An 816,590-nucleotide genomic window follows, 5' to 3' on the forward strand; every position below is an offset into this window, starting at 1 on the left:
ATACGTTGATGACACCTTTGTAATCATTAAAAACACGGAAATAGAGAATACACACCGGATCATCAACTCCACACTCACAGGAATCCGATTCACGAGAGAAGAAGAAAAGGATAACCAACTCCCATTCCTAGACGTGAGGGTACAGAGAACACCAAACGGAGAATTCACCACTAAGGTACACAGGAAAGCCACACACACAGACCAAGTCCTGAACTATGAAAGCAACCACCCCAATACACACAAACGAAGTTGCATCAAGACACTATTCAAAAGGGCCACAACACATTGCAGCACACCAGAACTGCAAAAAAGATGAAGAGGAACACCTATACAAGGTATTCGCAAAAAACGGATATCCTCGCAATTTCATCAACAGATGCCTAAGGGAGAGGCAATAGAACGAGGACATGCCGCAACCCAAAGGACTAGCCACACTACCATACATCAAGAACATCTCTGAAATGACAGCCAGACTACTGCGACCACTAGGACTTATAACAGCACACAAACCAACAGCCACTCTCAGACAACAACTCACCAAAACGAAGGACCCGATACCCAGTATGAGCAAAACTAACGTAGTGTACAAAATCCCATGCAAGGACTGTGCAAAACACTATATATGACAAACAGGAAGACAGCTAACGATCCACATCCACGAACATCAACTAACCACGAAACGACACGACCAACTATCCCTAGTAGCCACACACGCAGACGACAAGCAACATGAATTTGACTGGGACAACACTACCATTATAGGGCAAGCGAAACAAAGAACAGCCAGAGAATTCCTAGAAGCTTGGCACTCATCCACAAACTCCATCAACAAACACATACACCTGGACCCAATATACCGGCCACTACAGCGGACAGCTGAAACTGACAACCGGAAGCGGCAGGGACAGGCCACTATAAATGCCAGAGGAAACACCACAGAAGCGCTTCACAGGAGGCTCCCAAGCACTGAGGATGTCACCTAGACAGGGGACGAAACGTTTGCAACAAAAACTTCCAGCTCAGCGAACAGAACCACAGCAACGAGCACCCGAGCTACAAATCTTCTCACAAACTTTGGTTGACCCTTTATCCTGAGTCTGGTCGAGAGTCTCCAGACGGGAGAAATAACTTTTCAGAATTTTGTAAGTTTGAAAGAGATCATGTATCAATCTTTTAAATTGCTGAGATCATCTATCATTCTTTTAAACTTCAAATTACTCAGTCTCATACCTTCTAATCCCAGGAACCAATCTAACGAACCTTCACTGTGCCACTTTCAAGGCAATATATCCTTCCTTATATATGAAGGATAGCCACCCAAGATGCAATGGGAGTATTGTACAACTGTAGAAGGACTTTCTTATTCTTTAACTCCAATCCCCTGGCAATAATGTCAACTTCATTTGCGTTCTTAAGTATTTGCTGAATCTACGTATAAACATGCTTATTAACTTTTTTTGTGTTCCTTGTATGACTGAAGTCATGACACATGTGATAGCCACTCATATGCTTACCTGCAGAAGATAGAAATCTGGATGGGAACACTTCCAAACACCATAGTGCAGATTCAGTAAATGCCCAATCACTCCTTACAAAACTGGAACAACCCTGGGCCCCCTCAGCCCATTTCCTCCATCCTCCAACCAGGATGAATAATTAATTGTTGACTCAAACAATGAGACTCTTCAGGTGTCAGGTTGTGATTCACTAATAATTTTGCTTATTCTCCTAGTTTTCAATCAACCCTTCCCCTAAGATACTTAGGATGGAGAAGCACCTAAGAATAAGGTGGTTAACGTTTTCAAATATTAGATTAGATTCCAGTCTGCATCTTACTTATGACCAAAGCTATGAAAGCTAGCTGAAGGTTTCAGATAATGACATGTGAAATAATTCATTCTTTCATGATTACATCTTATGATCTACGGTGTAAGACACCCAACAGCTGTCCACAGAACTCAACAGACATTTTCGCCAACGGCATTCAGAATCCAGATTGATAACATAATTCTACATTGTCCACCCTTGGGTTTCTGTGACTGAACAGGAAGGCTGTGTGCTGTCTCCACTAGAGGTAAGGTGTATTGTTTGTCGACCAGAAAGCTGCGAGGCTTCCTGTAGCACTAAGGTTGATGAAGCACTGGACTCAGAGTAGAAAGCCCGCTCAGAGAGTGGATCATCAGTTTGTTGTTGCTGTGCTGTTGTAACAACCATGGGAAGACTCTGTATAATCACTCCTGAAGTGCTGATGCCAATGCCAGATACCAAAAGACTGTTTGTTTCCTCAGGCTGTGGAGGGAATCCTGTAGCTGATGAATTATGAGATGGAATTTGTAATACTGAGCATGTAACACTGGATGGAGCTGCTGCTGGAACAATAGGATAGGTATGTTTAGGTCCCGGCAACTGAGGAGATGGTGAAGAGAAGATGGGTGATGCTGAGGATGAGGAGGTGGTTGCAACAGTCTGGCTTGGGTCACTAACTACAGTGACATCCCTGCTCTCCTCTTGAATGAGTGCATTTAGGCCATCCAGATCTGAACAGTTGATTGTAGAAGCAGTGATGAATGATTGGCTGTTTGAAGATGCTTGATTATCAACTGCTGTAGTTTGCATTAGCGCCTGATGGAGACTGTCAGTGGCATTGGAATCAATAGGACTAAGTAAAGTGGCTTCCTGCTCTAAAGAGGAGTTAGTTTCAACTTCATTCTGTGATAATGCTTGTTGAGTTGGAGCAATCAAATTGACCTGCTGTAACAGTTGCAATTGGTCACTGGAGGTCACATCATCTCTGTTCTGATGACTTGGATCAGACACCACAGTATCTCTTACAGTGTGATGTTCATTTACTGCTGTTTGAACAATGCTGTTAGTTGGATTCAGCTGCTGGCTAACTATAATCTTCACCTCTCCTTTGCTAAAGGATGTGACTGATCTTGGTTGAAGATGATTAGACACAGAAGGAACACTGGTTTGGTTTTCATGTTGTATCTGCAACTGTAAAATGGCTAGTGCACTGTTATCACTGCTGTGAGATAAATCACGGTGTTGATTCTTATGGCTGCGAAGTGAATCTTCTCTGACAAAACTTGCGTCACACATATCACATTTGAAAGGCTTTTTGGCATCTAGTTTGACTACTAGCCGCGAACTGCCTTGCTTTTGTCCATCAACATCTTTCTTCCCTGCACTCAGTTTATCTTTGCCTATATGATGTTTTTTAAGATGCATAAGGAGATTGCTACGTTGCTTCGAATCAAAGGAGCAAAACTTGCACCTGAAAGGTCGATCTTCAGAATGAATTCTTTCGTGTACCTTCAATGATCCTTTACTAGCACAGGAGTAGCTGCACTGCAAGCATTTTATTGGCTTATCCGGTTGATGGGTCCTTGTGTGCTGCCGCAATGTGGACTTGTTCCCACACTGGAAGTCACACTGTGAGCACTTGAAAGTGTTCTCCATGCTGTGCTTTACACGGACGTGAGATCGGAGGTTGCCCTTCATGGCGCAGCGGTAATCACAGAAGCTACATTGATAGGGCTTTTCACCAGAGTGGATGCGCATGTGTCTTTTTAGGTCCGAGTTGATTTTAAATTTAGCATCACACAACTGACATTGGAAAGGTGCGTCCCCTGAGGAGAACAAAATTATAAATACAAGATTAAAATTGGTAATTTTCAATTGAAATTCTCAGCATTGTTTTCAAATTCTTCCCTGGCCTCATCCCACCACCTTTAGCTCCAAAATCTTCCAAAGGTACTTGCACTTCAGTTCTGGTATCTGTAGCAGCTAGTCTGCTGATTGCTCCACCATTGATAACCATTTAACAGGCAAGCCTTTAAGCTCTGGAATTCTTTCCTTACAATTCTTCACCTATTTTTCTTTCTTGAGACATTCTTTCGAACCCAATTCTTTGATCAAACTTCTGTTATTTATCCTAATATCTTAAATGATTTGATGTCATATATTTTTAAAGATCTGTGGAATGTTCTGTTAAAAGAATGATGTACCTGCAAATGATTTTTTAAACAATTAATTGTAATACTGAATAGTCATTCTAAAGATGTTTACATTTGTTACTTTTAAGTGAATTACTCAGCACTGGCAGAATAAATAACTCCATTGCACACAGACTGTCCAAGTCTTTTTGGGAAACATGCTTTGATTTGATCTATTTGCCATTGTCCAAATTTTAGTTTATACTAAGAATTCATTGTGAAATGAAAAGTTTTATTTCTTTCTACCTCAATTGTATCACTATTAAGGTTGGATACAGCCAAGGCAACCACTTGATTACTTTGGGCTGATAATGTCTTTCAAAACCAAGGAAGGTGCTTTTCTTCTTTCTTTTTCATGCTTGTATCTCAAGTGCTTACAGTCCTTATGACATTACATTGTATTTTGTATGAGCAAAGTCCAAATACTCCACAGCAGTATAGGCCTCTGTCAGAGTCAGCAAATGATGAACATGATATTTCAAGCCTTGAAAAAAAAATGGATGGATTGGCAGTTAGAATGGAACAGACATACATGGTACTTCGAGTACTATTTTTGGTCAAGGGAACAAGGTAGAATCTCTCAGTACATAAACAAGGAAACCACATAGGAATTTGAAATCAATGATAAGAAACGCAAGAGTATACAGTGACATGCGCAGGAAAAGTTGACCAAGAACAACACAATTTTAATGCAAATGAGAAGATTCTAGATTTGATTCTTTTAGAATTAAACAATAGAAATTTTAGAGAACAGCGACTGTATGTAGCTGGACATGTAAAGGCCTGGTGTAAAGGCAAATGTTCAATGTCAACCAGGGCAGGACTTATTCAGTTAATGGTAGGGCACTGGGGAGTGTTGGTGAACAAAGAGATCTGGGGGTGTAGATGCATGGCTCCTTGAAAGTGGAGTCACAAGTGGACAAGTTGGTGACGAAAGCATTTGGTATGCTTGTCTTCATTGGTCAATGCTTTGATATAGGAGTTGGAATGACATTTTTCAGCTATCAAGCACATTGGTGAGGCCACCTTTTGAATACTGTGCACAATTCTGGTCACTATTCTATAGGAAGTATGTTGTTAAAGTTGAGAGGGTGCATAAAAGATTTACAAGAATGTTGCCAGAAATGGAGGTTTGAGCTCTAGGGAGAGACTGAATAGACTGCGGCTATTTTCCCTTTAGCTTCAGAGACTGAGGGATGACTAAGGTCTTTTTCCTAAAGTGGAGGAGTCCAAATCTAAAGGACATAGATTTATGAGAGGAGAGTAAAGATTTAATAAGGATCGGAGGGGTAACATTTTCACACAGAGGGTGATGTGTGTACAGAACGAGCTACCAGAGGAGGCGGGGGAGGCTGGTACAATTACAACGTTTTAAAGGCATCTGGATGGGTATGTGAATAGGAAGGATTCAGAGGAATATGGGCCAAATACTGGCAAATGGGACTAGGTCAGACTGGGATGTACGGGCAGCACAGATGGTTTGGACTGAAGGGTCTGTTTCCATGCTGTACGACTCTACGTATTCACATTTCCATTAAAAATGAGAACATATGAAAATATGGAAAACCTGGTTACTGGAATATTGGGTTTTCTCAGCTCTTGCTTGTCATTGTTCTACACAAAAAAGTCCTCACCATTTTGCAGGATATATTTTCTTTTCTCCTTTTAGAGTACAGCTATAGAGATTTGCCAATCTTTAATTGGCAGGTGAATTCTTGCTAGTTCTTCAAGAACACAATAGAAACTGCTGATGATATTAATATATATATATATATATATATATATATATGTGGAGACAGTTCATGGATTCCATTATGATTTTGATGGCAACTAAATTAATTATCTCATTTCTTGGATATTTGGAATATAAATTTGCAAGTGTGCTTGAGCTTGAGTCCTTGTTATGATACAGTGGCAGCCTTCACATTCCACAGCAGCTGAGGAACTCCTGCTGTGGCTATGCATACAAACAAACTGAGGCCCTGCCTAAAACATTTTACACAATATTAGTAACTGGAGCATACGCCCTGACATTTTACTTAAAGTGCCTACAGCTTGTGTTATTGCCGCGAAATGACAATTATTTGCAAAAACAGAATGTGCTGCTTTGTCACAACATAACAATAATCTCTTACAGTACAATTATTTACTTCCTGTGTGGCTTTTTAGAATCGATAGTGAGTAATTTCAAAGCAATTAATGTCATTTCCGAGTTCTTCATATACCACAGCAGCAGACTTTATAATTAGTGGGTACCAGCACCTTCCTGGGTGAATGCACTACCCAGAGGAAATGAGCTACAAAAATTAAGAGGTCCAGATTCAAAATGGGATCACTACCAAGACAGAGAATCTCTGCTGAACAGCAGATTGGCTGCTCCAGCTAATGGACACGTCAAATCATGTAAAATCATCACAGGACTGTGCTTGGCTGGATACCCACCAGTATCAAATACTTTGTCCATGGTGAGACATAAAGGATGTTTGCTTGGGCAAGATCAGCAAAGAGAAGGGGTAAATATTAAGGGCTACAGTTGAGGGGAGGGGCATGGTTGCAGGAGTGGGCAAGGACTTGCAAGTGTAGCTAGATGTGCTCATTCTAAGTAGCTCACCTTCAGTGTATTTAGAAGTAGAATATATGCTCTGAATGAAATTCCTGTCAGTAGGGCGGCTGATGAGCCACGTAAAGCTGAGCTGAATTGTAAAATGCTGATCAGCAAAAGACCAGTGCATTGCTCACCTCTTTTCCTCTTCAATCTAACTAAGACCAGCATGGAAGCATGCTTTAATCATTCATCAATGATCAGCAATAATCTATGCATAGTTAGACCAGGAGATTGAAATTTGACCAGGCCTACAGTGGAAGCAGGAGCACAATACAATCGCAAGTCACAGCAGGAACTAGATAAGGCTACTCTTGGCATAGAGACAGGTTGACACCATGTAGAGGAGGAAGGGCCAAATGCACCAACATTATTGTCAGGTCCTCAGGACAAGAAATGTTTCACAGGTACTCCTTTCAGTAAGTCATAACATGGAGTGCATTAAAGTAATAATCAGTAAGTCACAAAATACAAGAGGCACTGAAATACAGTGAGATGAGATACATAGGCTGCATTTGACCAACTGTGGCATCAAGGAGCTCTATCTGTGACCAGTGGTGTGTTACAAGGATCGGTGCTGGGTCTACTGCTTTTCACCATTTATATAAATGATTTGGTAGTGAACATAAGAGGTATAGTTAGTAAGTTTGCAGATTACACCAAAATTGGAGGTGTAGTGGACAGCGAAGGTTACCTCAGTGTACAATCGGATATTGATCAGATGGGCCAATGGGCTGAGGAGTGGCAGATGGAGGTTAATTCAGATAAATGTGAGGTGCTGCATTTTGGGAGTGCAAATCAGAGCAGGACATATACACTTAATGGTAAGGTCCTAGGGAGTGTTGCTGAACAAAGAGACCTTGGAGTGCAGGTTCATAGCTCCTTGAAAGTGGAGTCGCAGATAGATAGGATAGTGAAGAAGGTGTTTGGTATGCTTTCCTTTATTGGTCAGTGGATAGAGTAAAGGAGTTAGGAGGTCATGTTGCAGCTGTACTGGATGTTGGTTCGGCCACTTTTGGAATATTGTGTGCAATTCTGGTCTCCTTCCTTTCAGAAGAACGTTGTGAAACTTGAAAGAGTTCAGAAAAGATGTGCAAGGATGTTGCCAGGGTTTGAGGATTTGAGCGAAGGGAGCAGCTGAATAGCTGGGACTGGTTTCCCTGGAGCGTCAGAGGCTGAGGGGTGACTTTACAGAGGTTTATAAAATCATGATGGACATGGATAGGATAAATAGAGAAAGACTCTTCCCTGGGGTAGAGGAGTCCAGATCTAAAGGGCAAAGGTTAAGGGTGAGAGGGTAAAGATTTCAAAGGGAAATAAGGGGCAACATTTTCACACAGATGGTGGTGCGTGTATTGAGGAAGTGGTGGAGGCTGGTACAATTACAGCAGATGAAAGAGATCTGGATGGGTATATGAATAGGAAGGGTTTAAAGGGATATGGGCCAAGTGCTGTTAAACGGGACAAGATTTGGTTAGAATATCTGGTCGGCATGGACAAGTTGGACCAAAGGATCTGTTTCTGGGAGGACATCTCTATGGCTCTGCGAAAATCAATGGGAATCAGGGAAAATGCTCCTCTGGTTGCAGTCATACCTGGCCTATAGGAAGATGGCTGTGGTTGTTTAAGGTCTATCACCCCAGCTCTAGGACATCTCTTGCAGGCATTCCTCAGGGTAGTGTGCTATGCCCAACCATTTTCAGCTGCTTCATCAGTGACCTTCCCTCTATCCAGAAGTCAGAAGTGGGTATGTTCACAGATGATTACATAATATTCAGCACTCTTTGCAGATCCTGAGATACTGAAGCAGTCCATGAACAATATCTGGGCTGAAAAGTGGCAAGTAACAATCAGGCCACATAATTGCCAGCAATTAACAGCCCCAACAGGAGAAAATCACATCCCTTGGCTCTCAATGGCATTACCATTGCTAAATTCCACATTATCAACATCCTTGAGGTGACTATTGAACAGAAACTGAACTATATGAGGCATATAAATATAATGGCTAATAGAATAGGTCAGAGGCTAGGAAGCCTGCAGTGAGGACCTCAACTCCTGACCCCATAAAGGCTGTCCACCATTTATGAGGCACAAATCAGAAAAGTGATAGAATATTCCTCACTTTCTTAGATGAGTGAAGCTCCAATGATACTTAAGAAGCTTTGCACCATCTAGGACAAAGCAGCCCACTTGATTGGCACCACATTCACTCCCTCCACCACTGCACATAGTAGCACATCAGAATTTCACAAAATCTCCTGAGGTAGCATTTTTCAAACCATGACCAATACCATTTTAAAAGGGCAAAGGCAGATCTATGAGAACACCATCATCTGCAAGATCTGCTCCAAGCCACAAACCATCCTGACTTGGAAAGATATCGTTGTTCCTTCAGCGACATAAGGCCAAAATCCCAAAATGTCCTCTCTAATGACATTATGGGTGTATTTGCACAAAATGGACTTTAGCAGTTCAAGATGGCAGTTCACCATCACTTTCTCAGGGCAATAAAGGACAGGCAATACATGCTTGTCTGATCAGTGACATCCACATTCCTTGATGAGGAAGTGATGGCCTAGTGGTATTATCACTGGACTGTTAATCCAGAGACCCAGATAGTGTTCTGGAGACCTGGGTTCAAATCCTACCAAGGCAGATAGTGGAACTTGAATTCAATTTTTAAAATCTGGAATTAAGAGTCTATTGATGACCATGAATTGATTGTTGGAAAATCCCATCTGGTTCATAATACCTTTCAGTGAAGGAAACTACCATCCTCACCTTGTCTGTCCTACATGTGACCCCAGGGCTACAGCAATGTGGTTGGCTCTTAACTGTCCTCTGACCAATTAGTGATGAGCAAACATTGCTGGCTTAGCCAGCCATGTCCTCATTTCATGAATGAAGAAAAAAAAAATTAAAAATTGCATTAAAAATGCAATTCACAAATTGACTTTTGTAAATAGGCTCACAGATATTAAACATTAAATTTTGCAGAAAAAATATTCAGTGCGCAATAATCATTAAAAATTCTAAGTCTTAAACATAAAACAAAGCACGGGGACATCTAGAGTCTGAAAAAAACAAAAATGAGCGATTAGTTGCTAGGTTCACTGCCTGGCATGAAGAGAGTCATGTCGGTTCAAGCAATGGAGTACTTTGCCGTAGCTTGTCTCCATCAGTTATGTGTCTGTTCTTCAATGATGAGGTCCAATATTTTCAACTAGGTCTCTCCAGCTGTTCCCTCAAGGCACCATCAGAATGGTCCAAACACTGGGAATATTTTAGGTAAAGTTCTGCTATTACTTTCGCCCATCTAAATGTGCTTTACTTCACACCCTTTCTTTTGAAGTGTGAAGGTTCAGCAAAAGTACCATCAGCCACACTGATCAGAAAGCAGTCATCTCCCAGGAACCATATTTACATTCAGAGGAAAACAACTCCTCCTGTTGAGAAGAAAAGCAGGTTCCATATCTCCACAAACAACACCTTGCATGACTAAATTTGGTCTTTTGTGTGACACCTTACTATTGAATTTCTTTTGAGACAGTAAAGGAATTCTGTTCCTTCTGTGGTGCACTGGGAAACTTAAAGTGGCCTCATTTACCCACAAATGACCAGAAGTTGTAGGCACAAGTGCAGCCTTTCAGATGACATTTAAATGACATTATCCTCTGGTTATTCCTAGGCTGTAGTGTAATGTCAAGGTGCTGATACATATCTGACAGAACAGTTTCTTTACATATTGCTTTTTAGTCAGGCCCAGGTAAGAGAAACATTGGAAATACTTGTGCTGCAGAGGCACAGGGATGCTTACAAGTCCAAGTCAATGAGTATGTCAGATCATCATCTCACTCGGTTATTTACTCTTCAGTTTCTCTTACGTTTTGAGCATTGACAGACTTACATTATGCTCTTGTTGCAAGATCACAAAAAGAAACTCCTCCTTCAGGCAAAACTGTCCTCCAGGCTCAATACAAACATCCTAGCAACACTCAAATGAAGCTACCAATTTTAACGTGAGAAATTGAAATGATATAGGAAGCAAATCCTTGGGTAGATTTACAAGTTTCTCATTAATTGTTTAACTAACACAAATTGTTTTTTGTCTTAAGTGCGTTATTGAGTTCATTAATCAGCTCAAGTCAAAAGCAGAAGTTAAGATCCACTCAGTTAAGGCAAAACCCAACATTTCAATCTTACACATGCTGAAGGTGTAATTACTAATGTAAAGGGAAAAACTTAATCCTCAGGAGGTTCTTATACTTTTTCCTTCTTTCTGTCTCGTGGAGAGACTAACACCTTGCTATAACACAGCAAACATGCTAGATACTCTTCAATCCCAATAACTAAGCAGCTATTTATTCACACCATCTTTGACAATTATGGTGGTAGATCATATTGCTGTGAAGGAAGCCAAGTCCTATTGCACACTCATCAAAAGACATTGGGCACTTCCTGCTGTTGTCGTTCATTAGAATTCAGGAACTGAAATTCTTGGCCAGCTTTCCACCCTGGAGTCCTGAATTCTACCCCTTTCACTACTCTGACTGCAAATAGTTTACATGATGCAGACCAGGGGAGCAAGTATTGGATGTCATTTATCTTTCCCAACCTAAGTCACAGAGTCATACAGTGTGAAACAAGTCCTGAGGGCAGGTTTGCTAAGTGAATAGATGTCATATTAGACTGGTTTTCCAACATTTATATGTCACAGAATTTGCAATTTGCTTTTTTATGGAATTTTCCACTATTCCAAACTCAAGGTTGTGATGCAGATAGAAGCATAAAGAAAGATCAAGTGTAAAAAATTATATAAAAAGTGGTAATCCATTTTTTGAACACTGAAGCCAGAATTTACAAGCACTTCCTAATCTATAAACTTCCCTCATCAAACCAACAAACTCTGAGTGACCTTATGCCGTTAACATAAATTTAAATGTAGTCTCAGAGAATGTTCATAAAGCATAACTCAATTTCAGCAAGAGAATGAGGAGAAAGATTTCATAGCAGAGAATTATCTCACAGCATCTGCCATGTCAGACCTTCCCTTGCACTCCAGCTCAATACATTTTTTTTTGCACTAAGTCACTCAACATGCTGATACAGGGCAATGAGGAATAAAGGATGTCAGAGACCAAGTAAACAGGCAACCAATGGTATATCTTCTTTACTGATCAGATCAAAGGATTGTGAAATTAACAGGGTAAGAACTGAGAAACAGGTGTAATTGGAGTAGGTGAATTCAATGTCAGATCAAGTGCAGAAAAGAAAAACAGAAAGAAAAATTAAGAGACAGAACTGATGTGACAAAGAAAAACTGAAAACATAGTTAAATGGTAAATTCAATACATTTAAAGTATTCAATAATTAATCCTGGAGTAAGACTCCACTCTTGTAACAGTTTATTTTCAGACAGGTTGATTGGCAGTAATGAATAGTTATCAAGCTGCACAAAGGGGACTTAGTGTGTAATGAAAGGTCTTAGCTTTCAAAGACACCATGCCAAAAGTAGCATCTTCATTGCATTCAATGCATTTCAATGATGAGGCAGTCAGTGACATCGCAGTTTAGCAAATTTAATGACAAAAGGGATGCAACATCGACAACAATATTTGCATATTAACATTTAACTGCACATGTCCCTCACCAGAAGTTGCTGAATAATTTATGCACAGACATATAGTCATTTGATGATACAGAACTTGACTCTTTCTGAAAACAAAGACTCATTTTGCCAAAGCTTTTCATCGTGCACTCATCAGTACAATTCGCAAGAAATGCCAAGGTAAAGAGAAAACAACATTTATACTGTATGAAGAAAAGTTCTGATTGGTTGACAATTTGACTCTGATTGATAGAGGTCTTGCTGTGGAGAATGTACAGTTAGATGGTGACTGACAATTAACTGTGAAACTTATTTTAAATTTTATACCTGGCAAGTTACCTGCCAGAAGTTTACTTGCTAACCAATCAGCACTTGCCTCTCCTCTGCACAATGCTGCACATACTTCCTTTTCAGCTAACTAATTCCCCTTTGAAGGCCTCGATTGAACTTACCTCCACCACACTATTTGGCAATGCATTTCAGATCACAACTACTTGCTGTGTGAAAATAAAGGTTTCCTTGTATCCCTTCTGCTTTTTTTAATTACATAATTAAAATCTGTGGCCTGTCCCTTTGAATACTTTTATGAATGTGAATATTTTCTCACTATCCATCTGCCAGTCTCCTCATGATTTTAAATGCCTCTATCAAATCTCCTTTCAGCATTCTTTTCCCTCAGGAAAACAGACTTAACTCCTTGGATCTATCTTCATAACTGACATTCCTCATCCCTGGAACTATGTCAACAGCAAAAGTTGTCCTAATGTATTGTGTCTTACACAATAGAACATTCCTAACATTGCATTAGTTTACCAGTTTTTAGATTTTGAGTCAGAAATAGCATAAATGAATAATAATATTAATAAAAGTTAACAACGATTAACTGCATTTATACAGTGTTTTTAACATAATAAAACATTCCAAGATATTACGCACAATATCAAACAAAATTTAATATTAAGCCACAACTGGATATTAAGATAGATGGTAGAATCATGCAGCATTCAGAGTGCAGAGGGAGACCATTTGGGCCTTTGAATCGACACCAACTCTCTGAAGAGCATATCCTCCAGACCCATCCCATTCCTGTAACCTAGCATTCTCTATGGCTAATCTACCAACCCTGTACATCCCTGGATTCCCATAGGCCATTTAGCCTGGCCAATCCATCCAGCCTGCACATCTTGGACTGTGGGAGGAAACCGGAGCACCCGGAGGAAACCCACGCAGACACTGGGAGGATGCGCAAGCTCTACACAATCAGACAGTCACCCGAGGGTGGAATCAAACCCTGGCGCTGTGAGGCAGCAGTGCTAACTCCTGAGCCACTATGTCACTCTGTTCTGTTACTACCGAAGAAAGAAAGACTTGCTGTTATGTAGCAATGTTGACAACTGCCAGATATCTCAAAGCACTTTACAGCCAATGAAGTATTTTTTTGAAACATAGTCACTGTTGAAATGATGCAATTATGGTAACTCATTTTGTTCAGCAAACTCTCACAAATAGCAAAGCCATAATGACCAGATAATGTTTGTTGAGATGTTGACTGATGGATAAATATTAGCCAGGACACTGGGGCTAACCTCATGCTCATTTTCAAAACAGTGCCATTGGATCTACTCCATTCATCTAAGCCAGCAGGTGACATCTTATTTTAAGTTGTCATCTGAAAGTGCAATGCCCCCTCAGTATGACACTGGTGTGACAACCTTGAACTTGTGTACAAATCCTAAAGTAGTACATGACCCAGAATCTTGTGATTAACAGTCAGTATGCTACCAATTAAAGCAAGGAACCACCCGAGATTGGGTACTGATGAAAAACTTAGTCCAAGACACAAATTTTAAGCAGGGTCTGAAAGGTGAAGGAGTGAGGTGTAGGGACTTAGATGGGAATTCCAGAATGTGGAATCTAGGCAGTAGAGGCCAAGCCATTAAAGGTGGACAATGAAATCACGGATGCACAGGATACCAGAATTGGAAGAGAACATAGATTTGTTTTTAGGCTTTGAGGAGGTCACAGAGGTAGAAAGAAGTAAGGCTATGCAGGGATTTGAACACGAGGATGAGTATTTTAAATATGGCATTGCAAGACTTGGAGCCAATGTAGCAATCGATAAATCTAGAGAAATGATTGAAAAGGAGAAAGATTAGCAATGAAGTGGAGAGTAACTAATATCATCCAGCTGTTGAAAATATACCAAATGAATGATTTTTATTGATTCCAGAATAATGGTTTTCCATTGGGGTCAGCTACAGTGAACTCCATGGTGGTCTGAATCAACATTATATCAGAATCTGAACAACAAAAACACAACTTGCACCGAATCATGAGGATTTTACCTGTCACTGATGGAAGTGTTGATTGTTTAAACTGAGAACCACAAAAAGTATTGAGAGTAACCACTAGTTTAAACAGTGGAAATTATATTTTATTTTAAAGCAGTAATTCAGAGTTGGAGGAACTAAAATGTCCTGAGACTCAATACCTGGATTGCTATGATGATTCATCTTCAATTCCCCTGACTTGTACTCCACTATTTAGGCTACATGGCCCATTATCCTATTCACTTTTTATGTTTGTTTGGGAGGCAGTGGTCGAGTGGTATTATCAGTAGACTATTAATCCAGAGACCTCAGCAATGATCTGGGGACCCCAATTCAAATCCCACCATGAGAGATGGTTGAATTTAGAATCAATTAAAAATTTTGAATTAAAAGTCTTATGATGCATGAAACCAATGTCAATTGTTGGAAAAACCTATCTGTTTCACTAACGTGCCTGATGGAAAGAAACTTCCATTCCTACCTGGTCTGGCCTACATGTGATGCCACAGCAATGTGGTTGACTCTCAACTGTCCTCTGGGCAATAAATGCTGGCCTCGCCAGCGATATCCTCATCCCGTGAATAAATTCAAACAAAAGTACTGTCAGCAGTATTGGGTTTATAGACAACAGCAACTACAAGAACGAAGCAAAGATATCAATAGTGCATAAAATATAATGCACACAAACGCAAAGTACCACACATTAAGGAAAGAACATGCAACCTAACATACTGCAAATGGGGATATAATATTTAATAAGGCTAGATAAACTTAATGATGAGCATGGTCAACTAATGCAGAGAAACAATCAAAAAAAGTGAATCAAAAATATGGCCTAATTGGTGGTGTGCAAGCTAGGGGAATTACAGGTGAAACCTCATAGCAATCCAGACTGATCCTTGAGCATTACACTTAATATTGGCTCCAGTGGAATTTTGGAGGTGGTGCAGAGTAGAAGCCAATCTTCACTATAAAGTGTATAAGAAAAACACTGGAGAAACGTCAGCGTTGCAGTATGGAAAGGTACTTATCATGGTCATCCCTAGACATTTACAGGTTAAGGTGTGGACAAGGATAGAGTCTCAAAGTAGCCACAGTCCAGTCCATTTCTTCAAATATCTATATTTACGGTTCATATTAAGAGGTGTCAACAAAGACAGTTTATAAAAATCTAACTATAAACCAGTAGCAACATGATTCATTGTTATCTATTTCTATTTTAATATATTATGCTGAATGTGGCCAACGCTGAGTGTCAGGAAATTGCATCAGACCCAGTATGAGTTTTGCACCACGGGGCTGAACCATCTTAAGCAGACTCATCTGAATTTCTTGAAGAATTAGATTGTATCTAAAGTAACAATCAGCATACAGATTAAACCAGCAAAATAAAAATCACTCAGCTAGATTATTAGGACATTATTTTGGTGGGGTTGCCATTTCCAAAATTGAGGTAGAAATGAATAGAGCCATTTGCATGTATTTGAGGAATATTCTGGAGAGTTACAATGTGAGCAGACTAAACACTGTGAAATTAGGTTTTTGCAACAAGTTGTTTTACTATTTCTCCATTCAATGCATAACAAACTACTTATGCATAAATTTTCAATCTAACTTGTATCTGGAGAGTAACGGTCTTACCAGTGTGAGAGCGGAGATGAATAATGAGCTGGCTAGAGCTGTGGCTAGCATAAGGACATATCTGGCATTTAAATGGACGCTCATCAGAATGGATCCTGAGGTGCTTCTTCAGGCTGCTGCTGTCTGCTGCTGCATAGTCACAATGCTGGCATTTATGAGGCTTCTCTCCAGTGTGTGAACGATTGTGCATCTTCAGCTTATCCAGACGACTGAATCGCTTGTTGCAAGTGTCACATTTGAAAGGCTTTTCACCTACAAAACAGCATGGTTTAAACAAAAATAATCCCAAAAAGATACAGACTTTTCCAGATTGACTGCACTATTGATTTTCATTTTCTTAAATAAATTCACGCGACTTGAAATACAGCAATGAGGTAAACATTTAAATAATCCAGTAGTGCTAATATTTATGATATCTAATTAACTACTCAGGCTGAGGGCACAATTCGAGACGATTAATCAATACACAATGGGAGCGTGAGGGCACTGGTTGAAAAGGATGGAATATTCCTCAAGAACATTTCACCTTGGTTATGTATTGTGATTTCTGCACAGTAAGAACTCAATGGCAGTCATCCTGCAAATTAAGAAAATAAGCCCAAAGCAACAGTCCAATGACTTTTTGAGAAGAAGAACTAAGCAAAGTCAAAGGATAATGATTACATGAGTGGATCACCCAATCTCTTCTGCCATGCATTGAAGGGTTAAATGGCCAAGTAGAGTTGAAACTAGTATAAACAAACCATAACAAGTACAAACTCCTCACTCCCCCCAGATTGTTGCAAATTCACACAGATATAGATCTACCACCCTAGAGGTTATATACAAACACCTTCCTGGGAAATGTCAGCAGCTGAATCAGCAGTTCATGTGGAACATCAGGAATGCACACTGCATTACTACCTCAATTGTAGCAACCACTCCCACTCTCAGATGGACAACAAAAACACGATATAAATGGATGATGGCAATAATGTTATTTACAAAATCCCTACTCAGAAAAAAAAGCCTTTGAATTAAAACCATAAATTTTGCAATGGATAAAGTTACAGAGTTATTCAGCATGGAAACTGACCTTTCAGTCCAATGTGTCCATGCCGACCAAATATCCTAAATTAATCTTGTTCCATTTGCTAACATTTGGCCCATATCCCTCTAAACCCATCCTATTCATATACCCATTTAGATGCCTTTTAAATGTTATAATTGTGTCAGCCTCCATCACTTCCTCTGACAGCTCATTCCATATAAGCACCACCCTCTGTGTGAAAAATTTGCCCCTTAAATTTCTTGTATATCTTTCCCTAACACCCTGAACCTATGCCTCTACTTTGGACTCCTCTGCCATGGGAAAAAGATCTTGGCTATTCAACCTATCTATGCCCCTCCTGATTTTATAAACCTCTATAAGATCACTCCTCACTCTCTGAGTCTCCAGGGAAAGCAGCCCCAGCCTTTTTAGCCTCCCCCGATAGCTCAAATCGCACTCCCCAACCCCACCAACATTCTTATAAATCTTTTCTGCACCCTTTCAAGTTTATCAACATCTTTCCTATAGCAAAGAGACCAGAATTGAACTTAGTATTCTAAAAGTGGCCTAACCCTAACCAATGTCCCGTACAGCAGCAACATGACATCTCAACTCTTGTTCTCAATGCACTGACCAATGAAGGCAAGTGTATCAAAACCTTCTTCACTGCTCTGTTCACTTGTAAGTCCACTTTCAAGGAACTATGAACCTGTACCCCAAGGGCTTTTTGTTCAGCAACACTCCCCAGGATTCTACCACCAAGTGCATAAGTCCTCCCCTGATTTTGCCCTACCAAAATATAACACATTTATCAAAATTAAACTCCATCTGCCACTCCTCAGCTCATCAGTCCATCTGATTAAGGTTTTGCTGTACTCTGAGATAATCGTCTTCACTGTCCACTGCACCTCCAATTTTGGTGTCACCTGCAAACTTACTAACCATTCCCCCTATATTTATATCCAAATCATTTATATACATGACAAAAAGCAGTGGATCCAGCACTGACCCTTGCAGCACACCATTGGTCACAGGCCACCAGTCCAAAATACAACCCTCTACCTTCACCCTCTGTCTCCTACCTTCAAGGCAATTTTGTATTCAAATGGCTAGCTCTCCCTGGATTCCATGTGATCTCACATTGCTAATGGTTTACTCTGAGGAACCTTGTTCCACACCTTGCTGAAGTCCATTTAGACAATGTTTACCACTTTGCCTTTGCCAATCTTCTTTGGTGACAGGTTTCTGAGTTATTTACTGAGGATCCCCAGTTCCAATTTTTTAGTTTAGTTAGCTGGTTCTCTCTGATATGGTAGTAAGAGTCCTACAATTGGTCTAAGTTCTCCTGATTTAGGGACAGGGTAATCACCATGCATACTATAATTGCAGCTCAGTGATTCCTTCTGCAAAATTATAACAGATGGATACTAAGTGAGCACAACACAGGATTCAGTTCATGATCCGCTCCAGCAGTTAAATAACCTCCCAACAACATTGTTAACACTTGACTTTAGATAATGAATCAACAAAGGTTTGTAGAGCAAAGGTGGAGCCAGGTACACTGCCCGTCTGTGTGAAAATGCAAGCACTGTAGCTGACAAAGAGAGCTTTATAAGTTTGATTTGAAAAGGTAAATAAGTATTGACAGAAACTGTTGGATAAAGGCTGTAAGGGTCTGAAAGGTTTAAGCTTTAAGCAGCACTGATTGTGATAGGTCATATATCACTTGAGAGGGCAGGTTAGGATCTCAAAAGAGTTAGACCTAATATCCAGGTCCTCATCATAAACTTTGTAACAATGTCTATTCCATCACCATAAGCTGTTGCTGACGTGAAATAAACTACACCTTGTTTAAAGACAAGTCCAGTCTCTTTAATCTAAAATGTAGTTTCTTCTATCACATCCCAGACCGAGCAGACCAGTTGTCAGCAAACCATCTTGGATAGTACTAGGTCTCGACACTAAAAGAAGATGGTGGCAGCAAATCTAATCCATGGCTTGCAATAGTACAGACAGCCTCATGTAACACAGTGGTCAGCAATGAGGATAATGTTTCCGGTAAGTTGCAGAGTTGCTCAGCTGTTTGGAAGTTCCCTGCATGCTAACTCATGTGCCTTCACATTGACAGAAATAATAATTAATGGGAATGCAGAGTTGGGATTACACATACAACAGACTCAACAAAGCACTATGAAATGTTTGTCCCGTTATTTCCCAATATAGACAGCCTCAAGTTAAAGCTTGAATGTAAAATTGCTGGTTTTGTTTACACATCAATTGCATTTGGTCTGAAAAGACAAAGGCAAAACTTATCTAAATTTGAGGGGATCTGGGCAGCATTATGACCTAAAATTGGTCTTACCTGTGTGTGTTCTTAAATGTCGATCTAAATCTTTATTTCCATGGGATGTTTTAAATGCACAACCTAGTGACCAAAAAAAAAATAACTTTTACATCTTTTCTACATTTGATGATTCAGTGGCTATGTCTTGTCCACCATGATACAAAACTATACTATTTCATTCATAAGGGTGAGTCAACCAATCTCAGTCCAGGCAGCACAAGGAGGGCAGCAATTGGTCATAGTGTCCCGGGGTAGTGGAGAGTAGATTAAAAAGGTTAGCTGTTGCTCATGTTTAATTGCTGCCCAGAGTCAGCGCCCTACATTGCCCCAAGAAAGGACAATAATTAAGGGCAGACATCAAACTGGTCAAACTGGTACTGATGCCTCTTGCAGTAGAGTCTCCCACTTGCATAAAATGAATGATGATATGTTGGCTACTGATGCCTGTACAAAATGCATTTCAACAACAAACTGTGCTTTCAGAAGGAAAAGTGCAAAAAAGAATTTTTTTTATTAATAAAGCTTAAAGTATTGAAAGTCACACCAGACATGCGACACAAAAACCATGCAGGCGTTTGTTTAGTGATGGAGGCTGTCTGGTGAAAAGAAAATGGAATATGTTAAACAGCTAGAAGGGTGCAAGGAGGTTGCAGATACAGACAGTTTGGGTGAGTGAGCAAGTAACAGATGAAACTCAATGTGGTTAAGTGTGAAGTTATCAACTTTTGTAAAAACAAAACAGAATATTTTCGTATGGGAAGGGAGTGGGAAATGTTTGCATTCAGAGAAACCTGGATGTCCTTGCACATTAAGCACAAATAACTTACATTCAGGTATGAGAAATAAGTAGGAAGTCGGGTGGTATGTTAGCTTTTGTTACAAACAGATTAATATAAAGATTAAATAAGTTTTGCTATAATTATACAGGGCATTGATGTAGTCACACCTGAGCAGTGTGTACGGTTTTGGTCTCCCTATCCAAGGAAAGATATATGTGTCCTGAAGAAAAATGCAACAAAGCTTTGTTAAACTGTTGTCTTATGAGCTGAAGGTCTACAATTCCTGGAGTTCAGAAGAATAAGTGGACGTCTTATGAAAAGATATTATTCTTAAAGAGTTTGACTGAGGTCAATAACTGAGAAAATGTTTCTTTTGATTGTGAAATTTAGAGTGAGGAGAGTAAGCGCTCAGCCATTTACAGCTGAAATAGGAGAAGTTTCTTCACTATTTCACTCACTGAATTATTAATCTTTGAATTTTTTTTAAAACTCAGAAAGCTGTGGATTTGCAGTCATGGGAATCTTCAAGACAGAGGTTGATGGCTCTTTCGGTGTTCAGGAAATTCAGAAGTAAGGGATAGTGCAGAACCCGGAAAGTGAGTGTAAAACATTAGCCGTAATTATATTGAATGGCAGAGCGGGACTGAGCAACCAACTGGTTGACTCGATCTTTTATTTCTTTTCTCCTTAAGGTCTCTCAAGCAGAGGGGCAATAAATGCTCGAGAGTCTGAATTACTTTTTCACTAACATGCAAAGCTTGCCAAGATCTATACAGTGCTCGTTTGCATAGTCTCTCTATGTTTGCAAACTAATCTTAGATGGAAAAATAATTAATTTTAAAAAGATAGTTCACCTGCAATTCATTCATTATTGTATACAAAGCAAATATATTCACACAGAATTACTTTCCATCAACTATGTCCTGTAGTTTCCATTTCTTAACTCTATGACTGATAAAGAAGTTAAAAGCACATGCGAACCAGGTAACTTGATGTCCAACATTGGCTTCAGGATTGGTGATAGAAGATGGAGGCAAAAGGCTGTTCATGTGACTGGAAGGCGATGCACAGTGAAGTACCACAGGAATCAATGCTGAGTCCCTTATTGTTTGTGATAAATATAAATGATATAGGATACTAGGAAGCTAAAAGGATCAGAGGTTCTTGCAGTGGTTGTCCTCTGATCCCTGAAGGTGGCAGTACAGGTTATTGGACACTTACTTGACATCTAAAGGCTATAGGCCAAGTACTAAACAGTACTAGGACGGCATGGTGGCTCAGTAGTTGGCACTGCTGCCTCACAACACCAGGGACTTGGATTTGATTCCAATCTCGGGTGACTGTGTGGAGTTTGCATGTTCTTCCCGTGTCTGCTTGGGTTTCCTCCGGGTGCTCCAGTTTCCTCCCACAATCGAAAGATGTGCAGGTCAGGTGAATTGGCCATGCTAAATTGTCCATAGTGTTAGGTGTGTTAGTCAGGGGAAAATATAGGGGAATGTGTCTGGGTAGGTTACTCTTCAGAGGGTCGGTGTGGACTTAGAGCCATAGAGTCACAGAGATATACAGCATGGAAACAGACCCTTCGGTCCAACCCGTCCAGGCTGACCAGATATCCCAACCCAATCCAGTCCCACCTGCCAGCACCTGGCCCAAACCCTTCCTATTCATATACCCATCCAAATGCCTCTTAAATGTTGCAATTGTACCAGCCTCCACCACATCCCCCAGCAGCGGTCTCTTTTATATCTTTCCCCTCTCACCCTAAACCTATGCCCTCTAGTTCTGGACTCCCCGACCCCGGGGAAAAGACTTTGTCTATTTATTCTATCCATGCCCCTCATAATTTTGTAAATTATAAGGTCACCCCTCTATAAGGTCACCCCTCAGCCTCCGACGCTCCGGGAAAAACAGCCCCAGCCTGTTCAGCCTCTCCCTGTAGCTCAGATCCTCTAACCCTGGCAACATCCTTGTAAATCTTTTCTGAACCCTTTCAAGTTTCTCAACATCTTTCCGATAGGAAGGAGACCAGAATTGCATGCAATATCTCAACAGTGGCCTAACAAATGTCCTGTACAGCCGCAACATGATCTCCCAACTCCTGTACTCAATACTCTGACCAATAAAGGAAAGCATACCAAATGCCTTCTTCACTATTCTATCTTCCCGCGACTCCACTTTCAAGTAGCTATGAATCTGCATTCCAAGGTCTCTTTGTTCAGCAACACTCCCTAGGACCTTACCATTAAGTGTATAAGTCCTGCTAAGATTTGCTTTCCCAAAATGCAGCACCTCGCATTTATCTGAATTAAACTCCATCTGCCACTTCTCAGCCCATTGGCCCATCTGGTCCAGATCCTGTTGTAATCTGAAGTAACCCTCTTCGCTGTCCACTACACCTCCAATTTTGGTGTCATCTGCAAACTTACTAACTGTACCTTTTATGCTCGCATCCAAATCATTTATGTAAATGACAAAAAGTAAAGGGCCCAGCACCGATCCTTGTGGCACTCCACTGGTCACAGGCTTCCAGTCTGAAAAACAAACCCTCCACCACCACCCTCTGTCTTCTACCTTTGAGCTACTTCTGTATCCAAATGGCTACTTCTCCCTGTATTCCACGAGATCTAACCTTGCTAATCAGTCTCCCATGGGAACCTTGTCGAATGCCTTACTGAAGTCCATATAGATCACATCTACCGCTCTGCGCTCATCAATCTTCTTTGTTACTTCTTCAAAAAACTCAATCAAGTTTGTGAGACATGACTTCCCACGCACAAAGCCATGTTGACTATCCTGCATCAGTCCTTGCCTTTCCAAATACATGTACATCCTGTCCCTCAGGATTCCCTCCAACAACTTGCCCACCACTGAGGTCAGGCTCACCGGTCTATAGTTCCTTGGCTTGTCTTTACCGCCTTTCTTAAACAGTGGCACTACGTTTGCCAACCTCCAGTCTACCAGCACCTCACCTGCAACTATCGATGATACAAATATCTCAGCAAGAGGCCCAGCAATCACTTCTGTACTTTCCCACAGAGTTCTCGGGTACACCTGATCAGGTCCTGGGGATTTATCCACCTTTAAACATTTCAATCCAGCACTTCCTCCTCTGTAATCTGGACATTTTGCAAGATGTCACCATCTACTTCCCTACATTCTATATCTTCCATGTCCTTCTCTACAGTAAACATTGATGTAAAATACTCATTTAGTATCTCCCCCATCTCCTGCAGCTCCACACAAAGATCACCTTGCTGATCTTTGAGGGGTGGAAATGTGTTGCTGGAAAAGCGCAGCAGGTCAGGCAGCATCCAGGGAACAGGAGAATCGACGTTTCGGGCATAAGCCCTTCTTCAGAAATGAGGAAAGTTTGTCCAGCAGGCTAAGATAAAAGGTAGGGAGGAGGGACTTGGGGGAGGGGCGTCGGAAATGTGATAGGTGGAAAGAGGTCAAGGTGAGGGTGATAGGTCAGACTGGGGTGGGGGCGGAGAGGTCGGGAAGAAGATTGCAGGTTAGGAAGGCGGTGCTGAATTTGATGGATTTGACTGAGACAGGGTGGGGGGAGGGGAAATGAGGAAACTGGTGAAATCCGAGTTCATCCCTTGTGGTTGGAGGGTTCCTAGCCGGAAGATGAGGCGTTCTTCCTCCAACCGTCGTTTCGCTGTGGTCTGACGATGGAGGAGTCCAAAGACCTGCATATCCTTGGTGGAGTGGGAGGGGGAATTGAAATGTTGATCCTTGGTGGAGTGGGAGGAGAGGGGCCCTATTCTCTCCCTAGTTACCCTTTGTCCTTAATATATTTGTAAAAACCCTTTGGATTCTCCTTAATTCTATTTGCCAAAGCTATCTCATGTCCCCGTTTTGCCCTCCTGATTTCCCTCTTAAGTATATTCCTACTTTCTTTATACTCTTCTAAGGATTTACTCGATCTATCCTGTCAATACCGGACAGATGCTTCCTTCTTTTTCTTAACCAAACCCTCAATTTCTTTAGTCATCTAGCACTCCCTATACCTACCAGCCTTCCCTTTCACCCTGACAGGAATATACTTTCTCTGGACTCTTGTTATCTCATTTATGAAGGCTTCCCATTTTCCAGCTGTCCCTTTCCTGCGAACATCTGCCTCTAATCAGCTTTCGACAGTTCTTGCCTAATACTGTCAAAATTGGCCTTTCTCCAATTTCGAACTTCAACTTTTAGATCTGGTCTATTCTTTTCCATCACTATTTTACAACGAATAGAATTATGGTCGATGGCCCCAAAGTGCTCTCCCACTGACACCTCAGTCACCTGCCCTGCCTTATTTCCCAAGAGTAGGTCAAGTTTTGCTCCTTCTCTAGTAGGTACATCCACATACTGAATCAGAAAATTGTCTTGTACACACTTAACAAATTCCTCTCCATCTAAACCTTTAACACTATGGCAGTGTTGGGCCAAATGGCCTGTTTCCACACTGTAGTGAATCTAATCTAATCTGAAAAGAAAGTTGGTTTAGTGTAGATAGTTGGTGCAAACGATGGGCCAAAAGACTTCTTCTGTGCTTTATGGCTCTAGGACTCTGACTTATACCATGCAAACCAAGTGGAACATTGTATTGGGATGTGTGGAGACTTCGGAGTTCACAGAATGCATATGTTTTAACCACACAACAAACATCAAAGTTGCATTTTCTGTTAACTCCTATTATTTTCTCTGCATATAATCATCAGAACAGGAATTCTCCAAGACAAAAATCTCATGCCAAGCCATTATAGGAACTCTTAAAGCTAATTGTTTCAGGAGTCTGTACTGTACATACCTGGATAGCAACACGTCAGCTTTTTTTGTGATGTTGAATTTGATTTTGATTTTTTTGGAGTTGGCCTGGTGGGTCCTAAGGATAGACTGGAAACTTCGCCTGCATTGCTGGTACTGGGTAGATACGTCTGGTATCCTTGTTCAAAACCAAATTCTGACAACTGACTGGAAACTGTTCAATAGAAGTAACATTAATTTGTTATACATTCTTTGAAAATTTTTATTTGTAAAAGCAGACTTTTAATTTACAATTTGGATGAATGTTAACAATCAAGTTATCAGCACAAAACATGAATCCTCTTTTTCTGGACTTTCTGTTCTTGTTGTTACAAGTCCTCCTATGCACACCTTCTCCAAGGTTTGCAAAAGATTTTTAGGAGACTCCCCAAAGCAGCAGCAGCTTATTATTGCCCAAAATGTTTCTCTAACCTTTCATAACTGAACAGATCGTTATCTCCAATAGACATACCTCTTCCTGATCACCCAAAGATCTGAGTTTTCAGTGCATGTAGAATCACAGATGCATGCACACACTTCAGTGTTCTACAGGGCCCAGGATTTCTCTCCCTTGATGTACTCACTCCACTCATATGGAAACATTCAAGCAGATCACCAAGGATTTTTAGTCATCAAAGCATTATTTTAAGATGCTCCACTGCAGATTCTTTTCAGAAACCCCAAGCACCAGATATGGGTACTAATGGTACTCCAGAAGCCAGATTATCTCAGCATCTTGAGTCACACTTGCCTTTCATAAACAGAGCATCAGTGCTGAACCAATTGAGACTGGAGCCTTATAAGAATTCTACAGTCAGTTCTTCCACAGTGCGATGATTGCATTCTTCTGCAACCCCATGTTATCGAAAAATCGCTTTAGAAATAGCATTTAAAGCGTTCGCACTGCAATCGCGTTACACCCAACACACATTTTAAACGTTTGTGTTTTAGAAACAGCGTCCCCAGTTTGTCAAATGCATCACAGCAAATTCATGTTGAGGAAACACGTATTATAGTAGAAAGACCTGTAGGTTGTTTTGCTTTTTAGGGGGACTGGTGACAGGATGATGAGAAGCGTATCAATTTGAGGAGGGTTCTGTGAACAACACACAAAGCATAAATAGCAGGTGATGGTGCCATGAGAGCATCGGAGAGCCAGACAAACATATAGAATATGTCTTTCAGACTGGAGGACAATGTCCAGTGAAGTACCACAGGAATCAATACTGAGTCCCTTATTGTTTGTGATATATATATAAATGATACAGAACACTAGGAAGATCAGAGGAAGAGTGGTTCTTGCAGTGTTTGTCCTCTGATCCCTGAAGTGGCAGTACAGGTTATTGGATAGTTACAAAAGCACACTTGACACTTACTTACAAGTCATAGAATAGATTATCAGATTAGGGAGGTTATGTTGGAGCTGTACAGCACTTTGATTAGCTCATAGCTGGAGGACTGTGCAAAGTTCTGGTCACCACACTATAGGAAGGATATGATGTACTGTGGCTGCCCCTCAGTACAGTCTAAGTGCTGGTTGCCTTTTTACTGAAATATCATGTCAAAAAGAACACAGATCCAGCCTCCCATCAGACTTTCTGCATCATGTGAGTTGAAAAAAATGTAATTATTTGCCTTTCCTTTCTCTGAAAGCATCTTCTAGTGTTGGAATTGTCACTGTTAATGGCTTGGATTTTGAGAGAGAGAAAAGTACAACTTTTGGCGTTCACCTCAAGTGCACTTGCCCACAGCCTTTGGGCTTAGCAACCAAAATAGCTACTCCTCCAGTGTCTGCTGGACCCTTAAAGAATCCTCACTGACATATGCAGGCAGCAAAGCAGGAAGAAAGAAACAGGAAAGGTACATTATGTTTAAGTCATTGTACAAAAAGCAAAATAAAAATTGGACATGGACATAGGATTAAGGCAAATGCAAACAAGAACAAAACAGAAGCTAGTAGGCAACATAAATTATTTTCTGAAGACACAAGAATCCATACCTATTAAATTAGGATATTCAGAGCTACATGTTCTTCAACAGTAATTATTACTTTGTATAGTATTTAAAATAAAGTCATTCCTGATTGAAGCTCTATCTTCTTCAGCCCTTTTTAAAGTGAGAATAGCAGGTAATTAGCTCATGTCTCAACCATGACTATCTGGGTGGATTCCATCAGCAAAGACTGCAACAAGGCAACCTGAGGAAGATTTTCTGATTTCCATGTTTATTGTATATGGGAAGGTATGAACAAAAACGCTGCTGTCAGTTTTCCCCACAAATAATGTTACATGTCAATATTAGTACAGTAAAATCTGGACCATGATTTTGTTAAATACAAAATTTGTACACCAAGGTTTACACAAATAACAAATGATTAATGAATTAAATTTGTGGCATTTGTGAATGAAGGGATGTTGACTGGTACACAAGAAACAAAAATCATGTCCTCTTGATATTCAATGCATTGATAAAATCAAATCTTCCTTACACTCCTCATTAACTTCCTGGGAGCCACCTTTAACTCAACCAGCAAAATAAATGCTTTGGCTACAAAGGCAGGTCAGAGGATGGGTAGTCTGCAGATGATTCTCTCAGGTCACACACCATCTTGGCCTGACCTGAAAATATATTGCCCTTCCGTCAACATGGCTGGGTAAAAAGAATTCTGGAACTCCCTCCCCGATAAATGCCCTAAAACCTCACCAACTGCAGTGATACAAGAAAGCAATAAAGTACTAGCACCTTCAAAGGAGATTCAGAAGGGCAGTGAATTCTAACCTTGTTCTAAAATCAGCAACAACCTAATCCAACAACTGAATAATAAAACCCTCCCTCTTCTTCTTTGGGTGATCCTATATAATCTCCGATGTCAAGCAGAACCTGTAAATGAAACCCTGGCTCAATATCAGATCTATGGACAGCATCTCCAGCAATGTAACTTTTCCTCTCAATAGTCTAAGTACTGGCAGCTTACATTTTCTACATTAATAAGGGTCAGACATATATTCAAAGGATAAAATAAACCTATTGTAGATTGAAAAGATCAGACTCAATTATACAATAAGAAAGACAATCTCAAAGCAGGGAAAAATCCTTTTGTATTAATGATCATGGTTAAAAAAAAAGAAAAATGTGGCAGCTAATTTGGCATTTAATTTAGTTTTGTGGGACTACTTAAATTTCAAGTTTCTCTTTCTTGTTAGTAGTTGGATTTCTAAGAGGATTTTCTTTAAAAAGAGTTATATTTGCAATAGTATATCGAGAAAAAGAAAGTATGCCAGTTATGGCTGGTTTAGTTTAGTGTCTGGCCAGTGGTAACCCTCAGAATGTTAATATGGGGGAATAAAGTGATGGTAATGCCATCGAATGTTGTTGTGATTAGTCTCAGAGTAAGAATCAGCAACTAGTTCCAATGCTGGATGGGATATCCCTAAATGCTTATGCTGCTGGGTAAGGAGGAATGAGTTGGTTCCCCTTCTTAGTTCAACCCCCTCTTGGTTGGTCATAGGAAGATTAATTTAAAAAAGGATGCTTTCCCACAAAGGATACCTTTACCTAATTCAAATACTTTACCATTTTAAAAGGACCAAATTAGCCAGGCTTTCTTAAATAAACAGATTTAAAAAATGAATTCAGTGAAAATGCATGTATTAATCACTGGGTTCTGTGAGGATTGCACAATGGAATTTTGTAGCTATTATGTTGGAATGATATCACTAACAATGATAGGGAAGAGGTTGATTTTGAGATTCTCGGCTCGGTGAGCTAACAGACAGTTTTTATTTTGTTGCCTTTTTTATAGTAACTTCGCTAGTTTTCCTGGTTCCAGCACTCAGTTCAAGAGCCTGTCTGTCGCTAGCATGTAGGGGTGTACATGGAGACTAGGACTATAGGGATTTTTAGCCCCTGTTCTTGCATTTCTCAGAGAGGGTAAATTATGATCATGTCTTTTGACTCAAATAAAAATGACATAATTCACAGGAAATGACTTTCCTGCTAAGAGAGGTAATCAAATTTTGCCTTGCATCTCTTCTTTTTAAGTTTCTCTGTTTGAAGTTTCCCTGGAACTCTACAGATGTGACATTCCATAGGTTCATAAAAGGAGTCTCAGCAATCAGGCAATTCCATTCTCATGACTTACTTTTATCAGCCAATCTTAGCTTGTAGGTGTTTTATTTATAAGAAACCAAAAGGGCCTGCTTAAAAGTTTGGGGTTGTTATTCATGGTAATGACAATATTATGGGGTGAAGGTTGGATTCTCTCTTGTTGTAGATGGTCATTGCCTGGCATTGTGTGGTGCAAATATTATTTGTAACACATCAGTCCAAGCCTGAATATCAACCGGTTCTTGCTGTATTTGGACACAGACTGTTTAATTATGCAAAGAGTCACAAATGGAACTGATCATTACACAATCAGCAAAAGTCCCACCTCTGGTGTTATGACGGAAGATAGTCATTGATAAAGCAGCTGAAGATGGCTGAGCATAGGACACTACCTTGAGGAATTCATGCAGTGAGGTCCTGTAGTCAAATTTACTCAGATTCAAACAGAATCCAGTTTTGTGGGGAGTCCAGGTGCAATACTAGGTCAAATGCTGTCTTGATGTCAAAGGCAGTCACCCCCTCTTGAGTTCACCTCTTTTGTCCATGTTTGGACCAAGGCCTGTAATAAGGTCAAGAGTTCAGTTGAGGAGAAAGTGAGGTCTGCAGATGCTGGAGATCAAAGTTGAAACTTTATTGCTGGAACAGCACAGCAGGTCAGGCAGCATCCAGGGAACAGGAGATTCGACGTTTCGGGCACAGGCCCTTCTGAAGAAGGGCCTGTGCCCGAAACGTCGAATCTCCTGTTCCCTGGATGCTGCAAGAGTTCAGTTGGTCTGTCAGAACCCAAACTTAACATCAATAAGCAGGTTATTGTTGACTACATACCACTTGGAAACACCATCAATGACATGTTCCATCAATTTGCTCAAGATTGAGAATAAAATGACATGAATAATGAATGTCAGTTAAATCACTGACCTCTTTGAAGAAAAGGCTAAGAGGAAGTTTGAGAGAAGAACACAAAATCATGAAGAATCTGGACAGAGTTAGTGGTTAACCTTTTCCAGATGTGGAAAGATTAAGAAAACGAAGACACAGTTTTAAGGTAATTGGCAAAAAGAAATTGGAGAACATGAACAGAAAAAAATTTCTCATCGTGAGAAGTTAGATTCAGGAATGGGCTGTCTGTAAGTCTAGTGGAGACAAGCTCAATTAAGGCATTGTAGAGAGTTAGATAATTATGAAAAAAAAAGACCTGCAATGAGAAAATGTGGTAGTGACATATAGTGAATTATGCCTTTGGAGAGTCAGTATAGAGATGGTAGGCTGAATGGTCTCCAGTACTATAACAATTTTGTGATTACACAGTGACTTATATGGTTATAAAGTACTTTGAGAACCCCTGGGATTATAAAAGGCACTATATATGTGCAAGATGTTTTTCTTCTGCCTTTAACTGTCTCCAAAAATGAGTCTAAGATTTTGATTTCAATATCGGTGGCTCAGTACTGCTGCTTCAAAGCACCAGGGACCAGGGTTCAATTCCACCCTCATGCGACTGTCTGTGTGGAGTTTGCATGTTCTCCCTGTGTCTGTGTAGGTTTCACAGGTGCTCCGGTCTCCTCCCACAGTTCAAAAATGTGCAGGTTAGCTTGATTGGTCATGCTAAGTTACCTATAGTGTCCAGGCATGTGCCGTTAGGTGCATTTGCCATGGGAAATGCAGGGATTCAGGGATAGGATCGGGGGTGAGTCTGGGTGGCATGCCGTTCGGAGTATCAGTGTGGACTTGTTGGGCCAAATGGCCTGTTTCCACACTGTAGGGATTCTGTGGATCCGTACTTTTCACTTTATGCATTAATAATCTAGATGAAGGAACTGAGGGCATTCTGGTTAAGTTTCCAGATGATACAAAGACAGGTAGAGGGACAGGTAGCATTGAGGAGGCAGGGATTTGACAGGGTAGGATAGTGGGCAAAGAAGTGGCAGATAGAGTACGATGTGGGAAAGGGTGAAGTAATGCACCTCGGAAGAATAGAGACATGGACTATTTACTAGATAGAGAGACAATTTAGAAGTCTGAAGTGCAAAGAGCTTGGGAATTCTAGTCCAGGATATTCTCAAGATAAACTTACAGGTTGAGTCAGTAGTTAGGAAGGCGAATGCAATGTTGGCATTTATCTTGAAAGGATCTGAATATAAAAGCAGGGGTGTACTTTTGAGGCTCTGTAAGGCTCTAGTCAAACCACATTTGGAGTATTGTGTGCAGTTTAGGCCCCATATCTCAGGAAGGATGTACTGGCCCTGGAGGGTGTTCAGAGAAGGTTAATGAGAATTGTCCCAGGAATGAAAAGCTTCATATCTGAGGAACGTTTGAGGACTCTGGATCTATGCTTGATGGAGTTTAGAAGGATGAGAGGGGGATCTAATTGAAACTTACAGAATACTGAATGATCTGGACAGAGTCGATGCTGGGAAGATGTTTCCATTGGTAGGAGAGATTAGGACCTGAGGACCCAGCCTTAGAGTAAAGGGGAGACCCTTTAGAACAGAGATAAGGAGAGACTTCTTCAGCCAGAGAGTGGTGAATCTATGGAATTCACTGCCACAGAAGGTTGGGGAGCCAGGTAATTGAGTATATTTAAGATGGAGATAGATAGGTTCTTGTTTGTTCAGGGGATCAAGGGTTACAGGGAGAAAGCAGGAGAATGGAGTGAGAAACTTACAGCCATGACTGAATGGCAGAGCAGACTCAATGGGCTGAATGGCCTAATTTCTGCTCCTATGTCTTATGGATCCTTTCAAAGGACTGTTCATGCTTTTTGTAAAGTTCTTGCCAACATCCATCTTAAAAATGTTCCTTTTACAACCAGGGTTCATTATCATTATGGGAAATAAAATTTTGGATTAATTTTATCTGCACTTATTCGTAACTTCTTCCTCCGGTAAGACTGCCTCTAATATGTTTCTTTCCAAGATGAAATAAGATTCAGCTACTCCAGACTTTCCATAGCTCAATCTTTTGTTACCAGTTGTCAGCCAGGTGGCTCCCATCCACCTCCCCTTAATGAATTGATTGTTTCCTTTATATCTTAATGACTAAACTGAAAACAGTGATCAGGCTGAAACCTGACCAGGTCCCTTTACACTCTTAGTCTGGTATTTCCAGACTTATACTCAAATGACCTGGCAACAATGCTTAAGCATTGCATTCACCTTGTTTCTTACTGCTGCACATTCAGTTGACACAGTGGTGGTGATAATGCAATAGAAGATATTTAAAGTTCACTGTGACATGGCCCTACATTTACAGGGTTGGAACCCTGAAGCCTAATCTGCACTAGTATAAGTGGACTGTACAATATTACCAATGCAGCCTGAAAAATCCTAATGTACTAGCTGCCTGCACACTAACGGTGCACAAGACATGCTCAGTATACATTTGTTTAATTTGGGTGTCAATTTCATAAACTTTACAAGAGTACTTGAAAAACAAAACATTTCCTCAGTGCCAATTTGCAATGATGGGAAGGAATCACACACCTTTTTTTTGCAGTTGGACCACTTACTATTTATGCCTTTGGTTTCCAGTGACTCAATCATTTTTTAAAAAGGGTCTTCATTCAGGCACTCTTTCAGGGGAAAAAGACAGCACATTTTTGGAGGTACCACTCAACATGTTGATTTCCAAATCCTCTGCCCTTTCAATGCATCAAACGATAAGTCGGCTTATACCTGTAAGTCAGGACCCCATTACACATTTTATAAAGCATCACTACACCACGAGGAGGTTGAACAGTTCATCCACTTCACCAACACCTTCCACCCCGACCTCAAACTCACCTGGACAGTCTCAGATTCCTCCCTCCCCTTCCTCGTCCTTTCTATTTCTATCTCAGGCGACCGAATCAACACGGACATCTACTACAAACCGACCGACTCCCACAGCTACCTGGACTACACCTCCTCCCACCCTGCCCCCTGTAAAAACGCCATCCCATTCTCCCAATTCCTTCGTCTCCACCGCATCTGCTCCCAGGAGGACCAGTTCCAAAAACGTACAACCCAGATGGCCTCCTTCTTCAAGGACTGCAATTTCCCCCCCGACGTGGTCGACGATGCCCTCCAACGCATCTCTTCCACTTCCCGCTCCTCCGCCCTTGAGCCCCGCCCCTCCAACCGCCACCAGGACAGAACCCCACTGGTCCTCACCTACCACCCCACCAATCTCCATGTACAGCGCATCATCGCCGTCATTTCCGCCACCTCCAAACGGACCCCACCACCAAGGATATATTTCCCTCCCCTCCCCTATCAGCATTCCATAAAGACCACTCCCTCCGTGACTCCCTTGTCAGATCCACACCCCCCACCAACCCAACCTCCACTCCCGGCACCTTCCCCTGCAACCGCAGGAGGTGCAAGACCTGCGCCCACACCTCCCCCCTCACGTCCCTCCAAGGCCCCAAAGGAAACTTCCATATCCGCCACAGATTCACCTGCACCTCCACACACATCATCTATTGCATCCTCTGCACCCAATGTGGCCTCCTCTATATTGGGGAGACGGGCCGCCTACTTGCGGAGCGTTTCAGAGAACACCTCTGGGACACCCGGACCAACCAACCCAACCACCCTGTGGCTCAACGCTTCAACTCCCCCTCCCACTCCGCCAAGGATATGCAGGTCTTTGGACTCCTCCATCGCCAGACCACAACAACACGACGGTTGGAGGAAGAGCGCCTCATCTTCCACCTAGGAACCCTCCAACCACAAGGGATGAACTCGGATTTCACCAGTTTCCTCATTTCCCCTCCCCCCACCTTGTCTCAGTCAAATCCATCGAACTCAGCACCGCCTTCCTAACCTGCAATCTTCTTCCTGACCTCTCCGCCCCCACCCCAGTCTGACCTATCACCCTCACCTTGACCTCTTTCCACCTATCGCAATTCCAACGCCCCTCCCCCAAGTCCCTCCTCCCTACCTTTTATCTTAGCCTGCTGGACAAACTTTCCTCATTCCTGAAGAAGGGCTTATGCCCGAAACGTCGATTCTCCTGTTCCCTGGATGCTGCCTGACCTGCTGCGCTTTTCCAGCAACACATTTTCATCACTACACATACAAAATGCACAGAGAACTGTGTATTCAATATATATAATGCACACCATAGTTTAGAACAAATTTAGCAAGTGGTTATGGCCAGACCCCGATTCAATCTTGTTGCTAGTTAGAGCAGCTCTTAAATTCTGCTGATAAGGAAAAATATCTCTGCTAAGATCTCTCAAGATCATTTGAATATGCTGCAAAACAAAAGTGGTCTTATCAGAATGTAACTAATTAGAATAATGCTTCATACAATGGGACAGTTTCCAAACCTCAGATCTATTTTCATTGACACAGAGTGTAGTACATTATTAAATGCTAAGCTACATTTACACAGTCTCTCCTAAATGAAATCAGACTGAATGAGAACAAGAGGCACATTTTGTGCTTTATATTTAATGAAACAAATTCCAGCCTTAACAAGCACTCTCCTGTTTTCTCATTAACCAAAGATATGTTGATTTTTCATATAATAAGCCTTGATTTAAAAAAAAATCAAGTGATCTTTCCTCACCATCTTTTTCTTCAGCCCTCCCTCCCTATTTGATGGTAATAAAACATTCCCAGCTGAGGATCCATAAACAATGACAGTCAAATGCAAATTGCTATTAGACTAATTTTACAACCAGACCCTTGGCATGGTTCGCCAGGTATTGCAGTTCCAGAGAGAATACCCTAAACTGTCAAGCTTCAGGGTGAGGAAAGGTGAATTGGTATCCCTTCTTTATTCGCCCACCCCCTCACTTAGTCAAAACAAAATTAATTTAGAAATAAAGGAAAAATATGTTCAGACAACAGGATTATAAAAGGTGAAGGAGAACTGACAGAATGATCTACTTACTCATGAAGAATGAGGTAATCCTTGATGCAAATTCATTACAGTGTTTTCTTTTGAGTGCCAAATAAAGGTGCAAATGCCAATAGCTAAGAAAAACATTTTGAATTTCTATTATCATCAGATAGATGACCATACTTTATTCTAGTTTTTTTTTTATTTAAAACAACAACAATGTATCTGGAATTGTATTTAGCGGAATCTTGGCTTCATGATCTAATTAGTGAATCTGATACCACAGATTGAAAATTTATCAAGACTTTCCTGGACACCCAAGCACGTTCAGGCTTTCTTTACGGATCTTCTCAAACTAATCAACCTTGACCATCCTGTTTCTCTTGTATGCATGACATGAGACCCAAGGATTCCAAGTATCAAGTGTATGTTCAGTCAGATTAATGGAAAACAACACCTTGGCACTAAAATCCATTTCCAAAACAGATCGCCAGAGACAACATTAACTTGTGATTAATGTGAACTGCTTTTGTAAACATTAAAACCAGGAACCAAGCAATAAATTTACCAGCCAAAAAGAAGAAACTGTCTTGTCAGGGATCAGTGACAATAAAAACAAACGTCGATTCAAGGATGAGCCATGTACTGCAACTAGTAAATAATTTACCCAACATCAAACAAAAGTGAAACTCAAAACCAAAATCAGTCGTCTTTTTTGATAAAGTTGTGGAAACCAACTTGTTTATTCAACATCATTGTCATCCGCTCCACTACCCAGTCACTCTTTCAGCTCTATGACCTTCTGCTCTGGCTTCTGCTCTCCTTGCCCATTCAATCCCTACCTTGACGACTCTTCACCTTGAGCTTCTTCAAATGAGCCAGACCTTTTCCAACTGGTTGGTCTTCTCCAAATTACCTCTTGGCTGCAATCCAATCTGAGCTATCTCACTAAACAAGGGCTGCTACAGGGACACAAGACGTCATCTATGTTTAGAATCACTTTATTTTGTACTCAGGTGATGATATCACAACAGTAAATCTGGGCCTTTCTCCACCTCTTTATTCTGAGCTCTTTTGAAGACAATAATTCCAGCATTGCTGTAGTTCCACAGATAACTCAATAGGAGCCATTCTTCATGATAAGAACAGATGATAATCTAATCATAGCCAAAAAGAACAAGTTATTTTTGAGGGTTTTTGGCGTTTTTGATTCAAGTTCTTACCCAACGTCCACATAGACGAACTTCCCAGGATTCATGGGTAACTATTTCCTCCTGTAAAGCCTGATGGAGTTCAGGCTACATATAACTCCAAAACTACTGATGCCCATAAGTCTGGCTGAAATAGCACAGACTGAAAATCAGACTTAAGGTCCTTACTCAACATAACGGAGCCAAACCTTGAATCATTCATAACACAACAGATAACAAGTTCAATAGAATGGATCCAAGATATTTTTCTAGAACGATATGCTTAAAGAATCAACAAATGACCAGACTATTTTAGATCTAGCATTGTGTCATGTGACAGGGTTAATTAGTAGTATTGTTGTATATTAACTCTGCAAAAGAGTTCTGGGTAACCCAAATGCATTTATGTTTCAAAAAGCACTGCATCAAACGTAGACATTTCTACACTTTAGTCGTACAAATTCAAAAAAAGTCTTTCTGAAATTCAAAAATTGGTTTAAAAAGGAACAATTCACTTTTGCCATTTTATATTTATTTGTCTTGTCTGTGGGTAATAAAGTGGACATGAGCCCCCAGTTTGTTACAATTGCTCCCTGGGTGAGCGTCACCAATTTATTAAGATTTGGACCAGACATCCCCAAACGGGTATGCTCCTGGGTGAGGAGTAACCCCTCTCTTGTTTGGTTTTAAGCAGATTAATTCCCTTCCCATGTGGATGCCTTTTCCCGATCCAAATGTATTTATATTTCAACAGGAGCCAAGTTAACCAGGGTTTATTTTTATTAGGAAAGGGTAAGTTTTCAAAGTTTGTGAGATGATTTGTAGCTCGGGTGCTCGTTTTAGATTAGATTACATTAGATTAGATTACATCACAGTGTGGAAACAGGCCCTTCGGCCCAACAAGTCCACACCGACCCGCCGAAGCGAAACCCACCCCATACCCCTACATTTACCCCTTACCTAACACTACGGGCAATTTAGCATGGCCAATTCACCTGACCCTGCACATCTTTTGGACTGTGGGAGGAAACCGGAGCACCTGGAGGAAACCCACGCAGACACGGGGAGAACGTGCAAACTCCACACAGTCAGTCGCCTGAGGCGGGAATTGAACCCGGGTCTCAGGCGCTGTGAGGCAGCAGTGCTAACCACTGTGCCACTGTGCCGCCCACACCGTTGTTGTGGTTCTGTTCGCCAAGCTGGGAATTTGTGTTGCAGACGTTTCGTCCTTGTCTAGGTGACATCCTCAGTGCTTGGGAGCCTCCTGTGAAGCGCTTCTGTGATATTTCCTCCGGCATTTATAGTGGTTTGTCTCTGCTGCTTCCGGTTGTCAGTTCCAGCTGTCCGCTGCAGTGGTCGGTATATTGGGTCCAGGTCGATGTGCTTATTGATTGAATCTGTGAATGAGTGCCATGCCTCTAGGAATTCCCTGGCTGTTCTCTGTTTGGCTTGTCCTATAATAGTAGTGTTGTCCCAGTCGAACTCATGTTGCTTGTCATCTGCGTGTGTGGCTACTAAGGATAGCTGGTCATGTCATTTCGTGGCTAGTTGGAGTTCATGGATGCGGATCGTTAGCTGTCTTCCTGTTTGTCCTATGTAGTGTTTTGTGCAGTCCTTGCATGGGATTTTGTACACTACATTGGTTTTGCTCATGCTGGGTATCGGGTCCTTCGTTCTGGTGAGTTGTTGTCTGAGAGTGGCTGTTGGTTTGTGTGCTGTTATGAGTCCTAGTGGTCGCAGTAATCTGGCTGTCAGTTCAGAAATGCTCTTGATGTATGGTAGTGTGGCTAGTCCTTTGGGTTATGGCATGTCCTCGTTCCATTGTCTTTCCCTTAAGCATCTGTTGGTGAAATTGCAGGGGTATCAGTTTTTGGCGAATACATTGTATAGGTGTTCTTCTTTCTATTTTTGCAGTTCTGGTGTACTGCAGTGTGTTGTGGCCCTTTTGAACAGTGTCTTGATGCAACTTCTTTTGTGTGTGTTGGGGTGGTTGCTTTTGTAGTTCAGGACTTGGTCTGTGTGTGTGGCTTTCCTGTATACCTTTGTGGTGAATTCTCCGTTCGGTGTCCTCTGTACCATCACGTCTAGGAAGGGGAGTTGGTTGTCCTTTTCTTCCTCTCTAGTGAATCGGATTCCTGTGAGTGTGGCGTTGATGATCCGGTGTGTGTTCTCTATTTCTGTGTTTTTAATGATTACAAAGGTGTCATCCACATATCTGACCCAGAGTTTGGGTAATTTGCGGTAAGACTGTTTGTTCTAATCTTTGCATTACCGCTTCTGCTATGAGTCCAGAGATGGGTGAGCCCATGAGTGTGCCGTTGATTTGTTCATATATTTGGTTGTTGAATGTGAAGTGTGTTGTGAGGCACAGGTCCAGTAGTTTGAGTATGCCGTCTTTGTTGATAGGTTCACCGTCCTGTTGTCTGTTCTTTATGTCCAGCAGGTTGGCTATTGTTTCTCTGGCTAGGGTTTTGTCGATAGAGGTGAACAGTGCCATTACATCGAATGAGACCATAGTTTCTTCCTGGTCTATGTGTATATTTCTGATGATGTCCAAGAATTCCTGTGTTGACTGTATAGAGTGTCTGGATCCGCTGATCAGGTGTTTCAGTTTCTGCTGTAGATCTTTAGCCAGTTTGTGTGATGGTGTCCCTGGTAGTGATACTATGGGTCTGAGTGGGATGTCTGGTTTGTGCACTTTAGGTAGTCCATAGAATCTGGGGGTGTTGTTGCTTTCAGGTTACATTCTCTGTAGGTCAAACCTGGTTATCTGTCCGTTTTTTTGTAGGTTCCTCAGTGTGTTGTTTATCCTATTGGTGAGCTGTGGGGTGGGGTCAAACTCCCTCTTTTGGTAGGTGTTGGTATCTGCAAGTAGTTGTTGCGCTTTTTGGATGTACTCTGCTTTATCCAGGATGCCCGTCATTCTGCCTTTGTCTGCTGGTAGTATGAATTACGTTCTTATTGTTTCTTAGTGATTTTAGTGCTCCCCTCTCCTTGTTGTTGAGGTTATGTGTTTGTCTTTTCCTTGTTATCAGAGGTACGATACTTTGTCTCACTGTTTGTTGTGTCTCTTCTGTCAGTCCATTGTTCCCGAGTGTGCATTTTGTAGCTGCAACCAGAATGCCCTGCATTGCACAATGTACAGTCAAGTTCCCCAGTCACTGCCACCAAACTGATTCCATCTTTTTCTCTATCGTTTCAGGGTCTGATTTGGTTTGTGACATTAGCTCGCTGAATGCAGTCGGTAAATTCAAGGCATGTTGTCCTAAAAGAGGTGAAATAGTTCCACTGGGCCAGTGAAGTGGCTTGTGGAGATCCTTCCTCCTGCAACATAGTTTAGTGCCTCCGCCTTCGCCTTCTCCTAAACCACCTCACCTCACCTCACTTCAGAGTTTATCATTTTATTCAAATTAATGTGAATAGCCGTTCACTGATGGAGATTCTTAATGTAGAAAGCAAGGTGGTGGAAGCTGCAAATACATATCCCAAATCGATCATTGCTAGGACCACTACAGAAACATCTAATCTTAGTGAGTCTTTTGAGATGTTGATTTTAGCCCAAGGAATTTTACATTTGGCTGTCCAAAAACCTGTAATTCACAAACTTGGTGCCACAAACACAGCATAAAAAAAATCTTTACTTTGGTTGTACCTCTGGCAATTCATTAATCTATCCCCAGCATGAGTACAGGGGAAGGGATGCAGAGCAAATGACTTTCACATTACTACACAGTATTATTAATGTGGACTGTATCATTAATGCTAATTGTACCATTAATCAACTGTTCTGTTTGACCATATATTTACATATTGAGTGTGGCAATTTACCAGCCTACAAAATTAAATCAATCATTTATAAGTGAAAAAAAAATTGGCTGATTAAATGAAGTATCATTCTATAAGCAAATTGCACAATGTGGTACATTACTGCCTCTCATAGGAATACACTGTTTTGCAATGTCAAACAAGCATTGCATAATATTAACATAAATGTTTAGACACATGAGCAACATTTTGTTAGTGGTGGGAACAATTATGTTTTGAGTCAGTTAACATGGGAGAAATTTCAACCGAGAAAGATGACTGCATATGAATAAGTTCTTTGTTTTTCTAGATTTGAAATCACAGGTAGGGACACTACAGCAAAGCGTAGATCAAATGTGCAATAACAGAAACAGTGTTATACATCCAAAAGATATAGGAGCAAAAGTAGACCATTTCGCTCATCGAGTCTGTTCTGTCATTAAATGGCGGAGATCATGGCTGATTTGATAATTCTCAACTTTATTTTCCTGCCTTTCCCTATAACCTTTGATACCCTTACAAACAAAACATCTGCCTGTCTCAGCCTTGAATATAGTTAATGGCCCAACCAGGGACCCAGGTTCAGTTCCAGTCTCGGGCGACCGCCTGTGTGGAGTTTGCACATTCTCCCAGTGTCAGCATGGGTTTCCTCCAGGTGCTTCAATTTTCCCCCACATAGTCTAAAGATGAGCAGGTCAGGTGAATTAATTGCTCATAGTGTTAGGTGCATTAGTCAGAGGGAAATGGGTCTGGGTGGGTTACTCTTCGGAGGGTTGGGGTGGACTTGGTGGACCGAAGGGCCTGTTTCCACACTGTAGGGGAATCTAATCTAATCTAAAAAATTCTATTATCCCTAACATGTTTTTTATAACGATAGTTGTTGTATTTATTTCCTCTCCTCCTTTTGTAGCTTGAATATGTAGCAATTTTAGAATGCTATTAGTGTCTTCTACATATAGACTGATGTAAAGTATTTATTCCACTCCTCTGCCATTTCCTGTTACCCCATTATTATTTCCCCAACTTCATTCTCCTAGGCCTATGTTCATTTTGTTTTCCTTCTTTCCTTTCATACAGTTAAAGAAGCTCTTGCTGTCCATCGTGATGTTAATATTCTAATGCCAAAAACACAAAGGACATGAAAGTTACAGTGTCTGATCTTTTAAAATAATTTGGTGAACACTGAGTTCAGTGATTATTCAAATTGAATGTCATCCAGAATGGTGGTACTTTCAGTAACAGAGAAAATTAATGAGGTTGATGAGGTTGATGAGGCCTATATGAACTTCCAAATGGCATTTGCGAACATGACACAGTTGAAACCCACTGCGTAAAAGGGACATTGACTGTTTGGATACAAAATTGGCAAAAGCAACAGGAAACAGAGCAGTTCAGAGATTCAGAGAATCCCTATTGTGTGGAAACAAGCTCTTTGGGCCAACACGCCCACACCGACCTTCTGAAGAGTAACCCATCCAGACCCATTCCCCCTACCCTATGTTTACCCCTGTTGAGAACAGTGTTTCTCAGGCAGGAAGAAAGTGTACAATGGGGTTTCCTAGGGGTCATTACAAGGACCACTGGTTTTCCTGACAATATATTAATGATATATATAATGGCACAGGGTGCCATTTCAAAATCTGTGACTAATACAAAACTGTGTTGAGAGTTGTGAGGAGATCAGTGGTACAATTCAAGATAATATAAACAGGCGAGTAGAATGAGCAGACATCTGGCAGGTAAAATGTAACACAAAGAAGTGTAAAAGGGCAGTGGATGTTGTCAACATGGACTTAAGGAAGACATATGATAAAGTACCTCATGGCAGGTTGGTACAAAAGGTACTGTCTCAAGGCATCCAAAATGTACAGGCTAGATGGATATAGAACTGACTTGGCCAGAGATGGCATACATTACCTGTGGAAGGGTGCTTTTCGGAATGGAGACTAGTAGCTAGTCGTGTTCCACAGGGACATTTGTTGTTTGTAATATATATAAATGAACTGAAGGAAAATGTAGGTGGTCTGATAAATAAGTTTGCAGATGACACCAAAATTGGTGGAGTTGCGGATAGTGAGGATGATTGTCAAAGGCTACAGCAGGCTACAGATAGGTTGCAGATTTGGGCACAGAAATGACAGGTGGAGTTTAATCTGGGCAAATGCGAGGTGATGCATTTTGAAAGATCAAATTCAAGTGTACATTATACAATAAATGGCATTAACATACTGAGGGATTTGGGCATACAGGTCCGCAGATCCTTGAAAGTGGTAACGTAATTTGATAAAGTGGTCAAGAAGGCATACAACACACTGCCTTCATCAGTCATGGTATCAAAAATAAAAGCTGGCAAGTCATGTTACAACTGTATAAAATTTTAGTTAGGCCAGATTTGGAAAGGCTGCAGAGAAAGCTTATGAGGATGTTACCTGAGCTGGAGAGTTTTAGTTATGAGGAGAGGTTGGATAACGTCGGATTGTTTTCATGGGAAAGACAGAAGCTGAGGGGTGGCCTAATAGAGATCAACAAAAGTATCACAAGCATAGATAGGGTGAATAGTCAGAGGCTTTTTCCCAGGGTGGAAAGGGCAACTACAGATTCAAGGTGAGAGGGGGAAAGTTTAGGGCAGAAGTTTTTCACACAGAGGGTGATGGGTGCCTGAACGCTCTGCCAGTGGAGGTGATGGAACCAAGCATGTCAGCAACATTTAAGGTATATCTTGATAGACACATGAACAGGAAGTGAAGAGGGATAGAAACTGTGTTTGGGCAATAAGTAGTGGGTCAAAATAAGGATTAGGAATCAACACAGGCTTGGGGGGCCGAACAGTTTGTTCCTGTGCTGTATTGTATTGTATCGTATGTTGTTTAATATTACAGTTTGGTAGGAATGTTAAGGAGAGGCAACATAATCCATGCAGTGCAATTCGAAAAAGGGTGCAGGAACCGAATGCACTAGGATATCTGTGGACAAATCACAAAGGGGTGATTTGTCTACAGATATCCTAGTGAAGACATATTCTGGGTTTTATAGCTACAGACAGAGTACAATAAATAGGAAATTATAACTCATACACTTAATGGTAAGGTACTGGGGAGTGTTTCTGAACAAAGAGACCTTGGAACGCAGGTTCATATTTCTTGAAAGTGGAGTCTCAGGAGGTTTGGATAGTGAAGAAGGCGTTTAGTATGTTTTCCTTTATTGGTCAGATCATTGAGTATAAGAGTTGGGAGGTCATATTGAGGCTGTACAGGGCATTGGTTAGGCCACTTTTGGAATATTATGTGCAATTCTGGTCTCCCTCCTAAAGAAAGGATGTTGTGAAATTTGAAAGGGTTCAGAAAAGATTTACAAGGACGTTGCCAGGGTTGGAGGATTTGAGCTATAGGGAGAGGCTGAATAGGCTAGGGCTGTTTTCCCTGGAGCCTCAGAGGCTGAGGGGTCACCTTACAGAGGTTGATAAAATCATGAGGGGCATGGATAGGATAAATAGATAAACTCCAGAACTAGAGGGCATAGGTTTAGGGTGAGAGGGGCACGATTTAAAAGGGACCTAAGGGGCAGCTTTTTCACGCAAAGGGTGGTGCGTGTATGGAATGAGCTGCCAGAGGAAGTGGTTGAGTCTGGTACAATTAGAACATTTAAAAGGCATCTGGATGGGTACATGAATAGGAAGGGTTTTAGAGGTATACGGGCCAAGTGCTGACAATTAGCAGCAAGTGGGCAGCATGGTGGTTCAGCAGTTAGCACTGCTGCTTCACAGCACCAGGGAGCCAGGTTTGATTCCAGCCTTGGGTGACTGTCAGTGTGGAGTTTGCACATTCTCCCCATGTCTGCATGGGTTTCCTCCAGGTGCTCCAGTTTCCTCCCACAACCCAGAGTTGTGCAGATTAGGTGAATTGGCTACACTAAATTGCCCATAGTGTTCAGGGATGTGTAAGTTAGGTGAATTATTCAGAGGAAATGTAAAGTAATAGGGTAGGGGAATGGGTCTGGGTAGATGCTCTTTGGAGGGTCAGCGTGGACTTGTTGGGCCAAATGGCCTGTTTTCACATTGTAGGGATTCTATGTCTAAATGGGACTAGATTAATTTAGGATACGTGGTCAGCATAGACAAGTTGGACCGAAGGGTCTGTTTCCATGCTGTCCATCTCTATGACCCTAGGATAAATCATCATAAAATACAGCTTCAGTCTCAACTGGAGTACTGTTTTGATGCTGGGCACAACACCTTCAGAAGCATGTGAAGCATGTAGGCAGTGTGCAGAAAGATTTTACAAGAGTGGTTCCAAGAATGAGGAACCTCAGTTACTAAACAAATTAGATCTGGTGGCACTGTTCTGTTTGGAGGAGAAAGGTTTGAGAGAGGTTTTCAAAACCATGAGGAGTTGTGGACCAAAAAAGCCAGGGAGAAACTGTTTACATTGGTGGAATAGTCACAAACCAGGAGACACTAACTGAAGATGTTTGACAAAGAAGCAAAAACAAAAACATGAAAAATATTTTAACGTGAATGGTTAGGATCTGTTATGCATTACTGCAGAATGTGTGGAGGTGGGTTCAGTTGTGACATTCAAAACGGAACTTGATAAACACCAAGAGAGAGAAAAAACATTGCTAGGGCTATAGTGAAAGGACAGGTGTGTGTGCCAAGCAGAGATGTTCTTGCAGAGAGCTGGCACGGACATAATGTGCTAATATGTTGTCACTATTTTATCATTCTAAGCTCATATCTTGGCTCCAGATCACTCTTCTCCCTGATGTTATGGGTACAGCAACCACATTCCAATCTTCTTTTTTAAGGTACACTTATCAACAGCAATCCTCTCTGAACAAAAAAAAAATGAAATCCCTGATGAATGCTATCCTCACAAAGCATAGCATTTATGTTGCATTTGCTCTTAAAGTGCTTAAAAAAAAAGGCAAAACTTCTTTTCACATTGAACTTTCTTCCATTGCTTTCTTAATAGCTGGTTAGACAAATAAGATACCCAGTGAGTTGCTGTGCTTGTCCTGCCTTTATCAACATTTACCTATATACACATTCCATTAGAACTGTTCACCAGGAAATGGGGATCCTGGCCGAATGTTCAGTCTCACCAATCCAGGTAGACTAAAAGCCAATGTCAGTTACCCCACAGTTGTGTCAGCCAAAATTAGTGAACTCAGATACTAAACCTCCTTGGCTCTATGCTTCACATTCGTTGTACACTGAACCATTATATTATCAGGCAACGTTCTTTACAGTTAAAAAAAAATAAAGAACTGTAGGCACTGGAAATCTGAAACAAAAACAGAAATTGCTGGAGAAATTCAGCAGGTCTGTGGAGAGAAAGTAGAGTTAACGTCTCTTTCTCCCTATAATACTTTTGTCCATCCTTTTGTCTACCTATCATTCTCCATCTCTCTCTCTGGGCTCCATCTCCTCCAATCTGCTCACTCCTTCAACTCCGTCTCCAGCTTATATATTACTTTTTCCTAGCTACTATCAATTCTGAAGAAAAGCCACTAAACTTGAAACGTTTGCCCTGCTTTCTATCCACGGATGCTGCCAGGCCTGCTGAGTTCCTTCAGCAACTTATGTTCTTGTTTTTTAACTTTTTATTCTGCATTGCATCACTATAAAGATAACCATATTTTCTTTCACAGTCAGGGTAGTATAAGTAAAATGCAGAGAATAGCATATTGTTTCCAGTGAGTTTACTGTCAGAATTTAATCGCAGGGTGTTGCCTTGCCTTTGTGGTAATAGAACCTCAAACCATTTTAATTAATTATTGTTTTGAAACTCACAGCCTATCATCTACTGTTCTATTTCTGTTGTTTATCAAGAATTTGCACAATTGACTTAAGGTGCATCTCACATAGCTTTTTCCTGTCGACTCATTCCAAGTAACAAGAGCCACATCAAAATATGTGTAGGCCGCACTCAACATTTATCATTGTTGCTAAAGCCTGAAACTGTGCTGGCCATCTTCCTGTCACTTTGTGACACACTAACTTAAAGCAACAAATATTCACTGCTTTTTAAAAAAGTCAGAATTTTAAATAAACTGACAGCCCACGGTTGAGATACTTTTGATGTGATTCCGAATGTTCTGTGGAAAATCTTGGATTTCAGATATATTTTCCTTTCCAAAACGTTCCCTGTCAGAAGTCAATTTCATCCCTCAAGCATGCCAGATCAAGTAACTAAGCAATTTTTCTAGTTGATTAAGCAATTAAAAACATCTATATACTCTATTAACTTTGTACCTTTACTTTACATGGAAAGCTGACCTTTATTAGCTTAAATAATTTCCTTCTCAAATTCACACAGCTATGTAATTACAGTTCAACCTACAGCAGTGACCGTACTTCAAACAAGTGTTGCTAATATTGTTTCAGAAAAGAAATCACCACCACTTTTCTCCTAGTAAATCAAATCAATGCACTAAAAAGGTTCTGCCAGTCTCTCACATACCTGAGATGGTCTGTGTCTGTGCAGTAATCATACTTGTAGCAGTCTGAGTCTGGGTGGTTGGTGTTGCTGCCTCTGCCACAAACTGTATGGAACTGGTGCCTGCAGTTGTCCCAAGGTGACAGCCATTTTGCTTGTGAGCCACAAAGTTATCCAGAGTGTTGTACTGCTGTTTGCAGATTCCGCAGATGTGTATATCTGCGTTTACTTCTACCAGCACTGTGGCCCCTGGAGAAACTACAGAAAAAGCAGAATTAGAGCACAGCACAACAAATTTTTATTTATCTTTTCTAAAGTTAGTCATGTTCTGATGACGGATTTCAGGCCAGTTGCCCCACAGTTCCGCTTTTTCTTTCCCTCCTTTCTTAAATAGGATTACTATATTTACTGAGAACAAAGAAAAAATGCTGGAGATCACAGCAGGCCAGGCAGCATCCATGGAGAGAAAACAAGCTAGTGTTTCGAGTCGAGGGGAGTCCCCTCCCACCCCCGGCCAACTATTGTGTGTACACCACCTCCTCCATATTTCACTTCAGCTGGGATTTTCTCTCCACAGATGCTGCCTGACTCACTGTGATCTCTAGCATTGTTGTTTTCAGTACAGATTCCAGTATCTGCAGTAATTTACTTCTTATTACATTTACTGTCTGCCAATTTGCTGGGACTGTTCTTGAATCCAGCATATTTTAGAAAATCATAACCAGTGCATCAACAATTACAGAATCAGAATTGTTAAGGCGCAGAAGCAGACCATTCTGCCCATCATATCTACACAAATTCTCTGAATAAGTCATTCACTTTATTCTATTCTAAGTCTTCTCCCCATCATCCTGTCCATCTTCCTTTCAGATCATCATCAAAATTCCTTTTGGATATTTGAATTGAATCTGCCTCTACCATAGTCCCAGGCAATGTATTCCAGAGGAGAAAGTGAGGGCTGTAGATCAGAGTCAAAAAGTGTGGTGCTGGAAAAGCACAGCCAGTCAGGCAGCATCTGAAGAGCAGGAGAGTCGACATTCCGCAAGTTGACATCCCAGGGACGTTCTTTGAATTGTTCCACAGGATGGCAAGGACAGAACCCCCTAGACCTCACCATCCACCCACCAACCTTCGGATACAACACATCATCCTCCACCATTTCTGCCACCTATAAATAGACCCCCACCACCAGAAATAGATTTTCCTCCTCACCTCTATCTGTGTTCCAAAGAGACCATTCCCTCCACGACTCCCTTGTTAGGTCCATGCCCCCCACCGACCTACCCTCCACTCCCGGCACCTTCCCTTGCCGTCGCAGGAAGTGTAAAACCTGCACACACACCTCCCCCCTCACCTCCATCCAAGGCCCCAAAGGATCCTTCCACATCCGGCAGAGATTTTCCTGCACCTCCACATGTGTCATCTACTGTGTCCGTTGCTCTCGATGTGGTCTCCTCTACACTGGGGAGATGGGACGCCAACTTATGGAACGTTTCAGAGAACATCTCTGGGACACACACACTAAACAAACCCACAACCCTTTAGCCAAACACTTCAACTCCCCCTCCCACTCTGACAAGGATATGCAACTCCTGGGCCTCCTCTACCACCAGATTCTAGCCACCAGATACTGGGAGAAGAATGCCTCATCGTCTGCTTTGGGACCCTCCAACCACATGGGATCAATGTTGATTTCATCAGTTTCTTCATCTCCCCTCACCCCACCTTATCCCAGCTCCAACCCACCAACTCAGCACCGCCATCTTGATCTGTCCTACCTGTCCATCTCCTTTCCCACTTATCCGCTCCACCTCCGCTCTGACCTATCACCATCTATACTTCCATCTACCTATCGCATTCCCAGCTACCTTCCACCCAGCCCCACACTCCTCCCATTTTTCTCTCAGCCCCTTTGGGCCTCCCCCACATTCCTGATGAAGAGCTTATGCTCGAAACGCCAACTCTCCTGCTCCTCAGATGCTGTCTGACCGGCTCTGCTTTTCCAGCACTACACGTTTTGACAATGCTTTTCTTTCTCATATTATTTTTCCTTCTTTTGCTAAATATTTGAAATTTGTTTCCTCTCACATTCTCAATCCATTCACAAGTGGAAACTGTTCCCCATGATCAACTCTGTGCAGATCTCTTATGATCTTGAATGCCTCTATCAAATATCCTCAGTCTACCTCTTTCATAAGAAAACAGTTCAAACATCTCCAATTAATCTACAAAACTAAAAGCTCCCCACTTCTGAAAGCATTCTGATGAATCATTTCTGTACTCTCTCAAATGCCTTCACATCTTTCTTAAAGTGTAATGCAAAACTCCAGATGAGGCCAAATTGGTGATTTGCACACGTTCAAAATAATTTCCTTACTCGTTTACACTATGCCCTAATTATTAAGGTTTATGCTACTGGAAGGTTTCATAACTATGCTCTCTCAACATGGCCTGCCACCTTCAAATAACAAATGCACATAGCCATCCAAGTCTCTCTGTTCCTGAACTTCCTTTAGAATTTATCTTTACTTATATCATTGCTTACATTTCAACCAAAATGTAAGAATGCACAGTTTTCATGCTGAATTTCATCTGCCACCTTTGCATCTATTTGAAAAGCTTTCTCTGTCCCTTTGAAGTTCTATACTGTCCTCCTCAAACTTGACAATGCTTCCATGTTTTGCACTGTCCACAAACTTCGAAAAGGTGTCCAATCTGTTAAGTCATTAATATCAGGAACAGTAAGGATCCCAATGCTAACCACTGGGGAACTCCACTGCACAAATTTCCCCCAGCTCTAACAACATCAATTGACCAGTACTCTTTGTTTACTGTTACTTAGCCATTTCCATATCCATGTTGTCACTGCCCCTTTAATTCCATGAGCTATAATTTAGTTCACAAATCTACTGTGTGACTATGGATCAAACATCTTCAGAAAATCCAAGTACACCATACCAACTGCATTGCCCTCATCAACTCTGTAAGCTGTGTAGAACACCTCCGGTAAATTAGTCAAATATAATCGTTCTTCAAGAAATCCATGCTATCCTTCTTTAATTAACTAACATATGCCCCAATGACAACTAACTTTGCCTCTATGATTGTTATTTCCTGTCCTCTGGCACCACACTTGATTCTGAGTAATTCTACAAGATTATTTTCAAAGATTGTGCCACTTCCACTTTCGCCTCCCTCAAGGTCCTTAGATGTATCTCATTCATTCATGGTGCCTCATTTACTCTAGTACTGGCAGCCTATCTAATAACTCTTCCTTCTTTATTTTTATGCCCATTTAGTGTCTCAATTACCTCTTCTATTTCCATGGCCTGGATAGCATCTTGTTCCTTGGTAAATGCAGGTGCAGTGTTTTTGAAACCTAAGCTATGCCCGCTGCCGCCTTGGGTAATTTTTTTTTGGTTCCAAAATGGCCCTAATCCTCTTTTAAAGTTCTTTCCCTATTTATGTGACCAGAGAAACTTTGTGATTCCATTTTACATCGGCTGCCAGCCTCACTACATACTCCCTCTTTGCTTTTCTTTGTCGCTTCTTCACCTCTCATCTGAAACTCCTTTATTTAGCCTGATTTTTCAATTGAATATTCTACTTGATATCTTTTATTTGCACACTTTTTCTTCCTTTCTATCCCTTTCATTATTCAAGAAATTCAGGAGGTGTTAATCCTACTTTTCCATTTTGAAAGAAAATACAGTGCCTGAAATAACTCTTCTTTCATTCCAATTTACCTTGGTTCAGATGTGCTGTTATGCCATTGGAGTTGGCATTCTCCCAGTTAATCATTGGTAAATCTGGCTAATTATTTGCCCTTTTCCCATAGTCAGCTTAAATCTTAAAATCCAATGATCACTGTCCACTAAATGTTCTCCTGATACCTGACTCACTTCACTAACTTCATTCTAACTATCAGTCTAACATTGCCTCCTTTCTTATTGAACTCGAAACATATTATAGAAAATTTCCTGAACACACTCTGGGAACTCTTACCCCTCACTACCCTTTACGCTACTACATTCCCAGTTTACATTCAGAAAATTAATGTTCTCCACTATAGATATGTTTTTTTTTACACCTCCATAATTTTCTTGTAAATGTGTTGCTCTACATCCTTCTTACTTGTTGATGATCTGCAGACAACACTAATCAATGTTTTGTTTCTTAGCTCTACCCAAGTAGATTCTATCTTCGACCCCACTGAGACATCTTCTTTCACCAGCATTGCAATGTCCTCTTTAATCAACACTATCGCTTCCCCACCTTTTCCTGAATACTTTGCATACAGGAATATTTAACATCCAGTCCTGCCCTTCTTTGAGCAAGGTCTGATATAAATATACCATTATATTTCCATATGGGTAATTCATGCCTATAACCCACCAATCTTACTTATAACAATCTAGATATTCACATATATGTACAATAACTCTGATTTAGACATCACCTTCTCCTACGCTGGCCCCATCAATTAAATTTTTATTCCTTTTTGAGAGCTAGATATTTTTCCCAATATTCTATACCATGGCACTCCTCTCACATATGATCGCTTGGTTTCAACCCTCTCAATAATACTCTCACAAAATGCTCCATAAGGAATTCAGTTCCAGTTCTATTTAGATGTAACATATCCAGTCTATACCGGCCTTATCTCTCACAGAGCCATTCCCAATGTCCCAAGAATCCAAAGCCCTTCCTACTTTACCACATTTCCAACATGTATTTATCTGCTTTACCCGCCTGTTGCTATACTCATTTTTGAATGATAGTGGGAGTGAAGCAGGGATTTCTTCTTTTGAGGTTCTTCTAATTTCCTGCTTGGTTTCCTAAATTCACATTAGAAGACCGTATCCCTCTTTTTGCCCATGAACTTTATACCAATATGGACTATGATTGCTAACTGTTCAGCTTCCTCCTCTCAAACAGTGCTCTGCGGCTGCTCAATGACATCCTTGATATTGCCACCAAATGGATACCACACCATGCCAGATGCAGGCCTTTCTGTGGTTACAAAACACCCATCCAATGCCCAAATTTATATCTGCAGTTACTCAAGAAAATAGACTATCAGGCCCTGAGGACTTGCCAAATGTTAATTCCTTAAGGTCTCCATTAATGATTCTCAAATAATATTAATTACCTCAAGTCATCTCAATGTTATTAGCACCTATTTTACTCTCTGTATCTGGTATGTGACTTGTGTATTCGACTGTGAAGGTGGACTTTTTCCTGCACCTTTTCTAGTGCTTCTGTATCCCTTTACAGCAGATTGTCAAGAATTAGTTATTCAAGTAACTGATTCGCTTCAATTAAAATGAGAGCTGTAATTAGTTTCAACATTTTAACTCAACAAATTTAAATCAACAATGAACTTCGAAAATCTTTCCAATCCATTTGTAGAAATTAAATTGAATCCTTCAGATTTATAATTCATTAATACTCTTAATCCTATGCATGAGGTATGCTTCTTTGAGTACACAATTACTTTTTGTAACACCTTTCTCATAATAATTTTTGTAACAACTTTATTGTGATGAACATTATAACCGGTTACTCAATGTAACAACACTTTGAGAGATACTGGTGAAATTCTTACAGGCAGTGACATACTCCACATTGAAATAAACTGCTCTAGTTTTAATTCCATATTTTACAGGAAACCCTCATGCTTATGTATGCATATCACATTCAGACTCTAGTTTCCAAGTTCAAATATAACAGTATTCAGTACTTTCCATTTCCCACATCATCATGTCTGGCATACTCAAGAGACACAGAAAAGCTCTAACCCCTGAATCTTGCTCCAATCAAATAACCCTCTGAACCCCAAGAAAGTAGCGTTCAATTGTTTTCTCTTTTTGTGAATCACACTTATGTACCACACAAATGGGACCATGTAAAAAAGCCAAATCAATAATCCCATTAATTTATGAATATATCGACTTACACAGAAATATGGAAAGCACAGGAACAGAATAAACTGCAATGCAACTGGCTGCTGCAAAGAACAAATGTTGTCAGCTAAGGCTTCTAAGTTGCCCCTTCAATGCTTGAATTCTGGCTATGTGACATTTCTGGGTCTGCTGTTTCATTTTAAATTGCTTTTGTAACCCTTTGTCTCTAGTGGAAAGTATAAATTGCAAAAAAAACTGCAAAATTTGCAAGGAAACACAAATAATGGCACAGCGAATGAGCAGCATAACCCACTTAAATCTAATGTCAGATGCTTAATTGAAGTAGAATATTTATTTCGACATTTCTCCAAGAGAATCCTCAGTATCAGTGACTGAGTTCATGTCCAGCAAGAAACAACCCACAAAAAGCAGAGTTAAAAAATCACACAACACCAGGTTATAGTCCAACAGGTTTAATTGGAAGCACACTAGCTTTCAGAGCGACGCTCCTTCATCTATCACCTGATGAAGGAGCATCGCTCCGAAAGCTAGTGTGCTTCCAATTACACCTATTGGACTATAACTTGGCGTTGTGTGATTTTTAACTTTGTACACCCCAGTCCAACACCGGCATCTCCAAATCACAAAAAGCAGGACTGAGGAAGTGAGCATTTTAGTTTCGCCAAAGTGAATGAAAGCATCCAAGCTAAGCAACAACTTAAAGAGTTAGACACTTCAGCATAGATTTACCAACAGACCAGGAATAAAAATCTGATCCATCATTGGTAATGTTATAGAGTCATAGAGGTGTCCAGCCGGGAAATAGGACCCTCGGCCCAACTCGTCCACGCTGACCGGGTTTCCCAAACCGAATTACTCCTGTTTGCTTGCGTTTGGCCCATATCTCACTAAACCTTTCCTATCCATGTAACTGTCCAAATGTCTTTTAATTGTTGGAGAGAAAATGAGGTCTGCAGATGCTGGAGATCAGAGATGGAAATGTGTTGCTGGAGAAGCGCAGCAGGTCAGGCAGCATCTAGGGAACAGGAGAATCGACGTTTCGGGCATTAGCCCTTCCTGAAGAAGGGCTAATGCCCGAAACGTCGATTCTCCTGTTCCCTAGATGCTGCCTGACCTGCTGCGCTTCTCCAGCAACACATTTCCGTCTTTTAATTGTTGTCATGCTAACCACCTCGACCACTTCCTCTGCAACTCATTCCGTATATACACACCAGCTTCTGTGAAAATATTGCTCCTCGGGTTCCTTTCCCCTCTCACCTTAAATGTATGCTCTCTAGTTTAGACTCCCTTACCCAAGGAAAAGACCTTGGCTTTATTCACCTCATCTATGCCGCTCATGATTTTATAAATCTCCATGAGGTCAGCCTGTTACACTCCAGGGAAAATGTCCCAGCCTATCCATCCTCTTGTCATAACCCAAAACTTACAATCTAAGTAACATTCTTGTAAACCTTATTTGCACCCTTTCCAGCTTAATAATATCCTTCATGTGGGTGGCCAGAATTGTACGCAGTCCTCCAAATATGGCCTAACCAATGTTGTGTACAACTGCACCATGATGTCCCAACTTCCGTACTCAATGCTGTCTATCACCCTGTCTATCTGTGACACTAATTTCAAGCAACGCTGTATCTGCACCCCTAGTTCTCGCTGTTCAACAACACTCCCCAGGGCCCTAACCTCCCCAGGACTGTATAAATCCTGCCCTGGTCTGTCTTACCAAAATGCAACACTTCACATTTGTCTGAATTAAATGCCATAGATAGGGGAAATGGCACAGGGTAAATAATGTTGAGCTTGCTAGTAAATCGAAACATAGGAACCTATAATATAGGAATACTCAGCATTTTGGGTCCGAACTTAGCCATTCAGCATGACCATGGCAGATCATCCAACTCTTACACCCTGTTAACACTGAATCATAGAAAATCAGAACAGGAGTAGACCATTCAGCTTTTCCATTTCCATGGCTGATCATCCAATTCCCCACTTTCTCCCTTTAGCCCCTAAGACCTTGCTCCAATTCCCTCCTGAACAACATTCAATGTTCTGGTCTCGAGTGCTTTCTGTGGCAGAGAATTCCACAGGCTCCACACTCTCTGAATAAAGACATTACTCCTTATCTCAGCCCTACCCCATTGCTTTTAGACTGTGACCTTCCCCTCCCCCCCCCCCCAGGTTCTGGACTTCTCCCTCCATCCCCTGGTCATTGGGAACATCCTTCCTGCGCTTGTCTAGAATTTTAGAGGTTTCTGTAAGATTTGAACCTCCAACATTCTTCTAAACTCCAGCTGATATAATCTTCACTCCACCAAAGGTGGATTCTATACAATCTGATCGTAGATCACTCTTATTGCTGTCATACATATTCCATCTTGTACAGAGCTTGATCACCCACACTGCGTCCACGCCTGTCATTTTGAAAAGTCACACACCTCTGCAGATCTTGTTGGATATTCTGCTGGATAACCAACTCCTGCCCCAGTCTCTTCTTATCTACTGATCAAAATAGCACAGAGTGTAACAATAATGAACAACATTGATTGTAAACAGAATGCCAGGCATTTAGACAGTGAAATGAGGGAATGACTTGAGCAGCCTCTTACAGTCATGGAGTCATAGAGATGTACAGCATGGAAACAGACCCTTTGGTCCATGACGAACTGATATCCTAAATTAATCTAGTCCCAGTTGCCAGCATGTTGCCATATCTCTCTAAGCCCTTCCTATTCATGCACCCATCCAGATGCCTTTTAAATGTTTTAATTGAGGGCAGTTAGAAATAATTTCCTTTGCTGCAGGTTTGCAGTCATGTGGACTTCCAGACCAGGTAAGAATGGCTGATTTCCTTCTCCCAATGACACTATTCATCAGGATTTCATGAGTGGCCCCATTTCACCATTGCTGGAGTTGGGTTTTACTTCCTGCTTCTGAGAACAAACTGAATTTAAACTATATGCAACAAACAGGGTGCAATGTTTGGTGAACGATGACAGTCATGCCTACACCACAGAGAGTTATATATTCACTTGTGGGACATGGGTGTCGCTTGCTCCGTCCCTAGTTGCCCTCTATGAGAAGGTGGTGGTGAGATGGTTTCAAGAACCGCTGCAGTCCACATGCTGTAGGTATGCACAGAACGCTCTTAGGGAGTGAATTCCAGGATTTTGACCCAGCCACACTGAAGGAACGGCCGCTCTTTTTCCAAGTCGGAATGGTGAGTGGCTCAGAGGGGAACTTGCAGGGGGTGATGTTCCCAGGTATCTGTTGCCCTTGACCTTCCAGATGGAAGTCACCGTGGGTTTTGAAGATGCTGCCTAAGGATCGTTGGTGCATTTCTGCAGTGTTTTGTATACGGTACACATTGCTGCTGAGCATTGGCAGTGGAGGAAGTAGATGTTTGTAGATGTGGTGCCAATCAAGCAGGGGTTACTTTGTCCCTGGATGGTCCTGAGCTTCTCAACTTTGTTGCAACTGCACCATCCATTCAAGTGGGGAGTATTCCATCACACTCCTGAAGCGTGCCTTATTGATGGTGGATAGGCTTTGGGGAGTCAGGAAGTAAGTTACTCAGTGCAGGATTCCTAGCTTCTGACCTGCTCTTGAGCAACAGTATTCAGTTGGCCAGTCCATTTTCATTTGTGATAAATGATTAACCCCAGGACACTGGAGGGGTTTCAGTCAAGGGGTTGATAGTTAGATTTTCTCTCAATGATAATTTCCAGAATGTTGATAGTAGGATGGATTCAGTAATGGTAACACCATTGAACATCAAGTGCATGGTGAGATTCTCTTTCAATGGTAACCTGCAGAATTTTGTCACTGGAGGTGATTCAGTGATGGTAGCACCATTGATCACCGAGGGACAGATTGATTCTCTCTCAATGATAACCCCCAGGATGTTGATAGCTGGGGTGGAATTAAACTCTGCATTAGCATTTAAACCAATTGAATTGCTTAACTCTCTTTTCCATTCACTGTGCCAAACCGGTCCTCCCAGTAGTCTCAATCAATGGGTGAACCCCAGGAATTTTTAACTCTATGTGTTTTCTCCTCAGTTCCTGTCGCAGATGCTGTGCTGACTTCCTGTATCAATGGACTGAGACAGGGACTGGGGACACCTTGTTCTCCCATATCTGGTTAGGCAAGGCATTGAGCCCGGCTCGTTTGATACCATGACAACGTGCCGCTAAGAAATGGAACTGCAAACTACCAAGTGACTGCCGACGGTGGTGAGCTGATTATTCATTCATTCCGGAGAGATGACATTGGGAGGAATCATTGTGTGGCAATCAACAAAGGAACCAATAACACTATTTTTATGTGACCAGCGACTATAGTGAATTCATGTGGCAAGGTAAAGTGACAGTCAGAACAAACATATACAGAGCATAGAGAGAGGCCATTTGCTCCATCCAGTTTGCGCCAGTCAGAAACAATTAACCATCTCAACTGGGGACGTGATGGTCTGGTGGTATTATCGCCAGGTTATTAATCCAGCAACCTCGGTCATGTTCCTGGGATCCCAGTTCAAATCCTGCTCATACTAGACGGTGGAATTTGAACACAATAAAAATCTGGAATAGTAAGTCTAACGGGTGGGCACAGTTGCAGAGGAGATTCACCAGATATTGCCAGGCATGGAGCATTTTAGCGATGGAGGGAGGCTGGATAACCTTGTTTGCTTCAGAGCAGAGGAGGCTGAAGGGGAACGTGATAGAGGGGTGTAGGATTATGAAGGACATGGACAGGGAGGGCTAGGAAGCAGCTGTTCCCTTTAGTCGAAGGGTCAATAACAAGGGGGGGGGGGGGTGGGTAGGCATCATTTCAAAGTGAAAGGCAGGAGGTCAAGAGAGGGATTGGAGGACTGCCTGGGAGTGTAGTCGAGATGGAAAATCCTCTAATATCCACATAGAGCTTGAATGTTTTGACACTTCAAGTGTTCTTCCAAGGCCATGGGCCCAGTGCAGGTAGTAGTGGATTTTTAGTGGTACAGTCTGAATGGGCTGAAGGTCCCCCGCTCCACTGTATAATTCTGATTCTGACTTGCTCCATACAATTTCACATCAGTGTCGTTTTTACAAAAAAAAATTGTTCTGTTTATTTAATACAGATCGCCCATAGCCCCAAGGGTCTCAATGGGGGTGGCATGGTGGCTCAGCAGTTAGCACTACTGCCTCACAGAACCAGGGACTCGGGTTCAATTCTGGCCTTGAGTGACTGTCTGTGTGGAGTCTGCATATTTCCCATGTGTCTGAGTGGGTTTTCTCCCATGGTCCAAAGGTGTGCAGGTTAAGTGGATTGATCAAGCTAAATTGCCCATAGTGTCCACCGATGTGCAGACTAGGTGGATTAGCAATGGGAAATGCAGGATAGGATAAGGGTGTGGATCTGGACAGGATGCTGTTTGGAGAGTTGGTGTGAATTCGATGAGCTGAATGACCTGTTTTCACACTGTAGAGATTCTATGATCCATCCAATGGTGTGGTTTCTAAAATAAACTGCTAAGCAGAGATTCATGCCAGAAGGGGAATGTTTTACTTGCACAGAAACAACACAGAAGCACAATACTTTCCTGTAACATTTCAGGCACTGAGCAAACTGTGATTTTCAGCATCAACATCCAAAACGGTCAAGCTGATGGCAATTACACATGTCACTATCAAACTGAAATTGAAGGAAAGAAGGCATTTTCATCATTTAGCAATGAAACAAAGATTGTCTTGAGAGGTGACTAGAAAGAAGAATTCGTATGAGGTGCACCCTTTAAATATGCCAGTCCCTGCTGCATTCTAAGCAATTGTGTTATAGAGCGATACAGCAGGAAATAGGCTGTTTGGCCCAACGCATTCATGCGGACCAGTATTCCTAAACTGAACTGGTCCCATTTGCTTTCATTTGGTCCATATCCCTCTAAATCTTTCCTATCCATGTACTTTTCCAAATATCTTTTAAATTTTGTAATTGTACTCTACAACGTCCTCTGGCAGATTGTTCCATTGTATGCACCACTGTCTGCTTGAAAAAGTTGCCCCTCAGGTCCCTTTTAAACATTTCCCCCCTCTCACTTTAAACCTATGCCTTCCAGTTTTGAACTCTCCTTCCCTGGGGAAAAGACCTTCGCTATTCACCTTAACTGAGCCTCTCACGATTTTGTACATCCCTATAAAGCCACCTCTCAGCCTCTTAAACTCCAAGGAAAAAAGTCCAAGCTTATCCAGCCTCTCCTTATTACTCAAACCCCCCAGTCTTGATACACGCTTGTAAATCTTTTCTGCACCCTTTCCAGTTGAATCACACACATATGCGCTTCATACAACCTGATGGCAACTTCCACTCAGGCGATGACCAAGGGTAAAGACAAGGACACAGTCAAGAAGAAATTTCCTGACAAAATACTGTCAAAATAGAAAAGTGCCTTGTCCAGATCCTGGATATTGCACAAAAGAAAGTTCCTGTTTCCACAGGGCACTATCCTCCATGTGGAAATTCATCACATTAACAGCCCTCCAGATATAACAATGGAGCAGTTGCCTGCTTCAGCAGAAAAGATTTCCTCAGTGAAGGAAATGCAAAAGATAAGAAGGCCCTTCAGCTTCAAGGGACTTTCAAACCTCAACATTTTCAACCCAGAGATCCACCAATCTACCAAGGGAGAAGAGATCACATTCTGGGAGAATAATGAAATCTCCAAACCAGCTGGATTTGCGAAATTTAATGTGTAGATTTGGCAGGAGATGGAATAGTGTACGTGATAAATATAATTATATGGAAAAATGTAAAAATATTTCTCATTAAAAAAATCTTGGGATAGATAAAGTTTAAGGGTTTGAAAGATTCAATGCTTAAGATAATCAGAGGGTTAGATAGGGTGGACAGTGACAGCCTTTTTTCTCGGATGGTGAAGGTTAACATGAGGGGACCTAGCTTTAAATTGAGGGGTGATAGATTTAGGAAAGATATCAGGGGTAGTTTCTTCACTCAGAGTAGTAAGGGCGTGGAACAACCTGCCTGCAACAGTAGTGGACTCGCCAACATTAAAGGCATTTAAATGAGCATTGGATATACATATGGATAATAATGGAATGGTGTAGGTTAGATGGGCGTCGGATTATTTTCACAGATCGGCGCAATTTTGAGGGTCAAAGGGCCTGTACTGCACTGTAATATTCTATGATCTAAGAGCACCTTAAGGACTACCCACTATTATGATGTCGCATAGATTTGGTGAGAGACGGAGTAAGACCCATTATCTCAGTCTTCCTCATAGACTCTGTAGCAATGTCTATCAAACTAATGTATCTAGTTGCTGACATGAAATAAACCATATTCTGTTTAAGACAAGAGCGTCTTCTTGCTGGAATACAAAGCAGGTTTTTCTCTATAGCGCTAGACCAGCAAACAGGATAGCGAAATCTAATTAGATAGCTCATGCAACCTGCTGAGGCATCACCTTACACCAATGCTAATGCCGTGATCTTATATCTCAGGAAGCATCATGCTGGGTCTCAATTTATATATTCCATTGAGGATCTTGAATAGTTGAATACAATAAAATGACATGCCTCTTTTTCACAATAAATCTAGATCCTGAGTACTCAATCTCTCTTCATAGCTCAGGTTTACCCCACCTAGCAAAAAAAAAAAGCTAGGTCTCAGATTTGTTGCTTTGCCTGGGTTGCCATCTAAATAAAAACTGAAACTGTCATGATAATAACAACTGTATATACTCGAGTAAAAGTCAATCTCATGTAAAAATCAACCCCCTATTTTTGGCCAGAAAGTCTGGAAATGTCCATATTTCTCATGTAAAAGTCAACCTCAGTTCTTCACAGATAACAGGTCAACATTTGTGTGTGAAGGTATCATCATGTACATAAACATTATGATGAGGAATCTTTTTTAGTTAGCTTGTTAGTTTGAAAAACTAAAACAACAGTAGATGAGAGAAAATGGAAATAAATGGAAGAATTTGGTGTGAAAGGTTAAGATGCATAAGGTCAGAGTCAGGTGTCAAATCTCATGTTGTGTTATTTTTCTTTGTTCCTTAAGAGATCATTTGGCCTTCCGCTAATGATGCAGTATTTTGGACTGTAGCATAAATTTCAGCCCCTCAAAAGTAGTATCCATGTAAAAGTCAACCCCATAAATTTAACCTTAAAAGAAGTCTAAAAATTTTGACTTTTACATGAGTATATATGGCAGTTGATTTTATTGCATTAAAAATGAAAACAATACAAGACAGACCTTAGCAGGTACTTCCTGCAATGTAGTTACTACAATACAAAAGTATGAATAAGGAACAAGAATAGGCCACTTGGCCCTTTGAGCTTGCTCCGCCATTCAATAAAATCATAGCTGACCTGATTTTAACCTCAACTCTACATTCCTGCATAGTCTGAATAATCTTTCATCCACCAACTAGCATTCAGTTAATAATGTACAAGTACTAAACATATTCTGTATCACCTCCAAATCTGAAAATCATTTAAAATCATTCAGAAATATACACAGTACTCCACGTGACGGCCGGTCATGTCTTATATGTGTGTTTTTTTATTACTTGAATTGCAATCTACTCCTTTGGTTATACATCCAAAGTTAATATTAACTTTTTTTGCTTCTGCTACACACTGGGCATATAATTTCAAAGAATTACCTACCACTACTCCTGATCGCCCTCCTGTCTTACAAGTGGAGATACCATTGGTTCAGTGTAAAAGAAAAGGAATATCACAGATAAAAAAACAACTTCAGTCAAGAGAACAGATCTAGAGACCTGTGCCCAGTCAACCAGTGTCATGAATGGCATTGACTAAAAAACTACTTTGATTAAGTTTGTTTTTGTACTAGTTACGATAAACTTAATAAATTCTGGAAAAAAAAAGTGAAAACATTTTTGTACCTGAAATGGGACTTGTAAACCATTAGATTGAATTTTCAGACAGCCAGTCTATAACTGTAATTGACTTAGATTAGAACAATTACTGTTAAAGTTCAACCCAAAATCTTGCACTTTTCTTGAATCCTAAAGCAGAAATTTAGGAACTAATGTTCTGTTCACCATTTGAAATAAAAGAACTTATGTTTGTATACTACCTTTCACATGCTCAAAATATCCCAAAGCAATTTACAGCCAGTTAAACACTTTTTGGAGTGCTGTTACTGTTGTAGTGTAGGAAATGCTGACGTCACCTTAAGCAACAACCACTGAAGCCCAAGGCATTCTGCTGCAGTCACCTCGTCATACCAATGTAGCTTCACCAATGGCATAAAGTTTGCTGTCTCTCATTTGGCAATCAAACTATCTCAAAGGACTGCCTTCTGTTCAAACCTTTCTAACTGTGGATTAATTGCTTGGGTGTTCCAATGTCAGTATTCTTGTTGAATTCCAAATACATCACATACACAGACTTTCATTTGCCATCAGTACCTATTATCTCCTTAAATGGATTCAAATAAACTTGCTAGAAGGGTACACTGATAGGTTCAAGGTGACACAAATACACTTCAGTGTTGTATCCATCAGCGAAGCACTGGCTCCAAATAAAAATCTTTCCAAACCTTCGCAAATAAAATAAGGAATCACAATGAGATGAAATTGTCTGAGCTTTAAGGCTTAGGGTAATAAGGTTCAGGGTACATTTTAAACCTTGTGCCAGAGTTTAGACCCCAATATTGTTCATGTAAGATTATGTTTAAAAATAAGGAGAGTTGCAACATTCTCACTAAAAATTCTCAAAAACATGGCAGTGAATTTGGATTGTGATTCTTCAGTGTTACGTGTCATTTGTTGTCCAGCCTAGGTAAGAATAGTACAGAAAAAATATATACATATTTTATTCATTCTCAGGATTAGCACATCACTGGCCAGGCCATTCGTTGCCTGTCCCTAATTGCCCAGAGGGTAGTTAGGAGTTAACCACATTGCTGTGGGTCCAGAGTCACACGTGGGCCAGTCTAGATAAGGATGGTAGATTCCTTCCCTAAAGGACATCAGTGACTTAGATGGGTTTTTCAGACAATTGACAATGGATTCATCATAGACAAACGATCATAGAATCATACTGCACGGTCCCACCAGTCCATCATCATTAGACTCTTAATGCTGGATATTTAGAGGCATGATTCAAACCCAGGCCTGCAGAACATTACCTAGGTCGTTGGATTAACAGTCCAGCAATAATACCATCAGGTCATTGCCTCCTCCTAAAATACATCAAATGTTTTGCAGAAAGTATGCACGAAAAATTAACACTACTGGGCAGAGCACTAAGCCAAACAGACAAGAGGTCAATGTTCAGGCATGAAGGCTTGATTAAGGTACTGAAAAGGCTGATAGCCAAGGTGAAGCCAACTCCAAAAAATCACTGTTTTCAGGCATGAAGGGAAGGACTGTTAAAAACAAAACTAGTACACTTTGCAGATATTTTTACTTTCATAAACAATTTCACTGTGACCATGTTACTAATGACAATATAATTTTTTTTAAATGTTAACAAATTGTTACTTGCTTTCATAGTAAATGTGAAATTGAGTGAACTAAATATGACATGTTGCATTTAAATTCTTTTAATGCTTTTCACTCAATCCATAGTATTATGCAAGTACCTTTTAGGACAGCAGAGGGAGCTATTAATCTTCCTTACAGACATTGCCATGCAAATTTGAATGAGGTAAGAGATAGAGCTGGGATCCTTCTCTGCTTTGAAACATCAGTCGCACAGTATTTTCTATATATCATAGGAATGCATTCAAAAATTACTTTTCTTAAACACAATTTAAATTAACACCATGTCAAAAGTTCTATAAATGCTTACGACTAAAGTGAAAGAAAGCTAAGAACTGCTGATGCTGGAGATCTGAAACAAACAGAAGCAGAAATGGTGGGAGAAACGCTGTATGTCTGGCAGCATCTCTGAAGAAGGGTCAATGCTCATCAGTTCTGAAGAAGGGTCACTGGATTCAAAACGTTAACAGTGCTTTCTGTTCCCAAATGCTGTCACAACTCCTGAGTTTCTCCAGAAATTTCCATTTGTGTTTAAATAAGGGTTTTTTGTTTCGGTGATATTCGTTCAAGGAGGAATTTAGGGAAAGTGCATTAAGAGAAATTATTATTTTGCTTTACAATATGTCATAGGGTCTTTAAAACTCAGTAAATCATGCCCAACTTGATAGCTCCTCTCTTTACATTTTAGGCTAAGCAAACAGCAAAAGTGGAGAAAGTGAGGGCTGCAGATGCTGGAGATGAGAGCTGAAAATGTGTTGCTGGAAAAGCGCAGCAGGTCAGGCAGCATCCAAGGAACAGGAGAATCGATGTTTCGGGCATAAGCCCTTCTTCAGGAATGAGGAAAGTGTGTCCAGCAGGCTAAGATAAAAGGTAGGGAGGAGGGACTTGGGGGAGGGGCTTTGGAAATGCGATAGGTGGAGGGAGGTCAAGGTGAAGGTGATAGGCCGGAGTGGGATGGGGGCGGAGAAGTCAGGAAGATGATTGCAGGTTAGGAAGGCGGTGCCGAGTTCGAGCAAAAGTGGGTGTGTTTCTTTTTAAAAGCTTGACCACTGAAACGTTGCATTAAATATAGATATCATGAGCCACATAAGATGCATGCGGTGGGACACAGGACTAGCATGAATTTAGTTTCAAACATATAATTACTTCTATCTCAGGATCAAAGACCAGAAGTGCACAAATGTGCAATTGTAGCAGAAGTAGATTTACAATTGACTTATGGATACCGTGAATGCTAAATGTATGAGTTTTATTTTATAATCGGACTTTTATCCATCCTTTTCTGCTTTAGATATTGATAAAACTATGTACTTCAAATACCATTCTAGAAAACTCCCCTGTATAAAAAAAAAGTAAAATCTGCAATTTGACAAATCTTTAAATAATATAAAATTACTCACCTATAAAATAATTTGCAAAGGGAACAGTATATACCCTGAGGCTATAGGAGTCTTTGGAGAAAATATTCCAGTTTCTGTCCAAACACAGAAATGGAAATGAGAATCAAGTAGGATCTGGAATGAACCATTAATCTGCAGTGGCCATTTAATGCACCAGACTATAGTCTGGTGTATTCATTGTTCCTTGTAAAGTTGATTAGTAAATTTTGTTCTATTGATCATGAAGTTACCTGCTGGTTTGTGTCCTATACAGATAGATTTAACTGCTTCACAAGACAATATATAAAGAACAGGGCCTATTCATCCAATTTATACACCATCTTTAGGAAGACAAAGGCCTGACCACACATTTGGTTTTAATGTTTGTGCATAAAGCATTATCCGTATGTTCAGTACAAGTAAGAGTGGCCACTTGATCCAGGTCATTCACCCTTCCAGTTGTTTACTTCATATCAATCAAAACGTGTCTCTTAAAAGATTTCAGACATTTTAATTTCACAATCTAATACAATCAACCATTCAAAGCAGAAATAGCTTATTTTTCTGAAGTGACTTCCTGATTTGTATTTGTTCATTATCATTTTATACCCATGTCCTCTCTTTCTATTGTGAACTTAAAACAATTCTTAAGTCCACCTTTTCTGTTTCACCGAAAATTCTCTTTATATTGCAAAACTTTCTCTCTCGTTTGCCTCCGTTCAAAGCTATAGGCCCAGAGTGTCACCTTTGAGGTAGAATTGCTTTCTTTTAAGTGGCTCTTCAATGTCTTGTTTATTTTAATGGTTTTATGAACATTTAACAGAAATAATCCCTTTTCAGATGTATGTTTGTTTATTTTAAATTATTTTTATGAGCACTTCAAAAGATTTTGCAGCATTAGTATAAGAGCCCTTGGTGGATACTGGAAGAGTGCTTTGAAGACTAAACAGATCTCTGGATTTTAAATCAACAGCAGTCTGATGACATTTTAATGTCTACTTCTTAATAATTCTGAATGCAGAAGTGGACTTTATCTATTAGATAAGGCATACTAGTGCATATTAATAACATAGGTCAAATTAATGAAGATTTACCTTATAAAGGATAATGCTTTATGAGCACACTACACTAAGACATATCTAATTTATCATACAGAAAATGATTATGACAGTAAAATTAGAAAGACCTTTTAAAAATGCTTGTCAAAAGAACTCCACAACTGGCTTCACCTATAGTTCACAATTTCTCTGAGGTCTCATTAGTCTTCTTATTAAAAGGGACCAACTCAATGGAAATAGCGGGTATCTAAACTGCCTCTCTCCACAATGACAGAATTGCTTCTTATGGACTTGCTTATCCTGGAGCCATAAAATGCCACTGGATGGAAATGGGAGCAAGAATCCTGGAACCATGGCCCACCTGCCATATTTAAGCCCCCCACCCTGTTGAAAAATACTTTTGGACTGATCATGAATACAATGGCTAATAACCAACTTCCATTGCAGAACAAGCAAAATTCATCCACTGGCCCAGTGCTGTAATGATGCTCAGAAGGGATTCCTGCATGTTCAGCTTACCATCAAGTATGCTCAGACAGCTGCCATCAGTTAGTATTTGCATCTCCTCAGATAGTGAAATAGTCCAAATGCTGCACGGTGTGGACAATGTCCAGGTTTGGGCTGGCAAGTAGCAAGTAATGTTAACAACACATAAGTGCCAGGCAATGACCATCTCCTCTAGAGACAACCTAACCATCACTCCTTGACATTCAATGGCATTACCATCACTGCACCCCCAACGCAACCTCCCCTCCACTACTATCAACATCCTTGGGAATTACCATTGACCAGAAACTCAACTGGTCTCGCCATGTAAATCTAAATCAACAGGTTAGAGTCTAGGAACCATGCAGTGAGTAATTTACCTCCTAACTCCCCAAGGTCTCCTAACTCCCCAATGCCTATCCATCTACAGAGCACAAATTAGAACTGTGATATAATCCTCCCCACTGGATGATTAAAGTTCCAATGACACTCAAGTAGCTTGACACCATCCAGGACACACCAAACCAGCTCCATCAAGTGGCACACATCCACAAGCATTCACTCCCTCCACCGTTGATGCACTGTAGCAACATTATGTACCATCTACAAGCTGTACTGCAGAAATTCACCAAGGCCCCTTGAGAAGCAACTTCTAACCTATCACCAATACCATTTAGAAGGACAAAGGCAGTAGTTACATGGGAATATCACCTACTGCAGGTTCTCCTCCAAGACTGTTCTAGAAGGCAGCACACCACCACCACCTTCTCAAGGGCAGCTTGGGATGGGCAATAACTGATGGCCCAGTCAGCAAAGCATGAATGGTGGAGCTGTGTGCTTAGGAAAGAGACAGTGGAATCTATTCCACTTCCTTGAATCATCTGATGGAGGTGTTGCTTGCTTTAGCTTCTAAGAAACTTGTCACAAATTATTCCAAGGCCGTCATGACCTCTACAGCCACTGGCAATGGCATTCTCACTTTGCACGGGGGAACGCAGATCTGCTCACACAAGATACCATACCTTAATGAGCATCTCCTTAGCAAATTAATAATCTGGAATTAAGATTCTAATGATGACCATGAAACTATTGTTGATTGTTTGAAAAACCTACCTGGTTTACTATCACCTTCAGGGAAGGAAATCTGCCACCCTCACCTGATCTGGCCTACATGTGACTCCAGACCCAAGTAATATGGTTGATTCTTAACAGCTCTCTGGATAATTAGGGATGGCAATAAACGCTGACTGAACTAGTGATTCCCACAGCCTGCAAACAAATTTTAAAAAAGGAAAGGTCACGCATACTTCTTTGCTGTACTCAGCAGAGGAAAGCTGCTTCCCAAAAAATCCAGGGTGGCTACAGCCCCTTTGATACACTGTCATCCTTCCTCCCTATTCATGCAGCACACTAAGCATATTAAAAATAGCAGCACCAAAAACTGGTAGCAAGTATTCTATGCAGAATTCTTGAAGTGAGAACCAAGGTGTTCACCATGTACCATCCACATTCTATAGGTGTCACCAAAATTAAGTGACAGACTAAACCTCCAAGCATATGTACTAACTCAGCATGAGACAGCAGAAATCCATCAGCCACTAGTCTTAAAATAGTGATGATCCTTCAAGACTGATGGAGGTAACCTTCCTGCTTCTGTAGATACCTTCAGCTCTTGTAGGTCATGAGAAGGCATTGACTGAAGGTCATCAGGTGAGAATCAAACTAGTGTTACACAATACTCTCAATCTGCTTAGCCTGCACACTTCTGGTACCTATTCAGTATGCACCAAAAATGGTGCACCAGGAGCGCGAGCACCAAAATTAGGGGGGGGGGGGGGGGGTTACACAATTGAACTTTGTAACCTGAACCATACATTGAGAAACAAGTCAGTGGGAAAGCAGCTGAAATTATTGAGAGTCCAACAGTGCACTTTTAAATCTGAAACCTTTGAAATCCCTTGCATTTTAAGTGCAACTCTCTAAGTGCAAGGCCGTGACTTCTGAGGGTTTGGATTTGGAAGGGTGCCCTTGAATCGAGCGGGTGAGTGGAGTTGGGGAGCCCCCTGACCTTGTCCATTTGACAGACACTGGATATGCCAGCCCTGGAACCTGAGTATGCTGCCTCCAGAGAGCCAGGCTCCCGGGGTGTTCACTACCCAGGTTCCGGGGCTGGCCTTGGCAGCAAGCGCTGCTGTGGGCCTGCACGCGGGGCCCTGCCTCCGCCGCCCCAGCCCCTGCATACACACTGCGGGCATACTCACACGGCACCGGGGCGAAGCCATCGCTCTGTCCGCCCGCGTTCATAGCGCAGCGCCCGGCGGCTCGACTGCTCTCCCCAGCACCACCCCCACACAACCACAGAAATAAATAAATGTTAATTGCAAACAAACAAGTGAGATGAAAGGCTGGGACTGAGCTATCCAGCGCGACGGAAGCGGCTGTGGGAGACTTCCGCCTGTCCTGGGGTAGACAGAGAGAGAGAATCCAGCTGGAGGCTACAAGGGTCTACATTGTGGCATCTCCTTCATCCTGGATGTACACTTGCACCCTGATGTCTTTCATCTGTTTCCCCTGCTGCCACAGCTGTGTTTGTGGTTGGATTTAGCCCAGCCTCCTGTGTAACATTCATCCATTTTCATAATAATCACATTTCCTGCATAATTTTGCACAGGTGTAAATGTCTCATTACAGCCACCCTTCAGGGTCTCACCAGCAAATCTTCTAAAGGTCTAAACGGGAAATAAAGTGATCTCTCAATTCTTTAGAAATCTAGACTGCCTTAGTTTTCAGCCTCTCCTCCCCAGCCCCTTCTCTTTATCTGTAGTCCCCCCCAACCCCAACCCCACATCCAGTCCTGAAGATGGGTTTTACCCAAAATGTTGGCTTTTCCATCTCCTGACACTCCGTGGCTTGCTGTGTTCTTCCAGCCTCCTGTTTGTCTATGCTGCCTTATACTTGAAGCCATTCATTAGATTTTTAAGAGCCATAGAATCCCCACAATGTGGAAGCAGGCCATTCAGTCCACAGCATCCCTCCAAATAGGGACTCCCCACCAATAATCCTCCCATGGTTAATCCACCTGGCCTGCACATCTTTGGACTGTGGGAGGAAACTGCAGCACCCAGAGGAAACCAACACAGACACAGGGAGAAAGTGTAAACTCCACACTGACAGTCACTCGAGGGTAGAATCAAACCCATTCCATTGGCACTGTGAGGCAGCGGTGCTAAATACTGAGCCGCCGTGTCAGCCATGTTTTGACCAAGAATACTGTATATGTGAGAATGTTGTTAAAAAAATAAAAGTTTGCACCTACCACTTCTTTAAATCTGGATTAGTGGTGCTGGAAAAGCACAGCAGTTCAGGCAACATCCGAGGAGCAGTAAAATCGAAGTTTCGGGCAAAAGCCCTTCATCAGGAATCTGCACTCATTGTTTTTACTTCTTTAAATTTGTATGTCTGTCTGTGTGCGTCTGTGTCATGATTAGTGATCTTAATTCCAGACTGCTTTTTGTTTATTTAAATATAGAAAAAGCAAAGGAAAAGAACAGGTTAGGAGATTTTTGAACTCCAAATGTGACCATGTGGACCATTATGGGCAGCTAAGTGCTGGAGAGCTGGATGAATTGGGATAGGCAGCATGCAACTAGACAAGAGTTGTCCCCCAGTGTTAGGTCACAGAGGATTAAATGATCATTATCAGCAGCTGACTTCAGTTATGGATAATGTCCAAGATTGCTGTCTCAGGTGCTATCTTTTTCCGGGAAAATCTCCATGCATTGCAGAGGACAGAAACCAGTCTGGAATTATTCAAACAGGGAATTGTAGGAGGATTTCCAGAAGAAAAGTGGAATTTACCAGGTATGCCCTTTCCACAAAAAGTAGGACAAACCCAATCCTCCTAACTACTATTCTACCAGTCTAGTTTTGACCATGAAACTTGTGAAAGACTTTGTTAACAATGCTATCGATAGCATCTAACCAATAATAACATATTCACCGGTTGTGAGTATTTTTAATCAGAATCATTCAGGTTCAGACCTCATTACAGTCTTAATCCAAATATGAAAAGGTGAGTTGAATTTCAACATTGAGGTGAGAGTCATTCCCCTTGACAGTAAGGCAGCATTGATTAAGCATGGTATCAAGGAGGCCTTGTAAAATTAAGGACAATGGGAATCTGAAGAAAAGCTCTGCAAAGGGTAAAATCAGCCTTGGAAAAAAAGATGGCTATGATTATTGGAAGCCACTCATCTTAACCCTAGGACATTGCTTCAGAGGTTCTTCTGGACTGTCCATCATATTCAGCTCCTTCATCAGTGAACTCCCTTCAAACATAGGTTCAGAATGGGGATTTTAATTCAAGGATTGAACAATGTTCAGCACCATTTGCTATTCCTCAGATACTGAAGCAATCCAGGTTCAAATACAACAAGATCTGGACAGTATTCAGGCTTGGACTGAAAAGTAGCAGGTATCATTCATGCCAGGCAATGATCATTCCAATAAGAGGTAACTATGCCCAGCAGCATTCAATGACATAACATAAATAGATCTACCACTGCCAACATCCTGGGGTTACCACCAGCCAGAAACTGAACCTGACTCACCACATAAATACATTGACTATAAAAGCAGATCAGAGGCTAGGAATCCTGTAGTGAGTAACTCACCTTTTGACTGCCCAAAGCTTATCCACCATATACAAGGTACAAGAATGTGATGGAATACTCTCTACTTGCCTGGATGGGTGCAGCTGCAAAAACAATCAAGAAGCTTGACACCATCTAGGACAAAGCACCCCACTTAATTGGCATCACATCCACAAACATTTAGTCCCTTCTCCACTGATGCTCTGTCACAGCAGTATCATCTATTAGATGCACTGCATAAATTTATATTTCAAATCCATGAGGGCTGTTTTCCCTGGAGCATCAGAGGCTGAGGGGTGACCTTATCTCGGTTTATAAAAATCATGAGGGGCATGGATAGAGTAAATAGACAAGGTCTTTTCCCTGGGTGGGGGAGTCCAGAACCAGAGGGCATAGGTTTAAGGCAAGAGGGGAAAGATATAAAAGAGACCTAAGGGGCAACTTTTTCCACACAGAGAGTGGTACCTGTGTGGAATGGGCTGCCAGAGGAAGTGGTGGAGGCTAGTACATTTGCAACATTTAAAAGGCATCTGGATGGGTATATGAATAGGAAGGGTTTAAAGAGATATGGGCCAGGTGCTGGCAGGTGGGACTAGATTGGGTTGGGATATCTGGTCAGCATGGACGAGTTGGACTGAAGGGTCTATTTCTATGCTGTACATCTCTATGACCACTTCCATCAGAAATACAAAGGCAGTGGATACATGGCAATACCGCCAAGTGCATGTTCCTCTCTAATCACTGTGTCTTGGAAATATATTGCGGTTTCTTTGGTGTCACTGGGTCAAAATTCTGAAACTCCTTCCTAAACAATATTGTGGATCTAACTACAGCACATGGACTGCAGCGGTTCAAGAGGGCAGTTGACCACCAAATTTTCAAGGTTATCTAGGGATGGACAATAAATGCTGGCCCAGTCAGTGGTGCCCATGTCACATGAGTGAATATTTTAAAAAGTTGATTGACGATTCAGTTCATCCATAATTCCTGAGAAACAAAGCTTTCTATGGCTGCATACAGTGAAACCTGAATGACATTCAGGCTTTGGTGACAAATGGAAAGTAGCATTCACATACAAGTACCAAGTGATGATCATTTCCAACAAGAAAGAATAGAACTACCTCTCCTTCACATTCAGCCACATTACCATCACTGAATTTCCCATAATCTTATGGTAACCATCGACAGGAACCTTAACTGGCCAGCCATATAGATGCAGTGGCTACAAGAGCTGGTCAAATGCTGTGTGTTCTCTGGCAATTGATTCATCTCCTGACGCCCTAATACTTTTCAAGGTGTTCAAGACACAATTCAGGAGTGTAATAGAATGCCATATGCCTGCCTAGAAAAGTCTAGTTCCAAATATCCAAGAATTGACACCATCCAGGATAAAGTACCTCAAGGGATTGGCATGCAATCAACAAACTTAATCATTAATTTCCTCCACCACTGGCTCACTGAAGCTACAGCCCATAACCAACTACAACATGCATTGCAAAAATTCACTGTGGCTTCTTCAACAGCACATTCCAAAGCTGTAATCTCTACTGACTGCAAGGACAAGGGCAAGAGATATATAAAAACTCTATGATCTGCACTAAACCTAAACTGAGTAAGATAACTCATAGGCCGGTATCCAGGAGAGTGCACAGCAGAAAAATCCACCTATATCTGGTTTGAAACAGTTGAATTGATTAGCAACAACCAAATCAGAACCAGTCAAAATAAAGGTTGGGTTAAATGGTCACCTGGTTCTAATTGAGGTCAATATTGCCCTGGCTGTTTCAATGATTGTAGACCAAGTCTTAATGAAATCCACTTTGGACTCCAACCCTTAATTTGTGTCTAGATAGAGAACCTATACTGGGGGTCCTTTATAGATTGAGGGTACAACTTTGGTTTCAGTCTCTTATGAGAAGCAGCTGGGTTCAGTCAGCACCGATTATAGTAAAAGACCTGGGCCAGCTGGGGAAAAAAATAAGCACTACCGCACTTAGGTGGTAGTGTGGGGGTTAAATTTAAAAAAAAAATTAAAAAATAAATAAATAGGGCATTGCATGGGAAAAAATAAGCACTACCGCACTTAGGTGGTAGTGTAGGGGTTAATAAATATATAAAAAAAGACTTGGGCCAAAGCTTCATGGTGCGAAACTGGTAGAGAAAGATTCGCCTAGATTGGCTCAACATTTTTGAATAGAAAGTGGCTGTCTGAGTAAAGTCCTAATTAAATACCTGGATGTTTTTCAGGAAGGTCTAGGGACTAACAAAGAAGCCAAGGCCACCTTGCATTTTGACCAGGATGCAATTCCACGATTCTGCAAGGCCTTCCCAGTGCCATTTTCCTTACAGGCAAAAGTAAAGGCAGGCATCAGGAGGCTGGAAAGCAAAGGATTCATCAAACCAGTACAGTTTGTAGAGTGGGCAGGTCACACTGATTATGGAGCCTGACAGGTCCGTTCTCCTTTGTGGGGATTTTAAACAAATGGTAAACCTCGATTGGAAACTGGGTAAAAGGCATAGGCTTAAGGCTAGATGGGAAAGATTTAAAAGGGACCTGAGTGGAAAGGGTAGTGTGCCTATTGAATGAGCTGCCAGAAGACGTGGTCAAGGCTGGTACAATTACAACATTTTAAAAGCATCTGGACGGGTCTATGAATAGGAAGAGTTTAGATGGATATGGGCCAAATGCTGGCAAATGGGACGAGATTAATTTAGAATATCTAGTCGGTATGGACATGTTGGACCAAATGGTCTGCTTCTGTGCTGTACATCTCTTAATATAAATTCTCCAATTGGGGCTGTTAGACACGTCCAATCAGGGAGCCCTGCCTGACAGGTATAAACAGGAATGTTAAGGGCAGTGCTTGTCACTGGCCACCCGGGTGTTTTCCTATCTTCCTGGTGGTGGAAATTGAATAAAGATTGGTGCACTTTCTGTCTTTCACTGTGTCTCACACCTGCACACACACACCTTAAAAAAAGGGAAGTGTCACTGCCCTTTGATGTGAAGGGCAGTGCTTGTCACTGGCCACCCGGGTGTTTTCCTATCTTCCTGGTGGTGGAATTTGAATAAAGATTCGTGCACCTTGTGTCTTTCACTGTGTCTCACACCTGCACACACACACCATGGGTGCTGGGGACAAAATAAGCACTACCGCAAAAAAAAAATAAACAGGAATGTTCATACAGCACTGCCCTTTGATGTGAAGGGCAGTGTTTGTCACTGGCCACCCGGGTGTTTTCCTATCTTCCTGGTGGTGGAAATTGAATAAAGATTGGTGCACTTTCTGTCTTTCACTGTGTCTCACACCTGCACACACACACCTTAAAAAAAGGGAAGTGTCACTGCCCTTTGATGTGAAGGGCAGTGCTTGTCACTGGCCACCCGGGTGTTTTCCTATCTTCCTGGTGGTGGAATTTGAATAAAGATTCGTGCACCTTGTGTCTTTCACTGTGTCTCACACCTGCACACACACACCATGGGTGCTGGGGACAAAATAAGCACTACCGCAAAAAAAAAATAAACAGGAATGTTCATACAGCACTGCCCTTTGATGTGAAGGGCAGTGTTTGTCACTGGCCACCCGGGTGTTTTCCTATCTTCCTGGTGGTGGAAATTAAATAAAGATTCGTGCACTTTGTGTCTTTCACTGTGTCTCACACCTGCACACACACACACCATGGGTGCTGGGGATAAAATAAGCACTACCGCACTTAGGTGGTAGTGTGGGGGTTAAAATAAAAAGAAAAAAAAAGAAAAAAAAACAAACAGGACTGCGCACACACACCATGGGTGCTGGGGATAAAATAAGCACTACCGCATTAGGTGGTAGTGTGGGGGTTAAATTATAAAAAAAAAGAAGAGAAAGAAAAAAAAAATAAAGGAATGCCAGTTAATCTGCTCCTGGGCCTGGCCAAACTGGCCATCAACAGGTCGAGGCACCGGCCCTTGGAGGGGAGGGACTCTCCTGCTGCTATTGCCTCACACAGGAAGGGAGAAGGAAAAAAAAAAATAAAAATAAACAGGAATGTTCATACAGCACTGCCCTTTGATGTAAAGGGCAGTGTTTGTCACTGGCCACCCGGGTGTTTTCCTATCTTCCTGGTGGTGGAAATTGAATAAAGATTGGTGCACTTTGTGTCTTCCACTGTGTCTCACACCTGCACACACACACCATGGGTGCTGGGGGAAAAAATAAGCACTACCGCACTTAGGTGGTAGTGTGGGGGTTAAAATAAAAAAAAAAAGAACAGGAGATTTCCCTTAAAAAAAAATAAATAAATAAACAGGAGATTACCGCAGTTAGGCAGTAGAAAAAAAAACAGGAGTTTAAGGGCAGTGTTTGTCACTGGCCACTCGGGTGTTTTCCTATCTTCCTGGTGGTGGAATTTGAATAAAGATTTGTGCACTTTGTGTCTTTCACTGTCTCAAAAAAAAATAAAAATAAACAGGAATGTTCATACAGCACTGCCCTTTGATGTGAAGGGCAGTGCTTGTCACTGGCCACCCGGGTGTTTTCCTATCTTCCTGGTAGTGGAAATTGAATAAAGATTGGTGCACTTTGTGTCTTTCACTGTGTCTCACACCTGCACACACACACACCATGGGTGCTGGGGATAAAATAAGCACTACCGCACTTAGGCGGTAGTGTGGGGGTTTAAAAAAAAAGGGTAAAAGACAAAGGAGCACGCGGTGTCGACCAACACCCTGGAGTTGTTCAGGGAGAGGTGGGCGCCGCAGGGAGTGGAGTGCATCATTTCTCCCTCCAAAAAAAAAAGAACAGGAGTGTGCGGGAGTCCTCCCTCTTTCTCTCGGGGATCTGGGGTGGAGGGTGCTGCACGCAAAAAAAAAAAGGAATGTTCATACAGCACTGCCCTTTGATGTGAAGGGCAGTGCTTGTCACTGGCCACCCGGGTGTTTTCCTATCTTCCTGGTGGTGGAAATTGAATAAAGATTGGTGCACTTTGTGTCTTTCACTGTGTCTCACACCTGCACACACACACCATGGGTGCTGGGGATAAAATAAGCACTACCGCACTTAGGTGGTAGTGTGGGGGTTAAAAAAAAAGAAAAAATAAATAAAAAAAATAAATAAATAGGGATTCACACAGCACTGACCTTTGATGTAAAGGGCAGTGTTTGTCACTGGCCACTCGGGTGTTTGCCTAATTTGAGTGTATGTGCAAGGACTCTCCTTAAAAAAAAAGTATAAACAGGAATGTGGTTAAATTTAAAAGAAAAATAATCAGGGGACTCGACAAAAAAAATCAGGTGATTGTCAGGTGGTAGTGTGGGAAGAAAAAAAAGAAAAAACACAAAAGAAAACATAATCAGAGCATTGCCCTTTGATGTGGAGGGCAGTGCTTGTCACTGGCCACCCGGGTGTTTTCCTATCTTCCTGGTGGTGGAAATTGAATAAAGATTGGTGCACTTTGTGTCTTCCACTGTGTCTCACACCTGCACACACACACACCATGGTGCTGGGGATAAAATAAGCACTACCATTTAGGTGGTAGTGTGGGGGTTAAATAAAGAGAAAAAAAAATAAATAAACAGGAATGTGGTTAAATTTAAAAGAAAAATAATCAGGGGATTCGACAAAAAAATCAGGTGATTATCAGGTGGTAGTGTGGGAAGAAAAAAAAGAAAAAACACAAAAGAAAACATAATCAGAGCATTGCCCTTTGATGTGGAGGGCAGTGCTTGTCACTGGCCACCCGGGTGTTTTCCTATCTTCCTGGTGGTGGAATTTGAATAAAGATTGGTGCACTTTGTGTCTTTCACTGTGTCTCACACCTGCACAAACACACCATGGGTGCTGGGGAAAAAAATAATAATAAGCACTACCGCACTTAGGCGGTAGTGTGGGGGTTAATAAAAAAAATGAGAAAAAAAAAGATAAACAGGAATGTGGTTAAATTTAAAAGAAAAATAATCATGGGATTCGACAAAAAAATTCAGGTTATTGTCAGGTGGTAGTGTGGGAAGAAAAAAAAGAAAAAACACAAAAGAAAACATAATCAGAGCATTGCCCTTTGATGTGAAGGGCAGTGCTTGTCACTGGCCACCCGGGTGTTTTCCTATCTTCCTGGTGGTGGAATTTGAATAAAGATTCGTGCACTTTGTGTCTTTCACTGTGTCTCAGACCTGCACACACACACCATGGGTGCTGGGGAAAAAAAAAGCACTACCGCACTTAGGTGAAAAAAAGAAAAAAAAAGTAAACAGGAATGTTAGGGTTTGGGGCCTGGCTTTACTGCTCCTCTCCCTTGTAAAATTGCTGTTGTATACAGCTATAAATGTTAACTGTTTTTTGTAACCTATTTTGTAATTTTTTAATAAAATAAAAAAAAACAGGAATGTTGAACAGGAGTGTCAGACATCGTGTTCAGCCTGAGAGCTGGCTCTGAGAGAGCTGAATCATTGTCAAGAACTCTCATGTGTAAATAAAGGGTGACTTGATGACAGAATACCAGCCTCTGTGGAGTTATTTAAAAAAAATAAACAGGAATGTAGGGCAGCGATAGACGTCCGGTACGTGGCCACTGCCATCCGACGCCTTCAAATGGCGGTGCTCAGACCCGACGTAGTGCACCAGTTGGAGGATGCTCAGGTATGTGGTGGAATTCCGTCCGGGCTCACCCCTGCCCGGATGGAATTTCACATTGCTCCCAAGGTCCCGTACTTCCCGCGGGAGCCTGTGCCCCACAACATGAGTCGCCTGCGGAATTTTAATTTAGTCCCTTTTAAGGACGTAAAAAGGCGGGCCCTGTATCGACTGCTGCTGCACACCGTCCACCTCTTCTCCCTTATCTCACCGTCTGCACACGCCTTGGCGTGACCATTTGCCACCGGGCAGTGGGGATCCTCAGTGGAGGGCTCTCTACACGGGAGTCCTCCCCCTTTCTCTTGGGGATCTGGGGTGGAGGGTGCTGCACGCAGCAGTCCCCTGCAACCGCAGATTGCGGTGGTTCACGGACTCCCAGCCCAACTGCTTGTTCTGTGGCGCTGTGGAGTCCGTGGACCACGTGTATATTGGGTGTGGACGTTTGCACTCCCTTTTTGATTTTCTTAAAAACCTCCTCCTCTGCTTTTGGTTGCACTTCAGTCCCACGCTCCTGATCTTCGGGCACCCGGTACGGAGGAGGGAGGGCAGGTCTGAAGACCTCCTCGTGGGTCTGTTCCTGGCCCTGGCCAAACTGGCCATTAACAGGTCCAGGCAGCGGGCCGTGGAGGGGGTCGTTAGGGCTGACTGCCTGCCCCTCTTCCGCGGTTACATTAGAGCCCGGGTGTCCTTGGAGAAGGAGCACGTGGTGTCCACCAACACCCTGGAGTTGTTCAGGGAGAGGTGGGCGCCGCAGGGAGTGGAGTGCATTATTTCTCCCTCCAACTCTATTTTGATTTAATCCCTGCCCTCCCCTTCACTGTTTGATCAAACAGCATTGCCCTTTGATGTGAAGGACACTGCTTGTCACAAGCCACTCGGGTGTTTCCTTTCTTCCTGGTGGTGGAAACTGAATAAAGATTCGTGCACCTTGTGTCTTTCACTGTGTCTCGCACCTGCACACACACAACATGGGTGCTGGGGAAAACATAAGCACTACTGCAGTCAGGCGGTAGTATGGAGGCAATAAAAAAAGCAAAAAAAAGTGAAAAAAGACAAAACAAAAAAAAATTTAAAAACCAGGAATGTCTCCTTCAGTCCCACGCTCCTGACGCTCCTGACGTTTGGGTACTCAGCCACGAGGATAGGTCTGAAGACCTCCTTATGGGTCTGCTCCTGGGCCTGGCCAAACTGGCCATAAACAGGTCCAGGCAGCGGGCAGTGGAAGGGGTCGTTAGGGCCGACTGCCTGCCCCTTTTCCGCCATAATGTTCAAGCCCAGGTGTCCTTGGAGAAGGAGCATGCGGTATCCACCAACACCCTGGAGTTGTTCAGGGAGAGGTGGGTGCCACAGGGAGTGGAGTGTATTATTTCCCCCTCCAACTCAGGTGTTTCCTTTCTTCCTGGTGGTGGAATATAAATAAAGATTTACGCACTTGTTGTTTTTCACTGTGTCCAACACCTGTACAAACACAGAAAAGAATTTTGTTCATTCTGAAAGCTGGCTCTAAGGAAGCTGGATCAGTGTCAAGAATTCTCCATTTGTAAATAAAGGGTGACTTGGTGATAGGATACTGGCCCCTGTGGAGTTATTTCATCATCAACACTCTCAAATCTTCTTCTCAAACTTCTGTAACCTCTCTCTCAACTTTCAGAAACCTTCTTAAAATTTACCCTTTTGCATACAATATTTTCTGATACATCCTCTAGCTTGCTGTTCAGTGTCAAATACCCCTTCTGTAAAGTTCTTTGGGAAATTCCATTATGAAAACATATTATATAAATGTATGTTGCTGTAGCATAAGTTTTCTAGGTAATTATGTGTCATTTCTGTATCTCAGAATTACCTAGTAAATCTTGTGTACGGTGTAAAAGTTTCCTGGAAATGTTTACAGAAACTGAACAAAGTGAATGAACCATCTTTTTACTGGGTGTATCTTATGCATAGGCAAATCCCAATGGCTGAATTTTCATTCTGAGGCCAGGATCCCAATGGTTGGAACATATCCATGTCCTAACAGTAGGTCACTTCAGCATTAGCAATCCATCACAAACTTCTAAATGTTCATAGCAATGTGTAATAAAATAGGCTGCAACCCTAAATTATTCCAGACAATGTTAGTTCTTAATTCGAAAATGTGTTTTTTTCAAAAGAGGACTGCTACAGAGTCAAAATAACCAATGTGCAATGTCATTGGTTTGCTGGCAAGACTCCAGTGCAGCAGTGATGGAATGTAATACATTAAGATGTCAAATAAACTTCAAGCAGCAAGACAGCAACTAGAGATAATAAGGTGGCTGACTATCCGAAACCAACACACCCTACCCTTCTGTCCCAACTGTCGGTAGACAGCAATTTCTTGCAAATATTTTTGGTGGTTTGCCCTTCCAGGAATATACAACCACAGATTAAAAGCAAGAATCAACATTAGAGTGTGTTTTTATTATGCTGCTGTGGACTACGATGCATCTAGATGTGGTAGAACAGCCAGTAAGCATCTCTGCACCACAGCAAACAAGGAAGAATAACTGTCACTCCAAAACAGTTTTTAAAAAATCAGGTAAAAAGAAACTTCAACCAGCCTACAAGCCTAAGAACTCAAAATTTACCGGTTGACCATCAAGATCAATGCTACTAGTGCCACCCAATCACAGAGACATTATTGTTGTATCTGCTCTTCATGACTAATTCAAAGACAGGTCCATATGATTTTTTTTAAAAACTATCATATTTTTTAGCCTCACCTCTTATTTTTAACCTGTGTGCATGTGTTGGCCATTTAGTTCATAAGTTTGAGGAGGCAAAGGGTGGCCTCAGGAAAGTACCACTAATTATGAGGCAGTATAAAAGCCTATCTTAAGAGTTTACCATTAGAAATTCTACACTCTCAAGGAATGGTTCATCCACAAGTACTTGTAATTCGAAGGGTTTAAGCACTTGCTTTTGCAAAGTGGGTATGGACACGTAAGATATAGGTCACTTTTTAAAGTTTTTGTTCAATAATTCTGATTAAGGAGTTTAAAATCTCCATTGCCTTCCAATACGAATTCACATCAAAGAAACAGAGAATGATCAGGTCAAGACAGAGAACCACACTGGCTGATGGTAATGACTGATCAATAGACCCCTCTTCCAGAAGAAACCCTTCCCCATCCACCCCCAATCAACAAGGCACAGCAGTGGGGAGAATGAATTTATTGAACGTAACTGTACTCAGCAGGTGGCAAGTAAAGACAACCATAGGAGCCAGGCACCAGTTCTATTTGATATGATCTCACTATAATAGTCTTTCACACATGCTCAGTACCTAATATTAGAGTAAAGAACAATTTCCTTTATTCCACAGGGTCAACCTTTAATTGGCATTGAGCTGAGTTCAGGCCTTGGGCAGGAACCAGACATGAGTGGATACATTAAGTGGTAAATGACAGCCAATGCATTTAACAATGGATGAATGGGAAGGGCAGAGGAGTAGTAGTCCTCCTATCCAGTCAAAAGAAGAGCTCCAATGAGCCAGGCCAAGCAGATTGGGCTGGAGATGCTCTTGGCTGCTCCTTGCTCCTGTCAAAATTTCATTCTCCCCATGAAGGCCAAGCCTCTCAGCTCTAGTGATGACCACTCTGTAACACTCCAAGAGCAACTACATTTCACTCTCCCCTTTAATACAACCTAGCTAGGAGCACTATCCAATCCCAACAGCTATGCTGAAACATCAAATAGAACACATAGAACTCCTACTGTGTAGAACCAGGCCATTTGGCCCAACAAGTCCACATTAACCCTCTGAAGAGCAACCCACCCAGACCCACTCCTCTACTCTATGTTCCTCCTGCTTGCCATTTGAAAATTGTTCATTGTTACTCCCTGTAGTCTTAAACAGTTACCAAGATGGCGGTGGAGTAGCAGAGCTGCATTCAAGTTCCTGAACTTGTTCACTCCCATCTGCTTTTCTTGATTTTTTTTCTTTCTTCCCTATTCCTCAAAGTCTTTCGCTTCAGTGAGCCATTGGTGATGGGCTCTATACAAGCATGTTCCAGGACCTAGCGACCAGAGGTTGTGAGCAGGTTGTGCTTGAGTATGATCCAGGATCTGGCGAGGAATCAAGCAAGTGCAGGCTGCGAGCAGACCGTTTCCAAGCATATTCCAAGATCTTACAATTGGATGCAGAGAGTAGGCCCTCACTGAGCATGTTCCAGGATCCAATGAGGGATCCAGCAATTGGAGCCGGAGAGCAAGCCCTGCCTGACCATGAACTGGGATCCAGCGAGGGATCCAGCGATTGGAGGCGGAGAGCATGCCATGCCTGAGCATGATCCAGGATCTGGCGAGGGATCCAGTGATTGGAGGAGGAGAGCAAGCCATGCCTGAGTGTGAACTGGGATCCAGCGAGGGATCCAGTGATTGGAGGAGAAGAGCAGGCCCCACCTGAGCGTGAACTGGGATCCAGTGAGGGATCCAGCGATTGGAGGAGGAGAGCAGGCCCCACCTGAGCATGAACCTGGATCTGGCAAGGGATCCAGCAGTCGGGGGCAGAGCGCAGGCCCCACCTGACCATGAACTAGGATCCAGCGAGGGATCCAGCAATTGGGGGCGGAGAGCAGGCCCCGCCTGAGCATGAACTGGGATCTGGCGAGGGATCCAGTGATTGGAGGCGGAGGGCAGGTCGTGCCTAAGCGTGAACCAGGATCCAGCGAATCCCTATTTCTGAGCAAGAAGGTCCACATTCAAGTCCGACCTGCTCAGTAGTATGTCATAACATGCCAGAGCAGGTTGTTTAGAGTAACTAAAATTAAAAAGGAAGTTGAAATCCAGTTCACTGGCTCTAATCCCCAGAGCACCAGAAACACATGTGTATCTAGGAGACTGGGGTCAGGAATTTATAGCTCACTGGCAACAGTCAAATCTAAAGATCAGATTTTGTTGATTGCATTTGATGAGTAAATAAAACAAGCCTACTCTGTGCACGGCAGTCTAGTTCATTACGCCTTTGGTAATGACGCTGGCAATAATTTCACAAACTTCTCTTGGCAAAGAGATTTGCTGATAATAGAATTTACTGGAAAGAACTCAGTGACTCTATTTTGACCTGACTGAACGTCTCCTAAACCTGTAAATCCACTTTATCTTCCCATAGAAAACCAATCAAAGCACACGGGGACTTCTGTTGCCATTTATTAAATAGCATATGTCGTTGAATTAATACCTTTACAACTCATCAAATTCTACACATTCTTTATGATTAAATCTAAATAAAGCATTATGGGCTTTAAATCAGGGAACTTCAAAATTGATTGTGGGGATTGCAAACACGCAATTCAACTAAGTTCATTCATCATGCTGCATGTTAAATTTGTACTACTGTCAGTTCGAAATGATTGCTTTGTGCTGCCACATTATATACATCATTCATTTGCTGCATACATCAGAAGCTGGACCACCAATGTGATTGGTTAGCCCTGCTTCCAGACAGCCTGCAGTTCTTCAGTGGGATCTGCATGTGGCTGCAAGGAGGAATGTTAGCAGTACCATACTTTGAAGAATATGATGACAGACTGTTCACCTCAGCTTTCTGAGATTGCACCAGAGGCCTTGGTGCATAACATGGAGGAGACAAATGCAACTGATGCAGGTAGGTAGGAGGATCTCCACATATGCTCAGGGAGCAGTAGGTAGAAGTAGAGATGAAGATCAATGTCAAGACTGTAGCTTCAGAAAAATTGCTAATACAGAAAGAAACTGAACAGCCTGACAAGTTATCAAGGTGGTAGATCTCAATCTTTAAACAACATGTTTACTAACACCAATGCTCTGATGATGATTGCCAACTGTGCATATTCATTGGTGATTATTTCAGATTGCACATGCAAGTGCACAACATTAATTTGATTTTTAAAAACTAAAGTAACTTTTATTTTAAGACTTTATTTCTCTTAGGGATATACTCTTGCATTAAATGATTTTCCTTACTGGGCATTTGTCACTATTTGACCACATGTGTAAAACAATTGCTGTAACTGTGCATGCTCTTGGGTATCAGCAAGCATAAATGATTTATCCTACCAATGGAGCATGAAATCAATCCCCTGTTAATTCACCATGTTCCTATCATCAATCTTTCAAAAATCTCTAACCATCGAACTCAACCCTTCAATTCAATAACTCACTGTCACACACTTAGCATCGCTACAAACTTCACCTCACAACACACAGCTCTCTCACACAGGCAATTGTGCAACCACAATAGCTACATCATCCAACCATATTTCAAAATATTTACTTATATGCATCTGTTTCTTACGGGAGATGTTGGTGTATAACAGAAGACAACAGGAATGAACTGAAGGACAATACATTTTAATTCTCATGAAGGAGACAGTGCTGACATTTTTTTAGGTTATTCAGATGTCTCTCAGTCATTTAGCAGAATGTTTCATGAGTATAATGTGATCTTACTCTTAGTTACAGCTTGCTATCTTCAAGATTTATATATCTCAGATGTTCCACACTAGCTATTAAATACTATCCAATAAACCTATTCCACTTATAAAGATTGATCCTATCTTCTGCTGAAGATCTCACATGAGCAATCTTCCACTTGGTATCAGTAATTTAGACTAATACCAAAAAGGATTGTTGGCAGTGAAGCTACCCAGGTGATCCCAGATAGGTGGGCATGACTACAAAATATAGTAATTATGGGAAGAGGCACTTGTAAGTTATTAAAGATATCCAAATAGCAAATTTTCCTTCTTGCTTCCACTTTTCCCTCACCCTTCAATCTCTTCTGACTGTCAAGTTACAAATAGTGTGAGCATGCATTTATGCTTTCTAGTCTCTCTCAAAATAAACAAACCCGTGTTCCTTTTCATTACAGGTACACAAGAACTGGAATATTCACAAACAAAGGAGAAAGAGGAAGAAGATATTGAATACAAAGGAACAGCATCACGTGATATTAGTCTCTCAGCTGCCAGCTCAATGAAAGACACTGCATGTATTTTAGACATTAAAAGAAAGCAAGGATATGTTAGAAACACTGTTATCAGTGTCTTGTTGCTGGAAATGGAAGAAAGGATAGCAGAGGGCAAGGTCGCACAGTTCTGCTCCAGACGACTTAAATAAAGATTTTGATGGGCGAAATTTAGGAAATTGGTAGGTACACATGATAAAATGCTTGTTGCACCGGAAAGCCTGCCAGTAAAGGAGACTGAGGCATTTAACACTAACCTAATATGGAACTTGGTGCACAGCTTGGGGCTCATTCTGTCCAAGTCGAATTGGTGCCCACTTACGTCAGTATATCTATGGAACCAATCATGATACACCATCTAATAGCCAAGATAATACCTTCACTTGCGATGCAAAAGTTTCCCTTGTGGGTCACTGAGTGTTTCAAAAGAAACTCAAAGATTTCTAATGTGGCTCAGAATGCCATTGTATTAAGCAACATCTAGGATGTCTCAATATTCCATCAAAATCTTTTCTAACAGGCCATGAGGACTGCTTAGCCACCACCTCAAAGATTGGCTGTGGCTCCATGAAACAGAAATCTAAATGCTCCATCAGGATGAGATCATTGCCATTCCTATTCAATGACATTGCTGTTGCCTGTTGCCCAGTCAGCCCATTGGCTGTTCCCGAGAAATTCAAATGAAAGAATTGTTTGTGCAAGACTCAATGGTTATGACCACACATTAGAGCCTCTCTCCTTCTTTCTCAATTCTGAAAGCTCTGTCGAACTCTGAAAAATCTCTAACTCTAAAATCACTACAGCAAGGAAGATTATTTAAGTATAATTCTAAAAGAATAAAAGCCATGTTGCCTTCAAAACATTCTCAGTCTGCATTTCTGCTGGCCTCACCAATATCTCAGGACACTCATTCTCATGGATAAGCATCTAATAGAAGATGCTGAATTAAATAAACAGGCAAAACATCTTGTGGTGATGAGCCATAATGACTTCATCTTCAGCAACTCCTTTCTTCTCCACATCATGGTAATGACCAGAATGTCTGTTTTTTTATTTTGGCAGGCTGTTGATTGAGGGATAAGTATTGACCAGGCCATGGAGAGCACATCCCTGTTTTTCTTCAAAATAGTGCCATTGGATTTATACAACCACCTAAACAAGTACAGGGGTGTTGGTTTAACATTTCATCTAAATAATGGCACTCCTGATGAGCATTGAAAATGTTGCAAACTTGGAAGAGAAAGAATTGAAATCCCTGTTCCTTTCCCTAACTTCCTTTAATAATTGTTAAAAGTGACACAACACAGGTTGTAGTCCAACAGGTTTAACTGGGAGCATTAGCTTTCAGAACACTGCTCCTTCATCAGGTGGTTGTGGAGTACACAACTGTAAGATACAGAATTTATAGCAAAAGTTTACAGTGTGATGTAACTGAAATTATACAGTGAAAAATATCTTGATCATACGAAACTTAAACAATCAAGGTACTTTTCAATGTATAATTTCAGTTACATCACACTGTAAACTTTTACTATAAATTCTGTGTCTTACACTTTTGTACTCCACAACCACCTGATGAAGGAGCAGTGCTCCAAAAGCTAGTGCTTCCAATTAAACCTGTTGAATATAACCTGGTGTTATTTGATTTTTAACTTTGTACACCTCAGTCCAACACCGGCATCTCCAAATCTTTAATAATTGTGTTTTTGAAAAGGAGGATATGTGTGCTTTTCGCTCCTGAGTGTTGAGATAATTTGAAGACCAGTGGCAAGCCTTTCATGGGTTTAAATAAAGAGTATTGTTTAATCATCTATTCATCCCAGAAAATCTCATGGTATATTGATCACTCATACAGAGAAATGCACTTGAGGAAATTGCAGTTAAAGAAAATAATGCATTTTTACAAGTTATAAACAAAAGAATGATTCACAATAGTGATTTGTTTATCTTGGAAATCAGACCATACAGGCCTGATGATTTTTTTTATTTTCTTAAGTGTAGTCAAGTTGACATCAGTAACCACAGTCATATTGTTGGAATTATTGAATGATATATTTGAAGTGATGGATTTTTAACATGTCACAAACTTTAGTCACCTGCAGCTTTGGTACAGGAGGTTGGTTTTCTGTATTTGTGGAATTGAGAACAAACAGGCTTGGAACTCTTATGATATTGCAGCCTCTAGATTTTAAAAGTGTCGCTGTTGCTGTCTCTGCATTTGTTACATATCTCTTAGACAGCAAAGCCTTCACAAAACAGAGTCCAATTTGTGCACCTTTTGTTTTTTAAAATATATTCATTAATGGGATGTGGGTGTCTCTGACTAGGCCAGCATTCATTACCCATCCTTAATTTCCTGGAGAGCAGTTGAGAGTCAACCACATTGTGGGTCTGGAGTCACATGTAGATCAGCGGTTTCCTTCCATAAAGGACATTTGTGAACCAGATGGGATTTTCCCTGGCAAACAACAATGGTTATCATTAGACGCTTAATTCCAGACTTTTATTGCATTCAAATTGCATCACCTGCTATGAAGGGATATGAATGCGGGTCACCAGAGCATTCCCTGCATTTCTGGATTAATAGTCTAGTGATAATACCATCATCCCACTACAAATGTGTGCGCTCATTCACCTTGGGAACCTGAGAAAATCACTTTTGCTTTTGGAAAATAAAACATTTGGGTCAGGAATTATTTTCTGGTTGGTCTCAAGACAGGATTTTAACTCTTTTTAGTCAGGTACATCATTTTGTCTTTTCAATACAGTTAGAAGTCTGAACTCACCAATCAATTAAGTAACTCCAAGTGACCATTTTTTGTATCTTTAATGTTCATTTTCAAAAGAGAAGTCAGTTCCAGAAAGTTCCATTTTGATTACAATTCATGCTTTAAAAGCTATGCTATGACATGGCTTTAATGGCATGATGGGAAGTCTTCCCTAAGCAATTGAATCAACAGTGTAAAGAAATGATTCTGCCAGAAATGTTTTATATTTATTTATAATGTTCTTCTTTGTTACTTACACATACAGCTGGGTCACAGACCTTGATGGCGACAGGAACTTGTTTGAAATTAAATTGAACAATGTGATTGATTCATTGTTTATGTTTAGCTTCTGCTACCAGATTGTTAAATTTAGAAAAGTCAGGTGATTACTTTTTATATGCATTCTTTATTTTTAAGCGGTAATTTTGCATATCTATCCATATTTGTGCTAATCAGTACCAATAACTTCATTCATAATGGATGTCCAGACTAAGTAAAAAAAAGTGACATGATTTTCTCACACGGCAAATAAATTTAAGCTGTTACAGAAAAGAATGAATGCTTTGGAAAAGTTCAATGTATGGATATATTTACAACCTTGCGCAAAATATGGTGCATTTTATTTATATCTATCGAAATCAATTGAACATAATTATTCTTACAGATAAAGTCATCATAGTCACATTGTCTCATTAGAGAGAGACAACTGGTGGTGGTTTAATGCCTCATGTGAGGGGAGAGGTTGAGAAGGTGAGTCTTTCTTGGTAACCCCAGCCAGTGTGGGAATTGAACTCATGCTGCTGGTGTCACTCTACATTGTGGTCAACTGATCCCTAAAGTTAGTTGTTTGCAATTACTCGCTAACCTCCCCCATACCTCATCCCAGTTCCAACCGCCAACATGGCACTGCCTTCTTGAACTGTTCTATCTGTCCATCTTCCTTCCTTTCTGCTTCACCTACCCCTCTGGCCTATTACCATCACTCCCACCTGCATTTACCTACCGCCTTCCCAGCTACTTTCCCCCAGCCCTACCCCCACCATCCTATTTATCTCTCAGTCCCTTTCTCCACCGCCCCCACCTCGCCCCCTTCCCCCCCACCAAACACACACACACACATACACACATTCCTGATGAAGGGTAAAACATCTATTCTCCTGCTTCTCGGATGCTGCCTGACCTGCTGTGCTTTTCCAGTGCCACACTTTTCAACTCTGATCTCCAGCATCTGCAGTCCTCACTTTTGCCTAGTCACTAAGTGTAATAATTTCCTTTGAATCCTTCTTCTTCCTCTCCCGGCGTCCCCACCAGTACCCTTCCACTGACACTCTTATTCATTTGGCTGAACTGGTACTCACCCTCAACAATTTCTCCTTTGCTTCCTCTCACTTCCTCCACTCCAGTTCTAACATTCCAGCTCAGTGCCATCCTCATGGCCTGTCCCATCTGTCTACCTTCCTTCCTATCTATCTGCACCACCCTCTCCCCCGACCTATCACCTTTACTCCCACCTCCGTCCACCCATCGCACTCTCAGTTACCTTCCCCCCAGCTCATTTATCTCTCCACCCCCGTGGATCCCAGCCTCATTACTGATGAAGGGATTTTGCCCGAAACATTGATTTTCCTGCTCCTCAGATGCTGCCTTACCTGATGTACTTTTCCAGCACCACAGTCTTGACGCTAAGTATAATCATGCCATCATAATCTACAAAATAATTTGAGAAACAAATCAAAGTATGAAACAGCCAAAGAAGTAGGTAAAGTGACAGCAGTTGTTCGACTGGAGATGAAAGTGGTATTAATGGGTGATTCAGTGGTTAGCACTGGTGCCTCACAGTACCAGGAATCTGGGTTCAATTCCAGCCTCGGGCGGCTGTCTGTGTGGAGTTTGCACATTCTCCCCATGTCTATGTGGGTTTCCTCTGGGTGCTCCAGTTTCCTCCCACAGTCCAAAGATGTGCAATTTAGGTGAATTGGCCATGCTAAATTGCCCATAGAGTTAGGTGCATTAGTCAGGGATAAATATGGGGAATGGGTTTGGAGGTTACACTTAGGGGGGTCAGTGTGGACTAGTTGGGCCGAAGGGCCTGTTTCCACACTGTAGGGAATCTAATCCAAGAGAAAAGAACAGGGAATCCCTACAATGCAGATAGAGAATGTTCAGCCCATCGAGTATGCACCAACCGATCAAAAAGCATCTTACTTAGACCCACGCTATCCCTATAACCCTGCATTTCCCACACCTAATCCACCTAGCCTGCACATCCTGAAACATCACAGGACAATTTAGCATAGCCAATCCACCTAATCTGTGCATCTTTGGACTGTGAGAGGAAGTCCACAAGACATTAGGAGAATGTGCAAAATTCATATAGACAGTCACTCAAGGCTGGAATCAAGCACGGGTCCCTAGCAGCAGTGCTAACCACTGAGCCACCATGTCACCCCATAACATCATGCTCATGTATAAGAGTGCTTTGGTTGATGAAGGGTCAGTGGGATTAGATGACAGTTTTTGGTAACTGACTCTAATGGAGTAAAAGTAATCTTCAAATTGTTTAAAGAAGGAAGAACATGTTTCTGTTATAATGAGAAACTGATAGTCATGAAAAAAGCATGGTATGGTGTGGTGGGGAATGCAGAAATGGTGGGAGAAATAGCAGAGAAATCAACAGAAAAAGAAAGGAAAGCAGACAAGAATAAGATATTCAAATCTGTTTTTTAAAAAAAATTGGAAATCTGATCATTTTGGAGAAGGAAAGAAATTAACTTAGAAAACATTGCTGCCAGGGACACACAGGTTTGATTCCAGCCTCAGGTGACTGCCTGTGTGGAGTTTGCACATTCTCCCACAGTCCAAAAAAGCGCAGGTTAGTTGGATTGGCCACAGTGCTAAATTATCTTGTGGTGTTTAGGGATGTGCAGGTTTATTGGGTTAGCTGTGGGAAATAGGGATTGGGTGGGTCTGGATGAGATGCTCTTAGGAGGGTTGATGCATATTCGATAGGCTGAATGGTCTCTATCTACATTGTAAGGATTCTACGTTCATTTCTATTAGATTGATACCACTTTCATCTCCAGTGAAAGTCAACTAGTTGTTAGTTTAAGCAAACCCCACTGTTTCTTCCACACAACCATCCAAAACAACAGAGACATGAACAAATATTAGAAATCGCTGGAGAAACCCAGCAGGTCTGGTAGTATCTGCGCAGAGAAAGCAGTGTTAAAGTTCTGAAGAAGGGTCACTGGACCTGAAAGGTTAACCATGCCTTCTCCCCACAGATGTTGCCAAACCTGCTCAGTTTCTCCAGCAATTTCAGTTTGCGATTCAGATTCCCAGCATCCATTGTTCTTAGTTTTGGTGATAAGCAGTTCTTTGTCTTCTGAAGGAACTAGGTAAAAGGAAGAGAGCTCCAACTCCGTTCACCTTTCGGAACTGTGCCATGCGTTGTAGCCTTTGCAGTTGTATAATGGGGCGGGGTTTTTGTTTAATATGTGTCATCCTGAAAGCCAGCACCTTCAACAGGGCGGCATTCCCACGAACGTGCCAGCCTCAATTATGGGCGCTTGCGTTTAACCGACAAGTTATCATGGACGGTCTGTGCCCAGGTGACACCATATTATTTAGACGGAAACAAATACACATAGAGACAACTCAGATTGGCGATGTTAAATAACATTCGCTCCTTTAATATTTCCACGAAACTGCTACCCGGACGAATATTTCGTTAAGGCAAGACAAACGAACAGGGAAGATGACAAAAAAAAAGACATTGCTGGAGAATTTCAGCAGGTCTGGCGGCATCTGTGGAGAGAGAAAGCAGAGTAAAGCTTTGAGTCCAGAGGCCGCTCAGAACAGGAGAGAGAAACATTTCAGCTTCATAATGGGAACGTGTCAGGCGGTGGAATACAGGAATGTAAGATTTCTGCGGATAGTGTGCATGTTAGCTTTCGTGTTAAAACAGAAGTTATCGGATGCAAGGTTCTATCACTCCCAAATTCAGTTTTGGTTTTAAAAAAGAGAAAACTGAAGTTGTTGATAGAGGTTGTTTCTTTCTCGTCCTGACTTTTGTTTACAGATGGGATTCCTAATTGAAGTTGCTGTGCAAACGAAGCCGGACCGCAGTGCCCCTGGCCTGAAACGATTGACGCGATTGAATGAGGTGCACTCACAGTCAGTCAGTCAGGTGCGAGCCAACTTTGCAGCGGCTACAGTCCACGCCACAGTTTGTTCTGGCACTCCGTGTGTTTGCAGAGAGAGAGAGAGAGAGCAAAAACATCATGGGCTTGTCAGCCACACCAAGCAGGTGGGGTTCCTGATTGGCCAGGAACCTGGGAGCCACACAAGCCGCTGTCTCTATAAATTTGGTAAGGAAATTGCAGCCCCAACCAGAAGCTGCTAATTTCTTGCTGCCTAGTTTAACACTTGAGATTCAAGAAAAAAAAATGAGATTTCAGAACCGAAACGTCGGAATGTTTCTGCAGTTTTTGAGACAAGGGGGCAAATGGCGGGGCAGTGTTCCGGTTTCTACTGCTGGCAGTGTCTCAGAAAGACTCTTGGTACCGTCTGGGCACAACACTCTCCCTGGCCCCACTAACTGGCCGGTGCTGGGGAGTCTGCTGGAGATCATTAGGAGGGGAGGACTCCAAAAGCAGCACAAAACACTGGTAAATCAAGGGATGCAACAGTATTAGACTCAGCTACGGGAGGGCCGTGAGCGACTGCAGGGAATAAGTTACAGGGAATAGTAGCTCAACCGATCTATATGTATTTCGTTTAAAAGGAGACAGATATCGATAAGGTTAGAGAGGGATGCATTGCACCCATGAACGAAGTGAACCACCCCCTAACAGTCTAACTAAGCGCGTGTTGTATTCCTTCCCGTAGGTGGAATTTCACAAGAAGTTTGGGAAGATTTTTAAGATGAAGTTGGGTCCGTTCGAATCCGTTCACATCGGGGCCCCGTGTCTCCTGGAAGCTCTTTACCGTAAGGAAAGCAATTACCCTCAGCGCCTGGAGATCAAACCGTGGAAAGCCTATCGAGATTACAGGGATGAGGCGTATGGCCTCCTCATACTGTGAGTTCACGGGTGGGACGGAAGACGGGCTAGCCCGACCATATCATTAGCAGAAACGCCGACATCTATTTATACAGACAAATCACCCATTGAGCGCATTGTGTTAGAAATTACAAGTTAGTATTATTTTAAATATTTGCAAAAAAAACCCCCCCGAAATACCAGACTGAGAACCTGCATTATTGCCAACGTGGGCCGCTTGCTCCAAAACAATTAGTAAATGGTAAAAAATAAGATCGCGCGGACAAACCCTTGTCTTCCAGACATAGCCGAGGCAATCACTGATGGGTTTTTTTTTTAAAACCCGAAACGTTAACTCTGATTTCTTTCTCCAGATGCTGCTGAGCTTTTCAGTTTTTGTTTCTGATTTCCGGCATCCGCAGATCGCTCGGTTTTTTAAATATATATATATATATATATTCTTTTTCGTTGTCTTGTCTTTAGGGAAGGAAAAGATTGGCAAAGGGTGAGGAGCATCTTTCAGCGAAAGCTAATGAAGCCAACGGAAGTGTTAAAACTGGACGGAAGGATCAATGGGGTAAGGATATTGGCGTTCAGTGCGGGTCCCATGGCGTTTACACCCATCTGAAGGGGAGACCGAGGGGTTCATATTAAATCCTCCCTGTCGCGGCGCTGACTTTAGTGAACAGGCAAGACTGAGGCTCCACGCCGACTGGTTTAACAGAGGAATCCGAGAGCTGTCCATCTCACAGGGTTCTGTAAGACTGTCAAGAGCCACACATTTTGAAAAAAAGATGACTTTTTTTTCCACAGCGCAGTTCAAAAGATTGACACGGGGGATTACATAAAGTGTACGCCAAAGCTGAGCTCTGCAACCAATGCAAACAGGTATCGGTGTAAGCAAAGGGACCGCCTTGATCTCCCTGAAACGACCGAGTTCGCTGTTCGCTGAAAAAATAAACCGCGTTTGCCTCACTGCACGCACTTCGATCCAGCACCTGGTCAGTGCTCGGCATCGTTGGAAAGCACCGTTACGTGCTTGGAAATACAGCTAGGGTTTGCCACATGAATAGGGTGGGGGGTTAGGGTTGCAAGTTGGTGATTGGAGTTGGTACGAGGAAACATTGCAAAGGAATCAGTCAACATGAGGCAAGTCAGTAATAAGGTGCGCAGGTCAGGTGGGCCCGCTGAGAAAAGTTCCTCGTTACACAGTGAGATTTTCAAAATTATTTCCGTGTGAGATCCCTTCCAAATGTTGACATCGTGGGGACGGTATTCACCAAACGACAAAAGGCTGGACTGACTTCCCACCACAAAACTGGGCGATCGTTACAGAAAAAGTGTGTTCTGCAGGGAAATCAATATTGTGTTGTAAATAGGGAAAGAGAGCAAGTTGAAAATGTAACGATCAGATTCTCAAGTAGGAGGTCCTGTGATTTCCCCCCCCCCCCCCCTTTGCAAACCGTGCGTTCCAGGAACTCCTGCTTTGGATATTTGTTCACTCCGTTTTTGTTGTCAAATGTTTGTCAGGTTCTGAAAGATTTCGTCGACAGAGTGGAGAAGGTTCGCGATGAGACCGGAAAGATCAATGATTTGTACCAGGAACTCAACAAATGGTCCTTCGAAAGTAAGCTCTTGTTTCGACGCCAAACACATTGAAAACAACTGTATGGCCAATAGAGCTGCAAATTCCACCTTGCGGTCTTATTCACCAGTTTTAGAATAAAATCCATTTTAAATATTAGGGTAATTGGATTAAGATTATTTAAGCATTTGAACTCTTTTTTTGTGGGAATAAATTTGATAAATTGCATTTCAGTAAATTAAACACCAACCATATTTAAATTGAAATGGACACAAAAGTTATTTGATCTTTGTTTACACACAATGCTGTTTTTAAACATGTCAGTATGGGGTTAATAAGTTTTATAAGGTCAAGGTTTTCTTACTAGTAATGAAAGTGAAGTTGGTGAAAGAGATAGGCACTCAGATTGTAGACCTCTGATCTTCAGTTCTAACCGATCATACCATAAAAACCAAGCGATCAGTGGGGGAGGCACACACAACCTATTTGTGAACATTTGAATATATTTCTAGCTAGAAGAAACCAAGAAGAAAATACTTTAAGTAGCGATCCCGCTCTTTATTTTATAATTCCATCCCTCCCTCCCCAAATATTAAGCTGCCTGTTTCATTCTAAATTCCCCAGAAGACAAGATCTCCCAAACGTTACATGTACCATTCTGTATCAAAATAATACAAATTTTGTGAGATGAATGATGCAAGAGAAAGATCATATAAACAAATTTTCAGACTTGCCCTCTCTCGGGTTGCTAAAATTCTCTTGGGGAAACGTTTGACCTCTGCCCTGCATTCCATCCCAGAAATCTCAGAAAGTACATTTAAAAAAGACAAGTACACGTGTGGCATTATTTTTTTCCATCCTTCAGATACAGTGTTCTTAATTGCTCTGTCATAGATTGGGATTAATATATATTTGAATTAAATATTTTTGTTTGCAAATTACTATTTTTTGTTCTTTAATAAAGTGTACAGATACAGAAGGTGTAAAAGGACATTTAATATATCATATATATTTTTGTATTTTGGCAATTGCATTATGTACTTATCAATAACTTTCTAATTCCAGCAATTTGTTTGGTGTTGTATGATAGAAGATTTGGTCTTCTGGAACAAAATGTTGTTGAAGAATCTTTGAACTTCATTCAGGCAATTAAAATTGTAAGTACACAGTGATAAATGAATTTACAATAAATGATTAATAAGTGCTATAGGATATCAATTTTTCTGCAGCATTTTAACTAATTACATAACTCAATAAAATACTCCGATTACTGAATTAATATCTAATTAAAATTACATTTAAAACAAGTATAATTTTCTGCAACATCCTGCATATTTATTGGATAAAAGCTTGCTATCAATTACAATGATAAAATGGAAAGAAAATGATAAAATGGAAAGAAAGCAAAGCAAACACAAGGTTCAGGGTTCTAGTGAAGGCCCACATGTGAAACACTTACTTTTGATTCTTCTTATGGAACCTTATAGAATGTTACGAGTTGCTTGTGCTCTCTATTTTATTCTGAATGTTAAGATGCAATGAAGCAATCGAGATTTAGGTACATCCCTAAAATAAGTGGGATCCCAAAATGATTTTATGTAGATCAACACTGTTGGCTGTGACATCTGACTTAATATAGCAAGTAACTAAACAGTTTACTTGCATCTTTCATGTTGGAAGAAGCATCTTTTGCAGATAAACTGTACATAAACTATATATATAAACTCAATGAAGAGAAGCTAATTTCATTCTTCAGAATACATTTATCGTCTCCCTGTATATAAGTTGCAAATGACCATCTTACTTGTATATCCTAGATGATGAATACATTTGGTAAAATGATGGTGACTCCAGTTGGGCTCCATAAACGTTTAAACACTAAGACTTGGAAGGACCACACTGAAGCTTGGGACAATATATTCAAAACAGGTACATGTCTGATGAAAGTGCATTTTAGTAATATAAATTATAACAAAAATAATTTCAACAAAATATACCAAAAAGCTAATGTTTTAATCATAGGGACCATAGAAATCTTTGAACAGCTATGAATACCTAAAACTCAAACTTCAGTACATTCTTGTGGGAAGTCTTGACTTTCAGGCAGTTTCAAATTTGATATATTGATATTCTAAAAAAAAAGAGATTATGATAATACTTCTACTGTCAAATTGTAGTCCTGATTGATGGGAGGGAAATAACTTTTGCTATTTTTTTTGGGCATTGTCCTGCAGGCAACTTTTTTTTTAACTGATGATTTTACTAAGTATGGAAGTGGTGAGTTAATATCTTGCAAATAGGAAACATTTTTCTACCTGAAAATAGACTTTTTTTTTCCTTCACTGATTCATATTTAACAAAATGGTTACAAAGCAATAGTTTTTTTGAACTTGTGGTTCTGTATTTCTTGCAGTTTGACATGCTAGTAGTTTAATGTCTGTTTCTGCATGTATAAAACTGTCAAAATAATTGTTATTTGAAAGTGGTAGATTTACGCTCCACTTTTTATTTACCCATTATTCCATTCTGATTGGACTGGCTGAAGCTCCACCCAAAATAAACTAGAAACCTAAAAGAAATGATTCTGTAGAATATGCAATGAAAAGGATTGCATAGTTTTAGAAGCATATTACCCCATAACATCATCATCCTTTGTTTCCCAATTTTCTATGCATAAAAAGCTACACCAGTTGCAAGGTGATAAACCAAAAAATGACTTCTGCAGCTTTTCATTCAGTTCTTTTTGTGTATAATCTGCAGCACAAAATTAGCTCACAGGTGGTGTTTAAAATGCTCATTCAAAAATACATCAGATGGTTGATGCCAGAAGTGGAAATAAGTGTAACTTTTCTGAGGTTGGGCTGAAAAGATATCATGGTCATTAAAGAAAGTCCACCGTGATTGGGAATTCCATTTAGATTACACAAGTTAATTTCACATGTGGAATCTGTCCTGCTCATAGAAGGGACCTCCGTTCAATCAACAGAGTTGGATTTGAAGTTTTCAAACACTGAACAATCATGTGAAAATTACTATGCAACTGATTCCTAAAGAACATAAAGCTTAAACAAAAATTACAAAGAATATTATAACACTGAACTGAGTTTTTTTGGCATACCTAGACATCAAAAATTCTACTGAGTTGGCCAAGTATAACCTACATTTTCAAATTTTCTGCCAACCAGCTACAATTAGTTCAAGTATCACTATGTGCATCATAATGCTTTTCTGTAATGTAGATGCTATTTTGTTTTTAGCAGCTGAAAAGTAAGACTCACTAACCTACAATTTTCTGTTTTTAGTTTTGTCTCTCTTCATTAAAGCAAAAGTTTTGTCACTATCAAATAGTTAAATGATATTTAGAAGTCATTACAGTTGGAAAACATCAAATGTTGCTAAAGAATCAATTAGTGTCTAATTTGACAACTATTTTACCCAATCATTTTTTAACAATATGGGTATTCATTTATCAAATCTGAAAAGAACAGAATTAAAGTCACTTCTTTTTGGATCATGTGATTGATTGCTGAACCTAATGCCATTTCACTGGAATGACATGCTCTAGGATCGTCATCTAACTGGTAAACTGAATGACCTGGGTAGGTATTGGAGCCAAGTGTTTATAACAGTCTAAGGTTAACATGAGACATTGACTAAGGTCGCTGAACTGACAGCGATATGTAACTCTAGTTGCGCACATAGCTTATTCATTCGAGGCACTATTGACAGATACACCTACTTTCCTATTGCGTGAGTGAAAATAGCTGAAGTAGTTTAGCAAAGATAAAGCACTTTCAGCATGATTTATGGGCATTGTATCGGATATTAACACATCAGAGAATATTTGTTCTGCTTTCTAACTGATTAACCTGTAGTCATCATGTTCTTTGCCTATATTTCTTTTGCTTATGTTCTGTCAAAGTAATATGACAATCATTTTAGCTTTAACCTTATTTACTGAAAAAGACAATTTGTTATGGCTAGTAGTACTTATTTCAAACTAGAAAACAAATAAAATCCAAACAGCAGTTTCAAAGAATCTAAAATAGCACCTGAAAAAGCTGATACCTCAAGAATGATGCTCATTGTAAGCCTATTGTCTGTTAAACTATTAATTTCACCAGCTTTGAAACAAAGCACTGGAATACACAACATTTGTTCACTTGTGTTAGAAGAATCAAACATTATGACGAAACTACAGGAAATGTTATGATGAAATCAGAACGTTAAAAGCACTGAATAATTAATGAATTTTGGAATTTAAAAGGAAGCATGGGCAGAAATGTTTGAACGGAGAAGAGTTCTGTACTGGATGCTGCCAGGACTGTTCGTAGGCTCATAAAATGATCCAGTGGATCCTGGATTGATATAAGTTCAGGGACATTGTGGAAATTAGATCTAATGTGGCTATGTATAATTAGATGGAAGTTACAGCACAGAAACATGCCTTTTGACTCAACACATCTATGACATCTACATGGTCCACATAAGCCTTCTCATAATGTAATTCATTTAACACCATCAACCCAACCTTTGCTTCCTTTTCCCCCTCATTAGTTTGACTAGTTTCACTCCAAAATGCATGTATCCTCTTCATAGCAACTACTTCACAATTTATCAGGTTCCATTTTCTAACCACCTTTCCAAGAGGAATTTCTTGATTGTCTCATTTGATTTACTGGTGACTATCCTACTTTTATGGTCCTTAGTTTTGAACTCAACCACAGCTATATCAAACAAAACTTATTTTTTTAAGGTAATTATTTCTTGTTCAGATAATTGTTTACCAAACAGTACTGTTTGAGCCTGATGATTTAGATAATCTCCTGTTTGTCATCTTGAGTAGATGTTAAACATTTAGCAGGTCAGGAGGGCAAAAAGCAATAAACAGAACAAATAAAAACAGTTTGTATGTCACTCACACAAATTGTCTGAATCCAAACAGATTGTTCAAGAATTCAGATTCTTGTAACTCAGTTCTGGATAATAATGTATTTAAGAAAATTAATAGTCTACTTTTTAAAGACCATTAATCAATGCCATTCAGTGCAATTTTATGAGTTATTTATTCAACATACCTTATGGAAATTATTAAATGCCATCACCTGTTTTTTATCTTTGTCAACTAGTGATCTGGCAGAGATAAATGTATTTGAATACGTCAATTTTTAAAATTGACCTTACCAAGAAAATATCTGAACTGAAAAGGAAAGAGTTTAGGTTGTCTAAATGATAATTCCATGAAAAATTTGATACTGTCAAGAAGTAGTTTGTCCTCATAACTGAAGCTAACTGCAAAAACCACTTTAATGCCTGGAGATTGGTACAGTGATTTGAATTTGTATATTTTGCTCATTTGTTTATTTTTGCTTGTGTATTTGTCATTTTAATTTTTCTTGTGTGCAATTTTTTTTAGCAAAGTGCCATATTGATGGAAGATTGAATCGACACTCAGCTTGCCCAGCCAATGACTTCCTCTCAGAAATCTACAATGGTAGTGAACTATCGAGAAAAGAGTTGTATGCAGCAATCACTGAGCTCCAGATTGGAGGAGTAGAAACGGTAATATTTTGACAGAAATCCACATGCAGCTGTTGAAAAGATGTAGCTCCGACCTACACTAAGAGAAAACACTTGGTTACAATCTTAATTACTATTATCTCACGTGATATCAATCTCACCTTGGAGTCAGAATGTTCTAGTTCTGACAAAAGGTCATACTAGACTCAAAATACTGAAATTTGTTTGTACATTGATGCTGCCAGATCTTCTGAGTTTCTCTTTTCATTTTTATTGCCATGATTTCATGCTCTTTCCCAAGACTTGAGGCTGAAAATTTGATGCTAACTGAAGGATACCTTGGTAAGGCCAATACAAGTAGAATCTTATAAGATTTTTCAGGCAAATGATAGATTCTTGATGACAGGTTATTCATGTCAGTGGGAATGTGGAGTTTAAGTTACAGCCAGATAACAGGAGCAAGTCCAAGGGGCTAAATGATCTACTCTTGCTAAAGGCGATGGGCAGTTATTGTGCACATTGGGCCGACAGTGGGAATAGGTCAGTTGCACATTATCTGTCCAATATAACCAAATATACCACAGTCAGGTATCAGTAGAAAAAATATCTTAGTTAGATGGCAATGCTAGATAAGAATTGTAGCCCTCTGTGTGGGCGTGGGGAGTCAGGCAAAGGAAAATCCAACAACTCCTCTAGGAAGCTGACTAGTTCTTCTGAGTGGAGAATGGGCAATCTCTGGGAGGAGCAGATTGCGCAGAAGGACCAGCAATGTATTCCTGTGCCACAGGAATTGCTTAGGAAAACTGTTCCAGAGTGACCTCTAATTGTCCCTTAATGTCTAGTGGTTAGAACTCTGAAAGCTGAATTCCATTCAGCTGAGGTACAGAGCCCAGTCCACAAAAAGACAAGCATAAGCACATATTAAAACTCAGATTTAAATATTTTGTTGAGGTTCCATCCTATTTTGGACAAGACTACTGGCCACCTATGAACACACAAATGAGTTTGGAGAAACAGTAGATCATTTAGCCCCTTGGGCTTGCTCCTGTTATCTGGCTGTAACTTAAACTCCACATTCCCACCAATACCAATAGCCTGTCACCTTCTTGGTAATCAAGAATTTATCCTTTGCCTTAAAAATCTTTTAAGATTCTACTTGCAATAGCTTTTGAAGAAGAGAGTTCCAAAGGAATTCTCAATTTCTTTGCCTCATCTTTTTTCCATGGTCAACACCCTACTCTTAAACTGACATCCCTAGTTCTAGATGTTCCCTTAAGAGGAAACAACCTCTCCTGATCCCACCTGTCATGAACCCTCAGGATTTTGTATGTTTGAATCAAGCCAACTCTTGACTAAAAATCTAGCTTGTCCAAACCTCCCTCTTAAGACAATTTGTTTATTCCAGATATTAGGAGGAGAAAGTGAGGTCTGCAGATGCTGGAGATCAAAGTTGAAACTTTATTGCTGGAACAGCACAGCAGGTCAGGCAGCATCCAGGGAACAGGAGATTCGACGTTTCGGGCACAGGCCCTTCTTCAGGAATGAAGAAGGGCCTGTGCCCGAAACGTCGAATCTCCTGTTCCCTGGATGCTGCCTGACCTATTCCAGATATTAGTCTGGTAAATCTTCTCTGAACATTTCAAAAGCATTCACAACCTTCTTTAAATGAGGTAACAATACTGACACAGTATTCCAGATGGCCTTGCACCAGCCCCCTGTACAACTGAAGAAAACCTCCCTCTTTTCATATTGAATTTCCCTCACAATAAACAATGGAATTCTATTAGCTTTCCTAATTACTCACTGAACAGATATTGTAGCCATTTGCAATAACTGTAGGACACCTGGATTCCTCTGGAGCTCTGTAATTACTCATCATTTAAAGAGTATGCATCATTGTTATCCATCCTTCTGAAATGGCCACTTTTCCTACATTTTATCCAACTTGTCAAATCTTTGGCCACACACTTAACCTATCTATATCATTTATAGCTTTCTTATGTCCTCTTCACAGCCTTCTTTCCTATCTATATTTCATTTATCAGCAAATTTAATAACTGTGCCTTTGTTACCTTCATCATTTAGAAACATTGTTGAGCTATGGCCCCAACGCTGACCTCTGTGGTACACAACTGTGTATCACAGTCTTCCAATAAGAAAATGATCCATATATGTCTACTCTATTGCCTGTTAGCTAGCCAATCTTCTATCCTAGCCAAAATATTAATCCTTCACATGCAGAGAAATAATGCTTTAGTGGTGATGGCATTGCATTAATAGTCCAATGGCAAGGCATTAGGATATGGGTCCAAACCTCACCCATAACAGCTGGTGAAATTGAAATTTGATTTCAGGATGTGATGATTGGGAGCCTGCAGGGGTACGTACTTGGCTTTTAACATTTAGTGTTTATATTCAGCATTTACCTGAGTGGATTAAAGGCTTAATTACTAAATGACACAAAGTATGGTGTGTTGTTCATGAGATGACATCACAGGATGGAGACAGGTATAGATAGGTTAAGAGAGTGGGCAAAACACTGACAGATCGAGTATGAAATACTAAATATTCACCTTGGCAGGAATAATAGGGCGGCACAGTGTCTCACAGCACCAGGGACATGGGTTCGATTCCAGCCTCGGGCAAGTATGGAGTTTACATATTCACCCTGTGTCTGCATGGATTTCCTCTGGGTGCTCCGGTTTCCTCGCACAATCCAAAGATGTGCAGGTTAGGTGAATTAGGCCATGCTAAATTGCCCATAGTATTCAGGGATGTGTAGGTTAGGTGCATTATTCAGGGGTTAAATATAGGATAAGAGAGTAAGGGAATGGGTCTGGGTGGGTTACACTTTGGAGGGTCGGTGTGGACTTGTTGGGCTGAAGGGCTTGTTTCCACACTGTAGGGATTCTATGATTCTAATGAAAACAGTATTATTCAAGTGGAGACCAGTTGTATAATTTTGAGGTGCAGCAGGATCTAACTGTTCAAGTGCATGAGACATGAAAAGTTAATATGCAGGTGCAGCAAGTGAATAAGAATACTAATAGAAAGCTATAAGTTCTTACTAGATAAATTGAACATAAATGAAATGCCTCAGTTGCAAATGGCATTGATGAGACAACACCTCAAATATTTTGTGCAGTTTTGGTCTCCTTATTTAACAAGGATGTAATTGTGTTGAAGGGAATTCAGAGGAGCTTTATTATACTGATATCCAGAATGAATAGGCAGTCAAATGAGGGCAGATTAGATAAGTTGGCTATTTTTCACAGAAGTTTAAAAAAGTGATTTGATTAAAGTTTACCTGGTCTCGAGTGGTCTCGACAAGGTGGAGGTGGATATTCACCCTTGTAGGTGAATCCAGAGCTAGGGGACACTGTTGTGAAGTTAGGGTGTTACCCTTTTAGGACAAAGATGAATAAAAATAAAATCTTTCAGGTGGGACTCTCTGAAGCAGAATGGTGGAAACAGAAGTATTAAATATTTTTAAGATGGAGGTAGGTAGACTCTTGTTAGGAAAGGGAACCAAAGATTACTGGGGACAGATGAAATGTGGAATCTGGACCAAAAACAGATCAGCCATGATCTTATTGAATGAAAAGGTTTGAAGAGATAAATGATATACTTGTGCTCCTAATTCATATCTTCATATGTTTGTGTTTCCGACAGTAATCTTTGATGTCTCACATTAATAAATGCCTTCTAGAAATCTAAGTACAGTATTTCCACCTGTTCCCTTTTATCCACACCATGTGTTATTTCTTCAAGGAGTGCCAATAAATGGTTAAAAATGATTTCCCTTTCACAAAGCCATAATAATATTTTAAAAAGTAGCTTCTAACATTTTCCCTATAACAGATGTCTAACCAACTGCTTGTAGATCTCTGCTTTCTATTTCCCTACCTTTTAGAATGAAGGAATTATATTTGCTGTCTTCCCATTTGGTGAAATGTTTCCTGCAGATAGAGAATGTTGGTAAATTAAAACCATTGCAATAACTATCTCACTAATCACTTCTTTTAAGGCATCAGGATGAATTTCATCAGTACTCAGGGACTTGTCAGCTCCTACAATTTGCGCAATGCCACTTCCATGATATTGCAACTTTTCTGAGTTCCTTCCTACATTCCATTTCCTGATTGACTGCTGCATCTGGGGTGTTTCTTCCATTACAAAGTGCTGATACAACATACCTGTTCAATTCATCTGCCATCTCCTTATATTTCATTATGAATTGACAGAACCAGTTTTCCATCTGGGTTGAGATTTACTCAAAAATTGAATTGAGTAAGCCTGGGATGTAATTGAAGATTTCTTCTGGAAATATTGCCTTGCAACTACCTCATTTACCCTGAAAATTAGAAGTCTTCAGTCTTGCCTATTGCATCCAGATGCTGATCACTGCAAGCATTTAGAATGGGAGATCCATTGAGCTTTCTCCTTGTTAGTTGTGAAATTGTCCTATTATTAATTACTACATGACAGGACTGTAAAACTTTGATCCAAACCCATAATTGTTTAAGCTGTAACTATAAATTTTGAATTAACCGCCACGATATTGAAGATTTGCAAGATTTCCCACAAGTCTTAATTCAATCAATTTAATATGATTAAATTTTGTGAAGAGCTAAATTACAAAGTTTGATCCTCCTATTATTATGCATGCATGACATCATTGTGTCTTTAATTCAAGGTGAAGGAAAAGCTTTGTACAAATACTGTAAATAGTAACAGTTTAGTTAATTGACAGGAATTAAATGAAAATTCTGCACTAAGTCCACTAATGTTTTACGTTATCTTATATTACAGACAGCCAATAGTTTGCTTTGGGCTATCTTCAATCTGTCTCGCAATCCCAAGGCACAAGATGAACTTCACAAAGAAATATTGTCTGTGCTGTCTAAAGACCAGATCCCAACTGCAAAAGATATTAAGAAAATGCCTTACCTGAAGGCTTGTCTAAAGGAATCTATGAGGTTTGTTTGACCAGCTGGCTGTGCGTTATACCACAAAACAGATTGTAGTGGTTCAAAATAAGAGGGAAACATCACCCTGCTCAATTAGGGGTGGGTGATAAATGCTGGCTCAGCCACTGACATCCACACTGCATGAGTAAATTAAAAATAAATCTACATTTGTATTTAATAGTTCTGTGCTTTATATTGTGATTTCCAATCCTGCATTTTTTTTGTTTTGCTTATATTATGCATATAATCCCAGTCGAAAATAAGCAACTAATCACAGCTAGAATGATACTTACTGTACAGCTTTCTTCTATTGAACAAGCACTCAATTCTCTCATTATATGGTTTGGCCAAGATTGTGAAATATACAAAATTCTGAAAGCAAACAATTCTATAATCATCCAATCATTCTTTAGCATGCACTGTAAATCACACTAGTGAATTACAGTGGAACTAGCAAACTTTCAGTTTATTACTTCAGTATCATTTTAAGAATGAGACATGAATTGTTAGTTTTTTTACTGAGAAAGAGTCCAGACTCTATTCTGTCAAGCATTCTTTTGTCAGAACAGGACTAAAATGCTGATGTATTGCAATTGTATCTGCCCCATTTAGATTTATTTTCTTCAGAACTATTTAGTGTGTAATATTTGATCACACTTCACTATTGCACGTATCTTTCCATTCTATACAACTATAATGATCATTCCAATTAATTTTTAAAATGAACAAAGATGTTTACAAAGAAGATTGTAATCCTGTTAAAATGCAGTAACAAAATGCCTCAATAAAGTAATCACTAATATCAAATACCTGTTTAGGATTACACCTTCTGTGCCCTTCACGAGTCGTACACTGGACGAAGAAACTATTCTTGGTGACTATTTACTACCGAAGGGAGTAAGTATCACATGACATTTCAGATACAAATAACAATGCTCCATTTTGCTGTTACTTGATCAACATCTTAAATTATTCATCATCCCATAGTTTGTAGGACTTTTCATATGATGGTGCTAGGCAAAACTCAGCATTTATTGCATCCTAAAATCATTCAGGTAACAAATTACACTTGAAGCTAAATGACTGTTATTTAAATATAATAAAGTATCTATTTTAGTCAGACTAGTTTTTCACAAAGAACAATATAATTAATTACCAGTGAATTGTTATTAACATTGTTGGGTTAAGGCATATGTTGGTCGAGGACACCAGAAGATCACTTTGCTCTTCTTTGAACATCAATAAGGGATCTTTAACATTCACTTGAACCAGAACAAGCTGAGAGGTTCTCGTTTTATTATCTTATCCAACCATCATCCAAAATGCTTTGGAAAATGGAAAGTCACCTCATAAGTGGGACTGTTAAAAATCTCTCACCTGCCATTCCTATAGTGACAGACACCTATCAGCAGTAAATGTGAGAGGGAACCAGTTTGTGGTTAGTGCAACATGGAGAAGTTGAGTGGCAGCAGTGAAAGAGGGTGTAGAGATCTAAGAAAGTCAGCTTGGAGGCCACAGAAGATGGTCAGGTTGCTAGGCTCGAGGAGGAGGAGACCTCTGGGTTGAGAGGGCAAGGGGCTGAGACGGTGGCTCGTAGGGCAGGGGATGGGGAAAGGAGAGTGGGTGGCAAGTGAGGCTAAAAAGAGAAGCTGCAAACACCAGGGGGAAGGACTTCAAAGGGGAATAAAGGGCTGCAATACAAAGTGACTCTAATCAGGAGAGAGCACATTTACATCTTCCAACATTAGAAAACATAGCTATCTGGGAACCAGGAAAACTTGAGGTCACTGAGGCAATGAATTCCTTCCAAGTGAATATGGAAACTATAGGTTGAAGTTGCAGAAATTCATGAAGTATTTTGTAGGAGGATGTATAATGGATGCTATCATAATGAACTTTATGACCTTTATAATTTAATATTGAATGGTTTTATTTCTTAAAGATTAGTGTTTCTATATGATCACATAGAGTCATAAAGCTGTACAGCATAGAAACAGACCCTTTGGTCCAAGATATTTAGTCCCATTTGCCAGCTTTTGGCCCATATCTCTCTAAACCCTTTCTATTCATATACAGATCCAGATGACTTTAATAATATTGTAATTGTACCAGCCTCCACCACTCCCTCTGGCAGCTCATGCCGTACACACATTAATACATCTCAAAGCATTTCATGTATTGTGAAATACTTGAGGTGTAATGACAGCGTCAAAGACAAGCATGCAACCATTTATTTCTGACCTGACCACTCTATAGGATAAACTTTGAGGATGATGGTTATTAGGGCATAGAAGAATGTTTCAGTTATTTTCTAAAAAAAAACATATTTTGCTAACATGCTTGTTATATTATGCTAATTTAAATACTTTGGTGCCTAGAAAATTAATGCTTTCCTTGTGTGCTGTTGCTTTATGTCCAATGGAGATAATGCCAGATCTGGACAACATCCAGGCTTAGGCTGTTAACTGGCAAGCTATTGTGCCATACAAGTACCAGGCAATGACCGTCTCCAACAAGAGAGAAATTTAACTGCCATCCCATGAGCTTTAAGGTGTTTCTATCACAGAATATCCTGGGGGTATTGTTAACATCCTGGGGGTTACCATTGATCACAACCTGAACTGGACAGGCTATATAAGTATAGTAATTTGAAGAAGCCAGAGGTGAGCAATTATGCACCTTCTATTTCCCCAGTGCATGTATGCTATCTACAAAGCAACAGTCAAGAATGTGATGGAATACTGACTAAACTTGCTTGGATGAGTGTGGTTGCAACAATACTCATAAGCTCAACACCATCCAATTGCACACTTGATTGGCAGCCCATCCACCACCTTTAACATTCACTCCCTCCATCACTGACACACTGTGGCAGCAGTATGTGTCATTTGCAGATGCACTGAACTAAATCACTTCTGCTCCTACATCAACAACAGGTGACTTCTGCCATCTGCATGGGAACATTGCCACATACAAGGACCACCCCCCAAGCCACGTGTCAGTCGGAGCTGGAATTATATTACTGTTCATTCATTGGGTAAAAGTCATGGGGCTCCTTCCCAACAGTGCCATACAGGTTCCTACACCCCAAACATGGGAGAGTTTCAAGAAGACAGCTCACCACAGCCTCCTCTAGGCCAATAAATGCTAACCTAGCCAGCGACACCCACAATCCATGAGTGAAGAAAAATACAAGCTTGACTATTGAGAATACAGATTAATTCTTCTAAATCTGCTTCTGTGTGAGTCAAATACCCCATATGTCAGCACAAATATAGAACATATCATTACTACATGACTCCATCATTTAAAAAAGGCTTTAATGACAATGAGAAAGGAGCCCTAAAAATCAGAAAGAATGGCTCTAAACCAAAAAGAACTCCTCTGAAAATCTCAAGAGGAACCCTCAAGAAAGAATATGTATTTTGACCCCTGCATCAACAGCTGAGTATCTCAAACAGATTTTAGTAATACACTGAGATATCATCCCAGATTATTCATTCAAATAAACTTCCTACAACTGGTTTTTGAGTGGTGCCAAGTGAGCTGGGTTGTCACTTGACAATTATTTGAAGTACTATTTCAAGAGACTACCTACGTCAATCGTGATTTCTGCAGCTGGGCAGTAGCTTCTGTTAAATCATCAAACTGTTGCCAAATTGTTGTCACGCTTTTATTTATAGCGCTTTAAGATCAAAATCATGTTTAATATGTAACTGTGTCTAAAGCAGACAAATAGAAGTAAACTGAAAGAATTAGATAGTGAAAGATAAGACACATCAACACAAACTAATAGAATTAGATAGTGAAAGATAAACAGAGAAACAATTGCACATAGGGAAAGAGGCCACATTCTTTCTTTTTATTTGCTAATGCTGCTGGAGAGTAGCTCGCTATTTATAAAATCTAAGAGCAATTAATTGTTCATATCATGGAAATGTGAGTCTTGGGTTTGAGTGGGTTAAACAAATGCATTTCCAGAATGATCTCACTTCCATTCTAAATATAAGGATATGTGGTTTTCTTTCTTTTTCTGTAGACTATTTTAATGATAAACAGTCATGCATTGGGGTGGAATGAAGAATATTTCAATGATGGAATGCAGTTTAAACCAGAACGATGGCTACAGGATAGGCATACAATCAATCCTTTTGCACATGTGCCATTTGGGGTTGGGAAGAGGATGTGTATAGGCCGGCGGCTGGCTGAGCTACAGTTGCAGTTAGCCCTCTGTTGGGTAAGTCTTGTGTGCTGGGCATCACCATTGTTTTGCTAACTATATATAAATACAGCAATCAACCAGTCACAGATTTTACTAATCAGGGTTTTGTTATCTCCACTGCAGCTGGTGCCAAGGTACAAAATAGTGGCAACTGATGAAGATCCTGTGGAAACACTGCATTCTGGGACACTGGTGCCTAATCGGGAAATCCCAGTAGCATTCCACAGACGTTAAGGTACATTTACAATTGTCTTCAAATCATTACTTTGAAATTTTGCATAGGTGACCCTGTTGCTTTGATTTTCCCCTTTTCCTGTCCTTGTGTGCTGCTGATACTTCTGAAAACTTGCAGTTGGCTTACATTCAAATGATACATATTGGTTTATTCTTAATATTTTCCATCATTCTCTGCCCAGTCCGGTCAAATGATACCACAAGATCACTGCAATTCATTTGAAATTCAGTATTTCTTTGGCAAAGGAAGCCAGTTACTCACCTCCCTTTTAAGGCTTGATCAAAGAAGTAGGATTTATGTTACATCTCATAATATTCTTTTCTGTGACTGCAAGCTATGTCATAGCTTGTCTGATAACACTCTTAAGTGGAACTTTGGGATGCTTTATCTTCATTTAAAATGTTATATGAATTGCTGTTGTTAAGGAAACTGCCAGATCCTCATCTCTGTTGTGATGAGCTATGCTTCCATTCAATAAAGGAACAGGTTTAAGGTGCAAATGCTTTGTTGTGATCCCTATGATGTATGGGCTTTGGGCCCCAGATGTCAGGATCTATTCAGGGTAGAGGTGTGTGTGGGGTTCGAAGCCTGCACTTTGTAGCATTAAGACTAGCTCAGCAATTTTCCTACAAGTGGCCATTGCAGCTGGTTGCCTCTGAACTTGTCATCTGATTAAGGACAATGGATAGGATGTTGAATCTGCTGGCTCTATCAATGAACTGATTGCTCTGCAGCTTTGTTGATACAGTCGTTCAACTGAGATGGATGGGCAGTGCAGAGTTGGTTGTGATTGAGAGAGCTTTTTAAGGAGCCATTCAGACAGGTTGTCTCCAGATGTCCATTTAAGGTTATGTGTGTGGCCTCCCCCCACCCTCTCTTTAGTGGATGAAGGATCCTGTTCCTATCGCCCTTGGGGCATTCACAGAAAGCCCATGTCCAGAAGGCTTGCACTTTCCCAGACTGACAGGGGTTTATGGGGGTCTTCATTGCTGGCAAGCTGGGGAAGTCACCCTTAATCGAACCTTCAATTATTTAAATTGGCTGCATTCCTCTGTATGGGGTCACACAGCTGGAAACTTCTTTGACAGTGAAACTGTATCAGGGAGCCTTCACCATACAGCCAGGAAAATCCTCATGTTCTCTTGTGCCTTCTGCAATGAGCAAGTGGCCTCCTGTGCCATGTTACTGTCCAGGTGGCAGAATAGAAATTGACTTCTACAGTGTGAAACAGAGTAAAGCTAACATGTTAGTATTCCAAGGAATATTGTGGCCTGGCAAATAAACACAATGCAGCTCTCCCTGTAACACCTTAATACTTACTATTAAGAGCTGTAAATGTCTATTGTTAAATACCTTATGTTAGTCATACTATTTACTAATAGAAAAAACAGTGATGAGTTCCAAGGGTTGTGTAATTTTGGTTATAATCCAAAATTGGAAGCTGTCATTACAAAACAGCTTTGATGCAACAGGTTTTACATCCTGCCGATTTAAATGTAGAGCTGGTTGAGACAAGACGAATGGAGCAAAAGGTAAATGGGTTGTAAAAAAGAACATTGTGTCTTGAATCTAACAAACAAGCGTAGCTAGAAAGTGAAAAATATTTCTGTTTGGAAAACTGGTTTTACATTCATTTCTTTATTTGTTACATATAGCTGTTGCATCAGGCAATATTTTTTTCTTTTCAGGAGTACTGTGATTCTTCGAGAGCACAGCACAGCCTAGACTCTTGTTAAGCTCAGCGTTTTATAATCAGTGAAAAAAGGCACTGCAAGGCCAGAAGAATGTTATGGGAATGGAAAGATTACAACACATTCACTGACCCACAAAGGTTTACATTTTGAATCCTAAGGCTGCTCTGATAAGAAATTGAGTAATGCAGTAAGTTATACTGTTGGACCTTTTTGCTTGGCAATAGCCTTTGCTGGTGAAGTAAAAACTGTATTATCCAACATTTGATGCTTAATACATCATGACAAGTTAAGATATAAATTATGGCTGGTCATAATGCTACCTTCCCAAAAGATGTAAGTAACCAGAAAGAACTCAGATAATCTGAAAGTGCCTGACTGTTTCAATGTTAACTCTGATACGGAACTTCAGTGAAAGAAACTAGGCGTTTGTTTGGACACTACTGACAGCGAGAGGCAGACAACTCCCCACTATGAACATTGTCAAAGTTGTCAACAGAAGCTGAGATTCTGAACATGGAGGAAATTCTAAGTACTGCAAACTAGTACTGCAAATGCTGGAAATCTGAATCAAAAACAGAAATTGCTGGAGAAACTCAGCAAGTTGGGCAGCATCTGTGGAGAGAAAGCATAGTCAACGTTTCGGGTCCAATGACCCTTCTTCAGAACTGGACCTGAAACAATGACTCGGCATTTTATCCACAGATGCTGCTAGACCTGCTGAGTTTTTCCAATGTTTACTGTTTTTGCATCAGAAATTCTCAGGAACCTTTCTGGATTGACTGGCAGAGAGTCACAGAATATATATATAATCACAAAACATAGAACTGGTGTAGAAATTAGTTTTTGGTAGTGTAAAATGGGATGTATCATATTGGCTGCCTGCTATACACTCTGTCTGATATACAGTTGCATCACAATCAATGGACAAAACACTTATGACGCAGCAGTGGGGTCCTCCATTTGCAACAACCTCACACAAGCATTATGGGAAAACCATTATGATTAAATTCTCCATTGGCTCTACTGGCTCCAATGAGGGCAAATTAAATCAGATTTCTAATGAGGTGTGAAAGTCTGACTTCAGCCAATAGCTCTCCAGTCCTGGCAGTAACAATGGGATGTGTGGCTATTGCCAGTACCGCCATGGGAACTACTACGCGAATCATTGCTGGGACCTTTCTGACCAGTGTGAGTGGGTCATATTGTATGAGGATGGCCTGGTGAGGGGAGATACAGAATGCTCCTTGTCAAGGACATCTCAGTGACTTTCCAAGGTTTCTGGCATTTCTGCCAGCAGGCCCATCTGTTGGGTTCAGGATGCCTAAGAAAGAAGGATTTCCCGTAAGAATACCCAGTAAGGTTTACTTCTATATTTTGTCCACATGGCCAGGGGCTGGACCAGAGGCAGTACGCTACGGCCCTTAACCAGGTCTCAGGTGTTGTCTTTGAATCTCAACTGGTTTCTGGGAGGAAGGCTATCCTTGAATTTAATCAAGGGGAATTAAAAAGGTGGAGCCTTCACCCTATATCTTACTGCCACATGGTATAGCCACCCATTGCTTTACATCTGTTCACCAGGGAGCATTAAATCCCACTCATTTGAATTGAAAGTCATGTGAGACATACAAAGGTAGCTGACACAATACCCCATAATCTCTGTTGCAATAAATTAAGCAATATTTTTAAGGTCAAATACTTATTAGAAAATGGTGTAATTGAAAATACTATTACTCAATCAATTACTCCACATAGAAATGCAACAAATCAAAGTTTATAATAATGCTTTAGTCTCCCTAGTAATTAAAAATTTCAGTTACAGAACTACGAGCCTGTTATGGGACAAATTTACAATGCACTTTTCAATGACAATTAGAAACTCAGGGTCTTTGCTATTATTGAGCAATTTTGTACTACTGAAAAGATTTCTATGTGTTGATTTGTAAACGTTTTTCAATTTTCTATTAAAATGAACAGGAGACATTTAATAAATGTTTTCTTTTGTATTCCACTGCTTTTTGCCAAACTTTTCAAATAATTCCAGTGTTAAAACAATATTATAATGCAATGACCTATTATTTGAGACAGTTGAAATCACTGGTTGAATTTTATAAGACTGAGCAGTAGCTCTTTTTAAAAATGACCTTGGCTATCCGAGAAAGTGGTTTGTAGCATTTTCACAATTGTATTTTACAAATTTCTAAGCCAATAAAACGTAGCCAGGTTCTCCAGAGGAACCCATCAGAGACAATCACCATCAAGGAATGTGAAAGGCATTCTCCTGACCCTTCAGGAATCATCCAGACAACGGGGAGGGGAACAAACCATTGGGTACAATTACATTGGACAATAGACCCTGTTGAAAATTCACTAGCCATAATAAAATCATGTCCACCCTGTGGAATCAAGTTGCAATGGCAATGTTTGTGTAACTGGTCAATGTGTGAAGGGAGATCATGAAATGAGCCAGTTAACCCTCCGGTCGTGTAAGAAACCTTTTCTCCAGGATAGCCAAACTGGAGAAGATTTGCGACAAATGAAGGCCCCTGATTGGGCCCATCACCTTTCTCCATTAATCCTGTAAATTCAGCTGACTATTACACCATGAGTGAGGCACTTTGTTGTTTCTATATATTAGCCCTTGTAACACATACTGTAAAGAGTTTGGTTCTTATTGAGGTACCTGCCTTGACGTTTACTAACAACACTAATTATTTCCATGGCTACCATATCAAACACTTACGCACACAAACTGTATATTGTGCTTACTAATGTTAGTGTACATTATATACACATAGCTAATTGTGTGAATACACTATACTGACTCCATTACACAAAGAGAATGAAGGTGAGGCGCACTCCTTTATAACAGAACATCATGAGTTATGATGTAATGTAACTGTCATAAAGATTGAGGCCTGTCTGGTCTGGAATTTCTAGCACATAAAACACTGCACCAAACCTGCCTTTATCCCAACCATTTAAAGAATGGGATCTCTTTTAAGATATGCAAGATGCTTAACAAGATTAGAGTCAGTCCTTATACAGCAATCATTACTTGGTGATGTAGATTCTCACTGAAATGCGTTGTAGTTGCAGATGTAGGTGCACCATATATTGTCGATGTGTAATTGTTGTCCGGTATTATGACTTCATATTATCCTGTGCGATGAATGGTTGATAATATGTTGTTCAAATATGTCATCTATTACTTTGCTGACACTTGACCATTTCTTATTGCAATGTCATGTGACCTAGGCTGGACACACCTATGCAATATTTTCTCACACACCCATATGTTCATGCAAAAATCTCAAAATCTTATGCTTCGTCCTGTTTCAAGCTAGGATAATTGTCTGCATGTTCATTGATCATTCTCTAATAAGAATTTCTCCCTTCTTCCTCATAATGTGCCACATACATACGGTTGGGTGGTGAGAGAGTGGAAGGGAGAGACTGTATAGATCAGTTTTGCAAATGAGTACTATCAGTGAGCCTACTGTTGCCTAGAGGAGTGCTATATAAATTTAATATAGCTATCCAAGAATCTTGGCAAGTCGCTTTACATTTACTGATTCTGGATTTCACAATAGAGACAACGAGTTGTACGAGACTGTTCAACTGAAGTTAGTGAGGAGAAGAACGAACATGATGAACACTGAAGATCTTCCAAAGATGCACTGGTGCACCATGGACCATTGTCAGACATACCTAATTTTTTGAGATGTTACACTTACTAAACTCACTGAATGTGGTGGACAATGTCATATTTTGATTTGTCACACAAAAGGGAATTGGTCAAATAGTCACCAGAATGTAAATATTTCCATGGAATATTTACAACCCTGATGGGAGGAGTGTGCTCATAATCAAGCTCCACCATTACATGAGTTGTTACATATGTATAAATGTCCAACTTAATCAGGAAGAAGGTTCATTTGCCTGAATTTGACTAATATGCAAGATAAAAGAGACTAACATTAGGTTTCATCAATAAACAAGAATATAAAATCTATTCATTATAAACAAACCTATCAAACTTAAACCTCACTCTCTTTAGATCCAAACATACACACATTAATTCATAAATTAATTGGATAGACAAGACAATTCTGTAAAAACATCATGAATAGAAAACAAAAGCAACATATTCTATGGATCAAGAATGCAAACCACAATAATAAGGTAGTTTTTTCACCATTTTTTAAACAATTTTGATGATGATATTACATCATTATTGATCACAGAAGATCTTCAATCTGATACCCAGTCAGTTGAATCTAAGACTTTGCTTGAATTAGAAGTTCATCTTTCCAGACATTTTCTGGACATTTGAGTGAAACTACCCTCTTCTTTTCTGTAACAAGTGGCAACCTAACTATCCAAAAGCTAGGCATCTTTTCAACTCAAAGACACCTGGTGCCAGCTTATGTCATAAAGGTAGCGAATCCAACTTCTCCAAGGTCTACATTACCTTGTGTAACCAATAAGTGAACACCACAGGATTCCATTTTTGACCATTGAGTTGTAAGTGAAACAGATGGTTGCCTGCAACTTAGCAGGGTTCAAGCCTCAACTTTTCCCAGTTTGTATTCCAAAGGAATATATCAGTGGTCCTTACACATTTCTACTGTTGAAAGAGATGAAATGACATTTCTGTTTGTTTCATCCAAAGGTAAACATGACAAGTATATAGTAAAACCCAAGAATGTTACTCAGTCATTTTTAGGCAGGTTTTATACAACTTCTTGTCAAATTTTCTTCTCAAATTTTCAGACAGTTCTAGCATCACTACAAGGTTGTGTATGTATCAGCAATTACATAATTTTTTCCAGCAATATGATGATGGTTCTATTATTGAACAAACAAACTCTGTCAGAATAATCTTCCCTTTCATGTTTAAAATTTATCAGCAAAGACCAAGTGATTATGGTCTGTGTATATTATCCAAAGATGTGCAGGTCAGGTGAATTGGCCATGTTAAATTGCTAACACATAGTCAGAGATAAATATAGGGTAGGGGAATGGGTCTGGGCGGGTTACTCTTTGGAGAGTCAGTGTGGACTTGTTGGGCCCAAGGGCCTGTTTCCATACTGTAGGGAATCTAATCTATATTAGTGTTTCTGGGCTCTTGTGTTGCAGTGATAGCGGCCCTGTTTCTGGACCAGAAAATCTAGATCCCACATGTTCCAGAGGTGTATCACACCATGACTGAACAAGTTGATGGGAAAGATTTATACCTGTGCTTCTTCATAGTTGTGTCAGACTTAAACATTTAAGAGTCAGTAACAATCTCCTTTTCCAACAACAACAGCTCCTCCAGTGCATTCACATAACTCAAGTCTCAAATCCCTGGAATCAAACTCACAAATCACGTCAGCACCATCCCTAAAACCTTTATATTCTTGCCAAATATGTCCTGCCTAATTCAACACAATACTTCAGTTGAGGCTGAACTAATGTTTTGTTAAAAAAAAGGGCATAGCTTGCTTCATTTTGTGCCCTACTACTCTACTTATAAAGCCCTGCATCATGAATGGCCTTTTAACCATTTTCTCAAACTGGCCTGCTACCTTCAACAATTTCTCAGAAATATCCTCAATCCCTGTGTTCCTGTACCACCTTCAGAATTGCATGTGTTGCTTTATTTTTGGTTTCCTCTTTTTTGCCAGTCACAGCTGATGAATGATCAACCTTGATGTCGCTACCATCAAGAGTGGTTGGAGTATATGATTCTCTGACCAGCAAGGTGTTGACACCTGCAAAACCCAGATTTTGCAACCAGACTTATTTTAATGGAAGAGTCAAAGTCTGCACCAGCCATCACCCTCACCATGAAATCCCAACAAAATGGTGGGAGTATGCAGTCTGGTTGTATTTCTGTGATAATGTCAAAAGAGTCCATGACATCCTTGCTTGTCTTGTAAATCAGCTGAAGTCATGTATAAGGCTTTGAAGATGTTAATATAGCATACTTCACTTTACAACAACAGCATTGCAAAGGTGGGTAAATGTGCCCTGACTAATGTTGATCAGTTTACAGTAACATTTTTTAACTTAGGTGCGTATTGGTGAGACAGACAAAGGGACAAGAGTACAGAGAAGCTTTAACTCAACTGTAGTGAACACTTTATCAAGGAAAAACAACACTTATCAAAATCTACTATGTATTTCAATTATTAAAATCTATCAAACTCTATCAATCTCTTCAGATGACTCTTCAATAAAACGTCTTAAATCTCTAAGTAACCAGTTTCAAATTTATGCTAACTATCTAACTCTGAAATGCACTTTTGAGGATTTGCTACACCCTATCTATAGCTTTCCACTGTTGTATTTGTACTGTTGCCTGGTGATCTCCTTTCAGTAAGGCTGGGACAGGTTTTTCCTTCATCTTTGAAGTTTGGCTGATGTTTCAGGAAGTGTAGTCATCAATTCGAGCTTTCCCCTCTCATTTAGGGCTGGTTCTGGTCTTTGGGTCACCTCACTGAGGTGGTCTCTCTGAGTCTGGTGAGTCTGATGATGCTCATCATGAAGTACCAGGAGCTGGAGATACTGTGCAGCTCAGCTACCAGTCTAAGGTGCTCTCTGGCCACTCGGTTGAAGAAGGTGTAAAAAACAAAGAGAGCTGGGGGTCCAGGTTGCCCCTTTCAAACCTGTCTTTGTGTTCCTCTCAAAGATCCTGTGGCCTGTGTCCAATACTAGCATTGCGTCAGGACAGCAGGATCTAATGAAGTGACAACTTTCCATATTTTGAGGTTTGCAGAACATGGTTTTGAATCTTGTCAGATGCTGTCCTTGTCACTCTGTGCCTCTGGCCTCCTACTGAGCTGGGTGCCACCAAGTCTGCATAGCATTCTTCCAACATAGCAGGTTCACTGGAGGAGCAAGCAATGGTTCATTCTGAAACAATGTGGCTGTTAGCAGCTGTCAGGCAGTTTCAGGCCTGTCTGGTTTCGACAGGAAGTTGACTGTCCAAGGCCTGGCAGTTTGTTCCAGCTCCACAGTTTGCAAATTTGCAGAGTCTTGCTAGATTTAAACTTGACTTCTATATTTCAAGTTTTATCCATGTTCATGAAAAAAAATGTCAATATTTCTGTAACAATCCTGGAATGCATGGGTCACCTGACAACATTCCCCACTGTTGATTTATTGAGTGTCAACAGATTGGGATCACAGCACTGCTCACACTATTGCACAGGTAACTAGCAAGCTTCCAGGTGAAGGGTCTAAATACCTAACATTAATCTACTCGATTTTGCAATAATACTTCTAATACAATAGAGAATAGAGAAAAAGAATAAAAACTTTCATTAGCCAATTATTAAATTTTAAACAAATATCCATATACATGGTAGAGTCTGTACAGCAGCGGTGAGCAAAGTATTTACAAATTGTCCAGGATATTATGTGTCATAAATTATAGTACTCAATTTTTGCTGAGTAGGGCTGTCTGATCAATGCTGTTTCTACATTCAAACTCTTTGAGTTTCCATTTTGACTTAAAAGAATTTATCTGCTAGGATGGTGATATATGTTAAAGCAAATAGAATGAACAATACAGTGATGTATGATAGGAGGCAAAACCAAGAGTGGATTTGTACATTTGAGCCTTGATTCCAAAACTCATCTCACCAACTGGTGATTCAATTTCTTTACTTTTTATTGTTCTTGCTCTGTCTGTCAGCCTACCATGGTGAAAATGCTGTGTGCATTAGCCAATTGTGTCTGGACCTGTTGACAATTTTTCTGTAGGAGATCAACACCAGAGTCATACTTTTCCAAGTAATCTCCTAAGATCCATCGGAGATTTTCAATGACATTGCCAAAGATCTCACTTCTTATGTGTTTGTCTATAAGCTCAGTTAGGTCTACCCTGGTTGATAAGTGAGACCTAATGCAGAAAGTGGTGGTGTGTGTTCCGTATTGAGGGGAGTTGTGATGCACTATTCTCCCCCCACCCTGTACGCTACTTGAGTGATGTGAGTATTCAAGCTCCAGATATCAATGGTGTAGTTTAAACTGGTGCTTGGCCGAAACAACACAAAGCATGTCTGTTTGAATACACAGGATTGGGGCAAAAAACTTGTTTGGGTTGCTGACATTTTTCCAGAGTGGTACCCACATGGCTTCCCCCTTCTCCAACAGCATGCAATAGAGTGCCATTATATTCTAATCACATTCCATCTTGGATATTGCTGATATTTTCACCATCACAGACTTTTAATCTGCTTTTGTTCAGCATTATATCTCTGATATCTAGTACCATGCCGAAGGTCTTTCTTGCGGTTCCCTTGCTGCCATTGTCAAACCAGACCTTAGTTGGTTGCCATTACTGATAAATCAAAATATTGGGGTCACTCTTCCCATGGAACAAGTGCTCTATTTGCTCATCCCTGATTCAAGATGAGACTTGTCCTTGGCTCCAGTTCTCCCACAACTGTTCTATCACCCACTGCCAACAGATACTACACCCGGTTCAATTCTTCTACCTTCTTTATTTATCAGTTTTGATCTGATTGGATTTATTGTTGTCACATATACTAAGATATAATGAAAAGTATTGCTTTGTATGATTTCCAGACAAATCATACCTTCTATAAGTATGTCAGGTAATAGAACAAAATGCAGAATATAGTGTTACAGCTACAGAGAAGGTGCAGAGAAAGATCAACTCTAATATTTTAGAGGTCCATTCAAAAGTCTGATAAGAGCTGGAAAGAAGCTGTTCTTGGATCTGTTGGTGTGTGTTTTCAAACTTTTGTGTCTTCTGATGACAGAAGAGAGTAGAAACATGTATAACCAGGGTCTTTGGTTATATTGGCTGCTTTTCCGAGGCAACAGGCTGGTTTGCATGATGGACTGGGCAGCGTTCATAACTCCCTGTAGTTTGTTTGATTAGATTACTTACAGTGTGGAAACAGGCCCTTCGGCCCAACAAGTCCACACTGACCCACCGAAGCGTAACCCAACCAAACCCATTCTCCTACCACTAAGAGCAATTTAGTATGACCAATTCACCTGACCTGCACAGTGCTAACTGCTGTGCCACTGTGCCACTTGGGCAGAGCAGTTTCCATACCAAGCTGTGATGCATCTGGATAGGATGCTTTCTATGGCACTTCTATAAAAATGGGTAAGCGTTCTTGTGGACATGCCAGGTTTCTTTAGCTGTCTGAGGAAGTAGAGGCCACTGTCATGTTTATGGCTGGCGAATGCTTTTGTGTGTTATTCCAGAATTTGCTGCTGGGTCATCTGCATCTCAGTGAGTTTCATCCCTAACTCCCTCATGGTAAAAACTCTTTCTAAATGCTCAGTTGCTCGACAAATGACACCTCCATGTAAGGTCCCAACCCAGGGTGCGTCCTGCCTTTGGATGGAGACTCAGTAACACTGCCACATGCTGACAAATCACATTCCCCATGTAAATTTGAAAGAGTCTGTCTCTACTCCCTTCTGTAGATGCTCTGTGAGACTGCTAAGGATGATCTTTCTATTGGAGCACCATGTATTATCTAAATCGCAGGATGTTTTAAGGATCTGGATTCTCCTGTGTCCAATAGGAACTCAATAGGGTGGCCTCCTACCTCATTCCCTACCGGGGTCAATGTACACTATTTTACGTTGGGCCCCATGCCCACTATGGAGAGTCTGGGCACCAACACGTTCTGGGATGTGTAACACATAGCGTGTGTCATTTCCCTCAGTACATTCACTGTGGTTTGCCTCGGCTGTCCCTCTAGTGGCAAGGAACGAAGTCTCTGTTCTTGTTCTTGCTGTGGTGCTTACTGGTGGAGTCCCCAACCATTTCGAATAAAGTGGCCTGTGGCTCACAATTATAGCATTCTCCCTGTGGTAGCTACTGCCTAAGATCTTCCTACAATTGTTCCCTACTTCTCGTTGTGGGAGGGGGGGCACAACATCTGGAGTAGCATCCCCTATTTCTGTCACTCCTTTCATTCCGCCACACGGGACCAGTGCGCTGGCCTAGGGGGTTGGAGTATGTAGGGTTCGGTGCTACATTTCCTACATTCACCTGATTGATCTTGCCTCCCTTGCTCTGTTTAATGTGCTGTAGTTCCTGGGTCTCTTTCCCTGAGATCCAGGTCATCCTTTTAATACCCGAAACTCAGAGTGGACATCATTGTCTGCAATGAAATTCTCACACAATGTCCTTTCTTGCCAATCACAGTGGTGTGTGAACCAAGAGTTTGCAGTGGTGTTAGTTTGGCCCTAACTTTGTCGATAAAGTCTCCTATAAAAGTCTCCAGTGGCACCTGGCAAATGCAGCTGGGTAGTCTGCTTTCCTCTTTCCTGTATTTATTCAATCCTTCCACAAGGTCCCATCTGCTGTAACGTACTGCGATCAGGATTGCCTCCTTCATACCCACTGAAGTACCTCCCCCTAGATGACCTGGGGATTGGATAGAGTGGAATGGACATCTGTACTCAGACATCGTGAAATGAATTTCCCTTGTTCAGTATCATTCAATCCTGGCAGGACCCAAGAGTGATGCATGTGATCAAAGAATGCCTGGGCTCGATCAATGGTCTGAACATAGGGATTTTCCTAACAATCTCAGAAAGCTGGGTGATGCAGAAAGGGCTGGTGTACATGATGGGGCTGTTATTCTGACCATTCTAGCAACTGGTGCTCAAAGGGTTCACTGGGCAGGTGCAGGGGCAGAAGAGGAGGCAGCTGAACTGCAGGTGGGGTAGGGGTTCAGGTTGCTTCAGTGGGAGGTTCTATTAGCTCAGCAGGCTGTCCTGGGACACCAGTGGTTTGTGGAGGTGCAGTGAGTAGTTGGATTCTACGGGACGTGAGCGGGTTCACATTTTTCAACAAAGGGAGGTGTGAGCCTTATTCACTACTCAGGGCAGCACAATTGTGTGCCTCCTCCTCTGAATCCTCCCCGTTTATGATCTGCACACTAACCCCGGGGGGTCCCACAGTGTCAAAGGTGCACAACATGCCCTTCTGCACCAACAATAACAATTTCGGTCACAGAGTCAGAGAGATGTACAGCACGGAAACAGACCCTTTGGTCCAACTCCGTCCATGCCGACCAGATATCCTAAATTAATCTCGTTCCACTTGCGAGCACTTGGCCCATATCCCTCTAAACCCTTCTTATTCATCTATCCATCCTGATTCCTTTTAAATGTTGTAATTGTATCAGCCTCTACCACTTCCTCTGGCAGCTCATTCCATGCATGCAACACCCTTGGCGTGAAAACGTTGCCCCTCATTCTGACAATTCGAGTGTTTGGCAGAACGAACTCTGTTTTCTGTATTTTTGGTACAGGATCCTGATTGCCCCTTGTAGACTTTTACTCTGTTCTGCAAGCTCAGCCGTGTTTCTCTGGACAGCATTGCAATCCCTAATCTCCCACTGATCTTGCTGTCAGTTTACTATACTGTGATTCTCCTGCTCCAGGAGCTTTAAATATATTTATCCTAGGGTGTAGGTTTGCTCGCTGAGCTGTAGGTTTGATATCCAGACGTTTCATTACCTGGCTAGGTAACATCATCAGTGGCGACCTCCAAGTGAAGAGAAGCTGTTGTCTCCTGCTTTCTATTTATATCTTTCTCCGGGATGGGGTTCCTGGGGTTTGTGTTGATGTCATTTCCTGTTCGTTTTCTGAGGGGTTGATAGATGGCATCTAGATCTATGTATTTGTTTATGGCATTGTGGTTGGAGTGCCAGGCCTCTAGGAATTCTCTGGCATGTCTTTGCTTAGCCTGTCCCAGGATAGATGTGTTGTCCCAGTCAAAATGGTGTTTTTTTTCATCCGTGTGTAGGGCTACGAGGGAGAGACGGTCGTGTCTTTTTGTGGCTAGCTGGTGTTCGTGTATCCTAATTTTAACTTCGTGCCCTCGAACTTCTCATTAAGTCTGAGGGTCTCTATCCCTCTCTGTCTCTTGACCAGCCTCTCCTCAATTTCTCAATTGTCGCTAATTAGTTCTTCTCTCTTGCTCTCTGTATGCTTCTTAAATTTAAGATCTCCATTTCTTTACTGCGGAGCTGTTCCATATGACTAGCTACGACAATGGCCTTAATATCTTTGAAAGCATACTTCCATAAACAATGATGCATTTCCTCCCAGTAATTCTGGCTCACAGGTCCCAGACCAGATGCCAGTTAATCGCAAATTTTTACTTTATCAATTCTTATTTCAATATTTCATTACGGTTTCCTCCCAATTTGTATAACAGAGGAACCTCAATTATACGAACGACACGGGCAGAGAGTACTTCATTCGGTTATCAAATACTGGATAATTGAATGCCGGTTAACATAGTTTAGCCAAGCATTGGGATCTTGCGATCTTGTTTGCATAATCTGAAATTCGTATAATCCAATGCCGATAATCAAGGTTCCTCTGTACTGATCATAACATATATTTTATCTTTCACTCTTGGGCTTGTGTCTTGGAAATCTACAGTTTGTATAACTCATAATGTAAGCACCTGGTTTTGCCCAACATCTGGTCAGTTTTCTTTCCTTTTTGGTGGCATCTGATTTACTGGAGTATCCTTTCGGGTACTTCTCATCTCATCCAATGACATTACTGTTGTAAAGTGAAAGGGTGCGTAAGTGTACCCTGACTAACCTGGACCAGTCTGCAGTAATATTTTTTAAATCAGGCATCAGATAAAGAAAGGGGACAAGGTGCAGCACAACTTTATTGAACACTTTGTTAAAGAAAAACAAAATTTATGAAAGTCTACGATCATACTTTAATTAAACTCTCTTAAACTCTTCACAGAACTCTAAAATGCACAGTCTTAAATCTACATTAGTACAAAAATCTACTTTGGATGCACACTTCTAAGGATTGACTACACCCTATCCACAGATCTACCATTGTATTTGAAAAGTTGCTGGAAAAGGTCGGTAATGCACAATCAATAAGGCTAGGACAGAGGTTGTTCCTCAGTCTTTGAAGATTGGCTGATGTATCAGGATCTGCAGTCATCAATTTGACCTTCCTCTCTCATCTAAGGCTGGTTCTGGTCTTCGGGTAACCTCACCGAGGAGATCTTCTGGATCTGGTCAGTCTGATCATTCTTACCACAAGGTACAAGGAGCTGGAGATGCTGTGCAGCTCAGCTGCCAGATGAAGGTGCTGCCTGGGGATACCATTGAAGAGGATGCAAAAGCAAATCCTTAAGGAGCAAGAGGGTAGCTAGGGAAAGGGTAGGTCCAATGGAGGACAAAGGAAGAAATTTCAGCATGTGGCTGGAGTAAGTGAGTAAGGTCCTTAACAAATATTTCATGTCAGTATTGACAAAGGTGAAAGACAGGCTGGATAGTGCATCTAGAGATGGGTATGGTGACATTCTAGGGCATTTCAAACAAAAAAGGAGGTACTGTTAGCTGTTTAAAATGCATTAAGGTAGACAAGTCCCAAGACCTGATGAGATCAATTGCAAAATACTGAGGCAGGCAAGGGAGGAAAGTGATGGGGCCTTGTTTGAAATCTTTGTATCCGTTTTAGTCACAGGCAAAGTTCCAGAGAACTGGAGACTTCCTAATGTTGTTCCATTAAGGAAGGCAACAGAGATTACTGCTGGTGGTTTAACCTGAGGGGCACCATGTCTCAGGTGAGAGGAGAGGTTGAGAAGGAGAGTCCTTCGTGATAACCTCAGCTGGTGTAGGAATTGAACCAATGCTGTTGGCATCACTCTGCATCACAAACCTGCTGTCCAGCCAACTGAACCCCTCTCTATCTCTAATGCCCACATAAAACGTCAAAATGATTTTGCTTTATTTCAATTTCTGTATAAATCTGTCTGTTTCTGAATATTCTGAATTTTTTGCCTGTAAGCCTTGCATTAGCTCTTCACTGTTGCATTTCAGAGTGCATCAGAATCTCCCATTGCAATGCTGCTGCAACACTGTCTGCCTCAGCTAGAGCTAACAGGCTCAAGGTACTTCTGTCTTGCCTTACTGTTTAGTGCAGACAGAAAGCCAAACACTTACTGTGGTCATCATTCAAGGCGGGGCCGTGTTTATACATAGCACCATGTTATGTCAATGTCACGTCTGCACAATGTGCCAGCCACCTAAACAGCAAATTCACTGTATGCATCAGCTAAGTGGCCATGTCTCACAGACTAAGGGGTGTAACCAAGTTGAAGGAGACAGGGCCGATTGTCCTGGCAGTGTAAGTCAATGATGGCATCCATTATCAGGACAGGGCATAGTCAGGATTTGCTTCTCCCAGGGACCGAGGGGCTGACTGTTAGGGATTGCACCACCCAGCTTGGCTCTTTCTGTTGGCGGGCAGCCTATTGTGGGTGGCAGAGCTGTTAGTGCAAGTGTAGGTGAGGGAAAGATGGTGAGGGGTCCCTTGTGAGTAAGAGATGCAGGGGAGTACAGGTTTGCTGGTGTGGGGGAACTGGGTGGATGACAGACGGTGAGGGAAGATGCTGCATGTGACAGTGAGAGTGGAATGGCATGATCATTGGTGGGAGGTGGGGGCAACAGCAGAGAGAGAATGAGTGTGAGGACGCAGAGAGAAGATGGTAACCCTTACCTATTGGAATGCAGAAAACCATTGACTTTCTTTCTGCAATGCTGGGTGTCCCTCTGCAGACCACACTGGCCTGGGTGGCAACCTGGAATCAGGCTGGCAGGGTCTACTATTGGGGCATCCTCTGGTGGTCTTGGGGGAAGAAAATGGCCCTCTCTGCATCATCCCATCCATCTGGACCTCCAGGTCCCTGGCTGCAAAATGGGGAATCGATTTCCCCTTGTTTGCTATACCCAGGAAAAAAAGACCTTGCAGAACAGCTATAGGCTGCAAGGGTACATTGGCCTCAAGTAAAGTGCTGATGCTAGGTACTCCAGGATGTCCAGGCAGTGATGAGTACTTCTGCCTCCAGTCAGTGAAAGGATGGGGCTAGTGTCAGACAAGTGATGTGTAAAAAGGGTTTGACACATAGTTAATGAGACGAGAACACTCTCTGGGCCCCATGAGAAAACCATTCCATGAAAGGTGAAAAAATGGCACAATTAATATTTGGTATAGTTTAGCCTGAAAGGTCATTGCTTCACTGAGCATAAAGTTCTACTCAGATTGTAAACCAGCCCAGCCCCAATTCAACATATAAATTTGATGATTACACCACACCTCTACATCTGAACTTCAGCCTGGGAGAAATTGCCAGATCAGAGGTTCAAAAAGCCTAAAGATCAATAAAGGCACCTGGGATCAACAAGATCCAGTAGATCTGTTGAAATGTGGCACAAACAGCATTTTAATAGAGCGCACAGACCTCTTCAATACAGTTTGAATTGCAGAGGATATCCCAGAGGATTGGAGATAAGAAATACTCATCGAGCTGCCAAAGAAAGGGAAACTCAGCAGCTGTGGTGAATGGATGGATCATAACACTGCTGTCAGTACCTATCAAATACCTTTAACACAATGTTCCTTAACAGATTGAATGAAGGTGGGAAGAACAGGACAGATTTCTGGTTTGGCAGATCAGGCATGAACAGTTTTTGGAATGAGTACGCTGCAATTCCCCAAAGTAAGGTTGGGCCTTAGCTGTTTGAGCTATGAGGACAGATGGATTAAGTTGGAATGTATTCTTATGGGCTGAGAAGAATGATGAATAATCTCACCTTGGTGTTTAAAATGCTACTCAATGATGTATATACAGCAAAACAGTCTACTCTAGTGGAAAAATCAAGAACATAGTCTTAATATTTGAGTCAGGTATTCAGGAGGGACAGTAGGAAACATTATTTGTCGACAAAACAGCACCAGTCAGCAAAAATCAGTGGCAGCCTGGGACAATTAGAGCATTCAAGACTGAGAGAAACCTTTGTTAGGCCAGTTAATTAGAGTTCAGGACCAGCATGTTCCTGTGAAAGTTCAGGGAATCTTGGAGAACAAGAGAAATTGTGAGATTAGTCAGTAAAATAAAGGAAGCATAAGTAAGGTTTGGGAAATGGAAGACAGTCAACACGTTTGAGGAATATAAAGAAAGCAGGAATGAACTTAAACAATGAATTAGAAGGGCTGAAAAACACCATGAAATGACATTGGCAAACAGGTATTTTAGGGCAAGTCAATATATAAAAGAAGGAGGTGTTCAGTGTTTTGAAAAGCATGAAGGTCCCCAGGACCTGATGGAAACTATGCCAGAATACTGAGGGAGGTGAGAGAGGAAATCGCTGGGGCATTGTCCAAAATATTTGTGTTCTCTTTAGTCAAAGGTGAGGCCCCAGAGGATTGAAGAATAGCAAAGTTGCTCCTTTGTTTAAGAATGGCAATAGAGATAATTCGGGAAGTTACAGGCCAGTGAACTTTACATCAGCAGTAGGGAAATTATTGGAGAAGACTCCTAAGGATAGGATTTGTTCACGTTTGGAAAAATATGGACTTAATAGTGACAGGCAGTATGACTTTGTTTGGGGGAGTTCATATCTCACAAACTTGACTGAGTTGTTTGAGAAAATGACAAAGTTGGTTGATGAGGAAGGGTATTTTTCTAACTGTAAATCTGTGACCAGTGGTGTTCCACAGGAATCAGTTCTAAGATTCCTATCGATTGTAATATATATATATATATATATATACACCTGTAAATGATTTGAAGCAGAACATAGATGGTTGGATTAGTAAATTTGTGAGGTAAAAACAATGACTGCAGATGCTGGAAACCAGATTCTGGATCAGTGGTGCTGGAAGAGCACAGCAAATTTGTGGATGACACAGAGATTAGAGGAGTTGCAGATAGTGAGGAGGATTGCCAAATGATATAGCAGCACACAGACAGGCTGGAAATTTTGTCAGAGAAATGGCAGATAGAACTTAATCTGGATAAATGTGTGATGATGTATTTTGGAAAGAAGGAAGTATACACTAAATAGCAGAACCCTTAGAAGCATTAACATGTAGAAGGATCTAGACATACAGTTCCACAGTTCCCTCAAAGAGGCAAGGCAAGTGGATAAGGTGGTCAAGAAGGCATATGGGATACTTGCCTTTATCGGTTGGGGCATAGAGTTATGTTGCATCTGGAAAGAACTTTAGTAAGGCTTCATTTGGAATATTGTGCACAATTCTGGTCACCACATTACCAGAAGGTTTGTGGAAGCTTTAGAGAATACACAGAAATAGTTTACCAGGATGTTGCCTGGTTTGGAGGTTATTAGCTAGGAGAAGACCTGGACAAACTCAGTTTGGTTTTTAGTTGAAATTAGAGGATGAGAGTGGCCTGATAGAGATTTTTAAATTTTTGAGAGGCATGAATAGAATGGAAAGTCAGAGTCTTTTTCCCAGGGTTGAATGTCAATTACTAGAGGACATTGGTTTAACCTAAAATGAGGAAAGTTTAAAGGAGATGTGAGTGGCAAGCGTTTTACACAGATGGTAGTGAGTGTCTGGAATGTGCTGCCAGATGAGATGGTAGAAGCAGATACAATAGGAATGTTAAAGAGGCATCTCGGCAGATACAGGAATAGGCAGGGAATAGAGGAATATGGACCGCACAGAGGTAAAAGGGTATTAATTTAGAAAAGCCATATGTGTCAATGCAGAATTGGTGGGTTGATGGGCCTGTTCCTTATTGCATTGTTCTTTGTTCTTCTTTGTAATGGTAAAAAAAACTATACAATTACTATATAGTGGGCAAGTAGAATTGGCATGCTGAAAGGAGCTGTCTCAACGAAAGGAATGATTAACTTTTGATTTTTTATTATCATATACAGTTTACAGCAGCAAGTTTCTCCCAGTTTATTGATCAACAACACTGTCAGGTTTTTTTAAAAAAACTTTTGCTCATCAAATACTTCAGTATGATGGGATTTTCCAAAGAGAAATATTTGAGAGAGAACAACTTTATGCCTGTCCCATGATCTGTGAGGTTGTTATAGTACTCGTATTCATGTGTGAACAGTACAGCATGTGAAATTTTAAAGTAGTTAAATAGAGAACTCCTACAGACAGCAATAGCCTGAACAATTAAGTAAGAATTCTTCAAGATGCATTATATGGTAAAAATAGATAAAAAAAATATCAAAAATGTCTGAAGACAGCTTCAGTCAAGCCAAGTTACCTTAAGTAAGCTGGATAATCTTTACATTGTTTGAAGTTGTCTGCACAGCTTTGACTTTTTAACTGGCAAATACATTGTCCAGTCATTAATTAAACTTTATAGATTAGAAATTTCCCTGTGTGGTCTGCCCTTGTATTAAAGGGTAGCAGGCATTATAGTTGGGCATGAGAGGTAATGATTGTCATTACTTCTGATGACTATCTAATTATCCTTGATGAAAAGCATGTCCATTTGGAGACTGAGCAATTAGATGTAGCCTTGACTTTTAAATTGTCCATTGACACTCATCAGCTGGTGTCCTACCTTCCTAAATTTTTGTCATCAGCAAATCAAGCTACTGTACCTTACGTCCTTTCATTCAAATCATTTATGTAGATTACAAAGAGTTGAGGGCCCAGCACTGATCCCTGTGGCACATCACTCGTGACATCTTGCCAGCCTGAAAATTGTATTCCTACTCTTTGCTTCCTGTTAGCCAGCCAATTGACTTTCCATGCCAACCTATTACCCCAACATTATGAACTTTTATTTTTTGCAGTATCTTTTGACATGGCACCTGGAAATGTATATACAACACATCACTGATTCCTCTTTATCTAAAACACAAATTGCTTCCTCAAAGAACTCCAATATGTTTGTTAAACATGATTATCCTTTAACAAAACTATGTGACTGTCAGATTACCTTGAACTTATTCAAGTGCCTTGTTATAACATCTTTAATAACAACATCTCACATTTTGCTGAAGACAGATGTTAAGACATCTGGCATGTAATTTCATGCTTTCTGCCTCCCTCACTTTTTAAATAAAGGAATTAAATTAGATATTTTCCAATCTAAAAGAACCTTCCCCAAATCTAATGAATTCTGGACAGTTAAAAAATGCATCAACTATTTCATAAGCTATTCTGTAAGAGCCTAGGATGAATCCATTGGAACCCGGGGACTTGTCTACTTGCCATCCCAACAATTTACTCAGTATTAGTTCCCTAGTAATTATAATTTTCTTGAGTTCCTCCATTCCTTTCAATTCCTAATTTACAGCAATTTCCAGGATATTACTTGGAGCCCATCTAGTGATGACCAACACAAAATATCTGTTCAATTCATCTACCCTCTCTCAATCTTTATTTGTGCAAGGTGCTGGAGGATGGCTGCAACTGCAATATCCAACCCAACAAGACTTGGTGCATTCATTCAAGGAGTGGAGGACAATAAGTGGAAGATTTCCTTTGAATCTGTTTCCACACTGAAATTGTGAACATGGCAGTTTTCCTACCACAGGTGAGAGTTTGCTATACATTGTAACTTGAGAAAATCATCTGACAGAATGTTTGTGTCTGTTCTCTGGCCACTTTAATTTTTCTTCATTAGAAATGTATGCGCTAGTAACTTAGGTATGAATTACCGTTATCGCTAATCCAGCAGTGGTTTAATGTTTGGATCAGACTGGGTAATTTGGTCATTTTGATTTCAAATTCCTCCTTGGAAAAATCCTAGTTTCAGGTGTGTCACTCTAGCAATGAAGTGAGAGCACTTGTTACTAAGGGGAAGTCTTAGGAGCCCGGCATTTATTTTCACCCACCTCCGACTGCATTAAGAACGGCCATATCAAAAGCTGAAAACAGTAATCCTCTTTGCTGATGGAATGATAAAAGCTGAAAGAAGACCTGAATAAAGGTGATGCAAATATTGCACTTTAAAAAAAATTAAAAAGTAAAATGTTTGCATGTTTGAAAAAATGCTGTTGTATGATTGTGCTTTTATGTTTTCCTAGACACTACTACAGTAGAGTGTCAAGCTTTGCAAAGATGTTATTGGGAAACCCAAATAAATGTCATGGGGTTCAAACAATGGTAAAAGTTCAATGTTCCCATGGTTATAACGTAAGACAGCAGTGGGCATTTAAGTTCCTTGAATGTCCTTGTCCTCGTTGAACTATAAAATTAACAGAATAAACTGAAACTGGTTTGGGTTATCTAAGAGCTCAAACTCCATGACGTGCTCATTACTCCTGCGTTATGAATAACCTGCAAATAGAGATAAAATTATATCATAGCGCTGCAGCTTATCAATAATTTTCTTTGTAGGCACACCTTACTCTCAGGTAGCAGATAGGATAGAATTTACTACAGTGATTAATTCATAAAGAGGTGCATGACTTTGCAAAGTTTTATGTATGGAATGTAAATAATCATGACATATTAGTTTGACAATTACAGTGAAATGATTTCCCTTTCAAACCCATAACCTTGTCAAATAATCTAGAATCCCTCTGACTGACATGTTAGTTTAGATCAGCGGTAGAACTGATAAATCTAGACCTATTTCAGGTCCTGAGCACATAATCCTAGGTGTCACTTAAGTACAAAACCAAAGGAGCAATATATTGTTGGAGATAGTTTTTTTGCAGGATGTGTTAAATTAATTTATCAGCTTGCTTTGCTGACTCTAAAAAATCCCATGTCACAATTGGAGTGATTGGAATCTACTGATTCTGGGACTGGATTAGTAACTCTTTACAATGCAATTGACATGGCCCTCAAATTGGTTTCACCAACAGATGTATTCCACCCAAAGTCTTCAGATATGATTAACATATACTACATGTCAACCAACCCTCTCTTAGTCAATGAGGTAGTACCTTTCCAGCATTCCTGTTCAATCAACCAACCCATAACACCCAGTTTATAATTTGGTCCTCCCAATACAGGTTCAGAGCTCTTTCTTGGCCTAAAATGTGCATGCCACCTTTTTATGATTCAGTCCTTTAACTCACTCATTCATTACTCCCCCAAAATTCCTGAAATTCAACTTCTCACTCCCAAAATGAAAAGTGACCCTGTCACAGAGCTTTGCTGGCGTCTCTCCGCAGGAATTCTGGGTAATTCTTTTTGTGTCTTGCCTGCTTTTTTCTCTGGGTTTGCAACTATGTACTGATCAGCTTTGCCCTACAGTTTTCTTGTTTGTGGCCTTCCCTTTGTGTCTAGCCACATGGCATCTGTCTGTTATCTTATTTTCTGTTGGTGCTGCTTTCACATCAAGAGCTTCAGGTCATGATATGGTAGGTCTTAATCTAGCCATTGGTAGGTGAAAATAAATGACACTCTCCTAAGACTTTCCTTCAGTAATAAGTGCTTTTCACTCATTTCATTGCCGGGATGACACAGCTGGGAGTAGGATTTTTCCAAGTAGGAACGTGAAACCATAAATGAATTCTCTTGGCATCAGATTAAACAAAGACAAAATAAACTCCCCCACACCCCCTTCCCTTCCCCATCCTTCAAGTGATGAATCAATACCATGATTATCAATGGGAAGCAAGACCAATAAAGCTGGATGTGAGATTTCAATGGACACTGTTCAATTTTGCTAAGTAGCACTGTTGCTACTGAAACATGAGGAGACGCCAGACATTTTCTGCACAAGTGCATGAAGGTACTAATAAAAAGAAACCAACTCCTTGAGCACCAACATTCCTATACCAGACATATCTGCCCAAAAGAAAACTGATTGGAAACGTCCATCATATAATCTTTGGAATACAAAGTCACATCTTCACAACAAGAAACTATCACACTATTCCAGTTCTAAGTCAGATAGATGAAGGACAAATGCAGCAGTGCAAACCCAATTATCCTTGAAGCACAACAACAGAAAGCCACCAGAATCTGTAACACCATGATCAATCTTTCTCTTGAGTCTCCATGAACATAGAACCTGGAAATCAATCCAGTTTTACTAAGGAATATAGAAATGCAAGTCAGTAATCAGAATAATGCACAACCCAGTGAAACTGCCACACATGGCTGCCTGTATGCTTAATATAAAACATAGTAGATTATGACAGGTGTGAATGCCTCACCTCATAACTGAAGGGATGAAATAATTTAATTCAGCAAAAATAACAAGGGAAGCCCAAAATGTCCTGGATAGATAGGCCTAAGTGATATTACATTAGAAATTTATTACAAAATATTGTGTCGTGTCAGTAGTGGAATGAGTTCTCCAGATGTTACAGAGTGCAGACAGAAGAGATTGATTACAGATTTCAAGGACAGGAGAACGCTTCCAAAAACGCATGATGTTCTCAAATAGCCACAATCCGGTCAACAACCTTATCACTTTAGGAGTGAGCTGGTAATTGGTTATCTCCAGTCACTCCTCTTCCTTTGAGCTTTTGCCATATTTTTTCTACTCAGTAGCATTTTGTATGCATCAGCTAAGTAACTAACGTGCTCAAAATTACTGATGTGCTCTTGACACAATTATTAATATGTAATAGTTCTGTAATTATTAATCAACATTTTACAGAATGTGGTTGCAGTGTTTTTCATCATAGACTTGGCTTTTACCTTGTAGATAGTGAACAGATTGTGGAGAGTCAGAAAGCAATCCAAAATTCTCAGTTATTGTCCTAGTTTGGTAACCAGAAGAATTATATATGAGTCTAGTTAAGTTTCTAGTTATCCAAGATGTTGATATCATGAGATTAAGTGATGGTATTTTCACAGAGCGTTTGGGGAGATGGTTAAATTCTGTCTTTTTAGAGGCAGTAATTTCCTAGCTATCATGAGGTGTGAATGTTCCTTTCAATTAAAGCCTGAATGTTGTCCAGGTCTTGCTGCAGGTGGAGACAGATTGCTTCAGTATGTGAGGAGTTGTGATTGACACTGTACATTGTGCAATCATCCTTAAACAGCCCTACTTCTGACATTATGCTGGAGTGAAGGCCATTGATGAAACAATTGAAATGATTAGTCCCAGACTCCAGCAATAATATACTGATGCTGAGATAATTGACCTCCAACACCACAACTATCTTCCTTTATGCCCAACATGACTTCATCCGGTGGAAACTTTCCCCTTTATTTCCAACGAATTAATTTTGCTTGGTGCCACACTCAGTCAAAAGGTACCTTGATGTCAAGGGAAATCAATCAGTTCTCATCTTTGGAAGTCAGTTCTTTTGTCCATTTTTGGGGCAATGCTTCATTGATGTCCAGAGCTGAGTATCCCTCGCTGGATCCAACTATGCATTGATGAGCAGGCTGTTCCTCAGTATGTGCTACATGATAGCAATACCGGCAACCTTCAACACATTTTCTGGTGATTTAAATGAGACTCGTTAGATGTTAATTGGGTTTTTCATTTTTTTTATAGACAGAACTTAACTACATTATCCACCTTTGTCACAATTGTATTAAAAAAGCTTATGTGAGGGTGGATAGGATTATTGGTGCAGAAGGCAGGGGAATTGGGGGCAGGTGGGAGCAAGGAAGGTGTTTTCTGGACCAAATGTCTTCAATATTACAGCTGGAATATTATCGGTGTCCATATCCTTTTCTGAATTCAGAGTTTTCACTGTAGTCTTAACATCAGATACAATAAATGAAATTGGCTCAAGTTTGGCCTCAGGACCCACTGATGGATGCCAAGATGGATCTTCTGTTTACAGATAATTGAACATACTGCAGCTTTGTCTTTTGCATTTGTTATGGGGAAAATCACCAGTCTCGGAGTCAGAGTCGGGGTTCAATGACAGAATTTATTGCACAAGGAAATACGGGAGCTCTGGGGAGAGAAAGTCACCAACAGCACAGTGGTCAGCTGCGGTTCTTCTCTCGACCCGGAACACACGTCAAGATACTTTTATACATCTTGTAATACAATAGGTCAGTGATGAGATTATTGTCTTTGCAACATGGTTTGTTTGTGGTAATCATTGCAGAATCATTGATAGTTTCGATACAGTCATTGTAAGTTCCAGTGCAGCCTTTGTTAATTTCAGTGCGGTTGTTGTCAGTTTCAGCACAGACATTGTCAGTGCAGCCCTGGCTATTAACACTCTGTATTGAGTTTGTATCAAGCTGTTAGCATTTCTATAAAAGGTGTTGGCTGGACCCAGACACTTCAGCGGGCAGTGTACGTTACTCATGTGCATTCTCTCCCCGACCCGTCTTAAAATAATCAACTAGATTGTGAGTGCATTGTGCTGGCATTCTGGTAGCCCCAGCTGCGCTCTTCAAGTGTCTGTATTTGCTCTGCTGTCTCTCTCCATATTGTGGTCCAGTGACCATCTTATGTGTCAAGTGGCCAACTGATGGCTCAGCAGCCATCTTGTGTGCCTAGTGTTACCCTGCCCCGTGCCATCTCCTACTTCACTCCCCCCCTTTGTGGTGAAGCAAGTGACTTCGGAGATCTCCCACAGACCACCCAATTCACATGTAGGGATAGGTCATCTCTAGGAGTGCCTCTTCCCGAGGCATATCATGGAGTGGCAATTTCGTTGGGAGCTCTTCCATGGTGACACTCGCTGCTGGCATAGTTCTCATCAGTAGTGCCTTACAGCAGAGCTTTAAATACCCGAGGCCCACACAGAATACCAGCATGAGTGCAATGAGGAGAACTGTGTGCCAAATAGGGTCCCCAAGATTTACCCAGCAACCAATTTAGCCAGCTGTCTGTAATTGTGGCTCCGTCGAAAACTGTTTGTCTGGTCTTGGATATTCTTGATGCTTCTGTAATGTTATAAGAGTCATCAATAACATGGGTAATACAATTGCCACCAATAATTGTAAAAACTCCCCCGTGCTATACTAATTGATAATCTACCTTGTAACGTGTCTGCTGTGCGTAGAGTTTGAGTTCAGCCAGCTCTATGTTAATTGCTTCCAGAGCTTTCGAGGTACTATTGCCTAGGATAGTCAGGCCACATACAAGGTAATTTTGGTTTTTAGTGCTGACAACCCCAGCAGCGCCCTTCAAAGATAGAGATCCCAGGAATCCATACCCCAATGATGATCCCAAAGTGGTGGGAGCCTGCCAGTCAACACAGAACTCCTGACTGATGAAGCGGGTCACTATCCTTCTCCAAATATGTCCCCTGCTGGGGCACGGTACAATAAGGGGTGCAATTGTCCCTACATCTGTGCTATCTGTTGCCGAAGTCCTTAAATAGGAAAACAAATCCCGTCACCGTTCAGTAACAGACATTGCCCTGTCCTTCTGTTTGTCCATCCATGTCATCCCTGATCCCCCTTGCTGGTAAGTATCGAACAGGTACATCCATGTGGCAGAGCTGACATGGGTGCCATTGCACTGACCACACATGACACCCATGGTCATGTTCAAGCAGATGCAGATAAACTGTCCCCTATTGCCCTTACAGCGCTGATAAGTGTTCTGTGTCTGGATGCATGAGTCATTTTTGGGAACCAGAGCATAAACGCATCCCCATCCCTGTCCTGTGAAACAGAGTGGATAATACCAGGTTTTAAATGGGTCTTCCCTTCCCTAGGCTGGGGGGCCCAGCCCCATGGACCAGTGGTCCTGCCCAGCTGCACGCATCAACCCTGGAGTCCCCATTTGTATTTCCCGATCTGCCCTGTTCATGGCGCTCCCGAAGTGTCCACTGTATACAGATCATGAGGGGTCCACACCTGGGTGGCCACAAATAGGGTTATCCTCAAATCCTGATATGCTCCCAACAGTTGTGACACTTAAACACAGTGAAATACATACTGGTATATACATGTTGCAGTTAAAATAAAGTTATCAGTCAAAGTCTTTGTTTGTGTCAGGAGGCGCAGTCATGCTTCTGTGTGGTTTGTTCTGTTGGGTTTTCGGTACTCTCCCCGGGGTGACGTCTTGTTTGTCATTCCTGTTTGCACCTGGGGAATGGTCAATGACATTAGTTTGGTCACAGGAGTCTTTAAAAGGTTTTAGTTGGGTCCAGTGCTTCCATGTGCCTTTCCATAGGATGTATGGCCCATTCCATTTTGGGGCAAAGCCTGGTTTGTCAGACAATGCTCGCACTAGGATGTGGCTTCCTGCTGCTGGGACCTCAGAGAAGGCTTCGAGTTCCCCTGCCCTTGTCTTTTTTGTCCTGTTTGTCAATTACAGATTTCCGCATCCTTTTCAGTTGAGGGCTTAATTCTATTACATACCACTGAATTTTGTCTTTTAGTGGACCCATATCGGTGCCACCTTTGATTATTGTCTCTGGCAATTGCATTGCTCGCACAGTCATTAATTCATATGGTGCTAGCCCGGTTGCCTGATTCGTGATGGCTCTTAATTTTATTAGTATGGCTGGCAGCACTTCGGCCCATATTCTGCCTGAGGTTTGCATAGCCTTAGCTAAAGTATTTTTGAGCATTCTATTCATTCTCTCTATCATCCCTGAGCTCTGGGGGTGATAGGGAATGTGAAATTTTTGTCTAATGCCAATTGGCAGATAGTCTTCATGACTTTGTCTGCAAAATGTGTCCCTTGGTCGGAGTCATCTGGGAGGGCCCTCCCACCTTGTGATTACCTCCTCTGCTAATATTCTGGCTACAGTTGTCGCAGTGCAGCCTTTGGTCAGGAATGCTTCTACCCACCGGGTGAATTGCTCTATGATGACCACGGGAAGGTGGTAGTGGCCCTGTAAAATCCACCTGAAGGTGTTCCCAGGGTCCCCTAGGTCTGGGCTGGTGTCCCATCCTAACTGTTATGGGTCTCCCTGGGTTATGATGTGGACAAACCATGCATCTGTGGCAGTACTTGGCCACGTCTCTTCCCATTCCCTTCCACCACCACTCTCTCCCTAGGCTTGCTATAATGGCCTCTCTACCTGTATAGGAGAGCCTGTGTGCAGTTCAAGTAACGTGTTCTGTATACATGCTGGTGCTACCACCTTGCCTGCTTGCCTCCAGACACCAACCTCCCCTTTGAATGCCCTCTGCAGTTTCCAATGCTCCCTCTCTTCCTGTGGGGTGTCCTCCTGTAGCTGCTGAATTTGGATAGCATCTTTCACTAATTCAATAGTAGCTATTGCAGTCACGTTAATGGCTTCTTGCTCTCGGGCTTTCTGAGCTGCTCGGTCTGCTGCCTGATTTCCTTTGAATTTTAGCCAACCTGGACTCTCTTTGTTGGCTCCTTTTGATCAGCTTTTATCTTTATTACTGCAGCCTCTTTTGACTGTTCATTGGCACGCAATAGTGCCTGAGTTCTTAATTAGTATCTGATAGGGGTTCCTCTTCTACCCCATGCCACCATGTAGTCATGGACTACCTTGAAGGCATATTGACTGTCCGTATATATATTCACGATTTTTCCTTTTGCTAGTTCCAGTGCTTTGGTGAGTGCTGCCAGTTCTGCTACCTGTGCAGACTGACTTCCATCAATCCTTCCGGACATAACTGTTTCTCAGTTATCATTTACCACAGCCCGTCCTGTTGGGGGCGACCCTGCTACGTATTTTCATGACCCGTCCATGAAGAGGGTTTCATTGGCTGTCTGGGGGGGATCTTTTACTCACCCCCTATCGTCATCCCCATCTATATCCCCACAGTTGTGTGGTTCCCCTGTGTCTAGAATTCCCTCAGCTGGGTTTTCTCCTGTATCCCTAATTATTACCACAGACCGACTTGGGGGTAAAAGAACTGCCTCCCACTTTGCTCCCACATATTGGGGATGGCACTGAGTTTCCCTGTGTTTAGCATCTTTACTAGGATGTGTTTAGTGTGGAGGATGACATTCCCTGTCATTACTATGGGCTTGCTAACCCTAACGGCTCAAGCATCACAGTCTAAGGCTGCTATGCGCCTGGGCAACCCAGTGACTACTGGCCCTTCTGTAGTCGAGTAGTACTGAAAGGCCTTCTCCTGCTATCGTGCTATTGGGTGACCACTGCGGAGTAAAATCCTCCCTCATTATTACAGTGGATGTGAAAATCCTTGCTGGGATCTGGCAGCCCTATCCTGAGGGCCGATATGAGTGGAGTTTTAAGCTTACTGTATGCCTCCTCCTGCTCTGGCCCCCAGGTTACAGATTCCAAGGCAGACTTGCCTCCTTTAGTTAGTCTCTGGATTCGTTCAGCCAATTTTGCGAACTTGGGTATAAAGCTCTGACTATAGTTGAATAACCCCATGACCTTTCTGACTCCTCTGACAGTGGCAGGTTGCGCCATCTGTTGGATTACCTTCTTGTAGTTGTTGGGCATTCCTTTGAGTTCCTGGGATATAAGGTGTCCCTGTTATAAGAATTGCGTTTTGCCAATATGTGCCCTCTGCTGACTTTTAACCCTACAGTTGCCAATTCCTGCAATACTAGACATAAATCTTCCTGGTGTCCTGACCTGGACTCTGAGGCAATTATGATATCATTTACATATCTGAGGGCAGTGCTACCCTCTGGTAAATCTATTCTCTTCAGAATGTTACTCATCACCCTGTGAAAAATAATGGGGCTGTTGTGGAACCCTTGTGGCAGGCGAGTCCACGTGTACTGCCCGTTCCTTACCATAAAGCAAATTTATTCTGGGACTCAGGGTGTAACGGGATAGACCAGAAACCGTTGGCTATGTCTAAAACAGTAAACATCTTGTGCTCAGGGGCCAAGCCATTTAAGATGGTGGAGGGGTCTGCTACAATGGGGTGCAATCTCAGGGTGACCTTATTTAGTCCTGTATAATCAATGGTAAGCCGGTAGCTCCCATCAGGCTTTATTAATGGCCATGTTGGGGAATTAGTTGTAGTTGTGGTTGCTTTCAGGATTCCCTGTTTCACTCGTCCTTGCATTATCTCTGCAACTGCTTTTTCTGCTTTGGGTTTTATTGGGTATTGCCGGTGGGGCTTATGCTCAGGTCTGGGGTACCCTCATGGGGTCTGTGTTAAGAAGACTTTGTTTCTGCAATGCTCTGGGGATGGAGGTGCAGATGGCTCTGAATTCCCCCTTTTCAAGGCTCTTGTCCCTGCTGGTGGCTGTAGCCACTTTACTCGTCTCAAGATGACTTGTAAGTTTCCCAATCTCAGTCTTCCGACCGTCCTGTCTGGGCCAAATCAATTCCTGTTTGCACAATTGATTAGAACATTATATTCTCTCATGAGGTCATTGCCCATTATGGTGCCCTCGTTATTTTGGCATACATAGAATCTCATGGGGATATATATATACATATATATATTGTTTATTTCTACAAGGGTTATTTCCCTTAGGTAAGATGGTGTTTTATTCCCACCTACTCCAGTTAAGTGAATCATGTGATTGGTATGGGGTAAGGGTAAGTTTGTAATAGATATGGCCGTGCCTGTGTCTACTAGCATTTCACATTTCCTCCCTCCTATTTCTGCAGGTACGTAAGTTCTCCCCTCTCCCTTACTCTCATGAATGGGGCAACTGGTTGTCAGCTCTGCTGACCTGGCACTCCCGTAGTTCCATAGTGTTCCTGGTGGTGCTTGGGGGTGCTCCATGCTTTTCACAGCACACTGCTTCTATGTGTCCTGTTCGTTTGCAGTGGCTGCAGTACTTTACAGTGTTCCCTGGTCTATCTCCTGCTTGTGGGACCTTACACTCTCTAGCAAATTGTCCCTGCTGGCCACAGTTGTGGCAGGATAGTTTTATTCTATGCTTGTCTCCATTCCGGTAGGCGCTTGTCAGGTCTTGCCTTTGTTGCAGGAGCTCTGCATCCTGCACCCCGCTAGCCTACACAACTAGATCATAATCCTGGGACATTATTACTCCCATTTTCAGGGTGGCTTGGTGGGCACTAGGGAGCCCATCTTTAAAAGCTTGGATGAATGCCCAGTCCCCCCGATCTGGGTTTGCTTGCCGTGAGCATTCCTGATAGACCCTAAATGTTCATTCCCCACACTCAGAGGCTCCTTCCCCTTTAAATTGCTTAGTGGTTGTGATCTTGCACAGAGGGCGAGAGAGAGAGGGGGAGAGAGAGAGAGAGAGAGAGACGGGGACAGACAGAGACAAAGAGGGCGAGAGAAAGGGATAGAGACGGCGAGAGAGACAGATAGAATGAAGGCGGGAGAGAGAGACGGCGAGAGAGAGACGGCGAGAGAGAGACAAGGCAAGAAAGAACGAAAGAGTGAGAGAGAGACGGCGAGAGAGACAGAGAGGGAGAGAAAGTGAAAGAGAGAGAGAGAGAGAGACGGACACAGAGGGCGAGAGAGAGGGCAAGAGAGAAAGCGAGAGAGAGAGAGAGATGCAGAGGTGAAGAGAGAGAAAGAGAGACACACACAGGGCGAAAGAGAGAGGGCGAGAGAGAGAGGGCGAGAGAGAGAGGGCGAGAGAGAGAGGGCGAGAGAGAGAGGGCAAGAGAGAGGGTGAGAGAGAGAGAGAGAGAGAGAGAGATGACGAGAGAGAGGGGGAGAGAGAGCCAGAGAGAGAGACGGCGAGAGAGAGACAGGGCAAGAGAGAATGAAAGAGTGAGAGAGAGACGGCGAGAGAGACAGAGAGAGAGAGAGAGAGAAAGAACGAAAGAGAGAGAGAGAGACGGACACAGAGGGCGAGAGAGAGGGCGAGAGAGAGAGAGAGAGAGAGAACGAGAGAGAGAAAACGAGAGAGACAGACAGACACAGAGAGCGAGAGAGAGAGACAGAGACAGACACAGAGAGCGAGAGAGAGAGAAGACGAGAGAGATAGAGATAGAGATACGGCGAGAGAGAGACAGGGCAAGAGAGAACGAAAGAGTGAGAAAGAGATGGCGAGAGAGACAGAGAGAGAGAGAATGAAAGAGAGAGAGAGAGACGGACACAGAGGGCGAAAGAGAGGGCGAGAGAGAGAGAGAGAGAGAGAGACACAGAGGGCGAGAGAGAGAGGGCGAGAGAGAGAGATGGCGAAAGAGAGAGAGGGCGAGAGAGAGAGAGGGCGAGAGAGAGAACGAGAGAGAGAGAGAGACAGATAGACACAGAGGGCGAGAGAGAGAGAGACGGCGAGAGAGAGAGAGACAGAGACAGACACAGAGGGCGAGAGAGAGAGAGAAGGCGAGAGAGATAGACAGCGAGAGAGACGGCAAGAGAGAGGGCGAGAGAGAACGAAAGAGAGAGAGAGAGATAGAGAGACGGCGAGAGAGAGAGAGAGAGAAACACACAGAGGGCGAGAGAGAGAGGGAGAGAGAGAGAGTGAGTGAGTGAGAGAGAGAGAGAGAGACGGGAAGAGAGACGGGGAGAGAGAGAGAGAGAGAGAGAGAGAGAGAAGAAGAGAGAGGAAGAAAAGAGAAGAGAGAGAGAGGAGAGAGAAAGGAGAGAGAGAGGAGAGAGAGAGGAGAGAGAGAGGAGAGAGAGAGGAGAGAGAGAGAGGAGAGAGAGGAGAGAAAGGAGAGAGAGGGGTGAGGGAAGAGGGGAGGGGAAGAGGGGAGAGGGGGGAGGGGAGAGGGGGAGGGGTTGGGGATGAGAGGGGGAGAGAGAGAGAGAGTGAGAGAGAGAGGACGAGAGAGAGAGGGCGAGAGAGAGAGGGCTAGAGAGAGAGAGATGGCGAGAGAGAGAGTGCAAGAGAGAGAGGGCGAGAGAGATGGCGAGAGGGAGATGGCGAGAGGGAGATGGTGAGAGGGAGATGGCGAGAGAGAGGGGAGAGAGAGAGAGAGCGAGAGAGAGAGACGGCGAGAGAGACAGAGATAGAATGAAGGTGGGAGAGAGACGGCGAGAGAGACAGAAAGAGAGAGAACAAATGAGAGAGAGAGAGACGGACACAGAGGGCGAGAGAGAGAGCAAGAGAGAAGGCGGGAGAGAGAGAGAGAACAAGAGAGAATGAGAGAGAGAACGAGAGAGAGAGAGACAGACAGACAGATACAGAGGGCGAGAGAGAGAGATAGTGAGAGAGAGAGAGAGACGGCGAGAGAGAGAGACACACACAGAGACAGACACAGAGGGCGAGAGAGAGCAGACGAGAGAGATAGAGATAGAGAGACGGCGAGAGAGAGACAGAGCAAGAGAGAACGAAAGACTGAGAGAGAGATGGTGAGAGAGACAGAGAGAGAGAGAGAGAACAAAAGAGAGAGAGAGAGAGAGACGGACACAGAGGGTGAGAGAGAGGGCAAGAGAGAAGGCAAGAGAGAGAGAGACGCAGAAGGCAAGAGAGAGAGAGACGCAGAGGGCAAGAGAGAGAGAGAGAGAGAGAGGGTGAGAGAGAGAGGGCGAGAGAGAGAGACGGCAAGAGAGAGAGAGAGAGACATGGGGAGACAGAGAGAGATGGGGAGCGAGAGGAAGACGGAGAGAGAAGGAGAGCGAGAGAGACCGGGAGAGAGAGAGAGAGTGGGACGGGGAGAGAGAGAGAAGAGAGAGAGTGAGAGAGTGAGAGAGTGAGAAAGAGAGTGAGAAAGAGAGTGAGAAAGAGAGAGAAAGAGAGAGAAAGAGAGAGAAAAAGAGGGTGAGAGAGAGAGAGCGATAGGGCGAGAGAGAGAGAGAAAGAGAGAGTGAGTGAGACAGGCACAGAGGGTGAGAGAGAGGGTGAGAGAGAGGGTGAGAGACAGAGGGTGAGAGGGTGAGAGAGATGGCGAGAGAGAGAGAGAGAGAGAGAGAGGCACAGAGGGTGAGAGAGAGAGGGCGAGAGAGAGAGAGAGAAAGAGGGTGAGAGAGAGAGAGAGAGATGACGAGAGAGAGAGAGAGAGTGAGACAGACACAGAGGGTGAGAGAGAGGGTGAGAGACAGAGGGCGAGAGAGGGAGAGAGAAAGAGGGTGAGAGACGGCGAGAGAGAGAGAGAGAGAGAGAGACAGACGAACGGTGTGAGAGAGAGAGAGAGAGAGGGTGAGAGAGAGAGAGAGATGGCGAGAGAGAGACGGCGAGAGAGAGAGAGGGCGAGAGAGAGAGGGCGAGAGAGAGCGAGGGTGAGAGAGAGAGAGAGATGGCGAGAGGGAGATGGCGAGAGAGGGGGGGAGAGAGAGAGAGAGAGAGAGAGAGACGGCGAGAGAGACAGAGATAGAATGAATGCGGGAGAGAGAGATGATGAGAGAGAGACAGGGCAAGAGAGAACGAAAGAGTGAGAGAGAGACGGCGAGAGAGAGAGAACGAACGAGAGAGAGAGAGACGGACACAGAGGGCGAGAGAGAGGGCAAGAGAGAGAGAGAGAGAGAAAGAAAACGAGAGAGAGAACGAGAGAGAGACAGACAGACAGACACAGAGGGCGAGAGAGAGAGAGAGAGAGATAGCGAGAGAGAGAGAGAGAGAGACGGCGAGAGAGAGACGGCAAGAGAGAGAGAGACAGCGAGAGAGAGAGAGGGTGAGAGAGAGAGGGCGAGAGAGAGAGGGCGAGAGAGAGGGGGTGAGAGAGAGAGAGAGAGATGGCGAGAGGGAGATGGCGAGAGAGAGGGGGAGAGAGAGAGAGAGAGAGAGCGAGAGAGAGACGGTGAGAGAGACAGAGATAGAATGAATGCGGGAGAGAGAGTGGGGAGTATTCCACCATACTACTCACCTGAGCCTGACAGATGGTGGACATGTGTTGGGGAGTCAGAAGGTGAGTCACTTGCTGCAGTATTCCTAGCCTCTGACCTGCTCTTGTAGCCATTGTATTTGTATGACTATTCCAGTTCACTTTCTAGCCGATGGTTACCCTTAGGATGTTGTTGGTGGGGAAGTCAGTGATGATAATGCCATTCATTTTTAAGGGGTTAAATTGTTGATTATTGAAGATAGCTATTGACTGGCATTAGAGTGGCACAGATATTACTTGACACTTATCAGCCCAAGCCTGGACATTGTCCATGTCTTGCTGTATGTCAACATAGCCTGCTTCATTGAGGACACTACTCTGAGGAACTCCTCCAGACTTCTGGAGCTGAGATGACTGACCACCAACAACCACGATCATCTTTCTATGTGACAGGTATGACTTCAACCAGCAGAGAGGTTTTTTTCACGGATTTTCATTGACTAACATTTTGCTAGGGCTCCTTGATGCCACTCTCGGTCAAATGCTGTCTCAGTGTCACAAGCATTCTCATCTCACCTCTGGAATTCAGCATTTTTGTCCATGTTTGAACCAAGGCTGTATTGAGGTCAGGAGTTGAGTGGCCCTGGCAGAACTCAATCTGAGCATCAGTGTACAGGTTATTGTTGAGCAGATGCTGCTTGATTTTCCATTACTTTACTATTGGTCAGGGGTAGAGTGATAGGTGGTGATTAGCTGAGTTGGATATGCCCTGTTTTTGGTGTACAGGACACATCTGAGCAATTTTCCACATTGTTGGATAGGTACCTGTTATGTACCAGACCAAATCCCCTTAAATTACTTAAACTACAAGTAAAAATATCAGAATTGGCAGAGCTTTAACTTTTTTGATGTACTTGTTAGGCCAGAACCCCTCAAAACATTTCAAGAAAGTAGCCCATCCCTAACTTTGACAATTGTTTCAAACAGGTGGAGAGTGGATATTCCAGGAGAGATGCAGCTTGTCCCAACCACTTAGTTTTAAGCAAAAACTGAATTTATTTGCAAGATTACCGAATGAAACACAAACAAAAGAGAACAGAATAGAGAATAACTAACCGATCTGAAAACCCAACAGACTATCTCAAATTAATGATGCTGTTCCAAATTCCTGCAACAATCCCCATAAACACTCTTCGGCAAAAAGAAATCAAATCAAATGCAAGGTCTTACAGGAGAGAGATAGAGAGACAGAGAGAGAGAGAGAGAGAGAGCTGGCAGAGAGATTCAGCGTGGAACACCTTATTCCATGTAGCTGTTTCTTGGATCAGCAGCCTGTTTTCAGTGAACAGCCAGACAGCTAAAACCAAACCAAACCAAACTAGAGAAAAGCTGAACTCCCCTTTCAATGTAAAAGTGTTTTTTTTAAAACTTGAAAGCTTTTTGCCTAAGGCAGTATCTGTTAGCAACTATCAAACGGCCCCAATTCCCTTCAAACCGAGACTTTTCAGAATTGCTGCTTTTCTAACCTCTCTGAAAACAAACCTAGGACAGCATAACCTTGTTAAAGGAGCAGCTTCATCACATCTCCCCCCCTTAAAAAAAAATCAAAATCCATAGATGGCTTCATTTTAAGACCCCCTTAATCTAAAATTATTAGTACACCACAACACAAATATACAATATATTGCTTCTAATCATGCAAACATGCACTACTACATTTCTGTTTCAGTCTGTTTTACTCCTGCTACCAAATGCCTCTGTTTCTCATTCAAGTCTAGACAAGGCTTCGCCAATCAAGTTTTCTCATCCTGCCACATGCAGAGTTTTCAAATTGAATGGCTGTAACAACAAGCTCCATCTAAGCAGTCTGGTATTTTTGTCCCTAAATTTCTCCACAAACTTTAATGGTTTATGATCAGTGTATATGATTACATTGAAATGTTGTAATGTCACGCCAAGCTCAAAGTCTCCTTCTCAACTGTCCAATATCTCTGCTCAAGAATATTCAGTTTCCTGGACAAATACCTGATAAGTTTTTCTATCTTATCATCATCTTCTTGTAAGAGCACAGCATTGACACCCACACCACTCACATCGATAGCCACCTTGAATGGCTTTGCATAATTAGGTTTGGCTATCACTGGGCAGTGGTTAACACAGCTTTGAAATGCCTCCTGACAGTCCGCTCTCCACTGAAACTTCTTGCCTTTCTTTAGTAATTCAGTGAATGGAGCAGTCACACTGCTACCATTTGGTACGAATTTTCAATAAAATCCACTCAATTCCAGGAATCATAGTACTGATATTTTTGTCAACGGTATGGAAAACTCCCCAATTACTTTTGTTTTTGCATCCTGTGGGGCCACGTCTCAATAACATAGCCCAGGAAGGTGATTTGGGTTTTGGCAAATTCACTTTTAGTCAGATTAATCACCAAGTCTGCATCCGAAGTCGATCAAACAAGTCTGATAAATGTTACAAATGTTCCTTCCGTGTGTGACTAAAAATCACCAGGTCATCTATATATACAACGCAATTTGATAATCCAGAGAATGACCTTATTGGTTAGTCTCCGAAATGTGGCTGACACATTTTTCGTACCAAATGACACAACTTTAAACTGACACAATCCATTCAATGTTATGAAAGCTGAAATAGTCTTTGCTCTTTCAGATAAAGGTATCTATCAGTATCCTCTGAGAAAGTCCAACTTTGAAACATAAGTTGCTTGTCCCACCTTTTCAATACAGTCTTCCAAATGGGGAATTTGTTGTACATCATCTTTGTAACAGCATTGACTTTACAAAATCCAGACATAACCATTGAGTATCATTAGATTTTGACTCCAGTCACTGTAACTCACTTCGATTATGTCATCTTGGAGCATGCGTTCAATCTCCTTTTGAACCTGTGCCAACTTTAGTGGGTTATGCCTAGAAGCATGTTGCATCTCCTACACCTACATCATACATAATTAAGTTCGTACTTCCCAGCTTATTTCTACATATCTCCCCATGTGATAGTAATCACTCTTTCAAGTCATTTTGATTTTCCTCTGGAAGTTAACTCAATAATTTATCCCAATTTTTGAAACTTCCTCATTGTCCAATTTAATTTGCGGCATGTCCAATTCAGAATTCTCTGAACTAGGTTCTTCACTCTGTGTTGTAACCAATAACCCAGTTTCCTTTGACTTTCCTTCCCTGTAAAAATATCTTTTGAGCATATTCACATGATGCATTCTGTGAGATTTGTTTCTGTCTGGAGTCCTTATCAAATAATTCACCTCACTCAATTTCCCTTTGACTTGATAAGGTCCATTAAACCTTGCTTTTAAAGGTTCACCTATTACTGGGAGTAACACTAATACCTTATCTCCAATAACAAAATTGTGAGCTTTTGACTTCTTGTCTGCTTCCTGTTGCATTGTATGCTGTGATACTTCTAAATGCTGTCTAGCCAACTCCGCCACTCTATTTAATCGTTCCCTAAAATATGACACATAGTCCAAATCTGTGGTCGCTGAATTCTGATTTACTAATTTCTCTTTAATCAATTTTAGCTGTCCTTTTATTTCATACCCAAAAACTAATTCAAGTGGACTGGATTTGGTCAATTCATTTGGTGCATTTCTGATCGCAAAAAAATACAAACGGAACTCCCTTACCCCAATCATCTGGATAGTCTTGACTATAAGCCCTCAACATGGTTTTTAATGCCTGAAGCTACTTTTCTAATGCTCCCTGCAACTCTGGATGGTACGCAGCAGATTTGAATTGTTTTATTCCTAAGCTATCCATAACGTCCTTGAATAAATTCGATGTGAAGTTTGACCCTTGATCTGATTGTATCACTGTGGGTAGTCCATATCCAATGAAAGATTTGAGTAACTCCCCTACAATTCTTTTAGCCACATAATGGAATGGTCTTTGGAAATCTAGTGGACACATCCATTATTGTTAACCAATACTAATTCCGACTTTCTGTTTTAGGTAGGGGACCTACGCATTCAATTAAGACTCTTGTAAACGGTTCCTCAAATGCAGGAATAGGCGTTAAAGGTGTGGGTCTTATTACTGCCTGTAGTTTTCCAATTACCTGCTATGTATGACATGTCTGGCAAAATTCAAATACATCCTTGTGTAGCCCAGGCCAGTAAAATGTTTTTGTTTTGTAGCTTGAGGTTTTCCTCACCCCTAAATGGTCATTCATGTGCCACTCACAACACCTCCATTCTATAACCCACTGGCAATACAACTTGATGAACTTCTGCCCATTTCTCATCTGCCTGAATATGTGATGGCATCCATTTCATCATTAAGACATCATTTCTAAGATAATAGCATTCAGGGATGCATTTGGATTCTTTTTCTGTGCATGCCTTTTGAAACAATTGCTTTAAATTTTCAACTTTCTGCTATAACTCAATTAATTTATCTGAGCTAAAGATGTCTGCTGTGTCATCCATCTGCTCCTGGATTGTGTCAACCATCTGATCAAACAGGGCCTCTGCTAATTCCACTTCAGCCTTCTTATCTGTACTCTTTGATCTCTCCTGTTTCAACTGCTGACTTTGTGACCTCATTATTACACAGTCCAGAAAAATCCCAGGATATGTGTCCTACATTAGTTTACTTGCCTGAGTTTCCATTGGCTTTTCAACCACAGTAGGCAGCACTCCTATCTGTGAGCCAGCAAGGACAAAATGCATTCTTGGAGCTGAGAGTTTGTCCAGTACTCCAACTCACTGGATACTCTAACCTCACTCTGCGTAAGTGAGAGCTTCTTGCCTCACTGTGAATTTCTGGCAACAGTCCTTCAGAGGTACATATCTCCTCATCTTTCAACATCATACATTGAGAGGATCCTGCATTTCTCAATATTGTAACCTCTTTACCTGAGGTTCCTGGCCTAGGCAAGTAAACTTTACCTTTGCAGATATACAGTTTAAGAAGATCTGGCAGTTCCTCCTTAAGTGACCAGGTTGTATATTCTGGGGCAGCTTTCTAGCCTCAACTGTGCTTGAGACTTCATGGGATCCTAAGTCAATGTTGAAAACTTCAAGGGCCTTTCCCTCCTAATTGTGTGCCTTTGTATTACTACCTACATTTGGTCAGTCCTAGAGTGGGGATAGAAAATACCCAGGAATGTTGATGGAGGCTATTAACTGTAAAGTCATCATTCAGTGAGAATGATGATTGTTTGACCGGTCTGTAGGACAGCTCTCTGAATTTTGGCAATGAAGACTTGTCATGGCAGGGTGAGCCATTGTTGTTTCTGATGTCTACATCAATGATGGGTATGCCATTCAGTTTTGTTCTTCTTTGACATTTTTTTGTAGTTTGATACAACCAAATGCATGTTAGGCTGCGTTAAAGACAGCTGAGAGTCTACTATATTGCTGTTGCCCAGAGTCACAAGTAGACTAGCTCAGGTAAGTGTAACAGATTCCCTTCCCTAAGGGAATTAGACAGTAGATAGTTTTAGTTTCCAACATTGTGGTAGTTTCATGATAATCATTAATGAAATTTACTTTTTAATCCAGATTTATTCATCAATTGAATTTAAATTCCATGAGTTGCTACAATGGAATTTGAATTCTTGTTTCTGAAATTGTAGGCTGGGTCAGTGAATGCTAACATGACCAATGTGCAACTATTTAGAGAATATTATTGTACCATTTCTATGACAATGTTTTAAATGAAAATTTGAATGGAAAATCTACCCACATTTGAGAAAGGTAACAGACGAGATATGAATCAGCAACGATGTAAAGGACTGTGATATATAGATAGAGATTTTGTGTCATTTGACTAAAAATACTTCAGTCATCAAGGAATGAGAATTCTTTCTTGTTTAATTCTGATGTCCAGAAGAAATATCTGCACAGACTGCAACAAATTGCTTAGAACTGGTTTCATTACTTATTACACACTTGCAAGTAAAGTTGTGAAAATCTTTCCTTCTGAAAAACTTATACATAACAGTTTAGTTCCTACCTCTAATAATGTATACAATATAAAACAGAATGTAAAGAGAAAACAATGGTTTTGAGTGCAAAGCCAACATCAGAACATATAAAATGTTGTAACTTGCCTTTTCTCTTTACATATGAGACTTTTCCTATGTTTCCATTAATTTTCTAGATTTCCAACTTTTGCAATCTACCCTTTTTAGTTTTATTGAGATAAAGCTGCTAAAATTGTTAGTAGCTGCTTACTTAGATGAACGTGCAAGCTTGAGACATTTTTGGATAACCTCACTTCCTGGGATAGCAAGAAATCAAATATTTCAGAAAGCTAACTCCATGACATCAAAGAAACTGATTTGTTGCACATAATTTCTTCACTTCAAATGGAACGTTACTAATCACATTTCAGAAGTCATTAAAAATGTTTTACAGGCCTCTTTCCAATTACTAAAATGTACTTTTGAATTAATCTCTGAAAGTTAAAATGAATTTGATAGACTATAAACTTTAAAAGCATGAGTTCAACTCAAGTGAAATAAGGACACAAAATAATGAAATTATAGAAGAAAATGCTGTCTTGTGTAGTTAATTCTTTTTCTGTGGTGACCTTCAAAAAAGAATTTGACAAGGTTCCAATAGTACACATTGCAGAAAAGCAGAGCATTAAAGTGCAGAATATAAAGTGGGGCTGTTAGGTTTATTCAAGGGAGGAGCAAACTCAAAGTGATGGGTGATGCAAAAATGCATTTCCAAACAGACAAAATGAACTCAATGAACTGCGTGTCTTTCTTTCACACCATAAGGTTTTAATTTATGTTTACTTTTAAAAGTTGAACAGAAAGTGTGTATAATAAGAGAAAGAATTGATTATTGTAATATTGACACTGTTCCACATTGCTTTACTTTATGTAGTTGTATGTAATGAAACTATACAGTACAATTAGGTGAACGTGAAAACCTCATTACCATTTTTATTGAGAAACCAAGGTGAAGGGCCAAGGCCCAGAGTGCAGGACAACACGAAAGTTGGAGACAGCTAAAGAAAAGACAACATATATCAGACAGTAGGGATTAGGCAATACCAACCTCGGCTTTTAAAACCTGAGGTTAGAGAAGCAAGGAGAGACATAGGGAACAGTGGAGATTTTGTTTTGATGCCCTGAAAAACAATGATTTATCATAGAAGATTTGTGACCTGTCTCCCATTTCAACACTATGATATTATAGGGAGGGCTGGGGGATACAGAATTTGCTGTTTGTTAACAACAACTTGCATTTATATAACGGCTTATTATAGAAAAGTATCTTAAGTACTTCGCTGAAAAATAAAATGACTACTGGGTTATTCTTGTTTTCTCATCAAGAGAAAACAAAAATTTTGTCAGAGTATCTTCCCTCCATCATAAGGTCAGAAAGGGGGATGGTCTCACAATGTTTAGCAACTCTTCACATATAAGGCAGCTCATGTCCATACGTATAAGACATGGATAACATCTAGACTTGGATGATAAGCAACATTTGAGCCATACAACTGGCAGGCAAGAATGACCTTCAACAAGGGAGAGTCTAACCATGGACCTTTCATATTCAGAGGCATTACCACCGCTGAATCCGTCACTATCAACATCTTGGGGATTACCATTGATTAGAAACTGAACTGGGGCCATCCATATAAACACTGCAGGCCATCCATATAAACCAAGAGCAGGTGAGATGCTGGGAATTCTGCAGCAAATAAGTCACCTTTTCCTGCAGAGCCTGTCCACCATCTACAACGTACAAGTTAGGATTGTGAAGGCATACTCTCCTTTTGCCTCTCCACTCAAGAAGCTCAATACCAGCTATGACAAATCAATTTATAGATTGGCACTCCAACCACTACTTCACTTGTTGACCACCAATGTACCGTGAAAGTAGTGCACTGTGGCAACTCAATACGATTTCTTGAATTTGTGGTACTCCCATAAATTGGCTGCCCTTATCCTTCTTGGTGGTAGAGGTCAATGGTTTGGGAAGTGTTGTCTAAGGAGCCACAGCAAGTGGCTGCATTGCACTGTAGTATTATGCATTGCTTGCACTGTGCATCAGTGGTGGAGGGAATGAATGTTTAAGGTAATTGATGTGGCATCAGTCAAGTGCTTTGTTTTGAACGGTTATGAGGTTGGAATTGCACACATCCAGGCAACTGGCTTTAGAGAATATGCCAAAAAGACTCACTGAATAGTTCTGGAGACGAGGAACTTCAGTTGTGGAAAAAGATTGGAGAAGTTGTGACTGCTCCTCTTGGAGAAGAAGAAGCTGAGAGGAGATTTGGGTACTCAAATTTATGGCAATCAGAACACAGTAGATAAAGAAAATCTGTGCTTTAGAAAATGCTAATAGGATTACACCAAGTCAGGACGGATTTATAAAGTGGACATCATGCTTGACAAACCTACTGGAGTGTTTTTGAGGAGGTAATCAGTAGAATAGATGAGGGAGAACAAGTGGATGTAGTTCGTTTGGATTTTCCAAATATTTTTGACAAAGTTTCATAGATTAGGTTATTGTACAAAATGAAAATACATGGGATCTGGGGTATTGAAAAGGCTTACTTTTCTTTGTGAATCAAACATTTATAGTAACCAAATTACTTCTTAGAAGGGCAGCACTCCCAGAATGGGTTAAATGACATTCGGTGCTGAAATGGTCGTATGAAAGATTAGGATCAGCCTAAAATAGAGTGATTCAGGCATTCAGTTGGAGTTTGTGGTCACGGAGAACACTGACAAAGGCCAATGAATGTAAAATGAAATTATCTGCCATACCAATTGATTTAGATGATAGATGGAGCATAACTAATGTTTAATGTAATTAGAATTAGGGCGAAAGTGATGGCCTTTGTACTTTAAACAAACTGTAAAGTCTGGAAAGATTAGGCTATTTGCTTAGGTTACAGTAGAGATAATATGAAGAAAAGATAAGTTAAGTGTAGTAAGTTGTAGAAAACAGTCACAATCTATACAGAAAGTTACCAGGCTTATTTTCTAAGAAATACTGACAGCAGCCAAATTGCTCAAGGCTCACATGTTTTAAAACGTCAAGATCAAAGATGGTTCCTGAACACATCCTGGACTTGCCAATGTTTCCCTCAGTCAAATAGCCGACTGACAATCACCGTGAAGACTCAGTATGGCTAATGGCTAATTGGATAAATAAAGAGAAAACTGGTGCTAACAGAATTATAGTTCAACAGCCTTGTTGTTTCTGAGGTTCCTTATAGCATCTTGTACTTCAGTATCACTGGGAGATTCTCCCATTTTATCTTGCATGGATTTCTGAGGGAGTGAGTTGATAATTTCCAAGTTAACATTGGTATTACCATTGATATGCTCTTGGAGATGCTCTCTCCAGTGGGTGCTTCTTGCCCCGTTGTCCTTGAGCAGTTTTTGTCTGTCTTTAGAGTGCAAGGGGCTTCAACCACAGTAGTTTGGACTGTATACTGCCTTGGGGGCACTGAAGAAGCCTCCTGTGTCACTGTCATGCCAGCTATTGGATTTCCAATGCCTTATCAGTTCACCATCTGTTTTTGAGTTCCCTTACCTTCTTCAGGACATCAGCCTTAGCTTTGGCATAGGACCTTTATTTGACCTTTCATTCTGCCAGTCACAGTAGACTATCCTTGGCGTGGAGATGAGCTGTTCAATTTCTGCATCATTCTCATCACCCTAGTCCTGATGGTTTCTGGACTTGTACCTGGGGGTTTATTGCAGGTACCGACAATGGTTGATTTAAGCAAACTCCAGTGTTCTCCCATGTCCTCTGGGTATTCCTGAGGTAGGTTTTTAACAAGTGAGACCTGCAAATGTTGCATAGTGACTGTGTCATTCAGGCTCGCAATGTTGAATCTTGGCCGGGTCTGTTTCTTCTGAACCCTCGTCTTTCTGTGTAGTCTGATCGATGTTGTGGAATGGCTAAGGTGGTGATCAGTCCAGCAGTCAGCGGAGCCAATCATAGCCCTGGTGACATTCATATCCTAATGTGATGGTCCTGATGGGATTCCTGCAGAGATCCTAAAGGAGAATGGCCCTCAGTTTCAAGAACACAAACATGCTTTGCTCTTGAAGATTTGACTCAAAGAAAAGCTTCCCTCAGAGCTCAGGGATGTTCTGATTGTGACCATATTCAAAAAGGGTGACAAGGCTGACTATAGGAATTAGAGAGATATCTCCCTTCCATCAGCAACTGGCAAAGTTATTGCACATGCTCTTGCCAATGGATTTCTGCCATTATCTGAGGTAATATTCCTTGAATCTCAGTGTGGCTTCCACCTGTCCAGGGGAACAACAGACAAGATCTTCACAACTTGTTAATTACAAGAAAAATATCAAGAACAGAAGTAACTACTTTACATGGCTTTCATCGACCTAATTAAAGCCTTTGATACAGTTAACCACTCAGCACTCTGGCTGATACTGTCGCAATGCGGCTGCAATGATAAGGTCATCAGAATGATGTGGCTGCTGCATTACGATATGTCTGTGTCGGTGCTTAGCAACTGTGCACTGGACTTGGAGCCTTTCACAATGCAGACAGTGGTCAGGCAGGGCGGCATCATCACACCCACTCTGTTCGCTATCTTTATTGCCGCCATCCTCCATCGCACTGGCCAAAACCTGCCCAAAGGAATTTAAATCATTTACCACACAGACAGTAGGCTGTTCAAACTTAATAGGTACAAGGGCAAGGGCAAGGTCTCCACCACCTCCATCTTGGGGCTTCAATATGCTGACAACACAGCACACTCTGTAGAAGATCTGCAATGCATCTTGGATGGCTTTGCCAAGCCATACAAGCTCCTGTCGGTAAAAACAATTTTACCTAGTTGATTTTAACCCTACTACGAATCCTCTTGCAAAGATGCCTGCCTTGATGACGTTTTCCTCAGGGAGAGTCCCTCTCCCACTGCAATCCCCAGGTCATTTCCTCTGCCCTGAAGCTCTTCAATCATGTCCTGCCTCATTTCCCTTTCTCCCACCACACCCCAGTTTCAAACTTCCAGCTCAGCACTGTCCTCATGACTTGTCCTACCTGCCTATCTTCCTTTCCACCTATCCACTCCACCCTCCTCCCTGAATTATCATCTTCATCCCCATCCCTATTCATCTATTGTACTCTATGCTACTTTCTCCCCAACCACACCCTCCTCTCATTTATCTCTCCACCCTTCAGGCAATCTGCCTCTATTCCTGATGAAGGGCTTTTGCCCAAAACGTTGATTTTCCTGCTCCTCGGATGCTGCCTGAACTGCTGTGCTTTTCCAGCACCACTCTAATCCATACAAGCTTATGTGTCTTTTCCTTAACATAAAAAAGACACCAGTACTCCACCAACCTCCATCCAACAGTCCCTCCACTCGTTCTACAATAAGGCTCAAGAACCATCCCCTTGGAAATATGGGTCACTTCCCATACCTCTCTCCTCTAAGGCCAAATTCGATGCAGAAATACAATACCATCTGAGCTGTGCTAGTGGAGTCAATGCCCAACTCAGAATAAGACTGTAAGACCATGACCTACAGACCCAGATTAAACCTCTGGTCTACAAAGCCATTGTCCTTGCCAAACTTCTATATGGATCCTAAATGTGGACTGCCTACAGTCGGCATGGTAAAGCACTAGAACAACTCACCAGAGATCCCTACAGAAAGTCCTATGGTTTACCCTGGGAAGACAAGTACGCCACATTCAAAAAAGGTGCAATTTTTTTTGTTTTTTTAGGTTGTCAAGTGGAATTTTGCCAGTGAGACAAACAGTGTAAGAACAAATGTTCTCACTAATTCATTGCAGTCTGGAGGATTGTCTACAGTGATTTTTCTGCAAATGAGTGGAGATACTGACAACTTCTGAATTTTCAAGTCTCACGCTGCATGTTCACTCTCCTGACTTCGTTGTCAGTTTCAGAGAAGTAGTGATGGTGAGCATGACAATTTCATTTTTAGTATTACTGTAAAATCTGAGCTACTGACTCAACCATTTCATTATGAGGGTGTGTGCATCAAGATATTCAATCTGAAGTAAGCTGCTTTCATAGAGTTAAATGATGAGTGGAACATATTTTTGTCATTCAAATTAAAGGAAACGTGATAATATTTTGATTTTAAACTGCCTGTATAATGTGGAAGGATTTCTTCATCTGCCTGGGTTAACATCAGGATAGTGCTGAATACAAAGAAAGGATAAACATAGATGATTTTAAATAGAGTCATGCAGTGCAGAAAAGTGTACATACTCTGAGTAACAACTTGAGTTTGATAATAGAATGTTATAACTGCCCATAATCCATAGGTGGAGAAGACAAGAGGCTTCCGACACCTGATTGCAATGATTGACTCTAGACAGAATTAGACTTGCGCATGATTTTCTTCAGAATTAATACTGAACATCAGCTGTTTCTTCTTTGCTTGTCTGTGGGAAGTCTTTGATCCATGGTGCCATTACATCCATCATGGGTGGAGCAAGAAGGCAAGTCCTAAATCCATTCCAGCCAGAATAGGGTCCATGTTGCTGACTCTAATCTGATCTACACTGGTTATCCAACTATTTGAGCCAATTGGCTGCCCAGAAATAGGCATCCATGCAATGCCCTCTGTAATCTAATGGCCTACTAATAAACAATTCGATTATCAGTCAATTAGTTCAGGAGCTATCTTTCACCTGTGAAATGTAGGGTAACGAGATTTAAATGCTTTAAGAATATGAAGACAAGTAAAGACAACATCATTTTAAATAAATGTATTTGTAGTAACTAATGTGACTAGTAATATTTCATGTCACTTATTGTACTATTATGTATTTATCTAAAGAAAGTGAATATCTATTTTTATGTCATTAACCATAATGTTAGAGATTGTTAGGATAATATAGAGATACTCCGATGCATTGATACAATTTTAACTAACATCGTAAAACAATGCCAAATAAATCCTAAACTTAACTACTTAGCATTTCTGTGTGCATATTTGAAAATAATACAGTAGGATGTGTTGCAAATTTTAAATTATTAAAGTGATCTGTTGTGAAAGAATGTAAATGTGCATATGCAGAACAGAATGCTTTTCTGAATAAGTTTTAAGAATGTGACAAAATGCTGATCATGGGAACTATGGAAAAACCGAGCATTGATGTTAACGATAAAGCCAGAGGCTGTTGGGTTTATTCTGGGGAGAGGTGAACTGGAAAAGATGATGTGTAATACAAAAATGTATTTCCAAATGACGAGATGAACTCAATGAACTCAATGACCTCTTATCACTTCGAAAAATGTTTCCATATATTCTGTAAGTATGTGTGGAAGGTTCACTTATATTAAGGGAAATGTATTTAAAAGTTTATTTGTAAAACCAATACTTTTCATCCTTGGTTAATTTGATAGTTTTTTTGCTTAGTAAATGTATTTAATCAAATTAGTTTCATAAAAGAATTGCTAAACTTTTCTTTGAGTAACCAAAGTGAACAACCAAGACAGCAGGGCTGATGAGGGTAAAGAGAATTCAAAGTAAACTTGAAAATCATATTTATAAGATAAACATCATTAAGGTATCACATGGAAGAAAAGATAAAATAAAAAGAGTTACAGAAGGTTCACCTTTTTGACATCCTGGGAAATAATGAATAAACAGTCGAGAGATGAGCTTTATCTCATCACAACTGGAATCTGAGGAGGAGGAAGGGATGACCATGTATTTTGAAGTCAACAGGAAAAAAGTTGCTCATATGAACAATAACATAAACACACATAAAACAAAATAAAATAAAAGAGAGTGTAATGAAAGGATGGAGAGTGACCTTGATGTGTTGGTTGTACAGATGTAAACAAAGCACAAAAGGAACAATTTGGGATACAACATATTGTGTCTAAAGGATACCTGAAAATGTTTGACCTGATATTGAATATGGCTATTTTTCAAGTGATTGGGAAACTACCCAAAACAATGATTAGGAGCCTTGCAATATTTTAATGAGTGGACTAATAGAGAATCTTTTCAAAAAATAAGGTTGTTCTGTTGACACAATTTGGAAAATGTGATTATAAGGTTCGTGTTTTGGCTGGCTTGTCACAGTCATGTGACCTCTTCCTCTGCTGTAAGTGCATTCGACTGCAATCGGTGGCAGCCATTAAACTACCATCATTTGTAATATGGAGTCAGAGTAATGCAGCTGAAGATGTGTGGATTTTCAAATGATTAAGAGAGCTGATCATTGAAACAAACGTTATGAAAGAAGTAAAGAGATATCCCCAGTCTGTGACTTTGAATTGCTGGGTAGGTGAAAGTGGTTATATTTCCTCCATTCCCTACTCAACATAAATAAGAGGAGATATGATACAGAATTAGATTTTATTTCACTCTCAGTGGCAAAACTATGAATTAGCAACAGAATTAATTTAAAAGTCTGAGCAGACAAGAGTTGTAACCCGTCTAGCAGTACTGGGAAAGAGTGCATCAACATTAGAGCTCAAGAGGAGAGGGAGACTATTGATCAAAATGTAACCAAGTTGATGTATCTAATTGGATCTGTGAGTTTGGACAACAGAAAAGATTATCTCAGAGATAGGCTTTCTTTGCTATGAGAAATCATGTGGTAACAGACTATGTACAGAGAGAGGAGAAATGTACTTTCAAGAGTACCATTAACGTGCAGAAGTTCTGAGACTGTCATTTATTTGCTAGAGTTGCTAGACCCTACACATTAGCAGCACAGAAGTGGAACGAGTGGAGAGTGTCAAGCTCCTGGGAGTGTTCATACACAACAAGCTTTCTTGGACTCTTCATATGGATGCACTGGGCACAAAGGCCCAAAAACGTCTCTTCTTCCTCAGGCAGCTGAAGAAATTTGGCATGACGGCAAATATCCTTGCCAACTTTTATAGATACGCCATCGAAAGCATTCTGTCTGGATGTATCACTACCTGGTTTGGCAAATGTACCATTCAAGATTGGAGATGGTTACAGAGTGGTGAACTTGGCCCGGACAATCACAAAGGCCAAACTCCCATCTATAGAATCCATCTACCAGGCCTGCTGTCAAGGAAAGGCCGCTAGCATTCTTAAAGATCCATCCCACCCTGGCAATACTTTTCTACAACCTCTACCATCAGGGAGAAGGTACAGAAGCATGAACACATGCACCAGCCAGTTTCGCAACAGTTTCTACCCCCCTGTTGTTAGAATATTGAATGGACTCACAAACTCTTAACACTCGCCTGTAAATGTGTTTTTGTTTTGCCGCTGTTCACCTATAATTTACTAACTGTGCTACTTAAGTTAAAAATCTCACAACACCAGGTTATAGTCCAACAGGTTTAATTGGAAGCACACTCCTTCATCAGGTGATTCATCAGGAGTGGTGCTCTGATAGCTAGTGTGCTTCCAATTAAACCTGTTGGACTATAACCTGGTGTTATGTGATTTTTTTAACTTTGTACACCCCAGTCCAACACCGGCACCTCCAAATTATGCTACTTAACTCTGTGACCTGTCTGTATTGCTCGCAAGACAAAGCTTTTCACTGTACCTCGGTACACTTGACAATAAATTCATTTCAATTCAATTCAATTCAATTCAATTCAGAGTGTAGTTATTGGAGAACAGATCAGGATTTGCGTTACACTGAGGAACAGTACAGACTGAAAGAAAACAACAGAAATATTTGCAGAAAAGGCAGTAAAAAGACTAAGGCTAGAGGGCAGGATACAAATATTGTGGGGGGCATCACATAAAAGAAAATGAAGCATGTCCAGCATGGGGAAAGCAGTACTCTAACAGCAAGAAGATGAATTACTTTTCACGCAAGTATTTGCTAAGAAGAAGCAAAAAAGTCTACAAAGATGGCTGCTAGAGAGATGTCAGTTGATTCTAATGAATCACTATTATTACAACAGGTTAGTGTCATCAAATTTAAAGGCTTAACCAATAGTGTGTGACCATGGGAATGAAGATTGTAGAAGGAGAACATTAAGTGAACATGGACAGACAGTTAGGCACCATTATTTTCTGCAGGCAGAGCTATGCAAAATGGTTCAAGATGGTGACAAAAATAAAGCCTTAAAAACTGTAATTGAAGCTAATTGGTGGAAACATCTTCATGCCAACTGGACAAATGAAACTGAGAGCCCAACTACAATGGAAAGCATGAAGATTCAGAATTCTTGATATTAGACATTAATCAATACTGACCCCTGAGTTTTTTAGACCACATAGTCATTGATTGTTGATTAGATTCATGAAGATTTCATAGATGGTTTTACAGGTTTTGTATGTCTTCCTGGTGAACATCATCTTAAAGTAGATGAGAGTGTGAGGACAATGTAGCATCTGCTGAGGAGCTCCAGCTGCCCGCAAATCCAATCTGAAGGCAAGATAGAAGAGCTGGGAAAGAAGGGAATAATCAAGTATGAAACAACTCATGCAGACTGGATACTATTGGTTAAAAAGGCCTGGGAAATTTAGATTCTGGATTAGTGGTGCGAAGAGCACAGCAGTTCAGGCAGCATCCAAGGAGCTTCGAAATCAACATTTCGGGCAAAAGCCCTTCATCAGGAATAAAGGCAGAGAGCCTGAAGCGTGGAGAGATAATCTAGAGGAGGGTGGGGGTGGGGAGAAAGTAGCATAAAGTACAATGGGTGAGTGGGGGAGGGGATGAAGGTGATAGGTCAGGGAGGAGAGGGTGGAGTGGATAGGTGGAAAAGGAGATAGGCAGGTAGGACAAGTCTGGACAATCCTGGGGACATTGCTGAGCTGGAAATTTGGAACTAGGGTGAGGTGGGGGAAGGAGAAATGAGGAAACTGTTGAAGTCCACATTGATGCCCTGGGCTTGAAGTATTCCGAGGCGGAAGATGAGGCATTCTTCCTCCAGGCGCCTGGTGGTGAGGGAGCGGTGGTGAAGGAGGCCCAGGACCTCCATGTCCTCGGCAGAGTGGGAGGGGGATTTGAAATGTTGGGCTACGGGGCGGTGTGTTTGATTGGTGCGGGTGTCCCGGAGATGTTCCCTAAAGCACTCTGCTAGGAGGCGCCCAGTCTCCCCAATGTAGAGGAGACCGCATCGGGAGCAACGGATACAATAAATGATATTAGTGGTTGTGCAAGTAAAACTTTGATGGATGTGGAAGGCTCCTTTAGGGCCTTGGATAGAGGTGAGGAAGGAAGTGTGGGCGCAGGTTTTACAGTTCCTGCGGTGGCAGGGGAAAGTGCCAGGATGGGAGGATGGGTTGTAGGGGGGCGTGGACCTGACCAGGTAGTCACAGAGGGAACGGTCTTTGCGGAAGGCGGAAACGGGTGGGGAGAGAAATATATTCCTGGTGGTGGGGTCTGTTTGGAGGTGGCGGAAATGTCAGCGGATGATTTGGTTTATGCAAAGGTTTGTAGGGTGGAAGGTGAGCACCAGGGGCTTTCTGTCCTTGTTACGGTTGGAGGGGTGGGGTCTGAGGGCAGAGGTGAGGGACGTGGACGAGATGCGTTGGAGGGCATCTTTAACCACGTGGGAAGGGAAATTGCAGTCTCTAAAGAAGGAGGCCATCTGGTGTGTTCTGTGGTGGAACTGGTCCTCCTGGGAGCAGATACGGCGGAGGCGGAGGAATTGGGAATACAGGATGGCATTTTTGCAAGAGGTAGGGTGGGAAGAGGTGTAATCCAGGTAGCTGTGGGAATCGGTGGGTTTGTAAAAAATGTCAGTGTCAAGTCGGTCGTCATTAATGGAGATGAAGAGGTCCAGGAAGGGGAGGGAGGTATCAGAGATGGTCCAGGTAACTTTAGGGTCAGGGTGGAATGTGTTGGTGAAGTTGATGAATTGCTCAACCTCCTCGCGGGAGCACGAGGTGGCGCCAATGCAGTCATCAATGTAGTGGAGGAAGAGGTGGGGAGTGGTGCCGGTGTAATTACGGAAGATCAACTGCTCTATGCAGCCAACAAAGAGACAGGCATAGCTGGGGTCCATACGTGTGGCCAACAAAGAGACAGGCACAGCTGGGGCCCATATGTGTGGCCAACAAAGAGACAGGAGTATGTCGCAGATTCAAATACTCTCAATAAAGTAATAAAGATATCTTATTATTTCATGCCATCAGTGCAAAGGATCATTACTGGCAAGTGAAGATTTTTTTATTTACTCATGGGACGTGGGTATCACTAGCTGGTCAGCATTTACTGTCCATCCCTAATTGCCCTTGAGAAGGTGGCGGTGAGTTGCTTTCTTGAAGCCCTGCTGTCCACGTGCTGTAGGTCCACTTGCAATTCCATTAAGGAAGGAATTCCAGGATTTTTACCCAGCAAGTGTGAAGGAATGGTGATATATTTCCAAGTCAGGATGGTGAGTGGCTTGGAGGGGAACTTTCGGTGGTGGTGTTCCTATGTAATGGTTGCCCTTGTCCTTCGAGATGGAAGTGGTCAAGGCTGTCAAAGGATCTTTGGTAGATTTTTGGCAGTGCACCTTGTAGATTATATTCAGTTGCTACACAGTGTCAGGGGTGGAAGGAATGGATGCTTGTGGATGTAGTGCCAATCAAATGAGATACTTTGTCCTGGATGGTGTCAAACTAGCTGCACTCATACAGACAAGTGAGAAGTTTTCCATCACACTCCTGAATTATGCCTTGTAGATGATGGACAGGCTTTGGGGAATCAGAAGGTACGTTACTCGTTGCAGTAGTCCTCGCCTCTGAACTGCTCTTGTAGCCACTGTTTTTATGTGGTGAGTCCAGTTGAATTTCTGGTCAATGGTAACCTCCAATGTCAAGGAGCAGTGGTTAGATTGTATCTTACTGGAGATGAACATTGCCTGACATTTGTGTGGCATGAATGCTAATTGCCACTTGCCAGAACAAGCCAGAATATTGTCCAGAATTTGTTGCATTTGAACATTGAATGCTTCAGTATCTGAGGAATCATAAGTCACTGGATAAAAGCAGTTTTCTAACTACATTCTGGATGCAATTTGGGAAACAGAGATGGTTTTGCAAATTATTTGGCATTTCCACTGCTCCAAGAATAACAATGTAGACAGCACAAGATCGTCTCTGATCTTCCCAGAATGGGAACTATTTTAGATGTCACAGAATACAATTCTATGTGAAGAAACAATACAAGGAACCATCACATATTGTGATCAGAATCTAATATGATTCATAGTGAGAGCTCACCAAACGAACTTGTATCTGAACAAAACAAAATAAAAATGCCTGAAGCCAAGTATATAACTCATGCACTGACAGCAAAAAGACTTCGCCCAGATTCTGAGAAGGCGAGCGAGGCAGCAACCAACTGATGTGGAAGCAGTTCCAAGATCGATTGTGTTCATGAGCTATTTAACAAAGTTCGTGCCTAATTTGTCATTAGAAACACAGAAAACACAGATAAAAACTGGGAGCAGGAGTTGGCCATTTGGCCCTTTTAGCCTGCTGGCCCTTTTAATATTATCAAGGCTGATCCTCTGTCTCAATGCCATAATGCATTTTCTTCCTATATTCCTTGAAGCTTTTAAAATCTAAAATAAATACTACCACTTTCTTGAATATATTCAGTGACTTGGGATCCACAGTCTCATGTTGTAGATAATTCCTCAGTTTCACTACCCTTTCAGTGAAGGAATATTTCCTCATCTCTGCCCTCAATGATTTATCCCCTGAGACTGTGATGCTGGGTTCTAGTTTTCCCAAACAGGAAAATATCCACCTACATCTAGTCTGTCTAGCCCTGTTAGAATTTTATATGTTCAATCAAATCCCCTCTCTTCCTTCTAAACTCTGGTGAATACAGGTGCAGTCAAGTCAATTTCTCCTCATAGAACAGTCCCGCTATGCCCAGTATCAGGCTAATGAACTTTTGCTGCATTACCTCTATGACAAGTATATTGTTTCTTTTAGATAGGGAGACCAAAACTGCACACTGTACTCCTGTTGAGGTCTCACTAAGGGCCTGTATAACTGCAGTAAGACATCCCTACTTCTAAACTCAAATCCTTTTGCAATGAAGGCCAATATATCATTTACCTTCCAAATTTCTTGCTGCACCTTTCATCAATTCAATGACTGATGTATAAGGACCTCCAGATCCATTGGTGCATCAACATTTCCCAACACTGTATATCACCATTTAAATAATAGCCTGCTTTTCTGCTTTTCATACTAAAGTGTATAACTTCACCTCAAACCATATTGTTTTCCATCTGCCATGTATTTACCCATACGATGGCTTCCACTACAAAACAAAATACTGTTTTTTATTTCTACAGAGCCAGTAGAATAAACCAAAACATGTCCAGACTTGAATTGGCAGAGATTCTGTGGATTGTATACCTTCAAAATTTACTGCTCTATTTTGTCCCATAAGTAAATGCATGTGTGCAAATGGGCGAGGAATCTCTCATTTTGATAGATTTAAATGAGGTCAGAGCAATTCAGAGGGAAGATCATGGGTGGGTGCAAAAGTAACAGCCTTAAACTCATGTAACGTTTTTTGTATCTCAATATGTTTTATATCAATACCCTTTATTCTGTTGTAGGATGCACAGCAGCCATATATGAAAACCAGGAACCACAAATGGCAATGTAGTAATGATGAAACAATTTGCTTTGTTTGTGATAATGTTAAATTGATGATTAAATCAAAAGAAATAACCCTTACATTTTCATTCACAATTTTAAACAACTCAGTTGAACCTGATCTCAGAACCATCCCAGCTTAAAAGAAAATAATTCCAATATTTTAGGCCTCTCCTCTTGATTTTAGTAACACAATTCCACCATCATTCTGGGAATAGTTCCACCAGGCACTGGCTTTCTGAATAAGTGGCACCTCCTTACCCCACAGCCACAACACCAGGTTTACCGGAGCCTTGCCATCTGGTGTGGGCACTCCCTCTCTTGGTAAAATGATAGCAGATTTGGAAGGAGACCTCCAGGATTTTGCATCATTAAGAACCCCCAGAGCTGCCAAATTTCTCTTGCAAGATTCCATTCCATGGCTTTAATATTTCCTCTGTAATGGATTGATCAAAATCACACACATAATTTCCATTAAGCCTTCCCAATGGTTTGGGGTAATTCATAACAACTACAAAACAATACTCTTTGTCATACTTCCTGCTTTATAGAACTAAACTGACATTAGCCAACTTATATTTACACCCCAACACTGTTTCCAATGAGTGTATGGCTGCAATGTACTATTTATGGTGGAAGGCATTTTCGATGGTGTCACATTTGCATGCCCTCAGCAAAGTTTTCTGAAAGTGTTCATCTGCTCTTCAGTGCATTTCATATGTAAATAAGCTCAATGGCAAGTTAAATGGTAAAATGGTGAATCAAATGCAGATTTGGGTAGACACTCATACCATCACAGGAACTTTCTTGGATTGAAAGATCTGACATCATATTTAAAAGAACCCTTCCACTCACTGAAAGCCAGGAAATCTAAAACAGGCCGTAGTTCTTTCTTCCACTCCCACAAAATAGTTGTCATGTGTCATAAAATACTCTCTCACCTTTAAAGGGTGTCTTACCAGATTGTCTGTTTGAAGTCATCCTGGCCACAGTGGAGTTCTTCCTTCCCTGGTTAGTGGGAAGAGGCCTTCCTATCAGACCTGAAAGGCCTGAGGCCAGTTGTAAAGGGGGTCAAGAAAGAATCAACATAGGAGGACCCAGTGCAAGAAGTGAATGAATGATCACCTGTGCTCTTCAAGGGAAACTGCCATGATCTTCTCAATGCAACCTTATACTTATGAACACTTTACTCGCTCTAACCCTGCCATTGTACAGCATGTCACAATTGCATGCCCACTTCAATATCAGACACAAGGGTGTGCACTGAAGGGCTCACACACACATTATGCTACCAATCTTCTAATGCTTCCCTTTAGTTATTGCTCACTTAGAGTCATAGAGATGTACAGCATGGAAACAGACCCTTCGGTCCAACTTGTCCATGCCGACCAGGAATCCCACCTGCCAGCACTCGGCCCATATCCCTCCAAACCCTTCCTATTCATATATTCATCCAGATGCCTTTTAAATGTTGCAATTGTACTAGCCTCCACCACATCCTCTGGCAGCTTATTCCATACACGTACCACCCTCTGCGTGAAAAAGTTGCCCCATTGGTCTCTTTTATATCTTTCTCCTCTCAACCTAAACCTATGCCCTCTAGTTCTGGACTCCCCGACCCCAGGGAAGAGACTTTGTCTATTTATCCTACCCATGCCCCTCATGATTTTATAAACCTCTCTAAGGTCACCCCTCAGCCTCCGATGCTGCAGGGAAAACAGCCCTAGCTTATTCAACCTCACCCTGGAGCTCAAATCCTCCAATCATGGCAACATCCTTGTAAATCACTTCTGAACCCTTTCAAGTTTCACAACATCTTTCCGATAGTAAGGAGACCAGAATTGCACACAATAGTCCAAAAGTGACCTAACCAATGTCATGTACAGCCACAACATGACCTCCCAACTCCTGTACTCAATACTCTGACCAATAAGGAAAAGAATACCAAACGCCTTCTTTACTATCCTATCTACATGCGACTCCACTTTCAAGCAACTATGAACCTGCACACCAAGGTCTCTTTGTTCAGCAACACTCCCTAGGACCTCACCATTAAGTGTATAAGTCCTGCTAAGGTTTGCTTTCTCAAAATGCAGCACCTTGCATTTATCTAAATTAAACTTCATCTGCCACTTCTCAGCCCATTGGCCCATCCAATCAAGATCTCATTGTAATCTGAGGTAACCTTCTTCATTGTGCACTACACCTCCAATTTTGGTGTCATCTGCAAACTTATTAACTATACCTCTTATGCTCATATCCAAAACATTTATATAAATGACAAAAAGTAGTAGACCCAACACCAATCCTTGTGGCACTCCTCTGGTCATAGGGCTCCAGTCTGAAAAATAAACCTCCACCATTACCTCCTGTCTTTTCACTGTATTCCATGAGATCTAACATTTCTAACCAGACTCCCATAGGGAACCATGTCGAACGCCTTACTGAAGTCCACATAGATCATGTCCAATGCTCTCCCCTCATCAATCCTCTTTGTTACTTCTTCAAAAAACTCAATCAAGTTTGTGAGACATGACTTCCCACGCACAAAGCCATGTTGACTATCCCTAATCAGTTCTTGCCTTTCCAAATACATGTACATCCTGTCCCTCAGGATTCCCTCCAACAACGTGCCCACCACCGATGTCAGGCTCACTGGTCTATGGTTCCCTGGCTCAACCTTACCACCCTCCTTAAACAATGCCACTGAATTAGCCAACCTCTAGTCTTCCAGCATCTCAAATGTGACTATCAATGCTACAAATATCTCAGCAAGAGGCCCAGCAATCACGTCCCAGTTTCCCACAGAGTTTTGGAGTACACCTTATTAGGTCCTGGGGATTTATTCATTTTTATTTATTTCAAGACTTCCAGCACTTCCTCCTCTGTAATATGGACATTTTCATGATGTCACCAGCTATTTCCCTACATTCTATATCTTCCATTTCCTTTTCCATGGTAAGCACTGATGCAAAATACTTGTTTAGTATCTCCCCCCCTCTCCACACAAAAGCCGCCTTGCTGATCTTTGAGGGGCCCTATTCTCTCCCTAGTTATCCTTTTGTCCTTAATGTATTGGTAAAAACTCTTTGGATTCTCCTTAAGTCTATTTGCCAAAGCTATCTCATGTCCCCATTTTGCCCTCCTGATTTCCCTCTTAAGTATACTCCTACTGCCTTTACACTCTTCTAAAGATTCATTCGATCTGTCTTGTCTATACCTGAAATATGCTTCCTTCTTTTTCTTAACCAAACCCTCAATTTGTTTTCCAGCATTCCCTACACCTACCAGTCTTTCCTCTCACCCAAACAGGAATATACTGTCTCTGGATTCTTGTTATCTCATTTCTGAAGGCTTCCCATTTTCCAGTCGTCCCTTTACCTGCGAACATCTGCCCCCAATCATCTTTTGAAAGTTCTTGCCTAATACCATCAAAATGAGCTTTTCTCTAATTTATAACTTTAACTTTTAGATCTGATCTATCCTTTTCCATCACTATTTTTCAATGAATAGAATTATGGTCGCTGGCCCCAAAGTGCTCCCCCACTGGCATCTCAGTCACCTGACCTGAGTAGGATCAAGTTTTGCACTTTCTCCAGTAGGTACATCTATATATTGAATCAGAAAAATTTCTTGTACACACTTAACAAATTCCTCTCCATCTAAACCCTTAACACTGGCAGAACCAGTCTAGTTTGGAATGTTAAAATCCTTTACCATAACCACCCTATTATTCTTATAGATAACTGATATCTCCTCACAAGTTTGTTTCTCAATTTCCACTGACTGTTAGGAGGTCTATAATAGAATCCCAATTAAGGGATCATCCCTTTCTTATTTCTCAGTTCAACCCAAATAACTTTCCTGGATGTATTTCTGGGAATATCCTCCCTCATTACAGCTGCTATGCTAATCCTTGTCAAAAACGTCACTCCCCCTCATCTGTTGCCTCCCTTTCTATCCTTCCTGTAGCATTTGTATCCTAGAACATTAAGCTGCCCTTCCTGTCCATCCCTGAGCCACGATTCTGTAATTGTAATGATATCCCAGTCCCATGTTCCTAACCGTGCCCTGGGTTCATCTGCCTTCCCAGTTAGGCCTCTTGCATTGAAATAAATGCAGTTTAATTTATCAATCCTACCTTGTTCTCTGGTTTGTTCCTGCCAGCCCTGATTGTTTGCCTAGCTTCTTTTATCAACTGTACCAATCTCAGATTGATCTCTTTCCTTCCTATCTCCCTGCGTCCCATCTCCCCTCCACTCCTGCTCATCCCTCCCTCCCCGCAGTAGTTTAATTCCTCCCGAGCAGCTCTAGCAAATCTCCCTGCCAGTATGTTAGTTCTCTTCCAATTCAGGTGCAATCAGTCCTTCTTGTACTGGTCACTTCTACCTCAGAAGATATCAAATGACTTGCTTTTATCAAATTCAACTGGTTGCCCTAGATTTATTCCTTTCTTCCTAAATGCTCACTGATTTTTTTTTCTCAAATTATGGATTCAAGGCATTAACCTGCAAACAATAAAAATAAACTTCCTAGCCTTCACTCCCTTTTTTAGATGAGGTTTTTACATTGGCCACCATCCAGTCGCACATATCAGTGTGTATATTTGAAAGGGAATGAAAAATTGTGGGCTGTGATCTCTGCCATCCCATAACTTCCTTCAAGAAAATAGAGCACATGTTATAAGGCCCTAGTGATTTACCTGCCTCAAGTTTACTTATTTTTCAGAACCAGTGTGATTTATCTTATAGCTCTTGGTGTATTGGAACGTGGATGGGGATGTAAAATAAAACAGGTAGCCATCCCAAAGCTGACCCCGTAGATAGGTAACATGTCAGCTAGTCAGACCAATATGCCCCCTTCTCCTCTCCATGTAAAACTCATTCCATATGTTTCAATAATTGGTTATATTCATTGTTCCACAGTTGCCTGTCATACAACAACTGTTAGCTGGCAATGCATTATCAATGAAGTTAGTTTTATTGATGCATGTTATTTATTATAAAAACACATTCTTTTAACAAATTCATTATTGATTACTTTTTTTTGCATTCTGAAGACATAAAAAATGTATGATTATCTACGGACATGGTGCAGAAATATTTTGTACTGGAAAAAGAAAATGTAATGTGCTGTTTACTGAACAACTGTTTGAAGTGGAAAGTTATGTACACGGAGTGCTTTTGTCTAAGGTCAATATTCCTAACTCAATATACATCATCAACCAAGTTTCATATTTCTTTCTCTTGTGAAACACCAACCTTAATAACATTGCTAATTTTGTTAACTTTCACTTATCAACACTCACTGGTTATAAAACAACTTGAATGAGTGAGGAAGTTCAATATTACGGAACTAATGTCATTCTATTGTTTATTACTACTGCTCTTGCATGTGTTTTGTCTTTAATTGATTCTGCCCTGCAGAACAAATGTTCCCACCTCTGACCTGTTCATTCCAGATTTGGGGAAAACAAAAACATTCAAGGCCAATTAAGTTAATTTTCTGGGGAATCACACAACGCCATGACTTTTTAAAAAAAACATATTGTATAGACAAGCAAGTTCACTGTACTGAATGAGCTGTGTCTCAAGATGAAGCTTGCTGTCACAACCTAAGTAGAAGAGTTTCTAAGAGCTAACATTTGTTGTGTGTGAGCCTCTAGTTCCATGACACAATATTATTACAGAGACTGTAGAGGACCAGACGATATTTCACACTCCTTCAGGGTCCGAAGGTGTTCTGTCCACAAGTCCACATATCATCATTGTGTTTAGTGCTTGGGGCACTTCTCAGCACTAACCCTTTAAGACCTTTACAACAGATGTGTCTTGCCTTTTTTTTTTATCTTGAATTAAAATTAGAGCACCAGAACAAAACAGTAAAATTTTCACCTTCTTGTTTAGTTTTGGCTAGATTTTTTTTGTTGCCAGTACTTTTATTATTTAACTTCTCAGTAGGTTTATTTCCATATAATTGTATCAACTCTGGTACAGCCATTTTCTGCAATGGTTATCGCACTGACAGTGATAAATGAAATGCAAATGATGCTATTTCCTTATTTTGGAAACAGCCCACAGCATCAGGAGCAGCAACTCCAGTAGCAGCTGCCCCCCCCCCCCCCCCCTCTCCCAGCCACATGAAACTGCATGGAACAGAATGAAGTACCATAAAGGAGGTGATATCCTCAACGTAACCCATAAGCCAAGGGTCAACTTACTCAATCCCTCTAAACAGCAGTGCCTATGATCACAGCAGCCTTTTGGAAGAATACCTCCAGCCAAGCAAACATTGTGACCCCTCACTGCTCCTAATCATCATGTGACCACAGCCCTCAATATCTTTGCATCAGGCCTCCATCAGCTGACATGTGTAAAATACCACAATATGATTGCACTAAAGTAACACTGATGATTTTTTTTTCTTTTCAGCTACATCAACTTGGGATGCCAAAGTCAAATTGTTGTTGTTTCTTTTTTATCTCAGGATTTTCATAAATTCAGACAGTGATAGATGGCAACATGTAGCGATCAAGACATCATCAGAATGAGCCAGACATTTTGATCATTCATTACCTCAATGCATAGCTGATAACTTGACCACCCCAAGTGGATAATGCAAGCCTGGGCCAAATCTCCAGGGAACAGCTCTGACTCATTCACCCTTTTGGCAGCCTCATGTTTTGCAGTTCAACACTTGCAGACAGCTTCATTGGTTGGGACATGGGGCACAATGGATACACATACAAGATCTTGGCTAGTTGGCTGCTCAAAATGAGGCTGTGACTGATCTGAAGGTTTTCTTCACTCTGCCCTAGCAAGCATGTCCAAGGTAACAATTGTTTACTGTCTCCTGTGCAACAACATGCAGAAGAGAGGACTACAGCGGACATCAGAAGAAGGTGGAAAGAACCTGGCATAGGGATGCACAGAGGTATCTTCCTGCCGATCCTCCCCAAATAGGCAAGGGCTTGGATGCAGGAGTTCAATGACTTTGTTCTAAGAAAGAGGAATGACCAAGTGCATAAATCAGAGAGTCAGTTTTTCACCTTGAAAATTGTCCATCATTCCAGCAGAGGAATGAGGTCATTGTACCTTGTAATTGTTGGAACCCACATTGTGATTCCAGGAGGAGCTCTTCAGCCACTTGACAGAGGTAATTGAAGAGAATTTTTACAAAGCTTTTTTTGAGAAAATAAGACAAGAAAATTCCACCCACAGTGTCTGAAATTTGCTGTAAGGTCTACTAGCTAATGATAGTTGTGTGATCAGCAGCAACGTTAATACATCCTGTTAAAACACAATCCATATGCCAATTGAAGGTAGTCTGTCTATTTTGTTGTTGGGGATGCCTTGGATGGCCTGTGCTGCCTGAAGAGTCACTACAATTCCACAGAATAATTATGCGGGAGAGGATTGCTATTTTGGATCATTAACTAAAATAACTTGGGGAACCTTACCTGGGATCAGGTGTAACACTGCTGTACATTGTCCATATCTTTGACGTATACAAATGCATAAGTGTCCTGTACACCATGAGCTTGGTGCTGGGTTTGAGGTCTTCGTCATGAAAGAATTTGTTCCTCAGACAGCCAGTGGCTGCACTGGCACACGGGATGCAATACTGAATTTCATTGTGGATGTCTGCTTTCACTGAAATGAGGCTCCCAAGGTATGAGTACTGATGCATGTTGTCTGATGATGTGTTCTGAATCTGGATAGTCGGTGTGCAGTGGATAGTGGGAACAGAGGATCTTTGTCTTTCAGATGTTTAACAAAAGGTACATTTTCTAATACAACTCTGTGAATGCATCAACAATGGTTTAGAGTTTGTGCTACGAGTCTGCTCACACACAAGTGTCATCTACAAACTGCAGCTCAATGCTAAAACTGGGATGGTCTCAGTTCGCGACGAGATATGATTCAGGTCAAACAGTTCCCTGCTCATTCTGTAGAGAAGATCCACTACAGCAGGAAGCTTCATCAGTATTTGGTAAAGAGTTGTGGAAAGGAAGATGAAGAAAAGCATTGGTGTGATGATGCAGCCCTGCTTGCACATAGCCCAGTTTGCACATACACTGGATCTTTAGTGGATGCATTGGTAAAGATCAGGGCTTCCATTATATCATGTGGCAGACGGAGAGTGGTGAACTTCTACACAGTTAAATTTGAGGAAGAGTCAAAACCTGTTGTGGGTTGAAGAAGGCCATGGATAAAGATTGTTGGTGCTCTCTTCATCCTTCTTGAATTTGTCATGCTTTGAAGGCCATGGTCATTGTATCTCATAATTGGTGGAATCCACGTTAGGTGACTTCAGGAGGAGCTCTTCAGCCACTTGAAGGGGGTGATTGAGGAGAATTTTTGCAATGCATTTTTTTTCTCCCTGCAGTGGACAATTAATATTACTATTACCTCCTGTCTTGAAGATGATCACAGTTATCTTATTTCAGAGTTCTGCTGGCATGCTCCCCTTCATCCAAATGACAGAGGTGAGATCATGCATTCATGCCAATAGTGCTTCACTGCCTGAGGCCAGAATTCCATTTACACCAACAGTCTTTTTGATTTTCAGGGAGTTACAACCAGCTGAGGAATGGCTCCTTTTTTTAAACCACTTTCCAGTTGCTCACAACCATCTTTTTACTAGAATGCAGCTATCCTGTAACTAACTAAATCTAAACAAAGAAGCCAATGAATTACCAGGTTTTCTTGAGTGAAAGAGGGGTTTTATTACATATTCCCCAAAAGAATAATAAAAAGTCATGAACAAATATGATTAAAAGCTTAAAGGTGGGGAATGTCTGTCATTACAAATAAGAAAGTAAAGACAGTTGCAGTTTAAAGTTCATGAAGCCGCTGAGATGTTAGATTTCGAAGCTGGGTCCCAACTGATTCACTGCTGTCTTGTTTCTTCAGTAGTGGTGAAGTTTGTAGATTTTGAGTTACCAGTAAACAGTGGTTGCTCCAAGCTCTTTTTTCATTAGACATGGGTTTTTAAGGTTAGAGACACAGAGTCATGGAGTCATACATCATAGAAACAGACCCTTCAGTCCAACTAGTCCATGTCAACCTTGTTCCCAACTAAACTCGTCCCACTTGCCTGCATTGGGCCCATATCCCTCCAAACGTTTCCTATTCATGTATTTATCCTAATGTGTTTTAAATGTTGTAACTGTACCTACAGCCACCACTCTTCTGGCAGTTCATTCCACAACTGAGCTACTCTCTGTTTAAAAATGTTGCCCCTTAAGTCCTTTTTAAATCTTTCTCCTCTCACTTTAAAATTATATGGGCCCCTAATTTTGAACTTCCCCCACCCTGGAGAAAAGACCTTTGCTATTCGCCATATCTATGCCCTTCATGATTGCGTGTACTTCTATAAGGTCACTCCTCAACCTCCTACGTTCCAGTGAAAAAAATCCCAGTCTATCCTTAATGTTTTTTACTTTGAAATTTTTTTTCGACTATAAAAGTTCCAAAATCAATTTTAAATGAAAATTTTCTGCTTCTGCTGTATTAAAAACCCATGGCAATTCACAAGAAATGACTGTGACTCAGAAGCAGCTGCAACAACCACATTACTCTAAAGGGAGGGATAGAAGATGTTAGTATTCATTTTGTTTTCAGTCCATGTTGTTTGTTGTCTCCATTGTTGCACAAAGGTTGCTGTGGATATACAAGTCAATCGCAGATTCTGTTGTTTATGCCATGCTTTCATTCCAAGCAGGAGAGTTGTCGATAACTTTAAATTCTCTCAATAGGTGAAGGTATCATGTACATCTGAGTAAAACAAGAGATGTGACTTTCTTGAGGCCTCATTGAGTTTCAGTGCCTCTTAATTAAAACAGTAATTTTGATGTAATTGATTTTGCTTGACCTTATCACATTTATCAAAGCAGCCATTTTTAGTCAGAAGTGTTCTTTAAAAAAAAAACATTTTTAGTCCATGAAAATCTCAGTTATAAAATTCAAATGGTGAAAGCAAAATATTGGTATACATTTTCACTACTTTTGTAACAAGGTTTATTGGGAGCAGGTAGGACTGTGCACGAGGTGAATTGTTCATTTGGAGACCAGTATAGCTCTCTTTCCAGGCTATGTAATGTCAGTGATTCTACTTTCACTGTTTAGGTGATGCAGTAGGTTGATACCTGATTTTTAGGTGTTCTTCATGCTGCTCCATTCTAGACACTTCATTGAGCCGGGTTTGATTCCCCGCCTTGATGGCAAAGGTCAAATGATGGATTTGCCACGACTTTAGGTTACACACTGTGGTTGAATACAGTTCTACTTCTGCTAATGATTGACAGCACTTCCTGAATGTCCAATTTTTGCTGCTGCACGTCTTCTGAATTTATCCCATTGTGTACAGTGATTGTGCCACATATGATGCTCAGTGTAAAGTTGGGACTTCATCTTCACAAGGCGATATGGTGCTTATTCTTGCCTATACAGTCATGCATAATTGTATCTGCAACAGAGTGATTGGTAAGGACAAGATCCTGTAGGTTTTTTCCTTCTTGTGGGTTCCTTTACGATCTGCTGTTGACTTAGCCTATCAGATTTGTCCTTTAAGCTTGGTCAGTAATAGTGCTACTGAGCTACTCCCGGTGACAGACATTGAATTCCCCTACCCAGAATACATTTCATGTCATTGTGACCCTCAGTAATTCTTCTGAATGGTGTTCAGCGTCAAGGAACACTGCTTTATTAGCTAAGGGATAGCAGTATATGTTAATCAGTAAGAGATTTCCTTACCCATGTTTAACCTGATGCCATGAGACATCATGTGTTCTGGAGTGAATGTTGAGGATTCCGACTGCAAACCCCTCATCACTGTGCCATCCCCTCTAGTCTTTCTGTCCAGCTGGTTGGAGAGTTCGTGATGGTGGTACCTGGGGCAATTCTGTAAGTGGAAATATGCCTGGCTGTTGCTTAACTAGTGTGCAAGACAATTCACTCAATTTTTGGCACAAGCCTCTAAATGATATTAAGGAGGATGTATTAGGGTCAACAGAGCTGTTTACCATTGTTGCTTCCAGTGACTAAGTAGATGTCAGGTGGTCCTTTTTTATTCCTTTTTGAAAATTTAGTACAATGAAATAGCTTGCTAGGCCACTTCAGAATGTAGTTAGAAGTCATATGGACCTTATCAACTGCCTTCTGTAAATCCAAGTACATGACATTTACTGGTTACCCTTTGTTACTTCCTCAAAGGACTCTAGCAAATTTATTAAACATGATTTCCCTTTCATAAAACCATGTTGATTGAGTTTAAGCTTTTCTAAATGTCCTGTTATTGCTTCCTAAATTTTGGACTCCAGCAGTTTTCCAAAGGCTGTAAATCTGGAGGTACAAGTAAGACTGATAGTTAAAGGTGGCAGATTTCCTTCCTAAAAAGACATTGGCGAATGAGATTTCTTTTACAATTATGCTCAAAGTTTCACGTAACTATTACTGAGACTAACTTTCAATTCTGTTAGGTTCCATTGATTAAAATTAATTGAATTTAAGTTTATTTGCTGCTGTATTCCAAGTGTATTAGTCTGGACCATTGGTATACCAAACCAATATTACCACTATGCTCACATGCAACTGAGAATTAGAAGAAATTTTTACCTCCCAAACCAGTTACCCTTTTTTCCTTGCTTACACAAGTGCTGCTACAACAAACCCACCTCTTCATTTCACAAGTTCCTTTCTGCAGCTTGCTTGCTTCCAGGCTTTACATCAACACCGTGGCACAGTGGTTAACACTGCTGCCTCACAGCACCGGAGATTTGGGTTTGATTCCAACCTCGGGTAACTATCTGTATGGAGTTTGTTTTTATTTTTCACCAGGTGCTCCAATTGCCTCCTGCAGTCCAAAGATGCACAAGTTAGGTGGATTGGCCCTGCTAAATTGCCCCATAGTGTCCAGAGTTATGCAGGCTAGGTAGGTTAGCCATGGGAAATGCATTATGAGAGGATGGAGCTGGGTGAGATTGAGGGACAGTGCAGATTCAATGGGCTGAATGACCTCAATCCGTACTGTGTGGATTCTGTGATTCTATGAAATGAGGTGCGAGATCCAACATCAAGGAAGCTACAGACTTTATTCATCAGGCACAAGATTGTAGACTTCATCAGTTCCATGTCCAGAAATACATGCATCCAAACCTCACGATCATATTCTTTACCTCAATATTCATAATGAATTTGGCAATAAATCTTCCCATCAACAGCAAAATTTCAACTATTGCGATTAAATTCATTAAGGATGGTAAAGACTAGTTTTTCTTTCTGGCATTACTCTGTTCAACTAAGAAAATGTAAACCCTGAGGTCAGAGAGTTTGTAGGGAAACTGAAAACTAAATTTGTATCATAATATAATTTGAAAACATTCTTCAACATAAGCATTATCAAAGTGTTGATACATTGGAAATATTGAAGTGTCACGTAAAAACAAGTAGCAAGAGTTTATGCATAGCTTGAATTCTTACTTTTTGTTTTCAAAAATAGAATATCACAGAGGAAAAGTCTTTGGTAGGAAGAAAAATCCATACCTAATGCTAAAAGGATGTTACTTATTAATAGTACTGAACAGAATGCTGCCTGAATAAACGTAGCAAATCTTTTGGACTAGCACCAAATTGTATTTTGTTGCTTCCAAATGATCAGAGTTGCCATCTAAATAACAGCTATGATTATAAGTAAGATTTAAGCAGACACTATTGGCCAATGTTAGTGTTAAAGAGTTTACTTGCCCCATCTTGCAGCAACAAACTCATGTTTACATTTTCATTTACTGAATCACTCCACATGTCAGGGAGTGCAAAAAGGTTATCTCGTTACAAAATGAACAGTTATTACACCAACTGAGCATTCCAAGCTGCAGATATACCTCTTGTGACCTTACTACTAATGAAGATTTTAATACACACTCAAACAAAAAAGACAGCGGTACTGGGTTTCTTCATGCTTCAGCTTCAGAAGTCTTAAAAGTTCAGCTGTCTCGAGCTAACCACTACACAAGCTGCCTTTGGCTCAGCTAACAATTACTTCTTTCATAACTGTGAACATGAAAATGATCAGTGAACATACTGAAATCGATTTGAACACCTGGAATTTCTGTAGCAGTTTGGAATTTGGGTATTTGTGGAGCAGGCTTTTACTGTAGTTTTTCAATTGAACCATGACATTAGAGATCCACTTCTGGGTGGAAAAATCAGAGCACAGGAGCATGATTACAAATTGCACACAACGGTTGAAGCCTTGTATATTATGCTGCAGACTGTAAGGACCCTCAGAAAAATATCATCAAGTTATTCTTCACAGACATGGAGAAGAAGCCTGCCTCGGATGCCCGGAGGGCATGGTTGGAAGTGATTAAGGTGATGAACCAAGAGTGCATTCCTTCCCTGTGATACAGGGCTGGAAAAGAGAATAACATGCATATATAAAGGGTGCGAAAAGAGAGAAACATGCATATTCAAGTGCCAATTCTCTCATGATTACTTCTCAGCCTTCTCCTGCACAACACTCCTCAGGCTGTGATGCTTTGTATGTTCACCCATTCCATACATCCTATCTGAAGGGCAATCAGTGACATGCCCATTTTAATGCCACCTCACATCCCTCCCTACACAATTGTTGTGATTCCAACCTTTCTTTGCACTCCATTTCTCATACATATAACTCTCTTTTTTCATGCATAGGGTCTTGTGCTCTGCAAACTGAAAGAATATGTCCAGGGATCATGCCTTTTTCAGTTAAACAAGATAATAGCTCCCTGGTGCATTTGCCATGCCAACACACTGACCAATCAGCGTCCGCTTCCAATGAATCAATACCTGTTTTTGTATGCATTGTAAATTGTTGAACCTTGTCAATGCTAATTCATGTCATTCATTTACCAAGAATTCTTCAAATATAATACAGGAGCTGGTGCTGGCATGTTCCTTGCCTGAGGTCTCAAACTGTGAGGAAGCACCATTACTGACTCATGTGCCTCTTCGCTAGCTTATTTAACCACACCTTGGTGGGGTTTCTGAAACAGACAATTGGGATTTCACATGGAAAGTCATACAAGTGAGCAAGAACAGTTATGGGAGACAGGGACAGCAATGAAGAGATCCCATCATGGAGGCACATGCAGAGTGATCAACAAAGAGGATTTGTAAGGTTCTGTCCACTTTCCCAGAGGCACACCGCTGACCATTAAAGAGATATTAGAATCCAACTCCTAATTTACTGTCTCAAGTTCATAGGAAAACGAAGGTCACCTGTTCAGACCAATAGACTCAGTCACAAACTTAGAGAATCTATTTCATTCTGGCGCTGATCAGTGGTCTGCAGCTTAAAAAGAATAAAGGAAAGTCTCATCTAAGCTAAGAGCTCTTGGATAGAAGTGAAAGGTGAGAGGACCATGAGAGGAATATGTAGAAGGCACATGTCAAATTTAAAACATTCTTGCTCCATCGCCCCGCCATCATAATTCCTGCACCATCCCACCCCCTCCAACATCTCATCCAGAACCCTACAAGTTGTTGAGTCTGCTCCTGCAGAGGTGCAGCTGGAGGAATATTTTATCGGCACCTTATGGGCTCCACAACCCAGAGAACATTGCCCACAAGCTTCTTAACAATGCAGCAAATGAGTTTTGCTGTAGCTACATGGGCAGCATGATCTAGGAATAATAGGAAAAGAAAATGAGAAACTTTTTAGTTTCTCGAAAAGAGTCATTTGAGTGTTTAAAAGTGTTGTCACTTTTACTGTCAATGTTATTTCATCATAAATCTTATTTCACATCTCTATTGTTGATTTCATCTCAATTATACAACATCCATCCTGGCACTTAATTTTCAGCCATGCTCCCTGTATCTACAACAGCGGAGAGTGGATCTAGGTAAACTAATTCATCTCTGTTCCCAGACTGATTCCCTTGTTGACAGCTGCACAGAAAGTGGATACTCATGTCAAAATTTCATGTCATTTTGTTCCATCATTTGGAATATGATTCATACTCATGCCAGTTATTAGTATACAACCTGGAATATAATGAATGCTGGCAATCCAATGTGCTAAATTGCAGGGGTTTCTAGCTCCAATGGCAGTGGAAAGTTATAAGTACAGGACTATTATTAATTAGTTCTAATTTCTGTGGCTTGGATCATTCGTTTCAGTATTTGTAATAGAAAATACCTTCATCATATGTTGTCAGCATGTGAAAGTTGCTAATATTTGAAATTAGATTAGATTCCCTACAGTGTGGAAACAGGCCCTACGGCCCAACCAGTCCACACCGACCCTCCGAAGAGTAAACCACCCAGTCCCATTTCCCTCTCATCAATGCACCTAACACTGTGGGCAATTTAGCTTGGCCAATTCGCCTGACCTGCACATCTTTGGACTATGGGAGGAAACCGGAGCACCCGGAGGAAACCCACGCAGACACGGGGAGAATGTGCAAACTCCACACAGTCACCCAAGGCTGGAATCAAACCTGGGACCCTGGTGCTGTGAGGCAGCAGTGCTCACCACTGAGCCACCATGCTGCCCTTGTGGACCACAATCTTGCATCATTAGGTGATATAATGATAGAATCTTAACAGCTGTCATTGGTTGAAGCATTGAGAACCAGAAAAGCACAGATTTAAGATAGTTGGCAAAAATCAATGGGGACAATGTTTTTTTTCCCACAGCAAGTGGTAAAAGTCTGAGTGGTGCTGACCGAGAGTGTTGACCAGGCAGGTACAATTGAGGCACTCGAGAAAATTGGATTATTTCTGGAAAGGAAGAATGGGCGGGATTTTAGGCAGATGGAAGAGGCTTGGCACAAGGTACATACTTCTTTAAAGAGCCAGAGCAAAGATAGGCCAAGCAAATACAGACCAGTCACTTTCACCTCAACGGTGGGGAACATTCTAGAAAGGATAATTCAGGACAAAATTAATAGTCATTTGGGCAAATTCAGGAAAGCCAGCACAGGTTTGATAAGGGCAATTCATGTTAAACAAACTTACTTGAGTTAAACAACAGGGAAAAGTAATTAGGGTTACGTCGTTGATGTGGGACATGAACTTCCAAAAAGATTTGATGCAACTTTAAATATTGTGGAATAAAAGAGACAATAGCAACATGGAGCTGAGTGACAGGAAACAGAGGATAATAAGCTTTTCTTCTATTCATTCATTGGATGTGAGCATCTATTGCCATTCGCTAATTGTCCTCAGGGCAGTTAAGAGACAACCACATTGCTGTGGGCCTGGGGTCACATGTAGGCCAGACCAGGTAAGGATGGCAGACTTCTATCCCTAAAGGACACTAGTAAATCTGATGGGTCTTCATCATGACAATTGACACATTTGCCATTAAGCTAGCTTTTAATTGAATTCAAATTTCACCATCTGCTATGGTGGGATATGAACCCATTTCCCAAGAGCATTACCAAGGTTTCTTGATTATTTTTCCAGCAACATTATCATTATGCCACCGGCTCCCCAACACAAGTGTCAACAAATGGTATGCAATGGGATGGATATCAGTGGCTCTTCCTGCTGAGGTCTGTGATTAGTGCATGTTCCACAATCAACAACATGATCCTCAATCTCCTTTGAGATCCCTGACCACTGTCCTGAATGCCAAGCCCTAGCTCTGTATTTGGTGATTTTTAATGGTTGTTTTCAGACTGCAAGAAGATTGTAATGGATTTCTCCATGATTGGTGTTAGATATCCTATTTTTCCTGATATATATTAATTAGCTCAACTTTAGTATACAGGGCACAGTTTTAACATTTGTGAATGGTACTTAATATGGAATAATTGTGAATTATGATAAATATCATATTTGGTTTTAGAATACCAACTATTGCTTGTAGTTGGGGTAATTAGTTGCCACTAACTGTGCTACCAACCAGTGATGAGAATGAAGCAATGGTCAGAAAGACAAAGTTATTTATTGCATCTCACCAATCATGTACAAATTACATTAGCAAGGTAAATGCTGCTACTAAGTTATTTGGAGACCTGATTTATAAGTCTCATTTGATGAGATCCTTAGCTATTCTGCCTTTATTGCCACCTAAGGGAGTGCTACATTCATCAGATTAGATGGAGCCTAGTGCAGTCTCCAACATTGACCTTTTCAGCACCAATATTTTAGCTAACAAGATGGAAAGTGTAGAACCTCAGAAGAACATAGGCAGGCTAGTGGGAGTACAAACAGAAGTGATTCATTTTGATAAGAAGAATGCTGAGAGACAATACAGAATAAAGAATACAATTTTAAAGAGAGTATAGGAACAGAGGAACCTAGGTGTGTAAGTGCATAAATCAATGAAGGTGTCAGGATAGGTTGAGAGACCGGTTTAATTACATGTTACCTCAGATTATACCAATAGGGCATAGAGTTCAAAAGCAAGGAAGTTATGTTGAGTTTGCATAAAATCATGGCATGATGTGGCGAGGTAATAATAATCTGGTAGTATCATGCTGTGATACTCATATTATCTTTCGTAACATAACAATGAAACGTGGGTCACATAGTACTGAATAATTAAATGGACTTTTCTTCCAACACCTGGCATTGATATATGTACATTACAACCACAGGCACTTGTGTGTCTCTGCTCAAACTAAACAGTTCAGATTTCCTGGACCACATTTCTCTGCATCCTGCTTTACATCAGTCAGTCACATGCAAGCCATATGGAAGTGACATCATGACTATGTCCTTTAAAGGTAGATCGCACATTTGCTGTGAGACATCAATCAACATCAAACATTGTTTCTTTTAACCTCAACTGAAATATTGTGTTCAGTCCCAGACTGTTCTGGACTGTGTAAATTGGATCCAGCAGGGTTAAGGCCTCTATTGTTCTGTAGCCATTCTAATGCAAATTATCTTCATAGACTCAGATTTTCTTCACAGGTTATGCTCCTTTTCTGGTCAATGTTAAAAATCTCACAACACCAGGTTATAGTCTAATAGGTTTATTTGGAGGTGATAGCTTTCGAAATGTTTATGCTTCATCAGGTGGTTCTTCATCGGGTGCACCATAACTACCTAGTGCTTCCAAATAAACCTGTTGGACTATAACCTGGTGTTGTGTGATTTTTAACATTGTCCATCCCAGTCCAACACCGGTTTCTGGTGTTAGTTGTACAGGTATGATAGTAAACTGGGTTTGGTACTTGATTATAATTTGGTGGATTAAATTGAAATCAAGAGACAGAAAGCACCATCTTTCCAGCTCCTGAACAATGTGGGCATTGGCAAGAAAGTTGGGAAAATCATTGGAAATGGCCAGTGAGAACATTATCTTTGTCGAGAGTATGATATCTACATTTCCAACCAAGAGTTGAATGGGAATGGCAAGAAAAGATTCTTGTTACTGAGCAGTGAGAGGCCTCCTTGTATGCATTAACATCTCAATATTCCCCAATCTTGCCTCATTAATGTGCAGTTTATAATTCTCCCAACAAGTGGATGGAAACTGGATGTACAAATTCTGGACATTAATGTTTGAGCTAGGTACCTGGTGACTTCAGCTGTTATGTGGTGTTCTGGACCTCCCTTTGTACATGAGGCACCAACATTGCAAGGCACACACCATGGGCAGAGACTACACACAAACCCCATCCACAGACCTTGGCAGCCAACACCAACCAGCCTCACTGCATCTTCGTGGTTCATCCCCAGTTCACTTATAGTACACTTGAATACTGCCTTTTAGATTAGATTCCCTACAGTGTGGAAACAGGCCCTTCAGCCCAAAAGGTCCACACCGACCCTCCGAAGAGCAACCTACCCCAACCCATTTCCCTACGTTTACCCCTGACTAATGCACCTAACACTACGGGTAATTTAGCATGCAATTCACCTGACCTGTACATCTTTGGACTGTGGGAGGAAACCAGAGCACCTGGAGGAAACCCACGCAGACATGGGGAGAATGTGCAAACTCCACACAGACAGTTGCCTGAGGTGGGAATTGAACCTGTGTCCCTAGCTGTGAGGCAGCAGTGCTAACCACTGAGCCACCGTGCCACCCCACTGTAGTTTATTGGTATCCTTCATTGGGCTGCTCCTGCTAGGACACTTTGCATGCAAGATATCATGGGTTTGACCAGGGTGCATCTTGGGATCCTCACTCTCTACCTCAGAATTCCTTCACTTTGCACCCGTTTAGACACTCACACCACCTCGACCGTGTACTGTCTTACATTTTATATTTACTCTTCACCAGAGCTTGCAGGCTTACAGTGTTTCTGCATCGCCTTGTCTCTTCATGCAAACAGTAAGCCAGGCAGCTTATCATGTTGATGGCAGTGATTAATCAAGGGGATGGACATGTTGCCAAATTCAGTCACCCAAATTCAGTGGGCACCAGTGGTCTACTATATCTGGCTTGTTGATTCAATATACCTCGGATTGTTGAGTAAAGTGGGGAAATGAAGATTTAGATAGATGGGTTGGGTGTGGACGTGGGCAGGTCCAGAGCTGATAGGGTTGATGGGGAGGTCTGCAAACTATGGAAAGTGTAATATTTGGGGTTCACCGAGAGTGAGTTACTGAGCCTATGACTCACTGTATAAAGCACAACCATTGTTTCCTTCTATGATGTTTCAAATTGCACAATAGATCTGAAAATGGCTGTCAATGCACCCAATGTGTGTGGGGTAAGTGTTTCATTCTGTGAGGGATAGAGTTTCACCTTTGAAAGGGCACCAGCATTAAACATACACCCATACAGTAGAGCTGAAATCGACTTGAAATTGCAGAATGCTGTACGTGAACCTTTGGCATTACCTATTGGAAATTCTGACCTCAATCAATCTCATGAATGACCAGAATGCACAAGCAATGTGGAAGAGTTTCACCTAAGTTACCAAAGCAGCAATCACCTTCCTGCACAACTTGGACCACAAAATATTATGTAGCAATAGAACGGCTTTCTAAATTGAAGCTGCTGCTAGCCAGACGTTCACTGATAAAGATAGTGATGAAAGATGAACACCATTACCTGCAAATTCCTCTCCAAGCCACTCACCATCCTGACATGGAAATATATTACTGTTCCTTCAATATTGCTGGGTCAAAATCCTGGAATTCCCTCCCTAACGGCATTGTGGGTGTACCTACAGCATGTGGACTAGAGCAGTTCAAGAAGGCAACTACCACTATCTTCTCAAGAATAACTAGGGATGGGCAATAAATGCCAGTCCTGCCAGTGATACCCACATCCCATGAGTGAATAAAACAATGTGAGATGCTATTCATAGTGAATTGTTACCCCTACTGCCTCTGTTTCGCTCTATCTTGAGGTGCTCCCCTCTCTGAAGACATTGAGGTGCCTCAGCAACACCCACCTGTTATAATGCTGGCCCAAGCTGCCTGCCCTCGTATTCACCTCGCCTTAACATCAGGAGTCTTGCTGCTATCTCAAAAAGGGCAACAAGCCTTCTGCAATTAGGAGGCTGCAAAATCAAAATTGCTGAACATGCTCCACTGTCAGCGAATGCAAGATTAGGACTCATTCTTCAGCCTAGCATCAGAGCCCTGCAGCCTGTTAAAAATAGAGCCCATCATGTCCCACATAAACTTATGCTGATGTACGTGATCCTGGTATTTCAGAAAGTTCTACCTAAAACCATGGTTATATATCCAAGACCCAAAGCAGCAATAGTCTGAAGACTATGGTTGCAATAGTTTACTTTTTTCCTGAGACAAAAGGTGGTTTTAAAATACAAATATTTTAATCCATTTCGAATATGTTATTGATTAAGTACAACCTTCCCCCGTTACACTCCCTGGCTATGTCTGTCATTGGGAACGTTATGTGAGCACGCAAATGATTAGTTTTTAAAAATTCACTCATGAGATGAGGGCATCGTGGCTAGAGCAGCATTTGTTGCTCGTCCCTCCTTGCCCAGAGGGCAGTTAAGAGTGTACCACATTGCTGTCACATGTAGGCCAGACCAGGTAAGGATGATTGACTTCCTTCCCTAAAGGACATGAGTGAACAAAATGGGTTTTCCAACAATCAACAATGGCTTCATGGTTATCATTTGACCATTAATTCTAGGTTTGTTATTGAATTCAAATTCCACCACATGTCATGGCAAGATATGGACCTCGATCCACAGAACATTAGCAGAGTTTCTGGATGAATAGTCTAGTGATAATACCATAAGGTCATTGCCTCCCCAATAATCTCAAATTGATCTCAACCAATGTTGTTTAATATTACAGGATTATCCTGCAGTAAATGATGACAAATGACTCTTGTCCCCATGATCTTGTGCTATCTTGATTCCTGAAGAAGGGCTTATGCCCGAAACGTCAATCCTCCTGCTCCTTGGATGCTGCCTGACCTGTTGCGCTTTTCCAGCAACACATTTTTCAGCTCTGATCTCCAGCATCTGCAGTCCTCACTTTCTCCTGCTATCTTGATTACCCTGCTAACTGTAAAGCTTTCCCACCTGGAGTTCTCAGGTGTTCTGAGTTCGGTTACTGCACTGGGGGCTTCTGGGTGGCGGAGGACAATTATGTGATCTGCAACCTCAAAGGCTGAGAAGTCATCAAAACAGAAGCGAGTGCAGTTACTATCACAGGGATTGCCATTTATATTCTTAGCCATGTTGTTCAGTCTCTGTGAGAAGGCCAAAATTGGACTAACAATATTAGAGCAAGGGGTTTTGAGGGGAAAATATCATCAGCATTAATAGTTTGTAAATTCACAGGATTAGAAGCGATATAATTTGTTTTTATTTACTGTGCTATTTGACCAAAATATAATCTGATCAACTGAACAATCATCACACATGAATAATAAAGTCATCATTGGGCCTTCTCACATAATGTTCCCAAAGAGATATATAGCCAGGGAATGGAACAGAGAGAGTATTGTGCTTGATCAACAACATATTCAAAATGGATGAAAATATTTGCATTTTAAAAGCACATTTAGTCTGAGGAAAAAGTGAAGTATTGTAGCTGAAATCTTCAGACTATTCCTTTTTTGGGCCTTGCATATGCAACCATGGTTTTAGGTTGAACTTTCTGAAATACCAGGATCATTTAATCAGCATATTAATCAAGGCCTCTAGCTCGGTTGTTGCAGTATTTATAGAAATGAAAACAGAAGGCAATGCTGAAAATTGTTGCCATTGTTGCTCAGTCTATACACATCTCCAATATGTCCCATTCTCTGATTTAACATGCTTGCTCTTGGAGAGGGGACCAATATTAAAAAATATTTATCAATAGTCAAATGGATGAATTTGGAGATTGGTTTCTCATTTCAAAATAAATGGAAGAAAAGTTGTATGAAAACATTGGCTGTCTCGCTTCTGCCCAGGAGACTTTTAGGAGATTATCATTTTAGCAAACAGGGTGGAAAGTGCAATTAGCAGCATTATAGGAATAACCAAGAAACTTAGACCATTTCACTTTTGATCTACTTAAAATGACTCAACATCAACTCCAGATTAAAATTAGCTTGGTAACTAGTCAGTTAGGTCTGCAAACAGAAACTTGTAACAACAAGCCTAAGTGTCACTAAGAGGAATGATATTAATGGATGATGGTGAACTGGAACCCTTTTTGTTTATATTATCGACATAAATAAAAATCAGAACAGGTGAAGAACACACTACTGATTTGCTGTCACCCCATTTTGTAAAATTGTGCAATGTTACAATCAAAACCATTTAGTTTCTATCAAGCAATTTCATTTACTGACATTAGAAAGCTCTGCTTACTCATTATTTTTGCAATCCTCGACAAAGAGAAATTGTACTCTTGAAAATTTCTTTTAAGTTCACTTACAGTGAAATAAAGTAGGTCAGCGATTCATATTTGACTTTACATTTTTAAGTCTGCTATCAGGAAGATTGGAGAGGCATGTGCAAAAGTTCAAATCATAGAGAAAAATCCTTGTTAGATTTCTAGATTTTGCTTATATACAGTTAGTTAATAAACATTGTGGGTAAACCTCCAAAAATATTGCTCTTGTGCACACAAGAGAATCTAAGCCTGAAAATTCTTATAAAAATATTCCTGGAAACAGTTATCATGTTAGTACAAAAATGCTTTAAAAGGCAAAATATTGAATTATTGAAAAGAATCATCTTATGTAAACCACCTAATCTGCACCATTCTATTAATTTGTTTGTTTAATCTCAGGGCAATGGTACATGTTAAATTCTAGGAACTCCTTCCTAGATTCACAATACATCTGTAAGGTTTGAACCTGCACACAAACATTTTAAAAAGGTAGTTGTTTAATAGTCACATATTTTTCAATGGACAAAATGAAAATGATTGTCTAACTCAGAATATCAAAACAAACTTAAGAGACCCAATTGAACCCCAGAACGTTTTGGCATTCAAGGTTTAATTTGTCTTGTTGATAAGTTTAACTACCAAGTTGGCAGAAATCCAACATGAGATTTCACCATTTTGTATTTGCCAACTATTTATTAACAAGCCTAAGAGTTGAACCTCCAGGCTTCCTTCACAAGGCAAATTGACATTCCTGGTGGGGTCATCAGGTTCAGTAATAAGCATAGACAGAAAGCTTGTTGACAGGAGGAAGACAAGTAAGCACTCCACCCATTTATGCCATCCATTTCCTGATCACGTATGAAGAATGCTTTAACACCTGTTCATGGAGCTTCAAAAGGGAAAAGTGAAGAACATATACTGAATATAGAGATTTTTAAAGGGAGATAGATTCGTAATAACAGGATGTATTGATGTTTTGGGGGACAAAATAACTAAAGGATTTGGAAGGGATACTTATCAGTCTTTGCAAAGCAAAGTCATAATTAGTAAAGCAGACAGATTATTATATTTCCAGAAACTTGATAGCCAAACTCAACAATTAGCATCAATGTGATCACAATTAAAATACCATATTTAACTTGATGTAAAACTGATACAAAAAGTTTATCTTTGTGATTTCAAATTCTAGATTATTTCTTAATTGAGCATATTTCAAAAAAATGTGACTGCCTTTGGATAAATATGATATTGGTAGCAATATGTATTTTAACATAACAATTCAATTTCACAGAAACAATTCTAAAAATGTTAATTATGGCATCCTGGTGCTGTGATGATTGCAGGGTTTTTAATTCCATATTGTACTTTATACCACAGCCAGGCTACTAAAGAGACCGCTATAGAATGTGAGGGAGAAAATCAAATGAAGTCTTCCCTGTCTTCTGAACATCTTTCTCAAAATTTCTTCTCAAAATCTCCGCTGTACCCTTCTTAAATTGCAGAATCACTCAGGCCAAGACATTAAGGTCATGTTATCCCTCTTCCTCTTCCTTCTGATGCGGCTAAAAACAGGTTAACAATTCTAACACTTTCCATCACTTGCTTTTTTTGTTGGACTCTTTCTAAATATTCTATTGCAAGGTTCCCAACTTCTTCAACTGCTCAGTCAAGCTGATTCAGCTGGTGACATGTCTCCATCTTGACTCAATGTATATGCTGCTGAAATTCTCATCCTTGTCTTTGTTACCTGCAGGCTTGACTATTTGCAACAGCCTTTTGGCTGACTTTTCACTTGCTCATTCTGTTAATTAAGGCCATCCAATGATTTGTTGCTCAGATCCCAAATTGCACCAAATCTCATTCACCCTTTTCTTTCTGACCTAGATTCACTTCTGTTCTGGAAGGGCATTTTTAATGTTTAACTCTGTCCATAATCACCTACATCCAAAGTTTTGTCAACTCCTCCAGCCCTACAACACTCAAAGATTTTGATACTAATCCAATTCTGGCCTCTTGAAAATTACCAATTGCCATCATTCTATCATCGATCTCGATCTCTCTCTCTCTCGCTCTCTCTCTCTCTCTCTCGCTCTCTCTCCCTCCCCCCTTTCACCGTCAGCCTTCTTGGTTGTGGTCACCTACGTTACTAGATCTTATGTATCACATTGTGTTTGGTAATTGTTTGTGTCTTTCTCAGTCAAAGTCAATGCAACTGTTTCATATACAGCCTGTAGTTGAACGTTAACTTTCATATTTTAAATTGGAACAGAGTAAAAAATGGATTCTATGCAAAATGAATGTTTTGGAGCATTCTCTATCTGTCACAGTCGTTCAGCTTTAAGGAATTGCATATCAGAATGACCAACACAAGGCTGTATGGCTTTAAGAAATCACTGACCTTAATTGCTTTCAATCAGGAATGATTCCCAGCTTGCAAGAATAAAGACAGAGAAATTGTTAACTCCTGGAATTCTTCCTATGTAAATTATATATGAGTCCACTACAGCAACTCATTAACTTGTTAGCCAGTAGATTACCATTGGTTCCCTGCCTCTTATTTGCAAATCCCATTTCTTTTTGCTATTTCCTCCTCCACGAAATACTTTTCAGCCCATATCTTCTGGGCTCCAGTGCATCTCTGCATTTGAGATAAATGTATGAGGCAGCCAACTACAAGAGACAACCCTTGCTTAAATTAAATATTTTGTTAGATTTGTATTCTCTAAGTTCTTTACTGATAATCTCGGAAAACAATCAAACCAATCTAAAACTTTAAACCAATTCAAGGGGGGAAATGTTTTAATCAGATGTTTCCCCAGATGTTTAACTGATGAGTTCACAAACAGTAAACAAGTATCTGCAGAGTCATCCTATTTACTTTGAGATAAATATCTCTAATAGGCGGGATGCAATCTTGGGCTCTGGAGGTTAATGGGTGCATTTGTTAATTTAGTTACCAATGTAACCCAGTTCAGGAAACAGTTGAACTCAGAAAAACTCATTTTCAAAGTATGTTTAGGTTAGTAAAATTAATTTTAAGAGTTCAGCTTACCATTTTAAAAAAAGCATAGTTCTTCATTTTATTATTAAGAAGGGATGGATACATTATTCAAATTGAAATGTGAGAGGACAGCACAAATAGTTTTCTGAGACCCAGCCTGCAGTATAGAATTATTACTTTTACAAGGCAAACTAAATAATAGCTGCAAATCTAACTTGACGTATCTTTACCACATTTAGCCTTCTATAATATTCTCTCTAATTTGTCAGAAAACTTTTTGATGTAATCTCAATCAGCATTTTTTTAAAAAAATTAAGCTCTTTTCAAAATCAAATCCTGTTACTTAGGTAGTGGGCATGATCTCCCACAACACTCAAAGCTACTGGGGTGTATCTAAGAGTTGAAACTAAAATGGAACACAAATGCACTATCAAATCTAGAAATCAATCGAAGTACAAACTGTGGGTGATACAAAGTGTATTCATTATCATTTTATTCTGTGGTGGGTGTAAGAGCAGATCGTTCAACCTTTTGAGATCTTTAACTAACTTCTACCCCCTTTTATTCCTGTCCATGAGGTATAAAGGTCAGCATTAGCCTTTTTGTTTTTCTCCCTATGAACAGGAGTAGGCTATTCAGCCCTTCAAGCCTGGTCTTCTATTCAATAAGAGCATGGCTGGTCTGATTTTAACTTCAGTTATACATTCCTGCAAAACCTGATAAATCTTTCATCTCTATGGTAATCAAGAGTCTATCTAACTCTGCCTTTAAAATACTTGTGTATTGATATGGGGATTCAGTGATAGTATTGCTGTAAATATCCAGGAGAGATGACAAGGTTCTCTCATTGGAGACTGTAATGTCCTGGTGCATGTCTGGTAAGAATGTCATTTACACCAATTTAATACTTAAATAGACATATTTTTCCTGGGTTGAAGTGTGTGGTGCTGGAAAAGCACAGCCAGTCAGGCAGCATCCAAGGAGCAGGAGAATCAACCTGATGAAGGGCTTATTTTCGAAACATCGATTCTCCTGCTCCTTGGATGCTGCCTGACTGACTGTGCTTTTCCAGCACCACACACTTCAACCCAGGAAAAATATGTCTATTTAAGTATTAAATTGGTGTAAATGACATTCTTACCAGACATGCACCAGGACATTACTGTCTCCAATGAGAGAACCCTGCCTGACCTGCTGTGCTTTTCCAGCACCACACTCTTCGACTCTGATCTCCAGCATCTGCAATCCTCATTTTCTCCTATACTTTTCCTGATCCAATCATAACGTTCCTCGCATTGTGAGGTGAAAATAACAATCCTTGACAATAAGGCAGCATCTGATCAAATGTCATTTCATTAAGTTCAAGCAAAATTGAAGTCAATAAGATTTGTGGGTGGGGGGAATACTCTCCATTAGTTGAGATCATAAATCTTTATTTAGTCAATCTGCTAAGGCACATCTTTCGAACAGGTGAGACTTGAAACTTGGCCTTCTGGCCAAGAGGGAGGGATACTACCATGGACCACAAATGTCATGGTTGGAGTCATATCTCACAAAAAGGAGAATAATTGTGGCTGTTGGAGAGTAATCACCTCTATCCTAAAACATCTCTGCACAAATTCCTCAGGATCGTGTCTTAGGCCCAACTACCTTCAGCTGCTTCGTCAATGGCCTTCCCTCCATAATTCGGTCAGAATTGGGGATGTTCATTGATGATCACATAATGTCCAGTACCATTGACAACTCTTCAGGTACAGAAACAGGACCTATCCATCCATAGCCAGGCTTGGACAACATTCAAGCTTGGACTAATAAGGGGCAAATTACATTCACATCAAACACGCACCAGGTAATCACTATCTCCAACGAGAGAGGACTTAGTCATCTCACCTTGACATCCAACAGCATACTTATCACTAAAACCCGACAGTATCAGCTTAGTTAGCAATGACTGAAAATTGATTTAGACTAGGCAGAAAAATACAGTGATTCCAAGAGCGGGTCAGAAGCTCAGGAATTTTGTGAAAAGTAACAGATTTAGGAGATATAGTTAGTAAGTTTGCAAATGACACCAAAATTGCAGGAGTAATGGACAGTGAAGAAAGTTACCTCAGGATACAACAGGATCTTGATCAGATGGGCCAGTGGGCAGAGAAGTTGCTGATGGTGTTTAATTTAGGTAAATGTGAAGTGCTGCATTTCGGAAAGACAAATCAGGGCAGGACTTTCTCCACTTCATGGTAAAGTCATGGGGCGTGTTGCTGAACTAAGAGACCTTGGAGTGAAGGTTCATAGTTCCTTGAAAGTGTAGTCAGAGGTAGATAGGATAGTGAAGAAGGCATTTAGCATGCGTTCCTTTATTAGTCAGAGAATTGAGTTTCAGAGATGAGAGGTCATGTTGTGGCTGTACAGGATATTGGTGGGCTATTTTTGGAATATTATCTGCAAGTCTGGTCTCCCTCCTATAGGAACGATGTTGTGAAAGTTGAAAGGGTTCAGAAAAGATTCACAAAATGTTGCCAGGATTGGAGGATTTGAGCTATAGGGAGAGGTTGTGTAGGCTGGACCTGTTTTCCCTGGTGCGTTGGAGACTGAGGGGTGACCTTATAGAGGTTTATAAAATCATGAGGGGCGTGGATAGGGTAAATAGACAAGGTCTTTTCCCTGGAGTGGGGGAGTCCAGGATTAGAGGGCATAGGTTAGGGTGAGAGGGGAAAGATTTAAAAGGGACCAAGGGGCAACCTTTTCACACAAAGGGTGGTGTGTATATGGAATGAGCTGCCAGAGGAAGTGGTGGAGTCTGGTACAATTAGAACATTTAAAAGGCATCTGGATGGGTACATGCTGTACATCATGGAAACAGACCCTTCAGTCCAATGCGTTCATGTCCACCAGATATTCTGAATATATCTAGTGCCATTTTCCAACATTTGGCCCATATCCTTCTAAATCTTTCCTATTCATCCAGATGCCTTTTAAATACTATAATTGTACCAGCCTCCATCACTTCCTCTGGCAGCTCATTGCATAAACTCACCAGTTTTGGCAAGAAAAAGTTGCCGGTTAGGTCCCTTTTATATCTTTCCCCTCTCACCTTAAACCTATGCCCTCTAGTTCTGGACTCCCCCATCCTGAGGTAAAGACCTTGTCTATTTACTCCACCCACATCCCGCATTTTATAAACCTGTATAAAGTCAACCCTCAGCCATTGACGCTCCAGCCTATTCAGCCTCTCCCGAAAGCTCAAAACCTCTCACCCTGCCAACACATTTGCAAAACTTTTCAGAACCCTTTCAAGTTTCACAACATACTTCCTGTAGTAGAGAGACCAGAATTCCATGCAAAATTCTAAAAGTGGCCTAACTAATGTCCAGTACAGCCACAACTTGACCTCCCAATGCCTATACTCAATGCACTGACCAATGAAGGCAAGCATATCAAATGCTTTCTTCACTAGCCTGACTACCTGGGAGGTAAAAACAATGACTGCAGATGCTGGAAACCAGATTCTGGATTGGTGGTGCTGGAAGAACACAGCAGTTCAGGCAGCATCCAATGAGCAGCGAAATCGACGTTTCGGGCAAAAGCCCTTTATCAGGAATAAAAGCAGTGAGCCTGAAGCGTGGAGAGATAAGCTAGAGGAGGGTGGGGGTGGGGAGAAAGTAGCATAGAGTACAATGGGTGAGTGGGGGAGGAGATGAAGGAGATAGGTCAGGGAGGAGAGAGTGGAGTGGATAGGTGGAAAAGGAGATAGGCAGGTTGGACAAGTCCAGACAAGTCATGGAGACAGTGCTGAGCTGGAAGTTTGAAACTAGGATGAGGTGAGGGAAGGGGAAATGAGGAAGCTGTTGAAGTCCACATTGATGCCCTGGGGTTGAAGTGTTCCAAGGCGGAAGATGAGGCGTTCTTCCTCCAGGCGTCTGGTGGTGAGGGAGCGGCGGTGAAGGAGGCCCAGGACCTCCATGTCCTCGGCAGAGTGGGAGGGGGAGTTGAAATGTTGGGCCACGGGGCGGTGTGGTTGATTGGTGCGGGTGTCTCGGAGATGTTCCCTAAAGCGCTCTGCTAGGAGGCGTCCAGTTTCCCCAATGTAGAGGAGACCGCATCGGGAGTAACGGATACAATAAATGATTTTAGTGGATGTGCAGGTAAAACTTTGATGGATGTGGAAGGCTCCTTTAGGGCCTTGGATAGAGGTGAGGGAGGAGGTGTGGGCACAGGTTTTACAGTTCCTGCGGTGGCAGGGGAAAGTGCCAGGATGGGAGGGTGGGTCGTAGGGGGGCGTGGACCTGGCCAGGTAGTCACAGAGGGAACGGTCTTTGCGGAAGGTGGAAATGGCTAGGGAGGGAAATATATCCCTGGTGGTGGGGTCTTTTTGGAGGTGGCGGAAATGTCGACGGATGATTTGGTTTATGCGAAGGTTGGTAGGGTGGAAGGTGAGCACCAGGGGCGTTCTGTCCTTGTTACGGTTGGAGGGGTGGGGTGTGAGGGCAGAGGTGTGGGATGTGGACGAGATGCATTGGAGGGCATCTTTAACCACGTGGGAAGGGAAATTGCAGTCTCTAAAGAAGGAGGCCATCTGGTGTGTTCTGTGATGGAACTGGTCCTCCTGGGAGCAGATACGGCGGAGGCGGAGGAATTGGGAATACGGGATGGCATTTTTGCAAGAGATAGGGTGGGAAGAGGTGTAATCCAGGTAGCTGTGGGAGTCGGTGGGTTTGTAAAAAATGTCGGTTTCAAGTCGGTCATCACTAATGGAGATGGAGAGGTCCAGGAAGGGGAGGGAGGTGTCAGAGATGGTCCAGGTAAATTTAGGGTCAGGGTGGAATGTGTTGGTGAAGTTGGTGAATTGCTCAACCTCCTCGCGGGAGCACGAGGTGGCGCCAATGCAGTCATCAATGTAGCGGAGGAAGAGGTGGGGAGTGGTGCCGGTATAATTACGAAAGATCAATTGTTCTACATAGCCAACAAAGAGACAGGCATAGCTGGGCCCCATACATGTGCCCATGGCTACCCCTTTGGTCTGGAGGAAGTGGGAGGATTCAAAGGAGAAATTGTTAAGGGTGAGGACCAGTTCGGCCAAACGAATGAGAGTATCGGTGGAAGGGTACTGTTGGGGACGTCTGGAGATGAAAAAGCGGAGGACTTGGAGGTTTAGAGGGATTGGATATCCATGGTGAAGATGAGGCGTTGGGGGCCGGGGAAACGGAAGTCTTGGAGGAGGTGGAGGGCGTGGGTGGTGTCTCGAACATATGTGGGGAGTTTCTGGACTAGGGGGGATAGGACAGTGTCGAGGTAGGTAGAGATGAGTTCAGTGGGGCAGGAGCATGCTGAGACAATGGGTCGGCCAGGGTGGTCAGGCTTGTGGATCTTGGGAAGGAGGTAGAACCGGGCAGTGCGGGGTTCCCGGACAATGAGGTTGGAAGCTGTGGGTGGGAGATCTCCTGAGGTTCTGTATGGTCTGGGAGATGATGGTTTGGTGATGGGGGGTGGGGTCACATTTCAACGAACTATGAACCTGCACTCCAATGACTTGGAATCTCTTTTAGCTGATTTGCAATATTCTTCACACTCATTCATCTCTATCCGTTTGTTTCTATTTTATTGGTAGAGTTGCAATCAGTAATCCTTTGCAATATTCCCTTTGATCTAACATGGGAATTCACCATCCAGTACTCTTCATCCTTCCGACATCTTCACTGCGTGCAAAATAGTATGGTATCCTACTCATCAGGACCTTAAACCTATTGACCTCCTTATCACTCTCAGTCTTTTCTGCCTCCAACAAAAACCCAAGCTTGGTGTCACCTCATAGCTACTTTTTGAGTTCCCTTATCTCTTTTAATCCTTTGAACCTTAGTGCTGTCCTGCGCCACAAGCCTTGGCCCTTCACCTTGGTTTCTCAATAAAAGATAGTCAAAACCTCAAAGGGTCTACAGTTCTTTGGCAATCACATTGCATTTTTTCTACAAATTCCAGTCGAAAGAGCTGACTAACTGATGCCACCAAGTGGTCACACAATTGAAAGTAACACAGTTGTGCATTACAGTTTTCTATCAGAGGCTGACCCTTAATAGCAAAGATAAAGTCAATCTTGCAGGAGAGTATGGGAGACAGCAGAGTTGAACTGGATGCAGGCGTTTCATCATGCGCTCCTCCAGCAAGAAGAAATCAATTCAGTTCCAAGTGTCATAAAGATTGTGTGATTGAGCCATCTCTGTGACTTAACCAATTTACTTCAGTGTAAAATCTGGATCAAACAAAAAGAAATAAAAGCATCACCAAATTAAAAATAAATAGTATAATTATCTATGAACCTAGCACTTGTAAAATTAAAATACTTAATTTTTGTTTCCCTTTCTAGCCCAAAGGTCAAATATGTGCACACTAATTAATCTGTTAAATATGCACCAAATAAAACTTTGCTTTTAAGGTAAACTTTCACTTACAACAATTTATTTTATTCTTTGTATTCACAAAAATATTTCTTGGCAATTTCCATGTATAAAACCATACAATTTCCAGAACATCTACAGATAAGTAATACCTAAAGAGATTTCCACAACTACATTATATTTCATAAATTATCAAAGAATATTAAATCACAAACGAGATCCCAGGTGATATTGATCATGAAGTATTTAGCAACATCTGATGATTGATTTTGAACCCATGGCCACCTGATTGAACCCTCTTGAATTATAAGCTTGAATGGCCATTAGGGTTTTATTTCAACTCTGGAAATAGGTTTTGAATGAGTTAAAGTTGGACCTAGATTACACATTACTGATCTTTCAAAATGTCAAAAATTTTAATTGTTTTCAATTCCAAACCCTCCTTTTTTCACAAGGATATCATTCCTGAGAGTGTTTTGCTCTCAGGGAAATTGTCAAAGTAATAATTTTTATATCCGAACACTGATGGCAATTGTAAATAAACTTTCAGATTAATGAACAACAATATTAGAATTAATATCCAACCTTAAGGTGGCACAGTGGCTCAGTGGTTAGCACTGCTGCTACACAGCACCAGTGACCAGGTTTAATTTGCACGTTCTCCCCATGTCTGTGTTGGTTTCCTCCGCGTGCTCTGGTTTCTTCTCACAATCCAAACATGTGCAGGTTAGGTGAAATGACCATGCTAAATTGCCCAATATTGTTGAGGGATGTACAGGCTAGGTAGATTAGCCACAGGAAATATGGACTTACAGGGATAGAGTAGGGGGCTGAGTCTGGGTGGAGTGCTCTTCAGAGGGGCTGTGCAGGCTTGATGGGATGAATAGCCTCTTTCTACACTATAGGGATTCTATGATTCCTGTTCTCATCCAAAGGATGAGCACTGTTTGTTTCACTAATTAAAATGGTATTGGCCAGGTTACAGCTCTGCAGAACACTTGGCCCCTAGACTTCACTGGCAGAGGCTGTTAAGTTAAATGCTGAATGGTGCTCTGAAACACATCACTAAGGATGTGGAATTAGGAAGTTCCTAATACCTAACCAGTCATGATCCACCCCTGAGATGGATGTGGTTGGAAGAGAAGCCAGAAGACAGCCTGGGGAGGTGATTATAGAATCATAGAATTTTACAGAACTGAAGGAGGCCATTTGACCCATCGTGTCTGTACCAGCTCCAAAAGGACTATCCAGCTAGTCCCCTTCCCTAACCCTATCTTCGTAGCCCTCTAAATTAATCATTTTCAAATATATATCCAACTTTCTTTTGAAACCTCCTTTGGAATCTGCGTCTACCACTCTCCCAGGCAGCACATTCCAAATCCCAACAACTCTCTGAGTAAATAAGTTTTTCCTTATTTCACTCTTAGCTCTCTTGCTGACAGTCTTGAAATTGTGACCCCTAGTTACTGCCATACCAACTAGAGCAAGTTGTATATCCTTCTTTACTATGTCAAAATTGTTCAATATTTTGACCTCAGTAAGGTCACCTTTTAATTTTCTCTGCTCCAAAGAAAATAAGTCTAATTTCTTTAATTTTTCCTTGTATCTACTTTGCACTCTCTTCAGGGCCTCAACATCCTTCCTTAAATAAGATGTCTAGAACTAAGCACAGTACTCCAAACATGGTCTGGCTAATTGATTTGTAGAGATGTAGCATCACTTCCTTTCATTTATGCTCTGCCTCTATTTATAAACCCGAAATAAGGTTTCTTAACAACTGTTTCAACTTGCCTAGCCACCTTCAGAGAATCATGCATGGGAACCCCAAGATTCCTCTGCTCCTGTACTCCCCTTAAGGTTATCTCATTGGACCTATGGATCATTGTCATATCTCCGTATTTCGACAACCAAATTGCATTACCTCATATTTCTCTGTATTGAAATTTATCTGCCAGGTGTCTGCACATTTGGTCAACTTGTCAATGTCCCTCATTACAGCATCATACTCACATTCCTCACAGATTACCTGGCTTTTATCACATTTTGGTTTGTGAACACTGTGCAAACTTCTAATGCATTTCTTACATTACAACAGTGACTACACTTCAAGAAATACTTAATTGGCTGCAAAAGTACCACACGACGTATATTTTTTGACTGACTTTTGACACAAAAAGTAGTCAATTCATTGCTTGAGTTAAACTTCTCCCCAATAGTTATAGAATAGATTAGTAAGTCACACCATTTATTTTGGTATTTTTATGTTTGACCATCCAAATTTCATTACGAAAGAAGTTGACTTACCCAAGGAGAATTTAAAAAAAGGCAGAGGTTGAGTCTACCTCAGGGTGGAATAGCACTATTGCAATTCAAGATTTTTTAAAATCTCACAATATGGATGGCACTGGCAATGTTCATTTCCAACCTATCCCAAATTGCCCTGAGAAATAGATGTGCGAATCCTTCGTAAAAATCCTCTTGTTACATTACTTTTTCTACTGAGCAAGCCTGCAATCTGACTGGTAAACTTCAAAGCAATTCCACAAGTTGGCAACATTTAATTCTGCCCAGCAAGAGGACAGTGACTTATTGCAAGCTTTTCAATAGATCTTTCAGGGCAGCTCAGGAGTCACTGATGTACAGGTCAAAGGAGACAGGCATAATGAAGAAAGGTTAGTGGTGTGTGAAGAAGACAGGTAATAGACTCCACATTAAAGTGCTGATTTACTCCTGTCTTGCAGAGCAGACAAGTGAACGACACAGGTTCAGTGTGGGGACACATTGGGCTAACTGTCAAGAGCAGTTAGATGTCTCTGTGCTGTTAGAACTGAGGTCGAGTTCTAAGAATAGTTGGGTGGCTACATATTGCAGTCTGGGCTTAGAAACATCCTGGAAATTGTATGGCTCACAAGAAGTTGAGTACCACTAATAAGTCAGTACTGTGGAGAGTAGCAGTTGGAAAAAACCACCAGCCACATTTGCTTCATACAATTGAGCAACATTAGAGCTCAGGAAAGACTCAGGGGCAGAGTTGGTGGAGGTAGCTGCTGGATTTAATGCTGTGAATAAGTACTGGAGTGCAGTAGGATGATTGACTAGGTCAGCAGCAGTCATTGAGGCAGCTCATGACATTCCTGTTCTCGAGAATGAATTTCAAGGCCAGATGGGCAAAAGTGATGCATTGTAATCCCTTGTGAATTTTAGTGAGATTCGATGACCCACTGTGTCATTGACAGTTGGGGAAGAATAGCTGAGAAAATTCCTCATATATATTCCTTGATCATATTTGCTTCCTTAATGTCCAGTCTAGAGCGTTCATTACAGAGTATTACCAATGTTTACCACATGCTAACTGTGGGTATTAGGAATAAGTTATACACATATTGTTGATTGTATTACTGTTCTAACTTCCATTGTAAAGTCTTTGTGTTTGTTCAAAACTATGGAACCTTGTGATTTTATTCTCTGTAAACCAGCTGAAATTGCCTTTCTGAGGAAGGATCACTGGACCTGAAATGTTAACTCTGATTTCTCTCCACAGTCGCCACCAGATCTGCTGAGCTTTTTCAGCCTTTTCTGCTTTTGAAATTGTCTTTTGTCTGCTTTAGAAATAAAGGACATCGATTCCAAATTAGATCATAATATCAAGTTGACAATCTGATCCTGGATCACAAGAATTTTTCAGTCTCCTTCAAGCTCGTAATAATTCTGACAACTGAGTGGCATGCTACCCCACTCAGAGGATATGTTACACGTCAATAATATAGCATGGGACTGGGGATTTTTGCAGACCAGACCGATGAGGGTGTCAGGTTCCCTTCCCTGTTGGACAATATTGAAGGAGTTGTGTTTTTAAAATAATCAGGCAGTTTTCCAATTCTTGATCTGACTGGAATTTTCTTGATTCCACTTCACAAAAATGCCATTGTGGGAGTTAACTTTCTGATCAGTTGGACAGTAGACTAGCACCACAATCATTATCACACCTTTAATGCGAATGCACATTTCCATGATGTTTTTACTGTTTTATTTTCCAATCTTTCATTTAATGTTAGTATTCACCAAGCAGACCTCATGCTGTGGTTGACATAAGTGAATAGACAGAGCACATATGGGAAACCTGTCTCAAACCGAAGTTGAAGATAGCAGTCTGAACAGTGTTGTAGGAAGTGGCATCTATTTTGTGTGGGAAATGTGCTAAAGCTGGTTATCTGTTTCATACTCAGAATTTATCAGGTCTGATCACAGCTTGGTCTGAGGTAGATGTGGCCCCGTTTGGACTCCTGGAAGAGTTTGGATATGTCACTGGATTCTTCAACATTTCAGTTTTGAAAAATTATCATTGCAGTTGGTTGCTCTTTTAAACTGTTAGCTTTGATATCCTTAAAACAACCATTAAAATACTTGAAAGAATAATGTCAACTAACATTCCTGTGTTGCGCAGAAACGATGACATGTAACTTGTAAGAAACTCAGCTGAGATCAAAAACGCTTGAGGCAGTGCAATCTGTGTGTGTGGTTCAAGAGTATCAGTTTAACAAGTGATTGTAAAATACAATATAGAACAAACAATCATGGCACCATATAACAAAATGATATGAGTTTTGTTTAAAGTCTTCAAATAACATGATCATTTGAAGTCACCAATTTCTTCAGTAATTTGCACAGCACTGTTTTTTTCCAGATAATCAGAGGATTTTTTTTATGAGCTGCGAGATGCTACGTTATTCAAGAAATTATTTACACAGCTGTACTGAAGGCTTCCATCTGGCACATAAATGAGCTTCCAAACTATCCAGCTTTGACTATACTTTGGATGTAAAAAAATTGTCAGTGAAAAGACAGTTATTATATTGACCAACATAATATTTATTCATCCAAATTTAGTATTTGTAAATTCGAACCAATTGCCTTTTACTGGGCCTCTACTTGTATGTATGTGTGTGCAATAATAGTTGATACTGGGGCCCATTTGCAGAAACAGAAAACAATGTATTACAATTAGTGTTTTGGGGAGTAGTTATCAATGCACAATGTTGTAGACATGAATGTTACTGTTTGTCTAGTGTTATGATAGCACACTAGCAGATTATTTGCAAAATTAGTATTGAATGCTCGGTACCTCGAAGTGTTCTTTCTGTATGCAGATAAGATCAGGTCAAACTGTACCATTGAAATGTTTTATTTATAAAAGTTTGCCACAGTTATTTTCTCTTTTTAAATCAATGGCAAATATAGGACATTTAAAGGGACAGGGATGAATTTGAAGCAGGAAACAGCTGCTACGTTTTCAGGGCAGGATCTGATGAAAGTCACAACATTCACAGCTCTCACAAGCATTTAATTGTTATGGAGATGGGTTTCGTGCCCAATTAAAGCCAGTGGGAACGGGAAGAGAGGTGCATCAAATGAAGATTGGGATCGATTTAGATTCCCTGTGGCAGCCAACACTGATGTTGCTACTTGGCCTCGGGGACGGATTTGTGTTTTGGGCCAGAGCCTTTCACAGCACAGACAGGCAGGAGAGGTCACCAGCCAAAAGCAAAGAAGCCTGCATGTAGCTCACTGTCACCATCAGAGGCACAAGGAAAACTAAAAAATCCTGTATTCAGGACCTTAAATGTTTCAAGGGTCTTGTATGAACTGGCAAGATAAATTCAGTTCTCAAGAGCTTGTACCCTTCTTGAAACATAGCATCTGAGGACCACCAGGGTGCACGACATTCCTTTGCATGGGAAGAGTGTGTCCAGACCATTTGCAGCACCCAGCCACTATGCTATTGAGGATCTTCACAGTTGACCTACACAACACCTAACGGTTTGAGGAGGAGGACACTGGACATAGAGGACCACAGTTCTTATTGGTTTTGTCAGAGTAATGTCAGAGATAGGGCCCAGAAAAGAGGAGGCATGTATTCCTCCTTCATAAGACCCTAATGGCAAGAGCCAGGAAAAGGAGGTGGTTAAGTTTTGAGAAAAACAACAGTTCTTGGTAATGACAAAAGACTTGGAATTAGAGGGTAAAGTGGTCATCAAATGATTGCATGAAAGACCAAGTAGCATGGACCAGTCAGAAACACTGGCAGTACAGAAATCTTTCATGGCAATGTAATTTCTCTGGTGTCCTCCAACAAGCATCTGGAGTCCCAACAGGAGCACCCTTGCAGGATGTCCCAATCTTCCTCAGCTTTCTTGGCCTCTCTGTGTGCGGAACCCACTACATAGCAGGGCCTACTAAAGGTGATTTCCTCTCTGATGATTGGGTTGCCCCAGAAGTTACCCCCATGAACATCTCCATGATGAGGGAGACTGTTATGTGCATGTCAGCCGCGAGCCAACGTGAGTGAGCAAGCTGCTATCACCTCCTTTCACCTCTTGCTCTAAAAGTGTTATGTGGTGAGGAAGGGGAAAATGGGACCCTCCATGGCAAGGATGCAATCTCAAGGCAAATGTATTTCCTTTATTGCTGATAGAAATGATTGCTTACTCAGAAAATAATTGTTGACAAGATATCAGTAGAAGCAGACTTGGCAGTGGTAATAAATGAGGTGAAAATTGATAGACAGATTTGTACTGGAAGCATTAGACATGGTTAGTTGTCTAGCCTGAATAGTTTGTGCTCAAGGTTGGAGGAGAAATCAGGGTTGAGCTTTTGACATAATTTTCCAATGTTCCAACCATGGGGGGGTACCAGAGGTTTAGGAAACGGCAAATGTTGATATCCTTGTTTCCAAAAAGTGAGTAAGGACATTTCTTTTCACCACAGTTTCACATCAATCGTGAGGAATGTTATAAAACCCAAAAATCAGAGGGAAAAAAAAATCAACAGATGCTTGCAGAGCTTTGAGTTAATTAAGGGTATGGATTTGTGAAATGTGGATTATGCTTGACTAATCAAATTAAATTTTTTGATTTGCTGGGAATCATCTTTGAAGGTGGCATAATATGTTGAGAGAATATTTTGCAAAGTATATACAAATCTTGGGCCTTAATAGAACTAACGAGTACAAAAAGCAGGAAAGAGAACTTGGGCCTAAATAAAGCTCTGTGTACACAATATCAAGTGTATTGTGTTCAGTTCAAGTCATTGTATTTTAGGAAGAGAGTGAATATTCTTGAAAGGGTGTGGGGGAGATTTATCAGGATGATCGAGGAGAAAGTGAGGACTGCAGATGCTGAAGAAGGGCTCATGCCCGAAACGTCGATTCTCCTGCTCCTTGGATGCTGTCTGACCTGCTGCGCTTTTCCAGCAACACATTTTCAGCATTCATCAGAATGGTTCCAACAATGGGGAGCTTTAGTTACAATGTTAGGCTGGAGAAGCTGAAATTGTTATTGGATTAAAGGGGATTGAAGAAAAAATTGAAAGAAGATTATACAAGATTGTGGAAGATTTAGGTAAGGTAGCAAAGACAGGTTATTCCCATTCACTGATGGTGTAAGAACTATGGACACAGTTTGGGCAAGAGATGCAGGGGGATATGAGCAAGAATTATTTTATACAGTGATCGTCAAGACCAGGAACTCATTCCCTAACAGGGTGATGAAAGTGGAATCACCAACTTCAAAAAGAAATTGGATTGACATTTGAGAGAAATAAACTTGCAAAGCCTGGGAATAGAGCAGGAAAACGGGACTGACTCGAATGCTTTCCAGAAAGCCTGCAGTGATTTTGTGGGCCAAACGGTCTCTTTCAGTGTCATCATGACTCAATGACTAGTTAAGCTGCTGATTTATTTTTAGGATTTTACATCATATTAAAAAACACTATAACATAGATTGCGTAAATTGTACTAATTTTGATGCCAAAGAATTGATTTAATGATGTTTTGAGCCTAAGGTTAAGGCAGTGCTCATACTAACGTCCTTACACTTGCGTGAAATGACCATTCTTAATTTAATAGCATTTCCTCTGATACTTTTGCGGCTATCCAAGTAAAAGTATAACAAAGCTGCAAATTAAATGGTTACGTTGTAATTTCCCAGGATAGCTACCAATGTAAAATGTGATTTCTCAGGACAACACCATGATGATTATGAAGAAATAGTGCTTAGGCTTGGGATAAATCTTGAACTCACAGGTTTGTGACTCAGGGAAGGAACTGCTACTAATTTGGTCAAGCTGATACTGGAAAATTGGTAGTACAATATATATGTAAGAGTATAAGGCTAATGCTATTGATGTCCACTGACTAAAGCCTCCCTATGTTATGGGTCAGAGATAATTTCTGAATGCATGATAATTTCTGAATGCCTGGTTTGTCCAATAAGGTAAAAACAATGACTGCAGATGCTACATGCACTCTCGGATCACAGGCAGCCTTTTATAACACTTTGAATTGTTATGGGATTAACACCTATGTGAGTTAGGTGGTTTCTTCATAATAGCATATTGATTGTACCTATGACACAAGGATTGCTGCAGCTCAAGAGGTCACTCACCCTCTTAAGGGTAATTCAGCGTGTGTAATAAATGCTGACATTGTTAGCAAAGTCCAAATTCCATGAATGAATAAAAACAATTATGTGTCCAACACGGAATTGCAGATTAGCATGATTAGCACCATTTCCATTAGGCATTTGAGGGATGTTCCACAAAAAAAAATTGGAAACTTTTTGCTGGGTGGTTTCTTCATTGTTTGAGTCTATCATCTTTTATTGCCCTGTTTTATATAGCAACAACAGTTAACTTACAAAAACAAACCTTTTTCCCCGTTTATTTAAAAATTTGAGAAACCAAAAGGGCAGCTATCACTTCTGGCAAGGTGTGGTTATCTCATATTTGAGCCCCAAGCACATTGTATTTTATGTGTCTCACTCATCACAAAAACTATTTAAATATGTTGAAGTCATATTATCGAGGAAGGTTGCTCATTATTATGCACTCTAATAAAAGATGCCATTTTAATTCTGAACAACTGAAATTCAGTTAATTATTAATTCTTATATCTATGAAATCTGTGTTTCAAACAATTGTTCATTTACTTTCTAATTGACGTTAGTTCCCTGACATTTAGAAGCAGTTTTCCTCTTTAGTGCTATGCTGACAATATTTGAAACATTATATTTTCACTATATTTAGACTGGCACTGGAAGAGACTGAAAAAAGAGGAAAATGCAAAGGAATGTATAATGTGAGTGCTGAAGGGTATGAGAGGGCATCAGTAACCGACAAAGCTTGCAGATGTAGCTTTCAGTTAAGTGAAACATAAATAGTAGGAGCAGAACGAGGATTATAATTTAACACATTAGTAGACTGCATGACATTGAACCTTCGAGATTGGAGCCAATGAGTTAGAATGATCTTTTTTTATACATGATATGGGCAATTGTGATTTAGATCAGTTAGAGTTTATGGACAATGAGCAAATAATGAGAAGATATTCAACAGCTTAAAAAGTATGGGTAAGGATTTCAGTCATGGATTAGAAATGCAGGTTAGCAAATCTTTGAAGGTGGAAGCTACCAGCATTGGTAATTATGATTTGGAGATGCTGGTGTTGGAGTGGGGTGTACAAACTTAAAAATCACACAACACTAGGTTATAATCCAACAGGTTTAATTGGAAGCACTAGCTTTCGGAGCACTGCTCCTTCAACAGGTGGTTGTGAACATTATGAACCACCTGATGAAGGAGCGGCGCTCTGAAAGCTAGTGCTTCCAATTAAACCTGTTGGATTATAACCTGGTGTTGTGTGATTTTTAGCATTGGTAATGGATCGGCTATAGAATATCATGGCATATCAAGACTTAACATGGTTTAGCTCAATCTGACCGTTGTAACAGAGAAAAACAATAGAGTCAGTGGAAAGACAGTGGAGTATGTAGCAGCTACAAAAATTATGGTGTTGGATTCCAAATATTCTTTTGGATTTGTGTCTCATTAATAATGTCATTTAAGAAAATCTGAAAGACTGGAAACAATTGATGGTTTGGTGGTGGAGTTTTATTGTTGGGTACCAGACATTTACATATGGAAGGGCTTCAAGCATTCAGTTGCATAGGAGTCATCAAGTGGCCATATACAAGTTTAGACAATAAAAGTTACAATGAAATTGACAATGCAGTACAGTACAATTAAGGCTGATAACTTATTCTCTGCCAATAGGAATTACAAAACATATCAAATTGGATGCTTTGATCTGAACTGACTGAATGCACAAATAGAACATTAAATCTTGTAATCTATAAGACCTAGGGTTATAATGGATTGCTGCTCCTGCATTTGATCTGCAGTACAACTGATATATATGCTATACAAAAGCCATTTGTCAGATGTGGCTCACTTGGCAGTACTCTTGCTTTCACATTTGAAGGTAGAGAGTTCCAGTACCAGTTCATGACTTAAACACAAAAGTCTGAAGGAGCAGAACAGTTTTTTGGAAATACTGCATCATCAGAGGGGTGTCCTTGAAAAGAGACAACAAACTAAAGCTCATCAAGTGAGCACTCTTGAAGAAGGGCAGACAAGTTATTCCTGATAATTTTGCAGTATTTCGTAGAGGGAACAACCGTTAAAAGAAACAGTAAGACTTGGAAATGGTCATGCTGTAGCACTGTTCTGAATAAAAGTCAAAACAAGTCATTCTCAATTATTTTTCTTCTGGGTTATCTCAATCAACATCATGAAATAGATTATTTGGTCAGCATCACGTTGTTTGTGAGACTTTGTTGTATGCAAATTAACGGTCACATTTCTTACATTCGGCTATACTTCAAAAGTATTTCAATAGCTTTAAAGCAGTTTGAGCCATATTACATAAAACTTTGGGTGAAGATTTGTAGCTCGGGTGCTCGTTGTTGTGGTTCTGTTCGCCGAGCTGGAAATTTTTGTTGCAAACGTTTCGTCCCCTGTCTAGGTGACATCCTCAGTGCTTGGGAGCCTCCTGTGAAGCGCTTCTGTGGTGTTTCCTCCGGCATTTATAGTGGCCTGTCCCTGCCGCTTCCGGTTGTCAGTTTCAGCTGTCCGCTGTAGTGGCCGGTATATTGGGTCCAGGTCGATGTGTTTGTTGATGGAGTTTGTGGATGAGTGTCATGCCTCTAGGAATTCCCTGGCTGTTCTTTGTTTGGCTTGCCCTATAATGGTAGTGTTGTCCCAGTCAAATTCATGTTGCTTGTCGTCTGCGTGTGTGGCTACTAAGGATAGCTGGTCGTGGCGTTTCGTGGCTAGTTGATGTTCATGGATGCGGAGCGTTAGCTGTCTTCCTGTTTGTCCTATATAGTGATTTGTGCAGTCCTTGCATGGGATTTTGTACACTACATTAGTTTTGCTCATGCTGGGTATCGGGTCCTTCATTCTGGTGAGTTGTTGTCTGAGGGTGGCTGTTGGTTTGTGTGCTGTTATAAGTCGTAGTGGTCGCAGTAGTCTGGCTGTCAGTTCTGAAATGCTCCTGATGTATGGTAGTGTGGCTAGTCCTTTGGGTTGCGTCATGTCCTCGTTCCGTTGTCTTTCTCTTAGGCATCTGTTGATGAAATTGCGCGGGTATCCGTTTTTGGCGAATACCTTGTACAGGTGTTCCTCTTCCTCTTTTTGCAGTTCTGGTTTAGATTAGATTAGATTAGATTACTTACAGTGTGGAAACAGGCCCTTCGGCCTGTTGGGGAGATTTCACTGGGGTGTTTAATGTAGGGCTAGGGAGGGTGACACTAGTTCTGCAACAGACACTTCTAGTTCCAGCCCTGAAATGGTTAACAACAGCCAAGCGAGCTGCTGCTGGCGACTGCATGACTACCTGGCTGGAGCTTGTAAGGGATATGCATAATGTTAATTAAATCTTGGAGCCTGTAAATACCAGCCAGTATCAATTGCCCCATCGAAACTCGGGATTAATAAAGAAACCGATCGGAATCTGTAACTGTTAGACAAGTGTGAATTGCTCTATCGGAACCTGTAACTGTTAAGTGTGAATGGCTCTATTTAAGTCTAAAGTTGATAAGTGTAATTGTCAATTTAGTTAAACTGAAACTATTGAAAATGGCTAGCCTGTCAGACGCATAGTAATTCCTTGAAACAATGAACTATTGAATACGGGATCGGAACCGCTCCCGGGGATGGCTGAGCCATTGTCAAGCACAGCAGGAGCTGGACAGGCACTTCGATGCGGCCAATAGGAGGACGGATCCCCAGCGCGCGCAGATGAATGGACCAATGGGGAAGGTGAACTGACCGGGGACTCCAGGCAGCGCGAAGTATAATTGTGTCAAGTTTGAACGAGAAGGGAGAACGCCTTCTCCAACGAATGCATGCTTGTAGATTCGTTGTACCAGTTAAGTTATTCTGTGAATAAACGGCTGTCTGCATCTAACCATAGTTGCCAGTGTGAGTCTCTCCTTCCGAAAGAACACGCAAAGACGGGACCCCGCGGGTCCGTCTTAACATTTGATGAGCCTGACGCGGGAAGGAAAAGAGACAACGGCAAGTTGGCAACGTTGGCGGATCAGGGAGCAGACAACCTTCGGCCGAAGTTTTCTAAAGATGAGGAAGCGCCTGTTAAATCTAAGGCTTCCAGTAGTTAGATTTTCTCTCAGTTAGTTTCTTGTCTGCTCTCCGACCCTCACCAACCCAAAAAACCTGATCAATTTGATAGCAGCATCGCACAGTCCTGACTGGTAAGCTTTTACTAACCTTTTAACTTACCTAGAGTGTTTATTTCACTAACGCCTAACTGTTTTTGCCTGAGTCCCTTGCGCGGCTTTCGGAGCCGGAGCACATATCTGTTTTTGCCTGAGTCCCTTGCGCAGCTTTCGGAGCCGGAGCGCATACCTGTTTTTGCCTGAGTCCCTTGCGCAGCTTTCGGAGCCGGAGCGCATATCTGTTTTTGCCTGAGTTCCTTGCGCAGCTTTCGGAGCCGGAGCGCCTAACTGTGTTTGCCTGAGTCCCTTGCGCGGCTTTCGGAGCCGGAGCGCATATCTGTTTTGCCCGATTTTGCAGATTGTTCTGCCTGACGATTACCTGACGTTACCTACCTGAGCGCTGACCATATTTGACTTCCTGGATCCATGTTACTGAGCACTTAAAACTGACAAATTTTTTGTTTGCATATTCGTTGTGACCACCGAACATACCCGGGGTGACAGAGGTCGGAACTCTTCTCCTAAAGAGGGTTTAACCGTACAGACGTCTGCCTTAGACCGGTTGTTAAGAGCAGAGATCTGCCACGCGAAGGTCAGGCTTTGAAAGACGTACTGTTCTTGAAGCGGTTCCCTTCAGGGGAGACCCGACATGGGGGACCTGAATTTCGGACCACCTAAGTTGACTCACCTCAGGACAGCACGTCCCGGAGTGCCCTGGTGGCACTGCAGGGACGGTGGGGACATGCCTATTCACAGTCAGTTACTGCTGGATAGTGTAGCCCTGCATAAGGAAAAGTTGGACCTGGTGATTGCCCAAGCACCAGAACAAAAGGGAATTATCCTGACAAGATTGAGGGAAACATTTAAAAATCCCACATTAATGATCAAGATTCTGGACGGTCTCTACAGGTCACCACATTATTCGGCTCTCCAAACAATTGCGCTAGGCAAGCCCCCCGCTGGGTGGGCACCCCCGAGCACTGATAGCTCCCGGGAATGGAAAACAAAAATGGTTGTGACCTTTACCCCGCAGTGGCGATAGAGACCGGTTTGTTCCCCTAATGGCCCAACTGTTTTGGACGGTCTTACCCGGGAGCTAGACTATTTAGCCGCGACAATTACTTTACCCACTGATGCATACACTAACGAGTCCACCCCAGTCCCGAAAACCCCCGACTCGCGGCCACCAACAGGGGAGATATTGGGGGAGATCAGGGCCCAGTTAAGGGAGAATAATACTGCTATGGAAGCTAAAAGAAAGGTCCATAACCTAGAGAATAGTCTCAAGCTGTGGCGGGTTAAGAACTGGTTCCCTAAGGATGACCAACCCTTCTTTACGACAAGCGAATTTGTTGCCTTCCAAGCTAAAATCCTAACCTACCTGCAGGAGAGGAAAGGGGATACCAAGAAAGGGTTTTTTAATTTAGCCAAATCTTCCACTAAAAAGGAGGATGAAGACGTTTACTTGCGGGAGCTTCTGATACGCCTCCAAAGCCACTTACCGATTTCACCTATTCACACACCAGTATTGGATGAGCAGGGTCCTGTCCCGGAATGTGAGCCTGAGTGGTCTCTGAGCCAAACTCCAATTTACCCCCCTACCCCCTACATTTCCCCTGTCGACGTGCCCACCCCCTACACTTCTCCTGTGGCCATGCCGACCCAAGGTGCCAACCACGAGGGAAGTCCGCCACCCCCTTACACCAGCCCACAGTCAGGATCACCCTCTCCCGGTGCATCGCCCACGGCCCCGCTTGCGGACACCAGGGCACCACTGTGTCCGCTCCAACCGCGTTGCGAGGGGCCAACCATACAGGCGCCTGTTGTCAAAGTTCTAGGGGGAAATATCGCGTACGAGGACCCGGTCCGAGACCGTGTAACAGAGCGACTGGAGAGTGTGCTCAATAATCATGAGCAGAAACTAAACGCCCTCACTGACATGGTCGCAGCCGGGACGGGGATGGTAAAGGCAGGGGGCAGTTTGTGTCGGATCGGCCAGCCGGACGGCATCCCACAGAGATGGGAAGTACAGGACGTAGAGGTACAAGGGGAGGGTTGCTGCCCCGTGCTGGGACAGGATGGCTCCCATGCCCCAAAGTTTCCTTCCCTGGGAAGACATGACAAATTGGCTTCAATGAATGGCCAGTCCGCCAAGTCTGAACGGGCACCCTGGGGAATTCAAAAAATCCCGGCGGGACAGTAGGTCCTTTGCTGCAGAAGGGGACACTTTAATTGTTATGGGAGCTCGCCTCCAGAACAAGCTTGTGAAGGGGGGGAGCAAGTATGACTCCCAGCTAGATACCACCTCCTCGGAGGACGAGGGGGAGATTATTGGGGATTTTGATAAGGGGTCCTACACATCACTCCCACGGCCCCACGGCAGCCCAATGCAGGGGACTTTCGCCACTATGCCGCCCGTTCAAGCGCCTCTTCTCGCCACTAGTATGGGGGTAGAGAAGTACGTCCCCTGGTCACGGACAGACCTAGACGCCCTGGTCAGGAGGCTTCCTCCGATTGCCAACGGGGCGTCTGCCTGGATAGCGACTTTTGAGAGGGAGACCTGTCATGAGAAACTAGCGCTGGCGGATTTTAGAACCATAATGGTACGCATCCGAGCAGAAGAGGCGCTAATCAGGGCAGAAAGACTGGCTAGGTGTTCCAGGTCAGATGAAACTGTCACGTTTGACCTCTACCGAAATTTAATCTGGCGGTCCCTGCGGGACAGGTTCCCCACTACTTTCTCGTTGGACGCGTTGGGGACCCTCAGACTAAAGGACGGGGAGGACGTACATGAATACCTGGGGAGGGCCTGGGACCTATTGGAGGCTGGGACAGGTGAAAGGCCAGATAGCTCTCCCTTGGCAATAGCACATTTTCGGAGGGGGGTGACCGAGGGACTCCCTGCACCAGTGCAGAGCAAATTGAAAGACCTGGTGGGGGTGGATTCAATGAAGGAGGACATATGGAGGAAACAGGTACATCACTATCTGAACAGGCACCGTACATCGGAAAAGATGAAAGCCGAAGGGCAGGCCTCCAAGATGACTATACAGATCTTAGAGCAGTTTGGGAAGATTTTGGAGCAGGTGGGGGCAAAGAGCGCCGCGCGGGAGCTCGTGCCTCCAGCCGCTCAGATGTACAGTTCCCCACAGCCCAATGCACGCAAGGCCCTGCCACGTCCCAGCCCTGACAGGGCAGAATATGACGGCCATGATGTGTCAGCCCACGACAGCCAACAGCAGCTATCTTCAGACGCACAGAGGCGGTTCCGGGGGGGGAAGGCAGCGCGATCACTGCTGGACATGTAAGGGAACTGACCATTACTTTCAAAACTGTGACCAGAGGGTGAGGTGTTGGTCCTGCAATGGGATTGGACATTTCGCCCGCGAGTGTGACAAGGGAAGGGAAGATCGATTCATGACTAAACACTCGGGACTGCGTCCCGGGGAACGGGATAGACGGGACAGTAATGAGAGACCCCGGGATACGAATAAACGGAGAGGTTGGGTTCAGACCCGGGGCAGGGGAACACAAGGGGTGGTACAGGGTGCACTGATGGGGCCCGACGAGGAGTACAGCTACTCCCGGTGGTCTGAGGAAGAGTGCTGACGGTGCCCACGAGAATCTTGCAGTTCCCTGGCCCTCAAAGCGACACCCCCCAATAGACCCCCTATGATTCGAGGGAAGGTGTGTGGGGAGAACTTCCTATTTCTGATTGACACAGGGGCATCTGCCTCCACAATTACTAAGTTACCAAGGGGCCTGACCCTCTCGGGCAGGATACTGGAGACTGTGGGATTCTCGGGGATGGTCGAGGAACAGCCTTACACCGTGCCAGCAACAATAACCATCGGGGAACAAAAGATCTCTCTGCCCCTACTCCTGGCCCCAAAGTGTCCAGCTAACCTGCTGGCAAAGGATGGTCTTACCAAGTTAGGGGTCTGCACCCACTGTTCAACTGAGGGGTTGCGACTCCTCTGGCCTGGGGATCCCTCCCTGGACCTAAGGGGAATGGGACAATTCTTGCTTGCCCCCACTTCAGGGGACTCGCGAGTTACATCTGTAGACATTTACTGGATTCGGCTGTTGTACGTGTTGGAGGGAAGGGGATTGATGGGGGAATTTGAAAGCTGGCTCCCATCTATTCCAGGCTCCCAGACATACCTCCCCCCAAAAAACCCCTACCACATAACGCTAAATTATGTCACCCATTATGACCCTGAGTACGACGACCGCTTCAACGCCCACCTGGGGGATAGAAGGGGTATGGTTAAACTCACGTATCTCGTCGCCGGGAAGGAAGGGATTGCCGCTGCAGTCAGCCTGCATCTGGACCAGGCAGAGCTAGGGGATCAGCTAGGGGAACAGGCTGCCCCGCATGTCACACTCGCAATAGCACCCGGATCAAAGGCCCGTAACCTGGGACCCATGGTCCTTGCCGCACTACGATGCGAGTACCAAAAAATAGGAGAAGGCCTCGATGAGGTGTCACTGGATGCTGCTTCCAGAGATGCCCCATCGATGTGCTAGAAGAAGGGATTTACGAAAAAATGGCGGTGGACAGGTCCCTCCTTTTGGACAATGTCGACCACTGGAAAGCAGCACAACTGCTGCGTGATATAGACCCCGTCCTCTGGACGGTACACCCACAGGACACTGGCCAACTGGACGGGGCAGTCCACCTGCAGCTGAAACCTTCCGTTAAACGCTGCATCTGGGTGAAACAATATCCTCTCACCTTAGAACAGAGGGAAGGGATTCGCCCAACAATCAGGGGACTGCTAGAAGTGGGGGTCCTCAGGAAAATGAAGGGGGGACACTGGAATACGCCAATCCTTCCCGTCTCCAAGGGGATGGGCAAGGGGTGGCGCATGGTCCATGACCTCCGAAGGATAAATGAAGCCACGGAGACTTTAAACCTGAAGGTCCCTGACCCCTACGTTGCACTGCCGGCGCTCACGCCTGCCAGCCGCTTTTTCTCTGTCATAGACCTGGCTAACGCTTTCTTCTGCCTTCCACTGCACCTAGAGTGTCAGGAGTGGTTTGCCTTCACCTTCGAGGTAGAGCGGTACACATACAATCGCCTCCCACAGGGGTACAAAGACTCCCCAGGCCTGTTTAGTGCAGCTTTGACCCCTATACTTAAACAGATATCGCTTCCCACCAGCACCACAATCATACAGTTTGTCGATGATTTGTTGATTGCCAGTGAAACTGACACCCAAAATTTGGAGGCGGTCCACACCTTGCTAGACACTCTTGTGGCAGCCGGTTTTAAAGTAAAACGGGAAAAGTGCCAGATAGCCCGGAAATCAGTATCCTTTATGGGACGGATAGTAGGAAAAGGGGGCACCACACTTTCAAGAGCGCACAGGGAAGCGATCCTCTCCTATGGCACCCCTATAACAGTACAGGACATGATGGCCTTCCTGGGGTTATGTGGGTATTCTCGCACCTACGTCCCTAACTTTGTGACTATGACATCCCCACTCAGGGAAATGATCACGGAGGTTGGGGCAAAGAGGCTCAAGAGTCAGTTGCGATGGAACGCGGAGAGAGAGAAATCATTCAAGGAGGGGAAGCAAGCTTTGGGAGCAGCGGCCACGCTAGCGCACCCAGACTATAAGAAAGGTTTCCACCTGGACGTGGCAGAGACTGAGGGGATAGTAAACGCCGTCCTGTACCAAAAGGACCGAGGCTGCAGGAGAGTGCTGGGGTATTACAGCTGCCGTTTAGAGCCCATTGACAAAGGGCAGCCAGGCTGTGCCAGATTTGTGGCAGCAGTAACGAAAGCGGTCAACAACACTGACCATCTAGTACTCTGCCATCCCTTGACTATTCACACAGATCACAGCATAGGAGCCTTTCTGGCCTCCAACTCATTCAGCTTTTCAGCTGGGCGGCAGGTTAGAATTGAGAATGCCCTTCTATCACCGCACATTACGTTTGCATCCGATAGGGGGAGTACTAGGAATATGATGGTGGGAGTGAATGTGGGTTCCTTGAAGCCCCACGACTGTGTGGCCAGAGTGGCTGAGGAGAGGAGGATACGTAAGGGGTTGCACACAGAACCCCTGGCCGAGGCAGACTGGGACCTGTACACCGATGGCAGCAGCCGTCGGGAAGCAGGCGGCGTACGAGCCTCGTATGCCGTGGTCAGAGATTCAGGGGGGGTATACGACACCATCGAGTCTGGGGAAATCCCACAGCCTGCATCTGCACAGCTAGCAGAGATTACAGCCCTGACAAGGGCATTAGAACTGAGTGAGGGACACCGAGTTAACATCTTCACTGACTCCACTTATGCATGGACCGCAGTCCGCGTAGAGGGCACAGCATGGGTTAGACGTGGTTTTAAAACCAGCACGGGGAGGCCGGTAAAACACGACCAGAGTTTGCGACGGTTGCTCCAGACAGTGCATCGTCCAAGGGAAGTGGCAGTAGTGAAAGTGCAAGGACACTCTGCCTTACGTACCAGGGAAGCGCTGGGAAATGATGCAGCTGACAGGGCAGCCAAGCTCGCAGTGCAGATGGTCACCCTGAGGTCAGGGACAGACACCCAACAGAGTCCGGGGCCGGGGGAGGGTAGCAGTGATTCCCCTGGGGAGGCGGCTAGGGTTGATGCCATTAGGCATCTGTGTGAGCTGCAGGGACGGCGAGCAGTGCTGAGGTCAGGGAATGGGAGAATAAAGGCGCAGTCCGACAGTATGTGGAGGTCGAAGGGTCTCAACAGCCCCTTTGGCGATCCCTGGGAGGAGAGGTAGTGGCCCCGAGGGCTCTCCTGCCAACACTTTTCTCTGAAATACATGGGCCAACACACGTGGGAGTTGCCCAAGTTGTAAGAACCGTCCAGAACCACTGGTGGGCACCCCGGCTGCGGGAACATATAGAGAACCTGAGGGCTGAGTGCAGGGTGTGTAATGAGTACAACACCAGGAGAGTTCTCCCACACCCGATGTTAAAGTTCCCAACCCCGACAGGGCCGTGGCAGGAGATCTGCATGGGCTTTACGGACATGGGAGTCAAATGGAGGACCCCAGATAAATACAGATACATGCTAGTCGTAGTGGACAGATTCTCCCGGTGGGTAGAGGCGACTCCTACAAAGACGGAGGATGGGCAAGTTGTTGTGAAGTGGCTCACAAAGGAACTGATTCCCCGCTATGGTGTCCCCCGAAAAATCTGCACAGACAATGGGACACATTTTAAAAACGAACATCTTGCCCGGGTGGAGGCTACTCTAGGGATACTTCACCGCTACGGCAGTGTCTACCACCCTGAGAGTCAGGGGTTAGTAGAGAGGGCCAATCGCACGCTTAAAGACAAGATTGCCAAGGTCATGGCAGGGACTGCATTGACGTGGGTGCAGGCACTCCCCCTAGCCTTGCTGTCAATGAGGCAGGAAAGGAGTGGCGATACCTTCCTGACACCCCATGAAATCCTGACAGGTCGCTCCATGCCTGGCCCCCTGTGGGAAACAGATTGGGATACAATGAATCAGGACATGACACAGTACATGCAAGTACTGGGGGAAATGGTCCGGCTAATATCCAACCAGGTTACGGCTGCACGGCCGGACACCCCCGACAGGTCCTGACCCCTTCGAGAGGGGGACAAGGTCTACCTCCGGCAGATGGGCCGTACGACCAGGGACGAGGGGCGGTGGCATGGCCCCTACCCAGTGACGGGGGTCGCTGCCAACGCCTTGAGGGTGAACCGGGTGGGGGATAATAACTGGCACCATTTCTCTCATTGCTCCAAGTCAGGAAAGCCTAACACTACTCTGACTCCGGTTGCGGAGGTCGCGCCCGACAAGGAGCTGGAAAATGAGGGAAAGTAACAGACTCCTGAACTGGCTGGGTTTCTGCCTAGTGATACAGATGCTGCAGTTTGCGTGCATGTCCGTTCCCGGTAGACGGGGGACTATCATTAATGTACGGCAATTCACACTGCTCACGGTGACAGGTCTATTTCAGGTTTGTCTATTTCCGTAGGGTACGGGGTTCCAATAGGTGTGTGCTTATGCTTCTTTTTTCCCCTACTACTACCCAATACTATCCCTTCTCCCTCAGTGTAACATCTGCTGTTCAAAAAAAAATAAACCCCTTCCATGTTAGTTTTGCCCACCTACATTGGCAGCACTTTGACTTATACTGTACGCTGCAGTCAGGGGCCGAGAGGTACTGTATGCCCCGGGATTCAACTGCTGATCACACCAGTGACTACTACACTGCAATCGGAGGTTCTACGTGGGTTTTGATCGGATTGCCACTGCCCGGCTCTGTCCTCAGTGGCAACTAGATGGAGGTTGCTGTCCGTTACTGACTGGAGGTTATCCAGTGGCAGAAGAGTCTCCTCGGGCACGAGTCAGCCTGGCACAGGTGCAATTGCGCTGTGCACTCGGAGGAGATTGCCTCCGACCACATGGCCTGCAGTACATACATCAGACGCCTGGACGGGCCTGCAGGCCTGTGAACCATTCTGGCCGGCGGGAAGGCCGGGGCACAGTACACTGTTCCAATGGTTTTCCGATCGCTGGCATGTACCTGACTGCGGGCAGTATGCCCTTACATTTTCTCGTTTGTTTTAAAAAAAAAACACAAGACAAAACACACACCACCGTAGCGAATGGGCATTTACACTTGGGACTTTTTTTGGACAGCAGACGTGGCACCCGATGTAGTTTACTTTCCCCCCTTCCAGACCTCTTACTTTCGTTAATGTTTACATGGGTTGGTGTGGCCTCAGTAGAGGCCAAGGGAGGGAATGTTGGGGAGATTTCACTGGGGTGTTTAATGTAGGGCTAGGGAGGGTGACACTAGTTCTGCAACAGACACTTCTAGTTCCAGCCCTGAAATGGTTAACAACAGCCAAGCGAGCTGCTGCTGGCGACTGCATGACTACCTGGCTGGAGCTTGTAAGGGATATGCATAATGTTAATTAAATCTTGGAGCCTGTAAATACCAGCCCGTATCAATTGCCCCATCGAAACTCGGGATTAATAAAGAAACCGATCGGAATCTGTAACTGTTAGACAAGTGTGAATTGCTCTATCGGAACCTGTAACTGTTAAGTGTGAATGGCTCTATTTAAGTCTAAAGTTGATAAGTGTAATTGTCAATTTAGTTAAACTGAAACTATTGAAAATGGCTAGCCTGTCAGACACATAGTAATTCCTTGAAACAATGAACTATAGAATACGGGATCGGAACCGCTTCCGGGGATGGCTGAGCCATTGTCAAACACAGCAGGAGCTGGACAGGCACTTTGATGCGGCCAATAGGAGGACGGATCCCCAGCGCGCGCAGATGAATGGACCAATGGGGAAGGCGAACTGACCGGGGACTCCAGGGGCAGCGCGAAGTATAATTGTGTCAAGTTTGAATGAGAAGGGAGAACACCTTCTCCAACGAATGCATGCTTGTAGATTCGTTGTACCAGTTAAGATTCTGTGAATAAACGGCTGTCTACGTCTAACCATAGTTGCCAGTGTGAGTCTCTCCTTCCGAAAGAACAAGCAAAGACGAGACCCCGCGGGTCCGTCTTAACAGGCCCAACAAGTCCACACCACCCCGCCGAAGCACAACCCACCCATACATTTACCCCTTACCTAACACTGCAGGCAATTTAGCATGGCCAATTCACCTGACCTGCACATCTTTGGACTGTGGGAGGAAACCGGAGCACCCGGAGGAAACCCATGCAGACACGGGGAGAACATGCAAACTCCATACAGTCAGTTGTCTGAGGCGGGAATTGAACCCTGGTCTCTAGCGCTGTGAGGCAGCAGTGCTAACCACTGTGCCACCGTGTGTGGCAGTGTGTTCTGGCCCTTTTGAATATTGTCTTGATGCAACTTCGTTTGTGTGTGTTGGGGTGGTTGCTTTCATAGTTCAGGACTTGGTCTGTGTGTGTGGCTTTCCGGTATACCTTTGTGGTGAATTCTCCGTTCGGTGTTCTCTGTACCATCACGTCTAGGAATGGGAGTTGGTTATCCTTTTCTCCTTCTCTCGTGAATCGGATTCCTGTGAGTGTGGTGTTGATAATCCGGTGTGTTTTCTCTATTTCTGTGTTTTTAATGATTACAAAGGTGTCATCAACGTATCTGACCCAGAGTTTGGGTTGAATTTGTGGTAAGACTGTTTGTTCTAACCTTTGCATTACTGCTTCTGCTATGAGTCCAGAGATCGGTGAGCCCATGGGTGTTCCGTTGATTTGTTCATATATCTGGTTGTTGAATGTGAAGTGTGTTGTGAGGCACAAGTCCAGTAGTTTAAGTATGCCGTCTTTGTTGATGGGTTCAACGTCCTGTGTCTGTTCTGTATGTCCAGCAGGTTGGCTATTGTTTCTCTGGCTAGGGTTTTGTCAAGAGAGGTGAACAGTGCCGTTACGTCGAATGAGACCATAGTTTCTTCCTTGTCTATGTGTATATTTCTGATGATGTCCAAGAATTCCTGTGTTGATTGTATAGATTGTCTGGATCCGCTGATCAGTTGTTTCAGTTTCTGCTGTAGTTCTTTAGCTAGTTTGTGTGATGGTGTCCCTGGTAGTGATACTATGGGTCTGAGTCGGATGTCTGGTTTGTGCACTTTAGGTAGACCATAGAATCTGGGGGTGTTGTTGCTTTCAGGTTTCATTCTTCGTAGGTCCGACCTGGTTATCTGTCCATTTTTTGTAGATTCCTCAGTGTGTTATTTATCCTATTGGTGAGCTGTGGGGTGGGGCAAGCTATAGGGCAAGCCAAACAAAGAACCGCCAGGGAATTCCTAGAAGTATGGCACTCATCCACAAACTCCATCAACAAACACATCGACCTGGACCCAATATACCGGCCACTACAGCGGACAGCTGAAACTGACAACCGGAAGCGGCAGGGACAGACCACTATAAATACCGGAGGAAACACCACAGAAGCGCTTCACAGGAGGCTCCCAAGCACTGGGGATGTCACCTAGACAGGGGACGAAACGTTTGCAACAAAAATTTCCAGCTCGGCAAACAGAAACACAACATATTACATAAAAGTTTTGCTTTATATTGTTATATTTATCATAACAGGTGCTTGGAATGATTATAAGACAGTGATATAAGAAAGATGGCATAAGTATATTTGAGTGAGATATTAACTTGTAAATCTACAGAGATTAAATCCCGATTGCGAGCTCATTCTCCAGCACTTGATCTCTGAACTTCCAGTAAGTTTGACAAAATGCTTTGGCCCCAATTTGTTTATTTTTCAGTTCATGCAGTATAATGAGAAAATACAGACATTAAACATTCCAGAAATTAACTATTCAAGCATTAGGAATATCCTTATTTCAATAATGATGCTGAAATTTTAAAGTGCACTTCCCAAATAAATATTCCTGAAATATATGCACACAAATCCTTAACCTAAATATATTCTTCTCCCTTTATTTTTCCAGCAAAGTCACGAAATGCTGCTGAGTCAAGGTTAGAGTGGTGCTGGAAAAGCACAGCAGGTCAGACAGCATCCGAAGAGCAGGAAAATCGACATTTCGGGCAAAAGCTCTTAATCAGTTTCCTCAGATGCTGCCTGACCTGCTGCTCTTTTCCAACATCACTCTAATCTTGGCTCTGATCTCCAGCATCTGCAGTACCCACCTCCACCAAGAAATGCTGCTGTCAACAAATGCCCAACAGCCTGACACTACCTGTATTAGCAAACCCAGCCTTGGTTCTTGAAGTACACAGTGGTGTCCACAGAATGCTGTTCTAATTTAGATTGCTGACAGCACCTTAATCCACAGGGTTAATTTTACCCATTAGCAGTGGTATTTCATGTGTGATAATGGATTAAACAATCATTGTGCTTGATTATCTTTTCCATAGAGTTTAATGGAAAGACAAATTAGGTGGGTACATAATGAGCAGTTGCTCTCATATTGTTCACTCTACACTGTCATACTATTGCTCAATGACTTTTTTTTGTAATCTTATTATCTTGTATTGTCTTTCCTATAGGTCACTTGAGAAATAACATATCCAGTTCTTACTACACAGTTTTAGATTAATACACATAATTATTAAGTATATTAGTAACATTGAAATAATCTTTAAAATAAATATAGTACTACCAGTCCTATTAGAAAATTGACATAGACAATGGGATAGAATGACCTCACAGAACACAAAACGGACTCACTGTAACAAAACTTGTATTGGTCCCAGTGATAATGTTACAAAAAGTGCCTTGAAGGCATGCCTGCCGAAATGCACTAAATATAACTGCAATGGCAGGAAGAAAGAGTAAAAAATTAACACTGTACCAAGCTGTGTGATTATTTTAAATTGAAGAAAATTATGGACCACAGGTCAGTAACATTCGTGAGAGCTTGTGTGTATTTATTTAAAGTTAAAAGACTAAACTAATATCTTCAGTGAAATTTCGCTCATATTTTGCATTTCTCCAAATCAGCTGGAATTGTAGATGAGGATTGTTAATTTTGTTCCTGTATCACAGCCAGTGTGTGGAATAGTCCAACAGGTGTGTTTGAAATCACAAGTTTTCGGAGCACTGCTCCTTCATCTGATGAAGTGGAGGGAAGCCTTAACTAAACCTGTTAGACTTTAACCTGGTGCTGTGTGACTGCTCACTTTGTCCACTACAGTCCAACACAGGTACCTCCACATCATGTGTGGAATGGAAGTGGTGAATAGGGGTTGAACTTTGGTGATGGTGAAGTCTGACCAATAGGCTCAAAAACAGGAGTCAACCCTGCTTCAGCTGACAGTTGGACTCTGGAATGAAATTTTGCTGGAAGCAGCCAACTAAGAGTCCTTGGTTGATGTTGCTATCCAGGATGACAGACACCTCCAAGAGTTGCTGGCCGTAAGGGAGGGTTGAAAGCGCAGCAACGCTAACATTAGCAGTGACCACTGCTGAGGCTACCACATCCATGAAAGGGTGTCTGAATGGTCGGGCACTCTTGAAGACGGTTTATGTAGTTTCTGGAAATTTGGGCTTGAAAGCATTAATGGTACTGGTGATCATTGTTACCAGAGTGCCCTGCATGGTGAGCCTACCCCACTGCAAAAATACCTGGGAAGCTGCTATGTTTTCATTGGTACTCTGGCAATATGGTAGCATGTCCTGCCAACAGAAGTAAAATGGAGGCAGAAAGTGGTCCTTCATTGGCCAGTTATTCAGGTGGGAGCTGGGTTGAGTTGCCAATTCTCATACACTGGCAATTTGGTATCACAGCAGTAAGAAGTGGGGCTTGCCTCCCAAATATTCATCTGTTATTTTACCTTCCAACCTCCTGCCAATTTGCCTCTCTTGTTTTGTGAAAATTCAGTTCATCACCTACATTTTCATTCAGGAGGAAACTAGAGATCCTTATAATAGAGAGAAGGTTAGTGGCCTTCTGCACATGGTAAAGGTGAGTGCCACCATCTTTTCTCTACCACCTCACAATCACTCTAACCCTATTATGCCACACCCCAGCTACCAAGGTTTGTGGTCTACCACTCCCATTGTTACTTGCAGCATCTTGCCCCACTCACTCTCACCTACCTCAATCCTCCCAGTTTATTCGTCCTGTATGGCCTCTGTGAATCCTATTCAATCACTTGTGATATCTCAACAACTTTCCTCCACCTGTGCCAACACTAACAACTGTGCTAACCTTGCTTTCACCTTGCTCAATTCCTGCCCTTGTCTCATTCCAGGGGAAGACGATCCATAATAGGGTAGGATGGCTAAGGACAGGTGGTGGGCCCCTAACATTCATCTGCTCATGCGCTATGAGGAGAGACGCTTTGTCTTAACAGCAGAGGACAATATCCTCTTATATCGTGAAGCCAAGACCAAGAGACCTCCACACGCTGGTAACCAAGTAAGATCCATTCTCAAGTCATGCACTATTCTCCCAGTGGCAGCACTGTGAAAGTATTCTTAATATGCTCAAGCTTCTGCCCCGTTCTGCAACTCGTTCTTTCTCATACCCTGCAGGCATGAGCAGCATCCACACAACCTTCAACACAAAAATAACAGCTCCTCCAGCCACCACCTCCTCCGCTCTGAGCAGTGAGCCACAAATCTTCCAGAGGATGCACCAGCAAGCCATTGTCCTGCACCCTCCACACAGCTTAGGCACTGACACTGTGTTGTTTCTTCAGCTAGCTTAAAATCATGAGCACATTTTAGTGAGTAAATCACTGGCATGTCTCCACAAATGGCTGAGAAAGCAATGTCTCAGGTAGCTGAAGCTCAGAAGATTGCCAGTCCCCAGGTCCTGCTCAGTCCCATCCAGGAGAGGACCACTTTAGGAATAGGCACAGGCACCTGCCGAAGGAGCAGCACTCTGAAAGCTTGTGATTTCAAGTAAACCTGTTGGACTATAACCTGGTGTTGTATAACTTCTGACTTAGGCACTGCAGAAGCAGACAGTTTCTTTTAGAATCACTTGGGAAACTCAGTCAAAGGCTAAAGAAGTTCACCAATGCTATCTGACCCATGCTGACCATGGCATGCCATCATCTGGCTGTCCCCATGGAAAGTCTGGCAGCTGCTTTGAAGACTCAGGCCCAGTAGGCTGTTCATTGGCTCATGGGGATGCATGAAGGAATGCACTCCATCACTGTAACCACTGACTATCAGCACTTATGACATGGGAACAAGGGGATACTTCATTCCAGGGGCTCCTTCTTCTCAAGGAGACAGGGTTCTGCCAGTAGCTATGCAGATAAAGGATGAATGACATCCAGCCATCTACAGAATCTCCCGTCAGGATAATCCAGATGTGTCCACTCTTTCAATCTTCATTCTGCCTACAACCCTGAATCCTGTGAGTGTTAAAGCAAAAAGAATGATCTTTTATCTGGTCAGGATATTCTCAGAATGTCTGGGCCTTCTAATCACAAATACCCTCAGACTCATCAATTCAAATCTCCAACATCAATTAGCTCCACAAGAGGAGAGCTACAGCTTTACTCCAGCTGTAGAGCCCAGGATTGAACCTTTACATAGTGGAAGGGAGCGCCAAGAGGAAACCTTTGGAGGCACATAGGTAACATGCTGATCATTTGTTGTACATGGAATCTTATATTTGTGAAACGATGTTCACTTTACTTCCTCATCCGTGTGATCAACTACTGTAGCGATTGGTAAACAAATGAAGCTGGAGAGGACGCTCATCCTTAATGCCAATGATGTTAGAACTTGGACTGAAGGATTGTTAATCTTTCCCCAGCACACACTCGCATAAAACGTTGTCATGTTTGAATGAGGAAGCATCAGATCTAGTGAAGCCTTCTGTCGGTTTGCAACGTTTGCTTTTTCTGTTGTTTAACAAAAGTTAAGAAAGAATAAATTGATAAGCTGCATTTACAGTGGGAATAAACAAGGGCTGCTTGCCTCCCCAGCATCAATACATTTACAGTTAATGATTGAGACTTCATCCACCTCAGCTCTACTGGAGGTATTTACCAAAGAAGTCCATCTGGGTGATTGCTGCTGACATTGTTGCACTGTAGCCTGATTAAGATGATGCTCCTTCTGATCAACCAGTTCTCTGAAACAGCACATTTTTGCGTTTCTCATGTGTAGGTTCATTATCCTCAATCTGGATAACGGCAGGCAATCTTACATCTCCAACCAGTGAAACTTATCATAAATGTAAATCAAACAAAATCTATAGATTTCTTCAAACCTGATTGGTTTCAGTCCTTTTTGATAAAATTGATCATTTCAGTCATGACTTGTTATTATTTATTGATGATTTCACAAGGCTTTGTTTGACCACAGTCAGATGATTCCTGTAGCCATTTTTAATTACGTTTTTTTTTTCTTTTTGAAACCATTTCAGGCCATGAAAATCCTAGATATTTAATTCAGCTGATGGAAGTCAAAAATTGGTAGTTCATTTTTTAACACTATCAAGACAGGGGATACATATTAGTCATAAAACCTGGGGTAACTCCATATTGTTCTGCAAGTAAATAGTACCATAACATCCTTTACACCTATCTGAGAGGGCAGATGCGATTCCCATTTAATGACTTATTGACAGATGGCACTCTCTTAATAGTACACTAAGATGTTAACTAGCTTCCAGTCAAATTCAAAGGCAAGCACTGTATCACATCTGACAATAATTAGTAGGTTGGTAGCAATATATTTCTACTGACAATGTTAATAGTTAAGAAATAACTCACTTTTGTGTTTGCTTTTCTTTTGTGTGTGCATGTTATGTTTTTGAACATATGTGGCAGAGAGCTGGAAGCAGTTTGGCTATAAGTCATTTTATCACAGTTGAATGTAGAATAAAGTTCCCTTTTGCTTTAACATGATAGTTTTTTATTTGTCACATTAGTGATCACAATGTTATGGACAGCTTGATAAATGAGAAGAACTATGAGCCATAATTAGTTTATTGATCGAGATAGACCTCTTGGTTATCCATTGGTTTCCACATGATGCTTGGGTACTTGCCTACTCATATTAATTTGGAAGTATATTCAATATTTTGTTCAATCTTTGGAGTTGATTTTATCCTTATGCTTTCCGCTTGCTAATGGTCAAAGCAAAAATATGTCACCCTGTACAGCTCTCCAGATTGGGATTTTTATTAAAATGGGTGGTGATGCACTCCTTTGAAAACATGCATTTGCTTGTTTTCCAAATTGTGAAATTAGGAGGTCATTTAACACCCAAGATCCAGGTACTGCTGAGTTAAATTTCTGAATTCCTGAAGAAGGGTGAGATCCACAACATCAATTTCTCCACTTCCTGATGTTGCCCGGCTTGCTGTGTTCCTGTAGCTGCCTGCTTGTCTACTTTGGATTCCACCATCTGCAGTGTTTTCTGTCTATAACTAGTTGAATTTCTTAGCCTTTTGTTAGTGCTTAGGTCCTTAGCTTTGATTATGAAACTAAAGCATTTGCTTTTCTTTGAATTGAATTTTATTATAACTAAGATAATAGCTGAAAATGTGTTGCTGGAAAAGCGCAGCAGGTCTGGCAGCATCCAAGGAGCAGGAGAATCGACGTTTCAGGCATGAGCCCTTCTTCAGGAGCTTCTTCGGGCTCATACCTGAAACGTCGATTCTCCTGCCTGACCTGCTGCGCTTTTCCAGCAACACATTTTCAGCTCTGATCTCCAGCATCTGCAGTCCTCACTTTCTCCTAACTAAGATAATACCCAACAGAGTCCTTTATGTCTGTTGTTTGTCAGTTTGTGATAGATATTATTTTTGGGCAAAACTAAATAGCAAAGAAATATAGTTCCCTAAACATTGTAAATACTATTAGTCAGGACATAATTCATATTAATTGAGGAGATTTATCAATCATTTGAAATTATGTAGACATCGTGCTTTGCACATTGTATAGCTTTCTTTGTGCTTGTAATTTTAACATGTTCCCATAAGTTGACATTTGCTTGTTTGCTTGAAAGACACTTTGTACCAACCAATGTTTGAACATCTGTGCAACACTTCTAAAGACATATACGTTCAGGCCAAAATAAAGTTGGATTCCATCCAACCAATCAGGTTGGACAACTGAACATTCTCGGCAGTATTCATAAAATGTGATGCTAACAACAAAGGCTGGAGTAATCAGTACATTCTACAAAACAGCCACAAGCAAGCACAAACACTTAAGAAAGATAATGGATTCTCTGGTGGTGTTTCACTTTTGTTGAGAGAATGCTTAGCAGGTCTGTATAGATTTTCTTTTGCACAATGTCAATTTCTGAACGCACAGCAATGGAATAAAAATGAATAATCTTATTTGGAACTTTTTTAATAGTAACAGGAGTAGAGAAATATTTGATTATTTTACATGAAATTCAATTATCATTTTGAGCTCAACTGAGTTATTAAATAATGTACTGAAATTCTTGAAAACTAGATAAATATTGAATAGGGGTCAATGTCTACTTGAGAAAATGTAAAATTAAATAATTGCCTAAAGAAGATCACACAGGCATATTCTAATGATAAACAATGTTTAGTTGCAGTGAGTGTCAATGTCTGTGCAAGTAACAAAAAAAATCACAGCTTCAGTAAAGTTAGGGCAGAATACATTTGGGAGGTTATGATGATTAAAGAAAATTGAAGGAGATTATTGGTAAGAAACCTATACAAATACACTATATGTAACTACACACATCTACACTAGGAATTATTTTATCATTTGTATTGTCCTTGTCTCAGTGAAGATAATGAAGACATTTTTGTTTTAACAGTTTGATGGTTTCAAAAGGCAATTCTAAATGGAACTGACCGTTAAACATCTTTCGGTTGATTTGAAGCAAAGTAAATAACAACTTCAATGTGTTGATGAAGAATGATATTTTATATATGGATAATTGACTGATGAAAATTTATTTCTGCATCATTACAGATAAAAGAAGTGAGTACCTTGAATTTAATTTATGTCTTGAATAAAGTAATATAATCATGAACCAATGCTTTAGTAATTAATTACTGAAATGTTGACCTCAACCTTGCCTTTGTTTAAATACAAACATAAACTAATTGGGCCAAATGGTCTGATTTGTGATATAAATACTAAAACCAAGTTGTGCTGCGGCAGAACATCTAATGGTATCTTCCATTCTGGACTCCTTGCACAACTTTTGTTTTATTTTATGGAGGAGAAAGTGAGGACTGCAGATACTGGAGATCAGAGCTGAAAATGTGTTGCTGGAAAAGCGCAGCAGGTCAGGCAGCATCCAAGGAACAGGAGAATCGACGTTTCGGGCATAAGCCCATCTTCAGGAATGAGGAAAGTGTGCCCAGCAGGCTAAGAAAAAAGGTAGGGAGGAGGGACTTGGGGAGGGGAGTTGGAAATGCGATAGGTGGAAGGAGGTCAAGGTGAGGGTGATAGGCCGGAGTGGGGTGGGGGCGGAGAGGTCAGGAAGAAGATTGCAGGTTAGGAAGGCAGTGCTGAGTTCGAGGGATTTGACTGAGACAAGGTGGGGGGAGGGGAAATGAGGAAACTGGAGAAATCTGAGTTCATCCCTTGTGGTTGGAGGGTTCCTAGGCGGAAGATGAGGTGCTCTTCCTCCAACCGTCGTGTTGCTATGGTCTGGCGATGGAGGAGTCCAAGGACCTGCATGTCCTTGGTGGAGTGGGAGGGGGAGTTGAAGTGTTGAGCCACGGGGTGATTGGGTTGGTTGGTCCGGGTGTCCCAGAGGTGTTCTCTGAACCGTTCCGCAAGTAGGCGGCCTGTCTCTCCAATATAGAGGAGGCCACATCGGGTGCAGCGGATGCAATAGATGATGTGTGTGGAGGTGCAGGTGAATTTGTGGCGGATATGGAAGTATCCCTTGGGGCCTTGGAGGGAAGTAAGGGGGGAGGTGTGGGCGCAAGTTCACCTGTGGCCTCCTCTATATTGGAGAGACAGGCCGCCTACTTGCGGAACGGTTCAGAGAACACCTCTGGGACACCCGGACCAACCAACCCAACCACCCCGTGGCTCAACACTTCAACTCCCCCTCCCACTCCACCAAGGACATGCAGGTCCTTGGACTCCTCCATCGCCAGACCATAGCAACACGACGGTTGGAGGAAGAGCGCCTCATCTTCCACCTAGGAACCCTCCAACCACAAGGGATGAACTCAGATTTCTCCAGTTTCCTCATTTTCCCTCCCCCCACCTTGTCTCAGTCCCAACCCTCTAACTCAGCACCGCCTTCCTAACCTGCAATCTTCTTCCTGACCACTCCGGCCTATCACCCTCACCTTGACCTCCTTCCACCTATCGCATTTCCAACGCCCCTCCCCCAAGTCCCTCCTCCCTACCTTTTATATAGCCTGCTGGGCACACTTTCCTCATTCCTGAAGAAGGGCTTATGCCCGAAATGTCGATTCTCCTGTTCCTTGGATGCTGCCTGACCTGCTGCGCTTTTCCAGCAACACATTTTCAGTTTTGTTTTATTTTACTCAATAATTAAGCAAATAAAGTCCGATAGCTGGAACCTAAATGAATGGGGCAAGTTATTATGTAGGTAAAAACAGGGTAAAAACAAGGACTGCAGATGCTGGAAACCAGAGTGTAGATTAGAGTGGTGCTGGAAAAGCACAGCAGGTCAGGCAGCATCTGAGGAGCAGGAAAATCAATGCTTCGGGCAAAAGCCCTTCATCAGGAATTGAGGCAGGGTGCTTGCAGTGGAGAGATAAATGAGAGGGGGGTGGGGGTGGGGAGAAAATAGCATAGAGTACAATAATTGAATGGGGGTGGGGATGGAGGTGATAGGTCAGAGAGGAAGGTGGAGTGGATAGGTGGAAAAGAAGATCGGCAGGTAGGACAGGTCATGAGGGCGGTGCTGAGCTGGTAGGCTGGAGCTGGGGTGAGGTAGGGGATGGGGAAATGAAGAAATGAAGAAACTGGTGAAATCCACATTGATGCCATGCGGTTGAAGTGGAAGATCACCAAACAATCCATGACCCCAACCCCCATCACCAAACAGTCCATGACCCCACACCCCATCATCAAACCATCATCTCCCAGACCATACAGAACCTCATCACCTCAGGAGACCTCCCACCCACAGCTTCCAACTTCATAGTCCGGGAACCCCGCTCTGCCCAATTCTACTTCCTTCCCAAGATCCATAAGCCTGACCACCCTGGCCGACCCATTGTCTCAGCATGCTCCTGCCCCACTGAACCCATTTCCACCTACCTTGACACTGTCCTTTCCCCCTAGTTCAAGAACTCCCCACATATGTTCGTGACACCACCCACGCCCTCCCCCTCCTCCAAGACTTCTGTTTCCCTGGCCCCCAAACCCTCATCTTCACCATGGATATCCAATCCCTCTACACCTCCATCCGCCATGACCAGGGCCTCCAAACCCTCCGTTTCTTCCTCTCCCGAAGTCCCCAACTGTACCCTTCCATCGACACTCATTTGTTTGGCTGAACTGGTCCTCACCCTTAACAATTTTTCCTTCAAATCCTCCCACTTCCACCAGCCCAAAGGGGTAGCCATGGGCACCCATATGGGGCCCAGCTATGCCTGTCTCTTTGTTGGCTATGTAGAACAGTCTATCTTCCATAATTACACCGGCACCACTCCCCACCTCTTCCTCCGCTACATTGATGACTGCATTGGCGCCACCTCGTGCTCCCGCGAGGAAGTTGAGCAATTCAGCAACTTCACCAACACATTCCACCCCGACCTTAAATTCACCTGGACCATCTCTGACACCTCCCTCCCCTTCCTGGACCTCTCCATCTCCATTAGTGACGACCGACTTGACACTGACATTTTTTACAAACCCACCAACTCCCACAGCTACCTGGATTATAACTCTTCCCACCCTACCTCCTGCAAAAATGCCATCCCATATTCCCAATTCCTCCACCTCCGCCATATCTGCTCCCAGGAGGACCAGTTCCACCACAGAACACACCAGATGGCCTCCTTCTTTAGAGAATGCAATTGCCCTTCCCACGTGGTTAAAGATGCTCTCCAACGCATCTCATCCACATCCCACCCCTCCGCCTTCAAAATCCACCCCTCCAACCGTAACAAGGACAGAATGCCCCTGGTGCTCACCTTCCACCCTACCAATCTTCGCAAAAACCAAATCATCCGACGACATTTCCGCCACCTCCAAACAGACCCCAACACGAGGGATATATTTCCCTCCCCACCCATTTCCGCTTTCTGCTAAGACTGTTCCCTCCGTGACTACCTGGTCAGGTCCACGCCGCCCTACAACCCACCCTCCTTTCTTGGCACCCTCCCCTGCCACCACAGAAATTGCAAAACCTGTGCCCACACCTCCTCCCTCACCTCCATCCAAGGCCTTAAAGGAGCCTTCCACATCCATCAAAGTATCACCTGCACATCCACCAATATCATTTATTTTATCTGTTGCTCACGATGCGGTCTCCTCTACATTGGGGAGACTGGACGCCTCCTAGCAGAGCGCTTTAGGGAACATCTCCGGGACACCCACACCAATCAACCACACCGCCCTGCAGCCCAACATTTCAACTCCTCCTCCCACTCTGCCGAGGACATGCAGGTCCTGGGCCTCCTCCATCACCGCTCCCTCACCACTCGACGCCTGGAGGAAGAACGCCTCATCTTCCGCCTCGGAACACTTCAACCCCAGGGAATCAATGTGGACTTCACCAGTTTCCTCATTTCCCCTTCCTCCACCTCACCTCAGCTCCAGCCTACCAGCTCAGAACCGCCCTCATGACCTGTCCTACCTGCCTATCTTCCTTTACACCTATCCACTCCACCCTCCTCTCTGACCTATCACCTTCATCTCCACCCCCATTCACCCATTGTACTCTTTGCTACCTTCCCCCACCCTTCTCTCTGACCTATCACCTCCACCACCACCCCCACCCCCATTCACCTGTTATACTCTATGCTACTTTCTCCCCACCCCCACTTCCCTCTCACTTATCTCTCCACTCTGTAGGCATTCTGCCTCTATTCCTGATGAAGGTTTTTGCCCAAAATGTCAATTTTCAAGCTATTATGTAACTCCTTACTAAATTGACAGGCAGGATGCTGGAAGAACATAGCAAGCCAGGCAGCATCAGGAGGTAGACAAGTCGAAATTTTGGGTGTAACCCTTCTTCAGGATGGGGGGTGGGTGTGGGGGGAAGCTGCAGATAAAGGGGGTGGCAGGGTGGTGAAGTGGGGATAGGTGAAGACAGGTAGAGGATATGACCTGGTTGGTCAATGGGAGGAATGAATCCGGTTGGTGGCAGGGAGCAGTCGAATGGATGGAGAGGGGCTGGGAAGGGAATCAGGGGATGGGGAGGGAGGTTATTTGAAATTGGAGAACTCAATGTTGAGTCCTCTGGGCTAATGGAAGATGTGGTGTTATTCCTCCAATTTGGGCTGTGGTTCATTTTGGCAATGGAGGAGGCCAAGGATGGTCATGTCAGAAAGGGAGTGGGAAGAGGAATTGAAATGAGCGATGGGAGGTCCAATCGGCCCCTGCAGACCCAGCTGTGCTGCTCAGTGAACCGTTCCCTAAGATTATGTTCAGTCAACAGTGTAGAGAAGACCACATCGGGAGCACCTGATGCAGTAAACTAGGTTGGAAGAGAGTCAGGTGACCCTCTGTCTCACCTGGATGAACAGTTTGGAACCCTGGATGGAGATGAAGGGGGTGGTGTACTGGTAGGTTTCACATCTTTTCCAGTTGCAGACGAAGGTACTTGGGGGTTCAGTGGGGTCGGTGGGGAGAGTGGCACAAACCAAGCATTGAAGGAAATGGTCCTTGTGGAAAGCAGAAGGGATGATGTTCTTGGTGGTGGGGACCAATTGGAGTTGGTGGGAGTGTTTAAGGATGATGCATTGGATGTGGAGACTGGTGGGGTGGTAGGTGAGACTTTGTCTTTATTGCGTTGGTGGGGGTTTTAGAGCAGTGGAACATGGAATGAATGTGGTGTGGCCAAGGGCTGTCTGGATGATAAAGGGAGGAAAAGGACATTGTTCAAAATAGGTGGACATCTGGGATGCTCATGAGTGGAATGTCTCCTTGTCCGAGCAGGTGCAGCGGATGCATTCAACACATCATCCTTAACCACTTCTGTCAATTCCAACTAGACCCCACCACGAAGAACATCTTCCCCTCCCCACCCCTTCCGCAAGGAATAGGATGTACATGTATTTGGAAAGACAAGGACTGATTAGGGATAGTCAACATGGCTTTGTGCATGGGAAATCATGTCTCACAAAGTTGATTTAGCTTTTTGAAAAAAATTTAAAAAGAAGATTGATGAGGGCAGAGTGATGGACGTGATCTATATGGACTTCAGTAAGGCATTCAACAAGGTTCCTCATGGTCGACTGATTAGCAATGCTACGTCTCATGGAATATAGGGAGATTGACCCATTTGGATAGAGAACTAGCTTGAAGATAAAAGACAGAGGGTGGTGGTGAAGGATTGCCTTTCAGACTGGAGGCCTGTGACCAATGGTGTGCCACAAGGATTGGTGCTGCTTTTCATCATTTATATAAATGATTTGGATGTGAACATAGGAGGTATGGTTAGTAAGTTTGTAGATGATACCAAAATTGGAGGTGTTGTGAACAGCAAAGAAGCTTACCTTACAAAACAACAGAATCTTGATCAGATGGGCCAATGGGCTAAGGAATGGCAGATGCAGTGTAATTTAAATAAATGTGAGGTGCCGCATTTTGGAAAGGCAAATCAGAGCAGGACCTGTACACTTAATGGTGAGGTCCTGTGGAGTGTTGCTGAACAAAGAGACCTTGAAGTGCAGGTCCATAGTTTCTTGCAAGTGGAGTCCCAGTTGATAGGATAGAGTAGAACATGTTGGTATGCTTTCATTTATTGATAAGAGTATTGATTATTGGAGGTCATGTTGCGGCTGTGCAGAACATTGGTTAGGCCACTTTTGGAATATTGTGTACAATTTTGGTCTCCCTCCTATCGGAAGGATGTTGTGTAACTTGAAAGAGTTCAGTCAAGATTTACAAGGATTTTGCCAGGGTTGGAGGATTCGAGTTATAGAGAGAGGCTGAATAGGCTGAGGCGTTTTCCCTGGAGCGCCGGAGGCTGAGGGGTGACCTTATAGAGGTTTATAAAATCATGAGGAGAAGGATAGGATAAATAGACAGTCTTTCTCCTGGGGTGGGGGAGTCCAGAACCAGAGGGCATAGGTTTAGGGTGAGAGGCGAAAAATTTAAAAGGGACCTAAGGGGCAACTTTTTCATGCAGAGGATGGTACGTGTATGGAATGAACTGCCAAAGGAAGTTGTGGAGGCTGGTACAATAACAACATTTAAAAGGTATTTGGATTGGTATGTGAATAGGAAGGGTTTGGTGGGATATGGACCAAGTGCTGGCAAATGGGACTAGATTAAGTTAGGATACCTGGTCAGCATGGACGAGTTCCATGCTGTACATCTCTTTGACTCTATGACTCTATGGAGTTGGTGCATTCAATGACAAACAGATATAAAAGGAGAAATAAAGAAATGGAAAGTAGGATTGGATTAAAAAAGCAGAACGAGGCAGAAGGAATAAGTGGTTTAAAAAAAACTTTGCATTTTTATGGTATCCAACAAGGACTAAAACTTGCAGGTATGAGACCCCACACTTGTATTATTTCTTTTTTGGTACTAAAGAAATTGATTCTTTGTCATCAACACTTATCACATTGTTAAAATAATAATTAGCCTTGAAACATCTTAATTGAAAGAGTTTTCACAACATTCAAAGCATTTGAAGCATGAGTCAGACAGCTATTTTCTTCAAGTTATTTTTTTGAAGCAGTGCAGCTCAGACAACAGCTTTTCAACATTTGAGTTTAACAACACTTTTGGCCTTCTCTAAAGTTATTATTGGCATTTGTGGTAAGTATCATAAAATGTAGCACTGGAAAAACACAGCAGGTCAGGCAGCATCCGAGGAACAGGAGAAATGACAGTTCGGGCATAAGCCCTTCATCAGGAATGTCCGATGACATGTTGGCTTATGCCTGAAACGTTGACTCTCCTGCTCCTCGGCTGCTGCCTGATTTGCTATGTTTTTTCTAGTGCCACACTTTTTGACTCTGATGTCTAGCCTCTGCAGTCCTCACTTTCTCCCAAATGTGGTAAGTATGATGACTGTAAAGTTGGGCACATTGCAACTCTTGGAAAAGGTTGTAGTTGATAACATTATACACTAAAACTGTTGTTCATGGAGGATGGAAATTAGAAAAACAAGTGTACTGGAATGGATAAATCCAGTTGACAGTAGATAAGGGTTTCAGCAGGAATGGCACAAGGTACAGGATATTTTAGAACAATAGAACATGGTGACAACACACAGTGATTCAATCTGCATGAACAAAGTCAGAGGATGTAACTGAGGGCTAAGTTGTTGAGATTTGGCAAGAACTAAACACTCAATATTCTTTCTGATGTTATTTTTAAAAGAGAATTACAATTTCCTACTGGACAAGCAGGTAACTACAGATGATGGTTGATTAAAAAAGCAGCATGTTATCAGAATGGAAACATGCACGAGATCAGGGGGAAAACAGGGGGTGCAGGGGGAATCCAGGTTGAATCTTGAGTGAACCACAACCTTGACATATAGGGATGAGAGGAGAAGTCATTGCAGTAACTGGGCTGGTAGGATGTAGCAGTTTCACATCATTCAATGAACAAACTTACTGTAGTTTTCAAATGTAATTATATTAAAAGGTTAATTTCAGATTTATTTATCAGATGAATGAGATGTAGCAGTAATGTGCTGTTGGTGCTCTTTTGTCTATACCTTTGCTGTGTCAAATTTTATTCTTAAATCAACAATACTAACACAATTAACTTACTTTTTCTATATTTTCCAATACCACTGAATACCATTTCACTGCTAAGAGGTTATATCCATTTCTATGTTTCACTGAAATGTTTGAAAATTGATATAACAAAATCATTACTTAATGCTAAGAAACCCAACAACTTCACACTACAATTTGAACTAGAACTGCGGGATATTATAATGTATTACAATAATCGATATGCCATCTATTTTTGCTTAAATAGGAATATCATATCTTACAAATTACTGCAGTGAACTATTTACTAGAGTGTGCCATCTGATGGTGGGAAGCTGTATTGGAATAAAACTGGTAGTAATTAAATATAGCTGAAAATGTGTTGCTGGAAAAGCGCAGCAGGTCAAGCAGCATCCAAGGAACAGGAGAATCGACGTTTCGGGCATAAGCCCTTCTTCAGGAAGGGCTTATGCCCGAAACGTCGATTCTCCTGTTGCTTGGATGCTGCCTGATCTGCTGCGCTTTTCCAGCAACACATTTTCAGCTCTGATCTCCAGCATCTGCAGCCCTCACTTTCTCCTCGAAGTAATTAAATATATCCATACATGGCGATAGTAGCGCATTTTTTTATTCACTTGTGGGACAAGGGCATTGCTAACTGGCAGCATTTATTGCCTATCCCTATTTTCAAGTCAGGATGGTGACCGGCTTGAAAGGGAACTCACAGATGGTGCTGTTCCAATATATCTGCTGCCCTTGTCTTCTAGATGGAAGTGGTCGTGAGTTTGGAAGGTGCTATTTAATGACCTTTGGTGGATTTCTGCAGTCCACCTTGTAGGCAATACATGACAATTGAATGGAAATAATTTAGTGCATGTTCTTTTACTGTATAGTACTTCAGAATAAATCATTTAACATTAAAAGCTCAACTCTTAAAACCTTTGGAAGAAATCCCTAGGTGGTACAGTTGAATTTTTAGCTACGCAGCACCAAGACATTGAACAATGGACCCATTCAGCTCAGAGCCTTGAGATTTGAGTTTCGTAGGGCAGTCCATAAACTGCAGTACAGGCTGGAGGGCCTTGTTGAAGCCTCACCTTGAGCATTGTGTGCAGTTTTGGTCTTCTAGTCTGAAGAAAGATATTCTTGCTATTGAGGGAGTCTAGCGAAGGTTCACCAGACTAATTCCCGGGATGGCAGGACTGACATATGAGGAAAGACTGGATTGACTGTGATTGTACTCGCTGGACTTTAGAAGAATGAAGGGGGATCTCATAGAAACATATAAAATCCTGACAGGATTGGACAGGCAAGATGCGGGAAAAATGTTTCCAATGTTGAGGAAGTCCAGAACCAGGGGTCACTGCCTAAGAATAAGAAGTAAGCCATTCAGGACTGCGATGAAGAAGGATTTCTTCACTCAGAGAGTCGTGAACCTGTGGAATTCTCTCCCACAGTTCATTAGGCATACTCAAGAGGGAGCTGGACATGGTCTTTGCAGGTAAATGGATCAAGGTGTATGGAGAGAAAGTGGGGATGGGATGTTGAAATTGCCCGATCAGTCATAATAGTAATGAATGGTGGTTCAGGCTCAAAGGGACAAATGACATACCCCTGCCCACATTTTCTATGTTTCTAGGTTTCTATCTACTAGATCTTCCTAAATTAAGATTCTCATGTAACTGTGGCTCAAACAAGGCAGTAGGTGACCTGAATTAAGGAAAACATTGGAAGAGTGTCTTGCGATCACATGGAATAAAGGAGAACTAGCCATTTGGATGCATAACTGGCACAAAAACAGAAGACAGAGGGTAGTGGTGGTGGGTTGCTCTTCAGACTCTAGGTCTGTGACCAGTGGTGTGCCAAACAGATTGGTGCTGGGTCCACTGCCCTTTGTAATTTATATAAATGATTTGGATGAGAATATAGGAGGTATAGTCAATATGTTTGCAGATGACACCAAAATTGGAGGCGTAGTGGACAGCAAACAGTACAAAAGAATCTTGATCAGATGGGCCAATGGGCCGAGGAGTGGCAGACAGTGTTTAATTTAGATAAATGTGAGGTGCTGCATTTTGGAAAGGCAAATCACGGCCGGACATATACACTGAATGGTAAGGACATGGGAGTATTGCTAAACAAAGAGACCTTGGAGTGCAGGTTCATTGTTTCTTAAAAATGGAGTCACAGGTAGAAGGGATAATGAAGAAGGCATTTGGTATGCTTGCCTTTATTGGACAGTGCATTGAATATTGGAGTTGGGTGGTCATGTTAGGCAATTTTTGGAAATACTGCATGCAATTCTGGACTCCCTGCTATAGGAAGAATGTTGTGAAACTTCAAAGGGCTCAGAAAAGATTTACAAGGATGTTGCCAGGGTTGGAGGATTTGAGCTATCGGGAGAGGCTGAATAGGCTGGGGCTATTTTCCCTGGAGAATCGGAGGCTGAGGGGTAACTTTATACATGTTCACAAAATCATGAGGGACATGGATAGCATAAATAGACAAGGTCTTTTCCCTGGGGTGGGGGAGTTCAAAACTAGAGGGCATAGGTTTAAGGTGAAAGGGAAAAGATATAAAAGACACTTAAGAGACAACTTTTTCATGCAGAGAGTGGTGCGTGTATGGAATGGACTACTAGAGGAAGTGGTGGAAGCTGGTACAATTGCAACATTTAAAAGGCATCTGGATGGATATATGAATAGGTAGGGTTTAGAGCAATATGGGCCAAGTGTTGGCAAATGGGGCTAGATTAATTTAGGATATCTGGTCAGCATGGATGAGTTGGAATGAAGGTTCTGTTTCCATGATGTACATCTCTATAACTTTATGAGACTCAAAAATATGGGTGATATATTGGTCATAGTTAACTGATGAAAGAAACATGGTGATGGTGAAAAAAGTCATACAGTTGTGTTTAAGAGCACTTCTGGATATAAAAAAAATAAAAAAGAAAGATGTTGTCAACTGTGATAGAGTGTCAAGGTTCTGCCTGGGAAAGAGCACAGCATAACAGGTGTCCTCAGGAAGCATCAAGTAGCGGTGTCCTAGGTACAGGCATTGGCCCTTATAATCACTCTTAGTTTAATTTTAAAAATACTCGCGGACCTCCTTCTCTCTTCCTCAAACTGAATATAAAATTTAATTTTATTGTAATTGCTCCTGTCTGGAGGCATCCTCACTATGAGATAACTAATTAATTATATTTTGTTGTGCAATACTTTGCCATTTTGTAATAATGCATTTAATTCTGGTCTCCTGCTATAGCAAGGATGTTGTGAAACTTGAAAGGGTTCAGAAAGGATTTACAAGGATGTTGAGGATAGCCAGCTCACGGGTCAGCTCCAGAACATGCTGTTCTAAGAAATCATTGCAAAACATTCGATGAAGTCCTCACCTAGGCAATTGTTGTCCATCTGACTTTTTCAGTTGATATGTAGATCTCCTATGATTGTTGCCATACCTTTCTGAAAAGCTCTCATTATTTCTTCCTTTATGTTTGGCTGGCAGAAGGCCTTTTTACATCACTGTGACATGTGAGTTCTTTCCTATATCATTTCTTATCTCCAGAAAAGTTGTTCCAACATCTTAGTTTCCTAAGTTTAAGTCTTCCTTCTCTATTGTGCTAATATTATTATTAGCTAACAGAACCACCCCCTCCACGTTTTCCTCGGTTCCTATCTTTCTCAAATGTTTTGTACCGTTCGAAATTCAGGACACAAGCCATTTCACCATAAAATCATGTCTCCATAATGGCTACAAGATAGTACTTACATGTTTACATTTTCATTCCTAACTAGAATCATAGAAAAGAATCGCATGGAAATAGACTTTTTGGTCCAACTCATCCATGCCGACCAGAAATTGTAAATTAATCCCACTTGCCTGCATTTGGCTCATATCCCTCTAAATCCTTCCTATTCATGTACCCATCCAGATGCCTTTTAAATTTGGTAATTGTATCAGCCTCCACCACTTCCTTTGGCAGCTCATTCCAGACACACACATCTGCATGAAAAAAGTTGTCCCTTAAATCCCTTTTTAATCTTATCTCTCTCCCCTTAAACCTATGCCCTCTAGTTTTGGACTACCTATACCCTAGGGAAAAAACCCATGGTTATTCACCCTATCCATGCCCCTCATTATTCTTTAAACTTCCATTAGATCACTCCTCAACCTCCAAAGCTCCAAGGAAAATATCCCAGCTAAGTCATGAGTTCTTTCTAACCTACTTTCTCTTTGTGCTAGAAATTGTAAAGGAAGGGTAGCACAGTAGCTCAGTGGTTAGCACTACTGCATTATTGCTCCAGGGATGTAGGTTCGGGGCCATTGTCTGTGTGGAGTTTCTGTGTGGACTTCCACTGGGTGGTCCGGTTTCCTACCACAGACCAAAGATGTGCAGGTTAGGTGAATTGGCCATGCTATAAATTGACCAGAATGTTCAGGCTAGATGGGTTAGCCATGGGGAATGCAGGGTTACAGGGGTAGTGAGTGGGTCTGGGTGGGGTGCTCTTTGAAGGGTCAGTGTGGATGAAATGGGATTCTATGAATTTGAAAAGCCAGCAAAAGCTGACAGCCTCTGGGAATATTCAAGTTTCCAAAGAATTGAGTGGTTCCAGTTAAAACTGTAAAAGTTTATTAGGGCGGCACGGTGGCTCAGTGGTTAGCACTACTGCCTCACAGCACCAGGGACCCAGGTTCAATTCCAGGCTCAGGTGACTGTCTGTGTGGAGTTTGCACATTCTCGCTGTGCCTGCGTGGGTTTCCAAAGGTGTGCAGGTTAGGTGAATTGGCCATGCTAAATTGTCTGTAGTGTTAGGTGCATTAGTCAGAAGGGAAATGGGTTTCTCTTCGGAGGGGTGATGTGTACTAGTTGAGCTGAAGGGCCTGTTTCCACACTGTAGGGAATCTAATCTAATCTATGTGTTTTTCTTAAAGTACCTATTTTATCGTGCCTTGAACATCTATCCACATAACTTCCTTAGTAAAAGCAACATTGCAAACTGACTAACATTTCAAGTTAACTAAAATTTTCTTAGAATCTCACCTGAATCTTCCATCTTTGAGTTTATTCACATTCTCTTTCTACTCTCCTGCACAAAATCACACGTCCCTAGCTTCCTTTCCAACCTCTTAGTTTTACCATTTTGAACTCTTCCATAATTTCTCACTCAGTCTTTTGTTTCAATATAAAGACTGAAATAAGAAGTTGAAATAAGAAGTTTGGTTCAGTGCCACATCACAATGATCACAGTGCCACATCACAATGACACACCCATTGCTCTTGGAGGGGAAGGTGTACACTCAGGAAATGTCACTCATTAGTATCAAAACCATTAATTGAATTTTGTGATTCTGTTCTCAAATATTGTTCCTTAGTTTGAACATTCTGGTAGCCTTTCCCTGAACTTACTATTGTTTAACTGCATCCTACACCCCTGATTAGGATTCCAGACTATGTATAGCACTCCGGGTGTGATCTGACTATCATTCTAAAGGAAAAAGCCATTCTTTTGATCATATTTATACTCACACAATATAACATCCCACTTATGTTTTGTTGGGAAGCTTCCCTTTGGTTTGACATCTTGGGAGATTGATCTATTAAGACTCTCAAACTCATTTTCTGATTCCCTTTTTTCAAATTAATCTTTTAATCCATCATCTCATTTTATTTTTATAAATTGATGGTTTCATTTATCTATATTGAATTCCATTTGTTAACTGTTAGCCTTGCAGTCTAATTTTTGTCACCTATCCGTTTGTCTTCATTTTGCCACTATTGGAATATTGCATTTAATTCTGGTCTCCTTCCTATCGAAAGGATGTTGTGAAACTTGAAAGGGTTCAGAAAAGAGTTACAAGGATGTTGCCAATGTTGGAGGGTTTGAGCCATACAGAGAGGCTGAATAGGCAGGAGCTGTTTTCCCTGGAGCGTCGGAGGCTGCGGGGTGACCTTATACAAGTTTATAAAATCACAAGGGGCATGAATATGGTGAATATCCAAGATCTTTTGCCCAGGGTAGGGGAGTTCAAAACTAGGGGGCATAGATTTAAGGTGAGAGAGGAAAGATTTAAAAGTGACCTAAGGAGTAAATTTTTCATGCAGAGGATGGTGTGTGCATTGAATGAGCTGCCAGATGAAGTGGTGGAAGCTGGTACAATTGCAACATTTAAGCAGCATCTGGATGGGTATATGAATAGGAAGGGTTTAGAGGGATATGGGTCAAATGCTGGCAAATGGGACTCGATTAATTAGGATGGTCAGCATGGATAAGTTGGACCAGAGGGTCTGTTTCCATGCTGTATTTCTCTATGACCTCTACTACTTTATAAAATTCTAAACTTTCAGATCGAGAATCACAAAATTACAAAACTGCAAGAATAAAAAGGCAATGGTCCTGCAATCCAATCCTCAGTATTCGTTCAGTGTCGCATCACGGTTATTATTTTTCTAGGTGATACAGATGCAACTCTTGGGTGAATGGGTGTGGTATTTACATTTAGTAAATCTCATAAAAATGTTGTACTTTGTACACTGAATGCATCATAAAAACAGAGAACACTGGAAGTACTTAGCAAGTCTGGCAGCATTTAGACAGAGAGAGAAACAACATTTCAGATCATTACATTTAGAAATGGAAAAGTTTCCAGCCTGTAGAAAGAAAGAGATGGCCTGTGATAGAAGGAAAGATAAGACAATAAAGGAGCAGAGCCAAACAAAGTCACAATGGGATAAATAAAGAGGCAAAAAATAGTTCCAGAGGAGAGGTGAATGAACAACTGATTGTCCAGTAAGAAAAACCTGAAAAACAAAATTGAGATTGACACATCCAAAGAAAAGGAAACAGAAAGGAGCAGCCAAGATTACAGTCTAAAGCTGTTGAATTTAATATGGTGTCCAGAAAGTAATAAAGTGCCTGAATAAAGAATAAAGTGCTGTTCATCTGCATGTGATGACTATCATCTTGCTTTTCTTGTTTTTGCTTTTCACTGCAGCTGATTATTATTCAGATATTCAGTCAACTACATCTACTAATTCTTATTATTTCACAGTTTTTCCCTTGTGTTCTTGTTCCAATTTCCCCCATTTTACCCCCATTATATCAATTACATTTCTAACATTTGCCAGTCCTGATGAATGCTGTGACCTGAAAATTGAACTTTGATTCTTTCGCCATAAAGGCTGCCAGCTGAGCATTTCTTGCTGCTTCTATTTCAAATTTCTATCATGCCAACTATTTTGCTTTTGTGTTTTGCAATAATCTGTGTGGTTCCAGAGGATGTTCCATACTTCCAATATATGGAGTTACATCATGTTTTCATATCTGTTGCTCTGTATTCAAAATAATATGTGTGAATAAAACACTATTATGCATTTTTGTTTTCTCAAGTTTAAATCTGGATAACAAAATGGTGATTTACCTTTCACTTATAATTAGAGATTTCCAAATCAAGCTTAATTACTTTTTTTTAATGTATTCCATGGCTGCAAGCCAGCACTACTCTGTCTCATTTTAATAGTCAGAGCAATCCTCTCCCAAAGTGGAAAAACCTGTATAACTTTGGGAGCCGCACCTTTTTGAATGCTTCACATTACAGTGCAAAATTTTCTTTATTGATTCAGGGACCTTTTCTTTACAAAAGAACTGGCCAACAGGGAATTTCTTGATGGTTTGGGGATTTGAAAACAATTGGGTTTAACACTATAAACGTGTGGACTGCTCACTACCCGGAAGGAAAGTTTTCCACAAGGCAACAGACCAGAAAAATGCCCTCCCACAACTTGTAACACACTGCAGGTGGGATATATTGCCATTGTGGGTCTTCCATCTCCAACTTGGTCGGCTACTCCTGTAGTATATGATGTGGAGATGCCGGTGTTGGACTCGGGTGGACAAAGTTAAAAATCCTGATGTGGTCTCCTCTACACTGGGGAGACAGGATGCCTAGTTGCGGAACGCTTTAGAGAATATCTCCGGGACACACGCAAGAAGCAACCCCAGGCCCCGTGGCCAAAACTTTAATGCCTCCTCCCATTCCGCCAAGGGTATGCAGGTGCTCAGCCTCCTCCATCGCAAAACTCTAACCAACCGATGCCTGGAGGAAGAGTACCTCATCTTCCGCCTTGGGACCCTCCAACCACATGGGATTAATGTACATTTCACCAGTTTCCTCATCTCGCCTCCCCCTCCACCTTATTCCATATCCAACCTTCCAACTCGGCACCGCCCTCATGACTTGTCCTACCTGTCCATCTTCCTTCCTACCTATCTACTCCATCCTCCTCTCCAATCTATTACCATTATTCCCACCTCCATCTACTTCTCAGCTACCTTCCCCCCAGTTCCACCCTCCTCTCTTTTATCTCTTTATTCCTTTGGCTCATAAGCCTCATTCCAGATGAAGGGCTTATGCCCAAAACATTGATTTTCCTGCTCCTTGGATGATGCCTGACTTGCCGCGCTTTTCCAGTACCACACTCTTGACTCTGACTCCAGCATCTGCAGTCCTCACCTTCTCAAAATTAAATATCACACAACGTCAGGTTATAGTCCAATAGGTTTATTTGGAAGTACAAGCTTTCAGAGTGCTGCTACTTTGTCAGGTAACTAAGGGGCAGGATCATAGGACCTGAAATTCACAGTAAAACTCCTGTCGTATTGCCAGCATCATTAGCACCCTAGTGGGCACTGAAAGTACTGCAGAGTCAAAACGTGTGGTGCTGGAAAAGCGCAGCCAATCGGCAGCATCTGAGGAGCAGGAGAGTTGAATCGTCGACTCTCCTGCTCCTCGGATGCTGCCTGACCGGCTGTGCTTTTTCTGCAGCACCACACTTTTTGACTTTGATCTCCAGCATTTGCAGTCCTCACTTTCTCCCACTGATGGTAGTGCAGGCAGGCTGATGAAGAAGACAGCATAGATTCCATAGTGAAGCAAGTGCAGGGTATTGGGTTGGGAAGGTTTTGGAAAGCCCAGGGAGAAGACTGGGTTCTTCAGAGCAGGAAGAAAGAAGTGAAGAAATAGGGAGGCGCCATTGTCACTTGAAGTTGGTAAGGTGTGCTTCCTAAACAAAGAACACTCCCTGAAGGTCGGATCTCTCCTGATTCCTACCATCTTATAAAATTCTGTAAACATCCTGCCTACACCAACCATATTTTGGCATGCTAACAACACTCAAGAAGCTTGACACCATCCAAGATAAAGCAGCCTGTTTGATTGGCACCAAATCCACAAGCATTCAGTCCTTCCATCACCGACACTCAGTAGCCGCAGTGAGTACTATCTACGAGATGTGCTGCAGAGATTCACCAATGATTCTTAGACAGCACCTTCCAAGCCGATGACCACTTCCATCTAGAATGACAAGGGCAGCAGATACATGGAACACCACAATCTTCAAGTTCCCCTCACCATCCTGCCTTGGAAATATATCACTGTTCCTTTACTGTCACTAGGTCAAAATCCTGGAATTCCCTCCCTCATGGCATTGTGGATCAACCCACGGCAGGTGGACTGCAGCTGTTCAAGAAGGCAGTTCACTACCACCTTCTCAAGGGAAACTAGGGACGGGCAATAATCACGAATGAATTTCTTTTTAAAAATTCAGGATAATTGAGTTTTTATTAAGCCTGATTGACTTAATTATTTATTTGCATTTTGTGTGGGCAGGTTGCTGATTTTGGTGCCCACCTATCCCATAAGTCTTATGGGAGTGACTTTGGGGTGGATGAGATGTTGGTGAGCTGGTCACCTCACCAGTAGTACTTGCCCATCAGTCAAAAACACACCCAGTGGGGCATATGTAATCTTCAGCCCTTAGACACTGGAGCCAGGAAGTTTATCACTGAGACATAAGTGACATGGATGTCAACAGAATGCGGTCTGACCTGCCATTACACACTTTGAACAGGTTGCTGTGATAGTATAGATATTATGAGAAATCAGCTCAAGTGTCTTATGCTGATTTGATGCCTGACTTAACTTCTTTGACTCTGTGGCTCCAATTCATATGCCATCTTACACTCTCACAAAACAAAGAACTGCAGACGCTGGAGATCTGAAACAAAAACAGAACCTCAGCAGGTCTGACAGCATCTATGGAAAGAAAGCAGGGTTAACCTTTCGAGTTCAGTGACTCTTCATCAGAACTGATAGCAGCGAGAAAAAAGTGGTATTTATGCTGAAGGTGAAGTTGAGAGGGTTAGGGGCAGAAGAGAAATGAGCAGATCGGTGGAGAGAGAGATATGAAAGGGGTAAGTGAATAAGGAGATTATGGATAGCAGACCAGAACAGAAGGAAAGCTGAATAAGTGATAATTAAAGCAAAGAATAAGAGAAAATAGATGATCTGAACTGGAAGCATCCATGTAATGTGATAATAGGCCTAAGAGTGAGTAAGAAAATCGACACTTTGAGCAAAAGCCCTTCATCCTGATGAAGGGCTTTGGTCCAAACTGTCGATTTTCCTGCTCCTCAGATGCTGCCTGACCTGCTGTGCTTTTCCAGAAACACTCTAATCTTGACTCTAATCTCCAGCATCTGCAGTACCCACTTTCACCTAAGATTGAGTAACATTGGGTGACTGTGCTAAAAGCAATCCATGTCATAACAGGACTGGGTACAGGGCTGGGTAAAAAGCATGGAAGGATAAAATCAGGCTCTAAACTTATTGAACTCCATGTTGAGTCCCAGAAGCTACATGGTCCCCAAGTATAAAATAAGATGTTAAATTTATTCAAGAGATGGCCAGATATAGCATTGGAGCAAATGGGATCAAAAGTAATGGGGGGAAAGCAGGATTAGGCTATTGAGTTGAACAATCAGCCAGTTGAGGGACTGAATGGCAGAGCAGGTTTGGAGGGCCGAATGGCCTCTTTCTGCTCCCATCTTCTATGTTTCTATGTTCTTCGAGCTTGCATTAGACGACTGCAGCAGGCTTGTGACAGAGATGTTGGCATGGGAACATAGTAGTGTGTTGAAGTGGCAGGAGATTGGAAGCTGGAGGTGATTTTTGCAGACAGAACAAAAGTGTTCCACAAAGTCATCACCTAGTCCCTGTTTTGACTCCCCAATGTAGCTGAAAGCACTTTGTGAGTACTGAACACAATATTGAGTGAAGTGCAGGTAAATTGTTGCTCCGCCTAGAAGGTGTGTCTCGGGCCTTGGATAGTGAGGAGGGATGAGGTAAATGGGCAGGTGTTACACCTTCTGCATTTGCAAGAGGAGGTACCACAGGGTTGTGGGCAAGCATTGGAAATAGAGAAGGAGTGGACCAGAGTGTCCTGGAGGGAATGGTCTCTGCAGAATGCTGACAAGAGAAGAGTGAGGAATACGTGTTTGGTTGTGGCATCTCACTGTAGGGGATGAAATTGGCAGTTTGCAATCCTTTGGATGAGGAGGCTGACAGAGTGCTAAGTGAGGTCCAGAAGGACCCTATCATTGTTCTGGGAGGAAAGGGAAGGGGTGAGGGCAGAAGTATGGGACAAATGTCAAATATAGCTAAGGACCCTGTCAACCATGATGGTGGGGAATCCTTGGATGAGAAACAAGATGGACACTTCTGAAGCTGCATGCAGGAGGTATCATCAGAACTGACGTGATGGAGGTGGAGAAATTGGGAGAATGGAATTGAGTCTTTACAGGAAGCAGAGTGTGAGGATGTGTAGCCTAATAACTGTGGGAGTTGGCGGGTTTGTATTGGATGTTGGTGGCCAGTCTAACCCTAGAAATGGAATCAGAGATGTTGAGGAATGCAAGGAAGGATTCGGAGATGGACCAGGTGAAGGTGAGAATGGAGTGAAAGTTGGAAGGGAAGTTGATAAATTGTTACAGTTCAGAACGAGAGAGAGAAGCAGCATTGATAATGTTATTGATGTGTCGGAGAAAAAGTTGTGAGTGGGGACAGGAGTAGGTCTCAAACAAGGTATGTTCCACATATTCTACAAGGAGACAGGAATAACTGGGGTCCATGGCTACACTTTTAATCTGAAGAAAATGAGAGAAGTTAAAGGAGAAGTTGTTCAGAGTGAGGGTGCGCTCGGCCAGGCAGAGGACGGTGGTGGGTCAGGCCTTCTATGCAGGAAGAAGCAGACAGCCCTGAGACCAACCTTCCTGGGAGGTTAACGTGTAAAGGGATTGCACACCACGGTGAGGAGAAGGCATTTGGAGCTCGCGAACTGGAAATTCTGAAACCAACATAAAGCATTAGTAGAATCGTGGATGTAAGTGGGAAGGAACTGGACAAGGGGGAAAAAAAATGAAGCCATGTAGGAATAAGTAAGTTCTATGAGGCAGAAACAATGGGCCTGCCTGGACTGCCCCGTTTGAGGATTCTGGGGAGAATGTAGAAATGGGCTATTTGGGGTTGAGGGACTATGAGGTGGGAGGCAGTCAGGGGGAGATCCCCAGATGAGGCGAATTTGAAGACAGTCATGGACCCAATGGCCCAATGGCCAGGGGAGATAGGAGGAGATATCAGAGATGGCACTCAAACTCTGCAATGTAGAGCTCAGTACACCAGATTACATCAGCACCACCCTTGTTGGCAGGCTTGGTGACAAAATCAGGGTTGGATCTGACTGCACAGAATGTAGTCAGTTCAGAAGGAGAAAGGTTTGAATGGGCGAGGAGGGAAAGGGTAGAGAAATTAAGGCAATCAATGTGGTGTTGACAGTTCTCAATGAACAAGTCCAGGTAAAAGGCAAGCAGGAGTGTTTCGGGTGGATGGAGAGTGATGGAGATGGGTGAAGGCATCTATGCGATGGGGAATGGACACCTGTCCAAAAAAATGGGCACAAAGGCAGACGCAACGGGAGAGCAGGTCATGCCAAAAATTCATATGTTTACCAATACAAAGGATACACCCATTCCCGCTGTTTAAAGATGCCATTCAACTTGCAAGTTAGTTGTTTATTACTATCCTTGGTTCTTGAAGATTTTATTAGAAGTTACAGTTTGCTGAAAGTATTCAGTAAAGTTGATTAAAAACTGCAGGTAATGGTGGTATGCTCAGGGAAGACAGTGACTATTGCTGATTATTCCATTTGCAACCACTCATAGATACTGCAGTTGCTATCTGCTTTGAAGTGCACAAAGATATGGAGCAGGCCCACCAAAGAACACACACTGCATGCAAACAGAGGATGGACAGCAGGCAGTCAGAATTCATTCAGCAGGGGCCGGCTGGTTGTGCTCGAGCTTATCCAGTGAGGGTCTGTAGGCAACATTTCTCTTATCTATACCTAAGGCAGGAGCAGTATGCTTCACTTTTCCAAGGTACTGATCACAGATGTGCGAAATCCTTTGCAACCACACTTCAGTCACAGCAGGACAAGAGTGGCACACTCAGTGGCAGTTATGGTGACCATTGCTCTGAACATTTTTATAATTGGGTTCTTCCAGGCTGGAATGGGAAACATATAAAATGTTTTGCTATTCATTTCTGTATTTGAAAGGTCACAGGGGAAGAGACTTAATTATGTTCTCTTGGAACAGAGACAAATAGGACCACGCATGTGGTTGTGCCAGGACAACAGGGATTCCTATGGTGCACAACATCATCAATCACACACACATGGCTTTGTGGGTGCTGCATCTCAATGCTGAGATAAACCAAAACCACTTGTTGAACATTGGGTTTGTGTACAGCAACATCCAACTTATCATTCTGTTAAAGACGGAAGAGAGGAGGCAGCCTGCACATTCTGAACAGGCTGTGAACTGCCTTGTTATATTATTGATGCTAGATAAACAAACGGCTGTAATCACAAGGAGATTCCTTACCAGGTTTTCAACTTTTCCCCTTACAAGTCTGAAATAAACAGAATATGCACAAATTTTAATGAAGGTTATACTCAACACATACTCATGACACTTTTTATCCAGCATCATTTATATTAAACTCAATGAGGCATTTGCAACAGCATTTTCCAAAATGGGTTTCCTGTGGCCAAACGCTTTCCCAATAGAAGGCTAATGGGACTATAGTCCACTTATGAAAGTGGCTTTTGAATGTGCTGACCTTCATGGATCTGTCCAGTTTATGTTAAGGTTACCATTTGCATAAGACATGAATGACAGTAATTAAGTGACTGTACCAATACTCCATTTACACTCATATAAAGATGACTTCTTCCAGGTCCTAGTTGTTATGTATCTTTTTCTAGTAATTTCAGACTTCTAGTTGATTGGGTTTTCAGGCTGTGCAAACTTTAAAAATTTGAAGTCAAAAATTTCTTGCCCATGAATCGCTAACATGAATGAACATTTTTTCATTTTACCAACATCATTAGAAACCACAGTTCAATCATCAGAACTGGCTGCATATACAATACTGGATGAAGTTGTCTTTAAAATGGTAAGAAAGGATCGAAGAGTTATGTATGAGGTACTTTTGGAGGTTTGTGTTAACAAACATGGTGGTGCAATACAAATTCCAGGTATTTTTCTTTCAGAAGTGTCACACACCAGAATCAGATCCAACCCACTAGAAACGATAAAGCAGGACTTAAACTCCATTGCCTATTCTGTGCACTGACCACCATTTTCTACAGCAACAAAGCATGACCAAGCAGTGTAGCTAGGAACAATTCCATTAAAAATTGTGTATATTATAATAATTCATTAAATTCAAAACACATAATAAAGTACCATGCCCTTAATTGTAAAATGCTTGTTTCTAAATGGGAGACAAAACTGTTCAAATAATGTTCAGTAATCTTTTTTTTTTCCAGCTTGTAGCATTTGGGAACAATAGGTATAGCCAGAATAAAAATACTGTTTCAACATTCTTGTTCCACCCCTGTGTTCATATTCACATTCTGTGGTTTGTTGTGTTGCAACGTACAGGAACATAGCTATTGCATTTAACCCCAAACACCAATCTGTTAATTACACTGTGCTGAAATAAGATGTTTGGTCATGATATTTAAACAAAGCTGAAAATGTGTTGCTGGAAAAGCGCAGCAGGTCAGCCAGCATCCAAGGAGCAGGAGAATCGACATTTCAGGCATGAGCCCTTCTTCAGGAAGGAGGAAAGTGTGTCCAGCAGGCTAAGATAAAAGGTAGGGAGGAGGGACTTGGGGGAAGGGCATTGGAAATGCGATAGGTGGAAGGAGGTTAAGGTGAGGGTGATAGGTCAGAGTCAGGGTGGGGGCGGAGAGGTCAGGAAGAAGATTGCAGGTTAGGAGGGTGGTGCTGAGTTCGAGGGTTGGGACTGAGACAAGGTAGGGGAAGGGGAAATGAGGAAACTGGAGAAATCTGAGTTCATCCCTTGTTGTTGGAGGGTTTCTAGGCAGAAGATGAGGCGCTCTTCCTTCAGTCGTTGTGTTGCTATGGTCTGGTGATGGAGGAGTCCAAGGACCTGCATGTCCTTGGTGGAGTGGGAGAGTGAGTTGAAGTGTTGAGCCACGGGGTGGTTGGGTTGGTTGGTCCGGGTGTCCCAGAGATGTTCTCTGAGATGTTCCGCAAGTAGGCGGCCTGTCTCCCCAATATAGAGGAGGCCACATCGGGTGCAGCGGATGCAGTAAATGATGTGTGTGGAGGTGCAGGTGAATTTGTGGCGGATATGAAAGGATCCCTTGGGGCCTTGGAGGGAAGTAAGTGGGGAGGTGTGGGCGCAAGTTTTGCATTTCTTGCGGTTGCAGGGGAAGGTGCCAGGAGTGGAGGTTGGGTTGGTGGAGGGTGTAGACCTGACGAGGGAGTCACGGAGGGAGTGGTCTTTTCGGAACGCTGATAGGGGAGGGGAGGGAAATATATCCCTGGTGGTGGGGTATTTAAACAAAGTCAGGATGACCTCCACTAAACAATAGATGCAAATCAGACTAGATTATGCCACTTTTTAGCTCACTTAAAGAGGAAAAAAAATCAGTATTTTCCAATTTCAGTTATTTTCTTCCAAAACCAAGTATACTGTAAAAATGTTTAATCATGCAAACTCTTATCAGATCAAATCTAGACTAGAAAAGTTGACAATTCTCTCAACCCAAGTACAAAAAGAATCATAAGAGACAATTTCAAATCCCATCTTAAATGACAGTTAGTAGTGATTGAAAATCAGAGGGAAACCTCTCAGCTAGGATCTACCGTACATCATTTTTAAGCGGCCCACATAATTCCTTCCTAAAAGGAGAAATCAAGCCTCACTACTCCACTAATGACACTATCAGCGTAAATGAGTGTTACCAAATCGGCCAATTGGTTCTCTTTAGTGCCACTACCAAAAGCAAAAGAAAAGTCCACCAAGTTTTTTTTCTAATGATCAAAATGATCAGAAAATGAAACCTGAAAGCAACAACACCCACAGATTCTATGGATTACCTAAAGTGCACAAACCAGACATCCCACTCAGACCCATAGTATCACTACAAGGGACACCATCACACAAACTGGTTCACCTCTATCGACAAAACCCTTGCCGGAGAAACAATAGCCAACCTGCTGGACATACAGAACAGACAACAAGACGGGGAACCTATCAACAAAGACTGCATACTCAAACTACTGGACCTGTGCCTCACAACACACTTCACATTCAATAACTAAATATATGAACAAATCAACGGCACACCTATGGGCTCACCCATCTCTGGACTCATAGCAGAAGCGATAATGCAAAGGTTAGAACAAACAGTCTTACCGCAAATTCAACACAAACTCTGGGTCAGATATGTAGATGATACCTTTGTAATCATCAAAAACACAGAAATAGAGAACACACACCGGATCATCAACGCCACACTCACAGAAATCTGATTCACTAGAGAGGAAGAGAAGGACAACCAACTCTCATTCCTAGACGCGATGGTACAGAGAACACCAAACGGAGAATTCACCACAAAGGTATACAGGAAAGCCACACACACAGACCAAGTCCTAAACTATGAAAGCAACCACCCCAACACACACAAAAGAAGTTGCATCAAGACACTGTTCAAAAGGGCCACAACACACTGCAGTACACCAGAACTGCAAAAATAGGAAGAAGAACACCTATACAATGTATTCGCCAAAAACGGATACCCCCCGCAATTTCACCAACAGATGCTTAAGGGAAAGACAACGGAATGAGGACATGCCACAACCCAAAAGACTAGCCACACTACCATACATCAAAAGCATTTCTGAACTGACAGCCAGATTACTGCGACCATTAGGACTCATAACAGCACACAAACCAACAACCACTCTCAGACAACAACTCACCAGGACGAAGGACCAGATACCCAGCATGAGCAAAACCAATGTAGTGTACAAAATCCCATGCAAGGACTGCATAAAACACTACATAGGACAAACAGGAAGACAGCTAACGATCCGCATCCATGAACACCAACTAGCCATGAAACGACATGACCAGCTATCCTTAGTAGCCACACATGAAGATGACAAGCAACATGAGTTCGACTGGGACAACACTCCTATCATAGGACAAGCCAAACAGAGAACAGCCAGGGAATTCCTAGAGGCATGGCACTCATCCACAGATTCAATCAATAAGCACATCGACCAGGACCCAATATACCGGCCACTGCAGCAGACAGCTGGAACTGACAACCGGAAGCGGCAGAGACAAACCACTATAAATGCCAGAGGAAACATCACAGAAGCGCTTCACAGGAGGCTTCCAAGCACTGAGGATGTCACCTAGACAGGGGACGAAACGTCTGCAACACAAATTCCCAGCTTGGTGAACAGAACCACAACAATGATCCATTTATTATGAACAAACCTATTCTTAAAGCAAGTGGCAAACTCTGATTAGCACCAAATCCAAGATCCAGATTTTTTTTTTAAAGTCCCCCTTTATACCAAACACAAACAAGCCTCTGGAGAAATAAAAAGGCAAAAGGGATTTTTCTGTTTAAAAAATCCCTGTCAATCAGGGGTCTAAAAAGAAAGGATAAAATCTGATGATCTCACATCCGCTGAATTTCTTGTTGATGAAGATGCATTGTTGACAGCCATAGATTGAAGCTAAGTGCCTCATTCTAATTCCATCCAAGTTAAATCTGAGTCCCTGAGAATTGATCACTGTCTACTACTCCAAGTTTTCCAAGAGGAGCAGATTTAATTAGTAATTGAAAACCATACTGGTTTCCCAAAAATCTCTGTTCAGGAGAGAGGAAAAGACCATTGGTAATTGCTTCATAACCATGAGGATAGAGTCCCCTGGTCTCTGGAAGCGATTTTCCATGATTAAGCTTGTAAACCCTATCTCTTACCTCCTTAAAAGGTTTCTTTAGCTGTTTCGCTAAAGTCATTTGACTTTCTGTAAAAAATACATGCATGTATTAAAGTTTTAATGTCAGTTTCCAAAAAATCAAATGGTAAAACCCTTCTGAATCTGGAAAACATCCATGTAGTTCAAAAAACTATTTGTGTGTCCTAGGTAGTTTCTTAAGCATAAATGTACATACCTAACAAAGAGCACAAGCCTTTATTCAATTGTCTGCCCATTAAATTTGTCACCGGAGATATAGTTGGGAGCATTTCTATAGCGTTCTTATATGTTGTTGATGCACAGTCCTGGTCACGATGCAGTACAGGAGTGTGGTTATAGAACATAGAACATAGAACATAGAACATAGAAAAATACAGCACAGTACAGGCCCTTTGGCCTTCGATGTTGCGCCGATCCAAGCCCACCTAACCTACACTAGCCCACTATCCTCCATATGCCTATCCAATGCCCGTTTAAATGCCCATAAAGAGGGAGAGTCCACCACTGCTACTGGCAGGGCATTCTATGAACTCACGACTTGCTGAGTAAAGAATCTACCCCTAACATCTGTCCTATACCTACCACCCCTTAATTTAAAGCTATGCCCCCTCGTAATAGTTGACTCCATGAAAAATGTTCTGGACATGAAGATTCTTGTTGGCTTAAGGATGTCTATATTGTCAAGCATTTGTTGTCATAGTTCTCTACAAAGGGCTGAGCTTGTACAGTTGATCTAGTGTTGGAACCCATCAATGGTGGGCTTTTGTTTGCATTGGCTATTAAACTATGGAAAGTGCTCAACATATTCCAGAGACTCTCCTTCAACTTATATAATAAGTGGACTATATGGCTGACCTGATGAGAGTTGGTATACGAGTTTTGTTCTTGATAACATTTAAGAACAGGCCAAGACTCTCATAAAGGATTGTAGAGAGCATGACTGACTCACTAATCTCACACAGAGTGGGCAATGCTACGACAGGCATCCACAAACTGCATGCCATATGGCAGTCAGTTTAGATTTGGCATGGAAGTCTATGGGGTAGATGGATAGATGGCATTTAGTACTGACAAGCACGGAACAGTTTACCTTTGATGAGGAGAACACCTACTGTCAGATTGTAGACAATATTGGAGGGGGGGGGGGAAACTAACAACCTTGCTTGATTCTGACATGGGCTTTTGAAGGCATCTCTTTCACATCTCCTCCACAAGATTGTTGCAATTATATCATCATGAAGTAACTGCAGGATTGCGATAAAGTAGCATGTCAGTTTTTTGTAGTTCATTGCAGATGTAATACAATGGCTTAACTAAAGTAAATCACAGGGAGGAATCAAACAGAAAAGATTAAACATTTAATTACCACTGATATGCATTTAGGTTCTCAATGATCACCTTAACACAAAATTCTATAAAATGTTTTAGAAAAAAAAAAGATTTTATTTGTGTGCAAAATATTGTGAAAAATATGTGGTTTAGTATATGGTGCTACAGCACCTAGCACGACAGGGCAGTAGGACAAAGGAATTTGAACAGGTCACATCTTCTCTTTTTTTAGCTTGGAATACTAAGTAGTCTGAAAAATCTAAAGAGACAAGGAGAACCACATATTTAAATATCTTTAAAATAATGAAAAAACACTTTTAAATCCTTGAACTGACCTACAAGAAATGAAAGAAACACATTGATGAGTGTTATCATGATATTTCAAGTACGTTGGTTGAATGAAGCCATTAAGGATTATCAGACAACAAGCAATGAATGACCCAATCATCATGGAATTTTTGACACATTATTGAAATCCTGATTCAAGAGGAAAAATGCATTAAGTCCTCCTACTCTGCTTGTAGTGTGTCGTGAAACTATAAACAAATACTACAACATTTTATTAACTAACTTACAAATGTATAAAGTGAACTCAGGGCAAAACTTTTAGCACTAAAATTATAATATGTCAAGGCACGTGCAGGAAAATAACAAGTTAACTCATACTATAAAAATACTATATCAGCAGTTGATAATTGAAATTAACAACAAAAAAATATTGGTTTAGAATGGATGAAAATGTGCCACAGAATTTTAGCCACAGCAGGAACTGTTCATTTCTGCTTGTTTTATTGTAATTTTTGAGCAGTCTTTTATTACATCCTCACTATGACATGTGCTGTAATTTCTGTTTGCTTTGAATGCATTTTGAGGCCATAACCTGTCATATAAAAATTGAAAAGCTTCTGAGCTTGCAAGATCTTAAAAATACTGTGTGACTGATGATTAAATTGCTTGAACCATTAATTTGCAAAAGTTGAAAGAAGAATAACTCCTAAGAATTTGCTGCTTTCCAGCAGTTAAGACTGTTTGTACTGAATTCGACTTTGTTACATCAGTCTTTATATTCCAGCATTCATGAGTGAGATTGACAGAAAATTTAAGAAACATTTGCAAACTGACATCTGAAATGAAATGTACTATTGCTAAATTTCTGTGTGACTCAGATATAGGTGGGAAGGCATAATGTAATCAAACAGAGTCAGCACTGGCTTCACAAAGGGGAATTTATACCTGACAAATCTGTTAGAATTCTTTGAAGAGGTAACAAGCAGGATGAATAAAGAGGAACCAGAAGGGGCAATGTATTTGGAATTACAAAGGACATTCAATAAGATACCACACAGGTTACTCAATAAAATAGAGCCCGTGGTGTTAGGAGTAGGATATTACCAAGGGTAGTGAATTGGCTAAAGAATAGACGATAGAGAATTGGAATAAAGGTGACTTTTCCTGGATGATAAGGTGTAGTTACTGGAGTGCCATAGGGATCAGTGGCGAGTTCATAATTTATTTACAATGCATATTAATGACTTGGATGTTGGAAGTGAATTCACTATTTGCAAACTTGCAGGTGACACAAAAATAGGTTGGAAGGCAAGTGGTGAGGATGATGCAACAGATCTACAGAGGAATGCAAACACATTAAGAGAACTGGTGAAAGCTTGGCAGTAGAATACAATCGAGTGTCTGGTGCAGGTCAGGCAGCATCCGAAGAGCAGGAAAATCAACGTTTTGGGCAAAAGCCCTTGTTGTAATATATGCAAATCTGCACTTGGCTGGCGAATATGCATTCTGCTGGCAGATTAGAGGAGGAATGAAAATTATTACAATAGGAAAAACTGTTGACAGCTCCAATACAGAGAGAATGAATCAATCACAATTAACTAGATTCAAATTCTGTGGGTAATAGGGAAGGCAAATGGAATGTTAACAATTATTTCAAATGGATTGGAGTATAAAAATAGTGTAGTTGTGCCAAAACTAAACAAAGCAATAGTCAGACCACACTGGTAATACTGTGAACAGTTTTGATCCCCTTAACTAAGGAAGGACACACTGACATTGGAGGAAGTCTAAAAATGGTTCATTAGATTGATTCCAGTAGGGCGGGTTTTTCGTATGAACAGAGGTTGGATAGGTTGAGCCTATACTCATTACAGTTTAGGTGAATGATGGGAGACCTTATTGAAATGTATAAGGATGAATGTAGAAAAGTAGTTTCCTCTTGTGGACATGTCTAAGACCAGAGGGCATAATCTCAGAATAAAGGGTTGCACATTTAAAACAGAGATGAAGGGAGTTGTGAATCTGTGGAACTCCTCACGACAGGTGGCCATTGAGGTTGAGTCATTACTATATTCAAGACTGAGATAGACAGATGTTCAATTGGTAAGAGAAGAGGGGGTAAGGTTATGGGGTAAGGCAGGAAATTTAAGTGAGGAGTATCAAATCAGTGATAATCCCATTGAATAGCAGAAGAGAATTGATGGGCTGAATGATGTACTTCTGCTCCTATGTCTTATGGTGTTATGGAGCATGAATAATCTTGGCAGTAACTTGCATCTGCTTGGCCTCATAGATCCTTTTGGCTGTGACAGTTAGCTTTTTCTGTATCATTTAAGGGGCATGTGTTGTATATTTTTCCTTCCAAGCACTGCACATTATACTGTACAAAAGAATTGTGACAAGGAACTTACAGCTGCCATATATACCAATTGATCCATCAAAAGTACTGAGAACAAATACTTAAGGCACATATCATTCTGAAAGCAACTCCAAACATCTTTTATCATCATAGATTGTTCTAAATGGTTAATGCCTGTGACTTTTCATCTTCTAATGGTCACACAATTTAGTGTAGGCACAGAGGCAAAAATCACAGGTCTCTGTATTGCTTCTGGCCCAGATCCCTGAAACAATCACATTGGTCTTGCCGATAAACCCCACCTGAGCACAGCAGGTCCCTTTGAGTCCTCACCGCAATTACTGACCCTGGATACAACCACTGTCCTCCTCACCCCCAGCCTGGGCCATGTCCTGGTGACTGATAGAAAATAAGAAATGGATCAACAAATCAAATCTATCTGTCAAGAGGTGGCTAGATATAGCATTTGGGGCAAATTGGATCAAAGGTTATGGGGAGAAAGCAGGATTAGGCTATTCAGTTGGATGATCTGCCGTCATCGTGATGAACGGCGGGGCAGATTTGAAGTGTCGAATGGCCTGCTCCTATCTTATATGTTTCTATGTTTACCCTTGAACCCTGCATAAACTGGAAATTCATCAAAACTTTGTTGCAAAAATCCTAACTAAATAAATTCCATTTCTCCCACTACCCTTATGCTCATCGACATACATTGGCTCTTATCCAGCAACACTGCAATTTCAAACTGCTCATACTTGTTTACAAATCCATCAACACAGCTTTGCCTGTTTCTGAACTCCTCCTACCTGAAGGTTTCTGGGCCGCTCCAATTTTGGCCACTTGCACATTCACAATTTTAGTCACTGGCATCCATGCTTTCAACAATCTAGGCCCTAAGTACCAGAGTTCTCTCTATAACTGTCTCGATCTCCTTTACAAATGCTGTTCAATCCTTCCTTTTTCAACAGTCTATTATTTATGGGTGTCATATTCTACTTGTTAATACTCCTGTGCCTTGGAGCAACTTACTATTTTAAATCTACAATGTAAATGAGATTGATTGTTAAGTCAGAATGGTTTTTATTTTTCATCAATTCCCTTTCTCTGCAATGATCTCTGTTTTGCAGTGGCTCTGGAATGTCACAAACTAATTATTTTTAACTAAAAATCTAACACTATAATTTGCAATGATGATATACTGAGGTGTTTTCAGAAAACAACAGTTGTATGAATGTATAGAATGGACTATCCATTTAAACAAAACAGAAATTCATAAGTATGCGTGGTCCTTTACAGCATCCGGACTTGTCCGTATCATATACCAAACAATAATCATTCCAATGTCACTCACTTACACATTCACCCTGAACATCAATTATTCTGTACAAATTTACCAAGTATATCAGTGGGAAATTATAGCTCTTCTGAGCTCTGCTTTCAAAGCATTCACATGCCAAAGATTTATTTGTTGCAAAAAATGTAAGGCAAAAGTTTAATCGAAGGTCATTCAACCGAAACAGAATTTTAAGTTCAGTGCTGCATTCAGATTGGCAAAAACAGTGGTTGTATTGTATGTCTTTAGCCTTCTTATCTGAAGCACTCTCACACGCCTACAAAGAATTTATGTTCCAAGCTTTTGTGTCATATTTTCATGTTACAATCAGCACAGTATCACTTCAGTTCATTACTGACAAAAAAAAAGTTACTTCAACATTTGAAACATGTACAATGCTTTTTTTTAAATTTTGATACTGTGGCGTTGCTAATTAGGTTAGATATTCTTCATACCTTTAGCTTAGATTTTTGTCATTTTTGCCCTGTTATTACTTAGCTATTGTTCTGGAAATAGTGAAAAGATAAACATTTGTTCAGTTTATGAGAAATGTTATCACAAATTAACGAAAGTCTACTACACACCATAGACTGGAGGAAACTCACTTCAAAAATTGCAATGTCTTATTGTGGGGTTTCACTATTTTATGCAGTGGATCCCTCACAGTAATTTCCATTAAGATAAAATTGAGCTGTTTATATTAGCAGCTCCAGTAGTTGAGATCGTCCACTTGAGTTGCCATGACTTGACCTCATGTGGGTTGGGTAGATGCTTTTCATTGTTGCTAAATTTTCTGTTGAGAAATTGTTTGCGCGTTGAAAGTGCTACACTCTGACAAGGAGCTGCGGTCGGCAGTGACAGCTCCACCCTTTAAGTAATTGTGTTAAACTTAATTGAGTACAGCAGGTAGCAATTTATAGCCGGTGAAACTGGCCACTAGTAACAAAAAATCTTGCCAGTGGAAGGAAACAATAGTAGTTTGACACTTGAGTTACCTATTTTTTGCTGGGTTTGGCTGCAATTGGATCGATGCTGTGAAGACGCCGAGCTGCAGACAGGCAAGTTTTACCTCTTTTCACCGCAGAGTAAATCATACAGTGTTCATCTGGAGAAAAAAAACGTCCGGCCTTGCCGAACACGATTACGGCTTTTTTTTTAATAAAGTGAGAACGTTGCTGAAGTCATGGAATTTTCAACAAAAATGTCGGGTTCATAAATAAGAGGGCAGATTGATTTTAATGTATGTTATTTTGGCAAACTGAAGAAAAATTGCTTTCGTTTTCAGAAATGATTTTTCCTTTTATTGGGAACAGAATTATTATTCGGAAGACTTTTTTGAGTGTCCGACAAGTTTGAAAAGCGTGACGTGTTCACATTCATAATTATCCAAGCAGCTTACTCTGTGAATACTGGACCAATCTCTTTCAAATGGCAGAAGGACTATGTTGTTACACAGTTCTGTCTTCCTCTGACGGTCATTGTTATTTTAAAGCAGTTTTCTAATTGTCAATGACTCTTGATAATGATTGTGGTTGGAATGACAACAAAAGCATGTGAGCTGGGTGCTTTTGGTTTTAAGAATGACAATAGGCATCCTGAATGAAACGTAGGAAACAAGGAATCAGGAGAGTCTTCAAACCCTGTTACTTATTACTGTAATAGACTGTTTGCACCAACTGAGTTAGCATTAAAGGAAAATGCAGAAAAATCAACAAGCTAAGTTATGATAATTTATACTAACATTCTCCTAACTGAGTAGCATCAATTAATGATAGTAAAGGACTCGACATTGACACAGCACCAGTAGGTAATGTCTTCTGTACAGTCCAATATGTGATCTTCACTACCACACATGTTCTAAACCTGACTTAATGTTATTGCTTCATTGAGATGGGTAAGTACGTTAGCTACAATATAAAAGGTTGTTATGGTGTATTGGTAGTGACCTTACCACTGTGCTATGAGGCCCAGGTTCAAGGTCCAGAAGTGCATCATAACAGCTCTAGACCTGCTGAATTTTTGCAATCACTTCTGTTTTTGTTTCTGATGTACAGCATCAGCAATTCTTTAGGTTTTTGTTAAAAATACTCAATTTGTAGCTATTATGTTAGCCAAGCCCAACCTGCTCCTGAGGTGTGTAATGACATCTTTGAACAATTTGATTAGAAATATCTACTTAAAATATTAGGGCTTCTTATAGTGCAGTGGAATGTTGTAGTGGTTCCTTTGGACTAGGAGGCCTGGGTTCAACTTCTTCCAAGGATGGATTAGAAAATATCTAAAACTGCAATATTTGTTGTCATATTGTATTGAAGGAGCCACAGGAGTACTTACTGTAACCAAGTGAAAACTAGACCATTTGGCTGGCCGCAGCTAAGGTTCTCCAGGAAGATGGCTCCTGATCCCTGTCATTTACTGAAACTAAAGGCAGCAACTTTGATTGGCAATAGCCTCCTTGTGGTTGCCAAGGTAGCAACATATCTCAGTTGCTATGTTATGTGTCGCTTTCAAGTCCAAGTATCATTCTTTTCTATATAAATGGTATGATGCAAATAGCTTATTTTGTGTTATTTTGTATGTCTGCTTCCCACGTCAGACCCATAATTCATGCATTCTCCACAATTCCTACTTTACTGAAGTCATCAAAGCTTGGAGAAAAGTCTTGTTGATTAATTGGTAATGCTGATGTCTTGCTCCAGAGTTTCATGATGTGTTTGCATTCTTGACAAGCCAAATTATAAATTTTAATGTTGCCTGTAACTAGACCAGAGTATCAAGTGCTGAAGTAGCTCTTCATTCTCAAACTACTTTGACCCTGACTCCATTCATTTAGCTCAAGCTGAACCAGGCTGTTTGTACTATAGGGTATTCTAAGTTGTACTGAGCTCAGGTTCTGCCATCAGAACACCTTTATTCTAACTTTGCAAATTCTGCCTCTGCTTCTATCTCATGTCATTTACTGCAGCAAATTTCATCCTTGTCTTTTTTTTCTCTCCAGGTTTAGTTCTCCTGCTGTCAAGCTGGACATTTTACCCTTCACCTAAACTTCAGCTAATCCAAACTATTGCAGCCTCTGTATCACCACATTCAAGTCCTGTTCATCCATAAATGAGTTAGATGAGGAGGCTGAGGGGTGAGTTACTAAATTTGCAGATGACACAAAGGTTGGAGGTGTCATCGCTAGTATAGAGGGCTGCTGCAGCGTGACATAGACAGGATGCAGAGCTGGGCTGAGAAATGGCAGATGGAGTTCAACCTGGATAAATGCGAAGTGATGCATTTTGGAAGGTCGAACTTGAATGCTGAATATAGGATTAAAGACAGGATTCTCGACAGTGTGGAGGAACAAAGGGATCTGGGTGTGCAAGTACATAGATCCCTCAAAGTTGCCACCCAAGTGGATAGGGTTGTTAAGAAAGCATATGGTGTTTTGGCTTTCATTAACAGGGTGATCGAGTTTAAGAGCTGCGAAGTTTAGCTGCAGCTCTACAAGTCCCTGGTGAGACCACACTTGGAATATTGTGTCCAGTTCTGGTCGCCCTACTCAGGAAAGGTGCAAAGAAGGTTTACCAGGATGCTGCCTGGACTGGAGGGCTTGCCTTATGAGGAAAGGTTGAATAAGCTTGGATTTTTCTCTCTGGAGAGGAGGAAGGGAGACCTGATAGAGGTGTACAAAGTAATGAGAAGAATAGATAGAGTCAATAGCCAGAGACTTTTCCCCAGGCCAGGATTGACTGGTACGAGGAGTCATAGTTTGAAGATATTAGGAGGAAGGTATAAAGGAGACGTTAGAGGTAGGTTCTTTATGCAGAGAGTTGTGAATGCATGGAATGCGTTGCCAGCGGTGGTGGTGGAAGCAGAGTCATTAGGGACATTTAAGTGATTGCTTGACATGTACATGGATAGCAATGGGTTGAGGGGTCCATAGGTTAAGTTACTATATTTTACATTAGGATTAAATCTCTGCACAACATCGTGAGCAAAAGGGCTTGTTCTGTGCTGTACTTTTCTATAACAAAAAGAATCAAGGAACTGGAAATCAGAAACAAAAACAGAAACTGCTGGGAAAACACAGCAGACAGATCTGGCAGCATCTGTGGAGAGAAAGCAGAGTTAACGTTGTGGGTCTATTGATCCTTTTTCAGAACTGATTGTAGCTAGGAAAAGGATAGTATATATGCTAAAGATAGGATGGGGTGGGACATGGAGGTAGGGAAAGTGGGAGGAGTAAACAATGGGTGGAGCTGGAGCCCAGAGAGGGAGAAATACAACTGGGCAGACAAAGGAATAGGTAATGGTCAGCCTGGGATAATGAGTAGCTTCTAATTAGCAGCTGCCAGTGGGTTGTTTGTTGTAGCCCATGTGATGACATGGGGGTTGGGGTAAGCAAATGGGAAATGGTGTTCATGCCCTAAAATTATTGAACACTTTGTTGTGTCCAGAAGGCTGCAGGGTATCCAAGCAGAAAATGAGGTGTCGTTCTTCCAGTGTGTGCACAGCTTCACTGGAGCACTGCAGCAAGCCTGAGACAGTGATGTTGGCCAGGGAACATGATGGTGTGTTGAGGTGGCAGGCAACCAGAAGCTCAGGGTCTTTTTTGCGACAGAATATAGGCATTCTGAAAAACGGTCACCCAGTCTATGCTTCATTTTCTCAATGCAGAAGAGACCACATTATGAGAGGGAAAACAGAACCTCATTTTCCATTTGGACTCAACATTGAGTTAGCAATCTTAGGGCTTGAGCACCTTTTTCCAAGTCCTTAGCTCAACCTCCACCATCCTAGCTACAGTCAGTTTGAAAAGAGGATCACTGGACCTGAAACATTAAGTCTACTTTCTCTCCACAGATACTACCAGCCCAGTAATTTCTGTTTCTGTTCATTCATACTCTCACTGACATACACTAGCTCCTGACCAATCAGCATTTCAATTTTTATGCATTCCGATTTATGAAATCCATCACGGTTTCTCCATATTTTATCTCTGTGACACTCATCAAATCTTCCACTTCTAGACTATGGCCTTAGCCTTCATTAGCAACATGCCATCTGCAACCTCACACTATTCTCTGGAATCGCTTCTGCCTCTCTTTATTCCTATCTTCTCTTGAAGATTCTATTTAAAATTTTAGACCAAGTATTTGTGCTCTGGCTAGTATCTTCTCCATTGACTCCACATTCATTTCGATTATGCCTCTGGAGAATTCCTTGGTGTTTTATTTTACATTCATAGTGTTATGTAAACACTTTATTATTTGTTTGTTTGTTTGTTTGGGACAGAATAAATATCATCTGTTGCAATTCCATTACATAAGTTACAATACTTGAGCAGCTAAGAATGGAAAAGCTTGCATTTATACCATACCTTTCCTGATTTTGAGGTGCCCCAAATCATCTCAAAGCAAATTAAGCACTTTTCTAGTCATTAGAGAAATATAGCAACCAAAGCAGCAAATAGATCAATGATCAGATAATTCATTTCTTCTGGCATTGAGGGAAAAAGTGTTGGTCAAAGCATCAGGAGATCTCTCCTGTTTCTGTTCAAGTACAACTGGATCTTTTTCATCCAAGAGAGCAGGCAAGGTCTCAGTTTAACATCCCAATTAAAAGATGTATTCTACACTGAACTTACAAGCTAAATTATGTGCTGATGGTTTTTGGTGTTGGTCTTGAAACCATGACCACTTTCATAGAATTTTATACTAAGCCACGGGAAGTTTGAAGGATATGAAAAATGGACTTTCAGCCTTTTTAGCTCTGTACTAGTTTTAGCATCTGCAAATGATAGCACCTCTGGGTTTTTAAAATAAGTCACATGCCCGAGCATCAACCATCCAAACATCTGTTTCAGCTATTTAGCATGGTCAATTTAAGGAATTACTTGTTGAATTCTGTCCTAAATTTACCTTTTACAGTGTCTGAATTTCTTGCTTAACAGTTAAAGTTATCTGAATGCTCATTTGGTTTACTTTTTGCACTTTATTAAGAATGATGTTTCTTTAGGATTCCCTCTGAAATATCTCTTCATAAGGCTGAAGCACTGTAACTAGTTAATCAGTTCACAAACCTCTTCTGTCTAATAGTGGGACCAGTCTCAATGGTCTCTTCTTGACTGCCCTAGAACTTGGAATGTGATCTGATATGTGTCAGAATTGTATATAATACTTCCAGTGCTCTCTGATGAGCACACTAGATCGTTTCAGCTTGACTTCTAGGAATTTAAGCTGTAGTGTTACTTTAATTTGTAGTATAACACCAAATCCTACTAACTATGCCATTGCACTTCACCTTGTTTTCTAATGATGAATAACAAGTCAACTAACATTTCTATATCTCCCTCAACTCCCACTCAAGAATATCCATTCTCTCAATATCTCTTATTTAAGGCTGGTTATTACCTGACCCCGTGGTGTGTGTCTTCAGTGGTGGTGGAGTGTATATGACAAATCATGTGGCTAGCCCATTTCTGGCCCCTCACACCATTTTACAGAGGATGGGCTGGCATCGTAATCAGCAGCTTATCTACCTTATGTAAATAAATAATGAAGGTGCAATTGAATTTGTTAAAATCTCAGTTGACCCCAATATCACCTGCCTGTTCCATAAAAACAGTTTGCATGGACAGACAGATGGGACTGGGCATTCCACTTTATTTAAAGAGTTGAAAACAGCAGGAAGGAGTGAGTGTACTATCTTACTAGGATGCCCTTTGTTTATCTGGGAAACCCCATCCCCCAAGAAAAGATAATAACCTACTTCCTACCTCCGGCCTATATTACTAAACCTATACTCTCCTTGATTCCCTACCAAAGATGTAAATATTGCTAGACCAAAGCCCCTGACTTAACTCACTCCTCAATGCATTCAGCCTCCCATGTGGGCTGTCAGCAATCTTGGCAGTGCCCATTCTGGAACACTGGCAATGCTGAGACTACCCACCAAAAGCACATGATAAATGCCTGCAGATATATTGAGTCTGTTGGCTCATCACTGATTTTTCTTCTGGGGCCAGGCCATCCAGCCCTGCATAGTTTTCTGGCCATAATTGTATACAGTTGTATACACTAAGCATCACTAAATATTACATTGTAATATGATGCTGCAATAGCCTTCAGTCAGCCAACTTGAGGCAAATCAAGCAAAGCCTGGACAGTGCTTGCAGAATCTTAGAATCTCTACAGCGTGTGGAAGCAAGCCATACGACCCATTGAGTCCACACGAACCCTCCGAAGGGCATCCCACCCAGAACCCCCACAGCATTTCCCATGGCTAATCTATGTACCCTGCACATCCTTGGACACTATATGGTAAATTGGCATGACAATCCACCTAATCTGCATATCTATGCACCATGGGAGGAAACTGGAGTACCTAGAAGAAATCTACCCAGACACCGGGAGAATGTGCAAACTCCACACAGTCGCCCAAGGGTGGAATCCAACCCAGGTCTCTGGTGTTCTGAGGCAACAGTGCTCAACACTCAGCCACTGTACTGCCCTTATGATCTCGCCAATTAAATTCCAGGAAACTGTAATATCAACAGAGGACTAGGTTTTTTTCCAGAAAGAGAAAATGGATTGGGAATTTTTTCCAAAGAATAGAAGAGTTTTAGTCATGTGATAGGCACTTCAAGGAATCAGTTTCAATTGGACAATTGTTTTCTACCCCTCTGGCTAATGTCCAGTATTTACCTTAGAAGATGAATTGAACTATTAACGCCCCCATAAGGTCAATGACATTCTGTTTCTATGCTCCTGGTCAATCCATTGTTCATTGTCTGAGATAGTTGTATCATCGATAGTCACAGGTGAGGTGCCAGAAGACTGGAGGTTGGCAAACATGGTACCACTGTTTAAGAAGGGCGGTAAAGACAAGCCAGGGAACTATAGACCGGTGAACCTGACCTTGTTGGTGGACAAGTTGTTGGAGGGAATCCTGAGGGACAGGATGTACATGTATTTGGAAAGGCAAGGACAGATTAGGGATAGTCAACATGGCTTTGTGCGTGGGAAATCATGTCTCTCAAACTTGATTGAGTTTTTTGAAGAAGTAACAAAGAAGATTGAGGACAGGGCAGTAGATGTGATCTATATGGACTTCAGTAAGGCGTTCAACAAGGTTCCCCATGAGAGACTGATTAGCAAGGTTAGATCTCATGGAATACAGGGAGAACTAGCCATTTGGACACAGAACTGGCTCAAAGGTAGAAGACAGAGGGTGGTGGTGGAGGGTTGTTTTTCAGACTGGAAGCCTGTGACCAGTGGAGCGCCACAAGGATCGGTGCTGGTTCCTCTACATTTTGTCATTTACATAAATGATTTGGATGTGAGCGTAAGAGGTACAGTTAGTAAGTTTGCAGATGACACCAAAATTGGAGGTGTAGTGGACAGTGAAGAGGGTTACCTCCAATTACAACAGGATCTGGATCAGATGGACCAATGGGCTGAGAAGTGGCAGATGGAGTTTAATTCAGATAAATGAGAGGTGCTGCATTTTGGGAAAGCAAATCTTAGCAGGACTTATATGCTTTATGGTAAGATCCTAGGGAGTGTTGCTGACCAAAGAGACCTTGGAGTGCAGGTTCATAGCTCCTTGAAAGTGGAGTCACAGATAGATAGGATAGTGAAGAAGGTGTTTGGTATGCTTTCCTTTATTGGTCAGAGTATTGAGTACAGGAGTTGGGAGGTCATGTTGCGGCTGTACAGGACATTGGTTAGGCCACTGTTGGAATATTGCATGCAATTCTGGTCTTCTTCCTATTGGAAAGATGTTGTGAAACTTGAAAGGGTTCAGAAATGATTTACAAGGATGTTGCCAGAGTTGGAGGATTTGAGCTGTAGGGAGAGGCTAAACAGGCTGGGGCTGTTTTCCCTAGAGCGCCGGAAGCTGTGGGCTGACCTTATAGATGTTTACAAAATCATGAGGGGCATGATTAGGATAAATAGGCAAAGTTTTTTCCCTGGGGTTGGGGAGTCCAGAACTAGAGGGAATAGGTTTAGGGTGAAGGAGAAAGATATAAGAGACCTAAGGGGCAACGTTTTCACGTAGAGGGTGGTGCGTGTATGGAATGAGCTGCCAGAGGAAGTGGTGGAGGCTGGTATAATTGCAACATTTAAGAGGCATTTGGAAGGGTATATGAATAGGAAGGGTTTTGAGGGATAGGGGCCGGGTGCTGGCAGGTGGGACTAGATTGGGTTGGGAAATCTGGTTGGCATGGATGGGTTGGACTGAAGGGTCTGTTTCCATGCTGTACTTCTCTGACTGTATGACTCTGTGATAGATGCTGTACTGTTGGCATCACTTCAGGCTTAGGGTTTGGATTTGGACATTCGTTCTCAGACCATGCTGTGGAGATGCATTATCTGCTCTGCCTTTATGTTGGGTTAATGGCAATACCCACACAGTACAAGGTTATGAGGTTCCAGGAGGATCTAAATTCTGATCTGGTTGGAAACTTCCAGAATTGTGGTCCATTTGTCTCAAGCGATTGGTGACAGCCAAACTGTAGACCAGCAAAACCCATTTAAAAAAATTTAACAAGGAAGTGTAGCTTTTAAGGCGACTTATGATCTCTTTCAGGTATTGTGGACCTGACAAAATCTCGAGAGCTAAGCATAATGAGGATAATCAATCTTAGAACATGCCAGCATTGACTCTGTTCTTGTGCCCTACTGTTCCTGTTCCAATTTATGTATCATTGTGTTTCCCTACCTGGTCTACTTTTGAAGCTTTGAGGCCACATGTAGAAATAGTTTGCTATCATAAGGATGCATTGATGGGGAAAGATATTTTTGACGAGTCATCAAAATAGTTTTATAAAGTTCACAAGTGTGATGACTGTTATTGTGGGTACTGACATGAGCTTATGGCTTGAATGCTACTTTAGTCCTCACTTACATGGATTTGTAATTTGTAAGAAAGTACCTGGGGTTTGTGGCTGCTCTATAGATGGTCTGCTGGTAATGATCAGTTCAAGGCGGTCTCTGAAATGTCGCTGCAACACCCTGGAGCTTTGGTTGCATTGATGTCTGTGCTGGGTTTGATGTTGGTGCAGTTCTGCCACTAACATGAGACCCAACCACCAAACCCTGACCTCTCTCTTCAGTCAGGTGATAGAAGATTATGATCTTATAATGTGCATTCATTTGCTTCAGCTCAATTTGATATATCTGTCATTTATCCTACCTGTCAGCTCCGTGATTTGTGTTAAACAATTCACCTGGTATAAGTAAATCATAACTCTGCAAAATGATCAAGAAAGGAATTGAGGGAGGCAGGAAAATGATGATGCTGTTGATAAGTGAGGAGGAGGAGGAGTAAGTGGAACAGATAGTGAGGTTGCTGAGAGCAAAGCACAAAAAGGAGTACTAATGGGAGGAGAGGAGATATCTGAATGCTGAGTAGGTGTTAATGGTAAGTAGGCAAAAGTGAGGACTGCAGATGCTGGAAACCAGAGTCTAGATTAGAGTGGTGCTGAAACAGCACAACAGGTCAGGCAGTATCCGAGGAGTTAATGGTAAGTGGATATAGGTCAGGCCCACTTAGAGTCAATCCATGCAAATAAGACATGGGGATGGGGGTAATCAAAATGGAGGAAAGTGTTCAGTATCTGAAGTTGCTGAACATAATATTGAGTCCTGAGGAATGTAAAGGTGCCGAAGTAGAAAATGAGGTACTGTTCCTTCAGCTTGCTCAGAACTTTGCTGAAGCACTGAAGTAGTCCTAGGACAGAAATGTTAGCATGACAGTTTATTGAAAAGGAAAGCAACTGAAAGTTCAGAATCATTATTACAGAATGAGTGGAGGTGTTCAGCAAAACGATTGTCTAATCTGCATTTGGTGTTGCAAATGTAGTGAAGTCTACATTATGAGCAGAGATATTGTCAACTGGATTGAAATAAATTCAAATTAACAACTGCTTTACCTGATGGTGTGTTTGAGCTTTTGCTAGAGAGGACATAAAAAGGCTTTTGTTGTACTCTGTGATTTCATGGGAAGGTACTATGGACAGTGTTGAAGAAGTGTTAAGAGAGACAGAGGAGTGGGCAAGATGTTACAAAGGGAATAGTCCCTGTGGAATTCTGAAAAGGAAGGGGAGGAAAGATATATTCCTTCTGCTGGTGGTGGAAAGACAGAGGATAATCCTTTGAATGTGGAGCCTTGTGGGATTGAAAGTGAGGACAAAGGGGTCCCAAGCATTGTTCTGGGAGGGCGGGGAAAGGGTGAGGACAGAAGTGTGGGAAATAGGTCAGACATAGCTGAGACATTCTGTCAACCATGGTGACCAGGAATCCTTGAGGAGAAGGGAAAATATAGTGGAAGCTGTGGAACAGATGCAACAGAAATGCAGAAACTTGGAAAATAGAATGGCATCCTTACAAGAAGTAGGATGAAAGGAAGTATAGTCAAGTTAAATGCGTGAGTCAATGGGTTTGTATGGGGTTGGATAGCTCAGTTGGTTGGACTGCTGGTCTGTAATGCAGAGTGAAGCCAACAGTGTGGATTTATTTTGACATTGATTGAGGTCACCATGAAGGTCCTATCTTCTCAACCTTGCTTCACACCTTTGGCATGGTTGCCATCAGGTTAAAACACCACCTCTGGGACAATAATGACTTTACCTTTTATTGATAGATATTGCTGGACAGCTTATCCCCAGAAAAGTAAATCCTAGACATACTTGTAACTCCAGGTTAAAAGTCCATTTTGGGATGTCGTGTAGTTGCAACAATGGCCATCAACAGGACTTCCAAGGCTCTCAAGCTGTCAGCATGGAGATGGTCAATTAAAAGGTTATCTCCTGCAATTTAGCTCCTGCTTATTTGGCACACAGAGCGTGCAGGTTCAGGATCCATTATTGAATCTGATTTTGGACTTCCAAAGGCCACATGAAATCTTGACCCGCCTCTCAGTTAGTTGGAGCAGGGGAGGGGGGCACTATCTGGTATAATGACAGAAGACATGTTCACATCATGTCCTGTCAGAATGTTAGTTGGTCTGAATCTTTCCACTTCTCCACCTTTTTCACTGAGAGATGAATGTGAAGGAGACATTCTCTTAGTGTAACAGGAGCACTTCATGGAGCAAAATCGATGTGTACAGTGTAAAAATGAATAAAGATATACTACAGATTATTGATCTACATCTCACATGGGAATGCTAAATGCTGTTAGTACATTTGCCTCATTTCAATCAACATTATGTCAAATGTGAGTTTTATTTAGAAGTTGTTATTTTACAGGTCTGGTTTTAGCCTTTCAGTGCTTACACTCAAATCTTTAAAGTTGTAATTTATCATAATATATTGATGTACCTTTGGATAAATTCTGAACTTTTGCCTTGGTGACTGACAGTTTCTATTTTGTAGTGGTCTGGATATTACCTATTCATTGAAGTTTACTCTGAATCCTTCTACTTCCTTGCTTCATTTTCTTTTCACTTGCTTTTCTGTTTTCTCATTCCCTCTGTCTCTGCCAGTTTCATTTCCCTTTCACCCTCTCATTCTTCCTTTCTTGATTGCATACTTTCATTACTTTTATTGCCTAGTCTAATTACCTGTGCATTCAATGGCTGACTCATCCTTCCTGCTTTTTCTCATAAACCCATCTTTAATTCACGTTTTCAATTCCTGTCTCCTTCCAGATAAAGTTCAGTTTTAGAGAAAACAATATATCAGTGATCTTCAAAGTTTGTGAGAAGATTTGTAGCTCGGGTGCTCGTTGCTGTGGTTCTGTTCGCTGAGCTGGAAGTTTTTGTTGCAAACGTTTCGTCCCCTGTCTAGGTGACATCCTCAGTGCTTGGGAGCCTCCTGTGAAGCGCTTCTGTGGTGTTTCCTCCGGCATTTATAGTAGCCTGTCCCTGCCGCTTCCGGTTGTCAGTTTCAACTATCCGCTGTAGTGGCCGGTATATTGGGTCCAGGTCGGTGTGTTTGTTGATGGAATTTGTGGACCAAGTCCTGAACTATGTAAGCAACCACCCCAATACACACAAACGAAGTTGCATCAAGACACTATTCAAAGGGGCCACAACACACTGCAGCACACCAGAACTGCAAAAAGAGGAAGAGGAACACCTATACAAGGTGTTCGCCAAAAACGGATATCCTCGCAATTTCATCAACAGATGCTTAAGGGAAAGACAACAGAATGAGGACATGCCGCAACCCAAAGGACTAGTCGCACTACCATACATCAAGAGCATCTCTGAAATGACAGCCAGACTACTGCGACCACTAGGACTTATAACAGCACACAAACCAACAGCCACTCTCAGACAACAACTCATCAGAACGAAGGACCCGATACCCAGCATGAGCAAAACTAATGTAGTGTACAAAATCCCATGCAAGGACTGCACAAAACACTATATAGGACAAACAGGAAGACAGCTAACGATCCGCATCCACGAACATCAACTAGCCACGAAGCGACACGACCAGCTATCCCTAGTAGCCACACACGCAGACGACAAGCAACATGAATTTGACTGGGACAACACTACCATTATAGGGCAAGCGAAACAAAGAACAGCCAGGGAATTCCTAGAAGCATGGCACTCATCCACAAACTCCATCAACAAACACATAGATCTGGACCCAATATACTGGCCACTACAGCGGACAGTTGAAACTGACAACCGGAAGCGGCAGGGACAGGCCACTATAAATGCCGGAGCAAACACCACAGAAGCGCTTTACAGGAGGCTCCCAAGCACTGAGGATGTCACCTAGACAGGGGACGAAACGTTTGCAACAAAAACTTCCAGCTCAGCAAACAGAACCACAGCATATTAGTGATCATTAAAACATAAGCTTTGGAAGATACAACAATATCAGTTTAAATTAACAGAAAATAGTTATGACAAGTCCAGACTCCATTTTGAGAGCCGAAACAGGATTGGGGGCTGTGTAGGTCCCAACCTGTCCCTGGGGGAGAAGCAGTCTACTCTTTAGGATTTTGATTATGGAATCCCTGAGGCTGGAATTGTGTTGGCATGATGGGGCCCTTTGATGACAATTCCAGAGTCAGCCCAGCCTCCGCTATTTGTGAGACACCCATGGTCACAATTTCTGGTAGCTCAACAATGAATTAGTTTCTGTTCAATGAGAGGTAACTATGTCCAAGAATTACGAGCCATCCTGAATGCTCTGCAGCTTCAAAAGTGTTACTGAGGAGACCATCCATGCTATAAGGCAATGGAGTAGCAGAAAGATGACATTCATTCTACCCTTTCCAGTCAGGAGGGAATCAGTAAGGGTGGGATTGGTGAGGTCCGGGTTTGTTGGTGGTCATTGCTGCTGCTGCTGCTGCTGCTGCTGCTGGGTCCCACTGTTGACTGTGAACTGATTGCGCCACAGAGTCATTGAGATGTACAGCACTGAAACAGACCCTTCGATCCAACTCGTCCATGCTGACCACATATCCTAAATTAATATCCATTTGCCAGCATTTGGCCCATATCCCTTTAAACCGTTCCTATTCATGTACCCATCTAGATGCCTTTTAAATGTTGTAATTGTACCAGCCTCTGCCACTTCCTTTGGCAGTTCATTCCATACACCTACCACCCTCTGCATGAAAAAGTTGCCCCTTAGAACCTTTTAAAATCTTTCCTCTATGGCTCTATGAACAGCAGATCAGGGTCTGGGAAGCCTGAGGTGAGTACCACACCTCCTGTTTCTCAAAGCCTGTCCATCATCAACAAGGTACAAGTCAGGAGTGTGATGGAGTACTCTCCACTGGTCCCCTAAACCTGCAGGGAGGCCAACAAGATTTACCTGATGGTGTCTTCATAGAGCAGAGGGCCCACGCATTGCTAGTAAGTTGTCAGCAGGGCAGGATGAGACTCTTAATTGATTTCTGGGCAGGAGAGAGTCCTTCTCCATCCCTATCACAGGTAATGTTCTATGCCAGAAGCAAAATAATGGTCACTCCACCATAAGCGACCCCTCCTTCCTGGCCCTTGCCAGTTTCTAGCTGGTTCTAGTGGATATGGAGATTGATGGAATTATACAATTTACCCTGTATTTTACTCAGTGGCTGATGATAAATCAATAAATAACATGTTAAGTTTTGATATGAAGAGATTATGGTGGATCAGCTCAGATTAATGACATCCGATTGTACAGTGTAGTATAATGACAGACACAGAACTATACATCCTTTTAAGCTGCATTCTGTATCACTCAGGTATATATGCACTCTACAATATTTGGGTGAAGTACGCTAGACTTGCATGCAGCCCAGTTCCCAAACAATATTAAAATACCAGAGCCCAAAGCAATGAAAAGCACTGTGCCAAATAAGCCCTGAACTTGAAGAGTTTGGACAATCCCAAACATTTTGTGCAATAATAGATCTTACACTCAAAGGAATCAATGGTTAAGGTTTTGGGTGGGTCTCTTTGGAATATAAGTGGTCAAAGGTAAATATGCAAGTGCTAATATTAACTTTGTGTTCTAAAATTTTGCTAGATTGTGTTAGGAAGGGCTAGAAAGAAGTTTCACAATTTAATCTCCTAAATTAACCTACATTATTTGCCACCTTCTCTGTTGAGAAGAACTCATGGTATAGTTTATTCTTAAAAATAGATCCAAGCAATCTTTATTATTTTTAATCTTTTTTAGTAATGTACAGATTTGTCCTATTTGAATCTTATTGTTACTACTGTTCCTCATCCATGTATACAGAGCAAAATTAAACTGTGTGTGACTTGGAAATTGATGAAGCTTCATTTTGATTTTGTATTTAAGCAGTATATTCACCATGGGTAATACAACATCACATGAACCTCTGGATGAATCTGGAGCAGAATTCTCCGTTTCGGAACAAACCATGGTAATGCTAATACTAATGAATTTTCTTTGATTTATATTTGTCTGAGTGTTTATTCTAATTTTGCAGAGTTGAATTCGAGGCTTGATATGCTAATGCATGTCCACAGTAAATGTTTTACATGATTCATGTTGACCTTATGTAACATTATAAAGTAACTCCGATACTTCAACCCGACCTATTTAATAGAGTCACACAGTCATACAGCATGGAAACCGACCCTTCAGTACAACTTGTCCATGCTTATCAAGTTTCCCAAACAAAACCAATCCCACCTGCACGCATTTGGCCCACATCCCTCTAAACCTTTCCTATTCCTACACCTATCCAAGTGTCTTTTAAATGTTGTATCTGTACTTGCATCTTCTGCTTCGTGTGGCAACTCATTTTTCATACGGACCTTCCTCGGTGTGAAAAAGTTGCCCCTAAGATATCTTTTACATCTTTCTCCCCTCACCTTTTAAAAATGGGTTTTGAAATCACCTATCCTAGGGAAAAGACCTTTGCTATTCGCTTTATCTATGCCCCTCCTGATTTTATTTTCTCCTCTATAAAATCCTCAACCTCCCTATGTTGCAGTGAAAAAGGTCCCAGCCTATCCACAGCCTTTCCCAATAACTCAAATCTTCCTGTCCTGGTAAAACCCTGTTAAATCTTTTCTGAACACTCGCAAATTTAATAATATCCTTCCTATAGCAGGGTGACCATTTTTTGGCAGATATTATAAAAAATGGTTTGCTATTGTTCACTACTCTGACGGTGTCAGATCCCAATTCCACCTCAGCCAGAATGGGAATCAAATGCATAGTGTTACATTATTCTGAGCATAAAGCTAGCCATACAATCAATTGAGCTAACCAACTGTCAATATTTCCATTACATTGTTAGAAACACTGATTGGAAGAAATGTCTTTGAAATGACTACCTTAAGAAATTTATGCTTTGTAAAATAAAGTTCAATGTGGGGATGCAAAATAAAAAAGTAAATGCATTGACAGTACAGAAAAGATTACAGGAATCTTTGTGAGCTTCTGATAGCTTTAAACTAAACATAATCACTGAGTGAATTTTATTACATGATTCATAAGTGATGAGAATATAAGGAGTTCATCATCAAATAAAAATACATAGATCAAAAGCTGTGCAGTTTCCTCAGGAAACCATGGGAAATTGGGTTAGCAGAGCCTTTCGCTTTACCATTTTCTGCTTAGACTGATCGTTTGGCCTACCTGTTATATATAAATGCCTGCAGGGAGGTGGGATCTGCACTCTGAAGGCATTTCCTATTTACCTGCTCTAGTTTTTGCCATTTCCCAGGATAATGGATCGGAAAGTGACAGAAAACATGGATAACTGTGAGGATGATCAACTAAAAGAAAGTGAGCACTGCAGATGCTGGAGATCAGAGTCGAAGAGTGTCTTGCTGGAAAAGCACAGCCGGTCAGGCAGCATCCGAGGAGCAAGAGAGTCGACGTTTCGAACATAAGCCCTCCATCAGGAATCAGGCTTGTGGGCCAAGGGGGCTGACAGATAAATGGGAAGGGGGCGTGGCTGGGAGAAGGGCACCTGAGAAGGTGGGGGTGAAAGTGATAAATCCTCACCTGGTCCTCACCTTCCATCCCACCAACCTCTGCATACACTGCATCGTTCTCCACCATTTCAGCCACCTACAAACAGACTCTACCCCCTCAGATATATTTTCCTCCCCACCCCTATCTGCATTCTGTAGAGACCATTGCCTCCACTATTCCTTTGTCAAGTCCACGCTCCCCCACCAACCCACCCTCCCCTCCCAGCATCTTCCCCTGCCATTGCAAGAAGTGCAAAACCTGCGCCCACACTTCCCCTCTCACTTCTGTCCAAAGCCCCAAAGGAATCCTCCACATCCAACACAAGTTTACCTCTACTTCCACACACATCATCTTCTGCATCTGTTGCACCCAATGTGGTCTCCCCTACATTGGGGACACAGGATGCCAACTTGCAGATCGATTCAGAGAACAACTCTTGGGACACCCGCAGTAACCAACCCCACCATCCTGGGGCTGAACACTTTAACTTCCCCTCCGATTCCGCCAAGGATATGCAGGTCCTGGGCCTCCTCCACCTGAGACCTGGAGGAAGAATGCCTTATCTTCCGCCTTGGGACCCTGCAACCACATGGGATCAATGTGGATTTCACCAGTTTCCCCATTTCCCTGCCTCCTCATCCACCTTATCCCCATCTCAACCTTCCAACTCGGCACTGTCCACTTGAAAAATCCTACCTGTTCATCTTCCTTCCCACCTATCTGCTCCACCTCCTCTGTGACCTATCACTTTCACCACACCCCACCTTCATCTACCTATCGCATTCCTAGGAACCTTACCCCCCCCACCCCCCCCCGTCTGCCACACCCTCCTCCCAGTTATCTTTCAGCCCCCGTGACTCTCAAGCCTCATTCCTGTTGAAGAACTTATGTCGGAAACACCGATTCTCCTGCTCCTTAGATGCTGCCTGACCCACTTTGCTTTTCCAGAAAGACACTCTTCGACTTTTAACTGTGGTGATGGCTCCAAATGAGGCCCCAGCTAAATACCAGCTTAACTTTGGATGAAATTTGCAAAGACTAGCTGGCCTAATTATGTCCCCAGATCTGGGGCACACGTTTGAGAGAAATTCCGACTCCACAAGTCTGACCTTTGAAAATGGCCACACATGTTCAAATTTGAGGTCAGAAGGTGGGTGAACTGGATTGGGAGCCACACCATGTGATACTGGAAGAAAGACTAAGACGTTGCCAGTTCCTAATGCAGTCTGGGTAGAAAGCCTGCCTGGGAAGTCAACACTATATTCAAAGCTTAAAAATAAAGATTAAACAAGGAGTTTAGGGAGAGTTTATGGTTTACTGAGGATTGCAACTGCAATAAATGCCGTTGGTTGCAAATCCCATCAGATTGAATGAATGGATCGGTTGGAGAGACAGTTGGAGGCAATGAGGAATTTACAAGAGCAAGGGGATGTGATGAATGGCAGTTATAGGAAGGGGGAAAAGTTGCAGATACAGTCACATAGATGGGTTAACTACTGGAAAGAGAAGAGCGGTAGGCAGGTAGTGCAGGAGTCTTCTGTGGCTATCTTCATTTCAAACCGGTATGCTGTTTTGGAAAATGTAGGGGGTGATGGATTCTCAGGGGAACGTAGCACGAACAGCCAAGTTTCTGGTATTGAGACTGGCTCTAATGCAACGAGGGGTACATCGGGTTCCAAGAGATCGATTTATGTTAGGTGACTGTCAAGTCTGAGGTACAGACAGATGTTTCTATGGCCAGCAGCGAAAAATCAGAATGGTGTGTTGCTTCCCGAGTGCCAGGATGAAGGATGTCTCAGAGACAGTGCAGAAGGTTCTCACGGGGGAAAGGGGCCAGCATGAAGTCATTTTACACATTGGAACTAATGAAATAGCAAGAGAAAAGGTTGAGACTCTGAAGGGAGATTACAGAGAAGTAGGCAGGAACTTAAAAAGGTCTTCAAGAATAGCGACATCTGGATTAACCCCACTGCTACGAGCTAGTTAGGGTAAGAATTGGAGGATCGAGCAGATGAATGCATGGCTGAGGAGCTGGTGTATGGGAGAAGGATTCACATTTTTGGATCATTGGAAGCTGTTTTGGGATAGAAGTGACCTGTACAAGAAGGACGGATTGCACCTAAATTGGAAGGGGACTAATATACTGGCAGGGAGATTTGCTGGAGGTTTCGGGACAGTTTAAACTAGTAAAGTGGTGGGCCCAGGGAGATAGTGAGGAAAGAGATCTTTCTGACTGGTATAGTTGAGAACAAAGATGAGTAAAACAGTCAGGACAGGCAGGGACAAAGCAGAGGGCAAGGTAGGACTGATTTTATTTATGAATTTATTTCAATGCAAGAGGGAAGGCAGATGAACTTAGGGCATAGTTAGGAACTGGGATATCATAGCAATTACAAAAAATGGTTCAGGGATGGACAGGACTTGCAGCTTAATGTTCCAGGACACACATGCTACAGGAAGAACAGAAAGGGAGGCAAGATAGGAGGGGGAGTAGCGTTTTTGATAAGGGATTTCATTACAGCTGTGCTGAGGGAGGATATTCCCAGAAACACACCCAGGGAAGTTATTTGGGTTGAACTGAGAAATAAGAAAGGGATGATCACCTTCTTGGGATTGTATTATAGACCCCTAATAGTCAGAGAGAAATTGAGAAACAAACTTGTAAGGAGATCTCAGTTATCTGTAAGAAAATAAGGTGGTTATGGTAGGGGATTTTAACTTTCCAAACATCAACTGGGACTGCCGTAGTGTTAAGGATTTAGATGGAGAGGAATTTAAGTGCATACAAGAAAATTTTCTGATTTAGTATGTGGATGTACCAACTAGAAAAGGTATAACACTTGACCTACTCTTGGGACATAAGGCAGGGCAGGTGACTGAAGGTGTCAGTTGGGGAGCACTTTGGGGCCAGCGACCATAATTTTATTAGTTTTAAAATGGTGATTGAAAAGGATAGACCAGATCTAAATGTTGAAGTTCTAAATTGGAGAAAGGCCAATTTTGATGGTATTAGACAAGAAAATCCAAAAGCTGACTGGGGGCAGATGTTCACAGGTAAAAGGATTACTGGAAAATGGGAAGTCTTCAGAAATTAGATATCGAGAGCCCAGAAAAAGTATATTGTTGCTAAGGTGAAAGGAAAGGCTGGTAGATACAAAGAATGCTGGATGACTAAAGAAATTGAGGGTTTGGTTAAGAAAAAGGAGGAAGCATATGTCAGGTATAGACAGGATAGATAGAGTGAAGGGTATAAAGGAAGTAGGAGTAAATTTAAGAGGGAAATCAGGAAGGCAAAAAGCGGACATGAGATAGCTTTGGCAAATAGAGTTAAGGAGAATCCAAGGGGTTTTTACATATACATTAAGGACAAAAGGGTAACTAGGGAGAGAATAAGGCCCCTCAAAGATCAGCAAGGCAGCCTTTGGGTGGAGCTGCAGAAAGTGGGGGAGATACTAAATAAGTATTTTGCATTAGTATTTACTGTGGAAAAGGATATGGAAGGTATAGAATGTCGGAAATAGATGGTGACATTTTGAAAAATATCCATATTACAGAGGAGGATGTTCTGGATGTCTTGAAATGCATAAAAGTGGATATATCCCCCAGCCTTAATCAGGTGTGCCCTAGAGCTCTGTGGGAAGTTAGGGAAGTGATTGCTGGGCCTCTTACTGAGATATTTGTATCATCAATAGTCACAGGTGAGGTGCCAGAAGACTGGAGGTTGGCTAATGTGATGCCACTGTTTAAGAAGGGTGGTAAGGACAAGCCAGGGAACTATAGACCAGTGAGCCTGACGTCGGTGGTAACATGTTGTTTAAGGGAATCCTGAGGGACAGGATGTCCATGTATTGGGAAAGGCAAGGACTGATTGGGGATAGTCAACATGGCTTTGTGCCTGGGAAATCATACCTCACAGATTTGATTGAATTTTTTGAAGAAATAACAGAGTTTTGATGAGCAGTAGATGTGATCTACATAGACTTCAGTAAAGCGTTTGACAAGGTTCCCTATGAGAGACTGGTTAGCAAGGTTAGATCTCATGGAGTACAGGGAGAACTAGTCAATTGGACACACAACTTGCTCAAAGGAAAAAGACAGCGGGTGGTGGTGGAAAGTTGTTTTTCAGACTGGAGGCCTGTGACCAGTGAAGTGCCACAAGGATTGGTGCTAGGTCCACTACCTTTCATCACTTATGTGAATGATTTGGATTAGTAAGTTTGCAGATGACACCAAAATTGGAGGTGTAGTGGACAGTGAAGAAGGTTACCTCAGATTACAATGGGATCTTGATCAGATGGGCCAATAGGCTGAGAAGTGGCAGATCGACTTTATTTAAGATGCATGTGAGGTGCTGCATTTTGGGAAAACAAATCTTTGCAGGACTTCTACACTTAATGGTAAGGTCCTAGGGAGTGTTGTTGAACAAAGATATCTTGGAGTGCAGGTTCATAGTCCTTGAAAGTGGAGTCGCAAGTAGATAGGATGGCATAGAAGGCGTTTGGTATTCTTTCCTTTATTGGTCAGATTATTGAGTACAGGAGTTGGGAGGTCATGTTGCAGCTGTACAGAACATTGGTTAGGCCACTGTTGGAATTTTGTGTGCAATTCTGGTCATCTTCCTATCAGAAAGATGTTGTGAAACTTGAAAGGGTTCAGAAAAGATTTACAAGGATGTTGCCAGGGTTGGAGGATTTGAGCTATAGGAAGAGGCTGAATAGGCTGGGGCTGTTTTCCCTGGAGCGTAAAAGGCTGAGGGTTGACCTTTTATAGATGTTTATAAAATCATGAGGGGCATGGATAGGATAAATAGACAAAGTGTCTTCCCTGGGATGGGGGAGCATAGGTTTAGGGTGAGAAGAGAAATAAATAAAAGAGACCTATGGGGCAACTCTTTGAAGCAGAGGGTGGTACGTGTATGGAATGAGCTGCCAGAGGAAGTGGTAGAGGCTAATACAATTGCAACATTTAAAAGGCATTTGGATGGGTGTATGAACAGGAAGGGCTTGGAGGGATATGGGCCTGGTGCTGACCGGGTTGGGTTGGGATATCAGGTCAGCATGGAGAAAATGAGGACTGCAGATGCTGGAGATCAGAGCTGAAAATGTGTTGCTGGAAAAGCGCAGCAGGTCAGGCAGCATCCAAGGAGCAGGAGAATCGACGTTTCGGGCATGAGCCTGAAGAAGGGCTCATGCCCGAAACATCGATTCTCCTGCTCCTTGGATGCTGCCTGACCTGCTGCGCTTTTCTAGCAACACATTTTCAGCTATCAGGTCAGCATGGACAAGTTGGATCGAGGGGTCTGTTTCCGTGCGGTACATTTCTATGACTCTATGACTCTTCTGCTCTCACCGCTTCACTCTGCATGCTCCATCCATGCCAACCCATGCATCTATGTCCAGTCCTATGCATAATATTCTATTTCCATAGCCCTTATTCCTTGTCTCCTTCCAATCGCCCTGTATAGCATCTATAACTGCTAATCCAACTCCGTGTCAACTCACCACCCTCTGCCCTTTCCTCTGAACAGATGCTAACTGACCTATTATCTGACATGGGTATGAATCGGTAGGATCCTAACAGGAAATAATGTTATTGATTTGTTGACCCTGTCAGCTTTAACAAGAAAAACAATTTCGTTGGTGCAAAGCCCACACAATACATTGTGTGCTTCAACTATTCCTTCATAATAGCAAATACCTCACTCAAATGCTTAATATATTATGTGAAAAACATTTCCATTCAATAACTGGTTTGAACTGACCGTCAGTTAGCACCCCATTGTGATTGTGATAGTTAGTGGAATCCATCATGTGCAGTAAATGCTATCAAGCTTTTAAATGACCAGTCACACTGAAAAGCCTTGCATTTTTTTCTTAACTCCACATTTCTTTTGACAATTTTGTGGACAACTTTGCAAGCCCCACTGAGTTTGTGTAGTTTTTACACACAGGCATGCCTTTTGACAACCGAAAGGACACATTATCTCTGCCAAAGGTTCTCCTAGATCCAGATCTATCAGGATACCTAACCTGTCCAAAAGAAGAGAAATGTAAAGTGTTCATACAGCCTCACACATCTCATCCCTTCACCCCATGCAGTCTCCATGCCCCACTTACAGCATTCCATGCAACCTTTGTCCATCCCCAAGATGCCTCATATATCCTTCTGACAACTTGGTGCCTGCTTCCACCCACTACCTTTTCCGCTTTAACCTATCCTACCAACTCATTATGAATCATGGATGAGTAGCTCCAACAACTCAGAAGGCTTGGGATCACACAGGACAAAACAGCCCCCATTTGATTGGCACCCTATCTAACACCTTGATTATTAAATCCTTTCACAGTTGCAGCAGTGTGGACTATCTTCAGGGCATACTGCAACACTTCACCAAAGTTCACCTTCCAAACTCATGACCTCTATCATTTAGAGGGAGAATGGCAATAGGTACATGAAAGCATCATCAACTTCTTACAACATTATTCCAAGACACACATGTGTTCTGTCCTAGCAAATCCCATCGAGTTTCTTTGTAGGAATGTTGCTGCATCTTTAACAGATGCTGTTTCATTCTATGTGCTGTGATGATATTTTTGGTGATCAGGCATTGACCTGTAAAGCAGGAAAGGGAAAAAAAACAAAAATTGCTGGAAAATCTCAGTAAGACTGGCAGCATCTGTGGTGAGAAAGCAGAGTTAATATTTTGGGTCCAGTGACCCTTCTTCAGAATAGATGTGTCATGTCATTCAACTTTAGTACATGGTGAAAAAGCTTTATTAGAATCTCAAAAGAAATTACCTGCTCAGGAGGTTTTCTGACCTGGATCCCATTTATTGTCCTCCAGGAATTGAGTAGCCAAAGAACTTTGTCTTTATCTGTGCTATGGTTTTGGCATTATCCTACATTTTATATTGAACTCAAACATTCAAGGATTCTTATTTCATCATTGCATTTCCAAAAGTTAAAACAGAGTTAAACAGAGAAGCTTGGCAGAGAATATTATGATTTGAGATCAAGTGCTTTTTGTTCCTCCAGAACATGATTAGAAAGTTCATGTGAGAATAATCATGCAAAGCCAAACACTGTCACATTGTTGGTAACTCAGTGCCACGGACTTGTTCAAAGTCTTGTTGTTATGAGAAAATTTGTGTAGTATTCAATAGATTCATTTCAAAATTCTAAAACTTTGAATTTATTTATTTCAATTGCTGAGGATTGGGAGTTGAATGTAGTTACAGATATAATAGTGAATCTCCTGGCCTCCCCATTCACTGTAGCAGTAATGAGTTAGGCAGGAATTAAAGTACAACCAAAACACTGTGGATGTTGGATATCTAAAATAAAAGAATAAAATGCAGAATAACATGACTCAACTCTTTTTTTTTCTCTCCCGTACTAATGGTTCAGGTCAATGATCTTTCAGGTCATCAGCCTGAAACATTTAACTTTGTTTCTCTCCCCAAAAATATTGCCTGATTTACTGATTATTTCCAGCATTTCCTGCTGCAATTAACTGAAAGTTTGTATTGTTGTATGACTAGATCACAATGTAACTGATTTTCTTTGGCCTCCCTTTTGAGATACTGTTCTTTTCCAAATCTCATCAAAAAGGGAGACATTGAACTTTTGTTTTGTGATATCACACAATCCTTAGCTTTGTCCTTGGCACATTGCATTTAACAATTTGTACTTTATAATCTCAATTCTGTAAAATTTGAGAGTGAGACCTACTACACCACCACAGCATAGACTATATTGTATCAATAAGGTCAATTCTTTATTCTTGATAAAAGGTTTCAGGATAGTTCACTTGCCTTCTGGTGGGAAGACATGTGCGCTGAAGAGTGTGCAGTTCCCAATATACTTGAAGGTCACAAGAACTCCTTTTTTTTTCAAAAGGAATATACGATTGATGTGTAGTAGATGTCAAACCCTCACTGGGGAGTTGGTGATTACAGAATTTGTTACATTGGTGAAGAAAACCTTAATACTTCACATGTGACTTTGTGAGTCATAAATTGTAATAATTTCTTCATTCCTACATTTTCAAAATTGTAGATATTGCTCTTAAATTGCCTTTTTTTTCCATTTCATAATGAGATAACGTAACTTTCCTTGCGTTTAATCGGCTTAACGCATGATATCATTATATACATTTTCATTTTTCAGACTGAAACTCCTACTGAGATTGTTCAGAATGGTCCTACACTCGGAAAACCAAATTCAGTTGAGAATAAGAGTGATACTGGTATGTATTACTTTATTCAAGAAGTAAATTTTGAGTTAAACTAAAAAGCATCCTTTTTACCATTAGTCTTTACATTGTCAAGTTTTTGACATTGAAGCTAATCGCATGGAATCGAATTTAGAACACCTGTATGCAGGCCACTGGCACTAAATTAACACTTGGCAAAGTTTCACTTATTTGCAGTTTTAGAACAGATCTTTCTTATTAGAGAGTTCATGTGGCTTGAAATCCGGAAACCAATTATATGAGACTGGTGATATCGTGTGTACACTTCAACCCATTCAAGTAAGAATATAGTTTCAATTCTGACATACAGTCTGCTAAGATATTGAAGAAACTGTTAATCTACAGGTTAGTTAGTGAGGAGATGAATAATGGTTCTTTTAAATGCATGAATAGAGATCTGCATTAAAATAAAATCAACTTTTGCTCTAGACATGATTCTAATATTGTAATTTCTGAGGTTCAGCTAAGTGTCACAGGCCAATCCATTCCAAGTGGGAAGCAATTGAAAATCACATAATCTGGCTGTCACCAGATAGGGTTAGGCTGGTATCAATTAATAAGGTTGACTTGTAAAGATCTCAAAGTAGAAAAAAAGGTGAGTCACCATCAGGGAGGGTCTCAGGTTTTCCTGGTAGGGTCTGGAGGAGGACATTTCCTTCTCCTGTGTTTCAAACAGTTCTTGAATAAGTTTCCCCAGTTTGTTACAACTCCAAATAAGATACCCCAAATTGTTAAGATCCTGGTTAAGGAGGGGTGAACTGGCTGTCCTTTTTTATTAACCATTCGCCGGGCTTGATCATAGCAAGGTGGATTTATCCTTTCGTTGTGGATAACTTTCTCCCAGAACAAATGAATTTACATTTTACAAGGAGCTAATTTAACCAGACATTCTTGGGAGAACAAAAGCATGTGGTTATGCCAACTAACAGCAAGAGAAGAAAATAATGCAATTCACCTACACCTAGATTAGGAATAAAGGTGAGCCCAATAAAAGGTAAATGTTGAAAAAGAGATTTACTAGTTAGTACCTGAGTCATTCATGACAAGCAGATATTTGAATGCTGCGCACATTCAGTGGATAGTACAATACTGGTAACATTGATGTTAGTAATTTAACAGTTAATTTTGGGATCCTTGGTTTTGCAGGTTAATTTTATTTCATTTGTCCCAGTTCTTTCAATGGTAACTGGCTGGCTTTTTCATTTATCTTTACCTGTAGTGCATGTGTATTTAACAGCTGTGCCAAACTGAGGCCTTATTACCACCCTAGTTCACATACCAGGGTGTCAATAACAGTAGCATGTAAATAAGGGTTGAAACTCACATTTAACTCAATATTTTTGTGAGGTTTTGAAAGGTAAAATGCAACTGTTGTCTGAAGGAGTTTTCCTGCTATTGAGAGAGGTTTGGGTAGTCAGCCTTCAGACTCTCATTAACTCTTCTTTAATGTTTCCACGTGAGGTTTCCCTGACTCCGTATAGGTGTGACATTCTGGAACTCCTCTCCAGTCAGCTTCTGAATTTACCTCATTTTGACTGTACCTCCTTTATCGAAAACAAAAATTGTGATTACAAGTTTAGTATTTCCATAGGTGCGATCATGACATCTGTCTCTACTGAAAATTAACAAAAAATATGTTCCGTCCCAACTCTTTGAAAAAGCTGCAATGGCTTCCAACTGAAGCCACCAAGTTAATTTTCAGTCAGATGTCAGTGATGTAATTAGCATCTTCTAAAAATAAAATACCTACTGCTCTTGAGCAGGTGTCCTTGTTGCTTGCTAAGTTGAAATTAGAAATGGTTAGTTGTGGTTAGCTAGGTGATTTTATTTAGTTGCTACTAGACAGATAATGTTTAAAAACTATTCCACCCAGAAAACACATACCTGAACTGATTCATTTTGATTTTTTTTTTGATAAGCTGTTAACTGAAGCCTGATCTTTCTCTCAGGTGGATATAACAGATTCCATTTTGCAGGGGAGTTACCTCCAGTTTCCTCAGTCAACACCAGAAAATCAGATTATTTGATCATTGTCACATCTGTGAGGGTTTGCTGTGTGTAAATTGGCTACCACATTTCTACATTACAACAATACAGTCCAAAAGGACTCCACTGCCTCTGAAGCACTTTTAGAGATGCTGTGCTAATGAAAGGTGCAATGTAAATCAAGATTACTTTTATGTGGAAAAAGATTACAGCTTTTCCAATATTGTTACTCGCAATATTACAATATTATGATATTCTTTAGTATGTGTACAATATTCCTTTGTAGTTACATGTGAGGGGAGGTGAGCATTGTTGGGAGGCAAGGGAGATGGGTGAAAATTATTGACCAGCAGGTTGTGCAACATTGGGGCTGGCAGCTCCATTTTAAAAACAGTTTGTGAATGACCTGAAGACTGAGTTTAAGATGATGGAGTCAGAATAGGGCTTCAATGGAATTATATTTGCCGCTGGATCCTTGTTGGAACCAAGACCAGGAGGCACAAAGGTGTCAGTATAAGATGACAAGTGGGTAATTTAAATCATAGTCAGCAGTGGGTGAACTTTCTCCGATGCTGATCTGACAGTAATGACTCATGATTTCAATATAAAATATATCTTGAGTACAATATAATGAGATATTGATGAGTGGGAGGACAGAAAGGTAGAATATTGCCATGCCGTCAGCAATATTCCCACTCCCACTTTTATGGGTGGGCTGTGAAGGAGACGTTGTTTGGGTCAACCAACCGTACTTCAGTTGAGGCCCTTAGTGTGTTATTAACGTCCAACTATGGAGCTCATCTGACCACCTCTATGATCTAAAGAGCAATGCCCACTCTCTAGCTTGGCAGGTTTAACCTGTGGGCTGCTACTCAGCAAAACTGCAATGCCTCCATTCTGTACCCCATGTAAATTGGAAGTCCCCTTCCCACATTCTGGCTACCTCTACAATCCATCTTGTTCAGTATGCTTCCACAGCACCAGCTATACCAGAGGCCTTGCACTTTCTGGGGCCAGTCAGCCTAGCTCCAGCTTACTTGGACTTGCTTCAATTCTGATTTCATTGCTGAATGCCAACTCTTTAACCTACCTGCACCTACCAGCAGGGCCATTTCCCTGCTTGGTGATGCTGGAGTGTATAGCTACTGACCCATGAATTCAATGAAGCAGGCCCTCCTCCTGGGAGTTAACAAAAGTTTTGCGTCATGCTCATTAAAGCGGGTCATTGGAACCATTAAAACAGGGCCTGCCCTGTAAGTGGAGGTGGGCTTGCCCTCAAAATTTACCCTGGAGTGCAGACATTCTACATTCGGTGTAACTGCTCCCTTATTGCCCTTTAGTGCTGACTTGTTTAGGCATAACCACAGTGCTGTTGGGAGGTGGGGAGTTCTAGTTTTTTGACCCAGTGACAATAAAGTTCCAAGTCAGAATGGTGTGTGGTTTGGAAAAGAATTTGCAAGTGATGGTGTTCTGATGTATTTGTTGACAGACACTAAGAGTTTAGAAGGTGCTGTCTGAGGAGTTTTTGTGAAATTCTGCGGTGCATCTTTTAGTCTGCTGCTACAGAACATCAATGGTGGAGAGAGTGATTGTTGAAGGGAGTGATTGTTGAAGGGAGTGATTGTTGAAGGGAGTGATTGTTGAAGGGAGTGAATGTTGAGGGTGTTCGGTGGAGTGCCAATCAAATAGGCTGTTTTGTCTTGGAAGGTGTTGACTTCTTGAATGTTGTGGCAGCAGCTGACTCATCTCAGCAAGTAGAAAGTATTCAATCACACTCCTGTCTTTTGCTTTATAAATGGTGTACACGCCTTGAGGTGTCAGGAAATGAGTTACTTGCTGCAGGAATCCTAACCTCTGACAATGCTCTTGTGGCCATGCTATTTCTCTGGTTAGTCCAGTTCAGTTTTGGTCAATACATAGTTCCCAGGATGTTGATAATGGGGGATTCATTCAGGGTAATACCATTGAATGTCAAGGTACAAAGGTTTAATTCTGTCTTGTTGCACATGGGAATTGCCTGTGACTTGTGTTTCACAAATGTACCATGCCACTTATCAACTCGAATCCGAATGTTATTCAGGTCTTGCTGCATATGGACAAGGACTGCTTCCGTATCTGAGGATCTGCCAAAGGTACTGAACGTTGTGTAATTGTCAGCAAACGTTCCCACCGCTGATTCATTGTGTGTGCTTACATATGAGCAAATTATACCAATATTTGTAATCCATTTTTCATAAAGAATCTGTTTCCTTAATCAAAAATGCAGGTCTCTTCCACTCCATCACAAAATAACAATAATTTCAATTTTGCAATTCCCCATGAATTGTTTAATGGCGTATGTAGCAAAGAAGAACTGGTTATTAATCTTCCTGAGACATGATATACCTACTCCTGAGATCTTTGTCATAATTCAAGGATAGCACCAGGGCAGAAGTAATTAAACACAAACAATACAAGTTAATTTAATATCATGAAATTGTTTTTCAAACAGACCAGTCAACCTGCACAAGAACAATGGTCCCGATTTATATACAAGTATTAAAATATTATTAATGAACAGGAAATAGATTTCATTTTGAGAGAGTGTGTCTAAATGGAGGAATTGAATCTAGTCCTGACTTGCAGTACTTTATCTCTGCCAATAAATGGCTCTAGTGCACTTTGTAAACAGTTTTGCACTGTTTACAAAGGAACCAACACACAGTGAACTGATCGTGCTTGTGTTGCCAACAGCCCTTTAGACTTGTGTTGAAAGGAGGTAATTAAATAATCAGAATTACTTCCAGTTGAATCAGCTCAGTAGGCAAAATTAATTCTCATTAATTAGAACACCAACTTTTTATAACCAATAAAATCAAAGAGCAGGTTTTTCTACAAGCTTTTTCAGTCTACCATGAACATAGAGTAAAAACTAAATTTAAATATGAATCTTTACAGACTTTGGACCCAAAGAATGCCATAATGCTATCTCAATATTACTGACTTCAAATTTAGAACTAACATGATCTCTGATAACTTCAAGTTATGTTTTCTTATGGATTAGTAATGTAAACAAAGGAGAAATACACCCAGCTTTTGTTAATTGCCAGGATATTGCTATTTAAGGATTATTCTGTGAAGTAATTGGCACGTTGTCACAAGCTGACACCCAAAGTTCAAGAAAGTGTATTAAGATAATTTTGTGTACAGTGAAAAGAGGTTTAAACTGATGTTGAATGCATTGTTCGTGTGTAGGAATACTTCTAGCAATTCAAAAAAAATTCAATCATTGTAAAAAAAAAAAGACGAGTTCGTGAATTGAAAATTTTAATTTCATGTTGATAATTGTTAGCCTTGAATTTCGAAGTAGGCACATCAAAGTACTAACTCTGAATGCAAGATTAGTGCAAGCATGTTACACCATGGTAAACAAATTACGCTATTTAACAGATGTTATTGATCAGTGCTGCTGAACCGTTCAAGTGTCCAGGATAGAGCACAACATCTGTAAAATCTCTTTCTCTTTCTATCAATATTAAAGAGAAAAAGAAACAAATATAGGTTATAACCCAGTAATGCTTTCATCAGTCAATGAGGAAATTTATGTAGAATTTAAAATTATCATTCTTAGCTTTAAATTCCACCCCCCCCCCCCCGATGTTGCCCTGTCCAATCCACAAACCTTATAACTTACTCTTCTATTTCACTGTTCTATTAGAGGATTCAACCTTCTAAGCCCTGTAGATTGGAACACTCTCCCCAACTCCTCTGATTGCCGACAACTCCCTCTCCTTTTAATGCCTTCCTAAATGCCACCACTGAGCCAGCATCCAGTCCTTTTTAATGTGACTTAGCATTCACTTGTGTCTGTCTATGACTGTTAGAAGCTCTTTAAGGTCCATTTTGTTGAAAGACAGTTGTCAGGAGAGACCACTGTGAAGCTGGTACATTTTGATTTGATCCCAAAAACTGAGCCCAGCAAGGTCCAATCTTGAGGTCAGGTTTTGCATTCAAGTCTGAATTTTCTGTCGATCTGAGTGGGTTTCATTCAATTCAAGTAACCGACTGCTTGCTGTAGTCCCATGTGCTATCAATTAACTGTGATTTGCAGGCATCAGAACTGTCACCCACTGGTGCTCTATTTCACAGATCACATTTAAACTTGTCTAAACAATTCAGTAATTGTTCATTGGTGGAAAGTACATAGTTTTTTTTTTAAGAAGTCACAGCTAATGGTGAGGCCTAAACATATTTTAACTTAGATACAATCACAGCTATTTCACATTGTGACCAATCATAACTAACCAGTGATGAATTACAGTACACAGAACACATTGCAACGGTTTACTCTATTTTACCACCACATTCTCAGTAAAAAGTGAGAAGAGTTGTTAAATCTCAGTAACATTTTAAAACTGAGGGCATGAATGGATTGAGGTGCCATTCTCCTGTTTTATTTTTTTAATATCAATGCACAGCATCACTCAATTTTGAAACCATTTGTGACCGGTTTTCTAATGAAATCATTGAAGAAAAAGAAGTGAACAAGAAGTCCCTGTAATCACAAATGGGTGGTGGACTGGCCCACTACTTGAGTTCTTAAACAAACCTTATTGAGTTCTTTGAGAAGGTGACCACACAGGTGGATGAAGGTAAAGTGATTGTTATGGTGCCTATGGATTTCAGTAAGGCTTTTGATAAGGTTCCCCACCATAGGGCTATTGCACAAAATATGGAGTTATGGGATTGAGGTGATTTAGTGGTTTGGGTCAGAAATTAGATGAAACAAGAGGGAGGTGGTTGATGGGAGATGTTGATCCTGGAGTTCAGTTACAAGTGGTGTGCCACAAAGATCTGTTTTGGGGCCACTGCTGTTTGTCATTTTTATCAATGACCTAGATGAGGGAGTAGAAGGATGGATCGTAAATTTGTGGATGACACTAAGGTCAGTGGAGTTGTGGACAGTGCTGTTGGATGTTTCAGGTTACAAAGGGACACAGATAAGCTGCAGAGCTGGGTTGAGGTGTGGCAAATGGATTTTAATGCAAAAAAGTATGAGGTGATTTGCTTTGGAAGGAGCAACAGAAATAGAGTACCGGGCTAATGGTAAGAGTCTTGGTAGTGCAGATGAGCAGAGAGATCTCGGTGTCCATGTACATAGATCCTTGAAAGTTCCACCCAGATTGATTGGGTTGTTAAGAAGGCATACAATGTGTTGGCTGTTATTGGTAGAGGGATTGAGTTTCCAAGCCACGAGGTCATGCTGCAGCTATACAAAACTCTGGTGCGGCTGCACTTGGAGTATTGCATACAGTTCTGGTCACCGCAGAAGGATGTGGAAGCTTTGAAAAGGGTTCAGAGGTGATTTACTAGGATGTTGCCTGGTATGGAAGGAATGTCTTATGAGGAAAGGCTGAGGGACTGGAGGCTGTTTCATTGGAGAGAAGGTTGAGAGATGACTAATTGAGACATATAAGATAATCAGAGGGTTAGATAGGGTGAATAGTGAGAACCTTTTTCATTGGATGGTGATGGCTAGAATGAGATGATGTAGCTTTAAATTGAGGGTGATGGGTTAAAGGACAGATGTCAGAGGTAGTTTCTTTACTCCGAGGAAGAGGGGCATGGAATGCCACTGTCTGCAATATAGTAGACTTCGAGGAGAAAGTGAGGACTGCAGATGCAGAGATCAGAGCTGAAAATGTGTTGCTGGAAAAGCGCAGCAGGTCAGGCAGCATCCAAGGAACAGGAGAATCGACATTTCGGGCATAAGCCCTTCTTCAGGAATGAGGAAAGTGTGTCCAGCAGGCTAAGATAAAAGGTAGGGAGGAGGGACTTGGGGGAGGGGCGTTGGAAATGCGATAGGTGGAAGGAGGTCAAGGTGAGGGTAATAGGCCGGAGTGGGGTGGGGGCGGAGAGGTCAGGAAGATGATTGCAGGTTAGGAAGGCGGTGCTGAGTTCGAGGGATTTGACTGAGACAAGGTGGGGGGAGGGGAAATGAGGAAACTGGAGAAATCTGAGTTCATCCCTTGTGGTTGGAGGGTTCCTAGGCAGAAGATGAGGCGCTCTTCCTCCAGCCGTCGTGTTGCTATGGTCTGGCGATGGAGGAGTCCAAGGACCTGCATGTCCTTGGTGGAGTGGGAGAGGGAGTTGAAGTGTTGAGCCACGGGTGGTTGGGTTGGTTGGTCCGGGTGTCCCAGAGGTGTTCTCTGAAACATTCTGCAAGTAGGCGGCCTGCCTCCCCAATATAGAGGAGGCCACATCGGGTGCAGCGGATGCAATAGATGATGTTTGTGGAGGTGCAGGTGAATTTGTGGCGGATATGGAAATATCCCTTGGGGCCTTCGAGGGAAGTAAGGGGGGGAGGTGTGGGCGCACGTTTTGCATTTCTTACGGTTGCAGGGGAAGGTGCCGGGAGTGGAGGTTGGGTTGGTGGGGGGTGTGGACCTGACGAGGGAGTCACGGAGGGAGTGGTCTTTTTGGAACGCTGATAGGGGAGGGGAGGGAAATATATCCCTGGTGGTGGAGTCCGTTTGGAGGTGGTGGAAATGACAGCGGATGATACACTGTACATGGAGGTTGGTGGGGTGGTAGGTGAGGACCAGTGGGGTTCTGTCTTGGTGGCAGTTGGAGGGGCGGGGCTCAAGGGCGGAGGAGCGGGAAGTGGAGGAGATGTGGTGGAGGGCATCGTCGACCACGTCTGTGGGGAAATTGCGGTCTTTGAAGAAGGAGGCCATCTGGGTTGTACGGTTTTGGAACTGGTCCTCCTGGGAGCAGATGTGGCAGAGACAAAGGAATTGGGAATATGGGATGGCGTTTTTACAGGGGGCAGGGTGGGGCGAGGTGTAGTCCAGGTAGCTGTGGGAGTCAGTCGGTTTATAGTAAATGTCCGTGTTGATTCGGTCGTCCGAGATAGAAATGGAAAGGTCTAGGAAGGGGAGGGAGGAGTCTGATGCGGTCCAGGTGAATTTGAGGTCGGGATGGATGGTGTTGGTAAAGTGGATGAACTGTTCAACCTCCTTGTGGGAGCATGAGGCAGCACCAATACAGTCATCGATGTAGCGGAGGAAAAGGTGGGGCATGGTGCCAGTGTAGCTGCGGAAAATGGACTGTTCCACATATCCTACGAAGAGGCAGGCATAGCTGGGGCTCATGCGGGTGCCCATGGCTACTCCTTTGGTTTGGAGGAAGTGGGAGGATTGGAAAGAGAAGTTGTTCAGGGTGAGGACCAGTTCAGTCAGTCGAAGGAGGGTGTCAGTGGAAGGGTACTGGTTGGTACGGCGGGAAAGGAAGAAGCGGAGGGCCTTGAGTGCTTCATGATGGGGGATGGAGGTGTACAGGGACTGGATGTCCATGGTGAAGATAAGGCGTTGGGGACCAGGGAAGTGAAAATCATGGAGGAGGTAGAGGGCGTGGGTGGTATCCCCGAACGTCGGTGGGGGGGTTCTTGGATTAAGGAGGACAGGACCGTGTCGAGGTATGCAGAGATGAGTTCAGTGGGGCAGGAGCAGGCTGAGACAATGGGTCGGCAGGGGCAGTCAGGTTGGTGGATTTTGGGCAGGAGGTAGAAACGGGCAGTGCGGGGTTGTGGGACTGAGGTTGGAGGCGGTGGATGGGAGATCCCCTGAGGTGATGAGGTTATGGATGGTCTGGGAGATGATGGTTTGGTGGTGGGAGGTGGGGTCATGGTTGAGGGGGCAGTAGGAGGAGATGTCCGCGAGCTGGCGTTTAGCCTCAGCGGTGTCAAGGTCAGTGCGCCAAACTACTACCGCGCCTCTCTTGTCTGCCGGTTTGATAGTGAGGTTGGGGTTGGAATGGAGGGAGTGGAGGGCTGCACGTTCTGAGGGTGAGAGTTGGAATGGGTGAGAGGGGTGGAGAAGTTGAGGCAGTTAATGTCGCGGTGGCAGTTGGCTATGAAGAGATAGAGGGTGGGTAAGAGGCCAGCACGGGGTATCCAGGTGGATGGGGTGTGTTGGAGGCGGGAGAAGGTGTCGTCAGAGGGTGGGCAAGAGTCTTGGTTGAAGAAGTAGGCGCGGAGGCGAAGGCGGCGGAAGAATTGTTCGATGTCCCGCCATGTGTAGAACTCGTTAATCTGAGAGCGTAGGGGAATGAAGGCGAGGGCTCTGCTGAGGACTGATCTTTGATGGTAGGTGACTGGTCCTCACCTACCACCACACCAACCTCCATGTACAGCGTGTCATTTCCGACACCTTCAAACGGACCCCACCACCAGGGATATATTTCCCTCCCCTCCCCTATCAGCGTTCCAAAAAGACCACTCCCTCCGTGACTCCCTTGTCAGGTCCACACCCCCCACCAACCCAACCTCCACTCCCGGCACCTTCCCCTGCAACCGTAAGAAATGCAAAACTTGTGCCCACACCTCCCCCCCCCTTACTTCCCTCGAAGGCCCCAAGGGATATTTCCATATCCACCACAAATTCACCTGCACCTCCACACACATCATCTATTGTGTTCGCTGTACCCGATGTGGCCTCCTCTATATTGGGGAGACAGGCCGCCTACTTGCGGAACTTTTCAGAGAACACCTCTGGGACACCCGGACCAACCAACCCAACCACCCCGTGGCTCAACACTTCAACTCCCCCTGCCACTCCACCAAGGACATGCAGGTCCTTGGTCTCCTCCATTGCCAGACCATAGCAACACGACAGTTGGAGGAAGAGCACCTCATCTTCCACCTCGGAACCCTCCAACCACAAGGGATGAACTCAGATTTCTCCAGTTTCCTCATTTCCCCTCCCCCCACGTTATCTTAGTCAAATCCCTCGAACTCAGCACCGCCTTCCTAACCTGCAATCTTCTTCCTGACCTCTCTGCCCCCACCCCACTCCGGCCTATCACCCTCACCTTGACCTCTTTCCACCTATCGCATTTCCAATGCCCCTCCCCCAAGTCCCTCCTCCCTACCTTTTATCTTAGCCTGCTGGACACACTTTCCTCATTCCTGAAGAAGGGCTTATGCCCGAAACGTCGATTCTCCTGTTCCTTGGATGCTGCCTGACCTGCTGCGCTTTTCCAGCAACACATTTTCAGCAATATAGTAGACTTGCCAACGTTAAGGACATTGGATAAGCATATGGATGAAAATGGAATAGTGTAGTTTAGATGGGCTTCTCATTTGTTCCACAGGTCAGCGCAACATCGAGGACCGAATGACCTGTACTGCGCTGTAATGTTCTATATTCTATATTCTATGTTCTTCCTTATCCCTAACAAAGAATGGGGAAGAGTTGAGAGCACTGCATACGTAACACAGACTGCATCTACGTCTCTTATTTCAATTTCTTTTTATTCTTCAGTATTTTCTTTTTCATTATCCTGTCTCTTTGCATCCTTCACTTGTTCCATCTGAAGATATCCGCAGAATTGATTACCTGATGAAGAAATTGCATTTGAAGTCTGGAAAAGCAAAAGGTATGTCGAATGATAGACTAAACCTCTTGTATTTTCACTTCCCTAACTACACTAGCCCCTTTTATTGTCTTAATTTCATTAGTCTTCATTGTGTTTTAAACTATTATTTTCCCTGGTTTACAACAGTTTCATTATTTTAAATAAAATGTGCGGAATGCCTTGATGTCTTTTGTATCCATTTGAGTTTCATTCGTTTAAAACCGCTATTCTGAGTTTACGCTTAATTCTGCTTTTTTTCTTGTTCCTGTAATCAAACTGACTTGCCTCTAATCCAGTAGTACACTAACTATACTTCATCAACTACAGGACCCAATATTATTCTGTCATGGTTTGGTGGATGGAAAAAAAATAGCAAAGTGAAGTTTGGTTTCAGTGATATGATATCAGCTGGCAAAAAGAGAAATAGTAATAGCATTTTGTGAAATTTAGAGCAAGTACATAATTTGTAAATCAAAACGTCCTGTGCGATGTTAATCTGATTCTCAATGAGGGATATATGACATCACACAATAATAAAATCATAGTCTTCTCCATCTTTGTACTCTGCTGCATCACTGAAATTAAACAAAAATATCCAATTATAAAGAATATATGGAGTCTGATTGTTCACTCTCAAGGTGTTTACTTCAGTTGCTAAACCACCTGAGGCACTGAAAATATTCGGTAATGTACCTTTCTCATTTTGGGATATATGAACAAGTCGAAATCCATCCTGCTAACTCCAGAAGCAGAGGGTAGATGGCCATAGGGACACACAAGTAATAAGATAGGCAGCTTAGAAGGCTTGTTTCAGTTCTGTGGGACTTGGGTCCAGTCAGTTCAGAAACTTAGGTCATCATATCTCACCCTACTAACCTAACAATCATCTTCCAACCCATGCCAACTCCATGGCCACTCTCCCAGTATCAGTATGGAAGGAACTCAGAAACTATGTGGGGCTGAAAAACAAAAACAAAGTACCTCTAACAATCCAATACAGCTTTCAAACATTCACTGTTGTTTGTAAAGAGATCTGCTCCCCATTGAACCCATTCAAAGCTTCTATATCAATTCAAGTAGTTAAAAATGAACTTAAATTCAGATCCCACATCAAAACAGCTAATCCTTTAATAGCCTCTTAAATTGTCAGTTAAACTGTGCCCTCTGTAGCCCTGATGCGATTGTAACTTTTGAAAATTGGATAACCATAGACAAAAACATTGTACTCAACTCTTGGGAAAATGTCAACAAAGAGATTGGTTTAACTTGTTCAAATAGATGCTAATTTTCTTTCTAATCTCAGAGTACTCCAGCAGAGGTTATGTTTTAATCTTTGTAATAGCTTTTCTTTTCAACTTTAAAGAGTAGGGGATTTGAGAACCTTCAGGCACGTCAAGGCACCTTCAAGAGTATTAACATCTACTCCATGAATATTTGACTCTCACACTTTGGATTAAGGACCTAGCAACAGCTAAAGTGGGGTCTGTTTGAAGCCAGCTCTTGGTTCATACAGCCTGCTGAGTTTGGGATCCCTCCCGTGTGAAACGTGCCCTGTCCCCTTTCTCCAGCCAGGAAAATCTGTCAAAAATGGACACAAGACATCCCCTTGTGGTTCCCAATTGCCATTAAAAATCTTACTGTATGGTTTTATTAAACACTCTCAGTTCTAGCAATGCTAGAATTTGAAATCCATCACCATGGTGTGAAATCAACCATTTGGCATAAAGACAAATGTTTCCATATAAACTGTTTATTTTCCAAATATAACACAACAGAACCACCTTAAGTTCAAATATTAGCTATGAATCATTAGAAAATATTTGGTACGTCTCTTTAGAAATGAAGAGAAACATTCAGCTTTTACTGTTTGCATTTTGTAAAATTATTTGGTGGCCTTCTTTTATTTCATTAAACATTAAAGTGCGTAACTGAAAAGAATGAGAAACTGGACACTCCTGAACAACTTATAGCACTTATTGCATTTATCATAAAAGTCTAAATTGGAACATGGCACAAATTTCATGAAATAAGTTAACACACAATTGAATAAGCATCTCATGAGCCTTGTTTACAGAAAGGGTGTGGGGTTCTGCTTCATCATGATTGTTAAGTTTAATGTAGGACACTGTTAACACAACAAATGCTTGCCAATTGAACATTGCAGTCAAACAACTTGATAGGATGAACAAATACCATATGTATCATTTCAGGAATTTTTGAGAAAAAGCTGGCTTATACAAATATACTTTTTAAAAACTAATTACATTTACTGAATTGTAAGGAAAAAGATCAAATACTTTATTAATAAATAGATGCTATGTATTTCAGTAAAAAGAGATTTCAGCCCAGATTTTCCCGAATGTGGCAGGCAGCTTGAGTTAAATTTCTCCTCTTGCTGCATTTCCCTCAACAGAAAGGTTCCTGAATGACATGCTGTTCACTTCAGGCTGGGAAGTGCAGGAGTGAGTCAAGTTCGCTAACCCTGGAAGCAGATGGATGTGGAGATGGGCTGTGTGCGCTGATATGTCTTGAGTACAGTATGAAGAGTACCCTAGCATGCAGTGCCTTCTGTCAAACATTCAAGTGGTCGCTAAATGAAATTATTGTCAAACCACTGGTTACTGAAATGGTCCATCTTGGGCCTTCTATAAAAAAATACACCAATTAATGCTGCACTGTTAACCATGTGTAATGAAGCTGCTAAGTAATAGTAGCAATTTAAGGCTGGCAAAGCTTAACAAGATTCAGACATGGAGATGGCAGCATCTTGACAGCATCAGTTGGTCTTGAAATTCTGCAGTTTACTCAGATTGGCCATATGCTTCTGGGTCTGATAGTTAGATGCTGTACTTTTGCCCTTCCACCTTCTCTTTCAGCACTCATCTATCTGGACGTGGGTTTCCCTTTACCATCAAACCACACACTGACATCACAAACTGTCACTCAAAGGGAGCAGGCCAGCAGTGAATTGTGCATTCAGCAGCAAAACATGCCTTGTTGCCTTGTCAGGAACTTAGGTTCGATCATCCTGCATTCAAAGAGGCTCCCCTCCTCATCTCACTGCCACCACCATCAGCAATCAGTGCTGAATTAGAGAATCAGGCTCCCGCATTAGAGGTCACGTGTGGTGGCAAATAAAGCTAGAAACCTTGCGTGCCCATGTGCTGTCTTCATTGTTGTGGCAGAATCTGTGGCCCAGAGGAGGCTAGCTACTCAAGCACATTTAAAATAGCTGAAAATATAAAAAGCCACAGCTGCCTGTCCATGCCACACCAGAGCATGGTCAGTGACCTGCAGTCATGGTCAGACTAGTGGAGGAAGCTTCAGGTTGATCATGGAATGCTGCACATTGGCTTTCTGCTAGAAATTAAACCTGCAGCAATCAACTGTCCATGGAACACCAGCAGGAGTCCATAGACCTCTTGGGAAATTACATGTAGCCGTTCCGTGCTTGGTTTGGCCTTCCTCAATTTGCTTGGGTCGGAGTGGAAGTCCTGGGAATAGTGCTAGGAAATTCAAACATAGACCAGCAGCACCAAATTATTGACCTGTCCGTGTCACATGTCACCCCCAATACTTTCTGAAAGTACTGATCTTGACGATGAAATCTGGACTGATGCTGCAATGTCAGAGGTGCTGAATTTTCAATAAGATATCATTCTGAAATCATGTTCTTCCCTCAAAGGATCACATGGTGGCATTTGCAGAGGGCGATGGTGTTCCAACAATGTTTATCAGTTAACCAACTGCAGGATTTTTTTCACAAAATAAAAATCTGGTCAGTATCACATTGGCTAATTCACTGCCAAACCAGAATGTACAGGCACTTCTGAGACCACAGTCTGTCCCTCATGACAAGTGGCTGAGCTGCAAGATAAGTTGTTCAGCTTTGCTGGGGTCAGTCACAGTCACAGTTGAAGTTTTGATGGGCAGCAATCAGGAGACTCAGCCAAGAGTACAAATGGCACTAGCAATCATAGGTGCAAGGGTGTGCGGAGAATCTCCCTTTGGTCAAGGACTACCTGAATAAATGACCAAAGTTTGCTTGATGCCTTAGTCATGTGTTATTGGGATTCCCCAGAGGGAGGAGGTACGTAAATAAAAATTAATTGACAATTTAAGTACCTTGATGGTTTTAATGGCAGTTGAACCTGCCACCATCTACCCTGTTCCTGGTAATATACCAGTGGAGGTAGCAAGTACAGCACTGGATGCTAAAGTCAATAGATGTGAAGCTGGAAAAGCACAGCATCTGAGGAGCAGGAAAGTCAACATTTCAGACTGAAACCCTTCGTCAGGACTGGGGAGGGGGAGGGAGCCCAGCTGTAAATAGAGGGGGAGGGGTAAGGCTGGGGAAAGGGTAGATAGGATGGTGATAGGTGGTTGCAGGTAGGGGGTTATAGTGATGTTGCCCAGTTTTACCTGGCCCTGCCTGCCCATTTGCTCAGGAGCTGGGCAGACTGGGTCCCAGCCATGGTTGAAGGAGTATGCCATTTTTCTTGAAATCATTAAGAGGATTTAGTCAGTGAATTGGTGAACAAAGCTCATAAGGTCAAGAAAAGTTGTTAAAATTTGCTGCATTTTAAAGAAATCATGTGTTTATTTACAATTTTATTCTGTATTCAAAATGCTGCTTGTTTCCTTAATGAAACTTTAGCAGTGAGCTGCTCCACCCAAGTACTGTCAGCTAAAGGCTGGAACTGTACACAAGTTTAAATATTTTCTGGAGGTAATTAATTTTGAATGTAGCTTGTTACAGATGTTGCTTCACGAACCAATGTTATATGGCACTTAACCCTTGAAAAAGGTCCCTCTCAATGTCACCTACATTGTAACGGAATATTGTGAAATTTTGAACTGGAATATTATGACCCACTCAGCAACTTTAATACTTTATGGTGGTCTTACATCCAGTTTGCTGAAACCTTTATTCATTCACAGACAACCCACAGCACAGGATTTAAGATCCAAATGTGGACTGAAACATTGGAAATGAATACATCTTGCCCTTACAATATGTTGGAAACTCACTATAATTATTGAATTTTACATTACAGAGGCCATTCAACTCATGGTGTTTATACTGACTGCTGAAAGAGCTAACCAAGTAATCCCATTCTCCAGTACCCTAAAAATTCATCGATTTCAAATATATATCCAGCTTTGTTTTGAAACCTCCTATGGAATTTGCCTCCACCACTCTCCCAGGCAGCACATTCCAAATCCCAACAACTCTCTGAGTAAAAACGTTTCTCCTCACCTTACTTCCAGCTCTCTTGTTGATAATCTTAAAATTGTGACTCCAATTACTGACATACCAGCTAGTGGAAACAGAATATCCTGCTTTATTCTGTCAAAATTCTTCATAAGTTTGAACACCTCAATAAATTCACCTCTTAATCTTCAGTGTTCCATGGAGAATAAGCCTAATTTCTCTAAACTTCCTTTGTATCTAAAATCCCCCATTCCTGATATCGTTCCAGTAAACAGCAGTTAGTCTGGCCTGGCTAGCTCAGTCAGCAGGGCATGATGCTCCTCATCTCAAGGCCATGGGTTCGAGTCCCATGCTAGGTGCTTTCAGTTTTAGGTGCGGCACGGTGCTCAGTGGTTAGCACGGCTGCCTCACAGCACCAGGGACTTAGGTTTGATTCCTGCCTTGGGCTGTGTGAAGTTTGCACATTCTCCTCTTGTCTACGTGGGTTTCCTCCCACAATCCAAAGATGTGCAGATCAGGTGAATTGGCCATGCTAAATTGCCCATAGTGTTAAGTGCATTCATTAGCGGTAAATATAGGGTAGGGGAATGGGTCTGGGTGGGTTACTCTTCAGTGGGTCGATGTGGACTTGTTGGGCCAAATGGCCTGTTTCCATATTATGGGGAATCTAATCTAAACTTCCTTTGAACTCTCTCCAGGGCTTTAACATCCTTTCTTAAGTAAGTTACCCAGAACTGAACACCATACTCCAAAAGTGATCTGACCATGATTTGGTCCTTGTTTTCATCACTTCCTTGTTTTTATACACTATGCTTCTATTTATTAAACAAGGGATCGTTTAAACCTTCTGAACTCAACTTGTCAGGCCACATTCAGAGAATCATACACATGAACCCGAGGTCCCTCTGCTCCTGCAATCCCCTCAACGTTGTAGCATTGAGCTTGTTTTGTCTCTCCATGTTTCTTCAACCAAAATACATTACCTTCCCTTTTTCTGCATTGAAATTCATTTGCCAATTCATCTGCCCATTCAGCCAACTTGTCAATGTCTCTCTGAAGTCACTCAGCATCATTCCCACAATTCACTATTCCTCCTATCTTGGTATCATTTGCTAATTTAGAGATTATAAATTAGAAGAAGCAGATGTCCCAACACTGATCCCTGAGGATTGCCAATTTCAACTTTTCTCCAATCTGAGAAATTTCCATTTATACCTACCTCCTGTCTCTTTCTTAAATGATGGTGTCACATTTGCAAACCTCCAGCCCCCCCAGGACTATCCTGTGTTCAGAGGGATCTGGAAAATGTCTTTCAAAGACAGAATAAAAAATTCTAATCCAGCCTTATGTGTTGTTCATCACATTACTTTGTTGTGTTTTCAATAATTTTTTTTCTCTGAATATACATTACTTTAAAAAAAAATCTAATTAAAATGTAATTAAGATCTACTGTTTAGGTTTTAAACAAATGATGCCATCCTCCAATTTGAAATTACTTCAAACTAGTTTTTTTCTCCTTTGTAACAGTGTTCAGGAATTACAGTCCAAGAGGTACATTTCTTTGTTAATTTATGTCATTTCACATAATGAGTTCTGCATCTATTATACAACAAGTTTATTGTAATCACAACATGCTGACAGTCACAAGTTCTGCAAGCTTGTGTCATAGAGCTTGCATTGTGCATTGTGTGATATGTCACTTGTATGGGTCCACTTTCATGCCTTTCCTGAGGCACGTCCTCTAAGCCACATGGTGTCAGCTGCAGTTGGTTGTCATTTGTACTTCCTTTCAGTTAATTATCACATTACAGGGCACTAATGTGTGACTAGCATTTCATGAAATAACAGTGTTTTATTTATTTGTGCACTTGCAATTATGATGGCTCTTTGACTAAAACAAGAGCAATATAAACTTGGTCAAGATACAGTTTTCAAATTGTTTAAGACTGACTCATTCAGAACATGACTGAAAATAATACCAAATCTCATGTCTTACACTGAGTGTTGAGTTGTAGCTAAGAAATGAGCTTTACTGTAGCAGTATGAGTAAGGGAGATTGGTTAAGAATAGGTGAAGGCTTCTGATGGGCAATCTGACATTGCAAAGAGTACAAATGGTGAGACACATTTCAAGCTGATGGTTCAGTTTTAATAATGTTTTAACACCCTTTAGACCACATCCTCAACATGGAGAAAGTCTTGTGCTCAGTGTTTATGGAGTTTATTATATTGACACTTCATGTGGTATATAGCCCCAAAGAACATAATGCTCAAAGCATGTTTGCAAACAATTATATTGGTTTAATGACACAGTATGTAACAGGCTCTTTTGAAATACCTTTCAATTATCCTGCAAAAACATTCTGGACTATTTACAAACGAAGTCAATTGCTAAAAGTTGGATTTTACCCTCCTTCTAGGTGACATGGAAGGTAAATAATTAAGCAAAGTTGCTCTGGAAAGATACTTTCTCCTCTTTTTGGCACCTCACTAATTGAGTTCTGGGTGAGAAGGTTCAGTAGCATCAATTAATGACCATTTAAGGGCCTCAACATACCACCTCACTGATCATCACCTTTCCTCTGATTGGCCAGCAGCTTCTGGTGCTCCAGTATGCTGGTGTTGAAGCATGTTATTTGCCAATAAATTTACTTAAACTCTGCCAATTAATTCTTCATGAGCAGATTGTCTTGCAACTGAACCAGCTTTCTTGGGCGTGGGCATTAGTGATGAGTTCATGGACATCCCCAACATGTATAAACCAAAAACGAGAAAATCCCAACCCTCGAGATCTTCAGACCATCATACAGAATGGCGTGGAATTTCTCAGATCTATTGGAAGGAATATATAAGTGAGTGCATGTGGATACTTATGCCAGCTCTTCAGGTTTACTGCTGAAATGATGGCAGCAAGTTGGGAGAAGTTCTGTGGAATTCATTCCCCATACCTGAAAGCTGTTCTGGTTATGTTGTGAATGCAGTGACCAACTGGTCTCTGCTGGCATTTATACTGCATAGGAGCCTTCTCCCACTCCAACTCACTCAACAGGTTTCTTCTATTCCTTTCTCATTCATATACTTGCCTTGTGTGGACACACACACACACACACACGGGGAATGCATTCCATTTGATTCAAGGTGTCATCGTTTCCCATTGGACTTGGAATTGAGAGGTGGGACAAATCCTCACTGATCTGACCTCCTGTTGCCAGCCTGCTGGGAAGAGGGATTTTCACTGGGTCACAAGCAGGTTTGCTGTTCAACTAATCACCGGGAGAAAGGAAGGAAGTTACAAGGCACTACCTGCCCTGACATTGCTGTCTGTTATTGTTAGCTATTTACTTAGTTACGGCTTTTTCCCCCCACTCAGTACTCTTAATTTCATGAATTAATTTGTTTTTTTGATTGTAAGTTATTGATTTATTGAAACAGTAAATTCTTCCAGCTTTCAATCAAAACTACTGCTTGAATTTAATGCATAGTAAAACAGTGATATTCATTGACCAATACCAGCTGTCCTGTAACACCTCTCTCTCATCCCTCTCTCTCGCATGTCAAAACCTACAGCCAAATCTAGGTATCCTTTTTGATAGGCAAGCACTCCCCCTGCTGAATACCTATAGCCCCACAACCTCCTGTCTCCAAACTCATATCTGTGTGGAGGAAGGGGAATTAAATTGCAGTCTTGGGTTTCTTTGTCTCAGTAGTTATATGGACATCCATAATTATTAGCTCAAACATCTCATCCAATACTGACTTTTATAAATTAAAAATAACTTTATTCATAAAGATATGAAACTTAGAGCACTGAGTGGGAAAAATAAGCCTTAACTAAGTAAATAGCTAAATAAAAATAGACAGAGATGTCAGGGCAGATAGTGCCCTGTAACTTCCTTCCCTTCTCCTGGTCACTAACCAGAGGCTTTTCCTACCTGTACAATACTATATTTATATATATTTGAGGCACCAGGAGGGTCCAATAACCAAACAACTCCCATTTAACTTTGGGTTAGACAGTGGTCTTTCCCCATTGTGCCTTGGCTGCAGCTGCTCCAAGCTTTACCGCATCCCTGGACCTAGGAATGGGCCAGTCTGTGACACATAGTCGAGGTCAACTGCTTGTTCTGGAAGACCAACAAGTTTCAGGCAGACCAAAGAGTGTCTTTCACCAAGTTGATAGTTGTCTAGGCGCAGTTGATGAATGTCTCGGTGTTTGTCCCAGGGAACAAACAATAGACCACAAAATCCTTTGTCATGGAGCTGCTCCGGATAAACCTCGGGAAAAAAAACACTACATCACTCTCCAGACGTCCTTTGCAAAGGCATATTCCAGAAGGAGGTGTGTGACAGCTGCATCGAAGGGAGTGTGCAGTGTGGCAGAAGGATCTCACCACCAGCCAAGCTGTGTCCTGGTGTCTATTGGAAAATTCTGGTCATGATATATTCTGCCAAATCCAATACTGACATCAAGCTAATGTGGTCTGTAGTTAATTAGGTTCGCCCTGTTTCCTTTGTAAACAGACTAGAACGGTGTTAGCCATTCTTTGGTGTAAGGGAACAATTTTCATACTCCAATGTGCTGTTAAATATACAGCCACAGACTCACATTGAACCTACCCCTTATACCTACTTTCCAACTTTTTCTGTGCTTTACCTTACAACAATAAGCATTAACATTTTGTCATGCTTTTAAAGTAATATGCTTATATTCAGCATGCTTCCAGTGTTCAAACTGAAATTTTACATATTGTTTCATAACCTTGTATTGTTGTCGTTCTTTTGAGTAACCACAGTTAAATTTCAGAAAAAGCAGCTTACTTTATATGCAGGAAATCTGAACGGGAAAACAGAAAATGTGGGGACATACAAGTGAGACAGCAGATTCAGACTGCAGTAGGTTAAATCTGAGGCTTTTTTTTTTGCCAGGTAAATGTGGACATATTCAAATGAAAAAGACTTGTGATATGTCAAGCCCGGATATATCTACGACATTTGACAGATTATTAACAGGATCTTTGTTCATATTTTTATTTGCAGTCGACTCAGGAGCAGATATTAAGCAGGACACTGGGACATACACATCAGAAGCAACAATGGAGAAACATGCCAATACAAATGCAGAGGAAAAAGAAATTGAAAAGTCTGCCAAGACAGTTTCTAAATCCAGATTTTCCATGGCTTTTTCTCGCTCTGTACCAGGGCGTACTAATGACCCTTCTCCAGGGCCATTATCAGGAACGGCAATACTCCAAACCAATCAAGAGAGTGTCTCAGTGAACACAGCATCAGTTGATAAAGTGAATCTTCAAGAATCCTCCACACAAAGGCAACAGCAGCAGCCTGCGACTGAATCATCAGATGCACCAGAACACGCTGTGAATGAAACCAAGCAAAAAGAAGTAAGCTTTTTTGAAAAACTGTTCAAACAAGGTGATAAGGGCAAACAGCAAAATGAGAATCAGGGCAATCTGAAGACTGCTGGAAGTCAGGACCCAGTTGCTGCCGATTGTGAAGCTACTGAACTTATCCATAGACTGGATAACGTGGAACATTACTTGGTGAGTACTACCTACTTTCATTCAGTTAAATCAACACTGGGATTGCTGAGTCTAAAATTTTTGAAATACTGTTTTGTTTGCAGACTTTATTTTTAAAAGTTATGGAATTAAAGCATATGGAAATGAAAGGGTATGTGGTCGGGCAGACACTCATTAAAATTTCTGGTCCTCAGTGAATAAACCAGAGGACCCCCAATATCAGGTGTCAATATCGAGTCAATGTGATACAAGCAATTACCTAGTGTGGGGAAACAAAGATTAAAGGATTGATAGCATGACAGAGAGCTGAGTGGAGATTATGGGAGAAGAGGCTGAGGAAGGGGAGGGAAGGATCAGCGCTAGGAAGTAGGAGGATGTAGACCAGGATCCAGAGGGCAAAAGGACATTGGAGGAAAGCAGTGATTTAGTGGTGTACAAGCAGCAGTCCATTTTCTTTTTGTGTGGAGTTCACCAAAGAAGCATATTTGCTAACCAAACTATAGCAGGACAAAAAATCTCCCCACAAGAGGGATCAGTTAGGTATTAGGTCCTTCATTTAATTATGAGAGGAGCTTTTATGTGTCAGTGATGTGCGACAATTGTATTTCCTTTTCCAATATGGCAGTAGTTGCAATTCTGCCCAAATTGTGCACAAGCTTCCTGATGTCATATTGTGGACAGACCAGAGGAGTTAGTAACTGAATAACTGGCACAACATGGCAGCATTTACAGAGCATTATTTTTGTCAGCTATGAGATTCAGTAAAGTCCCAGTCTCCTTTATATTTGTCAAATGATTTTCTCATGGTAAAGATAGAGTTACCCTAATCATACCCTTGGATCACTGGACAAGTAGTTCAGGGTCCCAGGAGAATATTCTGTGGAGTTGAATTCAAACATACCACTGCAGCTGTTGGAATTTAAATTCAGTTAACAAGTCGGAATTTAGAAAACAAGGGTGGAATCTATAGGGGTCTGAGATAGGTGGTCAATAGCAAGACATATGGCAGAATTGACCAAGAAGTCCAGTGAGACTCATCTTGACACCTTGATCATCTTGTTACATCTTTTAATATTTTTAATAAACCTGCTCAGAAATGCTAGGACATACCTCTGGTGCAGATGGGGATCGAACCTAGACCTTCTGTCTCAGAGGTAGGGACACTCCCACTGAACCTCATAAGATCCCTTTGCTGCATCTTTCATGCTTGTCCCAAGCAGCATGGCGAGATTGTCACTAGGCAACACAAGTTACCAGTTGGTGAGGGTTAGACACTTTGTGATGTGTAACGCACTTCATTAACATTGAGCCTCCCATCTTACCAAACTTGCCAAACAAATTGGATGTCAAGAAATCTTGGAGAAAGTGAGGACTGCAGATGCTGGAATACCAGAGTTGAAAAATGCGGTGCTGGAAAAACACAGCAAACCAGGCAGCATCCGAGGAGCAGGAGAATCGACGTTTCGGGCATAAGCCCTTCTTCAGGAATGAGGCTGGTGTGCCAAGCGGGCTGAGATAAAAGGTGAGGGGAGGGAATTTGTGGGAGGGGCACTGGGAATAGATAGGTGGAAGAAGGTGAGGGTGAGGGTGATAGGCCGGAGAGGGGGTGGGGGTGGAGAGGTCGGGAAGAAGATTGCAGGTCAAGAGGGCAGTGCTGAATGTGAGGGTTGGGACTTAGATAAGATGGGGTGAGGGGAAATGAGGAAGCTGGAGAAATCTACATTCATCCCGTGTGGTTGGAGGGTGCCAAGGCGGAAGATGAGGCGTTCTTTCTCCAGGCGTCGTGTAGCCATGGTCTGGCGATGGAGGAGGCCAAGGACCTGCATGTCATTGGCGGAGTGGGAAGGGGAGTTAAAGTGTTCAGCCACAGGGTAGTTGGGTCGGTTGGTGCGGGTGTCCCAGAGGTATTCCCTGAAACGTTCCGCAAGTAGGCGGCCTGTCTCCCCAATGTAGAGGAGACCACATCGGGTGCAGCGGATACAGTAAATGATGTGTGTGAATTTGCGACAGATATAGAAGGATCCATTGGGGCCTTGGAGGGAGGTGAGGGGGGAGGTGTGGGCACAAGTTTTGCACTTCTTGCGGTTGCAGGGGAAGGTGCCGGGAGTGGACGTTGGTAGGGGGTGCGGACCTGACAAGGGAGTTGCGGAGGAAGTGGTCTCTCCTGAATGCTGATAGGGGTGGAGAGGGAAATATATCCCTGGTGGTGGGGTCTGTCTGGAGGTGGTGGAAATGACAGAGGATGATACGATGTATCTGGAGGTTGGTGGGGTGGAAGGTGAGGACCAGTGGGGTTCTGTCCTGGTGGCGATTGGAGGGGCGGGGTTCAAGGGCAGAAGTGCCGGAAGTGGAGGAGATACGGTGGAGAGCATCGTCGACCACGTCGGAGGGGAAATTGCGGTCTTTGAAGAAGGAGGCCATTTGAGTTGTTCGGTGGTGGAAATGGTCCTCCTGGGAGCAGATGTGGCGGAGGCAGAGGAATCGGGAATATGGGATGGCGTTTTTACAGGGGGCAGGGTGGGAGGAGGTGTAATCCAGTTAGCTGTAGGAGTCGGTCGGTTTGTAGTAAATGTCTGTGTTGAATCGGTCGCCCGAGATAGAAATGGAGAGGTCTAGGAAGAGGAGGGAGGAGTCTGAGATGGTCCAGGTAAATTTGAGGTCGGGGTGGAAGATGTTAGTAAAATGGATGAACTGTTCAACCTCCTCGTGAGAGCACGAGGTAGCGCCAATACAATCATCGATGTAGTGGAGGAAAAGGTGGGGGGTGGTGCCAGTGTAGCTGCGGAAGATGGACTGTTCCACATATCCGACGAAAAGGCGGGTATAGCTGGGGCCCATGTCGGTGCCCATGGCTACTCCTTCGGTTTGGAGGAAGTGGGAGGATTGGAAGGAGCAGTTGTTAAGAGTGAGGACCAGTTCAGTCAGTCAAAGGAGGGTGAGAGAGGAAGACGCGGAGGGCTTGGAGGCCTTCGTGATGGGGAATGGAAGTGTATAGGGACTGGATGTCCATCGTGAAGATAAGGCGTTGGGGGCTGGGGAAGCAAAAATCGTGGAAGAGGTGGAGGGCGTGGGTGGTATCCCCAAACGTCGGTGGGGGGTTCTTGGATTAAGGGGGACAGGACAGTGTTGAGGTATGCAGAGATGAGTTCGGTGGGGCAGGAGCAGGCTGAGACAATGGTTCAGCCGGGGCAGTCGGGTTTGTGGATTTTGGGCAGGAGGTAGAAATAGGCGGTGCGGGGTTGTGGGACTATGAGTTGGAGGCGGTGGATGGGAGATCCCCTGAGGTGATGAGGTTATGGATGGTCTGGGAGATGATGGTTTGGTGGTGTGAGGTGGGTTCATGGTCAGGGGGGGAGGTGTCCGCGAGTTGGCATCTAGCTTCAGCGGTGTAAAGATCGGTTTGCCAAACTACCACTGCGCCTCCCTTGTCTGCTGGTTTGATGGTGAGGTTGGGATTGGAGTTGTGGAGCCTATTGTGAGGGTGAGAGGTTGGAGTGGGTGAGAGGGGTGGACAGGTTGAGGCGTTCAATGTCGCTGTGGCAGTTGGATATGAAGAGATCGAGGGCGGGTAAGAGGCCAGCACGGGGTGTCCAGGTGGATGGGGTGTGTTGGAGGTGGGAGAAGGGGTCGTCAGAGGGTGGGTGAGAGTCCTTGTTGAAGAAGTAAGTGTGAAGGCGAAGGGGCAGCAGAAGAAATGCTCGATATCTAGCCACGTGTCAAACTCATTGATCCGGGAGCGTAGGCGGATGAAGGTGAGGCCTCTGCTGAGGACTGGTCGTTCAGCCTCAGAGAGGGGGAGGCCTGGAGAGATAGTGAAAATACGGCAGGGCTGGGAGCTAGGACCTGGTGTGGGGCTGGAGCTGGGAGTGCGGGCGGAGTTAGTCGTGGGGGCGGAGTTAGTCATGGGAGCGGAGTTGGTCGTGGGGGCGGAGATCGACGTGGGGGCGGAGATAAACGTGGGGGCAGAGATTGACGTGGAGGCGGAGATCGACACGGGGGCAGTGTGATCCTTGAGCAGATGAGGGACGTCACTGGGGGCGGAAGTTGCTGCGGCGACGGTCTTCCTGGCGATCATGGAGGCTGTTGTCTAGGCGGTGATTGCGGAGGCTGCATGGTCGGTGGTGGTTGTTGTCCGTGCGGCGGTGGGGGCGGAAGTGATGTCACCATTGGCCGCGGCGGTGGTGGCTGCAGCAGCCGTGTGGGTAATGGCCCCCGAGCGGTTCCGGAGGTCGCAAGAAGGTTCTGGAACAGTCAAGGAATCCGGAGTGTGGGGGCGAGTACATGAAAGTTTTTTGTATTTACTTTCTTTGATGAAAGAGCCACATCTGCTCCCAGGAGGACCAATTCCACTACCGAACAACTCAAATATCCTCCTTCTTCAAAGACAGTAATTTCCCCTCCAATGTGGTCGACGATGCTCTCCACCGCATCTCCTCCACTTCCCGCACCTCCGCCCTTGAACCCCGCCCCTCCAATCGCCACCAGGACAGAACCCCACTGATCCTCACCTTCCACCCCACCAACCTCCGGATACATCGTATCATCCTCCGTCATTTCCGCCACCTCCAGACAGACATCACTACCAGGGATATATTTCCCTCTCCACACTATCAGCATTCAGGAGAGACCACTCCCTCCATGACTCCCTCGTCAGGTCCACACCCCCCACCAGCCCAACCTCCACTCCCGGCACCTTCCCCTGCAACCGCAAGAAGTGCAAAACTTGCACCCACACTTCCCCCCTCACCTCCCTCCAAGGCCCCAATGGATCCTTCTATATCTGTCGCAAATTCACACACATCATTACTGTATCCGCTGCACCCAATGTGGCCTCCTCTACATTGGGGAGACAGGCCGTCTACTTGCGGAACATTTCAGGGAACACCTCTGGGACACCTACACCAACCGCCCCGTGGCTGAACTCTTTAGCTCCCCCTCCCACTCCGCCAAGGACATGCAGGTCCTTGGCCTCCTCCATTGCCAGATCCTGGCCACTCGACGCCTGGAGGAAGAGCGCCTCATCTTCCGCCTAGGAACCCTCCAACTACGCGGGATGAATGTAGATTTCTCCAGCTTCCTCATTTCCCCTCCCCACCCCACCTTATCTCAGTCCCAACCCCCGGATTCAGCACCGCCCTTTTGTCCTGCAATCTTCTTCCCGACCTCCCCGTCCTCACCCCCTCTCCGGCCTATCACCCTCACCCTCACCTCCTTTCACCTATCGTATTCCCAGCGCCCCTCCCCCAAATTCCCTCCCCCCTACCTTTTATCTCAGCCCGCTTGGCACACCAGCCTCATTCCTGAAGAAGGGCTTACGCCCGAAACATCGATTCTCCTGCTCCTCGGATGCTGCCTGGTTTGCTGTGTTTTTCCAGCACCACATTTTTCAACTCTGTCAAGAAATCTTGACAAGGAAATCAGAACAAGCACCTGGTGAATTCAGCTTGCGGCTTGCTCCGATTGACTTCCATGTTGAGAACCAACATCTCAGAGCAAGCTGCATGTGCAATAGCCCACGTGAACTCCCTATCCATTGGCATGTCACATGTATCAAACACTAACAATCCTCTTGACTTATCTCCAATTCACTTACAGGATGGGTCACTACTGCACCTCAGGCTGCACCGGCACATCTCATTATAAAGTTTCATTTCTACGCTCAGGAAAACACAACAAGCTCAGGGACTGGACAAGGCTGCTACTCTCAGCTCTTTGCTTGTCTCTTGGTGTTCACTCTGTGTAACTACTGGGATGCTAACAGCATCCCTCCTTGCACTGATTTGCCTTGCCTTTTTACCCCCTCAGACAGAGATACCTGTTGTCTTGCTGTGCCCCTTAGTGCAGACCCAAAACCATAAGATGGAGGAATAGAAGTAGGTCATTCAGCCAATCAATGAGATTATGGCTGTTCTGATAACTCTGAAATGCAGGCGTTCTTTCTCTCTACTTTGAGTTTTTCTGACTTTCTGCAATTGCTTCTCTAATGACAGTAAGTTTTGCAATACTGAGGCTGTAAAAACTTCCAACTCAGTTATCAACTCCAAATCTTCAACCACTCCCTAACTTCCTGCATCCTCATGAAGCCAATCCTGCATCCTCACTATCCCCTTTCTGCATCCTCATTACTCCCTTCCCGTAATCTCACTATTCCCTATCCGCGTTCTCACTCCTCCCCAAACCATGTTCTCACTCCCCCATCCCACGTCCTCACTCCCACCACCCAATGTCCTCTCTCCAACCCTGACATATCATTATTCCCTTGTTCTCTCATCCCCACTCCCCTCTTCCCTGGTCTTCCTTCTCCTTTCCATGATCTCACACCCCTTCAACATCCTTAGTCCTGCGTCATCACTCCCCTCCCTCATTGTCCCTGCTGAATCCTGTTTCAATGCTCTGCTTCTCCTCTGTACATGCACAGGGCAGTCATTGAACTCTTGCAAGATGATGGAAGCTCTGGAATTGTGTGTGTCTGCAGTTCTGGATGTCAACAGGCTCTGCCATTTTCAGAACATGCCTAACTCGACAATTATATTCCTGCTTTGTTGAACCATCAAGCCGTAGAGTCATAGAGATCTATAGAATGGAAACAAACCCTTTGGTCTAACTCGTCCATGCCGACCAGATATCCTAAATTAATCTAGTCCCATTTGCCAGCATTTAGTTATGTAAGGCTGCAGAAATTTATCAAAAATGATGTTTTATGTGTGAGGATTTCATCTATGTGGCATTTTACTCCCTCCTTTTCTTGGAGTAGATTGGATATGAGCCTCTGGAATATTTCTGATGCTCATATTATTCCAAATTAAATTATTCCAGATTAAAACAGTATCAACCAAAATGCATTATAAAAGCAATTAATAATCTAGATTTCTGGTCTAATGGTATTCATCTGTTTGCATCTATTTTATTAAATATTATACACTTTGCTAATTTTGCTAAATAATCATTAATTTATGACATTCGATGAATTTCTCTCCGTGCAGCCTGGTCAATATGTGTCACGCATTTGGTAACAACAATGACTGCAGATGCTGGAAACCAGATTCTGGATTCGAGTGGTGCTGAAAAAGCACAGCAGTTCAGGCAGCAGTAAAATCGATGTTTCGGGCAAAAGCCCTTCATCAGGAATACAGGCAGAGTGCCTGAAGGATGGAGAGATAAATGAGAGGAGGGTGGGGGTGGGGAGAAAGTAGCATAGAGTACAATAGGTGCAGTGGGAGTGGGACTCCCTGAGATTCTTGTAGAGAGAGGAGGAAAACTTCTTCAAGGTAGGCATCCTTGCAAGAGGATTCGCAGTAGGGTTAAAATCAACGAGGTAAAAACAATGACTGCAGATGCTGGAAACCAGATTCTGGATTAGAGTGGTGCTGGAAAAGCACAGCAGTTCAGACAGCATCCCTCCACACATTTGACCTTCTCATTTGGTTTAGGAACAGTGACTGTACCTGAGCAAATTTTAATACTGCACTTCTTGCTACATTTTTTCACTTTATCCATTGTAATACCTTTCTTGGTGTAAAGAAGTGAAATTGGTCTTGCATTTAGCTGCAATGTTATGTAGTACTCAACTTTCAACTTACTCAGGTGTGAAAATAATTTAGGAATTTCTTTTCTAAGTCATATATTGCTATCTTTCTCAGCAACTTTGAATAATTTCATGATTAGCTGTAACTTAGAGAATTCTGACCTGCTGAGAAATTAAGTTTATTAATTCTGAAAGATATAGAGTGTTCTATCTATGCCTTTTTATTTTACTCTTGCCATGATCAGAGCTTTGACCTTGAAATCTGTTCCTCTTAGATCTTCTAGATGAGAGCTGTGTCATTCAGCTTCCTCTGGCTACACAACCATCTCACTCATCTGTCTTGTTCCCGCTGCATCTGAAGCAGTTGGAAATAGCAGTTGATGCACATTTAGTACTTTTAGCACACTTTTGCTTTGCCAAACTTTCTGATTTCAGACCCACACGCTACTGATCCGTTTGACTTCTTCCAAAGAGCCATGACGTCACCTCTTAAAATTCCCCCATTCAGCTCCCAGACCTCAGACTGCCTTAGGAACTGTACCATCTCCATGAATGCTAGCTTCTCGTTCAACTTTAAAAGATCTGACCATGCCTCATCATCACACTGACTCCTTTGGAGGTTGTTAATGAAACAATCAATATTCACCCTAGGGCTTTACTTCCATTTGATATATCTAGCTGTTCAATGATTATACTTTCTTCAAATGCTGAAATATGTATCAAAGTCTTTCAGGAATTTGTTATAAGAAGCTGAAACCTCATCCATCATTTATCTGGTCAACGCATCATCTGTGATGGTTCTAACTTTTAACTCACCTGTTTGCAGTGGTCTTTTCTATGTAGCTTTGATTGTCCCTCCTCCTGCTGCAGGTGTTATACTATTGCAAAAGTGTCTGGAAGTGGTATAAGGCTTCCATCCTTGTGCCTAGTCAGAGCTCTGCTGCTAATCTTGGTCTTTTACTGTGCTTCCATCATCACTTTCCCCAGCTATCTCTCTCCCTCTCTCTCTCTCTCTCTCTCTCTCTCTCTCTCTCTGCCTCTCTCATAGAATCCCTGTGAAAACAGGCCCTTAAGCCCAACAAGTCCATACCGACCCTCCATAGAGAATCCCACCCAAACCCATTTCTCTACCCTATTATTCTACATTTACCCCTGACCAGTGCACCTAACTTACACGTCCCTGAACTCTATGGGCTATTTCGCATGGCCAGTTCACCTAACCTGTACATCTTTGGACTGTGGGAGGAAACTGGAGCACCCGGAGGAAACCCACACAGACACGTAGAGAATGTGCAAACTCCACACAGACAGTTGACCAAGGCTGGAATCAAACCCGGGACCCTAGTGCTGTGAGGCAGCAGTGCTAACAACTGTGTTACTGTGCCGCCCCATTACTTCAATATTGCATCATGATCTCAGAGAGCCACAATGGTAAATCATTATTCCACAGAGAATCATAGAATCCCTACTCTAGTGTCGAAGCAGGCCATTTGACCTATCGAGTCCACACTGATCCTCCAAAGAGCTTCCTACTCAAACCTACCTCCCTACCCTATCCCTGTATCATTTCCTATGGCTAACCCACCTAGCCTGCACATCCCTGGACACAATGGGCAATTTAGCATGACAATTCCACCTAACCTGCACATCTTTGGATATAATCTCTGTGAAAAATGTATATCTCAAACAAATTTTACAACAGGCTCAACTGTGATGAGTCTTATAGGTATTTGGCTGTAACACTATAGGCTTACACATTGTTCAGTGCTTACTATGATATCCCAGTACCATTGGCATCTTATGAAACATAAACCAGCACAATGTATCATTAAAAGTCAATTTGGTATGCCACATATTTAGATGTGCTATATTACACAGCCATCGACTTTAATCTCAAACTCTTGCTTTCTATTTGTTAATATTCTTTTTCATTTAATTCTTCTATAAAATAACTTACTCTGCTTCAATAACTGTTGGTGATTAGAAGTTCTAGTTTCTATAAACAATTTTCTTATAAAGAAATGTTCTTTTTTTTAAAATTCTTTGGTAATTAATTGTAAACACTTAATGTTGAAAACCAAAAGTATTAGCTAAAGATATTCTTGAAGCATTAACAAGACCTCATTCTCAAAATAGATCATTCTTATAAACCAACAAAGATTATATGCAATAGTATCATAAGATCATAAGACCATAAGACATAGGAGCAGAAATTAGACATTCAGCCCATCAAGTCTGCTCCACCATTCAACCATGGCTCATAGGTTTCTCAACCCCATTCTCCTGCTTTCTCCCCATTAACCTTGATCCCCTTGATACTCAAGAATCTATCTATCTCAGTCTTAAATATACTCTGACCTGGTCTCCACAGCCTTCTTTGGCAATTAATTCTATAGATTCACCACTGTCTGGCTGAAGACGTTTCTCCTTATCTTTGTTCTAAAAAAGTCTTCCCTTTAGTCTAAGGCTGTGCCTTCGGGTCCTAGTGTCTCCTACCAATGGAAACATCTTCCCAACGTCCACTCTGTCCAGGTCATTCAGTATACTGTAGGTTTCAGTTAGATTCCCCCTCATCCTTCTAAACTCCATCAAGTATAAATCCAGAGTCCTCAAACATGAGTCATATGTATCAGTTCCAATGGAGGAGCAGAATTAAAATAAGAACAAAGTGCAGAATATGCTGGAGGTCTGAAATAAAAACCTAAAATTCTGGTGAAACTCTGGAGGTCTGACATCACCTGTGGAGAGTTAATGATTCGAGACTAATATGACATGTTTAAAAACTTTCTTTGTATTTGAGAAATAAGGATACAGTCCTTTGCCATTTATTTTACAGCTCTGTACAGTCTTTGTGCCAACATGTTTTGAATGACGTGTAATTTTAAACCTGATTTGGACACGTTTTATCATGTTTTGTGATTAAAACCAACATAATATTCTTGTTATTTTGAAATACTGAGCCCAATCAGGGTGGCAATCAAAGATAGATCAATGGTACTGCAAACTGCAACTGAATGACTAATACATCATTCCTGCAGACCTGTAAAAGTAATCCAACTCTAGATTCTGTGCTGAGTCTCTGCAGGAGGGTAGGAGGATTATTTGTGAAACAAGTTTGATGTGCTGGTTGAGGAAAATGTCAGCAATGACCACAGAATTTGCAATAGCAGCCACCCAATCCAGGAAAGGCAAACTCAACACTGTAGTCATTTCTGTCCAATGAGAGAGCAGCATATGTTCCTCTGGGACACTGGCTACTTCCACTTTTCACTTCTGTTTGCTATCTTATCTGAAGGAGCATCTCTGAGAATGCAGCATTGTGAGGGACTCTTGTGGTGCAGTGATTGTGACCCCAATGTCCCTAGTGTTCACCTGCCCGAGAAGTGTGTATTAATGTGCATGAACAGGTAGAGGAGGAATTATTTACAGCACTCTGCCAGTACTACAGTAGAACGTGAGCTGGTCATGACAAATACAGCAACTATAATTAATAAGTTTTCCTTTCTGAAGTGGTATTTGCTTCCCGTTTTCATTAAAATGTAACATCTGTAAGCTCAAACTGTCAGATTTTAGTTTTAGCTCTAGTTTTTACCAACTTGAGTCTTTAAGTTGCTGCACTTCTGTTTGCAATGAGCAATATTCTTCAGTCAGTGACATTGCCTTTTGGTTAATTAAAGTCAGTACAAGCAATTCTACGAAAGCATAATCTGCAGTTTGAATTAAACAGCTGAAGAGATAAACATTTTATGAAAAAGATCAAATTTAACATTGACAAGATTGACAGTTGTAAATAGTTCCTCTCCAGTGTATACACCCCGCATTTAAAAAAAATGGAAAAATGCTGAAAGTTCCCACTTCATTGATGAAATAGTTGATCATTGTCAGGGCTATATAGTTTGGAACACCATGGAGAGCTGTATGGAAACTGGTTACCAGTGGAAATGGGACTGAGCTCAACAGTGAAGCACTCACTGTTTAGGCTCTTGCAGAAGAGCAGCCATTTGGAAAACTACCAAGGGCTGGTAGCAAGAGTCTCTACCTTTGAGAGAAATGGGAACTATCAGCAAAACTACTCTGATATATAGTTTCTATTGAAGCCTAATGCCACCACGTGACATGTCAGTATCTGAGCTGGTGGGGATTAAAGGAGGGCAGCCTTGCCAATGCTTTCTCTGAGACTTCTGTACTCTTGTCTCAGAGGACCAAGAGGTGACTTCTGGAGAAGTCAAGCATTTGCACAGAGGTACGGTCAAGATGCTGACAGAACCTGCAAGACACAAGAGAGAAGAAGTCTTGCAGCAAGTGGTTGTAAGTAGTGTGCAATGAATGAAAGTAAGAGTGGAGTTTGTGTGAGAGCTGCAGTGGAATTACGAAGGGTCACTGAACTCGAAACATTTCTCTCCACAGATGCTAACAAATCTGCTGGATTTCTTCAGCAATTTTTATTTGTGTGGGTGTAGGATAATACATACTCGGTTAGTGGGACATGGATGTTTGGCTTCCCCACAAGAGAGATCCTGGTTGAAGGTGGTCAAACAGAGGTGAGATGTTCAGAGAGAATGAGGAGACAGCTCAGAAGCCATGCCTGGTTGATGGTGAGGAAGATTGATGGAGTCAGAGCAAGTGAGGGAAGATGTTGCAGGCAACAGTGAGAGAGGCAGAGCATGGGCTTTGGTGGGAGGTGGGAACAGCTGATGTGGAGTGCATATGAAATAGCAGAGAGAAGAGTGATGGCATTGACCTTCTGACTTCAGTATTCCTCTGCCCTGTGGACCCAGGTGGCAGCTTCGATCCGCTGTCAGGGTCTAGTGGTACGTCCTCCTCTGCCGGCCCTCCTTTAACCACCCCTCGACCAGGACCTTCAGGTCAATGTCGGAGAGTCATAGCAGTTTCCTTTCCTTTTCCAATATTTCCCAATAATGTCCTTGAGCTCGCAGAGCAGCTGCAGAATGCCAGAGCTTGTCTGGACGCATAGCAGCCTTTTCGAAGATAGACTGGCAGACAGGATGCCAGTCTTTTGACAGACATTTACTGAGTGGTGAATTGTTCTGGGGATGGCACATTGAATGATCGGGTGGAGATTTGACTGAGAGAGACTACATAGGGAGGCGTTAATGCAACGGGTTCGATAAGATCCGGGAGGAAATCTTGCTAGGCCTCATGACAAAAGCTCCTCTAAAAATATTTGACTCAACTCAGGCATGAACAAAAAAAGTAAGGTTCAGCCCTGTGGCTCCACATGAAAGACACCTGAATATTTTGAAAACACTTAGTCACTAGCCAGTTAGCACATTTTAAGGCCTGACTATTTTTTATTTAAATAAGCAAGCAACCTTCATTGCAGACAACCAGTTTCTGCAGATATAAAGAATTTGAAATATAATTAGGGGAATAGAAGAAATAACTTGCATGGGTTTGTATATCTATTGCACCTTTCACATTTGATGTAGCCTTAGGGTGTTCGGAAGAACCCCACATTCAATTATCTGTGTTTAAAGTGTTATTTCCCTGATAGATGTACTGTCATAGCCAATCTTTATAGCATGATCCCACAGAATTAGTTAGACTGCTTTTGGAAGCGTTGATTGCAGGGTGAGTGTTGATTGAAAGAACTGACTTGCACTTGTTTAAATGGCTGAGTCCACTTGAATGGACAAACTGTTTAACAACATTTACCAAATACCAGATTCCAGTGGGTCAGGCAGCATCTGTGGAGAGAGAGTTTAGATGACCCTTCATCAGTGTGGAGGATGCAGCACTTAAGCTATAGTTGGGGCAGGGGGTTGGGGTGGTGAAGAGTGTTACAGGAAAAAAATGTTGATAGCTCAGATTAAATGACCGGAATGTGAGAATGGCAGAGCAATGGTGTGTCTAACTACCAGACATGACAGAACAGACAGTTCCACTGGGGTGGCAGGAGGGGACAGAGGACATGGTAACAGAAAATGTAGCAATTAATGATAAAAGAAAGTAATGGGAGTACCTGAATGTTCCAGTGAAGCTCAACGCAAACTGGAGGAACAGCATCTCATCTTCCGACTAGGCACGTTACAGCCTGCCGGTCTCAACACTGAATTCAACAACTTCAGATGATTATCCCATCTCGACCCCTCTGTTTTCATTCTGCTCTGTAATTTTATTTTATTTATTTTATTTCTCTTTTCTTTTTTTACACTGTTCTGTACCTCTTATTTCTTGATTGTCTCTCTTTCTCTCGCTCCCCACTCTCTCATCACCTTTTTCCTCTCCTCTTCCCCCTTTGCTACCCTTCTCCCCTGTTTTCCATTTTGCCTCTGCTTCACCCATCCCCCCATCCCCCACATATTTTGTCACATGGCACTGGCTTCAGCCTTGGTCATTCACAGCTCTTAATCTCCCTATAATCTCTCTATGCACTGTCATTATCACCTCTTTATTGTTACCTTTGCTTCTGGAACCTTCTCTCAGCCGAGTATAAATACCTCCCTATTTCTCCCTTTTTTGTAAGCTTTGACAAAGGGTCAGACAGCATCCAGGGAACAGGAGAATCGATGTTTCGGGCATAAGCCCTTCTTCAGGAAACCAGTTTCTGCAGATATAAAGAATTTGAAATATAATTAGGGGAATAGAAGAAATAACTTGCATGGATTTGTATATCTATTGCACCTTTCACATTTGATGTAGCCTTAGGGAGTTCGGAAGAACCCCACATTAAATTATCTGAAGAAGATATCTGAAGAATTCATTCCTGAAGAAGGGCTTATGCCCGAAACATCGATTCTCCTGTTCCCTGGATGCTGCCTGACCTGCTGCGCTTTTCCAGCAACACATTTTCAGCTCTGATCTCCAGCATCTGCAGACCTCACTTTCTCCTCTTGACAAAGGGTCAGTTAGACTCAAAATGTCAGCTCTTTTCTCTCTTTACAGATGCTGCCAGACCTGCTGAAATTTTCCAGCACTTTCTCTTTTGGAAAGGAATGGGAGTTGGTTCCCTCAACATTCAGTCCAGAAAGCTGTAAAGTGCCTAGTTTGATGATGAGATATTGTTCCTCCAGTTTGTGCTGTGATTAAATGAAGCACTGCAACATGCCGAGGACAGATAAGGGGGCATGCGAGCAAGACACAGCTCGGAGCTGGCTCGGGGAAGGTCAGAGTCATGCTTGTGCACAGATTGGAGGTGTTCTGCAAAGTGGTCACCCAGTCCACATTGGCTTTCTCCAATGTAGAGCAAGCCACGTTGAGTGCAACGAGTACAATACACAAGATTGGAGGAGGGACAAATGAAATGCTGCTTCATCTGGAAAGACTGTATAGGTCTTTGGATGGTGAGCATGGAGAAGGTGAAGATACAGATGTTGCACCTTCTGCAGTTACATGGGAATGTGCTGTGGGAACGGGGACTAGTGTTCGTGGTCGATAAATGGACTAAGGTTGTCCTGGAGGGAATGATCCCAAAGAAATGCAGATGAGGGAATGAGAGGAAGATATGTTTGGTGGTGTCGTTCTGCTGGAGTTGTCTGGAATGGTTGAGAATGATCCTTTAAATGCGAAGGCTGGTGGGATGAAAAGTGAGGACAAGGGGAACCCGATCATGCTGTTGTGAGTGATGGGAAAGGGGCAAGGGCGGACACACAGGTGATAGTCGAACGCAGCTGAGGGCTCTCTCAGCAACAGTGGGTCGGAAACCACGGTGCTAGAAGAAGCAAACCATGTCTGTAACGCTGTTCTGGAAGGTGGCATCATCCGAAGGAATTGGGAGAATGGGATGTGGGGTGTGAGCAGCTGTAGTGAAGGTAGCTATGGGAGTCTGTGGCTTTATAGGGGATGGCAGTAGACAGTTTATTTCCCAAATACCGACATCTATCTGTTGAAACAGAAAATTGCCCAGTTTTTCCTATAATCAAAAGCAAGCCAAATCTAACTGAGCCAGCTACTGCTCCATCAGTCTATTCTCAATGAACTTTTAAGTGATGAAACGGGTCGTGAACAGTACTATTAGGCAGCACTTGCTTAGCAATGAGTCACGAATATGGTGCTGGAAAAGCACAGCAGGTCAGGCAGCATCCGAGGAGCAGGAAAACTGACACTTCGGGCAAAAGCCGTTCATCAGGAATGTCCTCGCTTTTGCCTTGCTTAGCAATAACCTACCCACTGATGCTCAGTTTGGGTTCCACTCAAGATCACTCAGCTCCATATTATATACTGCCTTGACTCAAAGATGGACAAAAGAGCTAATTCCCAGGGGTGAGGTAAGCGTGGCTGGCATCGACATGAAGGCTGCATTTCACTCAGAGTAGCATTAAGAAGCCCTGGTAAAACTTGCGTTAATGGGAATCAGGGGGAAAACTTTCAGTTGGTTTGTACAAAGGAAGATAATTGCCATTGCTCAGCTCTAGAACATCACTGCAAGAGACCCTGAGGGTAGATATTTTTGGATCAACCTGTTCAGACATTATTGACACAACTCTATAACAAGTGGGCCTTGAATTCAGGCTTCCTGGCTTAGAGATAGTGGTGCTACTACTGCATCTTAAGGAAAGGCCCTCCTCCAACAAGATGCAATCTACACATCGCCCCTTGACATTCAGTGGCATTTCTATCACTGAATGTCCTACCGTCAACATCCTGGGGGCCACCATTGAACAGAAACACAAAGGGACTGGCTATATAAATACTGTTGCTACAACAAAAGGTCAAAGGCAAGGAATCCTGCAGTGAGTAACTCACCTCCTGACCCCCTAAAGCCTGTCCACCATCTCCAAAATGCATGTCAGAGATGTGATGGAATACTCCCCATTTGCCTGATGGGTGCAGCTCCAACAACGCAGAAGAAGCTTGACACCATCCAGGTCAAATCAGCCCATTTGAATGGCACCACATCCACAAACAATCTCTTCCTCCCCCACTGACACATATTAACAGCACTGTGCACCATGTACATGATGAACTTCAGAAATTTACCAAGGCTCCTGAGGCAGCGCTTTTCAACCCATAACCAATGTCTGAAGGAGGCAGGCAGCACATACAAGGGTACACCACCAACAGCAAATTCCTTTCCAAGCTACTCACTATCCTGACTTGGAAATATATTGCTGTTCCTTCAGTGTCACGGTGTCAAAAACCTGGAACTCCCTCCGGAACAGCATTATGGATGTCCCTACATCAAATGGATCACAACAGATCAATAAAACAGCTCACTGCAAAATCCTGTAAGGCAATTAGGAATGGACAATTATATACTGAACTAACCAGAGAAGCCCATATCCCCTGAGTGAATCATAAAATCCTCCTTGACTGCCCTGTCCAACACCACCAGCAAATGTACACACATGACCAAGTCATAAGAGTGTCTGCTGCATGAACTGTTGGCACAAGGTGAAGGTCTGACACTGATGTAGCATGGTGCCGTTCTGCAATATATTTAACTGCATAGTGCTCTGAACTGTGAAAAGCTGCTTTCCTCTCGCTACAAACTAAAACAAAATGTAACTCACTGAGACTTGCAATCTCCAATTGAGTGCAAAGTCAATGAGAGCGAAGAAATAAACCTATGAGTGATCAGAAACATAGATGTTTGTGATCTGGCAGAAGTGTGTAAGTTGTCAGCTGTAAATTAAAGGGCTGAAGTGGCTTGAGAGTCAGCCCAACAGTAGGCATGACGATGTATTGAGGCTCGTGGTTAGCTGATGCTGACTTGCTTGGCTGAAGGGTGGAGGAGGATGGAGTCCATGGGACATTCAAGGATATTGTGGTGAAGGTAGATTTGGATGAAGGCCTGAAGAAACAAGCTGCTGCCACCAGTAATCATTCTGAATTTCACGCCAGAAATCAGCACTGTCTAGTGTCTCAGGCAATGAGAGGAGAATAAGCAGCTTAATAGAAATAAGGGGAGTTAGGCTATTAATGAGAAACAAATGTATGGAAATATGCTAGTCACCGCTTCTTAGTGAGATTCTGAACTCATCGTTTAAATCTTAAATGATAAATCTGAAATTTTTTCTCAATTTTGAGATCTCAATTTTTAATTCTCTGTATGTTTCCACATACAGCGACATTGTCCGTGTCACTCAAGACTTGAATGATATAAACCAAAATCAGTAATACTTGTCAAGTGGTCCCAAAATTGGACAATAACTCAAAATATTTCTGTAATCAAACTTACAACCTACTTTTTCATTTCAATACAAAGGTTATAGTGGGAAAAACAGAGCAGGAAGTTTAATATTGGATTTCTGGAATAAATGTATGCTCAATGAGCTGAACAAACAAATATTTATAGATTTATTTGTAGTACTGTTAAGATTACATTTGTACTTTTGAGATGATCAGTTCCTGATCAGCTATTCCAGAGCTCAGTTTTAAGCTGCAGCCGACTGTCATAGATTTGCAGCAAAATAGACTTAGGGATGATATTTTAGACCATAAAACCATAAGACCATAAGACATAGGAGTGGAAGTAAAGCCATTTGGCCCATCGAGTCCACTCTGCCATTTAATCATGGCTGATGGGCATTTTAACTCCACTTACCCGCACTCTCCCTGTAGCCCTTAACTCCTTGCGAGATCAATAATTTATCAATCTCTGCCTTGAAGACATTTAACATCCCAGCCTCCACTGCGCTCTGTGGCAATGAATTCCACAGTCCCATCACTCTCTGGCTGAAGAAGTGTCTCCTCATTTCATTTCTAAATTGACCCCCTCTAATTCTAAGGCTGTGTCCACGGGTCCTAGTCTTCCCGTCTAACAGAAACAGCTTCCCAGCATCCACTCTTTCTAAGCCATGCATTATCTTGTCATTTTGTGAATTTTGTCATCTAGATCTTATTGGAAGCAAGCCCAGAGTAGTAAACAGAGAGAAAAAAAAGTACAAACCAGCAAAACTGTGAAGTGAGCATACAGGGCATACTGTAATTCCATTTCCAGATATACAAGGCAAGTCAGAGTACTGTGTGACATTTCCCAAGTTTTACTTTTTTTCTCTTAAATCTATAGCTTTGCTTTGAGATGCTGAATAGCAATGCATAATGCTGCCTTGTATTAAAAAGTACTAGTTGGTCTTCATAAACTGCTGTACAAATAGTGGAAGAAAATATATTACACCAGAACAGCTTAAATACACCACACATCGTAAAAATAGTCACAGTTTAGGTATCCTTGGAGACAATTTCAAATCATATGATCTATAATTCAAATTGCAGTTGGGTTAAGTTAAACACTGTGTAACAGTGCAATAACACATTTGAACTATTTGTCCTTGTTCAGAGAATTATTTAATATCATGGAGGTAAAAGTCCTTTTTACAAATAAAGGATCAGCTGTATCATATTTATTAATTTTAACAGACACAAATAATGTGGGACTGTACAGTTTTGTTGAAGGTGATGCACTAAGTTTATTAATGGGAGTGGATTAAATGGTGAATCACAATACTCCACCCACACTCCACAAAAACAAGCTTCTACCTAATATTTATAACTGATATAATATTTTGTGACATATTTTGCTTTGATATTTTAAGAAATAAAATTAGATTGAGAACTTATTCTCTTGGATTTATGATTTTCTTTGGAATAAGCCACACCATATTTAAAATATTTTGATTATTGGATGGCGTATTTGGATAATTAAGCAATACAGTTAATACAAATGGATTTAGAAGTAATATAAATGTTTAAATGAACATCTATTTACACATGTGTACATGGTTACTACAAGGAACCGCAGCCATCTGGTTTCTTATCCAACTAGTTATTCTCTATGCATGAAGCTCAATCCCAAGCCCCTGACCATGTAAGCAATCTCAGCCGAACCAATCCTGTCCTCAACCTATGACTATACTTGCAGATTTTTTATTTTGAGCAACTGGATAATGATCAGGAGTAGGAACCTTGTGAATCTTTTATCTTTCTTTTGTTTGTGTGTGCAGTAGCCAATTATAGCAATCCAGCAATTGAAGTTAGCTAGCAGGGAGTTGAAGAGAAATTAAATTCAGGTTTTTTGATCTGTGTGGTTTTGTACTACACCATGTGGTACAGTCTCAGAGTTAAGGGGCCCTAATTTGAGGCTGAGATGAGGAGAAATGTCTTCGCTGAAAGGGTTGTGAGTCTTTGGAACTTCGTGTCGTTAAGAGCTTTTGGGAGCAGACTTATTATGTATGTTTAAGGCTGTGATAGACAGATTCTTGATCAAGGATTATGGAGAAAGGGCAGCTAGATGGATGTGAGGAATGTCAGATCAGCCATGAGCCTAATGAATGGCAGAGCAGGTTCGAGGCTGCCTTAACCCTAACCATAACCCTTGTCCTGTTCCTATTTCTTAGCTTATTCAGATCTTACAGCACTTTCCATTTTGGAAGCAATTGTTGTGTCATCAGCGTCTTACCCGACAGGGGCTGCTCTCATTAGAGAGAGAAGCGACTGGTGGTGATTTAACCTGAGGGCCACAGACCTCAGACGGAAGAGGTTGAGAAGAAGAGTTCTTCACGGTAATCTCAAACCGGTGATGGGAATTGAACCCACACTGTTGGCATCACACTGCTCTGTAAACCAACAATCCAGCCAACTGACCTAAACTGATTGCCTGGAATCAATTATTAATTAATTTAAAATATTCTAATATTAGAAACTGATCATCATGAAAGCGATATTACTGATAGGTACTAGTAAGAGTAGAAAAATGTGTTGCTGGAAAAGCGCAGCAGGTCAGGCAGCATCCAAGGAGCAGGAGAATCGACGTTTCCGGCATAAGCCCTTCTTCAGGAATGAGGAAGGTGTGCCAAGCAGGCTAAGATAAAAGGTAGGGAGGAGGGACTTGGGGGAGGGGCGTTGGGAATGCGATAGGTGGAAAGAGGGTAAGGTGAGGGTGATAGGCCAGAGAGGGGGTGGGGGCGGAGAGGTCGGGAAGAAGATTGCAGGTCAAGAAGGCGTTGCTGAGTCCGAGGGTTGGGACTGAGATAAGGGAGGGGGAGGGGAAATGAGGAAGCTGGAGAAATCTGCATTCATCGCTTGTAGTTGGAGGGTTTCTAGGCGGAAGATGAGGCATTCTTCCTCCAGGCGTCGTGTTGCCATGATCTGGCGATGGAGGAGGCCAAGGACATGCAAGTCATTGGCGGAGTGGGAGGGGGAGTTAAAGTGTTCAGCCACGGGGTGATTGGGTTGGTTGGTGTGGGTGTCCCAGAGGTGTTCTCTGAAACGTTCCGCAAGTAGGCGGCCTGTCTCCCCAATGTAGAGGAGGCCACATTGGATGCAGCGGATGCAGTAAATGATGTGCGTGGAGGTGCAGGTGAATTTTTGACGGATATAGAAGGATCCCTTGGGGCCTTGGAGGGAGTTGAGGGAGGAGGTGGGAGTGCAAGTTTTGCATTTTTAGTGGTTGCAGGGGAAGGTGCCGGGAGTGGAGGTTGGGTTGGTGGGAGGTGTGGACCTGAAGACGGAGTCGCGGAGGGAATGGTCTTTCCGGAACGCTGATAGGGGAGGGGAGGGAAATATATCCTTGGTGGTAGGGTCTATTTGGAGGTGGCGGAAATGACGAAGGATGATACGATGTATCTGGAGGTTGGTGGGGTGGTAGGTGAGGACCAGTGGGGTTCTGTCCTGATGGCGATTGGAGGGGCGGGGTTCAAGGGTGGAGGAGATGCGGTGGAGAGCATTGTCAACTAGTAAGAGTAGGTAACAATGATTTCCATGGAGGGTACAAGTGTCCCTTGATTTTGTATAGATTCATTGTGAAAACTCTGTATGGACTCAGGTTGTTGTGTTTGTGTTTTATTACAATCCCAATAACAAGGCTCATAATGTTTTTCTAAAAAGAAATTAAAATTTCCAATTTGCTAAAAAGATGACATGGCAAGATTTGAAGCTTTGACTGTAATGATCAACACTGGCTATACACTATTCATGTCGGCACCTTATACTTTAGCGTTTCAAACAGAGCTTTGCCCTTTCACTGAAAGCACTGTTGGAAATCTTCCTTGGGTAGCTCTGAGGATTTTCTTCCATTTTCCTTTCACCTTATAACTGTCATTCATGGTGAGGGCTTTCCTCGGAGTTTCTCCCTCGAGCTCAAGGTAGGCAAGTGCTCTAGTCTCATCTTAAATTGTCATTGAATTTAGTCATTTCAATCTGAGCATGAATTCTCACTAGCATTCCCACACGGCGAATCAAAGAGACCTCTGTCCACAGCTGCACTTTTCCCAGATCCTGGCAGATTAACTTGCCTGTGACATTCACTAATATTTTAGGAAGGTGTGTAATTCGATTCTTCATGTTTACTCATGTCTCTCCCCCATCTCCTGACAACATAAATAACACAGTCATCATATCCTAGTAGAAATGCTGATTACCTGATCTTTAAATCCTAACTATATTGTAGCTTGTAAATGAATGAATGGTTTAAACTATCACAATTTGTAACCTAGCTTTCTAAACACTTTCCTGGGACTATGGAATTTCCCAACCTAACCATATAAACATATATATTGCTGCCTTAAGTCTTCAAGCATGAATACCTTAGACTTTCTTTTGAGCAAAACAATTAAGCATTGCTCAGCCTATAATACATTTCCTTTCATCTTCCTATAATACATTAACAATTGTATAAGCCTCCCATTTAGAACAGCTTATGCATTCAGGTGTACATTATTATTCATTTCAAAAAAAATCTTATCACATATTACCACACTTACTACAACTCATGGGGCCTCAGCGAAGAGCCAGTAATAGATTTGGCAAGTCCTTGTTGAGGCCACAAACAAAGCCAAAGTTCTGAATTTAACTGAGTCCTAAATCAAAGGGTATGGTTTTCCTCAGGCTGAAGGGGGCTTAACACTAGGCTTGGAGTGGGACTTGGGGTTGGGGAGAAACTGCAGAACCTGGGACTGCACTTATGGATGGCACCCATCGTATGAAGAATGGTGGGCCATCTGTGAGTGCTACCAGTACAATCAGAGGGGGTGTGATGGTTGTTGCTGAGGTGGATGAGAGACCTAGGGCCTAAAGCAAGTAGGTGAAGACAAACTCTTAAATATCAAAAGGCTGGTGGCTGGAAGAGAAACCCCACCACCATAAGAAACAATTCACCATTTCCTCCCTTTATTAGTTTCATAACCCTTTCCCCCGCAACATCTGGGGCAACATCTATATACAGCAGAAATTCATCCACAGTCACTAAAATGTTGTGTGCACTGTTAAATGCCCCATAATAGGGCCTTGGAGAAATTTGGTTGCCTACCTCCTTTTAAGAGTGTTCACTCATCCCCACTTCCCAAGCTCCTCTACTTATGGCCAGTAAAACTTAGCTTAGAGCCTGTGGGCTCTAGGACAGTGGGTCTAGGCTGAGACTGAATAATGAGTCTGATCGGAAAAGAGAAAAAGAGGAGTTCAGGTGCAGCGTCTGCTGGATTGGAAGGATGGGGAGAATGGCGTCTGTGATTCCAAAATGAAGATGTTTGTTCTATGTCCTTCAAGAAGACAATGAATGGAAGCTCTCATTAGCGACATATTAGGTGTCATTTTAAATATCTACAATCATAGATGATGGTAACTGCTGTTCGCTTTTGTATTCCTATAAAAATCCCAGGTCTGCCTTAGATATTCCTGCATAGATGAATGAAACCCTTTGCTTGGCATACTTGGCAAGGATCTAAAACTATGGTGTCTCTATTAGATGAAACAGTAAACAGATTAATATTGCAGCCATTACAGACACACACGCTATTATATGAAGATGTTTGAAATCCTCATATCAGGATTTGAGCAGATATGAGGAGAGTCCAGAATCATATCTTGGTTTCAGCTGAAGTTCACAAGAAACACTTCCACTAACTGTTAACTTGTCAATTGCAACAGGAAGCTCTGGCAGGAGATAGGGAAATTGTCTGTGGGCTTCCCCTAGTGTTGCACTGTAGATCTCTCACTATTTGTGTAGGAGATGGAAAGGATAGTTCCAAGCGCATTTTGTGAGCCATTTTGGGAGTTGCAGGGCAGGAAAGGCATAGGAGAAAGTGAGGACTGCAGATGCTGGAGTCGATTCTCCTGCTCCTCGGATGCTGCCTGGCCAGGAAAGGCATAGGAGCAAGGCATGGGAACAAAGTGGGGGGACTGCGGTGGGGCGGGGGAGGGTGTGTGTGGCAGGTGGGGAGCAGGACAGGGAAGCATGGAGCTCGCCTGCTGCCATTGAAAGACCGAGATCAGTTTGGCAGGATTCTCATTTTGTGATGTGTGAAGATAAACTTTCAGATAATTTCTTCAAAACCAAGACATAGGGGAGTTTTCAAGGGGTAAGATATTGGGGACAAGCTAATCTTGAAAAAGGTCAGTAAAGGAGGGATAGCAGCAAGAGGTGAATCCAAAGAGGGACCGGATTTTGATCAAGCATCGATTTTGATAACTCACGTGCAGAGAGCCCAGGAGACTGATATGTGCTGGCAACTGAGGTTCAGGCCTATAGCCAGTGCTGACACTGATTGGAACTCTTGAAAAAGGGCAGGTAACATTCTGGCACAAAGTAGGACCTTTCACTGGGAAGATCCCATATCCCAGGTATTTGGTGAAAGAGATGGAATTGTGATGGCAGAATTAGACCCACTTCCACGTTCCCACCTCTGACATGAAAATCCCATACACACTGTTAACAGATAAACTGAGCTCAAAACCCATAAGACTGTCAGTAAAAAATGCCAAAAATTATACTGTGTTCATAATTGGTAGCCACTATTGTTCAGAATGCTGGTATCCCTTATGTATCAATGTTTTTCATTCAAGTCTTCATTGAATGAGACTTGATGAGATATAGTCATGAAAGCTTTCCCTAAGGTGGTCAATTTTAACACAACAATGGGTTTACATTTGCCAAGTTACTGTCAAAACATTTGGAAATATTGGATTTGTAGTCATAACTTGCCAACACAAGTAGTATACAGTCCTTTATCGGGAATGGTTTTGGGCGATTTATTTCTGACCTTCAATTTAACAACACAATTTTAATATCTGCATGTGTTTTAAGCAAGAATAAGTACATGTCGATGTTTGCATCAATTGTTACTCAAACCTTTATTCAGAAGCATCAGTGAGATAGACCCAATAAACCATAACTTTTTGAAACAATATAAGTATTTTGAAGTATCACATCAGTTTAGGGAGAAACCACAAAAACGGAGAAGGGAGGTGTAGTATAAATTGTGATCATTTTTAGAATGCTTTGTATAATAAAGTATCTGTTGGTTCAGTAAGAAAAGCTTTGTGTTAATCCTAGCACTGGCATTCTCCATTATACTGCAAGTTCTTTTCAAAACATCTGCTAGTGCCGACACAAGCACCTCATTATCCTGCGTGAGAAGCTAGTATTTCAGTAACAATAAATGATTCATTTTCATACGACATTGCTGTTCACTCAAAGTTCAACACTGCATCAATTTACAGTTTATTTTCCAAAGGCCATAAAACAATAATAGTATTTTTCAGCTTTCTCCTTCGTAATTTGTTTTTCTTCTTTCAGCAGAACTGAAAGTATTATGTTTCAAATTCCTCATGGAGTGTGAACACTAAGATCATTGAAATGTAAACGTTGCTTCTTTATAACCAAGTGAAAAATATGTTTGTTTATCTATGTTATAACAGGAGGGCACCTGAGAGTGCTGTCTATATTGAAACTCATTGCAAAACATTTGAATTTGCTTTTGTACATATTTCCAAACAGTCCAGCATGAATGCATATTTTTCTAAGGTTTATATTTTATACATATAAAATATATTTATAAACCATCCCATCAACATTTATTGTTGTTCTTTCAAGCCTGTTCTGTGTTTGGCTCACAGCAGACCCCACTCTAAAAAGTGTTTGTGGCATTTCTTATTTTGAGAGACTTTGGGTTAAGTTATTTGGCTAATTAATATGTTTGTTGTTAGTTTCCAGTTTAAAGAGTCATCATTCAGTGCCCAAGTAAGGGCAGTCATTTACAAGAAAAGTAGTTGCTTTTATCAGCAGTTTCCCAGAATGAGATCAATAATGTGAGTGGTGGGTGTCATACAAATCATATGTTTTGGAGATAGGACAGACACAAGAGAAATCTGAGAGTCCAGGGCAAGAGAGAGACAACCCTTTGAGATGTTCAACTTGGTGAGCAAAGAGAAGTAAGGAATGAAGCAGCCAAGGTGGTCTTACTCTGAGTGACAATGGTTTCCAGGAGTAATTCTTGCAAGTAAGGAAGGATGGTACAAAGAAAACCAGTTTAAGAAGGTAGTGGAGAAGGATGACAAGAATTATCTTTGCACCTTCTAGGATATTTCTGAAGTGTGGACATATGGGGACAATAGTATTTTCCAATTAAACTTGATTGTGTTACAAAATACACTGAAATCCAATTGAAGATTGTGTTTAGAATATGATGCAGTTGCACATGCAAGAAGCTACATTTATTCACACATAAAGCGCCATTCTTTATTGCTGAAGCAAGGCAATGGAGAAAGACCATTCTCATGGCAATATCCTGACAATCAGTATTGACTTGCCTGGTTTGAATTTTATCAGTTAATTATAACAGTTACCAGTTCCAACCATAGGCGAAAGTGAATACTGCAGATGCTGGAGATTAGAGTCAAGAGTGTGGTGCTGGAAAAGTACAGCAGGTCAGGCAGCATTCGAGGAGCAGGAAAATTGACATTTTGGGAAAAGGTCCTTCATCAGGAATGAGGCTGGGAGCCTGGTGGGTGGAGAGATAAATGGGAGGGGGTGGGGCTGGGGGAAAGGTAGCTGAGAGTGCAATAAGTCGATGGAGGTGGGGGTAAAGGTGATAGGTAAGAGGGGAGGGAGATGGACAGACGGGGGTAAAGGTGATAGGTAAGATAGGTGGGAAGGGAGATGGACAGACGGGATGGGTCATGAGGGCGGTGCTGAGCTGAAAGGTTGGATCTGGGGTAAGGTGGGGGGAGGGGAAATGAGGAAACTGGTGAAATCCACATTGTTACCATGGGGTTAGAGGGTCCCGAGGCGGAAGGTGAAGTGTTCTTCCTCACGGCGTCAGGTATCCAACCAATCAGCAGCCCCTTCTCTCACCATCTATTGTCACATCCTTTTTAAATTAGGTTTCTTGTGTTTCAGTCCTGATTTCCAGGATGAACTGCTGCAAGTGTCGAGGTTCTCTTCTTTGTTGGAGTTCTGTGCTACCAAGATATTATTATACAATTTTAATTTCAATACTTTGACTGGAGGATGCTGTGATGATATATGGGAGATGGATTGAACAGTGGAAAATTGTGGAACAGCTGGGAGAATGAGATTTTGATGGAAACCAGAGTCTGAGTGTCTGTTCATGGACAGCCCACATGAGTGATGGGGGTCTAGAACTCTCCTCCCTAATTCTCTTCCTTTTTGCTACCCTTGTTCTCTCAGGGTAGCCTCTGATGAGAGCGAGGAAAAGATGTGCTCTCATGATAGCAAAATTGTAGAGGGATCAACAGGCTGCCATGACATTGGACAGATGTGGATGTCACTGGCCAAGCCAGTATTTATTGCCTATCTCCAGTTTGCTCAGAGGGCAGCTGAGAGCCAGCCATATTGCTGAGGGCTTGGACTCACATGTAGGTCAGACCAAGTAAGGATGGCAGATTTCCTTCTCTAAAGGATATTAGTGAATCAGATAAGCTTTTCTGACAAGTGACAATGGTTCCATGATGGTCCTTAGACTCTTAATCCCAGATTTTTAATTGAATCCAAATTCCATCATCTGCCATGGTTCTCAGAGTATTACCTGGGTCTTTGGATTAATTACCTGCCTGTCTTCGGATGCTGCCTGAATTGCTGTGCTCTTCCAGCACCACTGATCCAGAATCTTTGGATTAATAGTCTAGTGATAACACCACGAGACCATCACCTTCCTGATGTGATATTGATGTATGAACAGCTAAAGAATCTCTGGTTCAATTTCCAGTCTCTGCTACGTTAATGATCAGAATAGCAGGCGGAGTGCCACTGAGCATGCAAAGGGATTCACTGTATTTTCCCCAGGTTCTGGGTGAAGGGCTGGAGTTTAAAAGCCCACCCTAAAAGGAAACCTAAATAAAACAATTAAAAACCTACTTCCTGGGTGAGGTTTGGCCCTCGATCCATCTCCCAATAGGTTTGGCCATCACTATGTACATGCTAATGTAGTGCAGATCCTGATAACATCTCAGTCTACAAAGTCCCTAACTACTAGGGTCCAGTGTCCTGCTCATCTGCTCAAAACAGTAGGTTCTATTTAAAAGTGGGTGGAAAAGTAGTGTAAGAAAGAGTGAATTCTTCCCCTCATTTGAACTGCACCCTGCAGTCTGATAGGGGGTACTTTAAATTAGGGCAGCAGACACTAAAGTATAGTAAAAAACAGAGGGTGGTGGAGGGTTGCATTTCAGACTGGAGACCTGTGACCAGTGGTGTGCCGCATGAATCAGTGCTGGGTCCACTACTTTTCATCCTTTATATAAATGGTTTGGATGTGAACATAGGAGATATTGTTAGTAAGTTTGCAGATAGCGAAGAAGGTTACCTCAGATTAAAACAGGACCTTGATCAGATGGGCCAATGGGCTGAGGAGTGGCAGATGAAGTTTAATTTAGGTAAATGCGAAGTGCTGCATTTTGAGAAAGCAAATCAGAGCAGGACTTATATACTTAATGCTAAGGTCCTGGGGAGTGTTGCTGAACAAAGAGCCCTTGGAGTGTAGGTTCATACTTCCTTGAAAGTGGAGTCGCAGGTAGATAGGATAGTGAAGTTGGTATTTAGTATGCTTTCTTTTATTGGACAGAGCATTGAGTACAGGAGTTGGGAGGCCATGTTGCAGCTGTACAGGGTGCTGGTTAGGCCAGTCTTGGAATATTGTGTGCAGTTCTGGTGTCCCTCCTATTGGAAGGATGTTGTGAAACTTGAAAGGGTTCAGAAAAGATTTACAAGAATGTTGCCAAGGTTGGAGAATTTGACCTATAGGGAGAGGTTGAATAAGCTGGGGCTGTTTTCCCCGGAGCGTCGGAGGCTGAGGGGTGACTTTATAGAGGTTTATAAAATCATGAGGGGCACAGATAGGGTAAATAGACAAGGTATTTTCCCTAGATTGGGGGAGTCCAGAACTAGAGGGCATAGGTCTAGGGTGAGAGGGGAAAGATGTAAAAGAGACTTAAGAGCAACTTTTTCACGCAGAGGGTGGTACGTGTATGGAATGAGCTGCCAGAGGAAGTGGTGGAGGCTAGTACAATTGCAACATTTAAAGTCATTTGGATGGGTATATGAATAGGAAGGGTTTAGAGAGATATGGGCCAAGTGTTGGCAAATGGGACTACATTATGTTAGGATATCAGGTCAGCATGGACGAGTTGGACCGAAGGGTGTGTTTCCATGCTGTACATCTCTATGACTCTATGACTCTAACTGAAGTTATTGTTTCCATCAGTGAGATTGGCAAAGCAGGTGGAGGGCCCCAGCTGTTCTTCTGGCTGAGCCTTTTTTGGATTTTGTAAATGAACTGTTCACACACCCAAAATAGCCTCTTGGTTTGGGAAGGCAGGAATATTCAAGTCTCCTCTGCATTACTCATCTGGTCTGGAGTAGTTGAAGGGACTGTCATACGCTGTGATAGATTGAGTTTTGTAGGGCTACAAATGCTGCTCCTGATGCAAACATGATCGCAAAATTTGGCCTTATCTTTCAATGGGTTGTTAAGTTTCGACAAGATGGAGCTTAATTTAGGTAAACATGAGGAGCTGCATTTTGCTGGGGCAAATCAGAGCAGGACTTATACACTTAATGGTATGGTCCCGGGGAATGTTGCCGAACCTTAGAGTGGAGGTTCATAACTCCTTGAAAGTGGAGTCACAGGTAGATGGATAGCGAAGAGGCATTTGGTATGCTTGCCTTTATTGGTCAGTGCATTGAATATAGGAGTTGGGAGGTCATGTTGTGGCTGTACATGACATTGGTTAGGCCACTTTTGGTATGCTGCATTCAATTCTGGTCTCCCTGCCATAGGAATGGTGTTAAACTTGAAAGGGAGGAGAAATGATTTACAAGGATGTTGCCAGGGTTCGAGCTACAGGGAGAGGCTGAATAGGCTGGGGCTGTTTTCCTTGGAGTGTCAGAAGCTGAGGCATGACCTTAGAAGTTTATAAAATCTTGAGGGGTATGGATAGGGTGAATAGTGAAGGTCTTTTCCCCCAGGGTAGGGGATTCCAAAACTAGAGGGCATAGATTTAAGGTGAGAGGGGAAAGATTTAAAAAGCACCTAAGGGGCAACTTTTCCATGCAGAGGGTGGTTCCTGTATGAAATGAGCTGCCAGAGGAAGTGGTGGAGGCTTATACAATGACAATATTTAAAAGGCATCTGGATGGGTATATGAATAGGAAAGGTTTAGAGGGATATGGAGCAAATGCTAGTAAATGGTCTAGAATAATTTAGGATATCTGATCAGCATGGACGAGTTGGATCGAAGAGTGTTGTTTCCGTGCTACACACCCCGAGGACTCTATGAGTCTAGAAAGAGTTCAGAAAAGATTTACAAGGATGTTGCCGGGGTTGGAGAGTTTGAGCTGTAGGGACAGGAGGAATAGCCTGGGGCTATTTTCTCTGGAGCGTCAGAAGTTGAGCAGTGATCTTATAGAAGTTAATAAAGTCAAGGGTAGGTTGAATAGCCAAGATCTTTTCCCCAAGGTAGGGGAGTCCAAAACTAGAGGGCATACCTTTAAGGTGAGTACGGAAAGATTTAAAAGGGACCTAAGGGGCAACTTTTTCATGCAGTGTGTGGTGCTTGTGTGGAAGGAACTGTCAGAGGAAGTGGTGGAGGGTGGTACAATTACAGCATTTAAAAGGCATCTGGATGGGATATAAATAGGAATTGTTTAGAAAGACATGGGCTAAATGCTGACAATTGGGACTACATTAATTTAGATTATCTGGTTGGCATGGACGAGTTGGACCGAAGGGTCTGTTTCAGTGCTATACATCCCTCTGACTCTATGATATAAGATGGTACCAATCCATAGAACATAGCGTACACCTTGCATCTTGATATGCTTTAAAACTCTCAGTTACACAGGTTAATAAGATCCTTCCTATTCCTGGAGTAATTCTCGCTATCCAGAATTCAAGCTACTCATTAAACTTGTGACACAGCTGTTGATTGAGTATTGTAATTCCATTTTGCACAAGGTATAATCTTCCTGCTCAACAGAGAGGTACATTGGAAACCTGCCTTAAAATTTCTTTCTTCAGTTAACTTCTTCACATCAGCTTAAAAAACATTTGATTTTGAAACTCTTTAATTGTTGCTTAGGTTTTGACTGTTGGCAGTAAGATTGATTTTCTTTCAGCTGTATTTGTATGTGAGGCAGAGAAAAATGTCCAAGGAACAATCATAAAATACTGTTTGAATGTTTTTACAGAGCTTTAAAATATAGGAAACCATTCCTCAGATGCATGCAATTACCCTCAGTCTATGTGGTCAGAGCTATGCACTCACCCTCCTTTAACTGCCGAAACCAGGAATTGCTGGGAAGCTAAACATGCCTCCCACCTCCTGTTTTGTCAAAGCACAGCTCCTCCCTCCACAGCAATCCCAAATTAATATTGCCAGGTTTCAGAAGTCCTCCCATAGTTCTAGGACAAATCCAAATCTGTATGTCCCATTCCACCATCTCCCCATCCTGCCCCCTGTCCCCCAATGCTATAGGAGGGAAAAAAACATGTTTGAAGAATGTTGTTGCCTATCAATTCTTTGGGAGCAGACAGTTCTGCAGACCCCTACCTAAACAGCCAATGCAGACTTCCTCAATGATATCAATTAAAAAGCCATAGGATTCCACATCCACCAATGACGATGTTTGCTCCTGGCCAATCTATGCAGACTACAAAGCAGTGGTATATGATGTGCTACAAATTCTTCGTACATCAAATCTGAGTCTGTCTGTCTCAGTACCAGAGTGCCAGATTACTCCCCAATACAACTAAACTCTGGCTAGCATTATTAATTATCAGATGTCTCTGTCCAGTTACTACATTTTACCAGCTATCTTGCTTCATATTCTCAGCTTTGATATCCATACAAGGTAAATATATGTCTTGAGGTATCAAGGTAGCTCTGTTATAATTTTCACACTAAAGAGATTTGTGAAATTTAGTCTCATAAATACCAGCATACAAATCGAATTCTAATTTTAAACTATAACAATAAGTCAGCAGCCTGATTTATCCCTTAGGTGGTATAAATGTATAACAGCAGACATCTTCGGACTCATTGCAAACTACACAATTCAACTTTATTCTCAATTGTGTATTTCAGGAAACAGGTGACAGCAATAAGGACTATACAACACCGTCACACGGTAACAAAGAATCTCAAAATTCAACTTCAAAATCATCTGAGAACCTCCAGGAACCTGAGAAGGATAATAAAGTAGACACACCTGCAGACGATAAGTCGGTCATGAATTTCTTCAAAACGCTTGTAAGCGATGACAGGTTATTGTGTTGGGTTCCGTGGTCAGGAATATGTTGCTGATGCAGAAGGAACTTAAGATCTTTTTAGGAATCCCAGGACAATCTGCACAAGTTTTAATGCAAGATCAATTCTATTCTATCACTTTTTTTAAAAGTAGACTTTCAAATTTATGTTAGAAATCTTGAGAGGATACAGAGGAGATTTAGGAGGATGTTGCCAAGAATGGAGAACATTAACTCTGAGAAAAGATTGATTCAGTTTGGTTTACTCTCTTTGGAAAAGACAAGGCTGAGGTTGTGTAGCTCGATCTCCGATTTAAAGTTCCACTTGAGGACTTGATGGTAACACTAGTTGATCCTGCAGATCCTTTCAAAATAGCTGTCTGTAAGAGCAGGACACTTTCATGTTTAGTCATTCTTGAAGTACAGTCTTCCTCTCTCCCCACTCCTGAGAGCACCTGGTGTCACACTAATGTTGTTCTAAACAAATCTGACCTTGGGAACAAATATAAGAATGTGCTGGTCAGCCTCATGAGTAACTAGACGCAGGACAGCCTCTAAGTAGAAGATGAAATGGAAAGCTTGAAAATATCAGTTTTTGTTTCCCATTACAAACTCTGTATTGCCATTATTAATTGTGTCTCTCTTAATCATGAAGACCACATATTATCATCCCTGTAACTGACTTCAGTCCATGCCACAGTCCATCTGTGTTGAAGCCTCCATCCTTGTCTTTATCATTGTTTTACTCGACTATTTTGGAGTATCAACTAACTGTAATTTTCATTATAGGTGACACCAACAAAGTCTTCTTCCAAGGCAGAACTTGACTCACAGCAGACATCAGATGACAAGGTGAGCCTCTTGTTTATTTTCCCTTCCCTTTTTGTTTCTTTATATCACATATCATCTTGCCACCAGCTATCAAGTGAGCAACTCATGAGCAGGAGCATGAACAGGAAGAAGACAAAGAAGAAAATGAGAAGCAGCAGACAACAACAGAGCCCCTTTCAGTCCACGCTGTCTGTGGAGAGCTAACTTCAGTGCATTATAAATCACTACAAACCCATCCTTTACTTCCTAACAGTCTTAAACTCGACCTTCCTTGTGTCACTGACCATCAAAGTGTCCGTTTGTCCGCCATGCAGAAATAAAGCCACCAATGAAATAGGCAATTCAAGCAAAATTTATGAATGAAATCATGTGGTATTACATAGAAAATAAGTCAATTACTCTTTCACATTTTCTTGGTTTCTGTCTTCTGTGTGCTAGTACCAGTTAGTTAGTGCTGTTCCAGAAGCTACAATGTGGCTGGTGGAAGGCTGCTGACATTCAATAGAGGAGATTGCTGATTGCTTTCAAGCTGATCTTGAGTAGCCACAGCTCCAGATAACATGGTGGCATACACCGTATTGCACTATCTCAGCACGGGTGGCAGAAGTCTGGGTGGCTGACTAATGGACAGGCAATAACCACAACAATGACCTTGGATCAGAAGACCAAGATATAGGGTCAGTTTGGGTAGAGATAAAAAAATAAAAAAGATAAGAGATCACTTGTGATCTGGTGTATAGAGCCAGTTACACTGTGTAGGACAAGGTATAGAGGAAGAAATAAATAGGGCATGTAAGAAAGATGCCACAATAATCATGGGTGACTTTAATCTACATGTAGATTGGGTGAATCAGATTGGCAAAAATAGCCTCAAAAATTAATTCATACTGTATTCTACTCAATGTTTACAGCAGTATATTCTAGATAAAACCAGGGAATAGTCTATTTTAGATACAGGAATGACAAATGTGACAGGATTACTCAACAAACTCATGCTAAAGGAGCATTCAGGCGACAGTGAAATAATGTGATAGAATTTCATATTTAGTTTGAAGGGAAAACATTAAGGTCTATGATGAGTGTTCTAAACCTGAATGAAGGTCATTGTAAAATGAAGGCAGAGCCAGCTAGTATGAACTGGGAAACTGGTTTCAAAGGTCGGATATTGGAAATGTAGTGGCAGACCTTTAAGGAGATATTTAATAATTTTCAGGAAAATGTTTACGCCAGCCAGAAAAAAAACCTCTTGGAGAAGGACACATCATCTGTGGCTCAGTAAGGAAGTTAAGGACACTATAAAATTTAAAGAAATGCTGTATAACTCTGCAGACATTAAACGTAGTCATAACGTTGGCCAGAAGCAGTAAGGAATGAATTTTTAAAAGTGCAGGCTGATAGAAAACTAGGTAGAAATACAAAAATAATCAGGAAGTCTTTCTACAAAAATTAAAATAAGAAAAGAGTAACCAAAGCTAGCATTTGTTCTGTAGTGAGTGAGACTGAGACAATGATGTAGAAAAGAAGGAAAGCTTTGGGGGATGGGGAATTGACTAAGTATTTAAGTATAAGTATCGCAAGTCAACCTTCACTGTAGAAGATGTGGAAATTTTCTCAAAATTGCTTAAAGACCCAGATGTGGAAGAAAAGGAGCAGGAACTTATAACATTCACTATGATCAGGGAAAAATTTTGACCAAAAGATTGACAAGTTAATTAAGCCTTACTTTGTAATGGCTATGGTCTGACTGCTGGAAATTGGGATTAGATTAGTTAGGTGCTTGTTTTTGACCGGTGCAGACGCAATGGTCTGACTCTATAAATGGGAACAGAGTTTTTAATTAAAAGTACGTTAAGGGATATTTGATTTTATCAGTCAGCTCGGTTTAGTGATTAATCACATACAAATGTGACAATATTGAATGCAGCTTTCTTTATTGCAGAAAAAAGTAAGTGTTGAACAGAAAGAAGCAGCAGCCAAATCTCACAAATCAGAACAAAAAGCAGCAGATCAGGAGATACCCAAGACAAATGATGCAGAATTTCTTGATAAAGCAAAACTAGAAAAGACACCAACACAAAGTCCATTTGGAAAACTGTTTAAGCAAAAGGTCAGTATCAATGCAGAAATTTGATGATTTTGAATAACAATGCTTATCAGGAATTATTATGTTTTCCCCATTTTTGCATTGCTCTCCTGAAATGTAGAATGAAATAATTCTTCATACCATAGTCAAACATACTTATACACTTAATTACAATTTTAATTTGGACTAATTCTCATGGATGTATAGCAGTCTGCATAATCAAATCCAAATTTCCATTACAAACAGCTTTAACAAATGGCAGACCAAAAGTCAAATCCATTTACTGACTAAAATGCAATCAAACAGATTAACTAAACAGGTAGAACAATTGGCCAACCGGAAATTAATAAATTGCTACCAGTACAACTTAACACTTAAGAAGGAAGAAAATAATTGTAGTAATAATGAACGCATTTTTAAAAAGAACATAGGTTTACTTCGAAAACACGAGTGTTGCAGGCATATCTTTGACTTTCAAGTATAGCATACTGGCAGGGGCTGCATAAATTATCCCTTTATGTAATAATTCACATTAAGATTAGATGGCAATTCGGCCCAACAAGTCTACACCAACTCTCCCAAGAATAACTCACCTAGACCAATTCCCCTACCTTACATTTACCCCTGACTAATGCACCTAACACTACGGGCAATTTAGCATGGCCAATTCACCTAACCTGCACATCTTTTGGACTATGGGAGGAAACCAGAGCACCCAGAGGAAACCCACGCAGACACGGGGGGAATGTGTAAACTCCACACAGGCAGTCTCCTGAGACTTGAATTGAACCCGGGTCCCTGGTGCTGTGAGGCAGCAGTGCTAACCACTGAGCCAAAATGTCAAAATTTTGCAAATATCTCAAGTATAAAGACATAAATAAATCTGATAAATGCTAGGATCTTATTAAATTTAAATTAATATGATCAAAATTCATTTCATTTCACATAGAGATGAAGAGAAGTGTAAAATACAGCTGTTGATGAACAAAATTATATTTAGTAATGTATATATTGAATGTTCAGTTATGCACGAAATTGTTCTATTTCTATTGATATTTAAAAAGATTTCTGTTCTTTGGGAGTGGTGATTGCACATTGCTGCAGGCAATTGCACTACGGAGGTATAACATTTCTTAAACCAGTTATACATTTTACGACATAAAGTCCGAGTAAATGATTAATTCATTTTAATTTATTTTTCTTCCCTCAGACCAGCAAAGAAGTACCACAGGTCAGTGCAATTCGCAAGGTAGGTTAATTGTATAATATATAGACTGTGATCCTATGAACCCAGCAGAGAGCTTCAGTCAAAAGAAACTAGGGTAAAAGTTGACTGCAACTCTGAAGACATGAATTGTACTCCATTCAAATGAGTCCCTTCTTGGTGGTGCTGCATTTAATATTTTACAGGCTGTACTACAATTATATTAAACTTTCAACATACTCTTGTTCATACAATAGCTGAACTTATATCACATTAAGTACTACTTTCATTCTAAATTTCTTTTGGAGAGGCCATTTATCATCTTGCATCATTTTGCAGTGAAAGGACACAACGTTGTTGTTGACTTCCTTTACCTCTGCCATTGAGATTATCTAATGAAGGTGTGATTTAGAAAGAACATCACAAAAATGTCATTTTTCTTTTCCCTGAGATAAATTATCTTGCTTCTTCAACCATTAGCTCCCCTCAAGCTACGGAACATCTCTCAACTGAATTATAGGGACTTAATTACAGACAGACCTAGATTTAAACCCATGCTTTCTGACTGGGAGGCAAGCACACTACTACTTAGAGTATTTGGCCACTCATAGTATCTATAATTTTTATGAATGAAAATATATTTTCAAAACTGCTTCATCCCATGTATCATGTACACTATTTAACTTCATCAGAACAACTTGGAAACTACAAAGATTCATGAGCCAGAATTCATGATAAGAATAGCAAAAACCTGAGCTGATTTATTCCTTCCTTCACTGTCTCAGAGTCAACTTAATTGCTGCATAAATTGATGCTACTTGAATCAACACAGGGAATCTAGGGCTCCTGCTTTATATGGCTCAACACAATCCAGGCACTTTATTTACATAGTGCTCATCAAGCTTAATTTGATAAATCCATTAAGTTGTTTTAATCATTAAATCAAGTTTATTGTATTATTTTTATGCTGTATTTCAATGACAGATATAAGCAATGTCTAACCTGATGGGGATGGAATACATGTGGCCACACTCCAATGCTTCAGCAGCCATCTGAATAGCTGAATTTCAGAGTGCTTTGAAGTTTTCTTGGATAAGACTAGAAAACAGTTGTCATTATAATTCCAATAAGATGGTGACACAGATTGCAAACATATTTATTCATAACAAATATCGCATGGATATAAATTTCTGTTTGTAATTGCTTCCTTGAAACCATTTGATAATTTGATCACCCATTGTACTTGTAATTCAGAAGTTTGAATATCAGAAATGAAAATGAATGATAAGGTCCCTGTCTCCAATTCATATTCTGTGAATTAATGCTTTGTTATATTCCCAGCTCCAATTGATATTTTTAACAAGAGAGAAACAACTTAATAGTATCTTTCAGTGGTGGTTTCTCTCATGAGGAATGCAGGAGGATATGCCAGAATATGCACAAGGCATACCGAAAAGTAAGCTGTCAACTTGGTGAAGCTACAAAACAGGACTAGTGTACCAAACAGAGTAAACAGCAAGTGAGAGACACAGCTAAATGATTCTACAGCCAGTGGATCAGATCTAAGCCTCTGCAGCCCTGCCACAAGCAGTTGTGATTGGTTGTGAACAATTTAACAACCTACTGGAGGAGGAGGCTCCACAGATAGCCCCATTCATTAGTACTGGGGAAGCCCAGCATATTTGTGCAACAGGTAAGGCTGAAGCACTTGCAACAATCTTTCGCTGAAAGTGCAATGATCAATTTCAGCCTCCTCAGGGGATTCCCAGCATCACAGATGCCAGTCTTCAGACAATTCATTTTGGTTCACATGATATCAAGACAATACTGGCTGTATCCTCTAAATAAAAAACAGGAAAAGTCCAATCTGGCCAATTACTGCCCCATTAGACTACTCTCAATCTTCAGTAAAATGATGGAAGATATCAGCACCAGTGCTGTCAGACAGCACCTGCTCACAATAACCTGCTCACTGATGCCCAATTTGGGTTCTACCAGAGGCTCCCCAGCTCCTGACCTCATTACAGCCTTGATTCACAGGTGGACAAAAGAGCTAAGTTCCAGAGGTAAGGTGAGAGTAACTGCCGTTGACATCATGGCTACGTTTAACTGCGTGTGGAGCCTCAGCAAAACTGCGGTCAATGAGAATTGGGAGGAAAGACCTCCACTGACTAGAGTCATACCTAGCACGAAGGAAGATGGTTGTAGTTGTTGGAGGTCAGTCAACTCAGCTACGGGACCTTTCTGCCAGGGAAGTGTCCCATGCTGAAACATCTTCAGCTGCTTCATCAATCATTTTCTATCCATCATAAGGTCCAGAATGAGAAACCTCTAACTTCCCTCTAATTTTCTTACTGGTCACACAGGCCTCTGCGGCCCATACATGGCAGAGATTTCTGAAACTGGAAACCAAAATGTGAATAGTGTGCCAACACCAATTGTGGTGCGGGGAACATTGAACTGGCTGGAAGTGCACATAGCTACACAGCTTGGAGGGATCCATCTGTATCCAACAAGAGAGATTCTAAACATCGCCTTGATGTTCAACGGCATTACCATCATCAAATCCTGCACTATCATCATCCTGGGAGTTACCATTGACCAGAAATTGAACTGGAGTAGCCATATAAATACAGTGGCTACAGGAGTAGGCCAGATGCTTGGTATTCCTACAATGAGTAGCTTAGCCCCTGATTCAACAAAGCCTATCCACCATCTACAGGACAAAAATCAGGGGTGTCATGGAATATTCTTCATATGCCTGCTGTGCAATACCAACAGCAGAATAAATTTGACACCATCCAGGACAAAGCAACCCATTTAATAGACACCTCAGCTTCAAGCATTTATCCCTTCCACCACCGATACTCAGTAACAGCAATGTGTGCAATCTACAAGACACAATGCAGAAATTTACCAAGACTTCTTTGACAGCATCTTTCTAATCCATAATCATTACCATCTAGAAAACAACAGTTACTTGGAAACATCATCATCAACAAGTTTCACTCCAAGCTCTTGCCATCTTGACTCCAAAATATATCCCTATTCCTTCACTGTCACTGGGTCCATATCCTGGAATTCCATCCTTAACATTTTTGTGGGTGTACCTACAATAAATAGTTTGCAGCAGTTCGAGAAAGCAGCTCACTACCACATTCTTAAGGGCAACTAAGGATTGGCAATAACTGCTGGCCCAACCAGTGATATCCATGATCCATGAGTGAACAAAATATCCTTTGATTATTCTGGGGAGATGATGGTGTAGTCATACCATCACTAGAGAAGGAATCCAGAACTCCAGTCTAATATTCTGAGAATATATGGCAATGTGGTTGACTCTTAACTGCCCTGTGTATTATAAATGGTGGCCTAATGAGAGATACCCACAACCTTGGAATAAATTAAGAAAAAACTATTTATGTAATGCAGTTATGAATGTGAAGTTTTATAAGATTATTATGTTTTATATTTAGTGCAAAGTCCAATGGGGTATTGATGGGTCAAATGAGGCAACGGTTTAGTGATATTATCATTGGCTGTTAATCCTGAGATCCAAGTAATGTTCTGGGGACCCAGGGTCAAGTTCTGCCATGGCTGGTGGTGGAATTTGAATTCAATGAAAACTCTGAAGTTAAGTCTCTAATGATGACCATGAGCCCATTGTTGATTGTTGGAAAACCCTATTTGGTTCACTAATGCCCTTCAGGAAGGAGAACTGCCATCCTTACCTGGTCTAGCCTACATGTGACTCTTAACTGCCCTTTGGGCAACAAGGGATTGGCAGTAAATGCTGGCCTAATCAGCGATGTCCTCATCGTGTGAATGAATAAAAAGAAATTACCTAAGGAACAACAGAACAAAGATCAGACCTACCAAGAGCAAAGTTCAAAAGGTTCATAAATGGAGCAAAGGCAAGAACAACTGGGGCAGCATGTGGAAAAACATTGTCTCACCAAGACTTTTGGGCGGAGAGAAAGAAGGAGACATCTCACAGAGAAACTAAGGGCTGTAACTGCTGTGGTCAGCAGATGATGTGAGTGCATCTTTTTAAGGACCATCAGGCAGAGTGCATGGGTAGGGAAGGGAGATGGTATGAATCTAATGGTAATCTAGTGAATCTCCAAGTTTCTTCCTCATGTGGCCAGTGGGGTAGCAATTGCCAGAGTAGACATTATTGCTCATACGGTATTCTTTTCAGGACTTTCCAGAAACTGAGAGAACCACCTTTTGATACTTGTTTCATATGAAAATTTGGCAAATTAGGGTAAAGTAAACATGTTAAAAGCTGAGAGCCATGTTAGACTGATATGGGCAATTCTTCAGAGACCAGGCTTGTGACATGCAACTTTTGGTTATGTTAGAAAGCTAAAGGCAGGGTATCTTTTCTCTTGCATATTAGACTATTAGCTATCTTAAGTAATGTTTAGGCTTTGTTATTTCTCATTCTTTTGTTGCAGTGGAAGCTGTATGACCTGAAATGTTGCCATGTGATCCTTGTTACTCGATCAATAAGAATTCAAATATCTAAGAGGTCATCCTCCATTTGTGAACATACCGCAATGTATAAGTAAGCCATATTGTCCAGCTTTGGTCCCTATGGTTTGCCAAGTTACTAGATCACTAATGAGCAGCAGTAGAAATGGCCTCAGCACTCCTGTACCAGGAAGAAAACTAAACTTTTCTTCATTGCTGGAATAGCGGATATTTAGAAGTGGATAAGGATGAGCTTGAGTTCCATTGAAAAGTTTCCTGTGCTGAATATCTTATTATCAATCCTTATCAAGGTGGAGGTATGAATAATGGCTGGTTAGGAAAAGGAAAACCAGCAGGTGAGAAACCAGCAAGCAAGAAATCAATGGTTTTATGGACAAGAGAAAGGGGAAAGGTTTTGGAAACTACTGGTGAAAGGCAATAAGAAATAAATGCTAATGGGATATTTGGAAGAGTGTTTAATCATTGAAAGCCTGCCCTTGCATATCTATGTTTTAATAGAAACTGTCGTGATTGTAATAAAGTCAGCCAAGGGGGCCTCATAGAACATGAGTTCCCTAACTGGGGCTGTTAACCTGGTCCAATTGGGGAGCCCTGGCTGACATATGTAAACAGGAATGTCAGAATTCCCGTTCACCCTGAGAGCTGGTTCCGAGGAAGCTGAGCCAGTGTGAAATATTATGCATGTGTAAATAAAGGGTTACTTGGTGATGGGATGTTGGCCTCTGTAGAGTTATTTCAGGAAGTGCACTCACCCTTCTCATCTCTTGTCCAGATTATGAGAGCAGTTATTGTAGTTCATATTTGTCTGACTCAGTTAAGTACTTCAATACAATCCAGGGAAGAATAGCTGAATAGCAATTCTTGTACATTATTGCTTGGTCTATCAGCATCGCACCAACAAATACAATGGCAAATTGAAGTGACATTTCTGAATATTGCTTATTGCCTTTTAATCAAAGCAGCTGTGTGGTTTGCAAAATGTTGGCGTCAATGATGTGCAGTCACTGTGGGAACTCAGATCTAAAGTAATTCATCATGGATCTAGGACTCAGAAGCACAACTGGTTTTGTCCTGTTTGTGCGTATAGTGTGGGTTGATATTGTTCTTTTTGTTCACATCTGTATGTTATTGTAATTTCACCAATTACTATTATTATTTATCATCTAGGATGAACAAGAAACTCTACCTGCTGAAAAATCTGATAAAATCACATCCCAATCACAAAAACGACTGTCAAAACAGGAAGATGCATGTCCTGAATCTGCACAGAAACTAAAAACTGAAGAAGAGGAGGTTAAACCAACTAAAAAGGGCTTCTTGAATTTCTTCAAGCAGACGGTAAATGCATCCTTTGTGCACCTTTTTAAATAGATTGCCTCCAGTACTGAGATATTGGGCTGAATTTTAACGGAAACAACAGACTTCTTGCGTGATGCACAGGATTGCTGGTGTCTGAAAAGCCTATCTCTTAATCCAAACTGACCTTCAAATCTCCCCATTTCCAACTTAACTCCAGAAATGAGATGCAACAGACAGTGTAATCTAACTCATTCAAGTCCATTGTCATGGACTGCAACTTAGTTCATGACAGTGATGCTACGAGCTTTAACTGCTGCCAGCTGGGTATTCCAAATGTCTGGCCAGCCAGCAGCTTTGCCAAGAAGAGGAGAATGCTTACCTACCACTGAGTCCCAGTGCCTTCCAGAGTAACCTCTGTCATCATGTAGTCCCTAAATATTTTCACCTTGAGGTCTCCCTCCCACAATGGGGCGCCGAGACTCAAACCATTGACAGCAGGTGCTTAGCTCTCTCACTCACTCATCAGGATCCTCTGATCCATCCCTGCCGCTCAAACTCTAATTTCCTTCCACCCTCAAACTTTCTCACTGTGGCATCCAATAAGGCTTTAAGTTTCCCCACCACCAGGGTTCTCCAGTCTGTCCTTCTATCTCTAAGCCTGTATCAGGTCTCTCCAACTTTACTCCAGCCTGCTCTGCATCCCACTCGGTGGTACCCTGCCCCAGTAAACTTCCATCGCCCTGCCCCTTGATGTTCTACCCTTCTCATAGTAAGCCATCATGCAACCCTCTGCTTCTTCATGGCCCTTGGATTAAAAGTCTCATATTCTACTGATTTAATTGTCATTGACCAGAAACTGAACTGGACTAGCCATATACATACAATGGCTATAAGAGCAGAACACAGGCTAGGAACTCACCCAGGCTCCAATCTTATCTTCTTTAGTTCCCTGCCCAAATACAGGTCATTCCAGGACCACCGTGACCTCTATTTTATTTATTCACTTGCAGGATGTGATTGTTGCTGGCTGACCATCATTTATTGCCCATCCCTAATTGCCCTTGAGAAGGTGGTTGTGTCACGCAGCAGAAAAGGAGTTAGATCCCAAATCTACCCTAGCCGTAAAAGGGATCAAACCCCATGTTGTTGACACCAATCTGATCAACACTGGCTTTCCTGCCAACTGCACTCCAAGAAATCTGAGTTGTTGTGGTAACACATACTTTTACCTGTGTCTGTGAGTCTGTGCATGTTGTAATGTGGAGTTGTAGATTGTGATGGTAGAAGCATTGCTTAGGCTTCCCAATTATTTTGTTCAATCACATTGCACTGCTTTCATTACCTGTATTCTGCCCACATGTGTATGGAGTTATTTTCCATGTGATCAGCAGATAGAGCTGAATGTTGTAACTACCTTTTGGTTTGTCATGTTAGCTCAGAGACTGACAGGATATCATTAGTTGACTTTTTTATTTGTTGCATTTGGTCGTGCGTCTGCTGACCATTGAAGGAGTGGAATCCTTTCAGTTATCAGTACCTATTAGATAAATGGACATTATTCCAACAAAATTCTAATTCATGCCTGACGGATGGTTCCACAGTGAGCCAGGAGGTGAGTTCCTAGCCTGTGTTCTGCTCTTGTAGCCATTGTATGTATACGGCTAGTCCAGTTCAGTTTCTGGTCAATGACAACCCCTAGATGTTGATCGCAGGGGATTCAATGATGGTATACAAACAAACATCGAAGGTTGATGGTTAGCTTAATTCTTGTTGGAGATTATCGTTGCCTGGCACTCTTGTGACAGGAATGTTGCCGTCAAAGTTAAATCTGATGCACTGTCATTTTAGAGGCAGAAACGCACCAAGGCAGCAAAAGGAAAGCTGCTATGCCTCTGAATTTTGCAGTGCCTCTCTTTAACTGTCACTGCCAGATCACATTGGCAGTGAAAACTGGGCTTCCTTTCAAACTGAGCAACAACACTCAGAGGCACATGCTCATTGACAATACTGACAATGTTAATAATGGGACCACAGAAGTTTACAGTATATAAGGAGCACATTCAACCCATTATGTAGACTCTTAGTTAGAGCAATCTGAAACTAATCCCACTGCCCTGCTCTGTCTTCATAGCCATATATCTTTCATGCTTTTGAATGTTCATTCATTCTTTCCAAAAATGATGCAGTGTTGTCTGCATCAGCTACTCAGTATTGGAATTGTTAAGTTTCTTTGTTCTTTCCTTAATTCACTATCTTTGCATAATGTCTTTTTCCCCTAAAGTGAATTACCTCACACTTATTCACATTTCATTGTACCTCCCATCTGTCTTTCTAATCTACCCTCCTATTTATGTTCTGGAGTCATTTATGCTTCTCCACAATGTTTGCTAAAATTCCCACTGTTGTGTCAGCAGTAAATTTAAAATTTGTACTGTCGAGAGCAAATCATTTATAATGACCAAAAACAGAAGCGTACTCAACTCTGAACCTCGGAATTTACTTCTGTTTGTCAGAGACTTCTTTTCTGCTCAAAGCATGTTTAAAGTTTCTGAATGCTTTTGATTGTATTCAGCAAACTTTTGAGGGATTTTGGAGACCGTCTAAATGACGAATTGCTGAAAATGCATTTGTGAAAAATTTATATTGGATTTACAAACAAAGATCTTTACAACAACTTTTATAGTTTTCAACAATTTATTTCGTCCTGCGAGTCATTAAAGAATATTCTTCATTTACAAATGGTGCTTGTTAGACGCAATATTGATTGAAAACGTGATGGCTGTAAGCAGTAATCAATTACAGATATTCAGTGTTATTTCATTAGAAACACTCATAAGTCATGACCTTAGCAGAATGTAGTTAGTGTTGTTTAAGGCCACATCAAATACCATGTGGCACAAATTAAGTCATGTTTCAATTTAGACCAGGAATTTGTATCATTGATGTTGACATACTTGTTACTAATCTAGTGTGTAGCAGGCACAATCTTATTAGGTAGTGCAAATTACCAAGCCAATAATGGACTATATAACAAGAACGGCAAATGAGACTATGAAACATTAAAATTAGACTAATTTGAGTTGGAACCTTGCCTCTGGCATTTTCCCAAAGCATTTATGAAATTCTCAATAGAAAATAAAAGACACTGTCCACCAACACCAGACCATGATTCTGGAAGACACAAGAGTGTACATCAGATGAGCTAAGGATAAGTTAACAGATTCAGATATGTCACCATCCTTGTCAGAATATCTGAACAGCCTTCATCATTGAGACTGACAAATGATACATTAAATAATATATCCACCAGTAAATAACTCCAAATCATATCCCAGAAGGGAGAAAATTTAATAAGTTTTCACACAGAAGGGAAATCTCTTGAAAATGTTAAAAACTTTAAAGTTAGTAATTAAGTAAAATACACAGAAATGTTATTATGAGAAGAATTTAATAAAGTATTAACCTGTATTGTGAGTTTCCTTTCTGAAAATATACATAAACAAATTTTAACTGTCTCCATAACATTGGAGGATATCGTAACATAACAAGGAGTTACCAGCTCTGATGCTTGCTATTCTGTGATTGCTGTCCTTGAAAGTGAATTGGGAATTGGCAATCACACAGCAAAGCAAACACACACAATAAATTCAAAAGATAAAACACAACACATATTAAAAATCTGAAAGGAGAACATGTAATTTTGATGGCAAGCTTGCAAACAAAACGACATAGCTTATCTTTTCCAATCTTAGATGCACACTGAGAGTCTGCAATTTTGGTTTAATTTTCAAAAAGCATGTGAATCATTTTAATTGTCTTCCTTTTGTTTGTTGTTTTTGATAAATACCAGCTCTTCATGCTGTTTCCAGAAGCCCTTTCAGTTCAACATATTACAACAAACATCCTTAATGGAAGGAAAAGTTGATTAATGCTGAAAGCAACTGTTCTAAAAGAAACAGAGCAGGTCAGAGCTGATAAGAAAAGCCAGGATCAAGTTATCTATTCTGCGGTGATATGATGCTTATTGGTGCTGCTGACCTTGCACTCAGTGGCATCATTAAGACATCTATAGAATGGATAGTCAGCAACTGACTGTACATTTCAATATGTCTTAATAAACTAATAGTAGTTTGTTTCTATGATTACAGCCAGTCAAAGAGGATGAAAAACATGCCGATTCTATGGACTCAACTGTAAAAGGTTCTGAAGCAAAGGTAAATGTGTTTATGATTTGTCATAATGTTCAGGGCACAGATTTATTAAAGTATTAATGTCCCATGAATTTTAGAGAAAACTAGTTGTGCTCAATTATTTTTATTCATTCATGTGATGTGAACGTTAATGGTTGGGCCAGCATTCTGGGCTCCTCCCTAGTTGCCCTGAAGGTGGTGGTGATGAGATGTCCTCTTGAACCACCACAGTTAATTTGGTGTAGAAACACACAAAATGTCACTAGGGAGGGAGGGAGGGAGTGCCATGATTTTGACCCAGCAACACTGAAGGAATGGTGATATATTTCCAAGTCAGAATGGTGAGTGGCTTGGAGGGGAACTTGAAAGAATGGTACTCCCATATATCTGCTGCACTTGTCCTCCTTAATGGTAGTGGTCATGGGTTTGATAGGTTCTATCTAAGGAGCCTTGCTGAATTTCTGCAGTGCATCTTGTGGATGGTACACAGTGCTGCTACTGGGTGTCAGTGGCGGAGGGAGTGGAGTTTTAGGTATGTTGTGCCAGTCAAGCAGGCTGCTTTGTCCTGGATAGTGTCAAACGTTTCACTGTTGTTGAAGCTATACTCATCCAGGCAAGTGGGGAGCATTCCATCACACTCTTGACTTTGGGGAGCCAGGAGATGAGATACTCACCACAGTATTTCCAGCCTCCAATCTACTCTTGTAGCCACTACTTACATGGCTAGTCCTGTAGGGTTCTGGTCAAAGGTAACCCCCAAGATGTTGATAGTGGACAATTCAGTGATGGCGATTTCATTGAAATCAAGGTATGCTAATTAGGTTCTACCTACAGGATGTGGTCATTGTTTGGCATTTGTGCACCATGAATGTTACTTGCCATTTTTCAACCCAAACCTTGATGTTGTCCAGGTCTTCTACATTTGGATGTGGACTGCTTCAGTATCTGAGGAGTCATGAACAGTGCTGAAAATTGTGCTATTGTCAGCAAACTCATTACTTCTGACCTTATAACACATTGATGATATTGTAGGTACAGAAATGGAGATCTGCAGCTTCCTTGTGAAGCTCCATCAAGTGGTAGAAATGTGAAGGGCATCAAAAGAAACAGCCAGCAGTCATTCTTCAAAGCAAGAACAATGTTCAGTGGCAAATTGCCAATGGTAGGCCAGAAAGATTAAAAAAAAAGCTATGGCACAAAAACCATTTTCGAAAGCTTTAGCAGGAAATAGGAAACCTCAGCGGGTGGAGAATAGGTCCCGTGAGGTGGGAGTGGTGGCAGAACAGTTCAGAGAATTCATCTCTCAGAGAAAATGCTCAGAAAACTTTCATGAGTCATAAGTTTTATTTATTTGAGCACTAGTTGAATTTCTTTGATGTTACATATGCAGGTTAAGACCAAATAGAGTCATCAATGTCAGCAGAATTATGGTGAATGAATAGGACTAAGACTCTCAAACATAATTCAGTCCTTCTTTCAAAGTAATGCATCCTGTCCATTTTGAATTCCTACATCCACACTTAAATACAACCTTTCAGCTGCAAAAGGATATAATTACACTTTGTCAATTTTATATTCACAGCTCCTCTAATATAGATTGATTAGATGATTATATAAAAATGCCAGTGAGTTTTTATTTATTCTTGGACTGTGTGTAACATGGGAAGGACCACACTTTTTTTCTAGAACTAGCTTTTATAATGCTCAATACATTGTGGCAGAATACCATTCAGACAACATGAGTTTATTATCACTTCTTACTTTACAGGGTATTGTCACTCCTCACATCACTGTTACTGTCACTCCTTACTGCCCTGTGCACTGTCATTCCTTACTGCATTCTGCACTGTGACTCCTTACAACACTGTGCACTGTGACTCCTTACGGCACTGTGCACTGTCACTCCTTACTGCATTGTGCACTGTCACTCCTTACTGCGCTGTGTACTGTCACTCCTTACCGCACTGTGTACTGTCACTCCTTATTGCCCTGTCACTCCTTACTGCCCTGTGTACTGTCACTCCTTACTGCACTGTGCACTGTCACTCCTTACTGCCCAGAGTACTGTCACTCCTTTCTGCACTGTGCACTGTCACTCCTTACTGCACTGTGAACTGTCACTCCTAACTGCACTGTGCACTGTCACTCCTTACTGCACTGTCACTCCTTACTGCCTGTGTACTGTCACTCCTTACTGCATTGTGCACTGTCACTCCTTACTGCCCTGAGTACTGTCACACTTTACTGCCCTGTGGACTGTCACTCCTTACTGTACTGTGTACTGTCACTCCTGACTGCACTGTGCACTGTCACTCCTTACTTCACTGTGTACTGTCACTCATTACTGCACTGTGTACTGTCACTCTTTACTGCACTGTGTGCTGTGACTCCTTACTGCACTATGCACTGTCACTCCTTACAGCACTGTGCACTGTCACTCCTTACTGCCTGTGTACTGTCACTCCTTACTGCATTGTGCACTGTCACTCCTCACTGCCCTGAGTACTGTCACTCCTTACTGCACTGTGTACTGTCACACTTTACTGCCCTGTGTACTGTCACTTCTTACTGCACTGTGTACTGTCACTCCTGACTGCACTATGCATTGTCACTCCTAACTGCTCTGTGTACCATCACTCCTTACTGCCCTGTGGACTGTCACTCCTCACTGCCCTGTGTACTGTGACTCCTTACTGCACTGTGCACTGTCACTCCTTACATTCACTGTGTACTGTCACTCATTACTGCACTGTGCACTGCCACTCCTTAATGCACTGTGCACTATCACTCCTTACTGCACTGTGTACTGTCACTCCTTACTACCCTGTGCACTCAGTCCGTACTGCACTGTGCACTGCCACTCCTTAATGCACTGTGCACTATCACTCCTTACTGCACTGTGTACTGTCACTCCTTACTACCCTGTGCACTGTCAGTCCGTACTGCACTGTGTACTGGCACACCATATTGCACTGTGTACTATCACTCCTTACGGCACTGTGCACTGTCACTCCTTATTGCACTGTGTACTGTCACTCCTTACTGCACTGTGCAATGTCACTCCTTACTGCACTGTGCACTGTCACACCTTACTGCCCTGTTTACAGTCACTCCTGACTGCACTGTGCACTGTCACACCTTACTGCCCTGTGCACTGTCACTCCTTACTGCACTGTGCACTGTCACTCCTTCCTGCCCTGTTTACTGTCACTCCTTACTGCACTGTGTACTATCACTCATAGAGTCATAGAGATGTACAGCATGGTAACAGACCCTTCGGTCCAACCCGTCCATGCCTACCAGATTTGCCAACCCAATCTAGTCCCATCTGCCAGCGCCTGGCCCATATCCCGCTAAACCCTTTCTATTTATACACCCACCTATATTCCTCTTAAATGTTGCAATTGTACCAGCCTCCACCACATCCTCCGGCAGCTCATTCCATACACATACCACACTCTGCGTGAAAAAGTCTTAGGTCTCTTTTATATCTTTCCCCACTCACCCTAAACCAATGCCCTCTAGTTCTGGACTCCCCGACCCCAGGGAAAAGACTTTGTTTATTTATCATATCCATGCCCCTCATAATTTTGTAAACCTCTATAAGGTCACCCCTCAGCACTCCTTACTGCACTGTGTACTGTCACTCCTCACTTCCCTGTGCATTGTCACTCCTCACTGCCCTGTGCACTGTCATTCCTTACTGCACTGTGTACTGTCACTCCTTACTGCACTGTGCACTGTCATTCCTTAATGCCCTGTGTACTGTTACTCCTTACTGCACTGTGCACTGTCACTCCTTCCTGCCATGTGTACTGTCACTCCTTACGGCACTGTGCACTGTCACTCCTTACGGCACTGTGCACTGTCACTCCTTACGGCACTGTGCACTGTCACTCCTTACGGCACTGTGCACTGTCACTCCATATTGCACTGTGTACTGTCACTCCTTACTGCACTGTGCACTGTCACTCCTTACTGCCCTGTGTACTGTCACTCCTCACGACCCTGTGCAATGTCATTCCTTACTGCACTGTACTGTCACTCCTTACTGCATTGTGCACTGTCACTTCTTACTGCATTGTGTATTGGCACTCCTAACTGCACTGTGTACCATCGCTCCTTACTGCATTGTGTAATGTCAATCCTTACTGCACTGTGCACTGTCACTCCTCACTGCCCTGTGCACTGACACTTCTCATTGCCCTGTGTACTGTCACTCCTCACTGCCCTGTGCACTGTCACTCCTTACTGCACTGTGTACTGTCACTCCTTACTGCACTGTGTACTGTCACTCCTTACTGCACTGTGAACTATCACTCCTTACTGCATTGTGTACTGTCATTCCTTACGGCACTGTGCACTGTCACTCCATATTGCACTGTGTACTGTCACTCCTTACTGCACTGTGCAATGTCACTCCTTACTGCACTGTGCACTGTCACTCCATATTGCACTGTGTACTGTCACTCCTTACTGCACTGTGCACTGCCATTACTTACTGCCCTGTGCACTGTTACTCCTTACTGCCCTGTGTACTGTCATTCCTCACTGCCCTGTGCACTGTCACTCCTTACTGCACTGTACTGTCAATCCTCACTGCACTGTGCACTGTGTACTGTCACTCCTTACTGCATTGTGCACTGTCACTCCTTACTTCACTGTGTACTGTCACTCCTTACTGCACTGTGTACCGTCATTCCTTACTGCCCTGTGCACTGTCACTCCATATTGCACTGTGTATTGTCACTCCTTACTGCACTGTGCACTGCCACTCCTTACTGCACTGTGCACTGTCACTCCTTACTGCCCTGTGCACTGTCACTCCATATTGCACTGTGTACTGTCACTCCTTATTGCACTGTGCATTGCCACTCCTTCCTGCACTGTCACTCCTTACTTCCCTGTATACTGTCACTCCTTACTGCCCTGTGCACTGTCACTCCTTACTGCACTGTATTGTCAATCCTTACTACTTCTGGATTAGTGGTGCTGGAAGAGCACAGCAGTTCAGCCAGCATCCAAGGAGCTTCGAAATCGACGTTTCGGCAAAAGCCCTTCATCAGGAATAAAACGTCGATTTCGAAGCTCCTTGGATGCTGCCTGAACTGCTGTGCTCTTCCAGCACCACTAATCCAGAATCTGGTTTCCAGCATCTGCAATCATTGTTTTTACCTTGTCAATCCTTACTGCACTGTGCACTGTCATTCCTTACTGCCCTGTGCACTGTCACTCCATATTGCACTGTGTATTGTCACTCCTTACTGCACTGTGCACTGCCACTCCTTACTGCACTGTGTAGTGTCACTCCTTACTGCCCTGTGTACCATCACTCCTTACTGCACTGTGTACCATCACTCCTTACTGCCCTGTGTACTGTCACTCCTTACTGCATTGTGCACTGTCACTCCTTACTTCACTGTGTACTGTCACTCCTTACAGCATTGTGCACTGTCACTCCTTACTGCACTGTGCACTGCCACTCCTTACTGCACTGTGTAGTGTCACTCCTTACTGCCCTGTGTACCATCACTCCTTACTGCACTGTGTACCATCACTCCTTACTGCCCTGTGTACTGTCACTCCTTACTGCATTGTGCACTGTCACTCCTTACTTCACTGTGTACTGTCACTCCTTACTGCATTGTGCACTGTCACTCCTTACTGCATTGTGTATTGTCACTCCTTACTGCAATGTGCACTGTAAATCCTGACTGCATTGTGCACTGTCATTCTTTACTGCATTGTGCACTGTCACTACTTACAACCCTGTGCACTGTCACTCCTTACTGCACTGTGCACTGTCACTCCTTACTGCATTGTGCACTGTCATTCCTTACTGCACTGTGCACTGTCACTCCTGACTGCATTGTGCACTTTCACTCCTTACTGCATTGTGCACTGTCACTCCTTACTGTACTGTGCACTGTCACTCCTTCCTGCATTGTACACTGTCACTCCTTACTGCACTGTGGACATTCACTCCTTACTGCCCTGTGTACCGTCATTCCTTACTGCACTGTGCACTGTCATTCCTTACTGCACTGTGCACTGTCACTCTTTACTGACTGTACATACTGTCAGTCCTTACTGCACTGTGCACTGTCAGTGCTTACTGCCCTGTGTACCGTCAGTCCTTACTGCACTGTGCACAGTCACCCCTTACTGCACTGTGCACTGTCACTCCTTACTGCATTGTGCACTGTCACTCCTTACTGCACTGTGCACATTCACTCCTTATTGCCCTGTGTACCATCATTCCTTACTGCACTGAGCGCTGTCATTCCTTTCTGCCCTGTGTACTGTCACTCCTTACAGCAGTCTGCACTGTCACTCCTTACTGCACTTTGCACTCTCACACCTCACTGCCTCAGTACTGTCACTCGTCACTGCCCTGTGCACTGTCACTCCGTACTGCACTCTGCATTGTCACTCCTTACTGCACTGTGCACTATCACTCCTTACAGCACTGAGCACATTCACTCCTTACTGCACTGTGTACTGTCACTCCTTAATGCCCTTTGTACTGTCACTCCTTACTGCACTGTGCACTGTCATTCCTTAGTGCACTGTGCACTGTCACTCCTTACTGTACTGTCACTCCTTACTGCACTGTGCACAGTAACTCCTTACTGCACTGTGCACAGTAACTCCTTACTGCATTTTGCACTGTTACACCTTACTGCATTGTGCACTATCACTACTTACAGCCCTGTGCACTGTCACTCCTTACGGCATTGTGCACTGTCACTCCTTACTTCACTGTGTACTGTCACTCCTTACTGCACTGTGCACTGCCACTCCTTACTGCACTGTGCACTGTCACTCCTTACTGCCCTGTGCACTGTCACTCCATATTGCAGTGTGTACTGTCACTCCTTATTGCACTGTGCACTGTCACTCCTTACTTCCCTGTATACTGTCACTCCTTACTGCCCTGTGCACTGTCACTCCTTACTGCACTGTATTGTCAATCCTTACTACTTCTGGATTAGTGGTGCTGGAAGAGCACAGCAGTTCAGCCAGCATCCAAGGAGCTTCGAAATCGACGTTTCGGCAAAAGCCCTTCATCAGGAATAAAACGTCGATTTCGAAGCTCCTTGGATGCTGCCTGAACTGCTGTGCTCTTCCAGCACCACTAATCCAGAATCTGGTTTTCAGCATCTGCAGTCATTGTTTTTACCTTGTCAATCCTTACTGCACTGTGCACTGTGTACTGTCACTCCTTACAGCATTGTGCACTGTCACTCCTTACTTCACTGTGCACTGTCACTCCTTACTGCACTGTGTACCATCACTCCTTACTGCCCTGTGTACCATCACTCCTTACTGCACTGTGTACCATCACTCCTTACTGCCCTGTGTACTGTCACTCCTTACTGCATTGTGCACTGTCACTCCTTACTTCACTGTGTACTGTCACTCCTTACAGCATTGTGCACTGTCACTCCTTACTTCACTGTGTACTGTCACTCCTTACTGCACTGTGTACCGCCACTCCTTACTGCAATGTGCACTGTCACTCCTGACTGCATTGTGCACTGTCACTCCTTACTGCACTGTGCACTGTCACTCCTTACTTCACTGTGTACTGTCACTCCTTACTGCACTGTGTACCGCCACTCCTTACTGCAATGTGCACTGTCACTCCTGACTGCATTGTGCACTGTCACTCCTTACTGCACTGTGCACTGTCACTCCTTACTTCACTGTGTACTGTCACTCCTTACAGCATTGTGCACTGTCACTCCTTACTTCACTGTGTACTGTCACTCCTTACTGCAATGTGCACTGTCACTCCTGACTGCATTGTGCACTGTCACTCCTTACTGCACTGTGCACTGTCACTCCTTACTTCACTGTGTACTGTCACTCCTTACAGCATTGTGCACTGTCACTCCTGACTGCATTGTGCACTGTCACTCCTTACTGCACTGTGCACTGTCACTCCTTACTTCACTGTGTACTGTCACTCCTTACAGCATTGTGCACTGTCACTCCTTACTTCACTGTGTACTGTCACTCCTTACTGCACTGTGTACCGCCACTCCTTACTGCAATGTGCACTGTCACTCCTGACTGCATTGTGCACTGTCACTCCTTACTGCACTGTGCACTGTCACTCCTTACTGCATTGTGCACTGTCATTCCTTACTGCATTGTGCACTTTCACTCCTTACTGCATTGTGCACTGTCACTCCTTACTGTACTGTGCACTGTCACTCCTTCCTGCATTGTACACTGTCACTCCTTACTGCACTGTGGACATTCACTCCTTACTGCCCTGTGTACCGTCATTCCTTACTGCACTGTGCACTGTCATTCCTTACTGCACTGTGCACTGTCACTCTTTACTGACTGTACATACTGTCACTCCTTACTGCACTGTGCACTGTCATTCCTTAGTGCACTGTGCACTGTCACTCCTTACTGTACTGTCACTCCTTACTGCAGTGTGCACTGTAACTCCTTACTGCCTGTGTACTGTCACTCCTCACTGCCCTGTGTACAGTCACTGCTTACTGCCCTGTGTGCCATCACTCCTTACTGCACTGTGTACTGTCACTCCTTACTGCCCTGTGTATCATCACTCCTTACTGCACTGTACTATCACTCCTTTCTGCACTGTGCACTGTCACTCCTTACTGCTCTGTGTACTGTCACTCCTTACTGCACTGTGTACCATCACTCCTTACTGCACTGTGGATTCTCACTCCTTACTGCACTGTGCATTGTCTCTCCTTGCTGCCTGTGTCCCCTCACTCCTTCTTGCCCCGTGTACTGTCACTCCTTACTGCACTGGGGACTGTAACTCCTTACTGCATTTTGCACTGTTACACCTTACTGCATTGTGCACTGTCACTACTTAAAGCCCTGTGCACTGTCACTCCTTACTGCACTGTGCACTGTCACTGCTTACTGCACTGAGTACCGTCACTCCTTACTGCCCTGTGTATCATCACTCCTTACTGCCCTGTGTACTGTCACTCCTCACTGCACTGTGCACTGTCATTCCTTACTGCTCTGTGTACTCTCTCTCCTTACTGCACTGTGTACTGTCACTCCTTACTGCACTGTGCACTGTCACTCATTACTGCCTGGGTCCTGTCACTCCTTACTGCCCTGTGTACCATCACTCCTTACTGCACTGTGTACCATCACTCCTTACTGCACTGTGCATTGTCTCTCCTTGCTGCCTGTGTAACGTCACTCCTTACTGCACTGTGCACTGTAACTCCTTACTCCATTTTGCACTGTTACACCTTCCTGCATTGTGCACTGTCACTACTTACAGCCCTATGCACTGTCACTCCTTACTGCATTGTGCACTGTCACTGCATACTGCACTGAGTACTGTCACTCCTTCCTGCCCTGTGTACTGTCACTCCTTACTGCCCTGTGTACTGTCACTCCTTACTGCACTGTGCACTTTCACTCCTTCCTGCCCTGTGCACTGTCACTCCTTAGTGCACTGTGCACTGTCACTCCTTACTGCACTGTCATTCCTTACTGCAGTGTGTACTGTCACTCCTCACTGCCCTGTGTACAGTCACTGCTTACTGCCCTGTGTACCATCACTCCTTCCTGCACTGTGTACTGTCACTCCTTACTGCACTGTGCACTGTAACTCCTTACTGCATTTTGCACTGTTACACCTTCCTGCATTGTGCACTGTCACTACTTGCACACCTGTGCACTGTCACTCCTTACTGCATTGTGCACTGTCACTGCTTACTGCACTGAGTACCGTCACTCCTTCCTGCCCTGTGCACTGTCACTCCTTCCTGCCCTGTGCACTGTCACTCCTTACTGTACTGTCATTCCTTACTGCAGTGTGTACTGTCACTCCTCACTGCCTTGTGTACAGTCACTGCTTACTGCCCTGTGTATCATCACTCCTTACTGCACTGTGTACTGTCACTCCTTACTGCCCTGTGTACCATCACTCCTTACTGCACTGTGTACTGTCACTCCTTACTGCACTGTGCACTGTAACTCCTTACTGCATTTTGCACTGTTACACCTTCCTGCATTGTGCACTGTCACTACTTACACACCTGTGCACTGTCACTCCTTACTGCATTGTGCACTGTCACTGCTTACTGCACTGAGTACCGTCACTCCTTACTGCCCTGTGTACTGTCACTCCTCACTGCCCTGTGTACTGTCACTCCTTACTGCACTGTGCACTGTCACTCCTTCCTGCCCTGTGTACTGCCACTCCTTACTGCACTGTGCACATTCACTCCTTACTGCCCTGTGTACCATCATTCCTTACTGCACTGTGCGCTGTCATTCCTTTCTGCCCTGTGTACTGTCACTCCTTACAGCAGTCTGCACTGTCACTCCTTACTGCACTTTGCACTCTCACACCTCACTGCACTGAGTACTGTCAATCGTCCCTGCCCTGTGCACTGTCACTCCATACTGCACTCTGCATTGTCACTCCTTACTGCACTGAGCACATTCACTCCTTACTGCACTGTGTACTGTCACTCCTTAGTGCACTGTGCACTGTCACTCCTTACTGCACTGTGCACTGTCACTCCTTCCTGTCCTGTGCACTGTCACTCCTTAGTGCACTGGGCACTGTCACTCCTTACTGTACTGTCATTCCTTACTGCAGTGTGTACTGTCACTCCTCACTGCCCTGTGTACAGTCACTGCTTACTGCCCTGTGTACCATCACTCCTTACTGCACTGTGTACTGTCACTCCTTTCTGCCATGTGTACTGTCACTCCTTACTGCACTGTGCACTGTCACTCCTTACTGCTCTGTGTTCTGTCATTCCTTACTGCCCTGTGTACTGTCACTCCTTACTGCCCTGTGTACTGTCACTCCTTAATGCCCTGTGTACTGTCACTCCTTACTGCACTGTGCACTGTCACTTCTTCCTGCCCTGTGCACTGTCACTCCTTAGTGCATTGTGCACTGTCACTTCTTACTGTACTGTCATTCCTTACTGCAGTGTGCACTGTAACTCCTTACTGCCCTGTGTACCATCACACCTTACTGCACTGTGTACTGTCACTCCTTACTGCCCTGTGTACCATCACTCCTTACTGCACTGTGTACTGTCACTCCTTTCTGCCCTGAGTACTGTCACTCCTTACTGCTCTGTGTTCTGTCATTCCACACTGCACTGTGTACTGTCACTCCTTACTGCCCTGTGTACTGTCACTCCTTACTGCACTGTGCACTGTCACTCCTTACTGCCCTGTGTACTGTCACTCCTTACTGCACTGTGCACTGTCACTCCTTACTGCCCTGTGTACTGTCACTCCTTACTGCCCTGTGTACTGTCACTCCTTACTGCACTGTGCACTGTCACTCCTTACTGCCCTGTGTACTGTCACTCCTTAATGCCCTTTGTACTGTCACTCCTTACTGCACTGTGCACTGTAACTCCTTACTGCATTTTGCACTGTTACACCTTACTGCATTGTGCACTATCACTACTTACAGCCCTGTGCACTGTCACTCCTTACTGCACTGTGCACTGTCACTCCTTACTGCATTGTGCACTGTCATTCCTTACTGCATTGTGCACTGTCACTCCTGACTGCACTGTGCACTTTCACTCCTTACTGCATTGTGCACTGTCACTCCTTACTGCACTGTGGACATTCACTCCTTACTGCCCTGTGTATTGTCATTCCTCACTGCACTGTGCACTGTCATTCCTTACTGCACTGTGCACTGTCAGTCCTTACTGCACTGTGCACTGTCAGTGCTTACTGCCCTGTGTACCGTCCGTCATTACTGCACTGTGCACAGTCACCCCTTACTGCACTGTGCACTGTCACTCCTTACTGCATTGTGCACTGTCACTCCTTACTGCACTGTGCACTGTCACTCCTTACTGCCCTGTGTACCATCATTCCTTACTGCACTGTGCACATTCACTCTTAACTGCCCTGTGTACCATCATTCCTTACTGCACTGTGCGCTGTCATTCCTTTCTGCCCTGTGTACTGTCACTCCTTACAGCGGTCTGCACTGTCACTCCTTACTGCACTTTGCACTCTCACACCTCACTGCACTGAGTACTGTCACTCGTCACTGCCCTGTGCACTGTCACTCCGTACTGCACTCTGCATTGTCACTCCTTACTGCACTGTGCACTATCACTCTTACAGCACTGAGCACATTCACTCCTTACTGCACTGTGTACTGTCACTCCTTAATGCCCTTTGTACTGTCACTCCTTACTGCACTGTGCACTGTCACTCCTTCCTGCCCTGTGCACTGTCATTCCATGGTGCACTGTGCACTGTCACTCCTTACTGTACTGTGTACCATCACTCCTTACTGCAGTGTGCACTGTAACTCCTTACTGCCTGTGTACTGTCACTCCTCACTGCCCTGTGTACAGTCACTGCTTACTGCCCTGTGTGCCATCACTCCTTACTGCACTGTGTACTGTCACTCCTTACTGCCCTGTGTATCATCACTCCTTACTGCACTGTGTACTGTCACTCCTTTCTGCACTGTGCACTGTCACTCCTTACTGCTCTGTGTACTGTCACTCCTTACTGCACTGTGTACTGTCACTCCTTACTGCACTGTGGACTCTCACTCCTTACTGCACTGTGGCATTGTCTCTCCTTACTGCCTGTGTACCGTCACTCCTTCTTGTCCTGTGTACTGTCACTCCTTACTGCACTGGGGACTGTAACTCCTTACTGCATTTTGCACTGTTACACCTTACTGCATTGTGCACTGTCACTACTTACAGCCCTGTGCACTGTCACTCCTTACTGCACTGTGTACTGTCACTCCTCACTGCACTGTGCACTGGCACTCCTTACTGCATGGGTCCTGTCACTCCTTACTGCCCTGTGTACCATCACTCCTTACTGCACTGTGCATTGTCTCTCCTTGCTGCCTGTGTACTGTCACTCCTTACTGCACTGTGCACTGTAACTCCTTACTGCATTTTGCACTGTTACACCTTACTGCATTGTGCACTGTCACTACTTACAGCCCGATGCAATGTCACTCCTTACTGCATTGTGCACTGTCACTGATTACTGCACTGAGTACCGTCACTCCTTACTGCCCTGTGTACTGTCACCCCTTACTGCCCTCTGCATTTTCACTCCTTACTGCACTGTGCACTGTCACTCCTTAATGCACTGTGCACTTTCACTCCTTACTGCATTGCGCACTGTCACTGATTACTGCACTGAGTACCGTCACTCCTTACTGCCCTGTGTACTGTCACCCCTTACTGCCCTCTGCATTTTCACTCCTTACTGCAGTGTGCACTGTAACCCCTTACTGCCTGTGTACTGTCACTCCTCACTGCCCTGTGTACAGTCACTGCTTACTGCCCTGTGTGCCATCACTCCTTACTGCACTGTGTACTGTCACTCCTTACAGCCCTGTGTATCATCACTCCTTACTGCACTGTGTACTGTCACTCCTTATTGCACTGTGCACTGTCACTCCTTACTGCTCTGTGTACTGTCACTCCTTACTGCACTGTGTACTGTCACTCCTTACTGCACTGTGGACTCTCACTCCTTACTGCACTGTGGACTCTCACTCCTTACTGCACTGTGGCATTGTCTCTCCTTACTGCCTGTGTACCGTCACTCCTTCTTGTCCTGTGTACTGTCACTCCTTACTGCACTGGGGACTGTAACTCCTTACTGCATTGTGCACTGTTACACCTTACTGCATTGTGCACTGTCACTACTTACAGCCCTGTGCACTGTCACTCCTTACTGCACTGTGTACTGTCACTCCTCACTGCACTGTGCACTGGCACTCATTACTGCCTGGGTCCTGTCACTCCTTACTGCCCTGTGTACCATCACTCCTTACTGCACTGTGCATTGTCTCTCCTTGCTGCCTGTGTACCGTCACTCCTTACTGCACTGTGCACTGTAACTCCTTACTGCATTTTGCACTGTTACACCTTACTGCATTGTGCACTGTCACTACTTACAGACCTGTGCACTGTAACTCCTTACTGCATTTTGCACTGTTACACCTTACTGCATTGTGCACTGTCACTACTTACAGCCCTATGCACTGTCACTCCTTACTGCATTGTGCACTGTCACTGATTACTGCACTGAGTACCGTCACTCCTTACTGCCCTGTGTACTGTCACTCCTTACTGCCCTCTGCATTTTCACTCCTTACTGCACTGTGCACTGTCACTCCTTAATGCACTGTGCACTTTCACTCCTTACTGCATTGTGCACTGTCACTGATTACTGCACTGAGTACCGTCACTCCTTACTGCCCTGTGTACTGTCACCCCTTACTGCCCTCTGCATTTTCACTCCTTACTGCAGTGTGCACTGTAACCCCTTACTGCCTGTGTACTGTCACTCCTCACTGCCCTGTGTACAGTCACTGCTTACTGCCCTGTGTGCCATCACTCCTTACTGCACTGTGTACTGTCACTCCTTACTGCCCTGTGTATCAGCACTCCTTACTGCACTGTGTACTGTCACTCCTTTCTGCACTGTGCACTGTCACTCCTTACTGCTCTGTGTACTGTCACTCCTTACTGCACTGTGTACTGTCACTCCTTACTGCACTGTGGACTCTCACTCCTTACTGCACTGTGGACTCTCACTCCTTACTGCACTGTGGCATTGTCTCTCCTTACTGCCTGTGTACCGTCACTCCTTCTTGTCCTGTGTACTGTCACTCCTTACTGCACTGGGGACTGTAACTCCTTACTGCATTTTGCACTGTTACACCTTACTGCATTGTGCACTGTCACTACTTACAGCTCTGTGCACTGTCACTCCTTACTGCACTGTGTACTGTCACTCCTCACTGCACTGTGCACTGTCACTCATTACTGCCTGGGTCCTGTCACTCCTTACTACCCTGTGTACCATCACTCCTTACTGCACTGTGCATTGTCTCTCCTTGCTGCCTGTGTACCGTCACTCCTTACTGCACTGTGTACTGTCACTCCTTACTGCACTGTGCACTGTAACTCCTTACTGCATTTTGCACTGTTACACCTTACTGAATTGTGCACTGTCACTACTTACAGCCCTATGCACTGTCACTCCTTACTGCATTGTGCACTGTCACTGATTACTGCACTGAGTACCGTCACTCCTTACTGCCCTGTGTACTGTCACACCTTACTGCCCTCTGCATTTTCACTCCTTACTGCACTGTGCACTGTCACTCCTTAATGCACTGTGCACTTTCACTCCTTACTGCATTGTGCACTGTCACTCCTTACTGCATTGTGCACTGTCACTCCTTACTGCACTGTGCACATTCACTCCTTACTGCCCTGTGTACCGTCATTCCTTACTGAACTGTGCACTGTCACTCCTTACTGCCTGTGTACTGTCAGTCCTTACTGCACTGTGCACTGTCAGTGCTTACTGCCCTGTGTACCATCAGTCCTTACTGCACTGTGCACTGTCACCCCTTACTGCACTGTGCACTGTCACCCCTTACTGCACTGTGCACTATCACTCCTTACTGTATTGTGCGCTGTCATTCCTTACTGTACTGTGCACATTCTCTCCTTACTGCCCTGTGTACCATCATTCCTTACTGCACTGTGCACTGTCATTCCGTTCTGCCCTGCGTACTGTCACTCCTTACAGCACTCTGCACTGTCACTCCTTACTGTACTTTGCACTCTCACACCTCACTGCCCTGTGTACTGTCACTCGTCACTGCCCTGTGCACTGTCACTCCTTACTGCACTGTGCACTATCACTCCTTACAGCACTGTGCACATTCACTCCTTACTGCCCTGCGTAATGTCACTCCATAATGCCCTTTGTACTGTCACTCCTTACTGCACTGTGCACTGTCACTCCTTCCTGCCCTATGCACTGTCATTCCTTCCTGCACTGTGCACTGTCACTCCTTCCTGCCCTGTGCACTGTCACTCCTTCCTGCCCTGTGCACTGTCACTCCTTACTGCATTGTGCACTGTCACTCCTTACTGCACTGTGCACTGTCACTCCTTACTGCCCTGTGTACCATCATTCCTTACTGCACTGTGCACATTCAATCTTAACTGCCCTGTGTACCATCATTCCTTACTGCACTGTGCGCTGTCATTCCTTTCTGCCCTGTGTACTGTCACTCCTTACAGCAGTCTGCACTGTCACTCCTTACTGCACTTTGCACTCTCACACCTCACTGCACTGAGTACTGTCACTCGTCACTGCCCTGTGCACTGTCACTCCGTACTGCACTCTGCATTGTCACTCCTTACTGCACTGTGCACTATCACTCTTACAGCACTGAGCACATTCACTCCTTACTGCACTGTGTACTGTCACTCCTTAATGCCCTTTGTACTGTCACTCCTTACTGCACTGTGCACTGTCACTCCTTCCTGCCCTGTGCACTGTCATTCCATGGTGCACTGTGCACTGTCACTCCTTACTGTACTGTCACTCCTTACTGCAGTGTGCACTGTAACTCCTTACTGCCTGTGTACTGTCACTCCTCACTGCCCTGTGTACAGTCACTGCTTACTGCCCTGTGTGCCATCACTCCTTACTGCACTGTGTACTGTCACTCCTTACTGCCCTGTGTATCATCACTCCTTACTGCACTGTGTACTGTCACTCCTTTCTGCACTGTGCACTGTCACTCCTTACTGCTCTGTGTACTGTCACTCCTTACTGCACTGTGGACTCTCACTCCTTACTGCACTGTGGACTCTCACTCCTTACTGCACTGTGGCATTGTCTCTCCTTACTGCCTGTGTACCGTCACTCCTTCTTGTCCTGTGTACTGTCACTCCTTACTGCACTGGGGACTGTAACTCCTTACTGCATTTTGCACTGTTACACCTTACTGCATTGTGCACTGTCACTACTTACAGCCCTGTGCACTGTCACTCCTTACTGCACTGTGTACTGTCACTCCTCACTGCACTGTGCACTGTCACTCATTACTGCCTGGGTCCTGTCACTCGTTACTGCCCTGTGTACCATCACTCCTTTCTGCACTGTGCATTGTCTCTCCTTGCTGCCTGTGTACCGTCACTCCTTACTGCACTGTGCACTGTAACTCCTTACTGCATTTTGCACTGTTACACCTTACTGCATTGTGCACTGTCACTACTTACAGCCATATGCACTGTCACTCCTTACTGCATTGTGCACTGTCACTGATTACTGCACTGAGTACCGTCACTCCTTACTGCCCTGTGTACTGTCACCCCTTACTGCCCTCTGCATTTTCACTCCTTACTGCACTGTGCACTGTCACTCCTTAATGCACTGTGCACTTTCACTCCTTACTGCATTGTGCACTGTCACTGATTACTGCACTGAGTACCGTCACTCCTTACTGCCCTGTGTACTGTCACTCCTTACTGCCCTGTGTACTGTCACCCCTTACTGCCCTCTGCATTTTCACTCCTTACTGCAGTGTGCACTGTAACCCCTTACTGCCTGTGTACTGTCACTCCTCACTGCCCTGTGTACAGTCACTGCTTTCTGCCCTGTGTGCCATCACTCCTTACTGCACTGTGTACTGTCACTCCTTACTGCCCTGTGTATCATCACTCCTTACTGCACTGTGTACTGTCACTCCTTTCTGCACTGTGCACTGTCACTCCTTACTGCTCTGTGTACTGTCACTCCTTACTGCACTGTGTACTGTCACTCCTTACTGCACTGTGGACTCTCACTCCTTACTGCACTGTGGACTCTCACTCCTTACTGCACTGTGGCATTGTCTCTCCTTACTGCCTGTGTACCGTCACTCCTTCTTGTCCTGTGTACTGTCACTCCTTACTGCACTGGGGACTGTAACTCCTTACTGCATTTTGCACTGTTACACCTTACTGCATTGTGCACTGTCACTACTTACAGCCCTGTGCACTGTCACTCCTTACTGCACTGTGTACTGTCACTCCTCACTGCACTGTGCACTGGCACTCATTACTGCCTGGGTCCTGTCACTCCTTACTGCCCTGTGTACCATCACTCCTTACTGCACTGTGCATTGTCTCTCCTTGCTGCCTGTGTACCGTCACTCCTTACTGCACTGTGCACTGTAACTCCTTTCTGCATTTTGCACTGTTACACCTTACTGCATTGTGCACTGTCACTACTTACAGCCCTATGCACTGTCACTCCTTACTGCATTGTGCACTGTCACTGATTACTGCACTGAGTACCGTCACTCCTTACTGCCCTGTGTACTGTCACCCCTTACTGCCCTCTGCATTTTCACTCCTTACTGCACTGTGCACTGTCACTCCTTAATGCACTGTGCACTTTCACTCCTTACTGCATTGTGCACTGTCACTGATTACTGCACTGAGTACCGTCACTCCTTACTGCCCTGTGTACTGTCACCCCTTACTGCCCTCTGCATTTTCACTCCTTACTGCAGTGTGCACTGTAACCCCTTACTGCCTGTGTACTGTCACTCCTCACTGCCCTGTGTACAGTCACTGCTTACTGCCCTGTGTGCCATCACTCCTTACTGCACTGTGTACTGTCACTCCTTACTGCCCTGTGTATCATCACTCCTTACTGCACTGTGTACTGTCACTCCTTTCTGCACTGTGCACTGTCACTCCTTACTGCTCTGTGTACATTCACTCCTTACTGCACTGTGTACTGTCACTCCTTACTGCACTGTGGACTCTCACTCCTTACTGCACTGTGGACTCTCACTCCTTACTGCACTGTGGACTCTCACTCCTTACTGCACTGTGGCATTGTCTCTCCTTACTGCCTGTGTACCGTCACTCCTTCTTGTCCTGTGTACTGTCATTCCTTACTGCACTGGGGACTGTAACTCCTTACTGCATTTTGCACTGTTACACCTTACTGCATTGTGCACTGTCACTACTTACAGCCCTGTGCACTGTCACTCCTTATTGCACTGTGTACTGTCACTCCTCACTGCACTGTGCACTGGCACTCATTACTGCCTGGGTCCTGTCACTCCTTACTGCCCTGTGTACCATCACTCCTTACTGCACTGTGCATTGTCTCTCCTTGCTGCCTGTGTACCGTCACTCCTTACTGCACTGTATACTGTCACTCCTTACTGCACTGTGCACTGTAACTCCTTACTGCATTTTGCACTGTTACACCTTACTGCATTGTGCACTGTCACTACTTACAGCCCTATGCACTGTCACTCCTTACTGCATTGTGCACTGTCACTGATTACTGCACTGAGTACCGTCACTTCTTACTGCCCTGTGTACTGTCACACCTTACTGCCCTCTGCATTTTCACTCCTTACTGCACTGTGCACTTTCACTCCTTAATGCACTGTGCACTTTCACTCCTTACTGCATTGTGCACTGTCACTCCTTACTGCATTGTGCACTGTCACTCCTTACTGCACTGTGCACATTCACTCCTTACTGCCCTGTGTACCGTCATTCCTTACTGAACTGTGCACTGTCACTCCTTACTGCCTGTGTACTGTCAGTCCTTACTGCACTGTGCACTGTCAGTGCTTACTGCCCTGTGTACCATCAGTCCTTACTGCACTGTGCACTGTCACCCCTTACTGCACTGTGCACTGTCACCCCTTACTGCACTGTGCACTATCACTCCTTACTGTATTGTGCACTGTCACTCCTTACTGCATTGTGCACTGTCACTCCTTACTGCACTGTGCACATTCACTCCTTACTGCCCTGTGTACCGTCATTCCTTACTGAACTGTGCACTGTCACTCCTTACTGCCTGTGTACTGTCAGTCCTTACTGCACTGTGCACTGTCAGTGCTTACTGCCCTGTGTACCATCAGTCCTTACTGCACTGTGCACTGTCACCCCTTACTGCACTGTGCACTGTCACCCCTTACTGCACTGTGCACTATCACTCCTTACTGTATTGTGCACTGTCATTCCTTACTGTACTGTGCACATTCTCTCCTTACTGCCCTGTGTACCATCATTCCTTACTGCACTGTGCACTGTCATTCCGTTCTGCCCTGCGTACTGTCACTCCTTACAGCACTCTGCACTGTCACTCCTTACTGTACTTTGCACTCTCACACCTCACTGCCCTGTGTACTGTCACTCGTCACTGCCCTGTGCACTGTCACTCCTTACTGCACTGTGCACTATCACTCCTTACAGCACGGTGCATATTCACTCCTTACTGCCCTGCGTAATGTCACTCCTTAATGCCCTTTGTACTGTCACTCCTTACTGCACTGTGCACTGTCACTCCTTCCTGCCCTATGCACTGTCATTCCTTCCTGCACTGTGCACTGTCACTCCTTCCTGCCCTGTGCACTGTCACTCCTTCCTGCCCTGTGCACTGTCACTCCTTAGTGCACTGTGCACTGTCACTCCTTACTGCAGTGTGCACTGTAACTCTTTACTGCCTGTGTACTGTCACTCCTCACTGCCCTGTGTACAGTCACTGCTTACTGCCCTGTGTACCATCACGCCTTACTGCACTGTGCACTGTCACTCATTACTGCCCTGCGAACTGTTACTCATTACTGCCCTGTGTTCTGTCACTCCTTCCTGCCCTGTGCACTGTCACTCCTGACTGCCCTGTGCACTGTCACTCCTTACTGCCCTGTGCACTGTCACTCCTTCCTGCCCTGTGTACTGTCACTCCTTAATGCCCTGTGTACTGTCACTCCTTACTGCCCTGTTACTGTCACTCATTACTGCACTGTGCACTGTCACTCCTTAGTGCATTTTGCACTGTTACACCTTAATGCATTGTGCACTGTCACTACTTACAGCCCTGTGCACTGTCACTCCTTACGGCATTGTGCACTGTCACTGCTTACTGCACTGAGTACCATCACTCCTTACTGCCCTGTGCACTGTCACTCCTTACTGCCCTGTGTACTGTCACCCCTTACTGCCGTCTGAAATTTCACTCCTTACTGCACTGTGCACTGTCACTCCTTACTGCTCTGTGTTCTGTCATTCCTTACTGCCCTGTGTACTGTCACTCCTTACTGCCCTGTGTACTGTCACTCCTTAATGCCCTGTGTACTGTCACTCCTTACTGCACTGTGCACTGTCACTCCTTACTGTACTGTCATTCCTTACTGCAGTGTGCACTGTAACTCCTTACTGCCCTGTGTACCATCACTCCTTACTGCACTGTGTACTGTCACTCCTTACTGCCCTGTGTACCATCACTCCTTACTGTACTGTGTACTGTCACTCCTTTCTGCACTGTGTACTGTCACTCCTTACTGCACTGTGCACTGTCACTCCTTACTGCTCTGTGTTCTGTCATTCCACACTGCACTGTGTACTGTCACTCCTTACTGCACTGTGCACTGTCACTCCTTACTGCCCTGTGTACTGTCACTCCTTACTGCCCTGTGTACTGTCACTCCTTACTGCACTGTGCACTGTCACTCCTTACTGCCCTGTGTACTGTCACTCCTTACTGCACTGTGCACTGTAACTCCTTACTGCATTTTGCACTGTCACTCCTTACTGCACTGTGCACTATCACTCCTTACAGCACGGTGCATATTCACTCCTTACTGCCCTGCGTAATGTCACTCCTTAATGCCCTTTGTACTGTCACTCCTTACTGCACTGTGCACTGTCACTCCTTCCTGCCCTATGCACTGTCATTCCTTCCTGCACTGTGCACTGTCACTCCTTCCTGCCCTGTGCACTGTCACTCCTTCCTGCCCTGTGCACTGTCACTCCTTAGTGCACTGTGCACTGTCACTCCTTACTGCAGTGTGCACTGTAACTCTTTACTGCCTGTGTACTGTCACTCCTCACTGCCCTGTGTACAGTCACTGCTTACTGCCCTGTGTACCATCACGCCTTACTGCACTGTGCACTGTCACTCATTACTGCCCTGCGAACTGTTACTCATTACTGCCCTGTGTTCTGTCACTCCTTCCTGCCCTGTGCACTGTCACTCCTGACTGCCCTGTGCACTGTCACTCCTTACTGCCCTGTGCACTGTCACTCCTTCCTGCCCTGTGTACTGTCACTCCTTAATGCCCTGTGTACTGTCACTCCTTACTGCCCTGTTACTGTCACTCATTACTGCACTGTGCACTGTCACTCCTTAGTGCATTTTGCACTGTTACACCTTAATGCATTGTGCACTGTCACTACTTACAGCCCTGTGCACTGTCACTCCTTACGGCATTGTGCACTGTCACTGCTTACTGCACTGAGTACCATCACTCCTTACTGCCCTGTGCACTGTCACTCCTTACTGCCCTGTGTACTGTCACCCCTTACTGCCGTCTGAAATTTCACTCCTTACTGCACTGTGCACTGTCACTCCTTACTGCTCTGTGTTCTGTCATTCCTTACTGCCCTGTGTACTGTCACTCCTTACTGCCCTGTGTACTGTCACTCCTTAATGCCCTGTGTACTGTCACTCCTTACTGCACTGTGCACTGTCACTCCTTACTGTACTGTCATTCCTTACTGCAGTGTGCACTGTAACTCCTTACTGCCCTGTGTACCATCACTCCTTACTGCACTGTGTACTGTCACTCCTTACTGCCCTGTGTACCATCACTCCTTACTGTACTGTGTACTGTCACTCCTTTCTGCACTGTGTACTGTCACTCCTTACTGCACTGTGCACTGTCACTCCTTACTGCTCTGTGTTCTGTCATTCCACACTGCACTGTGTACTGTCACTCCTTACTGCACTGTGCACTGTCACTCCTTACTGCCCTGTGTACTGTCACTCCTTACTGCCCTGTGTACTGTCACTCCTTACTGCACTGTGCACTGTCACTCCTTACTGCCCTGTGTACTGTCACTCCTTACTGCACTGTGCACTGTAACTCCTTACTGCATTTTGCACTGTTACACCTTACTGCATTGTGCACTATCACTACGTACAGCCCTGTGCACTGTCACTCCTTACTGCCCTGTGTACTGTCACTCCTTACTGCCCTGTGTACTGTCACTCCTTACTGCCCTGTGTACTGTCACTCCTTACTGCACTGTGCACTGTCACTCCTTACTGCCCTGTGTACTGTCACTCCTTACTGCACTGTGCACTGTAACTCCTTACTGCATTGTGCACTGTCATTCCTGACTGCACTGTGCACTGTCAGTCCTGACTGCACTGTGCACTTTCACTCCTGACTGCACTGTGCACTTTCACTCCTTACTGCATTGTGCACTGTCACTCCTTACTGCACTGTGGACATTCACTCCTTACTGCCCTGTGTATTGTCATTCCTCACTGCACTGTGCACTGTCATTCCTTACTGCACTGTGTACTGTCACTCCTTACTGCCCTGTGTACTGTCACTCCTTACTGCACTGTGCACTGTCACTCCTTACTGCACTGTGCACTGTCACTCCTTACTGCCCTGTGTACTGTCACTCCTTACTGCACTGTGCACTGTAACTCCTTACTGCATTTTGCGCTGTTACACCTTACTGCATTGTGCACTATCACTACTTACAGCCCTGTGCACTGTCACTCCTTACTGCACTGTGCACTGTCACTCCTTACTGCATTGTGCACAGTCATTCTTTACTGCATTGTGCACTGTCACTCCTGACTGCACTGTGCACTTTCACTCCTTACTGCATTGTGCACTGTCACTCCTTACTGCACTGTGGACATTCACTCCTTACTGCCCTGTGTATTGTCATTCCTTACTGCACTGTGCACTGTCATTCCTTACTGCACTGTGCACTGTCAGTCCTTACTGCACTGTGCACTGTCAGTGCTTACTGCCCTGTGTGCCGTCAGTCATTACTGCACTGTGCACAGTCACCCCTTACTGCACTGTGCACTGTCACCCCTTACTGCATTGTGCACTGTCACTCCTTACTGCACTGTGCACTGTCACTCCTTACTGCCCTGTGTACCATCATTCCTTACTGCACTGTGCACATTCACTCCTTACTGCCCTGTGTACCATCATTCCTTACTGCACTGTGCGCTGTCATTCCTTTCTGCCCTGTGTACTGTCACTCCTTACAGCAGTCTGCACTGTCACTCCTTACTGCACTTTGCACTCTCACACCTCACTGCACTGAGTACTGTCACTCGTCACTGCCCTGTGCACTGTCACTCCGTACTGCACTGTGCACTGTCACTCCTTCCTGCCCTGTGCACTGTCATTCCATGGTGCACTGTGCACTGTCACTCCTTACTGTACTGTGTACCATCACTCCTTACTGCCCTGTGCACTGTCACTCCGTACTGCACTGTGCACTGTCACTCCTTCCTGCCCTGTGCACTGTCATTCCATGGTGCACTGTGCACTGTCACTCCTCACTGCCCTGTGTACAGTCACTGCTTACTGCCCTGTGTGCCATCACTCCTTACTGCACTGTGTACTGTCACTCCTTACTGCCCTGTGTATCATCACTCCTTACTGCACTGTGTACTGTCACTCCTTTCTGCACTGTGCACTGTCACTCCTTACTGCTCTGTGTACTGTCACTCCTTACTGCACTGTGTACTGTCACTCCTTACTGCACTGTGGACTCTCACTCCTTACTGCACTGTGGCATTGTCTCTCCTTACTGCCTGTGTACCGTCACTCCTTCTTGTCCTGTGCACTGTCACTCCTTACTGCACTGTGTACTGTCACTCCTCACTGCACTGTGCACTGTCACTCCTCACTGCACTGTGCACTGTCACTCATTACTGCCTGGGTCCTGTCACTCCTTACTGCCCTGTGTACCATCACTCCTTACTGCACTGTGCATTGTCTCGCCTTGCTGCCTGTGTACTGTCACTCCTTACTGCACTGTGCACTGTAACTCCTTACTGCATTTTGCACTGTTACACCTTACTGCATTGTGCACTGTCACTACTTACAGCCCTATGCACTGTCACTCCTTACTGCATTGTGCACTGTCACTGATTACTGCACTGAGTACCGTCACTCCTTACTGCCCTGTGTACTGTCACCCCTTACTGCCCTCTGCATTTTCACTCCTTACTGCACTGTGCACTGTCACTCCTTAATGCACTGTGCACTTTCACTCCTTACTGCATTGTGCACTGTCACTCCTTACTGCATTGTGCACTGTCACTCCTTACTGCACTGTGCACATTCACTCCTTACTGCCCTGTGTACCGTCATTCCTTACTGCACTGTGCACTGTCACTCCTTACTGCCTGTGTACTGTCAGTCCTTACTGCACTGTGCACTGTCAGTGCTTACTTCCCTGTGTACCATCAGTCCTTACTGCACTGTGCACTGTCACCCCTTACTGCACTGTGCACTGTCACCCCTTACTGCACTGTGCACTATCACTACTTACTGTATTGTGCACTGTCATTCCTTACTGTACTGTGCACATTCTCTCCTTACTGCCCTGTGTACCATCATTCCTTACTGCACTGTGCACTGTCATTCCTTTCTGCCCTGCATACTGTCACTCCTTACTGCACTTTGCACTCTCACACCTCACTGCCCTGTGTACTGTCACTCGTCACTGCCCTGTGCACTGTCACTCCTTACTGCACTGTGCACTATCACTCCTTACAGCACTGTGCACATTCACTCCTTACTGCCCTGCGTAATGTCACTCCTTAATGCCCTTTGCACTGTCACTCCTTACTGCCCTGAGTACTGTCACTCCTTACTGCACTGTGCACTGTCACTCCTTAGTGCACTGTCACTCCTTCCTGCCCTGTGCACTGTCACTCCTTCCTGCCCTGTGCACTGTCACTCCTTAGTGCACTGTGCACTGTCACTCCATACTGCAGTGTGCACTGTAACTCCATACTGCAGTGTGTACTGTCACTCATTACTGCCCTGCGAACTGTCACTCATTACTGCCCTGTGTACCATCACTCCTTACTGCACTGTGCACTGTCACTCCTTCCTGCCCTGTGCACTGTCACTCCTTCCTGCCCTGTGTACTGTCACTCCTTAATGCCCTGTGTACTGTCACTCCTTACTGCACTGTGTACTGTCACTCCTTACTGCACTGTGCACTGTAACTCCTTACTGCATTTTGCACTGTTACACCTTACTGCATTGTGCACTGTCACTACTTACAGCCCTGTGCACTGTCACTCCTTACGGAATTGTGCACTGTCACTGCTTACTGCACTGAGTACCATCACTCCTTACTGCACTGAGTACCATCACTCCTTACAGCCCTGTGCACTGTCACCCCTTACTGCACTGTGCACTGTCACTCCTTACTGCATTGTGCACTGTCATTCCTTACTGCACTGTGCACTGTCACTCCTTACTGCACTGTGCACTGTCACTCCTTACTGCATTGTGCACTTTCACTCCTTACCGCATTGTGCACTGTCACTCCTTACTGCACCGTGTACTGCCACTCCTTACTGCACTGTGCACATTCACTCCTTACTGCCCTGTGTACTGTCACTCCTCACTGCCCTGTGCACTGTCACTCCTGACTGCCCTGTGTACTGTCACTCCTGACTGCCATGTATACTGTCACTCCTGACTGCCCTGTATACTGTCACTCCTGACTGCCCTGTGGACTGTCACTCCTTATTGCACTGTGTACTGTCAATCCTTACTGCACTGTGCACTGTAACTCCTTACTGCATTGTGTACTGTCACTCCTTATTGCACTGTGCACTGTCACTCATTACTGCCCTGTGTACTGTCACTCCTTAATGCACTGTGCACTGTCACTCCTTACTGCACAATGAACTGTCACTCCTTACTGCACTGTGCACTGTCACTCCTCACTGCCCTGTGTACTGTCTCTCCTCACTGCCCTGTGTACTGTCACTCCTTATTGCACTGTGTACTGTCAATCCTTACTGCAGTGTGCACTGACACTCCTTACTGCATTATGTACTGTCACTCCTTACTGCACTGTGTACTGTCACTCCTTACTGCACTGTGTACTGTCACTCCTTACTGCGATGTGCACTGTCATTCCTTACTGCCTGTGTACTGTCACTCCCCACTGCACTGTGTACTGTCACTCCTTACTGCACTGTGCACCATCACTCCTTCCTGCCCTGGGTACTGTCACTCCTCACTGCCCTGTGTACTGTCACTCCTTACTTCCCTGTGTACCTTCATTCCTTACTGCATTATATGCTGTCACTCCATACTGCACTGTGTTCTGTAACTCCTCAATGCCCTGTGTAGTCACTCCTCACTGCCCTGTGCAGTGTCACTCCTTACTGCACTGTGCACTGTCCCTCCTTACTGCCCTGTGTACTGTCTCTCCATACTGCACTGTGTTCTATCACTCCTCAATGCCCTGTGTACTGTCACTCCTTACTGCACTGTGCACTGTCATTCCTTACTGCCCTGTGTACTGTCACTCATTACTGCCCTGCGAACTGTCACTCATTACTGCCCTGTGTACCATCACTCCTTACTGCACTGTGCACTGTCACTCCTTCCTGCCCTGTGCACTGTCACTCCTTCCTGCCCTGTGTACTGTCACTCCTTAATGCCCTGTGTACTGTCACTCCTTACTGCACTGTGTACTGTCACTCCTTACTGCACTGTGCACTGTAACTCCTTACTGCATTTTGCACTGTTACACCTTACTGCATTGTGCACTGTCACTACTTACAGCCCTGTGCACTGTCACTCCTTACGGAATTGTGCACTGTCACTGCTTACTGCACTGAGTACCATCACTCCTTACTGCACTGAGTACCATCACTCCTTACAGCCCTGTGCACTGTCACCCCTTACTGCACTGTGCACTGTCACTCCTTACTGCATTGTGCACTGTCATTCCTTACTGCACTGTGCACTGTCACTCCTTACTGCACTGTGCACTGTCACTCTTACTGCATTGTGCACTTTCACTCCTTACTGCATTGTGCACTGTCACTCCTTACTGCACCGTGTACTGCCACTCCTTACTGCACTGTGCACATTCACTCCTTACTGCCCTGTGTACTGTCACTCCTCACTGCCCTGTGCACTGTCACTCCTGACTGCCCTGTGTACTGTCACTCCTGACTGCCATGTATACTGTCACTCCTGACTGCCCTGTATACTGTCACTCCTGACTGCCCTGTGGACTGTCACTCCTTATTGCACTGTGTACTGTCAATCCTTACTGCACTGTGCACTGTAACTCCTTACTGCATTGTGTACTGTCACTCCTTATTGCACTGTGCACTGTCACTCATTACTGCCCTGTGTACTGTCACTCCTTAATGCACTGTGCACTGTCACTCCTTACTGCACAATGAACTGTCACTCCTTACTGCACTGTGCACTGTCACTCCTCACTGCCCTGTGTACTGTCTCTCCTCACTGCCCTGTGTACTGTCACTCCTTATTGCACTGTGTACTGTCAATCCTTACTGCAGTGTGCACTGACACTCCTTACTGCATTATGTACTGTCACTCCTTACTGCACTGTGTACTGTCACTCCTTACTGCACTGTGTACTGTCACTCCTTACTGCGATGTGCACTGTCATTCCTTACTGCCTGTGTACTGTCACTCCCCACTGCACTGTGTACTGTCACTCCTTACTGCACTGTGCACCATCACTCCTTCCTGCCCTGGGTACTGTCACTCCTCACTGCCCCGTGTACTGTCACTCCTTACTTCCCTGTGTACCTTCATTCCTTACTGCATTATATGCTGTCACTCCATACTGCACTGTGTTCTGTAACTCCTCAATGCCCTGTGTAGTCACTCCTCACTGCCCTGTGCAGTGTCACTCCTTACTGCACTGTGCACTGTCCCTCCTTACTGCCCTGTGTACTGTCTCTCCATACTGCACTGTGTTCTATCACTCCTCAATGCCCTGTGTACTGTCACTCCTTACTGCACTGTGCACTGTCATTGCATACTGCCCTGTGTACTGTCACTCCTTACTGCCTTGTGCACTGTCACTCCTTCCTGCCCTGTGCACTGTCACTCCTTAGTGCACTGTGCACTGTCACTCCTTACTGCAGTGTGCACTGTAACTCCTTACTGCCTGTGTACTGTCACTCCTCACTGCCCTGTGTACAGTCACTGCTTACTGCCCTGTGTGCCATCACGCCTTACTGCACTGTGTACTGTCACTCCTTACTGCACTGTGTACTGTCACTCATTACTGCCCTGTGTACTGTCACTCCTTACTTCCCTGTGTACCTTCATTCCTTACTGCACTATATGCTGTCACTCCATACTGCACTGTGTTCTGTAACTCCTCAATGCCCTGTGTACAGTCACTCCTCACTGCCCTGTGCAGTGTCACTCCTTACTGCACTGTGCACTGTCTCTCCATACTGCACTGTGTTCTATCACTCCTCAATGCCCTGTGTACTGTCACTCCTCACTGCCCTGTGCAGTGTCTCTCCTTACTGCACTGTGCACTGTCACTCCTTCCTGCCCTGTGCACTGTCACTCCTTCCTGCCCTGTGCACTGTCACTCCTTAGTGCACTGTGCACTGTAACTCCTTACTGCACTGTGCACTGTAACTCCTTACTGCCTGTGTCCTGTCACTCCTTACTGCCCTGTGTACTGTCACTCCTTACTGTACTGTCACACCTTAATGCCCTGTGTACTATTACTCCTTACTGCACTGTGCACTGTCACTCCTTCCTGCCCTGTGCACTGTCACTCCTTCCTGCCCTGTGTACTGTCACTCCTTACTGCACTGTGTACTGTCACTCCTTACTGCACTGTGCACTGTCACTCCTTACTGCATTTTGCACTGTTACACCTTACTGCATTGTGCACTGTCACTACTTACAGCCCTGTGCACTGTCACTCCTTACGGCATTGTGCACTGTCACTGCTTACTGCACTGAGTACCATCACTCCTTACTGCCCTGTGCACTGTCACTCCTTACTGCCCTGTGCACTGTCACTCCTTACTGCCCTGTGTACTGTCACCCCTTACTGCCGTCTGAAATTTCACTCCTTACTGCACTGTGCACTGTCACCCCTTACTGCACTGTGCACTGTCACTCCTTACTGCATTGTGCACTGTCATTCCTTACTGCACTGTGCACTGTCACTCCTTACTGCACTGTGCACTGTCACTCCTTACTGCATTGTGCACTTTCACTCCTTACTACATTGTGCACTGTCACTCCTTACTGCACCGTGTACTGCCACTCCTTACTGCACTGTGCACATTCACTCCTTACTGCCCTGTGTACTGTCACTCCTCACTGCCCTGTGCACTGTCACTCCTGACTGCCCTGTATACTGTCACTCCTGACTGCCCTGTGGACTGTCACTCCTTATTGCACTGTGTACTGTCACTCCTCACTGCACTGTGCACTGGCACTCATTACTGCCTGGGTCCTGTCACTCCTTACTGCCCTGTGTACCATCACTCCTTACTGCACTGTGCATTGTCTCTCCTTGCTGCCTGTGTACCGTCACTCCTTACTGCACTGTATACTGTCACTCCTTACTGCACTGTGCACTGTAACTCCTTACTGCATTTTGCACTGTTACACCTTACTGCATTGTGCACTGTCACTACTTACAGCCCTATGCACTGTCACTCCTTACTGCATTGTGCACTGTCACTGATTACTGCACTGAGTACCGTCACTTCTTACTGCCCTGTGTACTGTCACACCTTACTGCCCTCTGCATTTTCACTCCTTACTGCACTGTGCACTTTCACTCCTTAATGCACTGTGCACTTTCACTCCTTACTGCATTGTGCACTGTCACTCCTTACTGCATTGTGCACTGTCACTCCTTACTGCACTGTGCACATTCACTCCTTACTGCCCTGTGTACCGTCATTCCTTACTGAACTGTGCACTGTCACTCCTTACTGCCTGTGTACTGTCAGTCCTTACTGCACTGTGCACTGTCAGTGCTTACTGCCCTGTGTACCATCAGTCCTTACTGCACTGTGCACTGTCACCCCTTACTGCACTGTGCACTGTCACCCCTTACTGCACTGTGCACTATCACTCCTTACTGTATTGTGCACTGTCACTCCTTACTGCATTGTGCACTGTCACTCCTTACTGCACTGTGCACATTCACTCCTTACTGCCCTGTGTACCGTCATTCCTTACTGAACTGTGCACTGTCACTCCTTACTGCCTGTGTACTGTCAGTCCTTACTGCACTGTGCACTGTCAGTGCTTACTGCCCTGTGTACCATCAGTCCTTACTGCACTGTGCACTGTCACCCCTTACTGCACTGTGCACTGTCACCCCTTACTGCACTGTGCACTATCACTCCTTACTGTATTGTGCACTGTCATTCCTTACTGTACTGTGCACATTCTCTCCTTACTGCCCTGTGTACCATCATTCCTTACTGCACTGTGCACTGTCATTCCGTTCTGCCCTGCGTACTGTCACTCCTTACAGCACTCTGCACTGTCACTCCTTACTGTACTTTGCACTCTCACACCTCACTGCCCTGTGTACTGTCACTCGTCACTGCCCTGTGCACTGTCACTCCTTACTGCACTGTGCACTATCACTCCTTACAGCACGGTGCATATTCACTCCTTACTGCCCTGCGTAATGTCACTCCTTAATGCCCTTTGTACTGTCACTCCTTACTGCACTGTGCACTGTCACTCCTTCCTGCCCTATGCACTGTCATTCCTTCCTGCACTGTGCACTGTCACTCCTTCCTGCCCTGTGCACTGTCACTCCTTCCTGCCCTGTGCACTGTCACTCCTTAGTGCACTGTGCACTGTCACTCCTTACTGCAGTGTGCACTGTAACTCTTTACTGCCTGTGTACTGTCACTCCTCACTGCCCTGTGTACAGTCACTGCTTACTGCCCTGTGTACCATCACGCCTTACTGCACTGTGCACTGTCACTCATTACTGCCCTGCGAACTGTTACTCATTACTGCCCTGTGTTCTGTCACTCCTTCCTGCCCTGTGCACTGTCACTCCTGACTGCCCTGTGCACTGTCACTCCTTACTGCCCTGTGCACTGTCACTCCTTCCTGCCCTGTGTACTGTCACTCCTTAATGCCCTGTGTACTGTCACTCCTTACTGCCCTGTTACTGTCACTCATTACTGCACTGTGCACTGTCACTCCTTAGTGCATTTTGCACTGTTACACCTTAATGCATTGTGCACTGTCACTACTTACAGCCCTGTGCACTGTCACTCCTTACGGCATTGTGCACTGTCACTGCTTACTGCACTGAGTACCATCACTCCTTACTGCCCTGTGCACTGTCACTCCTTACTGCCCTGTGTACTGTCACCCCTTACTGCCGTCTGAAATTTCACTCCTTACTGCACTGTGCACTGTCACTCCTTACTGCTCTGTGTTCTGTCATTCCTTACTGCCCTGTGTACTGTCACTCCTTACTGCCCTGTGTACTGTCACTCCTTAATGCCCTGTGTACTGTCACTCCTTACTGCACTGTGCACTGTCACTCCTTACTGTACTGTCATTCCTTACTGCAGTGTGCACTGTAACTCCTTACTGCCCTGTGTACCATCACTCCTTACTGCACTGTGTACTGTCACTCCTTACTGCCCTGTGTACCATCACTCCTTACTGTACTGTGTACTGTCACTCCTTTCTGCACTGTGTACTGTCACTCCTTACTGCACTGTGCACTGTCACTCCTTACTGCTCTGTGTTCTGTCATTCCACACTGCACTGTGTACTGTCACTCCTTACTGCACTGTGCACTGTCACTCCTTACTGCCCTGTGTACTGTCACTCCTTACTGCCCTGTGTACTGTCACTCCTTACTGCACTGTGCACTGTCACTCCTTACTGCCCTGTGTACTGTCACTCCTTACTGCACTGTGCACTGTAACTCCTTACTGCATTTTGCACTGTCACTCCTTACTGCACTGTGCACTATCACTCCTTACAGCACGGTGCATATTCACTCCTTACTGCCCTGCGTAATGTCACTCCTTAATGCCCTTTGTACTGTCACTCCTTACTGCACTGTGCACTGTCACTCCTTCCTGCCCTATGCACTGTCATTCCTTCCTGCACTGTGCACTGTCACTCCTTCCTGCCCTGTGCACTGTCACTCCTTCCTGCCCTGTGCACTGTCACTCCTTAGTGCACTGTGCACTGTCACTCCTTACTGCAGTGTGCACTGTAACTCTTTACTGCCTGTGTACTGTCACTCCTCACTGCCCTGTGTACAGTCACTGCTTACTGCCCTGTGTACCATCACGCCTTACTGCACTGTGCACTGTCACTCATTACTGCCCTGCGAACTGTTACTCATTACTGCCCTGTGTTCTGTCACTCCTTCCTGCCCTGTGCACTGTCACTCCTGACTGCCCTGTGCACTGTCACTCCTTACTGCCCTGTGCACTGTCACTCCTTCCTGCCCTGTGTACTGTCACTCCTTAATGCCCTGTGTACTGTCACTCCTTACTGCCCTGTTACTGTCACTCATTACTGCACTGTGCACTGTCACTCCTTAGTGCATTTTGCACTGTTACACCTTAATGCATTGTGCACTGTCACTACTTACAGCCCTGTGCACTGTCACTCCTTACGGCATTGTGCACTGTCACTGCTTACTGCACTGAGTACCATCACTCCTTACTGCCCTGTGCACTGTCACTCCTTACTGCCCTGTGTACTGTCACCCCTTACTGCCGTCTGAAATTTCACTCCTTACTGCACTGTGCACTGTCACTCCTTACTGCTCTGTGTTCTGTCATTCCTTACTGCCCTGTGTACTGTCACTCCTTACTGCCCTGTGTACTGTCACTCCTTAATGCCCTGTGTACTGTCACTCCTTACTGCACTGTGCACTGTCACTCCTTACTGTACTGTCATTCCTTACTGCAGTGTGCACTGTAACTCCTTACTGCCCTGTGTACCATCACTCCTTACTGCACTGTGTACTGTCACTCCTTACTGCCCTGTGTACCATCACTCCTTACTGTACTGTGTACTGTCACTCCTTTCTGCACTGTGTACTGTCACTCCTTACTGCACTGTGCACTGTCACTCCTTACTGCTCTGTGTTCTGTCATTCCACACTGCACTGTGTACTGTCACTCCTTACTGCACTGTGCACTGTCACTCCTTACTGCCCTGTGTACTGTCACTCCTTACTGCCCTGTGTACTGTCACTCCTTACTGCACTGTGCACTGTCACTCCTTACTGCCCTGTGTACTGTCACTCCTTACTGCACTGTGCACTGTAACTCCTTACTGCATTTTGCACTGTTACACCTTACTGCATTGTGCACTATCACTACGTACAGCCCTGTGCACTGTCACTCCTTACTGCCCTGTGTACTGTCACTCCTTACTGCCCTGTGTACTGTCACTCCTTACTGCCCTGTGTACTGTCACTCCTTACTGCACTGTGCACTGTCACTCCTTACTGCCCTGTGTACTGTCACTCCTTACTGCACTGTGCACTGTCACTCCTTACTGCATTGTGCACTGTCATTCCTGACTGCACTGTGCACTGTCAGTCCTGACTGCACTGTGCACTTTCACTCCTGACTGCACTGTGCACTTTCACTCCTTACTGCATTGTGCACTGTCACTCCTTACTGCACTGTGGACATTCACTCCTTACTGCCCTGTGTATTGTCATTCCTCACTGCACTGTGCACTGTCATTCCTTACTGCACTGTGTACTGTCACTCCTTACTGCCCTGTGTACTGTCACTCCTTACTGCACTGTGCACTGTCACTCCTTACTGCACTGTGCACTGTCACTCCTTACTGCCCTGTGTACTGTCACTCCTTACTGCACTGTGCACTGTCACTCCTTACTGCATTGTGCACAGTCATTCTTTACTGCATTGTGCACTGTCACTCCTGACTGCACTGTGCACTTTCACTCCTTACTGCATTGTGCACTGTCACTCCTTACTGCACTGTGGACATTCACTCCTTACTGCCCTGTGTATTGTCATTCCTTACTGCACTGTGCACTGTCATTCCTTACTGCACTGTGCACTGTCAGTCCTTACTGCACTGTGCACTGTCAGTGCTTACTGCCCTGTGTGCCGTCAGTCATTACTGCACTGTGCACAGTCACCCCTTACTGCACTGTGCACTGTCACCCCTTACTGCATTGTGCACTGTCACTCCTTACTGCACTGTGCACTGTCACTCCTTACTGCCCTGTGTACCATCATTCCTTACTGCACTGTGCACATTCACTCCTTACTGCCCTGTGTACCATCATTCCTTACTGCACTGTGCGCTGTCATTCCTTTCTGCCCTGTGTACTGTCACTCCTTACAGCAGTCTGCACTGTCACTCCTTACTGCACTTTGCACTCTCACACCTCACTGCACTGAGTACTGTCACTCGTCACTGCCCTGTGCACTGTCACTCCGTACTGCACTGTGCACTGTCACTCCTTCCTGCCCTGTGCACTGTCATTCCATGGTGCACTGTGCACTGTCACTCCTTACTGTACTGTGTACCATCACTCCTTACTGCCCTGTGCACTGTCACTCCGTACTGCACTGTGCACTGTCACTCCTTCCTGCCCTGTGCACTGTCATTCCATGGTGCACTGTGCACTGTCACTCCTCACTGCCCTGTGTACAGTCACTGCTTACTGCCCTGTGTGCCATCACTCCTTACTGCACTGTGTACTGTCACTCCTTACTGCCCTGTGTATCATCACTCCTTACTGCACTGTGTACTGTCACTCCTTTCTGCACTGTGCACTGTCACTCCTTACTGCTCTGTGTACTGTCACTCCTTACTGCACTGTGTACTGTCACTCCTTACTGCACTGTGGACTCTCACTCCTTACTGCACTGTGGCATTGTCTCTCCTTACTGCCTGTGTACCGTCACTCCTTCTTGTCCTGTGCACTGTCACTCATTACTGCACTGGGGACTGTAACTCCTTACTGCACTGTGTACTGTCACTCCTCACTGCACTGTGCACTGTCACTCATTACTGCCTGGGTCCTGTCACTCCTTACTGCCCTGTGTACCATCACTCCTTACTGCACTGTGCATTGTCTCGCCTTGCTGCCTGTGTACTGTCACTCCTTACTGCACTGTGCACTGTAACTCCTTACTGCATTTTGCACTGTTACACCTTACTGCATTGTGCACTGTCACTACTTACAGCCCTATGCACTGTCACTCCTTACTGCATTGTGCACTGTCACTGATTACTGCACTGAGTACCGTCACTCCTTACTGCCCTGTGTACTGTCACCCCTTACTGCCCTCTGCATTTTCACTCCTTACTGCACTGTGCACTGTCACTCCTTAATGCACTGTGCACTTTCACTCCTTACTGCATTGTGCACTGTCACTCCTTACTGCATTGTGCACTGTCACTCCTTACTGCACTGTGCACATTCACTCCTTACTGCCCTGTGTACCGTCATTCCTTACTGCACTGTGCACTGTCACTCCTTACTGCCTGTGTACTGTCAGTCCTTACTGCACTGTGCACTGTCAGTGCTTACTTCCCTGTGTACCATCAGTCCTTACTGCACTGTGCACTGTCACCCCTTACTGCACTGTGCACTGTCACCCCTTACTGCACTGTGCACTATCACTACTTACTGTATTGTGCACTGTCATTCCTTACTGTACTGTGCACATTCTCTCCTTACTGCCCTGTGTACCATCATTCCTTACTGCACTGTGCACTGTCATTCCTTTCTGCCCTGCATACTGTCACTCCTTACTGCACTTTGCACTCTCACACCTCACTGCCCTGTGTACTGTCACTCGTCACTGCCCTGTGCACTGTCACTCCTTACTGCACTGTGCATTGTCACTCCTTACTGCACTGTGCACTATCACTCCTTACAGCACTGTGCACATTCACTCCTTACTGCCCTGCGTAATGTCACTCCTTAATGCCCTTTGCACTGTCACTCCTTACTGCCCTGAGTACTGTCACTCCTTACTGCACTGTGCACTGTCACTCCTTAGTGCACTGTCACTCCTTCCTGCCCTGTGCACTGTCACTCCTTCCTGCCCTGTGCACTGTCACTCCTTAGTGCACTGTGCACTGTCACTCCATACTGCAGTGTGCACTGTAACTCCATACTGCAGTGTGTACTGTCACTCATTACTGCCCTGCGAACTGTCACTCATTACTGCCCTGTGTACCATCACTCCTTACTGCACTGTGCACTGTCACTCCTTCCTGCCCTGTGCACTGTCACTCCTTCCTGCCCTGTGTACTGTCACTCCTTAATGCCCTGTGTACTGTCACTCCTTACTGCACTGTGTACTGTCACTCCTTACTGCACTGTGCACTGTAACTCCTTACTGCATTTTGCACTGTTACACCTTACTGCATTGTGCACTGTCACTACTTACAGCCCTGTGCACTGTCACTCCTTACGGAATTGTGCACTGTCACTGCTTACTGCACTGAGTACCATCACTCCTTACTGCACTGAGTACCATCACTCCTTACAGCCCTGTGCACTGTCACCCCTTACTGCACTGTGCACTGTCACTCCTTACTGCATTGTGCACTGTCATTCCTTACTGCACTGTGCACTGTCACTCCTTACTGCACTGTGCACTGTCACTCCTTACTGCATTGTGCACTTTCACTCCTTACTGCATTGTGCACTGTCACTCCTTACTGCACCGTGTACTGCCACTCCTTACTGCACTGTGCACATTCACTCCTTACTGCCCTGTGTACTGTCACTCCTCACTGCCCTGTGCACTGTCACTCCTGACTGCCCTGTGTACTGTCACTCCTGACTGCCATGTATACTGTCACTCCTGACTGCCCTGTATACTGTCACTCCTGACTGCCCTGTGGACTGTCACTCCTTATTGCACTGTGTACTGTCAATCCTTACTGCACTGTGCACTGTAACTCCTTACTGCATTGTGTACTGTCACTCCTTATTGCACTGTGCACTGTCACTCATTACTGCCCTGTGTACTGTCACTCCTTAATGCACTGTGCACTGTCACTCCTTACTGCACAATGAACTGTCACTCCTTACTGCACTGTGCACTGTCACTCCTCACTGCCCTGTGTACTGTCTCTCCTCACTGCCCTGTGTACTGTCACTCCTTATTGCACTGTGTACTGTCAATCCTTACTGCAGTGTGCACTGACACTCCTTACTGCATTATGTACTGTCACTCCTTACTGCACTGTGTACTGTCACTCCTTACTGCACTGTGTACTGTCACTCCTTACTGCGATGTGCACTGTCATTCCTTACTGCCTGTGTACTGTCACTCCCCACTGCACTGTGTACTGTCACTCCTTACTGCACTGTGCACCATCACTCCTTCCTGCCCTGGGTACTGTCACTCCTCACTGCCCCGTGTACTGTCACTCCTTACTTCCCTGTGTACCTTCATTCCTTACTGCATTATATGCTGTCACTCCATACTGCACTGTGTTCTGTAACTCCTCAATGCCCTGTGTAGTCACTCCTCACTGCCCTGTGCAGTGTCACTCCTTACTGCACTGTGCACTGTCCCTCCTTACTGCCCTGTGTACTGTCTCTCCATACTGCACTGTGTTCTATCACTCCTCAATGCCCTGTGTACTGTCACTCCTTACTGCACTGTGCACTGTCATTCCTTACTGCCCTGTGTACTGTCACTCATTACTGCCCTGCGAACTGTCACTCATTACTGCCCTGTGTACCATCACTCCTTACTGCACTGTGCACTGTCACTCCTTCCTGCCCTGTGCACTGTCACTCCTTCCTGCCCTGTGTACTGTCACTCCTTAATGCCCTGTGTACTGTCACTCCTTACTGCACTGTGTACTGTCACTCCTTACTGCACTGTGCACTGTAACTCCTTACTGCATTTTGCACTGTTACACCTTACTGCATTGTGCACTGTCACTACTTACAGCCCTGTGCACTGTCACTCCTTACGGAATTGTGCACTGTCACTGCTTACTGCACTGAGTACCATCACTCCTTACTGCACTGAGTACCATCACTCCTTACAGCCCTGTGCACTGTCACCCCTTACTGCACTGTGCACTGTCACTCCTTACTGCATTGTGCACTGTCATTCCTTACTGCACTGTGCACTGTCACTCCTTACTGCACTGTGCACTGTCACTCTTACTGCATTGTGCACTTTCACTCCTTACTGCATTGTGCACTGTCACTCCTTACTGCACCGTGTACTGCCACTCCTTACTGCACTGTGCACATTCACTCCTTACTGCCCTGTGTACTGTCACTCCTCACTGCCCTGTGCACTGTCACTCCTGACTGCCCTGTGTACTGTCACTCCTGACTGCCATGTATACTGTCACTCCTGACTGCCCTGTATACTGTCACTCCTGACTGCCCTGTGGACTGTCACTCCTTATTGCACTGTGTACTGTCAATCCTTACTGCACTGTGCACTGTAACTCCTTACTGCATTGTGTACTGTCACTCCTTATTGCACTGTGCACTGTCACTCATTACTGCCCTGTGTACTGTCACTCCTTAATGCACTGTGCACTGTCACTCCTTACTGCACAATGAACTGTCACTCCTTACTGCACTGTGCACTGTCACTCCTCACTGCCCTGTGTACTGTCTCTCCTCACTGCCCTGTGTACTGTCACTCCTTATTGCACTGTGTACTGTCAATCCTTACTGCAGTGTGCACTGACACTCCTTACTGCATTATGTACTGTCACTCCTTACTGCACTGTGTACTGTCACTCCTTACTGCACTGTGTACTGTCACTCCTTACTGCGATGTGCACTGTCATTCCTTACTGCCTGTGTACTGTCACTCCCCACTGCACTGTGTACTGTCACTCCTTACTGCACTGTGCACCATCACTCCTTCCTGCCCTGGGTACTGTCACTCCTCACTGCCCCGTGTACTGTCACTCCTTACTTCCCTGTGTACCTTCATTCCTTACTGCATTATATGCTGTCACTCCATACTGCACTGTGTTCTGTAACTCCTCAATGCCCTGTGTAGTCACTCCTCACTGCCCTGTGCAGTGTCACTCCTTACTGCACTGTGCACTGTCCCTCCTTACTGCCCTGTGTACTGTCTCTCCATACTGCACTGTGTTCTATCACTCCTCAATGCCCTGTGTACTGTCACTCCTTACTGCACTGTGCACTGTCATTGCATACTGCCCTGTGTACTGTCACTCCTTACTGCCTTGTGCACTGTCACTCCTTCCTGCCCTGTGCACTGTCACTCCTTAGTGCACTGTGCACTGTCACTCCTTACTGCAGTGTGCACTGTAACTCCTTACTGCCTGTGTACTGTCACTCCTCACTGCCCTGTGTACAGTCACTGCTTACTGCCCTGTGTGCCATCACGCCTTACTGCACTGTGTACTGTCACTCCTTACTGCACTGTGTACTGTCACTCATTACTGCCCTGTGTACTGTCACTCCTTACTTCCCTGTGTACCTTCATTCCTTACTGCACTATATGCTGTCACTCCATACTGCACTGTGTTCTGTAACTCCTCAATGCCCTGTGTACAGTCACTCCTCACTGCCCTGTGCAGTGTCACTCCTTACTGCACTGTGCACTGTCTCTCCATACTGCACTGTGTTCTATCACTCCTCAATGCCCTGTGTACTGTCACTCCTCACTGCCCTGTGCAGTGTCTCTCCTTACTGCACTGTGCACTGTCACTCCTTCCTGCCCTGTGCACTGTCACTCCTTCCTGCCCTGTGCACTGTCACTCCTTAGTGCACTGTGCACTGTAACTCCTTACTGCACTGTGCACTGTAACTCCTTACTGCCTGTGTCCTGTCACTCCTTACTGCCCTGTGTACTGTCACTCCTTACTGTACTGTCACACCTTAATGCCCTGTGTACTATTACTCCTTACTGCACTGTGCACTGTCACTCCTTCCTGCCCTGTGCACTGTCACTCCTTCCTGCCCTGTGTACTGTCACTCCTTACTGCACTGTGTACTGTCACTCCTTACTGCACTGTGCACTGTCACTCCTTACTGCATTTTGCACTGTTACACCTTACTGCATTGTGCACTGTCACTACTTACAGCCCTGTGCACTGTCACTCCTTACGGCATTGTGCACTGTCACTGCTTACTGCACTGAGTACCATCACTCCTTACTGCCCTGTGCACTGTCACTCCTTACTGCCCTGTGCACTGTCACTCCTTACTGCCCTGTGTACTGTCACCCCTTACTGCCGTCTGAAATTTCACTCCTTACTGCACTGTGCACTGTCACCCCTTACTGCACTGTGCACTGTCACTCCTTACTGCATTGTGCACTGTCATTCCTTACTGCACTGTGCACTGTCACTCCTTACTGCACTGTGCACTGTCACTCCTTACTGCATTGTGCACTTTCACTCCTTACTACATTGTGCACTGTCACTCCTTACTGCACCGTGTACTGCCACTCCTTACTGCACTGTGCACATTCACTCCTTACTGCCCTGTGTACTGTCACTCCTCACTGCCCTGTGCACTGTCACTCCTGACTGCCCTGTATACTGTCACTCCTGACTGCCCTGTGGACTGTCACTCCTTATTGCACTGCGTACTGTCAATCCTTACTGCACTGTGCACTGACACTCCTTACTGCATTGTGTACTATCACTCCTTATTGCACTGTGCACTGTCACTCATTACTGCCCTGTGTACTGTCACTCCTTAATGCACTGTGCACTGTCACTCCTTACTGCACAATGAACTGTCACTCCTTACTGCACTGTGCACTGTCACTCCTCACTGCCCTGTGTACTGTCACTCCTCACTGCCCTGTGTACTGTCACTCCTTATTGCACTGTGTACTGTCAATCCTTACTGCAGTGTGCACTGACACTCCTTACTGCATTATGTACTGTCACTCCTTACTGCACTGTGTACTGTCACTCCTTACTGCACTGTGTACTGTCACTCCTTACTGCGATGTGCACTGTCATTCCTTACTGCCTGTGTACTGTCACTCCTTACTGCACTGTGTACTGTCACTCCTTACTGCACTTGTGCACCATCACTCCTTCCTGCCCTGTGTACTGTCACTCCTCACTGCCCTGTGTACTGTCACTCCTTACTTCCCTGTGTACCTTCATTCCTTCCTGCACTATATGCTGTCACTCCATACTGCACTGTGTTCTGTAACTCCTCAATGCCCTGTGTACAGTCACTCCTCACTGCCCTGTGCAGTGTCACTCCTTACTGCACTGTGCACTGTCCCTCCTTACTGCCCTGTGTACTGTCTCTCCATACTGCACTGTGTTCTATCACTCCTCAATGCCCTGTGTACTGTCACTCCTCACTGCCCTGTGCAGTGTCACTCCTTACTGCACTGTGCACTTTCATTGCATACTGCCCTGTGTACTGTCACTCCTCACTGCCCTGTGCAGTGTCACTCCTTACTGCACTGTGCACTTTCATTGCATACTGCCCTGTGTACTGTCACTCCTCACTGCCCTGTGCACTGTCACTCCTCACTGCACTGTGCACTGTCACTCCTTCCTGCCCTGTGTGCTGTCACTCCTTCCTGCCCTGTGTACTGTCACTCCTTAATGCACTGTGCACTATCACTCCTTGCTGCACTGTGTACTGTCACGCTTTACTGCACTTTGCACTGTCACTCCTTATTGCTTTGTGTGGAGATTTTTGTGGACACTCAGATGTTATGGGCAACAGTGACCCTGAGGTGTTACTGTCATCATTTCTTAATAATTGTGAAAGATTAAAATCCTTTGTTTGTCGTACATTGTAAAATATTTTGCTTCTTTTGTACCAATAAGCACATTTTTAGTTTGTTGACTGGATCCTCAATATGGACTCCTGCAGGCTTACATGGTGGCCACACATGGAAGTGATAATGTTTAGTTTAAAGAAACACTGATTAACTTTTCAAACATAACTATAGAGCTTCTGCACCTGCCTGCAAAAGGTTGGTGTTGTCCCAGCTGACACCTGTAAGTTGTCTCATAGCTGTTTGCAACATTAAACCTTAGGATATAAGAATGTAGGGTCAAAATGGCACCTCAGGATAATCTACAATAAAAAGATATGCAGCTACAAGTCTTAGTAGATTGGATGAAACCACAGGAACACAGATACAAATGTTACATTTATTTCTAGTGTAGTGTCCTGAAAGTTAACATCCATGCATCCAAAGGGGCTTCAGTATTCTTTAATCTTTCTATCGCTTATACCATGAAGTGATGCCACCTTGGTAAGTACAGGTGAACTTGTGGAAACCTGCTCAGTGCTTTGCCTCAGATGACGTTAACAGACATCTTCTGGCAAAGTAAAGGGTGCTGACCCACTGGGGGTCACCTGCACAGTGCAAACTCTGAAGCTGGTGAAGGCACTTGGGTGCGCCGCATAGGGAAAGTGATGTGGGAGAGCACCTCTGGAATGACCTAGGAGGACAATTTCTGGGATCCTACCTGTCATTTCTCCTCCCTTTTCACGTACAACAACACCTCCCTCACCACTTGAGATGCTAGGGAACCTGGAGTGAGGTTAAAGTTCCTTTGTCCCCTCTCGCTGAGCCAGTGAATGCCTTCAAGCATTGGAGCGAAGTCCAATCATCTGTCCAGCAGATACTGACAGTTCTGCTGAACCTGGCTCTCTACTGCAGCTGTCACTGATCTATGGCGACAGCAAAAATTTCCATGCTGGATTTACAAAATCAGATAGAATGTGGGCATTGGAGTCTCCCCTACCCATCATTCCATGTCTGTGTATGATCTCTGGCACTTCCACCAGATGTTCCCCTGCTTGCTTCTGCATCTCTATCAGCTCATTAATGGCTAAGTCCAAAGACTCATCATCTGTACTGAGCTGAACAGAACTTTGTTCACCATGAGTCCTGTGAGTGTCAGAGACATCAAGCATATGTAAGTTAGTTGCATTAGCCACAGCGAATGCAGGGTTGTAGGGAAAGGGTAGGGGGATGGGTCATGGTGGGACGCTCTTTGAAGGGTCAGCGTGGACTTATTGGGCCAAATGACCAGTCTTCCACACTGTGGGGCTTCTGTGATTTGATGATTTCTTCCTCCTATATCTTCAGGCCAATGTCAGTGTACTCACCAGAATGTGAACCCAAACCTACTCAAGCTAGGTTCCCCATTGAGGTGGGTGTCTCTGCACTGGAGGAGGTTAGGTTCTGGAATGCGTTGACAGTTCATTCTCTGAAAGTCCTGGTTGTTCCTCCTCAAAGAGGTCATCTGGAAACTGGTTGGGAGAAATGGGCTTGGGAGCTGGGCTTTTCTTTTCTGGCCCTTCCTTTTGCTCTGTGTCACAAAAATTGCATAGATAAACATAAAATTTTGTTAGTGCTGTGATGTGCCATCCTGACCCAAAGTTTCATTACAATATTGACTCCTGCTGAGGAGTTGGTATAAGCCGTTTCAAGAAGTTCTCACCATGTGGTGGGCCATATCCAATCTCCCCTTCAGCACACTGTAACAACCTACTGGGCCAGGGCATGGCAAATCAAACCCCACTATTCCCAGAGTCATAAGCAGAGGTAAAGATTTTTTTTCAAATAAGTCAATTTGCCTAACTTTCAAACCAAGGTTGACAGAAAATATCAACTAACTTTCTGTTCTAAACAAGAATTATCGTTTATTATACATTATTATTCTATAGCTACACATAAGCTACAGGTATAACTACCTCTACACCTCCACGTAGCCACAGAAATGAAAACTCCACCTAGTCTTCTAGAACTTCCACCTCACTCTTATCTATTTTTCAAAGTATTTGTGGTTTGTTACTTTTATTCTTTCTTTCTCTTCATGTTGTATTAAATGAGCTCACCATGGTCTCTCTGAGATAGCTTGTTATTTTTAAAGGTAACTTAGAATTGGTTTGGTGATATGTAATACAATCAATGGTTAATTTGACCAGAAACATGAGGAAGCAAGAAATTCCTTGTGGCGCAGTGATAGTCTCCCTGCTTCTGAGCCAAGAGGCCTGGATTCATGTTTCTTCAACACCGAGTTTTGTCATAACATGACTGGACATATCAATTAATTCTTTCTTCTTCCAAATCCATAACCACTTTCATTTAGAAGGACAAGGGCAGCAGATACATGGAAATACTTGCATGTTCTCCTCCAAGCTGCTGCCCATCCTGATTTGGAAATATACCACAGTTCCTTTAGTGTTGCTGGATAAAAATCCAGTAATTCCTTCCCTAATGGCATTGTGGGTCGACCCACAGCAAATGAACTGAATCTGTTCAAGAAGGCAGCTGACCACCACTTCTGCAGGAATCAGTGATGAACAATACCTGCTGACTCAAACAGCGAAACCCAAACAAAGTCATAGAGTCATAGAGATGTACAGCACGGAAACAGACCCTTCGGTCCAGCTCATCCATGCCGACCAGATATCCCAACCCAATCTAGTCCCATCTGACAGCACCTGGCCCATATCCGTCCAAACCCTTCCTATTCATATACCCATTCAGATGCCTTTTAAATGTTGCAATTGTACCAGCCTCCACCACATCCTCTGGGAGCTCATTCCATACCTGTCCCACCCTCTGAGTGAAAAGGCTGCCCCTTAGGTCTCTTTCATATCTTTCCCTTCTCACCGTAAACCTATGCCCTCTAGTTCTGGACTCCCCCACCCCAGGGAAGAGACTTTGTCTATTTCTCCTGTCAATGCACCTCATGATTTTATAAGTCACTGGAAGGTCATCCCTCAGACTCTGACGCCCCAGGGAAAACAGCTCTAGCCTATTCAGCCTCTCCTGATAGCTCAAATCCTTCAACCCTGGCAACATCCTTGTAAATCACTTCTGAACCCTTTCAAGTTTCACAATATCTTTCCGATAGGAAGGAGACCAGAATTGCACGCGATATTCCAACAGTGGCCTAACCAAAATCCTGTACAGCCGCAACATGACCTCCCAACTCCTGCACTCAATACACTGACCAATAAAAGAAAGCATACCAAACACCTTCTTCACTATCCTATCTAACTGTGATTCCACTTTCAATGAGCTATGAACCTGCACTCCAAGGTCTCTTTGTTCAGCAACACTCCCTAGGACCTTACCATTAAGTGTGTAAGTCCTGCTGAGATTTGCTTTCCCAAAATGCAGCACCTTGCATTTATCTGAATTAAACTCCATCTGCCACTTCTCAGCCCATTGGCCCATCTGGTCAAGATCCTGTTGTAATCTGAAGTAGCCTTCTTCGCTGACCACTGCACCTCCAATTTTAGTGTCATCTAACTTACTAACTGTACCTCTTATGCTCACATCCAAATCATTTATGTAAATGACAAAAAGTAGAGGACCCAGCACCAATCCTTGTGGCACTCCACTGGTTTAGGGTGTAGGTTTGCTATCCAGACGTTTCATTACCTGGCTAGGTAGCATCATCAGTGGCGACCTCCAAGTGAAGCGAAGCTGTTGTCTCCTGCTTTCTATTTATATCTTTCTCCTGGATGGGGTTCCTGGGGTTTGTGGTGATGTCATTTTCTGTTCGTTTTCTGAGAGGTTGATAGATGGAATCTAGATCTATGTGCTTGTTTATGGCATTGTGGTTGGAGTGCCAGGCCTCTAGGAATTCTCTGGCATGTCTTTGCTTAGCCTGTCCCAGGATAGATGTGTTGTCCCAGTCGAAATGGTGTTTTTTTTTCATCCGTGTGTAGGGTTACGAGGGAGAGGGGGTCGTGTCTTTTTGTGGCTAGCTGGTGTTCATGTATCCTGGTAGCTAACTTTCTTCCTGTTTTCCTACGTAGTGTTTGTGGTAGTCCTTGCATGGAATTTTGTAGATAACATTGGTTTTGTCCATGGGTTGTACTGGGTCTTTTCAGTTTATTAGTTTAACCTGAGCTACAAACCTTCACAAACCTTGTGAAATCCACTGGTCACAGGCCTCCAGTCTGAAAAACAACCCTCCACCACCACCCTCTGTCTTCTACCTTGGAGCCAGTTCTGTATCCAAATGGCGAATTCTCCCTGTATTCCATGAGATCTAACCTTGCTAATCAGTCTCCTATGGGGAACCTTGTCGAACACTTTACCCAAGTCCATATAGATCACATCTACTGCTCTCCCCTCATCAATCCTCTTTGTTACTTTTTGAAAAAACTCAGTCAAGTTTGTGAGACATGATTTCCCACGCACAAAGCCATATTAACAATCCATAATCAGTCCTTGCCTTTCCAAATACATGTACATCCTGGCCCTCAGGATTCCCTCCAACAGCAACCAACATCAGTCAGGCTGCTGCATAGTCTCAGTTGACCCATTAGGTTTGAATCGAAGAAATTTGAATGGTTTTGAGATCCAGCTTGTTATCTTATCAGTGTACACGAGATAGATGCACATGGGCATTTTCCAGCTTAAGCTGAACAGGATCACACTCAATGTTGGTACTTAAAGTTAGGTTGACTTATGAGAAATGTTTATTCATACATGCACTGAAAGACTACGAATACAAAGGGAACAAAACACCAGCAACAACATTCTCAAGAAAAAGAGAGGGCACCACTCCCATAAATTTTCAACCTTAAATTCTATATAGAATTACTAAAGTAAAATTGAAGTCCTGAAGAGCATTCCCAAATTCATGTGGATTCTTTCAATGAGATTTTAACTCTTTCAAAGCCCATTCACTTGTGCAGAGTTAAAAGCAGATTTGGTTAATAAACTGCAAAGGTGTAAGCTAGCAATGTTAACGGTTGCTGTTGTAGTTAATTTAAAAAAAATTGTACTGAAGAATAATCAAAGCTAAGGGTTACTGTAATCTTTCCTTCACGTATGCACAAAACATACCCTTGGCAATTCTTTTTCTCAATATTTCTTCACTCGTTTTATCATGAGAAGGCACATTGCAGTGTTTGGCTTTTCAGTTAGGAACATCACTTATTTTTGTTCACTTACACTTGGTTCTAGGAACCTCTCTTACTCGTTGCTTTCAATGGAGAAATCTAGAGCTCTAAGCACCATAAGCTCAACAGTGCTGTGAAATAGTATTCAACTGGCAGCCAAAAAGAGATGCCAGATACTGCTCAGCTCCTTATTTATTTGATTAATTTGCATTTAAATTAAATGAATAATGGGCATCTTGTTCTCATAAATATATGGGAAGGACGTTTACCTGGTACGTATTCCTTAATGATTACTTATAAAACTTATTTTTGTGCCTTTTCGGAAATCACAAGAAATATTGTGCAGGATAACTACCGTATTATTTATATCTAACAGGTATGGCTTTGTTTTCTGCTGTGAGATCACTTTTTCATTCCAGTGATCTTACAGGCAAAAGATTTGTTGGCTTGAATCTACTCTTTACATCATTGATGTCAACATAAAGAAACTCTGCAGCTAATTCTGAAGAAGCGACAGAGAGTCTCATAATGAATGGTGACTTTCCTAACCTATAAACATTGCAGGACAAGTCTATACTATTTTGTTGAGGTAAAAATAGTAATGATGTTTTGGATTATCTGTGGCAGGGGCAAGCTAGCTAAGATTACAAGGTTAATAAAACAATAGAAAAGGAAATCCAGAGTTATTTCTCGAGGGATACAATTGAAAAGCAGAGAAGTTATGATATAATTTTCTCAGATCATGGTTAGATTACACTTGTATTATATTCAGGGCTGAAATAGACAAATTTGTAATCAGTAAGGGAATCAAAGATTATGGGGAAAGGCAGGAACATGTATTTGAAGAATATCAGAGCAGGCATGATCACAATGAAAGACCCTTTCTGCTCCTACATCTTATAGAATTATAAAGTATTGCATAAAGTGCCAGTGCTATATTATAAACAGAATATAGAGGCACTGGAGAAGGGGCAAGATGGATTTACAAGAATGGTCGTAGAAATGCAAGATTTTTCCAACAGGAAAGAACAGACTGTGTCATTTTTTTCTGTCAGACATAGAAGGTGGTCCATACTATCAGTTGCAACTAAATGGAAAATAAAAGGAAAATAAATAAAAATTTGGATTTAGTGCTCATAGTTAAAGATGATGTAGCAACCCCAGAGCTGCCATTCCTGTGTGCCCCAACTCCCTACCTGAATAAAAACCAATCAGACACCTATTTGTTCAGCTCCGGGCTTCCAGGTCCCTGTAGGCTGATACCCTTCCTTCAAGAGCTGCTGGCCAATCATAAACCAGCAAATCTTCAAAAACAGCACTCCTGAGAGTAGTGGCTACTACAGGTATTTCAGAAGACCCAAGGATGAATGCAGCTAAGGAATGCTGTAAGGTGGGTAAGTAGGATGGGTTCACCAGGAACAATCAGGCAAACTCCAGTGACAGGAAGGGAAGGGGTCAAATTAAGTAGCCGGTGGTCTTCCTATGTGAGGGACACTTGGCACCAAAAGGTTGCCAAGCAAAAGAGACACCACCCTCAAGGCTGGCAGCAGCGACCCCCCCCTCCACCCATCCCAGAGGATACTTGTGCAGTCTTCCCAACATATAGATACCCCCCCTCCCGAATACCCTCAGTTGGCCTCCATTTGGGAAGCTGCTGTGTTCTCAATACTAATCCATCCCATTTCTTATTATTCTTCCCAACCCCCACCCATCTCTCAAATACCACCCTGTGTACAGGGTATATCTTTATAAGGCCTTTAAAAAGACCATTACAAAGCATTGTCCTGGAATATTACTTCAAATCCAGCTGACAGACTTAACTTTGGCAAGATTTAACATTTTAAAAATTTGGAATTGCGCAGCATGTTTTTTAGATTTGTTCATGAGAGTGGGAGTCGTTGGCTGGGACACAGTTTATTGTCCGTTCTTAGACATACCAGAGACAATGATATACTGAGTGGTATACCATTTTGAACACTGCATCTGGTGCAGGTACATCCACAGTGCTGCTGGGAACTCATGGATTGGGAAATGACTTCAGAGATTCTGATGTTGAGCAGGTGAAGGAACAATGTTAAAATCAAGCTCGATGTCTTTTCTGCTTGGTGCCTAAGTTATGCTACCTTGTAATGGAATGCCTTGAATAGAATTAATGCGGAGGAGCCGCATGTTGAACTGGGGTAGACAAAGTTAAAAATCACACAACACCAGGTTATAGTCCAACAGAGAGCAGCTAGTGCTTCCAAATAAACCTGTTGGACTATAACCTGGTGTTGTGTGATTTTTTTTAAATAGAATTGTGCAATCAGCTGATTATTTTGAAGAAGAAGCAACTTAATATAAAAACTAACTTCTATACCAGGCAGCTTCAATTTCCAGCATATAAGTGGTCCAGATCTTTGGATCAGCACTAGAGAGCACATGTCCAATGCTGACTGGGATTTAAAGTGCCCCTTTACATTTTTACACTGAAGCCTTCTGTACCTTTTCACAGGGAAACAAGGTGGAGGTTAATTGTTGGATGCAATTCCAGTGCAGCAATGATCCTTTTCTCATCATGAGCTAGTTCACTTACCTTCATTGACTTGCATTGTTTTAAATGCAGCTGTCAACGTCTGAAACGACTTAGCCTTGCCGCACAGACAGTGCTAAACCCCTGGTAGTCTTCTTCCTCTCCCCAAATTCCAATACTGTTCTCCTTCCAGAGGTCTGAAACCTTGTTTTGCACACCATCTCTCCAGCCACACAGTTACCTCTTCACTATGGTTGATATTGCATCAACAGCTCAATGATCTGTTTTCTGTCTCAGTTTACTGGAAGTGCAAAAATCAATGAGAAGTTTTCATGTTACTGTTTAAGATTCTGATAGCATTGCTTTCTCCTTTGCAGGACTCAAGCTTGGCAGATGATTTGGCGAAGAAAGGAGTTGAGACGAGAGAAAATACACCAGCAAAGAAAGGGAAAGACAATTCGAAACAGAAAAAATCAGCAACAGAAGGCAACCAAGCAGAACCTCAGAGAGCAAAATCTATGGAAGACCTTCCTCCTGCTCAGCAACAGAATGCTGCTTCAGTGCCAATACCCAATGGCAATGACATCAAAGTCAAAAGAACCCCAGGGAAGGGACTGGAGAAGAAGCAATCATTTGGGGTGTTCCTGAAACAATTGGTATGTTAAGGAAGCTCAGATAAAATAAGATTCCACAGCCTTTTCCATTTAAGCATTTCAAAACTAAATTAACTACAAATTTATATAACTTGTCATTTTTGTGGAGTTTGAGGATTTTGTTAAACCATAATGATAGCTTTGCTCCCTAATCTTTGCTATTTTATTTTTCCCACTTGCATTATTCGTCTTTTTATAGTTTATCCTGAACTGCATTGACGAAAGAATGCTAGAGACCACAAATTTTAATGGCATCTTCATGAGGATCTAAATAGAAATAAATTTTCATGAATATATAGTTAGTAAACTCGACTAGCAATCACTAATAATGATGCAGACATTGAAACATGCATTTACTTTGCTGCGGGTAGTTGGGAAAATACACGTTTTCTTTACAGTTCATGTTTTTAGCTATTTTTCTTACGCTTGTCCACATTTTCCCAGCTGTCGTACTGAGAAATCAGTGCATGACTTGTGTTCAAACCTAAGCATTGCACCTCCTTGTCAGCACATTGGAGTATTATGGTTTAACTCACAATTTAATTTCCTTTGTGTTTGCTACACCCACTCTCCCTGAGGTAATATGCCTTCCTGGAAATTCCAGCTGTGACTAAGAACTTAACACAGAAAATGTTGTAAGACAGACTAAGTCTAACATGTAGTCAGATGACTTTTCAGTAGAATTTAACAATGAATTGCAAGCTAGTGTGGTCGATATGGTTCCACTTAAAGTCTTTGCAAACAGACCACTTCTGATCAGTGGTCCACATTATTTTCAAAATAATCAGATTGTAACCGAGTTTATAGCTACTCACAAGTGTTATTGATATGCATCGTATCTCTATATCAAGCCAAAATGATTAGCTGCATAATTCGCAGAAGCACTAGTGGGATTGCAGATAATAATTCCACTGTATTTATTTTATCATAGTACTAGTACAGTGCAATATTTAGATAATTCTACCTCTGCATGAATGCTGATTAACCCCCAGCTTGGATCAGTGAGCACAGCTGGTCATGCGTTTAGCTTTTCCTTCTGCTCAATGGAATAATCCCTAGTGGATATTGCTCCTAATGTCTGGAAAAGTAAACCAGATCCAACAGAAGGTGGGGGCTTAATGAGAGGAGAATTGAAAGATCATCCAGTGAAGGAGGCAATCCTGTTCAGTGATTATAATTGGTCTCAGTATTCACAGTCATGAAGGATATTCTTGTATCATAATTTGATTAATAGTTAGAAAAACTGAAGTTTAATGCACAGTTTTATCTTGTAGGTGACTTATTAGTCATGATAGATGCTTTGAGTGTTTTTTTAAATTTCAAAATGTAGACATACAAGTATAATAAATATAGATGCCTGCACCCACTTTTTACCCTTCATGTGCAAGTTATACATGATTGGAATGTTTTAAAATAAAACAGAAATATAACAGCATAATCACCATTTCATATCAACCCTGAGGTACTCATTTTCAAAATCTGGTTATGAACACATCAAGAGGAGTAACAATTAAGATGCCTGAACAGAATTAGTAAATTACTGATATTATCATCAATCAACATAGTCTTGCTCTTTTATTTTGTTACATATTTTTAGTGTTTCTTTTTGTCCTTCACCATGACTATCTTAAATGTGTAATCCCAAAGCTTTGGAGGTTTCTTAATCTTTGTTGGATAGCATTAAAGATGTTTAAAGATGAACAATTTTTTTTAGAAATTTAGTCTAAAAGGGTGGGCTTAAATATAAATTCTACACAATTTGCTTAATACTTAATAAAGCCTTTTCAGGAAGCTGAACAGACTTTAAGCCATATGAAAATGTAGGGCAAGTTCTATTTTTCTATTTACAGTGGCAATTGGTCTCACTAACTTGTGTTACAGACAGGAATATCAGAAAGAATGTTTGTTACAAATCATTATTTTATAGCCACCTAGCTGAAACAACCAAAGTGCAGATGTCAAGTTGACAGGATTGTAATGACCTTCATGGTTGAATAGTCTGCTATGACTCAATGGAATGGCTCAAATTAAAAATAATGTCCACTTGTATTGAGGTACCACAATTTGGCAGACAACAAAAAAATATTCATCATTAGTTTTCCTCCGGTACAACCTAGTTTTCCTTTGAAAAGAACCAACTGTTCTGCATTTTTCCACAGTCCATTAACCTTGGTTGAATGCTGTTTAATCAGTGGTTCTATTCAATCAAATATATCACTGTTATTGCCAGAACAGAAAAAGGAAAAAGCAAGTTAAAAGAATGTTTACATTGTGTTAGCTGATCTTAAAAACGGCTGTAATAGAGGCACTATAATGGATTGGAACATCATAGATTTGGGAAGGAAAAATATCACAATCAAGGTTCCCATTCACAATTGCCAAATAGAATGCGCTATTGCAAGTGTTCATATATGAATAGCATAGCGGGGTATGTTTAAACTCAGTTGTGATGTACTCCGCAGTTAAGCAGTCCCTGTGCTGCACTGGCTTTGTTGCAATGCACCTCAGCAAAGGAAATTTATTCAGACAGAGAGGAGAAAAATAAAGTAAAGCAAGCATAAAATATTAAATTATTGGATGTAAAAGTGATAAAACTATATGTAGATGATCATCATTGCTGTAATTGTCTGCAATTTATTTTTATGCTTCACAGGGAGGCAAAAAGACAGCAGATGTTGCAGTGCAAACAGATCCTGTTGTTATCTCTCCTGCAGGGAAGACAAAGTGATACCAGCGTAGTCCTTCATTCAAGGAAGCTTGGCAACATGCTTTAACACTTGGTGAAATCACATACTGTGGACAGCTCTGACTGTTCCTTTTGTATCTATCAGCATTCCAGCCATGCCCAAGAATATATTTCTGACCATATTTCTAGATAATTAATTAGTGTACTTTCAAAAGATTTCAGCATCGTTAAAGCTATATGTGATTTAGAATACCCATCATTTTCATGTTTTAGGTAAGTGCATTGATAAAAATGTATAGTTTCACTAAACATATTAGTCATTTAGTTCTAATTGTTTATGTACAAACATCAGGAGTAAAATCTACAGTCCACTACTGGAAAGTTTGCAATAGGTGGGGCCCATGAAATTCCCTGGGTGGCCTTCCTTTTCGTTCATCCTCACTCTTGTCAACAGGCTTTTGCCGGGTGAGGTCTAGGGACACCTCCCTGCACTCATCCAAATGTGGGCATTTATTGACTACTTAAAGGCGCATTCCAGCTCATCTTTAATTTTGAGGCTGACGCAGAAGCTCAGTAGCAGACTGTGTTCCACGGTAATAGCGTATCTCACTGTTCATTCATTATTTTGACATAACTCTTTGATTTGTGGTGTTATTTTAACTCATTACAGCTTAAGTGCCTTGCAACACACTGAAGACAACTTGCTGTTGTGAAACCTCTGAGTATAGGTTTTTTTTCCCAGACAGTGCAGTTTCCCAAACCACCTTCTGAGGAGTTGGCAGGTCACATTGCTCATGTCCCAGACTGAAAGAGCAAGGTCTCACTCAAGATTTAAGGGAGCCCTTCCTTTAATGGGTAAACCCTCCCTTCCCAAAAACCCCCACATCCCTGACCTCACAATCAAGGTCGCCATGCCCCAGCCTAGGGTTCACATTCCCCCCCCTCCCCCCCCCCCCACTCTGAGATGCCTCCTGCATTGAGAATCTGGGAACTGCTTGTACATATGGCCACTGCTTTCAGCGGCACTGCCGGGGGCTAGAGAGTTGCAAGATCAATCAGATTGGACAGCATCTCTCCGAGGCAGGACTTCACTCTGAGTGTTGGGCAAACATCCTGTCCCCATCCAATTAACACTCATTTTGAGGCTTCTGCAATTAACAAAGGATATGTCACCTCCCCCCACCCCCCACCCCTCCCCCCTCCCCCCCACCCCAACTCCTCAGGAGGTGGTTTGGGAAGCAGCAGCATCTGGAAAAGAAACCTGCCCTCAGAGGATTCACACAGTATAGCAAGTTGTCTTCAGCGTGTTGCAAGGCACTTAAGCTGCAACAAGTTAAAATAACATCACAAATCAAAGAGTTAAGTCAAAATAATGATTAAACAGTGAGATATGCTATTAGCGTGGAACACATTCTGAGCCTCCTTGTACAGTGAATTTTAAGGATTTTTTTAAAGGTTTTAAATTACATGGCAGCAATGGTCAAACATTTTAATTTCAAAAAAGCTGATGGGGAATATTATAGTTTGTATATACTATCTAATAACAGATGTGTTTGTATTAGTAATAAATTACAGCTTTCATGACTAGAATTAGGTTTACAGAGAGTCTAAACATTGTCATGTCAAACCAAGTTAGAACTTTAATTTTAGTGATAACTCAAGAAAAGGCCGTGAATGTGCCCTTCTTTGTTGTGAGTTTGGTGGAGTGGTCATTTATTCAAGCAAAATGGCCAGGTATAGGGGCTACCATGACCACTTGGTCCTGTTGCCAACTGAGGTCTTTAATGTCTACAGTGTCACCCTGCTACTGCCAATATTTACCTACCAATGGAGAGTTATCCAGCCATTCATGGTGCCAAACAAACTCGCTCTTTATTGCTTGTGGGTTCCAGGGGATACCTCATTCAAAAGTACTTGGAGTGTGATTGAGGAAGCCAGTATTCCAGGGAGGAAACAGCCAAGTCCTAGGCTTACTGCCAACTTCCTCCACCCCTCATTCATGAACCCCATTCTCTGATGCCTCAAGAACCATCTTTCAATAGTGCCTAGGTCCATAGGCAATCCTAGGCCTTGGGTGCGTGTAGTAATTAGCAGCAGCTACGTGCCTGTCAGTTTTCCCTTTATCCTCCCCACTCAAGTGCCCTTGACCCCAGGGAATCTCAGCACTGTCCACTTAACCACTTGATTGGCCCTTAATTAGGGGCCCTTCCTAAAAAGAGGCAAAACAGGACTGATGCTGGCTCTATAGTTGAGCATTAAATATCGCTCTTCATCATAACACAGAATAAGCCACACAGCAAAATATTTTATGCCACATCAGTACAAATGGGATATCCAATCCTTAATTTAAGAAAAGAATGCAGCAACTTTCTACTAATTTTTGATAAATTTGTTTATAATGCATTTTATTAACTTTTTAAATAATCTGAGGAAACTTTGAATGTCTGCATGATTGAAGAAAGCTCTGGTTTCTAATATCATAATTTTAAAAGTTGAAATTCTTAATGAATATTTATCGATATGTCAATGGTCTATATATTTTGGAAATTAATTTTATAATTCAATCTTTTATGTTCATTAACACATTAGCAACGAAAGACTTAGGATAATTGCAGTCTATTTAATTTAGTTTATATGCCTTAATTTCCTATATCCTATTTCCTCTAATTATTCCGTTATTATCCAAGGTTAATTGAACAATTTTAAGTTATACTCTGGCTACATGAATTTTGAAAAGCTGATCAGAATTAAACCTTCACGGAAAAAAAACCTTTACATGTCATCACAGCGTAATTATGGTATAAAGCTTTCATCATGTGTTAATTGCTGCTAAAACTCAGAGTTCTCTGAGTTATTGCCAACAAGTACTGAACTGTTTCAGAACATTGCCTTTCAGGCTATGTATGCATTACTTTTGATTCATCTGTATACAGTTCATTATTATTTCGAGCAATTAAAATTTCATTCATTGTACAAACTCCTATTTGTGTTCCTGTATTTGAATAAAGCAAGCTTTTATCTGATTGATATTACATCTTTGGCAGTTCTGGTCAAAATCTGTAGAGTGATATCCTGCTTTGTTCAGTTTGCTGTTGAGCTCAAGCAGCTTTTGATTTATAGCCTCAGACACTTTGTAAATTAATTCCCTGTTACCAAGGATAAATTTACAAACTGAAGATTAATTTAGTATTATATATTTAAGATTATATAATAGCCCCTTTTACCCCCTTTTCCTGCAAATGCTGAATCTTGCCGGTGCTGTCTTTAAATACCTTAGTCAAGCTGCTAATCTTCATTGTAGATCTTAAACTGATGGCAATTTATCTAATTGACGAGATTTACAGCAAAGCACAATCTTCTGCTCATCTACTGTCCATGCTGGTATTCCAACAGATATTTCTGAAAAATGATCAAGAACAGGAAACTAAGAACACCTTTGATAGATTTTTTTTTCCAACCGAATATTTTATTTTTAAAATTTGTAAAACAAATTATAAAATATTTGAACTTGAATGTTACGGAATTTGCAATAAAATTCAACTTGTTTCCATGCAATAGGCTCCACTCAGTATGATCACAATAGTCTTAATATTAACAGAATATATTCCATGGCATGTTTAGAAACAGTGAGTAAATCATTTTAAATTGGAAAATATACAAATAAACTTTTCTTTGTATACTATGTTCCATTATGATTTGCATTAATGCATTTTCAATATTCTTGATCTTCACAATGTATATTCTTTGTTAGGCACACAGCCTGAGGGGTCGAGTTACAGAACTCAAGACATGACAATTTGTGAATTGTTTGAATATAATTTTTAATATGAAGAATATTCCATTGGAAGGTGGAAGAAAATATTGGATGTAAATTCATTAACATTTAACACTAGTAAATGGTTGTTTTAAATCCCACAGTTGCCTACTTCAAATGAAGGAGGCCTTCAAATAAGGAGTTGCCTGAAGACTGGAGTTTGGCAAATATGGTGCCATTATTGAAGAAAGGTGGGAAGGAAAAGCTAGGGAACAATAAATCGGCCAGCCTGACATCAGTGGTGGGTAGGTTGTTGGAGAGGACTTTAAGGGACAGGTTTTACATGCATTTAGAAAGGCAAGGACTGATTAGGAATGGTCAGCCTGACTTTGTATGTGGGAAATTGTGTCTCACTAAATTTATTGAGTTTTTTGAAGAGATGGCACAGAAGTATGAAGACAGAGCAGTAGACGTCTGTTTGAACTTCAGCAAAGCATTCGGCAAAGCTATGCATGGTAGACTGGTTAATAAAGCTAGATCACATGGAATCCAGGGGAGCTAGCCAATTGGATACAAAATTAGTGTGAAGGTAGGAGACAGAGAGTCTTGTTGAGGGTTGCTTTTTGGGCAGGAGGCCTGTGATCAGCAGTGTGCTGCAAGGATCAGAGCTGGATCCACTGCTTTTCAGTATTTATATAATTGATTTGGATGTGAATAGAGAAGGTATGGTTAGTAAGTTTACAGATGACACCAAAATAGGTGGTGTTGTGCAAAGTGAAGAAGATGATCTGAGTGTACCAGGACCTTGATCAGATGAGCCAATGAGCTGAGAAGCGGCAGATGGAGTTTAATTTAGATAAATGTGAGTTGTTGCATTTTGGAAATGCAAATAAGGGCAGGACTTATATAGTCAATAGTAGGGGAGTGTTGCGAACAAAGAGACCTGGGGGTGCTGGTGCATGGTTCCTTTGAAAGTGGAGTCGCAGGTAGACAAGGTGGTGAAGAGAGCATTTGGCACGCATGTCTTCATTGGTCAGTGCATTGAGTCAAGGAGTTGGGAGGTTATATTGTGGCTGTATAGGACATTGTGAGGCCACTTTTAGAATACTATGTGTAATTCTGGTCACTCTTCTACAGAAAGGATGTTGCTAAACTTGGCAGGGTTCAGAAAATATTTACAAGATTGTTGCCAGTACTGGACGGTTTGAGTTGTAGGCAAGACATTGGGGGCTGAGAGATGACCTTATAGAGGTTTATAAAATCATGAGGGACATGGATAGGGTGAAAAGCCAAGGTCTTTTACCTGGGTGGGAGAGTTCAAAACTAGAAGACATAGATTTAAGATGAGAGAGGAAAGATTTAAAAAGGACTTAAGGGATAACCTTTTTCATGTAGAGGCTGTTGGGTATATGGAATAAGCTGTCAGAGGAAGTGGTGGAGGCTGGTATCATTGCAACATTTAAATGGTATCTGGATGGGTTAATGAATAGGAAGGGTTTAGAGTGATATGGATCAAATGCTGGCAAATGAGACTAGATCAGATTGCAATGTCTGGTTGGTACAGAGGCATTGGACTTAAGGGTCTGTGTTTTGCCGTATTGTATTGCATCACCATAGTCTTACCAGACCATAGGGCTCCCCTCTCACTAGAAAGAAGCAATTGGTGGTGATTCAACCTGAGGGCCACCAGACCTCAGGCAAAGGAAGAGCTTGAGCAGGAGAGTCCCTCACGGTAACCTCAAACCAGTGATGGGAATTGAACCCTCACAGTTGGCATTACACTGCTCTGCAAACCAACAATCCAGCCAACTCAGCTAAAGCAATTCCTTTTTTTTTGCTGTATAACTGTGATTCTATGAATAAATGCTTTGAATCCTGGAAACCTTTCAAAAGATTAATTTTGTTGGCAATGATGTTCCCAATACCCCCTCTGCTGGCTGAACACAGGTAGATAATTTTAAAGTAGCCAAGGTCATAAAGAATGCAATATTTTACTGATCAGTGGTGCTCCTTTGGAAGATTTAATCAGAGGATAATATTTTGGAATGTAGAGTCATAGAGATGTACAGCATGGAAACAGACCCTTCGGTCCAACTCGTCCATGCTGATCAGATATCCGAGCACAATCTAGTCCCACCTGACAGCACCTGGCCCATATCCCTCCAAACCCTTCCTATTCATATACCCATCCAGATGCCTTTTAAATGTTGCAATTGTACCAGCCTCCATCACTTTCTCTGGCAGCTCATTCCATACACGCACCACCCTCTGTGTGAAAATGTTGCCCCTTAAGTCTCTTTTATATCTTTCCCCTCTCACCCTAAACCTATGCCCTCAAGTTCTAGACTTCCACATGCCAGGGAAGAGACTTTGTCTATTTATCCTATCCATGCCCCTCATGATTTTATAAACCTCTGTAATGTCAGCCCTCGGCCTCCAACGCTCCAAGGAAAACAGCCCTAGCCTTTTTAACCTTTCCCTATAGCTCAAATCCTCCAACCCTGGCAACATCCTTGTAAATGTTTTTTTGAACCCTTTCAAGTTTCACAACATCCTTCCAAAAGGAAGGGGACCAGAATTGCATGCTATATTCCAAAAGTGCCCTAACCAATGTCCTGTACAGCTGCAACATAACCTCCCAACTCCTGTACTCAACACTCTGACCAATAAAGAAAAATATAGCAAAAGCCTTCTTCACTATCCTATTTACCTGTGACTCCACTTTCATAGAGCTATGAATCTGCACTCCAAGGTCTCTTTGTTCAGCAACGCTTCCTAGGACCTTGCCATTAAGGTGTATAAGTTCTGCTAAGATTTGTTTTCCCAAAATGCAGCACCTTACATTTATCCAATATCTTAGGAATCATTTCTTCTTGACCAAATTAAGTAAAAACAAGCCAAATTTCCAAAGTACACAGTTTTACAACCAACCTGGTAAATGAGGAAGTATGTATGTGGCATTCTGTTGTTTCATAACATGATGATTTGGTGCGATCTAGGAGCCCTGCACTGTCACAGCAATTTCTGCTAAATTTGCTGCAGACGATGACAGTGGGCTAGAAGGCACAAAATATACTTTGGTTTCTGTTTTCTTTTGGTAGTCCTCTCAGCCAACTTTGCTTTTTATTTCTGCCTTCCTTTTCCAATGCCTTTACAAACAGTCAACCTCCAGAGTCATGGTGGTCGGAATCCAAGTTGTCAGTGTCAGTGACTGCTATCTTTCTAGCTCACTTGCAAGTTTTCTTGAAGCAGAGGTATGAACATCCAGAAGGTTGTAGCACAGTGGCCAATTTGCTGCACAGAAGGTTTTGGTTTTTGGCCTGTTTTCAGTCGAACCCAGGAAAGATTTACCACAATTTATTACTGTTCGAGGCAGAAAACACCAAATTGTCAAGCTCCCTGGTGAGGAAGGTTCCCCTTCTTTATTTAGCAGTGCCTTTGGTTGCTTGCAACAAAGTTTATTTAAAAATAGATCCCTTCCCTTGCAGATGCCTCTCTCGGACCCAAATGAACTTACTTTTCAATCGAGTAAAGCAGGCTTTCTTGAGTTAACAAAGAGTAAGTTTATTAATTAATGGCAAGAAGAAGATTTATAATGCAACACACACATTTTTAAGAAACAGAATATAGATTAGTCTCTGATTTGTATGCGAAGACTGGATAGATGAAAATGCACCTGTTTTAGTGGTAGTTACCAGGTGGGTTGACATCGGTAGTTGGAACAGTTGGTTTGATGATCTTTAGAGTTGCAAATTAATTGAGATTTAGTCACTCTGATTCCTTTTGACTGTCACTGATTTCCAGCATTCAGGGAGTGTTTGTATTCTTATTTCCATTTTGTCTGCCTGACATGTAGCATGCAGAGTGAGAGAGCATCTTTACCTACAATACAGGGATAACTATGGGACATATCTTCAAATATGATCTTCACAACATGCTCCACTTGAATCCAGGCTGGTACACATAAGAATGTTCAGTCCCTACTGTTGAGCAGGGGCTCAATGGACCCTTGTTACCTCAAGTCACTGTCTCTTAATTTGAAGTTTTTCTGACACACTCAGGTATTATATTCTGTACGATCCACACAAACCTTTTTGCCAGCTAGCCATCTGCAGTAAAAAAAAACACAAGTTTTGGAATTGAAATCTAAAGATGCCCACTGTCTTTCAAGTTTCAACTCATCATTGTAACACTTCCCTGCTTGATTAATGAAATAATTCACTTTCATTACATACAATGTAATAGAATTGAACATGTATAAAACAACAGACATTCTCATATGCACATTCATTCAATAGACTTGGTCAATTTATTTTTTTCAGTTCTAACCAAGTCATCTCTTTAAGTACTGCACAGGCCATCTGCAATTACATTTAATTTCCCTACAACATGGGTGATTTTTAACTGACGCAGATTGAAGGCAAGAGTTCTAAAGGAATAACCTATCATTCTGAATCTTAATCATTTCCACAAAACTTTACTGATTTTATAATATCGACTATGGTCTCTCTGCACTCACTTCAAGCATATGTCTCAAAGTGTTTCAGAGTCAAACTAATGAACCAAGAGTGTTCTTCTCTGCTGTGAAATATTATTTTTGATGAGTCTTTAGTTTTATTGCAGTAGCACCCAATTAGTCTCCCTATTCTGGATGTGTCTTCCTGATGGAGTACAGCCCTTAATCCAGTTTTACTCGCACCGATGGTCACTTTAAATATTTTGTTAAAGTTTGGAGCCGAAAGCACAGGGATGTTTCTCAAAAAGACTTTCAGCTTTTCAAAAGCAGTTTGGAATTTTTTAGCCTATGCTACCTTTGTTTTTTTTCAGTCATAGACCTATCAGCATCATAGGTATAATTTGGGATCTGCATTCGGGAGAACCTACCCATTTCCAAGAATGTCATGATTTCCCATTTCATTTTAGGTATGGTGATCTATGTTACTGCTTCTACTACTTTGGAGCCCTGTGCAGAAGTTGTCCTTGATGCATTATGTTTCCAAGGTAACTTGCTTGACCTTGGCAGATTTTCTCCTTGTGAGTTTGACCATTAGGTCAGCTGACTGCATTTTTTTGGAAAGGGCTTCTAGTTATTTTAATTGCATTTCCCAGATCTCAGCAAACTTCTTGGAAAGCACTGGGGATGCTGTTACCTTGGATACTTACCAAGGAATAGGTCAATCCCATTGACAGGCAGTGTGGGGATGACACCCATGGTGACTGGTCCTGATTAAAGGTCACACTTCGCACAGTAAAGGGGGAAGGGCAAATACCCTCCTTCAATCTTTTTTACCAGCACCTTACCCTCTTTAGTGGTAAGGTCATGCCTTTCTCCAGCTGGCCCCAGTATCCCTCAGTATAGGCTTGCTCACCTCACTGTGAGGAAATGTAGCCAGTCTTCCTTCACAGTAACTCGCAGGGATTTGGTTAACCTCATCCCCAATCTCAGGAGTGCCTATATAAGATTTTGGAGCTGCAGTCAAAGCCATAGCCTGGTCTGTTCAACTCTCTGACTGGTTCCCATTCTCTGCATGAGGGGTATGTGCCCCGATAATCTCAACACACTCATCCCTAACCAGTCATTTTGAGATTCCTAGACACTTGCTGGTAGGTTGACACTTGTTCACACTTGTTTATAAATTTATAAATTTAACATTTGTTGATACTCTTGAATGGTCTTGACAGGTTGGACCATTGGAAGGAGTATATTTAGTTATTGTGCACAATCTTCCCCTCAATAGTCAGCTCTCCTTCCCAAAATCCGTGACCCCTGGACCCATGGTTCCTGGAACAATATTTAAAAGGGCATCTTTAGCTCTCCAAAGTGGTATCCGAGGTACACAAAAGAATACACTGAGAACAGACTTGCTCTTATTTGGTCTAATCTCCATACTCTGGATTTCAGACACCAGGGACACCAAATTCCTATTTTTGGGAATGTAGTTGGCTTCTTACCAGACAGTTACCTGCAAGAATTACACATTTATAAAAACTTCAGTCTCTTCCAGTCCATAAAGTTAAAAATCACATAACACCAGGTTATAATTCAACAGGTTTAGTTGGAAGCACTAGCTTTTGGACCACTGCTCCTTCATTAGGTAGCTTTGGAAGGGGATCATAAGTCACGGAATTTATAACAAAAGATTTCAGTGCCGTGCAACTGAAATTATATATTGAATAAACCTGGATTGCTGTTAAGTCTTTCATCTTTTAGAATGGGTTGCAGGCTTTGGCTCATTAATATGTAAATCCCAGAACTTCTTTTAAGTCACATTCTCGAGATAATATAAGGTTTTATAAAAAAATGTGACCTCTCAGCTCAGACAATGCATTAAAGGTGTGAGGTTAGAGTCTGTCCATATCCCAATCTTGAGTCAGACTGATTCTATTTCCAAAGTAGGAATTTATAAAATATTGTAACAAAAAGGATTGATGAGGGCAGAGCAGTAGATGTGATCTATATGGACTTCAGTAAGGCGTTCGACAAGGTTCCCCATGGGAGATAGGATTAGATTGGGTTGGGATATCTGGTCGGCATGGACGGGTTGAACTGAAGGTTCTGTTTCCATGTTGTACATCTCTATGACTCTATGACTCCCTGCATTGACTGCCTGCAGATTGTGCACTTTTGAGCAAAATAAAATGTATCTGCAAATATAATGCTGCAATTGCAAATTCACCCCATATGTGTGCGTGCATGAGAGAGAGAGAGTGAGTGTGTGAGTATGCATGTGAGTGTGAGTACACAGGACAAAGTTTGCATTTGCATGTGTGTATGCTTCATGAACTGTATGTATGAGTGTGATGTAGTATACACTTGTGAGAGGGTGTGTGCGTAGGTGCAAGTATGAGAGTGTATGTGTATGCATATGAAAGACAGGGTCTGCATGAGTGTGTGAGTATGTAAGTGTGTGTGTGTGTGTGAGAGAGAGAGAGTGTATTGTGCAGTGAGGTCACCTGTAGTGTGACATGAACCCAAGGTCCTGGTTGAGGCCACCCCTATGGGTACTGAACTTGGCTATCAGCATTTGCTAGGCCATTTTGCATACCCTGAAGTCCACCTTGGAGGATGGTCACCTGAAGATCCGAGGCCAAATGTTCCAGACCGCTGAAGTGTTCCCCAACTGGGAGGGAACATCCCTCTGGTGATTGTTGCACAGTATCGATTCATAGTGTCTGCTTGGTCTCGCCAATGTACCAACTTGCTTCTACTGTGGTTTGATGAGTTATGAAATGATTGGTAAGTCCAAATGCACAATCTTCAGACTCTGCTACACGCAGTGGTTGAAGGGTCATATAGATGAAAACTTTAGAGGTTTGTGACCTCCCCTTCAACCACTGCAGCATATGAGATAGACAAAGCACTCTGTAAGCTAGTGTTTCCAAATAAACCTGTTGGACTATAACCTGATGTTGTGTGATTTTTAACTTGGTCCACACCCGTCCAACATGACACCTCCAAATCATAGTCCATAAAGTCACAGGCTCATAGTGGTCTACAACAAAGAAAAAGGCCCTTCAGCCCATTGAGTTTGTGCCAGTCAAGAACAACCACCTAACTTTTCTAATCCCATTTTCCAATTCTCCCCCCTCCCCTCCCAAAATACTGGTTTAGGAAAGCAATTGAAATTCCTCCTGTCTTCCAGGATTTTCAACAAGACAGAGAGGCTTGCCACCATAACACAATTCTGAATAATAGGCAACAAAATTCACTATCACTTCCAATAAGCCCAGTCAACCTACAGACAAGTGAGGAAGAGAGTAACTGAGAATCAAAATCACAAGACTGACACCAAGGTCAGACTTGCCATGCTCCTCTATGCTTTGGCAACTTAGACAACCAATAGCAGCTTCAAAGCACTCAGAATTAGTGCCACTGCTACTTTCTCAAAGTTTCCCAAATCTGGCAGAGAGAAATTCAGTCCAATAGCAGTGTCCTTTTCCATACCAACATGCCTGGCATCGAGGCACTAATCATTCAAAACCAAGTATGCCTGACACCAGAATCCCAAGGTAACTGCTCAACTCAGAACATAGCTGCAGAAGGAGACTCCCAGGAGAACAGTGGAAACACTGTAGAAATGTCCTCAAAGCATCCTTAAAAAGGTGAAACAGCGTCACCGGCTCATGGGAATACCTGACCTATGATTCACCAAACTCAAGAAGGTTCTTTCAGGAGGGCACTGAACACATTGAGAGTCTTTGTCAATACTATGCAGAGGCAAAGTCAAGGCATTGAGGGGAGGTCACAAACCTCTAAAGTTTTCATCTATATGACCCTTCAACCACTGCGTGTAGCAGAGTCTGAAGATTGTGCATTTGGACTTACCAATCATTTCATAACTCATCAAACCACAGCAGAAGCAAGTTGTCCTCAATCCTAAAGGATTGACTCTGAAAAAAAGGTTTCTGCAAATAATCTTCAGTGGGTTAGTGAATAATGATAATAAATTAAAATTATTTTTTTCTTTCCCAGCATCAGTTTGAGATCCTAATAAAATAAGTTCAGAATTAAATCTGAAACTTTACTAAAGGTGGTATCAATATCGACTTGACCATCTGATACACACATGATTTAATTTTACAATCATAGTAGCTCCAGTGTAGATGTTCCATTTAGAGCTTTGCTATGTCCATGCAGCTGAAAATTGAATATTGTAACTGATAGGTATACAACAAAAATGTCAGGATGTAGTTATCCTGATGATAAATGGTTTGATTGGCAGTTATATCAAGCAGAAGGCTGGGTTATGTGGCTAACAGCTACTTAAGCAATAAATGGTAATGATTCTGAATCACTCCCACATGTTGAGTAATATTTTTAGAATTACTCAATGCTCCTTTGCTGTTTCAAGGAATTATATTGCAATTTTATACAGTTTTCTAACAATTTGAAATAGTTATGATTGACAGAACAGGTTTAATATATTTTCTTTACCTATCTGATTTTTAAAAATCTTCTACCACCTCTCCTGATGTAAGTGATTTGTGCTGAGATTTATATTCTAGACTAGCCATTGGATAGCCAGTAATTGAGAGGTCTACAATCACATATATCCATGTTGGGTGTGGTAATGATCCTGAGAAGTTGATGTTGGTGTTGCATTTGCTCCACCCAATCTGATGAAGTAGTAGTCTGTGGGTAGAGATTCAGGCACAAGGTCCCAATGGAGACAGATGTGTCATCTCTAACATCTGATAGTTATAATTATGCTTAAATAATTAATGTTAACCATGTTTGTTGCTATTGTGCAGGAAACTACATCTTATTTGTTCCTCTTCTTATTAAGACTCTTCAGTTGTATCTCTTCTATCACTGATAATTAGGTATGCTCTTAGACACCATGAAATGGAAGATTGGTGGCAGAGAACTACACCAACCGCAAGCCACCAATGGGTTGGTACCCAAAGGCCAATGTAACAAGCTACTGTCTCTTTTAGTACTTTTTCCCAAACCTCCAAATTACACATTTTCTCCACCACGCCAATAATAGTTAATACATACAAATTTCTTCACAAGTATTCATAAATCAAATTTCATAAATTTCTTGAATCAAAAATAATACTTAAACTATAATCTTTGAGCTCCAGTTGCAACTCTCCCTTTGCATTCTATACATTTTATGATCTAATTCCCTGCTATGCAACTGAACTCAATATAGAACATAACAGTTTCAGACTGTGAACCATCCTAGTTTGTTTCTCTTGCTCCCACTGTCTCCATTGCCTTGACCCCACCTTATCCCATCCCAACCACCTTTGTGTTTGGTTTTCTTGGCTTTGCTTTCAACAAAGCCAATCCAAATTCTGCCATCAGCATTTACTCTTACCATCTACTTTGGGTCTATCTCCCTCCTCTGAACTGATTACCACTCTCTTTGCCTTTTGTTCTGTACCACCTCTGATCTTTAATCTTGTTCACCCTTTGACCTTCTCTTCATCTTCCCTTCTGTTCCATTTGCATCTCCCATTTCTTTCTACAATATAAAACCCATCACGTTACCACCTCTCTCTCTTCAATTCCAAAAACATAGTCATATCGGACTTGAAGTTTGAACTGTTTCTCCACTGACAGATACTATCAGACTCGTTGAATTTCTCAATACTACACTTCAGGTTCCTAACATTTTGCTTTTAACTCCATTATTCATGCCTAATTCCTGACACTGTGAAGTGGTATTATTGATCTTAAAGAGGTATCCAGGTTACCCGGAGAGCATATGCTTAATTAGTGCCTTCATTTTGTCTTTATGTATACCTTACCCCTTCCAGGGTCTTTGTTTCTCTCTGAAAATGGTGATAATTAGCGGTATGATACTTAACAGCTGTGGTCTTTAATCTATGTACACTTGATCTCCACAAATATAAACTTTGGACATTGTTTGTTGAATAATGATAAAAGAGTAGAAAGTTTAAGGGAAGTCACTTTGGCCAATCAAATAACCTCTAATGCCAGTCTAGTTCATTGCAGCCAATTCACCACATATTGAAAAGAAAGAGGGAATAATCAAAATCTTCTGTAAATACTTTCAGAAGCATAGTCAATTAAATGTTTTAATAATATTGAATAGCAAATATCAATACTGTACTAAACCTTAACGTTATTTCTATTGGCAGGACAGCTAATATGGACAAATTAGGTCATTAGAATTATCCCTGACTATGGCCCACATGATGAAACTAACTTCTGGCATCTTGCATATGGGATCATTCAATGTATTATAATGCGGACACACTGTTCTTTGTCTGATTGATAATTCACAATTTAAAACATTATAACTCAGAATATTACATCAACCCCTCCCTTGAAGGTATAATTGGCACACAAAATATCAGTCATAGCAGTGAGTGGTGATATTTTCCACTTGAAACTGTGTTAACTGTTCACAGCCTGCACCTGGATGAACATCAACCACAATATATCAGTTAGAAAGCAAATATCCAAGAGTTGACCAAAATGAACAAATCACACATAACCTGCAATGCTCACTACAGCTATTCATGTGAAAAACATGCTGTCAGGCAATATTTAGCAATGATTGACACATTAAAAAAGACACAAGAAAATTCAAATCTTGTTCTAGCTAGATGAATAACTGAGCAATTGCACAGTGGGCACAAGAATATGAACCAAAATAACATTAATTGAAATTCAAAATTGGTGTTATTCAGTTAAACATGGAATGGAAAAAAAACAAATTTATATTATCCCTGGGGACTTTTGTAGGTTGTATATCACAAATTATACAGTTATCGTAGACCTGTACTTTCATTTAGAAGAAATAAAAGTGATTGACTGCAAAAGTTTAATCAATTTAAGTCTACAACTGTGATATGTTAAAATAAAATTATAGGTAGGTGAGTTTTATGAAAACTTAACAATTAAATAAAATATGTCAGAATTCGATGGAACGATAAAAAGCAGTACTGAGGTGATACAATATGAATGTCATAAAGAAGTACGGACTGGAACATGCATCAGCTAATTTGGAGAAATGTGCTTTTAACTAAACTTGTACAATATTTAATTATGTAACATGGAACTATACAATACATTGCAGTCATCTTCACCAGCAATTACTTGCCAAGGGGTATGATTGTCTATTTAGGAAATTCCGTGTCAATAGTTATGATTCTGTGGGTCCTTGCATGGCTGAAAAGCCTGATCCTAGAGCTGAATCTCCAACAATGCATTTGGTAGGTGTTTCCATGAAATGGAATTGGTCTTGGCCATGAAATCTCTGGCATTCCTTTCTCTTGTTCCTTTTCCATACTGCCTCTTGCTGACGGCTGTTCTCAAAGAATTGTGTCACTTCATACAGGAGCTTCCTCCGAATCACTTTCTTTTGAATGAGGGTCTCCCACACATTGATATCCATTTCGTATGTTTTGAGGAAAATCTTTAAGAAGTCTTTGAAATACTTCCTTTGTCCTCCTCTCATGTGTGTGTTGTCCTTGAGCTGGCCAAGGATGATTTGCTTTGGTAGTTGGAACTCAGACATCCTAAGTGTGTAGCCAACACAGCAGAGTTGGTTTTGGATAATCCTGGCTTCAATGTTGGTGCAATTGGCTGCTTCAAAGACACCAATGCTCATAAGCCTGTCCTCCCAGCTGATGGGACAAGGGGTTATGCCGTATTAGATTTGGTACTGGGGAATGAACCCAGCCAGGTGTTAGATTTGGAGGTCGGTGAGCACTTTGGTGACAGGGACCACAATTCGGTTATGTTTACAATAGGCATAGGCATATCAACAGGGATAGGCATATACTGCAGGGAAGGAGGTATAACTGGGGGGAAAGGCAATTATGATGCAATTAGGCAAGATTTAGGATGCATAGGATGGGGAAAGAAACTGCAGGGGATGGACACACTTGAAATGTGGAGCCTATTCAAGGAACACTTACTGCGGGTCCTTGATAAGTAAATACCTATCAGGCAGGGAGGTAGTTTTCGAGAGGGGGAGCCATAGTTTACTAAAGGGGTTGAAGCTCTTGTCAAGAGGAAGAAGAAGGCTTATGTGAGGATGACTTGTGAAGGCTCAGTTAGGGGACTTGAGAGTTGTAAATTAGCCAGAAAAGATTTGAGAGGGCTAAGAAGAACCAGGAGGGGGCATGAAAAGTTGTTGGCGGATAGGATCAAGGAAAACCCTTAGGCCTTCTATAGATATATCAGGAATAAAAGAAGGATGAGAGTAAGATTAGGGCCAATTAAAGATAGTACTGGGAAGTTGTGTATGCAATCTGAGGACATAGGAGAAGTGCTTAATGAATACTTTTCCTCAGTATTCACATTGGAAAAGGGCAATGTTAGTGAGAATGCAGATGTACAGGCTACAAGATTAGATGGGATTGCAATTATCCTCGGATTCTCTGGAAAGCCAGGGAGGAGATTGCAGAGCCTTTGGCTTTGATCTTTATGTCATCATTGTTGACAAGAGTAGTGCCAGAAGACTGGAGGATAGCAAATGTTGTTCCCTTGTTTAGAAGGGGAGTTGGGACAACCCTGGTAATTATAGGCTAGTGAGCCTTACTTTGGTTGTGGGTAAGGTGTTCGAAAAGGTTATAAGAGATAGGATTTATAATCATCTGGAAAGGAATAATTTGATTAGGGATAGTCAGCATGGTTTTGTGAAGGATAGGGTGTGCCTCAATAACCTTATTGAGTTCTTTGAGAAGGTGACAAAACAAGTGAATGAAGGTAAAACGGTTGATGTGGTGTATATGGACTTCAGTAAGACATTTGATAAGGTTCCACACGGTAGGCTATTGCACAAAATATGGAGTTTCGGGATTGAAGGTGATTTAGCGGTTTGGATCAGAAATTGGCCAAGTGAGAGAAAGTAGGGTGTGGTGGTTGATGGGAAATGTTCAAGCTGGAGCTCAGTTACCAGTGGTGTGCTGCAAGGATCCATTTTGGGGCTATTGAGGTTTGTCATTTTTATAAATGATCTGGATGTGCACATAGAAAGATGGATTAGTAAATTTGCAGATGACACTAGGGTAGGCATTGTTGTGGATAGTGCTGAAGGATGTTGTGGGTTACAGAGGGACATAGATAACATACAGAGTTAGGCTGAGAAGTGACAAATGGATTTTAATGCTGAAAAGTGTGAGGTAGTTCACTTTGGAAGAAGTAACAGGCATGCAGAGTACTGGACTAATGGTAAAATTCTTGGCAGTGTAGATGAACAGAGAGATCTTGGTGTCCAGGTGCATAAATCCCTGAAAGTTGCCACCCAGGTTGATAAGGTTGTTAAGAAGGCATATGGTGTGTTAGTGTTTATTGAAAGGGGGATTGAGTTTCGGAGCCACGAGTTCATGCTTCAGCTGTACAAGATACTGGTAAGGCCGTACCTGGAGTATTGCGTGCAATTCTGGTCACCTCATTATAGGAAGGATGCGGAAGCTTTGGAAAGAGTTCAAATGAGATTTACTAGGATGTTCCCTGGTATGGAAGGAAGGTCTTATGAGGAAAGACCGAGGGAACTGAGGCTGTTTCTTTGGAGAGAAGAAGGTTGAGAGGTGACTTAATCGAGACGTATAAGAGAATCAGAGGGTTAGATAGGGTAGACAATGAGAGCCTTTTTCCTTGGATGGTGAAGGCCTACACGAGGGGATATAAATTTAAATTGAGGGGTGATAGATTTAGGACCAATATCACGCATAGTATTTTTTACTCAGAGAGTAGCAGGGGTGTGGAATGGCCTGCTTGCAACAGTAGTAGACTCGCTGACATTAAGGGCATTTAAATTGGCATTGGACATACATATGGATAATAATAGAACGGTGTAGGTTAGATGGGCATCAGATTAATTTCACAGGTTGGTAAATCATTGAGGGCTAAAGGGCCTGTACTGCGTTGTAATGTTCTATGTTCTTTGTGGAGGATCCAACTCAAACAGCATTAATTACATTTCTCAAGGGCATTGAGATGCCGTATATATGTTATCCAAGTTTCAGGGCCATATAGAAGAGTCAGACGGAAGAAGTCAGAAGTTATAAAGTCAGAAATATACATGCAAGTATCTTGGTATCAATTGTAACATGGATGTTACAGTTTTCAAAGACACTCATCCTTAGCCATCTGAGTGCGGTGCTCACAACTTGGAGGTGATGTTGAATTTCTGCATCTCCGTGTCAGCCTTCTCAGTTAGGGGAAATGCTCCACGTTTATGACAATTTTTCCTTTAATCTTAACAGAAGCTTGGATTGGAATTTGACCTGGATCAGGTCAGTAAGGGATTGAAGTCTTCTTGAGGACAAAGCTGAGGCCAATTCTTCAGTATGTTTCTATGAAGACATTAAGTGAGACTTGAAGATTCTATTCCGAGAGAGCAGATGTGACATTGTCATCCAGATATTGAAGTTCCACAAGCGAGTATTGATCTCTTCTTGGATTTGTGTAATTTAGATTACTTACAGTGTGGAAACAGGCCCTTCGGCCCAACAAGTCCACACCGACCCTCCGAAGAGCAACCCACCCAGACCCATTCCCCAACATTTACGGACAATGTAACATGACAAATTCACCAAACCTGCACATTTTGGGACTGTGGGAGGAAACCGAAGCACCCGGAGGAAAACCACGCAGACACGGGGAGAATGTGCAAACTCCACTCAGACAGTTGCCCGAGGCGGGAATTGAACCCAGGTCTCTGGCACTGTGAGGCAGCAGTGCTAACCACTGTGCCACCATGCACCTGTTCAGATTGAAAAGTTTTCCATCCATCCTGCAGACAATGTCCAGATAACTGGGAAGCTCGTTCTTGACAAGATGAAGAATCGTCACAATGAAGAAAGGGTGAAGGTGATGACACATCCCTGCTTGCCGCCTGTCATGACCTAAGAGAATTCACCTTATTACTGTTGGTCTGACGATCATTGACATCTTGTTGTGGAGGAGATGGAGAATGTTGATAAATTTCACTGGACAGCCAGCCTTTGAAAGGGTCTTCCATAGCATTTCCCCATTGACTGAGTCAAAAGCCATGGTCAAATCAATGAAGGCTATGTGGGTTCTTGGTGTTGTTCCTGGCAATCCTCCTGGAGTTGTCAAGCAATAAAAACATATCCATAAATCCACAGTTTTTCAGAGGCTGCATTGAATTTCGGAAGGATTTCCTCAGAGACTGGGATAAGGCACCTAGTGAGGAGTCAGGCAATAACCTTCCCAGCGATGGAGAGTAGGGAGATCCCTCAGTAGTTCCCACATCACTTTGTCTCCATTCTTGAAGCCAGTGGCAATGTCAGCATCCTTGAGGTCAGCAAGGATCTCTTCTCTCTTCCAGACTTTCAGGAAGAGTTGACAGAGAAGACTGGTAAACTCTGCTCCTCCAAGTTTGAAAATCTCCACTGGAATCCCATCCACACCTGTGGCTTTTCCATTCTTGTGTTTAAAGGTGGCTTCAACATCTGCCATACTAGGTGTAAGTCAAAGATCATTTTTGCTAGGGAGTTGGAGGATTTTCTCAAGCACATCCTCCTTGACAATTGTATGGCAGTTTAGGAGTTGATTGAAGTGTTCTCTCTATATTGGAGCCTGATGTTTTCAAAAGGGTTCCATCCTTACTTGAGGCCAAGGGTGTCAGGTCCGTACATTGCAGGCAGGAGTCCAAATAGGGATCATGGCTAGTGATCATTAGAGGGATAAGTGATTCCATGTAGATGTGTGCTATTGTAGGGGAGCAGTCTATATGCTGGGAGGGAAGCTGGGTCACATGGCAATCAAGAGATTACTTTTGAAGTGCATTTATTGTAAAGCAGGCAAATGTTGCAGTCAATTTATGAACAAAACAGGATTGAAAAGATGTAATTGAACTAAGTCAGAGGAACAGAGAGTTTGGAGGAAATTGTAAAATTAGAAGTTATTTTGTATTCAGGAGTCATGGCAATTGAGGGGCTTTATTTTAAACAAAGCATTGTTAGTTTGAGAATTGGAGCATGAAAGTACTGTAGTTCATGATGGGGATGAAATATGAATTGACATTAGAATGCAAGGCAGCAAGTTTGGATCAGCTGATGTTCCTAGACAACGGGATATTGGCCAAATAAACATTGGAGTAATAAGGTCTCAAGCTGACAAAAATATACACAAAGATCTTGACAGGAAGTGGCTGAGATAGGAATAGGGTTAGTGGTATGAAAATGAGAGAAAACAGTCTTTGTTTTGGATTGACTACAAAGTCAGAAACTTAACTTGGGGTGAACCAGATACTGAGATTGTCAACAATCTTGTTTAACTGGAACTGCCGCAGAAGCAGATGATAGCATGGGCCAAAGACCGCAATGGAGGAATTTAATGTTCATCTGACAATGTTGGGTAAGCAATTTCATAGCTCAGAGGAAAGGAGGGGAGAAAAAGACTGGTGGAGTGATGTGGCTGAGTGGAGGCAATACAAAAGTCGCAAGGGATAATGGAGTGATGAAGCTGGGAACAGGCAATAGAAGGTTTAGAGAGGTTTTGGATTGATGGAGCTATGTGTCTAACAACTGATCTTATTTTTATGAAAGGAGTTAGTAATTGGTAACAATAATAGGTCAGCAAAAGGAAGAGCAATAGCTCCGTGGGAAGTTGTGAACATATCCCTTTGATGCATCATGCAAGGGGAATGCTAGACAAAGGACTGAATGGCTAAAACTGTAACTGACTGACAGTGTTCCAAGGAATTAGATCATGGGACAGAGGTGTTGGAAGTTGATGTGATGTAGAAAAAGCAAGGAAAGCAAGGAGGAATAAACCATGAAAATAATCATAAGAATGTTATCTATGGTTGGTTTGTGATAATTTGATACTCTGGAATATGTAGAGGTGACTTTAAAGAATTCATGTAGACAGTTAAAGAGAGATAGAAGTGGGAAACAAAAAGCTCTGTGAGGAAGAATTGTTTGCAGTGGAATAAGAGTTAATGAGAATAGCATTTAGAGTCATAGAATCATGAGATGTACAGCATGAAAACAGACCCTTCGGTCCAACCTGTCCATGCCGACCAGATATCCCAACCCAATCTAGTCCTACTTGCCAGCACCCGGCCTATATCCCTCCAAACCCTTCCTATTCACATACCCATCCAAATCCCTCTTAAATGTTGCAATTGTACTAGCCTCCACCACTTCCTCTGGCAGCTCATTCCATACACGTACCACACTCTGCGTGAAAAAGTTGCCCCTTAGGTCTCTTTTATATCTTTCCACTCTCACCCTAAACCATGTCCTCTAGTTCTGAACTCCCTGACCCCAGGGAAAAGACTTTGCCTATTTATCCTATCTATGCCCCTCATGATTTTGTAAACCTCTACAAGGTCACCCCTCAGCCTCTGACGTGCCAGGGAAAACAACCCCAGCCTGTTCAGCCTCTCCTTATAGCTCAAATCCTCCAACCCTGGCAACATCCTTGTAAATCTTTTCTGAACCTTTTCAAGTTTCACAACATCTTTTCGATAGGAAGGAGACCAGAATTGCACGCAAAATTCCAACAGTGGCCTAACCCAATGTCCTGCACAGCCGCAACATGACCTCCCACCTCCTGTACTCAATACTCTGACCAATAAACGAAAGCATACCAAGAGAAGAAGTTAATTTGAGTCCTTGAACAGGCACGGGTGAAAGGTAAGAACTATTTAAATATCAATTAGGATGGAGGATCAGACAGTTGGAGTTGGGTCCCCATGAATTAATGAGAAGAGCAAAGGGACAGAAGATAGGTCTCACAATTGAGGTAAGTCTGGAAAGGACAGGAGAAAAAGAGAGGAGAGCAGAGTTGGGGGGAGTGGGTTGCGGTGTGGAATTGATGTAATGGCCAAAGGTGAGAGTGGAAACTATTGAAGAGGTGGTGAGGAGGAATGTAATGAGCATTCCTCAAAGTTGTGGGGTTGTAGGAAGGGGTTTAAGTTGGTCATGGTTAACAAGAGGTTGAATACTTTTGTCTTTCGGCACACTGAGCAGACTTGTAGCAGAAAGAGAGAGTTGCGCAGTCTAAAGTAGTCAATATGGAGATGGTGGCTATATCAACTGCATTGTGCAGAAGGCAAGTTGTCAAATTAATTAAATTCAGTTTCTTTTTAAGTTAGCCACAATTTTGTCACCTCCCTGCTTCCTGATTATATTGATCCTTGTTTACAAATCACTCATAGCCTTGCTTACTCTCTCCACACATTTCCACCAATTATCCATCTTGTCTTTTATAGTCTACCACATGCTTCTTGAACCAACCACTCAAAACTGGTGAGATGAGTAGAATGCAACCACTAATCCACCTTTCTGTACTGTATCTAAGGGCTTATTCAGTTAGCAATGGTAGACGATAACCCAGTGGTGGATCTTCACAAGAAGAGTTGTTCTTAACAACAAGCTGCAGTTTATTGCATGATAGCAATAGAAAAATGTTGCATTGGCTAGTTAGATATATTTGCGAAAACTTTCAAAAACGGAGGATGGCCCCCATCAGGTTTGTGACAATACTATGGCTTTAGGAAGTACATTTTGTCCTTTTTTTTGAGTTGAGAAGTTGAATGTTGATACAGAGGTGAAAAGTGGTCTGCTCAAAGCCAATAAAGTAAACCAACAGTGAGGGTTCTTTTTTCAAGTTGGCACAATAGTAGCAGCCTGAATGGGTGATGTCAGAATGAGGATTTTTAACTTTAGCTTTCAGCAGTTGCTGGGATCTTGAAGCTAGATGTAGAAATTATTGTTCCCCTCTCTGTTACAGCTAAAAGTTGGGATTCTCTTCCTGCTGCTAGAATTGCATGTTTACTGAATTTGCCATTCTCAAGGGTGTGTTTTGGAATAGAGTCTTGGAGTCATAGAGATGTACAGCATGGAAACAGACCCTTTGGTCCAACCTGTCCATGCTGACAAGATATCCCAAGCCCATCTAGTTCCACTTGCCAGCGCCCAGCCCATATCCGTCCAAACCCTTCCTATTCATATACCCATCCAAATGCCTCTTAAATGTTGCAATTATACCAGTCTCCACCACATCCTCTGGCAGCTCATTCCATACACATACCACCCTCTGCTGAAAAAGTTGCCCCTTAGGTCTCTTTTATATCTTTCCCCTCTCACCCTAACCTTAGCCGTCCAGTCCTGGACACCCCCAACCCAGGGAAAAGACTTTGCCTATTTATCCTATCCATGCCCCTCATAATTTTGTAAACCTCTATAAGGTCACCCCTCAGCCTCCAACGCTCCAGGGAAAACAGCCCCAGCCTGTTCAGCCTCGCCCTGTAGCTCAGATCCTCCAACCCTGGCAACATCCTTGTAAATCACTTCTGAACCCTTTCAAGTTTCACAACATCTTTCCGATAGGAAGGAGACCAGAATTGCACGCAATATTCCAACAGTGGCCTAACCAATGTCCTGTACAGCTGCAACATGACCTCCCAACTCCTGTACTCAATACTCTGACCAATAAAGGAAAGCATACCAAACGCCTTCTTCACTATCCTATCTACCTGCGATTCCACTTTCAAGGAGCTATGAACCTGCACTCCAAGATCTCTTTGTTCAGCAACACTCCCTAGGACCTTACCATTAAGTATATATGTCCTGCTAAGATTTGCTTTCCCAAAATGCAGCACCTCAGATTTATCTGAATTAAACTCCATCTGCCACTTCTCAGCCCATTGGCCCATCTGGTCCAGATCCTGTTGTAATCTGAGGTAACCCTTTTCGCTGTCCACTACACCTTCAATTTTGGTGTCATCTGCAAACATACTAACTGTACCTCTTATGCTCGCATCCAAATCATTTAAGTAAATGACAAAAAGTAGAGGGCACAGCACTGATCCTTGTGGCACTCCACTGGTCACAGGCCTCCAGTCTGAAAAACAACCCTCCAACACCACCCTCTGTCTTCTGCCTTTGAGCCAGTTCTATCCAAATGGGCAGTTCTCCCTGTACTCCATGAGATCTAACCTTGCTAATCAGTCTCCCATGGGGAACCTTGTCGAACGCCTTACTGAAGTCCACATAGATCACATCTACTGCTCGGCCCTCATCAATCTTCTTTGTTACTTCTTCAAAAATCTCAATCAAGTTTGTGAGACGTGTTTCCCACGCACAAAGCCATGTTGATTATCCTGAATCAGTCCTTGCCTTTCCAAATACATGTACATCCTGTCCCTCAGGATTCCCTCCAACAAATTGCCCACCACTGAGGTCAGGCTCACCGGTCTATAGTTCCCTCGCTTGTCTTTACCGCTCTTCTTAAACAGTGGCACCACGTTTGCCAACCTCCAGTCTTCCAGCACCTTACCTGTGACTATCAATGATACAAATATCTCAGCAAAAGGCCCAGCAATCACTTCTCTAGCTTCCAACAGAGTTCTTGGGTACACCTGATCATGTCTTGGGGATTTATCCACCTTTAACCGTTTCAAGACATCTAGCACTTCCTCCCCTGTAATCTGGACATTTTGCAAGATGTCACCATCTATTTCCCTACAGTCTATATCTTCCATATCCTTTTCTACAGTAAATACTGATGCAAAATATTCATTTAGTATCTCCCCCATTTTCTGTGGCTCCACACAAAGGCCTCCTTGCTGATCTTTGAGGGGCCCTATTCTCTCCCTAGTTACCCTTTTGCCCTTAATATATTTGTAAAACCCTTTGGATTCTCCTTAATTCTATTTGCCAAAGCTATCTCATGTCCCCGTTTTGCCCTCCTGATTTCCCTCTTCAGTATACTCCTACTTCCTTTATACTCTTCTAAGGATTCACTCGATCTATCCTGTCTATACCTGACATATGCTTCCTTCTTTTTCTTAACCAAACCCCCAATTTCTTTAGTCTTCCAGCATTCCCTATACCTACCAGCCTTCCCTTTCACCTGGACAGGAATATACTTTCTCTGGATTCTTGTTATCTCATTTCTGAAGGCTTCCCATTTTCCAGTCGTCCCTTTACCTGCAAACATCTGCCTCCAATCAGCTTTTGAAAGTTCTTGCCTAACACCGTTAAAATTGGCCTTTTTCCAATGTAGAACTTCAACATTTAGATCTGGTCTATCCTTTTCCATCACTATTTTAACAAATAGAATTATGGTCACTGGCCCCAAAGTGCTCCCCCACTGACACCTCAGTCACCTACCCTGCCTTATTTCCCAAGAGTAGGTCAAAGTTTGCACCTTCTCTAGTAGGTGCATCCACAAACTGAGTCACTATCTCCCTGGGTCCCCTCCCCCTCACCAACTTACTAGTTTAAATCCTCCCAAGCAGCTCTAGCAAATTTCCCTGCCAGTATATTAGTCCCCTTCCAATTTAGGTGCAATCTGTCCTTCTTGTACAGGTCACTCCTACCCCAAAAGAGATTCCAATGATCCAAAAATGTGAATCCTTCTCCCATACACCAGCTCCTCAGCCATGCATTCATCTGCTCTATACTTCTATTCCTGCCCTCACTAGCTCATAGCACTGGGAGTAATCCAGATGTTACTACCCTTGAGGACCTCCTTAAATTTCTATCTAATTCTTTGTAATCTCCCTTCAGCATCTCAACCTTTTCCCTTCCTATATCATTGGTTCCAATGTGGACAATGACCTCTTGCTGGCTTCTCTTCCCCGTGAGAACATTCTGCACCCTCTCTGAGGCATCCTTGATCCTGACACCAGGGAAGCAACACACAATTCTGCTTTTTCTCTGTTGGCCACAGAAACGTCTGTCTGTACCTTGGACTACAGAATTCCCCAACACAATTGATCTCTTGAAAGCTGATGTACCCCTCGTTGCATTACAGCCAGTCTCAATACCAGAAACTTGGCTGTTTGTACTATGTTCCCCTGAGAATCCATCACACTCTACATTTTCCAAAACAGCATACCTGTTTGAAATGGGTATATCCACAAAAGACTCCTGCACTAGCTGTCCACCTCTCTTACCCTTCCTGGAGTTAACCCATCTATGTGATTGTATCTGAGACTTTCCCCCCTTCCTATAACTGCCATCTATCACATACTGTTGTTGTTGCAAATTCCTCATCGCTTCTGTCTCTTCAACCGATCAACTCGATCTGATAAGATTTGCATCCAACAGCATTGATGGTAGATATAATCCGCAGTAACCCTTAAACTCTCTTTAAACTCCCACATCTGACAAGTATATATCACTGCAAAGGCCATTTTTGCTCCTTCACAATCTACAGACCCAGAAAATAACACTGTCTTATTCCTCTACAAAACACTGCCCAGGTTAAATTAATAGCTATGACTTATATTTTAAGTTTAATCACGAGACTTATCTCCAAAAACATATAATCAAGAAGGAACCCACTGTACTCACTAACGCAGCCTTTCTCTTGGACAGACTTAAAATTATGATATTGCAACTGTTAATTACTAGCAGTTAATATGTATACATAAAATTTTGTTAAGCATTTCAATAAAGTTACAGTTAAGCCAATTCTTTTATTTTTAGTTTGTCTGTATTTTAACTGTAGTGTAAAAATAAAGTGTGTTTTGCTTAAAATCAATATGTCTGACCCAATCGAATTTCATCTGGAATGCAATGCCTTACATTTGCCTTTAAAATAAGAAAAACATAGGGTCGAGGCTATCTTCTTCATACATTTTGAGGGGGATTGGTCTGGTCCAAAACAGGTTCGAGGGCTGGATTTTTCCATTCGCCACTCAAAACTATGTGATATCATGCCTCCAGCATGAATCCTTACAGGACTATTACCTTCCACAAATAGTCCTCCGATACTAGGTTATGATGATTCTTACACCCTCCATTATGTAGTTTATCACTTTCCCAAATGTCTTGGAAACATCCTAATCAGCCTCTTCACCCCACTTTCAAAAGCTATACAATTCTCCTTGATTCAAGCTTCTCCTTTATGAAGTTATTTGGAATATTTGATAATGTTAAAGCTCCTGGACAAATACGATCTGGGGAGATGGTAATGTGGTGGCAATATCATTGGACCAGTAATCCTGAACCCCAGGCTAATGTCCTGAGGACGTGGGCTTAAATCCCACCATCACAGATGGTAAGATTTGAATTCAGTAAAAAATCTGTAATAAAAAGCAAGTCTATTGGTAGCCATGTAATCACAGTCACTGTTGTAAAAACCATCTGTTTCACTAATGCCCTTTCGGAAAGGAAATCTACCATCCTTAACTGTTCTGGCCTACATGTGACTCCAGACAATGCCCATATCCCCAAAATGAATAAAAAAGATTGATTAAAATGTTTCCATTTCCGTATCAACACCCAGGCTAATCATCACTCTCATTCATGCAAATTGCCTCCATTGTTAAATTATGTGGATCCAATTTTCCTCAATTGTCTAGGCCATTCAATTATTTGGCTGAAATAAATTATTTATCTGCATAACCTTTTTGTATAAATTCTCTGCTGATTCCTGAATGTGATGGTTTCTGGAATAGTTTCAATTTTCAAGGACGCTAAGCTCTGTACTCAAGGGGCTTATTTACAGTTTACAGTATTTAACCAGCGCACCACAGCACCAGTATCCAAGCTGCCATCGACTTGCTTACAAAATATCCGTGCACTTCAGAACAGCACTTACAAACATACTGGGGTCAAACAAATGAAACAGAAGGACAGTCCAACGATATTGAGGAGGGGATAACAATACTGCATGCCAGTTACACCAAGAGCCTTTTGGGTAAGTCAGTGTTTTCTCCAGTTTCGTGGAGAGATAAGTTACACCCTTCCATTAATTGCCAGATGTTTGTAAATTATCCAGCATAAGTGGCTTCTTAACAACTTTGCAAGTTTGAAAGGTTGAATTATAACAAGTGAATTGTGATCATTAGTTTTCTGACACAGTTCATGTTTAATGAAATTTCCCTCAGGAAAATGTCCATGTGCCATTTTGATTAACAGCCATTAAGTCCTTCAGAAGTAAAACTATTAACCTGAAGGTTTAACATACATGATTCATTTACCCTGGTATATTTGATCAATTCTTCATGTTTTAAACCCAGTAGGGGAGTTCTAATATTTAAGTTCAGGGTAATTTGTGAGTCAAGGTCAATAAAATTGTGTTATTTTTTAAACTATGTGTCCTATTTTGCTATTCTCCCTGAAATATAAAACTTTTATTTACTAAAGCTGTGACATTGTAAAATGCACTGTATTCAAACATGCATCATGTAGTAATACAGCATTTAATGTTTATGTATAAAAAACATGGTCTGGTCCTTTTAAAAAAAGACTGATAAAGAAGGCACTGTCCTTGACATGACTTAAAATACAAACTAAACCAGAAGAGTTGTGCAAGTGACCTTGCTGACAACAAGCAGGTTTTTCTGAGTACGAAAATGATCAAAGTTGTGGTTAGTATTGTTAAGTACCTTGTAAACTGGAAGCTACATTAAGTTTTCAGAAAAGGGAATTGACACTGAGCATTTTTATTTTGTTTAACTATTAATTATGCATGAGTCTTGACAGTAAATAGATTTTTAAAATTCATTCTTGGAATGTGAGCATCAGTAGTCATGTCAGCATTTATTGAACGCTATTTGACTGCAATGGGCAACATAGAACTCAATCATACTCTCAACCAGCACACACATCAAGCAAGCAGTTGCTATCAATATAGGAACATAGAAAACCGTTGATTAGGTATGATTAACAAACTCAGTGCAGTCTGATCAGCAAACTCTCCAATGATAAAATGACTCTGTTTTTCACTGAGCAAACCCATTCAAACGTCAGAGGCGACATTTAGTTTAAGGCAATGACATATTGAGCAAAATACTTGAAAGCTCCCACCATTTGTAGAACTACAACGGCATAACCTTTCACCTTCTGGAAGGGAAGTAAAAAGGGGAAAAGAATATTGTCTTCCTTTGTCTGTTTTGAAAATGTTTGCAAGTTCTGAATTCTGGACACTAGATGGCATTTTCTTTTAAATTGAAATTATTCTCTGTCAGAGGTTTATCTGAATATTCTTGAGTCCTTGTTTTTCCTGTTGTTAAAGTTATGTTCTGAATTCTGATAGATGAGATTTCTCAAAATGTAGATACCACAGGAAATGACAGAAATTACATCTTTTCCCAGTGGATACACCCCTGACATGCAAAGGAGTGTCGCCAGCAAAAGAGATGTAAAAAATTGTAGTGCATTGAGATCTGGCAAACCTGACTTCATTTAGTGGGCATTTTACATCGACTGCGATAAGATGGAGTGGATAGCATGTTTATTATCCAGTAAACCACTTTTAAAAGCTATGCTTATAAAACATTTTGCACCACAATGAGAACATTTCAAAGCTGCCCTGGAACAGAAAACATTTTCTTGATTTTCGTCTTATCTTTGCTACTGTCAGCGAAAGTAGAAAATCCGATGACAGGAAGGTACTATCAACCCACTTCCTGATCTTATGGTGCCGAGAAAGAGGTGAGAATTAGAAATCTGCCAATATCACATGTATCAAATGGAAAATCAGGAGGACGGGAAATTTATATCTATTACAGAGTTCCTGCAAAAACCTTAATCTCTCTTTGACAGAGTAGAAAGTAAGTGTTCAAATATGAAATGAGATAAATAACAAATGTGAAAAGTCAATAGAAACTATCAAGAATATAGAGACTTCCTCAGACTCTGAAGAATAAAAGCAAGTTAATGTTCTGGCCAGGATCTGGGACCCTCTTTCCGTATTCTTTCAGAAAAAACCACTTGAAAAGCAGCTCTGCTTTTCTCAAATACTGACTGGCATACTATTAACTTTCATAATCTCTCTTTTACAAGTTCAATTATTCAAAATTTATTTTTAGCAAATGTAATATTGAGTTTTTAGCCTGCCACAATCTACCCCCATCAGATGTTGTGCTTAACCCAGGATGTGGTAAACACGGTCCTATAATCAAGGTCATAGAGTCATGGGGTCTTTACAGCATGGAAGGAGGCCTTTGGATTATAGCGTCCACGTGAGTCATCAAGCATCCACCCAATCTATTCCCAGTTCCCAGCACTTGGCCTATAGCCTTGAATACAAGTAAACACCTAAATAGTTCTTAAATGTCTAGATGGAAGAGTTGATCTAATAGTTTCAATTGACAGTAATCAAAGTTATTTACCCTCAGCTCAGAGTGATGTAGAGGCACTCCTATTTTGCAGTCTATATCTACGAGGCAACAGGAGAGCACTAATTGAAGAGTGCAAGTCTTCATTCCATTTAAAGTGTTAACTTACTCACGCTTGCACAAAAATGCCATATTTGGGTGGAATTCTGTAGATTCAAAGCAAAACAGTATGATACATATACTGTGACTGATAACATTTACTGCTATTGTTTACATAGGCTTGGAAATTAACTCAACAGAGCATAGTTACATAGATTAAAAAACATTTAGTTATCTGCTACAATAACATACTTTTGCCAACTTAGTAACCCAAATCATTTATCAGCAAGACGAATGTTACAATTAGGAGGTTACACGAGCAGCATATATTTACAATAGAACATCATCTTGTGCTACGTGTCTTGCCTGTAGTATATTTGGTCTCATCCAATTCATTTTTTAGAGTGAATGTACAATTTAAGATCTGGAGAAGTCCATAATGATGAATTACAAGTATCAAAATCATTATTTGTCAATCTGAATAAACTTCACGCATTTAACTCAATCTTCAATGCCATTGTCAAAAGCAGGCAGAGATGCTTTTGATATAGAAAGCGCTGTAGGTCTTGACTTGCCTGTTCCTGCAAGTGTTGAGAAACCCAATCAATTCTCTTAAACGAAACTGCTGGAGGGTTTTTCCAAAAAGCTATGAGTTATTTTTTGTTTGGCACTGATAATTCAGACTTCTTTGGACAGGAATAGTCCTCCAACCTTCAGAAATGATTTCCAACCTTACTAATTATGTGACCACATACAATAACATAGCAATACATTTTTCTCCAGGGAAAACCAGAAAGATGGAAAAGGATGCTTTTTTTTTAAACTCAATCACAGGATGTGAGTGTTTCTGCTAGGCACTATTTGTTGCCCATCCCTAGTTGCCCGGAGGGCAGTTAAATGTGAACTATATTGCTGTGGATCTGGAGTCAGATGTAGGCCAGATTGGGTAAGGATGGCAGTTTCTTTCCTCAAGGACGTTAGTGAGCCAGATGTTTCTTTCCATGAAATCAGCAGCTGTTTCATGGCCATGGTTAGACGCTTAGTTCCACATTTTCTTTTAACTGAATTCAAACTTCACCATCTGCCTTGGTGGGATTCAAACCCAGATCCCCACAACATTATCTGGGTTTCAGGATTAATAGTTCAGTGATAATACCATTAGGCCATTGGCTCCCCTTTGGTGCCACAGCACTCTAGAAAATATTCATGAGATCTGGACCTGGAAATGATTCAGTCCTCCTGAATGTGATACTAGAGAGGTACCAAGTTGCAAAGCTTATATGGTGCCTGTTTGAAGTCCAACTCCAAAGTCTTTCCCAACTCCAGGACCTTAAGCCTTTAAGCCCTTTGGCTACAGGAGGAGGGAACATTAGCAACTGTTATCTCTGATTAGCAATCAGGAGCAGAAACCTTTTACTTTCCGAACCCAGATGCCAGTTGTATTCTCCCTACCCTGTCTCAGATGTAATTTTCACCACAGCAGTGTAGACTGTGGACTAATAGTGGAATTTTTCTGATCTATCACTTTGTTATTCACTAGGTAGCTCTTCATAGCCATCAGGAAGAACTGAAGTCCAAACTTATCTGATTGGTGTTAATAGACATGAACACTGTCAGTGTTGATGCAGGTGATGTTGAACAAAATGTTAGCAACTGTACCATTTTTTTCTTCCTTTTCCACTGTGATTCTCTGTTTCTACTTTCTTGTCAGAAAAGCAATGGGACAAGGAAATAGGAAGTGTTTAGTCTTAATGCTCCAGGGCAGAATTTGCAGAGGTTTTCTATCCATCACTTACACTTATTTGTATAAGAACAGCTTGCAGGTATGCAGCATCTTTAACATAAATACATAAAAAATAATTATGGTACTTCACAATGTATGATAATGAGAATAGACTAAAGAAGACCTTAGAAATAGTCATAAGAATCTTGGCCAAAGGTACAGATGGTCCCAAAAGGAGAGCAAGGAATTGTGAATTAAGGAACAGGAGGTTTTGAACCAGAATAAAGAGCACTCAAAAGAATCAAATGGACCTGTGAAGATGCATCCGTACCCTTTGCATTAAAGTGTAATGCCAGTGAGACTCTAAGAAGTAAATCAGGTCATAGACTGGTGAGGTAATTACATCATTTCCTCTTGAACACATTGTAAGACTTGCCTTCTTCTTTATTGAAGCTCTCATTAATAAAAATGGTAATCTAGTAAAATTGTTTTTTTATTTTATGCAGAAGTACGCTATAAGTTAATTTAAAATTTGTGATTTAACTATCGGTCATCTAGTTTAAACACATTGAGCAAGATATCCTCTGTTACTTCATACAGAATCAAAAATATATTTTTGATGCAGAATTTCACTAAAAACAACATACAGAGGAAATCCTCCCTCAGCTTCAAATATAAATCACCAAAGGTTCTTGGGACTTGATAAGTTTAGACCATGGGAAAAGTAATTGCTTGCCCACAGACATGTTACAAACATGAATAAATAGTCATAGAGCCATATCGATTTACAGCACAGAAAAGGCCTGTCAGCCCCTCATGCCTGCACCAGTTTAAAACAGTCACCTGACTACTCTAATCCCACTTTCCAGCACTTGGCCCACAGCCTTGCATGCTTTGGCACGGCAAATGCACATCTAAATATTTCTTTAAGCCTATGAGGATTTCTGCTTCTACTACCCTTATAGTAGTGAGTTCCAGATTCCCATTACCCTCTGGGTGAAAAAGCTTTATCTTCCATCTCCTCTGACCCTCTGGCCCTTTATCTTAAATCTATGCCCTCAATCATTAATACCTCCTACAAGGGGAAAGGTTTCTTCTTGTCTACTACATTCTATGCAGCTCATAATTTTGTACACGTATTTGAATTTTCATTTGCCTCAATTAGTTCTGCATAGACCTGACAATGTCAGGAACATGCAAGGGGACTTTGAAAGATGGAAAGGCAGAGCCAGGCATCCTGCTCACTGCACAGAAAGGAATGCCATCAGTAGAGGTTTGAGAGAAGATGTCAGTTTCTCCCTCAGCCAAGGTATAGCAATCAGTGTGGCAGAGGGTTTCAGGAAATAGGCAATCAGCAATGGAGAAATTATGCAATCAAAAGCATATCTTGGGGTCAAAGATACCAACAAATTGGCAAGTAACTTTGTTCAACCTCAGTCTGCTGCCAGCTGGAGAGAGAAAGAAAAAGAGGAATGGCATCAGTAATGACAGTGAAAGAGGTGGGGACGAAACACTTTACGGATGGGCTAGCAAGGGTTCCCTCATCCCATGAATGAATAAAATGTCTTCCTAATATTCATTCCCATTTGGATGTTGGAAGGGCACAGTAAGGGATCAGATCCAGTGGAGGAGTCAAGAAGGGTAGTGATGTGTTAGAACCGGTGTCATCAGCGTATGTGTGGAACCTCATGTTGCCTTTTCAGAAGATGCAGCAGAGAGAGACCCTGGATGGGAAGTAGATGTCCACCCAGGATAGATTTGTGGGGAACACCAGCACAACTCTAACCAATGAAAGAGTCATAGAGTCATATTGATGTACAGCATGGAAACAAACCCTTCGGTCCAACTCATCCATGCCAACCAGATATCCCAACCCAATCTAGTCCCACCTGCCAGCACCAACCCATATCCCTCCAAACCCCTCCTATTCATAAACCCATCCGGATGCCTTTTAAATGTTGCAATTTCGCTAACCTCCGCCACTTCCTCTGCAGCTCATTCCATGCACATACCACCCTTTGTGTGAAAAAGTTGCCCCTTTGTTCTCTTTTATATCTTTCTCCTCTCACCCTAAACCTATGCCCTCTAGTTCTAGACTCCTCCACCACAGAGAAAAGACTGGTTCAATGATTTCATGATATATTGCTATGGTTGCCTCCACACAAACAGTCACCCAATGCTGGAATTGAACCTGGGTCTCTAGCGCTAAAGGAGGGAGGGAGTGCAACATAGAGAAACACAGCAATAAATGTCAGTGTGAATGCTCCCTCCAAATGTATCTGTTTTCTTTTAATGTTGTGTTGAGTGATAACTGCTGATCAAAATGTCAGGGAGATCTTGTCTGTTCTTCAAATGCTTCCATTATGAGAAGGCAGATAAGACTCCAATTTAATGCTTTATAAAAAAAGATAACACTGCCAACTGGGCAGTACTCACTCTGTAGGGGGTGGGTTCAGTTGGCTCATTTGTCTGATTTGCATTCAGTGTAATGCCAACAGCATGGGTTCAATTCCTGTACTAGCTGAGATCACCATGAAAAGATCTTCTCAACCTTGCCCCTTGCCTGAGGTAGAATCATAGAACCCCTACTGTGCAGAAACAGGCTATTTAGCCCAACAAGTCCATATTAACTCTCTGAAAGTAACTCACCCAGATTCATTCCCCTACTTTATTACACTACATTTACCCTTGACTAAAGCACCTAACCTACACATCCCTGAACATTATGGACCATTTAGCATGGCCAATTCACCTAACCTGCACATCTTTGGATTGTGGGAGGAAACCTGAGCACCAGGAGGAAACCCACGCAGACACGGGGAGAATGTGCAAACTCCATACACACAGTCACCTGAAGCTGTGCTGACCATCAGTTTTCTCTCTCTAATGAAAGACAGCCCTATAGTCCTCTGGGATAAAAATGACTTTACCTTTTACTGACTCAGTAATTGGCTGAAGTTCTCTCAATTGTTTGAGTAAACACAATGGATGCAATCTTTTAAGGATCTGAGTGATGTGCGCTGTGGCAAGACTTTTGGCAGAAGCGGGCAACAGGTTTAGCAGCAAGGGCCATCTCAATGTCAGGAGCAAATTGTTCCATCTTTTACGCTTCTATTAACAGTGTGGCTTGCTTCCTGTGAAGTAGCAGTGGATTGCCAATTGACAGTAAGTATTTCTGGTTAACTGACCAACTCACCTCATAAATATCAGCCACCCACCTTGCCAAATTTGACAAACAAGCTTGACATTAGGAAAACTCAACAAGGAAACCAAAGCATAAACCCTGCAGATTCAGCTCATTACTTGTTCCAAACGACCTCCATGTTGGATGCTGGGTAACAGTATCTCACAGTACAATTCATAGCCCCCAACACCTATATCTTTTGTCCACAGACATTGGCATCTGGCATCTACCAACCCATCACAACCATCATGGAACCTCTCTGATACACTGGCAACTAACTTTGAGGAGACTGTAACCAAGATACTGTGTGTTCATGAATAGGTACCCAGCTACTACGCTGGACAAAGCTGCATCTCAGGGTTGTTCTCTTGCCACTCCTAGGCTTTACATAATTTTCATCTGCATGCTCACACCAGCCATGCCTTGCACTAATTTGCCATGCCATGCCTGTTAGCACATTGGCATTTCACCCAGTGCCAAAGGCTGTTTCATGGTGTTCTTTAGCGAAAACTCACAGACAAGCTGCTTGTCTAGAGGGATCTGTCTGGATTAAGGCTGGGGACATCTTGGTTTGCAGCACTCTGAAACATCACCTATCACTGCACATGCATTCAACCAAATGGCTATTTTGAAAACTGGTTGGTCATTGGTGCTCAGTACAGGTATGGTAAGGCGGGGGGAAATCATTTGATGGGGGTGATCCTAGTCATGGGCACACTGTCCACATGATCCAAGGACTTAGACAGGGTCAGTCAAGTGCTTGAAATGCTCACAATCAGGATATCTGTCCCAGTGAAGTCTGGGGAGTATTCAACAGTCATTCCTGCAGGGACAGCACAAGCAGTCAGGACAATTGAATACCATTAGTCAGGGAACTACCAAGACAGCCACTAGGGTTCTGATCAGTCACGTCTTGGTGCTGTTCATCAAAGTTGGTCACTTGCCTGGGGCAACTTCATCTGTGACCACCATTACACTGCCTGGAAAGTGTGTACCTGCCACCTTGGTCGCTCCCAAAACTTGTATATTCTGGAAAACTCTTACTTTCCAGTGATTTTGAGGGTCGGGGTGTCTGACAAGGCTAAATTTTGGGAGATAACGGATCTACAGTGACATGGTTCCTGGCACCCTTAGTACACCCCTGACTGGTGCGAAGTGCAACTACAATGCTGCTGAAGCTTTGAGTAGGGCCAAGGTGGAGCAGAACATAAAGCAAATGAAAATGCAGTTCTGTGCTTGGAACTGTTGCAGTGGTATTCACCTGGACAGTGTGTGCTGTGTCATCTCAGCATCATGTCTTCTGCGCATTGATGTCAATAAGCCAAAGGGATAGATGCTGAAAAACTGGAAGCAATCTTCCAAAGATGAGGACAAGGACAGTAGAAGGAAGAAAGTTGGCATTGTCTATGATGGAGCTCAGCCAAACAAAATCTCATTGACACCCACTTCCAACAGATGAGAGCTAGGTGCAGTGGACAATCATTGACTGTAAAATAATCTTTGGCCATGAAACCAAAATTTGGCGTAATGCTCAGACTCTGTTGGCTCTGTTTATGTTCTGTAAATAAAAACTCACGTTTGTCTTGTATTTGTATGATTGCTTGCCTGCAAGTAATGTTCCACTGTTGGACAATGACATGTTTTGGATGTCCACTGGACACTGAGAACAGAGCAGCGATGAGTTACAAAGAATGGTTAGACAGGATAGAGCAAGGGATATGGAAAGTGATTAAACAGTGACAGGCTGAGAGAATGAGTTGTATGTGTAAGGGAGTATCAACCTTGATAGCTATATGTCATGGCAAGCATAAGTTTGTGGCAACTGTGTCACGACATAGGCAATGAGGGGCAATGTCAGATTATCAATGTTTACCCATGTGCACAACAGCCTTACAAAGATGGCACAGGAGCAAGGGATGCTGGTCCTTCAGCAGACTTCCATTGAATGGTGAGTTGTTTCTCAAATGATATAGTAAGATAGGCAGATATTAGACATTAGAGCTGCCATAGGACATGATAGGTAGTTAGAGGTGATTTTGGTAAGATATGGTGAGCTAACACTCTACGCCTTGCAGTGAGCAATTTTCTAAGAAAATCAATATTATTCATGCTTAGACAAAAGGAAAATAAGATTCAGCCCAATATAACCACTTTCTTCCAACTGAGGAACAACTTGACTTGTAATGAATCTTTTGAACTTTTCATCAGATTGAGATTGAGTCCCAAAGGCTGCAGAATTCCAAAGTGGAAAATGAGAAGCTTTTAAAATTTGCCTTGAGCCTTGCTGGAGCAATGCTGCAGGTCCAAGACAGAAATGTTGGCCAAGGAACACAGTGGTGTGTTGAAATGGCAAGGGACATGGAAGCTCAGGGCAATTTTTGCCAACAGAACATAGGTGTTTCACAAAGCAATCACCCAGTCTGAGTTTTGTCTCCCTAGTGTAGGGAAGACCAAATTGTAAGCAGCGAATGCAATAGACTAGATTGAGTGAAGTGCAGGTAAATCACTTCTTCACCTGGAAGGTGTGTCTGCGGCCTTAGATTGTGAGGAGGGAAGAAGTAAGCAGGCAGATGCTACATCTTCAGGGATTGCATGGGAAGATGTTATGCGGGTTTGGGAAGGTGTTGGGAGTGGAGGAGGATTGGACCAGGGGGTTCTGGAGGGACAGTCCCTGCGGAATGCTGACAAAGAAAGGGAGAGGAAAATGTGTGCCAAGTGTGGGGGATGAGTCAGACATGATTGAAGGCCCTGTCAACCATGAAGCTGAGGAATCCTCAGTAGAGGAAAATGTTGGACATTCCTGATGCCCCCATCCCCTGCGGAGGGTAGCATCAACAGAACAGATCAACAAGGATGGAGGAAATGGGGGAATGAAATGCAGCCTTTACAGGATGAGAGAGGGAAGCAGCCCCGATTAGGTCATCAATGTACCAAGAAAGAGTTATGGGAAAGGACCCAAGCAGGACTGAAATGAGGAATGTTCCACATACCCTATAAAGAGATAGGCATAACAGGAGTTTGGGGGCTAGTGCCCAGAGCCACCCCTTTGATCTGAAGAAAGTATGAAGAGTTAAAGCAAAAGTTGTTTAGTGTGAGGAAGAACTCGGCCAGGCGGGAGAAGGTGGTGGTGGATGGGGACGGTTCAGGCCTTCTTTCCAGGAAGAAGTGAAGAGCTCAAAGAACAGCTCTCAAGGAGCCTCAGTCTTTACAACTGTCCAATAGTAAAGAGCTTCTTGCAGGCTGTGTGAATGAAAGTGGGGACCCAGGGACGATAACTATACTGACCACGCCACCTTGGTAGAGGGAGCCATTGTGGTGGGGTTAGCAAATAGGAACATAGCAATGGCATGGCACTGTTTAAGTAGGGGAGAGATACTGCTCTCAGCGGACCTGAGTATGAGTCCCAACAGCTGTGTTGCTTGCCTTGTGCCATGGTTAAGGTCATCTCATTGGGACTGCAGAGGAACATGAGTGGAAGGGGAGGATCCAGTTGCTGTGGTGCACATTTGTGTTAATAACGTTGACAGGACTGGAAATGAGGCTCTGCTGAAAGATTGTGAATAGTTAGCAGCTAAATTAAACAGCAGAACATCCAAGGTAACACCGTCAGAGCTATTACCCAAACCACAGGCAAACTTGCACATTGTAATTACAGCAGTTAAAGTATGGCTTAAAGTTTGGTGTGGCAGGATTTGGATTCAGTTGCTAGCACCAGTAATGGTGTACAAAGGGTCATTAAGCCAACAGCAAACAAACACATTCACACAGATGTTCTGAGACTGAAAAGGAATCCAGCAGCTCCCTCTTTTTGCAATGGTTTAGGAAGGAGCTGTTCCAATTGTACAGGTTTCACTTGAATCGGAGTGGGACCAATGTCCTGGCAAATTAAAAAACTAGGGTTACAGAAAGGGTTTAAACTAATCAGAATGGAAGGGAGTTGTGGGTGAAATTGTAAGGTTACAACACCAAAGGGAATTGCATCATTGCATGCAACTATTTTAATAATAATACCCAGCGTGGGACAGGAAGGAATGGAGTGTACAGCCATTAAAAATGAAGCAAATGTGGTGAAAGGAGAAGAACAGTAAAAATATAAAACCAAAAGCAGGAATTGCTGGGAAACATCAGCAGGTCTGGCAGCATCTGTGGAGAGAAAGTGGAATTAAGGTTTTAAGTCCAGTGACCCTTCTGGGCTAGACTACTTTGAAGAAGGGTCACGGGACCCAAAATGTTAACTCTGATTTCTTTCCACAGATGCTGCCTGACCTGCTGAGTTTTTACAGCAATTCCTGTTTTCATTTCTGATTTCCAGCACCTGCAATTCTTCGTTTCTTTTGTTTTAAAAAGGCAAAACCAGTGGCTTTTAAATGCATGCAGTATTCAGAACAGAATAAATGAATTAATAGTATAAATAAATATTAATGGGTATGATCATATAGTCAGTACATGGATATCAAACTATTTTGTTAGCATCTCAGAACTATTTTGTTAGCATCTTTTGTAAAGGGACAGAGGGAGGGGAAGGATGGTTGGTTTGCTTTGATAGTATGAGATGAAATAATATGTTCGCAAAAAATGATCAAGGATCAAAGGACATAGAATCCATATGGGTGAAGGTAAGTAAAAACCAGGATAAGAAGACTATGGTGGGAGCAATCTCTATCCGCCCTCACTATAGCTGTTCTGAGGACAAGAGAATAAATCAAGAAATAATGAGGGCATTTTCAAAAAGGCAATGCATGGGTGACTTTAATGTTCATGTAGATTGGGAAAATCAAATTGGCAAAGGTAGCTAAGGTATTTTGGACAATTTTCTCCAACAATATCATAGAATTCCTATAATGTGAAAGCCGGCCATTCAACCCAGCATGTTCACACAACCACCTCCCCCCACCCCCAAAGACCACCCCACCCATACCCAGCCCCCTATCCTGTCTCTGTAATTCCCATGGTTAATCTACCTACCTGCACACTATTTAGTATAGCCAATCCTAATTGTTGGAGGAACCCACCCAGAATGTGCAAATTCCACATAGTCACCCGAGGATGGAACTGAACCTGGGCCCCCTTAGTGCTGTGAGACAACAGTGCTAACCACTGTGCCACCATGCTTCCCACAATAATGTTTAAATTAGATTAGATTCCCAACAGTGTAGAAACAGGCCCTTCGGCCCAATGAGGCCACAACACCCTCCGAAGGGTAACCCACCAGACCCATTTCTCTACCCTATATTTACTCCTGACTAATGCACCTAACACTATGGGCAATTTAGCACGGCTAATTCACCTGACCAGCACTTCTTTGGACTGGGGGAGGAAACCGGAGCACCTGAAGGAAACCCACACAGGCAGTCGGCCAAGGTTGGAATCGAACCCGGGTCCTTGGCTCAGTGAGGCAGCAATGCTAAACACCGAGCCACTGGGCCACTCCTGTGGTGTAGATGCAAGCAGGGATCATGCAATTTTTGGTCTGGTAATGTGTAACATGACAGATTTAATACATGATCACAGTGTCAAATGTCCCATGAATGAATACAATAAAATCTAAACTTCTATTTTACAAGCTTTACACTGAGCCCTGTAACATCATGTTAGTTGGATGCTTATCCCCATTTTTGAATGGCAAATTTGAGATTGGCTTCTCTGTGCTTTCATGCAAATTTTTCTGGTTAGTCTCCTAGGAACCTCTCACTGCCTTCCGCACCCAGTGATAACAATTTAAGCTGCTCACTGAACAACAGAAGATGTTCTTCCCTTGGTTTTGAAGTTAGCAGCAAATCAGCTGAATAGTGTAGCAGACAGTTTGGTTTAGAACACCCTCACCTCACAAACAGACTAATGTGTTCGACACGTGAGATAAACATCTTTGTTTTTAAAAAGGGTAGTAAATAATTTGCATTGCTTGTGAAACCGTTGAGGGTGGAAGTGGAGTGAATCACATAACAAATTTGCAGAAGTTTTTTATAACTTTTAAAAATTCTTTTGGGGACTTAACATTTTGGATTTTGTTCAAAATGAATCCATGCCACATGCTTTTAATTTGAAACATCTCCTATTACATCTCCCATTCCAATTTATTCTTAAATTGACAAGAAGTTTCAACAATCATTCACACTTTCACTCAACTTAACAACCTTGATTTGCTCATCAGGTTGTGAATTCTGAAAATCTCAGGATTTTCCTGAGATTTCCACATTGTACACCTCAGGGTATTCACATAATTCATGTGACTACCATCTACAATGCAAATCCACAGAAGTTTCTTAATTTAATCAAGCATTCCAGTAAATTACTCAAATCAATTCAAAACCAGAAACAGAAAACAGCAGCAGTTTCTGCTGAACCAGTTTTTAGTTGATTATATCACTGTTAACTTTCAGGTCATTAAGCCAACAGCAAACAAACACATTCACACAGATGTTCTGAGACTGTAAAAGAATCCAGCAGCCTCCTCTTTTTGCAATGAAAATACAAAAAAAATCTGAAAAGGTTATTGCTCACAGTAATTTTAGCTTTTGCTAGAGGGCATTAACCTCATTGCCTTTCTTCTAACACTTTTGTTACATATCTAAGTGGCAAAAATCAGTTATGAAGTAACTTTAGTTACAACTCTTGTTTTGTTTCAAAAAGGTGACCACATCACAGGTGCTCACATCTGGCGTTTGCCATGCCAGGTGCTATTTTCTTAACTACTTTAGCACAGGTTCTGGAAATATCAGAATAAGATAATTGTATCAGTCACCATGTAACACTGATTTCATGCCAATGCCTCCATTTGCAATGAACATCAAACTAAGGACTGCTTTGACTCTGCTCATCTGAATACGTGCTCAGATTTAAACAAGAACAATTCCTTTAGCATGCATTGAAGAAATCTTTGACTACTTTCACTTTGTTGCTAATTGGTTTATATTGGTTATTGCACATTTATGGAAGTCTTTGATGGTTTTTACTGCTACGTAAAACTGTTAAGGTCTACAAGGAGTGGTGGCATGTATTGAAGGCTTTGGGTTCAAGTTTAACAATTCTACCTGGCTATTTGCTCTTAGTTTCCCATCTAGATAAATGCTTATTATGCCTCTCGGCATATGCCAGTTGATCCTGCGAGAGAAAAGGATATATGTCTGTGAGTTTGGTGCATCATATTTTGCTGAAGTAGTTTAGCTTAAATGTTTAAGTATATGACAATATGCAGATGTTTATGCAATGTGGCATTATTGTAACTGAGACGATTAGATGAATGATTGCATGTTGGTTATTAGTATGATTGATAACAATTGATGGGAAGTGAGTGATGGATTGTGGCATATTGAGATTAATGATTCATTGCTAAGCTTATGGCACTTAAAGATTAACTTACTGGCCTTGACAATTCATGTGAAGGTGTTGAACTTTGTACAGCACTGCATCCACATTTACAGGTGTGGACACATGGCTTTCACTGCTCCTGCTATCTGTTTCCACTGCTTTTAAGAGTTTATTTGAAGCACTTCGTGACTCCTTACAGATAGACAACATCTCTTCTTTTGAATGACCTCATCCAAAGTCTTCAGTACAGCACAGAAATTCTTAGAGCCTGCTCTCCACCATATTAGTCCTTAATTCATTGCATATTTTTTTCCAAAATATACTTTAATCATAATATTGTTAAAATGCCTTGCAAAACAATTTGATTTGAAAATTACAAAAGGTGCAATAAAATTCAAGCTGTCTTCAGACAGCAAGTTTACACTTCAGTGCCTCAATGTAGTTGTAATAGACTCAATGTTTATAACATGCATTCCATGTCAAGCGTACAGTCTGAAAGGAAAACATTTCAAATTGAAAATTACAGAAAATGTAATAGAAATAAGCTTTTCTCCATACATCATGTTCCACTCTGAGATGCTTCAATACGATCAATGATCTGAATATTCATAATGCACATTTCCTCATGAGGCATACAGACCAAAATGCTCTGTGGATTTTAGCCTTTCTATGTTCCTCATCAAAAAGGCCTTAGACAGTGACCCTTCCCCATTCTGCTTCTGCAGAGTCTGCCCCAAGACCTTGAAGTGTTCCAGTCTGCGACAGTCAATCAAGGTTATTTGTAGACCAGCGCATTTCAGGCCTAGAGTACCTTTCACCTGGTTAATGACCTTTCAGCTGCAGATGATGATCCTTGTGGTGTACACACCTGGGAACAGCCTATAGAGCACCAGGAGCTGCCCAGGACAAACACGATTGCATCACTCTCTTGACCTTCTTTGCAAAGACACATTCTACAAGGAGATGGACAATGATCTCCACATGATAACAGACACCTCAAGGGCTGTGTACAGAGCAGAGAAGTTACTCCAGGCAGGTAGGAAGGCTCTGAAGGAAAATAGCAGTAAAGCTTGGAAGAGACAGAAACTGATGTGAGTTTTCTTGTGTACTGAAAATTGTATTCCAATATGTTCATTTCTCAGTTTTGTGTGGTTTTTTTTATTGAACTTTTACACCACCAGCCAAGCCATTTCTTGGTGATGGTTTGTAATTTGGGGTGATTTGGCATTCTGCCAAATTATTTAGACAGTCTGCTGAGAGAACCAACAGATATGATTTACCATGTCCTTCTCCCTCAGATTTTCAAAGATGTTAGCTGCTGACAATTCTTTGTTCTTTTCACTCACGCTTTAACAGGTGCACAGGAGATTTACCAGGATGCTGCCTTGTCTGGAGGGAAGGTCTTATGAGGAAAGGCTGAGAGAACTTGGGTCTGTTCTCATTGGAAAGAAGAAGGCTAAGAGGGGATTTGATAGAGACATACAAGATGATCAGAGGATTAGATAGGGTAGAAACTGAAAGTCTTTTTCCTAGGATGATGATGTCAGCTTGTACGAGGGGGCATAGTTACAAATTGAAGGGTGAAAAATTTAAGACAGATGTCAGAGGCAGGTTCTATACTCTGAGAGTGGTAAGGGCGTGGAATGCCTTATGTACCAATGTAGTTAACTCAGCCACATTACGGACATTTAAACAATCCTTGGATAAGCACATGGATGATGATGGGATAGTGTAGGGGGATAGGCTTAGATTAGTTCACAGGTCGGCACAACATTGAGGGCGTGTTCTGCACTGTATTGTTCTATGTTCTATGTTCTCACCAGATCCAGCCAAACTACATTTCCTTTATTGAAACAGACAGAGTATCATTTCAGTTATGCTGATTTCTCGCAATTTTGACTCTGCTCAGATGTGCAGCCACTCAACAGCATGAAGCTGATGTGCTACCTGGATCAGAAGCAGTGGACATGGATGCATAACATGAAACCTGTACCCATTTTCAAATGTAATCAGTTTTGTGGCCTTAGGGCCAACCCAAGGATTTTTAAGGAACACTTTTATAAGATTCATGTGCTGGAAAAGGCCTGATTTATCTTTGCTGATACTATTTCTGCTCCCTTCTGTACATTTAACTTTTTTAAATCCTAAGAAGTATAGCTAACAATGTCTAAGGCATCTTATTTCATGCGTATTTTAGTCGGTGTCTCCTAAATGTTTGTCTGAAAGAAGTTCCCATGCACGCTGCGAGGGTTTCCCTTGTCACTGTGGTGAGGAGTAAAATCAGGGCAGTCACACAAATCTTTTCCAATTTTTCAAGCAAAACCTTCTTGACCTCATTTAAGTTATTCACATAGACCCTTTCGCCCATTCAGACCCCATCAATCACACAGCTCCCTCAATAACAGAGTCGCTTTTGATCACACAGATACCTTCAACCATTCAGGTCCTTTCAGTCACTCAGAACTCCTAGATCACACAGACTTCCTTAATCACATGGACCATCACAATCACACAGACCCACTAGATCGTTCAGATCTCCTTGATCTCAGGGACCTGTCAATTGCAGACTCTCTCAGTCACACGGACACCCCCTTATACCAAGCAACCTTGTATTTGCTTTACTGTCTCCATCCAATATAATTACTATTCACATTCCTATATGTTTCTTCAGTAGCATCTTGTTGCATGACGTTTTATTTTATTTCTTCGTGGGATGTGGGTACTACTGACTAGACTAGTCTAGACTAGACTAGACTAGATTAGATTAGCATTCGTTGCATTACCAATTGCCTTGAAGGAGGTAATATTTGTGGTATTTTCTCAAATTATGACTCATTGTGTTAATTTGCCACCTCTGTCTCTATGAGATTTAAAATAAGGCTTGTTTGAGGATGTTACTGCCACCAATTCCCCTTTATAGAACAGAGAACAGGCCCCGTAACCAAGAATGTTGTCCCGAACATGGCACAAAATTAAACTAATTCCTTCTGCCTGCCCTTGGTCCATATCCTTCCATTCCTTACATATTCATGTGCTTACCTTAAACTCTCTTAAATGTCCCTATCATATCTCCCTCCTCCAACACCACCCCTGGCTGTGCATTCCAGATTCCTATCACTGTCTATGTGAAAAACCTGCCCCTTACACCTCCTCTCACGTTAAATGCACACCCCCTAGTATAAGACATTTCAGCTCTGGCAGAAAGATTCTGACTGTCAACCTTATCTATGCATCTCATAATTTTATAGACTTCTATCAAGTTCCCCCTCAGCCTGTGCTGCTCCAGAGGAAAAAGAAACTGAGCTTTTCTAGCCTTTTCTTATAGCTCATATCCTCTAATCCAGGCAACATCCTGGCAAACTTCTTCTACACCCTCTCCAAAGCTTCCACATACTTCCTGTAATGTGGCAACCAGAATTGAATGCAATACTCTAAGTGTGGCCTGTGTGCAGTCTTATAAAGCTGCAACATGACATCCTGACTCTTGTACTCAGTTCCCCAACCAAGAAGGGGAAGCATGCCTACTTTGCTGTGTCTTGGGCCTATTTAGTGATTAATGGTGGAGGATATATCACAGTAGAGTAGCTATAGAAGATGCACTGTATTTAGATAACCAGAGGGCATTTTAACATAACAGCACTCAGTACAACTACATTTGATCGAGCACAACTATTAGTACCTTGAAGTGCTAGTACAGGTACACCCTCTTCCTCTAACCTAGAGTAGAACATTTTGTTTCCATCCATAAACTCTGTGTGATATCATAGACTTGGTTGAGGCCAATGTAACATGAACATTAACCCCTGCAGAACCATTACTTCATCCAACAGCAATATTACCTTCTTGAACAGTTATAGACCGTGGGTATAGCAACACCCACAATGCTGTTAGGAAGGAAATTTCAGATTTTAACTCAGTGGTAGTGAAGGAACAGCAAGTACTGTGGGTTACCGAATGTGGAAGTGATCTTATCACAAGATTTTACTTAATCAAGTCCCTTTAGTACAGTCCTATGTCGACTGTGCCATTTCTTCAAAAATAAGATGTGGTTAACTCATCCACAATGAATTACTCATTAATTACAAAGTTGAATTAAGCATGAGTCTTGGATACCAAAGTTTTCTTGCTCCAATTTATTAGGATCGAAGTGAAGAGAAGTTACACAAGGAGAATACAATGAGGTTCAGTCCTCCAGATTCAGATACCTTTCAGACATTATAAGCACCTCCTCCTGTGTTTTACAACTAAAATCTAAATATTGAAAGCTATTAACATGATAATGACTTTCACTGGGTCCCTTGTTCCACCCAACTGTCTGCACTTTGTCATGTGATTTCATACAGTGCTCCTTCTTCATGCCTGGACTTCTCTTTTATCAAGCGTGATTCCTGACTTTGCAAATAATCTGTTATTACTCTGTTATTGTGAGATTAACATTGTACAAGGCTATAGTTCTGTGAGATTTAATGTTGAAACTGCATTCAGCACCACAACATTTGATGATGTCACATGTATTTGAATATATAATGATGCAGGATTGAATAAGGTCCTGGTGAAGTCAAAAGTGTTGTCAGAATAGTCTTAATTATGGCTGACTAGTAACAATACTTTGTACCATGTAATAAGCTGCATCCCCTTATATAATACAAGTACCTCTTCTTTTGAGCTAAAAATCACACAAAACCAGGTTGTAGTCCAACAGGTTTATTTGGAAGCACTAGCTTTCAGAGTGCTGCTCCTTCATCGGGTGGTTGTGGAGTAAAAGCTTGTAAGATACAGAATTTATAGCAAAAGTTTACAGTGTGATGTAGCTGAAATTATATATTGAAAAAGACCTGTTTGTTAAGTCTCTCATCTTTTAGAAAGACCATGTACATTCCACAACCACCTGATGAAGGAGCGTTGCTCTGAAAGCTAGTGCTTCCAAATAAACCAGTTGGACTATAACCTGGTGTTGTGAGAGTTTTAACTTTGTACACCTCAGTCCAACACTGGTATGACCAAATTATGAGACTCCTTTTAAGACTATCAGCAACCTACCCTCTACCATTTATAATTATACAGGCTCTCAGATGCAGCAAAAAGGCTATGTAGCAGCAGCATACCTCAATTATCCAGAGCCTATCATGAGATGATGATCAATGGGGGAGCGGGGTGGCATTGTTGAAAAACCTCAGAGTAACAATGGTGGAGGTAATCCATTTGACCCATGAAGAAAACATTCTGAAGGCAATTACATTTACCACTTTAAATACATTACAAGCAAGAAGGTAAATAGTAGCCATACTTGGAAGAGACAGAGTCCTTAGAGCAGAAGACTCTGTGGAGCAATTGTATCCTCCTGGAGTAAAGTTGGAAATCCCTGAGGACCATAGGAAAAACCTTACAATAACAGCACAAAATGACAGAAGCGAAAGGAAGTATTTAAACTTCAAAAGGAGTATTGCAGACTTCATGAGCAGGTTCCACCAGATATGGCTGCAGGCTTTAGAACAAAATTCAGGAGGTTAATTTATAATGAGAGTACAGTATCAGAAGAGCCACACAATCTATATAAGATATCAAAGAACAAGACTTGGGGAAAGTAATCATAGAAGGAAGTATAGGAATCTTCAAAATTTAGAAGGTCAGACCATTCTTTTGGCAGGAAAGGTTACAAAAGCCGCAGCCACAAAAGTTTATTTTTAAAATTGTACAAGAGGATGTGCATGGTTTTTTGGACTGTGAAAGGAGGAAAGGTGTTGCCAGAAAATAAACTGGAGACCTCCAGTTTGGCTTCAGAAGGTATGAAACCCCAGTTTTGATCATCACAAATGGTAGACAAACCTCCAATGTGCACTGCAGCGATACAATATTGCCATTTAACCCAATTTAAAACCTGAAAGAAATAACACAATAGACTTTTTTTTAGTTAACTAAATTTAAAGCTTCATTGGAAGAATTTCATACAATATTGAAGAAGTATGCAAAATTTAAATCCATAGAAATTCGGTGAAGCCCAGTACCAGAGGTGAATCCCAGCACAGACTCCTGGCCTTGAGGTGAATCCTAGCACAGACTCCCAGCCTCAAGGTGAACCCCAGCACGGACTCCAAGCCTTGAGGTGAATCCCAACACAGACTCCCAGCCTCAAGGTGAATCCCAGCACAGACTCCCAGCCTCAAGGTGAATCCCAACACAGACTCCCGGCCTTGAGGTGAATCCCAGCACAGACTCCCGGCCTCAAGGTGAATCCCAACACAGAATCCCAGCCTCAAGGTGAATCCTAACACAGACTCCCGGCCTTGAGGTGAATCCCAGCACCGACTCCCGGCCTCAAGGTGAATCCCAACACAGACTCCCAGCCTTGAGGTGAATCCCAGCACGGACTCCCAGCCTTGAGGTGAATCCCAGCACAGACTCCCAGCCTAGGAGTGAATCCCAGCACAGACTCTCAGCCTCAAGGTGAATCCCAGCACAGACTCCTACCCTCAAGGTGAATCCCAGCACAGACTCCTGGCCAAGGGGTGAATCCCAGCACAGACTCCCAGCCTCGAGGTGAATCCCAGCACAGACTCCCGGCCGAGGGGTGAATCCCGACACAGACTCCCAGCCTTGAGGTGAATCCCAGCACAGACTCCCAGCCTAGGGGTAAATCCCGACACAGACTTCCGGCCTCGAGGTGAATCCTAGTATGGAATAATCTGCTCTGTCTGCTTTTATTTCTTTTCACTTTCTCCAATTTAGAAAGATTGTAATGTTGATCCTTTAACTTTATTTCTTTATGTTTCCAATCTATATCAAAGATTTTGTATCTTGGTACCTTTGTCCCTAAGGCGACTTTGTACACTTTTCACTGTACTCATATATCCCTATACTTGAGTACCCGTGACAATAAAATCTAATTCTAATTCTAATTCTAAATTAAACAGTATTGTTTTAATGCAAGAAAATATGCTTGAAGGCAAAAGAATATAAATAACACTGAGATGCAACATATTTAAAACAACTGTATTTGAACAAGAATAAATAAAATAAGCATTGAGAAGAAATGGAAGAATAAATTGTACTTCCAAAAAAAGGTTAAATATCAGAAATAGATCAAATAGAACATTTGAATTGGAAATCTTGGAAAAGAGTTCTTGAGATACAAAATTGCTTCAAAATTACCCTTTAAATCTGAAGCTGAATGTATTAATGTACTAAAATGTTTAACAGGTCCTTGATTCAATGGCATTATGAATGGTCAAGAAATCAAAAATGGCCCAGTTACTTGTGAAGAAGTTCTAAAAGTTTTTAACAATTATTTCAATCTGAAAGCAGATAGAATTTTTGAAATTACAGGATTTAAGTGAAGGGCTAGGTATTTAAAGAAATCCATCAATAATTTCATTAATAATCTCCCACGGTTTAGTGGAGAACCATGACTATGGAGCATTGAAGTCAGGAGAGGGTATGGGAAAGCCTCTGGAAATGGGCGGTTTGGTTTTTATAGCATTGATGAGAAAAAATAGTAAGGAAATGGGAGGCACTTCATTTGGAGTGGGCGTTCCTGCATGGATCAGTTGCATCTCAAAATTTCATTATCGTCTGCATCTTCTGTTTACTAAAATTGGGCAACATGACCCCTCTGTCCACCCTTCCTGGGCTCGAGGATCCCTCCCTGTTCAAAAACCCCCCATACTTTACTGGGGCAACCAGTGTTTCTTTTTTGGTGTCCTTCTTGGAGCCTTGAACTGTACACTTCTAACTCTGGCATTACTGGAATGGCCAGCCCATTGAATCAGATCCCAAAGGAAGGCTGCCGTCTCACTGAAGGACCCAAGCTGCACTGTCAACCATTTCAGACCACACCCACTGTGTTGTGTCTGGCAAATGGATTTTATCCAGGTGAGTGTCCCCAGCTTCCAAGCAACCCTCCTTCTCGGGGCCATTGAGTTATCTGCCATTCACAACAACATGTCCCTCCCCCGCAACATGCAGCCCATGCCAGTCACTTTCCCTGATTAAGATTGTTTTCTCAGTATTTCATGTTGAACTTCTCAAAATCGCAACTACTTACATTGCATAATTGCTTGCTATGAATCTGAGTGCAAGTTTATTGATTGTAGTTTTTAACAATTCACTCTAGCACTAAGTTACTAAAGAGCTGTCACAAGATGGTGTTGAATATTCTGAAAGTTATTTTGTAAGTTTCTTTTGAATTCAGTGACCTTTTCAGTTTTATAGCAGGAACAAACAGGTAACATTCTCCACAGCATTGGTTATAAATGACATGAAAAGGGTTTTAGTAATTTATAGTTTAAAGCATTTATTCAGACATAATTACTTCAAATCATGTGGAATTTAAGGAATGAAATTTTCCATTTTTTGGCAAAATGTCGTTTCTGTTGGGTTTCATGAAGAGTTTCTCTTTATCATGCCTAGTGAGTTTTCTTGGACTCTAATCCCAAACTGGCCTTGATAACGACAAATTAGACTTCGACAGTTCTCTTCCTACTTTCTGCTAGCCTAATTCTCCCATCTGGATGTACTTGTCATGACCAGGATATGCCATGTTCAAAAATGCTTCCCCAGTTCAGTAATCAGTCCGCAGCTGCCCAGCACAGTTCGTAACATTTATCACAGACATGGTGATGAAGGAGAAATTGGTGCCCTGCTTTTCAGACAGGGACCTGGAGGCTCTGTTGAATAGGTTGGTGCAGAAGAGGGACCTCCTCTCCCACCAGACTGGCAAAGGAGGCCACACTATCAGAAACTGCCAGCCTGGGTCAGAGCAGCCTCAGCTGTCTGGAGGAAAATCCTACCAGGGCACATGTCACTATCTCTGTATGCTATCTCACACTCCCTCTATCTCTTTTACTGTACTCACCTCCCATCAAGGGCATACTCAGAGTTGCCTATAATATCTTCCCTCACTTGCTCTCATCCCCTCCCCCAAACCCTCAGATTACTAACACTGGATGCCCTCTGTATGCCTGATCTCTCATTTACGACTACACTTTCCCCACCTACACCAACGCTAACAACATTGCCAGCCATTTTAACCTCACTCAATCCCAGCATTCCTTGACCTCCAGGAAAAAACAGCTACAATAGGATAGAAAAGGCCAAGATGGGAACTGGACTGCCTGACATTTGGCTCTTCACTCCTCCAAAGAGAGGATGCTGACCCTGACCACCCTATGTGTGTCTGCATCCCTGGACTGGTATTGGAGGTCAGCCTTTATTTAACGTTCCAGGACCCCCTCACTGAAAGCAGTTTCCTTTGACCTGACTGAGTACTACTCTTCTTTCGAGTTTGATAGCGAACATGCTTGAAGCAGTAGCGGTGTGTTTGCTGCATAAGCTACTGATACACAGTGCAAGTGAGATTGACGTAGCACATGTACAGCAAGGTGACCACTCCCTTGACTGATGATTGCTGACAATTATAACAAGAGTCTTGACTTTCTGTCTGCACAAAAAGGCAAGTCAAGATAGAAGCATTATGACCTTTTAGCTGTGGATGAGGGGGTAACGTACTGAACAGAAAAGCAAGGCAACGATGCTGTGAGCATTGAAGTAGGAACTAAGTGAGTGAGCACAAAGGAAGCCAACAGGGCAATACAACTGGATTAATCTGTGGGCTATACCTGTGTATAAAAGGTCCGAGCAGCAGCATTCCAAACATAGTTGATGGTGCAAATTGCAACATTAAAGTGTAGTAGCATACTGTATGTGAGTTGGAAATGTGACATGAGGCCTCAGTGAGGCTGATAACGTATTGAATGCCAATATCCACGGATGTGGAGTGTATGTGAATGATGCCTATGGAGTGTGCCCAGTGATGCTGGTATCCAAGGTGAAGGGCTGGAGGAGCAGACAACGAGCTGGAGTCACCAGGTACCTGCTCGAACTTTTACGTTAGGAATGCTCAGCTCTGAGTTTCTATTCGATAGGTGTTAGAATTGGTGATTGTATGGTAATAAAATGAGTTTAAGTAAGTATGAAGGTGATAGTGAGCCAAACACTCATTAATAGGCCTCATGTCTATCTATAAGAATCTTGGCTCGATGTCTGCAACGTAGTTGGAAAGTGCACAGTGATGCTCTTGCCACCATGAAGGTCTTGTTCCAACTTCTCACATGATTCTCCCACATTTCTCACCATAATTCATGTCACACAGGATCTAAGAAGATTTTGTCAAAGCGTTGGGTTCCAGAATTATGCAACCATTTCAAGGTAAATTGCTACAACAATGAGTAAAGTTTCTTTTATCTCTTTTGGAAAGAGTTATGGTTTTCACATCTTCTTTCATTGCCCTTATCAGTCAATGAACTCCACACTATACCAGTAGTAAAATGGGTTTTGTAGTAGCATCATAATCTCTGAACCAGCAGATTGTGATGGAATTTTATCAGAAATTGGCTAAATGTGAATGTTGAGGAATTTCATCAAGGGTATCATCATGAGCTCAAATGCGTTTTATTACAAGTTCACTTCTTTAACTATTCACTGTGCTTTTATATCCTCTCTACTCTCTCCTCTATTGCTCTGTCTTCTGTTCAGCAAGGACAGAAGTATTGTCACTGCTGGGACCTTGATACAGGGCCAGCATTTATTTAACCATGCAGCAAGTCAAGGCAAGTACTGCCAAATGGAAGCTGACCTTCATAGTCTATATAGTGAGTAGAGAAGAAAACATAAATGCTCCTGAGTGCAGAGAGGTGGCACAGATGGCACTTTATTTCAAATAGAAGCTCACATTCGTAACTAACTATTTGTAACAATTTTACATCGCCACCTGTCTTTTTTCTTATTTATTTGTGGGACACGGCATCACTCATTACCCACCCTTACTTGCTGTTCAGAAGATGATGTTGACTTACCTCCTTTAAAAGAGAAAGTGAGGGCTGCAGATGCTGGAGATCAGAGCTGAAAATGTGTTGCTGGAAAAGCGCAGCAGGTCAGGCAGCATCCAAGGAACAGGAGAATCGACGTTTCGGGCATAAGCCCTTCTTCAGGGCTGATTCAGTGCAGTTGAACATGGACTGCTTCAGTATCTGAGGAGTTGGCAATTGTGCAATCATTGACAAACATCCCGTCTTCTGACTTTATGATGAAGGGAAAGTCATTGATGAAGCAGCTGAAGATGGTTAAGCCTAGGACACTACCCTGGGGAACTCCTGCAGAGATGTCCTTGAGCTGAGATGAGTGACCTCCAATAACGACAACTATCTTCCCATGTGCCAGGTATGACAGACAGTCATTGTAACTGCAGCTACAAGATTACCAATCTTTAGCACTATCCCATTTTAGAACCCTGCCTAAGAACACTTACACCCAGCATATTATAACATTTCCTCATTGTTTAATGTGGGAGCATTGTATATAGGAAAGCCTTCAAATGTTTGAAAACATTCACTTTTATTCTGAACTGAAAAAACTAAGATAAAAAATGAACAAAGGCTGCATTTGCTTCTGGGAGCAGTAGGCAATTCTTGCCTTTCAACCAACAACAAATTCATTGCTAATGAGTGATCACTGCACCCCACTCCCATCTTTTGGAACTAGATGTCAATTAAGTCCAATCCGGCTTATTGTGCCTGATGCTCCAGCATTCTATCATAATGAAGATAAAATTCCTCCAGCTCCATGTCCTCATCTTCACCCTTGAATTACTGTTGCCATTCTCCCATATCTACATCATCCATCACATTCCCTTACAGCTGCACGGGGCACAGCATGCTAGAGATATGCAGAATACTCTGACTGGAGTGCATTAAATGTACACCCCCCACCCCCAATTGATCCAAACATTGAAACCTCACCTTCAGCAAAACTATCATTTGCTCCATCATGGCCTTCATTGATGAATGAGCTGCATTTTTTCTATACTTGGCATAAGTTGGACAGTGCTTGTGGGACCATCAGCCATTGTTACCCTTCTCTCCCAGTATCCATCCTTGTAAGGCATCCATCCTTTGGAACAAAGCTCCCAGAGTACCTGCTACAGACCAAGATGTGGTACTGATGTTTTGTATATTGATGGACTGGAATCTTTCCTGTTGATGGAATCGTGTTATATGATACTCTCAATATGACATGTTTAGAGTTCGTTGATCCCTGAAACTTGGGTAAGCTAACTGCCCGAGCTGCAGCACTGATCTCCTCAGGAGGATGTGTGATGAAGTGACACAATTTGTGTTACTAACAGCCTTGATACATTTCGGGACTGACGGTTGAGAGAGTTCGTACATAGGTCCCCAGTGGATTTTTGGAAGGAGCCAGCTGCCTAAAGATTAACTGGTGTAGGATGGTCAACCACTCCTTCAGGTCTCAGGTCCTGCTCCAGGAGTTCAGTGACACAGTCCCAAGACATCCTGAGCTTGCAATAACACTGTGCCTCGCTCAGCTGGAAGAAATGGCAGACAAGCAGGAGGCTGGCAGGCAAGTCAGGCAGCATCAGGAGGTAGAGAATTCAACGTTTCAGGTATAACACCCAAAACTTTGACTTCTCCACCTCCTGATGCTGCTGACGTGCTGTGTTCTCCCAGCCTCCTACTTGTCTCCTTTGGATTCCAGCATTTGCAGTTTTTCTGACTCCAGCTGGAAGAAATGGCATTGAGGATGACAGGTTGTGGGCCTCCTATACCACCTATGCATCTTGACAGGAACTTCAGCTGCAACATCTTCATGCAGAAGCCATTCAGTAGTCACCGGAGGTTCTGCTGGTCCTGAACTTTTGGGAATATTTGTTCTTCCTCAATCTATCTGCACCTGAGCTGACAGCATTCACACCGCACACAAATATTGGTTTAGCATAATCCTGATACAGTGGGATAAGGGGCATTCCAACAAGAAAGGCCATGGATTACCTCTTCATTGACATAGGGACCTTATTCCAATGAATGCAGCTGAAGCCATCTCACACAAATGCAGTTGGAAATTGTAGGCAGTATCTGATTATTGATGCCTTGCTCTTCCTCCCCTAGATCACCAAGAAAGACAACATTGCATTTAAGAGTGTTTTGGTGAGTATTTACAGTTCAAGGTTAGAGGAAATCAGCTTGCTGCCCTGGAGCAGCCAATGAGATTTTGGATTGTCTTTGTGAACTGTGACCCACAGTTGACACTTTTCAGGTCACCTGACATTTCTTTAGCTTCACATAGATAACAATAATCAATCTTCCATCACCATTACATGGTCAAGATTAAAGTCAACTTACCGCAGATGCTGGAAATCTGAAACAAACACCGAGAAAGCTGGAGAAGCTCAGCAGGTCTGGCAGCATCTTTGAAGAGAACAAAACCGGTGTTCCGAGTCTGGTATGACTCTTTTTCAGATCTGCAGAACTTGGCAAACAGAGTATAATGTGAGAGAATGTGAATTTGTTCATTTTGGAAGGGAGATCAAAAGAACAGAAGATTTTTTTAACAGAGAAAAATTGAGAAATCTCCAAGACAAAGAAAGTTGGCAGTACTTGTGCATGAAATGCAGGTGCAGCAGGTGATCAGGAAGGCTATTGGAATGTTAACCCTTATTTCAATTCATTCGAGTTTTGATTAGATTCCCTACAGTGTGGAAACAGGCCCTTCGGCCCAACCAGTCCACACCAACCCTCTGAAGAGTAACCCACCCAGACCCATTTCCCTCTGACTAATGCACCTAACACAATGGGCAATTTAGCATGGCCAATTCACCTGACCTGCACATCTTTGGACTGTGGGAGGAAACTGGAGTACCCGGAGGAAACCCACGCAGAGACAGGGAGAACATGCAAACACCACACAGACAGTCACTTGAGGCTGGAATCGAACCTGGGTGACCTGGTGATGTGAGGCAGCAGTGCTAACTATTGAGCCACCGTGCAGCCCTTAATTAAATTGCAACTGCTCATCGTGTTGGTGAGAGAACATCTGCAGTAAGGTCCCTCTATTTAAGGAAAGATATTATTTGATTGGTGGCAGTTGAGAGAATGTTCACTCTGATAATCCTTGGTATGGAGGGGCTGACTCATGAGCAAAGGTTTAATAGGTTGGGACTCTTCTCACTGGAGTTCCAAAGACCGAGAGGTGATCTCATTGAAACATATCAAATTCTTAAGGGGTTTGACTTGATAAATGCTGAGATGATGTGTCTCCTCATTAAAGAGTTTAGGACCAGAGGGCTCAGAATAAATGGGTACCAATTTAAGATGGAGATGAGGAGGAAATTCTCTGAGAGGTTTGTGAATATTTAGAATTCTTTGTCACTGAAAGCTAAGGATGCAGAGTCCTTGTATATATTTAAGGCAGAGATCATTCGATTCTCGATTAGTAGGGGAATCAAGGGTTAAGGGCAAAGGGTAGGAAAGTGGACATGAGAAATGTCGAATGAGCCATGATCCTATTGAACAGCAGAGCAGAGGTGTCAAATGGCCTATTGCTGTTCCTATTTCTTACATTCTTAACCGAAGAAGAATCATACCAGTGTTGCAATTTTAACTCTGTTTCTCTCTCCACATGGTCAAGAATGTTTGAGATCAGAATTTGTATCCCCACAGTTGGAAATTGCATGTATTTCAAATGTAGACTATAATTACAAAAGTCTTTAATCTGTACTCTGAAAGTGCCTGCTTAATGCAATTTTCTCTTGAAGGGTCTCACACCACTAACATATAGGCCCTGCATGTTCAGACAGAAAGAAAGCACTTTCTTCACCCAATCCGATTGTCTTTGCAGCCATTTTCTATTTCCATTACATATTTACGACTCACATGGGAATGGAAGGCCATACAGGTTGTTCTTGACACCAAGAGTTGCAGGCTCAGCCAAGTAATCAAGTGCTCTCCCTGCACCTCTATGCCCCCTTTCTTCCTGACACTCCTAACAAGTGCACACAGCTTTTCGAATTATGACTTCATCTCCCAACATTACCCCGTGAGGCCCAGACTTACAGCTTAGTCATTGTGCTGCACTGTCTCCCAGATGAAGCTGGGGTGGGTAGTGACCATTGATGAACCTCCCTCCCACAGTCACCCATGTCATCCAATTCACTATCGTCTCCTCCTCCATATATGTCCACCTTCGTGAATATCGTTGCTTCGGTCTTCCAGCTTGCTGACTCCAATCCCCTGAATTGACTCCCAACCTTTCTACCACAGAATGATTCCTGATAACCCTCTTTGGTTTTCACTGAGCTGACAATGCCCCCCCCACCCCACCCCAGGACAGAGTGTGCCCACCCTCTGACTGACCTTGACAACCCTGACTGATAGGTGACTGAAGCCTGAGCTGATCTCAGTGCAACTTTCTGAATGACGTATCTGCCAATCCTCAGACGGGTTGCACTGGACCTGCCGGTCTGACAGTGGTCAACTCCCCAGCCTGAAATGATACTGACCCTGATCACTCCAAGTGGCCAAGTGACCATGTCCTGTTGAAGGCAAAGGAAAGGAAGGGCAAGATTCATGAACCATGGATGACAGGAGAAATTGTATGGCTAGCCAAGAGGAAAAGGGAAGCATACATAAGGTCTAGGCAGCTAAGAACAGAGTGGGCCTTGGAATAATATCAGAAGAGCAGGACAAGTCTTAAACAAGGAATCAAGCAAGCTAAAAGGGGTCATGAAATAGTTTTAGTGAGCAGAATTAAGGAGAATCTCAAAGCATTTTATTTTTATATAGGAAGCAAGCGGGTAACTAGAGAAAGGATTGGTCCACTGAAGGATAACGAAGGAAGGCTGTGTGCCAAACCTGAGCGAATGAGTGAGATTCTAAATGATTACTTTGCATCAGTGTTCACTGAGGAGAGGAACATGATGAATCTTGAGATTCTGGATCACATTGACATAAGTACAGAAGATGTGTTGGGTAGGCTAAAGTTTATTAAGGTGGACAAATCCCCAGGACCGGATGGGATCTATCCCAGGTTCCTGAGGGAGGCAAGAGAGGAAATAGCTGGGGCCCTGACAGATATCTTTGTGGCACCCTTAAACACAGATGATGTGCCGGAGGACTGGAGGGTTGCTCATGCTGTCCCCCTGTACAAGAAGGGTAGTAGGGATATTCCGGGTAACTACAGACCAGTGAGCCTGACATTAGTGGTGGAAAAGTTGCGAGAGAAGATACTGAGGGATAGGATCTATTTATATTTAGAAAAGAATGGGCTTATCAGTGATCGGCAACACAGTTTTGTGCAGGGGAGATCGTGCCTTACCAACTTAATAGAGTTCTTCGAGGAAGTGACCAAGTTGATAGATGAAGGAAGGGCTATTGATGTCATATTCATGGACTTTAGTAAGGCATTTGATAAGGTTCCCCATTGTAGACTAATGGAGAAAGTGAAGTCACATGGTGTGCAGGGTGTTCTAGCTGGGTGGATAAAGAACTGGCTGAGCAACAGGAGACAGAGAGTAGTAGTTGAAGGGAGTTTCTCGAAATGGAGAAAGGTGACCAGTGGTGTTCCACAGGAGTCAGTGTTGGGGCCAATGTTGCTTGTAATATACATAAATGATCTGGAAGAGGGCACTGTTGGTATGATCAGCAAATTTGCAGATGACATGGAGATTGGTGGAGTAGCAGAAAGCATAAGGGACTGTCAAAGAATACAGGAGGATATAGATAGACTGGAGAGTTGGGCGGAAAAGTGGCAGGTGGTTTTCAATCCAGAAAAATGTGAGGTGATGCATTTAGGCAAGTCTAATTCTCGAGCGAATTATACAATGAATGGAAGAGCCTTGGGAAAAGTTGATGGGCAGAGAGATCTGGGAGTGCAGGTCCATTGTACCCTGAAGGTTGCTGCACAGGTGGATAGAGTGGTCAAGAAGGCATATAGTTTGCTTGCCTTCATTGGACGGGGCATTGAGTATAAGAGCTGGCAAGTCATGTTAAAATTGTACAAGACATTGGTTCAGCCACATTTAGAATACTGTGTACAGTTCTGGTCGCCACATTACCAAAAGGATGTGGACACTTTAGAGAGAGTGGAGAGAAGGTTTTCGAGGATGTTGCTTGGTATGGAAGGTGCTAGCTATGAAGAAAGTTTGAGTAGGTTAGGTTTATTTTCATGAGAAAAAAGGAGACTGAGAGGGGACCTGATTGAGGTTTACAAAATTATGAAGAGTATAGACAGGGTGGATAGAGACAAGCTTTTTCCCAGGGTGAAGGATTCAATAACGAGAGGTCACGCTTTCAAGATGAGAGGTGGAAAGTTTAAGGGGGATACACGCAGTAAGTACCTCACACAGAGGGTGGTGGACGTTTGGAATGCGTTGCCAGCAGAGGTGATAGGGGCAGGCACAGTAGATTCATTTAAGATACGTCTGGACAAATGCATGAGTAGGTGGGGAGCAGAGGGATATAGATGCTTAGGAATTGACCAACAGGTTTAGACAGTACATTTGGATTGGCTCAGGCTTAGAGGGCCGAAGGGCCTGTTCCTGGGCTGTAAATTTTCTTTGTTCTTTGCTCTTTGTTCTACTGAGAGCACACTGTCAGATGTGCTGACTTGCTGCTGAAAGGCTGAACTAAGGTGCAGTCGACCCTTTTAGATGTTTCAAAAGATCATAGAATCATATAATCTATGGTACAACTTGAAGAAGAACTGTTGCATTTTCCTGGTGCATTGCATAATATTTATAATCAAACTAAAGCCAATCATGGTATTACTGCTTGTGGGATCTTCCTGTGTGCAGTTTTTCTGTCATGGTACAACGCAACAGTGGCCACATCATTGGTTCTTAATCATTTTGGGATGCTTTGGGGTCATTAAAAATGTTGTATCAAAGACCTGACCTTTATTCTGATTACTACCAGATCTCATGTGACAATACTTAGTAAGTAAGCGAGCTCTTTTCAAAGGGCAGGGGTGATATTAAATCCAGAGTTGCTTTGTGAACATGCAATGTGAGCCATCTCTTTCAATCTACATGATCCCATGGCTGTGAGTAGGCATACCCTGGGGTCACTCAGAAACAAATTCTTATAGGCACATCCTTAGGACATTAAGAAGACATGGTTCCTTCATAAATTGTCAACAGCAGGAAATACATGGCTTCCTTTTTATTGTTTATGCTCTTGAGATTATTTGAAACTGTAACAGTTATGTTTGAAGACGTCAGGTGGTGAAGGGAAAGACTGGCAGAGGAAATAGAGAATTGTGGTAAGCAAGATACTATCAAAACAAAAAAAAATCCTCATGCAGAGAAGCCTTTAAAGTACATACTTTCCAACATGTAAAAATCTCCTGTCAGTGACATCCACCATGAAGTCATCAAACTGGATAATAAGAAAATGTAGAAATGAAGTACGATGCTGTATAAATTCTATTGCACAAGCAGGAAGTTCTGCAAAGTCTACTGACCAATTTTTTGAGCTGTATTTGCATGTCAGCTAATCCAATAATAGATTAGCTGCAGCACTAGTTGAGTACTATGTCTGTGAAACAGTTCCGCTAAAACTGTCCACTTAAACCGATACTTTTCAAGCTGAATACTAGTCAACAAATCTATTCAATTAAAGTTTAAAGAAAGGACTATATAAAATGGAAAGATGGAATGAAAGCAGAAAAATACACAGCACTTACACAAACTGCAAAAGAGAAAATACAGATTAATGTTTCAGATTTAAATTTATTGTCATTTCTAATTTTGTTCTTACATCCGTCCCATTTCCTGTTGGTATTCCATAAGTTTGCACATCAAGAAATATGGATGACAAAAATAAACACAAAAGAGCTTCAATTGTTCTCTAATTCACCTCAGGAGTCTGCTGACAGAAACGATAACATCGACTTTTTTTGGGTTTATATCACTTCCCTAAACAGAGTTTGAGCAGTGGCCTTGCTTTCAGCACTGCTCCATCTTACTCATTCATCATTTTAACTGCGTTCTAGACTATCCATGGGCACAGCAGACCTTTCAAATATGTAGGAATTGACAAATTTGAGCTTCAAATTATTTGTTTTCTGTATTTGTAGTAGGCCCCCAGCAGTTGTGTGATTTTACCCTTGCACTTTCAGTAAAAGAATTACAACAGCATCCAGAACAAGGCAAAATAAGACAAAATTCTTACTTTAAGTGACAAGGACTAAACCAAAGCGTGTTAGTGCAAGCCCAGAAGCTTTTTGCTCAGGGAAGTCTCCTGGATTGAGCTTCACCAATCCAGGTTAGAATTTGGGGAGTGGCAAGAAGCATGTATCCTGGCAATCTGACCCTTTCTACTCTCCAGCCTGTTCGTTACTGACTGTTTGAGCTGTCAATAAGTCGGATAAAATGGGATGAAGGATTAAAACTCAGTTTTCTTTGCAAATTTTGTAATGTAGACATCATATTTGATATTAAACTATTGCCAATACTTTTAATTGAAGAAATTAAATTGGAGTTGATATATGTACAAAAATTAGTATCAAGTGCTTGGCAATGATAACCATCAGTAACAATATATTTTGACTGGCTGTATCACCAGTCTGACCTCTGACATTGCCATCTAGTGTTTCTAATGGTTGAACAAAGCTTCCCCCAAACCTAGCAGCTGTTGAGACCAGCACCTGCCGATAAGAAATGCTAAGAAAGTATGAGCGAAATGTGATCATATATATATTGGAAAGAATGTTGCAATTATATACAAAAGCGTAACCTTAAAGAAACTTTTTCAGTGTGTGCTTACCTTGCTGCAATTTTAAAAATGATTCATTCATGGCAAGTGGGCATCATTGGCTGAGCTGGCATCTAACAGCTAGATGTCATTAAGAAGGTGGTATGAACTGCCTCCTTGAATTGTTATAGTCTATTGGTATAGGTAGACACAGAAGGAAAACACTGTATTTCCAAGTCAGGATGGTGAGTGACTTGGACTGGAACCTGCAAGTGATGGTGTTCTGCTGCCCTTGTCCTTCTAGATGGAAGTGATTGTGAATTTGTATGTGCTGATCCATTTTATTAAAATCCTTTCACTCAATTTTTAACAAGAACCAATAGATCTCTTGCACTCTTAGCAAGGTAATCTGCGATGCACTGCTATAAGAGATTGCTGAGATATGGAGGTGGAGGATGAGGATTTGTTTTACTCTTTCTTCAAAAAACATGCAGCAGCTTTGAACTGGCTCTATTAGGATCTGCCCAAAAATACTGTGATTGTACTTAGTGGCCTCTTCCAACATTGTGTTTATTGCAACATGCATTGGAGGGCATATGATTGGCATCAAGCAAGTATACGGCTTTGTGAACATCATTGGTACACACTGCATCCATGCCTTGACAATCTTGTGCTTCTCACTGCCCAGGGAAGAGTCATTGGCCTTGGGTGTTCACCACCTCATGAAGAGTTGAATCAGCTTCTAAGAAAACAGGTCATTCTGATTGCATGCTAATCACATTTTCTCCCACGTTTATTGAAGAGTGGGACTGTATTGCCTGAGTTGGAGTTCAATGGTGGTATCAGGACATATGTATCAGCTGAGGTACCTCAACTGACCAGATGTACCAGCCATACTAACATTGGGTTCAGACTGGAATCATGAACAAATGGTATAGATCTAAAGCATTCCTAATTCTGCCCCACCACTATTCCAGCATCTCATTCGGACAAAGTGAATGAAAATTCAGCTGTTGCAGTCACATTGGAAACTTCTAGAAATTGCAGAGATCTGCAGGTATCCCTGGCTTCCAAAAACTTGTTAGTCTAACTATTTCTGCAATAGATTATGTGGGTAATAATCTTTTTTCCTTCTCAAACTGTTATTGTTTTCTGAAAATATTCTCTATTTTCTTTCTTTCCTGAAGCCATTGACAATGTTCTGCGATATACTATGGTTGCCAGTTGCCCTTTGCCACCTTGACCAACTATGGGATCTTTCTGTTTGTTATAATTCTGTTGCTCATCTGATAAACTCACAAAGCAACCAAGAAAGCATATGTGGTGGATGTGATTTTGCTTTTGGATAAGAGCTAGCAGGAGCTAGCAGTATCAAATTGTAACCAAAGGGCTTCCAGATATTATCAACTTGTTAACCGCAGCAAACAATTTGGCAGCCTAGAAGACTGGAATATAATGTGCAGTATATAACAGAAACATATGAAAATTAGTGGCCAAACTATTTTATCCCATCTTATTCAATTTTAATTAATTCAACGTGGACTTGTGTGCAAATGTATAATAGCAATTATTATCTCTTTTAATTGCATTTTTGAGGTTTCAGTGCACAAGTAGTGGAGCATAGAGAGAAACGCTATGACTGTCTCAGGAATGCACTTATTTATGTAGGATTTAATTAATGCATAGTGCTTCTTTAACATTTATTATTTCCTCCCTATCTATTAACCTAATTTTAGGAACATAGGAAAAGGAGTGGATCATTCAGCCTCCTACAGTCTGTTCAATCATTTAATATCTGTTCAGTCATGGTTAATCGGTGATCTATCTCCATAAATCTGCCTTTGGCCTATATCCCTTAATGCCTTTGCTTAATAAAAAAAATCTATTTCAAATCTAAAATTAAAATCTGATCTAGCATCCACTGCCACTTGTGGAAGAGGGTTCCAAACCTCTATCACCCTTTTTGTGTACCAGTGCTCCCTAACATCTCTTCTGAATGGTCTGGCCCTAAAGTTTAGACTTTGCCCATTAGTTTGGGAATCTCCAAGCAGTGAAAATAGTTTATCTAGTTTGTCTTTTCCTCTTAATAGCTTGAAGACTTTGATCAAATCACCCCTTAACCTTCTAAATTCTAGTGAAAGCAACCATAATTTGTGTAATGTCTTCTCATAGCTTAACTTCTGAAGACCAGGTGTGATTCTTGTAAACTTATGTTGCACTCCCTCTATGTCCAATATATCCTTCCAAACATATGGTGCTCAGATCTGCTCACAGTACTCCAAATGGGCTCCAGTCATGGTTTTGTATAGCAGCAGAATTACCTCTGTACTCTAGTCCTCTTGATAAAAAGGCCAGCTTTCTGTTAGCTTTTTTGATTACTTTCTGCATCTGTTCATGACATTTTAAAGAATTATGCACCTGAACCTTGAAGTCACTTTGGACTCTATTGTATTTAACTTCACACCGTCTGGAAAGTACCCTGATCTGTCCTTTTCCAGTGCAAAATAGATAACCTCACACTTACATTGAACTTTATGTGGCAGGGTTTTGCCCATTCATCTAATGTATCAATATCCCTTTGTAATTTTGTGCTATTATCTATACTGTCTATAATGCCCCCTAACTTTGTATCATCAGCAAATTTGGATATATGATTTTCCATGCTAATATCTAAGCAGTTAATAAATAATGTGAATTACTGAGGCCCTAACACAGATCCTTATGGGACACCACTGGTCACATCCCGCCAATATGAGTACGTACCCACTATCCCTACAATCTGTCACCTGTCACTCAACCAATTTCCCAGACATATCAGTAATTTTCTCTCAGTTCCATGGGCTTCTAGGAGAAAGTGAGGACTGTAGATGCTGGAGATCAGATCTGCATGGGCTTCTATCTTAGTTAACAGTCACTTATGCAGGACTTTATCAAATGTCTTCTGTAAGTCCATGTAAACAACATTTTCTTGTCCCCATCCTTAGTCACTTCTCCATAAAATTCAATGAGGCATGATCTACCTATTATGAATCCATGTTGGCTCTCCCTGATTAATCAAAAAACTTTCAAGGTGGTGTTCAATCACCTTCTCTTTTAATATAGACTCCAATAATTTCCCCACCAGTGACGTTAGGCTAACTGATCTATAATTATCCATTCTTTTCTCTTCCACTCTTCTTAAAACTTGGAGTGACATACTTAATTTTCCAATCCAGAGGGCTGACTCCAGTAGCTAGGGAACAATCCAGCAATACCTCCATATCTGTGTCCATAAGGAGGGGTTGCCAATCTCCCATCGCTGCCATATCCACAGCAAATGTCAGGAACCACACAGGGCAGTTGCATGCCAACAGTGTTTGTCCAGGTACACAAGAGCCTTTTAAATATAGTGCTGGCACCAGGGATGCTGCTCAATTCTAGAATATTCTGGCAGTCACATGTTCTCTTGGAATTATACATGGTAAGATGGTGCTAGAATCAGATGAAAATCAGGTGAACCGCAGGGTTGGATAAGTAGTTAACGAGGTGAGTTTGGTAAGTTACATGATAAAGCCCATTAGATCTCTTGGAAACAAATTCTCCAAAACACTTAATGCAACTGAAACACAGGCAAAAACATAGATGCAGCCTTTTGAAACTGGGCCCTCTGGTTCTCAGTCCACTGCTGAGGGCAAAGAGATTCTCCTTATCCATTCTATCAAGCGTCTTATGATTTTGAAAACTTTAATCAAATCTCTTCTTAGCCTTCTCCTCTTCAAGGGAAATATTCCAGCATCTCCAATCTTACCTCATAACTGAAGTATCGCATCTCTGGATTCATTCTCATAAACCTCGTTTGGATTCTGTCCAATGCATTAGCATCCCTTTTACAATGTGGTACTGTACACAACACTCCAGATGAGATCTAACCAGTGACTTATACAAGTTCATCATAGGTACATGTATAGAACATAGAACATAGAACATAGAACAATACAGCACAGAACAGGCCCTTCGGCCCACGATGTTGTGCCGAACTTCTAACCTAGATTAAGTACCCATCCATGTACCTATCCAAATGCCGCTTAAAGGTCGCCAATGATTCCGACTCTACCACTCCCACGGGCAGCGCATTCCATGCCCCCACCACTCTGGGTAAAGAACCCACCCCTGACATCTCCCCTATACCTTCCACCCTTCACCTTAAATTTATGTCCCCTTGTAACACTCTGTTGTACCCGGGGAAAAAGTTTCTGACTGTCTACTCTATCTATTCCTCTGATCATCTTATAAACCTCTATCAAGTCACCCCTCATCCTTCGCCGTTCCAACGAGAAAAGGCCGAGAACTCTCAACCTATCCTCGTACGACTTCCTCTCCATTCCAGGCAACATCCTGGTAAATCTTCTCTGCACCCTCTCCAAAGCTTCCACATCTTTCCTAAAGTGAGGCGACCAGAACTGCACACAGTACTCCAACTGTGGCCTAACCAAAGTCCTGTACAGCTGCAACATCACTTCACGACTCTTGAATTCAATCCCTCTGCTAATGAACGATAATACTCCATAGGCCTTCTTACAAACTCTATCCACCTGAGTGGCAACCTTCAAAGATCTATGTACATAGACCCCAAGATCCCTCTGTTCCTCCACCTGACTAAGAACCCTACCATTAACCCTGTATTCCGCATTCTTATTTGTTCTTCCAAAATGGACAACCTCACACTTGGCAGGGTTGAACTCCATCTGCCACTCCTCAGCCCAGCTCTGCATCATATCTAAGTCCCTCTGCAGCCGACAACTGCCCTCCTCACTGTCCACAACTCCACCTATCTTCGTATCATCTGCAAATTTACTGACCCACCCTTCGACTCCCTCATCTAAGTCATTAATAAAAATTACAAACAGCAGAGGACCCAGAACTGATCCCTGCGGAACTCCACTTGTAACTGGGCTCCAGGCTGAATATTTACCATCTACCACCACTCTCTGCCTTCGACCGGTTAGCCAGTTTTCTATCCAATTGGCCAAATTTCCCTCTATCCCATGCCTCCTGACTTTCCGCATAAGCCTACCATGGGGAACCTTATCAAATGCCTTACTAAAATCCATGTACACTACATCCACTGCTCTTCCCTCATCCACATGCTTGGTCACCTCCTCGAAGAATTCAATAAGACTTGTAAGGCAAGACCTACCCTTCACAAATCCGTGCTGGCTGTCCCTAATCAAGCAGTGTCTTTCCAGATACTCATAAATCCTATCCCTCAGTACCCTTTCCATTACTTTGCCTACCACAGAAGTAAGACTAACAGGCCTGTAATTCCCGGGATTATCCCTATTCCCTTTTTTGAACAGGGGCACAACATTCGCTACTCTCCAGTCCCCTGGTACCACCCCCGTTGCCAGTGAAGACGAGAAGATCATTGCCAACGGTACTGCAATTTCCTCTCTTGCTTCCCACATAATCCTAGGATATATCCCGTCAGGCCCGGGGGACTTGTCTATCCTCAAGTTGTTCAAAATGTCCAACACATCTTCCTTCCTAACAGGTATCTCTTCTAGCTTACCAGTCCATTTCACACTCTCCTCTTCTACAATACGGTCCCTCTCGTTCGTAAATACTGAAGAGAAGTACTTGTTCAAGACCTCTCCTATCTCTTCCAACTCAATACACAGTCTCCCACTACTGTCCTTGATCGGACCTACCCTCGTTCTCGTCATTCTCAGGTTTCTCACATACGCATAAAATGCCTTGGGGTTATCCTTGATCCTATCCGCCAACGATTTTTCATGCCCTCTCTTAGCTCTCCTAATCCCTTTCTTCAGGTCCCTTCTGGCTATCCTGTATCCCTCCACTGCTCTGTCTGAATCCTGTTTCCTCAACCTTATGTAAGCCTCCTTCTTCCTCTTTACCAGACATTCAACCTCTCTCGTCAACCAAGGCTCCCTCACACGACCATTTCTTTCCTGCCTGATAGGTACATACATATCATGGACACGTCGTATCTGCTCTTTGAAAAAGTTCCACATTTCCACCACATCCTTCCCTGACAGCCTATGCTCCCAACGTATGCACCTCAAATCCTGCCTTACAGCATCGTAATTTCCCTTCCCCCAATTATAAAATCTACCTTGTTGTGCGCACCTATCTCTCTCCATAACCAAGGTGAAAGTCACAGAATTGGTTTAGTGGGATTTAGGCCAAATGCAGGCAAATGCAGGTATAGGAAAGGTTTAGTGGGATTTAGGCCAAATGCAGGCAAATGTGACTATTTTATTTTGGGAAATGTGGTCAGCATGGACGAGTTGGACCAAAGGTTCTGATTCCATGCTGTATGACTCTATAATCACCTGCTCTTATACTTTAAGCTCCTATTTATGAAGCCTAGAATGAAATCTGCTTTATTCTCTATCTGGTCTGCTATCTTTAACGTCTTATGTACAAATATATCCAGGTCTCTCTGTGGAGTAATACCTTTCGATCTGTATTATCTCTTCATGTTCTTTGTACCAAAGTGCATCATATCACAGTTCTCCACATTGTTCATTATCTGTCAACTATCTGCCCACTCCACTATGTTAATGTCTTTTTGAAGTTCTACACTGTCTTCTTCACAGTTTACAATTCTCCCAATTTTGTGTTTACTGCAAACTTTGAAATTATCTCCCATATGCCAACAGCCAGATCATAATATACGAGAAAAAGCAAAGGTCAAAATATTGACCCCTGGGGAACTCCACTAAAATATTTTTTCAGTCTGAAACATTAACAATTACTCTCTATTTCCTATCCTTTAGTCAATTTTGTATCTGTATTGCTACTGTCCTTTTCTTTCATGACCTCCAGCTTTCCTCACACGTCTGTTGTGTGGAACTATGTGGCATGTCTTTTGGAAGTCCATGCACACCACATCAACAGCTATCTGTAAGCAACCCTCGATGCTACCTCTTCAAACTCCAGCCAGTTAGTTAGCCACAATTTTCTCATAAAAGCCGTGCCAATTCTTTCAAATCAGTCCATATTTTTCAAATTGAGCATTTGTTCTATCGCAAATAATTGTTTCTAAAAGCTTCACAATAGTGAAGTTAAACTGACTGGTCTATAATTGCAGGGCCAATCTTTAAAACATTTTTTTTTTGATGAAGGGCATATTCTTTCCAATTATCTAATCTCTTGCATCACCTCACATCCAGAAAACGGTGAAAGATAATTGCCAATGCTACTGAAATTTCTAGTCTCACTGTCTTCAATACCCTTGGATGCATCTCATTCATAATCCATGCCTAATCAACTTTAAGTACCAACAGCCTATCCAATACCTTCCCTTTATTACTTTTAAAAGCTTCTAGTGACTGGGTTTCTGACTGTGTTGGCCTAGGCAGTATCTCCTCCCTTAGTAAATGCAGATGCAAAATATTCATTTAACACCTCAGCCATAGCTATTGCCTCTAAGTGTAAATTCTTTTTTGGTCCCTGCTCAGCCTTTTACTACTCTTTATTATTTATGTGCTTGTGGAACACATTGAAGTTTCTTTTTTATTTTAGCTGCCAGTCAATTTTCATATTCATTCTTTGCTTTTCTTATCTGCTATTCCACCTTCCTTCTGAACCTTCTGTATTCAGCTGATTCTTAATTGTATTTAGTACTTGACAGCTGTCATAAACACACTTTTATTTATTTAACTAAATTACTATCTCCTTCATAGTTCAGGAAGCTCTTTCCATTCCCTGTTTGGTGCCTATACATTGACTGTGTCCAAAATATCTCATCTTTGAATGCAACCCATTGTTCAGTTGTTGTTTCTCCCACCAATCTTTGGTTCCAGTCATTGTGGTCCAACAACAGTCTTTCCCTATTGAAGTCAGCTCTTGTCCAGCCAATTACTCTCACTCTGGATTGACCAATGCTATTTTCTAACACCATCTCAAACCTTATGTTACAATGATTGATGTGCTTCAAATGTTTCCTACTGTCATTTGATTTACCTGGCCCACCCCATTCCCAAGATCTAGGTCTATCAGTGCCTCCTGTTCTGTTGAACTGCATACATTCTGCTGTAGGAAATTCTCCTCAACACAATCTATGGATATTTGTCCCTTGTTGTCCCTTACACTACTACTAGCGTAGTTGATATATAGGAATTAAAGTTCCCATTCTACCTGCTATATGATGTTCACACCACTTAGTAATTCCCTGGCTGATTTATTCTTATACATCCTTCACACTAGCTGGTGGATTATGGATTACATTGAGCAATGCAATTGCACTCTTCTTAGTCCTCAGCTCTAGTCAAATTAATGTTGTCCTTGAATCTTCTGGACGATGGTCTTCCTCCAGTAGAGCCACCCCTCCTATTCTTCCCTTTCTTACTTTTCCTGAATGCTTTGAAACAAGGAATATTTAACTCCCTGACCTGTCCTTCCTTGATCCAGGTCTCCATTTTTGCCACAACATCGTAATCCCACAAAACAATCAATTACGTCTATTACAATTGTCAAGTGAAGCATGAAAGTAACAAGCTGACTTTTCTTACAAATATTGTAACATTCAGGTTGAAATATTTTGTAGTTTTTTTGGCTTTTTTTATGAGTAAATCAATTTTTTTTTGGGGGGGGGGGATGAAAGCTGCCCAAATGAAATGCCATGAAAAAAGACTTGTTTTACTGGTGTAACTTCCACATTCTGAGTTCCAGACAGCAGAGCCTCTAAAATTTTATTTCATTGGAAGCAGCTGATTATTTAAGTGGCTAGCTGCCTCTGGGAATGGTGCATGTACCAACCAAGAAAACCTGGGCCTCTGAGACATGATGATCAGAATCTTATTTGAAATGTTAAGCTATTTTTGCTATTTTCAAGTAGTGATGGATCTACCGTCTAGTTCTATTTTCTTAAAGAGAAATTTTAATTTCTGTTTTCTGTAGTTTCAGTTAAACAATTCCCTTCATGAAATTATGCTCTATATCTCATTATGACACATCACAGCTGAAACCACCCCTCACTCCGTGCTGGAAAAATATGAACAGAGGAGTTTCATATAGGTGACTAACTAAAGGAAAAGGAAGCCAAAGGAAAGATTACTCAGACTAACCTGAATCCAATAACAAAGGAAAAATCTTGAAAATTAAATGTAAAATTAACTTTCTCATTACCCCACTACTGCAATTGTAAAAAACGACCATTTGCCATTTAGCTTTTGATGATTGATAAGGGACTAGCTTGCAATTCTTGAGCTAGATTAACCAAGATTTTGTCAGCCAAATAACACACTAATATTTGAAAAAGCATTCAGTCCCTGTGGAGTTATCCAATCTGTTTCCTGCAGAAAGCATTTCACAAGATTTTAGCATTTGGATCTGGTTTTTTCCCATCATGTGGCAAGGCCGAAAAGAAAGGTGGCTTATCTTGTGTAATGAACTTTGATTAATTCTAGAAGGCAGCAATTTCATAAACAATGCTGTTACTTGACAACATTCTACAGTGCAGAACTCCAATGAAAGCCCTTGAACTATTCAGAAAAGAAACAGGAATGAGTAAAAGATGGAGAAATTCAAGATTATAAATGAGGTATGTCATTGATGCATGAAATTTAAGGCACTTCTGTTTTGTAGGCAGAAATTATTATATATATTTTTTTTTCACTTCCATTACCCAGTAAACAAAAGCTTTTACAAATCAGGAAACAGATCAAAATGCAAGTGTTTCTTTCTCTCAAATTATCTGTACTTGAAACTGTACATTCAGCAGATCAGCTCTGTGTTTGGGTTAGCTGGTTTTCCATAATGAGGAGCCAAAACAAACCTTTATCATTGGAATGTTACCAGATGCTTCCAAGTTATTTCCAAGTAAATAGCACCTGATAATGGTTTCAACATTGCCATTTCTGTTCATACTCTCAATACAGAACCCTATTGTTGAAATGAAACAGTAGGATACATCTTGAAGTAAAAGACCACAGCAAATATTGCAAATACACAGAAGAGCTGTGATGAAGAGTCGTTTTTTAATGCAAGGAATTAAAATACTTAGTTGAAATATTGATTGCTTTGCTGTGTATTTCCCACTTTTGTCGATATTTTGTGAGATTCTGTGAATGACTACCCACTTCATATGACCACTGAATAATTTCAAAGCATTGTGTACGTGTGCAAAAGGTTAATTCATGCTGTTTTCAGATGTAAGCAATAATAATAAATAAAGGATCTGAATAGGCGCTTGCAGCAACAAAAAACCTTTTAAAACTTACAATTTACAATATATTACATTATGAGATGGGTCTTTGTTAATCAAATTAAGTCAAACAGTTTGAAAGTATCAGTGACTGCAGGGAAAAATATCACAGGCATTTAACCAATTAGGATCAGAGAATGTGGTGATAATCTCTTAAATATTGCAAATAAACCAGATGGCTTACACTGAAAATATATGTATTAAAAATTTAACTGGATGTCGTTTAAATTATTGCATAACTTTTAACTCATTAAAACTCATTTAACACATCTGCATTCTTTTAGAAAGGCCATAGGGTGAGTAAGGTAATTGTAATCACTTAAAGGCCTAAAGTTCATTGTGCACAAAATGTCATAACTCTGAATAAATATTTACAATGGATTAAAATAAAGACAGGGAGTTTACATTCATCGTTAACAGCTTGTGGAAGAGGTACACAATGTTAAATATTGTATGCATAATATGATAATCAGTGATTCAAATAAAGCAGGTTGGAATGCCAGGAATTATTCATATTGAGAAATTATTCAACCACGACAATTTATTTAGGGCCTTTTACATAGAAAAACATTCCAAGACATTCATAGGAACATCATTTGATAAAGTTTTACGCTCAGCCATATGAAGTGCTATTATGGCAGGTTACCAAAACCTGATCAGAACCACAGGCATTGAAGAGTGTCTTAAAGGAGGAAAGAGAGAGGTCAAGAGCCAGAGTGGTTTTAGAAACAAATTCCAAAGATTATAGCCAAGGAAACTAAAAGCAAATTCACCAGTTGTAAACCAATTAAAATCAAGGATATTTCCAAAGTAGAGGAGCCTAGATATGCAAAGGCCTTCTAAAGGGATTTGTAAATATGAATATGAATTTTAAAATTAGGCCTTTGCACACGGGGAGACATTAAAGGTCAGCAAACATGAGACTAATGTTTGAAAGAACCTTTTTTGTGAGTTGAAGTGTAACCATTGAAGATTTGGATCGACTCAGGTTTATCCAAGTTATAAGATTGGAGTCCAGCCAGACGTGTGTTGAGAGTAACACCCCAGGGAAAAGAAGGGCTTATGCCCGAAACATCGATTCTCCTGCTCCTCGGATGCTGCCTGGCCTGCTATGTTTTTCAAAACAGGGAAAAGATCTTGTCTATTTGCCCTATCCGTGACCCTCATGATTTTATAAACCTCTATAAGGTCACCCTTCAGCCTCCAATGCTCCAGGGAAAACACCAAGTCTAGAGTAACAAATATTCAAAAGGGTATTTCAATCACAAATAAACAGAGGCAGAACAGTCAGATGATGTTACATAAGTGGAAGCAGACAGTTGAAATGATCTGAAGGCAGAGTGGGTGGGGACAGGGGGTATTGGAGGGGATCATGGTGAATCAGGTCATTCAGGGAACTATAGGAGCTGAGACCTGGGCCAATTATTCCTGCATTGAGTCAACTGGAGGGATTGTATATGATGGAAGGGGATGGAAGAGCAGGGAGTGGTGATGCAGGAATGATGATGAGCTGACCCCAGTGAATCAGTAAGAAGTACAGAAGGATTCGTAGTTTGGGAAGATGAATTGGCTGAGGGCTGATGAATTGGCACAGTGCGATGGAATGATGAGAATTTGTTGTGTTGGAGCCTTAATGAGTGGTGTGTGCATTGGCAGAGCTAGAGTAAATGGTGACTCGTAAACATGAGAAAGCAGAGAAGATGGTGGCTCATACCCCTGCAGAGCACAGAACATCATTATTGGCCAGTGCATTGAGTATAGGAGTTGGGAGAATGTGGTGTGGCTATATAGGACATTGCTTTGGCCATTTATGGAATATTGTGTGCAATTCTGGTCTCCCTCTTACAGGAAGGTTGTTGTGAAACTTGAACGGTTTCAGAAACAATTTACAAGGATGTTGCCAGGGTTGCAGGATTTGAGTTATAGGGAGAGGCTGAATAGTCTGGGGCTGTTTTCTTTGAAGGATTGGAGGCTGAAGGGTGACTTTATAGACGTTTATAAAATCATGAGGGGCATGGATAGGATAAATAGACAAAGTCTTTTCCCTGGGGTAGGGAGTCGAGAACTAGAGGGCAAAGGTTTAGGGTGAGAGGGGAAAGATTTAAAAGGGACCTGAGGGGCAACATTTTCATGCAAAGGGTGGTGCATGTATGGAATTAGCTGCCAAAGGATGTGTTGGAGTCTGATACAATTACAGTATTTAAAAGGCATCTGGATGGGTATATGAATAGGAAGGGTTTAGAGGGATATGGGCCAAGTGCTGACAAACGGGACTAGACTAGATTAGGATATCTAGTTGGACCGAAGGGTCTGTTTCCTTGTTGTACATCTCTATGGCTCGATAAATGTCTTCTGCTATTAAAAAAAACACTTCTGAGGAAGAGTCCCTCAGCCTGTAACATTAACTGTGATTTCTCTCCACAGATGCTGCCAGACCTGCTGAGCTCCTCCAGCAATGTCTGTTTTTTTTTCCCTGACCTTTTTATGCTACTGTGCATCAAGTTTCACCCAAAACACTGTGTTGACTTGGAGCCACTATCACAGTCTAGGCTGCCTGAGTCTGGGACTTTGGCCACCTTTGTCAGGCAGCAGGGAAAAAAAGACCCTGCCCTACTTTCCACCAGTGAAGCCATGCTAGGTCCTAGTGTGCAAACCATAGCGTTAACTTGCCTTTCTAAACTTTTTCCACAGGGTAGTGCTGAAACATCATGCCGGTTTCCAGTGCTATTGAGATAGGAATTAAATATGGCACGAGCAACATGAACATTGCAAAGTCCCCGAGGTTTTTACATTCAGCCTCTGCTGCCACATGCTTTTACAAGACAGACACCAGAAGGGGCTAGCTGCATCAGTTATGAGGCGAGGAGTGGAAAACTGCAGCAGAAAAATCAACAATGAGCTATTGCAGACCAGGCACATCTTGCAAATCTTACTCAAGACAATACCTTGCCAAAAATTGGGAAAATTAATCCCTGTTCCTGGAATGCCAAACAGCATCTCCCTCACCAGTCCTGCTCTTTCAACTCACAGATGTCCCAGGGGAGGACAAAGAAAGCACTTCAAAGTTACTCTGAAACTCTTATGGCAGCATTAACATTAATGACTGGGAGGATGGTTGCTACAAATCATTCAAAATGTCCATTAACTTGCATCAAACTTTGTATCATAACATCTTAATAATGAGACAGGCTGAGGATAGAGAAGGAATTTGCATTCCAAATTCAACCACCACATGGGACATTCTGTCCCATGTACCCAGACATCTGTTGGCTGAAGATCAGCGAGGACAGATCCCTGGGTCAAAGAAGCTTGTAGTTCCAGTTAAAAATCAATGAGCTGCCAGTAGGTGTCCTGCTAATGAAGGTCTACTGAATATGCTCAGAAGATTAACAGAAATGAATTTTGGTAGAAGTGTGGACACCAGAAGATTCAGTTTGGCCTAGTATGGAGTAGAAATGCCATTAAAGTTGGGAGGAGCTTGGGGACTTTAAATATAAGATATTGTTTTGATTTCTGTTCCTAGGCTGGGTGTACAGGATTGGAAAATTCTTGTCCCACAAACCCAACTTTAAAAGTAGTCATTTTCAACATTCCCTATTTTCAGTACAGGGCGGGGAGGACAGGACTGAAAATCAGTGACACAGGAACAGTTCAGGAGGCTGATGTCAGATTGTGAGACAGTCTGTCTTCAGTACTATGGCCAAACATTAAGATAAAATAAAATCCTCCAGCCCTCACCTTTATAACCCATTGTCCTTCACAAACTCCCAATGCTCTATTCCACCAAGCCTCCACTCATTCCCTAATGGCTTCTCATACTCCCAACACCACACTATGCCATTGCACAACAGCACAAGACATCTTATATTCCCCCACCATACTCCATGATCTCTCATCAATTGAGCACATCTTAATGCCTACTTCTATCCATTACGCATGAAGTTGGTATTGCACCAGCCACCTGAACACTTCACATTTGCCCCATGTAAGAATGAAACCGGCAAATTGCTCAATTCACCAGCTAAGCCAGCAGTTTACCAAAACAAACTTCTATCACCAATTTGAGATCAATTTTGAGAGTAAGGAAGAGGTTGTGTATCAAGAAGAGAGCTTATCCACCACCCAGCAGTATGCTAAAATAACTTTGTACCAAAGGCCCACCCAATGTCATTATCCTTGAATTATTTATTTCAGGCAAATGTTCTAGTAAACTCCAGCAGTGTATTAACGTGTGCTGGCCATACTACTTGCCACATCATACATTAATGGGCAAGAGTACATGCAGTGTATGCTTCCCTATCTTAATTCTGAGCACAAATATGGCCTACTGTCATGATGGTAACAAAGTCAGCCAGCTAGATCTCATAGAGTATGATTTCCCTGAACGGGGCTGTTAATCTGGTCCAAACAGGGAGCCCTAGCTGACATAAAAAGGTTGATTGTCAGAGATACTGACACACTGGTATCTGATACTGAATGGGGCAGTTCTATAGTCAAGGATTGTTTATTTATTTATTTCAGGCAAATGTTCTAGTAAACTCCAGCAGTGTATTAACGTGTGCTGGCCATACTACTTGCCACATCATACATTAATGGGCAAGAGTACATGCAGTGTATGCTTCCCTATCTTAATTCTGAGCACAAGTATGGCCTACTGTCATGATGGTAACAAAGTCAGCCAGCTAGATCTCATAGAGTATGATTTCCCTGAACGGGGCTGTTAATCTGGTCCAATCGGGGAGGCCTAGCTGACATAAAAAGGTTGATTGTCAGAGATACTGACACACTGGTATCTGATACTGTATGGGGCAGTTCTATAGTCAAGGATTGTTCATGTGTAAATAAAAGGTGCCTTGGTGATGGGATACCGGCCTCTGTGGAATTATTTCACCTACCATTGGTGTATCCCAATTCAAGTAGCCTTGCGCATGTTTTGTCCAAAGGTTTATGTATCCATTTACAGATCTGTTTCACATCAAGCAGCTCACATTGCACCCAGTGTCATCCAAGATTTTATGAGCTACCACCTGGTGCCTAGTTACAGAGCTATATTGAAAACGTCAGATGGTGGTGGTGGCAGCAGGCAAACGCAAAAAAGCAAAGAAACATAAAATGTGACAGGAAAGTATTTGTTACGATCTTGGAGCTCATGTGACATCAATAATTTCAAGAATAACAAAAATGGTCAATGTTTTTCTTAGAGCATTTATTCATTGCAAATTGATTTACTAAAAGTTTTAATAACAGTATTCCTCACACCATGTGAAGCTGTTAATAAAAATCACTAACATCCGCTGAAAAACTGGTACTAAAATAAACATTTTAAAATATGTTGAACACATGTTGAACATTAAATCTACTTTGACTTAAATTTAATAATAAGATATTGCATTTCACAGAGATCTATATATTGAATCTGCTAAGGTTTTGTTTTTACTTTCAGGTATGTTGTTCATGCAAACCCAAAGGCAGAACAGAGCTATTTCAGTCGACACATTCTTGCATGTGCAGGAAACGTTTCAGGCCGAAGGTTTATAACTTGCTATTTATGTCTCCACATTTGCAGATTTTTTTTAATCCAGCCGCAATTTTCCTTTGTAACTTTCCTCTTTCTCTTGTTCTTATCTGTCTGCTGTTTCAATGGTTTTCTTTTCTGTTTTCAGCTAATCCTGTTGTTCCCTTCCCTCAAATGTTTCTTTCTTTGTGTCTGCTTTTTGTCCTGAAGGCTCTAATACTTAACTGCGATGCTGATTTATATTAGCTATGAAAGCTCATATTTGATCTCTGTGGCTGCACACATCTTATCTGGTGGCAATATTATCATTCATCTCCGAGGCCTGTTGAGAAAGGGAGTATAATAAACCTGTGTCACCAGCCCTGATTATTATCCAGTGATGTCTGCAGATGAGAATATGGGAATATTGGATATTGGCAGGAACAGCTTTTTCCTCTGATGCTTCCTATGATTGATCAGCTTGGTGACACTTACTGTCTAAGCTAACAAGAAGCTAAGATAAAAGCTGCTAAATGAATCAGATTGTTCCAAAAGGCCAAGTCTTCTCAGTCCCTAAACAATGTGGGCATTGGCGAGAATGTTGGAGAATTGTTGTGAGATGGGCAGTAAGAGATTTCAAAATATGAGTGCAAGAAGTCCCATTTTACAACCAAGTGTTAAACGGTGAGACAAGATTCTTGCTTGTGAGTAGCAAGAGGCACGTTTGCATGTATTTTCATATACTAGCATCCACATCATTACAATTTGTGAACTCAGTGTTACGAAGTTTTCCATTCTCCTAGCCACCAGATAGAAATTAAATGCCGACAATTCCTAGCATGGTAGTCAGAGCAGTTATCTGACAACTCCAGCTCAACTGCTTGTTTCTTCAGCTCTCCATCAGACAGGGTATGCCCCATGGGGAGCAAGTGTAATTACCCCACATTTACCAGGAGGCCTGTGCCCTCATTAAAACGCACCAACCTTTCTCTGTCTGAAATGTCTGAGGCAATTGACAGAAACCATGTAGAGCAGAGGTGGACCACCAGCCCTTGAGCAAGTGCCCAGCTGAACTGTAAAGAGAGCTCTGGCACCAGGTCACCTCAGGAGTTCCCAGCCACAGCCAGCACTTCCCACTAAGGAGGTTGGGAGAAGACTAGTGTGACACTGTAGGGGCATAGTGCATGGGTAATAAGGCGAACTTCGAGATAGTGTGAGAACACCTGCCAGGTGTCTTTGAAAGAAACCCTCCATGAAACTTGCCCAAAGTTATAATTTGCTGATTTCACATAAGATTGCAAGCAAGGATTGTAGATGAATAGGTCAGCAAGATATTCTACCATCAAAACAGGAGGCCAAAAAATTGACAACATAACTTTAAACTAATGTGACTTTTCAAATACTGTAATAAGTGTCTTAAGTGAAAGATTATGCTGAAAAAGTTTAAATTATTCCGCCATTTAGTTGAAAAATGTGTAGTGAATGATTTATTGCATATCATTTTTAAACTATGTGCATGTTTCCACCAGGAGGAAGTCATAAAATTACAAAGAGTGTTTTATGCACATTTCAACATACCTGGTGCAATGGCATGTCTCTCTGATTCAGCTCAGTGCATGAATTATTCTGGTACAGCTGTTTCCAGAAACTAGATCCACTACGAACTGCAATTTAATGTCAGCTTGCATACATAGTGTCTTTAAATGTGGAGAAATCAAAAACTCCCCAGTATTGCATGGAGTTGTAATCAGACACAAATGAATGTTGAGCCAAAAAAGGAAGATGAGCCTCAGGCTTAAAAGAAGATTGTGAAGGAGGAGGGACTTGTGGAAAGGTGAAGAAGCACAGTGTTTAATGAGATTTGTGAAATGTGTGGGGTTTGGGTGAGTTATGACTCAGCCACCAGTGTTGTTGGGGATTGGTGGGTGAGTATGGATGGGCAGGGGAGTGAAGGAAACCCTTTGGAATTCCAGTGGTAATACAAATGAAGGTGTTCAGTTCTGATGTGTGACTAAGGAGAGGCTCATTCAAGAAGTATGACGTGCTTGTCTTTGTTCATTACTACAGTGAGACCACAGAAGATGAGAAAGGAAAATGCATCACAGCCCCCATTACAGAAGGTTTAATTTGTGACCTGCTGTACAAGTGCTGAAAACTGATTGGCAAGGTTCAGTCATGGAGTTACACAAAAGATGAGCACACACTTGGGAGGTTAGGCAACATTCAAGGACTTTAAAAAGTAAATGGAAGTTGGATACAGGATAGTTGTTGCAAGGACTTAGGAGTCAAAGATCATTTTGATTTTAGGGACGATGATATCAGTTTGGAAGGGACTAGTACTGAGAAGGAAGTGATTGGCTTGTCCTAAGAAAGAAAGCAAAATTTTAAGAAAACCTTGACTAAATGCTTTATTGTCACTGCAGATCTAGGAAAATTTCTAATAGCTAATAAGTTAAAATCACAAAGGCTGAATTGTGCATTTGCTATCATGGCATTTATTATTAATAAAGTCTTTGGCTTCTTTTCCAGAACATGTCTAGGCCACAGAAAAGATGCCTGATGCCTTCAGCTACAATGATGCAACAAAGCAAGATAATGAGTTAATCGAGACATAGTTTAATGATTTAATCATCTCTGTCGCTTATTTTACATCCAATCTGATGAAACAAATTGACATGTAGAAACTCCACACACCCACATTTATCTATCTTTGATAAATACACGTTTCCTTTTCTCTCTAGTTGCATCCCCTTGAACTGTCCTTCTCTCCTGTCAATGACACTGGATCATGAACATGTTTAATCTGCTGGGGTTTGGGTGCCTTGATTACACTGCTACAAATTAAACCCTTTGCAAAATAATGGAATTTAGAGTATCAGAACATTTCATTCTCCACATCCTGGATCTCAGCAATGTTGGCAAGTGGATAAGTTTTTTTTTGTAAATCATAACCCTATTAGTTACCTCTTTACATAGCTTAGTGAGCTTTGCCATTAAGTTGCTCAGGCCCAGAAAATGTTAGCGGTTTGATCCCTATTCTGGGTTAGATTATTTCAGTCAGAAGGGCCTCAGTGGATCTGTGACCAGCATACCTCATATTAATCTCTATCCAGTAACCTCTGATCAAAGTACACATGCATACATATTGAACAAAGACAAACCCAATTTGATTCTGATGTCCTCACACTCTAACAGCCTGCGTAAGATTTATACATGAGCCATAATCATTTGGGCGTAGCACCAGTGAAACCAAATCCTACCATTTCCTTTAGGAAAGGAAAAACTGAAAAACAAAACAAAATCTTAATTTTTAAAAGTATTTATATTTACCCACATGACTGAAACTTCTTGCTTGCTATCATGATTAAAGCAAAAGAGAAAACATGGCCAAAATAGGGCCACATGCTTGCACAGATATTGTTATGTGCACACCATTGTAATATATTTACACATTAAAAGATTTAACATGGAATTCACTGCAGTACTGATCTGATTCTGTTAAAATCACTTATTTTATTTCAGATCTCTAAGCAACATGTGATGTTCAGTATTATTTGTTGAAATGTGCTTTGAATCTACCTCTGCAAACTAAAAAGACTGGTCTTATTGTTGTACAATGCAGCATTGTAACCAATTAGTTACCAAACAAGCCTTTATTGTGAAAAGGTATCAAGGGGAAAATTACAGACTGAACATTAAGATGAACATATAGAAAAAGAAAGAGTGCCTCTGTTATCCAACAATGTTCACATTTATAATTAAGCTGAATATATTTAACTCACGGCTGTCCTTTCAGTCTATTCAAATAAACAGTTCTGAAATGTACTATTTTTACACAGAATGTAGATTCTTATCTTGGAGCTGGCATTTTTGTAAAGTTTATACAGTGTTCTCAAAACATCAGCTATCTCTTTTGTATTAAAATAGTTATCAGGTAGCCATCTTCCCAATGTAAATATAGTTTTGTAAGACAGTGCCATGATAACCAATTTATCATTGGAGAACAGATTTCTAAAGCTTCAGAGATGCATCTATTCTACAAACACTTTGGTGAAATGTCTGTGTTATGACTAACACAGTGATTCAAACTGCTATATATATATATATATACATATATATAATCAACATCAGACTTTTACAGCTTGTGACCATCACAGCATTTAAAATTTTTTGTCATCTGTTTGGTTAACTTAAAATTAAGCCAACACTAAATATTCACACAATGCTTTAGTGTTTTAATAGGAACACTGTGGAATCTATATTTAATAATCTTGACTACACAGCTTATGCAGGCCAGGAGAAAGGATACTGTCTTCTTGACAAAGGATCCCAGTCTGAAACAGCAGTTGGCTATTTTTAGATTCTTAGCATGTATTACATAGTTAAGTACATGCACATGGTTCAATATATTCCTGAAACTTCAACAACAGTCTCAGTGTTTTGGCACTTAAGCCCTTTTTCTGGAGAAATTATTCAATCAGATCTCATGTAGTTAGTCATGAGGAATCTTCATGTTGACTTGCTGCAAACCTTAGGTAGGGAATTTTGGATTATTGTTAACACAGACCTTCTACATTAAGCATACTTTAACGCTCAAACATTTTTCCTTCATGTTTCAACTCCAAATGAATGCAAGAAACCTGGCATGTTAGATCTTTCGTAAATTAAAATGTTGACAAGAATTACGAGAGGACTGGCATATTGCCTTTAGGCAAGGAGCACCTGTTTTTAATGTCAGTGTTGGATTGAATCTCAGAGATCATATATCAGCAGCTATACTTTACAGACACTACTCAGGCTAACCTCTAGACTACACTGACAAAGGCTTAATGTTTAACGTTTTGACTGCATTCCTGCATTAGCAAGAAGGGAAAAAGGGTGAGAAAGAGAGACAAAGGGGGAGAAAAGAACAGAATAAAAGAATGAATGAAGAGGTAACAGTAAAATAAAGAACCTACAGTTTTGGCAAATAGTTGTTTTCATTATCTGGAATGCAGCTTTGACTTGTTGGTGACATCATGCTGCTTTTGTACTGTAAATTACGAAACTATTTCCTATTCCTTTACAAGAAGCAGATATCTTCTGAATAAAATCACCCTGCTGTGGCTTTTGCTTCTTTTATTGATGCCTGTTACTGACTCTATTTAAAATAAAGCTGCACAGTGGCTCTTTCAAGTTGATGATAACACAGTGGCAGCCATATGAGGGGGATCTCAAATCAGATTTGGCAGTAACACCGTTATTGTAACTCGTGGACCTGGTCAATCATAAGGAATGTCTGTACTGTGACCTGGTTCCGATTCTTTTTTTAAAAAATCCTTTGTTTCACAAAAGGGAAGTTTTCAAGTTGTCAGCAAGTAACTGCACTGCTTTATTGTGATCATTTTATATGTAAGAGGCGTGTTCAGAATTTCATGCCAGATCACCACACCCTTATTCTGTGGGTACTAGTAAAGTGACTAGTGAAGGAACTACTGAGGCACCTCACAAAATCATGATGATATATGACTTATGCATTGTCAACATACAAACTATTAAGGCTTTGGCATTTTGAAGCTCATACAACCAAAACTCTTCTAATGTAAAACATGTTTAAGGTGCTGAAATAAATCTAACTGAATGTTTATTGTATTCCCAGGTATTGCCAGTCAGTTTGTGACAATAGCAGTGTTTTATTCCAGTGTGCTATCAATTCATGGAGAAATGGGCGAGAGGGATTATGTTCCAATGAAGTAAGCAAAGTAATTGCTCATTTTGAAAAAAACCTATCCCTCAAGTCTGAGGAGGTTTCAATCACCTAACGATACAAAAACTTGCATCTTATAGATGTGAGAAGGAAATGAGTTTCTTTAGTGAGTTCACCTGCAAAGAAAGTATCAACAAATAAGAACTGACAATGAAAATCATAACATATAAAACGAACATAATGATTATCTGCAGAATAGATTTGGAGTTTTAAAAGCATAACTGACAATAAGCTGAAAGCAACAATCTGGAAATAAAGGTGAGATAATGTTTCACTGTTACTCACATGGTGAAATGCTTGATTCAAACATTTTATCTTACTGTGGCACAAAGGTCAGAGGTTTCACTTCCTGTGAAGCAGCATGAAGGTGGTAAGAAGGTCAGATAATCAGTCAGGTTGGCGCTGGGGAGATACCTGACACTTCCGAAATTGAGCACTGGGGGGGAAGGACCATGATCAACTCTCTCACCCTGTCATCAGTTAGGGCTCGTAAGTGGTCAATTAGCAACCACTTAAGGTCCTCATACCATCCGGGCTGCAGTTCCTTCATCTTCAAACAGGTTGAAAATGAGCTGACCTACCAATGTCAAAGCAATATCAGCACAATCTGAGATCTTTCTGGAGGAGGGGGCAGGGGTCTCTCAATCGCAATTAATTTGTGCAAGATTCAGGGACTGGAGCTAGGGAAGGGAGAAGGCCTGTAAGCCAAATCTTTGCCCTTACTTCTGACTCCCCTGTCCCCAGGACTCCCAATCTCTGAAAGCCCATTCTGAACAACACCTACCTTTCTTAGCACTGATCTTCCCTGAAAGGGTCAGCTAAATGTCAGTGTCTCTGCAGCAGCCACAGCATTCCCCATGGCACTGAAAATTTCTGGAGGTGCTCACCTCTGATTGATTGGCTAATCCAGATATGTGGGACTTCCCATTTCATGTTAGTAATTTCAAATGATACCTGCTGGTAGCCAATCAGCTGCCTGATTGATGAAAGATCTGCAGGGTTTCTCAACAAAATGAACTGTAGGTTTCTTTCCAAGAAATTTTCCTGCTTTCAGACTTAGTCCAAAAATGGGTGTAGTGGCTCAGGATCAGATACTTCCCCTCCAAGGCATTCACCATTATGTCTTGGACTAGATCCAGCACTGATTATATCTCCTGCTATTCTCTGTCAAGTGCTAACATGGAGCACCATTATCACAAGGACTGAGGCCACGAGGCAAAGACCCACCATCATTGGACAATTTATGGAATCTTGCTAGTCACGCAAAATCCAAGACCAATTTAATTTTAAACATGGGAAAGCGTAACCAGAGATTACTTCACGCAATACTTCATTCTTCTTAATTCTCCCATAATTGAACACGAGAGTATTTTTGGAACTCAGAGAGAATTTTCCATTCACATCATATTAGACTGAACATGAAGTCAAAAGAGTGCAACAAAACTCACTGTGGACAGCCGGTTGGATATACTTTTGCCTGTTTTAGTAGGTGACACCTTCAAGACTCAAATAACTTGAGGAAATAATTGATGGCGTTGTACAACATTACTGTCTATCTTCATCATAAGTTATACCAAGGCCTTGTATGGTTACCTAAAAGTTAATATTTGCAGTCCCATGGTGTTCCTCAAATGTAAGTATCATATTTTCAAGGAATGTCTTAAGGGACGGGGAGAAGAAGCTTGATGGTTGAAATTGCAGAATATGGCTTTTGGCTGGGATCTCGATTTGTGCATTAAAGGGTTATCACACCACATACGGGCACTTTGAGTGCTCAGTGGCTGGTCCATATCAAAATATCTTCAGATTCTTCTAGTGTTAATGGGATGAAAAAGTTTCCAACATGTTCCCTCAAAACTGCAGGTGTTCCCAGCTGTAGTGCAATCACAGTTAATTCAGAGAAGCTGGTAATGTTCTGGGGACCTGGGTTCAATTCCTGCCATGGCAGACGATGGAATTTGAATTTAATAAATATCTGGAATTAAAAGTCTGACAATGACCATGAAACCATTGTTGAAAAACCCATTTGGTTCAGTAATGTCCTTCAGGGAAGGAAACTGCCATCCTTACCTCATCTGGACTACATTTGACTCCAGACTCACAGATCATTGAGTCTACTTAAGATGGAGTTAGGTAGGTTCTTGATTCTCAAAGGGATCAATGGTTACGGGGAGAAAGTGGGGGAGTGAATTTGAGAAACTTATCAGCCATGATTGAGTGGCAGAGCAGACCTGATGGGCTGAATGGCCTAATTTCTGCTCCTGTGTCTTATGGTCGATGTTATTGACGCTTAACTGCCCTTGGGGCAATTAGGGATCACAATAAATGCTTACCTAGGCAGCAATACCCTTGTCCTATGAATGAGAAAAAAACACAGAAGGCTGTGAAGGTTGGGTCACTAATTATATTCAAAAAGAGTGTTAAAGATATCAAAGAATATGGGGCGAAAGCAGGAAAATGGTGTTGAGGGAGAAGATCAGCTATGATCGTACTGAATGGTACAGCAGGCTTGAAGGCCTGAATGGCCTACCCATGCTCTTTGCTTCTATGTTTCTAAAACAAGTTACTGCGCAGGATATCCACCAAGCCAGAATACTATTAGGAAACACAATTCCTAAAATAAGAAATTGGATCTATAAACCCTCTGAACCAGATCCAAAACTGTTAGCAATGCACCAAGATTAATACAGAGTTTATCTGAATTGCCTTTCAGGAAATTGTTTGCTATCCTTTCCATTAGCACTTAGTTCACAAATTAATTTGCAGCTGCAACATGTTTCTGACATTGAGATCACAGCAACTTATCAACAACAGATCTTACATATCATTTAATTTCACCAGCCACATCCACCACAATAACATATCTGTACTCGACAATGAAAAGCACTGCAAACTACATGCATGCTGAATTCAAAAAATAACACATATGCAAATAAGTTGCTGTCATGGGAATCTTGTGAGATATGGGTTTATTTTCATCAACTGTAGTCACTTCAATGCAAAACAAGTTAAATTTAGGAGGTTCAATTCATATCTTGCTTATGAACAATACATTTAGGATATTTTCTTTGTCTACTTTCTGCATGATAATTGAATATTCATATGGCAATGTGTTTCTACAAAAAGCAACATGTTGTTAAAATGGTACTACGCACATGATGTGGAACATTCTAATTGGAACTAATGATAACAGTTTCACTAATATTGTTGGTACAGCACCATGAATTCAATTAAAGAGGGAACCTTTGAGTCATATATGATCCTATGTTTGGTCCCCAATCTGTGCCAAGTTCTGACACCTGGCAACAGTGAAAAAAGCTTTGAAGTTGACTTCATGTCCTTTGGATAAGAAAGAGTGAAGCTTCTAAGATCTCCTCACCTCGTGGTGAGGTGGAGTGGAGTGGGAAGATACTTTCTTTGCTTACCATTTTGTATTGAAATGCATGTAAAAAGAACAGGTTTGTGAACAGAGAAAATTATGTCCCTCATGTTTGGTGTACAGAAATTCCTGCTGGAGGTGTGTATGCGTAAACAGGAATAAGTTTGGAATGCTCTTCCAATGCAACTGAAGAAGGGCTACACCCGAAACTTCGACTTCTGCACCTCGTGTTGCTGCCTGGCTTGCTGTGTTCTTCCAGCCCCCGGCTTGTCTACTTCCAATGCAATTAGCAGTCGCACATAAGCAAGTGGATGGCATGGAGTGTGTGACTGTTTATGTCTTTACAAGATTTAATGCCTTAAGAAGAGGAGGAGGGGGAGGAAATTGAAGGAAGGAAAGTCAAGATTAGTTTAGCGGAACGAACATGATCAAATTAATTGTGTTATGTCCTCTTCAGTACATTCAATACCATTATCATTGCAGGCCATGACTTGTGCTTAACTACGTTTGCCAGGTGTTTTACATGCAGTTTTATTGCAAAATGAGGCATGAAAATATGGAAGAAGACTTTAAAACTAACAAAAACACCACACCCTCCTCCAGCTTACCACTTGGTTAAAGATTTCTTCATTATCTCAGCTTTCTAAAGCAATGAGTAGCAAAGCCAAAGGGAGTACAAAGTTCTGTAGCTCAATCCTTATAATCTGTGCTGGGTTAGCAAATTTCAAGCAGACTAGCAGTCAGTCCCTACAATCAACTTCATCATCCTAGGTTAAAAGGGAAAAACCAGTCAAGGTATCCCTCCAAAATTCAGTGGGGTGAAAATCCATCTTGAGCAGTGTCAGATCAGCCATTTGCTATGTGCGGAGTCTCAATATTTAATTCCATTGCAGTCAATGAACTTACATATATGGTGCTGCATGTGGTGGGTGGTTAATACAGCACTGCTTTGGGAATGACAAATTTCAATGTCATTTCGATTTCTGATTGGAATGCTCTTCCATTGGCATTGAACAGAACACAACAATCCAATTTCCCAAATCCCTCAACTCAATCACAATGTGACATTTGTCCAAAAGCTGGAAGGTGAATAGTGGCCTTCAGCAGGGTATTGAGGACACATCATTCTCTGAAGAAACAGAAATTGGTGAAGTGGAAACCAGAATAGTAATTCATTTACAAAATAGCTTCACAATGAACCTGACCAAACACACTGCCAAATTAAGCAAGTGGCAATTTTATTAATGCAAAAGAAGCAAGCACTTTGGGAAGGGTAAAAAATCCAAATGAAAATCCTTTATTTCATCTTTTAAAATACAGTTTACTGGAAGATTAAAAAAAAAACACAAACAGTTTCCCCTTTGAGCACAATTTGTGGCAAATGTGAAGTATTAAAATTTTCTCCAAGTTTCCATTCAAACTGATTTGCATATTGCCAAATACAACATCTGTCATGAACCAGTGTGATCAAGCAATGTTTTAATGCTTGGTTTAAGTGGTTATAAATATTCCTTGATATACAAGAGTGGCAATTTATTAAGGTTATTAAAATTTAATTAATACGGATAAAATAAGTTTATCATGACTAAAATAAATATTTAAATCACATGTCAGTTGACCACATGTAACATGATTTAAAGTTACTAAAAATTATTCTTAAAAAAACATACAAAACAATTTTCTGATTAGGTTAATGTACAGTGTTGAGCTTTTAATTTATTTTACCACTTTGAATTCTTGCAAGGAAGTAATGAAGCTTAATATGTGGAAGCTCCCTGAAGTCTTGCAGAAGAGCACAATTAATGGAAACTCTCAAGAATAACTCACCCAGGGTGTGGCTTGGTTTGGCGAATGGAGCCCGTTTCCAGTTTGATTTAAAACTAACACATAAAGATTATGAAAAGTGAATTTCCTGAAATATTATTTTCATTTACATTCCATGAACCTTTGCACTAGTTACACTGATAACAGGGAATCACATCATAAAAGCCAACAAAATCCAACAGAAACAACTGGCAATAATGACTAACCAGCAGGGGGTGCCATCCAGTGCATTTGAATCACCATTGCTCTCCTGAATCCAGGAAGTGAAGAAAATTCATAGCCAGTATGACTATTTGTGTGACTGCTTATACTTCAGGCACAGAAGTCATGTACATGTGTTGCAGGCTCATCGTTGCTTCACAGAATAAATAATCGAAGTTGAAAAGAAAGAAAGTTAACCACTAGACAGCAATTGCTTAATTTTGATTGAAACATAGAAGATAGGAGAAGGCCATTTGGCCCTTTGAGCCTACTCCACCATTCATCACAATCATGGCTGATTGTCCAACTCCCCCCACAACCTCTTGAATACATCCAACGTTTTGGCACCAACTACTTCCTATGGTGATGAATTCCGCTGTTTGGTTAAAGTAATGTCTCCTCATCTCCATCTCAAATGGTCTACCCCGGATCCTAAGACTGTGACCCCTGGTTCTGGGCACACCCACCATCGGGAACATCCTCCCTGCATCTACCCTGTCTTGCCTTGTTAGAATTGTATACATCTCTATGAGACCCCCATCATTTGTCTGAACTGCAGCAAAAGTAATCCTAACCTAGCCAATCTCTCTTCTTACGTCAGTCCTGCCACCCCCAGAATCAGCCTGGTAAACCTTCATGACACTCCCTCAAGGTTCTTCCTCAGAAAGGAAACCAAAACTTCACGCAATATTCTCCTTGTGATCTCACCAAGGCCCTGTAAAATGGCAACAATACATATAAATGCAATTATCTTGATTGGTAGATGTGAAACAGATGCCTTCATAATCCAGACTGCCATTGAAAAGCCCCCATGCTGACTGCAATTTACCTGGCAGTGGCTTTTCATCTCTTCAAAAATCAATGTCTTCTAGTGTCACTATAAAATGCCACATTGATGGAAAGATCTTTCACCTCAACCACCTCTATATGAAAGGTAACCGGATCACCATAGATGTACATGACTGCAGTATGCAAATAACTGCATTTTTTTGCCCATTCAATTCCAGATTTATAAGCCACTCCCAATCTTTACAAGAAACACAGCCTGACCTTGAATGCTTTCATACAAATCTTAGATATTAATTTACATCTATTTAGTCAAATATTCCATGCCCTCCCACATACTATTGGAATACGTTCAACATTTCCTACAGCTTGGCAGTTTTCTCTCTCAGAAGGCACCATTGATGAGGAGATCCAGCACCAGATCGTGGCAGTGAGCATCTGACAACAATCTACAAAAATTTACATAGAGTGATCATCTCCACTTTCTTTTAGTAGAGTGAAACTGAGAGCATGTATCAGCAACATATAAGGTCACTAAAGAATTTCTAAGGCAAAGCTTCCATTTTCATTCTCCTATTCATTGGAAGAACAATAAGGCAAATACTAATGTCCTCATTGAAGCCAACTCAATGAACATTCAAGTAAAGCCCCTGTAAATTAACGATTGACTGGACTGTGTCCTGTCAAAGGATATACATCTTCACCACCAGGTACTTCTTTTCAACATTCAAATGGCCAGTGTTCCAGGGGAGGACAAATAAAATCTTTTAAAGACACTCTGAAGCTCTCCTGAAAATGCAGCAACATTGACACTAATGAATGCGGCAGCATGGTACCAATTGTTCAATATAGTGACAACTTCTCCATCAAGTTGCATAACACTTTGAGTCAACATGTTCAGTTACATGAAAGTTTGTGTCAGAAACCTATGACCCTGAGTAGATGTCATTGTCGAATCAAGGGATGGCAGATGATTACAAGTCTCCTCAGCATAAGTGAGGGGAGTGACTATATAACAGAGCAAAAGATATGCTTAACAGTGGGCAATTGAACACAGTAAAGGAACATGCATTTAATATGCAATGATGATTATGGAGGATTTGGAAGAAAAGTAGCAGTGAAATTTAAGAGAAAGTCTTTATTTGGTTACAGTTGTAACTCTTCAGGGGCTTGATCAATTGCTGGGCGAATGAAAAGTAGCCTAGCTACTCAGTTCTTCCTGTTGCCACTGAAGCAGCATGCTTTCTTTTGGCCTGTGCATGAGCAAATTCAGCTGAGCACGATTTCATCAGGCCAATAAGAACTGTGTGCAAATTTTGAAGAAGGGATGATATAGTTTTACATTTTAAATGAAGTATAAAAACTTTGAAAACAATTGTTCATGGGAGGAGAAAAGGATTTTCACAATATTTCTACCAGATTTGACTCATTGCTTCAGGATCATGTTGTTATGTCTTCAAGAAAGACATTTGCCAGAAAGTCACAAGACACAAAAATTATGTCAAAGGATGCCATTGTATTATTTACATGTGACAGGGTTGTGATAATGATACTCATTTCTTCTGTTCCATTTGCCCTCAATAAAACTACTGTACACAAAATATTTTGTCAGGAAGAAAGTGTCTGTATAGTAATTGCTACCCAAATAACAAACTTTACTTTCTAGTTTATTGTTGGAACTTGGTACATCATTGTATACTTGCAAATGTTACTTTTGTGCAGTAATAGACAATGCTAGGGTGACTTTCCTGAAGTTCTTGCATTCTGCTGTGTTCATTTGTCTCGAAACAAAGATTATGTTACACTATAATATATAATCAGATGGTTTGTAACAGGCTAGAAAGGAAAGAAGGTTTGGCACATATAAATGCTTTGTATACGCAATGGGTAATGACCTGAATAATTAATATCACCAGAACAAGTCTACATTGAATATTTTGCAAGCAAATGACTGAAGCAGTAGCTAGTAAATGCAATACTGGGCATTAACGTATGAATGAGATACTAGGGTTCCTTTGTAAAAACATCGGACAAGATAAATCATACAAAAATCTGTTTATTTGTAATATTCTTTGGTGACACTAATAGCTAGTGATTTTTCTTAAACCTCAGGACATATTCTGCCTCTTTGTACTCTCAAATGTGACTCTTAAAAGCATAATTTGAAAAAGAGTTCTGAACCTTAACCTTTCTGGGTCACACAGCAGTAAATGAATTGAAGAATGGTTCTCTTTGTGTCAGCGACAAAGGGAAAGTCTAATGCTATCATTTCCTAGGCAAACAATGTTGTTAATTGTTAAAAACGCTTTGAGGTGATTGTTTTTTTACAAATTTATTTTTGGAAAAATATGTGTATCGTATTTCTCCATCATATTAACATTCAGTCACAGTTGCAAGTATGGGAAATCTGGTTTTGACATAGACACATCCATAACTGTCATATCACATGTAGTTACAAGAAAGTAACAACCATTCTTCATTCATCTGAAATGATGACCCTTTGAGATTTTTCTAGTGAGGAAAATAGCAAGGAACTTTGCAAAAACATTGATACGCAATAGTGAAGATGAGAATGTTTCAAAGAATAATGAGGGAAACCTGACAAGAATACACAAAGCAACAACAACTTGTATTTATGTAGTCACCATTATAATGTGCCAAGTGGCTTTACAGGATTGTTTTAAGACAAAGGTAAAACAATAAGATATGAATAGTACTGTGAAGTAGCAACAAAGATCATGTACAGCTATGAAGGAAATTAGCTGTTGCTGAGAGGTTACCAACCATTCTCTTAAGTTTATGTGGCAAATAGTTAACACACGCAGACTATAAAGATCAACAATCAATCCTTCACAACTGAGGAAATATATATGTATATACATGTACATAAAATATGATATACTGATATAAAGTAGGTGTAATGCAGTAGAAGTGTAAGTAGCAGAGTTATATCGATTGCATTATAGGGAACACACAGCAGAATAGAGTTTCCATGAGATGATCATCCTTTTTAATCTGCATTTTTGTCTTTAAGAGAAAACTGGAAGAGAACAGTATTTACTAATTTATCAAGAACTTTTGGCTGAATTTTCTCCTCCCTGGCAGGGTGTGAGCACTGGAAAGAAAATGTGAAAACGTGAAGGGAATGAAAATAAAATTCAGAACTTCAACAGTCGAGAAAGATTGTTGTGATTTTTCCCCTCCAGCTTTAAATAGTGACTTCAAAAAGAGTTCAGAACCTTACTTTTGCGATTTGTATCCGGTTAAAGTTGCAATTGACTTTATTCATATTCCCAATTCTCCTTTCTTTCTCTGAGAATCTGGATAAAGCAAATTCCCAACATGCAATCAGAGCAGATTACTTGGTGGCTACACTTCACCAAACGTTGGTGGCAGTAATCATCCAACTCCTTCTTCATAAAAAAGTCCCTGCATGCTTCATTGCCCCCATGCTCCTTAATACTTCATCCACCTAAGGCAGCATTACCAGCCTGACCGCAATATCATGTCTGTTCTTGAACCACCTCACATACCAATCCAGCCCTTCAACACATTACTTTAAAACTCAGGGACACCTAAGGCTTTCATTTTTTTGCCGAGTCACTCTATGTGCAGGGATGCACATGCATCTCATGCATCTATGCAGGGTGCATCCTATGGCTTTTAGCTTGATTTCTTAGTGCTCACTCTCTTTGCCCGCCTCTGTCCATTTCACATTATTTTCTTAATGTATACTCACTGATTTACAAGCTGCCAGCCTCTCTATGGGTCACATTGCTTATTTAGTGCTCAGGGTTTTCAGTGCTCAGTTACAATTTGCTGGGTCCTGTGATTTGCAATGCTGTTAAGAGCGGGGAGGAGTTGGGGGGGAGGTTGCAGGCAAGTTCTGAAGGTTTGGAAGTCTGAGCAGTCAAGAACATATCGCTGTGCAGCTCCACACTGCATCAACGTCACACCTACAGCACGCGCCAACAGGTTAGGCAGGAAGGGCACTACATGTGCTACAAGCAAATGACTGTGTCCGAAAGTCAAAGGAGAGCAGTCCTTAGTAAGGTGAAGAGGGACTATGGTCAGTCAGGTGCTATGGACATCGTCAATCAAGGGGCTCAAATGATTTGATCCAGGGGACTGCCACAATCAGTCACGTGCTTGCCCCTACCAGTGTTGCTGGATCTATATTCTTGAAGTCTCGGGTTTCAGTCACAATTAGCCCAGCAGGGCAACTGCAACCAGTCAGCAGATTACAGGTAGATCACTCACCAGAGTACTATGCATTACTAACTCCATTCCACTCAAACTAGATATAAACGCAGATGCACATCCCGTTCTGGAAGATATCAGTCCCAGGCCAATATTTCCTAGAATGAGACAAATGGATTGATTGAGTTAGATGGAAGTAAATGTATGAATAATTAGTAATGATGCAAGAGGCGGAGAGGTGGCGGGGTGTCAGCAGTGAGTGGCTAGGAAGTGTTGAAGGCATGAAGGGTTAGTAGCTTGGAAGAATGGGTTGAGGGCTGTTAAATGGACATGATGCAGACTATAATAGAGCTGCAATCCATGAATCTTGATGTATGTGTAATGGCAGAGTTAAAGTGAGTTGTGATCCTGTGAGTGTGACATAGCAAAGAGAAGCTGGCAACACTTATACTTGTGAAATACAGAAATTGTTGACCTTCTCCTGGCACTGCTGGGCACCTCTTTCAGCTGGGACACAGCAATAATTCAGGCTGCAATTTGGGACCAGATTGATTTGGTCTGGTGGTGTGGTCTCCTGTAGAAGGCCACAAGAAAAAGTACTTCTTTCTTCTCTGTCACCCAATCCATCAAATTCACCAAATCGTTGTCCCTGAAGTAGGAAGGGAGCTTTCCTTTTCTCTACAGTGATTATATTCAAGGATCACAGTGTGAGGCATTTTTTTCTGATGTGCAGCATTTGAAAAGGTGTACAGCTGGGTTTTAAACAAAGCACAAAGGTGTGAATGTCACAAAGTCCAGGCACTGGCAAGCACTTCCACCTCTCTGGACACTAGATTCCCCAAGATGGAGTCTAAATGCAGAACAAATGAGGGGAAGAGCAGACCTGCATGAGCATGTCATGAATCTCATTCGGCAAAGTGTCTTAACTGCAAGTGGGAAAATTCGGCACTTTGTACAGAAATTTATTCCTGATAATTGTGATGCAACACCTGCATTATGGTCATTTTTAAAATAGATATAATGCTTTATTTCTTACTGGGAAGGCCTTCTTCATGATCATTGACAACTCCAATCTGAACTTCACAGATTTAAATTCATGTAAAAATATATAAAAATAGCATCTATCCTAGGGAATAGTTTAAATTAATTCCTTTTACCTTGCCTGGATCTGCATCTCATACAAGTAGTAGATAGTAATGTGAATTGGATTATCAGTGAATAATGCACAATAGTATATGTAATATGCATTACCCCAGATGGCTAAGTACGCTTATTTTATCCCATCTGCTGTCCTTAGAAAACAAGGGGAAACAACAAGTGCTGTTAGGCACATTGAAAGATCACTCACCACAGCACTATGCATTACTAACTCGATTCAACTCAAACTAGGTGGAAGTGCATATACACATCACATTCTGGAAGATAATTATGAAATTTGAAAGTGAATAGGTGTGACACACTAACAAAGCTACTCTGATGGGGTAGGGTATATTAACAGCATAGAAAGGAAAATGTCAGTGATGCAGAATACTTGATATGCATTGTATGGGAGCACAAGCAATGATGGCTTCCACCATTTCTGCAACTTCCCTCCATCTCAAATGATTGTACTTGATCAATCCAATTTCTAAAGAGCTTCTCAATTCACACTTAAAAAAGCAACAACACACATTACATCTTCTCAAACTTAAAGTCCAAGCCTCTCTTCATTCATTGATGCGCTATCCTGACTTAGAATTTTATCGTTATTTCTGTTTTCTTTTTGGATCAAAACTCAGGAATACCTTACCTTCCAGCAGGAGTATCAACAGCAAAGAGATAAAAATATTTAAGATTGAGAGAGGTAGCTTTTTGTTAATTTAAGAGATATAAAGAGTGGCCAGGAAAATGGAGTTGACACAGAAGATCTGACACAATTTATTGAATAGTGAACAAGTTCTACTCTTACTCCTATTTCTTGCTCCTATGTTCACATATTTCCCATGCATGTGGAATCTAGGCAAAACAGTATCGTACGCTATGCCTTCATTCTCATGTTTTGTCTGTATAGGAGCGTGTATGCCCCATTCCTTTGTTGTATGTAATGTTAATGCAATTCAAAATGTCTTATCTTCTCAGGTGAAATGTTTTACGTTTTCTGGATTTCCCCTTTCATCCTTTCAGTTAAATGTAGACCATTTCTCATCTGTGAATAAATATATAGAAAAGAAGATCTGTTGAGCTGGTTCACAGCAAATGTTGCTATTCTGGCATGTCAAATAATGTATATGTTCAGTATATGACTAACTGAGTTTTCAAAGCATAGTCTGTTTGACATTTACTTTTAGCACTGTCTATCATCTTCATGTGTTTGATTACATTAACTTTATTCCTTCTTTTACAGTGTTTGATTGAACAAGATCTTGACCCATACCATTAATAAAAGTTTATGAATTGTTCACGTATCAATATTTAATCAGCACATTAATAGAATGGTTACTGTTTAAGCTTTCACCCTTGCTGGTCATTACCACATCCAGCTGTCCCATAGACCACTCTTTAGAGAATATACAGATGTTCATCTCCTGTTAAGAGATGAATTTAGATTGGTTTGGGTCCTATCTACCTCAATTTCCCTCAAGGCTTCTTCTGACAGCAAAGCCTTCATTTTCATGTCTGTAAACAGCTGTCAAGTCAAACTTAATCTTTTTGACCTGAAAGGTAATGGTATCTTTCAGAAGCAATTTCCTTCCTGGTCCTTCTCCTCTCTATGGTATGAGCTTTACAGAATCTTCAAAACCACAAACATAATTTATCAGACAATTAGCCAAGCTTAATATTTTTGATGGGTTATGTTCCATTCCTATTGCTATATCCACCTTAGGATTTTCTAGAACAGCTTACTTTATTGAGAAGTAGCTCGCCTATTATTAGCACATGAATTGTAGTAATTGAACAAATGAATTTAAGCAGATTAAAGTAAATTGCGGTGGAATGAATGAATTGTGCATGATTGCTAAAATAACAATGCAAATTCTGATATTTGTTCAACCTCGAATGAGAATTCCCCAAACATTTCCTATTGCTTCTTTCAGGTGAATGGAGGTTTTGCTAATATAATGTACCGAAAGTGTGAATCTCCTGATGGACTCAGTAATTTACTCACTGGGTTTTTAAGTCATCCAGGACAGTGTTCTTAGGTAGAATCCCTGGTGACCTGATATCAGCCTATATGACCATGGGAGTGCTTTAAACATTTCTACTTAGAGTGAGGTAATTGTCTATTGTCCTCAGTTCTGATGAGTACCCATAACTGTTGTGAGCAAGGTATGTGGTTAGATATCAGATAAGGACAAGGTCAGATTCATCTGTAACGCTGAGGTTTTCTTTTATATTTTTATTCAACCGTGATTGGGCAAACTATTAACAGTGAATGTCAAAGTTCATAGATGAAAAATATTAATTTGGGTTGAGATTGAGACGATTACAGAAACAGGGAGGTCAGGAAGATTTTTAAAAATACACTCAAAAATTTCCATCTTGGTCTCTGTTTGTGCAAATGAGGAAGTGACTGCTAAGTTTCTATTGGATTTCACAGAGAGAAATTTAATTACTGTATTAAGAATTGTTAGGAAATTCAGTATTTTTTTTAAAGTCTATCATAGTGACTTGGCTAACACAATAGCAATTAGGTTGGTGAACTAATTTGGCAGTCCCTTTTAAACAGATTTAACTTGTTTTTACTCCTCTAACCTTTTGATACTAGAAGATCATATTAATTCAAACTGAATGTGATCTCTCATTGCCCACTCAGCTCTGCTTTTAGCTAGTCCGTATGGCCTATGGTATCAAATTACCAAGCCAGTACATCCATGTGTTAGAGTGTTTCTTGAGCTAGAAACAGCCAGAATGAAATGAGACTGTTTATGCTAACTGTTACAAATATGCAGAGATAATGCCAATCAGAATTTGAAATGTATTGGCTTGTAACCAACTTTAAATGGTTCAGTAACGTCATTACCTCAGACTAGCATTGAAGTAAATGACTGCTCTGTTTGCAGTTTTACTGTTAATCCATTCTGTTCACCACAAATGGGAAGTGAGAACAGCAATGTAAACAAGGCCAAATTCTAAGAAATAGGTCATGGACAAAATATTACTCTGTTACAGATTATTTTTCCTTCAAAAGACGATTACTCTCGATGGACTGCTGTGACTGTACTACATTTGTTTTTCCAGTTCATTCCTACAGAATTTGTGAAAAATTGAGTTTTTTTTCATGGTTTCTGTTTCCTCTCACCTTCCTCTTTTTAAAAATGCTGTTAAGCTTCCTTTTCTGGAAATGCTGTTGATTACTGTTCAGTGCAGAATATTGGCTCAGATTTTGGGGTAGTGATGACAGTGAAACTGTCAACGCTTGCTGTCATTGCTCCTCTGAAACCAACATCAACTTCTGGACTTTGCAAAAAAACATAGAATGATAAAAATATCCAAAAAGTGTGATTAGTTTTTATAGGTGTTTTAAAAAAAATGTTATGTGCTGCTGGCATCTGTAGAGACTGAAACTGACTCCGTCACTAGACTCAAAATCCAGAGATCCAGATAATGTCCTGGGGACAGAGGTTCAAATCCTACCATGACAAATAGTGGAATCTGAATTCAATAAAAAACTGAAATGACAAGTCCAAGATGACTGTGAAATCAGTTGTTAAAATCCATCTGGTTTATAAGTGTCTTTTTGGGTAGCAAAGATGATGTCTTTACCTGTTTTGGCCTTACCATGTGACTCCAGACCTGCAACAATGTGGTGACTACTAACTGCCTTGTGAAGTAGCTTAGCAAGTCATTCAGTCACTAAATCAATTAGTAACATGTCTCAAAAAAATGAATAAAACTTGACAGACCAACTGGTGTCAAAACTAGATACTGGAAATGCCAATGGTAAACTCAGCTCTGTGGACCTACAAAGTCTTCTTAGTAAGGAAGGGGACAAAAATTGGGACAGTTGTCTCATAGGCTAGTCAAGTAACAGTCTGTCACACTTACAGAATCACATCATACACATAATGTTCCAACCCTGAAAATATTCTGGAAATAGTTTTGAAGACTTGTGCTCTAGAGCTTACCATGCCCCTAGCTAAGCTATAACACTGGCATCCAACTGACATAGTGAAAAACTGTCCAGATATATCCTTCACACAAAAAACAGAATGAAGCCAGCCTGGCCAATCATTGTCCCATTCCTGATGAAGGGCTCCTGCCCAAAACATCAATTTTCCTGCTCCTCGGATCCTGCCTGAACTGCTGTGCATTTCCAACACCACTCTAATCTTGACTCTAATCTCCAGCATCTGCAGTCCTCACCTTTGCCAGTGTCCCATCAGTCTACTCTTGATCATCAGGCCTAACCTGTTTAGTGATTCTTCATAAGTCAACCCTACATCCCAGAAATCAGTCTAGAGAATCCCTTTTGAACTACCTTCAATGCCGCAATAATTTGAGGGGGGTTAGTTAATTGGATGGCTAGTTTGCAGTATAGAGTGACTGAACAACATAGTGGGTTCAATTCCTGTTCTGCTTGAGGTCAATATGAAAGTCCCATCTTCTCAACCTTGCACTTCACCTGAGGCATGGTGACCAACTAAGGGGACATTCATTTAAAGATGAGATGGAACGGAATTCCTTCTCACAGTGGGATAATTCTCTACTCAAGACAGCTGTGAAGACTGGATCACTGGAAATATTTAAGGAGAAATATCAGAGAGTTGAGAGCTATAAGAAGCTGGCATGAAAGAAGAATTGATGCTTGGGACAGATAAACCGTGATCTTATTGAATGGCTAGTCTTGCCTTTATTTCTTATGTTCTTCTGAAGTTCATTGTACTGGGTCACTAAAGGAAGTGCCATTGTTATAGGGAGCAATTCTACTTAGAAAAGTAGAACCTCAGAGAGAATAGGATGGGCCGGCCAGCTCTGGAACAGGAGTTCAAACAGGTCTCATCATCTCTGGCCTGTATATGGATAAATGTCTGGTTAATAAGGGCAGGAGAAGTCATGGTTTCTGTGGTTAAATTAGGCATGTTAATTGCAATACATAGGGCCACGTGGGGAGGCTGAAAGGGGTCAGCAATACACAAGGGATCATGAAGTATGGGGGAACATCTTGTGTCACAGGCAGAGCCTACAACTTACACTTAAGAATAAGCAGCAAATCCTTGTCCTGTTGGTCCAAATATCAAGTGTGTAATAACTACACAAAATTGATGACACTGTATGCAAAGTGAAAGAAGTATGTTAACTTGTTTTTTTTTAACCTGTGGGGACAGAATCTTTGAACTGGAAGCCCTGCGAGCACAAATTGCAGAATTCACTCCACTACTGATTAAGTCATGCCACCCATCTGGCTTCAATTGCATTTCAGCAGCATAACATTAATGGTCTAAGAATGGTTTTCGTCTCAAAAATCTTGCCATGTCAAGGGGGTCATAGTCATAGAGATGTACAGCATGGAAATAGACACTTCAGTCCAACTCATCCATGCCAACCAGATATCTCAGATTAATCTCTTCCTATTTGCCTGCTCGTATCCCTCCAAACCCTTCCTATTCATATACCCATCCAGATGCCTTTTAAATGCTGTAATTGTACCAGCCTCCACAACTTCCTCTGGCAGCTCATTCCATACACGTACTACCCTCTACATAAAAAAGTTGCCCATTAGGTCCCTTTTAAACATTTCCCCTCTCACCCTAAACCTATGCCCTCTAGTTGTGTACTCTACCAACCCCAGGGAAAAGACCTTGTCTATTTACTCTATCCATGCACCTCATGATTTTATAAATCTCAACAAGGTCACGCCTCAGCTTTGACGCTCCAGGGAAAACAGCCCCAGTCTGTTCAGCCTCTCCCTATAGCTCAAATCCTCCAACCCTGGCAACATTCTTGCAAATCTTTCTTGAACCCTTTCAAGTTTCACAACATCCTTCCTGTAGTGAAGCAACAGTCAAAACAAGTGCCTCTTAGGAATTTTAATGCTCATTTGAAAATGCAAATGGTACTCACTTTAAAATCTCATTATTTCAATGATGATAATGGCTTGGATTTTCACTTCTGAGGTATGTTATCAGGAGCTGGAAAATTTCTAGGTTAGCAGTTTCAGGGAAGACGTGCTAGTTGAGGTCATATGCGTTTGTCCAAAGAGCTGAGGGTATTCCACCCACTGTCCCTGGCTCAACCTCAGAGGTGGCAACAGGTGATGTTTAAGAGACTTGCTTATTCCCAGTTGTTTCTTAAACATTAAGCTCTCTGATTAACTGACAGCTCTTGGACTACCACTGAAGAAATAATTCTCCATCCCTTAATCTGATGGGCAGCAATAGAAGATATAATGGAATCTGACCTGATTGACACTGCTGGCACTTCATGGTGTTGACCACCTCCACCTGGATGTGGCACATGGTATGGGTGTTTGGGATTGTTCACGACCACCAATCCTCCACGGTCTAAATGCATCCAAGGTTTGCCTAATTATCAGTGACAGAGGATATAGTACTGATGAGTCTTTGCAGAAGAAGGCACTTGTCTTAGTTCACAAGATGGTTTATTGCATGATAACAATAAATACAATTTATGTTACTAGTCAGGTATAATCACTAAGGACTCAGGAACAAAAACAGAAATTGGTGGGAATACTCAGCAGGTCTGGAAGAATCTTTGGAGAGAAAGCAGGATGAACATTTCAGGTCCAGTGAGTCTTCTTCAGAACATTAACTCTGGTTTCTCGTCACAGATGTTGCCAAACCTGCTGAGTTGTCCCAGCAATTTCTGTTTTAATTTCGACTTCCAGAATCCACAGTTCTTTCTTTTATTTTGGTTAAGGACTCTCAGGAGCATACTGAATATATCTGCTCCTCGTTGAAGGCTAGCATAGAACTCGCTGTCTCTAACCAAACCTTTTTTTTATTTGTTCATGTGATATGAGCATCACTGGCTAGGCCAGGTTTTATTGCTGAAACCTAATTGCCCAGAAGGCTGTTCAGAGTTAACCACATTGTTGTGGGTCTGGAGTCACATGTAGACCAGACCAAGAAAGGATGGCAGATTTCTTTCCCTAAAGGATATTAGTTAACTAGATATTTTTTTTATATGACAACTGACAGCAGTTACATGCTCACCATAGCTTTTGACTTAAAAGTTTTTAAATTGAATTCAAATTTCACCAATTGCCATGGATGGTTTTGATCCAATGTTCTCCGAGCATTCTCCTCTGCATCCAGACCAGTGACGCCATTTTCATTGGGTTGTATCTAATGTGTCATTCTTTTTTATTAACGAAGGATTCCTCCCCATCGTTGTTGACTGGCGCTAAGCCATGTCTGGCCCACTTCCAGTCGTTTCACGCTTTCCCCTACTTCCCAGTCTGTCAGTAGGTTTCCTCTTTTCCTCATTTTCCACTACCAGACTTTCCGTTCAAAGGACTATCTTCCTTCATTTCCATTATCTCCAACAGGATACCACCAACAAACACATTTCCCTTCCACTGTCAGCATTTTGCAGAGATTGTTCCATCTGGGACATTCTCTTCACAACACCGAGAACAAGTGGAACCTCAGAATGTGGTGACACTTGGTCTATGTACAGCTTGATGTTGTACACATTATCCAGAGTTTTGTACATGGTGTCCCTGCATGGTCCATCTTAAACCTCCAGCTGAAGTGTAATTTGGTTCAGGTGACTGCAACAGTGCAGTACTGGGGAATGGGCCAGAACTGCACATGAACAACCACAGAGACAGTACCTCATACCTAATGATCAGGATTTTACCCGGAATGGAGAGGGAGCAATGCTCCTTAAAGCCCAGTTCCTGCCTCATCTTGGTGATATGCTTCTCCTAAGTCTTTGTGCATGGCACTTATCCTCCAAACCATATTCCCAGCACCTTCAAATAATCTGTCCTAATGGTGAAAGCGATAAAGGATCAGTGAGCCCAGTTCCCAAAGAACATGGCCTCACTCTTGCCTTGATTTACACTCACTCCTGAGGCCACTTCAAACTGGTCACAGATGCTCATGAGTCTGCAGACTGAGAGTGAATGCAAGCAGAAAACACTGACATCATCCATGTTCACGGAGGCTTTGACCTGCTGGCCTCCGCTGCCTGGAATAGTCACCCCTCTCAGGCTTGCATCCTTCCTGATGGACACAGCAAAAGCCTCTATATAACACACAAACAAGGCAGGAGAGAGTGGGGCAAACCTGCCTGACTCCGGATCTGATATGGAAGCTTTCTGATTCCCACCCGTTGATTGAGACCGCACTAACAATGCTGGTGTAGAGTGGTCAGACTCAATTGCGGATTCCTTCCCCAAAGCCATTTTGGACACATGTCCCATGTGTAGGTGTGTGATATCATGTCAAAGGCCTTCTAATGGTCCAGGTGGATGAGGCTGGCATCCACTCTCTGTCCTGCACTTGGCAATGATATCCTTGAAGAGTACGGAGCTGTCAGAGGTCATTCTGCCTACTCCAGCACAGGTTTAGTGAGAGTGGATCACTGATCCCAAAGCAGACCTGACCCAGTTGGTGATGACCTGAGATAGGACATTGTAATCTGCATTCAGTAATGATATTGGTCACCAATTTCTAATTTCCTCCCTCTCCCCATTCCATAGTTGAGGGTGATGGTACCTTTCCTCATGGATTCACAAATGGTACCTGCCAAGAGCATATTGTCCGCCACCTCCAGCAGGTCCCGGTCAATTAGGTCCCATAGAGTTGAATCCAATTTCACTGGTCAGCTGTCATTTCCGGGATGTTTGTTTTCTTCTAAGTCAAAAATCACACAACACTAGGTTAGAGTCCAACAGGTTTATTTGGAAGTACAAGCTTCCAATTAAACCTGTTGGTCTATAATCTGGTGTTGTGTGATTTTTAACTTTGTCCAACACCAGCACTTTCATATCATATTTTTTTCGAATGAGTTGAGGGCGTCAGTCAGCTCATCCAGAGACAATGACTGGTCCAGCCTCTCCTGCGGGTTGTCATCTAAGACCTCCGTGATAGAAAACAGGAGGCACTGGGAGGCCATGCTGTCTGTGGACTTCATGTCATACAATCTGACATGAAAGGATTTGCTGATCTTCAGACTGTCAGACTGAGATGACATTATTGAGTCATCTTCTACCTTCAGGCTGCTGAACACAGAGCTCTCCTTGTACACCTTCTGCAAGAAGAAATGTGAGTATGTCTCATCCTGTTCCACGGTGTGGACACTGGGCGTGAAGATTATCTTGCAGACCACTGAGGCAAAGAGCGAGGCTTTCTGGCTTTTCACCTCCTGGTGATCTTCTGTGATATCAGCACCCATCGTCTGCAGTAGGAGCATGTTCTGCATGCTTTTCTGAAGTTTGGACAGTTTTCCCTGACTCTCTCTCACCTTCTGAACACCTTTAAGGATAAAGAACAGCTTGATGTTCCCTTGACTATTTCCCACCAGTCCAATGCACATTCAAAGTGGGGCTTCACGGATTTCCAACCTGTGTAGTCCTTTTTGAGCTCTTCAATGTTTTCTGTGGTGAACAGTTTCATATTCAGCTTCCACGTTCCCTTTCTGGCCTGCTACTTGTCCTGTGGATGACAGCTGGCCAGCAGGAGGCAGTAATCAGAAGAACATTGGCTTGACGTTGGTGGATCTGACCGAGATTGTGTGGGACACAAATAGGAAACCTATCCTTGTGCGGAAAAATCTGTATTTACACTGTGCTCCGCCTCCAGGAGTGCTGAAGACAATATGCAGCTTGATAACCATTACCGCTTCCATCGGGAATCCAGACATGGCCTCCTGTGTGCTGTCAGCTCCTCTGGATTTTCCCTCTCCATCTATGATGTAGTTGAAGTCTCCGACCAGGATGACCAGCCTGGATATCACCAGCAGCAGTGAGAGCTGCTGTAGGATGACCAGCCGCCCACTCTTTACAGCGGGGGCAGCTGCATGAATCAGTCTCAGAGGATGTCTTTAGAGTATGACCTCTGTCCTCCATTCTGATTGCAATCCCTCTCCCTTCCTCCTACATGGGCCAGGTTTTGTTAGTGTCTTACTGGCTTTGTTCTCAGGAAAACAGGCACACTTTCTCATCTTCACACTGATCATTTACACCTATTTTACATCTCCAACTCTCCTTTACCCCTATTATCACTCTCCTTATCTATTTCTCCCACTCATTCCTCCTTCTCCTTCTCTATCAACAGCATGGAAAAAAGCCATGTTCAAGTTCCTTATAGATCTACAAGCCATAAACATTCTGAGGTAGGGTCACTGAACCCGAAATGTTAACTCTGATTTCTCTCCATAGATCCTTTCAGAGCTGCTGAGTTTTTCCAGCAATTTCTGTTTTTGAGATTTGAAACATTAACTCTGTTTCTCTCTCCACTGATACAGCCAAACCTAGTGAATTTCTTGACGGTTTTCTGTTTTTGTTTCAGATTTCCATTTTGTTTTTATTCCCAGAGCAGTAGTCTGGTAACTCTGGATTATTAGATCAGTACATGCTCAATATGTCCCATGGTGTGTGACATTGTCAGAACTCTTCCAGAACCATTACTTCAAATAACAGATACCTCATTCATGAAGAAACTTGCACCTCATGGGACTCAAATCATGTTTATTACTGAGGGTCCTGATAGTGTGGGAGGTCAGAATAAACAGATTTGCATTATTATAGGGCATGAAAATCACTTTTTTTGCCCCACAATATTGAGCTCTGGGATTTCACTTTTTCAGTGGTAAAAATCTGAATGGGCTCCATGGAATATTCTTCTCTAACTTATTGTTTACAAAAAAAAGTTCCATTAGAGATGAACTATTTTGATTTGGATAAGAAAGCATAATTTGCAGATTAAATCATTTAATTGAAGACTGCATATCAACACATTCCAAATCCATTCTGAATCGTTGTTGGTTTATTTTCCAAGTTTAATTCTTAAATCAGTAAGGAAGCCATTTTTCTTTGTGTGCTGATTTTTTTTTGGTCCAGGGTACAGAAAGATTAAACACAAAGGAAGGGAGTGCTTGTATTTATTCTTAACGTAAAAGGTTACAGCAGTTTTTGCTTGCAACTGCTATTTGATTGAAAATAAATGCTGGCTCATATCCTTAAAAAGCAGCCATCAAATGATTCATTGTTTTGTAATCCTGCATCATATACACTTGATGTAACTCATATATACTTTCACAAGCTGAAGTCAGCTGTGTTGAAAATATAAACAATGCCAATGGTTTTCCATGAAAGTAATGTAGAGCATATACATTAAATATATTGATGTAAATATAGAATTGGCCAAGTATTAAGAATGATACATGAAATTTTAACATTATACATCAACTTTGGAAAGACTTAGGGGAAAGCCAGGTCAATTGTAAATGTTATTAAGGCTGTGTAATATGATTTTCTTCAAAATGACAGATGATAAGTTGTTACCTAGAAGTTAGATGACTATCCATTTTGTCTGGTAGTGCACATACACAGATGTAAACCATTCTTACATTTTGACTATGAAATTTAGGGCAAAAAAATACATTTTGTTGCCCTTCAGCAATACACAAACTTTGGGTAGTCAGATTAATAATCAAAGGAATTTCACAAATTTATGTTTAAAGGACATAATGTAATATTGATATTTTTAAACTTTGCTTTTATTAAACAATTGGAAAGGATGTTTGTTATTATGCTTGGCTATCCTCTTCACATAAATCATACATTCATCACAAATATAAGTCGTGCAACTTGCTTGGCAGCATAAGTATTTACAATATATATTTTGAATAAAAACTGTACTGGAAAACATTCTGTGCTGTTTATTTTTGCTATGTATTCTTTATTCCTATAATTCAATGAGTTTCTTTAGGTAACAGAAAATTTTAATGCAATAAACAATAATAGTATTCAACAAGATATAGATGCTTTTAAGGTCACCTTCTTAGAAGTACAGTGGTGACCCCGGAATCTGAACGCCCTATTGTTTGAACAAATTGGAATCTGAACAATTATTTCGAGAAAATGTTGCCCTAAAATCCGAACACATTTTCAGAATCCGAACCCCAGGTACAGTTCACGTCGCACATTGTTTGTTCAGTTTGTCCCGGGAAGTAGTCATGAAAGCATCTCTTGTGTGTCCATCACTAGTTTACCTCGTGTTTTCACCTTGATTTGTGCTGTTTTTTTTAATTATCACCCTCGTGCATTCACCATGGCACCCAAGAAAAGCAGTGAAGCAAGTCAGTGCATTCATCATTAGCACTCCTCACTAAGGTAAATGAAGTTATTTTCAGGTTAGTACATTTATTTCTTGCTTTTATTATTATTACTTGATATTTAGGTCATTTACTCATCTTATTTTACTTTAACCATGTGTATTTGCAGTTAAAAGTGTCATGAAAATGGTTTTTTTGGGTCCAGAAACGGATTAATTCACTTTCCATTATTTCTTATGGGAAAATTGTTCGGAATCCGAACTTTTCGCAATCCGAACAGCCTCCTGGAACGACTTAAAGTCGGATGCCAAGGCACCACAGTATTTTATTGATTGAAATCCGAATTTTACTAGATTTAGCAATACTTTAGTTGCAAATTCAGAAAACAAATCAAAAGGCTTAACAATATTTGACATTATACTCAAATGCATTCCATCCCATTGATTGGGGTGAGGTTTTTCAATTAATTGTAACATAATGCTGAATTTATTTTGCTGAATGCGAACTCATGATTCAGAGAAATGAATGTGGTCGGCATTGAGAGTTAGATTTATAATAGAAACTGATTTTATTACAATTCAAATTATATTTAGGATTGTCAGACATGTTGCAATGATAGGTATGTATTCAAAAGCTGTTTCTAATTTAAAAAAATACAAAATCATAATATAGCAAGTTTCTGTCTGTCCTGCAATGTCACCATAAATCTATGTATGATGTAAAGCTTTTACCTGGTTTTCTGTGATCTTCAGAGTTCGATTAATGCCTATGCAATTTGTAATGTTAAAAGCTAGCTTGCATTACAAATCAGTAGTACTGCCAAGTCTGATGGTTACTGCATACGTTTGTCAGTTAATTTTGAACTACTCCTTTTTCAAACACTTCTCAAAATCTAAGTGAAGAAAAGAATTGGAATATTTGCTACCAAGACACAAATTCCTGTTTGCTCAGAATAATCACTTGCTTCTGAAATAGCAGCTGTATGGCACTCTGCTAGAGTTTTTTTTTCAAAATTGTTATATCTGGATTGTTTAAATAATGTGTCCTTGAAATAGTTTCTTCTTTAAAAGGGCATACTATTGGAGCAATTCAGAAATGGTGATGCTGAATAGAGTATAAGAAATAATCTACTCCAGTCTTCGGCAATGGCAAGTGATCATACTTGCTGTTGATAACATCGAGGGTTTTACTGATGATGTGTTTACATCGTGGAATTTATACGAAATACAGACTAACCCCATCATGCATCACATAACTAATGTATAAACATTGAAATATTTTCAAGGTTTTGACGCAAACTATTGATACAAATCATTCAAACCAGAAAAAGATGTGGCTGAACATTTAGATTGAATTTGCATCTCCACAATATTATAACTAAGACAGCACAGCATGATTCAGTTTGGCTTTGAGAATCTAAGATTGCACCAAGGCCACATAACCACATTTTTAGGAAAACATTTTGACTGAATTTATTGTTGTTTCCATTCTGAAAGCAGAGCATTACCCGAACTTAGCTGGCTGTGGTTTGAGTACAAGACATTAGTATAATTACTTTTACTGCTCCCATCATAGGGACACAGTTCCCTATATCTGGTTGCTGATGTCATCTGAATATCCAACTATTATATGATCCACTAATCAACGAGAACAAATTGTCTTCATATGACACCCCATTCGGCTTTAGTAAAATTTAGATGTCAGGTCTGAGCAGGGAACCAGAAGGCTAATGGAGGTACCTGGAATAACAGTTGAAGAGACACAGTCCAATGAGCAATTGCAGTTGGGGAGAACTGAAATCATAGTATCCCTCAGTGTAGAAAGAGGCCATTCAGCCCATTGAGTCTACACCAACCATCAAAGAACATTCCACCTAGACCTCGGCCTCCACCCCATCCCCATAACCCCACAATTACCATTGTTAATCCACCAAACCTGCACACTGTGGGACAATTTATCATGGCCAATCCATTGAACTTGCACATCTTTGGACACTGGGAGGAAACCGGGGCACCCAACAGAAATCCACACAGACACAGGGAGAACGTGCAAACTCCATACAGTCACCCAAGGCTGGAATTGTACCCAGATCCCTGGAACTGTGAGGCAGCAGTGCTAACCACAAGTCATCATGTCACCCCACATGGTGGAAAGTGTGTGGGTAAAGTGACAGTAGGCTAGAAATGAAAGAGTGGCCATATATGAGCAGGAGTACAGGGATGAAGGTGAGTTCTTTTATGATTGTACATGTGGATGAGATGTATTATTTTTGACTGGTTCCTTACTCCCACAAAGACTGCAGGTTATTCATTGAACTTCTTCATCAGACATTGCCTCCAGTTTTGTAGACGTCAATGTGTTTGAACAAGCTACTGAAGCTCTGCTGCTAGGCAAGAGTTTGGTCACCTTTGTCATTTCAGATAGTGGGAGAGGGGCATCAAGAGACATTATTCTTCATTGATTGATTAAGGGCCTTTCAAAGATACCCAATTATAGAAATTGAGCTTTAATTTTCTGTGAGCAGTGTTAATTCATCAGCACCTTGGTGATGAATCAGTAGATTGGGGCCACAGATGGTGTGAAGGGTCTTTGACGATGTTGGCAGCCTATTTTGCAGCAGCGAGCCATGTAAATGGAGTCCATGGATGGAAGGTTGGCTTCTGTAATGGTCTGAGCTGTGCACACCACCTTCTGTAGTTTCTGATGGTCCTGGGCACAGCAGTTGTCATACCAAGCCGTTATGCACCCGGACAGTATGTTTTCCATGGTACATCTGTAGAAGTCAGTGTGGGTCCTTATGGACACGCCAATTTCCTGACCACCTGAGGAAGAAGACGTATCATTTGCCTTCTCAACCATCGCATCTATGTGGGAAGTTGAGGACAGGCTGTCGGTTATCGTCACTCCGAGGAACTTGATGCTCTCAACCCTCTCAACCTCAGTTCCATTGATGTGGATGGGGGCATGTTCTCCTCCTGTTTTTCTGAAGTCAATGATCAGTTCTTTAGTTTTGCTGACGTTGAAAGAGAGATTGTTCTCATTGCACCACCTCACCAAGCCCTCCATCTCCCTTCTGTATTTTGACTCATCATTGTTAGATATCCGTCCTACTATGGTGGTGTTGTCAGCAAACTTGTAGATAGTGTCCACTTGGAATTTGGCAACACAGTCGTGAGCATTCAGGGAGTACAGTAGGGGTCTGAGGACACATCCTTGGGGGACTCCATTGTTGAGTGTTATTGCGGAGGAGGTGCAGTTACTTATCTTTATTGATTGCAGTCTGTGGGTCAGAAAGCTGAGGATCCAATTGCAGAGGATGGAGCCAAGACCAAGGTCAAAGAGCTGGAGATCAGTCTGGAGGGGATAATAGTTTTGAAGATGGAACTGTAGTCAATGAGGATTCTGACATGTGTCCGTGTTGTTCAGATGTTCCAGGGATGAGTGTAGGTCTATGGAAATGGCGTCCTCTACAGACCTATTACATTGGTGGGTCAGGCAGCATTCGAGGAGCAGGAAAATCGACATTTCGGGCAAAAACCCTTCATCAGGAATAGGTTCTGATTCCTCATTCCTGATGAAGGGCTTTTTGCCCAAAACATCAACTTTCTTGCTCCTAAGAGCTGCCTGACCTGCTGTGCTTTTCCAGCACCACTCTAAACTTGACTCTAATCTCCAATATCTGCAGTACCCACTTCTGACATTGGTGGACAAACTACAGAGGATCGAGGCAGGCTGGGAGGCTAAAGTTGATATGGACCAGCCTCTTAAAGCACTTTTTTGTTATTGAGTTCAGAGTCACTGGGTGGTACTCATTAAGGCACATTGTATGTACTTTCTTAGTTATGGGATGTTTTGCCAATCAAGCAGGCTGCTTAGTTCTGGATGGTGTCAAGCTTCTTTAGTGTTGTTGGAGCTGCAACCATCTATGCAAGTGGGGAGTATTCCATCCCACTCCTGACTTGTGCTTTGTAGATGACGGACAGGCTTTGGGGAGTCAGGAGCTGAGTTACTTGCCGCAGTATTCCAAGCCTCTGACCTGGTCAATGGTAACCCCAAGGATGTTGATAGTGGGGGATTCAGTTATGGTAACACCACTGAATGTCAAAAAAAAAAGTCAATAGCAAGCCAATTTCAAAGGAAGCACAAGAAGAAGAAATTCCAAATTAGTATCTCACCCAAAACTCACTCATTTGTGGTATCTTTATCTGCATATTTACTGCAGAACCTTACAGGTTAAAATCAGCATTGCAATTGCTGATTGATTCTCCAGAAGTCTACCAAACACCTCAGATAATCAACATTGCAAACTTTGTTTCAGAGGACAAACAAGAAGTCAGGTTGAAGGAATCTGCCCATGGACCTCAGCAGTCTGTGATAGCAGGAAAAATTAGAGGGAACATAGCCCACTAGTCACCCCTGTGTTGGAGGCAACAGGCTTCTCTTGCTCTGAATGCTAGAATCTAGCAAACAAGCCAGTCAAAAGGAAACAGAATAACAAAAGGACTTTTTAACTCTGAGTTCTGTTAACCCACAACAACCAAAAGGAAACATAATAAATGAGTTCAACTAAGCTGCAAAAACCAAGAATCATAAAATCTTGATTGTTCAACTATCAAGAGTTAACTGTCTATTCTTCACGAATGACTGAGAGAGACTGATCCATATGTCGTTTCTTTTGGATTCATGTCTTACTCTTACTCTTAATGTGTGGTATGTTTTTGTATGATTTTGTGTTTAGTAACTAATACACTTTCTCTCTTGTTAAGTGAAATAAGGCAGTTAAATTGGCTCCTTTAAAATATAAACTAATTTGGCCTGGGAGAAAGACATTCACAAAGAAGAGATGCTTTTTTAATTAAATTTGTGATCAACTGAGGAGTCAGGTGAATAAAGAAAGAGTGCCAGTTCAATCCCTCCATAACAACTTGTGGTATCTTATTCAGGACCATTGTAATTTAGGAAGTTTTGCCTGGGCTTAGGTCATAACACCCACATGAGATTAACTGATTAAAGTTTGGGACCTCCTTGCTTTTAATGGTTACACAAGTCAATTGCTAATCAAGCTGAGCTCTTCAAAAATTAGGCTAGCTTTTCTTATTAGTCTGTGGATTATTTACTAGTATTTCTGTGACACCCACTTGGGATTTGATATGTCATTATTTTTATGATGCATACATAGTGATATGTGCCTGTAGCCATGATTTATTTAGTGTGAATGAATATCAGAAATATCAAATCCCAATATTATCCTTGAGGCTTGTTCCACAGCCCTTCCTAATAAAACTATGAATAAAGATGTATAACGTCAAAAGCTGCCCTACTTTCACAACAGGCCTCATAATTCATTTGTTTTTTTTTGTCTCTTCCAAACCTTTTAACAAAATCAACAGGATTATTTCAGATAAGTACAGGAACATTAAAATGAAATACATCTTCCATGCAAATAGTTTTCCTTCAGTTCCACAAATGAAATAGCATTTCTAAATGAAACAGAGTGTGCACATAAGTGTGTAATTTAAGTGTGCACCAAAATAAATGCAGCTCCCTGTTTCATTTTCATAATGTAACTCAGAACATTGTGATATAATATCCTAGTGCAAAACTCAGGAACTTTCCATAGACTGACAGTATACAAGAGTATAGTATTTAGAAAGGAGCCGAGGATAAAAAGAGAGATCAATTTTGTGGAACAATGTTTTGCCCAGCAGCCATTTTGTACATCAGATAGGGCAGCAGGAAAAAATCAGCTTGATCTGGGGCAATGCAGATCTGCTGAAAGAAAGGGAGGAAATCTTGACATTCTCGTACAAAAGTGCATTTATAAATTGCATAAATACTTGCAGCTGCTTGTTGCTTGTTAATACATGAAGCATTTACAGCTGCAGTGGGAACAGGTGCTGGATTACTTGCTTTCAGACCATTCATTGCTAGTTACCCTGCAAATTGCATACTTATGTGCACACTCTGTGTTTCGTTTAGAAATAGCATTTGATTTGTGGAACTAAAGGAAAACTATTTGCATGGAAGATGTGTTTCATTTTAATGTTCCTTACTTATCTGAAATAATAATCAAATGAATATCCACTATTTAGTCCCTGGTACAATTATCCCGCAATCCAGACTTTCTGCAGCACTCTTGATTCTCAGTGAGAAATCTATGGATTCAAGCTTATTCCAGTAACTTCAGCAAGTTTATTATACAAGATGTGGGTACATAGAAATATGGAAAATATACTAACATGGATTGAGGATTGGAAAATGGAAACAGACATTTGAGAAACTATTTAGAAAAATGCAATTGAATATGGTACATTAGCTACCTTGCTGTAGTCATGTAATGTTTATCTCTGCTCTATGTGCTTTCATTTTAGTTTGCAACTGCCATTAGACACAGTACCTGACACATGGTCAAAGCATCCAACTGCGATTGGGTGAATTTTCTCAGCTGTAACAGCGTCATGTACTGCAGTGTCTGCAACTTAATTGGTGGATGCGTCAGGATGACAGTGAATTAACTGCACCATGAGGCTCTAGGAATGAAAAGAGTTATGGGAAACAATTTTTTTCCCAGTCAGTAGCAAATCTATGACATAGCTATAGAATTTACATTTTTTTAAAAACTGAGCAATTAAGTGTTGCAAATGTGCTACAAGTTGTATTGCAGCCTGAACATTTCCGACGAGTAGCAGACCCAAACAGAAGAGATTTTCAAGACTTTGAAGACATACTTTATGTGCTCAATTAATGTTACTTATGACTGGTATGTGGTCAACATTGTCACTCAAAGATGGAGAGTATTGATCATCAGCTCCATGTCACCATCTAGCTGAATTAATAAGTTTGGATAACTTAAAAAAAAGATCTCATCAGAGACAGGATATTCTTTGACATATGAGATCCTACTATTAGAGGACATCTGTTAAGAGGGGAGAAACATATTCTCAAGAAGGGGTTAGAACTGCTGCCTCACAGCACCAGGGTCCCAGGTTCGATTCCAGCCTTGGGCAACTGTCTGTGTGGAGCTTGCACATTCTCCCCGTCTCTGCGTGGGTTTCCTCCGGATGCTCCGGTTTCCTCCCACAGTCCAAAAATGTGCAGGTAAGATGAATTGGCCATGCTAAATTGCCCGTAGTGTTAGGTGCATCAAAGGGAATTGGGTCTGGGTGGGTTACTCTTCGGAGGGTCGCTGTGGACTGGTTGGACCAAAGGGCCTGTTTCACACTGTAGGGAATCTAATCTAAAGAAATCTATTGACATCCTGTGAGATTGTCAATCTTTGGTTAGAGAATAGAAACAGGATTAAAAAAAACAAGGCTTTACAAAATGCTGAGAGACCTTACAAGCTGAACAAGAATAACCTGTTGAAAAACAAAGAAATATTTGCAGAAGGAATTACAGAAAGACAAAAGCCAGAGGATGTAAGTATTGTGGAGGGTAATAAAAAAAAGCATTCCAGAATATGATAACTGCTGCCCTAGCTGAAAGAAACTGAATCACTTTCCGTTAAAGTCTTTATCTTCCAAAGAAAGCAAGCTATAAAGGTAGCTGCTGGAGAGATGTCCGCCAATGATTCTGACAAATCACTCCAAGTCATACAACAGGTTATCATCATAAAGTTAAAAGATAATTATTTTATGACTATTAGAATGATGACTACAGAAGGAGAGCATTAAGAGAATATGAAATTTCAGATGGACATTGGGGCTGTGTGCAACATCACGAGCTTTGCAGTTTGGCTCAAGATGATGACCCAAAAATGCTGCCTTCAAAAGTAAGGTTGAGGCTATATGATGCAATTATATTCATCCCAATAGGACAAATGATGTTAGGAGCCCAATACAATGAGAAAAATGAAGATCTAGAGTTCCAGAGTAAATGTTAAGCAAAATTCATTCATCCCAGGTCAAGTAAGTCTAAAGCTTGAATGAGCAATCCCAAATGTGCCAGAAGAGATTATTGTGTTGCTGGTCTTGAATGTCTTCCTAGAGAACATCATTGTAAGATAGATGAGCGTGTGAGACCAACTCAAAATTTGTTGAGGAGAGCTCCAGCTGTCTGTCTAAATACAGCCTGAAATAATTCTTTCAGGAGCTCGCAACTAATGGCGAGCAAGTGAAAGCAGAAGAGTTAACAATCACCACAGAGCAGCACAAGAAAAAGTGTGATAAGAAAGAAGAAAGAAAATGAAGATGCCTGAAGTCAGGTATGCACTGTCAGTGAAATGAATTTGCCCAGATCTTGACAAGGCGAAAGCCACAGCAGAGATTCAGTTACCATCAGGTATGAGTCAGTGCAATGATTTGTTGATTCATGGGTCATCTAGTAATATTGGTTAATTTGTCATCAGAGTGTGAACATCTCTGCGAGCACGTAGGTAACAATGTGCAGTGTTATGAATACACAGGACAAGAGGCATGTTTCACTTGACTAAAAAAAAGCAGCAGCAACAATTCAATACTTAAAAAGTAAAATTTGTGCATGCTTTGAAAGTCATTAAGCCAGCAGTGACATTGAATCTGAAATATAAGCATCTTGTTCTGCTTAAGATCTCACTCTGGGAAGGACACTTATTTAGAGAAAGAACCTCACCTCAGAAATGAACAGGTACCAAATTTACAACAATAACCCACATGCATGCCATTAAAGGATTTGTACACTCAAGAGTTAATGGGTAAAATAGGGGTGGCAAGGTGGCTCAGTGGTTAGTGCTACTGCCTAACAGCATCAGCGACCTGGGTTCAGTTCCAGCCTCAGGTGATTGTCTGTGTGGAGTTTGCACATTGTTCCTGTGTCTATGTGGGTTTCCTCTGGTTTCTTTCCCCAATCCAAAAAGTGCAGATTAGGTTAATTACCCATAGTGTTCAGGGATGTCTAGGTTAGGTACATTAGTCAGGGGTAAATGTAGGGGAGTGGGTTACTCTTCAAGGGTTGGTGTGGACTTGTTGGACCAAATGGCCTGTTTCCACACTGTAGGGATTCTATGGGATATGCAGAAAATGGTAAAATTGGATAAGCTAGAATTTTCATAGTCTTGCTCATGAATGAGAAGTTTTTCTTTGTTGACTATGTATATAGGGTAACCTGGGTGACCTGTAGCTGCAGATAGCAGTGCACACTTTCTTTTTGTTTTTTATGAAAAGGGGAATGCTCATAGAAGTGCAATTGTACATATTGTGCTGGCTGGCTTGCCATAATCATGTGACCTCAAACACTGTTGTAAACTCTTTCACTTTAATTTGTGACTTGCCACGACTTGAAACTGGATGAAATGGTCATTTCCAGGATGGAAGAATAAAAACAGTAGACTGTGAGAAGCAGCAGCACTTGAGTGTCAACTATTCATAATCTATGAGGGGACTGAGTGTAAAATATCTGCATTTGCTGGCAATAAAAACCACCACAAGAAGTTAAATAGTGAGGAATCATAGGCAGACTGCAAAAGGATACAAATGGTTGAAGTGCTAATGTTGAGCAAGATAAGGCAGAGCAATGGTTTTAAAGATGACAGATGAGTAAACATTGGAATTCAAAAAGATTTAGATGTTCTTGTAAATGAAGTACAGAATATTAACAGTGGGTACTGCAAAAATTAGGAAAACATATGATGTTAGCCATTAAAAGAGGTATAGTATGGAAATCCTGCTGTAATTGCATACATCACTGTTGAGGCCACTTGGAGTGCTGCATAAAGTCTGGCCTTCTTACATAAGGAAGAGATAATCATAATTATCTTGGGGCTGGGGGGTTGGTGTTGGCCAGGAGGTGGTGGACTGGAAAGGGGTGAGGGGCAGAGAGGGGCATAATCAAGTCCTACAATGCAAAGGCTGTTCCATTAAGAGAGATTGAATAGAATTGGCCTAAATTCTCTCCTATTTATATGAATGAAAACAGATGCTGGATAATATTTTTACAAGGATTTTAAGGATAGATGCCGAAACATCTAGTATAGTTGAAAATTCTAAATATAGGATGTATAATCTCAGGATAAAGGACTAGTTAGCGCTAACCTTGACCTGAAATTTCTTAAATCAGCGGATTATGAATCTTTGGAATTCTCAATCCCAAGGACTGTGGATGCACAGTTGATTATTAGTCACTAAGGGAATCATGGGATATGGAGATGATGCAGGAAAATAAAGTTGACATAGAAATTTAGCTTTGGTTTTGACTATTGAATGTCAGAGCAGGCCCAAGTGGCCATATGGTCTATTCCTGCTGTCTTTCTAATGTGCTCATAATCTGGGCAGGCTAATATTCCACCATAGTACTGAGTAAGTGTTGCACTATCAGAAGCAGTGTCTTTTAGAATGTCATTTAAAACTAAGGTCACATTTGCCCTCTCATGAGAGCATAAAAGATCCCCTGGCACTATTTGAACAACAGGAGAGTTTTCCCTGGTATCCTGGCTAAATTTTTCCTTCACCCATTACCAAACAAAAACAGATGATCTCGTCATTACCTCATTGCTGTTTGTGGATGTTACTCTGCTTAATTACAGCGTTGACTGCACTTCAAAAGTACTTTGTCGGTTGGAAAACATTTTGGTAGGTCTTGAGGTTGAGAAAGGTGCTAAATAGATCTATGGTAATTTGTTGCAGTCTTCCTTTCATTAGCTATTAGAACAAGTATTGAAGTATGCACATAAATCATACATTTTCAGTCACATGTGTGATTATGTATGTTTATTATATATAGTGCTGTGGCACTGTCTAACTTAATTCAAGCCATGCTACCTCCAGTACCACTTTATTACAATGCCCATTTTGATGTAATTTGATATGGTTTATTATTGTCACATGTCCCTCAGTACAGAGAAAAGTTTTGTTTTGTATGCACTACAGGCAGATCATAACAGAACACAGGGTGTTTAGACAGTCCTTTTCAATACTAATACTGAAAGGGGAGAGACAGAAGATATTTTATTTTTGCTAAACTCTAATTTTTTTGTTTTAGATGTCAGCTGTGGCTCAGTTGATCATATTCTTACCTTAGATTCACAAGGTTGTTGATTTAGCACAGGAGGAAGTGCTCAGTCCTGCACTTGTCAGAGGTGCAAATTTTCAGATAAGCCACTCTGGTGGACATAAAAGATCCTGGGGCATTATTTCAAAGAAGAGCAATGGAGTTATCTCTGGTGTTCTGACCAATATTATCTTTGAGTCAAGATCTCAAAGAAAAGATCATTTGGTCCCTGTCACATTGCTGTTTGTGGGAAATTGCTGTACACAAATCAACTACTTTGGAATGTTGGATACTGGGATTGGTTAGCTCACTTGGCTGGATGGGCTGGTTTGTTATACACAGTGATGCCAATTGGATGGGTTCAATTCCTGTACCTGCTTGAGGTCACAATGAAGGACTCTCACTTGCAACCACCACCAGTCATCTGTCTAATGAGAAAGGAGCCTCATGGACTGGCAAGATAATGGCAACTTTATCTTGCCTTAATGTTGGATGCTACTCTGAAAGTATATCATTAGCCGTAAAATATATTGGAATGTCCACTGATTGCAAAAAGTGCCACATAAATGCAAGACTCTTTAAAATCATTTTGATGATATTCCTTTCTTTCCTGAAAGTGGTTCTTGTGTTTTACAAACCAGCAGGTAGCACCAATGTTGGTGTGTGTGTTGGTGGAGAGGATGGGATTACAGAGATTATAAAATGAATAGCCTCCTTCAGAGATAGGTTGTTCTCCAATTTTCTGAACATTAGAACATGTGTCTGTTCATTGCAGCTGCTTTTACATTTTAACGTAATTCATTGTGTGACACATTGAGAAATTTTGATATGTGAGGCTCTATATTAATGTGTATCAATGCACGTCATCATTATTATTTTATATAAAAAAGTAAGATATCCAAAACAGTATAATTTAAGTCTAGGTCATACCTCAGAGCATTGTGAGTACTAGAGATAAGAAAGCTCATAAATGAAGCCCTTTTTGACACAAGACAATTATCATGTTAATTCCCCTAAAAAACTGTTATGCCTTAATTTGTTCCTCTTTAATGTTCCAGGAAAATTTAAATCCATACAACACAGTGTTAAAATCAGCAATGATATTGAGAGACAGATTGTTAATCTACAGATGGAGTTATGGGTAGATGAGAATAAGTTAAAATAAGTATATATTGTTTTATTTGTCGCTAACTCTTACACATATAACTTCTAATAGATTTAGTGTAGACAAAATGCTGTGTTATAAGGGCTGCATTTGTACCATCTAACAGACAGCATATTATTAACAGGCTGCAAAATTGATAATCAAATTTATGTTCAAATCAAATAAGTTTAACTCTTGTTTGATGAGATAACATCACAAATTGGAAAAAGGCTTGCAAGATTCAAGGTTTCATACATAATCCAGATGAATGCAGGACAATAATTCAACTGTTGATTCTTGTCAGTCACCATAATTCCTTTGTTGAGCATATGGTTCAGATTGTAGTCTTCCTTAAGTTTTGCCATTGGAAAGCCAGTTGTCTGGCCCAAGCTGCGAGGTAGTGGGACTGATTCAGGATTCTATATCCCCACAGGGGAGTTTTCAATGGATGATTTTGTGTCGTATTTTGATGTTATATGAAAATGTGACCAACAAGTTCATTGCCTGTATTGGGCATAGAGCCAAGGTGCTGGCTGATTGAGAATACAGGATATCCTGCGTCGTAACAGCTGGAAGACAGTTGTTGCTTCTATTTGAAGAGAACCGCTGTGTATTGTTACAATCTGTTGCTTTGGTGCTGTTGGAATTCAGATAATGGAGGGAAGACAATTCTACTGTTCCACTTAAAGATTTTGCATGTGCAGTGTTTGGGCAATAAATATAGCAAAGGCATCTTTTATTTTTGAAACAAAAGAACACATTGCTTCGCAATATAATGACCTACATGATATTGGAGAACTTGGTCAATAGGATGAATAAAGGCTTTGGGAGCAAATGAGGAAGATGTTTACCAACCTCTGCAAAAGTGCAAAGCATAATTTTTAAAGTTCATGGGCAAAGAACATTCTTTCAAAGTGAGGCAATATGATTCAGACTGTACACTAAGCAGTAAGTCAAATGTTTTAACCCTTTCATTCATACAATTTGGAATCATAGAATCTTAAAATACAGAGGAGTCTCTTCAGCCCATCAAGTCGGCACTGACAAACCTATTTTGAATCTAGACTACTCATAATTTCCAAAACTCGTTCCTTGAATGTTATGACACTCCAAGTGTTCACCAAGATTGAGGTTTGCTGCCTCATGCATTGCCTTCCAGATTCTGGTGAAAACATTTTCCTCAAATTCTCTCTAAATATCCTGTCTTTCACCGTAAAATGATGCCTCTTTATTATTGACCCTTCCCTTTGACTAAAGGAAACAGCTGCTTTTGATCCACCCTGTTCATGCCCCTCATAACTTTATACACCTCACTCAGAACCCCCTCAGACATTTCTGCTCCAAAGAAAAACACAAACTTATCCAGCCTCTCTTCATAACTAAAATGCTCCAACCCAGGAAACATCCTGATGAATCGCCTCTGCATCTCCTCCATTTCCTTCCTGTAATGCAGTGACCAGAACTGCAAATAATCCACCAGCCATGGCCGAACCAAAATTTTTTAAAGCTCTACATAACCTCCCTGCCATTATAATCCATGCCATGACTGGCCCAGGCAAGTGTTCCATATGTCTTGTTAACTACCCTATTAGCCTATCCTTTCACCTTCAAAGATCTGTGGACAAGCATCCCAAGATCCCTGTTTTCCTCTGAGCCTCCTATTACTCTGCCATTTATTGAGTACTCTCTTACCTTGTTGCTTTTTCCAAAGTGCAACACAGTTCAGGGTAAAATTCCATTTGCCATCTGACCAATCCATCAATATTCTTCTGTAACCTAAGACCTTCTTCCTCATTATTTCCAGCTAGCCAATCTTTGTGACATCCGTAAACGTATTTATCATTCCTCTCATATTTTCATCTGTATCATGTATATATCACAAATAATAAAGAACCTTGCATTAAAAGGGCCTAGATCCCTGTGGTATGCCAATGGACAGCAGCTTCCTGTCATACCACTTTATGTTTCAAATGACTAAGGCAATTTTGGATCCAAGTTGCCAAGTCGCACTGGATCCCATGAGTTTTTATCTTCTTCATCAATTTCCCATGTTGGAACTTGTCAAAGGTCTCGCTACATCAACCACACTAACCTCATCTGCACACCTGGCCACCTCCTCGAAAAAGTCAATCAAATCTTTTTGCATGACTTCCCTCTGACACAGCCATCTTGACTATCCCTAATCAAACCTTGCCTCTCCAACTATGGCTTAACTCTGTCCTTCAGAATTTTCTCCAATAGTTTCTCTCCCACTGATCTGAGACTCACTGGTCTGTAATTCCCTGGTTTATCTCTGCCACCCTTCTTGAAAAGTGGAACCACATTAGCTGTCCTCTAATTCTCTGGCATTTCCCCTGTAGCCAGAGAGGAATTAAAAATTTGGGTCAGGGAGATCCAAGATGGCGGCGACCCAGCAAGTCTGAGTCTATAGTACTCCTCCCAAGACTCGGGCAAAGTAGGCCATCCGCCTCTACCACACTTACCAAATTATTTAAAATGGTTTTTACTTAATGTAACTAGTTGCGCAGTACTAAATTTAAACAGTCTAGTCTCCTGTAAAAATGACTAGGGGGAATGGAGCCCGCAGTTCTCAGCAGGCAGGAGCCCCTCCCCCACCCTTCCCAGCTGCAGCAGAGGTGTCCGCAGCTGCCCTGGGGGACTTACCTATGGTGGCGAGCCTTGTGGAAGTAATCTCCAAACTTGACGCGAAGATCGATGCCTTCATCGAGGATTCCCAGAGCCAATGGAATCTACCTTCGGTCGCGCTGCAAAAGCACGACCTAGACATGGAGGAAATCGAGTGCCGAATTGGAGGGGTGGAGCTAAAGGTCGCGACCTCCGAGACTATAGCAGAATCGGCCGTGGATCAGGTCTGGACTCTCGAACAGCGAGTCTGGACCTTAGAGAATCACCTTAGAGAATATTCGTTTGCTGGGCCTTCCGAACGGGAAGAGGAAGGCCAGCTTACAGTGTTTCTCAAACAGTGGCTTCCACAGCTTTTAAATCTGGAGGCTGGATCAGGCTAGGTGAGGGTGGAATGGGCCTACTGGGTTGCAGTGCACGGGCCCGGCTCGAACCCGTGCCTCCGCCCGCTCCTGTTCCACCTGCAGACCTACAAGGAGAGGCAGGTGCTCTTTGAAGCTTCCAGAAATCTTGGAAAGATCCTCAAGCCATGATTATAAAGGATTCAAGATTATGTTATTCCAGGACTTTTCCCCAGCTTTGGTCCAAAAGAGGAAGGTGTTTGATGAAGCAAAGAAGCGTTTAAGGGACTTAAATATTCAATACTCCTTGCGCTACCCAGCAACGCTATGCTTTAGCCATGAAGGGTCCGTGTACAACTTTAGATCGCCGGAGAAGACCAAGGAATTTTTGGACTCTCTTAGATAAATTGTAAGAGTTAATTGATGTTGTTTTAGTGATTTTCTCCCCCCTTTTTTAAAATATATATATAGGCCGAGGGGCCTAGTTAATGTAGCTGGGGGGAGGTGGTTACCTTATCTTATTTTATCTCTATCTTTAGGAGCGGGGTTGTTTTCCCCTGTTATTTTGTATTGCTATATTTAATTATTACTTGTTGAGACTGTAATTTTATAGTTATATATGTTCATATATGGTATTAACATTACCAAATATATCCAGGTATTGCTGTGGTTGGGGGGGTAGAGTACTCATTGTTAACTCTAGCTCAGTAGTATATTTGAATTTTCTTTATCCTATTTTGGGAAGCCTGGGTCAAGGGTGGGGCACTGGTTGGGAGAGGATATGATGGGCTTTTGGAAAGGAAGTGATGCCCCCTGGGAACAAGGGGGAAAATCTCCGTTTAAATACTTTTTATATTTTTTTATTTAGAAATCGTTTTATTATTATAGTGATCTAAGTGTATTAAAGAGCCTTTATTTTTGTGAATTTTATATGCTCTATGCTCAGGATGTTTTGGATAGGGTTTCTTTGCCCGAGGGGGTCTCAGACTTGCCCGGTGATTATGGGTAATCGGTCAATTAAATGGTGCACATGGAATGTCACAGGGAGTAATTCACCAGTCAAAAGGAAGAAAATATTATCAAACCTCAAGAAAGAAAGGGTTGATATAGCTCTCCTACAGGAGATACAGTTATTGGATAAAGAACACTTGAAATTACGACAGGGAAGAGATTATTTTCCATTCTCTCTTTCTGTGCAAGGAAAAATATTCTGGTAAACTGGGTGCTGAGGGCCCTCATGGACTTTCAAATTGGCACAGAATAATTATGGAATATATTCCCCCTGACTTCCTTACAAATATGGTGCATCAAAAAAAAAAACAAATTATTCCATAAAATATGGCAGCCCTTCCTGAATTAAACAAATACAGATATTTTGGTCATCCTAACAAGGACTTTTATTTAATTGAGATGGTGGACCTGGCTGGTCCGGGGCCCCTTGGGAGAGGAATCCCGCACAAATACGGGTTTTGTTATGACCTGATGTTAACGCATTCTGAGCATGAATTTCTGTGTTATCCGTCATTTTTTTGTTCTCTCTCTTGAATAAGGTAAGAGATTTAATCATACAGTCTGGTTAGTTGTACGTTAGATGAGTAGTTAGTTGAGTTTTTTTTTCTCTCTCGGTATTTGTTTTTTTCTGTTTGATAGATTTTGATTATTATTTATTTAAGATATAATTGTGTATCAATGTTATACTTTTTTTTAATTTTTCTTTTGTAAATTTGTAAAAACATGTTAAATTTTCAATAAAAATATCTATAAAAAAATGTTTTTTAAAAATAAAAAATTTGGATCAGAACCCATGCCTGGGATACAACTTATCCAGACTGAGAGATTTGTCCTCATTAAAGATCTCCAAAACCTCCAATACCTTTTCACTCCCTCTGTCAAACTGCTCAAGAACCCCACAGTACCTCTTCCTGAATCCTGTAAGTACATCCTCATTCTCCCAAGTGAAGACAGGTATGAAGTACTCACTTAACTCTCTACTAATGTCCTCTGGCTGCAAGCACAGATTGCCCCTTGGTCCCTCATAGGCCCTGCTCTTTCCCTGTTATTCTGTTCCCCTTGACATACTTATAGAATATCTTGGGATTCTCCCTAAGCTTACCTGCCAGTGTTTTGTCATATTCCTCTTTGCTCACCTAATTGCTGCTTAAATTCCCCCAGAATTTACTATACTGCCTTTATACCTGTTGAAAGCTTCTTTTTTTCCCCTTCTTATCCATTCCTGAATAATCCTAGGCTTCCAAAGATCTCTGGGCTTGTTGCTCCTACAATTCACCTGAAAGGGAGTATGTTGAGTCGGTATTCTCCCCAATTGCTTTTTGTGCCATCCACTGTTCTGCTATAGATTTTCCATCAATACCTGTTCCCAGTCTCCTTGAGGTAGATTCTGCCTTATTTTAATGAAATCTGTCTTCCCCCCCCAATCCAAAACACTTTTTTGTAGACCATGTTTTTCCTTTTCCATAACAAACCTAAATCATTGTGGTTGCTATCACGAAAATGTTCCCCCATTGCCACCTTAAATTCTCCAGCTTCATTCCTCAGAATTAGGTCCAATCCCTTGTTTGGAACTTTTACATATTTATATGAAAAGCTGTCCTGAATACATTTCAAGAAATCAGTACCTTTTAAACTCTTTACACTATGGCCATCCTAATTAATATTGGGGAAGTTGAAATTCCTAAATATAACTATCCTATTTTTATTTTTATTTTTATTTACCTCAGTGGATTGCCAACATACCTGCTCCTCAATTGCCTGCTGACTGTTTTGGGCCCTATCTACACTCTCAGCAGTGTGACTGGTCCCTTTAAATTCCTAAACTCTACACATAACACCTCATTTGAAGATCCTTTTAACATATTGTCCTTCCTTACTGCAGTAGCTGACTCCTTCATTAATAATGTGGCACTGCCTCCTCTTTTACACTCTCCTGTGCTCTGCTTAATGATGCTGTACCCTAGAATGTTGAGTTGCCCATCTTGCCCTTCCTCAATCAGATCCCTGTGATGGCAACAACATTGCACATGTTAATCTATGCCCTTAACTCATCTCTCTTACCTATAATAATCTTCATATTTTTGTAGGCTGTCCAGCCTCACCTTACTGCCTTGCAACTCAACTTGGCTGAACTATCACTTCCTTAGTTCCTTTCCTAGCATATGCCGTGTCCCTTTCGAGCTAATGCTCTATGTCCCTTTCCCCTGCCGAACTAATTTAAACTTCTCCCAACAAGACTAACAAATCTATTTGCAAGGATGTTGGGGATATTCATGCTCAGATTTCTATAGGGCACATTTTGTGGTTGTTCTGAAATATACATCTATTGTCACCCTTAACTCTTCATTGTTGAAGGACGAAGTTGATGTATGCAGCTCAGCAAAGGGCATGATACATGCACACAAGCTATGTTTAGGATTGGTATTTGGAAGTCACTATTTTTTCCTCAGACCTCCAACATCTTAACACTTTAGGGACAATTTTAACATACCATCAGAAAGCAGATGAGATCAATGATTTGCTGGATTTTTCTCCACGTAAATTGATGGAAATTATTATTGAGTGGGTGTAAACCCTGCTGGGATCCTTGATCATTTTTTTGCTTATTACTCTCGCACATTGTTCACCCACTCACTCACTTACTCAGTCACTCAGCAAGACAGATAATCGCAGCACCTGTCATGGCAGCATAATACACAATATATTGTTTAAAGAAGCAGCACACAGTCAAAAATTTTCATCTTGCATGCATCAGGACAGAATCACAAATAGAATCCTCACAGTGTGGAAACAGCCATTCAGCACAACAGGATCACACCAAGCCTCCAACAATCATCCCATCTCCCCGTCATTGCATTTCCCAAGGCTAACACACCTAACCTACACATCCGTGAACACCATGGGTAATTTTACATGGCCAATCCACCTAACTGGCACATCTTTGGACTTTGTGAGGAAACCAGAGCACCAGGCGGAAACCCACATAGGCACAGGAAGAACATGTAAACTCCACACAGACAATCGCCTATGGTTGGAACTGAACCCAGGTCCCTAGCACTGTGAGGCAGCAGTGTTAACCACTGAGCCACCATGCCTCAAATCACAAATTATGCTGCATGAGAAGTGGATGTTTATTGGTTGGTAAGTGAACTCTATGTGATAGAGGCATTGTCATGGAAAATGCACTAGGAAAAAGTTAAATACCAAGCATTTGTTTAAATTCAAAACAAGTCAACTCTGATAACTTAAATCATTACGTGTGGAATGTACAAGGGAAAGGCTATTTCTACAAGCTCTTCTTCCATTGAGAAAGATGCAATGGGTGGACATGTATTTTCTGTTTGAAAAGAGAAGGCATTGCTTATGTTTAAGCAGACTTTCAGCTAGATAGGATAGTGAAGAAGGCATTTGGTATGTTTTTCTTTAGTGGTCAGTGTACTGAGTATAGGAGTTGGGAGGGCATGTTGAGGCTGTACAGGACATTGGTTAGGCCACTTTTGGACTACTGCATTCAACTCTGGTCTCCCTCCAATAGGAAGGATGCTGTGAAACGTGAAAGAGTTCAGAAAAGATTTACAGGATGTTGCCAGGTTTGGAGGGTTTGAGCTATAGGGGGAGGCTGAACAGGCTGGGTCTGTTTTCCCTGGAGCATTGGAGGCTGAAGGGTGACCTTATAGATTTATAAAATCATGAGGAGCATGGATACAATAAATAGACAAGGTCATTTCCCATAGATGGGGAGTCCAGAACTAGAGAGCATAGGTTTAGGATGAAAGGGGAAAGTTATAAAAGGGATCTAATGGGCAACTTTTTCACACAAAGGAATGAGCTGCCAGAGGAAGTGGTGGAGGCTGGTACAATTACAACATTTAAAAGGCATCTGGATGGGTATATGAATAGGAAGGGTTTGGAGGGGTATGGGCCAAGTGCTGATAAATGGGACTAGATTAACTTAGGAGATCTGGTTGGTACGGACAACCTGGACTGAAGAGTCTGTTTCCATGCTGTACATCTGTATGACTTTATGACTCTATGTGAGTATATGTAGTTTACAAGATGAGTAAAGAAACAACACTGCAAGCCTGATTGATAATCTTAAATTGGTTGTTACTGTAAGTCAAAGCACAGGTGATGTTGTTAAGGAAATACTATTCCAATGTGCAATCACATCTAATGTTGGATACCAATAGCGTGTGTATATCCACTTATGCTATTTGGTAATGATTGGGGAACAGGCAGCACGCGACATAGTGAAAAGGACAAACCAGAGGTGATTGTATATGACTTCAGAGGCCAAGTTGAGTCCTTTAGCTTATAAAACTGTGATTAAACACCTCATAAATACCATTTGAGCACCAATGCTTTCTGAAATAACTTATGAATGTGTAAAGCAGCCAGAAAGGTCTGATTGTAACTGTGGAAGGATTCACTGATCCAGACTTGGTGGGCCCAAAGGCCTGTTCCTGTACTGACCTGTTGTTATTTCCCATTATCATCAAACTTACTTCATTCCAGCACGACACATAAATGATAACTGATGGACCTCCAGTGCACCTTGGCTTTTGTAGAAATTCCATGGCTATTGGTAATGGAGCAATAAAGGTCTTAATCTGGGATGCAATTGAATTTCTCTCTTGAACTCTCTGACTTTGAAGCACTGAGACAGGTATCTAACTTGTCCAGATTTATCATGTTGGGGAATATAAAGTAGTTTGATGCTCATTACTAAATATTAGTCTCTTTCCAAAGGGGCCATATAAGATGCTTCAAGAGCAGCAAGGATGCTATGCCTCACATTTGTATTTGTGAGTTCCAGGACCATCCCTTGTCCTTGCAAAACAAGGTGAGGGCATTGGCATCACACAAATGTATCCACACACCAAATAGCTACTTATTTACTCCTTCCACTTTGGAAAAACCTAGAATGAAGAGTAAATAATATCAAGAGTCACTGACCCATAAAAAATCATTAATGCCATATACCCAATTATCCAAACAACACGAGGGAGGGGAGTATTTTGTCAGATAATCAAATGTTTGGATAATTGAATACCGCACAGTTTAGCCAAGTATCGGGACCTTGCGATCTTGTTTGGATAATCCCATATTCAGATAATCGAGATTCCTCTATACAGTGCTCATAGATTCAGATGTTTACAGACAGAAGAAGGCCAGTTGATCCAACATGTCCATGCCAGTCAACAAAGGTCTGACTACACCAGTCCCAATCTCCAGCTCTGGGCCACTAGTCCTGGAGGATATGGCAATGCATGTGAATATCAAAATACTGCTTCAATGTTTTGAGAGTTTTTGACTCAGCCACCCTTTCAGGCAATGAGTTACAGATTCTCACCACTCTCTTGGTGAAAACATTTCTCCTCAATTCCCTTCTTAGCCTTCTATCTCCTAATTTAAACCTTTGAGATTGACCCCTCTTGTAAGGGAAAAGTAACTTCCTACCCATCTTATCCATGCCCCTCATTATGTTATACACCTCGATCAATTCCACTCTCAATCTTTGTTGATCCAAGGCAAACAACCACAGCCCATTCAATCATTCCTTATAACTCGGATCCTCCAATCTGGGCAGCATCCTGGTAAATCTCCTCTTCACCTGTCACGTCCCTTCTATAATATGGTGACCAGAACTGCACCCAGTCCTCCAATTGTGGTCTAACCAGTGTTTATACAGTTTCAGCATAACATTACTGCTCTTGGATTCGATGCGTCGGTTAATAAAGGCATGAATCCCATATGCCTTCTTAACCCTATTACCTTCAGAAATCTGTGGATAATGCACACTAAAATAAAAATACAATGATTACACTTCATTTCAATTTTTCTACCCTTCACTTCTGACGGGAAAGAATAAGATAACGTGAGATAAAGTGATGGGGTTGAGGTAGGGTAGCAGTTAAAGATAAGCATGGAAATCATTGGGAAAATGCCAGCAAGGGAGGTACGGCTGAGAATACAGGCATGGGCATTTCCACAACTTGGCTCAGCTGGGGCACGATGGATGTTAGGAGGTCAAACTAATTGAGTCACTCTAATCTCTGGAAATGGGCCCTTTAAATTTGAAACTGTGCCCTGTATACTAAGGTCTAAGGTAATAAATATCAGAAATAGAAATGATACCAGCACTGATCTCAAGTGGATTCTATTACATACCTTCTTCCAGGCCAAGAAACATGCATTCACCATTACTCTCTGTTTACTGTCACAGCCAATTTTCTGTCCATATTGCTATGGACCCTTTCATTCTATAAGCTCTACATTATGTGGTAATGTATCATATGCCTTCTGTGTAATCCTCTCTGTTACTTTAGCAAAGTCCAGCAAGTTACTTAAACGTGATTTTCCCTCAAGAAATCTATGCTGGCTCTGCTTTTTAAAAACAACATCTACAGATTGTCCCTGTGGCCTAGAAGGATATGAACTGTTGCACTTGAGGTGGATGTGAATCATAAATCACAGAATATTACAGCATGGATGGAGGCTATTGGTCCAGCAAGGCTGCATTTGCTCCCTCAAAGACCAATCCAGATAATCTTGTTCTCCCATATCTCCATATCACTTCATTTTCCTGCTCCTTCAAATGTTCACTTTTTAAAGTTTAAAGCTATTGAATGTGTGTTCACCATCATTTTAGGTATTGCATTTCAAACCCTCTCTACATGCTAAGTGAAAAAAATTTTTCTTCGTGTCTCCCTGTTTTGTTTTCATCATCATCATCATCATCATAGAATTCGTACGATGTGGAAGCAGGCCATTCAGTCCATCGAGTCCACACCAACTCTCTGAAGAGTATCCCATCCCCCTACCACATCCCCATAATGCCACATTTCCCATGGCTAATCCACCAAACCTGCACTCCCCTGGACACCATGGGCAATTTAGCATGGTCAATCCATTTAATCTGCACATCTTTGGTCTGTGGAAGGAAACTGGAGCACTCAGAGGAAACCCACGCAGATGCAGGGAGAATTTTTTTTTATTTCAAAAATATACTTTATTCATAAATATTTTGATGATCTGTACAATTGGTCATGCCATACATACGTAAACATTCAATTTCTTTGTATACAGAGATCAAGTAATCATTCGTATATACAGGTCTATACGTTTACTATGCATATATTTAGCTGAGGTGTCAGCGGAGCCCATTTACTGAGTGGGCCCCCTGTTCTTTGGCAGGCAGACGTTACACAGTGGTCTTTCCCCACCGCGCCTTGGCGGCAGCTGCCCCAAGCTTCAGCGCATCCCTCAACACGTAGACCTAGACCTTGGAATGTGCCAGTCCGCAACACTCAGTCGGGGTTAGCTCCTTCAGCTGGAAGATCAACAGGTTTTGGACAGACCAAAGAGTGTCTTTGACCAAGGTGATGATCCTCCAGACACAGTTGATGGCCATATCGGTGTGCGTCCCGGGGAACAGACCGTAGAGCACAGAGTCCTGCGTCACAGAGCTGCTCGGGACGAACCTCGACAAACACCACTGCATTCGTCTCCAGACTTCCTTTGCATAGGCACATTCCAGAAGGAGGTATGTGACAGTATCGTCCCTCCCGCAGCCACTTCGAGGACAGTGTGCACTGCGGCAGAGAGTCCGGGTGTGAATACAGGATCTCACAGGCAGAGCCCTTCTCACCACCAGCCAAGCCATGTCTTGGTGCTTGTTGGAAAGTTCTGGCGATGAGGCATTCTGCCAAATGACTTTGACAGTCTGCCCAGGGAACCGCTTAACAGGATCTGCCCTCTCCTTTTCCCAAAGGGTCTCAAGGACATTACGTGCTGACCACTTCCTGATGGACTTGTGGTCAAACGTGTTTTTCTTCTAAAATGTATCTACGAAGGACAGGTGATACGGAACAATCTTGGATCTATATCCAACTACTTGGAGCATTCCGCGGCAGCGAGGCCAGGCCCATCCTTTGCAACACCGGGGACAGGTAGAACCTCAGTACGTAGTGACACTTCGTATTTGCGTACTGGGGATCCACGCACAGCTTGATGCAGCCACACTCAAAGGTGGCCATCAGGGTGAGGGTAGCATTTGGTGTATTTTTTCCCCCGTTGCCCAGAGCTTTGTACATCAAGTCCCTTCGGACCCTGGCCATCTTTGATCTCCAATCAAAATGGAAGATGGCCCGGGTGACTGCGACGGCACAGGTTCTGGGAATAGGCCACATATAACAACACTGACAGTGCCTCACACCTGATGACCAGAATTTTACCCGCGATGGAGAGCGACCGTAGCTTCCATCTGCCCAGTTTCTGCCTCACTTTCTTGACACGCTCTCCTCAAGACTTGGCGCATGCTCCAACCCCTCCGAACCAAATACCCAGCACCTTCAGATGGTCAGTCCTGACGGTGAAGGGGATGAAGAATTGGTCGGCCCAGTTCCCGAAGAGCATGGCCTCGCTCTTGCCTCGGTTGACCTTGGACCCCGAGACCCGTTCGAACTGGTCACATACGCACAAGAGTCTGTGCACGGACAGCAGATCTGAGCAGAAAATGGCGACATTATCCATGTACAGGGAGGCTTTAACCTGCAGGCCCCCACTGCCACGAATAGTCACCCCCTCAGGCTCGCATCCTTCCTGATGGACTCAGCAAAAGGCTCTATGCAGCACGTAAACGAGGCAGGAGAGAGAGGGCAGCCCTGCCTGATTCCAGATCTGACTGGGAAGCTATCTGATTCCCGCCCATTGATTGAGACTGCACTGGCAATGTTGGTGTAGAGCAGTCTGATCCAATTGCAGATTCCCTCCTCAAAGCTCATTTTGGAAAGAACGTCTCCCATATACATAGGTGATATCCTGTCAAAGGCTTTCTCCTGGTCCAGGCTGATGAGGCAGGTATCCAACCCTCTGTCCTGCAAGTAGGCGATTGTATCCCTGAGGAGTGTGAGACTCTCAGCGATCTTCCTGCCCGGTACAGCACAGGTTTGGTCAGGGTGAATCACCGGTCCCAGAGCAGACCTGATCCGGTTGACAATGACCTTTGCCAAGATTTTGTAATCTGCATTCAATAGTGAGATTGGTCTCCAATTTCTGATTTCCTCCCTTTCCCCCTTCTGCTTGTAGATGAGGGTGATGATGCCTTTCCTCATGGATTCACTCATGGTACCTGCCAGAAGCATACTGACATACACCTCCAGCAGGTTCTGGCCAATCAAGTCCCACAGAGCAGAATAGAGCTCAACCGGTAAGCCGTCGCTTCCGGGAGTTTTATTCTTTTCGAAGGAGTCGAGGGCCTTGGTCAGCTCATCCAGAGATAGTGAATGGTCAAGCCTCTCCCGTGTTCTGTTGTCTAAGACCTCTGTGATAGAGGACAGGAATGACTGGGAGGCCGCGCTGTTAGTTGGCTTTGAGTCATACAGACTGGCATAGAAGGATTTACTGATCCTCATGACGTCAACCTGAGATGATGTTACCGAGCCATCTTCTTCCTTCAGGCTGTTGAGCACGGAGCTCTCTTTGTGCACCTTCTAGAAGAAGAAACCTGAGCACGTCTCGGTCCTGCTCCACGGAGCGGACCCTGGACCAGAAGATTATCTTTGAGGCCTCCGAGGCAAAGAGCGAGGCTTGCTGGCCCTCCACCTCCTGGAGGCCCTCCGTGACATCGATCCCCATCGTCTGCAGCAGGAGCAAGTTCTGCATACTTTCCTGGAGCTGGGACAGTTTTCCCCACCTCTCTCTCGCCTCCTGAGGGAGACTGTGCAAACTCCACACAATCGCCTGACACTAGAGTCGAACCCAGGTACTTGGTGCTGTGAGACAGCAGGGTAAACCCCTTAACTTTTCAGTCATCTTAACTCTCTGCCCTCTGGTTATCAATCCTTCAGAGATTACAATAAGCTTATGCTTATTTCCTCTGTCTGAGCTTTTTGTCATTTTAAACATTACTGTTAAATTCTGTCCTAGCTTTCTTTGCTTTAAGAAGAACAATCCCAGTTTCTCCAGTCTAGTTGTGTAGATGTATTCTTTCATCCCTGGGATCAACAAAGACCCTCACCAAAGCCTTACCATACTGCATATTGCTGTATGGTACAATACTCCAGGTGGGATCAAACTGTATTAGATTTAGGTTTAGCTTACCTTCAAAGTGTTTATTCTTTGGTCACTCTATTTATCAAGCCCAGCGATCTCCTTATGCTTCAACAATTGTTTTGATAACCAAATGAGCCACCTCAAATATTTGAAAGCATGAACCTCTAGTTTCTCTCCTTTTACGTTCACTTTAAACTTGTACCATTTAGTATATATTGTTCCTCCTCATACTTATTATCAAAATATTCTGTTATCATTGTATTGCACTAGATTTCATCTAATGAATGTGTCTGCCCTCGACCAACATGTCTGTCCTCTTGAAATTTATTATTAACTTCCTTGGTATTTACTATACTTTCAAGTTTTGTTCTTCTACAAATTCTGCCCTATGCTCTTACCTAAGCCATTCATGTATACCAGAAACAATATAACTCCTGATTCCAATCCTAGGGAACTCCATATTATTCCTTCCTCCAATCCACAAAACAGCCATTTCATCACAACTTTCTGTTTTCTATTCCAGTGCCTTTTTTTCTCTAAATTCGTCCCACTACAGCTCCTTTTATCCCACTGGTTACATGTTTTTCTGAGAGGTCTGTTATGTTGTGCTTGAACAAATACCTGTTGAATGCTCATACAAAAATATGTATTATGTGTTCATACATGTCTCATCCAACACATTAGTCAAACATGATTTACCTTTAACAAGCACCCTCCTTTTGCAGTAGATGACAGATTGCCCAAAAGGGGAGGGGTGGGTGCTGAAGATGCCCCTGTGGTGGTGCTTGTGTTTGCCTTCTCCATACAAGTGAAATGTGCGCCTACTGACCTAGGATTCTCTGCCAACATCACTGCTGGAGGGCAACAGTGCGCATGAATCAACATAACATAGGGAACACAACTCGAGGAATTCCAAATCCGTAATCATTTTTATTTTGATTCACATCTGGTAATATGTTGTCAGTAGTAAAACACACAAAATTCCTTGTCAGTGATTATGTCTGAATATCACATTTTCATCATCAGCATGTGTTTCATTAGTAACATCTTTTAATAGAATAGCCACTTGCTAATATATCACTTCCTTGACAACACCACTCATAGATGAATGGACTAGTCATGAACCTGGCTAGAAGCTCTTCTTAGCAGGAATATGGTCAACGATTCAATGTCAAATATGTTTGCTCGAGGCAAATTGGCCCTCTAGCTATAATTATTTTCAACATTTAACACATAATTTAATATTTATTAATGCACATTTTAATATTTAACATTTAATAAATGAACTGTGAGATTGTATTTTTGAGATACTTAGTACCTTGTTTTATTGTGTTTCCTTTAAATTTATAACTCCTCATGTCTCATCCATTATCTTGTCAAGTTCAAATCCACCCTGGGGCAACTCTCTGTGTGGAGTTTGTACATTCTCCCTGTGGGTTTCAGTGTGAGTTTCATGCATGTGGTTTGGTTTCCTCCCACAGTGCAAAGATGTGCAGATTAGGTGGATTGTCCATGCTAAATTGCCCATAGTGTCCAGGGATGTGCAGGCTAGGTGGGTAGCCATGGGAAATGCAGAGTTACAGGGATAGGGTAGGGGTTGAGACTGGATGGATTGGTCTTCAGAGCATCAGTGTAGACTTAATGGACCAAATGGCCTGCTTCCACACCGTAGGGATTTTATGATTCTGTGAAATGTATTTTGTCATGTAGGAGTATTGGACAGAAGAATGTGTTTCATTAAGTTTGTGCCATCTCTTTTGAAGAGCAATCCAATTCATCTCAATTTCCAGCCTTTTTCCCATATTGCTGCAAATATATTCTCCATATATTTAAACATCTTTTCGTGCTATGAATCAATTTGTAGTCACTAGCTATTTACCTTCACCTTTCTGAGACCAATTGCTGCTAAAACCCTGATGCATGCCTTTGTCGGTGCTCTACTGGGTGACCTCAAGATCTTAACATTCTATAAACATTCACAATGTTTCTGGCTATATCTCCAAGTTACACTCACCTAGCAGTCCTTGTCTTCACTGATTTAAGTTGACACCTGGTTACCCAAAGATTTAAATTTAACATTCTGCATCTTAGTTCTAAATCACTAATTGCCCACAACTCGACCTATCTCTGTAAACTTTTCCAAATGTCCAAACCTATGAAGGATCTCTTCCACTGAACCGCGCTACTTTTGTTCACTCTGAGTTTTCCTACCGCTGCACAGTCTCCCTCAGATCCATACACAGCAGTGAATTGCAGAATTGATCACCCTGTGTGAACTTATTTTTTGTTACTTTCCCTCACATTCCAACACCACTAGTTATGTAACAAAAATTGCTACAGAAATTCAGTGGGTTTGGCAGCATCTGTGGAGAGAAAGCAGAGGTAATATTTCAAGTCCAGTGATTATATTTTCAGTCATCTCAGTTGTCTGCTCTGAAATTTCCTCGCTAAACTCTTCTCCCTCTCCACCAATTTCCATCATTAAAATTCGTCTCTTTCCCCAAACCTTTGGCTCATCCTGCTGATATATCTTCTTTCGGTGTGGCATTTATTTTCTGGCACACCTTCTCAGGATATTTTTAGTGCCAAATATACTGTAATTTTTCAAATTGTATAAATGGTTAAGGGAAAATGGGGCTGCAATCGTGACAGAGAGCTACAGATAGGTTAAGGGTCATCCAATCATCAACCTGCCAGGACAGTGACAGAAATGGTGGAGCATTCCAATGAAGAGCAATTGCATAAGGCTGTTCTCATAGTCACGGATTAGTAATGTGTCAATTGCATTATAGAACTTGGTTAAAACTGCTACCTCATCACTTTCTAACTTGCAACTTTATTCTCCATATTTAGTGGTTACTTCATAAATAAACACCAATCTTCTGACAGCAACTGAAACCAAGGAAATACTGTAATTTTTACCCAGTTAAATTAACCCGATTGGTTTTCACAGTACCAAAGTGGACCAATCAAAAAGAGGAGCTGATTTATTTTCCTAATATGTAATTGTTTCTCAACAATCAATCTGCAGAAATCTAGGCTTTGAGCCCAAACTGATCCAATCAGAAAGTTCTTGCATGAAACTGCAGATTATTATTTTGGTTACCTGCTATCACTTATTTCTCTTTTCAAATATTCATGGACCAAAGCATTGTGAGAAACTGATACACCAATGTTTCTATTGTTATTTATATTGTACTAACCCCTTTGTATGATGCCAGTGAAGAGGCTATTTCTGTAAAATTAAAATGATGCTACCTTTTAAGTACTGTATGTGTCAATTTTCATTAACCAGGAGGGGATTTTTTTTCCATTTGTGGTAGATGATTGAGGTTTCACAATAATATAGATATATTGACATGAAACCATTTTGAAAATAAGATTTTATTATCACTAAGAATTGTCACATGTAAAATATTTATCTATTGTATAACATGAGTGACATCCTACCCTGAATTTATATATGAAATAGTGGATGACCACGAGTGTGTTAGACCTAATAGTGATGATTACATCAGGAATTAAACAAAAGCAGTTTATACATTGATCAAAGCTTTCAGCTTGTAATCATACCTATCCTTTCAATCATCTGGTATTGATTATATAATATGTTAGCATACTGTTCATTTAGTAGTGCAACTTAGTGTAAGATATACTTTCTACTGTTTCGTAATAACACAAATAGACCGCTACAGTGTGACTATAATCAACTTACCCATGTGTGTTGCCCTACTATTGTAAATAAAATGCAGCATAACTGAACTATACAGATGTATCCCATAGAATGTATCATTTTGCTACTATGCATATCATATATGAGCAGCTGGAATACACATATATGTTTCTCAGGGTCTAAAAGTTGTCGAACCTCTTGAAACAGAAGCTTTATGTTTGTTCTGTGGATGCCTGCTGCACCTGCTGCACCTCCTATTTCAGGAATCTCAGCAAAGAATGATGGTGCCAGATCTCAGTCTTAAATATGAGTTCCAGTCAGGCCTAGTGGGACTGGGATTTGACACATGCTTTTCCCATTGGAGTCCAGAGGAAATCGGAAGTGATACATTGAGAGGGAAGAAGTGGACAATGTTGTTAGTGTTCATTGAGATGGAGGTGAGGTAGGTGGTCAGGGACAGGACATTATTGAAACCTGGTCCTTTGAAAATGAGAGAACTTGCATTATGAAAGTGACACCCTGACCCATCCCATACCCTTTGAAAGGGAACAATCTCATTTTGTTTCCTTGATTCTACTATTTGTAGCATTTATAAATTACACAGAAGAAATAGCTAAACTGTACAGCTTTTACATTTTCAATATGCCTGTCTACAAAGTAAATTAATAGATTAAAATAAGTGCCTCAAATAGGCCCAGAACCAATATGTTGCAGTAAATATTGCAGTGAATCTCTTCACATGCAGAAACATTTAATACATAGTTGTAAGGATTACAATACAATACTAGCTATTTCCTAGCTACCTGATACAACCCAACCAGGTCAGAGACTGTTTTCTATTTCAGTCAACAGGAAAAAAATGCATATAAAAGAACAGAACATGAGATAAACTAATTTGTACTTTTCACCACTCCCTCTTACATAAGTCATCATAAAATGGTACATTGGGAGGCAATGGAGTCAATGACTGCACTTTACTCCTACCAAACATTAGTAAGACACAGTGGTCAAAGAAATGCATGTTTACCCTTCGTGAATTGTCTGATGCACGATAGCCACAAGCTCTACCACTGCTATAAGTGCCTTTTTGTGCAGTCAGTGGGAGCCACTAAATACAGTACCTGGCATCATTGCGGTGCAGATGAAAAAGTATGGATTTTCAGAGCTAGAGGAGAAGCTTGCCACAGAAAGATACAACAAGGAAGTAAACAGGAAAACAATAGTTGGCAACTTTGTATGAATGGCACAACACCAGGTTATAGTCCAACAGGTTTATTTAGAAGCACTAGCTTTCAGAGCACTGCTACAACCACCTGATGAAGGAGCAGCACTCAGAAAGTTAGTGCTTCCAAATAAACCTGTTGGACCATAACCTGGTGCTGTATGATTTTTAACTTGGTACACCCCAGTCCAACATCGGCACCTCCAAATCTTGAATGAATGGGTAAGTCAAAATAACTGCATTTTCCATTCCCTGCTACTGTGGAAACGAAAGGGGATAAGAAACAGAATTGATTCTTTTTCCGCTCCCAGTAACAGAACTATAATTAGCAACATAATTAATTAAAAAGAATCTGAGCATCAACAACAACAACCCTGCAACTTGCTGAGGGAAGAGGGCTTCAAACTGTATTGCAACCTAGATCTCACTGAGGAGCAGAAAAGCCTCAAGAAAGCTATCTGTATATGTAGGAGCTCTGAAGTTGTCAATCAGCAGCTACAGCATATTAATGGGAGAACAGCTGATGCTTTACATCACACTAAAAGACAGTCTAATATGAATGCGAACAACATATTGGAGAAAAAGGAGAAACATTTGCTGAAAAGTCGGCAGACAGAATCAAGGTCAGAAGACAGATTTAAATATTTTGGTAGATAATGCAGCAGAAAGGGACTGCCACAGAGACCTTGCCAGATGAACCTGAAGACAAGAGCGGTGAAATTGAAGGTGCCTAAAATCAACTTTGTATGAAATGTATTGACAGCAAAAAGCCTTCACCCAGAATCTAACAAGCTGTAGAACTTAACAAGTAGTAGAAATGCTGCACCCAACTGAAAGCAGTGCAGGGATTCACTGGATTTGCGAATGATTTAGCAAAGTTTTCACTTAATTTTGTCATCAGTGTATGAACCTCTGTGCAAGCTTACTTCTAAGGACATGGAACTGGATCAACCAAGAAGCAGATTTCACTGGAAACAGAACGCGTGGTGTCCATACCAATGCTGAGGTACTGAGATATCAATGATAATGTCACTGTGATGTGATGCCAGTGAGTCAGGACTTGGAGCAACCTTAATGAAATGGGGACAACCAGTTACAATTGCATCCAAGGTGTTAACCAAACTGAACAACACTATGCTCAAATAGAGAGAAAGAGCCTACCACAACCTTTGCTTGTGAACAATTTAATCAATACCTATTTGCAAGAGAAAAAGTTACAACGAAATTCAACTACAAGCCACTTCAAAGCATCTTCCTGAAACTACCTCTATTTACTCCAATGTGTCTTTGAAGAATCTTACATCATTTGTAGAAATATGATCTGAACGTGACATATAAGCAAAGGAAACAAATGTATGTTTCTGACATGATATCAAAAACATTTCTCCCTCTGAAGTAAGTTGAGAAAGCTAAAATAGTGTGTGAATATTCCAGATACAATGAGGAGCAACATGTTGTTTACCCCTGTGAGTTGTCAATTCAACAAAGACATTAAAACTGAGGGACAAGCTCCTTGCTCAACCAAGTAATTATGCAACAAGATGGTAGTCTCCAAATTCTTCAGGGCGAAGTAATGATGAAAAGTTGGCCTGGAAACATCAAGAATACACCTTTTATAAAATGTTGCTATAAAAGAGTATCAGACATATAGAGATGAGAAGTTAGCCTAAGATGGCACCTTGTACAAGGGAAAATACAGTTTTTATCCCAAAGGAGATGAATAAAAAGATGTTGATAGACATCCATGCTAACCATCACAGGATTGAGTCTAGTCTGAAAAAAGAAAGAGACGTGCTCCACTGGCAAACATGAGCAATGAGATTAAGGACCACTTCAGCCAGTGCAGTGCCAGTAAGAAATCCCAAGTTAAGCAAGCTAGTGTTGATTATTATAGACGATATTCCAGGAAGACCATGGATGAAGCATGGAGTAGATCCCTTCACTTTCATAGGCACTGATTTTCTTGTCACCTCCAATTACTATTCTGAATACAGGAAGGCAGACGAGTTGACATCAATAACTACCAGTGAGGTTATAGAATGACTAAAAGAACGCTTTCAGTTGGTACGGCACTCCAGAACTGAGATGAGCCACAATGGCCCTCAACTCATGAGTGTAGAACTTGGGTACTTCATAACTCATTGGAAAATCCAACTCTCCACATCATCTCCACATGAATCCCAGTCAAATAGAAAAGCTGAGGTGGAATGTGAGCATAAGAGGTACAGTTAGTAAGTTTGCAGATGACATCAAAATTGGAGCTGTAGTGGACAGCGAAGAGTGTTACCTCAGATTACAACAGGATCTTGATCGGATGGGCCAATGGGCTGAGAAGCGGCAGATGGAGTTTAATTCAGATAAATGCAAGGTGCTGCATTTTGGGAAAGCAAATCTTAGCAGGACTTATACACTTAATGGTAAGGTCTAGGGAGTGTTGCTGAACAAAGAGACCTTGGAGTGCAGGTTCATAGCTCCTTGAAAGTGGAGTCGCAGGTAGATAAGATAGTGAAGAAGGCGTTTGGTATGCTTTCCTTTATTGGTCAGAGTATTGAGTACAGGAGTTGGGAGGTCATGTTGCGGCTGTACAGGACATTGATTAGGCCACTGTTGGAATATTGCATGCAATTCTGGTCTCCTTCCTATCAGAAAGATGTTGTGGAACTTGATAGGGTTCAGAAATGATTTACAAGGATTTTGCCAGGGTTGGAAGATTTGAGCTATAGGGAGAGGCTGAACTGGCTGGGGCTGTTTTCCCAGGAGCATCGGAGGCTGAAGGGTGACCTTATAGAGGTTTACTAAATTATGAGGGGCATGGATAGGGTTAATAAGCAAAGTCTTTTCCCTGGGGTTGGGGAGTCCAGAACTAGAGGGCATAGGTTTAGGGTGAGGGGGAAAGATATAAAAGAGACCTAAGGGGCAAGTTTTTCATGCAGAGGGTGGTACGTGTATGGAATGAGCTGCCAGAGAATGTGGTGGAGGCTGGTACAATTGCAACATTTAAGAGGCATTTGGATGGGTATATGAATAGGAAGGGTTTGGAGGGATATGGGCCGGGTGCTGGCAGGTGGGACTAGATTGGGTTGGGATATTTGGTCAGCATAGACGGGTTGAACCGAAGGTCTGTTTCCATGCTGTACATCTCTATGACTCTATGACTCTAAGTGAAAATCGCCAGAGATCACAAAAAAAACAATACAGACACATACAAAGCAATTCTTGAGTAGAGAAATACACCTACTGACGTTATGGAAGATAGTCCAGTCCAAACACTAATGTGATGTTGTACACAAACATCTCTTCTAATGGCCAAAAAATGACTGAAATCAGAAGTAGTAAGACGTATGCATGATAAAATAAAGGGGAAACAATTGAAAGCTAATTTCACTTTGACACAGCTGTCAAATCATTGCCCACCTGAGCACTGAAGAGCTAGTCAGAGAGCAAAAGGTCAATGCATTCAACAACAGTTAGCCAATGTGGATATTTAGGACATGTCCAGAGCAGTTGACACCTCAATCATCCGTGATGAATTGTGAATGAACATATATGTATAATTAGAGAAGCTGTTCCTTCAATGCAGGCAGTAGTATGGAAGAATTGATCTCCACTCCAGCACAAAGTAAGAACAAACACCAATGGCAAGGATCTATTTTTACCTGACAACAGAAATAGATCAACAACAACAGTTACTGCTGCAACTGCACTTGCCAGAGAAGCAACGTACCCCAGAAAAGGAACAGTAACATCAGAATGAGTAAATACCAAATGAAGAGTCAAAGGCAATGTGCTTGTGTCACTGGGAGACCTGCAAAATTTAAAGAGTAGCAGAAATTGTCAAACATGGAACTGATTACAGCTAACAACAGTGTTTTGTTAATGCATGATAATTTTCTTTGTGATCATATATACTGAAAAACCTGCATAACTTGTCACTGCAAATAATACTGCTTATTTTTTTATGAAAATGGCAATATTTAAAGAAAGCAATGTACCCTTAGTGTACTGGCTTGCCATTGTCATGCAACCTTTATCTCTACTGTCGCTATAGGGAGAGGCTGACTAGGCTATGGCTGTTTTCCCTGGAGCATCTAAGACTGAGGGCTGACCTTATTGAGATTTATAAAATCATGAGGGGCATGGATACGATAAATTGACAAGGTCTTTTCTCTGGGTGAGGGTGTCCAGACCTAGAGGGCACAGGTTTAAAGTGAGAGGGGAAAGATTCAAAAGGAACCTAAGGGGCAACCTTTTTATGCAGAGGGTCGTGCATGTATGAGATGCACTGCCAGAGGAAGTGGTGGAGGCTAGTACAATTACAACATTTAAAAGGCATCTGGATGGGTATATGAATAGGAATGGTTCAAAGGGATATGGATCGAGTGCTGACAAAAAGGACTAGATTAGTTTAGTCAGCATGGATGAGTTGGATCGAGACGTCTGTTTCCAGGCTGTACATCTCCATGACACTATGACTCTAAGTGCCTTTGTGTGCAGTCTGTAGGAATCATTATATACATATCATTTGGCACATGAAGGAAGAGGGGTCATTGAATACAAGAAAACCTAGGTGAGGAAAACAAATTAAGGCAGATCTGTAAAAAAACCCCTTGTCTACAATGACCACTAACTTCTGGAAATCCCATATGTATACAGCTTTTGTAACAAAAATACACACTGAAATCTTGATAGGTACTTTTCCTTCTAAATTTGTACTGAACAATTGCTGGCAGTCAAGATCAAACTGTTCTTACAATAAATAAGCAATTGCCTATCATTGTGGGCTAACTACACGAATTAGCAAAAAAAATCCTATGAATTACATGTGGTATATTCTAATTGTGGCATGATGAACTAGATATGGTGGTGGAATTTATTTGGTGCCAACAAACCAAAAAAAAAGTAATTGCTCAACAGTAACCACTTTCCCAAATATTATTGCATATCCTAATAAAACAGGTGAGGATATGATAAGGGCTTTGATTTGACACTGTCAAGAACAACCATGTTCTGTTAATCTTTTCAGTATTACTGAGGCCTGGTAATATGCAAAAAAAGATACTCAATGCATCAGGAGACTTTGTGGGCAATATTAATCCAAGTCAATTATATCATGAGGGTTAAGGATAAACAGGTGATGGGTATTCATTGATTAATTCTCTTACAGTATCTTGTGGAGCAGAGGTACTTTTCCTACCCCTAAGCCAGGAGTCCTTGGTTGAAGTCCCACCTGCTCAGTGGTGTTTAATACCAGTTCTGAATAGGTTGATTAGAAAATATCTTAGAGCATCTATGGTTCTTGTAGCATAGTAGCAATGTCCCGATCTATGAGCCAGGAAACCAACGTCCCTATATATGAGCCAGTTGGAACAAGTTACACCTTCTTCAAAGGTATACAATCTCTTGATAAGTTGATTAGAAAATACTTTTGAGTATCTAGTGAGGGCTCTTGTGGTAGTGACCCTAAATCTGATCCAGGAGACTGAGGTTCAAGTCACAGTGCTCTAAACATGTGTCTGAAGAAATTGATTAGAAAATACCTCAGAGTATCTTTAAAATGGGATTGAGGGGTAATTATATTAGAAGATTGGTTGGTGAGGCCTCTTCTGCAGTGCTCTGTCCATTTCTGGTCTCCCTGTTAGAGGGAGACTATTTTGAAGCTGTCGAGTGTTCAACAGAGGTTTACCAGGATGTTGCCAGGAATGGAGGATTTGAGTTATAAGGAGAGGCTGGATAGGCTGCAACATTTTTTTTACTGGGGCATCGGAGGTTGAGAGGTGACCTTATTGAAGTTTATAAAATAATGAGGGGTATAGATAAGGTAAATAGCAGGTGTCTTTTCCCTAGCATGGGGGATTTTAAGACTAGGGGGCATATTTTGAAGGTGACAGGAAAAATATTTTAAAAAAGACATGAGGGACAATTTTTTTACAAGAGTGTGGTTCGTGTGAGGAAGGAACCTCCAGAGGAAGTGATGGATGCGGGGGTACAGTTACAACATGTAAAAGATATTTAGGTAAGTACATGAATAAGAAATGTTTGGACAGATATAGACCAAGCACAGGCAGATAGTTCTACTTTAGTTTGGGATTATGGTTGGCTTGAACTGGTTGAATCGAAGAGTCTGTTTCTGTGTTGTATGACTCTATGATTGGAATGTGATTTAGAATTTGCTAAGAGCATGGTTTGGATGTTTATACTGGATCTGATCATTCTTAGAGTCTTTGCCTCACATTTCTGCTTGTAACCATTGAGGACTTGGAATGCATTATGAGGTTCTGTGGCACAAAGAAGAATGTGCTGGACTTCTAATCAATTGTTAGTATGTGCCATTCAAACGTTGTGGGTTCAAGTTCCACCAGCATTGAGTTTAGGTGGAGACTCTTGTGGCACAGTGGTAGTGTCCCTACCCCAGACCAGGAGCTCCAGGTTCAAGACCCACCACCCCAGAAGTGTGTAATAACATTTCTGAACAGGTGGATTCAGAAAAATAGATTAAACAAAAAAACTTCTGAAGAGCTCTTCTGATTATGTCTTGAGATTGAGATCATCGGGCCTCTAATAATTATAACCCACTTTTCTTTGTACTGGGTTTGAATGCAGCCAGTGGAAAGTATTCTCTAATTCCTTAGTAAGGGGAGAACTCAGATTTTTAAAGGGCCCTCTTATGGTGCAGCAGTAGTGTCACTATGTCTGGACCAGAAGGCCCAGGTTGAAGTCCCACCTACTCCAGAGGTGTGTAATAATATCTCTGAACAAGTTGATTGGAAAAAATAAATTGAACATTTTTAAAAGTTAAAACTTACACAGGGACTGGAATGACCTTTGTGGTGCAATGGTAGTGTTCTTGTCTCCCAGACAGGAGGTCCAGGTTCAAGCCGTACTTTCTCAAAGGTGTCTAATGACATTACAACAGGTTGATTATAAAAATGCCTGCAACAGTACGGGAGGGCTTTTGTGTTGCTGTGGTAATTCCCTTCCTCAAGTCCTTCTCCCAAGGAGCATAATGGCATCCCTAAACAAAACAATTAGAAAATATGCGAAAAGGGATAGCTAGGTCACTGGAGGAGTAATCAGGAGGCAGAGAGCTGTAAAATTGCAACCTTTGTATAAACCAACTATCATAATTAAGTTTTATGTCTTGTTTTTAATTTCAACAACTGGCTTGGAGTCAATTAAACAGACAACATGTTACAGCTCCATCATTTCCCCTCAAAAAATATGTACATAGTGTGAAGAATATTGTCCTTGACTAATGATTTGGAGATGCCGGTGTTGGACTGGGGTCCTTTGTCCTTGACTAAGTTAGAGTGAAAATTACCAGGGAACAATCAAGAGGAAGAACCCTTCTTTATAATTTTCCTCTTCAATAACCTATAGGCTTGGTGTTCAATGATAGTTTAAAGCAGCTCTGAGGATTTTAAGCTAGGGCTACCTTCTCGGTCTGAATGCCCTAGAGAGTATGAGGATAATCTGAGGCCAGTCTACAGAAGGGAGCCTCAGTAAACAAAAGTACAGATTCATCAGGATAATATAGGAACAGTAGACAATTCAGCTCCTCAAAAAAAACAGAATCAGTTAATGGAGGTAATTACTGGAAACAAACTTAACAAAATTTTTATTTGTAGAGATACACATTACAAACATGTATTGCCCAACCTAACAATAAGTGTCTCAGTCTGTTCCTAGTTTTAGGGGCAAAATGAATCCCCAGTTACTGTCAGTTGCCTGTATATAATTAAGAACACAATCAACAAAGTGCAAGAGACAAGACTATGCCTCACAGTGCCAGGGATCCAGGTTCAATTCCAACCTCATGCAACTGTCTGTGTGGAGTTTGTACGTTCTCTCTGTATCCATATAGGTTTCCTCCTGGTGCTCTGGTTTCCTCCCACAGTCCAAACATGTGCAGTTTAGTTGAATTGGCCATGTTAAATTGCCCATAGTGTCCAGGGATGTGTGGATTAACCATAGGAAATGCAAGGTCACAGGGGTAAGGTGAGTCACGGTGGGATCATCTTCAGAGGGTCGGTGTGGACTTAATGGGTTGAATGGCCTTCTTCTACACTGTAGGATACTATGAAGAGCTGTTTGAACACAGATTTGAAAATAAAATTACTATGGTTCTAGATCCTTCTGATCAACAATATCACAAGTACCCCACTAAAAAATCAATATTAAAACATTCTCACAAGTTATGAGTAATTAAGGCATTAATATCAAATATTGGGAAACACAATGGTAGAATTTTGTCTTTGAGTTGATGTCAAAGATCTAATGGGGGTCAATGGCACAGCTTTGTATGGGGATCTGTTTTCTGGCAATGGTTTTCCCAGATTGGCCATTTATTGTCAAGAGTACAGATTTTCTGTCCAATTATGGGCAGCAAGTAAATTTTCAATGCTGGAAGACCAATAAGAGACCCTTCAGCTAGAATGGAGAAGCAGCTTGTTGTTCAGGTAAGAGGCATCCTCCATAGATTACTATCTCCGTCCCCACTCCTCAGCTAATTCCTTCATGCTGAACACAACATCAATGATGCACTGAGGGTGGCAACGACATATAAGGTACTCTGGGTAGGGGACTTCAATGTACATCTCCTACTCTGGGTAGGGGACTTCAATGTACATCTGCAAGAGTGGCTCAGTAGCACCACTACTCATTGTTTAGATCAAGTCCTAAAACACACAGTTCCTAGTCTGTGACTGAAGTTGAGGGAACCAACAAGAGGGAAAACATAATTGATTTTATTCTCACCAATCTTCCTGTAGCAGAGGCACTATCCATTATGACAGCAGTGGGAGTGACCACTGCCCAGTAATTGTGGAGATAAAATCTCCCATTCACATTGAAAATACACAACATTATCTTGTACGACATTGATATCCCACTCAGCACATCCCACTATGCTGAGTAGGATAGATTTTGAGCAAATCTAAATTGGGCTTTCACACTGATTCATACCAAAAACTGATATATTTTGGGCCAGCAATAGCAGAATTATATTCACCCATGACAGTAACCTTAAGCATATTCCCCCACTCTACCACTGCCACCAAGCCAATAGATTAGCCTTGGTTCAGTGAAAAGCAACAGGCATACCAAAAAAACTGGGTGTGTGGTGAAGCTGCAAGATAAAACTACATGCAGGCCAAGCAGTGTATGTGGCATTCCATAGACAGGGTAATTAATGTTGAGAGTGTAGGTTTGTTGCCAAGTTATGGGCAGCAAGTAGGTTCTTAATCCACAAGCAATGGATCAGATAGTGAGCTTGACATCAGTGATGAGCAAGTTGTTGGAGGGGATTCTAAGGGACAGGATTTACATGAATTTGAGAAGGCAAGGACTGATTAGGGGCAATCAACATGGCCTTATATGTGGGAAATCATGTTTCAAGAACTTGACTGAGTTTTTTGAAGAAGTGACAAAGAGATGTTATGACACGTGGTAATCTCGTCTGCTTAATTTAAAACCAGCAACACAGAAAAGATTTATCCCGTGCAGTGAAAATTCAAGAGGCCAAGAATTATTTAAAGTAAAAATTAACAACTTTATTATTGTAAATATAACAGAGAATAATTAACTAACAACTATTTACAACTCTGTCCTCTAAACTATTGTTTACTTTCCTCTTCTACAATGCTAATCCAATAAAGCTCCCAATTAAGATTTATGAAAACAAAACTTATTATCTCAAAACCAGGCAGCTTTCGGTTCTTCTATTTGGATCTTCCTGTGTCTTCTTTTCTTCTTCTTAGGGATTCTGCTTCACAGGTTACTGATCGATAATGGTACTTTTAAAAGAGCTATTTGTCAGGCAGTCTTTTACATGCTGGTAGCTGAACAGTTCTCCTCACAAATGTTCAATTTTCCCAGGTTTTTTACTCCCAAGTATCAGATTGTGTCATTGGCTTTTAAGATTGTCAATATACTCAATTCAAACTTGATTGGAATTTGGTACTTTTTGGGGTATAATTTAAACTGATTGGCCTAATTTGAATCTGTTTTGTCGTTTCCAGGCAACCAGCTAATTTAGTTTTTGACCAAGTGTTACATTGTTACCTTATTGTGAACACTTGGTGCTGTCAGGTAGCTCTATCAGCTTTTAACTCTCTTAAAGGTGCAGTACACCCACATCTTCATAACAGAGGATTGATGAAGGAACAGCGGTGAATGTTGTCTATATGAACTGAAGTTGTTTGATAAGGTTCCACATGATAGACTGATTCACAAGGTTAGACCACATGGAACACAGAGAGAACTAGCCATTTGGATACAAAATTGGCTAAAAGGTAGGAGATAGAGGGTGGTGGTGGAAGATTATCGGGCAATTCAGGCATATTAATGTGGATCTGGAATCATATGTAGGCCAGACTAGGTAAACACAACAGATTTCCTTCCCTAAATGACATAGTTAACCAGATGGGTTTTTAATGACAATAGACAGTTACATGCTTGCCATGAGGCTTTCTTTTATAATTGTGACTTTAAAAAAAATTTACTAAAATTTCATTATCTGTACTGTAGTATTAGAACCCAAAGCCCCAGAACATTAACATCAGGATCTGGATAACTAACTCAGTGACTCACAACTAGACCACCATTTCCCCTTTTTGTGCAGTCAGAAATGGTCACCAAGTTAGGAAGGAAATGCCAAAGAGGGACTTAAAGATAAGAGCCAATGCAGATCAACAAGACAGAATGGTTATTGCATAGGGCATGGTGAAAGTTGAGAAATGAGCAGCATGATTGCGGATGTTTAAGTTTACAAAGTATAGAAAGAGGAAGGCTGACCAGGAGAGTACTGGGACAATGTAATCAGCAAAGCATTGGCATCGTCTTCAACATTATCCTCTTTTATCTGTTCATATACGTGTTTCTCAAGTTGAGACATGTTATTGAATCACAGAATCATCCTAACGTTAAGAATCAAACAGAATGAAGCTTCAAATTATCCTCTTGTTCCTTCAAGATGCAATTGGTGTGACCTTTTCTCCTGTTCCTGAGTGAAATTGCCGAATTGTGCCTAAATAGGAACTTTTTCTTGTTCTGTCGGCTTATGCCTGATTAGGCAAAGGGACTAAGGCCACCGAACACACAAATCATGTTGGACTCTTATAACAAATAGGCATGGGAGACTTTTATTGGTCTGAGGTAAATTTAAACAACAGTACCAGAGATGAAGGGCATATAATTCACCAACTGATTTGTTAGACTACTGAGTAGATGGTGGAGTAATACCGAGAGAACACCGAGAGCTTAGATTCTGGTCCATACTGTATTTGTCCTGAATGTAATTTGTTTTGCAATTATTTAAACATAATAATTTTAATTAAAACAAATTAGCTGGAATTCATAGCAAATGTATTTTTAATTGAACCTTCAACACTACTTTGTTTGTTTAATTAGATTTATTACACTTTTTTTTGTAGTTGGTTCTTGTTTCAATAAGCATGCTATTACTCAGCCACAGAACTAGATATTTTAACTAACTCAGAACTTATAAAACATTTTTGGAGTATGACTTATATTCTATTGATTCTGCAAGCTAAACCTTATGGCTTGTGGTCAGTTGCAGTTGTATGTTTGAGCCTAGATTAGCTCTGTCAAGCACGTTTACACAAGTTAACCCTCCAAGAGAATCCACTAAATGCTAATTATTCTTTTCAAACTGTCTATTATTTTTTATAATTCTGCTATATAAAATTCCTATAGTAAATATTGTCACAAATCCAAAGGCGGCAATCTTACATTAGTTTGAGTGGACTGTGAATGCAAGGCCACTGTTAATGAAGAACAGTGTGTGAGCGTGTGTTTGTGGCATCAGAGACAAAGCATTTTAATGGATGTCCAATTTCAGTTGACAATAATCTGTATGTTCTAATGTGAAAAGCAACAAAATATATGGAAATCATTTTGAAAAATTACACAGTGATAAAGAAGCTGGCACATATTACTATATGTAAAGATAAAATAATGTAAATTGCCAATTTAAAGCAATTTGCATTCCTAGATATAGTTAGAGACTAAGATGTATCAGGCCTGTTCTGAAGCAGCTGGTGATAATGTGTTTAAAAAATGTGCCACATCAAGGACCTGAACACTGCTTCTATTGTATTGAGCTTACTGGCTGATTTCACCCTGAATAATTGGCATGTAACCTCCTCTATTATTAGTGCAGAGAGACATGTGAATTAGCTAAAAGGCTGCAGCATATGCCATACATTAAGGTACTCCTTACAAATCAAGGCTCTTTTCGTTCCTATAACACCTTGTCCAATCCCAAAGACTTCTAAATCATTTGTTTTTACAAATAACTTTGCTTGGTATACACATACAATGCAAATAATTATTTCAGAATAGCCTATAGAAGATTTTGATTTTGATTAGTCTTCTTTAAAGTTATTCTGAACTTTGTTCTTATTTTAAAAAGATCTCAAGTCAAGTGTACTTTCTAAATGCAATAATATAAATTTGATTCACAAGAACAACTGGTAGCTCACTGAAAGCATGCAGATAGACCAGTTCTTTCAATTGAATAAAGAGAAAAGGGAAGGATTGTGAAGAGAATCTTATCAAAGCCAGTGTTTATTGTTTAAATTATAACCACCCTGCAATCCAGTTTAGGCATGTGAAATGGTTGATCTGATCAATTTGCAGCAACGTATCTTAATTAGGTTGTGTGGAATGAGTCAGAGAACAGTGTTTTGAGAAATAGGTCAAATGCCTATCCCAGCAAAGTTCAGTGTGACAGGGAGCAAATATGTGAATTCAGCTTAAAATGCGTATTATTAAATAAATGCCAGAGGTTTTTTGAAATGTTTGCATAATGCTTCCCAAGCCTTCAAATAACATACATCCATGAATTATTGTGTGTCTGGTAAGATTGTATATGTGATGCTGTATTGAAAATAATGGGGACCACTCTAGAACTGTCTAAAGCTAATACCTTTTGTTAGAGTAATTATTTATTTACACTGCAAGTGTTGAAAGCTTCGACACCAACATAAACCAACTGACTTGTATTAATTCAAAATGAACTTGATCACAATGGGATATTTCTTCAGTTGCCTTGGTTCTTATAATGTTTAATTTATATATTTGCACAGGGGTGAATAAAGTACAGGACTATTCTTATTCCTAGCAAACCTTACAGAATGGTTTTAAATCCATTCTCGAGTGCAGTGTTTCAGCACTTACCAACTTCATTTATTATATTGAACTGGCAAAAAGGACAGAAAGGTGAAGTGAGTAAAGGATGAACAATTATCATTTTCTTCTGACAAAGCTAAACCGGAGAGTGTGCTTAAAAATTACAACTGAAGCAAAGTACTGCGATACTTTTTCTAACAGAAATAGAAGGCAGGCGTTGCAAAGTCCTGGCCAGCTTATCAAAAGGGAAATCACTTGTAATGATTTTAAACTTGTGTAGTCTATTAAACCAAAATAAACAAGCACAAACATACACCCTCATGGTGTGCAGGGTATACTATATATGAGATTTTCTTCCAGATGTTTTGCAAAAATAACAGTTGAATAATGCATTCTGTAATGCTTGTACATCATTCTCGACCACACTCTGTTCCAAAATCAAACCAAATAGAATTTAGTGAAATTACTCTTAGAGCCAGGATTATAATTTTCTTATAAGCATTTCTTCATTTAATTTATCCCAGCTTCAAAAGCTACTGTATTGTTAGATCCCAAGTTAATGCAGTCACAAAATTGTTTAAGGAAACACCCTACTTTGAATGTTATTACTTGGAGGTGCCGGTGTTGGACTTGGGTGGGCAAAGTTAAAAATTACACAACCCCAGGTTATAGTCCAACAGGTTTATTTGGACCTCCACTATCACCTGATGAAGGAGCGTTGTTCCGAAAGCTAGTGTGCTTCCAATTAAACCTGTTGGACTATAACCTGGTGTTATGTGATTTTTAACTTTGTACACCCCAGTCCAACACCAGCATCTCCAAATCAGGTTCATTTGGAGGCACTATTTCTTCCTCAGGTGTTTGAAAACCACCTGATGAAGAGGCAGCACTCCGAAAGCTAGTGCTTCAAATAAACCTGGGGTTGTGTGATTTTTTTAAACTTTGAATGCTATTGAAAGGGAATAATATTTCTCTCATGCACATTATGTCCAACTTTGAAATTTGATGGTAAAATTATGGTATTGGCACCACAATGACAAACATTCAGGGAATTTTATCCTGAAACAGTTAACTTTAAATGTGCTTTTTTTTGTTGAGCATGGAACTCAGTTCACACTGCAATAGGCATAAAATCAGACACAACATGCAACATATCCATTATATTACTGTCCCTTTCATCTACATTTGAAAATATACAGGCAGATATCTCCTGCTTGAATATTTGAACTAAAACTCTTGGAGTCAATCAATAGTTCTTGTATATGCACAAAGCTTTGTCATTTGCAAATTTGAAAAGGGGCAGCTGCACATTATCTGACATTTATCTGTGTGATACAATTTGCCACAGTGTGATAAATGTAAATGCAGCTAGAAATCACTAAAGACCTGTTGCATCAATTACCATTGTTGCTACTTGACAAACTGATTGTTGTAATTTGTGCAATAGGGAAGGATGCAGTTTGAATGTGGACATTATTTGCAAACTGATGACCATTCATTGTGTCTCTTTGCTGTTTAGCTTAAAGGCATATTATACACATTCTGGCCACACAGTAATTAGAGCCACAAAATCTTCACACAAGGATGTGAGGAATAGGCAGAGTTAGGCTAAAAGAGCTGTATACACGTGAAAATATTTGACATAATATGTACAATGTAAATGTAAGTTGTAGGTGTAGTGAGAAACCTCAGAGTGCCACAAACTTTATTGAAAGAAACAGAATTGTATTTCACTTTATATAATGTTAACTTTGAACTACTATGCAATCCGACTTTTACAAATGTTCTTAATAAAGCATATTGAAAAAAGTTGTTGGCACACCCTTCATAATAATTTGCTAGCCAAATCTACCACTTTTTGTGGTACTGAGTCACATGAAGCAGGAAGGTGCCAGCATTCAGTTGATCTCAGCATGATGTTACAATTGACTTAGATAGTTTTGGAAGGAGGAAACAGAAAAACTTAGGCACTTCTACACTCTTTAAGAGCCCACTCCCACCAGCATGAAAGCATGCCAAATCAAGTGCAAATCAGTCATTTAAGTAATGACCCAGCAGAAATCTGGCCAATCAGGTGAATGCCAATGATGTAGAAAGTGAGGACTGCAGATGCTGGAGAGTCAGAGTCATAAAGTGTGGCGCTGAAAAAACATAGCAAGTCAGACAGCATCTGAGGAGCAGCAGAGTTGACGTTTTGGGCATAAGCCCTTCATCAGGAATGTGATCTGTAGCCACTGTGAAGAGCAATGCGATAGCAGAGGTCCAGGCTGCATAGCAGCTCTGAGGACCAGGAGCAGTGAGAAGATAAGTGATTTTTTTTGTGGGAAATGTTGGAAATTTATAAATATAAAGATTGTAGATATGGGATAGGTGTCATGAGAAGGTTGTGTTTGGGGCAGGGGCAAGTATGTGAAGCAAGATTAGCAGATGATTTTTAGATATACAGAAAACCCATATGTCACTAGTTCAAATAAAAAAATATAAAAAATGAATGATATTAAACTATATATAAATCACACAACTCAAATCAAAAGAGGAAAATTTTGGCCCGAATTTCTATTGCTCACTCTAATTGTGTGCTTGTTCATTGATGTCATAATTATGCACTATCTTAATAACCCTATTGAAAAGTGACTGAGATATCAGAATGTGGGTGAAGTTGTGTCCCAATATGAGTCATATACATCTTCAGCAGAAAAAAGAGAATGTGGGTTAAAAACAAAATCCCACTGCACCAATCTCCAGCTTTCTTTCAACTGATTTGTTTAACATTTCTGTAGCTCTGTTTGACATGTAAAAAGTTGAAAAGGTTTATTGGAACTACATGCAAATAATTTCTATCAGTAGTCTGCAGTCAAATGAAAACCTGCTTAAAATTTGATACTTTCCAGATAAATACCATGATACATTCAATGTCATTTCAAAGATTGATGTCTAAACTTCAAATTCTCGAGAGAACTGATTTGTCCATCTGCTACCCTGTCTTCCAGAGGTATCTGCTCTGCCTTACCATGCATATATATATGTTGGTAGGTGTTCTACAGATCTGTTTGTTCAGTAGAGCCACGCATGAGTCGAAGTCTCCTATATTAGAGAAAATCAAAATTTTTATTTTTTGGCTCCTGACTCAGGGAAAGCACTTCTGCCATTGCATTCATCATCTTTTCTGGTTGTTTGCTTAGGTTGAAGTAGGCTGCAGAACACCTTAAGAGTTCAAACATCATAATTTAACAATTAATTTTCATCTACAACTCTGTCCCTGCCCCTAATGCAACTGAAGCCTTCAATCCCCATCTCTAATACTCAACTTGGAGTCATAGAGATGTACAGCATGGAAACAGACCCTTCAGTCCAACCTGTCCATGCCGACCAGATATCCCAACCCAATCTAGTCCCATCTGCCAGCACCCGGCCTATATCCCTCCAAACCCTTCCTATTCATATACCCATCCAAATGCCTCTTAAATATTGCAATTGTACCAGCCTCCACCACATCCTCTGGCAGCTTATTCCATACATGTACCACACTCTGCGTGAAAAAGTTGCCCCTTAGGTCTCTTTTATATCTTTCCCCTCTCACCCTTAACCTATGCCCTCCAGTTCTGGACTCCCCGACCCCAGTGAAAAGACTTTGTCTATTTATCCTATCCATGCCCCTCATAATTTTGTAAACTTCTATAAGGTCACCCCTCAGCCTCCGACGCTCCAGGGAAAACAGCCCCAGCCTGTTCAGCCTCTCCCTGTAGCTCAGATCCTCCAACCCTGGCAACATCCTTGTAAATCACTTCTGAACCCTTTCAAGTTTCACAACATCTTTCCGATAGGAAGGAGACCAGAATTGCATGCATTATTCCAAAAGTGGCCTAACCAATGTCCTGTACAGCCGCAACATGACCTCCCAACTCCTGTACTCAATACTCTGACCAATAAAGCATACCAAACCTTCTTCACCAATGCTTTCCTTGCCAGTGCCCAACCATTGTTGCTCTCACACTTTATTACAATCCAGACTGTATGGAAAGCAGCATAATCAAAACCACCATAGTGGTGTTTGGCAAAGTTTTATGCTGGTTAAGCTGACTGTGCATCTGGTCTGATGCCTGTTTCATCTGGACTGGGTGGAATTCTATTTCCAGACTCGCAACTCAATAATCTTGCATCAATTTGTCAGATGTAGAACATGCACTGAGGATTCTACAGCAAGGAGCTAGAGTTAACATTAAATCCTACAGCCTGGCTCTTGATATATTTATGAGACTCTTTGGCCATTCAGTTACATGAGACCATTTTACTGAATGAGAAAAATCTTTCCTTGTCAGAACTGACTGAGTAGAATACAGAATTAATTGAGTTAGAGAGTAAATATATTTCATAGTCATCTGAAGTGTTAAAACACACCATACATAATTATATTAAAATATTTTCAAAGCTTTTTACTGTCTTTAAGTAAACTCAGATCAATAATTTGCAGATCTTGCCTAAAATCAAGACCTTAAGTGTTATTCTATCATAACATTCTCAACAGGCAACTAAAAGAATTCAATGAGGTGTCTATTTACAATCAGCCCAATTCTTTTCATAAGATTATGAGAAATAGAAGTAGAAATAGACCTTTCAGCTGATTGAGCCTACTCTATCATTCAGTAAAACCTCAGTTGATCTATTTGTGACCTTAATGCTGCTGTCGTACCTGGCCTCTCATCCTTGATTCATTTGTTGGTCAAAAATCTATCGAACATAAGTCTTGAAAACATTAATAACTCAGCCTCATCTGCACTTTGTGGAAGGGAATTCTGCTGTGAGAAGAAATTCCTCCTCATCTCAATTATAAATCTGATTTTATTTTGAATGTGTCCCCTTGTTCAAGATTTCCCCATGAGAAGATTCTTTCCTGACAATGCCGCCTCAGAATCTTATATGTTTTAATAAGTTCACCTCTTCTTCTAAACTCCAATGAGTATAGGCCCAATTTGCTCAACCTTCCCTTATAAGGCAATCCATTCTGAACTACTTCCAATGCAAGTATATCTCTCGATCAGTAAGGGAACATAACTGTATACAGTATTCTATGTACGGTTTCAACAATGCATGTGTCATGATGCCAGATTAGAACCCTGAAATAATTAAAGATATATCAAACCTTTGATTCCAAAATGTGCATTTTAAAAAAGAACTGTTATAGCCAAAAGCTGGCCATGTACGTACATTCAGTGATGGTTTAGATTACTTACATTTACAGTGTGGAAACAGGCCCTTTGGCCCAACAAGTCCACACCGACCTGCCGAAGCACAACCCACCCAGACCCATTCCCCTAGATTTTACCCCTTCACCTAACACTATGCGCAATTTAGCATGGCCAATTCATCTAACCTGCACATTTTTGGACTGTGGGAGGAAACCCACGCAGACGCAGGGAGAATGTGCAAACTCCATACAGTCAGTCGCCTGAGGTGGGAATTGAACCCAGATCTCTGGCGCTGTGAGGCAGCAGTGCTAACCACTATGCCACTATGCCGTCTGGGAGAGTCCCATATAGGTCCAGGGAAGACAAGACCCAAGACTTCCAGGGTGAGCCAGGACAACTCCAGGTTTCTACCATTGGTGGGTTTGATGCTCTGAGAGTCAAAATTCTGATGGTGTGATGGAGCCCCAAATTCTACATGAATAGGCCACACTTGAATCAGGCACGTTCCTACCTGCCTCCACTGTGCATTGCATTAAAATAACATTAAGTAGCAAAGCATTTGGCAAATGATTTGAACAATCCATCCCCACCATGTGCACACAATTTTAATGATTTGCACACCTTATTTGAACAGGATGGTTATGGGACAGGATGTGGTTGACAGAATTATGGAGCTTATGATCAACATTTCTTGTTAAACTATCATCACTGCAAAACAGATTATCTGGTCATCTATCTTCTTTTTATTTGTGAGACTTTGTTGTACTTACATATTGATTGCCTCATTTCCCAAAATTATAACTATGACTGTACATCAACATTATTTAATTGGCTGTGAAGCACTTTAGGACTTCTGGAGATCACAAACATTACAGTGTGAATGTAATTTTTCTCTTTTCTTAGGGGGAGCAAAGGACAGCTGGCAACAAGAATTTAAATTTAAAGATAACAAGTGTAAGTAAGAGGTAAAAACAATGACTGCAGATGCTGGAAACCAGATTCTGGATTAGTGGTGCTGGAAGAGCACAGCAGTTCAGGCAGCATCCAAGGAGCTTCGAAATCGACGTTTCGGGCAAAAGCCCTTCATCAGGAATAAAGGCAGAGAGCCTGAAGCGTGGAGAGATCAGCTAGAGGAGGGTGGGGGTGGGGAGAAAGTAGCATAGAGTACAATAGGTGAGTGGGGGAGGGGATGAAGGTGATAGGTCAGGGAGGAGAGGGTGGAGTGGATAGGTGGAAAAGGAGATAGGCAGGTAGGACAAGTCCGGACAAGTCATGGGGACAGTGCTGAGCTGGAAGTTTGGAACTAGGGTGAGGTGGGGGAAGGGGAAATGAGGAAACTGATGAAGTCCACATTGATGCCCTGGGGTTGAAGTGTTACGAGGCGGAAGATGAGGTGTTCTTCCTCCAGGCATCTGGCAGTGAGGGAGAGGCGGTGAAGGAGGCCCAGGACCTCCATGTCCTCGGTAGAGTGGGAGGGGGAGTTGAAATGTTGGGCCACGGGGCAGTGTGGTTGATTGGTGCGGTTGTCCCGGAGATGTTCCCTAAAGCGCTCTACTAGGAGTCGCCCAGTCTCCCCAATGTAGAGGAGACCGCATCGGGAGCAACGGATACAATAAATGATATTAGTGGATGTGCAAGTAAAACTTTGGATGTGGAAGGCTCCTTTAGGGCCTTGGATAGAGGTGAGGGAGGAGGTGTGGGCGCAGGTTTTACAGTTTCTGCGGTGGCAGGGGAAAGTGCCAGGATGGGAGGGTGGGTTGTAGGGGGGGGCGTGGACCTGACCAGGTAGTCACGGAGGGAACGGTCTTTGCGGAAGGCGGAAAGGGGTTGGGAGGGAAATATATTCCTGGTGGTGGGGTCTGTTTGGAGGTGGCGGGAAATGTCGGCGGATGATTTGGTTTATGCGAAGGCTGGTAGGGTGGAAGGTGAGCACCAGGGGCGTTCTGTCCTTGTTATGGTTGGAGGGGTGGGGTCTGAGGGCGGAGGTGCGGGATGTGGACGAGATGCGTTGGAGGGCATCTTTAACCACGTGGGAAGGGAAATTGCGGTCTCTAAAGAAGGAGGCCATCTGGTGTGTTCTGTGGTGGAACTGGTCCTCCTGGGAGCAGATACGGCAGAGGCGGAGGAATTGGGAATACGGGATGGCATTTTTGCAAGAGGTAGGTTGGGAAGAGGTGTAATCCAGGTCGCTGTGGGAGTCGGTGGGTTTGTAAAAAATGTCAGTGTCAAGTCGGTCGTCATTAATGGAGATGGAGAGGTCCAGGAAGGGGAGGGAGGTGTTAGAGATGGTCCAGGTAAATTTAAGGTCAGGGTGGAATGTGTTGGTGAAATTGATGAATTGCTCAACCTCCTTGCGGGAGCACGAGGTGGCGCCAATGCAGTCATCAATGTAGTGGAGGAAGAGGTGGGGAGTGGTGCCGGTGTAATTACGGAAGATCAACTGTTCTACGTAGCCAACAAAGAGACAGGCATAGCTGGGACCCATACGTGTGCCAATGGCTACCCCTTTGGTCTGGATAAGTAAGAGTTTGAGTCTCAGTGAGTGCGAAGAAATGGCAACAGTGGCTGTTATGGGGGTGGAAATACAACGTCTTGGAATCACATAGGAAACTAAATTTGAAAGTTAGCATTAGCTTGAAAGTATGATGATCTCGAAATTTGATCATGTTTCACTTGTTTTTCAGATTGTAAATAGCATTCAATATAACCAAGTTGCTCATTATGAGTTGGATTTTCTCCACCCACCATATCGATAAAGGCATCAGAGACTGGCCAAGAAAGATGCTAGCCTGTCACCTGTAAAATGGATACAATAATTTTAAATTTAGGCCACAGCGTTACACTAAAAGGGAGTAATGTCATTGACAAGTGCAATAGATAACACGCAGGAAAGAAAATGCCACAGTCAGATCAGATTTAGTGCATAACTTCTTCAGCTCAAAAGTACCTTTTTTTTGTTTCCATATTTAAGATCAGTCCTGACATTGAGCAGTACACATGATTGCTTTTGATTTAAAGCAAAGCAGCAAAAAAATAAGAGTCTTTCATAATGTTTCAAAGGAACTGTAGACATTTATTGTGACTGCTGCTGCAGTATGTGTTATGCAGATTTGACCTTTGATAATGTTGAAACATCTAATGTGGGCTAGCAATAAAAATCATATGCTTCAGTTCTGCACATTGAATATATCCACTTTTTTCTCAAGCTGATGTATCTTTATTCTACAGTTAAATTCCTTTCTAAAATCATTGTGACTCGGAATCAAACAGTCTGACAAAATCTGATTCTTTATTTGGTTGTCTGGAATAACACATTTCTTAAGTGATTTGAAATTACTCCTGTAAAATCTTACAGCTCAATAATAACTTACAGTAACCTCTTACCCAAATAAAGGTAGTGCTGAGAGCTTAATTTGTACTTAGTGCAGAATAGGTATATCATTGTGGGAAACACATTGCATGCACAGTAAATGGAGTCACAGAAAAATTATATGAGCTGGAAACTTGTTTGCCACAAACAGCCAGATTGCTAAAAATGTGGTAACAAATGTTTGTGTTTAATATTTGAAAGCGGGAACCTCCCTGTCGAATGCAGCAGTTTCAAAACTCATGATTAATTTCAACATCTGGTTTGCTGATTTAAAAAAAATCATTTTGTATTAATGTTAAGTGCTAATGACATCGTAAGGGGATCTGGCCAATAGTAAACGTAAGGTGTTAAAGTGTTGATTCAATATATGCAAAGACCATCATTCACCCAGGGTGCTAGGAGGTTGAGTTGTTTTAAACAAACCACAAAATTAATTTAGCTCAATCAACCTGTCATGGTCAATAACTTTTCTTAGCCACAAATTCCCCCTTGCCCCTCACTCCAGCATGTCATCGGCATCTAACATTTAAACAAATTCACACCAGGCCAGATTTTCGCTGCCAGTTGATATGGAATGGTGCTGGAAACCTGTAATTTTGACGTTTTTGACTGCAAAATTCCTCTCCTTCCCCAAATCCATGTTATGTTCCTTGTGGCCTTTTACAGACTGAAAAGGTTTAGGGTCACAATTCTGCACATATCTTTTACGAGTTTGGTGTAATCATTGAAATAAATGCTTGGTGGAAAATTGGACCTCCCGCCCCAACCCAGTTACAATGTGTGTGTTGGTACAGGATTTCTCATTGAAAAGTGTGTGGTCATCAGAGGAACCAATGGAGCTGGTTAGCAAGGTTACATCTCAGGGAATACAGGGAGAACTAGCCATTTGGATACAGAACTGGCTCGAAAGTACAAGACAGAGGATGGTGGCGATGGAGAGTTGTTTTTCAGACTGGAGGCCTGTGACCAGTGGAGTGCCACAATTGTAGGTGCTGGGTCCACTATTTTTCGTCATTTATATAAATGATTTGGATATGAGCATAGGAGGTATAGTTAGTAAGTTTGCAGATGACACAAAAATTGAAAGTGTAGTGGACAGCGAAGAAGGTTACTTCAGATTACAATGGGATCTTGATCAGATGGGCCAATGGGCTGCGGAGTGGCAGATGGAGTTTAATTTAGATAAGTGCGAGGTGCTGCATTTTGGGAAAGCAAATCTTAGCAGGACTTATACACTTAATGGTGAGGTCCTTGGGAATGTTGCTGAACAAAGAGACCTTGGAGTGTAGGTTCATAGCTCCTTGAAAGTACAGTTGCAGATGGATAGGATAGTGAAGGTGACATTTGGTATGCTTTCCTTTATTGGTCAGAGCATTGAGTATAGAAGTTGGGAGGTCATGTTGCGGCTGTGCAGGACGTTGGTTAGGCCACTTTTGGAATATTGCATGCAGTTCTGGTCTCCTTTCCATTGGAAGGATGTTGTGAAACATGAAAAGGTTCAGAAAAGATCTAGAAGAATGTTGTCAGGGTTGGAGGATTTGAGCTATAGGGAGAGGCTGAATAGGCTGGGGCTGTTTTTCCCTGGAGTGTCGAAGGCTGAGGGATGACCTCATAAAGGTTTATAAAATTATGAGGGGCGTGGATAGGATAAATAGACACGGTCATTTCCCTGGCGTGGGGGAGCCCAGAACTAGAGGGCATAGATTTAGGGTGAGAGGGAAAAGATATAAAAGGGACTTAATGGGCAAGTTTTTCATGCAGAGGGTGGTGCATGTATGGAATGAGCTGCCAGAGGAATTGGTGGAGGCTGGTACAATTGGAACATTTAAAAGGCATCTGGATGTGTATATGAATAGGAAGCTTTTAAAGGGATTTGGGCCAAGTGCTGGCAAATGGGACTAGATTAGGTTGCGATATCTGGTCGGCATGGACAAGTTGTACCGAAGGGTCTGTTTCCGTGTTGTATATCTTTATGACTCTAAGCTGAGCATTCAATGCTTTACAATTTCAACTGTCATGATTTAGTTTTGTAATGTAGATGTGTTTTGACTCTAGTGATTCATACATGGCTCTATAAATTTAAGGTCAATGCTACTTTGACTAACATTGTTTGGGTATTGAGATGCATTTGAGTACTTTTCCCATTTGGGTGACTGGTGTAACTTTAAAAAAATGTTTTTCTTTTCAGTTTCAATGGAAGCCATTGTTTAAATTTCAAAAATTTTGTTTTGACATCCAAGTTCAAATAAAAGGTTGTCTGAATTTCAAAGTGACATTTGGTCCCTTCCTTGAATAAAGAGGAACGGTTTTCTGTCTTTATCATGCAGCAAAAACATGTTGTAATTAAATGTTCAGTATGTCCATAAATACCTCATGGTTCATGGTGCATAAGGACATTCTTTCCTTCTTAGTTCTTTGGCTCAACTGAATTCATCTTAGAGTATAGCATTGTCAGGCTTGTGAGGAAATGACACAGTAATGGCTGATTGCTGGTTGTGTAAGGGAGACAGGGGTATCAAGGGAAATATGGCCATCATTCCCACCTGCATTAGCAAATGTTACACCTTCCCATTCACGAATCCTTTTCCACCCACCCCCTCACTATGCTGTTCCTGACCTTTTTCCTTTGAACAACACACACAACCTCTAGACCTTCCCATTCTCCTACAATTTCCTTGTGTTTAGGATGATCTGCTTTGTCATCACATCATATTAGCTTCCAGAAATATGACTCATTGTAAATTATTAAAGCAAAAATGACTAAAGAACAAAGGGCTGCTGTTAAACTCTGGTACTGGTGAAATCAGCAACCACACCTCAGTAAATCAAATCAACCTCAGTTAAAGCTTTAACTAAAAAACATTTGTAAGCTCTTGCTAAATAACCTGTTATTTGCTGTCCACCATATAACGAAAATGTGTCTCATCTGTTAATAATTAATTTTGCTATTGCTACATAATTGCTCCACAAAGTTCACTTGAATGTTTGAAATTACTAACGTTAGTGTGAAATTAATCCATTTCAGCTTTGCTCTTCACAATTTGTTTTGGTCCAACAATTTCCCAAAGTTTTGTTTTCATCCCTTCCTCATCTCGGGTGACAAATACTGTAAACTGGCTGCTACCTCTGCCAATAAGGCAATCCTAAAGTCCAAGCTGGTGCTATTCAACCATATGTGAGTCTAATCTTTTCATCATTCCAACATCCATATTTTTGCTTTTTATAGCAGGGGACACTGGGGCACTTATCAATTTACCTGGCAGGCTCAAGGACCTAAGCAGTCTACTTTTGCTCATAATTAATATATCTGTATGGTGATCTGCTGTATAAATAAAACCTGAAATTAACAAGTCATTTATTGATAGCTAAAGAAAAAGATAGGGTCAACTTGAATGGATTTTTCCTTTGTTCGGGCCATATGCAATTGTGACATTCTAACATCTGCCTGGATTGAAACACATTTGATGACCTATTGATTTAATTATTTGGATGAAAACCAGGATGAATACCAATGAGAGACTCCGGAATTTAGTGGTGAATTATACCTATGTACTCAGATAACTGTGGAAACAGTCAAGAGTGAACTACATGGAAGAATGGAAAAAGCTAGTTGAGAATGAAGGGAACATAAAATTCAATTTCAGCAGCGTGACAAGCAGGCAATGGAAAACCGGCCTCTTGTTAAACCTGTCCAATGATCCGTTCCGTTGATGTGAAAACAAATGACCAACCCTCTATGCCAGATTTTATACCCCTTCCGGAGTTTGATTTTTTGCCCAGTAAAGTCTAAGCCCTGAATAATATTTCAATGTCCACTAAAGCAGATAGCTTTAACTGCTGAGCACAGCAGGCCATCAGTTGTTTGGCAGTTAGTTACATAGCTATGCATAATTTACTAACAGATTTTCACTCACTGTTTGGGCTGGTTGATTTGATTTACTGAGGTGTGGTTGCCGATTTCACCAGTACCAGAGTTTAACAGGTCTTTACTGGTGGTATTCCCCCTCAACCTGGTATAAATACCATCTTTTATAAATACCATCATATCATTCTATTCTAAAGCAATCTGAACACAATGGATTTTTAAGATCCTTTCCAGTATTATAGAGGTTATCTAATGCAGGATGGACAGGTTCCTAGAACATGGTACTTTGTGGGAATTCAAACGGGCAAGAAAGAATACATAGAATACATACATCTACATACTTTTCTAGTTCACTGAAATTAAAGGAAAATACAGTTGGACGATTTTCACTCACAGTCTGTAACATATTATTTCCACACTGGGCAATTCAAATATATCATGCAGTATAACAAAACATGCAAATAATATATCTGATGTTTGACTCTGACATCAACAGATCTGAAGAAAAGTAGAAATCAAATGAGAAGAAGGATGTAAAGAGACAGGTCTTAGACACTACATTAGAGAGCTGTGTCCTGAAACCTGTAAATCAAATGTTATAGAACAAAAGTAATCAACGAGCCTTACTCTAAGTTAAGGAGGCTACAAACTCTAAAAGTATATGTGTTCACATCCACAGCTCAAAGTTACTAAGGCAGAGTATCTAACTACACTAGAATCAGTGTCACGTCTATTGCACAGAATAGGGTATGGTGGTGTCTGGAGTCACAGAGATGTACAACACGGAAACAGACCATTCAGTTCAATTCGTCCACGCCAAACAGGTATCGGAAATTGATCTAGTCCCATTTGCCAATATTTGGCCCAAATCCCTCTAAAACCTTTCTATTCATGTATCCATCCAGATGCCTTTTAAATGCTGCAATTGTACCAACATCCACCACTTTTACTGGCAGCTTGTTCCATACACGCACCACCCTCTGTGTGAAAATGTTGCCCCTTAGTTCCCATTTAAATCTTTCCCCTCTCACCTTAAAGTTATGTCCTTCAGTTTTGGCTCCCCCACCCTCGGCAAAACACCTTGGCTATTCACCTTATCCATGCCCTCACGACCTTATAAATCTCAATAAGGTCACCATTCAGTTTCTGACGTTCCAGGGAAAATAACACCAGCCTATTCAGCCTCTCCCTATAGCTCAAACCCTCCAATCCCAGAAACATCCTTGTAAATCTTTCCTGAACCCTTTCAAGTTTAACAACATCCTTTCTATAGCAGGGAGACCAGAATTGAATGCAGTATTCCAGAAGTGGCCTCACCAATGCTAGGGACATTTATGTTTGTCATTCATGGAATGTTGATTTTGATGGACAGGCCAGCATTTACTGCTCATTTTTGGTTGCCTTTGTGAGATAGTGATGAACTGCTTGCTTAAACCATGCAGACAATTTGACGTAGGTATGTCTGCAATGCCATTAGGTAGGGCATTCCAGGATTGTGATCAGCAACACTGAAGGAATGGCGATATATTTCCAAATTAGAATGATGGGTGGCTTGGAGGGGAACTTGCACACAGTGATGTTTCCTTGCACATAGTTATGATCTGCTGCCATTCTCCCTTTAGATGGTTGTAGTAATGTTTTAGAAGGTGAATCTAAAAAGCTGTTGAAAGTCAAAGCTGTGAATGGAGTAGGAAAGCTGATCAACATGCATGGACCCTCAGAATAGCTGCACGGTGACATAGCTTAGAGGGAACACTGTTTTGGAGGTGAGTTGATCACCGCAAGATTCTTAGCTTTTGCCTAGCTCTGAGAGCTAGTGTTTATATGGCTAGTCCAGTTCAAGTTCTAGTCAATGATTTACTCCAGGTTCCCTCTGGGACACCTTAGTCCATTCCTCCTTCACTCCCAACACCACCCCCACAGCACCTCCCCCTGCAACCATAAAAGGTGTAACACCTCTGTTGATTTGCTTCCTGTCACCTCACTATCTGAGGGCCCAAAAACACCTTTCAAGCGGAGCAGTGCTTTACCTGCACTTGACTCAATCTTGTCTACTGCATTCACTGTGCACAATGTGGTCTCCTCTACATTGGGGAAATGAAGCATAGACTGGGTGACCACTTTGCAGAAGACCTACATTCTCTCTGCAAAAAAGACCCTGAGCTTTCAGTTGCCTGCCACTTCAACACACCACTGTGTTCCCTGGCCAAAATGTTTGTCTCAGGCTTGCTGCAGTGGTCCAGTGAAGCTCAGTGCAAGCTGGAAGAACAGCATCTCATTGTCTGCTTAGAAACAGTACGGCCTTCTGGAATCAGTATCAAGTTCAACAATTTCACAGATTGAGCTTCTCCCATGCCCTTCCTCAATCCCAGACTCCAAGCCTTGTTATTACATAGACTGCGATTACACACAAGCCATTGTTAGTCACTAACAGTCTCCATTAATGGCTATTCATCCTCTTAGCCTGATCATTAACCACATCTTTGTCTGTCCAACTGTCCTTCTCTCTCTGGACTCTATCTCCACCTATCATTTACTCCTTAACCCCTTCTTCCACACTATCATCTACAAAAAAAAACATTTTCCCAGCTATCATCAGTTCTGAAGAAGGGTCAATGGACCCGAAACATTAACTCTGATTTCTCTCCAGAGATGCTATCAGACCTGCTCAGCTTTTCCAGCAATTTCTGGCTTTGTTTCTATACTTCAGGATACAATAATGGCAATTATGGTGAAGGTAATGTCACTAATGTCAAGGGTGATCATTAAATTCTCTTTTATTGGAGATAATTATTGCCTGACATTTGTGTGGCGTGAATGTTACTTGTCATTTGTCAGCCTAAGACTGGAAAATGCCTGGGTCTTGCTGTAATTGGACATCTAGGAAAAAGTGAGATCTGCAGATGCCAGAGATCAGAGTCAAGAGTGTAATTGGACATTAACTAAGTCATAAATAAGCATGCAAAGCAATAAACAATCATTAGTGAGTATCGCTATTTCAAACCTTATGATTGAGGGAAGATTGTTGAAGAAGCAACTGAAGGTGATTAAGCCTCGGACACTACTCTGAGGAACTCCAGCATTGATGTCCTGGAACTGAAACATTGATCTCCTAACAACCCCAACTATCTTCCTTTGTGCTAGGTATGAAACCATTCAGAAGGTATCTTCTCTCTTACTTACATTGACTCTAATTTGGCTAGGGCTTCTTAATGACACTCTCAGTCAAATGTGACATTGATATTATGGGCAATCACTCCAATTTCTCCTCTGCCCCTTTTGAACCAAAACTGTAATGAGGTCAAGATTGAATGATAGTGGTTATTGCTAAGCAATGGTTATTGATAGTACAGTTAGTGACCCCTTCCATCACTTTACTGATGATCGAGAGGTCACTGATGAGCAGTAATTCATCTGGTTGAATTTGCCCTGCTTTTTGCAGACAGGGTATGCCTGAGCAATTTTCCATATTGTCAAGTAGATGCTAGTGTTGTATGCCAGTCCTGAGAGACGTCAGAAAAATAATAAAATTGAAGAGGTCGGGAAAGAATCCCAGAAGACTTCAAATACAAAGTACAATAAATGAGAAAACTTGGAGGGCTAAGAAAGAACCTCAAAAGTCCTGAACAACAAAGTCACACATCAGGAACACTTTGAAAAGCAAAAACACTACAACAGAATACTTCAGGTTTAAAAAAACATTCCAAATACTGAGGTCAATTCAATGCAACAATCAATTTGACTGAAGCTCTGGTAGAAACATTAGCATTTCCATGGCCATTCAAAATCACAGATGGTCCACAAGAAGGACAAAATTGAGAGCTTTGAAAGCAGCAGTTTCAGTGCTATGGAACTAAATCAGGCTTGCATGTAGTGGAACAGCACCACGAAGTCATCACATTTTGAATGCTGTAAGTCCATTAGCAGATGATTTCCTGATACATCAAATCGTAGAACAAAATACTATAGATTTCAAGGTATGAATAAAGAATTTGACGTATACTTTGGCCTTAAAAAGAGCTTGAGTCATAGAAAGGGCAATATTGAATCAATTATCTCAACAACAGGGAGAATGAATTCAACATATTTATACCAGTTGGCAGAATGTTGCTCATACAGGGTCTTAATGGACAAACTAATTTGAGATCTAATAACTGAGCAACACTAGCCAAGCAGGGCCCCCAAAAACAAATCACGACCACAAAAACAATCTCTGGTGTGTCCACACTTGAAAGCAGCCATCAAAATTCCAGATGTTCCAGAGAGCAACCTGCAGTGTGACCACTACCAGAGTGAGGTCACAAACTACAAGGTGAAGTAATAATGTTGAGTGGTGATCCTGGGCCATCTAAACAGAAAGCAAAAATGTACAACTTCCACACAGAACTGGAAAACAAAGTTCTGTCCACAATTGTAAAAGACAAGAATGTTCACCTTATATGTCATCAAAGCACAGGTCATTCCATTATAACGCATGTTACCTTGACGCAAATTCGCTGTAACGCGACTGATGAATTGGGGATGCTATTTGTAAAGCATGAACTTTTAAAATGTATGTTGGCTATAACACGATTATATTGCCAACACTTTAAGCACTGTTTCTAAAGAGCAATCTTTCTATAATGCACTGTTGCACAAGGACACAACCATCGCATTATAGAAGAACTGTCTAGATGTTAATAGGTAAAAAGAGGAATTTGGAACAACACACACAATGATGCACAGAAAATTCAAGGAAAGGTTTCTTTTGAACTACAAGTATACTTCAGACAAAGAAAGTTTATGACTGTGGTAGTTTTATAAGTTCAACTTTTTTTTGTAAACTAGCAGCAAAATGCAAGTCCTGCATTGAACATCATTTCATGTTTTCCATCCTCCAGCAAAACATAAGAAATTATTCAGAGATGACGAAGTAGATGACGAAGAAGCTATGACTGTGACCAATAACTCTTTATTCAAAGACTTAAAGAAGAAAGAAGAAATAATAATGATGATTCAAAGCATGTCTCTTGATACTTCCACATGAGAAGACAAGTTGAATCTTTCAAAGATATCTATCAGCAACTACAGCAGGACCTGAAGGACTGTGAATCCTTCTCAATGCAGCTCAGTGGATCTATTGACATGTCTGCTTATAGCCCAGCTGATTTTAAGGATGGTTTTTAAGGACATGACAACTGAAGAGGATTTTTTCAATCTTTACTCCTTTAAAGAAAGAACAAGAAGTGAGAATACCTGCAAGAAATTCATAAAATACATGCTTGAGAAAAACATTCCAGTCAGGAAATTGGGTTTCCATTACAACTGATGGTGCAACGGTCATAATTGATCCAATTGCAGGCTTTGTTGCCTTATGCAGAAATGGTCCTGATTTCTGCTGTGTTGTCAATTACTGCATAATCTATGAGCAAGCATTAGTGAGTAACATCATGTATTTTTCGCACATTATGAAAGCAACTGATAAGATTACAAACTTAGTTTGAGCAAGAGGCCTTCAGGTTGTTGAAATTTTAATTGATGAACTCTGTGCAATGTACAAATCTTCCATGTTGAAAACAAAAATGCTGGAAATCACACTAGGTCAGGCAATATCCATGAAGAGAGAGCAAGCTAATATTTCAAGTCTGGATTACCTTTCATCAGAGCTGATGTGAAGTTTGGAGAGGGCAGCATTTAGGCAAACACCTGCCCCTTCACCACCATCCAAGGACTTAAACTGTCTTTGCAGGAGAAGTAGCATTTCACCTGTACCTTCTCCTATCTGGTCTATTGCATTCATTGTTCATCAGGAACTACCTGATGAAAGAGCAGCACTCCAAAAGCTAGTGCTTCCAAATAAATCTGTTGGACGATAACCTGGTGTTGTGTGATTTTTTTTTTACATTGGAGAAACTCAATGCAGATTGGGTGACCGCTTTGCAGAATACCTCCTATCCATGGGCAAACATCACTCTGACCTTCCTGGTCATTTTAACACAGTGTCCGGTGTGCGTGCCCATGTGTCTGTCCTCGGCATGCTGAAGTGCACCAAAGAATCACAGCACAAGCTAGAGGAACAACATTGCATCTTCAGACTAGGCACTTTACAATTTTCTGATTTGGAGATGCCGATGTTGGACTGGCAACCACCTGATGAAGGAGCAGCACTCCGAAAGCTAGTGCTTCCAAATAAACCAGTTGGACTATAACCTGGTGTTGTGTGATTTTTAACTTTGTACAATTTTCTGGACTTAATATTGACTTTAACATCTTCAGATTGTGAACCCACTCTGTTCCTTTAGCTTTACTTGTTACATTATCTGTCACCATGTCCTCTCTCCCCTCCCCCCATTCCAGTGGGACTGTCTGTTCTTTATAGTCTGGCACTTAGACCTTCTCACATTCTGATCACTTAACCTGCACAATCAACATCCTTTCTCCCCCAGCACCTCACCACCTCCATTGCATAAACGCTGTCCCCTCCACACTTCACTTTATCTCTGATGAAGTGTCATCTGGAATCAAAACGTTAGCTTGCTCTCTCTCCATGGATGCTGCCTGACCTGCTGTGATCTCCAGTATTTTTTGTTTGTTGTACAAGTTCCAGCATCTGCAATAATTTGCTCCCAAATCTTCCATGTTGATGCGAGGTGGTTAAACCAGAAGAAGGTCCTGCAAATATTTTTGATCCGATGCCTAAAGTTGTCACTTTACTTAACTTAAGGAATAAAATGTGCAGTGAGCTGTCAGACAGAGTGGTTGCTCAACTTTGGGTTCCTTCCAGGTATGACATCAAACAGAATGAGATGAATAGTGCACTGCAGGGAAAGGACAGAGACTGAGCACATAGTGTTGCGAATGCATTCAAATTGAAACTGAGTCTTATTATAAACTAATATTGCAGACTTCCCAAGTCTGGAGAAAATACTAGAAAAAATATCAAATCAAAAAAAACTTGTCACACCCAGAAAATGTCTGTTCACTCACCTCAGGATATTAGGAGAGGAATTCAACAGGCGATTTAAGGTTTAAGATGTGATGGAACAAAATGTCATGTTTGTCTTAAATCCATTCCTTCAAGTAGGTATTAGTAGGCTGGCTGTGCAGTCGGTTTGTGATGCAGAGTAACACCAACAGTGCAGGTTCAATTCCTAAACCACCTGAGGTTACAGTGAAGGTCCCACTTCTCTACCTGTCTCCTCACCTGAGGCATGATGACCCTTAGGTTAAGCCATCAACAGTTATACCTCTCTCTCTTTTTCTCTCTCTAACAGGAGAGCAACTGTATGGTCCTGTAGGATTATAGCAATTTTAGCTTTATAAAATTAAGGGTGCCTCAAAATTCATCCCAGACTTCAAGGCACTGACAACTAGGCTGCCATACTGGGACTTGATGAGCCAAAGGTTAAATAATTATATAACCGCATTCACTGACACCGATGCATGTGCAGATTTCAGGGGAAAGCAGCCAGAGTGTGGGGTGGGCAAGAGACTGGGTCTGAGCAGTGGGAGAGATGGAGGAGAGAGAGACTAATGGGAGAGTGATTGGAACAGGAGGGAGGGGGGTTCAGGAGGGAGGGGGGTTTCTGGTGGTAAGATTGGGTCTAGGTAGGTGGAATGCTTGAGATAACCTGGGAAGAGAATGGATGAGAGATCAGGATTAAGGAGAGAATCAGAGGGGGAGGTATTGCTGAGGCAGAGGTGTGATTGGGGAGTGACAAGGAGAATCCTGGAGTCTCAAAGAGCATGGAAGGGAGACAGAGGGGGAGAGGGCATTTATGCATGACATTGGTGCTTTGAAGCGTGTGTTTCCCCAATGAGCTTGCATGCATAACTGTCCATAGCTCTCATTGTCAGCAAACACTGTCAAATTATATATTCTTGTTTTTAGATTTATAAAGCACAAAGTTAGACAGTTCACTCTAGATTTTCCTCAGGATTGTTCCTGGCTGCATTTAAATTTTTAAAAAGTGATCTTATGCTTAAAAAGATTGGAGACCACTGGTCTAGTATAAGGAGCCAGTAGTGTCCAAAAGTATATGTTCAGAGATGAGATTAGATTACTTACAGTGTGGAAACAGGCCCTTCGGCCCAACAAGTCCACACCGACCCTCTGAAGAACAACCCACCCAGATCCATTCCCCTACATTTACCCCTTCACCTAACACTAGGGGCAATTTAGTATGGCCAATTCACCTAACCTGCACATTTTGTTTGGACTGTGGGAGGAAACCAGAGCACCCCCACATAGACACAGGGAGAATGTGCAATCTCTGCACAGACACTTGCCTGAGGTGGGAATTGAACCTAGGTCTCTGGCACTGTGAGGCAGCAGTGCTAACCACTGTGACACCATGCCACCCATAATGAAACATCCTCGGATGAAGCATCGAACAATACTAACTTAGAATAAAACAATGAATCTTCACTTTAAAACAATTAAGGCAAACATGCAACATGAGCAGAAATGTGGTGGATGACATATTTTAAAAATCTAAACCTCATTTGGGCTTGTGCATGCTTAACTGGAGCTGATAAAGCATGGCACAGGAAAATGCACAGCAGGTCAGTCAGCATCCGAGGAGCAAGAGTTGGCATTTCAGGCATAACCCTTCTTCAGGACCCTTCTTTGCTGGATAATTGTGGAGTGGGCAGCCAGTGCCAGGCAGTACCTTTTTCATTTCATGTCATTTTGGGCCCTTTGCTTTCTATCCAGAATGTTAATTTCTTCATGGGATCCAGTTGCACAGTTGTCTTATTCTCCAATTCGGTCAGTATTTATTATGTGGGTCACTAGACCTCTTGAAGGCAGATGAGGAACTAAAGCTGAGACCAATTTTGTCCTTACGTGACTTCCTCAAACATGCAGCAGCAGTTGTTGTGTCAAATTTTGGAATGGAAGCTCTCACCAAATTCTCCCTCCCTATCGCATAGCACTGTAACCTATTGTAGCATCCCAGCTGCCATCTAAGCTCAAGTGTCTGAGACTTGAGTAGACAAGGGACCCTCCTGATCTTATGATTCAGTGATTCATTGCGTATACTGACAGAACCAACATGGATGCAATCATCAGAATTATTAAAATAAAGTGCAATATAAAAGTGGCATTTGTCATATGTTTGGTCCATTTCTAAAATAATATCACAAAATGGAAAATAAATGAATGAAATTAATGGTAAAACAATGAGTAAGTAGCACAATTTATTAACATACTAAGGAAGTTGAATTTTAAACTTTAACTTAGAAAAGCAACCAAAAACAATGAATTGATTTTTTTCTCTTTAAATTACAATTTGGTCCTTCTTTATTTGTTGTGTCTAAACAATTTATCATTGAATTGAACTAACTTGTAAATTAACTGGAAATTGAATGCTTTGCATTTCTAGCCTGAGGCAGACATTTTCAGCTAAACCTCTTTGAATAGCTTTTAACACTGAAGATGTTGAGCAGAATTTCTCACAGGAAGACATGTTTGCCATAAAGTTGAGGTTGACTGCGTCACTGATTATCGTTACAACTGCAAATTCTTGCAAACCAGCTACAGAGGTTTTACTCAGTTTGATCATCTGTGTAGATTGATGTTAGTAAAATTCTGTAGTCAGTAAGGGTAATTAGCCTGAACTGGTCTTGGTTGTTTTAAATTCAAACTAAGCATTCATCTGACAATTGTGTTTACAATATTAATTATATGACAAACATGTAAAGCAAAACATATGGAAACTGTTGAAACCTCCAAGGAGATTTTTAACTTTAGTATCTCAAAGGAAATTTAATTATTGCCATTAACCAAACCTCATCAGCATCGACTTAAGTGCATAACTAATCAATTGCTATCTCAAAAAAGGCTCCATTAAAGAATGTGGCATTACCCACAGTCCGGTTAACAAACATGGACTGTTTGTTAATGATTATATGAAATTTTTATATATTTTAGCCTTCTGTCTGAGCTAAGATGTCTTTAGATTCAACTGTTCCAAACTTGATTCCCTCTTTAACTAAAGACACTTAAAACTAATTACTCTCTGAGATGCCACAAGAATACATACAAAGGTTCTTTAATGCACTCAAAGCGATAGCTACTTATTTTTTCCCCTTCTTTGTTATCTATTGTGGTAACCTGTTGGAATGTTAGTTTTCATTTTGATATATGATTTTGCCACCCAGCTAAGTTTAACTGTTAGCTGATTTTAATTTGTATAAGCTGTTGATTTGGTTAGAATTTCAAATCTTATGAACAAATACTTTTGAAATTCTTTGAGTGAATGACTGCTTTTGCTCCTGTCTGCTGTACATAAACTTGACATGCAGCTATAAAGAATTGCTCTGTAATTTAATAATGAGGCTTATATTATACCTCCAGGCTCAAGAAAATGAATAGTTATTTTGGAAAATATGCAGCCTTAGATGCATAATGGTTAAATATGGAGCCTGTATGCTATAGAGATCTCACACACGATAATACTGGCATCTAGTTGTCAAGAATTACTCTGGCCATAACACAATACTCCTAGCTACTATAAATAGATAATAACTATCTGACACTTACGTGCTAAGCTGAACTCTGTAGTACTTGCCAGCTGGAGAATTTTACGAGTTATATTAAGTCAGATTAATTTAGATATGATTGCTAATGGCAAAAGCTCAATATTCAAGTAACTATTATATAAAAACAATTGACCTCCATATAAGATAATATGAAAACAATAAGGCTTAACTTTGAAACTTTTCCAAGTAGTGATTTTAGATATTTAATCTACCATTTAATCTATTATTGTCCTATTTTGCAGGTTTATTTTTGTGATCTCTCGCAACAGCCTTCATATAACAGAGGAATTTTAAGATTCTGTCGAGGCTAGATCAGTGTAGTATATCAAAACTTGCAATACTCTATTAGCACATTTTTAAGAAATGTTAACTAATATTCTATTTTGCCTTTTTATTTAAGTGTTCAATTATGCATGATTCAGATTGTTTCTAATACCATCAATGCACAGCATTAGCCCAATAGCAGAAGCAATTTTAGGGTAATTTTCTCCAGAAGTTGCTGTCTTGTTCAGGTTTGGTTCCTTGCAGCTGATAGCAGCCTATTTGCTGTTCATGACAATTTTCTATGCTGGGTCTGACACTACCCTAACCTATAATCCGCATAAGCATTGTGAGGCCCCTTTTCAGCCATGCTGACCATGGGTTGTATCCTTGTTGTTCTGGCTTTCTGCTTCCCTGAAGCAACACCGCTTATGACTGAAGAAACCAATACTGGAGTGACAGTCCCGGTCGCAGAGGTTATATCTGTATGTGGTCGTTGATCTGTTCGAGCTGCTGCACTCTTTCCTTCATGCCCGCTTGTCTGTTGCAGCCCTCATCAGCTTCATTTCCCCTGTTTTGAGGTGTTGGTTCAGGGAGCTTCTCCATCTCGTGCGGTCAGCTGCAAGCCATTCCCAGGACTCCATAACAATATCTAACACCTTCATGTCCCTCATGCAGACGTCCTAGTAGTGCAACTGGGGAAGCCCAGTTGGTGTCTTCCCAGATGCGAGCTCTCCGTAGAAGGTATCTTTTGGGATGCGGCCATCCTCCATGTGGTGGACGTGGCCCAGCCAGCGCAATCTCTGCTGCCTAAGCAGTGTACATGCTGGGAAGGCCAGAGCGAGATAGGACTGCTGTGTTGGACTCACTGTCTTGCCAGGATATGCCCAGGATACGGCGGATACTCCTCATGTGGAAGGTGTTCGGTCTTCTCTCCTGTCTGGTACATGTAGACCACGTTTCACTGCCATACAACAATGTGCTTATGACACAGCGTTGTAGACTGACATTTTTGTCTTCACTGTCAGCTTGGGATTTGTCCATACTTGAGTCGTGAGGCGAGCAAGAGTTGAGGCTGCTTTCTCAATCCTCTTGTCGATCCCCATGTCCAAATATGCTTTCCCATAGGTTTAATTGAACAGTAATCAGAACCAGGAGCACCAAATAAATCTCCTCCCTGCCACATCCGAAAAACACCCCCGCCACCTCCAACACTATCCCTAACCCCCCCCCCCATCACCCCAACTTAGCCTAAATATATTAAAATAAAACAAAGAACTGTGGATGCTGGAAATCTGAAGCAAAAACAGAAATTGCTGGAAAAACTCAACAGGTTCTGAAACAGGGTCATTGAACTTAAAATGTTTTTCTCTCAGATGCTACCTCACCAACTGAGCTTCTTCAGCAATTTCTGTTTTAGTCCTAAACCTACTAAGGCCAATTGAAACACTTAGCTTGCCACCTCAGCAAAACTTGGAGATAGTGAGACCTGCTAACTCTAAGATTAAATCAGTAATCATATTTTGGATATTTGTGGTCTATTTGACTTTATACAACATACCAGGCTTCATTCACATACTAGATCATCAGGGGAAGTTTGCAAAGTTCTTTTCCAATATTCAAACTTTTCAAAAACAAAATGACTTCATCCTTGATGACTCATTGGTATTAAATGGTATACAGTTGGTATGCACTGACTATTATGGTTTCAACTTTGGTTCTTTACTCAGCTTGAATTAAACAATTTCATTGGAGCACTGGTGAAAAAAAGAAAATTCATATAGCACCTTTAAAGTGTTTTTTCAGCTCTTGAATTGTTTTGAAATGTAGCCACAAGTTGCAATGTTACCAATTAGAAAATTTGTTCTCACTAGAAGTCTAGGATTAAGAAGAAAAATTTGGACAAGATTCTACGTGCAGGCTTTTATTTAGTCCACAACCCCTCAACTATAGTTGAGGATATAGTTAAAATTGGGTTCTGTTATGAGGCCCCAGTTCCTGATAGTTTGCTAACTTTCATTGTCAAGAGTTCACACATAATAATCAGTCAAGCACAGAATCAGAAGGTGACTGACTTGAACAGATCAGTAAGACACAATGCGTTCAGGAGAATGAATGAGGAGAAAAAAATGGCGAGTGGAGGAATTGAAGCTGTTTTACCTAACTTTAGCCTGTTACTGGAATCAGTGAAATCTTTCATCAAGGCTCATATAATTTCATTACAATGTCCATACAGAATTTTTAGGTAATATAGATAGTAGCTTTCTGAACTTTTTGTGAAGGATTTCTTGTAGACTTGCACAATTGCAATGACATAATCAAGTTCTGGGGCCAATTTTATGGAAGAGAAGTCCCAGGCAATTATTAAATAAAAGAGTTACATCATGTATTTATGTCCCAGAACAATTTTCTAGGACTTTTATATTAGATTTATGGTCACGTGCCCTCCCATGAGTACAGTGAAAAGCTTACAAGTCACCACATATGGCATCATCTTAGGTACAAAGGTACATAAAAATAAAGAAAATAAAGTTTAAAAGTTAAACATTACAGTCCTTCTTACTTAAAAGTAGAAAAACAAAAAAAAAGTCAACAGTTTCACATCAGAGTCCCAAACCACCTGGCCATGCTGGGCTCACACTCCCCCACTGTGGGGAGTCACACTCCCCTGCTCCAGGCTCTCTCTCTTCCCCGCTCCGGGCTCTCTCACTCCCTCACTCCGGGCCTCTCACTCCCCCCTGCTCTGGGCTCTCACTCTCCCCTCGCTCTGGGCTCTCTCACTCCCCCACTCCGGCCTCTCTCACTCTCCCTGCTCTGGGCTCTCTCACTCCCCCCTGCTGTGGGCTCTCTCTCTTCCCGCTCTGGGCTGTCTCACTCTCCCCCGACTCCGGGCTCTCACTCCCCCACTCCGGCCTCTCTCACTTTTCCTTCTCTGGGCTCTCTCACTCCCCCCTGCTGTGCGCTCTCTCTCTTCCCTGCTCTGGGCTGTCTCACTCTCCCCCCACTCCGGGCTCTCACTCCCCCACTCTGGCCTCTCTCACTCTCCCTGCTCTGGGCTCTCTCACTCCCCCCTGCTGTGCGCTCTCTCTCTTCCCTGCTCTGGGCTGTCTCACTCTCCCCCCACTCCGGCCTCTCTCACTCCCCCTGCTCCGTGCTCTCTCACTCCCCCTGCTCCGTGCTCTCTCACTCCCCCTGCTCCGGGCTCTCTCACTCCCCCCTTCTCTGGGCTCTCTCTCTTCCCCGCTCCGCACTCTCTCTCTTCTCCGCTCCGGGCTCTCTCACTCTCCCCTGCTCCGGGCTCTCTCACTCTCTCCTGCTCCGGACTCTCTCACTCCCCCCTTCTCTGGGCTCTCTCTCTTCCCCGCTCCGCACTCTCTCTCTTCCCCGCTCCGGGCTCTCTCACTCTCTCCTGCTCCGGACTCTCTCACTTTCCCCCCAGTCCAGCCTCTTTCACTTCTCCCACTCCAGGCTCTCTCACTCCCCCCACTCCGGGCTCTCTCACTCTCCTTCGCTCCGGGCTCTCTCATTCCCCCCCCACTCCGAGCTCTCTCACTCTCCTTCGCTCCGGGTTCTCTCACTCTCCCCTGCTCCGGACTCTCTCACTCTTCCCCACTCCGGGCTCTCTCACTCTCCCCTGCTCCGGGCTCTCTCACTCTCCCCTGCTCCGGACTCTCTCACTCTCCCCTGCTCCGGACTCTCTCACTCTCCCCTGCTCCGGACTCTCTCACTCTCCCCTGCTCCGGACTCTCTCACTCTTTCCCGCTCCGGGCTCTCTCACTCTCCCCTGCTCCGGGCTCTCTCACTCTCCCCTGCTCCGGACTCTCTCACTCTCCCCTGCTCCGGGCTCTCTCACTCTCCCCTGCTCCGGGCTCTCTCACTCTCCCCTGCTCCGGACTCTCTCACTCTCCCCTGCTCCGGGCTCTCTCACTCTCCCCTGCTCCGGACTCTCTCACTCTCCCCTGCTCCGGACTCTCTCACTCTCCCCTGCTCCGGACTCTCTCACTCTCCCCTGCTCCGGACTCTCTCACTCTTCCCCACTCCGGGCTCTCTCACTCTCCCCTGCTCCGGGCTCTCTCACTCTCCCCTGCTCCGGGCTCTCTCACTCTCCCCTGCTCCGGGCTCTCTCACTCTCCCCTGCTCCGGACTCTCTCACTCTCCCCTGCTCCGGACTCTCTCACTCTTTCCCGCTCCGGGCTCTCTCACTCTCTCCCGCTCCGGGCTCTCTCACTCTCCCCTGCTCCGGACTCTCTCACTCTCCCCTGCTCCGGGCTCTCTCACTCTCCCTGCTCTGGGTCTCTCACTCCCCCTACTCCGGGCTTTCGCTCTCCCCTGCTCCAGGCTCTCTCACTCTCACCCGCTCTGGGCTCTCTCACTCTCACCCGCTCTGGACTCTCTCATTCTCCCCCACTCCGGGCTCTCCCTAATCCGCTCTGGACTCAGCTTGCCCTCCCCTCCGACCACCCCGATTTGCTCCAACACAGGAGCAGCTCCCTGCTATCACTATCGGCCACTGTGGGCTGCATGTTCCTGCTGTCACCCCCATGTGGGATGACTTCCATCAATGCTGAAGACCTCTCTGACCACAATGTTGGGCTTGCCTTCCCCATGCTGGCTCGATCTACACCACAACAGTCTCTGCACTGCACAAACTCACACCTGGCATAAGGTAAGTAGATTAAACTAAGAAAAAAAGTCATGAAAGAAAAAAAAATAAAATCAGACACAACAGAGTTTCTGAGCACACTGCGCTGCTACTCTGCTTCCACCTTGAATGGCACCACTCCATTGTTTTGATAACACAACTAATAGAATGTTGTGGGGAAGCCTTCCTGCAACTGTACAAGTGCTAGTGAGACCACATCCAGAGTATTATGAGCGGCTTAGATCCCCTTATTTAACGATAGATTTCATTTCTTTGGAGGCAGTTCAGGAAGGTTCATCAGGATGATCCCTAGGATGGAGGGACTGTCTTATGAGCAAAGGCTAAATAGGTTGGGAGTCTAATCAGTGGAGTTCAGAAGAATGAGAGGTGATCTCATTGAAACCCATAGGATTCTTAAGGGGCTTGGCAGAGTAAATACCGAGTAAATAGATAGATAGATAGATAGATAGATCACTAATCAGTTGGGGAAGCAAGGGTTAAGGGGAACAATCAGGAAAGTGGATATGAGGAATATCGAAACAGCAATGAATGTATTAAATGGTGGAGCAGGCTCAGGGAGTGGGTATGGCCTACTCCTGTTCCTATTTTTATGAGCTTTTATCTAATACCAACAACTCTGAAAACAATAGCCATCACAATTTGTTGCACTAAAACTAATTTCATGTCCGCTGCTAAACTGACTGGAAAATAATGATGGCAAATGTTTGGTAACCTGGAGTGTGGTCATTTATTGCTCTACTATTTCCCTTTAAACATAATTCAATCAAGTAATATTTAATTGCTCTACCACTCAGAAATATTTCACAGAAAAGGTTCTTTAATTGAGACTCAAAAATTAAAGTGGGGAGTTTCAAAAGCTGACTGGGGGCAGATGTTCATGGGTAAAGGGACGGCTGGAAAATGGGAAGCCTTAAAAAATGAGATAACAAGAGTCCAAAGACAGTATATTCCTGTTAGGGTGAAAGGAAAGGCTGGTAGGTATAGGGAATGTCGATGACTAGAGACATTCAGGTTTTGGTTAAGAAAAAGAAAGAAGCATATGTCAGTTATAGACAGGAGAGATCAAGTGCATTTTTAGAAGAGTATAAAGGCAGTAGGAGTATACTCAAGAGGGCAAAAAGGGTTAAAGGGAATCCAAAGGGATTTTATAAATATATTAAGGATAAAAAGAGTAACTAGGGAGACATTAGGTCCCCTCAAAGATTAGCAAGGCAGCCTTTGTGTGGCGCAGCAGGAGATGGGGGAGCTACTAAATGAGTATTTTGAATCAGTGTTTACTGGGCAGAAGGACATGGAAGATATAGAATGTGGGGAAGTAGATAGTGACATCTTGAAAAATGTCCAAATTACACAGGAGGTGGTGCCGGATGTCTTGAAACACATAAAAGGGGATAAATCCCCAAGACTTGATCAGGGGTACCCTAGAAATGTGGGAAGCGAGGGAAGTGATTGCTGGGTCTCTTGCTGAGGTATGTGTATCATCAATAGTCAAAGGTGAGGTGCCAGAAAACTGGAGGTTGGCAAACATGGTGACACTGTTTAAGAAGGGTGGCAAAGACAAGCCAGGGAACTACAGACCAGTGAGTCTGACTCGGTGGTGGGCAAGTTGCTGGAGGGAATCCTGAGGGACAGGATTTATATGTATTTGGAAAAGCAAGGACTGATTAGGGATAGTCAGCATCGCTTTGTGCGTGGGAAGTCATGTCTCACAAACTTGATTGAGTTTTTGGAAGAAGTAACAAAGAGGATTGATGAGGACAGAGCGGTAGATGTGATCTATATTGACTTCAGTAAGGCATTTGACAAGGTTCCTCATGGAAGACTGGTTAACAAGGTTAGATCTCACGGAATGCAGGGTCAACTAGCCATTTGGATACAGAATTGCCTCGAACGTAGAAGACAGAGGGTCGTGGTGGAGGTTTGCTTTTCAGACTGGAGGCCTGTGTGCCACAAGGATCGGTGCTGGGTCCACTACTTTTTGTCATTTATGTAAATAATTTGGATGTGAACATTGGAGGTATAGTTAGTAAGTTTGCAGGTGACACCAAAATTGGTGGTGTAATGAACAACGAAGAAGGTTATCTCAGAGTACAACGGAATCTTGATCAGAAGGGCTAATAGGCAAGGAGTGGCAGATGAAGTTTAATTTAGATAAATGCGAGGTGCTGCATTTTGGAAAAGCAAATCAGAGCAGGACTTAATGGTAAGGTCCTAGGGAGTGTTGCTGAACAAAGAGACCTTGGAGTGCAGGTTCATAGTTCCTTGAAAGTAGAGTCTCAGATAGATAGTATAGTGAAGAGGGCATTTGGTACACTTTCCTTTATTGGTCAGAGCATTGAGTATAGGAGTTGGGATGTCACGTTGCAGCTGTACACGACATTGGTTAGGCCACTTTAGGAATATTGCACGCAATTTTGTTCTCCTTGTATCAGAAGGATGCTGTGAAACTTGAAAGGGTTCAGAAAAGATTTATAAGGATGTTGCCATGGTTGGAGGATTTGAGCTACATGGAGAGGCTGAATATGCTAGGGCTGTTTTCCCTCGAGCGTTGGAGGCTGAGGGGTGACTTCATGGAGGTTTATAAAATCATGAGGGGCATGGATAGGATAATTAGACAAGGTCTTTTCCCTGGGGTGGGGGAGTCCAGAACTGGAGGATATATGTTTTGGGTGAGAGGGAAAAGATATAAAGGGACCAAAGGGGCAACTTTTTCACGCAGCGGGTGGTGCGTGTATGGAATGAGCTGCCAGAGGAAGTGGTGGAGGCTGGTACAATTACAGCATTGAAAAGACATCTGGATGTGTATATGAGTAGGAAAGTTTAGAGGGATATGGACCAAGTGCTGGCAAATGGGACTAGATTGGGTCAGGATAACATGGGTGAGTTGGACCGTGCTGTACATCTCTATGATTCTTGACTCTAAGTGCAAGATACAAGTAACCAGGCAGATGACAGCACCACTGAGGTCTCAATTTTTGCCGATCTTTTAAGAGTAGAGAGTAAAATCTTAGTAAATAAAACAGCCTGTTCAATGTAGTCATGACATCCTCAAATCCTTTGCGTACCTGATATTGGCCTGTTACATGTGAAAATGGACAAAATGGCATGTTTAAACAAATTTACCCTTAAAATGAGAAAGTCAGAATGATATTAATAGACAGCATTCTGATTCTGCGAGGATCAGGTAGACATAAGCCTTGGATTCAAGTAATAGATACCCTCCAAGTAGTTGGGATCCTCCAATTCTGGCCTCTTGCACATTTTAATCCTTCTGCCAGCAGCTATGCTTTAAAAGGCCCTAAGCAGTTGAATTCCCTTTATAAACTTTGTCTCTCTTTAGGAGGCTTCTTAAAACCTCTTTGATCAATCATTGGCTTATCTGCCTGAATAGCTCATCATGTGGCAATTTTTGTTTGATAATACTCCTGGAAGTATCTTAGGATACCGAACTACATTAAAGGCATAGCAAATTGTTGTTGAATTCATATCCACACTATGGATAGTTCATAATGATCATTTTAAGTAGTTCAAGGCATTATAGACTCCTTTATATAACATATTAAAAACTTGTTGCGGTCTATACTGAGATATTCAATTTATACTGAAAAGAATTAGTCTTCTAAAAAGCATATTGGTGGATAAACTTTCAAATAAATCAGTTGGATTTGTAGGGGAATGTTTCTGAAATTTCAATACGTCAAACACAATCATGGTCAAAAGCAGAACTGGGATTTTTTTTTATCCTGATGAGGATATCTCAAATTTTTCACAATATTGTTCATCATAAAACTCTATATGCTAAAATCCACAGATTTATCAAAAAAAAAACCAAATTAATACAGATAAATCAAAACCGATTAAAATACAGACTGCAGACCATTTTCTCATGACATTTTTTTTGGATATCTTTGAAATTGACAAAGCATTTAGTTTAATTTCACATTACTGTATAATGTTAAACCATGTGAAAAAATTTGCTAAGACAACTTTTCTAATTCTCCAGGCCACAAATTTTCAGAATTGATTTCAGATTTCAAAAGTACTTACAACTATGTAAGTGACTTAGTATCATTTAGACTGACTGAGTGACACTTTTTTTTGCAGACTAGTGTCACACATCTCAATTATAATCAGATTGCCACAAAATTAAAGTTATTTTCTAAACGTGAGATTAAGCAACAAGAAAGAACATATGACAAGTAAATTTTACATCATATGTTATCTGCCTCATGATTGCAAGAAATTCTAGATTATTGGGTTCTATCACTTTTCATGGCAACATCAACAATTACAAAAAGAGAATATTGTCTATTTAGGAAAATATTAACCAGTATATATAAAGAAAACATTACATTTTTTCTCTTGTTACTTATTGAAGAGTAATGAGATGATATTTGACTGGAGTTATTTGATGTGATTTTTTTTTAACTGACAGACATTTATGACCGAGGTAAAGGGACGACTGACAAGTGAGAGGCTTTCACAAGTATGATAACAAGAGTCCAGAGATATTGTGTTCCTGTTAGAGTGAAAGGAAAGGCTGTTAAGATGAGGGAACAATGAATGAATAACGATATTGAGGTTCCAGTTAAGAATAAAAAAGAATCATATTAGATATAGACAGTTAGATACTAAACGAGTATTTTGCATTAATATTTACTGTGGAGAAGGATATGGAAGCAAGAGAACTTGGGGAAATAAATAGTGATATCTTGGAAAGTATTCCTTTACAAAGGAGGGGTTGCTGGACATCTTAAAACACTTAAAGACGGGTCAAACCTAGAACTTTGTGGGAAACTAGGGAAGTGATTGATGAGCCCCTTGCTGAGATATATGTATCATCGCTAGCCACAGATGAGGTGCCACAAGACTGGAGGTTGGCTAACACGGTGCCATTACTTAAGAAAGGTGGTAAGGAAAAGCCAAGGAACAACAGGCCAGTGAGTAAGATGTCAATGGTGGTAAGTTGTTGGAGAAGATTCTGAGGGACAGGATTTACGTATTTGGAAACACGTAGACTGACTGGAGACAGTCAACATGGCTTTTTGCACCGGAAATAGTATCTCACCAACTTGACTGAGTTTTTTAAAGAAGTAACAAACAAGATTGATGAAGGCAGAGCAGTGAAAGTTGTCTATATGGAGTTCTTTAAGGTGTTTGACAATGTTCCACATGTTTGACTGATTTGAATAAAAAGAGAGCTTTTGATACAAAATTAGCTCAAAGGTAGAAGACAGAGGTGGTGGTGGAGGGTTGCTTTTCAGACTGGAGGCCTGTGACCAGTGGTGCATCACAAGGATCGGTGCTGGGTCCATTGCTTTTTGTCATTTATATAAATGATTTGGATGTGAACATTGAAGGTACAGTTAGTAAGTTTGCATATGACACCAAAATTGGAGGTGTAGTGGACAGCAAAGAATGTTACCTCAGATTACAATGGCATCTTGATCAGATGGGCCAATGGGCTGAGGAGTGCCAGATGGAGTTTAATTTAGATCAATGTGAGGAGCTGCATTTTGGAAAGACAAATCTTAGCAGGACTTAGACATTTAATGGTAAGATCCTGGGGAGTGTTGCTGAACAAAGAGACCTTAGAGTGCAGGTTCATAGTTTCTTGAAAGTAGAGTCGCAGGTAGATAAGATAGTGAAGAAGACATTTGGTATGCTTTCCTTTATTGGTCAGAGCATTGAGTATTGGAATTGGGAGGTCATGTTGTGGCTGTACAGGAAATTGGTTAGGCCACTTTAGGGATATCGTATGCAATTCTGGTCTCCTTCTTATCAGAAGGATGCTGTGAAACTTGAAAGGGCACCGAAAAGATTTACAAGGATGTTGCCAGGGTTGGATGGTTTAAGATATGAGAGGCTGAATAGGCTGGGTTTATTTTTCCTGGAGCATCAGAGGCTGAGGGATGACCTTAAAGAGGTTTATAAAATCATGAGGGGCATGGATAGAATAAAGGACAAGGTCTCTTCCCCAGTATAGAGCATTCCAAATCTAGAGGGATTAGGTTCAAGGTGAGAGAGGAAAAATCTAAAGGGGACCTAAGGGGCAACCTTTTCACAAAGAAGGTGGTGTGTGTATAGAATGAGCTGCCGGGGAGGTGGTGAAGGCTGGTACAATTACAACATTTAAAAGGCATCTGGATGGGTATATGAATAGGAAGGGTTTAGAGGGATGTCGGCCAAATGCTAGCAAATGGAACAAGATTAATTTAGGATATCTGTTCATCATGGACGAGTAGGACCGAACGGTCTGTCAGTCTGATATCCATGCTGAGTAAGTTGTTGGTGGTGATTCTGAAAGATGGGGTTTGTGTGTATTTGGAGAGGTAAGGACTGATTAGGGATAGTCAGCATGGATATGTCTCTCAAACTTGACTGAGTTTTTTGAGGAAGTAACCAAAAATAATGATGAGGGTAGTGCAGTAGACATTGTTCACTTGGAATTTAGTAAAGGCTTTGACAAGGTTCTTCATGGTAGACCATTTAATAAAATTAGATCACGTGGGATTCAGGGAGAGCTTGCCAATTGGATACCTAATTGGCTTAATAGTAAGATACAGAGAGTGATAGTGAAGGGTTGCATTTTGGACTGGAGGTCTGTGACTAATAGTGTTCCACAGGGATTGGTGCTGGGTCCAATTTTGTTTGTCATTTATATAAATGATTTGAATAAGAATATTGGAGGCATGGTTAGTAAGTTTGTGGATGACACTAAAATTGCTGATATAGTGGACATTGAAGAATGTTATTTAAGATTACAAAGATAGCTTGATCAATTGGCTTAGGAGTGACATACGGAGTTTAATTTGGATAAATGCATTTTGGTAAAGCTAATAAGGGCAGGACTTATACAATTTATGGTAGTATCCTGGTTAGTGTTGTAGAACAGACAGAACTAAGGGTTGAGGTACATAATTCTTTGAAATTTGCATCACAGGTAAATAGGGTGGTTAAGAAGGCATTTAGGTTGCTGTCATTGCTCAGACCTTTGAGTATTGGCTTTGGGACGTCATATTGAGGTTGTACAGATCATTGATGACACCTCTTCTGAGGTACAGTGTGCAGTTCTGGTCACTCTGTTATAAGAAGGATATTATTAAACTGAAGAGAGCTCAGAAAAGTTTTACCAGGGTAATGGTCAATGGGAATGGAGGGTTTGAGATATAAAAATAGCCTGGATAGGCTGAAATGTTATTTCACTGGCGCTTAGGAGGTTGAGGAATGACCTTATAGAAGTTTATAAAATCATGAAGGGCATAGAAAGGGGGAAAAGCAAAGGTCATTTTCCTAAGGTAGGGGAGTTCAAAACTAGGGGGCTTATTTTGATGGTGAGAGCAGAAAGCTTTAAAAAGGACATGAGGCACAACTTTTTTTTTTACATAGAGGGTGGTTAGTGTGTGTGTGAAAGGAACTTCCAGAGGAAGTGGTGGATGCAGGTACAGTTACAACATTTAAAAGACATTTGATGAGTACATTAATAGGAAAGGTCTGGAGAGATATGGGCCACTGCTGGCAGGTAGGACTAGTTCAGTTTGGGCACATGGACAGCATGGACTAGTTGGACTGAAGGGTCTCTTTCTGCACTATATGATTCTGAATCTATAATCTTTGAACTATTTCACAATTAACTGTTTGCTATGCATTCTTGTGACACAGAACTATTATGGTATCGTTCATAAAAATCCTGACTGCTCCAGGAAGTGCTCTATCTGAATCAACTTGAATCTGCAAAGACTGGCCTTAAGAGTCAAAATATTCAAATTACTACTTCACCTAAAATGATTTAAATAATTCTTCACGGGTCCTTTTGAAATAATAGCCTGGATACCAACCAATTCAAAGTAAAATATAAAAACCTGAATAGTCCAGCCTTGATAATTTGTAAAATGGTTGCCAGCGACACTACACTGCCTTGATACACAGGCATTCCTGTCAACTAGCAATAAATGGCACAAGATAATGGCAAATAAATCTAAGTATTTGTAAATCATGCAGAGGATTTTATATCTGTATAATTGCAAAGTATACAACACTTTTTTTCAGTGCTTGAAGCTTCAGCCCATTATTTGCATTTATTTAATTTACATTTATTCAATTTGCATTTATAGCAAGGTCATGTCCCATTTTGAGGGTGTACAAAATTTTACAACTATGTTGAAGCATAATCAAGATAGGAAGAAGGAGTGTGCAGCAGATAAGTTGTGCACAGAAAGCAGTTTTAAACCAATGGTAACTGAGCTAGACGATCAGTTAAACTATGTCTCATTCTAATGATTTAAAAAGAAAAGAACAATTCACATTTATGCAGCACCATTCATGATCTCAAGAGATTTAAAGTACTTTACAGACCAATAAAATATTATTGAAGTCCACTTTGATAAGATAATATAAAATTCTCCTATATTATGAAGACAATCCTGGAGCAGAGTTATGATTTAGAGAGAATGCCAACAGTTGAGTTAAACTGGCACATACTCACATTGTAGGCACATTACCAATATGTAATTAAGGCTGGACCATGATTTTGAGGATACCCACTCAATTCAGATCAATCTCAAGCCAGACGTTAAACATGTAAGCAATATATAGACCTGATGTCAGTATTATTGAATTATTCAGCAGACAAGGAGGCCATTTAATTCATCATACATCTGCCAATTCTTTGAAGGAGCATTGCAATTAGTCCCAGTCCCTTAGTCTTTCTCCATACACCTACAAAGCTTCCCTTATTTAGCACACATAACACTATTTAATAAGATCAGCGACCATGGAATTGGGGGCAGTGTATGAGCATGGATAAAGGTATGGCTAACTAATAAAAGAGTGAGAGCTGGGAAAGTTGGAAATTTTCAGGATAGAATCCTGTTAACTAATGGAGTGCCATGGTGCCTTAGTGCTTGGGCCACACTTATTTACTATATATATATATAAATGACTTGGATAATGGAATTTAATGCACTATCACCAGATTTGTGGACGACACAAAAATAGGTGTGAAGGCAAGTAGTGACAATGACACAAAGTTCAGGGATATAGACAGGTTAACTGAATAGGCAAAAACACAGCTGATGGAATATAATGTGGGCAAATGTGAGCATGTGACGTAATATTTTAAGAATTTGGCAACTACCTGGGAAGCACCTGGCTTCCCGTTGAAGTAATCCTGGTGCAGAAAGGAAATCCCACTCCCAAGGGTTCCCAGACAATCAGAGACCAATGCTTCTCCAGTTTCATGAGACATGGTCATTGCTCGTACCGCACTAGAGCTTTTATTAGTGATCAACACTGGATTCTTGAAGAGATGTAAATTGACTGGGGGAGTTGTTGAGGGGTTTGTAGGGTTGGGCTTGTAGATAGGGTTCAGATGAAGGGAGTTGACAGAAAGGGCAAGGGTTGTCGTCCCAGGGGCCCTCCTTTCTGCTGTTGAGTCTTTTTGAAGGGCACAGAACGCGTGAGCATAAGGGGTCCACACCAACAAGCCTCTGGCAAACAAGAGAAAGTTTCTTGTACAACTCTGCTGGTACAATTCTAGTGGTAGTCAGGTTAGATCCTATAACAAAGTAAGGGTAAATCAACATAGTCCCAACAGACAATAGGACTGTTCATTTCATTAGAGACAGGTCACCATGTCTGAGGTGAGGGGAGAGGTTGAGAAGGAGAGTCCATTATGATAACCTCAGCTGGCATTGGAATTGAATCCACGCTGCTGGCATCACTCTGCATCACCAAGTATCCATCCAACCAACTGAGCAAACCAACCCTGAGGAGCCTCAGTTGACATCTGGATGTGAAGGTTGCCTTCCAGATTTCTTAGGGTCGAGAGTGTGGTGCTGGAATAGCACAGCAGGTCAGGCAGCATCGAGGAGTAGGAGGATTAATATTTCAGGCAAAAGCTCTTGCCCAGAGCTTGAACAAGGACCTGCGAGGAGGGAATGGGGTCTTCATGCCTCACCCTCTCACCTGATTAAGTGGTTCCCCACCTTTGGTAGGGGTCATGGAATTTTGCCCACTACTATTTTCCATAAGCTATACTTCATATGTTTTGAAATGGTGGATTAGTTAGCCAACAGATAACACACTTTCACACCATTTTTCATTTTAACAAACGAATAAAAATAACCATCTTATGAAGTGTGGTGTTTATTTCTAATTAATGTTTTATTAAAGCATTTTTCATAAGCACAAAGATTCAAAACAACAGGTAGTTGTGTACAAAAAAAGACTTCTTGTAATCAACTCACATCAATACACCACCAAGTGCAATAACATTTGACAACACAACACAAACTGCAAAACTGTTCTTTAAGTGTCAACAGTTAAACTGTATGAACTTTATGAAATATCGAAACATGTTTTGAAATGTGCATGTACCGCATGCAAATAATCAGATTTAGTTTGTTTTTGAAATTAAATTTGCTTCTGTACATCATTTCACCGAAGTTAAATGATTTTTCCTGGTATGAAACATGATTTAACTAGAAGATAGAGAACTAGGTTTTGTAACAACTTTATCTGATAGAGTGCAAGCAGATCAAAAGTTGAGGGCAACTGTCTTTTCTAAAAGATAAATGAATTGGTAAAGAATGAATGCTGTAGCCCATGCAAAATCCATTTATTTTCTTTTGTGGTTGAATGACTTGAACTAATTTGCATTTTTGTTCCTTGTTTAGACTGAGATCTAAGGGATGGTTCAGGAAATAAGAAAAATAGAGGCTAAGTAGCATGAGTAGCTGCTATAGTGTAGAAATGAATTAAAAATGCACTCTAACTACTCTGAAATGAATAACTTGCTAAGTATTTTCCCATTTTGTCCCATTCAATGAGTAAATCTTTTTTAAATAGAGAAAGAGTTAAAAAGTGATCGTAATTAATAGAGAAAATGCCTTATTAGAATGATGTAACATTTACAATAGCAACATGATAGGCATGTCAAATACTTTAAAACTGAATGATTTTACCATCTGGGTATCATCACTTAATGCTCAGTTGACAGAAGAAAACTGGGGTTTCAACTAAGTATTTATTTGTCCCTTAATTTTGAGGTCTCCACTAAATCTCTCTCTTTCATTATTTTCCTTTTAAACTTTAATACTTATAAGGAGGAAAAACATTTCCCTGCCAACTACAATACAACTATCAGAACAGCACTGGCAGCATCTCATTACCACACACACCACTAGCAAAGTACAGCAAATCATTTCTTTCTTTCCAGCATTAGTCTCCCATGTAGCATATGAGAAGCATGTGAACAATTTATATAAGAAGTGGCAGGTATTAGATGTGGTAATGTTGCCTTTTTAGAAAAAATAACATTTATCTTCATATTGTAAAAGAAGAAAAATAACATGTACAATTGAATGGCTTTGTTTCCCATCTAACATATGTCATTAATGGAAACCAGATGTTTTATCAATTTAAGCCACTGAAGAAGTTTAAGAAATTCACCATATTTTGAAGTTAGTACAGTTCCCACCACTAAAACCGCCCAAGTTTAAATCCAGCAAATAGCATCAATTTCCATCACCATTACTGTTTATTACAAAGTCGTGACTTACAGTGCATTAAAAACAACAGTGATAACAATGGCAAATCAGAAAAATATTGGGCGGCAGAGTGCTGCCTCATAGCACCAGCGACCCAAGTTTGATTCCAGCCTCAGGCGACTGTGTGGAGTTTATACAATCTCCCCGTGTCTGCGTGGGTTTCCTTCAGGTGCTCCCATTTCCTCCGACAGTCCAAAGATGTGCAGGCCAGGTGGATTAGCCATGAGAAATGTAGGGTTATAGGAATGGGGTAGGGAGGTGGGTCTGGGCAGGGATGCTCTTCGGAGGAGTGGTGTGGTGTGGCCTGAATGGCCTGCTTCAACACTGCAGTGATTCTATGATTTAAGGTAAAAAGCAGGCTGTTCAGGCCTTTGGTGTTTTCCACCATTGAACCAGATGATGGCTGGTCTGGATCTTAACTCCTGGATCAATGGTGCTGGAAGAGCACAGCAGTTCAGGCAGCATCCGAGGAGCTTCAGCAAAATCGACGTTTCGGGCAAAAGCCCTTCATCAGGAATAAAGGCAGAGAGCCTGAAGCATGGAGAGACGCCTGGAGGAAGAATGCCTCATCTTCCGCCTCGGAACACTTCAACCCCAGGGCATCAATGTGGACTTCAACAGCTTCCTCATTTCCCCTTCCCCCAACTCATCCTAGTTTCAAACTTCCAGTCCCCTTGACTTGTCCGGACTTGTCCGACCTGCCTAGCTCCTTTTCCACCTATCCACTCCACCCTCTCCTCCCTGACCTATCACCTTCATCTTCTCCCCCACTCTCCCATTGTACTCTATGCTACTCTCTCCCCACCCCCACCCTCCCCTAGCTTATCTCTCCACGTTTCAGGCTCTCTGCCTTTATTCCTGATGAAGGGCTTTTGCCCGAAACGTCGATTTTGCTGAAGCTCCTCGGATGCTGCCTGAACTGCTGTGCTCTTCCAGCACCATTGATCCAGAATCTGGTTTCCAGCATCTGCAGTCATTGTTTTTACCTTGGATCTTAACTCCATCTAGTTAAGTTTTGTAACCCTTAGTAGCCTTGACTAATGAATTTCTACTCATCTCTGTTTTACAACTTTTAATTGACTTAGTCTGAATGGCTTTGGGAAAACAATTCCAGATTTCCATCTAATGTCATCATGATTGGCTGTCCCTCGCTTTGAGAATGATGTCTACTCAGGGTCACAGGTTTCCAGCATGGGTCTTCATATCAGTGAACAGTTTGTTTCCAAATTCTTAAATTGTTTAGCAAATGGGGGCAAGCCATCCTATGAGATATTGGAATTTGAAGTACAGAATATTTCTCCTTTCCTTTCCTTATTTGCTGCCACTCTGTCTCATCATTTAGATGTTTAAACTCAAAGCATAAAATTCACCTTGATGCACAATTTACCACCATACCGAAAGATTGGTAGAGTGTTCCTCTTAGACATTAATGTCACTGCTGCCATGCTTCAAGAAGAGTGAGTGTCATTAAGGCATTTTCTTTTGTCCTTACCTAGTACAGTAGGCAGTTGAGGGTTACAAAAATTGGAGTTGGCAGAAGAAATGTTTTTCAGCTATCCAGATGGTGTCCAGTTTATTGTAAATTTTGTAGGTGTCTTTTTCCAATATGCTTATAGGGTTGGCTATAAGGAAGACACTTTATTGTCTTTCATCCATTTGATTGCATGTTTTGGCTCTCTTCCTATTGAATCCAGAGACTTGTGGAATTTGTCTCGTATTCTTTTGTTCGCTGATACACGGTCCATGTCTCAGTGCAGTATAGCAGTGCAGTGCCAACTGCTTCACAAACCAGGAGTTTTGTTGATTTGCAGGGAGAGTTGTTTAATGTTAAACATGCACTGGTTGCAAAAATTGAACTGGCTAAGCTAATCAATGTTTGATCTTTCAGCTAAATGGTGGCCTATGAGAGACCGTTGAAAATATAGGAAATGCTCAACATATTTTAGAATCTCTCCTTTAAAATGTATGGGAGGTGCAATATTGGGCTCATGCAATGCAGAATTGAGCAGATCAAGAGTGGTTTGCAAATCTGATGCAGAATGAGCGACAACACTACAGCCATGCACATTCTATAGGTCATTTATATCTATTGTGGTCATATAGTTTAGAGGCGATGGAGGTTAAATAGTTTTCCATCTAGATAGCAACTGCCGAACTGAAGATAGATTGTAAGTAGCCCTGTCATCTAGCCCTGCTTGGCACCAGTGCAGAATTTAAAGGTACCCACTGCAGACAGTAGCAATCATAATATCATGAGGAAGTTTCTTGGACATCTGAATCTCCAGAAAACAATCCATACTGCTTCCTGATTTGCTGAATCAAATGCTTTAAAACCACACAGAATCTCAGGCAGTGTTAGATGATTAAGGGGCATGTGCTTCAGGATATTCCATACTATGGACAAGAGCTAGTTTCCACAGTATCTTCTTTTTTCTCCTATTTATCTCCCTACTTAAAACTGTAATATTCCTGAATTGGTGGGTAGAGGTGGGGGGGAGCTGTGGTTGAGATGGAGAAGTTATTTATTCCCACGTGATGTGAGCAAAAGACTCCTAGTTTTGATGAATTAATTTGGAATACCATCAAGACTGCAGGCTTTATTGTCTTTCATCCATTTGATTGCATGTTGGAGCTTACCCATTGATGATGGTCCACCTATTGATTGCACCACAGGGTGCTGGGGAGAATAGCCTGCAGAGTATCAACTGTGAATTTCCAGTTGAAGAACTATAGGCAATGCTCTTTCCAGTATTATCATCCTTAAGGGAAAATGCACCATCCTGTGGCCTTGGTCTATAAATGGTCCTTGTGGCTTTAAAATGCTTTGCTTTGCATGAAAATGTTTCTTCCACCCATTTATCTTTTATGTTCTGGATTTGTCTTTGGCCCATCAGCTTTGAGCTTTTAGAATGTTAACTTCCTGATTTGTTACCTTGAGTTGTTGTATCTAGCAATGAAGGTTGCAAAAAATGAGATTTCCAATACTCTTTCTGTGATGAATTATTTCTGACACCACTTTTGAATTGCTAAGCTTGAATTTTATGCTATATACTCTTGTTTTGCAATTACCCCACAAGATGAAATAGTTTCCCTCTTATGTTTTGAGAACTCCTTTCATAATTTTAAATACCTCAGCTATTTCACCTCTAATCTACAGTGAAGGAAATATAAGCCATATTCTTGAAACATGTTGTCATAATTTATTCGTTTTCAATGCTACTTCAGGAACAAGCAGGTGTTCTATGCATCACTCACACTTCTTTAACTCAAATGTATTTATTTTTTCTCAGTTAAGTCCTTGACCATGTCAGATTGAAAATCACATGAAAATTGCACAATAAATATAATGAACTTTTCACCAGAGACAAACATAAGCCTTTGTATACTGTATCCACGTTTGCTGATGATACAAAGTTAGATGGAAAAGTAAGCAATAAGGATGATGTAAAGAAGCTATGCCATAGATCAGTTGAGTAAGGAGGCCTAAATGCGACTGATGGAGTATAATGTGGAAAATTACAATGTTATCTACTTTGGCAGGAAAATAACAGAATATGTTTTGAATGGTGAGGGACTGGGAAATGTTTACATTCAGAGGAAGCTGAGTGGACCCATAAATGAATCACAGAAATTTCACATGCAAGTACAGCAATAAGTTCATTAGAGACAAAAAAAAACTGCAGATGTTGACAAGGCAATTGGTGCATAATTGGAGGTAAGAGTTTAGAATGAAGAGATCTTACTACAAATACATGGGGCATTGGTGAGGTCACATCTAAAGCATTGTGTGGAGTTTTGGTATCTTTATCTGAAGAAGGATGTCATAAAAGGAATACAAGGATTCACCAGACTGGTCTCTCAATGATGGAGCTGATTTACGAGGGAAGGTTGAGCAGATTGGTCCCACACTCCCTGGAATAGGGGTGTTTTAATTGAAACATATTAAATTATTCAGGGCCTTAATAAGGTCAGTTCTGAAAACATGTTTCTCCTGACAGGATATTCTAAAACATTGAGAATTTTTTTGGCACTGAAGGAATTAAGTGATATGGGGATTGGGCAGGAAGGTAGAATTGAATTAAATGATCAACCAGGATTTTGTTGAATGGTACAGCTGGCTCACTGGTCTGCTCCAGCTCCCATTCTTATACACTTAAATGCAAAGTACTATGGAAGACAGCTCAGGGTGTGTGGGATGTTGGACGGCTAGCCATTTATCCCATTTTCCAAGTCTGCAAATACACTGTTGGAGGTGGGGTGGTCTGTAAAACTTCTTTCAACTCTCTCCCTGGCAGCTGACTAAACCTGAAACATCTTCACTAACTTATTGTCATGTCTGACCCCAAAATCATGTTCTAACCACATATCCGCACCATCACCAAAACCACCTATTTCCACTTGCTTGACTCTTCTATTCCTCAGCTCAGCTGCTATTGAAAATCTCAGCTAGGCCATTGCATCTCTGGACTTAACTATTCCAACACTAAAAGATGGCAGGCAGCCTCCAAAGTTCCACTCTTTAAACTTGAGGCCCTCCATCAATGTCTTACCTCATATCAAATCCTGGTATCCATCACCACTGTCCTCACCAAACCACCCCGGGTGCCAGTTATGAAATGCATCTATTTGAAAATGCTCAGCTTTGTTTTCAAATCCTTCTGTGGCCTGTCCCTCCCTATCTCTATAATTTCTTCCAGCCCTACAACACTTTGAGATAGCTGTGCTGTTGCAATTGTGGTGCTAATTCATGTGAGGTCTTTGAACTTGCAGCACTGTTTCTTGACCCTCAGGGCTTAAATCAAGCCAGAGCTATCTAGTCCCATTACCTTCATTAATCTTGTAATCCACCTAGTTCCTTGTGGGTAGAAGCTCTCTGTCTTCTCCACAAAATGTCCAGAATGGCACTTGAGAATCTTGGCACATGCTTTCTACCTTTTTGCGTTATCATCAAGTCTTTAGCTTATCACACTCATTGGACAATCAATTCCAGCATTTGTACCAGCAGAGATACCTCTGCTTTAAGAGGTGCAGGCTGACATTAAGTAATCCAGTTTAGCTTTAAAGTGTGCTAGCAGCACACAAGCTTGAAGTGAACAGCTATTGAGGCTGCATAAAGTTATGCAAATAAGGAGACAGCACAAAGCTTGTAGGCCATAACAGAAGTATTGGGTATTGTATAATGGGATATTCAACCACAGCCCAGAGACACTAATGGAAGGTATTGAACCAGGCTAGTAGCAGTGTTAGCATAAAACTAAAACTGTAGCAATGAGCCTGAGTTATTCACACATTGCGATACCTGGCATGTTCTCGGGTTCTGTGTAATTTGGTGGCCACAGAATAGCAATTAATCAGAAATGTGATGATATCAGTGAACTCTAGTTTACATCATTGACTATAACAATGCTTTTAACTGTCTTGTTTAATCAGATTATCCTGACATTAGCTTACAGCATGGATAAAGCAGCATAATGGTTCTCAACACATCTGAGCCAGGTGAAACAGCTGAGTCACTCAACCTGCCGGAATCCTTAAGCTTCCCCAGCACTGGCCAGATGTTTACCTTGTCAACAGTTTGAGAGATTTGACACATAGCATTGACTTCATAACTTCTCTTCCTAACTAATCAATGTCAGTTCGTTATGGTGTATTTTAATTTCTAAAGAGATCACATTTATTTAGTTTTGTTTTATACTGTCACAGAAAGTATACCAACAATAACTGTGTTTTCAAAATATTTAGATAAAAGGTCCTGAATGATGTGGCCCATGGTGAAAACAATTCAGGAAATTCAGGTGAGTTGTTAACCAAGGCCCTTCTTGACATTGAGACCAAAAATATGCATTTTCCAATCATGTCCTGGAAGTTAAGACAAGATTCTTGCAAGTGAGTGCTAAGAGGCTTATTAACATTAATTATTGCTCCTTATATCCCTCATTACTACCTAATCTTGGGACTCTTTAATATGCAGGCTTCCAATCTGACACCCACTGGATAGAAACTAGATGCCAATAACTAGATCCCGACATAGACGTCAGAGAGGGAACCTGGTGAGTCCAGCTTGTCCCTTGCACGTCTGGATGATCATTTTGGGCATTCTGCACAAATATTTCAAGGCAAACTCAATGGACAGCAGCTATACACTGCCCACCTCCACAGATGTTGGCATCCAAAATGTATCAGTCTCACCACAGCCTCATGGCACATCTCTCATCCACTTACAGTACAATTCTGCACTTTTATGTTGTATCAGCATCTCTGGAATGCATCAGCACCTTTCATTGCAATGCTGCTGAAAAAGACAGACACCCAACTCATGCACTGGACCCGGAAGCAACTCAGGATTGCTCATTCCCTCTCTTAATACTGACTCACTTTGCATCTACCTTGATGTGCGCTGCCTTGCCTTGCCTTGCCTTGCCTTTTTGCTGCTTGCCCCCTGAGCCAGATCCTAAAGACTCACAGCACTTCTGCCTTGCTGTTCAATGCAATTAGAAAGCCAAGGTTGACACCATACTGTGTCAATGTGACACTTGTAATGTGTGTCAGCAGCCTAAATGCAAATACATGCTCATCAACCAAGTGGTGATGTATAAAAGTCAAAAAGGAATAGTCCTCAGCCAAGTCCAGGGAGTGCTACTTTCAGTCAAAGGACTTAACTGATATTAGTCCAGGGGCGTGACCATAGTCATTCAGCCACTTAGGGTGGTCACAGGCAGAGCCCTGTCCTCGTACATGCTGAGAACATGAATGTTAGGCAGTCCATCAATGACAATCCCTCTAAGCTGTGCTTCCAATTCCACGAGTCCCTGCCATCCACATACCACAGAAGCTCACATAGCCAATACAAAAGTTACAGGGAGCACTGATCATTTCTTGTCTTGGATCTTTTTGGCCAATTATAAGCCATTTTCTCATGGAATGAGGCAAATGGAAGGACTATGTGAGATAAAAGTGGGTGGCATAGTTGTTAGTGCCAGTGGAGGTTAGGGAAAGGTTGTAAGGTGTCCCAAGTAAGTGAGCTGGAGTGCAGCAGTCTTGCAGCCTCAATAATCTGGGAAGATTGGGTGGGTGAGAGCAGATTAGAGAAGACATTCTAAGCAATAGCAAGCTCTGTAGAGTTTGACCCCTGGTAGAAGTGGGTACACAGCAGAGTTGGAGTGAGTGTAGGTACTAGAGGGAAGATGGGGTCACATACCATGGCAGAGTAGAGACAGTCACTGAGCTGCCTACACCATTGCTGCACATTCTTCAGAATGGCTGATACCACACTGATCTGGCAGCAACTTCAGACCAGGTTGGCAGGGTCTGGTAGCCTGGCCTCCTCTACCAGTCCTGGGAAAAGAGGACAGCCCACCTATGCACTAGCTTGTCTACCAGGACCATGTCCAGAAAGCAGCATACCAATTCCCACATCCAGTGCAAATGCCACAGACCTGTGCAAGGTAGCTACGGACTCCATGACATCATAAGAGCATAAGAGGTGGAAGCAAAGTAGACAATTCAGCCCATCGAGTCTGCTCCATCGTTCAATGACATCATGGCTCATCTGATTATCCTCAACTCCACTTTCCTGATTTTTACCCTTAAGCTTTGATTCCTATTAATTAAAAATCTATTTAACTCTGTCTTGAATATACTTAACAATCCATCCTCAACAGCCAACTGTGATAAAGAATTCCACAAATTCACTATCTTCTGAGAGAAAAAATTCTCCAAATCTTTTTTTCTTAAATGGATGACCTTTTACTCTGAGATTATGCCCACTGGTCCTTGAATCCCTCACAGGGAACAATCTTTCTCATCTAACCTATTAAGCTCCATAAGAGCGTGAAGTGTCAATAAGATCACCTCTAATTCTTCTAAACTCCAATGAGTACGCTCCCAACCTAATCAACCTTTCTTCATAAGATAGTGCCTCTATACCCAGGATCAATCTTGTGAAACCTTCACTGGTCTGCCTCTAATGTCAGTACATCTTTTCTTAGATCAGGGGACCAAAACTGTTCATAGCATTCCAGCTGTGATCTGACTAGTTTTAGCAAGACTTCCTATATTTAAATTTCATTCGCTTTGAAATAAAGGCCAATATTCCATTTCTCTTCCCTATTGCCAAACAAATTTGCAAGTAAGCTTACAATGCATGGACAAGACTCTTGAACCTCTCTGTGCTGTAAGTTTATGCAATCTTTTTCAACTTAAATAATATTCAGCACTTCAATTTTTCCTACCAAAAAATGCAATCTCATGTTTTCCCACATTCTATTCCATCTGCAAGTTTTTGCCCATTTGCTTAACTTATAGAGTCTGTATTCTTCTAATGATTCTTTCTGCCACCCTCATCACTTGCCATCCCACCAATTTTTATGTCATGCACAAACCTGGTTGTTGGCTAAGGCTGAGGGAGTACAGGAAATGACAAGAGCTGTTATGAGAGTGGAATTACGCTGAGTCATTCAGGTCTGATAAGAGTCCAGGAAATTAGTAACTGGCTGTTTCTACCTAATAAGGACGAAACATTTGGGATTAGTGACATGCACTGATAAGCCCAAATAAGGCACACACTTGGCACAGAGACCTCTGTATAAAGCAGCCCAAAAAATCCTTGATTTTTAACAGGTCTTCAAAAAAATAACTCCACAAGAGGTACCCTACATCAGAAGACATGATGAAAACATCGAGAAGAGTTCTATTCTGGCCAGCTGCCATTTCTCCAGGGTAATAACATTTGGGGTTAGTTATACAACCCAAAGTAATGAAAGACAGTGATTGAGTTATCTCTACTAGTTAAAAGCACCTGTTATTTGTTGTAGTACTTAATACTGAATGAGATTTACAGAACTCTATGTATCTCCTCTGTATCTTTATCTATGCATGTACTTTCCTCTTCAGAGGTGGGCAATATAGTAATGGTACACTTTGACTGGCAGCACAATGGATTTTTAAATATGGCATCACAACAGGAAACCCAGGATGTCCTGACATGGGCAAGGACTTCCACCTTTAGCGACTGGAAGAATCAGGATGGCATGGGACATGCCAAAGGGAGATGAAAACTAGTTAATGAGGCGCATTTAGAATGTTAGTGGGAAAAAACTCACCAGGCCTCATTAAGAGAAATCCTCCATGAAACATGAGAAAAACACTTAAGCAATATCTAATAAGCTTCAGTCCATTGTCCATTCAGTCCAATTAAAAATGGAAAAAAAAACTGAAAACACAAGGTGAGGCAACATCTGAAAAGGATTGGTTTAATACTTTTGGACACAATCGTGTATCTGTTTTTGTAATACAGAGTTCCCAGTGGAATATTTTGTTTGGTTTAAAGAAGATTGTTTGGAGGGGAATGAACCTGGTTTAACAAGGTTGCAACAAAGACAGTTTTCACAGATAAACCTGTAGCTTATGTTCAATTTGCTTTTGTTTATTCATTCATATGCTAGGCAGCATTTATTGTCCATTCCTAATTGGCCAAAGGGCAGTTGAGAGTCAACCACAGTGCTGTGAGCCTGCAGTCACATGTAGGCTAAACCAGATAAGGATGGCAGTTACCTTCCCTAAAGGACATGAGTGAACCAGATGGGTATTTCCAACAATCGACAATGGATTCATGCATTCCTTAATTCAAAATATTTATTGAATTCAAATTCCACCATCTGCCATGGTGATATTTCAACCCAGCTCCCGCAATCATTATCTTATGCAGTGTATTAAGTGCAAAAACAAACTTGTAAGGAGATCTGAGCTACCTGTAAGAACAATAGAGTGGTTATGGTAGGGGATTTTAACTTTCCAAACATAGATTGGGACTGCCATAGTGTTAAGGGTTTAGATGGAGAGGAATTTGTTAAGGGTGTACAAGAAACTTTTCTGATTCAGTATATGGATGTACCTACTAGAGAAGGTGAAAAACTTGACCTACTCTTGGGAAATAAGGCAGGGCAGGTGACTGAGGTGTCAGTGGGGGAGCACTTTGGGGCCAGCGACCATAATTCTATTAGATTTAAAATAGTGATGGAAAAGGATAGACCAGATCTAAAAGTTGAAGTTCTAAATTGGAGAAAGGCCAATTTTAACGGTATTAGGCAAGAACTTTCAAAACTGAAAAATGTGTTGCTGGAGAAGCGCAGCAGGTCAGGCAGCATCCAAAGAGCAGGAGAATCGACGTTTTGGGCATAAGCCCTCCTTTAAAACTTTCAAAAGCTGATTGGGGGCAGACATTCGCAAGTAAAGGGAGGGCTGGAAAATGGGAAGCCTTCAGAAATGAGATAATGAGAATCCAGAGAAAGTATATTTCTCTTAGGGTGAAAGGAAACGTTGGTAGGTATAGGGAATGCTGGATGACTAAAGAAATTGAGGGTTTGGTTAAAAAAAAGAAGGACACATATGCACAGGATAGAATCAAGTGAATCCTTAGAAGAGTATAAAGGCAGTAGGATTATATTTAAGAGTGAAATCAGTAGGGCAAAAAGGGTACATGAGATAGCTTTGGCAAATAGAGTTAAGGAGAATCCAAAGGGTTTTTACAAATACCTTAAGGACAAAACTAGGGAGAGAATAGAGCCCCTCAAAGACCAGCAAGGCAGCCTTTGTGTGGAGCCGCAGAAAATGGGGGAAATACTAAATGAGTATTTTGCATCAGTATTTACTTTGGAAAAGGATATGTAAGATATGTAAGATATAGAAAGTAGTGAAATAGATGGTGACACCTTGCAAAATGCCCATATTAAAGAGGAGGAAGTGCTGGATGTCTTGAAATGCATAAACATGGATAAATCCCCAGGACCTCATCAGGTGTACCCTAGAACTCTGCAGGAAGCTAGAGAAGTGATTGCTGGGTCTCTTGCTGAGATATTTGTGTCATTGATAGTCATAGGTGAGGTGCCAGAAGACTGGAGGTTGGCTAACGTGGTGCCACTGTTTAAGAAGGGTGGTAAGGACAAGCCAGGGAACTATAGACCGGTGAGCCTGACGTTGCTGGTGGGCAAGTTGTTGGAGGGAATCCTGAGGGACAGGATATACATGTATTTGGAAAGGCAAGAATTGATTAGGGATAGTCAACACGGCTTTGTGCGTGGGAAATCATGTCTCACAAACTTGATTGAGTTCTTTGAAGAAGTAACAAAGAGGATTGATGAGGGCAGAGCAGTAGATGTGATCTATGTGGAATTAATAAGGCGTTCGACAAGGTTCCCCGTGGGAGACTAGTTAGCAAGGTTAGATCTCACGAAGTAAAGGGAGAACTAGCCATTTGGATACAGAATTGGCTCAATGGTAGAAGACAGAGGGTGGTGGTGGAGGGTTGTTTTTCAGACTGGAGGCCAGTGACCAGTGGAATGCCAAAAGGATCAGTGCTGGGTCCTCTACTTTTTGTCATTTACATAAATGATTTGGATGCGAGCATAAGAGGTGCAGTTAGTAAGTTTGAAGATGACAACAGGATCTGGACCAGATGGGCCAATGAGCTAAGAAGTGGCAGATGGAGTTTAATTCGGATAAATGTGAGGTGCTGTATTTTGGGAAAGCAAATCTTAGCAGGACTTATACACTTAATGGTGAGGTCCTAGGGAGTGTTGCTGAACAAAGAGACCTTGGAGTGCAGGTTCATAGCTCCTTGAAAGTGGAGTCGCAGGTAGGTAGCATAGTGAAGAAGGCATTTGGTATGCTTTCCTTTATTGGTCAGAGTATTGAGTACAGGAGTTGGGAGGTCATGTTGCGGCTGTACAAGACATTGGTTAGGCCACTTTTGGAAAATTGCGTGCAATTCTGGTCTCCTTCCTATCGGAAAGATGTTGTGAAACTTGAAAGGGTTCAGAAAAGATTTACAAGGATGTTGCCAGGGTTGGAGGATTTGAGCTATGGGAAAGGCTGAACAGGCTGGGGCTGTTTTCCCTGGAGCGTCAGAGGCCGAGGGGTGACCTTATAGAGGTTTACAAATTTATGAGGGGCATGGATAGGATAAAGTCTTTTCCCTGGGGTTGGGGAGTCCAAAACTAGAGGGCATAGGTTTAGGGTGAGAGGGGAAAGATATAAAAGAGACCTAAGGGGCAACATTTTCACACAGAGGGTGATACGTGTATGGAATGACCTGTCAGAGGAAGTGGTGGAGGCTGGTACAATTGCAACAGTTAAAAAGCATTTGGATGGGTATATGAATAGGAAGGGTTTGGAGGGATATGGGCCGGGTACTGGCAGGTGAGACTAGATTGGGTTGGGATATCTGGTCGGCATGGACGGGTTGGACCGAAGGGTCTGTTTACATGCTGTACATTTCTTTGACTCTATGACTCAAACTGTCAGCAATGACCATATAATAAGATTACATGTGAAGGAAACACAATGCAACTACAAGCCATTGTGAAAAAGATTCACCAGACTTGAAACATTGCTTTGATTTCTTTCCACAGATGTTGCCAGAACTGCTGGTTTTCTGTTTTTATTTTTACAGCTACATGGTTCGTATGGTTTTGTACAAACACCTGTTTGGATCACTTTTTGTCAAACTATAACCAGAGAAGAGAGAGAAAATTCAGTTAAATCTGTGCAACATTTTGCTGAAATCCAAGATTAGATAGCTTCCTGAAATAATTTAACATCATATGCTAATCAAACTGTAAAATAGCATAGTGGAAGAACGTCATACATAATTGATTCTTACCCCAATTTGGTTGTGGTGGTGCCGATGAAAACGTTCTTTAATTTAAACAAGGCAATGTGTGTCCCTTCAGATGAAGGGGAAATTACTTCATCTGGATGATCTCTCTGGGAGGGCTTTGGGAACACCTTCCCTCAAATCTTTCCAAAGGGTTAAGTCTATTTCTCCTTCCTTTCGGAAAGATGTTGTGAAACTTGAAAGGGTTTAGAAAAGATTTACAAGGATGTTGCCATAGTTGGAGGATCTGAGCTATAGGGAGAGGTTGAACAGGCCGGGGCTGTTTTCCCTGGAGCATCGGAGGCTGAGGGTGACCTTATAGAGGTTTATAAAATCATGAGGGGCATGGATGGGGTATATAGACAAAGTCTTTTCCTTGGAGTGGAGGAGTCCAGAACTAGAGGGCATAAGTTTAAGGTGAGACGGTATAGATATAAAGGAGACCTTTTCCTGCAGAGTATATACACGTATGGAATGAACTGCCAGAGGAAGTGGTGGAGGCTGGTACAATTGCAACATTTAAAAGGCATCTGGATGGGTATATGAATAGGAAGGGTTTGGATGGATATGGGCCAGGTGCTGGCAAGTGGGACTAGATTTGGTTGGGATATATGGTCGGCATGGACGAGTTGGACCGAAGGGTCTGTTTCCATGCTGTACATCTCTATGACTCTATTTCACACCACTGCTTCAAATCAGAAATTTTCTCTGTTGTCACCTCTGATTGCTCTGTCACCTCATCAGGTGCCTTTGCCACACACTTTTCTTGAAAAGCGATGGTATTGACAAATTGGTTGTAGCATTTGCCATTGTCAACAACACATTTGATAGTTTTCTTAAAGCAGCTGAGAACAGCCTTATGTTTAATTTTTGTGCCTACAGCTGAAATGTAGTTGCAAAGATGACTTAATTGTGCAAGTATCCACAGCTGTTAACCACTGCTCATTGAGTTTCTCCAGAAGTACATATAAGTCAAATGTGGAACAAAAGAAACACATTTTCTTACAAAGCCGATCAGTGTCAGCGAGGCCTCAGATGATGAAGGCAAGTTTACTCACTATGGTGTCAACCTTGGTTCAGTGGTGGAATTCTTAATCCAAAGATGTGAGTTCATAACTTGAGGGAGTGTTGTACTATTGGAGGTGTCAGCTCTCAGATGTAATGCTAAACTAAGGCTTCCTTCAGATGGGCGTAAAAGATTAACTGTTCTAGGTTAAAGAGAGCTGAGGGGTTCTCCTTGCCTCCGTTAACACTTACCTATCGACAAACATCCAATCTCACTGCACTGGAATTCTGCAGTCAGCTGCCACGATATTTTCAAGGGCTTTAGAGCTGAAACTTGATTTTATTCAAGCTGCCCTCATCCGTGGGAGCTGAAAGCAAGTCAAGAGATAGCATAGCTCTCAACCAATCAGACTGAAGCATCCTCACTGAGTGTCAGAAGGCACTATTTACCAAGCCAAACAGAGGTAGATTATTGCACCAATGGGTTGAAAAGTCCCTAAAAATGATGTCAGCTAAGTATTAATGTCAATCCCCAGTGTTCAACTTCCAGTAGAAGATGTCCTTAGGTATGAAAGGAAAGTAATAAATTCCGGGCAATTCTGAACACTTTAAATCATGGATTTCTTTTTCTTCATAGCATATGGTTTCCTTTGTGTATTGCATTTTGCCAGGGTGAAGTGCACACTTGAAAAGTTGGTGGTGAGTTGGACAGAGAAACACTGGGCAAGTCAGACTATGGTACATGACATTCGATAGCTTAATGCCACATGCCTGTCAAACCTGCCTCGGCTTCTTTTGGGCTACTGTCTTAATGTTCCAACTAATGCAGACCTTTCAAAGTTGCTGACTTTGACAGCACATTCCTTCCATGCCTGGTTGGTTGCAGGGTTTGTCTTTATGTTACCACCAGACCAAGGGCGAGGTTTCCCAAGATGGGATGCCCCAAATTGTCAATCTCCCGGGGTAGGAGCAACAAACTGGTTTTCTTTCTTTCTTCACACAGCCCTTGGTTGGTTCCCACCAGGTTAATCCACAAGGGATTCTCCAGACAAAATGTTTTGAACTGAGCCAATTAAACCAGAACTTCCTGGGTTGACAAAACAATGTGTTGATTGGTTAATAAATGTGAGAATTAATTATACATGCACACCGATTAGAATGAGAATTGAGTTCAACATTATGTTTAAAAACAAATTAGTCCTGAGTCATTGGAAGAGATAATGGAAGAAAGTACAGATGATCATCGTGGTTGTTACCAGTAGCATTGATGTTGATAGGTGAACAGTCAATTTCAAGATTTTTAGCTTTGTCAGCAAAATGAAATTAATTTGTCCTGATTCCTTTCTACAGAAGATAGGTGGTAGCTCTCAGGAAGAGAGAGGAAAAGAGTAACTTTTTCCTTTCTTTACCTGTTTTGAAGGGGTGTTTAAAAAGCTGCTCTCAAAGCTGTGACCTTCACAGCACACCAGTTCACACTCTAGGCTGAGAGGCCACTAACACACTGATCAAAGTTGAAGTTTACTTTAAACCTCTGTCCCTGTGTCCTCTTGGAAAGCGATTATGCATATATGTCCCCTGTCCAGACTGCTGTGTTCTCAAGCTTAGATGCCCACAGTTCAGCTTGTAGTGTATTTATTTCCTTGAAGTCCATCCCTTTGAAGCATCCTTGACTTCACCTTAAGGTGAAATGGTGGCTCAGTGGTTAGCACTGCTGCCTCACAGCACTAGGGACCCAGGTTCAATTCCACCCTCTGGTGATTGTCTATGTGGAGTTTGCACATTTGCCCAGTATCTGCATGGATTTCCTCGAGATGCTCTAGTTTTCTTTCAAAATCTAAAGATGTGCAGGTTAGGTGGATTAATTGTGGGTCTGGGTGGGATGCTCTAATTGTCAGCGTGGACTTCATAGTCCAAATGGCCTGCTTCTATACTGTAGAGATTCTATGATTCACAAGCTATCCATTCCAGATGGTTCTCTGTCCAGACGATCATTAAATTTATGTCTGCAGTTACTCCAGCTGTAATCAATACTTTATTTAAAAAAAACACTTTTTGGAATTAAAGTTCAATATGTTCTCAGGTACTCCTGGTATGAGAATATAATCCTAATCTGGGTAAAACCAGCCTTCCTAAGTCTCCTTCCATTCCTGCGATTGCTGCAATTTTTAAATTCCAAGTGCTGGTGAGCCCTTGGAAGCTAACAGCCCATTAGTTAGAAACTTGTTTTTGACAGAATGGACATATCATCCAAGGTCGTAATTGTGGCCAAATTTAAAGTATTCAATTGACTCTGAAGCAATCAATTCATCTTAAATTTGTGCAAATTTCCATATAATGTAGGTACACTTTATTTTTGCTATGTTCAGTGTCTGCTATGTTATTAGTTTGTTGCAACGAAACAATAAAATAACATTTTAATTTTTTCCGTTCAATTAATAGAGTAATATGTTACAATTATGGTATATCTGCAACATAGCATTTCTTATAACCTAAAGAAAGCATAAAAATCATAAAAAGCAGTACTGAGAACTCTACAGTATATTTGTGGAGGCTCATTCTACATAAAATGTTGTCCCTCTCATCCACACCAGCATTCCATCCATCAACCATGAAGGACAATCAAGTCACATTGTGACACAAAAACCGAAACTGCTGGAAAAGCTCAGCAAGTCTGGCAGCACCTGTGATGAGAACTCAGACTGAATGTTTCAGGTCTGGTGACCCTTCCTTGGAACCATTATGACACTTAGGTAGTCATAACTTTCTTTCCTTGATGAAGGGCTTTTGCTCGATTCTCCTGCTCCTTGGATGCTGCCTGACCTGCTGTGCTTTTCTAGTCCCACAGTCTCAATTCTGATCTCTAGCATCTGCAGTCCTCACTTTCGCCTATAACCTTCTTTTCCCCCCACCTTGGACCAACCTGGAAACTAGGAACAAATTAGTTGTCTGTGTACTGCTTTCGGAATATGTAGTTATGCCAAAGAGCCTTGGCATGTTGATGGAGTCCTATTGGCAAGAAATTGAAAATTAATTTGAACAATACCTTCATAAAACAAATGCGAAGGCACTGTTTTTGCTATTTTTAATGAAAATACAGGCAAACCAAAAGCACAAAAATAAATTTAATAATAAAATTCAAACTCAAAGACAGAATAAAAACACCTGTTTGAAAGTCTCATGATGCAAATCATGATGATTGTATTCCACAAATGTTGGGGACACTATGTATAAGTCCGTGAGGTAAATGACTAAATGAACTAAAGTGTGAAATTGATTAATTTGCACCCACCGTTTGATGTTGTATCAATGAACTTCAATTTAATTTAAATTCATTTATGTTTTTTAATTCTTCTCTTGACAGTTTTTCTCCCATTTTCCTCTTTCTCTCAAAGTTGTTGTCTTTCTTACTGGAATGTGGTTCTACTGGTACCACATCACCCCCATGTACCTGTCCTGAGTACTAATTAATGTATGAGCCATGATGGTGAGTGTTGATAGACTATTTAAATGTGAAAGCTATCATAATCAAGCCTGATCTCATCACTAATGTCTACAAACATGCACTTCCAGTTGAATCCAAGGAGTGATCATCATCCGCTGTCCAATTCTTCTTCCAACCTGAGACAAACTGAAATCAGTGGTAGTGTCCCTGTTGCAAGATTGACCCATTTAGCTCAGTTTGGAGATTGAAGTTTTTTCCTCTCGGGTCCAACCTACTCAGCAGTTCCCTGGAGAAACCTACTGTGGCAGCAAAGAGTCATTAATCACACATGCACAGCCACATACATACACACATCAATGGATCTGATGGAATAAAATCCAAAAAGACAAATTACTATCCCTGAACAAGAAGTGCAAAGAATAGCATTCTGCTCTTGAATAGCTGGGGGAGGCAACAGCCAAGTGATAGTATCACTGGATTGTTAATCCTGAGACCCAGGTAATGCCTCACCACACGGCAGATGGTGAAATTTGAACACAATAAAAATCTGGAATTAAGAGCCAAAGATGACCATGAATCCATTGCTGATTTTCGGGGAAAAACCTATCTTGTTCACTTATATCCCTTAGGAAAGGAAACTGCTATCCTTAACTGTTCTGGCCTACATGTGAGCCATAGTAATGCTGTAAATTAAGGATGGGCAATAAATGCTGGCCTAGTAAATACTGGCGAATTGTGAATAAGTTAAAAAAAAGAATAGTTCTTTGTTGCAATGATTCTGTGGTATTTTGTATGACGGGACAATTCCAATATACTCACTATCCTCACTAGGGTTTACTCTCTGTAAACCTCAGTTCATCCATAGCTGCCAGTGTTCCAACTTGCACCAAATCTTGGTTTCCTCTCCCTCACCATATTCATTGGTCTATATTAATTCCTGCTTAAGCAATGCCTTGATTTTAAAATTTCAATCCTTATTTTCCAGTCTTACCACACCTTCTTCCTTCACTATCTCGATCAGCTCCTCGAATCCCCCACGTTTCCAAGATGTCTGCATGGCTCTAATTTTGGCCTCTTGCGCAGACTCAATGTTAAACATTCTACCATTGATGGATTAGAGTGGTGCTGGAAAAGCACAGCAGTTCAGGCAGCATCCGAGGAGCAGGAAAATCGACGTTTCAGGCAAAAGCCCTTCATCAGGTTTCCAGCATCTGCAGTCATTGTTTTTACCTATTCTACCATTGATGGCAGTGCCTTTGGCTGTCTGCGTCCTAAGGTCTGGAATTCCTTCTCTCAACCTGTTTCCTCTCTCTATCACTTTTACCACCTTGAACATGCTCCTTAAAACCTACCTCTTGAGCCAAGAATTTGGTCACCTGCCGAGCTAATATCTCTTCACTTGGCTCTTTTCCTTCACAAATTCTCCTGTGGTGAGGCACTTGGGATATTTTATTGCATTAAAGCTATATAAGTACAAGATGTCAATATTTAGTTTTAAATCATCATTTTATATGACAAACAATCTTAATTCCATAACCAAAACAACATATAATCATGCCTGGCAATGTGAAATAGTATATTTTTAGTAAGAGAGGGAGAGGATGCTAACTTTTAATAAATAGTTTCAAATAGTAAACAGAACATTTCTGCAGAGCAATAGATTATAACACTCACTGGCATTTTGTTTATAAATGCTTATTTTACATTTGCATCAACTGCTAGATGTTTCTGTTACAGTAGGTCTGGGATAATTTCCTCCCTCCTGCCATTTGTTTGTGGTGATCAATCATGTGGGGCCCACTGCCTTCATTTTTGCACCATCACTACTTTTTAGAAAGAGGGAAATTGCCTGTGTATTCATTGATACAAAAGTTCAAAAAGCTATTGCACTCTAACTCATTAGCCTCGTTCATGTCCAACACACTACTGTATTATCGTTCACTTACAATAGTGGCATTGAAACATGTGCTGAATCCTAACACTTTACTAGGGGAACTAGAGCAAATTAAAAAGAACAGCAATCTAATACTTTCCAGTAAAATCTGATTTGATCGTAATTACTTGCAAGGTGATGAATTAAATATACGCTGAAGTTTTTTTTTAAAGTTTCAGATTTGTTCTGTGCAAGCTGACCAGGTTTTGCAAGTTAAAAAAAGCCTCAATGTTTTAAGTGCTGAAATGTGCTATTGAAGAAGTTCTGCATTATTTGAGGAACAATGAAGTCACCCCCTGATGGCTTGTACACGGAGTGCCAGTGGGGGGATGGGTGTATTTACATTGCTAGATATACAAGATAGGCCGGAACATGTGGGTTGAATGAGAAGCTGATTACGTGGAAACTGGAGATTTGTGTGACTTATGCCTGTTTAGCAGCTGTGCTGATGTGGGGTCATAATTAAAATAAATTAAGGTTATAAGTGAAGCTGACTAGCTACAGGCAAATCTGAGTTTTACAAGAACTTGGTATTTTAAAATGCAAGAAATATTTCTCTTGAAGCCTTTATGAAAATCAATTGAAATAAATGTATATCACGCCCAACAGTTTATCTTAAATGTGGAACTGTACATTTTAACATAAGTCAACAGACCGAAACAGTGCTGCTGACTGCCTCTATCAGAATAACACAAATAAGGCATTTTTTCTACATTTGATTATGTTTCTTTTTTCGATTGGAGGTTATTTTCGTTTGTTTCTAAACCTGTTTGCCTAAATTTGCTGTCCACTGATGTTCCATAATGTTTTACCTCAAAACGATCTATTTAGCAACTGCCACAATCAATATTTTAATCAAACATTTGTTTCCATTCAAACTCTACTTGCATTCTGATTTGAGTTATGTACTATATATTCTCTACGTATTCTCTATGAATACACACAGAATACTTTTTATATATGCTGCATACTTTTTTTTGAAAAGAACTTACACAATTTTTTTGCTGCTTTACAAGTCTAGTTTGGTTTGATAATGACAAAGTGACAAAGGAAGAAAAGACTGAAGCAGATGTATTCAAATGTTTTGCCTTTCACTCAGTCTTTCATTGTTTTCCACCATTTTCTGTATAATGTAACCTCAAGAGAATTCAGCCATGCATTTAATGTAGTGCTTGGAATGCTGCATCTCAGAGTGCACTGTTTCTGGTGATATGGTCTTTTTGCTGGGTTATTCATTTTGAAGGTCATAAATCATCCTATAGAATGTCCTTTCCTGCTGCTTGCCTTGTTTTTGAATGGAATATAAAGATTTTTAATAATTTCACTAAAATAATACTAAATAGATATACATTGTGTTTTTTCTTCCTCTCACTCTCATCCCCCACATTTCTTCACTCCGTCTCCTGACTGTATAATTTGAACTCAGGTCCCCTCCCTCTGTTCAATGATCAATTCATTCCACCAAAGTAACACAGCCCATTCTTCAAGCACGCAGCAGATGGGGGAAAAAATAAATTTCCATTGTGACCAAGGTTTATTAGAAATTCTCCAAATCAGGAAGAATGTTAAAATGGATCATAAAGTAAATACTGTGCCCTGTAATGAGCACAATGTAACCAACGGTAATAATCCATTTTAACACTGAACAAATGTAAACAATATTCCATTCTTCTGTCTAAAAAACACTGATTTCTGAGGGAGGCTATCAGCTGCTGAAGCTCTGAGCCATGAATTTCGTGAACCTGGACCTGTCTGTTCCACTGCTCTCATGCTTTGTCTCCTGTTTTCCTTCCACTGTAAAACTCAGCTCAATCAAATCTTGGTGCCAATATATTCTACTCCATGTTCCACTTGTTCAGTATGCATGGACTAACGTTGGCACCTGTTCCCCCATATCTTATCTTTATGCAAAATCCAGTCATGACCTGCCCTCTCAATAATATCCATTACAACAGTCTTTCTGTGCACCCCTAAAGAAAACTCTCCATTTCTTTGCCTATGGCCTCTTTGCTGCCTCAGCCTCTTTGCTCCCTCTATTGACTGTGGAGGCTTTAACTTCCTCCCTGAAGACCCTTCATCCCTCAGCATACCTCTCCTTCTTTAAGATTTTCGTTAAATCTTACTATCCTGTCCAACGTTAATCATGCTTATTAATATTGTCATTGGCTCATCATCCAGTTTATGCTTCTGTGAATAGCTTTGAGGTATTATATTATATTACAAACAGTACATAAGGCCATTACGACTGTTCTGTGCTTATCACCTATCCAGTATCTTGTCAGAGTTCCTTGTTTTGGTATGAACCAAAAATGGGGCATTGACAGTTTATTCAATTCTGACAGCCATCATAGACTAACTCAAATACCAGATACATACACTTAAACTGGAGTCTTTGGAGAGTGATTAGGAGTAGGAACTCCTAATTCACTCTCACCCAAGTTGCCATGAACTGGGGATGCAATAACTGTCCAGGATTGTCACTGAACCTGTCTACAAGTGTATCTTCTTTGATAAACATAGTGGAAGAACAATCTCATATTGTGATGGAAATAACTCCGCAGAGGACGATATCCTCTCACCAAATCACCCTCTACATGAACATAGAAAGTCCTTGACACTAGTCCAACTCCCTCAGACTGAACAGGATGTCTGACACTCCTGTTCGTATCTGTCAGCCAAGGCTCCCTAACTGAACCAGATTAACAGCCCCAAACAGGGAACTCATATTCTCTGAGGATCATCAAGCTGACCTCGTTACAATCACTACATCTCTCCCTCTGAGTCTAAACTCATGGGCTAATACTTAATGTTGTAGCTCCACCTGGGACAAGTTAGCACCGGGTCAGGTCCCTCTGACTCTGCCACAGATACAGGAGGCACGTAATGCACAGTCGCTCACCTCATCCACCCAGAGCATCTCGGAAGAAATTCAATCTCCTCTTCAAGTGGCAAAGACATTGAGGCAGAAATATCCGCTATGTTCATCTCAGATTCCGAGGTATTTTCAACACTTGACAGAGAAGGAGAACCCACGGATTCCAGAACAGTCAGAAAGGTAGTCGAGGAGCCAGGCACGCTTTGCTCCCACACCATTTACAAGTTTTCAGCTTTTATATGGTCCACATGCTTGTTCAGGACTCTCTCACCTAGCCTCCTTAATATGTAACTGCACCTGATGTCACGTCAACCATACCTTTTACCCATGCAGGGCCATTTCTGTGGTTGCTACACCAAACTTTATCCCCTGAAGTAAACTATTTCTCTCACTTAGCAGAGACTTGTGTCTGGCATTGGTGTTCCTGATACTGTTTCATCCTCTCCCACCCAGGTCCAGGAAGATCAGATTTAACCTGAATTAGCAACTCTGCTGCAGCTCTCCCTATAATTGCGTGAGGGGTGGTCCTATAGTCAAACAGGGTCCGGACCAGTTTGATATCTAACGAAGCTGGAAGCTGTTTCTTTCGGCCTGCTTTCAAAGTTTGGACTGTGAGACCATTCGATCATGGATTGTATGGAGCTATCCTTATATGTTGAATACCCATTTGACTTTAGGAAACATTCAAATTCCCTGCTGGAAAATGATGGCCCTTATCTGTCACCAATACTTCCAGGAGTCCACGTATTGCAAAAGATGTGCGCAGTTTTTCAATTTTCATGAATTCTGTGTATGCCAGCCATTTTGAGTGGGCATCCAAAGTGACTAAGAATATTGAGCCCATGAAAAGACCAACATGGTTGACATGTATCCAAGTCCAGGATTTACCCAGCCATTCCCACAAATGGGGGGAGCTGCTGGCAGTAATTTGTTGGTAGTCTAAGTACTGCCCCACCAAAGTAACTATGTCTGCATCCAATCCTGACCACCAGACAACTTCTTGCCAACATCTTCATTTTGGAAACACTTGGATGACCCTGGTGGAGTTCAGTCAGTATCTGGCAGTGACCTTTGCTCAGGGCAATCACTCCTGCTCCCCATAATAAAATGCTGTCCTGTATGGTGAGTTGGTCTTGTCGTGCCCAGAATGGTTTCAATTCTAGCTGTGATTGCCCTTTGGCTTCCCCATCACCACCAGCTGTTTGAGTTTTGCTAGGACCAGATCTTTTTGTGTCAAAGTGCGATATTGCCAGCTGTGACTGGAATTGTGTCCAGAAAATTTGCAACCATTACGGACGCTTCTAGTGACAGCACCATTGGTAGTGTATTTACCAGTGGGAGGCAGGTCAATGCAACCACATTTTCTACTTGGCCTCCTGGACAGTGTTTCAACTTGTAATTATTTACACTTAGTTTTAGAACCCACTGCTGAATTCCGACTGAAGCTATGGGCAGCACTACCGTGTCCTTTTTAAGTAGACCTCGCAGGGGGTTGTGGTGTGTTATTATTACAAATTTACATCAGTAAAGGTATTGGTGGGACTTCCCAACTCCAAATATGACCACGAAACCTTTAATGTGTGTTTGGGCTATTTACGCTTTGCATTAGCCAAAGTTTTGAATGCAAACTCTGTTGGGCGTTCCTCTCCATTGTGTCACCTATGAGTAGCACTACACCGATGCTGGACAAGGAGGCATCGCATGTCAACACCAGATCTCACTTGGGATTATTGTATGCTACAAAAGCTTTGTCTTGGTTATGCAGCCGTTTCCAACGCAGACCTTTTTCCCAGAGCAGCTGTAAAGGTATCATGATGGAAGCCAGGTTATGTATGAACTTTCCGCAGCCCCAGGAAAGATCTAAGCTCAGGTACGGATGTTGGAGCTGGGGCACCTTTGATCAATCACGTTATCTTTCAACAGGTGTAACCCAGTCTTGAAAACTCTGTAGCCTAGGTGGGTCACTTGAGTGTCTGGAATGCATATTTTTCCCTTCTAAGGCATACGCTTGCCTGGGAGAAATGTTTAAGGACTATGTCCAAGTCCTCTAAGTACTCCTTATTAGTCTTTCCTGTTACTCCATGACATCTGGATAAATGGTGACCTAAGAGTAGACTCTTGTAAAATGTTCTCCATCATCCGCTGAAAGATTGCACAGGCTGTTGATACCCCAAGTGGCAGTCTCGTATATTGGTACAAACCCTTATGGGTATTAATTGTAGCATACCTCTGGAAATCCTCATTGAACCGCAATTGCAAATACGTATGGCTCATGTCCAGCTTCATGAAGGACAGCCCGCTGCCAGCTTTGCGTATAAATCCTATATGTAAGAGATTGGGTATTGATCCAGCTGCACAGTAGCTCAGTGGTTAGCACTGCTGCCTCACAGCACCAGTGCCCCAGGTTCGATTTCAGCCTCGGGTGACTGTCTGTGTTTAGTTTGCACATTCTCCCGTGTCTGCGTGGGTTTCCTCCTGGTGCGCCGGTTTCCTCCCACAGTCCAAAGATGTGTCAGGCAAATTGGCCGTGGTAAATTGCCCATAGTGTTAGGTGCATTAGTCAGAGGGAAATGGTTCTGGGTGGGTTACTCTTCAGAGGGTCGGTATGGACTGGTTGGGCCAAAGGGCCTGTTTCCACACTGTAGGGAATCTAATCTAATCTAAAAAAAAAGTGGTTTACCGTGTAATAGAAGACCCTGCAAAGGTGAACCAACCTTTGGAGATCAATACCAGCATAGCTATTTCAGTGATCTCCATTAGACCCAGGTGACCACTTAACCAGACTTTTAGTTTGATTGGTTCTGATTTTGGATGTTGCTAAGTAATTTTACTGTTCCAAGCCAGACATAGGTGGACTTTCCAGGTGCCCTCTCTCCTGGTGCCAGCTTATGAGTTTTTCTTTTACTCAATTCAGGCCAAGTGGGAGCCTTTTGCCATCTCGAATCCGCACACCAGTGGCAATTCCAATAGCTTGCCGCCCTGGATCTTGAAGAAAATGTTAACTATTTGGCCAAGGGTTGGCTTTGTTTTGGGGTTTTGCTGTAGACTGACCTAGAGTTCCTCTGTTCAGGATATGTCCTGAGTGAGGCTGTGCAATTATGTTCCCTCAAGTGATGTTCCCCAACCTCAGTTAGACTGGCAAGGCTGTCTAATTCCATTGGAATACCCTGCAACTCATACGGTCCACTTGCCTCATTTTCCAATGATAAAGCCAGTTGTGCAGTCTGTTTGAAGACCAGTTGTGTTTCAGCTAGTAGGTGCTTTGGTTTAGTTACATCATTAATCCCACATGCCAGACTCTCTCATCATCTCAGTCAGGGACAAAACAGTCACATACCTCTGCCAGTCGTTTTAACCTAGTCAAAAATACTAATTTCCATGGTTCTCAAATTGCTGAGTAAAATTGATAGCATCTCAGAATTAGGTTATAATATTCATCAACTAAATCCATCAACTCTTGAAAGGTTTTAGTATCTGGGGTGCCTCTCACAAAGGTAGGCTCCTAATAACCTAAAAAGCTGCGGGTCCACACGCTGACAGGAGAATTACTCATTGCTTTTCATCTGCTTCAATGTCATACGAGGTTCAGCCTTTTATGGAAGGATCAAATGAATCTAGCTTCCCAAATAACAGCATGATGCCTGAATTGCTTACCTCAACTCAAGGACGACTATTGTAAGTGGATTTCTTTAGGAGCGTGCTTTTCTCTAATCACCACTGAAATAACTCCTCAGAGGATGATATCCCCTCATCAAGCCATCTTTATTTACACATGGAGAGTCCTTGGCACTGATCCAGCTCCCTCAGGGCCAGCTCTCAGCGTGTCCCTATTCCATCCACCTGTCTGCTCCACCCTATCACCATCACATTCCACCTTCATCTATCTGTCGCCTTCCAAACTATCTTCCCACCAGCTTCACACTCCTCCTATTTATCTCACAGCCCCCTTGCGACACTCTCCCCCAACATTCCTGATGAAGGGCTTATAACGAAATGTCAACTTTCCTGCTCCTTGGATGCTACCAGACCTGCTATGCTTTTCCAGAGCCACATTTTTTGACTCTGATCTCCAGCATCTCCAGTCCTCACTTACTCCTGTTTATATCTGTCAGCCATGGCTACCTCATTGGACCATATTAACAGCCCCAATCAGGGAACTCATATTCTATGAGGTCCTCATGATTGACCTTGTTACAATCACTACAGTGGTATATTTTAAAACATTTTGAGACGAAAGTGGCTTTTTAAATGTCTTATAGCATTGCATCAAATGGAACATTTGCCCATTAAAGAAAAAAGAATGTGCTGAATTTTATAGCAGATACAGAGGCAGGAGAGCAGGTGGGCAGACCCGTACTTGAAGAAGTCATGTCATTGGCATTGTCTCAATCACCCAGCTGTGGCCAATTTAGACCTTTAAGTGGACAATTAAAGTGCAATGAAGGGCCTCATCGCATCCCTTCTTTGACTTAACCATCAATGGGACAGCCAGTACATCCCAGCAATTTGCTTTCCAGCGTCCATCCAATTGCACTTGGTCCCCATTTCTAGGGCTGCTCAGTTTGGTCCTAACAAGATTCTAGAGGTATCTGAATGTACTCCTGCTGGCACTGCTGCCGAACAAAGCTGTTGGCCTCTGACTGGCGAATGATGGAAGTCCTGCTCACACTAATTAATGGGCCATCACTTCAAACAAAAAGCAGAGTGAGCCACCTAAGTGGGGAAATGTTCATGTAAAAAATTTACGCTTCACTGTAGGGTGCTCACCCCCAGCATATAGTCCAGCCCAAATACCTGCATTTATATTGTACATGTCAAAGCATCAGGGCATTACAAAATGCTTTATAGCCAATGAAGTACTTTTGAGGTTTAGTCAATATTGTACATTAGAGAATGACACAATCAAATTTTCCACTATAATCCACTAGGTGAAAAAAATCAAATCAATTGTGTTATTTACTCTACACCACTTTAGGTGGGATCTTGACTTATTTGGCTCCTTTATACATATCAATACTTTCTATTGAGTTTGCATGGTTCACCCAGTGGCTGAGAGAGCCAATTTCAGCAACAGGTGTCACACACAACACAAATATTCAAGATTTAGAGATGTCGGTGTTGGACTGGGGCATACAAAGTTAAAAATCACACAACACCAGGTTATAGTCCAACAGGTTTAATTGGAAGCACACTAGCTTTCGGAGCGCTGCTCCTTCATCAGGTGGTTGTGGAGGACACAACTGTAAGGCACTGAATTTATAGCAAATAAATTTTGCTATAAATTCAGTGCCTTACAATTGTGTCCTCCACAACCACCTGATGAAGCAGCGGCACTCCGAAAGCTAGTGTGCTTCCAATTAAACCTGTTGAACAAATATTCAAGGCTTTAGCACTGGTCATTACTGGCTTAGCTGAAATCAACTTATAGTAAGTGCCAGACTCTGGGTCTAAAAAGGGCAAAATCAACTATGTATCAAATTCTATCCAGCGACTACAACATTTAAAAGGCATCTAGATGGGTATATGCATAGGAATGCTTTAGATAGATATGGGCGAAATGCTGGCAAGTGTGAGTAGATTAATTTAGGATACCTGGTTGGCATGGATGAGTTGTACCAAAGGTCTGTTTCCATGCTGTACAACACTGACTCTATGATTTAGAGCAGCAAGCCAGATTTACCCTGAAAACTGTACTCCAACACTGTTATCATCATCTGGGGAAAGTTGGGAAAAAAAGTAATCGTATCAACAATTTTATAGCTAATGTCTGTATTTTACAGAGGAATTATTTATGCATGGCAAATAAGGCATACATATACATGTAGTTTCTCCCGTGCAACAATTCAATAGCCACTGCTTTTTAAATTTAGCAAATTAAAATCAACAGAAACACAACTATATCAATTTAACTATGTCTCTCTTCTGATTAGTATCTGTAGCAGGAAATAGATTTTTCACACTTGTTAATAAACAAAAGTAGTTGCCAATCCAAATGTTCCCATTATAGACTTAGAGTCATAGACTCAAACTTTTTTAAAAAATATATTTTTATTAAAAAATGGAAAAAAATTTCTTTTGAATATTACAACAAATACAAAACCAAACAATTCAAACTAATATTAAAAAAATCTGCTAATTATATAAATAAATATCAAATAATAACTAAGCTTAAAAAGAAAAGTCTTAACAATAATAATAGTGATAATAACCATAACGCAGCTCAGCAAAACAAAGCAATAGCCCTCGATCATTGATCACATACGTTTATACATATTCATAAGTTTGTAGTTCCTCCCATCTGGATACCAGATTCATTACATAGAATTGCCATTGCTATATAAAGGCTCTTATTAGTATGGCGGACAAATCTGTACCAAGGCAGTCCAAAAAGGGCCACCACGTCTTATAGAAATTGTCAGTTTTATGGTGCGTCATACTCGTAAGAAAATCCAAGGGGATGTGCTCCATGACTAGCTCATGCCACCCCCGGGGGATTTTCCAACACCCAACCTAATAGAATGTTCTTTCTGGCACAAAGAATGATGATACTGAAAGGCCTTTTTTGTGTGAGACTCTAAACTTCTTAACTTGAACTCATTTATCATTCAAAGCCTATTTGTTAATATGGGAATGACAATCATTTCAAAACAGATACCAGGATTGACGTTGGCAATATTACAGTTAGTTAATAAACCCTCTGCAGCAGACTCATTCAAACACAGAAATATTTCATGGCAATGCCACTGTGTTATTGTCATATCCATAATTGGTGAAAACTGGCCTGAGAAGTCAGGAAATGTGTCCATGATCTGGAGGGAAAAAAGGCAGAGACTGGCCTTCAACCTGAGGCATTCAAAATCACAGGTGAATGGGCTGCAAAATACATGCAGCACTCAATTTTAGATCTTACATTTTCTTAAAGCAAACAACTGATATAAATTTCAGTCTTTGCCTCGGTCCTCCCTTTTATAATCCCATTAGATTTCCAGCAATAGCAAGTTTAACAAATTGGAAAGGTGCAATAAAGAATCAAGAGGAAGCTCTACCTAACAGCAGATAATTAACTACATTCAACTTTCATGCATGTCAGCATAAAACCTTTTATAGGCACAGGCGTATGTACAACAATATTGGGCAAATTGCCATAAATTAAATGAATGGTAATTGGTCTAAATTTTACTCATCTTTTACTCATATACTTCATGTCCCATGACCATAGTTTAAGAAATTCCTTCATCAAAATGTAAATCCTTTACAATAGTAACCACACAGTGGAATAATCATCTTTTAATGCATCAACTCACTTGTATCATACAGCCTCCTCCCAAACTGTCAAGATATCAATATTACTGTTTGAAGTCCCCAATGAGTTGTTAAATGATGGAGTATATTAACCTGTATGACTGGTTGCAACTAAGCCAGATGGCATCTGAGTTATGCAATAAAATCATAAGACATGATCAGGCTGTAGCAAATATTCTATTAACTAGCTCTACATTTCATCACTGCAGTCGAACAAATGACCAAATGAGGGGAGATTGGTATCATGCAATTATGAATTTTGTGAAAAAACACCACAAAACGATGGAAATACTCAGCCTATCGGGCAGCATCTGCGGAGAGAAGCAACATCAATGGGTTGAGTTCTTTTCCAAGAACATCAGTCATCTTGACCTGAAGCATTCATGCTATTGAATGGGTCAGGTTCGATCTGAGCTGTGATATTTATGAATATACACATTAGGAACAGATTTGGTCCTTCAAGTCTGCTCCACTGTCCAATAAGATCATGGCTGATCTGTTGAAGTTGCGAATTCTACACTCTCATCTGTCTCCAATAACCTTTGATTCCTTTGCCTAACAAGAACTTAGCTACCTCCATCTGAAAATTATACAAAGATCCCAACTCCATCGCTGTCGGAGACAGATATCCAAAGTTGTAACAACTCTCAAAAGAAAAAAAATTCCCTCCATCTCGGACTTAAAAACCTCTAATTTTAAAACAGTTCTAGATTCACACACAAGAGTATATATCCTGTCCGCATCCACCTTGTTAATACAATTTGGGATCTTATAAACTTCAAACAAATCACCCCCACTCTTCTGGACTATAGTGAAAGAAAGTTCAGCCTGTCCCCCCCATCTAAGTTTTTGATATAGGGTGTAAATAGTTGAGGCCCATCTGATGTTGTGACATTCTCATAATCCCCTAAAACTGACTGATTTATTTCAATACTTTGTTTTATGTTTTATAACAACTCCTCAATCCATACTTGTTATTACTATTAATCCTATAAATCCCAATACTGTGCAACAAGCTGCTTTGGTTTTCTAATATCTTACCAAATATCTTGCAAAAATCCAAATATACTACAACTGCTAGTCCTCTTTTATCTTCACTGGTAGTTACACTCTTAACAACTCCAATAGAATTAAAAATCACAAATTATCTTTCAAAAGACTGTGCTGACTATACTGAATCCTATTATCTAACAATAGAATTGAGTATTGTTCCAGTTACTGATGTCAGGTTAATTGAACTATTATTCCTTGCTTTCCCTCTTCCTTCTTCATTGAATATTAGGACTAACTTTACAAAAGTGAATAGAAAGGTTATCATAGCAGAATAGTATAATTTAAAGTAACCTGAAGAAACTTAGTACATGGATTAGTTATGCAAACTTTACAACTGGTTTCAATGTCGCTAGACCATTGGATATTAGAAGAGTGCAACTGTCTTTGTGCTTGGTTTTTATCCAATCTTGGATGATCTGCGTTTTCCTCCAGCTAAACATTGGGAGAGGAAAGCTATGACTTCAGGTCCTGTTATAAGTCCCAAACCACCTATTCTGTAGTCACTTCTCAGGCTGAAACTTTGACAGTGCATCCTTTCCATCACAAACTTTGCCTATTTCTATCTTTATCACATCGTCCAGCTCTGCCTCACAAAGAAATGTGCTGCAGAAACATTGTGAGGCACAGTTATGAAAATGATCTCATAGGGAGTCCCTTTCTACCTTTTGTAAATGTAAATTCATACAAAATTCTCTTGCACATATTCCACTCAGCTGCAAGTTCTTTGTATCAATTGTTCTGTTCTTATTGAACGACATCAACTCACCATGCCCCAAAGCTGCCAATTTTAAAATGCTCATCCGCCAGTTTAAATTGCTCCATGCCTCACCTAATTATCTCTAATGAGTATTACAACCCACTGTTATAAACTGACTATTCCTCTAATGCAATCCTCCCTTGCATCACCTCGTCTTTATTACTGGCTAGGTTAAGCTGGCCAAGAATACTTAAAGGATACCTGCAGAATGTGGCAGGTGAGAGACATGACACATGTCTCCGCTGGCTACATCTGCAGGAAGTGCACCTAACTCCAGCTCCTTGAAAACCGTGTTAGGGAAATGGAGCTGGAGCTGGATGAACTGCAGATCATTCGGGAGGCTGAGGGGGTAATTGAGAGGAGTCACTGGCTCAGGACAAGGATAGATGGGTTACAGTCAGGAGGACGAAAGAGGGACAGACAGACAGTGCAGAGATCCCCAGTGGACATTCCCCTCAGCAATAAGTATATCATTTTGGATACTGCTGGGGGGGTGATGACCTACCAGAGGAGAGCCATAGTAGTCAGTTCTCTGGCACTGAGCCTGACACTGTGGCCCAGAAGGGAAGGGGGCAGAATAGAAAAGCGCTAGTGGTAGGAGACTCGATTGTTAGGAGAATTGACAGGAGATTTTGTGGTCAGGATCGGGATTCCCAGAAGGTATGTTGCCTCCCTTGTGCCAGGGGCCGGGACGTCTCCGATCGGGTGTATAAGATTCTGAAAGGGGAGGGCGAACAGCCAGAAATCGTGTTACATATTGGCACCAATGATATAACCAGGAAAAGTATCGAGGATATAAAAAGTGATTTCAGGGAGTTAGGGTGGAAACTGCAGAGCAGGAAGAACAGAGTAGTGTTCTTGGGTTTACTACCGGTGCCACGAGATAGCGAGGCGAGGAACAGGGAGCGGGCGCAGCTTAACATGTGGCTGCGCAGCTGGTGTAGGAGGGAGGGCTTCAGATATGTAGATAATTGGGATGCCTTCTGGAGAAGGTGGGACCTGTACATGAAAGACGGGTTGCTCCGGAACTGGAAGGGGACCAATGTCCTGGGTGGAAGGTTTGCTCGAGTGGTTCAGGAGGGTTTAAACTAGTATGGCAGGGGGGTGGGAACCTGAGCTGTATACCGGAGGTGAGAGTTGATGGAGATGAGGCAATAGCAAGAGGTAGCGTAGCCAGTGGAAAGGAATTTCCTGGGAAAGATCCAAGGGATCGGTTAAAATGTGTTTGCTTTAATGCAAGGAGTATCAGGAATAAAAGTGATGAGCTTAGAGCATGGATCAGTACCTGGTGCTATGATGTTGTGGCCAAAACAGAGACATGGGTTTTTCAGGGGCAGGAATGGTTGCTGGATGTTCCAGGGTTTAGAACATTTAAAAAGAATAGGGAGGGGGGAAAAAGAGGAGGGGGTGTAGCTCTGCTAATCAGAGAGGGTATCACAGCTACAGAAGTTACCATTGTCGAGGAGGGTCTGCCTATTGAGTCAGTATGGGTGGAAATTAGGAAAAGTAAGGGAGCAGTCACCTCATTAGGGGTTTACTACAAGCCCCCCAATAGCAGCAGGGAGATTGAAGAAAGCATAGGTCGGCAGATTTTAGAAAAGTGTGAATGTAGTAGGGTTGTTGCAATGGGTGACTTTAACTTTCCCAATATTGATTGGAACCTCCTTCGAGCAGATGGTTTGGAAGGAGCTGTTTTTGTAAGGTGTGTTCAGGAGGGTTTCCTAACTCATTACATTGACAGGCCGACGAGGGGAGAGGCCATTTTGAATTTGGTGCTCGACAATGAGCCAGGGCAGGTGGCAGATGGGGTGGGAGAGCATTTTGGTGATAGTGACCACAACTGCCTCACATTCTACATAGCTATGGAGAAGGAGAGAAGCAGGCACAATGGGAGGATACTTAATTGGGGAAAAGGAAACTATGATGCCATCAGACGTGAGTTGGGAAGCATGGACTAGGAGCAATTGTTCCATGGAAAGGGCACTATAGACATGTGGAGACAGTTTAAGGAACAGTTGTTGTGAGTGATGCATAAATGTGTCCCTCTGAGACAGGCAAGAAGGGGTAAGATAAAGGAACCTTGGATGACGAGAGCGGAGGAGCTTTTCGTCAAAAGAAAGAAGGCAGCTTACATAAAGTGGAGGAAGCAAGGGTCTTGCTCAGCTCTAGAGGATTACAGGCAGGAGCAAGGAGCTCAAAAATGGTCTGAGGAGAGCCAGGAGAAGGCACGATAAAGGCTTGGCAGAAAGGATTAGGGAGAATCCAAAGGCATTTTACATGTATGTGAGGAATAAGAGAATGATCAAAGAAAGAGTAGGGCCGATCAGGGATAGCATAGGGAACTTGTGTATAGAGTCTGAGGAGGTAGGGCAAGCCCTAAATGAGTTTTTGCTTCTGTCTTTACTAAAGAAAAGGACCTTGTAGTGAATGAAACCATTGAGGAGCAGGTAAGCATGCTGGAATGGATAGAGATTGAGGAAGCTGATGTGCTGAAAATTTTGACAAACATTAAGATTGACAAGTCACCAGAGTCAGACCAGATTTGTCCTCGGCTGCTTTGGGAAGCAAGAAATGTGATTGCTTCGCCGCTTACGAAGATCTTTGCATCCTCGCTCTCCACCGGAGTCGTACCTGAGGACTGGAGGGAGGCAAATGTAATTCCTCTCTTCAAGAAAGAAAATAGTGAAATCCCCGGCACTTACAGACCAGTCAGTCTCACGTCTGTCGTCTGCAAGGTATTAGAAAGGATTCTGAGGGATAGGATTTATGACCATCTGGAAGAGCATGGCTTGATTAAATCCAGTCAGCATGGCTTTGTGAGGGGCAGGTCATGCCTCACAAATCTTATTGAGTTCTTTGAGGATGTTACTAGACAAGTTGATGAGGGTCAAGCGGTGGATGTGGTGTATATAGACTTCAGCAAGGCATTTGATAAGGTTCCCCATGGTAGGCCTGTTCAGAAGGTCAGGAGGAATGGGATACAGGGAGATTTAGCTGCCTGGATACTGAATTGGCTGGTCGACAGAAGACAGCGAGTGATAGTGGAAGGAAAGTATTTTGCCTGGAAGTCAATGGTGAGTGGTGTTCCACAGGGCTCTGTTCTTGGGCCTCTACTCTTTGTAATTTTTATTAATGACTTGGATGGGGAGATTGAAGGATGGGTTAGCAAGTTTGCAGAGGACACAAAGGTTGGAGGTGTCGTTGACAGTATAGAGGGCTGTTGTAGGCTGCAGTGTGACATTGACAGGATGCAGAGATGGGCTGAGAGGTGGCAGATAGAGTTCAACCTGGATAAATGCGAAGTGATCCATTTTGGAAGGTCGAACTTGAAAGTTGAGTACAGGATTAAAGACAGGATTCTTGGCAGTGTGGAGGAACAGTGGGATCTTGGTGTGCAGGTACACAGATCCCTTAAAATTGCCACCCAAGTGGACAGGGTTGTTAAGAAAGCACATGGTGTTTTGGTTTTCATTAACAGGGGGATTGAGTTTAAGAGCCATGAGATCTTGTTGCAACTCTATAAAACTTTGGTTAGACCACACTTGGAATACTGTGTCCAGTTCTGGTTGCCCTATTATAGGAAAGATGTGGATGCTTTAGAGAGGGTTCAGAGGAGGTTTACCAGGATGCTGCCGAGAATGGAGGGCTTATCTTACGAAGAGAGGTTGACTGAGCTCAGACTATTTTCATTGGAAAAAAGAAGGAAGAGAGGGGACCTAATTGAGGTGTGCAAGATAATGAGAGGCATAGATAGAGTTGATAGCCAGAGACTTTTTCCCAGGGCAGAAATTGTTAAACGAGGGGTCATAATTTTAAGCTGTTTGGCAGAAAGTATAGAGGGGATGTCAGAGGTGGGTTCTTTATGCAGAGAGTTGTGGGAGCATGGAATGTGTTGCCAGCAGCAATTTTGGAAGCGAGGTCACCTGATATTTAAGAGACTGCTGGACATGCATATGGTCACCGAAATTTGAGGGTTCATACATTAGGTTTACCTTACATGAGGATCAATGGTCGGCACAACATCATGGGTTGAAGGGCCTGTTCTGTGCTGTACTGTTCTATGTTCTATGATACTTAAAGGGGTTTTAGTGGATAGGCAATGGCAGACATTTCAAGTACACATGGATGAACTTCAACAATTGTCTTGTGTAAGAGTAAAACAAGGAAGGTAGCTCAACCATGGCTAACAAGGGAAATCAGGGACAGTGTCAAAGCCAAAGAGGAGGCATTAAATTGGCTAGGAAAAGCAGCAAACGCGAGGACTGGGAGAAATTTAAAATTCAGCAGAGGAGGACAAAGGGTTTAATTTGGAAAGAGAAAACATAAAAACTGACTGCAAAAGCTTCTATAGAAACATGAAGCGAAAAAAGACTGGCGAAGACAAATGTCCCTTGCAGTTACAATCAGGTGAATTCATAATGGACAACAAAGAGATGGCAGACCAGGTGAACAAGTGGTTTGGATCTGTCTTCACTAAGGAGGACACAAATAACCTTCAGGAAATGTGAGGGGTCAGAGGGCCAAGTACAAAGGAGAAACTGAAGGAAATCCTTATTGGTCAGGAAATGGGAAAATGATGGAATTAAAAGTCCCCAGGACCTGAAGCTCTGCATCCCAGAGTATTTAAGGAAGTGGCCCTAGAAATAGCAGATGCGCTACTAGCATTCTGTAGGCTTTGGAAGAGTTCAAATGGCCTGAAGGGTAGCTAATGTAACCCCAATCTTTGTGTTTTTAAAGAGGGAGGGGGAAAATGGTGAATTACAGGCTGGTTAGCCTGACATCAGTCGTGGGGAAAATGCTAGAGTCGGTCATTAAGGATGTAATTTGAGCACTTGGAAAGCACTGGCAGAATCGGTCCTAGTCAGCATGGATTCATGAAAGGGAAACCATGCTTGAGTTTTTTGAGGATGTGACCAGTAGAGTGGACAAGCTGAATCAGTATATGTTGTGTATCTAGACTTTCAAAAAGCTTTTGACAAGGTTCCACACAAGTGATTAGTAAGGATAATTAAAGCTCGTTTTATCAGAGATAATGCATTGAATGGATAGAGAATTTATTGGCAGATAGGAAGCAGTAAGTTGAAATAAACACGTTCTTTTTGCAATGACGAGTGGGGTGCCACAGGGTTCAGTGCTAGTGTCTCAGCTGTTCACAACATACATTAAAGATTTGGAAGAAGGAATTGAATGAAATATTTCCAAATTTGCAGATGACACTAAGCTGGGTGGCAGTGTGTACTATAAGGAAGATACTAAGAGGCTGCAATGTGGCTTTGACAGATTGGCTGAGTGGGCAAATTCTTGGCAAATATAATATAATGTGGATAAATGTGAGGTTATCCAGTTTGGTTGCAGAAACAGATAGGCAGATTATTTAAATGGTGACAGTTTAAGGAAAAGGTTAAGTACAACAAGACTTGGGTGTCATGATGGAACAGTCACTAAAGGCTGGCATGAGGCACAGCAGGCAGTGAGTAAAGCTAATGGCATGCTAGCCTTCATAGTGAGAGGATTTGAATATCGGAGTAAGGTTGTTTTGCTGCATTACACAGGGCCTTGATGAGGCCACACTTGGAAGGACATTCTTGCTGTTGAGGGAGTCCTGGGAAGATACACCAGACTGATTCCCAGGATGGAACGACAGACATATGAGAAAGACTGGATCAACTGGGCTTGTATTCATGGGAATTTAGAAGCATGAGAGGGTTCTCATAGAAACATAGACAATCCTGATGGGACTGGACAGGCTAGATGTGATAAGAATGTTCCGGATGGTGGGGAAGTCAAGAACTAGGGGTCACAATCTAAGAATATCGGTAGGCCATTCAGAACTGAGATGAGGAAGAATTTCTTCACTCGGAGATTCATGTACCTGTGGCATTCCTTCCCGAAGGAAGCTGTTGGGGTCAATTCATTAGACATATTCAGGAGGGAGCTGGATGTGGCCTTTGTGGCTAAAGGGATGAAGGAGTATGGGGAGGGGGTAGGAATGGGATACTGAGATTACATGATCAGCCACGATTGTATTGAATGGTGTCTCAGGCTCGAAGGGCTGAATGGCCTGCCCCTGCACCCGTTTTTTTATGATTCCATGATTATTAATTATATGAGCCAACATTCTCAAATTCTTTCCTTGACAACATCATCTCCACATTAAGACTACCTATTCCACCTCCTTAAAATCGCGACTTCATCTCAGCCAATCAGCTGCCGAAACCCCATCCGCGATTTGGTTAATTTCTGATCCAAGCATATCAACATTCTATCTTGCCTCCCATTTCCCCCTTCCATAATCTTAAGCCCATCCAAAACACTGGTGCCTGTATCCTAAGTTGTATCAAGTCCTTTTCACTCTTCACCTCATGGACTGAAGTAATTTGGTCCATGTTCCACCAATTTTAAACATTTTGCATACCGTCTTATTGAATTCCCTTCCACAGTTTTGTCCCTTGTTATCATCTTTAACTTCTTTGTATCCTACAACATTCTGCAACTCTGTAATTTTATGCAGGCCATTTCCCTTTTACCCAACATTAGCATCATGCCTAAGATCTGGGTTCCAGAATTAATTTCTTTACCTCTCTTCATTTCTATTATTGCCTTTACATTGCCCCTAAAAACCCATCTTTCTTGCCAAGTTTTTGGTTAACTCTTCTGATTTCTTTTCCCTTAACTCAGTGTCCACTTTCACTGCTTCTATTAATAACCTGGAACATTTCCTTGTATATCACTTATTCAGTATTTTTGCTACATAAATGTAAATGTGAAATGTAGTCTTGTTCTGATCCAGTTCAGTCTCTGTAGATGCTTGGTGGAAAATCAATGTGTAAAACTTGGAATGGAAGCAGGTTCAGTCTCAACTGCAATGCACTCAGATGAAATTTCCTATTCACAGTCTCTAAGTAAAAATCATATTAACAGCAGGCATCCCATTCCTGTTCTGCAGAAAGGATCATTACCTCTGGGAAGTAGGGATGTGGGGAGTGGGGAAAGGAAAACACCAAAAATGAACTGACTGGGATGAGTCAAACATTAACCAAATGCGGAGTAGTAATTTAGTTTTGTTTCAGGCCTGATCCAGAAATTCTCCTTCTAAAAATACATTATTAAACACAGATATTTTTATACATAATGATGGTTAATCTTTGAATTTAAGCTTCTATTTTGCCGGTAGCCAGTGATGTTTTATGAACTCAACATTAATTGTTCCCCACTGAAAATAGGGAAACTTGTCTCGGCCACAGAGAGGCTGAAGGTACGTTTAGGTCAGGTCTTGGTTAAATTCTGATGATGGGCGAGAGCTTTTAGCAGAATTTTAATGAGCACAAACAACCACAGCACAATGAAGTGAATATAAAACATGACAAAGTGTATGATGTTTACTTTGTGAGCAATTAAATAACAGTATTCATCACTGACTTCCAATATAATGAAATGTGTAGCAGTTCAAAATAAGATCAGCATGAATTACACAGATCTAAAGAAACATGTTTGACTCATTAGTCAAAGTACTCCTTGTGACGTTTTTTTAGAAGACCACTCCTGGTACTTTGTGGTGGTTTCTACCTCCCCCAGCATGTTATGCTGAGTAAGAATTGTTTGAGCTAGTTAACTGTTGTCAAATCTTCTTTGTCTTCACTTTGTCTTAGTTTTATCTAGTGATTGGTGACAGAAGATGCTATCTTTCCATATTTACAGAAGATGCACTATTCTTATATAACATGAATGTTTATTGCATGAAAATAATAAACACAACTGCAGTTGATCAAGTATAATTATAAGGACCTCAGGGAGTTGGCACAGATATATCTCCAAAAACTGGAGTAGCACTCCTTGTCTCACCCACAGCCTATATGTGACTTTCGTAGAATTGGTCAAGTCAATGGACCATCAGAATCAATCCATTCAGAATCATTACCATATACATCTCCCCCCAACACTTTTCCCTATGGTTAATCTATCATACAATCAGGTTTATAACACTCACTATTATCCCATTCCCCTCAAGCCTGCTGGCTGTAGAAATGCAGCCACTCTGGATGTTTCACAACCCTTTGAATGGACTTTCTTCATACTTGGAAGACTGGAAGAACTTTTACTTGAGGACTGTTAACCCTGGTTCAGAACTGTGGATAACTTCTCTACTGGAAGATCTTTTATCTCTCTGATATCCCTCACAGACGATGGTAATCTTGTTGTTGTTGGTCCATTAACTTATCTGGAGGGCCTTTAATTTCCTTCTATTTTTCCTGGAAGGTAACTATTCTGCTGAAATATATACTTTCTTTGTTATATCCTGGATTTACAGATCAGACAATTGCCTTTTAATGGGAGGAGGTATATCTTTTTGGCAGTATCCTAGATGCTTGAAACCCAGTAACTTCTTCTTCACTGTCTCCTGATTCTTTCATGGAATCTTATGCAGATTACCTTCTTTGAGATGTTGATCAGGCTGGATGTTTTCAGTTACCCACTGTTATTACTTGACTGGTGAAGTAAACCTTTACAGACTCTCAGTCATGTTACTGAAAGATTGCTATTCACTCAGGACTTTTCCCATTACTGGCATCGACTGTTCTGTTTTATCAATTTGTTCAGCAGATTGTTGTATGTCTGGACAGTTAAAGATTTGTCAATGAGCAGAGGTAGTTTCTCAAAATGTTTTCATTTCTGGTGTTTCCATTTAATCTCCACCTGTTTCCTGAAGTGTGAAGGAATTCCTTCTCCCAAAAATTCTAATGAATCCCTGGAATTTTCTATCCTCGAGAGTTATAGAGGCTAGATCACTGGAAGTATTTAAAAGGTGATGGATAGATCTATAGATAGATAGAAAAATAGATAGATAGAAAAATAGATAGATAGAAAAATAGATAGATAGATAGATAGATAGATAAGATCGATATCAGAAATATCAGGAGGTGGAGGATAATGAAGAGCTGGCGTGTGAGAACAATTGAGGCCTGATGCAGATCAACCATGAGTGTAGTGAATGGTATGGTAGGCCTGACAAACCTAATGGCACTCTCAGCTACCTTTTCCCCAGCCCCACCCCCCTCTCATTTATCTCTCCACTCCTGAAGCTCCCTGCCTCATTCCTGATGAAGGGCTCCAGCCTGAAACGTAGGTTTTCCTGCTCCTTGGATGCTGCCTGACCTGCTGTGCTTTTCCAGCAACACACTCTCAACTCTGATCTCTAGCATCTGCAGGCCTCACTGTCTTCCTGATGAGCCTAATGACCTACTCCTGCACCTATTTTTTACGTTCTGGCAAAACTTACTAAATTTCTTCTTCTTCTCATCTGAAAATGCTGTGCATTTCCAGATTTCACAATAAAATTTAATCTCTGTAATCCTTTTTGAGAACTCAAAAGGGTTTGTAGCCTTCTGCAACCAAAAAGATTTTTTTTTCTCGACTTCCCAGCTAAATGTTTGTACTCCAACTTTTCATGGTCTAATCCAAGCACTTCCTTCTACATAAATCTTTAAATAAAGTTCTTTGTCTGCAATTTTGATAAACCTTCACACTAAAATTGCAGCTTGATTACTGAGTGCCAGTCCTTTAAATATTTCAATTTTCCTGACTTTTCTTATTCTGGTAGACATTTTCAATACATGTTATTAAATGTGTATTTTAGCTTAAATAAATGTCAAAGCCTTCCCTATCTGCATCCCCAGTCTAAATATGTTTTCTTGCCCTTTTGCTGTTCCTTGCAGTTCTGCCTCATAGACCTTATGCTGAATAACAGTCATGATTGTTGTGAAAGATCAGGCCTGTTTTTTTCCACTCCTTTGCTTTTGCTTTCTGATTTATGTGTGTTTTTTTTCATAAAGTTATTTCCTTTTCCCTTAGGGATCTTTAAATGGTACCTCTTGGAGCCTTCAGTTGCTTGTTACAAAGCCTTCTTCACTCAGGCCTCTGTATTTTCTAAATGTATTTTCTCTTTTTTTCTAGCCCACACTATATTTCACACACTTCTCACCAGCTTCAGCATAAAGTTTTGTCTTTGGAGTGCTGAGCTTGCTTTTTGGCTGTATCGACAGCTGCTACTGTTTCCTTCTGTTGGCAATTGCATTTCAGTTGTGGCTGATTGTGTCTTCTTAAAATAATAATGTTCTTTAAGTAATAAACATATTTCTTCAATTTATTTTATTTTCTTCTAGTTCTTTTGGATTTCATCTTCTTGTAGGCTTCAGATCCTCACCACTGCAACCATATGGTACTTTCTCAAATAACCACATTTTTTGTATTTGCTACCTCCATGGAATGTTGTACTGGGTAAGGATTGTTTGAAGTAGTTAATTACCACTAATCTTCCTTTGCCTTTGCTTTATCTTAGGCCTATCCATTGGTTAGTGCTAGAAGATATACATCCATACAATTTGTATAGAAGAGGCACTGGTCATAGGTAACAAGAAAGACAATTTCATGGGAACCCTAAATACAATTAAGTTTTGATTAGATTAGATTACTTACAGTGTGGAAAGAGGCCCTTTGGCCCAACAAGTCCACACCGACGCTCTGAACAGCAACCCACCCAGACCCATTCCCCTACATTTACCCCTTCACCTAACACTACAGGCAATTTAGCATGGCCAATTCACCTAACCTGCACATTTTTGGACATGGGGAGAATGTGCGAACTCCACACAGACAGTTGCCTGAGGTGGGAATTGAACCCAGGTCTCTGGCACTGTGAGGCAGCAGTGCTAACCACTGTGCCACTGTGCCGCCCTTGTCCAGCATAGTTACTAGAAACTTAAGAAACTAGTACAGGTGCATCTACTCCGTCTGAAATCTGAGTAAATTCCTTGTCTCCACCAAGAAACTGTGTGTGACATCAATAAATTGGGTGTAACCAAGGTAACATGAACATTAACCTCTTCAGAGTCATATCTTATACAACATTCCACACCACTTAAAGATCAAAAGTATTTACATAAGGATGCTAGGATAAACCACATATCCCCTTTAGTCGTACAGTTTAGATTTTGTTGTTTGGATATTAACAATATAAGTACAAGCTGTAAATGCATAAGTTTAGCTGTCCCACCATCCAGGCTATTGTGTAACAATGTATGAATGACTTTACAGTATTCAAGTTTTTGAACCTTTTGCAATTGCTATTGTGAAAGGGCATAAGGACCATGCAGCCAACTTGTAACAATGTCATGGAGCTGTATATCATTAAGTATAAATGGCATAGAGTGAGCATAGTGAGAGGAAGACTACAATGCTCTAAAACTTTAGAGTCTTGAGAACAAATGGACATGAAGAAGATGCCTTAGTCCTTACCTCATGTAACTATGTGACAGAATGTGGTATATCAATAATTATCATATGTACAGCGGTATTTAGTTCTGAGGTATAATAATTAGTGTTACTTTGAAATCTGAGCCTAAAGACATATCTTGACTTTGTCTTCTCCTTGGCTAAAACACAAAAAAAAATCCGAGTGCAGCATCAAACCATAAGATAAAAGAACATGCTTTAAACATTTACCATAAAATGTGGACTTCTGAGGAAATCCCGAGACTTATTTGTAAAACTCAAGAAGTCACAAAATTCCATGAGAGTTCAAATATTCAAGTGCAATCATATATACTTTGAGTCAGTTACTGAGACAAGTAAACTTTTAGTAGGTTCCTAAACTTTTCCCAAATTGGGACCACATTTTGCTGCATGACAGTTGTCGTGATGCCAAGTCTTTTAAAATTGGAGGTTGGGGCTGAGATCTGTATAGGTAGGGATGAGTGTGTATAACTGGGGTGGGATGGACGGAGACCTCTGACAGTGGTGAGGAGAGTGCTATTTATTCTTTGAGGCTCACTTTTACCCACCACTGTGGCTGTCCAGCTGTTTTGCTCTCTGTTTGGGCTCTACCTTCACTTATCATTTACTCCTGACCCCCCCCACCCCATCCACCTTCTGCATAATAACGTCTGCTGCTGTAGAGGGTAATGTTTTCCTATCTACCATCAGTACTGAAGAAGTTAACTCTACTTTCCCTCCACAGATGCTGACAGTTGAGTTTTTATAGCAATTCCTGTTTTTGCTTTACTTGCAGTCTCTTTAAGTTCAAAGAGCAAACATGCAGCATTTAAGCCTCAAGTCACAGGCAGATAAGCCATACCTACCTTAAAACAGAACTCTGTCAAAAGGTGTGGCGCTGGAAAAGCACAGCCAATCAGGCAGCATCCAAGGAGCAGGAGAGTCGACATTTCCAGCATAAGCTCTTCATCAGGAATTCCTGAAGATCTTATGCTCGAAACATCGGCTCTACTGCTCCTCGGATGCTGCCTGACTGGTTGTGCTTTTCCAGTACCATACTTTTTGACTCTGGTTTCCGGCATGTGCAGTCCTCACTTTCTCTTTAAAACAGAACTCTGCTAATTTAAAGGGGCCATGCAACATTTAGCATTTGGGCACAGCTTCAAAGCAGTCGTTGCTCCCTCGAAGTCCAACATTTCAGTATTGGAACACCTGCATTCATCTCTATATGATTTACTACAGTTTTTATTCTGATATTCTTCCACTGCCGTTCCAATCCTGGTCCCTTTGGCTGGGGATGTTCAGCATTCTCAGTTTGAATCACATTGAAGCTTTCAGTAGAGCGAAAGGCAGAAAGTCTGTTCCTTATAATAATAGTCATCCCCTGTGCTCCTGCCCCAACAGAACTGCTGTCCTTTCCCATTCAATCCTTCATACTCCAAAGGTTTAGTGGCAGAAAGAGCACAATCAAGTGTGTCAGTTGTGAAGCTCAGTCAGCTGGATGGCTGGTTTATGATGCAGAGTAACACCAACAGCATGGGTTCAATACCAGCTGAGAGATTATCATGAGGGACTCTCTCAATCCGTTCACTTGCCTAAGATGTGGTGACCCTCAGGTTAAACTACTATTAGTCATCTCTCTCTCTTTAACAAGAGGTCAGACTATGGTGACTTTGTGGGTCTAATTCATTTCCACCTTGACAATTGTAGCAGGGCTATAGCTGCTATTGTTATTCTCTCTGTAAGATTAATGGTTCCTCCCATGGGCTTTGCACCTTCTTCAGAGTGTTCATCATGTTCAGCTGTAACTCTGCGATGAGAACTAGTGGGAATATTATTGCCAGGCTTTTGATAGTCTAACTTGGAGGAACGCAAAACAATTTCCAACTTCATAGACTGCAAAATCCATACACCCCATGGTGGAACACAGTCCAGGAAAGTCTCATATTCCACCTTATTCCCCACCCAAGTAAACGGTGGAGTCTCCAACAATTCTTCCCAAAAAGCCGACAACTTGGTGGTCCATGATGCTGCAAGTAAACTATGAGTTGTCATACAGCCGCACACTTCTCACTTTTACAAACAGGAATAAGAAGTAAAAACAGAAAAATAAGTCAAACATCAAAAAAGGCTCAGAGAAAAAGCAGTGAGTCTGAAAGGGATAGAGGCATAGAAAAGGAACAGATAGGTAACTAGGGTGTAGGAAATAGGAGTAGTGTGGTCAGCTACTTGGAAACCCTACATGTTGATTGGTATATTGGAGTTGATATTTTATCAGGAGCAAAGAAAAAGGAATTTGCATTTAAATAGTACTTGAAGAATCCACAGTATTCCCAAAGTGCTCAATAGCATTGAACCAGAGTAATTTGGCAATGTAACAAACTACAATATTTGAGAAAACATATTGCCGGCTTACTGGAGCTAACAAGGCTAATGGCTGTACAAAATGTAAAGTCCCATTGATTATTATCAATGTAAGAGCATTGTCCCTCAGGATGGGTATTGTTGGGATTATCATAATAAAAGAGACAGAATGGAGTACCCTATTGCAGAATCAGTTATGGGGACACTCAAAAAGTCAACCATCAAGCAGGTCCACTGCTGGTTTCCTTTTTCATTCCTATTATTCCTAACCTAATCCTCATAATAAATCATGTATAAACAGATTTTCTCATATACAAAGATTAAACTAGTTTCAGATTCTATGGCTACAACACATTAGTTCTGCAGGAGGTGGTTTTGTAAAGGCATCATCAAAGAACAATGCACTGAAGGGGTACAAACAGCTGCAATTCAATATATGAATGCAGGAAGTAGCACTTAGCATTAAGTTAGCTAAACACCATACCACGGTTGATAATGTTATTTTGCTTGCTTGATTCTTTTTTTAAGTTGAATTGGAGTACACCTCATTCATGGAACAGGTTTGGGTGACTCCCAAAATTTGTGGGATCAAGATGACTTACTGCATTTAAATCATCACACCCTTGATAAAATACCTGCTACCTACTGAAAGGAACAGCTAATCTATTATTATTTGTTCAGGTGCACCTGGGCTGAATGGCAAATTTAAACATTGATTAGATTTCCTGGCGATCTCACTTAACTGTACCAGGAATCAAAAGTGGTTCAACTGCTTGAATTTTTGATAAATATATTTAAAAGTTGTTGAAATCTTAAATTTATTCATTTGTATTCAGACAGTACTGCCATATGACATTGAAACAATGATGTGTTCAATGCAAGAAACAATAGTGTTTGCTTTGTAGGTAGAATAAATGCAAGGTATTGTACTCTCTCTGATTAATCATACTGATACATGCCTCTACCTTTTGTTATTTTCAATCAATACGAAATTCATATAATTAGTAAATCTGTTTGAAAGCCACATTTTTCTCCCGTCATGCAGGCTTTGTATAAACAATATTAGATTTCTACCACAAATGGAAGAAAATAACATGATGTTTTTATATTATCTAAGAAAACAAAGAGCAATTATGATCTTTTTTATACATAAAATGATTCTTTTGCTCTATCTTGTTATGTAGTGGCCTCAATTGGAAGGGAAATTGAATAGCGCTATGTGAACAGCTTACAGCTCTTTCTTGCTGGATGACAGTGTTGCATTGATCATTCTGAATTTAGTTCATCCACACCTCCACACCCAGCATACAGGAATCTGATATCAGCTTGAAGGACTCAGCGACAGAAAAATAAAATACAGTAATAATGATCAGTCTTTTTGCCTTTCGCAGACATTTTCCAAGTAGTATGATCAACTGCTTTAACTGTTTTTACTAGTGATATCTAGTAAGCGAATGTCAAAAGGTCTCCTTCATTCGATTCAATATCTTAGGTAATTTATCAGAAAAAAAAGCTACCAGATTGTCATCACTACCCAACTGCTTTACTAATAAACCTCTGAGAATGGAATCAGCCACTCCTGCCTGGTTCAGCTTAGGATTTTAGGCCACATAACACAATTAATTCTTGATCTGGGGATGGGCAATGAATGTAACTTGACTGGCAGTGTCTACATTCCAAAATACATAGCAAAACATTTTGAATCTTCATATTCTCTTCTGCAATAACTTGAAAAGCCAGTTGTCCTCTGGATCAAATCCAGGCAAATTTAGCATATTAATCTGTGCAGAAAGAACTGTCATAATGAAAACCTGATTCATGGTTGTCATTACCTCCAGATGTGTTTATTCTGATGGTATTGGTAGTTCTCCCACATTCCACTTTCGGTAAATTTAATATCAGTGAAGCTCTGCTGTCTGAACCCGTTGAGCACCATGTCCATTCAAATATCACCTCTGTGCTCACTGACCGACAGTATATTGAATCCTAGTCAAGCAAAAATTCTCATCTTTGTTTTCCAGTCTCTCCATTGCTATCTCTGTAATCTCAATCAATCCCACAACTCTCCAAGGTTTCTGCACTCATTAACTTTAATTCCTTGAAAATCTCCAGTTTTAATTGCTATACTATTGGTGGCTCTGGCTTCAACTGCCTGGACCTGACATGGTCAGGTGATCAGTGGTCAGCACTGCTACTTCGCAGTGCCAGGGACCCAAGTTTGATTCCACCCTCAGCGACTGACTGTGTAGAGTTTGCATGGTCTTCTTGTGTCTGAGTGGATTTCCATCTGGTGCTCTGGTTTCTTCCCAAATCCAAAGAAGTGCAGGTTAGGTGGATTACCCAAATTGCCTGATAATCTCCAGGGATGTGCAGGCTAGGTCGCAATCAGCCATGGTAAGTATGGATCTATGGTGATAGGGTGGGTAGCTGAGTCTAGGTGAGGTGCTTTACAGATGGGCAGTGCAGACTTGATGGGCTGAATGGCCTCTAACTGCACTATAGGAATTCCTTGATTGTGGAATTGTCTCCCTACACCTCCACAGTTCTCAACTTCTCTTTGTTCCTTTTTGATGCTCCTTTCAACACGTCTTTTTGACCAAACATTAGATCATCTAACTTAAATCATCTCATATGGCTTGGTGTTTAGTTCTGCTTTGTAAATGCTCCATTGAGGTGCATTGGGATATTTTAACATGCTAACTTGTTTAAGGCCTATCGGATTATCTGAACGAAGAGAATCCAGATGGATGGAACTGCATGTCCATAACAGATTCTATTAGATGTTGCTATCTATTTAAATCAGCAGACAGAAAATAAGCAACTTGTATTTACATAGTATTTTTTAAAAAGTAAAACAGCAAAGACTATTTGCAGGAGCCTTTAGGCCAAAATTTGACTAAAACACTTTTTAAGGAGTAACATGGTTGGTTAAAGAGATAGGACTAAATCTTATGTCTTTTTTTGGCTCAGTCAACATTGTGTCAAGTGTTTTGGAGGATTTCAAGGCCTAGTGAGGTCCCGTACCCAGCCTCATGATGCCCACCCATTTCCAGCCCTACCTTAACATGCATTATGATGTCTTGATGGAGTTTAGAAGGATGAGGGGAAATCTGATGGAAACTTACACAATACTGAAAGGCCTGGCTAGAGTGGACGTTGGGAAGATGTTTCCATTAGCAGGAGAGACTAGGACCTGAGGGCACAACCTTTGGAACAAAGATGAAGAGAAATTGCTTCAGCCAAAGAGTGGTGGATCTATGGAATTCACAGTCACAGAAGACTGTGAAAACCAGATCATTGAGTATATTTAAGACAGAGATAGATAGGTTCTTGATTGTTAGGTGGATCAAAGATTACGGGGAGAAGGCAGGAGTATGGGGTTAAGAAACTTATCAGCGACGATTGAATGGCGGAACAGACTCGATGGGCTAAATGGCCTAATTTCTGCTCCTATGACTGTGGTCTTATCGAACATCTCACCAATCTGTTGGTATTGCTGAAAGACTGGCATTCCTGCATCCATTCCTGCTATTAAAGACATGCATGGACAAGACTGGCATTCCAAAGGTTCCTTACTGATTGATGGTCAGAATCTGAACATGGCAAAGAAGGTGGAGATAACACCAGAATTCTCTGAAAGAGACAGGATGGTGCACTGAAGATAAATCCTCTTCACGGAAGACTGGCAGAGGAGGTTGCATCACCATAACCTGGCAGCCTGATCTGAGGTCACCACCTGGAACGGAGTCTTCTCTTAGTTGCAAGATGGGGTGAAATGGTCAATAGTGTTGAAAGGAGGCCAATGATCTTCTCTGCTATGCCAGGGTAAGTGTCACACTCTCTCTGCTACTGCATCACATTCCGCACAAGGCTGGTGCTCTGCCACTCACTATTGATGGCCTAGCTGCCTTATGGTCATTTTGCAGTTACTTTCATGGACAGCTGAGTCCAGCGGCCTCAGGATCTGCTAGAAAAGCACCCTCATCTGCACTCCATCGCCACAACCAATGAAGGCAAGGTGACGGATTGGTTGAACCTGGCACACCCTGCAGGTGCCCTCTCCTCACAAGAAGACATAGCAGTGCCAAGAAGCACCCACCTAGAGGAGGAACCACAGCCCCCTCAGAAGTCTCCACTGGGGACACTGCAGAGGTGGCCAAGCCTTGCATCTTAACCCTACTCCCAACACCAATTCCCCAAACCCTTAGAAGTTTGAGCCAAGGGTTGTCAACTTGCCTCTGGTAAAAAAAACACTGTTAGTTTGTCTGGCCAGTTCAGAAGCACACCCATGGTCACCCACGTAGGGCCAGTAGGCTCCACTGCTGAGCAGACACCCTTCACCCCATCTACAGAACCCAGAGCTACACCATGACATAGTGGGAAGGTGAGGAAGAACAAAAGCTATTGAGGAAACTTCGCTGGCACAAGCCACAATGGCTGTATTGTATAAATCCACGTGCTTTCACAATATATCTGGTTGTTATAGGCCCAAATGGCATTGTTACACCATTCAGCATCAATTTATGACTGGAAATTTGTTCTGAGAGCCTACAATACAATCTGGATGCAAGAGGAACAATGCATGTACATGACATTGGGTCATATTGACACCTTTTGGCCTTTCTCATGCAACATCCATATGGATTTGTGGCCTCCGTACCCAAAAGTATAAGTATTAATGAGTTGTCCAGCACAAACTATGGCAGGTATGTCCATCACACAGAGTGGGGATAATACTTTGGGATGGCCATGGAGTAGGGACCTCACAGGTGTTCATTGCATATTGTACACGGGTATGTGTGTAATGTTATTTCCCTTTAAAAGCCCGAACATCACTGAGTGCTGCAGCCCCCTCCCTCACAGGTCGAGTCACTTACCTCACCCCTGCCAAGTATGCTCACAGCTGTTTTTCTTCCCCACTGAACTTTCCAATTTCCAATGAATTGGAAGGTGATAGTGAGCACTGCTTCACTGACTGTCTTGTCCCATTCTGTCACACATCTTGTCATGGTCCACATCGCTCAGACTCTGATTAAGATTCTATCCCAGAGCCTTTAAGAAATGCTTTTAAGAAGAAAAAGGTGTGGAGATTTAGGGAGATAATTCCAGACCTCCAGAACTGGACAGCTGGAGGCATAGTAGAAGATGGTAATCTGAAAGAAATTAGAAGTGGACAAGATATCAAAATTGGAGACTCAGAGATTTTGGATGAAATTGGAGATGGGAAGGATATTGTAATGGAGTAATTTAAAAATAAGAATGCTAATTTTTAAACTGCTGCATTTATGAACCAAAAACCAAAGTAAGTCAGCTAACTGAGGGATATCGGTTAAACAGGGCTCATTGCAAATTTGGATATGTGCAGTATTATTTTTACAAACACAAATGTACAGATGGTGGAAGATGGGAGCAAGGAAAGCACAGCAACAATTGAGCTTTGAGGTAACAAGATGTCTGTAACTACTGCCAGATCGTAATATTTTGGATATTTAATTGAATATAGAACAGACTTCGTGATATGAAGCAGATTAAACATTGTGCACAGTATTTCCAGATTAAAGAAATAAGTTATGTGGATGTAGCAAGTTACGTCTTCAAAATTCACTAAGTGAATGTGAAACAGCTCCTCAAATGCAGTCATTCTGTTGTATGGACAAACATACAGATTCGAGGGGCCAGAAGGCCTAGAAATTCAATGATCTTGTCTTCGTGTTTTCTGAGTTAGAGAGTTTCAGCGTTGTAGTCCATCTCAGCAGAAATCTTTCTCCACATTTCTGTCCTAAAAGGGCAACAGCTAACTTTTAAACAGTGCCCCCTAGTTCCTGATACACACATAAAAGAGGAAGCATGCTTTCCACAATCACCTTGTCAAGACAATTTAGGATTTTATACATTTCAATCAAGTCAACCCTCATTCTTCTGAACTCCAGCGGAAACAAGTGTAACCTGTCCAGTCTTTCATCATAAGACAATCCATTCATTACAGGTATCAATGAAGTCAACTTCCTCTGAACTGCCTCTGAAGTATTCATATCCTTCCTTAAACAAGATCAAAATTGTACACAGTATTTAGATGTATCCTCACTGGTGTCATGTGTAATTTAAACATAACATCCTTTTTTTATATTCAATTTCTTTCCTAATATAAGAAAGCATTCCATTAACCTTAATTGCTTGCTACATACTTACAGACTAAACATGTTGCATTGTTACTTGAATATTTAGATCTCTCTGCACCTCAAAATTCTACAGCCATTCTCCACTTAAGTGATACTCTTGTCATGACCAGTCCGCAGACACGGTTCCTCAATTCATTACAATTCCAGATGAGATATTTCAAAACGATTAGATCTCAGTGAAGATGGATGAACTGGCTGTCCTCGGTTATTCACTCACCACTCAGTCGGATTCATTCTAAAATTTGCAAATATATTGCCCCAGACATAAATGAACTCGTGTTTTAAAAGGAGCTAATTTAAGCAGGATCTCTTATTTTAACAGAAATAAAATTAATTAATTATTACGTATAAGAAAAAAAACTAATGCGAATCACTTATACAGAGCAGAAAGAAGAAATGAGTCCAAACAGCTAAACATTTTTAAAAGTACAGATCAGTCTCTAATTGGTTCATGAAGGGCGAAAAGTTGAAATTATAGTCATTGCAGTAGATGTCACCAGTAACATTGATGTTGGTAGTTTAACAGCCAATTGAGATTATAGGCTTTGTAGATGTATTGATAGTCTTTTGTTTTGATTCCTTTTGGCAGTGCTGACTAGCATCACACAATCTAGGGGAGAGAGATTTTTGTCATTTTACCTGGATATTCTTAGAGTTGTGAATCTTATAGTATACTAATATATACATCAGGAAATCAGACCTTTTTTGTATTTTCCTGGAAGGCCAAAACAAAAACATGCTGCAAAAAATGGTTGAGAGAAGGGAATTAGCCAGCCCCATTGTTATCTCTTTCTGTCGTGTCTCTCTCTTCATTCATACATTTACTGTGTCTCTACAGGTGCAACATTGCATGGGCCCCACACCAGACTTTGCCAGCCAGTGACTAAATTAACATATTCAGTTATTTTGTGGCTGTAGTAAACTGCTTTTAATTAACACTTTATGTGGTTAAAAGTTAACAATTTCCATCGCACTTTGGGGCTTTGATCTGTTGTCGTGACATTGCTTTTTATTCTTCCTACCAAAGTGAAAAACTTCATATTTTCTCATATTATAGTCTATCTGTCCAATTTTTGCTCATTTACTCAACCTGCCTGTGTCTGTCTGTAACTCCCAATGCCCTCTACACAACATACTCATTTTTGTATTATTAGAAAGTTTCACCTCCATGCCTTTGCTCCCCACATCCAGATATTTTACTATCAACCTGTTGAGAAATGTTATAGCACACTTCTGGAGAATTTAAGGTTTGAACACAGGTCTCCTGACTCAGAGGTAGGGACACAGCCACTGTGCCACAAGAATCCCGGCTCCCCTTATTTAAATCATTGATATAAATTGCAAAAATATGTGGCCCCAGCACAGACCCATGCAGGACTCCACTTTTACATCCTGACCATCAGAAAAAGATGTGCAGGTTAGGTGAATTGGCCATGCTAAATTGCCCGTAGTGTTAGGTGAAGGGGTAAATGTAGGGGAATGAGTCTGGGTGGGTTGCGCTTCGGCGGGTCAGTGTGAACTTGTTGGGCCGAAGGGCCTGTTTCCACACTGTAAGTAATCTAAAAAAACTTCCGGAAATCCAAGCACAGAACATCTGCAGACTCCACTTCATTCACAATGCATGTCACTTCTTCAGATTTATTTTTCTGATTAACTTGTTCAGAGATGTTATCACATACCTCTGGAGCACGGCCTCCTGCATCAGTGGTAGGGACACCACCACGATTCCGTTGAGAGTCCCTCATGTTAGGTCTATCAAACGATGCCAGTAATTGGTTAAACATGATCCCCTTGCACAATTCTATTCTGACTCTTCCTGATTACCTTGAGTTTTCCTAAGCGTTCACCTATAACAAAGTTATTCTAATAACTTCCCGATGACAGGTATCAAGCTAACTGGTGTATAGTTTCCTGTTTTCGGACTTCCTCCCTTCTTGAATAGATTCATTATAGTGGCTACTTTCCAGTCTGATGGAATCTCCCCAGAATCTAGTGTATTTTGGAAAATTAACACCATTCATCCACTACCTCATTAGCAACTGACTTAAAGATCTCAGGATGAAACCCACTGGGAACCAGGAACTTGTCAATGCACTGCTTCCTCAGATAGTTCCAAAACAAGAAATAATTAAGACTAGTAGCAAATAATTTTCTGTTATTAAAGAATCCATGTGCTGCACAGACTACAGGTGTGTACTATTCTCAATTGATCAATCCGAAAGTTTATCAATTCAACACATTTATTTATTCACAATGTCTGAGAGATTAATTTCTAATGGCAGCATTTATGGAAAGAGAAATTAAGTTAACATATAAAGCATACAAATTTGTAGAAGGAGGCCATTCAGCCCTTTAAGCAAGCTCTGCTATTGATGAGCTCTGGACTGATTATTTACCTCCAGTACCTTTGATTCTTTTGTCAATTAAGGACCAATTTAACTCAGCCTTAAAAATATTCACTGACTCTGCCCACTGTGCAAAAATTCATCCTCTGAAATTAACAATTTTTCCTCATCTCCATCTTAAGTGAGAGAGCCTTAATTTGTAAACTAGTTCATTTCCTTATCACAGCTGAAAAAATGTATTGATAATATTTCTCCAGAAGTACAGAGCCAAGAAAAGGGGCTTGGTGTGGTTAAAAGCATGTGGAAGACTGTGATAGAATGGAGGAGAGAAGAATGATAGATGGGCCAATGGTGCATGATGAAAGGTGATTAGAAACATAGGAGATAGGAAAAGGAGTATTAATTTAGCCCTATGAGCCTCCTCCAGCATTTAATATGATCATGACTGATAATCCTATTTGGTACCCTGTTCCCAATTCCATTCCAAACTCTGTGATCCGTTTAGCCCGAAGAATTAAGTCTAACTCTTTCTTGAAAACATTCAATGTTTCAATGATTTGCATAGGAACAACACAAGACTAAAACATATGCTATGGATACTGGAAACCTAAATCAAGAAAATTCTGGTAAGTCAAATATCATCTGCAAATAGTAAAATAGAGTTAATATTTCAGATTTAAATAAAATGTAGATCTGGAAGGGGTGCTAATAGTTACAAGCTAGCAGAAGAAAGCATGAAAAATCTGGTTCAAAAAAAACATTGCCTAGGCTATGGAAGTGGCTGTGTAGCAAGAGGGAATTACCACTACAAGCACCAACACACACCTCCTACATTCCCAATGCCTCTACTGCAGCCTTCCTCCATTACTAGTACTTATAGTCTGAAGCTTTCCAAGATCTAAAGTTGAGAGAAGTAATACATGAACATATGAATAAGGAGCATAATAAGGCCATTCAGCCCATCAAGCCTGCTACACCATTGAATAAAGACAAGCTAATCTGACTGTAACCTCAGATTCGCATTCCTGCCGACCCTGATTACCTTTTGCCTTCTTAATGAAGAAACAATCTATCTTTATCTCTATCTTTAAAAATATTCAAAGAACCTGCTTACATCACCTTTTCAAAAAGTGAATTCAAAAGACTCATGACCCTCTGAGAGAAAAAAACAATCACCTTATCTCTGTTATAAATTGGTAAATGGCGACTTAAATAATGACCAATGATTTTTAATCAGTTTGAGATTAAGTAGTAGTTTGCAAGGTGAGTGTGAGACTCAGGAGGGAGGAGGACAGTAGTTTTTTTAATGAAAGGGGTCAGTATATGAGGAAAGGCAATCATTGACACTTTCTGTCAGCATTGGGTAAGATTTGTTCATAGACATGGCTGGATTATAAAGACATTCACTAGACAACTGGAAAGTTCTTTCATTTTTTCAACAGCAGTTGAAACATCCTGCACAATTTGGAAGAAGCACGATTATTGTTCATCATCATTATTCCTGACTATTTTTTACATCTTACTCTGCTGGGAGGCAGTATTAACCATCTAGGATCTAAGTCATGTGAGATGTTAATAAGAAACAGAGGAGATCTATGAGAAAAACACAAAGATGTGGTATTAATGCTAGGGCAGGGCAGAAATGTGTTGGCTTGGTGATTAGTTGAATGGTTAGTCTTAATCTTAGTGACAAAGAATCCATGAGTTCCTCACTGTTAGAAGGAAGGGTGTACACCATGAAAGGAGGGAAAACTTAAAGAGAAGGTTGAAGCAAGATTAAAAACTTACATTTGCTTTCCTGGATGCTTCTAGAATACTTATTTCTGATGGGCAAAGGAGAGTGAGACTTTTTAAGCACTTTGTGCAGTCTATCTAGATCTGACAATTGGTGCTATGCCAGAAAACCCAAACTCTGTGCCCTCGGAATAAAGAATTAAAGCTACGGACTGGAGCAGCATAGCAGCCAAGGTATGAGATAGAAAATGGATTTCCTGGGGATGAGGGCATCAAAGATGAAAGCGTAGTTGTGTAGCTCAACAGCTGCAGATGTACTTGAAAAGTGGAAGGAGTTTTATGTGACTTGATAAGCATTTTATTCCAGAGAAAAGTACCGGAAGTGAGTTTGGAAGGGGTTGGAAAGACGTGGATTAAAGGAAGTGCTTGGAGATGATCTTGTCTGAAACTGAAGACAAAGGAATAGAGAGGGCCCATGAGAGGGCAGAACTGAAGGGATGGCTGTGAATGTAAATGGGAATATTTTTATGTTCAGAGGTTTAAGGAGTTTTGGGAGGACCATAAAATGAGAGAATGAGACAAACTGTATTGAGATGAGATTGAAATCACTGTGAACGGGACATTTCGTACTGCAAAGGTTGGTAGTGGCTATAAGTGATGAAATTATGTGTGTTACCTCAAGGTAGGTGAAAGAGAACAAAGATATTAAAGAATTACAGAATGTGGTACCGGAAGGTGAAGTACTGGTATTTATGGCAGTGAAAAAGGGAGATATCATAGTCAAGTGTTCTAGGGTCAAGCATCTTCAGCTGTTCCTCAATGATCTTCCCTCCATCATGAGGTCAGAAGGGGGAAATTGCTGATGATTGCTCCTCATATACTGAAGCAGCCCACGCCAAATGGAGCAAGACCTTGATAATTAATACCCAGGCTTGGGCTGAAAAGTGGCAAGTAACGTTTGCATCACACAAAAACACCAAGCAATGACCATCTCCAATAAGAGACAATCTAACCATCGCCCTTTGATATTCAATTATGTTACCATTGTTGAATCCCACACTATCAACATTCTGAAGGGTTACCATTAGCCAGAAATTGAACTGAACTAGCTATTTAAATTCAAATGGTAAGGAATCCTACAATTAGCAACTCAACTTCCAACTCCTCAAAGCCAGACCACCATATACAAGGCACAAGTCAGGATGGAATGTGATAGGATGTTTTCTACTTGCCTGGATGGATGTAGCTCCAAAAATGCTCAAGAAGCTTGATACCATTGAGAACTATGCAATCTGTTTGATTGGCATCACATTCACAAACATCCACTTCCTCCAGCACTGACCTCAGTAACAGTGTGTACCAATTATAACATGCATTGCAGAAATTCACCAATGATCCAGAAACAGCATCTTCAAACTCACTAGCACTTCAAAATAGAACAAGTGCAGTCGATACAAGGGGATACCAGCAAGTTCTCCTGCAAGCCAGTCATCATCCTGACTTGGATATGCATTACTGTTACATCAGTGTCATTGGGAAAAATATTTGGCATTCCGTCTCTAATGCAGTCTACCTTCAGCTTGTAGATGACAGCAGTTCAAGAAGGCAGCTCACCTCCACCTTCTCAAGGGCAAATATAAATGGGCAAAAAGCCGTTGGCCCGGCCAGTGACGCCCACATCCTATGAGTGCATTTTAAAGAAAGTTTACCCCTGTCCAGACACATAGGCTACATACACAATGCAGGTTTCAAATGAAATTGCTTGATAGCATTCAGGCATGAAAACACTGATAATATACTTTTTAGTAAATGGTACTGAAGTCAATTCTAGTTACCAGTGTCATTGTTAATAGCTCTACTGAAATTGTGACAACTAATGTTAACAGATGGGGTCGTGCAAACATTTGGGGTACAAACCTTTTACCCTTAGAAAGTGGACTTGAATCCAAGACAGAACTTTCCCCAGGGGCTTCAGATTGGGGACTTAGCTCAAATCAGGATCAAAAACCTGCAGTGTCCTGGAAACAGTCACCCAGCTGTGAATTTTCTTGAACCATAAAGTTAATATCCAGCAGGCTCGCCTTCCAGTGAAGAGTGGTGTACCGGCTTTCAAAGCTGGGGGCCAGTAGAAGGTCTTGCATTGCAAAGAAGGATTGGATCAGGCCTTCTAAGATTTTTTAGGAAGCTGGAATCCTTTCTCCAACTTGTTCAAAATTAAAACTAATAAAAGAGGAAAATGTGGAAATGTAAGTAGCTGGGCCCCTACTACTGAGACAGAAGTCTTCACAGGGCAGCTTACAGTTGCAGCTGGAGACAGGAGGACAGCCCACACCTCTAGGTATGCAATATCAATGCCACCTTCTAACAATCATCCTGTGACTCCTCACCTTTGGGGATGAGAAACCCAACTGGAAAGTTCTGAACATTTTGCCTTAATCTACAATTATCTGTCATTTACAAACAGCTACCCCTGACAACCACATCCTGTCTCCTGGAAAATTATGTGATTGGGGGCAGGGGGCATTTTGGGGCAGAATGTCCATCAGCAGATAGAGTGAAATAACTCACCAGTGCAATACAATGTTGGCTGGAAGTATTGGGGACAGAGTCATATTTACTTCCTATGCTGTACTAGACCTGTATTGCTTGATGGTGCAGCTACGTGACAAACAGTGGATGAAGCATTCAGCTTTCCAGCATTTGCTGAGCGCAAAAGTCATCCAAACAAAATTTTAGAAAAACAGTGACTCCCTGGGAAGTCAGCAGCTGGGTGTTTGAGTACAAGGTGACCTTGATATTTATAATGGTGTGTGTCAAAAAAAAACTACAAAATGATGGCTAACATCAATAAATGTTGATAGCTTTTTTAAATTCAACTAAAACTGAAACAGAATTTTTTAAAAATTGGACTCTTAAAGAAAAAATACATTGGATATTTTCTGTTGCTACATTACATGCTGCTGAGTGTAAACTGAATTGTTTGCTCTATCATTTCTCAAGGGATCACAACTGATGACTGGTGCACCTGCTAAATTATCTGTATGCGCATGTTTATCACTATGCATTTTGTCAATTAATGTGGTTTATGTTGATTATAATTTACACACTGTCCTCTAGTTCATGAATATCAAGTGCACAGTATAATTTCAATCATGTTAGAATTGAGAAAGTACGTTCATAACTAACTTCTGGGTTGGTTCCTACTTTGTGCTAAGTTAGTTTATTTCAGCCAAAACAACATGCCGCTTCCACACGTAGGAAGAGCTAAGAGTTGACCTAGCTTGTGACTATTCATTGAGCCCTGTGAGAAACTCCAGGTAAAGTGCAGGCTCCATCAAATCACCATGCATTGTTGAATAGATTTGACACTCACTACCTGGATTGCCACATGGGCCAAGATTTAAGTGTGGAAATCATGACTACTGCCACCCTGCGCATGTGTAAAATCTAGCAGGATGCCATTTGATTGCTAACGAGATGACAACTTACTGGTTTCCCATAATATTGTAATCAGACAGGTAGCAAAATCGGCAAACCATCCGCCATTGTAAAGAACCTCATTGTCAGGCAATTGAGATGGTCAATAATTATAATGTTGCTCATGCTGTAAAATGGTTGGAAGCTAGGGGAAGGCAGGCAAGAATATGCAAGCCAGTTTCTTACCAATTCTGGTAAAAAAAGTGAGAAGGACAGAGATACTTCCTCTGGGGATTCCCTGAGTGCAGCAGGGACACCCTCATCCCAAGATGTTACACCCTCTTTGTGCCTCTCCACTGACCTCCAATACCCAACTTCCCAACCCAAGTCATCTCTCCCTAGCATGCCAGATCCCTCCTCACATAAAGGTCCATACATTTTTCTCAGTGAGACTACTTGGAGTGCCCAGCAATGCCTATTAATGAACTCTGGTACTGCAAGAACTGCAGGCCAATCAGATTTTCTGACACTGTGAGGGTGGGACTTGGTTCCACTGAGGATTGAAAATTGCAGGTTGAACATAGTCAGGCTTCCCACAGCACATTATCATTGTTTGGGGCTGCCTTTTTTTAATGTTAGTTGGTTTGTAACTGGCTTTTGAATGGGGGTAGAGCCAGCAATTAGCTCCCACTCCATGAAGAATAGACACTTGGCTAACAGATAGAAGAGAAAACAATCTCTTCTAGCACACAACAGAAGTCAAAGTCTAAAAGAACTTGAACAAGAAAAGGAATAAAAGAAAGGAGAACAAAAGCCAATAATGTCCTAGCGATTCAATGGAAACTTTCTAACTGTTGAAAACATCCTCTAATTGACTTAGCAATTCACCTCTAGTTAACCTCAGAATATATCTATAGTAACAAGGTACAGTAGCCTTTAAAAGGATAGGCTATTTGTGTACAACACTACTTTAGCAACAGAATAATACATTTGTGCTACATGGTATAATGCTCCAGTCACTAAATGACATATCCTCAGCTTTACCATGAACAAAACCACAGGAGATCTGCTGGCAATTATATAAATATAGATTGCTTTTTTTTGTGCCTGACTTCTTAATAATTGCATATCAGAAAGATTCTTGCTTCAAAACAATTTCTGCACTATACTGTTCACATAGAAAAGCAATACTTCAGAGAAACTGTACTTAGTTTGTTCCTGGGAAACTAAATGCTAAGGTATAATACAGCAATTATACAGTATACAGCAATTACACAGTACTGCATGACAAGCAACAGCAGAGAATGCTGACTTCCTACACTACGACTGGAAAATCTTCAATTTTTTTTTTCCTGTAGGAAATTATAAATAATCAATTGGCTTCAAATACAAGTACTGAAGTAGCAATAGGGTTCTCTTTCATTAACTATAAGCTTTCTCTGCATGTTTATATATATGACCTCATATTGTGTGGGCACTACTGTATTGAACCATCAACAGAGGAAGTCTTGTTGTCAAGCATTCCTTTTATTTTTTTACATTTTCTCCCTTCCTGAATTCACTGGCAAAGATTCATACTGTGGGGGTTGTCACAGCTGAGAACAATTTGCTTCTCACCCTGCTTTCTCAAGCAGTATGCTTCACTAATGTGTACCTGCTTAAAAGCTGTTTATTTGAAGTATTTTCAGTTCTGATAGGCATCAGCCCGAAATTCTAACACAGCACTTCTCTCTCTGCAGATGCTGCTTGGACTGCTGAATGTTTCCAGTGTCTGCAATACTTAGCTTTCTTTCAAGATCTATAGGCCCCCGCCCCCACTACCTCATTAGAATAACATGAAGAGAAATATTGTCTGAGGGAAAAGCTAGGACAAATAGCTAATGTGAAAATGGAAGTACAATTACGAAATAATGGACATGTGAGAGTCAACGTGAAAATAGAAAAGGGTAGAAAACAATCAAAGATGCGGGGGGGTAGGGGAGCAGAGAATGGAAAAGGATAAAGGTGAGATAAGAAGAGATCAAAACTAAATTAACTGAACAGAAAAGTTATAAAAATGGGGTGGAAATTCTTCAACTATGTGAGGCATTAATATATTCCTGCAAGTGAAAAGGCCATAATGTATCAAAGCATAACATTCCATGAATATTTGTAGCATGAAACTAAACTGAGGGATATTACAAAATAATGGATAAACACATGAAAGAAAACTTTAAGCAATATGAAGAGTGAAGTGAAAAAGCAAAAACAGAACAGCATAAGGATTGGACAAGAACATTTCATCAGTTAATATAAAAGGAAGTACTAAGTGCTTCCATATGCATGTTAAACATGTCCTTAAATTGGTCATTACATTTACATCTCTGAATCAGAAGGTTGTGGGTTCAAACAACATTCCAGAAGCTTGACTTATCAATCTGGACATATATTTCAGTTGTTACGACAAGACCCCGGGCAAGGTGACCCAGCTATCACAGCTCCAGATGGAAACCCCAAATTGTCAAGCTTCCAGGTGAGGAGGGATGAACTACCAAACATCTTTTAATCACCTGCCCCCTCCACCTGCTTCTCCCAGGCCAAATGAAGATATCTCTAAAAGGAGTTAATTTAACCATGCTTTCTTGAGTTAACAAAAGAGAGCTTAGCAATGTAGTTACTAAATTAAAGAAGAATTAAGAGACACCACACTGACACACAGATTAGAAATGAAAAGTGAGTCCAAAGTAAATAGAAGTTAAAAGATAAATGGCTCAGCCTTGGTTGTTCTTAAAGAGTGTCAAATGGAATATTGAGATTCAAATAGTTGGTTTTAAGATTCTTCGCTTTGAAGATTGAAATCAAATTATTTTGTTCTGTTTCAGTTTGGCTGGTTTGCTGACTAGCTGACTTCTAGCTAGTCAGAACAAGAGTGTATTTTATCTAAAAATGCAGGAGTAATTAGTGGGTGGTTCCTTGAGCGTGGCCTTCACAGCACACCAGCGCTCAAATGCACACTAGTACATGTGGGTACTTCAGCTCACTCATACACATTCTTCCACCAGCACACACTGACCATGAGTGAACTGAATTTCAACCCTTGTCTTTTGTGCATTCATGAAAAGAGAAGCTAAAATATATCTCTCTTTGAGATGACTGTCTTTTGTCTAATAATGTTCAGTGTGAGATAACTCCTGATAGGAAAATAAGCATGTTGACTTGTGTGAATAGGGTGGACAAGATGGAGTTGTTTTAAATGGAAGATGGCATGTGTGACTAGATTAAAGTATGTAAGATCCTGAATTGTCTTGACAAGGCAAATGTGGATAGAATGTTTCCTCTTGTGGGGTCAGTTCAGAATCAGGGATGCTGTTTTAAATATAGACATCGGCCTTTTCAGGGCAGCAATAGGGGTAACTGTTTCACTACTTTGAAACACTCTGCCTTAGAAGATGGAGGCCATGTCATTGAATATTTTAAAATAGAGGTGTATGGATTCTTATTATGCAGGAGAATCAAGAGTTATCATAGGTAGATGGTATTGTGGAACTCAAAACTCAAATAGATCAGTCGTAATCTTAAATAAAATGGAAGCAGGCTGAAGTGGTCAGATGGTCATTCCTGCTCCTATTTGGTATGTCTGCATGTTTTTGTTTCAGTTTGCGTAGCGGTTCTCCTCTTTGAAAAAAAAACATTTGGAATTAAAATTTGATATATCTATAGGTAGTTCAGGGTTATAATCCACAGTCATGACACAGTGTCATGCAGAGGGAATGCTCTATCTGAAGCACCATCTTTCAGGTGAGATATTGAACTAAGGCCTTACCTTCCTTCTTAAGTGACATAAAGGAGCCCATGGCACTTTCTGACAAAAAAGCAGTAGCATTCTTGTAGTGGCCTGGTCAATATTTATCCCTCAGCCAACTTCACTCAAATAGATTCTACCTGGTCTTTAAACTCATTATACAGTTCTTGCAGCCTTGCTGTGTACAAATTGACTGCTATATCTCTCAACTTTCCAAAATTGACTAACTTCAAGGGATTTCATAAATATGAACCCAGCATTGATGGTGACCTATTGTGACCTGTTGAAGTTGTAAACTGTGTTATTTAAATGGAAATATTTTGTACATCGAGTGAATCCTTGGAAGAGTATAAAGGCAGTAGGAGTATATACTTAAGAGTGAAATCAGGAGGGCAAAAAGAGGATATGAGATAGCTTTGGCAAATAGAATTAAGGAGAATCCAAAGGGTTTTTACTAATACATTAGGGACAAAAGGGTAACTAGGGAGAGAATAGGGCCCCTCAAAGATGAGCAAGGCGGCCTTTGTGTGGAGCCGCAGAAAATGGGGGAGATACTAAATGAATATTTTGCATTAGTATTTACTGTGGAAAAGGATATGGAAGATATAGAATGTAGGGAAATAGATGGTGACACCTTGAAAAATTTCCATATTACAGAGCAGCAAGTGCTGGATGTCTTGAAACACATAAAGGTGGATAAATTCCCAGGACCTGATCAGGTGTACCCTAGAACTCTGTGGGAAGCTAGAAAAGTGATTGCTGGGCCTCTTGCTGAGATATTTGGAACATTGATAGTCACAGGTGAGGAGCCGGAAGACTGGAGGTTGACTAATGTGGTCCCATTGCTTAAGAAGGGCGGTAAAGACAAGCCAGGGGGCTACAGACCAGTGAGCCTGACGTCAGTGGTCGGCAAGTTGTTGGAGGGGATCCTGAGGGACAGGATGCACATGTATTTGGAAAGGCAAGGACTGATTAGGGATAGTCAATATGGTGTTGTGTGTGGGAAATCATGTTTCACAAACTTGATTGAGTTTTTTGAAGAAGAATTAAAGAAGATTGATGAGGGCAGAGCGGTAGATGTGATCTATATGGACTTCAGTAAGGCGTTCGACAAGATTCCCCATGGTCGGCTGGTTAGCAAGGTTAGATCTCATGAAATACAGGGAGAACTAGCCATTTGGATACAGAATTGGCTCAAAAGTAGAAGATAGAGGGTGGTAGAGGAGAGTTGTTTTTCAGACTGGAGGCCTGTGACCAGTGGAGTGCCACAAGGATTGGTGCTAGGTCCTCTACTTTTTGTCCTTTATATAAATGATCTGGATGCAAGCATAAGAGGTACAGTTAGTAAGTTTGAGGATGACACCAAATTTGGAGGTGTAGTGGACAGCGAAGAGGGTTACCTCAGATTACAACAGGATCTTGATCAGATGGGCCAATGGGCTGAGAAGTGGCAAATGGAGTTTAAATCAGATAAATGCGAGGTGCTGCATTTTGGGAAAGCAAATCTTAGCAGGACTTATACACTTAATGGTGAGGTCCTAGGGAGTGTTGCTGAACAAAGAGACCTTGGAGTGCAGGTTCATAGCTCCTTGAAATTGGAGTCACGGGTACTTAGGAGAAAGTGAGGACTGCAAATGCTTGAGACCAGAGTTGAAAAGTGTGGTGCTGGAAAAGCGCAGCAGGCCAGGCAGCACCCGAGGAGCAGGAGAATCGACATTTCGGGTATTAGGTTCCTGAAGAAGAGCTTATGCCCGAAACGTTGATTCTCCTGTTCCTCAGATGCTGCCTGGCCTGCTGCGCTTTTCCAGCACCACACTTTTCAACATTACAGGTGGATAGGATAGTGAAGGAGGCATTTGGTATGCTTTCCTTTATTGGTCAGAGTATTGAGTACAGGAGTTGGGAGGTCATGTTGCGGCTGTACAGGACATTGGTTAGGCCATTGTTGGAATATTGCTAGCAATTCTGGTCTCCTTCCTATCAGAAAGATGTTGTGAAACTTGAAAGGATTCAGAAAAGATCTACAAGGATGTTGCCAAGGTTGGAAGATTTGAGCTATAGGGAGAGGCTGAACAGGCTGGGACTGTTTTCCCTGAAGCGGTGGAGGCTGAGGGGAGAGGTTTACAAGATTATGACGAGCATGGATAGGATAAATAGACAAAGTATTTTTCCTGGGGTTGGAGAGTCCAGAACTAGAGGGCATAGGTTTGAGGTGAGAGGGGAAAGATATAAAAGGAACGTGAGGGGCAACATTTCCATGCAGAGGGTGGTACGTGTATGAAATGAGCTGCCAGAGGAAATGGTGGAGGCTGGTACAATTGCAACATTTAAAAGGCATTTGAATGGGTATATGAATAGGAAGGGTTTGGAGGGATATGGGCTGGATGCTGGCAGGTGGGACTAGATTGGGTTGGGATATCTGGTCGGCATGGACGGGTTGGACTGAAGGGTCTGTTTCCATGCTGTACATCTCTATGACTCTATGACAGGCAATCTCATTGTGAAATGTGATATTAAGATAGAAATTTTAAAGTAATAAGAAATAATTGAACTAATATACAAACTCCATGTTCCAATTATAGTAGAAGATAAAACTTAAGTACACTAGAGGTTGTTGAAAAATTGCTAATGGTATTGTAGAAAATGGTATCCTTTCCCTGCATTCTAGCAGTAGCTACACATCAAAACAATTAATTATCTACTCAGTAGGTTAGGTATTGTGAATTTGTAAATGATGCAATACAAGTAGGAGTTTATTCTTTTTGTTTGATTCTGAAAGTGAACCAGTCATCAGATTCTGATGCTTGAAGCACATCAGAGAGGAAGAATCAGAAGATGCGAGTGCTCCTTCGATAAACAGACTGTACCAGAGGGGGGGCTACTGTAACATGTCTGTTCAAAAAGGTTAAAGGTGGAATTTGCAAACCTCTTGCGTGCAAGAGTAATTGTCAATGTGATGACTTAATCAGGAAAGCTGGGACAAAAAAAAATCATATTCTCAACACTTGCCACCTCAACACACCACCGTGTTTCCTGGCCAATATCTCTGACTAGGACCTGCTGCAGTGTTTCAGTTAGCCTCAGTGCAAACTGGAAAAACAGCACCTCATTTTCTGCTGGGGACCATGCAGTCTTCAGGACTCATTATCCAGTTCAGAAACTTTAGATCCTCAACACCTTCTTCTATGCCCTTTACCGACCCCCACAACCCCGGCCCTACTGTAAGCTACCTTCAGTACAGCCAACACATTTTCACATTCTTATGCACACATTATCAGCTTTTCTTTCTCCCTAGCTTACTATCATCCATCAGTTTGTCTGCCTAACTACTTTTGAGCCTCTCTGGGCTCCACCTATCCACTCACTCCCTTTTCTTTCCATCTTCTGTTTTAAGCTTATGCCTATTTTTCGAATCAACCTGTTCAATTTTATTACACACCTCTGGAGCAGGTGGGATTTGAAACTAGTTACTATCAGTTCTGGAGAAGGGTCACTGCACTTAAAACGTTAACTGTGCTTTCTCTGCACAACTGCTGAGTTTCTCTAGCAATTTCTGTTTTACTGTCGAGAAAAGCTTGCCTGATTTAATCCTCAAGTTTTAGATGGTAAGTTTGGAATCTTGGTGCTGAGTCGTGAAAAGCTTGTTTCTGTGCATTTGCATCTCACTAATAGGCCAACTTGGCATGTCAACATTATATCCAAACTTCCTCTCCACAATCAAGAAATTAATGGCACAAAAACACAACAGATAAAACAGAGAAGATAGCCTTAGCCTGCAATTTGTCTCACTAGTGTTAGTTATAGCTCGTGGAATATCTGTGCTGGCCATCTAGGTACCACTTTGCACTCTGGTGCCCTATGCACTTGGCACTCTACCTAATAACTGGCTGGCACCCTTTTTACCTGGCACACTGGCTTTGTACCCAGTTGGTGCCTTACTAAACTGGCACTCTATCCCCTATTGACCTGGCATCCTACTCTGGCATGTATTCCTTCTGAGGTGCAGCGATCACAACTGGTATCCTACTTAGTGGGCACTCTATCCCATTATCCATCAGGCAACCTATCCTGCAGCACCACACTTAACTATCTACATATGAATTGACAGCTGCTGTGAAAAGAGGATGTGGTTTACCTTCCTCTGATAATTGTACACTACAGGGAACCTGTCAGAACAGAAGTATGGCTCTAGGTTTCTGAGGAAGGCCTGAGGAGAGTCTCTTCTCAGAATTGTTGAGTTCTCTTCTTTTGTTAAAATGAAACATGGGGGTAGCAATCTGTCAGATATTGTCAGTCCTGAGAAAACCTGGCCCAATACTTCACTGTCATGTTTCCCAAATGTCTCTTTTACTACATTATGTTCATGTATCCTGGTCCAAGTTTTAACTTCATATCTGTTGAGTTTACCTTTTTTATTCTAATAATAACCCACATATTACTATGTGACCACCTTTCAAATATCCCTTATCAAGTTGAAGCATTTATGTTTCTCTAAACATTTGTTAAATTTATTCCTCTGACATTTGGAATCAGAGTCATCAGCCTTCCCTGGGCCTAGTGTATGCGACCCTTTTAAACTAGTCATTAATTCTAAATAATACTGACAAAGCTTACAATTTGAACTTTATTTGTTTAATGATGATGTTTTAAGAACCAATAAAAAAAGCAGATAACTTGTCATTGGTTCCATTCCTCCTGGTCTCACTAATTGTAACAACAGAAAGGCAACCAGTTTAGCTTCATCTGTATTATTGGTTCTTTCACCTGTCACTTAGTTAATATACCACTTAACTCTTACCACTTAACTGCAGACTCATCAACTTCCACAGCTCCTTGGAAGTGAAGTGGTGAAGAAGGCATTTGGCATGCTTGACTTCATTGGTTTAGGAGTTGGGATGTCATGTTGCAGCTGTACAGGGCAGTGGTAAGGTCACTTTTAGAATACTGTGTACAAATCTGGTCACCCTTTTATATGAAGGATATTGTTAAACTTGAGAGGGTGCAGAAAAGATTTACAAGGATGCTGCCAGGACTGGAGGGTTTGAACTATAGGGAAAGACTGAGTAGGAGCTTTTTTCCTCTAAAGCATCGGAGGCTGAGGGGTAACCATATAAAGGTTTATAAAATCATGATGAGGGGCATGGATAGGATGGATAGCCAAGATCTTTTTCCAAGAACGGGGGGGACACAAAACTAGAGAACATGGGTCTAAGGTGCGACAGGAAAAATTTTAAATGGATGTGAGGGGTAACTTCTTCACGCAGAGGATGGTGTATGTATGGAACGAGCTTCCATAGGAAGTGGTGGATGCTAGTACAATTACAACATTTAACAGACATTTGGGTTTGTACATGAATAGGAAATGTTTAGAGGGATATGGGCTAAATGTTGGCACATGGGAGTAGGTCAAATTGAGATGTCTGGTCAGTGAGATAAGTTGGACCAAAGGGTCAGTTTCCATGTGATATGACTTTATGTAACTATGTGGATGGAAGGATGTTTATAAACACAGAGGTCCACATAAATCCTCAAGATATAGCTACAAGGATCTGATGGTTGGGAAAAAGTTTCATGAGTATTATGCATAGGCAAAAAAGTTCATGAGATATGAAAATGAGACATCTATTGAACTTTAATAGTAGTTCCTGTAAAGACAGCGATAAAATTCCTTACTCACAGCATATTGGAGTATGACTCGGTTGTTAGTAGTTGTACCTATGGGTTATAATGAGCTTAAGCTGTATATCAAATGCTCATGGTGGAATTTTCCACTTTCTTGAATGATGTTGGCAATGGTTTAAAAAAAAAAGTTGTGAAGCGACAAACATCAGATTCTCAACAGAAAGGAAACTGTTTTCCAATTTTCCCTTTAGGGTTTAACAACAGTTCTGAATCCTGCTAACAAGCAGCAACTACCTTTCCATGTATTTGCATCTCTTTCTTACCTATTTTTACCTCATTTCAATGCATCTCTCCATTTGTTCCTCCTTCTCTGAGAAACTTGACTGTGCCAACTTGCAACATAGAAATCAAAGCCGTTACTTGGCAGGAGCAGTGTAACCATGATGCCCAATGAGAATAAACTGCACATCAATACTTAGTGTTTAGGTTCACACAGCGGTAAAAACGAAGGGGATATCCAGCACATGAGAAACTAACAAGCAATGAATTAACACATTCAAAACAGCAATGGGGAGGAATTTGGTTCCAGATTAGGGAATCACTTCTGTATCCTCTTCATAAGAATTCACATTTCTTGGCCGGGAATTGGAAAATTCCAGGAAGACAGGGTTAGTGATTTTTATCATGAGAAGTTCAAAATGGATTCCAACATCAACTTCAAATGGATTCCAACATCAACTTCAGCACACATTGCTATGAAGGAATTACCTCAAAAATACAATGCACACCAAGTATAAAGAAGGATAGTCAGGCTGAACCCTTGTGTTCGCATTCAGTTTGATAAATTATGATAAAACCTTGAGTTCTTCATTTTGAAATGTTTGAGAGGTGCCTGCGTAAAGTACTAATGGAATAGAAAACACTACCTCAATTCACAAATTGAAGTCATTTTAAAAAAAAATCATTCATGCAAAGGGGGTGTTGTAGATATTGCCCATCTCTGATTGCTCAGTAGGCAGCTTAGAGTCAAGCACATTGTGGTGTGTCTGGAGTCATATGTAGATCAGACAGTAAGGATGACAAATTTCCCTCCCTAAAGTACATTAGCAAACCAGATGGCTGTTTACATTAATTGACAGTGGTTAAATGTTCAACCATTTGGCAAGCTTTTTATTCCATATTATGACCTTTGGCCACTGAGAAAATGAGGCTGGAGGAATAATCGTAGGGAACAATTAAATAGCAGAGGAGTTGAATAAATACTTTGCATTAGTCTTCACAGTAGATGGGATTAATAAAGTACTAAATAATAAACAAATTAAGAGGGGAAGAGGGAGAAAAAAAATTACTCTTTCAATGCAGCACTCTCTCAGAATGGAACTGGAACATCAGTCTAGATGCTTGTGCCCCATCTCTGTGATTTGAGGATACAACCATCTGAGTCACAGGTGAAAGTGGTACCAACTGAACCAAAGCTGACATAAAATATACAAAAAACTTGACATTAGTTGAGGCTAATTGCAATGTCATATGGAATAATTGTGTTATTGACTTCCATCAGTTGGTGAAGTATGGATAGAACATAAACATGTGGATTGGTTGGGCAGTTTCTTCCCATTCTAAAGAAAAATATATTGCTTACTTTTAAAATGTACTGCACTTTATTTTTGTCTATTCTATTTCATGAAGACAGCACATTGTACAAATCATTTACTTGAACATGGAACAGTGCAGCACAGGCCCCTCAGCCCACATGTCTGTGCTGTCATTCTAAATTAATCCCATCTGCCGGCAAATAGTCCATATCCTTCTAATCCCTATCTGTTCAAATACCTGTCTGAATTCCTCTTAAACTCTGTTAATGTATCTACTTCTAGCACCTCCACTGCAGCTTGTTCCAGGCACCTACCACCCTCTGTGTAAAAAAACTTTCATTGCATATCTCCCTTGAAACTTTTCCCCTCTCACCTTAAACTTATAATCCCTAGTATTTGACATTGCTATCCTGATAAAAAGACTCCAACTATAGACCCTATCCATGCTGCTCAATTTTATATACTTCTATTAGATTTGCCCTCAGTCCCTGACACAGAAACAATCCAAGTTTATCCAACCGCTCCTCATAGCCAGTACACTCCAATCTAGGCAACCTCTTTTGAGCTGTCTCCAATGCCTCTATATCCCTTCCTATAGTGCGGTGACCAGAATTGCTCACAGTATTCCAAATCTGGCCTAACTAAATTCTCATACAGCTGCAGCATGACTTGCCAAGTTCTTGACTCAATGCCCTGACCAATGAAGTCAAGCATGTTGTTCACCTTCTTCACCACCTTATCTACTGGGTTGCCACTTTCAAGAAGCTATGATTTGGACCCCAAGGTCCCTCTGTATATCAATGCTCCTCAGGGTCCTGCCATTTGTTTACAGTAAACGGGAGGTTGATAACATGGGTATCCGTAACTGAGAGTTGTAGCATAAACTGTTAATAAACCTTTTTTTGAACTGCTCGAGAAACTGAATCCATGCTATTCAATGAACGTTACATACAAATAACAAGAAAATATAATACACTGGCAGCAGTGGGAATTTTCTGAAAAATGCAAGTCTGTCTTAAAATATACAGGAAAAGGCTTCAGACAAGACGTGAAGCAGGGCCCCCAACCATTGCATCGATTATCTACACCAGGGCACACTTTCATTTACAACTTAATGGTCTGCTGGGACTTAATGAAGCATCTTATCTGTTACTGTACCATGTGGTTTCTTTCACATATTCTATTATTAGCAACAGGATATTCTGCCATTGTGTTCATTACTGCAATATTCATATTTTTACATAAATCCATACATTTATCAATGGCAAATTCAGATGGTCAGTTTGGAAATTAGCTGGCATCTCCAGACCAGTCCCCAACCATTTTTCCATTACAATGTCCACTAATGCTCTTTGTTATATATTTTTGTGGCCAAACCTACACAGTTCAAGTTTTTTTTTCCTTATTTCATACCTGAAAATTCATTGCTACTTGTTAATGGAAGATTCACTAAGGGTTGTGGTGATGCCCTCCAATAATATTTACATATATCACAGTTATTGTTAATATTTTCAATGACATCAATGTACTTGTCAGCCTTTACTCCCTCTTTTATAAGAATATTTGGCCTGTGAAAAGATGGGTAGGCAAATTGCCAATGTGGTTTGAAGATAATTACCATTTTGTCCTTTAAAGCCTGCTCTCCTGACATCAATAACACCTGCTTAATATTTTAAAATCAAGAAATTAGGTCTTGTCAGAGGAATTAAACAATATCTGTTGTAAACTGTAAATCCACTGACTATCCAAAAGCAATTGTTGTCATATTCCATGTCCAGTTTCTTTTCAGTGTTTTTCATTGGTGGCCTGCTGAACAGCAAGTGTAATTCACTTAACACTATGTCTGTGCTGATAACCCGGTTATTGTACAGGAAATCCACATGCTTCTTACTGATGTCAGTACTTAGCGAGTTTTGAGAAGATTTGTAGCTCAACCTGATTTCAGTATGCTGACATCCCAAATCTGAAGCAATAGAATTCTTAAATTCCTTAACGTTACTTTAGTCTTATTATTTAGATAATCATAGTCATATTTTAAGAATCCACTCCATTCACGACTGACATGTCTCCATTGTTCAAAGCAATACAGTTGAATGATTCTCCAAACGAAAGCGTTAATCATTGTCCTGAAGCTTTGTGTAAAGCATACAATTTCATCTTTTTTTGAACCTTCTATGTCATGTGATTTCAAAAACGTTATTCCATTTAGGACAAAAGATTTGTATTTGTGGTATTTGTGATACTACTATAACTTTAAGAGGTGTATTTTGTCCTTTTTGTTTTGAAGAGAGGTTTTAAGACAGAAGTACAGAGCTGTCTACTGAAAGCCCATAAAGTAAACAGCTGGTGAGGCCTTGGGTATTTTTTTAAAGGTAGGAACAATAGAAGCAGCCTGAATGTATAGGGCAAGCTCTAACAGAATCAGGACCTTTACTTTTAGTTTTACAGGAGCAGTAGCTGTGGTCTTGAGGTCGTTTGGAAGCTGCAGTACATCTCTCCCTCTCTGAGTTTTCTCTTCATGTTTTCCTCTTGGACTGGAGAATTGCCTGTGAAATAATCTATTTTTCTGAATTTGCATTTGCCAAGGGTGCATTTATGGGATGTTACTACATTGGAAAAGCTGCTATTTAGAAGTTCAATAATCTATTTTCCAACAGAGTTAAGTTATTCCAATTTCTTCTTCTTCTTCTTCTTCTTCTCGTTGTATTTTAATTATACTATGTAAATAAAGTGTGTATTGCTTCAAGACTTGTAGTTTCAAATTATATACTGAATGCAATGCCTTGCACTTACCTTTAAAATAAGAAATAGTTAGGTCTAGTCTAGCTTATTAATATTTCAAGGGTTGGCTATAATATTTATAGTCTGGTCTATAGTATATTTTGTGTCATATCTAAAACACCTGTTGACCATACCATGAGACTCCTGGGGTTAATTTTCTGTTATACTTCCTAACATCTCTTACAATTGCCAGATGCATCTTGAGCCACACACATTTTAGTCATAATTCTACTGTGGTACATAAGTTTTCAGACTGTTTTTGGGTGGTTGTGTATTATAATTACAATTGAATTCTTTCATTTTTCACGTTACTGCTGAATATTCCAATTAAGCTGTAACAATTGCTAGGAATGAATATTTTCACAGGATTTTGTGTTTTAAAAACACTTCTTACACCTGTTCCTAAAGTATGTTTCCTTCTGATAAGCTAACTCCAGTTACCTATCCATATTTGGCACTTTAGCACAGTCCAACAATTTAAAGGTAAACATTGAATTACGAATCTCCAAGCAGAACTTCCGGAATTTTGCATATGATCTGTTAAATAGTATTACATTAAATACTCTTCTATAGGATATCCATCCAAATTTCTGTATTTATCAAAGTCTGACTGTATCCAATATGCATTTAACAGGTCCTCTTCCTTATAAATTCTGTTCATAAATTTTAATAGACCATAAATCTTTCTCAGTGTCCAATTTTTAGTCTCTGGCTAGGAGAATAGTTTACACTGGATCTTGTTTTTACTAGGAAGTGACAGGGCCAAGGTCTGATCTTTTTTTTCTTGGTAAATACAAAATACACATTTAAATATCTGCTTTACTTTCCCATTTATTCTAAGGTTTTACTTCTCCAAACACCAATGGGAAGTTATATCCTAATACTTTGCACTGGGTTTCAGCAAATTACAATCTTCTGACAGTAAAAAGTTCTTACTTTCCAATTTTCACCTTTAGGGAACCAATTTCTGCGATGAAATTTCTATTTGTGTACAAGCTAGTCAGTGGCAAAAAGTAAACCATATTCCTCTGAAAGTAGACTTTATTAACTACTCAGTCTTACAGCTCCATCCACACAGTTGTTTTTGTTCTCTTTTTGTATCTACCCAGCCAATTAATTAATCAATCAATTAACCCAAAGCAACTGCTTAACTACTTACTAAATTAACACAAAGCATCAACGCCTACAAATCAAAAGGTTTAAGAGAAACCCTTTCATGGTCTTTCCTCTCTCTCCTCAGTGTAGTACTCTCCACCAGTCTTACAAATCCTCCACCAGTAATTCCTCCATGCCTTTTTTGCTTGCACTCTCTCTTCACCTCACCATTAGAGGCTGTTATTATCTACGTATACTCAATGCTCTGGGATTCTTGCTTAAATTCTGCACCTCCATCTTTAAAATTCTATGAGCAAGCTTTTGGTTATTAGTCCAAATTATTCCTATTTTGGTTCATCTGCCTTCATTAATTTCTTATGATGACTTTTGTGAAGAACCCTGTGACAGTTTTTCCACGCTAAAGGTGCATATCAACACAAACTATTGCTATCAGTGTTACAGATTCTCAGCAACAATAATTCTCTATTTCATTGTTTTCATTTCCTAACTTGGACAGAAGAAAATAGATGTCATCTGTGGATAAAAGCAGGTGCTGGCTTAGCCTCTTCATATATGATCTTTTATAAGTGAAGTGACAGACAGATAAACTAACAGTCTTTCAATCCAACTACATTTTAAAATATTCATTTCACTTATCCTGCAAGCATAATTACTGGTTGCTATGTTCATAGGATTATTAGATTCACAAATATGAAATGTTATTACAATTGGACAATGCTGGACTGCCTAGTTTACTACTGATTTACTGTTTCTATTTAGATTTATCATATTTGATCATACAAAATATAACTTTCCACACCCTTTTTTAAAAATCAAAATCAAGTTAAGACTTTTAATCTAAATAATATAGAAACCTTAATATCTTACTTTAAAGGATTTGTGCCAAGGAATATATAATGCTTACGTAAGACTCACTACTGTACCAAATGAAAACCAAATTGCTAAACTGAAAGTAAAAAAAAGTTTGCTTTAAGAAGTCCCACCCTAATGTTTATTACCTAAATACAGATATAAGTATTTTACTAAATGTTCTTTGCTTGTTGTAATGTTGACAATCTGCAAAGTTGGGTATTATAATTTAAAATCATGCAATCAGGCCCCAAAGGAATTGAACTATTTCAAACTAACTGATCTTTCTTGCCATCAGGAATGTTCAAAGTTCTATTATCAATGTACTCCTATTAAACAACAAAACATAATTGTCTAATTCCAGAAAAGCAGCATTTTTTAAAAATGGCAACTATATAACAAAAAACTGAAGCAAATTGAGTTCCAAGAATTATGGAGCTCCCTTCTAGATTACCACAATGAAACACAGAATAAAGCAATTGTTTACAGCATACAAAAGAAAGCTAGATGATGAGTCTTAGATTCATGGATATTTGCTCATTCTCCAGATACTAAATTTTTTTTATTATCTACAACAACAGATCTTTGTATATCACAATAATAACAGACCAAGGGCATTATGCATGCTATTTAGACTCCCCCAATGACTTTGTGAGTTTAGGTAATGAATGCATACACACTAGAAGGTAACAAGATCAATTGCCAGTCTATGTTGAGTTGGTTGATCACAGCCTCAGTGGCTGCTACAATAGGACTGTTTTTAGTCGTTACGAAAAACATACAGGTTCCACTCTGCTCATTAACTAGTTGAAAATGTACACACGTGGATAGAATTAAGGCTGACTGACACCTTATGCATTTTTCAGCCTGCTGATATGAATTCTCTCAGCTCACACATGCAGTGGCCACTAGTCTCAAATTGCAGCCAATGCCTTTCTACCTCAGCAAGGAGTCAATGAATTCTAGAAAGATAGGCAGAAAACTGACAGAGATCAAAGTTTCTACTCTGACCATTAATAGGAACATGCAAATTCTGATTCTGTTCCCTTAGATTATATGTGCCAGTTCGCTTACAGATGACCAAAATACATCTTATAACAGACTGGGCATGATTAGAAAATTAACATCTGGGAGAGACTTTGTCTGAATATTTCATAATATGATATGCTTACAAATCTGTCCATGAATGATTTAACTACTTCAATTTAATTTACCTATCTGCAGCACCAGTATTGTCCTAAAATTTTCAGAGCTAGGTCATGTGACTTTGATTCATGAAAAATGTGAGAGGGACGAAAGCTTCCTAGTTTCCACCTGTTTTCAGCCCAATGATAAACAGCACTTTACAATTATCCTTTCATACAGCCAACATACATCTACCTTTTTTGTAGCTGTGTGTATTGCAATGTAAACTAAATTAGAGAAATATATGGTATGATACATTTCCCTTAGTTGTGCCTTTCACATTGGATGTTGGTGTCAGGACTCTTATGAGTTTCTCGCATCAGATATTGCTGGGAAGCAAATATGGAATTCTAGAATTTTCAGGGTTGTTTTGTGATGTAATTAAGCACAAAGCAATCAATTGCAATGACAAATGATTTATTGTCTCATCTTCAGCCATGGATCTCCAGACCCATAGAACATTGACACTCTCGCAATGCACCAGAGCAAGATTCCATTAGATTGTTGCCCAGTTCAACTGGAAATGGTGATATGTCAACTTGTTTCTTGGAAGAAAAGGATTTAAGCAGCCTGACATTGAGATACCGGATGGGGTCAATATTCTCTAAAGTGTCTGCCTCCTGTCTGTGAAATTTCACCCTCTGAGGTCTTCACATGACTTTTTGGGGTACAAAGTTAAAGAACTGTACAGAGTGCCCAAATTTTACCTAATTATAAAACCAGCCAATTTTTTTGCTGATTAAAATTCCACATTACAATTTAAAATTCTGTCGGGCACAGTCCATTATCAGGTTCTGTATAAAAGGTCAGCCCAGAAACTATCTGAGCAGTGAATCCTTAGTAACAAAATTCGACTAATGCAGAAATAGCCAAAAACAGATACAATATCAGGTGTACAAATAATATGGATTCATATGTTCAATCCTGAATGTTTATCTTATAGCACTATCATGCAACATTCAAGGTGGTCCTATTTACTTGGCAGAATCTATCTTCTTCTTCTTAGGCATTCTCTTGGGATTGAGATTGACTGTTTCTCACTCTGGTTCAACAGATTCTGAAATGACTGAGAAGCATGAGTTGTAGACACTATCACAGAATAGGTATTGTTTAAAGGGACATTCAGTTGCTTCGAGGCTTGTGCATTGCCTTGGCTTGACTTTGCCTCAGCCTGATGTGTTTGGTGATTCACAAATTAACTTCTCCATTTTGGTCAGTCACCTCCAGGGAGACCCAGAAGTCACTTCAGGGAAGCATGAGTGATGTTGAGGAGCTGGTGTTGGACTGGGATGGACAAAGTTAAAAATCACACAACATCAGGTTATAGTCCAACAGGTTTATTTGGATGTGCTAGCTTTTAGAGCGCTGCTCCTTCATCAGGTGGTTGTGGAGCACAAGACTATCAAACACACAATTTATAGCAAAAGATTTCAGTTGCATGACACTAATGATATATTGAACAAACCTGGATTGTTATTAAATCTTTCATCTTTTCAAATGGGTTGTAGGTTTTAATTCATTAATATGTAAATCCCAGAAGTTCTTTTAAGTCACCTTCAAGATAAAAAGGTTTTGTAACTAAAGAAGGTGACATCACAAATCAAACAATGCATTAAAGGTGTGAGGTTAGAGCTTGTCTGTATCCCAATCTTGAGTTGGACTGGTTCCATTTCCAAAGTGGAATTTATAAAGTATTTCATGGATTGACTGTCTGCATTGACTGCTTACAGTTTGTGCATTTTTTGAGCAAAATAGAATGTATCTGCAAGTATAATTCTGCAAATGCAAATTCATCCCATAAACTTACATGTGTGCGTGCGTGCATGAGAGAGAGAGAGAGAGACAGACTGACAGAGAGAAACAGAAAGAGAGAGACAGAGAGAGTGAGTGCACATGAGTGAGTATGTGTTTGCTTGTGTGAAAGCTTGGTAAAGTGTATGTGGGAGTGCGATGGAGTATAAGCCTATGAGAGGGTGAGTGTGAGTGTGAAAGAGAGTGTGTGTGTGTGTGTATGAGACAGGGTCTGCATGAGAATGTGAGAGTATGTAAGAGTATATGTGTCTCTGTGCTTGTCTGTGTGTGTGTGTGTGAGAGAGAGTATATAGTGTAGTGGGGTCACCCGTAGTGTGACATGAACCCAAGGTGCCAGTTGAGATCATCCCCACGGGTACCGAGTTTGGCTATCAGCATCTGCTCAGCCACTTTGCGTTGTGGCCGATTCCAAAGTCCGCCTCGGAGGATGGTCACTCGAACATCCGAGGCTGAATGTCCCTAACCACTGAAGTGTTCCACGACTGGGAGGGAACACCCCTGTCTGGTGATTGTTGCGCGGTTTCCATTCATCTGTTATTGTCGCGTCTGCTTTGTCTTGTCACTGTACCATGCCTCAGGGGCAGCCTTGCCTGTAGCATATGAGGTAGACAACATGAGTATCTGATACATGGTGAGTGATGTCACCATGTGTAATGGTGGTATCCGTGTCGACACTCTGATACGTCCTACAGTGGTTGACATGACAGGGTGGTACTGTGTTGTGATCAATGTTGTTCTGAACAATTATCTGTTTAACGCTTAGCGGTTGTTTAAAGGTGAGAATTGGAGGCGTGAGGAAGGTCTTGGCGAGATGCATGAAGTCATACCTAAAACGTTTCTGCTGTTTTCCTGGGCATCTCGTGTCCCCAGTTTCAGTCTCCCTGTTAGAGAAAGACTTCCACACTTGGGATATCGTGTTCAGTTTTGGTTGCCTCGTTAGAGTAAAGATGTGGAAGCTTAAGAGAGGGTAAAGATTTACCCAGATTTACCGGGATGCTGTCTGGACAGGAGGCATGTCTTATGAATTAAGTTTGAGGAAGCTAGGGCTTTTCTCATTGGAGCAAAGAAGGACGAGAGGTGACTTGGTAGAAATATACAAAGTGATGAGAGGCATAGATAGAATGGATAGCCAGAGACTTTTTCTCAGGACGGAAATGGTTGTCACAAAGGGGCATAATTTTAAGGTGATTGGAGGAAGGTTTAGGGAGATGTCAGGGGTAGGTTCTTTACAGAGAGTGGTGAGCGTGTGAAATACACTGCCATCGGTGGTAGTAGAGTCAGATATGTTAGACACATTTAAGGGACTCTTGGATAGGCACATGGAAGATTGTACAATGATGGATATGTAGATTAATTTGATCTTAGAGTACAAGAAAAGGTTGGCACCACATTGAGGGCCAAAGGGCCTGTACTGTGCTGTACAGTTCTATGTTCTGTTATTAAGCTAGAGGGGGTTCAAAAGAGATTTATCATGATGTTTCTGGGAATTGAGGGTTTGAGTTATAAAGTGATGCTGGATAGGCTGGTACCTTTTTCACTAGAGTGTAGGAGGTTGAGAGGTGACCTTATTGAGGTTTATAAAATAAGGAGGAGTATAGATAAGTTGAATGGCATGTTTCTTTTCCCTAGGGTAGGGGGTTTCAAGATTAGGGGACATATTTTCATGGTGAGAGGAGAAAGATTTCAAAAAGACTTGAGAGACAATTTTTTTTTTCATAGTGTGGAATGAATTTCCAGAAGAAATGATGAATATGGGTATAGTTACAGTGTTTTCAAAGACATTTAGGGTAAGTACATGAATAAGAAATGTTTGGCAGGATTTGGGCCAAGCGCAGGCAAATGAGATGAGTTTTGTTTGGAATTACGGTTGGCATGGACTGGTTGGACTGAAGGGATTGTTTCCGTGCTGTATGACTCTAGGACTCCTGCTGCAGTCAGGTTCCGGGTTAAGCATTTGCTTCTGGAGTTGGGTGTCTGACTTGTCCTGCCAATGGAGCTGTTTTGACTAATTAGCAATTTGATGCTCAGCTTTGTTATAGAATCATAGATATGTACTGCACAGAAACAGACGCTTCGGTCCAACCCTTCCATGCCGACTAGATATGCCAACCCAATCTAGTCCCACCTGCCAGCACCCGGCCCATATCCCTTCAAACGCTTCCTATTCATATACCCATCCAGATGCCTCTTAAATGTTGCAATTGTACCAGCCTCCACCATTTCCTCTGGCAGCTCATTTCATACATGTACCACCCTCTGCGTGAAAAAGTTGCCCCTTAGGTATCTTTTATATCTTTCCCCTCTCACCCTAACCCTATGCCCTCTAGTTCTGGACTCCCTGATCCCAGGAAAAGACTTTGTCTATCTATCCTATCCATGTCCCTCATGATTTTATAAACCTCTGGAAGGTCACCCCTCAGCCTCCAACGCTCCAGGGAAAACTGCCCTAGCCTATTCAACCTCTCCCTCTAGCCCAAATGCTCCAACCCTGGCAACATCCTTGTAAACTTTTTCTGAACCCTTTCAAGTTTCACAACAACTTTCCAATAGGAAGAAGACCAGAATTGCTCCCAATATTCCAACAGTGGCCTAACCAATGTCCTGTACAGCCGCAACATGATCTCCCAACTCCTGTATTCAATACTCTGACCAATGTTGACTTGAGGAAATATCCAGCTATTAGATCATCTTTCTTGTCACTGAAATTTGGAAGATCATGCAAACGTACTCCAGTGATATTTCCCCAGTGCTTTGACTTGCTTACTGTTAAAATCTCTGAGCAAAGGAGAGCATAAGGAAATCACTGCTGCTCAGTAAACCACAATCTTAATCATGGATTTGAAATCGTGCTCCTCAAATACATTTTTCCTCAAACAAAAATGGATTGCAGGAGAAAATCAGCAGGTCTGGCAGCATATGTAGTGTGAAAAACAGAGTTAATGTTTGGACTCTGATAACCCTTTGTCAGAACCGAACATAACTAGGAATGGGTGTAGGGGGAGGGGAATGAATAGAGTACATGGAGACAGTGCCTGGAGAGATAGAAAGGGAGGAACAAAAGGATAGACAAACAAAAAGATTGCTGATGATAAGCACAGAGAGAGATAAATGTGAAGATTCTAACAAGAAGAGTACATAATTGAAAATGGGTTGACTGTGCTAGGAGCAACCCACATATAGAAAAAAAGGACCTAGGCCTGTGGGGGAGGGTAACTAACATGGAAGATGGTGTTCGCATTCTGAAATTGCTAAAATTCAATGTTGAAATCTGAAGGATGTAAGGCAGTGAGGCAGAAAATGAGGTATGTTCCTCCAGTTTGTGTTGAATTTCTCTGGAACACTGTTGCAGGCCTGAGATAGAACAGAGATGTTTGCATGGGAACATGGTGGTGTGTTTAAATGGCAGGCAACTATTTACATTTCTGATCAGCACCCTATCCGGTACTTATCTCTCTCTTAACATATCAGCAATCTCTTTGTATGCCCTTTTTTGCTTTCTCTCTCTCTCTGAGCACTACCTCTTATTCACTGCCCCCAAAGCACCCTGTCATCAACATAAATACCACTCTTTCCGGGCTATCTTCAGTTCCGAGAAGGGCTGCTGGACCCAAGACGTTAACTTTGTTGTTCTCTCTGCAGATGCTGCTAGGCCTGTTGAATTTCTCCAGCACTGTTTTAGGTTTAGATTTCCAGAAACCACAGTTCTTTGTTTTTACACTTTTCCTGAGTTGGCAGAAGGCTGAGCACGCACATTGAAGATACTAATGCATTTTGGGTCAGCTTTGTTGTCTTCCTCAAAAAGAAACTTTCAAGAGGTGTGAATGGTTCACATTTTCAAGGATCTTGCCAATGATCAGTGGTGATGGGTGATATTCGGAAAAGAACTAGTTTTCCAGGTATTAGTGAAAGGCTAAACATTTTGGAGGAGCAGTCAAAATTAGTTAGGAGCTCAGTTTCTGTGTGAATGCATACCTAAGTCTCACGGTAGAGTATATTTTGATGCCTGAGGTTGGATGCCTTTGGTTTTGGTTTGATCAATTTCCTCTCTATTTCGTAAATTCTCAAAACGTTTGTTTTGGTTGTTGGAGATGAAGTGTAGTATTGCAGTGAGAAAGATGAAGGAGATGGTTGGTGCAAAGACACAGCAATATTTTGACCTCAAATTTCACTGTAATTATACGGCATAAATAGTTTGGTGACTCTAGCAAAACGTATAGTATAGATCCTCTGCACACTACCTTCTTAAATAAATTCAACTTTCTTACAAGAAACCAAAGGATCTAATACCAAGACAAAAATAAATGAAAACTATTCATGCAACTTTTAGCTAATGAGAATTTAAATATAATTCCAAAAGCAATTTATGTTTGTTTAGTAACAACATAAAATATTCCAGGGCATTTCAGTATTATAAATCAAGACAAGATGCTGAAATACATTAGAAAATAATAGATCAGATGACAAAAAGGTTGGCAAAAATACAGGTTTTAAGGAGTGTCTTTAAGAAGGGAGATGGGTTAGAGAGATGTAAGAGATATATTCAAAAGCTTGAGGCTGAAGCAACCAAAGGTGCAGCCACTTTAATGATGGAATGGTTAAAATCAGGAATACTAAGAATCCAGTTATCTTGCAGGGTTGTTGTGCCGTAGGAGATTACAGCTATGTGAACAAACTAGGCCGTAGAAGGATTTGAAAACAAGAGACAAATATTTATAAATCAAAATGTTGCTTGACAGCGAGGTACTGTGGTTCAGCAAGCACAGTGGTGATCAGCAAAAGGGACTTATTGTAAGTTAAGACAGAAGTCAACATGAGTTTTGGATGCCTTCAAGTTTACAGAGGGTAGAATGTGGGAGGTTGCTAGGAATACAATGGGTAAGAAATGTATGAATGAGTGTTTCTGCAGCAGCTGAACTGAGCGAAGTCAGGCCATGCTACAGAGTTGAAATAGGTGCTCTTTGTGATGTTTTCTTAAATGTTCCACCCCTGAAATTTTAAAGCAGCTGTTCTCTCTACAGGTGCTGACTTATGCTTTGAGCATTTTGCAGAATTTGCTGCAATGTCCAATTTGCATATTTACAATGTGTGCAGCTATTAGAAAACTTATTAAATAGGCTAAAGGTAAAGCAGCAGATCTGTTTCAATTTGATTGTGCAATGGTTGTTTCTCTGTCCTTATGCAGTGCTTGCCAAACCTCCTAAAATGTTCAAAGTTATTAACATGATGCATTCTTTGCAATATAGGTGCTGCTGATATGCGTTTTCCACATATTGAAGAATTGATTTAATGGAGTGCATTTCAATGTTTGCAACTTGTACAATTGAACAAAAAAAATTGATCACTTCAATGTTAGTTTAAGAGTTACTTCTTAAAAACATATTGAAGAGGCAGAAAAAAAGTGTATTCTATTTAAAATGTACATTGCATAAAATAATGAGCTATATTGTTTGTCACTGAAAGAGATTATGCCACAATACAATTCATATTTGGGCTTCAATCTGAACTGTACACAATCAGTAACGGTGGCTGTTTTATAGACTTCATTGTATTTGCACATCAAAGTGTAAAGGAAAGTTGAAGGTGGGATAATTTAAGTTTGTACTGTAACTTGCTGTATCACAACAGCAGTCCTAGTATCAAGTGGAAGTATTTTTGTTCTCTGCAGTGGTAAGTAATGTAAACCTGCCCTTGCCACAAAGACTTTCCAAAACATATCTGTAACATAAATAGAAAATTAAAATATTAAATAACTATTGAAGCAGGAATGGTGATTTATCAAAAATAAATTACATCAACATTGTAGCTCGTGACACCATCAGTAACATAATAACAATTTCTTTGCTGTCTTTCTTTATTTGGTACTGAAACCTGTTGTGACCAGATCACTAGAAATTGGTATGTTTTTAAAACATAGATCACCTTTATAGTAATAATTTCTATAAATATGTAGCATGCCAAGCCTCATTACTGTACTACATACTATTATATAAAATCATATATGTAGTTAAATGGTTAATCATCATTTGGAATTAATTTTAAAGTTATTTAGTGGAAGCTAATAGAACAGTACTTTTGCAATTTATTTTCCTCTTGGCACATTTTCATTACTCCCATCATCTCCTGAGGAGATTAGTCCTTTATCAGGTACAGTATTAAACTTCTTTGGGTACCTTGCCCAGATTTTGTTTATATGGGAACCATAACATCAAGTGTTGATAGATTATTTTGCAATGCGTAATATTACTGCCTAGTTCAATTCTATCCTTTAGTATTATTGGAACAATATAGAAACCCTTAGGACCAAATGGCACGCCTCTGTAACTTCTGAATTACTTTTACTGCAATTCAATGGGTTTTGAGAAGTCCAGGGAATGGTCTGCAGAGTTTACCACATGTAGGGCAGGTGCTACTTGAAGACCCAGGCAGTTGATACTTGACTTTTCAAACACATGCTCTTGAAGTTTGGTGCCATGCCAATAATACCATTCACATGTTCACTGATGACACCACTATAGTCGGTTGAATTTCAGATGGTGACGAAACAGACTACAGATGGGAGGTGGAAGACCTGGAAAAATGGTGCACTGAGAACAACCTAGCTCTCAATGCCGGCAAAACCAAGGAACTCATTATTGACTTTTAGGTGAATGTTACTCATGCCCCCCCCCCCCCCCCCCCTCCATTAACAGTGGGAACTGTCAAGTTCCTGGGAATGGTCATCCACAACAAGCTTTCTTGGACTCTTCATGTGAATTAACTGGTTACAAAGACCCAACAACGTCTCTTCTTCCTCAGGTAGCTGAGGAAATTTGGCATGACGGCGAATACCCTTGCCAACTTTTATAGTTGCACCATCGAAAGCACTCTGTCTGGATGTATCACTACCTGGTATGGCAACTGTACCATTCAAGATTGGAGACAGTTACTGAGAGTGGTGAACTCGGCCCGGACTATCACAAAGGCCAACCTCCCATCTATAGAATCCATCTACCAGGTCTGCTGTCAAGGAAAGGCCGCTAGCATTCTCAAAGCTCCATCCCATCCTGGCAATGTTTTCCTACAACCTCTACCATCGGGGAGAAGGTACAGAAACCTGAATACATGCACCAGCCAGTTTCGTAACAGTTTCTACCCTACTGTTGTTGGAATACTGAATGGATTCACAAACTCTTAACATTCACCTGTACCTGTGTTTCATGTTTTTGCCACTGTTTACCTATTATTTACTTATCTATGCTACTTAACTCTGTAAACTGCCTGTATTGCTCGCAAGACAAAGCTTTTCTCTGTGCCTTGGTACACGTGACAATAAATTCAATTCAATTCCATTTTCTCCATTTAAGTTGCTTATAAGTGAGAGACCCCTCCTCACTGGGGATGTTTGTTCTCTTCATCGATGTTTTGAGGATTTTCCCAAAATGTCTCTCTACTGTCATGCAGGGATCTCCTGCCATGACCAAGTTCTTAGTAGGACAGTTGTTTCATGACTCTGGTGTCACTCATATGAACAAACAGTCCACCAAGTGGACTGTTGTGAATAATTATCATCTCAATGGTAATGTTGATGTGGGCGAAGCTGCTGTTGTTGGACTACCTTGCCATCAGACTTGGAGGATTTTGTGAATGCACAGCAGATCTATTCCTCCAGTTTTTTAAGTTCCTTAATATAAGTTTTATGAAGCTCCAAAGCATAGAGGAGCAAAGATTCCATACTACAGATGGCATTTCCCATTGCTTGAATCTTTTTTGACCAGCTTCAACTGTCAACACTTTGAAATTAGCTCTGACTGGTAGCAGGGAAGACAAATTTTCACTTGCTTGGATCAATGGGGAAGTTTTTACAGATCTTTTCTTAAAGAGGTATCCATGTGCCAAAAATGTTGGTTAATAGCAAATAACTGCTGTTTAATGTAGATTCAAAGTCAACAAGCTTTGTCATGGTTGTGAATAGTCCTCAGACAAGTCCAGGTGGGCGGCAAGATGGCTCAGTGGTTAGCATTGCTGCCTCAGCAGCAGGGTCCAAGATTCAATGCCAGCGTTAGGTGACTGTCTGTGTGGAGTTTGCACATTCTCCCCGTATCTGCGTGGGTTTTCTCTGGGTGCTCTGGTAACCTCCCACAGTCCAAAGATGTGCAGGTCAGGTGAATTGGCCATATTAGATTGCCCATAGTGTTGGGTGCCTTAGTCCGAGGGTGGGTTGCTCTTCAGAGGGTTGGTGTGGACTTGTTGGGCCAAATGGCCTGTTTCAACATTGTAGGGAATCTAATCTAATAGTTGCAGCTTAACCTTCTCTCCATCATAAGATCAGAATTTGAGATGTTCACTGATGACTGCATAATTTTCAGCACCATATAACCCTTCTAGATACTGAAGCAGTCCATGGCCAAATGCAGCAGGACCTGGACAATATCGAGACTCAGACCGACAAGTGGCAAGTTACATTTGGACAATATAAGTGCTAGGTAATAAGCTACACTGATAAGAGAGAATCTAATCCACTGACATTAATGACATTACTGTCATTGAATCCCCCACTGTCAATATTTGACGGATTATCATTGACCAGAAATTTATGTGCACTGGCCATTTAAATAATATGGCTACCTGAGCAGATCAGAGGCAAAGTATTTTGGATCAGATAACTCAATTTCTTTCTTGTCAATGCCTGCCCACCATTTACAAGGCGAAGTCAGAAGTCTGATGGATTACTTTCCATTTGCCTGGATATGTCCAGCTTCAACAAGAGTCAAGAAGCTCAATACCATCCAGGATAAAGAAATTCACTTGCTTGATGCCTTACTCACTTTCTTCAACTTTCACTACCTTCATAACTGAAATAAAGTGGTAACAGTGTATATCAAATACAGGATGCACTATACTAACTCACCAAGACTCGTTCATCAGCACCTTCCAAAACCACAACCTCTTTCACCTAGAAAAAACAAGTGCAGCAGAAGCATGGACAGTACCACTGCATGGTTCCCTCCAAGCCATACACCACTGTGACTTGGAACTACATTGCTATTCCTTCACTGTGACTGCGTCAAAATCCTGGAACTCCCTTCTTAACAGGGGATGCCCTACAACTCAAGGACTGGAGTGGATCAAGAAGGCAGCTCAGCAGCACCACCTTCTCAAAGGAATTAGGGATGGGCAAGAAATGTTTGCCTAGCCAGCGACACCCACATTCCATGAACGAATTTGAAATATGTTTTTTACAGCGCTAGACAGCTCAAAATATTTTTTGGGAGAAAGTGAGGCCTGCAGAAGCTGGAGATCAGAGCTAAAATTATGCTGCTGGAAAAGCGCAGCAGGTCAGGCAGCATCCAAGGAACAGGAGAATTGACGTTTCGGGCATGAGCCCGAAGATGATTCCTGAAGAAGGGCTCATGCCCGAAAGGTCGATTCTCCTGCTCCTTGGATGCTGCCTGACCTGCTGCGCTTTTCCAGCAACACATTTTCAGCTCAAAATATTTTATGGCCAAGGAAGTTATTTCAAAGCACGGTCACTGTTGTAAAGTAGAAAGCATGATAGCTAATTTTGCACAAAGCAAACTATCAAAAACAGATAATCTGTTTTGTCATGTTGACTGAAGGGTGGACATTGGCCACTTCACTATGGACAACTGCCCCATTGTTCTTTGGATTTGTACTGTGTGACGTTTTACATCCACTTAAGCAGGCAGATGGTTTTCCTTAGAACTGCACTGGAATGATAATACCTGGAGAAGGATTGGTCAGCAAGCATCTTATCATTTCTCATTGATGGTAGAGCAAATGGTAGAACATTGGCGAGTGCTGTGTCACATTTATCTATTATAATACTACGAATAAATTAAATCTGTAAATTACACAGATTTTTCTAATGTGCTAATTTCAGAAAAAGACAAGATAATTCAACTTTAATACCATGGGTCCATGTTGGAATGCACAGATTTGGGGAAATTGTGAAATTAACACTGAAAAGCAAGATTCCCTGGTTAAGGAAGTTACCAGATACTGTGTACAGTGTGGAATCCCAAAATGATTCTCTGACTGTTGAAAGGAAAACAAATCTTGGGAGAAGCGTGCCAGAGGAAGATAAAGTAAAATAGATGTGACAGAAAGTGGGCCATGAGCATTTTTAGATTAGCTACAGTGGTTGTACTTCAGATGGTAGTCGTGGGGAGAGGCTGTAGCAGTGTGGGAGGGAAGTGAAGAATTGTCACCTTTGCATTTGAATGGAGAGGCCCAAAATTCTCAATGTTGTTGTCTCAAGAGAAAAGGACTTTGTAGTAGGGAACTTAAGTATTGCTGAAAAAGGCACATTTTGTTGAAACTTTTCTTCTTCCACGCATCAAGACATTTTGCAAAAATATCTATTCGAGGAGAAATCAACATCTATACTGCGTGAGAGAGTAGTGTTTATTGATTGGCAAGTGGACTCTGATTAGTAAGAATGTTGCCATAGACAATGCAACAACTAATGCTGATTGAAAATTAATTGCCAGGTTTTGTTTAAATTTAAAAGTCAAAAATTACACAACACCAGGTTATAGTCCAACAGGTTTATTTGGAAGCACTATCTTTCGGAGCACCACTCCTTCATCAGGTGGTTGTGGAGGTTAAGATCATGGTCACAGAATTTAGAGCCAAAGGAGTCCAGTGTCATGGAGATGTGATATAGTAAACTATCTTAGATCAAAACTTTCATCTTTTATAATGGGATATGCTGGTTTCTGTTCTTTGATATCTACATTCTCAAGACACCTCAGCTTTTTAAACAATATGTCACTGTCCCAGTGTTATGTCAGACTGGAAAACGTTCTGTATAGTTTTGCAGAATTTTACATAGATTCATACAGTTTTTGAGCAAAATAAAATGTAAAAGGTTGACACTGACTTTTCACAGCATTACTCTGAGAAATGACACAATGTCAGTTTCTTCAACTTCAGACACGTTTGTAGAATACCATTCTATCCAGACCGTCAGGACTAGTATTTTTAAAGATATTGTGAGCAGGTCATGCAGCTTCTGTGGAGTAAGGAAATGTTATCCACGCAAACCATTACTTTTGTTTCTCTCTCTCTCCACAGATGCCTCCTAACCTGCTGAATATTTGCAGTATTCTTTTTATTTCAGAGCTACAGAATCTGAAATATTTTCCTTTTGTGAGCAGAATGATTACAGCACAGAAGGAAGCTACTTGCCCCATCATATGCATGCTGCAAATCCATAAGAGAAACTCAGTTTCATTATTTGTGCTCCTTTACGGAAAAATTAAGGGAGACAATAACAGATGGTATGCCATTCTATTCCTTATACCTTTTTATATTGCCTTTGGAAAGGTTGCTGATATAAAAATAAATAATCAGGTTCGATTGTAGCCTTGGGGAACTGTCTGGGTGGTCTTTGCACATGGTCCCCATGTCTGCGTGCATTTCTGCCATGTGCTCCGGTTTCCTCCCACCCTCAAAAGATGTGCAGGTTGGCCATGCTAAGTTCCCCATAGTATCCAGGGATGTTTAGGCTAGGTCAATTGGCTATGATATAATGTGGGGTTACAAGGATAGGGTGCGTCTAGGTGGGATGTTCTTCGGGGGGTCGGTGTAGACTCGATAGGCCGAATGGCCTTTAGCTGCATAGGTATCTATGATTCTAAAATTGATTTGTGCTTTCTACGGAAATTTCACATTTCCCACATACAAAACTTCTAGCACCTGTTTAACTTATGCTTTGCCTTTATTCAGCAATGATTATTGGTTTACTGTATTTTCAAAAATGACCATAACAATATGTAATGTGGCTTTTATCAGTGAGTAAAATATTATGATTGTAAATGCTGTTCACAAAGAAATTACTCGAATCTTTCTAGGCAGAGAAATAATGTACGGAATATAATACTATGTTTTTTGATATTGTGCATGTGTGTACTTCCATGATTTCTGAGAAGTATATATTCAAGAAAAATAAAAACCTCTTATTTTTGTTATTTTCCCTTTCTGATGGAAAACAAACAGTACAACTTCATATCATCTGTTGACATACATGAAATAGATTGTTGGTACTGATCATCAAAACCAGTTTACAAGGGCCTGTTTTAAGTCAGAGTTAAATTAGCTGACAGAAACTGGCCTCATAGATCCATAAACATACACATGTGTGTACTAGACACAGCATCTGTAGTGCATCAATATGTTTACATCTACTACAGATGCTGCAGAAAAAAAAACTTCACACCAACTAGATGCAGTAAAGTCTTGCCAGGAAAATTCGATGTGGAAGCATTTATGTTTTCCTTATTTCAGCCGATTAAAGACATACCCCAGGTCTATAGACAGCATAGTTATGATGGTAAGAATATAATTTAAACCAACATACTGTAAAGACATCAATGCAAGATTTCATTAAATTTGTTTTTGTGCACATCACAATAATTACATTATAAATTGTAATTCTAACTTAGTGAAAATATTCCATCCATATGTTATATATAGTACAACTGTGAATTAATTTATAGAGAACTTATTTAAAGTTTACTACATGAAGTGCAGGGAAGAAAGAAATTTCCAGGGAATATTCCCTCTTTGCATTTTTTGTCATGTGAGACAGTCACACATTATGAGTTTGGTCCATAATCTTGACCCTCCCCCACATCTTGATATGTGACAGTAAAGTGTAAAAGAACATACAAACCCATTGGATTAGAAATGGGCATTTGCCCAATAAAGCAAATACTTTCTGATTTTGATGCCCTCTCTAACATTGTTAATATCCCAAAGGAAGGCAATAAACATTGATTCCAAAAAGAGAAAGCTCAGAAATTTCTATCCAGTCCCCAAAGTAAATGAAGAGCATCCCAACTATATTTATTGTCTCGGGGAAAGTCAGGACTGCAGAGTCAAAAAGTGTGGTGTTGAGAAAGCACAACCGGTCAGACAGCATCTGAGAAGCCGGAGAATAAATGTTTCGAGCATTAGTTCTTCATCAGGAATGAAGCTTGCAGCCCGGGGAGCTGAGAGATAAATGGGAGGTGGGTGGGGCTGGGGGGGGGAAGGTAGCTGGGAATGTGATAGGTAGATGAAGATGGAGGTGAAAGTGATAGGTCGGAGAGGACGGTGGAGGGGATAGGTGGGAAGGAAGATGGACAGGTAGATCAGTTCAAGAGGATGGTGCCATGTTGGAAGTTGGATCTGGGATAAGGTGGGGGAGGGGAGGGGAGGGAAAATGAGAAAACTGGTGGAATCCACCTTGATCCCTTGTGATTGGAGGGTCCCAAGGTGGAAGATGATGCGTTCTTCCTTGAGGCATCAGGTGGTTAGGGTTTGGTGGTGGAGGAGACCCAGGACTTGCATGTCCTTAGCGGAGTGGGAGGGGGACTTGGGACGTGGGGTTGTACACCTGGACCATCTTGGACACCTCCCTCCCTTTCTGGACCTCTCCATCTCCATTTTTGGCGAATGACTCAACACGGACAACAAACCCGACTCTCACAGCTACCTGGACTGCACCTGCTCCCACCGTGCCTCCTGTAAAAACACTGTCCCTCATTCCCATTTCCTCCACCTCTGCTGCATCTGCTCCCAGGAGGACCAATTCTACCATAGAACATCCCAGGTGCCCTCCTTCTTCAAAGACTGCAATTTCCCCTTTCATTTGGTTGACGATACCCTCCAGTGCATCTCCTCCGCTTTATGCACCTCCGCCCTTGAACCCCACCCCTGCAATCGCAACAAGGACAGAACCCCCCCGGTCCTCACCTTCCAACCAACTAACCTCCGGATACATCGCATTATCCTCTGCCATTTCCGTCACCTGTAATCAGACCCCCACCATCAAGGATATCGTCTCTCCTCACCCCATCTATGTTCTGGAGAGACCATTCCCTCCGCGCCCCCTACCAACACACCCTCTACTCCTGGACCTTCCCCTACCACCCCAAGAAGTGTAAAACCTGCACCCACACCTTCCCCCTTACCTCTGTCCAAGGCCCTAAAGGATCCTTCCACATCCAACAGAGATTTATCTGTACTTCCATACACATCATCTCCTGTATCTGTAGCTCCCGATGTGGTCTCCTCTACATTGGAGAGACAGGATGCCAACTTGTGGGACATTCCAGAGAACATCTCTGGGACACACGCTTTAAACAACCCCACCGCCCTGTGGCCAAATACTTTAATTTGCCCTACCACTCCACCAAGGATATGAAGTCCTGGGCCTCCTCCATCGCCAAACCTTAACCACCCAACACCTGGAGGAAGAATGCCTCATCTTCCACCTTGGGACCCTCCAACCACATGGGATCAACGTGGATTTCACCAGTTTCCTCATTTCCCCATCCCAGATCCAAACTTCCAAATTGGCACTGCCCTCTTGAACTGTCTTAGCTGTCCATCTTCTTTTCCACCTATCCCCTCCACCCTCCTGTCTGACCTATCACCTTCACCCCCATCTTTATCTACCTATCGCATTCCTAGCTACCTTCCCACCAGCTCCACCCCCTCCCATTTATCTCTCCGCCCCTGGGCCACAAACCTCTTCCTGAATGAAGGACTTATGCTCGTTGATTCTCCTGCTCCTCGGATGCTACCTGACTGGCTGTACTTTTCCAGCAACACACTCCCCATTCTTTATTGTCTGCTTTAATAGATGTGCCCGAGACATTTGATTTTTAGTTATAATGACAGTGGCTTAAAATTTTAAGGAAGGGTTCATAACAGTAGTTGGAGATACAAGCTCCAACAGCAAAACTGAAATCAGAATACTCAATAAAAAACAGAATTAAAAGGTTTTAATGTGTATGTTGAATTCTGGGTGAGAGTTTGACAGAGGTAACTCGCCTCTGGGGTTTAGATCACCCAATGACACACTTCAGTTGTATGCGCACAAACTATGGCAAAAAGATGTGTACATGATACAGCACATCTTCACATATTTTATGTTCTTTTTATAGATGTGTACACATACATTCATTAGAACAAAAACAAGCAAATGTTGTGAGAGAAAATGTCTTGTAATAATTAATCTTATAATATAAGCCTTTAAATAATCACTTTGTGGAACATCTAACAAAAAAAGTAAAAATTATTTTCATGATTATCCTTGTAAAACAAATAGCTGAAAACCAATTCATTAAAAAATGAATTCAATGCTGTTATGTAACAAGACAATTCTGTTGAATATTACAATCAAATGAGTGTCAGCAGGCAAATCAACTGCAGAACCACACTGAAAACAATGCCTTAAACACCCATGATTTTCTCTTCCCTAATGCAAGGGCAATGAAATTAATTTTAATACCTCTCCAACGAAGATCCTTGAACTCAAAAAGGACAGTTAACAGATTCTGCACAGATTTAATTGTTAATTGAATTAAATTTGCTGAGTTTGTTTTAATCTCTATATCCTAAATGTTAAATACATTTTAAGTAACATTAGCAAACATAGATGCATTCTCAGGGTGAAGCTGAAGACATACCGAAAATGCTTTTTCTCAATTGAGAATTATAGAAGTTTTGTGAAACAATAAAGTCGATTGAAATGTATCCTACCACCTTTGTCTATCAACAAAATCAGGCCAATCATCACAGAAAATATGATCTGATGATCATTTAATCTGTTTGCAGTTTAATCATTTGTATATGTAGTGTTTTCATGTGAAAATGGAATAATGTCCATATTACTCCAAAACTTATTGTAACAATATAATTGTATGTCTAATATGTTGTACACCTTCCGACTGCTTTGGTGATATTTTCCATACTTTCTCTGAATATCATTTGCGTTGTGATCATTCACAGATTTTTATTGCAAGGCCTAAGCAGCTTGGAGTCTGAAATCAGATAAAAAAGTATAGTGGAGATCCAAAATTGAACGTAGAAAGAGGCAAATTTTGGGATTGGAGGAGATGGAATAGAAAAATGCCAAATCTGTATAGAGCAGAAGCAACAGAAAGTGAATTTAAAAGCTTTAGTACAGCACATGAGTTCCTAAAGAACACAGACTAAACATGGAATGTCAATACCATCATTCCTGATGCCCACGTAGAAGAAAAAGTTTCTAAACAAACTTTGTGAAGAGGAGAACAAAAATGAAAAGTTGGCTGGACTCATGAAGGGGCTGTCCCTCCGAGGCACGGAAAAGTGAGAGAGAGGAAAGAGCACTTACATATCTGGTGGATCCTCGGGGGCGCGCTCGACGGGAATGGGCGCGCGCACACACTTTTTTGGAGGCGCGGGCACGAGGAGAGGTGGACACGTGACGCTGAGGATGGTGTGTGTTGGGGGAGTTGGTGAGTGAGCGAGCGAGGCAGGCAGTCTGAGTACCGGAGTGTTGTCGGGGAATAGGAAGCGAGTAGTGCACGGAGGCTGTACCTAGAGCGCTGGCAGCGCCAGGTAGGAACGCAGCTCGGCGTAAGGAGATGAGTCAATCAATAACCACATAGGGTTAGAATAAAGGGCTTCGGAGAATGAGTGCAAACACAACAGGACAGTGAGAGGCAGGTCAGTCGCAGGGAGGAGCGGGTGTGTGTATATTTTTTATATATATATATATATATATAGACTGTAGTCTTGTTTGTGGTACTTAACAGAATTCGTGGATTTGTTGAAACTTGCTTTGGTATTTTTATTAAAGTGAGGCTTTTTTTTTTGTTTGTCGTCCATCGCTGTTGTTGCAAGACACTATGATTCGAAAGGTCGTCCTCGCCTGATGAAACGGGTACTTTTGGTGCCCTACTCAATGCAAACACATCAATAACGGCTCTAAACAGAAAAGTCGGGGGGTAGGTAGTGGGTGTGAAATAAAGTCAACGGAAGATTCGGCTTCACGTACAGAAATCATCTATGGTTTTTGTTTCCTCTATTATTGTAGAGGTGCAAAACAAATCGGAACTTTTAAAATTAGAAAGAAAGACCAGGTCAGAGCCGGCAGCGTTCTGCTCCTTGTGTAAAAGAGAGAGAGATAATGAGAGGTAGAGTTTAAGATGAAGGGAATTTTAACTGAACTGCGGCTTGAAGCTCTGGGGCTGGCTTGTTAGTCATTATGAAAGTTCATTGATCGCTGTCAGTTTCTTTTTGTTTCGTTTGGGTTGTGTTTAGGTCCTCAGTGGGCGATGTTTTGTCCGCGATACAGATTGTATATGGCGATCAATACATCAACCACAAACGAATAACTTTTAGTTCCAGATTTCTTTTTGATTGTTTTTTTTTCCTGTGGGGTGGGGGTGGGGAGGCTGGTGGTGAATTTAACGGGGCGTTCCATTTATTAATTGCTTCCATATCGTATGGTGACGATTGCTTTAAGTTGTTCCCCGTTTTTGGGGTTCTTCAGGGTATTATTGTTTTTTTAAAATATCAGAATAACGTCGAACTTTTATTTTCCAAAGCAGTTGGACTGAAGATTGTCCTCACACACTTCGTTTTTATTCTAATCAGCAACTCCCGGATCACATGGTCCAGGATTATGTTGATTGTTGGTCGTTTACTTGTGAAGATTTTTTTCAAAGAACTTTTTAAGTGGCTTTTTAAAATATATGTATAAAGGATCTCTTAAATAGTATCTAAGAATTCGGTTGAAAATCGAAGGTTATTCAGACTTTATCTGCTTGAAGCAGGCAGTGACTTGCTGACTAATACCATGACGGTATGGTTGGGGGTTGTGTTAGAGAAAAGGTATCAAGCACAATGACATGACAATAGCCTGAATGCCTTCACGCCATGTTTAGACATGTGTGCTGAAAGTCCCTTTTGAACTGAATTGTAGTTCCCCCCCCCCCCCCCCGTAATGAGGAAAAACGTATAGAGGTATTTAAAAGTACTCTCATTAGCCCTACTTGGTAGAATGTAACTTATTGCCAAATACTTGTATGTTGCAAAAAAAAGTCTCCATATTTCTTTTGTTCATTCTTGGTTGCCTTGTAAGAATAGAAACTCTGCTTTAGAATGTTAAACCATTGAAATAACTTTTTCATTTAGTTTTATTTTCAGTTCTGTAATTAACTTGTTTAAAACAATGCATGATGGAAGATACCTTTTGAATTGTAATTTGTACTTGTCCGATTCAATACTGGGGAATAGAAACAAAAAGTATTTACATTTTCATAATAATAGAAATTATTATTTTCAAAAAAAACTTACTTCAAGCACAGAACTAATAGGTTATTTCAGAACACATTTCACCTTAAACCAAAGGGCTATGTTGTGAATTGTGCTAATAGTTAGTTACTAATTGACTGATTTGAAACCAGGACTGCTGGACAAACAAGGAATAAAGTACTTGATCAAACTTACCTGAAATGAGAGACTAGAAAAGTTGCAAATAAGTTGCATTTATTTATTTTTTCTTACTTTTGTCTCTGCAACCTTGATTGGAACTTTTAGTCTTTTTAACAAAGGTCAGTGGCAGCTGGTTGGCTCTCCTTCAGGGACTGAATGTTTTTGAAAATGTCTCAAGGTTGACTTTTTTTGTGTACTTTTTGCAATTGGCTTGCTTGATGTGTTTAATTGAAATGTTTGTTTTAGGAATAGTGGGTTGAGATTTCAAAACTGTACTTGATTGCTGACTGCACACATGCAGTACAGATGAAAGAGCTATCAAATAACCCAAATGGCATTCAATGGTTTTATGTTCAAATTTTACATATTTAGGCTATATACTTCTATCTTCATATCAAACTAAAATGACTTGGACCAGATAATTTGGTGTTTAAATATAGAGAATATAATTCCTAGGATTATTTCAGTGATTCCATGAATGAAAATGAGCTGTTTGGTGATTTAAAAGGACCTTTGGCTACTTAATGCTTGGTTAAGGTTTTGCAATATATAAACTTCAGCTTTTGATCAGCACTCTGTTGCATACCAGTTCTTCAAGGAGTTATGTCAATTTAAAATCTCATTTAAACATAATCAAAGGAACTTTAAATGTGATATCTTGCAGTACTATTAGTTAAAAATAAATTGGATGCGAGCAGCTGTAAGGATTTTAAATAATCATAATTGTGCAGTGAGAAAGTGTACCAGGAAGTGAAAAACAGTCTTTATCTTGTGGATTCAGTCATGTGTAACACAAAAATGGTAAAGCCTTTTGTCCCTAAAATGGTATAGCTTTTCCATTTCCTTTTTTTAATGACTTAACATTTCTGTATATCCCCTTTTCAACATGTGTAGAGGAAGTTCTTGGGCACTTAGTTTCTGATAGTAATGCTTCGTTAGGCTACATACAGAAGGCAACAGGATTTTATAAGCAAGCATGTTATGTATTGTATTCATTCTCAACTGTATTTCGGGGAAGGGGGGAAATATTTCAGATAGTCATAAATTCTCTTCCTTGCCACCACCCCAACTCTAAAGTTGCTGACTTTTTCCAGTATGATTCATTGATCAAGGAAGTTCTGCATTTGTTTATCATAATGTTGAAACTGAGATCCTCCACAGGCAGAATAATGATCACAGCAGCACTATTGTTTCAGAAACCCTGGAAAAACCTGAACCTTGTATATGGTGGGGAATTGAAATGTTGGCTCTTTTTGGCAGTTCAGAATGAAATTCAGTTGGCCACTAATCTTTGTTTAACTGTGATCCTTTTGCATTGTTCAAAGCTTTGCAATTTGAGATGGGTTTTTTTTAGATGAAATATAGCAGAACAACTTTTAATCTTATGTCAGCTACGTATGGTTGCACAGCAAAGATCCAACTCTTTTTGTGTTTTTTATGTTCGCTTCTTACAAGTTCAGTGTAAATATAAATTCCTGGTGTTCTGCTGAGAAGTACTATTTTACAATTGAGAAATTAAAGCTCCTAAAATGATCTGAGTCATAAAGCAGAATGCAGTTCAGTATGGTAAGCAAAGTTTGCTTTCTGTTGTGTGGTTTTATATGCTCTTTTTCAGTCTGGGTTTTGTTACTGTATCCAAGTACAGTTGATTTTGTAATGCCTTGTAGCAAATACTTTGAAACAGCAATCAGCTTTTGTTGAAGGTGAGACTTGTAAAAGAGTCAGGAATGTGTGGAATCAATTTTACTGCTTGTTAAAGTGCAGTTCTTTTATTTGAGGATGATTTGCTTATAAATGAAGAAAAAAGTTGTGCAACCTGATTAAAGGATTGTGTTTGAAAGTAAATGCTTTCTGTCTGACACCTTGATTTTCATATTTTATTATACAAGAAAGAAATTTCTGAATTGCCTGATTTGTGCATGCTATTATTTAGTGGGTTGCTTTGTATAAGTAGAAGCGGTTACTAGGCTAGTGGCTGTTTCCCACCCTTCCTTTCAGAGCTGATTTTGATATACAGGCAGCCTCTTGTGTTGTGCCGTTAAACTAAAAGCCACATCTGTCCTTTGCATTAGGCATGTCGGACTGCCTGTTGGGCTTGTGGATTGTGACCTTGATGACTTATCTAAATTTTCAATAAATGTACAAAGTCTTTACTGGATATAGATTGCATTGATATTTGTATAACACATATCCTGTACCACATCGGGTTGTTGGACTTAAACAGTTCCTTAAATTAGAGACCTAGACTATTATCTTTTAACAGCCCTAGATCATGTTGTGTAGCACTATGTCTATAAGAAGTTGGTGCATGGTTGTGATATGTTATTACTTTGTGCTAGTTCACCTTGTACTATGTGTTCCAGTTGATTTTTGCTTTAATAACTTTTTCAAAAAATGTGTCCATTTAGTATTTTAGCTGCCAGCAGATTGAAAGAGCAACTGATAAATGTGCAGTGAGTGCAATATGCCTGTAATGTTAAACTCAGAAGATTTGGGTGGTTGAGCTTCTGCTGTGTAACTACTGTGCTTCTAATTTTTTGTGGATAAAACAATAGGAAATTTATATCACAGACAAGAAGAAACCCCACCCACCTATTATTGTATTAGGTAAAATGATTTGTGTAAACTCCATACAGGTTGAACAAGAGCCCATTAAACTAATTGCTTAAAATGTTTTTTAAAGAAATTCTCCTCTAATGTGCAATAAAATGCAAATGTTCAATTTTGCTTATGACTTTCTCCCCTAAGAAGTTGCAATGGGTGGTAGAATGTTTTGAAGGTGAACAGGAGTGTGCCAGATTCTCTGCAGGTTACCTATATAGTACAAACAAGTGTGAATTGCATGTAGTTTTAAGAGTCATTCTAATTCCATCTTGCCATTTTAAGAAAAGGAGTGTGATACATGCCATCCAGTACTTAAAATATTCAATAGCAATAGTGGATACTCCTCCCAATAGCTCATTTGATAAAGCTACTGTATAATTGTGCCAAACAGAGTTGGGATTAAGCCATTCTGATCTAATTTGGTTTTCAGAATTTTCATTGAGGTTCTTTATTCTATTAGACACTTGTTTGTGTATGTGCTGAATTGGCTGGGATCAGCTAATTCAGTACAGGCAAAAACAAGGTGACTATAAAAGTGCTTAATTGCCCTCTGCGTCCTTGGATTAAGGAGGGAAATTCAAGTTTTTTTTTATTTCTGATGATGTCCAATGATCCTCAGTGGAAGGTATACATTTTATGGGTGTTGGGCGAGGAGCGGGATTTTACTGAACTATAGTACTTCAAAAAGTTGTTAGTGAATGCCCCAGACCCCAAAAGAAATTGATGCTTTCAGAAGGGAGGAATGGATTGTGATGAAAAATTGGCAAACTAAAATTGGTGAGCTGAAGTTTTATTTATGCTTCGCTCCCTTTTGAAACAAGTTCCTGGAAATGGGTGAAATATTTCCAGTAAAACTTAATCAAACAAAACATGATATCTAAATCCTCTGTGATGCAGTTACTTGCAAATGGGGAGTTTTAAGAATAGAGAGCAACTAAAAATAAATAGAAAAGGTTAGTCAGTGGTGTAGTTTTATTTAAGCATCCAATTTTTTTTTCAGTTGAAATGTGTAGTAGTTTTTATGTCCAGTGACCATTATATTTCCCCACCTCTCATGAATGATGCCATCTTCAGAAATGCAATTTGCCTCAGGCAACAAATGTTAGTCTTGCCAGCAATACCCATCTCCCATGAAAGAACTTTTAAAAAGCTAATTTAAATAACACCATTGTATCCTGTCCTGCAGTAGTACCAGTGATGTTTATTAGTAAGCACCAGCAGTACAAACTTAACCCATTTTGAATTCTTCTATCATACAAATGATAATATCGAAACGTGAAATGCTAAGGGCTTATAGTGCAATCATCATCACTTGGTTCAAAAAAGGAACTGGTCAAACAAAAGCCTCAAACAAGCCTCCCATGAGCAGCCACCTAAGTGTTTAATATAAAACCGTCTGCGAAGTAAACTTCTTGTGTCATCATAAATCTATAGCTCCATATCTACCATTTTATTGTACAATATATAAAAGAGAACCAAAATGAGCTGTGTACATATTCTACATCAAACAGATTTAGTGTATTTCCTCCGTTTGAATATCATCACTTTTCTTTTGTGTAGATATGAGCAGTAAAGCTGCAGATGTGACCACAGTGTTGTAGCAGATGTCAGGAGACTTTTTTTTTTCTCAAATTAAATATCACTAAACCAGTAAATGCTAATATTTTTGAACCTTTTTTAAGTATTGCAAAATCTCATCCGTTTGCATCACAACTGAATAAAGCTGGCATGGTAGCTTTAGGTTACTTAAACTTCCCTTACTGCCTTGATAGCAACTTCCTCTCCTATCCTTTGATCTTCACTTTCAAATATTGTAACATTTATAACATTTTTTTTTCTGCCTATGTGTAATAGCTTGCTCCCTCAGATTGGATTCTCTTTGCAGCTTTGTAATATTTTTACAATCAGTATGCGCTATATACAAAAGCTATAATCCTTTTTCGTAACAGTTAGAAACCTTGATGAGGATATATTAATGGTGATTATGATGGGTAGAGTGAGACCTTCCTGCAAAGACAGTAATAATTTCCTAGGAAATGATAAGCATTCTAGCCAGTTCTTTTTAAAGAGCTTTTTTCCATGATAGATTTTTTTTAGATTTCAATATTCTTAAATGAGCAAGAGAACTAAGTTTTTTTTTAAGTTTACAGTGAATCAACAATTCAAGCTTGTTCTCAGATATTATTCTGAAATTAGTTTTTGTGCTGTGTCCTGACCTCAATGTGTTTACTTGCTCACAACGGAGTAAGAGTCCCATAAGCTCTGTTCATTCTGGCAACTCACTTAATGATTGTTATCTACTATGAAAGCTTGTGCATCAATACTGGCAAACTATTTCATCATGGAGTATATTACAATGAAGCTTAATTTTTTTTTAAAAGATTCCATCCTCTCCTGATGTTCATAAAAGTGTAGTAAGAGGAGGAATAGTTGGGTCACAGTCTGGAGTTGTGACCCTGGTTAATTCTTTCCCTTAAGGAAGCTGATTGCTGCATTCCTACCACATCAGTTGAGAAACAGACTTATGATATCCAGGGTATTGAATGATAAGTCATCTTCTCTGTCTGAATAAACTCATTGACTTCATATAAGCTCATTCAATCCGTATAAATTTAAGTTATTGGATAGTGCTCAATAGCATTACACCTGATAGGGCAGTATATCTGTAATACCTGTATAGTAATTTACTTCTATGTGTGAAAAATAATTTGTGGACATGTGTAGGTGTTGTCCATTTAACAAGTTTCTAATTTTGTTTCCATGGTATGTTGGAATCTCTGTCAAGGCCAGCATTTGTTGCCCATCCCTAATAACTTGTGCTGAATGCAAATTTGGTACAAGAGCATATTAAGCTGCTATGTTCACTGTTAATTCTGTTCTTTGTTCAATGCATTCTTAACCAGTATTAAACTTGTGTGCGCCTTGGTAATTTGGACCCTACATTCAGCAGAATCACAAATGGTTGGAGATTTAACAGTCAAAGTAGTTTAATCACTGTACATATTTGGGAGGTAACTTTTAAAAATATGAAAGTTTAAGCTGTTCTTAAGCAGTTATCTCTACTAATTGCTCTGCCTTTTAAAACTGTTAGATTTGGTTACAATGTAAGAAGGAGTGACAGTATTTTTTTTCAAGGTTGAACCACTTGAAAAATGTTTTTTAGAAAAACGTATCTGGCCTTTGATGTATATCCTACCAGTCAGCTTTTTCAATGAGGTGTTTGTCACTGAGAGGATGTATTGTTTGGGGTATGTTGCAAAATTGTAAAAACTTTGAGTTATACTGGGCACAAAATGGTAACGAATCTGTAGAGTTATTTACTATAGAGGGCTGAAGTGGTTGGGTTATTAAGTACATTCAAGGCTGAGATAGGCTGATAGGAATAATGAGAAAAGTGGGGTTGATTATCAGATCAGCCACGATCTCATTGAATGGCAGAGTAGACTCGATGGGCTAAATTCTGTTTCTCTACTTTTGCATCTTTATGGTCTCTTTCAGATTGCATTGATTTGTGACACATGCTGGTACTGTTGTGGGAGTGCCAATCTTTATTGGTTCATAGGCAGCAAAGTCTTAACAAGAAGAAAAAGGTTATAGGACCGCTTTACATTTGTGCTGTATCAAAACCACTGGAACTGAAATATTGGGCTCAAGCTACTTATGGCCAGGGTGTGATTCCTCTTTCTCTTTTCCCATCTCCCCACCAGATGTGATTTTTGAATATCTAGCACACAAGGGCCACAGCTCAGTCATAATGCAAGTATAGGATTTGTGCTACACTATTGGCCTTGTTAATAGTTGACTATCATAAAATGATACAGTATATCATTATTAGTACGCTTTTACTCTTTAATATCCTGAGCTATCTTCAACCTCCTGTTAAGAATTGGGAGTAACCAGATTATAGTTGGGGCTATAGGGATTTGTTTGAGATTGAGGTGGAGAATTGCTCCATTATTGATGCAATTATTGTAATATGTTCAGTTGTGTGGTTGAAGGAAGAACAGTGAACAAAATGGCTCAAATTGTATTCTGAAACAAATTATCGTGGCATTTGTGCAAAGGCAGTACTGAACTCAGCAAGATTTGCACAGAACAAATCATTGCAGTTTTTAATTTATTTTATGCATTGTCTTCAATATGAAACAAGCAGAATAGGCTTATAATCTGAAGAAACAGAACTTAGCAAAATGGGAATGTTAGATCTGGAAAAAAACTTAAAACTAACAACTTTGGGAGTTAGTTTTGTGGATGGATTTTTTTCTCTTTTTTTGGCTAATTTGTCTGAATTTCACAATGCAGTCTAAATGTTTATAGTGATAGTGTGAACAATAATGCCGTTTGAAAATCAAAATACTATTGAATTATTGAGCCACCAGGTGAAACTTCCACATGATGTGATACCAAAAAAAATGGCTACTAAATTTGGTCCCCGTTCTAAGATTCAGTAAGGAACTCTTTGCAACAAAAACACAACAATGTGATGTCTTGGATCCTTTGGCATTTAACTAGGACAGGAGTGAGGAATCATTGTGAGGGGCAAGCATGAAATAGACAAGTTTTTTACTCGTGTGGTGGGTAGAGAAGTGCAGTTGGTTGGGATGCTGTCTACAGTCTAGCTTGCTGATACCTGACAGTATTGATCATAATGGGATCATATTGTGCATGTGGTTTTCATTGAGAGTTTTAGGTGGGAGTTACTTTTGCAAGGCTAAATCAAGGTAGCTTAGATGCAAAAATGTTTTTAGAAGTTCTTCTAGGGTGTAGAATCTTGCTCCTTCTAATATGTGTCAGCATGATGGGAGTTGAGCAATACTGAGATTTTTGATAACTTGCACAATATTGAAAATCTGACCAGTATAACAAGAGAAGTAAATTCCCTCGTTTTCTTCTTTTTCCCCCTTAAGGTGTTGATGCATGTACTTTGTTAGGTTGCAATTTCAAGAATGCTATTAATAATTCTCTAATGCCTTGCTTGAATGAGTATTCCTCCCAAATTCATTTTGGAAGAGAGGCATGTATCTCAGCTATACACCTGCTCATGCAATTGCCATCACTGTCACCATTACCATCACCAATGCTGGCTGTGCACATTGAGAATTTATTTTGAGCCGGTGTTGGTTTATGTGGCTAAGTATCTCGTACATTTTATTTGTGTGCATCAGAATTGTTGCAAATATAGAATACATGAGTGCACTTAATTTTATATATCAATGAGGATAATAGTTGAAGATTACCAAGAGCTCTTAATTTTCTGGTGAGTTGTGAAATGACCAATAGCATGATTGGGTAACTCATTTTATTTTGGTCAAACATTCAGAATTTTCTTCATTTTATTGCTTTGAATATTAGACTTTGAATAAATGTAATGCTTGCATGTTGCAATGTGTAATCAGTGCAATGATTCACATGTTTATCATTGGTGCAAACGCACTAACCTAGATGTAGCACATTTTATGGATGCACTTTCTCATTATAATATGTTGCATGAGGGTGTGGCACCTGTCTAACCAGTCGTGTGTATTTTTTTGATTTGAAAGGTAATTGGTGCCTGTTTAGGAAATATTCATGGACACACAGCTGAAGTTAACTCCTCCCTGAATATTGACAGAAATTGAATTTGAATCCAGAGTTGAAACTGGTGAGTCTGATTTATAAAGGTTTAAAACGCAATAAATACTGTTTTCTCTCCTGCGTTTGGTGATTATAATCAGTCAGGCCTAGCCTGTATATCTGCATTCATGCCAATTTGGCTTTAATTTACAAGGAAGTGTGCTTTTGAAATACAGAAAGGTATTTATTTTATTTCCTTCTTTCCCCTTGTCCCAATAACTTGTATGCAGACATGTAACATGTTCAACTGACTGAGTTTACATCTTAGTTCTGATCAGTGGGTTGATTTGCAAGGCTAGTTATGAGGTTGGTTTTTAAAAAAGATCTAACACTTGTTCTTTGGTACAGTTTTAATTAATTAAGGTAAAGACCCAGGTAATGTTCTGGGGACGTGAGTTCAAATCCTGCCACAGCGGATGGTGGCATTTGAATTCAATTAAAAAAAAAATCAAATCTGGCATGAAGAGTCTAATGGTGACCATGAAATAATTGTCGATTGTCAGGAAAACCCATCTGGTTCACTAAGCCCATCCATACCTGCTCTGATCTACATGTGACTCCTGACCCACAGCAAAGTAGTTGATTCTCAATTAGAGATGAGCAATAAATGCTGGCCCAGCCAGCAACACCCACATCCTGTAAATTAATTTTAAAAGGTTTGGTTTTGTGTTGACCAACCTTTCTTCAAACTGTCTGCATGCAGTAATGGTTGCAGTCGTGCTTACCGAAGTTCTCCAGTGTGGTGATGCTACTTATGTTTCTGGCTTCTGTACGCAGCATGCCAGTTTTGAGATGATTGCTGAAGCCAGTGAGAAGGGTTCTGAGGATTTATATAATCAACAAAGTGTACTTCTGTGAGCTACTGACACTATATGATGCTTCTGTAAATTGCAGCCATTAACAGCTGAAGAGTCAGCAAAAACAATGGATACAGTTTCAGGAGATTTCTAGATTCAGTCGAGATTTCTGATATACTGTTACATGATGTACCAGCAGAAGTGACTTTGCACTTCACTCCTTCTTAGGAAGCTAGAATACCAGGAAGTTTGAAGCCTGAATGCTTAAAGTCAGCAGAATGCAGTGTATCTTGTTTAAGACATGACTAGTCTTACAACTGAGTGAAATAAGTCAATCCTCCATTTTATTTTAATTTGTCTTTAATTTCCTTAGGATGACCATTGGGAATTATTAATGGGCTTTAGTCTTTAATACCAAACAGATTATGCTGTATTTTCAGTGCTTGTGTCCATGTGTGAAACAAATTGATATCATATATCTTGTTCTTAACTTTTGGGATTGTATTTAATGTAGGTCTATTGCTAAATACTCCTTGGTGCATGTTGGTCCTTTTTTGTTTGGGCACTTAACTGGAGTATTCTACCATACCGAACAATGGGCTAGTTCCTATCTCTCTGAGAGAATTGTGCAGTATTGGTGCCAGCCCAGATTATTTTCAGCAATTGGAAAAGTTCATGTATATCCTTTCTTGGTAGAAACATGACCTTTTTATATTCTTGGGAATTGGCAAGGCTGGAATTGCCCAATTCTTGTTCTTTGAGCAAGTGATGATTTTAGCTGGTCACTTGCCTTGCTAAGACCACTTTGATGCAAAGTTGCATGTCAACCATTTTGGTCTGGGCCCAAAATTAACATCAATGCCAAACTAGGTCCAAGCATGAGATTTCCATCTCTGGAAGACTGTAATGAAGTAATTAAGATTTTACAACAATCTTTTATGGCATCTATTTAGCGAGTTTTTTTTCTTTACCAAAAATTAGTTAAAATTCCTTGTGGAATTTGAACTCTTGGTAATTGGTGCAGTCTTGGAAAAACTTAACCCTTCCAACAATGTAAGAATGGAAAGCAGATTTAAATTCTACACTTCAATGTTTCAAACTCGCAAAATCTTTTAAGTGGAATAGTACTGGAATAATTGAGTGCTGTTTTTAAATTTATGCATTTTATGCTTCTGCTTGAGAATTGATTGCATTCTCTGTCCTTCATTTGGACTTCTCTTTCCAATTCCTCCTATTTATACTGTATTTGTTGAAAGTAAAATTCAATTTCTAATGGCTCATGTTGAATTTGTCTGCAGTAGTATTAAATGATACAGTTTCTACACTGAGTTAGTTAATTTTAGTTGAGGGTCTTGTGAAAACTCCAAATTGGTTGCTGCCCGAAAGGATGCGACAGATGAGGCAGAGTTCACATGTGATTTATTAGCTAGTGATTTATTTTGCATACATGCATGCTGAATCTGCAGTTGAATTAAGCCATAACAATTTGGAAGCCAAATAACCAGTTGTTAATGGTCACTGTCAGGGTGGAAACTCTATATGTAACTTTTTCTTTCCATCAGCCAATCCCATTGCTGAACACTTTGGTTAATTGTCCCTTTATTGCAATTCATTTAGTCTCATGGAAAAACTAGCTCAGCCAGCAGGTGAGTAATCAGCCGATTTTTACAGAAAGTAGTGATAAATGAGTTGAGAAAAGAATGTTTGATAAAATGCCAGGGAAACAATTTTTTTTTTGCAACTGACTTCTTGTTTTAACCCATTAAAATTGGCTCAATATTTACAATTAGATGTGCAGTCAACTCTTGATAATTTGAAATTACTTTGTTAAACTGAATCATTTAAAATCTTTTCTGTTGGGAAATTGTGAATTTGATTAGTCAAATCCCTTTTTATTAACCACTCAAGTGGAGAGCTGTTCTATAGCTCATCTAGCATAATTGAGTGCACTGAATCCTTCAGAATATTCATTTTTTTGAGACTGGATATTATGCTGTGTATTATTAACACTTTTGAGAAAAATTGTAAGCAGTTTAACCATTTCTTTCAAACAAATAGACAAAGGAATTTTTGAAGCAGATGAACATATTGCATGATACATTTTTATGCCATTTTGGTTTTGAAGTTGTGGCAGGAATTTGGAAACTCATCTAGATTTCACTTAAAAAAAATTAAAATGACTGCTCAGCATAAGAACCTTAAATTCACTCGGTTTCTAAAACGTCATATTTGGGTGTTTGCTCCATTCTCTGTAGTACCTTACTTAATCATTTTCAGGTTTCATGATGCAATTTCTTTACTATGTTACTTAACACTCCCTACACTCAGTAAATGTTTTCTAATCAACCTGTTCAGTGATGTTATGACATACCTCTAGAGCAGTTGGGATTTGAGCCCAGATTTTCAGGCTCAGATGGGGACAGTACCACTGCGCCATGCACCACCTTCTCTATAATTTATATACTTGTACACTCTCGATGGTCTGGATTTGAAAGGCTTTCCTTTCTGAAACATTTGAGCTGCCTACCTATCCCCACACAATTGTGGGAATCCCCTCATTTCTGCTGCTTGAGTTTTCAAATATCATTCATAGTACAGCAAATCATTGCTGTGTGTGTTGAAGCCATCACAGTGCTCTGTCAGATGGAGAAGTACATGTAGCATGCTGACTTTGCATTGTAGGCTACCCCTGTTTTTTTTAAAATAAAAGATTGTGTTTGATGAAGGAGCAGCATTGTTTTTCTGCAGTTCAGTCCAGAGTTCATTTGGCATGAGGTGTTCGAACTTGTTGTGTAGGCAGGTGTACTGGAGCTCAGTCAGCCATCCAGAGGACTTGAGCTGAAAGAGGACTGCTACCATTGATCCAATTTTTTAATTTGACTAAAATTATAATTTCTTTCTTCAGTAACTAAATAATTAGTGAGCAGTAGGTTACACATCTTTTGTAGTCATATTGCATACTGATTTCATGACCTGATACAAAGTCCAGTGAAACATTGGTGAGTATTTCTTTAAAAGGAACTATTTGACATGTTTACAGCTCAAGTTAATTGGTCATATGATTTTTATCATTGCAACAATTTAGCAGTAACAGCACTGCAGTGTATTGGGAGAATCTTTCTTTCAATGTAAGTCGTTACTTATGCAAATAAACTTGTTCAATATTGCCACATTCTAGTTGCACTGTTCTAAACATTTTTAGAAAAGGTTTTTTAAACCTGAAAGAAGTCAGAATTGATATATTTGCTTTAAGTATTGCATCATATTACTAAACTAGAAAATATAACCACAGATGCAGCCCCAATTACCAATTGCCATAAAACAATTTGGTTTATTTTTTGAACAGTGTATGGCAAGCTTAACTTGGGTAGGAAGGAACAGAACTATCCACTTTTTAAAAACAAATTCAAGGAACTCTCATAGTTGTTGCTGTCATTGTCTAAAGTTTCACACTAAAAGAATTTTGCCAAATGGCGAAGTTTGAAAGGTTTCATAAGAAAGGATGTCAATAAAACACCTCTGGTGGTTATACAATTTGGATTTGGGCACTTATTCTTGAGTCTGTTTGCAAGCTTAGGTTATTTTTGCAGAAATTCTGCAGTGGTAGCAGATTAAGGCGTGATTTAGTGGTACAACCTAGGAGCTGGCTTGCAAGAATTTTTTTAACTAAAATTTTCAATTAACGTTGGACACGATCTGTTTTTGTTAATTTGAACCCAATAGCTTGTTTCAAATGGAGGAAAATGATTTTGTAGCTATGATCTTGAAGACCTGTGGGTTTTCATTTCGGCAGTTTTTCAAATCTGTATGGAGACATGCAAGACCAATTTAAACAGATGTAGCAATGGCCTTTGAGTCATTGTGGTGTTTCTCCCTGTACCTTTGCCATTATTTGGGAAGCACAAAAAAGTGTTCTACTTAAATAAAGTATCAAAAGATTTTATTTCTAGCAATTTTGAGAAATTAACTTTATTTGTAGTTATTTTCTATAGGCCTTTATTTATTTGTCTAAGTCCCAGAATCATTTACATCGTGACTATTTCATCTAATTTTTGTCAAGATTGATGATCCAGCATCTGTGTTTTCATTTTACTGATCTTGCACATCCTGCGCAGGCTTACTGTTCCTTTCATATTCTGCATTAGTTTGCTTTTTGGTGTGGACAAAGCTGTCTTGCTGTCCTGCTGAACAAAAACCTCTTGTTGGTTCACGATTATATGTTGCTTCCCCTGTGGCATTGTCCTTCACCTGGAAGATCTGGCCGTGACTCATCTGTTAAAATGTACTACCATTGTAAGCAGAATAAGGCCTTATGTGACAGCCCTTTTTTAAAAGTGGTACTTCATTTCAGTCAAGACCACTGTATACATGAATGTAGGTTATGTTCAACACACGTTAATCTTCAAAATATGTAAGCCTTGCTTGTCTTATCAGTTGCTTCTACTCTCTATATATGCCAATATCCTTGATGATGTATACAGCCTGGTAACTTGTGCTTCATGCGCTACAATAGTGTTCACTCACCATGCAAGTAACCAAGGTATTTAGACAGTAGATGGATTTACCTGATTTCTTGTTGACAGTCTTGTTGTGATCTCTTGTGAGAAAATAAATGTAAACTTAATGCAGATGTTTTCAGTTGCAAAACAAATAGAATTAGAAAATTTTAGAATCAGAAAATTGATATCCCTCAGAGGTGGCTCAGTGATTAGCACTGCTGCCTCACAGGGTCCCAGGTTCGATTCCAGCCTCTAGCGACCGTCTGTGTGGAGTTTGCACATTCTCCCACTGTCTGCGTGGGTTTCTTCCCACAGTCCAAAGATGTGCAGGTCAGGTGAATTGGCCGTGCTAAATTGCATATAGTGTTAGGTGCATTAGTCAGAGGGAAATGGGTCTGGGTGGGTTACTTTTCAGAAGGTCAGTGTGACTTGTTGGGCCAAAGGGCCTGTTTCCACACTAGGGAATCTAATCTATAATCCGTGTCCTGAGTGGGCATGTTTCAAGTGAACCCACATCTGAGATGTTATGTTTTCTCCATAGACACTGGTTGGCTGGATGGCTGGTTTGCAGCATAGAGTAACGTGAACAGACTGGGTTCAGTTTTTGGTTGGGATTACCCTCGGGACTTGACACTTCCAGCCAGTTCCCTCGGCTGAGAAATGGTGCCTGTCTTGTTAAACCACCACTTGTTGCCTCTGCCTGTGTATGTCATGAAAGAACAGCCCTATGGTCTGGTAAGACCATGGAGGTTTTTACTTTATTACTCACTAGTCTAATGGATAATTTATTTAGGTTTAAAATCAGTGAAGAGGGGAAGTGATAATATGGGAAAAGTGTAAAACACATTTGTACACTTTATTGTGTACAAATGGCATCATACAATAAAAAGTTAGTGAGATTGGACAGACAGCGGTTGTTTTCCTTGCAACAGAGGAGACTGAGAAGGACATGATTGAGATGAATAAAATTTGAGGGGCGTAGGAAGGGAAGATGGGAAGAAACATTTTCTTCTTGTGGGACCAGTGGCCAGGGGGCATAGCTTTGAGGTACAGGGCCAAACGTTTAGAGGAGATGTGAGAGAAAAAAAAATTCCACTAAAGGTGGTGGGAATCTGCAATGCTGGATGAGGCAGAAACCCCTCTTTAGTAGTTAGATGTGTCCTTGCATTGCCAAGGCATATGAGGCTACAGGCTAAGTGCCAGAAAATGATATTAGAATAATTGGGTGGTTGATTTTTGACTGGCTTGGACAGAATGGCCAAAGAATGTTTTTCAGTGCTGTAGTTCTCTGACTCCTTATGACCATGATGTTTGCCTTTTCTGGGAAATGTTGAGGGACGATCAATTGAATTCCAATCAGCTTGAGTTGATTAGCGAGCTTTAGCAAGTTTATTGCAGGCCTCAACACTGGCTACAAGTTTCTGGCAAGTTGGGATACCAATTGGAGGCCTGTAGCTTTTGGGTGTTAAAGACAGTCAGTTAAAGCCTTGGCCTGAGAAAGCAACGGTGACAAGGTAAGTGTTTTTCTTTCTTCTGTATCTTGGGGTGAAGGTTGAGGAAAAGGATTTTCAGAGGGATTGGTCGCTTAGAGGCGAGGGCAGGGTGTTGGCGTTCAGAGGCCGGTTGACCCATTTTGATTTCTATAAATATGCCGTGCCCTTTCTCTTTCCCCCCCCCCCCCCCCTTCCAAATACCTGACAGCCTTCATGGAAGAGAAGGTGAGGATTACAGATGCAGGAGATCAAAGTCAATAAGTGTCTGTCCTATCTGTCCATTTTCCTTCCCACCCATGTGCTCAACCCTATCACTAACACCCCCCCAACTTGATCTACCTATCGCATTCCTAGCTACCTCTTCTCCCCACCCCCTTCCCATTCATCTCTCAGCCCCCTGGGCACCCCCCACATTTCTGAAGAGCTTATGCTTGAAACGTCAACTCTTTCGCTACTCAGATGCTGCCTGACTGGCTGTGTTTTTCCAGCACCACAACTTTTGACATCTGAGTTTTCATGGTTACCCAGCCACCCCCCTCGACTGCGAGAAGGCAGATAATCAGGAAGGTGGTGAGTTGAGTCCCTGGAATGGCTGTTGTATGATCGCCATAAGTCTTGATTGGTGGATTTGAGATCTCAATGGAACTTCTCACCCAGAAATTACTTGGTGAGGTAGAAAAAAGGGGTTGACTACTTCTTCATGAGTAACTTGCCCAATTATCCCCCCCACCCCCAACCTTGACTCCTCCAGCGGAAAAAAAATTAAGTGCTTTTGCAAGCTATCCTCCTGAAGCACTTCACTGCTGAGGCACTGCACTTTTCTCTGAATTAAATGTTATAAATGATTTTGTTTTTTTAAAATTTCAAGAAACCTTTTGAGTTTCATCATCTTGATCTGTTTACCAAACGAGCATCCATAATATCTTATTGGTACAAACATTTTGTATGCGAAGCTTTTAAATCCTATCTGTCACTTGAAACCACACCACACCCTTGTTCGCATTTTTTTTGTTCTTTTTTTTAAAAAGCAAATCTGTCATTTGACAAAAAGATTGATGACTTCCCTCCGCGAGGTAATGTTCACTAGTAATAAAAATCAGATGGTTTTTGAATGAGCTGTCAATGTTAAATTCTGGAGTGTGGCTTTAAACAGGTCTTACTTCCATTTGATATAATAGCTGTTTAAATGACTGATAAAGCTTGGAGCAATTACACTGCCAGCCACTTGTTTTGAATATTAAAACAACTGATTTTTGTAAGGAGCTGCTGATGTCACTGGTCTCTGGCACATGAGTGTCACAGCTGGTAGCAACGTCAGCATAAACTTCCTTGGTTTTCAAAGCTGCCAGGAAAACCTGTTTTTCTTTATTTAGAAAGAGGATCCTGTTTATGTCAAACAGCGTCCAGCAAGGTTTTGGTTGCTGCTGATTTGTGCGAGTGCTGAGTGTTGGGGACAAACAGTGCTGCCATTTTACCAAATAATGCCAATTCAGCGACACACTCAGGGTGAAAACTGTAAATGGAGTATTTGAGCCGAGGACTGTTGAACATTTTAAGAGAAAGTTTTGTCATACTTTCTCAAAAATGTAGTCGTAGGACTTTACGATCAATCCTAATCATAGATCAGCTAAAAGATACATGTGGTAGATTTGCTTCTGCCATTGTTTTTCTTGGTCAGGATCTGCAGGGTCTGCTTGCTCTAGTATGGTAGAGAAAAACCAGGCATAATCACTGTGATACATATTAACTGGGTTTGATGGATGTAGTTATTGAGATCTTTCCCCCTCAATCTTTAATGTTAGGTCTTACTCCTCGAAGGTCCAAAGCTGTTCCCTGCACCAAGTCCATATTACATCATATTGAGTGGTGCTTAAGACACACTTTTGTATTCACATTTTCTGACCCTTGCTGTCTTCAAAAGATGGGCATTGATATCGAATGTTTCCATAAAATACTGATACAAGCATCACCTGTGCTACAAGCAGGTATGATTGTTGAAACTCTGTAGTTTATTGTCTGCATCACTTCTCCAAATGTCTTTTGCACGTGCTGTAAGCCTTCATTTAACATTGACTCAGTTTGTTATTTCCTTTTTACTGTTGGCCAATTAAAATGGCCTCTGTTCTTGTTTAATGCCATATACTTAATTTTAAAATTGTTTTATGCTGGTAGGGTTGGATCAGTTGTTCACCATTTTGGAGTGGCCTTTCCCATTCATTGACTCGCTGTCACATAGGAATAGAATCAGGCCACTCTGCCCCTCAAATCAAGTCTGCCATTCATTAATGTAGATCTGATATCCCTGGTAACTTTTGAGCCCTTTATTTATCCTAAGTCTATCTACTTCTGCTTTTTGTTTTTTAAAAAAAAGCTCTCTGCTTCCACCATGTTTGAGGGGGGGAAAAAAATTAGGGTTTGCATTTGAGTGGGGAAAATTGTCATCCTCTGCTTTTAAAGAAAGTATACTCCTGTCGGGGTGAAAGGGAAGGCTGGCAGGTATAGGGAATGCTGGATGACTAAAGAAATTGAGGGTTTGTTTAAGAAAAAGAAGGAAGCATATGTCAGGTACAGACAGGATAGATCGAGTGAATCCTTAGAGTATAAAGGAAATAGGAGTATACTTAAGAGGGAAATCAGGAGGGCAAAATGGGGACATGAGATAGCTTTGGCAAATAGAATTAAGGAGAATCCAAAGGGGTTTTACAAATATATTGAGGACAAAAGGGTAACTAGGGAGAGAATAGGGCCCCTCGAAGATCAGCAAGGCGGCCTTTGTGTGGAGCCACAGAAAATGGGGACATACTAAATGAATATTTTGCATCAGTATTTACTGTGGAAAAGGATACGGAAGATATAGACTGCAGGGAAATAGATGGTGACATCTTGCAAAGTGTCCAGATTACAGAGGACGAAATGCTGGATGTCTTGAAATGGTTAAAGGTGGATAAATCCCCAGGACCTGATCAGGTGTACACAAGAACTCTTTGGGAAGCGAGAGAAGTGATTGCTGGGCCTTTTGCTGAGATATTTGTATCATCGATAGTCACAGGTGAGGTGCCGGAACACTAGAGGTTGGCAAACGTGGTGCCACTGTTTAAGAAGGGCGGTAAAGACAAGCCAGGGAACTATAGACCGGTGAGCCTGTCCTCGGTGGTGGGCAGGTTGTTGGAGGGTATCCTGAGGGACAGGATGTACATGTATTTAGAAAGGCAAGGACTTATTCGGGCTAGTCAACAAGGCTTTATGCGTGGGGAAATCATGTGTCTCAAACTTGATTGAGTTTTTTGAAGAAGTAACAAAGAAGATTGATGAGGGCATAGCAGTAGATGTGATCTGTATGAACTTCAGTAAGGCGTTCGACAAGGTTCCCCACGGGAGACTGATGAGCAAGGTTAGATCTCATGGAATACAGGGAGAACTAGCCATTTGGATACAGAACTGGCTCAAAGGTAGAAGACAGAGCGTGGTGTTGGAGGGTTGTTTTTCAGACTGGAGGCCTGTGACCAGTGGAATGCCACAAGGATCAGTGCTGAGCCCTCTACTTTTTGTCATTTACATAAATGATTTGGATGCAAGCATAAGAGGTACAGTTAGTAAGTTTGCAGATGACACCAAAATTGGAGGTGTAGTGGACAGCGAAGGGGGTTACCTCAGATTACAACAGGATCTGGACCAGATGGGCCAATGGGCTGAGAAGTGGCAGATGGAGTTTAATTCAGATAAATGCGAGGTGCTGCATTTTGGGAAAGCAAATCTTAGCAGGATTTATATGCTTAATGGTAAGGTCCTAGGGAGTGTTGCTGAACAAAGAGACCTTGGAGTGCAGGTTCATAGCTCCTTGAAAGTGGAGTCACTGGTAGATAGGATAGTGGAGAAGGTGTTTGGTATGCTTTCCTTTACTGGTCAGAGTATTGAGTACAGGAGTTGGGAGGTCATGTTGCGGATGTACAGGACTTTGGTTCGGCCACTGTTGGAATATTGCATGCAATTCTGGTCTCCTTCCTATCGGAAAGATGTTGTGATACTTAAAAGGGTTCAGAAAAGATTCACAAGGATGTTGCCAGGGTTGGAGGATCTGAGCTATAGGGAGAGGCTGAACAGGCTATGGCTGTTTTCCCTGGAGTGTTGGAGGCTGAGTGGTGACCTTATAGAGGTTTACCAAATTATGAGGGGCATGCATAGGATAAATAGACAAAGTCTTTTCTCTATGGTCGGGGAGTCCAGAACTAGAGGTTTCAGGTGAGAGGGGAAAGATATAAAAGAGACCTAAGGGGCAACTTTTTCAGCAGAGGGTGGTACGTGTATGGAATGAGCTGCCAGAGGATGTGGTGGAGGCTGGTACAGTTGCAACATTTGAGAGGCATTTGGATGGGTATATGAATAGGAAGGGTTTGGAGAGATATGGGCCAAATGCTGGCAGGTGGGACTAGATTGGGTTGGGATATCTGGTCGGCATGGACAGGTTGAACCGAAGGGTCTGTTTCCATGCTGTACATCTCTGACTCTAAATGGGTCATCCTTTATTTGGAAACTGAGCTGAGTTCTAGAATCTCTCAACAGTAAACATCTTTTCTTCTTGTACATCTGATCAAGCACTCTTAGTATTTTCTATTTCAGTCATGTCATCACTCCCAACATATGGAAGCATAGACAGTCAAATCTTTCCTCCTGAGACAACCTATCCATTCGAGGAATTCGTCTAGTAAACCTTCCAAATGTTTCCCACATATTTATCCTTTCCTTAAGGAGACCAGTACTGTATACTGTACACTATTTGATCTCATCAATGCCTTGTATAGTTGAAGCATAATTCCTACTTGTGTATTCAATTTGTTTTGCAATAAAGTTATTTACTTTACTTGCATAGTAACTTTCTATGATTCATGCATGAGGCCACCCATATTGCACACTCAGCTCTGCAATCTCTGACCATTTTGATCATTAGTAGGAATAAGAAAAAGAAGAATTTTCATGTTTCCCCACATTATGCTCCATTTGCCTCATCTTTACCACTCATTTAACCTGGCAATGTTGCTTTGTAGCCTCCTTTTAATCCTTTTTTTAAAAACTTCAATTTTTATCCATCCTCTTTGTTGTCAAAATTTTAGTAACCATAGCAAAAACCTGAAAGAACTGCAGATGTTGGAAATCTTGAAACAAAATCAGAAAGTGCTGGAACATCTCAGCAGGTCTGGTAGCATCTGTGGAGTGAACGCTGAGTTAATGTTTCTGGTACAGTGACCCTTCCTCAGACCAGATGGTATCTAGGAAAAAAGATGATTTTTATGTCGAAGATAAGGTGAAGGCGAAGGGGTGGAGCCAATTCAGCATCCACTCTGGTCAGCATCTCTGTCTCAGGCTTGCTGTAATGCTCCAGAGAAGCAGTGCAAGCTGGAAGAACAGCACATCCTTTTCCACTTGGGAGCCATGAAACCTTCTGGAGTTAATATTGAGTTGAACAATTTTAAGGCTTGCACACCTTCCTTTCCACCCCACACCCACACATTAGGCCTTGTCATCACATAGCCCATTGTCAGCTAATGGTCCCCATTCGCAGCTCGTGATTGTCCTCGGCTGGTCTCTGTATGCACTTGTTGTGTCTGTCCAACTGTTTCTGTCTTTGTCTCTATCTCCATCTATTGTTCGCACGTGCATGCACACGCACAAGCATATGCACACATCCTTTTCCTAGATGCCATCAATTCTAAGGAGAAAGTGAGGACTGGAGATCAGAGCTGAAAAATGTGTTGCTGGAAAAGCGCAGCAGGTCAGGCAGCATCCAAGGAGCAGGAGAATCGACGTTTTGTGCATAAGCCATTCTTTTTGATCTCCTGCTCCTTGGATGCTGCCTGACCTGCTGCACTTTTCCAGCAATACATTTTTCAGCACCATCAATTCTAAGGAAGTGCCACTGGTCCTAAAGTGTTAACTCTGCTTTCTCTCCATAGATGCAGCCAGACCTGCTGAGATTTTCCAGCAGTTTTTGTTTTGCAACCATACTTTTGGTCCTTTCAAGTCATTATGTATAAAGGTTAAGTAATATTTTAGTATTTTCATTTCATGAGCTAATTGGGACATATTGATGTAAACTATTTCAACTTACAAGGATGATGTTTTCATTATTTTTGAGAAAGCTTGTTAAAACCAAGCTAAGCTTTTTATTTAGGGAAAATGGGATTTCACTTAGCTGCACTTTTCAGGAACACAGCGAGAACCATAGCCTTATATGTGGACTTAGTGTAATAACAGACTGTCAGTTCAGATACTTAAATTTGGTTACAGAGTGCTTTGGTATCTAAACAGAATTCTCCCACTATATAAGTAATTACAAGCTGGGTATGTCCTTTGATACTTAAATGTTTGTGTATCTTTTGACTATCTTAAGATCATTATGTTTACTGTTTCGAAGCATCAAATTATCAGTTGATTGGCTGCTTCTGAAATGAATGTTGGCGTATTATTGAGCCATGTAAGTGCTCAGTATACTCCAATAAACAATTGTTTTTTGTGTAGCTTTGAGGAAAATACAAGGGTTTGAATCTGAAGACGTTGAGGTATTTTACTTATTTCCAAGCAAACTTTTGAGTAAAAATTATCACTTGCACCCAGTATCTTCTGTGGTAGCCCCTACACTTCACAGAATGCCTTGAGGACAATTAGGATGGGCAGAAAATGCTGACATAGTCAGTGCCCATAAATGAATAATTGGCAATTATAAATTGACTGCCTTTGAAATGAGCAGCTTACACAAATATGAAACCAGAGGGTGCCCTTGGGGGTTGCATTTGATGTGTAAAATGGTCAGTCTTTGTCCTTTTCTATCTCTCAGCCATCTCTTCCCTTGGGGGGCCCCCCCCCATCCCAGAACCACAACCATCCTTCCCCTGTACTCCATTTTCATGTAATATAGAATAATCGGTGTGTTAAGAAAAGCATGTTGCTATAGGCAGAATGACTGTTCTGTAAAAATAGATGCTAATGTTACCCATAGAGTTACTGGCATGCTTGACGTGGACCACTGCATTACACATGTCATGATGTGGAATTGAAGACCTGGTTCACTTATAATTATACATTTATATAATGTTAGCTCATTCAAAATTGTTGCAAGGACTATACCAATAGAATAATTCAGAATTTTATTACCGCAGTACTGGCAATCTGTCACTTGAGGGCATATCACTTGCATAAAAGTCATAATTTCATTTGTTCTAATGGAAGTTGGTGCCTCAAAATATTTAGTTTTCCAAAAGAATTCAAAGAAATGCCTAGTCTTGAAACTTGTCGTCGGTCATTTCTTCGAATTGACAATAAAGGTCAGCACTCTGAATTCCTAGAGAATACGCATTTACCAATTATTCCTAATTAGTGTCTGTCTTCTCTGGCATTACGTTTTGAAGTGGTTTTTGAACAAGAACTAGTGTTGAATGCGAACAGATTTAAAGGGCTTTCATACAAATGTTTGACTGCAGCACTGAAAGATCGATCATTAACCTATATTACTTGACAGTTTGTCACCTAAATGTTTATTTTTGCAAATAGTGAAAGGCTAAACTGGAATTTCTTTGGGCTTTTATATGGGATGCAGTGACCCCCATGGACATCTTTTGGGGACTTTAAGTCAGTGTTTTGATGTAATTTCAGTTTAATTCCTTTTCGCACACCTCTAAATAAGAGCATAAGATATCTTCCGCTGAGGAAGGTATTTTGAAACATTTTTCCAAATCTGTGATGGAAAGGTTTTTTTTTCTGTATCTGTACGATGCAAAGTTGATTTGCAGCAGGCACAATTCTAACTGTTTTCTTGTAGGTTCTATGTATCTTGTAAATGATAGACTCTAATGAATGTTGTAATACTCACATCATACCCTGGGAAACAAGCTGGCTAACTGCTTAAAACACCTGTAGGCTTGGCCACTATAGCTTTATGTTTGTGATGGTACAAACATTGAAGTATTGAATTTGAATTTGTTCGGAACTTTTGTTAGATTTGTGACAGTATTGTTTACAGATTACAGCAAAAGTACAAGTTTTGAGATATTTTGAAGCAGTGTAATGGAGAAAGATATGTTTTAGCAGAATTAAATTCCAGAACCAAGAAGTAATATTACAGCAAAAATGTATACCTGTGAAGGTGAGGCATTGTTATCACCTGGAAAAGGCAACCTGAAAACAGCAGAAAGCAATGCATAGTTGTATTATCCAGCATTAGTTGATGTGGTGTGGTAATTTGTTTTGTTTCTGATTAATACTGTTCTTAGCTCTTCATTTCAAATGTATTTAGCAAACTTGATTTTCAAGCTGTCTAACATCAGTTTGAAACAAATTTAATGAAACCGGCTCTAGTGTTTTCTCAATTAAATCAATGTCTATTTAACAAATTTTGTCTTTGGTGCTTCTTGTAATTGACTTTCGTGAGCTTGGTATGGCTCTACTCATGTGGTTTTGGCATCAGCTATTTTGCATGGCAATACCATTCCTACATCCCATTGTAGGTGATGGAAAAATAGTCTCCAATTTCCATTATGAATCCAGTAGCCCCAGATGAGTGAATGTGGATGTCAGATGAAGAGAATCCTATTTCACTGTAATGCTCCTTGTGTCATGGAGGTTAACATCTAAGGTTACATGAGCCAAGGTGTTGAGAAGATCAACAAAAATTAGAGAAAAAGTAATTTTTGAGTAAAACTTATTCCTGAATGATATGCTGGAACTGACAACTGGAAGCAGCAGATTCAAACCACTATAAATGCCGGAGGAAAGATCACAGAAGTGCTTCACAAGAGGCTCCCAAGCACTGAGGATGTCACCTAGACAGGGGACGAAACGTCTGCAACACAAATTCCCAGCTCGGCGAACAGAACCACAACAACGAGCACCCGAGCTACAAATCTTCTCACAGACTTTGGCTTTCATTATTGACATAGCTGTACAAGCAGGCAAATGTAGTGGTGCATTTCTATGCACTGAGCTCAAGTACTTTGTTTATCACTATAACAGTGAGCCAGAGTTTTGCTTCTCTTTGTGATTGAGTCTCCTATCACTCTGGCAAGCGCTTGTTCTAGTCAGTTTGAATAATTCACATTCACCATATTTTGGTATTGACAATAATAACATGACTAGTTAAATGATCAATTGTGCTATTCTTTCCAGTTACTAGAATGTTAGTCTCTTAAAGTTTTCAATCTCTTAGTTGACCATAAGGCCCTTCTGTGGTCTGAGATGACTGGCTAATCTGAGGATTACACCATCTCTGGTGAGAGGGTGTAACTTTCATGGTAATCTTGAATGGTTCAGGAATTGAACCCATGCTATATTGTCATCACTCTACACTACACGCCACAACAACTGTCCAGCCATTTGAGTTAACAGACTCTCTTTCTCCTTAATGAGATTATTTTTAAACAGTTTCGTATGACAATTGGCATGTCATTAGATTGTCTAGCCAGTTTTAATTGTAAACAATAATCAAAAATGTCTCTTTGCAAACTACAGTTGAAATTGAGAGTTCACATATTGTAGGATAACTAGCAAAGCTGTTGTAGTTTATGTACTATGTTAAGTAAAAATGGTAGTACAGTTCATTTTAGACCGTTAGAGAGAAGGATGCACTGTAGTGGTAATTTCACTGGGCCAGTAATGCAGTGCCCCAGGCTAATGTTGAGGACATGACTTTGAATTCCATCTTGAAAGATGGTGAAATTGGAATTCCAACTAGATTTTGAAAAATGCAAAAACCAGTCTAATGATTAATATGTTAACACTTTTAAAAAAATCTTCTGGTTCACTGTCCTTTTTAGGGGTGGAAGTCTGCTATCCTTCTCTGTTCAAGTTGATCTCTAATTCCACACGCACACCATGTTATTTGAGAATTACCTGCCTGCTGAAATGGCAAGTCACTTGAGCTATGATAGATGTGACTGCAGTGGTTCACGAAGATAACTTGCCAGCACCATCTTGTCTAGGGCAAGTCGGGATGTTCAATAAGAAAAACAGTCCCTCTGACTCAAGGATGCCTTGCTTGCTAGGCTGGTTTGATAAGCCATCTCAATGTGCAATTTCCAGTCTCTGCACGGTAGGTAGTGCTTCAAACATCCAGGGTGATAAGGAGGTGGCTCGAGAAATAGTGGACGTGTTGGTAATCCTTTTCCAATGTTCTATAGGTTCCAGATCAATTCCTGCAGATCGGAGGGTAGCTAATGTCCAACTTTTCAAGAAAAGAAGAAGAGAGAAAACAGGAAATTATAGACTGGTTAGCCTGGCATCAGTGGTGGGAAAGATGCTGGGGTCAATTATAAAAGATGAAATTATGACTAATTTGGATCACAGTAACAGAATAAGTCAGAGTCAGCATGGATTTACAAAGGGGAAATCATGCTTGACTTCTGGAATTTTTTGAGGATGTAACTATGAAGATGGACGAGGGAGAGCCAGTGGATGTAGTGTATCTGGGCTTTTATAAAGCCTTTGATAAAGACTCATATCAGAGATTAGTGAGCAAAAGTAGGGCACATGGTATTGGGGGCAAAATACTGACTTGGATTGAAAATTGGCTGGCTGACAGGAAGCAAAGAGTAGGGATAAATGGATCCCTTTCAGAATGGCAGGTGATGACCAGTGGGGTACCACAAGGCTTGATGCTGGGACCACAACTGTTTACAATATACATTTAATGATATAGATGAAGGCATTAAAAGTAATATTAGCAAATTTGCTGATGACTCAAAGCTGGGTGAAGTGTGAGAAGGTTGTTATGAGAATACAGGGTGACTTGGACAGGCTAGGTGAGTGGACGGATGCATAGCACATACAGTTTAATGTGGATAAATGTGTGGTTATCCACTTTGGAAAGAATAGGAAGGCAGATTGCTATCTAATTGGAGTCAAGTTTGGTAAAAGGCAAGTACAACGAGATCTAGGTATTCTTGTACATCAGTCAATGAAAGCAAGCATCCAGGTACAGCAGGCGGTGAAGAAAGCTAATGGCATGCTGGCCTTCATAAGAGCAGTTGAGTAAAGGAACAAAGAGGTCCTTCTGCAGCTATACAGGGCCCTGGTGAGACCGCACCTGGAGTATTGTGCGCAGTTTTGGTCTCCAAATTTGAGGAAGGACAGTCTGGCTATTGAGAGAGTGCAGCATAGGTTCACTAGGTTAATTCCGGGATTGGTGGGACTATTATATGCTGAAAGATTGAAGCGACTGGGCTTGTATACACTTGAGTTTAGAAGGGTGCGAGGGGATATGATTGAGATGTATAAGATTATTAAAAGATTGGGCACTCTGGAGGTAGGAAGCATGTTTCCACTGATGGGTGAGTCCAGAACCAGAGGACACAGTTTAAAAATAAGGTATAGGCCATTTAGATTAGAATAGAAGAGAAACTTCTTCGCCCAGTTAGTGGTGGACATATGGTATACTCTACCCCAGAAGGCAGTGGAGGCCCAGTCTCTGGATACTTTCAAGAAAGAAATGAATAGAATTCTTAAAATGGAATCAAGGGTTATAGGGATAAGGCAGGAACAGGATACTGATTGAGGATGATCAACCATGATCATAATGAATGGTTGTGCTGGCTCGAAGGGCTGAATGGCCTACTCCTGCACCTATTGTCCCTTAGTAGCAGAATTCCTAAGTTGAGGAGTTGCATAGGATTCTGGTGTCTGGCATATAAACAACAAGCTAAACTCCTTTTGAGTGACTAGTGTCTCAATGCTGAACCTTTTGGTTTGGTATTCATGCAGTAATCAAACAGCTCAGTCACTGCTTTCCGTACATAAGGGTGAATGAGGGCATGGTCGACCTAACTACTAATCCTTAGTTTTCATCTTTTAATGATTAACTTGGATTTTTATTGTTACTACTTGCACTCCACACAATTTCTTGATCTTTATCATTTGATTTCTGTGCATGGACTTAGCTGGTGTAGATTAATGCATTATTTGATTTTTTTTTTTTCAATTTTTTTAAACTTCTAATGAATCTCATTCTCAAACTCAATTTTTTTAAAATAAGGCAACTGATCCAGAGCCATAAGATTGGTGTATTTTTGATAGTTCTGACGTTTTCTACTTTATTTTGCTTCCATTGCTCTAGTTTAATTATTTTAAATACATTTTCATACTCTTGAAAGTAATTCAAAATGGAGATTGGGGCTGGAGTATTGATGGAATTTTCCCTATCTCTGTAGTGCATAAGAATTTCATTATGATATGTACTCTTTGATCTCTACACCATATGTTCAATCTAAATAGGAAATACAGTAAATGTTGTCATTTTTCTTTCAAATACCTGACGTCCAATGATAAATGAGACATTTGTCTGACTGAATCTGCATATTACAGGTAGGAGGCATTAAGTTTGATTATTAGGGTATTTATTCATGCAGCATAGCTCAGTGGTTAGGACTGCTGCCTCACAGTGCCAGGGATCTGGGTTCAATTCCACCCTCTGGCAACTGTCTGTCTGCAGTTTGCACATTCCTCCCATGTCTGCGTGGGTTTCCTCCAAGTGCTCCACTTACTTCCCACAATCCAAAGACTGAGCTATAGGGAGAGGTTGAATAGGCTGGGGCTGTTTTCCCTGGAGCATGGAAGCTGAGGGGTGACCTTCTTATAGAAGGTTATAAAATCATGAGGAGGATAGATTGTCTATTTATCCTAAGTTTCTCTCCTGGGGTGGGGGAAGTCCAGAACTAGAGCGCACAGGTTTACGGTGAGGGGAGAGGTGTAAATGGGAGCTAAGGGGCAACTTTTTCACACAGAGGGTGGTACACGTATGGAACGTGCTGCCAGAGGAAGTGGTGGAGGCTGGTACAATTGCAACATTCAAAGGGCATTTTGGATGGGTATATGAATAGGAATGGTTTGGAGGGATATGGGTGGGGTGCTGGCAGGTGGGACTAGATTGTGTTTTGGATATGTGGTCGGCATGGACGAGTTGGGCTGAAGGATCTGTTTCCATACTGTACATTATATATAAACTCAATGTGCAAGCTAAGTAGGTTGGCTATGGGAAATGCAGGATTACGGGAACAGAACAGGAGGGTGGCTGTAAGTGAGATCCTTTTCGGAAGATCGGTGAGGGTTTGATGGGCCGAATGGCCTGCTTCCCCATTGTTGGGATTCTATGATTCTTAATTCTCTGCACAAGAATGGTACAGCCCAATAGAAATGACTAGCTGTATTGGGCAGCACAGTGGCACAGTGGTTAGCATTGCTGCCTCACAGCGCCTGAGACCCAGGTTCAATTCCCGACTGACTGTGTGGAGTTTGCACATTTTCCCTGTGTCTGCGTGGGTTTCCTCCCACAGTCCAAAGATGTGCAGGTCAGGTGAATTGGCCATGCTAAATTGCCTGTAGTGTTAGGTAAGGGCTAAATGTAGGGGTATGGGTGGGTTGTGCTTCGGCGGGTCGGTGTGACACTTTTTTTCTGACCACGAACATTCACCATCAAATAGAAGTAAAATGTCTTTGCCATTCAAATGTTTTTAAAAAAAAAAATTGTCTTTCTCAAAAGTTTTTGGAATTCTGGTACAGGCGCTACCTTGATTAGTCCAAAATATGATTTTCCGTATCTGGATTCCCAGTGAACCACACGCACAACATTGTACTATAGACTAAAGAAAAATCTCCCCCTCAAACTGGGTACTATATGTTTATAGTACCATCCATAAAGTACGTTGGTGTTGCACATGAATTTGAATTTGTTAGTGATATTGCACTAGTTAATAGAATGCAGTAATCCCATCTGTAATCATTGTGCATATGCTTTCTCTAAGATCGTTAAAGAAAGTGTAGTCAATACTGTTCCCCTGATTATAAATTAATGTTTTCAGTGTTGGAGCATTTACAAAAATAATAGTTTGCTCATTTAAAACATCCCAGTAGAATATCCTTTGATTTTTCCAATTTAAAGCAGGTGAATACTTTAGAGTTTTTTTCTTCTCTTCTCCCCTGTAGGTTTTATTTAGGGAAATGCTGACCTGTAATATATATTGCTGCCGAATGTTACTGATTTCAAAATTGTAAATAAAACTGAACTCTGCTTGTCCAGCTGTAGTAATTGCTGCTCAAAAATGGTGTTTCAGCTGCTTTTACAATTAACCGTTGTATTTCAAATAACATTTGGATTTTGACATGTGGATTCTTCACAGCTAGTGGCAACCCATGTCTAAGCTTGTCTGATTTTTAAATCCTACCTATTGGAAACACTGGGTCTCTCCAGTGAACCTTTATAGGTTTAGCTGGGGCTTGGGTGCAGTACTGCAAGTCTGTCACACTTGAGGGAAGTTGATAATGTTAATCTTTTGCCGCACATAATAGCATTTGGAAAGATTCCTCAAGTTAATATTGTCATCTTTAATGTGTCCTGATCAGATTGTACTGAAATTTTACATAATCAAAATACTACGTATGCATGCATCAAGATGTTGAATGGTAAATTAGGTGATGAAGACGGAGAAAGCCAAAGCATCTGTTGCAGGGAATTTATGGTGCTTGTGCTAATACAAATAATGAATTAAATGCTCACACCCAAATATTGCAATTAATAATGGCTTTTAGAGCATTGAATTGGTTTTTGCATTGAAGAAAGGCTTGCATTTATGTAGAACTTTGCATGACCGTTCAAGTACTTTTGAAATGTAATCACTTCAAATCAAACTGTTAATGTCAGGCTTCCAAACCAGAAGGGACTGCTTCAGATCATGGTGTAGTTGTCAATTCATATCAACGTGGAAGCAAAGCATTGCAGAAGTAGGAAATCTGAAATAAGAACAAAAAATGTTGCTGAATATTTTCAGCATTGGTGTTGAGCCAGAGTTAACACTATTTCACACTGACGGATCATCAATCTGAAATGTTAACTCCTGTTTCACCACACATGCTGCCTGACCTGAACGCTTCCAGCATTTTTCTGTTTTCATATCAATGTATCATGCCTATCAACGTACAGATGAGAAAAGAGAGAACCAATTTCAATCCAATGAAAACCATTTTGACGGGATTTTCGAGTTTTAGCTTTTTAGACAGGGTACTAAAAACCGTACGTGGCAGTGTTTTATGTAATATTGACTGGTTTTCAGGCTGCTGGAAAAGCTTGCTCATTTCTGCATTAGCAATGGTATGGAATAATATACAGTGGGATTGAATGTAAAGCCTTATTTAGTATTTTGGTAGACGTTCTTTCTTTAAACAAGATGCAAAATATATAGCTCAACAGAGGGACAGTGACTTATTTTGAAACTAAGTATAGGACCAGTATGTTGCAACAAAATAATAATGGACTGTGTAATAAACTTGGCACAACTGCAGGTACCACCTGCTGCACAAAGCACTTTGTGTGTAGCTAGCTTCCAACAGTACCAGCATAAATAAATCCATGATGTGTCATTAAAGAAATACTACTCCAGTCAGTCTTTCTGTCTCGTGCTCTCTTTTGACTCTACTGTAATCACTTTTCCACTGCAGAGACATATAGTGTTTGTGTGTGTGTGTACGCACGCCTGGCTTGAGTTCTTAACAGAGTAGGGAATGTTGTATGTGTAATATTTGAAGCTTTGGTTTGCAATACGTAAAACTTTACTTCAAAGATTCTTTAGGGTCCTGAAAACAGGTATTTGCAACAACACCAGGCTATTTTACCATCCAGGGCAAAGCAGCCAGCTTGATATGTCATCTCATCCACCACCTTCAGCATTGACAGAGGCAGCAGTATGCGCTTCTAAACTTTAATTGCTAGTCAAACCTCCTTCAACAGTATCTTCTCAACCTGTGTACTCTACATGTTCATGAGCAGCAGATGTCTGGGAATGTTACCACCTGCAAGTTCCCCTTCCTCTTTGATGTCAGCATCAAAGATCTGAAATGTCTTTTTCTTTTAATTTAAAATATAATTGGACATGAGGACAATATTGTAGTCAACTTTCTTTGGGTTATTTATCTAAGTCAACGTGGTAGAATTTTAAAAAATGCAGATTCAAATTGGGATGCATCGTTCTGTACACCACTTGAACTAGAAAGTATAATTTTATATTGTTGATGTAAACTGTGATTAAAACTTGGGGAAACCTAGTAAGAAAAGTAAGTGTGTTTTTAATGGTGAAGCTAGCATTTATAAAATGTTGTAAACTTCTAAAATAGTTTGTCATGTTAACACACTTCCTTTGATTTAACTGTCATTATTTCAAGTTGGGCAGAGAATCACCGCCTGTCTAATACTAGCAGTCAGTCTCCAAGCAGAAGTTTGTAAAGAATTTGAAACTGACGATTTGTAAATAGTATTTTGTGTTTTTAATCTCATTCTGGCTTTTCTCTTTGATTTTTGACCCCACAGCTATTCACAGTAACTGGAGAAACCAGTGTTTTTTTTTGTAATTTAGAATAGTAATCAAATGTGGTTAGGTTACAACATTTCTGACGAATATAAAAGGCTTTCATTTCTTTCAAGAGTCTTTCACAATTGCTGGATATTCAAAATCATTTTACAGCTAATGAAGTACTTTTTTGAAGTATGGTCATGGTTGTAATATCTCAACAACAGTGAATCTAACCATCATCCCTTGAAATGCAATAACATTACCACTGCTGGACCCCCCCACTATCAGCATCTTGGGAGGTTAGCATTGGTCAGAAGCAGAAACCAAGTACCACATAAATAATGTGGCTGGAAGAGCAGGTCAGAGGCTGGGAATTCTATCATTCTTCTCTTGTCTTCCTGATAACTGTCTTCCATTTCAAAGGCGCACAGGAGTGTGATGAAAAGCTCTCCACTTGTCTGGATGTGTGCAGCTCCTCCAACAACAACACCAGACTCTTTTACCATCCAGGGCAAAGCAGCCAGCTTGATATGTCATCTCATCCACCGCCTTCAGCATTGACAGAGGCAGCAGTACGTGCTATCTACACTTCAGTTGGTAGTCAAGCCTCCTTCAACAGTATCTTCTCAACCTGTTTTCTCTGCATGTTCAAGAGCACCAGATGTCCGGGAACGTTACCACCTGCAAGTCCCCCTCCAAGTTATATGCTCTGTCCTGATTTAGAATTCAATTGTTCCTTTTGTCACTACATTAAAATTTTGGCAATCTATTCCTAACTTTGGCTATACAACCTATATCACATGAACTGCAGCAGATTGAGAAGGTGGCTTACCATCACCATCTTGAGCAAATAGAATTGGTTATTAAACACTGGTAGTATACCAATGATTCTCACGTTCTGTGAACTGGAGGTATAATGGACAGTGAAGAAGTTTACCTCAGTACAACAGGATCTTAATTAGATGGGCCAATGGGCTGAGGAGTGGCAGATGGAATTTAATTCAGATTAATGTGAGGTGCTGCATTTTGGAAAGGCAAATCAGGGCGCAACTTATACACTTAATGGTAAGATCCTGGGGAGTGTTGCTGAACCAAGAGACCTTGGAGTGCAGGTTCATAGCTTCTTGAAGGTAGAGTCACAGGTAGACAGGATAGTGAAGAAGGTGTTTGATATGCTTTCTTTATTAGTCAGTGCATAGAGTTTAGGAGTTGGGAGGTCGTATTTTGGCTGTACAGGATATGGGTTCGGCCACTTTTGAAATACAGTGTGCAATTCTGATCTCCCTCCAATAGGAAGGATGTTGTGAAACTTGAAAGGGTTCAGAAAAGATTAATAAGGATGTTGCCAGGGTTGGAGGGTTTGAGGTACAGGGAGAGGCTGAATAGGCTGGGGCTGTTTTCCCTAGAGCATCGGAGGCTGAGGGGTGACCTTCATAGAGGGTTATAAAATCATGAGGTGTACGGATATGGGAAATAGAAAAGGTATTTCCCTGGGGTGGGGGAGTCCAGAACTAGAGGGCATAGGTTTAAGGTTCAATGGAGCAAAGTTTGGAAGGGTCCAAAGGGCAACATTTTCAAGCAGAGGGTGGTGTGTGAATGGAATGAGCTGCCAAAGGAAGTGGTGGAGGCTAGTACAGTTACAACATTTGTAAAAAGGCACCAGGATGGGTATATGAATAGGTAGGGTTTACAGGAATATGGGCCAAGTGCTGGCAAATGCAACAAGATTAGTTTAGGTTATCTGGTGGGTATGGGCAAGTTGCTCTGAAGGATCTTTTTCCTTGCTGTACATCTTTCTAACTCTTATAAAATAAACACACCTCTTGCAATGATCAGTGCAGTTAGGATTTGATCTGTTTTATGATAACTGAGAGATAATTGGTTGTGACGTTGGAGAGAATTTCCAAGCTTCTCTTCAAAAACAGTGCCACAAAATATTGTATATGCACCTAATAAAGCAGACCGCTTAGGTTTAACGTTTTTGTCTGCAGGATAATACCTCCAAGTGGATCAGAGCTGCACTAATGTTTCAATTTTGATTTTTGTGTTCTGGTCCTGGTATGAATTTTAACCCTAATGAACTTTTGTGATTCGTAGGCTGGGGTGTTACCAGTGAAGCCACAGCTGACGCCACCAGACTGCACATTGTTTTCTATTTGTTGCTAATATTTGTAAAGTATAAGTAATTTTGATCAGGCAACCAATGATCTATACCTATCATTCATGGAGACAAAGAAAATTTATGAACTCTCTTATACTACTTTAGAAACAAGGATGGAATAGCAGAAGAGGGATTCCAAGACAGTTGTTTGTGTGGAAGAAGGAAGCCAAGTTTTTATCCTTGTTCTGTCCTTCTAGACTTGTGTGGTTTTAGCAGAAAACATACGCATATATTCCCTGTTAACCACTCCAATCTGAGCCCCTGAGACTTGAGTGGGCATGGGGTGGAGTAGTGCAATTTGAGGAATAATTGGGATGGGAGATGAATTTTGCCAAGAGCAAAATTATCAAAGTTGGAAGAGAGAGAGATCAAATAAGCAGCTGTAAGGATGTTGTGGCAAGTGGTGAGTTCAAGGCTAAGTGGTGTTGTAAGCTGTATGACGTTTTGTTTTCTTCCTTGAAGAACTCATCCAGGAAGTGGTTGTCAGTCTTGTTTCAGTCATGATCATTGAGAAAGAATCCTTTAACAATTAGTGCCCAACCCTACATGTAGGTAGATCCTGAGCTACTTTTTGTTGTGTTCAACAAAATAAATTTGGCACAAATATTTTTAGGCCCTTTTACATCAAGGAGTAATCACTAACCGTTTTGTCTTTTACTGAACGAAGCTGATACTTTTCTTTGTATCTTCAAAATGTATGCAATACTCTTTTTGTTTGTTCTACTCTTTGTTGTATTAAATGGATTATTATCACTGCCAGAGTATTTACAATTCCCTGATCATTTTTATGTTGTATACAGTTAATGATAGCATATTGGCAGTGACAGGATTGTTTTAAAATTTAGAGTCACTGAATAGCCATTTCACAGTGACCGGAGAAATTAAGTTGGGAGTTAAACATGAGAAAAAAATGAATACTGAAAATCTGTTCAATCCAAACTAATGAACTTGGGTGTAGAGTTTTAATACTGTGCCACCATGTGGCAGCAAATTTTTTGGGGGGAAATGCACATGGCTGGGCATTGTTTTTAAGACCAGGAGGGGGGGAAAAATACGCTCCGGAAGTTGGGGTTCTTTTTAAATAGTACGTTAACAATTTCATTTTGTGATCTTTCTGTCCATTGTTGAGAATGAGTGTACAGGAAGAGATTGCCATCTCCACGTTCACCCAATGTTTATTACATAGTTATAGATATGTACGGCATGGAAACAGACCCTTCAGTCCAACCTGCCCATGCCGACCAGATATCCCAACCCAATCTAGTCCCACCTCCCAGCACCCAACCCATATCCCTCCCAAATCTTTGCATTCATATACCCATCGAAATGCCTCTTAAATGTTGCAATTGTACCAGCCTCCAGCACATCCTCTGGCAGCTCATTCCATACACGTACCACCCTCTGCGTGAAAACGTTGCACCTTATGTCTCTTTTTTTTATATCTTTCCCCTCTCACCCTAAACCTAGCCCCTGTAGTTCTGGGCTCCCTGACCCCAGGGAAAAGACTTTGCCTATTTACCCTATCCATGCCCCTCCATGATTTTGTAAACCTCTATAAGGTCACCCCTCAGCCTGTTCAGCCTCTTTCTATAGCTCAAATCCTCCAACCCTGGCAACATCCTTGTAGATCTTTTCTGAACCCTTTCAAGTTTCACAACATCTTTGAGATAGAAAGGAGACCAGTATTGCATGCAATATTCCAACAAATGTCCTGTACAGCTGCAACATGACCTCCCAACTCCTGTACTCAATACTCTGACCAATAAAGGAAAGCATACCAATAGTCAAGAAAGTAAAGTTAGTGAAGATCAATGTTCTTGTTCCCCTTTTTGCAGTATTTTTGCCCAGCAATTGTCTGTGGGATTGCAAAGGGGTTGCGAAACGGAGTCTTGTCTTTGAATAACCTGCAGAGAAACAAAGTGCATGGAGTATGCAATAGGTTTATGTAGCTTCTATAGGCATTTGTACTAGAACATTGATTAGAAATGGCACAGTAACCAGACAGGGATCTTAGGGGATTAGGCAATAGCATGGTGGTCAGTTCATTGCATTAATAATCCAGAGCACCAAACTAATGGGGACAGGCCTACAAATCCCACATGGAAGATAACGAAATCTGAATACCATAAACATCTGAAATTAAAAGCTGGCCTAATGCTAACCATGTCTAAATTGTTATTTATTGAACTAGATTTTGTTTGATGAACTACCAGCCTTTTTAAGGAAGAAAATCTTTAATCGGTCGAGCTGATACGTGACTCCAGACCCCTTGCAAAGAGTGGCTCTGAAGTAGCTCAGCACAGGCATTTAAGAGTACTGTTTGTCCAGAGGGTGACAAATACAGGCTTTGTCAGTGCCCACATTCTACACAAGGCTAAAGTTGTGAAATCCCTAAATAGGATAGGTAACTATGCATCTCCTTACCAGGAGAAAATGAGGACTGCACGGAGTTAAATTGAAGACTTTAAATCAGCAAATCAGAATCTGAGCAAGGTAGTGCAAATTGAGCATATTTATTTCAATATCAATCATGTGAGAAATGAAAGAGCAAGTGAGAAAGGTGGTGCGAAGGGGATTTTCTTTTTAACATCTCCAACAATAATTTAATCCTCAAGTATTGGACTTCCTGTCTCAGACTCCATTCTCCAGATTCCCTGTTTGAGATTGGATGTAACCTGGAAGGTGTGTCTCAGGACCCCTTAAGGCCATGACACCTGATGATTATTTTGAAATCGCATGGGACCTTTTAATGTTAAAAGGCCTGATGTTTTTCTGTTGCCCACAACCCTCCTTTTGAAATCTAGCCACTGGGCTCAAGATCAAAATGTTGTGCCAGAAATGTGTGATTCCCTGGATGTTTACTCTGAAAATGTTACACTCTTAATAGCTGGTCATAACTCTGATTAGCCAGAACAACTGAAATGAGGAGCAGGGGGATTCCTGATTGTTAGGTGAAAGTGAGGACTGCACATGCTGGAGATTAGAGTCAAGTGTGGGGTGCTGGAAAAGCACAGCAGGTTAGGCGGCATCTAAGGCGCTGGAGAATTGACGTTTCAGGAAAAAGCCCTTCTTCAGGATCTCTGATGCCTAGGAGAGGGATGGAGTTTTCAGTCAAGATGGAAAATTCTCGTAGATAATAAGAACCGTGATGTCAGTTCTGATCAAGTTTTAACTTAGAGCAACTAAGCATAAATAGGATTTCCACTTGAATGCCAGTGAGCACTGAGGTTCCCCATTATTTCTAATGTAAAATCCAGTCCGATGAGTCCAAAGGAAAATAGAGATAGACACCCAGCTCTCCAATTTTAGCAGAAACAAATGTGTATAGAAATGACTGTTAACTCCGTTTCAAACTGGACGGTTTTCAAACAGCCTGTCAAAGAGCAGCTTCCTTTTTGGATTGTTGATTTCTTATTGTTCTTTATATTCCTGATATTTGCTTTGCAGTGTAAAGCAGTTATACATGTTTGTGTTAAGTATCTTATGAACTGAAGCTATTTTTCTATTCATAACTATTTTTAGCACCAGAGCATAATACTTAACTATTTTTTTGTTGTTTAATATTAATGGGCTAAATGGTGACAATTTTAATCTTATTTTGAATGTTGTGTATTCTGCTTTCAGCAACTGCATCCCCTGCATCTGTTAAGTACAAGGATAGAAGAAAAGCAAGCTTTTGACATTGAAATTGAAATTCTAAAGCTTTATTTGTCTCAAATAATGTGTTAAGAACAAAACTACGAGACCATCAAGAAAGAACATCTGAGGAAGAGCTTATGCCTTGGTTTACTGATAAACACACACATGAATTTGTGATGAAGTCTACTGGGAGTACCTTAACGAAAACATCTGAAGACGTCAGAGATGATATGAACTTAACACTTGATGAATTTTCGAACCCAAAAAAGTCTGTTGAACACCATTGCTCAATTTGTGACCAGTGTTTTCCTTTTGATAGTCTTTTAACTCAACATATGCACATGCATTCAAACGAAAAGCGTCAATTTTGTGATCGTAGAATTTCGCAGAAAGCAAATTTGAAAATTCATCTTCAAAAGCACAAAGAGCATTTGCAGCAGGGTAGAAAAACTGAAAGAAATAAGGCTGCTTTGTCTACAAGCTTTGAAATCCCAAGTGCTCTGTCTAGTAGAATCAGTCCTAATGACGTTGAAATGAATGATACTGATGTAAAGCCTATAAATGGTGTTGCTTTAACTCTGGATGCATTAGAAAAAAATATTGCAGTCCATGCTGAAGAACTTTCCCTTCTGCCTTGTATGTTTTGCAATAAAGGCTTTCAACACTCTGAAGAACTCCGTCACCATGTGGTAGTTCAGCACCGGCCCACCCTATGTGAGCCTGCAGTCCTTCGAGTGGAGGAGGGTTTGAGTCCTATGCTAGAGATGCACATTACAGCAAGTTCTCCAGAACAGGAGATTAATGATGAAAGTGAAGATGGTGAACTCAGCTGTAAAGTGTGTGGACTGTCCTGTGAGAGTGCTGTGAGTCTGGAAACTCACATGAGGAAGCACAAGGATTCATTTACCTATGGTTGTAATGTATGTGGCCGACGCTTTAAGGAGCCTTGGTTTTTGAAAAATCACATGCGAACACATTCAAGTAAAGCTAGGGGCAAATCTCAGCCGGATTCAGAAGGTCCTGCGACGATCAACAACGTTATTGTGCAGGAACCATTTTCTGGCCATGTTGTATCTCCTTATAAAATGTGCATGGTCTGTGGCTTTCTCTTCCCCAGTAAAGACAATTTGAAGGAGCATAGTAAAGTTCACAACAAAGACATGCCTGATGATGATAGAATGGATGACTATTGCTTAAATCAGGAAATTGTAGTACCACAGGAGGCATTCCTGCAAATGCTACAACTACGTCCCCACTTAGCACAAAATTGCAAACCTGTGAAACTTGGAAAATGGATACCTGAACTTGATCCCTTTAATACGTACCAGGCCTGGCAGCTGGCCACCAAGGGAAAGGTGGCAGTTGGTCGAGAAAATGTGAAAGATCCAGGGCAAATAGCAAACTCTGAGAATGAAGAGGAGCCCTCGGACAAAGAGGAATCTAGTGAACATTGGACCTCCGATAAAGGCAATCATGGTGCTACTGTGGAGAACCTTGACAAGACTAAAATCAAAAGCAGCAGTTTATGTCAGAGTGGACCACCCACTGTGGGTGACATTGACGTTGACCCAAAATTGACCCAGAATAAAACTAAACCGACCAACTGTACAATGTGTGGTAAGATTTTTAGAACCTACCATCAGTTAGTGCTGCACTCCAGAGTACACAGGAAAGGCAGGAAAAGTGTAGAGAACCCTCCAAATTCAGTTGATAGCAGTGAAGCTGGCACTCAATCTGTTGATTCGGTTAAAACAATTGAAGACCATAGTCCAGAAACGGACAAACCTGAGGAGGGCTCTGAAGAGGGATCAGAAGATGGAGCACTGGGAGAAGGACCTTCATCAGGTAGGACAGGTATACAGTTATTGGGATGTCTTCTCAAATTTCTTGCAAATTCTCATTTTTCAACATTTGAACGTCCTGTTGAGCACCCCTGCCACCTTTTTCTTTTTCTTTTGCTTTGGATAAGAATCTATGCTAACTTCTGACAGTATCTCACTGAGAGACTATAAATTTTGGATATATCACAGGATATTTAGTAACATTTCACAAACTTGAGTTATCTTCCTTTGTTCTGTATTGTTTAAAGTTATATCTCGAGGAAATAGATTTCTTACAAAAAATGCTTTTTAAATTCTCCCTAAATAATACATAAATTTGTACCTGAATCTTAAAATTGTATTTTTTCAAATAAGCTGTGCGATTATTGTACTACAACATTTAAGATTTCAGCAAATCTTGTTTTTAGTTTGTTTTTATTATTCATTGCTATTCATTTCATATAAAGATAATTGCAGTAAGAATATATTGCCTTAAGATTACTCGTTGTCTCATTTCAAATACTTTGTGTTATTGGCTTACGAGTATAACTTCTAAATATTTATAGTTTCCACATGTCCTCATTGAAAAGTTGTTTTTCTAAGATTAAACTTTTAGACCAAAGCAGTGGTGAATTTCTTAACGTTTTGGAGAGATGATTAGATTAGATTCCCTACAGTTTGGAAACAGGCCCTTTGGCCCAACAAGTCCATGCTGACCCTCTGAAGAATAACCCAACCAGACCCATTTCCCTCTGACTAATGCACCTAACACGATGGGCAATTTAGCATGACCAATTCACCTGACCTGCATGTCTCCGGATTGTGGGAGGAAACCCACGCAGACACTGGGAGAATGTGCAAACTCCACACACAGTTGCCCAAGGCTGGAATCTTACCTGGGACACTGGTGCTGTGATGTAGCGGTGCTGTGATGTAGCAGTGCTAACCACTGAGCCACTGTGCCGCCCCCCAAAGTCATTGAAATCCACCCTCTCCTGCCATCTCTTATCATCACAGTTGTCAGGTCAGAAAGACTGGTGCCAGGCTTGTCACAAGCAAACAAAACAACACACACGGGAAACAGGAAAGTATTCTTATTGTTGAATTGAGTGCTGCCCTTGTAGTATTCTGTGATTCTATCAAGGAGTAGGTTTGCATCAGGGCAGGTTTTGACTTCAGCGTGCAGGTGGTAAGTAAGGAGTTTGGATTTTCTTGAAACAGCAATCAATTTTTACATGTAATTGACTGTTATTTGAGGTTATATAGTAATTGAAACTAGCTTTACTTAAATATCTTGTATATCCCACTACATTTTCAATTGCTTGTTTGGGGAAGGGTCTAAACCATTTAATTAAAATTCAGTTTGTGGGGTTTGATCAAATGTTTTGGGTCTTGCAAACTTTTGGTTTTGAACTTTTATTAATCGCATTATATCATTCAAATGAGTATAGATTGCTTCCATAGGTCATGAGGAAAAGAAAGGAGCTAACATGACACTTTGTGAAACAAAGCTGCTGCTTTTGCAACACAAGTAGCTCAGTGTGACTACTCCTTTTGTAAGGAAAAGCAAACGTGTTGCTAAGTTATGCTGTTTTTGGATGAGCTTGTATTTCTGTTTAAAGCTGAAACCAAGAGGTCTAGTGTAATGTTGTTTTGATGCCTTTTGAAGTATGAATTAAATGCATCGAAAATGGAATTTGAAATAATCTGGTGTTCCCTATTTGTGTTCTATGCATGCTACAAATTTGCTCACATCTAACTGCAACTATCTAGACAAGTGAAAGAATCCTCTCTGTGTAAGAACTCCAGAATGTAGCTTCAAACACAAGCCAATAAAATACTTGAACTGCAGAGAGCAAATTAATTCACAAAATGTAATGGGCATGAAGTTTGAATTGTTTGCACTCATTGTTTTTGGCACATGCATATCTATATTGGATCCACTGAGATTTTCCCAATCCAGCATGGTCGTCTTGAGTTTAAGATATGAAGGTGTGCCTTCTCCCTTGGGTTATTTGCTCATGCGCCACTTCTTTGCAAAAGAGGAGAGCATTTGTCAGTGAGTGTGGTGCATTGTATTTGGGTGATTTGGCTGACTGACTGTGTATGGTGAAGCCTGTGTGTGTTATAGGGGTTGTAATTAATAGGGTTCTTTGTGTGGTGAATTGAACAATGACTGAGGCTAACTGCGTTGGTGTAATGACATTTGAAAGTGTGTTTACTGACCTTGACCAATGGTGTAATGCTGAACTATTTGGGGACTACATCTGAGCCGTTGGGACTAAATTTCTGCATCAACCTCCATGATTATCAGTTTCCACTGTATCCTGAATGACTCCTGGCTTCTGGATACATGATACCTTCCAACTTTCCATTGCTTCCACTAATAATATCGAAATCCCCAAATCCTGAATCCTGTCTCTACATTGTGCCATTATTTAATGTTCCTCAAACGAGGTTCAGTTTATGCACCTGCCCTTTTAAACAGTGTTAGCCACTTGTGCTATTTTGTCCCTTCTCATATGTCTACCATTTAGTAGCATATTTAATGTTGGCTGGATGTTGACATAATTGAAAGGAGCAGAAACTTGGTGAAAAACTTGTGTTGCAGTCACTGGGTGTTGGTCAGTGTTGCAAAACAAATTTACTTGTGTCATTTTGCAAGGACTTTGGAATTTAATCCTTCCCTGGTAACTGGGCATAGAATATGTAGAGTTATATTTTTCAAGGACTCCCTCCCTTCCTCTCCCTATGCCACCTGATTAGTTGCAAAATGCATGTGGAGGTATTTGCCAACATAAATTTTTGTGGGACACAGTTAAATAAATGATGTGCTATGCGCAATGCCTGATTTCATCTCTCACTAGTGATTAATTTCAATATGGTTGAAATGCTACTGTTTGCACTGCCGTGTTTTCCATGAAATGTTTTACCAAATATTTGAAGCTGGTCGCTAAATTTGGTGACAGTGTTAGTCGAATGTAATGTGATTGCTTCTGTGTGCTTTGCAGTATTATTTTAATATAAAAATAGACCATGATGAATAATACAATCACTTCCAACTAGATGAAAATAGTTGTTTTTGTACAGGTATGCTGGAAACTTTATGGCATGCTTACTACAGAGATACCAGAAAGTCTAGTTTGGCATTGATTATGTCACTATAATAGTCTCACTGAAATTAATTTCTATCAGTTTGAGGTTAGAACTGCCTTGAAGCTTTTTATAATGACAAGTGAAACTGACCAACTCCTGAATATTTACATTAGGGCAGTGACTGAGTGGAATTTTGCTGGTTAGTTTGCCTGCTTTGAGTAGTTTACCCTTTGTAATGGTCTTTCATTCTTCCACCTTTTGGATTATTCAACGACTTTTTTCCTTTCCTGCCCAAGAATGTAGATTTGAAAAAGTTGCATGCACTGGGATTTCTAAAAATTGCTTGTGCATGTTTTCTGCTTTGTTCCTCTTTGAAAGTAGTTCACTTCAAAGGTCAATTTCCTTGTGACTTGCAGACCATTGTTTGTCAGTACTGCTGTAAGGAATTTAGTCTAGTGGTTTTTCAAGATCAGGTGCATTTATCATACTACACAAATCAGTTTTAGACGTGGAATTTACTTTGCACATTCTTTACGTATTTCTAGCTTTCTATATGGAAAGCTATCTAGTTTATTTGCAAGCACATGTTCATTGTCTGCAACAACAGTAGGAGTGCACCATCTAGTGTTTTATTACTTTTTTACGAGAAGCATTTTTCTATTTCACCAAACTTCTGATACCTGAGAAATACATGTGACACTGTACTGTGCACATTGATAAAATGACCTTCAACTTAATAAATGTTGGACTATGATTACTGTGACATCTGTGTACTCTTGAGTATTCTGTTCTGATTTTTGTGTTTAAAAAATACCTTTCAAGTTCATGCCTATGTAGAATTGTGAAGAATGATATGGAATACCCCAAAAGAAAACTGCAGCATGTAGGAAAATGACCAATTGAAATAAATTAGACTGTGCCATCTTCCTTCCTTGCTTTTTTTTCTTGTGCTCTCGCTGCTGTTGCATGTTGTAAAATTAAGTTGAAGTTGCATTCAAAGAGTAAGGCCTGGACTTTTGCTCTCAACGTTGTTAGAGTCATAGACATTTACATCACAGAAACAGATTGTTCGGTCCAACTCGTCCACCCAGCCAGGTATCCTAGATTAATCCTTCTAAACCCTTCCTATTCATAAAACTATCCAGATGTCTGTTAAATATTGTAGTTGTACCAGCCTCCTCCACTTCAACTGGCAACTCATTCCATACATGGACTACCTTTTTGCGTGAAAAAGGTGACCCTTAGGTCCTTTTTAAAGCTTGACCACCACCCCCTCAACCTAAACCTATATCCTCTCATTCCGGACCCCCCAGCCCAAGAGAAAGACTTTGTCTATTTATTCTCTCCATGCCCCTCATGGTTTTATAAATCTCTATAAGGCCATCCTTCAGCCTCCGACGCTCTAGGAAAAAAGCCGCAGCCTCTCCCTATAGTTCAAACCCTCCAACGCTGACAACGTCCTCGCGGATGTCTTCTGAACCCTTTCAAGTTTCACAACATCCTTCCCATAAGAGGGAGACCAGAATTGTATACAGTATTCCAAAAGTGGCGAGGTCATTTCCTGGCTTGCCACACCTGCCTTGGTTGGAAATCTGTCAAATGGCCCTTTGTTGTAGCAGCAGGCTACAATGAAGTAAGTGCTGTACAGTGGTTAGCACTATTGCCTTACAGCACCAGGGACCTGGGTTTGATTTAAGCTCAGGTGACTATCTGTGTGGAGTTTGCAAGTTCTCCCCGTATCTGCATGGATTTCCTCTGGGTGCTCCAGTTTTCTCCCACAGTCCAAAGATGTGGATTGACTATGGTAGATTGCTCATTGTGTCCAGGGATGTACAGGCTAGGTGGGTTAACCCTATTACAGGGATAGGATGGGTGAGATTCTCTTCAGAGTCAGCATGGATTCAATGAGCTGAATGGCCACTTTCAGCACAAGGGAATTCTATGAACTAGCTGCACCCCACACCGATCTTGTTTCTCAGGACTTTGTCTCTCTTGTTCCGCCCATCAATGGGCGGCACGGTGGCACAGTGGTTAGCACTGCTGCCTCTCAGCGCCAGAGACCCAGGTTCAATTCCCACCTCAGGCGACTGACTCTGTGGAGTTTGCACATTCTCCCAGTGTCTGCATGGGTTTCCTCCGGGTGCTCCGGTTTTCTTCCACAGTCCAAAAATGTGCAGGTTAGGTGGATTGGCCATGCTAAATTGCCTGTAGTGTTAGGTGAAGGGGTAAATGTAGGGGAATGGGTCTGGGTGGGTGGCGGGTCGGTGTGAACTTGTTCGGCCAAAGGGTCTGTTTCCACACTGTAAGTAATCTAAAATTTTAGGCCCTTTGCTTCTCCCTGTACAATCTGTCCATTGCACCTCCCGTGCCTGATGAAGGGCTTATGCCCGAAACGTCGATTATCCTCCTCGGATGCTGCCTGGCCTGCTGTGTTTTTCCAGCACCACACTTTTCAACTCTGGTCTCCAGCATCTGCAGTACTTTTTCCTTCTTGCACCTTCCATGCCTAATTAATGTTTGGCTTTAATCATGTTGAAGAGTAATTTTGGCCTTTTTTTTTAGGCTTGATATTTATTATATTTTATGTCCTTCCGATGATGCCTGTTGAAGTTTAAGACATTGGATAATCATAGTTTACTAGTAAATGGCGTGTGATAATGTTTAGTGTCAGTTGATAAGCCACATGATCACAATGAGTAATTTAGGAAAATGCATTTAAATTGGCTACAGATTCATCTAGTGATCACAGTTTGCAACTACATCATGGAAGTTGAAATGAAAAAACTCATGGATTTTTTTTTCATTTTTGAGATGTGGGTGTTTGAGGTTAGCATTGCTTGTTCCTTCCTAGTTGTCATTAAGGTGACAGGGTTATCAATGATGGCAAACATTTACAATGATAAATCTGAAATCTTAGATTCAACTCCTACATTACTGTGGTATTTGTATATTTCATACTCTAACTTCTTGTGACTTTTGGAAAAAAAGTCAGCAATATTCCTGTGTGTATTTTCAAGTCTGTTTCTACCTTTTTGTCATGTGACTAGATAGCCAATGCACAAGGAATAAATCCATAGTCCAGAGCTACTTCCCATTAGTGACTATTATTGAAGACCTTTAAATTGACAACTTCCTTTTGGTGCGTAAGAGAGGAGCTGAACTCAAATCTCAAACCACTTATACCTACACCTTTTAGAATGCATTGTTTCTTTTCCAAATTGGACATGGTGATTTCAATTTAAAAGTCAAAGTTTATTAGAGGCAAATTATGAATGATCTCGCTAAGTTGGTGAGTGAATGTAGCTGGCCTGGTCAGCAAACAAATGGTAATTAAACGTTGAACATTTTAGTGCTTATAAACCAGCATTTGAGTATATTTATACCAAAACAAAATACTTGTGTGATTGCTGGAAATATTAAATAAAACAAAACACAATGCTGGAAAAAGCTCAACAGGCAGCATCTTGAGAGAACAAGAGTTAATGTTTTGGTCCAAAGACTACTCTTCAAAATACTTCTAAAGAAGAGTCTTTGGACTCTACGCTAACTGTTTCTCTCTTGATTGATTAAAGTTGAACATTGCTTATTGTATCTTTTGCTCTGTTCCCAAGATCAACATTCAACTTTCCACATAAACTGATTTTTAGTTACACCTTTTTTTTGTTTTATTCAGAAGAGAGTGAGACATTGGAGGTAGCAAAATAATTTTGGCCTGGAGTTGTCAGCTGGCTTACAGTGAGGCATTTAAATCGATAGCATACTCCAGTTTGCCATTGAATTTGATCATCTGTTGTTAGCTTTGATACTCTATTTGGAGAGGGGTGTATTTGTGACTTTGTGTAATTTTGCCTTTTCAGTTTCTAGTTATACAGATGTATGTGTAATTTCTTGCATTCTGTTTTCAAATGATTTTTTGAGTTTAATTACAAATGCATAATTTTAAAGTACTTTTCAATATAGTTTTTTTTCTGTAGATTCCATTTATAACTGATTCAATTCCTTGGGTTAGGAGAAACTTGTGTAAAATGAATGGAAGGAAATAGTTGAAAATGGTTTGCTCTTTTTCTCTCTCTAGATCGGAGTGAGGATGGCTCAGAACGAGGAAGAAGTAGAGAGGCTGGCTCATCTGGTGAATGCAGTTACTGTGGAAAGTCTTTTCGCTCAAACTATTACCTCAATATTCATCTCAGGATACACACAGGTGTGTCTGTGTTTTGCTTGTAAGGAATCCTCATGAATCGGTTTAAATGATAGGGTTAAAATTATTGACCTCGCATTGGGTATAAGATATGACCAAGCATCTTCCAGCACACAGGTAGTGGTCCTACTTCTGGTCCAGAAGGTCAGAGTGCAAGTCCCAACTGTCTCGGAGGCGTGCCCCAATAGGTTGCTTAATACAAATAGTAGGAATGACCATGACCAAGCCATTGATGAAAGCTAGGTTGGAGCTTTACATGGATTGACCCCAACAAAGAATATCTAAAGAGCTTGCAAAGTCTCATGGAAAAAGGCTTTTGAAATCAATTTACGTTTCTTGACCGAAAATCCATTTATTCCATCATGGATTTATTCCTTTTTTTTTGCTGTGACCACAAAAGGGATTACTTCCTAACCTTATGCACAATGTTCCTTTCATCCATATCTAGAATTACATAGAAGGCGAATCCTTAAAGTGCTGGACAATAATGGCTTCATTAATTGAAAACATGAATTTAAATTTTTACTGCCACGCTGAACAATTGTGAAGGGTCTAATTAATTAATTTTGTAGTATATTTTCCAAATTGATTGATCTTTCTGTGTGGAGTTCTGTTTTGCTCATGTTGTACTAGTCAGTAAGACCTTGTCTGTAATATCAAATCTTTCTCAAAGCTTGTGAATTTTGCACTGCAGTCTGGCACTAATTTTATGCACAGTTCGTCTTTATTTTAAACCCTTTATCATGTTATTTTTACTTTATCATGTACATTTTTATTGACTTCGATTTTCTTGCTGATTTCTGGATGTTGTTCAGCCCTCTGTAGTTTGTAAAAAACTTAAGTATATGGTCCATTCCATAATTGTGAATTATAAATACAAAGTCATTTTTAGCTCTTCAAATGCACCCAGTTTGCTTATTGCTAACCAGATTCTTCAGCTACTTCTGGTTGAATGCTATAATAAGACCTTTCATATTGTATGGTTTTATTGTCACTTGTCCTTGTAATTAATTCTCTACCCGTATCAATGTAAAAACAAATCCATCAGCCTTTGTTTACTTAAATCTTTCTGAAAATAATCAAGGACTAATTAACTTTTGTAGTCATGGATAGACCAGCTGTTATGCTGTTGACCTCTACCTCATTTGAGCTCCCTGTAACTTGTCTACTTAGCTTTGATATCAGCCAATTTGGTACAAGCCACGTTTCCCTATTCACAAATAGTTGTCAAGTTTTTCCATCAATCTAACTATTCCATCTAGCTTCTGATTTGTTCAGTTGTTAATTATTTCGACGAGTATTAACTTCCCTGTTAATCTCTTTTGATGTATCTTGTTGGTCTTCTGAAAATCGAAGGAAATTGCATATGGATTATCCTTGCCAACTGAGCACTTCAATAGTTGTGCAAAGAGAATGAACAAAATGAGTAAGAAATGACTAAATGAACTTAAACTTAGTCTTTGGAGATGGAGAGTACATTGGAAAAATGAAAGTGATGATTTAAACAAATTGGACGAGTCTCTGATGCAGGTTAATTTAAATTCGTTATCAAGAATATTCTGCCCTTTTTTCATGCATGATGCATATTGCAAAACCAGCTTTTAAAAGTGCATTGTTCCTCATCACATTTGATAATAGTTTATTTTCCCTTTCCATCAAAGGATTTGGGATGTTTTCATTTTTGAATACAAAATTGAAGAACACTCTGAATTTCTGTATTTTTTTTAGAAAAGGTACCAGTTGAAGCCACTGAGGCGCTGTGTGTGTGTGTGTGTGTGTGTTACAAGGCAAGCTGCCGATATGAAGCAAATGATTACCTGGCGTTAGGTGACCTAATGGCCTCCCCCCTAGCAGTTTTGAATTGTTGGTTCTGGTCATGTCTGCTGAGAGTATGCATTTGAACAATGTGATAATCTATTTGGTTGGCTAACCTAACATATTCCTGAATGAGGAACGTGTTAGAGCTGGTCCTGTTCCATATTTTGTGAAAGCACAGAAGGGAAACAGGAAGAGATGTATAATTTTGTTCAATTTTGAGAAAGCAGTTTTGCCGATCAAAATAAGGTAAAGGAGCAGGATTGGAATGTTTGGCTCAAGTCTGCACCACCATTCAATAATGGCTGATATATTTCTCCAACCCATTCTCCTGGCTTCTCCTTATAACCTTTGATTCCCTTGCTAATGAAGACCTTACATTCCCGTGTCTTAAAGACATTCATTGACTTGATCTTCACAGCCTTCTGTGGCAATAAGTTCCACAGATTGACCACCTGTGACTGAAGAAACTCCTCATCTCAGTTGTCCCTTCGCTCTGAGTTTGTGTCCTCAGGCCTTGGTCTCTCCTAGTGGCAACATCTTCTCCATGTCCACTCTGTCCAGGCCTCTCAGTATTATATGCTCAAATGAGGCCTCCCTCATCCTTTTAAACTCCATATGGTGCAGACCTAGAATCCACAACCACTCTGCATATGACAGGTGCTTCATCCCTGAGATCGTTGTTGTAAACTTCCTCCAAGAGCAGCATATCTCCTTGGAAAAGGAGCCCCAAACTGCTTGCAATATTCCAAATGTGTACTGATCAAAGCCTTATACAGCCTGAGCACTACACCCCTGCATTTGTATTCTAGTCCCCTTGCATACCAATGTTGCATTTGCCTTCCTAACTGCCAACTGTACGTGCATGTTAACCTTAAGCGAATCATGAACTAGGACTCTAAGTTATTTTGACCTTCAGATTTTTGAAGTCTTTCTCTATTTAGAAAACAGTCTTGCATCTATTCTTCCTATCAAAGTGCATAAACTTTCACTTCTCCGTATTTGTATTCCATCTGCCGCCTCTTCACCCACTCTTCTAGCCTGTCCAAGTCCTTGTGTACCCTTCCTGCTTCCTCAATGCTACTTACTTATCTATGTCATCTGCAAACTTACCATCAGTGCCTTCTGTTACTTTGTCCAGATCGTGAACATGGATAGTTGTGTTCCCAGCACTGACCGTCTGTCAGACTCCAGTGGTGACTGGCTGCCATCCTGAAAAAGACCAGTTTATAGCCACTGTCTACCTTCTGCCTTCTGCCATGCCATACCTTGTCCCTAACACCTTTGGATCTTATCTTATTTAACAGCCTCCTGTATGACACGTTGTCACATCCTCACTGGAAATCCAAATAGATCACCTTCACTAGCTCTTTTTTTTTTGTCTAACTTGTTTGTTACCTCCTCATGGGCAAATCTATTTCATCTCTGAACATCAAAACTAAATTACATATTGGGAAAACTTAAATCTCTGCTTACCAGATGATCTGACCTTACTTTCCACTTTTTGGACTCACTGTAAATTGAAGCAGCATCAGATTTCATATCAAAACATTGTTGAAAATTTCAGTCCACTGATTGAAAGGGTACTTGGGGAATGATGCCAATTATTCTGATATAGTCTGGAACTACAAAGGTGTGAAAGACAGAAATAGGGAAGAATTTTTGAAGTGTATTTAGAATTTTTGAAATCTGTACTTTTGTGGCCGTGAGGAAGGAAGCATCCTTGGGTCTGGTTCTGTGAAATGAGATGGGTCCAGTATCAAGGAACATTTGGGGAATAGTGATCATAGTAACATAAGGTTAAGGTTAGCCAGGCATGAGAATTGAGGCTAACTAGAGTGGGGTGAAGTTGGAACTTGTCCAATTGAATCTGAATCAAAAGTTGACAGGCAAACCAATGAAGTAACAACATGTACTGCCTTCAACGCTGCTGTTGGTACATTCTGTACTAGTCTAGTGGGATGGTTGGTCAGGTATCTAGCTGAAATTGAAATCCCAGAAGTGTGAAGTGGTAGGGTGGAGTGAAGAGAGGCAATTTCTGGGGAAAAATAATATTCTGGAAGGGAAACCTTCATCTTGGAGTTTATATGCAGAAATTGTTGAAGGTGGCAAAATTGGTTGAGAAAGTGGTTTAAGAAGGCGTCAGTTACAAAAGCAAGGAAGGTTTGATCAACACTAACACAGCGGTAATTAGAGTACTTGGTCAGATTTATGGTAGTGATTCAAAGGCTGTGGGACTTCAGTTGGATGGATAGATTGGAGAAATATGGAATTATCCCCTCTGGCGAAGAGAACTGTAGGAGGGGTCTCTTTCCTACAATCACCATTCTTCTTGTCCTAACCAACAAAACAAATGTTTGAGTGGTAAAGCTTTTCTTTACTGAAAGAGGAGTATTTCTGGTTTGTATTGGAAGATGTTTTAATCTCATTCTTTTCTTTCAGGTGAAAAAATGACTCTGAAATGGTATTTAAATCATGATGGAAAAAATACTGAAGGGGTATATCTTGTGACAAAATAAGTAATTTGCATGATTATGGTTCATAATGCAAGTAATTGGTAGGTCCAAAAGTATAGAGGTGGTTCATTTAAATCTTTTTGTTTTTTGCTTCAGGTGAAAAGCCCCATCGGTGTCCTCTCTGTGACTATGCTGCAGCTCAAAAGACCTCACTTAAATATCATTTGGAGCGACACCACAAGGGTGAGCAGAAAAAGCCTGAAGAAAAGAACGATTCTCTGAAGAATTCATCAGCATCTCCCAAGTTGGAAGTGGTACCAAAAGGAAGCGATGAAACCGTTCAGGAATCTGTGGATTCAACAAAATTGCTTGCAGACTCTTTGGGCAGTGCCAAAGATTTAGATGCAGACTTTCCTCGGAGGAAGCACAAACTGAATCCTCCTCCTCCTCCTCCTCCAGTTTTTGCTAATGCTGCATTTTCAAATGTGAGCCAGGAGCTTCCTGACTTGAACAGGGATACTAGTTTGCATCATAACCACCCTATCTTCTGCAATGCAGCACTACCATACTGCAAAAAATCAAAGGGTGAAAAACTGATGGGTGAGTCACACAGGAATGACTCTGATCCAAAGGTGGTTCTTGATGCGGAAAATTCAAAGGTTTCGGAGGAATGTTTAATGGAAGGATTGTCAGAAGGTGGTAGTCAACAGAATAATATTAGAAACACAAGATGGGAACCTGCTCCAATAAATGACCAATGCTATGTTAGTACTCGAGTTAAGTTAGAGGACTTCAGTGATCAATCTGAATGCAGCTTTTTGGAAAAGCCCTTGAATCTTTGCACGATGATGTATCAAAGAAGTCTGTGTAGCAATGGTAGTCCTCTGGGAAATGCAGCTACCTCAGTTTCCAAGAGTGCCTTACTGAGCAACACGTGCCCATTTTGTACTTACAGAACTTTGTACCCAGAGGTCTTAGTGATGCACCAAAGGGTGGTGCATAAATACAGTGCTGACCCAAGCCCAATAAATGGAATGCGCAGTGCTGTTTGTGGTGGGTCAGTTAAAAGCAGACGCACTGGATGCCCCCCTGCACTATTAGGTCAAGATGTTTCTTCTTTACTTGCCACCAAAGAAACAAACAGAGAATTTTCTCGTCGGACCAAGTCACCAGTACCGGCAACTTCACCAGAATCTTCAAACTTGCTGCTTGGGAAGGCAAAATCATCATCGTCGTCATCATTGTCATCATTACACCAGTCTCAGTGCAATAATCTTCTTCCTTCTACAGCAGGATCCAGATCATCAGGTGACTTTAAAGCATTTAAGGCAACCCAAAATTCCAGTGCACATGTAGAAAATTATCGATCAATGCACACGGAACTTCGACAGATGCCAGATGTAGTTCAAAGAATGGAAAGAAGTGGACCATCAGAACCTGGCAATAGTAAAAGAAATACTTCTGAAAGACCCTGTATCAAGTTGGACTATGAATCTGATGGACCTAGGGGATCTTTAGTTAGGTTTGACAGTCTTTGGGCTTCAAACATTAGTAAAATGTGTCTTACTGATGTGTCTGAAAATCAGGGAGGCTTGGACTCTCATGAGCGTACAGCTAAAAAAATGAAACTAAACAGTCCTTTAAGGAATGATCAGCCTATTTTTGGAGCTAGGAGGGGTGTCCAAGGAAGAAATGTGAAATTATCTCCAGAAATACCTTCTGTTCAGGCAAGAAACTCTGGGATACCATCTAAGTCTGGATCACCACTCGATTCAAATGGAGTTGACCCGCATTGGAATGTATTGAAACTTTTGAAGTCCTACAGCCCACAAGACTTTGCCTCGTTATATAATAATTGTGGACCCAGTAATAGTGGAGATCCTAATATTGGTCAAGAAGGTAGGTGTAGTTTTTCAAATTTACTGTAGATGCCATTCTTGAAGTCTGAGTATTTTAAAAAGGTTTTCTCACATTATATCATTAGCTTATCTTGATAGGAAATCCATTAGAAGAAGCCTGAGACACAACTAATCTCCACTTGGCGAGGCAGATTAATCATGGGGAGATTTGTCTCGTAAACTTAATTTGAATTTATTGGGACAACTGGGTATGTAGATGAGGGTAGTGTTCTCTGTAGACTTCAGTGAGGCTTTTGACAAGATCTCTCACAGCAAACTGATTAAGAAGCTTAGAGCCCATGGAATCCCTGACAATTCAGCAAATTGACATGGTAGGGAGCAGAGGGTGATGGTCAAAGGGTGTTTGTGTGACAGGAAATCTGCACCCAATGGCATGCTGCATGGTTCAGTGCTAGGTTTCTTCCTGATGGTACTGTGCGTTAATGATAGATATAAATGTAGATTGTATGATGAGTCAACTTCCAGGTGACATGGGAATTTGTGGTGCAGTAAATTGCAAGCATAAAAATCTTAAACGACAGGGTTATATAGGCAGGTTGGTCAGATAATCTGAAAAGTGGTAAATGAAATTTAATCCTGAATGATGTGTGGCAATGCATTTTGGCTGGACTAGCGAGGCACAGTACATATTTTTACCTCTCAGGGTCCTAAGGATCTGTAGGATCTTGCTGTGCCTATCCTTGAAGGCAGCAGGACAGGAAGGTAAGGTGATTTTAAAAAGAACATATGGGATACTTGCTTTTATTAGTTAAGGCAGTGAATAGAGGAGTAGTGAGGCTATGATGGAGTTGTGCATAATGTTATTAAGGCCATAGTTAGAGGACGGTGTGCAGATATAGTCATCTACAATAAGAAGGGTAGAATTGCACGAGATGGTGCGAAGGAGTTACACCAGGATGTTGCCTGGGCTGGAGCCATTCAACTGTGAAGAGAGACTAGATAGGTTGAGGTTGTTTTCCTTACAACTTATAACTCATCAGTTAGATTTTTGTCATGACTCCACCCCTGCATTCTGTCTGCTCTGAAGGACACAGGCAAAGTCCATAGGGAGAAATGTTTCCCTTTTTTAGTATGGGGCACAGTTTAAATACAAGCTACAGGAGGTTCAGAGGGGATTTGAGGAAAAGATGCTCTCACCAAGAGGATGGTGGGTATCACTGCTCAAAGTGGTGGTAGAGGGAGAAATGCTTAAGAAATCCAATTATTTAGATGAGCAGTTGATACACTACAGCATACAAGGGCAGGTGCTGGAAAATGGAAAGAACAAAAGTGCCAGATGACTGTCACAGACGTAATAGACTGAAGGGTCTTTTTCCACACTGTTCAAAACCCAATGACTCTGCAATGTTTAAATTTTTAAAATGGTCATCTTTGTCGAGAGTGAAGGTATACTTTTATTGGATTCACGTGTTAATTTAAGCCCTTCCCAAAATACCATAATTTTGAAGGTTCTATATTCTCCTTGGGACCAAAAATTTTTATCTACATTTTTAATATCAATAACCCTATATACCAGATATTCTTTCCTCTGCTTTATCTATAATCAAAAACACGCCTCCAAAAGACTTGATAATTACTGAAAAATGACTTATTGGCTAATACATTTCTGGCAAACTAACTTCAGTCACTTGCTATGCACTGGTCACCTTTGATTTGTGTTTTTTATTATCATTTTGTAAAATTTCACTCATTGCTTTATTTGAACAAACCTCTAAACAGAACATCACCTTTGCAGGGTGAAGGAGGGTTTACATGAGCTGAACTCCTGACAACACCATCTGCTCTGGACCAGCAACCTCATTATGGTTCCTGTGAAATTGTCTTCAAACTGATCTTTAGCTGTGTATGAAGTCAGTCATTGATGTGCAAATGTGACAGATTAAATGAAGGTTCAGGTTAAATTTTGTAGCATCAACAGCAAGATTAAATATATGCCACATTGTTAATGTTGCAGGATTGAAAACTGTTAGCATGCAAGATATAGGTATAATTACCTTTCTAAATCTTTTATTCAGTTTCCAGTGGAAATGGGTTTTGAATGAGAAGGTGTCACGGATCCAGCCTTAATTTTACACTTGATAATGTAGGCAGTGGAAAATACTAAATGCCTTCAAACCCAAAGTGTCTTTGAGCACTTTGAATTACAAGCAGGTCTTGTTGGTCTGTGACAGCATTCTCTGGGGCAGAGTAGTGTGTTGGATGGAAGATCAGGAGTGACGTGGGAAATGCATTACACTCAGCAAACTTGATTAGCCCATGATGTTTCCAATCACTGCTTGTTCATCACACTTCTCCTTTCGCCCAAAGGAAACGAGAAAGTTCTGGTGCCACTCATTCCTTGTTGCTTTTGTATCCGTTGCCCCCATTAAGGTGATGACGTTCCATCTTGCCTGACTTGCTGCTTGATGAAGCTGGTTGATGTCTGAAAAGTAAAGCCAGCTGTTTAAAGGATCATGCCTGACAAGAGTGTAATGCTAGTGTAGAGGCATATCAAGCTTGTGGCTTTTAATTTAATGCAATTTATTCATACTTGCAGTCTTACACTTTTTTTTTGAGCTGCCAACCCTGATGACAATGAAGGCTGACATGTAGTCATGCCGAGGTTCATAGTAGCCAGAGAATGGGTCTGGCATATCAGACATGCTAATGACATCTTCCTGTCCTGAATTTTAACATGATCATTTCTCCTGCTGTTTTGTGGTTATGTTACTTGGGACACTTACAGGTCATAGAGATTTTGTCAGAGTGTCTATTTTTTAAAAAAAACTGAAAGTTGTTGCTCAGCAACTGTTCACACCTAGACGTTTAACTGGAACCCTTCCAGGATCATAAACACATACCGTTGGTTACATGCAGTTTTGAGGTATACACTTATGTATTCTATATTGCTGTTAGGAAAAGATTGGTAAAAATATTTGCATTCTTTTAGGATTTGAACTTTTTTGTATATCTAGCAGCTCAATGAAAATTCGTCAAAGTTCTCTATTTAAAGTTGTTAATTTTAAGGATTTATCACAATGTTTTTGGGCAAGCGACTATCCTGAAACAAATTGCTGAAGTTCTCTTTTGCTGGGGAAGAAAGTGTTTTTGGACAAAACCTACAGTATTGTAAACCTACCCATTTAAAATTTTCCAATATTTCATGAGAAAGATTTAACCACAGTCAAGTGACAGTCACCATATGACCCACTGTTTCTGTGGAAGGTACTTACAGTAGAACATAGGAGTTGAATAGTGTAACTATGACACAGTCCCTACAACTTATCCCAGTCTTGTTCTCAGTCAGCAAGTGAGATATTTTTGAAATGAGTGCAGGTAGGTTGCTTGTTTTCTCTTTCTCTCATCTTTTTTTTAAAAAAAAACACAAGGATCTCTAACTGCCCCTTTCTCTATGATCAGCTAACTTGTGAATCCCTGACTCAACCTGACTGTCAAAAGAAATGTATTCATCTTTTGTAAAAGTACAACATTCATGCTGTACATTCACACTGCTTGAGGTGTCTCCAGTTTTTTTCAGTGTTTTGCTGAAAACACTGATCAAATCTAATGTCGGAAGGAACTGTATACCTTTTGAATCTAAAATAAAATGATCAATCTCTGCTGGTAGGAGACTTTGTTTTGTGAACAGTTGAAACAAAGATGGACCTCCAGTTCAATCTCCAACTTTGGTTTTCCTTGACTGGACATTCTTCAAAAGAAGCAGCCCCTATCACTAAATGTTACTTTTATCATATGATGTAATTGAAGATGCAAGTGTTCCCATGTAACTTACTTCCTGATTAACTGTTTTTCCTGTTTAAATAAAAACAGATGAGGGTAAGTTCCCAGATGCTTAACTGAGTACACGTAGGAAGGCAGATTTGGTGAGTGTTATATGGTGACTGAGTGGTTGAGGTCAGAATTGGGTTCTTAAATTCCTAGGTAACAGTGCTAACATGATTAATGGCGCTCGCAATGTTTGGCTTAAACTTGACATCTGTCTACATCCAGACTTGGTGAAATAGTTGTGACTTGTTGTGGAGTTTCTGCATGCTTTGCTTGATCTAGTTTGGTAGAACCTGCCAGGATTCTAGGTCTGGCGAGGGAAATTTACCTAGGTGATGATTAGGGGTAGCAATGTTTATTGCTTCTCTCCTTGCCTTTCCTAATCTAGGAATAGTATTGCTCTGATTGAGATCAGCAACCAAGACAGGTTTATGATTAAAACCACAACTATGTTGTCAGGGTAGGTTATTGTTATATAAATTGCAGTGTGGATGAGAAAGGATCAACATGAAAACTTATCCATTTTCCTTTTATTTTTTTGATGTTGTTTCTAACACATTGTGCCAGGCGACGCAATTAATGGGTGTAGTTCTACCTCTGCGATACATTGCCATGTGAGAGTTGAGATTTTGTGTATAAATAGATTAGTTAAGAAAATCTATTTAAGCTTGAACTCTGAACTAAAAGTAACCTTAGCTCCTGGTGTAAAGCAGCATTGAAATAGAAAGTAATGTGTTAATAGTTGTATAAAATTAAGTGACTAACAATGTATGTTCAGTACTTAGTTATAATATCTACTTGGGAACTTCTAATAGTAAATACTTGTTAAATTGAGAAACGTGGTAGCAAATCTGTATCTGCCAAAGTACTGTAAACTCTAACGCAGTATCTCCTCAGTTGGTTGAGGGCTGACCATTGATTAGCATACTAGGACAACTTCCCTGTGCTTTTCAGCATTTTTTTTTTGCATCCACTAGAGGTTTAACATCTCATTAATGCAACCCTCTGTGTTGGACTGAAATGTGATCCAAGATTTTATGTCAACTCTTGGGTGAAGCTAGGACCCATGACCTTCTAACTTGAATATATTATTTCCAGTGAGCTACATTTATCCAGTTAACTGATCCAGTGTGTAAATTGTAAAGTTTTGTCTTGCTTGACGTGTTCAAAGTTTGAGAAGATTTGTAGCTCGGGTGCTCGTTGTTGTGGTTCTATTCGCCGAGCTGGGAATTTGTGTTGCAGACGTTTCGTCCCTGTCTAGGTGACATCCTCAGTGCTTGGGAGCCTCCTGTGACGCGCTTCTGTGATGTTTCCTCCGGCATTTATAGTGGTTTGAATCTGCCGCTTCCGGTTGTCCGTTCCAGCTGTCCGTTGCAGTGTTCAGTATATTGGGTCCAGGTCAATGTGCTTATTGATTGAATCTGTGGATGAGTGCCATGCCTCTAGGAATTCCCTGGCTGTTCTGTTTGGCTTGTCCTGTAAAAGTAGTGTTGTCCCAGTCGAATTCATGTTGCTTGTCATCTTCATGTGTGGCTACTAAGGATAGCTGGTCATGTCGTTTCATGGCTAGTTGGTGTTCATGGATGCGGATCGTTAGCTGTCTTCCTGTTTGTCCTATGTAGTTTTGTGCAGTCCTTGCATGGGATTTTGTACATTGGTTTTGCTCATGCTGGGTATCGGGTCCTTCGTTCTGGTGAGTTGTTGTCTGAGAGTGACTGTTGGTTTGTGTGCTGTTATGAGTCCAAGTGGTCGCAGTAGTCTGGCTGTCAGTTCGGAAATGCTCTTGATGTATGGTAGTGTGGCTAGTCATTTTGGTTGCAGCATGTCCTCGTTCCGTTGTCTTTTCCTTGGGCATCTGTTGATGAAATTGCGCGGATATCTGTTTTTGACGAATACATTGTATAGGTGTTCTTCTTCCTCTTTTTGCAGTTCTGGTGTACTGCAGTGTGTTGTGGCCCTTTTGAACAGTGTCTTGATGCAACTTCTTTTGTGTGTGTTGGGGTGGTTGCTTTCGTAGTTCAGGACTTGGTCTGTGTGTGTGGCCTTCCTGTATACCTTTGTGGTATCCCAAAGATTTTTGGGAACCTTTATCATGGGTTGGAGTTTACCGCCCCCAACTAGCATTTTGAAGGGAGACTTTTTTTTTTAAAACAAAGTGTGCACCTTTCCCACTCAATCCTGACCTATCTCCTGTATCACATTAGGGAGTCAAGGCATTAGGTATTCCATGTGCCCCAGGGCTCATTTGAGGCCCTTTACAAGGTCAAATAATGACCAGCTAAGACCCCAGTTCCATCTCTACTGCAATATTACATGCTGCAGGAGGAAGGCAGAGACCGGGTGAATTGTATAATGACTGCCACTAAATGCTATTGGGGAAGAAGGAGGTCATTGACTCCTGTGACACATACCTGCACCTATTGGAGGCATTGTCTCCAAAGGATTTAGTCCTGTATTAACCCAGGCCGCACTGACCTCAATATGTGTGCATTAACCCCTGTTACATCCAGTAATGCAGTCCTACATCTTTCCCATTCATATTGTTAGAAATAGGTTAATTTAAATTCAGCAACACAAGATTTATCCTGTGCAGTAATCTGTGAAAATTTGAGATCAAGAACTGTTTAAAGTAAAAATTAACAACTTTATTTCTTAAAGTATAAGAGAATAATTCACTAACAATTATTTACAACTCCTTCCTCTAACCTATCTTTTACTTACCCTTCTGTAATACAAGTCTGATAAAACCCCTGAGTTGAATTTACCAAAAATTCAAATTTCAAAAACCAGGCAGCTGTTGAATCTTTTTGTATTTTCCTGTGTAGATTTTCTTTTTTCGGGAATTTCTGTTTCACAGGTCATTGACTGATAAAGGTATTTTTGAGAGCTATGTTTCAGGCCGTCTGTACACGTTGGTGGCTTGGCAGTTCTCTCAACTGTTCAAGTTTTCCCGGTCTTATACCTCCCAAAAGTATCGGATTGTGTCATTGGCTTTTAATATTGTCAAGATGCTAAATTCAAACTTGATTGGAGTTTGGTATTTTTGGGGTATAATTTAAACTAATTGGCCAAATTTGAATTTGTATTCAGACAACCAGCTACTCTAGTTGTTGGACCAAATGTGACAATGTCACTATCCAGCACTGTGTGCTCTGAGTCCTTCACTCTCTTAAAGGTATGGTAGACTTCTATACCTTCATGACACATCCCCCCCCTTAAGAAATGAACCGTCATAATGAAAAGATGGTTTCATTTTTCTTTCTATTCTTTAAACATATTACCATAACATACCAATAACTTTAATCTAAGTTAATATTTATATATACAACATCTAAACTTTCAGGTAAATCTGCGATTACATTCTTACGGCCCACAACATGTACGATTTTTAAATTAAAAGTCTGTAACATAAGATTCCAATGAAATAGTCTCATTCTTATCTTTAAAGCGTTCTAAGAATGTAAGCAGACTGTGATCCATGTACACAATCATCTCCCAACATATTGTTCGTGACACACACATTAAAATGTTGTAAGGCTAGTACCAAACACAGTAGTTCTTTTTCGATTGTGGATTATTTTCTCTGGTGGATGTTGAGCTTCTTCAAAAAGTAACCAACTGGCAGTTAAATCCCATCCTCATCTTCCTGTAGGAGTACAGCTCCAAATCCTATGTTACTAGCATCAACAGCAGATTAAAGGTTTTGAAAAGTTTGTAACTAAAACTGGTTTGGTGGTTAAATTGGCTTTCAAATTATCGAATGCCTCCTGGCATTGTTCTGTCTGCAGAAACTTTGTGGTGTTCTTCAGCAGATCAGTTAATGGTGCCACTACACCACTGAAGTTTGGAACAAATTTTCGATCGAATCTGCTGAGTCCTAATAATCAAAGCACCTCTTTGTTCGACGTTAGTCATGGAAATTCTTCAATGTCTTTGCTTTCCATGGAGTCAATCTTCCATGACCATTATGTCCCAAGAATGTCACCTCTGCTTTCGCCAATTCGGTTTTATTTAAGTTTATCACCAGTTGTGCTTCTCGTAGTCATTCAAAGAGCTCTGCCAGCTGTACCATGTGATCTTTCCAAGACCATCTAAAGATCATTACATCTAACAAATAGACTGCAGTTTGTTAACCCAGCCACAACTCTGTTCATGAGTCTTTGGAATGAGGCGGGTGCACTTTTCATTCCAAAGGGCATCGCTTTAAACTGATATAGCCCATTTGGGGTTACAAACACAGAAATTTATTTTGCCTTCTCTGATAAAGGTACCTACCAGCAACCATGCATTAAGTCCAGCTTGGTGATGTAACTGGCTTGTCAGACTTTTTCAAAACAGTCCTCCAATCTAGGATTTGGGTGGGAGTCTGATTTTGTAACAGCATTGACCTTCCAATAATCCATGCAGAATCACTTGAGTCCTGTCCAGTTTGGTAACTAAGGTGATCGGTGAGCCCCACTTGCTCTGGCTTGGTTCGATGAGGTCCTCATTGAGCATGATCTCCACCACCACCTGGACCTACCTGGCTTTGAAAGGATTAAGCTGATATGGGTGTTTTATCAGAGCAATATTCCATACATCTACTTCATATACAATAGCTTTAGTCCTCCCCATCTGATTCTTCCATATGTCCTCATATTGTAGGAACAAATCTTTCAACTGCGTTCTATGCTCGTGAGACAGCTAGATAGTTTACTAACCTATCCCACTGCTCAAGGACTGCTTCATTTTTAAAATCTATTTTGAGGCACGTCAAAATCCACATCCTCCGAATTTGATTCCTCACTCTATGGGGCAGTAACTAATACCTGTTTCTCTGGTTCTTCCTCTCTAGTATAATACGGTTTCCAACATGTTCATGTGACATACCCAATGCCTTTTTTCCTATCTGGCATCTTTACTAGATTGTTTACCTGACTCAACACTTTCTCAATTTGATAGGGACCACTAAATCTGACTTTGAAGGGATCTCCTATCATTGCTAACAGTACTAACACACCATCCCCTCAGGAAAATGTCAGAGTCTCAGAGCTTTTATCTGCCACCTGCTTCATTCTACACTGCCCTCTTTAGGTGCTGTTTGGCTAACTCATCTACTCAATTTAATCTCTCCCTCCCCTCCGATACATAATCTAAGTGCGAGATCTCTGACTTTGGTCCTGTCAATTTTCTTTAATTAATTTCAAAGGGTCTCTCACTTCATGACTGAATAGATTTGTTTGGATATGTCTAATGGCAAAGAGTAAACACCTGTATCCCAATCGTGCGGGTAATCCTAACAGTATGCTCTCAACATGGTCTTCAAGGTCTGATGCCAGCTTTCTAAAGTTTCCTGGGATTCATGATACGAACTTGATTTAAAGTGCTGTATACTTAAGCTGATCACCTCAAACAGCCTAGCAGTAAAATTTGACCCTTGGTCTGACTCGATCTCTCCAGGTAGCCCATACCGTGTGAAGAAAGCAACTAACTCCTCTACTACCCTTTTTTGCCTTGATACTCCATAATGGAATTGCCTCCGGAAATTTGGTAGACACAATCATTATGGTTAACAAGTACTGGTTCCACTTTTTGTTCTCGGGAGGGGACCTACACAATCAATTATAACCCACGTTAAAGGTTCTTCAAATGTGGAAAATGGCAACAAAGTTGCTGGTTTTATTACTGCCTGTGGCTTGCCTACCATTTGACTTATATGACACATACGGCAAAAGTTAACCACATCCTTGTGCATTCTAGGCCAATAAAAATGTTTTTGTACCTTTAGCCTGAGTCTTTCATCCCCCTAGGTGACCACCTACAGATAGTTAATTTGCTACTTGTAACACCTCCTGTCTGTATGCTACCAGCAACACAATCTTGTGCACATCGGCCCATTCCCTTACAATTCCCTTAGCCTTTCAGGACTAAACACTTCTGTCTGACCCTCTCTGTTCAAGTTTTTCTTGCACCATTACGTCAAACAGGGTATCCACTAACTGAATCTCAACTCCTTCACCCCTCTCTTTACTTTTCACTACATGCTGTAACTTATGATAGTGGCATCTTGTTACCACAGTCTGGGAAAATACCAGGATATTTCTATTCTAACTCAGTTTCTTGGTCTTCCTTGGACATCACCACAATCACTCCCTCTGTAACTTCTCCAGTCTTAAGTTGGCACTCCAACCTGATCTTACATGGGGAAATGCCAAATTTCTGTCCATCTATCCCATAAATTATCTCACTATCTGGTAACAGATCAGAAAGTGGGCACATTCGCTCAGAAAGTGACTGGATAGATCCTGTATCTCCCAAAATTATCTCCTCTTGTCCTTCTCCCCAATTCTTTGAGTAAACTTTACCCACAGAGGTGAATTCTTTGTAGAGATCAGGTACTAACTGCATACCCAGCCCCTGCCTAGGCTGTGCGCTGTCCTGCAGCTCCTCGGCTCTTCTTGAGGTCTCCTTTTACTACATTCACTAATGCCACTGGCTTAGCTGCTTTTACCACATCTTTTCCCACAGTGCCTTTCTTTAACGACCAGCACTGACTTTAGATGTTCCACTTTACCACAGTAGAAACACATGATGGCTTTCACCTCTTCTTCACCCCCCCCACCTTCCCTTTCTTGGGCTTCTTTTATATCATGTGGTAAATTGTTACCAGTGTTCTTTACTCCTGGTTTCGTAGCGTAGGATCTCCCCTTCTCCCAACCTATCCCTCACTGGGCCAAATATGCACCAATAAATGTTCATCTGCTAGTTCTGTTGCCCTTCTCACTTCCTAAACTTTGTTCCTCCACATTAATTCTTACCATCTCTGGAAGTGAGTTTTTAAACTCGAGCAGAATACGTCTCTCGTACTGCCTTAAAGTTCCTATCTATTTTCAAACGTGCGCCCATCTATCAAAATGATATGCTTAAGTCTTTTGAACTGAACATAAGTCTGACTTGGTTCCTCCTTTTGTGTTTCTGAACTGTTGTCTATATGCTTCCAAACCAATTCATAAGTGCTTAAAATAGCCTGTTTCATAACCTCTTGATCCCTCATCTGACAGTGTGGCAAATACCTCACTAGCTCTACCTACCAGTTTAGTCTGAACTATCATTTCCTGTAAATCCTCAGACCACTCCAATTTTTCAAATGAAATGAAGAACGCTTCAACATTTTTCTCATCAAAATGTGGCAGAGTTTTGACATATTTACTTATATATCACTACCTTCTGTTTTAATCTTCACCCTGTTAACTTGACTGCTAAGTCTCAACTTCTCAAGTTCAAATTCTCTCTTTTTGCTCCGCTCAGAATCTTCTGTCTTTCATTTTCTCTCCATCTTCTAACTCCATTTTTCTCTTTTTATAATTTAGGATTTTCTACCTCTACTGCACTTCTGTTTCTCTGACACATCTAAGTGTTTGAATAACTCCCTTAAAATTTCAGCTTTACTTTTGTCCTTGGTTAAAACCAAATCTAATACTAAAAGTATGGCCTTTTTCTTCTAAACTTTCTTGGCATATTTTGAGAATCATCTTCAAATTCCAGAACCTCTTCAGCAATTTTAAGGGCCACTTCTCTAACTTTTAATTTTGGTGACTTGTGGTTGATTAAACAAATTGTCTTACCTGTGTTTTATTTAAAGATTCAGGACACTAACCTGTAAGTGTTTAAATCTAGGATTTTTTGTACCCTCCACATCTGTCTAAGCCAGTTCAAGTCCCAATGACAAGCCCCCTCTGCTAATTTGAAACCAGCAACACAAGATTTATCCCGTGCAATAATCTGTGAAAATTTGAGAGGTCGAGAACAGTTTAAAGTAAAAAATTAACAGCTTTATTTCTTAAAGTATAATAGCAAATAATTCACTAACAATTATTGACAACTCTTTCCTCTAACCTATCTTTTACTTTCCCTTCTATAATAGTCCAATGAAACCCCGCCAAAAAAATCAAATTTCAAAAACTAGGCAGGTGTCGAATCTTCCTCTGTAGCTTTTCTTCTTCTTGGGGATTTCTGTTTCACAGGTCATTGACTGATAAAGGTACCTTTTAAGAGAGCTATGTTTTGGGCAGTCTATACAGGTTGGTGGCTTGGCAGTTCTCTTTCAACTGTTCAAGTTTTCCCGGTCTTATACCTCCCAAGGTATTGGATGTATCATTGGCTTTTCTTTGTCAAGATATTAAATTCAAACTTGAGTGGAGTTTGGTACTTTTTTGGGGGTATAATTTAAACTGGCCAAATTTGAATTTGTTTTTTACATCCAGGCAACCAGCTACACTAGCTGCTGGACCAAATGTTACAATGTAACTTCTCCAGCACTCTGTGCCTCTGAGTGCTTCACTCTCTTAAAGGTACAGTACATTTCTACACCACCATAATAATATAAACAGTCTGTGCACAAAAATAAATCTTTATCAATGCAGAGACTGTTGTTATCTAACTAGTTTGGTCATTGTTTGCAATTTGTTGGTTTCTGTGGCACGTTCGGGTGAAGTTGGGAGGGATGTTGAGAAAAAGTCATGTTCAAACAGGTTAAATTCTGGTCAATTGCAGTCTTATTTTGATACATTTGAGTTCTTGTACATTGTGTATGCTTTGCTGAAAATGACTAGGTTCAGCATACATTTTATTAAGAAAGGGGAATTTTTCTTTTTAACTTATGTTTTATTTTGAATTTTATACAGGGAAAAGACCTTTCCAGTACCTGCAGCACTCTAACAGTATGTCACAAAAAAGGAGCATTAGTCACCCTCATAGTGGATCTTTAGACAAGGAAGAATACATGACCCAATGAAACCTGTCAGTGGAATAAGGTAAATATGTGACTGCAAGGAATACATAAATTTCTTGCAAATAGGTTAAACCACAACCCCTGTAATGAAGGTCCAACTGGTAATGTAATGACTGTATCAAAGCAAATTTGTTGCACTGCATCTATGAAATAAAGGCACAATCTAACCAGTCAGGAAATCAAAATTTATAACTTAAGCTACATATTGACTTGGCTTTTCTGCTAGGCTAAGTTTTTCAAAGGATTGCAAGTTAGAAATGATTATATATTTGAAAATACTTTATGCAAGTATTTCGACAGGATTTGTAGTTTGTTTACTAAGCTGTTTGACAAACCTTTTTGGACAAGTGCCTTGAGAGGAACGGGATTGAACCTGAAAGTAGTCTGCAGATACTGTCAAGTTGAGTTGAATTTTAGAGATGAGGAATAGGTGCATAAGCCATTGGCAATGCGGTAAGAGTGGAAAATTAACCACGGGTAAGCACAGGCCGATGAAAGTAATAGAAATATTACAACATATAAAATTTACAGACATGAAAGAAACATTTAGAAACACCATTTTAGAGTACAGCTGTCTGTGATCATGGAGTCAGCTTTCCTGAATACAGTCAGTTCTGCGATACTGCGGTAGTTCCCTTCTCATGCAATCCAATGTTATAAGAAAGTTGCGTAATAGCAGCACCTTTTAAACTAATGGGACCAGAATCCTGTTATAAACAATGCATGCTGTAAAAGTTTTTGCTTTAGAAAGTGTTCCTTAATTGTCAGTTGTGTTGTAGTGAATTTGCATCAATGAAACGTGTGTTATAGGAGAACGACCTGGGTAAAACAGAACAGTGGATATAGAGGTTTATGATTATGGAGAAGGTATGAACATGACAATAGAAAATTAAATGGTGCTGTTGAAAATTATATGAAACCATTAGATTTTAATGTTATAAATAACCCCTTTGACCACTACTTTATTTTGTGTGATGGGTTCTCTAGCACACTGATTACCAAAGTTTCAAGCACTTTTTCTGATGTTTGTTTATACTTTAAATGGTTATCATGAATTGCATTTAAGATTTGAGTGTTAGCAAAAAATGGTTTGTCAATTGTTGGCATTTTCTCCCTTTAGAAGAATGGTGTGATGTAGTCAGTTCAGCCTATAAAAGGTTATTAAGCGAGAAATGCTATAGGTGAAAAATGAATGCAGAATTGTGAATAGATAGGTTATCAATAAGTAGCAAAGAAACATGATTGCTGTTTTCTTTGCAGATAAATTTCTTCTCCAACTTTGCAAAATCCTAATTGGTAATTTGCAGTTTTAGTTGTGATTAAATGCTCCTTATCCTAACCCTTAAGTTAACCTCACTGGAATCGACTACTCTGGTCTTCAGTTCTTTTTGCTCTCCGCTAGCTTGCTGAATTAACCATTACCTTGTATGGGTAGACTGTTTTCAATTTTTTTAATCACCTAGTAGACGTTATTTAGAGAAACCTTTGGGAGATGTGAGCCCTGATGTCTAATGTCTGGCCCAAGGTTATTGCTTACTCACTTTGAAACATTACAGCATTGAATTGCAGGTATCGCCCCTGGCTCAAACCAAAACCACCTTTACTCCCTTGAACAGATGAAATTGTTTTTATCTGATTTTTTTTTTTGGTCTTGTCAGTCACTATGTTACAGCAATCAACTGAGCAGCCTCTAATGCAGTATCTGCAAAGATTTTCTCATCTGTTGTATGTTGTTAACATTCTGTTTGTCTTAGAATTGCCAGTGCACTTGAACAACTTCTTTAAGCTAGCTTTTGACAACACAATATCTGAAACGTTTGTATAAAATTTAAATTTAACTCCCAATTTTAGCTGCATTACTCCTAAGACTTGCCAAGTAAATTGCTTGGTAGTTAAAGCTAAATGACATTGACTTCGCTAATAGCTCACGCAAATATGCACCCACTAACGATTGCCTATGTTAGATATGTGAAAAGCTAGCTAATAGTGTTGAAGTCCTAGCAAAACTAATCAGTAGGAACTTGGAAACACTTGCTGGCTGGAGTCCTACCTAGCATGGAGGAGGATGGTTGTGGTGATTGTAGGTCAGTCATTTCAGTCCCAGGAGATAACTGCAGGGATTCCTCAAAATTAATACTTTCCTCATCAGCTGTTTCATGGATAACTTTTCTTCTATCAGAAGGTCAGATATGATTGTGATTGTGTAATGTTCCAGCACTATTCATGACTCCTTCTCCTGAAACGGTCTATATGCTACAAGATCTGGAATAAGATTATGATTTGAGCTATGTATGGCACAAATAATACTTGCCACTTCAGTGCCAGGCAATGCATGTCTCCAGTAAGAGAGAACCAACCATTGCCCCTTGACATTCATTGGGATTTCCATCACTGAATGTTCCACTCTCAACATCCTATGGGTTACCATTGACCAGAAACTGAAGTGGAGCAGCCATATAAATAGAGCAGTTCAACTAATCTGCTTTCTGACTCCTCAAAGCCTGCCCACTATCTACAAGGCATAAATCAAAAGACTGATGAAATACAGAGGAACCTCAGTTATCCGAATACCAATTATCCGAAAATCGGATTAACCGAAGGAGATCTCGAGGTCCCGAGAAAAGCGTTATATCAAAGACATGTTTCCAACAGTGATCTCGTCTTTTGTTTACAGTGATTGAACAGGCACTATCTCCAAATGACTGACCTCACGCCCTCTCTGTCTCCCCACACTTTCCCTGGAGTTCTACACAGGGGTGTGCAGTTTAAACCCCCCTCCCCTCCAGATAATCTGACCAACATTGTCCTATACAGGGCAGAGGTGGAACCTGTGAAAAAGTTGCAGTCAAGTTTGTGTGTGTGTGTGTGTGTGTGCGCGTGCGCGCGCGCGCGCGTTATTTGGAGACTTGCCTCACAAAGGCAGCAGCTGTAGTCTTATTGTTGGTGTCCAGTTCGGCTGCCCCGGAGAGGGGGCGGAAGCGGGGGCAGTGCTGGACGGTGACGTGTTTGGGGGGGGTGGGGTGGGGGGAGCGGAGGGCAGCGCTGAATGGGGGGTGGAAGCGGGGGCAGTGCTGGACGGGAATCGGAGGGCACGGGCAAGGCTAGCAGTATTGGACGGGGCTGGGCGGTGGGAGCCGATGTGGAAGTTTGGGAGGTCAGGGAGCGGTGCCAGGTGGGTAGGGGGGAGGGTGTTGGGGGTAAGGGCTGACTCGCTGTGTTGCTGTAGTCTCCTGAGTGGGGAGCAGACTTTAAAAGCTCCGAGCCCCAGAGGAAAGGCATTTTATCGATTATCCGAACGAAACAGTGCCTGCCCATCTCGTTCAGATAATCTAGGTTCCCTGGTACATTCCAGTTGCCTAAATGAGTGATGCTCATTCAAGAAGCTGGATGCCATCCAGGACAAAGCAGCCCACTTGACTGGCACCACATCCACCACCTTCAACATTTCAGTCCCTTCACCATCAACACTTATACACAAGTGTGTACCATCTGCAGCAACTCAGCAAGCCTCTTTCTGATAATACCTTCCAAATCTATATTCTCTCTCACTTAGAAGGGTGAGGACAAGAAGAACATCACATGGCAAGTGCTTCTAGAAGCCACATGTCTTCCTAAATTGGAAATAGATCATCACTCCTTTATTGTCACTGTTAGCATCCTGAAGTCCTTTCCAGACAGCATTGTGGGTGTCCCTACACTACAAGGGACTGTAGTGATTCAAGAAGGTGGCTCACCATTACCTACTCAGCCTCGTACTGTTGTGCAATAACTGCTATCAAACCAACTATGACCACATCCAGTAAAAGAATTCAAAACAAACAATGGAGCAATTTCAAAAGAAGGGATGCTGGAGCTCTGAAATAGGAATAGATGTTGCTGAAACTCCAGTCTGGTAGCATCTGTGGACAAAACATGTTTTAAAATTCTAAGCATTTTTAGTTAGCAAAGGTTTGAGGTTCAATGTGACGCTTCTTCAGAAGTCACTTTGTTTCTGACAAAGAGCCGTTTCAAACTTTGTATCAACAGAAATTAAGGGTCTCCCATATAAAACAATAGGATAGAGTTCTTCTAAGACTGTCATTAATCTCTAGAAAATGCCTCTCCCTCCCAAAAGCAGTGAAGGTTGGGTTATATATAATATTTGAGACTGAACTGGGTACAGGGCAACCTCGATTATCCATATGATACGGGCGGGGCATATTTTGTTCGGATAATTGAATGTTCGGATAACCAATCATAATCTGGTAAGAATCTTAAATCAAGTTAACATGAACAGGAGGTTGAATTAATTTAATACTTAAACACTTGCACCCGACAGAGGCGCTTTAGCTGGTGGGAAGACCTCCCTCTGGTGTATAGTGAGCTGCCGCATCCAGCCTTTTCAACCAGACCTCCAAGGCCGCCACTTCCTCTCCTCCTCCCTTTGTTTCTTCACCTTCTGGTCTCTCCCCTTAGCAATCACCAGCCCTGCGCTTCCTCCACTGCTGCCAGTTGGAAACTGCAGTGTCTCACAAACAATCCTAGGGCCCAGGCACAAAGTGAGTGCAACACCATCTATTTCTGGGTCCTTGCGCAGCTGTTCCACTCCCTTCTGGAAACCCGTTATAGGAGCTAGAGAACCAGATCCTATACTGTTAAATTTATCTCCAATCATTTTATTTTCCTTCTGCTTCTCATTTTAACATATAAATAACAGAGGCAGAGCAGGAGCGAAGTTGCTGAGTTCACTGGTGGGCAGACTATCTTGGAAAGAGTTTCTGCAGGTAGTGACAGTCCAGTTTCTGATCTCAAACTCCGGGACCATGAGATCTTGTTTGGATAATCTGAAATTTGGATAATTAATGTTCAGATAACTTGCTTTGTACATGTGTGGTTGGCATGGGAGTTGTGTTACAGGGGAACAGGCAAAGAGTGGAGTCAAACTGGCTAGCAAGAAAAAAAAAACTGTTGAAAAGCATTAAGGTTTTACTCCTATCAATTACAACGCTATAGTTCGATAGATCTTGTCATTCAGAATACTGGGACGGAATCACTGTTTTGTACAAATCAGGGAAAAAACAACTTGTACTTAGTGCTTTTCATGACCACACATGTCTTCAAGCACTTCTCAGCTAAAGGAATACTTTAGAAGTGTTGTCACTATTGCAATGTGGAATAGTGAGAGGAAAAAACATGCACGGTTGAAAAGTTGTATAAAAGTTGACATTCAGTGGGGGAAACCTGTTGCTTTGAATAACGTTTAGCTTCTTAAAAAAAAATTGACTTTGATTTAATATGGTTCGCTAACTTTTTTATCCTCCAGTAGATGTACTACCTACTACATTAGAATATTAACATTTTGGGTTTTGATGCTTTTCTTTTTATATATAAAAAAACAAGATTTATGCAGAGGGTTCATTGGACAAGACCTCCACATTTATGTGGTTGAGACTTGGAGCACATGATTCTTAATAACTCTTCTAATTTTTTTTGGAAAAAGTGTCTCATTTCTAAATCACAACCTTAAAGACTTTTTTTAAGCAAAGGTTACTGCTGAGGAAGAAGATGGTTCTACCAACTTTCAGAACAGTCATTAAAAGGTCAATTGCAAACTTTCAATTGTCTGATAGTTCTGGTTGTTCAAATGTGTTTTCTAATGACTCTTTTGTATATTCTTGACCTTAGATCTGTTGGAAGCTGTGAATGAAATGTTCTTTCTGCATCCAAGTTGATTTTTGGGGGCAACTCGCTGGCCCACAGATGAAATCTAACAATGCCTGAGTTCAAGATCCACACCAAATAAGCTGTGATTTCTACATTTATAGAACACTACTATTCACTTTTGGATTACATCTTTTGTTCTGTTCAAACACAGTTGTAAGCAGAAACTATATATACACAAATGCAAACAAAATGCCTTGTATTCCATTTTGATTATGAACTTGAAATTATAATGTTTGAATTGTCTAGTGTTCCTGTTTTTTGCAATAACTACATTGCTTGGCACTAATAATTGAGTTGGGGGCCATTTTTTTGTTTATAAATTGTTCAAAATGAAAATGGATTTTGGTACCTGATATTGACATTTCTGGGAAATTGTATAACTGTTATTGACCTTTCTCTTTACATTGAAAAATGAGCAATAAATTGTATAACCTGTAGTAATGCTTCTAGCATCAGTCTTCCAATAGTCTCTTTATATTCCATTTGGTCTTTGGTTGCACAGCTGTGGCAAGCAATACTTAAGTTGGGTACCCTTTTATGCTTGGTTTGTAACATTTAGTAAATATTTTGTTTGAAAACTGGTTGCTTTAGAGTTCTGTGCAGCAGGACCTTGATTATTTAATATTGTGAAAATTATAAATGTGTTGGAAGATGCATTTAAATAAGTGTCCCTTACACGGCACTCTGAAATGACACAGCAGAGTGTTGGATTATTTTACCATAAATGCGCTCTACTCAACAAATAATGCACTATTGGAATATGACATGGGAATCTTTTCAAAATTAAACATGGTAGATTGCAACTAGACAATTGCTGGGTCATCTCCAGTCAACTAATGATTCAGAAATATTTGTATGCACAAATTTAACAACACAGTGAAAATTCTGAACCATTGTTTAAATTTGCATAATTTGAAAAGACCTGTGTGTATTGTATTGTTTTGCTTCCTTGCTCAATTTAAACCCCAGTGTTTCACTAGTATGCATGCAAGGCCAAAGCAGGAAGGGTTTTGGCTTTGAAATGGAGAGGCAAGATGCACTGTTGTAAGAAATGTCCTGTAATTTCATTTGCATTATGCAAGTTTCCAGAGACTTCTGTTTAGGTTTAGCCTTCAACATCTGAGAGATGACCTTTTGGGCCTCCCCTTCCGCAGGTGGAATATTGATTCAGGAACTGAAGCAGTACCTTATAATCATCCCAATGTGTGTCACAGCACAGTTTCGTTTTGGTCGTCCTACAAGCTGGAATTCAACGGATTCTGAAAAACAATCACGTTGACTGGAGATGTATAACTAAACATATGTCTAATTGAATATTAGCACCAGCCTTAAAATAAAATTGAGTTAAACAAATCAAAATCCTCAGATTGCATGCTATACACTTTCTTGTAGGCAACTGACAACATTGAAGGTATTCTAACTAGCTGATGTTTTCATTTTTGTTTTCAAAATGAACCCAAATGAGTTTAATGTTAAGATTATTTGAGGTTTTATTTTACATAAACCTGCATATTTGGCATACTAGGGTGCTAGAGGCAATGGGATTTTTTTTATTGTTAAATCAGTCCCACCCTTCACTATGGGGTTTAGTGTTCTTAATTATACACTGTATGGCAAGTACTGTAATCCTAAATTATTCAGTCTCAGCTCATTTATTATTGGAGAATGCTCTTGATAAAGTTATCGCTAAGACCTTGTTGATAGATTGCTGAGGGGCAAGATGTATAAGTGCAGCTATGTTCTAGTCATAATTGATTTTAACTAAAATCAGTGCATCTTTCCTGCAGCTTATCTATTGATTGTATTGTCCCATTAGCACAACTGCTATACCTTTGTTTCCTGATTGAATGTATATTAACAGTTCAAGCTTTAATATACTCATAAGTAATGCTTGCCACAGCTATACTTAAATCTGTTGTATTGGGTGAAAGTCAGTGAATTTACCATTTTTAGACACTTTGTTCTGCAACATTTAAAATGTTTAGTTCAGTTTTCCAGATTGTGTAGATGATAGGTTAAATCAATAATTCTGTTGAAAACTACCCATTTACTGAACTTGCCCCTTTTTAATCTGGCCACTTTAATGCGCATTTTAAATTAATTTCATTGTACTTTTAGTTCTGTGAGGAAGGTTATTGCATTTTGATTTTTAATTTCAGTAATCCTTTTCTGTCTTTGAGAATTGAGCTTCTCTACTCGTTTTATGATTTGTTATTTGACTAGGACCAATGGTATTGGGAAGTTTCAAATAGGCTGAAAATAAACTTTTGCTACAAGTAATTCAAAATTATTCAATTTACAATGATGAAATGCACTAAATTTCTGTTTTGAGAGCAAGACAGAATGAACAGAACTGTGATTGTTAAGTACAAATGGAAGTCAACAAGTGTATGAGACGTTGGAAGAATTTGGTGGATTTACTACTTTAGCATTATCTAACGTGAATTTCAAGAGATGACAATGACCAAGGATAGTGTGTAGGAATGGCAATTTGTATATACTGCACTCGTGACAGGATGCTGTCTATTAATGGACTAGCCCTGTACCCTGGGGAAGAATTGTATGTAGAAGTAAAATTCTAGGCAGTTTTGTTTTGAGATAGGTAATGGGCCAGTATTCATTTGTTTGATATTAGGCTCGGTAGATAGCCTCAATTGTTTTTTAATGTAAATACAGCAAATGTAACATTTCAGTACAATTGGGCTGCTAAAATATTTGCTATTCATTTTGTACATTTGTTTAGGTGAAGGGGATTTTTTTTGGTTGAATTCCAGGTGGTTTTTATGAAGTAATTGAGGCTTTTGGCTAGCTTTAGATTTTTTTTAAAGAATTGGATAACATTTTGACTTTTTTTAAAAAGATGGATTAGTTAAAAGCTATCTGCATTCATAAATAAAAACATCTTGGTGCACAGCATGCACAGAACATTGGTACATGGTCTGTCAGCTCTCCACAAATGCTGCTAACAAAGCCTTGGTAATGGAACCATTAGAAAATTTGAACTTTGCATATAGTTTACTGTGCCTGATAGTGATGTTTCAACTGTTAACTCAAGTTTGTAAAAAGCAATTTTATTTTCCCATTTAAAATCTGGTGATATACAAAGAGGAAACTAGCTATGCAGCAAGACGATGTGTATGTTATATTAGTCTTACAGTCTGTTCTAATACTTCCAAGCAAAGCGTCTGACTTATGACGTGTGCCTTACCAAGAAATCTCAAACTCATAATTTTCTTGGGGGAAAAAGAAGACTGCTCATTCTGTTGAGCATATGTTTTGGTTTGGGGTTTGTAATATTGACACTACTGACCTCCTGTGACCATGGATTCTGATTTTCTTTCTCCTAGAGAAGACTGAGCCATATGTACATGTGCTAGAAAATGTTTTATAGTTGCACTTTTTAATGCATATTTTTGAAATTGTTATGCATCAAATACAGGGGCTGAAAGTTGCTTGTTTGATCTGAATATAAAATTGTTGCTTGAGGGTGCATGCTGAATTCATTAATTCCTATTCCATTGAATTTTGAATATATTTCTTTACAATGCAATTTATAGGGAATTTCCATCGATGTCTTTTGGATCCCTCAGTGTTACAACATTAGAGAATAAAAGTTTTGTGTTTGTAGTTGGGCACACTGTAGTATGCATATTAAGGTACATCTTATTTAATTCAGTTTTCTTTTTGTATTTATTACTTATGGATCTTTTTGATTTCTTTAATCGTGTTCAACCATACAATAGTGTTTCAGACTGTCTGTCTCTAATTTATAATGTACTGTTGTTTGATGTACATTCATCCTGTTTTGGAATATATGGTGTTTTGCATCTCTAATTCTGTTGGAGTTCTTTATTTTGTCCAAAAAAAATTGCTGCTTTTGCCTATTTGCAAAACTTGCATTTCCTCTAACTTCACTTCTAGGAGGCATCACTGTGCAGTTTAAATCTGCATTTGTTGTCATTTTACTGTGCTTTTCTCTGAACTTCAGCACACAGTGTTTACACTGAAGCATTCAGATACCTTCAACAAAAGTCTTTGGAAGCATTTTGAAGCGCACAAGATATGTTAATATATTTATTCCTTTTCCGAATAGAATCTTAAATATTACACAAATAAAAGCTAAGTGAATTTGTGTTGGGGATAGCTGAGTGGAAACGGACTATTTTATACAATTGTATTTTTCTTTGGACTCTTTTTGTATATAACTAGACAAAATTTGTTGTTAGAACTGTTGTTAGCTCTGCTTCCTTCAGAGCCATTGAATTCTTCTGCAGCCTCTGAAAACAGACTCCACCTTCACCATGATTGTTTTCCGTCATGGCTCATGTAACTGATGACTAAAGTAGTAGGAGCAAAAATTAAATGAGCTTGGAGTGCTTACATGTTGCAGTCATTCTACATTTTTTTTCTACCTTTTTAAAAATTCAGCACACCAAGACTTGATCGTGTGGAGTGTGCACTACAACAGTGATTGAAATTATTTGTCAGAAAATGATATCCTAGAGTCATATCTGAATCATACACTTGAAGTTGGTCCTGAGCTATTCCTTTTCTTGACCATCTTTAGATTTACAATGCCAATTGTGAGTTCATATCCCATGTGAATTTAACTTCTAGAATTTATTAGTACTTTGAGTTTTGAAAATGATACCAACTTCTGCACATTTTATTCCCCTTTTCCTTATTATAGTTTTCCAAATATGTGGGTAAAGGTGAGTGCAAATGCATCATAAATTGGAGAATAAATGAGGCTTTTGGCACTAACACTCGATATCCACAGTCCCTTGAGAGAACAATGTCAGAGGCTGCAGATGTTTTTCACTTTTGCCTTGAGACTCTTGAGCATATCGACCAAATTAATTTTCTTTCTTTCCATATCATGCATCTTTCTAAACTTTGGACAAGAATGTAAATAATAATCCTGTTGTGCAATAGAAACTGCAAGGGCTGCCCAAATCCCTTCCATCTGACACCATTATAACCAGCAGACGCTCATTCCCCTTTTAAACTGTGCATCAAAAATCCAGCAATGCTGGTGGATCAATTCCACACTGATCTTAGTTTAGATTTATTTCCTCTTCCGCTGCCTGATGACTCCCTTTTACAGATATAGATTGAGTGTGTTGGTTATTTAGACAGCATCTTTATTAACTTGTGGAATTTCCCTGACCATGTTCATATGTCAGTTTTGTGATGTGCCAGTTGAGATTTTTGGTAATGCTGTCAGAAATTGTTAACTTTGTTGGGGAAGAAGCAGCGTTGAATGTTCAGATTTAACTTTTGCCAACTTCTGAAATTTGAATAGTCAGCTCTACAACATATCAAGTGGGTATTGGTGTTTGTGGTTTGTCATTTGTGGGCTGTTAAAATGCAAAACCTACGGTAGCTTTCCATGTGCCAATTTTTAAAGTTATATTTCCATTGCATTCCAATGGGACTGCTGAATGTAGCAGGAGAACATTTTCTGTCATTTATGATTTACCAATACGCAACAGTAAATATGTACTTTCCAAATTTATGAAATTTAAATCTGATTATCCAGCTGATATTTAAAGCTGAATCACTTTTGATTTTTTAAACTAAGCCAGCATTGCTAATAAACTTATGAGGTGGGAGGAGTGCAGTGTTTTGCTATTTCCATGATTACAATTTAGTTGAGTTACCCAGTTCCCAACATGTCCAATCATGCTTTCTCCATATTAGACTTAAACAAAATTTAAGGTTGGATCTTTTCAAACTTGATTTATTATAAACTTTATTCATTTGAATTTAATTTCATAGAATGAACTATATGTTAAACAAAAAATGCACTGGTTGACACTTTTTATGGAATCTAGAGTCCCTACAGTGTAGAGAAAGGCTGTTCAGCCCATTGAGTCTGCACTGACCCTCCGAAGACCAGCCTAACCTATCTCCATATATTAGCATTAACCATAAGCATTGATCTCGGACTAGGCCCCACTCTCTGCAATTGAATCCTCAGTTTCCTTACCTACAGGCCACATAGTGAAGATTGAGGACAATATTTCATCCTCACTAACACTTAATACTGGACCCCCCAGGAGTCTGTAATTAGCCCCCTACTGTATTCACTGTATACCCATGACTGTGTCACCAAATACCAGACTAATGCCATTTACAAGTTCACTGACACCAACATAGTCAGCCGAATCTCAGATGGCGATGAAACAGACTACAGATGGGAGGTTGAAGACCTGGAAAAATGATGCACTGAGAGCAACTTTAGCTCTCAATGCCAGCAAAACCAAGGAACACATTGACTTTTGGCAGGATGTTACTCATGCCCCCCTGCACGTTAACAGCACAGAGGTGGGACGAGTGGAATGTCAAGCTCCTGGGAGTGGTCATCCCCAACAAGCTTTCTTGGACTCTTCATGTGGACACATTAGTCACAAAGGCCTAACAATATCTCTTCCTCAGGCAGCTGAAGAAATTTGCCATGACGGTGAATACCCTTGCCAACTTTTATAGGTGCGCCATCGAGAGCATTCTGTCTGGATGTATCATTACCTGGTATGGCAACTGTGCCATGCGAGATTGGAGATGGTTACAGAAAGTAGTGAACTTGGCCCAGACACACTCAAAGGCCAACTTCCCATCTATGGAATCCATCTACCAGGCCTGCTGTCAAGGAAAGGCCGCCAGCATCCCACCCTGGTAATGTTTTTCTACAATCTCTACCACCGCGAAGAAGGTACAGAAGCCTCAACATACGCACCAACCAGTTTCAAAACAGTTTCTTCCCTCCTGTTAGAATACTCACTGGACTATCAAACTCTTAACATTCGTCTGTACCTGTGTTTTTGATTTTTGCCACTGTTTACCTATTATTTACTTATCTATGCTACTTAACTCTGTGATCGACCTGTATTGCTCGCAAGACCAAGCTTTTCACTGTGCCTCAGTACACATGACAATAAATTCAATACAATTCCACCTAGACCATGCATCCATGGACATTATGGAGCAATTTAGCAAGCCAATCCTCCTAACCTGCACATTTTTGGACTGTGGGAGGAAGCCCACTCAGATAAGTGGAGAACGTGCAAACTTAGCACAAGTGGTCATATTTAATTTTAGAAATAAACAATGAACAGAGAATTAAGAGGGTTAAAAACTATTTCTTTCTGCAGACTTTTTTTTGGCATTCAAATAAATACGGAACAGGAACCATAGCAGAATAAGAATCTATGAAAAACTCTGCATCTTTACCCAAGTAAGCATGCTAAATTCCAGGGCATCATATTCAATGGTTTTATTGCTCATTTAGTTTTAATTAGAAGGAAAGCAAATTAAGTTGATACAACTGAGTAGTTTTGAAAGTTGGGGGCTAGATAGCCTTCAGCTATCACTGTACAAATGTAGGTTTGTTCTGTGCATGTGTTTACTGATAAGAGTAGACCTTTGTCTAAGTATTTAGCAAGATTTGACTGTTCTGCTTCAGGTAATGAAATACCCAGTGGTACTACCGTGAGAAGAAGATCTGGCTTCAAGAATAATATTAAAAACTGAAGGAACTGCAGATATTGGAAATCAGAAACAAAAGGCAGAAATTGCTGGAAAACCTCAGCAGGTCGGGCAGCATCTCTGGAGAGAAATCAGAGTTAACATTTCAGGTTGCGTGACCTTCCCTCAGAACTGATTAGCTTGCAAAAAGTTGGTTTTAATGCAGAAGATGGGGTGCAGGGTGATAAGGAATTAATAAGAAGTGGAGTAAGAGCCCAGAGAGAGAGAGAGAGAGAAAAGTGAAGAATGATCAGCTGGGAAAATGAATAGCTACTAATGGGGACAATTAGTGGGGAACAATGGGTTGTGTGTAATAGCAGACTGTGCTGTGTGGGGGTTGAGGTAAGGACATGGGAGAAGGTGCCTCAGCCCTAAAATTGTTGAACTTTATATTGACTTCAGAGACTTTAGAGTTCCCAATTGGAAAATGAAGTGCTGTTCTTCCACCTTGCACTGAGCTTCACTAGAGCACTGCAGCAAGCCTGAGACAGATGTTGGCCAGGGAACAAGGTGGTGTGTTGAAGTAGCAGGCAACTGGAAGTTTTTTTTGTGGACAGAACATATGTGTTCTGTGAACTAGTCACCCAGTCTATGCTTTGTTTCCCCAATATCGAGGAGACCACATTGTGTGCAGTGAATGCAGTAGACTAGATTGTGTGAAGTGCAGGTAAAATGCTGCTTCAGCTGGAAGATGTGTTTGGGCCCTTGGATACTGAGGAGGGAGGGGGTAAATGGGCAGGTGTTACACTTTCGGAGTGGGTGGGAATGTTGATGAATGAATCGCTGGATCAGACTTCAAGATCTTTCTCAAAGGCAGTGCAATGTTTTCTCAATATCACATTGGGTATCAGACTGGACTTTAGGTTAGATTTCCTACAGTGTAGAAACAGGCCCTTCGAACCAACATGTCCATACCGACCCTCTGAAGAGTAACCCACCTAGACCCATTCCCCTACTCATGCACCTACCGCTATGGGCAATTTAACTTGGGCCAATCCAACTAACTTGCACATCTTTGGATTGTGGGAGGAAACCAGAGCACCTGGAGGAAACCCACGTAGACACAGGGAGAATGTGCAAACTCCATGCAGACAGATTAGATTAGATTAGATTACTGACAGTGTGGAAACCGGCCCTTTGGCCCAACAAATCCACACCGCCCCTCCGAAGCGCAACCCATCCATACCCTACATTTACCCCTTACCTAACACTACGGGCAATTTAGCATAGCCAATTCACCTAACCTGCACATCTTTATGTTGTGGGAGGAAACCGGAGCACCCAGAGGAAACCCACGCAGACACGGGGAGAATGTGCAAACTCCACACAGTCAGTCGCCAGAGGCTGGAATTGAACCCAGGTCCCTGGCGCTGCGAGGCAGCAGTGCTAACCACTGAGCCACTGTGGGATACAGTTCATAAATATCATAGGCTTCATCACAAAAGGATGTCATTTGGGTCTATTGTGGCCATGCTGGCCTCCAGCAAAAGCAAATCAGCTGTTTCTTTTTCCTTAATCTTCCATTTCCATTTCCTTTCCCTTCAAGCTTATTCAATTTCTTTTTAAAAACTGCATTGAAGTCCGTCTCCTCCTTGCATTTGCAGTGTATTCCGGATCTTAACCATTTGCTGTGTACAAATGGTTGTTTTTGCATGTTACTGTTACTGCTTTGGCAGAATCATGTAGGACCCTCCACAGGATGGCTGTGGTGAGAAATTTGGGTGAAGTCAAGTGAGGCATATCTCAACACCTGGAGCAAATGCAGCATCTCGTGAGAACTGGATGTTGAAGGGAGATTTTTACTAGAGAGCAGTGAGATACCTGTCAAAGGGGTATCATTTGATTGCTTCCTGTCTCATTAATATACATATCTGGGGAAGCAGTGGCCCAGTGCTATTACAACTAAGACTGTTAATCCAGATAATGTACCAGGAACTCAGGTTTGAATCTTACCAAGGGTGATGGTGGAATTGAGTTCAATTTTAAAAATGTGGAATAAAGTGTTTTAATGGTCATGAATCCATTGTCAATTGTTGGAAAAACCCATTTGGTGCATTAATGTCCTTTTAGGGAAGGAAACTGCCATCCTCACCTGGTCTGGCCTACATGTGACTCCAGGCCCACATCAACGTTGTTGATTCTTAACTGCCCTCTGGCAAATAAGGCTGGGCAATAAATGCTGTTGAGTCAACAATACCCTCATTCTGTGAATGAATAATATAAAATAATCCTATTCTACCATAAGAAAGCTATATGCTGAATTCTCGACCAGAATATCTGAGCAGGCACCTGACTACTTTTACTTGTAACCTGCTCTTCCAGACCCCATTGTGGGCATCTGGTGTCAACATTCTCAATACATTCCGACGCAGTAACCCCCTGTTCACAGATGCTGCATTCCTCTCAGCACCCTCATGGCCTATCTCCAACCCATTTAGCCAACTCCAATCCATTTAGCCAACATCACTGCACTTTAAAGCTGCCATTTGGAACACACAGGCAGCTAGCATTGAAATGCTACTATAAGGGCACTGCAGCTCCAGGCACCCAGTTCTGTTTGCATGAGGTTACATCACAAGATTGCTTGCTTGCTTGCTCGCTCTCCAACCACTTGCTTATCTTGAGCCTACCTGGATGGTCATCTCACTCTGACCGTGTGTTGTTGTGCTCCTCCCCTCTTTGACCCCCCCCCACCCTCGCCCCCTACCAAGACAGAGGTACTTGGTTCTGGCTTTCCCTGCTGTTTAATGTAGATACGAAGTCAACAAGTTTTGTCATGGTTGTGAACAGTCCTCAGTCAAGCCAAGGTGGGGCGGCGCGGTTGTTCAGCGCTGCCTCAGCACCAGGGTCCCAGGTCCAATTCCGGCCTCAGGTGACTGTGTGGAGTCTGCACATTCTCCCCATGTCTGTGCGAGTTTCCTCCGGGTGCTCCAGTTTCCTCCCACAATCCAAAAGAAGTGCGGGGGGGGTGTAGTTTAGGATAGTTGAGTGTGTTTCAGGGGAAATGCATCCATAGAGAATGTAGTAGATGATAAGCCTTGGTTGCAGACAGTGACATTCTTGCAAAGCATAGAAGGTAACCACCTTGTCATCAGGGATGCTGGGCATTTCTCTGGACTATATAAACCTGACTGACTCAGGTGCAACATGAGATCAGACTGGCAGGGTCTGGTGTTGGTCCCTTCTGGTAATTGTAGCCCAACTCTCCACCACATCATCAGGACCTCAAAGTCCATGTTTGCAAAGTGAGGCACTAATCTTCACTTTTTCAGAAGAAAACTTTGGTAGGGTTTAGCCTTCTGATCACCTTGTATCTGGCAAGTCTAACCTATGTACAGCCAATTATATGGTTGATTTAACATACATTTCTATTTGTAGTCAGAATCACATGCAATGACTTATTTTCCTGATCCTCCACTACTGTCTTTAATATCTTAATCTTGACCCACGTGACATAAAGCACCTTGCTGACATTATCAGAAAACACACCATTAGATTCCAAATGTACACTGATGACAGCCCATTCTGCCTCACGTAATCTCTTATTGTATATAAATTTTCAGACTGTACATAATCCAGTACTGAATGAGTAGAAAATTCCTCCAACTAAATATTGGGAAGACTGACAACCATTTCTTTTTGGTACCAGTAACAAATTATATTGAACTCTATCCCCCTCTTGGGCCACTGTGGAGAGTTTGGTTCATCCTATATCTGGTGCCAACTTTAATCATGACATGAGCTGATGACCACATATCTATGGCACTATAAACAGCCTATTTCCATCTTGAGAAAATAAGCTTAACACTCCTCCAATTGCTGAAACACTCACCTATTTGTTACTTCTGAACTTCTGACTGCTCTGATATCACTGACTGGTTTTACATGTTCTTCACTCTGCCACTTGAGAAAACTTCCAAATGTTTGCCTGTTTCCTCACTCTCATCAAGTCCTATTCACCACCATCCCTGTGTTTACTGACCTACTTTGTTCTTTATTAAGTAGCCCTTCAACTTTTAGAAGCATTCATCCCTCTTTTCAAATTCTGCCATTACCTTGTCCCTTATCTCTGTAATCTCCAACTTCACAATTCTAAGGTGACTGTGCTCGTTTAATTGTTGCCATTACTTCATTTGAGTCAATGCTTTCAGCTGGCGTGATTTGAGGACTCATTTGTTATCAACCACCTCTAGCTGTTTACTTTCTTGCTTCTGTTCATTGCCCATTCAATGCTAAAACTTATTTTTATGAAATTTAATTTTATACAAATACGTTTTAGGATTGAGCGGATAGTGAGTAGAAATGTGTCTCAAAACAAGTGCAGATTACTCCCAGAACTGAACTCAATATGGGATCTCTTTTCTCAATGTATTGAAGTGTTTTTACTGGGACTTTCTGATGAGAGGGCTACCAGGAACTAAGGTGACATTTTGAAGGTTGAATATTTTGAAGGTTTGCTGAGAAAAATCATAGATTTTAAACTCACTTTTTGCTCTTGGTACATCTATTCAGAGCTGTAACAAAACCTGAATTTGTGGGACATGTGTTGCAAATCAGACACGCAACTGGCGATGTAGCAATTCGACCTTTACATACACTGTAATCCAGTTGGTTCTTTAAAACTGCAACTGTGGCCTGAGGCTTTTTCTGTCCTAATTACTTTCCATCAAAGGATGTGCTTTCTTCAGTCAAAATATTTTACCAGAGATGTGCTGTTTTCCATTCTTACAACTTCAGTGATTCCTCCATAGCTGTTATAACCAAGAGTGACATTTTGAGACACCAAGCTTCAATTTGCAACAGACATTGAATTTGCTAGATTCTGTACTGTAATTTGGCAGGTTCGCACCTTTAAAAGTGTGAAGTAGCTGATTAATACATAATATTCTTTATTCTTGTTCCACATTTTGCCTGTATTTCTAAGTATAAATTGTGGGAAGAAATGTAACATAGACAATTCCAATTATTTTCTTGGATCATCTGATTAAAAATTTTTAGAAAATTCAATAAAGTGTTCAATTTCTGTCTATCCACTAGGTAACTGCCTTAAAATGTCACTCAGCAGTATTGTAGGATGGATTTTTCTATTTTTTATCCTCATTGTCAGCTCTGTCAAACTTTAATAATAGTACCTCTAACTTATCTAACATAATACAGTATATCTATTGATGTGTTACACCTAACTTCAATTAATAGTTGCAGGTAGTCTGAAGTCTATTGCATGCCAGTTTATTTGATCAGTTCCTGGACCAATAATTGAAATTATATTCTAGAATGATTTTGATAATTCTGAAATCATGTCTGCTCTAGACTCTGAGTTATCATTTTGGCTTATCTTTGGGCTAAATTGGAATCTGTTCTTCTTATGAATAATTTCAGGAACAACTAAGGACATATTCCAACTATGGACATCTCTTCTATTCCAAGTATGGTGGATATTTATGTTTGCAAATGAACTTAAAGTTCAGAGAATCAACTACACCTCTGCTTGTTTTGACTTTATGGCTTTTCACTCAAGTACTTTTGATCACCAACTAATTCTACCATTCTGAAGAAGGGTCACTGGACCTCAAGCGTTAACTCTGTTTTCTTTTCACAGATGTTGCCAGACCTCTGCATTTTTTTTCCAGCAATTTCTGTTTTGTTTCTAATTCTACCAATATTCTTTTCAGAATCCACTTTGTCAGCACTTAAGATGTAACTATTAATGAAAGAAAATTCTCTAATGGGCTACAGTCCCAGTCCTCAGGAAGCCATACTGAAGTCCATAAGGGGTTTATGGCCTTTGAGAATATTACGTCAGTTCTTCAAATGGAATTTAATAATAAAGATTCTAATCCCATGCAGGTTTACAGTCCAGATTACTTTTCAGATGAGTACCATTTCATAGGTAGTTCATTTAACTCCTCAGCAGAGATCCTGTACTGAAAGCAAATAATCTACACAGATAAGCAACCAGCTGGATTCCTGCTGTTCAACCCTGAAGTACATAATGACTTGCAGTGTTCCAGGAATTATGTATTGTTTGCAGAGGTCTACTATACAAGAGGGCCATCTTGTGCTCTATACATGTGATTGCATTTTGAGTCAGTTGCACAGGCACAGTTTAAACTTAATGAGTTCCTGTTTATAGATCTCCATGTTTTTGTCGAAACAATTACAGGTCATTCTGCTATAACGTGACAGCTGCAATCCTCTGCATTCTCATGTTATACAAAATTGCACTGTAGAAGATCGCTATACCTGTTCATTTGATGTTGTTATCCAAACAGTGTCCACAATTCATCAATCGTGTTATAGCCAATTTGCATGACAAAACGCATGTAATACCTGATCGACCTGTACTGTGCCACATATTAAAGTGATTGCATCTGTTACATGCTTAGATCAGAAACAGCTGAATAACACCATATTAGGCTGCAAAAATATATTTTGATAAACCTGTAATTTTTACTGAAAGTATTTTTTTAAAAAAGACAACTGGAAATCTGAAACAAAAACAGAAATGTTTAAAAAAGACTTAGCAAGTTTGGCATCATCTGTGGAGAGAAAGCAGAGTCAATGTTTTGGGTCCAGTGACCTTTCTTTAGAAAAGATGCTGCTAGAGCTGAGTTTTTCCAGCAATTTCTGTTTTTGTTTACTGCAAGTAAATTGTGTAGGGCACTATTTCAAATTGCATTTATTATTAGTATTTTAACATACTCAAAATCCTCAAAGGAAACAGATTGGGTAATAATGCCACAAGTCAATGGTTGTATCAAACAACATCACTTTTATGTTTAAATGTCTCTTTAACATTTATTGCTTGTTTAACATGATACAATCTAATCTTATTTGAGCTAAATATTTGCCAGCCAGACATGAAATATTTGTATAAAATATTCTTCCATTTTAGGAGCTTTCAACAAGCACAATGGATGAGCCATTTTAATTTCCTTTGTAGAACACAGCAGGCTGGTTAGTGTTCTGATGCTGTTGTATTTTCCAATCCTAATTGAACATCACAAGAGGATTTATTACCCCATTACTGGATTCCTTTAGAGCACCAACACTTGTATCCTTTTGGTAAGCAAATATTCTCAAGGGACATTAAAATCTTCCTCTTGAACCATAGTGACAGACAGATATGAGCTCTTGATTTATTCAATTAACATCTATCAATTAAAATGTCTTTGTGAATGTTTAATACTGGGAAGTTTTCAACTAAACTTTAATATTCACAGTACTGATTTTCAACATTAAAGCAATGCTAGATTATTTAAACATTGAGCCATATGTGCAGTTGAACTATTGCCCAAATTGAAATATTTTCTGCTTAGATTATATTTTAAGTGGACATACTTTTCAAACAGGAAAATCTTCTGGGTTACACAAGTATTTACTGAAGGAAGAGTATAATGCTGTGATAGGAAATACTGTACAGATAACAATAAACAGTTTTAGGGTTGATGAGGGAAATTAGAGGTGGATGCTAAATTTAGTCCTTGTCAGTGATGCTCACATCCCAAGAACAAATATATAAACACTGAGAGGTGTATAGCTCTGCTTAAGATCAAACAATTTTCACAAGGTTGGACTCCGATGTGGGGTGGAATACACAGATAAGGGATTGAGTTATGGCTGAGATCATAAATCATGGCTTTGGTTTTCTCAATGTAAAATTGAAAGAGATTATTGCTTATCTATGGCTGGATATTGGGCTAGTCGTCTGGTTATATGGAGACAGCCAATTGAGCAAATGTTGTGGTGAAGCTTGGTGTCGTCAGTATATGTATGAGTTAGGTTACGCTAATGAAGGAAAGGCAATGTATCAAACAATGATGCCCAAATGTGCTCAAGAATTAAAAAAAGGACGTTCATTATAAGTAGAGTTCTGTGCTCTCCTAACTTGATATTTTAATATATCTGATCATCTAAAATGGTTAAAGTTATATTTGATAGGTAATAAAAATAGTTTAATGGGAACAAGCTGGTTGATAAAGGTGGACCTGAACGGTCTGTAATGTAATTAAAAATGTATCTTAGCAAGGTATGAGATACTCACCACGGATCTGTTTCAAGCTTGCTATTTTCTCCATTTAGAGATTACCTGATTTTAGATGTGGGTTTTGGAATTGATAGATATGTATTCAATGCTAGAACAAAAAATACAGAACAAAGTACATTAATTGCTGAACAAGGAAGATTAGGGATGAATGGAAGTAGCAGTTAAAAAGTGAATCCAGTTCGTCTATGCAGCCATCTGACTAATTAAAATTTAGGTAAATTGTTTTAGCTACAGTAGGTGATGTCAGGTGTGTACAAAGATGCAGTCTTCATCTTTGTTTCCAATGACTACTTTATCATAATCAAGACTTAGACAAAACAACACCTACTGCTTTCAACTCTAGCTGAAAATAATAGAATTAGTCATCTATGGAAGTAAAAAAGGTTAATTGTGAAATTAGTTAGATAATTCAAATAGTGAGCAAATGTTGCCGGTGCCTTATATCTTCCATGAATATGCATACTTATTGAGACATTGCAACTTTCTTAATGCCTAATTAGAACATTTAAGGAGACCACAAAATTGATTTCTTCTCAGTCAAGGACAAAATGTAATCATCAATGATAGTCTGTATTTTCTAAGGGCCAATTTTATTGAAACACACAATACTAACATTTATTCTGAAAACTAATTTTCTCTCCTGTCCTCTGAGGTTGTTGGGTTGGAATAATTTCGATAGTTTTCATTTATTGTGACTGAAATAGATTTGTTTAATGTTATATTATAGACAACATGAACTCAAATGTGATACCTCCAGCATTATTTCTTGGTTCATGTGTTAGCTAATAATTTTCACTACCACCTTCTTTTGAGATACTGGTTTTCTCCTTCAAATTTGTCATTGTCACACACCCCCCTTCTCACCCCACCCAAAACTAACATGGATCCTCATCATCAATTCCCTCTCCCCATATCATAACGTCCTTTTTCTCCCCAAAACGTTTACACATGCGTTACCTCCTGAATTCGTGTGAATCATTTCAATTTGGTTTCCACACTTGCAAAAGTATTGGAGCAACTCTTAGCAAAGTCAAAAATGATATCCTACATAACTGTAGCAAAAGTGAACTCATGCTGTTTGTCCTTCTCGGTCTGCAGTTTTTGGCAAAGTTAACCATCAAACATTTCTGTTGTTTTTCAACTGGATGTGACTACATCTGCCCATTTCCATATAAATCTATTTAATTATATTGAGAAATTATTTGTAAATGGCAATTCTGCCTGGTCTCACCATATCCTCTAGTGATCTATCCTTGGCAGCCTTTTACTTTTCATTGATGTGCTGCCCCTTGATGACTGGCTTCAAAGTCACAGAATTGGTTTTTGTGTACCCTGTCAATATATAGTTGCGTATAATCTCTTGTATGTTCCATCGTCTCTAAATTCTTGGACTGTTTGACAACCAGTACTACCAGAGCAGAAATTTCCTCTGATCAAACATTGGAAAGAACAAAAAATTGTTCCCAAGTCCGTACTCTACCCACAGACTCCATCAGTCTCCATGACAATAGCAGAGGCTGAACATACTTGTTCACAAACATGGTGCCACATTTGAGTGTGATCTTTTGTCCACATGCTCAGGCTACCATAAATCTCAACTATTTTTACCAACATAACATTGTCCTATTCCCCTCGCACTTCACTGAAGATCTCATCCATACCTTTGCTATGCATAGACTTGACTTTCCAATGCACTCATGGCCAGCCTCTCTCGTTCTATGCGTTGTAAGCTTGAGGTTATCTAAAACTCTGCTGACCTTGTTCTCACTCATGCCAAATTACATTCACTCATAAACCCTGTGCTCGATGATTTATACTGACTCCTGATTAACCAGCTGCTTTTAAAATTCTCAATTTTTGTTTCCAAATCCTATCCTGCTTTTCCCCTACAAATAGAATATAGTGAATAATTTGGAGCCCCTTGTGTGAGGAAAGACATACTGGCATTGGAGACAGTCCAGAAGTAATTTGCTTAGTTGATCCCAGTTATGGAAGGATTTTCTTGTGAGGAGAGATTGAGTAGGCTGAGTTTATACTCACTAGAGTTTGGAAGAATGAGAGGAGACCTTATTGAAACACAAGATTCCTGGAGGGCTTGGTATGTAGATGTAAAGAGGCGAGAGTGAGTCTACGACCTGACGGCACAACCTAAGTGTAAGCGGTTTGTTTTTAATTAATTTGTGGAATGTGGGGGTCACTGGTTGGCCAGCATTTATTACCCATCCCTAGTCGCCATTTGTGAAGATGGTGGTGAGCTGCCTTCTTAAATCACTGCAGTCCACCTGCTGTGAGTTGACCCACAATGCCATTAGGGAGAGAGTTTCAGGATTTTGACTCAGCGACAGTCAAGATGGTGAGTGGCTAGGAGGGGAACTTGCCATGTATCTGCTCCCTGTGTTCTTCTCTATTGAAAATAGTCATGGGTTTGGAAAGCGTTGTCTGAGGATCTTGGGTGAAATTCTACAGTGCTGCTACTGAGTGTCAGTGGTGTAGGGAGCGGATGTTTGTGGATGAAGTGTCAACCATGTGAGCCTGGATGGTGCCAAGCTGCTTGTGTTGTTGAAGCTGCACCTATTCAGGCAAGTGGGGAGTATTCCATTACACTCCTGACTTATGTCTTGCAGATGCTGGAGAGTCAGAGTCAAAAAGCGAGATGCTAGAAAAGCACAGCAGGTCAGGCAGCATCTGAGGAGCAGGAGATGAAGGTCTTATGCCTGACATGTCGACTCTCTTGCTCTTCAGATGCTGCCTGACCAGCGGTGCTTTTCCAGCACCATACTTTTTGGTCTGACTCTCCAGCATCTGCAGTCCTCACTTTCTCCTAGATGATAAACAGGGTTTGGGGAGTTAGGAGCTGAGTTACTTGCTGCAGTATTCCTAGCCACTAACTGCTCTTGTAGCCACTGCATTTATGTGGTGAGTCCAGTTGCATTTTTGATTAGTGGTAACCACCAGTTTGTTGATAGTGGGGGAATCAGTGATTATAACACCATTGAATGTCCAAGGGGCAGTGATTTGATTGTCTCTTTTTGGTGATGGTCACTTGTCAGCCTGAGCTAGCAGGGTTCAGACAGGGATGAGGAGAATTTCTTCTGAGGGTGGTGAGCCTGTATAATTCTTTACCACAGTGTGTTGCCTCAGTAAATATATTTAAGGCTAGAACAGGCAGATGTTTAATCAGCAAGTGAACCAATGGTTATGGGAGAAAAAAGTAGGAAAGTGTAGTTGAGTATTATCAGGTCAGCCATGATCTCATTGAAGGGCAGAGTTGATGGGCTGAACAGTCTACCTCTGCTCCCACATTAGGGTCTTATGATCTATCCCTATTCTCATTCAGTCCCATAATCTTCTGAGAGATGTGCCCTCTTCTAAATCTATCCTTTTGAACCTCACGATTTGAACTGTTCCACCAATGGTGGTTGTCTTCAGCTGGCTAGGCAGTTAATTCTGGAATTTCCTCTCTAGACTTCTCAGCTTCTTCAAAAGAGTGAGAAGCAGCTTAAAACCTTCTTTATCTTTTAGTTAGCTGGCTTCATATTTCTATATGCTGTATAAAGCTTGGTGTTCGAGGTACTATAGAATTACAAGTTGTTGCTTGGCTGCAAAGTGGTAAGACACTTTTTATTTTTGTTGTTTCACCTCATAGTGAACTCCTGGTCCTGCTTTGGCTATCAGGGAGATTTGATTCCTTGTATGGAAAGGGACAAACTGTTTGGTTAGATGTTGCTGGATCTGGTTCTGGTTCTGATTTATATTAACATAGATATATGAAAAGTTGTTCCAGATCCTTTAGGTAAGCAACATATAAGGGTGAAGAGAATTGGAAATGTTGCGTAAAATAGCAGTGTTTAAATAATAATGCTGCATTCCACTCAACCACATTTGAGAGAATTGAAAAGGTGATGTTCAATAATATGCACTAGAGGTCAGTATTGCAGCATACAGTATTTTCAAAGCATCATGTAGCATGTGACTGTAAACATTAAAACATTTACCACATTTTCTATGTATAATTCTGTTCAGAAAGAGACCTGTCTATTCAAATAGCTCAAATACGAGTATGTATGATCTGAGTAAAGGAGTGGTAGTTAATTTTGTAATGTTAGTGAACCATTATTGCCTTGCACATTTAAGTTACAGGAAATGGCAACTACTCATGAGTAGATATTTCAACAGGTCACGTTAAATTGGGGTGCAAAGACATTTTAATGAGTTACATTTCTGTGTATAACCTAAGGGGATAATGATGAAAAGCATATTGCTAGTCTCAATGTATAGTTAATAGACTGCAAGGTTTACAGCCTTTACCCTCCATTTATAAAGTTTAGGATGAGAGGGAGAGAGAATCCTTTAATCTGATGTTGATTTTACTGAATTCAGTTGTTTACATGCAGTAGACAGAGCAGGTTAGTGAATCCAGTTTAATTTAGAGTTAAAATAAGTCTATCTATCTTGTTGCCTGGTTTTGATGTAATTTATTTTCATTGTGTATTAAATTACTTTAATGCACAAACATAAGTGAATCCTGTTTAAATTTCCTATAATACAGTACAGTAATACACATGAAATCACAATGCTGTGTCTTGCTACAAAGCATGATTATCTGGAATCCTCCATAAAAGGTTGAGAAAAATTAACTAAAACATACTATTTTGCATCATGCTAATTCAATTTGAGTAACTGTTTGCTATCAAAGAGTCAGAGTTCAGAATTCATATTTCCCCTTTTCCTGCTCAGCTCAACTATTTATAATGTATTTCAATATATTTCTTCATATCTCTTGCTTATCTAAACAATGTTCAGTCTAACTATATTCCCTCATCCACAATGAATGAGCTGGTTGCAATTGATCATTGCTATCTCAAATTGCAGCCAGCCATTGAGAATGCACTGAGCTCAAACAGCATTATGTCCTTGGCTAAAACAGAGCAATCCATTCCTGCTGTCTTACTCCAAAAAACAAAGGAGAACAAAATTATTTCAAAGTAAGACAATTCACAAGTCTATAATGAGGCCTAGATCTGTGAGGCCTCACTTATTGTCTCATTATCTCTTTATTTGCAATTCAAAAAGTAAGGCAATGCTTTCTGATCTGTTTCCATATTCACAGCTGTGATTTGCACTATTTATTGCAAATGACATATCTGTGCTGCATTTCAAAACATTGAATATATTTGTACAGTAGTCCTTTGTTATAACTATGATCTGATACCCATAAATCATCTGGGTAGAGCCATTCTGCTGAGACAGGTTTCCTCCAGCATAGTCAATCTGCAAGAAAATCCAAGACACTCTACACTTTGCTAACCAGTTAAATAAAGGTATTGGCGCACACCTGGGAACAGGCTTGTGCATCAGCTTGCAGGAAGATGTTTTTTAAAAATGCATGAATGAATATTTTCAAGCTTAGGTGGCTTACAAGAGTGGTCCCTAAACTTTTACCCCCATTTTAATGATTCTGAATTAATGTGATCCTAGCGTAAGAGCTGTGGCTCAGGGTGAGGGAATGTTACAATACTGTTTTGAACCTCAGTAACCGAAAGAGTGAGTGTTCCTCTGCTCTTTGTCAAATATTGAAACCTGACTTCATCCTCCCATTTGCCTACTCTTGCAACTGCCACCTCCCTCTGATCCACCGTTGCCTCCCTCCCATTCCCTGAATCTGCCCCTTGTTGCATCCCTCCTGCACCTGCCCCTGCTTGTGCTTATTTCTTGAACCCCCACTCTGAGCAAGTCAGTGCATAGGAAAAGGGTAACGAGACAAAAAAGAAGAAAGGTGAGGAAGTGAGAGGGGTGGCAAGCAGGAGGGAGTTGATGAGTCGGGTGCAAGAACAATCAGTTGCCCAATGGGCAAAAACTGAATAGTGCTATTATCAAATGTGAGGCAGCAACGTGTTAACCAGCTACACCATAGCTGCCAGGGAGTTGTAGATCTATCAAAGTGGCCCATTGTAAGAGTTTCCTTCAGGCCTGGGTACAATTCCACAGTGTGATCATTGCACAGTACAGGAGTGAAACTTGTGACCCCACTGGGTGTCATAACCCAAGGTTTGATTTACCCCCTTGAAATAAAGTTCCAATATTTTTCCTGCAGTATATTTTAACACAGATAACTTCTCAACTTTTGTGTGTCTGAGTCTTGTGGTATTTGTCTTTATTTAATCAATTTGAATTTCTACCACAGTTGTTTATTTTTATTTTTGGGTGCATTCAACCTGGTCTTGTTGATTTGTGTATTTTCAAGTGCTTGGTTTGTTTTCTGACAGAACTTCCATTATCAATCTCTCTGACTCATGCCACCATTAAAATTAGTCGTTGAAGAGTGCTGGAAAAGCACAGCCGGTTAGGCAGTATCCAAGGAGCAGGAGAATCAATGTTTCAGGCATAAATCCTTCTTCGCCTCCACCATTAATATTACTCCACTTAAATAACATCCTCATTTTGAAGTAGCCCACATTATGAATTATTTTTCAATTAACAGTATCTTATCAAGGCAAATTGACAACACAGTCACTAATGGCACTGAAACTAACTAATTTATCCTTGGATATTATTGCTAAGTGAAGGAATGTTGGCCCAGAGAATTATCTTCTCCTTGAATGTGCAGACAGGAGGATCTTTGTTTATTATTCCAGTTGATTTGCAGTTATTACCTTTAGCAAGATAAAACCTTCAAAACAGAACTGAGTGTCAGACCTAAATTATGCCCTCAAGTTGTGGTAAAGGACTTGAAATGACTAATTTAAACCAAAAATTGCATTTATTTAGAAGCTTTCATTTATGTCCCAAAGTGCATAGTAGCTAATGAGATACTTTTTTTCAGCTAAATGTCATAAACATAAGAGATCATCTTTCATTTTTGAGATAGGCTGCAAATTAAACAGGACACAGGAAAGCACCTTGGCTCTCAAAATAGGGCCATAAAATCTTTACATCCTGAGGATGGATGGTTCTTCATTTTTAACATTTTATTTGATGGACGGCAAATCTGACAGTGCAGCACTCTCTCAAGACTGCACTGATGTACCAACTAGATTATGTGCTTTAAGACTCTGGACTCGGACTGGAATCTCAACCATTCAAACCCAGAGGTGAGAGTGCCATCACTGAGAAATGCTGATTGCTTAATGTAGCCTCATTCGTTTCCAAGTTATTGTTTCTAACAATTCCTGTCATTTATTTCTCCCCTCCATTATTTGTGCTAATTAAGGTGCTCAAATTGCATACTCTACAAATTCAATTCAAAATTACTTTTTGAATATACTTTTAGGAACTGAAGTATTCTAATTTGTCCACTTTCACTGATTCAACTTAAGTCTTCTAACATTGATATTCTATTGCTTCTTAACCATTTTGATCAAATTTAACAAAACCTTTATTTCTATAATATTTATCAGCACTATTTACCACCAGGCTCTGAAGTGATGAGAATAACAATTTCATCCTCTCTCCTTAGATTGGTGAGGTGGCATGTCATTCCATCTCATTAATTACATAATTTTGCAAAACGAATTTCCTCTTCCAAATAAAGTCAGTGGAATTGAGATACTTGATGCATAGGAAACTCAACTGCATGTTGCAAGCATGTATCAGTCAACTTGGTCTTCTGCCTCAAGTCCAGATGAGTACACAGTTTCAGCTGCCTTTTAACTCTGGTTAAACCTTCTCGATGCCATGCTGCAGCATGGCAATACGGCAGCTTCTGTTTCAGTGATACTTCAGCACAGATGCCAGGCAGCAGCTTGTGTCTCAGACTGGCAACTTAGCACTGAAGGTACAAAGGCAACTTGAGGCTGTGAGGAACATTTCAGCACAGAAGGCAAAGCAGTAGGATGCAAATATAGGGAATAATGAAGCATTAGTGTGAGAAAGGGTTACATGTTGATGAAGGACACATTACTGCATCAGCGCACTTGTTGGTGTGTAAGCTATATATACAGTTACTGCCAAAGGCAGACCAGAGGCTGGATCATTTCTAGTCCAGGGATTTGACCATGGTCAATCACTACGCTGGTTGGGAAAATCAGGTGGGGATTGGCATCATTTAGTCTAGAGATCAGCCCATGATCAGGCCCATAAGTTGAGCAAAGTCAGACCAGGCTTTGCTAGTTGGTCAGTCAGGTCCATTGGCTCATTCAGCCCAGGAATTGGACCATGATCAGTCAGAGAGATTTGGAGTCTGTCCATGCTGTTTGTTGAGGCTGTTGGCAGCTCAAGTCTGGGATTTGGCATGGTTGTATTTGTTAGGTGAGGGAATGGTTAATATTGTAGCAAGAAACTGAATGTAGGAGGGTGGAAACTGGTAGGATACTGAAGGGATCTGGATAATATTGAAGTGGGAAGTCAAAATAAATCATCTGGCCTCAATCTAGAGAGGGTGCAGGGCCAACCAGGGCATGGAAACTCAATGATCAGGTGCTTCAGACATTAAAAAAACTCATTTATCATAAAGGGGGCTCTCCCAACACATTTGGGTAGGTGAAGGGTCACTGTTGAAATAGGGATCGCAAAATGATGGGATAAGCAAAAATGGGGAGGATGTTGAGGGTTAGCGGGGAGGACAGCAAGTAAATGCAGTGAATGCAAATTCTGAAGCTCACCATATTAATCTGAAAATCAACATCCTTTCCCATGTAGCTCCATGTAATGATATCAGAGTTCTCGTAATTTCTTTCGCACCAAATTCATGATCTTTGATCTCTAGTGACACGCGTCTCTACTGCTGTCATCTTTGATGTTGCTGGTGGTTTCTATTCCTTTCAGGGTGTAATATATCTATTCCCCTTTGAAACTTCTCTGCTAGAACCTGAAGGTCCTGCAAAAAGAAACCAGGAGCAACTGACTCCATCTTTCCCCAGCCGTGCCCCTGTGACAGTCCATTAATGAGAATGTAAGGTGAGTAACATCATGAACACTCTGAGGCTCATTGCTCACATTGGATTTTGTAGGTTCATTGATGAGCCATTTACATAAATTAGTAAGTGAATAATGATAACCGTATGATTGAAAGAATGGCTCCACACATACATTTGTTGGCCGTTTTTGTTGGCTGTCACTCCAAGCTGCACTCAGCAGCAACTGACAGCTCACTATATCTCATTTCATGTTATTCACTTTTATTTACACTGTGGTTATGTGAGTAATCTGGTGACAGTAACTTCATCCATTGGGTTGAGTGGCAAGAGGGCAAGTGGACAAGTCAGTGAGATTAGCACTGCTCCTCAACCTGATCAGTTTACAAAATTGTCAGTTTTTTGATGGTGGTGACGACAGGACAAAAGTATTTTCTAGTTTGAGTATGGCTGCAGCAATGATATTTCTCTCATAGGGAAAGCCCATAATAGAGTCAAAGTGTGGCACTGGAAAAGCACAGCAGGTCAGGCAGCATGCGAGGAGCAGGAGAGTCGATGTTTTCGGGCATAAATCCTTCATCGGAAGGGTTCACGCCTGAAACATCAACTCTTCTGCTCCTCGGATACTGCCTGACCAGCTGTGCTTTTCCAGTGCCACACTTTTGTAATCTGACTCCAATATCTACAGTCCACACTTTCCCCAAAGCCCAATCTCGGACAAAATTATGGTTGGACAAACACTCGCAGCTTTTACACTTATCTTTTACAAGTCAGCAACATCTCCTCCAAGGATCAGAACCTAAAACATTGACAAGCTCACTCCAGTAAGCGACTGTTCAGCTAGGGTACTATTTTTATGTGCCCCAGTCTTCCAAATTGTGCCTAGTCTTCCTCCAAATGTTTCCATTTCCAGGGTTGTCCAACCTGACATTGAGGCCAAACTGAACACGTGCATCAAAAATGTGAAGTGCCATTTTTAAAAGTTATGTTGACACAGCCAGTATTTCTTCTGAATCTGGGCACCTGATCTGGGAACTACTCTACTCCAACTTCTGCTCTAGCTTAGGTCCTCTAAGCTGATTGCCTGTCTCCACTGGTGATGGTCCAGGTGACACTGAAGATTCACAGTATTCCTCTCAGAGGTGGTGCTGGAGCAAAGAGGCTCAGACTGTGACCTCTTGTTCTGAGCTTGGTCCTGGATGTTGATTAGTGCCTGCTGAAGAGAAGAGAAAGGATTAGTTTCTGTAATTTTTTTTTCTGTCCAAATACAGTACAGAATACCTTATGCAGATCAGAGTACAATGTTGCTCACTGCAATCTTCAGCCATTCCTGTCTCCCTGTTGCCCCACGGGGTAACCCTGAAGTAACAGTGGCTGAAGGACGTGAACTTAAGGGAATTTATATTTGCCAGGATTTGGTGTTGGAGAGACTGTTAGGTCTGAAGGTTGATAAGTCTCCGGGGCCTGATGGTCTGTATCCCAAGGTACTGAAGGAGGTGGCTCAGGAAATCGTGGATGCGTTGGTGATTATTTTCCAGAGTTCAATAGATTCGGGGTCGGTTCCTGAGGATTGGAGGGTGGCTAATGTTATACCACTTTTTAAGAAAGGTGGGCGAGAGAAAGCAGGTAATTATAGACCAGTTAGTCTGACCTCAGTGGTGGGAAAGATGCTGGAGTCTATTATAAAGGATGAAATTACTGCACATCTGGATAGTAGTAACAGGATAGGACAGAGTCAGCATGGATTTATGAAGGGGAAATCATGCTTGACTAATCTTCTTGAATTTTTTGAGGATGTAACTATGAAGTTGGACGAGGGAAATCCAGTAGATGTAGTGTACTTGGACTTTCAGAAAGCTTTTGATAAAGTCCCACACAGGAGGTTAGTGAGTAAAATTAGGGTGCATGGTATTGGGGGCAAAGTACTAGATTGGATTGAAAATTGGTTGGCTAATAGGAAACAAAGGGTAGTGATAAACGGCTCCATTTCGGAATGGCAGACAGTGACCAGTGGGGTACCGCAGGGATCCGTGCTGGGACCACAGCTTTTTACAATATATGTTAATGATATAGAAGATGGTATCAGCAATAACATTAGCAAATTTGCTGATGATACAAAGCTGGGTGGCAGGGTGAAAAGTGATGAGGATGTTAGGAGATTACAGGGTGACCTGGACAAGTTAGGTGAGTGGGCAGATGAATGGCAGATGCAGTTTAATGTGGATAAATGTATGGTTATCCACTTTGGTGGCAAGAACAGGAAGGCAGACTACCTCAATGGAATCAATTTATGTAAAGGGGCAGTACAGAGAGATCTGGGTGTTCTTGTACACCAGTCAACGATGGCAAGCATGCAGGTACAGCAGGTAGTGAAGAAGGCTAATAGCATGCTGGCCTTCATAACAAGAGGAATTGAGTATAGAAGCAAAGAGGTGCTTCTGCAGCTGTACAGGGCCCTGGTGAGACCACACCTGGAGTACTGTGTGCAGTTCTGGTCTCCAAATTTGAGAAAAGACATTCTGGCTATTGAGGGAGTGTAGCGTAGGTTCACGAGGTCAATTCCTGGAATGGCAGGATTACCTTACACTGAAAGACTGAAGCGACTGGGCTTGTATACCCTTGAGTTTCGAAGATTGAGAGTGGATCTGATTGAGACGTATAAGATTATGAAAGGATTGGACACTCTGGCAGTAGGAAACATATTTCCACTGATGGGTGAGTGCCGAACCAGACGACACAGCTTAAAAATACGGGGTAGACCATTTAGGACAGAGCTCAGGAGAAACTTCTTCACCCAGAGATTGGTGGCTGTGTGGAATGCTCTGCCCCAGAGGGCAGTAGAGGCCCACTCTCTGGATTCATTTAAGAAGGAGTTGGATAGAGCTCTCAAAGATGGTGGAATCAAGGGTTATGGAGATAAGGCTGGAACAGGATACTGATTAGGAATGATCAGCCATGATTATATTGAATGGCGGTGCAGGCCCGAAGGGCTGAATGGCCTACTCCTGCACCTATTGTCTATTGTCTATTGAATAGTTCTGGTCTTCCCTGGTCAGCTCTATTAGCTGTTCCTCAAAAGGAATGAAGATCTTGCTTTCTTGAATTCTGTGCTGGTCTTGGTCCTCTTGTGGGTTTGGGCCAGCTTTTCCTGCAATGAGATATTATTACGTTTGTGAGCATACGTAACCATACCAAGTGCTAAGCCCTAGTAAGTAGGAAGTGCAATGAATGGGAAGTCTTAGACAATTGTTAGCATAATGTGAGTGTGAACCCTTCAGTCCACATCAGTCATGGGATACTGAGTCTTTGTGACATGCCTGTGTAGTGGCAGAGTTGGATTGTGTTATATCTCTGACAGTGTGAACTAGCTGAGACAAGGTGGTGCTACTCACCCTTGCAGAGTACAGGAAATCATTCATTTTTTTCCTGCACTGCTATTGATCTTGTTAGTAAGGGGCATTTGGCACTGGCACTCGTTGCTATTTGGTCACAAGCCTCCAAGTACTGTCCAGAGGATCTCCCTTCTGCCAGTGACGGCATCTGTAAGCAGTTAGAAGAACGTGTCACTGAATCAAGCTTCTGCTGCTTCAGAAGCATTTCTTTGCTGTTGGGGGTGACCTCCAGAGGCTCCTGGGATGCTCCTAGCATGCAACAAAAGAAGTGAAGTGCTGATGGTCTTCAAAAATAATGCCAGAGCCTTCAGTCCCAGGTGGTCTGTCCAGGGGTGAGAATTGCCTATTGGCTCACCAGGTACGGTTCACTGAGTCACTTGTGCTACATCTCGCTTGGGTAAATAATTGGGTGTGAAGCACATCATCTCATGAGATAACTTGGCCCAGGGCATTGGCAGACGTGATGCCATCTAAGATATTTGCCATTATACTTTAACACAAAATGGAAAGTCTGAGTCTTTGTTTACTTCTGTAAGAGGATTTAGAAGTATAGTGAAGACTTGAGCAGAGGGGTTATTCTAGTGGTCCTGTTCAACATTTATCTCTCAGTATCACTGAAACAGATTATCTGTTGATGATCACATTTGCTGTTTGTAAAGCTTGGGCTTGCCTTATCTATTTAGGCTGCAGCTTTCCTCCATTACCAACATGACTACACTTCAAAAAGCACAATATTGCACTGGGTCTAAAACATTTTAGGAAGTCCTGAGGCTGCTAAAAGGTGATATGTCTTATTTTGTTTCCATTTTGCTAATTTTTTTCATTGATTTGCCCTAATTTAACATCTGCATGTCCATCCCTCTGTCTTTAAAGTCAGCTCCACTAAAACCTGATTAGTTTCTTGCTTATGTTTGTTTATGAATGCATGTGATATTTTCCCACTATGTTTTAAATGGCCTTTATATCCTAAAAATAGGATTACGGTTCTGAATATGAATTATGTAGCCATGTGTTATTTATTGACATTCTATGAGTTGGCTGGATAGGCTTTTTAAAAAAGAAATTTGTATTGAACACCACAGCATTATCATTACCGATCTCTATTCCAAATATAAGCTTAATCAATTTTCATCTTCAGTCCTGTTTGTATGTAAAGTTGTCAGCGTGGAACCCATATAAAAAGTAAAGCCCGCATTGGAAATGAGCAACTAAATTTCCAATCCCAATTCAAGAGAAATTCATGCACGCTGAAATGTAAAAATCAATCCTTATATCATCAGTTCAAGAGTTAGACTTGGTCTTGGGAACTGACTTTTATCTAATTGTATTGTTAATTAACTGTACTCCCAAATGAATTACAGGACTTCGGCTGAAGTCTTTCACATAACTACGTTCAATATTTCTATGGCGTTAGTAACCCACTGAGTCCATGTTTTGACCATGCTCACAGTTTGTCAGAGTTGAGATTAATTTAATTGTCAGTCAAACAAGCATGTTGACAGTTCCTATTTGCATTAAACAAAAATGTTGTGTACACTTCAATACTGAACAAAGGGAAACTAAGAAGATGAATATCAGACAGTGTGCCTGTGGGCATATTCGAGATTTGTGCAGTATTAAGTTCCTGAATACTGGATCACACATTTAGATATAGCCAATAACATGGACAAAAATTACTTTGACTCAATTTATTATAGACATTAATCTTAACAGTAAAAATGACAGGGAGTATATTTTTGATTGTTACTGATAAAATGAGAGTTTAAAAACTCCAGGAAATTATCATTTAGAACTTCCTACCCCATTCCCTTACTTGCCTTGGCTTCTGGCCCAATGAATATCACACTAGTTTGGATTGACAGACACCACTTTTTTTTGTATTTTCTCACAAGACAATCCCTGTCAACTGCAGCCAAGAGGCTGCACACATGTTATGTTCCTAGGCCTCTGCCAGTAGCTCACTTAACCTGGTGCTATTCCAAATGTTCTCTGATGACTATTCTGACTTTTCTGTGCTTTTCTATGCGGGAAACGCTAACTTTCATTTAGTATTTCCCCCTTAGATGGGTAATCGGGCTAAAGAGTTAAGTGCTGTAAATATTCTTGCATCACAGATTGTACCACCAATATACTATGGTAGGTTGTCACCCTTAATTTACCTCAGATTTCTTTCAGTTCTAATTGCTGAACTACCACTTTTGCTAAAATTGCTGATTTACGTTTTGTCAGTCCTTGCATTTCTTCTCTTGGGGTTTTCAAACAACATCACGATCAAACCTGTTGAAGTTCTATGATGTGATTTATGATTTTACAACGAAAAGTAAAAATAACCTCTGTAATATAATGCCACTTCACTACTTCTAAGTGCTCATTCATCATTAAGTCAATCCACGTGAATGTAACTTGGACCTTATAGAGTCTGAGTCTGTTATTTGGAAATAAAATAGCACTGCAGATACTGGAAGTCTGAAATGAAAACCAAGTGCTGGAGAAGCTCAGCAGCTCTGAACGAACCTTTGGAGAATGGGACAGTTAACATTTGAGTCCAATACCTTTCTTCATATTGGACTCAAAATTTGAACTCTGTCTCTCTCTCCAAAGCTGTCTCTTCATTTAGTGATGACAAAGGTTATCAATCCGATATTGGGGTTCTTAGCAGAGCCAGTAATGCAAAGACTCAAACAAACAGCTCTGCCAACCATCCAACCCAAACTTTGGGTCCGCTACATGAATGACATCTTTGTCATCACGAAACGAAACAAATTAGAGGAAACCTTCAAGACCATCAAGGGCATTCCCTTATTGGCGTAAAATTCACTAAAAAGGAGGAAAACAACAACAAACTGCCATTCCTAGATGTCACAGTAGAGCAAACAGCCAATGGGGAACTTCAAACCAGCATCTACAGGAAAACAACACACAGGGACCAAATATTGAACTACAGAAGCAATCATCCCAACATCCACAAATGCATTAGAACATTATTTCAACTAGACACCACACAGTGCAGCACAGAGTAACTAGGAAAAGCAGAGGAAAATCATCCGTACAGTGTATTAAAAAAAGAATGGGTACTTAATGAACACAGTCCACCGATATCTCCAGACAAGCAGACAAAACATGTCCAGAAACTCTACTCGCTTTCCCTTACATCAAAAACATCTTAGAAATGACTGTCAGACGACTCAGACCTCTTAGCATCATGGTAGCCCATAAACTTACCAAAACACTAAAACAGCAGCTAATGAACTTGAAGGACCCTATACAGACAACAAGCAAAACTGATGTCATTTACAAAATACCTTGCAAGAACTGTAACAAGCACTACATTGGACAAAACAGGCCGAAAGCTAGCCATCAGGATACATGAACATCAACTCACCACAAAAAGACATGACTCTCTCTCACTAGTATCTTTACATACAGATGAGGAAGGACACCACTTTTACTGGGACAACACATCCATCCTAGCTCAAGCCAAACCGAGACATGCACGAGAATTCTTAGAAGCACAGCATTCCAACTGGAACACTCTCAACAACCACATTGACTTAGATCCCATTTACCACCCCCTGAGAAAAAGAACAGGAAATGATATCAGCATAGGAAATGGCATCACCAAACCAAAGATACCTAAACACAAATAAAATGCTTCATCCGGAGGCTCATTGATGATGTTATATAGTATGGTGACAAGACATCTGAAAACGATCCTTCCAGCTCAGCAAGCAAACCTACATCCAGAATTCATTCTAGTTCTCTCTGTACAGATGCTGCCTCATCTGCTGAGCTTCACCAGCACTTGTTGATTTCATTTTTCTCTCAGTAGCTTGTCCTATAATTTCCTGTTAAAATTTTAACTCCTGTGGTCTAAACCAAGATAGAAACTTGCAAATAAAATCTTGTTTGGTCAGCTGATTGTGGACGCTCGGAATTTATAAATTGAGCATCAGTACCTGATATTATAAAACAAGATCAGAATACATATAACTTGGACACTTTTCCCATTGAAGGGAGCCCTAAAAATAATGAAAGGTTCTGATGTAAGATCATTAATTTGAAACATTAACCCTTGTTTCTCATTGCAGATGTTGCCTGACCTGTTAAGTTTTTCCATCCTTTGTTTTGTTCTTCTTTTGGGTTTCCAGTATTTGTGACATTCTGCTTTACTAAAAATAAAAGCTATTTCTTGTTTTATTATATGTATTCTGGAAAATATTAGGTCAGAGCCAGCAAGGTTCCTCAATTAGTTGTAGTTCCAGATAGAATATCCAAAATTAAGCTGCTAGGTGAGAAAGAATGATATGAGTTCCCTTCTTTCTTTATCCCCACTGCCCAGTCACAAATGCACTGAACATATCGATGATTCAGGATGTAACCTGCAGGGAATGGCTTGCTGTTGAAAAGGGATTCATTAGCCCCCTGTTATCTTTGTGATCATGAGATACGGTCCATCTGTTTTGACTTACCTCTTTTCCCCCTTTGGAGAGTTGTTGTTTGAAGTTCCCTTTGCACCTTTTGGTATGACTTCAATGGGTCTCTCTCTCGCTCTTGTGTTGTCTGTCATACTTTACATATGCAGAGAGAAAATGAGGACTGCAGATGCTGGAGATGAGGGCTGATGTCTGAAACATTGATTCTCCTGCCTCTTGGATGCTGCCTGACCTGCTTTGCTTTTCCAGCACCACACTTTACATATGCAGCCATTTGCGAAGATATCAGTACTCTTTTTAAAAAAAAATTTTGGAATTACAAATTAAAAATATCCATAGTATTTCAAGATTCAGAACTGTGGTCATGACAATAGACAAATAACAGTAAAGTGAAAGGTGTGATGCATGAAACTGAGGCAGTTAAAGGTTACAAAAGTATGTGTACATCCATGTTAATCCTTGTAGATTTTTTATTATCAAATAATACTTATTGTGATGCTTAAGTCCACAGCTATGCAATATTATGGGAAAGTACCACGCAAAGGAAAGAAAGACTTTGTTTAGCTACATTCCTATATAGGTAAATATCTGCTTATAGTAGGGAGTGCAGGTTTGTCTGATCAGTACACTGTCGGAACACTCAGGTTGCCTGGATCACCCATAAGGTCCCTGGTCCTGACACTGGATTGAAGTTAGTGAATGTGGTGTGATAAAACAGGAGGCAGGTATTTCAGGGGCAAAGAATCTGTGTTTATTAAAACACAAAATTGAATATTTACAGAAAACAACTAAAAAGTGAATATTAGATTAGATTACTTACAGTGTGGAAACAGGCCCTTCGGTCCAACAAGTCCACACCGACCCGCCGAAGCACACCCACCCAGACCCATTCCCCCACATTTACCCCTGCACCTAACACTACGGGCAATTTAGCATAGCCAATTCACCTAACCTGCACATTTTTGGATTGTGGGAGGAAACCCACGCAGACACGGGGAGAATGTACAAACTCCACACAGTCAGTCGCCTGAGGCGGGAATTGAACCCGGGTCTCTGGCGCTGTGAGGCAGCAGTGCTAACCACTGTGACACCGTGCCGCCCATAAATAAGTGTATCACAAAAAATCAAAGAAAAAGGCAAATTACAAGCAGTGGAATCAATACTATCAAGTATTGATTAGTATTGAGGCTAGGACCAAATATAAATACACTAAAATATACTATTAGTCTAACATAAGCTATTGCGCTACACACACAACAGTAATTTGATCTCCAGTACCTGAATAAAGAGACCTTCCTGACCTTGGGATGTCCTGCACTGTTGCCAACCCACCACCTGCTTCCCGCTAACTATTTGGATTTTAGGATCTCTCAAAATTGACCTCACCACTGGAGCAACATGATTTTGAAGTGCAGTTGGCTGTTCCCTCTCACCAAAGCTGGTGCTCTGTTGAGGACTTCCACCGCTGTAGACCTTCAGTCTGGGCTATGCCTACTGATAGGGGAAGACACATTTGGATCTGTCGGGTGAGTACCTTGGTTTTTCTTAATTCTGGTGGCTATTGCGAGTAGGTCTTCATCTTAAAAGGTTAAAAATCACACAACACCAGGTTATAGTCCAACAGGTTTATTTGGAAGCACAAGCTTTCGGAGCGCTGCTCCCTCAACAGGTGGGTGTGGAGTATAAAGTCGTAAGACACAGAGTTAATAGCTAGGTCTTAGAAAGTGTCTAAGATTGGGGGTGTTGATGTCGGTGCTCTCGTGTGCCTTCAGTTGTCAGGTTTGTGGTTTGTGGCCGGTCAATGGAGGTTAGAGATGACTGTGATGATCTTTTTTGGGTGGTAGTCCATCTCCTGGTAGTACTTGCAGGGAATCTTTCCCTCTTCTGTTTCAACCCCTTCTGACTTTTTTTTTATATACCTGGGATTGGGGCCTCCAATTATACAAAATTGCAGGCCTCTTATCTCCCTGCCAAATCTGGTTTCCTAGAATAATCTCTTTGTTGTTTCTTTTGAGATGAATTGGCCTTCCTGATCATTAAAGTAGGTGCAAATATCCTGTGTTTACGTGATTGAATATCCATTGAAGTTGGAGGTCTTGGAATTTGTGCAGGTTCCAATTTGTCTGAACTCATTTTCTCATAAAGATTAGTTCATTGTTCTTGTAGGGCTGAGATGTGATTGGTTTTCCCCACCTTCTATACAAACTGTCCCTGGGACTGTATATTCCTGTTTAGCTCAATTCTGGGGTTTTCTTTAAGTTTAGTTTTTAAAAAATCAAAGATTCTGATAGAAGTCCAGTAATTTTAGAAGGTAAAGAATCTTCTCAAAATGATTGAGAATTTTGATCAACTTTATATTATTTTAAACTGCACCACATCCCTTGACTCATGGAAATGTAAAACACTTCTGGAGAAAACCATGAATTGCAATGTAAAACGTGGCATAGACCTTGAGCTGGGTTCATACCGAAGAATGTGTCTTAACTTTGCTCAGAACCAATCAATCAGCGACTAAGCTTCAAATGTTCTCTACAATGTATAGCTGCACACTTAAACACTGTTGGTGTTGGTATTCCTTTTGTGTGCTCCGATCTATCTATTGCATAATTCCATAACATCCTTGGAACAGAAATGCCATAAGTTGCACCATATCTGAGCTATTGGAAATAGTCCTTAAAAACTCCTCCTAAAGGACAGCCATATGTCCTTTAAATAGTTCCCATCACAACCACATTTAGTATTCTTCTACCCTCTGGGCATAACACAATTTATACTTCTATGCTTTCCAAAATATTATATTTATGGTACTTTTAGGCTCAATCTCTTAATGTGACTGTCTAAAATGCAGTCACATGTGATAAAATATTTTCTCTGCTATCCCCAAAATGGCTTTGAAAAACCATCTTTAATATGTAACAGGAAGGAATGATATGACTACATTTTTGTGCATTAACACTTTGAAGGTCTTTTAACAATTTTATTGATTTTAATAACTTGGGTTCAATTTATCCAAGAACATACCATTGTGTTTTATGCTCAAACACATTATGTTGCACAGTGTTATTGTTTGAAAACTATAAGTTTTGTACCTGCCTGGTGATGTAATAGCTATTTGTGGCTGCACAACCTAGAGTGGAAATGGACTATACATATCAGGAATTTATTCCCAATTTTTTATAAGTTTATTTCAGTTAAGGTGCTGAGAATTGGTAGAGTTTATAAAAGACTCTAGGAGTCAAAGGGAGAAAGAAATTACCCAGCATTATCACTTGAGAGAGATTTGCAACAGAATAAACTTGCATACGATGCACTCCATGGTATATAGTCTTGTCATTACTCTCTGCACTAGCCCATGTAATGATAATGTGAATGAAATACTCTGACTCTGAAATGGACCTCAATATCACACAATTGTTACAGTGCAAAATGAAGCCATTCAGTCCACTGTACATGCATTGCTGTATTACCTCGCGCCAATCTCCTGCCTTCCCCACCCCCCCCATACTACTGTACATCATTTAGTATGTAAACAATCATCCAGTGCCTCCTTGAATGCCTCATTTCAACCTGCCTCCAACATATTTCCAGGCAGTGCATTCAGTCCCTAATATCTCGCTGTGTGATCGTGTTTTTTTTAAACATACGCTTGCTTGTTTGCCCAACATTTTAATTCTAGGCCCATGTGTCATTTCTATTTTCATGAACAGGAATAACATCGCCCTTTCTACTCACTCCAGCCTACTCATGATTTTGAAAACCTCTAAAGTCTAAAATCACACAACACCAGGTTATAGTCCAACAGGTTTAATTGGAAGCCTGATGGGCAATCACCTGATGAAGGAGCCTCGCTCCGAAAGCTAGTGGGCTTCCAATTAAACCTGTTGGACTATAACCTGGTGTTGTGTGATTTTTAACTTTGTACACCCCAGTCCAACACCGGCATCTCCAAATCTGTCAAGTCTCTTCTCAAACTTCTTAATTCCATTTCTAAATGGGCTTTAGGAGCAAAATCACCTGGTGTATATGTGCAGTTTATAAGAGAGCAGTTCATAAATCATACAGTGTTCTCAACCTTATTAATGGGGCCTTGGAGTATAAGTGCAAGGAGGAAATTTTGAATTTGTACAAGACACTTATTAGACCTCAGCTGGAGAATGTGTACAGTTGTGGGCACCATATTATTAGAAGAGGTGTCAGAGAGAGTATTCAAAAGTCATTTACAAGAATGGGTTGTATCTTCACTTGGATCGAAAACTGTTTGGCTTACAAGAAGCAGAGTAGGAATGCTTTTTTATTCCAAGCTAGAATGAAGTAATGAGTGATATGCCACAGAGTTGGTGCTGGGACCTCAACTCCTACCATTTACATGTGATTTGGATGAATGGACCAAAGATATAATAACCAAATTTGCTGATGACACAAAGGTAGGTAGGAATGTGAGTCATGAAGAGGACATCATTAAGAGCCAATAAAGGGATTTGGGTTAAGTGAGTAAAGGTCTGGGAAATGTGGTACAATGTGGGAAAGTGTGAAATTGTCCACTTTGGCAGTAGGAATAAAGAAAAACAAACCTAGAGCTCTGCAATCTCAGTATTTAGATCACGACATGAAGAGAAATTTGGGTATCCTAGTACATAAGTTGCAGAAGGTTAGCATGAAGGTAGAGCAAATATAATGTTATGTTTTATTGCAATGGGAATTGAATGTAAGAGTAGGGAAGTTACAGTTTACTTATAGCACTAGTGAGACTGCATCTGGAATGCTTGTCATCATACTTAAGAAGCATTGGAAGCAGTTCAGACTAATTCTTGGAATCATCAGTTTGCCTTGAGGAAAGGTTGAACAGGCTTGGCATGTATCCCCTGGAGTTTAGAAGAATCAAAGATGATGTAATTGAAACATTAGATCTGAGGGGACTTGGTGAATGTTAAAAGAATGTTTTCTCTTGTGAAGAATCTAGAACTAGAGTTATAGTTTAAATATAAGTGTTGTACATTTAAGATGGAGATGAGGAAGCATCACTTCTCCGTAAGTTTTGTGAGTCTTTAGAATTCTCTTCCTCAAAAGGCAGTATTTTCAAAATCTTTAAATGTTTTTAAGGCGGATTGATAAGTTATTGATTACCAAGGGGATGGAAGACTATGCAGGAGTATAGGGTTGAGGTTAAACCAAAGATGGTTTTATTGAATAGCAGAGCAGGCTGCAAGGGCCAAGTGGCCGTCTCTTGTTTCTTGTTTGTTTGTTTGCTTGTTCGTTATGTTTTTACATCCATCTCCAGTTGTACCTCTCTGGCAGTCAACAAATTTAAACAAATTATGTCCACCCAGTAAAGGTAATTGAATTAAGTCCACAGAGGCCAGTATCCAGGCAACAAGTCACACTTTATTTACATGTGGAGAGTCCTTGGCACTGATACGGCTTCCTCAGAGCCAGCTCTGAGTGAGCAGAACCTCAGAGTCCTGTTTATTTCTGTCAGCCAGGACTTCCTAATTGGGGCTGTCAATTCAGTCCAATCGGAATTCATACTAAGAGGTCCACCTGGCTGACCTCATTGCAACCACTACAGTAATCTTGTAAAAAGATGGCATCAGTGCATTTATCCTGTAATTGTTAATGGTGATATTCATTGTTGGGACATGGTCATTACTAGCATTCTCAGCATGTGTTGTTCATCTTTAGGAGGTCTCAGAATCCGGTGGTGAGTTGCTGCCTTGAAGTGGATATTGTGAACTCTTAGTGTTCTGTTAGCCAGTGCTAACAGCCATGACAAAAGAATTGTGATGTGTGTCTAAGTCACGTTCGTGTGTGACTTGAGATATACCTGGCAGTAAATGTTAAATGTGGAGATCAGAGGAAGATGCTTAGTGATGTCCTATGCACAAAGCTAAGAAGAAATCATGTATTGACAGCTTGGCATCATTGTCAAATGTAAAATATTCATAAGGGTAGTAACTGCTGATACATCACCTAGGACAAGTGAATGTTCTTCAAAGACTAAACACATATAGAAAAGTACTATCTCTCTATGGCATTCAATGCCAATAGAGACAGAACTAGCATAATCAGTGGACCTCTGTACCAGTTCCTGTTACTGCATTTACAAGCTATAACTGTATATCTTTTCTCAATTCTTCAGCTTTGTCCAAGTGAGGGCTCAATTTACAGATGTAAATAGATCTGACCCCATGTTGCAAATGCAAATTTTCCAGATGTTTATATTGGGCTTTTCTGTTGTTTTGGACTTTTTACAGATATTTAGGGTGCATTACAGTTTTCGTGGATCAGAAGATTTGCAGTTGTTGATAAACCTGATAAATTTGTTCCTTCCCAAAAATAATTTATGCAAAGATCTTGCCTTATTTAATGGGACACTGAGTTACAAGATCTTGACTGACGCACCTGAAGCTCCCAATTCTGACCGCAAAGTGAGGTAAATGCCTAAAGATCAAGGAGGAAGAGGAACAAACATAACTGAAATGCATATAGACATTAGTTTGTGGGCTATTTTTATTCCAAGATTTTAATGTCAAACTAATGACCTACCTCAACCTTGACTTCAGTGAATCCTCTGAGAATAGAAAATGGCATGGTAAGCTTACTCCAAAACCCTTCACAACTGAATATTCTGCATTTTGTTTCTCTTTTTTTTTCTGTTAAGGAAAAGACACTCTTCATAGAACATTAAACATAAAAAAAAGAACAAGTCAATTAAATTTGACAAGTTGTTTGGAGTGAATCCTTTCCCCTGCTGTTTTAACTCACTGTCCGAATCCTTAATTTTGCAGCATTAAACTTGTGTTTCTTTATCATTTTGAGATGAAAGTGGCCATATACACTAACTGGTGAGTTTGCTGAGTTCTGATGGAGGCTCAGACCAAACTGTGCCTTGAACATTACAAGAGTGGATAGATTCCATGCTTTCATGATCCATTACTCTTGAGATAAAAGTTCACTGATGTTATTCCTTCTACTCACTCTGATCCCTGAAGCAATTGTTAAAAACTAACAAAATAAGGCAAGAATATCCTCCACTCCTAATGGATTAGAAAGTTTTGGTTCTGAAATCTCTTGACCATTCCTGTTCAAAACTGCACTTTACCCGCAAACAGGGGCCTAGAGAATTCTGGCAGACAGTATAAGCTGATTTATAGTTTAGCTATTGAAAGGACCACTCTCACATCTCACAATTATCCCCTTGTGTTACTAATCCATCCTTATCCAAAGTTCCGGTGTAAGTTAATGGCTGAGTTCCCTTAGCTTCAGAACTCACATGCCATCTGTCTATCCTGCTCTGTAGAAAAATGTCTTTTCTTATACATGAAAATAAAATTGGAGATAGAGTTGCTCCAGTAATCATCACCAAGATACAACTGATACACAGGCGGAAGTAATAGAAAAAGAAATAAAACAAGAAGAAACTTTTCAAATGAAATCACTTTGAGCCCTCTATCTATTTCCAGAAGGGAGTGTGTGAGCAATGTGGCCCAATTATTGTTAACTTTATTGATGCATTGGCATATAGTGTCCTAGCTGTTTGTATCCCATGGAATCAGCCAAATAGACTATGACTTGTATCGGGAAATATCTTCAATACTGGAAGAATGAAGATCATCCTGAATTAAGGAGTCCTGTATTAGAAAGAATACATTGCATTGATATAGCACCGTTCTTGGTCTAGTTCTCTTGTAGACATTGTTATAATGTCAGAAACACAGCAGCTAAATTGCACACAGCAAGGATTCTCAAACTGCAAATGATAATTTAGTAATTCTAGTTGAGCGATAGGTATTGAACAGAATACCGCAAAGCATTTTTGGTATTGTTCATCCAATATGGACAGAGCAAGAGCCCACAAAAGTGAAAGAATGAATGATATTATTTGGTGGTGTTGGGCTAGATAGCATATGCTGATACCAGAAGAATTCGATGTTTATCTTTGAATACTGCCATTAGGCTCTTTGTTCTTCTGATCAGGCTGGGAGGTTTTGCTTAATATTTCATTTAAGACATTATCTGAATTGTTAACTGCTTTATTATAACAGTAGAATAATGTATTTTGTTCCTTGCCATCATTTCAGTTTCAGTGTAACAGCAAGTGGCTTACACGTCTTCCAATTGTATTGTATACCACTTGGTTTTCATTCAAACAAAAATCATAAAATACAACTTTAAATTATTTCCAATGTTTTATTTTATTATATTTTATACAATAGTCATAGACTCACTATACTAAATGTGATCCCATAATTGTGGTTTTTGTCTAATCACATTTTTAGTTCCGTGTGACTCATTATGGTCCAAGTGAAGACTGGAACTATTGTCGTCTGTAGCATTTCCTCTTTATTTCGTCTCCAGAACACTAGCAAATATCTAAAAACACTTGGCATTCGTAATACAATAAAGAATTTTTTTTTAAACAAAAATTAAACCTCTCTAGTGAAAAGTAAACTAAAAATAAAGCATCCAACCAATTAAATGTTGAATCTGGATGGTAATATTCATGAACTTTACACTAAGATATCAAATCAATAGACCTACAGCTGAACACAGGAGTGGTTTACCCTTCCACCCTGAAATAAGAGAGGGCTAATAAAATGCTAAATTGTGTTCCTGAAACATTTAATATGTCTTGTCTTGAACAGATGCATATTATACTCATGTTTATTTTTAGCCATTTTGTTTTTATTTAAGGAGACACAATGAGTTTAAAGCTTAATATTAGCTGTAGCATTAAATGGTATTATAAAAACGGCCATCATTACCACACCTCTGGGTTTCCACTGCACAATGTGAATCCCTGCTGGGAAATCTCTTAAATAATACAAGATTCACTCTGACTGTTTCTACTTTTATAGTTTACCTTGTTATGTTTGGTCTTCATAGGTTAATACTCAATAGAAAAGGGAACCAAATTTATTCAAAATGTTAAATGCAGGTCTTATGTTGGAGTTCCAAAACCAAGAGTGAATTAAAGTATTTGATTATATTTTGCTCTTTGAGACAGTGATTTTAAGGTAATTTAAAACATTCTTCAGTGCACATTTACTGAGACTACGGAAGGTGGTCCTCATACAGCTGTTCAATACCAATCTACTTGTATATGTTTTTCATGGCCTCACTGAAACTGACCTAAAATCTTCAATGTCCGTAAGTTTTAATCTCATTATGGTGCTTCTACAATGCTGTGTAGCAACGTGGTTTTCGATTTCTGCATCCCTGAATATTGAAAACAATGGTGTGGTATAAAATAAAGCTGTCTCGGCTCTGACTAAACATATTTCTTTAGTCATATCTTCATGACATTGCCCATTGCATAGCATTAATGTTTCCATTGGCAATACTGGCCATCATTAATGACTACTTTTAAGTAGAATGGTGAGAGCAAAACTTACAAGTGGGTTTTTGATCTAGTTTTCATCTTACTAGAATGAAATTGAAGCTGGCTGATCTTATTTTATTTAGAACCTTTATAGCCTTCAGAATATGGAAGTAATAATATACAAATGTGCACTTGCTTTGAATCCAGGCCTTGAGATTATTTTCTACTCAGTTTATGGAAATCTCTTTTATGTTGTAAGTATTATTAGCGTCACTGGGCAGAGTCTGGTTCAGGCTTTGGTGTTCTCTCTGCCAACTGGAGAGTATGAGAGAGACTCACAATGCCTCTTTTCAGGACTTCACTCCAAGCCACACATCAATCAGGTAATGGTGAGGCCACTGCCAGGACTTTGCTCAAACATTAGGTGCTAGGGTTGGAAGTCAGTAGCTCTTCTGCTCAATTGTGCCACTAACAAGTTCTAATCTGAGGCTTTCGCTCTCCACCCTGGAGACCCAGGATCAAGGTGAACACCAGCTAGAGATGGCGGTGGTTTTCATTGGGTGGGTGCCTTGGAGAGGGGACACAAGGTGTCAAAAGTAAGAGCAGGGTCTAGCTCCCTTCAGGCCCACTAGTCCTTTCCCAATGTCCAGTCTCTTGAGTAGGAACTAATTGCCTTTGATTAGTGGATGCTACACCTCCGGTGACAAGTGGCCTTCACAGTTCGACCTGTCATGCACACCACATGGCAACAGATCCATTTGAATCCAGGTTAATTCCAGCAGCAGTGGGATGAGGCCCTGTGGTTCTTAATTGGCCACTTACTGGTGGTGGAGCTGGACAGTCAGCCATGTACGTTCAGGCCAATTCTTTCATTCTGGTTTGGCAAAAAGGCAATGGGACTAAAGTGTGACACTGTCCCAACTAATTAAATGCCTTTCCCACCTCCAAGCTCACCACCAGTGAGAGCAAAAGATTCTGTTCATAACATTACAAATATTAATGTAATTCTGTTTATTGATATTCACTCTATTGCTTTTCATTAGTCAAATGCTTTGTGTATTTCAGCCTCAACTGATTTAACATTTGAAACCTCATTGGCTCCCTATCAGAAGACTTTCAGTACATCTTTCTGACTGGGTTCAAACCAAGCACCTAAACATGATAGCAATTTTAAGGATGAATTTAAGGCACATTAACCTAGAAATAGCAATCCAGCATTTTATAAAGTTGAAAATCACAAATCACAGATTATAATCCAACAGGCTTATTTGGAAGCACTAGCTTTCGGAGTGCTGCCCCTTTGTCAGGTAACCTGATGAAGGAACAGTGCTCCAAAAGCTAGTGCTTCCAAATATACCTGTTGGATTATAACCTGCTGTTGTGATTTTTAACTTTATACCCCCCAGTCCAACACCAGCACCTGCAAAATCAGCATTTTATAGGCACCTCTGTGTCATGGATGATGGTAAAATGTTACAGATGAAGGTTACTCTCGTCAGGAATCAGGAAAATGTCTATTTAGTGTAGAGGCTAATACTGAACCCTGGTGGTATGTGCATTAAGAAATAATTTCAAATGTTGTTGACTACCTTTTAAGTATTAGTTGTATCAATACAAAACTCTCTCTTAATGAAATCAAAAAGATGAGAGAGAGAAAGTGATCAATCATGTTACACTGTTTAAGTTGAGTGGCTGAAGTAGCTTGATGAGTTGAATAGCTGTTGTCATATTTTTCTAAGGTTCTTATCTAGTAATTGTAGTATTATTTATGCCACAAAATTTGAGGCAAACACTACCCGCTCTTGAAGAACAGTAGTACAATGAATGATCAAATTATATGAATTAACCAACTGTTGATTTAAAAAAAATTCCATCTGTCTACAAGCCAATGGAAACTGCTCCTTTGAATTATTTGTTGCATAATGTAAACAATCTGAGTTTATTCTCAGCATTGAAATTCTGTTTTGCTGTGCTACAATTTGTTTAATAGATATTTGTTAACTCAAAAGTTTGTTATGCACGTTGATCTGAATTACTAAGGATAGCATAGCTATATACATAACCAAGTAAAGAATGCACAGCACAGAATAAGCTGATATTGATACAGTACTTGTGTGATGTTCCTTTGAAGTAAACCCATGGGAATAAAAACAAAATATAATCACTTTATCCTTTTCATTGATTGTATTTATATTACTACTTACATTAGCGACTACAATATATCACTTGTTTCATACATTACCATACGTCTGTGAATGAACATGTTTCTTTAAAAACTATTGGCTGCCTTGATTGCATATGAATGCCAACTCAACCAAACTCTGGTCCATTACACATGTATTTGGTGAGAGTTGTTACTGCACAAACATGTAGGAACATATATCAACAGGTTTGACGATTCTTGCAGTTTTCATTGTTCAATAGTCACTCTGTTTTACGCTTATTGCACCACTTAAAATATGAGCTGTAAAGGAAGAAATGCACTTTTAAAAAGCCAATTCTGGCATAATTCATTCTGAATATACTTATAGGGGTAGTAAGCATGCAGATTGTGTACTGAGGTTACTAGCTCCAGATTCCTACAAATTAAGGAGCTGGAACTGAGGGGCAGTAACAGCATGAGCTTTGAAATTAACCTTTTGAGTAAAACCATGAATGATTTCAAAACAAATGAGAAAGAAAATGTGTTTATATTGAAACAATATAAACTGCCACTCATTTCATAAATAAAAAGTGTAATTCTTGCAGGATGAGTTTAGATATTTTAAATCCAGCTTTTTCGTCTGTTCAAGTCAAAAAACACAAAACTATGCACGATTAGCTACTTGTGAACAGAAACACTGCTCGGAACCCACAAGAATGATTAATGTGGGAAATAAAAGTTCTTATTGTTGCAACACAGGCTGATCTTCTGTGGCTGTATTCAATGCGTATTGATAGATCAAGGGTTGCAGTGATTTATCTAACCAAGGGAGAGGTTGATGATGAAGGACCAGGGTATGAGATGATAAATTATATATTGATCAGTTTCTATTTTTAATTCTTAGTACAAGTATGTTTCACAACAAGTTCACGTTAACAGGCAGAAATTGGAAATATTTTTGTGTTGACAATATTGGGAACAATGTCTGAAATTTAACATTTTATGTAATTGCTTTGGTATGATTGTGTGAAGTTGATTCCTTTTAAAAGTAATTACTATAAATTTAAACTTTCAAGTCATTATTCTCACCAACCTCCCTAAGCAATCTTGAGGAGACTGTTGCTTGCTGTACTTGATCCATTTCTTTTGATCCAATAAGTCTATAGTTTTTTTCATCACCCTAATCACAATTCTGATTGTGAAGACCAGAAGATTGTAATGAAAAGTGAGACAACAATCATATTATAAAAATGCACTCAGGTACATGTTGATTTCTTTGGTTAGTTTTTCTTTGACCTACTGGGCTCTGCAAATTCTATTGAATATGCTAATTTTCTTTGCATTTTCCTATTTATTGCATACATTTAAAACTTTTTTATGTAGTTACTTGTCTTTTTTATGCATTTTTATGATTTAAATTCTGACACAGTGGTGATTCACCATTACTTTTAAGATAACAATCTCACAGTTTGCATACATAGTTTCCAACTATGTGACAGTTGAGGAAATATGTATAAGTATAGCTGCAGCAGAGAATATTATAGCATCAGAAAGTCTTCAACTCTTCTCATGGGAGTTTAGCACCAGTGTCATTTGTAATGGTACTGGTTTTCTTCTCATAATAAATCAGGAAGTTTTGCCCTTCAGGAGCACTATGTTCGCAGATGAGATTCTCATTAGAGTGTCACTACAGTCCTTAAAGTGTTAATCCATCTTCCATGCTCAATATAAATCATCTTAAAAGTGTCAGTGTTAGAAATGTGAAAAGCACTGAGTTCAACGGAATATTTGTTCGAGATAAAGCCAAGCATTATTTATTTATATTGAGGGCGATATTAGTTGAAGATTCAATCCACCTTGATCAACCATTTCCAGATTATAATAACTTGGTTTGAATTTTTTCTTTTTAATGAAAGTTGTGCTATTATGAAAATAATAAATTGATTCAACAAGAGCTACTTACTATTCGATGACAGGAGAATCCAGAACCTGGGGTCACAGTAAGCCCCCCCCCCCCCCCACCGTAGCCACTACACATTCTTGAATATATGGCCTTGTTCACATCCTCTAACTTCTCGCACTCCTCTCCATTAATGTGTGTGCACTCAATCGTCAACCCCTAAGCCTCTCAATTTCTCCTTTAAGATTCAATTGAACACCAACTTCTGTGGTCAAGCATTTGATCATCTGCCATTATCTCTCATTTTTTGGCTTGCTGTCAATGTCTGTTTGATAACCATGAAGTGTTTTGGAATATTATGTTATGTTAAAGGTGCTATATAAATTTGTTGTTCACTTGATTTTTATGTAGTACTTTGCAGTCATTTCAATTTAGATTATGATAAGGTAAACTGCAAATTCCAGAATGAGATCTTTCCTTTCAGTAATTGTCTCAGATTGCGTACACAATATATTAATTGCCACACTAAAATATATTAAGGCTGGTTTAATATATGATCTTATATAATGAAAGTGTGACAACATTCGGTTAGTTATCAGTTTATGAAGGTGGAAGGTGGCAGATGGGTTATCTATGACAGACAGTATTGGACCATCCTGTCCTATGGAACACCATCCATCATAGATTGACATTAATAAGCGCGAGGAAGGTTTCTAAATCCCAAACCATACTGATCTGCTGGCTGAAGGACAAGAAAATAGGTTGATATTATAAGTCATATTGACAAATAAACACATGAACAGTACTCAATAAACACACTAGAAAGCAGTTTCTTCAAATGTCTTTACACAGTTTATTTAGCCTGATGTAGAAAGATCAGAAACAGTTCATTTTCATAAAGCATAAAAAGAGCACTTTTTGTTCAGAGTTGTGCTTGGAAAAAATCTAAATATATATTTTTTTAATCATATAAATAGTTCTCTTTAATAAGTGCATCAGTTTGTTTTTCTTTATACACATCCACTTTTTCTGTATTGTAGGTCATTATCATTGGAGAACCCAGTCTGACAAAAATGAGCCTTATTTGGGGCTTGTGTCTCAGTGGATCAACACTACAAGCAGTTTCAACTGAACAATACAGACAGTACAGGAATGACTGTACTAAAACAAAAGGCAGTGTGTCATAAAATTATACACCAGTATGTTTCAGATATTGAATAGGTTTCAACCAATAAAAAAAGTTACAATAGTTTAGTGATAAACAATTTCCATTCAGTACAAGACTATAATCTTGGACACCTCTATTCAATGCCAGGAAATAGTTTCTCAAGTTTTATTTAAAAAATAATTACTTGGTGGAAATGCAAGAAAACTTCATTATTTTTGGAAGTCAGTGCATAAATATATGGCTGGCATTTTCATTTCCAATGTTGTTTTGCTATTTAATAGTTTATATTTACTAATTTATTTATTTCATATACTGATTAAAAGATGCAATAAATATTAAATCAAAGCATGAGAAACCCTCATTTGTGGTCTCTGCCTTCTAAACATTTACATGAGGCATACGAGTGGATTTTGCCTATCAATGGTATTGAATTATGTGAAGTTGGGGAAGAGAGCATTTCAATAGGACCTCAGAATAAGTTGATTTTTGACTTGGCCAATTTTCGTATTGACTGTCATCAGATTAGAAAAAAAACGAGTTGAATCCAAAAGCTTTCGATGCCACTTGCATTGTTTAAAAGCCTGGAAGCCAAAAGGTAGAGTAGCATTTAGCAGGTAAATATCTGTACAACAAAAAAAATGGAGCATTTTGTCAAAAGAACGACCAACAAAACATGAAAGCATTCTCCCTAACAGACTTGGGGTTGAATATTTTACATGTTTATACAGTGCTTCACATCTTCATTAAAAAAATTGAAGTGCAGTTTCTTCTAATCCTTCTAATGTACTCCTAAACAATACAACTCCCCTGTGCCTGTTACTCCCTTGCAATTTCACACCCCCCTCCCCCTCCCTCCCCCCACCCTCAAGCCTTTGGGCGGCTCCAATTAATGTGAATATACAATTGGATTTTTTTAAAAAAGAATGTAAGAATATTTATATACAGCATGCGGTTATGTTATAAAATGTCTGAGTAAGTATTAGCAGGCTATATATAGACTTAATTAAACTATATGGGTACATAACGTAACTGGAGGACAACTGTTGTCAGTCATTTTGAAGTCATCTGTACAGAGAGAAATGTTAAAAAAAACTGACTTAACCATTTCATTGCTCTATTGTCTTTGTTGAAAAGTTTCTAGTATAATGCAAATATTCCTAAATTGATACTTAAAGATGATTTTTGCTGACATGACCTCATTGTGGTAAAGGTTTTGAGTGGGATATTTGTTTTCACAAAACTACACATACACTAGCTTGAAATTTTATTCAACATACAAACTTGAAGGAAAATCTCAATTGATGTATTTTTGTAGTCCTTAAGCTTCTAAATCCATCTGAATTTGTGCTGGCACTATTTATATTAATGCAGTGACAACCTTAGTACTTAGTGACAGACCAATTTCAGGTACAATACATGGCCCAAGGTTAAGTTTGTGGAGTATGAACAGAAGCTGTTAATTATTCAATGTAGCACATACACAATTAAATCATTTCATTATTATTGATGGCAGCAAGTACAAATTTTACCATCTTACTCAAGTCTTTATATTACTAATTAAACTACCTGGTTTCCTCCTTTTGCATGGTATCTTCTTAACAGGCAAATACTTTTAGAAGACTCAACATCTCATTGGTTAGTTGCTAATTCTAGAGCTACTGATATCAGTAATGTAGTACAGACCTTATCAGTAATGCCTATGTAATGTATTATAACAGTCCTTCCAATGTCTGATTCCAGCTCATCACAAAGTTATATTGAAACGATATCTTATCCTTATCCTTCATCGTGTTTAAATTGAATAATTAGAGTCAATGTACAATTAAATGTTGGAACTTGAGCACAATGGTTTCATTGTCTCCTATCCAATTCTGGGCATTTGCATGGTTTATTCTTCAATTCGAGTTTGCTCCGTTTCATTGGAGGATTCAAGGCTGACTGCTTTGACAACTGAAGGATTAGTTGTTCACTTATTGGTTGTGCCCTTGCAATTGATGTCAACCATCCAGGTCTTATACATATGCATGTATACTATTATTGGGAATCAGAACAGCTCTTCACTAGTTCACAAGCTGCATATTTTCGGATGACCCTTTTCAGAGTTCATCTGAAATAAAATTGCAGACTTCATTCTGCCCAAGCACATCAAAATCAAAGGGACACTTGTCTGCACTAAAGTTTACAAGAGACTTATCCTGGAAGTACATATGATGATTCTTGATCTGCATGACACCCATCCACACTACCAGAGCTACACTGATCACCTCTATGCTCTAAAAATAAGCCAGGACTAGTGAATATTACTACAAACTCAAAATAAAATCTACGCTTACCAAACCTACCTTATTTCCTTTTCTCAAATTTTGGAATCTGTAAATGATGTCAACTGGCAAAATCTAGGTACGGTTTGGGAATAATATCCTGGTAGCAGGAATAAATGGTGCATATAGATATAAAGAACTTTAAGATGACAGAGCTGGACAATTGTTATATTGCCTTTAACACTAACACGCTATGTTGCTGAGCCATCTACAATCCAGCCTATGACCTGGCTCTTTTGATCCAGAACCACAGTCTTTCAATACAACGGACAAAAGAATCTAAAGTAAAAGACCCAACATGCCCTAATTAATTCAAATAGCATCATAAACAGCCTAGCACTGCCACTGAAAAATCAGTAGAGTTGATTAGTAGTGCCCAAATGCTTCAGGTTTTATTTATCTGAAGCTGCATTGGCCTGAGTCTATGTTTTAAACATATTTGCCATGTTCATTTTGTCCTTTCTGCAATCATATATTTTTACACCTAAATGTAGATTGTTAGAGACATGATAATTGGTAGCATCAATTAAATGATATTTGTAAAAAGACCAGCTGGCAATTAGGACAGAAGCCAAAGTACAGAAAACAAAATACTGGACTACCTGGCTTTTTAAATCACATGTTCGGGCTATCAGCACTGGTATAAACAGATGCTTGCTCTCAAACTGATTTGAGAACTCGTAAGTTCAACTTTCAATTCAACAATATTTTAGCATCTGAGTTGAAAAATAATTTCAATTTTTTTGACAGTGAATGAGTTTTGCTGTTATTACATTAAAAACACCTATTTAAAATGAAGTTCTATCACCTCTACTGCAAATGCAATGAAAACTTGGTGCTCTGTAACAAAAATGGTGAGTGTCAGGAGTCAAAAGCCTCCTAAAGTAGAACATCTATAATGTTAATCTGCCTTGTTTTGGAGGAAAGCCAAAAAGAAATTGAACTACTGCAGTCTTTTTGGACAGCTAGGGGATTTGCAGTATACATATGGTGAGCATATTGTATCCAGGCTAAAAGTCGATTACTTGGAAGGAGTTTCTGGTCAAAAAAGGAACAAAATTTTACTTTACAGAGGTATTTCTAAAGGTTGCCCATTAATTCCTCAATTCTGTGTACAAATAAGATAGCTAAGTGCTGTCTTCTTTCCGGCATGACTCAAGTGTCCAGCTGGATAATACCACAGACAAAAGGAGTGAAGAAACTTTCATTTCCGCTTTAGGTTGAAACATTAAATAAAGTCAAACCACAACCATATCATCAAAGCACTCCTTGGTCTAGTGCATCTTTCCTTTCTGCCGTAAAAAAAATTACTTGCTTCATACTTTTCATGTCAAAACTGCATTTTAACTGCTGTTTTTGATACCCATAAACGAATTCCATAAGCTGCCCTGTAGCTTTTGCAGTTATTGTTACTTGAAAAGTGTAATGGATGATTGATTGATAGACGAATGCTGACACATCAATGAAGCTATTTCGACCAGCATCTCTATCAAATGATGCGCGGGGTATATTTTCTGCCCACGCCTCATTACCTCAGAATGACATTTCTGAAACTTCATTTTCTTTTTTTTCCCTTCTCCCCAAAGCATGATACTTTTGTATTCTGAACCTGGCTGTGCATGCCCTGAGAAATGCAATTTTGCTATTATGTCCGACTGGAGTTTGACTGACATAGTCCCTGGGAGGTGAATGACAGATTTTTTATGCTGGGTTTAAGAGGGCTATAGAATTTATTTTGTAATACAAAAGACTGAAAGGCTTTCCTGTCAGGCATCATTCAGTCACAACCCACCACAAGCTTCTCCTATGCTCATTTCTCTATGTCTAACCTCCCCAGTCTACTCCCCAGGTCTGCACAAGACACAGAACAATCAAATCCATCTGCTGTCTGCCCGCCTTGATCTTCAGCAGTGGACAAGAATTTCTCTGCCCCTAAGGACTCTATCCACGCTGAATTATACAGGATAAGGAGGTGATTTCTACACTAAAAATATACAATAACTGTGCTAGTTGTCAGTTGTATTAAAGCAAAATGAGATTTGTGGCTCCAGAATTTTCAGTGGCGGATGATTTTATTGAATTGTTATTGAACATGGTCACAAAGCATCATATAACCTTCAGATGTGTGGAGGTATCTAGACTCTATGGAGATTCAGTGATAAAACTGAAAAGTTATTACAATGCCCAATTAAAGAGGATGAATGACAAATTAAACACAAGAAAGGGAGAGGGCTGCAAGACAATTGAATTCCAATCTGAGACTTGGAATTAACTCCTTAAGGGACAGGACTGGTTGTGGTAAGTAGTGTCATAATCAAGGAGTTGCAATCAGATTGTTTACATTTCCTACTGATCAAGATCACAGTGCGGCACACAGTTCTTGAAATAAGGCAAGTCTCTGTCAAAACTGATGGCAAAGAATATAACCAAGCCATTTGTTTTGGAAGAGGATTTATATACCAAAGTAAAAATGTCTCTTCCACCCTATAATTTTACTTCATTCTTTTGCTCCTCACATTCTGTACACTTTGGCTGGGAGAGCAAACTGGGACCAGATCTCTGCTTATGGTCCCCACATAAATGGCACTCAGTAAATGACTAATTGGATGTGCATTGTGAAAAAAAAAGACAGTTTTTTGTTAGGTTTTTCCCTTTCTACATGAAGAAAAGTTTGTGTATTTTCTTAAGGTACCATGCAACAACTCTGCAATGATCAGGAACCCATTGTGCTAGTTGAGCACTAGTAGCAGGCTCTGAGACATCTTGCCCAGTCCTGATATGAACAATGATCAGACATTTCAAGTACCAGTCCAAGCAGCAGTGAATTGAAGAGTTTGAGAGATGTGGAGGTTGGAGTGAAGGGAGAACATTAGGATATTGTAAAACAGGCACTTAGCAGTAGGATGGGAAATGGTGACTGATTTAAAGCTAAGAAGCACTTCTAAATAATAATTAAGAAGAATTTGAATGGAAATGTTTTCTTAACGATGTACATTGCTGGCTAGGCCAGCATTTGTATGTCCTCTAACTGCCCAAAGGGTAGTCAAGAGTAATCACATTACTGTGGTCCAGAGTCACATGCAAGGTGAAGTAAGGATAATAGATATCCTTCCCCAAAGGGCATCAATGAACTGATGGGTTTTTACAAGAATTGTCTATGGTTGTACGGTCACCATATTTTTCAAATTTTGCCATCTGGTGGGATTTTAACTCATCCCCAGAACATTGGGGTTATTGATTATTAGACCACTGACAATACCACTACATCACTACCTCCTCTCTGAAATGGGATTCAAGTTTTGACAAAAACCTCATAACACTCCTCCTGGAGCATTGCTAACATTAAAAATAGAATCCATTTAGAATAGAATCCATTCAATTCAAATCAATTATGTTCACTACTGAGTAGTTTGCTATATGAATAACTGCCATGATTATATATTACATATTTGCAATTGCTTGGTTTTTCAATGAATTGGCATTGAAATTCGAAGGACTTTGAAATTAACATTAGATTTCCAAAGTGATGCCACAATGATACTCTCAACATTTATCATTACCTGTGATACATTTAACAGTTAGAAGCCCAATATGATAGAAGTTGTCAATTTGTCCTGGCACCTATGGCCAAAATGGGAACACAGGAGAATTATATTAAGGACACTGTTGGAAGCTTATAGATTTAAAACATGGATATCGTTGATGGGAATTGCATGCAGTGCTACTAACACTGCATTGCTTTTATCTTAATGTGAAATCACTAGCAAATAATTGGATTTATTTCTGTGAATTTTGCAATGCATTGCCAAATCCAAACCATCTAGTCAGCCATTTCATATGGTTTGGGAATATCTAACTAAATAGGATGAATCATCTTGGCCTTTCAAATGTTCAATAATATTACCAGGTAAGAAGTTCAAGTGATGAATGTTCGAATTGTGAGGTGATAAACAGTTGTTGTGCACTGATTGAATGCTACAACTGATCAGATGCTCCCAGCCAGCAGCACTGAGATTTTATTGGTGACCAAGGTCTTTATTAATGTGAGGAGCTGTTTTATTTATAGATTATACTCCCAGATCCTTACTTTTATGACTATTATGTTACTTGAATCTATAGTAACCAAATAACTAATTGAACTTTTTGTAAATCTTGTACCTGCTCCTAATAAATGCTTATTGAAAGGAAACTTTTGTCATTTTGAGTCCAAACTCAAGAATTATATTTACAAAATATATATCATCAAATTAGCAAGATTACATGACCTCTAAGCCGGGTTGTGAATGGTTACTGATGTATGTAAAGCAAAAATAAAAATCCTTTTTGTTGGGACATTGCCTCCGATCAATCAGAAGCAATGGCCACTAGTGTGTGTAACAGGTAATTTCTGAGATCATTTAGAGTGTGTGGAGGGTGTAATTACTTGTTGTAATTTTGTTTGCTATACTTGATAACAGAGAGAACCTGGTTCCGCAGAAATTATTTATAAGTACTGACCAGACTATGGGGGAAGAGGGTTTCTTTTCATATCAAATGTTCACTTTTAACGTGGCCAGGGGTTTATGTCATGTTAGAACACAAACTGAAAACCTTTCACTTCTTAAGGGCAGCTGGACTAAAGAGATCTACTTATCCAATGAGTAACTCTCTGAAAAACAATATGAAAACAATCATTTAAATTACAGCAAGTATAGAAAAGTAAGATGCAGTGGTATAGAATACTGAAGTGGTACTTGACACATGATGTCCTGGGAGTGCACATGGACAAGGCTTACTGTTGCCAGATAAGATTATTCAAGCCAGAAAGAAGTGGCAGCATCTCTTTTCAGATTAGAGCCTGGAAAGTGGCATTGAGGATTGGCCATCAGTTGTAGAAACAACCTGATTTTCATCACTGGGCAGATCTACCACATGCAAGCAATCTGCAACAACCAAACAGCACAGTGGAAATCTACCACGTGACATTAAATTTGCAATGAGGGCCACTGCAAGAACATGATTGTTGCATATCATGTCTATACATTT

General features: G+C 41.2%; 4 protein-coding genes and 2 long non-coding RNA genes across 18 annotated transcripts; 4 read left to right on the forward strand and 2 right to left on the reverse strand.

Moving 5' to 3' along the window:
• Nucleotides 1–974: 974 nt before the first annotated feature.
• Nucleotides 975–68,252, reverse strand: zfp64 (zinc finger protein 64 homolog (mouse)). Its single transcript, XM_043710242.2, has 6 exons — nucleotides 68,121–68,252; nucleotides 46,524–46,757; nucleotides 25,134–25,304; nucleotides 19,575–19,637; nucleotides 16,183–16,434; nucleotides 975–3,632 (listed from the first exon to the last, which is right to left on the reverse strand). The coding sequence occupies exons 1-6, from the start codon at nucleotides 68,161–68,163 to the stop codon at nucleotides 2,011–2,013; spliced, it is 2,385 nt and encodes a 794-aa protein (XP_043566177.1). The 5' UTR covers nucleotides 68,164–68,252; the 3' UTR covers nucleotides 975–2,010.
• A 22,862-nt stretch (nucleotides 68,253–91,114) lies between these two features.
• Nucleotides 91,115–112,687, forward strand: cyp24a1 (cytochrome P450, family 24, subfamily A, polypeptide 1). Of its 2 annotated transcripts, none has more exons than XM_043710241.2 (12): nucleotides 91,115–91,224; nucleotides 91,745–91,935; nucleotides 92,380–92,473; nucleotides 93,427–93,523; nucleotides 94,547–94,638; nucleotides 95,299–95,410; nucleotides 98,898–99,043; nucleotides 103,814–103,980; nucleotides 104,790–104,868; nucleotides 108,011–108,208; nucleotides 108,317–108,428; nucleotides 110,117–112,687. In XM_043710241.2, exons 2-11 carry the CDS (start codon nucleotides 91,781–91,783, stop codon nucleotides 108,425–108,427), a joined length of 1,251 nt encoding a protein of 416 aa, XP_043566176.1. In that variant the 5' UTR covers nucleotides 91,115–91,224; nucleotides 91,745–91,780; the 3' UTR covers nucleotide 108,428; nucleotides 110,117–112,687. The 2 variants fall into 2 exon arrangements, with proteins under 2 accessions (XP_043566176.1, XP_043566175.1); XM_043710240.2 differs by lacking the exon at nucleotides 91,115–91,224 and adding an exon at nucleotides 91,238–91,524 and having other exon boundaries at nucleotides 110,117–112,685.
• A 146,363-nt stretch (nucleotides 112,688–259,050) lies between these two features.
• On the forward strand, nucleotides 259,051–406,371 carry bcas1 (brain enriched myelin associated protein 1). 5 transcript variants are annotated; one of them, XM_043710235.2, is made up of 13 exons: nucleotides 259,051–259,461; nucleotides 274,158–274,239; nucleotides 283,977–284,055; nucleotides 295,405–295,464; nucleotides 305,695–306,215; nucleotides 337,996–338,160; nucleotides 338,946–339,008; nucleotides 340,927–341,094; nucleotides 342,281–342,319; nucleotides 347,939–348,109; nucleotides 352,219–352,284; nucleotides 402,732–403,010; nucleotides 405,661–406,371. In XM_043710235.2, exons 2-13 carry the CDS (start codon nucleotides 274,168–274,170, stop codon nucleotides 405,733–405,735), a joined length of 1,758 nt encoding a protein of 585 aa, XP_043566170.2. In that variant the 5' UTR covers nucleotides 259,051–259,461; nucleotides 274,158–274,167; the 3' UTR covers nucleotides 405,736–406,371. The 5 variants fall into 5 exon arrangements, with proteins under 5 accessions (XP_043566170.2, XP_087851072.1, XP_043566174.2 ...); XM_087994946.1 differs by lacking the exon at nucleotides 295,405–295,464 and having other exon boundaries at nucleotides 259,058–259,461; nucleotides 274,155–274,239; XM_043710239.2 differs by lacking the exon at nucleotides 295,405–295,464 and having other exon boundaries at nucleotides 259,060–259,461.
• LOC148147652 (uncharacterized) lies at nucleotides 402,530–689,825 on the reverse strand. 3 transcript variants are annotated; one of them, XR_015759604.1, is made up of 6 exons: nucleotides 689,692–689,825; nucleotides 507,007–507,130; nucleotides 435,991–436,142; nucleotides 412,379–413,556; nucleotides 408,966–409,092; nucleotides 402,530–402,655 (listed from the first exon to the last, which is right to left on the reverse strand). It is a non-coding gene; the product is annotated as an uncharacterized LOC148147652 (long non-coding RNA). The 3 variants fall into 3 exon arrangements; XR_015759603.1 differs by lacking the exon at nucleotides 507,007–507,130 and adding an exon at nucleotides 646,003–646,278 and having other exon boundaries at nucleotides 689,692–689,818; XR_015759605.1 differs by lacking the exon at nucleotides 435,991–436,142.
• On the forward strand, nucleotides 433,473–486,964 carry LOC122559904 (uncharacterized). The gene is made up of 4 exons (XR_015759602.1): nucleotides 433,473–433,571; nucleotides 477,250–477,335; nucleotides 483,442–483,528; nucleotides 486,022–486,964. It is a non-coding gene; the product is annotated as an uncharacterized LOC122559904 (long non-coding RNA).
• znf217 (zinc finger protein 217) lies at nucleotides 689,812–766,297 on the forward strand. Of its 6 annotated transcripts, none has more exons than XM_087994940.1 (7): nucleotides 689,812–689,918; nucleotides 699,944–700,044; nucleotides 728,907–730,766; nucleotides 737,913–738,038; nucleotides 742,463–744,205; nucleotides 756,654–756,782; nucleotides 762,425–766,297. In XM_087994940.1, the coding sequence occupies exons 3-6, from the start codon at nucleotides 729,059–729,061 to the stop codon at nucleotides 756,761–756,763; spliced, it is 3,687 nt and encodes a 1,228-aa protein (XP_087851066.1). In that variant the 5' UTR covers nucleotides 689,812–689,918; nucleotides 699,944–700,044; nucleotides 728,907–729,058; the 3' UTR covers nucleotides 756,764–756,782; nucleotides 762,425–766,297. The 6 variants fall into 6 exon arrangements, with proteins under 6 accessions (XP_087851066.1, XP_087851070.1, XP_087851069.1 ...); XM_043710233.2 differs by having other exon boundaries at nucleotides 689,893–690,026; XM_087994941.1 differs by lacking the exon at nucleotides 689,812–689,918 and adding an exon at nucleotides 690,029–690,047.
• The last annotated feature ends 50,293 nt before the right edge of the window (nucleotides 766,298–816,590 follow it).

Source organism: Chiloscyllium plagiosum, unplaced genomic scaffold (assembly GCF_037043375.1).
Source record: "Chiloscyllium plagiosum isolate Xiang-an unplaced genomic scaffold, Cpla_swu_hap1 HiC_scaffold_15, whole genome shotgun sequence".
NCBI lineage: Eukaryota > Metazoa > Chordata > Chondrichthyes > Orectolobiformes > Hemiscylliidae > Chiloscyllium > Chiloscyllium plagiosum.

Bases quoted from the DNA above. Each gene is read 5' to 3' on its own strand.
- bcas1 (XM_043710235.2), top strand. From the start codon at position 274,168: ATGGGTAATACAACATCACATGAACCTCTGGATGAATCTGGAGCAGAA. The intron at 295,465-305,694 runs GTATGTCGAATG...TTTTATTTGCAG, and splicing joins GAAGTCTGGAAAAGCAAAAG to TCGACTCAGGAGCAGATATT. The intron at 339,009-340,926 runs GTGAGCCTCTTG...TCTTTATTGCAG, and splicing joins AGCAGACATCAGATGACAAG to AAAAAAGTAAGTGTTGAACA.
- znf217 (XM_087994940.1), top strand. From the start codon at position 729,059: ATGCCTTGGTTTACTGATAAACACACACATGAATTTGTGATGAAGTCT. The intron at 738,039-742,462 runs GTGTGTCTGTGT...TTTTTGCTTCAG, and splicing joins TCATCTCAGGATACACACAG to GTGAAAAGCCCCATCGGTGT. The intron at 744,206-756,653 runs GTAGGTGTAGTT...AATTTTATACAG, and splicing joins TCCTAATATTGGTCAAGAAG to GGAAAAGACCTTTCCAGTAC.
- cyp24a1 (XM_043710240.2), top strand. From the start codon at position 91,303: ATGAGATTTCAGAACCGAAACGTCGGAATGTTTCTGCAGTTTTTGAGA. The intron at 95,411-98,897 runs GTACATGTCTGA...AATTTTTTTTAG, and splicing joins GGACAATATATTCAAAACAG to CAAAGTGCCATATTGATGGA. The intron at 103,981-104,789 runs GTTTGTTTGACC...ATACCTGTTTAG, and splicing joins TGTCTAAAGGAATCTATGAG to GATTACACCTTCTGTGCCCT.
- zfp64 (XM_043710242.2), bottom strand. From the start codon at position 68,163: ATGAACGCGGGCGGACAGAGCGATGGCTTCGCCCCGGTGCCGT. The intron at 19,638-25,133 runs GTATGTACAGTA...TTTGGTCACTAG, and splicing joins GCTGACGTGTTGCTATCCAG to GTTGTGCATTTAAAACATCC. The intron at 16,435-19,574 runs GTAAGACCAATT...GCTGTTTTGTAG, and splicing joins ACATTTAAGAACACACACAG to GTGAAAAGCCTTTCAAATGT.